Source organism: Ambystoma mexicanum, chromosome 7p (genome assembly GCF_040938575.1).
Source record: "Ambystoma mexicanum isolate Mex_15411 chromosome 7p, UKY_AmexF1_1, whole genome shotgun sequence".
Taxonomy (NCBI): Eukaryota; Metazoa; Chordata; class Amphibia; order Caudata; family Ambystomatidae; genus Ambystoma; species Ambystoma mexicanum.
In genome coordinates, this window is record NC_090939.1 from 816,391,440 (window position 1) to 817,544,872 (window position 1,153,433).

At 44.6% G+C, this 1,153,433-nt stretch overlaps 1 protein-coding gene, 1 long non-coding RNA gene and 1 pseudogene across 15 annotated transcripts; all 3 read right to left on the minus strand.

Annotated features, from left to right (window-relative positions):
* Positions 1–6,851: 6,851 nt before the first annotated feature.
* Positions 6,852–842,543, minus strand: ADGRG2 (adhesion G protein-coupled receptor G2). Of its 14 annotated transcripts, XM_069636970.1 has the most exons (31): positions 842,326–842,462; positions 728,670–728,797; positions 716,107–716,225; positions 652,210–652,821; positions 570,715–570,765; positions 557,562–557,657; positions 526,877–526,912; positions 495,029–495,106; positions 494,631–494,684; positions 486,694–486,735; positions 460,046–460,099; positions 423,467–423,528; positions 405,218–405,261; positions 384,568–384,613; positions 383,968–384,005; positions 368,662–368,780; positions 329,151–329,217; positions 297,890–298,272; positions 245,951–246,143; positions 245,576–245,732; positions 199,536–199,679; positions 157,925–158,050; positions 154,584–154,629; positions 154,373–154,476; positions 150,115–150,242; positions 135,730–136,001; positions 75,436–75,535; positions 52,289–52,572; positions 48,672–48,773; positions 45,294–45,455; positions 6,852–7,631 (listed from the first exon to the last, which is right to left on the minus strand). In XM_069636970.1, exons 3-31 carry the CDS (start codon positions 716,207–716,209, stop codon positions 7,462–7,464), a joined length of 3,873 nt encoding a protein of 1,290 aa, XP_069493071.1. In that variant the 5' UTR covers positions 716,210–716,225; positions 728,670–728,797; positions 842,326–842,462; the 3' UTR covers positions 6,852–7,461. The 14 variants fall into 14 exon arrangements, with proteins under 14 accessions (XP_069493071.1, XP_069493059.1, XP_069493058.1 ...); XM_069636958.1 differs by lacking the exon at positions 728,670–728,797 and having other exon boundaries at positions 495,029–495,103; positions 842,326–842,543; XM_069636957.1 differs by lacking the exon at positions 728,670–728,797 and having other exon boundaries at positions 842,326–842,543.
* On the minus strand, positions 721,084–721,841 carry LOC138526559 (dicarboxylate carrier UCP2-like; annotated as a pseudogene).
* Positions 842,544–929,846: 87,303 nt separating the features above from the next.
* LOC138525570 (uncharacterized) lies at positions 929,847–957,711 on the minus strand. The gene is made up of 3 exons (XR_011283367.1): positions 957,474–957,711; positions 930,793–930,919; positions 929,847–930,177 (listed from the first exon to the last, which is right to left on the minus strand). It is a non-coding gene; the product is annotated as an uncharacterized lncRNA (long non-coding RNA).
* Positions 957,712–1,153,433: the final 195,722 nt, after the last annotated feature.

A 1,153,433-nucleotide genomic window follows, 5' to 3' on the forward strand; every position in this document is an offset into this window, starting at 1 on the left:
TTCGAATTTTGAGATACACGCCATCTGTTCTTCTTGGCCAGAATTGTGGAGTGGGATTGTACATCAGGGAACATCAAATCGCTTATGTTGCCCTAGCGGAATTCATAAACCTATCAAAAGATAATTCAACAACATCAAGATCAATACAAGTATGTTTGGGTCACAGCATGGATGCAGAGGTATGAGGAACAGAATCAACTCTATCATGCATCTGGGACACAGTTAAGAACAACACTGACTTGCCAGGGGCACTTATCCTTCAGGATATATTGAAGGCCATTAGACATCAGCCACAAAATCCTCATAAAACGACTTATGGACATCAGACTGGAGGAAACCGGCTTGTTCTGGATGACTTAATTCCTCTTTAATAGGATGGAGGTCACTTAGATACACCCCTTCAAATAACACCCATCAATATCACCTATGGGATGCCCGAATGACCCAGCCTGTCTTGACTACTCTTCAATACGAACATGCTCTACTGTTAGAAATGATAGGAAGTGAGGTCTAATTAGCTACTATTATGTGGATGATCAAATTGTATACACAAGTGTAAGCATTGACTGAAAAGGATATTGACCTCTGCAATTGCCTCTCATACATAGAATCAATCCATTTAAAATTAAACTTATGACATGTGGCTCCAGTCAATCCCACAGATCCTTTGTAGTCAGAATGCTCGAGTCCACGCTGCAGCTCACAACAACTCAGATTACGCATGGACGATTCCTTCACCCTTGAAGCCCAAGTTAATGCCACTGTGAGTAGCCTCTTCTTTGAACTAAGATCCACCTGTCAGATAATGCCATACTGGACATTTCCACATATAACCATGTCAGTCATTGACCTTTTACTCTCAAGCCTGGATTATGCTAAAGGACTTTGCCATGACCTCCAGAAATATCTGCTTAACCATCTAAAATAGGGCGAAACTCGGAGCAAGACTGCTGCTAACACTTGAAAGATAGTAACTTAATTCCAGCAATGTAGACATTCCACTGGGTACCAAATTAAATACAGAATCTTCAAACCCCTTTCTATTGATGACGGTGGCCCAGAATCCACTGAAAAGAAGTTAATCAAATACATAACTGTCATAACACTTCCATTCCTTAATGCTGCTTCAGTAAAAACCTCACACTTTAACTAATAATGCCAGGGAGGCTGCTTCTTATTCATTGCACCCAACCCATGCAACCATATTAATAAGCATCTCTGCACAGTGAAAAATTGAACATTTCCTTTAAAAAGTCCTTTAAAAGCTGGCAGTTCACCAGAAAACAATATAAAAAATACTGCTGATCCACATGCTCCAGCGTCCGGCCCCTATTGGGTCTGTATAACTCACACCGGCACTGCAGACTCTGAACTCTACAACCTCCTCAAATGCACAATGGTGCAGACACAAGTGCTTCCAATGTCAGGCTCAGTCAGAGTGGTCTCGTCCAGACGTCCTCCATAATAGGCATGAGAAATGGCCCATAATGGGTGTAGGACAACCACAATACAGAGACCATTGCAGTTTGCTTGGTCTCATTCAATGTTTCTCCAAATTGCACATAGGCCTTTAAGCCCTCTCTATTATTGCTCCACAGTTGCGGCCACCCATTGGACAAACCCTATGTGGTTCGGCTCACCCATCACCTACAGACATGGTGCATAAAGACTTGTCTATAAGCATTTTCGAGGCGGGAACAAGGAAATAGAACACTACCAAACTACTACCTGCAACAATCATTGTATGTAAAAACCCAAGGACCAGCAGTACACACTGATTTAATGAATCTGGCAAGTCCAGGACTCCATCCCCACTCATTAACCAACTACCTATTCATCTTTGCATCCTTTCAGTAGATACACAGATCCCTATACACACCCTCACCACCTCACCAACCTCGCTAACTCCAGCAGACCTCTGGAGGGCTCTCCCTGCATGAATCTCCAACAGTTCTACTCCCTACCAAACATGCATCTCCTAGACTATTATCTCTATAGGTATACTTGGTAGTGAATCAAGAATGTCCCCAACACTTGCTCCCCTCTGGCTCTATTGCTACCCTTAGTGCCACCACCAGGAACCATGTAGAAACCTACTGACGCACAATAATCTGGTGCTTTCAGCATGAACCTTTATACACCTCAGGATTTGCTCTCTCCTCTCACTATGCATAAAGGCACCATGAAAATGGCAGAAGTGGCAATATACTAGACCACTTTACATTACACCAAGTTTAAATGACACCATTCCTACATGCAACAAGCTCTGCTATTCACTGAAAGCCACATACCCAGAATTAAGGAATTGCGTAGAAAATGTGGTCCATCATAGTCCCTTTGTTCTATTTCGAGCTGTTCCTGGAGCGACATCTAATTTGGATGCACCAGAGGAAACCACTTAAAAAAACCTGCAAGCCACGCAGAGTGCAGTGTGGAAGTGCAGCAAACGTGTGGACTGTCGTCAGCAGGGGGAAACTAACAGGAGGCGGCAGCTACAGCTCTACTTTATTGGTGTTCCAGGTGCTGTGCGTGATTGATCCTTTGCCGCGGGTAAGTTTATACGATTAAATTAATCTCCTCTCTTGCAGTTTGAGACCACTGTTCCATGGAATCCACCAAAGGGGCAAAGTATAATTTAAGGAGTAATGTTTTGGGCATTAATGTTAAGGTGCATGCTTTGACTCCAGCAAATTCGTCCATCATATCCATTAACTCAATCGGGGTAGACCCTGTCATGCCTGCATTTAAACTGGATACACCTATTCCAAAGGATATCATATCTATGCTTTAAAACATCACAACACTAAACTACATCCAAGTGACCTCTGAAATCAGGTCTGACCCCTAGTGGGAAACCACAGAGTCTTATCAAGTCTTTCCTTTGGATAATGTAATCCCAGGTTGAATCAAAGACACAGGATTCGGTGGTGCTGGATGAGTCAATCTTGAGGATGTGCAAGGATCTTTATGAGTCCTCACTGCAAGCAATGTTGGGCAGAGCTGCAATGCTGAATTCAAACCATGCTGGCCCAATCCCTCGTATTCAACTGTCCGAAACTATAATGGGCCAAGAACTAAATACTTTGGCTAACAATTTCCATGAATCAAACACCATGGGAAAATTCACTCTGGATAACTTGGGCTCTTTTATGATCTTGGCTCTCCTCCTAGTTCTTCAATCCTTGGTTAGGTTATACTATAATAATAATGGTCTGGTTCATTCAAATTCCACACAACTGACATTAATTATGAATAAGTTAAATAAAGACATGTCTGATCCAAGAAGGAATTATGACCGCAAACTGTCGGTTATGTCTTTTAATGTGGAAGAACCTGAACTATCTAACGTTGAAGAAATTCCACATATTCAAAACCCTAGTACCAGTCAACAAAATATGACTCATGGTAGACTTTGTGCTTCTCCCGTTTTGTATTTCTCCCACGAATCAGGCTATAGATTCCATTATTTTTCCTGAACAGTGGGAAAGGGATCATAATGGAGTGGCTCATTTGCCTATTTTCCCAAATACCTGGTATTTAATACATAAACCTAAGAAGAAAAAATAAAATAAAAATCAACCAAATAACACGCAAAATAAAAAGATTCCTCAGATCCCTTCCACTTGAACCCAAAGTAAGAGACCTGAATGCTGAGGTGCATAATATGCCTACACATGAGACCAATACCTCTTCGACACAATCCGGGGGATGCTGAAAATAATAACCCAAATGTGAAGAGTAAAAGCTCAAAGTAGAAAAAGCCAACAAGTCTGGTACAAGGGAAAATTAAAAAAACATTCTTTTCCAAGCGTAAAAACAGATCAAGTGGGATTGATTAAATTGCAGCTGATCAACAGTCAAATGGTGAGACAGTTCAGAAGTTAACAGCTGAAGACACCGATTACTATGAGCTTCAGGGAAACAGAGGATTAGTAGCAAGTGTGCAACTATGGCCATCAATTCTACAACTTCGAATATGCCCTCTGCCTCCATGTATGTTATAAATGCAGGATCGACCAAGGCTATTAATCCTACAATGTATAATAGGCCCACGTGCCTCTATTTGCACTACAAATGCAGTACTGATGTCTAATATTTCCGTTAATGATAGAATCATTGCTTTTGCAAATGTAAGATCTATCAATGATCCAATTCTTTTAAATCACTTGTCACTACAATTCTTTCAGTGATTCTCTGGTATTACGTTTATTAAACACGGGTGATATCGATTGGGCCAATATACCGGAAAGGGCCAGTGATAGATTAGTTGCTCATTTTTATTCAAATTAGGGGCACGATTGATATGGGACCATGTGGACGATTTCAGGTCTATGGACCTCACAGTTTTGAATTTTACTGATCCCTATCAATTAAAACAATTTATCTCAAATATTTCAGGAGTTGACACTTCTATGGCCATAGTTACATCTTCACGGGCTACTTGAGGTACATCTATAAATAACACAAAAAACAAATCGACATCCAAATTTTCATCATACATCAACCAATATACAAGAGTATTGGTCATGGTTGGCTCAGGCACTGGCAGAAAAAATGGGCCTTACTGATCCTAAATCCCATCTTTAGCACTGATTATTTGAGCATTATATCTTGGAACAGCTGTGATTTTATGAATTTAGACAATGTATGTAAAAATGTTTTTTTTTTTTTAAAATTGGGGTATAATTATGCTACAAGAAACCATGCTAATTAAACCTCTTCTTATGGAAGGATATATAACATACACCAGCCCTGCACCAAGTGCACTAAGGAGCGACCCCTCGGGAGAGTATCAATAACCATAGATCTAAAGATAGATCCTCAATCTACCTTGGTGGGGATTAGTTTAGTTCTGCGTAATGTATTTCTTTCCATGAAATGCTATATGTGTACTTTAATCCTGCAAAAAACAGCATTACAAATATGCACCAACAGATCAATGAAATATTAGCCCTATGGCTGGGGGAGGGTCACCAAAATAATATTCTTGTACGAGATTTTAATTCTGAGTGTGCTGATTATTTACTAGAGACCAATGGACATCTATTATACGATCTATCTGCTTTCAATGTGGCATCTAAAAAGCACGCTGCTTCATGGTCACATTTTAGGCATCCTGGGAATTCTGATTATTGGTACTGATGGTAGATCCACAGCCATCTAAAGTAGTGACTTGGAAAAGGGGAATGTTATCTTCCTGTCCAAAAGACTTCTGTCGAATTGTTTGCATTTGGCTTTGGACTTTATTGGTTTGGGGGACCATGTTACGATCTCTCTTCATCTTAAATGTCACTCTTCGGCTAACCTTTATAATGGCAATGAACCCTCATTGGCTCTCCCTTACCATTGATGAGGGGAGGAGGAAGGTCAAATTGAATTTTAGACTCATGGAAATATTCTCAGACATCTCAGGGAATGTCCTAAGTGGAAAAGACACATTAAAGCTATCACTGTAAACTTGATAGAGATGGCTATAGTGATACTGTTTCTACAATTATCTCCAGACGTACGGGTATAGGAAAAATGGATGCGTGCAAATATACACCTAATGTATTTAATCAAACAATCACTCTGGCTAAGAAACAGAAAAGGGCCACTGTTAGATATTTGGGCAAAATGTATGGTGTTGACTCCCCTGTTTTTATTACAGAGAAGAAAAGGGTATATCAGTTTTATAGCAACCTGACTAAAAGGGAGAAAACTGAATTACTTGCTGGGGATAGTCAAAGAATGCTTTTGGCATTAAAGGGGAACAGTTTGTCCAGATTTTGTGAACTCACTAATAAGATCATACAAAAAATCAACCAGACGCTCATTTTAACATCATATCTGAGCCACCCTAGGTAGCCTATTCTAGTAAAATCTGTACTGATAAATGTACAACTCAGATTGTCTGTGCTCAAGGTAGTAACTGCTGGGTTGACTGGGCAGAAGTGTTCTAAATACATAATATACATGAGATCATTAAAATGAATCCCTCAAAAGCCCCATGCTCTTAAAATCTGCCTCCAATAACTCAAATATATTCCAGAACTTCTATAGTCCAATTAAAATGTCCTACATGTGAACTGCGAAGCACTTTTGCATTGATTTCAATCTGTATTTCTTGCATAGCAGGTAGTGTGGTTTCAGCAAGTGGCCAAGCATAACAGGTAATATTGTTGACTCCAGGCTAATATAAAGGATGTGTCATACAGGTCATGCATAGTCAACTGATACATGTAATAAATATTATGCACTTTACATGGGCTATCTTGATAAGGTTGCTGTGTGCATGAAAGTTCTGTCTGAGAGCTACCCCTTTCGACCCTAGAAGCATCTGGAATAAATAAAAACGCAGATGTGATTGATAGTTTACAAGTCTTTGGCAGGTGTTGAAAGATCAATTTATACAAGTGAGATCAGCCAATTAATTTCTCCACTTGTACTACAAACAATTTATGCTTTACTTCTCGCATCATTTTTGAGAGGATTTCAATTGGCACACAGAATTGTTAAAAAAATAATACATATAAACTGCTACGATTTAAGCAAAATTCAGATAGGGCGTACTACTGATCTAATCGTAGATGGAATGATCTCCAAAACTCTAACTTGATAAAAACATATTCCGTGAATAGAGGGGGCAAAAGGCATTAGTATATATCTTCCCCTTTATCAGCATGTGTCCCGCAATCCCAAGCCAGATCAGGCAGAGGGGTCCCAGGGTCAACATGCCCTAGAAACATCCATACGGAGTCCCAGAAATTCTAGCACTCAGGTTCATATCAGCTGCAAATTACTTTCACCATTGTGTGCATGCACATCTATCTGCAAGTGTTCTGAAAAAGGACACATGTTTCATTCTGGAGCCCAGGTCTTTGATTTTATTAAAACTAAATTATTAAAAAAATAGTGGCAAATTCTTAAAACTTGCTTTACAAAAAAAAAAAAAGAGTTGAAAGAAAACATTTAAAAAGTATCCTACAAAAAAAGCATTTTTTAACATTTGCATTGTAATAAAATAAATAAGAAAAGACCACTTTATATGTAACCTTGAACTAGGCCAGTTGACATGTTATAATATTACATTATTAACGATTTACCGTTATCATTAAAGAACATGATTGTTGTTCAGTGGAGACTATGAGCCGTTGTCGCGTTATGTTGCAAAATACTGAGTTGTTTTCATAACAATCAGCTAAACCGAAAAACCAAGTGCTCCAGAAATCCTTCTGCTTTGGGAACAAACCAATGGACGAGTTCATGGCAGCCAACAAAAACAGAGGTTTCATGGTTATCTTTCCAGTCACTTTCCAGCAGGGTTTTTTCGTTTTCACCATGCTTGGCATTTCTACATGGTTATCAGATTGATCTAGATTGTTCGTTACGATTGGTTGCAGCTACACCGCAGCATGTAAACATCCCATTGTACTTCATGCTAAGAGAGATATCGGGTATGAGCTGAAGGTCACTGATCGATTAATTCCATGACACCCCATTGGAAGTCCTTCGGTGGGCTGCATGTGTCCTCCTGCTGCCCGTCTCACCGTTGATACCGTGCACCTCCGGTATTTCTGTGAAGGCTTGCAGACTTACATCACCGTTTGGCAAGCTGAAAGAAACACCATTCCTCTCCTTAGAGATAATTCCTAGGGTAAAGTAAGAAAAGAAGAGACATTATACCCTAGTTAGTGGCAGCAGAAAATGATGCTGTTGAAGTCCTCCTGAGAGAGAATATAAATCTCCACGGTATTTGAAATATGGTCAGATTAGCATATAAGGATGGAAAAGGCATGGGTATCCCTTTAACAGTATGACAAGACTCTCCAGCTTTGTTGTCCACAAAGGATAAGCCTTATAAAACAAGTTACTCTAAAGTCTACAGATTAGTTCTTCACTATGTGCACATTTTGATACATATTTGTTTATTGATTTATTTATTGTGTTTATAGCTCAAAAGAGCTTCATCATAACACTCACAAAATTCAATTTCAAACATAGTTAGTTACACATAACTGATCAACACTTAAATACCTTCAGTCATTCATTCAAATATCACAATATTAGCTTATTCGTATCATTTCATTATCATTTTCAAGCAATTGTAGTTATCCATTGTTCAAAACATTTGCATAGAAACATTATCTTTTAAAACTGATACATAGACACAGTGAATGCTGTCGAAATATACAATGTTAGAGCACACAATCAAGCTTTACCAGTAATCAAGCATAGCCGCAATCAAACTACTTTTAAACTCAGGACCCTTTCCAACTTTGCCTAACCTGAGTATGTCCTTCCAGATATTAAATAACACTGCGTGCATAGTTTTGTGCCTCGATTTCAGACAGTAAAGCCAGAAGGAGTCAGATTTTATGGTGCTCTAATCGGACACAAAAGGGCCAAGCATCTTTATGTAAAGGGGCCGGCCATGCTCTACATTCAGTCAGGATGTGGTGGGCAGTCTCAAGTTTATCCAAAACACCACATGATTGGAAGATTCTTAATTTGCGGATTCTCAACAAAAGGACAAACCTGCGCAGTTCAGGCTAGGGACACAATTTGACATAGCCTTGCGGGACCATGAAACTGTGGGACAATAGAATAAAGGGCTGGAAACTGCCAAGTGTAAAAAGGTGCGTACAATTAGCGCACTAATCCCACTTGGCCAACTTAACATCCTAATCAAAGCCTGTAAATTGTCTTCCCAGTGTGGTCTCCAACCCACAGTAGCAAAGCTTGTTATGCTCAAGGCTGTCAAGGAGACAAAGGTCTCATTGACTGGCAGCTGTCCCAGCAGGGCAAGGAGGGGGCAAGTTGGAGACTTTCGGTCCTTTAGTAGTAGCAGATTTGTCCAGTTCTAATCGAATGACTTAAACCGGGACCAAGGCCAAGCATTTTCCTCAAAATGTTCCCTCTAAAACATTTAGCCAGGAGAGGTCCTTCAAGGCAACTGCATCGAGCCCACACAGTAGGGATGTGCAAAAGCATTGCTTATATAATGTCAGTATACCATAAAAGCTAAAGCCCTGTAAGAGGATTCAATTCAGCACTACAGCTAAGTTAACGCCTAGTCTAGAATACTGAATGAAAACCCTTATTGATATATCTTTAGGTCCAGTTCATGCGTTCTGGATGACTACCCTTGTATAACACCCCTCTCTTGGAATCCCCCTGACCCCACTGAGCCAAGAAGTAGTTCTGTTTTGCAAGTTTAAAAGGTTTATTTGATAATTTAAACAATAGATATATATATGACACTTTATAATAAATTAATAATTGAATAGCACACTTAATCTGATATGATAAAGATCAACAACAGAGAATCTGGCACTAGCACACTTCTTATAATCACTAATGAGTTGACATGAAATGGATAAGGTAGCACACTGGTAAATAGGAACAAAAGTATAATGTGGTAGAGGATGCTTTATGTAAGCTCAGGTGGATGCAATATTCAATGAATGCAGTACAGAAAATACGCAATATGATTTCAACCAAACAATGTAATCACTTTTCTCTGGCTATTCACTCCCCCCCTCTTTATGCAATGCAAGGAAATGGGAGGAAGCACACAGTTCTCAGAAATGCAATCAATGTAATCAGTTCAATCCAGCAAGCTTAGACAACAGAAAACAGATAGGAGTTTTGAAATCACAGGCCCAAATTGCTTTGATATGTGCTGGCAATGAATGAGAAATATGCTGGAAACGCTTTTAATTCCCTTTTAGAGGTTCAGGGTGAGTGGTATCTAGTTAATATTAGTCCAGGCTCACACTAGCAATGATGCAGGGATAGTTAACAGGTTAAACGAATTTCTGGCAAATGGAAAGCAGGCATCAGCAGTTTTTTTACATGTGAAGAAATTGCAAATCGCGGCAAAATTCGCGGATGCGCCGAACGCTATTACAAAGGAACCGCAAGGACTATCTCTACCGTTTTGGGGTCCTGGGAAAGCCTAGGATCTCAGGTTCCAAATGAAAGTTATTGCAAGTCTCTAGCCCAAACGGTTGCGGAGATATGAGCAATTTAGTAAAGGTCGTTTTTGGTTTTGCCAATTTTAAACGCACACTTTGACAAGTGACAAATTTTACTAGAATTGACAGGTGACAGATAGGAGGCAGTTCTACTTAGGTTAAATAGATTGAATTAGATGAATTTAAACTAAGAGATGTGTTCTGAGTTTTGCTAAGTACTCACAAGAGATTTTGAACAGGAAAGCGACTTGGTCACGATCTTCAGTCTGGTCAGGTCTTTCCGGATTCTGCTCACAGCGCCTGGTCTGGTCTCGGCTAGGCACAGCACTGCTTTCTCTCTGGTCTGGTCTCTGCTAGGCACAGCACTGCTTTCTCTCTGGTCTGGTCTCTGCTCTGGATAGATTGAAGTCTCTAGTTTGGCTTTCTGGAGTTTGATGGAGGTAAGTATGGATTTTTCCGGCAGGGCTTCCAGCGGCAGATGAAATTGAATGTCTCTATGTGTCCTGACTCTCTGCTTTTATCTGTTTAGAATGTGGGTGTGTTCTAGCATCACTGACCCTACCTCTCTCTCAGCTTCTAATTGGTCAAACTTTCATTCGTCCCCTGATTGGCGAACTAAGTTGTGTCAGAGTGATGTCATCCATTTATGATCTCTTGAAACCACCTCCCTTATCATCTGTGCACCCAAATCTATATATGATCAAAATACATACTTCAGAGTTACACAGTTGTTTGAAATTACATATACATGGTGTGGCTGAATTTAGCCATGTCTATGTCCAAATCTGCTCATTCTCGGAGCTTGCATTCAAAGAGTGTACATAATTGACTTTTTAACTGCTTTTCCAATTTCCGACATGGACCCAACTTTACATACATGTGTGCAGGGGGTAGGGACATTAACTGATGAAGTTTCAGATTTTTAACATGCACACATTTAGAGTAATATCCACTTTTCCGCTAAAACCCCCCTGAACATACCACCGGTTCCTACCACGTCTTAAACTGTGGGCAGAAAAATCACAAGAATTATGGTATCATTTATAAAATTTTCACATGTCCGCTCTATGAGTTATTCATCTTTTTAAAGTTATGTTCTGGCTCCAAAGGGGTGTGGTTTACCCTCAGCACAAGGTTGAATTTCTGGTTCTTTCCAGTTCTGCCAAGCCAGCTTGCTCTCACAGGCAGTGCTCCTCCCAGCTCCTGCCAAGAGGAAGCTACAATTTACGACTGCGGTAATAAAAACCTTTGCCTGAGTGAAGAGGGCTTTGTTCACTCTCTTGCAGAGCACAGATAATTCAATTATCAGATGGATGGCATATCCTTAGCTTGGGCAGCAAAAGGAAGGTTGGCCTGGGAACACAGTGGTGACTCAAGTTTCACTCCTGATGGGTAGTTGCTAGGCAAAATCAAGTTCCTTAAGCCAGACCTTCAGCTAACTTTTTGTTGCTTTTAAAATAACTTGTAATTTTACACATGCAGCTAGAATGCTGATTCTAAGTGCAAAACTATGACATTTCAACAGTTACAAAGGCATGTGACACCAAACATAGGTCACTCATTTAATTTAACATTTTCGATTTTGGTGGTTTTAAATCCAGTTGCAGTTAGGCTTAAGCTGCTGACTCCATAGCATTTTTGTTATAAGCATTGTTTTTGGGCTCTTCATTTCCCAGATTTTGTAGGCACACAAAACTCCATTCTGCCAAATGTCTGCTGGTGTTCAGTGAATATTTTGCACATGTTGCAAGGTTTGAAATAGGCATTTTGCTTGCCTTCAGAAAAACACACAGAGTGGTTTTAAAACGCCGGCTTTTGGATAGTGGTGAGTACTGGTACTGCACTCATTTTTGGGATTTAAGAAATGAATTCCCCACACTTTTAGGTTGCATTTGGCAATCAGCATTGCCATTCCCAATGGTTTCAGACTACTGTGCGGGTAGTCCAATGGTGGTTTTAAAGCGCTTTGAAGCTAACCGGCGCTACTGTTTTTCCTTTGGCAACCCATTTCCCTCATGGCAACCCGGCCTTTCATTCTCGCACTGGTGGGTGGCAAGTGAGGCAACCATTTTGGTGGGCGCACAAACTGCGCAGCTTTCCTGGATTTCGGCGCACATGTGGGTTTTCCGCCATCTTGAATTTCCTAAGCCCACAGCACCAAATGTTGTAGCAGGATAGCTTAAACGTGGGTCAGGACACCCAACAAGTCCCCCCCACGCGACTGCACTTTGAATTTGAGTCGATGGGGAGTCGCGTGCACAAGGGTTTTGACCCATGCACCGGTCTGTCCGCATAATCTTCTTCCTCTTCTGTAGATGGCACAGTTCAGCATCTTCTTCTCCATCCGGTACTGATCGATCGGTTCTCCTCGCCGGTCCTGATGGGAGTATTGGGCGGTACCCCGGGCCCGTTGCGTCTCTGCTCCCGGTCTCCGGATCGTTCTTCTTGGTCATCCTTCATGGTTTCATCTCTCCTAGGATGATAAAGCAAAAGCGGCAATATCTACTCATAGACGTTTTTCCACCACTGTTGAGGTAGTGGGGCGGCATATGCATTTCATCATAACGAAATATTACATTCTTATTTTGAAAAAAAAAACAGTATAACTAAGAGACAGTTTCATGCAAATCACAATATTTTAGAGACTAGATGTGGTATGTTTTATGATTGGAACTGAATTAGTCTGATACAGTACCCGCTAGGATTCCAGAGGATTCCTCCAGTTGTTGCAGAGTGTGCCTGGGATGGCAACATTTCAACTGGTTTATGTGGACCCACTTGTCTTCCCCCTCTGCCGAACCACCTTTGGGGATGCGGATCTTGTAGGCCACAGGGGAGATCTTATCGACGATCTCAAAGGGTCCCTTCCATGTAGGCAAAAATTTGCGCTGCTTGGCCTGGTTCCTTTGGAAGTTGTATAAATAGACCCGGTCTCCCACCTGATATTCCTTCCTGGAAGTTTTCAGGTCATAATGGGTCTTCATGCTATCAGCCGATCTTTCTAGATTCCGCTGAGCATAAGCAAAAGCATGTTGGAGGTGTTTCCTTAAATTCTCTACATACTCATGAGTAGTGGAGGCATTTATCAGTGTCTGCTCTTGGGTCCTGTAGAGCAAATGCTGCGGAAGCACCATCTTGCGCCCAGTCATCAACTCAAATGGTGACATTTTGGTTGCAGATGAAGGGGTAGATCTGATGGCCATTAGGACCAGAGGTAATCGGATATCCCAACTTGGCCCAGAATCTGCCACAAACTTCTTTAATATGCTCACAATTGTCCGGTTATATCTCTCTACTGCCCCAGAAGAAGCTGGTCTATAAGCAATATGCAGCTTTCTCTTGACCCCCAGTATCTCCCACATCTTTGTCATTACTTCACTGGTGAAGTGGCTACCTCTGTCTGACTCAATCCTTTGAGGTAGACCAAAACGGGAAAAGATGTGGTTAATCATCAAGGCAGCTGCAGTTTCCGCCTTGCAATTTGGGGCTGGGAGACATTCCACCCACTTGGTAAACAAGCATGTCACAGTCAACATGTACTTATTCCCCCTAGCCGAGCGAATCACAGGGCCTACAAAGTCGATTTGTAAATCTGACCATGGCAGTGTCATTCCCCGCTTTTGTAAAGGTGCCCGGTGTGTGAGGGATGTCGGCTGAAATTGTGCACACACAAGACAACCCTTCAAATATTGGTCGAGGTCCTGCCCCATGTGTGGCCAGTATGCAACCTCTCTTAAGATTTCCAATGTTGTGTGAAACCCCCTATGACCGGCGGTGGCCGCATCATGGGCGTGACTTAACATCAGGCTTCGGAATGAGGTAGGAACCACCCACTGATCGTGGCCAGCTTTGGATTTCCTTACCAGCAAACCGTCTTGGATCCGGAACATTTTTGGACATTTCATCAACACTCTTAGGTCCTCTTTCCCAATGTAATCGGTATCCGTCAGGGGAAAGTTCTCAGGGTCCTCAAGGTGCTGGTAAAATTTACCAATAATTGGATCCCCCTTCTGAGCGGTAATCAAATCAGCATCAGGGGTCTCCTTACTCCATTGTGCAATTGAAAGGTCGTTGTGAGCATTGGTCTGGGACCTAGTGATAGCAGTGACCTGGATTTCCCCCAATAGGGACTCAATCTCAATTAGATCCCCTTGGATGGCCCCGGTTTTGGCCAGCTGATCAGCTAAGTCATTTCCAGTTTTGTCTGGTCCCTCTACTTTGGAATGACCCTTGATCTTCTTCCAATAGATGGTCATCCCATTCGAGGTGACCAGATCATCAATGTTTTGGATCAACTTCCCATGTTTCAAGGGTTTGTTGTTAGCACATACCATGCCTCTGGTCTTCCAATTAACCAGGTGCTCCACGAACCCGTTCCGTACATAATCCGAATCTGTGATTATGACCAGTTCGTGGAGTTGATGCTGGACAGCAGTGAGGATGGCCTGATGCACAGCCATCAATTCTGCCACCTGACTACTTCGGGGACCAATTTTGTATCCAGCGGAGGGTTCTGGGGACTCATTCACCCATGCATTCCCTACGCCGGCCACCAGTTCTTTCTCCCCGTTGTTGTCGACATGGTAAGAGCATCCATCCACATACACAGTGGGCATTCCCTCACACTGGTCTTCTTCAAAGACTTTGTGGGGGGAATTAAGGTATGCCTCCATGTTGTCCTTTATTTTTAGACTTTCGTCCTCGAGACAGTTTTCTCTGGCACAATCATGCAAGTCAGCCAGACCTTGCGCGAGGGGACTCTTCTTGTTTTGGCCATATCTGACCTCCACAGGAAAGCCTTGCATTGACAGAATCCAGGAAGTAATTCGGGAATTACTCACATTTCCGGCCCGGATTCTGTCACTTTGGAGATATTGCAGAGGCTGGTGTGGAGTCTCCACTATGATGTGTTCCCCCTGGATAAACGGGCGGTAATTCTTCAATGCCCACACCGTTGCCAGGAGTGCCTTCTCACAATCGTTGAATTTTTCCTCCACAGAGGATAAAGTTTTGCTCGCATAGGAGATTACTTTATTGACCTTGTCATGCTTTTGATATAATACTGCCGTCAAGCACGTATTAGAGAACCCCGTCTCCAGGAAGAACTCCTTGTTTCTAACAGGGTAAGCTAGGCAAGGCGCTTGTGAGAGGCTTCTTTTGAGTTGTTTTACTGCCTCGGCTTGTTCTGGACCCCATTCCCACTTGACCCCCCCCTTCAGGAGATGAATCAGGGGTCTGGTGATCTCTGCGTAGCCCTCAATGAACTTTCTGCTGTAATTAGTCAGTCCAAGGAGGCTCCTTAGTTCCCGCAGAGTTGTGGGGTCTTTCAGTTTCTGAAGTGCTTCCACTTTCTTTTCCTGGGGACAGAGACACTGAGGAGTAATCTCATGCCCCAAGAAATTAACACGGGTTCTACACCACTGTGCTTTCTGAAAGGAAAGTTTTGCTCCGGCGGCCCTCAACTGTGTCAGAACATAACGGATCTCTGCTATGTGTTCCTCCACAGATGAACTTTTGATGAGGACATCATCTACATAAGCCAGGTTACCCCTCGTACCCAGGTCGGGCATGGCCTTATGTAGGAAAATATTGAACTCATTACCGGAGTTAAGGTATCCGAAGGGAGTCCGGGTCCATGTGTACTGCTGGCCCCCAAAGGTAAAAGCCAGCTTGTATTGGTCCTCCCTACTGACAGGCACGGTCCAGTATCCATTGGTCAGGTCTATTGCAGTGAATACCTGTGACCCCTGAATCTGGGCCAGCCCTTGGTCAATGTAGGGAAGAGGCCATCGGGAAGTGTGGACCCGTTTGTTGAGCTCCCTGAGGTCAGCGCAGAGTCTCCACTGGCCGTTTGGCTTCAATATTCCCAGCACCGGATTATTGAAGGTGCTGTGGACTGGACGGATTATTCCCCGGGACTCAAGGTTCTTAATTATTTCAGTAAGGGACTCCATTGATGCGAGAGGCAAGCGATATTGCTTCACAAACACTGGAGTCATGCCAGGGTCCGTGGGGATTGTTGTGGTGTGGATGTCGGTGCGACCACAGTCATATGAGTCTACCGCAAAGAGATCTTGGAAATCCAAGAAAACTTGTTTCAACTTTTGCTTTTGTTCCAGAGTCACACAGGCATCAGCTAGGTTGACTCTCTCTTCCACCATCTGCCTGAAGCCTGGAAAGACTTCTGGTTTGGCTATCTCCGCGGCCTCCTCCAGCTGGGTGGAGAAGTCCCTGGTCAGAGTGCTGATTTGGACCGGAGGCTTCAGGTGGGAAAGGCAGCCCTCATGGACCTGGAAAATCACCTCATCCCTCCTGAAGTCACAGGTCACATCTTCCTTACCATAGGGGCAGGAAGTGTACACCAGGAAGTTCCCCCCATGCCGGGTAAAAATCCTGTCTGGTGTTGTATGGTCCTCACTGTCACTGTCAAAACAGTCCTTGGGGATGGGTCCTAACAGTTCATTTACAAGATCAATGGAGAAATGTCGGTCATCAACCGCCATTCCAATAATGGTGCCTGCGGCTAGAGTAATACTCTTTAAGTCGCTGTTATCCACCTCTATTAGAATGGGGTCATGTTCTATGTTGACTAATGGAGTCGGGTTTACCCCCAACCCTTGCTGTTGGAGAGAAGCGTTTAGATGTATGTAAGCATCAGGGTTTTTCAACTCTTGTCCCCTTTTAACTTTCACTTCCAGGGAGAATTGTCGGGTCCTTTCTGGGATGGTGACTTCCTCTTTAACCTGAATTTCAACTGCATAAGGTAGCAATTGAGCTGACCTAAATGCTTTTTCTGGATCATCAAAGCCCATGGGATTATCCGCTAATCGGGACCAAGCTTTGAAGTTTATTAGGTCCAAACTAATGGCAAAGCGATTGAGAATGTCACTGCCTAAGTAAAAGGCGGCAGGGACGTCTCGCACGACCCAACAATTGTGGACTATGCTCTTGTTGCCAATGGAGATTTTGAGCATACACCTGCTTGGCAGGAGATGTTTGGAATTAGGTGCTTCCAGGTCCATTTCCCATTTGTCTATCCGTTTGAAGGTGGGAATGGCTGGATCTTTTGGGAGTTGGCGAAACATGGCTTCGCTGATGAAGCTCTTACCGTTGTTCACACACACTCGAGCGAGAACAGAGTCCTTCCCATCATTTAACTGAACAGGGATGAACAACTGCTCTCCAATTTGCTGAATATCAGCCAGGCTTTGAGCTGATTTCACATCTTTCTGGACTATAGGAGTGGGAGTTTCAGATTGTGGATTGGTATAGAATCTCAGAGTGTTTCCTTCCAGCGTGGAGTACCACTTTAGACTGGAAGGAAGGTTGATTTTCAGAAATAGAGAGGACCCCCCATCACCAGTCTGTTGTCCTACTGCTATTACTGTCACGTCTGGAATTTGGCTATTCTGGAAGTGAAATTCTACTTGGTCAGATTTTTGTTCAACCATGTGGCAGGTGCCGTTTAAACTAACATGGCTGACACTCTGTTTTAATTTTATTGGTCGGCTAGTCTGAGTCCAGAGGACCTTGTTTACGCAATCTATTAGGGGTGACAACCTTCTCAGGAGGTCATTCCCTAGTAAACAAGGGGTGCCCTCTGGGGTCACAACTATGACCGGGTGTTTCAACTTATGTCGCCCGATCTTAATGTCCAAGTCTGCCGTCCCCTCGACGGGAATTTCCTTCCCGTCAAAGTTCTGCAGTTGTCCAGGAAGAGAGGTGAGAGGAATTTGGTAATTCTCTCCCCTTCCTGCATTCAGTTCGTCAAAGGCCCTTCTGGACAGAAGGGTAGCTTGAGATCCAGTGTCCACCAGTGCTGAGATTGTACCCTGCCCCTGTACTTGTACCGGGGCATAATATCTTCCCTCCTTCTCCTCAAGGGGGCACAGATAATGTACATTTTTGGACAACTGGTGGGCTAATTTTCTGGTTTTGGACATCGCGAGAGAAGAATTTTGGGCAGAATTCTGTGGAGAGCCTTGGGAATCTGAAAGAAAAAGTTGGCAACTGGAGATCAGAGCCATTGTGGGTTCCCCTGGCTCCGGTTCTGGGCCGCCCCCCCCTTTTTGGAGGCAGTCGCCAGGATGGGTTTGAACCAGGGGATTTTCTTGCTGTTGGTTCTGGGATGAGATGGTGGGCGGCGGTAGCTCAGTCTCCACATCTCCCCAGTCTGGATTTGCATCCCTAGGGACCCATTTTTCTTTGGGAGGAGTTCCCCCCTCTCTGAAGGAGAAGATCCTTTTCCCAGGATCCTCTGAGGATCCCTCTCCCTCAAATTGGAAGATCTGTACCTCCTCCTCAAACTGAGTCTGTTTGGGTCTTTTGTTTCTCCTACCCCCCCTCTGCTCCTTAGGAGGCAGACTTTCAGGGGCAAGAGATTTCGTTTCCGGTTCCTGGGTTTCCAGGGGCTGTTTACAAGTGAGGAAGGAAGCTTCCTCCAAGGCTTTACACCCCCCTTCCCTTTGTGCCTCCTCCCTGGGAACCGGTGATTTATCGGGGTGCTGCCCCCGTCATTGTTCTGGAGCACCAGGTCCAGAGTTGGGTGCGTTCTGCGCCGGCATGCTGATCTGAGGGTTCTGCTGTGCCCTCAGTATATGACCCATATCCCGCGCCATGTTTTGAACCTGGCGCTCTAACTGGGAAACCCGCTCAGGCTGATACGGGGCCCTGTTTTCTCCCCTGGGCTGATCCCGGGAAGGGTAGCTGTCCCTCCTCTGGTAGTACCCCTGGTTGGGAAGATTTTGGTACCCCTCCACCCTTGGCCTCCCCTCTCCCGGATTCAGTGGTCTGGGCTCAGGGAATTGAGGAAAGAAGGATGGATGATTTTGGGGTTGGAAGTCGGGTGGATATCTGGGGAAAAAGTTCTGCCCAGGGTTTGGTAAATTTCTGCCCTCCTGTGGGAAGTTTGGAGGGAAGTTCCCTGGGTTAGGTGCTTGGCTGGATCCCCCCCCTTGGGCTGGAGGAGTCCACACATAACCCAGGATGGGTCTGTTACCTTTGTAGCGAGGACTTACATAGTCAGGAGAGCGAGGGACCCCATTTGTGGGGCTGCCTCCCTGGCTCCCTGTCTGCGACTGGCCCGAGGACCTTCTGGGCCTAGCATTATTAGGTGCAGGTAGGTTTTTAGGCCCCCCCATCTCCAAATCCAAAACGGGGGTGACCTTTACCTCTGCCACCTTGGCAGCAGCAGGGGTGCTGTTGGCTTTGGGGTTTTTCTGGGCATTGCTTTTATTTTCTATGGGCTTCTGCACCTCATAGATGCGGGTAGCCTGTTCAATGACCCAGTCTAAAGATCTTTTCTCGTGAAAATCCCTCACGAGCTGGGTCATGATATATTTGGGCAAGGCATGGAAAAACGTGTTGATAAATTCACGGCTATCCGTGCGCACCCTTCTTGTGGTCTGTGCAAAAGCCCGCTTTAACTCCTGCACAAATTCTTGTGGGGCCTGATCCTCCCCACATTGCAAATTGTAGGCTGCCTTGCGAGCCTCTTGAGGATTTCTGTGAACAGAAAAATGTTTCAGGATGGCCGCCTTATAGGTGGACCATCTTAAATGATTTTGGTCCTCCAGCCCCGCAAAGAAACTGGAGTATTCCGGGGAGAAGGTCCACTTTACATATTGAATACAGCTTTGGCTGTCCTTCAAATGAAAAGTCTCCATCATTTGTTCAAACAACTCTAAGTGCTCCCAAACAGAATACTTAGCGTTCTTATGGTAAGGCGTGATGACGCTCCTGATCGCCTTAATCTGCTTTAAGGGGTCCTTAAGCAAGGCCCTTTTTGCCTTATTGGCCTTTTTGGTTCGGGTAACCCTTGTCCATTCTTCCTCGGACTCAGAGGCACTGCTCCCAGAGGTTCCCGTCTGTTCTTCCAGGTTTTCCCGGATTCTGCGAGCCTGGGAATGGCTGGCAGAATGTGGGGACCTGGTCTCCTGTGTCCTGCGCAGTTCAGAGGAGTCTTCAGATTCCTCCTTGCTGCCAGGATTTGATGGGTACCCCCTCCACTGACCTAACTGGGCAGAGGTTTTCAGGATGCCCTTAATGGGCCTACTCTCCCGGGGTTCCCCATTGAACTGTACTGTACTTGGGTGCCCATACCCGGATGCCCACCCCTCCATTCCTGAGTGGTACTGGCCTATGAGCCCCATACTCTTAGCTGGATAGTAATCTGCCATCCCTGTGGCCCTGTGCTCATGTGCGCCAGGGGACATGGGGGTGGCAGAGTCCAGGGACTGAGAGGTATGAGGGCCTCTGGTACTAGGGCTCCTGAGGTTATGCTCCGGAGTTTCCATTTCCCAGCGAACCTCATCTCTATCCGCCCCTGCTCCCTGTTGCAATGCAAGAGCCTGCATTTGTGCCTTCAGTTCCTCTGTTAAGGCCTTACTCGACTCTATCAGTTTCTCCTGCATCGCTACCTGTTGCTGGAGCCTATCATTGTGTTGACAGAGGGCCTCATTCTCCCTCTGTGCTTCCTGGTTGGTCCTGGAGAACTGGGCCAGTCTTTGCTGCAGGAGGTTTACCTCCTGGGCAATGTCCCTATTGGCCTGCTCCTTTCTTGCTAGAGCATCTTCCACCCTTCTGGTGTGCTCTACCAAGTTCTGGTTTTCTTTTTGGAGATCTCCCAGCCCCTGGAGGGCCAGGTGATTTTCTTCCATTTTCCTTTTTAAATGGCAGACTTCCTGGCCTAAGGCGTCTCTTTCCTGACTAAGAGCCTGCATTTGTGCCGCCAGGTCGTCCCTTTGCCGTTGAAGGGCACCAGCTTTTTGGCGCTCCTCATCAAACTCTGCCTGGGTATCCAGGTCTTTCAAAATCAGCTTGTTGCTCTCTGCCTTCACTCTATCTAGATGACTTTGCAGGGTGGCTACCTGCTCCGTGCATGCCCTGTTAAAGTCTAATTGTTGCTCCAGCTTTTTCTGGCTCTGCAGTAAGGAGTCCAAACTGTCTTGGTGCTCCTTCTGCAGGGCCAGAAATCTGGTATCCTGTTCTGACTTTTCCTTTTGCAGCACATCCATATCCTCCTTCATTTTAGTGATGTACAGTCTGCTGTCATCTTCTGACTCCTGGCTCCTCTGCAGCCTCTGCTCAGAAGAGACCAGGTCAGATTGGACCTTCTGTAATGCCAGCAGTTGCCTACTCGCCAGATCTTGGCCTTCAGCACATTTGTCCTGCACGGCTCCCATATGTAAATATAAATACGCCGCTACCCTGGCAATCTTATTGTGTTCATCTTTGGCTTTAGGAGCCATATATAGTTCACTCAGGGCCACATGTAAGGGACCCTGATCTCTATATATATCTGACCCTGTTTCAGTGACCTGTTGTGTGATGGCCTGCAACCACGCATCCTGGCCCTGTTCGGTCCATTCACCTCTCACAAATAGCTTATGCAAGAGGTGCTCTCTGGCCATTTTCATGTCTACTAAGGTCGTCATTCTAGAGATTGGTCTCTGTCCTGACTTACAGAAGTTTGTATTTTATTTTTGCAGAACAGAACTTTTCTTGGAGTGTCCCTTTTGAGGAATGCTTCACAGCGTAATGCAGCGTGGTGATCCGACTGGATGTATGTATCCCGTCAGTTAGCACACTGTATTAATCTGCACAAATGGTAAATCTAACCCAACGTCTCGGCTCGAGCCCCCAATTTGTAAGAGGATTCAATTCAGCACTACAGCTAAGTTAACGCCTAGTCTAGAATACTGAATGAAAACCCTTATTGATATATCTTTAGGTCCAGTTCATGCGTTCTGGATGACTACCCTTGTATAACACCCCTCTCTTGGAATCCCCCTGACCCCACTGAGCCAAGAAGTAGTTCTGTTTTGCAAGTTTAAAAGGTTTATTTGACAATTTAAACAATAGATATATATATGACACTTTATAATAAATTAATAATTGAATAGCACACTTAATCTGATATGATAAAGATCAACAACAGAGAATCTGGCACTAGCACACTTCTTATAATCACTAATGAGTTGACATGAAATGGATAAGGTAGCACACTGGTAAATAGGAACAAAAGTATAATGTGGTAGAGGATGCTTTATGTAAGCTCAGGTGGATGCAATATTCAATGAATGCAGTACAGAAAATACGCAATATGATTTCAACCAAACAATGTAATCACTTTTCTCTGGCTATTCACTCCCCCCCTCTTTATGCAATGCAAGGAAATGGGAGGAAGCACACAGTTCTCAGAAATGCAATCAATGTAATCAGTTCAATCCAGCAAGCTTAGACAACAGAAAACAGATAGGAGTTTTGAAATCACAGGCCCAAATTGCTTTGATATGTGCTGGCAATGAATGAGAAATATGCTGGAAACGCTTTTAATTCCCTTTTAGAGGTTCAGGGTGAGTGGTATCTAGTTAATATTAGTCCAGGCTCACACTAGCAATGATGCAGGGATAGTTAACAGGTTAAACGAATTTCTGGCAAATGGAAAGCAGGCATCAGCAGTTTTTTTACATGTGAAGAAATTGCAAATCGCGGCAAAATTCGCGGATGCGCCGAGCGCTATTACAAAGGAACCGCAAGGACTATCTCTACCGTTTTGGGGTCCTGGGAAAGCCTAGGATCTCAGGTTCCAAATGAAAGTTATTGCAAGTCTCTAGCCCAAACGGTTGCGGAGATATGAGCAATTTAGTAAAGGTCGTTTTTGGTTTTGCCAATTTTAAACGCACACTTTGACAAGTGACAAATTTTACTAGAATTGACAGGTGACAGATAGGAGGCAGTTCTACTTAGGTTAAATAGATTGAATTAGATGAATTTAAACTAAGAGATGTGTTCTGAGTTTTGCTAAGTACTCACAAGAGATTTTGAACAGGAAAGCGACTTGGTCACGATCTTCAGTCTGGTCAGGTCTTTCCGGATTCTGCTCACAGCGCCTGGTCTGGTCTCGGCTAGGCACAGCACTGCTTCCTCTCTGGTCTGGTCTCTGCTAGGCACAGCACTGCTTTCTCTCTGGTCTGGTCTCTGCTCTGGATAGATTGAAGTCTCTAGTTTGGCTTTCTGGAGTTTGATGGAGGTAAGTATGGATTTTTCCGGCAGGGCTTCCAGCGGCAGATGAAATTGAATGTCTCTATGTGTCCTGACTCTCTGCTTTTATCTGTTTAGAATGTGGGTGTGTTCTAGCATCACTGACCCTACCTCTCTCTCAGCTTCTAATTGGTCAAACTTTCATTCGTCCCCTGATTGGCGAACTAAGTTGTGTCAGAGTGATGTCATCCATTTATGATCTCTTGAAACCACCTCCCTTATCATCTGTGCACCCAAATCTATATATGATCAAAATACATACTTCAGAGTTACACAGTTGTTTGAAATTACATATACATGGTGTGGCTGAATTTAGCCATGTCTATGTCCAAATCTGCTCATTCTCGGAGCTTGCATTCAAAGAGTGTACATAATTGACTTTTTAACTGCTTTTCCAATTTCCGACATGGACCCAACTTTACATACATGTGTGCAGGGGGTAGGGACATTAACTGATGAAGTTTCAGATTTTTAACATGCACACATTTAGAGTAATATCCACTTTTCCGCTAAAACCCCCCTGAACATACCACCGGTTCCTACCACGTCTTAAACTGTGGGCAGAAAAATCACAAGAATTATGGTATCATTTATAAAATTTTCACATGTCCGCTCTATGAGTTATTCATCTTTTTAAAGTTATGTTCTGGCTCCAAAGGGGTGTGGTTTACCCTCAGCACAAGGTTGAATTTCTGGTTCTTTCCAGTTCTGCCAAGCCAGCTTGCTCTCACAGGCAGTGCTCCTCCCAGCTCCTGCCAAGAGGAAGCTACAATTTACGACTGCGGTAATAAAAACCTTTGCCTGAGTGAAGAGGGCTTTGTTCACTCTCTTGCAGAGCACAGATAATTCAATTATCAGATGGATGGCATATCCTTAGCTTGGGCAGCAAAAGGAAGGTTGGCCTGGGAACACAGTGGTGACTCAAGTTTCACTCCTGATGGGTAGTTGCTAGGCAAAATCAAGTTCCTTAAGCCAGACCTTCAGCTAACTTTTTGTTGCTTTTAAAATAACTTGTAATTTTACACATGCAGCTAGAATGCTGATTCTAAGTGCAAAACTATGACATTTCAACAGTTACAAAGGCATGTGACACCAAACATAGGTCACTCATTTAATTTAACATTTTCGATTTTGGTGGTTTTAAATCCAGTTGCAGTTAGGCTTAAGCTGCTGACTCCATAGCATTTTTGTTATAAGCATTGTTTTTGGGCTCTTCATTTCCCAGATTTTGTAGGCACACAAAACTCCATTCTGCCAAATGTCTGCTGGTGTTCAGTGAATATTTTGCACATGTTGCAAGGTTTGAAATAGGCATTTTGCTTGCCTTCAGAAAAACACACAGAGTGGTTTTAAAACGCCGGCTTTTGGATAGTGGTGAGTACTGGTACTGCACTCATTTTTGGGATTTAAGAAATGAATTCCCCACACTTCTAGGTTGCATTTGGCAATCAGCATTGCCATTCCCAATGGTTTCAGACTACTGTGCGGGTAGTCCAATGGTGGTTTTAAAGCGCTTTGAATCTAACCGGCGCTACTGTTTTTCCTTTGGCAACCCATTTCCCTCATGGCAACCCGGCCTTTCATTCTCGCACTGGTGGGTGGCAAGTGAGGCAACCATTTTGGTGGGCGCACAAACTGCGCAGCTTTCCTGGATTTCGGCGCACATGTGGGTTTTCCGCCATCTTGAATTTCCTAAGCCCACAGCACCAAATGTTGTAGCAGGATAGCTTAAACGTGGGTCAGGACACCCAACAGCCCGATGACACCTTCACACATCTAGGTAGCATGATTAGTTTTGTCATAGCCTTCCTTTTCCGTTCCTCCACCAGTCCAGCATAATCGGACTTGGTAGTGAATTCAACACCCAGGTATTTATAGGTTTCAACTTGCTCTATGATGTTCCCGTTGATGACTAGGGTGGGTGTCTTGACCCGTTTATTGGAGAAGAACATGACCTTGGTTTTTTCATAATTTAATTTTAGGTCATGCTCATTAGCAAAATTTATCAGTGTCTCCATGCATCTTTTAGGCCAGCAAAGGTATGATCGTACAAAACGAGATTGTCCGCATATGAGAGGCAGTTCATCTTTTTCCCCCCATTATCGTGGGTGGGCAGCTTTGGGTGTTCTCAAGCGTGCATGATAATTCAGCTAAATAGATGCTAAGAAGGAGGGGAGCCTGTTTAACTCCACGATTGGTTTTAATTGGTGCCATTACCATGCTCCTACTATCAAGCCTCACCTGGTATGGTAATGTTTATCTGTAAAGCACCTTTACACAAGGCAAGTGTTTCAAAGCGCTCAAGGAGGGAGGATGGGAACAAGGGGAAAAACAACAGTTGTAGAGAGCCCTTGAAATTCTGAAATGATAGTCTGCACAGGCAGAGTAGTGCATATAATACAATTAACTGTGGAGATAACGGCAAATCGGCCTGACGACGATTCTGCAGTTTTTCCAAGTGCATTAAGGTACCACCATGTAGAGAGTAAAGACAAGGGGGGCAGACAGATGATCTTCAAGTATGGTGCATTCAGATCACGCAAGTGCACAGACGGTTAAGAGAGGGGGAAGTGGAGGGTGGGGGGAACCAGTCCTGAGGGCGGGGGGATCCAAGTGCAGCCAGGCAGTGGAGGCTGGGGTAAGTGCAGAGAGATGCCACTCTTTTTGGTCATTGATCAAGTGCAGTGATAAGGGGAGTGCAGGATCCGGAGGCGAGTGCGAGAGGACTGGCGGGGGTGCCAGGGACCATTGAGACTCTGAGGTACACTAGGCGGCCAATCAGCAAGCTGTACAGAAAAGGGGGGAGAGAGGGAAACAGTAGAGAGATAGGATAGCAGGGTAGAGGAAGAGCAGAAGAGTAAAGTCTTGAGGTGTTCCCGGAGATCAGCTCAAGATGGAGGGAGGCTATTCCAGAGAGAGACCTCTGCTGAGGATAAAGATCTCCCTCCAAATCTCTGCTTGTAGTACCAACTCACTTGCAGAAGGTTGGAGGTAGATGAGCGGAGGGCTCGGGAGGGACAGTATTTAGGTAGGCATTGTTGCAGATAGGTAGGTCCCAGGCTGCATAAAGCCTTGTGGACAATGCAGAGGGTCTTGAACTTGATCCTTGCAGCCACGGGGAGCCAGTGGAGGGATTTCAGTGGCAGAGGGATCCAGTCCCTGGGCTTGAGGCCAAGGATAAGTCTTGTGGTTCTGTTCTGGATGAGTTGCAGAGGGCGCAGAGCAGAAGCAGGAAGGTTGAGAAAAAGGCTGTTGCAGTAGTCCAGCCAACAGAGAACCAGGGCTCTGGAGACAGTCGCCGCTGCGGGAAAGTGTGAAAAGGTAGAGTACCTCTGAGGAGGTGCTGCTGATAGTTAGACTTTTTAGAGATGTCCGAAATGTGAGAGAAGGAGAGAGTGGAGTCGAAGATGACCCCAAGGTTTTTAGCCTCACAGGTGGATGTGGGCCAAGGCCAAGGGAGGCCGGCCAGAGTGAAAGTGGAAAAGTGGAAGCAGGGGTCCAGATGCAAACGATCTCAGTCTTACTGGCGTTGAGGCAGAGGTCATTTGCAGCACACCATGACTGAATAGTGGATAGTCAGATATGAGCGAGGAAGAAGAGGTGGCTGAGTGTAGCCTGAAAGGTAGTTGCATGTCATCCACATAACACTGGAAGTTAGAGGTGAAAGTGGCAATCACACATGCCAAGGTAGCCATATAGACAAAGAACCAGAGGGATACGTTAGATCCCTGGGGACCACCACATCTTGAAAGAGCGATAGTAGAGAGAAAGGCTCTGAGTTCCACCTGGACCGAAATATTTTCATATAGACCTATAGTTGCCATCAATAGATCCTGCGGGCAGCCTAATTGATTCATTTTGTCCCATAGTTTTCTCCCATTTACTGTATCGAAGGCTGCCCGGAAGTCCATCATGACAATATATAACCCAGGCTTCCCCTTAAATCTTTGCCCTTCTGATCAGGAAGTCAAGTAACCATACACAATGGGATGTTCCCGAGCCTGCTCTAAATCCCATTTGAAGATCGCTCAGGAGGCTTATCGACTGCTCCAATGGGATAGGTTCTCAAGCAGTAATGATGCAAAGATGTTCCTGTCGAATCTAACATTGCCAAGAGTCTAAAGTTTGTGGGACATGATCGAGGCCCCCTTTTTACGGATAGGGACCATTATTGATCAGCGCCATGAATCTGGGATCGGTCCTTCCTCAGTGACCTTCTTAAAGAGGAGGTATATACGGTCTCTCTATGTTCTCTTTTATTATTACATTGGGGAGTCCATTTCGGCTGGGTGCTCTGGAGTCTTTTAATGCAGCTGGTTTTAGCATAATATCAGCATGAGTAAAGTTCAATTCAAACTTTTCCCCGGGCCAAAATGATCCATCCTCAGAGTTGCATGGATCAGAAAATGCCTCAGGCACATATCTAATCCACTCCGGTTCACTGATGGCGCAGATCTCACGACTAGGAGAATAGGTATAAAAAGAGGACAGCAGTTTCCACAATTTTCTGGTCTCTTTTATCTTAGATATGTTTACCAGATTTTGCCATTGGGCAGTTTTGCCTAAGGCAAACCGGTCATGCACCTACTTGCGGTATCGGTTTTTGGCCAATTGTTTAGCGGTTAGTACCTTCTCCGTGGTGCTATAGGTCTTCCCAATTGTACATAGCTCCCTTCTAAGGGCCCTCTTAGCTTCAGAAATGGTTTTGCCATACCAATATATTTTGATTGCATGCTTTACAAACTTTTGTTGTCCTTTCTGGACCGCTAATTGAGAAGTGGAGTCTTTGATCCACTTCTCAATCTCTGCTGCAGTGGTTAAAGTTCCCAAAGCTGTGAGGTTATCTGCTTATTTAGCAAAGAAGGTAACAGCCTTCTTTATACTCTTCTCCGTCCAACAGTTCCTATTGCCCCCTTGGTTAATATCTAGTTCCCCTTTCTCGCCAGCATGGTGAGTTTCTTTGGAAAGCTAGGCCTTCAAAGGAAGGATAGCATGATCACTGTAATTTGTTTCCCGGATTTCCAGCTTCCTAACCGTCTGGACTGCCACAGAGATGCACGAAAAATAGTCAAGCGTTGAGCACAGTGTCCCCATTCCTCAGGTAGTTTTACCTGGGACATCCCACTCTGTCCTTCCATTCAAAAAGAAGCAGACCCAGGGCCTCATCACGAGTTGGGCGGTAATGCCGGCGCTAATAGCGCTGGTGCTATCTGCCCTACCGCCAAACCCACTGGCTCCATTAGCGCCGGATCACGGGTTTGGCGGATTTGGAAATCCCTATTCCCCAGTGAGCCCATTCGGGAATGCCCCACTCCCCATTGGGCTCAATGGGGAAATTTCACGCTCATACCGCGGCAGATTTCCCGCCGGCGGTATGAGCGTGAATTTTCGGCGGATTTCCCCAGCTCAGAGCTGGGGAGTAATCCGCCGAAGCCCTGATTTGGCAGACCCTTAAATCTGGCGGTAACAGCGCTACCGCCAGATTTAAGGGTTACCGCCAAACTCGTGATGAGGCCCCCAGTCTAGTAACGTATCATACCAGGCAGTTCCCTTTGCGGTGTTGTTTGCCGGTTTATCAATTAGTACCCGGCGAGGGTCAATCAGATTGTAATAATCAATCTGATTGGCCCTCACCGAGCCTTTACCCGACCGGGAATCCCTCTCCTGACGTTCCTTTTGTTTGTCCCCATCAGGGGGTTGTGGCAGCCCACAGCCAATGAGGGCGCTCGAAACAGGGTAATTTCCTGCTCCGAGCCACCACACGGCTGGAGGCTGCCTTCTTCCCCTGCCGGGGATTCAAACAAAGAAGACAAGTAACGGAAAGAAAAAGAAAGTCTTGACTTGCACTGGATGTACAGGAAATGAACACTCAAACATAAGACCAAAAATTCAAAAAAACAAAGGAAAGGAATCGGAACAAAAATCAGGAAAGTCTAAATTCTTCCGAACCCTCAATAACATGCGACTATGATCAGGTGACTAGTCCTCCATCAAAAATCAAAACCAAGTCTTTTAGTCAACAAGTAGACCTGTGCACCGGCTCGGTAGTGCACTACGTACAGATACTAGAGTCTCCATCACAGAGAAAGGGGACACTTATAGAAGCCAGGAACCCAAAGAAAATCGAGTGTGGCCATGCAAACAGAAAAGTCTGTAAACCAGCCGAGTCGATGGGAACCAATTTTCAACAGAGGCAGAAAGTCTCTGAATAATAACTCAAATGGCAAAGCACAGAAGGAGAACCCATCTCTGAGAAATCCAACAAAGTCTACTCTATCTGTGGACTAAACCAAGAATGCCCCTGTGGGAAACACCCGGGAAACAAACAAAGTTCAATCAGAGCTTGAAAGGGAAGCAGACATCGGATTAAATCAAGTAGGCACTCTGATCACGGGACAAACTGACACGTCGCAGATGGAACAAGGAGACAAGACCACACAGATTTCTAAGCCTTTCACAATACCTAAAATTTGGCTAAGACAGTTGAATATGGAAAATGGCCAAAAGCCGTTAAATCGCGGCTTTATATTATCAATTGTGTGGGACATTTTGGACTTATTTTCTTCTCACTACATTGAGCATGTATGTTTTCCTTATAAGGAGTGCACTTACATAGCAGAAATGGCTTTAAAGACCAGCATGGGTGCCAATGCAATGCTTAATGCAGATGTTGAATTTAGAGAATTGGAAATGGAGATCACGGCTAATTGGCCAGATCACCATCCTAAATAATTGAGCAATGGATTGGAGATCCGCAGAAATAATTCAGACTCCAATGGTAGGCAGGTTAATGAGCGCAAGAGCACCACCGATGATAGAGCTGGGAGGCAGAGTGTGTAACGCTTACCTGGACTCTGCGGGGACACTCACGATGGAACTACGTAACACAGCTTTTCTCAATTAGTGTGCCTCCAAATCTCCCTTTAACATACCATGAAAGGTTCCTAGAACAAGCACAAGAGAATTCTAAGAATTTTGACTAGCGCTTCAATGAAGTTAAACTAATCCAAAACACTAATGTCATTCTTCAGCTTTTCTCATTACCTTGGGAATTTGTGTTGTTAACTCTCCATCCTGCATCGGTGCAGGGGCGCTAATTCTGAAGAAGGGATATGGCGCTAATTATAGTGGCAAGGAAGGACGTTATTACTAAAGTTCAAATGAACTGGGAAGGTACTTCGAACAGATGTTCACACGGCTTGATAAAGAGTGTGAACCCTAGACGACTGTGCCTAAACTGAAGTAGCTGAAACTATTGGTCAATCCAAGGGACCCCCACAGGTGAATAGGGCTGGGAAAGATTGCTGAGTGGAGTACTTGGCTGTGAGGAAAATTTCTACACTCACGCCTTCGTGGAACCACCACAGGAAACGAATTTACCTCAGGAAAACGCTCACCACCACTGAGCGTGCAAGCCTTTGAAAATAGTAAAATGCGTCATCAAAAGCTTGTTGCAAACAATGTGTGAAGAACACATACCAACTAAAACCAAAAGCTAAGAAAGCTCAATAACTAATGAAGCGTAAAACCGGCTCCATTACATTGCGCGCAACATGTGTTTAGATAAATATTACAACGTAACACAGAACTTCACAATGCCATGAAAAACCATGACACTTCAGGGAAAATAAAAGATACTTGCGAAATATCCTGACTGAAAACCTTGAACCATGGAAGCCGCTCTGTGTCTGGAAAGTGACGGGGCTAACTGAGTGACAGGGGAGAATTCCGTGACTAGAGTTCCAAGACCCTACTGTGGAAAATTCTGTGACTGGAATTGTAGGAATTACAGGGAACTCCGGGGAAACAAATAACGGGAGCAAAGGGAACCCAAAATGACAGAAAAGGAAAGGTGACTAGTGGCGCTGAACGTGACAGGACCTAAAGCTGGACAGCGGTAAGCGTTGACTGGATTCTTTCCGAACGCGAAGCAGGGAATGCTCGAGGGGAGGGGCTTAAATAGGAGGAGAGAGAAAACAACTAGACCTACACTGTGCACGCTACCAGCATAACCCAGGCAGCCCTGTTGAGTGTCAAGATGTACTACCCATGCCTAACACTTCCCTGAGTTGTCTTTTCCTAACATCCGCGAATGGTAGATTGAAGACCAATTCTTTTTGGAAGCAATTTTAGGAACCTTTGCCGTGATCATGACAGTATTCCCCCCCAAGGCCCCTCCTAAGGTGAAACCTTCTCCCTTTGGTTTGCTAGGATTATTAAAATGGAAGGATTTAATTAATCGGGGCGCGTGAAGGTTTTCAAGGGGTTCCCAGGTTCTATCCTGCGGCCCATAACCCTTCCAATCCACCAGGTAATACAATTTTCTGCGAACCATCTTAGAGTCCAAGATAGCCTTAACCTCGTACTCTGGTTGGTCACCTTCCACAATTACAGGAGCCGGTGGACCCTGAATTCGAGTATTTAGACTTACAGCTTTCAACAAGGACACGTGGAATACCGAATGAATTTTCATGTGTTTAGGGAGTGTCAATTTCATAGCCACCGGGTTGATGACCTTCTCAATGGCAAAAGGACCCAAAAATCTAGGAAGAAATTTCCTGGATCCCTTCAACCTCAGATTCCTTGTAGCCAACAACACTGAGTCTCCCACCTTGTATTCTGGGGAGTCTCTTCGCTTTTGATCAGCGAACTTCTTCTGAGCAGTCTTCACCAAGCACAACTGTTTTCTGGCTAGGTGAACAGCGGTTACCATATTGTCATGCAGAGTCTTTATAGCTGGCATTTCCAGAGATTCAGGTGGATCATGAACCGAGGTTCGTGGATGTCTACCATATACAGTGAAGAATGGGCTTAATCCAGTCGAGGAGTGTACGGAATTATTGTAGGCATATTCTGCAATCCACAATATTTTTTGCCAAGAGTCGTCAGTTTGGTGAAGCATGCACCTGAGGTACTGTTCCAACGTTTGATTTGTGCGTTCTGTTTGTCCATCAGTTTGTGGGTGGTAACTTGTGGACAAACGTATCTCCATCTGAACCATCTTGCAACATCTTTTCCAGAATTCAGAGACAAATTGGCTTCCTCGATCAGACACCACAATGGAAGGAAAGCCATGCAGCCTAACGATGTTTTCCAAAAATACCTTGGCTAGGACCGACGCAGTAGGCAATCCCTTCAATGCCACAAAGTGTGCCATTTTGGAAAAGAGATCCACCACCACCAGGATAGTGTCAAATCCTTCACTATTGGGTAAGTCTGTAATAAAATCTAGAGAGAGTGTGTGCCAAGGAAGAGGCGGAATCTCCAATGGTTTGAGAAGACCAGCAGGTTTCTTTTTCTGCGATTTATTTTGAGCACAAACTCCACAGGTCTTGATGAATTGAATTACATCCTTACGCCAAGTTGGCCACCAATACGATCTCTTGACTCTTTCTAAGGTTTTAGTGACTCCCGGATGTCCTTCCATTAGTGCACTGTGGTAGTCTGCAATCACCTGTTCTCGTAGCTTTTGAGTTGGCAAAAAAAGTCGCCCCTTAAAAAAGGGCAATTCTTCCTGCACATAACAATGTTGCTTCTCAGATGCCCATTTTTGCAACTCTGCTGCACTGATATTGGCTTTGATTTCAGCCCTCAATTCTTCAAATAAAGAATCTGTAACATCCATGACTCCAAGCACCTTTTCAACTGGAATTATCTCCACCGGAGTTGTGGCACTGTAAGCTTCTTCTCCTTTACCAATTCGGGACAGAGCGTCGGCCTTTCCATTACGGATACCAGGCCGAAATGTGATAACAAAATCGTACTCAGCAAAGAAAAGAGCCCATCTCAACTGTCGCGAAGATTGTGCCTTTGCCGAGCGCAAGTACTGCAGATTCCGATGATCTGTGAAAATGGTAACGGTGTGTCTAGCCCCCAGCAGATAATGTCTCCATTCCTTCAATGCACTATTTATCACCTACAATTCCTTATCGGTGACTGTATAATTCAATTCCGCTGCTGAGAACTTTTTTGACCAAAAGGCCACAGGATGTAATTCGTGCGAGATAGGATCACGCTGCGACAAGACTGCGCCCATGGCGACGTTGGATGCATCGGTCTCTACCACAAAGGGAAGATTCAACTTAGGATGTCGAAGGACCGGGGCTGCAGTGAATTTCTCTTTCAGTTTCTGGAAGGCCTCACCAGCCTCATTTGTCCAAGCAAAGGTCTTATTCTTTCGCAGCAACGACGTGATAGGTTGAACCAGCTGAGAAAAATCAGACACAAATCGTCGGTAAAAGTTAGCGAACCCCAAAAAACTTTGGACTCCTTTAACTGATGTTGGAGCTGGCCAGGATAGAATTGCGTCAACCTTTCTGTTGTCCATTTTCACCCCGTCCGATGACAATATGAATCCCAAAAATTCTACCTCTGGAACATGAAAGTGACATTTCTCCAATTTTACATACAAGAAGTTTTCCTTGAGGATTTGAAGAACTGAAGTTACATGTTTGACATGTTCCCGGGGGTCGGCAGAAAAAATCAGGATGTCATCAACATATATCACAACACAGATATCCAGAAGCTCCCGAAAAATGTCATTCATGAATGACTGAAACGCTGCTGGAGCATTACATAATCCAAAAGGCATAACCTGATATTCGAAGAGCCCATAACGTGTGCGAAAGGCAGTCTTCCATTCATCTCCAGGTTTAATGCGAACGAGATGATATGCACCACGAAGGTCAAGTTTGGTGAAGATACTAGCTCCTTTAACTTGGTCCAGCAACGTGGAAATTAGAGGCAAGGGGTATCGGTTCTTTATAGTGATTTGATTTAGGGCCCTGTAGTCGATGCAGGTTCTCAGGTCCCCTTCCTTTTTGGGCACGAAGAACAAAGGCGACGCTGCTGGGGACTTGGATGGTCGAATAAATCCATTGGCTAAATACTGGTCCAGATACGTTCTCAAATGGAGGTTTTCCTTTTCAGTTAATGCATAGATTCGATGACACGGGAGTTGGGCTCCTGGAACCAGATCTATTTGGCAATCATAAGGTCTATGAGGGGGTAGGACTTCAGCTTGCTTCTCCTCCTGAAAAACATCCTGGAACCGTTGATATTCATAGGGCAACAAACCGATGAGACCCAATGTGATTTCTGGAGTGTTCGGCGGTAGTTCCTTTTCCTTAACATGTTCTGTCCCATTACAAGTTTCTTGACACTCTGAACTAAACACCACAGTCCTTGCACGCCAATCAATGACAGGATTATGTCTTTCTAGCCAGGGAATTCCTAGGATGATCTGGAATTGTGGCGCCTGAATAAGGTCAAAGGAAATCTCCTCCTTGTGTTCCCCCTGGCAGAGCATTATGATATCGTTAGTGCGTTGTGTAACTGGACCTGACACAAGGGGTGTACCATCCACTCAGAAACATTTTCTGCTTCCAACTTATCAGTTAACGGAATGCCCAATCTACTTGCCAGGTTTAAATCCATATAATTGCCGATGGCCCCACAATCAATGTAAGCGTTTAGCGTGAATTTTTTTGTAGGACAATCCCGACTGAATAGGATGACTGGAATCACAAAGTGTGAGGTCGCCGAAACCTTCTTCACGCTCGACAAGCTGACCTCTATGCTTGTCGGGCACTTAAGTTTTCCGGAGTTTGCTCCTTCTTCTCCTGACTAACACCGCCCAGGGGTTTTCGTGAAGGTTTCACAGGACAGTCCTTCAGGAAATGACCAGCTTTTCTGCAGTACAAACAGAGCTGTTGCTGCCGCCTCTTTTCCCTTTCAGCTTGGGAGATAGGACCACGAATGACACCCAGTTGCATAGGTTCGGCATGGTTTTCTGACGACACCCTTCCAGAGGTTTCCTTGGGGCGAACAAAATATGCCCGACTCTCTGGGCGACCTCGATCCATTCTACGATCTTGAAGTCGGTGATCCAATTGGATGGTTAAGTCTATGAATTTGGCAATTCCTTCTGGTGGGTTCACCACTTGTGCTAGGACATCCTTCAGTTCACTCCGCAACCCACGGTAAAACAAGGTGGTTCTTTTCTCTGAAGGCCAATTGGTTTCTGCAACTAGTCTATTGAAGGTGGCTACGTATGCTAGCAAATCTTGGTTACCCTGTCGAAGTGACAACAATTCATTGTCTAATGCTTGACCTTGGGTGTGGCGAGCAAAAAGCTTTTCCAGTTCACGTTGGAAGTCTTGAAAATTTCTCAACACCGGATCATCTCTATTGACAAGAGGAACTGCCCAGTCAGCCGCGTACCCCCCAAGGTAAGACAACACAAAGGCCACTTTAGATTGGTCTGTGGGAAACGTTCCCGGCCTGCATAAGAAATGTAGCCTGCACTGATTTAGAAACACTGCGAACCTTTTTGGATCCCCAAAAAAGCGCTCTGGGGGGGCCAAGGGAATATTTCCTGGCACGATTACTTGGACAGGTACTGATGGTGCAATTGGGGCTGAAACTTGGGGGTTCCCAGACGGCAACGGAACCTGACCAGCTTGTGACTAATACTTGGCGGGCCAATTCCTCAGTTCTATCCCTGTTTACCACTAATTCTTTCCTCAGAGCATTAGTTTCGGAACGTGCTGCATGCACTTCCGCTCTCAATTCCCCCAACAATTGGACCAACTGATCAACCTCAGGAGTTCCCATGATGTCCAGGCAGAGTATGTTTCAGTGGGCTTCGCGTTTTGTAACGCTTACCTGGACTCTGCGGGGACACTCACGATGGAACTACGTAACACAGCTTTTCTCAATTAGTGTGCCTCCAAATCTCCCTTTAACATACCATGAAAGGTTCCTAGAACAAACACAAGAGAATTCTAAGAATTTTGACTAGCGCTTCAATGAAGTTAAACTAATCCAAAACACTAATGTCATTCTTCAGCTTTTGTCATTACCTTGGGAATTTGTGTTGTTAACTCTCCATCCTGCATCGGTGCAGGGGCGGTAGTTCTGAAGAAGGGATATGGCGCTAATTATAGTGGCAAGGAAGGACGTTATTACTAAAGTTCAAATGAACTGGGAAGGTACTTCAAACAGATGTTCACACGGCTTGATAAAGAGTGTGAACCCTAGACGACTGTGCCTAAACTGAAGTAGCTGAAACTATTGGTCAATCCAAGGGACCCCCACAGGTGAATAGGGCTGGGAAAGATTGCTGAGTGGAGTACTTGGCTGTGAGGAAAATTTCTACACACACGCCTTCGTGGAACCACCACAGGAAACGAATTTACCTCAGGAAAACGCTCACCACCACTGAGCGTGCAAGCCTTTGAAAATAGTAAAATGCGTCATCAAAAGCTTGTTGCAAACAATGTGTGAAGAACACATACCAACTAAAACCAAAAGCTAAGAAAGCTCAATAACTAATGAAGCGTAAAACCGGCTCCATTACATTGCGCGCAACATGTGTTTAGATAAATATTACAACGTAACACAGAACTTCACAATGCCATGAAAAACCATGACACTTCAGGGAAAATAAAAGATACTTGCGAAATATCCTGACTGAAAACCTTGAACCATGGAAGCCGCTCTGTGTCTGGAAAGTGACGGGGCTAACTGAGTGACAGGGGAGAATTCCGTGACTAGAGTTCCAAGACCCTACTGTGGAAAATTCTGTGACTGGAATTGTAGGAATTACAGGGAACTCCGGGGAAACAAATAACGGGAGCAAAGGGAACCCAAAATGACAGAAAAGGAAAGGTGACTAGTGGCGCTGAACGTGACAGGACCTAAAGCTGGACAGCGGTAAGCGTTGACTGGATTCTTTCCGAACGCGAAGCAGGGAATGCTCGAGGGGAGGGGCTTAAATAGGAGGAGAGAGAAAACAACTAGACCTAGACTGCGCACGCTACCAGCATAACCCAGGCAGCCCTGTTGAGTGTCAAGATGTACTACCCATGCCTAACACTTCCCTGAGTTGTCTTTTCCTAACATCCACGAATGGTAGATTGAAGACCAATTCTTTTTGGAAGCAATTTTAGGAACCTTTGCCGTGATGATGACAGAGTGCAAGTGAAAATGGCCCTCTAATAGAAAACAAGGAGAAGATCTGGTACCTATTGCGGTATATTCTTAAACAGATATTTCAGAAATTGAACGTGGGTGAGGAATTGGTCTAGTGAAAGATCATTTGAATGTTCTATGCTGGAACACACAGGGCTATACTTCCTTTAGGGGCAAAGCTATGAGTGAGTTTATTTTTCAAAATCATGACCTGATCCTCTTCCAAGAAACTTGGCTTCAAAATAGCTTCAAGTTGGACAGCTTTAAAATCATAGAACAACTGGCTATCCATCCTGATGGAGGTAGGTCCTGGGGCGGCCTATTAATAGCGGCTCGTAACTCACTCATGCTAAATTTAGAACCATCAGCATTGGGGTGCAAGGAATCATAGTTGCAAGAGTTTCTTTGGGAACAGGAAATGTAATGATATGATATGATATGGCATTTGTAATGCGCCTATACACAATGGTGGTTTTAACCTCTATTGGAACCCTGCAGGTTCCATCTTGTCATCATATATGCAAGATCTTTAGTTGTTTGCAGAGGTAAATTCTAGATATGGTCAGGATAGTATGTTGTTGGCTGGGGATCTAAATTCACATTGCCTGCCCAACATACAGACGAAGGGTAAGAACTCTATAGGCACACAAAATGGCATAAAATGGAACAAAGTTCTATCAGACTGGAACCTGATGCTGGATATGGTATGATAGGATATGGCATCTGTGACGCGCCTATACGCAAGTGTTTCTAGGTGCGATGAGGCAGGGGAGGGCAAACAGAGGAAAGACAGAGACAACGATCTTACTAGGCCAGGTGACATTGAGATTGCGCAAGTACAGGGGACGGGGGAAGGGAAGAAGTGCAGAGGAAAAGGGGAGGGGGCACTGCAGTACAAAGGATAACAGTAAATATAAAGAGACAATAAATAAGGACAATAAATAAAAGTGCGTCCAGCTGGTGGCAAGTGCAAGGGTAGGTGCAGACATCGGAAGTCACGTGCTAGTAGCTGGTGAATGGTAATGTGAAAGGGGATCTGATCCCAGCAATGACATGGAAGAACTGATGCACTGAAACAATAAATGATTACCTGGCACTGTCCTTGGACCTTTTTACCCAACTTGAATCTTTCAGAATAATAGTTGTCTACAAAGTCTTTGGTGGTTGCAGGATGTCAATGAAGCACACCACAAGGATGCAAGAGGTACTATGAAGGGTGTGTTTGTTCTTGGTAGCTCTGTGGAAATGCATTTGTGAAGAGAATGTTGCAGATTCTGCTGGTTGTCACTGCTCTCAGTCATTCCAAATCCTCTCCTTCTTGGGTCAGGGTTCAGACCGGAGCCACAGCCAGGCATCACAGGCCAGGGCCTCTGTGGTTCTATCCTGAAACCATTCTCTAATTATGCTGACATTTCCACTAACCCGTATGACGTGAAAACTCCTACATATTTAAAAGACACACGTGATGTTGTTTGTCTAGTTGAAGATTTACCGTTTGGTCCTGAGAAACAATGGTTTGTCACCATGGCTATACAATCTCTATAAACCAAGATTCCTCAGGACCAGGCCATCACTATGTTACAAGAGGCTGTCAATATTTGGACTTTACTCCATATTAGTACCCAGCGAGTGGGGGTGGGGGCGTCGGCCTCCAGCGAATGAAGAGGATCAATATAGGGGCATTACCACATGTTAATCCCGCCATCTGAGCCCCCTCATAGTGAGAAGTCCCCATCATCCCACGCCGGGTACTCGGGTAAGGGCTGCCCCACGTCCCTGCATTCCCTTCCCCCCACTCCCTTGCCCGCCACCCCTCTTTTCTACATACTTTCCCCCCCTCCCATCCCCGCCCCACTCACCTTGTGCTGCCTGGTCCCTCACCAACTCAGGGAACTGCAGTTCTCTCGGCATATCCCTGCAGCCTCGCAAATTACCATCATGGAAAGGGAGAAGGGACTATGCAGTCCCTTCTCCGGATCCATGGCAGGCATTTATTTTTTATTTTTTTTAAGTTGAGTACTGACTGCGTCCTTTTTTCAACTTATCAAAAATAAATATTAGTATCTGGTACATCATGCCACATACTATTAGTAATATCACACTCGCAGGGGTGGAGATAACCGGTCCTGGTAATGCCCCCACCTAATATTGCTTAATTGTGCTCTCTGATTTCCTAATTAATTGTGCCCCTCTTGTTTTACAAACTAGTTTTCTTTATGTTTAAACAAGTGTTTCATATCAATGTAAAGATACGGGTAAGGGCTGCAGATGTGCCCCCAATTTAGCTATCATTTTTATGCCAGCATTTGAACAGACACAGATTCTAGGTAGTATTAATACATTCCGCAAATCAAATTCTCTGTATAAAAAGGTATATTGATGATATTTTTATCATCTGGGATGACAGAAACCAACTTTCATCAATTTGTTATATGGATGAATAGTTTGGACACCAATGTAAACTGTACACATGAACACAACTCAGTGAAATCCTTTTCTTGTTTTGCTAATTAGGCACAATGAAGGGAGCAAAAGGTGAATTTATTTCACAAAGCCACAGCATGCAACATAACGGCATTTTTCCAGCTACCACCTGAAGGCATTGTTTTGCAATTTGCATTATTGCATGTTTTTGAGGCTACCAAGGTCACGGGAGGATAGCTCAAGGGCAACATGCTCGCCTTGGAAGCAAGAGGACACGTAGTGACACAGGTTCGATTCCCAGGTCCGCGCTTAAAAACCTCTGGGTATTAAGCGTGTTATAAATAACCATTCATCATATCATAGCTTGAAACTGCACTTAAATACCTTCATTTAATACACAAGCAGACAATGACTGTTAAATCGAGGGTACCCAAAGAAATTAATCAAACAATGTAGAAAAAGAGCTTGATACACAAATGAGGACTCTTTGAAAGTAGACCATACACTCGTCAACAGTCTAAGCGCCTGGTATGTGCCACCACTGTTAGTATAGTAACACCATAAGAGGAGCGATTTAAAATACATTGGCATGCCCTACAAATGTTGAACTCTTCTGCATTCAACAAGGGCAACAGTCTGCAGCAGACATTGGTTAATGCCTCCAGGGTGCAACCCCCAAAAGGTCTCACTATTCCCAGTTTGCAGAATGTGTCTCCTTTGGGACATATCCCATGTGGTAGCTGCATTGCTTGGCAATTTTCCAAATGCATGCAGCCTTGACTTTGAAGGCAAAACATGGGTACACCTTCGCATTAGCGAACATCGTTTTCGAAAATCCAAACTGGTACTATGAATGGCCTTTTGGTCTAGCATTGTATTTATTTTGACTATAAAGTGGAAGATATTGTGTGGGTCTGCATTGAGAAAGTCAATGCAGCCAAACACTTGTTAACAAACTTACCTAAAAAGAACAGCTGTGGATTTTTAATTTGAAGATCATAGACTGGGGTTTTAATCATTTAGAAGAGTGGAAATCATGCTTTTAATAGATACAGACACCAGTCCAAAATGGCTACCATTGTCTGACAGGACCATGATATGCTTTTCCTGCCCATTGCCCTTTTCATGTCAATTTGCCTCAAAGCGTTCTTATATCCACGCACACCTGGTCCGCATCCTAATAAAGCAATCATCAGCGGTTCGGACATAACAGTTTGTTCCCCATGAAGAGAAATGGTGCAGTTCAGTTTTTTGTCTATTGGCTTTGAATCTTTCTACATAAGTGATCGTTTCTGTGCCGCAGCTTCTTAGATCTTCATGTAGTGCCACGTTGGGTTGGTCCACATATGAAGCATTGGCTACTAATACTAAGCTGTGTGCGTTTTAAACCCTATCTGGAGGGTATCCACATAGGATATACAAACTTTCCATTGCCAGGTACTATTCGGCTGTGGGTTGAGTAATAGAATGTATCGTTCCAGCGTTAAAGGCTTGTGGGGTCTGGTGCCGCTTCAGCTTTAGCGCAGCAAATTGTACCGTGGCAATTTATTTCCGTTTCTGCAGTTTTAAAGTCATCTCCCATTGGATATTTCCTTTGGATTTCTGCCATGGGGTAAGTGACTCCCTTGGGGTGTGGTGTTGGTTGCCGTGGATGAGGGAACACTTTATTGATTACTGTTTCCTCTCTCGTTTTCAGGCTATTACTGAATTATCTTGGTCGTATGTCTGGGTATTTAAAAACTATTTTTGAACCTGCCCTTTCAATATTGGACAGTGGTTCCTTACTTTAAGCTTGGTTTTTGTGTTTTAGTAATTTTACACCTTGATGAAGACGTGCTATAATGAGATGTTTAGGGCGAAACCTTGTCGGTCCATTGGCTACATTTGAAGGCATGGTGTTTCATGCTTCATGTTGTTCTCAATTTGATGGAATTTGTTTCCTAACTTCATGAAATCGTCACACTACTGTGCATTCTACTTTGTTGTTGAAAATAATGATGATTCATACATCAGTCCCTGATGCACTTTAAAGCACATTTCTTATGTTTGTTTTTACTGTGTAATATGTATTGTACCGGATGACTTAAGTGTGCAATTTTTATGAAAAGTTTTTGGCTTGCACGTTTTTATGTGCAATGTTTTTGATTGTCTTTTTTCCTATAAATGTATTATCTGCTGCACTCTCTAATATAACATTTTTCTTTTTGCATTCATTTGTGCATAAACAAATGATGTGCGAATTCAGATTTCAGTATACTTTTTCCACAGACTTCAACCCTTCCACTGCTCTAGTATTTTCCCTGAGTGGTCTGTGGGTACGGGACCTGCTTTTCTGATGCTAGCCAGGCAGTCTTGACGGCCTGTTACCTGGCACGTCCCACTCGGCCAAGGGAATGTGGCACCAGAGTTGGTCAGTCTGGACCCTACTATAATCACATAAGGCTGCAATCAACCAGTGAAGCACACACAGCTATCCATGCAAGAAGCCATACATGGGATACAGGCTGCCTTTGGGGCATCATAACCCTGTGAGGATTAGGGGCACAACTGGGATCCACTTTCCCGCAGAGGCCTTATATTAGGGTTTATTATGCAATAAAAATCAGTTGAACCTGTCAAGGCAACATACAAAAAATTCCCCAAACTCTCACCATATGTACAATTTAGGACTTTTGACATCACAGCCGTGTACATGTCTTTCTGTAACTTATCTTTGGTTCTCTGCACAGTATGGTCAGCTTGGTTAGTTGTCAGAGTAGAGAGAATAGGTCTCCTTAAATAATATGGTAACGCGATTGATCAGGTATTCTACAAGGGGGTAAGTTAACTTCTGATGTGCCTGATGTTGGAATAACCTGAGCCTCCGGTGTGACGTAGTGATTTTGTTCAGGGTACATCAAAGTTGACACTGTATTTCAATATTCCATCCACTTAATGACATCTTGTGTGCTGGTGTTTGGGAATAATGGGTTTGAAGTACTCTATGCCATAAACTAACGTTGTCTGTGTTAAAGATAGTGAAGGATTGGACATGCCCGCTAGTTGAAAGAAATAAAGGACATCTTCGAGAAGCTGCCTGTTTTCAGAGACCATCTGGTGTCACTGGGAAATCAATTCTGACCTGCCCCACAATGATGCATTATGTTTCCGCTATACTATAAAAGATGGTGCCCAACACGTGTATTTGTAATTTCTGTTCCAGTCCAGCACTGCAATATAATGCAGGAAGATCACTGGGCCTCATATTCACTGGCCCAGTGTATCACATGTGCCGGGACATTAGTTCTGACAAGAATAAGCGAGAAGAAGCCTGCAGGAAGAGAACTTGCAATAGCAAGACCACAATAATCTAATGCATAGAAGGGAAACTCAAAGAAGAACATCTGTAAGAAAGGCTACCCTAAAGAGACAATTAATAATTCCAGCCAAACAGCTGTTGCCAAAGAGACTGGAGGGGCGGCAGAGACTGATGTTCCCACACCGCCTTATCCTCAGAAACTGGTACAAGGTCAGAACCGGATTCAGAAGGAGGAGATTCTGCTGCGTTGCATGTCCAGGATAAATCGTGACTTGGGTAAGTGTTGTCACCAAATGCACAGCCTTCGCAACAGGGGGAGTGGAAGTGCTGTACCATAAGGGGGTATATGCCCTCAGACCAGAGGGGCCGAGGTTCAGACACCATTGCAAACAAGTTGAAGCCTGGAATAAAGAGAAAGCAGTTTGAGACTAGAATCTGCAAGTACAAGCAAAAAACCTTACTAGAAAACAAGCATATGCATGGAAATGCGAAAGAATGATGCCACATAAGTACAAGAAGGGTGGGCCCTAGTGTGGATCACTCCCAGAGCTACACTCTGAAATATAATGAGTTGCATGTATTAGCAGCAAGGTCACAGGTTGTTGGAGGTGGTGCCCACACCTCCTTTTGTGAAGAGTAGAGGCAGAGTCCCAGATCCCATGCTCTTGTTTAGGAAGGATGGATCGCCACACAATTGGTTCGGTGAAAAACCATTTAGCTTTTATTTTTGCAAATCAGACATGTGGTCTTGTTTGGTCAGCTGACACGTGTTTCGACCTCTAGGGTCCTTTTCAAGGCTGTGTGGTATAGTGAGCGGGGGTTATGGGGGACACCCCTGAAGCTCCCGAAAAAAAAAAAGAAAAGGACCCTGTGCCGCCGGTTCCCAATCACGGAAGTGAAAGGGAACTGGCGCTGCAGGGACTCAGCGTGTAAAAAAGGTAAGTAGCGTTTGTTTATGATGGGGGTGTGGATGGGGGAGTGTTGTGGGTATGGTGTGGGTATGTAGGGATTTTGAATGCATGTTCACATGGGAAATGTGCAAACCTTTTGTGATTCACACATTTCTCATGCAAACTTTTCCGTCGCGGATTTCTCCGCGACAGAAAAATCATGCAGATCCACCAACACACAAGCTCTTAGGGTCAGTAGCTTGATTATCTCCAGATAAGGTTGTGCTGCCATCTCCTATCATAGATGATGCACCAATAAAGCAAAAGTATTGTTGGGGGAGGTACACTGCATGAAGGAAGGTTGTGGGTCCCTGCTGGTCCTTTGATTCAGGTGTCTTGCTTTTACTTTACCTTTGGTTACCCCCATAACATGGTTTACATGGACTACAGTGTCTGAGACTTAATTGATGGGGTATCACTTTTTGCAGTTGTTTATACATGTACATAGTCTATGTTTAGTATGTACATCCTATGCTATGGAGATTCCTTAGTCCTACCCCAGTTGGATTAGGTGGGATCCCACAACTACTCTTGTGGTTACCAAGTGATTGCCATTCCTGAGACCCCCTCCCTCGACCCACTGTCGGGTAGGGAACAAAAAATAACCAGAATTTTATAATATTCTGTTTCATGCATAGTGTATGAATGAACAACCTTCCAGAACCCTATATCTGAAACAACCTTCCATTTGTTCACATCAGGCATAACAATGATATGTTGGTGTACTTCGATGTTATGCAAAAATATTGAGTTGTCATTGAATGATTAACATTGACTGTATTAAATTCAACAATCTGGCCATATCATGTATATGGTAAATAATTGAAACATTTGAACTGCAACAAACGCGGTATAATGATTGCATATGGTTTTTGAGGGTGCTGGGATAAGTAGCAGGCAGACGGATAGCAGTCAAGTCGGGAGGTTGTGTGGAGTGAATGCGGCAAACCTTATATCCGGATGAAGGGCAGGGGAAATAAGTTGGGAGGAGGGATGAACCCCCCTTGTAGATGAAGAATCCCTGAGTGGTAATGGCACACAGATGCTGCTGCAACCAGGGAAATTGTGCGGTGTGAAAACTGCACCGCACAAGCACGTAAGCAATTAAACATCAAACTATTCATCAGTCACAAAGAAAGCATGTGGAATCTTGACCATTGGTGAGAAATCTTCTTTAAGGAAAACACAATCGAGAACCTACATTTCAATCCAAGGTACACTGATCACATTGTGGTCTGGAATATTTCGAGGGGCCTGCTTACCATTTTACTACTGTACACTTGCACACTTTGTGGCATACTGCGCTGCAGTGTACAGTGACTGATGGTCATCAAGCCCACGTTTTTGTGCTACGATAAGGAAACCATGAAGAGCTACATCTGGCCGGCCACAATACTGAGACAAAGCCCTGCCTGACACTGGACAACCACGACATCTCTCAATACATCCTCCGTCGTACACAGATAACAAGCACGTTATACCAGCATGAGAACCAACCAAGGATTCCAGCCAGGCAAGGAAGATGGAAGGCATTTTCAGATTTGCTACTAATAATTCTTTTGGTTTTTGAAGGGGTAATACAGATTTGACATTTCGCCACTGATTATAGGAAGGTCCAAGATGATCAACTTGAGAAATACGTACCATTACCATTCTGATGCACTGTATACTCATTATTTACCAGCCGTGTGGTGGAGTTAGTGGAGCTACCAATACTGTTTGACTGTGTGGAATTGTCTGAGCTGCTGGACACTCCTTGGTTGATTGCCTGCTTCTTTAAGAAATTAGTAGCAGTTCTGCTCCAGTCTACATGCAGGGAAAAAAAACAATGTGGAAAATGATATATCATGTTCAGGCTTGTTCAAGGTTAATCTGGCATGCACATATCTAAAACATTTGATTTCACCCATTGGGTGCTCACATGTCTGAATCAGGATGCTGAGATGTTCTGCTTCTATGTATGCCTAATTTAAACATGTGATACTTGCATTTCACACATTACTGCCTCAGCAATAATGCTTATATAATGCACTGAAACAGATTTTGGGGAAAATACGGCTCTAGGCAGATATGTACTTCATAAACACAAACGGGACTCGTTTTAGGAACAATCTGATTAAGAACGCAGGCGAATTATAGCAAAATAATGTTAATGCACTTTCTAAGGTTTGCTCATCCAAATAGCTTTGTTTACGCTCCTGTCTCATTTTGTGCTCAGGCACAAACCCACTGGTAAATAATATAGCCACGTTCAATTACTAGACAATCAAGTATTCCGCAGACTATTGCCTCAAACTTAGCTAGAATTAAAGTGAATAACATGCAGGAAACAGGCAAGTCATGCTGAGTCCTGGCTTTTTCTGTGGGTTGTCTGCAAAGTCCTTTATCTTGCTACCAAGATGAAACCTCATCACTGACATTTCAATTATTTGAAGATGTTCTTGATTTGCAAGAGGTTAAAAGCTAGAAAGAAAGATGCTGCTTCCCACACGGTTTTAGATTTCTGGTGTCAATTTCGGCGAGGACCATTTGATGCACGTATAGAGCCGTTATCAGAAGGTCCCTGCTTGGTATATAAAGACTGGATTCAGACTGATGAAGACAAGTGCACTGGTGTAAGATTAGAGCTTTTTGTGATGAAGGCCTAGGTGCATACTCTGTCGGTTATGGCAGGCATGAAGAGCATACAATATGCCTATGTGACCATTGAGTGGCAACAAGGTCCATCACCAAGAGAAAACGAGAATGTATAAAGCCATTTGGGCGCATTTTATATTGCCTATTGAAAGGTCAGGGTGAGAAGGTTTGGCCTGGATGATTCCCCACTTGGGGATTTCTATGGCAAAGCCAGTACTACAATAAGGCACTTGCAGGCAATGCCAAGGGTAACACCAGCAGATAAGCACCAGCGAGTGCAACTGCTTCCCTAAAAGCATACAATCTGGTGGCTTAGTAAGTGATTGCGGGCCACAAAATGGCGCTTCACTTTTTGCAGCATTAGTTGTTTGGGAATAAATGGAGGAATGTCTGAAACAGGGATAGATGCAGCCCTGGGCTGGGTATGAAGGTCCTGCATGAAAGAAACAACTATGTATGTTCTAGAATGAAGTATGTTGTGAAGTGAAGGGGCAAGCTCACCCATGAAAACTCCCAACTCTCTTGATGTCAGGCGATCGAAAGAGACAATAGGACACTACCCGAGATAGTGACTAGTAGCACCCAGTTAGTAGTGATCCCCTTTTAATTATTATGGAGCGAGACAGGGTGCAGTCAATTATTCTACTGCAACAACTAAAGATCACTTTCCTGTTGGGACAGCTTTTGTTGTTTTTGGATTATTTTCCCAGTCCTGTAGGGAGTTACCCTCCAGTATACAGACATTTTGTGTCAGCCCATGCTGAGATTAGGGTAATGACAGTGCACAGTATACTAAGACATATTAGGGGCATCTGTACACATTTCTTTTGTAGGTTTTCTGGTATATATTCTTAGTTTAGCATCTTTCTTCATTTTATTATAGATTTTTTTCTTCTTTGATTATCATTTTTTGCTGTTATTTTCAGCACTGTCTTAACTCCTATCTGTTGACCGAGTAGAGTTGCAAGATTAGTGAGACATTGGTCTCAAATAAATACATTACCATTTGATGTAATGTGATGCTTCTTTTGTGTATGTAACAGATTTGTAAAAGCAATTTGGCATTAATTCCCATGTGTGAGCACCTCGACACTTAGGGAGTACTTATGTCTATTCCTGTTTTTCTTCCTCCCTTTGTTTATGCGTAATGCTAACATTGGATTTTGTATAATTATGACAATTTGTTGTTAAATGTCAAGACTTGATATTTTGGAAGTATGACATTCTTTGTAATAAATTGTGACTTTTTTATGAATAGGTTCCATGTTTAATACAGTTGACAAAATGGCAAGAACGGTAAATTAAAATGTATGATTGTATGTATGTGATAATGTGTTGAGCAAACAGCCGACAATAGGACACTACCCGAGATAGTGACTAGTAGCACCCAGTTAGTAGTGATCCCCTTTTTATTATTGTGGAGCGAGACAGGGTGCAGTAAATTATTCTACTGCAACAACTAAAGATCACTTTCCTGTTGGGACACCTTTTGTTGTTTTTCGATCAAAAGAGACAACATTCCTTGAGATAACAGGGGTATTTCTACAACTGTAATAAACCCAACAACCTAGTATAAAATTGAATTAATCAACTACCTGGTATACAGTCACCATCTCATGGACATTAGATCCATTGAATAGGGTTGCTCCCATTAACACAACTAAAATAGGAGGCTGGTGGCACACATTAATGGAGTTACAGAGAACATTTATATCCATGGACTGGGTTCTGTCTTGGATGGGGCAGTATATCTCGTTAAGAAGAACTTGAACATGTATCTCTTGTTACTATGGGGAGAGGGACTCAACTGGTAGGCTGAAGAAAGCAAGGACCCCCTTCAGAAACAGAATGTGCCCAGTTTTCAATGTGATCAAGTTGTGAAACTTTATCTCTTGTGCCTTAGCACAAATTGAGGACACTGACGAAAAAGTTCATTAACTGATAAATTAATTAGAGCCGTAATCCTAAACATGAAAATGAGCACAACTGAAATTGTATGGTAAGAAAACCTGTACAGTTTTTTTGCAATATTTTTAGGGAAGGCTTTTCCGGTCATGAAAACCAGATAGGTGGGTAGAAAGTTATATTAGAGTGCAGATCTTTAATAGGGTTTCTGAATCATCTTAAGTGTAACTGTAACCTGCATTGTCAATACAAGTGAAGATTTATTACATAATAAAGTATTAAAACATAATTTTAATATTGGACGTGGGTCACAATGGCAACCGAGTACAGCTGGGCATGCCACCAACCGAGGGGCAACTTTAATTGCCAAGATTGGATGGAGGTTTTGCAATAGAGGCATTTGCCTGGGGCTTCTGGACTCAAATGTGGGACTTGTATTCTAGAACAGTAGAGATGTCCACAGATCAAAGAGCATTTTACCAGAATTTTCAGCCAGTCTGAATCTGCCACAACAGAGATAACGTCTCCACTGCTTGCGAACATTTTCCTTAGCGACGCAGTAGAAGATGAAAATGCAGAAACCTAAAGAGGACATAAATATGACAGTCAGAAATAATAATAAAGTGATTTTTTATGTACAGAACTCCGTTTTGAACAAAAGCAAAGTTTACGTACACTACAGAGATTTAAAAAAAACAAATGAAGAGCTTGCTGGGATAATGATAAGCTGCTCGTTTTCCAAAAGTCATACTGATCCACAAGGCCTTCTGAGATCTAGGAGCTGAATGGGGAACTAGGTCTTCAGTTGCCAGTGGTGTTGTCCAGGCGGGTCCTACGTTCCTTTCTACTTGGTGGCTGTCTACTGGTAAAATTAACTCTAGTGGTAATCCGACAGAATTACAGTGGGATACATCAACGTCCCATCACTAGTACTTTTAAATGGTCATGTGAGAAACAATTATGCCAAACTCCTCTACATCTCAAAACATGTTGTTATGACACTTGTGCATGCTTCTACGCTTCTTTAGTATCCAATTATGCAGTTGTCTGGAAGGAGGCAAAGCACCACTTTTTGACCCCATGGCATAGTTTGAACGTGTCCTTGTATGAGGGTTTTGTGGAGGTGGAGCATTGTACGCGCTAAAGTAATCAGCATCATAATCAGCAGAATTCCTTGAGTTGCACATATCTGGCTTCAGAAAAGGAGTTGCAGACTATAGACTATAGAACTATACATTTACAATTCCATTACTTTCCTCTCTCCTCTCACTCCTTCCCTCAGTTCAAGCTTTCATCCATTCTTCCTATCCTCCTTTCTATTCCTCGCCCATCTGTCATCTCCTATTTTCATTTTCCTCCAGCAGACTGAGGTCGGGAGATCCCTAGGTGGGGACGCAGTACACCCTAAAATCTCAGACTAGGATAGGCGCTTTAAGACTACTTCGGTGCTGATTCGGTGCAACATAAAATCTTGTTAATTATATTACTGATAGGTGAGAAGTCAGGTATGTGTTATGCAGAATAATGCCATGAAAAATACAGGTACTTCTGGGAGAGCTGGCCACCTGCAATGTTTGACAAGAATGTAGTCGGGCTGCTAGAAAATATACTCCCAATTTTCTCTTTCATAAATCTTTTGCTAGTTGGCTAATAGCCAATTCCAGACTGGTAAGGATGGGTTCACAAAGGTCCCTGTTGAGCTGCGCATCCTTCGTAACAATCCTACACAAGTGGTTACTTATTGAATTAGTTGCTGACCCACTAATCACGGTTGTTAAATGGCTATAGGTGCGGCTACTTCTAGACTGTTACAGAAGATCTCATGAAATCATGGGTGCGACTGGAAAGAGTGGAAACACAGCGTATTGATGTAGTCCATTCTGAAGGCATATGAAGGGCACTCTGCTTTATGAATCCTCTGAAGGCATTAATTCAGTACCCGCTGATCAGACCCAGACTAGACATTATATGCCTTCCATGAAAACCCAGTTTCCAGATTCTGCACTGGGAACTTAGAGGAGAATGTGTAGATGTCCAGGGAGCTTCTGGGAAATTGACACGTACAATCAACACAAACATAGGACTACTGTACTGAAGAACACTTTGTTGCATTAAAAGACAGTAACCCACAAGATTGCATTTAAAGCCTCACAAGGAGTTGAATATAGGAACGAGATTTCTTAAAGAGTGGACAATTTTAGAGGTAGTACCTTTCCAAAAGCAGACTGCCCAACCTTGTGTCACAGACCCTCTGAAAAACACAAATCCACCATGAGGCAACAGATCAGCCCTGCACATGTTTGTGGTTGAGGGCAGACACCCTCATTATATTTTGATGCATTCTACTGTTCCACATAAATGCAAATGCTTTAGCTTGAACATTTCAATTGAAATGCTGAATGTTTTTGGCTATCAATAGCTATGAAGGGTATTGTCAGTGACTGCTGCTGCCCATCCTGGGGTTATATGTAATTTCTCTACAGTGACTCCCACTGGTAGTCATTTTTACCAAATTACATAAAAATGACATTTTTTTTTCCTTTGTATACTTTGTATTAAAGATTACTAAAACGCACAATGCAAGTAAATACATTACATTAACGTGTGGGGCATTCTAAATATATATACAAACATCATCCAAAAAGCATTAGACGATACACACTGTATCCCTCTCACCACTCAGTTCCTAAATAACTATTCAACGGTTTCTGTAACACAGCATAACTAAACGTGTGCATGTCTTCCACACGTCAACGCACAATTCATCCATTTATTTAGTGGAATAGGTTTTGCATGTGGCTTTATTACTTTATGCTTGATCATCCAAATACTGTGCACATCCAAAGAGTCAATCATATCCTAAATCTCAGCCCCCCTCTCCCTCCAAGTGTTCCAGTAATGGATGTGAGATTTTTGTAGAATTTGCCTGGGCACCATTTGGAGGGCTCTACACATTTTTCCATCTGTAGTATCACCCAGATTTGATACAGCCCCATTGATTTGTAAGAAGCTAAATTCATTTTCTGGGAGCCTACAGTAAATGACTTGGCCATTGCTAATCCAACCACAACTATAATTTCAATACAATCAGATACAGACTTGGCTCCCACAGGTTGGAGCTACTCTTCCCAAAAATATAAACAAACCAACAGTCCGAATGGTAGCATTGGTCTGGACAAAGGTGTGGCGGTGCCCAACGTCACAAGAAGTAATTTGTTGAAACTAATGCCCTGACCAACATGTGCACCACATAGTTCAATTAAACCATTGATTTTACATAACGAGACTTATAGGCCAACTGGCTAATGATGGATTCAAAAGGTCAATTTTACAGCATTGTGTCCTTTTGCCAACAGTAATTACTTTGTGGTACTGTACGATGATGTAATTACTTCAAATTTTCATCAAATTGTTTAGGGAATTGTGGGGTAAGGGACACAAAGGGGATGGAGAGGTGTTTGGGGCTGTGGCAATAACAAAGGGGAAGTGACATCGAAAAAGGAAAATTTGATGAAAAAAATTCAAAGTAATTACTTTGGGGGAAAAGACCACAAAGCAAATACTGCTGGCAAAAGAACATGGAGCCCAATGTTATATTAGGTTGCTCTTTATTGTATGAAAGTTAAGGAAGCACTACAGCCAACAGGTGTTTCGACCTAAACCCAGGCCTTCAAACCTCATATTGTCCAAAAACTGTACCTAAATGGGTGGTCATTATCCAATAATTCTGTAGTGAAAGTCTTCTCTTTTTCTCAGCCTCTTAGCCTCTCAATGACCTTACTACTGATATTAGAGGATAAACATTGAATTTGGCTAATCCCTCTTCAATGCATCGGCCCAAACCCATCCATATTTTAAACTGTTTGTTCCTTTCTAAGCCCATGCAAAAGGTGTGCACCAAGTTAACTTCCCCTCCCAAGCAATGGGCTGCCATTGTGACCCTACAAACACAATCTGGACTGAGGGTAAAGGAGCAATTAACAAAAGCACACCGCCAGCTGATTATTTCTAAGGACTTTAGATGTTGAACAATACAGTTAAATTCAATTATGAACATTCTTATAAAGTGGTCTTATTCAAAATGAGAGAAAACCTACCTTGCAAGGTATTGAAAATAGAGAACAGGTACATAAACGCAAGATTGACAGGTCCCCAGGCAAAGAACGCAAACCCCCACGTTATTCCCAAAAGGAACGTGAGGCCAGCTACACTCCTGAGATCCTGAAAAGTTGCTTTCCTTTGGTGCCCAAGCTGCTTCTTCTTCTTGATCCGACACAGTTGGATAAGGACAACGATGAACATGCTGATGTTTAGCAAAAATATCAAGCTGAAGTATCCCGCCACGGTGATATAGAACACAATATTACTGTTGATCCAGCAACTGAAATGCAACAAGACAATGATACCCTTATTAGATATGCATTAGACGTGCCCAAGAAATAATGCCAGATACATGTAGAGTGTGTGAACTGTTAAAGACAATGAAAACTGTGATCTATTGCTACAGTTGACCCTGAATGATGGTACGGTATGCTTTCACAAAGGTGGTGACTGTGTACAGACAGTTTTGTACAATTCCTATGGATCTTTGATAATTCAATTTCCATGTTCCCGTTCCAAAGTAGCTATTTTTGTTTAAATTGATGTTTATTGGTATACTTGCAATAAAACAATCAATAAAACAATCACAGCGACCTAATAGAGTAACATCAGGGTGGCCAGAATAAAGAGTCTCATATTAGAGCATCGAACAAGCATTACCAACCACTAGTATCTGGGCGACAATTCCAATAAAACTAACGGTCTGTGGGAGACACATGACTGTAAGACACGAACAGCACACAGATGAAACATGAGACCGGTGAAAGAAGACAACACACAATGCATGAACACAAAAAACGACACAAGGGGGGGTGAACACAACATAACAAGGTACGTGTCTGATTAATGGTTGAGTCTGTCTCTTTAGGTACAAAACGTCCTTAACTCACACCATTTTTAAATGTTGGTCCTTGTTTCGAAGCCTTTCAAATATATTGCTTTCAAATCTGTCCAGTTTTAGCTTGTGCTCTCTTCCTTGGCTTTTTCTGTGTTTTCTAAAATCTGATAATGTGCTTATTTGCTATGAGCAAAGCCCTCAAAAGCCAATTTGGTAGTCCCACCCATTTCACAGTTGTAGCGCGATCACTCTTTGCACCTGCTCCCTAAAGTAATGGTTTTTAACACCAAATTATAACAAACAATTGACTAACAACATTGGGGATCATTATGAGTTTGGTGGTAATTTAGCATCAAATCCACAGATTTACTGCCAAAATTGATAACTCATCACCACTTGGTTCAGTGGAATTACCTTTTCTGGAGTTCACAGGACAAATGGGGATTTTGGCAATTTACTGTGAGTTTTATTTCTGCTGTGGTAAATCTGCCGAATTTGGAGGTAAAGTGGAAGGTTGATCTCAAGCAATTTTGTAGAGGTAGCTCCTTCACTTCACCTCCAAACATTGTAGTACAGCAGTGTGGTAATGTGGCAGTAAAGTGGTATGATGGTATTACTGTCAATTTGCTGCTGCTTTTATCGGCACAACCATCTTGTACTATTATATAAAAAAAAAAAAAGAAAACATCAGTAAACGGAAGAGTGAAGGCTCAGGACAGTCCAAGTCCACAATCCCAACACAGCAAAATAGAAGGAAAAACGCTATTTACCCGGTACCATTGTTTAACCATGCATAGATGCACATGCTTAGAATAGTGCCTATTTTCGGCCTGGAGAGCCCACATAACTGCCAGCTTTAGATTTGTGGACGTTAACAGTAGTCATTCTGTTTAACCATGTAATAGTCTATAGCAGTGCAAACTAAACTTAAAACACTCTCTCAAGAAACATTTTAGGCTCTTTTGGACGCACAGAAGATATTGTAATCTGGGCCCAAAAAAGTAATTCAGTTTGCTACCTGCCAACTGATAATAAAATAGTCGACAGAGGATGGAATATGTTAAGTGCTAGGAAATCCCAGCTCTTTAGCCAGCATACACAAAAAGCTGGAGGGAAAACACAAGATAAACAGGCATGCCCTCACTCATATTTTCTTCCAGTACTCCATTGCTGGACAATTATTTTTAAAGACCAAAGTTGTCATTGATGATGTCATGATGACAAGCCAGCTACAAAACCTCTCTCTAACACTCATTGTTTTGTACCCCTAGGGTACATATCTTTCTATAGGTGCAACAATCAGGATTGCAGGGTCCATATCTACTGGTCAACCCACTTTTAGATAACATATACACTTACATCACTTTACAGTTAATAGGCGAGCACTAGACTGAAGTAATGTGGCCTCTACTTGGTTGGCATAGGATGTGCTCAACCTTGTACAAGGTGTGATGAAACATGGAGTTTTTATAATGAGGGTAGCGAGATCAGTGTACCACTTATAATTGCTATTAAAAAACAGCTCTTCATTATCTCAGTGCTATGTCTCCAAACGTCCAAGGCTATTTTCTGAGGTGTGCTCATCTTAGTGTTGACACTTGGACTAACTGCCTGCTGAATTACTTGTTCCTCAATGATGTTTCAGCTTAGAATATATATACTTTATTCAGATTGTAGTTACAGCTGAACGCACAGCTCGTCTGGCTGCATCCATCCTTGTGTCAGTTGAGCAGTTTATTTTCCCTTGCTGGTCCATGCACCTGGACATGAAAGGCTGTCTGCCTTGCATTGAAGCAAATTCATTTAAAATGATCGCCAGCCTGCGATCAGTTCCCCATCTCCTGCCGTGCTCATTTTAAGCGTCTCTCCTTCTTCCTGTGGCCTTCGCATTCCATTCTGCTGGGTCGTGCGGCTGCTTAACATTTTTTTTTTCCTGGCCCATTTAAGTTCTGGGGCCTAACTCCTAACTAAATTTGTAAAGCCTGCTTTTCTTTGCAATGCTTTTAAAGATGGCAATGGCCATCTCACGTGTACTTCTCATGCTAGCATTCCACTGCTGCATTTTACTGGGATTAAATGCATTTTCCACCATGTGTGGATTCCCTGTAAGTGTATTCAGCCTCTGACCCTGCATGCATTTTAAAACGTTCCCTTTATCAATTTACTGAGACCCTGTTCTAATGTATGCCGCAGCCTAGCTCCTCCATAAATGTTGAGCACACTGTGCTCTGTTTTCTCATTTTAGTTTTCTACACTTATATAATTTAAAATTAACTACTTCTTTATGGCAGTTAACATATGCATTGCCTATTTAAATTTAAGTTTATGGATTCTGTTTTTTCAGCGCATGTGAGCATGTGTAAGTTTTATAGCTCAGCAATGGAGTAAGGCTTTCTCTCTCAGCTTATATCTTTTTTCACCTGTTTGGTACTGGTAAGTACTGGGGGCAAAGGCTGGTACTCACATATTCATCTGTACCCTTACAATATCACGCAGCAGCAAAGTTTGCCTGGAAAAGGCCGGTTTTCATAAGACCATCTCTTGCATTCTTGAATGCATATGACCAAATTATTGTCGCCCCCTGGCTGTCCACACAAAAGGTTGTTCCTTTGTCTCCCCCTTTCCTCCCATTAGCACACACCCCATCACCCCCTGTGTACTTTCCACAATGCACCTTCCATCTCCCCTCCCCCTTCACTGCAGCCACCCCTTTATTGCCTTTTACTTTCTGGTTGGTTGAAGGGAAAATACCTACAAACCCCTCTGTATGCTTCCTTCTCTGCTCCAGTGTCCCTGCCTCCATTCCCTCCAAGCAAGCATTTGATACATTCCTGCACCCCTAGCACCTGCTTCTCCCCCGCCCCTTCCCTTCCCCTTTGCCCATACATATCTGCACCCTAAACCATACATTTGCCGCTTTATCTACTTTCCCATCACATCCCAGCCCACTTTCAAATCTGCCCCTTATGAGCCTGCCTAACTAAAAACCTAGAAAAAGAACTGTATGGATGCCCGGACAGCTTCCCCTGATTTCTCTTTTCTTTTGGCCTGCCTACCATAGCCCAGGCATTTGTTTACTGCTAGTCTTCTTCCCTGCCCCCAATCTCTTCACTGTTCCAGAGTCAATATGCAGGCCCATCCCACAACAGACAACTATTACTACAGATACATATTGTTAAATTGTCCAATATTTGATGTTAAACACTGACATTTGCCAAGAATAAAACATGAAGTAAACATTCAATGGGTGCTGTTGCCGGTGAAGAGTCTCACCGCCCGATGGCACGTGCTACCTGGAAGCGTGTAAACGCAATCTAAGACAGACACAGTGACTATGTGTGTACGCTGGTAACTGCCACACCCGTGCCCAGTCCGGCCTTTGTTATCAGCGTGGTGATGTAAATCGCATCACCAGGCTGTGACATGAGAGGCACCTCACATCAGCCACAACATTCCCCCTCGTTCAGTAACATGTTCAAATTGGGCATACATGAACCAGATTTGACTGGGCCCACACTCCATTCTGTTCAGTTCAATCAAACGAACACTTTCAAATCATTCATTCTCTCTGGGGTTTCCTGATCAGTCCTTCAGGATATTTAGATGTTTGTTCACCCATTGTCTCACTTCCTTGACTTGACACCGACACCTGTGGAGGACTGGCAGTGTTTCTTGATTTGGGAGCAATCCTCATATCTGAATTGATTGGGGCTTCCTAGCTCTCATTCTGGTGATGGATCTGGATGTCAATCAGCCTCAGTTCCTTGCCAAGACGCTCCTTGAGGAATCCTTGGAAGAGGTTAGAGTTTCTTGTGCAATCTTTCATGCCTGTGTCCTGCCATTGCTGGGGTCTAAATGGGAGGATCAATGTGTTAGTTGGCTTGCTATTCTTGACTGGTATGCATTCTCCTATCTTAACTTCATGGGGTACCATGCATCTGTGAATGCTTTCTTTTTCATTGGCTCGCTTCTGTCTTTCTCTCACTATCATTAGCTATTGGGTGTCACTCTCACGTGGGATTGGTCAGTATTGTTCCTCAGATGCACTGCCCCATTGGCGTTTCTGGCTTCTGCCGGAGACCCGCTGTGGTCATGTGAGGGGTGGTGCAATATTCCAAGAGAAATCGATAGAGGATACAGCGTATGCAGATGCCCTGTCCTTTTGCAATTCAGAATACTTTGTTCAGGATGTGCATAAAGTGCTTGTCAGCACCATTGGCCCTTGGCCACAAGGAGGTGATGTGTCAATGATTTATGATTAGAGACATTAAATCATCTTTAAATTCCCTCCCTTGAACGAGGACCCATTGTTAATTTTAATTTCAACTAGGAGGCCATGTGCTACAAAGATTTACTCAAGGGCCAGAATAACATCCTTCCTTGGCTGCCAAGCATCTCACAAAGTCCACTTCAAGATACCTTAAGAAATGCTCTAAAACCACTTGATCCCACTAAAAAGTGTTGGTCAATGTTGATGTATCCGTAATGCATGCTCAGGTGGGCCCATGGGCTTCCCGTCTCTCGTGTGTGGATCATTCCTTGTCTTGAGACTTGGGGAAACAAACTTTCTCTCATAGCCTAGCCTTCATTTTCGCAGCACCTTTAATGATCCTTGTCCACTAGCTCGAGCACCCTTGCAACTAGGATAGAGGGAATAATGATGTGTAAACCTCATAGTAACAGACCTTCAGGAAATATGGGGAGTTCATGCTGGATATTCGACATGACCTGAATAACTACTTTGGCTGCTACTGTGAGATGCTCTTGAAGGGCCAAGAGCTCTTTTCATTATTCAGCCCAAATGGCCTCAAGAACCATTTAAGAACATGAATCTGCAGCTGACACCTTGGCCAGTTTTTACAGGGTCATGGATACCAGCACATATGCCTCAGTAACAATGCAGATATTCTCTTCTGCGAGTAATTCCATTTGATCAGACCATATGCTTTGGTGTTTTGGGGGATGGGACAAATAATCAGCCGGATTGTTGCACCCTGGAGTGTACATCAGGGCAACGTCATTCTCTTAATTGTATAAGCCATTTTTGTATTCATACTAGTGGATGGAGTGCTGCCCCAAACATAACATTCGAGCGTTTGTGGTCCGTCACCACTGATACCGGCTTCCAAAATACATCGATATGGTAATTACAGCAACCCTATGTAATGGCCAATGCTTTGTGATTTTTCTAGTAATACCTTTGTTCTCACTCCAACAGTGACATGCTGGTGTATGCGATGGGTAGCACGTCACCATTGGTGTTCCTGTGTTATGACTGCCCCTAATCTAAACTGTCTCTCATCAAAAATGATTGCCATTTGACAGGGGCCGAGTCCAAGAATGCCATGATAGTATTTTCAGTTAAGACCGTCTTAATGTCTTGGAAAGCCTTTTACTCCACAGTTGTCCATTTTCAGGGATTGTCACACTTGGTGAGGTTTTGTAATGGTTCAGGCGAAGTGGCAAGGTCTTTGATGAATCTACCACAGTGCGTGACCATTCCAAGAAAACACTAACTACGAAGCACTCTGGGGTGTGTGGCAGCATGAATTCCACATATTTGTTTTGATCAGCATATAGTCCTGTCCCCTTGAAGACCTATATGAAAAACTTCAAACTTTTTTTCTGGAATTTGGGCTTCTCTTTATGGAGGGTACAACCTTGTTCTTGCAGCCTGGCTAGCACATTGGCTAGGTGTTCTACGTGTTCCAATTCAGTAGCTGTGTACACCCGGATATCATCACTTATATTACGAATGCATAGGAGGCCCGCAAACACACCTCTGACAATGTGTTGAAATACCTCTGCAGCCATTGATATTTCAAAACCCAGCCTCTTATACCGATAGAAGCCTTTATGAGTAGTGAATGTAGTAATGCATCTTAACTCTTGTTGCATCACTACTTTGTGTTATGCAGCGTTAAGATCATGTTTTCAGAAGCACGATGGATCCTGAGGGCGGGCCAATAGGTCAGGTATTGTGGATGTTATCTCTCGCTCCACCCTAATGGATTTATTCAGGGCCACATGTCCATGCACATGGACAATGGCTCTGATTTGGTTTCATTGTGATCACAATGGGGACAACCATGATGGGGGTCCAGTCACCCACTCAATTACAACTTCTTGTACTAACTAGTCGAGTTCATTGCTCCGCCTTTTCCCTAAAATGGAAAAGCACTCTCTGGTGTTTTAATGCAGTTGCCTATATTGTCTCATCGACATACCAATTCCCTTTTAGTTTCCCTACTCCATTGAATAATTGTCTGTGTCGGCTGATGATGCTGGGCAACTCTTCTGTGTAAACTCCAAATGCAACCTACCACTTGTAGTTCCTCTGCAATTTCGCGCCCGAGAAAAATCTCTTCACGGATTTTAGGGATGAAAAACCGTGAGGAGATTCTTTTTCTGTCTGTGGCAAACCTCGCCCAAGAATGGGCGCAGTGGGGCACTGAAAACAACATGTAAGGAGGCAAGATAAAAAAAAGCTCTGCTGGGCTGCTTTCAATGAGGCTTGAAGGAATGGGGTAGCGACAGGCATAGTATAGCAAACCTATTGAAGGTGGATATGTTTTAGAAATAGCCCAATGCATGTTGATCTCGACTAAGCCTGTTGCCCACCATGTCCACCTACAGCCAGTCAATTGTTGGACAATTGTATTCAGAAAATTATTCAGGCTGTTGGTCACATTTTCAGTATTGTGCGCCTAGAAGACCAATTAGCCATGTCATGTTTTGGCCCTTTGACTTCTGAAGGCTGGTGTAAAAAGGATACTGACATATAGAGTGTGCGGACGGCCATTGCAAATTCCAGATCAAATCGTGTTGCATTCAAAGCTCCCTTCAGATCCTTGTTTTTGTGAAGGACAACCAACATATGGATGTAGATTTTAAAAAAGCCCCCTTGTCCAATGTGTTTCAGAATAAAATTGAAGCTGGACCTTCATCATCAGCTGTGAATAGCTCAAACTGACCAAAGAAAAACTTGCGCTACACAGATCCTAACACAAAAGGCTTTCCAAAAAGTCTCCCTCAGATTTTGCAAGACTAAAACAAAATAGTCATCAATACCAAAAGACATATTTTGAAGGCAAGAATTGAATTGAAATGAATTGATATTTTATTACTATAGCGCTCATAAACAAGTGTTTCAGAGCGCGACAAGGCAAGGGAGGGGAACAGGGGAGAATAAAAACGATCTTTCTAGGCCCAGTGACATTGAGAATGCGCAAGTGCATGGGAGAGTGGGAGGGAAAAAGCGCATGGAAGAAGGGAGAAGTGGAAAGTGCGGAACAAAGGAGAAACAGAAATAATGAATAAATAATAAAGGAAACCAACCGTGGTAGTGCAGCCAGCAAGTGGAAAGTGCTGGTTTTAAGGCAGCAGACAGGGTAGGTCTGATAAGTGCAGAAAGAAAAAGGGGGAGGGGACTGTATGGGCACCGATACAGACACCAGTGCAAGGAGTGGCCCAGAGACAGCGTGGGAGGGTGGCAGGGTGAGCAGGTACCTGGGCCCGGAGGACAGAGGGTGTCCAGGTGCAGGGTGCCAAGAGAGAACAGATCAGCAGGGTAGAGGGGGAGCAAAGGCAGAAGCAAAGAGGAAGGTCTTGAGGTGCTTCCACAACTGGAGATGGTTCTCCTCAAGTTTTAGAGTGGCAGGGAGGTTGTTCCGAAGACAGATCTAGCACCCAGCACGTTTCTTTGAAAAATGACTGATCCTGAGAGAGTTTCAGGTAGAGGAGTGAAGAGCTCAACAGTGGAGGTATTTGCGTAGGGATAGCTGAAGTTATTTTGGGCCCAGGCCCCAGAAGAGAGTTATGATGAACAGAATACCTTCTTCCAAGATTATCTCAAATCCACTAAACTGCTAGACCTGGGACAAGCACGCTCTACTCAACTACACAACCGTGCAACCTTTTTTAAGGACCGGGTTCAAAATATGAATATGGAATTATTATGGAAATGTGATATGTTTGTTCATTGAATATACAAAGCTGGTTCGGATAAATGTATATTAATAATAAAATGAAATGAAATAATATGGAATTGGAGGCTAAAACCCCCTTTCAGATGAGGAAACACTGACTCACTCCTGTAATTTTTTTCAAATATCAAGAACATTTCGTCGCACAAACACAGGGCACTGCCATGGGGGCGACTTTTGCCCCCAGTCTGGCGATCATATTTATGGCCGATTTTGAAGAAAAATTCATTTTTTCGGATCTCAATCCTTTTCGTCAATATATTGACAGCTGGCGTCGGTAGATTGACAATATCATTTTCATTTGGCACAGTACTCTTGATAATTTGAATACATTTCTGACATGGCTCAATCAATGCCATTCTACAATTAAATTCACAATGACGGTAAGCAATTCTCAGATATCGTTTTTGGATATTCTCATTCAACATCAACACAATAAACTCATTTGCTCATTATACACTAAACCCACTGACCGTAATACTCCTTTACATTTTGCCAGCTTCCATCCACAAAATCAAAAAGAAAGTATACCGTATTCACAATTTCAGACTCAGGCGTAACTGTACTCGATTGTCTGATTATGACTACCACGCTCAACATCTAAGTGATAAATTTCGACAACGTGGCTACCCCAAAAAACTCACTTCAGACTCATTTAAACGGGCAAGATTGACTCCCCCTGAAACCTAATTTGAACTTAAAACCAAGCCCCAACAAGACAAACTGATATGTGCTCTGACATATAGCCCCCATACCTTCAAGATAAAAAAACCATCAAAAAGTTCTGGCCAGTAGCTCAATTACCCTGGCCGAAAGAACCAATACCGATTTTTTGCCATGAAAAGGCAGACAAATTTGAGGGACCAATTGGTTCATGCTTCCCCTAAAAAACCTTCCAGATCAACAACCTGTGGTTGGGATCTACGGCCCCTCACGGGCCATTTCCCTTGTGGCTCGTGTTCGGTCTGCAAATTTGTCTATAGAACTAAAGTATTTACTATTGATGGCAAACATGGGACTTCGGTACCATACTAATTGCAAAACTCCTTGGGCCATTTATTGCATTGAGTGCCCCTGTGGGCTCAAGTATATTGGAAAAACATCACGCCCTGTGCAAATAACTGAACACCGATCCCGGATTAGATGTAAATCCAGCACTTCACCACTAGTTAGCCACTATATGGAAAAAGGCCACTCTACGGAAGATATATGATGGTGGGTTATTGATGTGGTCAAAGATGTTTCTAATCCACATCTAACACTGGCCAATAAAGAAGCCGGTTGGATCTTTCAGCTTGACACCATTGATCGAGGCCTAAATGAAGCATTGCCCATCTGGTAGGCACTCTTTAAACTCAGCTTGTTGGACTAGTAGATTGCTAGTCTGGTCTTGGCCAAGACCATTTAGGGACACTAGCACGTTAGTATGGCCACAGCTAGCCCTTCCACAGGCCACCCTTTAAGTTTTGAATTGGAAGTACCTTAATATGGGGGCCCCATCCAGTTTGTTTGTGTGTCATACATACCATTTCCTTGATATTAAGAAAATGTTCTGTTAGTTATATTGTCTTCAACATGTTCTATAAAGCAGCCATGTCCTGTCAGAACAGTAAGCCACTATGATACAAACAGTTCCTAGATTTTATCTTCTTGTTTGTAATTCAATACTCAAATTCATATTGTCTGTCACTATAAGCTTGCCTGTCCCTAGCCTTGGCTGTGTTGCCTCCGCTTTTTGTGCATTCTGCCAATACCGTTTTTCCCCCCAATCTATTCAAGAGTTTTAGCCGATTCTAGCAATTCTGGTTTTTAACTCACCATATATGTTTTTGCACCTTTATATATGTTCCCACTTGTCACTATATCCAGTTTTCCACTCTGAGGCTTTTATTATCCTATCACCACATCACGGCAGTAAATGCAGTCCTCTTTCTTTTTCCATGGTTGAAGACATTTCCGCATATGATCTAATTGGCTACCCGCTTGGCTGCTTTCTTTTAGTTCTAATGCAGTCTGGAGGCTCGAACTGCTGCGGACCGTACGTGACTGCTGCGCTGCACCAGATACAATTGTTTATACCAACAGGTGAGATTGTAACGCGGTACACCGTATATTTCACTGACAGGACTGTTGCACTATGTGGCAACAACTAAAAGTGCCCTGTATCATAACGGGCGCCTTAATACTAATCAAGGCATTTTGTCTCTCGGCTCTTCTCTTAACACAGAGTCACTGCCCAGGAATTCAAACCACTTAAGGCTAGATGTTCTACTTGTTGCATTAAAAGGCAGAATCTGCGGCATTATATTTTGGTAAGCGCGATTCAGTAATATGATATTTCAGTTCACACCATTAAATAACTTCCCCCTCCTTTTAGGCTACTGACTCAGTGTGTTTGTCTTGGTTCTCTTTCCCTGTTGGCGCCACCAGATGAACTCTAAATATTCACCAGAGGCGATAGATAACCTGTAACATAGGACCTCATCACGAGTTGGGCTGTATTCCCGGCTGTAATACTGCTGACTGTAATAGCCCTAGCACCGACCGGTCCGGTGATATTACCACCGGATCACGGGTTGGGCCTTAACGGTAAATCCCCATTCCTGATTGGGTCCATTGGATCCAATGGGGAATTTTCTGTGCTAATACTGCGGGCTAATACAGCCGGCTGTAATACAGCCAAAAACAGGGATTTTCACCACCAGAAAAAAGCTGGAGGTAAAACAGCTGATTTAGCACCCAACTCGCGATAGCGCCACCCCTTAAATGTGGCAGTAATACCGTTACCACCGCATTTAAGGGTTACAGCCCAACTCGTGATGAGGCCCATAGTCTTGTAATCTAGACAAGAACCTGACGATGGAGTTTCTACCTTGGCACCAATTGTTCATTTTACGCCATCGTCTGACAAAATGCTAATATTTCTGATTAGCATAAGGCTCTTAGGTAGGTAACCAAGCAATAACTTAACTGACTGCAACCCATTATTCTTTTTCTAAACTATTTCGTAAACTCTGAACGCACTGCTGGGATTAGCATGCTCTATTTGCCAACACTATGAAGTTTGGGCTGCACTGACTATTTCGGTTAGGCTAAAACACTGCCCTTACTCTCTATGACTGTTGTTGGATTCTTTCTAACTTTAGAATATAAGAGACAATCTTTAGGAAAACCCTTTCTGGGACTGACCACTCGGCACCACGCTCAAAATAACTATTTTTTCTCAGATATTTCCGATGGTCAGGGCATTTGCTCATTTTTTTTCCTCCAAGTTTTTTTTAACTGGTATTTCCGGTTCATTACTATATGTTCTTAACAGTTTTACCCTGTTCCTCTCCAGGGGCTGAATAGAGAAAACCTTTTTCCTGACGTAGGTGGTTCATCTTTTTTCTTTACCACCAAAACGCCAACTGTGCCATTGTGTTAGTTTGGGGATGATTCTTCACAACCTGAACAAGAGTCGGTGGCCCACCACGAATATATTAATTTACTCAAGTGGATGGCGTAGGCTTTTTTCTTTGCATCAGCCTCATCCTGGTATTTATCAGCAGGTCGATCTTTTCTGCCAATGACATTTTCATCTCTTTAAGTTATAAGACATTTTCTCTGTCTGCTGGCGTAACATGATGGTGTGAAGTAACTTGCTATTAATAAGCCAATGACAGTGAGTCATACTTTTTGATAGGATACTGTTTGGTGCCTCTTCAACAATTTCAGTTTCTTTTACAGTTTTTGAACTACAAAATGTATGTGCATATTTGTTAAATGCATATTCCGACAAGCGAAACTGTTCTGGATATAATTTGCTTTTTGTACTGGATGCTCTCTTTCAATAATCAGCTCCTCACTTGTATAGATTTGGTTCCACACAGGTGCATGTACATATGAATGTATTTTGCTAGTCTGTTTATGAATCAATTGTTCAACATTTGTCAGTCTGTCTGTTTATGAATGAATCCCTTAATATGTAAAAGTTTACTGTTCCTCCTTGTCTTTTGACATACTACTACGGAGGGCAAGTTACTGGTGAGATATTTCTCTCCCACCTCCTTTCTTTTGTTAATTTAAAAAAACTTGTTTTGTTTAATATTTTTTCTTGATTAATGATTTGTACTTTGTATGAACATAGTCCCATAGGTACCATCCTCTTTCAAACTATGTGATTTAATCACGATATTTATCTAATAAATGCCTTGAGCTTACTAATTATCTAAAAAGTTTTTTTTTTTCCCACAGGAACACCTTGTTGTCTTAGTCACTCCTGGAATTAAACATCTTTCCCCATCAAATGCCACACTTTTTCAGCCTTGCTGGATTGTCAACGTGACTCAACCCCCTAGCCAAGGAAAAGTTCTCAGGTTCGCACATATGCCACGTCTTGCTGAAATTGCCCTAGAGATACCACCTCCGATAGCAAATACTATTAGACTTTCTGTAAATAAATCTTTAGATACAGGAAATATGCCTCATATGCTTAAAAAAAAATAATCAATTAGACCTCACATTTGCGTAGACAGTCTGTAGCATGTGGGGCATAGAGTGCTATTGCTTACCAAGGGCGCAAATGCCTTTTCTCATTTGCACTTTACAGCAATGGGTGAGGCAGGGAGCTCTAGCCCATCCTGTTGACAATACCCCTTTAGCTCTCACCTTGTTTTATGTTACTTTCCTCCCCTTTGTGCGAGACACTCTTACCCCTCCTCCCTCCCTGCTTCCTCGTTCTGTCTCACTCTTACCCCTTCACTGCGATTCCTAGTCATTTCATCGAAACTGTAGCATCGAAATGCCACAGCAGCGAAACCAAAGCATAGTTTACCCATGCATCAACAGGCTATTACAGTAGTGCATTTCCATCTAAACCAGTCCATCGAAAATATAAATGGACTGGTTTAAATGGAAATGCACTTTTACATGTAAAAGATAGCATTTCAATGCATTTTTTTGTAATGTTAAAACGTCATATGGAGCTGTCCAGTCTTGAAATGTAGGCACTGGACAGCTCCTTGTAACGTCCAGTCCTGAAATGTAGGCACTCGACAGCTCCTTGTAACATCCAGTACTGAAATGTAGGCACTGGACAGCTCCTTGTAAAGTTTTAATGTTTTTTTTGTATATTGGGGGGATTAGAGAGCTCAGTTTTGCCATATTATTTTCGAAAAAATAGTGTGAAAAAAGTGAGCCTTGGTTTGTCTACATGATTTTGAAATATTCAGACTTGCTTGTTCGTTTGAGTGCGAGTTACTATTGTGCAGCAGAAGAGAAAACATTAACCTCGCGCTGGTAAATTGGTTCATCCCATGGGGCAAGGTACAAATACATGTAGATTTCAAGAGATCACTGCCAACCTGATGGCATATGTTTGAATTCGGTTTGGCACCTTTCTGGCTATCTTCATTACGCATTTGATTAAATGTATATCATTCAGTTGGGTCATAATATTGTCATTACAAATGCAATAATGAGATCAAGAAGAAGCTTAAACTTTGCTCTGGTCCCTGGGAAAGAGAATAGACAGAGAGAATAATATGTATCCTTTCGTTTATGCGGAACCCTGCTATGGGCTTATGCAAATACAGTTCAGACCCATCCTGTCAAGAAATCGTGGCTTCACACCGCAACCTCTTCTGTCCATCTGACGAAGCAAATATGCACTGATTTTCCAGACTCCCATTCAAACGTCTGAAGTCGTTGGCATCTCCCCACCTCGAAGAGCATATCTAATCTACTGGAATCCTGGACAATAAACAGGACGGATTTCACACAGGTTAACATACCACAGAGTTAGTAATGGTGTCTGTGTTGGATGGTATGAGAAGGTTGCTTGATGGTGGCGTCGTAGATGTGCTCATTTTAATACACTGGGCAGCTGCATTTGACACGATCAGCCACACCATCGTCCTGGGCAGACTTCAGTGGGTCAGCATTATGGAAACTACACTTCCATGGCTTCAAGATTTTTTATGGTAGAGTGCAGGGTGGCTGAGAGGAAGTGGAGCGCTTTGGGCTCATCTTCTGACAAACTGGCCTAACACCTGCCCCAAAGGAAATACAGACTCCGTCCTGTCGAAGAAGGGAGTCCACATCCAAGCCTGTGTCTCTGCTGCCTCTAACAACATGGCCAAACTCTTTAAAATCTGCAAGGAGCTGGCCAATCCTTCTGCAGTCTCCATCTCGCCTGTTCCCTTCCAGACCCTCTGCACAGCTCTGGCTTTTCACTTCACCAAAAAAGACTCAGGACATCCTGTCCTCTGTCCTACGCCTCTCCTACCCCTTTCCTACCTCTCTCGGCCCCCCTCTGGCCGTCTCTCCCTCTCTCCTCTTTCTCGCGATACTCCTCTATCCAACTCTACAAGCCTTCTCGTAATATGCACTCTGCCTCCTCGACTACTCTTCTGGATCCCTGCCCACCCTGTGCTTTCTCTCGCTTCCGCCCTTTCTTCTTGCTCCACTTGCATGGAATTCTCTTCTCCCGGACATCAGAGAAACAGTTCACATGGATTTGTTCAAAACCAAACTAAACGCCAGTTAGGCAGAATTACATGCAGTACCCTTTGGGAGCACTACACACAATTAAGGCTACAGGTGTAAGTACAAGCTCACCTTTGGTACAAACCTGTACTGCACAGTTATGTGGTAGCAGTGGCTGAGCAGCCAGACTTATCTCAAGAGGGATGTGAGCAGTACAAAATGTTACACAAAGGACTTGCAATGTCAATTGTTCAGAGTCTTGGATAGGATAGCACAGTTCTGGTAGTAAACGGTTAAGTCTTTGGCAATGTTCTTAGAAGTAGTTTGCCAGAAAAAGAGTTATATGTCGGATTAGGAGCGAACAAGACTTCAAAGTTGGGAAAGTTGTGCTCAGTACCTTAAGTATGAAGAAAAGCTGTAGCTGAGGCAGTTGTTCCTGCAGATCTCACTGTTCCTGAGCTTCAGTCGTGGGGAGAAGGAGGACGTCGGGAGGTTCCTGCACTGACCAGGGAAGAGGCCACAATCTTGGCAAAACGTCGGTTTTAAGGTGCCTGCGCCTTAAAGTCCACAAACTGGTATCCTTCTCACTGGCTATCCGGTTTTCAACAGCACTCTGATGAAAATTCGACCAGTATGGAGATGGTGTCCAGGTGGCTTACGCGTTGGTTGTTCCCACCAGCTCAAGGGAATAAGTCGTCCTTGAAAAGGCTTCTCTGTCGATGGAGTTTCAGGCAATTTGGACCTGCAGCAGGGCTTCACCGGGCAAACCAACGGTCCAGGAGTTGCAGCAGTAGTCTTTCTTCAGTCTTCCTTCAGTCTTCCTTCAGCTCGCCGTTCGTTCCAGCGGTCGACTCTGCTTTCCAAGTCCCAGAGACCTGCTTTTAAACAGTTTTCCACCATTCATTCCAGCCTGGCTGTCACTCACACAGCAGGGTGGCTGCCCTTGCCGGACAGTCAGCCGGCCAATCCCGCCAGAGTACATTCAGGTCTCCTATGAGACTAAGCACAGGGAGTTTCATGCACTTCCCTCACATCCTGTCCACCCCAGACACTCAAGTGCCAGAGGAGGGCTTCAGCACTGAAGCCCGCCAAAGGCCAACAAACGAAGGCACCAAACCTGGTTTGGCGCGCAGAGACAAACCCAAGAAGGACTTTTGCTAAAAGAAACAGCGAAAAAAGATGACCATAGTCTGTTTTTACAGAGGGGTCTTGGGCGTCATATTTAAAAACATGTCTGACCTGATTTTTAGCTACCGGTGTTCGCGGTCGGGAGAAATCATGGTAGTTCGATCTAAAACCACTGCCACCAGCCATTTCAAGAGGAAAGGGTAACATTTAACTGTTACATGAGTGTTTATGCCCAGGGGATGCTAGGAAACCCCTCCAGCACTCTATAGGAAGATAGTGTGTGCTGGGTCTATGAATTTAAAAAGACTAGCAAAGTCAGTTTAACTTTACATGCTCTAGGAGACAGTCGTCAGTCCCAGAGAAGGTATTTAAACTTTGGGAAGTATGAAAGATATCCCTGTGCCACTGCACTGAAGGTGCTTTGTGACACACAAGAAAAAGATGATGCCTATGGAGTTGTTTAAAACCCCAAATCCAAAGAACACAAAAGTTAAACGCACATCAAAATACATGAAAGAGTGGGAAAAAAGGCGCACACTCTTTCCAGGTAAAAATTACAATTCTAGAAATCCAGCAAAGTTGCTGGGGGTCTGAAAAGGTAAGGGAAATTGGCACATTCTTGATAAATCTCACTAACAAAGCCTACCCCCTCGCCTCAGAGTTACCCTCTTAACCTACCTCTCATCTGCCTGCTAGCTAACATTTTTCCCTCGCCTCTAACCTGCCTCTGTCCTCACTTCCTCTGCCTCCATTCTAGCACTTCACCCATCATGGTCATGTCCCGAGCACAGCTGGCCGTACTGCCTACCTGCACTTAAAGATGTCCAATTGGTTGTCCTTAATCTATGTTGTATGTCCATTTACGTATATTGTCCCCAGTGATTATTCCATTTACTCCCCTCCACAACCTGGTCAAAATGTCCCTCAAACTCCCCCCCATTGTAAGAAGCTCACTGCTTCCAGTCAAATCTGATTTTTTATCTATTGGATGTTGTTTTGTGATCAAAAGAGCATTGTTCCTCCTGCATATAAATTAAAATTCTTTAAAACAAATGAAAAAGTTGAACTTTGCACAGTTACTAAAGTATGGTTGAAGGATTGCAATGCTCTCGCTAGTTGGTATTGAGTGAATTTATATGTGATGCAGTCATGACCCCTGCCAAGGATGGTGTGGTTTGCGATGCATAGAGTTTTGAAGCAAATCCACCATTTGAACGGAAGCCAATGTAGTGTATGGAGGACTTGGGTGATGTGTTTGTATCTTTCAGTCTAAGGAACAGTCTGGATTCTATGTTTTGAACTCTTTGTAGTTTGTTGAGTAGGTAGGGACAGATGGCATAGTCTAGCCTTGAGAGTCTACATTTGACTACTGCCAGGTTCCTGTGCATGAAGGTCAGGTAGGGAAGATGAGTCACACTGTACGGAGCTGAAAGAAACTGAACCTTACAATACCTGTAATCTCTGGTTCCAGTTTAAGGTCACGGTCTATCATGATTCCAAGAATTCTGGTTTATCGTAGAGTTCACTGCAAGATACCAAGACTGTGAACTAAGAAAGAGACCACCCATCCAAGCCTCTTTACCGGGTTCTATTGGGTGGGTCAACTCCCCTCAGTCCACAACTGAAATAGCCTTGTAGCATCGATGGCGAGAAGAGGATGGCTACTCTAATCCCAGTCTAGAAAAATAAGAAGCGTGTCAATAAATAAACAAAGAAATAACCAACCCTTCTAGTTACCTGAAAGTTTTAGAATACCCACAAAGGCAGCAAGGACAGGGCCATGAGTATCTTTTCGTGCTAGATCTTACTTGGAAATATAGGTTAGACGTGGTATAATTTGAACACACAAAAGAATTATGACTTGGAAAGTTTAGTCGTAAAAGCACCCTCTGGAGAAAGGCTGTGATGTTAGCTCTATGATCATGAAACACAAACAGTGTATGAAGGCAAAGGGGAAGTGGAAGTTCTCGTTGGGAATCTCCTGATTGACCCTAACTAAACATAATCTTACTTAGTGTGCTGGCAGAGAAAGGTTTTCATGAAGCGTAATGTTGTTCTGACTATGTCTAAGGCATCTCTTGATCAGATGCCGTTGTCCAGTGCTGAGTGGGTCCTATCTGGATGCACCGGAAGTAAATAAACATGTTTCAGAGTGGGTGTGCCGTGTCTCTTTGTCCTGGAAGATGCCATCTTTGATGCAGGCGCCAGTCTTCGGGATACGTGCGGCTCCGAGAACAGCTTGTGGCTTAACAGGGAACTGGTGGGGAGCTTTTGCGGGTAAGGTCCTAACATAAGGTATGTGCTAGGGTTGTGTGTGTTTGTGTAAGTCATCTGTGAGAATGTAGATAGCCTGCATGCCATCTGTACAGGTGTAAGATGTGAAGCCTTGGTTGTTAAATTGTTCCAGTAGTGTAATGATGTAGAAGAGTAGAAGCAATAGATTGTATCCTTGGGGTAATCTGCGTGTCATCTTGCAAGAATGTGAACTGAAAGGTGCCAGATGAGTTGTTTTGGTCCTCCTGCGTGGGAATCAGATGATCCAGTATATGGTGCCTCGTTTTACTACAATAACAACTCGTTTTATTTTTGTTGGTAGGGCCTTATGGGTGACAGCTACAAATGTCCATCAGGGATGAGTGCACTTAGTGAGTTGAGGTCCATGTTTTTTTTCGGATGTCCCCCAACAAGCATACAGTGAATTATATACCTCTCTGTGTTGCTCATGAATGTGGGTCTTGTTTTCTACATGTATTAGTAGTTGGTAAATACATTTCTCAAGGAATTTGGTGATGAAAGGTGTGCTGGAGAGGGTTTTCTTGGACTTTTGGGCAAGATGTAAGTTTTTAGGTGAGATGTTTGATGAAGGCAATTGGTAAATAAGAGGGAGTACACGTGGGGCATTGCATCACATAACATTTAACCACACAAGGCTCAAATGATACTATAACTGGTTCATAGGTGGCAGAAGTGTTAGAGGCGTGGATGGTCACTGTAATAGTGCCAATACCAGCCTTTTCTGTTCATTCCATCCATCGTTCTCTTTCCTTAAGAGGGAAAGGGAAAAACCAAAAAAAGAATGCGAAGAAGGTAAGAGAAATCGAGATAAAAAGAAAGAAAAATCCAGCATCAGCTCTGGCACGGGGCAAGGACCATGATCCAAGCTAGGTGTGCACATTAAATGAAATTACCCTGTTGGGGCATAAAAAAAAAACATTCCCACTGCCTTACACTACAAATGCTGTAAAGAAGCTCAAAACAAGAACAGTTGTCGTGCACAATTAGAAATGCCTAAAGTTCTGAATGGGCAATTTGTTGAATGTGATCTAGAACAATGCTAATCCATAGGAACAGTATAAGCTATTGCATAAACATGTGCAGTTGATGTGATCCAGCCCGCTATCTGGTATCCTGAACACGGTTTGAAGTAAAATGCGGTGTTCCAAATACCAATTTGTTTAAAATCAAAAATGTGTGTCAGATGAAAACAATCATTCAAACATGAGTCAAAAAGAAATTCTAATCGTAGCCTGCACCAACATGTTTTGAAGATTATATTGGACGGTCTCTGAGCAAGGAATGTTTACAAGTGTGTTTTTATTTTGAAAAGCTTGGGGGAGCTTGAGAAACTTAACCACGGCAATTATAAATACAACCGTGTTGTATTTATAACTGCAGCAGCTTTCGCTTTGAGTATCCCGGACTCCCCCGGCTCGGGGGAGCCCGGGAGACTCAAAGCTGAAGACACTGCAATCATAAATAAAACACAGTTGTATTTATGATTTCCTTGTTTTTCTTTTTAAGTTTCCCGGGCTCCTCTGGCCCGGAGGACCCTGGGAAACTTAAAAAGAAAACCATGGCAATCATAAATACAACTCAGTTGTATTTATGATTTTGCTGGCTTTCGCTTTGAGTCTCATGGGTTCCCCTGGGCTGGGTGAGCCAGGGAGACAAAGCAAAAGCCACAGCAATCATCAATACAACCTTGTTGTATTTATGATTTCCATGGTTTTCTAACCATGGAAATCAATTATAAATACAACATTGTTGTATTTATGGTGTGCCTTTTATTGTAGGCAAGTCCAGGCAATTATGAATACTACTTCGCCGACATCCAGCAGAGTATTCATAATTGCTGCAACTTTTTCTAGTTTCCCTGAACACAGGAAACTAGAAAAGAAAGTTGCAGCAATTATGAAAACTCTACTGGCAGCCGGAAAAGTATTTATAATTACTCTGCCTTTCATTTTACGTTTTCTATGCTTCCCTGGGCTTGGGGAGCAGAGAACAAACGTAAAATGAAAGTGAAGGCAGCCTCCTCTCCATGTTAAGCTCTGCTCTGGTTGCAGTAAGCAAAAGGTCCCAGTAGGGGGCTTTTGCTGCTTGATTAGTGCAGCCAGAGCAGAGCTTATCAGGCACAGAGGAGGCTGCTTCATATCACAAAATGGATGCCCCCAAGTATACACTGAGCTTTATTTGCTCAAAATGTTACATAGGAACTTTCTTTAAAAATATGTTGTATATGTTTTTGATTATTGCCCATCATTTAACAACTGTCCAAGAGGTTATCTTGTGGATAACACCCACACATGTTATTTCCCAGCTATTGTAAGGTATGCCCACTCAACTTCATACTGAATGTAGGTAAGGCCTCTGAGAAGACACATCCTTCACTGTCTCTCAGGATATGCATGCTTAATTCAATGTCATGCCTGACAATTTGAAAGGCTGTGTAACGTAGCCAGTCAATCAGTCAAATATTTTTATTTCAGAAATGATTTCTTCCATAAAACTTACATGGCATAAAAAAGTTCAATTACATTACAGATAGCAAGTGTTAAAAAATAAATATCCAAAACAAATTAAAAAAAACCATATACATAACTAAGACCGACACAGAAGCCTATGCCCTTGTCAAACTCACTTCTGTCCTAGGCTGCGCCGAACCCATCCTCAACCGTACGCATGCCCAAGGACGTATTCTTGACTAGCTGCTGGATCATGGGTGTAACACATCTGTCCTTTCAAATGTCTGCTTCCCATGGTCAGACCACCATATAATCACTTACACCATCCCTATCCTAAGTAAACAGCTAAATGCTTGCACAACCACAGGCCCCATGTCATCCCCTCTCACCCAATTAGTAACTGCAACCTCACCAGCGCTCGCATCCTCCCCCTTGCTCAGCCATCCCATGTCCACCACCCAGGAAACCAAGGCTTGGTGACTCATTACAACTCAGTCCAAGGCAACGCAGTTGACACCCTGGCCCCCCTCAAAGCCAAAAACACCAGACACCACAACCCGTGCTTTACTACCGATCTCTGTGCCTTACGTACACAAAAAAGGGCAGCTGAAACCACTTGGAAGAATTACCCTACCACCACAAACAAAGCCTCTTTCTCATACAACGCCATAAAATACAAGCAAAGTATCCACACAGCCAAAGCCACTTCCTACAACAACAGAAATGCCAACACCCCGTCCAGTGCACGATAACTATTTGTTATCTACACGTAAGCTAGAAACCCCCATTGTTCTGGTAAAAGAAAACACCTAGTGTGGCAATGTCCAAGACAATTTAACCGGGATAATATGCAGCTCCAAAGCAAAATGACCACCAATCGTGCTCACTCGATAGTGGCCCGCCACTGCCTCCTCATCTTGGAATGCCTACAAATACCCCTCTTTTCCAATTTCAACCTATCTCATCCCTGACCAGGCCACCAGAATCAAGGGTCTCAAATTGTCCCAATGCAAAGGTGACATCTGCCCAGCATCACTCGTAAAAGACTGGCTGAACCCCTGCTTCGTCTAATCGCTGCCATCACCAACTCATCCTTTGCCATGTTCTCTGTCCCTACCACTCTTAAGGAATCTTGGATCTCCCCCCTGCTCAATAAACCTTCCCTAAACCCAACGATATCCACCAAATACCGGCCTATAACTACTGTCCTCTTCCTTCTGAAAATTGACAGAGTGGCCTACCTTCAAATTTGAGACTTCCTCAAATGTTACCACATTCTACACCCTCGGCAATCAGGCTTCTGCCACACACAAGACTGAGACGGCCCTCCTGGACCTAAAAATACAACTGGATGATGCAATCAATGTTGGAAAGCTTTCCGTCCTTCTCCTTATGTCGGACTTTAACCTCGTCGACCACCAGACACTTTGCCATCATCTCACGGCCTTTGCACACTTCTTGCCTGATACTGCCAAATGGATGTCATTCTTCCTATCCAACAGAACTTCCAGAGTTTTGGCGGGAAGGCGGTGGCAGCCCTCAAACCTATCTCCTGTGTTGCCCCCCCCAAGGGTCCTTCCTGTGTCTCGCTTCCCTCCTCAATATCTACACAAATCCCTCATTTGACCTTGACTCCCTTGGCACACCATATACAAACTATGACAGAATATGGAGAACAATATCATGCAAGAAATTGATTTGTGGTGTTCTACTGAAGGTCCACTTGCTGGCAAAATGTATAGAACAATCTCTTAGCGGTACACTTAATAACAGTGTGGTTTCAAAGGAAGCCCTATGAAATTTCAACTTTACTGCACATGGTCAGTACTGCTTAAATAACAGGGGTGCAAATAAATTCATCAATTTGAATAGGCGTGGTGTAGCACTCTATTAAGATGCACTGAAATGGAAAGCCTGCTGTGCATTGATTTCACAAAATATCAGAGTTAAATTAAAGTATTAATCTTACTTGTACTCACAATTCATCAGAGGATCCATTTGGAAATTTTCCATATGACCCCAATCCATAGTTCTGTCTACTTATGGCAATTACGATGGCCACCACTATTGCTGGTACACCTGTAAAGTAAAACAAATGTGACTACAGTGAATAAACAGTATTTGAGCTGTTATGAAAAACACATTATGCTCTGATTTACTGCTAGCCCTTTAAACTGATACAAGAATTGTGTGATTGTCCTTTACAAGGGTCTTACAGAATATAAATGTATGTTTTGGGGGTAATTTCAACACCCTAATGTAGTGTAAGGGCATTTACAATGCTTCCCTGTGCTAAGGCTGGTTTAACCCTGTCACTAGAAGCATTACATTCATGTCTGAAGAATGACCCCAGGTGGGGAAGGAATCCCTCCACCAAAAATGAAAAGAAACATGAAAAAAATGTGTCTTTTCCTGCAAGAAGACACTCCGCCCCTATGAGCTGCAATTTCACAGAATATGAATATAATATGCAAAGTATGTAATGTCCATTAATTGTATTAATAACTAAAAGCAATAGACCAGCAAAAGGAGATTACATTGTTTAAAGAGTCACCTATGACTTTCCTGTGTCCTTAAGCCACTGTTCCAAGGGCTTCAAAAGGGGGTAACGGGCCAACAGCCCAAGTTAACAGCCCGAGCTAAGTGAGGGTCATTATCAAGGGCTCTGAGTCGTTACCCTCCGTTCCAGCCCTTGGAACAGGGGCTCAAGGCCATTAGCACCACATGCTTCCAAAGCGGTAAACCGGGGTGCTAAACAAAGTATTTTCCTTCATTCAACGGGACGCGCGTAGCGTCCCAATGAAAGAAGGAAAATACTGTTCCAAGATGGCCACCATGGAAATAGAAGTAGGGCTCCGTGTGGAGCCCCTCTTCCCTTTCCATGGCAGCCTGCAGGAGTGGAGAGGAAGGAGCGGCGGTAGCGGGGGGTGCCGCTTCCGCAGAAATAAGGTAAGTGTGGGGTGGGAAGGGACAATAAATAAACAGGACGGAGGGTGGGAGGAAGATGGCAGAATGGGGACCCGGCCATCAGGTCGGATGGAACGCTGGCTTTCACCGGCGGGTCAAACATGCGTTCCTAATCACCTGATTGGCTGGCACCCCCTGCCTGTGTGCCAATACTAAATATATATTGACCCAGCCTGCACCACTGCAGAAATAGAAATTCTTGGAGGGAAAAGTTCTCTTGTATCCATCTGAAAAACCGGGAAGACTTGTCAGGGAACTTCTCCCTGTTTCTAGGTCCAGACACTGGACCCCATTCACTTTACCCTCCAGACTACTTTTCTTCACAGAAGATTAAAAACATCAAAGTAGCTGACATTTTGTGCAGGTAATGCAGAGCCACATAGAGCATTGTAGTCTGCACACTTCAATGGGAGTGCTGGCTTCCTGCCGGAAAGGGTTTGATGACACCTTTGAGAGCGAAGACATCATTGCAACTCGGCCCGGGTGCCTGTGCAGTAAATCAAGAGAATGAGAGATAAAAAAAAGGTAACAGCAAGAAACAGGAGTCCTCCGGAGCCACCATCTGCTCTCAGAGCCCACATCAGAGACCAATATCCTCACCAAGCCCAAAACTGGAGAGGAATCCCCTTCCCAGGTGCCCCATATGTTGACCAACAAACTTGATGCACATAGTTATCTGGATGCAACAAAGGCATGTCTACATTTGTGGAAGAACACTGCATAATATTCGTAAATTGTTTGATTTACTTGTGTCCTTGCTGCTAGTACTTTTCTTCTTATATGTTATACTTTTAATATTGGATTGTATTGCTTCTATTTTTTAATACTTACTCAGGTTGAACTCTTATTGTAGCCTACTTGTGTTTATTGGACCTAAAACAGTCTGGTTACCCGCGTAGCACTGTGCGATTTAAAACAGAAACCTCTCATGTTCCTGCCCGCACTTAGTTCACAAACTACATTACCCATTAGCCTTGTCATTTTTGTGTGTATATCTTTCTAAACCCGGCACGAAGGGGGCAAGCCAGTCTGTGCCGGCTATTTAAGGGCTCTGATTTGCTGCCGTATTCATCGATTTACTGTCCTTGCTGCTAGTACTTTTCTTGTTATATTATATACTTTTAATATTGGATTTTATCACTTCTATTTTTTAATACTTACTCAGGTTGAACTCTTATTGTAGCCTACTTTTGTTTATTGGACCTAAAACAGTCTGGTTAACCGCATAGCACTGTGATTTAAAAACAGAAACCCCTTGTGTTCCTGCACGCACTTAGTTCACACAAACTACATTACCCATAAAACTTGGTTTTGTGTGTACATCTTTCTAAACCCGGCGCGAACGCGGCAAGCCGGTCTGTGGCGCTCCGGTAGCTGCGAGGCTGCGTTTCTTTCATTTTTACGTCAGGTAAGACCAGATGAGTTGTGCATCAGTTTTGGCACTAATAGCCAAAGAAAAAGCTAATTCTGTGTTAAGAACTGCACGCCTTACCGAAGATATTTGGCGGGCAGGTTTACATTCTAGTATTATACATAATGTACAAACTACTAATACTGCAGCACTGATAAGCGATGCAGAAATACTGATATCACCTAAACAACTAAACTCTGAGACAATGATTTATGCAAACCTGCCTAACATTATTAATGAAGTTCCATATGATATATGGCATTAATAACATGCCTATACACAGGGGAAGAGGAAAAGGGTGGGAGGGGGGTGGGGACAGTGCAGTACATGGGGTAATAGAATAAATTAAAACAATAAGAGAAGTAGGGTCAGCTGGTGGCAAGGGTAAGTGCAGACATCAGGTGTCAAGTGCTGGTGGGGGACTGTAGGGATACAGAAAACCGTTCCCACGTGCAGGTGTTGCCAGGGAGGCAGTGGAAGTGTGTAGCTGGCAGGGGAGGGGACCTGGGCCTGCGATCCGAGGGTGTCCAGGTACCCAGTACAGTTTCAGCCAGAAATGCAGCAGGGGAAAGGAGGAGAGAAAGCAGAAGCAAAGAGGAAGGTTTTGAGGTGCTTCCGGAACCAGAGATGGTTCTCCTCAAGTTTCAAGGAGGCAGTGAGGCTGTTCCAGAGTGAGGCTGCAGCTGAAGAAAGATCTACCACAAACTCGTTGCTTGGAGAAGCGACTGACCCTGAGTGAGTTGGAGGCGGATGAGTGAATAGCTCGAGAAGGAAGATATTTAGGAAGAGAGAGTTGAAGGTATTAAGGCCCCGGGCCTCAAAAGGCCTTGTGGACAACGCAGAGGGATTTGTACTTAATCCTTGCAGCCACTGGGAGCCAGTGCAGAAATTTCAGTCCTGGAGAGCTCTGATCCCTGGGCTTGAGGCCAAGGACAAGTCTTGCAGTCCTGTTCTGGATGAGTTGCATAGAGTAGAAGCAGCCAGATTTCGAAAGAGGCTGTTGCAATAGTTCAGCCTAGAGAGAACCAGAGCACCGGGGACAGTGAGATTCTGGGAGAAAGGAGAGGAAAGGAAAAATACCTCTGAGGAGGTGCAGCTGGTAATGCGACTTCTTAGAGACGTCCGAGATGTGAGGAGAGAAGGAGAGTGTGGAGTCGAAGATGACCACAAGGTTTCTAGCCTCTCAGGTGGGGGCAGGAAGAGGGCCAAGAGAGGCTGGCCAGAGAGTGACAGGAAAGGAGGGAGCGGGTGTGCCGATGTAGAGAATCTGTCAAGGAGTTCCCCCCTTCTCACCTGGGTCCGTTCTTTGCCGGAGTCCTTGGTCGCTGCCTTCTTGCGGACGGACCTGGTTTTGAATAAGGCTGCCCGAGTCTCTTCCGACTCCAGAGTGCGTTCAAATTCCGGGGCACGGATCAGGAATCCGGGAAACTAGGAAGAGTGCAACTAGCACACGAGTCTAGGAGATAGGAAGAAAGGGAAGGGCAAGGAACGGGTTAGATGGACAGGAACAAGGAAACAATACCGCGAGCTACGGAGCACACGTCTGGTCGCTACTTTGCAATAGCATTGAGAAGCGTGGAGCAGTGGAGGGCGTGGTCTATTAACAGAGTACGCTACATCCAGCGCGTGGAGCGAGAAAGGGGTTTCACGCTTGATGGCCATGTTGGGAGTATTAGGGAGTGCAAGTCCCGTTGTGACAAGGACCAGGAAGCCCAAAAAGGGACGAGTTCTGCAGTTCATGACAGCATGCCTCCTCAAAGACCCTTTCCTCCAGGTTTGCCCGGGTGTATGAGGTGAAATCTTCTGAGCAACCGAGGGGCCTTGATATTAGACATAGGTTCCCAGGTTCTTTCACTAGGAGGATATCCTTTCCATTCAGCCAGGTATTGAAGCTTGCCCCGTTTATACCTGGAATCGCAAATCCGGGATACCTCATATTCCAGTTGATTGTCGACCAGCAGAGGAGGAGGTCTACAGGATTTCCGGGAGGATGGAATGTAGGGTTTTAATAAGGATGTGTGAAAAACTGGATGAATCTTCTTCCAGGACTCTGGTAGTTTGATCCGGTATGAGACGGGGTTAATAATTTCCTTGATGGGAAATGGACCATATACCGGGGGGCCAATTTGTTTGGCCGTAGATGTCGGGATAGTAATTTTGAGGACAACCATACTAGGTCGCCGACTGCATAAGAGGGGCCTGGTCTTCTTTTGAAATCCATATACCTCTTGGTCTGTTTCTGGCCTTCTCTAAGTATTCCTTGGCCTCCTGGTGTATGTTGATGAGGGTTTCGATCCAGGAGTCAACAGAAGGTACTGGTGTAGGATGAGGAAGAACAGAGGGTAAAACCGATGGATGGAACCCTTGACTACAAAAAAAGGGGCTGGTCTTGAGTGCTGAATATTCAGTATTGTTGTAGGTGAATTCAGCCACGGGTATCAGGAGTGACCAGTCATCCTGGACCTTGGTGGCGAAAAATCAAAGATACTGTTCCAGGGTCTGATTGGCACGTTCTGTGGCTCCATTGGTTTGGGGGGCGATACCCTGAAGAGAGGGCGCGTTGAATTCCCAGAATTCGACAGATGTTTCCAGAATTGTGAGACGTATTGAGGTCCTCGATCAGATATGATCTTGGAAGGAAGTCCATGCAGGCGAAAGATGTGTTCCAGAAAGATTCCTGCTAGTTCGGAGGAGGATGGGAGTTTACGCAAGGGCGTAAAATGAGCCATATGAGTGAACAAGTCTATGGTAACCATGATAGTAGTGTATCCTCGGGAAGGTGGTAGTTCCACAATGAAGTCTGTAGCGATGAATTCCCATGGCCTAGTTGGCAGTGTAGGTTGCAGTAGAAGACCCGCCGGTCTCTTGTTATGTTTATTTTGAGCACAGACAACACAAGCTTGGACGTACTGCTGTACGTCAATCTTCATCTTAGGCCACCAAAACTGTCTTTGTACAAGGCGAAGGGTATTGGTGATGCCACGATGTCCAGAGTGAAGGGTATCATGACAGAGGTTTATTATTCTCTGTTGTAATTTCTGTTTAGGAATGAGCAGTGCATTGTCCTTGAATAAATATCCTTCCTTGGCTCTTAGATTCCATTGATTTCTCCTTGACATACCCTTCCATAATTCAGAGGATTGGGTTTGCGCTCAGATTTCTTCCAGGAGGTTCACTGCTTGAGCTACGAAGATCCTGGGGGTAAACATCTTAGGATATGCCTTATCTTCAGTGGTTACGTAGTCAGGACGTCGAGACAAGGTGTCAGCAATCAGGTTTTGTGATCCGGGGACACGAGTGATGTGGAACTGCTACTGGGCAAAGAAGTAGGCCCAACGCGCCCGACGACTATTTCTACACTCCAATGACTGTAGAATCTGAAGATTCCGATGGTCCGTACGGACTTGGACTGGATGTCTAGCTCCCAGAAGTAGATGTCGCCATTCGGTGAAGGCTTGGCGGATGGCTAACAGTTCCTTTTCCAGAGGACGGAGTAGTCTGTTTCACTAGGAGTCAGGGTTTGTGAAAGATAAGCAATGGGGTGTTCCAGCCTATCCTCTAATTTCTGATTCAACACTGCTCCTATGGCATAATTAGAGGCATCCGTTTCCACTAGAAATGGTCGGCTTATGTCGGGTTGGGCTAAGATAGGAGCATGTGTAAACTTTGCCTTCAAACGCTGGAACGCCATTTCTTGCGGTAGACCAGATAAAAGGGGTGTCCTTCTTCAAGAGAGCAATGATCGGTTGAACAATCTCGGAAAAGGTGGATATGAACTTCCGGTAGAAATTGGCAAGCCCCAGGAAGGATTGAACTTGTTTCACGGACGTGGGAGCAGGCCATGCCAGAATGGTCTTTACCTTTGAAGGGTCCATACCAATTCCCTCTGGGCTAAGGATAAATCCTAGGTAGTGAATAGAGGTAACGTGAAACAAGCATTTTTCAGGTTTGGCTAAGAGTTTGTGTTCACAGAGTCTTTGTAGTACTGCCTTTACATGTTCTTCATGCTTTAGAGGGTCCTTGGAAAAGATCAATATGTCATCCAGATATACAATGACGAAGAGAAACATGTCATAGAACACCCTATCCATAAAACGTTGGAAGACTGCCGGGGCATTAGCTAGTCCAAAGGGCATGACCAGGTATTCGTAATGGCCAAAGGGTGTTCTAAAAGCGGTTTTCGGCTCTTCTCCTTCCCGGATAGGGATCAAATGATAGGTACCCCGGAGATCCAACTTGGTAAATATTACTGCGCCTCTCACGGCTTTCAGGATATCCGAAATCAAGGGTAGTGGGTACCGGTCTTTGAGGGTGCATTGATTTAGGCCACGATAATCGAGGCAGGGTCTGAGTTCCTTGGTATCCTTCTTGGGAACAAAGAATAACGAAGCACCAGCTGGAGATTTTGATGGTCTTATGGTGCCGTTCTCAAGGTTGGTATCCAGGTATTCTTTGAGAGCCTTTTTCTCGGGTTCAGAAAGGATGAACATTCTGCCGAAGGGAATCACTGCTGAGGGTTCTGTATCTATTGCGCAGTCCTCAGGCCCGTGTGGGGGTAAGGCCTGGACTATGGCAGTCGAAAACACATCAGCGTATCCTTGGTAGGCCTCAGGGACTTGTATGATATTAGAAACCATGAGTGGCGTTTCTTGGTCTATAAGCGGTTCCTTAGGGGGTGTTAAAGGTTGCAGGAATAGACAGTGAGACATATAAAACTCTGAGCCTAGGAATTGCGATCCCGCTGTCCAGTTGATATATGGATTGTGTTTTTGTAACCAGAGCATACCCAATACCATGGGGTAGTGGGCTGACTTAATGATGTCGAACCTAATCAGCTCTTGATGGTAATTTATTGAGAGATGAATCTCCTTGGTTTGCAGGCTTATGTGCCCTGAAGTGAGGGGTCTTCCGTCGATGGCTTCCACAGGCTGCATGGTACTTTGTGTCTGGTACGGAATCTGGTGACTAGCAACCCAATCTTGATCAATGAAGATCCCCATTGCTCCGCAGTCTACCAAGGCCAAAATGGAATAGGTCTTACTCTGGGAGGGTGATAGAAAGGCCTGTAGTATGACCAATTTGTTTTGTCCAGGAGAGTTCAAGGATGGAATTGATGTGGAGCAAACATCTCTCTCCTGAAGCTCTGCTCCATCTAGGATCGGGAGCTGGCGTTTCCCGAACACCGAGGGGGGCTAGAGGACATTCCCTAACCAAATGCTTGTCCGAAGCACAATATATACACAACCCTGTATGAATTCTTCTCATCCTTTCTTGCAGGGATATGGGTCCACGGAAGGCTCCTATCTGCATGGGTTCTGATTCCGTGACTGAGCCTGGATTTGTGTCCGTTCTGACGGTGCTCTCAAAGGACACCTTGGAAGGAATTCCCCTGGATTTCTTCTTTTCAGTCTTCCTTTTCTGGATACGGAAGTTTATTTGCATGGCAAGGTCTATTAGTGCCTGGAATGAGTTTGGTCGAGCCACTCTAGCCAACTCATCCTTAATCTCATCATTCAGTCCTCTTCTGAACAGGGTAAAACTCGCTTCAGAGGACCAATCAGCTTCCTTTGCCAATTGTTTGAATCAGGTCACATAAGTGAGCATATCCTGGGAACCCTGCTGAAAGTCTAACAGACGTTCCTGGCCACTAAAGACCTGCTCAGGGCGATCAAACATGTTTTTAAGGGCCTGTATGAACCCATCATAGTCATTTAGGAGGGCATCGCCGGAGTTAACGAAGGGTGTGGCCCAGGTTAAGGCATTCCCAGAAAGGTGGGAAATTATGAAACCCACCTTAGCCCTGCAGGGCTTTAAGTGGGGTAAGAAATCTAGGGGGGGCCCTCATTTGGGGGCGTGGCTTGTGGGGGGCGTGGCCTAAAACGTACGCAAATCGTAAGGTATGCACATACATATATATGCATGTTATATATCTGTGTGCGTACCTTACTAGGGTTTGTGTACTTTGCAAGCCATCTTTTCTAAACATAGAAATATTTATTTCTATGTTTAGAAAAGATGGCTTGCAAAGTACACAAACCCTAGTAAGGTACGCACACAGATATATAACATGCATATATATGTGTGTGTGTGCATACCTTACGGTTTGCCTACTTTTCAGGCCATTTTTTTTTTTAAACATTTCGGTTTTATAAAAGATGGCTTTGAAAGTACACAATTCAAGCCATATTTTATAAAGCTTTGACTACGGACAAAATTGTCCGTCGGCAAAGCTTTATAAAAGATGGCTTGAATTGTGTACTTTTCAAGCCATCTTTCATAAACCTCGAAAAATGTCAAGGAATCCCCAGGTTCGCCGAGGGTTAAAGACGCCTCGGCGTCCTGGGGAAACAAAGGGACAGTAACTGCCTCTGGTGACCCCTCGCGCGAGAGGTCACCAGAGGCAGTTACTATGACTTACAGAAGTGGCAGCCAGGCACAGCATCGCTGTGGTTGGCTGCCACTTCTGTCAGATCGCCTGACTTCAAAACAGGCACATCTCCCGTCGCGGCTGCCGCCGCGACGGGATAATGCATCCCGCCAATGTTGCGTGTGGTGGGACGGGGGCCCCGGCAGGGCCCCGGCTCAGTCCCACTTTTTGGAGACTGCCGGGGCCCGGCCCCGGCAGGCCCCGGCCCACTTAAAGCCATGTAGCCCTGGGAGTTGAAAAGTAATAGGGCTTAAATGTAAAGTGGACCAAACATGAATCCAGGAATCCACAAAGGGTTTTTGCCGACCCATCGTATTTGTCAACCATGCCGCCCAGCAAGACACTTTCCTTTCTGGCAGAATCCCGGGATAGGACCAATTGTTTAAGTGCGGCATTTTCCGCCTTGAGATTCTGTACCTCGGTTGATAGTTCCTGCATGCAACGCATCAGGTCCTGAACGGCAGCTTCCATGTCGCTTTCGAGTTCGGTCGGGTGGCGTCTCAAACTGTCAAGGAGTTCCCCCCTTCTCACCTGGGTCCGTTCTTTGACTGAGTCCTTGGTCGCTGCCTTCTTGCGGACGGACCTGGTTTTGAATAAGGCTGCCCGAGCCTCTTCCGACTCCAGAGTGCGTTCAAATTCAGGAATCCGGGAAACTAGGGAGAGTGCAACTAGCACACAAGTCCAGGAGATAGGAAGAAAGGGAAGGGCAAGGAACGGGTTAGATGGACAGGAACAAGGAAACAATACTGCGAGCTACGGAGCACACGTCTGGTCGCTACTTTGCAATAGCATTGAGACGCATGGAGCCGCAGAGGGCGTGGTCTATTAACAGAGTACGCTACGCCCAGCGCGTGGAGCGAGAAAGGGGTTTCGCGCTGGACGGCCATGTTGGGAGTATTAGGGAGTGCAAGCCCCGTTGGGACAAGGACCAGGAAGCCAAAAAGGGACGAGGTCTGCAGTTCATGACAGAATCTCAGTCTTATTGGCATTAAGGCAGAGATCATTGGCAGCACACCAATCCTGGATAGCAGAAAGACAGTCAGAGATGAGAGACAGAAGAAGTGGCCGAAGGTAGCCTGAAAATGAGCTGAGTATCATCCACATAGCACTGAAAGTTGGGGCAGAGAGCAACAATGCGGTGGGCAAGAAGTGCCAGGTATTGGTTGAACAGCCAGGGAGAGAGGTTAGACCCCTGGGGGCCACCAAAGGTAGAGATAGAGGAGAGGAAGGACCCAAGTTGGACCTGGGAGGGTCGATCAGAGAGGAAAGAGGCAAGCCACACCAGGGCCTGACTGGTGATACCCAGGTTATAACGGAGACGGTTGAGCAGGATGGCATGGTTGACCGTGTCAAAGGCAGAAGAGGGATCAACTAAGATGAGGACACAGGGGGTGTTGGAGTAAAGGTTGGAGAGCAGGTCTTCAGAGCAGGTCTTTTTCTTATGAAGAAAAAGAAACACTGACCAGTAACAAGAAAGTGAATGCTGATCTTAGTAACACTAACTAGAAAATAACTTCCCCTGCAACAAGAGTAACGAATTGAACGTTAACACTCACTCTGGACTGAAATGTCAACTACTAAACACATGATCTTTGATAAAACATGACCTGGAGGTATCTGTATACATCTATTAGTTGAATATTGATCTCTTTGCTCTCACAGAGACATGGAATCAAGCAGCAGCAGGCCCTGCGTTCACGCTAGCTATACCCCGGGGATATAAAATCAAATGTCAAGACATGAGGGGAAAGGTGGGGGGAGTAGTGGTGATATATAAAGATACTTTAGATCTTTTGAAAGTCGACTCCATAAACTTCGAGAATTGTGATATTCTGCACATCAAAATTAGAACAGATGCTGAGAATACGACAAACATGATTCTTGTTTACCAACCTCCCTCCCTATGTTAGACTTTTCAAATCAGCTATGTGATCTACTTTTGGCTTCGTTAAAACCTAACTCAAAAACAATCCTCATGGGGGACTTTAATTATTGGCTATTAGACGAAAGCGACTTACAAGCTAAGTCCCTGAATAAAGCCTTGATTGACCTGGGCTTCACACAATATGCGACTACCCCTACACACAAAGGGTAATGCGCTTGACTGGTTAGCAGGCCATAATATTACTCTAGCCACCCAAGACATATGCCCCTGTCCCTGGTCCGACCATTTCTTCGTCCTCTTTATAGTGGTGTCTGCAAAAAATGCTAGAAGGAAGAAATTGGTCACCTTCATAATTCAATGTAGAAATGTAAAAAATCTCACATTAAAAGCACCGGATCCATGGCTTACCCCATTGCAAAAAAATGTGAATGCATTTACTCCAGTAGAAGACATTAACATCTATCAACACACATTACAGGCAGCTGTTAATGTGCTCTCTCTATTGCGCAGTAAGAAAGTTACTCTAAGAGAAACTAACATATGGTTCTCTCCAGGTATAAAAAAGCAGAAAAATGACCAAATTATAGCACTATATAGGTGGAAAAGAACACTTGCTGAATCTGACAGAGAACTGTATAAAATGACAGTAAAAAAATTTAAGCCAGCTGTTTCAGCAAAAACAAATTATCTGAAAGACCTTATTTCCAAGGCTCAATCCCAACCGAGAGAACTTTCTAATGTTCTTAAAGAGCTAGAAACTCCTAAGCAAGATGAATCTGAAATACTTATTAGAGACACCAAATGGACTCTAAATTAAAGATTATTAAGGGGGGGATTGCTATATCAAAAGAAACAACTTCTATGATTCACTTTGATACTGGAGATGACAAATGTAGAACCTGGAAAGCTGAGGAACAATTAACTTTTAAATCAATAAGTGAATCTGAGATGACCCTAAACATTAAAAACCTTAAGCTTACAAATTGCAAGGGGGACGTTTGTCCAGCCCTTGCCATCAAGACATGTTCATCTACGCTTATTCCAACTTTATGTAGTTTTGTGAATGCCTCATTCAGGCACTGTTATTTGCCCAGAAGCATAAAAAACTCATGGGTCACACCACTACTGAAGAAACCTGGCCTATGTTGGAGAGACCCTCTGAATTATCGGCCTATCTCGAACTCTCCGTTTCTCCTAAAAATACTAGACTGCGTGGCATACCCGCAAGTCCTCAATAATTTTAAGACACATTGGGCCTCATTCCGAGTACGGCGCTAACCAATGGCGCTATTAACGCCTTGGTTGACGCCGTACCCGGACCGGCAGCGCCTTGGTGGATGGCGGAATTACCGCCCCATTCCAAGGTTGGCGGGGCGGTAATTCCCCAATCCCCATTTACCCTTCCCCATTCCCATTCTTGCCCCATAGGGCATAATGGGAGTGGGGAAGGCGTCAATTACGCCACCGTAAATTACGGTGGCGTAATTAACATCAAGGTCCCTTAGCGCCATGGTTTTTAACACCTGCTAAAAGCAGGTGTTAAAACCACCATGGCGCAAAGGGAACTCGGAGTATGGCGGTAAGGGATTACCGCCACCGCTCTCGTTAGCGGTGGCCGCTATCCCTTACCGCCATGCTCGGAATGAGGCCCATTACATCTTGAATCAATGGCAATCCGGCTTTAGAGAAAGTCATGCAACTGAGACGGCACTGCTCGATCTTAAGTCCAGGGTACTTCATCACATGGACCAGGGAAAAGCTTCAATGCTTATGCTTCTTGACCTGTCCGCCGCATTTGACCTGGTCGACCATACACTGTTGGTAGCCAGGTTGGAGAAGGTGGCAGGTTTTGCAACACCGGCAGCCCAATGGGTCAAATCATTTCTTAGTGAGCGCCAATGAAGAGCGAGTAGCACTCTGGCAGATGCTGAACCCAATGAGATGTCTCAAGGAGTGCCACAGGGGGCATGTCTGTCGCCTATGTTTTATAGCATATTCACAGCCCCTTTCCTGGACTCCCTAGAAGAGAATAACATCGATTTTACCTACTACGCAGACGACACACAATGGGTCATCCCTTTGACAGGTATTTTTGAAGAAGTTGGGCGGACCATTAATAGGATTCATGGCCTAATCCAAAGATGGATGTGCCGCAATGGCCTTGCTTTCAATACAGGAAAAAATGAGTTGATGCTCATTCGGATGGAGGCAAAAACTTGCAAGATGATCTCAGAAAATACTCTGTTTCAGATTGAAGGCTGTACAATAAAAATCAAGAATAAGGTCAAGACCCTTGGGGTTTACCTGGAATGCAATCTAAACATGAAGGCCCAAGTGAGTAGCTTTGTGTCGTCGGCCTCTTAGTACATTAAGTTGTTAACTCACGCATGTCCGTTTATTTCAAAAGATAGTTGGGAAACATTGGCAAGAGCCTTGATTGGTGCAAGAATCGACTACTCTAGTAGTCTCCTTATTGGGATGCCTAAGACTGAATTCAATGGACTTCAGGTAGTGCACAATAATGCAGTTAGAGTGATTATGGACCTGAATAAAAGGGACCACATATCAGACGAGGAGGAGCCTACATTGGCTCCGGGTTAAGGAGAGAATCCACTTTCGGCTAATGCTAATCTCGTTCAAGTGTTTCAGAAGCACAGCGCGAGTGTATCTGAAGGACAAACTGGTCATCAAGTAAAATAGCCATAACGTGAGGTCCAACAACTCTACACAACTGAAAGTTCCTGCATTGTAAACTCACTCAAGTTAGGAAAGGAGCTTTTTATGTAGCAGCGCCGGTGGCTTGGAATAGCCTGCCGCAGACTTAGGGAGGAATCCTCAATCACTTTGTTCAGGAAAAGACTCAAGACCTTCCTTTTTAATTAGTTGCTCTGTTAAGGTCTTGGTTCTCTTAAGCTGTGGTGCTCTCTCTCCCAGATGGTTGTCCCCTCTGCCTATCTGTTTGTATTGTTTGTCAGTTAGCACACTTAAGCCTCCGGGTCAGTGGCAGCGCTATATAAATGTGTAAAAGTGGACAGCTGCCCAGTATGATGACTGACATTTTATCTGTTTTGGACACCAAGTTGCATTTGTTTGAATGCTGCTGCACATTGAAATTTCCCCACTATTCTAAATTTTGAATAGGGATTGAGGGTGGCGCTATATTTTCTTTAATGTATGATATTTCGTTGTTTCCTTTTCACAAAATGTATACTGCTGATTAAAGTAATTTCAAATGGTTATCTATTTCTGCAAATATACTACTGGATATGTTAACCCCCATAGGCGGTTCAACTGGCCTGCAGTCTATACCTGGTTTTCCATTTACCAACACCCAGGAAAGATTGAGTGCTGAGTGGATATTGTGAATTGCCCTCATGCCTCCATTTCAGACATCGGTCTGTTGGTGGAATATTGGAATCTGAGAGGCTAAGCTGAGAGGGAGTTTGAAAAAGCGAGAGCAAGTGGCACAAAATGGATGATATGTTCAGAAAGAAAGGGAATTGGAGTAGGTTTGTAGTTGAATTAGTTTTCAGTTGGGTGCTTGAATTGTCTAGAGAGAGAGAGAGAAGAAAATTAGGAGTCTAGGAGTGCAGAGCCGAGATGGTGATGGTAGCAGATTTTGAGAAATTATCTTCATTGATGGCAAACATAAAACCGACAGTTTGCGGACAGTCCTTGTCCGGCATCGAAAATGAAAGAATATTTCACAATCGTTTTCCCTTTTTTTTACTCAACTAACACATTTATCCTTAGAACAGGGGTACTTTCCAGATTCACTGAAAATTGGTTATGTGCAAATCAAGATATAGATAAATTGGCACATTTTCGCCTAGTTCCCTTCCTCCCATCTTTGGGGAAATGTTTAGAGAAAGCTGTTGCTATATAATTGAACTGGATATAAAGACAAAACTTATTAGCTACATTCCAATCTGGGTTCAGGGAGGGTTGTAGCATCGAATCCACAACAATGAATATAATGAATATGTTAAAAAAGTCGAGAAGATGGAGGGGAATGCCTGTTGGTCCTCTTAGATGTATTCGCTGCATTTGACATGATTGACCATGATATACTGCTGGTAACACTTCTACATCAAATGAGGATTGGTTCTGTCCCTTTCTTTCAGGTTGGCAGCTAGTAATGTCCATGGTTTAAGAAAGCTTGGATTCTCTCCCAGTAACCTTTGGAGTACCATAGGGCTTGATTCTAGCACCGATTTTATTTAATCTATATGTGGAACCTCTAGGAGAAAATGCAAAAGAATTTAAGGTGGATTTGCAGCAATACACCACTTAACATTAACATTTTGTCTGCAGGTGATCTAAGAAGGATGAGGAACTGTCTATCAAATAGAAAATATGATGGCTTCACATATCTTAAAATTGAATCCTTCAAAAATTGAGTTTGGCCCATTTGTTGTATTACTGTCTCACTCAGTGCCTAACCTTCTCATTGATGTTTGGGTGCCTGAAGTTAGGATTTTAGGAGCAACCTCGATTGACTATAATAAAATAGCTAAATCATTGCAGTTTATTTTAGATTCTGATCTATCTTTTATTCCTCAAATCAACGCTTTGGTACAATCAGACAATTTCCATTTGCTCTCACTTACAGCTATTAAACCTTGTGTGTCAAAATAACATTTTCTTTTTTTTTGGACAAACGTTTCATTGGGTTATTAGATTTTCATATAAAAACAGTGATTTCTGTGCCATCATATACAACAATATTACATACAGCAGTACTCTTATGTTCCCAAAACACAACAACTTAGCAGTTATCCCGTCCCCCAAACCTCATTTCCTCTTATTTAATTCCATGTACCGCAAATTCTTTCATATTTGTGAGGGCACCATCTTCCCTTGTACATTAGTTCATCCCATTTTTTAATAACGTCCATGCCAGACTGCCATGCTGCTACCTTCAGAGGTTCTGGGCTCATCCAATGCTGTGCTATGCCCCTCTTTTCAGTTATACATGCAATGCCCCAAAGAATCTTTGTGTACCTGTCTAAGTGTTTGACCAAACTCCCAATATGGCGTTCCTGGGTTTTAGGATTATTGGCCTCTACAGGACCCCCTCCATTTCCTTGTGCACCTTATCCCAGTACCTCCTTATTTTTGGGCAAGACCACACCATGGGGAAGAATGTATCGCCCTGCTCCTATCACAATTTCGGCATGTGTCGTTTATCCCTACCCATCTTACATAAACTCTCCTTGGAGTAATAGGCTCTATGTAAATATGTGAATTGCATTAGCCTACATTTTGCCTCTCTGGGGTACTGTAGGGTTTTCCTGCAGTTCTCTGCGGAAATTCTCCCACCTCTTCACCCCCACATCTTATTTTCAGCTCATCCGGCCATCTCGTAGAATACCAACACCTTATAGAGAGACAAGATCTGCTTAGTTTCTATGTTCAATCCAGTACATTGATCTCCAGCGGGCAGTAAGGGGGATCCCCTACAAGGTCTCTAGTATGGTGCTAGGGTGTCTCTGATTTGCAAGTGTCGATAGTGGCCATTTCTATCCAGACCCCATTCTTCCTGTATCTCTTGGAAAGGCTTAATGTTCTGGGATCGCACCAAATCTTCCCACTGTTATGATACCCCTGGATTTGATTTTATACCCCTTCTTTTCTAATTCTCGGCCCATCTTAGATGATGCATTCCTTTCATATTCTTTTTTCCCAAAGAGGGGTAGCCAGCGCAAGTTTCTCAACGCAACCTAACTCTTCACTAGCATATTTACAAGTCTCGCACACTGCTTTTGTGGTTGAAGACATAGATAATTGTTTTGCGCCCTGTCTGGTATCTTCTCCCATTCATTTGTACTGAGATGGGACAGCTCTAAGTCGATTAATTCATCTTTGCCCTTCTTGTACCCCCAGCTATTTGCTATGGCTATCTGCGAGGCCCAGTAGTACCACCTGAGGTCCGGGAGCCACAATCCCCACTCCCATTGGTAATTGTAAAGTGTAAAGTCTAACTCAACTTTGGGAATCTTTCTTCCAAAGCAACTCCCTTTATTGTTGTGGGCACATGCTGGACTATGTTTAGCAGGCAGGGAAGAGTTACCATCTTTTACAGTGCCACCCTGCCCATCACAGACAAAGGGAGAGTATTCCACTGTGTGACATTTCACTCAAAGCTTCTGATCAGCGGGATGAGGATGAGTTCACCAAAGAGGTGTTCCTCTTTTTGGACAAACACTCCTAGATACTCAAGCCCCTTTACTTCTGTCCTCAGTGGTGGGTAATGCCCACCCCCTGCTGCTGCCCATTTGACTGGATAATGTATAGACTTGTCCCAATTGATTGTAAGGATGGCATACTGCCCAAATTCCTCCATTATGGCCATGGCCCCCGCTGGACTGCTTGGGTACAACAATATGCCTTCCACATACATTGAAATTCTTTCTTTCTTGCCAACTGGCCACCTAAATCCCTTTATGTGTGGGTCCGTTAGAAAAGATTATGCTAGGGATTCTAGTGCTATCGCAAAACAACATTGGTGACACCGGGCACCCCTGTCTGGTTCCCAAGAGAGAGTTGTTGACCTTCACTCGTGCCTTTGGATCATAATACAGGAATTTGACCTAGCCTATATAATTCTGCCCAAATCCCATTCTAGTCAGTAACCCGAACAAATGTGCTCATTTAATGGAGTCAAATGCTTTCTGTGTGTTCCAACGCCAATTTGTCAAACGATTGTTGTTTGCTTTTGGCCATACCCAGCACCAGATTAAGTCTTCTTATGTTCATCCTTGTGGACCTGCCGGGGATGAACCCACATTGGTCCTCCTTAATAATCTTGTGCGTTACCTTTTGCAACCTGTTTGCCAGTGCATTAGTGAGGTTCTTGGTTTCAATGTTGATGAGCGAAATGGGTCTGAAAGATCCACAATGCTCCCAGGATTTCCCTTCCTTCGGGATAACCACAATCGTTGCCTCCCTCAAATCTGGGGAGAGGTATCCCTTTCCCTTGCTTTCCTGCAACATGTCTCATTGGTCACACTACCCTTTTCAAATTAGCTACAAATTAGCCGATTTTCGGCACTATTACCGCCGACTGGAAATCCGCCGGCAGTAATAGCGTGAATTTTCCCCATTGGGCCCAATGGGGAATGAGGAATTCCCGAATGGGCCCAATGGGGAATGGGCACTAACCGTTCCGCCAAACCAGCGATCCGGCGCTAATAGCGCCCGGAGGTTTGGCGGTAGGGATAATAGCGCCGGCGGTAATAGCGCTAGCGTCACCGCCGATCTCGTGATGAGGCCGTAAGTATTAACACAGTCAAATGAGAGGTTATTCAATGGGGATATGCTAACACACAGGCAAACAAGAGATTATTCTATGGGGAGATGGCTGAGCACAGGCATTTTGGGGTTTTCAATGGGGAAATATTGGATGCACTGCTACAAAAAAAATCAAGGGCTTATGTAATTTTGGGGTTGGGGTGATTGCTACTTAAATAGCAAGCCTTTGTTTAAGTTCCAGGAAAGACAGTTGGATCTCAGGACACTCTGGAAAGATAGGTCAGGGGGTCTGGTCACTCCACTCTCAAAGATGGTACATTTCAGAAGCCTTCTCTCCATCGTCCCCTTTCTGTATTCCCCAGTAGTTGCGTGTGTGTGTGTGTCTTCACTCCTAGTACAGTCCCCTTTACATAGCAGAAATGACATTACTAATTTTACAATCTAGTGGAAGTACCCTGCAATAATCCCTGCCGCCAGGATTGGACATGTATCCCCTCTCTCTCAGTCCCCAGTCAGAATTGGTTTAGGGATTTGAGCACCAACTGTCTTTTCCCCTTTATCACCATCATTTGTACTCCTTTCAACTTTTTGGCAAAGACTAGTTATGTATCGTAACTTCATAATTGTACTAGAAACTGCCATATGACACATTCGGTTTTAGCTGATCATGGGGAATTAGATAAACCGACCGCCAAATCCGTACGATGTAGCATGGCCATGTGTCACATTTTTGTCATTTTCATAAAATGTACAACAGTTATGAATATTTAATTATCAAGCATATTCCTAATTTCATTTTCCGTCTTTTCACCAACTCTCACAATTGTCCCACATACAAATCAGCCATAAACCTAGCCTAAATGGCCATTACAGTTCCAAGGGTCACAGGTTGATGCATTTTACACCCTCAAAACCACCTGGAAATTACATGAGAAATGGCATAAAAATGTAAATCAATCCTCAGTCTGATTGCTGTGCAAAATGCCTAAAACGAAAATAGTCTTAAAATAAGTCTTAAATGGGAGGGCGGCTTCATCCCCCACAGCCATCTGTCTCCCTGGGCTCCCTTGTGATCAGAGTTTTTTTTACAAGTCTCTTTGAAGTCAGTGGCAGCCTGTCTGGGGAACAGTGGGCTTTCAACACTTTCAGCAACAGATTCTATTGCAGGGCGTCATTAGATGGGAGATGTGACATCCACTGCTGGAAGTAGAGCTTTTCATTGTGAAGTTTTGACCTCCGCCAGAACCGGTTTTTCCTGAAGTGTCTCTTCACATGTTACTGGAGTTTTGGGGGTGAAACATCGGGCCTCATTATGACATTGGCAGTAGCTGTGCCGGTAAATACTGGCACGGCTGCCGCCAGAGTCATTTTTATTTCGCCACCCGGAAATGGGGACTTACCAGGACATTACAGCCCTGGCATTTTCAGTAATTCCCCATAGCCGGGTGTCGGAAAATATTACTCCCCATTCCCAATTGAGTCCCATTGGACTAAATGGGAATGGGGAGGACAGATTCACTTCATGAATGGTGCCGTAGCATCCGTCGAGGTCTGCGAGCGGGTGCCGTTCCGCCTGCCAGGTCAGACCTGGTGGGCTGAAAGGCACCCGCTTTTGTACTTTTGAACTGACTAGGTTGAAACATGTCTGGGGATGTTTGTGGTCTCGTGCAGAAGGGATGTGACCTAGCAGTTCGGGCTAGACTACCTCTTTGCGGGTGGGACCAAGCCTGATTTGCATATGGTCTTTCCCCTTTTGTAATGGATTGGCAGGCAAAGAACGATGGTCTGGAGGATTGCCAGAGCAATGCCAGAGGTTAAGATTTATTCTAAACCTTTCAACCATCACCTCTTTTTTTGTTGCTTTTGTCACCCCGAGTGGGACGGGTATGCCCAGACAAAAGCAAAACAAAAGGTGATGGTCAAAACCTTCCAGCCATCACCTTTCTGTTTTGCCAAAGTCACCCCGAGTGGGACGGGTATGCCCAGATGTGGGTCCCGAGTCTGCCGGGCCTAGAGACCGAAGCTACTCCTCACTGATGACGCCCAACAAGGCTGAAACATGTCTGGGGATGCTTGTGGTTTCGTGCAGAAGGGATGTGACCTAGCAGTTCAGGCTGGACTGCCCCTTTTGGGGTAGGACCAAGCCTGATTTGCATATGGTTTTTACCCTTCTGTAATGGCTTGGCAGGCTGAAAAACAATGGTCTGGAGGGTTGCCCAGAGCTTTGCCCGTGGTTATGATTAATTCAAACCTTCCAGCCATCACCTTTCTGTTTTGCCAGTATCTTCTCCCCCGTCCTTCTCCACAATCCTTCTGCGAGGGCATCTGCCCTTAGCGTTCCGAGTCCTGTCCAGCCGCACTTTCCACCGGGTCCAGTGCCGTGACCAAGTTCAGGTCCGGGCGGCCCTGGGTACCCTCTCTCTCCTGCCCCACGGGTAGAATCACATTTTCGTTTGTTCAGTCTCCGGTGTCATCCCATATAGACGTTGGAAATTCTGTACTAATTGTCCTGGCTAAATCAGCATTGGACCCTTTAAAGGCAATTTACACTGCTGCAGCACGTTTAATCTTTGGTGTAAGTTCATCTGAACATAGTACACCTATTCCAAAAGCATTTCATTGGCTTCCGATTGAACAGAGAATTCAGTTTAAGTTACTATCAATACCGCACAAAGCACTTTACACCAAGATTCCCTACTATCGTGCAGAAAAGCTGAGAATTTCTAGTGACACAAGAGGCCTGTGAAGTCAGAAATTGTTATTTTTGGAAACTTCCAGAGTCAGACGTTTCATAACGATGAACAGATCTGTCACAGGAGCAGCTGTAAAATTTGGAATGCATTGCCTGTTAAAATACAGTTGATACCAGAATGCTTGAAATTCTGAAAAGCTGTTAAATCATGGTTCTGGGAAGAAGCTACATTTTATTGAACATTTTTATCTTGAATATTCTTATTGTAATTCTGAGGAAAGTCATTTTAGCCAGTTTTTAGATTATACTATTTTTAGAAGAGTTTTATAATGGTTGATTCAGGCATTTGTATGTATGATTGTATTTTAATTCTGTTTGTATAATTTTCTGAGATTATTTGTACAGCACTCTTATACATGCATTTTTCTAGTTCGCGCTATATACAAATAACAAATAAAGAAATAACTATCTTTAGATTTGCAGCCTAGCCACAGATCTTCGACTACCAGTTAGGTCTACTCAAAGGCATTGGGCCTCATTACACGGAAGGCGGTAATCCAGGGTGCTATTAGCACCCTGGACCATGCCGGTAAATTACCGGCACCGCCTTGGCGGAAAGGGGATTTACCGCCCCATTCCAAGGTTGGAGGGGCGGTAAATCCCCCTTCCGCCATTGCCCTTCCCCATTCCCATTTCTGCCCCATAGGGCTCTATGGGAATGGGGAAGGCGCTAATTACGGCACCGCAATTTTGCGGTGCCGTAATTAGCTCCGAGGTCCCTTAGCGGGTTGGTACTTAACGCCTGCAAGAAGCAGGCGTTGATTCCTCCAACCCGCAAAGGGACCTCGTAGTACGGCGGTAAGGGTTAACGGTCACCGTTGCCATTAACGGTGACCGTTAACCCTTACCGCCGTCCGTGTAATGAGGCCCATTGTCATTGGTTGTTTGATCAGCTTGAGAGGTGTTCAAACAGTCCAATGTAGTTAGGAGCCTGGTTGGCTTGTAGGTAGGAGCCTGGTTGGATTGGATCTGAGTAACATTCCCAAGCCAAGCACCAGGAACAGATCTTGGGATTTCCAAGGCATATACGTTCTATCAAAAATGTGTTATAGGTGCCCCTCTACGAGAACAAACACGGCCCATTGACCCGTTCTTTGGGAAGGTACCCACTCGAGAGTCCACAGCCACACTTTAGCTCACTGTACCTTTCACTGTTCGGGAATTATCCATTTGCATATCAGTCTTTGTTCCACGCACATGGGCAGTCCTATTTTTTGATCATATACGGTCTATGCATGTAGCATTGTAGTGACTGTGCAATAAAGAGGAATGTGGGGGCATGTTTAGTTGAAAGAGGGAAAGTAACTGGTCAAACCAGAGCACAGCATCTGGGTGGCCATCGTCCAATGTTAATCAATGTACATGTGTAAGCCTAATGTGAGAGTGGGATTTGATAAATTACCTTATTTGTAAAATTCCCTATCCTGTGACTCCCTCACTTTATGAACATTATGTCAGTGGGCCATACACCACACTTAAACTATTTAAAATGCAGTAACGTTGACATATTTGAGCAGGTATCAATGATCCGTCAATTTAAGGGTCACAATGGGCCTCATTACACGGACGGCGGTAAGGGTTAACGGTCACCGTTAATGGTACCGGTGACAGTTAACCCTTACCGCCTTACTACGAGGTCCCTTTGCGGGTTGGAGACTTTAACGCCTGCTTTTTGCAGGCGTTAAAAACCAACCCGCAAAGGGACCAGGGTACTAATTACGGTACCGCAATTTGCGGCACCGTAATTAGCGCCTTCCCCATTCCCATAGAGCCCTATGGGGCAGAAATGGGAATGGGGAAGGGCAACGAGGGAAGGGGGAATTACCGCCCCGCCAACCTTGGAATAGGGCGGTAATTCCCCTTTCCACCAAGGCGGTGCCAGAATTTTACCGGCATGGACCAAGGTGCTAATAGCACCTTGGTCTCCGCCTACCGCGTAATGAGGCCCAATGTTGCTAACAGAATGTCCTACAGATGAAAATCTATGGAAGCAATGCTGCATTCTGTATGGGTCCAAATTAGGACTACAATTGGTGAACAGTGACTCCTCAACACAATTCAATATAAAATCTTTCTATTTTCTTTCAAAAGAGCAGATCACTTTAATATGTATAACACATTTGAAAAAAATGCAAATATTTGTCATTCAAATGATTTACATAACATACATACTATAATCTCTATATGCACAACAAAAATACCTTTTATGTGACTAAATAGTAAAATGTTCTCTCAGATTGCAAGAATACTATGTGTGTCTTCACATTTTGGTTCTCCAACCTTTTTCAGTAGAGCAAGGGCCCCATATTTCCTATATAGAGTATAGTAAACTAAAGTATGTAGATTATTCAATTGGTTGATTAATAGAAAAAGGAACGTGAGCCAGTACAAGTGAGCCAGTGCAAGTGGTTCTAGGCCACCTATCCCAAGCTCCACCCACTTGTTAATCATTACTAATCATTTGGTGCCTTCTTGTCTTGCCATCCTTTTCCCCCCCAACTTCAGCAGACCTCTAGCCTCTTCTTTTGCAGTCAGTGAGCTGGTGCAAGTTAATCTAGGTTCAGTGGCCTAAGCCCCAACCACCTGCTTAGCCCAGTATCTTCGTTTACTTTCTTAACTGTTGGATCAAGGACGTCTCTCGCCCCGGTAGTCAAAGTCCCTACTCGACACGGCAGGACACGAAAGACCCAAATCACAGGAAACATAATATCCTGAACCTCATTACTGCCTTACCTACCTCCATTACAGCTCTCCAATCCTGCTTGACCTGCCAGACCATTTAGCAATCACCTGTGACATAGGTCACACTACCCCAAGTCAAGAACACATCAGAAACCCAGCACACAAGCCTACAGATCATTTAAGAACTTCCCAATTGAGGCTTGCACGGAAGACCTCAACAACCACTGTGATATGCTTTGCCAAGAACTCATCACCACCATCACAACAAACACCAAACACCATGCTCCAATTAAGCAACTGACCCTCAAGCCTAAACCTTGCGCACTATGGTACACTCAAGAAGAAACTTCAACAGAATAACTATCAGAAAACAAGAAAAGACTTGGCAAAAATCCTGCAGGTCATCAGACCACACCCTGCTAAAGTCACTCTCTGCTACACAGACAACTGATCTCCACTGCTAAGACCAACTTGTACCAAAACACTACAGCCAAGGCCAACAATGAAAGCAGAGTCCTCTTCAAACACACAAGCATTGCATCAACCCTCTGCCTGACCCACCTGTACCACACTCCAATAAAAAAATCCACCACCTTCAACTCTTCTTAAAAAAACAAGACCGGCATGACCCACCAACACAAAAACCAATGCCACAACTGACAGCACACTACACATCCCATCTTGCAAAACCACAACTACCTGAACAACTTTCAAGACACTCACTATGGAAGACCTTACCACCACCCTAGCATCCCTCAAGGGCATATCATATGCAGATGACATCTGTCCTGCCTCTGTACTCAAGCCCCTTCCAACTGAAGCACTCTTCCCTTACATGCCAATCATCAACAGCTCCCTCACTCAAGGCACCTTGCTCTTGACCTTTAAGAACAGACACATTCTCTCACTTATCAAGAAACCAACACTTTGCCTAGACGACAACAGCAACTAATGCCCCATTACCCATCTTCCCTTCCCAGGTTCCTAGGTAAGATCCTTGAGAAAGCAATAGCGATGCAACACCTCCAACACATTGATGCCAACAACCTCCTTCACTCCTACCAATCTGGCTTCAGGCCCAGATGCAGCACAGAAACCGCTACCATCAAAGTGACCAATGATGCCCTTAAAATCTACGATGATGGCCATCCTTGACTCCTGGTTCTCCTTGACCTCTCAGCAGCATTTGACACAACAGACACCCAGACACTCACTGACATTCTACTTCGCAGCATGGGGATCAGCAAGATGGTTCTTAGGTGGTTCAACTCCTATTTTGCTAACTGTCACAAATCTGTTCCAATGGTTTACTCCAGATCCTCAAATCTACCCTTAACCTGTGAAGTCCTGCAATGATCAATCCTCATCCCTGTCAATTTTTATATGGAACTCCTCTGAACCCTCTTCCACCAATACGCAGTTGACACGCAGCTCTACTCCAAGTTATCGTTCATGAAAGACATCCACAGGCTCAAGGCCTGCCTCATATCGATCCAGTCCTGCATCAACCCCCATTCCGACCTTTAAGCGTGTCTGACAGATGGATGGCAAACCACCTCCTTTTGAACCCTGATCAAACTGAAATCATGGTGTGCGGCAATGTTGCCCTTCTGCCACATACGCTCCCATGGTCCTTCCCTGGTCCTTCCTCCCACCGTTCCGATGTAGTCAGAAACCTAGGCTGCACTGTGAACTCAGGCCTAACCCTCTCCTGTCAGATCAACAATGTGCCAAAATGCTGTCACTACCACCTCAAACTTCTCAGACGCATTTTTTCCTACCTCTACTACCTGAACAGACTTGCCCAGTTATGTCTATTGTAATGTTGAGACTTGATGATGCCAAATCCCTATACGTAGGAGCTCTGGCATAGCAACTCAACAATCTCCAAAACGCGACCGTCAAAGAGACTGCATCTCATCAGCTCTCCGAACCCTCGACTGGCTCCCAGTCGGACAAAGGGCCACCTTGAAGACCGTATGCATCACTCACCGAGCAGTGCACAAGACCGGCCCAATGTACCTACAAGAAAAGATAAAACCCTACCTCCCATCTCACACCCTAAGATCAAGCACTGCCCTCCTAGTGATTCCAACTTCTAACTCTGTCAGAATCGGAGGATCCGCCTTCTTAATCTTGAGCCAAGCCCTGTGGAACTCACTCCCCCCACATATTCAACACACCCAAGAGTATATGACCTTCTTGCAAGGCTTTAAAAACGTGTCTCTTTCCGTAATGCCGACCACAACCATCTCAGGCGACTGAGTCCTTGCAACCCGATGACAAATGCTCAATGAGATCCCAAGTAACAACATCACTGAAAACACTTAAGTCACTATTAAGCAAAAGCACGCTTGAAATACGGAATAGCGAACTCCTTAGATCATAACTCCACCCACTCACTCAACTCCCACATCACTATGCTTAATCTCTACGCTACACCAACACACAATTAGAGTGCAGCTACACCCATCGATCAATTTTCGCCTACCAGAACCCAGTCATGTGTCCACCCTTCAGACTGCACACATTCAACTGATAGCAATACCACCACAACGAATGCTAGGATGTGGCTATCATCAGGCAATTGCATCAGCTGCACACATAACTGGTGCACCCAAGCGCCCTATGACACCTTAGTCTCTCAACTGACCTGGACAACGGTCCCCGAGGGCGTTCAACCTACCAGCGATTTGAGGTCATACCAATGATGTATAGAGCGCTATATAAATGCCAAATAACACAACATTTATAACAAACTAGGACCCATATCATTTGGAAGGAACAAGTTGCTTATGGAGTATTTTACATTCTTTATCTAGGAAAACAAAACTATTTTTAGTAAATTTTTCAAATACATATGGATGTTATGCATATTACTCAAAGTAATGGCCTATCTCTGGTCTGCACATCTGCTTTGAATGGCTGGCATTCAGTCTTCAATCTGTATATCTGCTAAAAGCCCACATTCTATTCCTCCCCCTTGCGCCACTCCCCCGTACCATCATCTTCCTTGTGCTGAACCTCCATTTGCCTCTTGCCCAGGTTCCCCATTGCGATCTCCCACCACTATCACAGTTCATCTCATACTGCCTTTCCCGCTCCAGCTACCCGGCTCTGCTGCTTGCCGCACCGCAATTGAAAAGGGACAATTGTCTCTTTTTAAATTCCCATGTGGTCATCTTGGTTTGTTTCCTTTTCTTTAAGGGGAAGCGGAAACGCACACTACCGTGGTCTGGTTTTCTTTAGAAAAAAAAATGCAATCATCACCTAGATGCGAGCCACGAGCTAATTGCATTAAGTCCCTTGTTGTGGGGCAGGCTGCTGTGTTAATGAGCCTGAGAAATCAAAACACTCTTTTTAGAGTTAATACCAACTGCAAAGATTTGGATAATCTTGGAGCTTATAGGTATGAAGCCAACATTGCTGGCCCAATGGCCTTACTGTGATGCTGGAAATGCATCGGAGGGACAGGGCCTCCGTATCCTTGTCCTTTACTGCTTTTTATCATGCGTTCTGTCGTGTTTTCTGTGCAGGAGTTCGTGAGAGACTCCTGGCGGTGCAGCTCTCTCTTTTGGTTTGGTGAACAGACCCATGGGATACCCTTACTGCACCCATGGGTAGGTGTACATGTTAGGGAGAATTCGCTTATAAGGTTAATTTCCCAAACCTAGTGAATCTCCCAGCAGCTTTGCTGGATTTTTGGGGTTTGTTTTTTCTCGTGCTAAGAGCGAGACTCTTTTACTCCCACTCTTAGGCATTTGAGGTATGTCTCTGACTGTTTGTGTGATTTTGGGCTATGGGGTCTTTTACTCTATATGGTATCATCTGTTTTTTGTGTATGTGTTACACAGCACCCTCAGTGCAGTAACACAGGGGTGTCATAGTGACCCCCAAACATAGACTCCATACCCTGGGACTGACTACTGTCTCCCAGGGCATGTAAAGTCACCATTGACTTTACTAGTCTTAAATTGTGAACAGAACCAGTACAAACCATCATATTGTGGAAGTACTGGAAGGGGTTAATTATATTGCCCCCTGGGTCTGTTTTCAAGGGGGCATTGTCCATTCTCCCCTTGTTGAGTTTCTGGCTGGTGGCAGTGGTTACCACGCAAAATATTCCACCGGAATATTCTCTATGGGATTTTCCTATTGATTTTAAATGCACCACTTTTTGGTGCAATGTTTGGTGCAATGTTAAAGATACCGCTGGTTTATTTATTTAATATTAAATCAACGGTTGGGTCTTTTTGCCAGAACTCTTTTCTAAAATGGCGTTTGTGTCTGTCTCTGTAACTCTGACCAAGGCCGAGCCCTTTGTTCCACTTTTTGGCGGGTTTCTCCACAGAAGCCCTCCAAATGGTGCCACTCTGTCTGGGTTCCACAGGAAGGGTGGAGGGGGGAATTGGCACCCTGGACTGCGTTGCCTCAGCAACCCAAGTTGCATTCTACTCTGGTTGGCCCAGTGGTGAGCCGCCCGGCTCACCACTTAGCATGTGTGATTGACAGCTAGGCTGATGAATGGGGTTTTTCTGCATCAAAGCAGGGCCTTTGGGACTGGAACTCCAGAAGTCGGCACAGGACCTAAGAATCCGAAGAGGGAAGAAGCTGAGACATCTGCAACGATGACACCACCGGTGAAGCCCTGCTGCAACTACCTCACCACTTTCCCGACGACAAGAGAAGATCTTCTGCTGGACAAGTCTTCTTCCTCTGAGCTAGTGGGACCAACCAGTTCGCCCTTTTCGCCTTCCAAAAACGTCTCTTGGTCGAATCGCCCGTGCCAAGCACCCTGGCGGCCGGATAGCCAAGCTTCACCACTTTGACCGCAAATAAAAGGAACCCACCTTTTATTGACGAACTCCGCGGTTGATTTCATCCCTGTGCAGCGCAACGACTCCACGTTTCCTCCTCCATGGGATCCTCTCTTCCCCTGGTCGAAACAACAAACTGCAACCACTGCCAGGAACAACTGCCACCGCTGGTGCCTCCTCTCCGTTTAAGGTACTGTGTCCTGCCTGGCCTCCCTTTCTTCGGTTTGCCCAAGGTGCCCCTTAAATCCTTGGCTTGCCAACTTGGTTGGCCCCAGACCTTCTAACTTTACCTTCTTGAATAACCCCAACCTCTTTTGAACATTCTGCAAAGACTTTTCGTGCATTTTAAACCGTGTGATTCTGGGCACATTTCGCTTTGCTCCCCTTAAAGTGGGCCTGGCCTATGAACTTTGGCTCTACAGTATTTACTGCCTTTATTCCCTTGCCGAGAACTTCTAAAAGTTTTGGGACCTGTTTTATTTCTATACTCTGCCTTTTTCTCTCCCTTTAACTGAACTATTGGAGTGCCATCAGGTTATGCGCTCACATTTGTTTAACAAATCGTGGTGTTTTAACTCTGACTTGTCTGATAGTTATCAAGGGATGTGTGTATACTTTCCCTGACTGTTTTAACTTGCTTTTGATTTAGAGTGCTAGTATATTGCCTAAAGTGTGTTTTTAATAAATAATGATATACTTTGTATACAAAGCTCTGGTCAGTGTTTGTTTGCTCTACTGTGTTTTAGCCCTATTGTGTATACTCTATATACTGCCCTACTCTTCTTGAGAGAAGTCTGACTGCTCAGCCACAGCTACCAGGTAAATCTGGGTAGTACAGACTGCTACCAATTGGGTTTACTGCTTACTCCTGTAGTCTTAATCTTTTTGCAGTGTTCCCCAAGGGAACTGCACAGGATTCCGCCTAACAGTATAACCCTGTGCCCCTAGTGTATGTTTTTGGGCACCTGTGTGTGACCCACAGAGCAGGGTATGGGCTGGTGGCAGCTCCGTGCTGAAATGACTGGTGCCCTGAGCGTCCTCCATTTTGGGATGCCCAGGCCCTGTCATTGGAATCGGTAGATTCCTGATGGAGACAAAATGGCCCCCGTGGCCTCTTGCCTTCCATCACCCGTTACGTTGATCTTTCCGAAGTCCCGGGAAGCCCTGCCTCTGTCCATTCCCCCTGACTGGCTGTTGGGTGGAAGTTCCATATATGGTAGTGTGGGGAAGTGCTGACCAGACTGGCTGGAGCCTTCTCAACGACCGTATGTTGTTGGTACGCCTTTGGGTGGGACCTGAGTGAATGGAGTGTGTGACGAATAAGCATTCTATGTTGTGGGTGTCTAGTATCTGGTGTTTGACACAATGACTGAGACAGCTCTTCCCGAAACCGGTATGAATGCAGTGTGGAGTGTTGAATGGCCTGGTACTTATCCCAATACACATAACTTGTTTTGAGTGTCTGGAAAGAAGTGAATGGCCTGAATGCACTGTGTGCCTGATTGGCTGCCTGCCTGCATGAATGCCCTTAGTCGTGATTGGATGCTCGAGTGTGACCCAGCGGAATGAATGGGAGATCAACAGTATATCTGGGGACCTCTCACTGCTAGGAATCGTGTTCAGAAGCTGAAGTCCACTACAACGAGTAACTGGAGTAACTGAAGCTTGACCTTAAAGCCCTGCTGGACGAGAAGAATTGCTGTTGCTCTCCTTCTCAATCTGAAAGCTGCTGTGCCTCCAAGGAATGACCCAGAGAGGACCTGGTAAGGCGCCCTCTTCCCGAGCTACGAGGGACCATCGTGCACCAGCCGATCGTTGCCAAAGCTCCCTGGTAGACAGACCTTCGACAGGTTGCCGACTCGATACGGGGACTGCTGCGGAACTCCAAGGAGAAGCGCCCAGACTGTTGTCCACCACTGTCGACGACCGCCGTCGCCGACCGGAGCCGCCGTGCTCCCGTTTGCCTAAGAACTTTTGAATCCAAGGACGCTCTCGTCCGCATCGTCACTGCTGTATCCTGCTGGAGAAGGCCTGACCGTTGACGCGCCGAGGAGCATCCAACGGTGGGTTTCCTGCCACCCAAAGACCACAGAGACGCCGACGACTCGACGCCCTTGCTGGGCCACAGTTCTTCAAAATCTTTGTGGTCCAGAACTATCAACACCGAGGTGCCCCGCACGCCTCTTCCTTGCAGGACGTTTACGCTTCCCCGTCAACGAGCACCGCTAGGAACGAAGCTGCCACTTCACGTAGCTCGACCTGTTCTCCGTCGGACGCTCGACGACCCGTAACTCCTGCCTGAAAGGGAGGGCACTCAAGAAGGGCTGTCGATTCCCCGACGAGGAACGCTACAACGCCAGGTACTTTGGGGTTGCAGAACTATTGGGAAGTCTAGTATGAACAATATATGGACTGGGCTTGTATCTTTATTCTACAGGTTGCCCAGGTGGGGGGGGATCTCCACACAGAACTGTGTTTAACGGTAGTGACCAGTATTCTGCCAGTTGTTCAACCATCTTACTTTCCTTCCTCGCTCGACTGCTGGTTTCCTCTTTATTTTGATCTGTGGGTCATTCGGACCGTATGAACTTTAATGAGATCTGATAACGTTTGTGGTACCACTTTAGAACTGGATATATTTACCATTGTTGATTTTCGGAGTACAAAGTGAGTTATTGTGATAGTGTACATGACCTTGAATATTAATTATATAAAGACTGCATTTTAACCAATACAGCGTGTGGACATTCCTTTGTAGGTGCTTGGGGACTAAACTGTACTTAAGAACCAGCCTGCATCACCTCCTGAGAAGCTAGGCCTTGATTGCTCGACTACGTTACCAATAATAGAGAATCTTGGCAGGGGTCCTCTGTGCCTCTCCTCTACCATATAGAGAGCAGGAGTACAGAAACCCCCCTCCGGCGTCTTTACACCTAACTTGTTAATTGGTTAAGAATATGACATTTAAAGTGCAGAAGTTGATCCATGCCCGAGTCCATAAAATGACATGATCATGCCTTGAAAATAAAGTCTCAACGTGTTAATCAATTAAGAATTGAAGACGTACATTTCAGCACTGGTACCATTAAATCCTGGTTTTACAGTCGAGGCTGCCACCCTTTTTCTGGATAGTAACCTACTGGTTGGAAGGCTTCGTCATGAGAATGAATGCCCTTTGAAGAATATTAAGAGTTCCATTTTAAACTTCAGGCACAAACACCTGGTACCACATTAGCAAAACGTTGCCCTTGTGCACAAAAAGGAAGCAAATACATTTAGCACTATTATATCCTGAGATTACATGCAATGATGACAGTAGCCACTTCTTCATGTAGGGCTGTTGATTCAAGTACAGCGAACGTCTTGTTACAGCATGCAGCAAGCAAGTTCAGTTATTAAAATCAATAGCAGCACACTGGTTACCCATCCTTACTCCAGCAGGCCTCTTTCAACTGTTCCTCATGTAACACTCCTGTGGCCACCCGAAGAGCTCCCTGTCAGAGGTTCCATACCATTCCATCCTACAATTACCTGTTCGCCTCAGAGAGATGTTAAGAACATAACGCATCATCTCCCTTTACACCGTTTTTATCAGCAGGCCATAACCGACATCATGTTATCTATTGGTCTGAGCACGTTACAATTGCTCTCAATACAGATGCGGATGATGTAGAGAGTGAGAAAAGTAAACCGCAGTATATTTCTAGGGTTGATACGTTCCAACACATGAGTTCTGTACATACTCATATAGCACCAACATCCACCATGACAAAACCAGTCTCTTTCCTCAACGTTGTACCTCCATAGTGATTTCATTCATATATACGCGTGCAATAATACATGCACTAGTGAACACATAAGGTGTCACCTCGTAAAAGGCATGCATACAACTCCACCAACCTCTGTTCAATTTACATGCACTTGTGAACACAGTCTCCTTGTAAAAGGCGTGCGCACAGCTCCACCTCCCTCTGTGCAATAATGCATGCACTAGTGAACACAGTGTCTCCTTGTAAAAGGCGTGCGCAGAGCTCCACCTGCCTCTGTGCAATAATGCATGCACTAGTGAACACAGTGTCTCCTTGTAAAAGGTGTGCACAGAGCTCCACCTGCCTCTGTGCAATAATACATCCACTAGTGAACACACAACGCGTCACTTTGTACAAGGCGTGCATACAGCTCCACCTATCTCTGTGCAATATAAATGCTTGGTGAACAGATACGGTGTCACCTTGTAAACACCAAACGTATTTTAAATTTCATGCTGTGGCCACGTCTGCAGGACATCTTTAACATCATCATAATTTTAACATTCATTCACTTCACATTAAAATCTTATTAATCATATCCTCAGCATATACCAGCTGTGCAATATACATGTACTGGTGAACCTTTCACTCTTATCATCACGTTAACATATTTTCAATTCACCTCAAAGCTAATTTCCATTTAATTAACATCATGCTTATTAAATGCATTTAACATTTCTGAAAATTCCTTCTTAACCTCATTTTATACTTACTCCTACTAATTTTGCTATTTCTTCGCATCCTACTAAGAATGTCAACATAACTAACATGCACTCAATCATATTTTCTAACGTCGTCTAGTAATGTTCATTTCAATTTAAAATCTCATACATGAATAGCCACAGTGATGAAATAACTGAAACGCTGTGCCGTAGACATCATCACTATTAATTATATAGAATTGTCTGATCATTAAGACCATAAGTGAGTATAACAACCAAACTGCAACTACCACGCATAATCTGCCATTCAAGTATCTCCCTGAATAATCTTACACTTTGAAATCCATTACAGTGTCCACTACTAATGAATTCTTAAAGTGCACTAGTGCTGCCATGTTCTCCGCAGTTAACATTATCACTGTACATAACGTTCATTACGCCGTAAGGTGCTTTTCTTCATAATGTTCCACATGGAGCATTTCTTGTATTTTCCTTGTGACGTCACCACGACGTGGAGTCCTTTTCTTTACTGGCCATTGTATTGTATTCATGTTGCTTCCTCAGCACGCCTTCCCATAGCTGCCTGTCATTCGCTTGTGCTCCGCCTGTGAAAGGTAACAATGCGGGCAATTGCATTCCCAGATATAATTTAAAAGACGCTTCTTCGCTAGTGTACAGTGAAGAATTGCATCCTACAGTAATCATCCTGTAACAGTTTTTGTGTAGTACTTACATTTTCTGAAAAAAACCATGGTGCCTCAAATTAATTTCAGGGTCAACACATATTTGTATTCAAACTGAAGTTCTGTACAGATCCCTCGTAATGCAATAAAAAACGGCCTTTATGCTCAGCATACGCCTTTCTCCATGTCCTTTTACACTTGTTACTTTTATAAACATCCGTCACTGAAGCAGCTCAGCATTATTTTGACTCTCGATTTACACTGATTCTTTGCATTGTTCCTCCTTTCCTTCGTGTATTGCAATCCATTTTTCACCTTCTACTCAATTCAAACTTCTTTATACGAGTTCCCCTTCTTAGTTAATCGAAGACAGCATTTCCTTCGTAGTCATATTTGAATTAATTTCTTTCATGTTTAACCTTATTTCTTCATTGGTGCACCCGCTGTTCCCCCTGTTAGGAATTGGAAACCTCCAGGTTGGTTGAGTGTCTTCTGCTCTTCAGGGGGCGGTGCCTGTGTTCCAGGGTGCCCACTGTTGTCCCGCCGCATCAGGCGCTCGTCTCTTTTCCTTTTTTCTCTTTTTTAAAAAAAAAATATTTTCAGTTCCAACGTCGGAGCTTTGTTTCACCGTCGCAGGGCCCAGAATCTTCGTGGGGCTCGAGCGGCGGCTCCTCGCGGCCTTTCCTCTCCGCACCGGAGCATTAGGTCAAAACTCCTTTCCTCTCATCAGAGGGCCAGAAAGAGTCTGTGGGCGACCCCGACCCCGGCTGCACGAACACCCTCCTCAGAGGGCCGCGGCCTGGGAGATCGCGGGCAGGGCTCCTCCTTCTTTCCCCCCGTTCTCTCCTTCCCCCTTTGACTGGGACCAGAGAAAACGAGAGAAACAAAACAGGGCCATCTCCTTCGCGGCTGCGGCGACGGCCACCGCCAGGTACTGCTGTCTTGCGGCCAGCACAGGGAGAAGTATTCACACCCCGGCCGCACGAGCACCCTCATCGGAGGGCCGCGGCCGGGCGATCGTAGGTCTTCTTCCTCCTTCTTTCGTGGCAGGATGCCGCCTCACTGCCGGGAGGCCCGGGCCTTCGCTGCAACAAGCGGCAAGGTGCAGGCCAAATCCTGGCAAGCGGTGGGGGTCGGGCACTGCATCTCTCGCTCTCCCCCTTTTGTGCGGCGATGTGTGCCTCAAGTCGCATTCATCATCGCTTTGTGGCGGAACGCCGCCAGATGTGAACCTCACCACGGGGCAGCCCGGGCCTCCACCACGGCGGTGAGGCGCAGGCCACGCTGGACCACGGTGAGGCCAAACGCTCCTCTTCCCCCCCCTCACCACTCACAGCAACATGGGGAAGGGGGGCCGCGTGGACTCGTCTTCATCGCCATTGTTGGGGGTCGCCTGCCATGGTCGTCCGGCAGGCGCCCCTGGGTGCCATCTCTGTGAGCACTACACAGACCCACTATCTGTGGGGGTTGGGGCTTTCCCTGGACATCCGGCAGGGCCCCTGGCGCTATGGGACATCAGCACCATGAGGTGGGGTCACAGCCTGCCAGGCCTCTGACCGTGCAGACATCGGCTGCCATCCTGGCATGCGGGTCCCACGGCATCAGGGCATGCAGGCCTGTGCCTCCACATGTAGGCCTGCGGCCTACATCAATGAGACACGGACTCAGTCGTTCCTCTTTGGGAGTCTGCAGCCGCTCTGTCTCACGTGCCTGCAGGAGCTCCTTTTATTAGCTTGGGCCCTGACACAGCCATGGCCCCTCTTAAAGGGGCAATACACGTGGGAGGGACGCATCCCCTTAAAGGGGCAATGCACATTGGGAGGGTCACCCATAACACCCACTACCCCTTTTTATTTTAGCTCGTCGCCACTATGTCCTGAGATCACATGCAATTATGACAATAGCCACTTCTTCATGTAGTCTTAGTCAGAGTCCTTCTGGTTCGCCACACTACCTATACTTAGCCAATGTTGAAGGTGATGAATCGTTGCACTACCCCATGCTCCAGCCCCACTTCTGAGGGGAGATTTCATTAGTCAGCGTCCTTGGTGTCCGGTCACTTAACCAGTTTCTAATCCATTGCCCTATTCCGGGGCTCAACAAAAAGATGGATTGAATTGCCTTTGATTCCTGTGCATGGTTGAATGTCAAAGGGTTCAACCCCCCTCCATAACACCCTGAAGAAATATCTGGTGAAACCAGGCTGCATAAAAGCTGCAATGATGTGACGTTAGATCTCTCTCCAGTCTTTATTTCCAAGAATGTAACCACCAATTAGACCACGGTTACAGGGTTGGTTTTGTAACGCTTCCACTTTTGTGAAATGAAACTGCACAGCCCCTCCTTCATTCCACAAGCACCACAGCTGGGTTGAGCAAGTGATTAAACAATGCAAGTGCTGTTCCCAACATCCTCTTAAACTTTCCTTATATTTTGCTAATGTGCTACCAGATGTTTGTGCCTAGAGGTTAGAATAGAACTCTTAATATTCTTCACATGGCATTAATTCTCATGACAAAGCCTGCCAAACAGGAGGTCACTATATAGAAAAAGGGTGGCAGCCTCGACTGTAAAACATGGATTTAGTAGTACCAGTTCTGAAATTTAGATCTTCGATTCTTAATAGATTAACATGTTGAGACTTTACTTTCAAGGAATGATAATGCCATTTCCTGTACTCGGACATGGATCAGTTTCCGCACTTTAAATATCATATTCTTAACCAATTAACAAGGTAAGGACATTGGGCCAGCATTTGTGACTTCACACCTTTGAGTACCAAGGTTATCCAAATCTTTGCAATTTGAATTAACTCTAAAAAGAGAGGGTTTTGATTTCTCAGGGCCATTAACTCAGCAGCCTGCCCCACAACAAGGGACTTAATTCAATTAGCTCCTGGCACACATATAGGTGGTGATTGTATGTTTTTGGTTTTGTCGTGGAATCAGTTATAGAGTTGGGCAAGTCCCAAACAGGGTGGCGGTGCACGCTTATAGCTTGACATGACTTTAGTGGACTAATGATTCTTTGTATAAGAAAACACCTACATCAACCGTTTGCGTTCCGTACTGTGGTGTAGTGCAACCTCAAGGGAAAATAAAGCAGCCAATTTGTAAGTCTGATGTCCTTGCTTTTTTTAATTTTAATTTGATTTTATTGTTTACAGCACAGACCTGGCTCGAAAGCAGCAGAGTGCTGTGTACAACGTGTGAGTAGCCAGCATTTGGACGGGCATCTTAACAGTAGCTCAGTTCTGCAAGTTCAGGTCTGCGCATCGGTATCTGTGGTCAGTGGAATTGGTCCTTTGTCAGGTGTTGAAAAATCCATGTTTTGAGAGACTTGCGAAATCGGAGAATTGTGGGGGCCTTCCGAGCCGACACCGGGATCGAGTACCAGAGGGCGGGTGCATGAAAAGATTTGTAGACTGGTTCTTTCTTTGCAGATGAGTTGTGGTTCAAACAGATTGGTCGATTTTCTTCACGAAGAGCATGTGCCACCAGATATATGGAGTTAGCCACCATGTACGCTGGTGTGCTACTCGTGACTGCTTTAGATGATACATGCAGTCTTGAACAGTATCCTGACCTAGATAGGAAGCCAATGTAGTTTTTCGTAGGTTGGGGGTGATTCAGTCATATCTCTGTGCACTCATAAAAAGACGTGCTGCAGTGTGGTGGACTGCTTTTAGAGGAGCCAAGTGAGCAGCTGGGAGGCCCGTCTGGATAGAATTTCCCCTATCAATATGCGAGACCAAAAGCGCCTGCACTACGGTCTGGAAGTCCTGCAGCGGGATGAAGGGTTTGCTATTGGGAATGGTGGAGATTCAGAGCCATGCTTTTTGGGTCTTCTAGGCTTTGTGTTTCTAGGAGGACAGGCTGCTGTCAATGGTGAAGCCTAAGGATTTAGCTGTGTCAGAGAGTTGTGGATTTAATCCTTCTAGATGCATGTCATTGATCCATTGTTGGACAAGTGTTTAACGGGCGGACAAATGAGGACAAATTCAGTGTTGGATCAGTTTAGTTTGAAGTAGGCAGTCGACATCCAGGATTGGATGATGGTTAGGTAATTGCAGAGATCATTGATGTCCTGAAAGTACACTGATGTACAACTGAGTATCAGCTGCAAATTGGTGCACGGCTATATCGGGATCTTTGAGGAGAGTGCCCAGAGGCTCCATGTAAAGGTTAAAAAGGATTGGTGAGAAGATGAAGCCTTGGGGGACTCTGGAGGAAAACGCAAAAGGTTTATCTGGGCAGCCTGGTTTCTGCCCGAATGGTAGGAAATAAATCAATTCAGGACAGTGCTAGAGAATCCCATCATGTCGGCAAGCATGGAAAGGAATATGGTCAATGATACTGAATGCAGCCAAGAGGTCAAGGAAGATGAGGAAGCACGAGTCACCCGTATTAACAATTTGGTGGGCATCATCCAAGATCTGGATGGAGGCTGACTCAATGCTACACTTGGGGAGGAACCTTGACTGATAGTCATTTAGGAGATGAAGTTTTTCAATTCTGGCAAGTAGCTGTGTAGCAACAACTTTTTCTAAGATTTTGCCAAGAAACGCAAAGTTCGTAATGGGCCGGTAATTGGCCAGGTTGTCTGGAGCAGCGTTCGGTTTTTCAAAAGAGATCGTATGAGACCAGTCTTCAGGGTGTTCGGGAATTACCCTTTTGTGAGGGAGGCATTAATGATGCTGAGGAGTGGTTTGAGCACCGGGCCCATTACTTGTTTAATGTTGGAGGCTGGGATGATATTGTCGATTCGTCTAATTCTTCCTGAATTGCTGGTACCTCAGGGTTGTGTGAGGGTTTGGAATAATAGATTACTACTTCAAAAAAGGCTTTGCTTCTGTTAGAGGCTGCCCCAATGGTGGCATAGTAGTACACAGCTTTGGCCTGGGTAATCACAATCTTATGGTTGGTGCAGAGAGATTTGAAGTTGGTGAGCTCTCCAGGGTGGTCTCTCGCAACTCAGTTTTTGCATCACTCTTTTTCAAGGGCTCTGATTGAGTGTTTGTTGGAGGTGAGCTTGGGGGTGTACCAAGGGGCAGATGGTTTGGTCTTAACATGGCTAGTTTTTAGGGGGGGTAAGTGTCCATCAGTTTCATAGCAGCGTTATTGAATAATTCCAATAGGCACAAGGCATTTCCTGTGGTGGGGAAGTCTGCAAAGTTCGCTTTTAGCTCATTGATTGGGAAGGTTTTGAATCAGCGGCATTGAGTGTGTGACCGATAGTGGAATGGTAGCACGGTCAGACCAGTCGAGTGGCATAGGGTCTGCTTAGGTGATGAGGAGGGATGATGCGAACACTCAAACAAGAGTGTTGCCTTTGTTGTGCATGGGGAGAGCACAATTTGCTTATGGTACATAAACCGGTCAGTGCAAAAAGAGTGCTTGCTTCAATTGTGATTGTCAGCGTGGGAACGATGGGCGTTAAAATCTCAGAGAAAGACGACATTAGAGTGTGCTTATTTGACAGAGCAGAGTAAGTTGAAGATGTCGGCAATGGAAGAGTCACTTGTGAGTTTGTCTGTAGGTGAGTAGGAAGGTGGCAGTTTCCTTGTGCCATAAAGGGAACTGGTTAATGCTAGGGTTTTAGCCCTGGTAGGCGCTTATACCACTAAGAGATGAAAAAACAATTACCACGTTATGATTTAGTTCAGCATATTTATTCGGAAATTGCAAACCAATAACAGTACATTGGCTATTTAGTCATATCAAACTTGATTCCGCCTAATAATTCCACCTGAATGTTACTTATGTCCTTTAATTTGTTCAAACATGACTAGTAGGTGAGATTTCCCTTATTCACTTGTGAGTTTTATTCGGGTGCTCGCAGTTACGTCACTGGGACTTTTTGTTCCAAGAGTTGCCTCGCTGGGGCTTTTGTTTCAGGCTGCGTTTGTTTGCTATATAGTCCCAGTTACGTGACTCGGACTTTGTTGTTCCAATTTGAGCCAATTTGAGCTTTTGTGGTTTGTGAATAGAGCTGGAAGCTCTAAATTTGCAGTTTTGTTGATCCCAGTTACCTCACTGGAGTCTTGTTGTGAATTGAATTTGTAACAGATCAAATTAGGTGTTGGTTTTCCAAAGTAAATGCGCTAATGAAAATGACATGATGCTCGGTTTCCCTTCTTTCCCGACACGTGTTTCCCTGTCCCTTTGGGGAGAGAATTTCGTTTCCCTATTTGTTTTGCTTTACATATATGTTGTTGTGGTATCCTTTAGATTGGTGTAAAGATCACTGAATGGGGTAATTATGATCAGAGGTAGAGCTTTAGAGAATATTCTGTTAGTCCCCGCGTGTCTCACAAATTTCAATAAATGGTTATCGCCTCCGTGGTCTTGTCTGTGAAAGCTTGCTCACTCGCAGACCACAGACCTATACGGAATACAATTAAATTGGGAACCGCGCCTAGCAGTTGTAGGCTGGAAAATATTTTCTTATTCGATAAAAGGAACTGTCAGGCGAGCGTTTCAAATGAGCTTGTTCTGCTAAAGGGGATGGCTGAGCATGGCCAATCACTCCTGCGGATGATTGCCACTCCACCTCCGGTCCTTCCTAACTGGTTGGCAAGTTGGATGCAATAGCCTTGGGGTAGGACGATGTCGAAAACATAGGGGGAGGATGGGCTAAACCATGTTTCAGTGACAAACAGGGCATCAAGGTTGTTGTATGATATGAGGTCAGCGATCTCTGCAGCATGGGCGACTGCTGAGCGAGCACTGATCAAAATGAGTGGGCATTTGCGTGTGGTCCACGGGTGTTGAATGGGGGAAAAGGGCGATATTGATGAGGTTCGCTGCGTTAGTTTTCTGGGACTGCACAGGGCACTTGGCCATTCGAACGCTAGTGAGTGTGGGGATGGGTGGTGGATCGAGGAGACACATGGTCATGCCTTTTTGAGAGCATTAATAGTAGCGACTGCTTTTTAATTGAAACACAGGATAGTGGGTATGGCTCTTTGTGCCTGTTCGGGCCTGATAGGACCAACAGGTGAGGTCCTTGTCCGTTCCATCCTGAGGACGCCAGCAATGCGGATGCCTAAGGAGGACTGGTGAAATAGGTGGTTTGCGAAGCTGTTGAGTGGTAGGGCATGGTCACATGACCAGCAACCTACTCAATGTCATCTGCCTGCAGCTGTCCTGAAGTAGAGGCAGGAAGGTGTGAAAACTGGTGGTGGACGGAGCAGCTGAGTGTTATGTGACCAGCAGCCTGCAGAATACTTTGACCAAGTAATTGGCTATGCAGAATGAAGGAAAAGGGGTTGAAGCAGAAATCCAAGGTAAACATTCAGATGGGGCGAGTTTAGAGCAATGCACGAACATGCTCTGTTGCCAAGTTGCAGAGTCAATGCCCAAGAACATTATTTGGCCCCGAAGGGCTCTTCCGGGAAGCTGAATCCACAAGAGAATTAAATCAGCTAGACCCAAGGGAAGGAACTTAGACAATACAGTCTTATATTCAAACGTGACATGGGACTGTTTGTTGCACAATGACACCTCATCCGACTAACGCCATAGCTTTAGGGTCCATAGAAACCAAGCACCATTCCCCTGTTTGGAACAGGGAACTCTAGTACACAGATCCTCAGGCCTAGGTAAGCAGTCTAGACCCAGCTCTTGCAAAGTGAAATTTCTCATAACACGAGTCTAGATTTTGCTTTCTCTCATGGACCAGACTGCCAGCGGTATTTGAATCAGTTGTATTCTAATGTTATTTAAGTATACTTTTTTATTATAAAGTGGCTAGGGGCAACTACCCTACTTTTTCTTCTATTTGGCTTGCCATATTTTTTAAAGAAAAAATTGTACTTTTGAAACGTTACCTTTACAACAATACAAAGCCATCAGAACAGTAATGGACAGATATAAAGCTGTGTCACTGTTCATATTGTGTCCTATTGACATACATTTATTTCCTTTAATTAGACCTGAATTACGCTTTCAATTATAATAGGATGCTACCCAGTGTGAGAAACCAGAAGATGTCTCACCCACTAGTACACGGGGATCTGTCATCGAGGTTGCCAGGACACGGCCATCGCTTTTTGATCCAGTTTCTGGGGGTGGACCAGTGCGGAAGGATCACCTGGGTGAGGGGTCTGGGAGTGGGACACTGGATGGTGAGACGCCGGTATCCCCTTCTATGTAACACGTTTTCCCCAGCCTATCAGGTAGGATATTTGGGAACTCTACCTCCTCCCCCCTCCCCCCTTTTATAACGCAAACACTTTCTCACAGACAACCTGCCATGAGAGAAAACAGACAAACACCCGAGCAGTATGCCTGACGTGTCCCAATACAATGGTCAGGCAAGGTCAGGCAATTACTGACCATCACACACACCTGACTACCATTAAGCTTCCCCACATGAATAAAAGGCGGAGCACGAGAGCTCACAGAGAGAGGCAAAGCATACAAGGAACCACAGTTTCCAGACGGCAGCTGAACAAGAGAGGAAAGACGGCAAAACAGAAGGGGAGGGAAGTTCCCTTGACCTTTTCGACAAGGAACCATTACTTTCCAGAAACCTCGAGAATAGAAAGCGTAACACCAGGAAAGCAGGCAGAAGAATCCTGCATTGTGTGTCGGAGATACCCGGGGTCCACCCGCATCAATAATCAAAGCGGGGAGAATAACCATCTGCCATGGTACTGTTCTTGGCTCCAAGAACAAAGCAGCATCAGTGAAATCAACACAGCTGGTGAGTTTGGGAGACCGATACAAGACCGGTCTGCGTTTAAGCCAAGGTTGCAAGCAGCAACATTGTATGGCGGGCGCTGGAATGGGCATTGTTAAAACCTGTGTGATAAGAGACGCAAGTAAAGTTGAACTGCTGATGAGTGACTGAACTTTAAAAACGAGATACAATTCCTTTGACAGAGTGGCCGGGCACCGCGTGGGTTATCAATCTGTAAGGTATCCAGCTGAAAAGTGGCAAAAGTGAAAGTGAGAAAAAGGTCAAGAAGAGAACGAGTAATTGTGAATCAAAGTGGTCCTGTGACAGGTAAAGCAAAACCGTGGGTAAAGTCTTCGATTTTGATCAATTAGAGAAATTTTGTCCGAGCTCAGCGGCTGATACCAATTGAGGGTTTTGTGTTAAAGTAGGTCTGAGCACCTCGGAGGGGGACCTGGGGTGAACAGTAAATCACCTGAGAAGTTATATATGTGAAATCCTAAGAAGAAAGGAACTTCAATGTTTGTCGTGTTGCATCAGGCCCTCTGGAATAAGAGACTTTGAATGGCAAAAAGACTTTGGCACAGAACGCCCTGATGCTGAAGTTTTGAACTGCATCCTCATGCTAGAGAAGCCAGAGTGTGTTAAGCTTGAGTGTGCCACCGTGTCCTGTGCGTAAAACGTGGGGAAGGGAATCCAACGGCTTGAATATCTTGACATATTTCTTGAACACTTTTCTATTGCATAACATTGTTTCCCACACTATTTGTATTTATAAGTAAGGATTGGCAATAGGTGTATTAGTATAGGACCTTTTATTTGGACAGACTTGACTAGGACTGCGCTATTTGATGGTCGTAGCTTGCTCCCATCTTTAGATTTAGGATTAGATAGGCATTTCTCAAACCCAACTGAAGTTCAATAAACACCCTTGAAGTGTGCTCACTTGTGCTTATGTTACTGTTTGATACCATGCCTTCCTTACACCAGTCACCATTCATTTTGTAATACATTCTCACTCACATACTTTCGCCTTTGTATGCTCATTTTGTATATATTATTAATTTGTTTAGTCGTTTTTTTAGTTCACAGAACTAAAACAACTTGTTGCATAAAAAAAGTTATCACTAAAAATGACATTTCATAAAGGTTAAGATCATCATTTAATAATTTATATATTTCATTTTAAAACAATCCAATCGATTTACACTCATTTCATCAATAAATCATTTCACCAATTCATCGAGTCATCAATCTTCATGCGATTTGGTCTAAGCTACCACGGTATATTTTCATAGCTTTCTCACTCATCCTCTTTTTTGTCGCTATTTAATGTGTTATTCATTCATTTGTCAGTTTCCATAAACGGAGGTACAGCAGACCAAACTCTAAATAAGGCTTTATGCATCGATTCGGACTGAGTGTTCAAACACCAATTCGAAAAATGATCAGATTGTATAAATGACTCCTCATGGACATAGCGCCCATAATTCAACAGATACAAGGATTGCTTCTTAGGGCAGCCAGTCAGCAAGTGCCTTACTGTTTCAAGATTGTTCTCCAACTTACACAGTCGACAGTATCGATCACTAATAGATAATTTCCATTGCGTACCATATGATGCTTTCACTGGAAGTTGATTTGCACACATGAGGAGCCTAAATCTATGAGCCAGCGGATCAGGACAATACATTAAATAAAATTGTGGGCTTAAGTAAGTATATACCGTGCCTCCAAAACCCATAGTTGTGAAGTACACCCATTAGTTGAAAATTACTTTCCCAGTCTTTGCGTCTCGTCCTAGACTTGTAGACATGTTTAATATATTCAAAGCTGCCACATCCGCTACGCTCAATGGCCCAATCAAGTTCCTTAAACACCAATTGACAGGATTTATCATAACTATTCGCCCAGATCTTTTTGTCAAGTAGGATTACTTTCGTACCAATCTTGTGAAGGAGTTCACTTTCAGGATGACAAATAGCTTTGAGGTACAGTAGGCCTTGCTGTTGCAGTACAATCGATCTCAAGGATTGGAGGCCCAACTCAATCCTAATATATTGAATTGGGCATGATAGAGGCAAGGCCAGAACATTACGCCAAAAGTAAGCCTCCATTTTGTCCAACAAACAAAGATTTACCATAGATATTGCTTCCAATCCATAGGTTACAGTTGGGGTGAACAATTGCCAATAGAGTATTAGATTATATAATTTAACAACTTTTCACCAGCGCAAACATTTACAGGCCGATTCATGGAATAAATGTGCGCCGAAAATCCCGGCGCAGAGGGGCCAATACGTGCGCTGCGCCGAAAATCAGCGCAAAGCGCAGGGAAACCAGCGCACGTCGATTCATGGAAGTCCGTGCGCAAGAAAAGCAGAGGACGTGCGCCGAAAAAGCGCGCGGCGCAGGCCGGCGCACAGGTCAACCAACGTCGTGCGCCACGGCCACTGCGCCATCACTCCGAGCGCAGCGCACAGCTCTAAAGTAGGCGGAACACAGGGCGGGACACTCGGAATGGGGAATAAAATGGGGCACAACACTCGGAATGGGGAAGAATGTGGGCGGCACGGGGAAAGTTCAGGAGGCAAGTGCGCGGAACGCCCACACGCTCGCATACAACACGTATTCATGGAATAGAATAGGGCAAAAAAGCGCACGCTCAAAGCAGCGCACAGGCACAAACAGGCACAAACACGACCGCCACAAGAAAGCAGGCGGTAGCGTGTCTGCGCCTGCAAGAAATGTGCGCTAAAAGGCGCGCCAACAAATAGCACCTATATACAGACATAACCAATGTACAATACTGTTGCCCTCCTGGACAAATGACGTACAAAGGGGTACCCACAAACACAGACACGCGCAGAGAGAAAAAATAAACGTGTGCGTGCATACCGGGGTGCGCGGTAAGTCCCACACGCGATATGGCAGGGAACGTGGAATCGAGGGGTGCGCGGGAAGTTGCACACGCGAAATGGCCGGGTACGTGGATTTCAGGGGCGCGCGGTAAGTCCCACACGCGATATGGCAGGGAACGTGGAATCGAGGGGTGCGCGGGAAGTTGCACACGCGAAATGGCCGGGTACGTGGATTTCAGGGGCGCGCGGGAAGTCCCACACGCGATATGGCAGGGAACGTGGAATCGAGGGGTGCGCGGGAAGTTGCACACGCGAAATGGCCGGGTACGTGGATTTCAGGGGCGCGCGGGAAGTCGCACACGCGATATGGCAGGGAACGTGGATTCGAGGGCTGCGCGGGAAGTTGCACACGCGAAATGGCCGGGTACGTGGATTTCAGGGGCGCGCGGGAAGTCCCACACGCGATATGGCAGGGAACGTGGAATCGAGGGGTGCGCGGGAAGTTGCACACGCGAAATGGCCGGGTACGTGGATTTCAGGGGCGCGCGGGAAGTCCCACACGCGATATGGCAGGGAACGTGGAATCGAGGGGTGCGCGGGAAGTTGCACACGCGAAATGGCCGGGTACGTGGAGTTCAGGGGCGCGCGGGAAGTCCCACACGCGATATGGCAGGGAACGTGGATTCGAGGGGTGCGCGGGAAGTTGCACACGCGAAATGGCCGGGTACGTGGATTTCAGGGGCGCGCGGGAAGTCCCACACGCGATATGGCAGGGAACGTGGAATCGAGGGGTGCGCGGGAAGTTGCACACGCGAAATGGCCGGGTACGTGGATTTCAGGGGCGCGCGGGAAGTCCCACACGCGATATGGCAGGGAACGTGGAATCGAGGGGTGCGCGGGAAGTTGCACACGCGAAATGGCCGGGTACGTGGATTTCAGGGGCGCGCGGGAAGTCCCACACGCGATATGGCAGGGAACGTGGATTCGAGGGGTGCGCGGGAAGTTGCACACGCGATTTGGCTGTGTGCTCCCAGGCATTACCTGTACACCCTCCACGGCCCCTGCAGGCAGCACACACCACAGGGAACTACCCTGCACACCTGCTCATGTCTCCCACCACCCCCACCCCCAGCACTGTGGGCAACCTGCCAGCAGGCCCCCACCCATGGGCAACCCATGTCTCCCACCACCCCCACCCCCAGCACTGTGGCCAACCTGCCAGCAGGACCCCACCCATGGGCAAGCCATGTCTCCCACCACCCCCAACCCCCCATCCACCTGGGGCACCCTCCACCAGGCCCCCACCCATGTCCCCCTGGCCCCTGGTCCTGACGATACACAATAATGGCAGTAATGACCAGCATACCCAGCACAAACACCCAGGCAAGGATTGCATGCACCCACATAGTGAATGCAATCACATGACACAACCCCAAAGGCAACTAAGCAAAAGAACACATGTCCGCCACACACACATACACAATGGGTGCAAGTCAATGTCAAAACCCATATCATGGCATGTAAGAAATCAAAGAAAAAATGACACAAGTGTAAGATAATATAAAAATGTATTAAAAAATAAAAATAAAGTAAACTCTGACAACTATCTGGGAAAGCAAATAAAAGGTCCATGTCCGGGAACAAAAATGAGAAACCAAAAAACAAAGGATAGAAAAAAGAATCGATTTTGTCCAAAGTAAACACAAGTAGAATGAAATGAAACATAAACCATTACGACATGGTGTGACCAATATGAAAGTAAAAATAAATTATCTCACAAAAAAAATAACTATATTTACAGGATTGTTCAAGGGTCCATGAGCCCAACACCACTAATTAAACCTAATACTAACTATCTAAAAAAATATGTACAAAGAAGTGGCCATTGTCCAAGCGGTCCAAAAAAAAATTTCAAATAAAGGAAACCTAGCACTAACTAACTAAAAAACTATATACAGAGGCAGCGGGCTAGTCCTGCGGCTCACTTGGTGATGTTGGCCAGGGCATCCTCGAACTCCATGTCTATGTCCTGGAGGCGGGACTCAGTCCTGGCCCCGAGGTCTCGCAGGGACAACCCCATGTGCTCTCCAAATTCCCTGCGAGCCTCCTCGAGGCACGCAGCCCGCCTCAATGCCTGATGCATGGAGATCTCCGCCCTGGCCATGGCGAGCCGCTCCTTTTCCGCCCGCTGCCGCTCCGCATCTATCCGCTGGCCAAACTCCTCCCACACGGAACACACCGCCATGCCAGGGTTGCCCTGCCCTCCGGCCGATGCCTGCCCCTCCGATCTTGATGGCCCTGAGCCATGATGCCTCCCACGTCGAGCCCGCTGCTGCCTGCGACGCCACTGCCTCTGCCAGCACGACGGCATCCAGGCTGATGGTAACCACCGACGCAGTCGTGCACGTGCCCTGCCCGATGATGCCGGCACATCTTCCATCTGCTGGGGTCCACTTGCTGTGTCGTCCACCCCTGCTGGACCTCCGACTCCCAACTGCGGCAGGGATGGGATCCCCACCGAGCTGGCTGCATTGGTTGGGGCAGGTCCACAGGGGGCCATGGTGGCATCTGGGCCGGAAGACGGCAAGGAGAACGACTGGTGGATAGCCTGCACAGAGGAGGAGAGGGCCGTCAGATTGGCCAACACATGCAGGAACCCCCCGAACATGGCCGATCCCAATTGGGCCACGTCGGCACGGTGCACTTCGTGATGACGTGCGTGCTCCTCCCGGGAAGCACGCACGGCATCACGAATCACAGCCGTGCGCATCGCGACCCCAATCAGGACCTGCTCCACGCGCCCAGGGGTTCCCACGGCCGCAGGTGGAGGGGAGTCAGTTGACATGGACATCCCCTCTACCTGCGGACGGGCCTGGGATGGGGCATCCCTGCTGGTGCATGGTGGTGCACTCACAGGGTCAGGGACAGCGACATGCACAGGCCCCTCCACGGTGACCTGTGCTGCCTCCTGCCCCTGGCCCTGGACTGCACCACTTGCACCAGCAGGGATGCTCCCACCAGGGCCCATGTGTGCACCAGTGTCGGCCTCCTCCTCCTCTGTGCAAACCACCAACCTGGATGGCTCCTCACCGTCTCCCGCCGTAGCAGGCCCCTGTGGGGGCTCACCCACCCCTTCCGCTGCAGCCGTGGGGGCATCCCCGCCGCCTTGCTCCACAGCGCCGTCTCCGCCCTCTTCTTCACTAGCCGCTGTGTAGAGGGAGACAAAGAACACAAGCATCAGGCTACTGTACAATGGTCCCCTAGACAGGAAGCAATAGCAGATGAGCACCCCTGTCAAAGTACACTTCCATCATGTCCCTCCACAACACATGGGTCAGTGCAGGCGAAACACACACAGTAACAGGCATGGTGCATGCCATGCACATTTCCATGCATGTCCAAATGACTATTGAAACATTCAATGAAATGTAACTCACATGCATCATGGCTCATGCATATCACATGCACACACTACACCTCAGTCACATCCATCTGGCCACAATCACACCAAACACAGGCAAAACAAGGGTAAGGTGGGTGCGTCACTGAATCTGTGCATTGTCACACACATGAGTCATGCATCCATGGCATGCACAAGTCACAGACATGCAGGTCAGGCACACAGACATGGCTACCATATATGTACCTGGCATCAGCACCCATCCTCACCCCCATCCATGTCCAGGTACAGAGACTGCCATGCTCTCATGTCCCAAATCTGCATAGTGCTCCCCATGCCGCATTTCTACACATGCAACAACCATGTGGGTCACACATCACTGGTCGCACAGGCAGTACCATGATGTCCCAGCACACATACATGCATATATGGCACATGGCACACATACAGGCAAGTATCATAGAACCAGCACACCGCAACATGCCCTGTCTCACACAGTGATGCTTGGACACTTACCGCTCAACTCCAGACGGGTCTCCCTCTCAAGGATCTGGGCGTGGAGCGCTGGGCGTACGCGTTCCAGGACCCTCTTCTGGATGGTACTCATGTGGCCCCGGCCCCCCTCCACGAGGCGCCGGGCCTTCACAAGGGTCCTGGACCTCAAGTCCTCCCAGCGCTTCTTGATCTTCAAGACGTTGCGGGTTGCCACCCCCTCCGCGTTGATGGCAACCACACAGTCGGCCCAGATCCTCTCCCGTCCTTCCTTGCTGGCGCGGGACGATCCAAAGAGGGCATCATACTGCCCCAGGACATGCTCCACCAGGACACCAACTTCGGTGGCAGTGAAGCTGGTGCCCCTCTGCCCCTCTGGCCTGGGGTTGCCACTGGTGCCAGATGTAGAAGTGCCCGACATGGCAACCCCAGAGGCAGGTGTGGGTGGGCAACTGGGTCCTGGGGCTGGGCTGTGGAGCGATGTAATCCCAGTTGGGAGTCTTCAGTTCCAGCAGGGGTGGACACAGCAACTGGACCCCTGCAGATGGCTGATGTGCAGGCACCAAATGGCAGGGCACGGTGGCAGCAGGCAGGCAGGCAGGCAGGCAGCAGCAGATAGCACGTGGGAGGCTGCTCAGGGCACTTGGGGGGCAGTAACTCGGCCTTCGGGGCAGGAGCGTGGTGTTCCGTGTGTTTTCGGGTGGCCAGCTTGATACGGAGTGATTTGGCACGTGAAATTCCTGCACGTCAGCGTGAAATCCGAGGAAAGGCCCTTAGCGCGTAAGTGCGTCAGCACGCATACGCGATTCTATTGGACCAGAGTCCCTCATCGCGTGAGCGCGTCTGACGTGATCCGCACGGGCGTTCCCCACTCAGCACGTGAAGACGGAGCACACGTGGAAATCCTGCACGTCTGAGTGTAATCGCGTGTAATTGGCCAAAAGTGCGCGTTCACGCCATTGGCCTATGTACGTGTATTTCATCGCGTGTAATTGGCCAAAAGTGCGCGTACACGCCATTGGCCTATGTACGTGTATTTCATCGCGTGTAATTGGCCAAAAGTGCGCGTACACGCCATTGGCCTATGTACGTGTATTTCAGGGCCGCGCGGCCCCTTACACAGGCAAGTACGTCAGCGCACCTGTATGCCTGCAGCGTGGGAATATATACACGCGATTGGAGTGGGAACTCGATTCCAGGGGTGCGAGGCTCACACGCTGCCTACTACACGCGCAAGGCATTAATTTGCGCACTTTTCAATAAACAAGCCAGATGCCAGGATGAACATACCGTTCCTAGCAGCAGTGGCAGTGGGCTACCAAAGGAGGATGAGGAGGAGAGTCAGGGCCAGAATATTCACACCCAGAACCAGCCTATTCGGGATGCCTGATGACCAGGTGTATGGGAGGTACAGGTTTCCAGCACACATCATACTGGACCTGGTCAGTGAGTGGGAGGATGACCTCACATCACCCACCCTGTGCTCCCAAGCACTCAGCCCCCTGCAGAAGGTCCTGAATGTACTGCACTTCTTGGCCACTGGATCCTTTCAGCGGACAAGTGCCATAGTGGGTGGTGTGTCACAGGCCACGCAGTCACGCTGCCTACACCAGGTCTTGAACATCATCACTGCACGGCCCTCAGTCCGCAGGCACATATATCTCCCCAGGACTCATGCAGAAAGGCGGACGTGCATCCAGGAATTCTATGGTGTGGCTCAAATCCCCAAAGTGCTTGGTGCTATTGACTGCACACATGTGGCTCTACGTCCTCCCAGGGCAACAGAGCACATCTATAGAAACCGCAAGCACTGGCATTCCATCAACGTCCAAGTTGTATGCAATGGCAAGGGAATCATCACATCAGTATATGCCAACTATCCAGGGTCCACCCACGACAGCTTCATCTACAGAATGTCTACCCTATGCCGGGACCTAGAGGCTGGCCAGCATGGAGATACATGGCTGCTTGGTGAGCATGAATGCCACTCCACATGCATGCATGTCAGATACTGGGTCATGACACAACACCACTAATGATACCCATCACCACCTCCGCAGGGGACAGTGCCTACCCTATCAGCCCCCACATGATGACCCCAATCCGGAACCCCACCACGCCACCCCAGGTAAGGTACAACACAGCCCACATTGCTACACGGGGCATAGTGGAGCGCACATTCGGAGTGCTGAAGTCACGCTTTCGCTCCCTTGACCGTTCTGGCGGGCAGCTGTTATATGCTCCCCGAATAGTGTGCAGGATCATAGTGGCAGCATGTGTCCTGCACAACGTTGCAACACGCCGGGGCCTGCCCGTGGACATGGTGGTGCCCCCACATCCACAACCACATGCACGCCCGCTGCGCATGGGAGGGGAAAGGGCACGGGGGGAGGCAGCCCGTACGCAACTGGTGGCCAACTTCTTCACCTAGGAATCACAGTGCTGGCTAGTGCACACTGCTCTGGCACATACCATCTGACAATCAATGATGACTCTACCTGACAATGTCTGAAAATTACTTGACAATGAACTGTCAGATACACATCAGCCTGAGATTGTTAACATGGAAGTGTCAATATGTGTGCACCCCTAGCTACACATACACCAGCTATGCATCACAATGCAAAGACACAACTCCATCAATCTAAAATGCATTGCCACAGGCGATTCACTACATGACAACATTGCCATGTCACCCACTCCCTTCACAGTCCCGCCACTGAGGACACCATGTCATGGTATGTGACAGCAAACAAACTGGCCATCACAACATGACACCAGTGTCACAAATAGCAGTGCCCAAAATGGAACATAGCCGCACTTGAGCAGCTAACCGCCCTGGGGCCACTACTACACACCTGTGTAAGAGTAATTTCTATCAAATTACACACCAACCCACCCTGAAGCCCACCCAAACAAGACACATTGCATGTAATCAATGGTAGTCTCATTACCTGAATCTGCTGGTATGTCCTCACCGTCCAGGTGTACAGTGATGGCGCCATGCAAAAGTGTCAGTGCACATCTACCGACATGTAGTGTGACTCCAGAGAGTATGCCCTTGTGAAGATCTGTGTGAAATACCTGCAAAACATGAGCAACATATGTAAGTAGAGGCACATATCATACCATCATGCATAGTTAGGTGCAACAACAATGAACACTATGAATGTCTACACAGTATTGACTATGGACTGGCCAACAGCTCATGGGAGTCCAATGTCACCGTGTAATTTGCTGTCACTTGGGCACACCCTTTGCAAGCCCATGGAAACGGAAGCAGGAGGGGTGTGGATGTCTGCTACCCAAGCATCGAAACCAAACTCAGGACAAGCCTGCATGTGCCCAGCCACAATACAGTGTATGCCCAGGTACCCACACAAGGCAACACTCTTGCAAAATAAAAATGAAAAAGAGAAAAAATGGCCATGAAAGGGCCGGCGGGGGGGGGGGGGGCCACCTATGAGGTCCGAGGACAGGATGCACGCCACAATCCACCTGTGTGGATCATGGGAAAGGAAAACACCCCATAGGCTCGTGGCCCACACGGCTACTCTGTTGTGGGAGATGAGTCGCTATGGCTCTGCCCAGACCCTGCAGCTGACTCTGGAGGTGGGGGAGCTGCCTCAGAAGATGGTGTGACAATGGGAGGCAGCCCACGCAAAGCACAAGTTTGCTCCTCCATGGCTGCAAGCAGGCGGGTCTGGTAGTTCTGGTTCTGGGTTATAATCATGCGGAGGTCCCCATGCAGTAACTCCCGGGATGACCTGACCTCCGCACGAGTTGCCTGCATCTCGGCCGAGAGCGTCCGTGTCAGACGCTCCAGCTGCTCCTCTGTCCTTCTATGGGATGAAGCCTCAAGCTCTAACAGGGTCGACCTGAGGTGACGGAGTTCTTCCCTCAGGGCTTCCCTGTGGCGCTGGGACTCCATGGAAAGTGATTCCCCCAGAGTCGCCAGTGCCGCCCGCCTGTCCATGTTGGACGCCAACATATCCTCCCTGTGTGCCTGGCAGATGGACTCTGTAGCCTGCTCCAGTCGCTCCATCAGCCTTTCTGGGGGGACAATGGAAGTGGCCACCCTATCCATGGCCTGTGCAATCATCTCGGATGATGCTGCCTGTTGGGTGGCCATACCGTAGATGGATTGCTCCCATACGGTATTGCCAGGTGGCATACGGCCACCACGTTGACGGGCACCACACCTGCCTGGGGCAAGGCGGACTGCGCCTTGCTGTGCCGGCAAGGCCTCAGGCTGCAGGACTGCATTCCCTCTCTGATCTGCAGCCCCAGGAACAGGATCAGAGATTGGGTGGTGTGGCCCTGCATCCGTAACCACCGGAGGCTGATCTGCCGACACTGACATCCCCATTGAGGCCAATGGCCTGGCTGCAGGTGGGTCGGACAGAGGAGATTCTCTCCCAAGAACACTCACCTGCGACTGCACATAGGTGTCATCCTCCGAGTCTACACCTGAATACTGCTCGGGGGAGGAACCCCCAGAGACACCCCTCGACAGCACGGCCTGCAGCACTTGTGGGTTTTCACCCACAAACACACCACATCCCTCACTTGTGGTAGGTCGGCCCGGGTTGCCCTCCTGGGACGGCTCCACCACCACATCCCCAGCATCAACAAGTGCTTCGTCCCCTGCAAAGACATGAAAGAGAAAAATGGAAACAGGCATTAGCACCATGGCATGCAACAAGGGCTGATGAACAACATAGGCAGTAGTCCTACGACACATGTCCTACATGACTGGGAGTCCTCCTATGCATTCACCATCACTGGGTCTGTAGGGGAGGCTCAGGGCATACTATGTACTGATTGGAGAGCAACGCCTGCTCACCTTGATGCCTAGCACTGCCATCACACATTGGGCGGTGATTGCCATGTCAAAGGCACATGCCATCACACACATGGCATGTGACATAGCCACCAAGTGAGGAGGGAGAGGAGGGCTACTTTTTTGGATTTCAACCACTCTGGTCCTGACATTGCATCGTCACATCAATTAGTATACATGTTGTACATGGATCTGCTAGTCCAAATTGGCAACGATGCACAGTGCCTTGTCTAGATCAACATAATGCAGTAAACATTGTGATTCCACCTCCCCAACACCTGTAACGGAATAATTTTGCATTCGTGAAGCACCGGTCAAGTAATGTTTGTAGGTGCAGCGGAGCACTGAGGGGTGGTGGGGCAGAAGGGGATGCCAGTCAACAATACTACTGGTGCTGGTGTCATTCATGTCACGCAAGTGCAGGGGTGGGTGGCACAATGAAGTGCAAGGGGGAGTGGCGGCTGGTAGTGCTGTACAAGGTAAGTAGGACTTGACGTCAAGGGCAGATGGTGTTAGGCGCAGACAAGTGCTGGGGGGGGTGGCCTATAGGGGTACAGAGACAATCATGCTGTGCTGTGGGCTCGGAGGGGACAGGGGAGGTACACACTGCCTCTGGCTCGGCAAGGTCCTTTCAGATTTCTATGTGTCCTGCAGAGTTGTCACATGCCGCAGATATGTGCCCTTGGATTGGGGATCTCATCTTGGTGAGAAGGGTGAGGCGCTATTGCCTTTGGAGCATGTGGCAGGCCAGTTTGCCAGAGGATGGCCATGATGCAGGACATTCCCTCTCTGCCACCCGGCACCTGTGGTTTGGGTTCCCAAGATCCGAGTCATGCCAGGACTCTGCATTGGCATGGGGCTTCAGACAGGTGGTCATGACCGTGGCTAAGACATCCAGTGTACCTGACATGGAGTGGAGCATGGAGTGGGCCCTGTCAGGATGGGAGTGAGCCTAAGGGGGAGCTGGATGGGGGGGACATTTTGGCAGCATGAGCCTCGACTGACACACACTTCATGGGTCGGAATACAAAGAAGGTGTGTGACAGTGGTGAGGGTGGCTTTGCCTGTGGGGTGTTGAGGGTGAGCTGGGAGGAGAGGAGAATGTGATCACTCCAGGAGAGAGGAGTGCAGAGATGGACGGAGAGGGGAAAGTCAGATGAGATCAGAGCATCAAGAGTGTGCCCTGCAGAATGAGTAGGGACAGACGGGAGTCTAGAGGGTGAGAGGGAGTTGCTGAGGTCACAGAAAGGTCAGGTGGGGGCGTCAACAGGCATGCAGGTGGATGCGTACCGCACCAAGGATGAGGAATTCTGTGTCTGGGGACATGAGTGAGGAGGAGAGGTGAGGACACTCAGAAAGGAAGTAGTACATTTGACCAGTTTTCCCAGACACAGTACGCACTGTTTGGAATGTCAAGGTGTGGTGGACAGTAACCTCACACAAGCCATTCCAGAGTGGAGTAGGTCTAAGTAGGTGTGACAGTGGCAGGAATACCCTCAGGGAAGCCAAGGGCACCCCCCCCCTGCACAGTGGTGGCGGGCCAAGGAGAGGGTCAAGGATGCAGACAGAGCTGGCCGTCTGACATGTTTCCATGAGACCAAGGATGTCAAGGTGCATAACCTCATGTAAGTGACAGTTATCGGAGGAATGCCTGATGCAGCCGCAGTGAAAGGAGTGTAATTGTGGAGGAGGTTGACAGCCTTGTAGGACTTACGGGGAGTGCTAGAGATCAGAGGTGCCGCATGTGTAGGAGTTGGAGTGGGAGGCGGAGAAGGTTCATGGGAGGGTGCAGGGAGGCAGTGCAGGATTGATGAGGAGAGAGGAGGGGGGACAGCAGGAGAGGTAAGGAAGTTGATGAGATGTGGGTAGCATTTCTCAAGGAGATTGAGGTTGGCCTAAGGGCCTTGGACTGAGACGCTCCCATTACCATGCACATCATTAGTGGTATCTGAGGATTGGAAGGAGGCCAGGAGTACACCCCAACGGGTCCCACCTATGATGGTGGAAGAGGAGCAAGGAGAGAGGACAGGGACCATGTGAAGGGTCTATGGGACAGGCAAAGGCATGTATGAGCAGATGTCAGTGAGAGTTAGCTTAGAGTAGGCTCAGATGCACTGGTCAGCAATAGGGTGGGTCGCATTGGAGGGCAGGCTGCCCTCATTTGACTTTTGGCAAGCAGGTGTCGTGCGTAGGGCACGATGGTCTGAACTGTAGAAGTCATGGAAGATAGACCATGAAGAGCAGCATGGAGTGTGAGGGAATGGGGCTCGAAACCAGACGGTACCAAAGGACCCAGGAAGGAGGTGGATCTCAAGGCTACATCCACATTATGACTGCATGTTGGTAGGCATTTATATACAGAGGACGCATTAGCATGTGGTATCATTGCATGTCAGGCATGTGAAGATGAAACTTGAATGGCTGGGGGAAAGGAGAGGAATGGTATGTAAGACATCAGATGAATAGACAGGGGAGTATGAGCAACAATGTAGTGACAAAATTACTAATCAAGGGCAACTTCCATGGTGTTGGCCCATATGTGCACTGTTGCCAGTAGGGATAGTGCTGTGGCCAGATGGTGTTGCACTGAACATACTGGATGAGGCACATGGGTGCCACTATCAACTCTGCCACACACCCCCTTGACAGGCACCCAACATGAATGCTTCACACACACAACATGCACAGGGATGATACACACATGCATGTGCACTCACCGGATGATGCCTCGTAATCAGGGAGGTCTCCCACACCTTGGAGTTGTCCCTCGGTGACGTAGGATCCAGCTACGGACTCGTGTGGTGTGAGTTCTATTTCCTGTGCTGGGGACCCACCTCCAGTCACCAAGGTTGCGGCATGACTTGAGGCCAGCTTATCCTTTGCCCTGCGCTTAAGGTCATTCCAGCGCTTCTGGCAATCACTAGCTGTGCGCCTCACTACTCCAAGGGCACTTATTCTGTCAGCAATGGTCTGCCAGTGTGCCTGGCGTCTGGCATGTGTGGTCTTGGACCCTGCAACGATGACCATTTCCCTATCATGATCTGACACATACTGAACAAGTGCATTAAGTTCGGCGTCTGTGAAGCTTGGCTTCCTTGATGGGCCGGACTGTGCAGCCGTGTCTGGGGCATCAGCCTGTGCCGGACGTGCACTCTTCCTCTTGCGCTTGGAAGGGGGTGGGGATCCAGAGTGTCCTACGCCGCTGTGGACACTAGGGGCAGGAGCCGTGGTGGACTCTGTACTGGGTGTGTGTGATTGCCCACTCAGCATGGGAGTAGGTGCAGGCATTGGGGGTAGTGGGATGGGGTCAGGCCTGATCTGAGGTGCATGAACTAGGACCGACACAGTCTTGGCAGGGTGTATGAGAGGTGGGGTGGATTGAGCCACACCCTGGCTACGGGGGCCAGCAGATGACCTATCTGGCATAGATGCGCGTGCCCTGATGACACCAATGTGCACCGGTGCACGTACAGTGGACCTGCTGACCTGGATGTCAGCGATGGAATCACCCTCGGACAGGTCTGGTGCCACAATGGCCTGGTCCGACATGGGCTGATCAGGGTTGGTATCAGCCACATGACTCTCAACGGGGGGGGGGGGGCATGGGTGTCCCTGACTGTTCCTCCAGACTGGGGGGAACAGGGGCGCCCTGCAAGTCACAACCACGTCCCCTGTTGGATCCTCCACGGCCACCACGTGTGGCTCGGCCACCTTTGCCACCCTTACGGCTTGCACGCCTCCCAACCATGGCACTGATGGTATTGTGCGTATGGGAGTGGGTGTGCACAATTGTCCTGGGCAATTGGGTGTCAAAGGGGTTGGGTACCAGATGGTATTCGTACCCTAGTGCAGTGGCAAGGCTATATGACACCCCTGGGGAAAGATGACGGGTCACGCAACGCACAGGCACCCCAGAAAAGTTAAGGAAAGTGCACAATACCCCTCCTAGACCACGTGTGCTGATGGAAAACCCTGCACTACGCTGTGGCATCCAGTAACACAATGAACGTATGCGTGTCACACGCGGCCTAGATTGACCTCTGAAGGGGTAGGCTACACACGGGGCAAGCACAGATGTTAGATACGTGCGTGACTCACCGTCTGCCAGGTAAAAGAGCGTGAAAAAATAGCACTTTTGGTTGGCAACACCCCCGCCAAAAGAAGAGGTGTACGCTGTCTGAGGAGACAGGACAACTGTAGAAGGGGACACTGTTTGAGGGAACAGGCCCAGGAAAACCAGTACAAGAGGAAAAAGAGAAAAGAGCTGTCAGAGGTAACAGGGAGTACGAACTGGAAACGCCGTGAAGTAAATCGCGTGTGAAACGACAAGAAGTACCGAATTCACCCACTCGCTCTCCACGAAAAGCACGTACAAGGAAATAGTGTTCAACACTACCTTTTATACAGGCCCACACGTACATCGTCACTTACGGCGTGTACGTGCTTGGCCCATTTTCACCAATCACACGCTTTGGCACTCCTGCGTGTAGGTATCTTTTCACCAATCACACGCTTTGTCACTCCTGCATGTGGATCCTTTTTCACCAATCACGCGCTTCGACACTCCAGCGTGTAGCTCACTTTTCACCAATCACACGCTTTGTCAATCCTGCATGTGGATCCTTTTTCACCAATCACGCGCTTCGACACTCCTGCGTGTCCCTCACTTTTCACCAATCACACGCTTTGACACTGCACGTGCAGGTAACTATTGACGCACATATGCTGGTGACGGGTTTTCGCGCGATGAGTGGGGGGTTTTCAGGTGCACATTCACTCCCTATCAGGCTGTCCACGCGTTCTAACACGAAAGACCACGCTCCTGGCCAGGAGGCCAAATTTAAGTCCCCAAGAACCCTGAGCACGCTCCCACCTGCCATCGGCTGCTGCCTGACTGCCTGCTGGCCACGTGCCCCACAGTGCTGGTGGGTGGGGGTGGTGGGGGCCTGGTGGAGGGTGCCCCTGGTGGATGGGGGTTGGGGGTGGTGGGAGACATGGATGGGGGCCTGATGGCAGGTGCCCCTGCACTGCTGGGGGGTGGGGGTGGTGGGAGACATGGGTGGGGGCCTGGTGGAGGGTGCCCCTGGTGGATGGGGGTGCAGGGGGACATGATCAGGTGTGCAGGGTAGTCCACTGTTTTGTGGGCTGCCTGCAGGGGCCGGGGAGGGTGTACAGGGTACACCTGTGGGGGCCCACCCAGCCTATTCGCATGTGATAATTCCCACGCACCCCTGTGATACACGTACCCTGGCCAATCGCGTGTTGGACTTCCCGCTACCCCTGTAATACACGCACCCTGCCTGTTCGCGTGTGATGATTCCCGCGGACCCCTGTAATACACGTTCCCTGGCCTATCGCGTGTTCTACTTCACGCGTCCTCCTGTAATACACGTTCCCTGGCCCATCGCGTGTTGAACTTCCCGCTACCCCTGTAATACACGCACCCTGGCTGTTCGCGTGTGATAATTCCCGCGTACCCCTGTGATGCACGTTCCCTGGCCTATCGCGTGTTCTACTTCACGCGTCCCCCTGTAATACACGTTCCCTGGCCCATCGCGTGTTGAACTTCCCGCTACCCCTGTAATACACGCACCCTGGCTGTTCGCGTGTGATGATTCCCGCGTACCCCTGTGATTCACGTTCCCTGCCTAGTCGCGTGTAGTACTTCCCGCGTACTCCTGATTTGGAGATTGCCCGCTTTGCTTTCCTTGTTTGCCTGCCCTGTGAAGTGGTCCGGGGTTAGCGCAGCCCTTAGCGATGATTTAGCGCTTTTGATGGCTTTTCCGTGCGCGAGGGCGTTCTTGGGGGCGTTACTGGCGCTGCTGCAGGCTCGCTGCGATTCTCTGCGCCACGGCTGTTTTGGGAGCTTGAAATCCATGAATACGCTGTGCGCGGAAATCTGTTTTAGCGCACGTGCCTGGCGCAGACTATCGCAGGCGCACGCTGTGCGCCAGCCGCGTGCGCTACTTGTGCGCTGGATTCTATGAATTAGCCTGTTACTATATTAAGTGGGATATGATTATATTCCTATATACATCATTGTTATTTTGTTATTGCAATCTCACATTTTATCACCATATTCATAATCAATTGTGTATATGTTGCATTCTTTTATGGTTTGAATTACTGAAATAAAGATGATGATTTTGATATTACAGCACCCGTATTTCCTATCCATTTCTCCAAGTACAAAGCTTTCCTGACTTTGTCAGTGTTAAAAACGCTACAATAATATTATAAATGAGTGTGCATGTTATTCACTCGCATCCTGAGCAGAGGTTTCTAAGACAATTTTGCAATGATGGCTTAGTGAAAAGTAATTAGAATAGGAAATATTAATTCTCAATGTGCCAGCCGACATGTGTTTCGACCGGCAGTGGTCTTCCTCAAGTATTTCAAAATAAAGATACTTGTTCCCAAAAGGAAACGTGTGCATGCCTGTGCGCCGCTTGCTGTGCAAAGAAAATTTACAATCTGTAGCGTGATTACTTTTATGGTATCTAGTTTCCAATATGGCAGCTGGTGCCTTTCATCAGCGTTCATACAATAATATTAGTTGCTGCTGCTTCATAATGACGCGTTCAGTTTTGCTATTAAACACAATGCAAAAAACTCAGAGTGAATAATGTATAACAGGCATACGTACCCCAGCCAACAATGCAGAACTTGAGGATGTACTTTCGAACGTAGGTATTAAAGACCTTGACAAGAGCAAGGTACATGTGGAAGGCTTCAAGACCCATCCAAGTGAATGTTACCAAGAGAAAGTAATGGAGGAATGCAGCCACAGAGAAACATAAACCAGGTACGTGGTTATACAGAGCGATCCAGGAATCCAGCAGGAAGGTAAGGTTCAAGCAAAGTAAGGCCGCACATAACTGGATCAGGATCTGGGAAGGGTAATCCCTTCGAATTTTTCTGAAAGTAACAAAGTGAGTTATGGATTACAGTCTATTTTACATATACTTGTACTTTAAAAACAATAACTTAATTTCCAATAATTTGCTTAAATTCATATTTCTGTATTAAGTTGAGTTGTTGAATTATTTACATATTTATTAGATGGCATTTTTTGCAGTTACTAATCTTCATTAATGATGATAGTTATTTATATAGCACTTTCACCCAAGTGCTGTACATTAAACATATAAGGTGAGAAATCAAAGGGCTTCATCCATTTAGATGCTGCACTGGGGATTGGATCTATGATTTTAATAAATTCCATTACAGAGAATGATATTTTACTGAACCCAAAACAACAAAAAATAGATTTTTGAAGTGCCCCCCCAATTCCCCTATGTTTCTATAAGCCTAAGCCCACCCATTTTACCCCCTTAGTCCACTCCCAAATACCTTTTTACCAAATTCCAGTTTTTTTTTTGTTGTTCATGTTTTCGGTAAAACAACATTCTCTGTAATGTATTTGGTAAAAATCACTGGATACCCTGGGGATTGTAACATTGAAACTTGAAAATCGCTTTATCCCACATTGGTGTAGTCATGTAGCTAAAGATCACCGATTCACAGAAGGGAAGTAAGGCTAAATTACATTTTGTTAACTGGGGACAACAATTTAATTGCTTTCTAAATAACATGTTGTGATCCGGTTTTAAAAGATAGAGAGGCAGTGCATTCCATCAGTTTGCTGTATTAGTTAAGAACAAACAGTGTTGACATTTCTTAAAGTAAGCTCTAGGGACTACTTCTAGATACTGTATAAGTAGTAGATCCAAGTTTCTTTAGTGCATCAGACACAGAGCTTTAAATCAGATGCGCTCATTCACAGGAAGCCTGTGTAGTTGCCTCAAAGCATTTGGTTTGTTGGTAACCCACTGGTGGCAAACCCGCCTTCCATTAGCGGCACCCGATATCCTGCAATCACCAGGATATTATGGGTGCTGGCAACAGCGGTAAGTTCCCATTCCATAGGACTCCATCGGATAGGAACTACTGAATCACTGGCACCGTTGTGAACGGGGCCGGTGGCTCCATAATTTCTGTGCCAGTTGGGGCCTGAACTCCCAGCAGTTCAGGCCTGTAGGTAGTTCATTGCCCCCACTGGCAAACTCAGAGTGAGCTGGTCTGGTAAAAATGCCAGAGCTGGTATTACCAGCATTTTCCCCTGAAATTTTAACCGGACCGGCTCACCCGTAATGCACCCCATTTCCAGGGAAGTTTCAAGACTAATCTTGCTGCAACACTCTGGAACCTTTGTAGATTTGAAATGCGTTTGTAGGTAAATCCAGGTAGAGTGAGGAAGTGCAGGAGTAAGAATAGTCTATGTGGGAGGGGCCCGATCAAAAATGCAAGTGGACTTTGTAGTCCTCAAGGCAGAGCAACCCAAAGCAAACTCCTTTTTGCCAAATGAGTGTAGCTTTGTTGCCACCTTATAGAAGGGAAAATAGGAATAAGTTACGGTTTTTACACGGCGCTGTATGCATAAAACACTGGGCTCTTATGGGCGTGATGGGTCAAAAATAAACAAGGTATGTACATGCATAGATCTATTTTTCTTGACCATCTTCCTGAAAATAGAGTGTGCAGATTAAGGCTGATCCCACTGTGGCAATGAAGGAGGTGGACCTTACACTCGCTCATTTATGCAGTCGGCCCCAAGGTGTCAGATGGCCTTGCCATCACATACTATTAAAAGAGGAAAACATATCCTAATGCTCAGGGTCGCTACTGCAAAACATAAGCTCAGTGGAGTTAGAATGTTCACTGGCATACTAGCAACCTGTGTTCCTCCATGCAACTCAATCCAAACCATTGATGCTCAATTTCAACACCACCTGCAAATTTATGACAGCCAGAAAACAGATGACCATAGGCCTCATGAAAATAATTTTATTTACAAAATAGTCCTGAACCTATTGCGCAGTCACATTCACACACTTAGTGCTCCCAGATCAACAAAGTGTAGAAAGCCGACATATATGGAGGACAGTCAGGAAGCACTAAGAATTCTCTTTTTCCTCTGCTATGCAGAGAGAAAACAAAGGCAATGCCACTTGCCCCCTCAAACTCTTTTAGAGAGGTTTTGTACTGTCTGTCCATGGGAATCTATTTGTTTTTTCCAAGGTGGCTGCACCAGGTATGTTAGGTGCTGAATCCTCCTGGGAATACTGCACATTCATGACTGTTCTACTTTGAGCAGAGTCATCCTGGTTGTCCAATCTGGAGCTCTGACAGTGGTGTGTCCCCATGCCTTAGATGAATCTGCAGTGCCATGGGGATACACTGCTGCCAGCCCCCAGGCCATGAGATCTGATAAATGCAGGAGAAAAACACAGACACAACTCTGTGCATACCTATTTAAAATGAAATGTTTTAACTTAGGTGACTAAATAGAACTGCCATTCCTCCCTTTCCCTTGAACCTACAGTTCTCACTCTCCACCTTCACACCCGATGCCTCTTCCACTAACACTGCCTTCTTCAGCTTCCATTTACTAATATACAACTCATCCTCCTCTCATTTCCCACTGCTAACTTTCACCCCCAAGTCTCAGCACCATGGGTCATCCCATTAATACGCTCTCTCAGCACAGACATGCATTGGCTGCTGCGCAAATGGTGGCAGCCCACTCACATGAGGATCTGAAACTCTACTTCTCTGCCCTGAATACTCTCAATCCTCTCTTGATAGTGCAAACACAGATTTCAACTGCACCCTGATTCACTTTCCAACCATCCTCGCTGGCACCCGGGCAACCAAATCTCACTCATTCTTTCCCCCTTAGTGGCCTCTCATCTCGCTTCAACCTGTCCTTAGGCTCTGCTTGCTTTTCCTCCATTTTCAAAAAAGCCATGGTCGTCCCTCTCCTGAATAAGCAAGGCACTGACCCAAATCTACAGGCCAACGTTCACCCTGTGTCTCTCCTTCCGCACTACTGTGAAGTGTTCAAAAGGGTTGCGTTCAACCATTTTACACATTACTTAGACATCCACAACCTCACTAAAGCAGGTTTCTGCTCCCGTCACTCCACTGAATCTGCTCTCATGAATTTTTCCAACTTCAGCACCTCTGCTAAGCACTCCAACCTATCCTTTATTCAAATTCTCCTTGATCTGTCCCCTGCCTTTCACACTGCCTATCACTCTGATCTCCTTAATACTCTCTACCTTCTTGGGATTCACAATCAAACCCTTGCTTGCATTGAATCCTACCTGACACCTCACCGATTCTCAGTCTTCTAGTGGAACAACACCTCTCAACTCACTCCACTAACTGGGATGGGTCCTTCCATCTTTATACTCGACACCCGTGCTCTTGGGGCACTAATCTGCTCCTTTGTGTTCTCGTACCAACTCTTTGTGGACGACACCCACATCATCTACTCTTCTCCTGAATTCTCCTCAGATATATCTAACAAAATTCCAAACTCTCTCTCTCTGCCATTAAATATTGGCTGGCTTTGCACTCTCTGATGTTGAATTCAACCAAAACAGAAGGTCTCTTCTGCCCTGCCAAACACTTTCTCTCATCTCTTCCCCTACCTATCCAGTTCCCACCTGACACTATTCTTCAGCTAGAAACCTCAGTGTCATCTACGACCCTTCTCACACATTTTCTACTTTCATATCCATAAACGTTCAACTGCGGCTCGCTTCAGCCACAAATATTAGGAAAATCAGGCACCGCCTTCCATTCTAAACCACCAAGCAACTCAACTACTCGTGTATTCTCTAAACTGGACAACTGTGGCAGCATCCTCTGTGGTCTCCCCAACTATGCTTTCAGTCCTCTCGGCAAGATCATTAACTTTTCTTCAGGAGTCTCTTTAAACTCCCTCTCACTTAACATCTATTTCCTCGTTTCGTCAACAGGCTGGACAGCTGATGATGCAAAACAGGGCGAGATTAAAATGTTTGCTCCTAGTTCACAAATGTATCCACGAAAAGGCACCACTGAGGCCAACTCTACAAGCCTCTTTGTAATCTCTGCTCTGCCTCTTTGACTACCCTTGTGGCACCTCACCCTCCCTGTGCTTCCTCACACTTATAGTCTTTCTCTCTTCTTGCTCTACTTGCATGGAATCCTTTTTCCCGAAAATCCAAGAAACAGTACACAGCGATTTGTTCAAAACCAAACTAAAAGCCTACCTACTCACCTCCGAGTTACCCTCTTAACTTACCTCTTATCTGCCTGCAGGCAGACATTTCTCCCTTGCCTCTACCCAGCCTCTGTCCGTCACTTTCTACTGCATTCACTCTATAACTTCATCCATCATGGTAAAATTCTTAACAGCTGGTCATACCGCCTACCTGCACTTAAAAATGTCTAATGTTGGTTATCCTTAATCTATGTATGTCCACGCATGTATTGTCCCTGGTGACTGCTCCATTTACTCGCCCCGCCCCCAAAAATCTGGTCAGGATGTCACTCACACTCGCCCCATTGTAAAATGCTCACTGCTTTCCGTCAAATCATATCTATCGTACGTTCTTTTGTGATCAAAAGAACATTGTTCCTCCTTGTATAAATACATACAGTGCATTCGGAAGTGTGGCTGTTGGGCTGCAACTTCTGCTGTTTCCTTGCCTGCTCGTGAGTTCTGTAGTGTTTCCGGACGGCCCCATATGCAAGAGGAAGCACTGAGGCTGCGGAAACGTGAGGATGACTTTACCATTGAGCAAAAGTAACTTTGGATTTGGGACTTTTATGTCATTTGGGACTTTGGTGCTCGCCTCAAACAAGACTGCGGGTTTCCCGCGGGTCTTGCTGTTATTGCTGTTATTGTGAACGTGCTATTTTTAGATAGCGCTAAGGTTCTCCTTTTCTTTTCCATTACAGATCCTCCCCTTTGCCCGCCCCTTGGCCCACCCCCCAGCCACAGCCACTTCCTGTTAAGCACTGGTGCAGGCGCATCTCGCGCACGTATCTGATGTGCATTCGGAAGTGTGGCTGTTGGGCTGGCGGCGGGTGGCGGACGTGGATCCGGTGTTTGTGCTGTACTTACTTTAATTAGAGAAGCTTTGTAAGTGTGGATACTGATCCAATATGAGGAAAAACAAATTGCTGCTTATACGCAAAGAAGCGGGTGCTGACTTCTTTACAGCGGTGAGTACCAGACAAGCAAGTCTTGCTTGCGCTGCAGCCTTACCGCTGCCTGAAGCAAATGAAGAGGAGGTGGAACTCCTGCAGTGTGCACAAGAGTGCTCATTGTTAGACAAACAGAGGGATGACCATATAGACCCCTCACAACCACTGTTTGGGGAGGATGATTTGCCCAATTACATGTCGGCTAAAATGAAGGCCTTTGGCTCGAGTAAAGATTCTGAGTCTCATCCATTTGAAAATGATAACTGTATTCCTAGTGACTTTAATTATGATAATTTGTTGGACCTTTCCAATAATCTTCCTACGAATGTTACGAAATCTTTAACAAGCCAGCCTGATACATTTGCTTCTGAATTCTCTGTAATGATGAGCCTTTTCAATTAGCTAATACTTACAGAATTACGGAAGCAAACTGAATCCATTGTGGATCTGGCTTCTGAAATCTCGTTATTACCATGTAAACTATCTGACTCATTGAGTAAAATATTGATGGAGAGTTTGGGGGAGAGCCCCAAGCCTGAAGATGTCAGTACTGGGTCCGCAAAGTCGCTCTCTGCTTTGTTAGCAGATGAGATTATTGTTATATCTGCTACTCAGGCATCTGAAGCCGAGACAGGCTTGGTCAGTACTAACAATGATCTGGTGGAAAAAGAACAAACTGATCAGGGGGTGAATGAATCCCCGAATATGAAGGGAATTGGTACGATCGAATTTAAACTTTCAAAAAGACAAGGGAAAAAGCTAGCCAAATTGAGGAAAAAAAACAATAAAAAAAACGGCGGTTTGGCGAAGTCCTCGAGAAAGTTCCTGAGGGACTGCCATTACAAAGAGGATGTAGATTAACTGTTAGCTTCTGCAAACAAACCACCAAAAAGCAAAATTCCCGTAATCTGTAAGGACCCCCCCCCCTTTGAACGCAAACAGAGGTATAGATCAATCAACACAGAGCATATATATGGAGGGGGAATATCCACTTTGTGAAATTATGAAAAGAAAGAACCACTGGGATGATTTGTATGAGATCTTAATGCTATTCTGCCACAGGGAACCACTGTTGAATCTTTTAAGCTACTAGATAACGATGACAACACTCACCCAAATAGAAAAGGTGTAGTTATGTTAGAAAGTAAGATCAGTGTCAGGATTAGTCAGGCGAGTACAAAGGCAGCGAATATGGCAAGGGAAATGTGTACACAGGAACAACGACTCATGTATGCTAGAACCCAGGAGTGCAAATAGAGTGTGACATCAAAACCAATATATGAAAAGGGATGTGGGGTAAGCACCTGACCGCGAGGAAAGTCGGCAAGCGCCTTACCCCCAATTGCTGTTACAGGTACTGACAGCGCTAAACCCACGTGGAGGGCAAGCAATGACAGGATCTGTGAACTAACACTCTTGATGGTATTAAATAAGGGAACTAAAGAACTGTACTCACGAGGACGAGATAAACCTCTTGAATGCCAGCTAGCCCACGAATCCTGTTGATGAAACTGGGACACCGAAAGGCTAGAACAGCAATGGGAGGAAAACTAAATACCTAAGTTGGAATAGTGATTACAAATTAGTGAGGAAAACATAAGCATTCACACAGGAGCTAGCTACAACCGCACACCACACCTAATAATCAAATGGGAAATAAATGCAGAAGTGCAATGGCAAACATGGAATGGATCTCAATAGAAAGTAAGGATCAGGAGCAGGGAAAAAACGAAATAACCAATGCAAACTTCTCCCTACCCCTTCAAGGAAAAGACAGGAAGCTAATCTAAGAGGAAGGCTAAGGCATACGGGTTTACAGCAGCAAAGGACAGAGTCAAAGAAATATAGAACACAGACAAACTGGGCTGCATCTAAAAGGGGAAAGCACTGAGAAATGCTGCCTGCAAACAGAGGAAGACAAAAAGGGAATCAAGGGAGCAGAAATCAATTAGCGCATGAATCCGAGATTCAGGGCGGAGGAACAAGAAAACAGGAACTAGGAACTAGGTACAAAGGCAAGGAACAAGGAACAAGGGACTAGTCACAACAGGAACACTGCAAACGATGACCAGCGCTGGACTGAAGTAAGACTGAGGCTTTTAAAGCTGCTTAACGAGCACACGCCTCAGGTGTGCTGATTACTGCACCTGCAGCCACAGCTGTTGCCTATCCTCCACCCAACCTTGTCCTGCAAGGGTGGAGGTGGAGCAGTGGGCCAGGCATTCTGGGAAGCATAGTCATTTGGTTAAAGAAGCATGCTGGCTGCCAAAAACCTGGAATGGATCCGGAAGGGAAGTAGCTTGGAAAATAGGGATTTAACGCTCCCAATTCATCACAGCACTGTAGCATAAGGTTCGGAGGAAAGGTCCAGTAGGGAATAAACCCCAAATCATGCCCCCAAGTGGTGGGAACGGGAGCGAAGGGAGCGAGTCGTGACAATCAGAAATGTGGGTGAAATTGGCCGTGGTGTCGTCCCAGTGAGGAACCATGTAGGCATTAGTCAACAATGGTCTCGGTAGCACCGATTGGAAAATCGCATCAGGTAAGGCATCCAATGACAACTATCTTGATACGAACACAAGGGCAAACATTTAAAATCCAGAAAAAACGGATATAGATCCCACCAATAGGATTAATGATTGGGACCCTAAATTGAATGTGAATGATGATGCGTTATATCAATCTATAATAAAAGTCCTTAAGGATAAGCACCCACAAGAGGCTTCTCAATTTTTGGCTGGGCAACCGATAGTCAAGAATTGTGTTGGGACATATGAGGAATATTGTGCAGATTCGGTTAGGGACAGGCATGGAATTAATAAACTGAGTGGTTACGTGGAGGTCAATGAACAGCTCCAGGATCACCGGCTGCTTGACCTGAAAGATCCAGTGCGACCGGAGTTACCGGGGCTTGTTCTGACTACCTTATTTAATGACCCTGTTAATACCTCTCTAACTAGACCATTTATACTGTCTTTATTGGGTCAAATTCCAGATCTAAGCTTGATCACTTCTGCACACATTGACCTAGTTGATTATATTCACAGGCAACGACTAGATTATGTCCGATTAGTGATTCCATCGCCATTGGTCAGAAACCTGCTTTTGAAAGAGGCCGAGCAGTTACAACGTAGAAGTTATGACATCTTTGAATTTGTGCATACTCAACCTCAGGTTAATCACTTGTTGCCGAATAATAGATATGTGAAGGAAGTCTCACCTAATAATGCGTTTAGGGCAACTGAGGCTGCAATTGACAACTTGGAAAAACAGGATTGGAGGTGGCTTGCCTTGACCCTTCATGAGTCCATTGACACCTTTAAAAAACTGGGGAAGCCTCTCTAAAAACTAACTTTGAAATTACGGAGTTGGAACTCAAGAGGATCGACAAATTTGCTGTATAAACCGATCCTCATGAGTGAACTTGCTCATTTTGATTTTGTGTGTATTCAAGAAACTTGGTCGAGGGTTCACCTATGTTGGGAGGGTTTCACGGTTTCTTCGCTATGTGCACAAGGGGGCAGGCGTGGCCGGCCGAAAGGCGGTCTCGTAACTGCCGTGAAAAACGATACTAACCCTAGAATTACCGGTGAATGGGTATTTTCTCAACACTTTTTAATGGTGGGTTACATATTGAAGTTTAATGCTGCTGATACTGCGTTCCTGTTTGTGAATACATATTGGAACCCTGCCGAACATTTGGATCATCAATTGTGGTTAGAACTGTGTAACTTGGGTTCATTAATGGAAAGTTGGTTGGCTGTAAATGTAGGGGAGCACATTGTGATTGTTGTGGATCTCAATGCTGATATTCTTGAGGATCCTCTAATCGGTGACCTGTACATTCGTAACCTTGAGAACCTACCGTCATTAGGGGATAACCCAAAGCGTCGGGGGAGAATCTGGTCTCATTTTACTGAGGTTTGGGGGCTGGAAATACTTATTAATCATCTCCCTACTTGGAAAACTAGAGGCCTGAAATCTACGATTGATTATATTATTTGCTCTGTGGATGTGTTTAACTGTACAGGAAAGTTTGATATCATTGAGACCAATCTCAGTGATCACTATATGCTTTCCCTAGAAATTGGCACTGTGGATCAACAAAATCCAAAAATGACATAACTATGACCTGGGTATTAACCGTGCAGGGAACAGAATCAAGTGGACTGAGAAAAAAAAACACATGCTTTACTGCCACTATGATTAAAGATCATGAGAGTTTCTCTGACTATCAGTGGGATGACACATACTCGGCCCACAAATTCACAGATTATATAAGTAGCTCCCTTACGAAAATGGAGGACTCCTTCGGTCATAGGAAGACTCGTAATAACCATAAGACCCATAATTTTGATCTGGAAGTGAGGGACCTTAAGCGTTTGATGAGGAAAGATATTAGACAGGTTAGGAAAGACAGGCACCAGACTACTGATACAGTGGCTATGTTAAAGAAAATAAAGCAAAACTATAAAAACTGGTCTATTCAACATCGCATTATTAGATGCCAGAGGGATGGGGAAATTATGTTAAACTCCTTACGAGGAACTAATTCAGCCAATTTCTGTAACTTAATTAATGATCTAGACAAACCACAGAAAGAGGTACTCCTTAATCCTATTAATGAATCCACTTGGTTGGGGCACTTTGCTAATTTGTATCACACCAAAAAGGATGAGGTACCTGTAACCTTGAAATGTAAATCTCAATGGCTTTTGAATTTCAACATGAGGGACATTGAAGATCTAATTAATAAATCTAAAAACTCAGGGGCACCTGGGCCGAATAACTTATCTAACAAAATTTGTAAGCGCGAACCTGTGATATGGGCAAAAATACTTACCATTCTGTTTAACAACATACTATTGACTAAAGTTATTCCTCTGTCCTGGAGGGTATCGATCATTATCCCAATCTTTAAGAAGGGATCACGACTTTGTCCATCGAGTTGTAGGCCAATTGCCATTGCAGATCCAGAATCAAAACTGTTTGCCTCATTGGTTCTTAAAGACATACAGAAGTGGATGCAAGAGGAACAAATCCTAGATATGAGACAAATAGGTTTCAGGAAAAATATGGGAACTGAATGTGATGGGTTGATACTTAACATTTTGTGAGCTGAAGCTATGAAGAAGGGTGCTAATTCAATCTTTGTTGCATCCATGGATCTAAGTTCCGCATTTGATCTTGTTGATAGAACTATTCTGTAGGAGAGGCAGAGTATTGAATAAGCCCCCCATTATTTTGGACATAGTAATGGCTATCTATTCAGATACAGGACTGAAGGTCAGACTGGACTCTGAGGGCACTCTCTCCAACAAACTCATTATACACAATAGTCTTCGTCAAGGCTGTAGGCTGGCACCTACGATATTTAACCTTTATGTGAGTGGTGTGGATATTGCCTTGTCAAACAAAGGCCTAGTAGCCCCCAGAATACGGAATATCCGTCTTGCTTGGCTAGTTTATGCAGACTATTTCCTCCTTATGGACAACACGAAGGTTGGTCTCCAAAGAATGCTTAAAGCTTTTGAAAAATGTATTGCCACCATATAATTGAAGATCAATCCATTAAAAACAGTGATAGTTCATTTGGGAAGAATAAATAAGAAGTTAAACATGTATACCTGGTCATGTGGTAACAACAGACTTAAAGCTCAGCCAGTGTTTAAATATCTGGGCTTTGTTATATATGGGACCAATTCTAGACCTTTATTTAGGACACAACTTAGACTTGAAGCGAATATTGCTATTCGACAAATGCGCGCTATAGAATCCAAATTTTGCAAATTTACAATGATCCCTCTGAGGGAATTTTACATGAAAAAAATTATTCCCTGATTAATCTATGGGGCGGAACTACAATCAAATACTTGTGAGGGGGATTGGTCCTCCATTGAGAGCTATATCTGGAAATCAGTTCTGTACTTTTTACCGAAATGCATTCCTTTTGAATTAATTAAGTATGAACTTGGTTTAAACTCTTTTGGCTTGGGCAACTTGGAAAAGACTAATGTTGTGGAGAAAACGCAAGCCAAGCGAAGTTAGATCACTGTACTTTTGTGCAGGTCAGGACACTGAAAATCCTTTTATACAAGCATTGAATTCTGAGTCATTAAAGACCTTGAAATTACTAGGTATGTCGGTAACCTCACTTATGAATAAACCCTCACGGGTTAAAGAAAGCGTTATGGGTTTTAATTGGTTACACGCCAAAAATATAATTGTGGAATCAAAATTGTACCATCAAGTGTGTGTACTGAATAAATGGCTGTCGGATATGGAAAATTATTTATCTAAATATCCTAGTAAGGTTTAACGTCATTGCTACAAACCAGATTAACTCTATTAGATTGACTTTGTGAGGTACTTAGACATGGTGTAGATTCTGTTGTGTAGAAGGGATGGTTGAGAATTTACAGCATATCCTGCTGGTGTGTTAGGCACTCCAGGCTAAAGGGCTCTTATATTTTGGTCAGTAAGTATCAAATACCGCTGATGTTGATAGGGAATTTATCTGGATGAAAATGCTACATAATAGTAAAGGTAACCTAAACATTGGGGTTGCCCCATTTTTAAGAAATGTTTGTGATCTTTTTTAATTGATCAGAATTGAATTTAATTTTAAAAACAGGTTTAATAGTGATCTTAAGTGAGGGTAACAATTCTTTTGGTTTGGGTGTGATGACACGTGTTTTTTGTTTTTCTTCCGTCATGATTTTATGTATTATTGTGGTTAACTTATGTCTTTATGCATTTCTTTCTGGTGTGTATTTAGTTAAAATGTATGTCTTATCTACCATGATTTGAATTGTTTACGTCTTCTGTTATGTTTTTGTACAATGAACTTCTGAAACTGTTTCTAATATTTTGTAAAAGTTTATACAAACCAAAACAAATAAAGGAAAAAAATAAATAAATACATAAATATAAGAAAAGTTATGTTTTGGTGTTTAATTGCCATGTTCTATCATCTGCCCTTAGAAAGAATATAGAGTCACTGGTTGTGTTCTGAATTGTAAAGCATCTATGCCATGGGTCTGCAACCTTTGTCTCACCAGATGTTTTGTACTACAACTGTCATCAGCCTTAGCCAGCATAGCCATTGGTGAGGGATCATGGGAGATGTAGTTAAAAACATCAAGAGAGCCACATGTTGAAGGCCCAATATCTAGGCAGAAAAGTACTACTTGTGTACTACTTGTGCCTTTCTTCTTCCTATGAGCTGAGGCGATATGTTGTGCTCCTCGACTTGACCTTCAACACAAAGCACTAGCTAGAATGCACTTGCTCAGAGAAAAAAGGCTTGCTTTGTTCAAATAATTTGGGAAATGGAGAAGACAAGATTCTTGAGCTCCAGTGTGTTGACTTTTTAAAGTGCATTGCACTGTAATTCCAATGCATTAAACACCAAGAATGTGTAAAGTTGTTTTTATACAAGCAATCATTTGTAATGACAAAACAAATAAAATAGGAGCAATGATTATGCCACAAACTGATAAGTGTTTTGCTGTTTAAAACTACTGGATGTACAACAATGTATGAGAGTGCACAATTTGTTAAATATGAAAGAGGGTAAGCTGCTCTACTAAACAGGTACTAATGTTGGGAACGAGGGAGGGTCTTCCCACCCCACTAGGTGATACCAAACAAGAACTAGGTGCTAATAGAGCACATTCAGGGAGCAGGGGGGTGCACATAAAGGGGGGTGCGTGATCACATTAGTGCATGCATTATGAGCTATATTTTAGATGCGGGTGTGAACGCCATCTTGACAAGCGGCAGCCATTTTAGAAGTTGGGCCCAAGCGAGGCGAACACTATTTTGTGTAGTAGTATTAGGCCCCTTGCCTGAGTGCAAACACCACCCCCTCCCTTGCCATGACAGAGATCAACAACCTCCTTCATTGTTCAGAAAGTTAAAGGCCCTCGTGCCCAGGAAAAAAGCGCCCTGCAAGGTCATGAGAAGGGAGCACAGCGCCGCATGGTAGTACCACACCACGGAACAGGTAGCAAGGCCCTCCTGTCCCCAACAAGAAATAGAGCTTTGCAATGCTTTCATCCCATGACCCCTGCATGCCACAGTACCATCCAAGCCCAGACCACCGACCATAAAACATGTACACCCCCTTGATCGATCACTAAGATCGGAAGGCAAGGCTATAGCGCCTTCAGGAATGGGTCATGTGATTTGTGCAGCGAGGTGCAGGCTGGCATCAGAATTATAGCTTAAAACTAAGGTGGAGGACTTTGGGGGTTGCTGATCTGTCTGGGAACGAGTGAAGTGTGTGTAGTTAGTGTGACCTGAGCTCTCCCCAGGCCCATCCCTGTATCTGCTAGGTGCATTGCTATAATCAGAAGAATAACATTGTGTGTTAGAGTAGCTAATTGTTAGGTCAGCTCACCGCGGATGACGAGCCCAGCAGCACCCACGTGAGCGAAGATGAACAGATGAAGATGGACCAATGGCCTGGCATTACATATGAAGCAGGCCCTACAGCTATAGGGCTCCGCCAATCCGTATTGTAGAATTGTACTATATATAATTACATCATTAGTGACACCGTTTGTGCTTATAATGTACCGCATTTGCCAAGAGACCTCTGAGCGTTCCGTGGCAGCAGAGTTCTTTGCTGATGCATTCCTATTTTTGTAGAAATAAATACTTGTTATCCTTGCAAGAGTGTGCTGAGCCTTTTTCCCTAGTGGGTTGTATTTTTTCTGTTGTGAGCGTGCAGAGGCATGCTCTCACTAGAAAGACTGATTACACTATCCAGCACAATAATAATTTCTTAAGGAAAATGGGCCAACCTGGAAGATATCAATCCTGTTTGGTACAAGGAATGTGGTTGTACTGACCATCGCTCAGTTTACTTATTGGCTTTGATATTAGCCTGGGTTCAGGAAACTGAGTGGGTAACACTTGAGTAAACACATATATGTGCAGTGACAAGATAAAGTGCAAGTGCAGTTATGCAGCTACTTACTCAAAGGCTATATATGTCACAAGTGTGATGGCAAGGAAAATAGCAGAAAGACCGCAGCCTATGTAGGTGATGAATGTCAAGATGAGTACTTGCTCAGCAGGAATTGTTGAGGAATTTCGAGAAAAATCCTAGGAGATAAGAAAAACTATAGTTAGCATGACAATATACAGATATAGGAAACCAAGTTCTATTTCACTTTTAGGCCAATGAGGCTTGGCTGACATGCTTGAATCAGGGTACATGCATTGATAGCTTCCTCGTGCATGGAATTTTAAATACTTTTTAAAGGCATGTTGGAGGTGACCAAGAATTCCAACTAGTTTGAAAATGGTAACCATGTGTGAAAAGGTCAATTCTTGTATAGGTTAATACTAAGTGTTAAGGAGCATGGAACTGACTTGCATGACCCATGCTGAGCCCTCTGTACCACAAAAAGGCTGTTGGTTATGAGTTTGATCTACTTGTCTGGAAAGTACGCCAGAGAGTAATTGCTTACCAAAAATATTGATATTGTATAACCAATTTGTATTTGCATAGTTACATAAACTGTGAGCGTATTGAGCCATGCTGCAATCTGCTTCCCCAAAATGCAAACATTTTCAATGCCCACAATGATCCCCTTTATTGAGAACCGTTATAGTAGCAGGAACCTGGTGTAATTTATTTGTTTATTAAGGTTAGTGGTCTTCATGTCAATTGACTACATGGTGGGTTTGAGGGCCGTAGTCTCAGTTTACAGTCAGATCTTTCAAAGAATATGGGGTAGCTACTAGTAGCCTTAGGTTTAATTCCTCCAGTTCGAGAAAAAAAGTAACTTTCATAAACGTTGAGGATGTCATGATGTTGATCACCCAGCCAAATCCAATTTGGAGGATGGTTACGGCCATATGTACCCTGGAAGTGCTTAGAAATGGTGCAGATTCCAAAGATGTACCAGGTCCAGACTCACCTGATGTATTCAACATTGACCTGAAGAAGTGCATGTGCATTCTAGTGTCAAATGTTGGCCCAGCCAGACCTCAGATGACAAATTAAGCACAGAGCTACTATGACAAATGAAGCACAGACCGACCTCAGATGACAAATTAAGCAATGATACAAATCATAAACTTAACTATAAAAACACAAATATAGTACCACACAGAACACCAGGGTGGCCAGAGGAGAAATGCAACTGGGGTACTATAATTACTGAAGTACTATGGACCCACTTGGATGATCGCTGATGCAGGTAGAGAGAATAGGGGGCTGTATCATCTTGTAGAGGTCATAGACATCCATACATTGCCATGACAAAGACAGCAAGTATAGCCATAAAGCGTTTTAGGCAAGCAGGCCAGAGGAGAGAACACATGCTTCCAAATGGACAATCGTTGCCAGGGAATTAGAGAGGTGTGATACTAGTGTATTTTTCCCAGACAGCCCAGAGACAACTAATAGCACCCAAATACACGACAGCAGCCTGGATGATTGGAGCAGCCAACTCTCTGGAAGGGGCAAAGGGCCACGTAAAATATTCCAACTGCACTAACTGCATTTGCCAAGAAAAGTATCAGCCAAAGCTAGCAGACAAGGGGATAGAGATACCATGAAAAGGTTCATGGAAGTGCCAAACCTCAGGTAAAACATGATGGAGAAGCCTGCAAGTTTAGTGCAACCCAGCTGCAAGTAGCAAGTTGAAATTATACAGCCTGCATACATGGGCCAGCCCCATGGAACTTTACTTACATGAGGAACGTGGGTGTTGTACCTGTTGCCTTCTGTACCTGCACAGATAAGCTAAAAAATGACAAGCAGTAGCTGAAACATTTGCACCACATCTTGTGTCAAAGTTTGGTTGTGTCTGTCCAGAAAGAAGGCACTTGCTCGCCTAGAGACTCATGCCACAGGACAATAACAAAGGCAACCACGGCCCAATGCACATGATGTTACTTCTTGCCTTGTGCATCACAGACCTACCCTTTCAGCTCAGGAAGGATATTCAGAAGGTTGATTTCCTTTGAAAATGGCTGACCTGATTGCTGCTGCCAATTATATCCAGTCATCAGTACCAAAAGTTCATCTGCGATGCATAGCTGCAGGATAGCTCAATTAGAATTACTTGATGAGGCAATGTTAACATCCATCATCAATGTTGGTTATCGACATAGTGCAATGCTGCAATTGCTATGGAGGTGGAATATTTGAGGGGAATCATCATCATCAAAATCATGACAACCATTTGGGAAGGTGGGAGGTGGAAGCAGTGGCAGCCGCCCTGGATACTGGGAGAAAGGAGGAGGTTGCGGAAGGGGCCCGTCAAGTGCTGGCCATCAATGAAAAGAGACAAACTACAGATCCCAGAATGCCCCACGAAATACTGCATCAGGGGGGAGGCACACCGATGGGTAAAGAAAGAAAAAAGAGGAAAGGGAGAACCGGGTCTCCTTATGTTAAAACCGCCCGAACACAAGCAAAGTACAGGGTTAACCCACAGTGGACGGAGCAGGGAGGAGGTGGGGGATCAGAGTCAGGTGTGTTAAAACCGTTGCTGAGAACACATGGGGCTGATTACGGGGGAGGGGCCGGACAGGGATAAATGCAACTCCAAGAGACTCAGGAGGCGTCTTATCTTGCAGGAGCAGCGTGTGGCGAGAGACGACGCACCCGAGTGGAGTGAGACCAGCCAAGAATACGAGTGGGCTTACTAGTAAGAAGCGGAAAGCCCACAGAGTGACGCCGTACCCGGTCCAAGGCACAAGACATTCCAGTGGAGAGAAACGGCCTCCGAAGAAGACGGATTCGAAGGGGTGAAGTGTGTACTATTGACATTTTGTTATTTCGTTTTCATGGCCGGCGGACAGGTTGAAGGGTGAAAGCCTGTAATCGCCTGGCCGTGATTTTTGAACTAATTAAGCCCAGCAGCGGAAGGTACAAGTAAAGCCAGGCACAATGCCTGTGCTTATGAGGTGAAAGGAACCGTCATCATTTGGCTGAAGTTATTGATCTGTGACCAGTATTTGTTGGGCAATAAACCGCTGTGAAAGGAAAACCTTGTTTGTCTCCAGCTGACTATTTAACAGAAGGTCATCTCAGAAATAATACAACATTAATGTAGTAGAGGGAAATGCTGAAGAACCAAAGCATGAGAAGTCTTCAACTATGGGACGATCAACACCACTCACTGACTTTCCATTAGTACTTAATCTAACATTAGAGCCCTTGGCGATGGGGACTAATGGGATCCATTTCCAGGAAACCAAGTTAAAGTTCCAGAGCGAAGTGGCAGCAATTAATGAGGATTCAAGCAAGTGAACCCCTATTAGTATCCTACCTCTAGAGCACAAACTATTAGCATGCACGGATGGGGCTGGATGGCAGGTTCTTGCATGGATGTTCATGTATTGGACATTTTTGGAGTCTAAATTTGAAAGATAGAGAAATAATAAAAAGAAATTAAAAAGAGAAGTGCAGTATGAATGAGTGTGGTGTGGGATAAAAGGTTGCTGGAGAGGAGATGCGACCCGAGAAGCCGTAGGGGGCAGGGAGGAAGAGGAGCCTGACCCATGATCTGGCTTCTGCTTCAGCCAAGGTAGAAGGAAGAGCAGAATGACAATAAAGGGATGACACCATGTGCCAGAATAAGAAAGCTACAGACAACAAAACCATTACAATCAAGTATGGATAAAACTGGTGACCATGTTGGACTTTGGCTGAAAGTCAGCCACCAAGACTGTTGGATCTGCAGCAACATATTAGTGGCTAGTGTCTGCACACTATAAATCCTGAGTGGCTAGCTAGCCAACGTTTGAAACCGGGTGCTAATATAATAATTACATCTACAATTAATGCTAACTAAACATTTTCAAGATTTTATTGATATACTTTTAGCCAATATTGGCTTTGTATAATATATTACACATTCGATCTAATTACATTACATGTTTAAGATTCGGTTCAAATAACAAATGCTAGGACAACTATACATTTTGAAATGCTAAATAGCCACATACAAAGCCCCCTGGCCCGACAAACACAATCATTGCATAACAGAATACCATGTAACACTGCGGCACACTTTAGCATTTAGCACGGTGAATACAAGTGGCCCCTTTGAGCCTCTAACATATACATTTCCCTGATTTGCACATTGAATTTCTTGAATAATTAGGTTGAAATGCAAGTAAAGATAGATTAAACAATGACTAACAGGCACCAGATCAGACACACCCACAAAATTAAATAATACAAAGACTTGGAAGGAATTATGCAGGATTACCAGCAGAACTGCAAAGCTTGTTAAATGATTGCATTTGCAGACGGTCTCGTTGCTTCTCGATTCTGCCAGCACACAGCCTTCAGACGCCCAGCCTCCGCTTCCATCTGTCACACGACAAAATGCACAGGAGTTAAGAGACAAATGTATCATCTACGTGATGGCAACCTTTGAGAGCGTCCATTGACATGAGGCAATCTGATGGAATACTCACTGTTTCTACTGAGGTCCCAAAACACACACTTTAGTGTAAAATTATCCTGTGCGAAATAAAACAAACACATTGTTAATATAAAATAGTTGCTGGCGAAGAATCTTAGAAAACTATAAGCTATCCTTTTCAGATCTGGTTAAAACTGAAATACCCACAATGGACTGAGTTTCAGAAGATAAGTAAAACTTAGTACCATGGTTATCTATCATCGCTTTATGTCAATAGGCTTAACAAGTGAACTCAATGGTTAGTTCTTTGTTGGTAATATATAACCACAATAGTTTAATATGGGTTCGCCTAATTTTTTTTACAGAGGGATACCATTATTTTGCTTGGTGCAACTTCATGGGATAGGAAGTCATAATTTCATTGCAACAAAAAGAAGAATTAGAGAAAATATTAATCTGGGTTTGCAAATTACAACACACAAAATACAATATCTTCTAATCATTAACTACATAAAAGTATCATTTCTCAAATGTGTAATGCACAGGACTATACCTGCCCAACATTACAAATGAGACAACATAAAAATACTAAGTATAAAAAAGAAATAACCTTGACAGGTAAAGATCCCAAACATTTTTAATTTCAATACAGACGAAGGGACACAACTTGATTTTCTGCTTTGGAGTTAATCTACTTAGAAAATATATTTGTATGTTCCATGTATATGGTTATTGTAGACAACAATCTCGCTTTCTGGCTCCGGTCGGGAACTTTTTCAACTAGGTCGCAGACTGTTTTACTTGGTTTGTTGGTGATTTGTAAACACGCATGTTGGCAGTACAGAAACTGCGCAAAAGTGCAAAATCAAGATCAATGTAGATTTATGCCTACATGGAATTTAGCTAGGCAGTCAGTTACATTGGAAGTTGTCGCAAGATCCAATTTATTACAATATTTTATACTTCCACAAAACAATCTAAGTCAATGGCAGGCTCACATTTTGTTAATTATTCAACCTGATGACACCTTAGTTTCCTTCATGCTATTTTCAATTCCCACTTTCCAAAAAACAGAAGGTGTACCAGTCATGTATAGGTATAGGTGATTCGATGAATCAGCTTAATAACAGAAGAATGACCTGAATGGCGTTTTAGAACCATGTTAATTGAGAAGTTCTAAGGTAGTATGTGCTTGGGGCATAAGCATATCTTTGGTTCATGTGGATAAGGAGATTCTATAGCAAGTCCTTCTATAAAGGGGATTAGAGACATTCCTTCTCAATAATATTGTACAGATATACTAAAATCTGAAGGCACAAGCAAAGCATCTTTTGCGTCTCCATGTGAGGTGCTCCAAGGCTGTGTCTTTGCTTTTCGGCTTAGTTCAAACTGTATATAAAAGTAGGTGAAGCATTCCTATCAGTTACTAATGTTGTCCCGAAGGTAGGAGAAACTTCTACTTCTTTGTACGCAGATGATGCAGAGATTTTAGCTCACCCTCCATTTGCCGTTCAAAGGCTAGTAACCAAATATGCGAATGTTTGGACCTCCTGAGAGTTAAAGCTCAATGTTCATAAATCACGTACCATGATGATAGGAGAGAGGAAGGGAATCTTAAGAGTATTAGAATTATTGTGAACGATTCTGAATGGATTCAGCTTGAAAAGCCATGTTACATATGGGAACTCCTAATTACCCAGGTGAATGAGGGATTCTAAAAATCCATAAGCATTTTAATAGCTCCTTCTCTCATTTGAGTATAAATATTTGAACGACTCCCACCCACTGTTTTATTGAGACGTTGCAGTGTGCTATGGTTTGTTACCAACGCTTTAAATAACCGAGAATGGGTTCTTAAGAAGCATTTGGATGGTCCAAGCTCAACTCCCAGGAAACTTGTATTCATGAGTTAGGCTGCCCTTTCATCAAAGAAAGACTTATAATATTGACTGAAATATATCCAGCTCCATCCAAGGTTTTGGTTTGGTACGAGAACATGTCTTTTTAATTGTTGCTAGCAAAAAGTACCTGTTCTCCGAACGGGTTCTATGGATAGATATGACAACACTCATCAATTGTTGAAAATCAATGATCCTGTAGGTCGCTGTTCTGATTTGCTTATCGCTTGGTGTGCCCTGCACCCTGTAGTAAACCACACAGAGAATGGGCCTATGTGACTGGCTGACATACCCCATAGCAGACATTGGGGGGAGGCTAGAGTTGTTGTGCTGCTACATACTGGGACCTACTGTGCTCTCTCCCCTCCTGTTGCCTCACCCTGGCGTGGTGCAGTTTGCTGCGGTGCAAATGTCCCAGAAACCATGCATAATAGGGTTGCGGACCGGTCCTACGACCACTTTGATGTTTTGCTGATTTCAGGCAACCGCTTCGTGTGTGAAGGTGCTAAAATATGGGGAAAGGAGTGGGGTGTCCAAAAGTTATGTAGCAATTAATGTCCGGAGGGTCCTAACAGGTAACTAAGCACATTTTGGTGCAGATTGGTGAAATAGTGTGGAATTGTAAAAGGGACAACACTTTTCCAAGCCATAAACCCACAAACAAATGTACAGTTGTGCTGAAATCGGGGGAAAGTGGCGGGGTGTCCAAATGTCATGTAGCCAGTAATGTCCAAAGGGTCCTAAGAGGTAACTAAGAAAAAATACTGTGCAGATTGCTGAAACAGTGTGGAATTGTAGAAGGAACAAAGCTTTGCCGAGCCACAAACCCAGCGAAAAATCCACACATTTTCACTTTTATAAATATAGATGGGCAGGGGTGTTGCTAGGTCTGGAAAAGATCAGGGGCTATGCTAATGTGGGGCCTGGCAAGATTCGGGGCTAGCTATATCCTTTTGGTTGTAGCCCCTGAGCTTCTATCCGGGGCTACAACATAAAGACCCGGGGCTATAGCCCCCTTAGCCACCCCCCCCAGCAACGCCTCTGTAGATAGGTTGACTGTTTCTGACATGTCTGCTTTTATGGACCTGCTCTTTAAAAAAAAGTATCTCTATTTCAATGTTCAAAATGCTGTAAGGCCATTCTTCTGAGCCAACCCTGATTAATTGGACCACCCCTAGAGTGTCTTTTGCATTTGAAGAAGTGCGAGAAGGCTAGATTCCAATGCAAATCATCGCAAAACCAATACAAGTAGGCTGTGTCACTGCATAGGTGTGGGTGCTTTTATTTAGGGGAAATTGCATTTAAAAAAGGGGTCTTATGGTTTTGGCACAGGCATTCAGAAGTATTTGAAAAAAACATTTTCTGGAATCCTGACTTCAAGCGAGCACACGTGAAGACCTGCAGATCTGAAGGTACAAATCAACCCCTGAATCTAGAACATTCCTCGATCAATTCATGGAAATTCACCTGCAGCGACTGCGAAGCCTGGTCTCACCTGAGAAGATGGCGTGCTCGTTCTGAGCGTGACGGTAATATCCGTTGTTAGCTGGCTGATTGTAAGATTGGATACTGCTGCTGATATGATATAGCTGGCCAGCGATTGATTCTGGAGTGAGAGATCCTGCAGAGCAAAGAGCAAAATGATGTAAGTGACACCTGAGCAGGTAATAGGCAAGTGCTAGTGGAGGATTACACGCACTACACACACATACTTCATTATGTAATGCAAATTGCTCAAAGCAAAGCCAGGAAATGCAAATACAGCTATTGTAGGTATTACTAATATAGCAGAAATGCTTGGTTATTCGTCCCAGTCTATAAACCCTTCAGATCTTTTTTTAAAACATTTTTTTTATGATTTTTCAAATTAACATCAATTACATCCTTAGTCCGCACCATTTTTTTTTTAAACACAAGTATTTTGAAACAGGAGGAACAACCTCCCATCTCCCCACCCCAAACCCATTTCCAGATCATGTATATAATGATTTATATTTCTCTACAGCAGTGCACTTCAACCCGGCATATTAGTCCTTCATCACAGTTAGTCCATTTTATTTTATTTCCCTGAAATGGACTGAGAGTGGCAAGTGGTATCCGATACATAACCAATACATAAATGATTGAACAGAATCACACGCATCTATTACACCATAAAACAAGCATATTTGTCCACTGCCGTGGCATAGGGGAATATTGTGAGCCCTGAGTTCATGCGAAAGGGCAAAGCAACAACACACTACCGCTTTTCTCCTGATGACAAGCAAGAAATCCGACCTAAATTTGCTTATTGTACAATTTAACAAAGACAAAACTGCCTACATGTATTGTTGAAAGCATCTCCATCTCATTTGGGGTAAGATGGCAACTCTGAGACACATGGTCGTAGTGCCCTGCAGGAGAAATGAGGGTCCCCCAGGATGCTTATGGTAGCATTTGTGGATGACAATTGATCTCTGGGCGAGATGCAATAGGACCACATCAGTCAAAACTTCAGAGAACTTCCAAGATTACATGTGCTTCGGAATAGCACCTGAAGGAGACAGTTCTATGGAATGGGAGTGGTCAGGACCATCTGGGTCCCTTTTGTAACCATGAAGCCAGGCAAATAAATTATTAAATGGAAGCTGTCCGGAAAAATTCCAGTAGTTATGACCAATTCAAACATTGATTGCTTTTTATTAACTGCTGTGCTGTGGTAGGGTCATAAGTAGGCAACTGCTGCTAACTGGTTCTTTTCTGAGCCCATTTGGGCATTTATGCACAGGTGGATTTTGGTCGTGTTGCCGGGTATATGTTTTGATGGAAGAGGATGTCTACTGTAAAGAACACTACCAGACTATTGCAAACTGGTGACTCTAGCAGGGCAGTGAAGACGTCTTTGAAAGTGGCTAGACAGGTTAAAGGAACGGCCCGTGCAGTTGTTAGCTTATCTTGGAACTTGCTGTGTGTACCCCTGAAGCCCCAGTTTCTGGTAACTCGTTCCATCATACTGACCTGTTGGAGATAATGAAGAGTGGGATACCAAGCACAAGGTAACAGAGGCTGGTCGCTCCTATTTATTTATTTAAACCTGTATACAGAGTTGTCCGTAAGCAAAGTTAAAGGGAGTAGGAGAAAAAGTAGTTACAGATTTTCAGACCAGTATATTAAGATCGGGATAAAGGAAGAAGGGTACATGTCTGGCAAGATTAGGTTGGGTAAAGATGTAGGATTTGAGGATTTTGCCAAAGGTGATAATGGAAGGGGGGAGGCAGAAATGCTGGGTGGGAGGGTGCTTTAGGCTCTGGGTGCCCATTGGGTGAAAACCTGTTTTTGTGTGCACGTTAGCTTGCAGTGTGTGGTGTGTAGGATATTTTCGTTGGCTTGTCTAGTGTTTGTGTGGGTGATGAGCTTAAATGTGTTGTGGGGTTTTGAGGTGGATGGTTTTGTAAATGATGTAAAGTCACTGGAAAGCAATCTTCTGTCGAACTGAGCAGGAGCTGGGGTGATGTGTCCGTGTTTAAGTGTGGAATGAGTCTTGCTGCTGCGCTCTGAATTGGTTTGCGGGGCGTGAGAGTGTTGTTGGGGAGTCCGGTATCCGTTACCGGTAATCCGGTCTAGCTTGGAGAGGACGAGTGCCTGGACTGCAGTACTAGAATCATGCGGGGAAGGATGTGTCATTTTCTTGCATAGGAGCAACAGTTGTAGGTTGCATGCTTTAGTGATAGCAGCTATCTGGCCTGTGTAAAGGATTGCTGGGGGTTAATGGTAAAGCCTATGGACTCTACTGGTGTGCAGAGGGATATCTGAGGGTTGCCTGTGGTGCGTTAATTGACCCAGTTGGTGAGGTCCTCTTTATGTTTGAAAGGTAGTTTTCAGTTTTGGATGGGTTCAGTTTTAGCAAGTGGGTGGCAATCCAGATATTAATGGTGGAGACCATTTTTGAGGGTTGTGGAATTCTGAGGGTAGCAGATCTTGGAGAATATGTACATGTCGTCTGCATATTGGTGAATTTGCAAGCTGAGACTGTTTAGAATCCCTCTGAGGGATACAATGCGTACGTTGAATAGGAGGGGCAATAGGGAAGAAACGTGTGGCACTGCATCTTTGATTGGGTTGGGATTTCATTTATAAAGGGACAGGGGACATAGAGCAAAGTGTGGGCCTCATAAGGAGTTGGCCGGTGTAGAACGTGTCAGTAATTCCGTTTGCTGACACGTTACTGTACCGGCCAACTCAGTTTGCTGGTGGTGTGGGCAGAATTACCACCAGCTCAGAGCTGGAGGTAATTCCGGCACCCCACCAGCAAAAATACCAGCACCAGAGAGGTTGAGGATGTCTTAGAGGGCTGTCCATCCTGTGTCAGTGATGTTGTGGAGGATGAGAAGGGGAGAAGTTTTGGTGCAGTGGCTCAGGAGAAAATGTAATTGCAATGGGTTAAGGAGGCGGTTTGTTGTTATGAGCTGTTGAAGATGGCTTGTTACAAAGAGTTTCTTTATTCTTCTGAAGTATCGCAGGAGTTGATAGTTTTAATTGCATTTGGGGTCAAGAGATAGTTTAAGGAGAGGGAGATGTGTTTTGTTTTGGGTGCGGGGGGGGGGTCTGTGTGAGAGACCAGAGTTGATAATGTTGACCCAGTCTGGAGCCAGAGTGGTGGCACAGTTTAATGCAGCTTGAGCTGGGCATGCATGGTTTACAAAGTGGGCAAGTTTCGCTTTGGCTGTGAGGGTGTGGTTGGAATGTGTCCCATGTATTTGAGGGTTTGGTGAAGTGGAACAGGGTCTGTGGAGTGGAGGGCCTTGCAGATATAGTATATATTAGAGTTAAAGTAGTCCCTGAGGGAGTTGCATACTGTAGAGGATGGGACGATGCTGGGTGTGGATCGTGATTTTGAGAGAGAGTGCATGATGATGAAATGTTTGTGTGTGATTGGGGGGAGGATTGAAGCTCTCGTAGGTAGCGGGAGGCTTTGGCGCTGTTTATGGTGGTCCTGTATTTAGGTCAGCAGTCTGGGGGATTTCCTGCTGGAGGTTCCTGGTTCTTTTGCCAGGCTATTTCTAGGAGCCTGCCTTTTGTTTGATGGCGAGGATGTGGTAATTGAACCATGACTTGTGACGGCGGTTGTGAGGTTTTGTCTTTTGTAGGGAGCTGTTTGGCCGAGGGCTGTGGTTATGGTGGTAATGAAATTGTTGGGGATTGAGGCTGGGTCACTGTGAGGGGGGGGGAGGAGGGGAGCTCATGAGTGGTGCGAGAATTGTAGTTGCAATACGTTATTTGCCTATATGGGGGGGGAGGGTGATGTGTGGTGGGTGGGAGCTGGCGGGGGTGTGCTGTGGGAGAATAAGGGTGAAGGGGAAGAAGAGGATGGCAAAGCAGTCTGGCCATTATGCCCTGATTCTACATTTTTGCAAGAAATCAGCTGAAGTGTTTTGCCAGTTGTGTGTGTGTGGGGCAGATGACGTATTGTGTGAGGTTGTATTTGGTAATATGTTTTGGCTGCTCTTGGAATTGTCACTAGGTCAAAATGAGCTATAGATCCAAGGTCTACCCATGAAGAACTACCCAAATTGCAGAAAGTCAGGGATTTTGAAACTGAATGTTGGGCTGGATCAGCAGAGATCCTGCCCTCCCCCTTAATCTGAACAATCCAGGGCCTACTTAAGGGATTGGTGGGCTGGAAAGCAGCCTGTAAGGACAAAAAGTGTGGTGACGCAGTCATCTACCCCTCTGCAACACAGATTGTAGCTACCATTCCAATTTGGGCACTTGCCCGTTGAATAACATTAAAAGTGCCCACTTTGGAACAGGCTTGGTTGGCAGAAAATCCCTGCCCCTCTTCCTAAGAGAGGGGTGGAGCAGTCAGCTCCCCCTCTTTAACACAACGTTCCCAATTGATATCACAGTTTAGGCACTTGCCTATCAAATAACATTGAAGGTTGCCATTTTGTAATTGGCTCAACTCTGCACTAGGGTGGGTAAGAGATCTCTCCCTCACTTCTCACTTGCAATTTCCCAATCGCCGATTAGTCACGCCTTACTAGAAGGCCAACACTAGACAAGCCCTAGATGTCACATTGGCTGGCGTTTCAGTGAAGGGTCTCAAAAGAAATGGCAAGTTCTGTTTGGATCTGTTAAGTCCTAAGCTGACCCTTTCTGCCCTATGTCCTCCTCCATTCAGTTTCACATCCATGAGAAGTACCACATGAGTCCCACTTCCTATACCTGTGTGTCCACTGTTGTGAACTGCAAAATAATGCATATATCACCTGCACCTTGTAAATCACACCGTTTGGCTGCCTCAGAACCTGATATAGTATAACTTCCATTCCTTGGCCACCTCTGGCCCTTTGTACTAAACTTGCATTTTTATCCACCTATGACCACGTCATTTTTTATATTGGATTTTGTCATCTATTGTCCGGTGTGCTTCACTTGCATTTATGGTTGTTTACGACTCTGTCATATCTATAATGCATTTTCTGGTCGCCTATGGCCCTGTGCACTTCAATTGCATTTTTTGGTTTTCTAGGGACCTGTGATTTTTTTATAATTCATTTTATGGTCGCCTATGGCCCTGTGTAGTTCACTTACATTTTTGTTTTGGTTGACCATCTGACTATTAAAACTGCATGCATTCATCACCTATATTTCTGAGTATTTGATCTGAGTATTTATCTTCAATGTTTGGTTCAATAGGAAACTGTGGTGCCCTGACACACCCTATCACCCCACCTACAATCCTCCTGCTAATCCTGTTATTCCTCCTTACTGCTTGTTAGCCCCTCTTCCCTGGCATCTGCTCACCACCTCTTCCCTTCAACCTTCTTCCCTGCATCCATTGAATCTCCACATGCATCCTTCACTCTCCTCTCTAACACTCCTCTCTCCCCATTCCACCAATTCCAACCTCATGTACCCTACCCACCTCTGTTCCTCTACTCCAGCATCTACCTCCTGTAAATCTGCCCCTACTGACCTCACCTTGGGTTCCTTTAATGCCCATCCCAAAGCAAACTCATTTGTCACTAATCATTTTGATTCACATCACCCCAAACTCTTGATGATCGCTTTCATTCAAATCTGGATTCCCTCATAATCCCATCACTTTGGCAGTCCCTCACACAAATATTACCTTTTTTCCCAATCCACTTGTTTCTCTGAAAATGCTGCCGTGTTAGTCTCATGATCAGCAAGGACACACCATCAGCACGATCCACCGCTTTGATTTCACTCCCATCTACTTTGAGCATATCTTGGTTCAGCACCTCACTCTTACCCCCTTAGTATCTCTCTCATGTACTGCTCACAGGGCACGATAAACCCCTTCTCTGGTCTTGGCCTCTTACTCGAAATGCACTTTGCTGATTTCCCTGCCATCATAATTGGTGACCTCAACCTCTGCAACTCGACCAAGGACCAAAAGCTTCAACTTGCCTCCTTGCTGTCTGACGTTTCACTAGTAAACCTAAATAACCGCCCAACCCACACGCAAGACAACTCCCTTAATCTCACATTACCATCTACCACCATGTCCCCTCTGCTCAGACATTGACATCAGCCTCGCTGACCACTGTCTCATTCACTTCACTATCACTATTCCTCCCCCAGTCTCCCATTCCTATCCCTCATCTGTCACGATATGTAAATTCAAATCAGGCTCCACGGTCTTCTACTTTGTCCAAGTCAAGCCAACATTTTGTTCCAAGCTTTCTCCCTTCCACTTGCTCTCCCCTCCAATAAAACGTATCTTTTCCAAAATGAACTCTGCACTGTCCACCCTTTCAATGATCACTACACTGCCTATTCCTTGACCATCTACTTCACAGGAGCTGTTAAAGACAATACAATCCTGCTTATGCCTCTGGCCCAAACACCAACCCCCCACTTTCCTCACTGCCTCCAAAAGCACTCAACATTGCCAAATCCTCCTCTTACCCTAATCTTGTTTTCCCTCTCCATTCACACCCTCTTGACCATGCTTTCTGCCCTAGGAATCAATTAATGAATCAATGAATATCTCTCTCTCTATCTCTCTCTCTCTCTCTCTCTCTCTCTCTCTCTCTCTCTCTCTCTCTCTCTCTCTCTATCTCTCTCTCTTTCTCTTTCGTAATTACTTTGCCTCCTACTTCTCTAAAATCACCAAAATACAAGACACCCTGCCCACACATCCACCTCTCTCATTCCCACCTCATTCTTCCACATTGCCATATTCCCCACTCTTTCCTCTCTATCCACTTCTCCCCATGCCCTTCACTAAACTTGTTTTAACATTTATTTTAATTGAATGAAAATGACAGGGGAAAACAATGCATTTTTTGCACAACAATGCTTACAAAACGTGTTAACATTTTTTTACTGAGCGAAGGACCAGTGTCATTAACATTAACAATGGGTGAGAGTGTGTGGCTATAAAACCAGATGATGCAGGGGAGGTACAAACATGAACCAGGGATGAGGACAGTAGACCATGATCTAGGAACGAGATAGTAGAAGATGTGCTGAGTTTTAGGATGAAGCGGTAAGGGGGAAGTGCTGTGGGGTTGTCAAGAGGTAGGTGGAGAGGAGAACAGGGAGATGTGGTGTCGCAGAATGCTATGCAAGTAGTACTTCAGAAAGGAAGAGAGCTAGGACATTGGATTTGAGATTGAGCAGGAGTAGTGTTGAAAGGGAAAGGAATAGCACTCCAGAGTAAAGTGAGCAAGCAGAGTAAAGGGAGTGGAGAGAGGCAGAGAGCGGAAATTAGATGGGCCCAAGGGGGACACGAGGTGGGAGAATAGGGAGTGTGATTGGCCAGTAGGTAGGGTGGGGCAAGTCCATGTATAGTTTTGAAGTTGATGAGAATGGGTTTATACTTTGCACTCCGTCTCATAGATAACCAGTCCAACTGATGATGGGCTGGGGAGGTGGAGGTGATTAAGCCTGGCCACAGGGGCAGATTTGGAGAAGAGGGGGAATTTGTGGGATGGTTGAAACTGACACCAAGGTTGCAAGCAGAAGCAGAGTAAGGATGGTAGTCAGGAGAGAAGAATAGAAGAGGGGGAGAGGAAGAGATAGCCTGTTCGGATGGGAAGTAAAGTACTTCAGTCATAGTGGAGTTGAGCATGAGAGTGAGATGCGTCTAGTATTTGATGGCGAGACAGTAAGAAATATTTGGCCATAGCTCATTAGATAAAGAGGGAATGGGCAAGAAATTCTGAGTGTCATCAGCAAAGAGTTGAAAGCCACAGGAGGAGATCAAGGTGCCAAGAGAAGAGGTATAGAGAATGAAGCGAAGTAGACCCACTAGTGACCCCTTGGGGAACACTAACAGAAAGGGGGGGGGGTGAGTGGGGAGGTAACTCTGTTCTAGGACACCTGGAAGCGTCTTGGGGTGAGATATGAAGCAAACCAAGCAAATGCCTTTCCGTGATGCCTAGGATAAATAGTGTTGAGAGGTCAGAATGGTTGACGGTATCAAAGGCAGTAGAGAGGTTGAGAAGAATAAGAATAGATGAACAGTTGGCATAACAAGCGGAAGAGCTGTAGTTGTTGACATTGAGTAGAGCTGAGTCAGTAGAGTGCAGAGGTCGGAAGCTGGATTTAAGAGGATCCCGGAGGATGTGTGTGCTAAGGAACTCGATAGTGAGGTAGATAGAGAGACAGGAAGAAAGTTGGCAGGGCAGTTGGGATCTAGGCCAGGCTTCATAAGGATAGGGATGACAGTGGACGACTTATAGGGTGATGGGAAAGTGGCACTGTAAAAAGAGTTGAAGAGAGAAGTAAGATATGGAGCAACATTGGGAGCTATGAGTTTCACTATTTGTGTGGATAGAGGGTCGATGGGGTCAGAGGAAGGATTAGACCTGAGCAGAAGGCCAAGAATCTCATCAGAATTAGTGTGGACAAAGGAATAACTTGTCGCAAGAGAGCAGGGTCCAATTGGTGAAGAAAAGTGAGCAGGTGGAAGGCAATTTGCAAGGGTATTTTGATCATTGGAGAGGTCTAAAGCAAAGTAGAGAGCAAGATCATTGGAGAAAGCTTAGAGGAGATGGTGGAGGGTTTAGGAGGTGAGAGAATTGAGTGGAGAGATTTTTGGAGGCACCTAGTTTGAGAGGAGTTAGATGAAATATGAGAGAGATGGAAGTCACGCTTGCAGAGGCGAGAGCAGAGGAAAAGTTTTGAAGAACATTCATGTAGAGTTGGAGATCCGAGGAGCGTCTAGATTTTTGCCAAATCAAAAGGTTTTTTCTCATTGTTGTTTTCAGGATAAAGATGTTAGGTGTAATGCAAGGCCGTGGGGGATAGGGTTTAGGAGTGAATGTACTAAGAGGGACGTAAGAAGATAAGGGAGCGTTAAGAGCATCATTAACGTTAATGAAGGCTTTTTCAGAGGATGGAACCATGAATCTGGCTTTGGACGAGAGTGGTGTAGGTCAGAGAGGTAGATAAGGAATTTGGTGGTGGGAAACTTGTGCTAGGTAATGGAAGCAGTAGATGGAGAGAGTGGGGTGGAAGAAGGAGTGGCGATTGAGGCAAAGACAGCGGAATGATCAAAGGGAGAAGGAGCTGTTGGAGGCAGGGAGTTGGTAGGAGATGGAATAAGGACAAGGGAGCTGCAATTTGAAAGGTTGGGCAGAGAGTGGACAGAAGCGATCAAGTGGTTTAGAGGAAGAGAGATTAGGTCAGTGGATAGAGGAGCAGAGAGAGAGGGGAGGTTAAAGTCGCTAGTAACAATGAGGTGATGATATGGAGGAAAGGAGTCAATTAGTTGTGAGACCAGCGGGACCAGGTGGCCAATAGAGAGATATAATATGAATGCCCTAGGCAACAGTGAGTGTAGAGATAGTGTATTTGAAAGAGGGAGCAATAGCCTGAGTTAGGAGAGTACGAGAGATAGAAAGTTTGAAAGATGTGAACAGTCCTATGAAACCACCCTTACGAGTTGGGCGGGGAGAGTGGGTGAAGGTGTAGGCAGGGTCGTGAAGGGCAGCAAGGGGTGCAGAGTTAGAGGGAGAAATCCAGGTTTCTGTAAAGATAATGAGGACAACAGAGGGAATGAAGGAACTCAGAGTTAAAGTATGTCTTGTTACAGACAGGTTGTGCATTACAAAGAGCAATATAAAGAGAGTGGGATGTCAAAGCATACTGATGTTGCATCTGTGAAGTAGATCAGCACTGTGGGTAGATGCGAGAAGAGGAAGTCAGAAAAGCTAGGCTTGTAGGTTTTGCGAACAGAAAGAGTAGGTGAGCGAGAAGAGGGGTAGCATTGAGGAAAAGAGATGATAGGGATAGGAAGACAGTTGAAATGGTTTTAAGAGGAGAATGAAGAAAAAAGTAGAAGAAAAAGGAAAAGACAGTAAAAGCAGTGCATGGTGAGTGTCGAGCTTAAAAAAGATGTAATTGGTACTCACAAGCAATTAGCAGGACACAGCAAAGCAATAGCTCAAAGGCAAAGAGGCTGTCCCGTAGCGGTTTGCTCTTTGCTGATTCTCCCCAAAGCAAGGAGTCAAGTGGTGAGGAACATCCAATGATGGGAGGAGGAGGGTAGACCACCAGCCTGCGGCAACGAGCAGTGCAGGCTGGGAGATGGAGTCCTGGCATGGCTGCCCTGCTCGTTGCTTGATGGTGGTGCAACTTCTTCCCATCCTTCTCTCTGCAAACCTATCCTTGCTCCAGTGGACCCCTTTGCACCACAGGATCTGTCCAGGATCTTGCACACGTCAACCGTACTCACCTCTCCACTTATCTCTTTCAACTAGCATTTCCCCATCTATCACAAACTCAAGTGCTGATCCCAGCAACCTCTCATTCTTGGGACTTGTTACACCTTCCTTAGCAATCTGAAATCCTACAAAGTTTTATCTTCAACCGCACTAACATCTATCTGTATTTACACACACTTGCTAACCCCCTCCAATCAAGATTCTAGTCCAAACACAGAGACTGCTCTCATCCATGTCACCAATTTTCTTTCCACTGCCCACCACTCTCACTTCTCCTCCATTCTCATTCTTCTAGTCCTTTCCTCTGCCTTGGAAACTGCAGAGCATACGAAACTCTCTTCTCCGTGGCTGCATGAACAAAGTACTGAACTGGTTGTCTGCTTATCGAGCTGACCACTCCTTCCCCATCCAGCAGATCCTCCTCGATAACCCTTCCCATGGATCAGTCCGAGGCCTACTCGTCTTCACACTATACACCTCCACTGCCAGCAAACTCATTTAATAATTTTTAACTAGCAACTATTTATAGCGATAATCAGATCATCCTATCATTCCCAATCTCACTCGTGCAGTCTTTGAATGAGTAACCAGTTGCCTAACTGCCATCCACCACTAGATGATTCTTCCTTATCTCAAGCTCAGCTCTTCAATGACAGAAGTCATCTTTCTCCCTGCCTCCAACACCAAAGCCACTCTCCCTTCTTCAATCTCAAACCCTCCTAACCCAGTCTGCTATGGCTCGCAGCTTTGGAGTTCTGTTTGCCAGTGACCTGAAACTCTTTCAGGTCATTATGGTCACTGCCACCACAGCCTGACTCACCTTCCTTAACAATGGAAAAATTCTGCCGACACCACTCAACTTAAACCCTTATTTCTACTCTTGTGCTCAGCAAACTATATTATTGCACAAGCATACTTCTTGGTCTACCCCTTGTTGTGATGACCTTCCATGCAAAAATTGTTCTCTTTTTAAAGTCATGCTACTTGTCTATAAATCCAAACTAGATTCCCAACCCACCTCTACTGCATACTGCCCTCAGGACTACTCCATGTATTTTGAACATTTATCAAGTTCTGGCCTGCATCTTGTTCTTCAATAAATCACAACAACAAAAAATATGTTGATGTTGTAGTGTTAGTGTGTCAGAGAGAACTTGGACACTTGGCAGGTAGTGATCATAGTTCATGCACAAAATGTTCCACAAAGTCGACACAGCTTTGAGCCTGAAATATGCTTTTTCTAAATATTTGCATTTCAGGAATAGTTCTTACGATGGACTTAAGAAAGGAGTTCAATTTACACTGCTGGTTTTTCGGTTATAATCTGTCCAAAAATATCACAGAGATCCTCAACAGGCATTAGGAGATTCAGCAGCGGAATTGGACATTTACGGACTAGGTTGTGAAGTCCACCTTTTAAATGCAGCTGGACTTAAGATCTCATTACAAAGGGGATTGGGAGCTGGGATAGGATATTGACTGAATGGGAGGAAACAAAGGTATATCTTGCTTAGTTGTCTTCACTTAAAGTAAAGGTCGAAACCATCCAACTGCAAATAGTTTCTGTAATTGGAAGTGGGAATTTGATTCAGCTATCTACACGGATTTTGGAAGTGTATTCCCTTTACTTGGTAATGGTTAGGCACACATTTTCTCTGGTTTTCCTTCCTTCTCTCTTGCAGAGATCCACTGCATGACTGATGGTGCACAAGAGAATACAGTGTGGCTTCCCAGAGCTGGAAGGATGGATGGAGGTGGGGGTTGCATAAGTATGAGAAGTATTGGTAAGAGTGAGGATTGAAAAGTATATGGAAAGGGAGGCTCAAGTTACCATTATAATGTTTATGGATAGTTTTCTTCATGTTAGTAAAGTGATTAAAGGCATCGATTTTGTGTGCACAAAATCTTGAGCCATGAAGATAACCCCAATTTTCAATGCTTAATCTATTATTCTGAGAGTGTGACTGGAGACTTTATGAAAGTGACCAAATTCAGACATTGTGCCATGAAGCTTAGAGAAGAGTCACGGATTGTGAACGTCTTGATGAAATAATGCAAGCACTTGGCAGTACTATGATAGTTAAAGGAGAAAGACTATGATGTGGGTATAATACAAGTGCCTGACTTGAACTTTGGCCAGTGTTCGCTGATGCAGGTTGGGTGAGCTGATGGGTATCTACTTCAAGGGGTGAAATAGGTCATGATGGTGATCTGAGAGGTTGCTGGCTAACAGCTCAGATCAAGAAAGGTGGTGGCATTTAGACAGTTGTTTCAGTATGCAGACTTAACCTGGACCATCTGACTGAGCAATTGTTGGTGGAGTCGATCGAAAGTGGACTGCCGTATATAATCGGTGACGACTGTAATGTACCTCCTTTCACAATAGCAGGTAGGTTATCTATGAATGATTTAAGGGAGCACATGAAGATCAAGGGAATTATTTGTTGGCCATTTGCATAACATGTGGCGTGCACAGCAATCTAGTGAGAGGGTGTATTCTTCATTTTTTCCAAACAGAATCATACTAAATGTGAATTGACTAATATTTATGATTAGAATAAGCAGGTGAGATTGTGTATTTGTAATGGTTTATTGGAAGACAGTGCCTTTCACAGAAGGATGTTTAGAATGTTTGCACTTTAATATGGGATCCACCCACATGGCTAATCTATGAGACGTTATGAACACTTCAGATGTTGGGTGGATACTTGAGTATATTGCTATGTGTACAATTTATGGTTATGTAAAACAAGGTAAATAGGAAAGTTTGAGTATCTGTCAAATAATAGCCAGAGGCCTCACAAGAAAATAGACTGTTAAAATGCCAGCACACCACGCACAAAGATTTGTCAAAATATGCATGATAGGCAGGATTGTGCTGAACCCACTGACTGATGACGAGATTATGCATGGAGTTAAAAGTCAGAACCTTTGAGGTAATCTTGTAATCAATGCTTCTAATTGGCTTAATTCTATAACTGATCAAATATAATAACTTTAGTAGCAGTAGGACAAAGGATATATTGCAGCAATAATATTAGAATGTTTATCAAGCTCCAAGTAAGTTGGACTCTGAAACAGCACTGGAAATCTTGGCTTTTTTGGCATGGACTTAATTTTCTTATGTCGACGGTGTTGCAAGGCTTTTGGATTTGTGGAAGGCTTTATAGAAAACGTGCACACTGCTAGCCCCAGTCTTCCTGGGAGGTCACTTTTGAGAGATGAGAATCCTTTAGGATACAAGACCACTGTGTGATCATGTAAACCCGTTTAACCTTTTTAATTTGGATTCAAAAGTCTATTTAAAATACTGCTTAAACATTTTGCAAGAGTGATAAGGAAGGCCATTCATACAAAACAGCAGTGGATTGTTCCTGGGTGGAAATTGTCAATTCAAACTCATGGAGGTCTCTCGCCTGAAAAAACTGCCATATCCAAAATGCGACCCTGGTATTGGTATTTGTTATAGAGGAGAAAGTATTTGTTTCCTCGGATTGCCTAGAGATTGCTCACAGGTTAAGTGCTGGCCATTGACATGGGACAGCCTTTACTTAGCAAATGTTAATCCCACTCTGACTGCAGCTTTCATTCTCTAAAGTCAGCAAAATGAAGACCATTAGGCTGGGTTGGAATACCAGATATTGTTACAGCACCTAGAAGCACCAGGAATCTGTAAAGAAGCATTATTTAGAACCATTAAATTATTATAATTATTATTATGGCAATGGTCAATTGTGATAATTTGGCAGAATATGTCCATTTTTAATGGACTATTACATCACACTGATACAGACCATGGTAAGAAAAGGATCAGTCAGAAAAAGTGCCAATACAAAAGGGGACATGACAACAATGGCCTTTGTTCCCCTTTCAAATGTTTCAAAAGCCTTTGGCCTGCCAGAGAAACCAGGCTTACCCTTCAGTGTAGGTTGATGGCAAAGAGGTGATTTGTTCATAGGCTTGCAAGTCAAGGAACGCAGTACGCAAGTAACTAACCTGACCCCCCCTCCAGACCCGTTACATTTTACAGACCTCCGGTCACCTGACCAAAGATGATTCAGGAAAAAAGTCTTCAAACACTATTATCCCACCTTCACCAAACAGAGACCCGTTCATTTAAGGTACAAGCTCAACTACAGTGGTCATGAACAGAAGTGACGCTTCCTGACATACTTCTGGTGAAGAGTAACCTCACGCCAGACAAGTAGCTCTCATCAAAGGAGTACTTCTGGTCTCACCCCATCAGCTAAGGGGCGTAGGTCCTCTACTCCCGCGACAACTTCTGCTCCTTTACAGTAGTCCATTGTACAGTCCGGTTCAGACTGGTTTATTCCACTGGGCTCGGGCCTGTGGCCCTACGCTAGTAACCCCCGCGAGGGTGGAGCCTGCAGTCCTAAGTCTCTGCACATGTGTCCCTTAATATGTGGCAAAACAAGCATTGTCTGAAGCCAATGGGACAAGGGAAAACCTAATAAAAGCCGGCTAAAAGGGAAAAACTAGGGCAGGAGGGTGCACAATATAGCGGAGGGGCAGTACATTGCTGCAGTTCATATGGGATAACCCCAATGCCCCTGCAACTGAACCCCCCACCCTCAACGTTTTTCCTCACATGTTCATTCACTTTATTTATTAAAAGAAAACCTATTCCGATAGGCCCAAGTAGTTTGGTAAGTGGAGCTTGATTCTATGTCAAGACGGAGGCAAGCATTATGCTTCATCTTCTTATTTATTACTCTCCATGCTCGCCTCCTTGTCTTTAATAGAATCAAGAGCTCCCTGCGCTATTAGCAGGGGGAACCTTAATTCTAAGGTGTCAGGTTAAAGTGGTTTTATATGCAGACAATCTGCCAATCTACAGCTTGACACGTGCATGAATGTGTGTATGGGATTTACAAGGTGCAAACCTGGCTGTCAAGCAATGTACTGTTCCCAAGGAGTTACAAATAGGGTGCATGGCTAGTAGAGGAGCTGGGATGTGGGGGGGGGGGTGGTCATGGAGGGAGGGAGCTCCAGAGGGGAAGAAAAAGGGTTGAGTGGAGCAATCAAATATTGGTGAGATGTTATTTGACGAGCAGGTATTCACGTCCTTCCTAAAGTATAGGGTCCAGGAAGCCAGTCAAAGCTGCATTAGTAACTTGTTCCAGAGACACGCTGCACAGGCGGCAGGCCTGTAGCCTGTTTTTGTTCCCTCTAGAAGTTTTTGAGTTCAGCCTGGCAATGTTGTGGCTTTTGGTGTTGCACTTGACATCCGGAGAATGATAGTTTCTCTGCCAAGTACAGTGTTTTCCTTTGGTTGAGGCTGCTTTGAAATTCATGCAGGTAGTCTTGGACGCGATGGATCCTCGAAGGGTGGCCAGTGCAGTTCCTTGAGGGTGAGGGTGATGTTGAATTTTCTTGGTCCTGTGATGCAGAAAGATGGAGGTAAACATAGGTGGAGTTTCGTTCCTAAAATATTGATGGTGGTATCCCCATGTAATATTGTTTGCATATGGCTTGGGCAAATCAGCAGTATTTGCCAAATATCACTGATTTTACCATTACCTCCCAACTGTGAATGGCCTACTTAGGATCTAATCTACAGGAGGTAAAGAATGCTGTTAAGTGAACTATGCACGCAGAAGGCAGGCTTTGTTAATTTGCTACAGGAGCGCGGCGGGAGCTAGGAGAGAATGTTCTCTTTCGGCAACATAAACCGCTAACTTGCAGTATTCCACCCTGAGTCTTTGCAAATCTCATTTTACACCATGTTCCGTGCGGATTCATGGAGCCCTCTGTGCACTATACTTCATTCAACCTCTCCTAGCTAACCACCACACCCTCCTCATATCCCTCTACAAAGGTAGATGAAGCATAGTCAGGAGGGTTTCTTTCGCCCACATTCTTTTGCTTTTGGGCGGCTAATGGTTTGAAGATACAACAGCTGACCACCAGGCATAGAGCAGCGGGATTGTTTGTAGCAATTCTTCAGACAATGGTATTTTCCAAGAATTCAATTGGATTATTACTGTAGGAGGAGCACCATGACATTTTTAAAAGGTGCCGATTAAAACTTTCCAATATTAAGGCTACATTTAGTGTTATATGACATATTTCAAATGTAAGAAACTATATTTGTTTGTTACTCTATACCAGAAGTCTGCAACCTTTTGCTTTAAAGAGGTTTTGGACTACAACTCCCATCAGCTGTAGCCAGCAAAGTCAATTGTGAGAGATCATGGGACATATAGTCCAGGACATTTGGTTAGTCAAGGTAGCAAAATGCTGTTCTACACTGTAACCCTTGGCTCTCAGAGGTTTCCTCTCAGACAGCTTTTGCATATTAGTTGTGCCAAATATGTGTTTCTTGTAGCTATGAAGGTCATGTATTAAGTTATTAAGTATTGTAAGTTTTAAGTGGTCTCTTTGCAAATTCAAGAAAAATTGTTTTTCAGTTTTCCTGGTTCTTCAAGCTATGTTTATAAACCTTGGAAAATGACATCTGATACAGGACGACATTGATTTTAAGAGAAAAACTGCATTAATACAATTTCTAATCTCTTCTTAGGTTAAATTTCCACCTAACATTTTAGATTGCCTCGACAATCTAACTTATTGCAGCAAAAGAAAATTTGGAAAAATACTTGGGATGTTCTAATAATAATAATAATAACAATAACAACCAGAACATCTTTATCTAGCACTTCATCCCAGATGTCTCTTGTTCCTAAATGCTATAACAACTAGTGTTAATATTACACATTTCAATGCTAGCTTTCAATTCGGTCTTTGCATGTTGAATACAAATGTCTGTATCAAGTACCTAATTTACTAATCTATCCTACAGTTACTGCAACGCTGTACCAGTATGTCGCAAATATTTCACTGATTTATTTTCTGAAATACACTGAAAACATTAAAACAATGCACAGAAAAAAAAATCAAATTTAATTTGCGTATTACAACTATAAGGGCTAATCTATAAGATTTAACATTCAGTTACATCATTGCTGTCCTTTGACTTGTTTACCATTTTATGCAAATTCAGAATTTAGACATGGGAATTATAAAGTGCTTACGAAGCTGGAAAGCAAAAGAGCACTGCACTATGGGTGCTCACCCAGCGGGCTGCAGGTAGAGTTTAGGGGTAGCAGGTGTAGCTGGAATAGGTAGGGAGAAAGGGAACTGGGAGCACCGAAGAGGGGGAAGACTAGGGTTGAGGGGAATGAACATTGAGTGGTGAGATATTGTTTGAAGTGTATGCTCTTTGGGTCATTGGGCTCTCTTCAAGTTTCTGTTTTGCTCCTGAGCTATTATGAGTGTTCTACTGAAGGCCAAAGGAGAGAGCACCACAGGAAGATTTCCTCTATTTAATGAACCAGAATGACTCTTACGAAGTGAAGTCAAACATTGGATGTTCACTAGTCGACAGAAAGAATTTCAAACCTGGGGTTAGCAAATGGGTAGAGGGTCCCATTGTTCCAGGTTTAAAACATGGGTGGCTGGTACATCTGCTTTTAGATTATTGATTCTTATTGATTTAAAACAGCATTATATTTGCACAATAGACCTGAGCTCACTTATAGAAGCACACCTGTCAGGCTTCAGCTCCACCACCCCTTTCTCCTCACCTGAGTCTTCAGAAGATATGTCCTTGGAAGCTGTTACTGACTTCTTGCGGTTCTTCTTCTTGTCTGGAGACAGCCTATCCTTAGGCTTCCTGACCTTCCGCTTGTGTAAATAAGGTCTGGCCCCCCCCGCAGGCCACCTTGGCAGAGATGGGAATCTACCCTCGGGGTACCCCGGGGAGCCAGACCCAAATTCAGGGAAAAAGCTGGATGGCAGAAAAAACCCTGATGATCAAGAATGCAGGAAGTAGTTCGTGGTTTGATTGTTGTAAAGAGAAAATGTGAAAATATAGGCTGGGAGAGCAGTCACCAGTAGAAGCAAGTCTGGTAATATCCGATATCAGGATACGAGAGCACTTCAGTGGTAAGTATATCTTAATGTAGAATGCACCAGGAGAGGGTATACGAAAGCCAGGTAAGATAAGCAGATTTGAGGAATGCAGGGAGGAGTAGACTTGGCAGGGGGAAGTCCCAGAGGAAATAGACAGGCTAGACCAAAAACAGAATGCGAAGGTAAAAGATAGAGTGAAAGTAGCAATAAAGATATTGACAGAAACAAGAAAGTATGCAACAGAATCTACTGGAATACGTTGCGAAAAACGGCGAAATGCCGGAGAGGAACACTCGATCCTCAGGGCAGATCAAGTAAGTAAGAAAGGCAACAGTATGCCAACAGAAGAGAAATGAAAGAGGGAATCGCGTATTGTCGAGAAAGGAACCCGAAACAAATACGGATCGGGGAAGCGAGAAATGGCGGTTGAACACGGAAGGGTTGAAAGCAAAGGAGGAGTCGCATAGAGCCACGGAGGAAAATCAAATCAGAGAGCGGATCGATAAAGCACTGAACGGTGGAAAAACGCCGACGCTCATAAAATGTAAACCAAACTCGCAAGAGTTGCGGGAAAACAGAGTACAAGGAAGGGAAAATGCAAGCGCAGAATAAATACAACTAAGTATACATACACAGAACTATAGAAGGAAACTCAGAACTATACTGACAAGGTAGACAAGAGGGAACTCAACGAGTATGCCACGGAGTGCTGTAGGGAGAAAAAACAGATACAACGCACCGGCAAAGGGGCGGAGTCTGAATATAAAGAGAGCGGGGTGACAAAGGATGGCTAGTGTCTCCAGTAATCCCACAGTTTCCACCCGCGATTCCTGACAACGCCGGGTGCTAGCTGTAGCAGATGACATCATCTAGATAGAAGGATTAACATCCTTTCACTCTACAATTTGAATACAAAATGCACCTTAAATCACCCTCCACCACCGCCATGGTGCCATTTGCATCAATCTGAAGATAGTTCAAGTGCGATTTATCTCCTTTTCAAATGTATGTCTCAAATAGAAACCGTGACCTTCATTGCTGAGAGGGAGATAGACCCAAGGCTTTCTTTGTATTTTATGCAGTCCTAAGTACAGTAGAACAGGGCAGGCATTATATATATATGTATATATATATATATATATATATATATATATATATATATATATACATATATATATATATATATTTATATTTTCAAATTAAAGTTCAAACCTCTCATTGCCAATGCTTTAAGTAATGGCAGGAGGGCATTTCTAACTCTGTATTTGTAGCAGACCAGACACAAAACTCTTTTAAAATGTTTTTAAAATGTTTTTTTCTAATTTATCCCTACGACTATCACCCACAAAGCTCAAAGAAAGGTGAAATTGCAAGTTCACAGTACTGCAAACAATGTGGCCTTTAAAATGCAATCGTTCTCTGGTTTGAATCGCTGGTTATGATCTACTTCGCACTGCTTTGGAAAAGACTCTTGTTTTTAGTTCTACATGCGTATCTTCGGATTGTATCTGGTTGAACATATTTTTTTATATGTGTGTTTGGTTTATAACATACCTTACACAATTCATTAAACATACAATTAAATAGAATATCAATCCATCAAAACGCATCACATAATATACATCTAGAAGAATGGACCAGTCAAAAAAAAAAAATAAAGCCATCTATATACACACATCAGTCCCCTCTTATTAAATAAATCAATTAATCAAAACTGAATTTAAGGTCTAATGTCAGTTGAGGTTGAGTACCAAAAAGATACATTGATATATATTTTTAATCTACCCAGTTCAATACCATCTTTAATTTTATCCCACCTTCTCATCTTCTCTTTAATCATTCTCCTAGATGCCACTAGGTTAAGTCTTACCTCCTGCATATACCCTTTGCATCATTTAATAAAATTTGACATAAAAACATGATTTCCATTTTTAATTGAGTTGAGTTGAATTGTAATAATCACATTTAGGTTTCCAATCATCTTGCATTGAGTGTGTCTAATTGTAAAAATCGTATTTAGGTGTGCATTCATTCCACATTGATTGCGCCTGTATGTGTAAAAATCGGATTTTGGTGGGCATTCATCCGGCATAGATTGTGTCTGTAAGTGTAAATATTGAATTTAGGTTTGCCTCTTTGTACTCTTAACACCCACTTGGCCAACTGTGTGTCTGGTTCAGAACTGTGCATTGCAGCACACTCAACCCGACCATCATCTCGCCTCTCCCTGCCTCCCACTTCCCCATCTCGCTCTGAGATGGCACTGTCCATCTCCACAATCTTCTCCAACTGCTACACTATCACCTATTCTCCCTCCTTCACAAAATCTGGATGGAAAAAACATAATAAAAGACATCCTTGCTGCAAACCCGGGCCTCTCAATTTCAGACACCTATGTCAGTGCATACTCAAGAGAAATCTTCACTGACATCCTTTTCTCTGTCCCTTCTCCTGAGTTATGGACCTCTTACCTCACTATCAGACTCCCACCTTCCTCTTCCTCATCATTAATGGCAGCACCAAGTGGGAAGTCCTCCTTGCGAGTTTCTTCTCTTTCTACTGCTGCATCAATGTCTACCGCACTGGCACAGTGCTGGTTCAAGGCCCCCAGGCCAACCTCCTTCTCTTTGATGGGATCCTGCCTTCTCTCATCAATTTCCTTCCTTCCTCTGCCTCTTCCCCTTATATCCCCTCTTGCTCACCATCTGAGAAGGAAGCCCCACGCCCTGACACTCCACCTCAAAAACATTCAAAGGCAGCGATAGTCTCCACCTGGCGACCCTAAACTTTCGCTCAGCCATCAAACACTCTGCTGACATCTGCCTTCTCCTTGAAGATACTAACCCTGGACATACTTGCAATCACTGAAACTTGGTTCAATGCCAGTTCAGTTACCTCCTTTGATTCACTCCTAACCGATGGCTTTAAGATCACCTCAAAACCCAGACCCCACCGTGCTGGCTGTGGGGTTGCCTTAATCTTCCCAGAGTGGATTCCCTCTTCTATCTTACCCACTCAGCCCTATTCGTCCTTTTGAGAGCCTAGTGTGCAAATTGTTTATCTCTCCTCCCTCCACCTTGACCACTGCTACCATCTACCGGCCCCCAGGTACTTCTCTGTTCCTCTGAGTGGGCAGACTTCTGTTCCTCCCTACTCTCTACCACCTCCAACCTCACTCTCTACTTCCCTGGTCACACCCTCTCTCCTGGTCTGACCACTTTGTACTCACATCTCACCGCGGTCCCTATGGGCCTGTGCCAACTCTTCTTAAAGCTTGGCCAACCTCGTTCACGAACATCCATCCAAAGAAATAAGTGTTAGCCGCTGCCTTCTCTTCCACCTTCATTCCCACTTGCCAAGCAAACACAGACTCTTCTACGGATTCTGCCCTCATTATCTGTCCATTACCAACACCCTTGACATCCTTGCCCCAGTCATGAGGCTCCGTCTGAAACCTGCCTTCAAGCGTAACACCTGGTACGACTCCGAACTTGCAGACCAAAAACCAAAGTGCAGGGCTGCTGAACGGAAGTGGCACACGTAAGGCTCACCCTCTGACAAACTGGCCTGCTGCATGATCCAGAGACACTACAGACTCTCCATCTGTGCCAAACAGAAAGCACACATTCAGGCACAAGTGTCCAATGCATCCAACAACACGGCCAAACTCTTCAAAATCTGCAGGGAACTTGCCAACCCGTCCACAGTATCTTCTGCCCCTATTCCCTCCCAGGTCCTCTGCAATGCACTCGCCTCTCACTTCACTTCCAAAACTCCGGACATACTAAACAGCCTTGTCATGCACTCTTCCAACCCACCCCTCCCCCCTCTCCCCTCCACCATTCACTCTCGCCCTTCCTCCTGAAGAAGTCACCAGAGTTATGAACTCCATGAAGTTCTCTTCCAAACAGGTTGCCCCATGCTCTTCCAGAACCATCAAGGACAACATCTCCTCACTCGCCCCTGCTCTTGCTGATCTCTGCAATCAATCCTTTGCCAATGGTTCTTTTCCATCCCCCCTCAAGCACTCCCTTGTGCCCCCCTCCTTAAACCCTCTGCAGACCCCTCATGCCAAGCCAACTACTGCCCCATTTCTACCACCCTCTTCCTGGGGAAACTGTAAGAGAAGTTGGCCCTCTCCCAACTCATCTCACATAACAAACTTGTTGGCCGTCTACACGACCACCAGTCTGGATTCAGAGTATCCGGAGGCTCGGAAATCGCTCTTCTGAGCACCCATTAAGAACTGCTCGCATCCCTGGATTCCAACTCCCCTGCTGTCGTCATCCTCCTTGACCTCTCTTCTGCATTTGACACAGAGAACCATTACATCCTCATAAAAAGGCTCCATGATACCCTTGGTATGTCAGAGCGAGCACTGGACTGGCTTACCTCCGTTCTAACTGACCAATCTTCCAAAATCATTCTGGGCCCTTTCGCCTCCCCTACTTCCGCCTCCACCTGTGGCATCCCCCAAGGATCCATTCCTTTGCCCTGGCTCTTCAACATATACCTTTCTCTACTGGCACTACCGACACCCTTGCAGCTTTCTTCATCCCCGACTGTCTCTCTGCCATCCAGGCCTGGTGCACTGCTAATGACCTATGCCTCAATGCCAGCAAAACAGAGATTATCCCCATTGGGTCCCCTTCACCCTACTTCTTCCCTTCTCTCTGGCCTTCCTCCATGGGGTCTCCCTCTGCCCCCTCCTCTGAAGCCATACATCTCAGTCATCTGACTCCTCCCTCAGGTTCAGGACATTGTCAAGAAGTCCCACTTATAGCTCTTCCTTCGCAAAGGTACTCTACCCTTCCTCACCTTCTCCCATAGACTCAATGTTACCCGTGCTCTGGTTCTCTCCAGGCTAGACTAGAGCAACAGCCTCCTCCTTAATCTTCATTTGTCCACCCTGCAACCCCTCCAGCTAACCTAGAATAAGGACCACTCCATCTTCAATGCTTTCTGACCAAATATTCTCCTTCTAGACTCCTGCGGTGCTCTGGCACCAACACTCTGTGTGAACAGGTTTGCTAAACAGAGAGCTGGTGGCCGATCTCTCTCCTCGGCGGGCTCCCTCCTGTGGAATAACCTCCCTCCCAGGGCCCTTATGTATCCTCGGGGCTGACACCCCACATCTTCATCCCAGCCACTGTCTATTCACTGCACTTGCTTAGGCTCACCCTCCCCAAAGGAGGTTTAACTTACCTTTTTCCTTCATAAGCATTTCGCCCGTAGCATTTCTCCATGAGCACCACAGCATCTAGCCCCTCACCCCTGGACCTGCACATTCTGAACACTCACATGGCACAGTAGGTTTGTCTCCCCCCTCTCCATTCTCATTTGTTTTGTAATTCCTTGTCTACCTTCCCCTGTCCCCCACCCCGTCACCCTGTGGGTGCTTTGAAACAGTTTTGCTAATTGTATATGCGCCTAATAAGTGACCAATAAATAAAATAAATAATTGTCCCACCCAAGAATGAACACATATTGGGGTCCATTGTATCCATCACTTTTATATACACCCCAATGCACGTGTTTATGTACACAGACCACCAGGACTGTAGCCCAGTTCAAGTCTGATGCTAATAGGTACTGACTTTGGCAGACCCAGTACTGCTTTCCAAATACTCACCTCCAAAATGTCTAAATATTTCCTATTGGTATGGATATCAATTCTATACTATACAAAACCATAGCAGACACTTTTTAGCATGGTAAAATTCAATCAAGGACAAGAGTGGAAAGGCACATAATTTACTATTTGTGACCTTCATTAACGAAATACATGCCATAACCTTTGCAGCCATTTTCTCCCTATGTCTCTCTAGTTTTTTCTTGACAGAATAACTTAAGCCTAAATAAAATATGGAATCAACCTCCTCTGAATTCTGGGGAGGACGGATAGCTCAGGGGCAAGGCGTTTGTCTTGGAAGCAAGACAACGCAGCGCAACACGGGTTCAAATTATGATCCCACGCTGGTATTAAGCACGTTTTAAAAGAACAATTATATAATAATTATTTAATTAGTTGTAGTCCAACGATACTGCTTTTGCTTCTCATTATTTATCATCATTTTTAGATTTCTCAACATTATTTACTAGTTTACTGTCCGAGAGAAAGGCAGCAACTCCATGTAGTTACCCTTGTAAGCCTGCCGGTGTAAAATCCAACAAAATGAGATCTGCATAAGCTATACAGGAGGTTTTTAGACCATTCAATTGGGGTGGATAGATAATTTCCTTCTCACAAATCTGCTAAATAAGAATGACTGTGTGCCAGGACACAGCCCTGGCACACTCTTCTCCCCACCTCCACTAAATTGGATAACTCTCTCTCTAAATTTCATTATTTGTATAGAATTGTTATAGCAAAGTGAGTAGTCCTGAATCTATCACCCATGTATTCAATTTAGCCTATAATCTTCTCCTGTCTACCTAGTTGAATGCATGATCTTCTTGTTCTGTTACCCACCTGCGCCTAACATGCCTGAAATACAAGACCACTTATGATTTTGCCAGTGCCCTTTCGGTAACCTGTTTGTAGGACATGTAATCTGCGTACACCGGCAGCCCATTTCGTTCAGTACCCACCAAATTCCTTTCGAATCATGTGTGATTAGTTTACACACATCTAACTGATTCTGGATGTTATATTTTAGAATTCTACAGGTCTCTAGCCGGTTTTTGAGACCTTGGCTATCTTTCGTACGAGTAAGACTTTTAGATTCATTTCTCCCCGTGGGATGAGGCCATAAAGGTCCTAATATTCTGCTGAGCCAAAATCGTTTGCTGAATGTCAATGTTTGCACTGGATGACTCAACGAAAGGTTTCTGAGTTCAAACTACAGAAGAAACATGGCCAAGTATGGCCAAAATTGCCTGCGACACATCCATTTGTCTCTTATAAACCAAAGTCCCCAATCCCGGCTTGTTTTAGATCTAAAATGTGACAAGAATTTGCCTTCCAGTCTAAGATGGGTACCTGCCTTGTTTACAATCAAATAGACATTAGTAGAAGGCAAGTGTAGTAATCTGCTGGAGCCTGCGGAACATTGAGCTTGTGGAATGTTGTGCTTTGAGTGTTGGGGATTCTAAGTGGACAGTTAGAGAAAGGGTGAGCTGACCTGTAGCGGGTGGTCTAGTGTTTCCTCCTGCATTACACTTGGACTAAGTGGATAACTGGGCAGACAAAGTTTACCAAAAGCTTACCTGGTTCCTGTTTGGTGAATGATGGAAGAACCCCACCTTGGTTAATACACTGGTGACCGCAATTTCTTTGCCAGGACTAGGAGCTGCTGCGGGGGAGCAGTGAGCAGAAGACACTGCCGCCGAAAAGTTACCCATCCATCTGATTATCAGCAACCCAGGCTTGGGTACCTTGCAGGCCAGGCGGTGCAAGAAAGTGCTGTCAGGCCGTATACCTACATTTCACTGAATACAATTTTACCTAAGGGAAAGTGACGGAAAATGGTAGGTAAAGTGGTATATCTATAGAGCATAATAGATGGGGTGTGGGGTAAGGGTATAGGTTAGGGTAGTGAGGAGATAGGGGGGCTGCAGGGGTCTCCCTCGGATTGTTTGAAAAAGAAAAAGGAGAAAAGGTAAAAAGTTAATTTTATTTTTGTGTCAAATAAATGTGGCCAAATCTCCATTAGGTAAAATATTTTCGAATAAATCACATACATCCCTGTCAGGCGTCCTGGTCTGACAGTTTGTCCCCACAAAGCAGACAGTGCATGTTGCATGGTGCCTGCAGTCCAGGTGAAGCAGGCAATGTTTCCGCTGTCAGAGGGGCGTTGTAGAGTCCTTGAAGCAGGCAACATTTATGCCGTCGGGAAAGGCTGGAGGAGTCCTGTGGCCAGGTGGCGCAGGAAGTGTTCCTCCCCTGCAGACACAGCATCTGCAGGACTTAAGGACTGCACATGAAGGGGCGGGTACAGTTGGTGGTGTGAGGAACATTCTTCCTGGGGTTCACGGGAAAGATGATATTTACAGGATGGGTGTTCAAAATGTTCCTTGCACTTATGCAATTTTGTTTGTATGGCCTCCATTTGTTTGTGTTGTCAGTGGTGTTGGAGCTTTGACTGATGGTTACAGCTGTGGTGGTGAGTTTTGAGTTTAGGCTGTTGATTACAGTCAGGAGTATTGGCTGTTGGTTACAGTCATGGTGTGTGGGGTATCGGGAGTGTAGAGTGGCGAGTATAGACTGTTGGTTAGAGTAGGGAGTTTTATAGTTACAGCCAGAGTTGGCTGTTGATTACAGTTGTGGAGGTTATGTGAAGTTGTTGGTTACAGCTAGATTTGGCTGTTGATTACAGTTAGGGATGTGCGTGTGGTGTTAAGCTGTTAGTTACAGCGAGAGTTCGCTGTTAGAGTCAGGGTGTAGTTAGGGAGACTTCTCAAATCTGAGCCAATTCCTTTCAACCATAGAGACCCTCAGCGCTTTTGCTGGCCTTTAGGACTTTTAATTTAAACCCTGGAGTGAGGGAGCCCTTTTTCTCACACACATGTATTTTGATCTGATTTGTATTTATATTTCCTTTGTTTTTGGAGTCTGACAATTTCCATAGGCATCTACCTTTGTAGGTAGACACACAGCACCTTCAGTGCAGTGTCACAGAGAAATCCTTTAGATTTATCTTTAGGTTTAAATACCTTTTCTTGGGTGAACTACAGTTCACAAGAATAGTAAAGTGAAATTTACTTTACTTACCTTTTCTCTTTGTAGGTCCAGCACACACCATCTTATGTGGGGTGTTGGGGCCAGGGGGGTTTAGTTAGTAGCCCCTTTTCATGCTTACTCATGTAACATTTTTTATCTGACCCTCACGACTTTAAATGGCTGGTGGAAATTGTTAATTTTCCTATCATTTTGCTTTTCTACCGCAGGCAGAATCCTCAGCTGCAGTGTAGCACCCATGGGTGACTATTTTGTCAAAATGGCAGTCGTCTTCTTTTTTCGCTATTTCTGGTTTGTGAGTTCTTTCCTGGGTTTTACTCTGCGCGCCAAATCAGGTTTAAGCTCTTTGTTCATTTTGCCTTTGGCGGGCTTCAGTGCTGAAAGCGCTTCTGGCTCCAGTGTGTCTGGAAGGGCAAGAAGTCAGGGAGGTACCCAAAACTCCTATGTCCTTTGTCTTTAGGAATGCCTGAATGCACCTAGTCCTGATTGGCTGACTGGCTAGCTGTCTTTTCAGGCTGCTGTGTGACAGCTAGGCTGTACATGAATGGGAGAAACCTGCATAAAAGGCGAGGCTTCTTGAACTGAAGACAGAGTCGGCCACTGGAAGAGACATCCAACGAATGAATCATGAAGAGAACGTGCTGCATCCTCCTGGACCTTTGAACTGCCCGGTTGAAGCCCTGCTGCTGTGCTGAAACTCCTTTTCCTAAATCTACAAGAGAAGCTCTGGAATGGACAACTTCTTCCCTTGGGTTAGTGGGCCCAACTAACCCAGAGACTAACCTTGTTGGTGGACCTTCTCCAACTGGCTGTATGTCTTTGCTGCTGCTGGAACCGAGTGCCAGCGGTCGAGAAAACCGTAGTCGAGTGCAACGTCTGTAAGCCGGCCAAAAGCTCCAGGAGTCTCCCGAGGATCCTCCCGAAGCGGTACGACCCAAGCTAGAGTCACCTCACCAGAGTGCTGGACTCAAGGAGTAAAGGAAGCCCAACCGGTGTCCAAGAACCGCGGTGGTGCGGTTGACCGAACGCTGAAACCGCAAAGTGCTGCTGATCTGAAAATAGCACATAGCTGCCGCAGACCTCCGAATTGATGTGCAGGAGTCCTCTAGATGTCCTTGCTCTTGTCCCCACAACTGAGGCCCAGGATCACAGCATCTGCAACACTGCAACCAAGATAGAAGTCAGCTGGATCCTCTTGTTCTAAACTAAGGTACTGTTCTGACTAAGGGGTAATTACCTCTTTGTCCGTAGCTTGCTTTTCCCAGTTGAGATTTGCAGTAGCTGCTTTTTAGAGTTGGTTATAACTAACGTACACAAATGTAACAGATTGTGGCCCAACAGTGATTTTCTACAACAAACTCTAACTTTGTGCAAGAGTTTTTGCTATCTAAGAAGTGCCTCAGCTCCATGGACTGTGCTCCAAATTGACTTTGGTGGTCCTGGATCCCTGCTAAACCCATTGACTGATTCATACTGTCCCTCATAGTGATACATTGTTTTTTAACTAATATTGCTGTTAAAGGTTTTTATCTAGACTTCACTGGCGAGATTTAAAAGTGCTCACGTGCTCCGAGGAACTTTTTTCCTTCCATTAACCTTGCCTTTTTATCAGCCTAAGAATTTTACCAGGTACAAAAGTGATATACAAATGCCAATACTGTCCTAGGTAGTGAAGTCACCTCAGGGTGTAGGAAGCTTATATGAAGCATCTCTAAAGAGCATCTACTTGCTTTGACTTGATTCTGAGAACGTATTTTGAAGTACATTTTTATTGTTGCACATTGCCCTTTTTAAAGAATTCTTATTTAAAACTGACCGTTAAATAATTATTTGAATAGAAAACCTTGAGTGTAAGTGTTATTGAATACTTGTATTTGTGGATTTCAATGCTACAGCTCTAATTTACCCCTCTTGAGAAGTCTGGCTGCTCAGTCACAGTACCAACTTGTGTAATACAGACCTGTACCAATAGGTGGGTTACCTAATATCAAGAGGACAAGACTGGTGTAGTCTCCCATAGGGTTACTGCATCAATTCTTGCCTAATAGGTGTGTGTGATGTTAAACTGTTGGCTACAACTAGAGTTGACTGTTGATTACGGTTGGGGAGGTGTGTGTGGTAAGCTGTTGAATACAGCTAGAGCTGGCTTACAGTCAATTGCCAGAGGTGTGTGTGTGGTGTTAAGCTGTTGGTTAGAACTTGAATTGGCTGTTGATTACGGTTGGGGAGGTTGTGTGTGGTCTTAAGCTTTCGGTTACAGCTAGAGTTGGCTGTGGATTACAGTCGGGCGGTCATGTGTGGCATTTGGGGACTGTTGGTTACAGCCAGTATCCGTGGCTGTTGGTTACAGTCGGAGTTTAGGAAGTGTGATTATAGGCTGTTGGTTACAGCCAGTTTGACTTTTGGTTATAGTCGGACAGATCGTGTGTGTGTGGTATTATCAGTGTTGTCTGTTGTAGTGGGGCGACGTGTTATGTTGGCGCTGTTATTTCCCGTATCCTGTGTACGGTATGGGTTGTCTATTTTGCAGTGTTTGCGAATGTGTTGCGTTCTGTGGCGGCGTGCAGCATTTTTGCATTTGGTGTTCCATGATGTACGTGTCTATGCATCGTAGGGGGTTATTTACCGTGGGTGTTGGTGTACATCACCCATTTATGCAGTGGCACCTTCTGGCTGTTCTTTGGCAGTTACGGTTTAGGGTTACAGTTGCAATTTGCTGTATTCATCCGTATTAACTTCGGGTGCTTTGCACAGGAGTGGTTACAGGTGCCATATTGTTCTGGTTGTTTGTGGTGCAACATTTCAGTCCATTTTGCCATGCCGTTGTCCTGGGTAGTTTTGTTCTGCAGTATGACCATCTAAGTGTAGTAATGAACTAGTTTTTTCCTTATGTGCTGGTGCCTGTGGAACTGTTCAACATGTCCGTTCCATTTTTGTGTGGGCACTTTATTCTACGTCTCAGGTCATTTGGCTTTTGTAATTTAACTAAATGGGGGAGAAGTGTAGTAAGGTTCTGGTGCCTCGAAACCTTGAGTTTGTGGAATGTTGTTGTGGAATGTTGTGCTTTGAGTGTTGGGGATTCTAAGGGGACAGTTAGAGAAAGAGTAAGCTGAGCTGGAGTAGATGGGCCAATGTTTCTTCCTACATTACACTTGGACTAAGTGTATAACTAGACAATAAAGCTTTCCAATAGCTTACATAGTTCCTGTTTGGTGTATGGTGGAATAACCCCACCTTGGTTACTTCAACAAACTTAAGTTATTGCTAGGCAAGTTCAAGTCACAGACATCTTCATCCAAACATAAACAGGCGTTAAGTAGCAAATTGTTGGGATTATTTAACCAAGTATTAATTGAAATATCTGCTAGCTGGAAATCCTGAGGCAAGCCAGCAGGCTGTGCATTAGGTGCAATTAAATCAATGCCCGCTTCAAATGTCAATGTCGACTTTGGCAGTGTACCGGGGTCTGGTTGTTGATGGACAGCATGGCTGTATGGTTTCACAGAAACTGAGGGGAAGAAAGCTGTTAACTTTGTTCAAGAGGGAGGAGGGGCAGGCTCTATAGCACTTGCCTCCTCTAAGGCTTGAGTAATTTCATTATCCAGAGGGGTCGGGTCTGCACTCCCAAGGTTTTAACGTTTACCTTTCCCATGCATAGATGAAATCGCTCACGTGTCTAATATGTTTAAGTATAACGCCTGTCTCTGAGATCTTAACCTATTTCCTAGGACATCATATTTTACGAAACAATGTCCAAAAGATATGGCCAACAGAAGTTCCCACCCTTAGTCTTAACAAGGCTTTTAGCCCCAGGCTCCTGATTTGCTCAATAAAAGACTTCCTAAATTCTAGTTGCAAAATGTCCAATCCTACTCAAAGAAAGCAAAACAAATACCTTCTCCTAGGATAGCTATTACGGAGTTTATTTAGAATCTGGACCACTCTGTTTTCATTGTGCCTTTCAAGACCTCTCCCAAGTGTCTGGTTTCTCAGGTCGCTTTTCTGATGCTCTTACTATGCCTCTGGTAGTTTCTCAACATTCTCTCTAAGACTCTTCGCAAACCTTGTGTATTATCAGCATTAGTTTGAGGTCTCTACCAGATTGTGGGTTTCTTCAACATTCTCTTGTGATCACTCCTAGACCTTGGTTTTCATCAGCATTCATTTGGGGTCTCCCTCGGATCTCGGATTCCTTTAATGTTATCCGACGGTCTCTCCTAGACCTGGGGTTTCATCAGCATTATCTTGAGCTATCTCCTAGAGTTTAATTTCTTCAACATTTTCTTTCTGTCTCTTCCAGACCTTGGGTCTTTAAAATTCCCTGGATATGTCTTCTAAAGCTGGGGTTTTATAAGCAGCCGTCTGGGGTATCTTCTAGACCTTGGGTTTCTTCAACATTCTTTTGAAGTCTCTCATAGATCTTGGGTTTCTTCAACATTCTCTGGAGAACCTAGGTATCATCAGCAATCATTTCCAAAGGGTATCCGCCCCCCCCTCACTCAGTATTCTTTTCGGCAGGCAATGTTCGGTCATCCTCCTTCCTCAAGTGTCTTCTGCTTCTTCCTTTTTCCTTCTTCCTCTTATGGCTTCCCTAGGTTTTGCCATTTGTCCTGGTTGTTGGGATTGACTGGGTCCATTCTAGGTTTCTGTCATGGCTTTGGTTTGGTTCCTAGTTTGTGTTTTCCCTAACGGATATTCAAATCCATTTACCTGGTTTTCTTTGTATTGGTTAATTAGGCGATTTATCTCACCTGTTTGTACTGTAGCTTGTAGAGTCACCAGCATCTCACAATCCTTCTGGTACATGTGAGGCCATCACTGGAATTCAGAATCTACAGATGGCTGCTCTGCGGTGTCTCGCTGCCTCTCTGCCCAACCGTGAGGACTGTGGTTGTCCAAACCCTATGTTTGGTGAGTTAGGAACTCACAGTGCATGTACTTCGTGCTCTAATTTCCAAACGCTGCGTTATTCAGGCTGGAGCATGCCCTGTGCTTGCCATTAAGGGTTATAACAATGTGGGATATTAGCAATGCATTATGTTCTGACTTTATTCTGGATATTAAGAGTTATCGTGCAAGGTTGAATGAGTGTCTTGTACCAGGATTTGGTTTGAAATCCCTGATGCTATTTCCTTGGGTGTTTTAGAAGCAGGAATTTGCAGTACCTCTGTGGATGTAACAGCACCTTGATAGGTGTGGCACGCACTTGGGATTGCACCCTTTTGGAGGCCCTTCAGGTAGCAGCTCACCCCCTCATAAGGGGAGTTTGCGCAACTGACCACAGACCACAACAAATACATGAGAAAGAAAATATTTTCTGCCTTGGCAAGCCTAGCCTGCAAAACACCCTACAAGTAGGAAAAATAAGAAACCCATCGGTTGGTTGTCACCATGCCAGGCCCATATCCTGCTCCTCATTACTAAGAAAGGAAAGAGCCTCTCTGCATAGCCTCAACAACATGCTCTGCACCAAACCACATCAATGCAGTGAGGTCTCTGCATAAATTCATCCAGCATTTGGTCACTTGATCAGCATCCTTGTTCACAAGGGGTCCACTATGTTAGCTCAACAGGGACGCCAGCTTCCTGGCCCCTCAGGCTTGAGTTAGCATGTAGGCCACTATTACATGACTTCAGGAAAGAAAAATGTAACATGATGAAGGGGGCGTGGCCAAGCAGCTAACATGACGGCCACAACTCTGAGGCTCTGAGAGGCATGCTCAGAGAGGCAGCATAGAATCCTTATCCAGGCATCTTGACCCCCACCAGACAGCGGCGTTGCCTTGGGGTGGGGGGACCTGAAATCTTGGCCTGCTGCGGCGAACCCATGGGCAGAGCATGACCCACGGGTCTCCTGAGGGGTGGACGTAGCAGATATAGCCAAGTGGGGAGCCGGGGGACGGCAAGGACAGAGGCTGCATGACTCTGCCTGCAACGAGGGCCATCTGCAGAATTGGGACAATGGCGGCTGGACTCTACGCTGCGAGGAGGCAGCAGGTAACAGGTAGCAGCCCCTGTGAACTGTGTTCCCTGTGATGGAATGGAGGGGCAAGGGGCCAGGCACCCAAATAGCAATAACCCTCAGATCTGAGGATAAGGGTGGAGACCCAGGGACCGGGAATCCAATCTCTGCCCCCCCATCCAACATCCACTACCATACTCTGGCTGGGGCACCATGCGAGGGGCAACCTGTGTGGGCCTGGGGAGGGCTCCAGGTCACCAAAGAAGAATCGACCTCTACAAAAGGTTGAGGTGAGCCCTGATCCCCGGGATTCCCCGGCCACCTTGACTTTTGCTTCTGGACAGATTGCCGGCACTTGACTGATGTTTGGGTCCCGGATTGGGCGTTGAAATACCCCTTATGCCTTAATACTGAAACAAGCTCACTCCAATTGCTCCATGCTGTCGTTTCTACCTGTATGATGAGCATGCCTCAACAAATCCCCCTTACCCCCCCACACCCTCACTCCCAAAATGGCTGTTGTAACCCTCTACTGTGAAATCTCCCCAACGGCTACTTGGACTCAGTGGCTAATGCCACTGTTGCCTGTTATCCCTGCTTGTTTTATGCATTCCATCCTCTTTGGCCCCCACCCCTCTCCCATTAGGTCAACGCTATGAGGTACCATCCCAGTCATCCTAAGAGGCATGCATCTCCATGTTCACATCACCTCATCCTAATGCCCGGGGTTTTCTCCCTCCGCACCATTGATTACCCTTAATGTCCAAGTACTCAATTCGACCAGTAAGAGAAAAGAGATCCTTCAACTACTACGCTGCTTAGCCTGTGGCATAGCCTTCATCCAAGAGACGCAACTCCTACTGAAAGATGAACCTCGCTTATGATACTGCTACTTTCCGCTTCAGGTTTTTGCATACTATAGCTCACAAAAAAGAAGTTGCTGTTCTTATATCCAAGGTGCTCCCCAAACAGGCAACACGAAGGGGTAGTGAGGGCCTTTACCTTTCATTAAGGACAGCTTTGGGGGGCACCAAGTCACCCTTGCACCCACATATGCCTCAAATAAAGAATTCCTTCAAGACACTCAGTCAAATTTAGAGTTTGGAGAGGGCCACCTAATTATCAGGGGTGATTTCAATGGTTCACTGAATGCCCCCGAGGGAAAAAAATGTGCCACACTCTTGGGCAGACTTCCGCAATACCTGTGCTTTCCTCCATTTATTCTGCAATCTGAACGTTGTGGACTCCTGAAAGATGAACCACCTCGAACAACAATATTTTTCCTTCTCCCATGTCTATAGGGCCCACTCCCACCTTGATCTACTTCTCATGTCCCCAGCTCTGATCCCTTGCCTTGCAGGGGCAGGGATCGAGATTAGAAGCCCGACGGACCACTCCCCTGTGACGGCAGGCCTTCTGGTATATAGACTCTCACCCACTCCAAAACCCCCTGACATCTTAACGATGCACTCCTCCGAGACCCATCTGTCTGCACAGAGGTGAGTGCTCTGATGGAAAAATACTTTGCCATCAACATCACCGCCGCCTACCCTGTAACACTATATGGGATGTATTTAATGCGATCCTTAGTGGTAAGCTCACTGCTCGCTCCTTGGCCTTTGTCAGAGCCAGGGTGACCATTAAAATCCACCTAGAATATGAGGTCAGGGGACCTGGAAAGAAACCACAAATCTACTAATTTCCTGAAGGTCTTGTGAAACTTACGGATTGCATGGGCAAAACTGGAAGCTCATTTAGTGGACTGTGCTGTTCATGCAATCTAAGCCACGACGAATAAGCAGTATAGCCAAGGCAATAAAGCCAATAGGCTCATATCCCTCAAGCTTAAAGGCCCCAGGACCAAAAATAGAATCACAAGGCTCATGGATGCCTCACACATTACGGAATGGCAAGGAAGGGAATGGTGAGGTCCCCCACCACTTTTTCTCCCAATTTACGGGTGATTCTTTGCAAGATGAACGAGCGCAGAATGCCTATATAGAAAGTGTCACTCCTCCCTCACTCTCTGACGTGGACAAAGACTCCCTTGAACTGCCAATCTCTAAAGAGGAAGTTGAGGAGGCCATTTCCTCCTCCACCCACAACAAATCCCCAGGCGCTGACTGCTTCACATCCAGTTTCTACAAAAACTTAAAATCTCTGCTTTCCACCATCTAACCCACCTTTTAAAACCTTTCTTGTCCTCCAAGACTGTCTCCCAAACAATGGCGGAATAACTGACACTCTTGCTCCATAAACCAGGAAAGCTGGATTCCAGCTGAGATTCCTACTGATCCATAGCCCTGCTGAACATCAGACCAATGTTTTGGGGAAAATCCTAGCCACCAGGATTGTGCGGGTCCTCTTCCCTCATACACCCCAACCAATCAGAATTAGTCATCGACAGGTCCACACAACAACATCCGCAGGGCACTAGATGTGATCGAGCTGGGGAAATCTACTAAACAAATATTCTCACTAGTTGCGCTGTATGCAAACAAGGCATTGGACCAGCTAGACTGGGGCTTCCTGGAAAATACCCTGCTGGCCTATGGGTTTGGACCCAACTTCAGAGCCTGTATTCCCGTAACGGTGACCACTCTGTTCACCAGAATCAAGATAAATGGCCACAAGACCTCACTAATTTACTTAAAGAGGGGAACCAGCAAGCGGTGCCCCCTTTCTTCCCTATTGTTTGCACTGGTGATGGAACCCTGCGCCCGCAATGTCAGGGCAAACACACACATACAAGCCGTCATAGGAGTCCCCTCCTCTCAGAAAATAGCAATATATGCGGACAATAACCTCCTGTTCCTCAGTGATACCGAGAAATCCCTACCAACCCGAATCCAGGAATTTATGACCTTTGGCCGGGCCTCGGGTTACACCATAAACTTCAGCAAGTCCTTTGGACTCAACGTTTCTGAAGAACCCAATGCGATCGACCGCTTGGAGGCTGCATTCCCCCTGAATGGGTCACACAAATCTCCAGAGGTACCTATGTGTGGTTATCATCCCAAGAGCCAGAGCCTTCGCAAGCTAAATATTCCCCCTCTCCTCAAGCCATTGCTGCAGATATTGACTGGTGTCTTCCCTTGGAAGCATCCTTGCTGGGCCATCTACACTCGATTAAGATATACATCATTCACAGATTGTTCTCTCTTTTCCAGCCTCCCTATCCAGATAAGTAAAACCTCTCTCTTGGACACATTTGGGGTGGAAAGTGTCCCAAAAGATCTTATTCTGCCCTATAGCCCTGGGTGGCCTGTGCGTCCCCAATTTATTGCGTTACCTCCTAGTTGCCCAACTGGCTTACCTGTAGAAATGGCGTAGGGCACATACTCATTTCTGATGGCCTCGCGTTGAACAGTCTTGAAAGCGCTTCTCTTTGAGCTCCCTTCCATTTATGTGCAAGCACAACCAAGTGATGGTTGGGCTCCTATTAAGTACAACTCTTGCAACCCTATCCTATTGGGATCTGGCACAGATTTTGGGGGATGAAACTGGGCTTGGGCCCATTCTCCCCTGCTTTGGGAAACCCAGACTTCTCTCTAGGACTACATCCCTCTGCCTTCAGCCTCTGGTTCAACAGCGGTACAGACCTCCTTCGGGATTCATTTAATCGGGATTGCCCACTTCTCTACAAAGAGTTTAAGGTGAAATTCCCCTTGCCTGACACAGAAAGGCTTTGGTACGGCAAACTGTGACACTGGATCGTACACCAGTATTTATCTACTATTAGACAGATCCGGAAGAAAAGCTACCGTACATTTCAGCCTGGGAGAGAGGCCTCCCACTGGCCATCGCTCCAGAGTCCTGGATTCATATTTGGGGGCAAGGGCCCAAAAAAGCTTGAGGTGTTCCCTTATTAAAGAAATCTTGTATAAGATTATCCTCTAAGGGTTTCTCTCCCATCACAGCTTCCATAACATTTATTTGGGGTTCTCTGCCCTGTGTTGGAGGGGCTGTGGGCAGACCGGCACCCTCGAACATATGTGGTGGTCTTGGCTGCATCCTCAATTCTATTGGAAGGAGATTTTGTCCAGGGTGAAGGGTATTATCGGACGAGTGCTCCAACTAAACCTGCTAGCACTGATAGGGGATACAGACCAGGAAGGGGATACGGCCTAAGCGGGGACATTGGGTTGCTTATCACTCAGCTCTTAACTGCAGCCCGCCTGACCATTGCCCAATATTGTAAATCTAACTGATGGTCTCGTTCTCAATGTGTGGTGGCTTAAGAGTTGGGAAACCTGGGCAATGAAAGAAATCCCTGCCACCATTAGCAATTACCTTCCCAAATTCTCCAGGACTTGGCTCCCACGGGTGACCTACTGTAGGGACAGAGTAGATGCTCTTCCCAAATCAGACTCCCTGAGCCACATGTCCTCGTCCGAGCCGCCCTCCCTGAGTTCTAGGGAGCCATTGTTCCCTCATGCAACCAGATCAACAGGTGAATGCCTGCTAGACAGACACGCGTTTGCATGACTTACTCTCTGAAACTGATGACTGGACCAGTCCATTCCACTTCTCTGTCTCCCACCCCTCTAAACCCTTGTATGTTTGTTTCCCCAGCATGTTCCGTACTTGAGATGTTTCCGTGGCTCTTTTGAGTCTTCATGACTTGTAACCGAACATCGTAAATTCATAAATAAAGTTGAGATTAAAAAATAACATGAAGCATAGCCTTGCTAGCTTCATCTCAGCCAAGGGTGTATATGTCCCCCAGAAGGAACAGTGGCTCTGGTCTGGACACCCTCTGCCAAACAACAGCAATTGAGAGTGAGAGAGGCAGTTTTTATTGTATGTGAAGCCAACACTTGCTGCCTCCATCAAGCAGAGTGAAGAGAAGGTAGCAGCTGTTTCTTCCGGCCCCTGCAAGACAATATTGCATTTATTGCAGAGCTATTAAGCAGTAAACAGTTCCCCCTGTGCCTGGTGCCTCGGCTTTAACCCTATAGTAAAGCAAAATCACAGAAATAATCCCAGTGTAAACTAGGGTGACACGTCATTATGGGTAAACCAGAGTTAGGAAGCTACTCCAACCCCAGTCACCATGTCTTCTGAGAAGATCTCTGTGAGTCCAGCAGGGACAGAAAGAAGATTCATCAGGGAACAAAAGCTGTTGCCCGTGTTTTTTTAAATCGATCTTAGTCGATTTAATAAAAGAAAGAAACTAGAATTGACGTCCTATTCAGCAAGAAAAACGTCCACTTTTATCTGGGCTGGCACTTGCAGCAAAAGAAGATTACCTAGAGCCAGGAAGCGATTTCAAGAGTAGGACGTGATGACCCTGGGCGGGTGGCTAAACTCCTGTGAGGTGCCTTAAGGGCGTGGCTGGGACATGCAAGAGACTTTGGTACTGCAAAGCAGAACTGACTGCATATGTTGTATGCAAATGTTATGCAGTGCTATGTTTATGCTCTGATTTTCAAGTATTTTAATATATCTATTTAAGGAGGCTATTTTTCCTGGCAGGTACTCCGTATTTATTGGTCTTTGGTGCACAACTAAAATTGTTACCACCATAGAGGTGTCCTGTCACGATTGTAAATGTTTGGTTTCTCCAATAGGAGGACCATAAAGCGAGTGCCTCTCTGTTGTAAAATGATGCAAGGTAGACTTCATGGTTGCTGGTTGAACTTCTTTATTGAGGCTCCGTCAGCAGCTTTATTAATGCAGTTCACACACTTGAACATGAACTCCGGGGCAACAGGCCCTCAACAATACTGGATACAGCATATAGGATGGGGTCTATAACATGAAGAAATGTCTCTTATAAAGAGGAGCACCGGGAGCTGCACCTGCTCGGTGCCCTCTGCTCCAGCTTCTCGCGCTCATGGGAGCTTCCTTCCGCTTACGCGTGTGAGATCTCATGAGTCTACGGGTCCAGCGATATCGCCACACTCTCCCCCATTCCAGTAGAGACCTCTTCATGCATACATACACTTGGCCCTTACTTAGCCCGCAGAGTTACATACACCCACGTTTTGGATTCCATTCACTGAAAATTACGATCTCAGTGATGTGCTAACCGGCATTACAGCCATCTCTTGTTATCCTAATACCAAAAAAGTTGCTGCATCCGGCATTCCACAAAGATCCACTATTCTGGGTTTCCCCCTTGTGTGATCTAAAAGAACTAAGGGTTGCACACAGATGAGCCTCAGATGGGGCATTAATTATGCCAAGACTGTGTCCAGCTGCTGTCTGATGTCAGTTGTGTACTTCATCCTCTTGAAAGGCCACCAAGAATGTTAGTTAAGTAAGTACATCACTCTCTGAGGTACTGGGAAGATACCATTATTTGGCTGGCAAGGTGAATACAGCTGCGCTGGTGAGATACGTGCTCTCATCCATGCACACAGATCTATGCATATCCTCAAAACACCTCTAAAGGAGGAACCTGAAGAGACGCCCCTCACCCATACCCCCTCCGCCCCCCCCCCCCGAGCAGTCCTTATACATACATTTGGACACACACACACACACACACACAATCTCTATTATGCCCTATGGGCAGTGCAACCATCTTGTGTTATCCTGCTAGCAAAAAGGTTGCTGCCGCTGGCATTCCACAAAGCCCCACCATGCTGCGTTTTCCCCTAACGTGACCTTAATAGAACTAGGGGTTGCACAGCGCTGATCCTTAGACAAAGCCTCATTTATACCAAGACTATGGCCAGCTGCTGTCTGATGTACACTATGAGCAACCGTCTTTTGAAAGCCCAACAGAAATGTTAGTTAAAGTGCATCTCTCTGTGGAGTACTGATGGGAGACCATTATTTGACTGGAAAGGTGAATACAGCCCAGCTAGCAAGGGATGTGGTTTCAACCTTACGTGTCTATCCACACAAATCCTCAAAGAAAGATGGCACTGAATACCTCCTAGCTTGATGTATTAACCCGTGTTTCAGTATCGAAGTGGCTGCTTTGTCAGCCTTATGGGAACTCTGAGAACCCAGCAGAATGAGATCTAGTTGAGATGTGCAAAGAAGCACTGATGCAGTAGATGGTAATGCAATTGCATGAAGAACAGAGCAAAGAAGAAAATGCAACAATCCCTGTGGCTCAATACACCACTACCAAAAGATGTTAAGAAGTTTGCCATCTTCATTAATTGGGAGTACATTGCTCATCACCTACACCACCTGGCCCATTTTCTGTGAACACTACTGACTGTAGTGAAGGGCCAGAGACAGGCACTCTGCTCACTCAATCGGGAATTGTCAATGTCGATGGGTTTAATAGAACATACAGCTGACTTTCCGCAGCTCAGATGATCAATGCATAGATATAGAAGATAGCTACTAGATGAATGTCTAGTAGGGATGATGAGCCACCTCAGTACTGGCTCAGCAAATGGCCTGTCTCGCCAAGACCTCTTGTGCGACTTTCCATAGGATCCCAAAGCTGCCCCTAGCTGTGTAAAATCTGAGTGAGTCTTCAGTATTGCTGGTACTTATTGTACCCGACTGAGAAGGAAGGCTTGCAGTGTCCCATATTGAGCAATTAACAATTACAATTAACCAGCAATGCACCAAGTAATACCATGGCAAGAAACCTACCCAAATCCAACACTCTAGCTCCAATGATGAAGACTAGTCCGTTTTCAAGTCACGCACTGAACACTCTAGGTGGGTTGTTTAATAGGGTTTATGGTTTTGAAATAAAGAAGCATAATGATTGACTGCTGATGTGCGTGCTGTGCGACTGTCATATCACGATGACATAGCATTAGTATTGGGTCTACTAGGTGAGAGCCAACCAACAGCCATCTAATATGAGAAATGTTTGCTTTCTCCCTATACATAGAGCAGTCTACACAAGCAATGATTGGGTTCTCCTCAAACTACATGGGGTGACAGAATCTAGACCAACAGGGGAACAAAGGGCATTTACAGGGCGGTGACAGCAAGCATATAGACTGTGGTATTTGGGGAGATGATCTGTAAAGGGGGCAATAATGTGCTGTGAAAGTCTGGGAACCCCGTCTTGCTCACTTGTTCCATCACAATTGTGGCATTACGGAGCAAGAAGGGAAAGGTTTCACAAGGGGCGTCTAATATTAAAAAGAGCTTCACAGCAGATTTCTCTTTCTACATTGTTGTGGTGGTGAACATTAAAGGGATAAAAAACAGCGATCGCTACAGGTTTCACAAGGGGTTTATTCTTTTCTTTTTCCCTTGTTTGGTGTGGAAGGTGGAATGTTAGTAACGGATTCAAAAAAATGATCACAAAAGGACTTCCATGGGTATTTCACAAAGGGTTTCTTTTTTCTTTTTGGGGTGGAAGGAAGAAAGGGGGGTGAAATGGAGTCAAAAAAGTAGCAATCGGGAAGGGATTTACTAAGGGTTTCTCTAAGAGATGTAATCCTCTGTAAGGATCGTCACAAAACGAGCACAACAAAATAAAATGTTGCATACAGTGAATATAATGCACAAAAATTGAAGATGCTACAACACAACCTCTTCTGTTCTCCCCAAGTGTAATTCAGCCCTGTTCCACCCTCTAACAGTCAAACAGAGCACTCAGAGAACCAGGAAGTGAGGTGTGCTTTTTATAAGCCACCAAACCTTCGCACAGAAACAGCTGGTCAGCCGAACCTCTGCAGGATGATCAGGGATAAAGATTGGCTGGTCATTGCATTTTGCACACATCAAATCTCTCGTGATGGCTTCCACACGATTTTCGACTGGTTTATCCTCCTATTCCTCGAGATCAATTTGGCGGGGTTCACTCACACCTTTTTTTATGACCCACCTGAACCAAACAACTAAACAAGCTGTGAGTCACAAGCTACCACTTTCATAAAGAACCATGCATTGCACATAAATTACATACCTGGAATAGAGAGGCCTTTTCAAAGAAATTGAATTGTATTCTTGAAGCCAGGTCCTTGTTTCCAACTGCCAAGTTATCCAGCAACGAGGATGGAAGAGTTATAGATCCAACACTGTTGACTGGTGCCTGTGGTACCAAATCGACCTGAAAATGGAGCACACAGACAGAAAATTATACATATATGCATAGCCTCCTAGATTCTAGAAGCATCTAAACATAATAATCATGTATTGAATGGATTTTTTAGGATCTCTTAAGAATCCATGCCCCCTTGTATAGGCAGTCTTTAGTTTGAAAATGCAAAATATAGCATGTGTATTTATTATTTGAGCTTATATTTGTAAGCTTCACAATTACCACTTTGCAAATATATTGTGAGGGACACGAGTACACTTCTCAAGGTAAAGTTTGTTGGACCCTAGTCAGTCCAAATGGAAAAATAGTTTACCAGTAATGTTCTTTCTATGGGTTCACCTCCCACAGATTTCTCATCTGGATAGATGTTCTCCATCGCCAGCATTCTCAACTCCTGTACTCCTAGACTCCAGACATGACTGACTCCCTTGCATTTAGGACACACTATGCCCCTCTGCCTCAGTGGCCTACCTTTTCCTATTAGCTCAGCTGCCAAGCTGATAGTTTTCTCATGGGAATGAAAAAAAGCTTCAATATCATTCTTTGTATCCCCTTATTTATTTTTTTGTTGGTGAGGAGCTATAAATCAGCAACACCAACAATATTTCTTGTTGGTTTTACTCCTCTTCTAAATCCCCACAAGAGCTTTTAGAAGCAGGGATGGATGGGTGGGCGATGGGGAATCTGCGGGAGGAGAATGCATAGAAAGAATGTTACTTTTAAGAAATTTTTCCTTCAATGAATTGCATCATCTCACAGATTCCTCATCTGGATATTCTAACAAAGCAGTATAACACAAGGAAGCAGACTGAAAGCTGTACAACTGCTCTGCCAAAATTGCCATCCTTGGCACTCTGCAAATCTAAACAAAATATCACAATGGACCAGTGTATACACCCATGAGGCAGTGAAGATGCAGAGAACAGCATTTGAGGCACAATGGGTGTGTAAAGCTATTACGTACCGTGAAATCGCCCGGAGTATACTGAACTAAAGGAAAGATCATCTAAATAAGAGGGCGGACGGCGTCATTTATCAGTGGACCCCCCCTTGTATGAAATAGCCTCAACTGAGCTAGTGAGAAGTGAGTACATACACTCTATTATGAGAGAGAAGTTCTGATTACGTGTAGAATAGAATGGGAGAGGAGATCTTTAAAAATATGAGTCATCGACCAATGTGAGAGCCAAATAAAGGATTGTTGCTGACTTGATAAGCCTGTTTGAGATTCGTCCAGAAAAAGTGTACCTCCTCCATGAGCTAAATGTGTAGATGATGCGGCTCACCCAGTTTATCTGAAGGAAGACATAATTGGTACTTTGCTTTTTTGTCCTGAGGAAGGTTGCACAAACTAAGGGGCACGATTTGGAAGGCCCTGCTCTGACAACCGAAACACGTGCAGACCTAGAAATCTGTGGGAATTATGACAGATATTTTCACCTGTTTTTGAAGAAAGGGAACAATATTGTGTTAAATAATCATTGTATATGGTGGTATATGTATGCTATCATTTTGTGAAACCAAGATAGATTGACAATAGGAAAGTATGAGTATGAGTGTGAGAGTGGGTAAATGAATGTGAGCATCAAACTGTTAAATTAAATATGCTAATTTTATAATTCTGTAATACATTAATGTCTTTTGAAACGAAAAAGTGAGTAAGAGCATATGGTCATCCTCTTTCCACTGGTCCATTGGTCCATTGTGATATTTTGTTTATACCTATACCTGAAGGACCAGGGATATAATTCAGGCACCTCTTATTATTTTAACTCTGCAAATCTAGACAGTAGTGTTTAGCAAATGTATGGAGAGACACCCATGTTGTGATGAGGCAAAGGTCTAGCAAAGGTAACACTCTCTGTAGAGCAGAGTAAGCAGCTCCCCCTCTTGTGAGGTTTTCAACGGAACCTCAAATCACAATCCAGTGCAACAAGATCTGCTTGGTAACCCCATGAGCCAGCCATGCTTGAAAAATAGCCATCAACTATTGCTGATCTCTACAAAAGCAAACAGTCCTAACCACTATTGTATCACCCATTTCAAAGGACGCAAGACAAATACAGGTAGGTACATTTTTTGATTAACATGAAAGTCTGATACAACTTTTGCCAAGAAAGCAGGGCTAACCCCGAGTGTAACATTCTCCTTAAAAAAAAGAAGGAAAGGTGCCTTACATTGGAAAGATTATGTATCTCACCCACACACCCATCGATAATCCCTAAGAAAACAATCCAAAGTGTAATGCAAATGCTTGAAGGGAGCCAACATCAATAACGAAAGGACCAGGTTCAAATCCGGAGCTGTAACCACAAATTGGAGGAGAGGAACCATATTTACAAGCCCCTTAAGAAAGTGGCACAAAAAGAAAGAACCTTGTTGTGAGTGCCTCTTGGACAGAGAAGTCAAGTATCCTTTAACTGTGCCACATGCAGTCTTTGCTTAGCCAGAGATATCGAAAACCCCATCACCAACGAGGTGGGGCATGACACCATATTCGGTACACTCATCTTCCTCCATCTGCACACATAAATGCACCTCCAAAACATCATCTGGAAGATCCCATCCATCATACTACAGGTTCTCAAGGGCCACACCTGGAGACCTTGAGACACCAGGTTCACCAGGTTCAGGTGAAGCACCAAACCTTCTTACTTGAACAAGTCTGCACTCTGAGGAAGACAGCTCATTCTCCTCGCCCAATCTGAGGCAATCAGATTTAGGTGAATCCAAAACTTCCTCAACCTCCTGATACAGGATGACCTAAATGGGCATAATGCGAAGTGAAGGTCCACTCCCCTAAGAAGGCATCAAGTAGCGCCCCGTCTGGGGAACATCTAACGAGCAGATGAGTCTCTACATTGAGCTAGCCCTCTTTGCAAACAGATCCACATGAGTGGTCCCCAAAAGTTTGAAGATCTCTGTAAGGATCTCTGGATAAATATCCCATTCATTGCAGACTGAACTCTGGGTGCTTAGGGCATCTGCCAACCCGTCCTCTGTGTCTGCCAAATGAACCACTGAAACACAGATGTTTTTCTCCAATGCCCGAACCAGAGCCACATTGCTTCGCTGTGCAGGGGCAGTGACTCCACACACCCTCTCTTGCTTAGGTAATGCATGGCCACTGCGTGGTCTGTCAAGATCAGGACATTGTTCCCTCCAAGAGTCAATGCAAAAGCCATCAGCGTCACACCTCCAACAGGTTGAGTTTCCATTGACAGTCTACTTGGGAAAAAAGCCTTCTTACCTCCAGTTCCCAGAGTGAGCACTTTAATGGGGGCATTTGTGACAACCTGGGCATTGGCAAAGGTATCCAGAATGGCTCCCTTGCCACTAGGGTACTCAGTAACTATGAGAGATTGTTGGCCACTGCTGTTGAAATATGGGGGTCTTCGGACATGTCACCAGAAAATTGCGACAACTGTCTGTTCACCATGTCAGGGAACAAATACTTAACCTGGCCTCCTGCGTGAGAAAAATGCAGGATGCCAGGAGAAGGAGAGGCTAATGCTAATAGCATACGTGCAGGGAGACCATCTGTTGAATGAAGGTAGCTCTCTCCTTGGGCAGGAAAGCCTTCCCTTCCCATGGATCCAGGACTGCTCTGATGAATTAGAGCCTTTTTGATGGGGTTGTGTTGGACTTCTGAAAGTTCAGGGAGAAGCTGAAACATTTAGAAGGAGGCAGGTGCCCTTGAGATGCCTCGATACCTGCCCACAGATTCCTTATCTGGATATTTTACCAAAGCAGTATAGCATAAGCAAGCAGACTCAAAGCTCGAATACAAGACATTTTGTAAAACTGCTCTGCCATAACAGCCATCATTGGCCCTCTGCAAATCTAGACTGGACTGTTTAGCAAATGTATGGAGACGAGCCTATGTTGTGACAGGGCCATGGTCTTGCAAAGGTACCCCTCTCTGCAGAGCAGAGTAAGTGGCTCCCCCTCTAGCAGAGTGTGCTCAAAGTCTTAACAGAACCTCACAAACCAGTGCATCATCATCTGCTTGGTAAACCCATGATCCAGCTGTGCTTGGAAAATAGCCATCAACGATTGCTCATCTCTACAAAAGAAAACCGTGCTAACCACAATTATTTTATCACCAATTTCAGGTTCAACCTATGGAATGCCATCTCCTTTTTTGAGGGGTGAGGACGCAAGAAAAATACAGGTAATTACATTTTTTGATTAACATAAAAATCTGATACAACCTTTGGCAAGAAAGTAGGGCTCACCCTGAGCATAACATCCTCTTTGAAAACATGAAGAAAGGTGCCTTTCATGAGTAAGTGTCTCTCCCACACACCTATCTGTTAGTCCCCAAGAACATGATGCTCAGTGTCAGGAGATGAATCAAAGTGGAATGCAAAGGCTTGAAGGGAGACAACATCAACAACGAAAGGACCAGGTTTGAATCTGAAACTGTAACCACAAATTGGACCAATGGAACCATATTTACAAGCCCCCTAAGAAAGTGGCACAAAAAGAAAACCTTCCTCCGGGTTCCTCTTGGGCAGAGAAGTCCAGTATCCTTTAACTGTGCCACATGCAGTCTTTGCTTGGCCAGAGATATCAAAAACCCCATCACCAGCGAGGTGGCGCATGACACCATATCTGTACACTTAACTTCCTCCATCTGCACACAAACAAACCCCACAGAGGGCCCACAGAGGGCACGCAGCCAGCAGCAAGGGCCTGCACGCAGCCAGCAGCACCTCCAAAACATCTGGAAGATCCCATCCATCATACCTCAGCTTCTCAAGGATCACACATGAAGACTGGGAGACCCCGGGTTCAGGTGAAGAACCAAAACTTCTGCACTGCACCAACAGGTCTGCACTTCGAGGAAGACAGCGTCTCCTTGCCCAATCTGGGACAGTCAGATTTAGGTCAATCCAACACTTCCTCAACCTCCTGAGTATAAGCAGGATGACCGAAATAGGCAGAATGCGAAGTGAAGTTCCACTCCACTAAGAAGGCATCCTCTAGCGCACAGTCAGGGGAACTTGCTTCGAGCAGAAGAGTCTCTTCTTTGAGCTATCCCTCTTTGCAAATAGTTCCACATTAGTGGACCCCAAAAGGTTAAAGATCTCGTTAAGGAACCCTGGGTAAATATCCCATTCATTGGACACTGAACTCTGCCTGCTTAGGGCCTCTTCCAACCCATTATCTGTGCCTGCCAAATGAACCACTGAAGCAGATGTTGTTCTCCAATGCCGGAACCAGAGCCACATTGCCTCATTGCATAGGGGCAGTGACTGCAAACACCCTCTCCTGATCAAGTAATGCATGACTACTGGGTTGTCTGTCAAGATCATAACATCCCCCCAAGAGACCGTGCAAACGTCATCAGCGTCACACCCCCAAAAAGCTGATGTGCCACTGACAGTCTACTTGGGAACAAAGCCTGCTTACATCCAATTCCAACAGTAAGCACTCCAGCCTTTATTAGGGGCGTCCGTGATAACCTGGGCATTGGCAAAGGTATCCAGAAAGGCTCCCCTGCCACTAAGGTGCCGCCGACTCAGCAACCATGAGAGTTTGTTGGCCACTGCACTTGAAATTTGGAGGACCTCGGACATGTCGCCAGAACATTGAGACCTGGACTGCTTGATCTCCAAACAGCCCTTTAAGATGAGTAGCAGTACCCTTGAGATAGATGGGGATGCAGATTCATACTCATGCATCAAATAACTAATTAACAACTCAATATTTTGGAAAAAGGAGTCAGTTTAATGACAAGTTCATAAAACGGGGAGTACAACAAACATCAGCAATCGCTCAATCTTTCAGCTCTTTACTTTTAGAAAAAACACAATATTTATAGCAAATCTTCACTGCTGATGTACAACCCACGCACGTACTAACGTCATTCTATGCGGCAATCTTAAAAACCTAACGTGCAATGTGATTGGTTATAGGAAGGTAACTTAATGTAGGTACTATATCTGTTCATGGTAATAGGGAGAGATGGGATTGGATAATCAGTGTCAGGTTGGGCAACAACGTCCCACTGGCTCTACTCACTATAGGACCTTAGATTACATTCCACTATGATTGGGTTGGCATCAACCCAACTCATACTTTTCAACCTACGTCTAGCAGCACATAGAAAGAACATCCAGGTGCAGAGAAGCTCGTCTGCACCCCAGCTTCCCACCATTTATGCTACAAGGAGTATGGGCATGGCGGGGATCCATTCATAGGTGTGATAGTTTCACCCTTCCAGCCTGCCTTTGAATGTGACTGGACACCGTGAAATCGCCTTTTCTCTGTGTCTTTTCGTAAACTTGATTTAATTCTACCAGTCTTCTGACGTCTGTGGCTTATCTTGACCTTTCTGAATAGTATCCTCTGTTCTCTTCTCTCCTTAATTGTATCCAATGTCGACTTATTCCAGCCAGATAAGACATTGGCTTCTTGGCATGGTCATCCTTTAGCTGAGTTTTGCTCTGTCTTGATTCTCGATTTTCTTGCTGAGATACACTCCATCTGAGGCCTTTTGTGACCTTTGTTCAGTTCTGCTTATGTGCGTAGTGGACTTACATTCATACATAAAGTGCTTCTTGAGGTATACATTTGTAAACGTTGGTGCTTGCTGCAATATATCAACTATAAAGCATAAGCAAGCTTCACAATTTTTTTGCCTCTTGCAGTTACTTGCATCTGTATATGTTTAAACTAACTAAATATCTTCATGTATGTGTTATGTTATGTTACCGACATTTATTTAAAGCGCACGTACACCCACAGGCATCTTGGCGCTGAGCAAACAGAGGTGAGGCAGGATATTGTAGGACCGTTAAAAAAGCAGAGTTTTCAATCTATATGCCGAAAGGCCAGATGGTCAGAGATATCTTGCAAAGCGATGGGAAGGCAATTCCATGCTTCAGCAGCAGCAACAGAAAAGGCACGGCCACCCCTACGGGCTAACCTGAACCGAGGAACCGTCAGCCAGCGGGTGGCGAGAGAACGAAGGGTGCAAATCGGTTGATATGGAGTAAATTTGACCTGCAAATATTCTGCCCCCTTTCCATAGAAGGCTCGGTGGACCATGCACATAGATTTGAACAGTATCCGTTGGGCAACCGGAAGCCAATGGAGTTGTCTCAGTAAGGGTGTCATATGGGCACCAAATGGAGGACGGATAATGGAGCGAATGAAGGGAAGGACCTTCCGAAGGATCCTAAGTTTGAAATGGCCCGATTTACAAACTGCTCCCACCTGTTCATCCATGGGAAGGGTCACTGAGAAACGTACTCCCAGCGTCCTGATGGATTGAACCGGTATCGGGAGGGGACCTAATGAGGATGGCCAGAAGTCGGCCGTCCAAAACAATTGTGGAGTGGCTGTACCCACAACCAGAACTTCGGTTTTGGAACCATTCAATTTAAGCCAATCCAACGACATCCAGATACCCAGCTCTTCCAGGCATACTTTAAGCCTCATTGCCGTTTCTGCTTTAATCAGGTCTAAACGGACCAATATCTGGGTATCATCCACGTAAGAATAAAAACGAAACCCATGAGATTCAATTAGAAACAGTAGGTATCATATAGATATTATATAGGATGGGTGAAAGTGCCGATCCCTGGGGGACACTGCAAGATAGAAGGACCGGGGCAGAGCAAAACAGAGGCAGCGACACTGATTGTGAACGGCCGGTCAAGAAGGTTGTGAACCATTCCAGAACCTGGCCAGACATACCGGCTTCAAAGAGGCAGGAGATCAGAAGTGCGTGATCGACATATGTGACATGTTTCTTCAACTTGACATCAACTTCTTCACCTTATGCTCAAGATGTCACGTATGCATGGTATTTCGTCTCTTGTCAGTATTCTCAAGTCATTATATCTTCTATATGTGCATCAGTCCGATTTCTTATGACGTCACCATTCATCTTCCTTCATTATCTTCTTTGCTTCTTCAGGTATTTCATTCAATAACAGTCATATTGTTTAGAATGTAGGTATGGCTTTTTTAATGAATACCTTACTGTCTAGGTTTTCTTAAGTGTCAATATATTAATAGGTGCTGTCATGCTAATAGGTACTGGGCAGAGCCCATATGCTGCTCTTTGCTGATTCAACTGTTCTTCATATGTCACATACTTTGATGTGAACTCAATAGGTAATGGGAGGGGGCAACTGGAGTGGGGACGATACCCGAGGCTTCCTCTTCAGACCACTGGCCGCTCACCATGTCAGGGAGCAAATCCTCAACCTGGCCTCATGCGCGTGAAGAAATTCAGGATGCCATGAGAAGGAGAGGCTGATGCTGATAGCATGCATGCATTGAGGAACAGGGAGACCATCTGTTGAATGATGGTAGCTCTCTCCTCGGGAAGGAAAGCCTTAATTTCCCATGTGTCCAGGACTGCACTGATGAACTGGAGCCTTTCATATGTTGTTGTGTTGTACTTCTGAAAATTCAGGGAGAACCCGAACCATATAGAAGGAGGCAGGTGTCCTTGAGATGCCTCAATACCTGCTCCAGTGAACGGCTGCGCAAGAGCCAGTCATTCAAATAGCAAAAGACAGACCCCTCCAGGAAATATTAGGAATACCATCCCATCCCTCTCTCTGAACACGTGACCTCCTCCACAGCTCCTTTTGTCAATAGAGTGGGCCATTCCTCCCTAAGGTTTGGCTCGGTGTCTGAACAAAAGTGTAGGAGGCCTGTCCAGAGGCTTGCATAGGAATGGCAGGCTGTAACCTTGCCTGACTATCTACAACACCCAAGCATCGGAGATTGTCCAAGTATTTGGAGACTAGCCCTCCAAAAGCAGTAACATGGGTGAGATCTTAAAGAGGTTTTGAGGTGTGCACTGGCACTATGGCCATATGGCCTGATGATTCACCCCTGCTTGGATGTGAGAAATGCTTCTGTGCTGACTTGTTCTGGGACAACTGTGCCTTCCTGACAAATGGAGTGTAGCAAAGTAAACCCGTTTCCCTACAACCGAAGGGAAAAGAGAACAATGGTGTGGGCTGCTGGACCCCAAAACACAAAGTTTTGCTGTAATCTTAGATTCTTTAAATCTCTGAAGGAATTGGTTGGCCAACTATAGGTTCACCATTGAATATCATATCTAGAAGATTTGACTGCAGCTTCAGAAAAACCCTGACAGCCAAATGTACGAGACTCTGCGAATAACCATAGACGTCCCCATCGAACGAACAATGCAGTCTGCTGTATCCATGCTGGCTTGGGGGTCTTAAGAGGCCGCCTCCTTTTCGTCATTGGCGATCTCTTATTTCTCCCATAGGACAATGCCTCTGACAAACATTAGCCAGTAGAACATGGGCAGTCATGGTCTCCGGCACCATGCTCCTGACACAAACTTGTCTGTATTCTTCGCTTCTCTATCCAGCGGAAGAGTCAACGCTGATGGTTCTGTATTTAACATAGCAGCTTCAGCTACAATCCCTGCAGTAGTTGTATGGCTGGAAAGAAAATCCTGGTATCCATGCCCCAGTTTATATTTCCGGGTGAGCTCTTTATGGACTGCCAGGATCAAACAAGGTTTGTTGCTACAGCGCCTTAAGCCTGGCATGAACCACAATGCTCTGTGTCATGGTCCGTCCCTAGTCATGACACACAGACATTGTTTGGGTTGGTGTTGAGTGTATTGTAGTTGCACAGTAGAGCCAACATTTGTTTTTCTTCAAAGACTTTCAGAGAAAACAGCGCACTATGTGTATGGGTGCCAATGTCGTGTCACAGGAGTCTAGGAATGTGTTTGCTGAACTGCATTACAAAACTCAGAGAACAGCTGGCACTGCAGAAGATCCATCTAGATGAGCAATCTGTAGAAGGATATATCCATTGAAGCATAGTTCCCAATATTAAGGAAAACCAACATGTATTGGGTTGCTGAAAATGTGCTGTTCTCATATTTATCTGAAAAGACATTTTTCAGCACAGGCCTGTGGACAAAATCACATTGATTTGGCATGTCAGTATATTTATTTTTAAAATGGGGGTACATTCTTGGTTTAAATGTTCTTCATTTTGTTATAATGGAAATTCGGAAACGCTGGATTAAACAACTGTCCACTTAGTCACCACTCCATGTGGGGTTACGGTTCAGAATGTACATAGGGGTTACAAGTATCGATGTAGAAGTAGCAGAAGAACTGAGATGGCCATGGGGGGGAACAAGGGAGAGGTGGAGCTGCAGAGGGAGAGAAGCAGGGTTGAGTGTAGAGAAGTCCTTTGAAGGGTAGAATCTTCAGGTCCTTCCTGAAGTGTAGGATGTTCATGTTGTACATACATGCAGAAAATATACATTACATATTTAACAGCTACACATTGGGGCTGACTGGAATTGCTGCCCTACATAAGTTATCAGAAACTTGAATGTTGCTTCTGCAAGAATACTGCGAGTTTGTTTGATACTGCAGGATATAGCAGGGCAGTCAATCAAATTTCATAAAAACCCAACCGTAGCATCCTCCATTTCCATGTAATACGTACTGCTGTTGTCGTTCCATCTTTATTCACATTCAACTGATCACTAATTTTATTTTAAAAACATCAATACATAATTTGCTTAAAACTCCATTTGGTGTGGTTTAGGACCATGCAAATGTCTACAACTGTCAAGTCAAAGTGTCACAAAGAAAGGTGTTGCACAAATGTGTAGCAAGCCTCATTCTCTGCTGTATCCCAGAATGCATACTTAATTTAGCATCACTATATGTTAGTTCAGCTGACCATGAGCCTGTAAATTCTGGTATCCATATACAATTTCAAATTTAAAAAACCGAATGGGAGATTTGTTGGAATTTCGGGTGAACGAAAATTTCGAACAGCTGAAAATTTCGAACAAATCTCCCAATCGGTGCCATTATAGTGAACAAGGGGAGAAGGCATTGCAGGGGAGTCCCCAGCATCCTTGTTCACTACAATGGCATCGGGGGTAGCACGGGTGTCCCCCACTCCTGAGAAGAATAAAAAATGGACCCTGCTGTGCCGGTTCCCATCCACGTAAGTGAAGGGAACCGGCGTTGCAGTGGGATGGAGGAGTCGGCGGCACACAATGAGGTGTGCCACCAACAGGTAATTAGGGGGGCGCGTGGGGGGATCATTATTTGACAGAGTCTCGCATTTCAAATTTGGCATCTCCTCTGTTTAAAAACCCAATACAAAATGCCTGCTTGCACATAATCGGAGGCTAAAATGGACCATTTAATTTAACACGCTAAATATGACGCAGTTCTACTTGGTAGTTGTCCCTCAAAATTCATCTACAGGTTAAAATAAGAAAAACACCATGGGTATGCAAAATAAATTAAATGCTTACATGTTTGTTCCATTTGAGATCATATGAGGCAGGTGAACTTGCACGGATGGCTACTAGGTGGCGCTGTGACATGTATGGCTTGCTAACCTAAATGCCCTACCATAATTTGAATATAGCAATCACAGGGTGTACAGGGTTGGTAATGCCCTGCCATCCCGAGCCTAGGTAGGCCTGAGTGAAGCGAGGGCCTCGTCTAGGGCTCAGGGCCATCACTGGCCTTGTACGCGCCCTAAGCAGGGCCAGTCGGGGTGCAAATATTTGTATTTATTTTTTTAATGGGACATGGGCTCTGCCCGGATTGCGTGAGCGCAAAATCGTGAAAAAAAAACAAGATAGACGCCGCCATGGTAGATAGAACCTTTTCTGTATCTATGATAGTCGCAGGCAGGACAGAGCGCCGGAACTGAAGTACAAAGCTCTGGTGCAGCAGGCAGGCAAGTGGGAAGGGAGGGAGGAAGAGGGGGGTGAAGGTGCGCAATGTCTTGCGGGTGGGTGAGGGGCAGAAGCATGGAACGGCAACAGAGAGAAACTCCCTGCTGACACACACAAGATGTCACCACTCCGGGAAGTGCCTCGGGTGGCTACATGGCCGGTAGACTGTGGCTCATTACAAGTTTGGTAGTGCGGATAAAATGCGGCAGTATTACTGTATACCGCTGCATTGTTGCACCACCCAACTATAACTTTGGGAGAAAGTTGGAGGATTCACCTCCAGCTATAAGCTTGTAAATGGGGATTTACACTGCCACCACCACTTGTAATTCGGCGGTAATACACGGTAACTGTAATACAGTTTGGTGGCATCTGGGTGGATTAAATGAACATATACCACCAAGCTAGTAATGATAACCACTGTTTCCTGTCTGCGTTTCCAGCCACCGGATTGGCTGAGTGCAGTTCCCCCAGTGTGAACAGCATACTTTGCCTGATGCTGGAGACCGTCACGCCACAATAGATGCAATTTTAGTTGTGGCAAAAATGTCCTTCCAACGCCGCCGCCACCCCAAGTAATATAAAAACTTAATTAAAATTGGAAATGGTTGTTCTAAAATGAATGTAACATTTCTATACTAAAGTTTTGATTGTATTAAAATCTCATCGGTAAATATTATCCTTCTTATAATCTCAATCATTTACTAATAACTACTAGCAAAATAACACTTCCATCATTGTTGTGACAAAAAACTGTAGGTAATAAAAGAGAACATGACATATAACCAAATCCAAGTCCATCATTCTAATGTTACTGAGGTAGTCCCTGTGATTTTCCATGTGAGACAGTAATTTACGGTATTGCCTCGAATAAACGAATAACAAAATAACAAGGCTGAAAATGCAGAATGTTTTTGATCCAATTTTTCGTTATTTGTGTACTTCGTTTCGCAATAAATCAATGGGGTGGGGTAAGGGAATGAAATAAGGCTGGGGGATTGGGGATAATGCACGGGGTGTCCCGATTAAATTTCTATTAAAACAAATTCGCCATTTTCAGCCTTGTTGTTTTAAATTTGCTCTTTTAATGTAGATCCTAATTTACAACATGATTTCCTGTGAAATAAAATAGATCCTTTACACCACCAATTCCTTGCAAACAAAACCAGAACACTCCTACTCAGTTCATACTGCCTCGTTTGTCATTCGTAGCTAAAATGTGCAAAAAGAGAATAACCAGGCAACATCTCCACTTTGAGAAAAATGAAAATGTATTTAAAGGGATGGTCTAGTAAAAATTTTTATTTAAAAAATAGATAGGCAACATAAAAAAAAATACTAGCATTCTCTGTTTTAAAACTTCCTATGTAAAATTTTGAGCTATTCAAGCTCAAAATTCGCAAAAGCAAGCACATGGGCGCATCCATTTTGTGAAATGGAGGCCCTCCTGTGCTGGCTTTTGCTTTTGCGGCACTAATGAAGGAAAAGCCAGCCAGCTGTAGTAAACAAAGGCTACCGCTGGGTGGCTTTCCCTTCATTAGTGCTGTAGGCGGAGGACGGGAACCGGAGACCAGAGCAGGAAAGCTGCAGCTGAATCTCGGTAAGTGCTATTTATTTTATTTTTTTAAATAAGCACAAGCTGCGGTTTTTTTTCTAAGTTTTCCGGGCTGGAGGAGCCCGGAAAACTTAGAAATAAAACCGCAGCTTTAAAAACGTTGTATTTTTGTTTGCGGTCGCTTTTGAAGCGACCGCAAACATAAATACAAAGTTGTGTTGGAAAACGCTGCGGTTTTTCTTTCCAAGTTTCTCAGGCTCCTCCGGCTCGGAGAAACTTGGAAAGAAAAACCGCAGCGTTTTCCAACACAACCGCGTGTGTTTCTGCCTGCTGTGGCTATCACTTTGGGTCTCCGGTGCTCCCAGGGGAGCACCGGAGACCCAAAGTGAAAGCCACAGCAGGCAGAAACACAACGCGGTTATGTTTACATGCCGCGTAGTGTTTCTACCTACAGCTGATTTCCCATTTGGGGCTCTCGGGCTCCCCGTGGGGAGCCCGAGAGACCCAAATGGGAAATGCTAAATGCTGCGTTGTGTCTGCCTAAATCTGCTTTCCCATTTGGGGCTCTCGGGCTCCCCGTGGGGAGCCCAAGAACCCCAAATGGGAAAGCAGATTCAGGCAGAAACAACGCGGTTGTTTTCCGCAATGCCGCGTTGTTTCTGCCTGAATCTGCTTTCCCATTTGGGGCCCTCGGGCTCCCAGTGGGGAGCACGAGAACCTCAAATGGGAAAGCAGATTCAGGCAGAAACACACGCGGTTGTGTTGGAAAACGTGGCGGTTTTTCTTTCCAAGTTTCTCAGGCTCCTCCGAGCCAGAGGAGCCTGAGAAACTTGGAAAGAAAAACCGCAGCGTTTTCCAACACAATAACGGTGTATTTATGTTTGCGGTCGCTTCAAAAGCGATCGCAAACATAAATACAACGTTTTTAAAGCTGCGGTTTTATTTCTAAGTTTTCCGGGCTCCTCCAGCCCGGAAAACTTAGAAAAAAAAACGCAGCTAGTGCTTATTTTTAAAAAAAAATAAATAGCACTTACCGAGATTCAACTGCAGCTTTCCTGCTCTGGTCTCCGGTCCCCGTCCTCCGCCTACAGCACTAATGAAGGGAAAGCCACCCAGCGGTAGCTTTTGTTTACTACAGCTGGCTGGCTTTTCCTTCATTAGTGCCGCAAAAGCAAAAGCCAGCACAGGAGGGCCTCCATTTCACAAAATGGATGCGCCCATGTGCTTGCTTTTGCGAATTTTGAGCTTGAATAGCTCAAAATTTTACGAAGGAAGTTTTAAAACGGAGAATGCTAGTATTTTTTTTTATGTTGCCTATCTATTTTTTAAATAAAAATTTTTACTAGACCATCCCTTTAATGTATCTAGTAAAGCTAACATCAATGAAGTCATCAACCATCTAAAGACCATGTACAGTACAAAGCCATTGAATTGTGCACATTCGGTCATATTTGTAGCAGGTTTCCTTACATGTGAGAGAAAATACTCAATCACCTTTAATATTTCTATATAAAAAAAACAGGGCTGGTATAGCCACTCAATGAGGCATGCCCTCACATAGGTAATAATGAAGGGTTATGACGATATGCTGTCAAAGGAAATGTAGGGACGGCAGTGTATTGAACAGTGAAGAAAGACAGAAGTGATCACAGTTCAAGGGTGTTCACTGAACTTCAAGGGGTTGGTTGAATGCCTATCTAATCCTAAATCTAAGGATGGGAGAAAGCTACGACCATCAAATAATAATAACGGAGTCCTAGCCGAGTCTTTGTCAAAATAAAAGTCTCTGGCTTCTTGGCCATGAGGAAACAGTTAAAAGCATAGGTATCAGTGCCTTCTGCTAAAGTCACTCTCCCAATGACAGTCTCATTGCAGAGAGCCTGATGTAATAAACAAACACCAAAGTTCCTTTTTTTAAATCAGGATTTTCACAGTCACAGGTTCACAATTGATCCCCCTCATTCGGGCTCAGATCCCTTTAGCACAATATTCCTGATTGGTCTCCCTCATTCGGGCTCAGACCACTGATCCCCCCTCATTCGGGCTCAGATCCCTTTAGCACAATGTTCACGATTGGTCTCCCTCATTCGTGCTCGGATCCCGGATCCTCGTTAAGGGCTCAGACCCCTTTTCTATCAAAAACCGAAGACTGTCAACTGTGATGAGATTTGCTTAAACCAACGCAGGACCACTTCGATTCACACAAATTCTTATTCTTTTACTTTTGTTTCTGCCACTTCTTGGCTGCACATGTTACAGAGATCTTCGATTGAGCACACTTGCGGTGCCGGACCACTCTGTCACGAATATTGTATCTTCTTTGCTACAGTTCAAACATTCATCAGTCGTTAGGCTGTCCACGCGTCTAACATCACCCATGTTCAGCAATCTTCTTGCTCTTTGTATACAATGTTGCTGCTTGCAACCTTGCCTTCAACACAGACAGGTCTTGCATCAATTTCCCCAACTCACCGGCTGTGTTGATCTTTCTTTGATCTTGGATCCAGGGATGGTACCACAGCGGCTGCTGCTTCTCTCCTACTCGATCAGCCATGCAGGAGGGCCCTGGGTATCTCTGATACACAATACAGGATTCTTCAGTCTGGTTTCTTGGCCTTATGCTCTGAAATCCGAAGTTGTCTAGAAAGTAACTGCTTTCTGCCTGAAATCTTAAGGGTATCTCTCTCCTTGTGCACCCTTTGTGATTTGCCGTAATTCTTCCTTTGTTTGGTTGCTGCCTCAAAACTGCTGTTCCTTCATGTGCTTCACCTCGCTGAGAATGTTCTCTCGTGCTCCGCCTTTTATCTTTGTGGGGAAGTTTAATGGAAGTCAGGTATGAATGATTTTAATGAATTGCCTGACTTTGCCTGACAATGGTAGTGGGACAGGTCAGGTACATGGCTCGGGTGTGAGTGTTTTCTCCCAGAGCGGGCTATCTGTGTGAAAGTGTTCATGCAGGAAAAGGGCACGGGGGGCGGGGGGGAAAGAGATTCCATATATCCTACTGGGTAGGATGGGGTACAGGTGTTGAAGGGAAGTGAGGAATCTTGCCATCAGGTGTCACACTCCTACTCCCTGAAGACCCCTCCCCCAGGTGATCCTCCCACACGGGTCCACCCCCAACGTCTGGATCCAAAGGCGATGGCCGTGCCCTGGGGAGGGGGGAGAGAGCGAGAGAGAGCGAGCGAGCGAGAGAGCGAGAGACCCCAGAGACTAGCGGGTTAGTCACTGTCTGGTGCATCACAGAAAGCCACTGAATTGATATCTAAACATGGCGACTTCCTTGCAGTGCAAATATGTGCCTCCTGCTCTTCTGAAAGTGAAACTGACATGGTGATATTACTTGACATGGCAAGTTGACATGTCTTCAACTGGTTGCTAGGGAGCAGTGGTTGCACACATCCACCTGGCTGGAGCAAATGGGACCTTCAGGAAAAAGGTAAGTGAAAATAAATGTGTTTAATTGTGTTATATGTGTGTGCCGTGTGCGTCTCTCTGACATTGGGAATGAATGTGCATGCATTTGTGCTTGTATTTGAGTGTTGGTGAGTGTTCAGAGAGTACAATGGAACAGGGCTGGGTCTAATGTTCCATGGAATGCATGTTATGTTCTCATGGCAGAGCTTAAGATGAAGCTTGGAACTGCAATAAAAGTGAAGGGAGGGACATAGTACATGCGTGTTGCCCCTCTAAAAACGTGAGCTGCCAATGTTACACGTGACCAACTCAAGAATACAATTTTAGAACATCAACTTTAGAAACGTAGCTAACTCATCACTGCACAGATGCTTGAAACCACATGACATTAACAAGAACCCCCAAACTATACACCCTTCATCATCACAGACCATCCGTTTCTTCCTGTTTGATGTGATGACCATTTGTGTTTTCTCTGAGGGGCATGTCATAGGATTCAACGCTATGGAGATTTTTATTTGGATGGGGTGCCGGTGGTATTGGGTTGCGTTTTTTTCTTGCGCTTTTCAGCGTTGGTGTCTTTTTTCTGTTTCAGGGGGTGAAGGGTGGGGTTTATTTTGTTGTTTTTTTCTGATTTGTGGACTGGGGTTTCTTTTAGACTTCCTCTGATCTTTTAGCATGTCTGACATTAGAGGGTCTTGTCTTTTGGTCTCTTCTTGGAATGTCAATGGAATGAATAATCCTGTCAAACGGCAGAAAATTCTGAACAGTTTGGAAGATATGCAATGTGATGTTTATTTTTTACAGGAGACCCACCTTTTGTTAGAGGACATTGGCGTATTACGTAGAAAATGGCTGGGTGATGTTGTTGCTTCCTGTTATTTCTCTAGGAGTAGGGGGGTTGTGATTCGTTTACGGAAGGACTCTCCTATTAGAGTTCTGAAAACTAGTTGTGACCAGGAGGGGCATGCCGTGGCTCTCGTGGTGGACATACAAGGTGTCCAACATGTATTGTGCAATGTTTATGCTCCCTCAGCGGACAATGGTTCTTTTTTTTGGAGATGTATCGCAATTGATACTTGATTTGAATTATCCCAATATCATTCTTGGTGGTGACTTTAATATGGTTGATGAACCTTCTGTGGACTGCACTGGGCGTAAAGTTATACAGAGAAAGGATGCACATTTTTGCTTGTTTCAGACGCTGATTAGGGATTTCGATTTAAAAGATTGTTGGAGGTTGCAGCATCCTGACTCCAAGGAGTACACGTTCTATTCTGGTTTTCACAATACATACTCGAAGATTGATAAGTTTTTTACAGCTGGTGGGGCGACTACAAATCTTTTGAGTAGTCAAATTAGTTGTATCGCCGTCACAGACCATGCACCTATATTTTTGAGCCTGTCTTTGAATTTTGAACGCTGTAGAACCTTTCAATGGAAGATGAATACCTCTATTCTTCAGGATGAGGTTATTTTGGAGAAAATCAGAACGGAGGCTGAATGCTTTGTGAGAGAGAATTGTTCAGATGAGCTCTGTAAGAATGTTACATGGGAGGTGTTCAAATGTACGATGAGGGGCATTAGTTTAGGCTTATCCTGCGGCAGGAGGAAAAGATTGGCAAAGGTGCAGCTGGAAACTGATACCCGTATTGCTGAGGTGATGAATGGTTTGATACTGATAAGAGAAGGGAATTAAAGAAATTGAAAAAGGACTTGAATGACATTTTGGGCGCTAGAGCTGAAAAAGTTTTATATAGGATCAAATGTGCCTACTTTGAGAAGGGAGAAAAGTGTGACAGATGACTCGCCTACAGACTAAGGCAACAGGCTTCGGAAGGGGCCATTACATCTATAAAAGGTTTGACTGGGGTGATCACTTTTGATCCACGTGAGATTAATGCTGTTTTCAAGGATTTCTACATGAACTCCAGAAGTAGCTTGAAGTAGCTGTTCGCTGGAGGACTCTGGGCGGCTTTCCTGCACTGCATCGGAAAAATAGGCCCCACCCCTTTTTGCCACGCTATTTCAACAGGACCCTGCGTGCTCCAGTGCGTGCGCTCCAGAAGTAGCTTGAAGTAGCTGTTCGCTGGAGGACTCTGGGCGGCTTTCCTGCACTGCATCGGTACGATTTCTAACTCGGCGTCCTACTCGCCTTAAATTGACTTTTTTGGACTCCTCTGGACATTTACATTGCCATATTCAATTATATGTGCTACTTATGAATTGTAGTAGCTAATATTACCTTTTTATATACTTTTAGAAAAATTGGCTCCACCCCTTTTTGCCACGCTATTTCAACGGGACCCCGCGCGCTCCAGCGTGCGCGTTCCAGAAGTAGCTTGAAGTAGCTGTTCGCCGTTCGCAGCGGAACAGCGGTGACAGCGTTCTCCTAAAACATATATGCTACTAGTCATTAATTGTTAACACCTAGTGCTTTCTTGTGGTGCTCTTCATTTGATACAGCACCTTTGCACCGACTGAACATGCTGTAACCTTTAATCTGTGGACAGATTGTCACAACAGACCATGGTATTCACATTTAGACACGTTAAAACAGTGAGTATCCTTTTCATGAAACAAGCCCAATAAATGTGCTAGTGAAGCTCTGATGCTCTGCTATATTGGTGTATCGTAGTATATTATGTCGTTGTCCTAGCGGTCAATGTTGACACCTTTGTCATTTCTGTTACTTCCGTTACTTCTGTGAATTGTGATCTGAGAACTTGAGAATTGGGTTTTGGCTTGCCTATTTGAACGTAGTAGCTAATTCTGTATTCATATAATATAATTGATTCTCTTTGAATGCTATATCTAATTCATTTCCCCACTCAATTATAACATCATGGCTGATCACGCATGTGAAATTGAAATGCATAAAACTCTAAGAAACAGACGTATATGCATTCCAAAGATAATATCACGTGTCTCAGCTCAAGGAAATCATATAACGGCCTATTTTGCTAAAAATGCCCCTTCCCTGAACCATGATTTTTCAACTAAAGATATTTTACAACCTGCCTTAAATGAGCAATGCCCTGAATCAACTGACTATCTTGTAACTGAACTCTCCAGTGAGTTGGGCTGTGTCAGCTCTAAGCTATTGAATGATCTATTAGGCGGATCAATAGTCCCTAACCATGTCTCTGAATTGATAGAAGGTGCTGCACATCAATTGTGTTATGTTCAGAATTCCCTATCTGATATGCCTATCGATCCTGTAAAGATCTCTCCCAATGCCGCTCAAGACTCACAGATTGTGGTACCTCCATCAGTACCTCCATCAGTGTCTCACGTCCTGCCCACTCCGTGTACTATTGACCTATCGAACTCCAAACTCGAAGAAATGGAGTTGGAATACCTAGGCCAAGACCTTGATCTGTCCATTGGTGAGCCCATGGTAACTCCCTTATACTTCACTCCACCATCAAAACGTATAAGTTTGCCGGTTCAAAAAGAGCACTCTCTAGCTGACCCCATTGTACCTACATCAAATAACCAATCTCCTGCTGATTCAATTTTGAACACTCTGCCATTATTTAAGTCTAATTCCACTGGCAAGTCTTCCAACCCGGTGTATGCACTAACTAAAAGTGTGATCCCCGACTGCGGCCCTAAACTGGATTTTGGTGAGAACGACACGAGCATGACTTCAGATGAGAAATTTGAGTCCTTAGAAAACCTTTCTAGCTTACTTGCAAAATGTACCCTATTGGAATCCAAAATTGACATCCAATCCTTGCTAATCCATTCGAGCGTTAGAAGGAAATGTGGTTCTCAATACACAGTACAACCCACTTCTACACCGCATACCCCTCCCCCCGTTATGACCCGGAATAAGACCAGAGTGGCCTTACCAAGTGACTCTCTGCCAAAGGGCAAACAACGGAAAACAAACCGTACCTTTCAGGCTTTTATGTATCGGAATCAAACCACAAAAAGAATGCGTAAACCAAATGGTACTCAAGGGTGTCCACCTACCAAATTGATGCCGGTGAATACCTCCAGTATGACCATTCATGTGGACCCTATTGTTACCTTAGTTAGTCCCTCTCAGCCTAAGATATTACCTAAGTCTACTAAGGGCCCTCTAGTAGTCCCTGCAATCTTGAAAGTCAAGAAAACACGTACAAATAAAATTGGCATTACCAATAGCAGTCAGCCTTCCTGAAGAAAGACAAATCGACATTACCTAAAGAATGGATCAAAAACCATACTGAAAATAAAGACACCCAATGTACTACTCCAAACTCAGGCCCATGTATTGCGGCACACCAGTCTTATATGGCAGCCCTACAATTGACCCCAATTGCTGCTGTTCAATCACGAGATCCTCTAAATAGAGCAGCAATACTAAAGTTATTTCATGAGTTAGTTCCGTTACGAGTAATAACATCTAACAACATCTATTTAGTGTATCAAATTGAGCAGAATAATCACTACACATCGAATGTGTGCTTTAAAAATTATGCCACGCTCACCTATGTCCTTGGCTTTGAAGAGAACCTGCTCAAACTTGGATACATTGCTCAACACGTAGAGATCCCGACAAACGACCTATTGATGTACCTCGTAATAGAGCACTTCAAATGGCCAAGCAATATGGCTCTGCTTCTGTTATTGCACCAACAGACTTATCTGGATGCGCAATCCTAACTCATAAGTCTGTATCTGCGCATCCACCTGCCAAAGGCCCTTTACCATCTGAAGAAAGATATCCCTGAAGGATATTGGCAATGTTTGCCTCTATCCTTCAAAGAAAAATTTTCTGGGACACGGCAATGACCTATACACCCTCAACTTCTCTATTCATGGAATACCTGGGGACATTCCCATATGTTCGATGATGGACTATTAAGCAACATCAATATTTTTCATGTAGTTGCACTCCAAGAAACTTGGATCACTGCCGAGATTCAAATAGACAATCACTCCACAGTACATGAAGTGGCAACCAAAGGTCTGTTAGGTCGTCCAAAGGGTGGGCTACTAATATCTGTACAGAGCCCATGGAAAATAGAAAAACTATCACTATCATCTCCTAATTTATTAATAGCTAAGATTACGAATGCGGTAACCAGCATTATTATAATCAATGTATATGATCCGCCTAAAATGTTGCTAATCTCAAAAAACATAAAGGTGGTTTATGTGGCTCTAAAAAAATACTCCCATCACTTCCCAATCTGGCTCCTTGGCGATTTCAATGCCAAAATAGACAAGACTACTTCAGTAGATCAAATAACTGATGATCTCCAGAAATCTGGCTCATTTAAACACACATCTAATACTCAAAGTAAAAAGTGGCAAACTCTTACAATCCCATAATATGATACATTTGAATGGCACTACTATGAGTAACCCCCACTATTGACTATATTTTCTCGAATCCCCTTGGTATGCAATTAATTAAGGATATGGGAGTTGTGTGCCGTGATGAGAGTGATCACTTACCTTTATGCCTTCTTATCGACACAAAGCAGAAAAACCTCAGTTTGCCATCATACGACAAAAATGGTCAGGTACTGTTAAATGAAGGACTGAACCGTATTGTTCAAAAACGACAACATCGAACAAGCAAACATAATGGCCCGGGAATTGCTACCCGCCTTTATCCGAGTAAATCTTGCCAGGCCGAACACTTGTGACCAACTAATTGAGAATTTTTCATCTGCCATGGCCAATATTCAAAGCTCAACTATTGAGCAACGTTCATACAAATCTGTTTTGGAGAGAGTCAATATCTTGCGTCCAATCTGTAAAAATAACAACAAAATGATCCAACTTGAAAAAAGGAAGCTACGCCATAATATAAAAAATTTAGTACACTCCAAAAATGGGGCGACCCCGGTGCTTTCAAGCACAGTACAAATTCGCGATTTAAAAAAATCCCATAAGCGATGGCTAAAATCTCATTAAAAAGATGTTGAGCTAAAAATCTGGCAAAAGATAGCCAAACTATCCCTTATAGGTGATGGTAATGCAATATGTTATTTGATAGCAAAAAACAGAAAAAGAGACCTAACAATAAATTGTATCAATGAAGAGTCATGGCCAGATCATATAGCTATCACACTTGGCAGTGACAAATCTGTTGCACCGGCTTTGCCGATCCCTGATACACCGTGGGAATGCAAAGCCTCAATCCTTGATATCATAGCCATCATCGAAAACTTAAAATCATCTCGTGCTGCTGGCCCTGATGGTATATCAAATTTGGTCATAAAAAGTGATCCACCACTGTGGGGCGCTGCCCTGCATATACTATTTTGTCATATTGGCTTATATGGAATCTTACCACCCTCCTGGAAAGCTAACAACATCTTGACTGTTCATAAGAAGGGGGCTTGGGATGTTCCATCAAACTTCCGAATGCTGGCTATGTTAGACTCTACGTCAAAAATCTTCACAAAAGTTTTACTTCATGAATTGAACTCATGGATTGACACAAACAATTCCTCCCAATCAGATTGGCTTCAGACTAAAATCTAGCACTTTACACAATCTTCTTATATCTTAAGCTCATCGATCGAACATTCGTGGGTGCGGCGGAACCTAGAGTCTACTGCGCTTTCATCGATTTTTCCGTCGCTTTTGACACCGTATGTAGGAACCAGCCATGGCGCAAACGAGCTGAATGGGGGATTCCATCTGGTTTGCTCCAAATGCTTATGCTTCTCCACGCAGACACATCAGTTAGTGTCTGTCTCAATGCATTGGGTAAACTATCTAAATCGAGGTCTACCAAACGTGGCGTTAAGCAGGGATGTATGATAGCTGCCACACTCTTCAATCTTTACTTGGCTGACAAGATTACTTCCTTTAACATCCATGCTGCTAACCAAATTAAGAATATGGCCTTGGGTTGGCTCGCTTACGACGACAACCTCCTACTTCTTGACTATACGCCAGCTGAATTACAACTTATGCTGAATGCACTAGCCGCATATGCATCTAAAAATGGGCTCACGATAAATAATTCCAAAAGTAAAATTATGGTTTTCACACAGAAATTGAGGCCGAGGCGCCTACAATGGTCCTTATCTAATGCACCACTGGAGCAAGTCTCATCCTACAAATACTTGGGTGTAATCGTCGATGACAAGCTCAAATGGGACCTCCATTGGTCAGAGGTAAAAATTGAAATGTGAGACCTTGGTGAACGCGTTAAGTGTATTTATTGGTTGCCACAATGGTTATAGTGCATCTGCAGTGTTATCCATATACAACTCGAAAATCATATCAATGCTGTCCTATGCAATAGCCATCTGGGGAAATAAACTTTAAAAATTCGTTAGATTTGAAGATAAATTATTAAGGCGACTATTTTGACTCCCAAAATGCATAAGTATAGAATATCTGTACCTCGAGTTCAATATAAAGGGCATCTGGAATGTATATAAAACCCAATGCGTAATGTTCTACCAACGTTTGAACACTGTGTCAACTGATACGATATTGTCCCATATACACATGCTTTCTTAAATCTGGAGGATCTCTCTCCGATAGGTATATTTGGCATTTTGAAGCATATTAACCATAAGTGGCTGTACGAAGGCAGCATCCCATATGTTTCTGGTGACATCAAATATTGGCTGAAGAGTAAAATAAATGAGTCCGCTTTCCTACAGAATATGCTCCACCTTGAAAGCCTAACGTCTGCCACTGAATACCGTCAGCAGAGATGGCATTGTAAATCCACGCCGAAATACATTTCTGCTTACCTTAGTCCAAATGTTTTTCACACGTACCTTCTGCTCAAATGTAACGTATCAGTTGCCGCTATCACCAAAAAGTTGGATGAACAATATAGCATACGATCATAAATATTGTTGACTATGTGGTAATTTCATTGAAGAAACATTGTTTCACTTAATCGTTGAATGTGAAAGTCTCAATTGCCTATGCATGAAATATATTAAGTCATAACAATGCTGCAAAGGTGACAGACATACCTCTATTATGGCTAGAATTTTTACAAGGCAATATTAATCTAATATACTTAATTGTCAGATTCTATATGCATCTCGTACAGATTTTTAAATGTTTTTTATGATATGTATTGCGTTACTTGTGCTAACTTAAAAGTTTGAATGTGTATTATATGTTTTAACCTGTTTATCCTCAATATTGAAGGAATTTTAAACTGCATTATATGAAATGTTATACAAAGCTTTTGCTACAAGTATATCAAATAAATCTTATCTTTGTATGAGAATGAGGCTGGTATTACTGGTCGTGGCAACTTCTTGGATAAATTTGAATATTCCAAAAATTTCTGATGTAGAAATGGCTGGTCTGAGCTGGCCACCAAAACACCAGGGCCTGATGGTTTTCCGGCTGAGTTTTATAAGATTCTTCCTGAAGCAGCTTTGGGGCTCTTGAGGGATATGTATATTGAGTCCAAGGAGGTGGGATTGCTTCCAGAATCAACCACTCAAGCTACCATTTCAGTATTTCTAAAAAAGGGAAGGATAGTGTCTTACCTTCCAGTTATCGGCTGATAAGTTTAATAAATACAGATAAGATCCTGGCTAAAATACTCGCTTTGCGCATTGAGGATGTGATTCAAAGACTTATTTACACGGATCAGTCTGGTTTTGTCAAACATCGTAGAACTTCTAGCAATGTTAGGAATCTCTTGTTGACCATGTCACAGGCCCAGAGCTTGGATGAGGATGTAGCCGTGTTCTCTCTTGACGCTGAAAAGGCGTTTGATCATGTTAATTGGCAATATATGTTTACAGTGCTGAGGGTAATGAATTTGGGTGATGAATACATTTCTTAGGTTTCCCTTTTGTATGCTCGTCCCACGGCGGATGTTAAGATGAATGGCTTGTTGTCTGGAACTTTCAGTCTTTGGAGGGGCACCAGACAAGGATGTCCGCTTTCACCTTTACTGTTTGTGCTGGCCATCGAACCACTCGCTATTGCTTTACAGGGTGATTTGTGCTTGAAAGGTGTGTCCTTCAATGGGGTTGAACAGAAAACATGGTTTTATGCAGATGAACTTTTATTAGTTTTACGGAATCTGGAGATTTCTTTGCCATCTTTGATGAACGTACTGGATCGATTCCATGTGGTGGCTGGATATAAAATAAATTGGTCGAAGTCTGAGATTTTGCCTATCACGGGGAGCTGTGCTAAATCATTGGTGACTGGTTATGAATTTCAATGGTATTTACACAAAATGAAATACTTGGGGATTTGGTTGAATCCAGTTGTGAGTGATATGGTGGAGGTGAATTTAGGGGAGGCCTGTCGTGAGCTGAAGTCATCTACGCAGAGGTGGTCGGTCTTGCGTTTATCGTTGTGGGGCAAGGTGAATGCCTTGAAGATGGTTGCGGCCCCGAAAATCAACTATGTTTTGAGTATGCTCCATTTGAAGGTCAGTGCATGTTACTGGAAATTGATTGATGCAACTCTACAATACTTCCTTTGGGACGGGAAACCTCCTATCCTAAAATTGTGGAAGCTGCAGTTGCCCGTTGAGAGGGGGGGGCTCAGGGTCCCCAATTTTAGGGCGTATCATCTTGCCTTCTCTTGCCAGTTTTTGCTTCCTTTTCTGGTTGATTCTCTGAGTGCTTGGGCAGTGGTGGAGGAGAGCTCATTGGGTCCTCTTGCCCCGTGAGCTGTGCTTACGACAGTTAGCAAACGTGGTAGGAGATTTCATTTGACTGAATTTCTGAGGATGTGTGGAAAGGCTTTCATGATATGTGTGGTTCAATTGCTTTGAAATCACCTTCGGGATCGATTTGGCTTAATAAAGCAATCACAGAGGGTGGCAGACCTATATTATGGCCGGAATGGTTTGTTGGTGGAGTTCATTGAATTAGTGATGTCTACAGGGATGGGAAGTGGGTTGATTTTGATGTGCTATGCGCAAATTTCCCTATTGAAAACCTTTCAGTTGCAGACTACAGGAAATTGAAGAGATGCTTTGTGAGATTGATGGGAAGGAGTCTGAGTTTGGAATTTTTTACGGTGGGCTATCAGTCTATTGCGAGCAAAGTGTATCGCCAAATTGTTGCTAACTACAAAGGGAACATTGGTCTGATGGATGAGTGAAGTAGAAGACTGGGTTGTGAGATCACTGCTGATATGTGACTTGAGTTGTGTGCAAATGTGAGGCTCTGCTCGATTAATTTGTGTGAGCCCTCTAGGCAAATTAAAATTCTCAACAGGGTGTATTGGTGCCCTGAGAGACTCAAGAGCAGGGGCATATCAGATTCTGATGTATGTTGGTGTTGTGATCTGGAAGTTGGCACTCTCGAACATTTACTTTGGGATTGTGTCAAGGTCAGGGGTTTCTGGCAGGAGGTCTGTACTATGTGTCTGCGGGTCCTGAACTGCAGTATCGATTTGGATTTTAAGACTGGTTTTTGGGCTGTGGTGTCTTACCTGAGGATTTATCCATGTCTGAGAACGTTTTTGTTCAGGGGAGCGTCAATATCCAAGAAAATGATCTTGAGGGGGTGGAAGTCTCGGATCCCGCCTAACTCAGATGATTGGGTTGATGAGATGGTTTCTTTGGCAGCTATTGAGAAAGTGATATACAGAAGGTTGGGAAAATTGCACTTACATACTAAGGTCTGGGATGTATTCTTGAGTATGTACTAATGTATTTTTTTCTCTTCATCTTTTCTCATGCTGTTAGTATTGGTAAACTTTATATGCATTGTTGTGTGATTGTTCTATTTTGTATGATTTATGTAATCTTGATTGGTAAAATGTAAATAAAGAAAAAAAACATGATTACAGGGTAAAAGCAAATAAGTCCATCTCCACCAACTTCCAAATCAGCCATTTCAAATGGACTAGCAAAAGGGAAGCGTGAGTTATCGCCATGGCACACAAGCATCTACTCAAAAGCATGACGTCACATAATATGGATTTCTAGGACTGTTAAGGACTCCTGATACAGTTCACCCTTAACCACCAAACCAACCTCTCTTTCCTAGTTATTTGCAGACCACTCTCATACAACCCATCCTTCACAGAAAACATCTCAGGTATATGTCCAAACCTAGCAATCCAACAGTCCTCGGATACTTCAACATTTGGATTGAGGAGCAAACAGAGTCAGCAACCAAAAGTTTGAGTTCCTATATGACCAAATTTCACCTCAAATAAATGGTGATAGGAGCGTCAGACACTGCAGGCCATTCCCTCAAAGCAGTCTTTTTTAAAGAAGGCCTAATAAACCCCTCCCACTCTGGTACTGTGGAGTAATCATCTAATGATTCCCTTGACTATCAAAACACACGTGTCAACACCTGACTTACAAAAGACAAACAAACCCCTCTAGGGGAAGCCTGGAAAATTCTAAACCTGCATGGATTTGGTAATCCTATGAAAGAGTCCACACCCAACCCGATCGATTAAGAATTCCTACTACCTGAACATTTTTAAACACTCAAAAACGGGATAACCAAAGCCCTATACAAACTCTCCCAAAAAAGCACAGGGCTCCCTAAAATAAAAATAAAAAGAATTCAGCAAGATGATTCAGACCCCACCTATGAACACCAAAAAAATAAATCAAACTCTCTGAAAAACAGACGAAACACTACACCACATCCCACAAGACAACATTGCCTACCAAAGACACATCTGCCACTCCTAACCAGAAATCCTTAAAGAAAATAAATATTTTTGCGAACTAATCAATAATGCTCCTTCATCCAGCAAAAGAACTTATGAATTTATTAAGATAAGAAACCCTGCTTCCAGCACATTCCTTCACTCACCCTAAAACTATGTAAAGATAACACCAACCATTTTAGCAGCAAACTACTAAACTTAGAGCAAGCCATCAATGCTGTAATAAGGAACAGAAATGTAAGCAATATTCGAACCCCAGTCAACGCCTTGCAGCCTACAACCCCATCAATTAACAGCTTTAACCCCAATAGCCAAACTCTACTTCAAAAACGTAGCATTAAAGCTGATTCTCCGATTAAACCTTAGTCCCCAACATCTACAAAGAGATCCTTAACAAGCAAACACCAACTGTCTGTTTCACAAATGAATGAACTGCTCTCTCAAAACAGGAAATGTACCAAAGGCTTTCAAAAGCACTTAAAAAAATAAAAATAAAAAAAAACAGCTGGAAATGCAGAAGACCCCTCCAACTTTTGTCCTATCTCAAACATACCTTATACCAGGGGTCTGCAACCTTTGGCTCGCCAGATGTTTTGGACTACAATTCTTATCAACCCTAGCCAGCACATTTGACAGTGAGGTATCACGGGAGTCGTCTCAAACATCTGGAGAGCCAAAGGTTGCACACCTATACCTTACACAGACAGAATTCTAGAGAGTTATCTATTCACTGATATCGTGGAGCATGTAGAGTGTAGTAACTTACTAGATCACTCAATTTGGTTTAAGACCTATGAGAGACACAATCAGTACTAGTTACCATTTGGGAAGATCTCAAAATCACAGCGGAGGACATCGCCTTGGCACTAGTACTCCTCGACATCTCAGCAGGCTTTGACACTGCTAACCAGTGTACACTAGTTAGAAGGATAGAATATATTTATTTATTTAATGCATTTATATAACGCATAAATCCTGTGGGCACCAAATCCCTGTCACCCAACAAAAGACACTATTAAAACATAAGAAACCACCGGACTTCTTTACACAAACTACCATGGAGATCTTTCCTAATGGACAGAAAATAAATCACATGGCTCCCCCTTTCAGTTCAAACCCACAACCATTACCTGTGGCGCTTCCTAGGGATAAAGACTCTAGCAGATCATTTTCAACCTCTATACGACCCCATTGATGAAGATCATAAACTCTTATGGGCTCAGCTGTAATCAGATTACACAAAAATCATATAAAAAAATGACTAAATTCCAGCACCACCCTTAGCATTTTCCATACACGGATAAGCGAATTGATGATGGCTAACTAAATAAAACTCATCCCAGGCATAATGCAAATAATGATAGTCTCACTGCATGCCACACCTGAAACGCCTCTACCATGGTCTTTGAAAACGGGTAACTACCCTAAACCATCTAAAACGATCAAGAACCTAGGCTTATTAATGTACAACAGAGTCATGCTGGAACCCCAAGTCAACACAATGGTCGAAAAGTGCTTCTTCCATTTGTGCTCTATCCAACAGATCATGCCCTTCCACTCCTTTGCACACATTGGCTGTCATCTCCCTGATTCCTTCAAAAATGAACTATGCAAACCGCATTTACCTATGTATGCCAGACTAATTCACACAAAAACATCTGTGGCTCCAAAACACAGCGGCAAGACTACTAAAAACAGGAGGGAACACTTAACACTGGCTCTTAGAACACTCCTCTGGCTACCAATCATAAAAAGGAACCAGTTCAAGGTCCTCTACATATCCCACAGAGCACTTGAAGGTCAAGGAGTGGCATTCCTCCGAATAAAATCCCTCTCTACCAACCAATCAGAGATACAAGATCAAAAAAACAGAGGATTGTGCAGATAAAGATACAGAGCATCCTCCCTTTTTCACTATTGTGGTCAAAAACTGGAAATCTTCACCCCACCGCATGGCCTTAAATTTAGGGACAGTCTACAAATATGGCACTTCAGTGATTGACAGACAAAAAGTTTAACCTACACCCATCTAGCAGCTGCAATGACACTCAATTGTTCAACTTTCATGCACAGACACAACGTAAGGGAACGCCATAATAGGTCTCAATTGTCTGCCTAGAACACAATATGCAACACTCAGCAACCTACAATGACTAGAAGACATCACATCAAAACACTGCCAAAACCATGAGAGAATGCCTATCCTGCCACCCAGAATAGCTAAACCCCAACACAGGAAATCTTTACACATCAATCACTAAAGCCAAAAGCCTCTCACCATAACGTAATGACAGCAAGACCCATAATTTGATAACACTGTAGGAACTCAAGTGTAATCCCTACCTTTTGATTAACCCTCAATGTTTCTCCTCAGTCACCACACAGAAATGAAAATCAGCCACCCGCATGCAGCTTTACAAATAACAACATGTCTCCAAATATTGAACATCACAATCTTACACATCTAACTACAACCAATATACTCAGCCGATAGTTACACATTCCTACGGTATAGGACATGAGGTCGCTCTCTGGAAACAAAGCCTTCAAAGCCTCAGACGTCTCACCTAGCAAGATTTACAAGCATGCAGAGCTAAAGGAACTTTGGATCTCTAACCTCAATACAAAGCAATGCAATCTTGCCTTTCATATCGCCTCCCAAATAAACAATTCCACTGACTCGCTTCCAGATCCGCCAGAGCACATGAATACCATGAAAATGTCTGATGCGCAGTACAGTTAATAACATACCATAACATGGGGAAATCCACCCATCAGGCCTTCGACATTTGTAAAAGGGTGAGGTTTATTAAACATACCTCGGTGGGGGCTGGACAGTAAGCTGGATACAGCCATTTTACTTTTATTGCATGGCTATTAACTGAAGGTCTCCCACCTGAAACTATACAGTATTGCTGGCAATCATATGGCTTGATTTGGTCTATATACCCTTGTACATATTCATGCGAAGCATCCAATGTTAACAGTGACCTAAAAGTCATAATGAAAATGTGTTCTATCGTGTTAATGCTGGTAAATATTAAGATCAGCACTGGTATGTCTTTTGCAACCAACTGCCCTGTGTTTCATGTTGGTTCTCAATGCCTTTTCACTGCATTATCACGCATGAAAAAGAAGTTTAATGAACTGTGCAGTGAACGCTGTTTCTTTCAACTATTTTGAAGAGCTTCTGAAATGTCTCCCTTGAAAACTAGGCAAGTGGGTCCTGTGAAACCATGCATTGTGGCACTGTGATCAGCGGCAGCACTAAAGTAACTTGCGGGCCACGTAAAAATAAACTGGCATGAACAGTATGTGTATGCTCAGGCAGTGTTCTTTCTAGCACATTAGAGACACAGGATGTGAAGGGAAGAAGCAACTGATGTAGATGGATCTACCTGACTATCAGTCCCTTTGCATGTATTGTCTTTCCAATTATTTCATTCGAAGAAGTAAGATCTGTCTGTGAAATCCACTTATTATGAGCCCGACGTTGTACGTTTCCTTTTCTTCTTTGGGAGAGCATATATTATATGTTTGTTACAGGCTTTAAGAAATGTTTTGTCTCAACAGAATGATAGTACTTTGGCCAGGGCTTGCAAACATTGTTGGGACAAGCTTTGTGATATCCCTTGGCACAACAGCTTGAAAGGGCGGCCAATGCTGATAAATATTGTTTTGCCAGTCTATGTTATTCTTTGCCCACAAGCAGCATTACAGGGAGGGCAGGGCTGGCATCTACTATTGTGACAGGCCTCATGATATTCTTTGGGTTCTAGCAGCATAATGTGTTTTACAGTGCCAATGCTTGTTGGTATTTTCTGTGCCAGGGCCTCATGGTTTTCTTTGGCCACAAATAGCATGAACATGTTTTCCTAAAATGTTTCTGTGTACTGTTGGCGACCTGGCATCTATTTATGTGTCCCCTCACACAGAACTGATTGTAAACTCTGACTTTCAAACCAAATTTGTACATTTCCCGAGAGACCTCACTGAATAGCCTTGAGTTGGTTCAGGCTCTTGAATGTGCTTGTGCTGGTTCAGGAAAGCATTTATACACCACCACATTAAAAATTCTCCAGCCATCTCTGAATCTGTTTAATGTACGAGGGGATGGAAATAGCCCATTTTCTCACAGACCAGTTTCTTCGAGGCCCATTTGGTTGTAAATATTTTACCACATCTTAGCGCACAATATAGATGGGGGGCTGGGTGTAGCTCTTTATAAAGGTGGAGGATATCAGGGGGAATGTGGAGGGGGACTGCGTGGTGTCCCCCCAGCATTATTTGCAGTAAAATGTGGTAAATGAAAATATGACCAAATGGGCCTCGAGCAAATTGCTGCGAGGAAACATCCTAGATCCAGGGAAACCTGTTGCTCTGCTGCCCATGATGTGACTGTTCCATTTGTGAGTTGGAATATTGGGGCACTGCTGTCCATGTGGTGTCGTTTCTGTGAGTATGAGATAATCTTACAGAACTACTTACAATGCTGTTCTTTTTCTCAATGGGAGAAGCTTGCCAAGCTGCTTGCAGCACATACTATATCATCCCCGTGAGAAGAAAACCTACACTGCTGTAGCCTGTGCTGTGGCAAAAATACTTTTAGCATTCGGCAGCCAAAATCCTTGCACCAGTCCCTGAATGTATGCAAGATCTCACATTTTATATGAGCTAAAACTTGATTGCTAAACAAAACCAGTAAATGTTGCAAGCTATCTTAAGTACAGTTCTACTGCAGATCATGTGTCTACATGCTGTTTACCTGAAACCCCTCCAATGTAACTATACAATCTTCTCCAAAGGGAGTCTTAAAATGGCTCACTTGTGTCAAAAATGTATGTGATCTAGTCACAAGTAAATCTCTAGTTAAGTATTCAGAGAAGTCATTTCAGAATATCTAAGTCCATTGCCAAGGTGAAGTGGACACAGAAAAATATCTTCAATTGAAAATAACATATGACCCAATTCTACTGCAAAGCTTTATAGCTAATTGGGCTCCTCCAATCATTCCCAATTCCAGTCAACTTTAGAAATCTGGAGTTTCAAGGATGTGCTAATTGAGTCCATGGAGAAATGCAGCACTTACAATAGCTGTGCCCATCAGAATTTCCACTTGTGTCAGTTTATCTGGCAACCTGATTCGTGAAATAAGATACTTGGCCATCTTGACGCGATCCAAAAATCAAGGCAGATTGGTCACTTGTTAAGCATTCTTACATGAGCATGCCTTTATTTTGTGGGTTTAAAACCCGGAAAAGCCCACCCTGCTCTCATCCTTCTGAGGTTGATAAATTGAGTAGCATTAAAATGGGTTATAATAGCAGATATCATTACATAGAATAAAAGTGGAGGACTCAAGCATGACTTGCTATAAGAAACCTGACATACCTCCTTCAAGATGCACAGATCATATCAACTAAATATGTGCTTATCCTTACTGTGAGGGAATTCATGGTTTACACCATAACTTGTGGGACGGAACAAGATAATGGGCCTCATTATGTGTGCGGCGTCTGGAAACAAGGGTGCCGGTAAGCTCACTGGCACCCTTCATTCCGGATCGCAACACTACGAGTTTGCCTGCCGGGACCATTGCGCCTGACTGGTCTGACCCTGCAGGACTGCAGCAGCCCCAGTAGGCAGACTCATCACAGAAGCATCTGCACTGTTAACAACGGTGCAGATGCATCTGTGAACCCATCCATGGGAATAGGGACTACAATTTTCTGACTCCCAGCTTCCCGGTCCGCTGGGTGCAGGTAAAATGTTACAAGTCCGGTGGCAAACACCGGAAGCACCGGCAGGGTTACTGCCAGACTCGTAATGAGGCCCAATGTTTTCAGAATAGGATAATAAAATCAGGATAAAGTATAGCAGGTATTGCAGTCTGGCTGGTTTAGGTGTGGTGAAGTAGGAATGAAATCTCTCTGAAGTGCTGATACTCCATCCTGAAGTTCAGTTGTCATAAATCAAGGGATTTATATTCCCTTGATTTGCGTTCTTTTTTGTAAGCTTGCCCACATATCGAGCAATGGAAGCATCCTTAGACTACATTTATCTTCATATGATTTTGATCTATTGGAGTAATCACCTTTCACCAGACCACTCCAGCCTCTTTTATAACATCACAATCAAATTTGTATTTTAGTATTGTAGTGTACATAGGTTTCAGTAGACCACCCCTTATTCCTTAAATTGATAGTTTCCACCATAACAGCTGTCTATCAAACTGGCTAAAGGCAGCTGACAAATCCATGCAAGCTGTAGGTGACCCATGCTTTGACCAGGCCTTCCTTTGGAGTAACTTTAATATAAATCCATGCAATGATATTCCATGCCCCTTGTTAAATCCAAGTTGGTGTTTGAAGAGCCTTCCCACCTTTAACATCCATTGCTCCAGGTCATCATGGTGTAATTCTAGGGGGGACAAGGGTGTTTGTCCCCACCCTCAACTTTCTTGGCACACCATTTTATCCCCCTCATTCGAGTCCTTCCCTTTAGATGTGATGCCCCCCCCCCAACATTTTCAGCAAAGTTACACCACTGCAATTCACCCACTAGCACTGAAGCCAATATCTTGCTACTACTGTCAAGCAGGCCGAACGTCCTATAGTTATTTTTATTGCACCTGTTGCCCTTCTTGAAGATATGAACTATTTAGCATTTATGCCATGCTGGCGGGGGAGTACACATTTGGCAACAATATCATTAAATAATTGGGTCAAAATGTCAGCCCAAAAATCAGGATTCCCTTTAAGTATCAAATTTGATAGACATCTGGGCCAGCTGCTCTTGAGGATTTCGATTTCCTACATTTTTTCCCAATTATGGAGTTGCTACCAATTAATTATTTTTTCATTCCCCACTTTAGTAATTTCACGGCCATACAAAATTCCAATAATGATTCACCAATTGTGGTTCTGAGGTAAGATTTATTAAAAAATGCATACATTTTCCTCCCAGACTATTCAAGCATTTTTAAAATCACCTAGCTTCTTTTAGCTAATAAGAGTCCACATAAATTGGCTACCATGTAACAAAGAAAATGTCTTATTCTCTAGCCAATTTATATACTTTTGATTGACTTCACCTTTTAGTAAGATATATTGGGTCTCATCACGAGTTGGCCAGTAACGCCGGCGCTAATAGCCCTACCGCCAAACCCCCCGGCGCCATTAGCGCCGGATCACGGGTTTGGCGGAAGGGTTATTGTCCATTCCCCATTGGGCCCATTCAGGAATTCCTCATTCCCCATTGGGCCCAATTGGGAAAATTCACGCTATTACCACCGGCAGATTTCCCGCCGGTGGTAATTGCGCCGAAAATCAGCAATTTTGCCGCGGATTTCCCCCCAGCTCACAGCTGGGGGGAAATCCGCCAAAGCCATGATCTGGCAGACCCTTAAATGCGGCGGTAATAGCACTACCGCTGCATTTAAGGGTTACTGCCAGACTCGTGATGAGGTCCATTGTGTGAGAATCAGATGAGGACGTATGGTTAAACTTCTAATAGCCGTGCAATGTTCTTGCTTCTTCAGAGTTATCGCCTTATCATATGAATGTGAGTGACTACCCACTCCAGCAATCAGCCCCGCACTGGGAGGCGAACATGGCCGGTAACAACTCTCCAGCCGGACTCTAGGCAGGCCAGAGTGAAGTGAGGACCCTGATGAGGTCTGTGGGCTGTTACAGGCCATGTCCACCCCCAAAAAGGGGGTGACAGCCATTAGCACCCAAGGGTTTATCCGGGGTGCAGATGGTTTCATTTCTTTGTACGCATGTATTGTGCACACCCAATCTCCTGGAAAAATAAAATAAAAAGATGGCCACCACCATAGGAAAAGAAAATTAGTCCCTTTTTCATTTCCATGGTGGTAGCCGCGGGAGCAAGGAGCACCGGGACTGGTGTAACAAAGCTCCGGTCCAGCCGGTATGTGGGGAGGAAACGAGGGGGGGGATGGGGAAAGGGTATGGTATGTTTTTGGGGTGGAGGGAGGGAGGGATGGGAATATGGGGAGGCAACAGGGAGAGGCTCCCTGTTGCCTCTCCACAACCAAGATGACATCACCCGAGAAAGGGCTTCCTGGGTGGCTGGAACTAGTGGGTGGTACACAGTGTGTGCTCGCTCGATGTTCCAGCCACCTGATTGGCAGAGCAACCTTTCCCCAGGTGTGAATGCAGTAAACATCTTTGATACACTTGTTTCAAAAGATCACTATTCTTAAAAGGACTAAACCGGTAAAACTGTTGGGCATGCCAAATATTTATTCTGCCCTGGAATCCGATTAAATGTACTTGTGTTAAAAGATGACATATGACAATCGATCTGTAAAGCCATTTTTCTTCAACTGTGCAAGATGCAGATCCTAATTTAATTAACATATATTGGAGTGGAACCACACAGTAAAGCAGGCCCAATCACTGAGCAATGTGTTGGAATACTCCTTAGCTCTTCACAATCACAATGACTGAGTATTGCAGAGCACTCAAATATAAAAACGATAGACTAGCAACTTTCTCCTTTCCAAGTTGGTTGATTTTCTCTACCATCCTTAATCTTACTGCTCAACTTGCTTATATGCCATGCAGTCAAATATTCGGCCCAACGATAGCCTGCAGGATTTGATTAGTTTCTCCAAGTGTCTGCTATACCAGACAAAACTATTTCCCTTCGAAAATCAAAAGAACCCACCTCAATGATGTCTGAATCGAAAGAATTAAAATCCTTCAAGAACACATTTCCCAACTCCTTCATAATCGTCTTTTCAGTGGTTCTCTCATGGTGCCAGTAAATATTCACAAGTAAAAGATCTCTCATTTTGACATCAAACTCCAAGTTTAAGTTTACTGCAGGTACACTCCCAGAACCTAGGACCCATATATACGTTTTGGCTCCTAAGACATTATCAACAGCAGTTAATAAACCTCCGGATGGACACCCCCAGAGGACTTTAGATACTTCATTTAAAAAGAAGGAATATTGATCTAGTTATGGATTTTCAAGATCAACACCTCTCTTTATTTGCAATTACATAAAATCTGAAATAATGTTCCTTTTTTTTAAACTGCAGTGGCCAGTTTTTTAAAACTGGTCACTCCAGTAAATAGGATGCAAGCCCCTGGGGATAAACTTGACCTTTGCAAGCGAACCTGGTAACCATGATCGTTCCTTTTCTTCATTGTTTCCAGTAATTTCCAATAAATGATATATGATATTTTATTTGTGTCGCGCTGCAACACAAGTGTTTCAGAGCGTGACGAAGCAAGGAAGGGGAACAAGAGGACAAAACAACTATCTTACTAGGCCCAGTGACATTGAGAACATGCAAGTGCAGGGTAGAGGGAAGGGGGAAGTGCTGAGCAATGGATAAAAACAACTGGTAGTGCAGCCAGCAAGGTGGCAAATGCAAGGTTTAAAGCGCAGATAATGGGTGTCTGATAGTGCAGGTAAGGGGACTGTAGTGTTACAGATACAGACCCAAGTGCAAGGGTTGCCAGGAGGCAGTGCAGGTGTGTGGCTGGGTGGGCAGGGACCTGGACCCGAAATCAGAGGGTTACCAAGTGCACGGTGCCAAAGCAGACAGATCAGCAGGGGAGAGAAAGAGCGAAGGCAGAAGCAAAGAGCAAGGTATTGAGGTGCTTCCGGAAACAAAGATGGTTCACCTCAAGTTTAAGAGTGGCAGGGAGGCTGTTCCTGACGGAGGCCCCAGCCGAGGAAAGAGATCTACCCCAACTCGTTGCTTGGAGAAGCAAAGAGCTCGACTGCGAAGGTATTGAGGGAGAGTTTGGACCCAAGCCCCAGAAAAATGCAAAGGGTCTTGAATTTACTCCTTGTGGCCACTGGTAGCCAATGCAGAGATTTCAGGGCTGGAGAGATACGATCCCAGGGCTTAAGGCCAAGTAAAAGTCACGCAGTCCTGTTAGGGATGAGAGGGCTGAGAGTAGAAGCAGGCATATTTAGAAAGAGGCTGTTGCAGTAGTCCAGCCTAGAGAGAACCAGAGCTCTAGAGACAGTATGCTTCTGGGGGGGGAAGGAGAGAAAAGGAAGGATACCTCTGAGGAGGTGCAGTTGGTAGTTTGACTTCTTAAAGACGTCAGAGATGTGAGGAGAAAAGGAGAGCGTGGAGTCGAAGATGTCCCTGAGGTTCTTAGCCTCACAGGTGGCAGCAGGAAGAGGGCCAAGGGTGGTCAGCTAAAGAGTGACAGGAAAGGAGGGTGCAGGTGTGCTGACGAGGAGAATCTTACGAGAATCACTGCGTACAGTGAACTTTAATCTTTTAACATAGACCCCATCAATATTACAGTTCATAGCAAATCTGTAACGGAAGTCCTTTGGCACACCTTAGTAGCAATGCTCTCAGCCACTCAATTTAACACATCATAACCAATTATAACAAGGCTTCCATCTCAGCTAAAATCATGTTAAATATAGGTTTCGACTGAACGGTTGTACGTTATTACAACAAAGTAAATTATTTTGTGGTAATTTACTTTGTTGCAATCACTTTGATTTATTTTGTTTCAGGGGTCCCCCATTCCCCCTTCACTACTACCCCTACCCTAAAGGCCCAAAACCTCCCATTTTACCCCTTAACCCTCCACTACATGTACCATATTCGAAGTAATTGGAAGTGTTTGCAACAAAGTCAATTACCACGAAGTAATTGACTTCATTGAAATAATGAGACCGACTTAACATGTAGAATCACTAGCTGGGTTGTATTTTTTTTTTCAACTTGTTCATTGTCATTATATTCCCACACATTTAGAGAAGGTATCCTTGCAACAAAGGAGAAAAATAAAGAACGATTTTAAGATTGCATTGTCCAAATCCTGAAAAGAGGTTTTCCACAGATAAGATGTCCCTTAAGGAGGTCATTGTCCAGATTAACTACTTTTTATTAAACATCATCATTATTTTATATTCCCACAGTGAAGATGAAATTTGATTTTGGAGATGTTGAACACGATGATCAACAATGGGGGAAACACGATTTGTCAAAATAATAGGCTGTCTGCAATTATCTTGACTTGATTATGGCCTGGTACTGTCCATACAATTCCTCAAGAGCAGGGCTATCGCCAGATTCCAAAACTGCTTTCTCTAAATAATCAAACATTGTCATAGGCAATTGATTATCTGAGGAGGATTCCTGGCAACTAATATGATTTCCCAAAACCACGTAAAGCAGCATTCCATTATACGTTCCCGAAGGCTTGCTCTTTATATTTTTCCATTTATAATGCATTTATTTTTACCTTTTCCTTTCTTCCCTTTCACTGGAGCATTTCTTTTTTGCTTTACTTGGCCTACCATAGTTGAATTAGATTCAATATTCAAGGAACATAAGCATTTCCTTGAAGTCCTACATTTATTCATATCTAGGCGTTTTAATTATTTTGGTGCAAGGTCTTTAACTCCCCCACTGTAGATGGTACAGGCGCTTTTGGATCATCTGCCCCTTTACCAGGCAGAGGCACGCTGTGTATTACGGCTTGAATCACCAGAGTGGTGCAACATGTTAATCACAGAAACAGAGGTTCCTTTATCTGGCTCAGGTTGCTGCCATACATCAGTATCTTTCAATTTGCTTGGAGATAGAACCAAATTCCTCCAATTTGGGTCCTTCATATTAAAACTCTTGTCAATCTTTGTTGTTAATTTACAGATTGTTTTCTGAAGCTCTAAATGAGTTTTAACTTCCAAAGTTATGTTAACATATAACATGACTAGAATTTGTAGAACCAGGTTTAATGCAGTAAGGGACTCGGAGAGCCCAAGGTGCTAAAATGGCCAGGCTCTGAAGGATCATTGATGAGGCTCACAATTTAACCAGATTTCAGTACTGCTTTGGAAGCATTGCTAGGTATCAGATCCTTTATACTGGGCATAGGTGAATGAGGACTTGTGCTAGACAAGGCTGAGATGCAAAATAGGCCCTGTAAATCTGGCGACTGCTCCAATGGTATGCTCGCCATCTGCACAGCTTCGCTCTCTAAGCTACTACATAAGTGCAGAAAAGAAAGCTGCATTTCGGATATATTGCTTATAGATTAACAAAATGGATGTTCCTCTGATGGCTTCCTTAACTTAGATATATTCTTCCAGTGGCAGTAGACCTCGGAAACCTTTGACAGCAGGGGGCGACATGCAGCTCTGGTTTCAAGGATCCTTGGAGCTGTCAGCATTGGTACAAATATCCTGCATCTTGTCCCATGACCTCAGTTACTCGTTTTGTCTCTGTGCTCAACCGCATTGGGGAATCACGAATTATATGAGGTGCCTTGCAGCATTTAAGGAGAGGGCAATGGATGAGAGCTCCCTGATTGAGGGGTAGACTTGGAGCGTGATGTGAAATCTGTGGGAGGAACATCCATCAGGAAAAACATTACTTGAGCCAAGTAATTTGTTCTTCTAATGGATTATTTGCTCCCAAGGATTCCACATTTTAGATAGACTCTGATAGCAGTATCATGAAGCATGATGAGGGAGGAGCAAAATCTGTTGGTGTCAGATAAGTATGTGCTGCAGGACACCTCTACCAAAGCGGGTGTCCTGGCCTGACAATGTATCCAGGCAGTAGTATTTAGCAAACGTGTGTACAGAAGCCCACGTTGCTGCCTTACAAAAGTCCTTAATAGGGACTCCCCTTTGGAGTGCTGACGTAGCATCCACTCCTCTGGTTGAATGTGCTCAATTGCCTTCAGGGAGGTCTTTTCCCCTCCTAGAATACCATTCAGAGACATAATACGATCAATCATGAAATGTCTGTTTTGTTACTCCTTTGCCAGTCTTTGGGGCGGTGTACCCCACAGAGAGCTGATCTTCTAGTTTGAAATTGATTGCTCTAGTGATGTAAAAGCTCAACGTCCCTTGCGGGTCTAGTCTATGTAGCCTCTCCTCCGCCTTAGAGAGATGAGGCAGTGGGTAAAAGCAGGGTCGGACTGGTCCATAAAAATGTCTCGGCCACCAATGAAAAAGTGGCCCACAGTTCTAAAGGGCAATTCATTCCTTTTGTGACCCTGTTTGAATAGTACCCAAGAGGTAGTGTTTTGGTAACATGTGATGCAAATTAAGAATATTTATTCAGCAACACTGGTCAAAACTATTAGCCACATAGTGAAGTAACTCGTCAAACTGGACCACATTGGCCAAAGTTTGTGGCCCACTTTGACCAAAGAAACTGCCCCACATCAGCATTTTTGGTTCGGCCATGGGCCTGTTGCCCTAGAGGCCAGTCCGAGCATGGGTAAAAGGCTGGTAAGCATTTTTATTTGTGTCAGGTGAAATTAGGCAGAAATGAAGGCCGTACCCTGAGCGTCACTATCCTTCATATTAATCATGAAGAGTGGCTTACAAGACAAGGCCTGAAGCTCGCTGACCTTACATGCTGATGAAACCATGCTGATGAAACCACCACGAGGAAGGCAGTCTTCCAGGAGAGGATAAGAGTGCATCAGCTCAAAGGATGGTACCATTAGAAACGTTAGCAGTATGTGTCAATCCTGCACCACAAAAAGAGTTGGGGAAAGATGTTTGTTAGTCCTTTCAGGAACTGCAGCTTATCTGCACTTAATTGAGTATTGCAGGCTCCTCTCCCCATATGCAGCCAACTAACAACCAAGTCTACTTGTGCAAATTGAGCAGTTGGCAGAGCTTGCCTAGCTTAATGAAAATCTCTGCCCTTACCACTTTGATCAAATGGCTGACATGACTAGTATAAGCAGTTTGGTGAAGTACCCAGGAACTGAAGAAAGAAAAGTCAAACTTTGGAGAGGTTCTCCTGAGGTAAACTGTGGGATCTGCTGAGGAGTTTAAATATTGGCACAGTAACGTATGGCCCATCAGGTCTTGTGTCCCATTTATAGGTTGATAGCTTTCATATTTAATTGTTCATATATTACCCATATGTTTAAACATTTCAGATTTAGTGTTGGTTTCTGATAGTTCACCAGAATAATATTGCTTATGAAATGACAAACGTATATGATGAAAGGGACAACAGTCCGTACTCTTGTCAGATTTGCCATCTATCACTCCTTCACTGGGGAGTCCTTCTGAGTGACATGTGGCGGGAGGAACCTGCTCTCTACACTTGTCACAGATCTCCAGTAGAAATTCGTGAAGCAGTTGCTTGCTGCAAGGTCCCCCCTTAGTCGTCAGGAGGAAATGCATGGTTCTCCTTTATGACAGATTGCAGGCATAGGAGGCCCTTAAATAGTGTTTCGGATACAATGAAAAAGCCCTTGTGGAAAGAAACCACAAAGCCCAACATCTAGTTAAGTCAAGTTGGAACAGTCTTACTTGTCGGATTGATCAGAATCATAATGGGATGGTAATATGACACTTATCTGGACCATTGGTCAACTGGACATGGGTACCTTAGAGCACTCATTTGTGACCATACATTTTGCAGAAGAGCAGGGTCTTTACATCTTTACGGAATTTAAAGAAGTCATTTTCTGCACATATTGTACAGTAGGAGAGTTGGGTGGTTGTTCCAAAGAGTGGAGCCCTAAGCATATAGAGTTGTTCCACAACATCTTTTGGACTTGGTTGGGTTGATGTGGATAAGGCTCATATTTGCTGATCCTAAGAACCTGTAGGTTTGTTATGGCTGTAGGACCCTTTAGAGCAAGCTGGGTGGGCCACCACTGCTGAGGTTTTTGTGCTCTAGGCACAGTGTCTTGTATTGAAATGTCTGTTTTCTCAATAGTACGTGCGAGGCCTTTAGAGCAATGGTAATATGGGCCCGATGTTAGGCCCAATACGAGATGGGGAGCCTGATTTTTAAATCTGAGGTTCATGCAGGGATCAGGAAGCCCGCCATGAATGGTATTGCAGTAGCTAGTGGAGACGTATATCACTAGAAGGACCATTTTTATCAGGGAGCTGGAAAAAAGGAAAAAGGCATACCCTTTGAGCTGGCAAAGATGGAACAAGTCATTCTTGAGGTCCACATTTGGTTATTGAAAGAGAGGTTGATGTAAAGGTTGCTGTCAGGTTATGAGATTTCAGGATTTGTGTTGGTGGCGGGGGTAGAGGGAGCCATTTTAATGGTAGAGTAGGGCGTAAATAGACGAAAGAGCAAGAGTTAAAGAGAATGAGACAGAGACCCAATGGAGAGAGTGCGAGATCCCGACAGAGTGCAAGGGCATCTTTGAGGAACTCCTTTCGGGAATATTGGTAGATGTGGACACAGTAGATCTCAGCTTAACGCAGCGGTATTCAAACTGTGGGGCGCGAGGTCAGCATGAAATTAAAAAAAAATATATAAATATATTTTTTTTAGATTGGAAGTAATGGTCAGGGGTGGCTCACGTGGTCGGGCTGAAGCATGAAACTGTCTCAGACAACAATGAAAAAGTGGCCCGCAGTTGTAAATGGATATTCATTCCTTTAGTCACAGACTGGGCCTCATTACAACTATGGCGGTACGGTATCGTACGAGTTGTGCTTGCGGGTGCCTGACAGCCCGCCAGGTCTGACCTGGCAGGCCATGTGGCACCCGTGAGCACAGCTCATCGGATGCACCGGCACCGTTATTACCTACGGGGCTCGAATGGGGATCTACCGGTACCGGCACTCGCAAAAAGGCAATTATCAGGTCCGCCTAACTCAGCATGACCGGGTAATTGCCCATTTGCGGGTGCCGGACCCGAATGCAACTCCGGGAGCAGCCGTGCTGGTTTTACTGGTACAGCTACCTCGAGGGTTGTAACAAGGCCCACTATTTCAATAGTACCTAAGGGGGTGCTTTGTGTTAAAATGTAAGTAAATTGTGATATACTCAGCAACAATGGTCAAAATTACTAACTGCAACGTTAAGTAACTCATCAAACTGGTCCACATTGGCCAAAATGGTGGCCCATTTTGACTTGCCCACACTAGCATTTTACATTTTTGGTACAGGCATTGCCCTATAGGCCAGTCCGAGCATGGTGGCTCATCCATAATGGCGAGGGGGCGCCCACCCAGCCTTAACGTGATGGCTGAGGTGTTAAAGAATTCAATGCATAGCATGTGAAGGCTGTTTGGCATCCACTGTGGAGTTGACTGCCCCTTTCCTTCGATATGATTGGGGGCACTCTGCTCTACTCACCCATCCCCAAATTCCTTATCCAAGTGTTTCATTAATATCTTTTGAAGATACTCGGTCACATGCAGTGAGAGAACTTACTTTTCGCATCTCAGATGAACAAAAAGGGAATATGCCAAGATTTAAAATCAATCAACTGGAGAAAACTCAAACAGCCAGTCATAAACCTTGTCATCTCAGGGCACTTTATACTTAGGTAATAGAGCCTCGCTTTTCAATACATCAGCGTGAAAAATGCATGATTGGCCTTTCAATCAAATCACCTAAGATTGTAGTTCTTCATAAGGGCTAGATTCCAGTCAACATCACAAGAAAGACTCAGAAGAGTAAAACACATTGAGAGTCCAACAGATGGATAAACTACATAGCTGAAGATATTCAGTTAGGGAGCGGTGCACTCTGCTATCTTAATTTAACAGCGAAGCAGTTTTTGCAATGTAGACATTATATTGTCTCTTCAATGAGAAAAATGTAAAACAATATTAGTAAACTGCGTTATTCCTTGAATGGTTGACATCAGAGAATAGTTTAAGTAATAGGTTAGAAATAAAAGATTTTACAATATCACTGATGTATCCATGCAAACCCTGCACTTTGAACTGTGATACGGCGCGTGCTGATGTTCACTGGAAAGCCATGGAAGCAGGCTTGCCTTACTCCAAAGACACTCCCCACAACCAAACAGCTCCTGCACTCCCACTTGAGAAGATCTTTCCTGTCCTCGTCCAAGTGAAAGAATGCTAGAAAGGGGGCAGGATATGAGGTGGATTGCAAGTGCGGCCATCTTATTTCCCCAATAAAGCTCTGCGGTACTTTTAGAGTGCAAAGTGTTTGAGCTGGTTGGAAGATGAAAGGCCTGGTCATCATGTTACCCAGGGGATGAGGGACTGCCACTGGTCTCTACTCTCTACTCTCACCAGTACATACAATTGAAAATGAACTAGAAGTGCAAGGACTGGGCAGCAAAGACCACAACCTGAAAAAAGCACATGGTCCATGACAGGATCGTATGAGTTGAGGGCCAGCCAGAATGGCGTATAAGACAAAGTATGGTTTCCACTTTCCATACCAGTTCTAGACAGCCATAGTAGTATCCGAGACACACTGTGGTTTCCAGTTCTCATACAAGTTATAGAAGTGGACCTAGTATTCCTTTCTACTGTCACTTCGCATGTACGGGCCATGTACCCAATCTACGCTAATACCATAGACCATACTTTTTCTGTTTCTCACTGATAAACATACAATTATTGCCTTTCAGGTTTCTTGGAATTACCTGACTGATTGGACCACAACACTCTGCACAGTACCACACTATTGGGAGTACGGCCTCATGTTCTGACCCGTATCACGTCACAACTACACGTCCACTTGAAATATGCTTGCTTCCACTGTAGTATTTTGACTCCTGAGGTATTTATATATGTGTATTATTTTAATGTGTTATTAAGTTCAAAAGGTTAAAGAACGAACAGCCACATTACCTGTAGGCCCATTGAGTTCTGGATTGCAAAGGATGTTTGGCTGAAGGCACTGGCATTGATTTTGGTCACTGCCAACGCCATAGATGGAGAGGTGAAATTTACAGACTCTGATGAAAAGTTCACCTTCAAGCCAATGGTGTCAACTACAGTAATGAGCCTGTGGAAAAATGTAAGAAAAATGCAAGAAAAAAATGAATGGTTTTTTTCACTGAAAACAATGTTTTGATTAAAACAAAAGAAAACAAGCGTTTCAGAAGAAATCCCCTCATTGGTTTTAGGAGACAATTTGCGCATGTTGGCTAGAAGGGTCTCTATTATTTTTAACATCAAGCAGTTTCACAAGCAATACTGAAACAATTTCACAGAATGACGTACCGCTTGGATACTGGGGCCAGGAGCACGGGCGACACGTTTAGAAAGTTGCTCACAACGCCAACGAGCATGCCAGCCATTTTCGCCTGTACATTTCCTGCCAAAATACTTTCCATGCGGGACACAATTCGATCAACAGTGGACGCATTCAGGTTGCTGGAATTCAGCAAGTCATTTAAATCGTCAAGGTTTTCGTCTATAGAAAAAGAAAAACATGCGCATTTTAGTAAAATGGGTACTGTCTCATACTTTGCCCTTCAAAACAGCTTTATGACCTTTACTGTCAGTGTGAGAAATGAAGGCCGGATTCAGCAAGAACATTAGAGTACAAACGGCAGTGTAAGTGGCAGAGAAGAGGCAGTGTTGGAGGCGAACTGCAGGATCACTGAATGTCCACTATCTGTGCTCTGTGAGGTCACCAGTCCCAACACCCATACCCTCACCATGTTTTAGTCTATCTATAGGAAGCCCGAGGCCAGCCGATTGCGTCCACACACATGCAGCTTTTGGGACAACTCACGACCTTCTTGTAAGCCCCCTACCATCCTTGGAGCGTCTCCCCACTCTCTTTGCGCTCTGAGGCTGCCCCGGGGTGGCATGTGGTATTGCATGAATCCCTTAATACACAAATAAAAACTACATTGCAGGAGCTCCTTTTTAGTTGTGGCTACTAGGTGGTGCAAAAGCGCCACCTTCAAGCTGAGACTACTGCATTGGACTATAGCTTGGAAGAAGATGGGCTATGAAGAGGGAAACACAGCAGTGGGCGTTTGGTTATTTATCCACACATCCATAGCCCTTAAATGCGGCAGTGACGCTATTACCAGTGCATTTAAGGGTTGCCCCAATCGGAATCTGGCGGAAAAATTGAGTTTTACCTCCAGTGGACTTTTCGGGCCGTTTTCGGTGCTATTAGTGTGTGCTATTTGCGCCGGCGCTAATAGCGCCACCCCAAACCCATTGGGTCCAGTAGTGAATGGAGATTTACAGCCTTACCACTATTTGCGATCCGGCACAAATTACACCAAACCGAGTAGCAGTAACGAAAATTGCATTGGGTGGTATCCTGGCAAAATTAGCTCCAGGGTACTGCCTGACACCAGATAAGGCATATTGCCTGCACATGGCCATGCTAATCCCTATGGCCATTCCCACCCACGTCCTTCCTCTCCCTGCCCAAAACGCATCCTCCTGGGATCTTTCTGATCTAGCTCTGTCAAGCAGTAACACACATTTGTGGTGTAAATTCCTGCCAGTGTTATTTTAAAGCAGTCTTCTGAGAGTTTATGGCTTAATTCGAGCTGTAAATGCGTTACCATTGCAATAAAATGTCTTAACCAAGTGTGCCTTCAGCCACTGCTTTATATGAAGTATGGGTGTCCACATCCTGTTGAAAACAGAAGCTACAGTTTTGGCTTGTGTACAATTATTAGATAGGAATTTCCCAGGTACTGCTATCATATGCCCAGACAGGTGCAGCTTGGCCAGTTAGCACCATTATGTCAGTGCCTGGTAAATGCCTATGCCATGTCTACTCAAAAGCTGAATTCTAGAGCCTGCTTTTTGCCGATGCTTGTTCTCACATGTGGCTGCCACACTTAAGACCATGTTAAATGACTAGTGCATTGCTCTGTTCTCAGGGATAAGATCATTTTAGCCTTTTAAGTAAGGGTACCTCCACCCATCAGAAACATGGATCCCAATGGCCTCCCCGATGCAATTCCTTCACTTGAGGAACAGAAATGTCCCCCTTCAAAAGAGCAAACCTTTCAGCAATCGAAAATGGGACAACATATATGGGTATATTCATTTCACCTATGTGTTCAATTCCAGACATTTGAGGCTTTACTGGAAACCTCTCATGGAAATTGGTAAAATAATTTCTTCTGGCCAGGATTACGTTACTTTCCTTATTTTAACAATGACATGTATATCAAGTAGTGCCAGTATCCAGGGTTTATACCTAAAATATACACACAAAAACGTTGACACGAGGGACAGAATGTTTTCTTTGATATTACCACATTCTTGATTACTCAATAGGAGAACTGAATTAATATGACCACATCTGATTTGCTTCTCATTCAATTATTCCGCAGCAATGGTAAAATATAGTTCAATGATACATTTTCTATACATGCAGCAAACATTTTGTTACATGTGTATGCCTCTCTATTTGTCTTGTAAAGCAAACGCTGAAGAGCTGAATTTCTTTCAGACTGTAAGGCAGCCTTTTGGTTGCATTGATGAGTGACACTAAGTGAGGTCCAAGAGAGATGGCATGAGAGAGAGTGATGCAGGTACAGGGCCATCTTAAGCACTTTTGGGACCTGGGGCATGGAGACCCTTGCAGGCCCCCTTCCACCAAACCAAAGGGATTGAGGGATCAGACTATCTGGTCACAACCCTGTAGAGGAGCAGCCGAATGCCCCTTTAGGAAGTCCCGCCCCCCTCCTACCTATATGTTGGAAGCCAGAAATCGTGCCATGCTTGAAACGATTCCACGGAGAGTCTGAGAAAAGGTTTCCACTAAGAAAACCCTATCTGGTGTATCCCAGTAGAGATGACAATCTCTTGGAAGAAATCCCCAAAGGAATATGAAGACGAAAGAAAGAGAAGTTGGTGATGTCACAAGAGATGAGCGTGACACACTGAGAAGAGTGGCTGAAGAAGAGGATGTAGAGACTTTATGGAATCTGATGAAGTAAAGAATCGAGTAAACTTTCATATGCAAAGTGAATATTGCATGTGTGAAGAGCACTGCAGAAAATGCAAGCCATTTAATAATTGTACAGATGCAGCAACGCAAGCAGGCTAAGTAATCTTAGAAGCTGGCTATATGTAGCGAATAGACTGCAGGCGGTGACACCATTATATAGAATCTGGACTTCGGTGTTACAATTTTAGTAAGCTTAAGCCCATGGAGAAGATTGCTGAAAGTTGTGTCGCAGCAAGAAAGCCGCTGGAATCAAGGGAGGACCCTTGAAAGGCAGAACGGCTGTCTGGCCTGATGTCAAAGACTGGAGCCACCAAGAACTGGTTATCTATCCTTGAAGAACACTGAACGCGAGAAGCTGAGTCATCCCTTGTTAATGTGCAAAGAAAGAACACTACGAGTGCCAATTTTTATTCATTTAATACAATTAAATACTAGAAAATAAGCTGAATTGTGGTCTCTTGTCATGTGGGCTATGGATGGAAATAGAAGTTGGGCATGTAGCTCTAGACTTAAGATAGCGTGTGCTCACACTTGCATATATTCCCAGGAGCAAGGATACTTTGTAAGGCCAAGTTCAAAAGGCAATCTCCATGACAGAAGGCATAGACGATGAGAGATGTTGGTCTTATTTGGTGGGGAGACAGAGTCAAAGTCCACCCACTGACACCTGGGGTACCAGCTTAAGGGGCTGCTAGTGAGCTGAATGTTCCGGAAGGGCACAAGTGTGCCACCCAATTGTAGAAGGCCATATAATGAAGAGCCTTATAGTTTGATAGTCAATGATGAGCTTTGTGTCAAATAACTGTTAAAGATTACTTGCACTAGGGGTGGGCATGAGTTGTCCACCTGACTGTAGAGACCCAATCACAACCCGTTCCTGTATAGAAAATATTCATTCGATGTTCCCCTTAAGCCAACCACAACTCCCCGTAGGTATTTCTTATTTGCCACGTAGTGAAACGTCACTTATGACAAGTATTGACTATATAAATGTAATTTTTTATGAAATGATCCATGTGAGATTAAGCTGTGCGATGTCCGTTGTAACTTCCCGTTTTAGGCAATTGATGTTAAACAGTAAACCGATTTTGCCTTCTTCCTGAGTTGGTTTGATTTGGTGGAAGAGTTACTCTGCATCCCATCTTCTTCACAATATGCTACTTATTTAAGGACCATATGTTCACCCCTCTTGCGATCACCACCCATAGCTTGATATGCAGGCTTGCAGCGATCAAAGTAAGCATGGCTAATCCCTTTATCCTACCCATCCTGTTCAACCGTCTCCGTGATAACCTGGGGATCACCGGTCAGGCCCTAGCTGACTTCTTTCCTCTCTGATCGACCCTCCCAGGTTCAACTTGGGTCCTTCCTCTCCTCTGTCTCTATCTCTACAAGTGGTGTTCCCCAAGGGTCTAACCTCTCTCCCTAGCTGTTCAACCATTACCTGGCACTTCTTGCCCACCGCATTGCTACGCTCTGCCCTAACTTCCAGTGCTATGTTGATGACACTCAGCTCATTTTCAGGCTATCCTCAGCCACCTCTTCTCCCTCTCTCATCTCTGACTGACTGTCCGCCATCCAGGAGTGGTGTGCCGCTAATGATCTCTGCCTCAATGCCAGTAAGACCGAGATTCTCCTAATGGGCACATCCGCACCCTCCTTTTCTGTCACTCTCTGGCCGGCCTCTCTTGGCCCTCTTCCTGCTCCCACCTGTAAGGCTAAAAACCTCAGGGTCATCTTCGACTCCACACTCTCCTTCTCTCCTCACATCTCTGACGTCTCTAAGAAGTCACACTACCAGCTGAACCTTCTCAGAGGTATTCTTCCTTTCCTCTCCTTCCCCCAGACGCTCACTGTCTCCAGAGCTCTGGTTCTCTCTAGGCTGGACTATTGCAACAGCCGCTTTCTAAATCTATCTACTTCTACTCTCCGCCCTCTGCAACTCATCCAGAACAGGACTGCGCGACTTGTCCTTGGCCTCAAGCCCAGGGATCGTATCTCTTCAGGACTGAAATTTCTGCACTGGCTCCCATTGGCTGATAGGATTAAGTTCAAAACCCTCTGCATTGTCCACAAGGCCTTCTGGGGCCTGGGGCCGCAATACCTTCAACTCTCTCTTCCTAAATATCTTCCTTTTTCTGAGCTCTTCGCTCATCCGCCTCCAATTCCCTCAGGGTCAGTCGCTTCTCCAAGCAACGAGTTGGTGGTAGATCTCTTTCTTCGGCTGGGGCCTTCCCCTGGAACTGCCTCCCTCCCTCCCTGAAACTTGAGGATAATCATCTCCGGTTCCGGAAGCACCTCAAGACCTTTCTCTTTGCTTCTGCTCTTTTTCCTCCTCTCTCCTGCTGACTTCCTGGCTGAAACTGAAACGGTTACCTGGCCACCCTCTAATCTCGGGCCCAGGTCCCCTACGCTGCCAGTCGCACACCTGCACTGCCTTCCTGGCAACTCCCGCACTTGGGAACTGTTCTGTATCCCTACAGTCCGACTACCAGCATTTGACCCTTGATGTCTGCACTTACCCTTGCACTTGCCACCTGCTGGCCGTACTTTTACTTATTGTTTATTTATTCTATTATCCCATGTACTGCACTGTCCCCAGTCCCCCTTCCCATGCACTTGCGCTATCTGAATGACACCTGGCCTAGTAGGATCGTTGTTTGTCTTCCCTCTGTTCCCCCTCTCTTGCCTCATCGCACCTTGAAACACTTGTGTATAGGTGTAATAAAACCAATTTCTGGATCCTCACCATATTGATGGTGTTTGTTTTTATAGCGACCGCTATCTGGTGCAGGTACATTGCTGATAATAGCACTTGATGTGCTACAAAACAAAGCTCATATTGATGCAGGTCATCAATCTCAGACATAGGAAAGGCTGAATTTGCTTGGTGGAACTTGGTTTGGTAATCTTGCATATGAACACAGATCTCTGCCATGAGTGGTTAACACACTGAGCTATCTTCTGAACCATCCCAGCAATCTAATGTATCAATACGCATTTCAACTTTTGCTACAGCACATGATCAATATTATTCCCACAGAAAGGTCAGAATGCTACAGGGGTGGTGCCATAGTGAATGCACAAACTATGCATACCACAGTGAACACAGACAGCATTACAGGATGAATCAATCAGAGCAGAATGCAACTGTCAATAACAGATAGGCAATCGGTTTGGCCTCAGCAGCATGCCATAACATATCCTGTGCACGCCATTTAGGTTCGGTGAACGGAACCCGACTTCTTTAGATCAGGCAGCCTTGAGGGCCCCCCCTCCAAAGTGGGGGCCCAAGGTAAGTGCCCCTTTTCCCCCTCCCTAAAAGACGTCTGTACAGGTACCATGGATGGTTCCAGTGAAGCAGAGAATGCTGGGGCAAAAAGGAATACCGATTACCATCCAAGTATACCACAGGGCAGAGGGAAACAGTTGGGCATGTGTAAGTAGCATATACTGTCACAGTGAATCATTTGCATGTTACTTGGGGTGGGGTAGATTGATTTGAGGAAGGCTGATAATTTGGGGTTCAGCAAAGTTGGGGACTCACTATGTTCATTTCCCGGGTGCAGCGGGCAAACAAGTCATGGACACTACGGGATGGGGAGGACACAGGAACATTTTAAGTTTTAACGTAGCACTACATTCCCTTAAGGATTCCCCTTTGACAACATTTGTGGTAGGATATTCCAAAGTGTGGTGCCATGAAGGGACGTCATGCCACCCCTGCTTTTACAAGCAATGTTTGGGTTTGAAAGCCCTTGTGCTTGTTCTTATATCATTTCATGGGCGGGGTGGTAGAGTGGTATTATCGTTTTGAGATACCCGGTGGATTTCGAAAGCTAACCTCTCTTTTGCTGTCGTCCAGTGATCCTCTGGTGACTGAATACCAGATAGCATTTTTTGAGGAAGAATTTTGGATCGCATCCAGTGTCTTGATTAGATATGATGGCAGAAAAGCATAGAGGGATTTCCCTTAGTAAAGGGGGGAGTTGAAATTGGGTGTTTATAAAGATGGTGATTTTGTTTTTGAAGTGCACCATATACCAGAGCAGTTTAATTTAGAGAAGTGCCAATTTGACCAAAACTCCCAAGTGACAGTTTATAGGCTTGTGCCAGCATCCCCAGGGCTGGCTTCCAACCGTCGATTTTATGGGGCCTGTCTCTCAGAAGAATGTCAGGGGCGGACAGAGGGAGTACACTTCAGTAAGATGGCGTCTGTGAACAAGTACAGAATCACCTTTAAAGATATGTCCAGTTTAAGGCTGTTCTGTACCATTAGTACTTCTTCCACATGGGTGAATGTATTGTGCTGCTGTGTAAAATGTAGGCATATCTATCTGCCATCTGCTTGCAACTGGAAATGTAGCTGGTGATAATAGACGATCGCCCTGCGGGATTTCATGTAACAGCTGAATAGGACGGGTGATAATCACAAGGTGTTGTGCTGGTCATTGAGGTTAGGTCGCCTAGTATGACACCTTTTGTATGTAGTCAATCTGGAACAAATGGAACCATCTGATAACGTGGGATCCTTGGGCTATGGTTTGAAGATGGTGAAGGACGCAGTGATCCACCAATAAAACATTGCAAAGACCGTCTATTGGGAAGAGTATGTTCAGGAAGCCATTGTCTGGTATTCCCTAGATGGCATGCTACATAGCCACTCTCTATGCGTCATTGTTAGCTACACACAATCTTTTATTCCTCAATGTAGGCCAAAATGTGTGACGTCACTAGATGCGCTAGAATCCTGGAACTGCATGGCTTGTCTCCAATGGGACATAATTGATGGCTTTCTTCTAGGGTGAAAAATGGGTCATTGGAGAAGTGATGACCCACCAGGGGATGTGTGTCCCGATTCTCTGCATTTACAGTTAATAGGAGGGCTAGACTGTTACATAAATCGTGGATGTGTGGTACATTTGGTGTAGTGCACAACAGTGCTATAAAATACCGAACCACACTGAGCAGCTGCCTGGGCTGTTGATTGCATCTCAGATCTTGACGGCAAAATAGTCCCATTTAGCTGCAAACATACTATGGAAAAGGTCTGCACTAACTGTAAATTTGATTTTCTTGACTGACTGATCCATTTGTCAGACGCCGGAATAGGAGCCAGGGAGTGACAAGCAGATCACTTCAGAGCAGAAGCAATTAAACCTCTCCTGATGATCCCATGTGATAAGAACAAGGGTGAAACACGTGTAGAGAGTAAGAATTCATATATGGAATAAAAATATTTTAAAACTTTGAAAAAACAATTAAAAAGTGTGAGGAAAATTTATTTGGCACTCGCATCAAAATATCAAAATACTATTATGGAATGTCGCAAGTGGATATGTATATAATTGAAAAATAGTTCAACCCTTTCTATGGCAATCTAGGTAATGATACAACACCACAGCTGACCACTCTAAAAACAAAAGCAAGCAAATAAATTGGAATTCGCCGGAAAAAAAGTCCTGTAAAGGTTGCCGCTAGAGTGTAAGATGGTTTCTAGATGTCTGCCAGCTTGCTTCAGTTGTTGGAGGAATTTGTTTGCCTAGGGTTTCATCTCTGTGCAGGGTTTGCCTTTCTGGTGGTGGGGATCCACCTTCTGAAGTGTGGGTTCAGTAAGAGCATGGAAGAGCGGTTTTGCCAGGCTGGAAGAATGAGATGTCTAATTTGGCCTGTTACCACCTTATTAAAGCTGTTAGACAGCAGTTTGTTGGAGCAAAACCAGTTTGACCCTGCCTTGGACCTGCTCGATGGATTGCTAAAAGGGCCACCTGTAACTCTGCCCAATACGTTGCAGAATAATTCAGCAGGTTTTTCTAACGACCCATTCAAAATCAGACTGTGCTCAAGGCCATGCAGATCTAACCATTAGAATTCATCTAGGAATAAGAACTCTAGCCTGACAGTAAATTGGAACACTGATTTAAAGTAAATGCTCGTTCAGATAGTTAAGCGTCTGGGAAGCCAAATCACTTGTTTTTTCAATGGAGCTTTCAGTGTACTCCAAGACAGTTTTGTTTTCTTTCAAGAAGCTCATAGGTATTATCTGGGACGTCTAGCTACCAAATTATGTCCTTACTACATACCCTACAAATGATTGAACTGAACACATATAGAAACATCAGAATCATTTATTTTAGTAATATGTACTCGATTCCATAAACAGAAGTTAAGTAAAACCACCAATCCATTTCCTCCACCACCTTATCCAATGTATTAAGTCAATCATTGCTTACAATCCCCCCCATGTCAGGCTGCACTTGCCGCCCAAATATTTAAGGCCTGGCCTGTCCACTAACATCTTCATTTTGTCACACACAAGAGACAGGCATTTCCTCAGACTTAACCATATTTAGTTTGACCCTACTGTAGAATGGTATGACGTTGAGAATTATCTGGGGTGACAGGAAAAGGACATCCTCAGAATATGCTAATAGTTTGTACACGTGTGCCTTGAATGAGAATCTCTTAATCCAGGACATTCTGCAATACAAATATAACTTTCAACTGCAAGTTCAATGGGGATCCGAGAGAGGGTCGAGCCCTGTCTAGTTCCTCCTTCTAGATGACAATCTCCTCATACTTGGCCATTCATTATTGCTCCAGTACAGCGTAAACTGTTTTGATTGCACTGACAAACGGGCCAGGCAGTCCCAAAAACTATTTTGCATCATCTCTGTATCTATGTTCAGAGCAGTCAAATCTACTAATGCATGATCTATTGTTGACATTTTATGAAGCCAGCTTGGGCATGATGAACCAATTCAGGCATGTTTTTCAGCCAATATGTAAGTATTTTGGTAAATCTGCTTGGATCATCATGCGGTTGTATTCCAATTCTCATCTTGTGGTCTGCAGTGCAGTATGTACAGACAAAATCACAACACTAGTGAAAATTATTTTATGATGAAGAGAAGAGTCCCTATTAAGCCTTCTGTGCATTACATGCTAACATTGGTGAGAAGGAGGGCATCACTGAAGTCCTCTTTTGCTCCCTTTCAATGACCACATGGTAAACGGGGTCACTAAAGAAGGGAAGCCCATGTACTTCCCTTCTGCAAAGAGACCTTTTTTTGTAACACATATGGGGACTATTTTTTGAAAATGTGTACCCACACCTCGTTGGTAGAGGTTAAAATTACACAATTGGTAAAATTGTCGCATTTACTGCAAGCAGTATTCCCTTTGAAATACGTTTAGGATTATGGACTATAAAGGCTTTATTGTGGCGGGTACTAAAATAGGTAGTATTTGTAAAATACTGGCTATTTTAGCATTACTATTGCAAATATAATGAGGCCTATACTAGAGCAACCTATCAAAGTAGCCCTCTTAATGCCTATTTACTCCACCAGATGGATGCCTTACATCCTCTAATGTATCTTTTTCCAATGAGACACCATATGCTCACTCATGGTAGTATCCTTACTCAAACATAGCCTTTCGAAGTAGAAGGCTGCATTTGCTTGCCTGTAGAAACACTAGATCTGGATGCCTGTGATTTTACCAAACCCAAAGTTTTGACACCCAAAAGTTCGAATTTCTTTTCATTTTTTTTATTTTCCACAAATATATGTGGGGGGAGACCCCCCACCTTACCCCTATACATTTTGTATGCACTTTACTATATATATATATATATATATGGAAAATTGGGGGTCAGACTTTTGGGAGTCAAACTTTTGGTACTCGGTACAATACCTAGAACACAACCTCACCTCGTTGGCTGCAACCCTCGAGCCTGCAGCAAATGTATGATCTGCTCAGTGCAGCAAATACTGCAGTAACAAACACACTTGCCTCAATTAAACCACACCTAATGAGACTGAGGTTCTCTGCCCCTTGATACTCACAGGAATAGCCAAACAGTAAACACTGAAGCTATAAGGAAGAAATGATCTGCCGAAAAGCACAAAACAACCAGCTCTCATCACCCTGAAAGATCACCACTCAGTACACAGAAAACACATTTCTACAAGCAAAGCTAGTTTCTACTCATTGTTTATCGCCAGAGCATGCAACAAATACACCACCCCACCATGTGCACCATCACACACTACATTGACCCTCTACCAGAACTGACAATTCCATGATCCATTAACGACAAATGCCACAAGAGTTCTTCACAGGTATAATAGACAAGGTCAGACAACAGATCAACAGCTCCAACCACCCCTAATACCTCCCAGTCATCCTTCCCTGATAAATTCCTAGGCAGACTAAGCTCAGCCCCATTTCCCTGAAATACCTAACCACTCTTTACCCTTAAAGAAATTTCCTACGAATGCCAACTCTGCCCAGCCTTTGAGTTGAAAATCTCTACTACTGTCTCACTATCTTACGATTATACTTCTGAAATCCTTGCTCTCCAGTTACATGATCGATCCTAGAATACACACTCATTCAGGAATACAAATCCAGCTTTGGACCCAGATACAGCACAGAGAATGCTATTATTCAGGTCCACGTCATCAGCAATGCTGATCAAATCTTTGATAAAGGAGACACCTTCTTTCTGGTTCTGCCTGACCTCTCCACCGCCTTTGAAAATCATCAACCACAGAAGATGCCTCAAAATACTGGACTGAGGCATGAATTGCAACAAAGCTGGCCTGTAATGGGTTGTGCTCTTCCTTCCTTCTCTCCAACTCCGAGATCCTAATGTCCCGCTGTGTTTCTAGTATATCCACTGATGATTGGTTAGCTTGTAGACCTTGGAGTCTGTCATTGATGGCTTCCACCTTTTTATCTATTCCATCAAGTCTGTGGCCAATGTCTGGTCGAATGCCTCTTAGCTACCCGAGCAAGACAGAATTACTACTGCTTGCCCCCACTGACTCACGTATCATCCTGGATGTGAAATAACAATCATTCACTATCAACAAAATCACCATCCCAGTCTCCCACTCAGTCAAAACATTCAGGGTATACCTGGATACCAACCTTACCATGTCCAGACAGGTAAACGCAATCTCTACCTCTGCAGCCTACTACTGCAAACTCATCAATGTCACTAGACCGTTCCTATCCACCACCAACTGTCTGACAATTGCGTGAGCCATCATAGGCTCAAGGCTAGATTACTGTAATGTATTATATATATGGGAACCTCAGCAAAAAACATGGACAAGCTACAAACCATTCAGAATAACGCCCTATGTGCAGCACTGGGCATCTCCAAAAGAGAACATATCTCTGCAGCCAGACAACAAGCACACTGGTTGCCTGTCCGCCAGGGCATCCTGTTCAAACACTTGCCATCACGCACAAGTGCATCCACCACACTGCACCTCCTTACCTATCCCACAGAGTCATCCTGCCTCCCGGTGCAAGACCCATCAGAACATCTTATGCTAACCTTCTGATTGTCACAACAATTAAGCACGCAAGAGGTGGAGGCGCGCGCTTCCCATTCATTGCTTCTAGACACTGGAGCTCACTGCATCATTCGATCATAAGTGAACCCTCTCACCTCTCCTTCTGCAGGGCTATCAAAACTAGGCTGTTTGTCTAAACTGAACACACTAGGAATCAATCTTACAGCTATCCAAGTAACGAAGGGCGACTGTAGCAAGCCACTCACCCAGAGAAACGCAAGCAATACCTGTTGCAGGCTAATGCAACCTAACCACCCACATATGTAATGTAACTAAGACGTGATCTTGAAACAGCGCCTCAATGCCCCTGGGCTGTGCGAGCGCTTTACACATAAAAATAAATCAATAATGCCGCAATATCCTTTTTTTGTCGACATCTGCTCTGCTGTTGCCTCAGACGAATGATGTACCCGAGCGCCATGATCCGTGGAGGCCGTCAATGGATTTTTATATTGTTGGAGGGCTTCCTTCCAACACATCGAGGGGAAGAGTCCTGCTCCACTGAGATGTATTCCAATGTCGTCTCCGGGAAACTGTCTCTTTAATAGTGGGAATTCATCCTCGAGAGAGACAGTGTGTGCAAGCCGCCTGGACTGAGTTGTCCGTCAATATGAAGTCTCTCAATATGTAATCGGTTCTCTTGACCGGAGTTCCTAGGGCCAAGGACAGTTCAGTCCGTCAGATCTCCCCACTACAGAAGTTTCAGTTGATGGTGCTTATTTTCGTTTAGGATCTGTGGGCCAAACAGATTTCTTACCCACTGGATATTCCCCTACAGCTAAAGCTCTAATATTGACATTTAGGGCACCATATGGCCTAGGGAGACTTTGAAAGTATAGCAGCTCTCAATATTGTGGGTCAGTTTTGTGTAGGAGAGCACAGTCGTCGGACAATATCTTCCCCTTGTCCACTCAGTAAGACCAACCATGGCCTGGTTGAACATTGTAGATTGGACTCTGCTGCCCCTTCTCTGTGCAGTAGAGCTTGCAACTCTGTTCCGGACCCTGTCAATGCCATGTTTCCCTCGGTGGATAGTTGACCAATTAATCCCCCCCCCCTACGAGGCGTCATGGCAGGTTTTATCCCTGGGCTATTAGTACGAGAGGCAATGTGTCTTTCGCGGACCGCACCTCTATGATTGCTCTGGTGTCCGGGCGCTCTATGGCAGTGTGGGTGGGGCAGGCAAGCAGGGACTCTGGGATCTACTGCATCTGTACCTTCCACGGTTTGTGGCTCTTTTGGGGGGGTGCATGCCGTGTGACACAGCCTTGTGTGTTGGGTGGGCAGTCTTTCCTCTGCACCAAGCTCACCTTCTTTTGATGGATGTTAGATCCATGTGGCTGCAAGCTTCAGATGAGCTGGTCAGTGCATGGTATTAGCTGTTGGGAGCTCCTTTGCTTGGTAGTGCACAGGAGATCTGGGGACTTCCCTTTCCACTGACGCAAACAGATCGCTGAGGTCAGGCAGAGTGCTTCAGTGGACCGCCCTTTCACCGTTTAGCGGGCCTCTAGAAACCTAGGGTAGTGTGATTGTGCCCTGGTACTGCTGTCGGAGTTGTATGATATTGAAAGCACAGTCATATTTTGGATCGAGCTGACAGTCTTTCTTTTGGAGCAAGTTCGTCAGGATTTCATCTTTGGGGTCACTGATTGTTATGGGAGGAACACTGCATTCAAATACCACCACAGGCGTGAAATTGGGAGCTCAGGCCCCTTTTTTCTCCTGGTGGCCTTGAAGTTCTGTGACTATGCTTTTGCATCTATGCGCCCCCTGGTGGCCCTCGATCATCTGTTTTTTCTTAATACAACTCTTACATCTGACTTTGGCACTTAAAGGAAACTGATGGCCAAACAATGAAGGAAAGAAAATGCTTTCAAATGCTTTCCTATTGTGCGACCCAAAGAGAATCTGCCTGGTTTAAGAATCATTAAGTTGATCGCTTCTCTAGGCCAGAATAGTCAGTCAATATGTTTATTCGAAATACACACATTCCATAAAATGATCAACATTATGCACAGAAATAATCAAAATCCGGATTAAAAAGTTATTACAACAAGCTTAAAAAACAGTTACAGCTAAAATAATCGAATACAATTCAGTAATTCATTAAATTTTGATTCAATTCTCCAGACCCGGCGCAAATAAAATATGGCCCGGCTATAAACTGTGTTTCGGCCTTTAATAAAAAAATATAGCGCAGGATAGCACTGTGAAAAACCAGAAAACCGTAAGACCAGTGTTAAGGTTCTTTCTCTAATATGGGAGTATGCCGGACAGAAAAAAAAGAAATGCAATAGATCTTCCAAATTAGCAGTGCACATTATATATTTCTTTTTACATTCTAATCCAGACGAAGTTACCAACACTGCACTCAGCCGAATACGATTAAAACAGGCCCTCGTAATCATGGATCTAGCCGACATGTGGTTACTACATAATAGACATTCCTCAATTCTCTTAGAAGCAATGATCATATGTCCACGATTAGAGATTTTGGACAATTGAGGAACTTCATACGTGAAGACATTCTTTATGTGTAAAAGGAGACGGTAGTTTTGGATAAAAATAAAATGAACAAGCATTGATGTGGTTAAGTGAGCTTTTAACATGTTTGAGCCACGGCGTGGTTGCAGAACTTTCTTCTGCATGATATTGGTCAATAAAAACAGTGTCAATTCCGCTTTGGAATTGGACCAAATAGGTAGCCAATGTGCCAATGGTTGAAGAGAACTCATCTTCTAAGAAATCCAATCCCAATTCCCTGTGTGCCCAAAACTTCGGCAAGGACTTGGCAAGACCGAATATCTTTCTGAAATAGGCATTTTCTAACGTTTGTAGTTCAGAAAAATCTGCAAACCCGCATATGGAGGTGCTTTACTTTATATAGGTTTTCGAAATCATAATAATGGGTTGGGCTCTGCATGTTGTCATGAATTGGCAGAAATAAAAAAAGTGATTGCCTCATTGTAACAGCCTGTTTTTCTAACTGTTGGTAAGAAATTGTGAAGAGGCTGGACATGACCCTAAACCTGCACCACTTCAATACAGGTCTGTATAGCAAATACATAAGATTGTGTTGACACAGGGAATTCGTTCAGGATGTTAAAGAGAGGGACCAGATAGATCTTGACTAATACAGGTGTATACTCTGGATTGTATCTCCCGCAGTCAAGAGGCACACAGAAGGGGACTAAGGGCCCATTTCCTTCAAGCACCTCTAGCTTTGCACAAACATAGCCCCTCACCGGTGAAAACCACAAGCTCAACTATGCGCCAAGGTTTTTAGCTAATAGTTCTCTAACGTACAACAGCCTTTGTTTCCAAGAAATATTTGTTTGTACTGTGCCCTGTTTTCCAAAATCAGGAGACCACAAAGGGTTAGTTTGGTAAATTATTCTCTTGCAGACTCCTGCCTAGTTTTGGTTCCTGCTGGCCGACAAGCTCTTATTAATTATATGAAAAGCTTTTATGAGAGAAGGTTTGTGTGATAGCCAGCATAAGCTCCCCACACAGGCAGAAGATATGCACTCTGATTTTCTTCTCTCTCATGGACTTTGGCATGACTATACAAATAACTTACTGCTGAGCTGAAAACCTAAATGATTCCATGTATATGCTCCACAACAATTCTAGAGCCGTTTGACCCATTCCCATATGAATAGAGGACTGAGTGGAGGACAGAGAACGATTACTAGCCGACTACCCAGTGCAAATACTTAAGGGGAAGACGCCTTTCGGTTGCCTGAAGATGTGCTTGTTGTTGACCATTCGTGTGGTCTGCATTGTCATATGTGTCTGTTGGTAACAACCTTTTAATATCAGGTCCATGCAGTGCAATTATTAGTTCTGTCACCTCCCTTTCAATTAAATAGTGTGGTCCACCACATGAATCTTTCTCTCAGTCCATTAAGTACACTGCTGGTAAGATAGCTCAGGGGATTACACGCTCACTACTGCGATCCGAGTGTCATCTTCAGGTCACAACTTTTGAATCTTGGCAAGGCCGACTCAGCCTTTCATGCTCCCGTGGTTGATAAATGAGTACCAAATATGTTCTCTGTGGAGCGCTTTAGTGAAAGTGCAATATAAATAACAAAATCACCATCAGTATGGTGGGTGGCCTTGTATGTCTCATGCCTTTGTCCTAAAAGCCCACTGCTCTGTCACTGCTACCACATATTTTACTTTATCCAATAGTAGCAGTGTTCTGTCATTTCTGACTGATAACCCCTTAGCACACATTTGTCCTCTTCACAAGGGTGCATGGACGCCCACCCGGCCCCCTCTGCCCTTTCCACCTTTTGGTCTTTCACAGCGTGTGTGTGTGTGCATGTCCCTCCTGTGTATGAAGAATGGCGCCAGGAAATGCGAAATTAACATGCCCACCTGAAAAATGTACACCTGCATTTTAGATGCAAATCAACTATGGTATGTAACTGTCTAGATAAATGGCAGTTTTACACGCGTGATAACTGAGTACTTTAAAATTCTCATTGGATCATTTCATGTAAATACATGCTCTAGAAATCAAGGTGTAAAATGTATTAGGAACAGTGACAATATTGTTTTAAATGTTAACAAGTAGTGCAGAGAAGTACAAAAACTCAAAGAAGAACTAAAATCCACAAATTAAAATTGTCATGCAATCCCTCAGACTCTTCTGTACCCTACACACATTTTGCCTATACAATACCCTGAGCTCATCATAGGGAACCTTCCACTCATTGCATCTGCCCTCCTCACTCTATTGCCCTACTGCTCCCCTCCTTCTCCTTCCTTCCCCTTCTAACATTCTCCCCCCTCCTTTATCCATGCCAACCCTTGCTTGTGTTTCACAATAAAACATGGTTTCCATCCCCAGGTGACCCACACATTTACAACCTTCGCTCATCACAATCTTCTCCTTCCCCCATTTGCCACACGAGTGACCTCTGACACCATCACTGGCTTGCGCTGTACAACATGCCAACGACTCTGCTACACCTTCACCATCTTTGTTAATGCCCTATTTTCCCACCGCCAAACTGTCAACTTAGATTATTGACCCAAATGCATCGAACAAGGGCCTACATTTCCCAACAGTAGAGAAGATCCTGAAAGCTCTCAAGATCAATTAAGAATAATAAGTAGCTGTTGTAGCCCTACCACTACTGAACTGAGACTACTGCTGCATGCAGTGATGCCACAGGACAAATGACTTAACTGCACTCAATTGGCCTGATACACATACAAATATGAAGGAGTTTAAAAAATAACTGATAAACTGTACACAACTATCCCAACTATAGGCCTGAAAAAAAGTTGATGGTAGCAATATACATACATGCAAACAGTACAAAGGAAGATATCCTGCAGACCATCTTCAACATTTAACATGTAGTTTTGATAAACATTCTGGTATTTCAAATGCTGATGGTACTGGCTTGGAAAAGGCTTTGTTCAAGTTCTACTTACACCAACTCAAGATAACATCATGAGATAATAGGGTGTTAATAGGGAGGACGGCCAAACTGATGGAATAGGTTTTGTAAGCAGCACAATATTTATTGGACAAACATAAGTTACGTTGATGCTCAAGACAAACCTATGCCCTTCCAAATACAACATTTTGCACTCTGTGGCAAAGACTGTATAAACAGGGGATGCCCTCTGTACACGCAATCTCCCTCCTCAGCTGAATGGGATTAAATATTCTCCCCCTATGCCACAACATCATTTTCCTCCTACTTTACAGCAATACCTTCTCCATTTATCCTAGAATTCAGCCAGAGGGAATGTGACAGCATCCATTCCTTGATTCCTCTAGACCCACCTGGCCCTTATAGTAATTCTTCCTTTGCTGGGGGAAAAATGGTTCTTGTCTTATGGATGCTGGTGTGAAGAATTGCCATCTGGCAAGGTTGTAGAAGCCCTGGCTTTTTTGATGTGTAATACACTTGTGCGGGTAATTCCATCTCTGAAAGGTTAACCGGTAATCAGATTCCCCTATCATAGGCTTCATGCCAAAAGCACAGTGTACACCTGCTACATCATTAGCCTGATCTTCAGCACCTGTTCTTCAGTGGCATAGAGCAGGTTCAGGGGTCGTAGGTGCCACTTTGACAGCTGTAGTGGCAGCCACACCTCTGCAGAGGAGGGGCTGCATTTAAAATATCCACCCACGTGCCAAAACCCATAATTATGAGTATACTGTTTGGTGGCAGAATAATCTCGAAATATAAGCCATATGTAAGTTAGGGTAGGGAGGATGGTATTTCTTATAATTGTTGCAGCCACGTCAAATTGGTATTGCACGTGTCAGTCCTGTGTGCCCAACTCAGCAGTGAAAGGATTTTGTTTATTTTCCCCAGATAGGCTAATCATGCTGCATTCAGCAAGCCTGTAACTGAGAGTGGCCTCTTTGTGTTCATTTTGAGGGTAGGTAACACCCTCCCCAGAATGACAGATACTTCACAGGTAGCCATGTAGTTTGCACACACATAATTGCTGCGCCACTGACATCTGTGCCAGAACACTTGTTACTGTGCCAGCAAGGACATCATTCGTGTTGTGTGCAATGGTTTCATAAATACTGTTCGAATAAATTCCCCTTACACATAAAATAGATCTGCTCAAACAGGAACACGTCATAAGTCCAACAGCAACAGGCTCTGAGATACTCAGTCCACATGTATCCTGCTAATATGACAGAAATCACATTTTTGTACTGTGTCCGACAAGTAGCAGAAAGGCATGTAGCTGTTCCAGACAGCCTCACAGGGTCATACATGGACCGCCATTGAGGGACTCAGACGGACAGAGGCAGCAGGACTAAATGTTAACCTACACAGTCGCTAGCAGGACTATTGCAAGACTCATAGTGCCAGCAGCAATTCACAAAACATCCCGCTTGGTGACTAGGCGGAATGGGTTAACCAGTCAGGTACTTGAGCAGTTGGAGCTATTCTTACTTTGGGTAATCTGCTCTTTAGGACCTGGAAGGAGCTTTTCTGGGCAAATGAAGCTGCCAAGGTAGCTTAGGTGATTAATGTACCTGCTTCAATGATCTCTGTCTAGCCTGATGGCTTAAATCCTGTTACTCACCAGAATGGGGAGTACGTAAAACAGGCCGGACCTCTAGTGCTGGGGAGTTGCTTGAAGGAGCAAGGGTTGGAGCCTCCACCCAAGCCTCCTCTCTGTGAGGGAAAGAACTCTTTAAACCGATATGACCACCTGCTGAACTGTACAGACAAGGGGACCGATCGATCAAAAGAGCGGGGAGAACACACCGCCTCGAACCCAGGCTGTAAAGGAAAGGATAACAAGTTAAACTATATGTCAATTCTAAATCTGGTTTCCCCAAGACTATAGCCCTTAAGTAGTACCTGGTTTAACTCCCCTTAAGCCAAAAGAACTGGAACAACCTATAAAGCAAAGAGGCTTTAGTATATAGCTAAATGTGTAACTCTCCAGTATTGAAAACCAAGAAAACTATACTTTACCACTGGTGGAAGTAAGATTGGTGTAAAGAATCCTGGGTAACAACGAAAGTATAAAATAAAAAAAAGGAAGGTTAGTAAGGCAGCTATCCCCGAGTGGAACGAGGGTCGCACTGGTTTCGGGATGGTGCACCACAGCAAAGCGTTCAAAAATGTACTTTAGAAATGAAGCCAAAATCCACAGACGTGATGACAGTCTGATGAAAGAGGGATTCCACTTATAGAGTTATTCTTACCAGAGTAATCACTATCCAAGAGTCCAGGAAGCAGGCAAGGGTTCTGGTACACGGGCGGTCAATTAACACAGCAAAATCACTATCCAAGAGTCCAGGAAGCAGGCAAGGGTTCTGGTACACGGGCGGTCAATTAACACAGCAAAATCACTATCCAAGAGTCCAGGAAGCAGGCAAGAGGTCTGGTACACGGGCGGTCAGCAAACAAATCAAAATAAGGTCTAAGAAGAAGGAGTCTGTGTGCAGGCAGGGTCGGTACACGGGAAAACAGGAACTTCCAAAATCAAGGTACAGAGAAAGCACTTCGGAAAGTATGCCAGTTGTAACTTTAAACAGAAGCAGCGTTCTGTACGCCGCTGTGGAATAAGTAACAACAAGGAGGCGTACCGTTTGAAAATGAGGCTCCCGTATCAACGCCGGGAACTACAACCCTTGACAGGTTTTCTGGGTAATGTAGTTCGTGTAGCAATTTTCCACGGCAGCTGCCAGCGCGATAAGAAGGGCGCATGCCGGCGCCGTAACCCTTTATGAAGGGCGATCACTTTCCTGTCCCTTATTCTGACGTTACCTGGAACTCCCCAATTGTCCTTGTGTACACGGGAGGAACGAGGAAGAACCCGGGGAACGTGGTGCGGCAGAGGGCGAAGTGTAACAAATCCTAGCCTTTCATAATAGCAGCAATGATAGTTTGAGCGCAGCTGATTTTGGCAACAATGGCATTGCTTATTATAGCAGAAGGATCAATACATTTTCTTTTCCATATTTACCACTGGGTTTCACATTTTCTTCGACCGCATAACACTGTAAATAGCAGATTTTATTATTAGCCAACTCATGATAGCGCTCATGAAATCAGCCTTTGGGGGGCAAATCCAATCCCGCATTGGACCGGCTGCTGCAAAACTAACTTGGAAGTCACAGGCTGCACACATTTCTGACTGCAGCAGATGTGTTACAGCCTCACATTTTCAACAATTATGTTTTAAAAGTGGGCTTTATATTTACACCACTACCTTCTACTATGTGGCAGCAAGCAAGCCGTTATTAATTTCTGTCACGTTTAGCTGAGCACTGAGCAGGGTATGGACTGGACCAGTTTGACACACTGATGCAGTCTTGACTAGTTTGGAAAAAGATTTAGGCAATATTCGCCACGATAACAATCAGCTGACTGCACGGCTGAACAGTGCTCTAACTGCAGAGCAGTCATCAACAGGAATTCAATACATTACACACCGAGGCTGTGGTCGACAGTGAGTGACACCATGTGCCAGACAGTGCCCCCGGCCCTTTCCTGGACTAACAATCTCAGTAGTAATTTTAACATTATAAACACAATTCACTCCACTTTTGTTTCTTCTCTGACTCCCGACCTGACTCCCACCCAGCTCTACCACTTCAAATTGATGTTTTTATTTTACAGTTACTTACTGTATGTTCTAAGCCGGCCGGCCCACTGTCACTTGCACACATTCTGTCTCCAGACAGACAGTCGTAGGGTCAGCCTCGGCAACTGGGCAGGCAGTCCTTGCGCTGTGTGTGCTCTTTTCCTATAGGCGGCAACCTGAGGCCTGCTCAGTCAGTGCTCCCTCCGTCGACGTTTTGGCCACCGCACCCAGCTCACCAATGTGCATGAGGGATCACGGGACACTTCACGCCTCATGCACTTTGGCTGCCTACTAGCAACAGGCCCTGGCCTGCCCCAATGCTCAGGAGAGGAGTCAGGCAGGCAGCAGCCCCAGGCCAGACATCCCCACCCGCCAACCCAGGCAGGCCGGCTGGCCGGCCACCAAAAGCAAACATGTTCAGCCCATCCCAGCCCTCAACTCACACGACCCACCCCCACAAGAGAGCGCACGCGCCGCACTGGCTGGCTGGGGAGGGCAGGGCACTGCCAGCACTGCCTCATGTTTGGTGCATTCATAAAAGCAAAGAACACTTAGAAACTAAGTTTTACTTTCTTTGATGAGCACATCAAGCATCGGTCTGTGTGCTGAAGTGAACTGATGGCAGCCGGCAGTGGGAAAGGCAACGCCACAAGAGACCCACACAGTACTATTCTAATGTTGTTGATAAAACCGGCTCCAAGCCGGCTTATAAAACAGGCCCAGGCGCCATTCCCAAAGTCAATTGCGTTTGGCAAGGGGCTGAATGACCGATAAGCCAGTCCGATGAGGTTCACTTTTAGGCAAACACTTGAGGAAAAATGTGTTGAACCTCTGTTGGGAGTGTTGATCTTTCCAAAGTCCTCTGTCAGGTGTGTGACGACTGGGTGTCCAAGGCAGAGTGAAGATCTGCCTTCTAACCATAAGACACCAGTGGTGTTGAAATGATTCTGGGATAAGACCTGCCTCTCTGACAGTTATAATGGTACGCAGGACCTCACTGTGTTGAAGGACTCCTGCACTTGTGTGCTACCCTCTCCTGTGTTTGGGAGCCCAAGAACAAGGACTATTCTTACCCTGAATTGAGATTCACAGCATCCTGAAGGCAAAGACATTCAGGAACCCTGTTTTCATCCTCTCAAACTGGTCCAACTACTTTCGAACGCGGTTCGGTGCATCTTGAACCACATGACCCGCTGGTGTTGACTTTGGCACTGGATCAAACTCTTTAAACCAGTGTTCTTGCATCTCAAACCAGGTTGACGCTGTCTCATGCGTTGCAGAGCCAATCACCTACTTGTCTAAAATCATGTTATTTGCTAGACCCCAACAGAAACTGAGTGTCACTCACTTACTCGAACCAGAAGTTACACAAACAACTTTACCCGGCTCGACCTCCAACTGTGGCTCAGTCGAACCGAACACCAGAACATCAAAGTCCCCGCTTCAAACTGTCACAGAACCTCGACTCGAACCACAGGAGCGTCACTCGCTGGCCCTACCCAGAGGTTACAACCCTGACTTGTACCGGCTTGACTCCTAACTTATTTTCCAACTTGCATCGTTCGAGTGATGGTGTTTCGGTCGAACGCTTCCTTCGAACTGCTCTGAGCCACCACATTCAACCCAGCTCGCTGCTTTGAGCACCATGGTTTCCTTCACCCGAAATCTAATTTTCAAATGCTTAAGGATCTAGACGCCATTACCTTCGGCCAGGGTTCCATGTTAATTCAATTTATGGATGATATTTTGCTTGCACCCCCTTCACTTGAAGCAAGTAAAACTGACACTGTTATTTTATTCCATGCAAATACTTTGCGTTGTTGGAAGGCTAAGAAAAATAGATTGCAACTCTGCAAAGTGTCTGTCCATTATATGGGACATTAAATATTTTAAGGAGAATGCCATTTCTCCTCTGCCCGCATCTCATCTATCCTGCAAATGCCTAAACCTCACACTAAAGAAGCATTGGCAATGCCAACAGTTTTTGTGTAGGCATGGCAAAGGCACTTGACAGGCACAGCCGTAGTGGCATTAACTGTTCATTGATGGTAATAGGTGCACAATGGTGCGAGTACCTGGGCATCTAATAGCAGTGCCTGGCAAATGCCTAAAACTTATACACAAGCCAAAACTGTTGGCTTTGCCACAGCTTGTTTTTAACAGGACTTCGGTAAAGGACACACAGAGTGCTTATAAATTGAGTGGCTGAATGCAACCTGGTTAAGAAATGTTTATTACACCATAATGGGGTTAAAACTCCTATTAAGTCATTAATTTCCAGAAGGCTGCTTTGAAAAAACACTGGCAGGCACTTTGAGTGCAATGTTTGATGGCAAGACTTGATTCAAGCATGCTCAAAAAGTTCTCACGAGGGGGTGTTTTGGGCAGGGATGCGTAAGACCTGGGTGGGAATTACCATAGGAATTAGCATGGCCATGGGCAGTCAACGGGTTGGCAAATAACCAAACACCACCTACAAACCTTATGTCCCTCCTTTTTTGCCATTTCTCCCCATCTGTATTCTAATGCAACAGTTTAGGCTTATAGGTGTCGCAAGCGACAGAATAGCCCAAACTAAACATGAATGCTAACTTTTCTCTCCATGGCTGGTCCCCATCATCATCAGCTATTGGGCTATTCTGCTGTCACTTGTCCCTTCCAGGACCTAACATTGGTTTGCCTTCTCACACACCCTCCTGTGGTCCCCTAAAACGGACACAGTATTTTCTGCCGTTAAACAGCTCTTGCTTTTGTTCAAGCCCTTGATCTCCTGGGTTATGAGAAGTCATTCATGTTCTATTCCGATGATTGTAACTCATTTTCTTTAGGTGTGCTCACACAGATTGAGAAATACATAGATCTGCAGTATTTTTTAGTGCTTCGCTTGACCCAGTGGCATCAGGCTTGTTTATGTGCAGTGACTGCCACTATATTGGTTGAAAAAGCCAAAACACTCATTTTAGGCCAAATAGCACACCCTGTCTCTGCTCTCCTGTTAAAGGGCAACAGTAAGCACATGTATAATGCTTATCATAGTAGGCATGAAAAGATGTTATTATCTGTTGCTTGGTGCCCTGTACCTAATGCTGTCACAGATGGTGAACACCATGACAACCCTACAGTGGCTTTAACGATGTGCCCCTCCAAACCGCTGATTCCATTCTCTTTGTGGATGTCTCTTTCCATTTTCATTCCAGGGGAGTATGTTTTTGGGTTAATACATTTGAACATGAGTAGCTGGTTGCCCTTACACGTGCATGCATTTGTCCAAAGGAATTTCTGTTACAGTATATAACAGCTTGTGGTATCCCTATGGGGTTGTGCATATTATTGGTACCTTTTGGAAACAAAGGGGCTACCTCACCTCAGAGTACACCTCCTTTTCTAATGATCCTTTTGAAGATGCTTTGCTAAAAGCATAGTTGCGCTTCTGCAATCTCTGTGGTCAAGAGTCAAGTGTACCCGAGTAACTCTGATTATGTCACTAGTGGTAACGGTCTGCCAGACTTTTGCCAAAGAAGCTGCCCTTTGTGGACCCTCTGCACCTGATCATGCATCTATTTTTGTTTTTGATGTCAATGATCCTATTTGGTTCTCTATCCCACCTGGTAAACGTTCAAGATGCTGCCCCCCAGACAGAGAAAAAGTGATAGACTATCAAAGGCTGTGTTGAATGTTCCATACTCTTGTGGCACACAGCTGATTTGTCACCCCCCCCTCCCGCCCACCTCCCATCAATATTACCCTACCTGGCGAGGGAGATGCTCTCTGTTGTTCACCCCTCAGAAATAGGCACGTTTGCAAATAAATCATTTCTGGTTTGCTCCCAACTTCTCTCCAATTGCACAGCAGTACTTTTTTCTCCCTATGTTAGATGTCTAAAATCCAAGATAGGTCAAAATATGAAATCTAAAAATGGCATCCATAAAAAGCTGTGTCTACTTTGCCATTGTTCAATTGAAGTTCATCCTAATGCCCAAGTGGGCACTCTTTGAGTACATCACATTCTGGCACTCATAGATGTGTTTATGGGATGGATGTAAGATTCTATGAAGGTAGCGAACAATAATGGTAGCTGGCAGAAGTGATCCCCGCGACAGAATGCACATTTCTTTTACTGTGTATTTGGCATACCAATCATAAAAAACGTACTACTGACCTGAAAACCTAAAATGGTTAAACATTTTTTTTTACAAAGGGGACCCCTGAGGCCGACTGTAGATGACTCTATTGGTGGAATAACAGACATTTCCCATCTGCTCTTTCTGGGTTCTGTCCTTTGAACTAGTTGATGGTATTTTTTGACTGATGGATTATCAACATTATCATATCAAATACTGTCAAGAGCCAGGCAGGCATCCCAGGATGCAAGTAAACGTACCCCTTTCCTATGTCCTGGATCGTAGCAGAGAGAGAGACCGAAAGTAGTTGAAGGCGGCCTGCAGTCCTTGCATCACGACCATCTCCATATTTTTTACTATCATTGAACAAATGTCTAACATTGTCTGGTAAAGAGGGATAAAAAAAAGGGCTAACGTTTTCAGCCCCCTCCATTCAATTACACCTACACAACTTCTAACCACACATTTAATTATAAACAATATTGTATTAAAAAAATATAGATATCAGTGATGGTATGGGTGGGGCTGTTACTTTATACCCTTTTATACAGTTTATACCCAGAACCTTAAAATGCTAAATATCTGTTCTATTCCCAGAGTGAATCTGAATGGATGGCAACCTATTTTCTCTCATTTTGCAGAGGACTTACTTGTATACACTACAAATCCCTTTCCAACACCACCAGTAACATAGAAGTACATATTGAAAATGGATAGAATTGTGGCTACTACGTGATTAAATAACACGATCCCCAAAGCAAAATCTCACATCACTCAAAACACGCCTGAAAGATGGTTAAAAGATACAAAACAAGTGAGCATAGCACACTTAACACCCCTTTCATAATAGGAGACTGGGAAGACTACATAATAGACCGCATAGACAACCATGCCAGAGAGACAGACCTCCCCCCTGCCCCCGTGATGCCCCCCTCTATATCTCCTCAAGGATAAAGAAAGTTCCTTTTAGGCGGACCCTCCGCTCGAACAGTAATATCATGTTACAGCACCCTTGTGTGGTCCTTAAGAGGATTGGTGGTGCTAGTTTCAATGCCTGGGCACTAGCCATCTGGAATTCACTCCCCCTAGATTTCTGGAGCTGTGTCTCCATAACTTTAAAAAAACCCAACTGAAAACAATACTGTTCGATGGAGGCATGATTTAGTAACTATTTAGACCTCTGTTAAGACCGAGATACCATTCAATGCAGTCCTCTATGTGTTTCTTGTTCTATGTCTTGTGAGCACTCCGAGGCCTGCGGGCGGGTGGCGCAATATAAAAAAATATATAGATAGATAAACCCAAACACAACCTTTTGGAACTTCTTAGCAATGAAAAGAATGAAGCTTTCCCAAACACTGAAACAAGTAGTAATGTCCAAATTCCGGGACCACAAACAGTAAACTCTGCCCCATACATATCGCACCAAGAGCCACGCCTCCCCAGCCTAACCAACATATGCTCAATGGCAAAGAACAAAACAGAATTCAATGACTTTCTAAAGGAAGGTGGAACAGATGCATTATTCATCATAGAAACTTGGCTACACCATAGGGGAAGAAATTGCAGCGCAGCAAAATGTATGACAGGGGAAGGGATATGGGCCACAGTTAGTCAGAACATCAGGGGTAGGAAAAGGCACTGCCACTTACCAAGCCTACTAAAAACTCACCCTTCTGCTTACACCTCTCAAACTCCAAACTAAACACAATGATACATCTACAGCACAACAACCGCACATACTTCACTACAACAACAAAACAATCTACACATAGCCTCGCCCAACAGCACATGGCAGCTACCAAACAAAAAACGCACCTACTCTCAGTGACCGGTGTCAACCGAACTGAAGCTGCCAACAGCACATTGCAGCTATCTTGCTCTTTTTCCTGCTCAGTCTTACTAAAGCACTCTCCTCCTTGCTGTACAGACCCAACAGTGTGTGGTGTAAGAACCTTTAACATAACTTAACTACAAAGTAGTATCCCAAGAAATCCCTGAACAATTTTAAACTCCTACAAGAAAACAGAGAAAGAAGAAGTAGAGGAAGCATTGCCGTGACCCCAATAAAATCACTGTCTCATATCTACCATCAACAGAAATTGAAGATTGCGGATCTCTTCTCAATGTCAAAATCAGCAATTTACTTTTCTGGCTCATATGCAGACCACCTGCATACAATCATAACTTAACCGAGAAACTCGCAGTCAGCCTAGCCATTCAAAACGAGAACATCGTCTTACTAGGAGAATTTAACAACTAGTTTGGGACACAAAACAAATAAATGGCAAACTCCCTTAATGCTCTTCTGGTGAGCTTCCATATCAACCAAATGTTGAACAGCGCCACTTATCTGGCACGGACATACACTAGATGCAGTCCTGTGCAGATAAGGACTTACCGCTACCCACACCCCCATGCCGGTCATCTGGAACAATCACATGTTCCCTTTTACCATAAACATCTCAACTCGTACACCGACCGCACACTACAAATGAAAAACACCAAACCAGATATCCACCAGCTGAAACAAATGATGCCAGATAATCCTGAAAATGACCTCCTGGCCTGAATGACAAAGTGCCCCGTTAAGCTGATGACCTAGAAACCGTTTGGCCAAGGCCAAAGAAAGTAGCAGCAAGATGGTTTACACCAGAACTGAGAGAATTCAAGAAAACCATGCAAAAGTCAGAGAAAACCTGTAGAAAACACTATGAGCAATCAGAGAAAGTCATCAGCAGATTTATCTGTACAAAGCACCCGTGTTAAAAGCCAAAAATGTACAGTACACAAAAAGAATCAGAACAGCAGCAAACCCACAGCAAAGAATGCACTTAATCATCAACAAAATGAAAAACCCTGCTTCATGCAAAAACATACCCATACCTTCCTAAAAAATCTGCAATCACATTGTGAACCACTTCAGAAGCAAAATCAACAAAATGGAGCAAACAATCAATGCAACTACTTCATATACAACCAACAACATACCAGACACTCTAAACCCGATGACACCAACATTCTTCAATTACTCCAGGCCAATTTCAGAAGAAACCTAACACAAACTAGTCAATGACAGTAATAAAGCTGAATCACCCAACATCCTTGCCCATCTGACGTGTATAGAAACCTACTCGGAAAAGAAACCCCAACCTTCTATCTTAGACAATGGACATGTCGATCAATGAAAACAGGAATCATACTGAAGGCTTTTAAAGGTGCCTTCATTAAACTGCTTCTAAAGAATACTGCCAGAAGGGCAGATAGCCCTAGGAACTACAGGCCCATATACATCCTGCTCTAACCTGCCAATATCCTTGAAAGCTACCTATATAAAGAAATCATGGACCATTTGGTATCAAATGGAGTCATTTACCAGTCCAAGGTAAGTTTCAAACCAGTGAGAAGAACAGAATCAGCACTTCTTTCCATGACGGATGACCTAAAAAAGAACGCGGACTACAAAATACCATCAGCTGTTATTCTCCTGCACATGTCAGCAGCTTTTAACATCAACCACACAACCCTAATGAAGAGACCGCAAGAGTCTTGCATCCACAACTGTGTCCTGCAATGGTTAAAACTCAAAGGCAGAACTGAAATAACTCATCTACCTCAAGAACAAGAGGAATCAATTACACCATCCCACAAGGATCATGTCTCTCAGCACTTCTCTTCAACATATACGTGTACCACTCATGAAGCTAATGAAAAAAACATGGGCTAACATCTGACATCTATGCAGATGACATGCATCTCATTTTCTAGCTGACTGTGAACACTGATTTAAACTATTGCCCCACTTACCACCTCAATAAGAAACTTTTTGGATGACCAATAGCAACTAAATCCCAACAAAACAGAAATCATGGTCACCCCACAAAACAACAATGAACTGCAGGCACCACTTCCCTGCTCCCCGGAAATTGGAATAAAATCATAAATATCAACAGCGATAGAAAATCTGGTAATAATCATGGACAGTGGGCTCACAAAAAAAACAACTATAGGGAATAGTATGAGAATGCTTCTACCACTTATGCTCAATCAGATGCATCCTTCCATATCTTAGTTTTTCTACATAGGACACACACTATCATCTCAATGAAATTTTCAAGAATATACTACACAAACAGTCTATACTTGGCAATGCCCGACTACCTCAACAAGACATAACGCACCGAAAACACAGCAGCAAGACTTCTACTAGGACTAAACAGGAGAAAACACCACCCCACCTTAAAAAGCCTCCATTGGGAACAATTAAAGAAAATAATTTACTTTAAACACAAACAAATATGGAGGTACAGCTTCTTACTTCTACATAGCAAAATTGTGGAACTTCATCCCAAAAGAAATCCGGACCACAGAAGACCATCTAACATTCAGAAAACTGTCAAAGACTTGGCTCTGCAATACACTGGGATACACAACTATTCATAACCCAATGAAGGAAACAGATTAAAAGACCACCAAAACGCTGCCGCAATCATAAGACCCAACATCCATTCAACAAAGGACACTTCTCAATGAGCACAATGACTAAATACTCAACAAGGAACAAGAAAAACACTTCCCCAAATCACAGCAACTCTACCGAACTGAGCAAGCATGCCAAACAGGTGCTCCCCCTCCAGAACAATCACCACCTCCACCACCATAGAAGCTGGGAATCAGGCATGAAATGGGAATACAACAAGCAACAAATCTATAAGACAACGTAAAACACCACCACTGAGAGATCTTCGTCTAACAGATTTGCACAAAGAAACCAAAACAACAACCTCACTTTTCACCCACCTCCTCGCTGACAAAAAAAACAGGTAAACAAAACCCTCAGCCTACATCAACTTAGTCACTTATCTTCACCTCTGCAATCCACTGTAATATTCCTACACTGGCCAAAACACACAAATCCACATAAGACTGACCACATTTCCCATCTGAAAAAAACACCTCCAGGATCAACGTTATTGACTTGTCTTTCCAGAGGAAACCTAAGAGACCCTTCCCACCCCTTTAAAATGTTTTCAGGTTACCCGAGGCAGTAAACACCAGTGGAGTAATTGCCACAGGGAGTAAAAAAACAGCCAGCAGAATTATTTTACATTATGGAAAAAATACAACCAGATTGTGGATATATTTTCTGCCCAAAATGAGATCCCACAATGTTAACATCCATAAATAGATACAGTTGTACAAATAATATGTCATGTGTGAACTAAACACATGCACACCCAGGTGCATGCACACACACACACACACACACACACACACAAACACCCATGATTATGGGAGAGCAGTTGGAGCATTAGGGTCACATGCCAGCACCTAAACCATACAAATTGGGTAGTCTGCATTTTCACTGGCAGCAGTAATTATCCCATGGTCTTTTCCCTTCTGACATGGCTTAGCAGGATGAAGAATGATGGTCTGAAGGGTTGCCTAGAGCAATGCCAGAGGTTGGGACTAATTCCAAATCTTCAAGCCATCACCTCTTTTGTTTTGCATAAATCACCCTGGGCGGGACGGGCATGCCCAGATGTGGGTCCCGAGCCTCCTGGGCATAGAGACACACGCTAATCCTCACTGATGGCGCCCTATGAGGCCGAAACATGTCTTGAGATACTTGTGGTGTCGTGCAGAAGGGATGTGACCTAGCAGTTCGGGCTAGTCTGCCCCTTTTAAGGTGAGGCCAAGTCTGATTTGCAAATGGTCTTTCACCTTCTGTAATGGCTTGGCCATCTGCAGAACAATGGTCCGGCGGGTCACCCAGAGTAATGCCAGAGGTTAGGATTAATTCCAAACTTTCCAGCCATCACCTCTTGTTTTTCATAGCAGTCATGAACACTGATGGCGTTTGTGTGGTTGCTGGAAAAGCATCCAAATATTTGTTCCACTACATGTATTATTTGATGCTGGTGATATTTACCCCCCTGGTGGTACTTTTAAAGTAACACCGACCCTTATGTTTTTGCTACAGCTAATATACATCCTACCATCTCAGGGTTTATATAATACAAGAAAATCAAAAATTCTGTTAAAAAGTAAATACACCATCTTACAATAGGTCAGAGTGACAATGCTTGGTGGGCAATCTCTCAAGGTACATGAAAATATCAAAATATAGAAATGTTCCTCTATTCTTGGATAATGCACACTTTCCTGAAATATTCAGTGATTTCTCATATTAGCACATACTTCTCAATAGTTTGCCAAATACTCAATTTTTTAACGACTGGTAGTGGAACAGTCTTTAAATAGCTGAGGAAATTCTATACTCTGGCTTAGTAACAAAACATATCTAAAATTATTATCCATCACTTATTCCCGGTAAAGAAGTCAATGACAGTAGTTCTCAGAGAAAATGCCAAAAAGATCACGGCCTGAAGCTACAAGTTGATTAATGGTCTAAAATGAACAACTGGACTTGAGGTTGACTAAAATCCAACACAACCAGTTGTATGCACAATACATAACTACATACATGTTATATGACTAAGTGGCTTCTTGCTGCAACCCTCATGGCCTATCTGGAGCTTTGAACTCTTTTCTGTTTCTGGCACTGTTTGTTGTTTTGTCTGGTCTAGTTTTTTGTGCGCACTGAGGCCTGAGGGCGAGTGGCGCATTATACGAAATTAAAATAAATGCATGTACTGATTTGGTAAAACCATTTCACCAATATGTCATAACTGTCATAATGAGATCTGAATGCTCACACATTTCTCAAAATGTGCAATTAAACACCCTGCTACCCAGCAAATAGATATATTTACTGTATGAAGTACTTATGAAACCTCAGACGGGCAAACTCCTGATTAACAGCCAATATTAAAGGATTCTGGAATGTGAGCCGCCATGGAAGCAGCTTAATCCAGAAGCTCCCAATCCCTCCCCTGTCTGTGGATTTTGAAAATTCTGGGCCTGTGACAATGAGTAACATGAGTAACATGAGTAAAAAGAAGATTGAGGTACCTCTGAATCCCATCCTGAAACAATCCAAGCAAGGCGGTGAACCAGAGTAGACCCTTGGCATCAGGGATATCAGGGATAGCTATGCCCTTTTTTAGAAGGTCTCTTAAGATGTTGGCAAAATTAAGTTCTGTCTAAGTGAGCTGACTTCTAAAGTTTATCCTCTGGAGTCTAGGATCACAAAAGTGGAGTCTGGTAACTGAGCTTTGGCTTCAGAGGTGGCAGGGAGGTTCAGAGCCTAAAAATGATCTGTGTGGTGAAATCTCTACTCTGAAGAAAAAGAACATGAGCCTAGAAGTGTCAAGTAGAAATCTTATTCGCACCCGGGGAAGGGTGCTTAGCCAATCAGGTTGCTGAAAAATCAGGCGAGAATACACAGTCCTTGCCTGCTGATCCAGCCACCCGAGGCCCTTCCCCAGGTGGCGCTTTTGTTTTCCTTTTTTTCTTTTTCTAACGTGGGGAGGCAACAGGGAGGGCCTCCCTGTTGGCTCCCCACGTTAGAAAACCCCAATTCCCCTTCCCTCACCCCAACTTTCTTGCAGGACCGGAGCCTTGTGCTTTGGTCCCTGATATTCCTCCCATCTGGCCACCATTGAAATGGAAAAGGGACTAAGACCCTTTTTTTTCGAATGACGGCTGCCATTTTGATATGATAGTTTATTTATATAACGCCTATACACAATGTGTTTGATAGCGCTTTGGAACATGTTCCCATAGCCAGTCATCCGAAAAGGGTTCTAGTCCCTTTTCCATTTCAATGGCGGTGGCAATTTTCTTTCCTCCCAAGGGAGATGGGCTCATGCATTGGAGGAAAAATTAAAATAAACTATCCGCACCCCGGTAAATCCCAGGGGTGGACATGGGGTTTAACGGCCCGCAGCCTGTATTGAGGCCCTTGCTTCACTCGGCCTACCAAAACTCAGGCTGGCGGGCTGTTGAACTTCATGTCTGGCCCCAAGCCGGGGTGTGAATCCTATAATCTTCGCTTGGTGGGTTTGCAAGAAAATGCAGAGCGGGATAAAGAATCAGATTCCCAGGACTTAAAGTGCTTGCTGGGGTGCTAGGAGGGAAGTTAGGCTTAAAGACCTGGTAAAATTCTGGTTGACAAACCCCGCCAGATCATTATGGTGCTGACAAAAGTAAGTGCCAAGGAGAGGATCCTGAAAGCCTCAAAGGACAAAAGGGGAAAATGTTTTTTGAAGGAAGACCCCTGGCAATTTTTCCAGTCCAACAAAGACATAGTGGAGAAAAGGAGATCAAAGATGCAATGACTTTGGCACGGGAGAAAAACAAAGGCTATTCTGGTGAAACCTGATGTTTTGAAACTGTTTTTGGATAAGGATTACAGAGAAGTAGAGAGGATCCGGCAAAAAGTCACTTAGAGCTACACCACCTCCAAGGACTTGCATGGCATAGTTATTTCTTCCCAATAAAGCAATTTCTAGATATTTAACTGCAGATTAAGCCAGTTAGCATGTTCTGGGTTTAGCAGTTAGGCCTGCTTTTCTTAATACTCTTATGACTGTGTCAATGTGGTACAGATCTTCCCAGTTTTGCTGTGTATCATAATATGGTTTATAAGGGTTCCGTATAAATTCCGTACAAATTCAAGTAAGTTTGTCGAATTGCATCCTTTACTCTCTGTAATGTTGCGTGAGCTCCATGTAGACAGAACGGTAATACTTTAAACTGAAACCGACATATGGGAGTAGCACAGGCAGTTTTCCCTTTGTCAGGTCCATACAGTGGCACCTGCCAATAGCCTTTCGTAAGGTCTATAGTAGAGGGGTTGACAGCATTATTCAGCCGGTCAATGAGATCATCAATACGTGGCATTCTGTAAGCGTCAAAGGCAGAGATGGCATTTACCTTTCTAAATTCAATATATATAAATATAAATACCCATGTAAATTCAATAAAATACAAAATACAAATAAAGTTGATACAAAATCTTCAACTTCCATCAGGTTTTTCCACTAACAGACAAGATAGTATGGTGGCATTATACTGTGAAGGATTTTCCCTGCCACTCTTTTAAAAGATGTATGTGGTAGACTTGTGTTTTTATGCAACGTTCAGATTGGGAAATGTGTTACATGGTCCCATTTGTTCCAACACCTCATATGGTGCGTGCAACAACACAAATACTTTTCGACCTATGGAAAAAGATCAGAGACCTTTTCATCATAAGAGGTTTTCTTTTGTTCTTGTGCTTTGAACATATGGGTTTGTACCTTTCTTCAATCCCATCGCGATCAGGAGGTCTCCTGTTCTCTGAAGACTTTGGACGCTTCATTTACGGCAGCTGCTGACTTGCTGGCCCCCACTTAGGCTTGCAAACAAAAAAATCATCCCTCTGACCCCAGGTTCTCCGAGGAACTCAGGGCGAGTAAATTGCTATGTAGGACGGCCGACAGGAAGTGGCATGTAAATTATCTGGCTGAGGATAAAGCTGCTTTCCGTTGCACCCTGATACGTTATCACAAGGTGATTATTTCTGCTAAAAAAGCCTTCTTTAATCAGAAGGTGGAAAACGCTGTTAATCAGCCTAAGGTTTTGTTTGAACTGGTAACATCTCTCTTCTCCCATAAAAGTTGGATCCTTTGTGGTGCCATCTCAGGTTTTTTGGGACTCTTTCTTCCTTTTTCCATACTAAGATTGAGACTATTAGGGACAATGTCAGCAACATGGCTGGTCAGTCTGTCACTGATCAGTCCAATTCTCTTTTGTCACCTGCACCAAATTCTATCTGGTCTGCGTTCCCTACTTTCTCTGAGCAGGATATTTTTGGGGCTATTCATCAACTAAAATCCGCTTCACCAACTGATGCTATTCCCTTGACCCTTCTTAAGGAAATCTCAAGAGACGATCTCTAAAATTACGGTAGCAGTAAATACATCGGCCCACGAAGGATCTATTCGTAACACCTTGAAACACGCATTGATTATCCCATTATTAAAGAAACCTTTCCTTGGATCCCGCAGTGCTCGCAAACTATCGTCTGATCTCTCTACTTCCCTTCCTTATGAAGGTAATGGAGGCCCTTGTATCCGCCCTACTCTCTTCTTTTCTGGAGTCTTCTGGGTTTGACTCGTTTCAGTCGGGTTTCCGGCCTGGGATGGGGACGGAGTTAGTTCTGAACTTTGGATAATCGGCCCGAATGGTGGATCAGGGTGGAGTGGGAGCTGTACTATTGTTGGACCTTTCCGCTGCATTTGACACGGTCTACCACCCCACCCTGATCTCCCGGTTACCTGCAGCCGGTTTGTCTGGTTAAGTTTTGGGCTGGTTTGTGGCCTTCATGACCGATCGCTCCCAGTCTATTTCTCTTCCTGCTTTCTGCTCCAAACCAGTATTATCATCATGTGGAGTCCCTCTTACGCTCACTTGGTCTCTGTGGGGACGTTGGGGCACGGTTGGAGACCTCCCTGGACTTAGCGCCCTTGGATCAGGCTTCTTCCCCTGCTCCTGTAGTGTGGGCTGCGCTGGTTGCTGGCACTGCCCCTGAGAGAATACGAGAGGCCGTGAGAATGCTGTGGTCGGACTGTGATTTCCCTCGAACCCTTCTTCCCAGAATGAGGTGAGCATGCGTTTACCCATTTAGTCTCACCTGTTTATTTATGAGGATGAGCTCTCCGTCCTGCTTCTCATCTGCAGGGGCGCCTTTAATGGACCTAGTTCCTTCACTGGTCCATGTGCGTGGTAGCCCAGACCGGCTGTGGCTGATCCACTTCTAAGGTAAGTGTTTCTCAACAATGATTATTGTCCGTATACTTTTGCAATGTCTTTTTTCCGTGATTATTGTCCATAACCCTGGTAATGTCTTTCCTTCTCCCCAATAGGTGGTGAAGGGGCCAGCGGAGACGCAGTATTGGAAGCTAGTCCAAATGGGGGCCAGAGGAGTTTATGATGTCTCAAGTAGAAGGTAAGTTTGGTTCTAAGGTCAAGCGCGAGAAATGTGCTGTGCGCGACCTTAGCGTAAAGTCTTTGTTGTTTCTAACCTTGTTTGATCTTTTCTCCTGCAGGGATTGCCTGGCGTAGCTCAGACGCCCGGAACAGGCGAGGATGCGCTTCGACTGCGATGACTGCTGGAATCAGGTAAGATGCGCTGCAGGCGATGGGATTGCGGGAGTCAGGTAAGATGCGCTCGGGCGATGGTATTGCTGGAATCAGGTAAGATGCGCTCGGGCGATGGTATTGCTGGAATCAGGTAAGATGCGCTCAGGCGATGGTATTGCTGGAATCAGGAAAGATGCACGCTGGAGATGATATTGCTGAAATCGGGTAAGAGCGCTTCAGGCAGCAGTGAGCGTTACACTGCTATAAGCAGACTAACGCAAAGCGCTTGCATGGTGGTGGGGCAGGCTTAAATAGCTGTTTTCCTATGGCCACCCCCGACCCGGATGCACGTGGGGGCCCTGCAGAGGAGGAAATAACACGTGCACCAGAAATAAAGTATGCAGAGCACACTTTCTCATGAGCCTGGCGCCAAAGGCGCCAGGACTGGGTCCACCTGGACCCTTTATATGATGGAACTAGTGGTCCTTGCCCAGTGGCCATGACAGCCCCGCAAGGCACTGCTTGGTCACCTATCTTGTTTAACATTTATATTAGGCCACTTCTCCACCTTATCCTATCCCAAGGGTTCATGTATTACTCCTATGCTTATGATACGCAGATCTTGGTCCGACTGGATCTTACTCGATCAGATACTGCGGCACGGCTTAGGAGGTGCTTTGAGGCCCTGGGCTCTTGGATGGTGGAGAACTGGCTAAAATGTAATGGAAACAAAATGGAGGTAGTGGTGGTTGGAACCTCCACTCGTCTTGCTTTTTGGATGGCTGAGTTCTGGCCAAGTTCTCTCGGTCCATTTCCTTTGCCGTCCTTGTCGGTAAAAAATCTGGGGGTAAAAATCACCTCCTCTCTTTCCATGGAGGAGCAAGTATCTATGGTTTGTAAGACTGTGCACTTCAGACTAAAAATGTTGCGAAAGGTTTGACCTTTTATCCCTGCTAAATTTCAAGCGCCAGTAGTCGCAGACCTGGTGCTTAGCGCAGTTGACTACAGTAACTCTTTACCTTGGTCAGCCACACTACCTTACACATCTTCAGATGCTTCAAAATGCTGCTGCTAGGTCTATTCTTCATCCTCGGTTTGGAGTGCATATGTCTCCCTTACTTAGACAACTTCAGTGGTTACCAATTGAGAAGGGGATTCTCTTTAAAATCGGTATGCATTGTTCATTGCGCTTTCAACGAAGGTGAGGCAGAGTTTCTTCAGGCTAAGTTCCCTCGTTATATTCTGTCTCATCCCCTCTGTTCCCAGGCAGCACTTCTGGTCCTTTTTCAGATTACCTTATTTTTCGCTGCTCCCTTAGAACCTTGTTATTCTAGGTTGTATACTAAACTGTGGGTCTCTTTTCTTCCAGTCTAGCGCCAAGATGCCTTTGGGCGAACATGCGCTCTATAAGTTTATATAACATAACATACCAAAGATTTAACAGCCGGCATGTGTTCTTTAAGCCTAGTTGCCGTTTGGGACAGTTGTACTGGCGCTTCTTCCCTCTTCTCCCAGGTTCCCTCAACATGCCGGACACCCCAGAGTTCCCACCCACAGAGTAATTCAAATGGGGAAAATTCAGTGGAAGTCTGGGGGGTCTTTTATAACTGCAAACAAAGCCCATGGAATCATCTGATCCCAATTTCTGCCATCTCGTTCTACCAACGTTCGTAGTATGGTCTTCAAGGTCTTATTAAATCTTTCTACCAGGCCATCTGCCTGTGGATGATATACTGAGGTTCTTGATGTGGTAATATGTAAGAGTTGTATAACTCCCCCCCACCCCCCCATGAGTTTGCTCATAAAAGTAGAGCCTTAAGTGGTCAATATTCCTTTTGGAAACCCCACTTGTGAAAAGTAAGGGAGCAGGTGTTTCAGAATTTGTTGCGTGGTATTTGCTCGCAGAGGAAAGGCTTCTGGGTACTGTGTTGCATAATCCACAATTACCAAAATGTATTTATTTCCCAGTTTTGAAGTTTTTAGGGGCCCCACAATGTCCATACCAATTCTTGTGAATAGAATTTCAATGATTGGTAATGGATTTAAGGGAATGGGCAGTGGTACATGAGTGCTAGTGTTTTGGCAAATTTGACAAGCCTGAATGAAGTTTTTAATATCTGCATGTATTCCGGGCCAGTAGAACTTATTAGTGATGTGTGCCTGAGTCTTGGTCTGTCCGAAATGGCCTCCCATCAGATGTGAATGAGCTATCTCTAAGACCACCTGTGTATGACTATTAGGGACAACCAACTGTTTTTACCAAGCCTTCTGAAGTGGCGTCTCCTCTGTACATAAGCCCATGTTTCAAAAAGTAAAAAGGTCTCCTTTCTCAGGACCCTCTTGCTCAGATACAACTTGTAAAAATGCTTCAGACAATAATGGGTCATTCCTTGGGCAAAGGCTAGGTACGGAAGAGTTTTGTTTCTTCTTCTCTAACCTTTCTGGGCTCAGGGTCAGGAGGGGTATCAGGTGTTTCAGCCAACTCTCCAAAACCCTGAGTACTTCAATCTGTTCTCTCTTTTCCAGGCTCTTCCTTGTCACTATGGAACATTGTCCTCTCAAGCACCCCTTGAACAATTTGGAAGGTATCCTTCCCATGATTCTGTAACAACACTTTAATATCAGCTCTAAAGTCTGGATCTATAACCACAACTAGCACATCAATTCCAAACTTCCACGCTAGCCCTCATTTTGGAGCCAGTCTAATGTAAGTATCAGGGGGTGGAATTATTATCAAATCAATGGGTATCAGCCTTCTTTCACCTGGGGGGATAATCTCGACCCTACTGCTACAGATATCCAACCCAGTAGAGCCCTTAGTGGCTACTGATGGGTCTGATGCTCTGGCACTTAACTTCTCAAATGTTAGGGTTCCCCAACTTGTATGAGTTGAGCCGCATCCCACCTCCGACACCATTTGCAAAAGTATCATGAAGCAGAACCAGACAACAGATTTAATGTTCTAAATAAACAACTTTTATTTACTTAAATGTCAGGATTGTGTAAGGCCTACTTTGCACTATTCTAATGTGGGATTCCCTACCTAAAGAAAATAAGGATAGTCAGAGCCAGTAAGTTCAACTTAAAAGTCTTTGTCCAAAAGCTGTACAAGCTGTACAAGCTGCCCTCACAACAAAAGCTAAACAATGTGTAGCGATGTCAGCAACAAAAGAAATAGTGTGCCAAAAAAGGTTATAAGCTTCTTCCAGCTCTTCGCTTATTTTCCAGCTACCCTTCCCGACATTCAAAACAGTTTCACAAAGGTCTTGGGATTCCCTTCCCAGAGAAGAAAACAGTCTCAAAAAGGCCACACGGTTCTCTTCCCCAAAACGACAACACAGTTCACCAAGTCTCTGGTTTCCCTTCCCCAAGACGTCAGCTCTTCTAGCTTGTAAATTTATAATCAGTTCAAGTCTTAGTTCTCAAAACCAGTTCCAGGTCAACTTTACAATCCTTCAAGTTCTTCAATAGTTGCTACAGAATGCTCTCTATCACTCACTTCATTTGGAATTTGGTTTTACACTGTGTGAGAGACGTCATGATCAGTGTGCTGATCGTAAAGTTCATGAGGCCTTATGGTCTAAAAGCAATCCTCCCCTTGAGGAAGTTGCGAAAGAAGTTGAACATACTCACACGTGTGTCAGAGAATTTGAAAAAAGGACAGAGTCTGAGGTAAAGAAAGTAGATAAAGTACAAGTGGTGGAAGTATTAGCCATGCAAGGAAAACATGGCATAAAAATAAACCTTGTCAAAAAGAAAGGAACCCATTTTAAGGGAAAAAAAGAGGATACGAAAAGGTGTTTTCATTGCGATAGCCTGTGTCACTTTGCCAACAGTGACAAATGTCTAGGAGTCAAAGCTTTATGTAACAAATGCAATAAGAGGCATCATTTTACAAATTTCTGCAGGACGAAGAGTGTACTTCTGTTGTAGAAGAATAATTAGTTAATAGTATTGCTGATGCACAGAAATCAATGTCCACCATTAAGATACAAGGAATAGATTTTGAAGTAGATATCAGAATTGTGGCATATGGTGGAAAACGCATTGAAATAATGGTTGTTTTTGGACCACAATGCAATTTAAAGATAGAATTGCCAAAGGGAAAGTCTATGTCTCAGATAAAGGAAGTCTCCGCCTGCTGAGTTAGTCTCAAAGGAGACAAACATAAAGCTAAACCCAAATGCTGAAGAGGCAGTGTATGCTGTGGATGGCATAAATGAAAGTTTATCATATGGTGCTGAAATTCATTAAGTTTTTAGAGAAGAGTTAGGTTGCTTTAAAGGCTATATGTACAAGATAAGAATGAAATCCCATTGTGTTGTGGTAGTGAAGAAACTGATCTTTTCCCATAAAACTCAGACTTGTTGTAAAAAAAAAGAACTTGAAGAAATGGAGAGCAATAGAGTGATTGAAAGGACAGACTCTTCTGAATGGGTTTCTCCTCTTGCAATTGTCCACAAACCAAACAGGAAACTAATGCTCTGCATTGACTTGCGGTCAGTAAATAGTTCTGTCATACCTGATAAACACCCATAGCCAAATATTATGGAAATGCTGGGCACCATAAATGGAGCCAAGATTATTAGCACATTAGAGCTGAGGTCAGCATACCATCAAATAGTGCTACATCCCGATTCCAGGAACATCACTGCATTTAATACACCTGAAGGCTTATTTCAGTGTAAACGTATGTCTTTTCATCTAGTATCTGCTGCTGCAGCTATCCAATGGGTTATGTACCAGTTATTCCATGTTGTTCTTGGGGTATTATGTTTACAAGATGATATACTAATATCTGCATAAACTGTGGAAGAACATAATAGGAGATTGAAGAAAGCTCTAGACATCTTTCTAGAATATGGTTTAACTCTTGGTAAAGAAAAGTGTAAGTTTCATAGAACTGTAATCCAGTACCTAGACATAAGATTTCTGAGAGGTGTATCAGACCAAAACTAGAGCATTCAGAATTTTCCCAGTCCATGTGATAAAGCACAAGTTGTTTAATTTTTAGGAATGACTGAATACTATTGCAAATATATCCCAGGTTTAGCTACACAGTCTGTGAACATGAGGAAACTTGTAAAGAAGGGAGTTACATTTCGGTGGGATAGAATGTGTGAAGCAGAATTTCATGACATCAAAGCTGCTTTAAACAAAGCTCCAACTCTAAAACGTTATGATTCAAGTAAGAGAACTATAGTAACCACTGATGCTAGCAATCATGGGTTAGGAGCTGTGTTATCCCAAATTACTGAAAGGAAAAAATACACTAACAGTTGCCTCCAGAGTGTTTAAAGAAACAGAAACTAATTACTCTATTGAGAAGGAATTATTAGTGGTAAAATGGGCGATAGGTAATTTCCGTTCATTATTGTGGGGTGTAAAGTTTATTATTCACTCAGATCACAAAACCTTAAAGGAGATTTTGACTACCAAAGGTTTAAATATCCTCCAGGATTAGGAAGGGGTTTGTTGGTCTTCATGATTATATATGGGATGCTGAATATGTACCAGGAGTGAAAAATAAGGCAGCAGATTGTTTATCTAGATTGACCAATGTGATTGAAGAACAGGAGTTAAGTGATGACAGATTATCAAGTATTAGAAATAGAGATGGATCAAGATGTAGTTTCAGAAGAAGATCGGCAGTGGGCCATGTTGAAAGATGTGTTGAGAGACACCAAAGAACGCATTGAATGTGGGATGAAAAGTCATCAAATCTGGAGAGGATCTATCCCTGAAGCAGTAAGGTTGGTTTTCGATAAATTGCATTGTAAAGGCTGTATGCTGGTGCCTCCGACTGGAACCCACAGGACACCAGGCTTATCAAGGCCTCTGTCTGCTTAAATTACCAAGCGTAACAGCTTTATGGAACCTACCTTGAAAAAACTTAGAAACTCTACCCAACAGGGATCTTTTAATGAATTATCACTGCGTATTACCATTGTCAATAAAAAATGTTACCTTTCTCTCCTGATGAACCATTCAAAATAAGAATGGGGAAACACGTGTTGCGAGAATAATCAATTGAGAGAATAATCAATTTGGAAAATCATTCAGATCTATATTATTGAACAAATGTGTTATCCATTAACTTGAGTGATTAAGGTGTGAAGCAACACCAGCATGAGAGACCCATACATTTGGAAAACCATTAAGATCTGTATTACTCAGCAAACTTGGAATCAACCAATTTGAATGATTAAGGTGTGAAGCAACACCAGAATATCAAGAATAAAATCTAAAATAGTGCACAAGCTCTATAACAATTCAATTCAGTGTGAGCTTGTATTTCAATATTTGACTCACCTGAAAACATTACTTTTTATTTTTATTTTAAGGTTGGTGCATTTGAGAATCATTCCCATTCTATCTTTTTTTATTTATTAATAGTGTGGCAGCCACACCCTTTTTTGGAACATTTCTCTGCTAGACAACCAATTTCATTTTGAATTAACTGAGTCGCCGCCAAGGGCTAGCTTTGTCTGGCTGCTTTTTTGAAGAAATTTGCTAGTGAGGAGAGACAAGTTATTCCCTCTTGAAGGTGTAAGAGAAACATTTTTGGCCAGGGCCCATGAGGGTCATCAAGGTATGTCAAAAACAAAACAATAATTAAGACAGGATTTCTGGTGGCCAGGCATAGGTTTGCAAGTGGAGAGATTGGTCAGGGAGTGTCAAGTTTGTGAAGAATCTGGCAAGAGTTATGTTACGAGAGTAGAACCCATGACACTTACGTCCATGGCAACTGGTAGAATTAGATTTTGTAGGACTGGTATGGTGGCAAGAAAAATGTAAAGTATTGTATTGTTTTGGTTGATATCTTACCTCATTGGGTTGAAACTTCATGGGTACAAAACATATGTACAAGAGACATAATCAAGTTCTTGAATGAGATTTTCAGGAGAGAAGGATATCTGTCAACTATTATCACGGAAAAGGGTGTACAATTGTGGTTTCTGAGGAAATGGAAATGTTTCTTAACGGAAATGGGATACAGCATAGAACAAGTTTGGTTTATCATCCCGAGACAAATGGAATAGTAGAAAGATTGAACAGTTATCAAAGACAGCATAAGAAGTGCTATTGCTGAAGGCAAGGACTGAAGAAAAGCTGCTGATGAGGTGGTAGCAAACAGATTTTTCAACCCCTCATTCCACAACTGGTATTTCACAGTTGAGAGGCTCAGGGGAAGAAAGCCCAACACCAGAGTATGCTCCCCACCCCCTGGTTTGGTAGGGCAGATGTGAGAAGAATTGATTTTCAGACTGTTAGTAATAACATTAGTAAGAAACAAATACAATATAAGGAGTATTTTGATATCAGAAAAGCAACAAAAGGGAGGATGCTTGAAGTACACATTAAACTTCCTCACTGGAGGAAGTAAGGGGTTTTGAATTGGTCAGGACCAGTTAAAGTAGTATAATTATTGCATGGGGCTGAAGGACCTCAGATGGTAAGGTTTGGAACAACAATAGAGTTTGCCACAGTCGAACTAAGTGCTATAATAAAGAGAAATTGAGGTCAAGTAATGGACCTAGTAACAAAGGTGACACTGGTCGCCCAAGGAGAGAGTGTTGCAGACCTTCAAACCTGAGGGCGTATGTGGACTGATTATTTAACACTGTCCACATGTAATGCATGCATAATGTTGAGGAAATATTTGTATGTCAATGTTAAGCTGCAAGTCAAAGAAAATTTGAAAATTGTATCTTGTTTAATTGGTCTGGTTGGGTTTTTATTTTGTTTGTTTTTAATTTATTCTTTTGTTCTATGTTGTAAAAAAAACAGTTAAGAAGGGAGATGTGCAGTATTCTGCATATTGAAGAACACAAATGAAGACTACTGTGCATCTTCCATTGGAATGTGCATCTTTGGAAAGGCAGAGGAACAGAAAGAAAGCCGACTGAAGAAGCCAGTGGGGCGTACCTTCACTCTTAATAAAGAAGAAGAAGGAAATTACTTACTGCATCATTTCATCATCATTGTTATGGGACCATAAACAACCACGCCTGAAACTGTGGAAGCTGTAGCTCCTGTGTGAGAAAGGGCATCTGGGAGTGCCAGACTTTGCAAATTACCATATGTCTTTTTTTATGATAAGACACCTGCTTCCTTTTATAGAGGATTCAACGGATGTCTGGACACAAGCAGAAACAAGTAGGATTACACCCCAGTCACCAAGAGCTCTCTTGAAGACTGAGGATGCGACAGGATGTAAATCTCATCAGCCAACTTAAATCCTGAAGGAATGGTGGAGTAGGCTTATGGTGTTGGCCAAAGAGGATGTCTTTTATTCTACAAATTTGTCATTATGGGTGAAACCCGGGATTGAGTTGGAGGGGAGTACGCTGTTCTGGCCAAATTGTTTTTTGTGCGAGGTCCAGTGGCTTGGAGACGTGTTTGAGAATAATCAATGGATCCCTTTCAGTAAATTAGCCTTGATGAAAGGGCCTGCAGGGTTGCACTTTTGAAGAGTAGGGGAAATTGAAGAGAGCAATTGGTGAGAGGTTATCTAATGAGAACAAGGTCTTTGCAGACTGGTTGCTGGAATTCCAACCCAATGGTCATATTGCTTTCCAAGTGTATAAACATCTGGCCAACTACAAGGTGGAACATTAAGTGACTTTAACCTCATTAAACCTTGCGGAACTGGTGAGACAGTTCAAAATCCTAAATAAAGTGTACAGGACTCCTGTCAAGCTCCGTAGAATAGGATTGATCGATTCTGAGGCCTGTTGAAGATGCAGGCACAGGGTGGGCTCCGTTGAACATAAGAGAGAGTGCAGCAGACTGGTTATTCTGGAGGAAAGTAACTGACAATGAAAGTGCTGATGCTTGACATGGATTTTGATTTTTAGACTATTATCCTGGGTGAGGATGAACTAAGAGGACTTATAATACCCACATCGATGTTGGTTTTTCAGGGCCTCATTATCTGCAAAGAAAATATTATTGCGGGATTGAAAGAGTGAGAGTCCCATCAAGTACTGTATGGTTGGCAAATCAAATGTCTTTATTGGAAAGGGTGAATCTACATAAAAAGAAAGGCAACCTTCATGAAGAAATTTGGGGTAGATTTCTGGAATTGTGAATAGTTCTCGATATCATTTCAGACCTGTGTGGGGGTGTGGGGATATGTTTATATGTGAAATTGTCTGTGATCATTGTGGCATTCTCTGACTTTAATAAAAATGTGAATACAAAAAAGACATGACAAAATGGTGTAAGCAAAGGTGCAGTAATAATTCTAATCATTTGTTGAGCTTGTGCACATTTGGTGATGTGTGGTACTGCTTTGAATTAAATGTCAATAAACCTTTGATTTCTAGGAACTGTCTCGTCCCATTTCTGTTGGTCTTCGTGTCCATGTTTGTGCCCCCCTGAAACTTGCGAGTTACCGGCGCATTACAAATAAATAAATAAAATAAAACTATTGAAAAATAAAAATAAATACATAAATAAAATACAGCCAATATTTATATTACCCTAGATATCACAATGTGGTCAAATGACATAGGATCTGGCAAAATGATGAACTTCAAAACAACAACAAAGTTGTTTTAGGTTATGGGACAGGTTTTTATGTTTTGCTTTTATTCTAATTACTCATTATAAGAATATGTTTCCCTTTTTTACTGTTGTGTCTGCACTCTGTAAGGAAGGCATGGTATCAACAGACACAGACAATAGATTCAAGTTTCGAAAACCTTTATTTTGTAGGTTTCTGGGGTTGGTGGAACTCTAAAATGGGAGACATCTGGACCTTTAAATAAACAAAGAAGTCCAAGTCAGTCTAGTTAAAATAAAAAGGCCAATACTAAGAAAACCTAATCTTGCCCTCCTTCTCAAATGACAAATGTGCAAAGGGAATACACAAAGGAAAAATCGTGTCTTAAAAGAAATTTCAGAATGGCTAAGGTAAAAACTCCCTTACCCACGTTCAGAAGCACAGGGCCTTGAGAGTTTCTTAAAAAGGATAGGTGGATGGCACAGTTCTATCAGTCTTGCACACTATGGCTTGCCCATGCAATTCAACAGTTGGGCTGCAAGCTTTGACCGTCTAATCAATTCTTTAGACGTTGTCCGCCTTACCACAAATACACAGTCCTGCTCCTGGCTTTCACTTTGCCACTATTCAACACAGGTTTCCCTCCGCCAGGCTCGAGTGTGTCTTTCCTTTCACATTTAACTCTTCAGATCATCACAGTTCAGCACAGGCTTCCCTCTGCCTGGCTCAGGACGGTCTTTCTCTTTGTGGGGCTTCCATTCCCCACGTTCTGTCCTCATCTCTTTTTACTGTGAAAAACTTTCGAAACTGAAAGGATTTTTTGTAAACCTTTGCATGATCACTTTGACCTCCTCTTAAACAATTTGACAATCAACAATCTTCACACCACCAATGTTCTTTGGTACTTGAAGCTTTTACTTTTGCCTTCTTGGTGACTTTCAAAGTTCATATATATATATATATATATATTGCTTTTCACTCAATCAACTCTCGTTCTGGATTGCGGTTACTTTCCTGCTTTCATCTCCCTCTTTCCATTACTCAGAACATTTCACAGAGACTTTCGAATGTGCGACTCCTTCGCAGGACCACTCTTGTATACTTTTCTCAGCCTTCAACCATTGTTCTCTTCGCTACGCATTCTATCGGCACACGTGCAACCTTCAACTCTTGTTACAGTCCTCTTTTGGTTTTAACACAAACTGGGCTTTTGTTTGCCTTCAATAACTCACCGGTTGTGTTAATTGGGCTTTTATCTTCAATACTTTTACCATAGCAGTCAAGGCCGTTACCAATGCCTCCTCTGCGTCGTTCACCCTTGATGGTAGTGTGCCGCCTTGAAGCACTTTGAAGGTTTCTTTTTTCCACTCACTCGTTTTCAGTCATGGAACGGTTACGGCTTCTCGAAAGGATGGAATTATAACCTGGCTCTCTCTCGTTCTCCGCAGCAGACGATCATCCCCTTGGCCTTCCAACTTCTATAGTCTGGTTCGCATCAGCCCCGAAAGAGCTCTTGCTTCTTGCACCAAGCCTTGCTCAGGGTGTGTGCCTGTGCGTGCCACCTTTTATCCTGACAGGGAGTGTTAACAAGTGGCAGGTGTATGTAATTCGTATAAATTGCCTGACTCTGCCTGATCTCGTTGGAGGGACAGAGCCATTGCAAGTCAATAGTTAAACCTCCTGGCCTCATTCCTCATCTTCCTCGGCTCAGCAGTATGGTCAATGTGAAGTGGGGAGGAATTATGGGATTTGCAGTTTCCCATAAACTAATCAGTGATATGGGTTAAATGAGTTAAGGAAAAGGGGGGATACCAGGTTTCACCATCAGGTGGTTCACCCTCACACCCAGAGGATCCCCTACCCAGGTGATCCTCCCTCGCTTGTCCCCCCGCCTCCAGGGACAGGATCCAAAAGCGAAAGCGATGGCCTTTCCCTGGCCACCTGAGTACAGGATCCCCGGGAACCAGGCTGTGAAACACCTTCTGGTTTTTCACAACATGTAAGGTGAGATCATTTTACATCAAGTTTTTGTAATCCACCACATTTGGGGGAATCAAGGGTGTCAGACAGTCTAGAGGATCCTGTCACAATACCAACTAGAGCCCTCTGTTATTTAGTCTTTTATTATCACCAATTATTCTATTATTGGCAATGACAGCTGCTGTCAATATTTCTCATCATCTAAAATTTTGATAAGGTAAGGTTTTCGACGCCATAGAGCACTGCCTCCCCTCTCACCATGCTGCAAATATGAGCAGTGTTTTAAATTTTAGTCAAGACAATCGAACTACATAAACTAGCAGTTTCAAATAAATGTTAAATAGGACAGATGATAAAGTACCCTAACCATTCTAATTTTCTTCAATATAAATTATCCTATTTTAATCGATTGTAGCACACTGGAGAAAAAATAAAGCTATCTCCACCTGCCTTGTGTTTCACATTAAGCACTGGTTCCAGATTTGATAAGAGTATGCCATGACCTTCGGTTTCAAATTTGCTCATGGATCAAGATAATTCAGCACATCCACCTCTTACTCATCCTAGCAAGAGTTGCAAATATTCTCTGACATGTTCTAGGGCTGGTTTGGTTTTTGTATTTGAAAGAAACCCAGACTAGTAGTGATGATAGAAGTATCAATTTTCTGTCTTTTATATTTATTTCTATTACCCATTTCTCACCACACAGCATAGCATCTGCAAACAATGGCTGCATTCTATGTATGCCAATCATTCCTTAAATCACAGGCGAATATATGGCCCCTATACCAATACTAGAGCCCTCTCCTGCAGTACTTGGACTCATTTACCTAGAAGAGATGTTTTCTATGAGATTTCCCTGTCTACTCTGGGTGCACTATTACAAGGATGCCATTTCCAGCGCTGAGGGCACCACATTCTCTAACTATTCCTACATTGTAAACTCCCCATTTTGTGATAAAACCACCCAACCGTATATATCTCCCACCACATCGTGCTATTGTTACCAGAGTCTCAGATATCCCATATGATGCTCTTTATCAACATCCACAATTGTCCTCCGATGTCTATGATGTTACATCTATTTGTTAATTGTTCTTTCAACCCCATTCCTAAGAGCAGTGGTGGTCAACCTCCGTCCATCCATATGTTTTGGCATATAATACTTACGATACCTCACCATTGGCTATGCAGGGTGGGGCTGAAGGGAGATGTACGGCAAAACATGTGTAGGTCCGTAGGCCGGCCACCACTGGTTTAGGACATACAGCTGCAAGGACGGGTTAGGAGTTCTCAGTGTTTACGGGTCTGTGGAATATTTCTTTGGAACAACTCTGATTTTAAAAAGGGCATCAATTATAGCATTTGAACCATGGGCACTAGTTTGAATTAATTAGCTGTGCACAGATCGGAAGAGGAGGCAGATGGGTCGTGTTTCTTGATTTGTACATCTATAGTTGGTGAACATTTCTCTGGAACATTTATTTTAAGGCCTCTTTATGGGCATGTAAACGTTCCCTATTTTGTCCACTGGATGATTTTTGATTTTCCTTTGATAAAGATGTGTAAGATGGTATTACCCAAATTGGTCGATTACAATTGTTCGAATGAAAAATTGACCGAATTTAAAGGGTCACAATTGACCTTTTCACAATTGACCGAATATATATAGGAGGTTTTTTAAATTAGGACATACGTATGCATGTCCTATCTTGAACATCTACTTTATTCTTCTGTTCTTTGAACAAGTGTATATGGGCTCATATATTTTTAGGTACATACCCTTTTTTTGTGATTTCCTTCTCTCTTTCCCCTGTGTTTCCAAGACTACTTAATAATTTTTTCTTTTAGATTCTATTCCATTTATAGGCCCTTTTTTTTGTATATGCCTGTGTTTGATTTTGTGGGACCATGTAGCACTGCTGTTCAGGTTGCCCTAGGTTAATATTGTTTTAAGCAGAATTGGGTACAATGGTAATAACAGGCATCATATATACTAAAAACATTTTTTTGCATTTTTGCACAGATCAGTTGCCAGATACCAACTAGATGTTTACATGCACTATGCACTTTATCATGCAAATGCACTATGCACTTTATTATATCTAATTCTAGTATTACATCCTAGACTAGGTTGTTTTGCATATTTGCACAGATTCAATATTTAGGTATCGTATGCACTAAGCACTTTAAATACCCCTATCTAGGATACATCACCAGCTGCTAAATTGCTAATTGCAGTTTGACCATTGGGGTTGGTGATTGCAAATTCGTACACCCAGGCATTTGCATTTTTTATCTTCGTACATAGGGTACATTTAAAAAGCTGCTGCAACATGCACAATGCACTTTACTGCTGGCAGATACTTCCATCCAGCTAAGCATTAGGCACCTTATTTATTGATGCCAGTAATAGAGGTTTTTCCATAGGTTACCCTTCTGTTTACTACTAATTGATAATGGCAAGCGACTCTATAGCCAGCATTTATTTTGGGGCTATTATGTCATGGTTCCCATATTTTACATGTTGTCATGATTTGCTTTACATTATAAGTTGTTCGGCGTAAGTGGCATCTTGGATCATATTGCTCTAGAGTAGCATTTCTGTACATTAGCTCCTAGAGTCCCACTGCCTGCATCAATTATCAATGCTCGACAAATGGTTTGTAATTTACGAATGCGGAGAAATGTTTTGTATTTAGCATTTCATTTTCTCATTACGCACTTGTGAGCATTTGGTTCTGCAATTATTTTATGCAAACAGAAATTATAACAAACACATGCAAAGCGCTGGGAATGAGTCTGATATGTATTTATTATGGGAATCGTGCAGTGTTTAACAAGTGTTAAGATGTCTGCTGTGTTAGAATTGAGACAGCAGTCAATTGTGTTGGAGACATTCTATATTGCGAACTGGGGATAGAGTTGTATGAGTCCATATATAGTCACCTTGTCTATGTTTACACTGTTCTACGTGATCAAGCGGTCTGTGTACCGTGAAACGCGTTGTGTTTTGTGCTTTTTCTTATCCATGCTGACTTTAAAATAAAGGCATGTTAGTCTGGACCAACTTGGGTTTTTTTGCCTCAGTATAGAGAGTCATTAGGGCTTTCTCTATTCGTTTTTTGGGAGTGCATTCCGCTTATTTCATCCCGTTTCCATCTCGGATCGGGTAATGGATTTTTTCTAAATATATATATATATATATATATATGGGTTTTGGGGGGTTTGGCGTTGGGTGGGGGGTTGTGGGGGGTTTCCCCCCACATATATGGTACAATTGACCTTCACAATTCGGTCAATTGTGAAAAGGTAAATTGTCATTCGAGCAGTTGTAAAACGATCAATTCGTATACAACCATGTAAGATACTGCATGTGCGCTACTGGCCTGCATTTTGCCACTGTTTTGCCACTAACACAACATTTGTTATAATGGCATGAATTAACTTAGTTTAATATTTGCTTTGCATGCTATTTTTAGATTTGGCATTCCTGCAGTCAGAAGCAAGCACATTGGAAGTAGGAAATTGGCCCACCAAGATAGTGGATTCTGTTCTGCTCAGGTTTCATCTGCTTGTCAGCATGAGAGATATTTCCCTTTTGAAGTTAAAGCAGTCATTTTATTTATGGCTGGGATCTTTTAAAGTGTCACACACAATCATATTGCGTCCTCAACTTGCTCCAAGAAGGTTATAGAGGAGAAAGGATACCAGAAAAGGTAACTGTTCAGGCGGCTTGTACATGTTAAGCCGTGTGCCTGGTAGGGGCTGGAAGATGACACGTGTACATATGTTCTCTTTGGGAAATGAACTCTGGGCTCATTTGGTGCTTCTAAACCTCGGCCAACTCATTTGAAATTAAAATGAAAAATATCTGTGTGACCCCTTAAGAAGGAACCTCCAGACCAAAAGGAAGACCCGAGTCTTTCTTGGCAGTCATTTCAATACAAGGAGTCAAGGTCATAAAACAAACGACTATGCAGCATCGTAGTTTTGCTTACACAATGGAAAACCGGTGTTTACAAGAACAATCATTTAAAAAGAATAGGATGGATCATTTCTTATCAGGGTTACTGGCAATGTGATTCATTTTGTATTCATATTTACCAGAATTCCCAGGTGTTAAGACGGGTTTTGTGGAATGTTTACCGGTACCATAAGACGAGAAAGCTCTAGTAGTAATAACAGAAATAGGTTTTGTTGCAATGGAGGCTGAGTTTGTGATGGTGCCAGAACCGCCAGAGCTGCTAGAGCCACCGGAGCTGCTAGAGCCACCAGAGCTGCTAGAGCCGCCGGAACTGCTAGAGCCACCGGAGCTGCTAGAGCCGCCGGAGCTGCTAGAGCCGCCGGAGCTGCTAGAGCCACCGGAACTGCTAGAGCCGCCGGAGCTGCTAGAGCCGCCAGAGCTGCTAGAGCCGCCAGAACTGCTAGAGCCACCAGAGCTGCCAGAGCCGCCAGAATCACAGGTGAAGCTGGTCTCATTTGCATAACTGCAAGAAATCAAGAAAAAAGACAAATGTGCACCATTATATTAGGACCAGATAAAATGATCAGATCACCAGCAAAGTACTTATTAATCAATTCTGCATTGCAGAAGGAAAATCGCTTGCATGCATTACATGTGGCAGTGACAATGCAAGGCTGTTCAGCTGTGGCAATTCCTGCAGTAAAGCATACTCAAGTATTTAAATTAAAACAGGTGTGTTTGTCTTCAACACCATTTAAAACATATAGCATAATTAACAGATTATCTCAAAAACAGTAGACCTTCACCAAGGGTAGGCCTTGTGCTTTGTAAGGATACATACCTGCTGTACAGTTGTCCGTTTACTGTTTACACTGAGGGGGTAAACGAGTTACACACTTCATGAGGGTTTAATGCATTGATTCTCCCTCATTATGTGACCCTCAAGATTGTTTGGACTACAACGGCCAAGATCCTTCAACACTGCCTATGTTAGCTAGGGCTGATGGGAGTTGAAGTCAAAAACATCTGGAGGTCCACATGAGTAACCATGGTAATATGTATATTTTGGCATGTGATAAGTGCACCTGTGTGTTCATTTTCTTTGAATATTTGACTCGAAAGACTTGTGTAAATTCAGAGCAGCCACCTGGTATCCCTCTTCTCCATGGTGAGAGCAGTGACTCTATTCTCATAAATATGCTCACAAACACCAAAGATGTGGACTCCAATCTAGGGAAGATGTTCCTAATAAAATGGGTGTGATGCACTCAAACAAATCATTTGACGGGGAACTGGGCAGCCTTGGTTCTGAGCATAAGTAGGCAGTGGCATAACTTTTATACTGAAAGTGGCATTGCACCACTGAAGTAACTCCGGAGGCCTCCACCAGCCTATCAGTAGAAGCTTAGTCACATGTAGAACAGCACTGATTTTACTTGCAACCATTGTTTGTCACTTAAGTGAGTAAAATTGTGTTAGTATTACCTTTTTTTATTCTGGAGAAGGTTTCTACGTCCTACTGGAGGGTATCTTTTCCAAAGCAGGTAATGTGTCAACTACATGATAAGCACAATGATTTATGGAAAACCACCCGCAAATAAACTGCTATCCAGACATCATTCTGGTTCGGCTTACAGGGCCTTCTGATATGGACATGCTAGAATCAATTGGTCACTGTATCCTATGTGATACCCGTTACACAGTTCAGGGAACATTTGGCTAGCCCTAGAATTAGTTTGCAAACCTCCATTTTAGTGGTCACAGACTTAAATAGCTTCTGTCCACCATTTTCATGTACATAAACATGTGGATACCTCGACATTACAAAAGCTAGAAGATCAATGTGTGAGTATTTCAGTCTGAGATGGATTGCATACTGGATATGCCATTGTGTAAAATTAGGTTTATGCCAATATACAGCTGTATCTGAAGCTGGATGTGCCTAAAATCTAGGTTTGCAGAATGTAGCCAAAACTCCATGAGAATTTGTTTAAGACAGCCAATTGGCATACTGTTGCAGCAACTAACATTTTCAAACCGTATGGGCCCTCTTGGAAACTTCCTAGGAAATAGAGTCAACCCTTCATAGGCCACTTACAACTATCTCTAATGGTCGAGAACAAAATTGATGAAGTTGTAATTGATTTAACATTGACACTTGTAAGATGCAAAAGAAGTCACAGAAATAAGTTGTGCATTTTTAGTCCCCTGTTCCATCTTATAATAAACAGCAATTTCTTTACTTTTACTAATCTATTTTACCAACAAAGCAAAGTTACAGGCATGTTTGCTACTTTCATTTCTAATAATGAGTAGTTTTTAGAATTCTAAAATACAAGTTTCCCAAAAATTCTCTTTCAAATACATTTAGCATAAAAAATCCCACAAAAAGGTACACACCACCTTGCCAACTCCAATAGGTGTTACGCCTGCACAGACCAGTACTGAACAATCTATGAGATTCCAGGATAAAAGCAGACTTATTTGTGTAAATTAATGTTTTGTGGAGCATTATATTAATTTCACATATTTATTTTCATTAGAATGGTTTTACTATAGTGGAACCTAACCTGTGGACGGAGGAGCGCAGAACATGGAGACAAGAATGGGGAAAAAAATAAATCTTCATTAAAATCAACTTCCAAATCCACTTTCTCTTTAACTTTCATCTCCTTTCTAAAATCTTATATCAACAGCTTAGTGAAGTTGGGACTTATGTTACACCGCAACTTTGCTGCTGGAGTCAATTTCACAAAACAATGAGAGTTAGTCATATGAAGGATTAATAATGTGTTTATTTTAAAATGGCCAAGTCTTAATTGCACAGATTCCTCACTCCCAAAATCAATCAAAGAAAAATGCAAAATGTAGGAGTACCCCTCTACTGGGAACAAACACAACCAAATAACCTGTTGTATGGGATGGCGCCCACTGTGCTTTCACAGAGGAGACATATCCATTTGCAAATCAGTCTGTCCCGCACACAAGGACAGCACCGGACCAAAATGCCACGTAATCTTTCTCTGAACGCGAGTACCAGCAGCAACCCCAGACTTGTGTTTCTGCCTTGCTGGGTGTCAGCAGTGACGTCTGGCTGTGGTGCGGATTCTCTCTAGGGTCTTGGAGCAAGGAGTCCACATTTGAAATACCCATACTGACTTAGTGTTTCAACTTGTGAAAAAATGTGAGAGCCCCTATAAATGAGAAACCTCGAAGGGACCTGGGCTAGTATTATAATTCTGTCCTCTATATGTCCTTTACCACCCTTCTCAAATGTCTAATTACCCTCTCCAGTTTGTAAGTGTGCCCTTTTTTCATAGACAATAACACTGAAGAAATTACTTCTGCCACGCAGGAGAGCAAGGATGAGTACTAGCTAAAACAAAAAAGGGATCCCAATCATAAAGGAAAACAGGCAAGAGATGTACTTCATTCACCTTTTGTGGTAATGTGGGAAGAGGGTAGTGAAGGGCAACTCCCAGTGATCAGACCAAGAAAATACAACCCGCTAGGGAAAAAGACTAGATGCACCCACTTTTGCGAAAGAAGAGAGTTTATTTTGTATACAAAAGAAAAAGGCGACAGGGTGTTAGGAGTCCACTGCCACAGAGTTCTCCAAAGTCTTCCGTACAAAATACAGATTATGAACACACAAATTGTCACTCATGATGTAATCAATATACAGTGTTACTCGCCCACTCTCATTGGCTACCACCTCTATACTTGCCAATGATTACATATAGCCCATTCTCCATTTGGTTCTGCTGTCTTCTCACTCCTCTTCACCACACATGTATAACGTCCTCGTCCATCATGAAATGCTATAAAACAATTGGTTAACAACTGGCACCACCCTACCTTTTATCTTAACCACGTGACGGGTACCTGGTTATCAAATGTGAACACAGTGGGACTCTTCGAAGTCAGCCTGGTCCTTGCGGACAAAGCAGCCCTTTTCTCATTTATTGGGATGGAAATAAGCCTTTCCCACGCCCTTAGGTGCTTTAGAGTGAGGCAAGTCCCATAGACAGACATGCAATGTACCAGGAGGGAGAGGGCTGTGCTAAGAAACCCTGCACAAACACCACATTGCAGGATTAACAGATGCATAGACTTAGTGCGCGCATATAAAGAGAGTCCATTTTATAGTTATGATAGATGCATTCAGTCCTGCATGGGCTGCGTGGTAAACGTAAACTGCTAATTCCCATAGAAGCTTCCCTTTGTTCTTTAACTGTTGCAATTACTTGTTATCCCAGAGAGGAATGCGCCCCGCAAGGCCACGAGATAGCACCAGGCTCCTTGCGGTGCACATTCATCAGAGTCAGGCCAACATCAGACCTCCAACCCCCTGCTAGCCCACCAGAGTAATGGCACCCACCACTGACCCAGTCCAGGAACCCCTGAATTCCACGACAAAACCAATAGTCAAAAGATCTAAACGAGCACGACCATTTCACCCCATTCCATAAATACACCCTTTGTAATACAAGGTACAGGGACGAATAAACTATAGTTCAAAACGAGGGTGGAAGCCTTCGGTGTGGCGAGTGCGATATGAACCGAGCAAAGAATGTGTGGGCCAGCATGATCGTGTTCCTCCCCCTGTGCTAGTGCACAAGTTTCCTAGGTGCATACCATAATGATGTAGTAGTATTAGCTTGCAATAGTAACTCTAAAATAGCAACATGTGAAGCACCTGACCTTCAGTCCCCGGAGAGATGAGCCCAGCTGTCCCCACATGAGAAGACAGAAGGGCGAGACTGGACCCAGTCGCAGCCCGATATCTCCTATGGAGCAGGCTCATGTATAGGGTCTCACCAACCAGCTATGCAGATTTTCACTATATAGCGGTGATGCTTTATACGTTTATGTTTGTATTACTTGAGCCCCGGAACTACTTGAGCCGCAGAGTTCTTTGCTTGCACCCTTACTTTTTGTACGATTAAGAGTTGTTGTCCTTGCAAGAAATCACCTGGCCTTTTTCCCTAGCGGGTTGTGAGCGTACGCGTGAGCGTACAGGGGTGTGCCATCAAATCCCAGACATGTTGGTGCCACCATCATGGCCTCCCCACTCTATGGGCATCATTCTTAGCTCTCCTTGGCACAAAACATAGATCATGTTCTCCGTTTTCCCCTTTATCAGTTCCCTCGCCAAGAGTTCCCCTCTGTAAGAAAGCACCCAGATGCCTTTGGGCTTGGTGCACTATATAAGCTACAAAATAAATAAGAGTGAACCTAACGTTCCACTAATCAATTCAGTTCACCAAGGAATTAAAGCCCATTTCCCTACCCATCTGGTAGTTCAAATAGAGTGATCGTAATTCTGAGGGGTGCTAATGCCTTAAAACCTAGTTCATGTTTTGGCATCCCAAGACCTCCCCTTTCGCTCTCAGGAATACAACCTTGCTAGTACGCCACAGCCCTTCACTTCTTCGGCTGCACACACTCCTAACCAATTAGTTAAGAGGCCTAACTGATGTGGGGGTATATGTGTGTTCTTTGCAGTGCCTGGGAATCAGGATGCAATGGTGAGGCGAGGTATAAGGCCTTGTTGTTCTGTGTTTCTTTGAAAACACAGCCTTCGAAAATGCAAGCCTACTCGTACATGCAGTGTTAGTTTGTGTTATGACTGATATATATCTATATATATATACACACACACACACACACACACACACACACACACACACACACACTATGTCCTACATAATGCAATTACAATGCTATTAGCTAACTCCACACTTCATGGTTTCCTACTCCCGCCAATTATCCCTACCCGTGACACATCCCCCTACCACCCTACACTGTCCCATGCTCATTTCCATATTCACTGGAAAGGTCAACTCAAGAGGTCCAAATGAATTATTCTTGCAGTCCAGGAATGAATCAAAGAAGGGTTGGGAGACCCCTCTTGTAGGAAAAAGTCAACAGGGGATTGTACAAAAGGAAGCCTGCTTTAAGGGGTCAAATCCCTGTATTTGTGACTAGTGGTCCTTGCCTCCTTGCATCATACCCAAAGTGCTTTGTGGTGAAGGAAGTGGAAGAGATGGGAAGGAAGAAAAGGTACAGAGAGAAACAAGATGGTGGAATCCTTCCCACACTGTTCTGAGCTCCCTCTGACTAAACTAACCCTACACCTTTCTCAGACCCATAGCATCAAATACCCTTTGGTATGCAACATCCTCGTGTGCGGCTGGTTTTTTTGTTTAGGGTAGACGTGCCCTTTGTTTCCTGTTTCCCAGGAAAGCTTCTGCTGAACGGCTACCCTGGTGGAGAGAGGTGTTACCCGCCTCACAAAGGATCAAAATAGAAGTCACACGCACCGGCTCTGGTCCTGCTGGGCACAGCAAAGACAGCCAGTGTAGGGAGAAAACACATTGACTGTCCATGGGTGGCGTGAGCTTACAGTTTTGACACATGTATGAAATAGCTCAGATGTGGCCGTAATAATTATGCGAATTACCAGCCACCATAACACAACTCAGGTATGGCTTATGTTTAAAGAATAAACTGCTACCAGGATGATAATTCACCATAATTATGTCGTTTTTTGTAAAAGAGGTGCAGATTTAAATGCAGCCTCCACGCTGCAGGGACTTGGCTCGTGCAGAAGCTGCCAAAAGGGCAGCTGTGACCTTTGAACCTGTTCTCTGCCACTGGAGAGCAGGCGCTACAGATCATTGAGACTGCTGCTTCATGGTACACGTGTCACTATGCTTTAGGCATGGAGCTTAATGAAAGGGGATGTCTGTTTAGCAGACTACCCTTTCTGAGATGGAACTATTCTCATTTTATTAATTAAAATAAAAAAAGCCAGGGCTTTCACATCCTTGACAGATGGCAATTCCACACAAACATGTCACTTTTTGCGATATTAAGTAGTTTGTAATTGAATTTAGGAAGGAAGCCTTCTGGCTAAAAATTGACATACAAGTAATGGGTATGAAAAATGGCGCTGAAAGTGTGATGTTAACTTTCCACAGTCACCACGCTTGTCCCAACCCTAATCACTTAAGACACTTTCTAAAATCTGTTAAAAGGCTAGAGAAGGGACTAAGGGCGGGTGCACAAGTAGTTCAGATGTTGTGTAGCAGTCAGCTGGGAGGGCATCAGAAGGGGAACTAGATGCATTCATCATCAGTGCTTGTTGACAATGGTGAATGCAGATGGGGGTTAGGGATATGGGTGACCATGAAAAGATGTACCTTACACATGATGACAGTCGTGTGGATGAGGGCGTCAGGTGGATGAAGGGTTAACCATCAATAGATCTTATTAGTGGGCTATGTGTGGCTGCACTGGACATGCTATGTCAGGGCCTGCACATGTGAGGCTGTACCAGGCATATGGGGACTCGCATGCCATTGAGCGGCGAGACAGAACTTGCTATAGGAGGTCAGTACCTGCATGTGTGAGGCTGTATATTGCCTCTAGTGACTGCACAAGACATTCAAGGCATTAACTTGAATTAAATGGAATTACTTAAGCATTTTAGAATTCCATCGATGGATAATAGCAACACCTGGACCAGAGGATTTTGACTACTACCAGACATTAAGGTGTTACCTGTAATGAAATGAATAGTAGGGCTGGGAGTTTGCGGCAACACTTGTTGTATCTATGTAATACATTGATATAGTGCTAAAAATGCAATGGGAATCTAAGCGCTGACTATGGTCAGGTTAATGGCACAGGGGAAGATGTTAAAACAACAAAGCTGTAACTCTGCAAGTGTAGATCTGTAATTAATTAATAGGGCAGACACCTTTGGCCACCCAGAAGCATAAACTCGACATGGCTCCTAAATGTAGGATGGACACAGTCCATTTGTTGTGAGGCTGAGGTCCCAAAAGGTGAATACCAACTAATCATGCCCTCAACATATAAGGTGCCACAATTCTAAAGAGCTTCATGAATCAAGGAAAAGGCCTCATGACTGTGACCTTGATCAGTTGCCAATGAAGTCTTCTTATAAGGGGTATAGTGTGCTTCTCTCTGCATGTATTGCTTTTGAAACCAGCTAAAGAAATGAAGAGGACCTGTAAACAATGCAAGACATATTGAATTGAACGTTCCTAAATGTAGCACGTTAAAGTAATTGATCTTAACCGATAGAACGTTGCGTGTGATTGTCTTTCAGTTCTTTAATGATAGGAGCCATCCAACCTGTTGGAGTAGCATCAAGTGATAATTTCTGGAGCCAACAATATCCCACCATGAAAGTTCACAAACAGTCAAATATAACTCCCAGCATTTCAGAGTTATTCTGAATGTGGACCGTGAGATCATTGATGGAAAACTGTGTGGGGTCTAAAGTTTCCTAGTCTGATATCAAGTGCTGGCAAGTTTGTTTTCTAGCCTTATCCATTGATCCCTAAATGTAATAAGAGACATCGCCTGTTGCTGGCAGCGAATCAAATTATTTGCCCTCTGTACAAGATCACAATAATGGGTCCATTCTTACGGGGAATATTTGACCGTAACCATCACCAATTCTACTCATTTGCATTTATCAAAGTGGTTTTGAAATATTTTAAAAAGGTCAGCTATAATCCCCTCAATCACTGCCTCAGAACTTCCAAGAGACTGCAATACCTTCCCAAATTAACTCTCCGGGATACTTCCCACATGGACGTAGGTAGTTATCTCATATACAGTACAATGACCATCTTTATTACACATTGCCATTTCACATTGTCTGCATCTTGGGCAAAAACCTTAAAGCCAACTTCTAGCAATCAACATTCTGGCAATATTCAAAATGCAAAACAACATTATTTTGTAGGTCCTTTGAAAAGATCCTGAGTTCCAGGAGAGTTCCTAAAAAGAATAAGTAGATTACTAGCCTTCAGTGTAATCTTCGTAATTCTCTCAATTACACAGAAAAACAGATAACGAATTTTAGGTCATTTTGCGCATTCTGAAAATATATGGATTAGATTTGCACCTCGACATCCACACATGCTAAAGACTTCGTATTTAGAAGTACATTATAGGTTTTAGAATGTGATAAAAAGCTTTCTTAAATCTCTGGCCAAGGTTAATTTCATAATGTCTGAACTTTTTCATAGTCTTTCACTGGTTCTTTGAGCAATGTGTTTTCTAACTTATTTTGCTCCTATTGTATTATAACTTCTGGCCATTAGGGGGAGTTGTAGTGCCGCCTGTAAGCAAAAACTATAGTCACGAGAAGTGAAGATTGGAGAAATATAGGATGTGAGGAGAGACTCACATGTGGGTGTTTTGAATTTCACCCACCCATAGATGGCCTGTGGTCATGCTAGTGCATATTGCCATTTCCCCTCACTACCTGCCCCCCACCCAAAAAAACATTACCCCTGGAAACTCTTTGAGCTAGCGCTGTGCTTTCCGAACATACTTCTGCAAGGTAATGGCTTAATTGCAGCTGTAAACCAGCTTGTTGTGTAATATAAATGGCCTAACCTACTTAGCCTTCATCCAATTTTTCTATCAGCTGTATGTGTGCCCTTGCATTGGTTTGATTGACTGAATTCTTTTTGAAAAGCATTGTCAAGGCAAACATGTTTGTCTACTTTACAGGTACTAGATAGATATTTGCAATTAACTGCCATAATATACCAAGGTACTAATATGTTTTTCCAGTTGTTGCAAACCTATGGCCAGGTGACACCATTATGGAAGTGCCTGAAAAATGCTGTTTCTATGCCTTCCCAAAGGCCATCACTGTTGGCTCTGGCATTGCATGTTAAGTATAATTAAATTAGAAAATCCTACTATGTGTAACCTCTTTCTCATGAATATCAATTTCAATTGGACACATGTTGATTTTTCTTGAGTGTCAGTTTCCGAAAAAGGAGCACATTTGAAAAATATAGAAATAGCGACACTTTATAAGATAATATTTGGATTGACTAATGTAATAGATCTGCCTGTTATACCAGTCAATTATCAAATACACAGTATCGGAAATGTGTCCACACTTTTGGGGGGAAAAATCTAATAAAAAATGGACCGACACCAAATAGGGGGCCCATTGACAAAGAAGTTATTACGAGCAATTCTGGAGTAAATCGCCTGGTTCCAAATTACAGCTTCCCGAGTAAGCCAGAGTCATTCATAGTAACAATTGTTTAAATAAGATCGTGCTCCTTAGGGGAAAGTCAAGGGTATGTCAGACTTACTCATAGTAACTTGTTTTGTGAAATGTTTGCAGAATACACAGAATACACATTTTGACAATGTGAGGTGCATGTCGTCTTTCAGTGTCTTACATATTAAGCAGAGTTTCAGAACTGTTTGGGAATAAGTCTAAAATGTTAGCTGAATAGTATATTCCAAATATTTCACTTTATTTTTAATTATATTCCCGTATTTCTGTTGGTTCCAAATGAAAGCTTCTGTAGTAAGTCAGTAACTTCGTATTTTGTGAATTAAATAGTCCTCTGAAGGAGTAAGTCAAGGGTATGTCAGAGTTACTAATAGTAAATAGGTTTGTGACTCGACCCTTAGGTATATATTTAGAAGTTAGTGGGATTTTTTAGGCCTTTTTCATGTCTTGCCAGAATTTAATGTAGTATCTGATTAGTTGAAAGGGATAATTTTGGAAGAATTCAGGGTAGTTCAAACAAAATGTACGTGCTTCTTCAGGGAATATGCATGAATTGACAAAGCTCTAGTTTTCTTTATCACATATGGAGTAGTATTAGAAATGCAATCGTGTTCATTCTGGATGGCAAGTAATTAGCTCTGTAATCATGTCAGACAATGCAACCTTCCCTCCATGTTCTTGCTAGTTCTTCACTTGCCACTCAAACGTTTCTTCTTTTTAAAACCTTTATTTATAAGGTGCTTGACATTGCAACAAAAGATAACAGTGGCATCCGTAAAAACTGAAAGACAATCGTACATTTGTTATTGCTCACCTTGGTTCGGTACATGTCAAGGCATGGTATAAGGTAAATAGTAGCATAGATACATACATGAGATCTTTAAGGCGGATATAAGAGGAAAGGAGAGCTAATGCTGTTCGGAGAGTCCCTATTATTGCGCACACAGCAAGTAATTACGAAATGGTGGCCAAATGTCTATTGGTTTACAGTTCATGGGTTGTAACCAGGAGCAAATCTGCTCCTGGTCAGAGGCCCATGAGATGGCCGGTAGCCAGTGTGATGTGGACTGAGAGGTGGCGCGCAGCCATAGTAGCAGTATACATCTTATTGCCAACAACATACTGAGGCCCGCGAGCATGAGAAAGCCACATTGCAGCTGCTCGAACCTGTGGATACGAGATCCTGCCCCCAGCGAGCATTCAGCACCGCTTCTATGACCGCGCAGACCAGCGCCTCAAACACAGACTTCTCTAAACGCTGACCTCATCCTTCTGTGTTACTTTCTACAGTGACCATCACACCTAGGGAGATCCCTAGTTTGCATAAAAAACGTATGCATACTTTACAACAGCATTTAAGCATGGTAAGACACTGCTACTTAACATTCTTTCAGTTCCGCCATGTTTCCAGGCGTCGGGCCCAGTACCCCATTATTTTTTATTAATTTGCATTTTTAAAGCGCTCACACAGCCCGCGGGCATCGAGGCGCTGTTACAGGAATTCTTTGTTTTTAGTTGTTTGTCTTAGTTGCTTATTTATAACGTGCTTAAATACCCAGAGGTTTCTAAGCGTGGGCCCGGGGATCGAACCTGTGTTGCTTCGTGACATCTTGCTTCCAAGGCGAGCAGGTTGCCGCTGAGCGATCCTCCCGGGACAAGCGTTATTTCCAGTTCCGCCATTTTATCAGGCGGCGATCTCAGCACCTCATTAATTGTCCTTTCTCACCCGTAAATTAATTATTTTTCTACACACGATTAAAATATGTGTGCCCTGTATGCCCACATGTACTGATGCTTCAATCTCTCCATTTTTTTATTTGATTTTTTACACTGTAGCCCCCCCATTCATGAACTCTACAGTAACTCAAGCCGAGCACTGACAGACTCATCCCTCGCAGCTCCAAGAGGAGGAATCTAGCCACCAGCAAACCAAAAGGCTCTTTAGTCTGCGCGCCCCTGTACAACCAACAGGGTGAGTATTATGCGGGCCTTTCCTTTTCTCCAAACAAGCAGCACCACCCCTTTTCCAAAAATGTTAAAATGTTCCATTAGGAATTACCCATGACAAAATGGTTTTAGATTATACTGACCTTACATATATGTATCTGCCCCCCCCCTCCTTTTTTTGTCTGCGGGACTCTTTAGGTCCGATTTGCCCCGAGAAAGGCTCCAAAAACCTATGCCAAGAAAGATGGCAATAGCCGAAACGTGTCTTCAGTATTTTGCATATCAACAAGTGTAAGAACTAACAATACTGTTATAATTATTTTCCTGTTTAAAAACTGACACGTAGGCAGTTCTACAAAACATGATCATGTACTGATCATGACATACACAAAAAAAGATAAGAATCTCTGAAAATAGACAGTCTTTCCCTTTTTTCAAAAATTGTATGAATTTAAAAAAAATATCTATTCCAAATCAAAAAAACTTAGTGATTGATTACTAATTTTCTTGCAATTTTTTCTGTACCCTTTTGTTTGTGTACATTCTAGTCCCCAATAGTCTCTGAAATCTGACTGTTGAAAGTGATTTTGTCTTTGATTTCATTTTTTCATGTTTTGAGAAAAAGTGTTTCTGTATTTTAACAATTTATCTTTGAGACTCTGTGTAACTCACTGTCTCTCTTTTTGAACAATCTATTTAAAAATCTTATTGAATTTATTGTAATTGTGTTCTTAATTTTTCGATATATTGTGTATATACTATTTTTTCTTTCATTAAAAATGGTCAATACTTTCCATATTGTATTTTGGGTATCTCTACTGTTGACTCTTTATGAGCATAATAGACACTGTTTTGGAAAAACAAGTAAAAACCAGGACATTATTTTCTATGTCAACTTTCTAGTGTGGGTGTTTTCGTTTACCTTGCATTGTTTGCCCGCAACCCACACTGAACACTTTGAGGGCTCCCCTATTTTCTTCGTATAAGCGAACCTGTGGAATAAGCAGTTTGGTGGGGTGGGCTCGATGGTGCAACTAAATATCGTAGACATAGTATTACATACCTCCCCACAGAAGGCTCCGAGTTCAGGGCAGTTCCAGAGCATATGGAGATATCCCTCCTCATCAGAGTGACATCTAGGACATTGGGAGGATTGGGTGTGAGAGAAGATGTGCAGTCTGGCTGGGGTGTAGTGGAACCTATGTAGTACCTTGAATTGTATTAATTGAAATGTGGAATTAAAGGAAACAGCCCCGGGCTGCAGGTACATGGCCTCCCGCATCTCGTCAGTAATATCTATGGCTGGGTCTTTGGCCCAGGTTTTGCGGAGCTTCGTGAGGCTTGTTACCGCGGTATGTTACAAGCTGTCTTAGTTGCTCGGCGGAGCCCTGCATATTGTAGCCAACGTGAGGAGTCTCTGCGTGGGCCCCTGGCAGATCTTGAAGCATGATAAAGGACCCCATGTTATAGACGTCCCTCATGGTTGTGTAGCCCTCCACTGCCCATTGTCGTACAGATGCTTCATTTATTTTAGGGAACGACGGGAAGTTCCATAGTGGCAAGTACCCATGGAAAGGGCAGGGGTTGTCCAGCATTCTCCATGTTTTGCCCCATGCCAGTGCTGTTGCAGCAAAGGGGTTGCGGCTGTAGGGTCTTTTCACACCGGTGGTAGTATCAGAGAGCGCACGTCACGAGCGCCTGCTGTATGACACTCAATTTTAACATGTGGGTGACGTGTGTCAAAGTCGAACCAATAGGCTGCATAGTACGCCTGCGCTGCTATCAAGTATTTTTCCAAATCTGCGGCGGTAAGTCCGCCCTCTATGTAGGGTCTCGTTAATATATCCCATTTTAGTCTGACCGCTCCTGCGTGCCATAAGAAATTGTTAATCGACACCTTCAGTGTCTTGAAGAACGCAGTGCCAGGCCACATTGGTATATTAAAAAAATAGTACAGCAGCTTTTGGGAGCGTAATCATTTTAAGGACAGACACAGCGCCAGCTATCCTGAGGGGGAGCTTCGCCCAGGCGCGGAGCTTAGCTGTAAATTGGGGTAAGTATTTTCCATAGTTGCGGGTGTAGAGTGGCGTGCCATGACAATCCCAAGGTATTTGATTTCCCAGGGTGTCCAGGCAAATCCCATAAGCTCAGGTGGGATGACAGTAGCGTCAGTGAGGGGGAATAGTTTGGATTTGGCACATTTGACCTGAAGCCCAGCTAGGATCTCGAAGGATTGGACTTCGTACATGATTGGGTCAAGATTCTGCATGGGGTCTTGCACAAATAAAAGTGCGTCGTGCGCTGTTAGGAAAGATTTCGTAATTGTAGGGAATTTTCCTTCCATGTGGCAACCCCTAAACTTTTTGCTATTGTTTTTAACCTTGTTCTTGACTTTGCCAGAGAAGTACAGCCTTCTGCCGCACTTCTCTGGGCTTTCGCTCCTTTCTTACGGGGAAACTGACATGCCCTTAAGACAGTCAGTACCGGGGAACGTGGTTTCCCGTAGTTTCTTTTATCGTGTCGCAGCTTTAGTGCAACACGACACAAGAGGGCACTGTAAGCTAAGTTACAGCTCTCTTGGGTCTCTAGCCTTCTACAGGCCCTAGATACTCTTTTAGGATGGTATTTGATCGGTGCAAGTCATTCAGGGACTGGAATGGTGGCAGCGATCGTTTTGTTTATTTTGAGCTCCTTTTGGCGTTCTGAGCACGTTTTTGCACTGAACCCAAAATGGTGGCCTGGCTCCCAAAATGGCCAGGCCGCGAGGCTCCTTTGTCCTGTCCACTGTCCGTCTTGCTCCCTTCACCTTCCCCAGGTCCGGCGACCCGGGGCCTTCCTTATTTGGGCATGTACTTTCCCGCGAAACGTGGTTGCTTTCGCGGGCTTCTACATGTCGTTTGTGTGCCTCCAGGGTGTGGGCTGGGATGTCTGGTCCCAATACACATCCTGGGTGCCAGAGAGTCTAGGGTGGTGTGAATGCCTGGGACCACCGTGGTCCGTGATTGGTCCACGTATGGTATGTGTTTTGATGAGCGGATCTCCCATTGGCTCCCCTCCGTTTTGGCGCGAAGGGAACCGTGGATAAGAGGGGGCTGGAAACACCACTACCATTTCGATCTCCTGAGTTCTCACGAACGAAGGAATACAGGAGCCAAGTATCCTGCAACCAAGAGGCTGGACCGAGGAATCGCTGGTGACCCGCTGAAGGAATCCTCCTTTGCACTGCTGTCGTCCTGTGAAACCCTTTTCTCCTCTGATCGAACCAGAAGGCCTGTACTGGTGCTTCGACCTTTGGAATAGCAGGAACAGCTATTCCCGGCGACTTCATCATCTCCTGCCAAGTAAGCCTTCGGAAGTGTCTCTGGGCCATCCAGTTGACTGACCAGCTTACAAGGGAGTCCTGCTCTGTAACTGCCGCCAGGTTGTGTTGTATTTCGAGTCCTGGTCACTCTCCCACGCTTCGTACGCTTGGCGTTCCCAAGTCTGAAGGGAGGAGTGTACATTTGACTTGAATACACACGGCCGCTCCGTTGTCCTGCTGCGGCAACAAACTGTGCTGGTTTCGCGATTGGGACGTCTTTTTGCTCTACACGACTACAAAGCGTTCCCTGCTCTTCTGAACCTGCCAGCTGCTGAAACTATCGTGGAGAAGCCTGGGTCTGCTTGCTTCGGGGACCGGTGAGTAGTATATCTAGGATCTGGTCGCCCTCCTGCAGTATCCCATTGCTTTTCCCTGCTGTGTAAAAACAGCACCCTTTTGCCGCGCTCGCGCTCTGCTTCTGCCCGCTGTGGAGGCTGCGCTTGAGTTGCGGAACCTGTTCTTCTTCTGCTGTGCACTAACGTGAACCGCCTGACTTCCTCCGAAGAGCTTCCCCTTGTGCCCGTCGGCACCGGCGTGGCAGGTACTTTGAGCACAAGGCTCCACTCTTCGCAGGGCTCGGACTTCCATCTAGTTAGGTGCCTATGAAGGCGAACTGAGTCGAAAGCATTATCGCACTGCCTGTTTTCCTTCCCTGGCAGGTGGACTACATATTTCGTGCTTTAAACGCTTGCGACTGTGTATTTGTATATATATTGTGTTGATATGGTATGTGTTGGTTTAATATTGTGATATTGTGATTTTCTCGCTACGGTCATTATTTTAAAGGCCTTAAAATAAATGTGTATCTATTTTTGATATAACAACTGTTTGGAGTAGTTTGTCAGCGCTCTTGCTTTGTGTGCTCACTGCGGGCTTTCAGTCACCCTCACCCCTCTTGAGACCTAGTCTTGACCGCCGCGATCGCTACCTTGATTGGTCTGGCTTGTCCAGAGGTTACCCTGTTCCAAGTAATTAGGTTGGCCTTCTGAACTTCTGCGCCACCAGGACAGAGTTCAGAAATCCGTCTTAACAAATTGGTGTACAGCGGTGGGATACGACTGAAGGTATCCAGTGTTGCGCTCGAACTAAGGCATTTCAGGTTATTCCAAACAGTACACGTAGTGAATTGTTGTAATATAACTTTAAAAAGGCCATAGTCCTATCAAACAGTATGGAAACAAATACGTTGTTAACTTTAAATGCTTCCAAATCAGAAACGCTGAAAAAGATGTGTGCGGAGAGAGGTGTTTCCTCTCAAGGCACTAAATTGGAAATGATCCAGAGAATCGTGGCGTGGCAGGAAGCGCAGCTTGACGCTATAACTTCCGAGGACAGTGCAGAAGGTGGTGGGGCTGCTCTCACTGGCAGAACCGACGGTTCTGCCGCTGCACTGATCCATCGCGACCACGAGGACAGGGAGGATGTAATGTCTAATGTTTCCTCTGCCAGTGCTGATGGGGAGGCTATGCTTGAATTCAAGAAGCAAGAGCTGCGGTTTAGGCAGCAGGAGCTTGAATTCAGCATAGCCAAACTAAAAATCGAACAGGCAGAAAAACAAAAAGACAGGGATCACCAGTTGGAACTGGCCAAGCTTCAGGTTGCAAATGGATCCAAGGGTCCTGGACATGGGTCTGGGGCCTCCTCTCATCCACGGTTTCCAAAAGATCTGCTCAGTGTGTATGAAGAGAGGAATGACATTATGGACTGGCTGAATGCGTTTGAGTATGCATGCGAGGTCCAGGAAGTTGACAATGCTGATAAGATTGCGTGGTTGCTCAGTAGACTGCCCCATTCTGGCTGTAGTGCCATTATGGAAATGTCGAAGGCTGAGCGGGCTGATTTCGCAATGTTAAAGCAGACTCTCATTTTAAAGTTTGGGAAGACTCCGGCCCAATATTTAAAGCGTTTTCGAGAGTATAAGAAAAAGGAAGGTGGTACTTGGGTATCTTATGTCGCTGAATCTTTGAAAAACTTAACTGGCTGGGTCGAAGGCTATAAGGTTTCTACCTTCGACGGCATGATAAATCTTGTCATGCTGGAACACATTTTTGCTTCTTCTTCCCCGGAGCTTAAGCAGCATTTGGCCGATTCGAAGGAGATAGATCCTAAGAAGCTGGCCATTGCAGCAGACTTATGGGTGTCACATCGAGTGTCCCATAAGGACAAAACTCATCCTGGTAAGCAGGAGGAGGGGAAAAAGTCCAAAGATATGGAGGGTGGGGAATCTGCTAAATCTTCTTCCCAAAAGGGCCACAAAAAGAAAAACAAGGGTAAGACACAAGAGAACTCACAGGGTAGTGGGGGTGCGCCTCCGAAACAGAACTCTGGTTACAATAAGCCTCCCTACGTAAACAGACCCACTGGGGCTTGTTTTTCTTGTGGAGCAACTGACCATGTGAAGGGGGATCCCCGTTGTAAGGTTAGACCTTTGGGGGTCCACTCCGCTAATCTGGCCTTCTCCTCCTACGAGGAAGAAGAGATTACAGGAGCATCCTTCTCCTCGGACTCATTTCCCAGCGGAATAGAGGCCGAGGTAGTTTTAGTGTCCCTGGGTTCCTGGGAGCCTAAAGTCGCAGAGGCGTATGCTAGGATTCCGGATAATACCAAGCACTACTTTAAAGACAGTGTGCTGATCAATGGAGTGGATACTCCAGCTCTTAGGGATAGTGGGTGCAGTCGAACTGTAGTGGATTCTACCTTGGTAGACTCAGAGGAAGTTGCCAGAGCTACTCTGATGCCCACTAAGTTGGCTGACGGCCCCCTCCGTATGTTTCCCGTGATCCCTGTTAATCTAACTTTAAATGGTACAGCTGTCAGGATTCCAGTGAGCATTCAGAGAAACGTCCCGGGAAAGGTCTTATTAGGTAATGATCTCAGAGCTTTAGGGCTCGTAGGAGACACTGCCGAACGACCCTACACACGGTCTCAAGCACGGGCAGCATTGGCCAAGTCCAATACGCCGCCCCAGCCGAAGGGGCAACCCAAGGCGAAAGGAGTCTACAAGTCAAGACGGGGGAAAGAGAATATTCCCCCGAGCTCGCCTACCACTGCGGTGGAGGAAGTTGGTCAATCGCCCGAGCCTGACGAGGAGGTGGCGATGCCTGAAGTATTCGACCCCAACGATCATCCTGAACTAAAAGACTTGTTAGTTGAAGGAGGTCCTGATAGGGACGAATTCAGTAAAGGCCAACGTGAGTGCCCATCTCTGGAAGGCCTAAGGAGACAGGCCTGCTCCCAGCTTGAGGGTGAACCTCCTGGGAAGCATAGGATTTATTGGGAAGGTGGACTCCTGTATAGTGAGCCCACAGAGTCTACAGAAGGAGACCATAGGAGGTTGGTGGTTCCCCTTGCTGTTAGACCCTTCCTCCTGCAGTTGGCGCATGAAGTTCCCCTTGCTGGTCACCTTGGTATGAAGAGGACCAAGCAAAGGTTATCCATGCACTTCTACTGGCCCAAGATGGGGGTGCAAGTAGAAAGTCACTGCATGAGTTGTGCCTCCTGCCAGTTGTCTGGTAAGGTTGGCGCGACAATCCAAGCTCCGTTGGTACCGCTCCCAGTTGTGGGGGTACCATTTGAAAGGGTAGGGATCGACATCGTTGGTCCCCTTGACCCGCAAACATCCTCGGGCAATAGGTTTATCCTGGTGCTGGTCGACCATGCAACCAGGTATCCTGAGGCCATCCCATTGAAAACTGTAACTGCCAAGTCAGTTGCAAAAGCTTTACTCGGCATATTTACTAGGGTTGGCTTCCCTAAAGAAGTTGTGTCAGATCGTGGCAGCAACTTTATGTCGAAGTATATGCAGGCTATGTGGAAAGAATGTGGGGTCACCTACAAGTTCTCTTCTGCATACCACCCCCAGACCAATGGTCTGGTGGAACGTTTCAACAGAACGTTAAAGAGCATGATTGGGGCTCTGGAGGAGCCTCAGAGAAGAAAATGGGATCTTCTTTTACCATGCTTGCTGTTTGCCTACCGAGAGGTACCACAGGAGGGTGTTGGCTTCAGCCCCTTCGAACTTCTGTTCGGTCATCCCGTACGGGGACCCTTAGCCATTGTCAAGGAGGGATGGGAGATGCCCACTCCCCCTGTTACTACCAATGTAGTTGACTATGTGCTAGGGCTCAGAAAACGGATGGTACTTCTGATGGGCTTGGCTAGTGATAAATTGAAGGCAGGGCAAGCGCTGGTGAAACATTGGTACGACCAGAAGGCTTCCCTCATCAACTTTACACCTGGTCAGCAAGTCCTGATCATGAATCCAATAAGGCCTCGCGCTTTACAGGACAAATGGTCAGGCCCTTACACAGTGGTGGAGCCCCTGGGTGAGGTGAACTATTTAGTGGACCTTGGAAGGCCTGGACAGGCTCCAAAAGTGTTCCACGTAAATAGGCTGAAGGCTTTCGTCCCAAGAGTCGAAATCGCAGCACTGCTACTGGCGTCAGACGTTGAGGAAGAGGAGTCTGAACCTCTCCCCGACCTGTTCCAAAGCGGTCCTTCAGATAGCTCCGTTGAGGGTGTCCGAGTGGCCCCTCACCTGACTTCTGATCAGCAGGTTGAGGTGAAAAGTTTGCTTAGGCAGTTTTCCCCCCTGTTTTCACAGTCCCCTGGTTTGACACCTTGGTGCAAACATAACATTGACACAGGAGACAGTGTACCTACCAAAAGTAGGGGATACAGGATGTCGGATAAAGTACGGTCTTATATTAAGACCGAGGTCAACAAAATGTTAGACCTTGGGGTGATTGAACCCTCTAGTAGTCCTTGGTCCAGTCCTGTGGTTCTGGTTCCAAAGGCAGGCACTTCTGAATTGAGGTTCTGCGTGGATTACAGGGCTCTGAATGCTGTCACCAAGACAGATGCCCACCCCTTGCCTCGAACAGATGAGCTGGTGGATACTTTGGGTGCCTCCAAGTACCTCAGCACGTTTGACCTTACTGCTGGCTATTGGCAAATAGCTTTAGCAGAACATGCCAGGGAGAAGACAGCATTTTCGACGCCAGACGGCCTTTACCAATTCCGGGTAATGCCGTTCGGGTTGAAGAATGCACCTGCCACTTTCCAGAGGCTTGTGAATCATGTGTTGAATGGGTTGGACGAATTCTGCCTTGCATATCTGGACGATATAGCAGTTTTCAGTGCCACCTGGGAAGACCATGTGAAACACCTCGGGATTGTGCTCCAGGCTCTTCAGAAAGCCCACTTGACCATAAAGGCGAGTAAATGCCAGATTGGACAAGGCTCAGTGGTTTACCTTGGACATGAAGTAGGTGGAGGGAGGATACAGCCTCTACCCAGTAAAGTACAAGCAGTACAAGACTGGCCTACCCCCACTACGCAAACCCAAGTGAGAGCCTTCTTAGGACTCACGGGGTATTATCGCAATTTTGTGGCAGACTATGGCACCATAGCTGCTCCTCTGACTGCCCTCACAACTCCGAAGAAACCCAAGAAGGTAACTTGGACCGACGAGTGTGAGAAGGCCTTCAATGGCTTAAAAGACTCCTTGTGCCAGGCCCCTGTGCTCAGGGCCCCTGATTATCAAAGACCTTTTATCGTGCAGACGGATGCCTCTGACACTGGGATAGGAGCTGTACTATCACAAGTAGATGAGAAGGGTAAGGAACACCCTATCGGTTTTATTAGTCGCCAGCTTAAGGACAGAGAGCTCAGGTGGTCCACGGTAGAGAAAGAATGTTTCTCTGTTGTATGGGCCCTAAGGAAGCTGAGGCCCTACCTCTATGGGACCCACTTCACTGTGCAGACTGACCATAAGCCGTTAAAGTAGCTAATGAACATGAAGGGGGAGAATCCAAAGTTGCTTAGGTGGTCCATAAGTCTACAAGGCTTCGACTTCACTATTGAGCATAGGCCAGGTGTCCAACATAGCAATGCTGATGGGTTGTCCAGAATGTTTAACCGACCTGAACAAGAGACTCATCCAGGGGTGGATTAGTTCCCCCTGTCCATAGTCTGGGAGGGGCGAGTGTTAGGAAAGATTTCGTAATTGTAGGGAATTTTCCTTCCATGTGGCAACCCCTAAACTTTTTGCTATTGTTTTTAACCTTGTTCTTGACTTTGCCAGAGAAGTACAGCCTTCTGCCGCACTTCTCTGGGCTTTCGCTCCTTTCTTACGGGGAAACTGACATGCCCTTAAGACAGTCAGTACCGGGGAACGTGGTTTCCCGTAGTTTCTTTTATCGTGTCGCAGCTTTAGTGCAACACGACACAAGAGGGCACTGTAAGCTAAGTTACAGCTCTCTTGGGTCTCTAGCCTTCTACAGGCCCTAGATACTCTTTTAGGATGGTATTTGATCGGTGCAAGTCATTCAGGGACTGGAATGGTGGCAGCGATCGTTTTGTTTATTTTGAGCTCCTTTTGGCGTTCTGAGCACGTTTTTGCACTGAACCCAAAATGGTGGCCTGGCTCCCAAAATGGCCAGGCCGCGAGGCTCCTTTGTCCTGTCCACTGTCCGTCTTGCTCCCTTCACCTTCCCCAGGTCCGGCGACCCGGGGCCTTCCTTATTTGGGCATGTACTTTCCCGCGAAACGTGGTTGCTTTCGCGGGCTTCTACATGTCGTTTGTGTGCCTCCAGGGTGTGGGCTGGGATGTCTGGTCCCAATACACATCCTGGGTGCCAGAGAGTCTAGGGTGGTGTGAATGCCTGGGACCACCGTGGTCCGTGATTGGTCCACGTATGGTATGTGTTTTGATGAGCGGATCTCCCATTGGCTCCCCTCCGTTTTGGCGCGAAGGGAACCGTGGATAAGAGGGTGCTGGAAACACCACTACCATGTCGATCTCCTGAGTTCTCACGAACGAAGGAATACAGGAGCCAAGTATCCTGCAACCAAGAGGCTGGACCGAGGAATCGCTGGTGACCCGCTGAAGGAATCCTCCTTTGCACTGCTGTCGTCCTGTGAAACCCTTTTCTCCTCTGATCGAACCAGAAGGCCTGTACTGGTGCTTCGACCTTTGGAATAGCAGGAACAGCTATTCCCGGCGACTTCATCATCTCCTGCCAAGTAAGCCTTCGGAAGTGTCTCTGGGCCATCCAGTTGACTGACCAGCTTACAAGGGAGTCCTGCTCTGTAACTGCCGCCAGGTTGTGTTGTATTTCGAGTCCTGGTCACTCTCCCACGCTTCGTACGCTTGGCGTTCCCAAGTCTGAAGGGAGGAGTGTACATTTGACTTGAATACACACGGCCGCTCCGTTGTCCTGCTGCGGCAACAAACTGTGCTGGTTTCGCGATTGGGACGTCTTTTTGCTCTACACGACTACAAAGCGTTCCCTGCTCTTCTGAACCTGCCAGCTGCTGAAACTATCGTGGAGAAGCCTGGGTCTGCTTGCTTCGGGGACCGGTGAGTAGTATATCTAGGATCTGGTCGCCCTCCTGCAGTATCCCATTGCTTTTCCCTGCTGTGTAAAAACAGCACCCTTTTGCCGCGCTCGCGCTCTGCTTCTGCCCGCTGTGGAGGCTGCGCTTGAGTTGCGGAACCTGTTCTTCTTCTGCTGTGCACTAACGTGAACCGCCTGACTTCCTCCGAAGAGCTTCCCCTTGTGCCCGTCGGCACCGGCGTGGCAGGTACTTTGAGCACAAGGCTCCACTCTTCGCAGGGCTCGGACTTCCATCTAGTTAGGTGCCTATGAAGGCGAACTGAGTCGAAAGCATTATCGCACTGCCTGTTTTCCTTCCCTGGCAGGTGGACTACATATTTCGTGCTTTAAACGCTTGCGACTGTGTATTTGTATATATATTGTGTTGATATGGTATGTGTTGGTTTAATATTGTGATATTGTGATTTTCTCGCTACGGTCATTATTTTAAAGGCCTTAAAATAAATGTGTATCTATTTTTGATATAACAACTGTTTGGAGTAGTTTGTCAGCGCTCTTGCTTTGTGTGCTCACTGCGGGCTTTCAGTCACCCTCACCCCTCTTGAGACCTAGTCTTGACCGCCGCGATCGCTACCTTGATTGGTCTGGCTTGTCCAGAGGTTACCCTGTTCCAAGTAATTAGGTTGGCCTTCTGAACTTCTGCGCCACCAGGACAGAGTTCAGAAATCCGTCTTAACATGCGCGAATACCAAAATAATATCGGGTTCGCCGAAGAGTCTGATCCCCCTTTGGGGGGGTCTATGTCAGACCACATCTGCAAGTGATTCCATCACAAAAGCGAATATTAAGGGTGGTAAGGGGCATCCCTAACGGGTCCTGCTGTAAATGCCGATGGAATCCGAGTGTGACCCATTTATGTTAAATCTAGCAGTAGATGACGTATTTAGAAGTTGTACCCATGATATAAATCGAGGCCCGAAGTTGCATTTATGCAATACTGCCCACATAAATTGCCAGGAGATGGAATCTAAGGCCTTTCGAACATCAAGGGCTGCATCGACAGCTTGTGCTTCTGGGCTCATCTCAGCCAGGACATTGAACAAGCGTCTTAGATTGAGCGCTGTGGAACGACTGGGAACAAAACCAGATTGGTCCAGGTGGATAATGTCTAATGTAAGGGGCCAGTCTGAGGGCCAGGACTTCGGCAAATATTTTATCGTCTGAGTTTATGAGGGGAAAGGTGTTGTTAGGACTCACATTGTTCGGCAGATTTATCAGGACTGTTATCACGGCTTTGCGTAGTGTGAGGGGGTGTTTTCGATGTACAGGATTCTTCCCATATGGCAGTCAATCGAGGGGCAAACTGGGATTTAAAGTGCTTGAAAAAGTCCATAGTGAGGCCGTCTGAAGCAGGGACCTTTCCGGCTGGCAGCGACTTGATGGCGGTGGAGATCTCATCCGAGGAGATTGATCGATCAAGAATCACCCGTGTCTCGTCAAGACAGCATTGATAATGGCAAGTTGTCAAAGTATGCGTCTATCTCGGGGAGGGTTGCTGTGTCAGAGTTGGCATATAGTGCAGCATAGAAGGAATGGAATACCTTGGTCACCTCAGGTGAGGTGTGAACCAGTGCTCCGGGCGTGTCTCGCACGAGTGGAATATGATGGCTTCCCCCAGCTGGTCGTGCCATCCTAGCTAGCAGCCTGCCAGGTCACTCCCCCTCCCCATACTGTCTTGCTAAGCCTGGATTGTCGAGAAATATCAATTCTCGGTCAGCGTGTGTCCGAAATATGTTGTGTTCAGCCTTAATGTCGACAAGGGTGCCAACACCAGGTGTGGATGCATACTGTAGTTCCAACCGTTTTAGGTTAGTTTCACTAGTATGAATGTCTCGCCGTATTTCTTTGAGCAGTTTGGTGGCCAGGACCATGCCTCGCACATAGACTTTAAAAGCCTCCCATAGAGTCCCTGTGTACCCACAGAGCCTGTGTTGATCTCAAAATACTCATACATCTCCCCATTTCGGTCTTGAAGATGGGGTCTAGTAATGCCTGCAGCTTAAATCTCCATACTTTCCTAGCACTTATTGTGTCACCCAGTGTTGGCGCCAATGTGATGGGGAGTGATCTGAGAAGGTTCTAGCCAGTATGTCAGCACCGCCAAGGTGGGCTATGAGAACGACAGACAACCACCACATGTCTATCGGGGAGTACGAGTCATGCACTGTGGAGTAATAAGAGTATTTGCGTAATGTCGGGTTGAGCTTCCTCCAGGCATCCACCATCTCAAGATCAATTAGGCCCTCTCATATCGTCTGGGCATCCCTGCTCAATCGCCGAGGCCTACTTCCAGACCTGTCAAAATCTACGTCCACTATTGTGTTGATGTCACCCTCCCCAACCCCCACAGTACTGGTATTAGGGAGTATAACATCAGCAGTTTTGAACACTTCAGAGTAAAATTCAGGGTCGTCTGTATCCATTCAGTAGGACTATTTCTTGTTCTCTCAGCAGACCCCGCAGTAATACATAGAGCCCTAGTGGATTTAAGTGTGCCTGCTTCTCGACGTATGGACTTATGAATACGGGTCATAACACCCCTACATTGAGTCGAGTATGGGGTAAAATATCTTTTGTTTGCCCAACTTCTGCTGAACTTCTCGCAGCCCACAGCTAATGCATGTGTTTCTTGTAGGAACAGGATACGCACCCTGTGTCGCTCAGTATATAGCTGTAAGCGTTGCATTTTTGTCAGGTTGCCCAAACCACCCACATTCAAGCACATGAATTGCAACGGCTCAACCCCTATCAAACCAAAACATAAAATAGGCTTTGTGTCCTAATGGGGCCAGTTTCAGGCAGTACAATGGAGCCATAACTATATAGCACTGCATTTTATCAACAACCACAAGCATGTGAAGCATTTTTTGTGTAGCCAACCCGCAACCCAACATCCCCGCCCCATCCGACCTCCAATCAGAGGAATGATAGCCCCTACCCCAACAACATTTGCAACTTTGCATGGGGGGCTGTCAACTGGCCTTGGCCCGGCATCTACACAGCCAAGCTTACATTTTAAGCAAACGGGTAACGGGCGCATACTTCCCAAGTGTACAGAAACTAAATGGTGAAATCGTCAACGGTAACTTTGGGGGAAATGCCTATGAGTATACAGGTGTTTGTCGTCCTCTGTCTGAATCCTTTCAGGGAGTGGCCAACAAGGGGATCCGGGGACCCGGAAAGTATGTTACCTGTGGTCAGCCAGGAAAGTGATAATCTAGGAACTTCATGGCCTCCTCAGGTATAGTGAAGAAATACACTTTGTTGCTGTGTTCAATTCTCAGCTTGGCTGGGTAAAGCATGGCATATTTCACATTGAGGTCACAGAGCCTCTTCTTCATGACCATTAAGGTCTTGCGTTCGTGCTGCACAGTGATCGAGAAAACGGGTTGTAGGTGTATCCTGTTGGAGTCTAGTAGTAGCTCACCCTTGGCTCTTGTCGCCCATAGTAGCGTGTGCCTGTCAGGGTAGTTCAGGCCTCGGGCTATGATTGGGTGAGGTGGAGTGCCAGGTTTGCGCTTGGGAGTGAGCGTGTGATGGGCCCGTTCCACTGCAAATTGTGGCGATAATTTCAGGGCGTCCAGTAAGGAGAGTAAGGTGTGATCAACAAATTCCTCCACTGACCCCGCAATGTTTTCCTCCAATATCCCCATTATCTGCAGGTTGTTGCCTCTTGATTGGGTCTCAAGATCCTCATTCTTTTTGCCAATGGATAGTACCTGTTTCGAGGGAGAGGTGACATCCGCTCTAAGGGCAATAACCTCATCTTCGGTTGTATCCATTCTTGTTTCCACTTCCGTTATGCAGGCATCAGATTTTTCTATCCAAGATTTTATTGAGCCGATTGTGCGACTCACTGAGTATGGCGGTGAATCCCTCTCGCATGTACTCCATCACCCGGTGGAGCTCACTGGGTTCGCCCATCTCAGACACCCCACCGGCCGTGCCCTCCCCAGCGTCAGTTCCATCTGCTGCCTTGGGTGTGGCTTTGGCGAACATATGTATCGAGCTCTGCTTCTTCCCGGCTCCTTTGGTCACTGTTACTCTGTAACGCAGATGTGAAAATGCAGTGTGGCAACCGGTAAGAGAGATGGGCCCGACAACGGTGGAAGCAGTATTAGGCTGGCGGTAGCAGGATCCGTCAGATAGTCACGAGTTGCAAGTGTGAATTTCAGCTGCCGGAGGCAATAGCAGAGATGGCTGAGCGGCCAATGCAAGGGGTATTGATATTGATGTTTTATTTCTATCGCGCTTATACACAAGTGTTTCAGAGCACGACAAGGCAAGGGAGGGGAACAGGGGAGAACAAACCAACAATCTTACTGGGCCCAGTGACATTGAGAAAGCGCAAGTGCATGGGAGAGGGGGAGGGGAAATTGGCATGTACGGGGGGAGAAGTGGAAAGTTCGGAGCAAAGGAGAAACAGATTAATAATAAATAAATAATAAAGGCAGGGGGTAATTAAGCGGTCACTTAAGGTGTTCGGTAGTATAATACAGTGGTATTGTAGAGGTTGCAGGGAGTAATCCGCTTTCACTCATAGGTGCTAGTAGGGGCGATGAGTGTAGTACAGCACCTCAGTGAAGCAGTGAACTGAGTGTGGTTGCCACTGCTTGTGGAATCACCTCACCCGTCGGGTCAGGGCAGGGCAGTGACCTATAGCCCTGTGGTAGGTCTCTGCAGTTGCAGCAATGCATTTCATAGGCAAAGTGGACTGGAGCCCATCTGGGAGATTGCCAAGAACCGGGGCTGTTGGTTAGGACTTGGTGGCGCCTCCTGCAGCAGGTGGACGCCGTCTCGCCCACCATCATCGTTGCAACGCGGGTGTGGAAATTACTGTGTGATCAATGGCCTGCACTGATAATGCTGCCGCAAGGATACTTGCACTGGGTGCAAGAAGCTGGAGGGTGGCCACGTGAAAAGTTTGAGGGGGGAGGCACCAGGGTTGGTGCGCAGAGATATTGTACTTGGTGGGATATATTAGCTGCCTGAGGTATTTCGCTATCGTTTCTATTTTGTTGCAGCCTTGAGCAGGTAATGGAGGCGGGGAGTTCAGTGCAGCGAACACAGAAAGGCAACAAACTATGTGTTGTTCCCGTGCTTGCAAAGGTGTAGCGTCCTGAAGTTCAGAGAGAAGTTGGGGCCGAAGGTTGCCAAGGAAGGAGGGGGGGGTGTGTGGCCCAGACCAGGTGTAGTAACACCACAAAGGCAGCAAAGGTCCATGGGCACCCATGAAAATTTAGGAGGTATCGAGGAAAGGGGCCCGAGTGCACCACTGCTCCCCGCAGTATGTGGGGTTGCCATGCCGATCGCGGGCACTGTAAATGAGGGAGGTGCTGCTCAGTTCACAGATTATATTGTTGGAATGGCCACATGCACATCCACCGTGGGAGGCTCCCAATGTAGCCGCTCAGGATCAGGCAGAGTAGCTCCCGGACTGTGGAGGTGGGTGGGAGCAACAGCGTGGCCTAGTACCGAAGCAAGGTGAGCAGGGCCGAGGAGCAGCGAAACTGACCTGGGTGGTCCCTTAGAGGGGATATATGGCAGGTTTGCATCACCCGGAGCAGGCGTCCTCCTTGATGTCACTGAAGTGGTCGGGACTTCATGGCAGCCTCTGTATCACGCTCGCCAGCTCCAGCAGGCTCAATCAGCATGTCTCCAGGCCACAGAGATATAGCAAGCTCCCCTGGGAGCCAGCCACAATGAGACCAGAACGATTCAGTAGTGTAGGTGTTCTGAAGTTAAGGCGAATCACATTTCCATCATACTGCACCCTTTAGTCAAGGATTTTAGGCGCGTATTGATGCCGGGCACCGGAGATTCTCTTTCAGGCGGCCATCTTTGCCATGCGCAACAGAGCCCCGTATCATGTATTCTGTTAAGTTACTACTAAAAGGTCATCTGCATACAGAGAGAGACTCTCTTAGTCCAATAATTTCAGTTAAATCGGACAACCCCCTTAACTTTCTTCAATATCAACAGCAGAAGGCTACATATATTGCAAAATGAAGTAGTGATAGTCGACAACACTGTCTTGTTCCTCTGCCCATTTCAAAACTATTACAAGCTTTTTTTTGTACAGATTTCAGATACCATATTTTTGCAGAGGGATTTGATGCTTTTAAAAGAACCTGCTCCTATGCGAATTGTGTCTATGCTCACCACAGATATTCCCTCTTGATCAAAGGCTTTTCAGTATCTATTACTTTTGCTGTGATTCTGAATTTTAGTACGTTTTTCACCAGGTTAACGCAATTAACGCAATGTTACACATGCAGAGTAAGCAATAAACAAATAGATTTTTCAAAAATCTGTTTCATTTATTACCCACCCTAAAGCTTGTATATGATTTGGATGAAGTAAAAGATCATGATCGGTGGGTAGACTATGGGGGTCATTCCGAGATTGGAGGTAGTCATGGCGCAAATAGCGCCATGACTGCCTCCAATAATGGGACTGAGTCCGGTGTGGTGCAATGGGGACTTACCGGTCTAGTCCGACCCTGGCGGGACCGGTAAATCCCCATTGCACCAACCATTCCCCATTCCCATTGAGTCCCCATAGGGCTCAATGGGAATGGGGAGGGTGCAAATAACGGGCTCGCGAATGGCAAACCCGTTATTTGCGCCCTGGTCCTGCTCCCTTAGCTGGACCTGTAAGGGACGTGTGGTCCGACCACACATCCCTTACGGTTCCCGCTAAGGGACCTCGGAATTGGGCGGTAGGGGATTACCGGTACCGCCCTCCTTACCGGTGCCTCGTATCCCCTACCGCCCACCTCGGAATGACCCCCTATGTAAATCATGTATGCAATCTTAATTCCATGTTTTAGGTTTACTGTTGTGTTGATGCATGCAGAAAAGTACCCTAAGCTCTGCGTGCGGAGGTCTGTTTCTGGGTGTTGTGTTGAAAGCACAGAAGCATGTCTGTGCGGAGGGGAAACTTGTGTGCCCATTTTGCCAGGATGCGTTGGTTGAAGATTGTAGTGTTATGTTTGGTGTTTTTTAGGAGGCCTGTTCAATTTCCTAGTGTGTATGGCTTAGTTTGTATATGTACTGTGTGTTGGAACATATAAATTGCACTGCTGACTGCATTTTTTGATGGCAGCATTCCAAGTGTTGCAAATTTAAACTGAATTGTGTCAGCACCATCTTGATGTTGTAATTTTGGAATGGGGAACATAAAATGTAGCATAAAGACAAAAGCTAGACTAAAGGAAGAACTACATTAACACATACGGCAAACAACTTCATTTAATTGTAATCTTTACTTCTACACGGGCTCAACCACAGTGCTGATATTGGCAATAAAGGGACCATACCAGTGTGCCCATATTGTGTTTCAGTGGGGATCCAAGAGATCCATCCCTGTCTGGATTGCACCCCATTGTAGGATCCGTTCCCGAGTGTTGAGGACCATGGATGCTCATATTCGTACGACAGAATCTTTTGAGACAGGAACGATTGCCATCTGGTCATCCCAGGGAAAACAGTTTTTCTACAACCGCTATGCCAAAGCATTGCAGTTCTTAACTGTTTACACAACGAAAACTGAAAACAGGACTGTATTACCTACCTTTTCGCTGGTGCAGTGAGCTTGGTCGCAGGTATTTGTGTTGGGGAAGAAACTAACCCCAGAGCAATTATGTGTTGACTGAATGGGTTTTCCCCTGTGCAAATGGCAGGAACCACTGCACTGCAACTTGACCATATATCTCTAATACACACCCAGGACTCCACTGCCATCACTGGGACCGGGTTTTCACTTACTCTGCTTACTAATTAGTGTGTTGGTGGGGCTACTGTCCAATCAATGTCCCCTTGTTTACTCCTTTTCTAAATCACTGTCCAGGTGCATTAGTAAATACTTTACAGTAAAGGACATCAATTTAAGTTCACAACAACATGGATTTGCCTTTAACTCAGACAGTGGGCAGTAATAAATGATGCACAATTTGGAATCAAGATTATGCAAGGAACATCACTGGAATATTGCATCACTATGAAGGAAACTTTTCCATCTCACGGCCATGTTGCAGTAATTACATCACAGCTCAATGCACACAAGATGTTATATAGCTAAAATAAGCAGACCTCCTCCCATGCACCCCCAATGAACACAATCTCAATGGATCCAGCAGGAAACTGTGGAACGGCACCCTTCATAGCGCATATACTGGAAGATCCTTTCCAAATGACCATGCATGCTAACGGTTCGAGATGGAAACAGCAGAAGGGCATCCACCAAAATGCCTATAATGTAAGATCCTTACCAAATTACTATGGACGCTAATGGATTTGGTTGGAAACAGTGCAATGTCACCTTCAAATCCACCCAAAATGGAAGACCCCCATCAAATTTCCATTCACACAAATGGATTGCATGATTTGGGAGCACAGTTAAATGTGAATAACTCTACACTGGGGAGACAATTTCAAGTAAGGGTGGTTCAAGGTGACATGATATAACACAACAGAACAGTTAAATAAACCAAAGATATATGTGAACAGGGCTCAAATGTCAAACCTCCTAAACAAATTTATCACTAACATGCAGGCACTGTTGATTACATTTTGCACAACTAAACATATTTTTCTTACCATTGCAATTTCCTCAAGTCGCTTTCGAGTTCAGGACAATATGTTTCATTCAAGCAGCAACAGTATGCTATAAAAAACAATATAAGGGCAAAGTAAGATTGCTTTTTAAAAATAACAGACAATCTTTCTCATCAGTACTGTGCAAAGCCAAATGACGTTTTTAGGTGTTGAATGAAAGGCTAGAGTTGTCAGTGGGTATAAAGAGTCCACTGTGTGCCAGCAAGATGATTCTCACGTCACATGTATCCAAAATCTATGTCTCAGCGCATGCATCTCTTTCCTTTCTTTTACAGAGCAAATACACCAGGTCTGAATTGACTTTTGAGGAGTGGGATAGATGCCAAGAGACCAACAGCAGATTAACAATAGAACAAGTAACATTTAATAGGCAAAGGGGTAGACAGTGAGATATAGATCACCAGCTAGAACAGAGATAATGGATTTGAATGAGAGAAAACAACGTGTTGTCTATGAATGCATTTGGTTTCTTTTGCGTAGTAGGCAATCTGGACATTTGCTAGAAGGGAGAAATGCTACAAATCTCCTTTTTGTTGCATGAATTGCACTGCCACTGGATCATGCACATGCAATGGGCTGTTACAGGTTTCCTCTGATCAAAAGAGTGGACGCAAATGGCTTAAACCGGTCAATGAAAGCATGCAAGGGTGTGTTGGGGAGAGCGGGGGCTATCAGAATCCAGAAATGTGTTTCCGGGGCGGTGAAGAATTGATATATGTATTAGATTGGTGGATGTTTTTCCATAAGAATGGGCCAATCTCATAGAATCATCTGTCTCGCCTTTGTTTGTATTGAGCTCTTGGGATATGGATGAGTTTTGCACCTCAGTAGGCGCCAAAAGAGGAAACTAGGGATTTATGCCTCATATGGTCAGATCACTTTGCATGTGTTTCTAGAGGGAACATACAATTACTACGACCACAGAAAATAACTTTTTACCCCCATATATATGTGGGGTTGTAGGAAAAAATATATAATGAATTTAGGGAGTAGTAGCGGGGGGGTTGCGGGTAGTCTCTCCCTGTATACATATGAGGTGAAAAGAGGGTCAAATAAAAACAAGTCAGCATTTTCCGTGATCGCAGTAAAAATGGCACAGTGATCACATAGATCCAATTCTCGAAAGCACCACGAGTTAGTTAACACATCTGGGTGCTTTCACACAACCTGCTGCTGTTTTAAGCCAAAGTATTCGAGTGACAGTGATTTTATACAAGGCCACAACACACATGGATTGCCACTGAGGTCAGTGCGGCTGCACTTCGGATTTTGGCTACTCTGGGCCAGTGTAAACAAACCCTGATATGTATATTGAAGATCAAGTAGTGGTTTATTGACACAGCAAGAACGCACAGGAAAAGCTATTTAGGTGTTGTGATCTGCTGCTGGTGTAAATGGTGCTTTTGGTAGACCCACTGAGGGCTTCGGTAAAGGCATGGAAAGTCGATGAAAAAGGGCCTGTGTGTGTGAATGTGGGTTTAAGAAGAGCAGACACCAGCAGGAAAATTTGCTACAGGAGAACAAAGCAGGAGCTTCCTCTGGAAGGGAACAAAAGAGAGGATACAAATGTGATGATGTGAAAGATTATAACTCACTGGACTAATGAGATACTTTGCAAAGGAAATTAAGGAATTAAATACATTTTTAAAGGGTATTTGGAGTCAAACTTTAAGTTCACAGGAAGACTGCCGATAACATATGTGGCCAGGTATAATGTTCCAGGGTGTACCACCTATTGTAAATTAAAAATAAAGCTGAGTCGCGCAATGAGGAACAGGTGTTGACTGTCACCAAGCCAGAGGTTGGATGATAGCTTGCCTAGTCACAGTAAATTGTTTAGAGAAGATTGAGGAAATTAAAAGGACAATACAATAGTGAAATGAGTGCCAGATTATTCGGTCTTCTGTGATTGAATGCTTCATGAACTGTTATAAATGAGGGAGAAGCGCCTGGTAAAGTCTTAGACGAATTTCGTCCATTTAATGTTTTCCCAGTTTAAGTTTTTATGATTATTATGTATTCTATTCCGGGGTTCCAAATGACTGCTCTCTCGGTATTTTTGACCATTGTTATAAAAGTCTCATCGCCTTATGATCACTTTCTGTTCTATCTATTGTGTGGAGTCTGAGCGCAAACTTTCATTTACTCAGATTCAGCATTACACAATCTAAGTGGCTGGCACGCGTTCCAACGTTACACGTTTGGCGGGCCAGAGTTTCTTGCCAACCTCCTACTACATGCTGCATACCACAGCTGAGCCACCTCTACTGTAAATTGGCTTTCTTTTTTTGGCTTACTGTGATTAAGGGTCGGTATTCCCCCTACCTATCCTTAACTAATATTTCCTGTAGGTTGTCCAGGGGCTTGAACTGGAGGTTGAAATCAGCTACAATGACTTTCATACATCTCTTACTGTGGCTGGTGTTCTCTTTCCAATGTCTTGTGGAAGTCTTGTACTCCATACATTGTTGCCATATTCATGCCTGCCCCTCGTCTATTATTTATATTGACCACCAGCACTATGAGGCCCATCGCTAAATCGAGTTGGATTGCCTGTATATCTGATGAGCCGGTTGGTAGGGAGAAGCACCCAATGCACAGGCCCGTTTCAATCCAAGCTGTTAACCCTCCACTTGGTCATCCTTTTTTCCTTTTGTTGCAGGAATGCTGAAGCCCATCTAATCCTTGATTGTGTCATATTCGAGGAACCAGGTTTCATGAAAAACATCATGTTCCTTAATGAAATCCATCCAGTCATCACCTAATTTTGACCTAAGCCTGGCTGTATTCTGGGACGTTATGAACAACCCATCTATCTGTTTGATGTTTCCTGCACATTATGCATCCCTTATTTCACGATCAAGTTGGGAGTTCAGTGGAGGCGGCCAGATATCAATCGATGGAACTGGTGTCAGACTGAATCATTGGTAATTGCCACCTGGTAGTCAAACACTTTGCATAGATGTGCTCTTGCCCTAAGGGCACCCACCTCTTTTATGCCCTTCTACGATTCATTATTTGGTGATATACGCAATGTTTTAGCAGGGAAGTCTTATCTTTTGCTTTTGATAAACTGGTCGGGTGGATTAGCCTTCAGTTGTATTTTTGAGCCTCTGGGTGGTAGATCTGTATGGTAAATTGATAGGAGTTAATTTACCAATTTCTCATTAGCTAGTTTCAGGCATATGTAATCATATTCAGGGTTGACGTAATTGTGATGGTGAGCTGTGCTAATTATACCACTATGTATTATTGAACAGCAACCTTTCACATCCCTTATCAGTGGGAACATTTGTTTATCCAAGAGCCCCCCGGACCCACTCTTTTGAGTCTCGCTGTATTTTAGAAATGGAGGACATGTATATAACATTTATAGGTGGGGCACTAAGATTTGGATTATGACGTCTAATCTGTTGGCTATGAGGAACCTTTGATAATTTGTTTAAGTGACCCCTGCATGGGATATTACTACAGGGAGATGCATTAGTTAATAAATGTCTCTTTATAACCTTGCCCACTTCCTCAAAATTAGCTCTCAATTGGTTTGGCATTTGGGTCAGCGATTATTGGGTCAATTGTGTCTTTTGTCACTTTGTCGCAATCCTTTTTATCGAACCCATTACTTTTAGTGGTTGATTGGTTAGACTCGTTCCTTAACTTTGAAGAGATATTGATTTAAGAAAATCAGAGTGCTAAAAGCTGCTGCGTAATTTAATGTGAGCTCAGCTCAGCTGCTTCAAAATGTTTTATTAAGTATTTTTGTTTCCTCTTATCTCATTGATTTTCTATTGTAAATGTTATAATACATGTAAAATATTTTAACTACATCTGTGCTTTCCCTACTATTTCCCTATTATTGCTTGTCTGCTCTTTTGGCCGTTTCAAAACAATTGTTTCCTAACCGTTGTGCTTTTTTGTTGGTTGGGCTTAGAATTTTCAGGCTGTGCCTTAGATGGTACATTCTGCTCTGGGCCAATTTTTTGATTAGTTGTTTCACAACAAATTTGAGATATCTAGGCAGTCGTGCTTGACTGGGGAGGATTTGCAATTATCACATTGCGTTCTGAGTTGAGCAGGGAATACCTGTTTCTTCAAATAATTGATTAATCAATGATGGTCACGAGTTCCCCGTGGTCATATGGAAGTAGTATACTTTGCATGGTATTGTGGCTGCGCTCTTCCCTGTTATTCTTAGTTGATTTATAGCTTCCATCTTTATATGGTAATGTTAACTCACAATCTTTACCTGTCTCAGGTGGTATCTTATAATGTTTTGCAGCCCCTTGTAAAGGTTTTCTGAGCAACTCATATGGGGCCAGATAGCCCTCCTCTTTGCCCATGTATTACCTTGCTAAGCAATTCCTCTCTACTTTCCCATCCACTTGCCCTTCTTTAGTACTAATGGGACTGGTGTAAACTTCTATTTCACTACTTGCATTGGATTCTTGTCCCAAGACTTTTATTGTTTACCCTTGCTCAATGTTTGCCCTTTTTTCTAAGGGAATAAGCGTTTGTAGCATTGCATGTTGGGATGTCAAATAACTTTAATAATTCCCCATTCTCACTTATTAATTTGTTTGTAGAATTGACAATTTTATTTAGATGCAGGTGCAAAGAAAGTTGAAGGGGACATGTGGCTTTCTGTTTTGTCATTTGATCCTATACAGGTCAAAAAAAGTTCTGGGAGCGCCTCTACCAAGAACGAACACGCCCAAATAACCTGTTCTCTGGGAAGGTGCCCACTCTAGAGGCTTTACAAACACCTTTTAGCTCACTGTACCTTTCAGAGGAGAAACAGCCATGTGTATATCTTTTTTTAAAATTATTGTATATGGTTACAAAAATATAACCTTTCACAAATCTCAAATTAAATACATAATTTAACGAAAAAGGAAATGCATACAGTTAAAGCATTTTTCATCCAAGCCAGTTAAAACAAAATTTGAACAATATTTAAAAGGATTTTACAATTCTAACGTGCAGTCCTCAAGCATCTTAACAACAGCGATTGTCTTTTGATGGGAATGACCATTGATCAGGCTTTCCCAGAAATGGCCATGTGCCCAGTATGTTAAATCGGACATGAACCTACTGAAAAATTGATGCCTGGACTTTCTTGTGCCGTCACACTCCATCATCAGATGTTTGATTGATTGGTTTTCTGGCTCGGCACACGGCTGACAGACTCACTGATAAAGCCCCCAAACCTCTTCTCGCCAGAATTTCCCCAGTATGTGATATGTTCAATCTCAGTCTAAAAAACGTATTCCTGAGTCTCCAGTCTGGGAATTTTATTAGATATTTGCTGAGGAAGCCCAGTTTTCTTTCCGATCTTTGTAGGGGATTTGGGTGTGGCCCTGATCTTATTTTCTCAAGGGTCTTAATCCAATCCATTTCCTCCCATGTTTTTTGGTCTTTAATGGATTTTCCTCCAACAATTTAGAGCCTATGTCCGCCCACTCCTGCCATTCCTTCGCCAGCGAGTCAAGTCTATCCAAATGGTCGGAATTAACAGCCTCCAGATGTTTTCTCATATCTGTATATAAGGATTGGTTTTGAGTTGTCGTAATACGGTGGTGCAAAGTCAGCAGTTTCCATCCTGCTTGGGATTTTAATGATCTTATGCCCAGTTCCAATCTGCTATTGTCCATCGATCGACACATTGGTAAACCCAAGGCATATTTCCAAACAAGACCTTCCCATTTTTGCCAGGACGTGTTCCATAGGTGGGGTTTTGCTTCAAGCATATATAATAAAACAGGGATGACTTTGGCCTGGTAAAACTTGAGAACAGGTATGAATGAAATGAAAATTTGCCGTATTTCCAAAGAATTCTTTTCATCTGGGTTGCTAGGGGTTTTATTTTTGTCTCAAGGTCAGACTCCGCCTTGCAAAATGCCGGTGTGGCATAGATTTTGTGTCCCAGGTAAACCAAATCCTCCACCCTTGTGATTGCCCCCCCCCCGCATTGACCACCTAAATACCAACACCCTGATTTGTTAGGATTCAGGGAGAGCCCATTTTCAACGGCATAGTTATGAATACCAGTAAGTAAACGTTGCATCCCAATGGCTGTTTTGTCTAAAACCACCACATCATCGGCGTAGGCCAGCCAGTGTATTTTCTTACCATTTAGGGAAGGACTGGCCAGCGCCAAGGATGCTAGAAAATCCCCCATATCAGTGGTATACAAGTTGAAAAATAACGGGGCCCCAAGACAACTCTGTCTGACCCCCCAGTTAACTCTCACGGATTCTGACAGATGACCCTCCGCATGTAATCTCACCCTGATGTCATTGCCCTTATGGAATTCTATGAGCATCGCCAGGAACCCCTCTGGGATGCCTTTTGCTCTTAATTTCATCCACAACCTTCCCCTGTCCACTTGGTCAAAGCCCTTGAGAAATCTACCCAGGCACCATAGAGTTGTTCACCTCCCTTACCCTGAGTATTTTTACCCAGAAGATTTAATACTACGCCATTCATTGCCGTTGAGAGTCCCATCCTGAATCCAGTTTGACATTTTGAGAGCATTCTGAATTTTTTTTCCCCATGCTTCCAGTTCCCCCAGCAAGATTTTCATAAAAATCTTGCTGTCAATATCCAGCAAGGCGATGGGGCGGTAATTTTTCGCCGCCTCCCTATCACCCCCCTTGAATAGTGGGATAACTGTGGCAGTGCGCCACGATGTTGGTAATTGTTTCTGAGTCAGGATTTCCCTAAAGTGCCAGTTAAGCAATTTTGCCCATAGAGCTGGATTTCCCTTCAGGACTTGATAAGTAGGCCCGTTGGGCCCTGCCGCTTTCGAGGACGAGGCCTTCCTAATGAAGTCTTCGATAACCGAGGTGTTGAGATCAAGCTGCCATTCTGCCTTAGTATTATAGTCACAAACTGTTCTTACTGGTTGACCAAAGACTGACTTTAGCTATTTGATCCACTCACCCTCAGGTACCAAATTGCACAATTGAGTAGTTTTTTCCCCCTCCATTTCATGCATGGTGTCCCAAAACCCCTTAGCATCTCTCTTGCCTAAAACCTCCAAGATATGCTCCCCATTCTGTTGGAACCTTTTTACATTCCTAGCCACTGACCATTGTTTGTACCTGGTTTTAAACAGTCTTATTTGCACCCCTTGTTCAATTTTACCAATAGATGAGTCTTTTTATAAGCCTCAACCTGCCATTGAGTTCTTTTTTCTTAGCCATCGTTTCTTCATCAAACACGTGCCAGTGGATATGTTTAGACTCACCCCCACCTGGCTTCGGGGGACAGATTTGCCAAATTAATTTAATAAAGCCTGAGGGAGAACAATTCTCTTTATGCACTACTTCTGGTAGTGCAGAAAGCCTTTCATTTAGGTCAGCTCCCCCAGCTTTATATTTCATTAGGCGAACTTTGCCTTTCTAAGCTGTTAGCCTCTGAGGCATCCGTGGCAAGATTTCTGCTGAAATTTCTGGGAAAAAGAGTTCCAACCTAAGATGGTCAATACCACCCCCCTCTTTTATGTTTAGGTTTACTTTCTGTTCGAAGAGACCACCAGATAGGAAAAGATAGTCGAATATTGAGGCAGACGTGCCCTGAATCCTAGTTGGATTAGCCAGGATGTCACCTGGAAGACCCCCATTTGACATTTTCAAGCCCCAATCATTTAACCACTCTCCCCACAGGTGGCCATTTTCGGTAGTTCTTTTCCCCACAGATATTCTCTGATTTCTTGGGAGGTCCATGCATTGTGTGTTTAGGTCACCCCCTAGGATTATGTTCGCCCCTGGAAAAGCAGATTTCATATCACCTAATGCCTTGGCTAACCCTTCAAGGAGCGCCATCCTAGAAGGATTCCAGTAAATATTGCAAAAAATCATTGCTCTGTCGCACACCCCAATTCTAAATGTGGCCTTCCACATTTGTAGCCCTTGAAAATTCCCTTCTGATGACAACATCCTTAAATTTTGAATTTTTGAAGGCAATAAGCAACCCCCCACTCGGCCTCCCTCTAGCTTTCTGTGCTGCCCCTTGTACAACAATTGAATACCCTTCAACTACTATAGGATTTACGAGCCATGTCTCCTGCAACATTATGACATCTCCTGCATCAAACAGATAGTTCTTTATGGCCCTTGAAGTACAATTATTGGGCCCCTGTGTGTTCCAGCAGATGACTCTCAACCCCTTATTTTCAAAGATGCTGGGTCCCTATACCCAGCTTCTGAAAGACCTCCGTTAGAATACTCGGTAGAAGGGTCCTTATTGGAGACACTCGTCTGTTCACATGTGGCTGTAGTCATCTTGGTAGGGGATTGCGATTTGGTAGCCCCTACGTGAAAGTGAACATTCTTTCCGGCTGCCATATTCCGTGGCTGCAGTGGTTTTGGTTGACTTCTTAAAACCAATATGTCCAAGTTCCTTAAATCCGATTTTGCATCTTCAATTGCATGGAACACTTCCCTGGAGGCACAGCCCACTTCTGCCAAAAGAGAATTAATTGGATCTGGGAATCTGACTGATTCTGTGTCTTTACTGTTGATTAAAAACAAACTCAGAACTTTTTTCAGAAGTGAGAGTATGGTCCCGCGGTTTAGAAATTTTACATGCTTTTTAGCAGTTAAGGATAGCCAAATAATCGGCATCGCGTAATGTGAGTCTGTGATGATTTTCTCCTCTCTCTGTGGGGACATTTGTTTCAAAGTCCCAGTAATGGCCTGGGAAGAGATCTCAATTTCTTCCGATAGTCTGGATTTTTCTGAGGCAGGGATAGGGTCTCCCAGACACGTGAATTTACTTTCACCGAGTTTTATTTCTACCGTCGGAAATGTGGTTTTCTTCTGATTTTGCATTGAGGGTTTTTTCAGAAAGATTGCATATCAGTCTGATCCCACCTACTTGGGCAGTCCAGCACCGAAATGCTAGGCAATTCTCCTCTGAACAAGAGTACCAACAGCAACCCCAGACATATGTTTCAGCCTCTTTAAGCACAGTGAGCAAGAGGCCCACATCTGAATTACCCTGGGTAATTTAGGTTGAAACCCCAAGCTCCTAAAAATATTAAAAAAAAGGTCTGGGAACCCCTTTACCAAGAATGAACATGGCCAAATAATCCCTGGGAAGGTGCCAACTGATCGGGGGATGGGAGGGGGGGAGATTGTTGGTGAACCAATCACTTTTTAGCTTACTGTACCTTTCACAGAGGAGAAATATCGATCTGGTCCCTGGTCCAGGGGCACCTTGCCAGAGAACATGTTATTTGGCCGTGTTCGTTCTTGGTAGAGGGGCTTCCAGACCTTTTTGTTTTTTAAACTATAAATGTATTCTATGCTAAAATGATATTGTTCTAAATGCTGTTTAGAATGTTAAAGGTACAGGATTGTGATGTAAATATCACTTATCCCAGGCCATTCAATGATCTAAAATCATGTCACTGTTTTAAACCTATAAAAACATTTCCAAAAATAAGAGCTATAGAGGAAGCACAGTGCAGAAACTGGAGCAGCTTCCCACACTGGCACTATGACGCCTCGCAGATTTAGACAGCCCTACCCCTTTTGACATGGAGTTATTTGCACACGTCAGAACATACAGACACAGACATTCCTCAGCTGACAGTGACGCACATGGAGCATCCATTTCAATAACACCTTTTTCCATGCAGAGCTTTGAGGTGAAATAGCTTGCGTGAGCACAACAGACTAGTAAATACCGTTTTTTAGCACTTGCCCTCTCCCTGAGAGAACTTGCTGACAGTGTGGTGAGAGGGTCTCGCGAGAGTCCTCGATCAATGCGGCCTCGCAAGACTAAGCGAGCGGAAGCGCGAGGAGAAAGGAAAGCGCACAGAGAGCGGAAGCGAGATGAGAGCGGAACTGAGCCGCAGCAGAAGGGCTTGCTGGCACTCCTCAGCTGACTATATTTGCAGGACTCATACTGCCAATCTAAAGACTTCACTTTAGAGACTGCCAAGAACTTTATAACCAGTGAAGCAACTGTTCTTTGTATATAGTTTTCTCGGCACAATTGAACCCTGTGCAGCATAAATCCCCTGTGTGCAGTCTTCATTTTACTATACTGAGTCTAAACTTTCCAACAATAATGAAGTGGACGTTGGCACTCCTGTACCACATGTCAAGTGCAGATTGACACTGCATGAATGCATGTTGGCACCACTTAAATGTATGTGCAGCAGAGGTGAGTGCACTAATTGAAAGCGTATGGCATAACTGGATTAATAAGTGTATGTTGAGGGGCACAGTGATGGAGACAAAAATAGTAAGTATGTTTATAAAGGCAAAGGTCTGACATTAGTCACTGCCTGTGCTCAGAAAGGCAGGGAAAGACTGGACACCATGCAAAATCAAGTGGATTCAGGGAAACCAGCAACGTTGAATGTTTGGTTCTCCATCAGGTCGCAGGTTTCCATTCATCCCATTTCCATTTTTTTGATGATTGCATGTCAAGGCCACCACTTTCTCCATACTGATATTCCCTTCTACAAACTATTGGGATCTGGGTCTTCTGTCCAATTTATTCAATTAGCGTTATCCAACACTACATCTTCCAGCATTCAAAAACATGTGCAGCAAGGGAAGGTCTTAGTGACATGTAGTCATCTGGCCCCAGGAAGAGGTGTAGAAGGGAGGGGGATTGGCACCTTGCTATGTAACATCTTTGAACATGTGTTGGGTGAAAACGTATACATTACAAATATGCAGCAGACTGATAAATGGTTGGAGACTGGCCAATGGTTAGAGAGAGGGAAGTGCACCCGTCACCCTGCCCCAATTTCTAGCCTTCCTTAGAGCAGAGTTTTCTGAATTCAGGTGTGAAAGGAGAAGTTGGGTGGGTGTTATGGCAATTCATGCCATACGCATTCATTTGTTACAGTGCAGTACAAAATAATCCCTTCCTTGTTCGACTTATTGGCCTGGCTGCCTGCATTGACCACCATGTTGGTCCCGCTTAGTTGCTCGCCTCTTTCTCCTCCTCGTGGACACCATTCATCTCTTCATTCATGCAGTGTCTTTTCCATTACTTGCCCCATGTTGTCATCTCTTAACATTTCCATGTGCGACACTTCTTCCGCCTCAAACATCCACCATTAAGCCTCCACACACACCTGCCGCTTGGGAACTTTGGGCTTCTCAAGGCTTGCTAAGCTCTATTTGAACTATGAAGGAGGGCGGGGGTTGTCTTTTGATGTGAAGGGGTTGTTGGGTCACTCTGGTCTGGAAGCGGGCGGGAAAGAAGCAGCTTCCTACAGGTCTTGCCTTCAAGTTGTGTGTCACTGTCCTGATGTGGGGAAAGAGAGGGCACTAAACACATTTGGGGTGGGTGGAAGGAGTTCAAATGGTTGCAGTGCTTAGAGGCTTGCACAAGTACCAACAAGTCTGCCAGCAAACACCTTGCTTCACAGGATGGCACTTAATCTGAGTAAGAGAGGTACTTAATCTGAGTAAGAGATCCTCATACAGGCATGCATGGACCAATCAAAGGCCTGCCATTGCTCAGAATGCAGAGCTGCCCCCTCATTACTCCTATGCTCACACAATCCCGTGTACAGCCGATTTGGTTTTTACTTTGCTAGTATTTTATAGTTTATATTATATCAGTGGTTCATATTTATGTTGGTAACATTCCACTACTGCATCAGTCCTTCCAAGTTGACAGTTTACATGCCACTGTTGCATGTCAACATGGTGGGCCTCATTACGACCCAGGCGGTAAGTTACCGCCTGGGCCGTGACTTTAAAGGCTTTAGATTCCTTTAAAGGTAAGATGGGGTACTTATGCCTAGGGAATATTTGGGTAATTCTTGATTGGAAAGTACTTTTTTGTCTATATGACTTACTAGGGTGAGGCTTTGTGTTTGCTACACTCTAGGAAAGACGTTTGACTCCCTTGGAATGCTATTAAGCAAAATAGAATTTTGACTTAGGAAGTTGTGGATATGACTCCAGACCTCAGAAATTAATAACTTCCTGAACTGAGTGCTATAAAGGTATGAACCTTCCTTTTTGTCTATTCCATTCTGTCTATTTCTGTGTGGTTTACCTTTTGTACATTTAGGAACACATAGAGCGTCTTATTGGTTTGTCTATGAAAAGCGAACTTGAAACTGTGTATCTGAATTGGGTTTGAGAAAAAGTTTTGAACTTTGCCCAATAGAGAGCAAAGTCAGTATTGAAATGGAGGTGAGGCCACACTCTATTAGACTGTGTAAGGACCATAGTGAAGGTTCTGAATAGGTGTGTGGTCTTGATGATTGTACTATGCATTGGTAAGCACGTTTTGATGAGAACAGGTGGGATAGGTGCTAGATATATCTCTCTCTAACACTATGAATAGTGAAGGACAAAATTGTGATTGTCTATTAAACTTGTTTAAATGGCTACAAGTTTTAAGCATTAGTATTTGATTAAATATATACTTTATGCATCCTAATGGTGATTGCGACGAGTTAGGTTAAGTAAAATAACCCATCATGTCAATGTAGTAATAAGTTTTTGTATTGTATGTATCCTCAATTTTAGAAACCGGAATTACAGAGAGAAGTCAAAAAGAAGCACAAGACAATTTTTCGCCCCTGAAGAATGTCCGGTTATTAACAACATTCAGGACAGAAACTTATATAAGTCGGGCTTAGCTGTTACGCACAGTAGCAAATAAGAACAGTTGAATTAGCTACTGTGGAGAATGTTCAAGTAGTTGTTTAACTTGAAGATGTGTGGTGTTACCACCACTTTTATAACATTTTGTATTTTTTATGTGATTTAATGCTTTTTTTATGAAAATGTTTTTTGATACTTGTGCTGTTTAGCAAATGAATTAAATATGATATTTTAAATATTGAATACATGTCATTTATGAAATTTAATATAGCCTTTAATTGGTGAGTGGGCTATGTAAACAGGTTTCAGATTGTTGTGGATAACGTATTGGGTTTATGTACATGTCTCTTCTTTCTTGATTAAATAGATATTATATCCCCACTGTGTAGGAGGGATTATCACCTTAGTGTGGGGCAACCCGCGTATGAATTTATGTAAACTACGTTTACGCCATGGTGGTTGGCGGACTTACCGCCCCATTCCGACCTTGGCAGGGCGGTAAGTCCCCAATCCCCATTTACCCTTCCCCATTCCCATTTTTGCCCCATAGGGCATAATGGGAGTGGGGAAGGCGTTAATTACGCCACCGTAAATTACGGTGGCGTAATTAACGCCATGGTCCCTTAGCGCCATGGATTTTAACACCTGCTAAAAGCAGGTGTTAAAAGCGCCATGGCGCTAAGGGACCTCGTACTCAGGCGGTAAGGGTCGGCGCTGTTAACGCTGCCGTAAACCCCTTACCGCCTGGGTCGTAATGAGGCCCGATATGTACCGCTTAACACTAAGGTCGGCCTGTTCGTAAGGAAACAGAAGCCTAGGAAGATACAATGATTTGCCCAGAATAACAGACTGTGTTCAAGTGGGGTGGCTGCGACGTGACCTTGTACTTTATTGCTTCACGGCTCATAAATGAACAAGAAGCGGACTTCGCTTCTTTGACACCAAATGTAGGATGTGTTTTGCCCCCCGACTTCAAACTGCTTGGAACCATAGACAAGGGCATCCTATGCAATCATGCAAACCAAATGATGCAAATTGCCCCTCGCCCCCACACGTGTTGATAAGATTACTTGCCAGTATTCATTACTCCTAGTTCTACTTTTCCTCGTCCCAGTACTTACCTTTAAGGCTCTGCTTCCTTTTCAGGAACCCTTTTCGAAGCTTTCTTTTTGTTCTGTTCCACCTTGGGCGATATAACCTCCCCGTTAACCATGATCCTTCAGTTTTTACACAACAGCCAAGTCATGGAGGCCTTCGCCGCCAGGGGAGGGAGAGGAGGGACATCCGTATTGGGGTGAGAAAGAGTAGGACTCAGAGTAATGAACATTACCGGTAAGTAATCCGATCATTACTTCCATCTCCCTCTTTCTCGTGCTAGTATTTACCTTTGAGAAATACCAAAGCAATCCAGATGGAGGAATAGGCCAAAATGATATGGTATGATAGGTCATTTATAACGCGCTTAATACCCAGAGGTTTCTAAGCGCAGACATGGGGATCAAACCTGTGTTGCTCTGTGTCGTCTTGCTTCCAAGACAAGCACGTTGCCTCTGAGCTATCCTCTCGGGACAAAAAACAACAATAACAAAAAACTCATACACCGAATAGAATGCATAGCCACCCCACCACCAAACTATGTTGTGCATCAGAAAACAGTGAAGGCCAGATTTAATGAGTCCCAGATTGCAACACCGCTATCCAAAACGAAGTTGACATGGGCCCATCCACATACAACTGTCAGTGTTTAATAAATGTGCTAGGACTAACCCACGTGACTGTCTTAAAAATGTCCTGCACAGACACACCCTGCACATTGGGCCAAGAAGTAACCCCCCCCCACCTTGTGGAAGCCCCTAAACAAGTCCCTTACGACGTTGGTCAGAGTGCTCATGTCCGAGTCCACCTACAAATGGTTGTTGGCGATTCTTTTGGACCAACACTCCCTACTACAAAGGTCATAATAAATGGTCTGTTTTTCTGATGGGCTTTGTGTGGTCAACCTATTCTAACACAGCCCTTTTTAGATCAGGAGAATGGGGATCCGGAATGGAGGCTGGTAGTACTATTTCCTGGGACCTGGGTAACATGGAGGACACATTGAGAACAAAGGCTGGGCCACAGCACAAAATGAGAGCCTCATTGCAAACCTTCAAAAAAGGGAGTCTGCATAAAAGAACACAACCTCACCCTACCTCCTGACCAGTGACAGCAACCAAAAAGGTGCTCTTTTAGGTATATGTCAAATCAACAGACTATTGGTTCAAAAGGGGTCTTCTGTAACATGTTAAGAACTAATGGCAGATCACATGGAGCGTTGCTAGACAATTCCACCAGGCTTGATCAAGCAATACTATTAAGCAGTTTTGTTACCAGAACCTCACCTTCTGGGGGAGAGCACCATTGTTCTCAAAAAGGCCCTAATCGTTGCCCCCTATGTTCTTAAGGAGGACAGAGCCAACCATTTCAAATACATTTCACAAAGGGACTGCAATATCTCAGGAATCCCACATGCAGGGACTGGGAGATTCTTTCTGCCGCAGCATGCTACAAGTTAGCCCAGTGACGTTCATATGATTTAAGCATAAAAGACCTTTGCGCTTTCTGTACTGATCCCATAATTTGGATCAAAAGACCTAAATTTTTCAATACTCTCCTTTCAATTTCCAAACCTTCAATTGAATCAGATCAGGAGAAGGACAAGGCCCTCCCTTCCTAAAGATGGGATGGCCATCTGTGCAACACCCAACGAGGTTCCAATTGGAATTCTAGAAGCGCAGGGAATCATCCCGTCGTGGGCCAGAAAGGTACCACTAAAATAGCTGTGTCTAATCTCTCCCTTATCTTCCTGATCACTCGCAGTACCTGAGGAATAGGAAGGAAGGTGCAGACTAAGGTCCATGGTCAATCTAGGATTATGGCATCCATTTGCCCGGCACCCTGGGTCGGGAACCTGGAGCAGAATATTGGGACTTGAGCATTCGGAGGAGACACAAATAGAACTATTCGTGGAGTCCCAAACTTTCTGCAAATTTCCCCAAACACTCGCCCTCGTAGAGACATCTTCCCTGATACTGGAAAACTTCTGCTGGGTCTGTCTCCTGCAATATGGTCTATGCCTTGGGTGTGGACCGCATTCAGAGAAGACAGGTGTTTCTCCCCCAAAAGGACAATAGACATTGCCAGGGTCCCCAGAGATCGTTGCCTTGTTCCCCCATGATGCTTAATGTAAGATATGGCTGTCATACTGTTTGTTCTCACCACTTCTGCCCAATCCTGTATGAGGACACCGAAGAACATCAAGGCCTTGCCAATGGCTGCTAGCTCCTTTCAATTGGATTAGTGTCTGAGTTCTTCCGGAACCAAGTCTCCTGATGACTCTGTGCCAGTAAGTTCGCCCCCATCAATAGATGCTGGCGTAGGTAGTAAAAAGATCTGACTAAATGGAAACAAGCTCATGTCCCTCTCGAGGTGAGATAGAGAGGTCCACCACTAAAGACTTTCCTCATGGAGTCTGTCTTTTGTCTTCAAGATCCTGCCATTGTAAATTCGGGACACTAGCCACCAATAGGAATGGTGGTGGATCAACAGTGGCCGCAAATGAAGTCTCGGCCAATGGACTATCAATCAATTTGTTTATTTTGGATTGCATTAAATCCATTAAATATCACAAGTAAAATCAACACAGTACAAAACAACAAGTTAAAACATAGATTAATTATAAAAAGGCATACAATTAGATCAACATCACAGCCCCACAATGATGTTAAAGAGTAACAGATCAGCAACACCTATAAAACACACAAAGTAAACTACTACAGAGACATTGGATTTACAGTACTAGGCAGCTTTCAAGTAGCTGCCAAAGGCAAAGGCAACCCCAACATCAGGGAGGGATAGCAATAACATAAAGCCATTCTCCACTGCCTTAAGCGGGACTATCTAAGAAAGTTCAAAAGTTACAGTTTATGGACATCATTATAGGCAGGACAGAATACGAAGTGCAGCAGGGTTTCCCACTCACCGCACAAACAGCTTCCATCACCATTTGACTCGCCATTACATGTTATTGCTTTAAGATGGAAGACATTTAGCCAAGCTTTGGTCAAAAGAGACTGATATGAATTTGGAACCATAGTGAGATACCCAGCTGTTCCCGCTACAGGTCGTAACAGGAGATACAGCCTGACGGAAGTCTTACACATGTGTCCGTCCTCCCTAATGTTTCCCAGGACCGACTAACATTTCTCTTTGAGAAAATGAATGGGGATATGTACAATATTTCCTGGGTTTTCAAAGCAGTCACCCAAGGCCACAATCCACAAGGATCTTTGTTAAATGTAAGCCACTCGATTTTTTGGCAGTTCCCTAGCCATTGTACATTGCTTAGTAACAGTCCAGTCAGTTTTCCATCTTTGCTTGACAACACCGTACACCACAATCAAATCGGCCACAATGATAGTAAATCAGTTAATAAGACCAGACCTTTCACCAAATGCAGAAGATACAATGATGTAGAAGAGGGCACACCCAAAAGATGTGCAACAAAAATATTTTTCACCCTCTGTAAGGTCTCCAGATTCCCACTTGCACATAACCTAATTCACTTCCACAGGTCCTGGAGGCTAATGCCTCTCTGCTGAAGATTTCCTACATTTGCTAGACTGAGTGCTGCTTCATAGATAGTTTTGACAAATCTGAACAGGTCACCAGTAACTTGGCTCATTGTAGACCTCTGATATTAACATTAGTCTGCCAAGTAAGCTGTTGGTTACAACTAAACCGAAGTTAGGAAAACACATACAATCTGGTAGTCTGAGGCCATTTAACATTAGCAGGGGCCTTTGCTTACTACTAGAAAAACACATGATTTAACATTACTCAGCATTAGCCATCTAACAGCGGGGCATCATATAGTTACCATAAGTATGAACAAGTGCCTGCAAAGATTTGGCAGTTCTAGGAAGCAGCACTGCGTCGTCTGCATAACTTAAAACTGGCAGCCTTCTGCCTCAGCAATGTGTTACATCATTTGTGGCTTCTAGAGTTGATGAAAGGTAACTTACATAAAGGTCAAACAGCAGGCGTGCAAGAACACACATCTGTCTCACTCCCTTCCTCGCCATGATGGGGTCACTCAATTCACCCTCCTTGCCATAGTAAACAAGAAAGCAAGAATCTATATTGGGAGCCTCTATCATCTTGATGAGGGGCCTTCGGATGCTCAACTTGTCAAGGGTCAGTAAAAGACCCTACTGTCCACGTGGTCAAAGGCCACACTCATCCGTACAGACCCCGTAAACAGGAGATCCCAAGAGAAGAGCGTATTTTTTGCCAAAATCAAATATAGATGTAGGCACTGATTGACATTGCCCATACCAGCCCTAAAGGCCAGTTGGGTATCTCACAAAATGGCCATGATCCCTCACCCAGTCTTCCGGTTTGTTCAGTTATATCCCCAAAAAAAGCTTAGATGTCCTGACCAGCAGGGTGACTCGGCGGTAAGAAGATGGCAGGGACATATTTTATAAATTGGCACATTAATTCCGGTTTTTAAACTTCCTGGAACATGCCCAGGCTAATAATGGCATTGAACACAAGTCAGAAAAGGGGTCCACAGATCTGTGTTGACACAGAAAAGGTCATTTGGGAACCTGTTTTTACCGGGGCTTTAAGTAATTTTAGTCTTCCAATTACTGATACCAATTTCCTAACTGCTGAGGGAGTCAAAACCTCTTCATCTGGCATCATTATTAGGGCTATACAAAGTGAGGAAACCCTTAGTCCAATCCTTCGGAAACAAGAATATCTGGGGCTTACGAAAAAAACATGTCTTACCACTTAATGATTCTGGCTACAATCCTCCAAAAGGATTTAGAATTATTGGACGTGGCAGCAAAGGGCTTCACAGTGGTTCCTAGCAAACCCTGCCTTCCTGTTTCTAAGTTCTAGATTATAGAACCTCCTCCTTAACCTGATATCCTTGTCATTAGGGAGAGCGGGTTTAAGAGCTGCAAGAAGTAGCCCTTTCTTAGTCTTGCAGCTAGCCAAAAGCCACAATTTTGTCCTGGCATGGCTGCAGCTCCAAATAGGCTTTCCACTTAAAGAAAGTGTCCTTCAGTTAGCCACATAAAGGCCCAAGGCATTGATGATATCTGTTGGGGAAGACTGAAAAATTAGGACCGATCATGGAACAATGGAAACACGTTTTTAGGTTGGACCTACTGTCAATCAACGACCTCTAGATCCCTTATGCAGTTAAATCTGTTTGAAATTGTAAGATCTGCTGCAAAGCACCCAGTACCCCCAGGACGAATTAAAGTGCCTGAATCCTGATGATATCCATGTTTAACATATTAGTCTGGAGCGATCAGTCAGCAGCCAAGCCTATGCCTGGTCGCCTAGCATTCCCCTCAACCACTGGTTTACAGAAAAAGCCTATGGGGAGAAAATAATTTGACAGAGTCAATCGACTTTGCAAGCGCCACCATAGCAACAGCGATGATTTCAAGTTATGGTTATACAGTCATCCTGAAACCATTTCTTTGCAGGTCGAACCCAAGTGGAATGACTTGCCATTAGGAGGTCTCTACTTCTCAGTAAAGTTATGGCACAGACATTCCTAACATAATGAGTCAGTTTGTTCATTAATGAAACCGCCTTCTATACTAGAGACAGTGTCGATGCATTCCTCAGCACAACAACTGAAGAAGCTGCTTGAGGTGGTAGATCTAATCTAAATTAGTTGTTGGATTTCCTAGGAGTCCTACCAAGACTGCCTCCGACCAGGGTCTCTCATCCCCACTTCTTTCGGACACTCAAGATTGCCATGGATGGGTGCAGTATCATTCCGATTTACAATCTGAGAGGAGAGATCCATATTCCCTGCGGTCAGGTGGACTTTACAATAACAATAGGCTCATTTGAACCGATTTTGGCTTTACCCCCGATTAGTCAGTACCCTTGACCCATAGCATGTGATCCCTTAGCAGTCTTAGGTATATGATCCAGAACTCTACAATTTGCTTTTGTGGCATCAGGGAGTATGCTTTCTTCCGCAATGAAAGGTTTAAGCCCACGTCCGTCCTTCGCAGATGCTACATTGGGCTTAGTGCACTGAACTCCGGTCAGACATGTAATGCTTATTGCAGTTCACACATATTTCACACCTCCTTAATGCCCCCAAGAATGAATCTACTTCACCTTCTAATCTCATCAGTACCTCATGAATATGAAGTACCCGACTTTCCATAATGGTAACCAGTTTCCCAAAAGTGCATTCAGGGTATGTGTCCTTTAAATTGAGTGTTCTGGTAAGACAGAGCTTAGAACGACCAGCCTTTTGAGCATTTCTGAGAACACCATCACCACAGGCTATGCCCCTTGGTGTATCCTTGTTTCCAATTTCCCTTTCCTGCCTAAGGTCTGGGATTGCAGGAGCATTGTTCATTGTGTGTTCTACCTGATGAAGAACAGCTTCCAGATCATCAGGGATAATTTCCAATATATGCTTACTTACAATTGATTTTTCTGCAAGCAAAATTCGTTCATCAAGGGCCCCAACCACCTTTATTTAAAAAATGTTCAAGAGTACCCCTCCCATTTGCAGCCGCCCTCCGACCTAGTATTCTATTTTCTCCCGCGGCCCCAATGTCCCAGGTAACCATCCTTCACTGTTTTTAGCCACTTTGGGCTTCTTCTTAACCGTTAACCCGATCTGATCGCAAGCTTTGCATTTAGCCAGCCCCTGATTAGATATTATTTACTTAAAAGGGAAAAAAACAGGGATTTGTACCAGAATCCCATACAGTACAAGAGGGGGAAGTGCTTAGGAAATTCACCTAAAAAGCAAACACCAAGATTAGAAAGCACCAAAGTGCAAGTGCCAATAGAGTGTCGCAATACAGTATGTACAAATGTGCAGATGTGTATATGTGTAATAATGCAAAATACAAATGGTGAGAAACAGTAAAACACAGGTTAAAACCACAATTAGTATTAAAATTAAAATTAGAATTAAAATTAATTAACCATTACAAAGTCTGACTTAACATACTGAACAGAAAGGGGCATGCCTGATTCGCTTAAGGGGCTTGTCTCAAGTGTCTCCCCACCCCGTATGATTCAGTGGTGAGTCCATAGTGTCCCAGACCTGCTGACCAAAGTAGTAAGCAAAGACGATAGGGGCCAAACCCAAATTTGAATACAGTGAGGTGAAAAGACCACACCAGAGGCCAGCCTAAATACAGAAAAGACGGTTTCTGCCTCAGGATTCACTCCTGAATGCTGGAGACACCAGCCTTCCGCCATTGGGGAGCAAAAAAGTTCTGCAAGACCACAAGTCGCCACTCCAAGGGGTTGCTGTCGCCCCTTGGCCAGTAAGTAGGCTGGAATACAGTAACCGTCACACTTTGGCTACCTTCACACCACCCTCGCCCCACCTCCCAATAAGTGAAAGGAGGGCAAATGCAAATACAGGACAAGGTTCACCTTCTAGTATGCTTTAGGACTGAAAAGGAAGGAGGAAACTGGAATAACTGGATGGTTCCACAGACACGTTGTGCACAAACATCCTCATTGTGACAAATCTTGCCACCTGCAATCAGTCCCCTCACATATTCATTCTAGATGAGGCAGCTCACCAGACTGCCATCATGGTCAACTGCCAGTGCCCTAGTGCGCAAGCGCTCAGGTCCTTCCACAGCCCCAACTGCCTGCGCCCTTGACTGCGTGGACTTTGCCACAAGGAGAGTGGGGCCTGGTCAGGCATAATTGCAGAGCACAGGACTACAAATACACATTAGGCCATGTGCCACTGGAGCCATCCAAAGCCGAGTGCCCTGTCTAGAGATAGACAAACTTTCCCTTCCCTTTGTTACAAATTGAACTCCGAGATTTGCAGGGTCTGGGAAGGCATCAACCGTTATTTAGGGATATTTAACAGAACCCCCAAACTGAGCAAGGACTGGCAGACTTTGTGAAGAAGTTTTAGGATCAAACTTCCTGTCTGCACGCCCTGACTAATCAATCATCCAAACTGGTGTACACCTGGATGCCCTCCTGATGGAGGGATACAACTCTTGGGGCCGACAGCTTTCCGAGCACCCTCTGGGCTGATATCAAGCCGAATGGAGGGTCTCTGAACTTAAAATGGCCTGACGCTTGCATCCCTCCCTTTTATCCAGGGGAAGAAGCAACCAACAATAAACTGGGACTTCGTGTTCAAGTACTGACTGCACACACAGGTTGATTTATTCATAATGTGTGATGAAGTATCATGAGTCTTCAAGCTGCAACTTAACAGGTTTGTATGCATTATCATTTACAACATTTAATTGAATCCACTACATCTGAAAGCTTAACAACTAATCCGGAGCAAACAAATAAGTACATGGTAAGAATCTACAGCAACGTTTGGTACAAAAATATAGGTTTCCAGAAGCCTAATCAATTGATTAGCCAACAATGGGGATTACCACCAAAATGAGGATAGTTCCCACATGGCAATTTGTCTGTTATTAAAGCACAGGGCTCAAAACTAATGAAATGGGGTAAGATCAAATGGGTGCACCTTTAAAAAAAGAAAAAACACAACACATCAAATTGCAACTCTGGTCATGTCATTTATTGCTTAAAATGTGGTCTTCCTTAAATAGACCATGTTTAAGAACAGGAAATTGTGACAACAAAAATATTTTAAAAAAAACAATCAAAGCAACACTCCCGCGAGCCAGGACGTCCTGACCCTGTCACTTTCCTATGAAGACCAGTAACCGGCCACGAAGGAGAAATACACCTGCAAGAGGCCCACGTGGCGATGTGCATTGCGGGATGCACGGACGCCAAAGTCATGCTGTTAATCCACCTCGGCTCCTGGCTTCTCAACATGCCTTTGGTGGTTGCTGAATCATATCCTTCTTCAGATTGATCCTCCATTTTCCAAATCTCGGCCTGTGTTCCCGAATAATTAAAATCTTTTGGCTGTGCTGGACTCTCTTTCAACAACTCTGGCACTCATTGCTAGGCTGAGAATTTCTTGAAGTGTAATTCCCTGATGCTACTTCTCTGTGCCAGGCCCAGACCATCACAGCTGTTTTGCCTCAGTGGTATGTCCTTTAAACCAGTTTACAAAGCCGATCCTTTCTTTCAGGTTGATTGTTCACACCCTTTTTAACGGTCAGCATGGCTTTTGTGCAGTATTTTGTTGCCAATGATACTGGAATGCTGGAATGACAAGTCACCTTCTACTGTTGACTGAACATGGTCTCCTGCAGATCACTGTGGATAGAACGGGAAAAAGAGACCACCTATCCATTGTAACTCAGACTGGCAGACATTTGAAAAGAAAAACATGCCACAATTATTTTCAGCTTGCATGGCAAGCAAATATTCTGTTTCTCAACACCCCTTGTCGTCTTTGATACCTGCAGCCCTGTTTTGGCCACAAGATTGCACAAAGTCTCACCAAATGCACCAAAGAAAAGAAGAATTCAAAACTGTAGGTGTCTGGTGTTCACCTCCATAAGAGGACAAATGAAGATACCAGAGAAAATTAAAACCACTCCTGTTTTTCATGATCCATTCTTCCCTCACTACTTACTTTACAATACATACCTGAAAGACCCAAAAGCTAAATGTACAATCATTTTGGAACTGCTATATATCAATAATGCACATGTAGCATTTGGGGAACTATCGAAGTATGGCTTAACATTTATGCATATCTCCAAATCAGGGAGAGTAACAGCAAACTAGCCAATGCAGAACAAACAAATCAGGCATTGAAGATTATGTATACCAGGTGGATATATGTTAAATCATGTTATTGTACAATTCTATTAAATCAAAGGACAGAATAGAAGAGATAAGGAATAGGGAAAAAGGGCAAGGAGAAATAGTTGAAGAGATCTCAAAGTGCACACAGTAGCTCGATTCACTGATCTGTACTTTAAATAATTCTTCACCGAACAGTTTTATACACCTTAGAAGATGGGAGACATAAAAAGGGATAGATCAAAACTGTTCAAGATGGAAGATAAATATGGGTGCATATGATTGTTCGGTTTCCTATGCTCGGTACCTCTAGGGGAGAGACCCAGAAGAAAAAAAGGCACCTTTTTTTAGTTAGACCATTTGATTTAACAATACAAATGATTTGTCTTGGTATTGTATCTGAAACAAGGAGTCTTCCATTAGTAGATGAAGAAATTATCTTTTCTCTTATAAGCATCCCAAGAAAGATAACTCAACATTGGAAGTTTTGTCAAGCACCAAATAACGGGTGGATAGAAAAGGAATTCTAATATGCAAAATATGAAGAGGTAATTTAGAAAAACAGTGAAAATCATGCTAGATATCGTAACCGTGGCTAAGAGTTTAATAATGGCAGAAACATGTCAATAAAAGGGAATATGATTCTGGAGTTTTTTCCTCATCTCCCCCACTGAAGCGTAGGGTCAGCATTTTTTTCCTCAACAAATAATTAAAAGAAGAATACAAGTAATTATGAACTATTAGCCGTGGACGACCAGTTTCAAAACAAACAAATATTAGAGTGCTGATTCTAACTAAAGGTAAAACTGTACATTTAAACAATTTAAATTATGTACATTCTTATAAAATAATTAGCAATTATAACCTATAATTTTAAAAACAATAAAGTACCGTATAATCCAAAATAATCTGTAGATACTCTAAATATGGTGAGAGTAGATCTTGAATTGATGCGCCCCATGTTCTTGGCTATCTGCCTTCACTTTCATCTGAGCGGGCACAAAATAATGTGATGGGGATTATAAATTAACTAATACTTCATAGTTACCACCCCAGTTTTACAGTTCTGTTAGTCTATTGGAGAAAAACGTTTCTTACCATAAAAAGGAAGGTTCTAGACATTTTAGTGCAAGGTATATGGGCTCTATGTGCCCATGAAGGCATTTATTCTCACTTCTACATCTGATTTCATGGCAAAAAAATGAATGGTCTGCTACATATGTATTGATTTGGAGTTGCGACAAAGCAGTCTCCGTCCTTCTTGAAGGCAATAACGGAAGCCGTTGCAGGTATGCGGCTACTGCTTTCTCAATGATCTCACCTAGGCAGGGAATATGGGTGATAAGCCGATAGTTACATAGATTTGTCGGAATCCAGAGTGGGTTTATTTAGCAGAGGGAGGATTTGTGTTTTTAGAGTCAATTGGAAGGTGCCTTGAGTTAGAGACTATAATCCTTAAATAGAGGATTGGAAGGCGTGAAAGCTGGAAATGGGTGGATCAAGGGAATGGCCGTGCCTGGTCACGTGAATTCATCCTCTGACAAACTGGCCTGTCACCTGCTCCAAAGGCAATACTGACTCTGTCCACACCAAGAAGAGAGCCCAAATTCAAGCCCATGTCTCGGCGGCATCTAACAACTCGGCAGAACTCTTTAAAATCTGCAAGGAACTGGGCCAACCCTGCTGCAGTCTCTACCCCCATCCCTCTGCTACCTCCCAGGCTCTTTGCAATGCCCTTGCCTCTCATTTTACCTAGAAAACCCAGGACATCCTGTCCACCTTCTCCTCCTCTTTCCCTCCACTCCACTCTCCATCCGGGCTTGCTGACCCTCCTTCAGCCAGCCCCACAACCCTCTTCTTGTAATTTCCTCTTTTCTCCCCCGATGAGGTTGCTAGACAAGTCCAATCTATGAAAGCCTCGTCAAAACCGGTTCATCCTGTTCCTCTAAAACCATCAAGGACCACATTGACACCCTCGCTCCAACCCTTGCCGATTTTTGCAACCACTCCTTTGCCTCTGGATCCTCCCTCTCCCCTCTGAAGCACTCCCTTGTGCATCCTCTACTCAATAAACCCACAGCTGATCCTTCCTGTCTAGCAAACTATCACCCAATTTCCATTACTCCCTTTCTGGGCAAACTCCTGGAAAAGCTGGCCATCTCCCAGCTTAACCTTCATTCGGATTCTGTTGGCTGTCTCCATGACCACCAGTCTGGCTTCAGAGCTGCCAGAAGCACGGAAACTGCTCTCCTGAACATCCATGAAGATCTGCTCTGCAACCTTGAATCTAACATTCCCTCTGTCCTCATCCTACTCAACATCTCCTCTGCCTTTGACACAGTCAACCATACCATCCTGCTCAACCGTCTGATAACCTGGGTATCACAGATCAGGCTCTGACTTGGCTGACCTCTTTCCTCTGATAGACCCTCCCAGGTCATACTAGGGTCCTTCTTATCATCCATCTCCCCCTATACCTGTGGTGTTCCCCAAGGGTCTAACCTCTCGCCCTGGCTCCTCAACAAATACCTAGCAACTCTCGCCCAATGCATTGCCATTTTCTGCTCAAATTTCCAGTGCTACGCTGACGACATAGCTCATTTTCAGGCTGCCCTCGGCCACCTCCTCTCCCTCTCTCATCTCTGATTGCCTTACTGCCATTCAATATTGGTGTTCCGCCAATGATCTTTGCATGAATGCTAGCAAGACTGAGATCCTCCTCATCGGTACACCTTCTCCTTCCTTTCCCCTCATTCTCTGGCTGGCCTCCTACCGCCACATGCGAGGCTAAGACTCTTTCTAAATCTACCTGCTTCTACTCTCCGCCCTCTACAACTAATCCAGAGCAGGACTGCGAGACTTGTCGTTGGCCTCAAGCCCTGGGATCGTATCTCTCCAGCTCTGAAATCTCTCCATTGGCTCCCAGTGTATGCAAGGATTACATTCAAAACCCTCTACATTGTCCACAAGGCTTTCTGGAACCTGGGTCCAAAATACCTTCAGCTATCCCTCTGCAAATACCTCCCCACCTGAGCTCTTCGCTCCTCTACCTCCAACTCCCTCAGGGTTAGTTGTTTTTCAAAGAAACAAGCTGGGGTTCGATCTCTGTCTTTGGCTGGGGCCTCCCTCTGGAAAAGCCTCCATACAGCCCCCCTCCCTTGTTCTTCCTGCATTTATCTGACCTACCCTGTCTGCTGCCTTAAACTCAGCACTTGCCACTTGCTGGCTGCACTACCATTTTTGTTGCTTTTATTATTCATTATTTATTCTGTTTTCCTTTTGCTGCAAACTTTCCTCTTCTCCCTCTCCCATGCACTTGCGCATTCTCAATATCACTGGGCCTAGTACGATCGTTGTTTTGTTTCTCCCCTGTTCCCCCCCCTTGCCTTGTTGCGCTCTGAAACACCTGTGTATGAGCGCGATAGAAATAAAATATCAATTCAATAACCAGTGTCTTCCTGGAGTTGGCTAAATGCCTTAAGTAGAGGCTTAGAAGGCATGAAAACTGGAGGTGGGCGGAGCAACTGAGTGGCAGTGCCTGGTTAGGTGACCAGCAGCATACTCAATGCTCAAGCGTCAATGCAGATAAGACCACATCACCCTGGCTCTCATCGACCTTCACTGGCTCCCACTGCACGCACAAATCACCTTCAAGTCTTGCTGCATCATCTATAAGGCAGTCGCCCTCAAGTCACCAAGTTACTTTGCGGAGAAACTCAGCATCTCCAGCAGACAGTGCACCACCAGAAGCCAGGACACGTGAGCAGGCTGCTAGTCACAATTACTTGCCACAACTGTAAAACTCCACCTCCTAAATGACAGTCAGAGTGCTGCCCAAAGTGTAGCATCGAGACAGTCACCATCTATGTAGTGGATGATGCTCTCCAAATCATGGGTAAAGGTGACACATGCCTCCTCGTCCTGCTTGACCTCTTAGCTGCATTTGACACAAACAACTGCATCCTTCTCTTCCTCCTTGCTGACAGGATGGGATTCTCTGGCACTCTCCTGAATTGGTTTATCTCCTAACTCACAGGCAGACACGAGGCAGTCCAGATGACCATAGTGACCAAATAATATCAATTTACAACCAAGGCATGTTAAAATTGTTAGATCTCCATGCACCTCAAAAAGAAAAGGAAGTCGGACCCAATTCCAAGCATCAAAAATGGTTCACCACTGAAGCAACAAAGCTTAAGAAGGACAAAAGGAACCTTGAGAGGAAATGGTTAAAAGATCCCATCGAAATTAATAAAACAAATTGGAAGATGGCAGACCACATTTACAAATCCAAGCTCATAGATTTTGAAGAAAAACTACTACAACGACATCATTAGCACTGCGTCAAACTCCACCGGAAAGCTTTTCCAGGTCCTCAAATCCATAGACAAACCCATAACACTCACCCCACCCTTTCAACCAACTGAAACAGATTGCGAGAATGTTCAGACTGCATTCCAAAACAAAATTGCCAAAGCCAGAGAAACCATCATTAACTGCTTGACCACAAACACTTCAATTAAAACCCACCCTATAGAAAACAAAAACGAGACAAATTCCAAAATTTCAATTCAGGTCCATCACACTCGATGTAATGAAGAAAACACTCTCTTGCATGAGGTGCACTTCATGCTCGGAAAATGTTTTACCACCTAAATTAATTCTAGAAAACCCTGATATCTTTGCCCCTTTCCTCACAAGAATGGTAAATGCATCATTCAGGGATCAAACTGTACCCAACATCATTAAAATGGTCACGGTCACTCCTTTACCAAAAAAACCTGACCTAAACCAACAGGACCCAGCCAATCTCAGACCTATCACGAACTGCAACTTTCTATTGAAGATTATGGATAAAATAGCTACGGAACAACTCCAAAGCTATGTAGATGAAAACAACTTACTACACGAACAGCAATCCGGATTTAGATCCAGCCATAGTACCGAGTCCGCGCTATTAGATCTTCAAACTGAAATGCTGTCTATCTTGGACAAAGGCAAATCAGGACTTTTGATATTATTGGATCTCTCGGTAGCATTTGATCTGCTAGATCACACAAAGCTCCAAGAGGCCCTTGAAAACTCAGGCAATTGTTCATCAGGGGCAATTGAATGGATTGCCTCATTTCTGCAAAACAGGTAATCTAGGATCGTCTGGGGAGACAAAGCATCAAACACCAAAACGGTTGACTGCGGCGTCCCTCAAGGGGCCAGTTTTTCCCCTTTGCTCTTCAACCTCTACATGCGCTGTCTTTGCACCATGCTATCCCAGATGGGTATTTTCTTTACCAATTTTGCCGATGATACCCAACTGGTGTTTGAACTTAGTGGGGACTACAAATTGGACAACGACAGACTCTCATCCCTATACAACACCATTGAGTGTTTGATGAAAGAAAACTGGATGTGTTTGAACGGCTCCAAGACCGAGCTTATGATATTTGGCTACACACAGGCCAGAAAGAAATGGAGTCCTTCTTACTCTTCATTCTCTATCAAGAACACCCAAATTCCTATATCAGTAAAAGTGAAGACTCTAGGAGTGTATCTTCAAGCTTCACCAGGTGCTGAAGCACATACAGCCTACCTTAAGAAAAACTGTCAGTACCACCAAATTCTCCTCAAAAAAATCAGACCATTGCTAGATCAGAAAAACAGCACGATCATCACTAGAGCCACTATACTGTCTAGACTGGATTATGGTAACTCCCTTCCTTTAGGAGCTAACAGTAAATGTTTGAAAAGATGCCAAACAATCCAAAATATTGCCGTCAGAACGATCACAGGAAGAACTTGGAGAGAACACATCACCGGAGAAAGGAAAGCTCTCCATTGGTTGGCTATGAAAGAGAGAATCTCCTTCAAGTCTCTCACCATGGTTCACCGTTGCTTATATGGCAAAGCCCAGATCTACCTCAAAAAACAATTTAAGTGGTACGAGCCACCTAGGCGGCTTAGATCCTCTAACACAGGTAAACTGCAAACCACCAAAACGCAAAGGCAGCACGGCCTTGGCAAGGCCTTCCCGACCTTGAGTATAGAAAAATGGAATGAACTTCCGACTTCATTGAAGCTCGAATCCTTTTCAGGAAAAAATTTAAAACATTACTTTTCAAATGAATTCTGGAAGCATACCACACAGAATAATAATGTAACACCGACCCCACATATCTTGTCCCGTCTTGGATTTCTGTTGTCTTGTCTACTTGTAAGCGCTCTGATGCCCGCGGGCTTTTAGCGCTATATAAACAAATAAATAAGATGAACATGTTGCGTTCTAACTGACTGCAGGTCTCCTGCGGAGTCCACCAAGGCTCCATGCTCTCACCAATCCCTTTAACCTTTACTTGGTGCCTCTGGGCACTCACCTCAAAGATCCCAATATAGCCATCCACCAATACGCAGATGATGCTCAGTTGTACATAAGAGTAAATTGCGTGCAGGACATCATTTGTCTCAGCGATTACCTAGCCATAATCCAGTCGTGGATGTCGACTGCCTACCTCAAACTAAACCCATCAAAGACTGACTTCATCCTCATCGGTCTGCCCACTAAGAAAAAACTTGTCCAACAATGGCTCAATGATATGCACCTAGAACAATTTGATCTACAACTTTCAGACTCAGCAAAATCCTTAGGCTTCACCCTTGACAGCAATCTGTCCTTCCAGAAACACATAGGCAAGAAGGCCCAGATAGCCTGGCTCAGAATCTCTATCCTTCCAAAAACCAAACGCTTCCTCCCGCCGCAGGACTCCCGGACCGTAGTGCAAGGCCCTGTGGTCTTGCACATCGATAGGGGAAATGCTGTCCTAACCGGGCTCCAAGCTGCTCATTTGTCTCTCCTAAAAGTAGTCCACCACGCTACAGCACATTTTATTACCGGAGCATAGAAATTTGACCAAATTACCCCTATCCTATGTGAACTACATTGGCTTCCAAGCCAGGTAACTGTTCAGGACTGCATAGATCATCTACAAAGCAGTCATGGAGTAGCACACCTGCTAACCTGGCCGGTAAACTCCACATAGCTGGTGGCACACGCTCCTCGCGCAGCAAATCGACAAACCGACTTGAACCACCAGTCCACAATCTTTCTTTTGTCATGCACCCACCCTCTGGAACTTGATCACGGTGTTGGCTCGGAATGCCCCCACAATTCTCCAATTTCACAAATCTCTGAAAATGTGGCTCCTTCAACAACACCGGACCAAGGACTAATTCCAATGGACGCACATACCGATGCTCAGACCTCACAGTGCTGCGCTACCGTTAAAAGATGCGAGCCCAAATGCCGGCTTCCCACATTATGTAGAGCGCTCTGCTGCTCTCGAGCTAGGTCCCCGCTTTGAACAATAAAATAAAAACATTTGAAGTTCCTATACATCGTTTTTATTTTGATCCAGGGTGGCTGGCATTAAAGACATTGTCAACTGCAAATAAACACATTGCCCAGTTGCACTTTGACAGAAAGAGAAACACCTCTTGGATGCACAGAGCTGGTATAAGCAGGTGCTAGACACCTTGCTAATCTGAAGGCTCATTGATGGTGCTGGGTGAAACTCTGCTCCCAGATTTCTGACTTTTTTGAAAGGGACAAGGGCAGGGCCAAAGACAATAGGCAAGCACATTTTAGGTCAGTCGTAGACCTGCAAGACTAAGGCTCTGGTCTTACTTGACAACAGACGAGATTTCCTTCCTTGGCAAGATTACCGTAAAGCAGGATTTCTGTCTTTTGGTGCATTCAGTTTGAGACTGTTGGCATTCATACAGATATTTACTTGCTCCATACAGAATCTAAATCATCCTGCAACTTTATCCTGAGAGTTTCATAGGCGAAGTAGGACTTGGGTATCATTGGTGTACATATAAAGTTGTAGATCGAACATGAGACTTTGGTCAGCCGATTGATTCATATAGATATTAAATAGGAGCAGGTTCAATGAAGAGCCTTGGGGAACCCCACAATTAATTGCCGTCGGTGAGAATTGAAACCATTTAACAGTTTGATAAGAATGATGACAACCACGTCAGGGCTGTATCTTGGGGATGCCTACTCTGCAGAGTTGCTCAATAGAATGGGGTGAGCCGCGGTGTCAGATGCTGCTGACATATCTTTTGATATCAGTGGCCCTACAACACCTCTACATAGTGCCACATCGGCCATTCTGGTGGCCTCTGTATCCATGGTTCAGGAAGAGAAGGGTGAAGAAAGAGGCAAGTGTGAATCCTGAGGTCTTCGTCTGCGTGCGACAGAAGTACCAAATTCCTCTTTGCAGCAATCTTTCTAGGTGGTTTATAAAGGTGACTCTTAGGTTTCAGGCTACCCAGAGAAGCAAACCCAACATTGATTTGCTATGAACTCTAGTACCAATGTCTGGTCTGGAAGATGGGAGTGCACGTGTGGTACAGGTTAGAGGTGTTGAAGAGTCATGCAGATGTCTATGGTCCTGCAGTGGTTAGTGTGGTGGCAGTAGTGCTAACAAGCTTTAGGATGCAGTATACAAGGGCATATGTATATTCAGTGTAAGGTGGGATTAGATTGAAAAGGTGAGTAGGGCTGGATCTCTGCAGTCCTTGGTTTCATTTTTAGGTTTGTTGGGTGTTACCTTGAGAATCTTCCAGTTACCTTGCTCCTGTCTGGTGAGTGTTTATTGGAAGGCCTTGAAGGTCATGTTCCTATGGTTCATGGTTGGGAAAAACCCTGTATGTTTTCGACCAATGAGCAGGCATAGTAGTGATGCAATAAAAGAGTGCATCAAATCCTGTCTCCAATGTGGAGGGTGCTTGCCTGAGACTGAGTGGATTGCAATGGTCGCTCCAGTAATCAGCTTCACTTAGCTACTCTAAATACCTGCTCTTTTGTCAAACACGCCTCTGACATCTGTCTCCTTCTTTAAGACCTTGATGCCCTCACCCTTACTGAGAGGTTGTTCAATGCCAGCTCTGTCACTGCTCTTGACAGTCTCCTTCCTGATGGCTCCAAAATCCTCTCCAAACCCAGGCCCCACCAGCCAAGGAGTGGCCCTGATTTTCCTTGTGTGGGTCCCTGCTTCCATCATACCTACTGAAGCCTACTGCTCTTTTGAATGCCTCGTCTGTAGGCTTGGGGTCTCTCCTGCTCTCTCTCTCACCCTCGCTACCATCTGCAGGCCTTCCAGCCCCATTTCTCTCTTCATATCTGCATGGACTGTCTTTGCCTCCACCCTCTTGACCTCTTCTTCCAAACTCCTCCTCCTCGGTGACTTCAATATCCACTTCAACTCTCTGAATCAGCTACTTAACGGTTCCTTGACCTCTGACTCCCGCTCTCTCACTAGTCTTCCTTCCGGTCTGACCCTCTGAGCCAAACACACTCTGGAGGCCTTCATCTATGGAGCCAGCTCTAACCCAGTCACCACCACCTCTCCTGGTCTGACCACTCTCTCCACTCCTCCCGCTTGGGGCCTCTCTGCCCTCTATCTGAGCCGCCCCCCCTCTGCTAGCCTCCTTTGCAGTCATTCGAACGATGAAGTGAATGTCAGTTGCTGCTCTTGCTTCCACTTTCACCCCCCACCCCCTGCTTCGGACTCTCCCTCAGATTCTCTTTTTGCAAACCTGCAGCTCTCCATCACCAACAACCTCGACATACTTGCACCTGTCATGCAGATCTGCCTGAAACCTGCCTCTAAGTGCAACGCTTGGTATGATTCAGATCTAACATCTCTGAAACGCAAGTGCAGAGATGCTGAATGGAAGTGGCAGACCTCGGGTTCACCCTCTGACAAACTGGACTGTTGCCTGCTCCAAAGACGATATCGTTTTCTGTGCACTCCAGGAAGAGGACCCACATCCAAGCCCACATCTCTAGTTCCACTAACACGGCTGGACTTGTCAGAATCTGCAAGGAACTGCAGTCTCCACCTCTCTCCTTTCTTCACAGGCTCTCTGCACCACTTTGGCCTCCCATTTCACATCAAAAACTCTCCACCATTCCCACTCCTGCCTCTCTTGGCTCCCCTCCATTAACCCCACACTCTCCTCCCTCTCGACTGTAGCACCTGATGAGTTCCCTAAAGTTGTCCACTCTATGAAGGTCTCAAACAGGTGCTCCCCTGTGTTAGGGTTATTCCGGGGGCTGGCAGAGCCGTGCCGTCCCCCTGACCTCCGGTTACCGGAAGGCCCCAACTCCTTCCCTGCCCAAAGAAGTCGAGGTCCACACAAGGAGCAAGTGGTACTGCCGTTTATTACAGTAAACGGGGATCATCTATTTGGAGTACTCCAGGCAAAATCACAAACATTCTGGCTCGCAGGCCAGTTTTGTAGGAAGGTGACAGTGATACCTGTGTCACACAGTGGGTCCCGTCCCCAAACCTATCACCATCCAGTATTGGATCCCTGAGTGGTAAATTCAGTATGGGAACATATAGGATGCAATATTATTGGATACTGCTATGTCATGCGGTGTGCCTGGATCATCCCTAAAAATTGTTACTTGGAAAGTGTTACATTGGAAAACCCGGTGATTGATTGGTAGGTCCCACCACCTGCTCTTAGCCCCCAGTATCCTGATTGGCTGCGCACCAAAGCCTGGGACAAACTTTTTTCCCAGCCTGCAAGGCGCCTGGCCATGAATTCAGTGCATCAGCAAAGTGTGACTATGACAGTGAGTACAATGGTGTCTATACTATTGCCATGAGAGAGCTCCAGTCCCAGCGTATAATGTTGCTGTGATGCTGCGATTGTTGCAAACGCTGTCTCAGTCATGGCTGCCTTGTCTTCTCAGTCTTCTAGGTCTTGGCATCACGTCAGCTTCGGCCGAGTCACGTGTGCGGCCACCATGTGTGAGGCTGAATTACTTTGATTTGTTTTATATTTTATACAAACTGTCCTCTGCTGTGGCCAGGATCACCTTGGCTCGGTGTGTGTGGAATGTCTGTTTGCAACATCGTTGACGTGGCTGCTGGAGTCCCTGCCATGGCTTATTCTTACTACTCGGAGTTTCTGTGAGACGATCTTGGCTTGTTGGATTTTTCCTAAGGCCTACTTTGGCTCTGCATGTGTATATCTGCATAATGTCCATAGGGTTAAGATGAGGCATGGTCGGTCAGGTCCCTGGAGTGCTCCTGTCCTTCCATAGGGTTAATAGCGAGTAGCATCTGCAAGCATGTACACAAGCTTTTCTGGCATTTTGCGTTTCTGCTGTGCTGAAGTGGCCTAAGTGGCAAAATAATAAATGTGCAGACAGTATGTATATGTTACTGTTCTCTATCTGATAGAACTGTATACATATATTTTTCATGTTGGTTGGTGTGTGGATGTCCCGAACTATGTCGTTATGATGTCTCCAATGACGTGTAGCATGGCTTTGCGGTGTTTAGTCGATTCGGTCCATGTAGTCTCCTGCTTGGTCTTGTCTCTCCTCGCTCACCTTGGGTAGTGTTCGCACCACCGCAGGGTTGTAGAGTCGGCTGGCCGGGTATCTTTCATAGTGCGTGCCCATGGTGGGGGCAGTGGCGATCGGTGTGAATTCATATGGTCGGCTGTCATGTCGTGGATGCTTCTTCCGGTTGTGGGGTCCATCAGTAGGGAAGGTATGCTCCGATTTTCCCTCTTCACCTGTTCTTCTAGAACCTTTATGGACAACATCTCCTCTCTTGCTCCGGCTCTTGCCGATTTCTGTAACTACTCCTTCGCCACAAGCCCTTCCCTTCTCCCTCAAGCACCCCTTCCTGCACAGCTAACTATCATCCTATCTCCATCACCCCCTTCCTGGGTAAAGAGAAGTGGGCCCTCCCCCAACTGATCCTTCATACTGAACTCGCTGGTTGCCTCCATGACCATCAATCTGGATTTCGGGAATCTAGAACCACGGAAACTGCTCTCCTGAAAACCCATGAAGACATGCTTGCAAATTTTGATTCCAACTCTCCTGCTGTTCTAATTCTCCTCAATTTCTTCTCTGCCTTTGACATGGTCAAACATTCTATACTCATAAAACGGCTCCTTGATACCCTCAGCATTATGGGTCAGGCACTGGATTGGCTGACTTCTTTCCTCACTAACCACCCCTCCCAGTTGCAGCTGGGTCCTTTCCTCTCTACCACTTCACTCTCTACCTGCGGCGTCCCCCAGGACTCTATCCTATTGCCATGGCTGTTCAATATCTATCTCGCCCCTTTTGCTCACCAGATTTCCTTCTCTCCTCATTTCCAGTGTTAAGCTGATGACACAGCTATCCTTTAAACTTCTCTCTACTACCTCTTCGTCCACCTCCCTTATTTCAGATTGCCTGTATGCTATCCAGGCATGGTGTGCGGCTAATGACCTGTCTTAATGCCAGGAAGACAGAGATCCTTCTTATCGGGACACCTGCGCCCTGTTTTCCTCTGACCCTCTGGCTGCCTTCATTGGGCCCTCTACCCTCACCATCCTGTGAGGCCAAAAACCTTGGGGTCATCTTCGACTCCTCTCTCTCCTTCACTCCTCATCTCTTGAACCTTGCCAAGAAGGCCCACTTCCAGCTTCACCTTCTGAGAGGCATTCTCCCTTTCCTCACCTTTCCACAGAATAGGGCTTCAAGACTTATCCTTGGCCTCAAGCCCAGAGACCACATCTCCCCAGCTCCAAGATCTCTCAAGTGGCTCCCGGTGGCCGTAAGTATCAAATTCAAGACCCTCTGCATCATCCTGTGGCCCCCTCAGCACTTCCCTCCTGGCTGGGCTCTCACCAACACTTGCCCATACCCTGTCCCCCCACCCTCCCTCACTGCCCTATCTCCTTGCATTTGTAGGCCCAGTAAGACCACAAATGTATATTTACTGTTTTTCTTTTGCCTGTACCTTCCCCACTTGTCTTGAGGTGCCTGGAAACACCATTTTATTGTATAGGCACCTAACAAATGCTCAATAAGTAAAAACAAATGAAATCAGTATATTTATTTGCCCTACAACGGCTGAGTCCTGTGCTTGAGGGTGTGAGTGATGTCTTATGTTTCTTATAAAGGATGCATGCCCTGTTATGGTTATCCTTGCTTTTGTCGGAGCATGTGAGGGTGTTTTATTGTCTTATGTATGGTGTATAGAACAGAGATACCAACGTGATTGAGTCTGGCCTCAAGAGTGCTTATTTATCTATTTATTTTTATAACGCGCCGGTAACCCGCTGGCATTGGGGCGCACAAAAACACAAATATACAACCATACAAGATGGGACTCAGCAGAAAACAACCTAAACACAAAGAGCATGAACATATACCTAAACAGGAACTACCTGAACAGTAGGGTTTTTAAAGATCTCCGAAAATGTTCATGTTAGTTTCCAGGCAAAGGGTACTTGGCAGAGAGTTCCCGTTTTGCGCTGGTAGGCAAGGAAAGGCCCTACTAAGTCCATTGGCCCTTTTGACCTTGCGCGAGTTAACCAATGCTGTTTTAGTGGAATGCAAAATACGTTTTGTCTCATGTAACGAGATGCCAGTTTTAAGGTAGACTGGAGCCTTAGCATACAGACATTTATGGGCCAGCACAGTGATTTTGAAATGAATCCGATCTTGGATCCGTAACCAAAGCAATGACTGCCTGGCCGCAGTAGTGAGCTCACATCGTGGGACACTTTTAAAAATGCGTACAGCAGCATTTGGAGGGTCTGGAGACGATGTAGGGAGTTTTTGCTTGCCCCAATCAGTAATAATCAAGGCGTGATACAACTATGGCACAAGCCACTGCCAAGCAATTCGCTTCAGAAATGAAATTCAAGTGATACTGGCAGTTACAGTATACATAGTTAGCCTGGACTCCCGCACTAAGTGAGGAATCCAGAAAGACACCCAAGGTCTTGACTTTCTCCATCACCGAGATATTGCAATTCTTAATGCCAAAGGATACATACTCCGGCCCTAGTTTTGCTCTAGACTAGGCACTTCCAAAGAGCGATCGTTCTGTTTTAGCTCTGTTAAAACACAGCCAATTCTCTGACATCCACCTTTAAATGATCCCATAGATAGCGTTAAGATTCATGGAGTAAACCTTGTGGTTACCGCTGATTTCAAGGACCAACTGGAAATCAGCCTAATTTTTAAAGAAAACATCCCGAGATTCCAAAAGGCTACAAAGAGGCTTAATATACATTTCGAAAAGGGTAGGTGAAATACAGGCACCCTGTGGAAGACCACAAAGGATAAGGGACGATGCGGAAAAGGCATTCTACCAACGCACAGATGATTTTCTACCAGACAGAAAAGATTGCATCCAGCTGGTGGCTTGTGGTGCACAATTCGCTAGGTTTGTCAAGGATTATAGCAGGCGATTATGATCTAGCAGATAAAAAGCCACAGATAAATCGAGGAGAACTAACAGTCCAGACTTCCCTTCATCCAAGTACTCAAGCATGTTAGTCTGCAGGTCTAACAGTGCTGTTTCCATGCTAAGGTGGGCTCTGAAACCTGACTGTTTATCATGCAGCACAGATGAGGTTTCCAGAAAGACCTGAAATTGTTCAGTAGCCACCTTATCTAGGACTTTGAGAAGGACATTGGCATTAGTAATAGGCCCAAGATTTATAGCATCTTTGGGATCGAGACCCACTTTCTTAAACGATGGGGTGATGGACACAACTTTGACAGCATCTGGAATAATGTTGCGGTCAAAAGAAGTGTTAACCAGTCGCTTTAGGAATGGGCTAATGTTTGTGGTAGTCTAACACAAGCAGTGCATCTCATCTGGCCAGGCCACATTGGATACCTACCAACTGCAGTGGAGCAGGCAAGGAATCTGGTATTGTTTTTAACACCATACTCTCCTTCCAACATGGGTCAGTGGAGTATCTAAAAACACCCACTGTCACCTTAGTATGCTCAGAAAGATCATTCAATATCAGGTCCATAGTGCTGAGCCAGGTGGATTATCGCAAAAATATAGATTCACGCCTTACAAAGAGTACAATAAAGTAGCGTCAAAAAGTCTGGACCCAAACACCACATCTGGGTCTCTGTCTCAGGAACCAGGAGCAGACCATCCCAGTGAAAAAATCCCTACACTGGCTCATTACTGAACAAAACTTTTCCTTTAAAATCCTGTGTGTAGTGCACACGGTAATGAAGGAATCTTGCCCATGTACATATTACATTTATGGCACAAATACCACCCACCATATCATTAGGCCTGTTCTGTTTGTCCAAACTGAAATGTTCACTGATCTGTAAGTCAGCACATAACGCCTAGTCCCAACCAACACTCTCACGGGTTCCCCTCCTCGCTTAAAGTGCACCAAAGTCTATGATGCCTCAACGCCCACCCTTTAAGGTCAGTATATACTCAAATTGGGCTGGTGACCAGGAGGATTTGGGAATTTGTATCTATGATTAAATGCCATATGTGAACAATGATGACTCAAATGTTACCTGGTTCTAGCAATGTGCCTGCTGGTCTAGCTGGGAACATAGCCTTGATTTTCTCCCCAGCCCCATTACCTATCTTCTCACCCTCCCTGCCAATTCTCTTCAAACCATCCCCCCACCCCCACTCCTTCCTTTTGCTGTGGACACTTTATAGCTACACGTGTACCTACGTTGCATCATAAAACACTAGAAACATCAAAGAAATGCATATATTGAAATCTCAGCTGACAGGGCCAGAATACCTTTCTGGGTTGTGAGCAAAAATAGACTACTAGAATTACTAGGCTGAGGAAATCATCAGAAAAAGATCCTAAAATGACTTTACCACAATGCAGTGTTTATAAATGTTATGCCAGACCTCTTGGAAAGCCTTTGGACATTTGAAGGTGACCTGCTTCAGAGGCAGCTTAAGGCCGCAATTCAATTTGATTGGGCAAGTGGCTTCAGCCCAGCTCTCTGTGCCTGTTATGAAACACATTGGAGATATAGCATTAATGCGGTCAATGCAGAACATGACCTTCATCTTGCTCCATCTATTACTACTCCCATTGACAGGTTCCCTAGCCTAAATGAACATGGAAATGAAAGCTAGTATACCTGGAGCATGGGTGCAGGTCATATTTGTGATTTTATAGCATTTATGTTTAGGCTCTTGGAAGTGATTGTACAACCCGATTCTTCGCCCTATACATTTGACAATCATCCTCCCAAGGAGCAATGACTTATTATTGAATTAAGGCTGATGTGTACTTACTGAGTCTGCGTATTCTGATTGGACCCCGCAGTTTGGCACCGCCGCCTATTGGCTTAATGACACTGCATACAGAGATGTTCATTGGAAGCTTCAAAAGTACTTCACACACTACCTGGATACTGTGGGAAATTAAAACAAGAGCATCTCAAAAAACAAACATATTGGAAAATGAACTACATTTCACAATTTATTCTCTCACACTCAACCACGGCATCTCTGGTAGGGATTATCGTAATTTATTAGCTTTAGAAATCGACAATAGAAACACTTCTCACTTTTTCATTGCCATCTTTTCTTTTATACAACATGCCAGCACCTGATGCAAGAATCAAAATTACTGTCTTAAACTCACCATGGAGTAAAGACACAAAATTGTCCAACGTGAATCAAGGCTAGGGTGAGGAACATTTTCTTATTGATAATGTTGAAGGATTTATTTTTACATTATTTATTTTAGAACCAATATATTTATTAGCAATGGAATGGGGTGTATGTTTAGTGCATTTTGGAAGAATAATTTGAAAACACATTTTAGAAACATTCTGAATTCCTTCAAAGAGTGAGAACACTAAAAGAAAATAAACCTTTAAATTGATGCATGTTCCCAGGTGGGGCCTTTGCATCGGTAGCACTGTCTTTTTAAGGGGGACTCCCTTCATCCAGTTTAGATGTCAATGTCTTCCTGACTTTAGAGGGTGGGTCCTACCTTAGCCCTGCATCTTGTTGTCCATGTCTTGCCTTGAAAGGGGGAGGTCCTCATTTCACCCCAGGCATATCAGCCTGACTTCACCTACCTCACCCACCAACTCCTGCTGTACCCCTCGCCATCTTCCTTTTAGTCACCTGCCCCCTCTGTGATTTGACGTGACACCTTCTGGTCCATTAGAGGTGCCCTGCTGGCCACCCCCATTTCTGGCTGCTGAGATTCTATGTCCTGGTTTGCAGCTGTTAGGGGAGTTTTCCTAACGTCCACATGAGGTACGACTTCATAAAACGATCCCAATGGTATATGGGTCTCCAACTATTAGTATTAGTCTGTACTACTCATGGAACCTTGGTAGAGTGTCGGAGCAGTCAGGCTCATTTTAAGAGGAAGATGTGAGCTGTAAGTAAGTACACTGAACCCAGTTAGTAATGCAATTCAAAGAAACACTTACACAATACATGTATATAAAATAATGTATTATATTTTACACAAGAGATGTTTTAAAATACTTAGCACATTAAACCAAAGCACACATGATTACTTGAAGATACTTTTCAAAGGCCACTGCTTAGTTTGTAGTTGCTTGTAGTTACAATTGTTACAGCTTTTGACACTAATGACAGTTCTACCAAATTATCGGTAATAACGCGCACGCGCGCACACACAAAGATATTTGGTAATTTTATTTAGTTAGCAATTTAGTTAGCAAAACCACATCAGACAAAGGGCCTCAAAACGAGTTTGGCGGTAAGTGGTAAAGTTGGTGGTAACTTTACCACTATGCCAAATTACGAATTTGGACATGGAGTGGAGGATTAGCAGAAAAAAATCAGCAGAATCTCTGCGATAATTCCACCAGAAAAAACCCCATTAAGTACAATGGACTCAAATTAAATGGGGAATTATACCGCTACCACCACTTGTAATCCAGCAGAAATTCTGCCCGATCAAGTGGCGTTAACGGTAATTCATTTGGGCGGTATTCCGGTGGATTTACTGCTGGGATACTGCCCAACTCCTTATGAGGCCCAAAGTCTTTTTGCAAGAAAAACAGTTGGTTAGTCAAACAGTCGCAGAGCTTAAGATTCAAGAGGCAGTTTCTTCACACACTAAGGCTTTTAAAGTACAATTCGCAACACTAGCTAAAGGGTAGTTCAGAGAGGGCTCAAAGTCTTATGAAGCAGCAGAACAGCAAACGTTCCCGTGGATACTTTCAGTCTGTAGGTAAGGATACTAGAAGAATAACGACGGAGACCCTGTTAAAGGACTTGCAAAAGGGACACAAGCAGCGGCTTGGGTCAGAGGTAAGAGTGGACACCTCTACATGCACTCCAATGCTCTGGATCAACTTCTTGGATCAAGGTAAGCAATACCTTTTCTCCCCACAGTAACTTAAGACATGTTTGTGGCTGGATTCTCCTTGAGGTGGAAGCGCTGGACCTGGCCTATGGATTCCTTGGTATGGTGACGAAAGGCAGGACAATGGATGAGATCTCTCAGCAGCATTCTTGAGGGAGGACCTCTGTCACGGATTTCATCAGCTTCTCTGGTCAGTCTGTGGTTTTGACGCCTTTTCTGCAGCACCAACAAAGGACAGGATTCTCTGGTCAATCGAGTCCTGAACTCTGGTGATGGGACTTGGATGAGTCGGATTGTGTCTCTGGAGGTTCACCTAAAGCTCAGCAAAGACGTCGACAGATTCCGCCTTGGCAAGATTATGCACTACTATTGGGTCAGAGGTCTTCTAGTATTTGCGGTATGCAGCTCTGAAACGCCACAGCACCTCAGGAGATCGCTCAGATTGCAGTTCGTCCCAAGGCTGGTTGGTCCCACTAGCCAAAAGGGAAGGAGTCGTCCTCTTTGGAGTTCCTCTGTCGCATAATAAACAGGGTCAGGAGAGCAGTGGTCACTGGACAGTTTTGCAATTGGCCAGAAGTGTAGAAGAAGGGCTAACAAAGAACAACCACACTAGAAATGTCAAAAAACGAAAGAAGCCCCCAAGTTAGTACTTAGATGCCCCTGTTGTGCACGACCGGGACTGTGAATACAGTTTGCATTACAAAATAGCACAATAGTCGGTAGAACACATTCACTGCCGCCAGCCGTAACTAGAGCGTTGTCTATGTCACTAAAAAGTCAACGGAAGCAGAGAGAAGGGGGGTACTAGCTAACCCTTCAGCATTCCACGTAAAGTGGTGTGTGCCAATCTCTCAGAATAGAAAGTTTTAGGAGGGATGCAAAGTATCCCTTTATCCTTAAAAACTGTAGTTACTCGAGGATAAATATAGAATCTCAAAAGGAGATGCCGTAAAAGAGATATGGAGGAAAGTAGACGCCATAGTAAAGGTAAAACACAGAACAGAGTTCCAAAAGACAGAGCCCATAAAGGAAAAGACCCCACACATTCAGGATTTAAAGAAAAAGGTCCAGATGTCCAGCAGAATAGTGCAAGGGGTCTCACTAGAAGAGGGGATGAAGCATAAAAATGATAAATCACCCTAACAGCGGCCTCACGGAAGAACTACACTGTTGCATCTGTTCTGATACAAGTCACACCGTTGTTGTTCCCCTGCCAGGTTGATAGCATCAAAGCAAATGTACACCAGTGCAATTACAATATTGCAAAGACATGACACTGCAGAGATGAAACTCATTTGTAATGTACGGTTATGTACCTCCACCACACATTTGGTTACCTTAAATGATACCCTGAGACAGTTTCTGCATCTATACTTCTTTATTGCTCCATATAAACTGCCTGCTCATCTCTCCTTTCCCTTCCATCCCCATTCCAGTTCTATTCACTTGCATTCCACATTCTGCAAGCCACAACATGTACTGCCATTATATGCGTGGTATTCGCCTCATATACTAGGTATTCCTACAAAAAGCCAAATCCCTCCCAGCATTCAAGGATTTTGTAATCCGCATCCCAAATCTTAAAATAATTGCCAACCAATGCCATGTACTCACACCAATGTCGAGGATTGGCAAGTAGCAGAGGCAGATACTTCTATGCCCATTTACGTAGCAGTACTAGATTCCATAAAGCCAAATTAGGAGAGTACTGCCAGAGTCCACTATACACATGGTGGCTTAGCAGAGTGCCTCTTTCATTTTGAAATGGGCATTTTCATTGAGAAACCTGAAGTTTTACACAAGTTACCTAGGTGGTCTTCTGTGATAGGAGTGCACGTTTTAACACAAACAAAAGTAAATTGTGACATGCTCAATAATAATTTATCTGAGGGACACATGATTAATTCTGAATCAATAATCAAAGCAATAAGAACCGCAGAGCAAATTAATATAATCATCCTAATATTAAAACACAGTTCTACAATAATAGTTTGTTGAAACTTGCTTCTTGGTGACATACATTTTAATAATAATGAACATCTAGCATAATTCATAAAGCTTGTACATAAAAAGAGATCTCCACACAGAGTTATCACCCAACATACAGAACAGACCAAATTCCTAACATTACAATACAAAAGGAAACCGCAAGTGTAAAAATACAAACACCACAGTTCTACAGATTCAGGATTTTGGGTTCCGGAATCAAATCAATATTCACATTTAATCTATATGTAAATCAATTATAACTATACTGTTATCATATGTCAGTTTGTACCAGCTTTATAAATTATGCTAGATTTTGATTATAATATATGTCACCAATAAGGAAGTTGCAACAAACTACTTTTGTAGAAGTGGGTTTTATTTTTAGGATGCATATATTAGTTACTTTGCTCTGAGGTTCTAGTTGCTTTGATTATGAGTGAAAGTTGTATACTTTTCAAGGTGGCCACCACAGCTTATTTATGAAGGGGGAACACATGAACAGAGGTACTATGCTGTGAAACCCCCACACCACCCTGACCCCATTTAATGATACGTTTTCAAGGCTGCTACTGATGAAGTCCAACCAGACCGAAACACGTGTCTGAGGTTGCTGTTGGTACTCTTGTTCAGAGGAGAAGTGCCTAGCATTTCGGTGCTGGACTGCCCGAGGGCAGGACAAAGACTTATATGTTTTGGATATATCTCCTCTGTGAAAGATAGTGAGCTAAAGAATCTGGGTAAGGCTCTCGTGACCGGGACTAATTACTGGCAGATGGATTCCCAGGACCCCCCTTGTTTTTTTGCATAATTTAAGTAACTTTGGGTCTCATCCTAAATTACATGGGTAATCCAGACATGGACCCTGTAGTGATACACGAAATTGCAACCTTGCCAATCAGGGCTTTAGATGACAGCATTAGCCGCTGAAAGCCAATAGTGTATTCAAAGTATGTGCTAAAAATGCTGACAGTAGTCTGTTGTAGCACTTCCATTATGCAGTAGTGAGCTACAAGGAATATGCAGGCCTAGTATGAAATAGGTCACATTATGCATTGTTGATAGACAGGCAGGGAGAGGGCCCCAGCTATGTAGCTAATAGGTATTTTTGGAGTGTTTGGAACATCATGGCACCTATATAGCGCTTAGATAGCCAGTCTTAAGCGCTATAAACACTAAGCTATGAGTGCATGCCTTTTAGAGCTTGCAGATGGGGTTAATACATCCCTGCTTCCCTTAGAATATTCAGCCTCACTAACGGTAGCCCTGGCTCCAAGCTAATCTTCCTTTTCTCTGGGAAGGTACTGATAAGACATTCCTCAGCCAGCGCAGATGGGAACCAGGGAGGGGTAGGAGCGAGCAGGGAGCCTCTCAGAGAGAGTTGGGTTTTTTCCATGAGCCAGTTGCACAGGGAAAGTTCTGGAACTATGCGTCATGGTGACTGACAGCAAGAGATTATAAAATATCCATGCACACATGACTCGGGGGGAGATCGTCCTGTGGACTTGATTCGTGTACAGTCAAGTGCCCGGAATTGGCTCTCACGGTGTCCTCCAGCATTGTTTTTCTATGAAAAGCCCAGGTCTCCCAGTGCTGATTAAAGGGACGTAAGACTGTGTTTCTCTATGTTTCTCTATATTTCTCTATGTTTCTCTATGTTTATCTAAGTTCCATGTTTCACTATATTTTGCATTGTTCTAAGTTTATGCTTTGTAATATTCTTTAACTTGAATCCCAAATGTATATGAAATTCACTGCTTAGAATAAATATGCTAAAACTTTGAGGGTGTCATTTGTCACTAGCATGAGATCACTGCTCAGCACAATAGAACCTGTATTTTGGGCTGAATTGGGTATTTTTGCTCTCAAAGGGCTGGCCCCGAGGAAGATTTTGCCCATATCAAGACATTTGGTGGCAGCTTTGTGGGATTTGTGAAGAGCAGTGCCATGCTATGACATGACAAAGTGTGTGAGAGAACACAGTGTAGAGTGGGGAGCAGGCTGTCGCATTTCCTTGATGGTCTCACTGCAGCTCTGAGACTTCAAAAGGCAGCAATGTTGTGTCGGCTTGCCGTGGCCGATAGCTTGTGTGGTTAAGACTCCCTTCAGTAAATCAGTCGTGACTGACTTATTGCATGGGATTGGTGCCAGGGAGTACAAGGCGATAAACGAGCGGGAAATGGCTTTGTTTAAAGCACTCCGATGAATGGTCAAGACAGATGTATGCTCAATTAGAAAAGAATTTTATCATGCGGTTTCCCCAGTTTAAAGTTGTAATTTGGAATGCATAGTGAGACGGAGTTCTCATCTCTATTCTGTCATGAGGGCAGGAAAAAAATAATTGCAAGAATTTGACATGCAAATTATGAATAGTGATTTAACCATTGACTCAGCCCCAGTGTGCTAGCGAGTGGGGGCTGTAATGTTCGGAGGCGAAGGTTCGCTTTTTGATGTATGCTTTTGAATGTTGGCATTCCTGAATAATGAGGAGCCATGCTTAGGGGAATGAGTAACATCTGTGCTGAGAGCCTAAAGGGTTTGTTTTTCTTTTGGCAACTGTAAAATTCCATGTGCTGGTGGTGGCGAATTCTGTTTTAAAGGAAACACACTAAAATGACTATATTGCATTTTAGGCTGTGCCATGCTTATATTGGGTGAGAGACTCACTTAAAAAGAAAGTGAGTGAATGTTATTTGGATTTTCGATTTTTGTGTATTGATTTGAATTTGCTGAATCAGTTTGCAGTGGTTTGGGGGAAAACACAATTTATATTTTTCTAAATTGCCCCTGGAGTATTTTTGATCCCATGCTATGCCATGGATTTGTGCTGTTGCCTTATAAGTGATGTATGATTTGGAAATAGTAACCTGTTGACTGTGATACATGATGAAAAAATGTTGTTGACACATTAAACAGCCCACAAGCAATAGAGTGTGGGTTGCTCTTGCAGGAAAACGTGCAGGGAGCTGCACTAAATATGGCATTTTTTTTTTATTTTTTTAAATGCACTGAAATGAGTGGTTATAGTTTGGCAATGGTACAACAGAATTGACATCTGTGTGTGATAAAATAGCACAAAGATTTAATGGGTTGTGAGTTCTCTTGAAAGATCGCACATTACAAAAAAAAAAGACGCTTTGACATTTTGCAAAATTACATGGAGTAGAATCTGATGACAAGAAAAGTGCCGCTTTTGAAAACAAGAGTCTTGCTGTGTGTGCAGAGCTTGTGCCTTGAAGCTGTTTTGGGCGAGGTGCGTGAAGGCAAACAAAAGCAGAAACAGTACAAGAAAGAGTTAATCTGGATGAACTGTCTTGAACGAGTGCTTCCCATTGAAGCCGCCACAGTATAAGAGTTATAGGCAAAAGAGATAAGCTGCGTGCTCATGGCGCTGCCAGGTGCACACGAAAGATAAACAATGCCTGCATTCCTGAGGAAGGAGGTGCAAAAAACAGAGAGCTGTTCAGAAGTAAAGAATTTGCCCAGTGAAACTGTGGTAGGGAAACAAAGGCTTCATGCAGGATGGCAGACGGGCACATCACATCTGAACATTTACCTATGCATCTGTGAATGGGCCAAGAAAAGACAGCTGCCCATTCCAACAGACATTACTGTGCAAACCGCATTCCCATGTGATGTGATGTGAAGTGAAACGCTATTGCTGTGCAAGCTGCATTCCAATGCTCCATGTGATGTGAACTGAAGTAAAGCGCTGTGCACTGGAGAAGAAACCTCTAGGCGCTTTGAGAAGAGAAAATACACATCTGGCAAACTGCAAGCTACATTGCCAGGGGATGGAGTAACTGACAGAGACATTATGGCATTCCAGATGGAAGCAAAACTGACAAAAGTGCTTAGCCGTTTTGCAAGAGACAACATGCAGAGCGGGGCTTTGAAGTACAACATGAACACTGCACATTAGCCATGATCCAGAAGCCACACGGCTTAGTGCAAGAATGAATGATTTGTTGAAGCAACAAAAGAAACTGACTTAGACTATCGCACTCAAAGGGGTGGTTCAAGAAACAGCAAACACCCTTTGAAAAAATGACAAGTGAAAAAACCAGAGGCTTGAAAAGACACTGCCTGTAAGAAAAAAAAATAAACAGCTGCTTGTGCAACTGTAAGCGGTATTGGACTGAAAGACTTTACCTTTGAAAAATGGAGTGATGCCAGCAGGGCAAACTAAATCAAGATCATGAGACACTGGAAGAAAGTTGGCGCCTGGCATTTGTGATCGCTTTGGTGAAAAAGAAAAGCATTGTGCGACCTGGGTACTTACTATATGGCTTTGTAAAAGCACAGATCAGTCTGAGGTACCATTGACCAGCTATGATTGCATTGCACAAATGAGTTTGTGATTAGGCAGTTACACCCCGTATGGTTGAGTGTAAATAAGCCCCCAGAAACATGCAGCAGGGTGATAAATAATTGCAGTAGCAATGATAAAGTGTGTAGTTACCTGATGAGACTTTTTGAAGATGGGGGTGGTATTATGGGAAGGGGTGGATAACGCTGATATTGAAGTTTTGATGACATCCTAACATGAAGAATAATGATATTGAACTTTTGATGAAATCCTAACATTTTTGTTTGTATTTTTGCCTAGGCAAAAAAGACCAGGCATTTCACAATATCAGAAAGTTCATATGCAGTTTGTGGGTGACACTGATCAAAGAAGGGTCAGACGCATTCTCAGAGAAAGCGAGCCACTGCGACATGCTATTTCAACTTTAAACGTGCCCTGCACCGCACTCAATGCTGCAACCTGTGAGAAGTGTCCAACAGAGTAATAACTCTTGCTGAACTGGCACGATGCAGACTTGGCTAATTACCAAGTATTTGATGCTACACATTCAAATGACTCAGTTGCTGGAAATAACTTAATTGACATGTTTTGCCCTTTCTTGTTTAAAGGACTATGGACAATGAATTGTGGACTGTAACATCAGGCACCACAAACAGCTGTGTGACACAGCAATTGAATGCTAACACATTGAAACATGGTTTTTAAATGCACTGTTGAGATGAATCTGAAAAAACGAAATGGTTTTACTCTTCCAACTGAATTGCTTTAACCAGAGATGTTTTGTTTTTGAAAAAAAAAATATATACTCTACATTGCACGTAGGCAGGAAAATGATTTATGAATTGTTGGGGCAGCAGAATTATGCAAGCAGGAGTGTAATTTATTTTGAGATAAGATGAGTGCGCACATCAAAGTCACCTGTGCGTAGGTTAAGATTCTTAATTGAAGTAATGCTGCCAAGTGTATGAGCTATAATTTGAAATGGTAATCTTTGAAACACTGGATACTTTTACAGCCAGCTTAAGGCAGGTAAATGAAACCATGACTGACTTGATGTTTGATTTTATGACACAGAGTGTGACACGGTTTTTGTTAAACCAACCAGTTTCATGTTTTTGTGGGGACAGCTGTCTCCAGCACACTAATGCAAAGAGTCACCTTTTGATTGTAGACATTTGGAATAATTCTTTGGAAAAGCGCTACAAATGAGTATCCACATGGAATTGCTAGTGTACTGGCCTGGCACATTGTCGGGCATCTTTTGTCACTGAATGGATACCATTTGTTTAATTTGTCTAATGTGATGTTTTTCTGACCAAGAACTGCAGCGAGTGTTCTCGCCAAGATTTTATGGACTATAACTTGACTAAATGAATTTTTTCCATGGTGTGATGAAACAGCCACTGCCGGATAGTAGTATGGTGTTTGTGGCTAAAGTTAATATTGTATATGGTAGATATCCCACTTGAAGAAGAGTATTCTCCAAGTCACAATTGCAGGCTGGTAATGCACACCTCCATAATTACAGTGATACACTTAGACATAGGTTTATCATGAGGCAATGTTTCCTTAGTACTACCAAGCTGCTACAAATGGAGTCCATTTCTATGGCCCATCACCAGAGTGTGCGTAGCTAGGGAGCTAGATTAATTAATTGCAGGAGCTTTATATGCTTGTGACATAGAAACTGTGCACAATAAGCTAGCCACTATGGGTTCTGATGCCAGCTCTGCTATAGAACTTCTGGCCTGGTGGGGCCCATTGATACGCCCAACACTGCTACAAGTATTGACAACCACTGAAGATGGCAGAATTTTAGGTATGAAGACATTTTTTCTGCCATAGGGCAGGTCAACAAGACTGCTATATACACACGATGCATTGTATGGCAAACATTGTTTGATCAGCAGGTGTTGGCTTTTTACTGGGTGGGGGCGACCATCCTCCACACACTGGCACGCAGAGCTACAGTTACCAGCATACATATGGATTGAATTGCTTGCTTTTTGATTGCATGAATAACACATGCCATGCTTTGATGTAAATTAGTAGAATTGTTTTTATTTAGACAACCTGGTGCCCATGGGTTCACCTTGTTCACGAAATTAGATGGTTTCTGGTTGGGTTCCACCTACCTGGGGGAAGTGTCTAGTCACACAGCCCATAGTCACGCTTGAATGCCCTGGGATCAGGGGGAGGTAGGCCCTTAGAGTGAAAGGCTGCCAGGTTTTAGAATTGGTAACCATACATAAATGCAATAGTGCATTGTAGATTAGACTACACTGGATTGCCTTGACATTTTAACTGCATGCTGCTTTTTAACTGACAATCAGTTATACAAAATTGATTTAGGTATTTTTGTGTAGGCCATGTTTTGGCTAGAGTAAATGTCCATGTTCACTTGGTGTAGGTATTTTTGTGTAGGCCAGGTTTTGGCTAGAGTAAATGTCCATGTTCACTTTGTGTAGGCCAGGTTTTGGCAAGGGTATATGTCACTGTTCACTTTGTGTACATTTTTGTTTAGGTAGTGTTTTACCTTGCATGCCACGCTAACTAACCGCTAGAAGATAGTTTGCTTAAACCTCTTGCAAAGCCCCAAGGTCTTTATCACTGCACTAAATACTATATTGATAGGTATTAGTCAGCATTTGTCGCACAAACGTTGAATAGGGGTGGAATGTAGTGATACACGAAATTGCAACCTTGCCAATCAGGGCTTTAGATGACAGCATTAGCCGCTGAAAGCCAATAGTGTATTCAAAGTATGTGCTAAAAATGCTGACAGTAGTCTGTTGTAGCACTTCCATTATGCAGTAGTGAGCTACAAGGAATATGCAGGCCTAGTATGAAATAGGTCACATTATGCATTGTTGATAGACAGGCAGGGAGAGGGCCCCAGCTATGTAGCTAATAGGTATTTTTGGAGTGTTTGGAACATCATGGCACCTATATAGCGCTTAGATAGCCAGTCTTAAGCGCTATAAACACTAAGCTATGAGTGCATGCCTTTTAGAGCTTGCAGATGGGGTTAATACATCCCTGCTTCCCTTAGAATATTCAGCCTCACTAACGGTAGCCCTGGCTCCAAGCTAATCTTCCTTTTCTCTGGGAAGGTACTGATAAGACATTCCTCAGCCAGCGCAGATGGGAACCAGGGAGGGGTAGGAGCGAGCAGGGAGCCTCTCAGAGAGAGTTGGGTTTTTTCCATGAGCCAGTTGCACAGGGAAAGTTCTGGAACTATGCGTCATGGTGACTGACAGCAAGAGATTATAAAATATCCATGCACACATGACTCGGGGGGAGATCGTCCTGTGGACTTGATTCGTGTACAGTCAAGTGCCCGGAATTGGCTCTCACGGTGTCCTCCAGCATTGTTTTTCTATGAAAAGCCCAGGTCTCCCAGTGCTGATTAAAGGGACGTAAGACTGTGTTTCTCTATGTTTCTCTATATTTCTCTATGTTTCTCTATGTTTATCTAAGTTCCATGTTTCACTATATTTTGCATTGTTCTAAGTTTATGCTTTGTAATATTCTTTAACTTGAATCCCAAATGTATATGAAATTCACTGCTTAGAATAAATATGCTAAAACTTTGAGGGTGTCATTTGTCACTAGCATGAGATCACTGCTCAGCACAATAGAACCTGTATTTTGGGCTGAATTGGGTATTTTTGCTCTCAAAGGGCTGGCCCCGAGGAAGATTTTGCCCATATCAAGACAGACCCCTTGCTCACTATTCTTAGAGAGGCACAGTTCCACCCTACTGATGAGGTCCAACCAGGCCGAAACATGTGCCTGGGGTTGCTGTTGGTAGTTTTGTTCAGAGGTGAATTGCCTAGCATTTCGGTGCTGGATTGACCCAAAGCAGGACAAAGACTGATATGTTTTGGATATTTCTCCTCTGTGAAAGATAGTGAGCTAAAGACTCTGGGACAGGCTCTCATAACCGGGACTGATGTCTGGCAGAGGGACTCCGAGAAACCCCCTTTTTTTGCCATATTAGCACAGACATATAGAATGGGGAATAGTGCACAATGTTATATGGAGAACTGTGAAATTCTGCTTCAGAGATCTTTTCTTTTGATTGTCTTTAAAAATATGTGGCAGCGCTGATTCTCCGAAAATGATCTAGGTTTAGGAAAAGTACAACATTAAATATTACAAATCTCGACATAAAAACACAAAATAGCATAGCAAATGTCAGTTTATCAGCAATGTTGATCAATTGATGTTTGTCATGCTATTTAGTGTTTTGTAAACACTTTTGACGTAGAAGTGTGTAATATTTAATGTTGTCCTTGTCCTTCCATGAGAAATGAGCATTGCTAAATAATATTTTCTATTGCTTTACTAAGCGATAGACATTCAATGTCTTCATTCAAAAGAGGGTACTATTTGATATATAATCCATTAATTCCACTTGACACATTTTCCGTTCAATTTCTGAGCAAATAAATACATATATACACAAACATAGCAGAATACAAAAGCCATTCAAATTCATCCAGTCTACCCCCAGTATATCAAACCAGAATCATTATATCATACTTAAAGATCGATACTATACAACACTTATATTCATTTACCCAATTACATGATACATAACCATACATTTAATACATCTAAAATGATTAATAATCAAATTCCATTCAAAAACATAATTCATTGTTTTTAAAATTCTATTTCTTGTAGACCAGTGCCTACCAATACAATTTGCAAATGCAAAACCACACAAAGAGTTTGATTTTGTACACAGTTCTTCTGCCTCTCTTAAAGTACAAATTCCATGATTATTTAAACATGTCTTCAAGTTTCTACGAAGCATATAATCATAGACAAATGAAAAGGACATGTTGTAATGTTTCAAGAGCATTAGCAGAACAGGCACAGTAATCAGAAGTCACTTTATCACAACAGGCTTTAAGGCAAGAGGTAAAATTCCTATACTCATTTTAAGATATAAGGATCTTACAGAAGTCCTATGGATGCATATCAAATACTTCTCTGTCATGTAGCGAGGCTTAAGCAGTGTTTAACCATATTTATTGGAACCCATTCCGTATGTGCTCCCCTAATAATTTGTTTGCTTCCTGTATTTCTATTGGTAGGATTTATCTTTAATCCTTTAATTCTTTAAGGTTCTGTAACCTTAAACTGTTCCTAATGTATATGAATCATTGAAGGGTGGCCACAATATAACAGCACAGTTAGGACTTATCTATATCTAATCATACTGACACGACCACAGATGCATCCAATAAAGTGTTTGAGCGATACAGTCTTTAATTTAGGTGAAACCAAGGTCAAGATGTAGTAACACATTTTTCTGTACTTAATGGGAGATAAAGCTGCCTTTTTAGAAATATATTGTCAGTGGTAGCCAATTCTGTGACATTACAATGGCCCTACAAATCTGTCCCATAAAGATAATCGGCAATGGCCTGTGCTCAATAAACCTCCAGAAAAGCTTAAAATCACATTGCTATTTTTTCCATTAAATTACATCTCTTTTTCAATATATATCTCCCTCTTGCCATTCCAACTAAGTTTAATATCTAAATAGTCAAAGGAAAGACTTCCTCCATCTAGGGCTCTTCAGTTTGTAAACGCAGCCTGGAAGAACAGTGCGATAAGTTGCATTGGAATTTATTTTAAGAACGATCAATGTATGCTTGAAAATACATGCCTGATCGATTGGCCCAATAACATTTCTGACCAAACTACCCCTTTAACACTTTTGGGGTGCAAGTGAGGAGATGTGGAGATGCGCTAGTGCATCTCCTCACTTGTGTCAGAAAATGCTTGGAGAATCTGTCCCATATGTCTTTACATAGTCATTAGTCTTGTGTAATCTTTGCCTTTCATCTAATTCATTGTACCTGGCTCTTAGTCTCCGAATCAATACTGGGTCTTTGGAAAGATAGTTAGCTAAAAGAGGAAAGATAGTTAGCTAAAAGAACTCACTTGTATCGGTGACATTCCTTTGAGTACCAGCGATTTCCAGGTTTACTGTTTGTCCCCTTTTTCAAGCATGGTTTAGTTGGAATTTTAATAGTCTTCCTTGTAATGGCCTCAAATCCCTATACAACTTTGGTTTCCTCATAATTAGTGGCCAGACACTGGCCTTCAACCTCTTTGGTAAAGAATTCAATTTTTGAAGATCTGGTACTCATCCTGGGGATCCCAAACTACACTCATATTAGTAACTACATTCCGGTCCCATGTATTCCGGTTAGTAACTTGGGTTCTTTAAACCAAGGACAACTCATAATTAACACAGTGGATCGTTGTCGCTCCCAATCTTAGATTTCACCACCTCTATGACATAATCCAATGTTTAATTGTGATCAAATTGTAATCAGTGATTAAAAGTTGCTATTTCCAGGAAATCTAATTTTGTGCCACCATGAGAGAAAAGGTGTTCTTGCCGCAGTAGATGGCGAACCTCTAGATCTTGCTTCCGTCCCAACATTCTGAGGAAGCATAACCATAAGAGATAATACATGAAATAGAAAGGGGATACATGTAAAGTGTAAAACTAAGCAGAACAGGAAATGTGATCCCCTAATTTGGATAGGTCTATCAGCTCTTCACATGATGTACATATTTTACAAAGAACAGTTTTGGAAATTTTGTCGAATTGGTCAAAGTTTGTCACAATTCTACATACTATTGGTAATTTTCTAAGTAACAAGTAGGATTAAAAAAACACTGTATAATGCATGTAAAAGTAGACCGTTATTAATTAATAAGATGTTTGTGGTAAACGCAAACACAATTTTTCTTACAAATATTAAATTAAAAAATCCACAGTATATTAAAACCTGAAATCCCACTGATGTTAATTAAAGACACCCTTGACAAAGTATTCTCCGGCTTAACACATGATTCAGAAAATAGAAACGATGCAGAGGAATCACTTGTGACATGTCTTGCACTAATGTACCTGCTAGAGTTCTTTTCAGCACACATGACATTGTAGAACTGAAAAGAAAAACACAAAACTACATTAGAATATTAAGGATAGATAGGCATATATACATCCCTGTCCGACCCTTTTTTCACACTTTTCTCGCCCTTTTATGATTGAGGCATCATTACGATTTCTGCGGCATTACCTTAGGTTAAACCGCCAAAGTAAATTACTGTTACCACATTCAGTGACAGTAATTAGTCCTACAGCTTCATTAGGTATACCCCCTTTTGGAGCACCACTGGTCTCCATTGGGTTTATGCGGTAATACCCTATAGGTCAAAACAACCATTATAAATGAATTTAATACCTCAATTTACAACATAGTTTTCTTACACATATGAGTTGTAGAGTGGTAAACAGGTGTACTCCAGAATACTGCCTGCTTTACCACTCAACTCATGAAGCACGAAGTGTCCAGCATATACACCTGAAGTGCATTGCTCGTGCTCCTTATAAAGAATCTGCTATCATTTAGTACGCACGTCAGTAAGACAATATAGAGACCACATTAAAATTCATTACAGATACCCATGACCAACCAGGACCAGTGAAACATTGAAACCCATTTACCATTTCATTTGAGAGTCCATTCCATAAACTGCTGTTGCTTGCATTCCTGTAAAAAAGATAAAAATATCAGTTGTGATAATCCCTAAGTGAAAAAAAAGCTGGACAATAAAACAGCAAACACAAGATTATGAAAGGCTGTGCTGCCTTTTGTAAGACCTCACACTCCACAATTCCCCCACTCGTGAATGAGGGCAGGCCTACGAGGCACACTCAGTTGTGGCCCACATGTGTTGGACTTTAAAGTGGTGGAAGTATTTGTGAACATTGTGCATCTTTGGGTTGGTTAAACTAGTTAACAAGAAAATATCTTTTGAAAAGCATTCTTTCTGAATGAACCAGTCATTTGATATTGGTTTGAGGAAAAGCAGTGAAGGATCTACGCTGTTGTACTGCCGCGTAGATGATTTAATTGTGAACAGAGTTAACATCACTGTGCCACGTTGGCCTGAACGGCTTCAGAGAATGCGATGAATGTAAGGTCCAGAGGGGGAAATGGGTGGGACTCCCAGGTTTCTCAGTCCATCAGAAGACAGTGACACAAGAGGGGTGCATTAAAGCCTTGTAGGTCCTGTTGCCCAAAAGTGGGGAGCCAGGATAGCGAAGGAGACTTGGGCAGAAAGAGCCATGAATAAGACCAAGAAATACAGGGCACATGGAAGGGGAACCCATTCTTGGCCCAAAGACTAGGGAAGATGCAGAATCATCCCCAACTCATCCCTTACTCTAACCAGTGGGATTACAACCCGATAACCTAAAATATGAAACAGGCTTTCTGATCAAAAAGTCTCCTTTGGGCTATCAACATCTCCCAAACATAATGAAGACTACACCACACCACCACACATCTCCCAGTGAAGGGCACAAGTTACAAATCTTGCCAGGCCTAGAATTAAAGGAATTTGAAAAAATACAGTTGCTTTTCCGTATCACATTTCATGCCAGATTCCAGCCTCTAAGCACAGGACTGTATCGAACCCATGCTGCTCTGGATTGTCTTGTTTCCAAAATTAGCATGTTGTCCGCAAGCTAGCCAACCGGCTAGAATTAAACAACCCAGGGAATCCTTTGCAGCAGCCTTTATTTTGCAATGTAAATCACCTTGAACCTACACTATAGAAAATCTTAGTGAGAGCAGGACCCACAGAGAGGACCGCGACCACGGGGCCCAGCTGTGCACAGCAGCCCAGCATTGAGCAATCACTTAATGCAGAGGCAATATCAGGCGACTTCCCAGTGGTGGCAGAGCAGGGATTTGAAAGATGGTCAGCAGAGTTTAGCAGTGATCACTGCAAATACTATTCCATGTACTGTATCAGTTTACAAAGTGTTATGGAAGGCAAGGTGGTGGATGTACTACTTAATGGTATGCCCTGAAGAGCGGCGTTACCAATGGTGGCCCAATAAGCTCCGTTGGAACCAGAGTTTGAATTTGGCAATACTCTTGTGCGAGGTAGTGTGCAGTAGTTGAGAACAGTTTACTGCTTGCGCGCCAAGAGTGTGGGGCTCTGATCAACTAAAAGCTGGTCATGTGCCAGGGCTGGGTTGCAGCGACGAGAGTTGAAAGGCCGTCAATGGTGGTATTTGAAGACAATGTGAGTATGCAGGAGAACACAGTGGAGGAGTGCGCGAAAGAAGAGTGGACTTGATCGAACAGAGGAGGCAGGGAGAGTAAAAGCAATGCAGTCAGGAGCAGACAGTGGAGGTGAGGAGAGTGATATAGCTGAGCGACAGGAGATAATGGATTAGATGGGTAGAGAAAGTGGAGCAGGAAGGACAGGACAAAGGAGGTTGGAAAAAAAGGAATGACAGAAAAAACAGCAGTGTTGCAGAGTGTAAGCATACCAAGATACACAGCAGGGCGAAGCACAGACAGTCCTGGAAAGGACTAAAGACAGGAATGTGTGTGAGCCTCTTGGAGGGTAGAGGAGGAATCCTTGAAGAGAGAGAATGAGAATATTCAGAAGGTGATATAGATGGCAGAGAAGCAAAGAGAGGCACATTAGCAGAAAAAGAGTATGCACCCTAAACACTAATACGAAGGCCTGGATGCACAGGAGGAATGGATCCACAGGGGTAAGCTGTCAGAATCTTACAGAGAAAAAGTTAGGAGAGATTAAGAAGGCCAGATTGTTATTATTGTGGTTATATCATCCTTAATGTCACACTCCTCTAGCTTCGAAGCACTGGACTAGGGATTGAACCCATGTTGCACAGTATTGTTTTGTTTCCAAGACAAGGGTGTTGCCACTGAATTTTCCTCGTTGCAGGTGTTGAGGAGAAAGAAGAGACAGAAGATAGTGGAAAAGAAGCAGCAGTGCACGATGTTGCAGGTAGACCGGTCCTGATCAGGTGGCACAGGTTTACACTTTGCTGGAAAGGCTCTGGCAGAGATGGTTGTCTGTGTTCGGAAGCTCAACACCCAAAGGTCCCAAGGCCCAGTGAGATCTGGAGAAATGTGCCCCAGGTGTAGCAACACTTGAAACAAGCCTGGACCTAACAAGTGTAGCAGGTAAAGTGGTCACAAAGAAAGAAAGCTCAGCATCCCAATTACAGTGACAGTGGCTGATGCATGACAACCCCAAAGACAACAGAAATCTTAAACCTACAATGAAAGAAGTGCATATAACACTAAAAACCCCACTGACTGAGTCTTTTGTGTTATGAGTTAGCTGAATCCACAGTTTGAATTAGACAAACCTATTCTGTTGCATGACACTGTGCACCACAGCTGACCAGAGCATACTATTTGCAGGTGCATTAAAAGCTTCACAAAGGACCCAAGCCAGACGCTGGCTTTGGTGATGAGAGTTAGAATGCAGTCAGCGGTGGTAGGTAAATTCAAGGAAAGAAAGCAGGAGACAGAAAACAGAAGCGCAGAGTTGATGCTGTGACTTGTTTGACTATCTGGAGGCAGTACCTCAGGGCAGTAAGTGATGGAATCATGAACTATGGTCCTCAAGTAAGTTGCAATTGATCCTTTTTAGATTTTTTTGTAGATTTGCTAACCTTTTCTCCAGGGTATCAGGTAATATCATCCCCACCAATAATATCGCCATATACATGGTCGTCGGGAATGGCCATAGGCGATATTATGTGGGGATAATTTATGGGGTAAATGGGAGCGGGGGTTGCAGGGGTGTCTCCTGGTCCCTTTAAAAAAGTATGGGGCTTGCAGGGTTGTCCCCCGCAGGTGCCATGGTTAATATTGCCACAAAGAAACAGCGTCATTCTTGCATGCCGATATTTTTGCAACGATATTAACACATGGAACCTTCTCCAGGCAACCTTAAACCCTGCGTTACTTTGAATTGCAAAATGAACTTAGCTGAACCCTTTTTTCAGAGTCATGAGCTGTTTCTTAATTCCTGGTCTTTGACAACGATCAACTGTGAGGAACATGATTACTTCCCAATTTCAACCATGATTCAAGTTAGTGTAAGAGCACTTGGACACGCCTATGTCCAGTAGGATCTAATAATATGGAAATGTATAAAGGTTGAACCCGTAATGAAGGTGTTCACTCTAAAACAAATGTTTATTTTTATGGGATAGCATATTTAGGTTCTAGAATTATTTCCCAGACAAAAATAGACATGAACCACATGTTTCATTGACATCAACAGCTTCTACTGCTACCCACATTTTAAAATCAAACATTTGATAACCTATTAACTTGGCAGGCCATGTAAAACATCCACACATACAGCAGTTTTTTTTAATTCACAAAGGTTTACAGATGCACTGAAATACACCTCAATGCTACGAGTTTACGGGTAGACCGTTGTTTCAGTTGGAGTTGGAGTCAGGCAGGCCTGACTCCAACTGAAACAACGGTCTACCCGTAAACTCGTCCAGTACTTCAAAAGCACCACCTGGATCACATCAACATTCTGAATGAGTCCCCATCTGCAGTGTATTGCCCAAATTCCCATGGCATATCCACCATACCTAAATACATATACGAAATACAAAAAGGAAACGAAACTATTAGGAGCTACCTATTGATATCTCAAATATGGAGCATTAAAACTTAATTGAATGCAAACAGGGATGGCTCGTCTAGAATAGGCGGATTGCTTCTGATCTGCCACCTATCGCCCATTATTGAGAGGCTTGCAAAAGCAGAGGGAACCCAGCACACAAGTGTACTCTCTCCCCCTGCAGGAATCAAATGGAGAATTCTCAATGGGCCATGGCTGGCTGGAGTCTACAGCTCTCTCAGTCAGGCATAGCCTATTGGGCAGGCTGGCTAGGGGCACTACAAGACAAGAGGATGCTCCTTGTGGACAAATGGGAAGCATCATGGTGTTCATTTTTCAGAGCCCTAGACATACGCAATGTATGCATAGCCAGGGATCTGAACCTGGACTCCCCAATGCTCGCCATTTATGGGTGTGGCGGTCGGAGTGATCCTTCCTGGAGGTGCAGCAGGTGGTGGAAGTTCTATGTGATTTGGTCAAAAAGGAGATCAAATTCGATTTCATCCATTTTTTTGTGGTACCTTTTGATGCAAATATATATAGGGGGAAGAAACCCTGCAGGCGCCCCATTTAATCTCCCCACATTGGTTATTTGCCTAACCACCCCCACCATATAATAGGTGGAAAACGTGATGACAAGAATGAGATGAATTTGAATTTGATGAAATCTCCCATGGCAAAGCATCCCTATCCTGTCAGTGGAGGGTGCAGGCCCAATGTCAGGTAAGTTAATTAACTTGTTTTGCTGAATGTGTTAGAGACGGTGAGGTGCTGGGGCCTGCAATTGCATGCGTATGTACATCCATGTGTTTGTGGGAGGTGCAGAATCATGTGCTTGTCCATGTGTGTGCACATGTGTGTGCCCCCCGTGTGTATTTGAATATGTGTGCAGCAGGGGAAGAGGAAGGCCAATTCTTTTTAAGATCACCAGAATAATTGAAGTAATTGGAAGTGACTTATACTGGGGGCACACGCATATGACCTTTATCAGAGGAACCAGTGCCGTGTTTGTTATATAAAGTGGTGATGCAGGCAATTGTCGCGGGAGATACAATGTTGAACATTCTATTAAAAACATTCTTGGGAGGAATAGCAAATGAATTCAACTCATCCCCAAGCTTACCAAAGGAAGCATTACCATGAAATGTCCATGCTGGGCATACAGAGAGGTTTCAAGCAAACAATTCCACCACTGAACAGCACCAGATAGGAGAGGAGCAGAACATCCATCTTTCACAGGAGGATAGTGGCCTCAATATCACCTCACATCAGGGAGCAGTCTGCAGACCAGGTGCAACCAATGTCTCATACCACTACCCAAAGTGAGGAGGGACTGCGCCACCAGCTCAGGCAGTGGGCATCACTCCTTAGAATAGCTGGCAGGAGGAGGGCAGAAGTTCTGGGGAGAAATGGACCTTGGGGAGTCAAGCAAGGAGTTTGCAACTGTGGCGAGGAAGGATGCGGCAACCCTGATATTATGGGGAGATAAAAGAAGCATGGGATAGTGATTTATCTATTTTTGACATTTATGTAACGCCCAGGCCCAAGGGTATCACAGTGTTTTGTACATAAGCAGATATAATACAGTACATGAAGACAGCAAAGGCAGAGACAGCTTCAGCCATTACTCATATTTGTCAAACAGCCAGGTCTTGACAGGTTTCTTGAAAGTGGTGAGGGAATGCTTGTTTCTGATGAGCGAGGGTAGAGAGCACGGGGGGCTGTGACACCACCTGCTCTATTGCTCTTAAAGCGCTGGGTGGTCAATAGTGTGCAAGCGCTGGACTTGAGCGCTTGCACAGGAACACTTTTGGTGATGCAGCTGTTAAAGTAGGAGGGGGCCTCTTGGTGGCTGCAACAGTGTCTGATAGCCAGTGTTTTGAAGTCCACACATGCTTTGATGGGGAGCCACTGGGATTCATGTTTTATAGCTGTGATGTGATCAGAGCATTTTAGGCCGTGGGTGGCATGGCGGGCTTTATTTTGGAGTAGTTGGAGTCTGGACATGTTGGCAGAAGTGGTGCCCATGAGCAGGACATTACAATAATCAAGTTTAGAGAGAATCAGAGCACATGCCAATGTGAGGCAATTGTTTGGTGAGAGGAATTGCCTGCTTAGAGAGATGAGTTTTGTAGTGTAGGCATTAGATGAAGCGACAGCATTAATCTTCCTCATCATGGCTAAGTCAGCTTTGAGGTAGACTCCCACAGTTTTTATTTGTTTGAGGACTGCAATGGTTGACCCATCAATACAGATGGAGAAGGAGCCATCCAGGTGCTTGAGCCGGTGTGGTGGGCCAATGATAAAGAGCTCTGTTTTTTCGTCATTTAGGCATAAATGAGTCGCCATACAGTTTTGGATTGTGCTGAATACTGCATTAATTGTGGATGTGTCACTGGCATCATCACCTGTGATGGGAATTAGTATTTGGGTGTCATCCATTAAGTTGGTGAAAATAATCTTCCTTGAGTCGAGCAGACCAAAAAGATTTTGTTTGTGTGTCATACAGTGTTGGAGAGAGGTACAAGCGTTGTGGGATGCCCAGAGGTGCAGGATGGGGTCAGCTGAAGATTCCCTGACGAATACTCGCGTGGTGCAATTACTCAAAGGATTTGATCCAAGCAGAGGCTTCAGTAGAGGAGTGAAAGTGCTGACTGAGGTGGTGACATACTATGTTGTGATCGACTAGGTCGACCGCAGCTCATAGGTCTAACAGGAGGAGGATGGCTAGATTGCCAGTGTCTTGGATGGAATCCAATTGGAATTTTAGGTCCAGCAGGGCCATTTCTGTGCTGTGCTTAGGGCAAATGCCAGATTTACTTTTGCTGTGAAGGTGGTTTTGTTTCAGGAATTGTTGGATTTGGCTATACACCAGGCAGTCCAGAAGTTTAAGAAGGAAGGGGAATGTTGTGATGGGTCGGTAGTTAGTGGGGGGAGCAGGATCTAGGGAGGTTATTCTTAGCAGAGGAGGGACCCAGGCAGATTTGATGTTAGTGGGCACCAACCTAGTCATGAAAGATGCATTAGCAAATTCTGTGATGATGGGGGCTAGCGTGGAGGCAGAGAGCTTTATTATGTGAGCTGGGCAGGCTTTGCAGCTGGACGGTTTTAGTACTTTAAAAGTGTTGATTACTTGCTCTTGTGTGACTTGAGTGAATGTGAATGGGGGATATTAGGGGTAGAGGTCCTGCTGGAGTGGGCAGCAGACTCAGGTAAAGGCAACTTACTGGCGAGGAGGGCTTGTTTGGCATTGATCATGGTAAGAAGTGTCTCAATTTTGTTATAAAGGGCATCTTGAATCATGGTACACCAGGCTCCGTCGTGCGTGTGGCAGTTGTGGGGGTTGGAGTCTCAAGCTCTCTGAGGATAGTAAATAGTTCTTGGCTGCTAGAACTTGGATTGGCCATTCTGTCATTGAGGCTGTTAGCTTTGCAGATGATAACCACTTTCATATAGGTGTAGGCCATTGTGGCGAGTGCCGAGCAGTTATTTGGAGAATTGTTTTTTGCATACGTGTTCTAGAGATCTTTTCTTCCTACGAAGACTGACTAGTTCATCTGTGAACCAGGTGTTATTAGGGGTGTGTGTGTGGTTTGCGAGTTCTGCATTTGATCGGCGCATGCAGATCAGGGGTCTGGAGCAGTGCATGTGTGGAATTGGTTGGCACGATCATTTGCCGTGTAGATCTGATCACTGGAGAGGTGCTGAGTGAAGCTAAGAGTGAAGGCATGAGGTCCTCATGTTTCAAATTAAGTATTGCGGACTTGTATGGGGCTAAGTGACGGAGCTGGGGTTTTGAGAGGTTTAGGCAGGGAGAGATTGAAGTGGATAAGGAAGTGGTTGGACCAGGAAACTGGGTTAATGGACGGTGTTAGGCAAGATTGTATGCAGTACCATTTGGGTGCACTACAACAACCATGACCTCCTGGCAATAGGAACCAAACCTTTGGTATAAGTCTGTACTAGTATTGGTAGTGGGCTGAGCAGCCAGGCTCACCTCAAGAGGGGTCAAAGTGAGCTGTAGGGGAGTTAAACTGAGGTTCACAGTGACAAGTATTCAAATAAACACGTACACACAATGTTTCCTGAATAAACCTCTTCAGAAGGGAGCAACATAAAAGCAACACACAAATACACTCCAAAACTACACACTTAGTTTCTAAATTCAGTAAAGACCCTTTTGGGATGGCCCAAAGTGACAACCTAACCCCTCAGGTGACTTCAATAGCTAGGGTGCTGGGAACATTAATATATCTTACTATTGCATTTAGAACATATTTAGGAATTGGCTAAAGGAAAATGTTATTAGAACAAACAAGAGATCACAAATATTCTCAAGCAGGGAAATACTTTTGGATCCCCTAAGCAGAGTCCTTCAGTATAACAGGTTAAGCCAAAGTCAATGGCCAAAATTCTATATGAGTTGAAGCACTTCTGGTAGTTAAGTAGAAAAGTCTTTGCACAATATTTTAGAGTCTTGGAAGAAAAGAAGAATCAATGTAGGGCCACAAGCTGTTTAGGCTTGCGAGTAGTAGAAGATGCAAGAAACTCTACAATAAGAGGCAAGTTCTGTCAGACCTGACAATACCTTTGGATTGAAAAAAAAGCAGATGACTCCTGTTCCTGTGCAGCTCTGCAGATCTCATTGTTCCTGGGCCTCAGTCATGGTGACAGGGGGGAGGACTTGTGGGGACTATTGCACTGCAACGGGATGGACATGGCTCGCAACCAATCTTCAAACAAGTGGCACTTCGGTGTTTCAGCTCCTCGTGACTACCGCAAATAGCAGCACTGCAGTTTCTGGCTGTCGAGATAAACTTTCCTTGCTTCTGTTGAGGGGGCTCAGGCTCGGTGAGTCCTGCTTCCTGGGAGTCCGGAGGATCTTCCTGGAGCTCTTGTCCAACTTAAAAGCAACGCACACTATCTGGTGTTCCTCTCCCTGGCTATTTGGTTTCCAGCAGCAACTCTGTGGAAATTCAACCAGCTCCGAGTAGATGTCCAGGTGTCTTACTTTGAAGTTGATTGGTGCCACCAGCTCAAGAGGAGAAGTCCTTGCAGGGTCTTCTCTGTCGATACAAATTTGGAGTTTCAGCACAGCAGCAGGGCTTCACCGGGCAAACCAACGGTCCAGGAGTTGCAGCAGACGTCCTCTTCAAATTCTTCTTCGGTTCCTTCGTCCAGTGGTTGAGTATGCCTTCCAAGCCAAAAGCCTTGCTTTTTATTCAGAATTCTGCCTAACAGTCCCCCCCCCAGACTAAGGGACAGGACGATTTAATTCACCCCGGATTAATCTCCTTACTCCAGTCGGTCATACTTTCTGGGGAGACCATCAGCATTTTGGTGATTACACACTGACCTGTGTTCAATGGTAAATCAAACCGCTGTAGGCTGATTGACCTTAACAATTTAGGATTTTCTCCCTTCATCTGCATTAACCATCTCAAGAATTGGTGGTCTGTTTGAACCACAAAAGTAAACCCATACAAGTATAGTCTAAACTTCTTCAAAGACCACACAATGACAACATATTTATGTTCTATGGTTGCCCACCTTGTCTCAGGTTCCTTCAGTTTCCTACTGATGAAGCAGATTGGGTGTTCCCTGCCTTTCTCATCCAGCGGACTCAGAACTGCACCTATACCTGTATTGGAAGCATTTGTCTGTACAATAAAGGATTGGTTGTAGTCAGGAGCTCTTAAGACTGGAGCTTGACAAAGGGCTTTCTTAAATCCTTCAAATGCCTTAGTGCGCTCCTCATTCCACCGGACCTTCTTGTGGAATTTGGGTGAGGAGATCACATTCAAGGGAGAGCTATGGTTTAACTGTTTGTAGGTTTTTACATGGGGGGTAATACAACAGTATATATGTTGCTTTCTCAATCTCAGCAGCATTCGATGCAGTCAACCATATTCAACTGTGGCCCAATTTACATTCATGGGGTATACCCTCTGGGTTGTTCAAATGAATCATTTGATTATACTCAAACACAGACATTCAAGTCTGTTTAAACCATTCTGGAGATCTCTCCCGGAACATCTTGCCCTCCCGTGGAGTAGGGCAAGTGTACGTCCTCGCTCCTTGCCTGTTTAACTTCTACCTCGTGGATATTGATGACTTTTTGAATCCAGTTGCTGCTGTCTCCCCGAGGTTGCACAGTGTTAGAATTTGCTGGTTGGACTATGTGGGCGATTATCTGTTATTTGATTGTACTGCGGTGGGCCTCCAGCATTTAATCAATGCTTGTGTGAGTTTTGTGGAAGATCATGCCTTGAAGGTCAACCCTTGGAAAAACTAATTTATTCAATTTCCAAACGTAGGAATAAGAATAAATTCTGTTGGTGTATTGGGGAGGCTCCACTTTATAATGTGAACTCCTTCACCTACCTCAGATTCTTGATTAACTCGGCATCCAGTTTGGTAGCCTTGTATCAGTGGTTTAAAAACAGAGCCTTCAGTTTGTCAAGTCAATTGGCCAGAATTGATTTCAAATTTGTCAAATTCTCATTGAATTCTGTGATTCACTATTACGAATGTAAAATTGTGCCAAAGTTATTGTACGGTATAGAGACTTATCCTGTTGGTATGCAGGACTACTTACCTGTACTTGAGGATAAGATATGGAAAAGGACCTTAAGATTATCACACCAGGTGATGCCATCAGATACGAATTGGGGATAAGTGTCCTTAAGAGCGAGTGCTTACTGGCGGTTCCTATTGCTACTATGTAAGATCTTATGTGCAACAGAGGAGTCCCTATACTATTTTACAAGATCAAGGCAGTGGGGGTCATTACGAGAAGGGCGGTAGCCATGGTGCTATTAGCACCATGGCTGCCTCTCATACCGTTACCAAGTCCGGTGTTGTTCAATGGGGCTTACCAGTGTAGTCCGACCCTGGCGGGACCTGTAAATCCCCATTGAACAAACCATTCCCCATTCCCATTTGAGCCCCCATAGGGCTCAATGGGAATGGGGAGGGCGCTAATAACAGGCTCGCGACTTGCAAGCCTGTTAGCGCCCTGGTCCCTTAGCGGGACCCGTAAGGGACATGTGGTCAGACCACACGTTCCTTACGGTCCCCGCCAAGGGACCTTGGAATAGGGCGGTAAGGGATTACTGGCACCGGTCTCCTTACCGGTGCCTGGTATCCCTTACTGCCCACCTTGGAATGACTCCCAGTGTCTGGATTCAGGCTATTTACCACCTGTGCATCGTTATTCTAGATCAACTCTGTAGTTCCACAGATGAATTAGTACACAGTCTAGCTAATTCAAGCTATTATCATATCAGCAGGATTGGATCAGCACTTTGGAGTCTATGCATTCCTATCCCTCGCTAAGTCACCTGAGGGGAGATTATAAAAACCTGGGAACTTTAGCGCAGTTTTTAAGTATTTATTTAGACAAACTGACGAGGTCAATTTTCCTTCATTTTCGTTAGAATCGGATTCTCTCCAAGCAGATTTTGGTGAGATACTGCATGCTTGCACCAGATCAAGCAGCATGCCGTTTTTGTAATTTTGCTGGACAGTGTGAATCACTCAAACATTGGCTGACAGTATGTAGATCACTTTCAACTCTGCAATTTCCATACTCAAAGAAACTGGCTGGGCGTACCACCTCAACTGTAATCACAGTTACATGATTTATAATAGCGCTGAAATTGGAGGTATTGCCTTATGATTAAGGCTTAAGATGGTATTTTAAGATTTTAGTATTTTTTGAGCGTCTATGTTGATATTTGATGAAATGTGATGAAATGATGAAGTATATTGATTAAATGTATGGCGAAAGTAAATGTTTTAAATCAATTTTGAGTATAGAAAACCTAATTTTAAGAAATGTCATTTTATATTTTATGTTCCAATTTTTTGCATAATGCTTGTAATGTATGTTGGCATTTCTCTATTTGTGTTGTATTAAAGGTTTAATTTGTCACCACACAATAAAACATTCTTAAATTCTTAAACCAGCATTGAATAGCAAGGGGTTCCAAATGTGTAGATGGGGCTGTTGGAGCCCACACCAAAGCCATTGGGTGAACTGCGGCTATCTTCAATGGCAGATATCTACAACTGTGACACTGTTATAATATTAAGAAGTGTAGCATACGTTGTAATAGAGAAGCCTGCTTATAGTGATTCTCTACATCTACAACCAATAAAATAAAAAACACAAGGCAATTCAGAAAAGCATTGAAGGGGACGGTAGTGAAACTCCACTCCCTCAACTGCTCCTCATTCAAAGGCACATGTCATAACCCCTTGCCAATCCATGCCTGTAAGTGTGAAGCCCATGAAAGTATAGATAAGCATTCACACATCCCCATATTTCCTGATGCACTTGATTCAGGCAAAACCATGGGCAGTACGTTTAGTCCAGAGCCACATTGTGGATAGAGAACCAGAAGCGATTATACCCAGGCACACAAGCCAATAGCAATAATTCATATAGTATATGACGCTACAACAAGTTACAACACTCTTACCTAAGTGCTCCCACACACCACTGTATGGCTCTGCCCATTAGTACAATGTAGGAGGGATCATATTGGTGCGTTGTTTGCTTGTGGAGCCATTATCTAGTATCTCGTCAGTATGCTATAGTCTTCCCAAACATTCCTTATTCATTCTACTTTTGCCCTGCTACATTTCTCGGAATGTGGTGATGCTAGTGAAGGTTACAGTTGAGGTTGGGACTGCTTATATGTAAGAAGGCACTTGTTGAAAGTCTCAGCAGAAAGCATGGTAACATTTTAGAGCTTTGGCAGGAGATTGATGCCTGAAGTAGTGTCATTTATGGTTGTGCTATACCAGTGGGCCTGGGGAGGTGGAGAGGGGGGTTCTTGGGCTGTTCATTAGCAACATATCGGTGTCCAAATTAATTACTAATATTATTTCTATTACTACTCTATTTAATACTTGTCTATTGTTATATTCTGATCTTCAGTTGTTGCTCTTATCATTGATCACATCAGTCCCCTTAATAATTTGTCTATACTTCTCTTTGTCTTTATACAAAAGAATGCTATTGCTCATTAACTGGGGGTGTTGCTAGGTCTGGAAAAGATCTGGGGCTACGCTAATTTCAGGACTGTTGGGCTCGGGGCTAGCTAGCCTTTTGGTTGTAGCCCCTAAGCTTCCATCCGGGGCTACAACCAAAAGACCCAGGGCTATAGCCACCTCAGGCTCCCTCAGCAACGCCTCTGCTCGTGCATAATTGACTCTCGTATGCCAGCAATTTGGACATGCATCATGCATGATGATGAAAGCTGAAGCCACTAGCCCCGCTTGTTATACAATCCTGGCTACGCCTCTGCGCAAGTCTACTGCAGAAGAGCTTACTCAAAGGAAGGGTCCACAGAGTCCACATTTGTTAATTCAAACTATTATTTTTGATAACATTCTTTGCTGCAGGTTTTTTTTTGTATTTGTACCATATGTGGCAATGCAATACAGAACATGGTCTTGGTAGCACTTACACAAAGTACATGCTTTTTGCATGCTTAAGTTATTTTAAGTTAAACCCATTTGTAAAGCGCAGCCTACACCGACTCGGGCATCATGGCACTCTGGGGGCAGGAAAGAAGAGGAGGAGGAGGAGGAGGAGGAGGAGGAGGCTGGGAAAGGGAGAAAGCAAAAACCTAGAACAGAAACGTTTTCAGAGCACGACAGAAGGTAAGATGATCCCTGATGCTACGGCGAAAAAGAGGGAGGGACTTCCAAAGCTGTGCAGCGTACACAGAGAAGGAACGACCCCCCGACGCGTGGACGCTAGAAATGGGGAACCAAAATCCGCAAGGCAGCAGCAGAGCGAAGGGAGAGGAAGCGAAGTACTGACAAAATGTAGACTGCAAATACTCTGACCCAGTTTTGTAGAAGGCCCGCTGACCAATACAAAGAGCCTTGAAATTAACCCATTTGGGCACAGCCAGCCAATGAAGATAAGCGAGAATTGACGAAGCAGAGGAATAAAGAGATGCCCCAGTGGCTAGCCTGGCAGCTGTATTCTGCAAAATCCGTAAAGTTTGTAGAAGATAGGCCGGTTGAGCCAGATAGAGCGAATTACAGTAGTCTATGGATCCCGAGATCAGAGGAGATACAAGCAGTGGACAGAGTTGAGGAGGGAGATCAGGGAGGACTTTACAAAATATCCCTGTGAGGTTTTACTCGGGACCCTCGAACCGAGTAGGCGGAATGTAATATACGCGGGAGCCAGGATCACACACAACTTGTCTTTATTAATCCAAGGCCGGAACTGCCAACTCCCCGTAGCCCCCTCCCTAACCCAACGTCACTTCCTCTTCCTGGAGAGAATGAGACCTTAACGGCGGTCTGCCCACACAACGATGTGGGCGGGCTGCATGCCCAGTGAAACGACGACCTGACATCTCCCTCCTTTTTAACAGTCAAGACACTTGACTCTCTTCACTCCATCTCCTCTATGAGTCTGTGAGGTTTTAGACGGCTTCTCTGGGGTCGACCGTTGTTGCAGGGTGTCCTTTCAGCTTGTCCGCCTGACATCATATTGTCCTCGCTTTCCGAGGCCTCACACTCTCCTAGGTAGGGGGTGTCTCGATCGTGATCATCGTCACTGTATCCGGTTCCATCCTGTTCATACTCCATGTGGCTCCTCCTAGGCTTGAAGCATGATACATTCCGAGTGACCGAGGATTGGTCGTTTCTCTGGGCCGTGATCATTGTCCCTTTTCTATGCGTGACAGTCAGTGGCTCTTGTGCGAACGTGGCGTCCTCCTTTCTTTGTTTGGGTTATCTCAACCACACTTGGTCCCCAGGCTCAATGTTGGACTCCTGTGCTTTCCTTTTGTGGTCCATGACTTCCTTCATTCTGGCCTTCGTTGTGACATCTTTATCTCTAGCCTCCTGTTCGAGTGGCGTGGCCTCGGTCGAGCTCGTGTCTTCCGGTAGCCGCGTCTGAATCGGTCTTCGAAACATCAGGTCAGCTGGGCAGATGCCCGTCGTGCTATGGGGGGTGTGTCGATAGTCCCTTAGGAACTGATAGAGTGCTTGCTCAAAAGGCTTATGAAGTATGGGCGCTATTTGAAGGGTTCTTTTGATGTTGGCCATGAATCTCTCGACCATGCCGTTTGCCTGTGGCCATCGCTGTGTAATTTTCCGATGGTGAAACCCCATGTATTTCGCAAAGTTTTCAAAGTCCTTGCTCATGAATGGCGCTCCATTGTCGGACTTTATGACCCTGGGTATTCCGTATGTGGACAGCATGCGGCCATTGCCGGGATGACACTGTAGGCTGCGGTGCTGTCGACGATTTGTGCCTCTAGAAATCTTGAGTGCTCGTCTATCAGCACTAGCACGTATGTGCCATCTCTTAGGGGTCCAAAGAAATCTGCTGCGAGTTCCTCCCACACATGTCCCGGTAATGTTGACATGTGAACTGGGTTTGGGTGTGGCGGCGGTGCTACTTGCGCGCACGTCGTGCATTGGCCTATCATTTCTTCTACCATCGCGTCCAGTCTGGGGAACCACACCTTTTGCCGTGGTAGTCTCTTGGTGGCGACCACTCCCCGGTGGCTTTCATGGGCTACTTGGATCGTTCTGGTGCGTAATGACTTCGGGAGGAGTACCTTGCACCCTTTTAGTATTACATGATCGTAGACTATTGAAAGTTCATCTCGAACCTGGTCTATGAGTTTGATGTCTTCTTGAATCTCCTCCGGTTCCTGTCTCTCTTGTTGACGCATGTGCACTCTTCTGTCTTCCTGTATGCAGTGACGTACGATTTGCAATGCCGGGTCCCTCTCTGACTGTGTGATGATGTCTGCCCACCCCACGGGCAGGGGCTGCAAGTGGTGGATGACATAGTTGAGGTATTCATCGGCGATGGATGGTTGAGGGTTGGCAGGGCCAGTCGGGTGGCGAGACAGATAGTCAGCCGGGTTGTCTTCTTTTCCCGGGTGGTGTTTAATGGTGAACTTGTAGTCCTGCAGACGTAGACCCCATGGGGCTATCCTTGGCGGCATCCTTGATTTGGGGTCTCCGTAGATTGTAAGCAAAGCCTGGTGATCCGTCATGATCGTGAACTCTTTGCCGTATAGAAACAGGTGGAAGTACTTGCATGCCCACACCACCGCCAGGCTCTCCTTTTCGGCCTGGGAGTAGTGCGCTTGTTCTGTGGGTGTTAGGCTCCTGCTAGCATATGCCACGATGTAGACTTTAGTGGGTTCATGCGGATCAACTTGCGTGAGTATGGCGCCTAGGCCGACGGGGCTGGCGTCAACGATTACTTCGGTGTCTCTTTTGGCATTGAAGTAGGCCATGTCCTCTGCCTTTGCGATGGCGTCTCGTATCGCCTCAAATGCCTTCTGACATTGTGGACCACGTGCAGGGTTGGTCTTTTCTCGTCAGTAGGCGTAGAGGGTTGCTGATTGTTGCGTAGTCTTTTAGGTACCTGGAACAGCCCTAGGAAAGATCAAAGCTCCGTCGTAGTTGTCGGGGGTGTGGCAGAGTTGAGCGCTGCTACTTTATTCGGGTCTGGCCGCATCCCATTGCTGGAGAAGATGTGGCCGAAGAACCACAACAATCCTTTCCCAAATTCACATTTGGACTTATTCAGGGTTAATCCGGTCACTTGTTCTTCCTTAGTCTTACCAAATACCATGACATCGTCGGAATAATTCAGGCAGTTCAGCACATGTCTGATGACGCGTTGTATCTCCCCCTGAAAAATTTCGGCTGCGGAGGATATCCCGAAGCTGAGCCTTTTATATTGGAATAGGCCTAAGTGGGTGACGAATGTCGTGATGTATCTCGATTCTGGTGCGATCTCAATTTGGTGGTAACCTTTTGTGAGGTCCAATTTGGAGAAGACTTGCGCCCCATGGAGAAGGTGGATCATGCCAGTGATCCTGGGCGCCTGATGTCTCTCCCTCTCAATTGTGCGTTGGCTATCCTCATGTCTACGCACAGACGTATTGACCCGTTGGGTGACTTTTTGGGGACGGGGACAATAGGGGATACCCATGGTGTGGGCCCTGACACTGGTTCTATGACGTTGAGTTTGATGAGTTTGTCTAGTTCTTCTTCGACTTGGTGTTGAATGTTGACAGGTATCCCTCGATAGTGCTGAGCGACGGGCGGTATGTCCGGGTTTATGTGCAGCTGTACTTTTCTGTGTTTGAGTTTTCCCAGCCCTTTGAATAGACTTGGGAAGGTGTGTTCTATTGAGTCTGGTCTGGTGAAGTATTTGTGGGCCATGAACTGGTACAGTATGTGCACTAGACCCATCTCAACAGCGGTCTTAAAGCTCAGGATACACCCGCTGTTGGCTTCTGTCTTCAGAATATGCAGGGGAATTTTTGCTGTGTGTGATTTGTGTACGCACCAAGCAGTGATGGTCCCTTTGCAGGGTAATTGGGTTGTGGCTCCGTACGGTTATATGTCCACTGTTGCCTTTCTGATTTTCGGGGGGTTGGAGAGTGAGTTGCACGCCTGCTCGCTTATTATGTTAACTGTTGCCCCTGTATTGATAAGGAATTCCAGGGGTGTGTTGTTGACGTGCAGTGTGAGGATTGGACTGTGTTGGGTGGCCATGGCATTATTGAGAGCCCACGCGTACCCTTTTTTCCGTTGGTCATCCTCTGATGACTGGGATTCACTGCCTGATGGGGAACGCATTTCAATGTATCGGACAAATCGTCTACTTTGAGATCGCCTGGAGCCGTCATTGGGCTTCCGGTCCTCCCTGGCATATGAGCTCCTGCGTGTTCTGTCGTCTCTCCGGGGTCCCAACTGCTCTTCGTCTCCTCTCCCAGCGGGTGGGCTGTGTCGCGAGCTTCTCCTCCTCTCCAGTTGTCTCGGTCTGCTCGGCCCAGGTCCGGGGGCATTTTTGCAAACCGCTCTGTAATGGTCCATTCCGCCGCAGGTGGCGCATTTTTGTCCGACTGCCGGGCAGTCGCCCACGTGTGGATATTCGTACCCGCATCGGTAGCACGTGGCGTCTGAGTGTTTCCTGCTTTGTGAGGGAGCAGCGTATAGCTTGTTGATAGTGTCCAGGTTGGGTGTAGGGGGCTGAATGGTGACCTTGCCCAGGCTGTCTAGCTGCGACTCGACGGCTGCTTCCATTCTGGCGAGGGCGAGGATTTCCTCGAGGGACTTTTGCTTCTGGAGTAGTTGCTTTCTAAACGGTTGTGAGATGCAGCCAGCTATGACTTGGGATCGTAGTGCCTCTTCGTTGGAGTATTTGTGGAACTCGCAGTATTTCAACTTGATGCGTAGGCGCATCACGAAATTATCTAGAGACTCACCTTTTTCTTGTCTCGTGGCATGGAACACATGGAGCTCATAGTCGATGTTTGTATAATGTGTGAAATATTCTGATAGCTTCCCATGAAGTTCTCCATAGGTGACGGTGTCTACGTTCATCAATTCGCCTGCTATGTCTCTGACAGCAGAACCCACTGTCATGAATAGGGTGTTTTTCAGCATTGCGTCATCAGTTAATCCGATTGTGCCGGTGTAGAACTTAAAGTCCCTGAGCCATATGACCCATCTGGGTCCTAGATTGGAGGGGTCCGTGACATCGAATGGGCCTGGTATGGGCAGATTTTGGGAGGCGGTACCTGATCCATGCGCCTGTTGAGGATCATCTGCCATGGCTCCCGATCCGCCGGATGAGGACGCTGCTGGGCTCGTTGTGGTTGACATGTCCACCGTGTCTGGTGTGTTCCGGTTGAGGCCTGGTGTGTCTCCGGCGTTGTCAACCCAGAGCATGTGCTTGTAGAGGCCGCGCGGGCCCCTGTGTTGTCTTCACTGAACAGAGGATTGCCCCCGGGTTCCCGACTCCCATGGGGCCTCCCGCCGGGGGGCGACGACTTGCGGGCCTGCCGGGCACGCTCCGTGTTGTGGACGTAGCTCTCTGGCCCCGTGTTATGCGAGCACGCCCCGCGAGGGCAGCCTTCCTCCGCCGCGCTCGCGGTGCTGAGTGTGTCCCCCTGCGTACAGCGAGTCCACGCACGAGAGGAGCGCCGATGCGCCAAGCTGCTCGGCCGCGGTCCTCTGCGTGCCTCCCCAGCCTCGGGAGCAGAGGTGCGCAGACGCGCTTCGACCACTCGACTGCGGGCCTCCTGCTGGCACGGGCGGGTATCACGTACCCTTTTGTCGCCAATTGTGAGGTTTTACTTGGGACCCTCGAACCGAGTAGGCAGAACGTAATACGCGGGAGCCAGGATCACACACAACTTGTCTTTATTAATCCAAGGCCGGAACTGCCAACTCCCTGTAGCCCCCTCCCTAACCCAACGTCACTTCCTCTTCCTGGAGAGAATGAGACCGCAATGGCGGTCTGCCCACACAACGATGTGGGCGGGGTGCATGCCCTGTGGAACGACGACCTGACAATCCCAAACTCTTTCCTACAGGCCTCTTGGATTACCTTGGAATACAATGCCCATTCTTTGCAAAAAATAAGAATCATTATTTTAGTTAATTATTTGAGTGTTTGATTATTTCTTTGCTTTTTTTCACTGGACTACAAGAGCCCAATCACGATCTGGATCTCACAGCATGAGCTTTTACCACACCTCCCATTCGCAAATAAAAGTGTTCTTGGCAAGCCACTGAAAAAATAAATGAGTATGCTTCCTATTAAAGAAGCACATACAAGATCACGAAAAGCTGTTCCTCGGAGACTGATTCATCATCCTGCACTACACATCTCAGTAGACACAGGCTCTCATGTCTTCCTCTGGATACTGTTGGCCGTAGGAACTCTTCATCATGCATGTTGTGGTGCATGGCGTGCTGCCAAAGTTGGCAAGACCACCGTAGGTTGTGTCCGATTGTGACAGGTATCGCAGAGAGGTAGGGGGCGGAAAGAGATTCTGGGGAGAGGCTGATGGGCCAGGGAGAGGAGGAGGTTGTGGGTTCTAGTATGGAGGTACCAGCTTCAATTTGCAAAGTGACTTTGACAAAGGGTCATGGGGGGGGCTGCATGGTCGAGGGGTAAAGCAAATGCAGGCAAGGGTGCATTGAGCGCCTTGCTGAAAATGCAGTGGAAAAAGCATGCCCCAGGCCATTCAGAAAACAGTGGTGGCCTTATTTTATCATAGAACGGTGCTGAATCAAACTAGTTATTGGGGAGAATTAAGCTAAATCAATGAATTTGTATCAGGCGCATGCAGAAGAGGCCGAGAGAAGAGTGCACTATGTGCGCCTCACAGCATTTCTACACATTAGGTGACACATCTGGCTTATGACTACGCAACAAACATTCAAGGAACAGTGGTCTCAATCTTTGCAAAAACTGCCAAAAACAGTTAAATCAAATTAAAAAAAATTAAAAAAAAACTCTGGCTTCCAGTAAGCGCCTGGACAATAATGTGCAGCCTGCCAAGGGAAGACTTGCTGAAATGATGCACCCTCGGCAGACGTGCTGTGGAGATATCATAGCAGATCAAGTGTGGGAGCGCCCTTGGGCACATCTACTACTTCATTTGAAAAGTATTTGCTGGGCTCTTTTCTTCATTCTGAAAGTAACCCTACACAAGTCCATAAAGCATTACATGAAGTTAAGCGCTTCAAATCTTCCATGTGCAACTTTTTCTGCAAAAACGAAAAGCAAAATTAACATGAACTCCCAACAGATTGTGAGAAGCCCCATAAACAGATAAAGAATATTTTGTTAGGTTACTCACATGGATGGAGACAGACTATCCAGAGTTTTGTTAATATTAAAGATCTGTAAAAGAAATAAACACATGAGATGAAGGTGAGCTAGATCTCTTAAAAATGCATTTCCATTTATGTTTGTTGATGTTGAGTTGAGATGGGGGCCAACTCCAAAACTAAAAGAGGGCTTGCATTTCGAATGCATTGTGGGTTGAGGGGGGCAGCATCTGGGCGTGCACAACAGTAACAATGTTCCTGGTTTGCAATGTGCCCTGTTAAAGAAGTTGGCTAGTGAAGTGACGCAAAGTATGCCAAGTTCACCTTTCTTTGAATTTCACCATCTGGGTAATCCAGTAGGGATGATCCTAGGGGGGCAACATGTTTACATCTAGGCAATATGGTTCTAGGAAAGAGCAGAACTTGCGTTTGACCAAATAAGACATCAAACAAATCCTTTAACTTTTTTTTATTACAACCAAAATACTTGACACAACTCCAACCCTTGCTACAGTTAACCCAGCGTCCCCAACACCATCTTATTGTCATGCATGTCAAAGCATGCTAGCTTAAATGGAAGCAGCGCTTTTTTTGCTAAAGTCAGTTTTGAAATCTAAGCAGTGCTGTTCTCAAGTAAAACTCCATGCTCACTACAACTGATTATTTATATTTTTGGGAGGTGTTGCACAATGGAGATTGTTTTACAGTGCAATTTGATTTAACCAGTACCACGTTCCATAGAACTCCAGCTATGCAATTTCATAACGACAACAGGGAAAGTAATTTCTAATTTGCTTGAACGGTTTTTATGTGTAGGAAAGCAGTGTTCTTCAAAGACACATCCATGCGCTGCTGTTGCTTTTTTTTAGGGTACAGCTGAACTGCTGCCTAATTTATGTCTCATTACAGCTGCAAAGGATTTTTGTCCAGAAGCCACCGTGGGTGCTAACCAGTGGAGCTTTACCTGCTTACTGCAAGGCAGTAATGTATGCGGATGGACTGAAATGCGTCTGGCCCACTTTTTCAACCACTTTGTGGAACCCCATGCAGATATATTTCTCCTGCAATAAAGGTAAGTGTTGGAGATGTTTTATGGAGGTAATCCACTTTGCAATTCAGTGTTATTCATCGGTAGTGGAAAGTAATGTGCCAACCAATTAAACAAACAGCATTTACAAATATACCTGATTTTACCATTACTGCCATAGCTACTATATCTTTTTTTAGTTTAAGCACCTATAAGCCGAAACTATTGCATTAGAGTACAGATAGGGAGGAATGGCATATGAGGAGGGACTCACAGTTTGTAGCGGTTTGGTTATTTGCCCTCCCATTGACTGCCCATGGCCATAGTAATCCCAATGGCCATTCCCACCCAACACACCTTCCCATGGGAACTCTTTGAGCTAGCTTCAATCAAGCCTTACTACCAAACGTTGCACTCAAACTGCCTGCCAGTGTTTTTTCAAAACAGTCTTCCGAGAGTTAATAAATGAATTGCAGTTGTAAAACCGCTACTGATGTAACAAGCATGTCTGCCTTCAGCCACTTAAATTATAAGCACTTTGTGTGTCCTGTTAAAAACAAGCATTGGCAAAGCCAGCAGTTTTGGTTTGTTTACAAGTATAAGGCATTTTTCAGGCAGTGCTATTAGATGCTCTGGTATTCGCACCATTTTTTTAGCTGCTGCCACCAATGGCCAGTTAATACCACTACGGCAGTCTGGTGAGTGCCTTTGCCATGTCTACAAAAAAACGTTGCCAATGCCAAGGGGCGGTTATGTAGTGATTTTGTTCCACTGTCAAGTTTGAGAATACATAGGAAATATCACTTGCACTAACAAATTGCATCACTTTGTTAAAACCATCTTCATATGTGATATAATGATGAAATTAATTCACTATAAATAATTCTTACATTACATTTCTCACAGATCAAAGTTAACACACAGCAATCAGGTTCACCTCCAATAAAATGCAGTGAACCATTCACTATAATGTATCACTACATGATAATGTTAATTCAGCTCTATCAGGCAACAAGTTGCGCTGGGCTCGTTCTCGAAACAAAAGAATAGTATTTTGAGAAAAAAATGAACTCGTAAAAAATAATGTGCTCTTTTGGCAACTTGTAACTGATAAGGATCTGAAAGGCGATCAGACACTCAATTGCTGCATAGGAGCAGAAGAGTGGAGTCTCCATTTTAAGAGTGTGTATGGGGGCATGGAGAGCGAAGTCCCCCTTCCACCAATTTACAAGAAGGTTGTTTTACCAAGTGACGACCGACCGGCTGTGCATCACTATAGGAAATGCAGGGCAAGCAATCATCTCCCAAAAAGGCGGCAATGCAGCTCGGCACGACCTCACCTCGGTGGACTTATTCAAGGATGAGGTGGACATTTGGGCCCAGGTTTTGTGCAGGGTATTTAATGTAACTAAAAAGGAAAGTCGTAATACCTGAATCATGGCGCAAGGCCACCATAATCCCCTTGTATTAAAAAGGTGGGACGGATAAGCCGGCGAAATACCATCCGATATCCCTCCTTGACAGTGCAGGCAAACTCTTTGGGAAGATTATTTTAAGATATTTACAAGATTGGACAGAAAGTAACAATTTTATAAGCGAATTGCAGGCTGGCTTTAGAAGGAACAGAGGAACCATAGACCATTGCTTTTTGCTTCATATCAGAAATATACTGTTTTGAAGCTAATGAAACTATGCCATTTGCCTCGATTTGAGGACAGTGCTTGATTCAGTATCCAGGGAAATTCTGGAAATTATTAACCTTACGCAAAGCTCCTGCACATTTGATCTGGATAATTAGGTTCCTCTATTCCAGAAATAGCACTGCTGTTCGCTATGGTCTAGGAGGCAAGAACACCACAGCTTTTGACTTAACAAAGGGGGTGAGGCAGGGATGTGCCCTGGCACCTCTTTTATTCATCTTGTATATACATAAGAGATCATTGACAAGTTGCTAAAGGTGTGCCAGGACTGCCCTAAAAAGGAACGGATAAGTACCCCACGTTATTTTATGCAGATGATGCAGTATTAGTGGAAACAACCCTGCAAGGCTTGGACAAATCACTAGCGATATTCGTGTCCAAGTGCAATGAGCTGGAATTGCACTTGAACATCGAAAAATTAAAAGGTAATGGTGTTTAAGCCCTGATTTGCAAAATCTAAGCCTTTAGTGTTAAAGTTGAACAAAATCCAACTAGATCAAGTTAAACATTTTGACTACTTTGGGGTACGATTCCAAGAAGCGGAGGGATGGGAAGCCCAGGTGAAACGGCCTGTCTCTACCTTAGAAAAACATGGGGGGTCCATGCAGCCCTTCCATGCAAGTCATGGACGAGGAGCAATCTTGCCAGCATTAGACTTACATGGGAAGCAGGCTGTCCCGGCTGCTTTACACAGGGCTGAACTCTGGGGGCATGCCAACCTGGGTGAAATTGTCATCTAGTGAACCAAAATTATTTTTAAAAAATTGGTCTTGTTACCCAAGAGCAATCATTCCACGTTGGTACTCCAGGAGCGTAAAGTAACCCGGTGGCCACCCTGATGTGCATTAGCCCAGCCCTTTTCTGGCTAAGGCTGTGGAATCGGGAAGGACTAGAGAAATATAGAGACGCCTTATGTCATGTGATGTCTATGGATGGAGGAAAGACAATAGACTGGCTTTGCCACGTAAAAAAGACCCTCTGTGAGATGGGGGAGGCAATGTATGTGAAAATCCTCAAATCCAGCCAATTGGAATAATTAAAGTTCAAAGGGTCTTGTGGCTCAAAGAGCAAGGGACCGGTTGTTGGCTGGTGCCATAAAACTAGGCCCTGCCTACCTTGAGCTCATGACCCCTGGTAGAAAACTATACCAAGACCTCATTACACCCCGTATGAACAGTCCCTGTGTATGCAATTGGGACTAGGGAATCTCCCGGTGGCCACTTTCACACACACCTGGAAAGATTCAGACTCAGACCAATGTACGATGTGTGGGGAGGCGACTGAATCAATCATGCATCTTATGTTGAAGTTAGAAAAAACAAAAAATACTTGCAGGATATGTATTTGAAGCCAATATTGGTGCAAGCTGGGATGAGACATTAGAACAGAAATGTTTTCTTGCGGCAGAGTACTCTACTACATGTACTCTATGCGGTCGCCCGATATACCCACAGGCCTTGGTTAAAAAAGAAGCTGTCAAATTCTACCACTAAATGTAAATAGATTACTAAAATTAATGATAGAGGCTGCAAGCAGGGCTCTCCTCTGTACTTTGTTCCCAAAGGTTGCTCAATGATATTGACATCCATTTTATATAGTTAATATTGTTAATTTTTATATGTATATTATGTATTTTATGTATTGACTTAAAGATTTTACATTGAATAAAAGTGTGTTGACTGGCATCACTTTCTTAAAACAATCACAATCGTTACAGATAATATAATACAGAAATTAATTCACTATAAATAATTCTTACATTAGATGTCGCACAGATCAAAGTTTAAACCCACACAGCAATCAGGTTCACCGCCAATAGTATGCAGTAAATCCTTCACTATAATGTATCATTACATGATGCAGCTGAATTATTTCAAATAAAAGGAAAACTCACACTGCACACAAACATTATTTTAGAGCTGACACACAAGTATCAATAACATTATCAGGCATATCCTCCCATTCCCAAATGTCACCAGTGAAAATACTGCTTCGGCTAAGATGAAAAGGCTCAAAGAAATACATCACAGCGCACACTCATAGGTCCCTGACTATTATGTCCTCTAATCACACTAACAGTGTCAACCAGAGACACATAAAAGACAAGCTCTAATACCAACAAATGCATGGCAAAATCATCAGTGTGCCAAGCAGCATAAATACAATAATAGCAAAACAATAAAGCATCCCAAAAGCATAAAAACATTCTATCAAGTGGCATGGAAATAAATCAAAAAGGATGCAATGCCATGTCAGGAATGGTAAGTAGACCACGCAGAATGGCGTTGTGCGGGACAATCGGATCCGATGAAGAGCATTCAGGGAACCAAATAGCAATCAGAAAATCACAGTAAGCGGATAGAAAAACTGAGAAACAGTTTCTAATTTGGGAGAGCGACTCCAAACAATGAAGAGAATTCTCTCCTATGAACCATGGGAAAAAAAACTATGGTGAAACACGTGTAGAGAGAAAATAAAGTGTGGGAGGAAGATTTTTTTTTTTTAAAAAAGCAATATTGGAAAAAATACGATGGATGGATCATTGCGATTATTTTGAAAAAGCAATCACCCTAAAAATCAACATCCAGCTGGCGCGCAGAAAAGGACGCCAATAGAGAAAATGTAATGTCTAAATGTCTGAATATATTGCAACGGTCACAATATAGGTGTCCATCGTGCTGACGACTATAAATCCTCAACAATGTTTAGAATTCGCCAAGGAAACAAAAGCCTACTTTCACCGAAAGCTTTGCTAAAAGTAACGGATAAATCATGTTTTTACTCGATGTGGATAGTATTTTAGTAATCAAAGCTTACAGACTTTGCTAGAATACATGGATGCAATCAAGCAAAGTAGTGTGCCATTGGTGTGATTGATGCATCACACTTGGGATGCGCTACACCTAAAATGGGAACCAGAGTTCTACTCCTGATTTTGCATAACTTGTGTCAGCCTATGTTTCAGAACATTTGGTTCTCATGTTAGTGCTCCACTGCTGACTGGACCAGATATTATCGTCTGATGAGCTCTAATGAGGGAAGAACAGGAATTGCTTTTGCCTTAATCAAAGTTGACTTTGATGTTCTTTTACCAACCAAAAGCTGTGATACTATGCATGGAATGGCAAACGGCTTCATCTTTTTCTGGCATTTACATGCTTCATGGGGATACTATTTTACATATCCAAAGCTACAATACTTTTTCAAAACTAGAGGCATGTGAGCAAACAACATATTTTGATGTTGGTGTGATTGCTGCATTTTATTAGGGATGCGCTTCACCAAAACCTGGAATTTACCCAGAGTCCCTCTCCTGCTTTTGCATATTATATGTGTCACCCGATGCTTAGCTTAGTATGGAAAACATGGGGGGGGGGAAATGATGTTTAAAGCAACATTAAACAAATCTGTCCTCAGCTTAAAACAGTTCCACTTGTTCTACAAAATGGCCGGCTCTAAAAATGAGTGTTCGCTGTGATGTAATCTTTGTGCATTGTGCAGCAGATCATTGGATGCTTGACCCTTTTAGCATCTAACGTTGACAGGCAGCTGATCTCTAGCAGGCCTAAAAGCAGGAAGTGTATTGCCACTTTACTGAATAATGGCTGAAGTGTGGCATGATGGAAGATTGAAGTTCCATTTTTTTGCGCCATTTTATTACAGGAACACAAAACATCTGCTACGTGCTTATCCCATAAAAAGGAGAGGTTTACCCCCTCGTTCATTATCACAGATGGCACCGTCCTAATAATACTGCCACCCACACTGAAAATAAAAAATCCTTAAAATAGCTCTTTCCTCCATCTGGCTCTTGCAAACAGCATGAAGATTCCCAAGTACTGAACACCTTTACCCACTAATGGTCAGTCCAACCTTCCAAGACCAAAACTGCTCAGCTGTGCAATAACCCTAACCCCAGGCTACCATCACCATCATCCAACAACCCAAGTAAATACTCACTTATGAAGGCAATATGAACCATCTACCATATCCCAGGACACAGTATTATAGATAAGCATGAACAGTCCCAAGTACGCTACACCGCTCACCCAACTCCATTATCCACTCCTGGACCTTCCCTCTACACTCTCCCTACCAGCGAAAACCTTTCCCATCAGTACACTCAATTAAGCTTCTTAGAGACCTCTGGTCACCAGCCGGCATGCAGCAACACACACTGCACCACAGGCTTTGTAATATGTTGAACACTCACAGGCAGCACAGAGTGTCTCAGAAATGCACTACACAGTACAAGACACATAATCCAACTTCATATGTAACTAACCTTATGGATTTTCAACCAGCCCTCGGTTATCGAAAATGGACTTTCTTACCCAGTCATGGCATGCTATTCTCTATAATGCCATGCAAAGTTTGCAACGCTTTCAAATGTTCGCAAAGATATGCATGCTTACAAGGTCATTCCATATGTGCAATTTTCATGATGATTGCAACGTTATTGTGTGACTAGCAAATAGGTATCATTCTTGTACCACACTGAGGAGGTACCAGCAACGGACACCAGAAGAACCAACAATGTACAAAGAACGGGCGGTCATAGGGAACCACATGAACAGGGTGATCTGACACAAGACGAGCACAACAAACACACCAGGACTAAAAGTGCCGCATCGGAACGCTGCGACATGCTCAGCTACTTACCATGCGGGAGTCCCAGCCCACATTGGAGAACATCATGGAGTCAGCGACCCGGGCTAGGGAGGGGACGGAAGCATTGCCAGGAGACGGTCCGCGGCAGCCACGGCCCGCGGCTGAGATCGGGAGGAAACCCAGGCGTCAGGGTCCACCCATACACTCTCAAGGCCCGACGCTGCATGGGACGCGCTGGTGCAAACGCCATAGCGCTTTCCCCTATGCTGCGGGGGCAGACAGAAATGACGGTGGGGAAAGTCAGCTTTGTGGGAGGCGGGACTAAGCCATTCCATCCAATGACGGAAGAGCTAGCCAGAAAGGATCCTCATTGGTGGGGGTTTGAAGCCAGGGAAAATCATAAAAGCCCGCCTCTTCTAACAAACTATGTCTCATATATCCACAGGATGCTGAGAAGGAGGACACAGTCAACCCCGAGTGGTGGGCCTATCCGGATATCACAAACTAAAGGACAAGACCCTTCTGCAGGAAGGCGTTGGGGAAGGAAGCCCCACGGTGAAGGAAACCGATAGAACTTTTAGTTTATTTACCACCAGAACTTTCAGTTAATTCACTCTTGACTAAATTTAAGTCAGAAATAAATATTATTTCAGCAAAACGCCTTGTCTCCAGCTTCTTATTTCCACACACACCCACATGCCCCTATGCTATCACTCACCATCTGCCTTATTGCATACCACCCATTGCAATAGAAGTCGTCCCCATGCACACTGAACTTCCGCCTTCTTGGTGACTATCAGACTTTACTTCGACCCACACCCAAAGCCTTTGTTCGATCAACTGGGTGAAATACTGAAACACAACAGGCTGAAGCTTGCTGACCTGAACAGCTACCCTGAAATGGTCTCTGAAGGATCACTCAATACAGTCAGCTGGAGAAGAATTATTAATATTATTATAAGAATTTGTAAAGCGCAACTATGGCCCATGTGCGTCTAGGCGCTAGCAGGAGGGGGCCAACTCAGAGTGCTCAGGTACCAAATGCTGTAGCACAGAGGACAAAACAGATTAAACAGATGTGTCTTCAGGGTTCTCCTGAAGGGAAGATAGTCAGCCAAAGTTCTTAAGCCTAAAGGAAGGGCATTTCAAAGGCTGGGCACCAGGTCAGAGAAGGAACGCCCACCCAGGCATTTCCAGTGAAATTTTGGAATCTTGAGAAGCTTGTGAGAATCTGACCATAAATTTCTCGCGGGAAAATATCTTTCTAATTGGTTTTTCAGAAACAGAGGACCCACGTTGTGTAAGGCTCGACGGACAACACAAGATTTTGAACGCAATACGAGCCGCCACCAGAAGCCAATGCAAACGATGTAGCAGAGCTAAAAAGGGAGTCAGCCAAGGAACCCTAAGCGCCAATCAGGCTGTGGCATTATGCAGGTCTTGCATCCGCTAGATCTGCTACTTAGGTTGTCCCAGGTAAATGCTGTTACAATAATCCAGCGAGCCAATTATGGTGGATATTACCAATGTTGTCTGGTTTTCAGGGGGAAGCAAAGGAAGGATTTTCCTTAAAGCCGTCAATCTTCCAAACCCAGCGCTGCAAATGGCGGAAATGTAAGCCTCTTGTGACCCATTAGGTAGGAGTTAATCTCCAAGAGTTTTCACTGAGGCGCAAGGGGCTGAGTGACTCCAGCCAGTACTGTAAATTCCAGAGGTGGTCCCTTTCCTGGGGTCCTACCACCAGGACCTCTGTTTTACTGCCATTGAATTGCAGCCAGTTGGCTGCCATACGGTCTCCCACTTTCTCTAAGCAATTTTGCATCTTCTCGGGAAGAGCATCCTATGAGGAGTCAAACCGAAATATAAGCTGCGTATCATCCGCATAGGAGTAGAAAAGGACTCCACATGCAGTGATAATGTCTGCCAGTAACCGCACGTACAAATTTAAGAGAAGGGGAGAAAGGGCTGATGCCAGAGGAACTCCACAGAGTAACTCCACCCGAGAAGAATGGCAAGTCTGAATGGAAACCGTTTGAGCACGACCTGTCAAAAAAAGAGCAGAACTATGCCAAATATGGGCCAGTTATGCCTGCTTGCTGAAGCCTAAATCAATAAAATCTCATGGTCCACAGTATTAAGAGCCGCAGAGAGATCTAGGAGAATGAGGATTCCTGCCTCGCCGCGGTCCTGAAGCAGTGCAAGATCATCCAATAAGGAGATCATCACAGACAGTCCCCATCTTGGGTGTAATCCTGATTGGAATGGATGCAGGCAGTCATTCTCTTCCAGAAGAACAAGTTACTTACCAACTGGTAACATTCTTTTGACTGGATGTTCCTCCAACGTATCCCACATCTTTGACATGTAATGTCCACAGCTGTGCACTTCGGAAACTTTTTCAGCAGAGGGCCATCGATGTCGGGTCGATGTCCCTCGAAGGCCTCAGTCGAGGGCGACGTCACCGGATGTTATAAATAGGATGCACGTCATCTGTAGCCTCTGTTCCATTTTTTCTGCAAACGTGTTGCTTCGTGAAACTCGGCGCACCTCGTGTGTTTCATCGTTGAGATGCCTTTTTCTTTGACCCCTCCGACTCCGCGGTCTGGCTTCAAGACCTGCCGGGACTGCAAGTCAAAAATGTCGATCACCGACCCGCATCGCATTTGTTTGTGGTGTTTGGGTGAGAGTCACGACACTGACTACTGTTCAAAATGCCAGTCGCTAACTGCCAAGACCTTGCGCGTGTGGAAGGGGAAGCTCCAGGTAGGTAGGGGTTCTAAGCCTAGTAAGTCCCGAAAATCCAAGTTGAAATCCAGTGTGTCCACCGATGACTTGAGGGGCGACTCTCCGTGTCGAGAGGAGGCCCGGGGTTCTCGGTCCCGGAGTGGTTCCCGCTATTCTTCCTCGTTGAGGCATTCGAGGAAGCGCAGTCACCGGTCACCTTCCCTGTCCTCCTCGGAGGATGGAGCCACGAGGAAAGTGGTATGCCCGACGAAGTCCTCGACTCAGGAGGAATTGGCTGCCTTTAAGTAGCAAATGTTAGAGATTTTTCAATCGCAGGGCATGGGTCCGGTCGTGCCTTCTAACAAAGCCGGCCAGGATCGGTCTTGTACCGTGGCTCGCACGCCTTCAGGCTCTGGTCCACGACGCGACTCACATCGGGAACCCTCGAGATCCTGTCCGGACAAGGTTTCCGAAGGTCGCAAGAGACGTGCCTCTAGGTCCCTGTCTTCGTCACGAGCGAGACCGCAGCAACGTACTGTGGGCTCGAAGCCGGCGTCGACTCGGATGTCGACGCTTTGCTGTTGTATCAGCCCAGGGCGCCGTCGCCACCTGTCTAGGGCCCACATTTGTTTTCTTCAGAAGGGGCAGGACCACTGCATGTTTTAATGCAGGCAGAACCACATCCATCGAGAAAGAATATTGGAATGCTTCAGTCAGCATGCCAATAGCTCAGGGGGGGGAAGGGGAGGCTTTCAAATATGCTGAAGGACTGCATTTAACTGCGAAGCCGGTTTAAGGCTCAGAAGGGCCTTTCCTATATCTTTGTCCATTATAGGGTGGAGTTTGAAGTTATTTGCCAGAGATGTGGCGACAGTTCGTTTTCTCCAGAGTGACTACCGCCGTTTCCCCAGTTTGACTATCTATAATGGCCTTGCAGATATCAGCAATCTTTTCCTGGAAAAAAGTACTAATCTCATCACATCTCAACTAAGCATCAGGCTGAGTAACACAATTCCCTGTTGGGCACACCGATAGCTCCTTGGCTACCCGGAACAATTCTCTAGAGGCACAAGATGCCTCCGTAATTCTAGTTCCGTAGTATGTAGCTTTTGCAGAGCGAATCATCTGATGATGGGGGAGGGCAGCTTTCTTATAAAAATTGTGTGTGTCTGTCATATCTCAGGTGCCATTTTCTTTCCAGGCATCTACAAACTTGTCTCTGAGCTCTTAGCTCCGGTGTATACCACATCTCGGAGGGTTTGATTCTACTAAAATGAAGAAGCTTCAGAGCTACTTTATCGGCAACCCTCTCCAAGGCATTTAATAGGGAAGAAAAAGTATCCACACCCATCTCCCTGGAGAGCCGATTCTCCTCACATAGAGACTATCATGCCTGTCTGATCCACTTTGTGCCACGGTCTATGGAGTTGTAGCCTGTAAGAGGGTTTGGAGTGACAAGGGGGGGGGACCTGAACAGGGAAGGGGACCAAAAGACGGTCAAACCAAGTTACCGGCACTGGAGTGCAGCTAAAGACCCTGCCCGCCTCAGCAAAGATAAGGTCAAGTAGGTTGCAGCACCCACGAATGGGAAGATGGTTACATAGGCCCAGGGAAAGATCACACAGGCACGTCACCAGATTTCTGGCATAGTGATCCACAGGATCCTTAGGATGGAGATTAAAATCCCCCAGTACCACCAGGTTTGAGTGTATCAACTTCAAATTGGCCACTAGCTTGACAGAGTTAATAGCAAAGTCAGCACGTTTTACAGAGGGTGGCCGATATATACCAATAAAAAGTGAACGGCTATGTTTGCATTAACCTGCACTCTCATGAGTAATCATTTGCAAGGTAGCGAGTGTGTCATTAGGATAAGTGACCATTGAAAAGTGTCCCGATAGTTTGCAGAAAACATGAACATTCCAGTGGCTGCATTCTGCACACGCTAGAACCTTCTGGCCAGAATCGAGGGTGGGTGCCTTAAAATATTATTTGCAAAGTCTTAGCATCTATATGTCAACAATGTATGAACCCATCACTACACAGAAACCCTTCGTAGGTGCTGATCCAAGTGTGCACTGGTGCAAAACTATTCCTCTTTCCTATATCCATCCCAGTTCTCCTGGCACTGGCACCAATGTCACACTGCAGGGCTGCAGGAATATTTAGATCGCTGGTGGTGACCCTTATGGCCAGGTGGTGTCATCGCCTTTCCTAAACACATCTCTTTGCCGCCACTGCTAGGACAATAGAGGTCTATCAGGGATCTAGTTCACCCTGATACACTCTGTGAACATTATGCTCCTTTCACTAACTTGACCTTCCTCAACAGCTTCTAACATGAGCACCGTAGTTTGGGCCAGAAGCAGCAAGGCAGAAAAAATGTGTCTTCCCTCTCACCCTTCAGTGAAATGGGGCATTCATTTATACAGATGCATGGGGATCGCTCAGGCTTCTCCTTCTCATGCCATCAGGGGCACCTCTGACTGTGTTGCCATTATTACCATCACTCCTTGCCTCCAAACAGGCTTGAACAGCAGATCAGAGACAGGGATCCCATACTGGAGCGCCACTGAAATGTGTCCCTCTTGACCTAGCTGCGTGCTCACCCAAGACATGCTTTATTAGGGCCTTTTGCAACATCTTAGTTTATATTTATTATGTAATAGGTAAGCAAATCTCAGTCAAAATCTATGAGCCAAGTCTAATTTAATATCAAATGATTTCAAACGGCTGTTTTCGCAGGTGCTGACAGGAAGCAGGGGCGGATGCAGAGCACAAGACCTGAAAGCTCCCTCGGACCGGAGCAGGCAGCGAGGCGGGCTGTTTTCGCTCTTTCCAGCTCACGCAGCTAGTACAGTTAAAGCTATATTTGGAAGTTGAAGTTTGTATTCTTGTAGGATTTGGTTGCACGAGAGTGTACAGAGTGATGGTTCACTGGATCCTGGAAATGCCGAGTTAGGCGTGAAGGTAACATTGCTGTGGGAAGCGGCTGTTTTAATGCTGTTTCATGCACGCAGTCTCTCAAAGGCGTGGCGCTGAGAGCCCCTTCAGACATTTATCACTTTGCATTTTTGAGCTACCTGGAGTGGAGTGATTTCAAAGAAGGTACTGTGCAAATATTGTCCGGTCCAGTACTCTGTACTCCTTTTTATAAGTGCACAGGGAGAATGTATATTACTTCAACCTAATACGCTGCTGCGCTGGAAGGGTGTGCTGTCACCACACTTGATCTGTAGCCGCCCTCATCCTCTCTGGGATTTGACCAGAGTATTGATCTTAGAGTTATAATTGATTCGTATATGCCCTTATACTTCTCTGGGGAATGACCTTGCCTGCACCAACTTTGGGGACTAATGCAGTCGCTTAAGCCACTCGGGCGTGCCTGCAGCCCTTCCCTGGCCCTCTAAAATAATTTCTACTTCTCCACACTATTTTGCACCAACTTGGTCTCTTAAACATAATTCTAAAATCCAAAACAAAGTTTTATTCTAGCAAAGTATACATTTGTGACTGCTAGCAGTGCTTCTGCTTCAAAGTGTATGAATAGATTTTTTTTGTTTTGTTTTATTCATATTCTCAGGTATTCGATTGCTTAAAGTATATTGATTTGTTTTATTGTGTCTTTATTGTTTTATACGGTTGCTGTTACAGCTCTTTCTCTTTTGTTTCCATTATTGCCAAGTGTAAGGCCAAAGATGGCCAGTCAGGTCATCAAATAGCCATAAAGTAGAAAAATACTGTTAAAGGGGAAAAGGGTGGTAGTTCTCAAGCGATTTTGAATTCCTACTTACAACAGATAGCTGGCAAAATTCAGGAGCATAACTTGTTACAGAGGAGTTAATTGTAGCTGCCTCACTTAGTAGGGCCAATGAGGCTAGCCTTGCCACGCCACAGGATTTCCGCCTGCTCTCTGAACTCTAGATATAGTACATGTAATTTCAGGGACGAGTGAGAACTTGGGTACTGCAGATGCCCAGGTGGCAAAGCCTGTAGACCCCTCAGAGTTGCTAGAGCCATTGAAGGAAGATCACATGCCTGCTTCCCTTAGTTAATGTCTCAGGAATGCCTTATTTCGGCAAGTAGTGAGGCTAGATGTTTAATTGGACAAAATGATTGACCCAATCTTAGAATCCATATGTTATTTCAAGCAAACACTGCTTAATTCAATAACTATTATGGACAATACTGTCAGGGAAATTGAAAAAGCTTTCAGAGATAAAACTGCACTTACTAGGACCTCTTAATGCCACTGTGACAACTATGGGTTGATCTCCTGGGGGCAGACAGAGAAATCCCTTACAGACTGTTAAGCAACCCATCAACGTTAAAGCTGACACACATTCTCATGATAAGGTGGATTTGATGGGAGGGTATGACCCCACCTTCAAACAGCTCAACATCTAAGGTGATGGGAGAGCAATTAGTCATTGATCTTCCTCCAGTTGCCGCTCCATTTGTGGGGGTTATAATTGATCAACTGACTTTAAGGTTGGAGCAAAGGGAAACCACTGTTTCGTTGAGAAGTAAAGTAGGTCATTGGATGAACTTGCATTTGCATGGTTCGAAAAGTAACCCTTGCACAGTTTTAATGGCTAGAAGAATAGGATGGGTGGGCCCCAACTAATAAAAATATAAAGGGAGATTGAGTGGTGGTTTCGTTTGCTTCACCAGCAGTGCTAATTTAGGGCTTTAAGTGGGCCCAGAGTCAAATGGATCCCCAGCAGTGTCCACAAAGGTCACCCAACCCGGTGCCCTGCCGGAGCCCACCCCCGACTAGCCCCAGCCACGCCGACACCTGGAGGCAGCCTGTCTATATGAAGGACTGCAGTTACTCCGGCTGCCTGCAGGTGTCAGCACTTTGGCTTAAAAAAAAGAAAAGGCATTAGTCTCTTCTTTTTTCTAAATCGAAGTATTAACACCTGCAAGCAGTCTGTGTAACCAGGCTGCGCTTTGGCTACATGGGATGCTTGATGTCCCTGTACTCATAAACAGGAGGAGGGCTGGACCTTGGCTTCATGCTGCGTGATGACTTTACATGGAAACAAAAGGAGAGCTGGGCAGTCCAGCCCTCCTCCAGTTTGAGTACAGAGCCATCGGCAGCAGACAGCCCTTTCATTCAAGGAGCCCATGGTTAAATTGTTGCACCACGCGGCTCCTTGAATGAAATGTCTGCGTGCGAGCAGGGGCACACTGGTGTCACACCTTCTCTACTCTTTTACCAGCCACCCCCAACCCCCTCAAGGAAGGGGGGCTCTCCTTAGGGGGCTTGGCCTAAGTACAGGTGTACTTAGATCACACCCCCAAAGGAGAGCCCCCCCTCGATTTCTAATACCACTTAAAGCACTGATCTAACTCCAGTTTAGCAAGAGGCTCTTTCCGTAATGGTCAGATGCATAACACCAGGTTTGTTCCTTTGGATATCTTCTTTTACCCTCAACATCAGAGGGCCAGCAGAGCCACACCTTCTGTACCCAACCATAAAAGGGATGAATCGTATAACGATTCAAGTGTAAACAATAGGATCAACCATATCTGAGCCGTCCACTGTCCCCAGAAACTGCTGCCGGACCGATAGGCAGCAGGTATTTTCAAACAGACAACGGGGACCGTTATGGTTTCTAATCAATTTGAGGTCCTGTCAACAATTGAGGAGATAGATTGACTGGAGACTTCTCTCCTTCAGGAATCGTCCATCCCCCCGAACCCAAGCAGCACAGTGAATAGATCAGAGGGACAGGGGGAATTATCGAGAAATGTATTCACCATTATTTTCCTCTCTTGGAACATTGCTGGGGCCGAATCCAAGTGTATGGACAGGGACACATTGTATTTTTTAAAACATGAGGTTATTTAATGGCAAGAAACCTGGGTGGCAGTTGATCTTTGTTTAGATGGGTATGTGTCCTACTCAATCCATGCCTGCAAAAATAAATGAGGATGCGGTTTTGGGGATTTAGGGATCTTGTTTAAGGCATCCTTAGATTATAGGATTTGTGTCACTGATAAGACACAAATTCAATTAATCAAATTGCTCCCAGAAAGAGGTGACAATCTGATGGTCCTCTAGTTTTATAATAGCCCTCACAATTCAAACCAACAAAACTGCAACTATTTAAAGACTTCGTAGAGGAGAAAGTGCTCCAGCAGCTAGAACCAAACACGGCCCTTCTTATAGAGGTTGACCTCACCGTTAAAAGGGTGAGCAGGCAAACCCAACTGCTTATAGAGCAATATCCCTACTGGATACATCTTTCAAGATCTTTGGCAGAGTATTGTTCTCTCGTCCAGAGGAATGGATTTCAACTAATTCCATTCCATCTGATATTCAGTATGGTTTTTGACCAGGGGTGGGCACTAGGGATACGCCCTTGAATCTTTATTTAAGATTGGCAGTCATTGTTTAGTGGGGGCGAACCCATCTACCTGGCATTCATGGACCCAAGCACCGCCTTTGATAAGGTAAACCTAGCTAAACTCTGGATGGTGCTCAGGCCCATGAGTTGGCCAATAGAAATTTTGATGGTACTTAGGTTAGTGCACATGGGCACTCAGGCATGGGTGCGCTTTGGGGAGCAGAGCCAGTGAGCAAACATCTTCAATGTCAATTTAGGAGTTTGCCAGGGATGTGTATTGGCTCCTGTTCTTTTCACCCTTTATATCGATGGCCCGCATAAAGCTGTTGTCAACTCAAATACTGATTACCCAAGAGTGGGCAAGAAGGCTTTTCCTCTATTGGCATACCCGGAGGGGACAGTGCTCATCGCTTGTACCCCTGACGCATTACAGAGGTTGATTGAGGTGTATTCTGTATGTATGAGTGATTTGGATTTAAAAATCAACATTACTGCTGTTATGGCATGTGCAACGCCGCAAAGGAAACTTAAAATTAAAAAGATGTATAATGGGATGGTTATTCCGAGGTTTAATGAATTTGATTCATTAGTTTGCTTCTCCACAGTCCTGTCAGGCTACGCCAATATAAATAAACAAACATTGAAAATGAGCCAATCATTTGGGGGGGGTGGAGGTATCCCGTTTTATGCTGTTTTGCCATGGGCAACCATTCCAAATGATAATGAAAGTGTTTGATGCACAGACTAGGGCTGCTACCAATTATGTAGCCACATTACAGGGCCATGAGAATGTTTTAGTACCTCAAATTCAAGAAAACACATTTGTGCAAAAATGATTGGGCCTGCCGAGATCCGGGCCTGCATTTGCTGTTCATGTAGAGCTGGGGGCCAGATTTATCGAACATGAATGGCTCCATTTTATTCTTGCTTCTGTATTTGGTCGATGCCCATGGCAGTGGTGACCCAACAATTCATCAAGACCCTTATCGGCAGAGATTCTTGGGAGGGGATCGCTTGGTTGTACTATATCAAATGTTGTTTTTCCTCAGATGAACGCTTGAGCGTTATTTCCACCTGAAAATCTAATGAGTCATGCTCATAAAAATATTTACGAGGGGATTTTTGACCAATTTGGACAACAAAGGAACTCTCAATTTACTCCAACAAGCTCATGCGATTGTAAGTAATGTTGTGTCTATGCAAATGCATTTCACATTTATTAACAAAAAATCTGATTGCTGGTTAATAACTAGGTTGAATGAACAGCTTGATGTTAAGAGCGCCGATACAGTCACTTGGCAAGGCTTTTCTGATGAACCCAATTGCCCTTGTTGTGGTTTAGGATAGCTTACGGGCAACAGGCTCACCTTGGAAGCAAGGCAACACAGGTTTGATCCCCGGTCTGTGCTTAGAAACCTCTAGGCATTAATTGCGTTATAAATAACCAATTACAATTAGCTGTGGAGGACCTACTTCATTTTGCATTTTTTTGCCCGTGCTATTTACGCCTAAGGAAACAAAAGATCCTTGCTGTACTTTGGCTTGGGAATGTCGTACCATGCCATACAGCCTTATATTATCTACTCTGGTGGCTACACCTTGTGTGTCTTGGGCCCTATTAACCTATTTAAAGAGGGCTTTGAATGTAAGGAAGCACCATATGGATCGTACAAGTATAATTTGTATTTACTGATGAGATTTTATGTATTAGCTGGTCATTTAATTATTTTGATTTTATGTAGGAATTATTAGGTCCAGTTTTAATTGTAACCTCTGTTTGGACTGTTTTTAACATTATATATGATGTTTAATGGATTTGTATCTGAATAAACTTATCATGATGGTGATTTCAACACTTACCGAATTTGAAACATCTGCAGCATTTTGCGGGTTTGAAATGTTCACAGAGATAGAATAAAAGTCTGAAAGAAACAAGAAAGCAGGTTATTCAATATGAAAAAGATTACATTTAAAAAACATTCCCCACTGGTTCATGCTACCCATGCAATTGTGTTTAACACATGCCACTTTGGAAGGAATCTATGACTGTTCAGTGCCCAATAGGTTCTGCACCAATCTAAGTAGAATGCTGTTCCTCCACCCCTAACCCCCTTGTCCTCCACTCATCCAGGGCTCAGGCAGCCATGATAAAACTCTTAGGAGGGGATGTGGGACTTCAGAAAACAGTATCAGACTTTGTTACTTTGAATAAGCGAAATGTCCACATTGAATTATCAAAAGTAATACTTTGTCTTCTTTGTAGGCAGGTTTGTAAGAAGTACAGTAGCAGGTAAGTGAATTGCCTTTTACAACTTAATATGTTTGGGAGCAGTCTTTAGTTCATTACATGGCAAATAGGACTAACTACAAATACAGTTTTCTATGTTATTTGTAGAAAACCACAAGTCGCTTCTGTGTCCTTTAGATCACATTACAGGCAGTCATATCGTTTCCATTAGTTCTGCCGCAAAAATATCGCGATGCAAACATATCGCCATATTTTTGCCGCAAAATTCACACATGGACCCTGCGGGGGACACCTTAGCATCATTTTCTAATGTGCGGGGGACACCCCCCGCAAGTCCCGCTCCCACATAATATCCCCCCCAAAAATATTGAACCAAACGGCAATATCTACGGTGATATTTTTGTTGGGTATATTATGCAGTGATCCCGCATATCATCATGGACAATGACAGGTTAGTTTTGTGGTTCTGAAAGTTCATACATTCAACACTTCTGTGTTCTACCAACAAGCACTTTGATGTGGCTTCCTAATTGCTACAATTTGGTATCTTGTGATCAGGTAATTTTAGCTGTAGGGACTGCGTTCAACCCTAAATGTTCAAAGGTTGCAGCATTAATTGGTTTTTTTCCTCTATGCTACAATATGACAGTCTGTCCCAGTCACCAGAAAAGACCCAGGCGCTACACTTAAGTATCACATTGTCTTGTTTTCTCTGTTTATTCTGAAAACAATTTTGATGCAAGCGCAAATCTAGGAGGGGCTCAATTCTGGTGAATGTCTGGTGCTGCAATTCAATGGGTTGTGTACACAGAAAAATGGCGCGGTGTAATCCTTGAGGACTTTGTCAGACTTTATTTGTAGGTCCAATCTCATTCAGGCATCTTGATGGTTTATATATTTTTATTTTAAATCCAGAAAATGTACATGGGTACTTTGAACATTCCTCCACTTCAATTTAACACAGTACTCAATTTAAGGGCACAAAGAGCAAAATGCTCAATTTAAAAACGTTGTTCGCTTTTCTGTACTGTAGGAATACTGTTGTTATCCAATTACAATGAAATACATATCGTTTGCAGTGTTGGCAAATTAACTATTTGTAAATGGCTTTGCAAAGTGGATGCATTCAAAAAGAGTTCCAAATGACAGTGTTGCCAGATTGTATTTAATATTTCTTCTCCCTCTATATTCACGCCTCATTCGTTACAGTGGGGCAAGATCAAACCTCTCAGATAGGCAAGTGTCTATGTGTAGGATGAGCTTAATTTTCCAATGTCTGAATTCTTTTCTTTCTCACCATTAGACCTTTTCTACTCCAACGCCCTATGACTATCTGTACATCCTACTATGGACAGGTTTCTTAACAGTATCATTTCTTTTGTCAGATTTATTTGGGTGCTCACTATGATGGATAATGAGGTTAGCCCACCAACGTGTGATCTTCACACCACACAATCAACACGCACATGCCTGGGATCAGCTTCTGCTTGTCCACATCTTCAACATTTACTATTACTGCTACGGGACAGTGAGCACATCTTTTTCAGGGTCCAAAGTTTTTCAAGAAGCAAACTTGGTTGTGTATACAAAGTTGTTATGTTTGGGCTAGTGTGAGAGGCATATGCCATTGTTCTTTACCAAGATTCCTTACAAATATTGATGCACAGTTATTTTATTCTAATGTTTATTAAAGCATGGTGTGCTGTCTGAAATCCATCCGTTATAAATTGCATTTGAGGATTTATATTACTCAACTTTCAGATCCAAGGTAACTACCATTGTGTGCTTTTCTTTCACTGAATTTGCGGGTTATCCCAAATGTGCAAGTGTCTTTGAGAGATTTCAGTTTTGAACCTTTCCAAATATGTATACTCCTTTTACTTTGTCACCCATGCTCATTTCTTCAATAATAGATCATTTTGGTCAAGTTAGTTTGTTTCACTGTGGAAGCCTTTACAGCGTTTCCTGTAGGCTGGGTGGCTGGTGCGGTGGTCTACAGAATTTCTGGTTGCAGAATGGTAAGGCGCAGGCTACAGCATGCTTCGGACTCTAGATGGTGCACCTTCTGGGGTGTAAATGTAACCCTCTTTCCTCTCTCTTGCTCTCCTGAGAGTAAATGGTCCCTAGAAAACAAGAGGGATGCACAGGAGAGGGCCCATTGTTACCAAAAATGGTATACCACCTTAATCCTTTGATTTTTCATAAACCTATGGTGTGATATATGGCGTGCCTCCACTTGGATACAGGGTCTTGAAGTGACGTCTTGAGCAAGACACTGCGACTCTGTGACTCACACTCTGACACACATTGGCGGTTTTAAGTTGGCAGCAAAACGTACAATTGAATCATGCGTTAGGATGATAGGCGAAGCTGTGAGGCAAAGAATGAAAGAAGAGCACACTATATCACCCACTGATCAAGCCTCTCACAGGTACTGATTAAGTGCACTGAGCACCAGGTTATAAGAATGTGTAAACCGGTTTAGGAGAATGGAAGCTGATAAGGTCAATGTATTATTCTTCTGGAATCAGGAGGAGAGCAGATTACCATATTTAAACATACCATGTTTACGTACCATGTAACAGGTCGGACTGTTCAGAAATGGTACATTCCAACGTGTTGCTAATGGAAAACTGACAGGAACATTTTCTCTTTGGGGGTGGGAGGATGTTGACTTTTGGTGGCTGAGGAAGAGCTGACTGAAAGGAAGTGTGTGACCTTTGGAAACCCTCACAGACCTAGATTCCTCACCTTGAGCTTCTTACTAGGGCCTCAACTGTCTACAAGAGTCCTCCACCATGGCTTGTGAAGCACCTGTGTGGTGATGGAAGACAGCAAAGAACACAAATTGAGATAATACCGGAGTGAAACGCTTGCACCACTGTGTAATCCAGAGCGTTGAAAGGTCTGGAGATGCCTGACCGGGTGCAGGAGGCACAGTAACCTCAGGGTGCAGAGCTGAAAAGGTCTGCAGACTGGAGAGCCTGGGTTATGGAGAAACTGCCACAAAGTCAAGTAAGGTGATGTGTGTCCTGTTCACACAGATTCTTAATTGATCATAAGTGTGCCCCAACATTTATCTGGCCACCTGTACCTTCTGCAGGCTGCAACTGTGAGCCCATTTTATTTCGGGCATAAAACTCAGTTCATCCTTCCCTCTTCTAATTCCATAGCGTTTTCCCACTACCGGCAAGGTTGTTTTCACCTTGGCCTGAAAGTACCTGATGACAAACCCCTTACACGATCTAAGACATCAAAAGAAACAGCAACAGAGCTGAAGAAAGGGAGTTTTTGTGTTACTAAAAGTAGGATGGCGGGTAAATCAAATATATGGGCATCGGAATGGGACCTTGCATAAAGGTGATAAATGTATTACTCAGAGCTGGGGGTAAACATGCCAGGAAAATGCCCATTTTCTGCGCAATTACTGCCAGCGATATTACCATGCAGTGGACCCAATGGGGAATGGGGAGTAACTTTTAGCGCCCAACTCGTGATCCGGCAGTAATACCGCCAGACAAGTGGGCGCTAACACAAATAAAGTTGGGCGGTATCCCAGTCGGGATACTGCCAAACTCGTGATGAGGCCCTAACTAGCTCTCTATCCTTACGAACTGTAGTTACTCTAGGATAAAGAACACTATTCTAAAAGGAGGACCCTATGGGTCCCCAGCAACACTGCCCATAAGGAGATGTGTGCTGCAATAGTAAAATACAGATGACTAAGAGTTATGGAGGAAAATGGACTCCATAGGACAGGTACAATACAAATAATAGAGTTTCAAAAGACAGAGCCCATAAGAATGAATGAGGGGGAAAAGGCTCCACTCATTCTGGATTTCAGAAAAAGGTCTATAAATCCAGCAACAAAATGTTAGGGGTCTCACTGGGAGAGGGGATGGAGCATAGACATGATGAATCTCCCTAACAGGGCTCATTCTGACCATAGCTGGAGAAGTGGCAATATTGTATTAGCAACATCATGCTTTACTGACAGAACTCTTCATTGACCATCTCCAGGTGCCTTTTTCAATTTCAACCCCATTCTATTTGCCACCAAGCCAGCTACTCCCCTCTTCTTCGTGACTGCAGTGCAGAAGAACTGGTGGTTGAACAATACTATGTTGGTCTGTTGGTCTACTTTACTCTGCCGATGTATAAAGCAAAGGCCTGTTCCAATGCATTGTTTGGAGTTTGTTTGGAGTTTTCATAATGCACATATGATCCAACTTGTGAAAAGATATCAAGCCTGTAAGCTCCTTCTAGGACTATTTATTTATTTACAGAAGCTTTTTTAGTGTTTTTATCCAAAGTGCTTGACAAGGAATAAACACAATGGTACCAACAAAAACAAGCATTGGCAAAGCCAACCGTTTGGGCTTTGCACCTATCAGTGTCCAGTTAATACCACTATTGCAGTGCCTAGTTTTTCTTTTTTTTTCATAACATTTTATTGATCTTTCAAGATAGTATATTCCATACAACAATGCAATACACATCAGCTTAAACATTAACTAGTGCCTTTATAGTCTTTTGTGAGTTGGGGGTAAGAGAGATGGTGGGTTGATTCCTGGCTGTTGCAGTTGGGTGGAAATGTCCTGGGTGGAAATGTCCTGGATGATTGTTCGAATAGGTTCCGGTGTGTTTGGGGGCTGATCGGGAGTCAGTAGAGGGGGCTGCATTGGAACCACCTTGTGAGTGGGGGCCTCCTGGTGAGAGTTGGGTATTTGGCCGCATAGTCAAAAAATGGGTCCCATATATTCAGAGTTCTATTTAGGGAGTCTGAGCGAATTGCTGTGATTTTTTTCTGATACTGCAATTTCCCAGCATTTGGCCCACCATAGGCCGATCGAGGGGCCATTTTTGTCTTTCCATAGTCGGGCCATTGCAATTTTCACAGCTAGTAGTAGGTGGTTGCATAGGCGGGACATATGACCTGAAATCGGGAATGTTCCATCGCTGGTTTCGCCAAGAAGGACAATTCCTGGGTCCCAAGGGATTGAGAGGCCAGAGATCTCTTTGATGTGTTTCAGCACTTCCTTCCAGTATATCTCTGCCTTTGGGCAGGACCACACTAAGTGAAAAAGAGAACCGGGGGTTTGGCAGCCACGCCAACATGTGTTGGGAAAATCCGGGTTGGCCTTATGGATTTGGGTGGGGGTGATATAGTATCTGTAACACAGTTTATAGCCTCCTTCCTTATTTGTGACGCATTGTGAGCTTTTGTGTAATCTGGTCCATATTTGCTCCCAGTCTTCTACTGCTATTTCCCGGCCAATATCCTTTTCCCATTCTGTCATGTATCTTTCTTTCTTTGCTGGGTCAGATCTGTCTAGGAGCCGGTATACAGTGGATATTCTGCCTTTGCTGGTCGGAGTTGACAAAGTGAGCTCCAGAGCTGTTGGTTCTCTCGAGCATTTGTCCCGAGTTCTCCTGTGTGACATCCAGTGCCTAATTTGAGAGTACCGGAATCTTTCCCGTTCCCCCACTCCGAATTTTATTTTGCATCTCTCGAAGGTAATGGGAGAGCCTTCTTCCAGAAAGTCGCCAGTTTTTGCCAGGCCCCCTGCTATCTAGGCATGGAAGTGCCGTGGTGAGTTTCCTGGTGTGAATTCCGGGTTGTTCCAGATGGGAGACATGGGACCCAGGGTGCCCCGAATTCCCCATTTCCGTGCAGCGGTTTTCCAGCATTGGGTTGTGACAGTCGTGGCAGATAAGGGCCCAGAGTTGGCTTGTGGATTTAGCAATGGCAGGTGTGGAAGATCGTGTAGTGGGACTGGACACCAGGACTCTTCGATTTGTCGCCATTTCGGGGGCTCTACTTCCTGCACCCAGGTGAATGCGTGGGATAGTTGAGCCGCTAGTGAGTATCTGGCTAGGTCATTGACACCCAGGCCCCCTTGTGGTTTTCCTTTCATCATGATTTGTTTGTTGATCCTGGGCCTCTTCCCCACCCCCAGACAAATTCCATTATTTTCTTATTTAGTGCCCATATGGCAAGGGAAGGGATCTGTAGTGGTAGAGATGCACATTGGTATAGCCATCTGGGTATCCGGTTCATTTTCAGGGCCGAAATTCGTCCGAACCAAGAGATTTCTTGTTGTTTCCACCTTTTGAGATCATTCTGCAGAGAGCTGAGTAATTGTGGGATGTTATTTGAATATAAACGCATTGGATTTTTGGTGATCTGGACTCCGAGGTATTCTATGGCCTCCTTGGCCCAGGGAATTGGTGAGAGTGGTGCGAGCGCGGCCTCCTCCTGGTGGGAGAGGTTGATGGATAATGCTGCGCATTTGGATAGGTTGACCTTGAATCCCGATAAGGCGCCAAACGCCTCAATCTCCCTCCACAGTGCCCCCAGGGAAGTTGAAAGGTTTGTCGCAGTTAATAGCACATCATCGGCATAAAGTACGATTTTATATTCGTGGCTCCCCACCACGAATATAAAACGTCTGATTCTGGCAGCGAAGGGTTCCATGGACAGAGCAAAGACCAGGGACGAAAGTGGGCAGCCCTGTCTAGTGCCTCTTGTGATGTGGATGTAATCAGACCTGATGCCATTAATTCGGAGTTGTGTCGTGGGGATTTGGTAGTTGGCCATGACCCATGACGTGAAGTTAGGACCGGAGCCAAAGCGTTGGAGGACCACACGGATGTATCCCCAATCCACCCGATCAAAGGCTTTGTGGGCATCTAATGAGGGCAGTGCCTAGTTTTTCAATAGTTTTGTGGTATGCAGTAGACAGGAAGCAAGTAGGAGTCTACAAGTAAGTCTTCAATGTAAGTTCATTGTCACTAGTAAATATTAAGTACATAGCAGTGACCATATATGTATTTTACACCAAAGATATTTGATTTTTTCCCCTTACTCATTGCAACTTATTGCAATGTCCTTCTTGTGTTGCCACTAAATAGAGCTGGCAGAGGCAGGGAACACTGGTGTAGGGCAGAGCCAGGACCAAATCTTTGAGTCAAGCTCTAGAAGCCCAACGCGGGCGAGCCAGAGTTGCATGGTGGCTAGAGCAGGGGTGGAGGCCAAGGGTGATGGCAGCACACAGGGTCGTGGGGTGGAGAGGGGCATCGTCAGTCATTTTATGGAGAGAGAGGCTGGGAAAGAGAACAAGGGAATGTTGGTGCTGGGGGAGAGGGACAGCGCTGCTGTCTTGGGGATGGCAGGGGGAGCAGGGAAAAATGGAGATGGTGACACTTGGGGTGGGGTGTGGACAGCATGAGTATTTGTTTTGAATAGTGAGGAGAAGGCTGGGGGAGTATGGGTAAGGGGAACAAATGCTGTAGAGATAAGGGAGGCACTTGACTTACCTTTAAATTCCCCTGCCAGCCACTACCCCATTGTTTCAGAAGTGCTCCAGCCCATATCAGCCATTAAAGTGGCTGGGGAGGGACAGAAGTCTGGTAACCCAGACAGGGAGTCAGGTCAGGGCACCTGAACGTGCTACGAGCACCCCTGGAGCATTTAATTTCTTTTTTCCATGTTAAGGGCCAGCAGGTGAAGCTCTTGATCAGCACCTGCCTTGGGCAGGCCAGAGCCCCAGTTTAGGCCCAGGCCTAGGCTGGCCAAGCCCCACCAGGCTTGCCCAGCTCTATCTAAGATTGATGCAGTGCCCTTTCCTCTGAAGTCACTTCTGTTGGTGTGAATACATAGGAAAATTAGGAGGTTTGCATGTGGCCTGGATAGATCTCTAACATTTCAGGTCCTGCATGGATAATTGCCCTACAGTTTTGTTTGCTTGCGCTGCGTATGGTCTTAAATGCCATATGCCACTAATGTTAATAAATAAAGTTGATGTTCATTTATTCAATGTAAACTCTGGACGCAGGCATGGGCTGCAAATCTCGGCTACTTTACAGGAGGAACGAAGCACATCTCTGTACAGAAAGTTTCAGATGAGCTGCAGCAGCTGAGCCAAAGGAGTGTCATGAAGAAGGCACACAGCACGCTGCTTAAATGCCCCTCTTGGATGCAATCACATAGATGCGTAGATGCAGTGAGAACAAAAAGTACCCACTGCGCAAGCTCTTCCTCTGTTGCTTATTTACGCTCCATTCTCACAGAGTGCCCAATGCGTTTAGAGGCCTCGCTTCTCAGTGTACTGGACCTCACAGCTCAAGGTCTACTAAATATGCATTAATTGTAGTCTGTACGAAGTGTGAAAAAACAACCCTAGTGCTGATGAAATGTTGATCTAAAACAGATTAAAAACCAGTACACAACGTGCCCAACATACATATCCAGTGACATTCCTTGTTCAAACACAGTTACTTAAAGGGGTAGTTCACTCAAAAATCGTCTGCTTTAAAAATGATGGCCATAATAAAAAAAGATACATTGGCATTGTATTTTTTAAATGTTCCTATGGCAAATCATTTTTAAAATGACAAAGTTACTCCCCGTAGTGACCACCTTACTGCTAGTCCATAGTCCCCTTTCCTCAATACTTGTGGGACTTTGCGACCTTCGGGATGGTACCAGAGCACTTTAAAAAAAAAAAGCATCAAAACATTTAATTGTTTTGTCCTTTAATTTTTACACAGGGCGACCACACGTGACTAACGCTGCCTTCCTGTGCTCCACCCCGCGCGTCGCCCTTCAGTCCATTTCTGTCACCAGGTCCGAGACCATTTAAGCAATAATAGAGGATACTTATTAGAGGGGACGGCAGGCAGAGTAAGGTAGTCACTACAGTGAGTAACTTTGTCATCCTCCTATGTCCCGTCCCCTTTCCTCCACACTTGTGGGAGATTCCCAAGCACCGACCATGGGTATTACGGGTGGATGGACATTTCCCTTATTGGAATACATTGTTGAGATCTGCCTGGCCAAATTGGGCATCAGCCTGGGAGCTCAGGTCGAGACAGTAATGTTGGCAAAAGCCAATGGGGAGGCCCACGTAGCCTCCTTGGCAATGGATTCCCAATGAACATACTTTTGGAAGGCAACAGCAGCATCTTTGCCCCAGACCAGATGTGCATGAATGCCTTTAGGTGGTTGAAGGCCTTGTATCTTATAGGCCTCTGAAACACATGTAGCAACCCAGCCTGAGATGGATTCTTTTGAGTCTGGTTTCCCCCTTGGGTCACCAAATGTAACAAATAGTTGGAAAGAGCTTCTGAGTTCGCTCGGAATCAGAGAACGGGTTCGGGAAGAAGACCGGTAAAGATATAGACTGGTTCAAATGAAATTCCGAAACCACTTTAGGAAGGAAGGGTGGGTGCGAAGCGCCACCTTATCCTTATGAAATGTTAGGAACGGATGTTCCGCAGAAAGAGCCTGAAGCTGACTTATACATCTTGCAGATGTTGCCGCAATCAAAAAAGCCACCTTCCAAGACAGGTACTTGAGTTCGGTAGTGACCATGTGTTTAAAAGGCTTATGACATAACGCGGTGGGGACCACATTCAGATCCCATTTGGGATGAGGGGCCCAAACCGGTGGAAAAGATGGTGAAGACCTGCAAAGTGTCTTTTGATGACTGGATTAGCCAGCAAAAAGAAGCAGCTGTCTGTAGACAGGCAAGCCGCAATGGCGGACAAATATGTCTTGCATGGTAAGACATGTATACCAGAGGCTGCAAGGTCAGATACAAAGGACAAAACAGTGTCAATAGAAGCATGCCTGGGATCAAGCTCTTTTGCTAGACACCAATGGCAAAAATTGAGCCACTTGCTCCTGTATTGAGCTCTCGCAGAGAGCTTTCTTGCCACTTGAATTATACGCATGTTGTCACAGAAAGGTTGAACTGCGCTAGTGATCGGAATTCGGGCACCAGGCCGCCAAGCTGAATGATTGTAGGGAAGGGTGCCACAACTGGTGGTTGCACTGGTGAAGGAGGTCGGGAATCTGCAGCAAGCTAATCGGAGAGGACACGGACATGTGCTGCAATTCTAAAAACCAGAACCTGGTTGGCCACCAAGGAGCTATGAAGAGGAGAGTGCAGAACGATGCACTCCAGAGTTTCCAAAGTGACCAATGAATCAGTGGCAAAGGAGGAAAGGCGTAAGCTTTCATATTGTCCCATGGGGTCTCGAGGGCATTCCCCAAAGAAGACACACTGAGCCCGTCCCTGGAAGCATAAAGAGGAAGTTTCCTGTTCAAGGTCATCGCAAAGAGGTCTACCTCTGGAGTACCCCCTTGGTGAAAAATCTTGGTGAGAACATCAGTGTTCATCTCCCACTCGTAACTCGCAGCAGTTTGGCGGCTGAGGGAGTCTGCAGCCACATTGATGTGACCCGGAATGTGCACAGCTTGGAGACAAATATTGTGTTGGATAGCCCAATTTCAAATTTGGATGGCAAGGTCCACCAGGAGGAGAGACATCGTGTTCCCCTGATTATTGATGTAAAACATTGCTACGGAATTGTCCATGCAAATTCGAACCATAGTGTTGGTGATAGAGGGTTGAAAAGCCTTGAGAGCCAGAAAAACTGCCAGGAGCTCCAGGTAATTGAAATGGAAGCACAGGTCTTGAGGCATCCACAAATCTTACACCTCAAGGTGATGCAGTGTCGCTCCCCAACCTAGAAGGGAGGAGTCTGTAGTAACCATTACTTGTGGGCAGAGCTCCTGGAATGAGGTCCCCACTGAAAGGTTGCTGGTGGACGACCACCATTGAAGATCTGCCGTCATGCAGGAAGGGACTGGAATCATCTTGGAATCCTGTTCCGAAGCCTGGTACCAGCTGCTCTGAAGAGCAAGCTGAGTATCTCATTTTCAGGTGTGCAAAAGATAGAGCTAACACGCAAGTCATGAGGCCCAAGAGTCTCTGGAACCATCATGCCGTTATGTGAGAGGACTGGAGGAAGAGCCGGTAATGTGGTCGAAAGGTCTGCAATCCTGTCCTCCATCAGGAACACTCTGGTACTGACGGTATTCCAATAGAAACCCGGAAAGAGTAGTTCACTGACAGCCCAAGATGGAACAGGAGCTGAAGGAGTGACTGTAGATTGGCCGTAGCGGCCTGTGGGCAAGGGCTACCAATCATCCAAGTATGGATATACACGAACCCCCTGCAGTCTGAGGAATGCTGCGATGACCAACATCTTCGTAAAGACACTCAATGCTAAGCTGAGACTAAACGGAAGCACACAATACTGGAAGTGTTCTGTCCCCACAGAGAACCACAGGTATTTTCGATGCAGGCTCCAGATCAGAATGTGTGCATGCATGCATCCTGAAGGTCTACCACGCTGAGCCAATCGCCCTTGTGGAGAGAGAGGACTTCATCTGGCAGGGAGTAATCATGTTGAATTTCTCTTGGGGTGAAAGATTAAACTTGGAAAGGTCGAGGATAGTGCTCAGGCCAGCCTGTTTGGGTTTGGGCACTGTAAACAGACGTGAGTAGTAGCCATCCCCTTGCTCCCTGTTGGGAACAGTTTCCAATGCTCTGAGGTCTAAAAGTTTCTGTACCTCAGCTCTGAGGGAGGGTGACCCAGTCTGCTGGAGGGAAAGGGTTGAAGGGAGGGGTAGCGGCAAGCGGAAGCCCACACGAGTGACTGACAAAACCCATCGGTTTTAGGTGATGGTCTGCCATGCCTCCAGATGAGAAGAAATGTGTCCTCCCACCTGAGTCTTGTGCGACCGATGGAAAATATAATTTAGATGTTTTATCAATGGGGAGACCACCCGTTCCTGAGGAGGAGGCTGTTGGCCGAGCGAAAAACCAGCCACCTTGCTGCTGCGGTTTACAGTGGGGCCCACCAGCTGGAGCATCTGTTTGGCATGCAGCAGCGGTCTTGAAAGCAGAGAAGGACCTCATTTGAGACCCCGACCTCTGTGCATAAGGTACCTTTGCTGGAGTTCACAAGGACTGGCAATGACTTGGCAGATTGAGTGCTTGCCTTGATATTCCCGAGTTCCTCATCTGTGGAGGAGCTGAACTGTTCTTTACCCTCTAAGGGGAGATCAAGCACCTTGTCCTGAACTTCCTTCGAAAACTTTGTACCATGCAGCCACGCTTGGCAGGAGAGGTCTACCCTGACCATAATGCCTCGAGCAGAAGTGTCTACGCAATGGGCCGCAGCCTCAAGTAGATTTTGAGCCAGAACCCTGGCATCCAACAAGCCGCCTTTGAAGTCCTCTAGCCTATCAGCAGGAATACATTCCTGGAACTCGGCTAGCTCCTTCCACAGTGACATTGGCAGCCGCCAGGATAAGCAGTCGAATTGGAAAAACCTTTTTCCCCAATGGTGTCAAGAAGCTTGTCCTCCTTGGAAAGGATCTGGGATGCTGCAGTGGAGGATGTAGAGGCTGGCTTTGACTGGAGCATAGCTGCTGCCACCACCATTGATGAGGGGAGCAGGCAAGAGAACAAGGATGTGTCCTCAGACGCATGAAGCTTATAGAGAGCGTCAATTTTCTTTTTCAGGTGCTGCCTGGAATTAGGGTTTTCTCAGAAATTACGGGCCTGGCAAGGATGTCATTCTGAAGGAACAGGCTGGTGCGCTCCTGTGTCTACTGGAGTGAAGGCTCCAGAAAGTACACCCTCTTATGGAGCTGGGACCTCGGGTATTGGGATGTCTAGCAGTGCCGTCATATCCAACAACCGGTCATGAAAGGCTCTAATAGAGCGGGGAGGTTCATCGCCCGCCCAGTCCTCATCCAGTGCAGCGGGAGCAGAAGACTAATCCGCCGCATGTGCCGCCTCAGGCCCCCAAAGGGGTGGTTGGCAGAGCAGCAAGACTCTTTTCCACAGGGGAAAATAGAGACAGTGAGGGAGTGGGCCCCACAGGGAGATTTGGCACTACCGGAACCTGCAGGGGAATTTCCAGAGCAGAGGACGATTCAGGCTGCTTAGGATACATTTCCTTAAATAAATCCTTTAAGTACGCCTTCATGGGATCAGAATGCATAAGCGTCTGCAATTTGCCAAAAAACACATCCTCAAATGAAGGTAGTGCTCTTGGCAAATTCTGCATTACATCTAGTTGCCAAAATGGCTTTGCGGTAAAACTTTGAGTGGGGGAAACAGGCAAAGGGTGGTGCAGGGCGCAGCTTTATGTTTCAGCTGGATCCCTGTGCAGGCGCATGCCTCAGTACAGTGTGATTGAATCTTATTGTGTAGGTGTATCTGCTTACTCCATGTAGTGGTTGGTTCCTCTGGAATGTCCTCGCTATTGAGGCATCAGTGAATAAAAACAGCAGGTGAATAGACCTGTGCAGTAAGAGTCAGATGGCCCTGATGAGATCAGCTCTTCCCTCTCTCCACTTAAATAGGTTATCTGCTTCCAATCAATACTTGAATCGTCATTTTAAACATTTGCCATAGACATTTTTTTTTAAAAAACAATGCCAATATAGATGTTTTATTATGGCCAACATTTTTAAAGCATAACGTTTCTGAGTGAACTACCCCTTTAACCCCTTAAGGGCCAAGGACGAGGTATCTCGTCATTGACATTACCTCTGTGTTGCCAAGTCCTTTTAGGCACCTTGCTTTGAGCGATCCCTGCAAAGCAGGGATCGCTCAAAACCATAATTCAACCTCCCGGCTATGTGAGGGGAGGTCACTCCTCACTGCCCAGGGGCTGGATTACCATCAATGTCACATGGGCGTGCATAAAGCACGCCGACATGAAAGTAATTTTCACTGCGGCAGCCATTTCAGGCTGCCGCAGTGAAAATGAAAGGCGAGTCTCCACCTTTCTCCCCCTCGATCTCCGGCTGTATTTCAAGCCGGAGATCGAGGGAGGTGTCGTTGGAAAGGGGAGAATCTCCCCTTTCCAACGACACCTTCTGTGAAAGCATTGCTGGGCACGGATCGGGCGCAGAGTGCGCCCAGCAATGCCCACTAGACCACCAGGGATTTGTTTTGAAAGCAGGGGGGAGGTGGGGGGAGTAAACAGGCCTCTCCAACCCAGCCCCCAAAGCATGGGAGCACTTATGGATAACCCTGGGGCAGATGGCTGATCATCTGCCCCCAGGGAAGGGGGCAAAATAAAAATAAAAAATAATGAAATGCAACGGGGATGGGGTGTGGGGGTGGGAGGGCCACTAGGCACAAGAGATTTTTTTTGCCCCCCGAAAGGCTGGTGCCCCCCCCCACACAAGTGGAAAGGGGGGCCACCCCTTGTAGCCCTCCCTGGGGGCAGATTTCTTCCCCTCAGGCAGGAGTACATCAGGTGGCCCCCCATCCAATTGGAGGGGGCAGGGGAAGGCCACCAGGAATAAGTGTGCAGGCTCCAAAAAGGATGGGGCCTGCAGGTAGGGCCCCCCTGGGGGCAAATGGCTGATCATCTGCCCCCAGGGAAGGGGCAACATGAAAAAAAAACACAAAAAAAGGGAGATTTCGGTGGGGGTTGGAGGCCACTAGCCACCAGGGATTTATTTTACGGAAAAGGGGGGTGGCCATCTCCATCTCACCCGAAGGGAAAATGGGGGCATCCGTTGTAGCCCTCCCTGGGGGCAGATATCTGCTCCTAGGAAGGGGCATCTGACCACAGGGAGGGCTGCATGAGATGCCCCCCTCTTATCCGCCCCCAGGGAGGGCTGATTTAGATGGCCCCCATTTCATTTGGTGTGGGGGGCAGGGGGAGAGGGCCACCCCCTTTACATTGGAAAATTCCCCCGAGGTTTAGGGTGCCCCTCAGCCCGCCGTAAAGTGTAGTGTACCATTTTCAATTTTTTTCTTTGTTTACCAAACTTCCCTTGGCGCAGATGGGCACATTAGTGTGCCAATCTGCCCCCAGGGTGCCCAAACCTTACTGCCCCACCCACCACTGGGGGGGGGCCTGTCCAACATGTTTTGGTGGCCCTCTCCTCCCACACCCCAAATGGAGGGGGGGGTGTACCTCATGCAGCCGTTTGCAGGAGGCCCAGGGAGTCCTGCATGAGGTGCCCCCCCACCCATTTGGGGTAAGGGAGGAGAAGGACACCACAAAATGTCGGACTGGCCCCCCAATGGGTGGGGCAGTAGGTTTTGGGCACCCTGGGGGAAGAGTGGCACACTATTGTGCCCCTCTGCACCAAGGGGAGATGGGTAAACAAAGCAAAAAGTGAAATGGTAGATGGTATTTTAGGGGGTGGCTATGGGGCACCCCAAAGTGCCGGGGCATTTTCTAATGGGAAGGGGTGGTGGCCTCCTCCCCCACACCCACAATGGAGTGGGGGCCATGACATGCAGCCCTCTCTGGGGGCAGATATCTGCTCCTAGGAAGGGACACCTCACCCCAGGGAGGAGTGCATGACAGCCCCCACTTATCTGCCCCTAGGGAGGGCTACTTGAGATGAGTCACTCCCCCATTTGGGGGGGAGGTGGAGAGGTGCACCCCCCTTACATTACAAAATTCCCCAGTGGTTTAGGGTGCCCCTCAGCCCCCAACCCGTAAAGTGCAGTCTGCCATTTTCAATTTTTTTCTTTGTTTACCAAACTTGCTGTGGCGCAGATGGGCACATTGGTGTGCCAATCTGCCCCTAGGGTGCCCAAACCTTACTGCCCCACCCACGGGGGGTCTGTCCCATGATTTTTGGTGGCCCTCTGCCGCCCACCCCAAATGTAGTGGGGGGCACCTCATGCAGCCGTTCGTAGGAGCCCCATGGAGGCCTACACGAGGTGCCTCCCCCATCAATTTGGGGTGGGGAGCCACCAAAAAACATGTGACAGGCCCCCCAGTGGGTGGGGCAGTAAGGTTTGGGCGCACCCTGAGGGCAGCATGGCACAATTTTGTGCCCATCTGCGCAAAGGGGAGATGGGTAAACAACGCAAAAAAGTGAAAATGGTAGATATCATTTTTTGGGGGGGCTGTGGGGCACCTCAAAGCGCCGGGGCATTTTGTAATGGGAAGGGGTGGTGGCCTCCTCCCCGTCACCCACAATAGACTGGGGGCCATGTCATGCAGCCCTCCCTGGGGGCAGATATCTGCTCCTAGGAAGGGACACCTCACCCCAGGGAGGAGTGCATGACAGCCCCCGCCCCTATCTGCCCCTTAGGGAGCGCTACATGAGATGCACCACTCCTCCATTTGGCGGGGTGGAGAGGTGCACCCACCTTCACATTACAAAATTCCCTGGCGTTTTAGGGTACCCCCTCAGCCCACCTAAAGTGCAGTTTACCAAACTTGCCTTGGTGCAGATGGGCATATTGGTGTGCCAATCTGCCCCACAGTGCTCAAACCCTACTGCCCCATCCATTGGGGGGCCTGTCTGAAGGTTTGGGGCACGCCTCACCCCTCACCCCAAATGGAGTGTGAGGGGCACCTCATGCAGCCCTCCCTGGGGGAAGATTTATGCCCATAGGAAGGAGCAAATGTGTTTTCATTGAGGGGGGGGGGGGTGAGATTCAGTAGACCACCTGGGAAGGCTTGCAAGGGGGAGGGGCATGATTGGAAAGTATGAGTGTAGATTTGTTTTTGCTGGGGTGACCGTAGGTAACAAATGTTTTTTGTTTTGTTTACAGCTTTTTCTATGCGAGCATCTGTAACGTTATGTGAGTATAGTTTATTATTCTATGGGTAGGGCCCACTGTCAGTGGGGTGGGTGAGACTGGGGCTGGATTGTTGGTGGTGTGGGTGGGAATGGGCCATCTGGGCAGATATTCTGGTGGGCTGAGACACAATTGCATGGGCAGGCCACAAATTACCCCCCATTCCAGCAGAACATTGGTTTTTCCCTGGAGCGGATGTCTCCCATGTGGGTTGTCCATTTGCAAGCCCAGGCTGTACCTCTGGCTGTGCTACGTTACAGATGTCACCTCCGGGGAGGAATGGGGATCCTGCCAGGGCTCCCTGGAGCTGCCGCTGTGCTTAGGGGACGGTACACCCACATGGTACATGGATGTCCAAAGCTGGGGACATCACCTCCAGCCGTCCTGGAGTTGTGGATGGGTTGCATTACAGCAGGTATTGGCACACTGCCGGGACTCCCTGGTGGGGCAAGCTGTAATGCAGGCCAGCCAGAGCTCCAGCAAAGTCGGCGGTAATGTGCCTGGCCTTGGGCACCCTTCTCCTATGTGGGTCTTTGGCGGGGCTTGTGAGTAATACATTCTGGGGAGATTTGCGCAAGTCAGATCTCTGTAAATTCACACGGGTGTCCTCTTTTGGGAAATGCATGGGGTTCCCTGTTTTCCTTGCTGGCTACGACACCCTAGGGCCAAATCTGTAGGTTGCCCACATGAACAAAATGTGCTGTGCGGAAAGAAAGGCTTGGGGTTACCAGTGGGTTAGCCTTTTTCTTTTGCGCCACGGTAGGTGCAGCCACACATGTGAGGTACCGTTTTCGTTGGGACACATGTGGGAACGCGGGAATGTATGACATCTGTTGTTGGCAATGTGTTTCGTTGAGTGGACAGATGGAAATTTCTCTGAAATTGGCTGGAAATTAAGACACTTCTCAGACTTGGGGTTAGCCGTGTTTTAGGCTTTCCCCTTGGAGCCCAGGTAGGTGCACCCACGCGTGAGGTACCGTTTTCATCGGGACACATGTGGGAACGCAGGAAGGTAGGCCATGCATTGTTGGCGGTGTGTTTCGTTGGGTGAGCCGAGTGAAATGTGCAGAAATTGGGGTTTTTTCACCACATTTCGGACTTTGCTGGGGTTTCTGGGTAATACATTCCTGGACGCTTTGCGCGAGTCAGACCGCTGCGATTCTCACGGGTGTCCTCTTTACAGAAATGCATGGGGTGCCCTGTTTTCCTTGGTGGCTTGGACACCCTAGGCCCATATCTGTATGGTGTGCCCTTCTGAAAAAATCATGAAATTCATCTGTCGGAAAAGACTTGGGGTTAGCCGTGTTTTAGGCTTTCCCCTTGGTGCCCAGGTGGGTGCACCCACACATGTGAGGTACCGTTTTCATCGGGACATGTTTGGGAACGAGGGAAGGTATGACATTTGTTGTGTTTGTGTGGTTTTCATAACGTTTCGAACCATTTGCTGGTGCCCTTTGTCACACAACCCTTTCATTTCCCAAATGTGCCCTACATTTAGTCACTGATTTAGGCACCACACACTTTTGTAACCTGTACAAGTCACCTACCCTTGAAAAGGTCTGCCTGTGCTCTTTCAAAAAATGTATGCTTGCCGTTCCTCACCACATTGGTTTTCCTGATTTACACATGCTAATTACGTCTGTTCAGGCCGTAAGCATAAAACTCCTGTGTATCATGGCTCAGTGTTTGGTTTGTGGTATTGCTTGTTTTGTGAAACGCTACAAAAAATGTGTTATTTCCTAACTGCAATAGTCAGGGGAATATAGCGGAGCATTGTTTTTCTCAAAATTCATAGAATCCATTGCCCTACCAAGCCAACCATGTCTACCACATACCTTTTTTTCTGTCATTTTCCTGCTTTTCCCCCAAACTATGGAATTATCCCCTACCTATTTGTTGCCTGACCTGTGCAAATCACCCCATCCTAAACTTGTAATTTTGTCTACTTTTCAGATATGTATGGCTTTCTGTCCTCCAATTCGGCTTTCCTACCCTTTACTTCCATTCCGTCGACGAATGTCCAATTGGCTAAAATGGCCAAAATCGCCTACCTCTCACAAAACGGCAGATAACCACATCAAAATAATTATTTTTCGTTTCCACTCAACCTGTTCTTGAAAGCCAGGGAACTAGGGAATTCAGTACCTCAAACCATTTGTTCCTAGCTCTTACAAGGAAAGAACCAGAGTCTTCTTTGTACATCATTTTATTGCCATTTTCTTTTAAAACCCACATTTTCCCCCTTTTTGGTTATTTTCGCTCACCCCCCTACAGAAACCTAGGATTGCTGGGTTGCATTATGACCGCCTACATGTGGGAAAAAGAGAGGCCAAATCTGGCCAAGATATCTCATGGAACAAAAAAGTTACAAGGCATTGAATGGTGACATACCGAAATCACCAAAAAAGGCATTGGCACAGGGGGAGGGGGAACCCATGGCACTTAAAGGGTTAAAAAGCAAAAGGGATCAATGTGAAGGCATGGACTTACATTGTATTCAGCAAAAGAAAGGTGAAACTGTTTGAATGCAGATTTTACACACTAGGATGCATGGTATCTTTAGCATTCAAAGATGGACGCTAGTTTGTTTGTTTCCAGAGAGCTTCTTTAGAGACAGTCATCGAAGATGGCTGCCTCCAGTGAAGAGCTCAAAGAGTTCTGAGATGGGCAGGAATGGGTGGGATTAACCATAGGGATTAGTATGGCTAGAGTTAGGGAATGGGAGGGATTCAATAACTTAAAAACTGTCTATCCCTCCTCAAATGTCATCTCCATTGAAATGCACTACAGACCCTCATTTAAAGACCATGGTTAAAGCTCTTATTTTAATGACAATAGTTTCGGCTTAAAGGTAGTGCTTTCACTAATAGCCCAAACTAAAAAGGATAGAGCCTGAATCACAAGCCAATACAACAAAGATGCTTCATAGAAAGGTTTAGGAGACAGAATGTAAGAGGTGGGGTTTCAGTTTTTTTTTTTTTATTGAGAAAGAGAAGCACAGGAGTGAATAGGTAGAGGCAGATGCTTTCCAAAGAAAAGGGGCAATGAGTTTGAAATGACGGAATTGGAAAGAAGCACATGGTGGTCCGAGATCAGAAAGGCCAAACTGGAAACAGAGTGTAGGTCTCTAGATAGAGCGCACATGGAGATTAGGGAACATAAATATGGGGGAGCCAAGGCATGGATGGATTTGAAAACGAAGCACAAAAACAAATTCAAGACGCTGTTTAATTGAGAGCCATCAAAGCCGAGCCAGATAATATGAGATACTGGCTGACCAAGAGAGACAAAACAGAATGCTACCGGACAATTAAGAGTGGAACGCAATGGAAAGAGCATAATTAAGTAAGCCAACGTAAAGGGAACAGCATTATTTAAGATGTGATAAGACTAAGGTTTGAAGAAGGGTTTTGTGGAGGAAAAGGTTCGAAGAGGCCCAATTTTATGTTAAATAAATGAAGCCAACATAGTTGTTAAGGAGGGAAAAGATAGTTAAGGGAGTGTGAATAGATGGGGTGACCATGGAGATTTGTGGTTTTGGGATCGAGGTAGAGGCACCTAGAACCCATCCATGATTGTAATGCAGATAGCCGGTGATGGATACCGTCACTAACTACCAACTTCTGCCCCAATTTTATAGTGTATTTGGAACTTTGTCCTGATTATATTGAGGCTTGCCTCCCAATTGCCCCAAAAACTATGTTATTGAAGATTTTAAACAGCAATAACGCATGTCTGTTTCAATTGTTAGTAAAATCACTTTGGGTGGAAGATGGTGCTTTTAAGATACCGTGGCTGACATGTGCTGAACGTGCTGATTTTGGTAAATGTGAATTTTACATTAAATAATGCATTATCTGAAGCAGACTGTTTAGGAAAAGCCAATCAGGACTTGCACATTCTTAAAAATAACACTAGACCTGCAGGGTTTACGTACTCTAAGAGGAATGCACTTGCCTCTTCGTGACTGGTGACAAAATATTTATCAGTCCTTTTTGTAAAATAGTGGATGTCTTCATAAACACACTTCATATTTGCTGCAATGCTGTCAAGATGCACAGGGAAACCTGTATTTACGATTTACTGCAAAGAAAGTGCTTTTGTAGTACATGAAAAATATGTTTAACTTCCCCATACTCGCCAGCAAGGTAGAATATCATGAAAAGAGTACTCACCCTGCATTAAAGCTCCTTGCCAATGCTAGTGGGCTACTAGATTGTGCATACCCTGACAATGAGTGCGAATCACAACCATCTTTTTTTTTATATAAAGTTCATGATTTCATACTCCTCAAACCTTACAATCGTCCAAAATAAATGTGTGCAGATTCCTTAGTTCTGACTTGATCATAGTGCAAGTCATCTACAGATCAATTATTAGTTCAAACTGAGAATGTATTTCTTTTATGAATCTCGTCCGCGAGAATCCGAGAAATGTTCTCCAATCAAAAATATTGTCCTCCAGTCTTCCACCGATAAGGTTCCTACATTTTTACAGTTCTCAGCCAAAAATGTAGTTCTGGTCAGTGCTTTACACTCCAGAAGTAAGTGCTTCACAGATTCTATCTGATCACGTCTTTGGCAGAATCTGCAAAATGCCTCAGACTTGGGAATTTGTCTCTGCAGACTCAATACTTCTCCTGTAGCTAACAGGTTTAAGTGAAGACACATGAATAGATCTCTCAATCCTAAGCAAGGACATTTAGACAGGTATATAGGGAGTTGAGCAACCGATCTTTCATGTACCAGATTTAGAGATAGTTTGTAGGTGCATTGTTTTGCTTGGGTGTTTATTCAATCTTGTCTGCGAATGGTACGTTTCACCTTCTCTGGATTTGTTGTTAGGACCTCTTTGGACAAATCCAGAGATTAGAGCTTGTCTCAGCATGTCTCTTTCCACTTGTTGAGCTGCCATGCGTTTTTCTTATGAGGACTTGTTGGTAAGATTTCAAAGGGAGGGAGATGATCACACGATGCATTTACAGTATAGTGTATGAGGGATACTAAGGATTGTAAGCCCAATTCGTATCTCACTGATGTTATGGTGGCACTTCTGGGGAGATGAAGTACTGGTTTTCAGAAATCACTCTAGAAGGTCACACAATGTCCAGGTTACTTTTAAGGCTGTTTCAGCTCCATACGTTAGGATAGGGATTACCTTCTGTTTGTAGAAGGTTATGATTGGACAGATTGTACATTTACCATACTTCCGCTTTAATAGCAGGGCTTTGATGACAAACATTTGCATTTGGAGCTCAGCACTCTCATCCACTCGCTCGCGTTAATGTTACAGTTGATCTGTATGCCCAAATATGTCAAATAGTGAACTCCTTCTAGAGACTGGTTGTCCATATACCATTCACCATTATTTTGGTCTTCTTTACATTAACTCGCAGACCATTCTCTCATGTAGGTCTCTAGGATGTTAAATCTTCACTGCAAGCCTATCGCTGTCTAATCCATGATAACTAGGTCAGCATATAGGACCCATGGAATCGCAGTATCACAGATTTTGAGGCGGGCATGCTCTAGCTGTGTTTTGACTCACGCCCATATCGGACAAATAGATGTTAAATAAAGCAGCAGCCAGTGGGCATACATGTTTCAGGCCTTTGAAGGTGTTCATTTTCTCCAAAAACACTGCATCTTGAGATAGCCTCACCCGGAGAGAGGTTGAGGTGTAAAGGGCCTTTATTGCTTCCAACAGGGATTCAGGGCATTTCCATGATCACATCTTAACCCACAGCCTCTCCCGACTGACACGGTCAAAGGCTTGTTCAAGATCGATCATAGCCATATATATTTTACTTCTTGACTTGATGGTTTTAAGTTTCAACAGGTTTAGCAGGAAGAGGTTGAGCTTTGTGCCGATGCCCTTAACAAAGCCAGGTTGTCTGGGGTCTAATCAGCCTCATTGATTAGCCCATGAACCAAAGTGATGCAGCAGGAGCGTGCCAAAATTGTTGCCCAAGATATCAAACATGGCAATGGTACGGCAATTGCGTGGGTCTTCTCTGCTTTTTTTCTTAAAATTGGGATAACTAGTGCAGTTTTCCTCGGAGCAGGAATCTCCCTGGCAACTAGAATCTCATCAAATAATACACAGAAATCAGCTTCAGTATTGCATTTGTGAGTCCATAGGGCCCAGAGCACAAGAGGAGCTTAACAATGTCATCTCTTTCAAATTCCATCAACCATGGATGATTTGAGGTAGTTTCTTCCAGATAATGCTTAGATTTAAGTAACGCAAAAAGGGCGATGAAATGAGATTTCGACCTCTCCTCTGGGACGACATTAGGGAGCGATGCTAATGAAAAGTTGTGTTATTGTTCAGTATGGACCATAGATTGCCAGTGTTTTTCGAGCAGATGATTCTCAGCATTTGTTATTGATAGGAGATGGTCACTATTTTCAGTTGGAGTAATAATCAATGTATCAATCAGATGTATCATATGTCTCAATACAAAGTAATAATCAAAATGAGTTTTTTGGTCACCCTAGACCATGTAGTTTTGCATGGTATATCTCCTTTGATTTGTCCATTCTACATGAAAGTCTTGAGTTTTAAATTCTTGAATCCATAATGTTGGTCTGTCGTTTACTTAAGCTTGTTCAATGGTCTTACCCAAATTAAATGTAGGAAGCGTCCATCAATGATGTTAAGCTGTTAAGAAAGTTTGCATCTACAATCTTGTTTGGATTGCAGTATAAGTTAATCACAATCAGTGTTTTCTTAACAGAGGACAGTGTTTCCTGCTAGTTGAAGGTCAGCATTTGTAGAAACAAATTAGGATATGTCTCTTCTAGTACTTTCATTCCTTGGCCCAGTTTCACCAATGTCATAAGTCCAGAATGAGGGCAGCCTGTCATGGCTTTTGTGGCTGGGTTTAAGAAGACACTAAAGCCTTTGCAAATAGGTTTTTCCCGGATCCAGGTTTCTTGGAAACACAGAATGTCATCTGTTGTAAAGCCCAATTCGTCATTATTGAAGAGATGGGCAAATCCTAGTGTTCAAGGACCCCATTCGTAATGGGCTGGTTTTTGGATTTTTTTTTATATTATCTTGCATGAGAAGTGGCTAAAGAAGCTGCAATCTAAGACAAGGCTTGTTGCTGGTTTTCAGGAGCAACATTCCTTTGAGGATCTGTCACCTTCCTTAAATGGCTGTGGGTTGCACTGAAGGCTACTTTTATGTTTGTTAGCATTTTTTCCTGGAGATTCATCTCGATTTTTCTTTGACAACATTGCACTGTTAAGGAGGGTTGTCTCATATTTTGTCTGTTTTTGTTTGTTCTCAATCAAGGTCCTTGGTGGTAAAACCATTGCTATAAACAGTATTGTTGGTGCTCAGATGTTGTTGTGAATTTGATTCATCACTCATTTGAAACCCTAGATGTAATAAATCAGTTGAAACAATCAAAAGGTCATTGTAATCAGTCTCGAGTTTACATGCAATATGACCCAGTCTAAACGGGACTCATTTAGGAACTGGGCTATTTGGATGTCATCTGATACAATGTCTTGTAATCTAGAACTGCAATATAGAAGTATGAATATATTTGTTCGGTTTACAATTAGATAGTCCTTGGAGGTAAGAATTCTCCTGACTACCACTCTCCTACGCGACTTGATAGAAGTCTTACGTACGTCATTTGCTGAGTCGCTTAATCTTTTTTGCTAAGCAATTGTTTTTTTAATCTCTGCAACATCTCATGATAGCCTTGCTGCTATCACTTTGCATTTACTTTGTCAGTTAAAGGGGTACTCATTTGATCCCCTCAGTTGATTGTATAGAGCAAATCGCTGGTATCCAGGTGAGTAAAAAGATCTTCCAAAAAATGCAAATCCATCTCCTGCTTCAGCTTTAGATGACAAGTATTGTTAGTCAAATGACCTTGCCTCAATCTGTTTGCCAGAATTAGAGTCATTATGTAATACACGGTGCGTCACCCTTTCTCAACTCTCATGCTGAACTTCCTTTGCATTTTGTACTTATGGTGGCCCTGAATCATGCTGTTCCCATCTTCATCTTGTATCCAGACTTGCAACATTATGTGTTACTACTGACTTCTGCAATTGTATTCGCTCGCCCCTCTTGCTTCTCCACTCTTTTTGAGTGCTTACTCTCTGTTCGCTCCTCCCCTCTCCCTTTTCATATCTCCTCCCCTCCTCCCCTTACTTTCTTCTATGCACTTACTCTATCAGAATTGTCCCTGGTCCTAGTATGATAGCAACCTTGTCTGTCGCTCCCCCATCCCCTTACTGTTCCCCCCTCCCTCCAGCACTATCTGAAATGTTGTCAGGCCTAGTACGATAGTCGCTTGTCGTCTTCCTCCCCTACCCTATCTGCAGCCCTCTCCCTCACCTTTTGTTTTTCTCCGGCTCTACCAGAAATGTCGTCAGGCCTAGTACGGTAGTCACCTGTCTGTTTCCATTTCCTTCCCACTCTCCCCCTCCATTCCTTATCTATGGGCCTCATTCGACTTTGGAGGTAACGGCCCTTACCGGCATGGGGCAAATACCGTGTCCGTGTTGCTCCAAGGCCGCTATGTAATTGATTTCAATCCAGCACTCCAACTAAGTCAATGCCTAGGATGGGATGCCCAATGGAAACCCTTATTTATATATTTTTATGTCAAAAGTTCGTTTAATTCTGGATGAACGTACCCTTATATAACGCCCCTCTCTTTGAATCCCCCCCCAGCCTCACTGAGCCAAGAAGAAGGTTTGTTTTGCAAATTAAAAGATTTATTTGAAGAATGGAACAATATATAGATTACACTTTTAGGAATATGAATAATATCTGAATATCACACTTATGAATATGAACATTGATCAGCAATGGATAATATTACAATATCAACAATCTCTTTAATCAATTAGGAGTAGAAATAGGAAGAATAACGCAGCAGAGAATACTTTGTATGGTTTAAGGAAATGCAAGGATAGGAAAGAATGCAGCACAGAAGTAAGACTTGATATGACTTCAATCAACAGATGCACTCCCCCCAGTATGCAATATGAAGAGGTGAAAGGGCACACAGGTTTTAGGAATAACAACCAATAATGCAGTTCAATCCCAGTGCCCCCAGCAAGCTTAGAGAGAACAGGAATGCTTTAAAAACAGGTCAAAATGCTTTTGAATGTGATTTAGTAATGTATGGAAAAATGCTAAAAATGACTTTAATTTGCTAAAGAAGATTGAGAATTAGTGAAAGTTGCTTTGGGTTAGGTCAGGTAAGCACTAGCAATGATAGTAGAATGATTAGCAGATTGAAAACGAAATTCAGCATTTGAAAACAAGAAACAGCTATTTTGACATGTGGTGAAATTTAACCAAATTGCAAATTTACAGCAACTTTTCTGCGATTTTTTGGGATTACAGCAAAACTATCAAGAATTGGAATGTCTTTTTGAGTTTGTTTGAAAGCTGAGGATGCTAGCTTCAAAATGACATTTACATTTCTAGGACGTATTTCGTTTCTAGGACGTATGGTTCAAAAGTTAGAGGTTTTAATAAAGGTAGATTTTTCTCTAAAAGAGTCAAGATTTCAAAATGAAAGATGCGCTATTGAAGATTTGGAACTAAGATTTCTTAACACTAGAGTCTATGGAGCCGCAAACTACATGACAGCCCAGCCACCTATCCAGAGGCGCCTCCGGATGGTTTCTGTCTGAACGAGACAATTGCCTTTCTCCAGAAAATATATATTAGTGCCAAGATGATTATCACTACAATTATCAAGGATTATGTGGAGGAGAGAAGAACTTAGGATAGACAACATAGATTCAATAATGCAGTTATGAATTGGTCGGAATGGTTGGATTGGCTTACTTAATACTACAAGGTTGGTTATGGACAGTTCTACTCTAAATACTTACAACTATGGCTTTGAAATGGAATGGGCCCGTCAAAGATCTGGTCAAATGTTTGGACTTCACTCGCCACCGGACAGGATCAGGGCAGCTGGACTCTGCTCTCAGCAAGGCACTCTGGTCTGCGCGGCCTCTTGGACTGGATCTGATGGGTTCTGGATACAGCTCGGCTCTGTGGATCTGGATCTTGGTTCTAGCACAGGGTTCTTAGCTAGAACAGCAAAACAGCTCAGCCAGGCTGTTGAATGGTTTAGTTAGGCCCAGTGGAAGTTTAGGGGTTAGAATCAGGTTGCAAAAGATTCTGAGGCCTGCTGAAAAAGGATTCAGCTTCTTGGGTTAGGCCTCTCTGCTTTAAAGTTCTAGAATTTGGTTCTAGAGTCTGGTCTCTGGATCTATGTCTGGAGCCTGGATCTTCCTGCAGGGTGCTTCGCCAAGAAATCAGTTGAGGAGTGGAAAAAGTGTGTCTGTTGCCTGTCCTCAGCAGTCCCCATTTATCCATTTCCAAAGTCGGTGGGGAGGCTGATTATCTATGCCCAACCCTCTAAGGATCTGATAGGTCAGAGAATTTCCTGTCCCCTGATTTGAGAAAGGCGCAGTGTGTCATCCTGTGTCATCATGTGTCATGTTTATGGCTTAAGGAAAAACCCTCCCCTTTGTGTCTGTACAGTATTTTATTTTTCATAAAAAACATTTACAATATGCACAACTTGTTATTACATATACACATCACAGATTAATTAAGGAATGTCTCTGTTCAAGTCCCATGTTCCTATGAGCTTTGGCTCATAAATGACAACTTTTTCGCGCTTTTGGTGGGTTTCTCAATGTTAGTTCTGCACCAATTTTTATACATGCATGCACATCCCCTCTGGGCACATTTCTGTAATTTTTCATGTTCCTAACATAAACACAATGGCTACAATATGAATAAATTCCATGGTTCAGCCTCAGAACATCGCACAGATTCCAAATTAGTCTTAAACTGTGAGCAAATTTTTCATTTTAACAATCTCTAAGTTTCATATTTTTGTCAGTTTGGTACAATATTTTAGAAGTATTTTCCGTAAACATATTTAGTCCAATGTCAAATCCACATTTTCAGTTTGGCCCGCCTCCAGAGCTGGGCTGAGTCAGGGGGTTATATGGCCTTCTTCCTGCCAAAGCAGTTTGTTGTCAGTGACACCCGAATTAGCATTCCTATTCTGCTCAAAGTCTCCATTGTCTGCACTCAGAGCAACAGGCCAGGGTGCCCCTCCCAGTTCCTTTTCACAACAGCCTGACATTTTTTTAGCCAAGGGCAGAGGGAAGTTTCCTTTGTTCAGGGAGAAGGTGTGGAATGTGTTTGAAGCACTGTGTGGGAAACTTTAACTCTTAAACCCAATGTCTGAAATTGTCTTGTATTTGTCAAAAATGTGAGTTATATTTTAAGACATCAACCAATTTCTTACTTCAAGCCTTTTTAGAATATAGTTTTGAATTGTATCCATCTCTTAGGCTTCTGATAACAAGTCTTTCTTTGGCATAGTTTGAGTTCGATGTTCAACTTTACACAAGATAGGTTTTAAATCGCCGGCTTCTGACAGAAGTGAGTAACGGTATTACACCCATTTCTGTCAGGTTTCTTCCAGCAAGCAATCCTCAAAAGTGGATTTTGTTCAGATAACATACTTCTGTGGACATTATATTTATGTGGATTCTTGAAGTAGAATGATGTTCACCACCCAAAAAGGAGGTTGAATCTTTTTGGGTGGTTTGTGAGCCATGATTTTTGCACATTTATGACAATCAAGAAAACGGATTTCCAAACAGCTCTGTTTCTTTTTGGCAATCAGCGTTGCTTTTTCAAGTGATTTCAGGCTACTTTGTGGGTAGCCCAATGGTGGGTTTTGGCAGTGGTCTCCTGTGTTACCACTGACATAGGCAAAAGTGGATGGCGGCCTATTATTCAGATTTTTACTGCGCACTTTCTGGTGATTTCTAGCGAGCAGTATGCTTTCCGGCGGTCATTATGATGTTTCTGCTGCAAGCAATGCACAGTAATGTTGCAGGGCCTGGACTAGTGGGTTGAGACATCCGACAGCTGTTAGAGGGCGAATACGAGTACACGGGCATGAGCTTTGCACCATGCCAGTAACGACCTTACTGCCCTGCCGCTAAAAGGCAAAAAATTCGCCCTTACCGGCATTGCGTGAAGCACAGATTGCTCCTCTGCCATCCATGCCACCGGCATTAGCAGTGACCGCTATTAGCTGTGACTGCTATTAGAGGTCACCACTAATAAGCGGAACAGGAAGTAGCGTCATCGCTCAGGAACGGGAAAGAGCACGGCGGCCATCTTTAGAAACACAATCCATTGCCATCCTCTGTAACCAGGACCCATATCACCACCATCCCTGTCCCAACATATACCTGCAGCATTTCACAATGCCCAAGGCACTAAAATAAAGTGCTGAGCGCTTGCGCAAGGAGCGCTTCTCACAAGAGGAGCTCAACATGCTGGCAGAGACGCTGGCAGAAAATGCAGATGTCTCTTCTCCAGTAACATGCAGCGACCTGCATTGCAGCGGAAAAAAGAGATATGGGCGGAGGTGGCGCAGAAAGTGAGTGCCATTGGCACCACCCTGCGCACAGCTAAAGATGTCCGGAAGCGCTGGGACGACCTGTGCTTACGCGTCCTCAACATCATCTCTGCTAACCGTAACCTGGGGATGGCAACAGGTGGTGGTGCAGCCTCCCCCATAAAGATGCAACCCTGGGAGGAGATCTGTGCAAGCACCATTGGCATGGAGGCAATCGAGGGCGTGGGGGATATGGAGCGTGGAGCCCAGTCATCGGCTGATGCAGGTAGGTGTCCCAAATGAAACACTGTAAAGAACAACACGATGATGTCCCCCTGAACTGACAGTGCAATGATGGAAAGCAGGGTCCACCAGACCCATTTTTGCAAGACTGCCTACAGGCAGTACACAGCACCATCTTGTCCATATGCATGATGCACCCCATATATGTTTCATCCCAGACGCATCCATGCATAACCCACCCAAAAGGCAAGCAACCCGTATATCACTACCCCAATGCATGCCTGATGCATGTAGACCCATCACTAATGGACTCCCTCTCTTGGTCCCCCACAGGCACACAATCTGAGAGAAAAGATCAGGACCTCCGGGGAGGATGCTGTGACACCAGCCAAGAGGTCCAGGGGCATGCGCCAGCAAACCGTCCCTCAACATCCAGGGGAAGCGTGCAACCTGGACAACTGCGCAAGCCCAACACAACGCAGGATCCGACAGCACAAATTTGCATTACTGACACCATCACAGCGCCCCCACCAGCCACATCCACACCGGAGCCAGTGGCTGAAGGCACGGTATCCACTGCAAGCAGTACCGTTGGGGAGACAGCTGCCACGGCAGCTGTGTCCGATTATGAACTATACACTCCGACACCCGGATCACCTACTGGTACAGGCCCCCAGCAGTCACCCCAACACTCCCCACCCAGCAACCAGTATGCCAGCAGCCATGGGCTGTCCGCAGTGGAGTCCTGGCCAGGGAGCTTCAGCCCCATGGGGAGCATGCATGAGGCCCCAACCATTCCGCATGCACCAACAACATCCGCCAGTGTCCGGGACAGGCAGGAGGGCATCAGGGCAATACAATAGCGCCAGGAGGAGCTGACAGGGCTGCTGACCCAGCACATCACCGAATGTGGCCAGGCAAGGGAGGAAATCAGGGAATGCACAGCATCCCTCAAATCTGCCATTGAGTCCACTGGCAGACACATATGTAGTGAAATGGCGGCTGTGAGGGAGGTCCTCACCCAAATGGTGTCAGCATTGGAGGCCCTGCGTCCCACACAGGTGGTTCAACAACCAGAGAACTCCTCAAATAGCAGCTCCAGACAGACTAGCCCCCTGTGTAGGTCTGTCTGGAATGTGCGCAAGTCAGACAGGGGTCCACCCGATGCTGCCAGTGGAAAAGGGCTGTAGGTGCAGCCTGGCAATCCGAACTCCTGAAGACTAATGGTGCATGCAAGCGCACACCATGCGTGGGGAAGTTGAGGGGGGATGGGGAGGAGAGGGTGTGTGGGGAAGTTGAGGGGGGAGGTGGAGGGAGGAGAGGGTGTGTGGGGAAGTTGAGGGGGTGGGGGGAAAGGGTGTGTGGGGAAGTTGAGGGGGAGGCGGGAGAGGGCGTGTAGGGTGGAGGGCTTCTGCACTTAATATGTCTATATTGCCTCCACCTGCGTTGATTGTGTACACCTGTGACAGCTGGGAACACTGCACAAGGCCGTTTACGGGTGGTCCGCGATGCCGGTATTTGCTCCATGCCGGTAAGGTACTTTTCTGTTCTGTCTTGTGTAGGCCGTTATTAACATGTCCCCATTACTTGTGTTCGGCTCCTGTTTACGCCATGCCGCTATTGCCGGCATGTGCGGTCGCGTGCCCGCGCCCATGGCACTATTGCGACACCGTTATTTACGGTGCTGCAAATAGTGGGTTGGTGGGTCATAATGGACCGGAGCGGTAGACGATGCCGGTAATCCTTTACCGGCATCGTTTTTCCCTTACCTCCAAACTCGTAATGAGGCCCTATGTCTTAGCACTTGCACTATCTGAAATGTTGTCAGGCCGAGTACGATAGTTAATTTCACATCCTTACTGTTCACGGCCTGTAAGAATGTCTTTGTATTTTCCCTTGTTCCCTCCTTTGCCTTGAAGCGCTTTGAAACACATTGTGTATAGGCGCTATATAAATAAACTATCATATCATATCATACCTCAGAGTCCGAGCAAAGTTGCGAGCATCTGATCCAGGGCCATATTGTGGCCTGCGCTTTGTTCATTTGTGGATTTCCGGCTTAGTCAGTTAGACAGTGAGCTCCTCACACTGGAGACTCTGATGAATTAAAGTCGAAAATAACATTACTATTCTCTAATAGTTTGTCAAGTGAATCATGCAAATCGACGTCTTCGCCAGTTGGAATTTCCCTTTGAATAAGAATCGCTGGCACTCATGTAGAAGTCGACTGCGATGTTATTAGCACTATTGTTACAAATACTGATGCATCCTTTATGCCCCCTCTTCTCTCACCCACTTGCTCATGTAATCTGATCGAGCTTGGTTGCTCAAAATTGTTTGCAGTGGAATTAGGCGGGGTGGTTACCGGTTAGCATATCTGTTATAGCAGTTAAGACGCTTCTTGAAGGAGCTGGGGATGGCGGGAGGGATGCTCACCTTACTCGCCAGCATAGACGCTGATGACAAGCACTCTTGCAGATTGCCTTGCAGTCGGAGTTAGGGTCCACTTAGTATCACCAATCCCCGCTCTCCCAGCTTCTCTAGCATTTTCACAGCGGGGAAGCAGATTCATTCAGGATTTGAGAGCAAAGGGCAGGTCTTACTGGGGTGTCCGTTAACTTCGCTATCCTTGCTTGCCGAAACTGCCTTGACTGCTTAACTCTGTGTGACTCCACGAGCGCTGTGTTCTGAAGGGGTTTTAAAGTAGAAGAACTCCCCTTCACAACAGGTACTGAAAGCAGACTAATGGGCACAAGGACGTGCCGTGACTGCTTAACTCTGTGCAACTCCAACCATCAATAAAGGATTAATTCATGAAGTCTCATGAGGCAATCGAATTGTCTAAAGGTGCAAACAGATATCCTATACCAATCACTAATTTGGAGGACACACACAAATATCTAAACTGGTCACTCCACGCTGCGTACAGGATGCAAATAACCAGACTCCATCTTAACTGTCTACCACTTAACACACTACGTGCAAAATTCTATGGCAATTCCATTTTGTTGTGCCTTTGTCCTTTTTGTGTAACTGAAATGCAATCACTTCTCCATTTCACCCTTTTTTGTCCCTTGTATAAAGCCCCAAGAAATACATTTTTATTTCCAATTTGCACGAAAAAATGTTACATCAATGTCGTCCCTGATTAATGTGTTTTATGTCCATGACTCCCAGTTAGGGCTGTGCTGTTCTGCAATTGTTATATTCTGCACTTCATCTCCGAAGAAACTAGAAAATCTGTTTAGATGGAGATTAGGATATTTATTTATCTACGGTATTTACAGACAGGCTTATTTATACTGCTGAGACTTGCAAAATGTTGTTGTATATGAAATTACAGAAATAAAGACATTTGAATGAATGGGTTCACTGGGTGTGAAACCACCCTTAATGAGGTAATTAATTATTTTCACAGACACTGTGGTTCCAATAAATTTAGGATCTTTGTAAGATGAACGGGGTGGGAAAAATGCAGTTTCTTGATTGTTTAAGTGCCTTGTTGCATATGAGTGCCTGTGTTCATCTTGCAGCTGCTGCTATTAAAGGTTCATCAAACTAACGTCACTGGGATTTGAGTCCAGTGTGATATTACCGACACTCCTGTGGTCTTGGTTGTCTGAGCATGGCCCTGCTCTTATGAGGGTGGAGGGCAATTAAACACTTGTATGTTCAATTAAATTATTTTAATTGATGTCATCCTGGATTGTGCTTAATCCAACCACATTCCAGAGGATGATGCTCCAAAGCTATAGGGGCAACTCTCCCTCCCTGCCCTCAAGGTTGTCGATGACAGGTTGGAGTGAAACCCAATTAATGTTGCTTCTGTGACCAATACACACCCCAAAACCTCCATAGTCCCTATGACATACTTCCATCTTGAAAGACCCTAAAACACTGCTATATTTCCCCCATAACCCTCACCCTCTCTCGCGCCCCACATCCAAACTACATTCAGAAATTTGAGAAAAGCAAATATATTATCCAAGTGTGCCCACAATGGGAAAACACTTTGAAGGGGTTCATATCTTAAACCTACTGCTTACATGGACAATTTCCTTCTGACATCCTTCATTAAACAAATGACAGGCCCAGCTCTCAACACACTCCTCTGTATTGTGAACACCTCCCTTCAGTGATGGTGCATTCCCAGACACATTTAAGACAGGTGTCATAGGACCCCTTCTCAGAAAGGCCTTGCTTGACCTAGAGGACCTAGCCAGCTGCAGACCACTCACAAGCCTCCCGTTCATCAGGTAGCCTATGGAGAAAGAAGTTGGTACCCAAGTACTTAACTTAATCAATTAGCTTGGCCTCCTTTGTGATTACCAGTCTGGCTTCCGGCCCTAACGGAGTGCTGAGACTGCAACCGTCCTAGTGGTGGACAATGCACTGTGAACCACCAATACAGGGGTTCATGCCTCCTAGTCCTATTAGACCATTTGGCTGCCTTTGCCCAGTCATCCACATAACACTCCCATCTGCTCGCTGACAGGACGGGCTTCCCATGATGGGCATACAGATGGGCTCATTAAGATCCAGCTGACTTCCAGTCATGTGTGGCATCCCCCATGGTTCCATCCTCTCTCCATCTTCAATCTATGTATAGAGCCATTGGAAACTCTCCTCGATGACCCCAACATAGCCATCCATCAGTATGGGGATGATACTCAGCTTTATCCTTAGGTAGGGAACTGTAAGGACATAGTTCACCTCTGCGAATGCCTGAGTAAACCCTATCAAGACATGTGCAAAAATGGCCGGACGAGATGTGTCTGCAGGAATTCACCCCTGAGCTGTCAAACTCAGCCAAGTACCTGAGCTTCATTGAAACACTTGTGTATGAGCGCGATATAAATAAAATCTCATTTAATTGTCAATGATAGCCTTTCATATAAACTGCAAACTGCATGACTACAGCTCTTCACACTCAGAAAAATCACACCCTTTATTCCGCCCTGCATGATTTCTGAACGATGGTCCAAGTCCTCATGATCTCACACATCGACAGGGGAAACACCCTGCTTGCTGGGCTTTTAGACACACACCCTATGAAGGAAGCCGACCATGCTGCAGCCTGCTTCATTACGGGTGCCCCCAAATTTGACTGTATCTCTCCAACACTGCACAAGCTTCACTGGCACTCCCTCCACGCCAGGATTATATTCAAAATGGCATGCCTGACATACAAAGCAGTGTCAAAATCGACACCGGCATACTTGGTGGTTTATCTCCAAACCTCTAGAGGCTATCAAACCTCACATAGCAAATCTATCCAAATGTTGGAGTGTAAGCTAGCCAGTAAAGAAAAGACTCAAACGCAGTTATTCTCCTGCTATGCTGTCAGTGTCTGGAACTTAATCGTGGTAGAGGCCTGAAATTCCCCATCATCATCCAGTTTACAAAGCACTAAAAAAATCTCTTTCAACAATACCTGCTGCAAAAATAGAAATAAACATTCTCCCCCTCGTACAACTCTACTCGGTGTAAAATGCCAAGCTCAATGCTGGCACCCTCCTGTTGTGAAGCACCCCCTTCCCTTCAGGTAGGTTTGCGGTATAAGCAATACAAATAAAATAAACCTATTCACTACTGGCCTATTACCCAACTGCCTGCTCGCCAGTTATTTCAGGTTACTGCCAGCTTACTGTATTACGCTGTTGGTTGCAACCAGCCAAACTACTATTTTTTTATGCATGATCGCTACCAGGGTACAGAATGACACAGTTGGTTTCTACTGGCCTATTTAATGCCTTTTCTCTTTTTGAGTCACTACCCACCTGCTTATTGTTGATGCATAGGTTATCTGTCACCTGTAACTGCTCATCTAGTCCTCCACGTCCCTTCTTATTATACCCGCATATCTTCACTCTTCATAGCCTTCATATGGGGTTTTGATGCTCACAGTGGCACAATACCCCCTCCTCCTAAATCTCCTATTCCCATTCATTAGATGTTCTTTATAGTTCCCACAAAAGACACCCTGGATGCCTCGCCCACTCTTATCTACCCTCCTCCCAATAACCTCCATCTTGGTTCATCCTGCTTACCTGCCTTTTCCTCCTGGCCTGCCAACACACTCAATCTTGGGCCATAGAATGCCAAATAACTGCATTCAAATATCCTATCTAACTGACCTCAGTCTCTCCAATTCAGACCCTCTGCAATGGCCATAACTCAAACGTGGATCACCCTATGGCACGGCCACACTCGCTGTCCTCCACACCGACGCTGCCACTTTCACTCACAGTCATCTGATATAAATAAGGTGGAGAGCATGGGCTCTGGATCTCAAGATTAGTTCACCTGCCCCTTTACCAAACACACTGCCGGCCAACTCTATGCTCCCAACCCTCTAGCCATTCTCATCTATCGGCTTCTGCACCCTCAGCTTTTTCTCCCTTGACGTAGGCCTCCCTGTTGACTCCCTACCCACTGAGGACTCCATTACCCCTATGGGAGGCTTCTGCTTTCCTAAAGGTTCAACTGTCCATCGCCATAAACTTGATTCCATCTTCTCTGACCACTATCTGGCTACCACCCGCAACCAACCAACCAACATGCAACTGTGGCAACGTATCTGTTGATTGTCCTCCTGCCACTTCATCTGTCCCATCTATGGACCCTTCCCTATTTGACAAATCCCAGCTGCATATTAGTGTCATTTGCCCCCCTCCTCTTTCTTCTTTCAGCCTCCATGCTGACTAAAAGCAAATTCAAACATGACTCTCCAGCTTCCTATCCAGCCGAGAAGTCCTCTCTCACAGCTCCCTCTGCCTCAGGCATCCTCAGTCCTCCTTCACTGACCAGATGTTTGGCTTCCCCTGTGCTCTGAATTCCCCAAACAAGCTTGCTCCTTCAGAGCCTCGTGACAAGGCAAAAGACCCACTCGCCTTTTCTTCTTGCCTCCCCTTTCTAATCTCTACTGCACTATACGCGTCCATGTCCTACTTTTAAATGAACCCTGTCGTTCTGGTACCAGCCAAATGAAAATGTAAGCAGGGATTTTTATTGTTTTAGCGAAAACGGTTTGAGTAGATAGTCTTCAAATATCATTGTTAAAACAAAATGGTACTCACTTGATTGGTTGCAAATTGCAGACATGTCACATACGTTGTCTGGAAGCTGTGTATCTGAAAGCAATACATGATATACCATAAACACAGCATGTGCACTGTAAGATTTACACATTTCATACATTTTAGGTTGCAATTGTTTTTTTAAGGAATTTGATGCATCACAACCCTAGAAACGACAGTAAAATACTTTACGGAAAACCTTTCATTGTAGCAAAGGCATCTAGAACATGATAGCGGAACAGGATGGTATGTGGATTCCGAGAGTTATGAATTAGCACATTGCTTTCATTATTGACCACCATCTCAACCAGTCAGAATGAGGACACTACCTATTGTTATTGATGGCATTCTGAAATGGCACTCTTAAATTCATTCTCTCTCTCTCTCTCTCTCTCTCTCTCTCTCTCTCTCTCTCCCTCCCTCCCTCCCTCCCTCCACCTCCCCATCACTACTAACAGCTCTCAGAGGTTAAAGAAAGGAAGAGTGCTTGAGGAGTGAAAAGGAGCAAAGGTTGTCCCTGCCACGAAACAGTGAAACACTTTACAGGACAGGACGATCAAAGACACATTTTTCTGCACGTCTGTACTTGCTGCTATGTAGAGGGTCTTTGTTTTTTCTCTTTGTGACAAAACCCACTGCTCCTACTCCACTACAGGATGGATAACAGCCAACAGACAACAGAGGACGAGGAGCAACGAGGGTTAGATAGCTGCAGCAGCAGAGTACTTCCGCGGACATGGCACGCATTTGATAGGGAGAGTACACATACATTGGCACACGCATCACGCTGTTCTCACTGCCTATTCAATGTTCCATGGGGCCGGCATTACATACACTGCACAAACTCCTTCCTACGTTAATTGTGTTCAATGCTTTTAGCAGCTTGTCACTGTCTAGCGAGGATATGTTACAAAGACTTTTAATGACAACATGTTAGAAAGAGTTTTCACTGCACAAATTCGCCACCATAGTAGTTTCACAGAGCCTAGCCTGGTCTTAAGAGAGATGCATTGTGCCCCACTAGGAAATTCCAAACCATGTTCTGCAAAAGAAAGGGAAAATGGGGTAGGCAGAAGGAAAGAAAAGGGGTACCAAATAAAGAACAAATAGAGGAAGACAGAAAATAAGGTAAAGAGATGAGGGATAATAATTGTGGTGGCTTGGGTGCAAGAAACTCCAAAAAGCATGGCGTGTGAAAGAATAGTGTGGGAGATGACAAATAAGTTCCAAGGTGTGGTTGGACAAATGTTTACTTGTTGGCACTTTGTATATAAGCCATTATGAATTTCAGTGTCTGGCTGAGGGATGGGGTTGGAGAAGCACTGAAACCACCCATTGAGTATGAAGGCTTATGTTGTCAGAGAAAGCGTTTTAAGTCTCTGACAGAACAGACACCAATATAGTGATCCTGAGGCTGCCAAGCCAGAGTGCCGGGAGTGACTCATTCCAGGGTGCATCCTTACAGGGAAGTTTAAAAGACAGGCACCCTAGCAGAATGACATGATTTATATTATCCATCGTCAACTGTATGGGCCTTGCAAAGGGAGACCCTACAATGGAAGAAGCCGAGTTGTGTGGTGGTTCTCCATGGGCAAGTGAAAATATCTAGGAATATAGTTACACTCACAATCCAAGTTTTGAAACCTTTTATTGGACTAACTGGAAGTATTATGCTGAGATGGCAAAATGCATAAGCTTTTGATTTCATAGACTTCATCAGATGGTGGCCACATGATAAAATGGTCAAAATTAAAATTAGGTATTAGACATTTTACACAGATGAAAGGGAAGGCTGCAGGAAAAGGTATTCAAGAAATGGAGCCCTCGGATGCCCCCCTTATGTAGAGGAATATACATTTGGATAAGAACAGACATACTTGAACCCACTGGAAAAAACAGTTCTCAAAACAAGTAGTGTTGGAAAATACACTTTCAGCAGGACCACGTTACTCATCCAATCTTTTGCATGTGATGTGTAATATGTGAAAACACTTAAGAACAATTAATCTAATATTTGGAACCCAGTAAGTATGCAAAACAATTGATGGTATTGTAGAGAAATCCCAAAATGCAAGGTTCAAGAACACACCAACTCAAAATAGGATGTGTTTCACACTATCTCCTCACAGGTTAAAATGGTTTACAGGTACAGTAGGTTTAACATTATGTTGCTTTAACCAGCCTCCACCTTTTCCAAATAAAATGATTGCCTGCATCTCTCTGCATCCACAACCAGCCAATTTCACCTGCAGTGATTGCAAACCACAGCAGTGTCTTCAAACTGAAACATAGGTAGAGGCAAGTGGCTGTTTCTGTTGCCTCCATGATCTACTATGGTTGCAGAGTAGGCCAACTAGAGACACTTTTGCCTGCTGGTTGGCACATGACGGAGCCAACACAGAAATTGAATTTCTTGTGGGAGCATTTCAGTTACTTCAATTGAGCAAAAGATCATGCACTCAGTGGAAAGAAGAGATTGAAAACGAGTTACTAGTTCAGTAAACTCCTATTGACTGGGGTGATTATAAGTCTCCAAAGCAAAAGACTGTCCTCAACATGAGATCATGCCAGATGGCCAACAACAACAGGGGGTCGTGTAGGCCCGCTAGTTGGCCAGATTGGAAGAGGATTCTAACATTTTAGTTGCTGATAAACCCCCACTGAAGGAATTACTAGAATCCCATAGCTAAACTCCTAATACAACCTAATCCATCTCCTTGGTGAAAACTTGAAAACCACCTCCAAGTCCATTTTTTGGGGGATTTCAATCTGGGCTTCAATGATCAGAAAGACAAACCTAAGGCCCTAGCTAAAGCTCGACAGGAACTTGGTTTCCACCAAAACATCTTCAATCCCACCCACTGCAAAGGGCACACCCTAGATTGGTTAGTAGACCATAACTGCAGTGTCAAAGTCAGCTCTTCTTGTTTAGGGAAGCAACAGAGTCCGAAGTACTAGACATAGTACGGAAAGTCAGACCATCCAATTGCAAAGGCGATGCATGCGCAGCCAAGCTGGTCAAAGACACCTTAGCCCCATTCCTTAAAACTTTCATTAATGCATCATTCAACTCTAACACAGTCCCTGCAAGCCTAAAAGAGGCATGGGTTCACCGACTTCTGAAAAGACCTTCACTAGAACCGGAGATAGCAACAACTACAGACCTATCACCACCGTCCCGTTTCTGCTGAAAATTCTGGACAAAGTTGCCTATACCCAAATCCAGCAGTTTCTGGAAGCAAACAATATCCTAGGCAAGAGGCAATCTGGCTTTCGCCCAGGCCATGGGACAGAATCTGCCCTACGTGATCTCAAGATACAACTCCGTGACATCATGGACAAAGGCAAGCCGCCACTTCTCTTGCTAGATCTATTGGCTGTATTTGATCTTGTTAACCATGATACCCTCTGCAAATAACTCAAAAATACTGCCCGCTTCTCCTCTGACGCCACAGCTTGGATCTTGTCTTTCCTCAAAGGGAGACTTATGAGGTCTTTTCAGACACTGCTTGCGCGGCACCCACTACCATACATTGTGGAGTCCCGCAGGGCTCCTGCACTGCACCAACCCTACATAATATTTTCACCTTACCACTTTGATTTGGACAATCGCAGCATAGCATACACAAACTATGCCGAAGACACCCAGGTCTTACTCCCTCTTACCGGATCCTACGAACAAGACTCAGCTGCCCTAGCTAGCATTTACGCAGCAATCCAGAAATGGATGGCTGCAAATGGTCTGTCTCAATGTGGAAAAAACAGAGATCCTTGTGGTAATCATAATAGATGGTTATAAATTGTACCAGACCCATGCCAAAAAAGGTCCGGTGGGGAGACCTTATGGGGGTCTGATGATAGGGGTAAGAAAATCTATTACATCCAGAGAAATAGCTACCGATTCGGAGGACAACATCAATGCGGTGGAGGTGGTTATTCCCTTTAAGAATAACTGGACTAAACTTTTGCTGGTTAACATTTATAACCCCTACGATGCATCAAAGAGCGATCTAATACAAGACAAACTGCATGATCTCTTTATCGAGTGGACTAATGAATGTCAAAATAGTTTCATTGTTCTTGCTGGGGACTTTAATTGCTCTATAAAAGGGGAAGGAGGAACGACTAATAATAAGCGTTTACGCCCGCACCCCCTCATGTTTCAAGATCTCAGTGATGTCGAAGGGGAGAAGTGGATGTGTTTTATGAAAAGCTGGGAATTGGAATGCCTGAACGGTCGAACGATGAGTGACCGCCCGGGACATTTCACCTGGAGAGCAGGTGTTGCTTGTCGCACCCTAGATTACTGTTTCATCAGAAATTAATTAATGAAAATACAGGACTCTGCGCCAACAACTCAAGTTAACTCAATATTACATGCTAAAAGTTGTCATTTTCGACCAACTATCACCAATATACCATTGGGTGAATATATCAGAGCGAGACGAAATTGTAATAGTAACTTAAAATTTGAAGAGGAATGTAATCTATTACAACAACGTTTTAGAAGGAGGGGATATGCCCAAAAAGGGGATATGCCCAGAGATTACGAAAAATTTTGAACAAACATTGGTACCTACTTAAATTGGACAGTCATATTGGTGAGTTTGTGAGTGATCATCCACGCATTACCTTCAGAAGAGCAAATACACTTAAATCTATCCTTAGTCCATCGTTATTACCGGACATTGAGAGCACTACTCAAGGTACATGGTTACACAAGAAAGATTCTGGTTTCAGGAAATGTGGAGTCTGTCCACAATGTAAATATGCATACCAAAGAACAACGGAATTCGAAGATAAAAATGGAAAATGTTGGATCATTAAACAAGGAATTAATTGCAAAACAACTTTTGTAGTATATGGCATCATCTGTGTCTGCCACAAACTATATATTGGTAGCACCAAGAGACAGTTGAGAATCCGTATCCGTGAACATTTAGCCAAAATTGGCAGTCAAGACCCATCACTTCCGTTAGCTGAACATTGGCAAAAAACACATCAGCTACATCTCAAATCGGAAATTAGATTCATTGGTCTTAAACAAGTATCCTTGAACAAAAGAGGTGGTGACAGAGTGAAGGCGTTACGACAAGCGGAAGCAAGAGCAATTTGTTACTTCAATTCGACAAATACAGGACTTAATACAGATAATGAAATGGTTTCATTCTTGTGAGATGTAGTACATTGCAATCTGGCTTCTCAAGCTCGAATAATTTTCATTGTTATACTTGATTTAGAACACGGCTCATTGTTTATTAGGAGGTTACATGTATTTCAGGGTGTTGTTAAAGGGATACCCCATCATAATTGGTAGCTCAGTATTTTATTTGAATGTTGCGTGTAATGCTCACCAACCTTTTGTAGTTAGGTGCATTAGTGCCCGTGATTATACATTACTGTGATAGTAACCATTTAAGTATTCAACAAATATAAATTGGGTCAGGAGAAGCGTATACATGCTTTGTTAGTTTCTCAGGCTTTATTCAAATATTTTGAATTATATAGCATATGTAATTTGTAGAATGCTGGGGGATAGAATGCGGTTTTCAATGACGACGCTTGTCCTTGCGTCGCCGTGGTAACCGCGCACAGTGATGACGCCTAGTATAAGAAGGCATACCTGGTAAGCGTTCGGCTTACCTGCCGACGCGTGTGACTGTTTGTGTTCCAGGAACTGGTAAGAGAGGACCGCTTATCTCATGGTTTACTTTTCAATGAGATTTAGCTTTAATGGTACTTGACGAGTAGCAACAAAATAAGCTATATGTTGTGCTTTCCGTACTTGATATACGTGTTCTATAATTGGAAATGCGTCATCATTTCACGTAATGATGGTTAATTACAATTGTCTTCACTACGGAACTTATAATGAATTGTTTTGAATAAGGCAGAAATGGCCTGTGACCATTAAGAAGAGTTGTTTTGCCCGTTTGGTGAAGGGCGGGATTTATTCTCATGAAAATGCCTAGTTGCCACAGGCAACCTTGATATACACAATTAATGTATATTCTAAATTGGACAATCAGTTTTATTTACCTTCGCTACTTACATTTTTTGTTTAGATTGATATTGGGGATTGTACCCCGTTACTACTACATGGACAAATAGTCATAAGAACTGGTTACATCAAATTTCGGGTAAGGACATCCACCAAGTTGTCAGTTTGTCTCAAGGGACCATTGCAGAATTTGGTTATATTATTCAATGAATTGAAGAATAATGATTACTAATGGGTTCTTTTTTCTTTTTGTTTGTGTTTTTGTTTCTGTTTTTTGTGCTCTTTTTCTGTTTACTCAAACATAACAATGTATTATGATATGTTTGCATATTTTTCTACACCCATGAACCCTTCCCTTTTGCCCATCCTTGTTTTTCTGTCTAATTTCTTTCATGTTATCATGCATATTTTGTGGTCACGATATTTGAAAACTGGTATTATGTTATACTTTATGATGTCGTTCATACAAATTGTTTTTTGACTATGATATATTGTATGTCCTATATTACAATTATGGGTAGCCCGGATTTGAAAAAGGCTCAGTGGAGCCGAAACATGTTATCAATTATGGGCTCAATGGTCATGGATGATCAATAAAGCATAATCTAAGATTTAACTCAACTTGAGTTGTTGGCGCAGAGTCCTGTATTTTCATTAATTAATTTCTTCAACGTATGGGACGGTTAGGCTTTTTACCGTCCTTATACAGTTGACCTGCGACTTCATTGACCGGATTTTGAAACTTTTAATCTTGCACGTATAACTATCGGGATTGTAAGGAGTCGCCCTGGTGGAGCAAGGTTTTTCAAAGCCACAGTTTTTCAAAACTTTACTTAACTTGCAAATTGGGCTGACCCGTTACCTTTATTAACATTCTTCTATGATGGCAGCATATATGAAGAACCGTGAAGAAGAAACTAAAAACCTGTTTACCCCCCGAGGGGATATGTCACATGCATTTTCAAGTATGGCTACGAAACGAGAAGATTTACGTTCGAAATTTATAAAACTGGAAAGAATATCGAAAAAGGAAATTGACAAGTACTGGGAAAAAGTATCACTTGAGAATTATGTCGCTAATGAAAGAGTACCTAGGGGTTTGAGGATTCTTATATTTCCAAATTTCAACAATGAATTGGATAATGATTTAGCAGAAGGCTGGGAAGCTAATTTGAGCAACAGCTCCATGAAGATAATTGACCTATTGATTGAACATGCCACTAGGGAGCATAAAAGGGCATTAGATGGTATAGAAGGCATACGCAAAGAAATTGCTGAGATGAAATCTAATGAGGATACTAAAGCCAAAAACTATGAGAAGATGTATGAACTGTTGCAAATATATCAAGATGAAGTAAAAATAAGGAAATTACGGAAAAGCTATAGAGATGAACGTGATTACAGGGAAGATCGTGTATATACATTCCAAACCAAATATGACTCAAGTTCAAAACCAATGTCCAGAAACTCAACCCCGAATACATCATCGGCCAGTTCTGATGCAGACTCAGACCAAGACAACCAAGCTAATGCTAGTTCCAAATCAATTGAACAAAGAGGATACTTGAATCAGATCAAAAGATACAAGAAAGGGAATCGTAATTCTACTCAGAAAACAGTCCGTTTTCAGCTATCACCAACTATGGGTATTTTGACACCTGTGCTAGGAGAAGAGGAAGGAGGGGGTGTAGAAAACGACGGCAACATAGGAAGCTTACAAGCAAACAAGAGACAAACCAGGGCCAGCTCCAAGGAGATGAGCACCAACAAATAACAGATGATCTTGTTCTCAATTTGTCTAAAAAAACTATATCTCAAGAGGAAAGACTTCTTCTTAACAAGGGTTTATCCTTTGCACCCACATGTAACTTCAGTCCATTGGACGTACAAATCGATTTATTTAAATTTACCAGAAAATTGAAGTTAAAAAAATTTTTTGCAACCAAAGCACCGGGTGATTTTCAACCTGAAGAGGCTAGCATACTTATCAGTGATAAGTCGATCCAGGATATTGAAGATACATATACATTGCGTTCATTGACCGAAGGTGATCAATATCATGTATTTCACTTATTAGATGAACTCAAGATAAAATCTGATACCCTTACCACAAAGGAACTTAAAGTACGTTCAAAATTCATGCCACAGTTGGCATCTGACAACGTCATTGACACTTTTCAACAAGCAGTTTCACGAGATCTATATAATCTTAATTGTAAAAAACATAAGAATTGGATTACTCAGAACAATTTAACTAAATCGGAAAGGAAAGCACTTGTTTCGCTTAAATTGGATTCACGGACAGTAATTAAAGAGGCTGACAAGGGAGGCAATATTGTGCTAATGGATCGGGAGGATTATTTGGAAATGGCATCCAGACATTTAAATACCCCTGGGTGCTATGAATTAAGAACGGATGATTTTCGAAAATCAGCATTGGAGCAAGTTGAAGCGCACATACTCAATTGGCATAGAAAAGGATTGATAACGGATGATGAACGCACTTATTTATGGATAAAAGAACCGGTAACTCCAACAATGTACTTCTTACCGAAAATACATAAACCCTATGAAAGGATACCAGAGGGCCGCCCGATCATGAGTGGGATTGGGTGGGTCACAGAGAATATCTCGGAATATCTGGATCTATTACTCAAACCAAGGGCTATGTCACTTCATTCATATTTGCAAGATTCCACCAGCCTTATACGGAAACTAAAAAACTTTACTTGGCAGAGTACCTTCCTTCTAGCGACTCTAGATGTGAAGGCACTGTACACGTCTATTCAGCATAAATGGGCCATGATTGCAGTTGACTACACTTTCAGGCATGAGTCAGCCTCGTATTACAACCATTTGAACATGATTAAAGAAATGTTACATCTCACGTTTGATCTCAATGTCTTTACCTTTGACAACAAGGTATACCAACAGACCAAGGGGGTAGCTATGGGTACTAAATATGCCCCAGCATTGGCGAATATCTTCATGGGGATGTTGGAAGACAAAGCAATATACACTGAATCATTTTTCATTGAGAAAATCCAATTTTGGACAAGGTACATCGACGATGTTTTTTGCATCGTCGATAGTAGCATAGAGGAATTTCACGCATTTGTGGACAAGTTAAATCTTAATTGTTTTGATATTCAATTTACTGGAGAATGCAACAAACAGCGGATACATTTTCTGGACTTGACAATATATTTGGAAGATCAAGTACTACAAACAACTACATTCAGAAAACCAACTGAAGTTAACTCAATATTACATGCTAAAAGTTGTCATTTTCGACCAACTATCACCAATATACCATTGGGTGAATATATCAGAGCGAGACGAAATTGTAATAGTAACTTAAAATTTGAAGAGGAATGTAATCTATTACAACGACGTTTTAGAAGGAGGGGATATGCCCAAAAAGACATAAGTAAAGCATACAAGAGAACCAAATTGATGCAGCAGCAGGATACTTTGAGACAGAGACAAGGGAATAATTTGGAAGCTAACATGCCGATTAGCTTTATCACTCAATATTGTTCAGACCACCAGAGATTACGAAAAATTTTGAACAAACATTGGTACCTACTTAAATTGGACAGTCATATTGGTGAGTTTGTGAGTGATCATCCACGCATTACCTTCAGAAGAGCAAATACACTTAAATCTATCCTTAGTCCATCGTTATTACCGGACATTGAGAGCACTACTCAAGGTACATGGTTACACAAGAAAGATTCTGGTTTCAGGAAATGTGGAGTCTGTCCACAATGTAAATATGCATACCAAAGAACAACGGAATTCGAAGATAAAAATGGAAAATGTTGGATCATTAAACAAGGAATTCATTGCAAAACAACTTTTGTAGTATATGGCATCATCTGTGTCTGCCACAAACTATATATTGGTAGCACCAAGAGACAGTTGAGAATCCGTATCCGTGAACATTTAGCCAAAATTGGCAGTCAAGACCCATCACTTCCGTTAGCTGAACATTGGCAAAAAACACATCAGCTACATCTCAAATCGGAAATTAGATTCATTGGTCTTAAACAAGTATCCTTGAACAAAAGAGGTGGTGACAGAGTGAAGGCGTTACGACAAGCGGAAGCAAGAGCAATTTGTTACTTCAATTCGACAAATACAGGACTTAATACAGATAATGAAATGGTTTCATTCTTGTGAGATGTAGTACATTGCAATCTGGCTTCTCAAGCTCGAATAATTTTCATTGTTATACTTGATTTAGAACACGGCTCATTGTTTATTAGGAGGTTACATGTATTTCAGGGTGTTGTTAAAGGGATACCCCATCATAATTGGTAGCTCAGTATTTTATTTGAATGTTGCGTGTAATGCTCACCAACCTTTTGTAGTTAGGTGCATTAGTGCCCGTGATTATACATTACTGTGATAGTAACCATTTAAGTATTCAACAAATATAAATTGGGTCAGGAGAAGCGTATACATGCTTTGTTAGTTTCTCAGGCTTTATTCAAATATTTTGAATTATATAGCATATGTAATTTGTAGAATGCTGGGGGATAGAATGCGGTTTTCAATGACGACGCTTGTCCTTGCGTCGCCGTGGTAACCGCGCACAGTGATGACGCCTAGTATAAGAAGGCATACCTGGTAAGCGTTCGGCTTACCTGCCGACGCGTGTGACTGTTTGTGTTCCAGGAACTGGTAAGAGAGGACCGCTTATCTCATGGTTTACTTTTCAATGAGATTTAGCTTTAATGGTACTTGACGAGTAGCAACAAAATAAGCTATATGTTGTGCTTTCCGTACTTGATATACGTGTTCTATAATTGGAAATGCGTCATCATTTCACGTAATGATGGTTAATTACAATTGTCTTCACTACGGAACTTATAATGAATTGTTTTGAATAAGGCAGAAATGGCCTGTGACCATTAAGAAGAGTTGTTTTGCCCGTTTGGTGAAGGGCGGGATTTATTCTCATGAAAATGCCTAGTTGCCACAGGCAACCTTGATATACACAATTAATGTATATTCTAAATTGGACAATCAGTTTTATTTACCTTCGCTACTTACATTTTTTGTTTAGATTGATATTGGGGATTGTACCCCGTTACTACTACATGGACAAATAGTCATAAGAACTGGTTACATCAAATTTCGGGTAAGGACATCCACCAAGTTGTCAGTTTGTCTCAAGGGACCATTGCAGAATTTGGTTATATTATTCAATGAATTGAAGAATAATGATTACTAATGGGTTCTTTTTTCTTTTTGTTTGTGTTTTTGTTTCTGTTTTTTGTGCTCTTTTTCTGTTTACTCAAACATAACAATGTATTATGATATGTTTGCATATTTTTCTACACCCATGAACCCTTCCCTTTTGCCCATCCTTGTTTTTCTGTCTAATTTCTTTCATGTTATCATGCATATTTTGTGGTCACGATATTTGAAAACTGGTATTATGTTATACTTTATGATGTCGTTCATACAAATTGTTTTTTGACTATGATATATTGTATGTCCTATATTACAATTATGGGTAGCCCGGATTTGAAAAAGGCTCAGTGGAGCCGAAACATGTTATCAATTATGGGCTCAATGGTCATGGATGATCAATAAAGCATAATCTAAGATTTAACTCAACTTGAGTTGTTGGCGCAGAGTCCTGTATTTTCATTAATTAATTTCTTCAACGTATGGGACGGTTAGGCTTTTTACCGTCCTTATACAGTTGACCTGCGACTTCATTGACCGGATTTTGAAACTTTTAATCTTGCACGTATAACTATCGGGATTGTAAGGAGTCGCCCTGGTGGAGCAAGGTTTTTCAAAGCCACAGTTTTTCAATACTGTTTCATCAGCCCTGAGGTGGCATCCTTAGTTAATGACATGGTAGTTATAGATAATGACTGGAGTGATCACAGAGGCTTAAGTCTGAGTTTGGATTGTGCTTTTGATTCTCCCCCAAGAACAGCGGTAGGAAACCTGCTGGTTAACCATGCCTGTTCGCGATTAATTTGGTCTGAGAAAAATATATTGAAAGCCTGTCGCGATTGTGGTGAGTGGAATAATGATTATCATACTAAGTTTGTCAAGTCTACAGCTGAAGACTTAGAAGGATGGATTTACAATTTCACAGCTAAATATGTAACAAGAAAATCATCATTTGTCATTAATGAACGGGGCGCAATTGAGGTTTATGATAAGACAATTCGGGATGCTAAACGGACCCTGAGAAGGGATATACGTAGAATTAGAACTAATACATACCCTATCATGGATATATATACCAAGGCCAGAGAGGTAAAAAACAGATATAGGACATGGTTAAAATACTGGAAAAGATCGCAGAAATTGGCTAATTGGCAAAAAACTGTGAGAACTATCTGTTCAAGAAATGCCCGGAACATCTGGGCACTTCTGGGAGAAGCTAGGGGGAATAGGGTAACCCCCCAGATTAACCCAATTGATGCCGAGGAATGGGTTAATTTCCTGGAGACACGCAATGGCACGACGGTAGCGTATCCTGCAATATGTGCTACTGCTTACCATGACCCTGAGTTGTTTCCTGTCCATTTGGAAGATCTGATAGACAAGATTACCAAACTTAAAGCCTCTCGAACCCCGGGCCCAAACGGTCTCTCCAATCTTCTTATGAAGAGAAATCCAGTCTTCTGGGCTAATTTTCTGAAAATTCTTTTTGAAAAAGTCCTAGAGGACGGGATAATTCCAGAGACATGGCAAAGAGCAATCTTAGTGCCGGTATTTAAAAAAGGTAACAGGTCGGATCCTGGTAATTATCGTTTGCTCTCCATGTTAGATTGTTCTGGCAAATTATTTGCCTCCCTATTATTGCAGAAATTACAGTGCTGGGCAGAGAAGGAAGGGATTCTGGACCGCTACCAAAGTGGATTCAGAATCGGTTATTCCACTGTCCAGAATCTTTATATTATGAATAGCCTCAGAGATAAAGCCTTATCCCCGAACAACCCGCCTCTGTATGCCTTATATATTGATTTTAAGGCTGCGTTTGATACGGTGAATAGAGAGAAGTTATGGAGGAAGCTTAGGAGCCTGGCGTGCCCTGAAGGATTGCTCTATTATCTACAACTATTACATCATAACACTTCTGTACAGTTGAGGCTGGACGGAAGTGGATCCACTACTAGGGCGGTAGAGCAAACTAGAGGAGTGAAACAGGGATGTGTCACTGCACCCATATTATATAATTTGTTCGTCTCAGACATCCCCGAGTGTCTGGGAACTGTGAGTAATTGCCCTCCAAAAGTTGGTGCTCAGCACTGCTTAGTCCTGTCCTATGCGGATGATGTGGTCATTTTCGACCACACATTCAGTGGCATCTTACGCTCGGCTAAGCGGCTCTGGGAATATGCGGAGGAGAACGAACTCACAATCAACCAAACGAAAACTGAATTGATCCTGTATAGTCATGGCAAAGTGAACCACCCTAGAATGATAGTAAGAGGACAGGAAATTCAATACACCAACTGCTATAAATACCTGGGAGTTGAATTTGATTGTAACAGAAATTTCCATTCCTGTGTTCAAGCCCGTAAAATAAAAGCAGCACAATTAACTTCCATGATATGTCAGTTCACGCGCAATAAAAGTGGATACTCTGTGTGGGCAGCCCGCCAACTCTATATCCAGTGCCTAACTCCTATGGTAACCTACGGGCTGGAAGCTCAAGTCCACATAGATCTGGATTGGCTTCAGGTATTGGAGGGTCGTTTTTGGCGTAAGCTACTGGGTCTGCCACAGGGAATACCAATGGCAATTCTAAGATTAGAGTTGGTCTTAACTTCCCTAAAAGCTCTGGTATTAAAGAAAAGAGCAGAAATTTACATTAAGGTGCAGGTCTCCCCGATTAACCCTCTCCTGAGGACGGTAAAAGAAGACATTGTTGGGAATAAGCAGGTCTATTTTGTGAGAGAAATGACTAACCTATTTGAGATGATTGAATGGACCCCTAATTGGGGAGATAATTATGAACATCTGAAAGCCCAAATGGCGGAACATCTTAAAATCTGGGATTGGCAGAATAATTTTAGACATCTAGCGAGTCTTCACAGCTATGGGTTCACATCTCATGTATTATATACTTTTGGAAGGGCTCAAAGATATTTAAACCTTTGCCCTTCGAATAATCTGAGACGCTTTCTATTACTTCTACGTATCAACCACCTTCCTACTCTAACGGGGCTGGGCCCGCAATGGGCCATCCCCAAAATCGAGCATTTTTGTAGGATTTGTAAGAACAAAGCCTCACTTGAAACTGCGAGACATGTCCTCACATTATGCCCTAGACTAAGCTTAATTTATATAAAACACTACAGTAGATATGTACATAATCTTGACCATATCAAATCTAAAGACTTCTGGAATATATGTATTAATACTTTGAATCCCAGTCTACATCTGGCTCTATATAGAGTATGGTATATGGTTAAGGGAAAACTTGAAATCTGAAACAGGTGGAAAGGCCAACCTCCTGGTAAATAGCAGTAGGAAATGAGTTGTCATACGAAGTTATGTGAAAACTTAAAGGTGTTTGTGACCCATGAAATTCGAAATTTGTAACAATGAAATGCAAATGAATACTTTAAATATATTTCCTCTTTTAGGTTCACATTATATAATTGGTTGTTTTATTCTAAGTTGTTGTTTTACATTATTGTAATAAGAATTTATTTCTTGATTTATGTGTAAAGTTTTTGTTCAAAAGACTGTATCACATTAAAATAAAAATAAATAAAAAGTAATGCCCTTTTCCTGGGAACCTTTGCTAAAAACCTTAAGAAATAACAAGTCACGCAAAACAATGCACTCAGGGCAGCACTGAGCATCCCTAAAAGGGAACACATCTCTCGGGCTTGAAGAGATGTGCGCCTGTTGTCAGTCAAAGAGCAAATCCTGTTCAAAACCATGGCCATCACACATAAGTGCCTCCCCGACACTGACCCCCATCTATCTGAAATGATCACCCCTATCACATCATCCAGGCCCATTAGAACGCACCACTCCAACCAGATCTACGTCCCCTCCTTCAAAAGAACTAAAGCAGGAGGCTCCAGCTTCCAACATCTAGCTCCCAAACATTGGAATGCCCTGCTCACAGCACTCGGAAATGAAACTTCACACAAGGTCTTCCGTAAAGTGTTGAAAACCAAACTCTTCATTTAACTATACTATGTAGACCTGCCACCACCCGTCTGTAATGATGAACAGCTCCAGCATGCCTATGTAATGTTTAACAAGTTATCACTGATAACGGTGTGTTATTTGATCCCGGTTCCACTGTAACCCTGGACCCATCTTGTTACATTGTAACCAAGGAACCTGTATGGTCTCCTCTCCTGTTGTCATTGTCTGCATTCTAACTGTATTCATCTCACAATTAAGTAAGCATACTGTAACAGCACCACAATGCCCAAGGGCCGTTGTGTGGTTTATAGATTTAAAAATAAAAAATCACCCCAATGCCTCATGGCCAGCGGGAGATTAATTGCTTCAAAAAGTGACTTTACTAAAAGTACAGTAAAAAGCTGGGTGTTAAAATACTAAAACCAGCACATAGGGATGACTTAGTATGGTATTAAATGTCAAGCAAATAAGAATGACATTTTACACCATACAGTTTAGGAGTGAAAGTTCATTAAACGATTGCGATTATTGCAGAACAGATGAATTTCTTCGCACAGAACAAAAGCGTATGAAGGATGAGATGACGTTTGGATCTTTAGTTACTAAGAAGTGATCAAATGAACGAGAGGACACCAGATGGAACCATAGAAATAATTGGTGAACTAAAAATAGCAACCACCAATTCAGTACAATAAGGCCGGGGGACTTGAAAGAAAAATAAAGAACAGGATTGATTGAATGAGGCCTGAATTCAGAAGACGTGGTAATGCAGTCACACTAGGAAGCAGAGCATTCTTTGAACTATAAAGGCCATTGGGAAGAAGGCCATTGATGCCGCGACTCATCGCTGTGAACCGAGCTTGAGCTATCATAGTCCAGAGATGGACAGCCCAAGAAAAATGCAGATCTGTCGTCGAATGCAAGTATGGCCCAGCACTGAAAAAGAATTACATTTTAAAGTACGAACACTTCAAGGTATTTGCAACAGAGTGCAGACTGCAAGCTATCAGGACAGTAATACGCTTAATGCTGCGAAGAACTGTATAGAAAGACTGATTTGGGACTATTGATAAGCAGGATAGCACAGTTTATTTTAGAATTAGAGATCAGCCCATTCATGCATAGATACATACATAGCGCATGATCCACTGACCAGTTGCACTTTGAATATGTGATGCTGTGTTTTCAATGATGGCTGAAATTCTACAAAAAATGAACTAATATGCTGTTAATGAAGGAATCAAGGGGAAGGAGTGGATGTAGGTAGGGTTCGCAGGCGGTGACAAAATACAAAATAAAGTGATGGAAGGTGGGGGGTGGGGAAGATGGCGGCAGGGGAGCCGGCCGTAAGGTGGCATGGAACGCGGGCTTGTACCAGTGGCTCAAGCCCGCGTTCCGAGCTATCGGATTGGCTGGCTCCCAACATCAGGGTGCTACTCGGCAAAATATTATAGTTCAATGCCAACCTATAGAATTACTTGAGCTTTGGCAAAAAAGGTAAGAAAATACTCTGCAGAGTGCAGCGAGGGCGAGGTTGGACACCGTAAAGAAGTGCACATGATCAATAGAAAAGAGGAGAGGTTTATGGCGTATTCTACCCACATTCCGGGAGACCTAATTGGTCAGAGTCTCTCCCCAGGTGATTATGTGAAGCCAAGTGTACAGAAGTGTAACATTTGGAGCCAGAAATGAAAGGCTATAGAGATCTATTTACGAAACAAGTTCGACCAACCTTTCATTTTTAACATTTGCAGCCCCAATAAATGGTTGCATAATTACCAGTTTGATTTAACCCAGGATATTGCATGTAACGCACAAATATGTTCTGAATTCTAAAGCATCTGTGAAAATACTATTTCCTTAAGAATAAATTCCCCATACTGCCGTCGTACATATTGAAGGGCAGAAGGAAGGGTCGCTGTTCTCTTCCAGGCCTGCAAAATGGTTCTATAGACCCCCACTCCGATCATGGTTAACCCTGCAATCTTGATCCTGTCCAACCCCCAAATTCAGCAGGGCACATAGCAACCAGTCAATCAATTCATGCATTTTAAAACCTGTGCCTGCTGTGGGCTTATAGGGTAACGACAGGGAAAATAGGTATTAGGTCAGCAGGCCCTCCGCCCTGAGCATGCAGTGAGCCAGGGAAGAAATAAACCTCACAAAGAAACCTCGGTTACGGTGGCCGAGCCATTCCGACCCTTCTCTTGACCCCCTCCACTTCACCAGTGGCTGTGTCAGCAAAACACTACAAATAGAATGTGCCTAATTTCGCGAGGGAACCCTGAAATTAGGAGGAGGATAAGGGCTATTAATAACTGACAGAAATAAGAGATTTAAAAAAAGGCTCATGTACCCACCACCAACCTGCTTACCTGGCGGCCATCTTAAATATGAAATAAGATGAAATCAATGTGCTAATTGTCTTACAGATAGTGGTAGGGGTCATTATTGCTTGGGATAATGACCACCGAACCACTGGCCTTCAAAGAAGATAACCTGGGGTTAGCAATTATCCAAAATAATATCCCTTCCCCCATTCTAAATGCTAAATTATAGAACCAAGGATAGAGCGATGTAACGTGACTAGAAAAAGTACCACGCAGAATACCACACACTTCTCGTGTATTCCTATTACACATATTTGCAATTTGAGGCACATGGAAAAAAGTAATTTGCCCAAAGTTACACATGTTTTTATTCAAGTGCCGAGACCAGAATGAGACGGTGGTTCAATATGTAGCCTCTATGTTAAATGGAATCCTTACAATTGTAATGCTCGCTTTCATTAGAACAGCATATCTTCTTTTTAAAATAAAAGACCGAAGTTTCTACTATTTATAGAGGGCGACTATTTAAGGAACACTCTTGGAAAACAGTGGGTTACACAGGGACGTCATTTCACCAAAATGCCTGGGGTAGAGGAATTGACAACACACGACCCTGGATATCTGATGACATCAAAGGAAGTAATGTCATTTGACCTCACCCCAAAGTGACATCACGAGAAGTGACTGAAGAGGACCTTTCACCCCTCGACAAAACGGGAAGTGGCTTCACAAAGCATTGTTTCTAAGTACACTACGAAAAATATGGTTACGATATCACTGTAAAGTTATATACATTTCATACAAGATCGTTAATATCAGTGCACATAGGCTCATTTTACCAAATCACTGTGAATGCAAGCAGACGTCCAAGGCCAAACGATAATGATGTGTTTTTAAATAGCACTTACGCTTTAGCGCTTCATAAAGAACAAATATACATACAATAGAACTCAACCTGAGTTGACCTTGCCTGCAGATCACACACATTGCAGCAGCCAGCGTTCAACCCACTGTGCTATATTACCGGCTATAGCCATCAGAAAACCAGCCACTCCAGAAACAAAGCCACATGCTGGCCACAGCCCATGAGCCTCAATTTAATAAATAAGGGGTAGCAAGGGAGACCTTAGGGGTCGCAGTTGTGACCCCTGGCGACCCTTAAATGACGTCCATGCGGTTACATTAGAAAACAATGTATTAAAAACCCTGTAGCGATCAGGGAATGGCTGTTGGCCCCTCAAAGGGCCATACCTTAAGCCTTAGGGAATATCCAGCCTTGGTTCACTTTTGGAGGTCCTGGAGAGTAGTAGTAAGAGTGGAGTGATAACTACTTGCAATCCCCTTTTAGTTGCACTTGGGCTCCTCCATTTATTGCAGAACTTCGTAATCTGGCTAGGTTTCAAGATTGGTTCCAAGCTGCTTTTAGAAAGCCTCGGCCCGGCTTTTGCACCAGGGGATATTCATCGATATACAGCTGCTGGAAAGGAACTTAGGGATCGAACAGCTGTCTGTTTTTTAATCCTACGTTTAAAGCGTGTACACTCACAAAAGAAATGGAAGTATCTGGTGGCACAAAACCCGGCAGCATCCAAAAGTATGTTAGAACATCAACTAGGCAAGAGGGTTAATCTCCAAAATATGTAAGATTCTGTTCTGCAAATTTTAATCTCTTACACCATTGTCAGTTAGCTCTTGTTAGATTTGCCAGAATGTTTTACGCCACCACTCCGCAATGTTGAAGAAACTGCAGACACCAGGGAACATATTGACACCTGTGGTTTGAGTGGCTAAGAGTGAAAAGGTACAGGTAGGATTAAGGAATATGAAGGAATAGCTAGGCTGATGTATCTGCGGATGGTGGTATTTTATACCTCCCCGAAAGAAGAAAGTTAAGACTGGTTACTCATATGGTGCACTCTATGCAAGAGCAAGTCTGACTGTAGCATGGAAAAGAGGAAGTCTCCCCACAAGGGATGAATGGGTAAGGAAGGTGAAAGAACTATCATATGGAAGGAATTCCCCATTGGCTGCATGGCTCAACTGGGAATGATTCCTCTGTTGGTCTAAAGAACAAAGAGAATTTAGCAATGGAAGAGCTGCATGGAAAGGGTAGCAGAGGGCAGGACTCCAGAGCTTACCCTCCTTAGTGGAGAGATAGGCACTAAAGCAGGGGGGTGGGTTTAGTGATGTGCAAGCTCATTCAATGAATGGACTTACTTTTTTGTACTAATGATCTGTGAGGAGGGTACGGGTGAGGGAGGGAAGGAAGGGGGGTGTTGGGAAGGGAGATGTTGGGACGTTTTGTTGTAATTCTACTTGTGTTGCAGGATCTAAAGTGTCTGATAAGGGAGAAAGACAATAGGTGAGTGGTCGGGAGTGAGGGAAGGTTAGATATGGTTGTAGAGGGGAGATGCAACAAATGTGATTGTGGTTTATGTATGTTTTCAATCTTATTTACAGAATTCAATAAAATAGGTTTAAAAAAGATTTTTTTATATACATCACAGGAAGAGGGTGAACTGAGAAAACATCTGGAACTGTTTAATAACCACTGGAGCACTGGTGGATGGCCAATTAGAGGCGATGAGGTGGGGCCCCACCATCTTTCAGCCACCAATGAGCCAATGTTGATTGAGTGACAGGTGGCCTAGCACGACCTTCTTTACTCTCAGATACTGTGTGCACTATGGATGTTTCAGGGGGGATAGCTATCTGAGTCACACACTTTGCTCGTGTACAGTGACGTTTTTTCTGGCTTGTGGACCATTAATTTAAACCGGACACAGAAAGGGCTGCAAATGTTAAAAGTGAAGTGACCACCAAGGCACAGAGGGACCTTGGCCCCGCCTCTTATCCTGTGTTAAACAGAATGCTGACCCAAAGCCCCCCCCTGTGCAAAAGCAGGAATAGGGAAGGTGGATGAAGGAACCGCGTGATGGGGGCCTTGCTTCACTGGGTAGCGCTCGACTTCAAACCCTGCTCAGGAGGAAAGCCACCTACCATAGTATGACCCTACATGCCCGGTCAGAATAGCTTTGTTCAATAGGAGCCGGCACAAGGAGATCACTGGTGCATGCAGGCAAGTGTGTGTGGGTTTTCATGTGAGAGCAGGTGTGTGAGGACTGTGTGAGTGTATGTATGTATGTGAGCATGTGTGCACAGGGTCTGGGTGGAGAAGGCCGTGGCACAGAGAGACATTGTGGTCACACCTGACCCCTGAGGGACGTGGGGCTGAAGTGGGACAGGGAAAGTGACATGGAAAGAACTGGGGCAAGTAGCGCAACATGGGGCAGAGCAGTTCTAGGGAGAGTTGAATGCGACAAAAAAATGGGGGTCAGAAGTGGGGCAATAAACAGCTTGAAAATATGTTTCAAATTGGCAACTGGCATTTTTTTTTTAGCAAAGCCTCAGGATTTTCTTTTTGCACAAGCAGCATACAAATATGTTTTGAAGTGGCAGTTCTAGCGTGTATAGTGTTCAGATAATCATCAAACTTTACCTTTGGGTGCAAGAAAAGGAGTACTTGGATATATTGTTGAGATTGGCCCCATTCTCTTTAGGCACATGCAGCAAGAAGTTGAAAGCTTTGCACATTGTGTTGAGACAGGTCACATTGTTTTCTTTGCGCACAAACCACATGAACCTATATTTTCCAATGGGAATGTTTGGAAAGACATGCCTTATGATTTCCTTTGGCTACAGAAAAGGTGGACGTGGTGACATTGTTGAAACAGGCCTCATAACTTTCTTTGGGCACAAGCGCCTGAACATCTGTTGCAAAATTCTCCTGTGCACTGTTGGTGACATGGCATCTATTTGAGTACTTAATGTGCTATCCTACATAATCAATTGTACATTATATGGAAGTCTACCCAATAATAGAAAAAATGCACTAATTCTGCCCATTATTAAAAAAAAAAGAAAATTAGCATCCGAAATTGGTGCAGCCCCTCTTGCTGCACTACTGCCAATTTGGGAATAACAAGTTACTTACCAACTGGTAACGTTCTTTCGACTGGATGTTCCTCCAACGCATTCCACATCTTTGACATGTAATGTCCACAACTGTGTACTTCAGAAACTTTTTCGGCACAGGGAGTCCTGCGTCAATGGCGTCGGGTCCAGGTCCCTCGAGGGCCTCCGTTAGAATGACGTCACAGAATGTTATAAATAGGACGCACAGTGCCCGTAGCCTCAGTTTAAGTTTTTTACCCCAGAACGTGTGACACCAGTCTGTTGCCTGCTGGACTGCACTTAGCCTTGCGGAAACGGAAGCTGCAATTGCATAGGAAATTCTCCTGAGGGGCAATCTGGGAGGGCGGTGTGGAATGTGTTGCATCCAGTCAAAAGAACGTTACCAGTTGGTAAGTAACTTGTTCTTCAAATGGATTGCGTCCTCCAACGCATTCCACATCTTTGACAGACTCCCAAAGCAGTACCAGTAAATGGAGGAGGGAAAAGAATTCAGAGTACCCAATTAAATTGCAGAATAAAGAACCGCCTTCCCAAAGGCCATATCCTGACCATGGATTCTATCCTGGGAAAAATGTTTTACAAATGTATGGATTGAAGCCCAAGTAGCAGCATCACAAATATTCCTAATAGGAACACCCCGCTGGAGGGTGGTGGAAGTGGCCATGCCCTTAGTGGAATGAGCTTTCAACCCATCAGGAGGGTCTTTACCCGCCAACCGGTAACGCTCTGTAATGGTAAGGATAATCAACCTGGACATGGTCTGTTTGGTAACAGCCTGGCCCAATTGGTGTCCAGCATATCCTATAAAGAGTTGATCGTCCACTCTGAGCCTGGACATCCTAGAAATATAAAAGCTAAGAGCTCTCCTAGGATCCAACCGAAGGAGGCGCTCCACTTCCTTACCAGGATGAGGAGGGTAGAAAGATGGAAGAACCACCTTTTGACTCAAATGATATTCAGAGACTACCTTAGGTAGAAAAGAGGGATGTACTCGCAGTACAAACCTGTCCTTGGAAACACAGTAAAGGGTGGCTTAGCTGAAAGTGCCTGCAATTCACTCACTCTGCGAACGGAAGTAACTACAACCAGGAACACAGTCTTGAAGGACAGTAATCTCACAGGACAAGAGTTCAAAGGTACAAACGGAGCACCCATGAGAACTTTCAAAACCAAATTCAAATCCCAAACCGGCACCTGGAAGGGTGACGGCGGAAATACATTAGTCAGTCCTTTAAGAAACTGGGAAATCAAAGGAATCTTAAAATAAGAACATTCTTTAGACAAGTGCTTAAAGATACAGTGCCGCCAGGTAACCTTTAATGGTACCCACTTGAAGGCCCCGTGGGCCAAAGAAAGCAAAAAAGACAAAACCATAGGAATGGAGCACTGAAAAGGATCAACATTGTGATCCCTGCACCAGTAGCAGAACTTACTGTTGCAGGCCGCCGTGCCGAAAGCAACACCTCCATCATATCATCCGGGAGGTCCCAATACTTATACCTCAACCTTTCAGATACCAAGTGTGAAGGTTGAGAGTCCTGACCTCTGGATGGAGAACCTGACACCCCCCCTCGCACATGTGCGAAAGAGAGCGCGCAGATCCTCTCAGTGGGGAAGACGGCGTGGAGGGCAGATTACATGTCCAGAAGGTCCAGGTACTATGCTCTCCTGGCCCAGTCCGGAGCAATGAGGATCATGTGGGAACCAAACCTCCGTAACCTTCGCAACACTTGAGGAATGACGGGGACTGGAGGAAACGCGTACAGCAGCGGGAATGACCAATCCACACAAACGTGTCTCCTAAGGCTCCTCTTGGAGGATATTCCCTTGAGCAAAATCTCTCACACTTCTGGTTGACACTGGTGTCGAAGAGATCCACTTGCGGGGTTCCCCAAAGGGGCGAAGATCTCCTTAAGGACTTCCTGAGCCAACTCCCACTTGTGGGAGACAGTGCTCTGCCTGCTCAGAGCGTCAGCCGCCGCCTTTTCGTCTCCGGCCAGATGAACCGCCGAGATCGAAATTTCCTATTGGATGGCCCAGAACCAGAGCTGCATTGCCTCTCTGCACAACAGAAGTGACCCTACCCTCCACCCCCCTTTTTGTTGAGGTAATGCATGGCCACTGTATTGTCTGTCATGATCTGGACACTCTTCCCCCCCCGTACAGAGGGCAGAAACGCCTTCAAGGCTAGCCTGATGGCCCTCAGCTCTAACAAATTGATGTGGAGTCTGGACTCCGACGGATACCAACAACCGCTGGCAGTCAAGTCGTTGGCATGAGCGCCCCATCCTGTGAGGGAAGCATCCGTCACTAGTGTCACCTCCAGCCACAGTTGCAAAAACTGTTCCCCCCTCATCAGGTTCCCTTCACTGGCCCACCAGAGAAGATCCTGGGAGACCGAGAGTGGAATCTGAACGGGATCCAAAATCTTGCTGGAGAACTGTGACCACTGCATCTTGAGTGCCCACTGCAGGGATCTCATATGCAGCCTGGCCTCTGGCACCAGAAAAATGCAGGATGCCATGAGGCCGAGCAACCTTAAGAATTCGAAAGCCGGGAGACTCTGGGCATGTTGAAACTTGTCCACCATCTGCACAATGTGATGAGCCCTTACCTGGGGAGGCAACCACTTCCCCAAGGACGGGTCCAACACAGCCCCAATGTACTGGAGCTGTTGGGATGGTGTCAGGTGCGACTTCTTGAAATTCAGGGAGAAGCCCAGCCTGTTGATGGTGCGGCAGGTGACACTGATGATACAACACTAGCTAGGGAGAGCGCACCTGGATCTGCCAGTAGTCCAGGCAGGGATAGACGTGAATCCCCCCTCGCCTGAGGTACGCTGCCACCACCACCATGAGCTTGGTGAAGACCCTCGGGGCGGAGGTCAATCGGAGTCGCAGGACCCGAAACTGAAAGTGCGAGTCGCCAGCCCCAAACCTCAGGTACTGCCTGTGCGCGGGATGGATCGGCACATGGAAGTAAGCATCCTTGAGGTCTAGAGAGAGACACCAACCAATTCTGAAGTTGAAGGGCCTGGAGGACTTGAAAAAGAGTGACCATCTTGAACTTGTCCTTCCTGAGAAGTTTGTTCAACAAACCCAAGTCCATAATGGGTCTCAATCCCCCGTCTTTGTTTGGGATAAAAAAAATAAGGGGAATAACATCCCTTGTTCCTCTCCGCTACCGGCACCAGTTCTATGGCACCTTTCTCCAGCAGAGACAAGATTTCCTGCTCAAGAAGCGGATCCGGAGGGAGTTTCCCCGGTGGATTGTCATGAGGCCGCTGAAGGAAGGGTAGGCAGTACCGTGGGCTATGGTATCCAGAACCCACGCATCTGAAGTAATGGCACGCCATTCTTTGAGATGCTGAGACAGCCTGCCTCCAACCGGCGAACCATGGGACATGGTTTCAGGACTGTTTAGAAACAGCTGTGGCAGTGCCTGAAGGCAAAGAGGCAACTGCCTGAGCGGCTTTGGCACCACGATTTCCCTGACCACCACAGGTACTTTTTCACAGGCCCCTTTGACTGGCGGCCCCTCTCATTCTCCCAAAAGAGGAGTAGAAACAAAAAGGAACCTCCAATCCACTGCTGTTCCCTAGGACGAAAAGGCAGAGATTGACGCACCGCTTAAAGATTTCACTGCAGCTTTTGAGGTCTGCAACCTCTCAAGGCTCTCGTCAGCCTTGCTGCCAAATGAATGTGCGCCATCAAAGGGCATGTTCAGAAGACTGCTTTGCATATCCGAAGCAAACCCCGACTTCTGAAACCATGCAAATCTGCATATAACGGTGCTTGCAGCCATGGACCGGCTCACACTGTCCACGATAGAAAGGAAACCATCCCTTTCTTCCCCCTCGGGAATATGCTTAGCCACAAAAGATACACAATTCCACAGAGTGTATGTAAACTTTGCCAAGGCACACGTGGAGTTGGCCCATTTCACGGCCATGTACCCAGCAGAAAACACGTTCCGTGCCCAACCGTCGAAGTGCTTATCATCCCTATCCGGAGGGATTGAAGGGTACGCCGCCTGCCTCGAAGTGGCCGTAGCCACCTGAACCACCAAACTCAGGAGTTGGGGGGAGTAGATAAATAGCTGGGGTCGCTAACGGAAGGGCGGTATTTTTTGGTCAAGGACTTATTCACAGCCGGAAGAGAATCCAGGGACTGCCAAGCTGCTGCCAACCTTTTCTGTAAGGAAGGATGAAAAGGCAAAACCGGGTCAGAAGACGGACCCTGATCTAAAATGTCTGTCAGATCATCCTGCATAAAGTCTTCCGGAGGAATGAACCAGCCCAGATTCTCCAAGACCTGTGACATGAGCCTTCTGTACGAAGACTCAGCATGAGCCCCAGGCTCAGGCCTACCAAAGTCCACTTCCGGCAAAGTGTCCACCCCACTGGCACCATGGAGTGACTGTCAACTCTTCCAACGGACTGTCACCAGAAAATTGGGGAGCCTCATCCAGTTCACCAGGGTCCTCAAACTCAGACCTCTCCTCCCCTTTGTAAATGTCAACCAGAGGGAGCTGAAACCCAGGTCTGGTGACAGAAAAGGGACTGGAGGCCACAACTGGCTGCAGAGACTTCGATGTAGCCTTCCTCAGAGGATCAAATTAACTATGCATTTCTCAGTACAGTAGAAATATGTATAGCACAAATGTGCAGATTTATACACACATAATAACTCTCCTGCATACTCTCCAGACAACCTCTTGACACCCATCCACGTGCCAGCTCGACATGGGTGTCTGGCAGGGCTTTGGTCACCGCTACCTTCCTTCATTCGTGTTGACTAAAATGCACACACACAGTCTATGCCTCTCTGACTAATTTCCCATATCAGACTTCGGTCCCCCATGGGTGTTCAACTTAGAGTGCATTGAGGCCATACGAATGGTGAAAGGCTCTATGCTGATGACAGATTGTGATGACAATTTAGTAAATCTACAGACATTGAGCTTAAAAATTGGAAACACTGCTAACAAAAAGATATACATTAAAATGAGATTGTCTCCATCGAATTAGAAAATGCAAAGTAAAACGATAACATGAACTCAATTTGTTTCCAGTCATTTTTCACAGCTTTACTTTAAACATGATCTGCTACAGTAGACATCCATCTCCATTCATTCACATTTCAGGGGCATTGGCTCTTTGCACAAAGTTGAAGGTAAAACATTCTTACCATTCAGGCTGTCCGTAAAGTTGAATGAACAAGTCGCATTGTCTACAAGAAAATGAACATTATGTTAGGATTACAAACACTCAAAGGCAGGTCTTAAAATATGGATTCAGAGAATGTCAGGCATTCTTTTTAATTAAAGTTGATATTGTTTGTAATTTGATCAAAATGATCCTTTGACTTTACGGTTCAAATTGACAACCCAGGATATCCCCAAGGAGGCATGAATTTCAAACAAATTCAATGCAACTTTATCGGTTTCAATTATTTCTTTTCACAAGTGGACAAAACCAAAGTGCAGCAATTACAGCCAAGCATGATTGGAACTAATCAACATTGCTATTGAAAAATAGTCCCATTACTGGAGGAAAATATATGCAGTAGTTCATATTATGGTTTTTGCATTTGGAAGATAGGAAAAGAGGTTGCAGCATATTTGTTTGGCCAGGTTAACGCCAATTCTAGTAAACCTATCTGAGGCTACATTTGTGGGCTTGAACAGAAAATTAAGCTAAAACATGAAGTGGGGCATGTTTCACAAAATGCACTTAAACCAGGACAAACTTTATAATGAAGTTTTTCTGAGAAAATAGCAACCTTAAAACACATCACCATAGCCAATTGGTACAGCAAAGGCAGTAAAGCATACCTTGTATGGTGTACTCGGCAAATATAGAAATATACGTCTTGACCTATCAGAACTGAGTAAGGATAAACCTGTACTGAAATGCTACATATACCTTAAGAGCTAGGCAAGTGGCTGGATATAGAGAATATACTTGGAGCATTGCTGCATCCAAAACTGAAGCATAGCCTGGTAACATCTAATACATGTGGAAATTAATACTATAACCAGAGAATGAGCCATTGTGGTCATGCACTGCGCGACAGGAGGTGCAAAGTAAAGGTGCACTTGCTTCAAATGCCAGTGCTGACTTTCAAGGGTTTTGTTGCATTAAATCTGATCATCTTAACTCTCTTAACAAAGGTTTTTTTTCACTGAATTTCAAAGGTTTTGTTGCTATTTGTTTCAAGTTAAATCTGATCACCTAACAATCAAAACTAAAGTTTTTTCACAGAATATATATTTATATCAATTAAAAACACTAAATAGAATACACTATAATAAAACAATCCTGGGGAAAGAACACTGAATATGTAAGAGATAGAAGATGCAGCATGCTGGGTAATGAAAAAGGGGTAAAAGGCAATCAATAATATTTGTAAAAGGATATGTTCTTGTGCAAGAAAATGGATTAAGGATGATCTAGCCAGTCTCTACGGCCCATAGGCGGACCAGGGGGGTAGTTGGCTGTAAATAATACCTACTCATTGGGTTCTAGGTCATTTGGTCGAAAATAAATGGTCGACAGGACAAATGGTCGACACCAAAAGGTCGACAGGTCAAATGGTCGAATTTTGATTTTTAAGTTTTTTCACATTTTTTTTAATTTTTTTTGGGGGGGGGGCCCAATCCCCTTTTTTTTGCTAAAAACCCCTTTTTTCCCTAAACGAAAACCTAAAAAATATATATATAAATAAAATAAAAATTTGACCATTTGACCTCTCGACCAAATTGTGTCGACCATTTGTCTGTCGACCATTTGACTGGACACCTACTCATTGCTCTTGGCGGTTCAACAAGATGATTGCTGAGAAGTTCTGAGCACTATTAGCCTGTATTTGCTCAGAATTCATTGGGACCAGCTGGTCCAATCAGGAGGTCTATTATGCCCCTCTACTGCATCAGAGTCTCTATCCCGCTCAACGCGCCTGCCCACCTCATGGTTAACACGACCAAGGTGTGCAGGATGGTCCTCCTCAGTCTGTCTTCTTTCTGCATGTGATGGCCTAACAGACGCCATCACACACACCAACCTCCTGACATGGCGGATATAGTCATCCAAATTCCCAAATGTGAAGCTCAGTTGCATCAGCAGTGCCAACACCGCCAGTATCCCTCACATGGAAGCTCCTAATCTGAAACATGCAAGCACACTTACTTACAGGAAAAGCTGCTTATGCATGCCTTGACATAAGGTAAAAGCTTAACCAAGTGGAACTACACCTTTTCACAAAGAAGTTGTTAATGAAAAGGAGCAAAAGCTCACTTGCCACCAAAGTGTAATTTATGATCCAAATCATAAATCCAGGCAAAAAATAGTAAGGGGAAGTTGGAAGGAGACAGAACCAAACAATTACAAAGGCACGGGCCTGTAGGCTGGAGAGTTCTTACCTCTGTATCTTACACTTTCTCTTCCTATTCTGCCATCCCAGTGGCAGGGCTCCCATCTTTAGCTCTGTCACAACACCATGCCATTTGCTATCCCGGAGTCCCAGCATTGCCATCAACGGATCTTGGCTTCTCCTCTCTGGATAAAACGCCCACCCAAGAGCGACAGCTACAAAACCCATACAACCATAAAGTCACTCAGGCTCTTAAAGTTTCCCATCTGACTCCCCAACTCTATCCCAACATAACCCCTCCTCTTCTTGCAGAGCCATGCTCAAGCGAATAGACAAATTCGCGTAGGTGGCTAGATAGGAGCGCTTTAACTCACACTACATTCGACTGAATATACTGTCCTTATAACCACCACTCCTCAGGCAGGACAGATGATACGCCCCTGCAGTGATACTTTTGACAGACAAGACTTTGAGTTCGAGGTTTTGTCAGTCATCACCAAAGTTACGTTCAAAGGAATCGATAGGATAAATACGTTCACCTCTGCCAAGCTGCAAGTGGTACTGTGCCACAACAGCAAACAGCCTTCCCTGAGATACACTCATGAGTGGAACTGAGTAAGGTACATGCACGCACTGGGTGCAGCAAATTAACGTGACACATGCTACCATCCTAGCTCCCAATGATCGACAAAGGGAAGTAATATTATTCGGGCAGTTCAACATTTGCCGAATACTTCTCATAAGGCCAGACACGCCAGCATGAATACTCTCATGTATACAGTATTATATGACCAAAAGCAATATCTGTAACAACATTATGTTTTCCTGCTTCATTCACAATGTGTCAAAAACCGCTACCATGCCTGTACCATGTAACTAAGTTTATTGCAAGTAACAGCACCTCAATGCCCCTGGGCTGCTTGCGCGCTATATAAATGTAAATAAATAAATAAAAAATAAATGCCCAAAGACTTTCTGATGTAACCTAAAAACTTGCCCGTTTCTGGGGTCAATTGGTCTATATTCATTTTTCAGCCAAGTCTGCAAATCATCTTTTGAATTTGAGCACTCTTACGTTTGTGGTGAGCAACATACGTTGTCATAGTTTTTTTCTAGCTGTGAAGCGCTATGTTGCCTTTGCTCTACGGGTCTGTTTTCCATATACCACAGTTACGTTGTGCACTTTGTTTTGATGCTGCCATTAAAGTTGTTGGAGCCCGGCAGCCGCTTTGGGGAATAACCATCAGCTTTTCGTGGATTCCCTTGTATGCGAGTATTCAAATACAGAAATGTACATTTAATGCTGTGGAACTCCTCCAAATTAAGTGGTTTCACAAAAAGATGTGTGATGGGTCAAAGATCTTTTTTATCGCCAAATGCATTTTGAATTAAGAAAAAATGGCTTCGTTTTATCCCTGTGGTCCCCCTATAACGATGATGATGAAAATACAGCTTTTAAAGCCTTGTTGATATCAGCATTTAGCAAAGAGGAATAAAAATCAATTTCTTGGACAGTTTGATGGGAACGAAGGATGCAGACATCTTCATTCTCAAAACAGGAGGGGTCCGAAACTCAATGGTAAAAATCAAAAGAGTTGCAGGAATAAGGTAGCTTGATTTATAGTAGAATCCCCCAGAAATAATAAAAAAGGTGCTCTGATAAAATACAGTGTTTGTACATTTATGCATCTTTACGATCAAAATTGGGTCTGGAGTTGGGTGCACGTATAGCATAGTAGGGAATTTGGCTGGACATCAACAATACAGTTGATTTGGAAATTTGGCGCACTACTTGTATGGCAGCAACCCTGGTTCTGTGCAGTATACACAGGAGACTGGTTGCAGGGTTTAATCCCTCCTGAGATCCCAACTCACACACTGGATTGTCTACCATCTAGTACGATGCAAGTGCTAATTACCCATTTCAAGCACTTGGTGTGGGTTAGAGTTAAACACTATAGTGCTTCAACCTGTCATAATAAGGTGCACAGTGACACATTGTGTTGTGATGCATTTCAAACCTGAATAAGGTACACTTACTGACATATTCACACACACACACATCTTTTACTCTGGACTAAATCACAGAAAATATTTCATTATTTTATATGCAGGTTTTAACAAAGGCATCAGTTTGATATGTAGACTTATTTTCTTCCCATCAAACTTTTCCTCCTCGCAAATTACACTGGGTTAGATCCTGGGCTGAGACCAATTCAGAACACACATGGGAATATTTGGTAGCCAGCTTGAAGGTATGCTTAGAATATCGGTGCAGGATTTATCCAAAAGTCAAGGTAGGCACCTGGTTGGATTCGAACCTTTGGGGGAGGATAAAGCAAAACAGGTCTTATTCTCATCACCATGGGTGTCCTAAAACAGACTTGCATTGGCAACACACATAAGGGGACCACCCCTCTTCACTCTACTCTGCTAGTCATTTCTTCCCCCTCTTCCACCATTCCTTCCTTTTCTACTCGTCCTCTCCCAAGGTTAGCTTGCAGTCAATGGTATTGCATGGTCCCTTAGCTATGAAACCCCAGGAGAGGTCTCCTATATTGCTGCACCTTGCTGCAACCTACCACCAGCCCTGCTACTCTCAGATAAGCAACTCAGCCCATCACCATGATGGGGCTTCCCTGGCATGAGCCACCACATATCACTTCTGGAAATGTTAGGTCTACACTGCCACCTTCCTACCCGACGGGGCTACCACCCTCTCCAGTCTGTTACCAAGGGAATGAAAAGCAAAATAAAACAGTTTACATTGGCCTTCAAGCAGTTCTGTCCGCCCTAACGGGAATACATGAATTAATCATACAGTAAATATAAACAATTATAAGGGGAACACCAGCAAAAATCCAGCAGGAATGTTTCCCCTTTTGAAAATGAGTCAAGTTAATGAAAGGTTTTTCTGGTTGGTGCGGTGTTAGTGCAACATTTCTGATGAGCTATCGTCCCCAGTTCAAAATGTCTTGGTGTTCTCCTCTGGGCTATCCTTTCCCTAAATATGATGAACATGTCCACAGTCTCCAAGATCATCTGTCCAGCAAGTGGCCAGTTCTCACCTACTACTGGTATCAGACTAACAAGCAGGTGACCATAGAGTGATTGCTTTTTTAGAATCAGCACAATGCAGGCACTGCAAGGTATGCGCTAATTGGTTTGGCATTGATCGTGTGTCTTATTTGCAAAAGCTCTTATGTAGTAATGAAAGCAAGTCTTTTTACAATGTGGAAGATCTATTTGCATCGGCATTTCTTTATTATTTTAAGATGCACACCAAATACCAAATCTTTAAAATGTGAACCGGAATTCTAGTGAATACTGCCTCACACACCATTACATTCCTGGCTTAATGGTGGCTAGAGGTACACGTCGGTCAGGTATTATCTCAATATCCTTGTAGAACAGGAAGGACATATCCGCCAAAAAAAAAAAAATGCAAATGTTTCACCGTAAAGTTAGAGATGCCATTGAAAACAACAGCTTTACAATAACAGTGAGGGAAATGATCAGACTACGTGGACCTGGCAGCCTTTGTTTCTGCCTTTAGTAGATGTTGAAATGTGCCATTGAATTAGGCATACATTCTTGGATGCGATCTTAATCAAGCTGCTTCGTTTCCATGGCGACCAATTAACAGATCAACAAAAGAAGCAAAATAACACCAATCACAGATAAGTTTAATCATTTAAGTTTAAATGGGCCTCATTAAGTGTTTGGCAGTGTGGGTAATTTTCAGAGGTACTTCCTTTACCCATCTTTGTTTGCTGGTAACACAATTACTGGTGATTTTACTGCTCTGCTGAACTTTAGGTTTGGAGGAGAAGTGGAGGATTTACTTTTAGGATTTAATGCAGAGGAATCCCCGCTCGTCGTAAATCCAAACAAATCCCGATGGAGTCCTAGTACTCCAAAACTAGGGACTACCACCACCTTACCACCACTCATAACCTGCTGAGAATTCCACTGGGCCAAGTGGCAGTCACATTAGGAGTTTGGTGGTAATTCCACACCACAAAATTGCAGAAAGGCCACCATACCCCTACTAATGAGGACTGATGTGTTGATCAGTGTCAATCCACCTCAGGTATCAAGTATTGCCAACCCATGTTTCTTCACACAGCTTTAATGCAATGTAACTGCAAAGCTGAAAGAATAGGCTTTAAAGTGATTATTGGCATTACCTCTATCTGGTCCAACTCTATTTACAGTCTTTATTACAATATGGCCACTAGATCACGTAAACACCCCTCAAAAAGCTGCAAATCCATCTGCAGGATATGAAACAAGATCTCACCGTTTGAGAACAGTAGACTCATCTGTACAGAATTTAGCAAGTATATTATGGCTTTCACACCCCAGCAGAGGAGGGGGGGGGCTGGTCGTACATGGCCGGTAACAGCCTGCCAGCCCAAGCCATGGTTGCTCAGCGAGGGCTGTGGGCTATTACTGACCAGGTCTGCCCCCCACCAGGGCGTGAAAGCCATTAGCACCCCAGAGTTTATCCAGGGTGCAAATTGTTTCTTTTTCCCCTCTGGAGATTTGTGCTGTTTGCGCATCCAATCTCCTGAGGTAAAAAAAAATTAAAGAAAGATGGCCACCGCCATAGGGAAAAGGGAATAAGTCCCTTTTGCGTTTCTATGCAGCAGCCGGGATCGGAAGGAGCGTGGGGACCGGAGCTTAAAGCTCCAGTTGCACAGGTAAATTGGGAGAGGGAAGGGAGTGAGGAAGGGGTTTGGTTGGTTTTCGGGGCAGGGGTGGGGAAGCCTCCCCTTATAAAACATTTTTAGAACTGTGCAACCCAGGGAAGGGCCTCGGGTGGCTGGAACAGCGGGCGAGAATGTATATTCTCGCCCGCTGTTCCAGCCACCGGATGCAAATTTGCAGACTCTTTTTAGAATAAGTTTTAACCATAAACTGACCTGTGCTTGAGTTAAACTTAGAGTAGAAATGTTGCAGAAAACTTGATAAACAGTGGAAGAATTAAAAAGGACGGAAACAAATCAACACGGTTCCCATATAGATTTCCTCCCTACAACACACTGACAGGTCTGAGTTCAAATTCTTTTAAAGGACATCCCAGTTGCTCTGTGAGAATCGGAGCAGCCTTCTGCTGCCTAGCATAGAGACATTTCAAAGAAATGCGTCATTGTCCTGCACCGATTAGAGTGGCTACAACCTAATGGACAAAGTCTTCACTTAGAGAGAGCACAGTTGGAGATCCACACTGGTGGACTTCCCTTATACTCCATGGACTAAGTCGATAATGTAAAATGCAGCCAACACATCCTACAAGATGGGCTGCCATTTTAAGTTTACTTCATAAACATCACTGATATCCGTTTTATATTTTGAAGAAATCTGTTTCAGGTGAGATAAATGCCATAGGATGAAATGGAGAAGGCACCAAACCAGAGATGAACAAATAACACATGTACTGTACAGCCGAGTGGTTGGTCAAGTTTCAACCAAGTTTCTGCCTGAGCCAAACCAAAGCGAAGCAGTTTTTTCATAAATGAAATTCCAAACTAGATTAAAACGAGTTAATAAAAGCAACAAAACTACTATTTTACATGTTGGCAAACCTTCAACAAGAAGATGCTTAAGTTAACATGACAATTTCTGAACTGGAGTTTTCTTTTGATAACAGCATTTGCCAAATAACACATTTAACTACCTATTTGGCATAGCAAGATAATCCTACCAGAATGCAGGCAACAGTGAATTTTTGATGAATTTCATCATACCTCCAATTCCAACCCAAACTTTGGTAAACTCCAACTGACAGTAGGGGGTCGCTGCTGGAAGGTACAAGAAAACAAGCCTTTAATGACAAGCCAAGCCATAAACTACCTGCTACCAGAGACTCGTTTCTTTCCTACCCCGCTAACCCTGCAGGACTGAGGGATCAATGAGTTGAGATGCACTTCACGTAGGGCAGGGGTTTGGAGCCTGCGACTCTCTAAAGGTTTAAGACTGTGGATACCATGATCCTTCACAATTGACCGAGCCAGCTAGGGCTGATGGGAGATGTAGTACAAAACATTTAAAGAACTGCAGGTTGCAGAGACCTATTTAAGGGGATTCGAAAGGCGCAAGGTGTGCAACGCTTTATGAATACACACCGCTTTATGAATACACTAACCTATGACACTTGTGCTGCCAGAAGATGGATACGGAGAACTGCCGATTGTACTGTTCCCAGTGGAGGTGTAGGATTCTGCTGAAAAACAAGGAAATATTTATGGTGATTCCATTTGCGGAAAAGTCTATGTATTAAACGCAGTGCTGGCCAGGCAGGAAAATATTCATCATTCTTTTTAAACATGCTTATTTATATGTTTTGTAACTATATATACATATACAATAATTACACACAACAAAAACATTCTGTAAAAATAATTGATATCAAAATAAATTAATACGCTAATAAAATATATTAGCAATGCATTGATCAACAACACTGTGCTTCTAACCAAAGGGGCAAGGAGATAACGTAAGGCCAGAAAAGAATAAATCAATAAAAACTGCATTATTCAAGTGGCAATTGCAAGTAGTGGAAGGTAATTTATTTGATGTACTTTAAGAAGGAAACATAACTTAATACAAAATATAAAAAAAAGTATATTATAGCCTAGACCACACTGATATGTGTTTGTGTTATCAGGCTTGAGGAGGTTTTGGTTGTTCAACACCTTTATTAAATCTAAAATGGGGATGTGCTGCGTTGGGATTAGAAAGGAATTAAGAGAAGGGAAGCCATTTAATTTCATATTTTTCAGATCAACAATGGATTTAGTATTATACGTAGGTATATTAAATATTTAATTCCAGCAATTTTGTAAAAAAATGGGAATGCTTTTTATGACAATGTCAATGTTTACTCTTAGTCCCAACACGTTGCAAAAGGCAGATAACCAGATTAATGTTCGGATACACTAAAAACATGCAAAATGGGCAACCCCTAAGGGAACGGACTTGTATCCGCTCTGCAGACCACATCATTAATGTAGAAAAAAGCACTTTAAGCAAAAATGTAGACCCAGGAAGGTCATTTTGACCAAATTCTTATGTTTCTCATCAGCCACTGGCGATGCTTGTAGGTGGATCAGTGTATCACACACCTTCTTGTACCTCTGGAATTCCGCAAACAGTGCAGGCTCAAAGTGTTATGGCCAATGGTTGAAAAGACGAGTGGATAAACAGTCAGGAAGGTCATTCCTAAGCTAGAAGCCACACAGACACTGGTAACATGTGAAAACATCTTTTCAATGTGTTATCATTAATGTTGACTGGAATTTGGCTTACCTAAGAAACATATGAAGCAACTGGATAAAAAAAATAGAAAAGCCAGCCCCTGGGGTAAGGGTGTGGCGGGGGAGGGACGGGATAGAGGGCAGGGGGGACTGCTGTGAGGCTAAGTAGGTGACATAAGGTGCATCACCCTATAAAGGACAACTCCAAAAAGATATTGGTAAAAGACCACATTACAACAACCGTATTCATAAAGAAGTTATTGAAAATGGAACCCTGCCCCCTGGCATGTTTTTGAGAAATAATTATGAGTTAAACTGCATTTATTCAAATCAAATATGAGAATAGGTTTAATAACGTGATAAAGTAGCCCCATTCACCACTAAAAACATAGGAGAAAACTACTAGTTCTAAAATACTTCTTCAGTGTTTATGATCATGTGACCCTCCAAGCAGATCTGAAGGTCCAAAAAACAGAAGACGGTCAAGTAGAAGAGTTGGAGATGTGCTGCGAAGCCATATCGAGTAGGAAGATGTGAAGCAGAGAGCCACACAGCCGAACCTCGGAACAATACCAGTGTTGCTTAGATAATGAGATCAACACGTTGGCAGCCCATTGATTGAAAGCAGACTGAAGAGACTGAGCAACTTGGGAGACCGAGACAGAGTTGAGAGAGACAGAGGTAAGCGTGAGCTCGCAAACGGGACCAGAGTGAGAAAACTAGACAAGCAACTTTGTAGAGGGATACCAAAGTGGGAGAAACTGAGAAGCAAGCCTAAGATCACCAGCCAAGTCACAGTGAATAATACCAGCAAGAGTTGTGGATGAAGTAGTGAAGACACTGCCAGATACCCTGGGACACAGAGGAAGTACCTGTCAAAGAAAGACTGCAATGGGGCACGAGGTAGAAGAATGGAAAGGGGAACAGGGGTCGCAGAGGTGGAGGGGGTTTAGGAAAGGCTTTGAGGAGGGAGAAGTTGAAACAACAAATCAGCAGAGACGCCCATAAGGAAGCAAGCCTCTTGCTATTACAGGACTAGCAAGCACTCATTCAGCTCTCAAAGATTATTGAGAGTGATGAATAGTAATACTGTGCTCCATGAGGATTAGGGTATTTGAGTTGATGGGTAGGGTTATAGGAAAACCAGACAGAGGATCAGGGTCTTTTTTGTACAGAAAGACAGCTGGAAGAGATTACAGTAAGTATGCTCCTTGGCTTCTGCTTTTGGCTCAGCAATTCCAATATTTTGCCTATGAACAAGGGATACCCAAGTTATTCCTTATGTTTTAACTCATAAATGTTATTGTGTGTCTCTTGTACATTCCGTGGTGCACTTGCACTGATACTAAAGTTGTGCATCGAAAACCATACACTGACTAACACTGGAGTTGTGCATTGACATCCATTCACTCATTGCCCCAAAGTAATTAATGTTTTTCCAGCTTTCATGAGCTATTATACAATACCATTACGCTCTGCTATTTGCTCACCCAATGCACCATCTTCCATTCTATCATTAAAGGCCTCAATACTCTGGTTCAAGCAAATATCACATGGCACTAACCAGATCTGCCATGCAACGTCTGCATAATTTTGCATTGGTGCAACATGTGTGATGAGGGCTTTTCTAGTAGTTATGGTTTTTCTTCGTTCTGTCCATCACTTGCACCTTAAGTTTCATGAGAGGACATGAGTTCAGTTAGGAAGTCCGTCAATTATACAGAGCGCACGGACGTCCTGCTTGGTTCCATGATAGTGAGTCCGACAGGAGTGTTCAGAGGACCTGAACACAATTAGACTCGATGCTCACAGGGCAATTTATCTCTGCTATCAGGGTGTTCAATAGTCATCCTGCCACTGCTGTTAATGTTGCTTGTCATCAACGGTGAAGTCGGTGAGTGAGAGGTTCAACGAGAAAATCTCTGCTGTTCCTGCAGTTCACATGGAAAAACCTGAACACGTAACATGGTGTGGTGGTCCTAACTAGGGTAATTATGTGGCATAAGACTGGAACCACTAAGTGCTTGTCAATGCTATATCTTAAATATGTGACTAATAAACCTCTAGGTAAAGATTGACACTTGGTAGTGGCTCTAGTGGAGATGCTGCAGGCGGTTGTGATGGTTTGGACCCGATGACCAGGATGACCAACAAGGAATTAAGTACAAAGATTTTTCATAACCACACTGCGCATACACATAGAATTCTAGAGTGTTCAGGCAAGGCGAGCAGCTAGGAACGTCAGATGAAGTTGAGAACGGCGCAATTGCGGGTAACACAATTCACTCCAGACAGTTTACTTCAGTTTCCATAAAAAACTGGGAATACAGTCAAGCCTGGAAGAAGACCTTGGGGTCGAAACACGTGTCGGCTAGCTTCATTTGCATTCAATATTTTATCCATTTGAATTCTATGTGTATGCACAGTGTGGTTGTGAATAAATCCTTATACTCGTGGTCCAAAATAGCCATGCCGGGCCGAAGATGGTCACTGCCTCCCTCCTACTTCAGGGGCATGCAGTTTATTGTGTTTCCAGTGGACCCTGATGCTCCTATTCTGAATGCATGAATGTTTTGCACCACCCAGTCTTTGTAGGGGCTACCCAGTGATAAGGATTTGTATCTCATTGATATTCCTGGAGTGGTTTTCTCACCAGTGTTGATATGGGATGATGTAGCCCAATACACTGGCTACATTTTGAAAGTGGCAGAGTGGATGGCCCTGGAGGGGGATAAAGATAGGCTATTTGTACTTGCCATGGAAATCTTAACGATGCCATAGAAGAATTGCATTGTGTGAGTTGTTGTTTTAACACCCCAAAAGCCTAGCGTAGTTGCATAGACAAAAAACAGTACCAAAGACAAATTTGCAAAAGGGAGTTGTGTTTCCAACGCTGGAAAAGCCTGGCACAATGGCACTAAAAGCTAAGACATGCAAAGAAGACTTGCACTGTGGGAATTATGGTTCCAACACTCAAGAAGCCTGGAGCAGTGATGCCGACAATTCAAAGATAACCAAAGACAAATTCCCTACACAGTGTTGTATTTCTAAGAATCCAAAAGCATAGCGCAGGGACACTCACAAAGAATATAGAAACTACGATTAATTGCACACTGGGAGTTGTGGTTCCAGCCCACACTCCAAAAGACAAGCATTGTGATGCTGATTGAGTTTATAAAACTAAAGTAACTTTGCACTTTGGGAGTAGTTATTCTGTGCACTTTAGATGTCAACTGCAGTGGCCCGAACAAAAAAGACAAGGAAGTGTCCAAGTTGGGAGTTGTGTCCTGATATTGACAGAGTCACAGACGGGAGAGGAAAATCCCAAAGGAAACTACAGACTGACAACAGTGGCTCTTCGACTTACCGTCAACCAACTAAACTACGAAGACTATGGCATGGGGACCCCAACCTTGCGAAAAACACAAAGAGCTTATAACTGAAAAGACTCAAACTCAGAAAAAGATAGAGGGAGATGACAACCTTGAATGTCAAGAGAGTGGCGGACCACAGGTTCATCTGATACAGAGACATTTGTGTTTCAAGAAAATAACTTTCGTTCTGTTATTCTAAAAATCAGTCTGACTGGATAATTCGGAAAACATTATACTAACTTTGCAAACTAAGAAGCCATTTTTTAACTCATCAATAACTTTTGTTAGCACACAATATCAACTGTTACCAGAGCCTTACAAAATTGTGGAATGACAGGCTTACAACAGGAAATGTAAGTTGTACAATTTGTGGAGTATTTACCTTCGGGTGAAAACAAGCACTACCTTTCACAAGAAAGAATCCCACCAGCGGAATGTAGGCCCTTCATGGAAATGTAATGATCTGGACCAGTTCCAAGAGGGCATACATCACAGACATTGCTCTCAGGTGGGTTCTTTTTGCCCGCCTCTAAACACTACCTGCTCCACTTCCAGTTTTCTCCCCTAAAACCACCATTTTGAAATCCATTTTACGAAATAGGTTTTGGAAATAAATGGATATGACAAGTTTCAGAAAACTTTCTTTCAAGATGAGTGTTTCGTAACCTTCAAAATAAGCTTTACCATTTCAACATTTACAAACACTTTCCAATAATATATTAGGAGGACATTTACCATGCCTAAACAACTTGAATATTTATTTATGGTTTTTGTTTGAAAACGAACCTGGCCAGATCAAGGGCCAGATGACTGAAAATAGTAATATCTATAAACAATAAGATATAATGAAGAGTATTTAAGCATAGACACACAATGCCAGATTAAAGATATGTCTAGCTGCAAAGGTGGGTGAACATGAATTTGAGTACTCGGGCCTCATCAAGGAGGCTCAGCTTTCACAATTGTACACTGAAAGAACTTCAATGGCAGCTCATGCACCATCAAGCAGCATTAGAAAAGATGCACAGCATACCAAGTCAGAAGTTAGGTACACTAAGACACACCAGGATTAAAGTTTTCTTTAAGTCATATCAACATCTTTAGTTTTGTGAACGTCTGGTGGCAATATACTACTTTACAACAGTTTAGTTTAGTTTATTCATTTGTAATGCGCACCAGACCCTGGGGTAGCAGGGCGCATCAGTTACAGAAAATGCGAAGCTTTTTTGACAAGTTACATATTTAGCATAACAGTATTAATGGCGATTACACAATGAAAGATATACAATATATACAAGTTGGTTACAGTATTTTACATGGTTCCAGTAACAGCGAATAGGTGTGATACAAGTCAGCATATATACAGGTGGAAGTGGAGGTAGGTGTACTGGAGTAGGATCCAGACTAGGGATAGGTGGAGGGGGGCGGTTAGATGTCATTTGACTTGAGCCAGTTGATGTAGCTTTGTCGGAACTTAGGGTAAGATTGGTCTTCTCTAATGTGGTGTGGTAGGGAGTTCCATAAATGGGCAGCTTTGACTTGGAAGCTATTTCCACCCACCTTGACGAGCCTAAATCTGGGGATGGTGATGCAGTTGGTATTGATAAGTCTTGAGGGTCTAGTGGAGAGTAACTACAGTTCTTATTTGGTATCTCTACTAAAACGTTATAATCTAAGAGATTGGCACACCCCGACAAGGGGATACTTTATGTCCCCCTTCTCTCTGCTACTGAGAGTTTTAAATCACAGACAACCTTCTAGTTATGGCTGGTGGCAGTGGAGGTGTTCTATCAACTATTGTGTGAATGTTCTACCGCAGTCCATAGCCCTTGTAGTGCACAATAGGGTCACCAAGTACTAACTTGGTAGCTCCTTTCTTTTTTTGCATTACTAGCATGGCTGTTCTTTGGCAGCCCTTCTACTGTCCTGTGAGGGGGAGGCCTGTGTGTTTTGCCTTTGGCAGGAACCTTTCAGTGTCCCCGCTTAGGCTCCAGTGTGTCTGGGTAGTCAGGCATGGGGGAGGAGATTTCACTACCCTGCCATTTGTCTGCTTGAGTTCCTGAATGGGACCAGCTCCCATTGGACAGCCACCCTCCCATTTCTGCTGAGAGAGATTGCAGAGGAGTGTGTGCTGGAACTGAATAAAAGGAGAGGCTCCATAGGTCAAAGGAGAGTTGAGCACTGAAAACTGAAGAAACCGAAAAAGAGGATGACTAGAGATGCCTACAGACCCTTTTCAACACTGAAGAGACCATTGCTGTCCTGACCCTGTCTTCTGTGCGACAGAGGAACTCTGAAGAGGACGAGTCCTACCCTTTGACTAGTGGGAACAACAAGTCCCAAGACAAACTTTAATCTGAGCCATCTCCCGAGATACTGTGCCTCTCCAGAGCTGCGGAACCCCAATAACAGGAGACCTCTGACCCAATTGAAGTGCATCATCAAGGAAAGGTTGAATCCGTCCATGTCTTTGCTGAGCTCCCGGTGAACCTCCAGAGACACAATCCAACCAATCCAAGTCCCCGTTCAGAGTGCAGGACTTCACCAACCGATGAAGATTGTCCAGGTGAATGACGTCCTTTGTTGGGGCTGCAGAAAAAGGTGCCAAAACCACACAGTTACCAGAGAAGTTGCCGAAATCCATGCAAGAGGTCCTCCCTCGAGGTATTGTACAAAAATGTCATCCTCATTTGTGCGCCCCCGCAGTCACTGCGACTTTGGAGGCGCACAAAATGAGGGTGGCATTTACTGCACCCAAGCAGAGTGGGGGTTGCAGGGGTGCCCCCCGCTCTACCTGGGCACTGTAACGGGGTCAGGGGTTGCGGGGGGTGTCCCCCGCTTAACATTTCGGAAAGCTGGGGACACGTAAGGAAAAAAAAAGCAACAAAAAAAACCACCCTGCAGCGTCAGCTCTAACCCACATTAGTGGGAAGAGCTGACGCTGCAGGTATCGCAGGGGGCGGGCGGCACACTTCTATGATCCATATGATCACTGCGCCGCGCCGTAACTGGTGTCGGCGTTTTCAGCCATCGCAGTTATGGGGCGCAGTAATCGCATAGATCCCGTCCTCGAGACTGCTGCTGTGAGATCCTGTCCATTGTCCTGTCTTTCATCATCAGACCAAGGAATCTGGAGGTTTAGTCCAGCGCTGCCACATGAAGGAGAATCCAGACACTATCTTTTCTTCAAAACAAAGGTACTGTGGAAAAAGGTATTGCTTACCTTGATCAGTGAAGTTGGCCCGAGCATTGGAATGCACATAGAGGTGTCCAGGGTACACCCCTCGTGCCTCTGACAAATGGCTGCTGCTTGTATCCCTTTAGCAAGTCCTTAACAGGGTCTCCAACGTTGGTTTAATCATGCTACATCAGAACTTTAAGTATTCTGCTGCTTTTCAAGACTAAGTCCTCTCCAAACTGTCTTTAGCTCGCATTGCGTTTTGGAACCTAAAAGACTTGCTGTGCAAAGAGACTGCCTCTCGAACCTGAAGCCTTGCTAGTATAACACTAACCAACTATTTTCCTTCCCAAAAGTCACTATCTTATACGTGTATGCAGAGTAAATGTCTTTACCGTATTTCTGCTAAGATTCACAAGTGCACATTATTAACAATACCATAGAACTGTCAAATGCTGTGAGAAATGTAACGGTGAGCAACTACAAACTTTGAAAAGTATTCTTAAGTATTCCTAAGTTTTTTGGTTTATTGTGCCAAGAATTTTTAAGGGATGTGTCTGTAAATCATTATTAATTTGTGTACTTACCTACAGCTTCCTCTTATGATAAGCCCGACTGCTCTGCAACTCTACCAAGGTCCATTAGTATAACATACTGATACTAAGAGTTGTGGATCTACAAACCATTGGGATAGTTTTGTAAAGTCTACCCGACAGTGGACTTTGGGAAAACTCCACTAAACGGCGAGTAATTATTAAGCAGCTATGCACAACTATTTATTGGGTGCACAAGATTGTACTGAAATGTGTTGCTCAATTCCCTGCTTATGAAGCAGCCCCCGGAATCTGAACATCGAATCTGCCATACAGGATAACCCCAACTACTCCAGTCCCAAAAAGCATCCTTCCTTCTTCTACACATTTTAAAATGATCCTGTTAGTAAAATAGGGCATGGTAGGGATCTCCTAGGGTAGCACACACCAGAGTTCACTAGTAACCTGTTAATGAGTCAGATTAAATCACTTCAACAGACTAAAACCACCACCTACTCTTTCCTTATTGCAGGCTATCGGCAGTAAGTAAACGCTGACTCAATGGATTCTGGGTGTCAAGTTGCAATCGTCATGTCTTCTAGTTAAATGTAAAGACAAAATTCTATTTTTCGGAGTTCCGTTGTCACTATCTAGGGGCTAATGTTTTGCTTTTTCCCCCTTTTTAATTTTGTTAAAATCTGACAGTTTTGTAGCCAAAAGGACTTCTATTGAAGCCCCCTTCCAATGTAACCCTTTTAAAAAATCTTTTAGGGTATGTGATCCCATGGTAGCCCATACGTCTCCTGGCATAGGGATGCTTTCTAAGCCCTATTCCTTACGTTGGTTTGAGGGAATAAGCTAGTTGCAGCTAGAATTTCGTTTTGGCTTCATCAGGGGGTGCAAGCCGCTTTACAGCTTTGGTGGTACAATGTGCATTTTTAGTAGCCATTGGGTATTAATGTATTTTTAAGTCCTGTTCTAGGCCATTTTGTTCCAAGGGCCTTTCTTTGTTCAGTGAAACCACGAGGTCAGCCAAAAATGGGCGAGGTGCCTCATGGTCTCTTTGCGACCTAAGCCAAAAACTAGAATTGTAGCTTGAGCCTGTGATTTTGAATGTATTTTAAAAGTCTTGCAATTCACTTCTACTAATGTGAATGCCTCATTACAATGTAACTATTTCTGGTGACACTTTATTTTTCTCTAGCAATGTGTTGTCCTAGTGCTCTCAGCCTGGATGCATGTTGCCTTTTGTGTCCTCTGGCTGTGTTTTTTTTAATTGATTTCTCCATTGTGTGTTCTGGCTGATATCTCATGAATCAATAACATTTTCTACGTTCAAATAATTCTTGGCTTGAAAGCGGCAGACCTGTTCATAAAAGGTTAACAATGATTACTTCTTCATATTGTGGGATTTTTATGGAGTGGACATGATCCACCAAGTGAAAAGGGCGTTTTTGAATACCACAATTCACCTTTCCTGAGGATATGTAAAGGCTTTACCGTCAAGAAATGTCTGTTAGCATTTCAGAATTGCAATGTTCAATCTGCAATGGAGTTCAACTAAACTCAAATTATTGTCACATTGTGGCAAAAGTTAAATTGCAAGCCTGATCCAAAATCAAAAGCCTCCTCAATTTACCTGCATATGAATGCCTATTCCAGTGCCTCAATTATTGTAACCCTCCCCCAAAGGCCCTGGTAAACTCTGACCTGTTTAGCTGTGACACCAGATACTACATAGTTATTCTAGTCTTTGGCTTAGATCTAAAAGGGCGCACGTGTGCACAATGGCTATTTTAGGTCTGCCTCATGGTTTCACTGGAAAATGAAAGTCCCCCGAAACAAAATGGCTGAGAGCACTGCTTAAAAATACTGTGTCGTGCTTGGTGCTCATTCTTAAAGGCACCTGTGATGAAATCACCTACCAGAGGAAAGAAGAGGGCCAAGATGCTATGGAGGGGCCAAGGGAGGCCATCTACTCTCGAATGTAATACTTGGAGGCTGTATGTTGAGGATCCTTGGCCTCTCACCCTACTGAACTCTTCGACCTGTCCTTTGACTCCACTATCTTTCCCGTGGGTTTCAAAGTAGCTATGGTCATCCCTCTGTTAGAAAAAGCAAGGGTCTGACCCGAACCTATCCGCTAACTTTCGCTGTGTCTCTCCTTCCGCATTACTCTAAGGTGCTCGAAAGGGTTGTGTTCAAGTGTCTTAGAAATGTCTTACACATCACAACCTTCAAGACCCCTACAGACAGGTTTCCACTCCTGTCACTCCACAGAAACTGCTCTCATTAATGTGTCCAACTTCATCGCCTTTGTTAAGCACTACAACCTATCATCTATCCTAATTCTCTTTTACCTGTCTGCAGCCTTTGACACTGTTCATCACTTTGATCTCCTTAACACGCTTTTTGTTCCAGGGATTTGTGATTGAGCCCTTGGCCTGGATTGAATCCTACCTTGCACTTCACCAATTCTCTGTCTCCTGGAGCAGCAACTACTCTCAACTCCCTCCTCTAGCTGTTAGTGTTCCACAAGGCTGTGCCTTAGGTCCGCTCCTCTTTAGACTCTACACCTCTGCTCTTGGGGCACCAATCTCGTTTTCTGGGTTTTTGTACCAACTCTACGTGGATAAAACCCAAATCATCTTCTCTTTTCTTGAACTCTCCTCTGATCTCTCTATCAAAATTTCCAACCGTCTCTCTGCAATTAAATATTGGATGGTTACACACACTCTGATGTTAAATTCTACCAAAACATGGGTGCTCTTTCGCTGCCTAGCCAGTTCCCACATGACACTCCGCCCTACTCTTCTTCAGTTAGAAACTTCAGTGTCATCAATGACCGTTCTCACACCTTCTCTACTTTCATATCCAAAACTGGAACATCAGCTCACCTAAACCTCCGAAATATTAGTAAAATCAGGCACCTCCTTGCTTTCAACACCAACAAGCCTCTCTTCACAACTCTTGTCTTCTCTAAACTGGACTACTGTGCAAGCATCCTCTTTGGTCTCCATAACTATGCTTTCTGTCCTCTCGACAAGATCTTTAACTTCGCTACGAGGACTCGTTTGTACTCCCTCAATTCACACCTGCTTCCTAGTCCTGTCACCAGACTAGATGGCTGATGATGCAAAACAGGGCCAGATTCAAATTTCTTTTCCTGCTTCACAAGTCTATCCATGTTAACGCACCACTATCTATCCTCTATCCAGCTCTACAAGCCTTCCCATAATCTCTGCTCTGCCTTGTAGCTCCTCGTCCTCCCTGTGCTTCCTCTCGCTTCCGCTCTTTCTACCTTCTTGCTCCACTTGAATGGAATTCTCTTCCTATGGACATACGAGAAACAGTCGACATGGATTTGTTCAAAACCAAACTAAAATCCCTACCACCTTGCCTCCAAGTTAATCTTTTAACCTACCTCTCATGTGCTGCTAAGCTAACATTATTCTGTTGCATCCAAGCTGTCTGTCCCTCACTTCCTCTGCCTCCACTCTAGCACTTCACCCATCATGGTCACAAACCGAGCACAGCTTGCCATACTGTCTACCTGCAATTAAAATTTTCCAACGCTGGGGGAGACCACCACGGTCACGGACCAAGATGGCCGCATAAATATGAGCTCTGTATCATCCTGTCCTGTGCGCTTGAACAGTTTTCTCCCCCCATGGCAGTTTGAGCAGATCCCTGTAACGGATGAGTGCGAGAGAGGGGTCTGCAGTGGAATATTAGCTCCAGCGATGCTGACCATTGCAGGCCCGGGAAGAGACGTCAGGGGGGTTGGAAGCATGGGCAGACCAACTGTCTACTGCGACAGAAACCAGCACAGTGGAGCCTGGTGTGTAAGGCGACAGGGGAGCCTGCGATAGCAGGACGGTGGACACATTGGAGGTGAAGTGAGCAGATACTCCCCTACCCAGGAGAGGGGCCTGGAGTAGCCATCAGGCACCACACAGTTTGGGGGACGTGGTCTGAACTCCTGTAGAGTGGTGGGAGAACACGACAGTGTGGAATCCAGGAGTGCAGGAAGGAGATCTGGTGGGCGGAACCTGGAGGTGCACAGGCAGACCCTGCAGGGTACTTGTGTTGCCACGGAGGAACCGGTTTCAGTGGCAGGCCTAAGAACAGCACTAGTCTCTGCAGGTGAATTTCCAAGCAAGGGCGGGGAGAGGGCAGCCTGGTGTGGGAGCTATGCGCCCGTCACCCTCATTTGCAGAGGACCCTAGCCCAACAGTGAACAAGTGGTGAGAGGGTGCAGCGGCGTGGCCCCAGGAAACTGATACAGTAGAGGGAAAAGGGGGGGAAGAAGCACCCCATAGTGTTGAGGAGAAAGCAGGCTGTGCCTGGAGGGGTTGAAAGGAGGGTTGCTTTGGCCCGCTGCCAGTGCAAGAGCTACCATGTCAGGCAGCAGTGGGAGCAGATCTGGTAGAAGCAAGATAGGAGTGCTTGGAGTGGTCTGGCCCAGGGATTGTATTGGAGAGCCACGGTAAGGCAGTCGGTGTACTGGGCCTTACAGACTAAAACCCTGCGGTGCGCTGTGTGGTGTGGTAGCAGGAGATCAGGTGGTGGATATAGCCCCAAGGAAATGGGACCTTGGGGAAGGGTCAAACCCAATGAGTGAAAGAGAGAGTGCTGGCAGGGGAGCTAGAAACAGACCCCAGGCGGAAGGCCCAGACTGGAGCCACTAGGATATCGAGGCAGAGTACAAGAGTGCAGCAGAGAGGTCGGGAGAGCAGCCCCGGGGATTGGGTGACAGTAACCACAGGTGGTCATGAGGTGGGAGAAAGTAGTGGCATAGGAATCCATGCACTACAAAGTTTCAGGAGGAGCTAGACAATGGAATCTGGAGAGAAAGCCGCTCAAAGGGGAGACACTGTGGGGGACAGGGCGGGGGGAGGGTTGCTATATCTGGCAAGGGACGACCTAAAGGACACTTTCCAGGAGATCAAAGCCATCAGGAACAATATCCAGGCCTACATTCTGGACTTGAAAGGGAGGGTGGACACACCGGAAAACAAAATGGAGGGGATTGAGAATAATCAGCTGCACAATGACCTTAGCGATATGTAATATGAGGCCCATCTGAGCGATTTGTAAATGAAGGACGAGGAGAAGATTTTGAAGCTTGATGACCTCGAAAACAGGGAATGATGGAATAACCTACGTATCTTGGGTTTGAAGGAACAGAAGGGGGAGACAGTAGGAGATGTGGTCCGGAAAGTAAAGTGAAGTGACTCTAATGAGGGGCCTGAGCTAGCTATTTTGAAAAGGTTCTACGGGGGGTCTGGAGGGGTTGTTCTTTATTTATTATTGTTGCATGGGAGGAGACAGGGGGTGGTGGGGGTTAAGGGATGACAGGATGCAGAGCATATGACCCTAGGTGACCCATTGCCAAATGGGTGTCAAACAGGGAGGGGGCAAGTGGGTAGGGGTTGAATAGGGGGTGCAGGTAGTGGGAAAGGGGTTATTTCAAATTGGATATGTTGTTTCCACCAAACGTGGAGGAATGCAAAGTTTGTGTCATTTATGGCTCTGGTAGGTAGTGACAGGAGCAGACCGGATGCTCTGAGTGGGGATGCGTAACATGTAGGGTCTGAACTCTCCTATCAAGCTGGTGTACAGGGCATTCCAGAACTTGGTTCTGCACATCCTTTTGTTTCAGGAAATGAGAATGGTTGCCAGGGAGGAAAGGAATATGTTGGGGCAGATTGGGCAGGCGTTTTGGACCTCAAGAGATGTTAAGAAGGGTGGAGTTGGGACCCTCCTGAATAGATGGCTACGTTTGGCGGACCCAAGGAAGGAAGTGGAAAGGGCTGATGCTCCTGGTCACGGGCACTATTGGGTGGGTGCAGGTCTTGGTGGCCCACTGTCTATTGTCCCAATCAGGGCCAGCAGAGGTTTCTCGGGGAGGTATTAATTGAGATATTTCGGGAGTGTAAGAGCTTGCTCCTGTTGGGAGGTGATTTTAATATATGGGCGGATCTGGGTTTGGATAGGTATGGGGAGACACCAGATGTGCAGAGGAGGATGCAGGGAGGTGGGGGCTACCGTGATTACTTTGAACAGGGGCTGGTGGATGTTTGGAGGGAATGACACCTTGGGGTTAGAGGGTATACTTTATTTTACGCACTGCATGGAACATGCACCCAATTCGACTATTTCTGCCTGCCAAGGGAATACTTGGGGCAGGTGGTTTCATGTGACTTGGTACCCCCATTAGCTGGATGGACGACGATATGATCTTCAGGGGGGAGACAGGGGGCTGACACACTGCAGAACACGCTACAGGTTATGGATGTGGCGAGAGGGAAGGGAAATAACCCCACACTGTTGTCCCTGGATGCCGAAAAGGCTTTCGACAGGGTGGACTCGGCCTTTCTATACGCAGTCATGTAGAAGTATGGTTTTGGGTCTTTGACCATGGCATTGTATACTAACCCCACGGGGAGGGTTCGGTTAATGGGAAACTCTCCAGGGTATTTGAATTCAGGCGGGGGATGAGGCAGGGAAGCCCACTCTCGCCATTGCTATTTGCCCTCTCTTTGGAGCAGTTGGTGGAGAAGTTGGTAAGTGCTCCTCAGCTGGAGGGAATCCGGGTGAGTAATGGAGACTTCAAATTGGGGATATGCGCAGATGATGTCTTGTTGCATCTGAGCAACCCATACTGTTCAGTCCTGGCAGTTATGAGGTTGATTGAGAATATGGATCCTTCTCAGGGTTCAGGGTTAACCGGCAGAAGTCATTCTTGTTCCCCTTTGATGTAGATGAGGATAGAGACATTGCCATCCTCCAGACATTAGGAATGGAGATCCAGCTAGACAGTATCCACTGTTTGAGGGTTAAAATTACTAGGGCTCTGGGGGATTTGAGCGGGGCTAACTACCCTCCCCTCTTGGAGAAGCTGTATAGGGTCACGACGGTGTGCAGCAACTACACCATATCATGGATGGGCCACTTGAACGCCCCCAACTTTCTGCTGGCTGTTATACATGTTCCAAATGTTGCCTGTTAGGGTGCCTTCCGCGCTTCTGAGAGAGGCCAGGTTTCTGTGGCAGGGGAACAAGCCATGGGTGGCGTATGCTACCCTGGTGCTGCCAAAGGATAAAGGAGGGTGGGCCTACCAGATCTTGACTTGCATTACAATGCCGCCCAATTGAGGGTCTTGGTGCCACATTTGCGACAAGATCCAGACAAATAGAGGGTGTATTTGGAAAATTGTTACCTGCACTCTGCTACAGTTGAGGAATGGCTCAGGGTCCAGATAGAAAACGCGCTGCATAGGATAGAACACCCCATATTGGGAGTACTGTGGGAAAATCTGAGATGTGGCCTGGGGATGGGGGGGGTAACTACGTGGCCCTCCCATTGGAGTCACCTTTCGGCTCCTTTGTGTAACGCTCACCTGGTTCCCACGGAGGCGCGGGCGTGGTCTGGACGGCAGTGGCCTCTTCGAAGGAGATGTTCAGCACCCTGAAGATGGAGTGGGCTGGGTTCCCAAATCTGGCTTGTCTGGCTCGGATGAATACCCTTCTGTGAGCGAAAAGGAAGAGTTAATACTCTGCGGGTTTTGTGTAGATCTCCCGTTCCCCTTCTTACCCTCCTTGCAACCCTTCTGTAATTCCCTGTGCAGACTCACCTTAGGGATTGAAAAGGCGAGCTCTCCATCCTGCTTCTGATGCAGGGGCGCGTTGGGATCCAGTTACGTCACTGGATAGTAAGTTCGAGTTCGCTTGTCTGTTCCGGTAAGTACCGTAAATGTTTATGGCAAGCTTTAGTCTAAACTGTTCCTCTTATCTTTTGCAGGTAATGGAAGACTCCGGGCTGAGGGTGGTTTCCGTCGAAAACCTGATTTCAGGTGAGTTTTGGTGTAGGCCCACTACTGTCTTTTCCTGTCTCTTTTTCCTTAGGGGCCGGAGTTCGAGAATGCCGAAGAAATGGAGCTGGCACGAAGCAGAAGTTGAGTCCGACCTGTAAGCAGGTAAGTTTTGAATAGTTTGTTTGCTACGGTTCTTGCATTCACTAATGTGATGTTTGCTTTTTCCCCATAGGGGCCGGGGTGCTGAAATGCCCAAGGAATGGCATCGACGTCCACTTTCCGTGAGTCCATTCGAACTCCCTTTGGCGTTAGGACGAAACCAAGAAACTCAAACCAAGATGGGTTGAACCACTCGAGAAAACTTCGGGATAAACCTTCGATAGAAATTGGCAAAACCAAGCATGCTCTGAACCCCTTTCACAGAACTAGGGGATGGCCATTTGAGGATCGCGTCCACTTTCCGTGAGTCCATTCGAACTCCCTTTGGCGTTAGGATGAAACCAAGAAACTCAACCTCTGTGATGTGAAAAATGCACTTTTCGAGCTTTGCAAATAGTTTGTGCTGGCGTAGTTTCTCCAGGACAGCCATAACATGTTTTCGGTGATCAGATTCCGAGGATGAGTACACTAGGATGACGTCAATATATATGATGACACAAACATCTATGAGTTCTCGAAAGATGTCATTCATAAAATACTGGAAGGCAGCAGGTGCGTTGCACAACCCGAAGGGCATCACTTGGTATTCAAAGAGTCCGTATTTGGTGCGGAAGGCCGTTTTCCATTCATCGCCTTCTCTGACGCGCACCAGATGGTAAGCCCCTCTTAAATCCAGCTTGGTAAAGATGCAGGCATCTTTCACCTGGTCGAGGAGTTTAGGGATCAGAGGCAGGGGGTAACGATTCTTAACCGTTATCTGATTTAAGGCGCGATAGTCAATACATGTTCTAAGGTTGCCTTCGTTTTTCGGCACGAAGAACAAAGCTGAAGAAGCCGGTGACTTTGACGGGCGAATAAACCCATTGGCAAGATACTGATCCAAATACTGGCGTAAATGAAGATTCTCTGGTTCGGTAAGGGCATAAATCCTACTACAAGGCGGTTGAGCATTGGGTACCAGATCAATTTGACAATCGTATGGCCGGTGAGGTGGTAAGGTGTTGGCCTGTTCTATTTGAAAAACGTCCTGAAAGTCCTGATACTCAAGTGGTAGTTGTGCTGACACAGAGGTTACTGAGGCTAGACCCACTTGTGGATTTCCGGAATAACAAGTTTGTCTGCAGTTAGGAAAGGTGATACTCTTTGCTCGCCAGTCAATTCGAGGATTATGTGCTTCTAACCAAGGGATCCCCAAGATTACCTGAAATTGTGGAGCCTTGATTACGTCGAACACTATGGTTTCCCTATGACCATCTTGGCCAACCAGTGTCATTCCTGTGGTAGAATGTGTTACCGGCCCAGAGGCAATTTCGGTCCCATCAACCGTGGTAATGACATCTTTGGTGATTTTTGGTCGGAGAGGGAGACCAATCCTGGAAGCCAATTCAAGATCAACATAGTTCCCAATAGCCCCACTGTCGAGATAGGCCTTTATGCCATGTAATCGTTGAGGCTGCTTTGGATCCACGAGGGTCATTGGCATGATGAAATACGAGGTCAAAGAGTTTGTCTTCACGCTCGGCAAGCAGACCTCTACGCTTGTCGGGCTTGATCGTTTCCCGAATCAGATTTTGGAAGGTTTTGGTCTGTGGCTCCAACCACCTTCTTGGGTGGTTTTACCGGGCAATTTCGTAGAAAGTGTCCAGACTCTCCGCAATAGAGACATAACTGGTTTTGCCGTCTTCTTTCTCGTTCTTTCTGCGTTAGGGGTCCTTTTACTCCCCCAATGTGCATTGGCTCCGAAGTGTCGGTACTCTTGGGGTTTGCATGGGTTTTTACCAAAGCCCGAGTTTCAAATCTAGTCCGATCAGTCTTTCTATTCTGGAGTCTATGATCAAGTTGGATCACTAAATCAATGTATTCCTCACAGAGTTGGGGTGGATTCACAATTTGAGCCAGAACGTCTTTCAGCTCTCCACGAAGTCCTCGATGAAACAAGGTGATTCTTTTATTCTCAGGCCATCCAGTTTCCACGATCAGTCTGTTAAATGTGGCGATATAAGATAGGAGGTCTTGGTTCCCTTGACGCAAAGACAGAAGTTCGTTATCCAAGGCCTCACCCTGGGCGTGCCGGGCAAATAATCTCTCCATACTAGCCTGGAAGCGTTGAAAGTCACGAAGGATAGGATCGTCTTGATTTACCAACGGAATAGACCAATCGGCTGCACAGCCGCTGAGATACGATAAAACAAAAGCCACCCTAGTTTGGTCATTAGGGAAGGCCCCAGGTCTACATAAAAAGTGTAAACGACATTGGTTCATGAAAACAGCGTATTTCTTGGGGTCCCCCGCAAAACGTTCAGGTGGGGCCAAAGGCATGTTTCCCGGCAGGTTAATTTGCACTGGGTTAGTGGAAGCCATAGGAGTGGACTCTCTCCCGGAAGCAGGTAATGGCGTTTGTCCAGCCTGATTCTGCAAAAGCTGTTTAGCCAGGTCATCGGTTCATTCTTTGGACAAGATCAGTTCTCTTCGAAGAACATTGGTTTCTTGGCGGGCGGCGTGAACTTCCGCCCGTAATTCCCCCAATAATTGGGCCAGTTGGTCTGTTTCGGAAGTCTCCATGGCGCCTGGGTGGGTAATTGTGGGTAGGCTTCGCGTTCTGTAACGCTCACCTGGTTCCCACGGAGGCGCAGGCGTGGTCTGGATGGCAGTGGCCTCTTCGAAGGAGATGTTCAGCACCCTGAAGATGGAGTGGGCTGGGTTCCCAAATCTGGCTTGTCTGGCTCGGATAAATACCCTTCTGTGAGCGAAAAGGAAGGGTTAATACTCTACGGGTTTTGTGTAGATCTCCCGTTCCCCTTCTCACCCTCCTTGCAACCCTTCTGTAATTCCCTGTGGAGACTCACTTTAGGGATTGAAAAGGCGAGCTCTCCATCCTGCTTCTGATGCAGGGGCGCGTTGCGATCCAGTTACGTCACTGGATAGTAATTTCGAGTTCGCTTGTCTGTTCCGGTAAGTACCGTAAATGTTTATGGCAAGCTTGAGTCTAAACTGTTCCTCTTCTCTTTTGCAGGTAATGGAAGACTCCGGGCTGAGAGCGGTTTCCGTCGAAAACCTGATTTCAGGTGAGTTTTGGTGTAGGCCCACTACTGTCTTTTCCTGTCTCTTTTTCCTTAGGGGCCGGAGTTCGAGAATGCCGAAGAAATGGAGCCGGCACGAAGCAGAAGCTGAGTCCGACCTGTAAGCAGGTAAGTTTTGAATAGTTCGTTTGCTACGGTTCTTGCATTCACTAATGTGATGTTTGCTTTTTCCCCATAGGGGCCGGGGTGCTGAAATGCCCAAGGAATGGCATCGACCCGAAGGTAAGAAGAATTAGCTTGGCAGGTAAGTGCTTCTTGGTTATTTTCCCCTTCTCACCTTGCTTTCTTCTCTTCGTCTCCCCGTAGGTGCTGGAATTCTGCAAGAGATCCGGATGGGCGTCGCAGAGCCGAAGGCGCCACGTGCAGGTAAGAGAAGTGCGCAGAGATGTATGCGATGCGGTGAGTATTTAAAATGATGTCGTTTTGCAGGAACGTTGGCGCGCTGAATCCGGAATGCAGCTTTAACAGGTAAGGTTTGTTTTCACCTGTTTCTTCTTCCCTTTTCTATCCTTAGGTGTTTCCAGGATGCTGGCAGGCGTGGTCGAGGGCTGGAGCAGGAGCAGGCACGGTGAGCGTCCAGCTGCTATGAGCAGAACAACGCGAAGCGTGGTTTGCTGTCTGGGCGTGGCTTAAATAGCCTTTCAAGTAGTCCCAAGTATGTATCCTTCCACTGAAGGTATGTAACCTGCCACCAGCCACACCCGTGTGGTTAAGTAGTTCCTTTTTCATCTGGAAGTTGTAGAATGATCTGCCAGATAAGGAAATTGCAGCATGGTCTGCCAGGTAAGTTTGCACCAAACACTATTCCTTCTATATCTTGTATGAGCCTGGCACCGATGGTGCCAGGACTGTTATCCCTTATGAGCCTGACGCCAACAGCGCCAGGACTGAGTCCAAAGAGCCCCTATCTGGGGTGGCTGGGACTTCCCTAGTATACATGTTGCCTGCCTCTGAGGGTGCCGGGCCCTGTCTGGCTCCTTGGAGGTAGGCATCATGACACTTTGGTGCCACTCGGGCAGACCTGCTGCATCCAGATCCCAGCAACCAGATTATTTCACTTGGGGTAAGACCCACCGCGCACCTTTGTGTCACGAACCCGTGAACTCTTATTGAATTATCCTGCATCAGCCACACGTTGCCGCCGAGCCATTGCCTGCCCTCAAAATGGCCAGCGCAACGCGGCGTGAAACCGAGGCTTGTTGCCTTGGTTGCTAGGAAACATCTGCTATTTTTACCAATATCAGTCACCTGAAGGCGGAGCTGGCCTGGCAGAGAAGGCTGTGGAAAAGGCCCCGTTTGCCAAACTGTGCCGGTGTACTGGCCCATCGTGTTCCCTTGGGCCAGGTGAGCAATAACCTTCTGCTCTCACACCCTCTGTGTTCATAATAAGCCAAGCGCTAATCTCCTAGTCCTTCCAGATTTATAATACGGCCCATTCAAGTCTACTCATCGTTCGCCTTCCAGACTGTCACCCGCACGCGAATAAACAACACTATCCTCTGCACGCAGATTATGGGCCTCATTACACGGATGGCGGTAAGGATTTACCGGTAAAAAACCGGTACCGGTAAATCCTTACCGCCTTACTACGAGGTCCCTTTGCGGGTTGGGGGATTTAATGCCTGCTTTTTGCAGTCGTTAAAAACCAACCCTCAAAGGGACCCAGGGAGCTAATTACGGTACCGCAATTTGCGGTACCGTAATTAGCACCTTCCTCATTCCCATTGAGCCCTATGGGGCAAAAATGGGAATGGGGAAGGGCAATGGTGGAAGGGGGAATTACCGCCCCGCCAACCTTAGAATGGGGCGGTACTTCCCCTTTCCGCCAAGGCGGTGCCGGTATTTTACCGGCATGAACCATGGCGCTAATAGCCATGGTTTATATTGTATGTCGCGATCAATCACGCACTGTTACCTTGCCGCAAGATCCAGTATATAGCATTTACCTGGCCCACACTGTTATCAATGCTCCTGCACTATGCATATAACTTGTATTGTGTACCAGCCTCTCTAGACTATTGCATGTATTCAGCCCACCTCTCCAGCCTACGACTAAATTAATAGCTTGTACCTTCTCTACCTTTCCAACTTCGAACCCAGCACACTGAATATACCTGAATTTACCCCATTGTCAGCATTAGATCCAGCTGCCTGCACATACTTACTAACTCGGGTACCAGCCTTTTGCACATACTTGCTAGCTTGGATTTAGCATATTGTATTTATCTGCCTTCTGTGTCAGCTTGGAACTAGCCTACTGCTCATACTAGCTAATCTGGATCTAGCCAACTGCATATATCTGTCAGCCTAGATTGAGCCTACTGCATACATTTGATAACCTTGGAACTAGCCTCTCTGCATATATTTGCTAAACTTGTTACCAGCACACTGTATATATTTGCCCCACCAGGCAGATTTTTTTCATCCAACTGTATATACCCTGCTACTGTGACTAGTTCATCAACAAAGCCATCACTTATGCCTTGACACCGCTCCTCTGCACGTCCCAGCAATAGTCTGACTCCTGTAACACACCATGTCCTCCTTCCACAGAGCCACACTGGCCCTGGCCTCACTCCTGCCTCTAGTTCACCCAGTCATGCCAACACACTTTCCACCACCACCACTACCCACATCTAACCTTAACCCAACATGTACAGCAACTCCAATTACAGCCAATAATGATTCCTTTAGCCCTATTGAATGGCTACATTGCTTCGCTACACGGCCAATGCCACTCATCCCTCAAGCAGTCCACACACGTAACCAAAGATTAGGCTCACGCTTCCTTCACCACAAAGTCACCGTCAAGTGCAAAAACCCTCATCTCATCACCAGTAGCGTCTCAGCTCACCTACCCCCCAGAACCACACCCCCACTACCCACAACCTGGAAATCACCACACATGTGCACCAAAAAACTCCACATCCTTACCTCCACCTTCTAATATCAAAAGGCACCCTCATCAACGCACGCTCCATTGCAACCCATGCCACAGAGATTGCGGACCTCAAACAACCTAGACTTCCTGGTTGTCACAGAAACTTGGCTTCACCAGGCAGCAGGTCCTGCACTCTCTCTAGCCCTACCAGAAGGCTATACCATTATCAGAGCGGACAGAGCTTCGGGCAACGGTGGTGGAGCGGCCTTCATAGCCAAATCACACCTAGCTCTTAGATCCATGCCCCCTACCAGCTTCCTCTCGGCAGTGCTCCTCTCAGTGAAATTAACTCTGACACCTTCCCATACAATACTTTTGTATCTTATCTATCGCCCATCCCCGGCCCCACTCCATCCTTCGAGGACGACATCATGGACCTCCTTTCCACTAATACCAAACTTGGATCCAAAACCATCCTCCTACGAGACCTAAACCTTGGCCCCCAGGACCCCAACGACCATCTTGCCCGAGCCGTTGATAACACCATCTCAAACTTAGGTTTTATACATAGAATCGTAACACCTACCCACTCCAAAAGCAGAACACTGGCCTGGGTATGTGACCTTAATTGCTCCATAGCCATCACCAAAAATGACTCAGTTGCCTGGTCAGATCATCACCTTATCTTGTTCTCCATCCCTGGACCATCTCCAACCAAAGCTATACCAATACGCCCCTCGTTATCCAGAAACTGTCGTGACATCACCATAGAGAGCGTGCAGCACCTTATCAGCGATATTCTCACCAAGACTAAATTCAATCACCTCAACCCCCTTAACCTGGTAGACCTCTACAACAATACTCTTAAATCGGCTCTAGACATCACAGCCCCTCTCAAACTCAGGAAAGCAAAACCCATGGCTCACCTCAATAAGTGGTTCACCCCTGAACTAAAAAGTCTTAGAAACATAAAAAGGGCAGCAGAAACCACCTGGCGTAAAGCACCCTTCATCTCCTATAAAACTGCCTTCACATCAGCATCCCCCACTTACAAAGCGGCCATTTTATCGGCCAAGAAAGCCACTTATGATTCCAGAATTCAGAACGCCAAATCCAGTACAATGGAACTATTTGACATACTAAAGGAGCTCGAATCCCCTGCACCACCCACCCAAGACTGCAACAAAAATGCAGAATGGTGTACTAGGATTCAGCAAGCCCTTGAAGATAAAATGACCCTTCTCCAAAATAAGATCAAGTTAAAAAGGCAAGCCTCACCATCGGCCCCAGCCCACCCAGTCAGACGCAGGCATAACTTCTCACCCCTGCACCCCTTTCTCCTTCTCGCAAGTTTCTTCCAAGGAAGTTGAAGATATCATAAAAAGCCTAAAACCATCCCACTGCCAAGGCGATACATGCCCCGCCACCATCATCAAGAACGGTGCAAAAAAACTAGCCCCCTTCATCACCACTCAATTTCTCGTTCTCCTCCAATCAGGTACCCAACAACCTCAAGGAAGCTTGGGTCATGCCGCTATTCAAAAAGACCAACCTCAACCCTAATATCCCCACTAATTACCGGCCCATCACCACCGTTCCTTTGCTTCTAAAAATTCTGGATCTTGTGGCCCATCCGCAAAACCAGAAACATTTAGAAGAAAACAACCTTCTAGGACTCAGACAATCAGGTTTCAGACCTAGACATGGAACTGAGACAGCCCTCCTAGACCTAAAGATCCAAATGGACGAGGCGAAGGACAAAGGCAAGCTAGCTATCCTCCTGCTGCTCGACCTTTCTGCAGCCTTCAACCTCGTCGACCACCAAATCCTCACCAAACACCTTACCACAGCGGCAGCATTCTCCACTAATGCATCCAACTGGGTTAAATCCTTCCTCTCCAACTGGACCACAAGAGTATTCTCCCCCTCGGCCTCCGCAGACCCCACCCCAATATTGTGTGGTGCTCCCCAGGGTCCCTGTGTAACATCTTTACGAAGCTTCTCTTCGACCGTCTGGACAACTCGGGTGTTGTCTACAACTATGCAGACGAAACTGAAGTCCTCATACCCCTCACCGGCTGTTATGACCACGATTCCAAACTACTAAACAATATCTATCTTGAAATCTAAGCCTGGATGGCTACCGACGGCCTTTGTCTCAATGAAGATAAGACTGAGTTAATGATCGTAGGCACTCAGGCTCGTCTAAACAAACTCGACACCAGATTCTCTTCTTTCGTCACTGATGGCAACACAATCAACGTATCCAAGGAGATAAAAACCTTGAGGGTCTACCTTGATTCAACTCTATCCCTCAAAAAACAGGTCAGCAGTGTCATGTCCTCCATGGCCTACACCAATAAACTGATCTACAGTTGCAAACCTTATCTATCCACAAATAGTTGCTTAACGCTGGTTAGAGCACTAGCTCTATCGAAAATTGATTACTGCAACACACTATTCCTCGGTACCTCTGAATATAACCTAAACAAACTCCAGGTACTGCAGAACGACTCCCTGAGAGCAACACTCAGCCTTCCCAGATCCTGCCACATCTCTATGCACAGACACAATGCCAAATGGCTACCCATCCGTGACGGAATTACCCTACGTACACTGGCCGTCACACACAAATGCCTCTCTAATTCAGCCCCGAAATACTTGGCAGACAAAATTAGCAAACTTCAACCCACACGCACCACCAGATCAACTCACTCCCACAACCTAGTGGTTCCAAGATATAACCTAAAAACAGCTGGAGGAGCCAGCTTCCCAGTACAAGCAGCCAAATGCTGGAACTCTATCCCCATCCCTCTCAGACAGGAATCGTCCTTCCTCACCTTTAAAGCCAGCCAGCATAAAAAAAACTGGCTGAGCAACAAACCACCTCAGTAAGATGTACTCACCAGAGATATGTACTCTCTATTGTATTGTCACTTCTGTACATACACTCTTGCTTCTCCTTTTCTGACCCACATGTAACCAGGGTCCAACTGTCGATGATAATCCGAATGCCTGACTATGTTTGTAACCTCCAAGTCTCTCAAGTGCCCAGTTACCTCAGGGTTTGATGCGCGATACACATAATAAACAAATACATAAAATACAAATACAAATAAATACTAACAAATACAAATGACATCCATGAGCCAAGGAGATATCAGGCATGGTTTGACGTAGGCCTGGCCAGAGTTGGAAAGTTGTGGGTGGATGGACGTTTTTATTATGATCCAAGAGCTTGGAGTATTGGGAAGTTGTCATTTTTTTCAGTGCTTACGCTTGAAGGGGGTTGTAACTGCGAAAAAGTGGAAAGAGTCAGTCCAGAGAGCTCACCAGGACGGAAAAGATCCTGGATACCCATAGGACATGAAAGGGCTAATCTCTCAGTTATACGCATCACTATTGGCAGCAGGGGCAGGTAGTCTGGAGGGATTTCACTCAAGGTGGGAAAGGGATCTGGGGAGAGAGTTGGAGGATTACTTGTGGGCAAAGATGCGTAGGAGAGATTTTAAGACCTCCATTGCTTGTCAATAAAAAATGCATGGAAAAAAACTTCTACATCAGAATTGGAAGAGGGAGAAACTTCCAGAAATGGGTCAATGGGTCGTGAAGGCTAAGGCCATTTACCTGACGAAAAGAATTACAGCAGCATTGCATGGAGGGATCTCAGTGTTGGAGGGGGAATGGTCAGGTTTTTGTAGTAAATTCTTGGATATTGAAGACACTGGAGCTACACGATGAAGCACAATATGTGTAGGCAAATAGGGAGTCAGTCACATGGCCCTTCTGAATGTGAACGGTAGAGAACTACATGGAGCCGCAAAAACAGCACCCGTCCTCTACGACTTGGAGATAGGTGTGGAAGTAGGGGTTCTGTGGAAGTTAACTACCCATGGTTGCGTTTTTGGTAGTTGGGGGGTTGGTGCTTTGGTATGGGTGTGTGGGGGGGCCAATGGGTTCTGTTATGATTCACATAGTTGTACAATTTGTTGTTTCAAAATTTGTATGGAGGTCTGTGAATTTCACTTGTGAAAAACAATAAAAAGTTCAATTTAAAAAAAAAATGTCCAAAGTTGGTTGTCCTTAGTCTATGCATGTCCACATATATTGTCCCAAATGACTGTCCATTTACCCTCCACAACCTGATCAGAATGTCTCTCCAACTTACCCCATTGTAAGACGCTCACTGCTTCCCATCAAATCAGATTTTGTATCTATTGTGTGTTCTTTTGTGATCAAAGAGCATTGTTCCTCCTGTATATAAACAAATAAATACATATCCTCCAGAGCTGCTCTCCTATCCCCAATCTCTTGTACAGACTTTCACTGCAAGGGATAATAGACAAACATGAGGGAGCACAGGAGGATGACCAAAGAAACCACCGACAGATTGGGTGCTGTAGCAGTACACCCATTGGTTCATGATTATATAAAGTGGAGTGGGCTGGAGACCCAACCATGGAAATTAACAAGGGGGGTCCTGGGAGTCCCTCTGCCAGACATTAGTCCTGGTTGCGAGAGACTTACCTAGAGTCTTTAGCTCACTATCTTTCACAGAGAAGAAATATCCTAAACATATCAGTCTTTGTCCTGCCCTGGGGCAGTCCAGCACCAAAATGCTAGACAATGAGACTCCCAGGAACCCCCTTGTCAATTTGCATATTCAAGTAACTTTGGGTCTCACCCTAAATTACTAGGGGAATCCAGACGTGGACCCCTTGCTCACTAATCTTAGAGAGCACAGCTCCTCCCTACTGATGAGGTCCAACCAGACCGAAACACGTGTCTGGGGATGCTGTTGGTACTCTTGTTCAGAGGAGAATTGCCTAGCATTTCGGTGCTGGACTGCCCCAGGGCAGGATAAAGACTGATATGTTTGGGATATTTCTTCTCTGTGAAAGATAGTGAGCTAAAGACTCTGGGTAAGTCTCTCGTAACCAGGACTAATGTCTGGCAGAGAGACTCCCAGGACCCCCCTTGTCAATTTGCAGACCCAACCATGGAGCCACAAGGCCGATCTGACAGTGCCCCTGGAATGTAAGATGACAGCAGCTGCCTTTGAGCCCTCGGCCCACATGGTTTTTTGCAATTATTTTAATAGCGAACATGACAATGAGAGAAAGCCACACCACATGATGTAAAGGGAACAGGAAACACAAGGGGAAGAGGTTGAACTCGGCAGCACCGACTAGCTAGCTGACACAGGCGATGAGAGACTAACCTAACCAAGGACATGCTTTGGCATTATGAAGGCACTTAAGAAGCCAACCCCCACCCTACCTATTGGCACATCTCACTCTCTACTCTCCCGCTCACACACTGTTAGGATGGATTTCCAAAAACCAACCCTAGTGTGGCTTTTGGGAGGCCAACCTAGCATGGTTAACAGGAAAACAATCACATAATAGGCAGGAGGAGACACGTGTGAGGAAGGATAGTTGGAGAGCTGGTGCAGATCAAGAGAAAGGAGAAGGAGTGGGGCCCACAGGTTGCTCGGCAGCTAAACCCTGGCTTTGAGACAATTTGCTAAAAGTGTACTGGGCTATTGACCAGATCTGGGTAATAGCTTGAAGATATTGAAAGAAAAGGGGGGGGGTGATTGCAACCCTGCTGGAGACTATATCCCATTTAGCGCATAGCCTGGCTTGGCCATAGACCTTAACGAGAAGAAGCAAAACTAGAGACTGTAGTGGCCTCAAACATATGTGCAAGGCAGGGAACCAGTGAAAGTAGAGCAAACAAGAACCTGCAGGGGGCTCAAGTCCAGGGTGCAACCCTCAGCTGATAACTTCAGTTTGAAAAGTACTCCAACTACCAACTAATAATTCACACATCGTTAGCACTCCTCCCACTGATCATTCAATTGACTTTTCTTCAATCTTCACTGCTACTACTTCCACCCCTCCTTCTCCATTTACCATTTCCATTACCAAGCACAAGTGTCCCCCCCTCCAAATTCCCTATCTACCTCTCCGACTTCCACCACTCTCTCCTCCAATGCAAAATTCACTGTTCCATCCACTGATAAAGCCTTTACTAACTTAAACAGGGCTCTTAACGCTCCCTTCTCCTCTCACTTCCCCTCTTACTACATTGACGCTTAAACCCACTGCTCCATGGCCTTGGATTACACCTACCATACGCATCCTGAAAGCAACAATAAGGAAAAACCTTTGAACTTGGCAAAGATATAAACACTCCTCTCAACTTAGGCACCTCACAAATCTTTCAACTCAATTCTCTCACAACCTAAAGCCTCCTCCATCTCCTCTACTCTTTCTGCTAAAGATCTAGCTCTCTACTTTGCTTCAAACATTTCCAACATTCAAAATACCCTCGCAAAGTACCTTCTACTCCCCCCAACTGCTCACTTTTCTCCTCCACCTCTACTCTCCTGCCACAATGTCTTCCTTTGCCCCGACTACCCTGAAGACATTCTTGATAGTCTCCTGAGGGCTAACCCTTCATGTGCCTTCATCAACCCTCTATCCCCACACACAGTGAAACTCATGGCTCCCAGTGTTTCCCCATATCTTACTTCTCTCTTCAACCCCTCTCGACAGTGACACGTGTCCATCATCCTGCAAGTCGGCTACAGTCATCCCTATTCTTAAGAAACCTGGCCTAGATCATAACTGTCCAACGTTCATCCTGCCCCTCTTCTTTCTCACTATTCCAAAATCCTAAAGCATGTAGTTTTCAACAGACTCACTGAGTTCCTTGTACACAACCTCTGGGATCGACTTCAGCCTGGCTTCCGACCTCTGCACACTACTGAGTCAGCTCTCCTCAATATCAGCAACTACATTTCTTCCACTCGTCATGCTAACCATTCATCTATTCTTATCAATCTCTCTGCTGCCTTTGATATCATCGACCCTTCTGACCTTCTCTCAACACCATCTATCCTAGGCATCAGGGACAAGGCCTTCCAGGTGTCCCGGAACAGCCTAACCTCAACACTCGAACCCCTTACTATTGGTGTCCCCAAGGGCCAGTCCTGTGTCCACTTCTCTACACTCTCTTTTCCTCTTTTCTCCAGACTACCTTCCCTGCTCTGTTTCTACATACAAACTTCATGTTGTCTTCGGCACATCTCACAACTTCTTGCTCTTCATCTCCAAATCTGGCACTGCGGCCACACTCAATTTACTCAACATCACAATAATAGGACATCTTTTTCCCTTCAACACTGCTAAGCACCTAATCATCTCTGTAGTACTCTTTCAGTCCGGCTACCATGCCAGTATACTCTATGGCCTTCCCAAAAATGCTTGTTCACCTATTGACAGAATCATTAACTTTGCTGTCTGTCGACTCTTCAACCTTCTACGCTTCGCCGCCACCTCCCGAGCCATTCATCAGTTAAGCTGGTTCTCTAAGAGTCAAAGGGAAAAGTGTAAACTCATTCTCCTCATCTTCAAAATTATACACATACTTGCCCCCACCCTACCTATTGGCCCATCTCACTCGCTTCTCTCCCACTCACACACTCTTAGGATGAATTTCCAAAATCAACCATAGGTTGGATTTTGGGAGGCCAACCTAGTATGGTGAACAGGAAAACCATCATCCACGGCTCACCACCTTGCCACCTCTCACACCCTTTGTGCTCCCTCACGTTTCCGCTCTCTTCCTCTCCTCGCTCCCATAACATGGAATGCTCTTCCTCTCCCTCTCTGCGCAACTCCCCCGTTATCTTTAAATCCAACCTCTTTCATTCCTCCTTTATGAAGAACCACTTGCAAAGCATTCTTTGCAACATTTCTCTGTTCTCCTCACTACGACAACCCCACAACACTTATCCCTCTCCCCTTCATCCTAAAACTTAGCACTTCCTCCACTATCCCTTTCCGATATCATGCTCTACTGTCCTTGTCCCTGGTTCATGTTTCTACCTCCCCTGCATCATCTGTTTTTTTATCTACATCCTCTCACCCATTATTGAGGACACTGATCCACCGCTCGGTAAATCAATGGTAAAAGGGTTTTGTAAGCACGTGTGCCAAAAATGCATTGTTTTCCCTGTAATTTCCATTAAATAAACAAAGATAAACATGCATGGAAGATAAAGGGCCTGAAGCACGCTAACAAAGAAAAAGTAATTTCATACTTAAAACATCAGCACGACGACCTGATATTCTTATCGAGACATCTGACTGACTGTTCCATGTCATTTAATCATGGGATGAAACAACAATGGGTTTTTCTCCGTGGATATTTCAACGAGAAAACTCATCATTTTTTAATTTTTTTTTGGGGGGGGTTCCTCCCAAACCCCTATCCCCTTTAATTATTTAACTATTCCCTAACACCCACACCCTATCTAGATATTTAACCCCCCCCCTACAAAATTCGATGAGTAACAGAGAAAAACCCAGCGTCCTTTCATCCCACGATGAAAAGACGTACCTCCTGACTGACAAGGCCATATAAACTCTGTCAAGAATAGACAGATGTTAAACTTCAAAGCTTGCATAACAAAAAGTCAAGGAGAGAATCTTTCTAGATAATGTGCAAAAGCAGAGACCTATCTCATATGTAAGGATTGACAATGAGGGTAGATGTCAGATTCTCAAACAGACATTGAAGGCCTGACATTCCCCTATTGCAATGAACAATTTCAACCTAACACTTAAAATACCATTCTGGCATGAATTAAAACAAACAGATTGAGATCAAATTTACAAATCTAATCGGTGGGGGCTTCAGCTTGGTCCTGGAGTAGTACACTGACAGGAGCGCAACAGCAGCAGACAATGTGGGTCATTATGGTTTTGTGCTGGTCTGGTAAAAACATCAGATAAAATGGCAGTAGTACCGGCTCCGGCATCTTTACCTGACCGGCACACACTAAGTTTGCCTGTAGGGGCAGTGAACTACCAGCAGGCCTGGTGGCACTGTGCAACAAATGTGTACAGTGCAGTTGGAAATGGGAGGAACACTCAAAGATTCCCGTATTAGAGATCCCAAATATAAACTGAATACATTTCAAAGAAAACCATTATACTTTCTGTGAAAAACAGCAAAACCTAAATAAATGGCGCAAACTAAATCTAAGCTTCAGGGGAGAGAGTAATGGCATCCCAATGTCTGTAGTCGCGTGCATCCTGTATGCGCCAACTTCTACGAAATAGACAACATAGCCTGCTACAATGGACCAGAAGATAAACTGAAAAAAGTTCTTGGGCATCTCCAGGACAAATCATCAATTTCAAACAAACAAACCTAATGTGCAAGACAAAATGGCAGGTGGGGTGCCTCACCAGGCAATACCACCAGGCCTTCGATTGGAGAACATCAGTATGAAGGTGCTGAAACCAACAATCAAGGTGTTCTAACAGGTAATACAGAAAATGCAACTAGAACACAACTTGCTACTCAATTCACCTAGTTAGAATCGGGCACTTCCTTTCAAAAGCCATTAGTCAGATTCACATTCCTGCAAAGGTCTGCAACCTTCGGCTCGACAGATGTTTCACGCCGGAACTATTCCGTGGTGAGGCACCCTGGGAGACATGGCACCAAACATCTGCAGAGCTGTGTCTTGCATACCTCTCCCTTAGGTGGTGCATGGCTATCTCCTCAAGTACAATTAATATTCTTTATAGAAGTTAAGGCTTTTTGTGCACACTTTTTTTTTAAAAAAAGAGCAATGCAAGCACTAATACATTAAGGCATCATTAGTCATTTCCAGCAAAACAAAATCTCACCTGTGCTCATCTTCTCCCCTGCTGCCGTATTGACCACTGAAAATGAAAAATGAGGAAGATATTGACGTTGACGTTACATGGGAGAAAAAGAAACAAAAGTAGTTCTTGACAGGAACACTGCCGAGAGTCGTGATAAAAGTAACAATGGATCAGCTAAAAAAATAAAATACACCTTTTTAAAAGGATTTTTAAAAATGTTTTGTGCTTTTTTCTGGGGGGCAGTTATATTAGTTTCAATCCATATGCTGTGTGTGTTTCTCCAATAAAGTACCAAAAATCCCTTCCCATCATGGACAATTACAGCAATACATACAACAGCAGATGCCGACATTATTATGGAACTCTGCCCCACATGCCACCGTGTGTTACTAGAAGCAGTGGCAAGGCATGCAGCTGTGTCCCACCCGCACAATGACAGCTGCAAAAGGAAGCACACAGGATTCTGGACTTTGCCACCGAAACTAAGTGATCTGGAAGAGATTTCGGCATGACGTCATTCTAGTTGTATCAATGGGTACTTTTTCAGTTTTGCTTCATGCAGAATAACCTTGGAATTTTCAAGTCAATAAAATCATAATCATTGAGAAGTAATAATTAAATATTCTTGAGACAAGCTGGCTTCTTACCACTGGAGACACCTCCAATGGGTCTAAGCAAACAAAAAAATATAGTATTTGTGTTCTAATTTCATGTGGGAATTCTCCATAGGTGGGTAAACGTTGCTTACATGGCCAAAGCGAGGTGATCATCAGTGCGCACAGAAAAGAAAGGGTTACAAGAGAAATAGCTTTATTGTTAGAACTAAAATGTATTTCTACTTGTCTAAAAATACTTCGGTAGACAGTAAGAATAACGTTTTTCCTTCTATAAATATTCTTTTAGTCCGACTTGAAACTCTTGTGTTGATAGAAGAGAAATGTCTACTCGCTGTACGGTGAGACAAATTCACTTGTTATTGGTGTGTGACCACCATAATGTTTCAAGAACTCAAACATATTTTTATGTGATTTCCAGCTTATTTATCTTCGTCTTCCCAGGAAAGGGAGTATTGCTAAAACGTTTCAAGTCACAACTGCACTAAATCACTTATGTAAGCCACCCGAGGACGATGCGGTGGGTCGAAACATGTGGTGGCCGATATCATTGTAATTGCTGCATGCAAAACAACAAAGACAAATACTTTGGAAATCACATAAGAATACGAGTTCTTGAAAAATGAAGGTGGTCACAGCAACGGCAAGGGAATGTGTCGACCGTATAGCAAGTAGAAATTGCTTTTCTATAAATACTATGTGATCCTTGGCCAGGGCGAACCTGTTGAGACAAAACACAGATTGCGAGTGGTTTATCTAAATCAATGTATTCCACTTAAACATTTTAGCGGGAGACACACTTTTGGATTGAATAATGAGGTCAAACGTTTTACCTTGTACATAATAAAAGTGTAATCCTCTTTGCAAATGTATCTGTTCTGCTGGAGGGCATGGAGAGTCCAGCACAACCTTCAACAGAGCAACCCTATTGTACAAAGACCCTCATACCTTTATCTCAAACACGGAAGCAACAAGCTGCAACGATAGTCTTCATTCATGCTGCAACTATAGTCTTCTTAAATGCTGCAACTATAGTCTTCACATATTAATCGTGGAAGATACTCTCTGGTGAGGGACTGGCCACATACGGAGGAATAACTTGCACTGTAAAATGTGCTAATTGTGCACCTGTCTCTTTAAGATGCACTTAAAAAAAAGCCTTCATGTTAAAAGTTTAAACTTTTAATGATTTACATTTCTAGAAAGGCCCAGATACACAATGTGAATTATCCGAGTAAGAAGTTATTAAAAGAATTCTGCCTACTCTACTTACTGACAACTAACCGGCTTCTAAGCACCTCCAATTTTGGAACCTGTGTTCACAGACTGAGCATGATTTAGTCATTTGCCCTGGATTGAACCATAAGGTAAAGTGGGGACGCCAGGATAAGAAAGCAGTGTCACGATTTAGTGAGCAGTTTACCCCCGAGAACACACCCGCTCCCTTATCGTTATACGGTCAATAAATTGCCAGGGAGACATCCTTTTCCATATACTCTCTTTTAGCCTGACCTTTCACAAGCAATCATGTGAACTAGAAGATCTCAATGGATCATGTTCACCAGCTAGAGAAGATACACCCCCGGTGCTGTGCCTCCTCATTTCTCTTAGGTGGGTGAGTGTTAATCCCCATTATCACTAACACACATGGCCGATCTCCTACAGAGTCTCGCTGGTCTCCACTCTCCTTCTCAACACACACCTCAGTCATTTGCTCAGTGCACCACATCTTTCCCAACTACATTGAGTATACAGAAATCATCCTAAAGATGAACATAACACCAAGGGAATCATTCTTCGGCCTTGGCAGATGATTCTAAGCAATAGATCTGCGTATGTTAACCCACCGACTGAAACTTAATGTACACAAAATAGTAACAATACTCTGCAGGAACTTCCCCACCAAGACCCCATTTTATTATTGGCTACATTGTGAATGTCTATATACCCTTCTTATTAAGGGATAAATAAACCGGAACTACACAAGAGTTCTGGTTTCACACTCATATCTTAAACTCAGAAATCAAAACCTACTTTTTTCATGTACTCTCCATGAGATGAATCCTTCTCGATTTGGCTCCCAACAGTTGGCCTCGTCGATCATGTTTTCACTACCTGGAAGGGTAACACCAAGCTCTACCGGCCTACTTTGTTCTCCTGTCACAACAAATAAAAAGATACAGCAACCAGTCTGCTGCTCCATCCCCACAACAGTGCTCAATTGGGCCTCATTACGAGTGTGCCGGTACGGTAATAACTTGGTGGTAGTATCCGCATATTGATACGTTACCGCACTGGCCCATTCCAAGTTTGGTGGTGGTGTGGCCGCAATTACCTGCCGCTCCGAGGTGTTGGTAAATCCAGCACCCAACCAAGTACCAGCAATTTCCCCCATGGAATCCTATTGGACTCCATGGACTGGGGAATTCCAACACTTACCACCACTTGTAATCTGCCGGTAATTCCGGCAGACCAAGTGGCAGTAACGGTATTACAGTTTGCTGGTATCCCGCGTATTTACCAGCTGGATACCAGCAAAGATATGAGACCTGCCCGTCATTTGCTGCATTGGTACCCATTAACTCAAACGCTCTGTGCATCACACACACAGCATTCCATGGAATAGGCCCTTAATTCCTCATTGACCGCTTGCTAATACATCATAATAAGGCGTTGGTCAACACTCTTGCTGAAAGACTCCATTTTCAACAATCTCTAGTATCTGCCACCTCCCTCTGGAACTCCTCTGATATCTGCTCCATCACAGATCATCTGGCCTCCAAGGAAGCCCCTTCCTGAACTTTAGACAGCCTCTGTTTATATAGTGTGGTGGACATCCCCCAACCCACTCTCCTAACCTTACGCTTCCAAGCGGTGCTTACTCCTTGTCCTCGCCCAAGTAGAAGGTACAGGACACTTTTCTGACAACTCCTAGTGCCTATAGGCCATGCAAAAAGAATTACTTGTGTGCTACAAAAAACAACATTCATGACAGCACCATAATTAGTTATACCTTTGGATGTCAAAGCATTGTTTGTCAATGAGGCATTATACAGTAGTTTTATTTAAGCAATGTTGCCATTAAAATAAATTAGAAATCTGAAATGTATCAAGTGGCACTCGTGATTAACAATAGCTGTTATATATCAATATGTCTTTCTCATGAACTAACCTGTTTTTTTACATCAGGGAATGTATGTGAGGTAAGCTGACACCGGTAAGTATAATAACAGCCTTTATTCTCTGGATCCCCGGAGCAGGCAGCCGCACCGGAGAACAGTCACAAACCAACTGGCCCGTGTGGAATGTTGATCCCTGAACACGGAACAACATTCCACACGTGCCACCATAAGAACCAATTATAACATATCCTCTTCCCTTATACAACAATACAGTGTAAAAGAACATCTTGATGAACAAAACAAATAGCAAGTGTAAAAGCAATAAAGACTAACATGCAACGAAAATAAAATCAAACAGATTTTACAATAACACAGGTGAACTTGAACATATTAATGAGGTTGACCCATTGTTGCGGATCATACTTGATGATGGAAGAATGATAGTGCACTAACATACATAGGCCCTCATTACGACCCTGGCGGAAATCGAAAAACGATGGCGGAAATGCAATACCGCCATCGAATAGCGCTCGGTGCGATTATGACCCGTCACCGTAAAGTGCGATGCCATTAGCGACACCGTAGTGAACGCCAACGCTAACTGCACCAAGTACGCGCACGCGCGCCATGCCAAACCGTAATTACCACCATGGCGTAACGGTACGCGAATTCTGACCCTAGCGGACATATACCTAACGCCATCAAGCATGGCGGAAAGTACCATTCCGCCATGGTGAGAAGTACGGCATCGCGAACCAACCGTAAAAGGCCCTACTGAGTGCCTGTACACCACTCCCTGGCCACATTGCACAACTCCTCGTAGGTGCAATGAAGTCACACAATGCAACCAGTGAAATGTACAAGTCACCCATGCATGCCAACGAACAAATGAATCTAGGGGCTCCAAGTGCCTTGTGAGTGGCCATCCATATTTGCCATGGCACCATTGCCGTACTGATGCAGCACAGGCATGTGAAGGTTCAAGTACAGCAACATGAACTGAAATATGAGACAAAACAACAGGCCCCCCATCGCTTGACACCAGTGTAAGGCAACATTCAAAGCAGTATCCTGAGTGAGACTGCACCAGCCCTGTACTCCTGCCAGTAAACAAACCAACCATCAGCATAAGCATGTACCACACAAGTTGGCAGAGTGACTGAGCAGCCAGGCTCATCTCAAGAGGGGCCAATGGGAGCTGCAGGGCACAGATGGCACGAATACAGAAGCTATTCCAATGGACATGACCTCCGTCTCCCTCCAAGAAACGCACGCAAACACAGGCACCTGTGACCAGCCATATTCTGATAATCACATCATTCCACCAATCCACCTGGCTGACCGGCATCTGTTACACAAAAGCTAATCCCCCGCCCCTGAGCATGACATCATTAAAACAGTCATAATGGCAGCCCCTATCCCTGACCTTACTGGGCTTCGTAGGCAAACGCGCCCAGTACAGTACCACGCAACTATACTCAGAAGCCGGAACCCAATGCAGATCTTCTCACAATACATCTCTCCACAAATAGGAATATGCTACATTACTTGCAAAGAAGAACGCTACACAGTCAATATCAGAATCAAAATTTAATGCACAACAAAATCACCAAGCCCATACAGCTATTAGGTCATGAACTCCAAAATATATTTCATTATTGTGGGCTGCATCCGCAATAAATGACCAGCTTCTTCTTGTGTGACGCCCTGTTCCTTCATGGTACACAGGGGCTACATTCACGTTCAAAAAGGCAACATGGAAGCGCCTAGAACCGCAGGGCCGTCCCATTAGGTAGGCACTAGTCCAGCTGAAAGGTCGATATGTTGCTCCTAGCCACTAGTACTGCGTAAGGGCATGTGGCCCATTGGCGATCGTCCCATAAGATCGTAATGGTGCTCCACTGATTAACACGAAGCAGCAGGTGTCGGGAGTAAAAGCCATCTGCAGGAGTGGCATACAGATGGCAGCGGCAAAAGGGGAGGAGATACCTGTCACCCAAATGAAATGAAAAAGAATAGTATGGGCATCAGAACTCCATTTGAATTACTCACTTCAATGATCACACTAAATCCACAGCCATATGAATGCTAGCCCACTCAAAAGGATTATTCCCACCCAAAAATCACTTGCGAATCATAACTATAAAAATCGAGGTGAAAACACTATTACAAACGAGTGTTTGTGTGCATGCGTCTGTCAAAACAGAATCCATTAGATGGGATTAGTAACGTGCATAGACACAAGTGTTTGAAGGCGCGTCGAGACAGGGAGGGTTCAACAAGGGCAGATAGACGATGGTCCCACTATGGCAGCTCTGTATCACATAGCGCAGGGGAGGTGGATAGATTCCAAAAAGCCCTGTACATGGCAAACTCTCCATTAAATCATCTGTCCATGCATCCATACATCATTCCCTCATCCCGGAATGAAAACGCCCGATTATTTACTCACATAACATTTGAAATTTCCATTGAGTCTGTGCGTAATGCAGTCTGCAAAATCCACTGTGCTCCAGGCCGGAATTCCAGTGTTGTGAAGTAACATGTATTTGGGAACGTCCTGCCTTATCGTCCACTACGCTATTGCGCATCCCATACTATTCATATCAATCATTGCATTCTCGCCATGGCCCCTGTCCCAAGGACATTAAACAATAGAACTTTATATCTGCAGTCAGACCTGTGGGCGTCTCCTCGCCGCTAGCTGAAAACCGAAAGCGCTGTCCTTCGAATTCCTCATTTGCAACATCACGTCGAAAAGGCATCTGTGACCGCTCGAAATCACAAATTCATCCATGTAGTGTGGCAATGTGTGAAAATGGCAACTGCCTTCACTCACAAATGGGACGCCCCGCCCGTCGGTGAACCTCGGTACATTGCTGCATGAGGGTCCACCGTTAATCGAGTACTACATTCCGCTGACCCTTCACAAGTTTGTTCGCGACTGCAAAGATAGTATGTGAAACAATGGGACCATAGCAGAATGAACATATGAACCAATATTTCACTGCCATCGGGATTAAATACATGATTGTAATAGCAAGATGCCATGCGTCGAATTGCAGCGTTGTGTGCGGGACGTGCTCGCCCAAAGGGGATTGCAGCTTGCACAGGTGGAATGAATCACCACAGGTGGAGGCTATACAGCCTGAAAACACATAAATTGCACACCCAACCCCCTCCCACAACCACACCCACTCCAAAATGCTACCAGCAGGACTAGCGATGTTGGCCCTGGGGGACCTGATAGCACTGCAAGTACTCAAACTTCAAGAAGAAGACGAACACCAACTACTACAACAACCGGCCGCACAGAGGAGACGCAGGAGGAGGAGGAGGGCAAGGCAGGGCCAGCAAGGCCCACCAGCACAGCCACTATCACCACGCAGGCAGCCCGCAATCCCACGCCTCCGAGCTCATCCGTTCAACCTCACTGCTGAGCAGATCCACACCCTCTACCGTTTGGACCGGGACACCATAACCGCCATTGTGGACATGACACAGGCTGACCTTGTCAGCATGATAGATAGCCCAATCGCCATCCCACCCCTACTGAAGGTGGTGTCTGTACTCCACCTCCTGGCCACAGGCACCTACCAGCACACAGTCGGACAGTTGCATGGCATTTCACAGCCACTGTTCTCACGGACACTATTGCAAGTGCTCGATGCCCTCCTGAAGCACGCAGACGACTACATCTCTCTACCACGCTCGGAGCAGGAAATTACGAACACAAAAGTGGGATTCCATGCACTTGGCGGCATACCGGGTTGCATTGGTGCCATCGACTGCACCCATGTGGAATTGGTCGTCCCACATGCCATGGAGGCCCAGTACCGCAACCGAAAACAATTTCATTCTCTTAATGTACAAATGGTGTGTGACTCCAACAGGATCATTACACATTGTTGTGCCCGATTTCCTGGATCAACCCATGATTCTATGGTCTTGAGGAACTCTACAATACCACGCTACATGGAGCGACACGCAGGGAACAGATCCTGGCTACTCGGTGAGTCTCATTTCATGCATGATAATGTGGGGTATGTGATGCGGCAATGACCTGGCAGGAAGGGGGGGGGGGTGCGTACGTAGCAATGTCATTCCACAAACATCCTTTATTGTCCACATACAGGTGATGCCGGGTATCCACTGAAGAGATGGCTCCTTACACCACTCCGGAACCCACAGAACCAGCATGAGGAGGACTACAACCATGCCCACTCACGTACCCGTGTAGTCATAGAACAGGCATTCGGCCTACTGAAGACTCGTTTCCGCTGCCTCAGCAGGTCTGGCGGGGCACTCCTGTACCGCCATGAGAAGGTTGCAAAGATGGTCATGGCATGTGTCATGCTACACAACATGTGCGTACGTAGAAATGTGCCCATGCCCCCTGACGCAGAACTGCAAGCACCTGAAGATGGTCATGATGAGGGTGGGGATGTGGCAGCACCTCAAGGAGTCCGCGAGGCACAGGAGGGCCGTGACATTCGTCAGATTCTCATTGATTCATGCTTCTAGCACTCACGCCTGGTGGCTGATACATGGACACGGGACTTGTGGCACTGTGTGTGTCTGGAACATGCACAATATGGACTGTACGCCTATAAAGGCCTCGTGCACAAAGATCAATGTCCACACATCTCATTGGATGATTGTGCAATGATTATAGCATATGTGAAATTATGTTACACACCCCATCGACCCGCCACCCAAGTGAGCCCAACACACCCCCTCCACCCTCCTACCTCCCCCCCGAACACCAGTGTCCAAAGATGCTCATTGTCAGTGGGCAGACGCTATTGCAAGCCCCCTCTCCGGGTATCAGGGGCACCCCTGCCTGTGGAGCGCAGGTTCCTCCCAGATCTACGTTGGGGGCTGCCCTGGACGGAACTTGCAACGGATGATGTCTCTGCCTGCTCACGTCCATGCATGTCCCTAAGGGTTTGTGAGAGCTCAGTGAGCACACGGCGCACAGCGGCAAGTTCAGCACATACGTCTTTGGACGTCGCATGCAGTTCCCCCCTCAGGCTCTCGGTGCTTCTCTCCATTTGTACTCTCAGGCTCTCGGTGCTTCTCTCCATTTGTGCCCTTAGTGTCTCTGTACTTCTCTCCATTTCTGCCCTAAGTGTCTCAGTTGATGTTTCTATGGCTGCCTTAGTACCCCCACATTCATCAGCATGGTCCTTGAGGAGCGTGGCCAGTTGCTGCTGTTGCACGATCACCTGGTCGAGGGACTGTTGCCTCTGCTGTGCCATGGCCATTTGCGGTGGTGTCACAGAGGGGCTGATCACCTCATGTTGCCTTGCCACAGGGCTTGTGGGGGATGGCCAGTCGTCGTCTTGTGGGTGCCCCTGCGTGGTATCCTCATGGTGTACGGGATGAAACAAACAGGGGGATTGAGACAGGTCATGGATGGATCCTACATCGACATCCCCGTTTTCTGTGTCGGAGCATGCTGCCATTAATGCAGTGTCACCTATGGTGCTGCTGCCACCAGAAGCAGTGCCTTCTGTGGCATCCATTGGGGGGACCTGTGGTGGTGCTGTTGTGGGCATGCTGGCTGCTGGGGTGCCTGTTGAAGTTCCCTCCTGTGTGCTGCCACTTGATTTGTGCTGCTGCCGTGTCTTGATCCATGCAGCTGAGGTGGAGGGTCTTTGGCTGTTGGTCTTGGCCCTCTTTGCAGGTGTGCTGGTAGGGGTGTCCTGGAGCTCGTCGTTTGAATCGGACCCTGTGGTGGAGTAAAGGAGGGCGAGCGTTATTAATGGGTCTGTGGAAATTGGAATGGCAATGTATCACATGCATTGGGGTGGTACCTGAGGGTGATTTGGGTCAGGGCCTTGGAGGTGGTTTCATTTTTGTGTGGAATGAGGATGCAGTTGTTTTGCAGCCTGCAGTTAGGGTGTGCCTGCTGCACGTGTAGAGGGTGTTTTTAGGATTTTTAATTATTTATGTATTTAATGTGACTTTTAAAGTGCGCTATCAGGCAAATGTATGTGGACGTTCTCCTGGCCATGTGTTTCTGTTGCACTATGTGGACACATGGTACTTCACATGATTGGACATTGTGGATTTAGCATTGTTTTATTTGGGCCACCTACCTGATTCTTCTGATGTCTGCACTCCTTTCTCCATCCCTCCGACTCCCTCTATACTCTCCATTCCAATGGTGGAGGCACAGATTTCTTCCCAGGGGGTCAACTTGATGGGTGATTCCGATCCTCCCCCGGTAGCTGTGGCAATGTTACGGTTGGCGGATAGTATGCTCCGTACGAGTATCCGCAAGTCGTCCCATCGCTTTCTGCATTGCTGTGGGTTGCGGGGTGCGGTCCCCACCGCACTTACCCGCTGTGCCACCAGGGCCCATATGGCCTTCTTGTTCGCAAGTGCCGTCCTGGTCATTTGCGTCGAGAAGACGACGGCAGCATTCTCCTGGAGGGTCTCTGTGAGCACGGTGAGTTCCTCACGGGAGAAGTGGACCTGCCGCTTGCGGTCGCACGCTTTTTTCGCTACTTTTCCCATTTTTATTGCTTTCACTAGGGTGGATGACGGGTTGGGATGTGTCTCAGGGTAGTATTTTTTATGGTTGTGTGGGAATTCTGATTTTATAGGTGTACGGCGTGCTGTTTCCCGTTCCGGGACCATGTTTTTACTTCCGTTTCCGTATATTTACGGTCACCGTACTTTCCGATTGCCGCTCATTACGGTGACCGCTATGATGGGTGGCGGAATTGCACCTAGGGTGCCGTACGACGGCGGTGAGGGGCGTTTTGGGGACATTTCCGCCATCGCGGACTTTGCACTTCCGCCATGGCGTAGTGCTCGTGCCCGATGGGTCGGAATTAGCCGCACTTTACTCCGTCGTGCAATGGCGGAAACGCTATTTACGCTATGGCGGTCAGGTCAGTCACTTTCCGCCAGGGTCGTAATGAGGGCCATAGTCTCTGAGTTTGACCGGAGGTCTACAACCTCTAACCGGAACCCCCCCTCCCCCCCATCAACACACCCTTCTTCTGGCATCCTCCTGCCCGCCCGCGAAAACTGCCAATCCATGGCAGGTTCCACAGCCACTTCACTCAAACCTTCACCACCCTCTGTACCCACATAACCATCCACTGCTTCAGGAGTAAAATCCAACACATCACCCGCTCCATAATAACATCTTCGCGGACATCAGACTTTCTCCCACCAAGGACCACCACCCGTCTCTTGCTCCAGATTGAGCCATCCTCCAAGCGTACATAACCGTTGCCACTTTTGACAACTCTCTTGGCAGGTAAAAATGCACTACCCCCTTTCTGAACAAATCTGGGATTTCTTATGCAAACTATATCACCCACCTCAACTTGTAACTCCTTTCTATTCCTTTGAGAGAGCTTTACAGCGTCCTGACGTGCCAGGATTTTTTGATGGACTTTCTCCAGATCCAACTCACATGGACCACCATCTCCCAAGGCCAAAGATCTAAGGGTGGTAACCTGGTTTCCTTCCCCTCATTAACTCAAAGGGTAACCTCCCCATGCTCACAGACGGAGCCCTGCGGTATGCAGCTAAATACTCCGAGACTACCTCTTGGCAATCAAGTCCATTAGCCAAAGCCAACTGTATGGCACCCTTAATAGTACCGTTGGCCCTTTCCACCAGGCCATTGGCATAGGAATTATACAAAGCCGTGCAATGATGTTCTATACCGCACGGTCCCAAAAATTCCTTCATGGCCCTGGAGGTAAATTGTACCCCATTATCCGTGACTAGACTGGCTGGTATCCCTTCCCTATCAAAAACCTTCTTTAAGAACGCAATGACACAATTAGTGGTGACTCTACCAAATGCCGCCACCTCAATCCACCTGGATGTGTAATCCACAAGGACCAACAAAAACTTACACTCCGGCTGCAAACATTCGTAGGGACCCATTATATCCAGAGCTACTTTGGACCAAACCTCCTTAGGAATTTGAACAGGATGAACAGGTTGGGGATACATCACCTTGCTCTTATTGCTCATGCCACAGGCTTGACAATCTCTCACCACTACCTCCACATCACGGTCCATGGAAGGCCACCAGTACTCCTCCCGCAGCCTCCTCTTGGTCAACAAACGTCCTAAATGTCCCTCATGAGCCAATTCCACAATCCTACCTCTCAAACTGATAGGCGGCACCAGCTTGACTCCTCTGGACACACCCCACGGACCCACCGCCAACTCACCCAGCACATGGGTATATACCCTGCCTTCTGATTTATGCATGACTGCCTCCCAACCCTTCCGGAGGCCCTCTCTAATCCAGTTCAATTCCACATCAATGTCACTCTCTGCGTCCCAAACTGACTTATCCACAGCAGGAACCACACAGGCAATCTGACATTCCTGCAGTTCCTCCTCCTCCTTCACATCTCCACTCTGACACCTCACTTGCTCTGATGTAGGCACACGCGATAAACAGTCGGCTACTACATTTTGTTTCCCGGGCACATACTGCATGGTGAAGTTATACTCCTGTAGCTCCTTCGACTATCTGGCTATCCTGGGGGATACCGCCACAACACCCCTAGTGGAGAACACCTGCACCAAAGACTTATGGTCTGTCCTCACTACATATGGAATGCCCCAAAGAAACATCCTAAAATGTTTTGACGCTCAGGGGGGGGCGCTGTTGAGCAGCCAGCAAGATGGCCGCTTAGCTTACGAGCTCCGTGGCCCGTGTGCTACATATCCGCTTCGATCAGCGGTGCTTCGTACTTGCGGGAGACGAGACCACAGGCATTCTACTGCCCACCGCCTCTGCTGCATCCTGCCCGGTTTTTGGGCGAAAACGGACCTCGGAGGTCACCCTGCGGCCGTTGGAGGCCTGCGGGCCGCTCTGCTTCATCTGGGGCCCATCCCCCCCATCGGCCGCGGGGGCTGCTCGCCTGTGGCTTGGGCGCGCCGGCCTGGGGCTTTGGCATCGCCCCCCTTCTCCGCCCTCCCTCCCCGGACTATACCGCCGGCGACTCCTGTGCGGCACTTTCAGCTCTCAGCCGCGGCCCGCTCCCCCCTCGAGGAGCGTCGGATCTTGGATCCTCAGATCTCCCGGAGCGGCTCCTCTCGCCATCTGCTACTGTCTGGGGTGAGGACGCGCTGGACGTGGTGGGGGCTGCCAGAGCGGCCCCCGCGCTATCTCCTCCTGTGGACTCCATCCTACTGCCTCACCGACCGTTCTTCCTGGTCCCCCGTTGCGGCTCGGGCCGGGGCTGCACGGGGCCCTCCCCGGGTCGGCGGCGCTTCCATCTGCGTCCCGCTCCCCCAGTGAGACCACAGGCATTCTACTGCCCACCGCCTCTGCTGCAGCCTGCCCGGTTTTCGGGCGAAAACGGACCTCGGAGGTCACCCTGCTGCCGTTGGAGGCCTGCGGGCCGCGCTGCTTCATCTGGGGCCCACCCCCCCCCATCGGCCGCCGGGGCTGCTCGCCTGTGGCTTGGGCGTGCCGGCCTGCGCTTTGGCATCGCCCCCCTTCTCCGCCCTCCCTCCCCGGACTACACCTCCGGCGACTCCTGTGCGGCGCTTTCAACTCTCAGCCGCGGCCCGCTCCCCCCTCGAGGAGTGTCGGATCTTGGATCCTTAGATCTCCCGGAGCGGCTCCTCTCGCCATCTGCTCTTGCCTGGGGGTGAGGACGCGCTGGGACGTGGTGGGGGCGTCATCTGCGTCCCGCTCCCCCAGTGGAGTGGGCCGTGCCCCGCGCCGGCCTGTCGCGGATCTATCGCTGCACACCCCCTGCCCTTGGGTGGGTGCGACGCTGCAGCCCTGTGCGGGCACAGACAACTACGGGACACTGCGGGGGCCACTGGGGCGCCCCCCGCACGGATACCATCAGAGCGCGGCTCTCCTGCGGCGGCTTGGAGGGGTGGCTGTGCCGAGGCCTCCCCGTCACTGGCTCCGGCTGGGGTCCTGGATATTACCGTTGCAGATCGACAGCCTGCTTTGGACTGGATGTGCACCCACTCAGCGGTTTGTTGTACCCCGAGGTGAGGAGTGGGTATTAACTGGCTACAGTGCACTGTGCCCATCTGCTCTGCTTTGTCCCTGGCCTTCGCCTGTTCCTTTCATGGAATTGTAATCGCCCCCCAGGCTAGCCACGCTCTCCTGCGACTGCTCTCCTTTTGCTGGTGCCACCCTGCACTACCTTCATCTCCTTAATCTACATGCCTACTACCCACGCACCACGCTGCTCCTCAATACTTGCCCCCCTCTGCCTGACCCCCCTGCTCAGGGTCGGGAGCCACTGAGTGCTGTCCCCCCGGCCAATACTCCCACCCTGACTCTTGGCTCGACCACTGGAAGGGGGCTCATACCCCCTGAGCATATCGGTCTGGGGTGGACCTTTGCTTCTTCCTCCCAGGCAGATACCGACCCAGCTCTGACTACGGGCCCTGATCCTCTCTAAACCCCATGGCCCCCATTGCTGCCTTTCAACGAAGCGCTCGCTGTTCTTATCAAGGCGCCCCCTAAGATGTCCGGCAAAGCACGTGGGGCAAACAAGGCGGGAGCAATGGACAAGTTTGCCAAGGCCCTAGCCAAGCAGGACCAGGCCGGGGCCGCCCTTCTGCAGGACGAATCGGAGGCATCTGCATGTCCTCCTCAGCCCGACCTCACATCAATCATGGAGTCTATGGCCAAGAACTTTGCGTCATTTCACGAAAAATTAGATGATATAAATGCCAATGTAGCCTCCCTGCGCACCAAACTGGACCAGCATGGCACTAGGCTGGTTGAGGCCGAGACCAGGATTGGGGCCACCGAGGATGAGGTGCATGTGCTCCAGGATACGGTCTCTGACTTGGTGCGAGATATGAAGCAGATCAAGGCAAAGTGCGATGATTTGGAGTCCAGATCCCGCAGGAATAATATTCGCATCGTAGGGGTTCCCAAGACAGCCCTTAAGGGCAGAATGGAGCCTGCAGTCGAGACCCTTCTGAGAGATCTTCTGGGGGATCCACAACTCTCCCCGTTCTTTACCATTGAGCGCGCCCATCGCTCATTGGCCCCTCGCCCCAAGCCGGGCGACTTCCCTAGACCGATTATAGCCAAGGTTCTCAGCTTTAGAGATCGAGACCACATCCTACGGCTGGCCCGTGAAAGAGGAGAACTGAGACTTGAGTCCCAGGTTATCCGCATCTTCTCTGACTTCTCTGTTAATGTTCAATTGGAGCGCAGACAATTCAATGGTGTGAAAAAAATGCTCAGAGAGAGGGGGGTGGAATATGCCATGTTATTCCCTGCTAGGCTGAAGCTCACCCACCGTAACAAACTGTACTTTTTCACTGTCCCTGAAGAGGCAGTGACATTTATTGAGGCACATATTCCTGTTCCGGGCCCCGGGGGGGGGATCCAGTTGAGGAGGGCTGAGTCGGCCTGTCATGCACCTGTTATTTGTGGCATTGCGGTACTACTACCGCACCTTTTATTTGCAGTTTCCTTGGAATCTCATTTAGCCTTTTCCTTGTGTAATCTCCTACAGTCGTAACTCATGGTGAAACTTCTTGAAATGCATCAGGGGACATTGCTGTATGGTTTACTGAATATGGTACCTGTAATTGGATCCTCTTCCCGCACCCCCTGCTCACTGTATCCTACTGTGTAGTCTCCTCTAAGAACTCAACTTAGGCACTGCTGTACGCTATTTGGTGCACTCCACCGTTCAATTGTCTTAACCGGGCTCACGGCAGCAGCTACCCCCGCTGCAGTTGCAATGCCTTGTTTGGCTTCTTTAGTTCAGTGGCTGTTCCCCTGTTTGGTTTGGGGACTGGTCCAGCCCCGTTGGGCTGGGCGCAAAGGCCATGTGACTCTGGGTGGGTCCTTGGGCACTGCCTTGTTGGGGTTGGCAGTGAGGGAGGGGGGGAAGGTGGTGTTGTGGGATGTTATAAAAACAAAAATGGCAAGCTAGCGGCAGCCTTTGGTACCACACATTTGATTGCTGCACAAGTGACCTACGCTCACTTGACAAGGTATGACACGCATTACTCGGATCCCCCCTAAATAGTTACTGAATGGCTATTAGGCTAATGTCCTGGAATATCAGAGGGCTCAGCAACTACACGAAGGCACGTAAGGTCATGGCTTATGTCCAGAGGCACGGGGTCAAAATACTTCTATTACAAGAAACCCACGCCCTCGCTCCATTATCGTCCTCTCTCGCCCCGTCATGGGGCCCCAAAAGATTTTACACATTGTTTTCATCACAATCCAGAGGTGTCCTCACCTTGATTCACAGGTCCTTGGAGTTCTCCCTCCGCACCAGCCACATAGATGTCCAGGGTAGATATGTGTCCTACACTGTTTCCTTGCCAATGTGGAGTGCCTTCTGGTCAACACATACGCCCCATGCATTGATACACCCGATTTTTCCGACCACATCCTCGACATTCTCCTTGCCTATGTTGGGGTTCCCATCATTTGGGGTGGGGACATGAATCTCATCCTTGACGCCGACCTTGACAGATCCGGTGCGGCACCCAGAACATTGTCCAGGGCCGCTCGCCGCCTCCATGCACACATGCTCTCTGCTGGTCTCATGGATGCCTGGAGGGTACTTCATCCAATGTCGAAGGAGTTCACATTCTACTCCTCTGTCCACGATAGCCACTCCAGGATTGATCTCTTCCTTCTCTCTGCTGGGCTCATGGGCAAAACTCTCACCACTCAGATTCTCCCTCGCACATTCTCTGATCATTCCCCAATCACCTTGGACATCGCCTTGCACCCGGCCCTCCCTCAGCACTCTAACTGGAGGTTTAAGGCTGACGCACTACATGATATAGTCTTTAAGGCTGACATTGTTGCAGATATTACCTTGTTTTTTGATTGCAACAAACGCCATGATACAACTGACGGGGTGAGATGGGAGGCCTTTAAGGTTTTTATTAGGGGCATGTGTATCTCCAGGGAGGCCGGGGTCCTGAAAGATATCAGAAACTCTCTGCGCCGTTCGGAGTCCAGACTTGGGGAGCTGGAGCGCGAGTATGCGGCCACCCCCTCCCTACCCACACTGGCGCAGATTAGAGCTGAACTAGACAACTTCGAGTCCCTCGCCCAAAGCGAGATAAGATACCTTGCTCGCCCTATTGCTGCCCGTAAGTATGGTGAGGGGGAGAGACCAGGACGCACCCTTGCCCGACTTGTTCGGACTGAGGGAGGTAGAGCCCGAATTGACAGTATTTTTGGCAACGACGTAGTGCGACATTGGGCCGACCGGCCCATTCTTGAGACTTTCGCAGATTTTTATGCAACCCTTTATGCCCAGAAACCAGAGTACAGCCCGCAGGAACTGGATGACCTCCTTGACTGCATTCCAATGTCCCTTGTGTCCCCGCCACCAAAGAACAACTAGATGCTCCTTTTACCCTCAATGAGATCACCACTGTCATTTCAGCCCTCCCTAAGGGGAAAGCCCCTGGTCCGGACGGCCTGACCGCCGAGTTCTATCAGGAACATGTTGCTCTACTGGCTCCGCGCCTCCAGGAGGTTTGGGAGGAGTCGATGCGCCTTACCACCCTCCCTCGATCCCTGCGTGAGGCTGTCATTACCGTGCTTCCTAAACCGGGTAAGCCTCTGGATGAATGCGGCTCATATAGACCTCTATCCCTTATCAATACCGATACTAAGATCTACGCCAAAATCATTGCAAACAGATTCCTCCCTATCATGAAATTCCTGATTCACCCGGACCAGAGTGGATTTGTTCCTGCTCGGTCCACCGCCTTAAATATTCGGCAGCTATTTAATGTCATGTCTAGAATTGACCCTCAAGCCAACGCAGTGGCTGTGACATTAGACGCCCAAAAAGCGTTCGACATGGTATCGTGGCAATACCTGTGGGCGGTGCTGGAGAAGATGGGGATTGGCCCTTACATGATGTCCTGTATTAAACTTCTATACACTGACCCGGTGGCCAGAGTACTGGTTAACTCTCACCTCTCGGCTCCTTTCTCCCTCTACAGAGGGACACGACAGGGGTGCCCTTTCTCTCCCCTTCTATTTGCGATGGCCATCGAGCCCATGGCTGATAGTGTACGATACAACCACGTGCGCAAAGGGATTCGCTTGCGGGATACTCCTGAAATATATCACTTTATGCTGACAATGTGCTTTTGTATATCAGGGACCCCTCAGTTCACCTCGACCCAATCATGCGTGAAATAATTAAAATTGGTACATTCTCGGGTTTCACCATAAATTACTCTAAATCAGAAATCTTTCCCCTTACTCCCGATACCTCCAAACCGGCGTGCGAATTCCCTCTCAACTGGGCTCCCCAGGGCATCAAATACTTAGGGGTCCAGGTGTCCCTCTCAAAATCCTCCCTATTGACTGATAATTATGGGGCTGCCGCAAAATACGCTCATGCCAGGTTTGAAAAATGGCGTAACCTTCCCCTCTCGCTCTCAGGGAGAAGGTCGCTAATAAAGATGATTATCGTTCCTAAACCACTATACGTGTTTGCTAATGTTCCACTCTGGCCCAGGAAACAATACTTTGCTGATCTGCACTCTGAGTGCGCTCGCTTTCTTTGGCATTCTGGTGCTGTGCGCAGAAAGTGGCAACATATGACCCTACCTTACGAGAGGGGTGGCTTCAATGCACCTGACATTGCTCAGTATTGGATAGCCGCCCAGGCCCAACATGCTACATACTGGTACCATCACCAAGAACCCCCCCCCCGCATGTTAAACTTGAAACCCTTGCGACTGAGGGGGTGAATGTCATGTCCTTGATCCTGTTTCACACATATCGCATGCAGGCCCCTGCTGACCTAGTGGCCTCCACCATTAGAGCGTGGCGGCAGATACTGACGCCTAGTTCCCGCCCCCTCCCATACTACAAGTGGCTTCCCCTCTGGTCTTTCCCCGGTCTCTCCCCCACTCAGGATCAGCTGCTCATACGCCACTGGTCAGACTTGGGATACCGTTCATTCTCCGACCTCTTCCCTGACGGAAAATTCATCACCCCAGATACGTGGAGGCCAGGGCACTCCGGGTCCCCTCTAGAGCTGCTGCAATATTTCCGTATAAGGGCAGCAATCCAGGACATGTGGCCTTCGTACCCGGACGAACCCCCCCGAGTCCCCTGAGGTCCGCTATATAGCCAACTCCGCTGGAGGTAGGGGTATTGTATCCTCCTTGTATAAAATGCTGATGGCCCGGGCCGCTGAACCCCCCCGCACTGTTCGTGATGCCTGGAGCCGGGGATTTAGGATTAGACATCACAGATGACATCTGGTCCACTATGTGTACGCACACTCGCAAAGTCTCATCTAATTCTAGAATTAGATGTATCCAATACAAGCTGCTCAATCGCCTGTACTACACCCCTTATGTGATTGGGAAATTTGCCCAGGATCTTCTCCACCCCTGTCAGAGATGTAGATCTGAAGAAGCGGACCACGCACACATGTTCTGGTCCTGTGAAGCATTGGCCCCGTTCTGGAAAGCGGTGCTTGAGACCCTCTCTGAAATCATAGGGTTCCGCGTAGACCCTGAACCCCTGTCTCTCTTTTTTGGGCTCTGGGAGGGGGCTGAGGCGAAACGGGTGGCTACATTTTTGAATGTGGCGGCGAGCATGGCCAAGAAATGCATTCTGCAATGCTGGAAGCGCAGATCCCCCCCCTTCCCTGGAAATGTGGCTGAAGGCCCTCACCTGGACGCAATCCTGCGAAGAAGACTATATTAACTTGCTCCCTGCCAATGCTCGCCCTAAATACATATGGACAGAGTTCTGTAGCAACTTGAACAGGAAGGTGGACAGAGCTCTTATCATCCCCTCCTTCCCCCACCCTGGGAGCGGATAAATCTACATGATGCATGCTTTCACTGTAATCTATCTCCGGTGGGTCTCTACCGCACCTTCTGTAGAACATATGGTTCAACATTCACTATTGTACATGTAATGTGTGTCTTTGTTGTAATATATGTGGTACTGGCTGCTACTTCTTGCCAATAAAGAAAAGTTAAAAAAAAAAAAAAATGTTTTGACGCTCAGGCAACAGCCAAAGCCTCCCGCTAAATCACTGAGTATCTCCTTTCAGCTTCTCTCAATGTCCTAGACGCAAATGCCACTGGTTTGCACACCCCCTCACACCAGTGTTCCAATACCGCACCCAACCCCACCTCGCTGGCATCAACAGTAAGCATAGTTTTGCATTTGGGGTCAAATGACCTTGAACATGGAGCATTCTCCACATCACTCTTCACAGCGTCAAACTCCTTGTCACAGTTGTCAGACCACTCAAACCTGGCAGACTTCTTCATCAAAGCCCTCATGGCTACAGTCTATTCAGAATAATTTGGTATACACTTTACATAGTATTCTGCTAAACCTAGAAATGCCTTCAACTGATCTTTGTGGGCGGGCACCGGGGTCTCTTTCAACACCTGAACCAAACCTACCTTTGGACTAACTTCTTCAGCACTAAGGGTATGGCCCAAATATGTCACCTTGTCCACTCCTACCTGGCATTTAGACAACTTCACGGTAAGACCTTTTTTCTCAACACTTCCATTACTCCTTGAACCCTAATATCATGCTCCTCCCTGCAACCGCCCCAGATCAAAATGTCATCCTGAAAGTAACATACCCCAGGCAAACCATCAAACAGTTCTTGCATCAAGCGTTGGAACACAGCTGATGCCGACGCCAGGCCAAAAGGCATTCGACAAAAGCGATAAGCCCCGAACAGAGTCACAAACGAAGTAAGAGGTCTAGAATCAATGTGTAAATCAATCTGATTGTATGCGGTAGACAAGTCAAACGTAGAAAAACATGTTGCCCTACCCAGGGTCAACAGTATTTCATTAATGCTTGGCAGAGGATGGCGATCAACCCAAATGCTTGAGTTCAATTCTCTAAGGTTCACACACATCCTGATGTTTCATCCCCTTTCTTGACCAAAACCACCGGAAATAACCATTCCGAAGACTCAATGGGCTCAATGATCCCTGCCTCTTTCAATTTGTTCAATTCCACCTTGAGGCCATCCCTTGCCAAAACTGGGACACTTCTCACTTTATGCACCTTGGGCACCGCACCCTTCTTCAAAATGATGTGATGGGAAAATCCCTTAAGCTTACCCAAAGTATCTGAAAACACTTCAGGAAACTCTACCTTGAGTAATTCTGATGTTAACTGTGCGTGCCCATCCCCTGCCTCCTGAATGCTAAGTACAGGAACTTTTTTACCTGGGTGTATTTCCATGCCCAAAGCAGCTTGTTCATCCCAACACAAGATACCAGTACCCTTGATAGCCACATACAATTTGCCAGTAGTTCGCCGACCCTTGAATTCAAAATTGGACCAATCATAACTCAATATCTCAATGGGACTCTGCCCATAAGCACTGTGGTTGATATCGGACGCATGCAAAGCTGAGATCTCCTTTCCCAATTTCTCCACATACACCTCTGGGGCCACCAATGTATACGGTGACCCTGAATCAACCAAAATCTCCAAAGGGTGATCATACACCAACACTGAGACCCATGGGCCTTTGCGAGACATCCCATCTACGTGCAGAATCACACCTTGCTCAGGCTTGATGACAGACCCAGCCTCCTGAATTAAACACACTCTTCCGATACCACACTAGCCACCCCATTGAACCTGCACATGCGAGCATAATGGCCACTGCGCTTGCACTTTATACATACTACATTACCCGCAGGGCATACTTTAGAGTCAGTAGAATGACTTGACCAACCATATTTGCTGCAAAATCTCCTTCACCTTAGGCCCACCTTGATTACCACTCTTTTCAACCCTCTTTATTTTACATTCCCCCACCCCTATTCCGAGGCAAAACAGCTTGAACTCCATCTCTGGAATTCTCTCTTTCCGTGACGATTTGCACACTTGCCCTGGAGGCTTCTATGGCCCTAGCAATCTCTACCACCTTTTCTAGTGGCGGATCATTTTCAATCCAGAGTCTTTCCCTATTTTTTTGGTTGCTTGTCTTCATCATAATTTGGTCTCTAATGTACTCATCCAGGTTCCCCGAAAATCTGCAAGTAGCCATTAGAGAGTGCAATGCAGTCACATAAGCGTCAATAGACTCCCCTGATCCTTGTGCCCTGGAAAATAACTCGTATCGCTCCAATACCACAGTCCTTTTGCCGAAGCGAACCTCCAGTTTCTTTAATGCAGTTTCAGATGCACTCACTACTCTCTCCCCTTCACCGCTTCCGGGAACAGTGACATCCTCACCCGGCAAATGACGAAAAACACGTAATCCCCCAGTGCCAATGCAATTCAACAATGCTGCCTCCTTCTCGTCATCATTAAATTTAGCTCCATCAGCAGCCCTCAAATACACTTTAAATGAGGCAACCCACTGGTCCCAAGGAGCAGCTGGTTCACCTGGCGTTGGTAAACATGCTGGTGGGGGTCTGGCCACCGTGTGCAACATGTTTATAAACCAGGACACAAGTGGCCAATTGCGCAATATACTTTGAATCCCAGTTCACCCACTGCTTCATTTGCTGCAAAAGGTATTTCCCCTCACCTGATGTAGTGAATGCACCAGTCCAGTCTTGTCTGCAGCTCACGCTGCACTGAGCTCCAGTTTCAAGACAACGGTGTGCAGGGTGATCAGGATCCCCCTTGCTGCCCCCCCTTTCTGCACTACAGAAAGAGATCTGGCCAGTGCCGAGTCACTGGTGCTGGCCCCGCCCTCCTTACGATGGAGAAGCAAATCCCTACCAACCAACTCTCCTCTTCCGGGTTTTTTGTCAGCCACGCCCCGGATTTACTCCACACACGTCACTTGATGAGCCAGCCCAGCAGTAACACCATCTCCACACACATGGGAGCACTGGAACCAACAGCGCTTCCGGACACAGAAGGCTGCCTGACGCGCTGCCGCCGATAAGGACACTCGACAATGGCTGCGTTAACTCCGGACAGATGCACGCAGCAACAGCAGACAGCCGCATCCAGTACGCGTTGATTCAATGAGCCGCAGGCCAATCTGCAGCCGCCCCCTCCTGGGAGCCGCACACCTCACCCGGACCTGGTGGGTTGCGTGGTCCACCTGGACGGCGTAAACAGTCAGCTTTCTGCTCTGGCCTGCCGCCCCCCTCCTGGGAGCATCGCACTGCATCAGACCTGGGGGATTACCGCGGTCCGTCTGAGCAGCCCTGATCACAGCTGATCGCTGCTGCGAACTGCTCCGCGGTCTTGCTGTCAGGGGCTCAGGCCCAGCCCCGTACCGGTTTTCCTTCTCCCCCTGCTCTCCAAGCTGTGGTGCAGGGACACCGACACCCGCACGCGTGGGGGTCCAGACTCGTCACCATTAAGGTAGGCTGACACCGGTAAGAATAATAACAGCCTTTATTCTCTGGACCCCTGGAGCAGACAGCCGCACCGGAGAACAGTCAGAAACCAACTGGCCCATGTGGAAAGTTGATCCCTGAACACGGAACATTCCACACGCGCCACCATAAGAACCAATTACAACAGTATGCATATTTCAGAATGTCTAGTCACACTCGAATGATTATGAATTCATTAGATGAGATATGATGGGTTGGGCTGGTGAGGTGGTGTGTATGCAGAAGGCCAGCAGACCATCAATTACACACCTCGGATGAAACACGGCTAGCAGCATTGAGTGAAAGTCATAATTGGTAACAGGGAATGTAAAGAATTGCCCTGGTTTGTATTACTCGTAAACGGGTGGCCCTTGTTTCTATTAGGGGCCTCTGTAAGAATACAATATAACCGGGTCATGGAAGAGTGGCATCTAATATTGAGATGTTGTTCAGGGATGATCTAAAGATGAAAATGGCTATACAGGCCTTAACAGATTTTTAGAAGTTCTACGGAGGACTGCTGTCACGACTCGCTCACTTCGCTCCCGTTCCCACCACTTGGGGGCATGATTTGGGGTTTATTCCCTACTGGACTTTTCCTCCGAACATTATGCTACAGTGCTGTGATGAATTGGGAGCGCTAAATCCCTATTTTCCAAACTACTTCCCTTCCGGATCCATTCCAGGTTTTTGGCAGCCAGCATGCTTCTTTAACCAAATGACTATGCTTCCCAGAATGCCTGGCCCACTGCTCCACCTCCACCCTTGCAGGACAAGGTTGGGTGGAGGATAGGTAACAGCTGTGGCTGCAGGTGCAGCAATCAGCACACCCGAGGCGTGTGCTCGTTAAGCAGCTTTAAAAGCCTCAGTCTTACTTCAGTCCAGCGCTGGTCATCGTTTGCAGTGTTCCTGTTGTGACTAGTCCCGTGTTCCTTGTTCCTTGCCTTTGCACCTAGTTCCTGTTTTCTTGTTCCTCCGCCCTGAATCTCGGATTCATGCGCTAATTGATTTCTGCTCCCTTGATTCCCTTTTTGTCTTCCTCTGTTTGCAGGCAGCATTTCTCAGTGCTTTCCCCTTTTAGATGCAGCCCAGTTTGTCTGTGTTCTATATTTCTTTGACGCTGTCCTTTGCTGCTGTAAACCCGTATGCCTTAGCCTTCCTCTTAGATTAGCTTCCTGTCTTTTCCTTGGAGGGGTAGGGAGAAGTTTGCATTGGTTATTTCGTTTTTCCCTGCTCCTGATCCTTACTTTCTATTGGGATCCATTCCATGTTTTCCATTGCACTTCTACATTTATTTCCCATTTGATTATTAGGTGTGGTGTGCGGTTGTAGCTAGCTCCTGTGTGAATGCTTATGTTTTCCTCACTAATTTGTAATCACTATTCCAACTTAGGTATTTAGTTTTCCTCCCTTTGCTGTTCTAGCCTTTCGGGGTCCCAGTTTCATCAACAGGATTCGTGGGCTAGCTGACATTCAAGAGGTTTATCTCGTCCTCGTGAGTACAGTTCTTTAGTTCCCTTATTTAATACCATCAAGAGTGTTAGTACACAGATCCTGTCATTGCTTGCCCTCCACGTGGGTTTAGCGCTGTCAGTACCTGTAACAGCAATTGGGGGTAAGGCGCTTGCCGACTTTCCTCGCGGTCAGGTGCTTACCCCACATCCCTTTTCATATATTGGTTTTGATGTCACACTCTATTTGCACTCCTGGGTTCGAGCATACATGAGTCGTTGTTCCTGGGTGCACATTTCCCTTGCCATATTCGCTGCCTTTGTACTCGCCTGACTAATCCTGACAGAATGACCAGCCCAAAATTCCCATTGAATATGGCAAGTTTAAGAAAGAGAAAGAAAGGCAGCAAGGCCTCTAACAAGTTTGTACAAAAAGCTTCCCCTACGTTTACCTGTGACAATCAAATCACTAGTCCTGACTTAAATGAACTCCTTGTCACGAATGGGCGTTTACGTGCAAAGTATTTTTCCCATAGGATGGCACATCCTACATTGCCTGATCCTAGTTCTATCTTTTGTTTTGATCCCGATTCTATGTCAGCGCACGCCTTAGCCGCAGAAAACAACACACTGTTAGACTTATTATACAAGAGTCCCTCTGTTGTTGAACCCCATGATTCCAGTTGTGCTTCACCTCAGATAGAACAGTTTCATGATACACACATAAAGAATGGAGGGGTTTCTTGCATAACTTCTGTTTTCTACCCTCAGTCTAAAGCATACTCCGTTGCACAGGTACATACTGTAGTCCCTAATGCCAAGAGGTCTAATGTCAATAGTTTGTTTAAGGGAAACACAGACCAAGTTGGTAAGAGAAACTATAAATCACAGAACCTGCAAGCAGTAGAGGACAATGTACAATCGGTGCACATCCAGATTGCTAGTGCAGGATCCAGCCCTGATGCCACTATGCCTCCCCCTGTGCCTACTGATAGTGATGTACAGTTAATGCAGGGCATGCTAAGAGCTAAGCTTGAGGAGTTAAGACAAGAATTAATTTCTTTACAAGAGGAGAATAAAACCTTACACTCTTTACTGAATACACCTCAGACTTTATCTGTTGATGTGGAGGAAGTGAACACTGTTCAGCCCCTGAGTGCAGAGACTTTGGTAAACCATGATATTTGTCGATATGTTAGATCTATTGGGAGTGAAGGTCTTTCGTCTAGCACAGCGCTTAATCTGGGCACAGTTTCTAACAATTGTTCTGCTGTTTGTCAGGGATTGCAGTTAGCTGAAGATTTACAAGCCACTCCTTTACCAAAAATTACCTGTGTAGCAGTTTGTCATAATTCTGAGCTAGCACACATACAAGCTTCTGATCTCCAAACACAATCCACAATGGTGGCATACACAGATTCCGTCACTACAGTAGGCTTAGGCCCTGCTCTTGATACAGCTGCTGAGACTGAAGTAGATGTTAAAGCTGATGTGGAAAACGATGTTACCTCTGGGTTCACTCTTCCTTCTGCCAATTCTGATCAATACGAACAGTCAGAGACAGTACAGATTTCATGTTCTGATGGACTCATTCCACAGTATACAGAACCAAAAAACCGTCAGGCGGTTCCTGAACTGTTGATTGATAATCTGCCTCTTTCAGAAGCTAAAACAGAGGAATGGACAATTGACGAAATCCTGATTAACAGAGACTTTACTATGGTGATTCCACTGGTTGATTTTGACTTCTACAAAGAAAGAGACTCTGTATCACCCACTAAAGAAAGGGACTGCAAGGGTACAGCTCAGTCTTTGGTTACTGGTGCCAAGGAGTCTACTGCCCTAAAGGTGCCCTTCATTCCTGAGCCACCAATGTGTTTGTCAACTTCTGAGACTTCTGTCTGTCCTCCTACAACCATTGACTCTTCTATGATCCAATCCACAGCCCTGCAGTCATCTTTGGCACACGTGTCTTCAACCAATGAACCGCTGTCATGTCTGCCATTTACTCAAGAGCCAGTTCCAAAGACCTGGACATGTTTGTATCCAGCAACCGAGATTGCTTCAGCTTGCATGCCTTCAGCCTCAAGGTTTCCCCTGGCCTGCCTGTCTTCAGCTACAGTGACTCATCCTGCAGATCATCCTTCAGCTTTAGAGCCTCCGGTAGTCCATCAAAAGTGCATGTCTTCAGTCCCGGAGTATACTGAGTATTTGCCTTCAGTTCATGAGACGCCTGTATCCTGCTTAGCCTCGCTGCCAATATCAGAGGTATACCTGTCTACACCATCAGATCCTGCTGTATTTTCTTCTGCTCCAGCGATTCCTCCTGAATCCCAACCATTTACTGTCGATGAACGTCTAGCTTGCCTTTCTTTTGCTTCAGGAGGAGCACCAGAATGCCTGAGTTTTCCACAAGACGATTCTCCCAACTGTTTCACTTTAGCATCAGAGCCTCCTAAAGATGCAGCATCAGAGTTTGAGACTTTTGCCAGCTCCCGCTTCAGAGTCATCAAACTGGACCAAGTGGTGAGTCAGAACCACTCACCTGGGTGTGCACAGGGGGTGGTGCAGACCGGCATATTACCTACAGGACTTGTGCAACAGAATTCCGCCAAGAAGCACCAGTCGGGTGCTAGTAGCCAAAGGAAGGGAATGACTGCTGCAGTCCAAAATGTGTCTGTTATTGCTCCTTCTGCGAGTCTGCCTGAAATACCAAGTACTGCGTCTATCACTCCTATCAGTATGCCAAACGTCCCTGCTGCTGTATCCCACGTGCAACAAAGTGGCTACACGACTGTCACCAGGAGTACCAGCCTTGTACAACCCATTGGACTTCCAGGTCTCCAAGGCGTAGAACATGTGCACTCAAACCTTAGTCACTTTCAACCACAAGCCTTTTCCCAGATGGATGACAGAAGAAAATCTGAACCTCTACCTCAGCCGCCACCTTCTCTAATGGCTGAACATAAACCTTTCCTGAAGCCAGCAATTTCCTCACCTCCCGCATGTCAACTCTCGGCAGAAAGGCTAACAGAGCTTCTACCATTGTCTAAGGCATGTTGCACCAGCCTGCCTCCCTCCTCAAAGACTTATAAGGGTCCACTCCCAGTGACTGAGTTTCCTGGACCTTCCAACTCTGCTTCTGGTCCTGCAGGTCCTTCATGCCTTTCTTCGAACCATGAGTCTCTTCCTCACCAGAAGCCGCCGTTTCCATCAGTACCACCTCCAAAGACAAAGCACTCCTATCATGGAAGTCCATCTGCCTTTGCCCACAGGCCACCATTTCCATCAGTGCCACCTCCAAAGAAAAAGCACTCCCATCATGGAAAGAAGATGTCTCGTGCGGGTGGCGGGCACCCGAAGACGGCCGTAGGAGGGGGTATACTGTCACGACTCGCTCACTTCGCTCCCGTTCCCACCACTTGGGGGCATGATTTGGGGTTTATTCCCTACTGGACTTTTCCTCCGAACATTATGCTACAGTGCTGTGATGAATTGGGAGCGCTAAATCCCTATTTTCCAAACTACTTCCCTTCCGGATCCATTCCAGGTTTTTGGCAGCCAGCATGCTTCTTTAACCAAATGACTATGCTTCCCAGAATGCCTGGCCCACTGCTCCACCTCCACCCTTGCAGGACAAGGTTGGGTGGAGGATAGGTAACAGCTGTGGCTGCAGGTGCAGCAATCAGCACACCCGAGGCGTGTGCTCGTTAAGCAGCTTTAAAAGCCTCAGTCTTACTTCAGTCCAGCGCTGGTCATCGTTTGCAGTGTTCCTGTTGTGACTAGTCCCGTGTTCCTTGTTCCTTGCCTTTGCACCTAGTTCCTAGTTCCTGTTTTCTTGTTCCTCCGCCCTGAATCTCGGATTCATGCGCTAATTGATTTCTGCTCCCTTGATTCCCTTTTTGTCTTCCTCTGTTTGCAGGCAGCATTTCTCAGTGCTTTCCCCTTTTAGATGCAGCCCAGTTTGTCTGTGTTCTATATTTCTTTGACGCTGTCCTTTGCTGCTGTAAACCCGTATGCCTTAGCCTTCCTCTTAGATTAGCTTCCTGTCTTTTCCTTGGAGGGGTAGGGAGAAGTTTGCATTGGTTATTTCGTTTTTCCCTGCTCCTGATCCTTACTTTCTATTGGGATCCATTCCATGTTTTCCATTGCACTTCTACATTTATTTCCCATTTGATTATTAGGTGTGGTGTGCGGTTGTAGCTAGCTCCTGTGTGAATGCTTATGTTTTCCTCACTAATTTGTAATCACTATTCCAACTTAGGTATTTAGTTTTCCTCCCTTTGCTGTTCTAGCCTTTCGGGGTCCCAGTTTCATCAACAGGATTCGTGGGCTAGCTGACATTCAAGAGGTTTATCTCGTCCTCGTGAGTACAGTTCTTTAGTTCCCTTATTTAATACCATCAAGAGTGTTAGTACACAGATCCTGTCATTGCTTGCCCTCCACGTGGGTTTAGCGCTGTCAGTACCTGTAACAGCAATTGGGGGTAAGGCGCTTGCCGACTTTCCTCGCGGTCAGGTGCTTACCCCACATCCCTTTTCATATATTGGTTTTGATGTCACACTCTATTTGCACTCCTGGGTTCTAGCATACATGAGTCGTTGTTCCTGGGTGCACATTTCCCTTGCCATATTCGCTGCCTTTGTACTCGCCTGACTAATCCTGACAACTGCTGGCTGATGAAATCCTGGGAAAACCAACCTCAGTCTACGTATATCCTCTGAATGGGGGAGTAGACATTTACTGATATCTAGGCAAGCATATGTTTTAATAGAACTGATTCTTGACATTTTGAAAGTTACCAATTGTGGTTGCATCTCTGAAAATTAAATAATGAAGTATGGCTTTTTTCACCCAGATTGAGGCAGGCTAGCTCCAAATGGGCTGGGGTTGGGGCAGTTTTCAGACAGAGCGCATGTTAAACACAATAGTTCCGGAGTATGCATGGATTGAATACTCCAGAGTGGCTGTTGCCATTGTTTCTGTGGCAGTTCTGCAGCCCATACCAGAAGACAAGGTAGGGAAGTGAGGTGCAGAAGCAGGTCTTGCAGTTAGTAAGAGCAGGTCCTGTGGAAGCTACAGTTATATACCTTAAATGGGAGCACAGCTGTGGACACATGCAAATTACTTAAGGCTAGGGTTGCCTTGCCATCCCTTACCTGTATAGCCTGCCCGTACCTTTCTGTAATCCCTCTCTCCATATCCTTCAAACTGAACGCTTAAAATTATCCTCCTCCTCTCCATATTACTGTACTCAACACTGTATAGCCTTGTGCAGCACTGTGGAAAATTCACACTAAGCTTCCATGTGCCTGTCATGAATGAGACACACACACGCACGCTCTACCACCCACATTTCACAGATCTCTTCTCCCTCACCATGGTTCTCCCTTTCATCTCCACTTCACCTCAAATCTGATAGTCAACTAAAAAGCATTCTGCTGTGCTGCTATTTTTACATATCCTCACCATACACCGCCAATCTAACCTAATTACAACTGATTTCTCCCATATAAATAAGTGACTTTCCCCGATAATGGCACCCCCTTAAGCAATTCCTGATGTAGATCTAATTGAGCAAAAAACCTCAGCCTCTTAAACAGTATCCCACACAGACCTACCACTAGTGTGATCGAGACCAGCTCCTATTGCCCCATATTGCCAAAAATAGCCCTTTCATGTCACCTGCCCATTCATGCCTAGCTGGTATTCACTGATAATGTCGCTGTGAAAATGGCCGCCAGGTGACATTTCCTTAAAAATGCACCCTCCAGACAATCAAAAATGTTTTCTCAAATATTCTAGGATTGGAGGTAATACTATATAATTATACCCCTCCTGGAATATTTGGGGAAAGAATTTTAGAGGTCAGGGAAAAAAGTCACATACCTGGTGACTTTTCACATCGGGATTGTCATGTGGAACCGCCTAGCTTTGGTTCCCTTGCTATCAACATATCCTTGCAAGCTTGTTAGTACTTAATAGAAGCAGTTTGCACTTTCTATGAAATGTGGCCTGACCCATAGTTTTCATCTATTGATACTTGTTCTGCTATAAATGATTCCAACCTTGAGACTGCATTTTCAGATTGCCAGGCATGCATCGCTCACAAAGTATGCAATAGGTGACACAATAACCTCAGCAGAAGAAAAAGGAATGAAGTAGGTTTTTTGTTTACCTGGAGGTGGTGCTGCGCTTGCATTTTCAATGGCTCTGCCAACACGATCTAGTATACCAGTCACCATGTGGCCATATTGAGCAGGATTTTTCATTGCTGCAGGAAGTAAAGGACACATGGTTTGTAAATCACATTTTTCAGCTGGTTCCACGGTTTCATCATCTGTGTGACATTCTGAGGTAAATTCCCTCTCGAAGTGTGGTAAATACGTTATAGTAACAGAGCAGACATGATGGGAACCATCTCAGGCACGAAGTGAGTAGTCAATGTTAGAATTGTCTGTACAGTACTGATGAATATTAAAGAGCAGCCCTAGAGCGGGGTGAATTCAAGCAAGCAAAGCGCATGTGGCAATAAGAACCTGGCCACAGGGCTAAACATGCCAGTTTGGCTATTGCCCAAATTAAGGGCCATAGCTATATACCGCTAGTAGTTTAAGCCTCATGGCCAGAATCGTATTGCCATTTAGCACTTGCAATTGTTAAACATTCTATTTGAACACATATTCAGTTAATAAACAAAACATGTTCAAATACAATACGGACATTTGAAATATAGGCCAACCCTTTGCCCTAACACGAGGCACATGTCTTGGCGAGTGACTGATTGGCTAAAAGAGAAACTGACATCACCTCCCCACATGTTCCACTGTATGGCGTTAGACAAACTGGATTGCCCAAGCACAAGGTTTTGTGAAAGCAGAGTGCATGTTGACATATGAGCGCATATATATCTTTGTATCATAGCTTAGCTATGTTTCTATATGCTTCATGCATACAACATTGGTAGTGAAGTGGTTGGGGTTTTGACCCCTAAATAAGTGTGAATTGTGACAGCTGGGTTGGTTCCCCAATGCCTTATTGAATTGTCTTTTTTTAATAGCTGCTTTTCTTTACCCATTGACAAATGGAGCAAACTGAAACACTGCAAATACAGGAATAAAAGGCTAATGGGTTATTCAAACAGGAAATGTCCTCACATGTCGGTAGCCAGTCACCCAGCGGGGTGACGGGGATCCCACGACAACAACGAATGATGGGTAATTGGAAATAATCCCTCCATGAATAAAAGAAGACGGACTCAGAACATTTTTAGTTCCCTATCCACAATCACACTTTTTACACTTTTTAATTACAGAATTAAAAATGTGCATTTCAATTGAGATGTGCACTACTCCTCTCCTGGCTGCCTTTTTTATTTTCTTCCTTTTGCACTATGAGTCACCACTCGCTTGGCACATTCCACTTCTGAATAAAGTAATGGGTAATGCACAATAACGGCTTGCAACGTATGTACACTTGGAGCAGCAATTTGGCCTTATTGATTTATAATATATAGCAGCCCAAGCTTTCTCATTTTATTGCTCACACATTGTATCGACCATCCAACAAACGCACAGTATAAGGATTTCTTGTTAAATGCATTATGGTAGAGGATAAGGCACACAACTAATGCAGGTCTGACTCTTGTTCGGCAGATAAATGTTGCCAGTCTGTCTATGTGGCAAAATGAAAATGCCTGCGGGTGGTGTGTACTGAATTCTTTAAATTGGCCGTCTTCCGAAGTGAGCTACTTTAGTCCGGTTCACTTTAGAGGAACAAGCTCCAGTTTGCCCACAGGTTTAACTCATTCTGCCAACGGATGCCCTGATTAGGCAACTCTGTTGCCAAACTGTGTACTGTGGACAGAACAGTATTGAAGATTTATGACCTTTCTATGAACTATGTAGCTGTTGTATTGGTGTTTGTGGTGAACTCTAGCTGCAAGCATGCACCCATGTCTTCTGTATGCCAACAAACACTACACTCATAGTGACATTTTTGTTTTCCTTAGTAGTGTTTAATAACGGCAATGAGAGTGACGCTTTTATTTCCCGTCTGCCCCTATGGCACACGCAGCAATGGGGAGGGCCGATGGGAGTTGAATTTCAAAACATCTCGTGACCTGGAGAGAACATCTTCAAACCTAGCTTCCCCAGTTTCAGTATGCACTCTTACAGCAGTAATGCAATGTGTTTAGTAGCCAATGTCAATGGGCATGACCTTTTTCTTGCCTTCAAACCTTGCGCTTTCCGATAAGCGATTCCGTAGGAAATTCAATGGTGATGGCCCATGCAAACTGTAGTTCATTATAACTAGTGACCCTCAGGTAATGTCTTCAAACCCTTCTTTCTGACTTCAGAAGGTGTACAGTGGGCCTTGTAATATTATGTATGCATAAAGATTTATAGGGCGCAGAAAAGGCCACAAGGCATCAAGGTGCTAACACACAGCTTTTGGGGGAGAGGTTTGTGGGGGGTGGGAGGAAGAAAAGAACTACTCAGAACTCCAAGAGAAAGGTCTTCAGATTCTCACGAAACTGAAGATGATCAGTGATATTAGGATTAAGTGATTAAGAGTTTAATAATAATAAATCAGTATTGCGATTTCCACTTCTTGTGGCAATAAGTCCACATCAGCAGCTGGGTTACTGATCGGCATCTTATGTCGACAGCGTGGAATCGTACCAACACTGTTCCGATGATAAACTATGTTTTGTTATTTGTCCATCTACAGATTGCATTTTGGAATCGTGTCACTGGTTTCTATTTGTATTTAGGTGCTTCCTGACCACAGCGGCAATAACACTGTATACTAGCGCGGTGGTTTTGACTGGAACAAATAATCCCTGATCCCAGTGAAAGTGCATGCAAACTCCATTTTATTTCCTTACTCATAGGAAGCATCCTTTTTCCTCTGCCTCCTTTTCCTTCATGTTTACCTTCCAGCCCCCAAGTGTCCTCCTAACCACACCACACGAAGCACTGGCACAAAATCTCTGTGAAACTTATCAAACTTATTATCTTCTCAATGTATTGCTTGATGCACTGGAACCTCCTGTGAACAGTCTCATCCATCTCACTCAGCCCTAGACGAGCCATGCCTTCATCAGTGTGATATGGGTTTTCATTTTGTTGGTCCTCCAGCAAGAGTAAATGTTCTGAGTAGTTATTGTTGTTGCCATCAAACCTTCTGCTGTGTGAAGAATTTCATGTCCCATCTTTATCCATCTTTCTGGTCATGGCCAAGGATCATTTGAGGTGGCCGACAGTCAAAAGTTGAGGATCAAATGCTGTCAAAGACTTGTTAATTGCCATTTGATTCACTAACACTGTCACCTACACCCACCGCTGCTGGTTTCACTCAATGTCGATGAGCGGAATAAGGCTTCATCTTTTTCTTACGATTGACATCTTTATACCCTAATTGAAGAGAATCCCAATGCATGTAATCATCTGTTCACATATCTGGAATTCTCAAGCACACAGCACACCCACACATGAGTTCTGAGGCATGTCAATTCGTGGTGTACTGTGGGTTGTTGCAAACATCTCACAGCAGATCAGGCAAACTCTCTGCTGATGAACCACAAGCAATGTTACAGATCGGCACTGGGATTTTACCATGAACTGTTCCATCAGTACATTTAGTAGAGGCCACAGTGGAATCATTTTCTGATGAGCTAACCACAATTACTCGGCAAACTATTTGAATTATGCCCCAATGAGCAGGGATGCATTGATCAATTTTACGACTTTGGAACTCTACGCTGAGAAGATCTTTTCAAGGTCAAAAAACCTTTTTATAAAGAACGAAAAAAAAGGTTGATTTAGAAAGACCGCTCTGTGACCACACTGAGCTGTCTTTCTAAATTGAACTGTCATGACCCTGCTGCACACACGTGCGCGCAGATGCTGACAGGTGCGGGAGTAAGTGTGTGTTGAGCTGGGAAGGGAGCGGTGGGTTGGAAAAAGGGAGGTTAAATCCCTGCGGTTAACAAAACAACTAGCGGGAGATGGTGAGGGTGGATAAGTGGTCACCTTGGGAATATGTCATATTTCGGCATTTTGAAGCAGACACAAAAACGCCCAAAAATAGGTATTTTTTGTGTTTGGTCTTTAAAATGCAGAAATAGGGCATAGAACCCTCTTCAAGAGCTGCGACAGATGCATAAGCAAATATTAGCACTACTAGGAGCTCCCGATACCTTGAATGTATGTATCCATGTATCAGATTTAGGAATCACTGACCTAGCTGGAAATCCATGCAGCACTAAACAAAGGGGAATAGTCATCAATAGCAACAAGAATGTAACGTGCTTCCTTAGGGGCCGTATGAATCAATGGATACTTCCTCCTGGATTCTTTCTGGAAGAGGGGACATCTGTAGAGGTTCTGGAGATGGACTTCTATTGATGCTTAAACCAACCTAGGATCATTTGGGGATGGCCTGCACCATCTACTCGAACAACAGAATCCACATGTTTTGTTGCTTCATGTGTTTGGTGGCAAGAACTTCTCAATGAACTTTGTGAGCTGCAGCCATTACGCGTTACTGCTGGTCTGTGGGAATGACTATCTGAAGTTTTCCCAACAAAAGATCCTCCACTGTGAGTGTCAGTTCGGACTGAAGGAATTGGAGATTCTTCACATCTTTAAGGTTGACCGTGCCAGTTTGCTACCCATTTCATGAGCATTAGGAACCAAAATTTGCAGTAAACGTTTAATCAAAAGTATTACTGAAGTGCAAATTCTATCTACACCATCATTCTCTACAAAGGCTGCAGAAATGCTCTTCTGAGGGTATTGCCATAAATTACCCCGAATGTCTACATAATTCTCCTCTGGTGACGCAACCGGACCTCGGCTTCCACTGGGTTATTCTGTGCTGTAACATAAGAACTCTCTGGGGCACCAATTATGTGCTTGCCCGTTTAGTTTTTCCCCCCAATAGTGGCAAATCTGGATGTGACCAAGGGCTTTTAAGGGACCCCACAACAAAGATGTAGTGTCTTTGCAAATTAATATGTTGTGGTAGCAAACTCTTCATGATCGAAGATCTTACCACCGACTGACATAATTTTTAATGGTGTTAGGATTTAGTTTTGGATAAAAGCAGCAAGTAGGTAGATACATACTGCTCATGACTGAGCATTCGTGCAGGAGAAGCAGGGGAAGTGACCAAGTCTCAGCAAACAATCATTATACAGAAGGAGACAAGGATTGGACCTGAAGTTCCATAAGTACTAGAGACCCCATGGATACTATCCACCTCTCAAGAGGAAAAGCTTTAATACAAAGAAATGTGGAAATGAGGAACCCCAGAACAGGGGTGGTATTATTCCTTATGGGTAGTGCGCGTGATACTTCTGCTGTGTTGCACATTTGCCAACTCTGTGATGCTGTGTGGCCTCGTTTCCTTCCCTGAAACCAGGGATTTTGGATTAAGCACCTTTTTCGCATATCTCCACATCCCTTTCTGTGCTTGCAATTGTTTAGGTTTGCACAAGAAATAAAGGGGAACGGTTCTTATGTGTAGACCATTTCATCAGTTAACTACCCCATGGGACATCTTGCTGATCTACCAGGTAATATATTGGAATCTGACAGATTTAAAATTCCTTTTTTGACCTACTTGGTAAGCTAGAGGACTTACTCAAATAATTATCAAGAGTCTTTCTAAATCTGCAGGGAAACGGGGCTGGTTCCAGACAAGAAAGTAGAGTTGTCTTTTTGGAAAGATTATTTAAGAACCAACCAAGAAGTCTCACAGGAGGTAGTTCCTGGGGTAGAGCAGGTACAATATCAGCATGCAGACAACAAAATCTGATTCTGTTTTTGCTACCTTATCAACCGCAGCCACGTAGAAATGCCTTGGATCGGACGTCAAATTCCTGCTCCCACTTTACCTAGCAAATATTAAGGGCACCCTAAATTATCTCAAAATGTCTTGATCCAATGTGAAATACATTACATGACTTGGAGCTCATTGCTTAGGCTTTGGCCACGTCCTTTGTGGAAAGTAATTATGGTAATCTTGAAGATGATAACACATTTCTTAGTAATTTTAAACTAACGTTTGACAGGCAAAATACACAGCAAGCAGTGGGAATTGAACGGATTGAAGTCAAATAAGGGACTGCCTAAATATTAGCCCGTATAGCACATTTCTGAGGTTTAGTGTCCATGAAATGCTGACCTAACAATTTACAAGTCACTGGCTTTTACAGGGTAATTTGCAAAGGATGCAAGGATGCCTTGAAACAAGTTGGTTCACCTCCAGATAATATTACTGATTGAATTAACCTAGTAGTAGTCTTGTGGCTTAGTGGAGGGAAAACACCATTGCTATGTATATAGATTCATCTTTTCCCTAGCGGGGAAAATCCATGCTACTAAGGAATACTCATGGGTTATTATTGCTCCACGAAAGAGTAAGACGACATGTGCATCTTTGCTTCTAGTGTGGGGAACCAGGGCAACCAGTTAGATTGTGTAGGAAGGGAATCAGAAACGAGGGTCAGGAAATGAGCAAGCGCATTCTCTTCGTGAGGTGTGAAAATGCACCTCTATATCCCTAATATTAGCTCCACCACTTAAGTCATGGATGAAGCTACTCATTTGTATCCCTCCATAGTTCCTCAGAATTCCAGTGGCAACCCATCTTTGCCGTGATTGAAAGTAGGGCCATAGGACACTTTAAAGAAATTGGGCTTGCCCAAATTCAGGCGATTGCATTGGTCTCCAAACCCCGAGATGAGCATATGGATTATGTGGATGGATTCTTGCTAACATCAGCGCCAGTAACCTTACACAACATTCAATTGAGGATGTGTAGTTCCCCCAAACAAGCAAAACAAATCCTTTTTCACAACATCAATGTGCAATATTCTCAAATTATTCTAGGCGTTCTATGGCTTAGACATAAAAACCCTCACGTTTATTAGCTTACACACAGGACTGATTTAAACGTCTTGATCCTTGAAGAATGCCCCAAGACCTAGTCAACACTATCCGGGCATCCATTACACTTCCAGAGTCACATCATGGTAACAGTCTTAGAGCAGCCTCCGAATATCAGGAATTCCAAGAGGTATTTAACAAAAAATAATCCAACACTTAACCTCCACATAGCCCCTTTGACTGTCTCATAGACCTCCACATAGCCCTTTTGACTGCTGCATAGATCTCTGTTCAGATGCAATCATTCCATTTGGTTGCAGTTGCATACTCACAAAAGGAGAAACATGTCATCTTATAAGAAAATACATTGAGACCAACTTACAAAACAGGCTCATCTGGCATTCTACTTCCGTTGCATGGGCTTGATCCTTTTTATACCCAAGAAAGATGTTGTTGAACTCAGGCCTTGTGTCGACTATTGAAAGGATCCAAAATATGAATTATATTGGCAACTCGAAATTTGCATCTAATGTGTTACCCCGCAGTCTACAGTCTGGGCTCTTCACTGATTTTTAGTAAATCTTTTCAAAGTTCTTAAAGTAAATAAAGAAAACAGATCTTCAAACAAAAATACTTTAATTCCTGCTTCTCCTTTAAAGTGCATATTAGTTAAGGTGCATTTTGCTGTTGCATAAGATACTGAACTAAGACAGAAACTGACTGATTAAAATGTGGATTTTATTTATTTCCCTGGTTTCATGATCTTTCTAGATCTATAAAACTTCTCCTGACACCACCTTTGCATCCTCCACTTGCAGGTGTATCCGTGCTTCACACGGTAATTCCTATCTCAGTCCTAGTTTGAAGTTTATTTATTGAACAAAACCAATGCTTCTTTGCAGACAATATTGCTGGTCTTTCCTGTAGGAGATAGTGTGAACAAATTGTCTTTGTTTTCAACTCTGGAGCAAGACACATACAGCTGACCATGAGAAAACACGAATCCCGTAAATCGGTTCCAGCTACTTTGAGTTGGAGCGTTGAGATTTTGCAGCAACAGTATACGTGTCCCAATCTACAGCAGAGGCAGCAGCGACCTCAACATAAGTGCCGTACGATTAGGGCTGACGCGTGTAAGCTTGAAGTGCAGTACCTGTGCATGTACGGCTGAAGCATGTTAGATTTGCACTGTTAAAATGGCATACATTCATCAACTTCCAATGGAAATATGAAGTTCCTGTAATTCTCATGAGAGATTTGCCATGATGTGACGGACATCATCATTGCGGACCCTATTGCAGAGACATGGACTGTTTCCCATCACCCGCGTTACTACAAACTCACCGTTTTGTGTCACCCGCATGACTTCAAAAGTGAGTGCCGCTAAGGTCAGCTAGAATGCTGTTAGTGTTGAAAGTTTGGAACAATGAGCTGCTGAAGTTTTTCGTGAACTGCTGAACTTGAGGAACAATGAACGTAGAACTATGGCGCAAAGAGGCATATAGCAGGGGTAAGCATTGCAGACTGCTTAAAATTATTATTTTTTAAATATAGATGTTATACTTTTTAAATTGTCTACACCATGGACCCTACCCACATGCCAAATTTCAGGTTTGTAGCATGTTGGGAAGAATGCTGCATATTTCAAACAGACACACACATAGCCAAACATTAAACATAAATAAATAGAAAAATGTATATATATTAAACTTTATACATTTTCTACACCATGGAACTGGACCCAAGACCACCCGTCCGCCCTCCGAAGTACATGACGAGACGAAAGGCCAGAAACATTCGCAGTCATCCATCTTATTTTGGACAGATCCTAAGTGCACCGATGATTGACAAGAACACTGAAAGGCATCCTCTCAGTCAGCCATACAGACCAAATCCTGCACATATCGTCACTGGTATAGGAGAAGAGACCGATCGTGGATGAAAAAACCCTCATGGACTGTCTTGACTAAGCATCAAGAAGCCATGGTACTGATGTCATTAGTGACATCACGACATAGCAGCGTTAGACATGAAGCACACTTGCAGTCTGCAATGCACCACATAAACACACTCGAATACATGAAGAACATGAGCGCACAGTTCTATAGCTAGAGGACAGATACATAGACATGATGTCAATGCTTTTATTATTTCACCATTAGCCAATTCAGTAACGCAGAACCGCAAGGCACAAGAGATCCTGAGCAAGCTTGCTGATGCTTAAAGCCAATAGTCGTGTGGACATACAGGAGTGTACATGGAACCTGATCAAACCACATATAGCTAACACATAGGGGACGTAGCACACCATGGGCAATATAGAAACTGTATTATAAGGTTTAGGAAAACTACAGCAGGCCTGAGGCCACTGAATGAGAGACAAGCTGAGCTGATTCAGGCAGCACAGAGAGCAAGACGCGTGAGACAGGCCCACAGCCAAGGTCGGAAATATGAAGACACATTCCAATCCCCAGACAACAAAGTGACTAGCTGCAGAAAAACTGAATAAATCCTCTAGTCATTCACATAATCTTGAAGAGGTGCACAGCGAGCTGAGAACTCGATTGAGTCCCAGGCATGGGGGGGGGGATCCGTTCTAACTAATCACAGTTTAGTATCCCGGGGGTGGATGGCAAAGGGCAAGAGCCAATGGTGAACCCACTACTCCAACAATGTGATAGATATTTTCTGGGATGGGACAGGCCAGCCACCTGACATGCAATGACCAGTAGAATAACACCTATAGGGTCCACTATAGGTAGTAGAGGCTCTTAGTAGCCAATCCCTCATGGCGACAGCTTTTTATGGCAAGGGCCCGAGTGATGACTTAACAATGCTCGAAAACCAGTCAGCGCACCATGGAACCAAGAGCTGTGTCTGAGTCTACATGCGTTCTCGTACTGATCCCTGTTGGCTTTGTGTTCAATAAACCACAGTCTGTATTTGCCGTTGACTGAGTCCTCCGTTTTGTTCAGGGGAGGGTGTTGGGCCCTCCAAGTTCACGAACTCCCAGCATCGCTCTGGCATACCTGGCTGCCCCCCCAACAGAACCTACCCACATAACATATTTTAGGTTTGCAGCAAATTGGGAAGTATGCTGAACATTTCAAACAGACACACACACACATATCCACAGATTTCCCTTTTATGTATAGAGAGAATAAATGAAGACTTCCCAGATAGGTTTGTAAGTGGACTTGCTGTTACTTTTAAATCGAATTCCTTGTATATCACAAGTTGCATTTTTCACAAGCAAAATCATTTGACGTCTAATAGTCAAAGGATCCATTTCTCCTACGTTGATTATAACCATATTGCCATTTACTGTCCTCCTCACTTCAATAGAAAAGCATTTAAAACGATTTCTTCACCTTACTATTGGACTTCACATCCTAATTGGATTAACATCTCCTTTTACAAGACGTTGGGCTGATAATCCTTCTGACCCTTTGGTTCATGACCGAGGATTATAGCAGAAACTAGGTCATTCTATGTGACCTACTGCAGCCACCAGCTCACAAGGTCATGCAATCAACTGGATTTCATACACAAACCTCAAACAATCAAACAAATTCACACAACATTTAGACCAGAGGGATCAGGCCAGGGTGTCCGATATACCCATGACATGATTTTTCTGAAACCGAGTCTTGTGTCACATCAAATGACCTTGCAGCCTTCAGAGCATGTGTGGACGTTTGTGTGCCACAAGGCACATCACTCAGACCCCTTAGTTTTTATATTTTTGTTAAAGTCTTAGGCATCCATGCTTGGCTGTCTGATGAGCACTTAATTATAGTAATGATTTGATTGAACACCGTGGGCAGTGTAAAGAGTAGCTAGGCGCCATCAGCATACAGATGGAAGACAGTGGTTTATTTTATGACGATGTTGACAAGTGGGGAGCAGGTATTCTTTGGATAACCAGACCAAAAGTCTGATCCATGAGAGTCGCCACATGTCAATGAGATGGAATGGTAGTGGAATTGCCCTAGTTTAACTTGGGTTGTGCGATTGTGGAGGAACAATTATGATCATTGTAAGACTGTCCCTTCCAGGCCTATGATATGCTGATCGGTCTAAGAGGATAAGAAGTGATTGGTGGTTAGAGGGCAAAGTTTTGAAAGCTTTCCCCCTGATATTCATGAGCGTGGCTTCTGTGCTCCTTGTATGTATGGGGTTTGTACGTTTTTACCGAATCTTAAGATTCGCATGTACAAAAAACCCGAAAAATGCTACCACCAAAGGTTCGAACACCAAAAGTTCGAACCTTTGGTGGTAGCATTTTAGGTAAGTATGTATAAAAATAAAACGACTGCGGGGGTGACCCCCATAACACCTCGCTCACTATACTATAAAGCATAGTGAGCGGGGGTTGCGGGGAAAACGCCTGCAGCTCCCCCAAAAAAAAAAAAAGAAAAAAAAGAAGAAAAGAAAAGGACCCTGCAGCGCCGGTTCCCGATCATGGAAGGGTTTGTTTATTTTGGGGGTGTGTGGTGGTGTGGGTGGGGGTGTGAGTATGTAGCGATTTTTAACATGTGTTCGCATGGGAAATGTGCAAACCTTTTGTGGTTCGCACATTTCTCATGCAAACTTTCCGGCTGCGGGAAAATCAGCCGCGGTCAGATCACGTAGATCCGTATGTATGTGTGCAAGCATGTATGTATGTGTGCATGTATGTAGAGGATTTATAATGCGCAAACCTAGCTTAGAAGCAATGCTGCACTGTACAAAGGGGGTGCACCCATAGGTTTAGAAGTAAGCGTGCCGGGATAGCAGAGGAGCTGGGATGGGTAGAGGCAGCATGGGAAAGGGAGAGCTTTTGCGGGAGAGAATTACAGTTGCGTGAAGCCTTCATTGATTGGTGAGACGTGATTGTCATGAAAGAGGTATTATTAAGATTTTTTTTTATTATTTTTATTTTATTGTGAGTTTAGTTTTACATTTGTAAATGTTTATCACATTCATTTCCATTAAACTTCCATCATGCCAATTAAAATCCTTTATATCATTTTCCCCCTTTCAATTGTTCTGTTCATCATCTCCTATTGCCTCTTTGTTGTCATCCTTATTTTTAGGGCTATTCCCCAAAATGTTTAATCCCAGGTATGTTAATCTGTGATTGTGTCCTTGTAAGAAATGATCCCACCACTCCTCGTTACTTTGTGCTGTTGATGGTAACGTGTGGGCACCTAGCATTTGTGGCCTCATTTTATCTACTGCACCGCATTCCAGTAGGAGATGAAATGCTGTTTCCATTAATGTTAATATTAGTATTATTATAGTATTTATTGAGCACCAGACCTAGCTTAGAGAACCACAAGTCATGGGGGGGAAGATACAGAGATGGATTCAGAGCGACAAGGGAGCAGGGAACTAATAACGGAAAGGGGGAGGGAGGGTTATAGGCAGCAACGGATCTACAAGCAACCAGGAGGAATCAAAGGGTGGGTGCAGATCACCCAGTCTCGGGTTAGGTGGGGAGTGGAGGGTGTGTGGACCTAGGAATTAGGGAGGAGCCCTTCCTTGAAGAGGAGGGCAGGGGTTGGACTGGCCTACAGGGAATGCTGGAGCTTTCCCACTAGGCCTCTGCACCCTGGGCATGTTGAGTGCTAACCTATTGTATTTCCAAATGTGCTCATGGGAAGAAAGTTGGGCTTGCTGAAAATGTGTAATACGTGCCCACTTTGGAAAATATTTCCAGTGCCGCTTTGGGTTCCCAGTCGACCCCCAGAGGAGGCGTCAAGAGCTCCTTCCTGCAATGAAGAAGCGAGAGGGCGAGTGTGGTGTTGACAGGGAGGAGGTGCTGGTGTAGTTCAGCAACTATTGTCCAACTAATTATTCTATATTCTTAGTCAAGAAGGGAAGTGCTCATACAGGTTGAGAGGGTCTGCTTTTTTTCATTTGTGATAGAAGGCATGGTCACCACAAAACCTTAGAGTATGCCAGAGGACCGTTCTAAAGGTGTTGCCAGTAAGTAATGCTTGCCAGATATGGCACCCAAGTTCTGGCTCACTTGCCTCACAGCACTATTCACCAGGGAACAAATGCTACACCAAGAGCAAGCTCAGTTTGGATACACCATCTTAGCCAGAGACTCGGGGAGGGGCGCGTTAACTATATCAGCAATATGCAACGTAAAGATTGTTCCTCTCACCGTGGAAAGCCGAAATGGGAAACAAAGTTAAGGAAAAAGGCAGGACCCTAAAGTCACCTTACAATGGCACATTATAAATCACCAGGTGAATGAGAATAAATGAACGCAGTCCCTGTTAAGCGAGCAAGCGTAAGCAGAAGTCATGTTACAGAAGAGAGCGGATGCAATAGCGAGCATGAAGGTACAAAACTTGATAGTATCCAGCGGGTAATCCTGATATATACTGTTATGAGTAGACATGCAAGATATGAATGTTTAATATGGCAACTTCTTACCAGTTTCTTTTGACAGGGCCGGTGTTGTCACAATGACCTTTTTCATTTTGGCTGTAAATAAAATAAGAGACGGTTATAAAATGACTATCATAAAAATGTTAACTAAAGTCACAAGCTTATGAAAGGGTTCATGAAATATGAATGTTGAGTACACTGACAGTGTTTCTTGGGTGGACTGATTCAAGTAACACTCGACCAAATCGAATTGTGAGAGAGAGGTTACCGGAACTCTCAACTGTGGCCAATGATTCTCACTCATCCAGGCAGTCCCTGCAAAAGACTTCCATCACCTTAGAGGATCCTAAAACATTCCCAGCTGATGGCACTTGAAGGGTAGTGGGCATGTTAGCAATGTTGTTCTTCCAGCACGGAAAAAGAAAGCAGTGGTTTTCTATTTCTATGGTGAGTAGCAATGGAACTAGAAGAAATACTTTTTCTATTTCCAGCATGAGGGCCTATAAACGGAATCATCCACGTACCTAAATCAGCCCTTGAACGTGGATTCTTGCATGCCACATCCCGTTTGCCACCATTAACATATTAGTTTGATATTTCGTGGATGACCATGTTATTTATGTTTAATTTAGTATTGGTTTGATTTTTAATATAAAATTAAAACGTAGTAAGGGATGTACCCCAACATTGAGAGAACACAGCTTCACTGATTACCACATCTCGAACAGTGCATTGTGTACATGAGTCGAACATCCTTCATTAGTAGGGATTCGTGAACAACAAAAAAAGCATTTTAGAATCAGACTTTTCATCCGTTATCCTTACATATCCAGCAATTTGCCAATAAGACATCACATACAATGACATGGTAAACCAGCAACTCTTGCAACATATTCTTATCCATCATTGTTAGGTGAACATGTCAGCGGTGGCTAACACGTGTGTACCTTGACCCTCTCTGAGCTGTCCTGGGTTCCCATGTCTTATTACAGCTACTACACAAACGCATGTATGTGGCTGGGTATTGCATTGAATCCCTAAAGATTCCCTTGTTTTCACGGGTGTTAAAATGTGGTTGATCCACGGGCAATTCATGCGTCTGCCTGAATGAAAATTCCATGCAGCCGCATTTACAGTACAGAGCTGGAGTAGGTGGAAGAGGTAAAGTGGTTTCGTGCTCCATCAACCAGCACTGAAACCTGCACTGTGCCGCCAATGCATTCAAAATGGTCTGGCTCCTACTTTGCAGGTCATTTATGAACCAGAGTTACAATGAGTCCGTCTTTGCTCTACTAGTATTAACTTTCGTCATCTTCCTACTAGCTTCAAGGAACAAATCCTTTCTCCTTTCTGGATAGCTGGATCATGGACTCTCATTGACTGATTTACAAAAGCATTTTACAATGGCGCAATCCCATTTAAAATTGCTTTGTAAATCCGGGCCTCGGTCCGAAAGAGGCGCAGCGGTGCACAAGGGCAGGGTACGTCCCACCGTGATTTTCCATACAACCGATCTGAGGAACACGGATAGGATGCTGTCCCGGGAGGATAGCTCAGCGGCAACGTGTTCGATTCCCCGGATCCGCACTTAGAAACGTCTGGGTATTTAAGCGTGTTATAAATACGTAACTAAGACAAAAAACAAAAAAAAAACAATTATGAAACTAAAAAAAAAAAAAAATATTCCTGTAACAGCGCCTCGATGCCCGCGGGATGTGTGAGCGCTTTAAAAATGCAAATACATTTTTTACAAAATGTTGGAAGCTGCCAAAAAAGGAGGCAAAAAGGTACTTCTTTCCTCAACTGGGAAACAGACAATCAGTGACAAAGAAACAGAACTTGATATTATTAGAGAAACAGAGGTTTCTGGGTTGGGCATGTAGGTAGGACTTCTTTCCAAGTAACACTGAAAGACAAAGATTGGGACCTAGCGACAGTGCAAGAGCTCTAACAGCCTGTGGGAGGCCCGGTTTATAAAGTCACTTTTTTCGGTGTGCCAACAGCTAAGTGAGAGTACCTGCTTGCAAGTGAACCCGGCCAACCAGGAGGGCATTGGAATATTTGTGTTTCATAAAAACTTAAGGTTACTTAAAGTCTACAAACATTGTGACCGCCAACATCAAGGTTCAACCTTTTATTTAACACTGAACACATAATAAAACCAACATTGATGGACCCTTCACTCAGTCCCACAAAGTAACAAGTACACATCAGGGTGTAGGCATATATTTACAAAACACACCAACAACAAACCCAGCAGTAAAGCAGACATGCAGTACATTTGAAAACGCACACATAATTTAAATATTGCTCCTAATACAAACATTATATAACAAAACATGTAAACATACCCCCGCGCTTACATTCTCACAAAAAACACGTACACTTAAAACCATCTTTGTACTGCATTTCTCACCAAACAATAACTAACATTCACACGCTTAAAGCAGTTAAGCACATATCCAAAAGCAATGTACAAACAAACCACAAACCACTATCAACACATTTACCACAATCCAAAACAAAAATTGTTAGTTAAGGTCCCAAAAATGTTTTATGGTTAGCATTTAATAATGGATTAAACCTTAACACTGACTTTCCCAACCTTTTTAAAGCTGTAACAAGCGGAGCTCACCAAGCTAGCTGAACAATAAAATGTACTACATGTTCGCTATCTTGACCAGCAGATGGCAACAGAGGCATGTAAAATAAGCCTCTGCTCTATTACGAAGGAAACAAATGGAACAGCCAGACACGTTATTTTAAACAGACGAGAATAACAACGATGGAGTCTCAATGCACTAGTACTACAAATAAACATCCGTTGAAGGTACAACACATTTTCTTTTCCCAAACATGTACCCTAAACATGTCCACCTTAATGCATGAACATATACCAAGCTTTCCAAACGATTTGTGTTGAACCAGGCGTAAAGAACGTCAAACTATCCCTCGTGGCCTGTTTTTGCCTTTGAGTGGGTGCATCATCCAGGGTCAGTCTTTCCAGACCAGATTTCACCCCAGGCAGGAAAGCATGGTTGGGGCCCCCACCCCCAAATTTTAGGAGAGGTGCTAACTTCAGAGACGATGGGGAGGGGCAAACTTACTTGTGTGGGGGCATCTAACTTCTTTAAACATTCTAATGAGACTATTCTAGTACAGCTTCAATGTTAAAATCAGTTAACTCTCTCCTTCACATCTGAAACCAGAGAAACCACACAATTGAGAATGAACAGTCTCCTGCCCCTACCCTTCCAATCACTCCCCTGACATGCAAGTACAAACACCCCTCCTCTTTCATTTGCCGAAAAATGTATGCTTACGAATGCATGTGCTAACAATGAAACGTTTTACATTAGTAATTGCCAGGCATTTGTTCACTGTGCAGGCGCCAGCAACATTTATGGCCTGTGTCCTGCTCTGTCCACCTTACCATACATGATGAACGGAAGAGGGGGGATCGCTGAAGTCTGAAATGTCTTACTAAGATAAGGGGAAGGGTCACGGGGTTCGATGTGTTTTGCTTAAGATTCCAGGTGTCAGATCTACCACTGAAGCTGATCAGGGGTATTTGCCTGGGCTCTGCTCGATTGACTCGAGGTGGTCGGTTGGGGAGGGGGACATGGGTGGGCCGTCTAACCAGTGCCTGTGCTCCCCCCCCTCCACTATACCCTCCCTCTCATTTGGCAATTAGTGAGTAAATTAAAGCTTAAGATGAAGGTCTCAGAAGAGATCAGTAACTGGTCTTGGTTATTAAGTTCGATGCAACGATTGTTTACAGGACACTTGGCAGCAATTTCCACAGTTTGAGCGCTATAGAGTGATTTTCGAGGCAGCCAAACAAGGTGACATGGGTCGCCCGTATGGTAGTCTTCTAACGCTTGTTCAATCTGGGAAAGATATCACAGTAATAACCTTCACTGACAATTCTTCCTCTGTTGTCAGCTCGAAGAAGCTTTGTAAACACAAAAGAAATGCCCCACCAGGAAATATTTTTATCATAAGAAATACATTCTTTGATGATGTTTAATATGGTGGTGGCAGAATACTCAATGTTAATCCGCTCAGCGCTGCCAGTCTAAATCAAGGGCAGACAGACTCCATTTTTGATATTCAAAATTGCGACTTGATCTTTTTGTACCTTGCGAATTGCAGGTCCTTCATTTTATAAAAATAGTTAATCTACATTTTAATTCAATAGACAAGCTCATATATATTACGTAAATGCACAGTGCAATGAATATATACAAGAAGCTATAAAACATAACAAAAAACATGATTGGTTCCTATTATAAAAAATAACATGAGCAAGTGAGAGATCAATGGAAGCACAATTAGTTCTGAGTTTGCAGTCCAAATTCTATCATCATGGCCCTTGATATCTAACTAGCCTATAGCATGGCCACTGCAAGGGCAAAACATATCTTATCATGGAATAGGGGTCTACTCAGAGCACAGCTGTATAGGTTGTAACTGTTTAGTCACACTACTGTGTTCCGAAAGGTGCTCCAAAGAGGGTTGTACGTTTCGGCAGCTGAGTGTTCGTGCTCCACCTTCCTCAGGGCCAAACAATATAAGGCGACCCATTGCTGGGGTGAGTCAATTGCCTATTTAGTTGGGAATTTTGTCAATATCCCCATGTGTCTCATGGATCGCTGTGGAGGGTTATGGAGGTCCTCCCTCATTCACAGATCACATGGAAACAACGTATTGTGATGTTCAATCTTCCCTTGTGTATTGAGATAATTTATATTTTAAACCACATTTGTTTCTGAGTTGTATCCTCACTGCTCCTGTAAAGAATGTTAGGTAGGCTGCAATGTTAGTGCGCCCCTCTCTGCACACTGAAGGCTGCTCTTTATGTAAGAAGCTTTGTAACGGAAGATTGTGGTTGGGGAGTTTTTGAAGGAATGGGCTTGTACCCATTAAAAAAGTATGTCTTTGGGGACATTCCGCATCATTCGACTTGGTCAAATGGGAAGGTGCACTTGACCATCGATTACATCTTTGCAGGGGGTGGTTGTATGAACACTGTACGCACTTGAATAATGTTTCTTCTCCCTTTAGTGATCACTCAACGTTGGAGGCCCAGTTTACCCTTGGTTTAGAGATTGAGGACGGTTTAGAACAGGGTCCTAAAGACTTGTTGGCTAATCTGGCCGGCAATACAATATCTTGGAATACCACCCTGGCAGCTTGGGTTAATGCTGGCAGCTAGGGTTAATGCTTCACTTGCCAACACCTTGACCCTCAGTTCTTATGAATGGAAATATCTTACTCGATGAACAACTTTGGGGAATTTGTGGATAATTTACTAAAGCAACATAGATATTCTAAGAATTTGAGGGGTGTGGCCAAATATAAGCATTCCCATGTGTACAGTGAGGAGGTGGCTATGAAAAAACAAGTGAGAAGGTTAGTCAGAATGTTAAGGAACAGTCCCACATATCATGAGTGAGGAAGGACTGCATAATAAAGAGTATACGCCAGACACATAAGAACTGGTTCTGTCAGATTCATGCCTAAAGGAGTAGGGCAGACACATGTTCTCAACTATACTTTAGAATGATCAGGTTTTCTGGAGATCAATAGCATTGAATCATCTCAACTGTGCAAACAAATTATTTCAGTCACTGAGAGCGACTGGGTGTCCCACATCGGAAATTTGTATTTGCGACCTCCAGGTGAGTTTACTTTTTCCCCTGATTGGGGAAGTAATGATAACCCGAAACTGTAATTTTTCGATTACGATAGTGTTTTAGGACTAATTGAGAAAATTAACTCTTCCCCTGCTCCAAAGCAACTGCTAAACTTTCTGTTTAAGCACGACCCGGTGGCATGGGCCACAACTCGGACTGTCTTGTTTACAGATGTGGCGAGTTCTGATCTCTTCCAGGCTTTGTGGGCTACAGCATTTATTGTGCCTTTATATAAAAAGGGGGCAAGAACTAATCCCCTAAACTATAGACCAATTGCTCTTTTGGATGCAGACAGCAAGGTTTTTGCTTCAGGAGGAATATGAGAACATCTCTTAACAGTCTCATTGTGAAAAGCATTGAACATCTAGCTTGGGGAGGAAAGTTTATAGCCTTTATTGACCTTACTGATGCTTTTGATTCTGTGGACCAAAATCTATTATGGTCCAAACTTAATACATGGGTCATTGCAGTTGGTCTCCTAAGGTCGATAGTAAGTCTATACACTTATTCCAATACTCAAGTTTGTCTGGACCACACTGCATCTTTATCTTGCCATATTTTGACCTCCTTAGGAGTCACGCAGGGATGTGTGTTGGCACCCTGCTTTTTCAATTTTTATATGGCAGATCTATGTGACTATTTAAATGGGCAGTTTTTGTGTCCCCAAGACTTCACCATTTGAGACCGTTTTGGCCGGCGTATGCAGACGATATTCTCATTTTTGATTGTAAACCTGTGGGCCTTCAACATCTAATTAATGCATTCTCTTTATGATTGAACATTATTTGCAAATTAATCCTGCCACAACTAAAATCATGCAATATTCGAAGGGTAGGAAAGAGTTTGTTCCGCTGGCATATTGGGTTAGAGTCGGTAGGTAAAGTGGACTCGTTACTCAATCTGGGGTTTCTACTCTTCTCTAAAGCTTGTTTAATTAAGCTTCTAGAAGGTTAAAGAGGTGTGCCCTGGCCCTTGTTAATCAACTGATTAGGTTTGATTCTCGTTATGGTAGATTTACCTTGTGGCCATGTATAGAGTATTATGAAGGTGAAGATTGTTTCTAGGATACAATACGGAATGGATGTTTATCCCTCATCAGTACTGAAGTACCTGCCACCCCTTGAAGCTCTGATTTGGAGAAGGATATTACATATTACTAACTCTGTTCCTATCCATGCGATAAGATTTGTATTGGATACTGTCTCCTTGAGCGCTAGGGCCCATTGGAATATTGTGTTACTTGTTAGAAAGATCATATGTCCGTCGGAAGGTTCACCGTTTGTTGATCTGAAGGCGATTTTGGAAGAACAGGGTACTTCTTGGCTGGGTGATGTTTATAAACTTTGTTTTGATTTTCTGATAGAGAGCAGCAGAACATGGAGTGATTTAGTAGATAATCCAACAAAAGTCAAGAGGTCTTTATTTAGCTATGATTGCATTAGAACCATTGAGACAATGCATGTGCACCCAGCTCTTAGCCACCTCCAGTTAGATCACAAGAAATTAGGAATACTAGTTCCCCATTTGGCTATTTACCAAGCCAAGTGTATAAGACATGAATTCCTTCATTTCTGATGGAACTTGATAAGGAGGTAAGGTTTGGTATTTTGAAAACTGACCAGGCGGGATGCAGATGTTGTAATGTTGAAACTCAATGATAACCCCATAAACATCTGGTGCCATTTTGTCCTGCTCTGCAAGGCTTAAGGTGGAGCGATTGAAAAAATAATTTGGTGTGCATTTCGGAAGTGCTGAGTAAGTGCTGTTTAGCTGTCCTGCTGGTCATACTGCTGCAAGAAAACCCAAGAAAATCCTTCTGGCAATGGCGTTTTGACCAACTACCATAGACTTTATGGACATAAATTATATACTTTCAGTATGTGGTTGCATTTTCATAGCCCGCTGTTATTGCTTTTATTTTTTTTTACCTCACAGAGTGCAAGCCCCACTTGGCTCCTCCCCTTTACCCACAAGGCCTATATCGGCACAGTCACGTGCGCATTTCGGAAGTGCTGAGTAAGTGCTGTTTGGATGTTTTCATGTTTTGATGGTGATATTTTGTTTTCCATTTTTGGTTGTTTCGCTTTTATCTGTTTAATATTTTTATGCTTATTCAGTGATATATTGAACTGTGTGCTTTGCCGGCTCACACGTGAAACTATATTTAATGGTAACGTCAAGTGTTTTTACACTAACAACTGCAATGCCACCAGCGAAGGAGATTGCTAAACTCCTAGATAAAATGAAACGAACACCTAAACGCGTTTCACACAGGGTGAAATTGACTAGGAGCTGTGACACGCACTCGCTCTCTATCACCGACTACTGCGATATCTGTAATTACTGTAATACAGACTCCTTCTACCATAGCCACTGTTTCTACTATTCGATCTAGTGACCCAGAATCTATAGTGAGTGGGAACTCCACTTTGTATATCTTGCATGTTAACTTCTTACCGACCATGCATGACAATACCAGTCATTGACCTATCCACTCGGCAAGATTTTATCTTCTCAGTCCTCCAGGATTAATATACCAATCCTAGATCTCTTGGAAACCCCCAGTGCGTTAATTGTCATTGCTCAAGTTCCTAAACACTTACCTGCTTCTTTAAATATTCCTCACTTACCTCTCATAGTTAACATTCATGTTACCTATGATCTTAAAGCTACACCTCAAAAAGGAGACAATCCCTAACCCTGTAATTTCTATACCTTCTCCTACATCTTTTTCAGCTGACGATTCTGCGATTCAAATTCCGATGACATCACCCCCTCTGCCAGCTCTTATTAATCTGTCACAATCACCAGTCATGTGTTCTAATTCAATTCAGGATTTATCAGCATTATCGCTCTAATTTGTAAATCGCACACCCAGGAAAACCTCTGCCTTCTTGATCTGTCAGATTCTTTATCTTTACACTCAATTCCTCCGTTCATTGATACCACCTTGCAGGCAATGAATACAGCTCTGCTTTCTTTAACACAGCTTTACCAAATTCTTGATACTAAAACGAGCATTCAAACAGATATGTTAATGAAACTATTACAGCCAATTGTAGCATCTACTTCCAAACCGATTGCCACTGCTTGCAACAACAAAATTATTCACACTGAGTATTTTCCTCTGCCATTGAACCCGAATAACATGCTTCTCTTTCTACGGCTAAAGGTCGAACATTGATACATGGGAACCCTCCTGAAACTGTAGTTTTAACATCTAATAACACCGTTTCCTACGACTCACTGTAATGGAGACAAAGTTGTAGCTTTCAATGTTATTTCACAGACTAATTCTGTGGAAACAGCCTCTGCCATGAAACCAGCGTTCACGATTTTTTCCAATTCAAAGAAATCTCTAAAAATATCACAAGTGTCAAAAAAACAAAAAACATCAGACAAGTTGGCTCAACCCAGCGCGCAAGTGTACGCCATTTCATACATTACCCAACACTTCTGAAAAAACAAGCACAGTCTATCTCTGCGACTGTGATGTAAAAATATGTTCATTTGGCTCGGTAAATAAAAGCTAGTAGGAAAAAGCAAACAGTGTTATAGAACCTGAAGCTGTTCAATTCGGTTTGCAACATGAACCCCTTGATGACTTACTGCAAGAAGTTGAACATTTGCAGACTAGTCTTTGCTGACCTCAGCCCCAGTTAATCACCCAAATTCTAATGTTGTTCTGAGTGAATCTTCCAAAATCTTGCCACTGGCTTCCAAGAACAACTTTCTCACTCTGGAAGAGAGAAAAGTGGAAATTGCAAAGTCTGTCGCTCTGTTTGCTGCATGCCCCCAGACCAACTCGTGCCTGGTCTTCGGAAACTCTCGTCACGGCCTAAATGCAGTACATGATCTGTCCAACTCTACTCAGCTCAAAATGAGCCATCCCAGGTCTGAATCTTTAAAACATGTCTCTACCCCTCAATTCACGAATGAAAATGCTGTATTTAAACGCAAAACAAGCTTATGCTCTTCAAAAACTCATCAGCTGATTCTGCAATGTAGAGGTGGCCTCTTTCCGCTATATGATCTCAACAGGACTAGTGTCCTAAATATTCTCGGAGACATTCCCATACTGGAGGACCTTTCCTCTGCTGACATAGCCCAAATTGAGTTTGTAAATGATGACGACTTGTCTATTGTTAGGCTCTGGATGCAGTCTGGAACTCTATATGATTTGGCAAGCGTGTGAGGACCTGTATAATTTGGGTTTTTTTCTTACTCAACCGTTCCATTCTGATAAACAACCCTCTATTATGCCCATTAAAATAAACTCATATGTACCGAACATCACCCCTCGGTTATTTCCTTTGAAGATAACTTGCTCAGAGGTGCTTTTCATAGATTGCGCGAAGTACAGCTAACACAAACGCAGTCAGAAGCGCAACACCAAAATTAACAATCCGAGAATAAGAAAACACTTGTGTACCCTTGCTTGCTGAAATACAAAAAGGACAAACATCTTTCCTCCACTGACCTAAATCTGTTAAACGCGTATGACTTTGTTCTGCAGGAGGTCTGGCTTTTAAAAATACCTTACCTTGTTATCAGCAGGAGCATCTATCAAAGGTCGACCTAGGGCGGGCCTACTGGTGGCAGTAAGCATTTTATCAGGCCTAGAGCTATTCCCCTGGGCGACCCCGAATATGTTTATTCAATTGGTCAAAATAAAGGCAGCACATTACACCTTAGTGCTCATAAATATATATTGGAACCATGTTGGTATATGCAATGCCATCTTTCTACGCAATCTGGAATTTGTCTTGGACTTAATTGCCCATGATCATGCAATTGATTATACAATTCTAGCTGGAGATTTAAATATGAATTGTATAATTGAATCAAAAACAAGCATTTCCAGCACAGTAAAATCATGGTCTATGCTTATGACCGACAGATAGTTTATAATGGTCAATGCATCAACTTCAAATGATAATCCACCCTAGAACAGCTGGACTAGAAATAGACTACATTTATACTGGTCCTAATTTGTTTGCTATGATTCATGATTTTCAAGTTAAACCCCAGGCAAGCTAGTCTCTTTATTTTGAACTTGGCCCTCCCTTGCCCATTGCGCGGCATCAATATCAATTTTATGATCACGTCATAGCAGTATCAAGAGGCAAAAATCGTTTGTAATGGACTCTGGACCTACTAGAAGTGCTACATTCTCATATTGTCTGTCCACGAGACATCTTGAATCCGAAACCGATTTACTCAGATGGCCTTTACGTGGCTGCCCTGCAAACAGTTAAACTTCCTAATTGCTCCATATCTACACTCGAGACTAAACACAAACATGTTTATGATCATGAACTGAACACAGAGAACTGCTTATCGCTCCTCCAAGAGAGCTATTGCTAATCTACCTCTATTAATCAGAATTATCAAATTAAAGCAACTCAAAACCAAATATAAAAATTGGCTTGAATCCAGAAAGTCCTAGACTATTCAACATGATGGTGAGCTGATGTTTCAGGCCCTAGCCTCTATGAACTCAGCTCTTATATGGGGGCTGTTGAACAAGGGCAATAATATTAGCCAAATACTGATGCAAAAAAACATTGTCCCAGAAGAGACGTGGAATGCTTATTATCATACCACTTAGGCCATTGCTCCCCTCCATTTTCCGGAATCCATCTCCCCCCCATCAGTAAGTTGCGACATTAACTTTGATACTCATGACAAACTTTTACATAGCAAAGGTAAGGTCATCCAGATCCCCCTGGCCCGGACGGCCTTAGTAACACTGTACTTAAATCTCATCCAGAAGCAGGGTCTCAAATTTTGTTTAGCATTTTTGCTAGAGTTTTGGAAATGCACCAAATTCCACCCTCATGGCGTAAATCCATCATTATCCCTATTCACAAAAAAAGGAGATTTCCAACTTGCAAAAAATTACTGACCGATTGCGCTGCTGGATGTGCCGGCAAAATATTTGCCCGCCTAATACTTAAGAGATTTTAATGCCTGGATGCCAAACAGACTTTGTTCCAGGGCTAGGCACAGCAATCAATCTTCAAACTTTACATGCTATTAAGTCAGAGTTTTCAGATGAATCAACCACTGTATATGGCGTTTAAAGACTTTCAAGTAGCTTTTGATTCAATCTCTACAGAGATTCTCATGAGTAAATTGAAAAATGCTTTGTGTTCAACCAATATTCAGTACTGGATTCTACAATTTCAATCAAATACCACAATCCAGATAAGTCCGACCCTAGGCGGCAAGTCATCGGCCCCTATACCAACAGCTAGGGGCCTTAAGCAAGGTTGCATTTTAGCCTCGGCATAGACATTAGACATCACCTTGCTGGCATTATTTCAAACCTGTCTAAACTAGGTCCTCGTGCAATCACCTGGCTGTTTTATGCCAACGATCTGATCTTATTAACCAAAACTCCCAGGGGGTTGCAACTTCTTTTAACTTATCTGAGCTGGTAAGCTTAATAAAACAAAGATAATGATATGTGCATCGAGATAACATGTTAAGAAATGCTCTGTCACCTGGCATCTGCAAAGTAAATGTCTACGAATAGTAGATGAATATCGATATCTTGGACTGAATACTAATAATCATGTGTCGGACCGGCCTTATTTGTTGGACCTGAAGAAAAGAAATCTACACAGCTGCGGCCCAAGTAATGATCTTACAAGCAAAATATGGCAAATTCTCTAGTCTTCCTCTCTTAACTTTCTATAAACGAAAGGTTGTTCCGACCACCATATATGGCGCTGAATCAAGAACCTGACGTCCATACACCTTTTGGATACCAATTGACAGTTATTTTTGGAAATTAGTTTTATCTCTACCTCGCTCTCAACCCATGTCTATTGTAAGATATGAATTAGGCATTTTATCCTTGAACACTCTCTACATATGGAAAATGATCCCTTTATATAGGAAACACCTTTCCTCATCAAATACAGGCTCTCTGCTGCATATCCTTTCCTCATACGTTCAAACTTCGAATCATAAAATAATAACTGCTTGGAGACAGAAGGTTCTTGATTCGATGACATCTGCCGACATATCTGAAAACTCTAAAAAACAAATCCAACCAGAGCGAAAGAGAAGTTGTGGCAATATGACTGGTTCTGCATGAGAGAGCAATGCCTGACATCACAACATTTTCAAAAGGATCAATTTTAGTTAAATCGACTCCTTGCGGTAGAGACATATTTGAGCAAAATTCCATCACTAAAATACAGAAATGTATTCTTGCGATTTCGGTTCAATTTGTGGAACACTAAGGATATTTTGGCGAGACGCAAGAACATTTCTAATGAAATCAACAAGTGCAGATTTTGCTTAAATGCAGAGCAACTCAAAACTCTCAAACATTTGATAACTGCTTGTCCAGGCTTGCTATCTAAACGAAAAATGTATTTCCAACATTCTGTTCATGATCTGATCTTAACATATGGTTCCTTGTGGTTTCAACTGTCAAAGAACTGTAGAGGGGTGCAAACCCCTCTGCCCAAAATGAGTATAGAAAACATGATAGGCTGATCGATGGTTCCAGTATTGCAGAAATCCGAATTATAGTGATTTTATTTTTAGATAAAAAAGTGCATGTGGGGCCGTGCATATTTTGGGTCAGAATGACCCAAGAAGTGAAGAGTGCCTGGAGTATTACACACATATCATGAAAATGTAAAAAATAGGATAGAAAATGAGACATGCTTAAAAGTAAATATTGACTGACCGTTTGGTAGCACAGGCAGACCGGGATACATTTTTAAATGGATGCCAAAACACAAAATGGTGTCTTAAAGACAGGTGTGAGAAAACCCTGACTCATGCTTATACAGTAGAAGGTCTTTGGCAGCATCATGCTGTAAGATAAGCACATCTGGGAGGTTATATTTGGAGCTTGGCAGAAAAACCAGGCATGTTGTGCTTTTGAAGACCAATTTGGACAGAACAGCTGCATACTTGGCAGCATAATTGAGTTTATATGTGTTTTTCCATGGTATGATTCACTGACTAAATCTTGGCAGGACCTTGAAGAGTAGGTCAGAGTTGACAAGTGAGATAAATACAATTGCTTTTGGCAGGAGTTGAAGGATGTATAATTGTGTCTGGCTGGGTCTAAAATAAGCGTATCAGTCTAGGTGTCAGTCAGCAAGTGTTTACCAAGAGTGAGCTAATGTGGGCTTGGTGAGTTACAGATATGCCACCCAGTCAAATAATGGGGAGGGCTTTTCTCTGGCTAAAAGGACCCATCAGATATGTGCTCTGAATTTACATGAAGGTATTGCATCATTCAAAAAGGCCTACATAAGCAGGGAAGGCAGAATGACTGTGCCTTTCCAGTGTGAACCTGTAAATAAAGATGGCTGTAAAATCTCACCCGGGCGTCTGTTACTTTGCCAGAGAGCTTGATGGGGAAGGACCCTCCTGTACAGAAACGTCCATAAGAATTGCTGTAGTCAATTTTTTGTAATTTTTGAGTCTTGACTAGCTGCCTTATTTGATTAACATAGCATATTTTATCATTAATCTTTCTTTAGTTCTGATATGTTTTGCAACACTGAAGAACACAGATAATTTTGTTTTTGTTTTATGAACTGTCTATATGTATTTTGTAATATTTTATGTAATATTGTAACATTGGTTTTTATGTTTTTTCTTTTTTTACTTTATTACTACTGAAACGTTGATATTTTCAATATTTCTAATAATAATTAAAAGTCTGCGCTTTGCATTGGGTGATTAAGAACATTTGCTCTACTTGTTTGGCCAGCGATACCACCTCCACAGTAATTGCAGTTACTAACTTTCTGAAATCATTGAATTTGGAAGTTTCCTGTGACATCTCTTGTAACATCTATAGGACAGCTTTGACTTCAGTTGGAATGGGAAGGTTTTCAAAGTCGAGTTATCTGTTTTAGGTATATGCATTTAAGGAAAATAGGTTTTAATGAATTAAGAAAATGGTATTGTTTTTATTTTATGAATTTGCATTTTAATGGATCAAGTTTTTTCTTGTTCTTTCTTTTGTTTTTGTCTTGTTTTTTTTCCTTTCTTCTTTTCTTATTTCCATATTGATGTTTTGCATTGGTGCTGTGTGATTTATTTTGTTAAAGGTTAAGTTTTCTTAGCCAAATCAAAAAACAAATAAAAATATGAAGGACACAGCTTGTAGGTGTTATTTACTTACCCATTGTCTGTCCATTGCAGTGCTAATCCATATGGCCATTCCCACCCAGTTCCTGTCCCTGACCGCCCAAAACACCTCCTCATGAGAGCTCTTTGAGCTCACTTTAATCAAGCCTTACCATCAAACATTGCACTCAAAGTGCCTGCAAGTGTTCAAAGCAGTCTTCTGAGAGATGGCCTCATTACAAGGTTGCTGGTATCTTGCCGGTAATTCTGGCGGGATACAGTGAAACGCCAAAACCGTTACACTCCCTTGTCTGCCATTATTACCAGCAGGTTACAAGTGCCGGTTTAAACAGCAAATTCCCAATAGGACTCCAAAGGGGGATTTTGCCGGTGTTACCGGAAACAATATTACTGTGCCAGTAATACTGGCAGTAGGTGTCAGTTTTACCTCCAGCTTCTACTGGCAAAGTTGCAATTGGACGGTCTGGAAAAAAAGCAGGTAAACATTATTACCAGCACTTTTACTGTGTACCAGCCAACTTATAATGAGGCCATTTGACTTAATTGAGCTGTAAACCAGCTTTTGGTGTAATAAATAGGTCTTAACCAGGTCTGCCATCAGCCACTATTTATAAACACTGTGCATGTCCTTCACTGAAGTCCAGTTAAAACAAGCATTGGCAACAGCAACAGTTTTTGTCTTGTGTATAGGCGTTAGACATTTGCCAGGCACTGCTATTAGATGCCCAGTTACTTGCACCATTTTGCACATGCTTCCATCAATTGCTACTTCACAAAAGCCTAAACTGTAGGCTTTGCCAGTGCTTGTTTTGAGGTGAGGGTGTAAACGTTTAATTAATGTAGCAGGTTAACTGGGGCACAAAAAATCCTCTTTGTTATATGAGAAATCTCTTCTAGTCGAAGTGCTTCATGGTAGGAGTGACAATAGCAAATTCCAGGTAACTAGAGCATAAAACAGCATGCCGCAGTGCATTCTAGTGCAAGCGAGGCACGTTTTTGAGAACACCATTTTTAAATGAAAATATTTAATGGGTGAAGTTTTTCCTTTGAATGGCTAAAATGAAGCAGTCAGTATTCCCATTATGATATATGATATGGCATTTATAACGTGCCTATACACAAGTGTTTTAAGGCGCGATGGGGCAAGGGAGAGGGGGAACAGAGGGAAGACAGACAATGATCCTACTAGGCCAGGTGTCATTCAGATCACGCAAGTGCATGGGAGAGGGGACACTGCACTACATGGGATAATAATATAAATAACAATAGTAAAGTACGGCCAGCAGGTGGCAAGTGCAGGACTAAAGGGTAAGTGCAGGCATCAGGTGACAAGTGCTGGTAGTGGGACTGTAGGGATACAGAAAACAGTCCCAAAGTGCGGGGTTGCCAGGAGGCCAGTGCAGGTGTGCAACTGGTGGAGGAGGGGACCTGGGCCGGAGATCAGAGAGTGGCCAGGCAAACCAGTACAGTTGCAGTATCAGCCAGTAAATCAGCAGGGGAGAGGAGGAGAAAAAGCAGAAGCAAAGACAAAGGTTGTGAGGTGCTTCCGGAACCGGAGATGGTTCTCCTCAAGTTTCAGTGGGGCAGGGAGGCTGTTCCAGAGGGAGGCCCCAGACGAAGAAAATGATCTACCACCAACTCATTTCTTGGAGAAGCGACTGACCCAAAGGGAGTTGGAGGCGGATGAGTGAAGAGCTCGGGAAGGAAGATATTTAGGAAGAGAGAGTTGAAGGTATTAAGGCCCCAGACCCCAGAAGGCCTTGTGGACAATGCAAAGGGTTGGAACTTAATCCGCGCAGCCACTGGGAGCCAGTGCAGCGATTTCAGTCCTGGAGAGATACGATCCATGGGCTTGAGGCCAAGGACAAGTCTTGCAGTCCTGTTCTGGATGAGTTGCAAAGCGCGGAGAGTAGAAGCAAGCAGATTTAGAAAGAGGCTTTTGCAATAGTCCAGCCTAGCGAGAACCAGAGCTCTGGAGACAGTGAGCTTCTAGGGGAAGGAGAGGAAAGGAAGAATACCTCTGAGGAGGTGCAGCTGGTAGTGTGACTTCTTAGAGACATCAGAGATGTGAGGAGAGAAGGAGAGTGTGAACTCGAAGATGACCTCAAGGTTTTTTGCCTCACAGGTGGGAGCAGGGAGAGGGCCAAGAGAGGTCAGCCAGAGAGTGACGGTAAAGGAGGGTGTGGGTGTGCCAATGAGGAGAATCTCAGTCTTACTGGCATTAAGGCAGAGATCATTGCCGGCACACCACTCCTGGATGGTGGAGAGTCAGAGAGGAGAGAGGGAGAAGCGGTGGCTGAGGGAAGCCTGAAAATGAGCTGAGTGTTATCCGCATAGCACTGGAAGTTGGGGCAGAGCCCGGCAATCCGGTGGGCAAGAAGTGCCAGGCATTGGTTGAACAGCCAGGGAGAGAGGTTAGACCCCTGGGGAACACCACAGGTAGAGACAGAGATGTAGGAGAGGAAGGACCCGAGTTGAAACTGGGCGAGTCGATCAGAGAGAAAAGAAGTCAGCCACGCCCGAGCCTGACCGGTGATCCCCAGGTTGTCACGGAGACGGATAACAAATGTTTTGGCTTAACTGATTTTTCCAATTGATATTGGTTAGGCAGGTAAACACTGGGATAGTTTACAGAGACAGTGTTACTCCCAGCACACTTATCACCTGTGGTGTCACTCAGAACCCAGGGTAAAGAAAGTATCACATTTATTAAAAAATAACTGCAGGGACAAAAATGTGTTAAAGGTAAAAAGAGGAGTCATTCGACCCATGAAGTGTGTGTCAGTTGAGGCTTTCGTCGCATCTTTCTCTCCCCCTCCTGCACCTCTGGCAGACTCACACTCTGACACAGCCCTTTCCATGCTCCACTCTGCTATCTCTGACACACCCGATGCACATGCCCCGGTCATGAGGATCCGCATGAAGCCTAAAACCAAGTGCAACTCCTGGTACGACTCAAACCTCGTCACCCTTAAACTCAAGTGTAGGGTTGCCGAGAGAAAATGGTTGGCATCTTGTACATCCTCCTACAAACTGGCCTGTCGCCTGCTCCAGAGGCAATACCGACTCTCTGTCCTCACCAAGAAGAGAGCTCACATCCAAGCCTGCGTCTCTACGGCATCTAACAACTCGGCCGAACTCTATAAAATCTGGAAGGAGCTGGCCAATCCTGCCACAGTCTATACCTCTGCTGTCCCCTCCTAGGGCTTCTGTACGGCACTGGCTTCTCTCTTCATCTCTAAAACCCAGGACATTCTGTCCAGCCTTCCATCCTCTCCTGCTTCTCCCTCCACTCTCTCCTCTTCCTGCGGCCCCCCTGTGGCCACCCCCCTCCCTTCTCTGCCTTTCCTCTATTCACCCCTGGCAAGGTTTCTAGACAAGTCTATGAAAGCCTCGCCAAAACAGGTTCTTCCCTGTTCATCCAAAACCATCAAGGACCACATTGACACCTTCTCTCCAGCCTTGGCAGACTTCTGTAACCACTCTTTCACCACTGGAACCTTTCCTTCCCCCCTCAAGCACTCTCTTGTGCACCCTCCTCTATTTTTGCCCCCCACCCCTCTGATTCAATTTTAAAATTTCGTTTACCCCCCTTTTATTTCTACTCTCTCTTTTTCTTTTAATTTAATTTACCCCACCCCTCTCTTTCTCCATCTCCATCGGAACACTAAATCACCACGCATGCACCTACCTTGCAACTGGACAATATATTGGTATGTGCGCTCTTTTTATTATTTTATTATTTTCTCATGATGGACATTTATGATGACAAATTTGTTTATCTCTGCATTATGATATGTTTTAAAACAATGCTTTTTGAATTTTTTTTTTTTTCTTTTTCTAAAATAACTGTGAAAATTGAATTTTTGTTGGTTCTTTACTGATTCTTTACTGATCAGTTTGGATAGTAATTTGCATAAGAATAATTGCCCAGATTTGAGAAAGGCAAAGTTAGAGTGCCGAAACACGTGTCATCAATATGGGCTGCAACTAAAAATAAACAAGGCTGAAAATGAACAAACATAACTGCTTTTGAACAATATTTTTTTGGTGGCGCAGTAATGGATGTGTGTAGAACTTTATAGTTTCATCTTCCTACTCAAGTTCTTCGCTCCTCCAACTCCTTGAGGGCCAGCCCCTTTTCCAAGCAATGAGTGGGGGGTGCAAATATCTCTCTTCGGCTGGTGCCTACGTCTTGCCTCTCTGAAACCTGAGCAGAACCATCTCCGGTTCCGGAAGCAACTCAAGACTTTCCTATTTGCTTCTCTCTTCCCTGCAGATCTCATGTCCGATACTGCACTGGTCACCTGGCTACCCTCTGAATCTTGGGCCCAGGTCCCTGCCCTCCCAGTTGCACACCTGCACTGCCACATGGCAATCCTGCACTTGGGTCTGTATCTGCAACCCTACAGTCTCCTTACCTGCACTTAGGCACTTGATGTCTGCACTTACTCTAGCACTGCCACTTGCTGGCAGCACAACTTGTTTTTTGATGGTTTGATCCTGTGTCGCACTACTTGTTTTTTATGTTTTTATCCCGTCTCTTGCACTTGCTCGTCCTCCCCTTTCTCTGCCACTTTTCCCCTTCCCTCTCCCCTGCACCTGCACGATCTCGGTGTCACTAGGCCTAGTAAGATCATTGTCTTGTCCTCCCTTTGTTTCTCCTGCCTTGCCTTGTCGCGCCTTGAAACACTGGTGTATAGGCGCGTTATAAATGTCATATCATATCATACTGGATTCAGTAAGAGTTAATATTCATTACATAAGCCCCACTGCGTGTCTTCTTACCATTTTAGTAACCGGCACAGTTTGACACATTGTGCAAAACAACCTAGTATTGTACCCAGAGTACAGCTGCAGTTGCAATATCACTGCGCCAGCATCTTTTTCATACCTATCACTCAGACATTCTGCTATGCCACAGTGAAGATTATCCCATGATGCCATCTAACTGGATGGCAGGTGTTAAATGGCTAAACATTTGTGCAAACATTTTCAAATAGAGATTTGATCATGAGTTTCCATCCTTCTGCTGATGAAACAAACTTGACATAAGTCCTGTGTCGTTCCCTTGCTTTTGCTCAGGAAATAACTTTACCCCAATGAACTGGCCTTATTACTACAGAAATTCTTCAGTCGTATCCTAAGGCTACTGGCCAGCACCGGTATCAACAGACAGGGCAGTAATCAATGGAATGTTCCTTTGCACTTCTGTTCTTACAGTAGAACTACACAAGCGGAAAGTAAATATTAGCAGGCATGATTTTTATTTGATTGAATAGTAGCCATCCATATACTTTCACATGGAAATGCATGTTTAACTTGGTCCAGTGGCCTCCCATGTGCAACAGAATACCTACCTCTTCCTTGGTCTGCCCCTTTACAAACATAGGGAAATCAGCTACTAGCCTAATACCAGCAAATTCCATCCTACTACAACTCACGGAGCAAGAGGGACGGGTGATGAACTTTGTTATCACCTGCGCTCGGCATGTGTCAGGTCTGATGATGTTGTGTTGAACATGCGTGCTGCATGTGCCTTGCTCTGAGGCCACAGCGGAAGTGCCCCAGCGGATAAGATTAGGTAAAGGTGGACCAAAGACAACTTTGCGCTCGCAATTTTGGTCAAGAAGTTCTCTAATGTGCTTTATTTTTCAATAATGTGATGGCACATTTCATATTTACAATCTTATCGTGTCTAGGTCAGACCTGTAATTTGTGACAGGTTGCTGTACCAATCATCAGAAGAAAAAACGAAGCAATGTTTTAGTGACATAACAACCAACACGTGTTTCGACCAAAAGAGTTTTTTTCCAAGGCTAGATGGTGTGAATTGTGAAGCCAACTGCTTAAGGGTGGTCAGGGGTTAGGGGACCACGAATTACATGGAGTATCAGTGCAAGATGATTAAATAAACTGGGTGGTTTAGGCCCAAAAGCCAGTTTGATTGCGCATGTTGTTCTACGTGTGTCTGCCTACTGCAACTCACACCTCAACCACCACCAAAACAGATCATTCACTGTAACTGTAGCTTTGGTGCAAGCCATTCTTACGAAGCAGAGTTGGGCCAATTAACGAGCCAGAAAGTTTTTTTAAAAAAAGCAATACAGGGCTTATTCGGCATATTTACAAGGCTGTGGCAAAGAGTGAAATGTAGCAAGTGCAATCAATTTGTAAGATGGCTTCTCCTCTGAAGATTTCTGGTCCTAAGCCTTCCCTATTCTCCTGGGGGTCTGCTGCTTTCTTTTGTTCAGGATGAACACACATCTCACAGTCTGACACAGTCTTGAGTTTTAAGTGTTCCAGCACTTCTTTCTTTGCACTTGGTAATGTCAGGAGGGTCTGTCTGATTCTCACCCTTTTATAGCTGAACCCTCTTCAATTATTATCATGGCTGCCCAGACGGGTACCCAGGCAATTCAGCTCACCTATTCTGGGCATCTGCTTGGCCTCGTTCGCCAGGTATAGTAGTAAAATGGAAATGGTTTTGAACCGCTTGAGCCTTTTACTAGCTTATTAAGGGCCTCTATAGACTACACCTTCCTTGTATAGCTGTCGTGTCTTTTTACTCCTTCCCAACTACTACTTCCCGTCTGCCTCTTCGATGGACCACAAAATGCTACTTCTTTAAGTGGATGCTCGGTCTTTCTCCGGTCTTAATTTTCTCTACTAGTACTTCTTGTTCCCCCTACATGTCTACTGCCTGTTGCTTTCCTCGACCATCTCCTTAGTGCATGCCACAGTCTTGTTCTTAAGATCCTCTCCAAGTTTCTCCAGGCTCCTTCTGCCTTACTCTCCCCTCTCTTGATTTCTTGGTCTCAATTTTGAAATTGTTGCTGAAAGCTCAATATCGCTATGAAAAGTGTATATGTGTGTGCCACAAATCACGTATATCGAGACAATTCAGTGATATTTGTCCTGAAAACCTTTTTTGGTGGGATTAGGGAGGGGTCTATGAAAAGCCCACTGTATGAAAACCGAAGAAAATGACTCTCCACAGTTAAGGTTAGCTACTATGCCATATCTTGTGCTTTCTTTGAATCGCAAAGCTCATGAACACACAAGTGATTTTACAGATGACATCACAAATTAGATCATTGACATGGCAATACACCAGTGTAACAGTAGCATGTCTGTAGAGCTCTTTCAACCATGCCCTGCGGGTTCAATGCACAAGGAAGGAATCAAGGCCTTAGCCATGCACAGGTGGCCTTGGCTGCAGTGTCTGCAATCTATTGTGGATGGAATGCTTTTGTTGCCACTGTGCCTGGGTATTGTGTTCTGCTGTGCCCAGGTCCACAGGCAATGGCTTTTGACAATGCCTTTTCAGCACTGTACCCAGGCCATTTGTTTGAGGAACTCCAGCCAAGTATACTGAGCCAGGACCGGAGCAATGACCTCTGGCTGGAGGCTACACTTGCATGGCGTGGTCTGTGCCTTGGGCACAGTAGTACATGGAATTTGGAGATACCATGTGACCCTAGTTGCAGAGTCTACAAAGTATGGCATGCGGGCGTTATGCCTTTAAGGCCTAGTATGTAGCCATGCACTGCAAGCCCTCTACCAGGGCATGATCTTCATCCATGCCCTTGGCAGATTTGTCATGGCTGCCATGCTCACATGGTATGTCCTTCAGCTATGCATGCAGAACATGCATGTGACCATGATCTGCAGGCACAGAGTCAATGGTATTGTTTTTGGTCACCCCCCATGCACAGAATCCACGCATGCATTCCTAGTGTGTGTGTGTCCCAATGCAAATGCATTCCCTTGCACCCTATAGCATTCACATGCATGTGCCTGTGGGTGGCATGTCCATACCAGAGTGCCCTAAGGGCATGGGCTATGGCTCTTCACTGCTAGAACGGTACTGTGGTATGGCCTTCACCAATGCCCAGGAGTAGTTACCCTGTTTTATATGTGGTAGTTAAAAAAAAGCTCAATATTGTGCTGCAGATGGATGCCTTGGGTTTGGTCACAGATTCCTCTGCCTGTTATATTTTTCTCAGTAGAAGGGGCACCAACAAAGGGTTGAGTCCATAGCCTTCTTCAAGTCGGATGACCATGTGTAGTTTTTCGATAATTTGGTCTTGCTCATCAAGTTTAGGAGCTCTGGATTTTTTAGACTGCCAAACAAAAGCTCCAACAATCTTCAAGTTAATGTCAAGGTAAGACGCTACGTTAAGAGTGATTTGGGTGGATAAAATGTCATAAATTCCTTTTGTCTCTCGGTCCCCTTCTACAGATCAACCCTCGAGGGGACCTTACAGCACCATCTCTTGGGGGAGGCTTCATAAGCTTCTAAAAGAAATATTTTAGATGTTGGAGTGCAACTTCAGAAAGAAAGTATTTCTTGCAGAAAGGAAGAAAAGTTCTGGTTGCACTGCGGGATCGAGGATCCAGTTCTGCTGTGCAACCAGAACATTTCTTGTGATGGAGGCGGTCTGGCATGTCAGGAACAAGAAAGCAGGGAGAGCCTTGGCTTCCTAATTGCTGTTGTTGTGGTGGAGCTCAGGGAGCCGGATGCCTGCTTGAGTCCCTCGCCGCTGGCAGTATGCAAGAAAAAAGTGCATGTGCGAGCAAGGGTTTTTCATGTGTATGGTGGATGTTTGTATGTATGTATATGTACATTTAAGGGTAAATTGTGCAATTTATGTTATTGAGTGAGTGAGTGTATGGTGGATGCGTGCGCACATGTGAATGAACAAGTGTTTGGTGTATGGGTGCCTGTATGAATGGAGTAAATGAGAGAATGTGTGAAGTGGTGTCCATATGTGGTGTGTGTAGTGCAGGAAATGGTGGGAGAAGGCGGACGGTCAGTGGTGTGGGTGGGACTGAGGGGCAGAGTTTGTTTTCATGCAAAGCAGTCAACATCCTATAGGCGGGGCACCCACATTATAAAACACCTAAGAGCATTTTGGGAACATAAGAATGACCACCAATTTATCAAACATGTCTGTGATAGTAATTAAAAGATGGACGTAATACACACTTGGTACAATGCTAATTTCATCTCTCAGAATAGTCACCATGACAGTAAAATGTGTACAAAGCATGAGACATATATACAGCTTTGCACTGTTTCAATGTTTGAGTTTGGGCTGTCCTGGTGGGCAATGGACGGCTTTCAGATGCAGTTTGTGAAGGCGATATTGCTGCATAGATCTAGGATCCAAATGCACAGCATTCAGAAGACATGTGGCAGTTAGGAGAATTGAGCTTCCTCAACTTGGGGGGGGGGGGTGAGGGGTTTAAGCCTGAGGTCCACATAGAGCAGTGCTCCGGCAAGACAATGTTTGCCGAAGTGGAGTGAGTTTTTGCTGGGGCAGGCTTTGTGGAGCTTATTTTGGTGGGTGTGGGGTGGGATTTGGTGGCAGGGGGGTGGGTTTGGCAGGGTCCAGGGGGTTTGTGCATTTTTGGGCATCCATTCATGATAAAGCAAGCTGCAAGCATGTTAAGTTATTAGCTGGCTAGACTGGCATTCAGTTGCAGCTAGTCTAGCCATTTCTTACTGTGGCATGACTTCACTGGACATGTATGATTAAGAAAGCATGATAAGTGTTATTACTTGGCTAGAGTGCCATTTGGGTGCAGTGAGTATAGCCATTTCTTACATTGTGCCATGACGTTCTTAATGGGGAGTTATCCATAATAAGGCAAGCGTGATATGTATTTACATGATAAGTCTTATTACATGGGTACACTGGCATGCATATGCAGCCAGTTTGGACAGGTTTCATTATTGTGGCATGGCATTTGAGTGGCAAAGCAGCAGGAGTGTGTCCTTCCACAAGGATACTGCCATGTATCGGAATAGCCAATCTGGACATATTTTCTTATAGTATCATTACTGGCATTATGCGCTAAACAAACATTAGTATGTTCTTATATGAGAATACTGTCATCATACATAGCTGCTACTAAAGTGGACATGCATGGGCACAGCCAGCATGAAACATTTTTAACACTGGCATATATTGGGGGCAAAGGCATTAGGGAAATTATCCTGTGCACTGTGTGAATTGCATCTGCTGGATTTTTGGATTAAAACCAAATTGCACGTTTTCAGGCTTTTTAACAATTTTTTCAGAGGAAATTGGATAGATAATGCACCATTTTGATCGATTATTCAAAATTATTGCTCAGGGTCCTCCCCACCCGAAACACTTTTGGTTGGCTCGGGCTCCCTCGCTATTCACGCATGATCTGCCATATTTGTGGGAATTATTTATAACCCTCCAATTAACTTAATCACCAGCCGTAAATGGCTGAGTGGCTGGTCGGTGAATGGGTATGAATGTGTGCATGGAAGGATGAGGCCCAGGCAAGGTGCATTGGATCATGGATGTTTTCTAACATGTTTTACTTGTATTTATGGGCAAAGCCAACTTGTTGAATGTTATTACATGGAGGAAGGGTGGGGTTTATAGCACAATCGGGCAGGCAGACATGACATTTTCTTTGGCATGGCATTTTTTTGTCACACAAGGGTCAAGGTGAACATGTGTTTTCTTACACAGGGAGAGCGCAGGTACTTGTGCAGTCAGCAAGTAAATGTTTTCTTACTGTGGCATTGCATGTTTTACTGACATTGAGGGCAAAGCCAATCGGATTCTTCTTATATGGTGGTGCAGATGTTCGGCAAGCAATTTGTGCACCAGCAATAATATGTTTTCTTCTTGTGGCATGAGAGTTTTACTGGCATGAAGGAAAAAGCCAACAAGAGAATGTTTTATTTATATATTTGTGTTGCGCCAAAAGCCTGCAGGCATCAGGCGCAGGGACATTAACGCACTCATACAAACAGAGGACAGGTCAATCAGGTCTAAAGAAGGGAAGTACCAAGGTTATTATTAAGATTACTTGAAAAGTAGGGTTTTCAGTGATTTCCGAAAACAATTTAGATCCGCTTTTAGCCTGAGCACAGGAGGTAGTGTGTTCCACAGATTTGACAATTTAACGTGGAAAGATCTTCCTATGCCTTTGGAGCATTTGAAGTTCTGGCAACCATCTGCAACTGGTTGGCAGAGTTTAGTGCTCTAGATGGGATGTAATGGGGCAGGGGGTGGTCAATGATTTTAGGTGTGGGCTGTTCCAAAAATGCATTGGTGGACAATGTTGCCTATTTTGAAATGTATGCGTTCCTGTAGGTCTCTTCTGTGGTCTGAAATATGGGTCATTCTTGTGATGTTTTTGACAATGCGCACTCCATCGTTCTAAAGTACTTGACATTTTGTCAAGTGGGGCTCCGCATAACAAATTGCAATAATCGAGCATGGTTAAGATGGTTGCTCGGGCGATAATTACACAATTCTTTTCTGTGATATAAGGGTGAATGTTCCAAAGCAGGTGTAGATGGTAATTGCAGTTCTAGCTCACCTGGTTAACACGCGTGCCTGCATTCAAAGAGGCCTCCAGTTGAAAGCCCAGAGTTTTGACCTTATTTTGCACTTGGATGGAGTTGGTAGCTTTTGTAGTCTGTGTTCAGTTTGGTCAAGGCTTGCCGTGAACCAAAAATGAGGAGCTCTGTTTTGCTGCCGTTCAGGCATAGCCAGTTTTAAGACAACCGGGCATAAGTGCAGGTTGGGGCAACCAAGTAGTTTGCGTAATTTATGCTAATTCGCAGGACTAGCTGGGTGTCATCTGTGTACTTTGTGAAATACACCCAAGCCGTCTAGGCGAGAACACAACGGTTTGATGCATAGGTTGAAGAGGACTGGTGACAAGCACTGGGGCACCCTGCAAATTATGGGAGCTGATGGAGTCAAAGCTGAGCGCCACTGGATTATTTTCTTTTTTGCAAGAGCTTTTTATTGAATTCTTGAGTCCGATTTGAAAGAAAGGAATAAAACCAACTGACAACCTCTTCAGAGCAATGACCCAGATGGCGTAAGGAGTACAAAAGACAGTCATGATCTACCAAATCAAAAGCTGCAGATACATCTAATAGAATCAATATCCCACCTTTCCCCTCGTCCACAATTTATTGACATATGGGCTGAAGGTCTATCAGAGCTGTCTCAGTACTAAAGAAGGGCCGGAAGCCTGATTGCCTGTCATAAAGGATGTCATTAAGTTCCAGATGAGCTTGGAGTTGGGAGGCACCAGTTTCTAGGATCTTAAGAAGGAAGTTACAATTGGTAATCGGTGTAAGATTACTTGGTTCTTTTGGATTTGCACTGGGTTTCTTGGGGAGAGGTGCAACTGTAACGATCTTAACAGAATCAGGCACCAAACCATCTTTAAAAGAGGCATTTACAAATCTGGTCAAGAAAGGGGCAAATAAGTCTGTGTTCTAAGAATAATTTTAGTGAGAAAACGTTTTCTGACCATGATATGGGGTGCACAGAAGATAACATTTTGCATGTCTTGGTTGTTCATGAGCCCTGGGTTCTATAATTAGCAGGTTCTTGGGTGTGGAGATGGTCAGGGTATTTTTTATTTTGTTTCTTGCGTTGGTGATTTTAGCCTCAAAAGCGGTCTGGACTGTAAGACAGTAAAAAGGTAGCAGACACCCCTCTCTCGAATGAACATGGCACGATAACCTGTTCTGTGGTTTTTACCCACTGAATCCACAGCCATCGCTTTTAGCTCACTGTACTTTTCACAAAGGAGAATAACCGTTTGCATATCAGTCTTTGTCCCGCCCACAAGGGCAGTCCAGCACCGAAATGCCAGGCAAACCTCCTTTGAACAAGAGTAACATCAACCCCATACACGTGTTTGAGCCTTGTTGGGCCTCATCAGTGAGGTGGCGCTGTGCCTCTCTGAGCACAGTGAGCAAGGGGTCCACGTCTAGGTACCCCCAGGTAACTTAAGGTGACCAACCCCAAGTTCCTTACAAAATTGCAAAAAAGGTAGCAGGCGCCCCTCTCTCGAAACATGGCATGATAACCTGTTCGGTGGTTTTAACCACTGTAAGTGTCTGCAGCCATCACTTTTAGCTCACTGTACTTTTCACAAAGGAGAATAACCATTTGCATATCAATCTTTGTCCCGCCCACAAGGGCAGTCCAGCACCGAAATGCTATGGCAATTCCCTTCTGAACAAGAGTACCAACAGCAACCCCATACACGTGTTTCAGCCCTGTTGGTCCTCATCAGTGAGGTGGAGCTGTGTATGGGACTGATATGCAAATAGATATTTCCCATCTGTGAGGTACAGTGAGCGATGGCTGTGAACTCTCAAAGTGGGTAAAAACCACAGAACATGTTATCATGCCATGTTCTTTATGGAGAGGGGGGTCTGCTACCTTTTTTGAAAAAAGTTTGCAAGGAACTGGGGTTGGTCACCCTGAGCTACCTGGGGGAACTCAGACGTGGACACCCTGCTCACTGTGTTCAGAGAGGCACAGCTCCACCTCACTGATGAGTCCCAACAAGGCTGAAACACGTGTATGGGATTGCTGTTGTTACTCTTGTTCAGAAGGGAATTGCCATAACATTACGGTGCTGGACTGCCCATGTGGGCAGGACAAAGACTGACATGCAAATGGATATTTCCCATCTGTGAAAGGTACAGTGAGCAAAAAGCGATGGCTGTGAACTCACAAAGTGGGTAAAAACCACAGAACAGGTTATCATGCCATGTTCTATCTGGAGAGGGGTGTCTGCAACCTTTTTGAAAAAGTTGACTGCAAGAGAGTCCTAGCTTGTGGGCAGAAAGTTTGTTTGAAGTGCCTTTGGTGTTTAATAGTTTTATAATCTCAATATTCATATATGTGGATACTGGCAGAACCAGCATGAACATGTTTTCCTATATTACTGGCCACACACTGAGTTGTCTGGTACATTTGGGTGTCAGGACTCAGGAGCCAGGTCCAGCCCCCTTGTTTGTACGCTAGGTGAAGGATTTAAGGTTTGATTAAAAACACATACTTCCATCTTTCACAACGCGCAAAGTATCCCTGCAGCAGCTTGATCATCATGCACATTGCACATGCATGGTGGTACAGGCATGCCTGGAGTGTGGCACAGCCTGTGCTTTATTGCCGTGCTTGGGGAGGGGAGCTGAGGATTTCTTGCAGGGGGCTACCACTCCCTCAAGTGGTTATACGTTTGCCTTATAGAACAGAATTCCATAGAAAACAGTTCTGTTCTACTAATTCAAGGCAATGGCCAACCCATGGTGTTCCTCAGCACCGCTGCCGCTGTGAATGTGATGAGTGAAATCGACTATTCCACATTTGAAAATAGATCTGGTCTTCTGAACATATACCTGCATGGCTCGGATAAGGCACTCCTGAGAGTTCTATGCCTCTTTGAAACAAAAAAGGATCACGTGAGTGATGTCGAAATTTTTGCAACGCTGCACTATAGTTAAGTGGAGTAATGAGTTCCAGAGGAAACCCGAAAAATTAATTGCTAATAACCTTCGACTCATATGACGGATTTGGCTGAACTTTTGCCAACAAATCTGTACTCCCGCCCCCTCCTTCCCCAGACTGGACATTTTGGGAAAGATCCATTAAAAAATAAAAACGCTATTAAGAAAGTCAAAAATGCTGTTTCGGCCTAATTCCCATTCATGTTCCCATAGAGAAAAAGTCACATTTTTTGCAAGTGCACAGCCAAAACCGCTGGACAGAATTGGACCAGGTACGAAACAACTTGGGTACGAAGCAAAGCGTTGACTCGATTTATGGGAGGGGCCAGGGGTTATTGCGTCCAGTAGTTTTTTTATATATTTGACAGAGAAGGGGGTGCCCCTTCTCCCAAAAATATAGCTATATCTCCCTTGGTGCTTTGCAGCAGAGTAGTGGAGAGGCATTTCAGTAGTGAAAAAGCAGGCATTTTGTCTGAAAATTCTTTTGCTAATAACTTTTGACTTGCTGGATGGATTTGGATGAAATTTTGAAAACAATAAGTTTGTAAAGGGGCCCCAAAATGCAAATTGTTATAAAATGTAAAGGTTAAGAAAACAAAAGATGAGTTTACCAGTTTAAAGCCCATTCATTTTCCCATAGAGAAAAAGTGCAGTTTTTGAACAGTGAAAACCGCTGAGCTGATGTGGACCAAGTATTTATTTTATTTTTTGGTTGCTTTTTAGGCGCCTATACAATAAGAAAAAACTATTTCAAAGCGCCCACAGGGCAGGGAGGGAACATTGGAGGGAAATCTATTACAACACAATATTTAAGAACAGAAGGGGGAGTATTCAGAATGTGCAAGTGCAGAAAGGAAGAGGGAAGACGTGGTAAGTGCAGGGTGGTCCAAGCTTGAGGGAAAGCCATATACAAAGTGCTAGGAATGCATGAAACAAGTATGAAACAATTATGAAACAACTTGGACACAGCACACAGACTTACATTTCTTGACTGGTTTGGGGTACATCCATCCAGTAGTTTTTAAAATATTCAACATAGAATATCCTCCTTGAAACCTTTATATCAGCCTTGGTGCTTTTTACAGCAGAGAGGCTGAGCTAGGCTAATAACTTGACTTGCTGGATGGATATGGATGACTTTCTAAATAAAAGGTTTGTCAGGAGCCCCACTAAATAGCACATTTTGGGAACAATTCGTTCAAGAAAATGAAATGGTTATCCAGAAAACATAAAAACGCTGTTTTCAGCCTACTTGCATTAATGTTTCCATAGAGAAAATGTGCAATTCTTAAACAGCCGTAGCGCGAAAACTGCTTGGCAGAGTGGCAGATTTGGACCGAATAAGAAATAATTTAGGTACAAAGCATTTGCTTGACTAGTTTGGGGTTAATACATCCAGTAGTTATTAAAATACACCGACAGAGAAATGGGGGTGCCCCCCTGTTCCTTAAAACCTTTATATATATTGACCTTGGTGCTTTGCAGCAGGGAGGCTGAGAGGAAAAAGGATGCCATCAAATTTTGGAATTAACTCCCCCCACGACGTTACCGAGTCTATTAACTCTGCTGTTTGTGTAGTGTGAGAAACCAAGTGTCTCACATATTACACCCCAGTGATCTCTCTCAGGTGGCCAGGGCATGGCAACCGCCTTTGGATCCAGACACTGGGGGTGGACCAGTGTGGGAGTATCACCTGGGTGGGAGATCTTCGAGGAATGGGAGTGAGGCATCCGATGGTGAGCCGCTGTATCCCCCCTTTCCTGTGCCCATACCCCATCCTATTTTATAGGATTCTCCAACGCCCAAACCCCCCCTTCAACACAATGGGCTGGGGAAGGGGGCGATTGAAAGTAAAGGGGCTAGCGCTTGCATATCCCATTTGACATGTCACGTTAAACAGGTCAGGCAACAATAGGCACTTGACCTTAATCGTATACATCCGATACACAATAACTTCCCCCACAATGATAAAAGGTGGAACATAGAGACACACTCTGAGCAAGGTGAGACACGAGAAGCAGATCTTCCAGGGCGAAGACGACCCCACTGGAGCAGGATGACCTATCGAGGTACCAGAGCAAAGAGAAGGGAAACCCTGAAGAGCACTGCAGAAGGTCATTGCCTCCAGGAAACCGTGAAGGATACGCAAGAAAACCAAATCCCAGACAAGAAGGAACCTGCATTGTGTTTCAAGAATGCCAGCAACCCTCCCGGGCAAACGACAAGAGTTGGGGAGGCGAGGGCAAGCCTGTGGTATTAACCTTGAGTTGTGTATTAAAGCCGCAAAGACAAGAAAGGAATGCACACAGTCGGTGAGTTAGTAAAATACATGAAAGGCTGGTTTGTGTCAAGGAAAGATTGAAGCCGCAACAGTATCTCACAATTTGAATGCACGCGTGCTGATGAGACACGAAAAAAAAGCAAACCAGTAGTGAATTTCTAAAGTTACTGATAGCTGTCAAGCCAATGATACAGAGTAGCAGAGTGGTCAAGTGAAAGGAATAGCCCGCTTTAGTCTCAGCAAAATGTCCGATGTTGTGTTACAAAGCGACAAAATGAACAAACTCTGATCTGCGTAATGGTCCAGAGTAACCCTTATTAAAGGGGAAGTTAAAATGGTGAATGCTTTAAGTGAAAGATTTCTTGGAACTTTTTGGTGCTTGTGGTATAGAACTACCAAGACCAAGAGACACAGGGGCAAATAACGCAAGGGAGAGCTAAAGTGAAAGTCAAAGTGGTCCTGCAGAGGTATATGGAAAAAGCCTTGCACATTCGAAAGTCTTCAATATCAGTGAAAGGTCCAAGCTCAACTGAGGGAGACTGGGAATATGAAATATATATGGGAAAGGGAACTCCTAAAGAATGTGAATGAAGCTTGGAGACGGGAACCCCTGCAAGCGCTGTGATTGCGAGATCTGAGCCGGGCTGGGGGAGATCTATGTTGAATCGGGTACTTTTTGTTGAGAGGTCCATGCCAACTGAGGGAGACCTACGTGAACTGTTGATGCCTTGAGAGGTCCGAGCCCGACAGAAGGACACCTATGTGAACTTATGTTGAACTGTGAAAGAACTTTTGGAAAACTGGAATAAGCGACTAACGTGGAAGGCCAAGCGGGCATTGACCCACGTTTTGAACTACCTTTTTGGTAACTTGAGCCAGAGTGTGTCATCCTGTTTACGAGGGCCGCCTTACTCTGTGCTGTCCAACATGGGGAGGAGAGCAGACTTGGCCATCTTCATCCTTTATGTTGCAACACTGACTTTCCTTTGCATACACATTCCCCTTTACACACTTTTTGATTAAGAGATAGGGCAGGCATTAGGGTTTTGTTAATATAGGCAATTTTGATTTGACTAGTACTGTTGTTTTTATTATTTGATGGTAGAGAGTACTCCCATTATAGCTATAGGGCAAAGTAGGAGTTTTTCCAAACCCCAAGAATTTAATAAAGGTTTTGAAACTTTTAAATCTTGTGTCAGTGTCATACTTGCAATACCATGCCTCCCTTACAGTAGTCACTCCTATGGGAACACAGATTGTTTTGAACCACAGCGCTTCTATGGCATGGCCGTAGGCGCTATATAAATAGCAATAGCAATCACATCAGGCTAGAGATTGGAAGTGGGAAACAAGACAGCATGTGATATTGGGGATATTTTGGGGTGGATGGGGAGCCAGTTACAGTTAGGACAATTTTGGTTTCAGCAGAAGACCGCAAGAATCTAACAAGATTACAGCGGCAATGCCGCAATAAGCGCTCACAAAGAAATGTGTGTCATACAAAGCTATGAGTGATAGGGGTTAATGGGCGAGGGCTATGGAGGGAAAAGCAGTTGAGTGGAGTGAGGGGACTTGGAAAAAGGGGGACCCATGTTGAGTGCCTTTGAGGACGTGGAATACGTTTTAATCCTGAGCAATTTCTCCCATTATCGCAGGAATCGGCGAACCGCTACTGTACCACAGGAATTTCTGTTATCGTTAGTGATTACTGTGAAATTATAATGGGAATAAGGAGTTACAAAAAAAACAAGGTTTAACATGTGCAGTGCCTACATCTACTGGGCAGGAGGCAATGGGCGTTTGGTAACAAAGTAATGGTTTGACATGGCCAGTGGCCATAGCTAGTTGGCCCAAAAGAAATATGTTGGTGCAACACGAACAGAGGCCGTGGCCGAAGGCTGTAGCTAGTAGGACCTCAAGAAACTATGCAACATGTTCGGCCATGGCCACTGCCCATGGTTAAAGGCCATGGCTAGTGGGCCCTAAGGAAACTAAGATATAGCAAAACCCTCGAAATTCAGTACTCGCATTTCAATTAAGTCCACCTCGGAGAACAAAAATGCATTACACTAAACAAAGAGTGATAGGGGGTAATGGCCAGGAGAGTGCCAGGGTGGAAAAAAGCAATTGAGGGGAGTGGTGGGACCATGAAAAGAGCAAGGGGGCACTTGGTGGACAGGGAAGAATTTTGGATTTTCAATCATTATTGGGGGGGGGGAGAGATACAGAGAAATTCCACAGGCATGAATAATTCAATGCTGCTGTTTGTGTCTTTCATTGTCATTATCTGGGGAAGATAAAGACAATCCTGTGGGAATGGTGAGAGTGGAAAAGGTAATTTTACACCTGAAGTGATCACATCTCCCAGGCAGGGGGAAATTGATCTCTGTGCCTAAGGCCATAGCTAGTGGGCCCCAATGAAACCTTTTGATGCAACATGTACAGTGGCCATGGCTAGAGGCCCCCAAAGAAACCTCTAGACAGGCATGAAGGAATGGGGGCATTTCAGTCATAGCATGCGCTATGTGAAGGTACTACTAGTGAAGGTATGTTTTAGACAGTCAACTGCGTGTCCATCTCCACTAAGCACCTGCTGGACAGTTGCATCGAGAACATTATTCAGGTTGTTGGTCACATCCTCAGCATTGTGCTCCTAGAAGGCCAATTAGTGATGTCATGTTTTGGCCCTTTGGCTTGTGAAAGTTGGTGTGGAAAGGGATGCTGCTATATAAAGTGCTTCTCTACATCTGGGTGGGGTACAATCAAAAACACAGGTTGTGAAAGAAAACCCAAATCGGTAATTGTGCGTCGCACGAAACCATGAGTGTTGGTGGGAATGCAAGAGGGATAGGGAAGGGGAAAAGTGAGTTATGGGAGCTGGGGGGAGCATGCCAAAAGGCAGGGGGGCACTTGGTGAGTGCCTGGGAGGGCAGGTAAGAATTTTGGTTACACAGTTTATGCATATAATCAAGGTTATTCACAGCCAGGGGGCGCCTATAGATCACGGCAGGTATTTGTAGTACACTACCAAGATAACCACGGGTATGGGAAAAAAGTAAGAAAACGAAAAATGAGTTTAAAAAAATTGGATTAACTAAAAGAAATAGATGTTTACAGCTACAGTGAGGTGGGATGTGGAAAGTGGACGCGGCTGAAGGCCCGGTAGTGTTTTGAAATATACAGTTGGCTGTGCTTACGGACGTTGGCCGAAAGGCCCTGGCTAGTGGGCCCAAAAGACATGTATAGTGGCCAGAGCTGAAGGCTGTGGCCAGCTAGTGGGTCCAAAAGAATCATATTGGGGGAACATATACAGTAGACACGTCCAAAGGCTGTGGTCGCTGGCCATGACCCTGGTCTTTTAGCTTTTTAAAATATACACTGGACAAGGCCGAAGGGCGTGCTCACTAGCCAGGGCCAAAGGATTGTTGTCCCAAAAGACATGTATAGTGGCCACGACAAAAGACCACCCTGATGAAGGCCGACACACTTATGGAATGAGCACACTAACAGCAGCTCAGAGAGGCTGAAACACACTGGGGCTGATTCATGGAATTTGTGTGCTGAAAAAACGTTGATTTGTGCGCCACTCTGCCCGCAAATCCCCATTTGTTAAACAGGGATTTGCGGGCAGACGGGCGCACAGATCCCTGTTTTTCGGTGCACAAATTCCATGAATCAGCCCCACTGTCTCAACATCTTTCATGACAATGCCTTTGCAACTTGTCTGTAATTCACAGTTGAGAACATATACATCGACCATAAAGGATGATAGAAGGAAAAGAACTCTATAACCTCTTATAATCGATTTTAAGTTCAATTCAGAGAGAAAAACCTTTTTTTGTCTTGTTTCCTACATCAACTATACATTTGTGAACTTCATTTGTGTGTCACCATTGTTTGAAGACATGTATACCATATATGTGTCATTGTTTTGATGGTTTCCATCATCCATTGTATAGAGAATGAGATGAAACCATACATTTTGAAAAGGTGTTGTGGGGTTAATGTTTTTGGTTACATTAGTGTGATGTGTACATTATTGTTTGACTCCAGTAAATATGATGATTTTCTTAAAATAAAATAAAACATTTCTGTGAACAAAACTACAGTGCAGAAAGAGTGGTTGCCATAGAGACTATTGGATGTCTATCCGAGGCGATCCTGAACAGTTAGTATTGTATGATTTATAGGAACCTGAGGGATCAGGATAATTACCAGGTACCTCTGCATGTGTATATACATTTGCTTAAAGGAGCAACAATTTTTATAGACATGTCTTAAACAAGGTTTACCGTCAACTTGAGTTGGACTCGGTCTCTACTAAATGCATTACTACTTTTGCCATGCATCCAGGTTTGTATAGATGCAAGCAACTCTGCTGATGAGGTTTTTTGGAGAGGAGCCGTACGGTTGTACACCACATTCTCAAATGTTTGAATTATAGTCGTTATGTGATTATACCTTGTTTTTGCGGATGACCCAAGAATTTCACGCAAGACACTCAGAAAGGGGAGCATGACTTTGGAAAACATCCAACACACTAAATCATGAAACATGAGAATTCAATAAACCGACAGAAGTTTTATGGATATATTTTTTCTAAAGATGGTATGGATGACATGCTCATGCCTGCTCCATTATGGATGTCTCTGTGGTGTTGCTATTGTGCATGCTATAATCAGACTTTGCTTCTAGCAGTGTCCCTCTTTGCTGCTCGATGAGACAAGGCCAGGATTTAGTACAGCCGCTAGGCCATCGCAATGCATTCATGGACATGAACAAACCGATTCCAAGTGAAGAACGCTGGTCCTGTTCTGATCCCATTCCTGCACTAAAATGTTGTTGGATGCTTGTGTCCAAGGATAGCTTTGTATCCTGGATCAGCAGAAACCTAGGTATGACAAACTGTGTAGATTTATTTCATGTTCTAGCAGGACTCTGACAGACGTTGAGACTGCCTACTCTCTGGTGGGTAAGAAAAGCCTGGTTGTAGTGTGGGCCTGTGAACCTCATCATTTTGTTCTTGTATGTGAAGGCACTCACTATATTCACTGACTATCAGGATGTCTGCTCTCAATTGATCGAAACCTATAGACCACGATGCCCATGCGATATTACATTTATAGGACAACCATTTCCAAATTATTTACAGTCCAGGGAAATATAATCCGACTGATTTTTACTCCAGGCGTTTGCTTTCCAGGTGACTGAAGAACAAATTAGCAATACTGTGCAAAATGCTAAGCTTGCCCCATCAAGCCAGAAGACATTTTTCCTGAGTGTATGCCACTTTGTCATTCACCAGGGATTTAATCAAATTACAGCAACCGCAACATGTCACTTATTACTGCAATTCTATCAGTGGCACTGGTACTGATGAGATAAAATCTCTCAGACTCATACAAGATAAAATGTCAGTGTAGAAGGACAGTCTTCTACTAAGGACATTCCTTGTATGTTTATATATTTATAAAGCTGAATTTATATATGCGTGTGTGTTTGTCCAGATATACAAATCCACACTGTTGAACCCACGTCTACCAAATTGTGCATGGCTTCCTTATTTGTCTGGCACAGGAGTGTAGTCTATGTTTGGATACAAAACATTCACTCCGTAGACACCCTCATTTACTGATGCTCACCCAGATTCACTACAGTAGGTACTAGAAAGAGGCAAAATTTGGAAAAGTGTCTGAAGCAAAATGTTCAATGTGTTGGTTATTCTGTTGAAATGTATTACTACTGTATACAGCTCGAAAGTGTTTATTAAAGCATTTTTAAAGGGAATAAAAAAAATGTTTATCACGCCACTCCAAGTATTGGAAATGGCAAGATTACAGTTAACTTAGTTAATTCACAAGAAGAGAGCACAATCAATCTTTCTTGGACTTTTTCTCAAATGTGCTGAAGGCATTGAGTGACAAACATGCCGCCCAAAAAATGAACATCACTTGGAAAAGCTCCATCTGATGCAAAGCAAAAATCAATATCAAGAGCTTCTGGAACACAACAACGAACAGCAGCACGACTTGCTGACCAGAGGACTAGAGCAACTTCCTCCAGGGCAAATGAGATGCCAGAGCAAACTTAAGCAAGAATTGCCGACAAGAGCAACATCCTCCAGGGCACGTGAGACGCCACTCAACCAGGACACGGGCAACGCTTGGTACCCCAGCCAGTATGTAAAGTTTTCGGAAAATGAAGGTCATTGTGGAACCAAAAAACTCACAAAGCACAAGCTGTGGTTCCTGTCTATGGGCAGAATGGTTGAAAAATGTTGAAAATGACAGACCATTGGTAAGAGGGTGAGACAATAACCCTTAAGAATTATTTCCGAGCACAAAAATATCTGGTAAGGGGCGGTGGTTGATTTTTATGCCCCACTACCAACTGGTAATTACATTTTTCTGGCTCTAGATGATTTCTCCAGATATCCAACTACACAGATATTTCATACTGTGGCTGTTGTGGCAGTTATCCCTCCACTGGGAAAGACTGTCACAGAAATGTTATGCCACGATAGCCTCGGGTGTATAGCCTGGCTGAACGTTTTATAGAACCCCCCCACAAACGTTAATGTAGTATTGTCATGAGATATCCTGGATCTACTGTGTGCCTTTTCCAATGCATCTGTCCCTTTTTCATATGTTAATTTCATGTCTCAATTTCTCAAGGGATGGTTGATCTTGGTCTGGGATGCCAACCCTTTTTAATGAGAGAGGGCGGTACCACTGTGATTTGAGTTTGTAATTCTGGAATTATAAAGCCTGTTCTTCACAACCTATATCCAATGCAATTATTTTTGGGCCCATTTGCACACTCTAGCTAGGCCAATGTCACTGTATTGGCCATGGAACCAATTGCCTTCCAGTGGCTTATTTACTAATTCTCTACATGCAAGAGCGTCACACATTCTCTCTTCTCCAACCAGGGCTAATCTACTAATTCCTAGGCTTGTGGAGATCCTCTGTGTACCCTTAGCACTCATTCGGCACACAGGTATTCCTGGCTATGACCAGCAAAGTGGCTCGGCTTTACCAGAAACCCCTTTGGCTATCAGAAGGTTGGAATCCAATATGATCATAGAGTTAGTAGCCCCCACAACTCCTATGCACTCTTGAGCACATTTGTAGGCCATCACGCATGCACAACTTGACTTTACATAAAATCACTACCACACTGTTAAGTGCTTCTATGAAAGTTCTGCTGACCAATGAGTGAAACTCTCGTCCCTTCTACGAAAACACCAAGTTACCTCAAAACACATGACTTAGGTCACAGGATTATTAAACAATATCAAAATCTTAAAACAGGATCAAAGAAAGCATTTAGTAACACACAACAATATTTCCAACAACCCAGACCTAGTCCAGAAATTTAATAGGAGTATGTAAAAAGCCCAGAGACACGCAAACGACAAGGACACAACAAGACAAGACACACGACAAAGACAACCTTCTTCCCTCCCAAACCGCATGTACCTAATAAATACAATTCTACTCCACACTTCATCCTAAGAACACTGATAGAGTTAATTGAAAGGTCCCCACAATTCACCATATGCTGCTTCCTTGTGTTGCTTATAAAACATTGTTTTCTCATATCTGTAAAGAGTCTTCAAAGCAGAAATCCATCCCTCAACTGTTGGCTTCTTCCTTGTTTTCCAGACCTTTAGTATCTGTTTAGTCGCCACCAGCATGGCTCTAATAATCCAACACGATGTTGCCCAGTCAATATCGCGTCCACACCTTGGTGACTGCTGAATCACTGTTAAGGGATTACGTGGAAAAGTAATGTTACAGATTTGATCAACACTATCTAGCACTTCCCTCCAATAATCCTTCACCCTCCTACAGTCCCACAACATATGTAGTAAGCCACCTCTCTCTTTTCCACAGCCGCAACAGTGACCATCAGCCATCCCCAAAACACACATACGCACAGGAGTCCAATGGACTCTACCCAATATTCTCTGATGAATGTAGCGTAGTTGCAGATCTACCTTAGCTTTCAATGGAACTTTCCAGAATTTTTCCCAGTCCTCCTCCAGCCACTCCCTGCCCAACTCCTCCGATAAAAACAATAAAAATACACATACATCCGAATGATCGCTCGCCCTTTAGTCACTGCCCTGCCTGGTGTGAGTTAAGTCTGTGACTTTCGTATCCCTGTCTCTTCCCACCTTTCCCAGTTTTCTTTTCACCCCACAGACTACAATCTGGCTGCCACCATGGGCGAGTCACAGTTTGCATCTACTCAGACAATGCTCTGCGTTTTAGATTGCTAGCGCAGTGATGTGCGCAGTATACAAGACTAATAACATTGACCCAATGGGATGGGGCTTAATGACAAGTTATCTTCTGATACAAAGTACCACACTCTTCCCAAATGTGGTACTGCGTAGTGCACATAGCAGGTATTGCCAGACCTGATTTTTTATTTCTTTTGTTATTTGTGTTATTCATGCATCCCACGATCAGCTCTGTGGGGGATAGGTTACCGTTCATTGTCAAGGGCTCCAAAATGTTGTTGGGGGCCTAGAGAAGTAAGTAGAGGAGCTTTGCCATCTGTGATTTCTTGTAGATGGCTTCAACATGCACAGACATACCCCATGGCGCAGTGAAAACCCCTCCTCCAGCTACCTCTCCTTTTGGCACTGTGACCCATAGAATACAGTTAAATCCCACGATAAATTCTGTCTAATTGTACACATAGCTCCTCCAACATTTCCTTCTCATGCCTTACTAGCTGACCTATTCCTCGCCCTCATCCCAGCTATCTACCCGACTTTGCACCACCTCCCACTACTGAAAGTTCGATCATACTCCTGCTTTGCCTCAATGACGGGCAAAAACGTTTCGACAGCATAATTATGGCAGGAAGCGCTATAGAAATGCAAGATAACATATTACACTACCCACATCATTATGTGTGATGTGTTTTTTTGGACTACAGACGGTAGAGCAGACAAAGAAACGGGATTGAAGCACAAAGGCTGTACCTGGAAGGACAAAATAAAGTGTGTTATCATATATAGTGTTCCGTGTGTTGTCTCAACATCAGGCTTTTTAAAAAAAAATAGCCCTTTGTGTCCTATTTGCCCTGGAACTAAGCGTTGTAGTAGTAGCTGTTATTATTAACCAATTTAATGGTACTCACTTTATCAGACCTGCATTGCCTCCTGGCAAACCTGCACTTGGGTGTGTATCTGCAACCCTAGAGTCCCATTACCTGCACTTATCAGACACTTGTCTGTACTTCACCCTTGCACTGCCACCTGCTGGCCGCACTACTTGTTTTTGATCCGGTGTCCTGCACTTGCGCTTCCTCCCTCCCCTTCCCCTGCACTTGTGCAATCTCATTGTCACTAGCCTAGTATGGTGGTTGCCTTTGTCCTCCCTTTGTTTCCCCTCCCTTGCCTCGTCGCACCTTGAAACACTTGTGTATGGGCCGCGTTATAAATGTCATATCAACCTCAGAAGGCTGCACAGGAGCTAAATGTGCCCTTTAAGCTTGTGAGTGCTTAACTCGTGAGCTGTCCTGTCAGACTCAAGACACACACCCTTCAGAGGGACTAGCTCGAAATGTTCAGCGCTAGAGAGTGTATCGAGTAAGCACATGCAGCCAAAGCCGTTTCACCACAGAGAGATGGCTCTCCGTGTCCCGCTCGACGCAGGAGCAGGGACATTTTTTAAGACGGTTCAGAAAACACCTTTTGTACAATTTCAATCCAGCCCGCAGGCGGGGGTGAATCATGTTACCTTTCATGTGCTTTTCTGTGAATTCTTTCGCCGTCTTGATCTATTATTAAGACGGTTAACCTTTCCCAGAAGCACGGGGTGGAGGAGGAAGCGAAAAATATATAGTTTACACGTTCCCTTCTTTAAACAAAAGGCAGAAAAATGCATTCAAGTTGTGCGCTCCGAGAACCATGGACGTGTAGCGCTCAATACAAATTTAAATAAATAATCGTATTAAACCGTAGGTGTCAGAAAATACTGACAGTGGTTATTGGTGGGCCTATTTTAATAACATCAACACAAGCCAAGCTACAGTGTGTTCCCTTTCTCGATGCCTGCTTGTTCATACCTCCTCTTCTCCCTCGATTGTTGCTATTTGATGCTGCAAGAAGAAAGGTGAGTTGCGTTTCTGATTATGGCCCAGGCCGGTTACCTTCCTGTGCCTCCAGGGCTGTAGGTATGCTCCTTTTAATCGTGCTGGTTTAGTGTTAATGCTTCAGGAGCTGCTTCAAAGTTATTGGAGAAGAGGCAAAAAGGCAGGTCTCTGACGCAAGCAAGAACAGTGACCTTTCATCAGGGGTCGGGCTGGGCCATAAAATTGTCTCGGGCACTTATGAAAAAGGGCCCACAGTTTCAAATGGCAATTCATCCCTTTGTGACACTGACTAGTACCCAAGGGCGGACTTTTTGATCAAATGTGATGCAAATTGTGCTTTTAAGAATATGTATTCAGCAACACTGGTCAAAACTACTCGCCCAAAGTCAAATTACTCATCAAACTTGCCCACATTGACCAAAAAGAAGTGGCCCACTTTGACCAAATAAACGGGCCCACACCAGCATTTTGCGTTTTCAGTTTAGACATGGGCCTATTGCCCTATAGGCCAGTCCGGTCCTGCCTTTCATGACTTGTTTCCGGAACATATCAGTCCAGATCAGCTGGGATCTTGGACCTCACTCCAGGATTTCATATAGTCATGCTGGAAGCAGAAGAGAGTTTCAGCACGTGCAGCCTTGGGTATGCTAATGCTGCCCCCAACCACCAGCATTTCACAGTGTAGACCACTCTTGGTGGTCTCCTGCATCCCACAGTGCTTTCCTTCTGGGCTCTATCCTTGTGTGCTATTGAGCACACTCACCTGGCAGGAGAGCATGGGCACGTTTGCCTCTCCCTTGCCATATTCAAGAGGCACCAGAGTCCAAAAGAACGATGAGGGCTGTGGCAGAGTAGAGGTAGGATGGTAGAGTAGGAGGGGCCACCAAGCGTACTGTCCCCCATAAACACTGAAAGCCTGTTCATCCGCACTTTGTTTGGCCTTTCCTATATGAACCTCAACTCACCCGAATTTCAGGTGACCCAACCAGGTCGGACCTCAAACTTTTTGAAAAAAGTTCTTCTGAAGTTGTCTTGGGCAGCTTTGAGTGGGAGGAGCTTGTTGATGGAAGCATGCTCAGGAAATGTAGCGACGGATTAAAAAACTGGAATGCAGTTAGAGTAATTGTGTAGGAAGAACCGGAGGAAGGGGTAGAGATTGACTGGGGCCTAGTCACAGAGTTGGTTTTATGTTTGGTTTTGTTCATGCAGTGCTGTGTGGCACTTTCAGTAATTGGAAGTCGGAGAACAATGCAAGTGCCATCTGGAGAGAGTTTAGAGACGGACTCCCTGGTTCACAGCTGGGCTGACTGCAAGAGAAACATCCATGTGACTCTTGATTTCCCTAATGGCAGCTTTTGGGACAGTCACACTTGCCTGATTAAGCTGGGAGGAGGAGTACAGGAGGTGGATGACAGCAGTCAGTGCCAGTCCCGTGAAGTGAATGGACAAGACGCAGTTCATCTGGGAAGAACTTGGAATCTCTACAGTCGGAGAATCAGAGATTCAGGGAGGTGGGTGACCCACCAGTCAGAGTCCTTCCCTTGAAGTGATAAGACCTGAGAGGAAGAGAGGGAGGAGGAGGAGCCGGGAATCTCTGAGAGCAGTCACAGGCTCCGGTGCCCGCAGTCATTTACTTTTTATGTTATTGTTCGTTTAGAATGCGCTAGTGATTAACTGGTCCACCGACGGCAGTACGCGCCTTCTATTAACTGGATGACAGGTGTGACTTTTGCACTAGCCGTGTTCTTTCTCCATTAGGCGGGAGTGACTTCACCCGCTCTCTCCCCCAGCTGGTAGATGTTTGCCCATTCCATGTTGGAGGACGCACTGTGGTTGCGCTCTCCGTGATGCCAGGAGCAGTACTGGGCCTTGGTCCCCTAACTCCGATGATCCCTCCTCCAGTTTGGAGACTTTACCTGTCCATCATGCGGCGCAGGTGTGCTGCGATAGCGCTTTCTGTCCACACAGGAGCAGCGCGGGCAGCGGTCCTTCTGCCGTGTTCGGCTCCCCCATGCAGGAGGCCAATCAATTCTAAAAATGGGCGGCAGCGGAGGTATCCGCATGCCCTGCTGCCGGGAGCACCATGCAGCCAGCAAGCTCCCCCAGCAGGGAGCACCAAGATGCCTTTCTCAAACTCCACCATCTGGGAGCGTGCTTTGATGCGCCAAGTGGCACAGTTGGAGCAGGCAGTGCCTTGGGTATCAGGATCGGCAGGGGACCGCAGCCTAGCCTCATCGCCAAGTATGTTCCCATAGGCTCCGGCAGGGCTGGTGCCTGCAGTCAATGAAGAAGTCCACATACACAACACATGGAGCCATAGTAGTGATTAACTGGTGCACGGGTGGCCGTACGTGCCTTTTATTAAATGGCCTTTTATTACCTGCCGTGTCACGGCACATGTGATTTTTGCACGAACCTAGGAGGGGCTTAAGTCACAACAGGCAATAGAGGTTCTAGGAGGTGGGTGTTGTAGCAGTCAGTGCCAGTCTCTTGAAGTGCGTGGATGAGAAACATGCCATTGGGTGACACCTGCCATGAGGAGAGGAAGAGCTGGGACTTCCCAAGGGCAGAGAGCAGCAGAGAGTCGGTAGGTGAACAACACACTAGCCTGTGTCCATTTCGTGAAGAGAGTGAAAGAGACATAAAAGTAGGACTGATAAGAGCAAGGAATCCCTGAAGGCAGCTTGTGGGAGAATCTCAACTGTCTAACCTTTCTGGGCGGGAACAGCATAGCTTTGGGCATGTAAGTGACATCCGGGAGGAGGAGTCAGGAATTGCGAAAGGGCAGCTTGTTAAAGTCATGCTCGCCAGATTTTCCTGAGAGGACGGAGCAGGGATTCGGGGAGGTGGGTGACACAGCAGTCAGCGAGTGAACAACACATTTGAATCATGTCGACACCCAAATGACCCAGCAGCAGGGGGCTTCATACTACAAGTGAAGATGTATCTTCTGCAGAAGTGTAGCACTTGATGTGCGTCACTATGGCTGCCATAAGTGTACATGGTCAATTGAAGGTATCACCCAACTCACGTTTCACAGGCCCGGTCCCAAGCTGCTGAAAAGCGAGATGAGACTGAACATCCCATCCCTCTATCTGGTCTGTCCCCATCCACTGATAGGTCAGACCATAAAGAAGACGAATATAAGTCACCTGAGTCCATATGGAAATAGCTTTGCTGCTGGTAAGCAGCAATACTGACGACGAAGAGGAATTGACACCACGGGTGCAGAGGCTGTAATATTAATAGACCCTCACCCCAACCTGCGTGCAGTTTCTTTGAAAAACAGCCTCCATTTTGCGTATTAGGAAGCACATTGCATCATTATGTGGCATTCAGAACAACACCCGCACGACCAACGCCAGCAACATCATGCTCAGATGAGCCCAACCTGTATTACTAGCCCACAATTAAAGTCACAGGTGTGGCAGTGCTTTACACAGAACAAACAGCAACCACATCTGGCCACCTGCACATTCTGCTGCGAAACAGTGTGCCAATGGAGGGCAGACACCAATTTTGATATCACTTGTATACAGTCCAATATGTTGCAGCACCACACAGACATGGGAAAAAGTCAAATGTTGTGAGGTGCATCCCTCCCCATTCAATCTGACAAGCAGCATACCTTCACCTGTCCACACAATTACCCCTACCAATACTGTAGCTGCGTTAGTGCCTGGGAGTGGGGCACCAAGTAGTAGCCACTGTACTCCGAAGACGCATAGCAGCGAAGCCCCATTGCATCAGGCCAGTGCTGTGGAAACATTGCAGTGTGACAGGCAGCACCTGTGTGATGCTAACCTGGCTATAATGTCTGCAATAGATCTCTTGTCGCACCCCTTTGTCAAATATTGTTAATTCTGGTGGTTTATGGGAAAATACGATCAGCACTGGGAAGTTCCCAGACAATACTTGTTCCCTTGCAAAGCAGTACCAGAATCGTACAATGATGTTATAGCTACACATTGGGGTGGGTACCCCAGGAGTCAATGGGGGAAAAGGTTCCCTTCACCATGGACATGTGGACCAGTGGCCAGTGCATGGACCTAATCGCAGCCACAGCACAGTGGGTTCTTCAAGCAGCAAGGAGGGCTCTCAGATTAATGTAAGAGGGTAGCAGGTATATTCAATTCAGCAGCAGACAACCGTTTGCATGCCCGGGCTTCAGAGCAGAAGCCACGGGCATGTTAACATCTGGAGAACACGGAGGCACATTGGTCAAGGCCCTGTAGTTTGTATTTGGGCTTTGTTGCAGCAGACAATGGATCAAAATATCCTTGCAGCCTTACAAATTGGCAAGGAAATGCATGTTCCCCGCTTTTTGCAAGCGCTTCGCCTTGTGACCTTGTTGTCATGCCACTTTTCAGCATTTGTGAGCCTGTGAATTAAATGTTCACTGTGGCCCGGGACCAGCTCTCATTTCAGCTCAGCTGGGGTTACCACACTAAACCTACACTTTGCAAACTGCAGATGCACCACAAGTTGCCATAGCACAGCCTAAGGACCCCAGTGGTCATCCTTTGGAGCTCTACTTTGCACATGTTGGACATGCTATATGAGCAGGGCAATGCCCTCAGATTACTGCAACAAGCATAGCAGAGTTATAGATGGGGGCAGTTTTGACAGCCTGTCAGTGGCAACTGTCTAATGTCTGCTCCATGCTGCAGCTTTTCAAAGAGGCCACCACATTGATTAGCCATCACAATGCATTCCTCAGCGACTGTTTCCCTCAGATGTACCTGCTTCTAAGCAATATGGTGAGAAACATGCCTTAGTTGTTTGTGCCTATGGCGAAGGACATGCGTCCCACAAGTTGTTGACTATGCAAATAACATTGTGTACCTGCTGGCTTTCTGTATGGACCCGCATTTCAAAGTAAAGTTGGACACATTTCATGTGTCTGGGAGGAGGACTCACAGTAATCATCACAAGGCAGAGACACCCTGCGAATGTACGCAGATGCTTTGCTGCAGCACTTTGATATTTTATTTCTATCGCGCACATACAAAAGTGTTTCAGAGCGCGGCAAGGGAGGGGAGGGGAGCTGGGGAGAACAAAACAACAATCTTCCTAGGCCCAGTGACCTTGAGAATGTGCAAGTGCATGGGAGAGGGGGAGGGGAAAAGTGCATAGAAGGGGGAGAGGTGGAAAGTGCAAAGCAAAGGAGAAACAGAAATAATAAATAAGGCAACAAACAGTGGTAGTGCAGCCAGCAATTTTCAAGTGCTAGGTTTAAGGCAGCAGACAGGGTAGGTCTGATAAGTGCAGGTAGAAAAAGGGGGTGCTGTATGGGTACAGATACAGACTCCGGTGCAAGGGGTGGCCCGGAGGCAGTGTGGGAGGGTGGCAGGGTGAGCAGGTACCTGGAGCAGGTACGTGGCCCAGAGGACAGAGGGTGGCCAGGTGCATGGTGCCAATAGAGAGACACATTTACTTATTTGGGATTGAATTGCCTTGGGAGTGCACCGGGGGTTGGCAGGTAGCAATACCTGCCTTTTTCCCTAATGCCAAGAGAGAACAGCTCAGCAAGGTAGAGGGGGAGCGAAGGCAGAAGAAAAGAGGAAGGCCTTGAGGTGCTTCCGGAGATGGTTCTCCTCAAGGTTTAGAGTGGCAGGGAGGCTGTTCCAGCTCGTTTCTTTGAAAAACGACTGACCCTGAGGGAGTTGGAGGTAGAGGAGCAAAGAGCTTGAGAGGGGAGAACTTTCATTGGAGAAACAGGATAAACACCAATCAGCCAAACCTTTGCCAAGGACACAGAATGGTAAGTTCAAGATTGATGGCATCAGTCACCAGAACATCACTGCCACCCATTGGAAGTTGTGTGAGAAGTTCTAGCGCAGCCTAGGGAGAGTAGAATTTGAGGGACACCCTCCTTAGTTGCTTGATTATCTTTAATACAAATTGGCCATCAACAGGTGCAGACAGTGATCCATCAGCCGCACAGATGCTTGATACCCATCTACTCAATACTTCACCCATGGGAAGGGATGATGACCTGTTGCATTATCGGTACAGCAAGGGGTCTCACTGACCAGTGGCACTTGTGGAAGTTTCTGCTTAATCACTAAGCAGCCCCCCATCCCCCGGCAGTGTGCAGTCCAAAAGAATTTGTAATGCAGCCCGGACTATTGTCTTTAACTACGTGCAAATCCTCACTGTGCTACAAGTTGAACAAATAAAAAGGAACAGTTCCTTTATTGTGGAAGACTACCAACAGCCAACACACCAACACACCTGCTCAGATCATAAGGGTGTATTAACCGGTACATGTCAGATACCAACAAGTGTAACAGGGTTGTTTGATATTGCATGTAGTTAAGAAAAAGATAGCTGCAGTAATGAATGAGAGACTGGCCATGTTCTTACTTACACATGTCGTAGCCTATTGTGCGAGTAAGATTTGCATTCCTTGTATTATCTCATAACACCACTTGTCAAACGTTATTGGATACTCTCACCTGGCGCCACTAAAATTGGTGGGTTCTCAGTCAGGACACAGCTACCCAATAAAGTTCTCAAGCTCTACACAGGGGTAGCCACCGCTTATGATTCTTGGGTTCTCTCACAGGGCACACTACCACTAAATGTCTCTGCTTCTCCCACAGGTGCAGCCTCCTGTCAGGAACTGCCGGTAGAAACTATGGGACGGCTGGAGGCATTGACTTACACATGGTACGCTCTAGTCCTCAACAAACATGGCGTCCTGCCCTATAAGTTCCGACTCCGGCCCCCCAGCCGGTGCATTGTATCTGTTTTCTTCCGGTTACTATGCTCTGTTACTCTAGTTGCGATAATCTTGTATTAGCACTCTTCCTTCTCTGGTTTTTTCATCCCTCCTAGGCTTTTTCTGTTCTTTCTGCCTTCCATGTCTACTCTCTCTGAATTCTGCTTTCTGCCTTTCTTGTTCCTCCTTCGGTATCTATTCTTTCACGGCGTCTGTCCGTTCGTGCTCCGCTGCCCTCGCCCGCCTTGGACATAAGCAGAGTTTTCTTTCCTTTTTGTTTACTTAGTGTTTCCTTTCACGGCGCCTGGCCGCTCGGGCTCCGCTGCCCTCGCCGGCCTTGGGTGTAAGGAGCGTTTGCTTTCCTATTCTTTTCTTTGCCTTCCCTTTCACGGCGCCTGTCCGTTCTTGTTCCGCTGCCCCTGCACACCTTAGACGTGGACGGTAATTCGTACCATCTGCATACTCTGGCTACCTTTGCATAGAGCCTGCTCACGTCTAGGGTGCACCCGCTATCATTTCTATTACTATTTCTTCCTACGTGACTGTGCCTGTGTATTCTTTAACAAACTGTCTGTTCCTTGAGGCTTTCTCTTACCTGTTCTCGGTTTCACTTCCTCTTGATATTTTTTCTTCTGTCCTTCCTTTGTGTTTCTTCTTACCCAGGATCCTCTATACCTGATTTGAAGTCTAGTCATCCAGTTGGCCAGTATTTCTTTTTCTGGTCTTTGGATACATGCACCATCACTGAGAACCACCATCATCTCCAGGGTTTTTTCTGCCTTCCGGCTTTTTCCCTGGGAGCGAGGCTGGCCCCCCGGGATCCCCCCGAGGGCAGATTCTCATTTCTGCCAAGGTGGCCTCCGGAGGGGCCAGACCTTATTTACACGAGGGAAATGGACAGAAACTCAAGGTTCAGACTCCCAAAAAGAAAAAGGATCGGAAAAAGACTGAAGCGGTTCTTAAGGATCTCATTTCCGAGGAATCAGGTGAGGAGAAGGGGGAGGTAGACCCTGAGCCTGACACCTCCTCGTAGGTTTCCTGGGTTGTCTCACAGGGTGCAACAACCCAATACAGTTCTCAGGTTCTCTCTTAGGGTTCTGGCACCCTTAAAGTTCTTCGGTTCTCTCAAAAGGCACAACGGCCCAACTAAGGTTCTCCCAAAGGGTGCAGTCAACCACCAAAAATCTCTGGTTCTCCAAAATCTAAGCTGTGACCCCTTATGGTTGTAATGTTCTCTAAAGGCAAACAGTGTCCCACTAGAGTTATTGGATTATCCCACAGGGTACTGCCCCCCCCCCATGATGGTTCTCATAGGGCACATCAACCCACTCATTCCTTTGGCTTCTTTCAGATGATGCAGCCACCTATTCAAATTCTGGGGGTTCTCTCACAGGGTGCAGGCACATACTAAATATCTGGGGATGTTCCATAGTGAACAGCAACACCTTAAGGTTCCTGGATTCTCGCACCGGGTGCTGCGCCTCACTAACGTTGAGAGATTTCCTAATTTCTCCAGTTCTCCCACGGACTTCTGTCTCTCTTGCAGGGGTCTCCCCGCGAGGCCAGACCATCTCTGCATCACCACCTTATACCCCCCTGCACAAAAGCCTACAGGAGGGAAGTGTGGTAAAGCACCATGTCCCCCCCTCAGGGTTGCTGCCATAACTATATGGCCAGCTCCCCTCAGCTAACAGACTACTACACACAATAAAGGTAACCTCAAGATGATTAGAACTAATGATTACATACTACTAGTCTAACAATTTATATACTACACTACTACAAACAATACAAAACAAAACAAAGCAAATGAAAACTGCAAACAAGCAGATGAGATGACTAGAACAACAAACATGCAGGGGGAAACTTGGTCCCAAAAGGCACAAGAACATGCTAGAAAAAAAGCAATAGTTACAATTCCATAAGACTCCTGAAAGCCCTGCTCCATTCCCTCCAAATACCCCTGCGTGTGAGCCTGCCCTGCCTCATCTTTTCATCACAGCCTAGCAAAATCCAAAAAGTCATTGGTTTTGACTGTCAAATGTCAGTTCAGCCTGAAATGTCACAATATGCTATGTAAACCTTCCACATAGATATGCAAATGTATGTGTAGTCATTCAGGGAATCTTTGAATAAGTTGTGAGTCCTACAAGTGCCCTGTCTTCAAGGAAATTCTACTGTTGTACTTTTGCCTGACAATATTGACTACAACCTATGATGAGGCTATTCAAATCAACTTTTAAATAGTCTTTCTTCAAAAATCTATACATTTTCACAAGTAAAGCAGAGGAAGACAACCCCATTATTGCACCCAGACTTGAAAACTCAATTATCTGTGTTTGCATGCGAGTGTTTCACAATTTTACTTTTTAGCAGCCGCAAGGCGGCGGCAGATTGCTGCAGCATAAAATGAGGTTCAGGGGAAGGAGAGGCAGTGGTTAGCAAGGAAAAGAGCTGAGGTGGACGGGAAAAGGGAGGCAGTGAGTAGCAAGGAAAGAAGGATTGAGGAGAGAGGGAAAGAGTGACCCCTGCAAGGCACCGTCTCTAGATGTAGGGAGAGGGAGGCAGCTCAGTGCGTGGCGAGGGACAAACCACCAATGAAACTTTCATTTGCGGTTTAGGAGATGTACAAAAATGATATTCCATCAACTGGATACAGAGGAAGACATCTGACATTGTGTTTACAGGTCTGTTCCGTAGGTTTCTATTTGATAATCAGGAGACCTATACAAATGTCAGAGTGCCTACGAATTGTGTATTCATTCAACTTAATTTTGGTTTAGTTTAGCTACTTTAGAATCAATTTAGATTCTATGGTATTACACACATTTCTTTGATTTGCTAATTTTAGATATTGCATTTCACTTCATCATCTGAGGATGAACCAGTAATTAATGGATGACATGCATGCACTGCAGTGAAAGGGAAACCATGCAATGCTTATTTTCTAAAATACCCCAGCTACCAGAAATAGAAGCAAAACATACTTTATAGATGAAGCGCGTGTGTGTGTGTGTGTGTTTGTGTGTTTGTGTGTTTGTGTGTTTGTGTGTTTGTGTGTGTGTGTGTGTGTGTGTGTGTGTGTGTGTGTGTGTGTGTGTGTGTGTGTGGCAGCCATTATTACATCATGACTGTGCTCTTACATTGCCAATAATGGTTTTATTGGGCACATTTAGTGATTTTCTTAGAGAGGCAATAGTGGCATATATTATCACTGCATGCATAACAATGTCTTTTTACAGTGGCTATATTCGAATTTTTAGGCAAGCCCAACATAACTGTTCTTACAGTGGTAATGCTCTATTTTGGAACAGTCAACTAGATTGTCTTCTTAAATTTGCAATAGTGACATATTGGCATGCATTGAATAACAATGTACTAATATCACTGCATAACTGGTTTTATAGGGCACAGCCAACATGAGTGTTCTAACAGTGGCAATGCTGGAATATAAAGGCACAGTCAGCATACACATCTCCTTGTAGTGTCGATACTGGCTTTATTGAGCACAGCCATCAATGCTGTGTTCTTACAATGGCAATATTGGCATATATTATATGCATGCATATATTATAGGCATTGGCATCATAGAAATGTGTTGGATAATGCTCTTGTGAACTGTTGGTGACATGGCATCTACTGGACCAATTATAAATTAGGATCAAGTTTACTGCATTTTTTCACAAAAAGGGTGCTGACAGACACAACTTGAATCCATTGTTTGGTTTGTTAGGCTCCTTTGACACGGTCAGTTGCTAGCTTATTAATGGTAAATATTTACGCCCTCTGTTAAAAAATTCAACTGACCGATTATGACAGTGTCGTCTCTTCCTCCAGTCCAGACCCCTCTCCATAGCTCCAGGAAGAACACTTTCGGAATGCCAGCAGTACAGGTAAGCCTGGTAGGTAAAAAAAAAAAGCTGCATAACAAGGGCCTAGCCCTCTGTGCTGGTGTAGCTTCAAACTGCTAAAAATGGTTAGAAAATGCTAATCAAGGAAGGCCACACCTACACGGTCACTGCTGGCTTGCTCCTCTTACTGCTTTGGCACTGCCTCTACTTGTTCGACCCACTTCTCGTGGCACTTATACCCTGTTTCCGGCTGCTTTTTCCCCAAACAGGTAGAGCCAGCAGAGAGGATTATGAGGGTCATTATAACTGCGAAAAGGACTCCGCACAAAGAGGTGCTCTGCTTTTCATCCTTTCTCCCAGTAACACCTGATGTACAGAAAGGGAGGTTAGGCTGATCCCAAATATCCCCTAAAGTACCCTAATTATGACAAAAGAATAGAAGACACCATGATAATCTCAGGGTAGAGCTCGGTTTGTACACATTCTCTGCTTAGACTCCCAAGTCTGATGTCCCAAGGTTGAATGTGCACTTCTCTGAATAAGCAGAAGCCTACCCATGGTGCAGATGAAGCACGTTCTGCACCTGTTCTAGACTAGAAATAGGCAATGAGCTTTTTGTAGTCACCAGGGATTGAAAGCCGAGCTGAGCTGGAGCATTGCACCTCGGAATGAAGAAAAGAAAAATAATACATGAGTGCCCTGTGAAAGTACAAATGTTGCCAAAGCCATGTCCCTATCCTATCACTAGGTCAATCCATTATCCCTAAAATGTACATATGTGCATATATAGCTCACTACATATGATACTTATAACATTCTGCACTAACAAACTCATTTGCTGATCTCAGGCGTGCAGCATCGGAAGTCCAGGTTGTAACCAAAAAACAAAACCAGAGCTCTTGCACCAAGGATAGTTTTCAGGCACACCCTGGTCTCGTGCCTGCAATGGACCTGCAATGCAAGGCAGGGCATGGGGCTGCAATAAGTGAAAAATAGAAAGCAATGAAAGTATTGCTATTTGTCAAACATTTAATGGTACTTTGATCTTTGTTCCTAAGGTATATGCTCTGCACATCTTTGCAAAATTCACTGGCGGCTGCTTGGCCATATGGGGACCCGACCGGTTATGCTGGAAGGTAGAAAGGATCCATAGGGAGTGGTCTCTCCCCCCTCTTAGCTCCACCACTTGGTTTTCACCCTTGGCAACACAGAGTAGACCATGGTACACTTAAAAAGCCTCTAGTTCGTGGAACACACCCACAACAGGATTTCTCCGCAGACCCTATCCAAACCTGGCTAACTGCACTAGCAAACAATGCTATCACTTCTTTGCTTTTAACTAATCTGAAATTGCTAGGCTTCCTGCTCCACTTTTCAATATCCAAGAATGCCGAGGGTAGCGTTCATCGCCTACATTGACTGTTCCAGACATTTGGGCCACACTGCCATGAATCAGACCTTAGAAATATTTCAAGGACCATGCATACCAATAGCAGAGTGCCTCTTAAGTCCAGCAAAAGCATATTTTACCCATTTTAAATTAAATGACGCACTGGCTACTATGGGTGTACAGAAATGTGTCTTTGAGTAGGTGTTCGGCCGAATTCCGACTGAAAATGAGATATTCGGCTTTGACTTACAAAATAAGTACTGCTTTGACGGTGTGCTTGGAATCATTCAGACATGTTGTGTTTACCCTTTAAAGGGTCATTGAAACAAATACTGCTGTCACTTTTTTGGTTGAGTACAGGCAGAGCAGAGGTGTGAAAGTGCACACACAGTCACTGCCCTTCAATTGCTGGACAGCTGAAGCAAAACTCTCCGGTCTCCCCTATTATTTTTTGCTGTTTAAAAGTATTGAGCTGGCTACACACTTTCCTGGCAAATATATGTGCTCCTACTCTCCAAGAAGACCATACCCCCACTAGAGAACTGTACAGTGGGACACTTGTAAGCTTCACATTCTTTTATTTTGGCTGGGGCCTTAAACGATCAGTGAACCAATATAAAATACATTAAAAAGTCAGAGTAGAGCATTGTAAAGATGAACCCATGTCACAGGTCAAGAAAGTGCAAAGGCAAACTGAGCGCTAAATAAAATGCAAGGTAATAGTAACACAAACCGTCTGATGCGGATTCGTCCCACTTGCTTCTAAGTGCTGCATTACTTGTAATTAATCAATATTTCATGGTACTCAATTTATCAACCATCAACCTTACAAAGATACAGGACTCAACTCACCATCCTGGGATTCGATTGGGTAGGCTGTAGGATAAACACAGATGTCAGATGCTAGCCCTTAACTTGCTGAGCTATGTTAATGACCTTTCAATCCTCGGAATTCAGTCCTTTCCTACGAGTGATATATATATATATATAGCCCTGCATTGGCCGTTCAAAGATCAAAGCATTTTGGAAGACATTGTCGGTATCTTGGTAATTTAGAACCTGGGCAATGTTGGTCTGTGAGTCTGTGATACTGAATTCTTCATACTTACCAATCCAGGTGGCAACTGCAAGCTTCTTGGAAAGCTTGCATTTGGACAAAGAGATGGTTGCTAATACATAGCTGTTTTTTTTCTTTTGACTTTGATTTCTTTAGGGCTACATATGTCAAAAGGTAAATTATAGTCGAGTATAGCTGCTTGCGAATGACAAATTGACATTTCTTTATTTCTGTCTAGCATGTTTTAATTTGCTTTATAAACATTTTTTTGAAATCTATCACTGTTTTAAATGACCTTGTACAGTTGAGAATCAACATATTCAGTATCCTACTGTATAGACTGTTGGAAAAATATTTTATTGAATTTTTGTGTAATGTTACATTTTACTTGTGTAATGATAAATATTTTGTTTTGAAAGGTTGATTTGTTTCAACCAAATCAATAAAAAAAATATATTTCCTAAGAACAGTGAAATGATTAAAGTTACACAAATAACTTAAGATCATATAACTACTAAGCAGGTCCTCTATGCCCCTTTCAAGCTGGATAAGGACCCAGAAGAAAACTCACGCCATGTTTAATCCATATTCCTGGCTGCCTACTAGACAATGTTTGCTTCAATGACTCCAAATCTGAGAATCCTGCTGATCATTGGATCTTGCCCAAAGCCATGGGTAGCCCTCCAAACAATGCAGGGAAATCAAAGATCCCGCACATCATGTTCGATCCCAAACTAGTATTCGTCCCGCAATCACAGAAGCTAACAAGCAATGCCCACTACTGACTCCACCTCCTTCAAAGGATCGTGCCACTCCTGGACCTCTGTTGCAGCGAGGAAGTGGCGGGGCTTTTCTCCTAGGCTGCCATGGCTTGTACGGAAAGTAATCAGCCCAATTCAGATGATTCAATACGGGGTGAACAGAATGATTTTCAGACTGAAACTAAAAGATCACACTATCCCTGCTCTCAAGCAAAGACTAACATTCTAAACTATGCCACTGAATATAGCCCCTAGAGGTCTGTGGACACAGTATTTGATCAACTGACTCCATCAATAAAACTCCACAAGAACTCGAAGACTGGCCGGTAAGTACATCCGTACACAACCGATAAAGCTCAATTCATGGGGAGAATGCCGTCAGTCATGGGACCACATTTTAGGAATAACATCCAACTCTCTGGCTTGAGGCTTCATGAAGGCCACAAAGTTCGGGACAGGCTTCAAAACACAATACCCCACACTTTCATCGCCTCCCCTAAAAGAAACGGCACGTGTGTTCTGAATGCTTTGCACTTCTTTTCACCTAGTATCTACAACCGTTCACAGTATTTACAGCATTAATTACCCCAATGACTGGAACGCAACTGCCAATACAGCTGGGAATGCGCCAATATGCACTTCCATGCAAAGTCTGTCCAGGACCTGGATTGCCATTGTCCATCTCTCCACCCTATCCCAGGACTGGGACGGGGAACCAAAAGAGGCCCGGGAAATAATGTTCAAAGTGGCCCAATATTACACATTTTCAGCAAGCCCAACCCTTTTCCTATGAGAACATTTGGAAATAAAATAGGTTAACAGAAAAAAAGTGGACCAGGGTGCAGAGGCCTACCAGGACATCTCCAGAGCTCCCTATAGGCAACTCCACCACCGCCCTCTCCCCTGCACCCTGAAGCAACCGCTTGCTTGTGGCTCATTGAAGATCACGAACAAATGCACACATAAATAAAAGCCAGTCTTCTGAAGCCACAGAAAAGAGATCAGATCTCAAAAGACGCCATATAGAGAAGAGTGGCGATGGTTCAGGGGAAGCGGATAGTATGTGTTCCACAGGAGCCAGGCGAGCATGAGAAAACAGACCGGCACAACAGCAATTCTTTTTCCTCCAGAGTGTATTATAATCATGACACTGTTTTCAAATTCGATTTCTGGTGCAATTGCTCGGCCAGAAAGAGTGGAGCAAGGCCATGCCTGCCTGATAGCCAATCATTGCGTGTCTTTGCTTCCCCATCCTTTTCCTGCTGTTTTCACCCATCTGCTCGCTTAGATATCCCCTCAACCTGTATTTCCTGCACCCCAGGAAGGATCTGACGACCCTGCTCTTCGAGGAACACCTGGTTGTCCATTGACCACCTAATAACACGTCTTCTTCCTCTTTCCCTCTCACCTACCGGACTCGTTCATTTTGCTCCGCATACCCACCTTTTTTATACAGCACTCCGTCCTAGCTAGGTTTGTTCTTCTAGAGAGCATAGTTATTTCTTGCCTGCCATCTTAAGGGTCATTTACGTCTAGCAACCTCGCCACACCAGTAAATAACAAACAAAGATTATCATTCTTATGGCTTTCACCCCCCCTAGGCGGGGGGGGGGGGGGTTGGGCATGTCTGGTAACGGCCCGCCAGCCCAAGCCAAGGTAGAGGCGAGGGCTGTGGGCCATTATCGGCCATGTCCTGACCTCAATCAAGGGGTGAAATTCATTCGCAACCTGTGATTTATCTGGGGTGCAAATGTTTTTTGCCCCTCTGGCCGTGCAAAAAGCACGAATCTCCAATCTCCAAAGGGAAGAAAAAAATGAAAAAAAAAGATGGCCCCTGCCATAGGGAAAAGGGATTTCTATGGCAGCAGTCGGGTTCGGGAGGAGCGCAGGGCATTGGCGCTCAATGCTCCAGTCCTGCACTTAAATTGGCAGTGGGGGAGGGAGTGGGGAACAGGTTTTGGGCGGTGAGGGGGTGGGAATGCAACAGGGAGAGGCTCCCGTTGCCTCCTCGCATAACACAAAAATGGCACCACAACCCGTGGAAAGGACTCTGGTGGCTGGAACAGCGGGCAGAGAATGTATATTCTCGCCCGCTCTTCCAGCCATCGAATTGGCTAATGGCCCTTCCCCAAGTGCGAATATGTAGGAGATGTGCCAACCGTTGGTATTGGGCTGATTTTCACCACAGAAAAAAAAAGACTGCCTTTTTAAAAATCTCAGAAGGCAGAAACTTTCCTGTATAAATGAGTAGTGGCGCACCGATCTGGTTGGAGAGGGCCGGGGCGGCAGCCAGACCCCCACTAGCTGTATAGTGAATGGGGCTGGGATGATTTGGAGTAGTTTTTTCGTTCTGAAACAAGTTTTGTAACATGACATATTTCAAGTTAGAGAAGGTTGGGTTTCCTGGATTCACTTGGTCGCATGCCATATTTGACATATACTGACTGAAATGCAAATTTGTATGTCCTGCTAGCACTACCAAGCAAGCTTCCTTAACAGCGCCATGATGCCTGAGGGCAGCTGTGTGCTTTACAAATGCAAATAAATAACTATTTCGAGCTGGGTGGGAAAATGTATGCTTCCGTAGTGAGAAACAAAAAAAGTTAGCACTAATTACTGCAAGCGTTTGGTTTCAGAAAAGACTGCTTCTAAGAGCATGAACTTTTCAGGGGAGGACAGGAGGGGCACAGGTCCAGCTTATCCTCCAGTTTAGTTCCGTTGCCGGACAGCACAGGGCGACCGGTGCGTTTCCCGTGATAAGGTTATAGCCTGGACAATAGTACCCTCCCAGAACGCAGCACAAAACCAACAGAACACAAGCTGAGTACACCCATTGCCGCTGCACAATGGGAGCACATACCATTCAAACCTTCCCCCCAAGGTAAACAGGGCGCCTGTGCGACGTGATCCGGGTGGATTGCTTGGGATACGGCTGGGCTTTTTACATGTCTGTACAGAGGGTTAAGCACAAACGATATTCTAACCCAAACCACCAAACAAAACTCCTTTTCAGCTGGGCTTGCTTTGTCCAACTGCCAATTTTCACCTGTTTTCGAAAGACATTTGTCACTACCGTGTATGTTTGACATACTAGTTGCTCTGTGTAATTGACACATTAGTGTGCCTCAAATAGGGTGACCAGATTTTCAAAACAAAAAACCAGGACGGCCAACAACAAAGGAGGGACTACCCCATCGCAGCCCACCAATTGCCGCCCCCACAACCACCCCCAACCATATTTCCAGGACTTCTCCTTTCTATAAACTGTATATAATCTCATTTGTGCAGTTTTGTCTGTGAATCGTGGCATGTTAATTCAAAACGAGCGTTAGCTCTAATTGATATTACATGGCTTGCTGCACAATAATTTCCAAGCCAGTCTCTGTGGCACAATCAAGTGTTTTGACATGTACCTGAGCGGTTGGGGGTTCGAGCCAAACCTCCAACTTCAATATTCTGAAAGTGTTGTGAAAAATAATTACGGTTTTAATTACCGTAGCCCCCCCCAAACATTCAAATAACGGACGTCTGGTCACCCTAGCCTTGAAGCACGCAGACATCGAGACCAGAGCAGCGCAACGGACCATCGGGAACTGCAGCTGACACTAGCGCGCATGCGTGAGAGCACATTTGATTACCGCACGCTTCCTTCCCTCTGAAGCAGGGACTGGAGTATGAATACGTTTTACTAGCGGGGTGTGTATGTGCCAGGCGGCTGGCTTTCCCATGAACTAATATTTCACAGTTCTGGCTCCAGCATGAATGACAATTATACAGCGACCGAATCCATGACCTCATGGTCTCCGTCTAGCGAGCCCGACCCTCTCTTCTCGTCGGCTCAATTAAGAGCAGCATTCTAGAAGATTCTCACACTTCTCATGTTGACAGTCTGGCAGCCGGGAACCGACACAGTTCCCAATGTAAAGTCTGTATGATAATGAGCGAGAGATCATCCCACATTTACTTTAGACGTTATGTTTGTTGCTCGACGCATATTCGAATAGTAACTGCCCCGACAACAGAAATTGAGGCCGCCGGTGGCAACTTTTAAATTTACAGGGGGAGGGCGGCAAGCTTTTGTGCGCCACTTTTCACACAGATGATGTCAGAGCGGTATCACAGAGAGGAACATCAAATTGAGTGGCATCATAGCCTAAGGGTGAGGCTAGGTATCAATGTTGTTAAAAAAGTAAGGGACTGAAAGTTTAAATGTTCGTAGCATTTCTCTGGTCCTCTCGGGGGTGCACTGGTCTATAGGCAGCTCTGGAGATTTCCCACTAGGCCTCTGCATCCTGGGCCACTTTTTTGCAGCAACCTATTTTATTTCCAAATGTTCTCATAGGAAAGAGGTTGGACTTGCTGAAAATGTGTAATATGGGGGCACTGAATCGTATGCAGGTTAGTCTTGGCACTGCCACCATTGCAAGTAGAACAGCTTGAAATGCCAGGCCACAAAAAAAAGGATGGCTAGAATTGCTGGGGTTCACATGCAGTGGGACATGCCTGGTAAGTTTGGACTGGACTTTTTGTGACAGGACCGAGACTCATTTGCAGGTCGATGGCCCCAATCTAGAATGGTGCAGATGAGATAAACAAGTATTGGCAAAGCCAACCGTTTTGGCTTGTGTACAAGTATTAGGCATTTGTCAGGCACTGATAATAGATGCTCAGGTACTCACATGTTAAACGACTTACCATCAATGGGCAGTTAATGCAATAGTTGCACTTATAGGTAATAGTATTATGCACAAAACCCGAAACTATTGGCATTGCCAATGATTGTTTTGTTTCCAACCTAGAACCGTTTTGTGTTCCACAGTTGCAATAGACTCGTCTCCCTGGAAGCCAGGTGGCCATGCCAGACATGGTTTGAGGCAAGTGGCTAGCGACTAGAGTATCCTTTACTGTGGTTAATGTTTTTGAAAGAAAGGGAGGTGTGCTCTTGTACACATTTTCCTGAATTCGGTGCTTCCCAGTGTGATACTGAGGCAGTATCCGAGGGAAGCAGTGCGCTGTCACAGTCAGGCCTGCCACCCTTCTGTTCTTTGTGTTATTGCAGTTGGCATCCGTGTGGTATGTACAATGAATTAAGTTCTTTATAAAAGGGAAAGACATAATTCCATGATCCCAATCGTAGCTACAATGGGGGGAAAAGTATTTCTCTGTTCTGCAGCCTACATGCAGGAATGAAATGGCAGCCATCTTGACATATACGCCGCCATCACAATATCTTCAGACATTTAATTAGAGATGCACATATTCGGCTCATGTTTAAAGTTGACCCCTTTCCCAATTTTTTCCCCCAAAACGCTCTTCCCCAACTTTCAAATGGAAGTGCCTCAACCCGACCCGCTCTCCAGCAGGACATGTTAAGGCCAGCGGCAACAGCTTGTGCCCCACCATAATGTACACAGGATTGATGTATGCACTGGCTCACCACAACACTGACAGCGACTTTCAGCACACTGAACCGTGCTCCAAGCTCAAGGTGCACATCAATAAACTGTCCATTCAGCTTCCCTCGAAACAGGCCTTTCAGTCGCCGCCCCTCACGCTTTATTGCTCTCAAAGTACATGAGCAGCACCGCACCGACACAGCCCACACAGGGCAAACTGAGTCTGTGGTTGCTCAATATCTTGAGGAGAAGTGACTGTCAGGCAAGGAGGCACATTTATATATACATGACGACATTCTGCAGACCATTTGCTTGTTATCGCACAATTTGTGTGTAAAGTGCAGTGAATTTTGTGCATTTTTCTCTCGCCTCAAGGCGCTTTGGTATTCCTCAATGGGAAAGATCAAAGTACCCCTTTAACAGCCAACTCTATCCTGAAAGCAGCCAACATTTCTCATTGAATTGCTGTGCAAGCCTTACCTTCTCAACAAAGGTCTGAAAGGCGGGTGCCACTGGCAGAATAAAAGGGGCCTCTTCTCAACTTAGGCATTGCCCACATAGAGCAATATGCAAAAAATTACCTAAGGGCTGATCTAGCAAGAGCAAGGCGCGGGGGGTTGGGGGGGGTGGGCAGATATTAAGTACAGGAAACCCAGGAGTGGCCCGGTATTCCACACCCGCATTTAAAAGATACTTGTATGCACAAGAGGAGGGAGGCTGCCTGCTGGTATGCCATATGGTTATTCCCATGCATTTCTCAAGTGGAGAACACGTTCATTTTTTTAAACTAACATTTCAAATAGTTGCAGGCGGTGAGTTAACAGCATTAATCCGCCACGGGAAACATTTACAACCTTAGTACAACAAAGTGAAAGTCAACGGCATCAGGAAAGCCAAGCCACTGACATTATTTGTTTAACTTACTTTGCAAATAGGTGCTGGTGGCGGGTTAACACTACTGGCATATATTTCCAACATTCGTAAAAAGAAATCCCATGTCTGTGGTGGCTTAAGCCATCAACAAATTTATCAAATTCAAACAAAACACATTAGGTTTGCGCTATAGCTTACAAGAAACAAAATGGCTTACTTCGACAAACAGTGCATATCCAATCACACCACTAAATGCACAGCCAATCAGGTGCTCCATACATCAAAAACATTTCCCGAATCCACCACAAGTCACTAGATGTACATTTTCACAGCCATTTTAAACCCAAACGAAACTATTACAGTACCTTTTTTATTTTTAATAGACAATAAGGTAAAATGTGTAACATAACTTGAAAGCTGCACTAAATATATTTTAAAGCATCAATCAAGTCAAATAACTTTTAAATAACATTATTAGAAGATGGCTGCCATTTTGGGAGTAAAAATGGTTGACAAATTCACCACACAGGAGAAATTGAGTCAGAGTGCAAAAGGAGCTGTGTTTGGAGGGAAAATGGGTAGGAATCGGAGGCAAATGCTATAGATTCCACTTAGCAATGGGCGGGACACATGGCCAAACTACATATATCCATCCTCATGTCAATCTGCATTGAAAAACATTACAAACCTGCATCCTAAGCCCCCATTTCAAGCTCTCATGTTAAATCTCTTATTTTAATGATAATCGTTTTGGATTTATCGGTAGCACTTTCATCACCACCTAATAGCCAAAACTAGAAATGATTATATGGCAGGTGATTTTTTTAATTAGAGGGACAGAATATTTCCCACAAATATGTAAGAGGGACCAAGTGCAGCAAAGGAGCCCAACCCAACCAAGGGGGCTCCGGGTGGTTCTCCCAAGATTTCTTTTTTTACTAAAGAGTTAAAATGGTGCATTTTACAGCTCACTTTATGTGGGAAAATGGGGTAAAAAGCCTAACAGTTTGCAACTGGTTTTGAAAGGGAACTCATGAAAAAAACATATAGATCCAAGTCACCAACAGTGCATTTTCATGATGCTTTTCCCACACTATATGCCAATATAAAAGAATGTAACGCTGGCTGTGCCCATACATTTCCATGCTAGCTGTACCAACATATGCCAGTATTCCCATATAAGAACATACTCATGTTTGCTTTCTGTATCATTTATTGTTTATTTACTATGCACTTATACACAAGTGTTTCAAAGAGCAACAATAATGACAATAATGATACTATAAGAAAATATTTAAATGTTGGTTCTTCCAGTAAGTGACTTTATCATGACTTTATCGCTGTCCTAGCGCCCAGCTGATATCCCTGGATCGTGCCTGCAGCATCTGCTAGGCAAGAACCCCACCAGCGTCATTCCACACCACGAGGCTCCTCCGACCTCGGAAATGGCCACTGTGATGGTCGCCATGGATACAATAAACAATATGCAGCCCCAGAGCCTGGATTCGCCGCAACATCTTCAATGGCCCTCCCCTCCTGCTTTAAATGGAGGGGAGGCATGCCGGGAGGTGAAGACGCAGAAGGAAGGCCAGGAGAAAATGCCCAAACCCCTCTCTACAGCTCTCTGATTCCTTATGCTGCAGACCCCTTCAACAAAGGTAAGGGTCACTCCACCCCCGCTGATGCTCAGTCTACTAACAACCCTCACAGGACCCTAACAGCAAGGCTATCCCAGCTGCGCGCTCGCACATTAGACCCTCCCGCCCCCTCTGCACCCCCATCGCAGCACTTGGGGAATGAGTGCCTATGCTCAAGGCTTGTCCCCGCTTCAAGCACATATCACGTACAGGTCCTCACCATACGCATGGCAGCCTCTCACCTGACGGGACACCACCACGCTACCTCCCACATGTAGAGGGCCCTGAATTCACGATATCCAGCCCCCCAGGAGGAGGCACCCCTGCATGCAGACCCCAGTCCGCCCAACTCTCTCTAATGCCTTGGCAGGCCTACCCATACCCAATCCAAGACTCCCCCCCCCACAATTCTTACGGCACCCTTACCCTGACGTATGGGCCACCAAACAATCTTGCCAGTGGGCACATAAAGAGGTACGTGCTTCACAGCATGCATGCTCCACTACACCTATGGATACCAATCGTATTTCATCTGTTCCCACCGTGATAAAGGCCACTGCCACCACTGACTATATGGCTGGTGCCACTGATACTGTGATTACCCCTGATACTGTGATTACCAATGCTATGATTATGGCTGCTGCCACTGATCCTATGATTACCCCTGATACTGTGCTTGCCACTGATACTGCGATTACCCCTGATACTATGATTGCCACAGATACTGTGATTGCCAATGTTATGTATATGGCTGTTGCCACTGATACTGCCATTACCCCTGATACTATGATTGCCAACGATACTGTGATTGCCAATGTTATGGATGCAGCTGCTGCCTCCGATACTGAGACTGCCACCCCTAGTATTACATCCTCTCTCAAGTGTGCCATCATTAATGCTCAATCACTCCTAGCCCACGCTCTTGAGATCCACGACCTTCTCTGTAACTCCGACCTTTACCTACTATTCGTCAGCGAGACATGGCTCCATGAAGCCTCTGGCCCAGCCCTCACCCTCGCCCTACAAGATGGTTACACCATTTTTTAGACAAGACCGGCAAGCTCAGAAAGGAGGAGGGGTTGCCCTGATCGCCAAGCAGGCCATCAACATCAGAAAAATCCCAAAAATCTCATCCCACAACTGCGACTACATGCTCATCAAAATCAACCCCTCCCCCAACTGCACTAGCATAACCCACGTGACCTACCGCCCACCGGGGCCTGTCTCAGAATTCCAAGAAGATCTCCTCCACACCCTGGGGGACAACCTCAAGAAATCTACCATGTCCACCCTTCTGGGAGATTTGAATATCGGCCTCAACGACCCTGCAGACGGAAATGCGGCATCCCTCGACAATGCCCTCTCCATACTGGGCTTTAAGCAAGCAGTGTCAGAACCCACCCATAACAAGGGTTGCACACTAGACTGGATCTCCCATCACAATTGTGATCTCACTATCTCAGCCATCACCCCTATTCCATGGTCAGACCACGCTGCCATCCACTTCAACCTCAACTACGTCAGAACCTCTACCACCACCTCCACCACACTACCTCCCGCCCTCACCAGAAGTTCCAAGCAACTCACTATGGAAAGACTACTACCGCACCTCTAGGTTCCTGAACTCATGCATCCTGTCACCGACAACCCGGGTGCCCTCGCTACTACCTACAACTCCATTATCTCTCAAGCCGTGGACACCATCGCCCCACTGTCTCTAAGAAAAGCAAAAACCGTAAAACAAACCAACTCCTGGTTCACCCCAGAACTCCTCCAGCTTCACACAAAAAAAGGTCAGCCCTCTCAGCCTGGCAAAGCAACCCAAGCGATACCACCAAACTGACCTTCAGAAATATATCCAAACAATACAAATCCGCCATCATCTCAGCCAAAGCCAACTCCTTCAACTCCAGGATAACCAACGCAAAGTCTGTCTCCAGGGAAATCTTTGCCATCTTCAGAGAATTGGAAACACCCGCCCCCACACCCAACACCATCACCACAGACAAAGACTGGTGCAATAAAATCCAAGATGCCATGCTTAACAAATTAAACACCTTACAAGAAAAAATCATTAGCCACCAAAAAGCACTAAAACAACAACTATTGGACTTACAACAAAAGGCAAAACCATAAATCCCACCATTCTCATTCCAAGAAATGAAAGCACAGGACGTCCTAGCTATACTCAATTCGATCAAGCCCTCCAACTGTAAAGGCAACGCCTGCTCTGCTCAGGTCATTAAAGGCAGCGCACCGGCACTGGTACCCTGCTTCACCGCCTTCATCAATGCATCCTTCAAATCCAACCTTGTAACCGCCTGCCTCAAAGAAGCCTGGGTGTGCCCGCTGCTGAGGAAACCCACACTGGATCCAAAAACACGAGGGAACTACAGACCCATCACCAAAGTACCCTTACTACTGAAAATCCTGGATAAAGCAGTGTACCTTCAAGTCCAGAAATACCTGTATACCTATCATCTACTTTGTCTTTGACAGTCAGACTTTCGCCCCCACCCACGAAACACAGACCGGCCTCCTGGACCTCAAACCCAAACAGATGACCTCCGGGACGCTGGCAAACCTGCCCTCCTACTACTTCTTGACCTATCTGCGGCCTTTGACCTGGTTGACCACGACACCCTTTGCCGCCATCTCTCAACTGCCGGCAACTTCTCACCCAACGGCACGGCATGGATCGCCTCCTTCCTTTCCTTCCTTAGCGGTAAAACAATGAAGGTCTTCTCAGACCAGGCCTGTGCCCAACCCCACCTAATCAAATGTGGCATTCCACAAGGCTCCTGCATTTCACCCACCATTTACAACCTCTTCACAAGTTCACTATTCAACCATCTAGACTCAATGGGCATCACATACACCAATTATGCTGATGACACGCAGGTCCTCATTCCTCTCACGGGAGACTATGATGTGAACCAGACAACCCTCGACACCATCTACGCCACCATTCAGTCCTGGATGGCTGAAAACTGGCTCTGTTTGAATAGCAATAAGACCAAACTCCTAATCATTGGCACTCCGAACACAATCAGAAAGATGGGTCCACAATATGACTCCTTCCTCATCGACAACACTTGCATTCCTATATCTCAGTCAGTCAAAACACTTGGAGTTTATCTGGATTCGAATCTTACCATGACCAGACAGGTGAACACAATATCCTCAGCAGCTGCCTACCACTCAAAACTTATCACAGCCGCCAGACTTTTCCTAACGCAACAAAACTCCCTCACCATCGCCAGAGCAATCATTGGATCTCACCTCGACAACTGCAATGCGCTCCTACTAGGCACATCAGCAAAGAACATCAGGAAACGCCAAACAGTGCAAAACAATGCCCTGAGAGCAGCCACAGGCATCTCCAGAAGAGAGCATATCTCTGCCACGAGGAAATCTGTCCATTGGCTTCCCATTAAGGAATGCATACTCTTTAAAACTCTGGCACTTACTCACAAATGTCTCAATGATACCGCATCATGATACCTCTCTCAGATTCTCAGCGCCCCCCTCGAGCAGACTCACTAGAGCCAGCTACACCAACCGTCTCACCATCCCCAAAAGCCGCAAAGCTCGGGCAGGCGGCTCAAGCGCCCGGTGAGAGCAGCCACCAACTGGAACATGCTCCCTCCCACAATCAGAAGTATTGAATCCCACACTGCCTCCAGAAAAGCAATCAAAATAAGACTATTTGTATAACTCCTACCCATGATCTCATGCTAATCACCTGCTACCTGTTACTCATGCATTTCCATGTACTTGTTGTAACTAAGACACTTTCTTGAAACAGCGCCTCAAGGCCTCTGGGCTGCTAGGCGCTTTACAAATACAAAATAAATAAAATAAATAGATGTCCAGTAAAATAAATTCCATGCCAAAGAGAATCTGCACCAAAACGCCAGTCCAGCCAGGTAATAACACTTATCATGCCGGCTTTATCAAAGATGCCCAGAAAAAGAATATCATGCCAAAGAAATATCTATACAGGCTGCACCAAAAAGTCAGTCTTGCAACATAATAATACTTATCATGCTTGCTCTATCAAAGATGCCCAATACAAAATGGCATGCCAGAGTAAGAAATGGCTATACTGGCTGCACCCAAATGCCAGCATAGCCACATAACAATGATCATGCTTCCTTTATCAAAGATGCCAGTACAACATGATGCCATCATAGCATTTCTTTGCAAGGCATTTATGATTTTGCCGTTATATCCCTAACCCCCCATCACCCACCAAATCAGTGCCCTGGTCTGGCACAAACACACAAGTGCACATCACCTACATCTAAGCAACATTCACATAGCATTCACTTGCACACTAATACACAATACACTTGCTCATTTATATGTGCACCTAGCACTCACATATTCATCATACCCTCTGCCCTTAATTCACATGCATGCACGTGTACATAATACCGATATTTCATACCTTAGTGCCCTTGTGCGGACTCTGCTCCTCGCCACGTGTCGACTTCCAAGGAAACAAGGAAGCCCCCCAGGTCCCGCATCACATAAAAAGGAACTAGGAAGCAAAGAGTGCTTCGTGCTACCTGCATATGCGCTCAGGAAACAGAGTGCTACCGTGTCACTGCCACAAACTGTCTTAATGTGCATGGAGAAGCTGGAGACCTCTCCACACTCCGATGTGCAAATTCACCGGCCTGCATCCCCAATTGGCCATGTAAGACTATGGTAGAAAAATGCTCCCAGCATTGCATAGTCTATTGGAGATGCGCTCTGGGGAACAAAAACTGTCAAAGGGAAACGTTTCGCTTTGACAGTTTAAGCCAGCCCAGGAACGCTCACTCAGTGTTTACACTGGGCTGGCTCTTCAGTTCCTCCATAATGGGTGCGTCCTGGTGGTTCTGCATCCCATCGTCCATTATGGACAAGCTGTCACTGACGTATGGAAGGATACAAAGAGCAAAGTTTTTGATAATGATCACTTCAAAGCATAGTAACCATCATTTTTCCCTTCAGAATTACCTTTCTCATGTACCAACCTTATTTTCTTCAGTTCACCTTAGAAAACCCACAGAATGGTTGACTTGAATGTAAGTTGTTAGGTCCCCAAGTTGGCCGATGCACCTTATGCAGAGATCTATGTGCAAACTGCAGGCGACATGTTTCTTAGCTGAGCTGGCAAAGCATTTCACCTTTCTAACGGTGATCAGACCAGTAGCTTTGGAATGGCTCATGCCTTTCTGTTTGGGGAGTGTGCAGAGGCGTAGGCAGGGCAGGGCCTGAGGGGCAAGGCCCACCCAACATCTGTGAATGCCCACTCAGCAGCGCTGTGTGGGCATTGACAGATATTTTTGTCAGTGCATCAGGCCCCATTTGCTAGACAATCCTAGCTACGCCTCTGGGAGTGTTGAGAGGCAAACAGAGCACTTAGCAGACTGTAGTGTGAGGGCAGCATATCCCAGTCCCCGAAAAGGCAAACCTGGAAGCAGAAGGACACACCATGCTATCCTCTATAGTGAGAGAGGGGGTAGAAAAAGATGTACATTTTTGGCAAGTTGCAAGCCTGAGGTCCAGGCATGCACCCCACATAAAGAGCAATGCGCCCCCTACTACTGCCCCACTCCTCGCACACGGTGTACGTGCCATGGCCACATGTCCTAGGTCAAGGGGGGGTGGATTAAAGAAATCATGTTTGCCTTCTCTCAACACAGTGAAGACTCATGCCCAGGCAAGCACCTTGCGCGCCAAACAATGTAGTCCATCACTTACTTCACTTTTCTGTAAGGTGACAGCCAGGGGTCACAAGTTACAGTGCCATGAGCAACGAGCAGACTGAGGGTCAATGCAGCATTTAGTGTATACTATGTAAAACATCCATTTTATTATATTTGGAGCTAACACCGTAGTCTATTAAACCAGGTTTGGAGTGGGGTGTTTTGTGCAGGTCCCACTTAGCAGAATCATTCCTAGGTGATCCTAACTTTGGCGAACAAAGAATGCGAGACGTGCATAGGTAGAGTGAGTTGTCAAGTGGAGGAGCCTGGCTGTTAGCATAGGTTTTCTGGTTGCACAATTTGTAATGTTGTAGTCTTCGAACTACACATTCTCCCATTGCCAGTGGTCGAAGTGGGTGGGAGCGGTGCTCCTCTACTTTTTTAAATAAAGTTTTATTGAACCGTTCCGGAATGGTTTCGTTTTAAAATAAACGTGTAGGAAGAAGTTGAAACTTGCCCTTTCAGTGCAGTGCACTGAACATTCGCTTAAACAGCAGGCGCATGTGTTTGGGGGTTTGTATTTTGCAGGGGAGCAGTCATGGCGATGGGTTTGTTGGGGGGCAGGCCAGTAGGGAACTTTGGGGCCGATTCATGGAATTTTTTGCGCCGAGAAACAGGGATTTGTGCGCCATTCTGTCCGCAAATCCCCATTTGTTAAATAGGGATTTGCGGGCAGAATGGCGCACAAATCCCCATTTTTCGGCACAAATAATTCCATGAATCAGCCCCATAGTTCCCTACTTTTCGTACATTTCGACCACTGCCAATTTCATATTTAGTTATGCTTCAACTTGCAATGTGGCGGCATAGTAGTCTGGCGAGAGTTAAACTAGCACTCTAAGCTTGGGTGTAAATACATAGATTTTCCGTGGTGGGGGAGGGGCTGAGTCCTAAAATCCTGCCTTTGGCAGACCTGGATGTGACACCATAGGAAAGGCACTCTGCCCCCAAACAAGTAAAGGTAGGTTTAAAGGGCGAGTGTGGCTCATGTGCGCCTGGTTTGCAAAGTCAGGCCTTTTTAGTTTTGTACTATTAGGTGGGGGTTGCGCTTCACAGTAATTTGGTAATAAGAGTCTATGCACACTGATATTAACGCTATGCATGGTGATCCGTTCTTGTAGGAAATGCATATCATATTTCAGGGATATCTTAACTATATGTTTCTTTTTTGTACTGAGGAACAATGCTCTGTGATGCCCCTTCCTGTTTTATCAAGGAGTGAAATGTGTGCCATCACTTCCTATGATGTCACCATGGGGGTCAAAAGAGGTCAAGGGTCGTGTGATGTCACTTCCGCTATCCCTGGCATTTTTGCGAAATACGGTCCCTGGAAATGATACATTTATTTTCCATTCAATTCAATGGTGCCAATTTGCCCTAATACCTCAGAGATGTTAGACAATACAGTATGAAATAAGTCCTCAGAGAAAGGATACATTTGCAAATAACTTTGGTGCCAAAAGTATTACACAGGCGTGCAGCGTGGTCCTTTCACGGGGAAATTTCGGGACGCACTTTGTAAGCAGGACTGCAAGAGTGTCGTGGCATCAAAGCTCCACATTTCCCTGCCTAAACCTTTCACAGGCTCTACTTGGGCTCCAGCTTTACACCTGCTTTGTAAGTGCAGTTGGTGCACGGCTTAGGCACCCGTGCGCGCGTATTTGTTATGTGACATCACTTCTTGGAGGACGGAAGTGGTGCTTGGAATAACACCATTTTTGGGATAGTACCAGTGCCTCAGTGCAGAACATAATTTAAGCATAACACGCGCACCAAGAAACGAACATGATCAAACGAACACGAGAGCGCTTTGACACAGAGGAACATGTGTAGCCCATTTGACTTCAAGATAGCTCTGTGCGTTGATTGCCTGCTGCACACGTATTCGGTTGGGGATGACTCAGCCCTTCACCCTTCCTAGGTCAGATCACAAAGTGCCATAACATTTGGCAGTAACACCCATTATTACAGAGGTAAGACATGGGGGATGGGCTCATCTCATGCAGATAAGGAAAATGAAGGCTGTAAAATATTTTCTAGTTTTTGTACTAATTGTGTAAATAACTTACAGTAAACTTTTTTATAGCATGATGTACATTGTACAACACGTCCAACTACCTCAATGAAACTAGAATACCCAAACACAAACATAATGCACACTTTAATGTCCACAAAAAAACAATACTTCATTCGTACACAAAACTGGGCACCACATCGTCATTTGACACATTTATCCAACCTCTGCTAACCCCAACATTGCCAGCTTAGCCAATGCGCGCCCTTAATTCGACATGCGCTTGCAATTTCGCCAGGCATTTTGTTTGAGGAAGGAGCATTTCACCTTTGGAAAATATTTATGTAGATTTCAGAAAAAGAATGCTGGGAAGAATTCAAGCAGCCAGAGAAGAGTTCACCAGTCCAACCTTACCCGTGAGTGAAACACTACGTTTGAAAAGGAGATGCTTCTTAATGTGATGGGTACTAAAGAAATTGCACACCGCATTGATTTGCCTAGTTTGGTAAGAAAGGTCACACACAACGAGCGTCTAAAGGAATTGTACTCGTTTGGAGTCTTCCATGGCAATTTATGGTATTCTAGAAGAAAAGCCAGGCCTACACACTAATTCTCAGAGGAGTTAGACGATCTGATAAAGTTGATTTTATAAAAAGAACATGAATTCATTCCATGGCCCATGAGCTTGCAACAATTGCTTTGAATGTGATGAGGTAGTGAGGTTAGGGAAAAGTAACCCCATGTCTCACAGCTGCCTAGAGAGGCTTGCACCTGCAACATCTGCATTATAGCACCAAATGGCCAATGGCATATGCTGTCAATGTCCCATTGTTGTGTGGGCCACCAATCTCTTCATGGAATGAGTGCAGCAAAGACAGGGCATGTCTAAAGCACTGAAGCAAGTGACCTCCCCCCCACACCTCTTCAAATGCCATCCTCATTCTCAATGCTCCATCACAATGGGCGTGGCTTTGCAGCTGGTACTGGAGCACCACTATGAGCCAAAACTAAGCATGACCATTTTCATGTGTCTTCCCTCTAAACAACTCTTCCCGTCAACTGCCTTTCGATGGAACGTTCAAAGTGAGCCAGCATTTCCATGTCAAAGGGCCCAGTCTGAAACTTTATGAAGTCTCGAGCAAGCTGGCGTCTGCACTCGACCAGAAGGATGGTGCAGGGAAGGATGCATGACTGGATGACATGTCCTTCCACTACATAGCTCCCTGGCTGTTGCCATGACTGTTGCCTCCGGAGGAATACGAAAGGCAAGGCAGAAGCTGTTGCACATTATCTGCCCCACCTGCAGCCCCTCTCTCCAGGACCTCATGAAACATAGTAAAACTATACATTTCACATTTTGCAGAACCATGCAAAATGTGGTGGGTGGAGGGCCTTCTTCCTCTTGATTTACAAGCCAGGAGAGCTCTCTGAAAATGGGCATGTCTATCCTTTTCATGGAAATTGCCCAACAATTCAATTTCTCTCCTGCATGATCCCTTGTGCAGGAATAGGTCGGTGGGGAAACAGGCTTCACATGTATTCCACCGAGTCTCCCGTGTGTGGGAGCACCGAGAAGAGCTAGTTTCTTACTATGTTGCAGGTCCCCACAGGCAAACACCACATAGAGCGCAGGCAATGGATCACAAAGCGAAGTCTCGCGACATTCGGATTTACATTTCATGTCCATGAGTGATGAATTGCCTCAGAACTGCATGAAAAGACAGCAAACCAACATATTGTCAGATTGTAGACACCCCAAGGGATCTCCTGGGGCAACAGACCTCCCAATTGATGGTCCTCTAGGACACCCGACAGCATATAAGTCTATATTCAGATGTATTCAGGCATTTCACAGAATAGGCTATGTTCCCAGAAAATCTGTCCTTTGGGAAGCTAGATATAGATCGGTATTCCCCTGGGATACCTGCCTGCAGACATTCATCAAACGTGCATACATCACTGTTGGTCAACATAGCAATTCATGCATCCACAGATCAATGCCTCCTCAAAATGTCCCTTTGTACACTACAAAGGCTCCAGATATCAAAGCAATGGAACCAACCTCAACTGTAAGCAACCACCAGAAAGTCCTGGTTCAGATGGCCCTTGTCGCTCCCGATTGGTTGGGGAGCAGACCAATCAAAAATGCAACTGAGCTACATAGGACAGTGTATTGGGTTAGGCCTACCACAAGCAGGACAACGTTTGCTGAACATGTAGTTCCATATATCGATACTCCAGGATGCTCTGTGTGTTATGATTCTAGACCTACATAGGAGTATGCAAGGTTTCTGGCCTCGAACATAAAACACAGGGCCCCTAGGAATGCTTCCTTGTATACTAAGTATGGCCTAGACCTTAGTTTCCATTGCAAACAGAACTATTAACAATGGTAGCAACATCACAAACCGAACTGCTTTCATTCGTCCTTCCTCTGTCCAAACTATTACCTTTCTAGCTCCCATTCTGGGCGCCCAACTTTACTGCCGTGGTGAAAGGAAACTGCCCGGGAGAGAAGGCCAATCTCTACACATTTATTTGCAGAAGCAAATTGGTTTCATGAATTTTATTAACAAATAAAATTACCATTTATGGAGATGCACTTAATTCCAAAGTTCTCATGCCTGAACATTTGTCCATGTGCGTTTATAGTCAGTGAAAAAACGTAGTTAAGCAAGAGTTAAGCTGACACGTTTAGTGCAACAAAACCCTTGAAATGCAGTGAAGAAAACATTGCATGAAGAGACATTAAGAATATAGTTTAATGCAACAAAACTCTTAAAATTCAGCAAGATTTGCAAGCTGTGCTACCAAACCCCGAACCCCTTTTATACACCCATGATACCACTGATGACATCACAGATGGTATCACATATTACATCACTTATTACATCAATGACATCACTGGAAACTAGTGCACACTGATGACGGCCATGGCCAGTTGCCACATTGCCTGGGGATTGGCTTTGGCCAGTCCCCATGCCCTGCCCAGTCAATCCAGTGGCCACATTCCCTTTATAAACGTTGCATGGGCCACTGGCCACAGCCTGTGGCAATGACCAATGGCCACAGTGTCCAAGGCATAACCTCTGGCCATGCCACAGTCCCTGCCAAGTCACCCTAGAAGCAACTGGGCTACGTACTCTCTGTTTTGTTGGTAAGAGAGCCCAGAGGCCACTTTACGCTATATTGGATTCATGGCAATATTACATTTCTTTTAACATGCACGACACATAAGTCTATTCAATATGTTGTCATGTGTCTTGAAATACACCAACAGTGTGCTTTACTTTGACACTTTGTTTTTCAGAGCGATTTCTAGTTTACAATGATATCATCAATGTAATTAGTGATTTCATACGTTCAGTCATATGTGATGTCATGAGTGTGCTCATGGGCTGTGCAAAGGGGGAGGCTCAGAGTTAAGGTGCTGCAGCTTCCAACACTTGCTGAATTTCAAAGGTTTTGTTCCATTAAAGCATCAATTTAACGGCATTTCAACTAAAGTATTTCTAGTGAATTTCAAGGACTTTGATATGTTACTTCTCACAAGATGTGTAATAATAAACGGTTTTTCTTTTCATATCAACACATAGATCATATTCTAGATCATCAGTATCTTTCTAAACTATGCACCATGGGATTTTTCACCATTAATATGTGGCCCACTTGCCATGGCATTCTGCTACTTGGTGATACTGAGGAACTAGGTAGAGAATGGTGTAATGTTTGGTATTTTAGCATACTTTTTTGTAACCCTCCGCCCCCCTTGTTCTTGTGAGAATGTACAGCAAAATGACTGAAAAGCGCACGAGAACGGCTCACGCCGATGTAAAAAATGCCAGCTTTTCATTTCCTAATCACCTCAGTTTCTTATATCCACCATGGAAGATGCATTGAAGGTTTGTTTTAGTGCCTGGGGCACCCTCTGCTGCACACATTTCTTAAAAAATACCAGATAGATTGAAACCAAACCACCAAAAGGCACATCTACACGGCTTTGTGCCCAACTTGTTTTGAATATATGTAGCACATCTGTCCAGCGGTTTAGCCTATATGCCTGTTTAATGAATGCACATTTTCACATATTGGAAAAAACAATGCAAAACATGAAAAACCTGCCTTTTTCAATGCTTTATAATTTTTAAACCATTGCTCAAATTCTCACCAAACTTTCGAAATTGGGGGGACCTTAGCCAGAAGGCATCTTTGGCTATTGTCATACAGATATATCACATGTGTCAAAAGATACTAGCAATAGAATATTTGCAAAGTTAATGAATCTTAGGTTTCACCTTACATAAAGGGCTACTGCAATAATAATAATGTGCAACATGGTTGCCGCAATGTCAGATCTCATGTGAAAGTGCTCTTTTGAAAGGTTTTGCCAAGTGTGTATTTTTGTCACGCAAACTGAAGGCATTTTCAAACAGCAGCTGTCGGATATTTACACACGTCAAGACAGTTCAAAGAAAACTTTGGAATGCAAACAAACATGACAATTAAAGGCTGAATATCGAAGCGGGTTAAGACCCTACTTCCAAGGTTTCGGTCATGAATAGTCTTGCCATTTGTATGTTTGTGTCATCCCAATGGAATTCTTTATCGACATCTGACATCCCTGCTCTCTCCAGCCAATCCCTAAACTTTACAAACTATTTACATAACTATCCAAAAAAAAACTACACAACATGAGGAATGTTAGTGAACAATGAAACTGGCTGTTTGCTACATTTTGTCCATTTACCGTTTTCACTTATTTACGTTTTATTGTTTTGCTTTTGCAACTAGACATTTGGTTGAATTTTATGTTTACAGGCAAAATTGCCCACAAAGTCAACAATCTCCCCACCCCCTTTTCAAAACAAGTTGCAAAAAAAGTCCAAATTAAATTCCTTTGTAACATGCTGAAGAGATTGTGATAAACATTCTGCTGGATACTACCTACCACAAGTGGTCGAAGTGTACGAAAAGAAGTAGTGGAACTATGTTCCCTGCTGGCCTGCTCCCACTCACCACAAACCCCATCACCATACCTCCCCTTCACAATCAAAGTGCACGTTTCAACTGCTTCCTACACTTCGGGGACGGTTTCTTTTTAAAATAAAAGTATAGGAAGAGTCAAACTTAATTTTAAAAAGTAGGAGCACCGCTCCCAACCGCTCCCCCTCACTTCGACCACTGCCTACCACACACACTCTATCTCACCAACACAAATGGGGACGAGATCAGGAAGTACATGTGTAGTTTACAACATCACAATCAATCCTTGCCCACAATGGCGCACCGCAAGCAGGCTAAGCCACATTCCCAGATACTCTGCCACCTCCAAGTGAGAATGGGGCAACAACTGCCTCCCCGCTGCTTATGGTGCCAATCTATTAGGTGGTACACGGTTGGGGGTGATGGGTACCTCCATGTGTCAATGCAAACGTGGTTTTCCAATATCCATTGTGCCCAGTGGATCGCCACTTCCTCCTTAGTCCTATTTCAAAAGTGTGCATTTTCAGTCGATTCGAAATAAACACACACCAGCAAACTGGACATGAGTAAGGTGTGTGGCCATTACAACATGTCCTCACCTTTTCAATTCATGGCTTTCCCTGAAGCATTGTAACAAGCTCTTACCTGCTGCCTCAGTACGGCGTTACCCTAAACCTCATTCCCCAATACAAACACCCTCACATATTCCATTGTTAGTTACAGGAGGGCCCACGCCATGTACTTCTGACCACAGAAAGATGAGGATGTCAACAACTCTGGAACAAACCGCTGGTGATGACCTCTGGTAAGTGCATTGGATTTAGAGGAAAAAAGGAAACCACAAAGGGTAGACTAACAAAAGAGTAATATCTGACTGACAGACAGCAAACCCTTCAAAACACTCATCTAAAATGTAAAGTCCGAAAAAGCAAAATCTCCAACTTAGAAAACCTAAAAAACAAACCAAACAAATAGAGCTGCAACTCAATACTTTTCCGAGAATCTCTGTAGAATGCCATGCGAGATACTCATCTGAAATTGTTAACTAATTTGATCCTCTATTGTATTTCCGCATAACAGTCTAAATAAACCCACAAAGAAGTTTGGCTTCACAGGAATTTCCCGACAAAACCTCAGGTGATGTTTGAGCATTCCGATTGGCTTGCAAATTCCCTTTGGAGACTCTGGCCTTCGCATTGTTTACTGTGCATGCCAGAATCACCAAAAGGGAGAGGGTCGTATCCTGTTGAATACCACTAAGAAATCTGGGCGACTAAGTCTGACTAGCTATTGCCAAACGCCTGCTTATCTAGGAGGATGTGCAGTAAAGAATATGGGTTCATAAAATGACTTGCCGGGCACTCCGGAATCTTTTTTCCAGACTGTGTGGGACCTGTCTGTCCCACCATGAACACCACCTACTACGTGAAGTAGTTTACTCAAAATGTATCCAGTTGGCTAGAGTATAAATATTAGTGTTGAGCACTGTTCAGATGCTGATGACGGAATTAAGTTATTAAGGGCCAGATTCATGGAATTGTTTGCATGGAGCAAAGTCACTTTTTCACAGCTGCAAAGTCACTTTGCAGTGTAAAGTCCATGCAAAGTCACTTTGTCCTGCAAAAATGACTTTGCACAGTTCCATGAATCAGGGTGACCAGTGCTCCAGATAGGATTTGCAAGTGGGAGTAATTTACCCCCTATTTTTTAAAGTTGGGAGTAAAATGATTTTTTAGGGAGTAAAAATGTTAGTCGATTCCCAATGCAAGTATTTTATGTGTGTAAAAATATGTTTTAACTGGAAAACGGAAATGCTTTTATAATAATTATTTCTTTGCACCTAGTTATTCATGCACATTAAAATGATAAATGTTTACTTCTTCTGATGGGGCAGTAATAATGGTATTTGTTTCCTGTGCGAATGCATGCACTACCGCCCAAACATATCCATGGAGCTGTGCGCATGAAAGCAGGAGCACAAGGTTCTACTTGTCTATTTCCTATGTTTTGATGGGAGTACTTGTACTCCCTATTTTAATTTTCTGGGAATATTTGCCTATTTGTAGGGAATTAAAGTGGCTGGTACACACCTTACCCGTATGGCTGAGGGTGACCCAGTGCAAAGTCATTTTTGCAGTACAAAGTGACTTTGCAGCGTGCCAGAAATTCCATGAATCAGGCCCCAAGTTTGTAAACTACGTTACATGTGTAGTATTTACCATCTGCTACCGAACAGTTACTGTGTTTATGAATTTTACTCCAAACTTTAAGTAAGGGCTTTGCTGGCTTAAGAGTAGCACAAACACTTAGCTCTCTGGCTACAGCACCATAACAGGCAACTATTTACGTTGTGACATAAAATGGGGATATTGACTAATGCAGCTCTACAAAGTAAAATGTATTCACTGCTATCATTTTTAAAAGTGGGGTGTTACTTGCGGAACTTAAAAACACACAATTTGTGAATGATCCATTTTCAAAAATGATAAATTATGTAGCCCATATAAATACAGCTTTCAATAATAAACGAAGGATTTTTTGGCATATTTTCCACTTTAGGGTACAACTAAGACAGTCAATGTCGATTTATGAGCACCAGTTGCTTAGATTACCAAACCACTTGGCTAAAGGAAACAATTAGCAATTAAATATTCAAAGGACATCTCTGTAGGCAAAGATTAGACAAGGACAACCCATTAGAACTCTACCAGTGTACAATGCTCTCTGCGTTTGCCCTTATGAAAGAAGCTGCTCGGAAATTGCCTTAGTTAGGCAATATAACCCGAGGAGGGGGGGTATTTGCTTGTGCTTTAACGTATCCCTGGGGCATTACCCTACTGGTAATGCCCCCTCTCCGCAGGTTATATTGCAATAAGTAACCCGGCACATCTTATCAGGGTACTAATAACAGTTTTTCTCTAGTCGAGAAGCGGCACTGCAAAAGTTTGTCGACATGCAGGGAAAAAAATGGCTATCGGGGAGAAGGGTCTGTACGTAGTCCCTTCTCCCTTTCCATGGTGACCATGAAATCGAATGTAAAAAAAAGTAAATCAACAAAATGGCCACCATGGAAGAGGCGAAGGGACCATATAGTCCCTTCTCCCTTTCCATGGTGGCCACTCGCGGAAAAAGAACTCCAGGACGTGACAGTGCTGGGAGCCTTGTCGGGCAGGTAAGGCCCAGGCAAGGGCCAATGAGCTTGTTTTTGCAAAAACGTACTGACCCTCGCTGGGTACTAATAGATAATAATGAGGATATGACATTGCCTCTGCCTCCCAATGACTAGGAGCAAAATCATTTGGGTTTCTACTATACCACCATGACCAGCCAGAGGCAGCTTCCTCCCCGATTGGTCCAGCAATGCTACCATTGTTCAAGGGTGTGACCAGGGGGCAAAGAATTGTCAGTAGCCGATCCAGTTTAATAGTCCGCAATACAAATAGTTAACAGAATTTACCAAATTCGCATTCATAAGCATTGCACTCCTGTACCATTTGAAAGTGACCGTGAAACACAAAATAAACACAGGGTTAACCAGTCAAAAGCCACTTCAGGAGTGTTCGGCAGCTCTAAAGTCATTGAGGTTGTCCATTAATACCCCCACTTTTCCTGCAACCACATTGGTACACCTGTGCCTCCAAATTGTGTTCTTATGAAATTTCGAAGGAAATTACGCCTGCCCAAGCCCAACAGCTATGACACCCCATCTTTCAAAGCCAGTGGGACACGATCAGGAGAGAAATCCGTTCTGCGTCTCGATAATTCATACATTCGGTTCAGTGTGATGAATCCAAACCAAAGGATGTGCTAGCTAGTCACCTCATCAATGTAACTGCATACCACTAGCAAACAGCCCTTGCAGAGCATGGTGGCCACTCCATCCTGCTCTGAAGATTAAATTAAGAGATGCGGTCGGCAGACGCGACCACGTCAATTGGATAATCTGTATGAACCATCCCATCCGCTTTGGCTGCTCGGACACACCTAGTAAATAGACCCACCGAGCAAGTGCATTGCCAAGGAAGAGGCCAACGAGAAAAGCAATGCACTTAAGTGACCAAAGTTCTCTAGATCAATCCAAAGTTGATCAAGTAAAAGCAACCACAACTTAAACAAACTCTTTCTACACTACGCAGAACTATAAAAACATCAGGTCCTACATCTGCCACACTAGGGTGTACTTGGATATGTGCTGAATGTAGACATGCAGTTCTATATAAACTACATTTATATAACATGTTTTTGACATGTACTGTATATTTGTTCCAGAGAATCTGCTCAATGGGCCATCCCACACCTCCCAAGGGCCCTGCCAGAACCCTAACCGAGGACCCCTGAGAGCTGCAACTTAGACAAATTCGAGCTTGGGAGAATTTGTACCCCAGTTACCAAATGGTGGGCGAGGCATCTGCGGTTCCTCACGTGCTGGTGAAACTAACACCACAGCTGTGAGAATTGGAAAAGAAGATTGTAAAACACTGCCTAGCCAATGTGAGGAGCATCTCCCAGAGGAATGGGAAATGGCACTGGATGCTTGGTTTGTTACAGATAGGAGTTCACAAGCTATAACCGCCATCTTGGTTTTCACCGACTGCTTCACTTGTGTACCAGGGAAAGAAACAGGATTTAACTAGCGGATTTAAGGTTCTCCACTAAGCAGTCCCATCAACCACTACCTGGGCCAATGGACTGCCCACTCTCCCAGTGTCTTTGCCACAGAGGGTAGGAGTCAAAAGAACCAGTCTTGCCTCCCCAAAGGCCAGAGATGGGGGTTTGGAGGGCAACAGACTATTGTCATCACTACTGGTACAGAGGGGGCTGTGCATTAGAGGAGTTGAACTGTATAATTCCACATCACAAGTCCTTTTGGAGGTAAGAGATTGTGCAGTGTATGGTTCCTCAACTTGCTGCAGAATCGGGGCGTGCAGTGCAATGACACGTGCATTACTATGCATAGCACCTGGTTTCACTAAGCGTACATAAGACTTCAGTGTTGAAACCATGTGCACTGGAACAATTCTCTGGTGGTGGTGCTTCTACTGTAGAGGAGATCTCCTTGCATACATGTGACGTGACCTTGACCACAAACTATTCAAAAAATGGTAATGCTTGCCTAGTTATTGGTGTGAGTTCTCAGCCTCAAGCTGTGAGCGAGCATTGATTATGTGTGGGCTACAAATGTGAGCATAGTTTACTACCAGCGAGGTGGAGAGCCCATACATTAAAGGGCTTGTGCCAAATAATCGTGAGCACAGAGGGATAGAGTTATTCATGCAGCCTGAGCCACGGAGCCTCAGTGAACAGAAATACAATAAACCACTATAAGGATCTGGGTAAAATAAGGTACATAAGAGTACACCAACGTATTTAAGTAAGCAGAGATTTAAAATCAGGCAAGATTATGAGTGCGGTTATGAGTGGTCTAATTGCCAACTACGATGAAATTAGAGTAAAGGCTTCTAAACAAAAAACATTAATGTGCATTGGTAGAAAAATCTGAAGACCAGTGCAAACATAATGGATGGTACATACCACAGTGCAGCGATGTGTCAAGAATGAACGCGGACTCGCGGAAGTCCCAGTCCTCTCTTGCCCATTTGATAATCGCGCCTTTTGAACAGTCTTGAGAAAGTTTTAGTTGGGCCTTTTCCCACATTCTAAACATATAGAGCTCGCCAATCAGTCCCGGGGTACCAGGTGAGTTCATGCCGGACGTCTGGGAGCAACCCAACGATAGGTTTCCTCCTCCCCGCAACGTGGAGCGGCTGTTCAATTGTTTCAATTTCGCTGGTGCCCCATTGATAAAGACAGTCATGTTTTTGTTTTCGTGCTCCCATTGTATGCACGTGTAGTACCAGGTGGCAACATTGAGCTTCTCTTGAACCATAATTTGCTCGCCAAACATCCAAACTATCAAACTGCTGCTGTCTCCTGCTAGTCCCAACTCATAGCCCTCAGAGGAATTAGAGTCGTGAGGTGGCACTTTGTAGGTGAACGCAGTCCACGGCTTGAACGAGGAGGACAAATTTAGGTAAACGCATACTAAGAAATCGTCAAGGTGAGGCAAAGTTCTTTTCAGTGTCACTGTCTCCTGGCAAGGGGCATTGAACACAGCTTTGTATTCTCCAAGGAACTGGGCCCACACTAAAGAAATAAAAGACATACATTTGTTATCATTTGTGAAGCTTTTTTCCATAGAACCACCAAGTGCGCTCTTATAAACTTTCTTTATGAAATGTTTAACTTCGAAATAAATGCTTACTCAATGAAATCTCAATCTCACTTTCTTCTCGCGTGCTATTCCAAAATCTGTTTATTATATCACTTTGACCACAGTCCGGACTTCACCTGTTGAGGTTCAGAGTAGCAGGACCAAAATAATGTTTCTAATGACCCACACCTAGCAATAGGTCTGCCTACAACACACAAAAGTAGCCAATTTGAGTTTGCAATGCCTTGTTCAATTTTTAAGTCACGCTTGGAGAGATCCGGTCGACAATATATCCATTGGTCTTTCACTCTTGAAATTCACCACACTCTTACGACCTGCCTTTCAGCCATTATATCTTGGATGGCTTCTCATTTACTCAATCTGAATGCCAGGAAGACGGAGCCCTTATTCTTCCCTGCCAACAATCTCTCCCATCACCCCCACCACTATATTTCCTTTCCTACCTCTACTCTTTATATTTCTTCTATAGCACGCAATCTTGGTCTTTACTTGGACTCCAATCTTTCTTTTGCTCACCGCATTTCTCTCACGTCTCGCTCCTGCCGCTTCCATCTCTATAATTTCGCAAAGTTCGTTCCTCCCTTACTTGCCACGCTACTAAACTTATTTCTTCTCCCATTTTTTCTCGACTTTCCTACTGCTCCGTCACGCTCTTTGTCCTCCCATGCTCTTGCCTTGCCCCTCTAAAAATCAATCCATCATTCCTCTGTTGGTCTCTTCTGTCTTCTTTGCTATCGTGACTATTTCACTATCACTTGCCTCGCTTGGCTGGCTACCTTTCCACTCCTAATTTAAATTAGTCTTTAAATCTCTATGGGCTGGCTCCTGACTATCTTGCTGCACTCTTGTCTTTCTACACTCCCTCTCATCCTCTGTGCTCTTCCTGTCTTTTTAGGCTAAATGTTCCCCGTGCCCCCTGTGCCCAGTCCTGTTTCCAATCCTTTCAGCTTCTTGCCCCTCTTCATTGGAACGTTCTCCCTCTTTCTCTCCGGTCTATCACAGTTTACTCTTTCTTTCGTGTCTCTCTGAAAACTCATCTCCTCCACTGCCCCCGATTGCTCGCTACCAGAATTGATGTTTGACATGTACCATTGATCACTATTTTCTGTACCATTTGATTTTAACTTTGTGCAGCGCTTTGGATCAAGGTGCTATATAAAATACAATAAAAATACAAATACAAATACATTCATGTCATTATTCAATATTTCAAATTTAGGGCCTCATTATAAATGTGCTGGTCCACAAATAAGATGCCGGTAACAACGTGTAGCGGCACCTTTCCAAAATGGCAAACTACAAGTCTGCTGGTAGGGGCTGTGAACTACCGGCAGGTCTGATGTGCCAGTAGTTCAGGCCCCTACTGGCAGTTAATTGCTGCAATCACAGGCACCGGTATTACAGGTGCCTGTGATTGCGGCAACCTATTCCCAGGAATGGGGAGTTACCGGCATCTCCGCCAGCCCTTATATCCCGGCAACACCGTGATATTGGGCGGCGGAGATGGTACGGTAATCCCCCGGAATTACCGACGGGATACCAGGGGATTATAATGAGCCCCATAATCTCAGGTTTATTCCAGAACGTTTTGGTTTTCAAACTGATTTCTTCAGATGGACTGTTAGGGAAGAAACAGTGTAAGAAGGGGCTCACTGCCCGAAAGCAATAGACCACATTAAAGCCTTTCTTTGCGTGATTTATGATTACTTCATCACAACAAAGCGACTCCGCCTTCAATTCGTTTCTGCTCGTTGCTGTGTGAGGGATGCAGTTTTCCGCTGGGGAATGGAAATTGCGTCTAAAATACTAAATGAGACAAAAACACAGACTAAGGGCTCCAATTTACGGAATGTTTGCTCTGCAAAAATACGCTATGTATCACTCTGTGAATTAGACCCGGTTCAACGTTTGTTGGCAGTGCAAAGTCACTTTGCACAACGCTAAACGTTCCATGAATTAGGCTATAAATGCTTCAGAAATATTCAATACGATCGCCAAACAGTGCATGATATTCACATGTAGGTAATTTATCATCAGTGATAATAATTGTCATTTTTGATTTAGCTCTCCGGTACATTATTCCTGAAAGGACTGATTTGCAGCACAATTACCGAGTAGGGAACAGAAGTCAAAACGAGGTCATGGGAACATATTCTAAAGGAATCCAAATATTTTCCCGGAATATTGTGACAGTTGCAGAAACCTAAATGGAAAAATACAGTGTCTAACGGCCGACTAGGACGATCCCTGGAGGTCATGGATTGGAATTTTCCACTGTGGAAGATCAGAAGGCCAACATGAAACCACTAATCGGAAAGAGCGTCATGAATTTATAACCGCCATATACCTCTGTGGAATGAAATTGGAAACCAGGCAATATTACCTTGCGTTTGCAAAATACGCAGGATTGGCCACATTTATAGTTCAATTAAGTGGTCTTGTATAGCACCTGTCAGTCATTTTGGTTTGCCTTGCTGTGCATGGCTCTGTAAGAAATGAGTGGGGGTATTTAGTGGGATGGTGGGAGAGACATATGTGTGCAGCTCGGAAGTACTGGAGTCATGCGTGCAGATCTGCTTTCTATGGGTTTAGTGGGCACAATGGAGAGTGGGGAGAATTTAAGTTTATCCTACAGCAGGTTGGGTCTTGTTAGCTGCTGATGTGGGGGAGTGTGCTAGAACTAAATAGGAGGATTTAGTTATAGCTCAATTAGGTGCAGGGTCGAACGGCTACGCCTGTGGGGGATTTGTGAGTGTAGTGTAAGGTGGTAAGAGATCTTAGAGGGGAGCTTGTTAGTCAAGAGTAAGGGAGAGTAGGCCTTTAAAAGGCAAAACAACTGGTGTGTCTGGGCAATCACGCATGGCCGCCCAAGTCGAGGCAGAGTAAATGATGTTACCATTCGGCAGGCCAGGAGAGGAGCAGCTCCCGCCCCCACGCCTGCTCCTCTCCCCCACAAGCGCAGAGACATGCAGTCTGTCACACAATGCCGAGGAAGGGTGAGGTGCGAACATGCGCCTCGCTCTTCCTCCAAACAACAAAGGTGCTAGGCACCTACGGAAAACCAACATGCACACAGGGCCCAGGTTCAAAGACCTGCCCCCTCCTCAGGGGGCCAGACATGTCAGCTATCCGGCCGGGGGCTGGCGCACAGCCCCCACTACTATACACATCAAAGACCCAGGGCTTCCCTGGGTCTGATAAATAAGAGCAGAATGCTCTAAGAAAACACAATCTGTTTGTGGACCCTGAACGGGGACCCAAACTGACAGGAGGTTTGCTGTTCACTCAGCGTCTTCCACACTTTGCTTATTTAGCAATCTTTAAAAGTTCACTGCTTACACAGCGTCTTTTCTGCCCCCTTTGAACATCGTCCTGTTCAGAAACTGTCAACTACAGGCGAGCGGCGAGAAACCGCGCTGAAACAGAGGGAACCCCGGGGAGAACGCGGTAGAAGCAGGATCCAAGGCCGGCACAAACGAGTGCGGAGGAAAAACAGACAAAGGGCACAGATGCAGACATCCGTGTCTTTTTCAGCTTTGCAGACATAAAAGACATGGGTCCCAAGCAAAAGTCACGGGAACCTCCAGCACCGGCACAGAAACCGAAATCACCCCACTTGCTTGCAGCCATGGAAGCAGCGGAGCACTACGGCTGGCCCTGGGTCTGAGAAAATATGTACGGCTTACCAAAAGAAGGGGTCCCCATACCAACCGGGCATGAGGATGAGACGACACCGGCAAAGAAAAGGAAGTCTGCAGAAGGCAATGGAAAAGGTGACAAAAAACTGTCTAAATTGTACGAGAACATGAGTGAGATGCAGCAATTATTGTTAGAAATTAGGCGCAAACAAACACATCCCACAGCCGAGTCCAGGCAGGCAGAACCCATCTTACCACTAGTACCAGACATCACAGTTACCACCCTCCCACCAACAACAGCTATAGCACCACCATTGCCAGCAACATCAATAGCATAGGTGCCAACAACACCAACATCAGCCGTCACAGTTGTAACTATGCCAACAACAACAGCGCCTGACACAACGGGTGCTTTAAAAGCATGGTCAGTCCCCAATACAAATACCCCAGGACTGTCAGGTGCAAGCAACAACCCCCACCGGACTTGGTAATGATTAGCAGTTCCCAATTAGATCAAAAACTTAAATCTTTTCAAGCAGAAATATTGAACAGATACAAAAGGTGTTAAGCATGGAACATTGACCAAACAATCAAAGAAGCCATATCGGCGAAGGAGTTCATCGAGATTTTTTCACTGATAGAAGCCCAACGCAAAGGGACAGAATTGGGACAACTGGCTACAGACTTTCGCCATTTTGGCAACTATCTATGAAGAAAAATTCCCCCACGATGGCAGAAAAATATGGACATCCGTGGACAAAATCAGAGAAGTTAAAGTTGCTCAAAAAGGGAAAACCTGGCTAGAATACTACATTAGATTCAGGAAAAGCATGTTAGAGAGGCCATCAATAGAATGGGACGAGGTACAGAATGACTTATACATGTTAAACGTAGAGCCTCCTTCAGAAGAAGAGACTGTGCAGTTAACCCACAAAAATAACAAAAACTCACAGGGCCCCAGACCCTCTGACAATGAACCACAAAAAGGGGAGCAGCCCTTTCGGAAGAACCAGCCATGGGGGGATAAATCTAATACCCACAGGCAGAACAAAAACCATTCTCAGAAAGCCAACACACCTTGTAAAAAATGTGGGAGAACCCAGTGCACATGGGGAAAAGAATGCTGGTACAAGCACACGTGCACAAACTGCAACGGTGACCGACTGCTCACCCACCAATCCAGACAATTTTAGAGAGGCTCTCATGAATTACCCAGACAGAGAAACCAGTGAAACAATCCGGCAAGGTTTCACCCAGCGTTTTGTCATCCCCTTCAAGGGCAGCGGGTCCCTGAATGTCCCAAACAACCTAAAGTCAGCCAGGGACAACCCACAAATGGTCGAAAGCAAAATTGAGAAGGAATTACTACTGGGCAAAATCTAGGGACCTTGGGACCGCATGCCCCTCAATGATTACATAATATCACCACTAGGTCTGGTCCCCAAAAAAGAACCTGGGAAAAAAGAAGGTTAATTCATCATCTATCCTATCCCAAAGGCTGATCACTAAACTATGGCATTCTGCACACGGAATCAGCGGTATCGTACACGCACTTTCAAGAAGCATTAAGACTCATACAGGAATGCGGCACAAACACCCTGATGGCCAAACTGGACATCGAATCCGCTTTCAGATTGCTGCCCGTTTACCCAGACTCACAGCAATGGCTAGGTTTCACTTTCAATAATAAATTCTACGTAGACAGGCGCCTCCCCATGGGATGCGCAGTATCTTGTGCCCTATTTGAACAATTCAGTTCCTTTTTTCAATGGGCCTTTCAAAGACAGAGACCAGGGTCCAGGGTAGTACACTACCTCGACGATTTCATGGTAATGGGTCCGGCAAACTCTGAAGAATGCAGCAGAGCCCTGGCAATGTTGGAAGAAATGGCAGCGCAATGGGGCATCCCCCTGTCAGCCGAAAAAACGACAAAACCAGCCACCAACATAATTTTTCTAGGCATTGAAATAGACTCAGCGAAAGGGCTATGCAAAATTCCAGAAACAAAAATAGCAGAACTCTTGGAATAAATACAAAGCTTGACAACAAAAGACAAAAAGGCACAGTGAAAGAAATCCAATCACTAGCGGGAAGCCTTAACTTCGCAGCCCAAATTATCCCTCAAGGGAGGGTATTCTCCAGAAGTCTGGTCTAAAAATCAAATCTTACACCAAACCCCACCTACACATCCGACTAGGCGCAGAGGTGAAACAAGATCTAGAAATTTGGGAACATTTCCTTAAAGATTCTAACGGGACAACACTTTGTCGCACGCCATTGAACACTTCGACAAAAAGGGTCCTTTTCACCGATGCAGCCGGGAGCAGGGGTTCTGGAGCCATACTTGAAGCAGAATGGGTGGCAGGACACTGGCCCATAGCATGGCAAGCTGCAGGATGGACAAGAAACATCACCCTCCTAGAAATATTTCCCATCTGGCTTACTTTAGACATCTGGGGCAGGCAGCTAGCGAACTCGGAACTCTTGGACTTGTGCGACAACATGGCCGTGGTAGGCTCCATAAACAAAAGATCCACTAAATGCCCTTTAGTGCTGAAAGTCCTGCGAACCATTACAGCGGTCACACTACAAGAAAACATTGTGGTGAAAGCTAAGCACGTTGCCGGAGCAGAAAATAATATTGCAGATGCTTTATCTCGCTTTCAGTGGCCAAGATTCCAGGAGCTAGCGCCGCACGCCCAGGAACAGATGACGCCAATATCAGCAGATTGCTGGGCAATAATGGGAAATCAAAAATAATGGCACCAACGCCAGCGCCAAAGTGCAAGGACCGGGGTGCTCAAAAAGAACCAAGCACCTCAAAAACGGGTGCCAACAAAATAACGGCATCAATGCTTGCGGCAAAGAGCAATGGCCGGGTTGCCCATCAAGAATCAGGCACCTCCAAAACGGGTGCCAACAAAATAAGGGCATCACCGCCGGCACCAAAGAGCAATGACCGGGGTGCTCAACAAACAGCAGGTACCTCAAAAATGGGGGCCTCAAATATGTTGGCATCAACGCCAGCGCCAAAGAGCAATGGCCGGGGTGCTCAAGAAACAGGCACCTCAGAAACGGGTGCCAACAAAATACCGACATCAACGCCAGCGCCAGAGAGCCTAGGTCGGGATGTCCAACGTGATACAGGCGCCTTTAAGACGGATGCCAACAACTCGCTGCCAATAGAAAATAAGAACCCTGGCCCAGGTTTTTTAATAGAGATGGCAGAGAAAGCCCTGGCAAGCACTACAGCAGCTAAGTACAGTAAGTGTTTGCAAACAGTATTTAGAGCCACAGGTTTAAACCATGTCGAGTTAATAACGATTAAAGACATAGAAATATTCTTAAAATGGGCGCACGAGCAGGGCTTTAAAAGAGACTGGGCTGAAAGACACCTAGTGACAATCTCATATTTCTCAAAATTACGGGGTGACTCAGACCCCACTCAGAACACCCTCATTTCCTACGCCATGAAAATATGGGCCAGAGTGGAAGGGCCCTAGGTAGACACCCGCCGCCCCCTTGATTTCAACAAACTGGTAAAAATAGCAGACCAGTTAGAAAGCATATGCTGGCACCCTTATGAGATCATATTATTCAAAACAGCATTTTTTCTGGCCTATTTTGGGGCTTTTCGGGTGGGAGAGCTTATCGCCTCCAGCACCAAGGCCACAAACGGTTTAGGTGTTATGGAGGTCAGGGTCAGACAAGACAGCGTCAACATAGAAATCCAACAGTCAAAAACTGGGGACAAAAGAATCATTAATATTCGTTGTATCGACGATGCAACAAACTGCCCAGTATGCATCACCAACCACTATTACGCACAAAGGCCCAAGGTTGGGGGGAGGTTCCTGATCCACAGGGATGCCTTGGCACTAAGCCGCTACCAATTTAAAGGGGTACTGATGAAAGCAATCAGCACCGCAGGGTGGGATCCCAAGGACTTTTGGCACCCATTCCTTCAGAATAGGTGCAGCCACCTCAGCATGGCAAGGAGGCCTGGTTCCATTACAACTAAAAAACATATGGGGATGGAAGTCAGATTGCTACAAAAGATACTTCAGACCACAGCTAATACAGCCATCCCCACCTTTTCTCTTCCTTCCCCCCCAACCCCCTGCAGAACCTACAGGCGCCGGGAAGACCTTGCTCAAATCAGCATGGATTGTCGGCCACTCATTCCTTTTAAGAACAGGCCAATGGGCGGAAGAAACCAAAGAAGGTCCGCCTTTTTAGAAACACCATCGCTTCATGGTGGGGCTACAGGGGCTTATGGTGGACCGACATCCACGAAACATTAGCAGAGCTGGTCGCATACAGAGACCCGCCCAAATTCCCTCATAATACATTTAGAGGGCAATGACCTGGTGAAATCAGGAAGGAGAAACCTATTCAAGGAAATCTGCTCCTCATTGGCAGGCATTTCCCACAACTGGAGGGAAACGGAAATATATTTTTCGGCCATTCTTCCCAGAAAGAAATGGCTGGGGGCCCACTGTTACAAAGTCGTAGACATTGCTAGAAGAAAACTCAACAGGGGATTAGAGAAATTCTGTACAGCGAGAGGGCTGGGTTTCATAAAACACCCGGCCATTACCCTGGGTGACCTGGATCTTTTTCACAAGGACGGCACCCCCCTATCAATCCAAGGCATGAAACATTTCTTTCGAGAAATCACGACAACTCCCGCATCTAGAGGCTGTTATGAGGAGATACTTTGGGGGGAACACGGCCAGCCGGTAACCTGCCCGTGTGTGGCGGCACGGGCCAGAGGGGGTAACCTCTGGACCCGGTGTCCAAAAGTATGATATTATTATATGTGATTATTTGTGTATCTGCATAACCATATCTGTACAATAAAATCCTATGGCCTTTTATTGCCAACACTTGACAAAATGTTGTGAGACAAATCATTTCGGTGAGGGTCGGGGTTCGGCCCACAGTATGCATGCCTGTGGGTTCATCAGTTATGGGCAATGACGCAGTGCCGCCCAAGTCGAGGCAGAGTAAATGTTACCCTTCGCAGGCCAGGAGAGGGGCAGCTCCCGCCCCCACGCCTGCTCCTTTCCCCCACAAGCGCAGAGACACGCAGTATCTGTCGCACAATGCCGAGGAAGGGTGAGGTGTGAACATGCGCCTCGCCCTTCCTCCAAACAACAAGGTGCTAAGCACCTACGGAAAACCAACAGGCACACAGGGCCCAGGTTCAAAGACCTGCCCCCTCCTCAGGGGGCCAGAAATGTCGGCTATCCGGCCGTGGGGTGGCGCACAGCCCCCACTACTATACACATCAAAGACCCAGGGCTTCCCTGGGTCTGATAAGAGCAGAATGCTCTAAGAAAACACTGTTTGTGGACCCTGAACATGGACCCAAACTGACAGGAGGTTCGCTGTTCACTCAGCGTCTTCCACACTTTGCTTCTTTACCACAAAACCCTCCCACCCTACAAATAAGGGAGAAAAACAAAGGAAAAGAAGTACAGGGCACTGTACGGTGTCCACAACGAGTTGTGGGACATGAGAAGGCGGCACGGGCCAGAGGGGGTAACCTCGGGACCCGGTGCCCAAAAATATGATATGATATGTGATTATTTGTGTATCTGCATAACCATATCTCTACAATAAAATCCTACGGCCTTTTATTGCCAACACTTGACAAAATGTTGTGAGACAAATCATTTCGGGTGAGGGTCGGCCCAGAGTATGCATGCATATGGGTTTATCAGTCACTACCTGCACTCCCACCACTGGCCTCTTGAAGGTAGGTCTCATTTCATTTTCTAGCATTGCCACTCTGTCAATCTATCTCGCTCTCCCTCTAAAAGAAACCATGCAAAAGGGACTTGTGGGTTGGCAGATGTGCTATTTTATCTAAGTTACAACAGACCTGTGTGCACCTGTTATTTGCATTGAAAGGTTTTTGAATGGATGACACCTTGCCAAGTTCAGAAACAATCCAAAGATGCAAACATTATTATGATGACACTGGATGCCATCGCTTTAAATTAGATGGTCACGGATGTACAAAATCGTTTTATGTATTTCATTACATGTAGTAGTTTTTGCATGCGTTTTGTTACCATTTAAAATTTACAGCATTTAGGGTATCAAACAGTATAGTATGTTCATGGTTTCAATATGTACTTACACAGTAATGGCCTCCGTGGACCCTAGAGCCCTTTTTTTGTAAACTTGTATTTCTGGAGGTAAGATTAGAATCATGTGTCACCGCTTGGGTTGATATGGTGAAGCAGCCCTATTAATACACTTCTTTAACATGGGATCCAACAGAACCAATGGTATGCAGTGATTATATCGAATACAAAAACTACAAATGTAAAAAAATAACGAATGAAAAAACAACTAATACCAAAATAACTCCTTCTGGAAAATAACGAAAAATGGGGTTGTGAGAGGGAATAGTGGTTTTGGGGGTTGGGGGGGGAAGCATTATTAAAAAAGGGGGGGGGTTGGGGGAACACCCATAAAACAAAAAAGAAATTAGTTATTTTGGAATTCGTTTTTGATTCATTATTTTTTCATTAGTTATCATTTAATTCTTTTTTTTGCCTTGAAAAAAGACAATGTGATGGAAGACAGTTAATGCAATTGGTGATCAGTCACGAGGCATATTGACCAAGACGACAACGTTTATGATACAATTTGCTTTGAAGCACTAGGGTTGGTGTGGCAAGAGTGCAGCAATTAGCCCCTGTCCAATGAGAGCATTGTGAAATTTAGTGGAAGACCTGTCGAATTCCCTTGGTACTAAAGTACTGGCGACTGGTTGGGAGATGCTATTGTTACTCTTTTTTTGGCACCCAAATATGTGGAGCAAAAGAGGACTGGGAGGCGCTCTGATCAGGCCGATCGGAACCTAAATATCAGCATTAAAAATAGGGTGCCATGTGGGAAACTTGCTGACCTTCCATTGGTATGGAAGTAAAAGGGCCAAAGGAAGGACTTGGTACAAGCTCCGAATGGGGACACTCGTCTCAGTACTTAAAGCTTCTAGCTAAAATAAATAAAAAAAACACAGGTGGAAACTCTTAGAAACACCCCATGTACCACGGTGCTGAATATAAAAAGAGGAACATGTGGGCATCATGTTGCGATGGTCTGTCCAATATACCACAAACAAAAACTGGAGAGAAGTGGAGACTTAATATATCTTCCCTGTGCAGCCAAGGACTCTTGCCATAGGAGTATTGCCCCTCCTTGATAGCTTGGCACTGACAAAGGTGGCACCAATACCATTCCTAAATGGGAAACTAGACAGAGGTCCTAAAAGTCACCCTCAATACCAGCTAGCTGTTGCCTAAAGAGACTCTGTGAAAGCCCCTTAGATGGTTAGCCTTTAGGCACAGTAGCAAATTCAACAAAAAGAAAGTCCTTCTTTTGGGTAAATACACTAGCCTATTCCTAGAAGGAACAGGCAGACTTCTTCATTACCTACCAAGTACGAGAGGTCTCTAATTGTCAATCAGCCTGCGTCACATCTAGATAGAATTGGGAATGTCAGCATATGCCGCACTTAGTAGGAATCCTAAACGTAGCCTGCGTCGCATCTAGATAGAACTGTGAATGTTAGCATGTGCACACAGAGGGAACTCCTAAGCTTAGCATGCGCCACATCTAGATAGAATTGTAAATATCAGCATATGCCGCCCTTAGTTGGAATCCTCATCGTAGCCTGCGTCGCATCTAGATAGAACTGTGAATGTTAGCATGTGCACACATAGAGGGAACTCCTAAAGCTTAACATGCGCCACAATAGATATAATTGTAAATGTCAGCATATGCCGCCCTTAGTTGGAATCCTCATCGTAGCCTGCGTCGCATCTAGATAGAGATGTTATTCAATGATTGATGTACGACTCTCCTGCCAAGCCTAGACCAAGCCTGCAATCATGATCAATAACCAATCCACTAACAATTTCACTCCTCTGCAAACACCACTCAAACCAAACACAACCACAAGCCTTAAACGCAGCACACCACACACACTTCACTACACTGCAACAACAAAACAAACCACACAGAATTGCACAACAGCACACGGCGACTACCAACCAAAAAACACCCCAAGCTCAGCCAATGGACCCACTGGGCTGAGGCTGCCAACAGCACATCACTGCTATCTTGCACTTTTCCAGCTCATTCCCACTAACTTACCCCCCTCTCCCTTTTTCAGAGCCGCCAGAGCGCCAGGGGACCACTCCGGAGGTGATAGTGCGCGGTACAAATATCCTTTAACATTAACTCAGTGCAATAAATCAGGGCCCTTTCCCAGTGCTGGGGACTAAATATGAGGTTACTGGAATGAGGGTACAGTGAAAACATATGACAGAAGTTCTGCGATTGGACTCTGCCCCGGGTTCCGCTAACAAATATGGAAACGCAGTAAGAGAATAACCCAGTGACCCGGAACAGACAGGCTCCTGTATACACGATGGGGCACTTAAAATACCTGTGCACAGGCTGTAAAAAGAGTTTAAAAAAATCCAAGTAAAATCCTACATAGTCTATCAAGTCTTGAATTAAACCAGATCCGTTACATCTGTGGTCCTGTCTGTTAAGGAATAGTAGGAGCGGCGAGGGGCGTAGCTCATAGCCTGACCTAACACATTATCCCCAGGACACATTCTGTGGCTAAGGCATAGGACTGAAGAAGCGCGCCTTTAAAATGAGTAAAGGGTGAGGGCACCGGCTTCCAGCTAGTGCACTTTTTGGCAGAGGCGTTGCTAAGGTAGGGGTCTTAGGGAGATATAGCCCCGGGTCTTTTGGTTGTAGCCCCGGATAGAATCTCAGTCTACAACCAAAAGGCTAGCTAGCCCTGTGTCCCGATAATCCAGATATTAGTGTAGCCCCGGATCTTTTCCAGACCTGTCAACACCCCTCCTTTTAGGATATAGGTTTTTCATGTGCTCATTCTGCCCCTCTGGACTTTAATCGAACTCCAGCACTCTGCAATTGCCAGACCCACAAACAACGGCTGCAGTGCTCTGCAAAGCAAGCATCTGTTTGACTCGAAAGAGACCTGTGGACCTATAAAACCTTTTTACAGTTTACCATGCAAATCAAAACAGACAATAAATCTAACGCACTCATTCAGCCATGTTGGACGTTGCCATTTTGCATATTGAATGGTTATTACTTTCAAGTGGGCAGCTCTGCGCCAATTAAGAGCAGATTTTGCCAGACACGAACATGCTCCATTAGATTGCCTTTTCTGTTTGCTTTTCTATCGGGTTGCTTGGTTCATGCAATGTGACTCTTCCGGGAGCTCCCCGGGCATTTTAAGATCAGGGATTACGGTGACGACGCTGCAACTCTAGCGGAAAGTGACCTCTGCAGGCTGCAAACGCAGGGCAACACAATCCAGGCTGGGCACACTGCACAGACGGGGTAGTGTGCATTTTTGGAGAGGAGAAGAGAGTGAAACGGAGAGGGGAAACTAATCTTATTCCTTTGGCATTTCCCCTAAATCAATTGGCACCGTCATTTGAAATAAGAAACTTAACATTTGCAAATGGTAGGAAGTGATCTTTTTGAGCAAGGTCATTCATATTATTGTGTGCCCTGGAATAGAAGAAGGGCAGCAAAAGGGACTACCATGTCCACGGCTGGGGGCAGGCCAAGATAACACGTTGCAGGAGGGCGAGCAAACTCCGGGGAACAGATTACAGAAACTTTGCCCCGGTGCAAGTGCAAAATTTCACGGTATTAGCACTAGGGCAAAGTTTGCCCCATTTTTTAAAACTCTGGGACAGTAGAAAACGATTGCACCATGACAAGTGCAGTTTGGCAGGGTATAAGCTCCAGGGCAAAAACTGCCATAGGGCAAAAAAGATACATTTTCACGGCATTACTGCAACAGGGCAAAGTTTGACGTAGTGCCAATATGGAATGGTATTAGAACTTAGGCAAACTTTGCCCTAGTGAAAAAACACATCGGAAATGTATCTTTTTTGCAATATGGCAATTGTTGCCCTGGTGCGTGTACCATGCCAAACTGCACTTGTCCTGGTGCAATAGTTTTCTAATATGTTGCAGTGTTTTTAAAAAGAGGGCAAACTTTGCTCTACTGCTAATACCGTGCGAACTTTGCCCTTGCACCAGTGCAGAGTCTCTGTAATCCGGCCCTCAGTCCTTATGCAGCCCTTTACCATGTACGTGTACTGCACAGCAGTAAACAGTGTCTGTTATAGAGTTAACTGAACAGTGCCCTTTTAATGTATCAAGCCAGACACAGGAAGGAACCACCTGGCGGGAGGGACATGTGGAAGGAAAGGGGAGGTGATGGAGAGAAGCGGGCAGTAGGAGAAAGAGTAAGCAGGTGGAAGGAGGTGAGAAATAAAGGAGAGTTTAAATCTAGGCCTTCTGTGTGGTTTCCAATTATTCCTTGATCCCAAGGAGTCCGGAAACAACGGTGCCCGTAAGCTTACCGGCATCGCTGTTTCCGGACCAGGAAACTACTAGTCTGCCACGGTAGCCTAATAACGTTAATAACAGTGCTGGTACTTCCATGGTCCAATTTACCGGTACCTGACTTTCCAGAACAACGGGGTTGTAATAACCTGGTGTTTCTGGCAAGTCAAGCACCATTAAATCATTACGGCTCCGACGGCAACCTGCCGGTATTACCGGCACGGTTACTGCCGGACTCGCAATGAGCCCCAGTGTCAAGTTATCTACGTCTCGGGAGTATAGCTCAGGGGCAACGCGCTCACCTTGGAAGCAAGACGCTGAACAACGCAGATTCGACCCCTGGGTCTGCGCTTCGAAACCTCTGGTTATTAAGCACGTTATAAATAACCATTTACAAAAATGTAGTATATAACTACTACCAAAGGAGTCCACCCTATGGTGAAATCCACGCATTCTGGAAGAAATATCAGCATCAGAACAGGGTAATGGCGCAGTCCAAGATAAGGCCATCAACTGCAGTCTGTTGGCGTTATCCCCTCCCCTTCCTTTAAGAGCGTGACTCTCTGCATGGCTCAGGTAACAAGGAATTTAAAACGTGCATTGGGGACAGAAGAATATCGTATGTGAAAATGGACATAGATCTGTCTCCAGTGGATGACATCCATGATGGTGCTAGATAATGGCTGTCATGTTCCATCCCTTTCTGAGATTTCACACGAGGAACACATGATCGCAAGTACTTTAAGCTTAAACACATGTGCTCCAAGCAGGGCAGGGGGCCCCGGGTGTTGCAGTGTTCTAGAACGGTAGCTTTGGGTGGCAAGCACACTGCAGGGAGGGAAGTCAGAAAGGGGGTTTCATGACAGAGGGAAAACACAAAGAAGTTGACATGAGTGTGAAGATGGCAACGAAAAGGAAAGAAATTCAAGAACTCATTAGTTCCCAATTTCAAGTACAAGCACATTAAGGAGGCTTATCACTGATCGCCTTGGAACGTGGGCCATGTGTATTTGTTTTACCTTAGTCACTTAAAAAGATACAGCAAAACTGTTTGAGTGCTGTAACCACAACCGAACACACCTCTAGCCTAAGATGAAAAGCTAATCGCATTCACAGGCAGGGGATCCAGCGGCAGCGCACACACAAAGAGGCGCATTCCTTAAAGTTGACGTTTGGCACATTTTTCTGCCGGCCTAATGTACACCGTCCTGCTTGTTGAACGGCATGCCACGATCAACGTTGCTCTACTGGAAGTTTTCTGCGCAATCTGTGTTTGTGACTTTTGTCGGTGTGCGCTATGATGGCCAGAGATCAACAAGGACGCATTTCCTAATGTACAACACCAGGTAGCTAATATCAAGTCAAGTAGCTCATATTTTGGTCTCAACTAGCTTCCTCCGACCTCCCTATTGGTGGCAGCTCCTTTCGCTTTCACAGAGATCTTGGAGTAAGGCACAGCCTGACGATGTAGCCTTGAATACAATCCAGCGGTGAGGCTCCACAATCAGACATTATTCCTGTGAATGATGCATTTGCATGAAGTAGCTACATGTGCTCGTGGCTTACTTACCTCTTTGTTCCACAGGCCATGCAAGGCCGAATGCATCCAATTGTCCTGGTAGGTCTGGGAGTCTGAATCAATTCACATCACATCCTGAGCCTTTTGTCTCAGACGAAGCCTGAAAGGTTTGAATTTGCCAACCAAGCCCTGATTGGGTGGCCACCAAAACGTGTGCCTGAATTGCACCCTGTCATTGAGGCTTGGGACACTTACCCTATCCCCAATTTGCCGTGCACACGGAGAGTCAACTTTAGTCACTCGCCGTGTGTAAGAAGATGCAGACCCGAAGACAGGGTGCAGAATCCTGGTAAAGAACCTGGCAAACCTTGAGACATTATGATGGTGCAGTTCTGCCAGGGCACCCTTGGTTACCGGGCTTCCTACCGTCCACCAGGATCAGTGCTCACTTTCCTTAGCTTGGTGAGCTTAGCCAGGTGATGCCCGCCCCTGCTTGCCCATCACACAAGTGACGTTTCTGATCGAGAGACAACAGGACAACACAAATGAAGTGTGGGCTGCCTTCTGTATGACAGATCCAGAGACCTGCAGCTGTAAAAACAAACCTCTATGGAGCCTGGGATGATGCAGAAAGTGGTGCCTTCTTACCCCCTACAGCTCAATGCCATCTTCATTTCCGGATGTCACTTTTCCCCGCCGCCTAGACTTCTCTGGCGTGCTCTTCCTTGCACATGATCATTGGTAGGCATCATCTATTCCTTTTCTGGTAACCCATCCCCAGAGACCTGATTCGGCTCAACTAAGAGGTCTACAACACATCTCACCATGAATGAAACATGCTGCAGGTGCCATAAACAGCACTCAGGAGGACGCTTCTGCAGACTCCATTCCAGCACGCACACCCAAGCACTCCGACTGAAAGAAATCACAATCTCCCTTGAAACCATTTAAGCTGAAGCACAGAACTACAAACACCTGGAACCCATCTACAGCGTGACACCAGCCAAAGAATCCCAATCACTAGATATCAGTCTCGCTGGTTGTTGCTTTCATCAAAAAAACAAAGGTTTCCCAAGCACCCATCACAGGTGGACTGTAAAAAAAACTGGATCACGAGTGAAATGGTCAACGCTTGATGGTAGCAAAAAATAAAGAATCTATGTCGCTTTTTTTAGGCAGCCCAGCTGTAAGACCATCTCCCGCTTAACCAATAAATCTGCAGCTGCTTCAAACCCTGAAACCCAGGAAAGCTCATCATAGAAGGTTCATGCCAAACCATAATGTTGAGCTTTCCTGGGTTTCAGGGTTTGAAGCAGCTGCAGATTTATTGATTAAGCGGGAGATGGTCTTAAAGTTGGGCTGCCTAAAAGATGGGACATAGGTTCATTATTTTATGCATGCTACCAGCAAGCGTTGACCATTTCACTCGTGATCCAGTGTTTCTCCCTGCGTTTGACTCTAACCACAATAGAATTTTAGAACCCATCCACCTCGAAATCTGGGTTGGCACTAGTGAGCATTACCTGTACAAGCACATTAATGTGTGCGAATTAAAGTGATACAAGGCGTTACACCGTACTCCTGATTGCACATCGTTTTTTCCAATGTGGTAAAGTATTATCCTGACTTGTGTCATTACACAGCTAACCCTCGCCTAAATTACTGAACACCCCACCCACCAATAGGTGAGCAAAGGACTCCTCACAGGGCCCCATTGCCTGCGTTGAGAGCAGGGCCGCTCGTCTACGCAGCCTGGATTAAATGCATGACCCATTTAAACCTATAGAAACTCCTATGGCAAAAGCACACTGCTGTGGGTCCATTTACATGGTTTCAGCACTTGGTGGAAGTAAAATTAGTGTTATTCGAGTTACAAGTTCATTGCCGCAGCTGTAATAGCCCACACCATTTATGACAAGACATTGGGCCTGATTAATGGAACGTTTTCCTATGGGATTGCGCCATTATAAATCACTTCCATGAATCAGGCCCGTTGTAAGTGATTATTATATACAAATGACTATTTCAGGAAATTAAAGCAGCATACTTTAGGTCTTTGCAGTTTGTCCACACATATTTGTCAGTAGCGGATTCAGACATATTTCAATGTATACATGGGTTAATTAACTCGCTCACTAAATATAGGTTTTTTGCTCACTCATGGGGGACCTACATGAGATGAACATAAGAACACAAACATACTGTGATCCCATGCCATCGACAATCAATTGATTGTTTAATATTTATTATGCGTGCCAGACCCGAGGGCATCAGGGTGCAGACCGTAAGTATTCATACAGCTCGGTACACAGGTTACATTAGTTACAGAGTAATGGCAAAACATCTAATCTAGCAATTATTAGTGCATAGTTACATACAGTAGACAGTGGTAAGGAAAAAATATAAACAGTCTACATACAGAAGGATGTACAGTTATTCACAAGTGTGGTCAAGTTCTGCAGGTTCATTTATCATCATTCTCTAGGAGCCATATAATCAGATTTTGCCTGCATTTGGTAAAGGTTTGGTCCATTCTGAGTGTGGTAGGTAGTGAGTTCCACAGTTGAGCTGCTTTGACTGGGAAGCTGGCGCCCCCAATAGTGGTCAGTTTAAAGCGAGGCACCTGAAGGCAGTTAGAGTTAACTAGTCTCATAGGTCTAGGAGATGTTTTTCTAGAAAATCTTTCTATTAGATGTCATGGTGCTTTGTTTTTTAGGCTTTTATTGATTAGGGAAGCCGTTTTAAGTTTGATTTTCTCATGTGTGGATAGCCACTCGTATTTCCTTCTGCTTTCAGAATTATGTTCTTTCCTAGAGATACTGAGTGCAGCTCCAAGGGCATTTTTTTGGAGTATCTGGATTTTGTTGGTAATATATTTATTTGCTCTGATGTGTAGTGCATTGCAGTAGTCTAGTCTAGATAAGATGAGGGCTCTAGCTAGGGTCATGCAGCTGTTGAGTGAGAGGAATTGTTTACCAGCTCTGATTAGTTTGCATGTGTATGCTGTCGAGGAGGCTAGGGAGTTTACCTGTTTAGTGAATGTTAAGGTGGAGTCTAAGTAAAAACCTAATGTTTTTACTTCTTTGGCAAACTTAATAAGGTTCCCATCAATGATGAAAGATGAGTAATTCGTGCCAAGTCTGGTGAGAAGAGATGCAGATCCCAGGATGAGAAGCTCTGTTTTATCATCGTTCAGATAGAGGCCGTGCGTGGCCATCCATGTCTGAACGATACAGTAAATTCAATTCACCAATACTAAGTCCTTGCTATAGTCCCCAGTAAGTGGTAGGAGGACTTGGGTATCATCTGCATAATTGGTGTAGGTGATACCCAGATGGTCCAACTCATCAAACAGGGGCTTGGTGAATATATTATACAGGGTTGGAGAAACACATGTGCCCTGGGGCACCCTGCAAGTGATGGGGATGGGGTCTGCAGCTGCAGATGGCGAGAAGACCCTCATGGTTCGGTCACTGAGGAATGATTGTATCCAGGCCATAGCCTTGCTGGAGAAATGGGCAGCTGAATCCAGGTGGCTACTTAAGACATTGTGATCCACCAAGTCGAAAGTCGCCGACAGGTCCAAGAGGAGGAGTAATGCAAGTTCTCCATTGCCTCTTAATTTGTCTATTTGGGCTTTAGGGTCAATGAGTACCGTTTCTGTGCCATGTAATGGCCGGAAACCAGATTGACGGGAGCCTAAGAGTTGATCGAGTTCTAGGAAGTTTTGGATTTGTATATATGCTACCTTGTCTGGGATTTTCAGCAGGAATGGCACAGTGGTGATGGGCCTGTAGTTAGTCGGTATGGAGGGGTCTAGCGTTTGTTTTTTAAGGCGTGGGAGTATCCAAGATTCCTTAAGATTGCTAGGTATCGTGCTGGATGTGAAGGAAGCATTGATAAGTTTGGTAATGAAAGGTTCTAGATCCCTAGCAGCGTCCTTGATACGTTGTGCTGGGCATTGGTCCCCTTTACAGTTAGATGGTTAGAGACCCAATAGAACTTTCTTAACCTCTATAATGGAAATTTTGGGGAAGAGAAATTGGGTGACCTGTTTAATTTTAGGTCGAATTGTTTTGTTGCGAAGTGGTGTGGAAGCAGTTAGTGAGGCTTTCTTTAGTGCCATTTTGTTTTGAAGGTTAGACACTTTGTTAGCTAGCGCATGCTGGATATCAGAACAACATGTTTTGTCTTTGACACAGTTGTCTTGGGATATGATAGGATTTTCTAATTCTTTTAGAATTGTGAAGAGCTCCTTCATACTAGAGTTTGCTTGCGTAATTCTGGTATTGTATGTTTGTTTGGCCAAGAGTATATCCTTCTTGTATTGGGATGACATTGTTAACTTTAGTTTGTTTTCTACAGTGGGGGGAAGTTTCGAGGCAGTTTTGCATTTTCTTTTGCCTAGTCTTAGGTTTTTTAGATGGGGAGTAAACCAGTTGTTGAGGTTGCTTTTGGGTTTACTATTTCTGAGTTTTAGCGGGGCGATATTATCGAGAGTTGTGTTCATAGCTTTGTTATATTCTTCAGCTAGGAGGCTAGGCTCCATGTTGTCGGGTAGGGAGATAATCTGGAAGAAACAATGGGTGAAAGAAAAACTATCCGAGAACTCCCACCATTGTAGTTTAGCAGGTATTCCTGGATCACTTTGTAACAAGTAACACAGTTGGAAAGCATCTGTAGGAAGAAGAGGCAATGATCTTTCTGGTCAGGACTGCTTTTGAAGTTGCCTGCGCTTCACAGAAGGCTAACCATAGTGCATAATAGTGATTTCATTGTATTTGAATACTGTTTTTCGTCACTTTTGGAACGTTTTCAACATTGCTGAAATTTTTTCAAATGTCTGTAGTTTGCCTTATGTTAGTTCCCACGGGTCAAAATAGCTCCTGTGCATTTTAATACTAGCCCACTGCCTATTTTAAACATATTACTGACGGTGGGGGAATGTCTAAACACCAGCAGTACTGTTGGACTGCACTTCCCACAATTACCAATGCTCGCGCACCCGTTCTGACGGACTCTAGAGTGACACAGGCCATAACTGGCCTAGGTCAGCATGATGCACCAACGCGAAGCCTGCATCGCCTGACCGACGATTGGCGAGAACGTCTGTCTGGAAAGGCAGAGTGTTATGGCTAAGCACTAAGACGGTGAGTGGGGGAGCTGTCTCCAGTCCATAAATCTAGGGATTGGAAAACACAACAAACTATAGGATGTGTATATTATTTTGGGTCATTATGTACACTTGTGAACTTCTGTTGGGGTTGAGGGGCTCCTCAGGATTTATTAGCTTATTTACACTGAATAAACTTAGACAATTGGGGATTGACAAACCTAGGGACTTATTATACCCAACTAAGAGGGCTATTGGACAATCATCATTTTCGTTTGCAAGGGGCGTTAATTAATGCCAGGTCTGCAGTAAAAAACGCAGTTGCTCTGAATGACCCGATTACTGCACTGAATTTATATTGCCCTTTTATCACAGAAAAGTGGTTTCAGACCAACTGTCTCACATTTTCACTTACTTGTTCCATCTGGCTTTTTGTTGAAATTTTAAAAATCGATGCTTAAGAAAGGGGGTGGGGTTGCCATTATTTTTAAATCAACACTTGTACTATCCAGGTCTTTGCTTGTATCCACCTATCTCAGCAAATGCATCTATGCAGGTACCTTTATGCTAATGCCCACCTGGCTCCATTGGTGCCTTTTTCGAGAAGCTAGAATTGTATCTTGGTTTGGAAACCCTGCAATGTTCAAAACTGATGATCCTTGGGGACTTCAATGTCTGGTGTGACATTTCTAATAATATAGACTGGCGAAGACTGAAGGAAATATTAGTAGTTAATGATTTACCACTGTTAACTACGTCAGCCTAGCATATTTTAGGGCATTGCCTGGACATAGGGCCTCATTACGAGTAGGGCAGTAAGGAATACCGGGCACCGGTAAGGAGACCGGTTCCGGTAATCCCCTACCGCCCTATTCCGAGGTCCCTTGGCAGGGACCGTAAGGAACGTGTGGTCAGACCACACGTCCCTTACGGGTCCCGCTAAGGGACCAGAGTGCTAACAACGGGCTTGCACGTCACAAGGCCGTCATTAGGGCCCTCCCCATTCCCATTCCCATTTGAGCCCTATAGGGGCTCAAATGGGAATGGGGAATGGCATGTTCAATGGGGACTTACCGGTCCTGCCAGGGTTGGACTAGACCGGTAAGTCCCCATTGAACTACACCGGACCAGTTATTGGTGGCAGTCATGGCGCAAATAGCGCCCTGACTACCACCAATCTCGTAATGAGTCTCAGTCTTATTTTGGGGGCTGAACATAATTCATCAGGAAAATGGCAGTCACATGGTCAGAGCATCTGGTTGTAGTTTTTTCCGTTTTGTTTAATCATGCCGATTAATTGAAAGCTACAACCACAAACCTTGTTCTGTCCCATAGCAAGAAGGCTCTCGATGCTATTACAGGACCACAAATGACTGCAGATTCCATACGCATACAAAGGCTCCACGATACCCCTGGTATCTCGGATTGGCACTGGAATGGCTGACCTCTTTCCCAACTGACTGCTCCTCCCAATTCATCTTGGGCACCTTCTCCTTTCCTACTTCCTTCTCCACCTGTGGTGTCCCCCAGGGGTCTATACTCTACCACCTGGCTCTTTAACATCTACCTTGCTCAGCTCGCCATCCTCATCTCCTCCTCCTTCCCCAACTTCCAGTGTTATGCAGATGACAACTGTTTCAGACTGCCTTCTGACTCACTCGCACCTTCCTTCATCCTGACTGCCCAACTGCCATCCAGGGCTGGTGCCATCCAACGATCTCTGCCTCAATGCCAGCAAAATGGAGATCCTTCCAATAGGGACCCCTACCCCCTCCTTCCCTAGTCTCTGGCCTACCACCTTGGGCTCTGCCCCTGGTATTTGTGAAGCCCGAAACAGAGTCATCTTTGAATACTCTATCTCCTTCTTCCCTCACACTCAGGATATTGCCAAGTCGTCCCACTTTCAACTCTTCCTTCTCAAAGGAATTCTCCTTTTCTCATTTTACCCCAGAAGGTCAATGTTTCCGAGCCATGGTTCTCTCTAGGCTTGACTATTGCAACAGCCTCCTACCTTTTTCCACCGTGCAACCCCTTCAGCTAATCCAGAATAGAGCAGCAAGACTTATCCCTGGCCTTAAACCCAGGGACTGCATTTCTCCTGCCCTAAAAAGTCCACTGGCTCCCAGTTGCTGCACGGATAAAATTCAAATCCCTCTGCATCATCCACAAGGCTGTCTGTGTCCGGGGACCACACTATCTGCAAATCTTTTTTTTTACAAAACACTCCTTCTAGACCTCTACGTTCCTCTGGCACCAACTCTCTGTATGTAAAGTGTTTCGCTAAACAGAGAGCAGGAGGTTGCTCGCTTTCCTCAGCTGGATCCCTCCTATGGAACAGCCTCCCCCTCCCTCTGTCTTTAGCAGGACCTCCTTAGTTCTGAAAGCAACTCAAGACTTTCCTCTTTTCCTCCTCCTTCCCTTCTTCCCTCCTCTGCTAATCTCACAGTTGCTGCGGTTGGTGTCTTGGACACTTATGTATCTTCGGGGCCCCGGACTCTCACACCCAATCTCCCCAGCTTCTGTCCTTCAGCAATTGCCTCAGCGCACCCGCCACACTGGAGCCTTGCATTTTTATACCCATCGCGGCTCCTGGCTGCATAACACTTCCCATCCCTTGCACTTCATCTGTGCCTCACCCTTGAGCACAAACACTCCATCACCTACCCCACTGCCCTCTTCCTTGCTGCACTTCCACGCTCTGAATACTCACAAGGCATAGTAGATTTGGCCGACCCTTTCCCCACTGTAATTTTTTCTATCCTTTTAATTGTACTGCAATCCCATGCTCCCTCCCCATTGCCCTGTGGGTGTTTTGCTGTATAAGCGCCTAACGAGAAAACAAAAAATAAAATAAATACCGCGGTACAACATTGTGAGAATCAGATCAACATGTTGTACCTGGAGTATTGTGATGAAAGGGCACCTTTGAAAGTAAAACAAAAAGAAAATATGAATAATCTTTGGTTTTCAGATTCTCTAACAGAATTAAAGTAAAACTATCGAAAGAAAGAAAAGACTTGGTTGCAACTAAAGATACACCTGATTTGTGTCATGCCAAAATGGCATTGTCATTATATAAACATGGAATTCTGTTGGCGAAATCCCAGTTCCTTCAAAAGCACATTGATTCCTCAAAGAATCGGTCTAAGGAACTTTTCGCCATAATCAAGCACCTTACATCACTGGCATGTTCTTCACTTAAACTACCCCCTTCAGGCATTCTGGCAAATGAGTTCAATGTTTTAACGATAAGGTTAATTGTATCTGTATGAAAATTGACTCACAAACCATTACTGCATCGTCTCTTAGCGAGTCCCAGGATGTTTCAATAATAGTCAGTCCACCGGTGTCTATTTTCTCCTTCTCACCTGTCGAGTCGGAAGATATCGAAGTCTCGATTCAAAAATTGAAACCGACGAATCATAACTACAATGCAATCCCAGCTTATCTTGCAGTAAAACATGCCTATTCTTAAACACTTTGATAGATTTTGTGAACGCGGCTTTAGTACAGGGAAATGTACCGCAAGAAATGAATTAATCCTTTAAGTCCCTGCTAAAAAGAAACTACATTGTACCATCAGGTTTTGGCAAATTATTGTCCAATCGCTGGGCTGCCATGGTCCGCAAAGATTTTTGAAAAGATAGCCCTGCAACTGCGTGGTGACTATCTGAAGAAAATTCAATTCTTAACACCTCTGGTTTCAGACCCAGCCACGGGACTGAGACAGCTCTGGTGGCTGTGTGGGATGATATTTTAAGGGCCGCAGATGAAGGTGATTTGAGCATGTTGAAAAGCTCAACTTAACAGTGGCTTTTGACAGAGTAAACTTCGGTCAATTAATAACTAGACTGTCCAGGGTTGCTCAGGTCTCAGAGGATGCATTAAAGTGGTTCTCTTTTTTAAATAAATCGGACCCAAGTAGTAGAACTTGGAGGTTTCTACTACTGTCACAGATATTGTTCAATATCGGAGGCCATTGATGGACATTTTTTCTAGGTTCAAATTGAAGTATTATTCTTATGCGGATGATACGGAAATCTATGTCAGATTAAAATCTGCACCGGAGGCGATGGAATGCATTTTAGCCTGTGTCAATGCCATTAAAATTTGCATGATTGAGAGTAAGCTCCAGCTTAACCCCACCAAAATTGAGATTATAGTGCTTGGCCCAAAACATCTTCTTGGGAACCATCACGCTACCACCGCTTGTCCTGCCATTTTTGATGCAGCCACATCCTTCTCATGTAAGGTAAAAAATCTCAGCTGCATATGGCAAGCGTCATTGGGCTGCAATGCCCATCTTTCAGAGGTGGTCCAATCTGTCTTTTACGAACTAAGGCTTTTAAAGCCCATTTTGCCTTTCATTTCTGAACCAAACCGTGCAGTGGTTGTGGGGACTATGGTAAACGTCAGACTTGACTATTGTCACACTCTTCTTATGGGAGCAACAGAGAGCCAATTACAACAGCTCCAAGCAGCCCCGAATGCTGGCATCAGACTGGTATATAATCTGCCAAAAAAGCTCCCCATCTTCCCTTATCAGAGGATACTGCACTGGCTGCCCGTTCAGAAAATAATCAAATTTAAAGTATTGTGCCTTTTACCTAAGTGCATTCAAGGAACAGCACTGGGCTACTTGGTTTAAAAAATAAAACTATTAGCCATCACGAGCTTTGCGCTCAGCTGGTAAAAATATTCTGCCTGTCCCCCCTTTTCACTCTCCTGAGGTGATCAATGTTACTCAATCAGGGGTCCTTGTCTATGGAATGCATTTCCAGTTGAATTGTGAAAAATTGCCTCAATTGTTCTTTTCTGAAGAAAATGTGAAAGGTTTTTGTTCCAATGATTTCTGGTTACGTCTGAAGTGGGCAAAGGAATTTAATATCAGCGCCTAGATACCGGTTTCTGCTTGGTTCTGAAAGGATATGCGCGTTACAACTCCTTAATCAAATCAAATGCTTACAAAACAGCAAGCAGTTAAATTTGGGATATGTCTGTTGTACATCAGGTTTTAGAAAAGATCACTCCTGAATTCCTCTGCATCCGCGTCAACACTCCCTCATGCCTCTTGCACTTACACAAGAGTGCAGCACTCTACTGGTAATCGCCTCAATCAGCACCCATCGGCTACGCTCCGCTTTCATGCAACAAGCTCCACTTACTGTTCTTGTGAAGAGTTCTTTCGTGCCTCTATGCTACTGTGCTCTTGCCTCAGCAACTACAACTGCGGTCATCGCAATTGTACATGGACAATGGCGTTTGCCTGTGAGCTTATCCAACAACCGAAGGAAAATTCCACAGCAGGGTGGAGGTCTGGTTTCATGGTAGAGCAACTCCATTCCCCAATCTACATGATGTTGGGACAGAGGGCCTTGCTTTTCTGATGCAGAGGCTTTCTCCAACCACACCTCGTCCGAGCCATACTGAGCCCTAAATACAGTCAACAAGACTATTATTCTGTTGTGCCGAGCCTCTTTGAGGACAACAACTTCTGAATACTGGGTATGTTCAAAGTATCTGCCACAATAAGCTCTATGGGCCTCATTACAGGTTTTGAAGTGTGGTAATTCAGTTACGGACACTTTTTCTGCACTGGCAAATTATAATTTTGGTGGATTTACAGCCAGTGGAATTACCGTGCAGTAAATCTGTTGATTTTCAGACGCAACCTGGTAGATTCACCTCCAGTGTGTTGCTGGAGGTAAATCCTCTACTCCCTGTCCAAAAACAGTGCATTTACCATGCAGCAATTCCGCTGGTGGTAAATCTGCCAGAAATCCCCATGAGTCCTAAGGACTCCAGAAATGGGGAATTACCACCACTTGTAACCCACTGGTAACTCCATGGAACCATGTGGCAGTAAAGGTAATTTATATTGGCTGTATTTCAGAGGATTTACTGCTGGAATACCACCAAACGTGGCCGTGTGGCTACACATCTTGGCTGTCCTCAGCTCCGACAGCCATCAGAATCCGAAACTCCACATTGTCTTTATGTATCCAAGGCGGAGTGCAAGAAAAAGAGATGAGAAAAGTGATGGATGGAATTGCTGTAACCAATGCTTATACATCACTGAGGATTCTTCTGGGTAGTATTCGATCCCATTCAGTTTTAGTTAATCTCTTGCATTAAAGAGGAGACCAGCCGTATGCAAGTGACTTTTTGCTTTTCTCTTCAAATCAAGTCACTCCTTTTGAAACTAGTGTCTGCCACCTCTGTGCCAGGCGATCGATGGCTGAATCACTGGTGGCATTAGTAGGCCTAGTGACATAGAAACATAAGAGGAATAGACAAACTTTGGTAGTTGTATTATAGAAACATCACACACTCTTCGTCCTTTAGCAAGGATTAAACTCCCACCACACAATAAACAAGGTTTTTCCAGCCCAACAATATCAATTAGGATGTAAAGAACATCAAAACCCATACCCAGCAAAGCAAGCCACTCAGATTTGCCAGGATGTGTCACAGTAAATACAGTTAATGGTACATTGTCGCTTCATCATAAATCCTGGCTCTGTTTCAATGTATGAGCCCGATTCTGCTATTCCCATTTACTTTTTCCTCCAAAGGACTAGTACAACAGTTACCCATTCAAAAATCTCAAACACACACTGTTACTACCCTGATATTTACCCACACTTCCATCCCTTCAACACAGACTCCACTGCTTTCGAATGCAACAAACCCGAGGAGAAACAAACTATTGGGCACGGGCTCAATATACATCTCATACTTTTTCAATCATTACAATTAACCAGAATACTCAGGTCTATGTTAACTATTCACTGCAACTGAAAAAGTAAAGAGAATCAAGAAGTTTTGGAAGCTGCTGCCAGCCAGTACAATGACCTAAGCTTTGGAAGAACCTCACGCTGGACTTTCAAGTACAAAAGGATCCAGCAAAGAAGGTTAAAGAGAGGACTCCACCATTCCTACCCGCAATCATTACCTTACAATATGCAACTCCTTGATCTGTGCCCCGTGCCGCAAGTCTTCAGTCACTGGTGGCGTATTTATTGTTCACTTCACTATGTTGAGAAGTCAATCACCAGCAAGAATGACTAGATTCTGCTCTGCCTGAGACTGCTCTGTTTACTTACCTCGTCTGCCCAATCACCCCAAATGCCATCAAAACACATCAGGTGAAACCATGCATTAACCTCTGAAAATATTTAAAAGGCTATGAGAGCCCAAGCTCCCCCTTCAACCCAGCAATGTCCCATGGTAAATCTACAGCTTTTGGTCTTCTGGATGCAATATTGGGCCCCGAAAATGCCCTCGTCATAAGGGACCAGCTCCCAAATACTTCACTAACAGTTTCTAAAACATGCCTTGGCCATTGTAGAAAGCCACCGATTTACATACATCACCCTCGCAGAAGGCTTCAGTATTCTCTGTCAAGACAATCCGGAACACAAAGCATGTTAAGTTGTCAGTGTCTACCACACGTCATCAAATAAGGAAAACAGTGTCCTCCTGATTCCTGCTTTGGTCACTTAGCAAGAAAATTACAATGACCTTTTATGGGCGACAAGGCGACCATTTTGTGGTTGGTGAGAAATCCACACCGCTCATTGACATCCTGTCAGCCTTGTTTAATGTGTTGCTCTACTTCTTTAGGGCTGGAACAGCTCCCTTTCACCCAAATCCTGAGACGTGACCGAGCAGTTTGGGCTGGACTGCACTTTGAGGTGGGACCAAGCCTGATTTGCATAAGGTCTTTCCCCTTCTGTAATGGCTGGGCAGGCTGAAATACGATGGTCCGGAGGGTTGCCCAGAGCTGTGCTTGTGGTTATGATTAATTCAAAACCTTCCAGCCATCAGCTTTTGGTTTTGCTGTAGATTTCTGAATACATATAAAGTTACTTTTCTGAACATGTGTTTCTTCCTTGTTCCGACACCTCCTTGATATCCCACCAACCTTTCGACCTGTACCCAGTAAATACCCACTTTTTCCCCAATTGGGAGTCAGTTACACATGAGCGAGTTAAACATCAGTGTGCTATTATGTCGGCCAATAGAGAAGTCATACATCATGTGTAAATGACTTGCAAGTCTGCTTGCAAATTCATAATGTGATATTCATAACAAAGTTCTACCTTTTCCTGGACTAAGTAAAATGTATACCTGCAAAAACTATGGGCCGTGGAGAAATTTAAAATGTACTCACATTTATATAGGGAATGCGGGTATGCTTTTCCATAAGTACCTGTGCCTTCTCTTCTCTGGTTAAACTAACTGACCCATGGATCCACATGTTAAAGAAACCAAACCACTTACCATTCCGTTACATATACAATGCTTTACAATCTCACCTCCAATGATTGGCTACAACATTCCCCAGACCAACTAGTATTTGCCCTGCCTACGGAAACCCAGTGTGCTCCAGTCTTCCAGCAATCAGTTGATAAATGTTACACTAATAACGAGGCGCCCGAGATAAAGAAGAGTATTCATCTTAGAAGGATCCCGAGGGAATCTGGAAGCAAGGTTGACAAGCAATGGGTCACATCAAATCAAGCGGATACCAACTAACAATCATAAGACAAGTCTTACAACTTCTTGAAAGCAATTGTGGCCGACAAGCAAACACCTGAATTGTTCTTCAAATCCGCACAGCAAACAACAAAGGATTGGTCCTCCACAAACACCAACATTCAATTTAACTTTCCTTTTCTTAATTTATATTTTATCATCTAGATATGAAGAGCAAGGCAACAAACTTGAAAATGTGTTTATGTTGCACAGGTGAACACCCCACCCTTCCCTCTTCAGTACGCCGCCACACCAATCCATCCGAAAGAGTTAGCGATTACATACTGATTGGAAGGGAAACAGGACCATAGGACCTTGAATAATCACTTTTTTCTTTTGAGTCCTCATTATGACTCTCCCAACTAATGATGTCCTTCTTGAGCACTGCATCGATTCATCTTTCGTTAGGGGTTTTCTGACGTCCACCCCCTCAGTATCAGCTTCTCGGCTGACATGGGTGCTCTAAACAGCCGGCATGTCAGATCTAGTGCAGTGGAGCCCTTCCCAGGAATGGAGCCTCAAAGTCAAACTCCAATTCCATTGATAATCTCCATGAACTCCCCCAGAATTCACTTCCTACACAATTGAAAAAGTGTAGAAACAGAAGTCTCACTTCATCACATTTATCGCTAAGACGTTTCCAATAACCCATCACATGCTTCCATACAACAGCACTAATCGAGCCATTTCCGATAATCTATAAATTGCATGTAGAGAACTGCCATGATGTGAACTTCGGTGCACTGTGTCCCCTATGTGGCATGTTTCCTTGTGTCCCCTATGTGGCATGTTTCCTTGTGTCCCCTATGTGGCATGTTTCCTTGTGTCCCCTATGTGGCATGTTTCCTTGTGTCCCCTATGTGGCATGTTTCCTTGTGTCCCCTATGTGGCATGTTTCCTTGTGTCCCCTATGTGGCATGTTTCCTTGTATCCCCTATGTGGCATGTTTCCTTGTATCCCCTATGTCGCATGTTTCCTTGTTTACACTGCCAAAGGGACTATAGCCCTCTACAGTGCAATTAGTGGTGCAAAGCGAAGTATAAGACTTTTAGGCATGGTTTCAACACCACCTTTTTCACTGTGGGTGCCTTAAAGAATGACCCTCCGAGAAGGTTTATAAAACAGTCTAGGTCCCATTATCCAGCATTGCTACTGCCAGTGGCAGCCTGACCATAACGGTTGAGGGGGCGCCAACCCGCCAGTACCCTTGTCTATCATGGAGGGGCGGTGCTTGCTCAGTGGAAATACAGAGCGCTCCCTCAACTGCTTACTGCAACGGAGGGATCTCGCTTGGACTGGAATAAACTGTTAAAGGGAAACCTGATTTCCCTTTGTCAGTTTAGCTACCCAACTGCATGTTCAATGGATCATGCAAGGTTGAGAGCTTTTGCTTCCCGTACCTTGCATAGCCCATTGGGGATGCAGGGTTGGGAACTGCATGCCATAATGTGCGTAGGGGGTGCTCTGTGCCTTCTCTCACACTCAGAATGATCAGGGCACTTCCAATGGAGTGCTCTGGCTCCTGCAGGCATGTGTAGGTACCAGGAAGCGCTCTTTGCGTCCTGCTTCCTGTCTGTTCTGCATGTGAGCCGGGGCAGGTTTTGTGCAGGTGCTGGCAGAGCAGCATTCAGTTCAGATCTGGGCTGCAGGTAAGAGGAATTGTATTATGTATTATGCATGAGTGAGTGTATGGGCTATAGGTGTGTGTGTTAATGAGCGAGTGAATATTGTGCGAATGTGTGTATGTGTTTGTGCTGGGCTTCGCTGATTTTGGTGGGCGAGCTAGTGGGTGTAGGGAGCATGGGCGGTTAAGCAAGCATGACATGTGTTATTACGTGTCTAGGCTGGCATTTGGGTCCAACCAGTTAAGCAATTTATTGCTGTAGCATTGCATTTTTTTGGGGCATCTATGGTAAAGTAAGCATGATATCTGGTATATTACATGGCAAGACTGGCATTTTGGTGCAGCCAGACTAGCCATTTCCTATTGTGGCATGATTATTTTCAGTGGGCATCTATGATAAAGCAAGCATAATACGTAATACTGTGGTGGATAGACTGGCATTTTGGTGCAGCCACTCTAGCTATTTCTTAATGTGGCATGGCATTTTTTTACTGGGCATCAAGGGTAAAACAAACATGGTGAGTGTTATTTTGTGTCTAGACTCGCCTACACTGTGCAGCCAATTTGGAGATGTTTTCTTATTGTGGTATGATTTTAATGTCAGAACCAACAGGAGTAAGTTCTTAAGTGGGGATCCTGCCATACATTGTAAGATCCAGCTTGGACATGGTTTCTTACAGTATCATTACTATTTTTGCAGTGCAACGTCAGGGCATAGTCATTTTTGCAGTACAAAATGACTTTGCACTGCAGAAATACTTCACAGTTCCATGAATCGGGGTTTGTGTCGGCAGTGAAAAGTCACTTTTCAACAGTGAAAAGTAACTTTGAACAGTCCAAAACATTACATGAATCGGGCCGTTAATCTCCAACCTAAACAGTTGCACTACCTTCTTCTAAATGCTGGATGAATCACAAAGCAGTTGATTGACAACGTGGCCCATTTATCTATTGCTGTTGAAAGTCTGGCAGAGAACTAAAGATCCGAGCTAGAAGTAACAATGACACCATCGCTGCCTGCAGACATTTTCTATCCTAGACACCAGACCTGGAAAATAATTATTCCACAAGTACCTCACTTGCAAAGTCAAACTAAATGGGCCCATGTAACAGAACAGCTGGCGCAGTTGCCCGTTAATCACCTCACACACCGACAACTATCACAAAATTAAATTATGAATAGTTTGGTTCTAGTACCTGAGAAAAGGTCATGTTAGTATGTGGGCAGATTATGAATTGAAATGTATGGAAGCAGCAGCAGAGATGCCAGGGAAGAGCTACAGACCCATTCAATTTCCACAGGTATTCCTAATGTAATACAGAATGCCTGTGTGTATTCTCACGTATGGCCATCACCAGGCCTCACCCATACCTGTGCAAGGTGTGTACAACTCTAGGGTAGTGAGAACTGACCCCTGTATACTGAATTACTGACTGAATACGTAGCAAACTGTATGGACCCAGGTGACTGGGCATGCATACACCTCACTGCGCATATCCGCAAGTTAGAACATCCGGGCGATGGGATCTACTGGTTATGGCAATACCTGCACCGGGGAACCAGTAATGTTACCCAGTCCAGAAGTCTTCCATCTGTAAAAGCAAACGGTTAGTCGCCACGATAAAACAATAAATGAGTCTCACGGGAGACTGAAGCCGTCTGTTAAATCAGATAGTAAATATTAAATAAATAAATACGCAAGCATTATATTAACCACCAAGCTTAATGGCCGGATAATAAGACATTACAAAGTTAAATACAGGGTACAGAAGACGTTTCAGTTATCACATAAATGCCCCTTTGGTCAGCATAGCTCTACCATACAGTTTGACCATACATATCTGCATCAAGAGTTACAGGCAGAGTTGCTTTAAACCCTAACACACACACACACACACACACACCCACACACACACACACACTCACACTCACACTCACACACACACACACACACACAGACACACACACACATCTATATGGTTGGCTCTTATTTAAATCAAACCAATAGCCCCATTTGGTAGCTGCACTCTACCACAAACAATACGGGACTTACGCTGAAACAAACACAAGAAGGACTCAGACAGAATATGTGACTGGGACCGAGAACCATATCAGAAAAAGAAAAAAAAACTTGAGTACCAGAGAGTGGTAAACAAAGAGGACTGAAAACCGAATGCGTCGCACGTATAATTAATTATACAGCATTTTCACACTGCCAAAAACCCAAATTCCACTAAATATAAAAATGCGTCCACCATTTCTTTCTTGCTGAAAGGAGCAAACTTGTTTTCTTGGCCTTCCCAATAATGACCCGCATGACATGTGCCAATAATCCCTTCACTTGAACCGAAGGAAAAAAGAAATAGAAAATCCCCTACACTGCCATGCCATTATGCAAGTCTATGCAAAAAGGATGAGCATACTCGTCAGAAAACCATGCCGAGACTTCCTGTTGCGAAATGACTGACTTTTCTCTCTCCAATAAGGGAAGTCGAGTGAATTCTCTTTACCCAGCTCGCCCTGGTTTCCTAAATTGTACAATGGAGCGACTGAGCCTGGCACTATCGCAAATGGGCTGATCAGAATGCGCGTTTCTCACGCATTACTCTCTAAATGGAAATAACTGCGTCACACGCCCATTTCTCTTTCAGAAGAGCCCGCCGCTGGGCGACAACTGGGAGGCCTCCCCAAACATAAAACAAATACCTGGGTCAATAAGACATTTACCCAAATAGGTCTAGCTTTGCTCCCCAAATCCGTCACCACTGAAACTGCAATTACCATAATGGGCTAATTGGTCCTACACATGGTTGTCGAGCTCTTAATTTACTTCCCCTCATACCTTTCTGTTGCGCCTGGATACAAAGGGTGAGAGGACCGCCTTAAAGTGCAGTGAACGCTAGACGGGAGACAGCGCTGCGCTCACATGAACAGCAGTCCGCTGGCCTATCTACAGAGCATCAAGGTCTTGGGAGGATAGCTCAGGGGCAACGTGCTTGCCTTGGAAGCAAGACGTCATGGAGCACCGCAGGTTCAATTCCTTGGTACAGGCGCTTAGAAACGTATGGGTATTAAGCGCGTTATAAATAACCCATCATATCGTAAAAAGAGGGCCAACATTCTACCAGGAACCATGTCAGCCCTTGACGTCACACTAGTGAACTGGTGAAAAAAACCATCACTTTTTGCTCTCGTAAAGTATGCAATGTTCGCACTTTAGTTCTTTATTCGAACTCTGTGCTACAGAGTAATGATTACCTGCCCTCCTAGCAGTTTTGTCGCTGGTTGGAGACCTCCTAGAACCCCCCTCTCTTCTCCTGCACTTAATTTCTCTTCCCGCTGTATTGAGTCAACATGCATCCAGCATGTTACAGACTCTACCCACCTCTACACCACACACAGAAGCTCAACATTACATCGGATGTTCCTTTAAGTTGCTCCACCCGCCCCCACCCTACCACTTTTCTTTTCCTAACCTGGCCAGACCCTGGATACCCCAGGAGGGGGCACACTAAGCCTGTTCCCGGACAACCCTCGAAGCTGTGACACCATTACGGCTCTAAAGAGGCACAGTATACATACCTGTTACACAACACTACATTGTGATGTGTGCATGGCTTGATATGAAACCTGGCAATAAATAAAAACGATTGTTGACTGACCTCTTTCATTGGTAGTTTATTCAACACAGCCATGATTTGCTGTAATAGCGCATTTGATTCACAGATTTTAAAGGGTTCAAATGCGATTGATGAAATTGTGGGAGACGTTGCCCAACGAAACCCATTTGATGCAGCAGATTTGTCGCTAGTGGTTATGGGGGAGCAATAGCTAGTTTGTTTTGGTTGTAGCCCCGTATAGAAGCTCAGGGGCTACAACCAAAAGGTTAGCTAGTCCCGAATCCAACAGTCCCGACATTATCGTAGCCCCAGATCTTTTCCAGGCCTAGCAACACCCCTGTGACGCAGTATGCACAAGTTCTCAATCGAAAATGAAGGATATGACTGCTTAAAATATAGGTTAGCTTACACGTTATGCATCCCCAAGGCAGCCTACGTCCCTAAAAATAGACCTCTCACTGGGAACCGTTCCTTCCGCCTCCACGACCGATCATTTCCACATTGATCCACAGAGCAAAAATGTGCTTACCCAGCAACAGCGCGCGTCTCAATACTGGACACTTTCAGGCGTTCTATATTTAGAGTGCAAATCATGCCCTTTTTAATAGATCAAATGCAATGCATAACGATGCATATACTTTTTAATGGGTAAGCAATTTCTATTTGTACAGACTGGCGCCATTGTGAAGTTGGCAGGGTTGGTTACCACTCCTCCCAAACGTGGAATCGATTCCCTTTCATGCTCCCTTCCTTGATGGGCTTTGCTTTCTGGGGCCAGATTACAGAAACCTTGCACCGATGCAAGTGCAAAGTTTGCACAGTATTAGCAGTAGGGCAAAGTTTGCCCTATTTTTTAAAACAATGGGACACATTAGAAAACTATTGCACCATGACAAGTGCAGTTTGGCATGGTATAAGCATCAGGTCAAAAATTGCCCTTGGGCAAAAAAATACATTTTAACTGCATTATTGCATCAGGGCAACGTTTGCCCTAGTGCTAATACGGAATGGTATTAGCACTAGGGCAAACTTTGGCCAGGTTAAAAAAAAAAACAAATAGAAAATGTATCTTTTTTGCACTGGGGCAATGTTTGCCCTGGTGCTTCTACCATGCCAAACTGCACTTGTCCTGGTGCAATAGCTTCCCAACATGTTCCAGTGTTTTTAAAAATAGGGCAAACTTTGCCCTATTGCTAATACCGTGCAAACTTTGCCCTTGCACCAGTGCAAAGTTTCTGTAATGGTGCCCCAGGTCTGCAAGGAAGAGACATGGGACCCTGGGGAAGAGGCTTGGTTGGACGGAGCTGCCACTATGTGCTGCCTAGACATGGCGGAACAGAACGCTTCTTGAGCGGTGCCAAGTTTTATAGGTTCAGACAGCGCCGACTGTTCTCAGACAGCATGGTGCACAGCGTTTCTTCTTTTGACTATGGAAATGGGCTGCTGTAATTTTTTCATCAGGTTTGCTGAAGTCCTTGCTAACTCTGCTATAACCATCAAAGACACATTATTTTTATTCCCTTTAATACCTTGTTTCATGCACAAAATATAATTTACAGGACCTTCTATTTGCTGGTACGTATAATCAATATAGAATCTGTTTGGAAGTAAAAAAAAAAGAAGAAAAAAAATGCAGCTCCTATTGTGTTGCTGAAAAATAGTTCAAGTAGTTCAATAAAATGTATAGATTCATTTTTAATGTGGGCTATTAGGTGGCGCTGAAAGCACTACCTTTAAGGCCGAAACTAATATCATTAATATAAGAGCTTAATATATGGGCTTTGAATGAAGGTCTGTAATACTTTCAGAATGGAGATGACATTTGAGGGGGGGGGGGATAGACAGTTGTAATCCCTGCCTCTAGCCAATGTAATCCCTATGGCTAATCACACTAATTCCTGCCCACCTCAGAACTCTGATTTTGTGTGAGCTCTTCCATGGAGGGAGCATTCTTGGATGACTGTCTAAGGAAGCTCTCTGGAAACAAGGCAAAACTAGCAGCCGTCTTAGAATGGAAAGGATACCATGCATCTAATGGGTATAAACGTCTTTTTTCAATAACTTGAGTAATTTGCAATACTATTATATGTTATTTTGTATGCTTTTTTTAACCTTGAATTAATTGTGTGATTTTCTTTTTATTATATAAATAATCACGTTCACCATTTCTTTTATAGCAATTATGTTTTAACTTAAATATAAGTCAAGCATACATAAAGCAAACACACACACACAAAAGTAAGGGACGAGGAAGGACACCAACTACACAAAGGATTTGCTGTGACAGACATATCCCTCAGTATGATCCAAAGCTGCGAGGTAAGCTACACTGAGGAAAATAGGCCGCCCTTTGACTAGGATCCAACATCTTGTGCGTGCGTGGAATCGAAATGCAGGGATTATTTTGTCTTTCGGAAGAGGAAAACACGAAACCGTGTCATTCCTTAAAAATGCGCTTTGCCCTAGGTCTCCTCATTAGTACAGGAAGTGGGCGTAAATTCACTCATTGAAAAATATATTTCTTTGCTGGTTTTTAGATCTGCGTTAAAGGCCCAGCATGCTCAGCACAGAACAACCGCTCACTGGACAAGTCAGGCTAGTTGAGCAATGTAAGCAGCTAGCAATGTGTGGTCCGGTGGCTGGACCAGTCGGCGCTACACAATGTTCAATTAAGCACTTGCCGAAGTGTCTGAGGCCTTTGCAAGATTAACATCAGTCTGCAAAACTGTTGGGTGTCCTGACCCACGTTTGGACTATTAACCTGCAACATTTGGTGCTGTGGGCTTAGAAAATCCAAGATGGCGGAAAAGCCCACAGTTGCGCCAGAATCCGGGAAAACCGCGCAGTTTGTGCGCACCCCAAAATGGTTGCCTAACCTGCCACCCACCAGTGCAAGCATGATCGGCCAGGAGTGCCATGAGTGAAATGTGTGCCAAAAGGAAAAACAGCAGTGCCGGTTGGCTAAAAAAAAAAAAGCGCTTTAAAATCACCTTTGTTTCCCTAAATGAAAGCTCAAAATCCCTATTTTAAACATCACAAGATATTCAAAAATCTCAATGAACACCAGCAGACATTTGGCAGAATGTATTCTTGTGTGCATACAAAATCTGGAAAGATGAAGAGCCCAAAACAATGTTTATAACAAAACTGGCTGAGCTGTGGATGTCAGCAGCTTAAGTTAAATGGACAGAAAGCCATTAAAATCGAAATGTTTAAAATAAAGGAGTGACCGACTTTTGAGTGTAACATAGGTTGCATCTGTTAAATGTCATAGTTTTGAACTTAGAATCAGCATTCTAGCTGCATGTGCAAAAATTGTCAGTTTGATTTGAATGTAGAAAACTGGGAACTAAAGTGACATTTAGCTGAAGCCTGGCTTGAAGAGAGTTAATTCTGCCCGGCAACTACCCCCGACAGGAGTGAAACCTGCTCAACAACTCTTCCCAAGCCTGGCTGCATCCTGCTGCCCACACCAAAAGGAGGTGACACCTCTCTGATTGAATTAGGGGAGTGGCACCTGGGGACTACAGGAAACTAAACAAAGCACTGTCCCTGGCTCAGGCAAATGTTATATTGGGGGGGTCGTAAAATGGCTTCCTCTTGGGAGAAACTGGGAGGGGCAGTGCCTGTGAGAGCAAGCTGAGTTTGGGGGAAGTGGATAAACCAGAAATTCCACCATGTGCTTTGGAAACCACACCCCTTTGGGGCCAGAGCATGATTTTAAAAAGATGGATAATTCACAGTGCAGACTTGTCAAAATAATATAAATAACATCATCATTTTTGTGATTTTCCCGTGCACATTTTAAGAGGTGTTAGGACCCTGTGGTATGTTCTTGGGGATAGTAGCGGAAAAAAAGGTTGTTACTCCAAATGTATGCATGTTAAAAATCTGACACTTTATCATCTGAAACCCATATCCCTGGTGCACATTTGTGTAAAATCTGGAAAGGTTTAGAGGTCGTTATCTGGATGACAAGGGGAGAATTCCGTCATAAGTGGACACAACATCGTACAAAGACAGGGATCGGATGGTTTGATGCTACAGAAAATATGTTAACTGGACCTATAATATTAGAAAAATGGTACATAGATAAATATGTATTTGGGTCAGAAATAGATGTGTGCAATTTGACAAGGGGAGGTTCCTCTAACCATAAAACCTACCTCATCACTCTGACTCACAACCCAGTTCCCCCAATCAAGGGAGAGAGGAATGCTTGGCCAATGATAAGTGAGAGGGGCAGGCTTAGCTAGGCCCAGGCACACACCCATTTTCAAAACACATAAAAGGAACATTGAAACCCAGGTAGAGAGATTCACTTTCCACTTTCTTGCGGGACACTTTGCCGGGGGACTCCAGACTTCAAATCCATCAATCTCCAGAGACCAGAGATCCAGAGAGACCAGAGATCCAGAGAGACCAGAACTGTGCAGTGCTGAGAGTAGAACCAGCGACCAGATGCTGTGAGCAGAACCGCCAGAAGTCCAGTCCAACCGGTTGACCCGATCCGTGATGAAGTCGCATTCCTGTCCAAAATCTAATGTGAGGACCCAGCTAGCACTGTGCCAAAACCAATCTCTTAGTTTAAAATAATCTAATCCGAACTATTTTAGCCTATTAGAACTGCCTCCTAGAATCATGTCATTCTGTCATCTTTAAAACTGAAAACTGTCATCTGTCATTCTGAGCTTTAAAATTTCAAATCTGAAAAACTACCTTTACTAAATCGGCCGTATCTCCGGAACCGTTTGTGCTAGGAACGAGATTTAACTTTCATCTTAAAGCTAATATTCTAGGCTTTCCAACGAACCTAGAACCGACTTCCTACTCCTTATAGTGCTTTCGTAATTGTGCTCGACGCACGTGACTAAATTTGCCGCGATTTGACATATTGCTTAATTTCAGCCACGTGTAAAAGTATTTGTTTTTGCTTCCATCCCTGAAATCTGTTTTCAACCTAATAACCATCCCTGAATCATTGATATGGCTGGCCTGAACTGATTCAAAGTATCTATCAACTACCCTGAACCCCCTTATAGGGAATTGAATGCCTTTTTAGCATATTTTTCACTTAATTGCAACCACATCAAAGTATCTTGCCTGTGTTTAAAACTCCTACCTATTTTCCTCTAAGCTTGCTAGGGGGGAACTGAATTATATTTGATTGCATTCCTGAGAACTGTGTGCTTTCCTTCCATCTCTTTACCTTGCAAAAAGGGGGGGTGAATTGTCAAGGAAAAGTGATCATATTATCTTTTGGTTGAAATCATATTAAGGTTATTTCTGTGCTGCATTCTGTCTCACCTTGCCTTTCCTTGAACCATATAAAGCATTCTCTGCCACCTTATTCTTCTGTTCCTATTTATAAGTAACCAAGAACTGTGCTACTGTAGGATTACCTATTGCTGATTACTGCTCATATTCACAAGTGTGCTATCAATTATCAATTTATTTATAAAAGTGTGATATATAGATATATTGTTTAATTTTCAAATAACAAACCTACTTCTTGGCTCAGTGGGGTCATGGGGATTCTAAGAGAGGGGTGTTATATAAGGGTTGTCATCCAGAGTAAACAAACTGGACATACAAATATATCAATAAGGGTTTCCCTCAGCATCCCAGACTAGGCATTGACTTAGCTATAGTGTTGAATTGAATCTGTTTACAGAACGCCCTCATCTCATTACCTGCGCTCCACCTGCTTACCACATTACTGAGAGCATGCGCTATAGGCAGCACCTATTGTGACAGAAGAGGAGTGCTCCTTTCCAAAATTTAAAGACATCGAATAAATGGTGCTGAGGAATGTGTAGGGCCATTCACACAGTGTGTCTAATATGAATATTAAGTGTTCAGCTGCGTCCTAGCACCCAACTCTGTTGCTCTTCATCGACAAGATGAGTTTGCACTTGATTTAGTGTGGGGCATCTTTTGACCTTCTGGTATGTCACAGTAGGGATGCAGGTTTGCATGGAACAAGCCTGTCACATAAGTTGTAACGCATATTACATTAAGTATTAATGTAGCAAGTGTGCAACTATCAAATCAGAAATAGGAGGCGAGCCTCCGGTGGCAAATCCGGCTCCTCTGATGCCATCCCGCTCTCTGGCTTCTCCACTCACCCTTCAAGTTCTGTTCCTAAAGCTCAAGGATGTTGTACAGGGCCAGGGTATTCAGGGTGCTGTGTAATTAAAGGGGATGCCACATTATCCCTCTGCCTTAAGAAAACTGAAGTCAACCCATGACATATAGGGCCCGATTCATGGAAAAGGGTGCATCGATCCTTCAGATCTTGCATGCTGAGAACGACGTTGTGCAAGCCTGCGCGCAGATGTTTTTCTGCACGCTCTGTGTATTCATGGAATTGTTCACGCAAAGTAACTGTATACGCAATTCATGGCCGGAATGCCCACAAAACGCCCCCACGCAAACCACACAACCTTTGCGCCTACCTTTGCCCGTCCATCCAGCACCCCTGAGAACTGTGTGTGATCACCCATTAATTCCATTAATTTGTATCCACCCAAGTTATGATCAGCTCCACTCAACTTACAATCAGGATCACTCAACTTGCATGCCCTCTAAGTTACGATCAGCACCACTCAACTTGTGTGAACCCATGTTACAAGATGCTGATCCTAAGTGCTGGTCGCAAATTGAGTGATGCTGATCAGAAGTCTAGTGGTGTTGATAGTAACTTACAGAGGGCATGCAAGCTACGAGTGCTCATAACTTGCGTGCACCCCTGTGTTTTGCACGCTTGTTGTTTCCTATGGGCCTTTGGACTTTACGCCTGCTATCATGTGGCGTATGGGTTCTGAGGTTTGCGTGTAATTTTTCGTGATGTGACATTCCGAGTTCAAATCCATGAATATGGTTGTATTTGCTTTGGTATGGGCGTACGATTGCCTGGCTGTGGACCGTCACTCAACACGCTCACATTTTCGTGTGCTCTTCCTCATTCTGCATGTTCCGCGCCATATTTGGGTCGCTGCATAGGCCCAGCCCACACACTGCTTGGAGTCTCACGCGAGGCGCTCGTCCTCTCGCAGAATCCATGCAAGTGCCATAAAAGTCCCATGCATTCGGTTCCATGAATCGCCGAACGGGTTTTTGCGCTCATGTTGTCACACAAATCCCCGATTTTCCATGTTTAGGTTGAATCGAGTCATTGCCTGCCCTACAAGTTTTGGATGTGCAATTACCCACTTCAGATGCCATCGAAAAAGCAAGATTCCAATCAATGCATTTTTCCTTCTGGCAGCAAGAGCTCTGCTGTTGACCAAAAGGCTGGGTGCTCTGTGGCTGGCTACCACCCCGCCCACCATCCCACAGGACAGCAGCAGGCCGCCCACACCAGTTGATCCCCTAAGTGTGCTTTCAATTTAAGGCCTGCATATATTGAACGTTTTACAAAAGTAAAAAAAAAAAAAAAGAAACGGTACAACTCTTCATTTAATTAATATAACACAACTGGGTGACTGGGTAAATAGCGCAGAGTGTTAAGTGCCCAACTCACACATGGGGTCCGTATGCAAGTTCTAATCTTGGCGCAGTTGGCTCATCCGTACATCCTTTTGAAGTGAGTTTTGATACTAGGACTATGCAGTGTAATAACTGCACCTTTTCTTTAAAGCGCTTAGAAACCTGAGGCGCTATTATGTTATGGCATGTCTTTATTGGAAGATTTCTTGTTCAAACAGCACCTTGATTTGATTATTTCTGGAGGAAAAAAAAAAACAAAAAAAATCGGAAACGTCATTGGACAAGACACTATTTTCGGTCAGGGTGACGCGACTCTCAGTCCAGTGGGCAATAAACTACGGCTACAGTGTATAAATAATACATGCCAAAATGACCAGATTCCTTGCAGGAGATGCAAGTCCAGTCCTGTTTTAATTTTTGGCAAGCACCACACCTGTAAGCCAAAATTATTGCATTAGAGTACATCTAAGGGGGAAAATGGCATATGAGGAGGGACACAAAGCTTGTAGGTGTTTGATTATTTACCTACCCATTAACTGCACTTGGCCATGTTAATCAGTAGTGCCATGCCCACCCAGTTCCTGCCCAAAACACACCCTTCTGGGATCTCTTAGAGTCAACTTTTTTCAGCCTTAGCATCAAACTTTGATCTCAAAGCACCTTCCAGTGTTTATTCAAAGCCTTCTTCTGAGAGATAATGACGCAATTGGAGCTGTAAACTCGCAAATGGTGTAATAAAAAAGTCTTGACCAGGTATGCCTTTAGCCATTACATGTATAAGCACTATGCGTGCCCTGTTAAAAATAAACATGGGCAAACCCAACATTTTTGGCATTTGCCAGGCACTGCTATCATATGACCAGCTGCTGCACTATTTTGCAGCTGCCACCATCGATGGCCAGTTAATACCACTACAGCAGTACCTGTTTTTTTTGGGTCAGGGATTTTGAAGTGAAAATGGTATTAAAATACAGTACGATGCTGCTGTTCGTGCTTGCAATCATCAAATGTGTGCCAACTAAAATAATATACAAATGATAACGTAGTCACGCTTTGTTTGCGGGAACTTTGGCCTTTAAAATGAGCCATTCTAGGAAGCCAGCATGCATTCCGCACACAAAGCCATTGCCTCCGTTTTTGGTCTCCGTTGTGGTGCCTGCCTCGGAGATCCCCCTGTCTGCATTGCTGCCTGAACAGACTGACGGACCCTGACCCAACCTCCAGACTAGATCACCTGCTGGCTTGGAAGCGCTCTCATTCTGGGCCTCCTGCTGCCTCTCAAGGAAGATCACCTGCACCATTGGCTTCGCTCACTTCAATTTGATCACCCATAGAAGGCTCTATGTGGGTGCAGGGGAGACTGCAGATTATGGGCGTTAAACCCAGACCTGGTGAGGAAGTGCAAGCCTGCTGCATTTCCCGTGCCCTTGCACCCCTGGCAGGGGATGTTGCAGATGCTGCCACTCCTTAATTACGCTACACTCTGCCGGGTGATTCGGATCCTAAATGGCAGTTTGTGGCATTGCTATGTCGAGCAGGCATGTAGCTGCTACACCCGACCCCTGTCCCATCTATGTTTGTCTATGTTTTTCTTTCAACCCCAATTACACACACAATTTTTTTGCATTCTCTAAATTATTTTCTTCTTTTATTCCTCCACCCTGTGTTTGTCCCTCCCCTCTCTGCTCCTTCCCTTCTGTTCCTGCTCCCTCACCCTCTTACCCTTTTTATCTTGCCTTTCCTCCCATCTTCCTTTTGTCCTACATCCCAGTCTTTCCTCATTCCCTCTTCACCTACGATGCTTTCTTGTTTCTCCCTTCTTCTCTGCCTTTCCTCATTCCTTTTTTCTCCCTTTGATGTTTCACTTATGTGTTCTTCACTCTTTTCGGTCCGTCCCAACTCCTACCCTCTTGTTCACCCAGTGCTCTGGGTCGCCTTCCACAGAGGAGGACGAAATGTAAGAAAAAAATATACTGACCCCACCAAAAGACCTAAAACACACCACGAAAAGTTCTAACTACCAAAGGTTCGAACTTTTCGTGGTATGTGTTTAGATGTTTTGGTAGGGTCAGTATGAAAATTTCTTTTCCTTTTTGTTTTTTTAAAGGCTGCAGGGGGGTCAGGGGGTGCCCCCCGCAACACCCTGCTCACTACAGTGAGTGGCGGTTGAAGGGGTCACCCCCGAGCTCTCCCAAAAGAACAGGGAAAAAAAAACAGGCTGCAGGGGTGTCCCCCGCAACATCAAGCGCATTATACTACACAGTATAGTGAGCAGGGGTTGCGGGGGAAACCCCTGCATGTTCGCATGGGAAATGTACAAACATTTTGTGTTCATGCATTTCCCATGCAAAAATTTCCATTGCGGGAAATGCAGCCGCGGTCACTTCACGCAGATCCCCTTCCACAGCACAACTTTGTAGCCTGTCTGTGCCATTGCAGTAGGGGAGCAGCCGTATACACATTTTCCTCCTCGTGTGAAGTCTTTGAGTTCATTTTATTCTAGCCTTACCATCAAACTGTGTGCTCAAAGTGCCTGATTGTGTTTTTTCAAAGTGGCCATGTGAGGGTTAATGGTTTAATTTGGAGTTGTAAACCCACTATTGGTGTAATGAAACCAGGTGTGCTTCAGCCACTGAATTTATGAGCAGTGCGTGTCCTTCTCTGGAGTCTTGTTACAAACATTGCCAACCGCCAATAGTTGTGGCTAGTGTAGCAGTATTAGGCATTTGGCAGGTTACAAAAGCCCAACCTGTTGGCATTGTCAATGCTTGCTCGTTTTGTGTTTTAAAATATGTAATCCCATGCAGATTCTTGCTCGCGTGTGCTAAACCTCAGCAGTGCACACATTAAACATGCTGCCAGAAACAGTTCCATGTCAATAAATGGCTGTAAAGTGACATGGAAAACTACTCTGCAAAAAAGGAATTTGAAAAGCTTTTCAAGGCATTAGTTAAGTGCTGCAAGAACAGCTGGAATTCGCTCTGCTGGCTCAAGCAGCAAGCATTGTGACATCACAACAGAAGCATAATACCGGATTAAAGAGCAGTTGTGATGTCATTTTCTTATTACAGGCGCCAGTTGTGATGTCACAAATAGCCTGCAATAAGAACATTATTTCCAGGCTTTTATACAGATATTGCAAGTTGTCATTTATTATATAAATATAAGACAGATAGATAAAGACTGGGACTTAATGCGATTGTACAAACAGTTACTGTATACCACTACAACCATGGCATTCGAACCTTCACACTCACTTAACTACAGTATTGATGTAATCTGCAAACTTCAAGGGTAAGGATTGATTTGCCTATCCTGCTTTTCCAATGCACAGACATCCTAGGAGAATGATATATGGGTTGGATAAGCATGTTGAGCATTTTAGGAATGGGCTCTATTAAAAATAAAATGTCTGATTATGCATAGCATTTCTTGCTTTCACTGTTTCTTTTCTAATACTAATTGCTTATTTCCAGGACTTTGAAAAATTAAATGAAAAAAAGTGTGGCGTCTTTGTTAGTCCCAATATTAGCCCAAAGCACTGCAAACTGTGTCTGTGTCATGCCTAAATGACATGTTAAGGCAGCAAAGTCACTGGGTATATAAAGTTATGGCAAGCAAAATTAATGTCCACAGAAGACACATTTTGCTTTTATTGTATAACTTCTCATTTGACTCTAGAGAGTCCTGACTCTAATTTTCTTGTAATTTGGGCTGACCTTCCCTGCACGAATTTAAGAAATCCAGTGGCTTTCATATTGCAATTTCAGTGGATCCACGGACAAAAAAGACACTTGCATGCCAGCCTTTCATGATGAAGGCAGACATGGCCTGTGTACATTTGAAAAATGCTACGCAAAGTTTAAAGTGTGCAGTCGAGGAATGAGGGAAAAGAAGCCGCAGTTTCAGGCCTTTCCCAGTAACAACTAGAAAATGGCAAAAACTACTGTTTAAAAAATAAATACTCAGGGTGCCAGATTCTCAAAACTTTTTAATGCAAGAAATGAAATGCGCTAACACATCTCATAATTTTTTTTAAGGTATGAACCACTGCTATGTCGCTTGCATTTCTGTTCCTCAAACAGGATACAAATGGTTGTTTTCGGGGTCGCATTTTACAATGGCAGGCCCCTGAAGGGTCTGTCACAGTAAAAGGCGCTGAGAGCTTGCAGAACACTGTCAGGAGAGCGCTTCTATTCAAGGTACAACCCATTTTGAGTGCCAAAAATAGAACGAATGGTACAATTTTACCTATTTCGCCATTCGATCGATTTTTATAAATACCGAACATGTGGAGTGGGGATGTCCCCCGCTCACCATGTTCAGTATTTCAGGGCCTGGGGGGTTGCAAGGGTGTCCCAGAATTGGAGGTGGGGGTCCGAAAACAAAAAAAACTAAAAAGGGACCCTTTGACGTCGGATCCGACCTGCGTTAGAGGGATGGATCCGACACTGCAGGGTTGCAGGGGAAGCGGCAGCGACCAAGCAGTTAAGTAGGGGAGGGGGCGGGGTGGTGGTGAAAGGTACATTTTGGGTTGTTTGGTTGAAGTGCAAATCTATTCAAGGCAATATTGACTATGGTCAATTCCCCTGCAAATAATTACACTTCGGTCAAACAACCCAGAACTCTATTCACGGCAGCTGGCCAGCGCACAATTTGCACTACAGCTCAGCCCCGTGGAAATGCGCAGGTCACCTTTGAGAATAAGGTGACCTGCTAATTTCCAAAAAATGGGTTATCTAAAAATAGCATATCCTCAGCTCCATTTTTAAATGCCCCATTTTTTGAGGCTCATGGTCAAAATCTACATTTTTTTTTAAATTGTCACTCTATGAGAGTGAAAGGAGAAAGAGCGAGAGTGATGGGTGAGATGTGATGTGATAGGCAATAAAGCAGAGGGAGAGAAGTGGGTCAGAGGAGGAAGCAGTGCAAAAGAGAGCAGAGGAAGCAGCGATGCGGTGGGCCAGACATCTGAGAGCGAGCAGAGGTACAGAAAGTAGACGGAGCATGTGGTCAGGGGGAGAAGTGAGCCAGAAAGCAGAGAGGAAGCGGTTGGCCGGAAAGAGGCAATGAGCTGCAGATTGGGGAAAAGGATGAGTGAAGAGTGCGATAGAATGGGAGAAAGAATGCAAGATGCAGATCAGCACAAAAGAACGAAGGACTGTATATTGCAGGAGGAATTGTAGAGTGTAAGTTCTGAGTTGAGAGCATGATTTGGAGTTTGGCAGGGGAGCGCAAATTGTGACTTGACAGTGTGACATATTATATAAGTATTTGTATGACAGAGTGAGAGGTTCAGGAATGCAATTTGTAATGGGGAGTTGGTGAGATGTGTGATGTGTGTTGATGAGGTGTGTGGGTGTTTGGGGGATGGGATTGGAGAACACAGAAGGGGAATAGTTGCAGCATTACAACTGATAATGATCAATTTAGTTAATGCTATTAAATAGGCATGCACATTAAACCAGAAATGTAGCCAAACAAAAACTATTCTGCCAAGCCAGAGACATCTGGGATTCTTCCTATTAAATTAATACATAAAAGGTACATAATAATGACACCCTGGCTCTCTTGTAGTCTTGCACACTGCCTCTTCCCTACAATGTGGCAATCCTACATCCTCCAGTTAATACAAAATGTCCCGCAAAAATGCTGCAATATTTGCATCATACCGCAAAATTTGCCATTTCATGCCGCAGAATCCTGGTCAAATTGAAACAAAGTGGCATTTTTACAACTTTGCCCATATACACAGTACACGCAGATATGCAAGTTTCAATCCACAGGCCATAACATTAAGCTACTATACAATATCATCATTGCTAGTTTTTCACTTTGTCAGTCGAAGAGCCTAGACATAACAAAGGCCCAGTCAACGTCTTCATATTTCATGAACCATTTCATCCTGCTCTCTTATCCTAAACATATCTCTCAATGGTTGAGATATGCATATCTTGTCGATCCATTCTTCTCTTTGGTTTTGGATTTCTGACCCTCACGCAGGGGTGGACTGGTCTATAAGCCACTCTGGAGATTTCCCGGTAGGCCTCTGCACCCTTTTTGTGTGGTAACCTATTTTATTTCCATAGGAAAAGGGTTGGGCTTGCTGAAAATGTGTAATATGGGACCACTTTAGAAATTCTTTCCAGGGCCTCTTTTGGTTCCCAGTCCACCCCTGCCCTTATGGTCACCAGCTTCCCTCCAGGAAATACATTTTTCACACATGAAGCTCTGGACAGACTACTCCTATGCTGGAATACCACATCATTGAGCAAGACGGCCTACTTGCACCATTTATAGTGGAAGAAAATGGTGAGATTTACTCTGTCTCATGCCTTTGCAGAATTCCACTACTTTTGGACAGAACAGGACCCATTAGCTATATGGACCCTTTTGATTCACGCATCCTCAGAATTACTTGTAAATTAACAGTTTCAGCTTGCATAGTTCTTTCTGGTACCCAATGTAAATTAAAGCAGTGTTGAGTACTGATGGTGTTTTTCATAATATCGCCAAATATTGATAACTACAGTGGATTGAAACGTATGCCTATGTACTGGCACCAATGTATTACATATTAATTCGTTAAAGTATTGCAAATTGCCAATCAGTATGTGTTTGTGAATCATTGAAGATATGATATATGATGTGATTGGTTACTTCTAACGCCCTTAATGCCCAGAGTTTTCTAAGTGCGGATCCTGGGATCGAACCTGTGTTGCTCCATGTCGTCTTGCTTCCAAGGCGAGCACGTTGCCCTTGAGCTATCCTTCCTCCCGATGTTATACTCTTTGTTTCTCCTGGTAGTCTCTGAGCATTCACTTTGTCCAATTGCCTCCTTTTCTTTACATATTCAATACATTATAACACAAAGATAGTTCCAGTTGATTTTGGAGACTGTACCTGTCAAACTTGGAATGACAAGCAGTGAAGTTCGCTTGCTGCAATTATGGTACACAAAAGGAGTTTATGATGAGTTCATTGAACTGTCTTGACAATAAGTGCAGATGTTAAATGTTTTCACATTGACATAAGAGACTTCATCCTGATGAAGGCCATAACATTTGTGGAGCAACAGAAAATCTAACTCTGGAAAAGTCAAAACACATTGTGTCAACATTTATATTGTTTCTTAAATGTGTGGCTTACTAGTTAAACCATTTATTGATAGATGATATCAAGAGTGTACATTCACCCCACTAGATAATGTGAAGCATTAAACAGCAAGCACTATATAAGTAGTTAGCAAATATAATGTATACATGAGTTGGCTGTTGTCCATTTTCACATGTTTCATACAATTTGTTTCTAGGGATTGATGAAATAAAATGTATGACTTGTATATGTGTGATTGTATATGTATAAATATTTTTTAACAAAGGAATGTGATCGTTTTAGAGAGTAGGTTTCAAGGTCAATTGACTGGTTTATGTTTTGACTAAACAAAGTTTTTTTTCCTGGTTCCTGACATATATATTAGGCTTTCCTTAGTTAATTAAAAGTTTAAAAAAATGCTATAGCCAAAAATACTAATCCAATCTTCAGATGAAGTGCAAAATCCACATTCTCACCTTTCTTTATAATAAACAGAACATTCTGCATAGGAGCAGAGCTAGATGAATGAATGACATAGTTACCCATTTATTTGGAATATTGTAACAAAATCCAATAAAAAGAAATGTTTTTTTTTAAAAAGCAATGCTAATTGGATGTAATTGACAGCCAACCTTAGCACACACATGCTGTTGTGCCCCCTCCATGCAATTTTCAACATCTGCAAAGTGTAAAACAAAACCGAAGCGTAAAATAAGGCAACCGTCTTCAATCTTCAGCTCTTTGCTCCATTTTGCAAAAAAGTAAATGCTGCCTCCAAATTATGCATGCAGAGGCATTTCCTAATAGATTCCTATAGAATCTGCCTGCTCTTTAGCAGTTGCGAATTTGAGGTGGATTCCATAGGAATTAATTTATTTTGTACCTGCATGATCACATGCAGGCATAAAACGAAGTGCTCACACAAGACAGAGGCAGAAAGCATAATAGAAAGGTTATCCCTGCTCCATGCCCATTTCCCGCATTGTGAGAGCAGAAAATGGAGGCGTAAAAGCAAAAGGTCTTGCTTTTACACCTCTATTCATTCAAGAGCTGTGTATGTATCTCGAAATTGATTTTCTCCATTTCTGTCCAAGGCCCTGAAATGTTTGCTTTTCAAGAAATAAGTGTATAACACCATCGTCCTGTTTTACCATTTTGATATCAGCTCCAATAGATAACGAGAAAAGAGGCTGAGCTTTACAAAAATGCACAATAAGTCAACTTTCGAGAAATCATCAATGCATTTCAAATCAAACCCCACCTTTGACTGTTGGTAACCTGTAATTTTCATCAAAGACAATTTTGCATTTTACTACCTCTCGGATAAATATAGTGCATACTTGAACAATTTTGGCAAATCTGTTTTGGTTCCAAGCCTGTGAATATTATTGAACTTCCATAATGTATTTGGTTAAACAACTAGCCCCACAATGTTAATATTGGCCTACAATCCCAATTTCATGATCTCCACTAATCTTTCATTAGTGAGGAAATGTGGGAGTCTTATATAAAGCGACACTATTTTCCTCATGACAGACAGTTTAGGAATTCTCTTCATAAGACAAATCAGAAAGGACAGGAACGACGCCAATAGGCAGCATAACATTATCCCACACATCAGTATTGCATTGCACTGAAAAGGCAGTTTGGATATGACATACAATGTGAGAGACAGGCACGTTTCAATGTGCTAGACAGAAGTGCAATGAATGGCATGCAGCCAAACTCTGTGGGGTATGTGGAAAGCCATTGTAAAGGACTAGGTTTGCTATCTTGAACAAGTGACACTATGTAATAAAGAAGGTGGGAGATTGTGAGGAAGAGGTGAGGAAAGGACACAGCAGAAGGCAGTGATGGACAGAACTGAAGAGCATCAGTCTGTAGGTAAATCTATGCAAAAGAAAAGATGCAAAGTACAAATTTACATTTAAAAATCAACATATTAGCTGCACGTTGCACACAGCATATAAAAAAACACTCCTTCGAGGAAATGTGCGATGCCAGAAGCCCATCTAAAGTCAGAATATATGCTGTAGGTAATTGGCAATGTCTGAGATAAATACTTTCAGGTAACAGAAAGTAATCAGCAACTTTTATTACAATTGAAAATCAGTCCAATCTAGATTGAAAAACACAGCATATCACAGGACAGCCAACATCAAGTGGACTGTTGATATATGAATGTATTTCTTTACAGGATTAAGAATCAGCAATCTAAGACCTACAGTTCCCAAAAATAAATTGTTGATGGGTTTGATCGCAAAGAAAATGGATAATGCTGTCCTGTTTTGTGGAAGTGTAAAAACAAGGGAAAAGAAAATAACTGTAAAAGCTGCATCTGTGAATGAAACTGGTTTTGGTTCTGAACAGCCAAATGGGATTTGTTCCCCCAGCCACAGCAACAAAGCAAGAAAAAGGAAGATGGCCTGAATCCCAATGAGAAAAGTGTGAACAGAGGCTTTGAAGCGCACCCTAAAACTTTATGACTTTGCCTGAAATTGGTTCTCAGGATACAGGCCCTGTAAGCAAAACGTATGCTCCCCATTTACAACTTCCATCTGTCTCTGAACCTGGGCTAAGAACTCTGAAATTTCAACTAATTTGCTGGGGGAAGTGGTCTGTAGTGTCCTCCTCTCAGATAATCTGATTGGCAGGCCTTTCAATAGGATCCAGGTGACACCTTTGGGTACATGATGTCTGACAGACGGGCATATGCTGGAATCACTCATGGGGGGGTTCAACCAGGTCATACATGGCCCTTGCAAGCAGCCTAACTTCAAAGAACCTGCATCTTAATGGCCAGAATTTTCAGGAGTCATAAACGGGCCAGCTCTCAAATGCAAAGAACTAACATATGCAAAGAACTAGCATTATATGATACCAGATGTTCTGTTAAAGGCAGAGGAACTGAAGATGCCAAGAGAAAATCCTATGTGAATTTACATTTGCAATCACAATTTTGGAAATGTCCTATAGCTTAATTAAAAAAAATGTTCATTATGAAAAGCTCATTCAGCTGATATTTTTTCAGATGATAATTCTGTCAATTCCGTGAATGTGGAAATTTTCATGCAGAAATGGCATGCGACAGTTAATCGTATATCCTACTATTCATGCTGGTGAGCCTGTTATTCTAAGATGCAAAAAAAAAGTTTGGTATAAAAGCCAGTTTTTTTTTTTAACACATACATCACATGTCGTGTCGAGATCACCCTAGCATCATTTGATTTGCCTGAATGAGAGCATTAACAGACTAATAAAAATAACATGCGAGGAGCACAGTGTTTCAAAAAATTACAATTGTTAAATGTAGAAATCTCCAAGATGACATTGCATCAAATGGAAGGGAAGATGGGTTTAGTAGTCACTCCCGTTAGACTGACCTCTCCATTCATCTGCCCAATGAGCACAGAGGGGATGTTTTAATGTTGCCTCACTTTTAGAACACTGTCTATTCACATACACTGACCAATTAGATTGAAGAAATGATACACACAACTCTAGAGAGTGGTTTCTGATCTATAGAAGTTCAAACCCAAAGATTTTGGGGACATTCACTTACTCACTCACTGACTCAGATGGAACGATTGACAGACTGAAATAAGGAGATAAAGGAGAATTGGCAACAACAGAAAGGCACAAGGAATAAATTATCTTTCTTTTTGACCTATTTTTAGATGACTAGCAGTACACTGCATGAGAGTCCTAACTGGAGTTAAAGACCCAGGCTGCCTTCAGTGGAAAAGACCATAGACCCAATACAGAAAGAGCGACACCAGGCAAAGGAGGGAAGAACCCCATCTTGCTGACTGATGCTTACCCATTCGAAGAAGGGGAGAACTGAACCAATGCCCACATGATCTGTGAGACAGCCAAAAGAAATGTATGCAAGTATAATATTAAGGGGAAATAATTCTGAGAGGAGCAATACTCTAAAGGGGAATTATTAAACCCCACCCCTTTTTATTAGTGAAAGTACCGAGGGAGCGAGTTATGTAAATTGACTAGATGTACTGAGAAATGTATGAATTTATAAAAATTGTAGAAGTGTATGTGCTTCTAGAATTATAGATTTGATAGAATAGGGTCTGCGGTGTGTATACTCTCGTGCTTTGAAACACTTGTGTACGAGCGCGATACAAATAAAATATATATTGGGAGCTACCTTGCCTCCTTCACTGCGTGATGAACAAACACAGAAGAAGTATTCTGGGAGTCAAAAAGATCTCTCACTGTTTGCATGCCTATAAAAAGAATGTGCACTGAAGTCATTTCCCTTGTTATATCACAAAGCAGAGTTCTGATATTGGTGCTAAACCATTCAAGACAAAGGAGAAAAGGTAATTAACGGCTACCCAATGAGAAAGGTACACTTTTACACAGTATTGCAATCAAAGCAATGAGTATCTACGTAACACAATACACAAAGAACAGACGAAGAGGGTGAGTGAGAGTCAGAGAGGGAGGAAGAGTTTTCTCAGCACGTATGAGGTCCTGACTGTTTTGTCCACAGTTCAATTACTTCTCTAAACAACAATATATGGCCTCTCCTTAGTCCAGACCATAACAAAAGACATTTGGTGCTCAGGATTATACGTCACATTGAAAGCAATGCACCTCACTATGCACAGAAGACTATCAACCAAGAACTCAATGCCAGAAGGTCGATGAAACATTGCATATCAAGGCCCCTCCCCAGTCCTTTTGTTATGTAAAAGAGATAGAAAGACGGAAAGAGAGAGAGGACTATGAGAAACAAGAGAGAGACAAGAGAGTTGGAGAAAGTGAGAGGACTATGAGAAAGGCAAAATGCTATTCAGGTCCTATCTATATTCCTTAAGCCTAGATTTTAGTCTTATCTTGGGGGAGTGGAGCTTGGATACATATCCGTCTGAAGCCTAGCTCCTGCTGCCCCAACTGAACATTGTGAACAGAACGGGGAAGTAACGTAAGAACCAGGACAACCTCTGACTGAAATTTCTACAGGCCAATGACAGGTAAATCCTGCACTTCAACAGAATACAGAATTCAAAAGTACAGCTTTAAGACGAGCTACTGAACCCAAGCTTGATGTAGTACACCTAGCCTTTAGCAACACAAACCATGCAATACTACCAATCCGATGCTCAATATCCAAAGAAAGACCTGGAGCAAAGTTGTTGTTAACACACTCTGATTGCACTCTACATTTTCACAAACTAACGAAAATGTCAAGACAGGGCAATTTCAACCGTCATACACCCTCAATAATGCATTAGCCTCCTTATATGCCATTTGCAGTTCCTTATTTGCTTATCTCCTCGCCCTGCCAGATAACTATTTTTGCCCTCTACAAATGGAGACAGATTGACTTCTATGCCTTGATAAATGTTCTGCGACAGTGCGAAACACATGTTGGCAGCACTCTGTAAGCACTGCCCTAAAATGCAATAAACTAATAGCGTACCCACAAACCGCTGCATACTATTTACCAACACACAATTGTGTGTTCTATATCTAAACTTGCACGACCAAGCAACTACATGGGATTATATTGCTACAGCTACAAATGCCATCCTGCACATTAACCTCCGCACGTCACCACTAACTCTTTTTACCATTTCATTGCATCTTTGGTGGTGCTCTCTGCCAACTCTTCTCTCCCCTTGCCAATGGTGGAATGTGAACCACATGTGGCCTTGGAACTGTTTCTCAAAAGGGAAACCATGTTACAACTATGTTACAACGTGCGAGCAAGCCTAATCTCTCCAAGTAGGATTTCCTTTGTTGTCTCAGAAGAAAATATGGAAAAAATGGGACCAAAATGAATTTGAAAGCACATCTGCCCTGGGGAAAAGGGCAAATGACATTTCATAGGAGTGTGGGACAATATACTGCTTTATAACAAATTCTTTACATCAAAAGGATGTGGGTGGATTGGAAAGATGGAAGGAAGGAGGCGGGGTAAATGAGAAAGATGGTAAGAAGATCAGGAAAGCAGGGTACCCACAAAAAAGGCCTTGGATGCAGAGGCGCACCAGGAAACCTTAAGAGTGCCCCGTAGGTCATTTAACCACTGCCTGGTGCAGGCTTTCCTACACGCTCTCCTGATCTCGCTTTACTCTTGGCTACACCAGCTTTCGCCATTCCAATCCCCTCTCGCCATACAGCGCTCTCTCTCTTTCCCTATGCAGTTTTCCAGTATAATTCTCCTTCTGAAACTCACCTTTCTCCCTCCGCTCTCCTGTGGTAGCTATCACTTCTCTCTTTCGTCCTTCCCCTCTGCATCTCCTCAAGCAGCTCTCAATTTTAGGTCATACACTCACGTCCTGTATCTTATCCATCTCTCTTCTCACCCGCGGAACTCTCTGCCAAGCGGGTACCTCCTGCACACCCGTTTTGTTGCTGCTTCCATAATTTAATGCATCTCTTCCTTTTACATCTCCATCTTACTGTCTGCCGTCTCTTTTCCACATAGGTACGTTGGTAGAAATCTTGTTAAGAGCAAAAAATCGCCTCAGACAAGGTGTCAAGGCGCAGGAAACAGATCTCGGTTGTGGCCGCCAGTAAAAAGTCAAACTCTAGGGAACAGCAGGTCGCTTCACCTGCAGCTACTTTATTATACGTGCCCACCTCGCACAGCTCTCCCCTTCAGAAGCTCCTCACGCACATGTTCCTTCTTGCTTCCCCACAATGCCTGCAGCCCCTCCCTTCTCTGGCCAATGATTTGCTGTAGTCCCCCTCAGCCCTGCTGCACCTCTCCCTCAGCACTCTTTCTCACCTGCGACTTTCCTCATTACCCCAACTTCTGCATGTGCTGGGCTGACAGTAAGCTCCTGAGTTGGCCAAGAGGAAATCAATGGCCCGGGAAGTGCACCCAGGCAATGGCAGAGGCAGCCCCGGGAAATGCAAAAGGTCTGCATCAGAGGCCACAGGGACGCAGCCTGTACACAAAGCAGAGGCAGGAAAGCTGCACATCTCCAGGCTGATGCCGGTTAAGCAGATGCACCTGAAGGCCAGTTCAGAGGCATCCTGAACATGCCTGGGGTTTCAAGATGCCCCATGGAGGTAGCAGCTGGTCCACTGCAGAGCACTAATTGAAAGCACATTTCTCTAATATCAGCTGCACACTGTCTTGATTGCACACTCATGGGGAAACAATGTATTGAAGAAGACCGGCTCTGATTTAAGTGTGTGAAACAATGACGTTTTTTGATAGTTGGGGTTTACAAATGCTGAAATGTCTACCTGGGATCCCTTATTTACAATATTTTATTTTCATCGTAAATATTAATCCAAATCTCTTCTTAGATTTATAGTATAACCAACTATCCACCTTGTATGATCATCGCCATGCACGAGTCCTGTTGGGGGTAATGGTAGGACATTCTCCCTTCCTTATTGAAGACAGCAATCTCCCTATGCCTAAGCCAGCACAATTAGGTGTTTGAGTGGAACGAGCCATAGGATGAGGCAATTAGCCATCAAGTCAAAGAAGGTGAATGTTTGAACATAAATTAAAGATGGGGGTTCACAGCTTTGCAAACGGTAGATCACGCCATTCTCTGAGCAGTTGCCTTTGGAACATTAGCATAATGGACCTGGCTTTTAGAGAGATCGGCTGCTTGCTAAGCTCCTTTCCACCGTTTAATGTCTCGCTTGACCATGGAGTTGTGCTGTCCAGCAGGGATTAGGTTTTTTGCTTTTACTTTCTAATATCATTAACTCTTCCAAAGCTTTTCCAGACCATTTGGCTTTCCCTATCAAACCATGCTGATGCACACATCATCATGAGGTTCTGTTTCGCCTCTGAACCTGGTGTAGACCGCTTTCTTGCCTGGATGCAAAACATTAAATGCTGGATGTGCTGCAAACAAATAATAAAGAATCTATACAAAATGAAGACTCTTGTTAATGCACAATTGGATACATTGAATGGCAATGGTTGGCCAGCAGGTATCAGCTAGTACACTGTGCTGGAACCAGTCAATCTTGAATAGATCCCCGTTCCTACAAATTCCTGCTTTGAAATAAGCAGGGTTTATGTGTCTGAGGAGACTGGGCTATAATTTGGAATACTTGAACCATCTCCGGTAAGTCAAGGTCTACAGCCCTGCTTTGTGTTGAATAACGACACACAATTAACGTTTCTTTTGCCCTTCCAGTAGTCCTGATAAAACGACTTCAGCAAATGAAAAATGCTTCAGTTTACCGTGTGGCGAAAGCACAGCCATAGAAAGCGCTTAGGCCCCGCTTCAGCTATTGATGGTCAAAGTGGTCAGGAAACCCTTTGGACACAAGACTTTTAAAAATAGCGGCCTAACGATTCCAAAGGGTCTTCGAGTGCTTCACGTAGAGGTGCCCAGGTTGCACCTGGCTTGAGTTCACCTTCAAAAGGCATCCCTCTCCACCCCAATTTGTTGATCATCCTACTTCAAGGCCTGCGTTTCATTGGGAATAGAGCTCTTCTTTGAAAATATTGTAACTAGAGCTCGGTGCTTTACACGCACTGACTGATGGAATGATAAATACAGAAGGGATCCCGAAGTGAGCCCGAAAGTTACAGGCCCATCGCCTTACTGGATATAATAGGAAAGATCTACGCGACTCATCTGCTTGAACACTTTCGAATCTGGGAAAAAAACAGACCTTCGAAAGACTTCCTCCAAACGGGCTTCCAAAAAAATTGTAGCACAGTGATTAACATCTTGCTTTTAAACATGTTGAAAGCTAAAGTAAAGGAAGGGGCACCCAAGGTCTTTTTGGCCTATGTGGATCTATCAAAAGCGTTTGACAGGATAGAACGGAACAAGCTATGGTCTAAACTACAAAGTTGGAACAGTCCGCAAGAGGTGTTGGACCCAATAAAAGCTCTCCACGCCCAGACAAAAATCAGGGTGAAACTAAACCAACAGGGCATTCTATCCGAGGAGATCGAGGTAAACAGAGGCGTTAAGCAGGGCTGCCCATTGGCCCCGGCCTTATTTATAGCATTTCTGGGAGACTATCAGCAGTCGGAAAGTAAAAAAAGAGCATTTCCTCCAAAAATTGGAAAAACAGATTCCACGCCTGCTTTATGCTGATGACGTGATCCTGATCGATCAGACTAAAGTGGGGCTACAGCGGAAACTATCCAACTTGGTAAACTACATCAGTGAAAATAACCTCGAGATACATAAATTGAAAACAAAAATCTTGGTTATTGAGAAAGTACCAAGCAAAACGAAAAAGCACCAGACATGGTTTCTCGATAACATCAAAATTGAAACCGTAAAAAGCATCAAATACCTGGGCGTATTGATGGACAGTTCAGGATTAGACAACACCTGGCAAAGCCAACTGTGGGAGAAAGTCAAGCGGTTGACCGCTCAAACAAGAGCAGTCGACAGGAAGTTTGGAAAATTCTGTCTAACTCCGGCAAGAACCTTTTATAAAACAAAGGTAGTGCCATCGCTCGCCTACGGAACAGAGGCTTCACTGTATATCCCGCGCCAGCTGTGGACAAAACTGGAGGGCTATGTATGGAAATCAGTGTTAGGTCTACCAAAATCGACATCTATGCCTGCCATCAGGAGAGAACTGGGCTTGGTGTCCCTAGCGTCTATGGTGGATCAAAGCGCGATGAGACTATATAGGAAAATAATCATGTCCGATAGCCTACGCACATATGATATTCTGAGGGAAGAAATCGAATCAGGAAAGTGGGCAGCCCTAAATAAATGGACCAAGGCTAGAAAAGACTAACACAAATAGCCTGTTCAGAAAAAGACTTAAAGGAAAATCTAGATCGAATTAAATGAAAAATGCAAGAGTGGGATTGGATTATCACAGTTGAAAAAGTGGTACGAAATAAACTCTTAACCCACTTACCACCAACATTCAACAAGCTGAAAAAAATGCAAAACTATTGTCTAAAATTCCCGGATAAAAAAACGGAGAAATCTGTTTTTGAAAGCCAGATTAAACCTGTTACCAACGCGGGAGATTATAGCCATCCGAGGACCCCAGAGCGATAAACACCTAGTGATAGACTGTCCAAAAACTATTGAAAATAGAAAGGCTTATCTTCAACCGTTGCTTTCGAATTCTTGGTTTTTAGAGTCCGACGATCTGTGGAACAGATTGATCTCGGGTGAAAAAACGAGTTGGATTGTGGCTATGGCGAAGCTAACAGAATTAGCAATGAAAAAAAAAACAAATCCCCAAGTGGCCACGGAGAAGCTACAGTCAAGAGTCGAACTACTCTGGTGAACTGGGCAAAGACGCAAACCCTCTGAACTTTTGTACAACGCAAAACACGAACATGTTAGGACGGGGGATTTGCGTGAAGATTTTCCTCGCGCATGAAAAGAGAGTTTGAAGTTTTGATAACACTCAGTTCTTTTAATGAGTAAAAATCAAATAAAAAAAATATACATTTATTCAAAAATGGGGCAGGGTGCCTGAAAAGCACATTGGAAAAAAAATGGAAAAGTACAAAAATAAGAAAAACGTACACTGGAAAACCTGCGCACAGATAGCAGGTAATCTGATATATCAGACACTTTACTTAGTCAAAAGAGGCCTCATTATGCGTTTAGAGGCATTTCTTTTTTAAATGCTGACAAAGTCAATCACCATTGCAGTCACTTAGTTTGATGTTAATCCTCATTCATGAAATCCCTAGGACTCCATTAGAGATTTGGAGTATTTACTGCAGGTGCTGCATATCCTCCATTTGTCCAAGGGGGTTATCCTCCACTTGACCTCCACAAAGTTGGCATCTGGCGGTGTGGAAAAGTGTGTTTTTTCACTGCACTGCCAAACCTGTAAGGAGCCCAATATCTTTCTTTGTAGCCTCAAGACAAAAAGATAAACAGAACACTTTGCATGAACATTGGTGTGTAACTCAAGCCTAGTAAAATGAATTTAATTAAATCCCTTGGAATGTCCATGTGGCACACCGGCAGCCAATTCTCCTCAAACGCCCAGGGGGGAGGGTTTGTACCGTCAACGGACCCTGCCTAGGCACTCGCAGTCAATTTGCCATGACTGACGAGGCAGAATAAAAATTCTGCAACGGGCCACTGCTTGCCCGGGTTAATGTTTCTACCAAAAGCAGAGTAGGATTTAATGCCATCAAGTAGAGAACGCTAATCCCCCTATTATCTAGACCTATAAAGACATTGCTGGCAACCACCCGTTATGCCCATTAGACTGTCTGACATGAATGTTACACATTACAATAGATTAAGGGGCCCCGCCCTCGGGGCCCTACTAGGTGTTATGGGTCCATAAACCTTATTAAACACCCTTTCTGTGGCTCAAGACTAACTCGGTTCCCAGGGTCCAAGGTGCCCATTAGGGCACATGGGCAAGGTTTCTAAATCTTAATTATAACCTTTAGGATGTTCATTTAGTGATCCCCTTGAATAATCTGTGGGTTATATGACCTGCTGTATCCCAAAGAGTGTTCACAATGCCACATTCCAAGCGCACCCACCACCAATTCCTCACGACCACCAAGGTGGACTTTTATAAGATGGAAAGGACAATGCATACGTACTCCAAGCCAACTCCCCACGACTGTGCAGGCCACGTAAGTACTATCAACTGGCCCCTGCATTCCAATGTTAATGGAGATCTCAAAGGCGGAGTGGGCCTTCCCTCCAGGAAGTAGAAAACAAGGAACCTGCTTGTTATATAGGGATATAAAGGCATAACTTGCTTCCAACCTTACAACCCTTTTTACTCTTTTTCCTCCTCATAAGGGGTGTTACAATAGTTTAAAAGACCCGCATTAGGGCCATAGCGGGCGTTATTTGGCCTGTGAACCTTGTTAGAGGCATTTTCTGTGCTCAGGCCTTTAACTCGGACCTCTGGAACCATACAACCGGGTATGCCCTCAGGCGAAGCCTTCAAAGCCCAACTAGAAAATTGAAATGTTGGCAGTGCCACTGCAGACAAAGTGGCAAAGGGCATTTTTTTAATTATCAATTTCTAGAAAAGTACATGAAAGAAATGAGAACAGTAGTATAACACTTAATAAAATACAGGAAACCTTATTAGAGATAATGGAGAGAGAAGAGTACAAAAATAAAAAATAACCCCCACCCCCTATGTTCATCCCCTTTCCCTCCCACCTCACACTGCACCTCATAACACACAGTGTCCAAACTTCCACATCCCTCAGCCCATATTCAAGTCTCATCAACACCCTTGCTTTTCCTTTGGGGTTTCAGAAGAAGTTTTTCCTTTGGGGTTTCAGAAGAAGCCTTTCAATATTAGATCAAGAGCACAACTCCTGCAGCCATGATGACGTATCCAGCTCGGTGGGAGATGTCCATTCCCGCAGGATGATCTTCTTTGCGGACAGTGATGCTCTATAAACCAGGCTCTTTTGTGGATAGGAAAGGTCTCCCAGCAGGGCATCACCATCTCCCATAATTAATGTGGCAAAATCATGTCCCAAATCCAAATTCAAACACATCCGGGATGTCATACAAGTTCCGCACCTTCCTACAACCCCAAAACATATGCTCCAAGGTACCAGACACATACTTACATCCCCAGCATCAGACATTCCACACTTCATCCTATCTGGTGTCCAATAAACCCGGTTCAGCAGTTTAACCCGTCTCACCCGTCCTCCCAGGCTAAAGGACATTTTGGAGATGTTTCCACAAATAGAGAGTCATTCGAATTCTAATAAATAAGAACTTTACTTCGCCTCTGTCATATTGGAATCCAGGACATCGGGCCAAGAATTCAGGGGCTTCATATTCCCCTTTACTTTGCTGCTCAGGAGTTTGTAAACCAAAGAGGCCACATGCTCTTGCTTCAGCGCCACTTCAATGCACTCCCTACCGACACACCATGACCCGGCTGAGCCAAAGCAGACCATAGGGACCTGCATTTCACATACGAGCAGTTCTGGAGACCGCGCAATAATGGTTGGAATCAGTCTCCTGTCCCAACAGTCTGTTTTTCTTTTGTAGTTACTTGTTTTAAAAAAGGACATTCTACTCTCATGGGATGGAATGCTCTAATGGCATTAATCTCCCCTCCCCGGGCAATTACCAGGGGATAATTCCCCTTGGCTCTCGTTAAAGTCCCATGCTTAGCTCACTTTATTAACTTGGGCCGACAGCCACTGCCACCTTGTAATGTCCTGTTAACGTGGCATTATTGCATAAGTAATTCACATTATGACTTCAGGGCCTGTTTGTCTTCATCCATGAATTGCCATTACCATCATCACACCGTCCTAGAAACAACATGAAATCCTGTGTGGCTAACTCGATCTAGCATCAAAACACAGTATAGCTTCCTATTATACAGTTTTCTCCTTTCCCTGGCAAGCTGCCAGACGGTTTTGAAATCTAGAATCATAAAAAGGGGTACATGCAGCTTGCTGGAAATGTAGAGATCAAACACACACTGGACACACAAGTCACTGCAAAAATCCATATTTACTTCTGTATGATACATGGGAGAAAACTCTTTGAAACAAATGCTAAGTGGACATGAAAAGGTTTCTCCAAATACCATCAAATATTGCTTGGTGACTTGCTGATCTACTGGACCGCTGGGAATGTAATTCGACGTTATGACTTATGAACCGTCTGACCAGAAAAGGATGTGTCGGTTCGAAGAGACACAGAGGGCCTCATTACGACCCTGCTGGTCCGGAAAGAATGGTGGCAGTAAAACCGCCGCCACAGTTCTTTCCAGACTGGCTGATTAAGAGTCCTGCAGGCAGGAGGTGTCACTCCCACCAGGTCTGGCCTGGTGGGATTTACATCACCCGCCTGCAGGCGGACATGGAAATACTGGCTCCGTCATAGACGGAACCGGTGTTTCCATTGTCCCCATCCCCATGGAGTCCTAGAGGACTCCATGGGAATGGGGACTTACAGAATTCCGCCTCTGGAATTCCCGGGTCACTGGGTTCATAATGTCCCGGTGATTCCAGGAATCACCGAGGCAGAATGGTAATACGGGTCCGGTGGTAACCTGCCGGTTTTTCCGGAACGGATACTGCCGGACTCGTAATGAGGCCCAGTATATACTGAAAAATTGTCCAGAGGACTCTATTCAGATATTGCGTATCAAAAGTATTATTTATTGAACTAGGTTCGAGGAGAGACACCAGAGCCTTACCTTTCTGTGGTAGCAGCAGGACAATGAAGAGAAGAGCAATCGTAGCCGAAATCCTAAACCCCCTGAAACCTCGCCTCGTGCTGGCATCGTGGCCATGTGCCATACTGCCGGTATTTATCCTGCAATAGAAAATAGACATGTTGAGGAAGTGGGGGATTCAGTGCCTGCAAACCACACTGCACAAAAGATAAGTTAAATAGAGACAGTATAAGTGAGCGACTCCACTTGCATAGCATCCCTAATGCACTGAATTGTCTCAAGGCGCTAGAGTTAATCCTGATCCAGCATCACAAGCGGCACATTTCTTTCTTGCATTATTTAAATCCTCGGTCTCAGTCTTCATGTGTTGGAGCTAATGAAAAGGGGTGTATGCCCCCCGAAACATCAAAGTTGGATACTCCACAAACCCAATGGAAACATCTGTGATGATCAATTATGTCATAACTGTAAATGTAATAGATTCTAACTATAATTTCACAACTGCATTAAGTGATATATTGTTTAAAAACATATACATTTTCAACCAAAGACTTTAGTAACCTGGACCAGTCTGTGCTACTTGTGGAGAGGGAAAGCTAAAAATAGTTTAAGCCCAGGGTTCACGAGTCACCTATACTGGGAATCTGGTAACAAGTTGTAAATCATATTAAAACAGCTTCCTTTTTCTCGATTTTTCCATGCAAGTTAGTCTAACAAATTAGCGACTCCCATGCGTTATCCTCAAGGGCCTCACGATTTACAAACAGTCAAACATTTAATGCAGTCATTTTGTGGGCTCCTTACTCATTTGAACATATTTGATTTTTGTAGAGTTTCTGTGGTTTTGTGTCAGTGTCCTTTGCATTAATCTGGTTATTTCTCCTTTTCTATAGAGCTCTTAGATCTTATAATCCTTTATTATTGCAGAACCCAATTAATCCATGCCGTTGTATCCACCTTGGCTAGACGCGATGACACCCACTGGAGTGCATGGACGGCTCTCACCGATCTGAAGGAAGTCCTGTGCATCTTTTTACATAGATTTCACCAGCCATCCTAAGTCAATACTACTAGAAAAGTACCTGGAGTTGGAGGGACTATTTGGAAAGCTTTTGGGGGCAACATCAGGGGAATTCCACTGTAGCAGTCATGCAGCCCTCAAGCCAAGCAGCACGCAGGTATATGCCTCGTCGGACATGCTGTTCAATACATCTCTCAAACACACTAGCTCATGGCGTCTCTAAAAATCGGTCCAATGGCCAGAAATGATCGTGTGGGGTGCAGACAAATGTTAAAACCAGGGTCTGCAGCCTTTGGCTCTGCAGATGTTTTGTACTACAGTTCTTATCAGTCCTCGACAGCGGAGCCAATAATGAGGATTCATGGGAGTCGCAGTCCAAAACATCTGGTGTGCCACAGGTTTCAGCACCTTGACTTGGTTAAAAAATATTTAAATAATCCAGTTTTAAGGATGCAGGTTTACTGTGTTGAAGTGTTAGAGTAACGGCAAATTAAGTTACAATTTTTTTCCCCAATGATAAAGGACACCCCTGAAGAATATGTGAATGACTACTGGAATTTTTATAGGTCTCAAAGCGTCATCCAAAATTCTGTCCAAGTCTACTGTTTGGCAGATTTCTTTTTGACAAACTGTTGCCTAAAAGGGAGTAAATATTTGACTAGTGTGATATACTGGAAAAGCCTACTATTTTATAAAACCAAAATACATTTTATTTTCATATGTATGTACCAAATCCAGATTCAGAGGTCATACCATTTATAACATTAAAACTATCTAGACCGATGCAAAAAGCCTGAGCAACCAGCGGTACGCAATGTCATGCGTAAGGGGCCCTAGACCTCCCTAATGACACTTGCATCCCTAAGGGCCATTAGTCAGGCTGATGGACCTAATGTCCCACAATGCACCCTTCCTGGGGACCGCTAATGCTAATTTAAAGTAGGACAAATAAAGTTATTCCCAGCTTTGTTTGACTAGGAAGCTGATTGAACTACATTTTGCTGCTTTATTTAAACTATTTTTACTTCATAGAAAGATAGATGGTGGTAGGAGGTCGGTGTATAGAAGATAGATGGTGGTAGGAGTTCGGTGTATAGAAGATAGATGGTGGTAGGAGTTTGGTGTATAGAAGATAGATGGTGGTAGGAGTTTGGTGTATAGAAGATAGATGGTGGTAGGAGTTTGGTGTATAGAAGATAGATGGTGGTAGGAGTTCGGTGTATAGAAGATGGATTGTGGTAGGAGTTCGGTGTATAGAAGATAGATGGTGGTAGGAGTTCGGTGTATAGAAGATAGATGGTGGTAGGAGTTTGGTGTATACAAGGGGGTAAGGAGGTAGGCGAGAGGTGGTGTGTGATAAGGACTCCGTCTGCATTTTGCGATGGAAAGAAACAGTTAAAAATAAGTAAGAAGTAGTGCTCAGATCATGCCCTGAAAAAAATCGTTGTACCTTTTCTACAGGAAAAGAAGGGAGCTGCTGAAATCAAAGAAGACCCAGGGGGAATGCTTATTTTCCTCACAGAATGTCACTTGTTGGAGAAATGTAAAAAAAATAAAAATAAAAAAAATAAAAATAAATACTGTAGATGGAAGCAAAAAAAGACCAGTGCAGAGGGGAAAGAAGAGTCCCACTATGGGGTTTAAGAACAACAGAAGCAAGCAGGGGAACATGGCTTTAAAGAAGGGAAAGAAGACCTCATTTTTTCTGTAAATAGCAGCATTACTTCACCCATTTAGAACAACCTTTACATGCCCCTCATTTTAACGTTGTTTGCACTTATGTGCCCTTTATAGAAGATTCAATCTGAGGTTTTCTTTAGTGCCAAAAAGATAGTATGTCCTCTTAACTGGTAGCATCAATTCCCTCCAAAAAAGCCTGGCTAAGTGTTCCTGCGCAAGTTCTGGTAAGATGGGACAGAAATACAAAGTATGATCTCAAAGTCTTCTTGTCAACTCCCCCATTCTTTTACTACGGCGCCCATGACAACCAACTAAAACACTTAGAAATAAGAGCTTTTAATAAATGTAAACACCGAGGTATAGTCCTTTCTTACAGATGTATTCATTGTGTTAATTGACCCACATTGGGGTGACATGTATTGCCTATAGCATCCAGAGAGTTAAGTAGAAGGCTTATTATGATGGCACAGGAGCGGGCAAAGTTATAAAGGATGTCTTGCCCCAATCCGACTTGTTGCAAGTGTATATGGCCCATGAGAGACAGGGTGCAGCTGGATTTGGGGGCACGAATAAAAAAGGGAGATAAGGGAGGAAAATAATTATTAAAATATTAATATTATTGTATTTATTGAGCATGGACCTAGCTTCAGGAAACAATGGCGCATTCTACTGTCATAGGGGAAGAACACAGTGAGGCAAGCACAGAACAAGGGAGCGAGAAGCTAACAGAGGAGGATGGGCAATTGGCAGGGATCTAAATGCAACCGGGGGGAAACAGTGAGGAGCAGATCACTGAGTCTCAGGCAGGGTGGGGAGTAGAGGGTGTGTGGACTTAAATGTTAGAGCCGAGCCATTCCTTGAAGCGGAAGGTCTTGAGTTCTTTCCTTAACTGTAGAAGCAAAGCAGCAAATAATTAGCAACTTTGAAGGATGCCTCTGTAACAGCATTTGCATTGCAGCATTTACTTTGCCTACTACCTACTTTTTGAGGATTTCAGCCAGCTTCCTTTGGGAACATTATTTTCATGATTTATGTGTATGTGTGTTTTATTGCAAAATGCCTCTCAATGTTCCTCTTTTTCCACCACTGTAGCCTGGGCACCGTAAATGAAAGATGCACATCATCTCTTTACGCTGGTAGAAATAAAATCGGGTTCCCACTCTTGATGGAAATGGCACATCTTATGCCTTTTGTTGGATGGTGTGTCTGCCTCTGCAGCCATGATTTCAGCATGGGTAGTTTCTTTGTTTCTTTTGTGGGCTGCATGTGGAAAAACAATCTGAGGAGTACTTCAAGCAAGGAGTTTTACGGTTTAAAAAGCATTCAGCAGTTCTCTCGTGTTGGATCGTAGGCAGTACCTTTCTTTGCCTTCTTTCTCGTCTGCCCCGTCTGCTATTTCTTGTGATGTCCTGCAAGGCTCTGCACTTTCTCCTTTATTATTCAAGGTGTATATTCAGCCTTTGGTTTTGCTTATTCGATCTTTTGGGTTTCGGGGCTATTCATACGATGACGACACACAGATCATTACGCGGCTTGATCTTTTGCACCAGGAAACAGCAGGTTGATGTTGTTCATGTATGCAGGCAATCCATCTATCGATGAGCAACAACTGGTTGTGTCTAAACGGTGTCAATCGAAGTTCTTTTGGCCGGGTCACCTAGGGCGTCATCACTATGAATGCTGGACTTCTGGCCCTACTCTATCGGGGGCCTAAGAAACGTTGGTGGCCACTGTGAAAAATATTGCCATTAAAGTGCCGGCCTCCTTATCTACCAAAAGAGCTATTTCAAAGTTAAACTTTTGTGGAAAATTCTCCGCTCTATACTTGAGCGCCTTCATGTACCAATGGTCTCTTCTTCCATGTCCGGTGTTTTGGACTATTGTAATTGTCTATAACTGCATCAGCTGGCTTATCTGCTGCGTCGACTCGAGATACTTCAAAACTCAGCTGCGAGAGTTACCACTTTACGTGCCCATATCTCAGCTATAGCTCACCATTTACATTGGCTTTCATTTGCCAAACAAGTGGAATTTAAGCTGCTCTGTATTGTGCAATGTGCCTACTATCAGGTTGTCTCTGCAGGAACAAAATATGTCACTATATTTCATCTTGTTTACTTTGTGTGCCAGAGGCACTCTTGCTCCAAGTTCCTAGGTTTAATCAGTTTAAATCAGAGTAGACTTGGTGGCTGTACCTTTTCTGTTGCTGTGGCCAGGCTATGGAATAAATTACCTTTGTCCCGGTGTGCTGTCGAGCATAATCCTTCTTTTCGGCGGCTGCTGAAAACTTTGCTGTTTTAGTCGGGCTTATTTTTGGGTTGCTTGACCTTTCCTTTTTCAGCGCCAAGATGTGTGTGTGTATGTGTGTGTGTATATATGCAGAACCCTGCACCGAATGCAGAGGTTAAGCGGCAGGGGAGGGTATCAGTCATACGATTGGACTTCAGCAGCATGTACTTGATCAGATCATAGGTGACCAATTCAGTGCAGTTCACAATGGCATTTCAGGTAATGTTGGGTGCAGTGCCTTTCCATAGGCCCTTCATGCCCTCCTCTCTGGCAATGGTTTTATAGGCATCCATGATCCCCTTGCATCTCTTGGTACCACTGGTGATTTTGGCCTGGAACCTCACCTTCACCACATCCGTTGGTTGGGCAATGGCCACTGCCATGGTTCCGGTGGTGCACCCGGCAAGAAGTCGGCTGCCGATGCCAACATGCTCAAAGCCCTTGGTGTAGAAATGCTTGACGGAAGCGTAGAGCCCGATCCGCACAGAGGTGAAGCTCATCTGGCGCTGCAGGCCGGCCACCAGGCCATTGTAGAGACTCTTGGGCCCCTCGGTCTTCACCATGGTGCTGATTGTGCCGAAGACACCACTGTACTGCACCGTCCTCGATGGGCCGGACGGAGACTTGCTCTCCCTTGTATCTAAAGACAGACTTTAGCGGTGTCCAGAGGGAAGCTGAACAGGTCAGCAATGCATGCGGCAGTCCCGGCAGCAACAAACCTCACAGCTACAGTGGGAGGCAGATCGGTGGGCTTGAATCCAACCATTTTTACTGACTGCGAGCTGTCTGGTCCAAAATCAGACACGCAGTCTGATAGGAAGGAAAGAGATTGCTCGAAGGTGATGTAGTGATAAGATGAGGCAAACGGACCAGTCTCTGCCCCAAGTCTTACTCAAGTGTTTCAGGATGGGCTGGGCTGGACGCGGTCAGGATTCCCTGAAGGTGTCCCGGACGTCGAACTTTCTTTCCCGCTAGCCCTGATCTTCCTTATGTAAACGTTTAGAAGTGGGGTCCGAATGACCATGCTCCGTATCCTGGTTACAAATAATTAAAAGGGGGGAGGATTGCAGAAAAGGGGGGACAGCAAGGTGGAAATGAGCTGGAAAGTGCTGAATGCGAGTTTTTTTACATATATATGTATTACAGTTTCTGAGGACAACATGGCAGAAAATTGAGGAATTGACAGGGGAGGAAGGCACAGTCAAAGCAAGGTGGCCTATTTGGATGAACACAAATGCGCGAGTGGATGGGAAACCTCTATTCTGGACAGACTGATTGCTAGAAGGAATAGAATGGATCAGAGACCAGATCAAAGACAATGAATCGATTCCACTTAACACTTTGGTTGCCACAAAGAAAATACGAGGTTGCCCTTGTAGTGAATACCGCAGATTAAGAATGGCAGTTGGCAAGCTCAAAGTATCGGATGATGTAGCCCTAAGAGGACATCTAATGACCCTGAAATCGAAAGGACATTGTGCATCTAGAATGTACAAACTCTTGATGAGTTTTAGGCACACAAACAAGCAGCTTCTCAGGACTTGGACTGAATGCTTGGGTGCAGAGATGACAACAGGGTAGTGGGAGAACATATGTAGGAATGTTGCACTGACTTCATTGAGTACTGGAGAGAGTCTGTCATGTCAAAATATTGAATAATGCATATTGGACTACTACTCCAAAGTTTGCAAGAGGAATGAGTGATACAGAGTTATGCTGGGGCTGTGGGCACAGGAGGGATCATTTGATCTGGAAATGTTCTAAAGTGAGGTTGTATTGGCAAGAGGTAACTAGAACAATTAATAGAGTATTAATAACAGGCATTGATTTTGACTTCCAAACTGTAATCCCGGGGGATGACAACCTCTTGACGGAATTGAGCCACCCACAGAGATGCTGGCTGTTTAGGGCTGCACTAACGGCAAATAAAATCATTTCGAGAGACTGGAAAAGTGTCACTGCTCCTTGCATATCTGCCTGGATGGAAGAACTATGTAAAATGTCTCTGACAAGAAGGTTATTCTGGGTAAAAGAAAGAAAATGAACCTTTATGATGGAATATGGGGGAGGTTTGTGGAAATTATCTGATATACATAGGCTTGTGTTTAGCCACCTGACCCGGTTTGTATTTGTTGTACTATATTGTAATTGTATGTATTGCAGTGTGTTGATTATATTGCATTTTGAAAAGAAATAAAAATGTAAATACAAAAAAAAAAATGATGTCATTGCTGGTGGTAGTTGCGCTGTTTATATAGGCCTAATATAACATAACTTACAATGTTCTGCTTTGTCGAAAGCCACTGCCAGTTTAGCTTCTCCACAATTCATGCAAATTGCTGACATGCCAGACCACCGAATTTCGGCCAAGAAACGTAGACAAGGAGGCCTACTTTGTTGACTACCCTTAAAGGTTTTACGCCAAAATAATTGGCAAGATGCAAAAAATGAATATGTGGGGAAATAAGTGTAATTGACAGGGCCAAAAAAACATTCAGTTTTTTAGCAATGACTTGAAACGTGCACAAATCATAACAGCACAACCTGACCAAATATGAATCGTTATATTAACATTTTGAGCAAAGAGAGAACGGTTGTAGTGAGAGGGGTGACTTAAATGAGTGGCGAACTGCCAACCGTCAGGTCTTCATGAATGCAGCAGTATCACAGAGAACAGCTCACTCTCCCTGAAGGAATCATGGAGGTAATTCTAGTGCATGATCCTTGGGCCAGGCCTGGCTTGCATGTACTGCTCTCTCAAATCTATTGTGGGCTCCGACATCACACAAAGTTTAAAATGCCAATTATGACATTATTTATTCATTGTTTTACATTTTTTTTAAACGCCCAAACCAGCTTTAGTACCATACAAAGGGGCTCATCACGAGTTGGGCTGTAGCCCTTAAATGCAGTGGTAACGGTATTACCGCCACATTTAAGGGTTGGCCCCATCAAGAGTTGGGCGCTAAATCGGCGGTTTTACCAACAGCTTTTTTCTGGAGGTGAAAATCGCTGTTTTCGGCGGTATTACAGCCGGCTGTATTAGCCCGCAGAATTAGCACTGAAAAATTCCCCATTGGATCCAATGGACCCAATAAGGAATGGGGATTTACCATTAAGGCCCAACCCGTGATCCAGTGGTAATACCACCGGACCGGTCGGTGCTAGAGCTATTACAGTCAGTGGTATTACAGCCAGGAATATGGCCCAACTCGTGATGAGGCCCATAGTTAGGAAAATAGAGTACATAGTAATGGTGTAGGCATGAAGCAGAAATCAGCTGTTACTCATATTTATCAAACAACCAGGTCTCGACTTGTTTTTTGAAGTAGGGGAATGATTGTTCGTTTCTGATGTGTGCGGGTAATGAATTCCAGCGTGCAGGTGCTGTGACGCAGAAACTGACTCCACCTGCTCTTTTGCTCTTGAAACTCGGGGTACGCAGTGAGAAGCCAGAACTGGATTTGAGCACCCACACATGGACAATTTGGGTAATGCAGTTAAGGTACAGGGGGCCTCCTTGTGCATGCAATGGTGACCAATAAAAAGGGTTTTGAATTCCACTCGAGGTTTGATAGGGAGCCAGTGGGATTCGCGTCTGGTAGCTGTGATGCGGTCAGTGCTTTTAGGGCTGAGGGCGGAGTGAAGTGCTATATTTTGGAGGAGTTCGAGTTGGGACATATTTGCAGTTGCGATGCCTATAACAAGAGCATTGCAGTAGTCTAATTGCGATAAGATCAGTGCTTGTGCCCGTGTAAGACAGTTACTAGGAGAAAGGGACGGTCTACTCAGAGAGATGAGTCTGGCTGTGTAGGCAGTTGACAAGGCTATGGTATTAATCGGTCTGGTCATGGTAAGGTCAGCTTCAAGGTATACTCTGTTTTTATTTGTTTCAGTACTGGGATGGATGTAAGTCAATACAAAAAAGAGAAGATAGTGTCCATGTGTTTGAGCCGGTGTGTGGAGCCAATGAGGAGGAGCTGTTTTTGAGTGGCCATCCCGTTTTGGATTGGGCTGTAAATGGACTTGATTTTGATAGGGTCAGCATTGTGATCACCCGTGAGAGAGATGAGAATTTGTGTATCATCAGCAAAGTTATTGTAAATGATCCCTCTGGAATCAAGGAGATCGAAGAGGGGTTTTGTATAGGTGTTGTAAAGACTGGGCAAAAGACACAACCCATGCGGAATGCCGACCATTGTTTGCAATGATATCAACACGTATTTTCCAGCGGCAGTGCCAGCATATCCCACACTGTTGGTCACACATGAGGCCCCAATACGAGTTTGGTGGTAATTCAGCAATACATTTGCTGATTTACCAACAAAACACATTCACCGTTACCTCCACTTAGTCCCCATTTTTGGAGTCCATAGGACTCCAGGAGGATTTTGGCAGAACTACTGTGAGTAATGCATGATGCTGTAGGAAAGACCTCTACTTTCAGGTGAAACTTGTAATTCGTGGTGCAGTAAAAACAGGACATTCTGTTACCGGAAAAAATTGTCAGTAACAAAGTTACCATTTTTTTCCTGCACCTCTGAACTTGTAATGAATGCCATTGACGTTGTTTGCTACTTTTTCAGTGTTCTTTGTTAGTTATGGCCAATTTGTCGTGAACCAACCAATTACCAGCGATGAGGAGACAGAGTGGACAATGGAATGCAAATACTAAACATCCAATGATTTACGTATCCATCATGCAAAATAGTGTGCGTTCCTGACCCACAACACTGAGCACTGTGGAGGGCATACTTCCCATGACACGGAAATGGAAATTGTAAGTCTTTATTACAAAGAATGGAAATGTTCGGCAGCAGTTACGGCTTTCTTTCCTTTTCAGCACAACTTCACAATAGCAGCCAATGAGGGGAGGGGTTCCTTGCCAATTCTGATATTCCTTGTGCCCTCGACAACCTGCTCCAATGTGTTGCTCTTTAAATTCAGAATTTTCTCCTCAAGGAACTCCAGAATGTATGTTAGTTGCCTAATATTTAAAGTGAGCTACTGTAGGTTGAATTTGTCGTACGATAGACTGTGTTTGGAATTTATTTTGTACTGAGAGTAGTACCCTTGCAGTCAGAATTCCCAATGTTTATAGACTTCACATTTTTATAGGTAGTAACCATAACTTTAAAAAAAAAAAAATTCCCCCACTGATTCCCTCTTTTGTGTTTCTCTGCGAGAGTGTTATGTGCCTATTTCTGAATGTGAGCATGCAATCATTTCTTATGCTGTGTGCGACAGTAGTGTTCATGTATTATTACATATTTTCTCTGTGCATGAATGTTACATGTTTATTTCAAATACCGAGAGTCCGTTTTTTGCAAACATTAATTCTGAGCATGTTCTCCTGGAAGGGATGCCTGTTAGATGCGTTTCTTTGTTGCATGTGTTGTATTGTTGGCGGTGGTGGTCTGTGTGTGTTCAGTCCAATGTGTCACCCGCAAACATGCATGTTAGTTGACTGTGTCTATTATGCACTTGGTATTGTTGCTGATGTGTGTGATGTGTCTGCATGCTCAAACATGAATGTGCTTGTGAATTCACACTGCACTCTTACAACACATGTGTGAATTGAAGATACTTTTTCCACCATCAAAAGTGAATGTCTAGTGTGTGGCTGATCGGATTTTCGATGCTTTTCCTATTGCAAGCTCCAGTTCCAGGTAAGGGCTAGGTATGTGCTGAAAATAAAGGCAGACCATTTCGAGATGTGTGTCCCAAAAGCATGCTTTTTTGGGGACACATGGAAACCCCAATGCAAAATTATTTCTTTACATTATTTTTCTAAATGACATCATTAGTTAAAATTCATCATATTTGGCGTGAGTGTTTGCCAGATGTGCTAAACTGTCATCGAAGAGGTCAAAAGTTACAGAGGAACACAGGGTCTCATTTACCTATGCAAATTGTCAAGTAACCTTGGCACTACCACGTCATAATATGCATATCTACCAACACACACATAGATGTCCACAGAGGCATATTATGGTTTCTGGGTAGCGATACCACAGGTAAGGAGTGTACATTACATATGAAAATGTCCATAACTTTTGTAACTTGTATATGAAATTTCACCAACTCTGGCAAAATATAAGCTGGGCTACATCATAACACACATGCCAAATTTGATGAATGTGTTCATGGTGAAAAGGGTGGCGTTCAAAAACATTTTTTGCGCAAGGTTTTCTGCCATCTTCCCCAAAAACCATGGTGTTGGGACAAATATCTCAAAATTGTGTACTTCGATTGTAGAGATTTTTCACAACTAGACCTTATGGGAAACCGATACATGCAGTAACAATGAGCAGCATCTGATCGGGGAATGTGTGTTCACTTTTCAAACTGTAAAAGTATCTACAATACGGTCGTAAGCAGTTGATCCGAAAAATATCCCACAAACACCTACGAATATGTACGCGCAAACATGCTAAGAGAAATGATCAGCAACCTGTTTTATTGGGGCATGTACGAAATATTCAGAAAACACATAGAAGCGTACTTGAATGTTAGAGGAAAGCTCACAGAATATGCCATTACTGACATCAAACAAACCGGGCACAAGCACAGCATGCAGACAACACATGATCATATACGGAAAAAGAAGCAGCACATTTGAAATGTGAATGGAAAACACACACCATGCCATTAAAGCCAGTTTAAGAATGCACAAATAACACATACATGTGGAAAAACATACAAAAGAAACATGCATTCCCATACACATCCACCAACCAGTCTTACCGGGCGGATGAAACGCGCCTCCCCGCACGCATCACGTGGAAAATCCTGCTCGGTAAACATATCATACACAGTCACGGCCTCTTGATACAGGCACATGCTGGTTTTATGAAGAAAAGACCAAGGACCTTAATTATAAAAAGGGGGATTTTGCTGTTAATGGTGTTAATAGTATGTATAATAATTATAGGGCCGAACTTACAAACATGTTTTAACATTGGAAAGTCCTACTGCATTTTTATGTAAATCAGGCCCAAGGTCTGCCATATTGGGAATCCCCATGTTAAGGTTTATACAAACAGTCCTTATCCGCTATTTCCCAAATAAAGGTTAATCCAACTACACATCAAAGCTTAACTCATACTACACCACGAGGGCAGAACAGTGACCTATAGTTTAAAGTAGCTTACACGAACACCATAGTTGAAGGGAGCCTTGTGAAGTAGTGTGGCGTAGTGTGGTTCAAGCCCTCGGAATTGCTGCTAGACTATGCTATAGCATGATATATTATGGAGCTGTTCAAGTATTTGTAGGTGCTGCACCTAATATCAGGTTGCTGCTCATTGTGATGGACCATCAGGAGTGCTGATCACATTAGAAAGGTTCCAGATCGGGGTGCTACTGAAATCTGCCTGGCACGGTCACTCCTCTGGGGTTGCTGCACAGGACTCTGGGGTTGCTGCACAGTAACGCTGGGGTTGCTGCACAGTAGCGCTGGGGTTGCTGCACAGTAGCGTTGGGGTTTCTCAACACGTTACTGTTACCACAATACGTCAAATGTATGCTCGCTGTACAAGTTGTGCTCAATGTGCAAAGCGGAGCTGAAATACACCCCCAACAATGAAAGTACCTCAAATCCTGGCCTGGATCTGATCTGTGGTCCAACCTCGTGTTCTACAAAGCCAAACTCCTCAAGCCTAAATTATGTCATGTTCTTTTGGCAAAAGCTGAAACATGTTCCACTGCTGTTCGACTTGCCTAAATAAATGCAAAGAAAAGCCATTTCATGAGTCATACACCTGCAGCGTGACAGATACACAGCACAATGTATGTTCCAACACCATAACTCCGAGAATGCAATCTGCAAGTATTCAAAAACTGGCAAGTATTGAAGTCTCAGAAATTTGGTGAAAGGCCGGCAAAAGTGGCTGTCTAGATTATTAAAACACACGTTTTCACACAAGCCAAGCGACTTCCAGTTTCACAATCTAAATCATTCAAAATAAATATGTGAAACAGTTACATTTAATGGTTCTCAATTGCCTGTTTTATTTCATGGGGACAGGACACAGAGGACTATGAGGGGTGCCACGAGAACTGAAGAGAAGACGGTTTGCCTCAATTTCAACATCTGTATGTATGTTACCAATGACATTAAAGTGACGTTCCATCTATGGAAGAATTTACTGCTAAAGGGTACAGGCTCCCAACAACTCAGAACACACTGCCACGGTCCAGCAGCATCAGCCACTACCGTCATCTAGTCTACAAGCGCAACATTTCTTTTTCGGCACAGAACAATACGAACTCTCCCCCTCCTCCGCCTCCCCCCATTGGGGTGCTGGTCTTATAAATGCACAGGCATAGAAGGCACCTGTTTTAGAGAGCACGACTATCACCGGGCCAGACCTGTGCTCTCCGATCGCATCATGGGCCTGATTCAGGGAATTTGCATGGTTCAAAGTGACTCTGCTTTTTCTGAAAAGTGACTTCACACTGCCGACACAAACCTTGATTCATTGAACTGTGCAAAGTCCGTTTTTTTGCAGCGCAAAGTCAGTGCAAAGTCATTTTTTCAATACAAAATTAACTTTGCACTGAAAAAATACAGTTTTGCACAGTGCCATGAATCAGGATTTGTGTCGGTAGTGTAAAGTCACTTGTCAGCAGTGCAAAGTCACTTTGAACCGTGCACTAAAGTCCATGAATGGGTCCTTGTATATCTATCCGGTAGGGATTTGCTCTACTGGCTAGATCCAAGGAGCAGGGCGACTAAAGGAGATTCGCCACTGTGCAAAAACCCAGCTGCAGCGTCCCGTTTGCATCAAGAGAGTAGCAGCAATTGCAGAAATATGGAAAGGTAAGCCAGTCCAAACTGTGCACCTAGGCAAGTGCATTCAGCAAATTTCTGCAGTGGATTTAAGGGGCCATTTTAAGGAATTGTGGGGTTCAGAGCACAGTCCAATTTGGGACCCCACCCAAACCAAAGAAATTACGGCATCCATGAACCTGTGGTTGCACCTTGACCCCCTTTGTTGCAATCACAACCCACAGTTTGATATACTGCCCGGGCAGGGATCCAAATAAGTTTGCAAACTCTCTTCAAGTCCCTTTAGCTCCTTCATCAGTGCTAGAGTCAGAATAACAAACAAGGGGCATTTCAAGGACAACATTAGCAGTCCACGATTTGTTCTAGCACTGGCACGGGATAGATTTTAACAATAGCAGCCAGCATGAAGTTATACGGCTTGCAGTATAGACACAGGACATAGATCAGTAGCTGTATGAACAGGGTAGACAGACCCTAGCATGGACACAGAACTCTGGTTAGACATCACAAAGGAGGTAGATAGGTTTTGAGTTTACAAGCCACAAGGAAGGTGCATGTCCTTATCATGGATGCAGGACACAGGTTGAGAGCTGTTGGAAAGGTATGCATGATCTAGTGCAAATACAGGACATGGATTAGAAGCTATGAGAAAGTTACACATAGAACTATTCTACATGCCGGACATAGATTAGCAGCCTCACAAAATGTACAAGTGCTTACGCAAGGATCCAGAAAAAAAAAAAAAAAACAGAAGCAAGAAGAAAAGGGACACATAGCATAGCAATGGGGATATGGACTAGGAGTTACCAGAAAGGTGAACATATCCAACTGAGATTTGAACACAGATAAGATTTTCAAGTGATGTTGCAATGAGTGAGCCAGGAAACAAATGGCTTTATGGTGTGCAATATAGCAATGGTCAATATAATTCTATATGAAACAACACCACTATATCCAGTCAAACCATGAGTGTGATTCTTTTGAAGGGTCTACCCAGCATCACTATTAAGGGCTCGCAATTTTGAAGGATTTAGGGATCAGCAATGTTTAATAGGTTAGGCATTATGGGCAATAAGTGGCCGATGATCACACACTTTGGTTAAGTGGCACAGAGACCAGTCTGCAGTTTCACGACTTCACCACATGGTTTCCCTCCCAGATCATGTCTGTGGGGTGCATTTAAAGGGCCCAAACAGAAGTTCCTTTGACTTGAACAGCAGCATTTAAACACTGCAACCAAAAACGGCCATGCTTTGCTTTCCCTTTCACTTGAACAGCAGCCCTTTAAACACTACAACCAACAGCCTAGGTTTTTCTTTTGTGCTTATGTAAAGTTAAAGAACCATGTGGAAAGGGGCCTACTCATCAACCTCTCTGGACAAGCAGCAATGTGAGTTCATCCAATGAGAAATCAAAGAATCCTGTGACCTGCAAGACAGGTCTCCCCACTGCTCTGAGAGCTAATCTACTTTACTCCAGATTCAGATGCAATGTGAAAAGTTGGCTTTGGAGCAATGACATCTAACTACTTTGACTCTCCCAACACCTGACTACAAACTATCTCATTGCCCTCAAGATGTGAGGGACACACATCTTGTACCTCTTGTATATTTATATTGTATATATGTTAATAACACATAATGCATCTTCTGTATGTATCCCCGGTATGTATGTAACCTAAGCTTAAGTATTCTTGTGATTGCTGCGCCCAGCTACCCCTGGGTTTGGAGCGCATTATCAAATAATAAACTAAACAGGATTTTAAACATTAAAAGCAAAAACGACATTCACATGTGTGAAAATAAAAAAACAGCTTTAAAAAGCCACAGTGGAAAAGGATAGCACTGCCCACACAGGAAATGTCAGGGAAATATGATGTGGAGGTGACCAAAGCAAATGTATATTATGTTTCAACCCACAAAACTCCAGTCACCTTTGAAGAGACACTTACTGCAGGAAAAAAACTGTTCTGGCTGAAGACAGGAACTTCATAATAACAAAGCCCCACTTACCGCTGGATATCACACACATCATCTAACAATCCTGCAATAAAATGTGATGCTGCTGAGTGTGTCATAATTCACTGTTCTGCAGACATGAAAGCAGGAGCCCAGAGATTTCAAAGAAGGCAAAATGTGGCTGAAGCACGACCAGGAGGTCTGAGCCCATCCTGCACCCACTTTAAAGAGCAAACTGCCAATTTCAAAGGGACTCCTAAAAATCTCTGTTCGCCGGCTGAGCCCAGAGGAAGACAGATGGCCATGGAGGATGAAGCGGCGCTCCCACAGGTTGAAAAGGCACTCCCAATTGACATTAAAAGACGGATTTCATTTTTGGCAGCAAATGGATTGAGGATTTTGTTTTAAGCCATTCTTTCATGTAATTTCCAGGAGGTTTTGGGGATATAAATTGCATTTACCTGGGACATTGGGGACTCAAATGGCCAGTTAGACTAGGTTTCTGGCTGATCTGAACATGTGACAACTATGAGATTTGATGAAACGGTGGAAATGGAAATTAGAGACATTCTTTATCATTTGCAGATTTAGAACTGTTGTACATTTTATGAAAAGGACAAAAATGTGCCACATGGCCAGGCTATGGATTTGCCAATCAGCTTACCTAATTCCCCATGAGAAGCTAAAACTGCATATCTGTTTCATATGGCAGTGGCGAGTATAATTATGATGTTAAGTTACATACTTACCAAAAAATGGTAATAAATGCAAACAGGCAGATGGTGCTCTCCTCCCCTGAACCAATCCAGATGGGGCAGAGAGAGGATGGTAACTGTCCTATCTGAGCGGCAGGGATAATTACAGGGTACTCCTCATAGATTGTAAAATTAGTGATGTCATTTATGCTATATAAGGGGGACTGTACTAGGACTCAAGACACAAAAAACCAGGAGACAGGAGAAGGAGGACAGAGAGAAGGCTGCTGAACCTTACCATCTTTGAGAGTGCAGTGACCAGACCCTTTCCCTCTCTGTCCAGAGTGTCCTGAGATCCCGCTGGCTTTCCTGAATCCTAAACCAAGGCTTGCTTTGTAAGAAGCATACAACGGCAGCCCTCAATTGTATAAACTCTTCATTTTTGTAGTAGTATATTTAATCCAACAACTTCAAAAAAGGGAGCAGGCGCTCCTCTCCAAAAAGAACATGGCATGATAACCTGTTCTGAGATGAGAGTTTGCAGCACACGCTTTTTGCTCACTGTACCTTTCACAGATGGGAAATATCCATTTGCACATCAGTCTTTGTCCCGCCCACATGGGCAGTCCAGCACCGAAATGTGTCATGATCTCTGCTTCCAAAAGATCATGACTTGCCCGACTCCCTTGGAAGCAGACCCATAACCCCGGTTCCGAGTGCCAGCCAGTCCCAATTGGGACCTTTTGGACCCTGTCCTGGCGCCAGTGGCACCAGGCTCATAAAGATGCCCATTCCCAGCGCTGGAAGCACCGGGCTCATAATGCTTGGGTGGACTTACCTGCAGCAGACCATGCTGCTTACTTACCTGCCAGTTGAACCCCTGATCCTCTTCTGTTTGGGACTACTTTTCCTGTTGGGTGGGGCAGGAGCCACTCCCTAGGTTCAGAACACTGGAACTCTTCTGGAAAGCAGGAACTCTTTTCTTACCTAGGCGTGGCTGTGGAAGGAGACACCTGAGCACTACAGGAGGCTATTTAAACCACACCGGATGGATGAATCTTGCTTTGCGTTATTCTGCATTCTCTGCAGCAGAACGCTCATCGTGTCTTCTGCTTCTGATCCTGGGCCTAAGGAAACAAAGGCTTACCATCCTGGAATCCAGTCTTCAGCAGCACCTGTAAAGACAAAGAAAGAACAGGTTAGCACTAGGGTCTTCAGTGGCAGCGCATCTCTTACCTGGTCCATCGGCTGTCACCAACGCCTCGCGCTGCATTCCGGCATCTGAAAGACAAAGGCTTACCTACTCTTCGCATGTTCCGGAGGTCTTCGCACTGCATTCCGGCATCTGAAAGACAAAAGCTTACCAGCTCTTCGCACGCTCCGGAGGCCTTCGGCGCTGCATCCCGCATCTGAAAGACCAAAGAAGGTGCGTTTAAAGACATTGGGCAACTTTATTACTCACATGCCATTACTCCTTCCCATGCCGAATCCAGTGGGTATTCCAGCACCCTTCAGCTTCTCTAAAGCTCCGAACTTGTACCTGCAAGATAAAAGGGACAGTTAGTGCGCATCGTGAAGCAGGCTACAAGCGCTTACCTACGTGCTTCCAGGCGCTTCTATTCCTCACGCGGGTTCGATCCTCAACTCTCATCAGCCCGCCATCCGCCATCGCCGGAACTCTGCAAAACAAGAGATATCATTACAAAAGACTTTTAAGACATTTGAAGCGCCCAGAACTTACCGTTCGTGCAGTTAACGACGGACAGCAGTCCTCTGAGGTCAAGAGGCCTGCACCCTTATCCAGTGAAGGAACTGGTTATGGCACCCTGCCCCGAGGCAGATGGAGAGCTCGGCGTTCACTTACCTAAGGTGAGGGCGTTAACCTTTGGGGTTCTACAGGAGAAGAGAAAGGGAAGAGGAGAGAGGCACCCAATAACCCCAGTTCATTAATCCCATATTTTCTATCTGCAGACATCTTACTCTTCGAGTCAGACATACAGTGCACAGAGGTCCAGCCCAAAGAGCCAACCGTGTGTTACACATCACCTTTGAAGATACGGCATTCACCCAGTCAAGACCGGCGCCTCTGCGGGAATCAGGTGAGCGTTACAGAATGCTATGGTAATTCCTCTCTGAACAAGAGTACCAACAGCAACCCCATACACATGTTTCAGCCTTGTTGGGCATCATCAGTGAGGTGAAGCTGAGCCTCTCTAAGCACAGTGAGCAGGGAGTCCATGTCTGGTTGCGCCATGTGAACTGTACAGTGAGCAAAAAGCAGATGGCTGCAAACTCTCAATGTGGTTAACAACCACTGAACAGGTTATCAGTTATCATGCCTTGTTCTTCCGAGAGAGGGCCGCCTGCTACCTTTGTTTAATTCTTTGAAGGAACTTGGGGTTGGTCACCCTAGGTTACCTGGGGGCAACCAGGCATGGACTCCCTGCTCACTGTGCTTAGAGAGGCTCAGCTTCACCTCACTGATGATGCCCAGCAAGGCTGAAACATGTGTATGGGGTTGCTTTTGGTACTCTTGTTGAGAGAGGAATTGCCATAGCATTTCGGTGCTGGACTGCCCATGTGGGCGGGATAAAGACTGATATGCAAATGGATATTTCCCATCTGTGAAAGGTACAGTGAGCAAAAAGCAGATGGCTGCAAACTCTCAATGTGGTTAACAACCACTGAACAGGTTATCATGCCTTGTTCTTCCGAGAGAGGGGCGCTTGCTACCTTTGTTGTATATTTAATCCAATACCCCATTGAAATGCCCAAATTGCCAGTGAAATCCAGTCATCTCCCCATAGAAGAATCTCTTGTTTGCTGTTAGCATAGCTTGTGTATGTTAGCATAATCTCCTTTGAAAAACCTCAGTTGTCTGTAAATCCTTAGTATTTTTCTTAGGTAAAACCAATTAATTCCCCATTGAAATTCACAGTTCAAGATTGTTGCAATTTGAAATAAACCATCTTGTTCCTGGTGTTTTTATTTAATTGTTATAGTAAGTAATGGGTTGCCTCAAAAGAATTATTCTCCTTGTAAGTAAGAAAACGAATTTGTCAGTGTATTATGTGCATTACCAAAGCAATTCCTGTTTACATCTGTCCTATTAAACCCAAACAGTTGTTCCCATTGTGAGCAATCCCTTTTGCCCAGAAGTCTACCCATTATGTGCCTCTGTTCTTGTCCTTGAAAACCGATTTTCCTATTGTAAGCTAAACCTCTTCCCTGAGCTGCCTGCCATTGTATGCCCCAGTATAAAAGAATTTCCATTTGCCACCGTATTTTCCCTTTGGCATTTGTTTTTTCTCAAAACCAATTTTCCAACTTCATTTCTATTTTGCCCTGGTGTGCTGATTAGTATTATCTAACTTTCCCTATCTTCTAAGTGTAAGCAATACGAATTTCCTTCTATTCTGCCCCGTAGCAGTTGTGAGAAATAACCAAAAACCCATTCTTCTATTTTGCTCCAAAAAGGTGTTTTCCCTTTCTTTGCTGGCTTCTCATCTGGTGGTGGTGGGCTTTACCCCAAATCCGATTTTCTCTCTATTCCTACTCCTTGCCACTTGCTTCATTCAAAGGAATCAAGTTTAGCTGATGTTTGGGGGTGAGTGTTGCAGTGGTGAGTGCTAAACGGCTGGTGCCATCACTTTGTAAAATTAGTTTTTTCTGTTTTGCCATTAAAGACCTGAGTGAACTGTAATAGGATATCTTAACCTGGTTGTTCTGTAGAGATCATTGCATTTTGTGCTGTCACAACATTGGTAGCTGCTGTATTTTGAATATTTTCCTTTTTCATTAAATAATAAATATCGTATTGATACACACCAGCCTGGTTGCTAGTCCATTGTGACACAGGGTGATTGTGGAGGTTGGGTGTGAGACGGGTTGGAGGCCTACTCAAAAGAAACGGTAGTAGAATAAAAATAAAAAGAGCTTTATTGTGCGCCACATCCATTGAAGGGGAAGGAGTTCCCTAGTTGGCCTGTGCCGTGTAATAAACCGTGACATGTCATACAGCAAGAATATTTTTGAATGTCTGAGAGACTGTATGGCCCTGCAGAGTTTGATTTTTGTATAGTAATGTAATGTGTGCTTTGTTTCTAATGTTTCAGCGTAGCTGTTAAACTTAGTCACCAGACTCGTAGAGTACACAATTGACAGGATAAAAATATTTAAAGAATAAATCCTTAAAGAATCATGTTTTGCAAAAGGAGAATGAGCGTAGTTTTAATCTCTCACAAATGGAAGTCTACAAGCACCAGCATACTAATTTATGCAAGCCTAAACACATCTGCTCTGGATTGTATTACTGCATTTCAATTGTTTAAAAACACCTGCTGCTTTTTAATCGTTTAAAAACACCCAACAAAAGAAACTGCATGATAAAGTAATGTAAAGTTTTGTTTTATTATTGTGATTTTGATTTAAATTAAACCTTACACAAGTGTAGAAAATGTAAAGAATACAATGTTCAATATAAAACATACATTAAAAACACATTCAATTCACAAATGAAACATGCAAAATACAAATAGTATCACTGAAGGAGAATAAAATAAAAAATATTGTTAATGAATACAGAAAGAAAAATATGAACCCCCTAAGCGATCTTGGTCAGGTAAGAATTGACATAGTGAGAGCATCAGAGAAACATTCCCCCCCCACATAAGCCTAGACCAGAATAATGCTTTTGAGACTAGTGATTTCATGTTTACCCTATGTTTAAAGTAGTGTCTCTCTCTTGGATGCTATAGCCGGGACATCAATTACCCAATGTTTCAGGGTTTGCATAGAATCTGAGCCAAGGCAAACCCGACAACCTGCCTTTGTTACATATGAGGCAGAATGCCCTCCCCAGTGGATGATCAAGCTCCTTAGTGTGAAGCCGATTAAGCTTGAAGCACATATGGAGGGAGCACATTTTCAGACAGGGGAAACATGACAAATACATGGGAAAATACTCCTTTTCTCAGAAATTTAACATATTCCATATATGTGCGATATTAATTAATAGAATTGAAGGTACAAATCCAATCATACCTAAAAAAATTTAGTTGTGTTCCTCCTGGGCAATTGAGTAATTCTTCCTTTTTCGACCCCATTGAATCAAGCAAGTCTGTCATCGTTCCCACGTAATGGTTAATGGAAGAGATGTGCTTTTCCTTCATAAGAGTATTTAGGTCAACACAAAGTGATTTTTGTAAAGGTTTGAGAAATTTTAAACAGCTGAGCAGTTGTCCCCATTGGTATCTAGCTTTAAGTGGGGTAGGAGCCAACTCATGTCAGATTACCGAATTCGAAATGGCCATTGTAAGAGATGGCATCTCTTTCTAATGTTGGCCCTCAACTTATTCAAAAAGTCCCCCAAATCCGGAAGCTAGAAATCCAAAACATACAAAAGCACAGGTTCAATTTTTATTAAATAGTATTGCAGGGCAGGCAAATCGAGAAGCGCACACTTTTTGAAATAAATGTTTCATATGTGGAATTAAGGGAGTGATCTTGTCCTTCAGTGAGTGTTGCCACATATTAAAAGAAGATGAATTAGTAAGGTTGTAACCTAAATATCTGACCGACTGAACTGGTTCAGTTGGTTCTCCTCCCAAAGTCCACATCATTGTTTTGGTCTGTTTTTGTTTAGAAAAAACAATGATCTTTGACCCGCTGGCCTTAAGATTGCGTTTAACAGCAAATTGCATAAAGATGTGCAATTTGCGTTGAAGGCTGATTAGGGTACGGTGAAAAAGAATAATCTGCCAATGCGAGCCAATGAAGTCCAAGAGCACCCAGCCTGGCAGGATCAATGTCACTCCTACACCATGACCTCTCGATGTCACTCAGATATAGATTAAAGAGAGTGGGGCCAGAGTGCACCCTTGTTTGACTCCCACTAGTTGGAATAGGTCTAGAGAGGGCTCCATCGGTGGTTAGAAAATTGTCATCGCCAAGTTTTTATGCAGTATGGAAATTAGTTGAACCATATTCAGAGGAACTCCAAACTTGATCAATTTGGCCCAAAGAAGTTCAATGAATACACAGTCGAAGGCTGCAGACATGTCCAAAGATGCCATATAGACAGGCCACGTGCCATGGTTTTTCACATTATGTAAAAGATGAGCCATAACAGTAGCATTAAGGGTGGTACCCATACTTTGCCTAAAGCCTACTTGATACCTAGACAAGATAGGTGACCAAACTAGAACCAAGTTAAGGTCTCCAAGAAGTAGAATGGAAAAGACTTCACTGCTAGAATCAGTGGAAGATCAATGGATTGAGACCATGACTGGGGAATTGTGAGAGTTGAATATATGTGTTCAAATAGTACCTTAAGCTAAGGGATCCAGAGTTGGGAGGCCTCTTTGATAACGCAAGGTGGAATCCCATCAGGGCCAGCAGCTCTAGATTGTTTCAAGCTTTTATTTGCCCACACAATGTCCTCAGTATCCCAAGGGCACTGACCAAATATGGACCAACCCAAGATGGGATTATAAAGATCAATCTTGGGTCCCTGTTGGGAAAACGTGGCCGTACAAAAGTCAACCCACATATCCTCAGCAATTGGACATTCATTCTCAAAGGCCCTTCCTCCTATAGTATTATTAATGATGCCCCAGAACTGTCTGGCGTTTGTATGAGTGATATGATATAACAGTCTGATTATCCTTAGTGTGAAGTTCAATTTTGAGTGATTTGACCAAGTTCTATGCTGTTAACAGAGTATTTTTTTGGCCTTTAGACAATCAGTCTCCCTTAAACCATTTCAGGCCATCTGAGGCCAGATGTTTCAAAGAACATCTAAGTGCCCGTTTTGACTTACCGATCAAAGAATCGAAGTGATGTGTACAATTTTTCTTAGAGTAGACTTTTTGATTATCAATTATACGTTGCATGCAAGTGCCAACAAGCCTGGAGAAATCCTAAAACAAGTCTGCATTTGTAGTGGAAGAGGCCTTACCCCAGCCCATCACATCAGTCCCTTCAAACATAGAACATATGAACTCATGACAGAGCTCATTATCCCATCCGAGTCTCCTACCTCCTCCCTCCAAAGGGAGAAAGACTGCAGGTAGGAAGGAATCATGTGCACTATGAGGTAGATCAACCGAAAAGACCAAAGCCAGATGGTATCCTACACTAAAGTCAACTAATTTACATGAACCAGAGGATAGTTTAACCCTGTTGGACATATATATGAAATCAATCTGACAGTGCTGTGAACCCCTATGCCATGTATAGCCCAGGAAGCCCATCTAAAAGGTAGATAGTGCAGCAGAAATAGTTACTAACTAGTTATAAATGAGTCCCAGTCACTACCTCTCGAACAGCTGTTCTGTGAGGAGCCAAAGACTGCATTGGTCGAATTGAGTGCACTACCCTCATAGCAGATGGAGTTGAAATCACCACCCACTATAATCGAGTGAGTGAGCCCCTCAACAAACCAACCTTCACACAATTGGGATAATGTTGAATGTAAAGATTTCATGGACTGTCTAGCAGGGTTCCAATAGATGTTAACCAGAAGTAGCTTAATGTTGGAACATCTAGTTGAAATAGCAACTGCCAAGAGGGAATAATCTGAATAGATCAATTCTGATCCGAGTTGAAGAGAATTATCGATTTCAATGATTAAACCCCCACTAGGCCTGCCCCGTTCTGCCCCAACTACCAAGCTAGAGTAGGTTATGGAATCCCAGCAGATCACAGTGACTGGTCAACATGGTCTCCTGTAACATAAGAATATTACAATCCCTCAAACTAGCAGAGGTACACAAGCAACAATAAAGGTTCGCCGAGCCACACACATTCCATGATAAGGCCTTAATCAGGCGAGGGTTAGGGTTGAGTTCATGCTTTTCGGAGCCCCATCAGTGATTTGAGTGCCACCTCAACCAAGACCAGTCTTGTTGATTGACATTAGTAAAGTAATGGATATTATAGAGCACACTTTCATCCCATGAGGGAGCCTCATGGCACTGACATGTGAAGAACAACATTTGAAATTGTAGAAAAAAGAAAAACATATTTTGTCCCCAATAAGCAGACCGGACAATAAGCTTGCCAGAGGCTTGTGATATTTGGTTGTCTCTCGCCACTTTACGAGCACTTCCACTCAATCAACGTGAAAAGAAAGAGCAGGCAATGTGCTCAACAATGCTTTGGTTCCATGGTATTCAATTTGGCTGCCTAATCATCTCTACGGACTCTGCTCTTCAATGGGGTTACCCACTTTTTTTTATAAACCTTGTTTGGAAGCCCCTAAGCTCAGGAACTGCACCATATAGAACAATGTTACTTTTCATAACTAATGTTGTTGATGTAGTTACATTGATTTGTAGCAGAGTAGGTGTTACTATGACCAATGTTCAGCAACCAAAGAAAAGTACAACGACGAAGTCCGCCTTCCCAGGATTTGAAACTGAAATCTGACAATCGTTGATACACGGTCTTAAAAAATTAAGCAATCTTTTGAGCCAGAATTATCAATATGCAGTAATTGCATGTGATGAGTAAATTTCAAAAGAAATGCGAAAACATTGCGCAAATTGTATGCTGCAGCGAACACAGAACGCATTACAGGATGAATTGATCACATCAGACTTTAGCTGTCAATAACAGACAGATTTTAAGCCTCAGCTGCACACTACACAATATCATGACGTTTGGTTTGTTTTATAAAAAATGTAAACCGACATTTTTATCAGGCCGCCACCTTGCCCTCTTGTCCCACCCCCCGTCCCCATAAAAATGCTGTTTGTGGCTTTGTATGTAACAGACAGTTTCAATAACTCTTAAGATTGGGTTGCCTACAAACTCACAATGTTCAGCACAATGTTTAGCACACAACTAACTGAATTCTTAAGCAAAATGTGCCTAGATGCCGTTGGGTTGTGTGCGCTATATAAATGTCAAAATAAATAAATAAAAAACTGTGAAAGCTATGGGCTGCATTTGATATATGAACCCTGCCTGAGTCATTTGGGAAGTGCCAATCCATGATAAACATAATGTGAAAACACACCCGGCATGAATTTGTCATGTTTCCTGTAAGCAGAAACACTAACACCTTGAAGAATAAAGAGAGATCGTTGGTCTCGAGAGGATAGCTCTGCGGCAACGTGCTTGCCTTGAAAGCAAGACGACAGGAGCAACACAGGTTCGATCCTCGGGTCCGTGCTTAGAAACCTCTTTTTAAACCTATCATATCATAGCTCCTAGTTCAAATAATTGCAAAATTATTCACAAACTGATGATGCACCAGAGGACCAATTGGTGTTGTAAATAGGTGCAAGCCTTATCCACATATAGCATGCATCTCACTTAACTGCAGACAGAAGTTATGACGAAAAGTAAAATCTCCATCAATGTACCAAACCTAATATCCCCTTATGCCACTGGCCCATCACGTCGTGAGAGTATGGAGTTAACCAGCTCAACTCATTAACATCACGATCATCTTTTTTTCTAGGACAATCAAATAGTTTGTAAATATTAATCCAAGTGGGACATTGTTATGTCTTCAAAGTTTTGCATAAAACGCAGGGATGTATTTGTTCTTTAACCCAATATAATATAGGAGTAAACAATCCACCTTTTGATTAGGAAAATGGCCCAACAACTTACCCTTGTGTCACATTGAAAATCTTCACCATTACCTTCCTGCAATCATTTTGCCGAGATCTTTCTGGCAGACTTGGCTATATTGCGTCCCAAGACGAAAGGATAAACTAGAAGCATTCCAGGTCTGGTGGCAACCAGACTTTCCTAATAAGAGATAATGAAGAATGATGGTTCACTAAATCCTTCACTGGAGACTGCGGCTAAGGGTCTCCTGAGGAGAAAAGGGACTCCGGCCTGATCTCGAAGCCTGGCACGAACAAAAATGGCCCCACGAATGATGCAGTGGGATCTGAAGCAGGACAGACAGTATGGGTCCATATGAAAGGGAAACAGATGAAATCTCCCTAGTCATCCACTCCTACCTCAATGAATTGTGCATCCTTCATGTGCCCTATTAGAAATGGGTGTGGTCTGGAGAAACCGCAGGTCTAGCGTGGGACTTTATTATTCCCGCGAGGTGAACTGCTAATAGTCCACCACACTGTCCACCATCCCAAGAGCTTAATCAGGCCTCCCTAGATAAAGGAAGGGAGTGCATCACTTCCATATTATTTACATGGAAGAAACCTATGGGATTGTTTATTTAGATCATGACTTTAGCCACACAATAAAGTAATGGATATGTTTATTGTTGGGAAGCTCTCCACAGCCTCACAAACGCTGATGTGAAGGTCCCTTCGGAATGCTTTACGGCTGCCACTGACCAAATGGGAACAATATTTGCCGTCTTTGCAGCACTTGGGGAAGCGTGACAAAAGGAACTGTCAGGTAGACCTTCAAAAGAGGTTTAGGAAGGACTTCTAGGACACTAGCAGGGTCCATCCGGCTACATAAGCCACTGAGTTGCGGGACACCCCCAAGATTAAATATTATGAAAATGTACCTAGACATTGTCAATGGCCTCTTCTCAAATTGAGGAATTATTGTCCTGAGAGCTCGCTACATCACAGGCCTTGATATGGCAAGAGCACTTTCAATTGAATAACACCATTAGTGATGAAGGGAAAACAGCAATCACTTTTGGGCCAATCCCTGATTAAATCGATTACTTAAACTCTGAGAAGTACTACAACGTCCACCTTGGTCAATGATTTTTGGGCAGAATTTTGAGATCAACAGTCAACAGGTTCAGGAGTCATGGACATTTCCATAGAGATGTTTGGATGGTGTACAGAATCACATACACACCACGTCATTTCATAGAGTCCAATCTGTTGGCGAAATAGGCCATCTTGAAATATTTTCCCTAATCAACAAATACAATACTCCAGTATGCGACAGACTACAAAAGACCAGCAGGAGTATAGGGAGCCTGTGAAACAATGGCGGCTGTGGCGATTGAAAAGGAGTTACAGCACCCACACATTTCACGGGTGCGCAGCTTGTACCACCCCATGACCGGAGTTGTATGGCAAGTCCCGACTTCCTGTTTTCAGCTGAGCGGTAGAAGTGGCTCAGCAGAGAGCTGAAACGGTGTTGTGGTAGTGCATATGTGGTGTTGATACTTAAACCAAAGTTGGTGATTAAAATGCAAAGTTTCAGTGACCTAGACTGCCTGCAGTTTGTCGGGAACTGTTCAGCTCTGGAATTCATGCTCAGAATCTATGGAATTAAATAAGCATTCTCGGAGCGTAAATACTGATCATGACCAAGTACTTTCTGGTTTTCACCTTCATAAGGGAGTGATCCGAGTCATGCACTTGCCTTACAATGTAGAGTGCAAATGCTGCCCATCAGTTCCCTGCTTTGCTTGTACAGTACCTCATTCTATTGCCGATTGAGATTGTGGTCAGATCAATACTGCTATTGGCTTATATCCAGTTCAGGGAATGAGCCGGAACAAGACGGAGCAGCGCTCTGGCAAAAAAAAAAGTCTTGCCGGAGCTCAGCTCCATCCCCCAAACCCATGGGCAAGCACATTACTCACTCAGAGGCCAGCACATGCCTCACCAAAGTCCTGTTGCCTCAAAGAGCAGACCGTTTCAGAAGACTCGGCACAGAGCGCTTCCTTGTCTTCTGAAAGCAGTCTGCTCGTTATATTGCACACGCAAGTAACCTTGACTCAGCATTGCAGGCAGACACTGCCAAATCCTCACATGCAGTGTTGCAGCTGTGCAAACTAGTATATATGTCCTGCAATTTACAGAAACTCTTTATTAGGATGGTATTATGACCAATCAAAACAGAAGAGTCCATTATTCACTTAAAAGAGCTTCTTATTGAATCACTATAAGACATGCTTAACATTTAAAATTGTGGGCATTATGATGTTCCAATAATGCCCTTTGCTTTTATGCAAATCGGTATGATTGGGTTCTATGAAGGGATACAGTGTTGTGCAACCTGACCCCCTCTGCCCCGCCCCTCCTTAACACAACACAACCCTCCAAAGAGGTGAGAGTTGCCCAAATACATTCTTTCCATTTCCAGCACTGCTTATTTCATCGCTTGACATTTCAGAAAATACTTCAATTGATGGAGGGTAAAGGGGGTCCAAATGTGGGCTGGTAAAATGGAGATAATACCATCCTCACAAGCAAGCATCCGGTCCTGGCTTTCATCAATTGATCATTGCGTGGCCCTGGCAAGTTTGTCTGCAAATTAGGTTACATGAAGGTCTCTTAATACTTAGTCAGATGGACTACAGTGATTTAGTAGCAGCATTATGTCTCAGAGCTTAATGAGTCTTTCTCACCAGACAGGGGTGCGAGAGGGTTGCTTTCATGATCCCTTGCTGTTTATCTCGTTTTTAGTTGACACAAATGAGCTGTTAGCACCATTTCTGTGACACACCGTAAAAGTCAAAGTCCTACATTATACAATTAGATCTATACATTATGTATCACTGATGAAGACCAAGAGGCAGATCCATGAAATTGTAATTAGTTGTGAGAGGTTGCACATTTAAACAGAATTTCTTTAATCAAATCCAAGAGTTTGTTGGAAGCAGGCAACAGTGTCCGTAAATGAGTCGCACAAATGTTTGTGACTAATACTAGAATACCAATGACCACCTTGTAGGACAGGACTCAAAATGTACGCTCGCCACTGGCCAATTGACTTTTGGCGAGCACAAAAATGGTGTGCTGTGTGCATGTGGATCGAGTGGGCAAGCAAATGTGTCTGCTTGGCCAATAGCTTGAAACTTCAATTTTTTCCCCGGTTGTGGGACATACATTTATCTGGCATTTGAGATCAGGAAACATGACAATTGTTCAAGCTGTCTGTGCTAAGTTAGAGCAGCAAAAAACATTTACAAGGTTCTCCGTGCAACACAAGAGCCGCAAATATGACATTCTTTCAGGACCGCCCTGCTAATATACAATAGGTATTTCTCTGGGCCTCCCAGACATATATTATCTTCAGCTGCACACATTTCCCTGGGTCTGCCTGCTGCCCAATGGATACCACTCAACTTATCTCTCTGGATCCCACTACAATGCAATATCAAAAAAACGGTTTCCCCCGTTTGATCACTTTAATGGGGGATGTTGGGTTGATGGACATGCAAAACATCCGCCACAGTATCTTGAACCGCACTGCCCCACAGCTTCACAAAGATGCTCTCCATCCCATGAGGTAGGCGATGTGTGCATGCTGGAACAACAATCACAACCGCTGGCCCTGTTACGGAAGGCACAGCGAACCCTACCACCACATGGTGCGGGCAACCAAGCACATGCTTGATAATTGAGGTTGTTTTTGTTGTGGCAGTGCTCCCTTCTTCCTTATGTCGCCTTTCAACCTCCACAGCTAGAGAGAGCAGTATTAGAATGGTCAGCCTTCTAATGCTACCATGGCTGGCATGCATCCTCCCCTCTTCATCCTGCTCCACATTGGTGCCCTCATCTTCTTCGTCCTGCACCGCTTCGCCTCATGTTCCACCTACTGCTGCACTTCCTCCTCATCTGTCTCATGCTTCACCTGCTGTCCATCCTCCCCCTGCCTCGCACCCACCTCCTTGTGTTCCATCTCCTGCAGCGCTTTGTTATCTTGAACCACTGCTTCCCTTTGTTCTCCTGCCCTGCATCCACCAAATCATGTTCCTCCTATTGTTTCCCGTCCATGTATTTCATTTCATGTCTTGGTTCTGCCGCCTCAAGTTCAACCTCTGGCCTTTCTATCACCTCAATCTCTTGCCTCACATCTGCCTACATTGTCTTTCTTCTGGTGCCCATCAGCATCCTACCACAGCAGCTCAATTGCAACTGCCACTTCCTCCTGTCCCACAGCCACAGCTCCTCGCCAGAACACCCAGCCACTGTCAACATCTATTCCTACATCAATTGAGGGATCGCCCCAATCATCCCATGCCACTGTGGGCCAACATGCTCCCCCCTCCTCCTTCCACTGTTGCTGTCAATTTCTTGGAGGAATGCATCATGTCCCAAAGTAACTTCATCCACAGCACCTTCTTCCTCCCTCAAACCTATCGCATCTACACACATGGTGTCGGCCTCAATCTCGACGGAATGCATGCACCCTCCAACCACTTGTGCCACGAACATCTACCTCCTCCACCTTGTCTGAAGATGAGATGCTCCCAAGCAGATCAAGCCTCATGTTTTAATCGATCCATCCCTACTGAAATGTTTACCACAGGGAAGTGGGGAACAGGAAAAGTAACTTCCTGGGGTGTGCAGGCATTCCTCACTAAGGAAAAGGGCATCACAGGATTTCACAAAGGGTTTCGTTGTTGGGTGGGGGTGGTTGATGTTTCAGAGAGAGGATTTTTAAAAATTCCAAAGGGTATCCCAAATGTTTGCACAAAGGGTTTCACAAAGGGTTCCTTTAGTCTGCTTTTTATTTTGTGGATGGAAAGAAGGTTAACTGAAAGGATTTCAAAATGCATTCACAAAGCATGTAACAAAGTATTTTTTATCAGTATAATATGGGTGCATTTGTAGACATTAAAAATAACAATGATCTCAGTTTATCACTAATAAATATTCAAACTACAGGTAGGTTTACAGTTTCATGTAGCCTGTCGATTTGATCGATCACAAGCGTTTGCTGGATTGTCCAACTACCTATGGGGAATGCTCTAGCTGGGCTGCAAATTGGATCCGCTCCTTCCTGAGCAACAGGAGTTCACGGGTGTGTTGGGGAGAGGCTACCTCATGACCCGGGCAAATATACTTCAGGGTCACACAAGGCACATGCCTGTCCCCCGTTCTGTTTAACTTGTACCTGAAGCCCCTCTATGATCTCCTTACCACCTTGGAAGTTCATTTTTCTAACTATGCCAACGACGCCCAGCTCCTTATGGAGTTGAGTGGCGACTACGCATCCGACTCAATTCGGCTCACTAACATCTATTATCTTGTCAAAGGATGGATGACTCGCAATTGGTTGTGTCTAAATCCTGACAAAACTGAGCTGATGATTTCTGGGTCCACGCAGGCCAGAGCTAAACTACATCGCAGTTACTCACGTCTAAACATTGAGACTAACCAGATAAAGGTCTGACCAAAGTCAAAACACGCTGAGATCTGACGCAAAAAGTAGATGGCATAGTAGAGAGTTCACAGTACCATCTCAGAGTGCTAAGGCAAGTTAACCCCTTTTTGACTCACAAATTGGGCGGCTGTAGTCAGGGCAATAATTATGCCTCGCATAGACTACTGCAGTACTCTGCTGACTGGAGCCAGTAACAATAGTCTTAAGAAACTCCACATTTAAAAAAAAAACTATGCAGTTGGCATTGTCCATGATATTCCAAGGAGAGAGCACATTACGCAAGCCAGAAGGGGCCTCCAGTGGTTGTGCGTGGCAGCAAGGATTTGCTTTAAGGCACTTTCGGTGACCCATAAATGCGTTTTATGGCAATGCTCCCGCCTTTCTTAAGGACAAAATAAAAGCATATGGGCCACAGCGCCAACTTAGTTCTAGTGCGTGCGGCCTGCTGGCCTAGGGCACTCCATCGTACTGACAGCCCAATTCTGGAACTCGATACCGCTGGCACGATGCTTGTTACCTAAAATCTAGGAAACTCTTGAAAACGTTACTGTTCGATTGACCACACCTGACTGACGGCAGCTAGCTTGTCCCTCCCTTCACACATCTGTCCTGTGTCCACTCTTCCTATGGCCTGGTGTACGTGTATCGCCCTAAAGCCGGCGGGCTACTGGTGCCAAATAAATAAAAACAAACACCCTAAACAGCATACCAGGGAGCTAGGAAATATAGACACATTACAACAAAGCATTCATTGTGCCGCAAGGAACTCAAGGGCCACTTTATGTGCTATGGACAAACATTTCTATACTGTACACAAGCTTCTAGGCACAAGGATTTTGTCAACCGACTGAAGACACCGAGATGGAATTTCTTGTGATGATCGAAACAGGGACAACAGAAGAAAAAAAAACATGCTATAACTGCAACTTGCGAAAATCAAAATACATAGTGCGAAATGGTTGCTTATTCTACTCTAAATGCTTTTTCTAAATGTTTGACTGCATTGTGAATTTGAGGTAAGAACAGACTAAATCACTGACTAACCCCCTGAAGTGTGCCTGAAATAAACCTTTAATGATTCTAGCAATAATTTTATTGAATTCCAGAAAGACAAATTATTTGTTATTCCTATTCTTTCTTATTTAGGGTCAGTGCTGAAAGTGTTATACTTGTGGAACACCCCCCCGCACCCGCTCCCCCGTTTTCTTATTTTTTTTCTTATTTTTTTTTTTTTCTTTAAGAGGCCTGAACAAGAATGCCTGCCGCACCAGAAACAGAACTACATGGCGCTGGCCACTGCACAGGAGCCTTAATTTTAAAAAAATTAATTAACAAAGTTCATTATTGGTTTCTCTTTTTTTTTGTGGCAACAAAAAGACGACAGGGGTAGCAAGGATGACCTCAGGGGTTGCAGCTGTGATCCCTGGCAACCCCCAAATGACATCCCTGGTTCCAAGGGCTGAAACGGGGGTCACGGCTTGTAGCCTCGTTAACAGACCTCACTTCACTCAAAACATTAACTTGGGCGGGCGGGACACTGGCCTTCAGGTGGCACTTAACATGTATTTCTCCACTGTATAGTCCAAAACACACACGGTATGCTTTGGCAGTTGGACATAAGATATCTCGGCTCTGGATGTGCAATTTTCCACGCACGCACAGCTCATGTAATGTATTGTGCGCACTGCCTACAATTCCAAGGCGAGTATGAAACACAACAAACGTCTTAAGAACACACACGACTTTATCCAGTACACACCTCACCAAAAGGTTAATCAGACTTACAGAGCGAGCTACACGGTTGCCTCATCAGACTCGGCCACCGCTGTATGGTGCAGTAGAAGATATTGCATGCATTAACAACCTGTTCATTCATGTAACGTTGTAACCATGGCAACCAGCTCTGCTTGTTGTCTGTCAAGAAAAAGCGCCCAGATGGCCTCGGGCTTTGAGCGCTACACAAATGGTTAAATGGAAATAAAATAAATAAATTAGTGCAAGCTTGGTGTTGGCCCCAAGTGTTGAGGTGGCAACCGTGGTCTATTGCACTGTGTAGTTTACATGAACTCGTTGCATATACAAAGTGGTGGGCTGGCATACAATGTGACCCGATTGTACTGCGGCACACTCGTTATTTTAGAGAAGATGGCGACGGTGGTGGTGTAGCCAGGGTGTGGCATGCGGGGCACGAGTGCACTCATTGCCCCACGGCCGAACCTGCTTTTCAGGCCACAGCTCAGCAGTGTTCAGAGTAGTTCCTGATGGCTGATGAGGCTTTCACAGTTATGCGAATTATGCAAATATTATTTTGTCAACTGCACATGTTATGCATGCCTGTGTTAAAAAAAAAATGACTACCTTCCTGTGACCTTTCACACAGGATCTGCGGTTTGTCTAAGTCATAAAAGTAGTCCCACTCATTGGGTGGGATCTCAAGTTATCCCATGCCTGTTTTGAAATAATCAACCAGGCTTGCTTTTAAATCTCACATTAAAGCGCCTAGATGACTTTGGGTTATATGCGGTATATATGTGTGACAAATAAAATAAATAACATATTGGTAGCTGCAGTCCTGTATTTATATGTCAAACAAGTTTATTCGGATTTCAAAAATCCATCAAACACATAAAATACAAAATCACAACACAAAAAGAATTACCATCTGTGCTCCATATCCAAATGTAATAAATCAGAGGTACTAGGAGGGAGAAAAGGGTCAACCATAGGCCCCCATTACATCCCATATTGTCCCTTTACTAGTCCAGAGAGTCACAAGACTAATTGCCCACGCTTGGCACTCGCTCACATCCCCCAGCGGGCCTTTTTCCCAGAGGTGTACAGTTTGCTCCAGACAGGACATTACAATGGGTGACAGTTCCAGGTGGAGCAACAGCTCCCAGATAGGGGCGTGAGCTGATTGCAATCCCACTATATGGGGCCGGCACATAACCCTCAGAGCTTCTCAAAACTTCCCTGGCCATTTGATCATTCCTAAAAAACAGTTTAACAGAGTTGGAAGAGTTTATACCCTCGCCAGCCAATCTAACACACCCCACCATAGCTTCCCTGGCCACAAAGGGACAGTTCCCAGCTGTACGAAGCCAGTGGAGACATTTGTTAGAAAGGGCATCCCTTGGTTCTCTCCTGCCCAAAAGCAGCTTAGGTACCCCATGCAGAAAAACAGTAGCAGTTCTTTGCCCCCCATATACATGACTCTTGGGTCTGCGCACCCTTGAACAATTTCCATGTGCTCCAGTCCCTCCCTCCCTCCCTCCCTAAGGGGATTTGTTCTCATGGGGCTTGGAGGACCCTCCACCAGCAGAGTTGGCCTGGTACACCCAGGGGGCTGTCATCTATCAGCGTTAGGGTGTGTCAACTGCTCATCCAGAATAAGGCTCATTAGTGCATGAACAGTCCCTTCGCAGGATACAGTGTTCAAAGGTTGCTGAGGGGGGTTGGGTCCCTTACCAGCAAGAGGCATGCTGGAAGACTCCCCCAGCGAGTCCACGCCACCGTTCCCCTCCCCATTGCTCCCCTGGCCATCGATCAGTACCAAAAGTAGTTTTTTAATGACTGCTAGTTCGGAGAGCACCTGTACGCAGGGGCAACTTCCGACAGTATGCACCTCCTTGGGTGTTGGAGCAGAGGAGGGATGACTGCCGTGGGTGATGGACTTGAGCGCCCTAAATGGTGGTAAGTTAAGAAAGGAACTGGACCCTAAGGTCGATGCAGGTTGGTTCTCACTCCAGGAGCTGCAGATGGGACTGAGAGGGTGCTTATCTTCGGTTGGTCTGACAGTTTCTGTGTCCATTGGGTCCAGAGTAGCAGCAACAGTGATTGGGGGGGACAGTCAAGAGTAGGTCCCAAGATGAATGGGAGATCAAGGGGCAAGCATGGACTTGCAAGGGGCGGGCTAAGTGGGGTGGTAACTGGTACAACAAGTGCCAGGGATGCTGGTGGAAGAACTAACACATCACGAGCCCCCTCTATGCAAGTCCCAGGAGCATTAGCCAGCGGCAAGGCATCTAGATTCCCAGTGTCGGCGGGCAAAGTATCCTGGCAGGCAATGGTTTTGTGGTTCAGACTTGGGGGGCTGACATTGCAGCTCAGTGCTGGGAGGCTAGCAAGATTGCTGCAGGGTCCCCCCCCACATTGTGATCCTGGGGTGGATGCTTTCATACCCTCCACGGTGTGGATGGGCCCTCGGTAGGCCAAGTCAATGTTAGGGCATGGAGAGGAGTGGGTCTTTGCTTTGGCTGTTACTCCCGGTTGGCTTCTTCTTTTGACAGCCAGGATCTTTCGCGCTGGAGTATGTTTGGAAAGATTGGTGGCGGACTCGGACTCGGAACAGTTCAGGGGCGGGGTGGATGGCAAAAAGCTGTCTGGTTTCCTGGCCGGTTTCCTTGGTACAGCATGGCCTTTAAAGGACCTCAAGGATATTAATAGGGACATAACGGAGCCCCCCCGCAGCTAGCCTGAGGAAACTGGGCTGATTTGCTGAGTATGGGCCCCAACAAACTTCTCGGGCTCTACACCTTGTAGGAAACAGTCACGAACAGTCAAAAGGTGTATAACACTCGCTGGCACTTGCTTCTCTTGGCGCCCGTCCGACAGCCTACACAGCCTACACAGAAAATGCCTCTCTCCGCAGACGCTGAACACCTGCGGTGCCAAACACCGCGCCCTTGCCCCGCTGCGGGCTTCACCGCTGCGGGGCTAGTGGCCGCGAGATAAGCCCAAGGGGGGCGGGGCCACAGTAGCAGGAAGTCCCTCCGGGGACCAGGAAGTCCCTCCGGAGACCAGGAAGACGCCAAACACCGCGCCCTTGCCCCGCCGCGGGCTTCACCGCTGCAGGGCTAGTGGCCGCGAGATAAGCCCAGGGGGGGCGGGGCCACAGTAGCAGGAAGTCCCTCCGGGGACCAGGAAGTCCCTCCGGAGACCAGGAAGACGCCAAACACCGCGCCCTTGCCCCGCCGCGAGCTTCACCGCTGCGGGGCTAGTGACCGCGAGATAAGCCCAGGGGGGCGTGGCCACAGTAGCAGGAAGTCCCTCTGGGGACCAGGAAGACGCCAAACACTGTGCCCTTGCCCCGCCGCGGGCTTCACCGCTGTGGGGCTAGAGGCCACGAGATAAGCCCAGGGGGGCATGGCCACAGTAGCAGGTAGTCCCTCCGGGGACCAGGAAGACACCAAACACTGCGCCCTTGCCCCGCCGATGTGTGCATGTGCTAACAATACCACAACACAGAGCTTTATTTCAGAGCACTGTTTCCAGCATATGTTGATGAAAGTGCGAATGAATAACGTGGGTATAAAATAGCAAAGTTGTTATTTTCTATGACTAGCTGTAGATTTTTCACACCCACGGGTGGACTGGGAACCAACAGAGGTCCTGGAAATAATTTTCAAAATGGCCCCATATTACACATTTTCAGCAAGCACAACAGTTTTCCTATGAGAACATTTGGAAATAAAATAGGTCACCATACAAAAGAGGCCCAGGGTGCAGAGGAGTTCCCCATAGGTCCGCCCACCCCTGTTCACACCCAGCAGATATTTTATATTCAGCAGAAGATAAAACATTTACCTATGAAGGTAGTTTTGTATGCATTGGATCCATCATTGTAACCCGTGCTATCGAGCAATACAAAACTGTAAAAAGGGGGCGGGGAATATAGCGGTCACCAGTGAGAGACAGCACAGAGAATACCAATTGAGAAGTATTTTCCCATGTGGCTACATCCACATACATGTAGCTCTCCAGAGATTTTGGGGAAACCTGCATGCATATGTTCTAGATGGGAAGGTTTTTCACAGAAGATCTGCTGTTTCCAGAAAAGGAAATGGGTGCAAAAGACCCACTAGAAACATGTATTAGGTGGCACGGAAGCGTCACCTATAAGTCACAACTGTCGCATTGTCATACAGCTCGGAGTGAGATGGTACATGAGGAGAGGCTCACAGCTGTTGATTGGTTATTTACCCACCCATAGACTACCATGGCCATGCTAATTCCACTCCCTCCATGCCCCTCACCATATCTGTTTTAGCTAGCTTTATCAAACAATAATATGTGCTTGAAGTGCCTGCTAGTGTTATTTCAAAGCAGTCTTCTGAGAGTTAATGTCTTACTTCCAGTTGTAAATGATCTACTTGCGTAATAAAGATGTGTTAGACAAGTATGCCTTCAGCCACTTGACTGGAGTGCTATTGAGAAGAAAAAAAACATTGGCTCGTTTATAGGCATTCGCCATGCACTGCTAGTATATGCCCAGGCACTGCTAGTATATGCCCAGGCACTCTCACCATTTTGCTGCCACCATTGATGTCCAGTTAGCATTATTACGGCATTGCCTGGAAAATGCCTACCCAACCCTACTAAAAAAGCTAGAACTGTTGGCGTTGGCAATGTTTGTTAACAAAGCGCCATAGAGTAGAAGTTCTCTATCGTGTACCTTTTGAAACCTTTGACTTCCCTCAGCTACATTCATGACACTCGGATTGCACTTTGGTTCGTCACTTCCTGCCCTGCCAGCAGGGTTTTTGTCGGTAGCCAATGATGATAGAGTAAAGAGAGGTGTCACTGCTCGCACACCTTCATGGTTGAGGTTATCAAGGACCTGCGGCATCACACGGCCCTGCAACTACTGTTCATTGGCAGCCGGATAAATCATTTCCCTTGGGGGGTTCATGGGCGCTGCTAAGGGGGGGGGGGGGTGTAGGTGGTCTATAGCCCCTTGTCTTTTGGTTGTAGCCCTGCATAGAATCTCAGGAGCTACAGCCAAAAGTCTAGCTAGCCCCCAGTCCCAACAGTTCTGACATTAGCATAGCCCCGGGTCTTTTCCAGACCTAGCAACACGATAGTGCCGTTGCATGCAGGAGGTACCCGGGCTGGATCCTGACTTCAGAGGGGGCACACACGTCAGCTTCTCCGGACCATTCATGAGGTCATTCCAACCAGTAGAATTGTGCCGGGGACTGCGATCCTTGCAGGGGTAATACGCAATCTCTTCTTTAACTTGAAACAGGTGAGCAATTAGTGTAGTTTTCACAGTTGTTAGGGGTCACACTGACTCGCGTACTGTATTCTGTCTTTTATCCCTCGAGCATATTGCAGAGAGGAGTACTGTTCCCGCAAAGAGGAGTACTCTTTCTGCAGAAGGGAGTACTGCTTCTGCAGAGACAGATCCTACTCTTTATGGTAAGCTTCAAATCATCAAGATAGCTCAGTGAGCAAAGAGTTCACCCAGTGGAGTATTCAATGTGGCAGGAGTGGGGGCGGCAAACTATGGACAGGTTCCGTTTTGTTATCGCAGAAATTGTTGTCTCCCAATGTGTGGCCAAAGGAGATGGCAAGGCGTGATTGGCCATCTGCAATCCAATCATTCCACTAGTGTAGAGCAGCTGGTGAATTTGTAAAATTGTGGGGTGTAAATGTTTTTCCTGAATTGAACTAAGCGAGCAACACAGTAAAGTTTTGACATTGTTTTACAAAGGTAGCGGGCGCCCCTCTCTCGCAAGAACAGACATGATAACCTGTTCAGTGGTTATTAACCACTTGAGAGTTCGCAGCCACTGCTTTTACTTACTGTGCCTTTCACAGATGGGAAATATCCATTTGCATATCAGTCTTTGTCCTGCCCGGGGGCAGTCCAGCACCGAAATACAATGGCAATTCCAATCTGAACGAGAGTACCACCAGCAACCCCATACACGTGTTTCACCCTTGTTGGGGATCATCAGTGAGGTGAAGCTGATGCCTCTCTAAGCACAGTGAGAGGGAGACCACGTCTGGTTGCCCCCAGGAGACCTAGGGTTACCAATCCCAGGTTCCTTAACAAATAGTTTTACAAAGGTAGCGGGCGCCCCTCTCTCGCAAGAACAGACATGATAACCTGTTCAGTGGTTATTAACCACTTGAGAGTTCGCAGCCACTATAAGTTTTGACATTGGATAACACTGTAGAATGTACACTTGTTTTGTGGCGCGACACAAGAAACACTCCAAAACACAGGAACATTTAGTGACAGGTTTTGATTCTAGCTGTCCCCAAATGAATAAAAAAAAAGCCTGGAGGCCTCGATCAACAATATATGCCAGCATTGCTCCACATTCATGCAGCACCTGCTCAAACCAAATCATGAGGTCTGTCCGCCTTCAGACATTTTGTGTCCAAAGAAAGTAATTAGGCTGGTATTGAATACATACATTCCAGCATTGCCCCTGTGAAATATATTCTTATGCTGCCAGTGCTCACAAAAAAGCCTGTCTCAAGAATACATGCCAGCTCTGACTACCTTACCTGCTTCTAGTGCCTAAATCAAAGCCTGCAGTCGCTTAATATGTGGCAGCACTGCCCCCAGTTGAGCTTCATGTGGCTCTCAGTGGCCACATACTGCATCTTTGCCTCAGACACATGCACACACAAAAGCAACCATATATATGCAGACACACGGAAACAAACATTTTTTAAGAGCACATTTTGTCTCTTTTCTCATGACTCTACAAGCCACCAATGGTTAATTACTCCACATTTGACAGTAGAACACTTGAGCTCTCCTTAAACCAGAGTTCGACAACCTGCTGCTCTTCTGGTGCTTGGGACGATGACTCCCAGGATTTCTTTCGATCGATTATGCTGACAAGGGCTGATGTTACAGTCCAAGACATCTGGCGACCCAAAGGTTACATGCATACTTCTGCCTTACATTATCCTACATGTCTTAATAAGTTAAGTTCAAGATGTATACATCCCGAGAAGAGCCTTTGTGATACCCATCTGCTTGTAGTCATCATTTGAAAAATGTATGCATCATGTACACAACCTTTGCACATCGGACAATCATCTGCAACATTTCTAGAGAGCTACGATTTGTGAGCGGAAAGGCAATCCCTGTATTTTTTGCAATTCCTGATTTCAGGAGCACAGCTACTCAGGTGACGGGTAGACTAACACTTTCAATAATGGCTTCGTCAATTGCTAGTTCATGGTGCATCTGCATTTTGCTATAATCCCATGTAAGACTGAGGAACACTACAGTTGGTGTCTTGTAGGTGTTGGTGGGCAGTCAGAAGGGAGGTCCTAGGAACCTGAAGAGAAACTGTGGACCCAGAATGTGTGCCATGGCATAGTGACACATGACGTAGCATCACTTAGCCTAACATCATCTGATATGGTAGCATAAAAGCTGGGGAAAGAATGTTTTGCAAGGCAATAAACAAATATATTTGACCAACTGTGACGTTTCCAAAGTGTAAAACGTTGCTCCTGTAAGTGGGTGGGTTGATAGGAAGGCCTGATACAAGTAAACACCTCAAAATCATTCTACCTCCAACTCAACAGACAGTACATCTCGACACAACTTCATGACCAAAAACCAAAACAATACAGGTGTACAGGTTACACAAAGAAACAAATGCCACCTGAAGACATGGGTCAACACTAAATGTCTGTATACACCACACTAAATCACATCCGATAGACCAATGCAACTTCTACACTGCTTAAGCACCAATCTGACAGCACTACAGATAACCACACACTGCACATTAGCAAACTGGAGCATGCTTTCACCAATGCTCCAGGCAAGTGCCAAAATATCTAAAACGTACACACCACAGAAAGCCTTATATTTTCAGGTCTGCACATACCAACATTGCAACCAATCAATGTTAGCCTGCTCCCCGTACCTCTACGTCAGTCCCCTACCCCACCTCTTGCAGATCATGAAGTACCACGAACATGTGAAAACAGCAGGTGGGTTGCAATGGAAGACTAAACAGCATAACATTACAAGGCATAGTCAAAGGTTTCACTCATTTGCCTATGAGGAAGTACTCTGAACAGTCCAAGCAACTTTGGTAATCGGCAGCAGGGATGTCATTTAAGGCCGCACCTTTCACACCTGAGGTCTCCCTTGCTACCCCTAAAAAAAAATAAAAAAAACATTTGTTTTTGTGTTTTAATTGAAACTCCTGCCATGTGAATATTGTTTCTGGAGGAGCAGGCGTTCTTGTTGAGGCCTCTTAAAAAATAAATTAAAAATATATATAAAACAGGGGGTTCCATATGTTTAACACTGAGCAGTGACCCAAAATAACAATAGGACAAACAAATAATTTGTCTTTCTGGAATTCTATACAATAATTTCTAGACTCGTTAAAGGTTTATTACAGGAACACTTCATGGGGCGAGTCACTGATTTAGTCTGTTCTTAAACACATCAAGTTCACAATGCAGAGAAAAAAACTTCCATAAAGCATTTAGAATAAGCATACATTTTGGACTATATTTTGCTTTTCTAAAGTTGCAGTTATAGCATGTTTTTTTTTCTGCTGCTGTTACGATCACCACAAGAGGTTCAGTCTCTGTGTCCTCGGTCACTTAACAAAATCCTTGTGCCTAAAAGCTTGTGTACAGTGCCGAAATGTTTGACCATAGCACATGTGGCCCTTTATTTCATTGTGCCACAATTAATGCTTAGTTTTAATGTGTCTGTCTTTCCTATCTCCATGGCATGCTGTTCAGGATGTTTGTTTGCATTTATGAGGTAACGAGTGCCCAGAGTAACAAATGCCACGTGAGTGCGCTGCTTTCCCCGTGCTACTCTAAATTCTTTAATGCAGTTATGAACCATCCAAATGATGTGTATTTTGCCAATCTCTGAAACCTGAAAAGGAAGATTCATGCAGGCTTCACATATGGCCAACTTTCCACCAGACCTGCATATAAACCTGCTTGCTGTTAAATCTTAGTTACCAGCTAAATGTTATCCACTACAGAGTGTAATTTACTTACTGACTTTACAAATATTTAGACATGTAATTGCTAATTTTACTATAGTGGGTAAGATAGCTATATCCGGTAAGATAGCTCAGTGGGTTGAGCGCTTGCTGCTGCAATGTGTGTGTGATCGGCAGGTTGCAGGTTTGAAACCTGGCACGGGCAACTCAGCCTTTCATCCTTCTGAGGTTGATTAATGAGTACCAACACAGGTTGGGTGATATTGTATGCATATTTGTTCTATAAAGCACTTAGGCGTAAGTGGTTTATAATAACACATCATTATCATCGGGAATGGAAATCTGCTTGCATTTTCACAGTAATTCGGTAATATGGGCCTATACACATTGATATTAATGATACATACGGTGATCTATTCTTGTATGAAATTTATATCAAATTACAGTGATGGGATATAACCATATTTTTGTAATGTCCTTAGGAACAATGCTATGTGATGCAACTTCCTGTTTTGTGAAGCGGTGAAAGGTTGTGTTCAGTTGCTTCCTATGATGTCACTTTGGGTTGGGGACACACAGCATCACTTCCAGTGATGTCAGAGGTCAAGGGTCGCATGATGTCACTTCCGCTACCCCAGGCAGTTTGGTGAAATTACGTCCCCGATTGGCAGCAGCAGTGGAGGAAATGAATATGGGTTCTACTGCAGTCAGGGCACTATACTTGAATCTCCTGTACAATTACTGCGTAGTGGCACAATGGGCCTGATTCACAGAAGCGTTTTATAATGGCGCAATCCCATAGGAAAATTCTCTATGAATCAGGCCCTTTGTATCTGTCTGTCAAGTCATTTGATATGGGATGGAGGGTGAGCCTGTACAACAATAATCCATTTCTAGTTGATTTTCTCAGGGACCACTAACAGAGGATTAAGGATTAATCCTAAACCACTAACTTTGTCCCCAAAATCAATAAATCTGCCCCATTATAAGGATTTTTTTTTATAATGTGAATTTCATCACTTGTAACGACTACGGTTTTTGAGTCACAGCCCACAGATTAAATGATTTGCCCAGGATCACCCACTTTCTTTAAGTATTAAAGCCAGGATTTTAGCCTACTCTGCAATTAAAACATTTGATCACTCACTTTCTGAACCTATTTAAGTTTTGGTTTTCAAGGACTATGATAGGGTCTTATAGCGATTACTTGCAAAATACACAAATCACATTGTAAAGCAACCAGGCAATAGGTAAATCAGCATAGAAACATGTTCAGCGAAAATAATATTGTGGCTGGATTTCCACACCTTGAGGGGAAAACAACGAGTACCAGGATGCAAAATAATGCAAGTTCAAACATTTCCGGTTTTACACCACTCTAATTTTAGTACTAAAGAAATTGTGTAGAAAGGGCACCTGGGTACAAAGATTCGCACAGACTTCCAACTTGCTTTTATGAAAAACCAAAGCCTTTTTGTATGTCAAAAAAGTAGACATAATGGATATAAAGGAATCTATAAAAAGGAGCTTTAGTGTGTTACTCAATTGAATAGTTGAATTCTCTTGGTAGCAGGCACAGATTTGGTAGGTAACTTGAGTAGTGCGGTGGGGGGGGAGGGGGTGGTCATTTTACTTGGAAATTCCCCATCACATTTCCAATTGACTAAACACTCACGCCTAAGAAAGGAGCTGCGAAAAAAAGAAATGTTTTACATCAGTAATTGCAAGGTCACTGTTGCCTTTTCCCATCTGCATTTTATCCTGCTCAAGACATCTGTGAAGGCGAGCAGGTTCCTTCAACAACCTCCCAAAATGGGAAGGGGACTACAGCCATTAAATTAAACTGTTTCCCATTGGCCGGGGTTTGGTCATAACAAAGAAGTGTGAAAACTGTCCTGCAGGACACCAGAGAATGAGCAGGGGGACACTTTCTCCCAGAAACCGGGTTCTCCCGACAAGGCAGCAGCAGGGAAAAATGTCCCAGACCGCTGTGAAATGTCCTGGTTTTCTGTACTGTGGAGAGCTGTGGGTCAGGGGAAGCTTTCTCCTCTGCCCCAACAGTCGCTACACTACTGAGTTTACCCCAGACATCTTTGTTCAGAATGAAGGACAAGTTAAAATTCTGAGAGGTCTGATACAGCCATGCATCCTTATCCTTCCAAGTATGAATGATGGAAATGAAAAAAGGTAGTCCTGGCGGCCAAGGGACAGGCTTGTAAGAAGTGCAACACAGGGCTATGCTAGCACAAAGCTTTAGAGCTGTGGTATTCAAACTGTGCGCTGCGACGCTTTGGGGGGCCGTGGCCTCATGTCCAGGGGGGTCACACAATTTCTTCTTTTTTTTTTTAAATGCGATTATTTTTCAGTCTAGAATAGACTTAAAAAATCAGGTCTTCAGCATGCAATGAATACCGTGTGTAATGGTAGCATTTACTTGCATATGGCTATCATTACACACAATGTTCATTGCATGCTGGACCAGATTTAGCATGTAGTATAATGGCCACAACTAAGTACTGTAGCTCTCTACACTATTGGGCATTGGATCTTGCATGTTCTGTTAAACCATGACATTAGTTAAGTGTGTTATTTAAAATGCAGACAATTTGAGGAGCACCATAAAAAGAGGGCAATTTCTGAGCAGGCTAAGAGATTTGCATCTGTAAAAGGTCTTTCTACAGGATACCCACCTACATATGCTTAATCAAACACATTTAGGGCTTCCAGTTTTCAGTTTTTTTATTCTCAAAGCTTTAAAAAAAATGTGTAATCTGCTTTGTCCGCAAAAAATGGCAAACAAAACAAGCTTTGGCAAGGCCACTGGTGGCTCTTTTATAGCTATTAGTTTGACAACCACTGCCATGCCCAGGTACTGACACGATTCGCCAGATGTCACCATTTTATGGACAGATACCACTGTTAAGGTAGTGTCTGCAAAGGCCTGCCTCCTTTCCACACAACAACCAAAACTTTGGGCTTTATCACTACATGCTTAATCATGTCAGCTTAGGTTCGTAAAGACTGCATGTTAGTCCATTGTAAAGGAAAGGGAGAGACTTTTCGTAAATTATTCATTCAGTTCAAATATTCATGAGTTTAAATTGTACCTTGATGTTGCCAGCAGCCATTTCAGAATGTTGTTTTATATATAGGTGATTTACAAGGAGCCATATGGTGCCAAGCGTTCATTTTATAGCACAGGGCACTTGCTCTCTGTCATATGTGCTCAGTAGGTTTAGTGGGGATGTTTCCATTGGAAATCAGGGAGCACTGTTGATCACAACTAGGTGCAACTTTAATTTCCCCCAACAGAGATTTCAAAGGGGAAGCCTGCTCAGGCACACCACTATTCATCAGGTGGCTTTTGCTGAAGACAAACGATTTCAACTCACATCAGAGAAGACACCTCCAGTGGGGGATTGAGACAAGTGTACCATCATTCCAGGGTTCTACGTTATTTAATCGCGGGGTTTTTTACGGCGAATTTTTTTTCGAAAAAAAACCCATCGAACCCATGGTTCACTTTATTATGTTCTGTATTCCCTTACACAATTTATTTTCATTTTTTAACCCCTCCCCAAAAGAAAAGTTTTTTTTTTAAAATAAATTTGCGGTAAAAAACCCTGCGATGGAAAGTCCCGCGATCAAAGGACGGTATACTCATTCCAGGTCCAAAGCAGTGAGCCTAAATAAGCAAAGACCCACCCTGACACCTACAAAGAGATTTGTACACCTGTTGCCTCTTCTTTGCTTCTACTGCCTCACATGATGACCCTTGTTCTAGAAAGACTTATTAATAAAGCTGTGCAGTTTCGGGATGGGAGGCAAGAGTGGAAAACAGGGTTAATTAAAAAAAGTCTGCTCTAAAATGCAGCATTTTAACACATTATTTGAAAAAGTTTCCTGGGGGAGAACCGCCGAACCCCACTTGATGGGTCTGAGCTTCCTCACTATACTTTGTCGCTTTGGCATATCTGAGGGAAATATTTATGCCCCTCCGCTTACGAAAATTCACCAGCCACGCTGTCCCTAGGACTGTGCTGGGAACAGGGTGTGGGGAGCCCAGGGTCTGTGGTGGGAGCAGGATGGGCGGGGAGCCATGGGATAGTGGTCGGAGTTCGATGGGGAGAGCTCAGGGTTTGGGCTAAGAGTGGGATGAGGGAGTCCAGGGACTGCAATGGGAGCAGGTGGGGGAGCCCAGGGATTATACTGGGAGCATGGTGCGGCGACTGCATGCGATAGATCATAGCCATTTGGACTTACTTTCTATTTGGCATTTTTTGGGGGTTCGCAGCCTGGCCAACATTTGCGCAGGAGTCCAGGCCAAAATTGTTTGAAGACCACTGCTTTAGAAAGAGGACTTGATACGCACAAATAACAAACCATGGCAATACAGTTGAGCAAAAAGGGTAGGATTTTAGATACATTTTCGCATACTGAGTGGAAGCTTAAAATTGTCTGAAAAGAAACAGTGAAATAAAATGCAACTGATTTTAGAAATTGTGTCACAGAAGGTGTAACTTATGCATCCCTCCCATTGTTTTTTTAATCACCCATTTTTGGGACCTCTTAAGGAACATTAGCCTCTCCTAAGATTTCACTCCCTGCTGTGTCAGCAGCCATCTAACCTTGACTTCACTTGAATGGGCTTAGATCAGGCTGGAGCAGAACTCTTTTCAGCTCGCAATGCCTGCGACTGCTGAGACCACCTCACCATTGCGGGTGCAGTGAAAGGTAATGGGATTTTTGTATCCCCAGATACAGAATCCGTAGAGGCAATTTATCACGGATTCCAAAACCGGTAAGGGGGGGGCATAAGCCCAATTTCAGCACTGTTTGGGTCCTATTCAATTGGGAAAGAAACACAATGAAGGTACCCAGTCATTTTACCAAAATCAAAACAGAATGGTACATTTCACCAAAGGACATAATACCGGAAAACACTGAAAATAGTAATTGAATGTATATGGGGAAGTGCAGTAAGGTGTTAAAATGGTCGGGATGGGTTTGGGGTGGCGTTATAAGGGTACAAAAACAGGGGACTTATGAAATGTACCACTCTGAAATTTGGGTCAGTAAAATCACATATAACCCACTTCGAAGTAGTAGGAATCTCTTGCAGAGAGCTGAAAAAATGTGTTCTTGCGATGCCTTTCCATATTCAGGAGTACTTCGTCCTCCTCTGCCTTTGGTTTTGGGATTATACAAAGTCTGGAAAAGGACCTGAATATTTATGTTGGCAAATCTAGTGCAAGTGTTCCTCACTCCCCTGATGTGAGGCCGGTGAGCCAGCGATATGGACACACCTCTCTATCACACTGTGCAGGAGCTCAGCATCCCACACCCAGAGGGTTCTACTCATACTTAGCCGGGTTCCAGTCACCCCATTCCACCAAGGTATCCTCCTTCCACTCGGAAAACCTGCCCACCCCCTCCACCCCCCCCCCCCAGCTCATATCAGAATGGATTATGGCCCTGGCTGCTCTTGCAAGTTATGGCTTGTGTGAGAGTACCAAATCTGTGAGTAGGACGTTGCTACATCGGCAGTTAATTTTTCAATGAGGTTTTTAGCTGAAAAAAACCCATTGAAAAATATGGGTGAGGGGATAAGGGGATTTAACGGGGGTGGGGAATAAGGAGTTTATAACAGGGGAGGTGGGCCTTCTGTGGGAACCTCCCCAAAAATAAAAAAAAATAGAAATACTCGATTTGTTTTTTCGGCAGAAAACTGTAGGGAAAAACGCATTGAAAAATAGCTGTCGATGTAGGGACATAGAACCGAATCTGCGGTTATGACAAGTTTAATTTTAGACGGCAGCACTGCAGTGCTGGAAGTATTCATACCATGGTGACCTACCTTTCATACATGACCAACTGTGATTTGGGAGGTTATGTTGTAGCAACGGTCCCGATAACGGAATCTGTGTGCCTTCACACAATCCTACTGTCTTTATTTTTTATTTTGCGACCCTTGCCACCCTCTCCACAGGCCGAGTGGCAGAGCCAGCTACCAGCCCGGGGGAGCTGAAGGCCTTCCATTTTGAGGAAGTTGAAGGCAGATGCAGCACCCCGCGGTGATGCTCTGGAAGGGGCGAGGGTGGGAAGGAGTGCTCTGCAGCCTCCTGCCACATCTCACACTTGTGAGGGGCGACAGCGTCTAATCCATCCTTAGCAGACAGCAGCAGCAACCATGGCCGAGGACAGAAACAGTCCCTGCCCGTATCCATTTGCTGCAAAGGAGGAAGCCCAAGGCTGAACAGTCCTGGTCATCTTTGGATGACTCCCAATTATTAACATCTCTTTGTGAAACTAAACATTAGGCTGGAAATGAATGCACTGGGCCAAATAAAGGCATGATCAGTGCTTTAAGTGGGCCAGGACCTGCCGGGGTTGGGCCCTGGCAGTGTCCCAAAAGTGGGGTTGAGCCGGGGCCCTGCCGGGGCCCCCTGGTCGCACCACAACATTGGCAGGATGCATTATCCCGATGCGCCCGCCTTTAAGTGAGGTTGTCCGTCGGAAAAGCTTTATAAAAGATGGATTGAATTGTGCACTTTTCAAGCCAGCGTTTATAAACATAGAAATGTTTAACAAAGATGGCTTGGAAAGTACACAAAACCATAAAAGGTACACACACAAATATATACATGCTGTATATGTTTGTGCGTACCTCACTATGGTTTATGTACTTTTCAAGCCATCTTGATGTACACAAACCATAGTAAGGCACGCAAACATTATATATATAATATATATGTGTTGAGAAAAGACGAGAGGGGCGCACTCCAGTTCCCTGCACAGTAAACCTTCTCAGCTACAGGTGTTCTCCTCCGACCGGTTTCTGTGCCAATACACGTCATCAGGGAGGCTGTCTTAACTTGCAGCTCACAGCAAGTGCAGGTGTTAACACTTAGTGATGATTCTGCTGCAAGGACTTCTGGTAGCTGTAGTCATCAGGTTTGCAAGGAACAAACTCACACCCAATCCCATAAATGGGGAAAGGGGGGGGGAGTAGCCTACAGTGAGGCACTCCAAAGTTGGGCATATATTACCCCGGTGCAGCACCCTATAAGATTTCCGAAGATTCCACCCTTCAGAAAACTTGCAAATGTGTTGAAAAAAGAGGAGACTGATGACCTGATGACTACAGCTACCAGAAGTCCTTGCAGCAGAATTATCACTAAGTGTTAACACCTGCACTTGCTGTGAGCTGCAAGTTAAGACAGCCTCCCTGATGACGTGTATTGGCACAGAAACCGGTCGGAGGAGAACACCTGTGGCTGAGAAGGTTTACTGTGCAGGGAACTGGAGTGCGCCCCTCTCCTCTTTTTTCAACATATATATAAATATATATATATATTTGTATGCATACCTTACTATGGTTTGTGTAGCATGCAAGCCATCTTTTATAAATATAGAAATATGTTGCATATTTCTATGTCTATAAAAAATGGCTTGCATATTACACAAACCATTGTAAGGTACGCATACAAATATATAAATCATATAAAACGTTTGCATACCTTACAATGGTTTGTGTACGTTTTTAAGGCCATGCCCATCCCACAAGCCACGCCCCCAAATGAGGGCCCCCCGTCCATCAATTTCTTACCCCATTTAAATCCCTGGGCATGATAGATGTAAGAGACAAGAAAACAAGATTCAGCCTCCTGCTCTCAGGCGAAGGCCATGTTTTCTCGCGCATATGAGTGTTGTCCGTGTGTGTTTGTTGTGTGTCCGCTTGTAACTTGCAAGTCCCCGATTTGAAAGCCGATAAGATCACCCAATTGGTTAATGCACATACTGCAGCCATCTGTAACCTACATAAGTCGCTTCCTGCTATTCTGGTACCAGTAGTCATGTGACTTCAGCTCGAGACGGTGCCCTGTATGCATTTCAGCGCAAGTCACGTGTCAACACAGCCTTGCAATTCATTTTTTTTCCACTCACGTTTTAACTGGGAGCACAATGAGAGCTTATGCATGAGGGCCAGAGTGCACAAGGCAATTGAGTCCACCCTCAAAAAGTTGGACGGGACCCGAAAACCCGGGGACTGCGTGGTCTTCCCTGGAGACCCGTCGAAATGGCTAAAAACCCGGAGTCTCTGGGGAAAACCCGGAGTTTAGGTAGGTATGTGGGTGGGTTCGCATCGAGAATGTCAGCAAAGGCAATCCGGGTCACACAAATATGTTTCATATTTAAAATACTTTTTTTCTTAACACGGGAAAGGGGCAAAAGTCCAGCAATTACAGTCATTAAGATGAAACCAAATGTTATCAATTCCGTTTGTTTCAATGAACAATTCCATGGGCAGCTCGAGTCTGCCATGCCTCTTTAAAAAGGTGGGTGGCAGGGGCCAGACTGCTCCAGGGGCAGCATTTAGTTGCATCTGGCTTGGCCAGATGCCACAGCTCTAGTTTGCCACCCGCATCCCTAAACTGTGTCAACCGCGGAAACCAACCAGCTTAAGGCGCAGGGAATAATCACAGTGGTCGAAATCGTAAGAAATAGCGATAACGTTTAATGCGCTCCAGCTATTAGTCTTGCACACGGTGATTGGTGCCTGTTTTTTTAACATTTGCCCTATCAACAATCTCCAGGGCCATTGTGTGCAACTGGCTCCAGCTGCATATCACAGCAACCAGGTTTCCCCCAAGCATTTAAAGCGATCAACTTAAAACAGAAAGTACCAGCCAACCTCAGGATTTCTCGCCCAATGACACGCCAGTGAGCATTTTAATAATGTTACTGTCGCCAACGTGACCAAACGTGATCACCAGGCGACATCATAATGCCAAAAGTTCATATTTCTGTAATATAAATAACACATCATTATTTTAATAGTAATAATAACGTCCGTGCTTACATAGCTATTCGTATTATTATAAGGGCATGCACTGGGCACAGTGCTAGCTTCAGGAAGCAACGCAGCGCGTTTCACATCATAGGGGGACAGACAAGGTGAGGGAAGCAGAGACACAAGGGGGATGGGTGCTAACAACCAGAGAAGGGAGGGAGGGCATTTTGGCAGCAAGGCATCTACAAGCAACCAGGTGAAGAAACGGGGGAGCAGATCCCCCAGTCACAGGAGGGTGTGTGGACCTAGGCGTTAGAGAGGAGTCCTTCCTTGAAGAGGAGTGTCTTGAGATCTTGCCTGAAATTTAGAAGCGAAGGGGGGAGTCTGGTGTTGAAGGAGGAGGTTACAGAGTCTTGGGGCACAGGTAAAGAAGGCCCGTGCATCCTGAATCCAAGTGCTCTAAAAACAGGCCAGCCATAACCGGTGACCATAATACATATTGCTTCTATAAAGACTAATCGGTCCTTCCTTTCAACAGATGAAGACCAAGATGCTTTTCACAAAGGCATACAACATTCCTTTTTGAGAACAGGAACAAATATCCTGAATTTACCCCTCACCCGACCCCGTGAGCTACATTATCGCTGGAGTAGCTACTGGAAACGGCCCTTTGGTGGCAAGAGCTTAAGATCCTTTGAAGGCAAGTGTTGCTGTAGCTGAAAATATAGCTTGTTCGGTTATGGTCCTCCGGTTGCTCGCAGGTTACACTTTGAGCACTAGCCTGGACAACTTGGCCTTTCACCCTTGCCATCAACTGATACACACTTAATGCTATATAAAAACATACATTATTAGTCATTCAGTAGTCAAGCATGCCCACAACTCACCCACCACACCACCGGTAACATGCACAGACATTTTAGATCATGCAAGTTTCGTTTCTTTTTCAGCACTGAATAAGGCACTCAGTACACCGGCTGCTGATAATTTGGACTTTCAGGGCTAAAAAAAAGTAAACACTAGGTTGTCACCTTGGCCATCCCCAGCAGGGGGAATGCAATAATGATTCCTGCAAATAGAAGAGGTTGCCCTTGTGACTAAGTGGAAGAAAAAAAGACAGTTACAGAAAAAAAATGCTTGCACTCCTTGTTTGGGACCTTTATTTCTGGTGCAGTCCATTTCCGGAAGGACAGTTTGACTTATTTATTTACATTTATAAAGGTGCACAAAGCAGCCGTCTGGCATTGTGGCGCTGTTGCAAGCATGGCTTATTTAGTTACAATAGTATGACAGCCTGTCTGTGGTACGTAGTTACAGGGAACCGAATAGCAGACAGGTAGAGGTTAACTTGAGGAAATGTTTAGTACAGTACTGAGAGCTAATTGAAACATAAAACAAAATAGTTCTAAATCTAAAATGGAGTTTCTCCCACTTATTGAATCTGTGCCGCATTCGCCTCCAGACAAGTGGCAAGGGCCACTGACAAGCCAAAGACCTCTCTATGGCTGACCTCTACCTAACATCTGTGGCCTTCTTCCCATGAAACAAGTGACAGCTTCTTAGTGAGGGTTTTCTAGCAGAACCACAAAACAGACCAAGGAACCATTGTTTCTTGGTCAACATTTTTCAAATGAAAATGTTTGGATTACAGCAGGATGTTGGGTGATGTGGACATATGTCAAGTAGCCCACTTCCTGTGTTCCCGGACCACTGACGCACCCGTTTATTAAGTAGAACACAGCTTGCCGAAACTGTCAAAGATACATTTGGTGATGGGGAAACTATTAGAATTCAAACCAGGATGGTAGCGTCAGCACGCTCTGGAGCTGCCAGCCAGTAAGGACTGTCACAAGCACCAAATGGATTTTGTTCTAGGTCAGTGTAACTGAAGAAGGAAACTGCTGTACGGAGGCCAGCCAGGTTTATCCTGGAGAACAAAGACATGCAGATTAAATGTCAAATGTTGGTCAATGGTTTTCCAACACTGCCTATCTCAGTGCGCTCTGAGCTCTAGTGCTGAGTTGTAGCCACTCCTATCTTGTGCCTATGGATAAATTAGTTAGTTTATTGGTGGTTGTGGAGGAGTCATTGCACGGATTCACAGATATAAAGGGAATTGTAGGGGCAAGAGAAACCTTTTAAGTTACAGGGAACTGTAGTATCTTGGGTACCTAGTTGTGCTAACTAATTGTCACAGGAGTCAGTAATATCCTCTTCTTGGAAAGAAGATTCCGTCTCACCACCCTCCTCTTCCTCCTTACCTTCGTCCTCCTTCGTGGGCTTCCTTTCTCTCTGCTTCCGAGTCTCTCCTTTTTTTGTGTGTAGATAAGGACGTCCACGGAAGGACGCCACCGTGCCACCTAATAGGTGGCCGATGAGCAATCCTCTGGGAACGCCAGAAGAGGGGAAAAAGCCGGCGGCACAAAAAACACCTATGAGACTTTCACAAGGTGGTTGTGGAGCAGTCTTGGATAAGCAGGTAAGCAAGAAGATGTGAGTTGAAGCTGGCGACAGTCTCAAGGCAGGCTGAGGTCTGGTACACTGGCTGGTTGGAGAGTACAAGGCGAATGGCAAAAGGCAGTCTAAAAGGCAAGCTGAGGTTTGGTACACGGGCTGGTGGGAGTGTAATAGCAAAGAACAAGAAGCAGACAGAGCAAGAGGAAAAGATGGACTCGGAAACAGGGAAGAGAGGGAGAGAGCGGAGCGAGAAGGAGAAAGAGCGTAGCAAGGAAAAGGGGGTGCGGGCGGAAGAAAAAAGAAAGAATCCCCAAAGAAAACGGGAAGAGAGAGAGGAGGAACAGGACGGACGCGGGCTCCGAACAAAGAAGGAGAAAGCGAGCGGAAACACAGGTGAGTAACCAGGAAACATTGCAACGCGCCCGTAACCCGGAAGTGACTGTAGAAGTACTTTTGGTCACGCGAAACAAGAGAACTAGACCTGTACGAACCGCAAGAAAAGACATGATGGAACATACTATGGCGAACCATAGCGCCAAGGGTTGCACACCCGCCACCTTCTCTGAGACATGACACCAATTCAAATTAATGTGTAGGAAGACATGATACGATTGGTTATTTATAATGTGCTTAATACCCAGAGGTTTCTAAGCAAGGACCCGGGGATCGAACCTGTGTTACTCCGTGTCTTGCTTCCAAGGTGAGCACGTTGCCCTTGAGATATCCTCCTGAGACCAAATAAGCATCAACATTAGCACAGGGAAATCATTGCCTAGGATATGACATAATAAAAATAGAATGAATCATATAATTGATTACTTGCTCACCAACGTACCCAAGATACTACAGTTCCCTGCATATAATTTGTGTTGAGGTGACTCGAGAAGAAGTTGGTTACAACACTTTAATCATTTGCCCAGCGTAGGTGGTGAATATCTACTTCTCTTAACTTTTATATTAAACACTTTAAGTTGTTTTCTTATGGTATTATCATTTGTACCACACACCGCTGCCATTTGCATGGTCTTCAGGCACTCTGCTGGATCTGAAAAAGAGCGAGTGTGGTTTTGATTAGTCAGGACGAGAGTGAAAACGTACAACTGTGGTGCTTTGTGTTGATAGTGCCCGATTGGAAGTGCCTTAGGCTGTGCATTTGTGATAGCTTAGGAACATCTGGGGTTTTGTGTCCAGAGAGGTACCTTCATACATGAAGTGTAACAATCAATCTGATTGGCCCTCGGAGGGTACCGATTGAAAATTATGTACATCTGTCTCTTTGGTAGGATCAAGACTCCCTGTGCACTATTCCTGGGATATAATTATTGGTTGGAAAGAATGGCATAATTAGTCTTCAAGCTCGGACCCTGTACAGGAGTCTCTTGACCAACCAAAAAGCAGGTGTCAGCACCACAATAAAGGACTATTGTGTTTTAAGAAGTCATATGTGTTGTGTTGTATTACAAAGCTTTTATACTGCACCAATTCATCTGTGTAGTGTACTCGGAGCACCTAGGCTTGCCACTGGGTTGGTGTATTGTCCTCTCTCTCTCTCAAGGCAATCCGATATTAAACTGGGCTGATAAAGGACCATGGGGAAGACAAGAGTAGGGGGAAAGAGGGCACCTTTGTCAAAAATAGATGGGAGAACCATGTTTTGTGGTAAATCGAGTGCATGTAAAGCAAGTTATGGAGGACCATAGTTTAGGACTGAGGCAGCAAGAACAATTCTATTATGTTGGGAGTCAACAAAACTGTAAAGGTGTGGGGGTTTCCAAAAATCAATAGGTAATTAACAAGTAGGTGTGATGGTCTTGATACGTGCTCGAGTTGGCCTTTGAAGTGTTGCAGCTTTTTGACCGGAATTACCTTTAAATATTTCTCATGGGGCAACTCTTATTAAATCTAGGAATGCAAAGCTTTAAGGATGAATGAGACCCAGTCAAGAATAGGGGGGGGGGGTTGATATTTTGGCCCACGGTTGGCATACCAGTCTGGGGTGTACTGGAGATAGTGAAATTTGACCAACCCCACTTATTTGGACTGCACAGGGTGGGGCCCAGCCCTGTGCTGTCATTATAGGCGATTTTCGGAGATTGCTGATTTTGCGACATTTCAAAAATAGTAAGGTATGAGACAACTATACAGAAGGCTATAGTAGACCCCCAAGTGCATGCCAGCTACAGACCCGTGCAACGCTGGGTGGTACCACTAGTAATAGCATATTTTGAAAGCCTGGCACCATTACATGGTCAAGATCAGATTGAGCACTATGGGAACTGTCCTACTCCAAAAGTAGCAGAAGAATTTGAATATTTTAGTTGCTCTAAGAGTGTATGCCACAAATAAATAATGCTTTACTAAAAGACATCCAAAGGCAATATCATGCAATGGAGCCCAGAGTACAAATCAGTCATAAAACACAGGAAATTAATAAATTGTTGTAATATACATAGACACCACCTGTGGTCACTAAATAAAAAGAACTGCTAGTGTAAAACTCCTCAATCCCCTTAAACTTGACACAGACCAATTAAGTAAAAAATTGGTCTCTGCTGAAATAATTAAGCAATATGACCCGAGCGGCGGGGGCATTACCGACTCAGGTAATGCCCCCGCCGCGAGGGTCATATTGCTATTAGTACCCCGGCCCGCATTATATGAGTGACCGGGGCACTAAAAGCATTTTTTGCTGTTCCCGAAAAGCCGCTGCGTTTAATAAATAAATAAAACGACCAAGAAAATGCCCGCCGGGAAAGGGAAAATGGGAGTCCGTTTTCTCTTTCCATGGCGGCCTTCGGGACCGCTCCCGAAAAAAAAGAAGCAGAAGGTAAGTGGAGGTGGGAGGAAAAAAAAAAAAAAAAAAAAAAAAAGGAACGTACCTTCGTCCCTGCCATGGGACGATGGAAGCCTGCCTCCAGCTGTGTGGAGGCACGGAGTCTCCACACTGCTGGAGGCTGCCATCGTCCCCCACCAGGGACGCAGGAGCAAAAACGTAAGTGGGGTGAGGTAGGGAGGAGGGAGGGAAAAAAAAAAAAGCTTACCCGAGTCCCCAGCGGGGGGCGGAGCAGCCTCTCAGCCGTGGGGAGGCTCGGAGCGGGGATGGCTTCGAGCCTCCTCATTGGCTGAGGGGCTGCCACACCCCTCCCACTCCCCGCCGAGGACAAGGCAGCTGGAGTCCCAGCCGAGAATCGAAGGATTCTCGGCCAGGTAAGGACCCGGCGAGAGCCAATCAGAGTGCGTGCTGCATTCTGCTTAACTCTCGCCGGGTACTAATAGGCATTAGGACCTGTTCAGTTCTGCAATAGTAAATACAAAAGGTCCATACCCGAGTATGCATTTGAAAACTTGGCACATGATAAGTAAAGCTATGGGATTTTTGCCATTCATCTGATTTGCCCATTTCCTTGGCATGCAAGGTGAATGTGTTTTGCGTTTTCGGACTCAGCATCAAGTTCTTTTTAAGAATATAGTTTATCGACCTGTTTGGAGGAAGTGGATATTTAAAAAACTATTTTTTTAATAGCACTGCCTCCTTTCGTTCTTTTTGCAAATTTCACACTTTACAGAATCACGTTTTTAAATATATTATTCCTCGTGATTATGCTTCACTGATTCACCTTATAAAGTGTTGTGTTATTAATGTAATGTCACATTAAGTTACTCCGCTTTTATGGAAACATAGGACCTTTCCCGAACCGCAATTTTAATGTCCCCACATCAGTATACTTTGCTTAGAATGGGAGTCCTACATTATGGCATCCTATAGAATTTCAATGCGGCATGCAAGTTACATTGTCTTAGAGTACACGAGCTTTCAATGTGAATTTCCCTTTTCGTCAAATTTCACATTTAAATAGTAATTTCTCATCAGTAAACTTTGCGGATAGTGAGGGACTAAAATGCCACCTTATATGGTTTTAATACAGCATTCATGTCATGTTGAGTTACATCAGCAATTCTTACTGCAAATTTCGATTGTCGGCTAAAATGTCATTGTGTTAAATGGCTTTTGTGCACATTTTGAACTTAACAGATGTGCATTTCAGCACGTGATGCAGTCATAGATTCTGTGTCACAAACCGCTTCTAGAAAAGAAAAAAAAAAGTTGAATTGCGACGATTTCATCATTCACAAAAGAAATGTGGAGCAAGCTGGTTGATGTGCCCAGGACACAGGGTACGAAATGCTGTGACAGTACTGTGGTATCCCCCATTCTCCAGGGAGGTTTCAAACAAATATCTTGGGATGAAAGTCTTAAAATGAGCACATTTGTGAATAGCCTTCCGCTCTCTATCCTTTCCTTGGAGGCTAGAGATGCCCTAGACACCCCGATCACGCCTGAAGAAATCTCTAAGGCTATAGATTTGCTACCCTCTGGAAAGGCTCCTGGGCCCAGCAGACTTCCAGTTGAAATTTATAAATGGTACAATACCCGTCTTGTCCCACAGTTGTTGGCCCTGTGGGTGGAGGCCTGCGATACGGGTGTCCTTTCACCATCTCTTTGTGAAGCAATAATAACACACAATTTGGCTCCTACCACCCCCTCTTGATTATGAACTGTGATGTGAAAATTTATGGTAAGGTACTAGCCCTGTGATTGGTCCCTTATATGTCATATTATTCACCTGGGGCAGTCGGGTTTTATCCCAGGTTGTTCCACGTCTCTTAATCTATGCCGTCTATTCAACATACTGGCCCGGATTGACCCGAGCACGCAAGCAGTCGTGGCTACCCTTGACATGCAGAAAGCTTTCGACTGTCTCATTGAGGTACCTATGGCAGGTATTTGAGAAATGCAACTTTGGCCCTAGCTTCAGATCCTGGGTTAAACTCCCATACTCCTCCCCCGTCGACAGAGTTCGCACCGAAGGCCTGTGTTCGACCCAATTCCAATAGCTAGAGGCATGAGGCAGGGTTGTCCCTTCTCACCGCTAATTTTTGCACTAGTCATTGAACCACTGGCCGACAGGATACGTCAACAACATGCGCATAGAGGCATATGGTTGTCAGGTTCCCCCTGAGGTAATCGCCCTTTATGCGGACGATGCTGTCCTCTTCATCCGTTCCCCTGAACATAACCTGAGCTCAGTATTGGAAGATGTCGTACGCTTTGGTGAACTATCGGGCCTCCAGTAAATTGTTCTAAATCTGTGTTATTCCCATTGACTGAAGCCACCACCCCCCTTTAAACTCCCAGGGATTTCCATGGGCGCAATCCGAGATAACCTATCTGGGAGTGGTGGTCTCACGGCAGTAAAACACCTTATATGAAGCCAACTTCTGGAAATATCTAACCACTTGTCCGAAAGTGCATGGGCTGGACTAGACTGCCGATCTCTCTGGCTGGCAAGATCGCCATCCTCAAGATGGTGGTACTGCCTCAACTCCTCTATAGATTTTTGAATGTTCCCCTATGCCTTTTTATGACATTCTGGCGCAATCCGACTGAAGCTGGGAACACTAACCACCCCAATATCAAAGCGCGGACCCAGCACCCCTAACTTTGAGGGGTACTGGATGGCAGCTCAAGTTCACTTTGCATCATGCTGGTTCGTACCTACCAATCCCACTCTTCACGTTAAACTTGAAAACCTCGCTACGGAGGGTTGTGACATTCGCTCTCTAGTACTCCCCTCCTGTAGCATCAAATTTTAACCCCTTGACCCGGCTAGCCCTGGATAAATTGTAGAAACGGGTTGGTACCCCGCGCCTCTTTCATGGTGACCTTCCACTCTGGAATTATTTTCCAGAATCTCCTCGACACGTCGTTGGACCAGGGCATCTTCATTGAATGGTCTGACCTGCCAGAGTCTCTCCGAGGCAGGCCCTCCCACTGGCTACACTATGCGGGCCTGCGCCGCTCACTTAAGAATAGATGCCCAGACTTCCCTTCAATCCCTCCGGATGACCCAATACTGTCAGAAATCCTGAAAACTATGACCTCCAAAGGGAGAGTCTCCATGCTATACACCACCCTTCAGAGTAAGACAGCCCCTCCATTCGCCAAACTCAGGGACTCCTCGGGTATGGATCTGGGTGTTGAAATGTCAGAACAACGCTGGGATCGTATGTGTGCCTGTACCCATGAAATTTCATTGAATTCACGGGTGAAACTGATGCAGTTCAAGATACTCCATAGATTCCATTACACCCCAACCAGACTTCACTGCATGTTGCGAGACTATCCACCCAAGTGCCCGAGATGCAAATCCGACGACGCAAACTACATACACATGGTTTGGTCATGCCCGCGCCTGTCCCCGTTTTGGGAGGAGGTATGCACTACCCTATCTGAAATATTGGACTGCACTATTACCCCTTCCCTGCTGACATGTCTTTTCCACGAACTTCCCAGGCTTGGGGAGGACTCCAAGAAACTGGCAGGTCTATGTCTGCTTCTTGTGACCCGCTGTATTTTACTGCTTTGACGTCATCCTAGCACTCCAACCCATGCTCAGTGGCTCCGGGCGGTCACCTGGGCCTCTGACACTGAAGAGTGCTGGACACAACTAAAACCAACAGTGTCTAGACCTAGGAATATCTGAGCCCTTTTCCGTTCCCATATCTCCTCCCTGTCCACTGACACTGAAGACGAGGCTGGCGATCTGACCTCTCTGGTACCGAACTCAGCTTAGCTTATGTGCCCTGATTGTCCTTGTGTTACCTATATCTCTGGCCACTGTCACCCCAATTGGCGCTCTACTATTCTGTACAATCTTCAGTCAAAATATGCACACAGAATGTATACTCATTGACTATCTGTATATTGCTTGTTTTCTCTGTTGCAATATCAAGCTAAATAAAGTTTTAAAAAAAAGAAAAATTGGCACATTTGGATGAAAGAAGGAGTTCTGCACTCGGAACTGGCACATGTACTTTTCAGAAGCTCTGAAGCAGTCAATGGGCCTCATTCCGAGTATGGCGGTAAGGGATAGCGGCCACCGCTAACGAGAGCGGTGGCGGTAATCCCTTACCGCCATACTCCGAGTTCCCTTAGCGCCATGGTGCTTTTAACACCTGCTTTTAGCAGGCGTTAAATACCATGGCGCTAAGGGACCTTGATGTTAATTACGCCACCGTAATTTACGGTGGCGTAATTGACGCCTTCCCCACTCCCATTATGCCCTATGGGGCAAGAATGGGAATGGGGAAGGGTAAATGGGGATTGGGGAATTACCGCCCCGCCAACCTTGGAATGGGGCGGTAATTCCGCCAACCACCAAGGCGCTGCCGGTCCGGGTACGGCGTCAACCAAGGCGTTAATAGCGCCATTGGTTAGCGCCGTACTCGGAATGAGGCCCAATGAAGTAAACATTCACATCAGCCCCATAGATCATGTAAAAAAATAGCTACACACATAAATGCGGAATGCAACTACAGACCTGACTGCACCCTGGCAGTGAAAACTAAAAAGCAATCATGAAAATATATTGAGGTCCGTGAATATAAAATGTATCTTTAATGTAGCTGTATTTTCTCTCAATATAGGTGAGCAGACAAAATTGGCTGATGTATTTCAGATAGTGGAAGGTTCTTCATCAGGGCAATCTCTGGCCAATAAGATGAATCTGGTCAACCACAATGGGTGGCGTGGTGTCCAGAAATGAAAATAAAAATTCTGATGCAATTTTATCAAAGCACAGTAAATACAAGTAAAAAACATAACTCACTGTTTGCATTTTAGTCAAGGATAGTATGACTTCAGGCGAACAAATTGTAAGAAAATTGTAAACAGATTATGAAGGGTAATTTTTCTCTTACAAACATAGATCAAACTCTGGGGAGACATATCATAGATAGTAATTCTCAGATCTAAGCCATCAGTGCCACAAGAATCTGTAGCAATTCTGTGGGCGACCAGCTAGATTGAAGTAAGGAAGTTGGTTGACCATATTAAGGATCACCAAATGTACAGGGCCTTAAGGATTCGGGCCCCTCAAGCTGTTATCAAAGATGTGCTTTTTAAAAGAAAGTTTTGCCTGCATAGTCAAGTAAAAATGTATGCAATAACATTCGGGAACTGAATCAGAACTTTGTAATTTGTTTGGAATGTGCCAAAGGCCACTACAAAATGAGAAATAGAACATATACAAATTTGTGCCACGACAAACGGCTCCTTCGCCAGATGTGAAGACACGTTGTTACAAAATAGGTCTAGCAACCAAAAGGTCTACCATCGTGGATCCGGCAGGGGGCGCCAACATTCATGGTGCCATCACTAAACACTACCTTGATTTCAATAGGTACGTATGTAAACAAATCAGACATATTACAGGCGGCCCCATTAAGCCTTAAGTAATCAAGTTCAGCAGAGAACATGCAGGTGCTCCAATTGAATTGTGTGAACAATCCCAAGCTATCCGTCAGCACAATTTTTTAAAATTCTTGATAGAGAGCCAAATCGTCCGCAAGACCTCACGGCGCACATAAAACGCGACAGACAGTGAGAGTAACAGATCATTAAACAGAGAGGTGGCACTTTAATATCCTGCGACTGGTCAACAGTGCTAAAGAGAAAGGGAAAGCAGGCCATAGGGTGCTAGGTCACCGGGTCTATTGTTCAGTCGACCAATGCGTCCTCTGCAGGGATCTGTGCTGTACCTCACGGTCATAAATTCAAATCCTAGTCCACTCGGCTCTTGATTTTGCCAACGCTGATGAGATGGGTAACATTAAGCACCTTTTATTCAGTGCCAAAAACACCAGTTATGTGACATGCACTCCATTTTCCTTGGACAATCCCTCGGTTTACACCTGTCCCTCTGGAAGGTTATTCACTGTTTTAGCAATTCCCCGATCATCAAGTAGACCAAGCAAGTTCGGGTCTTTTTAGTTATACTTTCCTCGTTGTTTATCTTTTAATGATACCCGTAAGCAGCACACACACCCTTTAAAACATACGCTTTTGATGTGCCCTTTTGCGCCAAAGAATCTCTTAAATGTTAATGTAAAATATTCAAGTAAAACATTTTTTTTTTTGACTTAAGTACAGCAGACAAGCACACACCTTAAGTCTCATTAGGTACTCAGGTACTTGTCACGAAAAAATTGAAATGTTTTGCTGAATGTTGCTTTAAAATGTGCTTGAAGCTTCGCCCACTACTAGAGAAACAATGCTTAATACTGTATACTCAAATGTAAGCAGGAATTAGAACTCGTCGCTATTGTTTACTTTTTTATCCTTGAAACCGCAGAGGAACAAACAATCAAACACTCTCTCAAAGGAGATCCGAAAGTCTCCCCGACCACAAAGGTGCTTTGAGAACAGTGCCCTCTCTTCCCTATCAGAAGAAAATATCAACAAGGTTCTAATTTTCAAAGCCGCATGATCAGAGGACTTTCCAGCTTTCTAAGATCCGATCTACCCAAGGAATGCTGGGTTTCAAAGGACTTTGAACTCCGCGCTGAAGCACCAGCAGTGGAAATCGATCTCTGGCATTTCCACCAGAAACAAGCTATGTGGATCCCCTGCATAGTAATTAATACCTGGGGTTTGGTTGAGATGGCAAGTCACCGATCAACACTGTCTCCGCGGCTGACGTAAGGACAGCCAATGTCCAACGTGTAAAACCTGGTGAAGGACAGAGAAAGGGTACTTCGGAGGAATGTGCTCCACAAGGCGCAGTGGACAGAACTAAGTCTTTCACTTGGAACCCATGAAGTTGCTCAGCCGGCAGACTTCTCCATCTTGACTGTTCTCCAAAGGCCTACAACACAGGGAGCCAACCTGTCAACCTCCATGCACTGTATTAAAGCAAATGTACTCTAACACAAGTGCAATCAGCAAGAAGGCACAAACCTTTGTAGTGCAAAATGTCATAGTCCTTTGCGCTGATGAAAAATGCATCGAAAGAATGTTTTGCAGCAGGGCATTTTGGGCTGGTGTTAATTGCATTTGCACCAGTGCAAAGTTTCTGTAATACTCCCCATATGACTCATGAGGCGCAGTCAGCGCATTTAAAAAAATATTATTGTGATAGGGTTTCTCTTTTCAAACCATACAAATTATTTTTTTTTAAAAATCAATAAGAAAAAAATAGATACAAACAAAAAATGTAAAGAAAGAGCAAAATGTAATGAAAAAAAGGTACACGAGTCAGCATCTGTCAATCAAATATCCAACACATACCAAATTACTGCTAAAATGGAAGGGACTGGATTTCCCAAAATAATTCTTAACCAAAAATCAAAAGAAGCAATTGCAGTGCTGTCATGTATAAAGTTCCTAAAATCTTTAAATCTAAACATTTTGAGAATGGGGCAAGAAATCCCCATATACTCCAAAGTTTCGATTAAATCTGTTATTCCACAAAAGCGATAATAATGCTTGCGTTGCGGCAGGTTTACCCTGGCTCCAATAATTTCATGAGTTGGAATCAGATTTATCCTAATACATTTTATACATGGGATCCTCTTAAAATAAACACTCAGCACAATCAGTGGTGAGGGATCATAGGAGTTGTGGGCCAAAACATCTGGTGGGTGACAGCTTGGCTGTCCAAACCTTACAGGGAATCGTTAATGTTAAAATGCACTGAGCATACTGGAGAAAGGCGGTCGGGTCAACATTTTCAATTGAACTTAACACGTACTAGCATGGTCAGGACTGGTCAGCCACCAACCATCGCAGGACAAAAATTCAACTGTGCAAATAGAAACAATTTAATTCTTTGTTGAACTCACTTTCAAGAGTATAAAGACAGACACACACACACATTGGTTGCTATACTTCAGAGCACCACTTCATCAAATTCGAAGGAAGGGTTCACATCCATGAGTTGAATTTCGCACATCTGCTATGAATGTTATTTCACGTGCTGGGTTGGCAGTACTAAAGATTATGACATAGGGAAATAAAGAGGTTATGATTGGGCCAAAAAACATTACTATGCATCCTAAATCTTTGTCACAAATAACACACCCAACTCAAGATCTTTCTGGAAATTATGAAGCATGGACCTTTAACTTCCAATCCCAATCCATCAAAACCAAAAGCCTATCCAAAGCAAGACTGACCCTGTACACATCAATATTATTTCATTCATGTAAGCCCCCCAGCACGTTTCACACCTTAGTCCTTAATCAGTAGACTCACATCTCAAAAGATTAAGAAACCTAGATCATGAATATAATTCCCCCATCCATCAACAAAACAGAAATGGGCACACCGAGTTTGCTAGTCCACACAACTACATCCCTCCCTTCAACATTATTACTAAGCTGGTTAACATGTCTGTCAGACTACGAATTCCCATAAAATCAGAAACTTGCCATCATGCACTTTTCTGAAGGATCGCAGATCCGACCCAGAGATCATTGCTAACTGAAGGGTAATATGAGGTCAGCCCGATATCGGGGAGCTCTTCTGTGTGGCTATCAGTCACAAATTCACCCCAGGGGAGGCACAGAAATTAAAACAAAGAACTGCTCAGCTTGGTATGCTCCTTTTCCTCTTCAACCCCAACCTCAGTGCCTAAGACCATGAAATTCTGCTCCAATGACTTCATGCAGCTTTGGCTATGGCAGGCACAAAAGCTCACCATTTCAAATGTTTCCTGATCTGCTGTACACCCCCAGTTAGAATTAACCCCTGCCTACACAAAACCTTCAACCATCTGCAGCAGCTACATGTCCATTGCCAAAATCACCAGGAGTTACCAACTAGGTCTCCACATATATGAGAACGACACAGGTCTATCTCAAACATCGGCTGTGATTGGGTGGTTGCTTGGAATTGCAGTGTTCTTTCCACAGAATCAAAATTGGGAAGGAGTTTATTCTGCTATGCTTAAATTCAGCTAAAACAGAAATGATGCTTGCTTCGCCTACGAATGTAACACCTTCAAATTGACTGGATACCAAACTTGGGCCCATCCTCTAGCCACCAATATAGAAGGTATGGAAACAAAGTCACCTTTACACCAACCTTTAGAACATTTAGTTCAAAAGAACCCTACCGTGAAGGGCGTTTGCACCTGTTTGTTTTGGTTATTTATTTATTAATCACTAATATTCTGTTGCCATGCTGCTACTGAGCAGGGAAACAGAGGCAAGCTGCGCTGCATGAAACCACAGAGCCCAAAGAGAAGCAGTAAACCCCCCCCCCCCCCACCAAATTAAGAAAGATATGAAGCAACAAAAAACATAACTATGCTGCCTTTATCATATCCAGCTCAAAATGCCTGGATCACATCACCTAAACTTTGTTCACCCTTCCATGGGTCCATATGGTAGACCTTTCTGACTTCAAAGTCCTATGGCTGGGTGATAAATAGCTTAGCCCCAGGATAACTCATCACAAGTGTGCTACTCTTGTGCTAGATGACTGCAGTGCGGTCAGATTTGCAGCCTACGCAACATGAATATTTATGTATTAATTTGCATCCACTGGATCAAAATGATAAATCATTTTCATAAAGTGTGATTAGTCTGAAAACTTGTTGCCTTGTATGCTCGATGTTTGATGGAAGACCTCTTCACCTTCAAGGCTCAATGTTGTAAGAGTTCCTTCTTCCGAATCTACTCCTTCTGGAAGAATTTACATAGAAAAGGGTGAACAGCCACCTAGTATTATTGTCAAATAGATGGTAACATCATGAGCACGGTCACTCCAGGAACTACGAAAAAACCCTCTCCAACGTCCTTTTGTCAACCTGGATTACATTTTACTTTTTCGCCATAGTACTTGACTAGTGTTAGTGCAATACAATTATAAATAATGTTTTCCGGGTGTGTCAGCCATACCTTAAATTAATCTCTGCGCTTAAACATAGTGATGTTTCCTACAGTACACTTTGGGGTGCTTGCAGGTTTATGGAATAATACAATCCAAAGATCAATGATCTGTCTGACACAAAGAGATCCTGCACTTCAAGTGCATGTAGAACATGAGCGTGAGCTGGTTGCCCCTCCCTTAAGTCCACGCTATTGGTATGGGCCCACATCTTAATACTGTGTATAATTATTTTTAACACTATTGCACCAAGCACCTGTATTTCACAAAGTATTTTATTCACTTCTTAAAAAAAGGTCTGCATATAAAAACACGATTTCTTTAGACAATAAATGCAAGCAACATGTTAGTTGGTAGGTTCAGCTAGGGAAACTAATTGAACGTAACAGTTTCAAACTAATATAACTAATGGGAACGTGATAACCGTTTTGTTCTCTGAAGAATATTTTCAAAAATGAGTAAGTCTTCCTTCTGTCTTAGCCTCTAAAACCAGCATTCCAACTATCAATGCACGGGGCAACAATCTTGAAACTGACAAAAAAAAGGAAAGAAAACAGTAAGAACAGAATCTCATAGACAACAAATGTTGGAATACCTGAAGGCCTCCAAGTGCGAAAAATACACAGGGTTTTTACAGATAACCCAAAATTCTAAAGGAAATTTTAGTCGGGTTGGGAAAAAAATACTCAAGAGATTGGGTTATTTTGATCATTGAAACCGCTGAGTAAGAGTCCAAACGACAGAAGGAAGAAATAGACACCCTAAATAAAATAACAGGAAGATGTGATACAAGACATAAAAGAAAAATTGGAGCACATTTCAGATGAAATAGCAAAAGTCTAACAATTCACACTAAACAGAAAATCTGAAAATTGAAAAAAGATATTGAAAACTATAAGGAAGAATAAAACATATCCCCATTTGTTAGAAACATCATGAAGATCAAAATAAACTCACTCAAAATATGAATAGGGGATGCAACACAGGATTACCAGAAAAAGAGGTTTGGCACTTTTTCCAACAACTCCAACAGTATGACCAGTAGTGACTCAGACTCTAATAATGCTGGAACATCAAGCACAGCTGGTGTGCCGCGTGATCAGCAACCTTATTTTTTTTCAAGGTAGAGGGAAAGGCAGCCACAACAAACAGGGGCTTCCCCCGAATGTGCATCCAGCAATGGAACAGACAACATCAAGGGCGGTGATATCAATTTTCAATTTATCAGATTATGTGGCATGAGACCACGAAACAAAAAAGGTCCAGAGTGAAGGACTTAGTTTTGTATCTACCACTAGGGCTAATCATTTCCAAAACTGAGGTGGAACTGCCAATGTTTTTCAGACTAGTAAGTCTAAAATATTTCTTTGGAGACTCAACTTCAGAAGTCTCGAAACACTATTGTTCTAAATCCATCCTCTACTTTTTTACCGATTGGCAGTATGGTCAGTCCTGCTATTATCACTTTTGAAAATACGGTAAGAAGTGAGATTAGAACTTTACTAAAATCTAAAACAACCACAGAGACAACTTAGATAGAGATGAGAGAGAAGCTCTAAATAACCTAAAGAGCAACACAACCATCATCAAATCAGCTAACAAGGGGGAATGGTATTGTATTATGGTCAAATGAGCCCTATCGGAAGGAGGTATTAAAACATCTGCAAGACCCCCTTTCTACAGAAACCTTGATGTAGTTCCAACACAACGACTAAGGGAGGAGATTTCTAGCCTCACTGAACATGCATTCCGCAAGGACTGGATAGATATCGACGAACAGTCATTCCTTACAAAAACCAACCCGACAATCTCGGCCTTTTACATCTTGCCAAAAATCCACAAGAACCAAACTGCACAACCAGGAAGACCAATTGTCTCAGCTATAGGCTCCATTTTGGAACCACTATCCATCTATGTGGATTTCATTTTACGGCCATTTGTGTGCTAAATGCGTTCATTTGTAAAAGACAGACAAATGAATAACATCTTCGCCAATATCAAAGTTGATCAGAATGACATACTAGTATCCCTAGATGTGGAAGCGCTGCATACCAGCATCTCACAAATGGACAGTGTGATGGTTATGGAGAAATATCTAAACAAATGGATAGAAACCTTAGAGAAAGATGGAATGCACCAGTATTGCACTCAATGAAAATTACTGAGTTATACAACCAAAAACATGGCACTAGTATGGGGGCTACATTTGCCCCAGGTATGACAATTTGTATACGGACCACCTTGAAGAAGAAAAAAAATGGATACACCATGAAGGCAATCCCTAAAGACAGATGTTATTGTTACATTGACAATGTGTTCTTGGTCTGGAAGGGTTCTGTGTCAGAATTGGACCAGTTCTTGATCTGGCTTCACAACCAAAACCAATTTATCAATTTTACCATGAACCATGACCAAGAGACAACTGTTACGTTCACCTGGCTCCCACAGGGGCGTCGATCTGAACCTGACAGCTGCAGTCTCCACCAATGTGACACGAAGTGCCGAGATGACGGACTGGACTGGCCCACCTAGCTTTGTTTGCTTGGCCCGTAGGAATATTCTTCTGATGGTTTGGAAAGATGAGCTCTCCATCCTGCATTGAGCGCAGGGGCGTGTTGATAACCAGTTGCTTCACTTGCTCGAAGGAATTGGTGAGTTCCAGAACAATATTGACTCTGAGATTTCCGGCAAGACGCCATAAGCATATAGTTCGTAAGAGTTCAAATGTCTGACTTTCACTCTTGTCCGATTCCTTGCAGGTTGCAGCTTGACCCTAGCGAAGAGTTCCTCGTGGCAACCGGTAATATTCAGTTAAGGATTTGTATTATCCAACACAGTTCGATAAAATAATGTCAATATGTAACCTGTTGCCTTCTCCCTTATTCAGGCGCTGAGAGAAAATATGTGAAGTCTCTGGGAATAATGCCTCAGGCGGTAAAATCAGGTAAGTCTATTGTGGTGAGGAGGTTTCCCCTGGTTTGTCCCTTTGTTTCACCTTGCTGTCCTTTTGTTTCTCCTTAGGGGCCGGGGTTCGGCGAGGATGCAGTGGAAGCTGCGCCGACCCGTGAAGAGGAATAGTACCCCTGGTGGTAAAATCAGGTAAGTCTATGGGGGGTAACTAATATTGCCTCTGTGTATTCCCTTGGCTCACCTTGCTGTTCTTGTCTTCCCCTTAGGTGCCGGAGTGCGGCAGGAGCATGCAGAAGGATGCGGTGGAATGTGAAGATGCTGCGAAGGCCGGTGAGTTCAGCGCAGCGCTGCTGCAGGCGAGGCGACACGCATAAAATAACTTCTTTCTTCCAGCTCGAAGGCGCGATGGATCGGGAATTCAGGTAAGGATCAAAGGTATTGCTCTTGTTCTAACCTTTTCTCCTTCTCTCCCCTTTTTCTAGGAGCTCCGGACTCGTGGCAGAAGACTGGATGCAGACTTGCAGGCACGGTGAGCGTTACGCTGCTCGATGCAGAATAACGCAAAGCATGTGCTGCTCTTCGGGCGTGGTTTAAATAGCTCCAAAGTAGTCCCAGGTAAGTATTCCTCCCCAGCCCCACCCGAGTAAAAAATAGTCCCTTAGGTAAAGTAGTCCCTTCCAAGCCTCCTTTGGCTTGGAGCTCTTGCAGCATGGTCTGCATCAGTTAAGTTTTAATCTATGAGCCTGGCGCCTATGGCGCCAGGACTGATTCTCCATATGAGCCTGGCGCCATAGGGGTTGTTGGGTTTGCTTAACTTGATGCCTGCTTCCGGGGTTGCTGGACTTGGTCCGTGTCCCCGGGGGTAGGCATCATGACAACAACGCCTTTCTTAGATCTATTGATCTACAAAACGGAGAATGCAATGCATGAGACAACACTATTTAGAAGGCCGATAGATAAGAACATGCTTTTACAATATAGTATCTTCCATCCTTTAAGCTTAACAAATAGCCTGCATATAGGTCAGTTCCCGAGAGTACGTAGAAATTGTACGCAACCCACGGAATTCGAATAACACAGCAAGGCTAAAAAATAAAAAAAAGGTTAACCCACTAAAGTAGCGTGTACTGCATATAAAAGGGCACAACATGATGACAGAAACATATGCTTAAATCCACTCGAAAAAACAAATCTGGAAAAAATAACCTGTGAAACATTTAGTCCAATCAGCAATGATTTGAGAAGGTTGATATAAAAAAAACCTGGCATGTCATCCAAACACCAGATTTAATTCCAGTAAAACAGAGATTTGCTTTGACGAGACCAAAAAAATCTAAGAGACACACTAGTGCATACTTATCCAGCCCCACAGAACATACAATCAAGGAAGACCACATAATGTGGTTTACCACCAGTTGTTGGCCATTTCAGGTGTGGAAAATGCTCAGTCTGCCCCCTCACAAAAGATATTAAATCCATAGAATTGAAAAGAAAAGATTGAGTATTTAATACTTTCACAAACTGCGTAATAAAATGGGCAATCTATGGAATAAAATGCCCATATAATATCATCTATATTGGTAAAACTAAGCAACAAGTAAGCCAGTGCATTTGTGAACACAGATCCTTGTTAAAAACAAGGTAGAGAATAAACCTCTGGTAGCGCATTGATATGATATGGCATTTGTAACGTGCCTGTACACACGTGTTTCAAGCAACATTTCACACAACATCACAAACCCTCGGATATATTTTGGTTTTTCATACAGGTAATCACAGCGCCAATTACAGGTGGCGACCGCGATTTAGCATTAAGAAAAGCAGAGCATATAGGATTTATAATTTAGACTCAGTCCAAAATGGTCTCAACTCATGTGGAATGGGGTTTGTTTATGTAAAACATCCCTTACATCTTCGGTTTCTCGAAAAAACAGGTTCTTTTCCAATCATGTGTCTCTTCTGATCCAGTGCTATGTCCAGCCATTCACAGGCAGTCACATGATGGTATATGCCTGGATTTAATCAATACTGCATTAAGTCTATGATCAACACTACACTTCAACAAAAAGCAACTTTAATTTGAGATGACTGGACCTGAATAATCTTTGTCCAGGATCTATGTTAATGGCATTGATCAAAAAACCACATCATCAATGAGGACCATTGGCGGTCGGCTCATTCTGCCCGATATAGCACTCTTACAGGTCACAAAATAAACATGGATGTATTCCATCACTGGAAGTATGGTCGAATCCAGGCCAGCAGAGATTACCCCAATAAAATAAAAGAAAAGATGGGCCTAAAGCAGACGTACTGAATCTGTGATATTATTAAAAGGCACAGAGTTCCCCCACAAGATGGCGCAGGAAAATGACCACGCTTTTGAACAAAATAAGCGCCACGTCTCATGGGAGGCGCCTACAAAAAGGCTGACATCAGGCCGCCTCCAAGAAAATCAGGTGACCTAAAAGAAAACGCGAATGTGAAAAAAGAACTCCCTCTCGTACGCTATAAAATATTACCATGCACGACATTGAGCTTTTAGCAGAGAAATATAACCGCTTGCTTTTTTTGGCACTTTGACTCTTTGGGTGTTGCGATATGCTTTCGCAACCGATAATAGCACTTGCACGCGGTTGGGAGTACTGCGGTCAGCCGGACACAAAGAAGGAAACCCTTTAGCTGGACAATGATTCAAATACAACACCCACTTTTTGCAGAAAGCTAGAAAGATTGGACAGCCTTATATCCAACAGCCATAATAATAAAACCGTACATCAATGAAAGGTGTATAGGTAACAAAAAATAGGGAAATTAAGAAATGTATTTACAAAAAACGTAATAAGGCAGGGCTTGAGGTCTTATATAGAAAAATAGTTTTACATGTAAATGAAATATGAATATGTATACACTGCAGAAAATTGCTCATTTTTCACAGAGCCTCTTCGCACAAAGAGCATTCATCAAAAACCAAACAGTTCCGGTTAAAAAAAGAATCAAGGTAAACTTAGTACACAGCCTAAAATGCAGAATATAATATGTTTGTGAGGCTCAGTAAATGAAGAATAAATTGTTTTCCCTCACACATGCGGTAGTAAAAAGTGATATTCCTCATCCAGTCGACAATATTGATGAGAAAATCTGAGGATTCCAGACAGAAGCAATCAGTTCGGAAGTTATAGCCCAGGTCCACATGCACTAAAATTCAGGTTAGTGACCAACATGGCAGGATAACTATTCCGTAGCCAAGCACAACACAACTTTGTTTTTATGTGGTATCACTTTTTATTACAATGTGCATTTGTTTGCATTGTAGTGTCGAGATACTGAGAACATCTATTGGGTTCTGAGATTTAGTCATGATGCCAGGAAATATTCTGTCCTGAAGAAGGCCCCATAAATAACAGTCAGTAAGAATTGGGGATAAGGCCAAAAAAGACACAGGGGCCGAAATGTATGTCGACCATCCTTGAGGCCACACTCAAGAGCCTGAACTACCTCTGAAGCCATATTCAAAGGGCCTCTGACAAAACCTTATATAATGAATTTTCATAGGATTGTCTTCTTGTGTCACTATCGGTAAATAGGAAGTGTCTTGGAAAAAATAAGGCTTCTGCCGTTTTTCATTCTGTGTGATCAACTAGAAAACATTGTATATGTTGTACAAAACCCATAGTCACGTACTAACCTCTCTATAGAACATTTCTGATGTATATTTAAAAATTAGAAGTGAACACTATTTTTTGCTTGCATTTTATGTCTAAAATAAACTTTTTTTATATGCAAACCTTTTTTTAAGAATTGAATAAAGCATTTTGTGAAATACAGACGCTTGGTGCAATACAGTGTTAAAAATAATTATACACAGTATAAAGATGTTGGCCCATACTAATAGCGTAGACTTAAGGGAGAGGAAACCAGCTCACTCTAGTTCTACACACCTTTGCAATCTTCCCCCAATTTAACTGGTCCCCAGAGAACAAAAAAAATAGGGAAGTACGCAATCACAGATCGCACTATACAAGTGCAGCCATAAAAGGGTGCCACATTGTTTCCCCACTTACTCAAAATAATCTACTTTAAAATGCTACACAAATATCCCATCCTAATGCAGCAGTGCCTGTCACTGCTAACAAATGGTACACTGACCTTTTACCTTCGAATGTAGAGGGCTCTGACCCACATGAGCGACAAGCCCAGCAAGCATGAGTCAGTTTCAAGCAGCAATGCCAGAGTCTCATTTGACATTTTTTACAGGAAATACATTCTGTTTGAAAGCACCCACAGGGCAGCAGGGAGTGAACACGGGATAGCCCTACAATTAAATACAACAACAAAAATACAGAGGGGTAAGGGACGGCCGAACCTACTATGCCTTGTGAGTATTCAAAACATGCAAGTTCAGGATGGAAGAGGGCAGTGGGGTAGATGCTGTGGTGTCCGTGCTAGAGGGCGAGCCGCAGATGAAGTACAAGGCAGGGTAAGTGCTCTGCAGCCATGCTCCACATTGGGTGGAAAGTGCGATCTCAAGTGCAGAGAGTGTGCCAAGGCAAGGGCTGAAGGAGGACAGATTTATTAGATATTAAATTCTGCTATTGATGCTTCATTTTCCTGGTCAGGGCTCAAAATGTGCACCTCACCACTAGCCAAGAGCAAGTGATAATTGACTCTTGGCAGGTAGGAAATGGTATTGAGTGTCAAAGCCCTCACTGGACAAGGCTGCAGTGTTGTGCGACACAGGTGCGCAGGAGACACTGCCCATCGATATGTTGCACCTACGTCCAAGCATCCAAACCTTTAAGAACCAAGGATCAGACCCTCTGCAGCGAAGCCCTCACAGGACAAGGCCACAGTGTTGCACGACACAGGTGTTTGGCGACAAAGGGTTAGCGGCGCAGTGTGAGAGCGTGCAGCGCAGCCATCAACCATTCAGCGACCGAAAAGTAAGAAATGTGCGGGAAGGGGGGAGCAGCCACTACTGCTCAACTAAACTTCCCAGCCTTGCACATAGGTTTCTAGGTGGCCTCAATAGTGGTTACTATTGTAGTGTGATCTGTGTCCCCTAGAGGCTCTCTCCCACTTGCTAGGTCGCCCCACAACTATGGTTACTGTTGTACTGTGATCTGTGTCCCACCAGGCTCTCTCCTTGTCTCTAGGACCCCCTTATTCTTGGGTGTTGTTAACTGTGTCCCTTTAGGCTCTCTCCCACTCCCTAGGGTCTCATCCACTGTGGTTTCTGTTGTACTGTGAACTGTCTCCACTAGGCACTCTCCCACTCTCTAGGACCCCACCCCACTGGGGGTACCATTTGTACAGTTGAGAGTACCAGTCTGCCCCATCTGTTTGTTCCCAACTGTGATCCCCTCCCCCTCGGTGCATCCTGTGTTGCACAGCACTGGGCTGTGCATCTCTCCTCTTCCCTTTGTTCCCTTCTCCTCCTCGCACCCTATGGGGCTTTGTCTCACCCATCTTCTCTAACTGTTACTCTATCTCTTAGCCTATCCGTTTCAATAAGTCCGGTTGGAAGAGGTTCAAAGGGACATCCTATTCTCCAACCCAGTACTCCCCATCACTGATACCTACAACAGTGCATCCTCCAGACAGACTCTTACCGACATCCTCTTTGCCATTTCCTCTCCAGACATATGGACCCCTCATATGGTCTCTGTTCTCGCTCCTTTTTCCTCCTCTCCTATAAATGGTGGTACTCGGTGGGGGGGTGGGGAAGAGTGGAGGGAGTCCTCTTGGCCCTCTTCCACTCCTCTAAGACCATCATTAATGTCTATCTGAATGGCACCATCTAAGTCCAGGGCATTCAGCCCAATCTCCTCTTTTTCGATAGGTGTCTGCCGCATCTTATAAACTTCCTTTTTCTTCTGTTACTCCTACCAGCACCAGTCGGGCTCCTTCGCCACCTTCTTCTGCCGCCTCTCTGGCAACCTCTTCCTCCTCTCTGGCTACTTTTCCTCCTCCTTCTACCAACTCTGCCCACTCTTGGAACCTTCTACCACTTCCGCAGGGCATACCACAAGCATGTACCCCTCCACTGAAGTCTTTCAAATGTGGCAACCTGCTCCACGTCGCTACTCACAACTCACGCTCTGCGGTCACTCACTCTGACATCTGCCACCTCCTCGAAGAACTTGAACTTGATGTCGTCGCTCTCACAGAGACATGGTTCACGGCTAGCTCTGTCACGAGTTTTGACACTCTCCTACCTGATGGCTACAAGATCCTCTCTGAACCCAGAACCAAACATCCCGGAGGTGGAGTAGCTCTGATCTTTCCAGAGTGGGTCTCTTCTTCAGTCATTCCTGCACAGGCCCACCACTCCTTTGAGTGCCTGGTCTGCAGACTCTCCATCTCTCATGGCCTCTCTCTAACTGTCACCACAATCTACACGCCACCTGGCTAGGTAGCCCTCTTCCTCTGAAAGTGGGCCAACCTCTCTTCTCTCCTTGCCTCTACCTCAACTTCTCCTCCTTTGGGACCTCAACATCCACCAGGATGATTCCAGTATCTCCGCTGGGCTCTTCTGCAACCTCTGCGACACTCTTTCCATTCTACCCTCTGTCCGACACACTCTGCCAGGCATACCTTGGATGTTCTCATATCCTCAGATATGCCCCCTGACTCCTCCTCTCTCTTGGACTGACCACTTTCTGCTCTCCTCTCACCTGACATTCTCTACTCCCCAGACTAAGCCCACCCCAGCACTGCCACCTACCTTCTCGGTTATTCAGCCCATAAAGCATGCGTCAGTGGATGCCTTTGCCACTGACTTACACTCTGATGCATCCCTCTCTAACCTGCATCTTCCCATCTCCAACACTCTGGACGTCCTTGCCCCCCCCCATCATAAGAATCTGTGTGACGCCTACCTCAAAGTGCAACCCTTGGTAGGACTCCAACCTCGCCACCCTGAAACGCAATTGTAGGGTGGCTGCAAGGAAGTGGAGGACATTGGGCAGATCCTCTGTCAAACTGGCTTGCCGCCTGCCCGAAAGGCAATGCGGTCTGTCCTGTGCAAGAAGAGAGCCCACATCCAGTACTTACATTAAGTCCAATTGTTTGAGTATATTTTCTTTTTCTTTTGTGGGCTCTTTGTAAGAGTTACTAACAGATATTTTGTTGCAAAACCCTCTTTTAGCCTTTTCTTTCCTTTAGAGTCTTTGCCAAAATACACTTCCTTTAAGAAGAAAAGGTAGCAGTTATACATTTTCTTTGGTATTTTTTCAGCACATAGTAAGAGGTGCAGAGTGCATCATATCCATGACTTTCGCTTCATGTTATTCTTTTGGGTTAGACTCAATTAGCGTGACTCATTGCTTCGTTGGCAGAAAGGTATGCTTGTATCCGATGATATTGTCTGGAATATGTGTTTAATCATACATGTACTGATGATCACTTTTGCGCCTAGAAACACTTGGTGTACAGGCGCGTTACAAATGACTTGTCATATCATTGCATATCATACCATTTATAGAGTTTGCCCTGATGATGAACAAGTAGTCCTAAATGCATTGGCCACTTATTCTGTACAAGGGAGAACTAGCAATGAAGTATTGTGAATAAATTAAGAATACTGTTTTACCAAAGAAATCCAGCAACATTACATATAATTGCATGAATGAAGCCAAATACTGCAGGCAATCCCCTGGTTTTGGTTGACATGACTTTCCTGAAAAGTGCAATTCAGACTTTTTGGCACACCCCTAATACTGTAAAGATATTTCAGATAGTTGAGAGCAATCAAAGTGGTGCCCGCTCCAATATTTCCTAGAATCTGAGCAACCCTCACCCAATTTAAAGGACATGAAGAGCACTTGGTAGCATACTCATCCAAGTTGCTGTCCATGTCGGAGTTCAACTCCTCCATAATTAAAAAGGAGATGATGTGGGCATGGGTGGCACCGCACTTCAGATATTACCTGTGGGGAGTAAATTATGCTTACTGACAGACCACAAGCCATTAGTGAGCATCTTGCAACCAGTGGCACACAAGTCATCAACCCCGAGATTAGCAAGACTCACAGGAAAGTTGCAAAAACTCATTCAATATGGCGCTCATCTCGTAGTGGAAAAATAAACAATCAGATTGCAGGTCTCGTCTTCCCACTACTGGGAAAGGCAAACTAGTAGAATATTTGAATGATTAATGCATAATGGCCTCTCTTCAAGACCTCACAGAAGGATGCTGTCAAGTGGCAAAGCGAGTAGAGCCCTCGCTTTGACATCTGTGCAGAGACTGCTGACGCAGGTTCGAATCCCGGCGGGGCCAAACTCAGCCTTTCATCCTACCGAGGTCGATAAATGAGCATCACACACCGTGGGTAATAATAAGCAGCACTCAGATACCTGAGGGTTCGTAGCGCTTTACAAATGCCAAATTATTATCATCATCATCATTATGCATATGAGACGACCGTAAGAGAAGACTCATGGATGCACCTATATGCAGAGGACCTGGACATGGACAGAATCAGGAAATTCTTGACTACACTGTTGTGAGGCAGATGAATAAATATGTCAACCATACCTTCTGCCCCGCCCCCATGTCGTAAAGGTGAGAAATGCTGCTCACTAAGCTAACCGTACCACCCTTGTCCCAGGCAGGTACAGCTAGAAATAGGCAAGATCTAAGCTGAAGACAGCAAAGGTAATTAAACTAATGTGACAATATATGTGCATGCATTAGACACGAAGCAGAAGTGCACTCAACATGAAAAACATGCACTCCAGGTATGCACTTCTACATGAAGAATATTAACATAGCATCCATAGGGCATGAGGAATATTAACATAAACAATGTATAAACTGAATGCAACATGAACGGCACGCAAATATAACTCACTAACATAGAAATGCGAGTAATAAGCAGCCATTTTTTTCCAAAATTGAAGCTACAGCATGCTTTCAGATAGACAAGAGAACACAAAATGATGAAACCACAGAAATGCAGATCCGTGCAGAGCCCAGGCAGAAGCTGGTAACCACAGCCAAGATTACCAGGAATTAGGGGAGGGTCATAACGTTGCAGAGAAGGCACGAGATAGCAATTCCCAGGATGCAGATGTATACTCCCAGATGTTTAGAAGAGCACAACAGAACGCTGTTAGCCAGGTGCACGCAATTATAAGCCAAGAGCAATCCATGCAGAATAACTCAATAGTGTCCCCAGTGGTAAAAAAACCATAACACACATTAATAGTAGCTAAAATCCCAATACATTCAGGGTGCAATAATTCCAAACGTGGTCCCATCACACGGGACCCATAATTGAAGAACACAGTCTAGTCTATTCATTAGCAACAAACACAGAAAGGACACCTGCCTTACTCCTTACACGTACATTCAGACACCACACAAGTTCAAATACCCAGAGATCACCCTGGCTCATGGCCTAGTACTGAGGGATGGTATCTTCTTAAATTGAAAGGAAAGCAGTCTATGTACCCCTCTCCCCTTACTCCTGTCTGGCTCATGTCTTGATGACCTGTTAGTTGTCCAAGATCGGTTTGTACGCAGCCAAACAATAAAAATAAAAACAATGTTACAACACCCAGGAAGGTGCCAGTTAATTATCTATTGCAGAGATAATGTCTTTTTACTTTTATCAATTTAGAGGAGCCATCAGAGAAGCGTTACCCAATTAGAAATGTAACCCCCACAGAATGTATATGGAATCATCATCAATAACCAATCCCTGTTCCCAGTGAGTGTTTGGTAACTAAGATTACAGTATGATGTCAGTTACAAATGTTGAGTATATAAACCATTGTTTTTTAATGTAACGGGGGTGAGCTCCAGGAATTCAATGTGTGTATGCTGTCCCTGCTTTATTTTGATAATAAAGCTGGGCTTTGCCTTGCACTTTGCCTATTTCCGTTATTTAGTCTAGTTTAACCAATTCCAGAACCTCTGTGTAATTTGGGACTTTCCAGGCCATCGTAACAACACAGTTGCCAGACAAGACGATCTAACCTCACTTAGTACAGCCACATTGGAAGGCGGCAGTTCAAATCTCAGCACAAAGTATATTCACCATGTGCGATGATAAAGTGTATCCCTCCCAAAGCTATCAGAAAGTGCACAATAAAAAAAGCTCACAATGGGCATTGGTGGGAGGGGGCACAAACAAAACAAAAGAATCATAGGAAGCTAATGGTGGTCAGCAATAATAGATTAGGCGGTGTACAGTTGGCACAAATGGTGACAAACGACTACACAAGGGGCAGCCACGATGTTTGTTTTGCAGGCATCGCAGTGAAGTCTGCTATTGAGTTCTTAGACTAACTGTTCAAGAGAAAGGGATGTCCCTCCGAGTTAGTGACTGACAACGGAGTAAAAGTTACCACACACGATATGGAGTTGTTCCTGAGACTCCACATCATCGGAAGGTGCAGGGTAGCATTCTATCACCCTGAGGACAATGGGCAAGTCGAGAGGGTGAATCGATTCATTCAGGAGAGCCTACAGCTGGTAACTGCCTCAGGGTTGGAAGGAAAGAAAAACGGTCATGGAAGCTGTAGCAGCACGCAGCACCACTCCTAATAGCATGACAGGCATATTTCCATTTGAAGTAATTCGAGGGAGTAAGTTGAATAACAGCCTGATGCCACAGTGACTCTCCGACATCTAAGCTAGATCACATGGTCAGTACCAGGAGATGCATTACAGAGTTGCTAAGAAGCAGTCAAGCAGAAAAGGAGAGATATGATGCCCCAAGGTTATCGTTACTCCAAATATATAGCCAGGATACATTGTGAAGATCAAGCTAAACAACAAAAACAAGCAGACACTCTGTAAATACAGAAGGCCAGTGTGAGTGGAAAGAGCATGCACTTCAAGTAGCCACAGAAGATTGTAAGAGATGGAAGGTAAAAGAGTGCCTACGTTCAAGCGTAATGAAACGCAAGAATCTTGCAACAGAAGGGGAGGCAATCCAATGAGGAATGAAGCCAGGAACCTTCCACTCTGGCCGAAGAACACACAATGACACTAACCCCAAGCTCCAACAACAAATGCAGCATGAAAAGAACCACAAGATAAGCGAAGAAGGAAGTCGAGGTATAAAGACTGAGGATAACTCCAGCAAAGCTGCAGAGGGGACCAAATACCCCAGATGACCTGAAAGAAATAGAAAGACTCCAGCGAAATTAAAGGACAATGGACTTTTTGAAATTCATTATTGTACTCAAGGATGTGTGTGGAGTTCAGAACTCTCTCTACCTTCGCTCCCAGCCATTGCATATTGCACACTCAACGTTGGGAGCTACAGGAAAAGGGTAGGGTTTGCAGAGTGAGCGTGGAGGCACAAAAGAGAAGAGACATGGAGCGAGAGTGCACAAGACATACACCAGAGTTCCTGGCCTGCTTGCAGCATACATTTAAAATCTACTATCTCCTTACTTCCTTAAGAGTAAAGTTGATGTTATAAAATGAACACCATTTGTTTATTAGACAAGCAGACTCCAACAACATTATTTAAGGTAGGTGAACAATCTTTAACATTAGGCCTCAGAAGGGAGAGCAGGTCCCAGGAGTCCCCCCCTCATCTCTGTGAACAGGACGACACGAAGAGTCAAGAATGCACAAAGTCACTCATTATTCGGACAACCCCTAGGATCACAGTGACTGACACGTATGCAAAGAGATATTCTCTCAAGACAGCCGCTCCAACCTTATCCAGTGAATGTCTTTATGGATACAGGTGCTTCAACAGTGGTCATGAATCCAAATGCCATGATGGACGTTGACTAAATGCTGGCAAACCACTGTGCGGACGTCATTAGTGACACGACATAGCCTCGTCATGAAGTACACTCGCAACCATGCACAGCTTACACAAACCCACACTTTTATACACAAAGAACATGCTTACACAGTCGGTAGATAGATGACAGATACATACCGTGAAAGCTTTTATTATTTTTCTCATTAGCCAAGTGCAGAAACGCTGAAAGCAATGCAGCAAAAAGATGTAGTGCAAGCTTGCAGATGCTTATGGCAATTGACCCTATGGAACTACAGGATTATATAAGGAGCCTGGTAGGACCAAGTACCACTAACCTATAGGAAATATAGCATGACATAAGTGTGTAGAAATCATAGTGTAAGTGATGAAAATAACAGAAGACCTCAAGCCGCAGGAAAATAGATGAGGGAAGCAGAACCAGGCTGCACAGAGCAGGAAGGCCAGAGCTCACAGCCAAGGTCAGAGATAAACAGCACATGTCAAACCTCAAACAACAAGGCAGAATAAATCCTAATTGCAGACCCGGAGAGCTCGATTTTGTGGTCCACATTCACGTGATGCGGCTGAGCTAGACAATAGATATTCACGAATGGTGGGAAGACAAACAGTTCTCAGCACCCCAGACGAGAAGTGAAACATGAACAAGTTAACAATGTTGCAAGGTGGAGAGCACTCCTATAGGCAAAAGTGGTGTTACTACCAGATACATTGGGAACGCAGTCATTTCACATCACCTTGAAGAGGTGCAGAGAGGGCTAAGAACCAAACTGGGTCCCAGGCCTGGGGAGACCAGTTCCAGCCAATAAGGGGACAAAAACCCAAGGGTGGTTGTCAGGGGCAATTGTAATCCTGTGACCCTGCGACAATGTAATAGATAGTTACTTGGGGAAGGGTCAGGGAGGCCACCTGACATGGGTGGACCAATAGAGAAAGATGTATATGGGAAATCTATAGGGTCTACCACTCCAAGCACCCAATGGATATGAGCGATAGGTTTTTGGGGGAGGGCCCAGACGCTCATGCAATTCTGCATCAAAAAGGGTAGACACGTTTGTTCGAATTGGTGACATTTGTGAATGCCCTGTATGATCCCTGTCGGTTTTTGTAATAAACAACAGTTCTAACTTGCCCTTAGCAGAGTTCTCAGTTTATTCTGGGCAAAGGGTTGCTAGGCCATTGGGAGCTGAACGGGTGAGCTTGTAGCAATCCCCAGACCTCTGGCATACCGAAAACCTTGCAAACAAGTTGGTAGCGGAGGATCGGTTGGCTACACCTGTCCGGCACAATGCCGTCTCTCCCGCCTCAACACCTGGAGGGCTGCGGGACCCGAGATGATGGGCCAGTGCACCCCCGTACAGAGGACTTTAGGAGCCAGCTTTAAAATATCTTGTCCGTGAGGAGTCCAGCAGACCAGAAAGGTGGCATGGCAGCTTTGGGAGACAGTAGCCGAACAGCATCCGCGGGTCACAGAGTGTAAGTATTGGCGCAACTAAGGGGAGGAGGAAAGTAACAGGGGGTGCAAGGGTGGTACTGAGCATTTGTAGAGGAGCAGCTGCATGCTTCTGCAGGAACAGTGCCCCCCCTACCTGCCATATGTTGGAGACCTGAGATCGTGCCGTGTTTGATTCAGCAGTTGTGCCAATACCACAGCGTGTGTTCTAAAGAAGATACCCATTGAGACAACCATACCGTATCTGTATCCCAGAAGCGATGACAACCTAAGGGAGGAACTCCCTGAAGGAATATGAAAAAGAGCAAAGAAAAAAGCTAGTGACTTCACAACAGACACATACAACGTCCCGGGAAACTGACTGAAGAGGATGTATGGATCCTACAAAAACGAATGACGAAGTAAAAAATCAAGTGAACTTTTAAATACAAAAAAGAAGAATACATAGGCACAAAGTGCTGCAGAGAACAAACCGTTCAATAATTGTACATATGCTGAAACGCAAGTAGACTAGGTCATCATAGAAGCTGGCTATATGTAGTGAATAGAATGCAGATGAAGCCGCCATTGCATAGAAGCTGGACATCGGTATCATGGATTTAGTAAGATAGTTTTCCCTTTCCTCTTCATGATTCCTTTCACAGCAAGAATAAGTGGAGTCGTGGAGCTGCATGGCGAGGTTGACTCTTCATGATTCCTTTCACAGCAAGAATAAGTGGAGTCGTGGAGCTGCATGGTGAGGTTGTCTGGCCTGGAGTCAAGGCAGAAGCAGCCAAAGTCAACTAACTATTCTGGAAAGAAGCGAACGTGCAAAGGATTAATCATCCCTTGTTAAGGTGCAGAGAAAGAACATCAGGAGTGCCAACTTTAATTAATTTAAGGTATTTAAAACCTGCAAAATGGACCAAATCATGGTCTCCTGTCACATGAGCCAAGGATGAAAATAGAGCGCGGACTTGGAGTCCCAGAACACGATAGTGAGTGCTTGCACTCCCATGTATTCTGAAGACAAGGATACTTTTGCAAGGCCAAGTACAAAGACAAACTTCATGGCAGAAGGCATGGGTGATGAGAGATGCTCGGCTAATTGGGTGGGGAGGTAGTGTCATGTCCTATCTCCTTGCATCTGGGTCTGGGCTTACGTGCTGCTAATTGAACCGAATGTTCCAGACATGGCACAAGCTTACCAGCCAATTGTAGTGGTCCATATAACAAAGAACGTTATAGTTTGAAAATCAATGAGAAACCGTGTATCTAATGTTTCAGAAGATGACATGTTTTAGAGGTTGGCATATATTTTCCACCTGACAGTGGGCAGCCAATCACAATCCTGGTTCCTATAGAAAATATACTTAGTAGTTCCCCTTAAGCCAAGCCCGACCCTTAGTAGGTTTTTTATTATTTGACAAGTAGTACACATCACCTCTGATGCATTTTTGATATATAAACTATATTTTGTGAAAAGATTGCTAGACAACCTGAGCATACGTCCATTGATGTTCGTTGTAAACTCCCGGTTTTAGATCATGGTTAATATAACATCTTCCTGAGTTGGTTCGGTTATTTGGACTCAGTTATTCTGTGTGATCTCCTCCATTACATGCATGATCCTAAAGGGCCCTAAGCTCACGTTGTTGAGTATCTTTGGAGTATTGTCGAGTATTGTCAAGAATAGTAGGGAAAGGAGCGGAGGTAGATGTCATTTTTGGGGTGAGGGCATTTTCGGTCTTGAGGTAAAAGGTACTGGTGAATAACCAAGACTATTGAATTCAGGGCACGGATGACAGAATATTTGTGAATATTGTATTCCCTATGGGTTGGGCATTTTAGCTTCGATCATAGATGATGGTATCATTGTGTAAGGTTTAGCAAAGGGAGCTGGCCTAGATTGAAGAAGGTGTTCCTCTGGTTAAGTCCCGAGGATACAGAGTGAACAGGAAGAACATGGGTATCCCCTGTTAGGAGGCAGGAAGACAGCTGTGGGTTCATGTAGGCTTTTTATAAAAAGTTTGCATAGCGGGGCCTTAACATTGTTTGTGCTGCAAGTGATCTTTAGTACTACCTTGTTTAGTGAATTGGTGAAGTCACCCATTAGGTCCGTGCATAGTACTTGGAGAGCACAAGGTGTTGTGAAAGCGGTGTTGAGGATACTCATAATTGACAAAGGAGGTTGTCCAGTGGCCATGTGAGGAAGGTGCATGCGCGAGATTGGATGTGCCTGAATAGGCAGAGTGTTGCAGAAGGGCAGTGCCCGGAGCATGCCCGACAGGTTGTTATGGGTCTTGAGAGGTTTGAGAATAATAGTTAAGAACTGTCATTTTATTGTGCTAATATAGCAGCTAATTGTCGAAAGCCCCGACTTGAGGTCAAATAAGAATAAAAGCAATGCATCATGTGAAGTGCAGGGGACACACCCCTACTGCACTTGTGTGAGACCCTTCCATGCTAGAAGGACAAGATTTGTAAATGAACGCGGAATGAATGAAAACTACAGGGCGTAAATTGACTAAGCCATGGACACAATGCAGAAGTTTCGCCAGAAATGTGTAGCAACCACTACAGACACACTTACAGGACACTTGAGGGGAATAACTAGCCAATCGTGTGGCGATATTTGAACTCTGGGGGATGTTCCAGGAGGACAAGGGGGAAGTAGCAAGGCATCAATGGATTCTGAGCCACCAGGAGACACCGAGGCCAGCGTACACACCCTCTGCTCCCGCACCTTCTCCTGAGAGCGAAGAAAGGGATACAGAAGACAAGCAGGGACTATGCCCAATACGGGAGCTATAGGCACCAGAGGGGTACACAAATCCAATATTCCAACCACCACCATATGCCAAGGAGGAGGGGTAGAAAGGGGTTGGGCAGACGGACAGTGGAAAGGGGGCGCGAGGTGCATACTAGCAGCAAGGAGGGGCTAGAGGGCATAGCCTCGAACAAATGGGTAGGAGGGCAGATCCTCCTGATATTGCATGGTAAGCCAACAAGAGACGCAGTGGGGGCGATCAAAAAAATGGAGGGCCTTAAGGGGAGCACTGAAGCAAGGAACTGGGCAGAGATAATGGAAGAAATAGAGAGAAAGGAGAAGGAAGAAGAGGAGAGATGGAAAAGAACTCGTAGGGACAAGCAAAGAGGAAGAGGGCGCGAGCAGCTTGAAAGGAGGGAGCTTGCAGAGATAAAGAGACTAAAGGAAGAAGATGAGAAGGAAAAGCACGTTTTAGTAAAGAGAGAACGGAGGAAGTGGGAAATAGAGCGACTCGCAAGAGAGCCCAAATGCAAGGAGGGGGGGAGTGAGCGATCAGAGACATAAGGACAAAGTGGAGAATGGGCACAGTAGATGACAAAATGGGAGGAAGTAGGCGAACAGAGCCAGATAGCACTACCACAAAGGACAGGACTGCCATTTTATTCAGACAGGATAGACATGAGGTCTTTCCAGGAAAGGGATAGCGAGGAACTGATTTAGGGAAGCCCACTGCAGACACAGCCACCATGGGGATATGAGGAAGAGGTAGACCCAAGCATTAGTCAACAGAGAAAAGCACAGATTAGAGCCTGACATGGGAAGTAGGAAATGACACAGGGGGGGATCTGGACCTGATCCAGTGTGTGTAGAGTGCAGAGGGTGAAGGATCTTCGAGGGTGACAGAAGAGGGAGCCAGCAAAGGCATGCACTAACATCAAAGACACCGACAGACAATCAGGCTGACACGAGGGACGAATGGGGAGATCAGGTTCACACAGTTGCCCCTACTGGAAAAGGGAGGGGGAGGGCGACCTCAATATATACCATGGAAACACAGACAAGGAAAACTTAAGGTGTAGGCTACCTGCATTAACCGCAGGGAAATGGATATATAAAATGGAAAGGATGACAGCGGGACAGAAATTAGCCTTGGGGGACGTAAAGGGGCTACTAATGGCAATCCTCCTCAGGGAAGATGCTGATGATGTATGGAGAAGGACGGGGCACCCAGGAGTAACCACCCGGGACACGCCGCATGATGGCTCGCCATTTGCAAACTGCAGAGCGACCATATGGCATGCTCTAAGGACACATCAGACATTAGTGAGATTATGGTACACAAAATGGGTGAAGACGAAGACCCCTTGCACTACATTTGGACGATCCAAGAGTTTGGCGTCTTAAAAATGTGAGACGTGGGACAAAACAGTAGCATTATTCTATCACATATTATGCCAAGGGTTGCCAGAGAAGGTGCAAAAGCAACTGAAGATATTGGTGGGGATGGAAGCAAAGCCTTGGTCAGAAATACAAGTCACGCTAGTAAACTATTGTAGGCTATTACAAGAGAACGCTAGGAAAAAACGTGAGGAAAGGAAGCAAAGTTAGTACAGAGTAAACTACCTAAATATGCCATGGAAGGAGCAGTATTGACAAGCACGGGAGGACAAGGGGCCCCACAAATGCAGTACGCACCACCACCTGTGGGCCGAGGATTCATAGGGCTCGGGAATGTGCAGCACGGGTTTCGAGGAAGAGGGGAGCCACCTAAAGGATGCAGGTATGGGCCACAGATGCAGCAGAATCAATGGGGATTTCTAGGGGAGTTCCAAGGATATGGGCAACAGATGCAGCAGGGCCCAGCGGATTTCAAGGGCAGGGGAGAGAGCCACTCCAATGCTGAGTGTGCGTACAGATAGGATTCATCTCAAGAGCATGCAGAAGCAGGTGAATGCAACAGAATGAGGGGGGAGGGCGGAGTACAGTACCAGCCAGCATACCAAGAGAAACAGGATGAATATTACATGCAGGTCCAGACACCACAACAAGGACACCAACAGACACACCAGCCCATAGCACAGGCACCACAAATGCAAGCGCCTATGCAGCAGTATTCGTAGGCCCCACAGATGCAGGGTAACAGCACGCATACACAGCACAGCAGATACAGAATAGTACACAATCGAATGGCGGGACAATGGCAGGCACGGACTCTGTAAAGACTCCTATTAGGAAACTGGGAGGGGGGCACCGTAGTGGAGGGCAACTCATTCCTAGGGAACGGGAAGTCCTTATACCCTCAATAGGACAGCCCACAGAGAGACTTGATGTGGTCCATCCCATTTCACTGTACTGGAGGAGCTGAAATAAAGATAAATAATCAACAACTGAATGCAGTGGGGGGCAGCCCCCCCCCCACTTAAAACTAAGCTGAGAAATTTGTATGGACTAATTTGGTGTTGTAATTATGTGAAAATGGTGTTCATAACGTTAGTATATACTAGTAGTCTAAAGGGTGTCGTGTTTATAAGGTCGAAAATGTCATTATCATGATGTGTTAAGGTGGCAAGGCACAGAATGGATGATAAGGTTTTCTGTACACAGACAGAGAAGAGCTCTGACAAATGCCTTTTACTGGAAATGCATGTAACTGAAAATGTGGCTAAAATGAGAGAAATGAAGTAATGGTTCACAGTGTATAGAATGAGGTAATTCTAAAGTTGAAACAGTCAAGGATGCTATGCTTTCAGAAATTTGACGAATGTGCAGAAACCAGACATTTAATTAGGCCATGTCTGGAAAACCTATCTAAAGGGTCCAGCTGCATCAACCATAATTGGGCAGAGCACCGGGGAAAAAGTAATGTGCGCCAGATTGTATTTCGTTTTTGAAGGTTTAGTTCAATTAAAAAATAATTGCCCGGTGAGCGAATGCTTAACAAGGAGTTTGCTTGGACTTGTGTAGGGAGAGTAGGGGCAGGATGCTCCCTCTGAGAGCTATAAGAGGGAGCTCCATTTTGAGCCTGGGGTGGTGGGTCCGTGTACTTGACCACAATGCTGCGTGTGCTCTGTGCCAGCATTGCATGAAATAAAACTTGATGAACTTTACAGTCCCTTTGCCAAATCATTGAGTTGTCCCTATTTATTGGTGTTGTGTGAATCCAGCACCCCATCTACCTCAAGGTGCAGCTATCTCATCTTAAGGTACTCGAGGGTGAGCTTTGATCCCATGGGCCCATCAGAGGTCGCTCCACCCTCCAGTACAACACCCAATCATGCGGAGGGACCACGCATAGGGGTGATGATAGGAAAAGGTTGTCACCTTTCTTGTAGACACAGTGTCGTCTAAATTCTGCCTCCAGTAGGGGAAATCTAGTTTGTCAGGCTATGCCATGAATGCGCAAGGATTCTCTGGGGTGACGGAAGTGGTTCCTTTTACAGACGATATTGTACTTTCCATAGGGGAGCATGATCTATCCTTGCCCCTACTTTACTCCCGACAGACACCTGTAAATATACTAGGGAGAGACATTATGAGCAGACACAAAGTGACCATTTCATTCACTGACAAGGGGATAGTCTGCTCCACACCAGGAATACACCTTAATGTGAGGGAAATCATTCAAGCCTATTGTGGACAAAGGGTACAGAGGCGGATGCCAGTGGATGAGAAGCTGTTCCAATATGGGACTGAGATTGTATTAGCATGGCTTCCAGGGACCCGGGAGAAGATGCAGTGCCTTCCAAATGAGTACTTATTCAGGCCAGAGATACCATTAGATGAGGAGGAAGGGATGATAGTGCCACTAGAATTAGAGGCAGTAATTGTGGGACACAATTGGATAGCAGTGCATGGGACAGATGACACAGGGCATCCATAGCGAGCAGTGATCCATAGCCGAAGGATACAGGTTGACCACAGTCACAGACACTTTTCAAAGACAACAGATCAGATCATAAGATTGTGTTCGAAAATGAGCATCACATTGGGTGAAGATACATTACAGAGAGGAACCACAGAGAATGGCGATGGCGCTGAAAGTGCCACTGACTTTTCTCGAGGAGTATTTGGCCAAGGTACCTAGTATTTTATGGACAACAAGTTCCCATGATGTGCTGTTTCTGAAAGGGATACAAGCAGTGAAGATTAAGCTGAAGCCAGAAGCAATTTCACCACAAGTCAAACAATACCCACTCTCAAGGGAGGCAGATGAAGGCATCTATGAAACCATTGCAGCACTAGTGAAGCAAGATATCCTAGTGCTATCAGAATCACCATGTAACACGGCTGTGTACCCGGTCAAAAAGGCGAAAGGGCGGTTGTGGCATTTTACACACGACCTGCGCCCTCTTAACCATATTATAGAAGCAGAATATCCTTTAGTTTCGACCGAGCAACAATTTTGTGCAGCATTCTCATGGAAGCTGCCTACTTCAAAGTCATAGATTTGAAGAAGTAGTTATTCTCTATAACATTACACCCAAACTTCCTCAAGGGTACTGTGAATCACCTTCAATAATCAATAGGGTCCTTCAGATGGACCTAGGCAACGTGCAGATGGAGAGCACAATCATGCAGTATGAAGATGACAGTGATCTGTAGCAAGACAGATGAACATTGCAGAAATTACCCATTATACATGCTGACAGTGCTAGCAGACAAAGGAAACAAGGTGGACAAGGCCAAATTAAAATATTTCCAGAGAGAAGTGCCATATAATGGACAGATCTCACAAAATGGCCGACGGGTGGTGCCAGAGAGGGCTGTGACAATATGCAACACAGCAAAACCCATAATAGTCAGAGAGAGGCAAGAGTTCTTGGGGTGTTCGACTACAGCACATACACTAGGCCCTTATTAAGTGCACTGAAGGAAGCACAGAAAGGGAATAAAATAAAACGATGGACAACAGAAATGACTGAAGCATTCAACAAGCTCAAGGAAGCAATATGCACAGCTCCAGTGTTAAGGATCCAAAAGGAATTCTTCCTGTTCTCACACTCCGATGGAGTAGTAATGACAGCCGTACTGACATGGAAGACTAGCATGGGGCACAAGCCACTAGCATATTTACAGCTGGAAACTAGACCCAGTAATGTGAGGACACTACCCATGCGAACAAGCATTGGCTGCAGCCGCATTCGCAGTGGATAAATCAGCGAGCATTACCATGGGATGCAGCACCACTCCTTATGTGGAGCCTGCTCTCTTTGCAATACTGGAAAGGCCAAAGAGCACACTGACAATACAAAGAGCATTGGGGTATGAGGTGTTACTATCTAACCCAGCTCTCAAAACAGTGAGATGTAGACTTGTCAACCCAGCAACATTTATCGCCAAGGTTCTAGAGGAGGGCAACTATGCACATGACTGCGCAGCAAACCTAGAAGAATTCAGTGACAGTCGCAAAGTACAGTACGACACACTTGAGGGGGTAGATGTGCTTTGTATTGACAAGTCCTCAACAATTGACCAGACAGATGGGGAACGACATACTTGGACAGCAGTAGTGACACAGAGGACTGGACCAAGGAGGTAGTGACAAGTGCACGACTGCCATCACATTACTCAGCACAAGCAGCAGAATTAGTGGCCTTAATATTGTCATTGGAGAGCAGCAGAGGGAAAGAAGCGATGATTTATTCGGATTCAGCTTCCGTGACATCCACAGTGCATTCTGGGCTTCCAAGCTAGACAAGTAGGGGCTTCAGACATGCTGATGGGACACTGGTGCAGCAGACACTCCTATTGGGGGCAGATTGGTAGACGTCAGACATCTCCCGGAGAGATTAGCACTTGTGAAATGCCAAGCACACACCAAAGGGAAAGGTCCTATCTCAAGAGGAAACGACCAGCGTACACAGAGGCAACATGCATCACATATTTTGGGGACCTTTTAGAAATGGAGGCTTTGTCACACTGCGATTAGGCAAGAACAAGGATACTCGAAGTCGGGTACAACATATTACCAGCGACACAAGTTATAAGAGTTGCAGGGAGCTGCACCCAGGAAAGAAAAGGAATTGTAGCTTAGGAGGGGGATGTACAGTATCTCTAACAGATGCCCTATGGCAGCAAAACCCAGTGAAAGTGGTTATGCCACTCACATTATTGCACACAGCACTGACACAATTACATTATCCATCACATGCAGGGAAGGAGGTGCTTGCCTCCCATGTTGGAGAAACATGGTTTTGTCCTAACTTGGCGGAACACGTTGCCAAGTTCAGGAGTAATTGTTTGACATTCACAAGGTTTACTGCAGTGCATACATTGAGGGTAGTTAGAGGAGCCACACCTCGCCCAGTTGGTCTATTGCAACATCTCCAAGTCGACACGATCCAAGTCTGCCAAGGGTACCACTACATGATAGTGATCGTTTGTCCATTTTCCTGTTGGATCGAGGCTGGTCCTTGGTCTCATCCCAACACCCTCAGAGCGGCAAAATTCCTGGTCCGGGAAGGATTCCCATGATGGGGCATATGTGAGGTCCTGCGGTCTGACAATGGCCCTCACTTTGCCAATCAGATGTTTCAGCATATTACAAGGTTGCTGGGCATTCAACACACATTTTCCTGTGCTCATTACCCACAAGCTAACAGGGTTTGTCAACGCCTCAATGGCCTGCTTAAGGAAACCATAGCCAAGACCAAACAGTATCAACAAAAATGTGTTGCATTGCCTACCCTTAGCCCTATTCACACTGTGCAACAAGTCTGAGGTCCGACCACGATTTAACCCCACACAAGGTGGTAACAGGACGGCGTATGCAATTTCCCCAAAGTCCTTGCACTAGAGCAGTAAAAGACATAGAAAGTGCAGCAAATGTATTGGGACAGGAAATATATGAATATGTGACTTCCTTGATTGCTAGTGCCCCTTATCTCTCGCCAGATAAAAGGACACCAGGAGGGGCCTAAAGTCGGCAAGGACAGCAACAATGTCAACAGCCCAGAGGACTTACTTAAGCAGCTTCCTCTTTACCCAGCAGACCAAGTTATCCTCCGATATGTCTCTAGATGGTGGGATGCATCCAGGTTCATGGGTCCCTACACCATCGAGGCAGTGACTGAAAGGGCGATCAAACTAATTGGGAAAACCATTTGGGAGATATTAAGCCCTACAAAGCTGTGGCTTCACCTTGCAACATCTACAGGGCCAACAAATCACAACAAGGAGAGCAAAGAGATAATTCAGAATCAGCACTGCCGAACAGACACCTAATGGTTACGAGTTTACAGGCCGCACAGTTTGAGGAAGGACAACACATCCAGAGTGAGGGTACACTGTTATTTTTCTTTCAGCACACATTCACTGTGAAAGTGCAACTGTGTTATTGCATTTCTTCCATTCTGCTACCTGATTCACAACCCAATACCTTCTAAAGCTAATTTGTCCAATTTATTAGGAGGTCCAATAGATTCCAACCACCTCCACCTAATGTCTATTATCGCGTTTTCGTAGCATATTTGACCCAAGCTTACCCACAACTTGAACAAGGAAATCCATCCACCCTTCCAGTCCTCAGAGACCCTAGGATTAGAACTGTGTGGGAAAAACGATTCATTTTTGCCATGACAGATGATATGATCAACGGGGCTTAGAGTACTAGAACACTAACACATTAACGAGCAGTTATGCGCATTTCAGGCAAGCAACTGATATCTTAAAGCTGCACAAGGATCCAAGCAGCACCAGTAATGGAAGGGATTATTAAAAACATGCTCATCTTGTCTTGTCTCTTATTTCCAAGTGGTGTTTTTGCATTTCTCTTTTGCCAACTATCTCTTGTATTTAGTGAAACCACTGTATCCCCTACTAACAATACCCCAAATCCAGCAGGTGGAGCGAACTTGTCAGGTGGACAGGTGAGCACTGTAAGCACAGTAAGGAGTGGTAAGCGCAGTGTGGACACAGACATGGGAGGGGTCGACCTATGTCACTGACACTGCTTGAGTGTCTAAAAATATGTGGTACAAGTACATGACCAAAGTAGGTAAAGAAACCACCGGGGAGAGCTGCTATGTCTGCTCACTAATCCCCTATGCCATGAGTGCCTCCAGAACATTTATAGCAACTGCAATTCCTGCAGCAAGATCACAATGCCTCATGTACTTATCCATGCTTACAACCAGAGGAAGATTCCAAGGGAAAACAGCAACATTGAGATGGATATCTCAAACAACATTCCGCTATGAAGACAGTTATATAAAGATCTTAACATGATGAACAACTACTGGCAGTTAGACCAACCTATACAATACATAACTGATGGCACGCAGAAAGCAGAGACAAAAACAATAACACTGAAGAAATTACCATGTCCGAAGAGGGGTGGTCATGGAAATAGGAGGAGAACCAGTATGTTGGGAAAGACCACAGATGCTCGTGTATGGCCAAGTATACAAAGTGGAAGGATGGGTGGAGGGAGTAGTAGGAAGCAAAGCACACACACTAGTACAAGCTCCAGTGAACACAGTGCAAGGAGAAAATTACAAATGCCTGAAGGAATGGGATGCAAGCACAAAGTTGCTCACCTGGGTAGGCAATGAAGCTAGACCGATGCCCATAATACCACTGAAGAAACCAGCATTGTGTTACCAGAATGAAGGTGCTGTAAAGGTTGGAGATAGCACAGAGTGTAGGAACACAGAGCAGCATCTAGCAATGAAGGTCGGCACATCAGTATTAATGGACCACTATTAGGCATGTTGATCCACGGCTTATGAGAAGATGCTGCCCAACTGGGCAGGAGTTTGCTCGTTGGTACACATCAATATGCCAGCACTGGTAGTGCCACAAAAAGACATGAAGATAGTATCCATCTTAGGGAAGTCATCTAACATGAGAAAGAAGAGATTGCAAGAAGGGAAGAAAGAAGTGGTCAGTGGAAGTGAGCAGAGTTAAGAGTGACAACTATTTCTCTTCAGAAGCATCCCTAGATGATGTACCACCTGAGCATTGGTTGTTCAGCAGGAAGAGATGTTTTTCGTGTCAGTGGTTCCAGCCGTCCAGACATATACAAACCTAAAATGGTTGCAGATAACCAGATGGGAGTTGATGCAGACAGACTCTACAGTGAATGGCTTCAATGAGATGAAGGAAGAGCTCCGAGCAGTAAGATTAATGGCACTCCAAAACAGATATATTCTATACCTTTTCACAGCAATGGAAAGAGGAGTTTGCACCAAGATAGGGTGTTCCTGTTGCACATTCGCGCCTGCCAATGATGGAGATAATGGCACACTGACAGAAGCAGTGACAAGATTATCAAGGATGCATGCCAAGGTGGAGGAGGAAGCCAAAGGGACAGGAAAAGACCAGAGATGGTTGTCATAACTATGGTCCTAGATGCCATCATTGCTAGAAGACAGACAGAGTATTACTAGGAGCGCTAATATTAGTACTAGTGGGACTGTGTGTGGTGAAGATCTGCATTACACAATTCCACAAAACTATTGAGAAGACAAAAGGGATGAAGGTGATGGTGGATATGACTACGGAGAAGGAAAAAGACAAGATAGTAGAAGAAAGATAACCTGAGGACAAGGATAAAGGAATATTCACTGTTCCCAACTGAGATGATAACATTCAACAATCCATTAGACAACAACGGGTATTGGGGGAAATGGGTGCAGTGCAACCCAGAAAGACTGTAGCTATATGACCAGGAATTTTGATGATCATGCAAATGACTATTTACATCTTGGAGGAGTAATGAAGATATGGGTACCAAGAGCAAGAGTGACGAAGTATGGAGGATTGGTCAAAATGTCGTCCAGAGGGGGGGCTGAAGAGTGTCCCAGAACTACCCCCCTCGCCTCCATGGGCATGACGGCCCAAAGAGTCAAGAAGGCACAAAGTCACTCGTTATTCGGACACCCCCAGGAGCACCAGCGACTGACACGTATGTAGAGAGATATTCTCTCAGGCAGCTGTTCCAATCTTATCCACTGAATGCCTTTATGGATACAGGCGCTTCAACAGTAGTCATGGACCCAAATGTCATGAAATACAACGTTGACTAAATGCTGGGAAACCACTGTCATGACATCATTAGTGACACTACAACATAGCCACGTTAGTCATGAAGTACAGCTTACACAAACACACACTCGTGTACACGAAGAACATACTTACACAGTTCTGTAGATAGAGGATGGATACATATACATGCCCGGGCCTCAATCTAGCATTAACACCCCCCTTCACTCCTGGGCCAATACCTCCACGCACGGCATCTCGCCGCACTTTGCCTTAGACGTCCCTGTACCGCCACACACCAGGCGCAATCAGCCACTCATGCTCCGCCTGGACACGGGCTGCCTCCACCTTTCATCCCAGCAGCCCCATCCAAACCCAGCCACGGCACCCACCCACCCACAGGCAATCCAGCCAATACCACTTGCTCCACAGCCAATCCCCCACACCTACTTCAGCATGCCGCATAGGCACCAGGCACACCACTGCCATCACTCTCTCACCTCACATGCCACCGCCACAATTGCGATCAGCCCCCCTTTGGTCCAGCCACTAGGCACTCAACATCTCTCCCCACGGGCCTGCCCAGCCTCGCCCACATGACCATGTGGGTTCGCATACACACACCAATATGCCTCACCCAGGATCTACTCCCTACAGGGAGTACCTGGGCAAGCCAGCTCTCCCAACAGCCCTCAGGGATAGCCACCAGGCACTGCCCATTCCCCCTTCTCCCACACAGGATGCCCATCCCTGGTCAACCAGACCACACGGGACCTACCCCATGCTCCCTCCCATGCCCCGTACAAGGGTCCAACCCCAACCACGGAGTTCACTTGGGTTCAACAGATTGTAACCACACTCTTGAACTCCTTCTGTTTCAGGGCCCAACTGGAGCCACTGTAACTGCAGCGCAAGCACCAGACCTTTCACAAGGGCCCCACAGGGGGCTAGAAGCCAGTACCATTAGGTAAGATGATTTTTCAACCCTCAACCAATACCACCCAGGACCCCCAAAGCCTTTTGACGTACTTTTATCTTTCCTTCCTCCCCCGTTTTCTTTTTCCATCCGACGCCACACTGGCTCTTCGTATATTAATGTATTGATGTTCCTATATTGTAATATGATTTTGTCAAACTTTACTATCACTAAACACCACTCGCCCTTAAATGTACACCAATGATGTATGTCACATCAATTGTCACGTATTTTCACACACATGTTTTGAATAATGACTCAGCCTTGATAAAGACCCTCAGGTCGAAACACATGTCGGCTGACAACTAGGGGATTCAAGAAACCCCTCCCAATGTACTATATGTACATGATATCACAAACCAACCACTTGCACAAATAAAAGCGAAACTATATCGCAGTTACAACGTGTAAGGACATTTCTTTGAAACCCACGAGCAAGATAGCCAGGAATGAACCCTCCTTCTCCTACTCAATAAAAGAGGTGTTGGCTAAACCTCAAACTAGTTACCTGTGATCTGGCAACCTGCATTCCACCCAGATGCACCTAAAATACAGACCCTAGCAAGGTCATTTCCACATCTAGAGCCAACTACTCTTCTACATATACATACTATCAAAGCTTTTATTATTTTTCTCATTAGCCAAGTGCAGAACCGCTGAAGGCAAGAAATGAAAAGATGCAGAGCAAGCTTGCAGATGCTTATGGCAACTAACCCTATGGAACTACAGGATTACATAAGGAGCCTGGTAGGACCAAGTACGACTAACCTATAGGAAATATAGCATGAAATAAGTGTGTAGAAATCATATCATTCTAATGAAAATCACAGAAAGCCTGAAGCCGTAGGACAAGAGATGAGGGAAGTAGAGCCAGGCTTCACAGAGCGGGAAGGCCAGAGCTCACAACCAAGGCCAGAGATAAACAGCACATTCCAAACCTCAAACGACAAGGGGCCAACTGCAGAAAAGCAGAATAAATCCTCATAAATGCAGACCATGAAGGCTCGATTTTAAGGTCCACAACCACGTGATGCGGCCGAGCTAGACAATGGGTATTCACCCGTAGTGGGAAGACGAACATTTCTCAGCAACCCAGAGGAGAAGTGAAACATGAACAAGTTAGCAATGTTGCAACGTGGAAAGCACTCCCATGGGCAAAAGTGGCGTTACTACCAGATACATTGGGAACACAGACATTTCACATCACCTTGAAGAGGTGCACAGAGGGATGAGAACTGAACTAGGTCCCAGGCCTGGGGAGACCAGTTCCAGCCAGTCAGGGGACAAAGGCCTAAGGGTGGATGGCAGGGGCAAATGGTAATCCTACGACAATGTAATAGTTTCTTTGGGAAGGGGCTGGCCAGCCACCTGACAGGGGAGGAACAATAGAGGAAGATGTATAGGGGCAATCTATAGGGTCCACCACTCCAAGCACCCAATGGATATGTGCGATAGGTTTTTGGGGGTGGGCCCAGGTGCTGACGCAATTCTGCATCAAAAGGGGTGACACGTTAGTTGGAATTGGTGACTCTGTAGATTTGCAAATGTTCTGTATGATCCATATCGGTTTTTGTAATAAACAACTTGCCCTTGGCTGAATCCTCAGTTTGTTCTGGGGAAAGGGTTGTTGGGCCCTTGGGAGCTGAACCGGGGAGCTTGTAGCAATCCCCAGACCTCTGGAATACTGAAACCTCACCAACAAAAATACCACAAATGGTCTGTAGGTATGCCTTGCAAAAGTACCTTTCATTATGGGGGAATTGATGAGCTGAGTGGTAGTTGTTCCCACTTCGGAAACAGCCAATTAGGGTTTTGTTGACATTACATCAGACTCTGTATTGAAGTCAGAAAGAGACTGATCATCTGCGACACAAAACGTTTTTCTGTACATCGTGGAACCAATATAATGACATCTTTCTGGCAAATTTACGTCATAACTTTTAACATAATACCACACTCATGCCAAAAGCATTATGCATTCAGGGTCTGCTAGAGTACTCGGGTGCTGTCCTTTCAAACACTGGTGTACAGGTTGCATGCATTACACCCGTTAGGAAAGATTTCCATCGCATGTGTACCCCCAACTTTTTGCTGATGTTAAACACCATAGTCTGACTTTACCAGAGGAGCCAAGCCTTCTGCTGCACTCCTCTGGGCTTTTCGTTCACTTTTTATGGGGAAACTGACATGCCCTTAAGACATTCAGTACTGGCAGACTTTATTTCCCTTAGTCCTTTCCAATTGGAGGGGCCGAGCAGGCCACAACTGTTTGGTGAGGTGCAGGAACTGAAAGGGGAAGTAGAGGATCCCATAACAGAATGTTGCCACTGAGCAGGATAGGTAACTGTTGCTGAGATGTTCTGTTTATACCTTCCTGTAAACCATAATGCTTCCTTCCCATTGCTACTGCAAAATGTGCTGTAAAACGTGGTGTTTCGACTATGGGATGGATACGGATCCCTTGCATCAATAAGTGTGGAAACTTCTTGCCCATAACAAAAAACTAAATCTGGCAGCTATGAATATATATGCACAGTAAGTGTACATATCTTAAAGTGAAATACAGAAGTTTGATTCAATTGACCTTTCCCCTTAGAAGAAAGTGTACCAGAAAAATATAGCATTGGCATTTAAAAAACAACACCAGAAAATGACCTGAGAGGGGAGATTTTCCAATAACTACGCTGGCAAAGTGTAAAAGGTGCCCGCTTTCTAAAACCAACAATCTTTAGTGAAATATTCCAAGGAAAACTAAATCCTAGTAAGCAACATGTGTTTTCATTACACTTTTATGTGGTCTTGAGGGTAAGCATCTGCACTGGACAACATGGGTGAAATCCATGTAGTCGAACACTTGAGCAAGTTTGCTGGACTCAAAAATACTCCAGTGGGGTAGCAGCCACCCTCTGAAAAAGAGTGCCCGCCCACATGTATCCTCTGCTTATGCCCTAAAAAATGACACATGGCACAATGAGGGAAAATAACATTTTCAGGATTGCAACCTCTGGACATATAAATGACTTTCTTGCGTGATCTTTGTTTGCCCCTACCCTCATGTTTGGCTTTGAACAGTACTCTGTTTTTCTAAATATGACTTTAAAAGTACACAATCCTTAGTAAGGTATTCACACAAATATACAAATCCTTATAAAAACATGTTAGGCACAATTGTTAAATTGTGGCATTATTCCCCGCTTCTTGAATGGGAGACTACCAATACCAGAATGCAATTCAGCAGAAGGCAAACCATGGCCTTTGAGTTTTGAAAATGTACTATTGTGAGAAAAGGTTACTTACCGGTTTGTGTTTCAATGTTTGACAAATATATAGGCTTTATATAGAGTTTCATGAAAACATGACATAATACCAAACTATTTATGATGCGTTAAATATGAACATCTGAAAATAATGTAGCTATTTCAAAACTATTCTGTGAGATATAGTGGCCTGGAAGAGGGTGTAAATGTAGGCAGCCAACTGGTGCTTTGTGTGTGCTTTTAGAATAAAAAGGACCCTTTGCATTTCTTAATACAGAAACGCCTTCCCCAACACAATCGTCTCTTACATGATGTGTAAATCACTGACGCTTTAAAAGCTAGGCCAAGCAAAGAAAGGGATTAGCAGGAATTATGGGGCCCGCAGCGTCTGATGGGCGGCTGGGAGGGACTATTTATCTTGAGAGCATACCCAGTGGCTTGGGAGGTGACACTGTGGCCTTGCTCAGAAAAAGCGAGAATCGTCCAAGGAAGCAGCATATTAATAATGTGACCTGCTATAGTCAAGGCAGGCACTAGTGCCTGCGGGCCCCACTAAGAGCGGGGCCCTGTGCAACCACACACTGTACATGCCTCAGGCTGGCTCTGCCTTATGTACATAAGGCTCAAAATACAGTGCGAGTGAGAAAAGAAACGGTGGCAATAAGAGTAGCAGCTCTGCGCAATAAAGGTGCAGGAAGCTTAGCCAATGCCACACTGCAGCTGTTGCACCTGGACGCAGAGCACTGCTGGCACTTTCCCAGATTGAACTGTTGAGTGGGGCAGGCCAGCAGCAGGGCTGTACCGGGTTATGTTAAGCTCTGTATTGCATCAGAAAAGTGTGAATATGCCATCCATCCTTACCAAATCTCAAATGGTCATTTGAAAGGAGTATTACTTATTGGGTGAGAGCAATTAGACGCAAGGTTTCTCAAAAGATGATGTTAGCACTGAAGCATCCCGAGTTTTTCGATAAATGTATGGCAAAAGTGCCCGCTCTATTATGGACAACAGGCCCCTATGATGTAGGTCTATTGAAAGGGGCTGGAGAAGTTAAGATTAAACTGAAACCAAGGAGCAATTTTGCCTCGAGCACAACAGTATCCATGTCTCGAGAGGCAGACAAAGGCATTTTCAAGACGATATCCGCCACGATGGAACAAGGTATCTTTGTGATGTCAGAGTCACCATGTAATATGTCAGTGTACCATATCAAGATATCTAAGGGTGGGGGAGGGTTGTGGCGTTTAATTCAGGATTTACGCCCAATTAATCAGATTGTAGAGGCTGAATTCCCTCTTGTTCCTTATAGAGCGACAATCTTATGTAGTATCCCCGTTGAGGCACAATATTTCACGGTGATTTACTTGCATAAGGATTCTCAAGATCTGACATCAGTTACGTTTTGTCAGACTAAGTTAAAAAGCACAAGATTACCTCAGGGGTATTGGGAGTCTCCATCGATTTTCAATAGAGTCTTGCAGATGGACTTAAGCAATATTGATTTCAAAAGTGTTGTCTTGCAATATGCAGATGACATCTTAATCTGTAGCACCTCAGAGGCAGAGTGCAGACAGGATTCAGTTTAGCTAATGATCATTTTCGCAGAGAAAGGATATAAAGTAGACAAGGAGAAATTACAGTATTGCCAAGAGGAAGTGCTATACATAGGTCAGCTAATTTTGCATGAAGGAAAGAAAGTTACTCCTGAGAGAGCTGAGGCCATTTTAAAAACAGCAAAGCCACATACAATAAAGCACATGCAAAGATTTTTGAGACTATGCAATTACGTGAGATCATGGGTCTCACATTGCAGTTCATATATAATGCCCTTATTGCAGGCTCTGAAAAAAAGCACAGGCAACTCAGGAAAAAAATATCTGGACTGAGGACATGGAAAAGGGTTTTAGGGATTCACAATTATGCTGAGGAATTCTTATTTTCACACACAAATGGCACAGTCATGACAGCAGTAGTCCTACAGAGAACCACATTGGGGTACAAGCCTCTAGCATATTACGGTGGAATCCTGGACCCAGTGAGGAGGGGTCATTTTCCCTGTGAACAATCTTTGGCAGTCACTGCGTTCACCATTGAGAAGGCTGCTAGCATAATAATGGGATGTTCTATGACATTATTTGTTGAACATGCTTTGTTTGCCATTTTGGAAAAACCTAAGGGTATGTTGACTTCTCAAAGGGTTTCTGCCTACGAGGTAGTCATATCGAATCCAGCAATTAAAATACTCAGATGCAGAATCGTGAACCCTGTCATGTTTATAGTGGAAACACTGGCAGAAGATGAGCATGCACATTATTGCTCAAACTATGAGGAATTCTATGATGAGATCCCAAGGGTGAAAGAAAATGGTTTGGCAGCTGGAGAGATTCCATTTGTTGACAGTTCTTCTAGAATCGATCAGAATGATGGACAGAGATATAGGGGTGCTGCTGTGGTAAGGCTAAGAGCAAATGGAGATTGATAAGTGCACGTCTACCATCTCACTTTTCAACACAGGCTGCAGAGCTAGTGGCACCGATTGTCGTGCTCGAGAAAAACGCAGACCTGGAAGTAACCATGTGCAGTGACTCCGCCTACATGACATCGATGGTACATGCAGGGCTAGCACGTTGGAAAAGGAGGGGCTAACTCCGAGCAGACGGCACTCCAGTGCAACATGCCACCTTATTGGAGCACTACAACTCCCACTAGCCATCCGAGTGATTAAATGCACAGCTCACACAAAGGAGCAGATTTTATCTCATGTGGAAATCATGCTCTACACGAGGAAGCGAAGTGTATTGCATGTTCAAAAATTGTTATGAAAGACCTGTGGATGTGGAGATGGTGTTCTTTAACTCCTTCTGAATTGTTGTGGCGACAGGAAAGCACTGGTAAACCCGTGATGCCTGTAGCCTTATTAAGGGTGGCGTTGGAACAGCTGCACTACCCTGCAAATGTCACTAGAGAAAGTCTTGCAGTGACAATTGCAGAGGAATGGTTTGTTCCGAATTTGGTAGAGCACATTGCATTTTATGCAGTAAACTGCATCTTATGTCAAATGTTTACTGCTGAGCACAGTGTGTACAGTTAGAGGAGGTATCCTGAGACCTAATGGGCCTTTTCAGCAATTATACATCTACTATGTCGATATGCTGCAAGTCTGTAATGGATACAGGTACGATAGTGGTAGTATGTCCCTTTTCAAGGTGGATTGAAGCTGGTCTGTGTACACATCCAGATTCCACCTGAGCAACAACATTTTTTGCATGAGAAGTGATTCCTAGATGGGGAATATGTGAAGTATTAAGATCAGATAATGGCCCTCATTTTGTTAATAAAGTCTGAACAGAAGCTTGTTGTTCAGTATAAAGCACAAGTTTTCATTGGCTTATTACCCACAAACAAGCGAAATCTGAGAGAGACTCAACGGCTTGCTTAAAGAAAGGATAGTCAAATTGAAGATTACCTTGGAGAAAGGATGGTTGGATTGCATGCATTTAGAAATCAACCAGGTTCCGAACACCATCTTACACCCCATGAAATAGTGACAGGGAGATAGATGAGGATGCCCCTCAGACCTCCATCTAGAACTAAAAGTGATGCCCAGACGACAGCAGAATTGTTAGGAAAGTAGTTACATGCTTACTTAACATGCATGACGAGAAGTATCTCTGTCATTTCAGATCAGCTCAAGCGGAAGGGGCGAGGGGCTCAGAACACAGATGGAGACCATGCTACAAATAGATTTGAAAAACTACGTCTTCCCAAACTTTTCACTGGTGATGAGATCCTAATAAGGAACTTTAAACGCAAATTGCATGAGTCGCGCTTTAACGGCTCCTTTGTCGTGCAGGACGTAATGTTGTCAGCAGTGAAAGTGCTAGGAAGATGTGCTTGGATATTTCTTGGAGACAAAGATCTACGCTGGAGAACCTCCTTCACCCTCACCCCAATCAGAAGCAAGCATCGGGGAAGAACCGCAGCACATGCAGACAAGACCCATGACATTTGAAGTACACAGAGACTGTCAAATAGCCAGAAAAAGAATACTTTGGACTGTGGCCTGTTTCGGGAGACTCTTAATTGCTAAAAAAGGGGTAAAAGAAGGCTATTTGTTCTTGAGCCACATTAGCTTGCTAAACATTGGACTGAAACACATTTAAGTCTTGGATTCCTTTCTCACTGAGTTTATGTACCTGTATATATTTTATTTATTGCAGAATGTACTATGATTATGTAGATGTACCTATAACAAAGTTGAGCATATTCTTGTCTTGTGCGCCCTGATGCTCCAGGGCTTGGCGCACCCTACAAATAATAAACTAAACTAAACTATAATAGAGCAAGTTCTCCAACATCCTGAGTACAGTGGAGAAAATACAAATGCCCCTATCTGATGATAATGCTCATAGACGTGTAGGGTTGGTTTTCTTCTATCTGATTGAGGAATGACCACATCTTGTTGGAAGTCAAACTGACGTTCGCACTTTGAGAGACCCGAGGAATACAGTGACACTTAACGAATTGCTGCGTGACATAATTGAACAAGTCTATCTATATTCTGAGCGAACACTGAGAAATGTCCTGAATGAGACTTTTGAAGGAAGAGATCCAAAGTCTATTATCTGTAATCTTCTACTTCTTGCTGGAAACGCATCCACATTTTGTTTGGCGACAGGACAACCTTTCTCGTACATCAGGAACCCTGTTAATTGTCCTGCAATCAGCCAGCTGTTTGAAGAGCTTGTTGAGGAGATTAAGATATTGCCAGAGTATTGCATTATATTACCCAAATACATTTTGATTCTTCCTTCCTTAAAAAAGAATGGGTAATATCAACAGCAACAATGTTGCTAACAATGAGAGGCCACCACAACGAGCAAGAAGCTACTGCTGTATGAAGTGGGCCTATCTATATGTTATCTATACAAGCATCTGGTTTATTGTGATTCTTATTTCACTTACAGGACGTACTGCTTACTATTTGGATCAAAATAAAGAAAGTATCCCTGTGTATCTTCCTAAGCAGATGGAGGGTATGGATGTGGCAACTACCAGACAGCCAAGACCTTATGTAATTGTCCTACTCTGAGAGGTACATTCAAAGGCACCTAGTCCTGTGATTGATAAATCTAGGTTTCCTTTTGGGGGGAGGTCACATATGAAGATTATACGGGCCTCTTTGATGCCTTCATATTATGTTAATAGGATGAGACTTCTGGAACTTTCTCCCACATGGGTAGTACATTTAAAAGCACAAAGTCCACTAACAAATGTTTCTATAAATTGGTCCAGTAAGAAGGAATTATGCCGACATACTTCATTAGATGATTATAGGAACTCATAAGAAAAGAACAAGACCTAAGAGAAGTACTAGGGAGGATGATCATGAGTTGAATGATTAACTGGATAGTACAGCACACTTAGGGAATAACATATGGTATCAGCATATGAAAGAAGTAGGAAGGAGGACCTCGAAGGAGGAATGCTTTGTATGTGCACTCCTGCCTTATAGCATGGGGAAGTAGAAGATCTTCATAGCTATGGAAATAGACGTCCAGACAGCACATTGTCTATCACACATAGCACTCTGTCGTACAAGAGGTCAGTTCATGGGCCAAACAGCTTACCTCAAATGGGCAACTGAATGAACAGATCCAGAAGAAGATGATTATGTCCAAGACACAAAAACAAGGCTAAGAGCTCATACTACAAATCACATGATCAGCCCGGAGTAAAAGGAGCTGGAATCAGATGGGATGTAAACAGGAGACTTGGAATTCCAGGAAAGTCTGCAGAAGAAATTCGTCGATGGAAGAACAGAGGCCAGATGCAGATTTGGGGATCAGTGCTTTCACCAGATGGATGGAAAGGAGTGGTTATCTGCAGAGCCTGGGTAGTAATTGCTTTCTATCAGCCAACCATTGACATAGCGCAGAACGGACGCAAGCCTCTATGGCTGAAACTTGCTAAACTACTGACATAGATAGAAGATAAAGGAGGACCTTTGCAGATAGTGTCTTTGGAAAGTGCAATGGCACAAGAAAAGTCAGAGAAACCCAGAACTGTGGTTGAATCTTTGATGTAACAGGAATGAACATTGGGACAGCCGTGATCATGGATCACTACTGGGCGTGTGGATCCAGAGCTTACATGAAGCTGCTCAAGGACTGGGGAGGATGATGCTCCATAGTAAATGTTCACATTCCAGCATTGGTGATTGCTAAAGGTGACTTGAACATTGGAAGCTATCCTAAAGCAGACTCACCTGAGGAAGAAGAAATCTGTGGAGCTGATAAGTAAAATGAAAAGAGAATTATTTCTCAGCCAAGTCAATAGAAGCTTTTGATGCCATTCCATATGAGCACAGACTGTTCAGCGAAGACTTCATTGCTATTCACGTTGATCTTCATGCCAAGGATTCAGGTTGCAGCAAATACGAAATGGCTGCCGATCACCAGATGAGAGCTGCTGCAGAAAATCAGCACTACCATAAAGGGATTCAATGATATCAGAGAAGAACCGAGAGACTGATGACTCTTCAGAACAGATACGTCCTAGACACGATCACAGATATGGATGGAGGTGTTTGTGCAAAAATTGGAGAATCATGTTGCACGTTTATACCTTCTCATGATGACGAGAATGGCACCTTGACAGAGGTTATAGAGATGCCGACAAAGCTACACGTCCAAATGGTGGACGAAGTGGAAGACATTGCTGATAATAGCTGGTTTAGATCGCTTTTTTCTTGGGTTCCACAATGGATGGCAGATATGTTCAAATGATAGTAATGGTATTGCTTGGATTCTGTGTGATTATTATCCTAATTTCACAATGCAAAAAGACTGCAAAGAAATCCATAGCGATGAAGATCATGATTTATGTTGAGTCAGGGTGGAAAACAAAGGAAAACCAAAGTGCTGACAGAGGAAGAAATCAGAGATTTCGTGAAATCAAGCATCCATGCACCGGAGAGAACAAAATTCCAGTATCCAAAGAACCATAAGAAGTACGTGGGAAAATGGATCTATTGCAGTCCAAGTGGACAGTGCATGCTCATGACTTGGAACAAGGATGAGCATGTGAAATCAGCTGGATGCCTGAAAGGAGTAATAAAGATATGGGTTCCAAAAAAGCATTTCTTCAGAAAAGGATGTCTAGATGTAAAGGATGATGGGAGAGTGGTTGATGAATCGCCCAGAGAGGGGAGTGTAGAGGAGGAGCCAAGTATGCCCACCTCAGGCATCTCGCCCATATTACCTATATGTTGGGAACCAGAGTATGAAACACGTGCAGTACCAGTGAAAATACTGATACCAAGGAGAATCTTGGGCAAGGTTCCCATTGAGAAAGCCATACCTGCATACAAGACAGTATGATGGCCATTTGAATGAAATCCCAGAAGAAGCATGAAAAGAGCAGAAGAGCAGACTGGTGATGTCATGCAAAGTAATACTGACACACCTAGAAGAGATGCAGAGACATGAAAGTGAAAATAATCTATAGGACATCAAGAAAGTATCAAAGATAAGTGACATCTTGGGCTCGAGATGAAAAGGCTTATGCTACAGAAACGATGAAGATATCACTCATTAAGTGTACAGATGCTAAGAAACGCAGGCAGACAAAGTATTCTTAAGGCTAGCTGTGTAGTGAATAGATTGTGGTAAACGCCAACATATGCATATATAGGAGTAAGAAAAGAATGGATGTTTCCACTAGTTATAGCAGAGCTGGACCAGAAAAGAAGGCCTATTTTCCAGTGTGTCACAGTTGAAAAGCAATTGAATTATATTAGTGAATCAGCCCCAAGAAGCCAAGGTCATATTGTACTGGGATGGGCTGTCATGCCTGCGCCATGGGCGCCTACATTGGCGATCAAAATGGACAAATTGGTATTCATTTATCTGTGGAAAACTCTTGGATCAACTGATATTCACTGCTTGGACTTTATTTTCCATTTGAGAAACTACACTTACCACAATGCACTGGACTACAACCATCTATTCCTGGCCCTTCCTATTCGTCATCTTCGGAACTACAATCCCCAGAAGCCTTAAGGATTTGCTCTGCTTCCACCAGCTCAGGAACAGAGAGGGAGGTGGCCGATTGTCTGCAGGTGTGCTTAGACAGGTGTGACCAATTAGCTTGCCTCTGTGCTGGGCTGGGCAGTATAAAAGCTGCTGCCTGCAGGGGCTCAGTCTCTTGCATTAAGAGTCCTTCCTTCACCTTTTTGCTTCGAGCTTCGTATCTTTGTATGCGATTCCTCTGCATTGCAGCCGATCACGCTCCGCTGCTACCTTCCGCCATTGTCTTCCAGGATTCAGCCTTGCAGCCGATCACGCTCCGCTGCTACTTTCCGCCATTGTCTTCCAGGATTCAGCCTTGCAGCCGATCACACTCCACTGCTACCTTCCGCCATTGCCTTCCAGGATTCAGCCTTGCAGCCGATCAGGCTCCGCAGCTACCTTCCGCCATTGTCTTCCAGGATTCAGCCTTGCAGCCGATCACGGTCCGCTGCTACCTTCCGCCATTGCCTTCCAGGATCCAGCCTTACAGCCGATCACGCTCCGCTGCTACCTTCCGTCCTTGCCTTCCAGGCTCCAGCCAAGCAGCCGATCACGCTCTGCTGCTACCTTCCGCCATTGCCTTCCAGGCTCCAGCCAAGCAGCCGATCACGCTCCGCTGCTACCTTCCGCCATTGTCTTCCAGGCTCCAGCCAAGCAGCCGATCATGCTCCGCTGCTACCTTCCGCCATTCCCTCTGGGCTTCCTTCCTTACAGCCCTGCTCCTTTTGGGCTCACTCCTTGCTGCCCGGCACTTCTGGGCTCCTTGCTGTGCAGCCTGTTTCACTCTGCTGCCCTCGGCCCTATCCCTCGGGGCTTCCTTCCTTACAGCCCTGCTCCTTTTGGGCTTGCCCATTATTTCCCCTGCTTTTCTGAGTTTCTACCTTGTACCCTACCGTTCCCTGCTATCCACATCAGTTTACATTCATTATTTACGTTCAGTTATTACAGTTCCTCTGTTTCCCTGACTGCTACTCCCTTGCTTTCTTCCTTGTTTTCAACCCTCAGTACTTTCTTCATATCCAATCCTGTTATACGGCTTTCCCTTCATTTTCCTTCTGTTAGTTTGCTATTCGACTTCCTTTTCCCTGGATTTATCTGTTAGTGTCTTCTCTTGTACTGTTTGTAAACCCCTTGTACAGAGCTTGTCTGTTGGTTTCCGTCAGGCAACCTCTGCCCTTTCCCTTGTCTAGTTTCTACGTTACAGACACCCATAGCTGTTGTTCCAAGCCATGAGCAAACAGTGTGGGCCTCTGTTATAGCAAACTGTGCAGAAGGTTAGAGTTTTCCTAAGGTTCGTGGAATACTCTTTTCCTATATCTGCATACACCCCTAGAGGGAATCTATCCTGTACCTTTTCCCTTACTACACTTGCCTACTCTTCACTCTCCTTTCTTTCAGCTGTGTGTGAACTTTTCTGTCCACTTTACTTTGGCACAACCACCCAATTCCTTCCTGGCTGTCCAGTGCCACTCTTAATAGAGTGCCATCCTTGACATGAGCAGACAGTTACAATCGTGTAAAAGAATGAAACTCCTGTTCAGAAGACATGAACGAAAACAAGGACAATGTCAGAGGTTCGTTAAATAATAGTATTTTAAATGCAGCAGAACTCAAATGTGTGGTCTTCAGTCACGTGGATGGATGAAACTGGGCAAACATGATGAACCACAACTACGCAGAGAGGCAGAGCTTGCCTCTACTCCCCTGAATTCTCCAGAGCAAGGAACATTTCAAAGGCCAAATTCAAAGCCTTCATTGACGTGCAGACCACTGAAGTGAAGATAGATTATATGTGAATTGGTGGGAAGCTATGGTTATGACCAGCTCACCAGCACCTGGAAGTCCAGCCTGTGTGCTGCCAACGTGGGTGTAAAAGTACTGACGGATGTAAGAGTGCCAACCAATTATAGGAGGTCACGTAATTAAGAGCCCTATAGTTTGTGTAACCAATGGGATGTCATGTATTTAGTGACATTCATAGTGACTTGTTTGAGGGGCGGGCTTAGTAGTCTCACCTGATGTTGAAAAGCCTATCACTTTTTAGACTAGTATGTAACATTTGCTACTAGGGTTTTGTAATTTGCCACGTAGGATGACGTTAGCAAATATATAGGTTAACGTCATCAATGACAAGTTTGTTATAAAAAGAATGTTTTTTTATGAAATGCATGGAGAGATAGTGCTATGAGAAGTCAGTTGATGTCCGTTGTACTCCCTGTTTTAGATAATTGATATTAAAACAGTCAACTTTGCCAACTTCCTGAGTCACTTTGATTATTGATGTTTGAGTATATTCTGCATCCCCATTCATCTCAAAGTATTGGTAGCTCGTCTTAAAGGGCTGGGTCAGCTGTTCCCGTTCAATAGTCTACTACAGGGTTGGTAATGGCACTACGCCTTGTGTCAATGAAATTAACATGTACAAGTAGAATAATGGACTTTGGGATCTGTGCTGGTCATTAAATCAATAATGTTGTTCATTAAAATGGTCTCAGAATGTTGCTATTAATACTTTTTCTTTGCTTCATGCTACTTTTTCCTTGCTTTTTAATTAATTACTTTGGTGCACACTTTAGCCCTCGGCTAATATTCAGCCTAGATATCAGTTTTTGGTCAATTCTTATGTGCCTTACATTTGCCGACTATATCATCAGTATGAACCATTTGTTGCATTAAGTATCATTACAGAAACATTTGAGCCTGCACTTGGCATAAAATGGCATCACCTGGACATGCAAGGCTGTTCCTTACATTTGCTGAATATACCAAGCATATGAGGCATTGACTGACAGACAGCACTACTGAGGAATCTGTGCGTGGCATATGATGGAAGCACAAAGACATGTGAGGCTTTGCCTTGCATCTTGTTACTATACTATACACAGTTGGCATTCGATTGCGTCACAAATGCATTTCAGGCTGTACATGGCAAAAGATGATGGCACCTACTAATATGTTGTTGTGACTTTCATATGCTGTATATACCCGATATATTAGATGGAATAACAGTCATTTATGCCTGGATATGCCATGTTGTGCCTTATATTTGGAAAATATACCAGACTTGTAAAGCATTAGATGGCATTATGGAAGCATGTACTTGGCATCAGATTGTAGCATCTGGCCATCTGAGGCTGTCTTATATTTGGTGACTATGCAAGGCATATGGAGGCATTGACTAGCATCATTAGGGCATTTGAGGCTGCACTTGGCATATGACAGCAGCACCGGGATGTATTTGGTGGTGCGTTGCATAATTGGACTATACCTAGCATATGAGATAATTGAAGACCATTAGACTGCATTACTCAGGCATTGGAGGTTGCATTTGGTATACAGCTGCAACACCTCCACGTGAGGCTGTACCTTGCATAGTCTGACTATACTATATATTTGGGACGTGAACTGGCCTCGGGTGGCATTACTTAGACAATTAAGGCTTCACTTAGCATAAATATACCAACACCTGGACTTGTGAGGAATTGCCTCAAATATGGTGGTTATACCAAGAGTCTTAACAATCATTACTGAAACATTTGAAGCTGCACTTGGCTTACGTTATGTTCTGTTACTTGGCATTTATATAGCGCTCTATACATCATTAGTATGACCTCAAAGTGCTGGTAGTTTGAACGCCCTCAGCAACCGTAGTTCTGGTCAGTTGAGAGAGGTAGGGTGCGTGGGTGCACCAGTTATGTGTGCAGCTGATGTAATTGCCTGATGGTAACTGCATCCTAGCCTTAGGTGTGGTGCTGAAGATATTAGTTTAATGTGTGCAGCCTGGTGGGTGGGCACCCACACTGGGCTCTGGCTGCGTTAGGCCTGAAGGACGCATAAGTGAGCAACAGGCCGGAATGTGCTCAGCTAGCTGCGTTTTATTAGGGTGATGGGGTGTTCATGGGGTCATATTCATATGTGAACAGCTAGGCCGAATTAGTCAGGGGTATAGCTGTGTTCTAGTTGTATGATGGTGTATAGTAGAGAGTAAGCATAGTGATGTGATAAGATTGTTATCTTTAAATTGCCAGAGACCAGGCACGTAAACAGGATGGCGGGAATACAGTGACACACGGATACATGGGGAAACGGGGAACAGGAAAGCAGGATACACAGGGTGACATGTGTGAAGACGGATTTCTGAACTCTGTCCTGGTGGCGCAGAAGTTCAGAAGGCCAACCTAATTACTTGGAACAGGGTAACCTCTGGACAAGCCAGGCCAATCAAGGTAGCGATCGTGGCGGTCAAGACTAGGTCTCAAGAGGGGTGAGGGTGACTGAAAGCCCGCAATGAGCACACAAAGCAAGAGCGCTTACAAACTACTCCAAACAGTTGTTATATCAAAAATAGATACATATTTATTTTAAGGCCTTTAAAACAATGACCGTAGCGAGAAAATCACAATATCACAATATTAAACCAACACATACCATATCAACACAATATATATACAAATACACAGTCGCAAGCGTTTAAAGCACGAAATATGTAGTCCACCTGAAAGGAAAGGAAAACGGGCAGTGCGATAACGCTTTAGACTCAGTTCGCCTTCAGAGGCACCTAACTAGATGGAAGTCCGAGCCCTGCGAAGAGTGGAGCCTTGTGCTCAAAGTACCTGCCACGCCGGTGCCAACGGGCAAAAGGGGAAGCTCTTCGGAGGAAGTCAGGCAGTTCGGGTTAGTGCACAGCAGAAGGAGAACAGGTTCCGCAACTCAAGCGCAGCCTCCACAGCGGGCAGAAGCAGAGCGCGAGTACGGCCAAAAGGGTGCTGTTTTTACACAGCAGGGAAAAGCAATGGGATACTGCAGGAGGGCGACCAGATCCTAGCTAAACTACTCACCGGTCCCCGAAGCAAGCAGACCCAGGCTTCTCCACGTTAGTTTCAGCAGCTGGCAGGTTCAGAAGAGCAGGGAACGCCTCGTAGTCGTGTAGAGCAAAAAGACGTCCCAATCGACGAAACCAGCACAGTTTGTTGCCGCAGCAGGACAACGGAGCGGCCGTGTGTATTCAAGCCAAATGTACACTCCTCCCTTCAGACTTGGGAACGCCAAGTGTACGAAGCGTGGGAGAGTGACAAGGACTCGAAATACAACACAACCTGGCGGCAGTTACAGAGCAGGACTCCCTTGTAAGCTGGTCAGTCAACTGGATGGCCCAGAGACACTTCCGAAGGCTTACTTGGCAGGAGATGATGAAGTCGCCGGGAATAGCTGTTCCTGCTATTCCAAAGGTCGAAGCACCAGTACAGGCCTTCTGGTTCGATCCAAGGAGGAAAGGGCTTCACAGGACGACAGCAGTGCAAAGGAGGATTCCTTCAGCGGGTCACCAGCGATTCCTCGGTCCAGCCTCTTGGTTGCAGGATACTTGGCTCCTGTATTCCTTCGTTCGTGAGAACTCAGGAGATCGACATGGTAGTGGTGTTTCCAGCCCCCTCTTATCCACGGTTCCCTTCGCGCCAAAACGGAGGGGAGCCAATGGGAGATCCGCTCATCAACACACATACCATACGTGGACCAATCACGGACCACGGTGGTCCCAGGCATTCACACCACCCTAGACTCTCTGGCACCCAGGATGTGTATTGGGACCAGACATCCCAGCCCACACCCTGGAGGCACACAAACGACATGTAGAAGCCCGCGAAAGCAACCACGTTTCGCGGGAAAGTACATGCCCAAATAAGGAAGGCCCCGGGTCGCTCGACCTGGGGAAGGTGAAGGGGGCAAGACGGTCAGTGGACAAGACAAAGGAGCCTCGTGGTCTGGCCATTTTGGGAGCCAGGCCACCATTTTGGGTTCAGTGCGAAAAACGTGCTCAGAACGCCAAAAGGAGCTCAAAATAAACAAAACGATCGCTGCCACCATTCGAGTCCCTGAATGACTTGCACCGATCAAATACCATCCTAAAAGAGTATCTAGGGCCTGTAGAAGGCTAGAGACCCAAGAGAGCTGTAACTTAGCTTACAGTGCCCTCTTGTGTCATGTTGCACTAAAGCCGCAACATGATAGAAGAAACTACGGGAAACAGCGTTCCCCGGTACTGACTGTCTTAAGGGCATGTCAGTTTCCCCGTAAGAAAGGAGCGAAAGCCCAGAGGAGTGCGGCAGAAGGCTGCACTTCTCTGGCAAAGTCAAGAACAAGGTGAAAACAACAGCAAAAAGTTTAGGGGTTGCCACATGGAAGGAAAATTACCTACAGTTACGAAATCTTTCCTAACACTCGCCCCTCCCAGACTATGGACAGGGGGAACTAATCCACCCCTGGATGAGTCTCTTGTTCAGGTCGGTAAAACATTCTGGACAACCCATCAGCATTGCTATGTTGGACACCTGGCCTATGCTCAATAGTGAAGTCGAAGCCTTGTAGACTTATGGACCACCTAAGCAACTTTGGATTCTCCCCCTTCATGTTCATTAGCCACTTTAACGGCTTATGGTCAGTCTGCACAGTGAAGTGGGTCCCATAGAGGTAGGGCCTCAGCTTCCTTAGGGCCCACACAACAGAGAAACATTCTTTCTCTACCGTGGACCATCTGAGCTCTCTGTCCTTAAGCTGGCGACTAATAAAACCGATAGGGTGTTCCTTACCCTTCTCATCTACTTGTGATAGTACAGCTCCTATCCCAGTGTCAGAGGCATCCGTCTGCACGATAAAAGGTCTTTGATAATCAGGGGCCCTAAGGACAGGGGCCTGGCACAAGGAGTCTTTTAAGCCATTGAAGGCCTTCTCACACTCGTCGGTCCAAGTTACCTTCTTGGGTTTCTTCGGAGTTGTGAGGGCAGTCAGAGGAGCAGCTATGGTACCATAGTCTGCCACAAAATTGCGGTAATACCCCGTGAGTCCTAAGAAGGCTCTCACTTGGGTTTGCGTAGTGGGGGTAGGCCAGTCTTGTACTGCTTGTACTTTACTGGGTAGAGGCTGTATCCTCCCTCCACCTACTTCATGTCCAAGGTAAACCACTGAGCCTTGTCCAATCTGGCATTTACTAGCCTTTATGGTCAAGTGGGCTTTCTGAAGAGCCTGGAGCACAATCCCGAGGTGTTTCACATGGTCTTCCCAGGTGGCACTGAAAACTGCTATATCGTCCAGATATGCAAGGCAGAATTCGTCCAACCCATTCAACACATGATTCACAAGCCTCTGGAAAGTGGCAGGTGCATTCTTCAACCCGAACGGCATTACCCGGAATTGGTAAAGGCCGTCTGGAGTAGAAAATGCTGTCTTCTCCTTGGCATGCTCTGCTAAAGCTATTTGCCAATAGCCAGCAGTGAGGTCAAACGTGCTGAGGTACTTGGAGGCACCCAAAGTATCCACCAGCTCATCTGTTCGAGGCAAGGGGTGGGCATCTGTCTTGGTGACAGCATTCAGAGCCCTGTAATCCACGCAGAACCTCAATTCAGAAGTGCCTGCTTTTGGAACCAACACCACAGGGCTGGACCAAGGACTACTAGAGGGTTCAATCACCCCAAGATCTAACATCTTGTTGACCTCGGTCTTAATATAAGACCGTACTTTGTCTGACATCCTGTATCCCCTACTTTTGGTAGGTACACTGTCTCCTGTGTCAATGTGATGTTTGCACCAAGGTGTCAAACCAGGCGACTGTGAAAACAGGGGAGAAAACTGCCTAAGCAAACTTTTCACCTCAGCCTGCTGATCAGAAGTCAGGTGAGGGGCCACTCGGACACCCTCAAAGGAGCTATTTGAAGGACCGCTTTGGAACAGGTCGGGAAGAGGTTCAGACTCCTCTTCCTCAACGTCTGAAGCCAGTAGCAGTGCTGCGATTTCGACTCTTGGGACGAAAGCCTTCAGCCTATTCACGTGGAACACTTTTGGAGCATGTCCAGGCCTTCCAAGGTCTACTAAATAGTTAACCTCACCCAGGGGCTCCACCACTGTGTAAGGGCCTGACCATTTGTCCTGTAAAGCTCGAGGCCTTATGGGATTCATGATCAGGACTTGCTGACCAGGTGTAAAGTTGATGAGGGAAGCTTTCTGGTCGTACCAATGTTTCACCAGCGCTTGCCCTGCCTTCAATTTATCACTAGCCAAGCCCATCAGAAGTACCATCCGTTTTCTGAGCCCTAGCACATAATCAACTACATTGGTAGTAACAGGGGGATTGGGCATCTCCCATCCCTCTTTGACGATGGCTAAGGGTCCCCGTACGGGATGACCGAACAGAAGTTCGAAGGGGCTGAAGCCAACACCCTCCTGTGGTACCTCTCGGTAGGCAAACAGTAAGCATGGTAAAAGAAGATCCCATTTTCTTCTCTGAGGCTCCTCCAGAGCCCCAATCATGCTCTTTAACGTTCTGTTGAAACGTTCCACCAGACCATTGGTCTGGGGGTGGTATGCAGAAGAGAACTTGTAGGTGACCCCACATTCTTTCCACATAACCTGCATATGCTTCGACATAAAGTTGCTGCCACGATCTGACACAACTTCTTTAGGGAAGCCAACCCTAGTAAATATGCCGAGTAAAGCTTTTGCAACTGACTTGGCAGTTACAGTTTTCAATGGGATGGCCTCAGGATACCTGGTTGCATGGTCGACCAGCACCAGGATAAACCTATTGCCCGAGGATGTTTGCGGGTCAAGGGGACCAACGATGTCGATCCCTACCCTTTCAAATGGTACCCCCACAACTGGGAGCGGTACCAACGGAGCTTGGATTGTCGCGCCAACCTTACCAGACAACTGGCAGGAGGCACAACTCCTGCAGTGACTTTCTACTTGCACCCCCATCTTGGGCCAGTAGAAGTGCATGGATAACCTTTGCTTGGTCCTCTTCATACCAAGGTGACCAGCAAGGGGAACTTCATGCGCCAACTGCAGGAGGAAGGGCCTAACAGCAAGGGGAACCACCAACCTCCTATGGTCTCCTTCTGTAGACTCTGTGGGCTCACTATACAGGAGTCCACCTTCCCAATAAATCCTATGCTTCCCAGGAGGTTCACCCTCAAGCTGGGAGCAGGCCTGTCTCCTTAGGCCTTCCAGAGATGGGCACTCACGTTGGCCTTTACTGAATTTGTCCATATCAGGACCTCCTTCAACTAACAAGTCTTTTAGTTCAGGATGATCGTTGGGGTCGAATACTTCAGGCATCGCCACCTCCTCGTTGGCCCGGGCGATTGACCAACTTCCTCCACCGCAGTGGTAGGCGAGCTCGGGGGAATATTCCCTTTCCCTCGTTTTGACTTGTAGACTCCTTTCGCCTTGGGTTTCCCCTTTGGCTGGGGCGGCGTATTGGACTTGGCCAATGCTGCCCGTGCTTAAGACCGTGTGTAGGGTCTTTCGGCAGTGTCTCCTACGAGCCCTAAAGCTCTGAGATCATTACCCAACAAGACCTTTCCCGGGACGTTTCTCTGAATGCTCACTGGAATCCTGACTGCTGTAACATTTAAAGTAAGATTTACAGGTATTACTGGAAACATACGGAGGGGGCCGTCAGCCAACTTAGTGGGCATCAGAGTAGCTCTGGCAACTTCCTCTGAGTCTACCAAGGTAGAATCCACTACAGTGCGACTGCACCCACTATCCCTAAGAGCTGGAGTATCCACTCCATTGATCAGCACACTGTCTTTAAAGTAGTGCTTGGTATTATCCGGAATCCTAGCATAAGCCTCTGCGACTTTAGGCTCCCAGGAACCCAGGGACACTAAAACTACCTCAGCCTCTATTCCGCTGGGAAATGAGTCTGAGGAGAAGGATGCTCCTGTAATCTCTTCTTCCTCGTAGGAGGAGAAGGCCAGATTAGCGGAGTGGACCCCCAAAGGTCTAACCTTACACCGGGGATCCCCCTTCACATGGTCAGTTGCTCCACAAGAAAAACAAGCCCCAGTGGGTCTGTTTACGTAGGGAGGCTTATTGTAACCAGAGTTCTGTTTCGGAGGCGAACCTCCACTACCCTGTGAGTTCTCTTGTGTCTTACCCTTGTTTTTCTTGTTGTGGCCCTTATGGGAAGAAGATTTAGCAGATTCCCCACCCTCCATATCTTTGGACTTTTTCCCTTCCTCCTGCTTACCAGGATGAGTTTTGTCCTTATGGGACACTCGATGTGACACCCATAAGTCTGCTGCAATGGCCAGTTTCTTAGGATCTATCTCCTTTGAATCGGCCAAATGCTGCTTAAGCTCCGGGGAAGAAGAAGCAAAAATGTGTTCCAGCATGACCAGATTGATCATGCCTTCGAAGGTAGAAACCTTATAACCTTCGACCCAGCCAGTTAAGTTTTTCAAAGATTCAGCGACATAAGATACCCAAGTACCACCTTCATTTTTCTTATACTCTCGAAAACGCTTTAAATATTGGGCCGGAGTCTTCCCAAACTTTAAAATGAGAGTTTGCTTTAACATTGCAAAATCAGCTCTCTCAGCCTTCGACATTTCCATGATGGCACTACAGCCAGAATGGGGCAGTCTACTGAGCAACCACGCAATCTTATCAGCATTGTCAACTTCTTGAACCTCGCATGCATACTCAAACGCATTCAGCCAGTCCATATTGTCATTCCGTTCTTCATACACACTGAGCAGATCTTTCGGAAACCGTGGATGAGAGGAGGCCCCAGACCCATGTCCAGGACCCTTGGACCCATTTGCAACCTGAAGCTTGGCCAGTTCCAACTGGTGATCCCTGTCTTTCTGTTTTTCTGCCTGTTCGATTTTTAGTTTGGCTATGCTGAATTCAAGCTCCTGCTGCCTAAACCGCAGCTCTTGCTTCTTGAATTCAAGCATAGCCTCCCCATCAACACTGGCAGAGGAAACATTAAATCCTCCCTGTCCTCGTGGTCGCGATGGATCAGTGCAGCGGCAGAACCGTCGGTTCTACCAGTGAGAGCAGCCCCACCACCTTCTGCACTGTCCTCAGAAGTTATAGCGTCAAGCTGCGCTTCTTGCCACGCCACGATTCTCTGGATCATTTCCAATTTTGTGCCTTGAGAGGAAACACCTCTCTCCGCACACATCTTTTTCAGCGTTTCTGATTTGGAAGCATTTAAAGTTAACAAGGTATTTGCTTCCATACTGTTTGATAGGACTATGGCCTTTTTAAAGTTATACTACAACAATTCACTGTGTGTACTGTTTGGAATAACCTGAAATGCCTTAGTTCGAGCGCAACACTGGATACCTTCAGTCGTATCCCACCGCTGTACACCAATTTGTTAAGACGGATTTCTGAACTCTGTCCTGGTGGCGCAGAAGTTCAGAAGGCCAACCTAATTACTTGGAACAGGGTAACCTCTGGACAAGCCAGACCAATCAAGGTAGCGATCGCGGCGGTCAAGACTAGGTCTCAAGAGGGGTGAGGGTGACTGAAAGCCCGCAATGAGCACACAAAGCAAGAGCGCTTACAAACTACTCCAAACAGTTGTTATATCAAAAATAGATACACATTTATTTTAAGGCCTTTAAAACAATGACCGTAGCGAGAAAATCACAATATCACAATATTAAACCAACACATACCATATCAACACAATATATATACAAATACACAGTCGCAAGCGTTTAAAGCATGAAATATGTAGTCCACCTGAAAGGAAAGGAAAACAGGCAGTGCGATAACGCTTTAGACTCAGTTCGCCTTCAGATCAGAGGCACCTAACTAGATGGAAGTCCGAGCCCTGCGAAGAGTGGAGCCTTGTGCTCAAAGTACCTGCCACGCCGGTGCCAACGGGCAAAAGGGGAAGCTCTTCGGAGGAAGTCAGGCAGTTCGGGTTAGTGCACAGCAGAAGGAGAACAGGTTCCGCAACTCAAGCGCAGCCTCCACAGCGGGCAGAAGCAGAGCGCGAGTACGGCCAAAAGGGTGCTGTTTTTACACAGCAGGGAAAAGCAATGGGATACTGCAGGAGGGCGACCAGATCCTAGCTAAACTACTCACCGGTCCCCGAAGCAAGCAGACCCAGGCTTCTCCACGTTAGTTTCAGCAGCTGGCAGGTTCAGAAGAGCAGGGAACGCCTCGTAGTCGTGTAGAGCAAAAAGACGTCCCAATCGACGAAACCAGCACAGTTTGTTGCCGCAGCAGGACAACGGAGCGGCCGTGTGTATTCAAGCCAAATGTACACTCCTCCCTTCAGACTTGGGAACGCCAAGTGTACGAAGCGTGGGAGAGTGACAAGGACTCGAAATACAACACAACCTGGCGGCAGTTACAGAGCAGGACTCCCTTGTAAGCTGGTCAGTCAACTGGATGGCCCAGAGACACTTCCGAAGGCTTACTTGGCAGGAGATGATGAAGTCGCCGGGAATAGCTGTTCCTGCTATTCCAAAGGTCGAAGCACCAGTACAGGCCTTCTGGTTCGATCCAAGGAGGAAAGGGCTTCACAGGACGACAGCAGTGCAAAGGAGGATTCCTTCAGCGGGTCACCAGCGATTCCTCGGTCCAGCCTCTTGGTTGCAGGATACTTGGCTCCTGTATTCCTTCGTTCGTGAGAACTCAGGAGATCGACATGGTAGTGGTGTTTCCAGCCCCCTCTTATCCACGGTTCCCTTCGCGCCAAAACGGAGGGGAGCCAATGGGAGATCCGCTCATCAACACACATACCATACGTGGACCAATCACGGACCACGGTGGTCCCAGGCATTCACACCACCCTAGACTCTCTGGCACCCAGGATGTGTATTGGGACCAGACATCCCAGCCCACACCCTGGAGGCACACAAACGACATGTAGAAGCCCGCGAAAGCAACCACGTTTCGCGGGAAAGTACATGCCCAAATAAGGAAGGCCCCGGGTCGCTCGACCTGGGGAAGGTGAAGGGGGCAAGACGGTCAGTGGACAAGACAAAGGAGCCTCGTGGTCTGGCCATTTTGGGAGCCAGGCCACCATTTTGGGTTCAGTGCGAAAAACGTGCTCAGAACGCCAAAAGGAGCTCAAAATAAACAAAACGATCGCTGCCACCATTCGAGTCCCTGAATGACTTGCACCGATCAAATACCATCCTAAAAGAGTATCTAGGGCCTGTAGAAGGCTAGAGACCCAAGAGAGCTGTAACTTAGCTTACAGTGCCCTCTTGTGTCATGTTGCACTAAAGCCGCAACATGATAGAAGAAACTACGGGAAACAGCGTTCCCCGGTACTGACTGTCTTAAGGGCATGTCAGTTTCCCCGTAAGAAAGGAGCGAAAGCCCAGAGGAGTGCGGCAGAAGGCTGCACTTCTCTGGCAAAGTCAAGAACAAGGTGAAAACAACAGCAAAAAGTTTAGGGGTTGCCACATGGAAGGAAAATGACCTACAATTACGAAATCTTTCCTAACATGTTACCGTTTACATTCGCATTTCTATCAAGATGCGATTCAGGATAATGTTCGCAACTCTACCCAAGTGTGGGGCATGCTAACATTTGTAATTCTAGCTAGAATCGACTCAGGCGAATGTTTGCGACTTCCTCCAAGCGTGGCACATGCCACTATTTACAACTCCATCTAAGTGTGGCACATGCTATCATTCACAATTCCATCTAAGTGCTTGCACATGCTGTCATTTACAGTGTGGGACACGCTACCATTCACAGTTCCATTTAAGTGTGGGCCATGCTATCTTTTACAATTCTAAGTGCGGGATATGCTAACAATCATAATTCTATTTAGATGAGGCACATGCTGTTATTCACAATTTCATCTATGTGTGGCACATGCTACCATTCACAATTCCACCCAAGTGTGGCACATGCTACCATTCACAATTCCATCTAAGTGTGGCACATGCTACCATTCACAATTCTATCTAAGTGTGGCACAAGCTACCATTCACAATTCCACCCAAGTGTGGCACATGCTACCATTCACAATTCCATCTAAGTGTGGCACATGCTACCATTCACAATTCCTTCTAAGTGTGGCACAAGCTACCATTCACAATTCCACCTAAGTGTTGCACATGCTATCATTCACAATTCCATCTAAGTGTGGCACATGCTACCAATCACAATTTCATCTAAGTGTGGCAAATGCTATCATTCACAATTCCATCCAAGTGTGGCACATGCTATTATTCATAATTCCATTTAAGTGTGGAAGTACCTGCATCTGTGGGGGTATGGCTTACATATGGAGACTATAGGAATTAACTGGCATAAACAATGTTAGTATTGGAGCATTTGAGGGTGCACTTGGAATTTGAGGCACCTGAACTTGTGAGAACGTGACTTAATTACGGCCACTAGGTGTGCAGCCTTAACTCAGGTAAGATGCCAGTATTTTGTATCCGATTCTGTATTTGGTCTGTGATAGCAGCATCTGGGTGTGGGGCTGTACCTTGCATATAATGGCTATACAAAATGTGAGAGGTTGTAATGGGCATAACATAGCAAAAACTAGTCATATGAGGCTCTACTGGCATATGAAGGCAGCGCCTCGGAAAATAATGGTCCTTCTGTGTGTACCCTTGGCATATCATATCAGGACCCCACATATGGCATACCAAGGCAGCAGCCTAGTTAAAATGACTGGCACCTAAATTAGTATTAACTCCTTTTGAAGCCCTTTGATATTTCATTAATCTTTAACACATATTTTGCATCTGTGACATAACTTGCTCCGACAGTCAGTTAAAACAGCTTTATTTAAAGTTCTCTTCATTAGCACCCTGGAAGGGGGTGTTGGCCAATCAGGATGCTCGGAATGCAGGCTGATTTGTCTGGTACAAGCCTGTGTTCCAAGCAGCCTGGGGGATGCTTACCGGCGCTCTCTTTCCTTCCTTGCTCCTCCTTTCCTTCCCAGCTCCCCTCACCCATTAGCACCTGTGTACTCACCAGCAGGGTTGGGCCGCCGCCGAGGTGCATATCGCCATTACCACCAGTATAGTTCCCTACACGTATGGTAAGAGTGGCTTTTTTTTTTTTTTAAAGTAACGTACCTTCCTGAGCGGACCGGCACCACTCTGGTTTCCCAAGTATGTTTTTAATGTTGATGATGTCACGGTCATCAACATTGAAAATGGACTTGGGAACCACGGCGCAGCGCAGGGCCGAACAGCAAAGTACTTTTTTGTTTAAATACCCACCACTAGCACCCGCATAAGGATCTTCACGGCTGCTAATGGCGATAAACACCTCATCAGCAGGCTGACCATGTCAGTAACTGCTCTGCCACTCGCGTTAAAGGATCTTTCCTTCGCTCAGGCCCATAGTGCCGGGCTGTTACCGACAGGGTCGGCCTGCCTCCTCTGTATATATCGCCCCATCAAAGCAAGTTAATTAAAAGCATTTTCTCAGTGATTCAATCTGGGTCAAAATGCATGTGATGTGACATCCTGTGATGTTGTCGGTGCATGTTGTCACTTCCTGCTACAGCAAGTATTTCGGTGACTATCCCTGCCCTGTAGCAACCACCATTTTTGGCCCGCTGCATTATTTTTTTAACAAAATTCAGTTCTAGTGCACTGAATAAATAATTGTTCTCTTGGTCAAATTCTGGAACCCCATTTAGTGAGGCCCCTTCTAGCATTCTTAGTTTGACTGTGTACCCTGTATACAGACCCCTACTCTGTGCAGTCTAATAGGCCATGCAAAGTACAGCCTTGCCATACCAACAAGCATCCCTCATCATTCAAACAAAACGATGAATTCAAATGTACATATTCATATGTCTGCCAATGCTCAAAATGTGCACTCCCCGCTGGGCTATTTGACTCTTGGCGAGTAGTAAATGGTGCACTGTGTGTATGTGTAGAATGGAGGTGGCAATTGGCTGTATGCCTAGCTAACAGTTTGCAAATTTACACTTTGACCACTCTTTCTGCAATAAACACCAACATATGTTTCTGTCTTCGTTGGACCCATATCATTAACCTTGCAAGTGCACATGCCGTATTGCAGATATAAATCACATTGTCCTTCCCTATTGACAACTAAAACCGATGTTGGTGCAAGCATCTACTTCACCGACTAGTGTACAGTATAAAAGCAGGTGTTGGGAGTGACTTGAATCCAGTTTGAGAACAGGGTCAAGTCGCTTGACGCCAGGGGACAGAATTCAATGTTTGAGACCCGATTGCGCAATATCAGATCAGGACACTGAGCGGATAATTTGGCAAACGCAATAAGGCCCTCCCAGCACAGGTGCATCGCCTTAAGTTTCTGTGTTAGGAAATGCAAATGGACAAACTGCTGGTCTTTAAAGGTTTCCACGACGCCTGCATATACTAATGACCACTGCTTCATGTCAAAAGCTCATCAGACTTACACAAAACTCTATGATCCCATAATAGACGACCATGAGGAAAGTCAATCAAAGTGAAGCATGGGCGTAAATCAACAAAGCACGAAATGATGCACCAGTCAAAACCCCAAAAGTGTGCATTTTAAAACACGGTTGACTGGCTAATACAAGCCCGTGTTGTTCACTGCAGAGCACGCAGCCCTTCTTGAATAACTGGAAAAACATTTCCCCGGCCTGACTCAACGTGAAGTCATGAGAAGCTAGAGCCGCCTGCAGAACTCGGCGGCGCTGCGCCTCCCGGCTCTGTTACTTGGCAGGGAGTGGGGCAGTCTATCCACACCCGGTTTCACTGGTGCGGTGCTCGTGCCTGGAGGAACACAGCCACGATTCGCGAGCCGCGAGCCTGGTGGCAGGGTGCAAACCCTGGAGTCACGAAATGCGACAAAGTACAGAGCCGCTGCCCACCTCATACACTTCCAAAAAGAAGGCGGGACACGCTAGACCATAAAGGGAAGAGCGGAGCCAGTGCCCAAGCGATGAAACACAAAGTGGGAGTGCAGGGGCGAGGAGGAGTAGAGTGATGTAGGATTAAAAAAAGGGAAAGTTGGTATGACGGCAAGATAAGAGAAAAAGAAGGGGGAGAAACGACCTGCAGATGTAAGAAAAGGAAGATATGAGAGGAATGGCAAGATAAGGGGAAGGAATGAGAACAGAAGTTAGAGAGAAGAGAGAAAAGCAAGTGTAAGCGATGGGATGCCAGTTAAGGATGGCACGTGACTCGAACGATGGGGAAAGGAAGGGCTGAATAGATGGGGAAAGGAAGAGGCATAAAAAGAAGTATTGCGAAACACGGATGCGAAGAGACGAAAGCGGAGGAAACGAAGGGAGGAGAGCGAAAAGAAAGATAACATAACGTATGCGAGAAAATAGAAGGGCTGGGGTTGAACTGAAACCTAAGCAAACATGACTAAAGGAGATAAATGTACATGAGAAAAGGGACAGTAGGTGGTTTTGGGGGTGCGGGGGTATATGAGGAAGAAAAAATATAACAAATGAAGAGGAAAGGAAAAGAAGAGCCTGCAAACAATGTAAACGAGAGGCGGGGAAAGGAGGCGGAGAGAGAGACAGTAAAGAAGTGTGGCCCAGAAGCGACATGGGTGAATTGAAAATAATAGATAATGTTTATAACACCTGGATTTGGAAGGACATTCATGCGATGAAGGGCAGAGGAGGGGAGAAATGGGAATAACAGAAGATAGAAAGGGGAGAACTTGTTACGCCTGTCACGAGGACGGGGAGGGGGAGAGGAGCGCGACCAGGCAGCAGAAGAGAACGCGAGACAATGGATAGCAGCTCAGGGGTGTGCACACAGCTAAGAGGCGGGAAGACAGAAGCAAGAGGTGCAGGAAACGGACAATAGAGGAGACAGGTGAAAGTAAAAGCAAAGATAGGCAGTGATGAGAAAAACACACGGACACGCAGAAGATGAAACGTGAGGGATGGATGCAAGGGGAGGCGAAGAAATGGCAGGGAGGGCAGAGGGGTTAAGAAGGGGGAGGGCGCACACAAGGAGCAGGCGGTAAGGGAGAGAAGAAAAGGAGGGACGAGGCAGAAAGGGAACACAAGGAAAGAATGGATGTGGCAAAGGAAGAGAGAAACGATGGGAATGGTCCGCCCGAGAAAGGGGGATAGCATAGTTTGTGAAACAGAAGCACAGAGAAGAAACACGAGTACGCACCTACGGACTTGCTACATTATACGGCGCACTCTTAGGCACCCCGCTCGTGCCACCGGGTATACATCTGCATGCGCCCCTCTAATCACTGGCAGCTGAAGGGCCCACCTTTCAAAGAATCTGCGCCCACTTCTGCCTGCTCGTAAATGCCCACTGAAAAATCCTCTCGGCTTTGCCACCTCTGGCAATGCAAGGGCAGCCGCCTCGCGTGCCCGGGTGCCTGCCTCGCAGCTGCCCTTTTCAGTGTTCAAACATTGCCCTGAGTCACCTTCTGAAACACAGCCTCTCCTCATAGTGAATCTGGAAAATACACGGGGTTCGTTCCCCGAGAAGGTCTCCCTGAACTCAAGCGAGTCTCGTGGAATAGTTGGCAACCTCCCCGCTCTTCATCTCGAAGGATGTAGCACATCTTGCGTCGTGTGGAGAAAACGAGCGTCTTAAATCGACAGCAATGAACGACAGAAGTGAATACAAACAGTAACAATGGGAAATGCACGCCAAAATACACCGTGTTAGAGAACCACATGTCTGTTTGACAGCCATTTCACAATGTGTGTCAGAAAGGTGAGGACGCGTGACCCCAATTAAATACACCAGTCATACCCCCTTCTGTCCCCCAACTCCTTTCCACCGCCTCATCAACAGTCGCCGTTGTCCCCCCTGGAAAAACTACAATATAAATATCCGGGTGGTGACAGACAAAACCACTCAGGCGAGTCTTAGAAGTGCCCCTTTACCTACCCGAATGTGTGGTGATACACCGGAGATATCATGTCCCCCGACCTGCCGCAACCGGGTCCTGCCCGCGTGACAATACAGAAAGCACCGTCCACCAAACTGAAAGTGCCGCGTTAAACACGACTCCCCTTCAAAGGCACAAAAAGAAACAGAGCGTGCCCATCCTAACAAACCCTATCCCGGCCGAAGTTACCCAAACTTACCACCCACGCAGGATAGAGCCTCGCACACGCGTCCCTCTGGCGCGTGAGGATGAGCAGCCGCGGAGGAGAGGCACGACTCGGCTTCCGTGGCGGTGGCGGCAGCGCTGCCTCAGCCCCGGGAGCCGAGCACGGCCCCCAGCTGCAGAGGCCGGCAGCGGCCTGCAGGGGGCGAAGAAGCGCGGCCCTCCTCCTCCTCCTCCTCCCATTGCGCGCACAGCTGGCCCGGCGCTGGGAGGGGCGCGCTGACACCTCCGCGGCGCTGGGAGCAGGCTCGGGTGCCGCCCTGGCGAGCCGGGGCACGCCCTGTGCCCGGGGTCCCGAGGAGCATCGGGGAGGGGGACACAGCACGTTCACAAGTACGGGCAGCCAGAAAGCGTGCCAAAGTCCAAGCTCAGTGGCGTCGCGCGGTGGGGTGTGGGGTGGTGTGGGGTGGGGTGGGGTGTGGGGGGGGCCTCCCCCTGTGAAACCCTGTGCCCCGTCCCCCTGTGAAACCCTGTGCCCCCCTACCTAAGACGAGCAGTGACCATGTTCTCCTCATACCTTTGTCTGTGCCCCCCTACTTTTGTCTTTGGCCCCCTCTGTGCCCCTCCTAAATGTGATTGCTTGCGACGCCACTGCTTATGTTTGACTTCATAATGTTAAAAAAAAATGCGCTCGTTCAACTGTTACCCGAATTTTCCACAGAGCGTGGGGATTTCTCTGGGAAGTGCCAACACAGGCGGCCCCTGGGGATCAAGTGCACCTCACGATCGATGGCCTCGCCCCCTTGCGCCCAGTAATGTCCATTTTATGCCACCCTCTACCTACCACTATTTCACTAGCATAAAAAGAGGCATGTAGTATAATAAATTTCAGGAGGCAGGAGGCTGTGTGTTGTCCAGAAGGGCTTTATTGTACAAACATAAATTGTCCTTATAGATGATGCCAGCGGTGCTGCATTGTTGGATGCCAACGTGGCCAACAACATAAGGGGCTGTAAATGCAGAGTAGAGTCGCTGGCAAGTCCTGCCAATTTCCCGTGCTCGGAGGAGCCGGGGAGACGCTCCGATCGCGTCCTCCGCTAATCTCCGTAATGCGCGCGTAGCGCGCGGGGGCGGGGCTTCGTCGGGCGCGAGATCTCGCGAGAGCGGGCGCTCTCGCGATATCTCTACACACCTCCCTTTATCAAAAAGGGAAGTAGGGTCACTGTAACACAAAGTCATTGAATCTTACCGGTCTTTTGTGCTCCCTTCTGGGCCTCTCACTGGTTCCCGGGCAAGGTCCCTGCGGAACCGGTTCAGGGCTTACATAGGGTTCTTCCGGTTCACTCTCTGGTTCTTCTCTCTCTCCATCGCTTCTCCCTGGTTCTGGTTCTTCATTCCCCACATCGTCCTTTTCTGCTTCTGTGCGTGGGGTTTCTGGAGTCCTAAGTCTTTCTTGTCTGCGTTGATACAAAGCTACTCTTTCGAAGTTCCACGCGCGCCCGTCTTCTGTGCGGACATGATTTGTCCCTTTATGGGTAACTTGTATGGGTTGACTATACCGGGAACCTGTGTCTTGATCTTTCCTTGGTAGTTTGATTTTGACCCAGTCCCCCCTTTCAATGCTGGGCGCTTGCTTCGTTCTCCTTCTTCTGTCGCTCCACAGTTTCATGCGTGACTTGTTTCTTGTGATACGCCATACAACTTCTGACATGTCTACCTCTTCATCTATTCTTATTTTTGACAGCCAAGGCGGGATGAGCGTTGATGCCGCACTCCTCCCTCTCAACATTTTGAACGGGGATACATGGGTAATGCCATTCGGAGTGAGTCTATGTGCTGCTATGGCTTCCTTTGTAGTCTTGAGGGGGTCCATGCCCGAGGCCATTGCAAGTTGGATAGCCCCTTTTATGAACCTGTTCGCCCTTTCCACGAGTCCATTTGCTTGAGGGTGATACAGGGCCGCCTTCTTTTGCTTGATGTGGTTCTTTTTGAGAAACTCCTCCATGTCTTTAGAAACTAGTTGCACTCCATTGTCTGTGACTACTTCATTGGGGAGCCCTTCCCTTTGAAAAATTTCGGTGAGCACCTCTATAACCGTCTCTGTAGTTATGTTTGGAACAAACTCTGCTTCCACCCACTTGGATAGGTAGTCGACTAGTACAATTCCGTATTTGTGTTCTGCTGACATCGCTTCCAGGGGTCCGATAAAGTCTATGCCCACTTTGGACCATACTGTTTCTGGTATCTCGGTGGGTATGAGAGGTGCTTGCCGAATCTTCAATCTTTTGTCGCTGTTTAAACACTCGTGGCATCGCTCTATCATGGAGCGGATTTCTTGGTCCATGGATGGCCACCAATATGCTTCTCTGACTCTGCGGCGAGTCATCGTGTTTCCCAAGTGCCCCGCATGGGCCCTGCAGAGAATTGTGCGTCTCATTCCTGTGGGGGGTACGATTTGATCCGACTTCATGATTATCCCTTGTGTTTCGGACAACTCCTCTTGTACCTTCCAATATGGCCTCATGCCCTCAGGTAGCACCCTTTCATCTGGCCAGCCTTCTTTGATCCATTTTCGAATGGCGGACATGGTTGGGTCTTTTCCTTCTTCTTCTTGCCAGTGCTTTTCGCTGAGTTCAAGATATTCTGGCGTCCTTATGTCCGAGATGGAAGCAACGATGCACTCCCCTTGTAGAAATGGGGTAGCCCTTTCTTTGTTTTCCGGTAATCTCGACATGCAGTCAGCCTGCGAGTTTTTCCAGCCAGATATGTGGTGGATTTCAAATGTATACTCTTGTAATTTCGCGGCAATGCGAGCTAGTCTGGGAGTGGAGGCTTTGGTGCCTCCGGGACTGAGCATATGGATGAGTGGTTTGTGATCTGTCACCAGCTTGAACTTGGTGCCCCACACATAAGTCCTGAAGTGCTCCACTGCCCATGCGCATGCTAGCATCTCTTTTTCGATGGTGGAGTAGTTCTGTTCTGCTTCAGATAGCGCCTTCGATGCAAAGGCCACCACATGTTCGGTGTCACCCCTCCTCTGCGTAAGTACTGCTCCCAGTCCATATGCACTGGCATCAGTGGTGATGACTGTTTCCCACTTGGGATTGAACGGTTGAAGGCACGGGGCTTCCATAATATGTTGTTTTATGGTGTCTATCGCCGCCTTTTGGGGTTCTTGCCACAGGAATTCGGACCCCTTCTTGAGAAGATCACGTAGAGGTGACGTGGTTTCAGAAAATTTGGGTATGAATTTTGCGTAATATTCTGCTAAGCCTAAAAATGATCTCACCTCTTCCTTGTTGGTGGGATTGGGTGCTTTGATGATGGCTTGCATCAGGTTCTGTTTGGGGCTGATGCCCTTTTCTGAAATTTTGTATCCCAGGTACTCGACTTCTTTTACTCCAAACGAACATTTTTCGTATCGTAGGCGGACTCCCGCGTCTTGTAACTTGTTGAGCACTAGTTTGAGAGTGGCATCATGTGTCGGTTTATCACCTGCATAAACTAATATGTCATCCTGGAAGTAAACTACATTTTTGACCTTTCGAAGGAGGGCATCCATCATGCGCTGAAACGCTGAGGCAGCTGATGATAATCCGAAGGGCATTTTGGTAAATTGGAATGTGCCAAACGGGGTGATGAATGCCGTGAGAGGTTTTGATTCTTCATGGAGCTGGATTTGGTGATATGCATTTCGCATATCTAGTTTTGAGAAGATTTTGGCCTCTTTCATTAAAAGTATGAGTTCATTTATGCTTGGAAGCGGATAATTGTCTGTGACGACTTCCAGGTTTAAGCTACGCAGGTCTATACATACTCTTAATTCTTGCGAATGGGGTTTCTTTATGAGAACGACTGGGCTCAGCCATTCGGACGCTTCAATCTCTTCTATCACCCCTTCATTCTTCATTTTGTCCAATTGTTGTTTGAGGGTGTCCCTCGCTGTGGCTGGTACTGGTCTCACTCGGTGCTTGACAGGAATGGCATTCCTTTTGAGGACAATTTTGTGTAGAAAACCTTTGATGTGACCCGGCTCCTCCGAGAAAAGTGCTGGGTAATCGCTCTTGACTACGGTTTCACTCCTCGAACCTATGGATAGGACTTGTTCTTCCGTGCTGGGGTCAAGTCTGATCTTTAATTTGTCTTGGTCATCCCAACCTAGCACTGGAGGCCCTTCGTGGCTGAAGTATATTCTGGTGTAAGTTTCCCTCCCTTTAAATTCGACTTTTCCGTTGATGTACCCTAGTAGTTCAACCGATGCTCCACCGAAAACCGTCGGCTTGTGTTTCGTGGTGAGTACTTTTACTTTTTCTTTCCCGAGCATATCTTTGTATGTTTGTAGGGGTAAGATGGTAAGGTCAGAGCCGGAGTCTGCCATGACCCTTGTCTCTCTGCCGTCGATCTTGATCATGCAGTGTGGCTTTTCTCTCCTGGCTCGTGTACTGTTCACCATGATTACGGTGGGCCTTCCTTCTTCCTCCGACGAGGAATCCCTTTCTGCCACGCGTTCTGAGGTCAGACTTGTGACTTTCTTGTTTCGCCATCTGCACACTATAGAGAAATGCCCTATGCGTTTGCATACTGTGCATTCTTTGTCTCTGGCTGGGCACTCTCTGTCGAACGCTAGGTGCTTTGTGCTGGTGCACCTATGGCACTTGAGGGGTTCTTTCTTGTTGGCTCTCCCTTCTCTTGAATCTGGAATGAACTTTTCTTTTCTGGGACGGAACCCTACTGCTTGTACCTCAGGGGAACTTTGGGTACCTGCAAACTCTTTTCTTCTTCCTGCCGTTTCTTCCACAGCTCTAGCTATTTCCACTGCCTTCTCCAACTGTACTTCTTTTTCCATGATATATTTGTCTTGGACCTTCCGGCTGTTGGTGTGGACTATTAACATGTCGCATATCCGGTTCTCTGCATTGGTGCCGAAGTTGCACAAAGCTGCCAGTTCTCTCAATTTCGTGATATAGTCGTCGACAGGTTCTGACGGTTCTTGTTTCCGCGTGTAAAACCGAATCCTGTGGAGCACTGTGTTTTCCTTACTGGCAAACCTCTTTTCTATTCTTCTGACTGCCTCCTTGAACACGTCATCATCGGCGTCTTCTACCGCAATCAAAGCCAGGCCCTCGAATATTCTTTGTCCTTCCACCCCTAGGGCGTTTAATAGCATGGCTCTGCGTCTTGCCGCCGTGAATCCTGCTCCCCCCATTGCCTCCACATACGTTGTAAACAGGGGCTGCCATTGTGGCCACGGTATAGCAGGCCTACCTGGCGTCTGTAAAAAGGGTGGGGGCGGTGTTGCTCCCTGCATGCTTCTGCGCGGTTCCTGGAGGTGGTCCTCGTCGCCAATTTATGTAGTATAATAAATTTCAGGAGGCAGGAGGCTGTGTGTTGTCCAGAAGGGCTTTATTGTACAAACATAAATTGTCCTTATAGATGATGCCAGCGGTGCTGCATTGTTGGATGCCAACGTGGCCAACAACATAAGGGGCTGTAAATGCAGAGTAGAGTCGCTGGCAAGTCCTGCCAATTTCCCGTGCTCGGAGGAGCCGGGGAGACGCTCCGATCGCGTCCTCCGCTAATCTCCGTAATGCGCGCGTAGCGCGCGGGGGCGGGGCTTCGTCGGGCGCGAGATCTCGCGAGAGCGGGCGCTCTCGCGATATCTCTACAAGGCACTCCGTGCGGTGACAGTCCCATTTTTCACGGACACCCTGCTTGAGGCTGTGTTTGCTTGTAGGACAATCCTTGATACCACAAGGAATGCGATCGGCCACTGGCACGGGAGCTGGTGCCATCTAGTATTAACAAGCATTGGCAAAGCCAACAGTTTTGGCCTTTGTGTAGAGATGGGAAAGGCATTTGCCAGGCACTGCCGTAATGGCACCAGCTGCAACATAATGGTGTAGGTACCTGAGCATGCAGTAGCAGTGCCTGGCAAATGCCCCTCTTATGCCTACACACAAGCCGGAATGGCTCATTTCACTTTTCTGAGACATCACAAATTATACAGGGCGCAGCCATGTGCAAACCCTGTATGTGTACCATGCGAACCCCCCTCTCAGAATTTACCCTGATTTTATGTTTTTAAAGACACAATTGTGCCTGTTTGAAACCATCCGCTGGCGGCACCCTCGGCCACTGACCATAACCAGTGGAGCCAAGAGGTTGGTGACCGTTACCCATATTGTGTTTCCCTAATGATCACTGAAACATTGTGTAAGCGTTGGCAATAAAAAGGCCGTGGTTTTTATTGCACATGCTGTAATATTACACATCATAATAGTAATAACATTAATAACCATATCATACATAATGTACACTTTTGGGCACGAGGTCCAGGGTTGTGCCCCCAGGCACGTGCCGCCGCCTTCTTCCCACAACGACGTGGGCCCCGTTTGTTGCCCTGTATTTCCTTTCTTCTCCCTTTTTCTCCTTCGTTTCTTGGGTGGGTGGGTTCTTGGGTATAAGAAAAGTCTTCAGGGTTGTGTTTCTTGCTGCCCAGGCAGCCCCTTATATCTTGGTAGATTTAGACCTAGGCTATGTGTGTGGGACGGCTTTCCGTGCACCCGGCCGGCTGGCGCCGACAGCAGTTCGCACCTCATGGTGACCATTGTAGGTCACCTGTTTTACTTCCTGCCTCCCTGATCCTGTGGGTGAGTGTGGCACATGCTAATGTGCTTTGCCACCCTGCTATGGCCCTTAGCCTGCCTGTCTCTTTGCAGCTGGGTGAGAGGGGAGGGGTATGGGGCTGATCATGTGCCTGCAGCATATGTTCTGCCCATGCGCAGCGCTGCCTACAATGGTATTACTGTGGAATCAGACCTGAAACGAATGGAACAGAAATCCCGCTGGGCCATCAGCTCCTTTTCCTCACGCTGAAAGCGTACTTCTGTCTCTGAAATAGTTATTGTGAAATTAAAATATGTTGTGGTCACTAAAAAATATAAACACACTTCAGAAAATGTAGCTAATGCATGCCCAGAATAAAGACATTTGTAGATCAATAAAAAAAAAATGACACTATGTCAAAGGGGCTATATGGAAGTGCACATTCAATGGCCTAACTCCACACAATGCTTGCCGAGACACACCGAGCAAAACACAATTCATCTCATTGGTTATCCCTCTGTGTGTTTACACAGCATTTTTCAAGCACCTTGTACTAGGCCTCAACCCACAATCGTTTGAACAGCAAACTTGAATCTATGGCATTGGCCTAAGCTGGGGAGCAGAGATGGCAACCATTTGTTCTTCCCTGCAAACCCAACCCCTTTGCGTTTGCCGCACAGATGACTGAGACATTGGATTTAGCGTTCTCAATAAAAAGGCAGCAGATTTTATTACATATACATAAATCATAAAAACATTTCTAATTTATTTATAAATGACACTCATAATAAAAAGTCTCATCTATAGTTGTACTTTGGGCACTCTTCTCGTTCTTCTTCTTGTTTCTTGGTGGGTGGGTTCTGGGAAAAGAAATTCAGTCTCCTGCGTTCGCAGGATGACTTTTGGTGCTCTGTTCTAGAGCACCCAAGAGCACTGGAGTTTCCCTCCAGTTGTCTCTCCTTTTATTTGCTAATACATTACATGACGCTATGCCATTTGTCATTTGTCTGGGTGCATGGATGCACCCCTGGCTGGCTGGCTCTGACAGCCCTTCACACTTTGGTGTGACAGGCCTGTCTTCTTTTGTTGCCATTGTCCCTGCCTCATCCTGCTCTTAGATCTGTGTCACCTAGCTGTCATTATCACCCTGGTGTGTCTCCATGCCGGTCCAGTGCTGGTGACATTGGGCCATGTGTAATGGCGGGTGAATACAGCAGGGAGTGCTGAGAATTGTTGCTGCTTATGGCACTGTTATATTCCCTATGTCCTTTGGCATTGCCCCTTAGCCCCAAGCTTATTCTCCCGTGCGTTGTAGCTCTATGTGTCTCTCATTACGCAGCACTGGCCATAAGCTGGCGAGCAGAGATTGCAACCATTTGTTCTTCCCCGCTAACCCAACCCCTTTGGGTTTACTGAGACATTGGATTTAGTGTTGGCAATAAAAAGGCAGTGGATTTTATTGCACATACATAAATCATAAAAACATATTTGTAATTTATTTATAAATTACGCTCATAATAAAAAGTCTCATCTATAGTTGTACTTTTGGGCACCTGGGCCAGAGGGTGCCCTCCTGGCCCGTGCCACCACACCTGGATGGGTCATCGGCCATCCAGGTTCCCCACAAAAGTTCGTACTTATCTATCCCTCTTAGCCGCTAGCTCATCCCTGGCCTTGTGCCGCGGTTCCGGGCCTGCCCACAGTCGGGCTACGTCTGATAAGTTTAGGGCCCCTTGCTGCTGAGAGAATTCTCAACCTTTCTTTCCTTTTCCCACTCTACTACGTCCATACTTTTATGGGAGGCTTCCCCCTATATCAGTGGCATAAATGCTGAATACATTGTTGGTTTCCAGTTGGCCAAGGTCCTCTACTATTACTGTCTAGGCAAGCAAAACGATTTCAGCTTCTTTACCACCTTAGCCAGATCTCCCGGGATGCATGCTGCCCGCATTAGCTGCTTCTTTACCCAGGTAAACTAGGTCAAACCTTACGAGGTTTGATCAGTGGCAGCTGGCACCACGTAATACACTCTTCCTGTAATTTTATTCATGAAAAAACCCACCCGAATTCTAATTGTAGTATCAATATTAATGTTGTAGGGACCCCACTACCCAGCCTAATGCTTTTGTTGCTTAGGTTTGCATGTTTTTATTGTTGAGGTTGCTCCAAGTTCCTGGCTTTGCTGTTGAATATTCTGTTTAACCCTGGCCTTTCGGCGTTGAGCAAATCCCAGTTTTTATTTAAATAACCCCCCCACCCTGCCGTTCGGCGTTGAGTTGCTGACTCCTTTTACTTTTACCGCTGGCCGTTCGGCTTTGGGTGCATGGTGACGTTTAAATCCTCGCCAATTGAAGCCCTTGTTGGAGCCCTTTCTTTCCACCCCTCTATTTGGTCTCTAAATGGCTAAACCCTCAGGTCTTATGGCAGGCCATCCCTTGTCCTGATGATACAAATATTCTGCCCTTCCTTCACGGATTACTACCCACTCATGCTCCTGGTGCCCCGCCAGTACGCAATGGTGTTTCTGACTGTTCCCTTACTTTGGTCGAACTGAGAGGGGGGTTTCTTGGTTTGTCACCAGCATTTTGCTTGTCTTAAATCAGACCATATGCTTTTTTCTAGCAGTATGACCCAACACCCGATCTGTTTTGACCTTTGAAGACATGGACCTCTGTGCGCACAATCCAGAGTAAATACAACCCACTAGGGAATAAAGCCAAGAGATAGTCTTGCAAGGACAACAAGGTCTTACTTGTGCAAAATACAAGTGTCAGCAAAGAACTCTGCTGCCCGAGAGCACTCTTCCAAAAGCACAATAAGAAGGCCCAAAGCGTCATTAATGACATCATTACATACAGTAGAAATCCACATGGCTGGTTGGTGCAAACATCTACATGGGCCTACCCCCTAGGGGATGCCAGGCACTAATTGGCTTGTTCTTCTCTGTCGATCTTGGTGAACGTGGGTCAGCTGGGCTCATCCTTGCGGTGAAGGTCAGGGCATGCATAAAATACAGTATATCTAATCTAAACTAATCAACTGAAACCGGCTATTCATTCATTATGACGGGCACCTGGGCAACACAGGAAAGGGGTGCCAGTGAGAGGGGAGGATAACATACAGTCATGCTTACCCCCACATTCAGGGCTTCATTAATACCGTAGTTCCTGCACCCATGGTCTCCCCCATGGGGATTGATCTTTGATTTACCCTTCCCGGTACCTCATGTTACAGGAGACGCGTATTGCTTTTGGAGAGATATACAGTCGTGCGAGCTTTAGATCTGTGGTGGTCAATTTAGGGAGGTCAGGGTCTGGGGGTCAGATGTTTATCACTATGTTAAAAAGTCAGGAGGTCGGGTTGGTGGAGTGTGACTGGCTTGGCCAGGCTGGGTGGGGGTCAGAAGCCCACTGGAAGTTTATTGGCGATGGATGGGCACGACGCTGGAGCCTGGTATTGTCTCACGCTCTTCGCAGGGCACACTCTTGGAAGTAATATTAGATATTCGCAACACCGAAGGAACAGGAGGGAAATGGACTTCCGTGGGAACAGGGCTCGTGCAGAGAAGGCTTGGTGTGCTGAGGTTGAGCTTGGCACCTCTGAGTGAACTCAGGACGCGCGCACCGCAGGCCATCAGCGTGCCTTTTCTTGCTCTAATACAAAATGGAGTCGCGGGGCAGGTTCAGTGATAGGGCTAGCACTATTTGCCTACTTCTATGTGCTACAGGGCCTTTATATGTGTTCTCTAGGTGGGGGCCCCTCCCCCTTTGTGGTTTATATCTCTCTGTATGGGGTTTGCCTAACTTGGAAGCGCCTATGGGGGTGGAATAGGCTCATTTCCATCCCAACATTCCCACCTTTCGTTACTTCTACAGTAACTAATTCATCCCTATCATGTTTTCATTAATTTGCTCTTCTTTCTGCTTCCTCCCAGGCAGGAGTACCTTTTATGGGCATCCAGGCTCTACATAGGCTTCTCAAACTTTCCCTGTGCTTTGCGTACCGTTCAGGTGCACAGGCCATGTATATGCATTCCCCATCCCCTGATAAATCTCCCCAAACGTCTTTGTAATTCTTGGGGTCTGGCGGGAGTGCAATGGTCGTGTGATATAGAGTGTCCACCTCATTCCCATGACTATAATATACTGCAACCATACGATATTTAGGGTAATCATTTTGCTCTGTTTGTATTTCTACTTCCTGGGTATCACGAGGCACCTTCTTATCATTACTATTCCCAATCGTCACCATCATCATTGCACTATTAGGTACTGCTTTGGCACAACAATGGAGACCCAACCAGCACACGCAAAAAATCACCAAAATAAACACGATGATAGGAATCAGCATCTTTACTGTTGTTCCAAGCCATGATGGTACCCAGCTGAATGCCATGTTTACCCAATCATCTTATTGTATTCCTGCTTCCCTTTTCATGTTTACAACAAGTTCATGCACAGCTGCTATTACGTGTGATAGGGTTTCATTTTCAGCATCTGCAGAAGGTACGAATGTGCAACATGACCTCCCAATCTTTTTTGCAGACCCCACTCTCCATAGCAGTGAGGAGGTCGAGGACATACCTGTTTTGCATTGTCATTAATCAAAGTGCTCTCAGTTCCACTTTTCTTACGGGATCAGCTCCCAGTGAATGATCTGGAGCCACATGGCTTTAGCCCTGGTCTGGATGCTGGGCACAAGAGATGGAAAGAATGTCTTTGCTAAGCTGAACAGCTTACATTCATCGGGTATTTGTGCAAGCAGATCAGAGGAGTCTTGGGACAGGTAATTGGAGGATCGCTTTTTCCTGATCAGTCGATCATGGTGCTCTTCTTCTGTCAGGACACAGAAGCCTGAGGGTGACACAGTAGGCATTACTTCTGTCATCTCAGGTGTTGCTTGTTCTTCGTCAGACAATGGTTCTCTCATTAGGTGCTCCTCGGGTATTACCCAAATTGACATTTTACAATTGACCTTTTGTCCTAATTGACCTAATAATAGTGGTCCTAATTGACCTTCTGCACAATTGACCTTTACCTTTATTTTACTTTTATATATATATATGTGTGTGTCGGATGGGTTTGGGATAATAAATAATATAATGTGATTGGGTAGGGGGTTGCAGGGTGTTTTGGATTGAGAGGGAGGTTGCGGGGGGGTCTCCCCCGCATATATGTCCTAATTGACCTTCATTTCATGATCAATTGTGAAAAGTTAAATTCTCCTATGATCAATTGTAAAAAGGTCAATTAGTATGCATCCGCTCCTCAGGCTCTATCAAAGGGTTGAGTGCAGCGTTGCAAGCGAACAGCAGCCCTTCTATGATGACGAGAGGTGCAAGTATATCTTTTTGCCATAAACCCAGTAAATTGAGTGCATCTTCTGGGTCATCACGAGTTTGGCAGTAACGTTTAAATGTGGCGGTAACTCTGTTACTGCCGCATTTAAGGGTCCGTCAAATCATGGGTTTGGCAGGATTTACCCCCAGCTCTGAGCTGTGGGTGAATCCACTACGAATTTGACAATGTTTGGCACAATTACTGCATGGTAATACCACTGATGGTAGTCACACCAAAAATTCCCTATTGGACCCAATGGGGAATGGGGAATTCCTGTTCCGACAAACCTGTGATCCAGCGCTAATAGCATCGGGGGGTTTGGCGGTAATGCTATAAGCCCTAGTGGTAATACCACTGGGATACCGCCCAACTCGTGATGAGGCCCCTTGTTTTTTATCCCTAAGAGGGATGTTACCTCTTTAAACAACTCATTAAAAAAGTGTGTTCCGTTATCTGACCATACAACCTCACACACTCTCCATCTGGGGAATACTTCCCTGATGAGGAGTTTTGCTGCACACTTCGCATCCGGGTGTGGACAGAGCCCTGCTTCCTCCCATTGTGAGAATGGGCATGACAATTAAGTATCGGCCCCATTGCATCTATCTCCCATGTCTGCGTAGTCAATATGCAGTTCATGGAAGGGGCCTAATTGGTGGGACAATGTGCCCTGTAATGTTCTCAAAGTCGTCCCTGTGCTGAATATTTGACAGGTGGTACATTGGACTACCATTTGGGTCAGGTACTCCTGTATATTTTGAATGAACCAATCTTCCTGGAGATCAGCACCTATATGCTGCTTTGAACTGTGTGACGAAAAACACTTCCCCTTCCTCTAGGGCATACTCCATAGCCTTTGGTATGTCATCTCCATCTACCTCATATGTGGCACAGTCATGCTATTGCATGTCCTCAACAGTGCATGCTTCTGTAAGAAATGTGGCTAGGTTTACTGTTTTGCATCTTACCTCATGGATATTTGAACTGGACAGAATGATATCGTAAGCTGATGCTCTTTGGTCAGAGAGGATTTTGATAGTTCCAATATTGCAAACAGTGAGTGCTCGACGTATAGAGTTACGGAGCACCCCGTGTCAATTGTGGAGCTTTTTTCAATTGCGAAGGCTGCAGCTGCGAGCACCTGTTCATAAGCAAACTGACCTTGCATGACCACATCGAGTGTGCCACTGTAATAGGCCAGTGGTTTGTGTCCCAGAGAGCTTTTCTGTGCCATTTGAATGTGAGAACAAGTAGAATTCTCGGGCATAGTCTGGGGCCACTAATACTGGAGCTGTTAAGATCAGGTTGTTTAGATCATTGAACCCCCTTTGTCATATCTGCTGTCACACCTAATGGGTGTTCTTTCTTTTTGTGCTCCCTAAAGCCCCTGCAGGTGTTGTCTGGTGTATGCTGCATAATCTAAAACCCAGGCCCTGCAGTAATTGCTGAGCCCCAAGAATTTCAGCATCTCCTAAACGGTGCATGGTTTGGCAGTGGCACGTGCTGTTCCTGCTCTGTCTGGAATTATTTGCTTACCGTCTTTGGAAATGAGCTGGCCCAAGTACAGGACCTGTGCCAAGCAGTATTGGAATTTTTCTTGTCTACCTTGTACTCCTTTTGCGCTAGCAGTTCTAGTAGAGTAATGGAGTCCCTTTGACAGCTTTACTCGCTGTTGTTGCAGACCAGTAGGTCATCAATGTACTGAATAATTGTGCTGGGGACCTGAATGTTGCCATTGTCTTCGTGCAATATTCTATTGAAGATGCTCAGACTTTCACGATGTTCGTATCGCTTCCCCCCTAGGGTGAATGCTGTAAGGTACTGTGATTCATGGTCACGGGGCACTGAGGAAAAGGCATTTTTCAGGTCCACCACAGTGAAGTGGGTGGCCTGTTTCGGGATACTGCACAGGATGGATGCAGGGCTAGGAACAAGAGGACATTCTTTCTTTACAATATCATTAAGGGGTCGAAAGTCCTGGATCATCCTCCAACTCCCCCCTGTGGCTTTTTTGATTGGATAGATAGCAATATTGCATGGTGATGTGGAGGGGCCAATTATTCCCTGCTGTAAGAGGCCCCATAGGGTTTCCTGTATTCCTTACTCTGATTCCCTGGACAGGGGGTATTGTTTTACCCATGGTAGTACATCTCCTGGCTTGAGTGTTATTTTTACTGGGGTCACTTCTTTTAGCATTCCCACATCATGCGGGTTGGTGGTCCACAGATGGGGTGGGACCTGTTGCAGACTGTTTCACAAAAAGATGGGGGTCCACTGACAATACCCATGAGGGGGCTCTGAACTTTCCTATACTGCACCATAATGTCACAAGGAATGCAAATCTCTAGCACTATCTCCCCATCATTGTTATCATCCTCAAACAACTCTTCATTGGGCAATTCTCGCAATGGTATATTGGGGTCAATGCATAACATTGCGCGCCTCTCGCATCCATGGATGTCAGTGCTGCGTGCAACAATTCTCTTTGCAGATGCTTGCAGCCCCTCCAAATCTAGAGACAGAATTGTGCTAGCTACCACTTTAGGTGTTGCTACTGGGCGGAAGATAAAATATGCAGGAACTCTCCATTCTTTCCTGGTAAGCTGGGGTACTGCTCTGGCTAATACTCAAATCCCAAAAATGAACATGGCGGGTTTCACTGGTATCCCCCTCACTATCATTTCATTTGTCACTGCGTGGATCACCAACATTGCTCTGAGGGAGCACATACCGGGGATGGCACAAGCAACCCGTCTGTCTGTGAGGGATATGGGCTTGTTAAATATACTGAGCAGGTCCCTCCCCAGTAAGTTGGCGCGTGAGCTTTCATAGAAGAGGAGAGGGGCTTATACTACCTTTACAACTATCTTGACATCTAAATCTTCTGCATATGGAACCATTACCACAGCCCCATAGAATCCCTGTGTGTCAAGAGTTTGTCCTTATAACAGCCCCAAGTCCACCATGAAGATAAATTGCTTGTTTCCTATCCCTGCCCCCACCAGTGGTTCTTCTTCTGGATGTAAGACCATTGATAGTACTGGAAATGCAAGTGCTCTCTGTGGGCTGTCCTAGTCAGGATATGTGTCTGTCCCCAGACAAACAAAGGAGTTCCCTCCCATCACACAGGCACTTTGGTAAGGCGCTGCTGCGCCATTCGGGGCAGTGGCAAAAGGATGTCTGTTCCCCCCAACATGAGGATTGGGGCAGTTTTGTTGCATTTGCATTGTGTGAAGGGGTGGCGATAGGTGTCAGGGGTGGGGCATCTTGGGAGGCAGCCGGGGATAAGCCTGCAATATTTCATATGGGTTTATTATGGATCCTTGCGCTGGCCCCTGTGGACTACTGGTGTGGGGCTTCCCATACTTGTATTGGTTGTAATGGAGTTGGTTATGTTGGTAGTTCCATCCCTACCTCTGTGGCATTCCCTGGCATAGTGCCCCCACCTCCCACATGACCAACACTGTCCTTGCCCACCTCCTTGTGGCCCCTGCCCTCCAAACCCCCCTCCTCTTTGCCCTCAGGACCCACCTCATCCTCGTGGTGGCCCTCCTTTCCATTGTGGTCCTGCATATTGCTGGTTTCCTCCCACTGTCCTGTCCACACAGCTGCCATCCCCGCCTGTGTGGCGATGGAGGCACACCCTTCTTCTCCCATCTGTTCTGTGGGCAGTACTACTGATACCGTGGCTACTTTCACTAGTTTATTTTGTACTAGTTTCGCTTCCTCAGCCTGCCTTCTTTGAATAGTTTCCTTTTCTCTTTCTTTGATCCTCAAACAATGGTGCACTATGATGCTTTTAATTTCATACCAACCTTTTGCTTCCAACCCCGCTATCTTATCTAGGGCCTTCTATACTTCGTTTGGGAGTCCTTGCTTTATAATCAAATAAAACAAGGATATTGTTTTGTCTCAAGCGGTGCCCGTTTCTGCTCTCCACATCTGTTGGACCTGAAGAATGAACTGCGCAGTGTCTTCCTCATCTCCCATGGTGCATTGGATTATTGAGTGTAAATCGGGAGTATCTGGGAAGGCTCTCCACAGTGCATCCCACACACGTGCTCTGATATTGTTAAATGAAGCTCCATCATGGGTGTCATTACTTATGGTTACTCCTGGATACCCTGCTTTTACCCACACTGATTCTGTCTGATCTCCAACCGCAGACACTAGCAAGCTCTTAACATCTCCTATAGCTAGTGGCCCCCCTGCAGTGTGTTTCTCAAAGGCATAAATCCACTTTCCCACACCTGCTGTGAGTGGGGGGAGGGTTTTTTGGAGGTTGTTTTTATCCATCTGTGCCCATGGAACATAATGCTTCCGCCCTGCTCCTTTGTGGATCAGGGGCATTTGTAATTTTGATTTGACTTTCCCACCTTTTGCTCCACTCTCTTTCTTTTTTGCTACGGCCATTCTCCTGAACCTTTCTCGTAACCTCCCTTCCCACATCCCTTCCACCCTCTGTGTTGTAAGCTGCACTTGCTGAACCCCTCCCACTGCTCCTGCTTGCCCATCGCCAAAGTCACTCCAGTACTCCTCATCCCTCACTGACCCCAAATTTTCATATCCTAAACTATATGTCTCCACTTCCCTTTCTACATGCACAGCCTGTATGGGGGCGCTATTGATCCTGAACAAAGAAATCTCCTGACTTCCACTTGTGCTCCTGTGGGGGAGGAGGGATGGCCATGACTAGTGCTCCACCCTCTGATCCTCTCGCTGCTTCACATGCTGCTCATAATCTAGCTAACTCTGCACAGGTGAAGGACAATGCTACTTCGATGTCCCTAGCACTCACTTCTGTGTGGGTGGGTGTTGTTGTTGGTGGGTCATATGTATTTGTATTTTTTTGTATTTATTTATTTGTATTGAGCGTCGGGGCCCTGGGGCAGCTGAGCGCATATCTTACATGTTATAAATTCACATTGTACATCAGTCGATATCAACAATTTACAGTATCATAGACAGTGGGGCGAATATTACAAGGCAATCAAATACATTTATGCAGGTATAAATATAAAATGATAATTAATAGCCGTAGGATAGTTAGATAGTGTTTTGGTTCCAAAGACCTGATTTGACCTTATTCCAAAAGATCGTGAATGATGGCTCAGTTCTTATGGTAAGGGGGAGTGCATTCCATTTTTTAGCCGCAAGAACAGGGAATCTAACTCCACCCGCCCTTTGTTGGTTGAAGCGGGGTATGTTTACGCAGTGGGTTTGGGGTGTTCTCGTCGGTTTAACTGATGTATGCCTTGTAAAGGTGTCACATAGGTAGGATGGTGCTTGATTGTGAAGTGACTTATGTGTTAGTGATAGAGTTTTGAGGTCTGTTCTTTGATTAATGTTTAACTATTTAAGGTTCTGTCTAGTTGTGGTGATGTGCTCTTTCCTTGGGATGTTGCATGCTGATCTGACTGCATTGTTCTGCATTACTTGCATTTTGTTTATATTTTGTTGTGAGGTGCCTAAATAGAGCGCATTGCAATAGTCTAGTTTAGATAACACTAGTGCTCTAGCTACTAATATGCAGTTATTGGTTGATAGGTAAGGGCGACAGGCTGTGATAAGCTTGCAGGTATAAGCTGTGGCTGATGCAAGTGTGTTAGTTTGTTTATTGAAGGATAATGAGGCATCAATGTGGATCCCCAATGTTTTCACGCTTTGTGCTAGATTAATGGAATTGTGATCGATGGTGAAGGTTTTGAAGGCAGTATTTAATTTGCTTCGTTTAGTAGGGGAACCAAGTAGAAGAAGTTCGGTTTTGTCGTCGTTTAGACATAAACCGTGGTTGGCCATCCAAACTTGTATAACACTGTAAATATCGTTCAAGGTTTTGCTCTGTGCAATGTAGTCTCCTGTGATAGGGATGAGGATCTGGGTGTCATGGTGGGGGCAGTGCCGTACTCGGCACTGCCTGGGCACTTCTTCCAGAGACATAGGTCGGATTTGAATACCCCTCTGCTGGTCTTGTTAATAATGGGTACATTTTCTTTGGTGGTCCCTTCCCCTTCTCATCCTCTCCCATGTTACCCATTGTCAAATTTTGCGAGGTTATTTCTCTTTTCTCTAGGATGGGTGTTTCTTCAAACATCTGCCACAAATCCAATATTTCTCTTCGATTTTGTAGGGGCTTCCCCTTGTATTTGGCAGTCAAGTATGTGGACATGTGGTCTAAGGCACCCTTATCAAAGGACCCTTCCTCTGGCCAGGGTTAGGGCATTCCTTCCCCCTTCATTTCCGCCACTCACTGGCTGTGGTATTTCTTAAGTTTGTCACTATACAGGTGCAGGCTTCTACATATATGAGTTAGGGGTATGTCTTTTCCCATGGTTGTCATCTGTTCAGAGTGCGAGTCAGAAAGATGTTCGTGCAATATCATTTCATGTCCGTCTATATCGTCAGGGCACACAGGGTCAGCCACTTTATATTTGTCACATGTATGTTAGAACCGTCTACTACTGTCAAACAACGTGGACACAATCACTTTTAGAACATAAAAAACAAACATATACTTGACAACTGATTTTCTTCTCCTTGGAGCGTCCCCACACCTCTCCTACTCACTTCTCATTCACACCATACCTGACCCACCTAGGCCTCCTCCCTACATATGAAAAAAGATGCTGAGAATAATAAGCGAAAATAATAAGCTAAAACAATAATTACTACTTTTTCCTGAGACCTCTAATTATATGGGGCTCCTACTATTTCTCTGTATTCATATTTTCCTGCACTGGTCGGTACAGTGCACTGTGGCTGCCACCTTCTAACCCTGCTCGGATAGGCTCCCATTCCATCTTCCTTTATATTCTCTGTATAACTAAAAAACCAAAAAAGGAAAGCTAACAAAAAATGGGCAAAAAAAGTCCACAATCAATTACTTAATCTACCCATTCAAATCCAGCCATTGTGTGTTCCCCTCTATCATTCTGCTCCATTCTCAAACCCAGACATTGTTATCCCTTGCAGTCTATACTCACATGTCCGTGTTCTACTGAAAGTCTCCATTTGTAGTTAATCCGCAACACGTCTGGGCATCTCCCTTGGGTCATACCCGGCTCCAACGAGCAGGCAGGATTTCTGCAAAGCCGGCACCCACAAGGACCACTTCTTCTGTGTACACGTTTTCGGGGGAATGGTCAGCTGTGGGTAGGAACAGACTTTCTGGAGAGGCCCCTGGATATCGCTGCAAGTACGGGGGCTAATGGATCACATCACAGAGGTCACCGAATGAAGGCATGGACATCTGTGAGCACACTCCAGAGGCAATACAACCCACTAGGGAATAAAGGCAAGAGATAGTCTTGCAAGGATAACAAGGTTTTACTTTTACAAAATGCAAGTGTCAGCAAAGAACTCTGCTGCCCAAGAGCACTCTGCCAAAAATTACACAAGCAGCACATTAAGAACGCCCAAAGCGTCATCAGTGACATCATTATATACTGTAGAAATCCACATGGCTGGGTGGTGTGAACATATACATGGGCCTACTCCATATGTAAAAGTATATTTTGCATGAACACCGCCTGATAGTAAACATTGGCCTAAGCACATTCTCATTGCACTGTAAATCGCATTGTAATGAACCTGAAACAGGCTGACTATGCTGCCATTTTAAGTTATCCGCCATTTTGATTAACACCTGCTTTCTGAAATTGTGTTTTCGGCTCCAGCAGAGCAAAAGGAACTTTGCAGTGTGTCAACGTAGATAAGCATGCTGAAGCTGTTAAGGGGGATTGTTTGTCCTGCACTATGGCAACCTTGGAGCTAAACAAGAGCCGTGCTAATCAGTAATTTAGATGCCATCTGTACCAACAGTGTCTTCCCCATTAAATTGCGAAACAGAATGATGAATAGCTGAACATTTGCTTTTGCAGAAATATTTGTTTTCACTCCTTGAAACTAAGCTGACTTTAAACTTAAGAACCAATGGTAGACAAATATAAGTAAATCAAACAAGGACTGTTTGTCACAGGTTTCCCCTCTTCTCACCTGTCTATGTTGTTTGTTGTAGTTCTTCGATGGAGTCTTCTTTCGCACAGTTCGGGTCTTTTATAACCCTGTGCATGGGTCCTCGGGTTCCAGCGTGTGTTCAGCATCCCGTCTCCTGGGAACGTTCAGATGTCCGGGAAAAGTCCAGTAAACAGTGAAGAGTGCACTCGGGGAATGAGTGCATGGGGATCCGGGATGCAATAGAGGACAAAAAAGACGAGGAATGAAAGAGGAGGAATTTAGGGGGACTGGGAACCAGGAATCAAAGGATATAGCAAAAGCGAACTACGGCAGCACACGTCTAGCCACGGCAAGTGGTAGCGTTAAGACACGGAGGGCCGCGGGGGCGTGTCCGCTTTATAGAACGTAGTGCGAGCGGTGCAGAAACTGGTAAACAGCGTTCCGCATTCGGCGGCCATGTTGGGAGTACTGCTGAGTGCAAGCCCCTATGGGTCAGGGACCAGGAAGTCCAGAAAGGACGCGGCCGATGGTTCATGACACTGTTACCTTTGTGTCCAATGTTTTAAAAACATATGAAGTGTTTAACAGAAAACAATGAGCTATTCAAGGATGTTTTAATACTCATGTTTTTGAAATGTCCAGCACTCTCTCATCTCACGGTATCTGCTTGCACACATTTCAGGGTTTTGAGAGCCAGACAGCTGTTCTGCTAAAACAAAGTGTACTTGTACCTTAGTACTCGTGACTGGCATATTTCTATTTTGTGGTATTAAACCTCGATATTCTTTTAATCTTTCAGATGGCGCCGAATAGGGACCAAAAGCTGATACCAAGTCTCTACCTAGAGCACACCTGTTCTTTAGGAAAATCTCTCAAATTTAAGGTAATTAATGGGGTGCAGGGGAGAAAAACAAACCCTGACACTGGGTTGTATCAAACAATGTAAAGACAACATGTGTCCACATATTTGTGGAACACTCCCGTACCCTGCACACCCTGTCTTTGTTGTAAACACAATCAAACTGTTATTGGTATAATTAATGAAAATATTGCATATAGCAAATTTCGAAAAATCAACATGTCACTATTTTTTCATCAAAGTATTATTTTATATAAAAAAGAATGTGTTTAACTGTATATATGTTTTCAATCAATAATCAACAAATACAGACTATTGTAAACACATCATAGCCTGATTATTACATCATAAATCAATCAGTCTTAATTCTTCAGGTAGACATCAGCATAATGTAAGACACCTTTAGTTCACAACTTTATATGTAGCCTGATATAACATCCTAACAAGCCATACATATTGCTCAGGGTGTTCTTTAATGCTTTTCACTTGATATATCCCTCTCAGGATTTTCATACATCAGATGAGTTACTTAATAAATTATTGAATGAACGTAGAACTGTTTCAACTGCACCACCTCATTATATGCCTCCTCCCGTTGTTGTTCCTCCTCTTCCCATTGTTGTTCCTCTTCCTCCCATTGTTGTTCCCCCTCCTGCACCTGCACCCTTGCCGACAGTTGCCGCCCACATAGCTCCGTCTGCACCGCCAGAGGTATTACCTCCGCTATCTATTGACTTTTTGCCAGGTGGTTCTGCTCCACCTGTAGTGATTGAAGGGGCGGGAGCTGATCCAAGAATATTGACTCATGGCACAGTATCTAAAGGCAGAAAGAGAGAATTGTATATGTGGGCTAAAAAGTACATAGAAGAGGGTGATGAATCAGCTGTTCGAGTTGCGATTTCTGACCAATGGGTATTCCTGAACAGAATATTTTGATAGAACGGATGGGAATGTATTTAGTTGATATATGGAGTGATTTAACGGACATGAATGGCCCACAGGGGTTGAGGGATTTGAATGTCCTTGCCCGCTCAAGGGACACTGTGGAGAAAGTATATGAGCATGTAGAGAAGGTATTTTAGTTTAAAGGGAGCTAGATCGATTACAGGAAGATGAAATGGATGGTAGTGAACGGCAAGCTTCATATGTGCAGAAGCGATTTCTGCCTCCATTGAAACCAATGAGTGAAGAAATGCGCATTTGCACAAGAGACGCTCTTAGATGGATTTCGGATGCTTCAATTTCTCCCATTGAAGTGCATGACACATTTAGTCAGTATGCTCCGGCAATGCAAAGGAAGTGTTGCAGGTGATGGTAGAGTGTCTACAAGATGAATTTATGAAGAGAAAGGAATGTTGTCCCACAGACTTGATGGTTATTTAAAAAAGAACATTTTCGCCTGATACTGCTTTGACTACTTTGTCACTTGATTTAGCCTTGTTGCTTAATAGATGTTCAGATTTGCCTACTTTACAATTGCCGATGAGGGAGGTTCCTCCGACATTTGTTCCAAAAGTAGAGATTCCACTTAATGCTGCAGCAGGAACACCTGCCACTACTATTGAAGCACATTATGTCTCGCAGTTTGCCCATGTTCCATTTTCTAGACAGGAAATGAATACCATTAGGTAATCAATTCCAGATATTAGGAAGAATCCAACAGGATTTTATAAAGAAATCGAATCTGTTTTGCATTTGTAAGTTTTCATGCTGGGTGATATAGATTTGTTGTTTCCCATGATCTTTCCTGATGATTTGTGGAAGCAGATTAGAACTGTAGATGATCCGGCAGGGATGGGTGCTACATGGGATGCCTTAGTACAAGTTGATGGGGAAAGGAATGCCGGTGAGAAACCGCCACAGGTGATACTGATGCTGCCAGATAGAATAGTGACTAAATTGAAAATTCTGGTTCCTGAAAAAAGAATCATATGGGATAAGCTTACGGCTTTCATGCAATTGAAGTCAGAGGGTGCAACTGAGTATTTTAACAGATTTTCGTATTTTAGTGGTCAAGACTTAAGTACAGAGCCAGGAAAGAGACTGTTCATTGATAAGTTTTTGCGTGGAGTATTGCCTCAAATCCAATCACAGAGCATGACTTCTGAGAGTGCATGGCAAGAAAAATCACAATCTGAAATGTTACACATGGCTCAGTACTATGGAAATGGAGTTAATACAGGGACGGAGGAGGTGGAAAAGAAGAAGGGAGACCTGAAAACTAGAGTGTTATTGCAACAAATAGCTAGAGGAGCCAGAGGTGGGAATACACAGTTCAGAGGTCCATTTACACCACAGGGTGGTGCACAACTGGGTCCTGTAGATATGAACCAGTGTGCATGTTGTAGACAGTAGGGTCATTGGCCAGCACAATGTCTGATCCTTCAGCAGAGATCAAATTTCACGTATGGTGCCAAGGGTAGACAATCCAGAGGCCGTCCTGGGATAGGGGGTCCTGGTAGAAGTCAGCTTTCACAGAATCAACAGACATCATCACAAGATAATCAGCAACAGAGTGTTACTAGTGGGAATTGTTTTGATAATCCTTCCAATGTCTATTTTTCTGAGGATTTTGGATCTGACGACATACTGTTCCGTTAGGACAGCCCGAAGCAGGGTCTGGAACCAATACCTATTCCCGTCGATCAGAAAGGGCCCTACGTTGAAATGAAGGTGGGGAATAGGAAGCATCTATTTTTGATAGATACAGGAGCACAGAAGTGTTCTATTGATCATTCATGGGTTCCAGATATTCCACTGTCAGGGCAGAACAACATTTCTGTAGGGTTCTCTGGTACGCCAGTGGTGAGTCCGGTCTCTCGGTCGGTACCAATTTCATTGGGACCATTCACTGATTCTTGTCCATTTCTATTGACAACAAATTGTGGAGAACATTTGTTGAGATTTAATTTATTAAAGGAATTGAATGCTGTGATTTACTGTTCTCCAGATGGAATGTGCTTAACGATTTCACCCCGACAAACTTCCGTTCAACAATTGTTGTCTATGCCTTTACCAATTGAATTGAATAATGTTCCGACATGTTTATGGGCAGGTGATGATAATGACGTTGGAATTTTACAAAATGAACCAGTTAAAATTGTGTTGAAACCAGGAGTTGAATTACCGCATATTATAAGATTTTGGTTGGAGGTGAACAGGCTTTGAAGAGTATTATTTTGGATTTCGTACGCCGAGGTGTAATTGAGGAAGTTGCAGGAAGTGTGTGTAATAGTCCGATTTTGTCAGTTTACAAGAAAGGGGATAATGCGATTAGTTTTAATTTTATTATTGATTTGCACTCAATTAATACGGTTGTTACTCCACAGTTTCTGATTGTACCTGATGTTGCCACAATTGTGACTATGATTCCAGCCACGGCTACACATTTTAGTGTTGTGGATTTGTAAAATGCTTTCTTTAGTATCCCTGTGCATGTTGATAGCAGGTATTTGCTCGCGTTCACCCTAGAGGGACGCTCATTCACATTGACTTGTGCGCCGCAAGGATATACTGAGAGTCCAAGCATTTATAGTAGAACATTGAAAGAACAGCTTGATACGCTTGAGTTACCTTCCACTTGCACGTTGTTGCAATATGTTTATGGTTTACTTCTAGCTGCTGATTCTGAAGTTGCTTGCAAAGAAGGCACTGTGTTGCTGCTTATTAATTTAGCAGAGCATGGGCATAAGGCTTTGTTGAAGAAGTTTCAGTATTGTCGACAGGAGGTCGCCTATTTGGGCTATCTCCTGTTGAAGGAGGGAAGAAGACTGACACCTGAACGGATACAAAGCATCGCTGATATGTCTCTTCCAAATACACAGAAAGAGGTCAGAGCTTTAATAGGCATGGCCTCATATTGTAGACAGTGGATCCCAAATTTTTCTTTGTTGGCACTGACAAAGAAGGACATTTCTTTGCCTTTACTGTGGAACATGGATTGCCAGAACGCTTTTGATCTGCTTAAGGCTGCGCTGTGTTCAGCACCAGTTTTGGGCACAAAAAATTATGAAAAAGGCTTTATTTTGTATGTGAATGAACGTGATGGATGTGCTTTGGTTGTTTTGACACAGGAACATGGGGGCACGAATAGGCCGTGCAGCTATTTTTCCTCCACGCTAGGCCCAGTTGCATGCAATTTGCTGAGATGTTTGAGAGCTGTAGCTGCTGCTGCTGCATCCGTAAAACAAAGTAAGGGTATGGTGTTAGGTCATTCTTTAACCGTGATGGTACCCCACTCCGTAGCCATTCTATTAAACAGAACGCAGATGCAACATCTCACATCAGCCCGATTAACAGGATACAAGCTGATTCTATTTGCACCGCATATCTACATTAAGAGATGTTGGTCATTGAATCCGGCTGAATTATTGCCTTCTCCACAAGAGAAGGATTGCAGTGACTGAATGTCACATGATTGCCCCTTTATTACAGAACAAGAAATTAAGGGCAGAATTGATTTAATTGATACACCCTTAAAGAATCCACAAGGGGAGCTATTCTGTGATGGTACATCTGACGCTGCTTATGCAATCACCATGTTAAGCACTATTCGGGAGACTAAACGAATTCCGCATAATTCTGCACAGGCCACAGAGATTATTGCACTAACCAGAGCTTGTGTAATTTCTGAAGGGCTTGTTGTAAATAAATATATACAGATAGTCAGTACGCATTTGGGGTGGTTCATAATTTTGGTCGACTATGGGCTGAGAGAGGATTTTTGACCTCACATGGAACAAAAATTCAACATGGCACTCTGATAGTCCGGTTGCTGTCAGCACTTGCACTTCCTACGCAACTAGCAATAATGAAGTGTGCTACACACCAGAAAGTGATGGACAATGTAGGAAAAGGGAACGCTTTTGCTGACAGAATAGTCAAACAGACTGCGATTGATTTGCACTCTAAGATGTACGTGCTCAATCCAACAAGATGGGTTTCTGACGCTTGAATGATGTTTGAAGCGATTAGCTGTATAAAAAAAAATTCAGGCTGAAGCTACCCCAGAAGAAATCAAATAGTGGGCTGAGGGTCCAGCGGGTCTTGATGATGAGGGTTGTTGGGTGGATAATGAGAAGCAAAGATGGATGGTACCCAATGCCTATGTCACTGCTATGGTCACCATTGCTCATGGCCCAACACACATATGTGCCAAAAAGATTTGCCAACAGTTATATTCCGTCTGGTATAACACTAATATCCAGAAAACTGCTGAACGTTTGGTCCAGAGTTGTATGATATGTTTGCAACATAACATTGGGAAGGGAACACTGACACCAAAGGGCAGTTTTGGTCCCCCATCCATGCCTTTTGAGGTGATCCATTTTGATTTCTTTGAGATGGAACATTGTCAAAACTATAAATATGTCCTAGTTGTGATCTGTGCCTTTAGCAAATGGGTTGAGGCTTTCCCACTGAAAGATGCCACAGCAATGTCAATGGCATAGACCATGCTTACGGAATATTTCCCTAGGTTTGGCTTGCCGAAGGTAATTTGGTCCAATAATGGTCCACATTTTATCGCTGCTGTCATCCTGCAAGGATGTGCGGGATTACAGATTGATAAACGGTTTTACTCAACCAGACATGCTCAGAGTGCCGGCCTTGTGGGATGCCATGAAGGGATTCTTAGTAACAAAATTGCCAAGGTGTGTGCGCACAACAATGTGAAATGGCCTTACGCTTTGCCAATAGCCTTACTATCAATGCGGACGACCGCACAATCAAAGGCAGTGTTCTCTCCCTATTAGATTGTCATGGGGAGACCAGCCAATGTAGGGAATGCACCAAGGCCCAAGCAGTTGAAAGTGATTGACTACCCGCTTTTGTCTGACTATTGTGATCAGTTGACTCAAAATTGACCATATGTGCATTCACCCACTCTTCACCCTCGAGATCTCCAACATAGAGGGGGTTATCATAACAACACTCTCTTGCTGATCATGAACGCAACCCATGCCATTCTGAATAAGACCAATTCTTGGATATGTTCACATCTGCCACAACATGCGGAAAAGGGATTGGGCTGGTATATACATCCACTCCCTCTAACTACTGCATGTTATGATTCGCTTAGGGCATTATTCTTTGGCCGATGGAAGAATAGTGTCACTGGGAATTTTGATGGGACTCATCTCAATGAGTTTGAAAAATTAGTTTTAGCACCTTTGGGGTGTTCTCTGTTTGCGAATAGGAGCAAGCTAAATATTGCTTGTATTAGGCCTTCTGATAGACCTTCCAGACCTTTCCAATCAATTATTACCTTTGAAATGGCTCCCATGGGTAATAGGGATCCCATGCCTCCTTCCTATACTGTTAACCATAGTCCAAACTCTGTTCCATTTTGCATATGAAGAGAGCGTTCCTAACCAATGGGTACATTTGAGGGATGTATGAACCTTGCTGTGCTAACCAGTGAAGATAGACCTCTATATGTAGGAGATCCTGTTTACTTTGTTTGCGGTAATGAGGCATATCCTTGGTTGCCAAGAGTTTGGGAGGGTACTTGTTATTTAGGTATACTATTACCAGGCGTATATGTTGCCACCACTGATGAAGTTTCTAGAACTCATTCCAGGCGGGATGAGGATGGTGACACTCCCTCACAGATTCTGGGTGACGTTGCTAAATCCTTTGTGCCATTTTGGTGACAGATAATAAACTCCCAAGATATTCGAGATATTGGTGAGGGTTTTAGACAAAACCATCAATGAAACCACTGACATCTTATACAACATGACACTAGAGCAAAAGGCTATTAGATTAGTGGCTCTTCAAAATAGGATGGTGCTAGACATCCTTCTAGCTGACCGTGGGGGTGTGCATGATGGTGGGATCTGTGTGTTGTGTTTTTGTACCCGATTCCTCCCCACCATATTTAAGGCAATTAAGAAATTGCACACCTTAAGTACTGAAGTACATGTTCCAGAGGGAAACTGGGATATTGGCACATGGTTCTGGGACTTGTTACGATCTTGGGGCTGGAAAATCTTTGCAGTTCTAATGGTGATCCTTGGCATTGTACTGCTTTGCTGCTGTTGCATACACTGTCTTCCTGTCATTTGTTCTATGAGAGGGGGAAGCTATGTACAAGCGGTTGGTAAACTAGAACCTAAGACACATATGCCCAGAAAGATAACTAATGCCTTGGTAATGCAGGACATCGCTATAAAGGGTTTTCGCATGATGCTAATGTTTGAGTAATGCTCTTGGCTTAGGCCAAAAGGAGGGTTTGTTAAAGTATATTTTGCATGAATACCTCCTGATACCTCCTGTTAGTAAATATAGGCCTAAGCACATTCACATTGCATTGTAAATTGCATTGGAATGAACCTGAAACAGGCTGACTACCCCGGCATTTTAAGTTATCTGCCGTTTTGATTAACTACTGCTTTCTGTCCCATGTTAGAAATGGTATTTTCGGCTCCAGCAGAGCAAAATGAACTTTGTACTGTGGAACGTAGTTAAGCATGCTGAAGATGCTAAGGTGGATTGTTTGTCCAGCACTAAGGAAACCTTGGAGCTAAACAAGAGCCCTGCTAATCAGTAATTTAGACACCATCTGTACCAACAGTGTCTTCCCCGTTCAAATAGCGAAACAGAATGATGAATAGCTGAACATGTGCGTTTGCAGAAATCTTTGTTTTCGCTCCTTGAAACTAAACTGACTTTAAACTTAAGAACACATGGTAGACAAATATAAGTAAATAAAATAAGGACTGTTACCTTTGTGTCCAATGTTTGAAAAACATATTAAGTGTTTAACAGAAAACAATCAGCTATTCAAGGATGTTTTAACATGTATTCGTTTTGTGGAAAGGCTATGTGCCCTAGGTTAATGTGTTACATGAAGAGGGGCTGCACGATGTATCCAGGATTGTGAGAGAAATGTATAAATAATCATGTTTTTGAAATGTCCAGCACTTTCTCATCTTACAGTGTCTGCTTGCACACATTGCAGGGTGTTGAGAGCCAGACAGCTGTTCTGCTAAAATAAAGTGTACTTGTACCTTAGTACTCGTGACTGGTGTATTTCTATTATGTGATATTAAGCCTTGATATCCTTTTAATCTTTTACATAGGGGATGACAGATGCTAATTGGCTGGTTCTTCCCCGTCAATCTTGGTGCACATGGGTCAGCTGGGCTCAACCTTGTGGTGAAGGTCAGGGCATACATAAAATACATTATATCTAATCCAAGCTAAACAACTGAAACCGGCTATTCATTCAATATGATGGGCACATGGGCAACACAGGAAAGGGGTGCAAGGGAGAGGGTAGGATAAAATACAGTTGTGCTGACCCCCACATTCAGGGGTTCATTAATACCACAGTTCCCGCACCCATGGTCTCCCACTGGGGATTGATCAGTGATTTACCCTTCTCGGTACCTCATGTTAGGGGAGACGTGTGTTGCTATTGGAGATATAGACAGTCGTCTAGCTTTAGATCTGAGGTGGACACCTTAGGGTGATCACAGTCTGGGGGTCGGATGCTTATCAGTATGTTAAAAAGGTAGGGGGTCGGGTCGGTGGAGTGTGACCGGCTTCAGCCTGGCTGGGTGGGGGTCAGAGGCCCACAGGCAGTTTAGTGGAGATGGATGGGCACAGTGCTGGAGCCTGGTACTGTCTCACGCTCTTCGCAAGGAGCATTCTTGGAAGCGATACTAGATATTTGCAAAACTGAAGGGACAGGGGGGAAATGGACTTCCGTGGGAACAGGGCTCGTATGGAGCAGGCTTGGTGTGCCGAGGTTGAGCTTGGCACCTCTGAGTGAACTCGGGACATGCGCATCGTAGGCCATCAGCGTGCCTTTTCTTGCCCTAATACAAAATGGAGTCGCGGGGCAGGAACAGGGCTAGCGCTATTTTTCTGATTTTCTCTGCTACACAGCCTTTATGTGTGTCCTTTAGGTGGGGGCTGCTGCCCCCTTGTGGGTTATATCACTTTGTATGGGGTGCGCCTAACTTGGAAGTGCCTAGGGGGGTGGGATAGGCTGATTTCCATCCCAACACCTTCTAGGCTCCCACGCCCCCTTTCCATGCTGCTGTTGCTGCTCCTGTCCTGAACATGTGCTGCGTTTTGGGTCTACTTCCCCCTTGTCATTTAACCAAAATGGCTGTTGCTGCTCATGCACGCTAGCTTGGACCTACCACCTTTGGCGTATAGGTCCATTCTGCCATGCCTTTGGCACTTCTGTAATTTTTCACTGTTAGCTCTACGGCAAGCTTGTGGGGTAGATTTCCAGTAGCTTATAGCTTCTGGTCCGCCTGTATCACTGCCATGCCTTTGGCTATTGACGCAGCAGCAAATTTCACAAGTGTGCAACCCATAGATTTAAGGCATTGTTGCAGCCCTTCTTCCCCGTATGTGGGGACCTTCTCTTGTTTTATGTGTTTAATTGGCATGTGCCATCACTGTTGCTTTCTTTTTAAGTCTCTGCACCTGGTTTATCAACTAAGTTGTCCTTGTCGGAAACGGTTTGTACTTATAAGTGGAGGTATTACTCTTCCTGCTGCTTTAGGAAGCTGCAGTTTAGCCCAAATCAAATATCTTGCCTTAAAGCGCCTGTCACACTGTGGCCTCATTGCAAGCCGCTTAGTTTAAAACCTTTTGCCGTGCCTTGTGCCGCATCCTAATTCAAAACCTGGCCTATGTTGTCAACCATTTGGCACTTTGAGACAACCTTTGCTTTGAGGGGTTATGGTACTGGTGTCTTATGGCATTTACCTCATGTACAAAATGGCATATCTAAACTTCTTGTAATACGCTATGTTGACCCCTATTGCTGCGGCTTTAATTTTCATACTGTCTGTGACTTCTAAGTCCCAACACCTTATTAAACCTACTGTATTGTCAGTTAAGTACCTAAATGTTACAGCTGTATAATCTGTGCAATGGATACCCCTATTTCTCACCACCCATTTCCAGGTCGCTTTTATTCCTGATGCTGAAAACATTTGATTAGTGACTTAAAGCCACTTATTCTGTATTTAAAATGGCCGCATTCATGTATCTCTTACATTTTGGGGGCCTTTGGGGAGCTCACCTTAAATATCACTGCTTCACACTGTACGTCCCCAAACCGCCCAGGGCACACCTTGCTGTCCTTTGCCTCCTTCATTCCCCAAGGCGCTGGTCCCCTTTCTAACCTTTCCATGCTGGGGATCCCAGACTGCATCCTTCAGTTTGTGGATCTGATGGCGTGTTACCCTTGATACGTTAACCATCCTGTGTTAACAGCTGCCTTGGTCTACCAACCTGCCTGTTCAGGTGGTTCTGAAAACTTCTTACCTTGTTATTTTCAAGATTCCCCTTGAGCTGCTTCATTAAGTCGCTGGACTACGCAAATGTATTAATTGTTTGCCCCTTCCAATGAAAGGTAACCTTTTCTTAAATTTTGTCATCAGAGGTATAGTTTGACCCCTCACTCTTCCATTAATATCCCTTGTAATTGCTGCCTGAGTCACTTCGGCTGGCAAAACGCTCTCAGACAGGCGTTATGCTGTACTTATATCTACTAAACTCTCTTTCTGGCCCTGACCCAGTCAGTCCCACTTGCGATGGGTGTGCGTGCACCCACCATTTGACCCCTAATATACTTCGCTACTCACCCTCTTTGTTTTCTACCGCCATGTGACTGCCAGATATCAAGTTTTCGTGAGCTCTTGCAGGATCATAACAGCACTGTTACTGTTTGTAAAAACCTTTTGTTGTATTTGCTGTATACTGCATACGCATAATAGTTCTGTTGGGTTCCGTTCGGAGTATTGTGCGAGCTGGAGACCCCTTCTTTCAAATTCTCCTTTTATTTGCAATGCCATGTCTGGTTATTTGTCAGTCTCTGCTGCTGCCTTCTTCTTTTAGTGTTCACTTACTCTCTGATGCAATTGTTTATTGTTTTTCAAACCTCTTATTTCTGTCTCATTCTTGCAGGATTCCCACGTTGTTTGGCAGCCTCCACTGTGGGTACCACTCCTCTTTGCCGGCTCCCGGCTCTTTAAGCTTTGTTTGTCCCTGGTTCCGTTTCTTTCCTTGTGCTCAATTGTTATGTAATGTGATGCATTTCAGCAAACAGAGTTTGCTACCATTCGTTCCGGAAGCCTGATTCCTGCTTCCCACTTATTGAACCAGCCGGTGCTTGAAACCCTGTTGCTCTCACTGGCGAAACTGGGGCGCCCGCACCCGTCCATGCCCTAGGAGGGGCCCCTCAGATAAAAAAAATGTATTTTTTTATAGTTTTTTTTAAACTGAAAAAAATAAAGTTTCTTTTTGAAGTCACTCTGCTTTCAAAAATATATTTCTTACAGAAATTATTTCTTTATGAAGGCAGAGTGACTAAAAAAATATTCTATTTCTTTATGAAGGCCCAGGACTTCCCCACCTCATGACGTGGAAGCTTTAAGGCTAGTGGCCTCCAATGGCATGAGGCAGGGATATAGGGCTTGATTACGAGGTCGGCGGAAACCCGCTGGTAGGACTGGTGTGTTGCCGCCAACCTCGTAACACCATTTCTGACACCTAGCTTCCTGGTGCTACCGGAACATTACAAGTCCCAGCGGACTGGGAAGGTAGATGCCAGAAAATGTTCGTCCTCATGGGTTCACAGAAGCACCAGCACCGCCAATAATGGTGTTAAAGCTTCTGTGATTCGTCTGCCTACTGGGGCCGCTGCGCCCGCCAGGGTCAGAACTGTCAGGCGCAGCGGCCCCAGCAGGAAGACTCTGAGTGTGGTGGTCCAGAAACAAGGGTGCCGGGAAGCCTAGTGGCACCCTTGTTTCCGGACGAACACACTTATAATGAGGCCCATATTTTCTGTTTGAAGTCACTCAGCCTTCATAAAAACATTATTTCTGTTCCTGTTTGGTCCTTAAATGGAAATCATTTCTTTATGAAGTCAGAGTTACTTCAAAAATAAACCATTTCTTTTTGAAGTAATGGGACTCCCCTAAACCCCATGACACGGAGGCCTCCCGATCCTTTGCAGATGACAGGAACAAGCATCCCTGGCTACTGCAGAGAGATGAAGGTCTTGTTCCCTGGACCAACGGATTAAAGTTAAGAAAATGTATTTTCTTTAAATGTGTGTGCGTGCATGTAAGTGTGTGTATATGTATGTATATAATGTAATGTGCATTAATGAGTGAGTGCATGATGCGGCCTGGGCATGCCTGTGTGAGTATATGGTGACAGTGTGCACACTCAAATGTTGTTGGGGTGGCTGGGTGTGCATGTGTGAGTGTGGTGAAAAGGTGCACACTTAAATGTATGGGTGGCTGCCTGGGTGTGCCTTTATGGTGAGAATGTACACACTTAAATGTATGGGTGGCTGTGTGTATATTCAAACAAAAAATCAGGATGGGAGACCCACACTTTTGAGATTCAGGATAACTTTAGTTTAATCTCCGAATTTTGGTGATGACACATATAATATATCAATTGTTAGCATAATAACAGACAGACGGACAGTTGTACATTTAATATGTAGGTGTACCAATAGGTACCACCCTCAAGAGTGTGGAGGGTGCAAGCCTTCTGATGGTGCAAGATCTCTTGGATACACAGTTAACAAGGGTTTACAACACAAGAGTGAATGCAGCCAAGGACCTCAGTTGGTCCATGGGTATTGTCATAGGGAAAAAACACAACAACAGGTGTGTACAAGTATGCAAGGGGTGGAGTTGTGTCATGGATCGACACTGTAGTGTTTCGGCCACAGGATGCGATGACTGGACGTAGGTGACTGGGATGGCCTTCTTCAGGATGGAGGTGAAGGGATGAAACACTGTCCGTGGGGTATCGTGAACCGACAAGCGGTGCGGCGGAAAGGGCTTCTGAGAGTCTTCAACCATGCGGGAAGTCAGGTGAAGGTGGTGGCCCAGTGGCCACTGTTGCTGATGGAATTAGTCCAATGAACCGTATCTGGAACCAGGGTCTAAAAATGGCGGTAGCGTCAATCAATGGCACCAGAAATTGGTTACTGGAGCAGAAGCGTCTAGCTGTAGCGTCGTGAGTATATGGTGACAGTGTGCACACTCAAATGTTGTTGGGGTGGCTGGGTGTGCGTGTGTGAGTGTGGTGAAAAGGTGCACACTTAAATGTATGGGTGGCTGCCTGGGTGTGCCTTTATGGTGAGAGTGTACACCCTTAAATGTATGGGTGGCTGTGTGTGCATGCGTGTGTGTGCATGGTGAATGGTGTGTGTGCCTGTGTTCAGGGGCTCAACAAAATCTAAATTTTGTGAGACCGCTAACCCTTCAAATGTTGGGAGAGGCACTAACTTTCTTGAGCAGTGGAGGAGGGGCAAACTTATTTGTGTGGGGGCATCTAACTTTACGCATTCTAATGAGACTATTCTAGTGCAGCTTCAATGTTACAAGCAGTTAACTTTCTCTTTTAAGTCTAAAAGCACCCACTTATGGACTGCTATGAGAACGAGTGGTCTCCTGTCCCCTCTCTACCCTTCCAATCACTCCCCTGGCATGCAAGTACTAAACGCACATCAGAATTCCACCTGCCTAAAAACGAACAGTGAAATGCTTTACGTTAGTATTTGCTGGGCCATAACGATGAAACACAGGCGCCGTTTAACATCTGTGTCCTGTTCTGTCCAGCAACGGCTTTGTAGGTCAACCAGGTTGAGTCAACATAGCCCAACATTTCAGGGGGTGGGGGAGAGGACTGAAGCCCAGTCAGATCAATGGTGGTGTGCCACTGCTCGTGTTTAGTGCCATGATTACTTAATTGTAATCTTCATTACTCATATACCCATTTTCCCTCATCCCTGTACTTGTGTATGAGGCACATTAACCGCATCAAACCGCTACATTCTGCCTAAACGTTCTGATGCTTTTCCTACCCCTGTCGGAGGCAGGTCACGAGCCACTTAAGCCTTGTGTCTGTTCTTCAGAAGCTTTGCGGCTTTCCCGTGGTCCTCTTTCTCCTTCCCACCCATTACGTAGCTGGCGGGACTCCTTCTGGTATGCCGCTTGTGATGTTTCCTCTGCTGCTCACTGCCGGATGCAGTCTCTGCACTCTCCGGTAAGTAAAAAACTGTTCGCCGTGCGTTTCGTATCTTCCTCACTGTTTGTACACCACAATGGCACTTCTGTGCTCATGGATTAAATATGAACCACCGAGTGTTTCTAGATAGAGCACAGCAAAGCTCGGGCAGCATTATATGAGCAGGACAATGCTCACATGGCACAGTTTAGAAAGGCAAGGCTCACAGCGAAGCAATTCGAGGAAAACTGCTATCCCGAGCAAGAAAAGCTCTTGGGAAGCAATATTCAAGCAGGACGATTCTCCAGAAATTCAATCTCCTACATTCGCAGGATGACTTTTGGTGCTCCGTTCGATGTGATCAATACAAATAAAAATGAAACTACCTCGAAAAGGCTATATGGAAGTGAAGTGCACATTCAATGGCCAAACTCTAGACAATGCTTGTTGAGAAAATTTGAGCGAAACACAATTAAAGGAATGGTTCGGTCAAAATTTGTTATTGTCCCTACGGGTCGGCCATGTGTTTTTAAGTCTAAGTCGCTCGATTTTAGAAAAATTTCCTATGGACCTTACCAGAGTTTTTGTCCATTAAACGCACACGAAAACAGGCATCAGGGCGCTTCCATTTTGTGATAATCCTATCACTTGCCCCATCGCCCTGGCTGACCTGCTTTTGCGGCACTAAATCATATCCCCCGCCCCTGAGCCTTTCATCAGCAGACGCGTACCGCCCATTTCACAACGCCAAAGCACGTCCCGTGTCAACATTCGCTGCGCTTCAGCTAATGACGTGTCGCAATGGAAATGGCAGGACACCTCTTTCCTCAATAAGTATAAACAGACCGTTTCACAACACACAGCAGCAGATTTTCAATTCCATTCCTCTCTCTGTGTTACTTTGGGTATTCTGTGACTCGTTTGTGTGCTCTGGTCAGCTACCTTCGTTGCTTGTAGCCCATGTGAACAGATACCAGTACCACCGCTATCAATTATTTTAGTTTGTTTAACACACAATGGCTTCAATAATGCCCTACATGTACGAGCCCGAGTATACCGAGGAGAAACTACTGGAAAGGGAAACACACGAAAATGATGGGTCTTCGGACAGCAGTTGGGAGGACGATTCAACAGCTGAAGAGCCTGGACCTAGTTGCATGGACTGGGTTTCCACCTGGTGCACATGCAATCGGTGCAAGCTAATGCCAACCGAGGACGAGAACTGCTGCTGCTGTGAAAACTCGGGATGCGTGGCCTACATTTCGGAAGGCGAGCCACGACCGCAATGCATCACCGAGCTGCCAGACTTCAGGGCAGCCTGCCTCACACGGTCCGTGTTGAGGATAATGATGGTGCTTATGCATGAACTTCGCACAACTGTTCGTCCTCGTAATCCGAGTAACGAGTAAGTATACTCAGCTTGTCATGCCACTCCTATTTCATGGTCTTCTACTATATCCAAAATTACATATACATATCATTGTTACGCATGAAAGTCGTTCAATGGTGTGCAGTGTCTAGATAGCATTTGTCAGAGCAGAATGCCCTTAGTTACAAGAATTGTCATTGACAACAAACGTTTATTAAACCTATCTTGGTCATTTAAAAACAGTTTGTTTAATTACTTTTCACAGGTGGTACAGGCTGGTGGCCTATCGTTCATTTACATGGTGGCTTCACGGGAGGCTTGGACACTGCGTTCGAAGAGTAATACCCGCCTGTGCTGTTCGTGCCATAAGAGAAACTTTCCCAAGTGACAGCGGTCAGTACAGGGGATTTTCTCTCGCTGTGCTGCAACCTGACCCGTACAATGTGTAAAGTCTTGTATTTTTGTGTCATCAAAATAAGATACAAAATAAAACACCACATATATTTTAACAACTGTTGTTTCGATTTTTTAAATGAATCAAGTGTGTCTCCATTCAAGGATGGACGTCAGACATCTGTGCTCCGAATGGGTGAAGGTCAGGTTGTTGTGAAGCAGGGTGGTCACTATCTAAGCTAACATAATATATTCTCAATAATGCATGCACTAAATAACACTTGTTCAAAGTCTTTCAGTCGGTTATGTCTCTATAAAAGTCACATATATATCTATACTATCAATTAACATTGGATTATACAGGCCTTAGGTTAAGGGTCTTGACCACTATAATACACTGTTTGAAGTGTGGGTCTGTGCTCACAAGAATCTCCGGTATGTGGCATTTGTTATTGATAGGCAACAATATACTGCAGTAGGGGTCTAATGTTAGTTGGGATCTGCTAGGTGGGCATCATAGCGTGGTCAGTGGTCTGGCACATGAAGAGAATACCTTGCAGGTACACAGGGTCAGAATGGCAGTAAGTTTCCACTGGCGAGGGTGCGTGGGCAAGGACACGTTTGTGGAGATGAACGAGCTATGTGCTTAGTTCAGGCTGGTTCACATGCAGGACAGTGATCTCAGAGGAAGAGTGATGTGTTACATTTATTAGCTGTTGCAAATACCTCTGGAGTTTTCCAGTCAGAGTGGGAACGAGGGTGGGGGCCATGTGCTCTGCGCAGTGAGGCCTGGTCACCAAGATGGAGTGGAAAGGGGGTACAAAAATGGATGCCCCGTGTCCTGCTTAGTGGTCCCATCTACGCGAATGTCAACCAAAGTTAATGTCACATAAGAGCAAGGGACGAACCCACTACTGGAGGCACTTGGTCCGAGTTTCTACTGAGAAGTAAAGGATGAGAGGGGTCTGATGGCCACTCATTCACGCACACTTGCCTGCACGCCCACTGGCCCATCCATCCCACCCCCCTCTATAAAAGGCGATTCGCACCCGGGGATGAGTGCTGGCATGGGGGGATGTCACGGGTGCAAACGGCCGCGGTGCCAAACAGCAAGTACACTTCAAAAGGTACCCCACGCCCAGGGGCCATCGCTCACATGGCCTCCTCAGACCCTGTGTCTCCAGGCAGGCCTCCCCTGAGGCAGGCCGCCCCGCTGCAATCCACATAAGTGTGTCTCCATTCAGCAGTCTTCCTGTGCCTTAGCTGCACACCCCAGGCCCATCTATCCCAACCTCCTCTATCAAAGGCGGTTCGCACCCGGGGATGAACGCTAGCATGGGGGGCAGTCACGGGTGCAAACGGCTAAGGTGCCAAACAGCATGTACACTTCAAAAGGTATCCCACACCCAGGGGACATCGCTCACATGGCCTCCTCAGACCCCGTGTCTACAGGCAGGCCTCCCCTGAGGCAGGCCGCCCCCCTGCAAACCACATAATACCACGACATACACATGTCATTCATTCACAAAAACACCCCTTTTTCTAATACTTTATAAACCACTTGATATGTCTCATGAGAACATCTTTGTGCTTTGCAAGTTAACTCCTGAACCTTCTACCTGAGAAGCACTGAGATCTATGCTAATCTGCTCGTTGTCGTGCTATCTGTGACCGCTTCCAGCAAACTCGTCAGTGTGCTACCTGTGGCCATCTACCTGTTCTCCTGCAACATACTGCTCGGCCTGCTGAATCCAACTGTTTGTTGGTCAAGGTAAGGCCATGTATCCTAGTGATATTTCGGTCATTTTTACATTTCTATCTATTTGTTATTACAGTACCCAATAGTGCTATGGTCATTGGTCTCATTGCTATTGACTTGAGTTTCAATTGTTATGCTATCAATAGATCTATTTATTTTCATCTGTGTCAATTGTCATCGAATTGCATCCTTCGGGGGTCCAGTCTATAATGTAAGCATGTTTCCTTCTCGTGCAAGACAGAACATCCAAGGGACGAGTCACATGTTCAGAGTTTAGTCACATCATTTAAAAAAATGTCTGTAACTTATGCAAATACTAAGCCGCACATGATGAACTGGTATAGTTCCGGCGACCAAAACAAACCTTGCATTGAACATGGTATGGTTCATTTACTTTTTTATGACATTTTTATTCATCAAGGTTTTATAATAATCTTGATATTTACTTTTCAGAATTTTCAACAATGCCTGCCTGTTCGATTAGCGGTTGCCCTTCGAAGACCCATGCTAAATCTGAAGGCACTACAATGCATGTATTCCCTAAAACTGTTGATCGAATAAGAGAATGGGTCAGACATTGTGGATATCCACCGGAAGAGCTTAAAAGTAGAGTCCAGCAAGTCTTTGAGGACAAGAGGGGTGATCGATACCACATCTGCAGCCGGCACTTTTCCTCGAACATGTACGCCACATCTTGGGTAACAAAGAAGAATAAACGGCGAACAACACGAAAATTACTTGCAAACGCTATTCCAACTCTATTCATCCACATTCTGCCACTGGTGAGTCAAGTGTCCGGATTTAGCTTTAGGCCTTGCGGTAGTGTGTAGGTAGCCAAATGGATTAATTGATATTTTAGGTGTTGTGTCCCTTGTAATACTTTCGATATTGATATGAGTGTACAGCTTTTTGAATAATGACATTTATCAATAAATTATTTTTCGATTTAATAACCCCCAAAGGAAATCTATTTATGGGCATGTGCAATATTGCACATTTTCAATAGCATTATTCTCAAGTGTTCTGTCGGTTTACATGGCAATTTTTTAATATTTGCATTTCATTATCAAACAATAATTTACCTTTACAACTGCTTGACTATCCACTGAATCTGAAGCAAGAACATTCTACATCCGTGACGTGCCCGCAGTTATCAACCACTTCTAGTGCGTATCAGGTAATCATACTTGGCTATTCCGCTACAGACTTGTTTTATGCATGTCACGTAATAGTTTTTATGTATCGTGTGATTACTTTACCAATTGTTTGGTTAGTGCGTTCCAATTGATATACACCTTAGTTGTCGTCCCCTGGTGTTTGTTTTCAGTTATAATTAGTGTTATCCATACTAATGCAAGTACTGTCTTTCAGGGAGATGCTGAAGCGTCCACCACATTGACAACAGCCCTAGATGTTCTTCAGCAGCACGAGGTATGGATACTGACAGCTCCATCGACCGTGATCATCAGGACTGGAACACTTGCCGTTTGATTGTTCTACACCATGTTTCATTCGTGGTTAGCTATTGATGTGTACCTGTGCGGTCGACCCCAAGTGTGTGTTGTGTTTTCAATATTGTAATCCTTACTAATGCAAATACTATGTTTCAGGCAGTTGTTGAAGCGCCAACCCACGCACTTGATGCAGAGCCTGACATTCAAGTAATTCCAGGGGAAGTGGAAGCGGGACCATGTGGATACGAATCGGCGCAACAGCTTTCGGAAGTGCGCACCACATTTACAACATCCATAGATATTCTTCAGCAGCACGAGGTATGGATACTGACAGCTCCATCGAGCGTGATCATATAACGTGATTCCATTTGCTATACTTTCTTCCCTATTAACGCAAGTACTGTGTTTCAGGGAGACGATGGTGCTTCAACTACAATCACAAGATCCCATTTAGATGATGCAGGTGTAAAGAAATCGGAGAAATAAGTCGATTAAATCTGATCATATTTAAATATTCCTTGATTCTTTTAGACAATGCATCATTTGTGGTTATCTCTTTATATGTACATGTGCCGTCGACCCCAAGTGTGTGTTATGTTTACAATATTGAAAACCATACTAACGCAAGTTCTGTGTTTCAGGGAGTTGCTGATGCCTCCTCTCCAATATAATCATTCATGGCAGTCCATGCAGAGCCAGAGGTATGGATACTGACAGTTCCATGGAACTAGGTCATCAGAGCTCGAATACTTGTCGTTTGATTGTTCTACACAATGTTTAATTCTTGTTGAGCTATTGAGATGTACCTGTGTGTTCGTCCTCACGTGTGTTTTATGTTATCAATATTGTGATACATAGTAATGAAAGTACTATGTTTCAGGGAGTCGATGGAGCCTCATTCCGTGCTGTCTATGCGGATACAGAAAATATAGTCGTTGCAGCGCAAGAGGAAGGGAAGAGATGCGGAAACAAATCGGAGCTACAGCGTGCAGATGTTGAAGGTCGAGTCAAGAAAGTTGCAAAGAAAAGAAACAAAAATAAGGTTAGTTACAAACAGTTCATAACTTTAGAATTTCTTTGTGCTGGGGACTATTTTATGTTTTTTCCAGTCAATTGTACTATACTTTATCTTGTGTTTAAACTGAACATCCCTTTTCCAATCTGTCCTCTAGTTACCCGTGGGTGTACAACTATACATACACAGACAGCGAAGCGAATGAGAGATGTTGCTTGCCAGACCATTTTCACTGGAGGAACTATTAATTCAGACGCCGCGTGTTGAGACTAGAGATGCTCATGTCCAATGGCCAGATCATGAAATGAATGTGTCCGGAGAATCCAGTAAAGTTGTAATGGACCATTGCTACAGTGCGACTGCAACACCACAAGAAGATGATACTGAATGTATTGAGGATAGCTCGGAAGTATTCGAATATCAATTCACACAATCTACACCTGCCAAAAAATTGCCACCAAAAAAGCTGTCGCCAATGTTGTGTTCTCCCATCAACGTTGAAGTAACAGATGTGAAATGATAGAGAATGAACCAGCAGCAGCATTCACTGACGCATCAGAACCTGATATCGGCGATATTTCTTTCAATGCTGATGATATGTCCTCAACGATGCAGTCTGAAACAAGTGTATTGCCGGATGACAGTCTAATGAAAGAGGGCAAATACATAGTATTCAACAGTTGTTTGATGGATATTATAAGTATGCTGAAATGTGGGCATTCCGTCAGAGGGAAAGTATGTCGGAGGCCATTGATTCATGTGACTCGTGAAAAACAAGGCAGTAACGTAAAAATACATGCCGCCTGTAGATTAAATCATACGTTCTCATGGTCTGCACAACCGATGCTGGGGAAGCTGCCAGCAGGCAATGCACTTTGTGCAGCTGCATCACTTTTTAGTGGCTCCAGTTTTAGAAAGTTAGAGTCTTTCTTTCAATTTGTGGGACTTCATTTCATTTCTAAAACGCAGTACTACAAATACCAACATGATTATCTGTTTCTGGCCATTAGTGATGCTTGGAAAATTGAACAATTGCCTCTAGCAAGTACATTCAAAGGGAAACGATTCAGGCTAGCCGGCGATGGACAGTGCGACAGCCCTGGATTTTCTGCCAAGTACTGCACCTACCACTTTCAGGACATGGATATTAAGAAAATTGTGAGTTCGGTGGTCGTGCAGGAAACACAATGTACATCCTCAGTGGCCATGGAGAAACTAGGATTTATAAAATCAGTGGAATATCTATAATCGAGGGGAATGCACATCAACCTCGATTTGAAAGTACAGTTTCATAATCCGAATTGTGGCACGCTGTGTTGTGAGTTGATCTGTGTTGGTTTCCGGGTTCTGTGTGAAGTCACATAGAAGATGACTGGGCGCGTTTGCCTACGCAGCACAGTAACGTCACGGAGAGAGGTGGGAAATAAGAATGTTTTTGATAATGTCAGGCTCAGGACCGGGGGATATGATTTAGTGCCGCAAAAGCAGGTCTGTCAGGGCGATGCGGCAAGTGATAGAATTATCACAAAATGGCAGCGCCCTGATGCCTGTTTTCGCGTGCGTTTAATGGACGAAAACTTAGGTAAGAGGTAAGGTCCATAGGAAATTTTTCTAAAATCAAGCGACTTATGCTTAAAAACATATGGCCGACCAGTAGGGACAATAAAACATTTTGACCGAACAATTCCTTTAATCTCATTGATTATTGGTTTCACACAGCATTTTTCAAGCACCTTGCACTAGGCCTCAACCTTGAACAGCAAACTTGAATCTATAACATCGGCATAACACAGAACAAGGTGGGGGTGCCCGCAAAATGTCCCAAGGAGCCACTGAAATTCCTACCATCCTGAAAAACATTCAGACCGTCAGCCATTCTTGGGATCACTGAATAATGATGGCCCCACAGCAATGTTGGGTAAGCAGGTTTGTCAAAGCTCATGATCCACTCTCTCACTTGCGATTAGGGTTACCAGATCACTTCATGTCTTCAAGCACTCCCATTTCCCATCATGGGCTTTGTTTTTACTTTAGTTTTATTAGTCTATTTTCTATTTGAAATGATCCAAGACTACAACTCCCATGATGCAATTGATTGGAAAATAAAAGCCCAAGACTGTGGCATGGTGTTTGGTGACATCTGGCCATCTGGTCACCTTAGTAGATGCATCTTGAATTTTGTGATACGTGGGGACATATAATTAAGGACCCTCCTTAAAATTATTTCTAAAAGATAAGTGACAATCATAGGGACTTGAGACAGGAAACCCAAAGCCAGACCAAAGTACAGGAGAGGATCTCAGGGATGTGTCAGCGGATCAGATTATTCTGGGTCTTCATGCCCCATGCTGATAGGGCTTTATTCCACACATGGATTTTACTGAATATTTATCAGAATAATGTATCCATTTGGGTGCTTTAGTTCTGGCTTCAGTTCCCAAGAGGTATTAGATCCTACATGTTCCAGTGCTGCGTACCGACCATGCCAACCTGCCTCTCATGCCCAGTCTCCTAGGAGACCATGATGTTAAAGAAAATGGGGATAATCTCACTGCGAAAACTCACTATGTGGGATGCTTGCATCTGAGGGTCTAGGCCACCCCAGCACTCCTTTGAGGTCCAAAAAATTAATACGCTTGAGTTGGGTAATGTGAACATCTATTATTTAAGTGCTAGTCAATCGGGCACACTTTGTGAAGATAGATGTTCAGATCGCTGATTCCTCGATTGGCAGTTGTGGGGACCTGATTGACCCATAAGGTATTTCACCAAGGAGAAAAACCAGCACAATGTTCTTCAATTGCTGAGGCTGGTCAGGTTGTGGCATGTGTTGTATTGAGCACCACTGTGAATCACAGTGAATGCCACATCACTCTGGTTCACAGTCTTTTCGCTCTTACGAGGTAAGGCTGCCCAGTTGCCGCCACGGAGATGGCCTGAATTGCAACGTTGATTTAGCGCAGTTCAAGTGGCCCGCTTTTTCTATAGTTAATTCCAGGACCCGGCAAAAGCCTGACAGAAGAGACGGTCAGAATGCAGGACTGAGGAAAGGACCTAATGCATTAATCTGCCACCGGGACATATTTGCAACATTAATAAAACTAAGTGAAAATCAGCAGCGGCATCTGGAAAACCAAGCAGCTGATGACATTAAATAGCATATTTAATCAAAAAAATGTAACGTTTCCCGGTGCTTCTCTCCTCCCCACCTCAATGGCTCACCACCACCATTCCTCTGTGTTGTCCATCCCGTGGGCTGCTGTCCTCTGCCAATCGAATGCTGAAATAAAATGGCTGCCTTACAGACAGAAACATAGACTGCAGACCAATGGCATCCTCCTGACATCATTATCTGCACATCTAATAAGACACTCGAAACACCACCCACAAATCAATATATGGAGAATTTGAAAGCCATTATACAAAACACATATCTTTAAGAAAACTTCTTTATTTTGAAAACCAAATACATCAAAATATATAACATAACTTAAAAGATGCTGTAAATATTTTTAAAAGCATCAGTCAAGTCAAATAACTTTTTAATAACATTAAAACATGGCGGCCGCCATTTTGGAAGTAAAAATGGCTCCCAAATTTAACACACAGTAGAAATTGAGCCAAAGAGTGCAAAAAGAGGTGTGACGTGGGTGAAGATGGGTGGGAAGGTGTGGAAAAGCCTATTGATTTCCCTTAGCGATGGGCGTTAAATGGGTGGGACACATGGTCAAACTACCATGTATCCATCCTCATATGCCAACCTGCATTGAAAAGCATTACAACAAACATGCATCCAAAGCCCCTGTTTCAAGCTCTCATGTTAAAGCTCTTATTTTAATGACAATAGTTTCGGCCTCATAGGTACCGCTTTCAGCTCCCCCTAATAGCCAAAACTAACAACTAAATTCACAGGTTCTGAACACGTTGTTTGCTACAGGTACCTTCTTATAATCTTCTAATTTAGATCAAAGAAACAAAGGGAATTCCAAACCATAACACTTTTTTTTAAAAAAAAGCCAGTTGATTTCCACAATGTGTGCTTATTCCTTATATGTGTTTGAATGTCCCCACACAGTGTGGGGTACGCTAACCTCAGCCTTTTCGCACCTCCTGCCCTTGAGTATTGTATCCCTTAGTTTATATTCACAAAGATGTTCCTGGCTTGTTAAACTGCTACATTTTTGGTTGTGCTGACCTTAAGAAACAAAGTAACCAGTGATGTCTCATCAGTCAAACGAACTGTGCCCCACTGTAGCTGCAAGTGATGCCTCTTTGAATAGAAGTCCTGATGTCTCTTGCACTGCACTGTGCATACTATTAGACGGAGGAACTGTAAAGGCTGTCTCTTCTAATTACAGTTATGTTGCCTCTTGCTTGTGTTCAAGTCACACATGCCAAGAATCTGCAAGTGACTTTCTCACACATGTAAAACGCCAGAGTGAAGATTACAGACAACCTAAGTTGGTTCATGTCAGATGTGAGATACTTAGCAGCCTAAAACATTTAAGCAGTGTTTAGGGACAGCAGGGCATGCCTAAGAAAGGATAATATTCACTGCAGCACGGGAATATTGCCAGTGATGGAAATGGAAAACCTTTATTGGGGGAACCGTCACTTCTTAGGAGGGGTAGGGCCTTGGGGAGGAGGGGGCGGGAGCAAGGGGTGTGGCCCCCTCCCAGGTTGGCAACACAGTGGGCCTCATTACAAGTGTCGCGGTCCGGAAACAAGGGTGCTGGTAAGCTTACCAGCACCCTTGTTTCTAGACCGCCACACTACGAGTCTGCCTGCCGGGGCGTCGTGTCTGGCAGGTCTGTCCTGCCGGGCGTAGTGGCCGTGATAGGCAGAATTGTCACTGAAGCACCGGCACCGTTAGCAATGGTGCCGGTGCCTCCGTCTCCCCACTCCCATAGAGTCCTCTTGGACTCTATGGGAATGGGGGTATACAAATTCTGGCCCTGAGTTCCCGTGCCGCCAGGACTTGTAAGTCCCAGTTACACCGGGAAGTCAGGCGCCAGATTCGGTGTTAGAGGGTTGGCGGCAACCCACCGGTCGCACCGGCGGGTTACTGCCAACCTTGTAATTGGGCCCAGATTCTCTATATAGAACCCAATCCTGGCAATTTGCATAAAAGCAAAGAGCATTATGGGAACAACATAATGTCCACAATTTTAAATATGTTTTATGGTGATTTTTTAGTAATTCAGTAAGAAAACCGTTTAAGTGAATAATGGACTCTTCTGTTTTTATTGGTCACAAGATTTGCCCTAATGAAGAGATTTCCGTAAATTGCAGGGCATAATATACCAGTTTCAATAGCTATACATCTGTACATGAGGCTCCGGCAGTTTCTGTATGCCGTCTCCAGCACTGGGTGTTCTCAATGCCTCTTGTACTTGAGCTACAACGAGTGCAGCCCTTCTTGCCAGGGACGTCATTTCACCAAAATGCCAGGGGTAGCGGAAGTGACATCACACAACCCTTAACCACTGATGACATCACAGGAAGTGATGTCATTTGACCCCAACCCAAAGTTATATCGCGGGAAGCGATGGAACACAACTGTTCACCCACTGACAAAACAGGAAGTGGCATCACATAGCATTTTAGACTACGAAAAATATGATTACGATATCACTATAATGTGATGTACATTTCATACAAGAATGGATCGCCATATGTATCGTTAAGATCAGTGTCCAAACAGCCATGTCCAAAGTGTCCAAACAGCCAGTGTCCAAACAGCCATGCTAAAGAAAATAGATCTACTTCAATCCAAAATAACAGAACACTTCAAGGCCCTTCCCCCCCAGCAAGCCACTCACACCAGTGCCTCCGAAGACAAGCATTCTCCCAAATTTCACTTCTCGCAGGTCACTGAATCTGAGGTTCTGCTCATCCTCAAACAGCTCAAACTGTCTCAATGCAAAGGCGATATATGCCCCCCTAGCGTCATCAAAGAATGCGCAGCACCACTCACGCCAATAATCACAGCATTTATTAACGCCTCATTCAAGACTGGCGAAGTCCCAAACAGCCTTAAGGAGGCATGGGTGCGGCCGCTACTCAAGAAACCTTCCCTTGACCCACCCCAACCGAACAACTACCGGCCCATCACAACGGTTCCGTTTCTCCTTAAAATTTTAGACAAAGCGGCATACATACAGATACAGTCCTACCTGGAAAAAAATTCTGTACTAGGAAAAAGGCAGTCGGGATTTCGAAAAGGTCATGGCACCGAAACGGCCCTACTTGCCTTAAAAAACCAAATTACCCAAATCTTGGACAAAGGCAAGCCAGCGCTCCTGCTCCTCCTCGACCTCTCTGCGGCGTTCGATTTGGTCGATCATGCCATCCTCACTAACCACCTCACCCAGGCAGCACATTTCGCCAAACAGGCCACTAAATGGATCACATCATTCCTCGAAGGAAGAATGATGAAAGTTTTCTCCAACACTGCAAGCGCAGAGCCCACCACCATTAAGAATGGGGTCCCGCAGGGCTCATGCACAGCTCCCACCCTCTATAATCTCTTCACCAAACCCCTCTTTGATAAACTGGACGCACTTGGGATCATGTACACCAACTACGCAGACGATACCCAAGTGCTCCTCCCACTCACAGGAAGCTACCATCAGGACTCTGCCACCCTCCAAAGTATATATGCAACCATCCAAGCATGGATGGCCATGAATGGTCTATGTCTCAATGGAGACAAGACTGAAATTCTCATCCTTGGTCAAAAATCCACACTCACTAACCTCGATTCACTATATACCAATTTCTGCATTGACAGCTGCACTATTCCAGTTTTACCTTCTGTCAAAACACTGGGAGTCCACATAGACGCCTCCCTCTCCATGGACAAGCATGTCAAGGCTATCGTATCGACCTCAGCCCTGAGTACAAAGCATATCAATGCCATCAAACCATTCCTAACCAAAGATAACTGCCTCTCGATCGCCAGAGCCACCATTGGAGCTAAACTAGATTATTGTAATGTGCTGCTGGCCGGCACCTCCAACGCCAACCTGACCAAACTACAAACCACCCAGAACAATGCACTAAGAGCAGAACTCAACATACCCAAGAGAGACCACATTTCTCAAGCCAGGAGGGAAGCACACTGGTTACCCGTCAAAGAGTGTATTACATTCCAAATTCTTACCACCGCCCATAAATGCATCAATCAGGCAGCCCTCTCATATCTATCTGACTCTATAACAAGAACTCCTTCCACTAGACCCATTAGGCAGTGTCACACCAACCAGCTGAGAGTCCCGTGCATCAAAAAAGCCAGAGCTGGAGGAATAAGCTTCCCCTTCATTGCCTCTAAGTTATGGAATGCTCTACCCAGCACACTCAGAACAGAAACCTCACTCTCAGTTTTCCGAGAAAAACTCAAAACTACACTGTTCTACTAACTCCTCCTCCTCCGTTCTCCTTCCTCTCTATATCTGCTATTTCTACTATCGTAACTAAGTAATGACTTCCTTGTATGTTGTAATAAGTCATTGTCAAATTTTGTAACGAGCGACACGATGCCCAGTGGGCTGCCTGTGCGCTTAATCAAATGTGAATAAATAAATAAATAAATAAATAAATAAATAAATAAATAGTGTGTATAGGCCCATATTACCAAATTACTGTGAATGCAAGCAGACGTCCATGACCAAATGATAATGATGTGTTATTATATAGCACTTATGCTTAAGCGCTTTATATAGAAAAAATATACACCCAATATCACCCAACCTGTGTTGGTACTCATAAATTGACCTCAGAAGGATGAAAGGCTGAGTTGAGGTGTTTAAGAACAGACTAAATCAGTGACTCACCCCCTGAAGTGTGCCTGAAATAAACCTTTAATGAGTCTAGCAATTATTGTATAGAATTCCAGAAAGACACATTATTTGGTATTCCTATTCTTTCTTATTTAGGGTCAGTGCTGAAAGTGTTAGATTTGTGGCACTCCTGTTCTTATTTTTCTTCTTTTTTTTAAGGGGCCTGGACAAGAAAGCCAGCCACTCCAGAAGTAAACAGCCACACAATACTGGCCACAGCGCAAGAGATTGCATTACCAAATTAGAGGTTGGAAGGGAGACCACATAGGTCGCAAGGGAGACCTCAGAGGTCGCAGTTGCGACCTCTGGTGACCCCTAAATGACGTCCCTGCTTCTTGCCCTGTCTTCTGAAAGCGTCTTCTCATGTCATTCCCTTTGCTGATGTGTTACAAGTATCCTCCACTCCTCGGACAAAAAGGACGGAAATAATGGGTTGAGTGCAGCCCAAGTATTAAGTTCCTGCCACAGGCACAGCAGAAGTGCAAGCCTCGCGCATAAAAATAAGAACAGAGCAGCGGAATTGCAAGCTATGCACACTCGCTCACAGACTAACTCTCTTCTGTTGCAATACCGTTGTTGGGGAACATGTGTACCTTTTTCCATGCAGCATGGCCAACTACATACAACGCTTTGCCTCCCAAATGCTTGTGCTTAAATGTTGCAGGAGTGATTTTTCCTTCTAAAGTGGAGCTCATATTCTAAGGTGGGTAAAGCCCTAATTTCATTTGGGGCTCGGGGTTCAAAAGGAGTGAATTACTCCCGTGTTCCTAATCATCAGCACTTACCCTTTGTGCTAAACAGCCCACTCTATTCACACCCCCGCCCACTCTTTTGAGATTTGGTAGGTTGTGGTTTCTTCCAAATTGGCTGCATTAGGCTTAGTTTTAACTATTTAACCATGTTTATAAGACCGTGGTAAAAGGGACTTCCACATGGACTTAGAGATAGATTTGTTCTGTCCGCTAAGGTCTGGTTCACATTGTTAGAGAGATAAACTGATAGAAGGTTGACAGCTGTATGTATTTTAAACAATGTTTTAACTGTACGTTTGTTTGCTTTTAGAATGTTGTTAATGTTCATCCAATCCTGATGAAAACACACATAATCTGTCAAGTCGAAACTATTTACCAACTGGGAAGCCCTTTTCGTAAAGAAGATCGATACTTTTGGGCACCAATAGTCGATATTTTGTCTGGAATTAACTGTTATCAACAATGATAGGTTGTTTGGAACCATTAATAGTATAATGGAAATGAATTGTATTTCTTGTAACATCTTAGCTCATCTATATTTTTTAGATATTCAATTAGTGAGTGAATGTACGAATGCATGATTAGTAAAATGATTTTTAAGAATTGATTAAAAGGTTCTATGTTTTTTATACAAATCTAAATAAAATTAAAATAATTATTTGATCCTTACATCCTTCTGCCTTCCTTCTTCAGTTTCTCTCGCACTCCTGGCATCACCAATGCTGCTTGTAGAGCATTGTTTTGGATAGTGTGAAATTTCAACAGGTTATGGGCCGATGTTCCAGCGAATAGTACATTACAATAGTCCAGCCTAGTGCCCACCACTGCTTAGGCAATCGTCAGACAACTCTCTGAAGAAAGGAAGGGTCTTGCAGCATTTAGGAGTTTAGTTGTGTATGCTGACGAGGAGGGTATAGCGTTTACTTGGCGGGTTAGGGAGAGTGTAGCGTCCAAGTATACTCCAAGCAGTTTAACCATTGGAGAGACTGGGATCACAGTGCTGTCGATGTTGAAAGCTGAGTACTCAGGGTCTAGTTTTTTAAGCATGGCGGAGGGCCAAAAAAATGAGAAGTTCTGTTTTCTCATCGTTGAGGCAGAGACCATGGGTGGCCATCCAGGCTTGGATAGTTGCATAGGTAAAGCTCAGCGTATCATTATCGCCAGAGTAGGTGCCAGAAAGGGGGAGAAGAATTTGTGTGCCATCAGTGTAGTTGGTGTATGCTATCCCATGGGAGCCCAAGAGGTCGAAGAGGGGTTTAGTAAATAGATTATACAGTGTTGGTGCAACGTAGGACCATTGGGGTACCCGCAGTTGATAGGGGTGGACGCAACACAGACATTCTCCGAGTATACTTTAATTACTCTGCCTTCCAGGAATGAGGCAATTAGGAAGCTGCTTCTGGGGAAAAAGAGGCTGTAGAAGTAAAATGGTGGCAGAGTATGTTATGGTCAACTAAGCTGAAGGCTGTGGACAGATCTATGAGAAGCAGAATAGAAGGTTTTCCTTCATCCCTAATCTCGTCCATCTGGTTTTCAGGTCAATATAATGGAGGAATGTTACCAAGAAGGATGCCTCTTGCTGAGCGGTTTTAATGCAGCCATGAACAGAATGGACGTACGTTAAAACCAAGTTTGATGGCAGCAAAATAATGCCATAAAGAAGATATAAGAACCTATGCTAAAAAGATATGAAAATACTTAAGGATGATGATGTAACTAGAGCACTGAGTGAAAAATGTACCCAGTGATACAGTAATCATGAACACAAAGAAGAATGAAGTGACTCACTGGTCAATAACTGTAAATACGCCTTAAAGCAAAATAGAGAGAACATATAGAAGCTTGCTTATAGAGGTATATATTCAACGTTTAGTACAACCATTAGAAGAATATGGACAATGGCTTATGTCAATCAACCCAGCTACCTCAAAATACAAGCACAGGATCATATAGTGAAAACACGATGTTGAGGCTGTATTTCCCTAGCAAGATAGAGGTGTACATTGGCCTTGGAACAAGGATGCTATTTTGAGAGATGAAGGCAAAGTACGAAGGGAGTCCAATGAGGAGATCATGTGCGAAGGACATGTTTCTCAAGATTAGGAGGAACAAGGACATTTACAGATGCCAAGTATTGGACAATTAAAAGTGTATAAAGTTTATATGGGATAGAGTGAGCAAGTCTCTAAAGCTAAAACTAAACCTAGTCTAACTGAATCAAACAGAGTTAAATACACTGTCAAAATGGACAAATTTGTGGTCTCTTAACAAATGATGAAGTGCTTGCAAACAAGGGCTATTCATTAGGCTTGAAACTAAGATAATTGTGTGCCTACACTCCTTCGAATATTCCAAGTCAGTGCAGACTGGCAAGGTCAATCTTCCAACAGAGGACACTGGCATGAGGCCTACCGATGGGAGAGGGTAGACTAATTGGGAAAACAAGGGGAGAGCTGACATATCTTCAAGCACCTGGGTTTCATTTCTATGTACGTGCTGTTAGCGAGATGAATGTCCAAGGTTGGATTTGGGTTGCCAACCAATCAGAAAAGCCTGTCATGCATTTTTACATACAATGTTACAAAGTACTATTTCGCTGATATATTCTCTGCTGTAATCAGTATACTACTACAAATGTAGAATTAGCTCAGGACCTGTCCCACAGACAAGGGGCTGACAATGAGAGACTAGCACTCATGCATTCTTTATGTAGACATGTTCCCCTAATCCGATCCTACCCCTCAATAGGTTTTTGTAGTATGCCACGTAGGATGACATCATACATGATGCATCTAGCCTTATATAAACTAAGCATAATCAAGAAGTGTTGTGATTCTACATACATCGATTTGATGAATGACGATTAACCCTGCTTTCCTTCATTGAGATAAAAGCAGTATTTACCATCTTCTTTGAGTCGGTCCGGTTGTTTGGTCTCCGACATTTTATTGGTAAATCCATCTAGCACAAAGATGCTTCAAGGTTCTGGAGCACATTTGTAGGAATGCGGATGGTTCAGGTCTAATCGACCTAGAGCTCAGACCCAGACTGCCCAGACTTTCTACCGCGAGCCAGACGATTGCAGTGTCCTGTGGGGAGCAGCGTGTAAAGAATCAAGTGATCAACATACAGTCAGCGGGTCTCCCTCTGATGAAATTCCTATCCAGTGCCCCAGGTGCCCGGCGGACAAAAAGAGAACTGGTTGATTGTGGGAAAGACGATGCTGAGGGACTTGAGCTGAATAACGGATGTAAGTAGACCATTGCAGCTGGTAAAAATATAGAGGGGGAGGGACTGTGATTGTATTATGTTGTGTATATAAGAGACATAAAGAGTAACTGGATTTTGGGGATTATAAAAGGGATAGAGCTAAGAATACCTAGAATTCACAGAGTGGAGAGGGAGGGAAAGGTCACATGCAATAACTCCATATAGGAGTATTAAGGATTCCTAAAGGCAGAGCCAATTAGAAGAGTGTGTATCAAACTCCTAGATGGAGTAACAAAAAGAGAGGACTTACATTTACTAAGACAGTAAAGACAGACGTATGTAAGGGGAATATATATATATATATATATATATATATATATATATATATATATATATATATATATATATATATATATATATAGAAAGTGCACATATGTAAGAGATAGTATAGTATGTTTGTATAAAGGATAACGTGTTTAAAACGAACAACAGAAAATAAGAAAGGATAGCCTAAAGAAATAAAAAAATTAAAAAACAATGCTTTCCTTACATTTTTTAGACAAAGGATTGACGTCAATCAAATAGCCAGAATTAAAAGAAACCAACATATAAATAAACAAGACAGCTTAAAGATACTAAAAAACAAAGAACAATATAAAAATAATTAATGGAAAGTGTAAAAGAAGGAGCAAGAAGAACGGTGTCAACAGATATTTTCAAAAAAGCATAAACAAAGGTAGGGAACATATACTGATTTTCTGGAATACGAGTGGCGATTGATGGCGCCTGCTTATATATATAAAAACGATATATTTAATACATTTGGGAAGAAGAGGAGAAAATTGGGTAAGTATTGGCAGTCTGAATTGACTTGTTATCATGGAAGAAACACCTCTCACACATTTATACAGAACATTAGCAACATATACAGCTAAAATTAGGCAGTATCATTCCGAATGGATTAAGGGCATGACCAATAAGACATTTATGCCCTGGCCTCCTGGAGGTTCGTTGTCAAATATGGTATTACGTAATCTGGTGACATATTTACATGCCACACATAAAGGAAAGAAGCTACAGAAAAGATTGGCAGTATTAGAGCTTTAGAAAATATACCAGAATGAGAAAGACGACACAGTCTATAGGGAGTGGATGCTTAATCAGCATAAAGGAAAAGATGTCGCGCCCTCAGCTCCTCTTTTTCCTCCCGAGAAACAAAATGTAAAGGATAAAGAGAAGGGATTTTACCCTCTAAAGGAAGCAGCAGCGGACTATGTTAATCCACCATACGGACCCCTTGCCTATGTTAATCCACCATACGGACCCCTTGCCTATACTAGCAAAGAGACAGAGGAAGTGAGTAAAAGCAGAGAATGCAAATATATACAGACACACGATGAAAGTAAACAGCACAATGAGAGAAAGGATAGACAGAATGAACAGATAGAGATAGAGGAAGAGGCATAGAAACAAAAAGAATAAAAGATACAGCTTCGGGTACGACAATAGTACAGAACGAATGGATGAGAATACAAATATTGCTTAAACTAGATGAGAAAGGTATTGATGGAGTTGGGACAAGGAATGTAAGCGAACAGAATAATGATAGAAAACGTGAGGTAAAAAGAGAAAAAGAGAGACTAGAAGAAGAGAAACAAGAAGAAGCAGAAGCCCAAAGATTTAAAGTACATAGGTTGCAAAGAAGGCGAGAGGAAGAGGAATTGAGGGAAATAAGGAGAAGAGAGGAAGACATGAGCAGAAGTAGGGGATTTAAAGATGATGAGATGGAATATCTATGCTGGAAAAGCATGTTACCCATAGAAACGCAAGAGTGAACCACCAAAGAGGAGAGTGGGTCACAACCTTCCCTTGAAGGCTTGCAAGGATCATTTGACATATCAGCATGGAGAGAAGAAGACACAGAGACAATAGGTACATGGCCTGGTAAAATGTATAGACACATGAGGGATAAGGAATGATAAAGAACTCAAGAGGGTGAACATGGAGCCTCCTTTAAAGAAACAGGTGGAAGCTTAGATGACAATCATAGAAGATTATATTTAAGTAGATTTAGATCTTGATGAAAGGGAAGAGGACAATAGTCATATGAGTTGGGTGTAATAATGTCAGACGAAGAAAGGAAACAAAATGAGAGGATGCGAAAATAGGGTGCATATGGATTTTCAAGAGAATCAAGTATATATTAAGGGGTACATTTGACAGATTTAGAGGACCCTATAGGAATAACACCAGAACCAATACCATATACTGAACGACTGCAAGTATGATCACACCGTTCTTGAGATGTATCCTGGCCCTATGTGAGCAGATTAAGGGCATTGCCAGGAAGAAAACAAGTAGGCGATGATAATGCTGCCTGGAGGACAAGGAGTGTGGGTTGGTATGACCAAGGACCAGGGTTTTCTCAGTTTCCATTACTAGAGAAAGGAGCGGATCGGCCACAATATATACCATTGCACCAGAAGGATAAGGAAAATTTAAAGTGCACACTGCCGAGTTTAACTTCTGGTATGGGAAAATGTATCAAAGAATTAGAGAAAAGTATGTCAGGAATTATTTTAGCTATAAGCGATATATAAAATCCCTATTATCAGCTATCCTGGCGGAGAGATCTGATGACATTTGGAAAAGAGCAGGTTATCCAAAAGTAACGCACGATGGAGCGCCAATCAATAATTGTAGAGCAGAAATAAGGCGAGCGCTTAGAGAACAATATCCAGGTACACTGGATATTGAGGCGATAATGACTAGGAAGATGAGGAAGGATGAAGACCCCATTGCTTTTATTCAGGATATTCAGGACAGATGGAGTTTGGAGACGCACAAACCGTTGCATTATTTTATCACATATTATGTCAAGGGCTGCCAAAGCCAGTACAAAGGCATTTAAAGAAACAGATGGGAAAGCAAAGAAAGCCATGGCCAGAGATACAACTGGCAATCGTGCATTATTGCAGAATGCTAAAAGAAAAAGACACAAAGAAAGCTGAGGGTAGAAAGCAAGAAGAGGCGAAGTGGTGCAAAAGAAATGATCAAAGTTTGCCATAGAGGGAGTGGTGTTCACAAGTAATGAAGGAAGCACGTCACAAATGGTGCAGTTTCCACAGCAAAATAATATAGTCAATGCCCAAGACCAGAATGGGTATAATTATATGCCAGCAGGCAGATGGAATGGGCCTCAAGGAGGATGACAAGGAGGATTTCAAAACCGTTAAGGAAGGGGAGGATCTAATGGCAGACAACCACTAAGATGTTGGAATTGTGCAAAAATAGGACATCTGGCTAGTGCATATAGAAGCAGAGGAGGCATGCAACAACAGAATTGGCAATCTCCAAGATAGGGGATGGGATATGCTCCACAATACAATACAGACTCACAAGGTTATTATGCCCAAGATCACATGCAAAATCAGGCGTATGCGCCACAACCACCGCAATTTCAGCAAGAGCCAGAACAGACACAATTACCACAACCCCAGCAATTCCAACAAGCACCAATGCAGACACATTTATTACAGGGGGAGCAAACACCAATTCAAATGCTGCAGGCACCCACTCAACAATTACAATACATCCCAATGCAACAGACAAGCACTTCACAATGGCAAATGGACACGAGAGCTACACATATAGTTAAACCCAAATTAGGGAGTGTGACTGTGGTGGGATGGAATCCTTTCACAGGCACAGGGATGAATTTATACCCACAATAGGACAGCCCACAGGATAACCTGATGTCAGTACTATCTGCAACACCAGACCCCCAAGAGGGCCAAGGGTCAAGGTGACGATAGGAGGCAAGGCATTTTCATTTCTTCTAGACACTGGAGCGACATGTACCTGTGTCTGTGAGGGAAAATATCCAATGTCAGGCATTGCCACAAATGCTCAGGGATTTTCTAGGGTGACAAATTTAGTTCCATTTATAGAGTAATTTCTCATTTCTGTAGAGGAACATGACTTGTCTATGCCATTGCTATACTCTAAACCAACACCGGTAAACATACTAGGATGTGATTTAATGACAAACTTAACATGACGATATCTTTTACTGATGAAAGGCATAGTGTGTTCAACCCCCGAGATACATTATAGACGAAGAGGTATTTTTATATGGAACAACTGTTTTATTATCATGGTTACCTAAATTGGCAGGAAAATTATTAAGGACACTTGATACATTTTTCTTCAGGCCAGAAATTCCTATGGGTGAAGAGGAAGGACAAGTTATTCCTATGGAATTAGAAGCAGCAGTGATAAGGGAAGAAAGGGTGATGCTTCAAGGGACAGACGATGAGGGAAGGGGATGGATCACGTTGATAACCCTCAATGAAGCATATAGACTGACAGACTTGACAGATGAAGAACTGTTTAGGGATGACTATTCAGATGATGAGTTAGTATTTTATAAGTCTCACTTATTGGATTAAAGTTGACAACATAAAAGTACCACAGAGAATGGCGTTGGTTGAGCTAAAGACTCTGGGTAAGTCTCTCGTAACCAGGACTAATGTCTGGCAGAGGGACTCGCAGGACCCCCTTGTTAATTTGCGGTGGTAAAAAAAGAAACAACAATTTTTTCAGGAAGACTTGGAAAAAGTGCCAAGTATTTTATGGACCACAAGTCCATATGATGTGGGCCTACTGAAAGGAGTGGGAGCAGTGAAAATTAAGCTTAAACCAGTAGGAATTTTGCCACATGCAAGACAGTACCCGATGTCCAAAGAAGCAAATGAGTAGATATTCAAAACTATATACGCCTTAATGAAACCTGGCATTCTAGTACCATCAGATTCTCCATCAACAAAGCTGTGTACCCTGTCAAAAAGTCAATGGGGGGTTGTCGAGATTTATACAGGCCCTTCGGCTGATAAACAATATAGTTGAAGCAGAGTTTCCTTTAGTTCCAAACCCTGCAAAAATATTGTGCAATATTCCGCCAAAAGGCAGGTATTTTACTGTGATTGATTTGAAAAATTAGTTTTTTGCAATTCCCCTGCATGAAGACTCACAATATTTGACTTAGTTCTCATATAGAATGATTCGCCTGAAACATACTTGTTTTTCCCAGGGGTACTGAGAGTCCCCTTCAATTTTTAATAGAGTCCTTCCGATGGACTTGGGAAATGTGCAGCTTGAAAGCACCATAATTCAATAAGCAGAGGACATTTTAGTGTGCAGTGAGACAGGAGAAAAATGTAGAGATGACTCGTAGAGAAAGTGTATAAAGTAGACAAAGAAAAATAACAATATTGTCAAGAAGAAGTATTATACATAGGACAGTTAATCTCTCATGAAGGAAGAAAAGTGACACCTGAAAGAGCAGAAGCCATTATGAGAACTGTACAGCCAAAAACAATGAGGAATGCAGCAATATTTAGGTGTATGTAATTATTGCAGGACTTGGGTTTTTGACTACAGTACATATATTCAACAACTTTCAAAACTGCTTAAAGAAGCTCACGTGGCAAAAACTAAATTAGTGTGGACAGAAGACATGACTGAAGGATTTAATGAATTAAAAAATGCGATTAGTAGAGCTCCTGAATTAAGGATTCCAAATTATAGTGAAGAAGTTTACATATTTTCCCATCCATTCAAATGGAGAAGTCATTATAGCAGTCCTTACAAGAACACAACATTAGGGCATGGTTCTAACCCATTAGCTTATTACAGTGGGATTTTAGATCCAGTTATGAAAGGACACTATCCCTGCAAACAGTCTTTGACAGCTGCTGCATTTGCCACAGAAAAAGCTTCAAGTATAACTATGGCGTGTTCTGTAACTCTATTTGTAGAGCATGCTTTCTTTGCAATTCTAGAAAACCCCAAAGTACATTGACTACTCAAAGAGAATCGGGGTATGAGGTAATTATCTCAAACCCTGCAATCAAAATTGTTAGGTGTAGCACGGCGAATCCAGCAACAGTTATAGCTGAAGATGACGATGTGCATGACTGTGTTACACATTTGGAATGCTATAATGATGTTCCCCATGTTTGATAGAATGCTCTTGGAAGGGGGGAAGTGGTTTTCATTGATGGTTCATCTAGAATCGATCGATAAATGGAGGTGAGATATACAGGATCGGCAGTAGTAAAGATGACCCAATGGGGTACATTTGAAGTATTGATAAGGAGAAGATTGCTGTCAACCTATTCAGTGCAGGCTGCAGAATTAGCTGCGCTTATTTATGCACTACGAAGTTTTGAGGATGAGGAAGTGATGGTGTACTCTGACTCTGCCTATTTGGCATCGACTGTAAATGCAGGCCTGTCATGTTGGAAAAGGAGGGGCTTCCTCTACGCAGACGGCACTCCAGTGCAACATGCGGGGCTGTTAAGCAAACTCATTAAATTCTTAAGCTTTCCAGAAACCATAGCCATTGTGAAATGCACAGCACATTCAAAAAGAACAGATTTAATCTTTCGCAGGAACAAAGCTGCAGATTTAGGGGCCAAACGTGTAGCATATTATTCAAGCATATTTGAAAATGAGACAAAAATTGCAAAGAAAGCGGCAGGCTGATGCATGTTGGTTAAAGAAGGGTTTAATATGACGTCCGTTGTACAGTTAATTGAGGTACGAGTATGAACATCTCAAGAAGGAAAGGAGCTATGGAAAAAGCGGGGTGTTTCTTATCCCCCACTGAGGCAATTTGGAGGCAGGTCAGTACAGGAAAGCCAGTTATGCCTTTAGCGTTGTTGAGAGTAGCATTGGAGCAATTCCATTATCCAGTGCATGTGACTTGAGCTAGCAGAAGACTGGTTCATACTGAACCTCAGTGAACATGTGGCACAGTTCATTGTAAATTGTATTGTGTGCCAGAAATGTACTGCAGGACACACCTTGTGAATGGTTAGAGGAGTAATCCTTGGACCTATTGGCCCCTTCCAACATCTGCATATAAATTATGTGGCTATGTTGCAAACATGTAATGGTTATCGATAAATGTTAGTTGTAGTATGCCCCTTTTCTAGATGGATGAAAGCAGGTCCATGCATGCATCCTGATGCTGCATGCGCTGAAGAGTTTCTAGTCCATGAAGTAATTCCAAGAAGGGCGTGTGCTCAGTTTTGCTATCTGACAATGGGCTGCACTTTGTGAATGAACTCTTTGAAAATATAGTCTCACTCTTAGGCATCAAGCATAAGTTTGCTTTGGCCTATTACCCACACCCCAATTGGATATGCGAGAAATTAAACAGAATTTTGAAGGAGAGAAAAGCAGAACCTAAAATACATTAAAGAAGGGATGGCTGCATTGCCTACCTCTTGCATTGTATGCATTATGCAATCAACCTAATTCAGATCACCATTTAATGCCCCATGCGTTGGTGACTGGATACCGTATGAGAACTCCTCTCACTCCTCCAAACAAGAGCAAATACAGATGCCCACAGTGTAGCAAAGGCATTGGGTGAAAAAAAGTATTTCTTTTATTTCTCAATAGATCACGAATCAACAGGAGGGGTCAAAAGTTAACAGAACAGACAATGTGCCTATTAGTTTCAAAGACTCATTAAAACCTCCAGTACTTTACCCAGGGTACCAGGTGCTAGTGAGAAAATGTGTGCGTATGTGGAATACCCCTTGATTCAATGGAGCGTATGACGTGGAGGAAGTAAGCCCTACCACCATGAAACTCAAAGACCGACGGGCTTGGATTCATCTGCATGATATCATGCCCTAGAAGGATGAAGCAATGATCTCTCCTGCATCTGCCACAGTGAAGCAAATATCCCCAGTGAAGCAAGTATCCCCAGTGAAGCAAGAGTAGAATGGCAACAAATGACAACGTGATCTATGATCAAGAACATAGATAAAGAAAGCGAAACATGTTTACATTAGGGTCGCCTTATGAAATGATTAATTTACAATGATCTTGGAACACTTTCCCTAGATAAGCCTAAAGAGACAATGAGAGAAGAGTTTGAGCTTTGAAAGAAAAAGAAAAAGAAGAAAAAGTGTCTGATCTTTGTTCATGATACCCATCATTGCATTAGTATGTACATTCTAGTTATTCTTTTTTCCTACATTTCTCAAACATATCCAGTTTTGATTTGAAGAGAAATAAACATTGTTGTATTCCTGGAGAACCCTGAGAAGAATTGGAGAGGCTTCAACATTTTAGAGATTCATTACCATCTTACAAATCGACAGGGTTTCATGTGATATTGATGGTGATATCAGCTGGTATTATGATTTGTGTTTTTCATTACAAAGTGCTGTAGAAAATGACACTAACATGGAGGCTATTAATGGCACTGATCTGAAGGGTATTAGTGAAACACTTATCATTGTACCCACTAAAGGCACATATAGCCTGTTTTACAATATAACTAGGAGTTTATTTTGATTTAAAAGAGATGTTGAGGAGAACCATAAAGGTATAAATACATATCTTGAAACTTCAGTTAATTTAAAGAATAAACTATGGTACCAGCATATGAAAGAAGTGGGTGAAAGAACGTCAGACGAAAGCTGTTATGTTTGTTCCTTAATACTGTATGCCATAAATGCAGCCAGAACATTTATTGCAAAATACATGCCTTTCCATGATCCAAAATGTATCATTCATCTAGTAACATGTATAACCACAGGACAATTTGAAGGAAAATGGGATATGTTATGATGGCAATCAAAAGTGACATTGCCATATGAAGATACCTATGTGAAAACAAGAAGGATGAAAAATGGATTAGGATGGACAAGCAAGAAACCTCATGCATCCATCCCTGAAAGGAGAACAAATTAAGTTTGTTCAGATGAAGAAGTTGAATTGCTCAGACAACACTGAAAAACCAGGAGAGTCAAGATGTGTAGAAAGACCTCAGTTGGTAATATATGGACGTGTTATCACTAGTACTGGATGGGAAGAAGGGCTATTGTCCTGCCCTGCACATCTATTATAGAAAGAATCTGCAAGTATAGTGCAGATAGTGAGTGACAAATGTCTGGAATCATGGACCAAGTATTCAAAGTTACTCACATGGGTCAACAATGAAGCAGAACCAGTTTAAATGATACCACTGAAAAATGCAACAACATGCTTCACGAATGATGGCCTGATTCTGGTTGGAAAAAATAAAGGATGGGGACAGATAATTGAAGTCCAGGAATGAATGGAGGAACTGCAGTGTTAATGGATCGATATTGGGCCTGTGGACCCAGAGCTTATATGCAGCTACCGAGGAATTGAGGAGGACTATGCTCTATGGTAATGCTACTTGTACCAGCATTGGTGTTTCCCCAAAGTGACATCCATATTGATGAATTTCCCAAAATGGATGAACATTTAAGGATCAAGAGATCACCCGAACTCTGTCGACTGAGAGAAGCAATTATTTCTCAGCAAAATCAATGGAGTCTTATGACAATATCGCAGATGAGCAGAAATTGTTCAGCAAGACTGCAATGATAATGACAGCTATAATCTTGCCAGGACTTCAAGCTGCATTAAACGCCAAGTAGCTGCAGATTACAAGATGGGAGCTGCTGCAGACAATGAATGCAACAATAAAAAGATTCAATGCAATCAGTGAAGAATTAAGAGCCATCAAATTGATGACTCTCCAGAATCGGTATGTCTTGGACTTAATCACAGTAATGGAATGAGGCGTGTGCACCAAGGTCGGCGCTTCTTGCTGTATGTTATAGCATCTCCTGATGGAGAAAATGGAACTCTGACAGAAGCAATAACCATGCTGTCAACTTTGCACACAAAGATGGTGGAGGAAGTAGACGAAAATGAAGATGATGAGTGGTTTACATCTGTGTTTTCTTGGATTCCGACCTGGCTGGCAAATGCTTTCAAAATGCTTGGCGCAATACTAGTGTTCGTATTGCAGGGATTCTGTCTTATAAGGATCATCATTGGACAATGTAAAAAGACAGCCAAGAAAGCTATTGGAATAAAGATAATTACTTACATTGATACTATAACTGGTAAACAAGTGCAAAGTGAAGACAGTATTTGTGAGAACATAAGCAAAAGTACCCATGCACCTCCAGGAATTAAGTGTCGATTATCCTAAAGACCAGAAGACATATGTGGGACAATGGATAGTCTGTGCACCAGCAGGAGATTGTCATCTGATGATCTAGAGTGTGGATGAACATATAAAAAATGCTGGTCACCTGAGGGGGTGACAAAGAAATGGCTCCCGAAGAACAGAAAATATGATGAAATGATAGACGAAGACAAAACAGGAATTGCAGACGAGAAGGCAAAGAGTTTGGGACTGTAGAGAAGCAGGTGGGCAACTTCTCCCTGCTCTCCACCCCTTTAACACCATCCTATGCGAATGACAGACAAAGATCCACAAGTGAGAACCCATGAATGAATCCCTGCAATATTACTGTACCACATTGAATATATGAAAGACAATATGCACTCAGGCAACCATTTATAGTGTACCCACAAACTGATATAATGGAGGAATGTTACCAAGAAGGATGGCCTTTGCCGAGTTGTCGAAATGCAGCCATGTACAAAAAGGACATATTTTAAAACCAAGTTTGATGGCAGCAAAAGAATGTTATAAAGAAGATATAAGAACCTATGCAGAAACAATATGAAAATACTTAAGGATGATGAAGTAACTGGAGCACTAAGAGAAACATGTACCCAATGATACAATAATCATGAACACAAAGAAGAATGAAGTGACTCACTGGTCAATAACTGTGAATACGCCTTAACGCAAGGTTGGAAGAACATGTAGCAGCTTGTTTATAGAGGTATGTGTTTAACGTTTAGGAGATCCGTTAGAAGAAGATGGCCAACGGCTTATGTCAATCAACCCAGATACCTCGAAATACGAGCCAGGATCATGAAGTGAAAAGACGAGGAAGAGGCTGTTTTCCCTTGCAAAATAGAGGAGTACATTGGCCTGGGAGCAAGGATGATATTTCGAGACCTGAAGGAAATTTACTAAGGGATTCCAATGAGCAGATCATGTGCGAAGGACATATTTCTCAAGATTGGAAGGAACAAGAACATGTACAGAAACCAAGTATTGGACAATTAAAAGTGTACAACGTTTATATGGGATAGAGTGAGTTAAATACACTGTAGAAATTGACAAATTAGTGGTCTCTCAACACGTGATGAAGGGCTTGCAAACAAGGGCTATTCATTAGGCTTGAAACTAAGATAATGGTGTGCCTACACTCCTTTGAATGTTTCAAGACAGTGCAGACTAGCAAGGGCAATCTTTCAACAGAGGATAGTGGCATGAGGACAGCGGTGAGAGAGGGTAGACTATTTGGTAAACCAAGAGGAGAGCTGTTGCATCTCAAAGCACCTGGGTTTCGTTTCTATGTACTTGTTGCTAGCGATCCGAATGTCCATGTTTGGATTTGGGCTGCCAACCAATCAGAAAAGCCTGCCATGCACTTTTACATACAATGTTGCAAAGAACTATTCTGCTGCCACCTTCTCTGCTATAATCAGTATACTACTATGCATGTAGAAGTAGCTCAGGGTGTGTCCTACAGACAAGAGGCCAACAACAAGAGGCTAACACTCATGCATTCTATATGGAGACATGTTCTCCTAATCCAATCCTACCCCGCAATAGGTTTTTGTAGTATGCCACGTAGGATGACATCATAGATGATGTATCTAGCATTATATAAACTAATTATAGTCAAGAAGTGTTGTGATCCTGCATACATTGATTCGATGAATGATGATTAACCCTGCTTTCCTTCATTGAGATAAAAACAGTATTTTACCATCTTCTTTGAGTCTGTCCAGTGATTTGGTCTGAGATATTTTATTGGTAATTTCATCTAGCACAAATACGCTTCAAGGTGCTAGAGAACACTCTTATAATACACACTGTCATGACACACACTCTTATGACACACGCTCCTATGATACATGCTCTTATGACACTTGCACTTATGACACTCACACTTATGGCACTTGCACTAACAACACACACTTTTACAACACAAGTTCTTAGGACACACATTTTTACGACACACTCTTATGACACTCGCATTTGGTACACTCACAACACTGCAATTTATGAAACGCGCACTTATGACACATTCTTATGACAACATTTCTTACAAAACACTCTCTTATGATGCACACTGTAATGACACATACAGTTTTAACACACACACACCACACTTACAACGCATACTTTTACAACACAAACTCTTTCAATGCAATGTCCTACACGCTCCGTTTACACGCAGTCTTGCCACACTTGCTCTTATGATCACACGCTATGACACAAAGTAACAGCACAACCTGTTATGCAACATCCTCTTACGCCAAACACCCATATGCTACATGTACAACACACGCTATTATGACACACACAGAATCAATATAGAGCTTCTATACAAAATGTGCAGGTACATGTAAAAGATGTACATTTTATCATATGTACACTACTATACATTTAAAAACGATTGTGCACAAATACTAAATATAAAGTGTAAGGCTCAGATTCCATACACTTATGCGCTAATCCAGTCATACAGCAAACACTCATACTACATTCAATACTACTACACACACTCACACGCTATACACAAAAGTCCCCACAAAAAACACCAGCATTATAGATGAAAGAAGTCTTTTTTTTAATCAAGAGTTAAAGTTAATCTAACAAAAACGAAACCCTACACAAAATGGGAAAAACATCATTAAGGTACTAACACTCACTGTATACCACTACAGATTCCACCATGAAATCGAAATGTAAACACTAACTCCATACCACTACAAATCGAACCTCAACACCCACCTCAGGCGTAAGGCAAGAGATATCAATCCTATAGATGATGTATGAGTTAAGGTTCGATTTGTAGTGGTATGGAGTTAGTGTTTTTAGTCCTAATTTCATGATGTAATTTGTAGTGGAATACTGAGAGTGTGTGTACCTTAATATTGTTTCTTTTATTAACTCTTGATTGATATGACATGACGAGTCATTTATAACACACCTGTACATAAGTGGTTCTAGGCGTGACAAGACAAGGGAGGGCAGAAAGAGGGAGGACAGTACAAGCAATCTTACTGGGCCTTGTGACATTCAGATTGTGCAAGTGCTACAGCGACAAAGTGCAGGGGGGAGCCAGAGGAGGTAGTGCCTTGGAGAGGGAGGGAAAGTGCGATCAGGGCATCAATGCTCTGATTGAGTGCATCCAGGGCAACACGGTTCTGGGTAAGTGCAAGGAGGCAGGGGACTGTAGAGGTTACAGTTACAGCCCCTAAGAGCGTGTTGGCCGGGAGGCAGTGCAGGGGAAACAGGTTATGGAGGAGCCTGTTAGCCATTATGCTCAGAGAGTAGCCAGGCAACCAGTTGTTGTGGCAGACAGGCAGGATATCAAGCGAGAGAGAGAGAGAGAAAGCAGAGGAGAATAGGAAGGTCTTGAGCTACTTTCGGAACTTCAGTTGGTCAGGATCAAGTTTGAGAGGGGCAAGGAGGCCATTCCAGAAGGATGCACCTGCAGAAGAGAGAGATCTACCCGTCATTTTCTGCCTAGAGAAGCGTCTGACCCTCAGAGAGTAGGAGGTAGTTGAGAGAAATGCTCAAAATGGAAGAAGATATTTTGGAAGAGAGTGTTGGTTGTAGTGCGGGCCCCGGACCCAGAAAGCCTTGTGGATGATGCAGAGGGTCCTGAACTTGATCCTTGCAGCCACAGGGACAGGTATCCTTGCAGCCACAGGGATTAAACAGTTTTTTAAAATCTCTATTAATATTATTGTCAATCTTGCAATGAGGTGATAAGGCTGGACAGGCTTGAGCAAAGTGAGGACCTTCAGCTTGGAGTATGGGCCGTCAATAGCCGACACGGCATGCCAATCCAACTATTATTTCCATTAGTTTTCCGGCATAATGCCTTGTATACTATATTGTACTTTTTTGTGGAAAAAAGGCCTGGCACGTGCCACTCAAGTTTCTTTCTCCACAAAAAATGCAAACAAAATAGATGACAGGAATATGTTCAAGGGAGCTGAAATATAAGTATCCCTTCTATGTTTCTGGTGGCCCGTGTATGATGGTGGTGGTGTAGATTAATGCAAGATGTCGGTGACAGGTAAGTGGAAGGTGTTGTTTTCTAATTTCAATTATTTTTGGGGCTGGTCTAGGAAAGGTGCCAAAGACAGCAGAGGGAACCATGTTGAGAGGCTAACAGCTTGCTCACCACAAGCCCTATTTTGGATTTATTTTGCCTGCTTAATGGATTATGAAGTGAAGTGTTCGATGGGGCACATTGTTATGGGTTATTTGTGTACTCAAAGAACTGAATGGGCACTTTAAGGAGGATTGTTGAACAGTCCTCCATCCCCTCACCTACCACTTGTCTATCCTAATCTTTCTATCTTATCCTGCAAACATTTTGTAACTTCTATTTCACATCCCACCTTTTTAACCTGTAAGTAAACCTCCTAGACCCTCTGTGTACGGCCAATGCTGAACAGAAATTCTAATTAAATGAAAATGAAACATGTTACAATTGTAACATATAAGCATAGATTTGGTGCAAATGAGGATGCATAGGCTGGGGGCAATGGGCTTGGAGGTACTATATTAAGAGGAAGAATAGGGGTTCTTGTAGACAGTCACCTTCTTTTGTTTATGTATTTTTTCCTTAATAGAGCTAAAGTCACAGCACAACAAAATATGGAACAACATGTGTTCTATGAAAACGAACATAAAAATATTTGACCGATTTTCTTTGAAAGTGTGTTGTATGGCCTTTTTGCAATAGCTGATAGTAACTTACCATGATTATTGACTTACATATATATTGACTTGACATAGACATTTTCTTGTCATAAACCTATTCTGCACTGGCATAATGTAAAATTTCTGAATTACAGGCAGGTCAATTATTATCAATCTCCCCGATTACGGGAACTGGGCTAAGGAAATCCTCTGCACCAAAAATTGGAACGTCCAGCCATAGAACAAAGTTTTACTGCATTTATTGAAAATTCAAAAACAGGGATTGAGATATGAAAAATGCAGCATTCTCCACACTCACTCATCGATCTTGGGCCTGCAGTCTAGTTTTGATAATGTATGATGTCACAAAATGGGTACCCAGTCATGTTACCGAATACAAAACAGAGTGGTACATTTCACCGAAGTACATAACACTGAAAACACTGAAAATATAAATTAAATATATATGGGGAAGTGGGGTAAGGGGTTAAAATGAGTTGGGGTGAGATTGGGGTAGAAAAGGGTAAATAAATGGGGGGCTTCTGGTGGAGACCCCAAAAATGTAAAAATGTTTTAAAAAATCAGTGTTTTTCAGTATTATGGCCACAATGAAATGTACCACTCGGAAATTGTGGTCGGTAAAATCACATATAACCCACAGAATGAAGTTACATCCTAGAAAATCTAACGAGGATCAGGTTTGGTTAGTAAGATGTACTATATGCACATTATATAGGGGGTTAGTGTGACAATTGGATAAAACATCTGTGTTGGCTCCTCTTGCGGCCACCTCTAAATGTTGCAAATACAAGCATTACAGATTAGTGTGCAGTGATTGGACAGTGCAAGAAAGTGTGAGCTTAACATGGAGGGTGAATGGGGATTGGGCAACAAGGGTCTTCTCAGCCTTGAGGTTTTGGAAAGTTTCCAGGCCACGTGCAACTATTCAAGGTGGTGAGAATGACCCCAAAGGTTCTGCATGTTTGCAACAAGTTACCATCTCCGTTCTCCTAGGCATTGAGACAGAACATTCGGCTTTGAACCTGGCATTTCTTTACATCCTTCTGCCTTCAGTTGGATGGGAACAGGCATCTCAGTATGCCTCAAATTAATAGGCTCTGTCTTGCAGGCTCAGATCACGTGTGTGGGGACCACAACATGGATTTCTCCTGCCTTCAATTATGAGGATTTTCAGCTTGTATTCCTTGCAGGTGTTCTATCTCTTCTACTAACTTGAAACTTTCCTTCTCTCAGTGTCCTTGGCAAGGCTGTGCACAGTGGCTGCACTGGACGCCAGGTCTCTGTGTTTCAGCGTGGTCAGCCTGTCAGTTCGTCTCTGTATCCTCAAGCCCTTTCTGCTCTTTCCATTCACTCCAATGTACTTCTGGCTTCCATCTTGATTTACATGGCCGCCCATGTTAGTTGTGTTTAAGTGTCAGCATGCAGTTCATGTATTCTTGTGCAGCTTGCAGGTTCCACATGGATAATGGGGGAAAGTGAATCAGGTCTCTGACTATGTGAGTTATAAGCATGTTCTTCATGTCTACCAGCAATAAATCGAAGTGTCTGCGTAACTTCAAGCAGGGATGCATATGTGCTTCATGTCTAATGCATCTATGTAATGGTGTCAGTTGTGACATCATCAGCTATCTTCGAGGTTACAGTCAGTCGACTTGCTGCATTGATTTCAGCTGTATCTCTTCAACATCATCATCAGGATAGGGTCTGAATGGTTGTGTGAGTGAGTAGTGCTTCTCACACCTGCAATACATTGACGATTGGGAGGAGGGGCCCAGGAACGATGTACACCTCTTGTTTCTCTGCCATATGGAGTCATTCCGACACTGTTCCTCTGATCTGCTACATATCAAAATGCTGTCCACATACTGAACGACCATGCAGTCCAAATGTATGTTCCCTAGGTCCATCTGACGGATCCTATCAAATGTAGAAGGTGACTCGCAGTGCCCTTCTTTTATGTTTCCACTTTTTATTTCTATAGAGAAATGATGTCAGATCTTGTGACTCCTCTTCAAGTTGAATAGAGAAGAACGCGTTCTTCAAATCTATCAACGTGAAATGGGTAGCTTCCAGTGGAATGCTACATAATATTGTCACTGGATTGGGAACTAACGGAAATTCGGCTTCAACAATGTTGTTCAAAGGATCCAAGTCTTGAATAAGATGCCACAATCCCCCTGTTGCCTTCTTCACTGGGTGCACAGCTGTATTACACTGTGATTCTGATGGCACCAAAACCCCTTGCTGCACCAATAGATTGTCATGACCTTGACCCCGGGCCTTGGGACTCGGGGTCTCTGGGCCTCACCACAATGTCCCTACAGTGCTCCAATGGCCCAATTATGCCCCTTGCGGCCCTCCTGGAGTCAATCCTGGTGCCTTTGGCGCCAGGCTCATATAGCAGATGGAGCTCCCATTGGGGAATGGATCAACATGGCTGCCCCCATTGGGTTCAGTTCGGAAGTGAACCATGCGGTCTAGCATCTTCGGCGTGGTCCACCCTGAAGGCACCTGGGATACCTGTAGGCTATTTAAGCCATGCCCGAAATGCACCACGCGCTTCGCGTTGCTCTGCACTCGCAGCGTGACATTCACAGTGACCTGTCTGCAGCATTCCAGGCCTGCTCCTGCAAAGAAGAAGAACTCCATTATTCATCCTTACCTGTTCGGCAATCCAGCTTCTCGAGTGTTCCAGTCTCTTCTCTGGAGTCCGTCTTTGCCCGAAAGCAACATCCTAGGAAAAAGAGAGAAGAAGACAACATTAGCAAGAGTTTGCTTCATTTTCCAGCATCTTGCGGAATCGCACTTACCTTGCGAAGCGCTGTTGGTACTCGACGGCGGTCCGGACGCCTTCCACTCTGCGTTCCACGTTCTTCCAACCGCACTTCATCCAGGACATTGTAGTGACCTGTAAGAAGAGAACAATACAGGTGAGCCTGATTACAAAAGCGCACATAGCGCCGCACTTTGCGCATCCTCTTACCAGCTCAAGCACTGCCCTCTCCATCAGCTTGGCATCATCACCATCCTTTCTGCATCTACGAGAGAAAGAGAAGATTAAACAGGGCAATTACAATTACAGACACGCAATACTTAAGAACTTTAGACTTACTTCAAGAGAGGAGTCGCAGCAGGTCTGGACTCCAGGGCCCGCGCCAGTGAAGCAACTAGGCAGCACGGTGCCCAACCACAACGCACCCCTGCACAGAACAGCAGGACGGAGAGCGCATCTTACCTAAGCACAAGGTGAGGAAGACTCTGAGGGGTCTCTGGGGACATTTGGGAGGTGGGCCCCGAGAAAAGGAGATTGTAGGCTAAAACTGAACTCCTGTCTTCCAGAATAGACCTTTGGCAGAACGGGTACCCGAGGAAGACGAATCCAAGTCAGAAGCTATCCAGCCAGGTCAGGTGGCGTCCCTGTGGATACAAGGTGAGCGTTACAGAACGCAAAGCCATAAAATATTATAATCCACCCGGGCGCCCACCAAGGAAATCTCGGAAACCGACCAGTTAGCTCAGTTGTTGGGGCAGTTATGTGTGGAGGTGCATTCAGCCCGACAAGAAACTAATGCCTTGCGGAGAGAACTAATTGTGGCCAAAGAACGTACTGATGACCCGAGCAGGCAAATCATTCAGTCACAGGCCGGACAAGCCCCGTTGCCTGGAATTAGTCCATCGGTCCCAACCCCCACGAGCAATCCGGTGCAGATTACCCTTCCTGGAGTGGTTGCATTAGCTCCACCGGAGTGCTTCTTGGGGGATCCGGGAAGGTACGCTACCTTTATGAATCAGTGCCGCCTCTATTTCCTTTGTAGACCTGGGGTATTTCCCAATGACCAGTCGCGAGTGTTCGTGCTGTCGTATCTGAGAGGCAGTGCTGCTGACTGGTCCGTGCCATTCATTAGCCGGGATGATCCACTGTTACACGATTTTGGGGGCTTTCAACAGGAACTGGAAAAGCTTTTTGCCCGTCGTTCCCATGGGCAGGCCTTGGACAATGAACTCCTGTCCCTCCATCAGGGAAACCAAGATCTGTTGACATATATAGCTACCTTCAATCGGCTTGTGGTCAAAGCAGAATGGCCGGAGGATAAAAGGACCACTTTGTTCCACCAGGGGTTGCAAGGGGAGTTAAAGGATGTGCTTGCCCAAGTGGTAGATCCACCCAAGGACTGTGCCTAGTTCATTAACCTAGTGGTTCAACTTGACCATAGGTTGCAAGATCGAGAATGGATCAAAGTAAACCAGAAGCACGCCCCATGTTCGTGCGTTCCAAAGAGCACGCGCAGCAAGGAACAGAAAGCCCTGTGTAACCAATGCAACTTGGAGGAGTTAGACCCCATCTAACCAAAGCAGAAAGGGACAAGAGGAGGGAACATCATGCCTGTACTGCGGAAAGGCGGGCCATTTCCTCAAAGATTGCCCGGTAAAACCACCAAGAAGAACCATAGGAGCCACAGATAAAGAGAAAACAAGTGAGGAGTCGGAAAACTACCAAGCCCGGCAATTGTAGGGGTCCATTTATCGAGCGAAGAAACCCATTACAGACCTCCCATTTTGCTTTACCTGTGATCCTGATCCACCACCAACAGCCATCAAAGATGCATTTGTTGGAAGCTTACATTGATAGCGGTGCCGTGGGGAATTACATGGACCAGGATCTTGCAGCAAAGATGGGGCTCCCACTCTGCCCTAAGCCCACCACGGAAACTATAACCACTGTAGATGGCACCGAAATTGCCTCCGGCCCGTGTCCGAATGTACAACCGTTCTTACTCTCCTATGTCAGGATGGCCATAGAGAATCAATCGCTTTCGACCTCATCAAGGCACCTCAATTTTGATTAATCCTAGGAATGCCGTGGCTGGTTGCACATAATCCTCGGATCGATTGGCGTGCCCGAGAATGTTTTTTTTCCCAGGATTGTACACGCACCTGCTATCTTAAAGGGAGAAAGGCTAAGGACACCGGCTCATCTGTCCAGGAAGGGGCGACAAGCGCCTTAGGAGTAGTTGGTACCCTGCCATCCAATATCAGGACTTTCAAGACGTGTTTCAAAAGGAGCAAGCCAATACCTTACCACCCCACAGACCCTACGACTGCCAGATTGATCTGATATCTGGTGCACAAATTCCTTGTGGCCACATTTACGCACTCACCGAACCCGAGAACCAACATTTGAAGTTATACCTGGAACAATATCTGGCCAACGGTTTCATCCGCCCCTCAAAGTCACCGGCATCGTCTCCCTTATTCTTCGTGCCAAAGAAGGAAGGTGAAATGATCACCTGCATTGATTCCCCCTTAGTACCAAGTCACCGTCAAGAATCGTTACCCTTTGCCCCTGATCCCGGAATTGCTAGACCAAGTCAAAGGTGACCAAATTTATACAAAATTGGACCTTAGAGGGGCCTACCATCTTGTGCGCATTAAAAAAGGGGACGAATGGAAGACAGTGTTTCGTGCCAAATATGGCTTATATGGATACCAAGTAATGTCATTCGGCCTTTGTAATGCCCCCACCGCATTTCAATATTTCATGAACGATGTCTTGAGAGAACTGATTGATGTCTGTGCGTTAGTCTATATAGACGATATCCTGGCATACTTGGCCTCAGAGCAGGACCATGTCAAGCATGTACGCTCCGTCCTTACCAAGCTACGTCAACATCATCTCTATACCAAACTTGAGAAATGCTCATTCCACCTTACAGAGGTGGAGTTCCTGGGGTTTATCCTCACTCCAAAAGGAATCGGAATGGACATGCACAAGGTCGATGCCATCCTCAATTGGCCAGCCCCAAGTTCATTCAAAGGAGTCCATGTTAGGTTAGCAAGAGTCCGCTTCATTTTCCAGCATCTTGCGGAATCGCGCTTACCTTGCGAAGCACTGTTGGTACTCGACGGCGGTCTGGACGCCTTCCACTCTGCATTCCACGTTCTTCTGACCACACTTCATCCAGGATATCGCAGCGACCTGCAAGAAAAGAACAATACAGGTTAGTCTGATTACAAAAGAGCACATAGCGCCGTGCTTTGCGCATCCACTTACCAGCTCGAGCACTGCCCTCTCCATCAGCTCTACATCATCACCATACTTTCTGCATCTACGAGAGAAAGAGAAGATTAAACAGGGCAATTACAATTACGGACATGCAATACTTAAGAACTATAGACTTACTTCAAGAGAGGAGTCGCAGCAGGTCTGGACTCCAGGGCTGTGTCAGTGAAGCAACTAGGCAGCAAGGTGCCCAACCACAATGCACCCCTGCACAGAACAGCAGGACAGAGAGTGCATTTTACCTAAGCACAAGGTGAGGAACACTCTGATGGGTCTCTGGGGACATCTGGGAGGTGGGCCCCGAGAAAAGGACATTGTAGGCTAAAACTGAACTCCTGTCTTCCTTGGCAGAACGGGTACCCGAGGAAGACGAATCCAAGTCAGAAGCTATCCAGCCAGGTCAGGTGGTGTCCCTGTGGATACAAGGTGAGCGTTACATAAATGCCTTTGTATGCTTCCCTGGATAAAGGATATTGTTTTGTCCATGGTAAGATCGCCCCTGACTTGAGGTTGATTTTGACAGCTCCCACTCCCTTCAACAAGACAACGTGATAAAATGCTTGGTACTTGTGCTAGATCTTCCTCAAGAAATGTTGCTTGTGGCTTTTTCATTAGGCCCATTCTCTGTGGTACTCCCCTCTAATGAATTCTCACCCAATAAGTAATGTTCATAAAGAACACTGTCTCCAAATTCCGAATAGTCATCTCTAAACAACTCTTGGTTTGTCAAGTCAGTCAGTCTGTGCTCTTGACCTACCGTGAGCACTGCTCTCCATGACCGTCCTGTATCATCAGTCCCATGTAGGACTATCCTTTTGCCTCTCACTATAACCGTCTCAAGTTCTAGTGAGAACACCTGCCCTTCTTCTTCGTCTAAGGGAATCTCTGATCAGAACAAAAACTTATTGAGCAGATGAATCAGTTTGCCCTGTATCCCTGGAAGCCATGCTTACAGTACTTCCACCTCCATAATGGAATAACTTGGGGTCTATCGGCACCCCCCTCTGTGCAGTCTGACCGGAAAATGCATGAATACATTCTTGTGTGCTCATGTAGTAAATTCCTGGGGTAGAACACACACCATTTCCAAACAACATCAGCTATCTCCCCAAGAATGGCTGAGAGTAAGCTCTTCATGTCGCCCACTGCCAATGTCGTCCCTGCCGTCAGTTTTTCTTACTCATAAATCCACTTCCCCACTCCTGCAGTCAACGAGGGTAACTTACACCTCAAATTATCTTTGTCCATCTGTTGCCACAGTATATATTGTCATCGTCAGCCACCATTTTCTAACAACGGAAACTGTGCCAGCCCCACACCACTGTCATATTTTCCTACGTCTTTTGTGGTAGTGAACGCCCTCATCATACTGGCTCTATTCTGTCCCGGTAAGGCACTCAGCCTCTGTGCATATGGAGTAAATTTGTCTGACCTAAGTGATCTACCTTTGGAACGCTCGAGGAGTCCCTCGGGTTCTAGCTTGCCCTTCTCAATGTCTTCAACTCCACCCCACAGTGTCTCCCGCTCTGGGCTTACTTCTCTGGAGGGACGGTGTGCCCTCCTCCCTTCGTCATCATCACTTTCACCTAGGTCCTCACCTGACCTCATGGTTCCCATGGTGTCATCGCTGTCTTCGTCTTGTTCATCTTCAAAATGAAGCCTCTTCAGCATGTATTTCTCCTGTCATTTCCCTGTTTTTCCGTCCAGTGATTCGCTCTCCCCCCTCAATGGGGACCCTGCTATACTCCTGCTTGCCTTAGGGGCTGAAGTGCTATCCCTCCTGTTCCTATACAGTATCCGTATACTTCTCCGTATACCCTCTTCCTCATCGTCATTTAAACATTTTGGTCCCGTCATGATATCCTCTACCTCCTTGAGGCATCTCTCTCTACTTCGCTCTCTTTCTGGCTCCTGTCTTCTGTCTACTTCTTCCTCCTCTCTACGTCAATGCTCTTTAACAAGACTTTCAATTTCCAGTTTCCTTTTCTCCCTCTTCACTTGCAACTGCCTCCCTTTTTCTTTCTCTGCCTTTCTCATTGCCTTTCCCTCTAGTTCTTTCTGCCTTTTCTTCTCTCTATGATCTCTACCCTTTTCTTCTGATTTCTCTGCCTCCGTCCTCAATCGCTCCTGTTCTTCTCTCTTTTCCCTCTCTCTTCTCTTCACTTCCTCCATTATCTGTCCTCTTCCTCCTTTTCCTTGTGTTTCTGAGCTTCCCCCTCAACGCTCCTATGTTCTACTGCAGCCTTTCCATCCAATTTGAGCAGTATGTGTCCTCCTACCCACTTGTTTGGTGGGACTGTCCCTTCCTTATCCGACTGTGTCCCGGTGCCACCTTTTCTCTCCTAGCCAACTTTGCCTGCAGGTCGCTTAGCTCCTTCTTTTATTCGCCTGCTTCACGCCATTGAGTGTGTCTTTGATGCTATACACAGGTGGTGTATAAACAGGGTTGGTATACCACGCTGCTGCTTTGAATTTTTTCAAGCTGTAAAATACCTGACCATCTGTCAGAGGGTCAGTGGTTTGAGAATGGGGAGGAGGAGCCATGGGCGCTTCACCCCCTACATCATGCTGGCTCAGCATCCACTCTTTCTTTGGTGGGTCTTCTTCCCTGTCCTCAAACACTTTCCATAGCTCCAATATAGCTAATCGATTGCTCAATTATTTCCCCTTATACGCAGCATGTAAAAATGTGGTCATGTGTTGCAACGCAGATTTGAAAAGACTGCTCTCCCAGGGCCATGGCTTCCCCATTTTGCCTTCTTTTTGTTGTTGTTTTTCTTGTTGTTGTTTTAGGCGTTATTTAATAGTATTAATTGTTCCAATATTTCCATTTGCCTGACTTATCAGTGTCCAATAGAATTTAGACAATGCATTTCGGGCATAAGTCCATCGTCAGGGCTCTCAGGCACTGCAATAATTCATTGCTAGACGTTTTGTTCATTCTTCTAGCATCACTGTCCAGGTTATTCACTCTTCATCTTTCTCATTCTGCTGCCACTGTGCACGCGAATGGGCTGCTCAAAGGCCCTGCAATCCATTCCACCCTAAACTTGAAAATGTTGTCCTGATACCACAAAGGGACTTGCACACGTGCTTAAGGGGTGTATCCCCCATTATTGCACGTCACATTCTGACTGCTAACACTTACTTGACTTCAAGTCGGGATTTTTTACATGTTTCAACAATTGTCAAATGATATATCCCAATTATCAATTCACCATCCAGTTCTCCGAAACCACAACAGCTCTAAAAATATTCCACCAACTGCTCTTGCTCACCAACACCAAACAAGAGAGTGCTCCATGCACCGCCTGCACATTTTCCGTCTTTAAAGGCTAAGCCACAATCCTTCCACGTGTTCCTGGAGCCCAACCCAAATGGTGCAACATTCCTCTGCAATTTAACCATCACCTCGTCAAGTTAAAAAACAATGTTTTCTCCCAGGTTTTCTCCCGTTTTCTCTCACCAACAAGTCTGTGCCCCCGAAGGGCCTTCATCCCAACATCAACACGTCATGTCCTATTAACAAACCTTTATGTGACATCACAAGTGCAAGGCAAAAACCCTAATACTTGAGTGCACTCTCAGATCCCACAATACCGCAAGACACAACAAGACAAGTCTATGGCCGGTTCCTGCTTTTCAAATCACTGGGGAATCCAACAAAACATGTGGTCCTTCTTCTATAGTGGAGTATAGGAATTAATCTGTAAAGATAAAGTAAGAAACCACCTTCTGCGACTTAAGCGACCTAAACAAGCACGTAGACAGAGAGAAACTTCTTCATCCATAAACTAAGCTGACGCCTTGAAACAGGGAAACCTCATCATCCATCAACTAAGCTAGCGCCTATAAAACAGGGACTCAATAATAATGGATCTGTAACCTAGCTAAATGCCTGCATACAGGTATACTTCACAAATAACACACAATTAATCACAAACAACAGCTAGCTCGTAAAACATAGAGCACCTGATGGCCATGAGGATGGCAGCGGTGCATGGTATAAATCAACCTAACATAACATAACATAACATAACATATGCTTACACAAGTAATTGTGGCCCTTATAGTTTCACCCCGCACTCCCATGTCCTGGTGTGGACCCTGGAGTCCACCCCTAATGTTGATTCCTAGAGACCTTACAATAACACAGTTTTCCCCCTTTAATTCCTATAACACAAGAAGATTTATTTGCTTAGAAGCAATTTAGTTTGATGTGCCACCATCAGATGTCAGAATGGAAAGTGTGATTCAGTGTTTTCCTCTGATGAAAGAATGAGTCGTGCCTATAATTCCGTTTCACATGGGTCGTGTTAGTGCTCTGGGCAGGTGAGTACCAATCGTGATGTACATAGTTAGTATTTAGCGAGTATCATAATTGTTACTATCTTTGTTGTGTATGTATTTATTTTGTTTGTGTGTCACTATTCAAAAGAGTTTTTAAAAAGTACCAATTGATGTACTTTTATATTTATTCATACATTATTTAAAAACATCCACATTTTCAGCAGCATTGTAGCATTATAGACTAGCGTCAGTCACCATTTTAAAATAAAGGGGAGTTATTTCACGGATTAAGAATGGCACTGTCATTTTTGTTTTCATAAGAATGAACCCTTGTGGAACGGCTTGGTGTAGAGGAAAGATTGTACCCAGCCACACTCTTGAGCTGCCAGTGTAGCTTGCTGTCCTGCTGCTCCTGTCTTCATATTTACTCCTGGACTAGCAGCCAATAGGGAAGCAGTGTGTGTTCATGTTCTCCCAGCTAAAGATATGAGGTTAGACCTCCTTCCTCCAATTCTTCAAGCACACTTATTCTGATAAATCGACAATTTTAACCCGAGAATTGGTCCCGCTAATGTGGAAGCACTCTTGGGATAAGGTCCGAAGTTAAAAAGCCAGGAAGAGGTGGATTTCTCAGCAGAAACTATAGGTACCCCATGCACACAAAACATTGCAGGATCTGTGCACCGTAAAAGTGGCTCAAACGATGGGCATAACTGGCCCTAAACCTCAGTTGAGACAGGGAGTGAATCCTTGAAAGGGCGAGCGAGGGACTACCTTCAGAGACATGTGTGGGTGGGGCAAACATATATTTACTTGTCTGGGGGCCCCTTCCCATTCTCCCATGAAATGGGGGCAAAAAGTGTCAAATTAGCAGCAAAAGGTGCAATTTATAGCGCATTAGACACTGATATTACCCAAAATATTGATGTGGTGCGTGCTTCGCTTTTTCAGTTTCTAGTTCATGGGGCACACCCAGCTGCATTCTATCATAATCCCATTAAAGACGAGTGGCATTGAGGTGTCACTGGGCAGTCAGAGGGGATGTACTTTGAACCCTGAATTTGGGCTTTGGTATAGTGTCACCTGACATAGCTTCACTTAACTTAACACCACATATGTCGCAAAAAGGCAAACACGCTGGAGAAATAATTTCTTTGCAAAGATATAAACAAATAAATGTGACTAACTGTAAGGTTTCCAAATTGAAAAAGGTTGAAAAGTTTGTCCCCATTTGTTATAGGATGGTCTGTTGGGCAACGTAGGGTAACAAAAAGCACCTCAAAATCCTCCAATCTGCAACCCTAATGACAACACATCTCAACAAACAACTCCAACAACTGTTCAAAGCAGGGTTGATAAAGGAATGTACCCCACCTGAAGACACGTCTCTACACTAAATATCCCTCAACACCACACCTATCCCCACAGATAGGCCAACACAACTCACCACACTTTTCAAATTCAACTTTGGCAGACATCTACACAAGCAATTAGCCTTGGCAAGCTGGTGTGCACATTAGCAACTGCTCAAGACAAGTCACAAAATATCTAAACATTACACTCCACAGATAGCTCTGTCTGTTCAGATCTGTACGTAGAATATAAACAGTTGTGCAATGCCAAACTCATACATGCACACATACAAAAAAATAAGTTAGAATCGGTATTTCATCCAGATGAGGTTCTCTGTGGGCCAGCATAAGGGCTCTGCCCATTTCTACGGTCCAGCCATTGGTATATGTTCACGCACTACATACACCCATTAAAAAGATACAGGGAGTTTATGAAGGACAGTGTGCAGAAAATGTCTTACTTCACTGTTGGACTGAGGTGAACTAGAAAACCGAAATCTAAGCTGCATGTGGAAGGTTACCGATGCCTCCTGCCATGAGTGTGGGGTTGAGGGTCGAGACCAGATGCAAGCATAGGCCCCTGTCTCCTGTTGCTGGTGTGAGCATGAAAGGCGACCAGAAATGCAGCCATCCTAAAAGATGGTGGGAGTGAAAGAGCGAAATAGGGAAGTATGTGTTCTGCAAAAATGCAGCCAGGTCAACATCCCTTCAGTTTGCCTGTCAAGCTCAACAATAAAACTGCCTTCTAGAGTTTACTAACAAAATACACAATTTACATACCAAAGCAACTGGACAATATGTAAATCCTTATGGAAACACGTCAAGCCAAAAGGATATCATTGTTGCCTTTTTCCACATCATGAATGGAAAATATTAGAATGCAAAATAATGCAGGCCTGAAACACTTCATGGTTTTCAGCATTTTGAGGAATGGGGCCTCATTACGACCCTGGCGTTAAGGGTTTAATGGCGCCGTAAAAGTTGTCGGCGCCGTTAAACCCTTAACACCTGATTACGAGGTCCATTTGCGGGACCCGACCTTAAAGGCTGGTTTTTCCAGCAATTTGCGATACCGTTATTAGTGCCTTCCCCATTCCCATTGAGCCCTATGGGGGAAAAATGGGAATGGGGAAGGGCCATGGCGGCATGGGGAATTACCGCCCCACCAACCTCGGAATAGGGTGGTAATTCCCCATTCGGCCATGGCGGACACCGGCATGGACCATGGTGCTAATAGCACCATGGTCCTCCGCCTGGGTCGTAATGAGGCCCTTGGACTAAATTAAGTTGTGAAATAAGGTCTCCTGGGTTTGAAGGCTATTTGTCACAAACGTCCAGGTTGCTGTTATGAATAATGTTAGGAATGTTTGACTATCCCCATAAAAGTATACCCTGTTTTGCATGTTAAACCTGTTGAATCATGATTACGTAAGCTCATTTTAAATTGAAGCTTTATTGTGTTACTCACTTAAATTGTCTTGGGAGCAGACATGGATTTATTAGGTAACTGGAGCTCTGTGGAGTCTTTCATTTGGAAATTCCGCCTCACAGTGTCACATTTCAAAACATATATGCGTAAGAAAGGCCATTGTTAAGGTGCTGACCATGCAGCCCTCGGTGATGTTAATCATCTGCATTTTGTCCTGCTCTAGGCAGCTCCGAAGGTTAGCAGGCTCCTTCAGAATGGCTCAGAATTTGAAGGGCAGGGGGAAGTTGGCTAAAGCCCAAATAGCCCAGTGATGTTTCGTGCCTAGCTCAAACAATTATATGGGCCTCATTACGGGTCTGGTGGTAACCGCGCCGGTGCTAATGGCAGATTGCCGCTGGAACCGTAATATTTTACTGGCGCCTAACTTCCCGGTGCCACCAGGAGATTACAACTCTGGCGGCCCGGGAGGTCAGACGCTGGTAAAATGTAAGTCCCCATTCCCATAGAGTCCTGTAGGACTCTATGGGAGTGGGGACACAGAAGCACTGGCCCCGTTGCTAACGGTGCCAGTGCTTCCGTGACTGGTCTGCCTATTGTGGCCGCTGTGCCCAGCAGGGTCAGATCTGCCGGGCACAGCGGCTCCGGCAGGCAGCATTTTGTGCTGACTATGAAATTATGTAATGTTTGAGGTGTGGTATTTTTAATCGTCACAAGGAAGGAAACTTCCAATTATAATGTTTAATGTATATTGTTCTTTAGGGACTTGATGATGAGCAGCCAATTGAAATGTTAGAATCAGAATTAACGTTGCATTTGGAGAGTATGTTAATTTTCCGATTTGCCACCTTAAATATTGTAGCCTAGAATGGGTGTGTCGAGTTGGTCCTTAGCAGGGGTCAAGTCCTAAAATAAAAGTGGGGGACTCGAACAAACGCAATGGGATGTGACATCGCCAGAAATTAGCATATGAAGGAGAAATATGCACATTTCATTACACTGGCTTTGCATTACCACCCAAAAGGCACAGGATGAATGTAATTTGTCTTTCATAAAATCAACACACACACAAAACCAAGACAGGATATTTTCTTCTAATGGTGTTTTTGAAAAAGCTAAAAGGTTTGCATGTTTTAAATTCCAAGAACCAATGTAAATGCTTTCCGTGGAACATGCAGTACCAAAACCGGACATTGTCCCTTTAGTTGTTTGTTATTTTCCATCAGGTCATATGGTGCAGTGGTGAAGTGTCCAGCTGGCAAACCTGACGTTGGCTTTAATTCATAAATTCAAGGGAGAGTTCAATATTTCCCATTTTAGCTGGGGGGACTGAGCCCTGGTCCTTAGTTTATTTGCACAGAGCTGTCCGACGTTCTCCCGGCCAAATTTGCAAAGAAAAGCAGTTTTTTTCTTGCAAGATGTGCATTCCATTTTAGATTACTTTTGTGTTCTTTTTTGGATTACCTTTTACCTTAGGGGACTACACCTTTACACACTATGCATCTCTTTTTTCTTCTGGAAAGCCTTAGCAGAACCTTGGTGGCCAAAATAAATAGTTTATATCTTGTATCTATGTATCCACTTGGTTTTAAAGTATCCCCTTTCATTTATTTGCTGATAGTTGTAGTCATTTACTGCTCACACAAACCCAACTATTGCTGGACCAATGCTTCTCTTCTGGCTGTGCATTGTAACAAGGATCCCCCTCACTGTATGTGAATGACCCCCAGGAGGTGTCATACCATGTCCTGGAGGGTTGCAGAACTAAGGACTCACCTTGTACTCTGAGGTCCTGGATTAGGCCTCCAAGAAACCCAGAAGTCAAAGAACAGCTCTGAGCCCTGAATGCTGCTTTGCACTATTTGTGAGCTACACTAATGCGGACATGGACTACCTGTCCAAGAATGTTAATGCCATTTGTGGTTGCTGTTTGGACCGCACCGTGTGTTGGATCCAGTCAACCAGCTCCCCATCCCAAAGCCGAATCACTGCCCCAGAAAGCTCCTAGAAACCTGTCTCAACACTGTTGAGAACCCAAAGAAAAGAAACCAAAGGTACTCTATAGAGACCCTGTCCCCCTGGTCCACATCTTTGGGACAATACTGATTTTTAAGCTCCCCTCTATATCTTTTTTATGTGAATATATTCTTGAGCTATTGACAATGTTGCCAATTCTCTTGCATGAACATCCCTGCTTATCAGCCCAGAGTGCCCTTTCACACAAAGGTCTGCATTCTCTTAGTTTCTTTGTTTCTTTTACAGTGGCACATGTTTGGTGTTTTAGCTAGTTTGTTGCAGTCATTGTTATTAATAAAGTTTCTTATAGATCCTTGATTGATCTTTTATTTTGGAACCATTTTACTAAAGCTGTTTGGGATACTTCTGTTACCACCTCACAACCCTCCTGAAGACATTGGGCCTCATTCCGAGTCTGACGGTAACCCTGCCAGAATGATTTACCAGTGCCTGACTTCCCCGGGCCATTGGAGGATCACCACCCTGGTGGCCCCCGAAAGTCAGATGCCGGTAAATTGTAATTCCCCAATCCCATAGAGTCCCACAGGAGTCTATGGGAATGGGGAACACGGAAGCACCGGCAGCGCTGTTGACGGTGCCGGTGCTTACCGGCACTGTTGTTTCCAGGCCCGGAAAACTTATAATGAAGACCATAGACTTTCCTCAGCCTGCAGTACTGAAAGAGGCGAAGGAGGCATCTCTGTCAAGCTGTGCCTCTTTCACTTTTATGATTGGGATAACTGCTGGTTTAGTAGTAGTAGTTTGGGGTGGAGAAGTCAGTTGAGCCGCTACTCATCCCTGTACTCATGCAGAGCAGTAGTCATTTCGTCATAGCTCCAGCTCACAAACCCAACCCACATAGAGTTCCACTAATTTCTTTGTTTCATTTCATCATCTACCCAAGAAACAATGGTTTGAGGAGGTTGGTACATCACTGGTCCAATTTCCCACATCCGGCTGCAATGCATTCAGACCTGGTAATCATTAATCTACTGTGGCAATAAGCCCTGAGACGGCAAGCCAATACTGCCCCAGGTAATGCCCCCAGGGCCGTGGTTACAGGCCATCGGGAGCAGACGCGCTGGGAACAGAAGTGTTCCCAGTGCGTTTGCTCCCAAGAAAAGAAGAAAAAAGAAGATAAGTGGGGTTGTGAGGGTGGGAAGGGGATAGTTTGCAGGGGAGGGGGATGGAGGAGAAAAAAAAACATACCTGAGTCCCTGGCGGGGGACGAAGGCAGCCTCCACCCTTGGGGAGGCTTGCAGCGGGGATTGCCCCGTTTCGAGCCTCCTCATTGGCTAAGGGGCTTCCATGCCCCCACAGGGAATGGACAAAGGCACGTACGTGCGTCCATGGGATTACACTGAAATAGGGCTTGGAAATGAGCCAATCACCTTTCAGTTTAATCCCGTGGACATGAGTGCCGGGTACTAATGAATGATATATAACATTCCTTAATCAGAACCATTTTACTCTCAAAAGTCGACTAATGACTGTCTAAAATCTGTTTTTCAGGGGCAATCAGCTACACTAAGATAGAGTTAGGTTATTATAAGGTCTCAACTTAGTCACACATGATCTACAAAATATCTTGCATTGACTAGAATATTTGGATCTCCATATAGAATGTTAAGACAAAGGTAAGATGTAAAAATCATCCAATGGGTCTTCAATGAGGGTTCTGCTATTGATCTCAGCAGATTTGCCAATTTGCTACCCTCTACAGTTACCGCCAGTGGTAATTCCATCGAGATCCCCATGTAGTCCTATGCACTGCCATAAATGAGGTCTAACACCTTACAACACTATAATAAATCCGCTTGACCAAGTGGCAGTAACAGTAATTCCGTTTGGCGGTATTCTGGCAGATTTACTACCAGAATGCTGCCAAACTCGAAATGAGGCCCTTGTATACTGCAAGGAAGGAGGACTCACATGCCTGAAAAAAGGATAACTGAAACAAAGCACTGATGCCTGGTGACTTTAAAAAGCTTGGGGCACAAGCTCTGTTACTGGGATCTTCATGGCAAGACAATGGGCCTCATTACGAGGTTGGAGGTAGCCATGCCCTTAATAAGGGCAGGGCTACCCCCAAACTCGGGTCCGGCTCCTGCAAAAGGGGAAACACTGGGCCATTCCGACCTTTGCAGGCCCGGTAATTTCCCTTGTGCGGAACCCGGAGCCGGTACGTCCCCATTCCCATTTGAGCCCACATAGGGCTCAATAGGAATGGTGAGGATGGTAGCAGCGGTACTGTTCATAACAGTACCGTTGCTACCATCCTGTTCTGCTCGCAGGTGCCGCTCTGCACATCTGGTCTGACCAGGCGTGCAGAGTGGCCCCCCCGAGCAGATCTCGTAATGTGGTGGCATGGCAACAACGGCGCTGGTAGCACTACTGGCGCCATTGTTGCCTTACCGCCACTGTTGTAATGAGGCCCAATTTATACTGAGCAATACCACTCACTTTGCTACGACTAAAAATTAAACCTTGACTCTATTTGGTTGTCGGAAAAACTCTTACAATCAAAGATTATTTGTAGACCATTCTGCAATTAACCAAATCTCCCTCATTGACAGGTGTAAGGAAGGCATGGTATCGAAGTAAGACAGACACACGTGATCACATCACGGGTGTTTATTGAACTTTATCAAGGGTGTGATAAACGCCTATCTAAACCTAAATCTAAGATGGGAGCAAGCCACGACAATCAAATAAAAATAATGCAGTCCTAGTGAAGTCTTTTCAAAATAAAAGGGCCTATTCTAAAAAACCTATTGCCTATCCTTACAGCTAAGTGACAAATAGTGTGGGATAATGTTCATGAAAAAGAGTGTTCACAAAATCATAAATCAGGATGTTCAGGCAGCTGGCCTCCCTTCCCCATGTTTTCAGCATCGGACAAGGCGGTTCACTCGAGCATAGCACACTCTTCGGCTTCTTCGGCACGAGGGAGCAGTTCCATTACCAACATCAGGGCCTTCTCTGACCAAGTCTCTTAGGTTATCAAAGTCTCTTGATTCAGAGGGCCTGATGTACCAAAAACAAACAAAGGGTTCTTTCACAAATGCGCAAGTCAGGTTAGTCACTCTTCACCCTGGATCCCCCTCTTCCAGGCTCAGATCCCTTTTATACAACTAGTATCCCTCAGCCGGGTTCGGACCTGTTTCAGTTCAATTTGTTGGCCTCACTCAGTTGGGTTCAAATTTGCCATTTGCAACATCTTTTCACAGGTGACTCATGGTTCACCCCAAATCCCCCTCAGTTGGGCTCATATCCCCTTTTCACAATTTCAGTTTGTATTAGCTATCGAAGACTTTTGAATGTGCACAGTGTTTGGCTTGACCCATTGCAGGACCACTTTGAGTTCCCAGTTCACATTTTTACACTCTCAGTTGGATGCCTAACCAAGACCTTTGAATGAGCACCCATGTGGCGCCGGACCACTCTGTATGTGGTATCCACTTTAGTTTCAAAAGTTCAGTCACTCCTTGGATATTCAATTATATTCACGTCGCTCATCACATACACCTTAAAATCTGTTCTTTGCAGATTTCTTCATACAATGTTGCAGCTTGCAACCTTGGGTCTAACACAAACCAGCCTGCTATCAGTCTCCCTGACTCACCGGCTGTGCTGACTATACTGGAGCGGCTTTGCTGTCAGAGCCAAGCACAGTACCACAGTGGCAATGGCGCCTCCCCGCCTCAGCCTTCGATGAGGTAAAACCCCAGGTACCTTCGACACACATTGCACCTTTCTTCAGCTTTTAATTCACAGCCTTATGTTTCTTATCCTTGAGGGCTTGTGAAAGTAATGCTTTTCTTCCTCTGAAAAGGCCAAGGGCAATCCTCTCCTTGCAACCCTTTCTGGTCTCACTGTCTTTCTCTTCGTATTAAACTGCCTCGCTACCTTTCTCCTCGTATTAAACTGCCATCTTGGAACTGCTGCTTCCTCAGGTTTTTTTGCCTCGCTCAGAGTGTGCTTTCGTGCTCTGCCTTTTATCCATGTGGGAAAGTGTGATGGAAGTGTGTGTAATTATTAGTAATTGCCTGACTCTGCCTGACCCTTTTGTTGGGACATGTCAGGTATACAGCTCTGGTGTTAGTCCGTTGTCGCTCACGGTGAACTGTCTGTGAGAAAGTGTTTGTGTTAGAAATGGTGGGGGAGTTTAGATCCTAGGTATCCTACCTGGTAGGATGGGGAAAAGGTGTTATTGGGAAGGGGATATTGTGTCTCACTCTTTGGTGTCCCACTTCCACTCCCTGAGAACCCCTCATCTAGGTGATATTCCCACACTGGTCCACCCGCAGGAACTGGATACAAAAGCGATGGCCATTTCCTGGCCACCTGGATGACTAGGATCCCTGGGGACTAGTGAGAGAGACACCTTCAGGTGTCTCACATAGACCTTTTCTGCTTCTGATCTAGTCAGGAAACAAATACTGTGAAGTAAATTCAAGAACACTGAACTGGAAGAGATCATCATTAGTTAGGTCTCTTTATTGAGAGACAGGGCTTTCCGGTATGATTAAACGAGAAAGGCAAATTGAGTATCACCCTCAGATCCAGAGGATGAACCAAAGAGGGCTTTCTTTTAGCCACAAACCTCTCCTCCTTGTACCTACAAAACATGTACAGCTGCATGTGAGAGGCCGCCACTGATGTGCTTAAATTAGAGAATATGGAAGTACCACTTTTTTTCTGTATGGGTACAACTGTATCGTAATTGCCAACAAGAACCTTCAGAAATAGCTTGTTGCAATAGGAAAGTATTGTCATATAAATAATTTAGAACTAATCCGCAAAAAGTGAAAGTAAGGATTTTTGGTCAAGGAAAAAAATGGCCCCAGTTACTGTTAATCCTTATAATGAGAAACTTGATGCTGCCAATAGATCATGGAAACCTCATCACATTAAAGCAGAAAGATAAAATAATCACCAGTAGGAGTAATCATCATCAATGTTGACCAGTGTGGAATTAAAACTGTTATCGTTCCCCAATCTGATTGTTGAGCTTTGACCCAGGACCCCTGAAATGCTACATCACAGTGTCACCTTTTGGGTGCAAATGATGCTCTGGGGTCCCTAGATCAATCACTCCACACAACTCTGGTGACATCTGGATCTTTATTATTAGGCCCTCAAAGTTATCCCAGAGCAGGGATTGTGCTCCGGGTCAGTGAGGGAGCTTGTGCAAACGATTGGGGTAACAAGCAATAGAGGAACTACAACTGCCATGATTCAGAGTAATCCTGTGAGTTTCCACCAGATTACAGTGATGGTGGCCATCTTGGTAGTAGAAACTATTAATAGATCCACCCATCCTAGACACTCTGCTTTTACTTCTGATTTTCCCAGAACCCCTTTTCTCCAGGGTGCTCTCTCTGGACTGCATGCCTCAGCCTCTGCTTCAAAGTCTCCAATACCGGTATGTTTTGGCACATCTACAAAGAAAAAGGACAACAGGAAGAACATTCTTTCAAAACATGCTCTGCCCCGTGCAACCTAAGTTCACAAACTGCATGCGGCCTAACCCTCAAAAGCATAAAACCTTCATTTTCCTAATTTGGAGTCAGAGTGTGACCAGAAGCAAAATATTTGGCCAGGCTCCTATTGAAAGCCAATTACATTTTTGGGGAACCTTTTCTGCAGTGGAATTGGGTCCCAGATCATGAACTATTATTTGCGACAACACATTTGTTAATTGATCCACCATAGGACCTATCACAGAACATTAAAAACTCGTTGTCACACTTAATTTTGGACATGACATGTTTTCGCCTTTCTCCGAAGCCTTTATAGCTGGACTACATGGCCCAGCAGTGACACCAATTCCTGGCAATTCTGTTCTACTCTTCTACAGCATTGCCCAACACTGCTGTCAACCATTGGTTATCTGGTTCCACAAAAATGCTCCTCAACTCCATCATATATGCTATACTGAAGTCTATAGTCCGAAACTGGGCAATAGTCCACAGATTAAGTAACAGCGCTAAATTGCCTTTTGTCTGTATAGATTCTACAAGGCGTAGGAGAAAAAGTGTCATGACTCAACTTACTTGAAGCTACAGACAGGTGACTTATTTTCTTAATCCCCCATTCTCACTTGGTATTACATTTTTGCCTGTTTCAATACTTCCAGGGAGGCAGGGATTCAGGTAATGATTCATCGATTCCATGGAGTTCCTGGAGAAGATTGAAGGTAAGCATTACAAAAACCAAGCAGATAACATCTTTAAAATAAAGGTGGGGAGCCTGCTCACCTAAAGTGTCATAATCTGGGGATGTGATCGAGGAGTTTCCAGTCTTGCCTTTTTTAAATTAAGATTTTGGAAGAATTTACTTTCCCCCCTGCTTGCTTTCCAACAGTATCACTGAGCTTTGATATAACATGATAGGTTATTTTAACAGCTTAATACCCATAACCAGAGGTTTCTAAGCGCAGACCCAGAGATCGAACCTGTGGTGCATCGTGCCGTCTTGTTTCCAAGGGAGCATGTTGCCCCTGAGCTATCCTTCCAAGCTTTAACTTTGGGTACAAGTCCCTTGTGAAAAGAATAAGGAGAGTGCCCCTAAAATATGCAGTACGCAAATTGACACCAATTCGTACCACTGTATAGCCTTGGAGAGAGAGTATATTCTATAACGCAACAAACCCAAAGCCTTGAAAGAACTAGAAACCACTGCCCACAATATGACATGTATTGTTTTTGCTCTAGGTGTACCCACTGCCTCTACACACCCAGGACACCAAGCCCTGGAAATGCAGCTTCATCAAGCAGTCAAACTCGAAATAGGAACCAATTGGAGATATGAGCTGTGCCACAGCTGAAAACTAATAATACATTTTTTACCCACAACCCGAACTCTAGATAGCCTTGGAGATAGGAGTACTTTAATGGCTACTTTTGAAAGTTGGGAGTATAAGAATATTTTTTTTTGCAGTTAAAAGTAATTCCATTTCTCGACTGGAGTATTTTTAATCAAGTACAAATATGTTTGTCATTTTTAATAGCTATTTATATTTTAATCTTTATTTTCAAACTAATTAATGCTAAACAATGCCCTTTTGTGTTTAAGACACTCTTAAAACCATGAAACATGTTTCAGAGCTCCTTGTGGCCTATTCTATGAATGCTGCTGGTCGGAGTAGAACTGGCAGTATCAAGGGGTAGACACTGGTGTACTATTACTCACTACAATATCTAATTAATTAGGAGAATTTGCCTGTTTTAATGGAGTACATTGGGCAGGTATGGCTCATACCTGGAACCCTACTTTCAACAATTTCGCTTGACTCTAGCAGACATTCAGCAAAGAAAGCTGAGACTGATGGCAAGATCAGACTCATTCCCTCAACAAAGTATTCCAGCAAACCAGAAAATCAATTGAGAGGCCTGTAAATGCAGACTGAGGTGAAAGCCCCCACACCGTATGTCCATGATCTGAAGTATTAATATATCAGAAAATAAAAGGCCTTCACGTTTTTTTTTACTAAGGACGCCATTTGTGAGCTGTATTGTGTGTGATGATATACCTTCCTATTTGAACCAAGCCGCAACAACGAAGACTTCAGCTAGACATCATGCCATGGCATGCATGAAAAAAGAAGAGAGAAGAGTAGTCAAAACGGACACAAGAGAGAGAGGGGGAGAGACGAGAGGGAGAGAGGAGGGTGGGAGAGAGAGAGAGGGGTGTGTGTGTGCGTGCGTGCGTGCGTGCGTGTGTGCGTGTGTGCGTGTGTGTGTGTATATTAGAGACAGACATGTAGGTTCCAAACTGGAATTGAGACTGTTGCAGAGGAGGTCATGTGCTTAGTGCCTGTGAGCAGCATTCTCTAAACCTCTCTCCCTGTAGAAGCATCCTCCGCTGCTGTTTGAACGTATGTCTTTGCGCCAATTCACTCCCCGGCTCATTTTACCATTGTGTTCACTATTACTGCATAATCCTGTTACCATCTCTTATGTACCACATATCTTTTCCCCAGATTTATGTCTCACATTATGTATTTTATCCCGAGACTTTTTAAGTTATTTTCTTTTATACCTCTTCTTACGATGCTGTTATTTTTAAAACTATTGATCACTCCTCCCTCCTCCTTATGCTCCAGGACCTTGGAATTGCTAATATGCTGTAGTCTGGACTGCCTCCTGCCTGGAAGGTCACTCCTTTAAAATCTCTTGGAACTTGCAAACCTCTGACCCCAACCCGCTCCCTGTTGACGACCCAAAAGGTCAGCCCTTGGACCTCTGATCTTCATCCTCTATACCTCTGTTGTAAGTAAAATGATCTCGTTGTTTTTGCTTTCACTTCCAATTCTTTGCTGGCAGTTAGCAAGCCTATGAAAAATTCTATATTTTTTGTGCCAAAGCGGAACTCCATCCTGTCAGCAAGTGCATATGTATTTCAAAATGGGGTCTCTCAAACTATACTAGCCACTGCCAGGATTATAAGGCCTAACCTTCTTAAATGAGTACACCTTTTTTTCCGTTCATCAAAATGCACTTGTACACAAATTACAACGTAACATTCTTTTGGCTCCTCATTTCACCCAACTGCATGTTTCTTCTACAACAGTGCATGCATTTTCCTTTCACAGGGTTCATTGGTACCTCTTTGCCTCCTTTATCTTCCTATGTTCTATGTGACATATAACTTCATTAGCTGAAGCAGTCTCAAGCTGGAGAACTTTATTATAGTCAATCAAGGAACCCAAGCCATGCATACGCTGCATTTGCTGTGAGTTTTGGAATGTATTGTTAGGCCAACAGCAACCTGATGTGGAAGTTCACACGTTTCTCTTAACTTCACTAAAGCAAAGGCGCAATATGAAGCCTACTTTTCTGTTGAGCACTCACCCATAAGACTTTCTGTCATCTTGATCAATGTGTATTTTCATCCTGCAAGCCATTAAACATTCCTATCGATACATACACAATTTGATAAAAGATAACTGTTCCTTATGATTTCTTTTGTAATTTTGTCCTGGAATCTGTGAATTTCCTCTTCTCTGTCAGGAAGTTTTTCGACAGTAAGTTAGTTGCCTAACTTGGAAACTTCCTGTTATGGGTGCTCCCGTCTGCTTGTGAAAGAACAGCATTGTTAGCAGAATTAAAGAAATATGCTTCAATTGTCTCTTGGAGGTAGGATTTGCTGACTACTACGTCACTGTCTAAAATATATTTTTCAGTATGTTTTTTAGGGATTTTCTCCATATCCAATCATCCTCTTTAACACATTTCCAGTAACAGACTTCCTTGTAGTGTCGCTCATCATCTATAGTGGCAACCCTTCCTTCTAATGGGTCTCTAAAAAGACAGTCAGTGAATTCTACATGGCATATACATTCTGGCACATTCGGTTGTGTTTGTTTCTGGAGGTTTTTCTGCACTTCACAAGACATTGGGGCTCATTTTGAGTTCATCAAGTATTCGAAACAATTATACGATGCAGGGCATCTGCAAAGAGACACGTACTGCTGGCACCTGTACAGTGCGGGGAACACTGTTAGTGGAAACTGAAACCGGCAGGCAGTGGCTCCGCGCGGTCGTAACCTAGGTAACGAGCTGTGCTGGGGACACGCCGTCAGACGTAGAAAGGAAATTTTTTGAAAACCTTTACTTTCCTCTTATAAATCATTCACACATTTGAATGTATGTGTATTTCAAAATACTTGAAACCATCCGACAATCGCTATTTGCGTAGTAATTCATCTGCTCTTTTTTTAGGGCTCCCGTAACAACCCGACTAAAGATGGCTGCCACTTGCAATTTAAATAACGGTAGTGGCCCATGCGCAAACGATGTCACTTTTATGGTTGGCAGAGTCAAGGTACGGGCTGAACCTTGAGGGTCGTGTTGCTCTACGTTACGTTTTGAGATGAGTACGAAAACTCGCAAGGTTAGGCCTAGCAGAAAATATGGGACCGAGAGCGGTGACTGGAAAATGATGACCCTGAGTGGTAGAGCAACACGACCCTCAAGGTTCAGCCCGTACCTTGACTCTGCCAACCATAAAAGTGACATCGTTTGCGCATGGGCCACTACCGTTATTTAAATTGCAAGTGGCAGCCATCTTTAGTCGGGTTGTTACGGGAGCCCTAAAAAAAGAGCAGATGAATTACTACGCAAATAGCGATTGTCGGATGGTTTCAAGTATTTTGAAATACACATACATTCAAATGTGTGAATGATTTATAAGAGGAAAGTAAAGGTTTTCAAAAAATTTCCTTTCTACGTCTGACGGCGTGTCCCCAGCACAGCTCGTTACCTAGGTTACGACCGCGCGGAGCCACTGCCTGCCGGTTTCAGTTTCCACTAACAGTGTTCCCCGCACTGTACAGGTGCCAGCAGTACGTGTCTCTTTGCAGATGCCCTGCATCGTATAATTGTTTCGAATACTTGTTGACCACACGGATGCCCCTGTTGCCTTGGCTACTCGTCCCGCAACTCGATTCAATTGGGCCCTTATGAAGAAGAGGTTACCCTCGAAACGCGTCGGCCACTCCACAATTGGACAGCATCACCTCTCCATCATTTATTGCTTCTTCGCAATTTGTTTTAATATGTTAAACGTCACGAATTACTTTGTACAACAGAATGTGCCTTTTGGCAAATTTTGTTTTCCTCTTTGCCAAATAAATTGTTATATGCTCAACTAACAAACTGCTGTTATATATCTATATCCATATATTTGAAGGCCCTATGTGGCATCAGTAAACAGTGTGCAGGGGACGGGAGGGCCCCACTTTTTGGGTCCTCTTCTATTTTCTCTTTTCTGATTTAGGCTTTGTGCCAAGGCCTTTTTTCCTCCCCCGCACCTTTAAATTCTTAAACCAGCTCTTCTGTACATATAATGATGATTTGAATTTCTATATCAATTGTTACCAGGTGTGCACCACTGTCAGCATTTTTGTTTGCTCATTTTGAGTTCCCCAGTCTGGAAAAAATGCTGGTAATTCCAGCACTAGCATTTTTTCTGGACCGTGAAACACAAGTTGCCGGTGGGGGCTGTGATCTACCAGCAGGCCTGACCCTGGCCCCTACTGATAAATAAATGCCAGAATCACTGGCACTGGTGGTACCGGTGCCGGTAATTACAGCAATCCCATCCATAGAATGGGAACTACCATGGGTATGGATAATACCAGGATATTGTGATTTAGTCTCGGAAGGATAGCTCAGGGGCAACATGCTCGCCTTGGAAGCAAGACGATGTGGAGCAACGCAGGTTTGATCCCTGGGGCCATGCTTAGAAAGCTCTGGGTATTAAGCGTGTTATGAGTAACCCATTACAATTTACAATTGAGTGGTGGAAACAGTAAGGCAGTTGGCCTGGTATCCCGCCAGAATTACCGGCGGGATACTTGCAAAACTGAAATGAGGGCCATTGTGTACATTTCACGCATAGCATTCTTTGTGATATAACATTGCATGTGCATGAGCTTCTTTTGGATTGATGCACCCACTCATTCTCAATTTGCATTGGTATTTTCACTTCACTAAGCAGCATCATACATATTCTGACCTGCATCTTCATTTCAGAGAGTGTACAATAGATGCAACGAAGCTTCAGGTCAGCTGCAAAAGAAGCGGGCATTTTTTCGTAATTGCTCACTAGTATTTTGGGATCGTGTACAGAGATCCGATTTCTTGCTCCCTGTGCTCTCACGAGCATCTTCATGTCATGCCATTTGTTTTTGGTCTCTGGTCTGTAATCTTTGACGATTACATTTTTATGAGCAGTTCTTGTGGCAGGACAGATGCCACCTTGCATTACATTGGTTTATTTCTTATGCAGTTGTACTTTCAAGGTGTTTATAATCACTTTCTTCGCATTCATTTAAAATTCTTACTCAATCCAGTTGTTTTTCAGTAGATTTTGAGTGTGGAATTAGAGCCTCTTAGTTGGCATTGACACAATACACACAAATGAAATGCTCTATCACCCGAATGCTTGCTGTAGCGTGACGAGTGTTGATGTATACTTTGCACATTCCATAACTTCGCTCAAACGGTTGTACCTGAAACAGGTAATACAAATTAATCATGCAAAAAAAATTAAGAACTGACTATGTAACACTAGTTCTGTAATTGCTGTTCGTACTGTAAATATGGATATTTTGGAGACACCACTGACTTCAAATTAAATGTTGCAAGGACCACACTTTTAGGCCTGACAATATATTTAAAATGGACCTGGAAATGAAAATCTGACCATAACTTACAGAGAAATTGACAATGCATTTATTTTGTTGGCAGCCATCTTGATGACATCATCGGTACTACACACCACACACCATAGACTGACACCAGGGAATGTATTCATCTACAGCTAGTTTCTGATGACACAAAAGCAGTCCTAACTTTTCCACCCTAAAACTGCCATGGGGCATGTTTTTCTTCAAACTGTCTTGTACTATGAGGGTTCGTGCCCCCAAATACAGCTTCTTTGCTCCTGATACCTTAGCCCAGTGACTGTGCATCACTTTCCACAATCAACTACCGCCCACCCAATCGTTCCCAGTGTGTTGGACATGCTTAGCCAGTCATTTTTTATTCAATTGCCCAGCATGCCTCATGTCTGACAACTAAAAAGCTTAAAATACCTAAATTGCAATTGCTGGAAACACCCTTGTTCTCACGATACCAACTCACGACCTCCACCAGCCAATTTCGTATTTATTAGGTTCTGAGATAGAAGATGGGAGGGGACCCCCCTGAAGCGAAATCCTATTATGCACAGGTTTTGATTATGATGTGTTTATGTTCCTTATTACGGTTGGTTTATACCAAAAGGAATAAAACAGTTGTAGTATGAGGAGGAGGTGCTTAGAGGTGCTTAGAGTTTTTTTTAAAAAACACCTTTCACATGTGTAACCTTGCCTCTGGGGAAAAGGCATGCATAGATTGGCCCCCAGAGACATGGCAGTGCTGTGGAGATGTGCTATCCCCTGAAACAAATTAAAATAATACTAATATGTAATAAATAGCAATTATATGGATGGGTAACAATCACGAATGAAGGGGAGACGGGACCAAGGTTTTTTTTCCTTTTGCAGGCTGTATTTAAAATGTGGATACCCACATCAGGATGTCATTCTCATACCTTTAACCCTAGTGTTTATAATGTTTTCTTTAAATCACAGCGGACTGAGATTAGGGTAGCTCTCTTTCCCTATTGGCTCCGGGTATTGCTGGATGCCATAATTTAGACTACACATGTGCACCTATTTTGCTGGGCACACATTCGGCCTGGCCCGGGTAACTGGGGCAAGGTTGCTGAACCTGACCCAGTGGAGCATGCCGGAATAAATCAGCTCTTACAATGGGCTTCACATCAGCCAGAGATGTCCCCATGTGGGTGATGGCCCTATGCCTCTCGCCTGAGGAGGAATAGGTCACCGGAAGTACGTGTGAGCAACAACATTTCACCTGGAAGAGCTTCATCACTTGATGCCTTATGACCATGGACAGTGAGGACAGGGTAGTCCTTCATGACAAGGGAATTTTGTGCTCTAAGGTGAGGCGAGAATAGTTTGCCGGAAGGCCAACTTAGTTGTTCTCGAATTATCAGAGTCAAGCCTCTCAAAGTGTATAAAAACACTTCGTCTGGAGGAAAGGGTTGGTTGGTTGGGAATGGTTTAAGGATAGGATTCTGCCACTTTGTCTTTCAAGTACATCCTTTTGCTTATACATTACTGAAAATTAAGACTAATTGTTTTTTCATTCACAGATTCTCGATGTGACCAGTCGCGCATTGAGGTACAGCACCAGACCGACGGGTGGCTTCCTCTTTAAGAGCCCACGTCAAAAATGACCCTGTCATGATTTGCACCTCAACCTGTGGCTGTTTCAAACGGTGCAGGAGGATAACCCTAATTTCAGGACATTTAAAAGCGCGCCCCATTTGTGAATTTGGGATGCGCTTTTAAATGCCCTGAAATGCCCCCTTATTTGCACTATGTGGGCAAAAATGGCATCTGAATTAGTGCATTGGGTTTCTCCTTTTGTTTTGAGAATCTGGCCCAATATGTTCACCATCTTTAACGCTATGACTTTTTAGACTCGTGGCATTATCTGACAGGACCTAATGAACACATAACAAACACACCCAATTCCACAAAGAGGGAACATTTAATTTAGACAAACTAGGAGTGCTTAGGCCTGTATTAGAACGACAAAAGGGCAAGATTTCTCCCAAACAGTGGGGGGGCATTTGCGATTCTGCTAGAAGAAGCAATAACTAGGTGCAATAAATGCAAGATTAGGGGAGTAAGGGAAGTCAATGACATATTACGGGCACAGATAACATCTTTAAGGGTCAGAGGTTCTTCAGCGAAATCAAATCACCTGTGCCCCCAGATTGTGAAACGGAAGATAAACATAGAGCAGGATGATATGACAAAGAGACGACAGAGGATTTCATAGACATTTTCACTACTATTCGCTCCGCGACCAGGGCAAGCCAACCACAGCGGGGGAAATGGGTACAGGTACAGGAGTTATCCAGGCTCCTGCTGCTATCCCACTGCAGCCAGTCGAACCTTCTGCACCAACGCTCCCCGGATCAAGCAACATAGACACCCAAGGGAGGCCCCTGCCACCTGATGCAACTCCCTCTTATACTCTGTCTCAGGCAAGGCAGGGTCATGGTACGCAGAGAGGGTGAGACGACAGAATCCTTCAAACACTGTTCAGACATATGCCGGCTTGGAATGAGGATAAAGGGCAACAACAGCCCAAACTCTTTACCATACGTGTTCCATGGACACCAGGCAATTTATGGATCCTGGCTAAAGAGTTCCCAAATATCAGAGAAGAATCAGAACAATTCATAGAAGAACTGCACCCAGAAATCTAGTGTTATAACCCCACATGGGTGGACATGAATCAGCTCAGGGGGTGGTTATGCCAGCCAAGATGAGACAGCAACTTACTGAACAAACCACCAGGATGGAAGAAGACTCCGGGAAAAAGACACCCTTGTTCATTCTAGGGAGAGAATAATTACCACTATGCCCAAAATCTGCCACCCACTCCAAAATGATTGTGCTAAATAGGATTTTATAAGCACAACAAAAGGAAATCCCCTGCAGATTATTTAGACTGATTTAAGGTCGTTTTTGCCCAACAATTAGGTATCACTAAGCCAGAAAGACCACACAGTAGGCCGTAACCATCTCATACATAGCCAGTCTACTCCCCATTATGTGGCAGACAAAGCTCTTGGTAGAGCTATTGCTGGTTTTGAACCAGTGCATTGCGTGCCAAGAACAAAAGAAAGAGACCTTTGAGGACAAATTAATAACCCTCCCAATGCAGAATTTATAGTGACGGGTGCATGGACAGATACCGAATATACAGACGTCTGCCCGCACCGATGGGGAGTAGACCATGAAACACTTGGTGCGCTATATAATTGCTGTAATAAGGGGGAAAAATGGGACCAGGGAGGCATGCTGGGGGATACTTTGGACACCAAGACCCACCAAAGCAATGGGGCCAACCAGACCAACAGAGACAGTGGGAGAGCAGGATCTTAGAGACAGGGGGGACAACAGGGGCAGCAGGGACCACCGACAAACCTGCAAGATTGTAATTGCTTTAAGCAGGTAGGTCATTGCAAGAACAAGTGCCCATACAGACCAAAGAGACCCTAAATTCATGGCACCCGGGGAACAACAACCCCCAAGGTCCCCTAGTAGACAATCCTATCTCCTGTCCTGATACCAACCTGGGAGCTTCAGCTCCTTTCTTTAAGCTAAATGCCCCAGCTTTTGCCTCAGGAACAACTCTCTTCGCCCAGAATAACAAGGACCCATTCTGACTGCAGTCAGAGGATGATGTCCCAGTGAACCATCTAATCCTAATACAACATAATGGACCATATGAACAATGTAGTTTAGAAGGAGCATCAATACCTTGTACGGTAGACACAGGGGCTAGTATGTGATCACTGCATGTCTACACCTTTCATGTGCTTGTGTCCACCAACACAGTGAAGGACTGTGGAATATCGAACACTCCAGTAATACATTTAGTCCCTGTGTCCTTTACGATCACTTTAGGACCCATCACTGATGCGTAAGCATTTCTCCTCAGTCCCTTAGCACCTGTTAATCTATTAGGAAGAAATATTTTGTGTAAACCTAGGTGCACTATATGTTGCACCCAGGACGCGGTGTTCCTAAATGTCCGTAGCATGATACTATTATAGATGGGGGACCGAATCTGACTCTCATGCACCCCACACGACTCTCAAAATGAAGGCAGAGAAACGACAGATGTGCCTCACTTTTGGGCACATCACTGCAATTATCGATGTATCGTAGGTGTGAGAAGCGTTACTCCCTCAGACAGACGTTCAGACCATACCCAGTCGATGATTTGGATTATATGGAAATGACATCGATCAAGCAAGTCGACTGACTGCAAGGCCAGAAATCAATGACATCACTGCTGATATCATGACATAGCCACACTAATACATGAAGTGCATATCCATCCATTCATGAAGTTACACAAACATGCACTAGTTTATTGCATATAGTCATGAAGCACATGCTTATGTCCCACATAGGTAGAGGACGGGAATACACATATATCTTTATATTCACATCCTTTGCCAAAGCTCAAACCACAAGATGCAAAGTATTCATATATATATACTGTGGGTTGAGGCTTCTAGGAATGGAACCTGCCTGTGCTGTGCAACAGTTATATTTAGATTGTGAGTTAAGCCAGATCACAGGAGCTGATTTGGGGTTAAGCCTGAGCCCCAATTTGGTACGTGGAAAGGGTTTTTTTGCTCCCGGTTATCTTGGTTGTAAAGATTAGAAATGATATCCATAACACTTTGGTTAGTACAAAGTGATTCGTTTATTTGCGGTCAGCCGACACGTGTTTCGACCCGTACGGTCTTTCTCAAGGCTGAACAGTGTTCAATGGTGACAAGTGTCCCTTTTCTTTTCCTCCCCTTCTCCTTGTTTGCATGCAACAATGCTTTTTATAAATTAACACGTCAATGTTTTTTGACGTGATGCTACTTTTTGCTATTTTTTGTCACTTACTGCACATCACCCCTACACCACAATGGAACATAATATAATCTGTCACACAATTGTCACAAATCACATTAACACTTGTCACCATTGAACACTGTTCAGCCTTGAGAAAGACCGTACGGGTCGAAACACGTGTCGGCTGACCGCAAATAAACGAATCACTTTGTACTAACCAAAGTGTTATGGATATCATTTCTAATCTTTACAACCAAGATAACCGGGAGCAAAAAAACCCTTTCTTCATATATATATAGCTTGCACATGCTTGACTGCTACTAACATAGAGAAGCCATAAGGAACAATATAGAAGCTATAGGCCCATCTAGCGAATAAAGAACGAAAGCCTGTCGGCTTTGGGTACATGGAAAGGCTGACATGAGCACCGCAGCCAGAGGCGTGCAGAAACAAGGCACCCAGCTAAGGACAAGTGGAGACCGGAAAGTTCCAGTTACCAAGACAATGAGCCACCTGCACAAAATCAGGCTAAAATCCTCATAATTACAAAGAGGACAGTTTCATTTTGTGGTCTCAACACATGTTACCCAGCCAAACAGGACAATGCCCATTCAACCGAAGTAGACGAAGAGGGCTGTTCCCATCAAACCAGAGGGGAAAGGTTACAAGTGTTGTCCACAAACTGCTAACTGAATGCACTCTCACAGGCTTATGTAATCAGAGATGGCAACATTAGAGAACACTCTGTGCACAATCCAGATTCACCTTTCACGTGGGGATATCATTTGTTGCAAGGGGCATAGTCTCTCTGCAACCCTGCAACATTGTAGATTGACACTAGTAGAGTTGGTCCTATGAGGAGCCACACGATACAGCTATCCAATAGTAGAAATAACCCGTATAGCTCCTATATGTAGCTCACCAATGTGAATGTCTGATAGGTTTCTTGCATGGAACCTGAACTTGTGATGTCACACTGGGATAAAACCGGTTGACACATGCTGAGACGAGAGCTCTGGAGGATACTTGTTTTTCTGGTGAGATCCCTGTCATTTGTGTTTTCTAATAAAAAACAGTAACTTTGCCCATGGCTGAGTTTTCCTTTCTTGTGGCGGTGAGGCTTTCATGGGCCTAAATGTTCTCTGTTGATAACTGGGGTGACTGCTAGAGAGGCCCAGCCATATCTTTACAGCATTGACCCTCCAAGCAGAACAAGAGGTAGTATCACTTAGTGAGGTAGACTGGTCAGATAATTTGAAGATCTTAATTGATTCTGTACATGATTCCTTATGCTCAACACATGATAATGAGGTAGGATATATTTACACTGCTGCACCCATCAGAATAATGGCCAGCCCTTTCAAGAAAACATTCCCAGTACCCCTCGAGGTCTGAAGCTGCACATGGAATCCGCAGTCATTGAGTCACTCCTGAATCAGGACATAATTATCGCAAATACCAGTCCATGCAACACTCCCATATGGGCTGTCACGAGACCCAGGAAGTCTACACACCATTTTGTACAAGACAGAAGAACTGTTAATGCTGTAGTAGTTTCCTCATTCCCAGTTGTGCCAAACCCAGCCAAAAAATGTTGTCATGTATACCACCCAAAGCTACTCATTTCAATATAGCGGACATATGCTCAGCATTTTCACAGTTCCTGTACATAAAGATAGGCAGTACCTATTTGCTTTTTCACATAGAGGAATTCAGTACACCTGGACAAGATTACCCCTGGGGTAGCCAGAGGCCCCCATCCTCGTCTCACAACAACTACAGAAAGACCAAGATGATAAAAAGTTCCCTCAAAATCAGTGTCAGTCCAGTATGCGGATGACTTATTGATACCCTCACCTTGTTACGAAGCATGCAAACAAGACACACTGGTCCTGCTCACAACCCTCACAGAAAAATGGCATGTGGCATTTAAGAAGAAGCTGCAAACATGGACACAAAGAGTTCATTATCTGGGGCACAGCATTAAACTAAGGGTCTTAGATTGGTAGCCCATAGTGAAAGGAAATAGTGTACAAAATTCCAAATCCCCAAACTATCACAAAGATGAGAAAACTTTTAGGTATTGTTGGGTATTGCCGATAGTGGGGTTTGGGATATGCTGAAATAGTTATGCTCCTACAAAATATACCTGAGTGAGCAACACGGATCCACTGCAATGGACCTCAAAAGCATAAGACGCCTTCATTAAAATAAAAAACAGCCTTGCCAATGTACCTGTGTTAGCACTTCCGGACTACTAGAAAGGATTTATTCTATATTGTTACGTGAGAGATGATTTCTCTGTAGCAGGCCTTACCCAAAGACATGCCATTAATCATAAGCCTTTAGCTTGTTACAGTAAAGAACTAGACCATGTAGCCCTGTATTGCTCCCTGCTTGGGATCAGGTATGACAGACGCAATGGCAGTGGAATAATGTGAGAATATTTTGTTGAGATTTCTCCTAGACTTTGCCGTACCACTTTCTTTTGTTCCCCTCGTACTAAAGACTAAAACACAACACATCTATGTATCGCAGGTCAGCAAATATGAACTCCTACTCTTGAACTCCTCCAATGTTACCCAACAAAAAATGCCCAGTGCTGAATCCAGCATCTCTGCTGTCCAATCACTGGAATGAAAAATGGCATAACACAAAACTCCATGCAGCCATTATTCACAGATTATTGACACCCAGAAATGTGTTTACCTATGTGCCCATCCTGAAGTAGATTTGGTTTTCTTTGTTGATGGTTCTTGCTATTGGGACCAACATTGAAAATGTATTGTGGGGTACGCAGTATGTGAGCCTGGGTAGGTTGTGGAAAGTGAAAATAAACTACAGGTAACCTCTGTACAGGTCACATAGCTGGTGGTCCTCATGAGGGCATGTAGTCCTGCCGCCCAGCAGTCTGTTAACATCTCTACTGATTCCCCATATGTGTTTGGGTTAGCCCATGACTTTAGTTAACTCTGGAAGCTGTGATAATTCCTTACATTGACAAGATCCCCTATCAAAAACAGCAAACATGTGAAAGCCCTGTTAAATGCTATGATGTTACCTCCAAAGATTGCCATCATCAAATGTGCTAGTCACCACTCCCTAGACCAGTGCTATTCCTCATTCCCAGGGGGGCACAGAGTGTGCTCTCTATCCCTTTTCAGAGAGCGTGCTGCCAGGGTGTTGGAATCCAGTCATATGAACGAAATGGGACTGGGATTATATGAGGCAAGGAGGGGGGCCTGGGGCTGTTTGTAGAAAGGGTGAGTGGGTCTTTTGGGTTGTTTTTGGAGCAGATGGGGGAGCCTTGGGGTTATTTTTTGAGTTGGTGTGGGAGCCCTGGGGTTACTTTTGGAGCAGGTGGGGGCCCTGGAATTGTTTTTGGAGCAGGTGGGGGAGCCCTGGTGTTGTTTTGGAGAGGGCTGGGGCCCTCAGACTATGCAGGGTGTTTGTTTAGGGGAAACCCAGGGACTAGGCAGGGAGCGGGGTAGGGAGGAGCAGGGTAGGGAGGAGTCCAAGCAGGGGTGGCTCATCCATAATGGGTGAGGGGGCACCAACCTAGCGGCTCCATCAGCCAATATGGAGGAGCCGAAGAGCCAGCCCAGTGAAACACTGAGCACTCCCTCAGCAATTTTCTCCAGCTGAGGGTGCGCTCCTGGGCTGGTTGATCTATCAAAGGAAAATGCTGTTACCCTTTGATAATTTAGTTCCGCAGCCGCACATTCTTAATGAGCCATGCAAGGCTGGGGGCATTTTGTTTCGCCAGCCTTTCATAGCTCATTGTAAATGCTGGATGGGCAATTGCATGTTTGTATGTGCGAGGGGGAGCTCCTGCGCCTCCTTCCACATGCAGACAGAGCAGGCTGTAGCTCTTGCTTCCCAACTCTTAGAAATTATGCGGGAGTTGGAGCGCAGGGGAGGAAACTTGAGGGTCAGGACAGAAGGCACGTTTATGCTAATTTATTTTTTATTTAATTATGTGTTTATGTGTATGGGCGCATGTATGCTTGTGTTATGAGTGAGTGTATGATGATGGGTGTGTGTGTGAATGATGGAATGCTTGCTGTGTGAATGCTGTGTGAATGTGTGTGTGTGTGTTTGTGTTGGTCTGTGGAGCTGATTTTGGCAAGAAGGGGGAGGACAGTGGGAGGGGGTTATACAACAAAGATATTTAAGAAATGCCTTTGTTGCTCAAGCCCCCTACCCACCTGCCAAAGTCATCTCTCCATCGGAGTTGCTGCGCAGCCAAGTGGACAGGCATGGTATTTTTTTACTGTACATCTATAATAGATGTCCAGTAAAACTTGTGGGAGTACTCCCAGACCTCCTCTTGGTTGATTCAGGCTCCCTCGCTATGCTTGGTCGCTACGGCATATCAGGGGGGAAATATTTATGCCCCTCCACTTAAAAGAATTCACCAGCCACCACTGTCCCTGGGACTGTGCTGGGAGAGGGGTGGGGGGAGCCCAGGGATTGTGATGGGAGCAGGATGGGGTAGCCATGGGATCATGGTGGGAGCAGGATGGGGAGAGCTCGGGGCCTTTGGTGGGAGCAGGGTGGGGGAGCCCAGGGACTATACTGGGAGTAGGGTGCGGTGATGGCGTGCAATAGTTCATAGCCATTTGGACTTACTCTCCATTTGGCATTTTTGTGGGGGCCCGGCCTGCCCACATTTTGCTCAGGGAGGCCCAGGCCAAAAACGTTTGGAAGATTTGGCTCAAATAGAAGAGTATGCCCCTTTCATTGAGAAAGATAACTGGATAAGAAAGGGTTGTCGATTGCACTATTACTCTTTGTGGAGAGATGATCAAGGTTGATTATTGGCGCTAAAGATACTATTTTCTCACCTTGTCAGAATATTCCATGTCCAGGCTCTTGTAGGTAGAGAAGGGGTGATTATGGTACTAAGCAAATCCTGGTTTGCCTCTGGATTTTCTAAGATGGCTCAAGAATACTGTAGGTGCTGCATCATCTGCCTACAGAATAACATGTGGAAAACTCTACCGGATACCTATGGAGTAGACCCTCCTCCTTATGGACCATTTGTGGGTCTTCAGATTGATTTCCTCCAGCTTCCATGCTGCAACAACCGGCAGTATGTCAAAGTTATAGTGGATGTGTTCCCTGGGTGGATGGAGGCGTAGCACGGTCGGAGGACAAGTTATCAAAGTTGTTACACAAAACTGGTATGAAGCAGCCTGATCCCCTCCTCCTTGTGTTATTCAGAATGAAAAGAATACCTACAAGCAAAACTGGGCTCAGTACTCATGAGACACTGTATGGCCGACCTATGCGATTACCTTTGCCCCGCCTGTGCAACCTGATAATGATAACTTGCCTCTAACTGATGATAAATCACAGGGGTATGAGAAATCCTTAATCTCTTCTGTCAGTCTGCATGAGCACATCAAGGTATCTTTGTCTAGAGACCGACTTGTGCCCAGTACTACCCAGAACCTGAGGACTTTGTGCTTTTAAAGATACATCAGAGGAAGTTGGCTTTGGCTTCAAGCTGGAAGGGGCCGCTGCAGGTTCTTTTGGTATCTAACATGGGTCCATGTGGCCTATTGCAATCGGATGGCCGCACCTGTGAACTAAACAATGAATATGTCTGTGCATTTTGGATGCTTTGTTCTCTTTCCTGATCCTTAATGTTTCCTCATCTGAAATAAAGCAGAGTTCTAATCTCACAAACATGATAACCACAGCAGACATGCAGCACTGGCCCTGGTATAAAAGATTTCTGGTACGTTGGCATAGAGGAACATATAATATGAATGGGAGCTGCGACTGCGGGGTGTGGATGTGGTTGGAGCTTCTCCGAACACCTGTAATCTGTCCCCATGATGTAGTTCCTTATCCCTGTGAAGAACGTCCAAACCGGTTGTCCAATGAGGACTACCTCTGCGCTTTGAATACTGAAATACAGTCCCCAAAGCTAAACTGTGCCCCAAATGTGTCCGAGAATAGAGCCTTTGTTTCTAGGCCAATTTCAGTTCCTGAGCTATACCATGATCCGTCCCATATCTCACTCACTACTGATATTCTGTTTTGACTTCTAGATTGGAAAGAAAACAAATATTCAAAATTCATTATTGGTACAGGTACCTAACCAGTACAACAGTGTTGATGAAAGAAAGGACACACGCGGCAAAGATTGCAAGGGCCTGGGTAAGATAGCTCAGCGGGGCCATTGCTTGCTGCTGCCATCTGAGCTTGATCTGCAGGTCGCAGGTTCGAATCCCGGCAAGGCCAACTCAGCCTTTCATCCTTCCGAGGTCGATAAATGAGTACTAATTTAGGTTGGGTGATATTGTATGTAAATATGTGCTCTGTAAAGCACTTTGGATTAAGGCGCTATATAAAGAACACATCATTATCATTATATAGTGCCCCTGCCTCAACAGTTCCATAGCGTGGTCGTACCGGGAGAGTGCAGGCAGTATAGAAGATCAAAGTGCATTGCTTGGGAAGGATTATAATGGCACAATCGAGTTGTACCGTTTTTAACTAACTAACTACTCTAACCTCCAGGAAAAGTACTGTAGTGAGAAGGATGTGTTCAAACACCTCTGATGCTTTATGCCGTAATAGTACAGATTCAGACAATAAAATGTACACTCTGATTCAATAATTCATTTCATCTACATTTAAAGTTACTGATTTCATGAAGAATACACAGATGCATAGTCAGTCTCTTTGGTATGATATCAAAAGTAACATAGATAGGTCAGGGTTTTTCTTTTTCTAAGCAGCACTTTAGCTATATTAGCTACTCTAATATTTGTCATTCCTGTGTCTGCATTTCAGGTCACGACATTGTTTCCTAACTGCTCAGAGAGGGCTGTCACCCCCTTCACCAGCAGGCTGAGAATCTATATAGGGGAAGAAAGAAAAGGGAAGTAGCCAACCAAATTCGGGATGGGGCCAATATAACCTTTGTAGCTTGAAGCGTATATAAGGAGCAAAGGTAGTATGGCCGAATGGTCTGATTGGAATGGACAACTGGACCAATCTCTGTGGCACAGCACATCAATACCAACACTAATATTGGGGTGCTTCATATAAATGGACTCCAAGCAAGCTGATGAGCGATGCCCTGATACAGCTGATAAAGGGAGTAATGACGTGCGGAACAAAGATCCACGGCACCATTGCTTGTGAAGAAGTGCAAGACCTCTGACTCCAGACTCCAGAGCATCCCAGATGATGTGCAACATAACAGCTGGCCCAGAATCCTGGTGAACGATTCAGTAATACCTGAAGACTTGTGGCCCTGGAAAGACTTCTGGCAGTACAGCGAATGAACCCATGGACGCTGTGAGTGTACCTTCACCACTAAGGGGCAAATCAAAGGCATCTGGACACCCACAAGCAACATCATGCCTGGCCCATGGTCTGGATGTAATTGGTTCTGGATCACACACCAAGAAGTGTGGGAAGTGTGACCACCTGGTAGTTTGGCCAGCTATCTGTCATCTGCCTCAAGGATAATCCCTGACCCGTGGTTAGAGATTGCCTCAACTTGGAAATGATGTCCCCTTCAACCATCCCATCTGCAATGTCTTAATAAGCTAGGAAAAGGTATTGGGCCTCATTCCGAGTATGGCGGTAAGGGATAGTGGCCACCGGTAACGAGACCGGTGGCGGTAATCCCTTACCGCCATACTCCGAGTTCCCTCTGCGCCCTCGCCCTTAAGGCCTGCTTTGAGCAGGTGTTAAGGTCGAGGGCGCAAAGGGGCCTCCAAGCCAAAAACGGTGACCGTAATGAACGGTCACCGTTATTTGCATCTTCGCCATTCTAATTGATTCCTATGGGGGCTCATTTGGGAATGGGGAAGAGCCTTGGTGAATGGGGAATTACCGCCCCGCCAACCTTGGAATGGGGCGGTGATTCCGCCATCCACCAAGGCGCTGCCGGTCCGGGTACGGCGTCAACCAAGGCGTTAATAGCGCCATTGGTTAGCGCCGTACTCGGAATGAGGCCCATAGTTTTGCTAGTAGGTAACAGGATTTGTTGGGATTGGAAGGCTACGGGTATATCACTATCTGGTAGACTGTTGTTTCATGGTGAGGACAAGTGTATAGAGTTAGTTTCATTCCCTGCAACAGACATACATTTTATTTTTAGCTCAGAATCTAGACAACTTAAAGGATATTGAGTGTCAGTAAAAAGAATATGTTGGCGTCTCCGAAAAGAATTTTTAAACAGATTGCCTAAAGTGGTACACAGATGCTTGGAAGATGTACAGAGAGATACTTGGAAGATGTACAGAGATTGGTAGCAGAAGATAAAAGATAGAAAAAAAAGATTACATGTACGAGAGCTAGTGTTTAATGAGTAGAAGGAGGCATTTATAAAGCCACGCTACATACTAATGATATACAATGCTCCATTAGCAATGAAATCTCTGAACAAATGTACATCCCCAAAACCCTGTGTATGACCGTGTTCTTCGTTTTACTGCGAGGTATTGTTTCCTGCTGTCGCTTGTGTTGATGTTTGAAGGAGACCATGATCATCAATGCAGAGCCCTCAAGATCCGATCGACACGCCTTGACCCCTGATATGTTTCCACCCTTTATCCCCCATTAAATACGCAGTGAACCACTTGTCTTGCAGTGCAAACTGAATGAACTTACAAAAGTTTGAATAGAGTTTTGATAACATGTACTTCTGCTTAGAAGGTTGTGTATCTTCCCCCTTATTTCTTCTCAGTGATTTCAAGCTTCACCTCATATCTACCCACTCTTCTTCTCCACTGCTTTCCTTTATGGATTCCTTTCACCTTGGTCAAATCCCTTCCCTTCCCATTTGTATGTCAGCCTCCTCTCTTGAACTTATTGTTATCTCCTTCACCTCTGATTCCCCTATCACTGCTTATCCTGTTTGTCTATCTGTTCCCTTTCTTCTATCATTTGCCCCCATTCTACCCTCAATGGAAGCCCCCACCCCTTCCACCCCATTGTTTCATTGGCACAATCTATGCTCCTATGATTCAACTACTTTCTTATCTTTCTTGACTTCCTCCACATCTCCTATGCACACCTTTGCCTCTTTCTCGCATGATCTACCTGCATCAACTGTTAACAATAATCTTCAATGCACTCTTGATACTCTCTATCCTACTCAATCCTTTTCTTCTTCCTATCTTGCTCCTCTCCAGTCCATAGTGCTTCTGTTCGACTTATGTTTTCTCTACACAAAGGGGGGTCTGGGAATCTCTCTACCAGCACGAACACAGCCTAATGACCTGTTCTTGGGTGAATAACCCCTGGGAGAGACTCTACCAAGTCTTTAGCTCACTGTCCTTTTCACAGAGAAGAAATTTCCCTGCATATCAGCCTTTGTCCTGCCCAGGGGCAGTCCAGCGTCGAAATGCTAGGCAATTCTCCTCTGAACACGTGTTTCAGCCTTGTTGGGCATCATCAGTGAGGTGAAACTGTTGCCTCTCTAAGAACAGTGAGCAAGGGGTCCACGTCTGGATCGCCCTGTTAACTTAGGGTAAAAACCCAAAGTTAATTTATTCAAAACAAAGGGGGGTCTGGGAATCTCTCTACCAGCACGAACACAGCCTAATGACCTGTTCTTGGGTGAATAACCCCTGGGAGAGACTCTACCAAGTTTTTAGCTCACTGTCCTTTTCACAGAGAAGAAATTTTCCTGCATATCAGCCTTTGTCCTGGCCAGGGGCAGTCCAGCGCCGAAATGCTAGGCAATTCTCCTCTGAACAAGAGTACCATCAGTAAACCCATACGGCGTGTTTCAGCCTTGTTGGGCATCATCAGTGAGGTGAAACAGTTGCCTCTCTAAGAACAGTGAGCAAGGGGTCCACGTCTGGATCGCCCTGTTGACATAGGGTGAAACCCAAAGTTAATTTATTCAAAACAAAGGGGGGTCTGGGAATCTCTCTACCAGCACGAACACAGCCTAATGACCTGTTCTTGGGTGAATAACCCCTGGGAGAGACTCTACCAAGTCTTTAGCTCACTGTCCTTTTCACAGAGAAGAAATTTCCCTGCATATCAGCCTTTGTCCTGCCCAGGGGCAGTCCAGCACCGAAATGCTAGGCAATTCTCCTCTGAACAAGAGTACCATCAGTAACCCCATACACGTGTTTCAGCCTTGTTGGGCATCATCAGTGAGGTGAAACTGTTGCCTCTCTAAGAACAGTGAGCAAGGGGTCCACGTCTGGATCGCCCTGTTGACTTAGGGTGAAACCCAAAGTTAATTTATTCAAAACAATCGGGGGTCTGGGAATCTCTCTACCAGCACGAACACAGCCTAATGACCTGTTCTTGGGTGAATAACCCCTGGGAGAGACTCTACCAAGTCTTTAGCTCACTGTCCTTTTCACAGAGAAGAAATTTCCCTGCATATCAGCCTTTGTCCTGCCCAGGGGCAGTCCAGCGCCGAAATGCTAGGCAATTCTCCTCTGAACAAGAGTACCATCAGTAACCCCATACACGTGTTTCAGCCTTGTTGGGCATCATCAGTGAGGTGTAACTGTTGCCTCTCTAAGAACAGTGAGCAAGGGATCCACGTCTGGATCGCCCTGTTAACTTAGGGTGAAACCCAAAGTTAATTTATTCAAAACAAAGGGGGGTCTGGGAATCTCTCTACCAGCACGAACACAGCCTAATGACCTGTTCTTGGGTGAATAACCCCTGGGAGAGACTCTACCAATTCTTTAGCTCACTGTCCTTTTCACAGAGAAGAAATTTCCCTGCATATCAGCCTTTGTCCTGCCCAGGGGCAGTCCAGCAACAAAATGCTAGGCAATTCTCCTCTGAACAAGAGTACCATCAGTAACCCCATACACATGTTTCAGCCTTGTTGGGCATCATCAGTGAGGTGAAACTGTTGCCTCTCTAAGAACAGTGAGCAAGGGGTCCACGTCTGGATCGCCCTGTTAACTTAGGGTGAAACCAAAAGTTAATTTATTCAAAACAAAGGGGGGTCTGGGAATCTCTCTACCAGCACGAACACAGCCTAATGACCTGTTCTTGGGTGAATAACCCCTGGGAGAGACTCTACCAAGTCTTTAGCTCACTGTCCTTTTCACAGAGAAGAAATTTCCCTGCATATCAGCCTAGTCCAGCGCCGAAATGCTAGGCAATTCTCCTCTGAACAAGAGTACCATCAGTAAACCCGTGTTTCAGCCTTGTTGGGCATCATCAGTGAGGTGAAACTGTTGCCTCTCTAAGAACAGTGAGCAAGGGGTCCACGTCTGGATCGCCCTGTTAACTTAGGGTGAAACCCAAAGTTAATTTATTCAAAACAAAGGGGGGTCTGGGAATCTCTCTACCAGCACGAACACAGCCTAATGACCTGTTCTTGGGTGAATAACCCCTGGAAGAGACTCTACCAAGTCTTTAGCTCACTGTCCTTTTCACAGAGAAGAAATTTCCCTGCATATCAGCCTTTGTCCTGCCCAGGGGCAGTCCAGCGCCGAAATGCTAGGCAATTCTCCTCTGAATTGTGCTGTGTCCGTGCTGGTAGAGAGATTCCCAGACCCCCCTTTGTTTGCATACATTAACTTTGGGTTTCACCCTAAGTTAACAGGGCAATCCAGACGTGGACCCCTTGCTCACTGTTCTTAGAGAGGCAACAGTTTCACCTCACTGATGATGCCCAACAAGGCTGAAACACGTGTATGGGGTTACTGATGGTACTCTTGTTCAGAGGAGAATTGCCTAGCATTTCGGCGCTGGACTGCACCTGGGCAGGACAAAGGCTGATATGCGGGGAAATTTCTTCTCTGTGAAAAGGACAGTGAGCTAAAGACTTGGTAGAGTCTCTCCCAGGGGTTATTCGCCCAAGAACAGGTCATTGGGCTGTGTTCAAGCTGGTAGAGAGATTCCCAGACCCCCCTTTGTTTGCATACATTAACTTTGGGTTTCACCCTAAGTTAACAGGGCAATCCAGACTGGACCCCTTGCTCACTGTTCTTAGAGAGGCAACAGTTTCACCTCACTGATGATGCCCAACAAGGCTGAAACACGTGTATGGGGTTACTGATGGTACTCTTGTTCAGAGGAGAATTGCCTAGCATTTCGGCGCTGGACTGCCCCTGGGCAGGACAAAGGCTGATATGCGGGGAAATTTCTTCTCTGTGAAAAGGACAGTGAGCTAAAGACCTGCCCCTGGGCAGGACAAAGGCTGATATGCGGGGAAATTTCTTCTCTGTGAAAAGGACAGTGAGCTAAAGACTTGGTAGAGTCTCTCCCAGGGGTTATTCACCCAAGAACAGGTCATTGGGCTGTGTTCGTGCTGGTAGAGAGATTCCCAGACCCCCCTTTGTTTGCATACATTAACTTTGGGTTTCACCCTAAGTTAACAGGGCAATCCAGACGTGGACCCCTTGCTCACTGTTCTTAGAGAGGCAACAGTTTCACCTCACTGATGATGCCCAACAAGGCTGAAACACGTGTATGGGGTTACTGATGGTCCTCTTGTTCAGAGGAGAATTGCCTAGCATTTTGGCGCTGGACGGCCCCTGGGCAGGGCAAAGGCTGATATGCGGGGACATTTCTTCTCTGTGAAAAGGACAGTGAGCTAAAGACTTGGTAGAGTCTCTCCCAGGGGTTATTCACCCAAGAACAGGTCATTGGGCTGTTTTTGTGCTGGTAGAGAGATTCCCAGACCCCCCTTTGTTTGCATACATTAACTTTGAGTTTCACCCTAAGTTAACAGGGCAATCCAGACGTGGACCCCTTGCTCACTGTTCTTAGAGAGGCAACAGTTTCACCTCACTGATGATGCCCAACAAGGCTGAAACGCGCTGGACTGCCCCTGGGCAGGACAAAGGCTGATATGCGGGAAATTTCTTCTCTGTGAAAAGGACAGTGAGCTAAAGACTTGGTAGAGCCTCTCCCAGGGGTTATTCACCCAAGAACAGGTCATTGGGCTGTGTTCATGCTGGTAGAGAGATTCCCAGACCCCCCTTTGTTTGCATACATTAACTTTGGGTTTCACCCTAAGTTAACAGGGCAATCCAGACGTGGACCCCTTGCTCACTGTTCTTAGAGAGGCAACAGTTTCACCTCACTGATGATGCCCAACAAGGCTGAAACACGTGTATGGGGTTACTGATGGTACTCTTGTTCAGAGGAGAATTGCCTAGCATTTCGGCGCTGGACTGTCCCTGGGCAGGACAAAGGCTGATATGCAGGGGATATTTCTTCTCTGTGAAAAGGACAGTGAGCTAAAGACTTGGTAGAGTCTCTCCCAGGGGTTATTCACCCACGAACAGATCATTGGGCTGTGTTCGTGCTGGTAGAGATATTCCCAGACCCCCCTTTGTTTGCATACATTAACTTTGGGTTTCACCCTAAGTTAACAGGGCAATCCAGACGTGGACCCCTTGCTCACTGTTCTTAGAGAGGCAACAGTTCCACCTCACTGATGATGCCCAACAAGGCTGAAACACGTGTATGGGGTTACTGATGGTACTCTTGTTCAGAGGAGAATTGCCTAGCATTTCGGCGCTGGACTGCCCAGGCTGATATGCGGGGAAATTTCTCCTCTGTGAAAAGGACAGTGAGCTAAAGACTTGGTAGAGTCTCTCCCAGGGGTTATTCACCCAAGAACAGGTCATTGGGCTGTGTTCGTGCTGGTGGAGAGATTCCCAGACCCCCCTTTGTTTGCATACATTAACTTTGGGTTTCACCCTAAGTTAACAGGGCAATCCAGACGACCCCTTGCTCACTGTTCTTAGAGAGGCAACAGTTTCACCTCACTGATGATGCCCAACAAGGCTGAAACACGTGTATGGGGTTACTGATGGTACTCTTGTTCAGAGGAGAATTGCCTAGCATTTCGGCGCTGGACTGCCCCTGGGCAGGACAAAGGCTAATATGCGGGAAAATTTCTTCTCTGTGAAAAGGACAGTGAGCTAAAGACTTGGTAGAGTCTCTCCCAGGGGTTATTCACCCAAGAACAGGTCATTGGGCTGTGTTCGTGCTGGTAGAGAGATTCCCAGACCCCCCTTTGTTTGCATACATTAACTTTAGGTTTCACCCTAAGTTAACAGGGCAATACAGACGTGGACCCCTTGCTCACTGTTCTTAGAGAGGCAACAGTTTCACCTCACTGATGATGCCCAACAAGGCTGAAACACGTGTATGGGGTTACTGATGGTACTCTTGTTCAGAGGAGAATTGCCTAGCATTTCGGCGCTGGACTGCCCCTGGGCAGGACAAAGGCTAATATGCGGGAACATTTCTTCTCTGTGAAAAGGACAGTGAGCTAAAGACTTGGTAGAGTCTCTCCCAGGGGTTATTCACCCAAGAACAGGTCATTAGGCTGTGTTTGTGCTGGAAGAGAGATTCCCAGACCCCCCTTTGTTTGCTTATGTTTTCTCTACCCCTTGTGCTTCTATTTCTGCTTCTCTTGCCTCACACACCCACCTCTCGCTTCATTCTTATATTCACCATTTCCTCTGTATTGTGCTCAAATGACCTCATGTACTTGCCCCACCTACATTTTCTTTTTACTCTCATCCCCACTCTCTTCACTCTGAATCATTACACCTTCTCTTAGTTCCCAAACCTTCTTATGCTCCCTCTTGTTTCCGTTCATTCTTTACTTGACCCTAAACTTTAGAACTCTCTTCAACTCTCTGGCCACTCTTCCTCTTCTATTCATATCTTTCGTACATTCTTGAAGACCCTTTTGTATTTACAAAATGAATTACTCCTTTTCAGATGATTTATCCCATTGCATTCTCTATTTAATTGAACCATATTTTCCTATTGTTTGTGGAGTGCTTTGGCCCAAGAGCTTTTGATATGTTCCACTAAATACAAATGCAAATACATTAAAGGTAGAAAATGTAGGGCACAATTTCTACAAAACCTAAACATTTGTAAACAGAGGAGAACAAAATTGACATCTCTGTTCCTACGATAGTAAGTGCAAAAGGGGAACTGCAGACGTGTGCAGCCCCCCAAATAAATGAAAATAATACTTATAGATTATAAATAGCAGTTATAAGGATGGAGAAAAACGATAAAGGAAGTGGGTGCTACCAAGTTTTTTTCCCCTTTCCAGCCTGCTTTGAAAGTTTGAAAACCCCCATCATGATGTCCTTCTCATACTTTTTACCCTAGTGTTTAATTTTCTTTCTTTCAATCACGGTGGACTGTGATAAGGGTATCTCCTGCCCCTACAGACTCCCTGTTTTGCTAGATGCTACATTTTGTACTGTACTAGTACATCTGTTTTGCTGAGCACAGGCATTCGGACTGCCCCAGGTTACTGGTGCAAGGTTGCTGAACCTAAGCCAGTGGATAATTTCCGGAATTAACCAGCTCCGACAGTGGGCTTCCCAACAGCGCCGGAAGTCGCCACAGGAATGGAGGCCTTACGCCTCTCGCTTGAGAAGGACGTTATTGGAAGGGCACGTAAGCTGCCATTTTTCACCTAGAAGAACTTCATCACGTGATGCCAGGTGACCATTTTATGTAGGCCAGTCTAGCCATGTAATGACACTTACAGATCATGTCTGATTAACACTTGATGCACAGCACTGGTCATCAGGAGTAAAGCAAAAAAGAATGCCATGCCCCCAGCGGCCCACACCTCTAAATTTAGGGGCCCCGCTGAGCAGCTTTAGTGGTGGAGGATGGCACACATATACACAATCAACACTTTAACCCACGCGTGCGAACAACTCTTTTTATGCACACATACATATTGCATAAAAAAACACTTACGTTACCAGCTCGCACCCTTTACATTTGCCGCGCTACCATGGCTGACCGGATGGCCCTCCTCTCCTCAATGTGAACACGTTGACTGACATGAGAGGACTTCTTACCGGTCATTCAGCGTGTCTATGCTTTTGCGACGGGGACTTTTTTCAGCCCCTTCTTATTATTGCATGCTACCTTTGTTGCTGTACCCAAAGGCCACTGCATACGAAGAAACAACGAAATGTGTAGTGTGAGGCATTCCGTACACCACAGAGATGCCTCCCGAATTGTGTATGCCATCTGACTGAGTGTGTGTTTCACTCCTCCCTCCACCCCTTCAATTATGAAACCGGAATGTTATGTTGGCCTTTTGTGTGGGACAAAGAAAAAAAACACACCTTTCAACTTCAGAATGACAAAGGGAGTTCAGTGACATACTCATCATGCCCAAGGCAGCTGTTTAATGGGCTATTGTAAGGCATGTGGGTGCCCGCCTCTTTCAGAGGTTTGTGTTTGTGTTTTTGAGATTTGACAAAAAGACAGGAACTGACATTTGATGCAAATTATCTGTGTTCCTGCTTAGTCTAGACGTTCTGGCTCTGTCTTTAATATAGATTTCGACGTGATTTTATACAGCTTTACTGTTCCAAGTATTAGCTGTATGTTGTGATAAATACCCGTCTCCTTAAAAAGAAGATAGATCAAGTTTATGTCATGTTTGGGAACTGCTCTAGTCCTGCGAGACATTATTTGCAGAGCTTTCGTGTTCAAATAAAGCCCTCCGCCCTCCCTTTTTCTGCTTGTGGATTCTTACATTCAAGTGGAGGAGGGTGTAGAAGCAGAGATTAGTGTTGCATGTCACCCCTCCTGGGAGCATGGTAGCTCCTAGGATTTGTGTAATGGTCACATGATAGTAACCATGTGACCAACCCAATGAAATGGACGAGCCGTTTCCGGCTCATCAGTCGACCAAGAACTGACTCCTGCGTATGATTTTATGCACCATGCTGGTGCAGTGCAGCAAGCCGAGGGACTGTCCACGTGGCCCGTCATCCGTCCTCCAGTCGTTGTCCGGCCTTGTGACCACGGCCATTGGTGCACCCTAGCTTGGGTGCCCCCAGAGCCGGGGCTGTGGTCTGCTGGGTGCCCCCAGCCCCAATATCCCACTCCAGTGATGCATAGTTTGCAGGGTGCCCCCTGCGGTTTGTATACGGCGTGGACGCAGTTCATGTGTCTCTGCCAGGAGGTCCCGGTACTTGGTGGGACCTGCTCCGGTGAACCGGAAGCGGGCAACCACAATGGTGACGAGGGCGGTCTAGGCCTCGCATGCGTGTGTGTGTGGGCTGCTGGAAGCCTGTTGTACAATCCTGGATGCGGCGGGGGCAGCTTGTGAGGAGGCGGCAGTGGCCGCGAAGAAGGAGGAGATGAGGTGGAGGTGGCGGTGGCTGCCGAACAAAGAACAGCTTGGAAGAGGAGGCGTTGCCCGTTAACACCCAGGCCCGCGGTGGTGCATAACAAGACTGCTGAGGTCTGGCGGTGGCCCCCGGCAAGAAGGAACGTGGCCTGAAGAACTCCGGGCCTGCAGCGGTGACTGCGCAGCGGGCTTTCACGCTCCCGCTCTGGTGCCCAGAGGGCATTGGGAGCAAGGCGGGTGAGGCCGTGTGTGTGGGGGCCCACCAATTAGCCGCAAACCAAAAAAAAAAACACAAGCACAAAGGAAAGGAGGAGCCTTTCACGAGAGGAGGGTTAATGGCCATCCAACACCCGCGGCTGCAGCAGTGAAACGAATCAGCACAGAACTGGCCGCAATGTCGGGGTGTGGTCCCTGGAACGAGTTACAGTACCCAAGCCATCCAGTGTATCAGCTGGGGAAAAGAAAAGTCAGGGCCAATCAACGCTGCACAGGGTTATCCACATCATTCAAACCCCACCTGCATGTCATCCACCTTCACTGAAGGAAAACAACAGGGTGTGAATCCACTCATCAAGTGCGGCTAGAGGATGTGACAGCCCCTCCCAGCCTGCCAGCTACTCTGCCCCAAAATGGGTGGAAGAGGGTAGCAGCTCCACAAACAGTGCTCATGCTCCCTCAGTGTTTAACCAAAAGAGGGGCCCTAGTGTGATCCCAGGCCCAGCAGTGCCGATATCCAGTTTGAAAGCAAAATATGGGGTAGGGGAAGGAAAGGACATGGCTGCTTCTGCAGTGCCGGCGCATTGGAAGGGGGTGTTGTTTGCAGGCTCCAGGTAGGAGCAACATCATGCACATGCACAGTGAAGGAAGTGCAGGGCTGCCCATGCTCACCACACATGAGCAGGCCCATGCCAGTGTGCCAAACGTGTGGTTGCCACCTCAGAGCCAGGTGATGGTGACTCCCAAGAGGAAGAAGAAGGAGTGGAGGAGGGTTGCAACTCTTGCAAGTGCTTGATACCCCTGAAAGCAACCAGTTGTATTACAGGGTTAAGCGCATACTAGGTGTGCTTGGGCCAATCTTTCATCTTTCAGAAGGAGGAAGGAAAGAGTATCACTGGTGCGTGTTATATTACATTATGTTGTGTTATGTTAGGAGGACTTTGTATGCACGCTAATACTACCTGGGTGGCCTCTTGGCATTCTGCTGAATCAGATAAGCCAGGAAGAAAAATGGTTTGTTTTCGAAGCTCAACTAAATTGGAGCTAGTGCTAAACAATTTGGAGTCCTTCTGGCAGTGAGCTCCAAAGTATTGGAACTCCTTCATTTCTCCCTCTGCACACCAGATGGACCTGAGTGCGGCTCCACGAGGCCCGAGGAAATCCTAATTTGCTAATTCCATCTTTGCCCGCACTGAAGTTTTCCTGCAGCGTTCCTTTGCTGCTGCTTGTGAGGTCAAGGCAGTGCTTAATTGCATTCCGCTCGTATTGAGCAATACTCTGCCATCCTTCCATCATGGCTGCCTTCATCGCAGACACCAGAACCCACTAGCTAAGGCCCTATCTGTGCCCTCCCCCTGCCTCCTTCTTCATTTCTCCCTCTGCTCACCAGACAGACCCAAGTGCAGCTCCACGAGTCCCTGATGAGCCCCCCCCAGCAGCTCTGGCAAGTAAAATCATGCCTGTTGGGCTCATCACGTTATTACTGAGCAATGCGCTGTGTGCTGCAGCATGTTTTAAAAGAAATCCTAATTTGCAAATTCCATCTTTGCCTGCACTGATGTTTTCCTTCATTGTTCCCTTGCTGCTGCTTGTAGGATCACGTGAGTGCTTTATTGCATTCCACTGGTGTGGATCATTACTCTGCCATCCTTCTTCGCAGACACTGGAGTGCCTGCACAGCATCAACAACATGGCTCTGATTATGCCCAGCTACCTTCTTGTAGCCCAATCAGGTCAAGCCGGCAGGCGATGGCCGGCCCAGCTCCCAAGGTCCACTACTAAGGCCTTGTCTGTGTCTGTCCTGGCCTGGTAGCTGCCTCTTAACTCTGCACATCACCATCACACCACGACTAACTCTTTCTGGGCTCTGAAGGCAGAACCTGGCCCCATGATTTCTTGGCACCCCTACATTGCTTACTGTGAGTTGGCTTTTCACCTAAGCCAATTTCTTGACTATACTCCTGTAGCCACTTTTGCTTTGTGCAGCTGTGTGCCTCTGCTTAAAAAAACGAAAATTTAAATGTAGGCGTTTTTTAAACTTCTGTACCCACTTTTGTTTGGGCTGCTGTGGGCCTCTGCTTAAATAAAAAAAAAATCGAATTGAGGTGTTTTTAACTTCTTTTGCCACTTTTGTTTGTGCTGCTGTGTGCCTCTGCTAAAAAAACAAAAAATCGAATTGAGGTGTTTTTAACTTCTTTTGCCACTTCCGTGTGTGGTGCAGCGTGCCACTGCTTAAAAAAAGAAACATCGAATTTAGGTGTTTTTAACTTCTGTAGTCACTTTTGATTTTTGTGCTATTGTGTGCATATGCAGAAAAAGAAACATCGATTTTAGGTGCTTAACATCCTTTGCCTCTTCGGTTGCCTGCTGTGATACATGAAGATAGTCTCATTGTTCTGTTCATCTTTACTCTACCCCTCAATCCCTCTCTCTCTTTATGTAAAAATCTCTTGTATTATTGAAACGACCATCAGGCCCATACAATAATTATGTTCATTGTTGTAATCCGTTCTGTATTTGGTTCTATGTTATACATCTAACACATTGCACTTGCACATTCTGAATGTCCCAATGCCTATTATGAATGTAACTCACTCTCCCCCACATTGGAGCGCTTTGAAACGCTTTGTCTAAGTGTATAGGTGCTATATAAATGGCCAATAAATACATGAATAAAGAAATTGCTTTCTACACTAAGAAACTTTGCCTGCCTTAACATTTTAGATTGTCTTGGGGAGAAAGAGAAGGAGTACTGATTGGGATGTTAGTTAAGTGATAGTGGTGTGCAGGGATATATTACACGGCCACAGTAGTGGCTGTGTAGTTATGGTTACGTAGTTGCTAATCCCATAGGAAGAGCACTTTTTGGGGGGCTTATAACTTCGCTCCCCCTGGACGAATCCACACCAAACTTTGCAAAAAAAGTATATGGCCCACTCTGCAAAGTTTGGTGAGGGTTGGTCCGGGAGAGCAAAGTTATAGTGGGGTCCCAAAATTTCTTTTTTTCCCATAGACTGAATGGGGAAAAAACTGCCACGCCTACAGCCCAAACCGCTGGATGGATTTTCACCAAATTTGCGGCAGGAACAGCGGCTTTGTGCCGAAAGCGTGCTTTTGTAAATTTGGTGAAAATCCATCTGGTAGTTTTTTTAAAACAACCAAAAAGTAGGTCACAAAACATTTGTGATATCTATGTCCGCTCCGCGGACACACTTCCCTGTTCGCTCTGCGGGCAGGTCACCAATTGGCTAATCGGCTCGCATCGTGTCCGCGGACATGCAACGTGTCCCCTGATTGGATGGTGAAGAGCGTGAAGTGCGTCAGATTTTTGGAAATGCCCGCCATCTTCGATCCGTGCTTGGTGTCCGCGGACATCGCGGTATAAACATATTAAAAAACACAACATTGCACTTGTCAAACTTATCAAATAATCTCTGGGGAGGTGAGGGGTGATGAGGATGGGATGGGATATGGCTGCAAGAAGCAAAAAACAGGTGTTTTTTTGTCACGAAAGTGCGAACAGTTAGGATGTTCGTGAACAGTCATGTGCAGGACCGGAAGAAGTGGTTGATTGACTTACAATCTATGTTTACAAGTCCACCATTTACGTTTCTGCCTCACAATCTGTGTTGTCACTGAAATAATGCAATCAACTTGATAATTAGTGAAGGTTGCAGGCTAAAAGCACTGTGCAGAGAAGTGATACAGTACCCACTGCTAAGGGGTAAGGAAACTTTGCAATGACAGAAGTAGAGGGTACACAAAAAAGTGTTTCTAGCAATAGCCTCATGTGGGATTGTTGCTTCTGCAGTCTGCAACGCCAACCGTACCTTGTGGTATTACAGAGTAATACTACATTCTGAATGCCCACTCTTCTACATTGTTTATATTGGATGCCCAATATTTATTAATATTAAATAGAAGTAATTTAATATTTAATAAAGAAACAGTTTTCCCTTTGACAGTTCAGCCAGCCCAGGAGCACTCCATCAGCTGGAAAAAGCAGCTGAGGGAATGCTCACTTTTTCACTGGGCTGGCTCCGTAGCTCCTCCATAATAGATGAGCCGCCAGGCTCGGACTGGGCGATAGGGCAATGCCTGTACCAAAAATGTAAAATGCTAGTGTGGGCCAGTCAAAATGGGCCACCATTTTGGCCAATGTGGACCAGTAAGATGAGTTACTTAACTATGCATTTAGTAATTTTGACCATTGTTGCTGAATATATCACAATTTACTTACATTTTAAGACAAAGCACCCCCTTGGGTACTATTGAAACTGTGGGCCTCATTACAACCCTGGCGGTAGCTCTGCCGGTAAAACCGGACCGGCTGCTGCCGCAGTTGCATCCAGGTCCGGCACACATGAATGGGCAATTACCGGGTCATGCCAACTTAGGTGGACCTGATAATTGCCCTTTTGCGGGTGCCGGTACAGGTAGATCCCCATTCCCATTTCAGCCCCAATGGGAATGGAGAGCTCGGATGCAAAGGCACCATTAATACCAGTGCCGGTGCATCTGATGAGCTGTGCTCGCGGGTAATGCACGGCCTGCCAGGTCAGACCTGGCAGGCTGTCAGGCACCCGCAAGCACAACTTTTACTATGGCAGTAGGGTAGCAACGGTGCATGTAGCTTACCGGCACCGTTGTTAAGGTACCGCCATAGTTGTAATGAGGCCCAGTCTGTGACTAAAGGAATGAATATCCATTTACAACTGCGGGCCACTTTTTCATTGTTGCCTGAGACAGTTTCATGCTTCAGCCCGACCATGTGAGCCACTCTGCCCATTTCTTCCAATCTAAAAAAAATAAATAATATTTTTTTTATTTTTTTAGATTTCATGCTGAGCTCTCATGGCCCCCCAGTGTTGAACCCGCGGACCCCTGGGGGATCGCGCCCCACAGTTTGAATAACGCTACCTTATGCCGATGCAGCAACGGGTAGGATTAGCGCAAGATGGCTGCGCCCTGTTGCCAGATTTCGCATGTGTACAAAAGAGGAAAACTAAGGTAAGGTGCATTGGAAATGTTTGTGCGATCGATCAACGTATGTATAAAAATACATGCCTGAACCCTCAGAACAATAATATTTTCTGAGCATTGCTCTTATCAAACTTATCAAATAATCTCAAAGGAGGTGGGGCGTGATGAGGATGGGATGATATATTTGTGACTTGATTGCGAATGAGTTTACAAAGTTTGGTGGGATTCTGTCATGAGGGGGGAAAATGAGAGGGGGGTCACAAAATAATGTAATGGCTTATAAATGAGGTGACATTTGATGAATCTACACTTATTTTGGCAAACTGATAATCAATGTAGATATGAATGTTTTTGAGAAGTTTGGTGGGATTTTGTCAAGAGGGGCAAAATTACAGGGGGGGTGCTAAAATAATGTAAAGGCTTATATTTTGGTGCCAATTGACAAATCTAAACAAAGGTTTGCAAAAAGATTATAGATCTAGATATAAATGTTTTCGTACAGTCTGAATGGATTTTGTCAAGTGGGGGGCTAGGTTATATGATGATTGTGTGTGCATTCATTTGACACTTTTGAAAAAATAAAACATGGGTGGATTTGTAGCAAACTTGCGTAAGGAGCATTGGCAAGGACCTATAAGCATGGTTTTGCGAATGTGCCAGTATTTTATTATTTGCCAAGTGTCATAATGTAGCTATAAAAAAATAGCGGTATACCTTTAGTGAATGAGGGGTAGCCTGTGGCAATGGGCAGTGGCCAGATTGTCTGGTTCATGGAATAAGATCATGATCCAGACACTCTGGCTACTGGCTATTACCACAAGGGAGAAAACAAAGGATTAAAGTGGCCATGTCCACCTGGGACTGGCTTTGTGGTAAAGTTATTCGAAATTAGGATAGATCTGAAAGAAAAGAAAAATGTGCTCGTGGTAATATGGTCATAGGGTTCTCTTTTTGCCTTCTGCAGGCTGCCATGGAAAGTGAAGAGGGCCCTGTATGGAACCCTCGCCTTCCTTTTCCATGGTGGCCATCTTGGAAAAGGATTTTCCTTCCTATACTGGGAAGCCACAGGCGTCCCGGTTTAGGAAGCAAAATCCTCTTTATTAGCACCCCGGGTTCCGCTTTGGGAACCTAGGTTGCTAATGGCTTTCATCCCCCATTTCAGAGTCAGTCCGCGGACATACGCACAGTCCGCGGGTATCAAAATCACTAGCTGGGGGTTCAGCATGTTTTATGTTACATGTATATAAAGTAAGGGAATCCTAGTAAACATACATCAAATTCACCGTATGTATATGTATATTCAGTAAAAAAACTTTGTTAAAGGGACGTTATGGTTAAGTTGCGCTACCAAAAACCTATGTATATTAAGTAAAAAAACTTTGTTAAAGGGACGTTATGGTTAAGTTGCGCTACTAAAAACCTATGAAATTCAGTAAAAAAACGTTGTTAAATGGACTTTATGGTTAAGTTGCGCTACTAAAAAGCTATGAAATTCAGTTAAAAAACTTTGTTAAAGGGACGTTATGGTTAAGTTGTGCTTCTAGAAACCTATGAAATTCAGTAAAAAAACGTTGTTAAAGGGACGTTATGGTTCAAAGTAAAACCGAAAAACCCCTGAAATCAATGACATTTGTGATGTCATCTTTGATGTCCTCGGTGTTAGTCTTAGCAGTGCACAGTGGTGGCACGAGTTATGGTTGCTTACCTTACCATAACTAGCGAATTTCAGGTTTTACTTTGAACCATAACGTCCCTTTAACAAAGTTTTTTTACTGAATTTCATAGGTTTTTTGTTGCACAACTTAACCATAACGTCCCTTTAACAAAGTTTGTTTACTGAATTTACTATATATATATAAAAGACTTAGGTATGTTTCCGTATGGCAAGTGCACCCACTTCACTGACAGCTACCATTTCAACAAACCTAATGAGCACGGTTCTATGCTGTCACCTTCACTGTCCACTATCGCAAACATACGGAAATTACTTCTTTCCACCCCCACTTCTCTTCACACAGGGCACAGCGGTTCCAGTGTCAATGAATAGTTAATTACTGGGTCAATGTTTCAGTCTCTAAAGAGCAAAACGCTGTAGAACGAATGCATCCTCACAAGCTAAAACTGAAAGTAGGTGCTGTAATTATGCTACTACGCAATCTTTGACATCACGGGACTCTCCAATGGAACAAGGTTGACAATTATGCATCTACAAAGACACTTCATGGAGGCCCATCTGATCGATGGAACTTAGATACTGTTCTTAAACCGCCCATACCCCTCATTCCATATGATATGTTTAGCCTTTTCAATGACCATTAATAAGTCACTGGTACCTACACCCCCTTACAGTGATTGGTGGTAATTCTGATATCAAAGAAGGGGGACAGATGTCACCCTATGAATTACAGACCAATATTGACCTTTAAGATATGCTATAACAGTGTATGTTACACCTGTAACAGCTAGTTTTCAAAATGTCATTTGCCGAAACAGCGGTCTAACGCTGTACCGGACCCGGGGAACTATGCAGAGGGTCTTACATTTAATCCTACTCTCAACAGACAGCTAATTCAAAGATATAGGAGCTGGCGATGGGTGCCCAAAATTCTGTTATGTGTGCAGTAGACATGCAGCTGCATTTGTCATTTCTGCAAGCAGTTGAGGAGATGTTTGGATAGACCAAGATAGGAACTTTTACTGTAGGTTAAAAAACCAAGTACTTCAGCAATAATTGCTTGCACTCTGTCTGGGGATGTAGCAAATTGAACAAACTATGTTTTTAATGTTCAAACAGTAAGCAAACATGTGTTTTGAATCAAATGCTCAGATCTGTGTTCTCATTGACAAGTTCTTGTCAAGTAGGACCTCAAGGTTGTTTACGAAATGGGTGGAGGAGGAGAGGTTACCAACTTGACAGGCCTGAGATTACATGGCCAAATGTGTCTGGTTTGTTGATGACATGAGCCCTGTTTTAGAAATCTTAACTTAATACTGTTGTTTCCAGCTGCAAGTAGCCAGTAAACAGTCTTAGAAGTATGCATCTTCATGATCAGCTTGGTGCTATCAACATAATTATAGACAGTGACACCAAACCACTTGATTAGACAAAGAATGGCATTAATACATATTTTAAATAGGAGTGAGGGAAGGGCTTGCTGGACCTCAGAATCCAGAGGACATGATTCTGAATTGAACGGCAGGAATGATACCACCTGTCGCTGCCCCGTTAAGAAGGATTTGTCTCTGAAGACAATTTTGTTCAGTCTAACTAGCAGGATGTCATGAGAGACAATATCAAAGAATACAGACTCCAGGAGGACCAGTGTGCTTACTCTGTCTCTGACCTGTGGAGGTCGCAATCTCATCTTGCCTCTACCATAGGAATACTTTCGAGGGAGCTGTTTTCACAGCATGTGCAACCTTGAGCTTCAAGGCATCATCCATGTGTGCTGCTTTTGTGCTCGCCAATTCCTGAGCTCGCCCTAGCTCTAGTTTCTTCAGCAGCGGTAGCTCTGGTTCCTTCAATATTTGTTTTCTCAGCTGGGAGGAGAAACATTTCCAAATTATTTATCCTCTGACAGCTCCCTCTTCATCTGCGAATGCACAAGTGGATGCAAGTTGTCTTAATCTAGTGTAAAACGCATTGAATGGTTCGGTCGGACTCTGCTGTGCTTGACGTAATTGGAACCTCTCAAAGTCTATGTTGACCATTTGGTGGAAATAATTTGTCAGAAGTATGTGATTCCTTCGAAAATATTTTACCTAAATGAGATTTCACCGAATCCATTTCTCATCGAAAAACGAAATTAACTTTTTACTTTATCTACTTTTTTAAAATAATGCATGGGAGACCCCCGCACCTTCCGCTCACCCCTCCCTACCCGAACGTATACCCTTACCCCACACTCCACTATTATGCATTACACATATACCACTTTACCTACCATTTTCAGCGAATTATATTCCAGAAAATAACCTTATGTAAAATGGTATTCGATGAAATCTACGGTAACGTAATTTGTTAGTGTTGTACTGGTGTCTGTAAGTGAACTACCACTTTGTGGGGGAGTTTTGAAGATTAGGTGTACTTTACTACCTGCATAGAATACCATCATAGACCGTTTTGTAGCATCATCTCTTAAACCCACTGCAGCAAAAAACATGTCCAATCACTCACACCGCAGAGCCCACCGGGCACTAGCCAAGCTGGTGACCCAGAAATGTCAAATTCTCGTAATGGGCTATTATGAAATGTGTATCGCTGCCTGCAGACCCAAATGGGCACACCCTGCTTGGCGCCATACGTCAGTGGATCAGGATACTACATCCTCCTCTGTGGTATTACCAGCATCAGCACCCCATTGTCTGTACATGCCGCTCCCAATATGTGTTGGGTTTGTGGTACTAGCAGTCCTTGTAGACGGAGCTGCCGACACATCTGTGCCTGAGGCCACTTGCCCCAAGATCGAACTGCCACAGGCCCGGACCTCCAAACACATGCAGTGATCAAATTTACAATGTGTTTTTAACAGGGGTCTAACCTCTCGCCCTGGCTTTTCAACCAATACCTGGCAACTCTCGCCCACTGCATTGCCACTTTCTGCTCAAATTTCCAGTGCTACGCTGATGACACTCAACTCATTTTCAGGCTGCCCTCTGCCACCTCCTCGCCCTCTCTCATCTCTGATTGCCTAACTGCCATTCAAGATTGGTGTTCCGCCAATGATCTTTGTCTGAATGCCAGCAAGACGGAGATCCTCCTCATCGGCCGACCTTTACCATCCTTTCCCCTCACTGTCTGGCCGGCCTACCTTGGCCCTCCTCCTACCCCCACCTGCAAGGCTAAGAACCTCGGGGTCATCTTTGACTCCACCCTTTCCTTCTCCGCCCACATCTCTGAGGTCTCTAAAAAGTCAAATTTACGACTGCACCTCCTCAGAGGTACTCTGCCTTTCCTCTCCTTCCCCCAGAAGCTCAGGGTATCCCAAGCTCTGGTTCTCTCCAGCTTGGACTATTGTAACAGCCTCATTCTAAATCTACCTGCCTCTACTCTCTGCCCTCTGCAACTAATCAAGAACAGGACTGCGAGATTTGTCCTTGGCCTCAAGCCTTGGATCATATCTCTCCAGCTCTGAAATCTCTCCACTGGCTCCCAGTGGCTGCAAGGATTAAATTCAAAACCCTCTGCATTGTCCACAAGGCTTTCTGGGGCCTGGGTCCAAAATACCTTCAGCTTTCCCTCCGCAAATACCTCCCCTCTCGATGTCACGGCTCGCTCTCTTCGCTCCCGTTCTCGCTCCCTTCGTCCCCGTCCCCGCCACTTGGGGGCATGTTCTGGGGTTTATTCCTTACTGGACATTTCCTTCGAACCCTATGCTACAGTGTTCTGATGAATGGGGAGCGTTAAAACCTTATTTTCCCAGTTACTTCCCTTCCGGATCCATTCCTGGTTTTTGGCAGCCAGCATGCTATTTAAATCAAATGACTATGTTTCCCAGAATGCCTTGGCTCACTGTTTCACTTCCTGCTTCCCAGAATGCCTGGCTCACTGCTTCATCTCCTCCCTGGCATCCGGCATGCTACTTAAATCAAATGACTATGTTTCCCAGAATGCCTTGGCTCACTGTTTCACCTCCTGCTTCCCAGAATGCCTGGCTCACTGCATCATCTCCTCCCTTGCAGCACAACGCTGGGAGGAGGATAGGCAACACCTGTGGCTGCAGGTGCAGCAGGCGGCACGCCTGAGGGGTGTGCTCGTTAAGCAGCTTTAAAAGCCTCAGTTTGCTTCAGTCCGGCGCTGGTCATTGTAGCAGTGTACCTGTTGTGACTAGTCCCTGTTTCCTGTACTTAGTTTCTGTGCCTTGTACCTAGTTCCAGTTCCCTGTTCATAGATATTGAGCCAAGTATCTATTTCCAGTTCCTTGTTCCTAGTTTCTGTGCCTTGTACCTAGTTCCAGTTCTTTGTTCATAGATATTGTGCCTAGTATCTAGTTCCAGTTCCTTGTTCCTAGTTCCATGCCTTGTACCTAGTTCCTGTTTCTAGCTTTGTGCCCAGTTACTAGTTCCTGTATCTTGTTCCTCTGTCCTGGATTTCGGATTTATGCGCTTATTTGATTTATGCTTTCTGAATTTACCTTTCTGTCTTCCTCTGTCTGCAGACAGCCTTTCTCTGTACTTTACTATTTGATGCAGCCCAGTTTGCCGGTGTTTTCTGTCCCTTTATGCTGTCCTGGTTACTGAAAAGCATGAGGTATTAATATTTACTTTCGTAGAATTAGTACAGCCTTTTCTCCTTGGATTGGGTGGGAAAGATTTCCTTTTGTGATATCATTTTCCCTGCTCCTGATCCTACTTTATTGAGATTCCACTCCATGTTTTCCATTACACTTCTGCATTCATTTTCCATTGATTATTAGGTGTGGGTTTGTTGTTACAAGTTCCAGAGTGTTCCCCTTTTAGTTTTCCTCACGATTTATTATCACAATTCAGACTTGCCTTTTACTAGGGTTTATGTATATCATTTTCCCTGCTCCTGATCCTACTTTATTGAGATTCCACTCCATGTTTTCCATTACACTTCTGCATTCATTTTCCATTGATTATTAGGTGTGGGTTTGTTGTTACAAGTTCCATGGTGTTCCCCTTTTAGTTTTCCTCACGATTTATTATCACAATTCAGACTTGCCTTTTACTAGGGTTTATGTATTTTGTTATCTTTAACCCTTTTGCTTTTACAGCCTTCTGGGTCCCTGTTTGATCTACAGGGTTCGTGAATTACTGACATTCAAGTGGTCTTTCCGGTCCTCGTGAGTACTGTTTATAATTTCCTTATTCAGTATTCTACAGATTGTCAGTTCACAGAATCTGTCCTTGCTTGCCCGCTATGTGGGTTTAGCGCTGTCAGTATCTGTAAGAGCATAGTGGGTAAAGAGTTTGCCGACTTTCCTTTCAGTCATAAGGAGGTCCTAAGTGTTTACCCCACATCCCTTTTCCTATATTGGTAATACTGTTTTACCTTATTGACGTTCCTGGGTTTTACATATATACATAAGACTTGGGTATTATATACACGTTGTTAGATTCAGAGTTGTTCACAGTGCAACTGTGTGCATTTTCCCTTTTGCCATAGTATGCCTTCTTCCTTTCTTAACAGAATGACCAGCCCTTCTTCCGGTTTGTATACGGCCAGATCAAGAAAGAAGGGTAGCAAGGCTACTAAAAAATGTGTACAGAAAGTTTTGACTACGTTTGCCTGTGATAATCAAAACACTGATCCAGACTTAAATGAACTCCTTGACACGAATGGGTATTTACGTGCAAAATATTATACCCATCGCCTGGCTCATCATACATTGCCTGATCCTAATTCTGTTTTTAATTTTGATCCAGATATGTCTGCACAAGCCTTAGCAGCGGAAAATAAAACACTGTTAGATTTACTAAATATGAGTACATCTGTTGTTGAACCCCATGATTCCGGTTGTGCTTTACCTCAGATTGAACAGTTTCATGATTCAAACATAAAGAATGAAGGGGTTCATTACATAACTTCTGTTTTCAGCCCTCAGCCAACTGCTTACTCCTCTGCACAAGTACTTACTGTAGTCCCTAATGTCAAGAGGTCTGATGTCAGTAGTTTACTTAAGGGTAACACAGACCAAGTCGGTGAGCGAAAGTATAGATCACAAGACCTGCAAGCAGTAAATAACGATGTACAATCAGTACACGTCCAGATGACTAGGGCAGGTTCCAGCCCCGATGCCACCATACCTTCCCTTGTGACTACTGATAGGGATGTACAGTTAAGCCTGGGCATGTTAAGAGTTGAATTTGAGGAATCAAGACGAGAATACATCAGTTTACTAGAGGAGAATAAAACTTTACGAATTTTTCTGACTACACCTCAAACTTTATCCGTTGATGAAGTGAATACTGTTCAATCTCTGAGTGAGGAGGTTTTAGTAGGTCATGATACTTGTCAATATGAAAAACCTATTGGGAGTGAAAGTCCTCTTTCTTGCACAACACTTATTCAGAGCACAGATTCTGACAATTGTTCTACCGTTGGTCAGGAATTGCTGTTAGTAGAAGATTTACAAGTCACTCCTTTGCCTAAGAATTCCTCTATAGCAGTCATTCATAATTCAGAGTTTGAACACATACATGCTTCTGTATCCCAAACACAATCCACAATGGTTGCGTACACAGAATCAGTCATTACTGTAGGCTTAGGTTCAGCCCTTGATCCAGCTGCTGAGACTGAAGTAAACACTCAAGCTGATGTGGAAAACGATGCTACCTCTGTGTTCCCTCCTCCTTCTGCCAATTCTTGTCACAATGAACAATCAAAGACAGTACATAATTCTTGTTTTGATGGACTCATTCCACAGTATACTAAAACAAGGACCAGGCAAGCGATTCCTGAACTGTTGATTGATAATCTGCCACCTTCAGAAGTTAAGACAAAGGAATGGACACTTGACGAAATCCCGATTAACAGAGACTTTGGAAATGACTCTGTGTCATCCACTAAGGAAAGGTACGGCATGGGTCCAGCTCAGTCTTTGGTTAATGGTGTCATGGAGTCAACCGCCTTAAAGGTGCTTTCCATTCCTGAGCCACAAATATGTCTGTCGACTTCTGGGACTTCAGTCTGTCCTTCTACAACTATTGACTCTTCGACTACTCAGTCCACGGCTCTGCAGTCATCATTGTCAAACGTGTCTTCAATCAATGAACAATTGCTATGTCTGCCAGTCACTCAAGAGCCTTCACCATGTACGTGGTCAGAGCCAAAGACCTTGACAAGTTTGTCTTCAGCTAACGAGACGGCTCCAGCTTGCATGCCCTGAGCCTCTGAATTTCCTCTGGCATGCCTGTTTTCAGATACAGTGACTCATCCAACAGTTTATCCTTCAGCCATGAAGCCTCCGGTAGCACATCTTGAGTGCCTGTCTCCGGTCCCAGAGCCTACTGCTAGTTTGGCTTCAGTTCATGAAGGACCTGTATCCTGCTCAGCCTCGCTGCCAATATCGGAGGTGAACCTGTCTGCTCTGTTTGATCATGTTGCAGATTCATCTACTTCAGAGCTACCTCCTAAATCCCAGCCATTTATTACGGATGAACATCCAATCTGCCCATCCTATGCTTCAGGAGGATCACCAGAAGGCCTGCCTTTTACACAAGCTAATTCCTCCAACTGCTTGTCTGTAGAATTAGCACCTCCCGCATATGCTACATCTGAGTCTGAGACTTCTGCCAAAAACATCAAGCTGGTTCACGACTTGGGAGAGCCTTACATGCAAGGCCGTTGGACTTGCCTGGAGTGTTACAAGAGGGTGACGGATACCATCAGCCATGGCCTAGACATCGAACAAGCAGCCAACCAGGATAACGGGCCGGACGGTTCACATTTGGGGGCCGGTTTGGACAAGCCGCTTGACAGCCCTTTTGTTGCCGGATCTCACATGAGCCTGAAGGAAGGGACGGGCACGGTTCCCCAACTGCTGCACCATTCGTGTGCAAGTAGCCAAAGGGAGGATATGACTGCTGCAGTTCAAGATGTGCCTGTTATTGCTCCAGCTGCGAGTGTGCCTGATGTACCAAGTACTGTGTCTATCACTCCTATCGGTATGCCAAACGTCCCTACGGTTGTATCCCACGTGCAACAAGGTGGCCATATGACTGACATCAGGAATGCCAGCCTTGTACAACCCATTGGACTTCCAGACCCCCAAGGTGTGGAACAAATGCAATCAAACCTTGGTCACCCTCAACCACAGGCCTTGAACCAGTCACCACCTTCTTTGTCTGAACATGAACATTGTCTGAAATCCGCTGTTTTCTCACCTCCTGCGTGTTCGCTCTCAGCAGGGGGGCTACCAGAGAATCTATCATTGTCCAAAGCATGCACCAGCCAGCCTCCCTCCTCAATGATGTATGAGTGTTCGCTCCCAGAGACTGACCTTCCTGGACTTTCCAACTCTGCTTCGGGTCCTGCAAATCCTTCATGCTTTTCTTCAACCCATGAGTCCTTTCCTCACCGAAAACGTGCCTATGACTCTTATAGACTGCAGCCTGATTCTATTCATTCCAGTCCTTCTGCTTCTGCCTGTGGATCATTGTTTTCGTCAGTGCCACCTCCAAAGACAAAGCGCTCCAGTCATGGAAGGAAGATGTTTTGTGCGAGTAACGGCCGCCTGGAGTCGGCCGTGGGAGAGGGTATAGTGTCACGGCTCGCTCTCTTCGCTCCCGTTCTCGCTCCCTTCGTTCCCGTCCCCGCCACTTGGGGGCATGTTCTGGGGTTTATTCCTTACTGGACATTTCCTTCGAACCCTATGCTACAGTGTTCTGATGAATGGGGAGCGTTAAAACCTTATTTTCCCAGTTACTTCCCTTCCGGATCCATTCCTGGTTTTTGGCAGCCAGCATGCTATTTAAATCAAATGACTATGTTTCCCAGAATGCCTTGGCTCACTGTTTCACTTCCTGCTTCCCAGAATGCCTGGCTCACTGCTTCATCTCCTCCCTGGCATCCGGCATGCTACTTAAATCAAATGACTATATTTCCCAGAATGCCTTGGCTCACTGTTTGACCTCCTGCTTCCCAGAATGCCTGGCTCACTGCATCATCTCCTCCCTTGCAGCACAACGCTGGGAGGAGGATAGGCAACACCTGTGGCTGCAGGTGCAGCAGGCGGCACGCCTGAGGGGTGTGCTCGTTAAGCAGCTTTAAAAGCCTCAGTTTGCTTCAGTCCGGCGCTGGTCATTGTAGCAGTGTACCTGTTGTGACTAGTCCCTGTTTCCTGTACTTAGTTTCTGTGCCTTGTACCTAGTTCCAGTTCCCTGTTCATAGATATTGAGCCAAGTATCTATTTCCAGTTCCTTGTTCCTAGTTTCTGTGCCTTGTACCTAGTTCCAGTTCTTTGTTCATAGATATTGTGCCTAGTATCTAGTTCCAGTTCCTTGTTCCTAGTTCCATGCCTTGTACCTAGTTCCTGTTTCTAGCTTTGTGCCCAGTTACTAGTTCCTGTATCTTGTTCCTCTGTCCTGGATTTCGGATTTATGCGCTTATTTGATTTATGCTTTCTGAATTTACCTTTCTGTCTTCCTCTGTCTGCAGACAGCCTTTCTCTGTACTTTACTATTTGATGCAGCCCAGTTTGCCGGTGTTTTCTGTCCCTTTATGCTGTCCTGGTTACTGAAAAGCATGAGGTATTAATATTTACTTTCGTAGAATTAGTACAGCCTTTTCTCCTTGGATTGGGTGGGAAAGATTTCCTTTTGTGATATCATTTTCCCTGCTCCTGATCCTACTTTATTGAGATTCCACTCCATGTTTTCCATTACACTTCTGCATTCATTTTCCATTGATTATTAGGTGTGGGTTTGTTGTTACAAGTTCCAGAGTGTTCCCCTTTTAGTTTTCCTCACGATTTATTATCACAATTCAGACTTGTCTTTTACTAGGGTTTATGTATTTTGTTATCTTTAACCCTTTTGCTTTTACAGCCTTCTGGGTCCCTGTTTGATCTACAGGGTTCGTGAATTACTGACATTCAAGTGGTCTTTCCGGTCCTCGTGAGTACTGTTTATAATTTCCTTATTCAGTATTCTACAGATTGTCAGTTCACAGAATCTGTCCTTGCTTGCCCGCTACGTGGGTTTAGCGCTGTCAGTATCTGTAAGAGCATAGTGGGTAAAGAGTTTGCCGACTTTCCTTTCAGTCATAAGGAGGTCCTAAGTGTTTACCCCACATCCCTTTTCCTATATTGGTAATACTGTTTTACCTTATTGACGTTCCTGGGTTTTACATATATACATAAGACTTGGGTATTATATACACGTTGTTAGATTCAGAGTTGTTCACAGTGCAACTGTGTGCATTTTCCCTTTTGCCATAGTATGCCTTCTTCCTTTCTTAACACTCGAGCTCTTCACTCCTCTACCTCCAACGCCCTCAGGGTCAGTCGTTTTTCAAAGAAACGAGCTGGGGGTAGATCTTTGTCTTCGGCTGGGGCCTCCCTCTGAACAGCCTCCCTGCCACTCTAAAACTTGAGGAGAACCATCTCCGGTTCTGGAAGCACCTCAAGACCTTCCTCTTTTCTTCTGCCTTCGCTCCCCCTCTCCCCTACTGATCTATTCTCTCTTGGCACTGTGCACCAGGCCACCCTCTTTCTTTCTGGCCCAGGTACCTGCTCACCCTGCCACCCTCCCGCACTGACTCGGGGCCACCCCTTGCACTGGGGTCTGTATCTGTAAACATACAGCTCCCCCTTTTTCTTCCTGCACTTATCAGACCTACCATGTCTGCTGCCTTAAACCTAGCACTTGCAAATTGCTGGCTGCATTACCACTGTTTGTTGCCTTTATTATTTATTTATTGTTATTTATCTGCTTCCCTTCTGCTTCACACTCTCCACTTCTCCCCCTCCCCCATGGACTTGCGCAGTCTCAATGTCACTGGGCCTAATAAGATTGCTGTTTTGTTCTCCCCTGTTCCCCTCCCTTGCCTTGTCGCGCTCTGAAACACTTGGGTACGAGCGCGATAGAAATAAAATATCAATCAATCAATCAATCAATCTCAGGATTGGAATGGGAAGGAGTTGGATATCACATCTCATGCTATAGGAAGGGTCTCAGGTTTGGAATGGGAAGGAGTTGGGTGTCACATCTTATGCTATAGGAAGGGTCTCAGGTTTGGTATTAGAAGCATTGAGATATCTCGTATCATGTTATAGGGAGGGTCTCAGGTTTGGAATGTTCATTGCTGTGGGGCTGCCGTTAAGTAATCAGACGAAGAACAACACAAGGTCTTCCCCCTTCTTGCTATTGTCCTGACTGCCCTACCGGACCTTTTTGACCTTTATACGGGTCTCAGAGGCATCAGGCTGGCCTCTTCTGGGCACACTTGTGGGCATCGTTCAGCTCGGCACAGCATGAGCAGGTCCTTCCATGACACCATGCAGTCTTCCTTGAATTCAGCAGATGTGGGCTTCGCTGCCGTGATGCGCGGCTAGTCTGTTCCTTTTCGGGTGCCCCCATTGATCTCGGTACTGTTGCTGGATTCTGTATCATGGCCCACACAGCATCAGCACCTCCCTTCTGCCCACTCCTACAGCGAAAAGAAATGTTGTAACCGGCGTGGCACGGTGTACAGGCACCCAGGATTGGACGCAGTGCACAGAACTCACAGCGTCATCACTATCACTCGCCTGATGTGTCAGTGAGGCGCCGCTTTGGTAATCTGCTGTGGGAATGAGCGTCCACCTCATCACCAATCGTTATACGCGTGGAGAGGCCGAGCTTATATATAAAGATACATGCACACTGCTGGTACTCAGTCAAATGGCCATGCCTAGGAAATGACATGCCTATCTATTGTCAACACCACGTCACATCCGCCCTACTTTGTATCACGTACCGACCTGACTTCACAACGTTGTCTGCGCAAGAGGTCATCCAGGATTGCCATAATGATAGATTCCATGGAGTGATTTGAAGCCTGCCTGGTGGGGTCCAATGTGTTGTTGTACTCTACATATGACTGGCCTACACAGCTGTTCCACTTTAGCCCTCTTTATTAATATAGCAACATAAGAGAGGCTGGATATCGGGCAGATCTTAGAGTGGACACAGGGTTCTGCCAATGGCTTCTTCTATTGGGGAAGCCACAGCAAATTTCATAGAAGATGGTACAGTGCCAGTGCGTGAAGATAAGTTAAGTACATTTCTAACTGTCTTGCAAAATGTTTCAGTCAGTATTTGTGACGAGTTGGATTCTGCACTGCAGGTGTACAAGGATGAGTAGGGGACATTCCTGCCAACGAAGTGTCGTGACCCAAGTATAAAAGGAAACAGCTGTGGCACTGGAGAAACTCAAAATGCTGGCTGGGCCCCCCTCAGAATTCTTGGGCTCATTCTACAGGTCACAATTCTCCCAGTGCACCGTGAACTTTTTCAGGGGCTTCCCCCAGGACCTACTTCTCTGCTTGCACACGCGAATCTGCCAAAGTTGAACAGTCGCACTGCGTTTCTCAAAAGTCAGCCTGGCTCCGACCCCCAACTAAGGACAAGTCACAGCTTGGGGAGACCTGTGAAGACTGAAGCTACCAGGGCCTCCATCTCAAGTTCCGGTTCTATGCTTATAGGAAGCTGTGTGGTCACAGAGTCAGGTGCAGCTGAAGCAGGCCCTTCAGTGGCCACTAAACCCTCTCCTGCAGGAGCAGGTGTCTCTGTGGACTTTGGATCTGACTGGGCAGTACCGGTGGCACAGGTCTTTTGCATCATCAGCTGGGAGAGCCCCTAGACCCATGGCCACCAGGGCTGCATTCTGAGCTGCTTCCTTGGCTGTCGATCGTGTGACAGCAGCAATAATTTTTGTGTCAGATCTATCATTCCCTAGCAGGATATCAACCTGAATGGCATCTTTTACAGCGATGCAGAGCTGAGAGTTTTCCCCCCCTCCAACTCAACTCTGCTATAACCAGTGGGCATTGGGTGAGACCATCAAATCCCAGGCAAGAGGGTGCAGACCTTTGTCCTTACCCTCTTTAGATTTACTTTTCTAAATCCCCTTTTCATCTGGTTTGGATACACTAACCATGGCCTTTTTCTGGATGCGAATAGCCACAAACCAATCGGCTGCGTTTTCAAGCTCCAGAGGGCCTGTGGTACTCTTTCCCACTAGATGCTGGTGTAAGCCCATCTCACATTGTTTTAGAATGCTCTCACATGCGATCAGATTAAACATGTCCGTAAATTTGTCAACTTTGTTACCTGTGACCCAACCACTCAGATTCCTCAGGGATTGATGCATAAACACCTCAAAGGTTTGACTGCCCTTTCTGGTGAGCTCTCTAAAGCTCTTGAGGTATTGTTCCGGGGTCTTGCAGAACTTCCTGAGGACTGCAGCCTGTAGAACAGCCTCTCTTCAGTCAACTGAGTAAGCCTCTCAGAGTGAACAGAATAATTACATCAGTCAAATGAATAATTCCATTCAGTCAACTGAGTCAGCCTCCCAGAGTGAACTGAATTATTACATCAGTTCCAACCTTCGGTAGAGGGCCCTGTGACTATTCATGGGATCTCGTCACTTCTCCCCAGAGGGGAGCCTTTCCCTTGGAGGCTAGGGGATTGTGCCTGCTACACAACCTTCACCCTAGGGCTTGTGATAAGCGGGTCCTGAAAGGGAAAGACTCCCCTCTTGGGTACAAGGACAAGGACTCCCATTCTGTGAAGGAACTCCCCAAACCTCACTAAGGGCTGGGACCATTGTCCCAAGAAGTCCAACCTGAAGAAACTACTGTCTGCTATTTTAAAAACCCTTCATTTACTCAACCAAGAGCTAAAATTACTGAGATGAGGAAGAGTAAAAGAGACATGAAGAATGGCAGTAAGTTGGAACCCAATAGTACTGAGAAGAAGAGTGAAGGAGCAATAACCAGGGGCGTTGCTAGGGGGGGGGCTAAAGGGGCTATAGCCCCTATCTTTTGGTTGTAGCCCCGGATAGAATCTCTGGAGCTACAGCCAAAAGACTAGCTAGCCCCCAGTCCTGACAGTTCCGACATCAGCGTAGTCCCGGGTCTTTTCCAGACCTAGCAACTCCCCTGGCAATAACAACTACTCCTTCAGTGAAGATAATCATTACTGGGAAGAGGTGGCCCCTTGGAGGCATAGAAAATACCTCTTGGAAACCAATGAAGGACTCTGATCCTCCACAGGGGAGGACCCAGAAACAGAGGACAAAAACAGAGGAAGGTCTTGCACAACTCTGGAAGCTAAACCTGGAACTAGAAGTTTTTGGAAAGAAGCTGGTCCTCGGTCAAGGTAATGATGTGGAAATGTCAGAGTAGTAATCTGTGAGCTGACAGAGAACCATCTTACTCAGTTGTTGGAAGAAGTCAGAAGGTGGCATCACCTCAAGGAGGTGGACCGTGTGCTCCATAAACTGCACCGACACTGACAAGATAAAATCTTAGCCGGGCAGTAGACACACACAAGAAAACAGAGAGAGGAACGCTTGGAGCGTTTACAGGCAATAAGCCATCCTGCAACCTCAGGATGAACCGGTATTGCGCCTCCATCAAATTCAAGGTAACGGGAGCGATGGGACACCTGCTAGAGGTTCAGAACAAAGATTACTACAGGAGTAATCTCTCACATCACAGTGATTGTGAGAATCATAGCAGAGTAAAGATTGCTACGGTAGTGATCTCCCTCATCACAGTAATTGTGAAAATCATAAGGAAAGCCAAGAGTGTTACGGGAGTGATCTTCCTCATCACAGTAATTGTGAAAACCATAAGAAAAGTCAAGAGTGTTACAGGAGTGATCTCCCTCATCACAGTAATTGTGAAAATCATAGAAGAGTCAAGGGAGCAATCTCCCTCGCAAAAGTGATTGTGAAAATTATAAGAAAAGCCAAGAATGTTATGAGAGCGTTCTCCCTCGTCGCGGTAATTGTGAAGACCATAAGAAAAGGCAAGAGAGGTAGAAGAGCAATCTTGCTCCTCATAGTTATTGTGAAAACGCTAAGAGAAACCAAGAAAGGTACAGGAGTAATCTTCCTAGTGACTGTGGAAACCCTACGAAAGGCCAAGGTACCACAGGATTAACCTCCCTTGTCCCAATAGCTGGAAGAACAATTTTTTGAATAAAAACCAAGAACCTAGGAGAGCAAGAATATATGAACAACAGTTGTGAAAAGAACCATTTGGACACTGAAAGCCAATTGTTATTGGACATTTGAGAAAGACCAGAGAAGTCCCTTGGAGGAGCTGCAGGGGCTAATCAGAACTGTTAGAAGATACTTTAAGAAGATCAGTCACCAGGACTGAACAAGCATGCTCAGGAGAGGGAGCCATTCTCCTTGAGACCCTTTTTGTTTTCTGAATCCTTTGTGTTTAGTGGTAGGGTCAGAAGTAGGTTCGTTTTTTTGGGCAGAGGACAGACTTTTTGCTTTGGACAAACCACACTGATGACAAGCACCCTAGTTAGTGTCTTTTAGGTAGGGCAAACCCTTTAGTATAATGAAATGTATGTCTCCGACTCCTCCTTTTGACATACCACAGGTCATGTGGGCTGCACCCCGCAACTTTGTTTCCACCTCCTGGAGACGGAAAGCTAACTACAGCTTTTCAAACTAGTGGAAAATGTCCTTCCCCTCCCCGTACGGGCGGACTAAGTCCTTGGGGAGGTGGCAGCGAGGTTATCCTTGGAAGCCACTACTGGAGACATTTCCTTACCCACTGGAAGTTTTGGTGGTCTTCTTCTGGGCCTCGAGTTCCAATTTATGCAACATCACATAGTCTTGTTGCTTCTGTTCCTTTAAAGCCATCCTCCTCTCCTATAGCAGGTAGAGTCTGTCAGCAATGAGTGCTGTGGCTGCATCTGGTGGCATGGCTGAAGCAAGGGATCTACCTGATGAGTGTGATTAGCAAGAAAACCGCAACCCATTGCATTCCACTTTGCCCACCCGGTCCGGTGGGAGGAATGCTGAGAAGCGCTATCACTACCGCTCTCCACAGCTGTTTCCATGCACCCCAGGTGCATGGGCAATAGGGCTAAGGGATTCAGCTCACTGCTGGGCTCTGGGGCAGCCTTCCATTCCACTAGTTTTCTTGAAAGCTTGGAGGCTCTTTAGCAGTTCAGTTTTCCTAACCTTACTGCCATGAGGGAGGCCCGCTCTCGACAGAGGTCACGCAAGACACTTGCTGTCAAGGTCTGCGCAATGCTCATGTCGAGTTCCATGGTTGTAAAAATACCTTGGCAGTGCAAACTATCATTAATTGCACTTTTTATTTTGGCTGGCTGGGCTGTAGGCACAGTCTGTTTCAAATCCCACCACTGCCACCAGTGTGACAAATTGGATTCTGCTCCACTGAAGTACAAGGATGAGTAGGGGTAACATGGCCCACTCAACTGTCACACTTCTACAAACCAAATCACAGCACAATCATAAAGGTAAAACAGGGACAATTTAGAAATATACATCCTTATCCTTTTGTGGTAACGTGGTCCGAGGGAATGCAATATTCTCAAGATGGGGTGTTACGGTTTACCAGTAGGGACCCAAACAACACAGAATCACAAAATAAAGAGAATGTCCAATCAATGTTCTATAAAAATATAAACACTTTCATTAAACACCTCATCTGCACATAGAACGAAAAGAGATTACTATACAAACACCCACCCCGAAGAGAAGATGCAATAGACTGGAGAAAGTAGAACTCTTTATTTATTTATTCGATTTTTTTTAAAGCGCACATCAGCCCAGCGACATCGTGGCACTTTTACAGATAAAACATTAAGCTGGTTACAGTGGGAAGAAGATGGTTACAAGGCAATTTTCATTACAGGTGCTTAGTATTTACAGACACATTTCGCAGCAGAACGTATAAGCAAGTGAAGGTGACAGAGGGATAGTTAATTGAATAGTGCAGTTTTGAGGGATTTGCGAAAGGTGTATAGCGAGGATTCTGCTCTGAGTGAGTTGGGGAGAGCATTCCAAAGCTTAGGTCCTATGTGCGGGAAGCCAATGCCGCCGGCTTTGGCTCTTCTTAAATGGGTACTCGAAGTTGATTAGCGTGATGGCTTAGGGCGGATGGAGGAATTCTTGGTTATGGTTTCTGATAAGGAGGGGGGTGCTGTGTGATTGATGCATTTGTGTGTGAGAGTGAGTATTTTAAAATTGATTCTTTCCTTGACTGGGAGCCAGTGTACGAGTCTTCTGGCCTGGGATATTTGGTCAGTTTTCGGGATGACTAGTGCAGTGCAGAGGGCATTATTTTGCACTATTTGGAGCCTGTTTAAGTTTTTAGTTGATGTGCCTGTTAGAAGGGCGTTGCAGTAGTCCAGTCTGGCTCCTATAGTATCTCTGGCTATGGAGAGGCAGTTGGGTGTGGTGAGGTAAGGTTTTATGGCATAAATGAGTTTGGTGGTCAGAGCAGATGCGGAGGCGATGGCGCTGACTTGTCTAGTCATGGAGAGTGTGGCGTCTAAGTAGACTCCTAAGGTCTTCACGGCAGAAGAGACAGGTATGCTGATGTTGTCAATGGTCATGTGTGAGTAAGCGGGGCTGAGTTTGGTTAGTGTTTCGCTGGGGGCTAGGATGATGATCTCGGTTTTATCACCGTTTAAGCAGAGACCATTGATAGCCATTCAGGTTTGGATAGTGGTATATAGATTTTAAGGAGGGCTTCTGAGTCTTGGTCGTAATCTCCGGAGAGGGGGAGGAGAACTTGTGTGTCGTCAGCATAGTTTGTGTAAGCTATGCCGAGGGAGTCCAGTAAGTCAAAGAGGGGTTTGGTGAATAGGTTGTAGAGGGTCGGTGCAGTGCATGATCCTTGTGGGACTCCACAACTGATGGTGGTGGGGGGGGGGGCACTGGCCTGGTCTGAGTACACTTTCATGGCCCTACCTTCAAGGAAGGATGTGATCCAAGTGGTTGCCTTGCGAGAGAAGTGTGCAGCATTGAAAAGGTGAGAGGTGAGAATGCTGTGGTCGACCAGGTCAAATGCTGCAGAGAGATCGAGCAGTAGGAGGAGAGCAGGTTTGCCTTTGTCCATTATTTTGGTGATTTGATTCTTTAAATCTAGAAGGGCAGTTTCCGTCCCATGGCCCTTGTGGAAACCTGATTGTCTTCTGCCTAAGATGGTGTGGGTTTCCAGGTAGTGTTGGATTTGGTTATGGGCAGCTTTGTCTAAGATTTTGAGGAGGAAGTGGACGGTGGTGATGGGATGATAGTTATTGGGGGAGGAAGGATCAAGGGAGGTTTTTTTTAGGAGCGGGTGAACCCAAGCTTCTTTTAGGCATTGTGGTACGGTTCCAGAAGCAAATGAAGCATTGCTGAAAGCTGTGATGATGGGGGTGAGAGATTCTGTATACTCTTTGATGATGGAAGGTGGACAGATATCCCCTTTGCAGGTGGAAGGTTTGATTTATTTGAGGAGGTCCGAGACTTCCGTCTCTGTGACTTCTCTGAAAGCAAAGAGGGGTGTTTGTGAGTGAGTATTGTTAGTGGGAGGTGAGGGAGAACTGGTGGGGGTGTTGAGAGCTTTGGGTTGGGATGCTATTTTGTCTTGGAGTGTTTTTACTTTAATGAGGAAAGCAGTCTGAATGCCTGTGCACCATGCTTTATCCTTGATGATTTCATCCAGGCTGGTGGCAGGTGTGGTGAGTTCTTCGAATATGGAGAATATTTCTCTTGATTTGGAGCTGGCATTAGTGATTCTCTGGTTATAGGATTCGGATTTGGCATGGAATATAGCTTTTTTGTAGATCAAAGAGATCTCTTTGAAATCGTTGAGAGAAGATTGGTTAGGCGCTGATTGCAACCTGGATAGAGCTTTGCGTTTCTTGGTGCGAAGGGCAGATAATTCTTCAGTGAATCAAGAGTTGGAATGCATGGATTTTTTTTCTTTTTTTTCTTCTAGAAGGGCAATGGTTTTGATGGCTTGAGTGAGCGCAATGGAATAGATGTTGGCGAGAGAGGTAGGGTCATGGGTAAATGGAGGTTTGAGTTCAGGGATATCAAGGAGAGGAGCGAGGTTGGAAGCAGTGAGTTTTTTGGAGCTTCTTACTTTGGCGGAGGGCCTGAGTTAGGGGGTTTTATGGGTGGGAGTGATGGGAGTGGTGGGAATGGAGAATTGAATGAAGTAGTGGTCAGTCCATGGGAGGGCCGAGATGGAGGTGATGGCAGATGAGCAGTTGTGATCAGCAATCCAGTCAATGGATCGGCCTTTGTTGTGAGTAGGTGTTGTAATTTTGTGTCCGAACCCCATGTGTGAGAGTTCTTTGGCTAAATTGTTGGCTGCTTTGTCCTTTGGGTCAGATAGGCCAAGGTTAATGTCACCTAGAAGGATGGTTTTGGTGGTGCTTTTAAGGTTGTTGCGTATGTTTTGGAGGAGTTACTTTTGGTGGCCTGGGGGTGATCCTGGAGGTCTGTGGGTGATAAAGAAATGTATGGTGCAGTTAGGGGAGAGGGCTAGTTTGGCGGTGAGGAGATCAGCACTGCTGTCCCACTGTTGGTTACACATTCTTATGGTGAGGGTGTTTTTAAAGATGAGGGCAACGCCGCCACCTTTAGAGTTTTTACGGTCCTGTCTGAGGATGAAAAAGTCTTGGGGGAGAGCAAGGTGGATAGAAGGGCTAGATGATTCATGGAGCCAGGTTTCGGATATGGCTAGTAGGTCTAGGTTGTGGGTGGTGATAAGGCCATTGATTTCAATAGCATGGGCATGGATAGAACGAGCATTGATGAGTGCACATCTTCAGTCTGGGTTGGCTGGTGATGGAGTTGGTATGTTGGCATTGGGAGTGCGGGAGGTGGAAGGTGCGTGTTTGAGTGAGGGAGGCTGGAGTGTGATAGATGCGGTGTGATGGATGCTTGGGTGGTGTGCATGGCAACGAGGTGCATGGGCATTGTTAGATTCTCCCCAACGAAATACAAATAAACAACTAGAAAATCGAGTGGCTCGCCTTTCTCTTGACATCACGGAAATTGACGCAATTCTGGACTCACAAGAACGAAGAAAAGAAATCTTCGGAGACCCAAAGCCCAAGAAAATTATGGCAACAAACATCACATCCACCCCAATTGATAACAAAATCAAATCCAAGCCCTTTAAAACTTCTCCCCCCCACACCTCCCCATCAAAATTCTCACCATTGGATAACAACCAACCTTCAATAGACGAAATTACAACGAACATTCCTATGGAGATTCCAGAAAGAATTCCATCCACAATGCTGGATCGCCAAAACACGTTAGTGGCCGTTCTTTCATTAGCCATGGTACCCTTCCTGAAGATTCAAGAAGCAATGGTAGATTCTACAAAATACCAAGTGACTCTACTGGCCATGATCTTAACAAAACAAATCAACATGGAAGCCTTCATAGGCATGATACAAGAACGCCTCAGTTTTGAGGCAGAAGCTTCCCGGACCTGGCAAAGCCGATTAGCAGAAATCGCAAGAATTGACCGGGTTGATAAATAAAATCTTACAGATACCCTAACAACGATCACAAAGAAAATGCTGGATGACAAAACAAAAAAATACCATGGAGCAGACAACCAACCAGATCATTCCTCAAAACAAGGAAATGTTACATCTGATGTCAAAATAAATCAAGCTACTCAATACGAAATTCAGGTAACTCTATACATCCCTCTGCGAATACGGTAAACGCTGAACCGTCATCATGTACTCCTTTTGACATTTTTGACCTAACTAAAGGAGGCCATCTAGGAAATCAACCAATGTCAAAGAAGAAAACTGCAAAAAAATCAGACAGGCTCTAGAGCCTTCCTAAGGAGACTCCATCGGCCTCATCACAACCCAGGCGTTAAGGGGTTAACAGCGCCGTAAAAGGTGTCGGCACCGTTAAATCCTTAACGCCTGATTACAAGGTCCCTTTGCGGGTTATACTTTAATGCCTGCTTTTAGCAGGCGTTAAAAAACCAACCCGCAAAGGGACCTAGGAGCTAATTACGCACCGTAATTTACGGTGCCGTAATTAGCGCCTTCCCCATTCCCATTGAGCCCTATGGGCCAAAAATGGGAATGGGGAAGGGCCATGGCAGCATGGGGAATTACCGCCCGCCAACCTCGGAATGGTGTGGTAATTCCCCATTCCGCCATGGCGGAGTCGGTAAGTTACCGGCATGGACCATGGTTCTATTAGCACCATGGTCCAACGCCTGGGTCGTAATGAGGCCCCATGTGCCTGAAAAATAACAAGTGATACCTATAAAACCAAATCCAAAAAAATCCTGCAAATACGAAAGAACAAGCACAAACTGACATGATAAAAGCTTCAATAACATCAAAAATAAATCTCAAAGAAGCAACGTCTGGTTCAGGACAAACATCGATACAAAGAGGACGAACCACTTGACGCACTACTAGCTGCTATTGATCAAGTCCCAGGAACCAATTTGACGAGGAATTGCCCTGACAATCCTGCAGAGTCCAGTACTCCCATTGAATTTGATGACACTCTGCTCGATCCTCAAGACCAGCCACTAATTGTCTTAGATGAATGTTCGGAGAACTCAACTGTCAATTCGATTTCAATTAATACATCCACCAATATATCTTTTACATATTCAACAGTATCGAACGAGGAAAGTTGGAGCTCAGTTGACACTGAAAACTCCTATAAAAGCGAGGAAAAAAGTACGAGACAGGGTGAATGCACACTTGTTTGACCAATTTTTGTGGATCCGAGCAAAGTAAACAATGTCTTCCGGCTATCATTAGCAGCAACCAATTTAAATCCCACTGAATCACTGATTATGAATAGATCAAACATTTTATGACTATTCACAGTTATTCCACAATTGACCCAAATCACCTCGAGAGACATTGATCTCCTATACTTTCCAAACAAGAAGCAGATGGACCAAGTCCATATTGATTTCTACAATCAAAAGACGATGATGCTTGTCCTATCAACAAAAAAACACCTACTGAAACTGGGATTTATAACTGAAGAAGTTCTTGTAACTAAATCTATGGTCTCTAAAAAATTAAAAAGAAATATGAGTCAAGAGTTTTCGAACAAAAATAAACAGAAGAATATCGAAAAAAAAACATTACTTGCTACTAGCTACCTTCTTACAATGATCTGCGAGACAAAGATACCCAACTAAGTTATCACCCGATTCGCAGGACTGAACAATTGCATCTTGATACGTTCTATAGTGCTCAAATCAGACAAAAACTAACACTACGAGCCGACTCTCAAAACGCAAGAAGTAAGACCTACCTATAACAACCAAAATCTAATGAAACTAAGAAGGAAGAGATCACACTATGCTCCTGGAATACCAGAGGTTCAAATCATCTCTTTGAAGAAGGCTCTTTAAATCTAAAAAATGCAACGATAATCTGCCTCCAAGAAACTTGGCTGACTGATGAGGTAATATGCGAAGGCTTCTCGACCTTCATGAATCCAGCGATCACCGCACATCAAGGTAGACCGTCAGCAGGCATGCTGATTATGACAAAAATTAATCCATCCTGGTCAATTGTATCAAAACAAAATCTACATTCCTGGGCTCAATATATTATCATCTGTATTCAAACTCCAAAAGAAGAACCCAGCTATTTAGCAGTCTTCAATACCTATTGGAACCCATCATCAATGAATGGGAACATACTCCTCGACTCAATCTTTGATGAATTTGACTCAATTGGTAGAATTTTTACAACCAAATTTATAATTGCTGGTGACTTGAACATTCATCTCTATAGTCCTGAAGGCTTGAGGCTAACTTCTTCAAACTTATCCTCAAGAGCTAAAAAATCGTCTGAAGAAATTTGCATTAGAAACTTAACATTGACCGAACAACCAAGAAATGATCAAGACAAACCTCCCCCAACATGGACCCGAGAAAAATCCAATTCAATTATAGATTATATCTTTATTTCAGAAAAGATCTTAAAAAAACCTAATAACAACTGCTAACTATCCACAAACAAATAGCGACCATCACCAAATCTCAATAACATGAACCGCTGCTCAAACCCAAATCTCACTATTAACCTTTCCAGAGCTGGAAATAAACAATGGCCTAAACAAAATTTGAATAAACAAACATCAAATGCCCAAACTGCTGACAAATTTCGAGCATGCAAATTTACCGGATTGTTCAAAACTCAACTACGAGTGGATTTTGCACAAATACCAGCAACCAAACAAAACTCGTGGAATCTATCAAAATGAACATAAACATCAGTTTCACCATGACATCAAATCAATGAAAAAGATCTTATATAAAAAATCCGCCAACTCAAAAAACAGAAGACAATATCCTCTGGGCTTGAAATAAAAAAAGAAAAACAAAAATATTAAAATTTCATAAAATCGCATAAAGCTATAATGAAACAATCAGATGCAGAAGCGATTCTGGTGGCTTTAAAACAGAAAAACACCAGACAGCTGTGGTCACTTTTAAATGGTAAATCTAACAGACCAACCATGATAAAAGAGGTAGAAGCTGAAGAATGGTCTCAACACTTTAAAAATCTTTACAAAGCAAATACAGATCGGACACCAGCAAGAAGCTCAAATAGCCAACATTCCTGGGACCTACAATGGGATAAAGATGAAATCAGAAAAACTATCATCTCCTTAAATCCATCGCGAGCACCTTGCCCGGATGGGCTTTCCAACGCCAATATAAAATCTGCCCCAGAAGAATGGGCTATCTTCTTTTAAAAACTTCTTAAACTAATAGAGACCACTAAACAAATTCCTCGCAGCTGGACCTTGGCAATATTAATCCCAATCTTTAAAGCTGGTGACAGGAAAAAGCCAACAAATTCTAGACCTATAGCTCTTCTTGATCCATTGGGAAAACTCTTTGCGGGATTTCTAATGAAAAAAATCATTCTATGGGCATCAGAAAATGGTTTTCAAGAAAAGAGGCAGACTGGCTTTGCCAATAAAATTGGTACAAATGTCAACCTGCTACTATTGAATATGATCAAGTATGAAGCAATAACAAAGAAACAACAATTCTATGCTGTTTTTATAGACTTAAAAACAGCATTTGACTCAGTGAATAGAGAAAAACTGTGGGTGAAACTAACTCCTTGGGGTTGTCCTCCAAACATCCTTAATCCGATCAAACAACTCTACTCTAATACATCGATTAGAGTAAGATTGACAATAGACGGGGCAGTAGCAGACGAAATTACTACCTGGAACGGCCTCAAACAAGGGTGCCCCCTCGCTGCATGTTTATACAACCTATACACCTTTGGCTTTGTACAAGCAATCCATGATCCACTCGCGAACCCATTGAAGATCAATAATGAACCGCTAAAGACCTTAATGTATGCAGATGATATTATAGTCATGGACAAAACACAATCTGGTCTACAAAAAACATTAAATAAAGTGGGCTCTTTCATGAAAGAACATGACCTTCAAATCAATATTCCTAAAACCAGGCTAATGAGGTTAACATCCTTGCATAGCACAGGACAAAAAAGTGCGAAATTACAACTAGAAGAAAAAGAGATTGAAGAAACCAAACACTTAAATATCTTGGTGCATTGATCAATCCATCGCCAACTGAGCAAGAATGGAAAGACCACAGCGAGAGAAAAGCAAGATCTCTAGCTCGATTGGGATGCTATTTTCTTTGCAAATTCGGAACCTACTCAATAAAATCAACAATTTTATTATACAGACAAAAAGTGGTACCGATTCTAACATACGCCAGTGAAACAATAATCAATCAAGACATAATGAAATGGCAACAATACGAGGCCATTTTCTGGAGAAAAACTCTCAGCTTATCTAATTCATTTCATATCTCAAGAATTTGGTTTGAACTGGCTTTACAATCCCTTGAATCAATCATTACCTGGAAAAAACTGGACCTCTACAGAAAAATAATTGGCCAGGATAAAATCCCATCTTTAGAGATAATCAAGGAAAAAAAGAACCCTGTATGTGTAACAGCTCTGCATTACTGGTCTAATAAGATAAAAAAGAAAATGAACACTGAAGATACCAGTGAAGACATCCTTATAAATAGACCACAACATGCTAAAAGAAGAATGCAACAAAATGACTGTATCAAAACAATAGAGGAACAATCAAAATATAAACGAGCGATGATCTCTCCAATAGAAGTAAGAGACCTCAACAAGCTACCTCCATATTTAGCATATTTTCCAGAACAATCAATAAGAGACCTTTTCCTACGATTCCGCTTAAACATCCTACCAACCCGTGATTATCTATTTAGCATAAAACATCCAACAACAACGACTACAGATTGCCGGTTCTGTAAAATCGACAACAGCAGAGAGACTCTATTTCATGTAATCATGGTTTGTGATGCCTTGACGGACAAAAGAAACTTGTTCAAAGACTTCTTTAAAATCTCCCAGAGGCAGATGAATACAGAGGAACGATGGGCACATCTCTTGAAAGGTCATGATAAGAACTTAATCCTAACAGTAATTAAATTTTGGACTGCAATTTTGAACGATAGACTGTTGTAAGAAACACAAACATATGCCAATCCAATTTTTCATTTTCTGGTTTCCTTATATTTTCTGGTTTGGTTTTTGTTTTCTTGTATTTAGTAAATGATAAAATGAAAAGTTTGTATTATCAAACAAAAAATGTAAAAATAAAAAATAAAAATAAAAAATAAGAATCTGTGCGACTGATGTGTAGGTGCGAGAGCTAAGTCTGTTGTTCCAAAGGTAGGTGGTGGGTGATGTCCTGCGGTGAGCTAAAAGGGGTTTAGTGCGTGTTCTTAGTCTACAGTGCCTGAGGTGATGGATTGCTACAGTGGTTTAGTGTAGTTTGGAGTGCTGAGGATGATGTGGTGTGCAAGAGGTCAAGTAGTGGTGTAGGGCATGAGTGAGCAGACGTCATGCTGCAGATGGCCAGAAGGGAGAGAGAAATGAGGAAGATGGAAGATGATGAGAGAAGGTGCGCAGGCGCTATGGGGCGGATGCCAAAGGGATGCATTTGTAGCGAACAGATGTAGTAGGGTGCTAGTGCAGAGTTAGTTAGACAGATTCAGTAGCATACAATTTAAAGTATTCCTTAGACTGTGCTGTATAGTCTGAGGGGCTGGAAGCAATACAGATAATCAGGCCTCTAGGGCAGGCAACAGCACAGGTAATCAGGCCTCTAAGGCAGGCATCACCACAGATAATCAGCCCTCTAGAGCAGGCAACAACATAGATAATCAGGCCTCTAGGGGCAGGCAGTAACACAGGTAATCAGGCCTCTAGTGCAGGCAACGCCACAGGTAATCAGGCCTCTATGGCAGGCAGCAACACAGATAATCAGGCCTCAAGAGGAGGCAACAACACAGATAATCAGGCCTCTAGGGGCAGGCACCAACACAGGTAATCAGGCCACCTCTATGGCATGCAACAACACAGGTAATCAGGCTTCTAGGGGCAGGCAGTAACACAGGTAATCAGGCCCCTAGGGCAGGCAACAACACAGGTAATCAGGCCTCTAGGGCTGGCAGCAACACAGGTAATCATTAATAATATACTCTTATGCACAAACAAAATATGATTTGAGGCCAAGGCACAGTAGTCAGACGAAGTGCACTATAGTCTAGGTACACACAAAATGCAGTTTGGGGCAGAAGGAGCAGAGCTCGAGAGGGAGCTACAATTACTGAGGCGTGGACCACGGAGGCTAGGAGCAAGATTCCCCAGCAGAGGTGGCATGTTTAGTGTGGCAGGCAGACATTTTAGTGGCAGCATACAGCAGGTGAAGGGGTGGTATACAACGACCAGTTAACCTGTTAACTGTTAACGGATGCAGTATACAATATAGACATTAATAAAGGCGGGCGCTCGTAGGAGGCAGCATGGAGAAGTAAAATGTCAAACAATTGTATAAGTGACGTGGTGGTACCAGTGTGCAGTCAGTGTCTCACCGTGTAGGCAGGGGCCGATTTTGTAGGCAGGCGAGGGCGGCTGAGGAGATGCACGGTGGCAGAGCTTAGTGACCTGGTGCAGCCCGCAGCTTGGTCAGCTCAGTCAGGATTTGAGTCTTTTCTGAGAGTCTTCTCTCGAAGGCCGGCTCTCATCTGTCTGAGCGTGGTTCGAGTGGTGGTAGATAAGATACTACCATAGAAAGGATATCTGGCGCCATCCATTTGGGAACCCGACACAAACCTACCTAATCTAACCTTGGGGCTGCTGAGCATAGGCCCTTTTGGTTCCTACAACCGGCTGCATGTACAAGGTAACCCGGTATTATATAAGGAGTCAGGCGCAGCCACCACCAGTTCCCAGTGCTCTCACGACATGAAACAGTCACATAAAGAGTTTTTACAGAGTGGCCATGTCAAACGTGCACTGATAAGCATGGACCAAATGATGTCTCTTGATCTGTTATCCAATACTCTGTCTCTCATGTTATGAATCCTGTAAAATTTAGAAATGTAACCACAGTATCTAGCTATAAATTGTGGTGTAGAAGTTAGAGAGGTCAGAGTGTAGGTATACTTTTGTGTATACTTTGCTGAGAACTATCACCTTCTCATTACATTTGTCTGCCTTCCAGGTCATGTCTCAATTTCTCAAATGCTTCCAAATGACAGGCTTGTGACTTCTGCAGCAAGAACGGTTATTGTTGCCTCCAAGAAGTACGCTGGACACGGGAGATCGGGTATGGAAGTAAAAGCAACTGTACTATCACCTCAGCACAGATGAGAAATATGGCTGCAAAAATTAGCAAACAGAGAATAATATGTTCTCTTAGCACAGTCACTAAAGAAAACAGTTGATGAACCTTATTTGGAATATCACCTCAGCTGGAGAAGCTGCAGGCGTTTAAGACTTCTTGAATGAGGAAGTACTCAAGGTTTGTAAAGACATACACAATCAGTCCAGGCCACGAGAACTCTAAAAATGACCTGGCATTCCTGCAGAATTGTGGCCTTAGAGAGGGCTTATCAATATGGAAGCTGGAGCTGCCAGAGCATGTTGTGCTCTTTCTATGCTCAGGGAGCCATCAAAGGGATTTGGGCCTCATCAAGTCTGATACTTCCTGGCACTTGGGCAGGATACGTCAGGAACTGGTGGTGCATTGTGATGTCCGGCAAGTGAAAATTCCTGGAGAGCCAGTCTGCTACATGCTGAGCACCACAGAGATAACTATCGATGCATAGATCGGGTTAGGAATAAATTGGTTATTATGGCTCCTTGCACCCCAGCTGCAATTCATGAGGATATCTAGCCAGGTCAGATAATGTTAGTAGGAAATCAAATTTGTTGGGAGGGCTGGACATCTCATACCTCCACATAAGGGACTACAGCATCTGTGGCAAATGATAGTTGTGTTTTGGTTAGCAAAGTCCCTTTCATGGGCATACATTTCCTGATCCCAGCTAGCACTAAAACCCATAACATATTTTGGTCAATGCAAAAGGTGAAACCAGTAAGTCTAAATTAAGAGATGCCAGTGAATTGCTCAGTGGTATTGCGCCATCTGTTTTCAAACATGTAGGGGTACCCACATGCTTAAAATATTACTGATGTAGGAGTAATTGCATACCGAAGAAACAGTATTTGATTATGAGAAAGAAGCTTTGCAGGTCTCTTACTAGTGTGCCACCCTGTGTGCTCCTTCTGATGTGCTATGTTTAGTGACTGAAAGTGTCAGAGATATCTCAGTAGTCCTACTTTTAACAATTATTTTTGTTCTTTCAGCGGGATTAATTATTTGCTCTTGTATTTCTTCTTGTAGTGAAGGAAGTGTGAGTATTGATAACAGCAGACCTCTAGTGACAGTAGAAGTTAAGATATTTCACTTTAAAGGAATGATGCAGTCAGAAATATTATTGTCCCGAGGGTTCGGGCATGTGTTTTTAACCATACTTTGATCGATAGTACAAACATTTCCTATGTACCTTACCGTAGTTTTCCTCTTTTGTACACAAGCGAAATCAAGCCAGAGGGCACGGCCATCTTGTGATAATCTTATCCGTTATCGCATAGCCCAAGCAGGACTGCCTTTGACATCACTAGACGCATACCGCCCATTCCACAACGCCAAAGCACGTCTTGTGTCAACATTCTCTGCGCTTCAGCTAATGATGTGTCGCCATGGAAATGGCAGGACGCCTCTTTCCTCAATAAGTATAAACAGACTATTTCACAACACACAACATCAGATTTCTATTCCATTCCTCTCACTGTATTTCTTTGAGTATTCTGTGATTCGTTTCTGTGCTCTGGTCAGCTACCTTCGTTGCTTGTAGCCCGTGCAAACAGATACCAGTACCATTGCTATAAATTATTTTTGTTTGATTACCCCACAATGGCAACAATAATGCCCTACCAGTACGTGCCCGAGTATTCCGAGGCGGAATTACTGGAAAGAGAATGATGCAGAAGCGATGAGGCTTCGGACGACAGTTGGGAGGACGATTCAACAGATGCGTTACCGAGCTGCCAGACTTCAGGGCTTCAGGGCAGACCCGCCTCACACTGTCTTTGTTGAGGATTTTGATGGTGCTTATGCATGAAGTTTGCGCAACAGTTCACCCTCGTAATCCAAGTAATGAGTAAGTATACTCTGGTTGTGATGTCACTTAGGCCACTACTATTTCATGGTTGTCTCCTATATTGTCGTAACTTCAATATATCATTGTCATACCAATTTAGTCTTGCAATTCTCTAGTAATAGTCGTATAATCGTCATTCAATATTGTACAGTGTCTCGGTAGCATTTGTACTGGCAACAATGCCATTGGATATAAGAATTATCATTGACAACTCAGATTTAATACACTTATCTTGGTCATTTAAAAACAGTTTGTATCATTCTCTTTCACAGTGGTACAGGCTGGTGGCCTATCGTTCGTTTACATGGTGGCTTCATGGGAGGCTTGGACACTGCGTTCGATCAGTAATACCCGCCTGTGTCGTTGGTGCCATTAGAGAAACTTTCCCCACTGACAGCGGTCAGTACAGGGGATTTTCCCTCACTGTGCTGCAACCGGAACTTTAGAATGTGTAGTAGTTTTGTGCCATCAAAATAAGAAACAAAATAAAACACAACAGAACTTTTATCAATGGTTGTTTCAGTTTTTCAGTGAATCAAGTGTGTCTCCATTCAGCAGTGTTCCGGGTCTTGCCTGCATGCCTCAGGCACATCCACCCACTCCATTTTCAGAGCCAGTTCGCACCAGTGGATGTGCGCTGCCAAGGGGTGCTGTCAGCGGCGCGAACGGCCAAGGTGCCAAACCTATGTACACTTCAAAGATATCTTATGCGCAGCGGTCATTATTCACATGCCCTCCTCAGACCCTGTGTCTACAGGCAGGCTTCCCTTGAAGCAGGCTGCGCCCCTGCAATCCACAAAAGTGTGTCTCCATTCAGCAGTGTTCTGGTGCCTTGTCTAGACGCCCCAGGCCCATCCATCCTCCCTCCATTATCAAAGGCAGTTGGCACCAGTGGATGTGCACTGCCAAGGGGGGCTGTCAGGGGCGCGAACGGCCAAGGTGCCAAACACCATGTACCCTTCAAAGGTATCTTACGTGCAGGGGTCATTGTTCACATGCCCTCCTCAGACTCCGTGTCCCCAGGCAGGCTCCCCTTGAAGCAGGCCGCCCACCTGCAATCCACATAATACCACGACATATACACGGCATTCATTCACATACACACCCCTTTTTGTAATTCTTTATAAACCACTTGATATTTATCATGAGAACATCTTTGAGCACTGCAAGTCAACTCGTGAACGTGCTACCTAAGAACCCCGGTGACCAATGCTAATCGGCTCGTCATCGTGCTACCTGTGAACATCTCCCTGTTCTTCTGCCACTAACTACTCTGCTTGCTGAATCTAACTGTTTGTTGGCCAAGGTAAGGGCATGTATCCTAATCATATCTCCTTCATCTCTAAATTTCTATCTATTTCGAACTAACGTACTCAGTAGTGTTATGTTCATTCGTCTCATTGCCAATGACTTCAGTTTAATTTGTCATGTTATCGATATATCAATTGTCATCAGTGTCAATTGGCATTGAATTGCATCCTTAGTCGCCCGTGTCTATAATTTAAGCTTACTTCCTTTTGATGCACGATAGCACATTTAAGGAACGAGTAACATGATCTGATTTTCGTCACATCAAAGAACTGTTTATGAAAGTTTCAGTATAATACAGCCGCCCACGCTGCTGTGGTGAGCAAACCATAGCTTGCATTGAAGAATGTATGATATAATTCCTTCTTTCTCACGTTTTTATGCAAAGTAATTTTTGAATAATGTTGACCTTTTTTTTGCAGAATTTACAACAATGCCTGCATGTTTGATTTTCGGTTGCCCTTCTAAGACCCATGAGAAATCTGAAGGCACTGCAATGCATATATTCCCAAAGACTGTAGATCGAATTAGAGAATGGGTCAGATATTGCGGATATGCACCGGAAGAGCTTGAAAGTAGAGTCAAAAAAGTCTTGGAGGACAAGAGGGGTGACCGATACCGCATCTGCAGCCTGCACTTTACCCCGAATATGTACGACACATCCTTGTACACAAAGAAGAATCAACTCAGAACAACTCGAAAATTGCTCCCAACTGCTATTTCGACTATATTCGTTCACATGCCGCCTCAGGTGAGTCACTGTTCCAGATTTAGCTGTGGGCCTTGGGGTAGTGAGCAGGTAACTAAACGGATTGATTGGTATTTTAGGTGTAAATGTCACTTATAATACTTTCCATATTTATAAGATTGTGTTGCTTTTTAAATAGAGACCATTTTGCTAAACATCAGTCCTTGGTTTTAGAACCCTCATAGAATATTGATATATGGGCACAGATGACCATGCTATATTATGCTTTGAAATAAGCATAATGTTCTCATAATCAGCCTGCTTACATGCCAATTTTTAATATTAGCATTTCTAAATCTAATACTATTTTCCCTTTACAACTCCATGACTATGCACTGAATATGAAGGAACAAGATTCAGCATCCATGTCTTGCCTGGAGTCATCAACCACTTCGAGCGCGTATCAGGTAGTCTTACTTAGATATTCTGTTCCAGACTTGTTTTATGCATGGAATTTGAGATAATCTGATCATATTTACGTATTGTGTCATTCGTTTACACAATGTTTCATTCATGGTTTGCTATTGATATGTACCTTTGTCCGTGTCCCAATGTGTGTGTTCAATTTCCATATTTTCATCCATACTAATGCAATTTCAGTGTTTCAGGGAGATGCTGAAGCGTCCACTCCAATTACATCATCCCTTGTAGTTGATCCAGAGCCACAGGTATGCGTACTGACAGTTCCATCAAATGAGATAATCTGATCATATTTACGTATCGTGTCATTCATTTACACAATGTTTCATTTGTGGTTTGCTATTGATATGTAGCTTTGTCAGCGTCCCAATGTGTGTGTTCAATTTCCAATATTTTCATCCATACTAATGCAAGTACTGTGTTTCAGGGAGATGCTGGAGCGTCCTCTACAATTACAACATGCCTTGTAGTAGATTGTCATGCCGTTTGCAAAGAGATTCCCTTGGAGTCTGAGAAACCGATGGCAACTCCGCCGCCATTAATCGTTCCATATTTTTCCCCACTTCCTGTTGCTACGCTCTAGTCTTTTTCCGACCTCTTCCTGGTTTTGCTCTTAACCACGCCTCTTTGTTTTGCCCGGCGCTTTGCAACTGAAGCTTTCACGCTCCGTTTCGCTAGCGCTCTCTCTCCAGTTCTTGCCTGCTTCCTGACCGGTGTTTTTTGCCGGTTATCGTCCCTTCCTGCCTTCCTTTGTTGCCTTGCTCCTCCCCGGTACTTCTGTCCTCCTTTTCTATTTTTGCTATCCTCCCTCCGTACTTACCTGTTTTCCTTACCTTTTTTTCTTCCAACTAGACAACCCGCGGTCTCTACTATCCCTCTAACCCGGTTCTTCCTCTCCTTCGGATATCTGGAGAAACAGCTTGTCTGGGTTACCTGGCTCCTCATCAAGATCGAAATTCAAGAGAGGTTTTTTTTAGCTAACGCTTTTTTCCTCTCCTACGGCTCCTGCGGAAAGGGGGTCCCTTGCTTCCCTGGTTTACTAGGGGGAACAGGGTGGCTTCTAACCGCGGAAGACCATATCTCTTCTCAAAAAAGAAATCCACAAGAAAAAAGGGGTGAAGACGCGAGGAGTCTACTGAACAATCAGGTGAGGAGGAGTGGGTTCTGCATAACGACGATTTTGGTTCCGACGAATCAAGAGATCAGCCTGACATTCATGATATAGATACAGATCCAGATGTATGCCTACTGACAGTTCCATCGAATGAGATAATCTGATCATATTTACATATTGTGTCGTTCTTTTACACAATGTTTCATTAGTGGTTTGCTATTGATATGTACCAATGTCTGCGTCCCAATGTGTGTGTTCAATTTCCAATTGTTTCATCCATACTAATGCAAGTACTGTGTTTCAGGGAGATGCTGGAGCGTCCACTACAATTACATCATTGCTTGTAGTCAATCTGGAGCCAGAGGTATGCGTACTGACAGTACCCTCGAATGAAAAAAATGTCGGTCTTAGATGTGATACTATTAGACTGTGGCAATATTAGAAACAAGCGGTTTTTGCTTATTTGACAAAACGACATGCACGATGTTCGGGTTTATCTGTGTAAGCCATGAGTGAGAAGGACTAATTTGATTTGTAATACAAATTACTTATTTTAAATGGGTACTCCTTTCTAGGGATGTGTACAAGATCCGGATATAGAACGGGAGGCACGTGGATCCGAGTCGGTGCACCAGCTTGCTGTTGGTGACGTTAGAGTAAAGAAAGTTTCAACAAAAAGAAAGATAAGGTAATTTATGAACAGTTTCTATTTTTAGCAAGTGTTTTGTGCTGAGGCCTTCATAATATGCTTTTTTAATGTAAATTGTCCGATACTGTATGTTGGATTTACATTGAACATCCTTTTTCCAACCTGTCTTCTAGTTGCCCGATGGTTTATGGACTATGCAGACACAGACAGCGACACAAATGAGAGATGCTGCTTGCCAAACTGTTTTCACCATGGAGGAACTATTAATTGAGGCGCGGCGTGTTCAGACTCGAGTTGCCTTTGCCCAATGGCCAGAAAATGAATTTAATGTGACCGGCGAAGCCAGCAAAGTGTTTTTGGACCATTGCTACAATGCGACTGCTCATCCAGATGAAGATGAAACTGAATGTATTGAAGATACTTTTGAATTAGTCGCAGACCACTTTACACAATCGACACCCGCCAAAAAAAGTGCCACCCAAAAACCAGTCGACATTGATGTTTTCTCCGATTCATGTTCAAGTAACAGATGTTGAAATGACAGAGACTGAAGCATCAACACAATTGACCAACGAACTAGACAAAGATCTCAACTATAGTATATCCAGTTTGGCTATTATGTCCAAAACAGTTCAGTCAGAAACAACATTAATGCAGGATGACAGTCTAATAAAGGAGGCCAAATACATAGTATTCTACCATAGCTTGATGGAGATTATAAACGTGCTGAATTGTGTGCATTCAGTGAGAGGGGAAGTATGTGGGAAGCCATTGGTGAATGTGACTCATCAAACACAAGGCAGTAACCTCAAAATACATGCCACCTGTGAAATGTTACATAAAACATGTTCATGGTCTACTCAACCGATGCTTTGGAAACTGCCAGCTGGCAATCTACTGTGTGCAGCAGCTTTACTTTTCAGTGGCTCTAGTTTCAGGAAGTTGTCCAGCTTCTGTCAATTTGTGGGACTCCATTTCATTTCTAAAATGCAGTAATACAAATATCAACGTGATTAAATCAAAATGATTCCCTGCCATTAGTGAAGCTTGGAAAATTGAACAATTGTCTATTCAAAGTACATTCTCCGACAAACAGTGCAGACTAGCTAGCGATGGACAGTGTGACAGCCCTGGATTTTCTGCTAAGTACTGCACATACCACTTTCAGGACATGGAAAGTAAAAAAATTGTGAGTTTGGTGATCGTGCAGGTGTCTGAATGTAAATCCTCAGTGGCCATGGAGAAACTTGGCTTTATAAAATCACTGGAAGATCTACAATTGAGGGCAATGCAAATCGGCCTCATAGCCACGGACAGACACGTTTCAATAGCCAAGACAATGAGAGAGCAGTTCCCAAATATTCAACATCAATTTGATGTCTGGCATGTTGCCAAATCAATCAATAAACAAATCTCAGCTGCAGGGAAAAGAAAAGGTTCTGAAAGTATTTCACAGTGGTCCCAGTCTTTCAGCAACCATCTTTGGTGGAGCTCCAAAACATGTGATGGTTCTGTGGAAATTCTTCTGGAAAAATGGCGGTCACTACTGCACCACTGTTCCAACGTTCACTCTTGGACAGAAAACCAACATTTCCACCAATGTGAACATGGCCCTTTGTCCCCAGAGCAGGCACGGAAGAAGTGGTGGTTGATTCCATCTTCACCTCCACACAAAGCCCTTGAGAAGCTTGTGTTTGATAAAACTCTATCAAGAGATCTGAAGGGACTCACAGAATTCTGTCACACAGGAGATATGGAGGTGTTCCAGAATATGTGGCTAAAGTACAGGCCAAAGAGATTGCATTTCGGCATCGAAGGGGTGAAATATAGGACATTACTAGTGGTATTAGCGCATAACGAGAATGTAGGCCGTGAACAATCTAGGACTGTGGGAAACTTAGGGATGCTCCGCTACACTATGGCCTTTACGAAAAATGGGTGGTCAAGTCAGTATATGAAGAAATGGAATTCGATTTTGTGAAATATCTTATTATTAATGTCTTGGAGATGCATGCTCATGGAATTGCATGCGATTTTGTTCAGAGCACACATACATTGCCACAAAACATTGCCAACGTGCCCTGTCCACCTAAAGCGGAACTCATTGAACAGTTCAAATCCCGGTACAAATGATTACCATCTATTTTTATTTTTACCAACAATGTTTTTATGAAGTGTCCAAATAAAGTATGCAATTTCTCTTCTGAAATCTATCCTCTTTGTCCTTTTTTTTTCAACTAGTACCATTTGTACGATTGCCATACAATGTAATACTGTGCTTTCACATTTCACAGTTTCGTCGAGCTACTGTGGGACCTCCGCTGATCGTGGTAAGGCCAGATGGATAACAGTGTGTAAGCATCTTTGGGGTTCGGCAGTTGCCTTACCATATAGTTACCCAAGCCACGGAATAACTGCTCATCACATAAAAGGATGAGACCTAGGCTACATAAGATACTAGGCACGCAAGAAGTACTGACTGTGAACAAAACATGCCATGGGGTAGGAGGCTGTGACATAAGCAGAGGTAGGGCTATTGCTATACACACTTTGATGCTGTTTTTTGAGTTTCCTCAACTACAATTTTGGAGTAGGGCGCATTCTGTCATTGCCAAGTTTCCCCTACCCCTCACCAGCACCACAAACTGTGAGCAGTGACAGCCTCCAAATTTTTACTCCTGTGCCCGTGGTTCACAATTCCAATTCTCATGGATGCGTTGAAACGAGATGTTGCAAACTAAGAATGTATGCTCATTCTGAGTGAAGGTAACCAGCTTTGAATTTTTGCTTGCGAGCTGAGGAAGCCCACACGTTGCACACACAGTATAAGGTTCTATAATTTTTTTACCTTGATAGACAGGGACCATTGCGAAAGGAATTGAATTGAAGGAGGGGTGTAATAACGTAACATGTGATAAGGTTCTCCATTCCAAAACTGGATTAAGGTACATGTAAGTTCAGTTTATGAAAAATCGTTGACCCGAACGGAGTCTGCGTTACAGTCTGCATTACGCCAAGAGAATGGAAATGCTGAATATAATGTAAGTTTCACTTTAGACGATTTTATACCAGAACTAGTCCAATTATCATTAGCTGATCGTTATTGCTGGGTTACATTGTACTTGTTCCTTCTGTGTGGCATATTGCAGTGAAACACGAGTACAACCTTTGTGTGCTGGTCTTTCTACTGGGCGCATTGGCAGTCCAGCATCAAGAGGCATGTAGACCACCACTCGGTTCCCTCAGGTTCAACGCTAATAAATCATTAAATTGTGCACCTCGAATTGTAGCCTCAGCTTCTGCATCAAGTTTAGAGCTGAACATACTCCATTGCACTATCCTCGGCAGCAAATAGTGGAGTACTTTCCATGTTGTATTCTCTCTATTCACATTGTTTCACATCTGTGCTAATCGTTAGTTGTAACTTGATGCCAAATTAATAAGTAAAATGATAAATTGTAATAAAGATCGGCTACTGAGACACATTTCTATTATTATGTTTTGCAAACAGGTACATCCTGCCATTCTGCGACTGTCATCGATTCCAGATCCCAACCGATGGTTTCTTCAACCACCAGCTGCAGCTACATGTCAATCACTGGATTTATTAGACTCTTTTTTGGGACAATCGCCAAGGGATGATATGCACTTACGCTGTGCCAGCGTTTAGGAGCAATGGTCGTCTAGTGCCAAGTTGATGCACAAGCCTTGAAATTCACTGTGCGACCAAAGCACTTCTTTTACCCAAAACAAACATCCTGTCTACCCAAAAGGAACAGCGCGTGACTCCCGATAAACATTTGCGGATCGAGAGCAAAGACAAAAAGTTACATTTTGATTGAATATGGCAATCGCCGAATATACTCGAAGCGTTTATTGTGAAATAAATGTACTTTACAAATTGTACAGTCTTGCTGTTTCCTTTTAAAGTACAGTTTCATATTCCGAATTGTGACACGTTGTGTTGTGAGACGATGTGTATTGTTTTCCGGGTTCTGGGTCAAGTCGCGTCGGTGATGACTGAGCATGTTTGGCTACGCTGCCCAGTAACGTCGGGGAGAAAGGCACAGAATATCACTGATTTGGTGATGTCAGGCTCAGGAGCGGGGATATGATTTAGTGCCGCGAAGGCAGTCCTGCTTGGGCGATGCGGCAATGGATAAGATTATCACAAGATGGCCGCACCCTCTAGCTTGATTTCGCTTGTGTACAAAAGAGGAAAACTACGGTAATGTGCATAGGAAATGTTTGTACGAGCGACCAACATACGGTTAAAAACACATGCCCGAACCCTTGGGAAAATAATATTTCTGACCGCACCATTCCTTTAAACACTGTGAATGGGATGTATGTGAACATGATAATGACACAGAGGAAGCGATGAGATTGATGCCCTGATAAGTATCAAAGCATATATCGTAATGAGGGGATTCATAAAGTTCCAGCCATGTTTTGCCAGTCCCAAAGGAAAAGTTCATCTTGTAACAGTGCGAGGAATAATACGTGGGTATCTGTTGCACATAAAGTGCAAAAGGGGAGGATGAAGATGCAAATTTATACTTTTGTTCACAATCATGTGATTGCATCATGTTTATTAATTCCTCATTAGGCAAATATTTAGATTGGACTCTTGAGAATTTCAATTTCAGTTGTTACAGTAGAATTTAATACAATGGTGATTTATTTTTGAGGTTTTATATGGTTTTATTAAACTTGCTTTAAAACAAAGTACATCACTGTGAGGAAAATAAGGACGCTGCTGATGTAGCATTGAGCTTATGGTCCTTTAGGAATGTGCATATGTAATGGATGGGATCACACAGAAACATTCTGAGTCAAAATAACCAATCCAACTCAGGAAGATGGCAAAGTAATGTTTTATTAACAATTTTCTAAAACAGGGAGTTACAACGAGCATCAACGGACGTATGCTCAGTTTCTCTCAGCGATCTTCACACAAATCATAGCTTTTATATCAAATATACATCAGACGTGATGTCGTACTACGTGGTGATAATGAAAAACCTACTAAGGGTTGGGATTGGCTTAAGGGGAACATCTAAGTATACTTTCTATAGGAACTATGATTGTGATTGGCTGCCCACTATCAGATGGACAACATATGCCTACCTCTAAAACATTTCATCTTCAGAAACATTAGATATACAGTTTCTCATTGGTTTTCAAACTATAAGGTCCTTTGTTATATGGACTACCATAAATGGTTGGCATGCTTGTGCCAGGTCTGGCAAAACCGGTTCACTTAGCAGCACCTAAGTGCAGACCCAGGTGCAAGGAGATGGGGCATGACACTACCTCCTCACCCAACTAGCCCAGTATATCTCATCGCCCATGCCTTCTGCCATGTAGATTGTCTTTGAACTTGGCCTTTCAATGTATTCATGTCTTTTAGAATACATGGGAGTGAGAGCACTCACTATATTGTTCTGGGACTCCAAGTTCTAACTCTATTTTTATCCTTGACTCATGTGACAGGTGACCACAATTTGGTCATTTTGTAGCTCTTAAAGGTTTTAAATGAATTAAACTTGGCACTCTTAGTGTTCTTTCTTAAAAGGACGAGGTGTACATGTATTCCTTTTTTTATTTATATATGCACATCTGTCAGATATTTGCACATTATCTAACTATCAAAGGTTTGTAGAAAACAAAAGATACTAAATAGAAAATACAATAATATAAATAACCTCTATGTCAATGGTTAGACCCTAGGATTTGATGGCAGAATATTGTATCCATTTGAGGCTGTCCGAATGAGTACCTTGGGTTGGATGATAGTGCCACTTAATAATACCCAAGGTCAGATGAACAACCAATTTGGTTGCAAAGAACGTGGACTGAATCTAATGGTGAAGGCATCGCAAGAACACTCTCTGCTGGTGTGTCTCCTTGCTCCTACTCCCCATCATCTGGTGTCCGCTCTCCCACTCAATCTCTGGCAAAAATGAAAATGTAGAGTTAACTGTCATGTCTCCTTCGATTTTCTTCTGCTTCTATGCCGCCACTTCATCACCAGTCACCATGAACATTTAAACGGGAGCATTGCTATAGAGCCCTTTACGACTTTAACACAAGAGATATTTTCCTAGGTTTATAATGGACAACATTTCTGGTGTGGTGAGCCATACTGCTGGCAGCACTCGAATGGGCCTGTGAACATGAGCTGTGGACCAGTATCACCCGGTAAAGCTGGCAATTTCAGGCATTGCTTAGTAAATAAAAGCATCACTAGATAGTTCTGTTTAACTATTATGATCTGAAACCTGTACTGGCAGGCTACACGTTGATCTGTGCAGGCATCACCGTTCCCCTACAATATCTGATGGATTTGTTTTTCCTTTTGCCACCTTAACATAAAGAGATCTTTTCTATAAAGGTTCTTAGGTTCTCAGAGATGCCATCACTTATTTTTACAAAACAAGTGTCTATAGATTGGACTCAAAATAGGCCATGGTTCTGATGTTTATGGCAGAGCGTATCATATGGAAATTGTGCAAAAACGGCGTGGCACATGTTAGCCCATGATTCTGATTATAGTAGCGGTATGATTATGAGACGGTCCTGACTAAAGCAGGGTCTGATTATAGTATAGCTTAGATTGTACTTCAACTTTGGTTATACTTGTTATCTGATTATGTCTGACTTTTAACTGTGCATATTTTCTTAATTTAACAGCTGTAATGAAACCAGTATTCTAATTCTGCCACAATTTTGATTATAACAAGGTTCTGTTTATGTTAGATGCTTGTTTATGTCAGTGTGCTAGGTGTCCATGGGCTAGGTTCATGCAGGGTTTCTCAATATATTGAACCTTGGTATATGACCTCTTATTGCACTACATCAAAAATAGCCCTATTTAATTAATAAGTGATGTATGATGCACATAGTTCTGTATGCCATTTCGCTCCTTCCAAGAACTTCTTAATTTTTTTGTTTTATGCTATGTTTGAATTTATATTGTTGGTTTTGCGTTTGTGTTTTTTACTTTTAGAAAAAGAAAAAGAGAAAAAAGTTGTTTTAGGGTCCTGATGAAGATTATTGTTTATTCTCATGATTCATTAATTTGTTTAGTCGAAACTAGTACTGAGGAAGCTCTTATGAATTGGAATCTTTCTACAATATGAACAATTTGATTTGATAACAACAGAACTTTATTTTTCATATAGCGCCTCATGCCTGGAGGCCTCAGAGGCTCACAAAAGATACTTATTGTGCATTTACGACCTCAGCAAATTGACCATATGTCGGATTGTTTTATTAATTAAATGATTATTATTAGGGAACAAAAATTGTTTCACAATATATTCTTGGTACTTGTGGGTCTATTTCTTTCTGCAGTTTTATCTGTTTGAAGTCACACTTTTCTTGTTTACCAGGATCTGGTTTGCAGTTTATTCTATATTATGCATTTTTATATGCATTTAAATGTTTTTTGCGTGTCTTACTATCAGTAGTGATTTGATCGTGCACTATGTTGTAGTGTAAAACCTTATTATCATTACATTTCAATTTATTTTTGTTAACATTGTGTTTTATTATTTGGTTCCGGGATTCTGTTGGTGTCATTCCCATAGATGGCTTGAGTAGTGAGTTTTGATGATTTATGGTTTGTATTCATCCCAGGCGACACCAGATTCTTTGTTGGCCGGATATTGTGCTGGGGCAGGTTTATGTTTGCGCCAGAATTCAGTCCATGCTAGAGCTATATTTGTGGCAAAGGTCTGGTAATGACAGAGTGCTGAATATGCCAGTACCCTTTATTCAAAATGGCTTATGAGTATGACAAGGTTGTGATTCTTTGAGTGCCTTGTTTCTAAGCAAGGGTTTCAGGGATGACACTTGAATTGTTCTGACATAAATAATATATTCTCTGCAGAACTGTATGTCACCTTTGATACACTTGTGGGCGAGTGGTTATATTGCCAGCTGTGGAAATATGAAATAGGAGTTCTGGAATCAATGACCAGTTTCTCCACTCAACCTTCTGCTGGGATCCTGGACAAATCCATACATCACGTGTGCCTCTGTTCCTTCTGCCAACATATGGAGCACTGGCTTCAGATGCAATATTTTAGGATCTTATAATGTTCTTTACAATCTCTTTATGTCAATAGATGCTGGTGAAAAGTTATTGACATGTTCATGGATCTCCCATTTCTTCATTTTCGAAGCTTCCAGTTTTCACAAACAAATATGTTAATTAGTGATGATTGTTTGAAACATCTCATAATTATGGCCCTGAAACAACCACAGAAAATATACAGGCTGCTGGACGTGCATTTTTTAAAAAAATCCAGTTTGATTTTTGAAAATTTCAAATGGCCAGTGCATCACCCAGCTGAGGAAAAAGAGTGTGATTCTTGCTAGTCTGTCTGAGAATCTCAGATGGTGGAGTATAACAAATGAGCTCATCCGCACGATCAGGGCTTTTTACTTCTTGAACTCTGGCTGTTCATCAACAGCAAAACATCAAATCAAAATGACAACTTTTCAAATACAAACATGCACGAAGCCTGCAATGTGCACATTTTTGGCTGCGTAGCTGCTTCTTAATGGTATCTTATGTTAAAAGCCTATTGATACTAGGAAGATAGTTTGATCTTAGACAGATGCCTATTGGCATGTCTGACGTTATCCCATACAGAGGACAAGGGCCAGGGAACGTGTAATATTAACCAGCAAAGCTTCTAAAGACCAACCCCATCTGGCGGAAGTGACGTTTTCTTAAAATGTATATAAAGACTATTGATGTTAAGTAATTGGCATTTACAATGTTCAACCACAGAAGGTGGCAGTGCCCTAGCACCTTATAAATTCGATGCACACACCTATGAAACTGCTTATTATCAAAGGAATATATTGTGATGTTTTTAGAAACAATGTTTTAGCCATTTTAGTTTTAATTTAAATAAATGTATCAAATGTAATGTTCACTGATAGGCCATGAGATAAAAAAGAGGAAGGATGAGATCGTAGCCCCTCTTTCTGGACCAACGCCATCTGGCTTCAAGACACCCCAGGAAGGCAGTTTGTGCTCCCAAGTGTAATTTTCACTTTTTGTCTGGATGTGAACAGGGGACTTACAAAGTAGGATAGCCCCAAATTAGACCATTGGATCCTGTTTGGCAGAGAGTATTTGGGTGAGGGAAGGTTATTGCAATTAAGGGCTTTTGTTTTTTTGGGAGTCAGGAAATAGGTATAGCTAAGGAAACATAGGACTCCAACTAAAGGAAGAAACCATCCACCATTTTCGAACTTCTAGCACGGTCACCCTCTGCCATCTGTCCCCTCCACCAGGAGCCAAGTACTCTGGGAACTTCTGTAAAAAAGGGAGGAAGCTCTACAAGGGAGATGCCCCCTTTGGATCCTAGTGTGGGGCTTGGAAGACAACAATCACCTAGGAAGAATGCCTGCATTCAATGGAAGAGGACAGCCATCTTGACAACGGTTGGTATTTGCTAAGGTTCAACACCTTGTTCTAGAGAGAGAGAAAGAGAGAGAGAGAGATAGAGAGAGAGCGAGAGAGAGAGAGAGAGAGTTAGAGAGAGAGACCCTTCCTATAACATACATGTGGACATAACATACAACGTATAACATACAACGGTTGGTATTTGCTAAGGTTCAACACCTTGTTCTAGAGAGAGAAAAAGAGAGAGAGAGAGAGAGAGAAAGAGGGAGAGAGAGAAAGAGAGAGAGAGAGAGTTAGAGAGAGAGAGAGACCCTTCTTATAACATACATGTGGAACACAAAATACAGTTTCTGGAAGAACGAGCAGCTTTCATGATGCCAAGAACTAGAGACGGGGACACTCAGATATCCAGAAAGGGATGTTGTGCTTGAGGTGCTTCAGTTTAATTCAACCATTGAGGAAAGAAGCATAAGAACATTTTAGTTCAAGTGTCTCACTTGGGCTATCACCCTGCATCCTAGAGGTTCATAAGGAGTATGTTTGGCACCTTATGTTGCTCACCAAGACATCCTGGATTCGAGCCAACATTGACTTACACTGAGCCACCATTGAGCAGCTGTCCAACTAGAACATCCCTATGCAGTAGCTCACGACCTACCCTAAGGTGTCAGGCTCACTTGACACTGTTTTGGTGTTGGATCGAGAAGACTGAAGTTAATTTGTTTCGAAATACTTCTGCTGTTGAGGCACCTGGCAATCCTCAAAACATACAGACAAGCGTCTCACAATGTTCCATCGAGCTGCCAATCGAGGGCAGCCAGCCTCCCGACTTGAAGACACTGTTGCAGTGCCTGAGCAAAGTTGATCCATTGAGCCATTCATTCAGACGACACACATTGCAATAATCGAATATCAATGGGCCATCTCTAAGCTGCTGAAACTACGTTTTAACCGCTGCAAAGCAAACAGACCACCTCCTCGATCCTTTTGAGCCAACAAACATTATCGAAGCCAAAGAACCTGTGGACTCTCATTTCCAGGCATCATAGCTACCATGGCCACCCAGACTGATCTTGTGCTGAGGGACCGTTTAGGTCCCCTTTTCATACCAGGGTCAAACAATATATTTGTGTTTTTTTCTTTTCTTTAATCACCTACCTATTTTTGATATCCTGATGCAGGATGTATACAGAGTGACTGCAGCAGTCACCCCCATTGGGACATACTATTTGTATTGTATATGTAGGTGAATGTCAATGAATATATGTATGTATAGTTATATGTATATATTTAAGTATTGTTAAGTAGGGAAAAGCAGAATGGGGTTATATAGAAAGGGTTTGTTATGTAGCCTTAAATGTTAATCAGGGGTAAGACGTTAATTATATACACATAGACATTAAGAAGAAAAAGCGGGCAGACCTACCCTGGCGCGAGGTAGTAGAATAGTGTGGCAGCCTGACTGAGGCCGCCTAGCAAGATGGGACAACCCACAGAGGCCATCATCTGGCCTCACACACCATGTGGGTTGTACCTGAGAGTAGGTAAAGGGTATTTTGCATCAGACTCACCCTAATGGTCCCGAGACCCCTCCAAATAAGGGTAGCTGACGTAGCAGGTCCCCATTTAGTTGGTGTTCGCGCCAGCAGAGTCCTAGGGAATTGGAAAGGGAAGAGTATTTAAAAGTATTAATAATTGTATTAAATAAAGAGGGATCCCCATTGGGATCCCTAGAAAATGCATTCTGTTTTCTGTGTCTATTAGTGATCAAGGAACTGAAGGATGTGGCTCACCTCTTGTCATATCAATTTTATCTAGCAGGTGAAGCTCCCATCCCTACCCAGCGGGCTGGGGGTTGAGGTTGGTGGTTTCCATGGGAACTGCCCCTGCTTCGGGAAGGGGAGTGTACACCCATGCACTGACCAGGACCAGGACATAGGGGCTAAATTAGGTTCAACATATCGCAAAGGTGCCATCTTGTAGGATGCTCATGCTGTAATTAATCCCTTTGTCAGATTTGTTTTGGGCAGCAAGCGTGATCATTATTGAGGGCAAGATAAAGAGGAGAGATTATACTCTAATGGACACTGGCCTCTTGGTTGGTCTGGGGCTTTTTCTTTTTGGAATAAGATGGTAGGAATCACTCAGTTTCGTATCCCTCAATTCTGCATTTGTTATTGGAAAAGCCTCAGGGGAAGCCTATTAGTTAAGACTGACCTGTCGTTGAAAGAGAGAAAACCTGAATCTGTGCCCTATTGTGTAGATTTAAATAGGGTGCAAACATCCCATAGACACACAGACCTTCGCTCATAGAATTCACACTTACCTCAACCTGACACACGCTCACACGTGCACGCGTGCGCACACACACACACACATTTCCCTCTGTTCAGACTGCTTCTTCCAACTCCCATCTTCCCCTCTCACTCAACAGCAGCACTCAAGTGGTAATGGTCACAGCGGCTTCAGGCAAAGAGAGTGGGTAGCGGCCCTGTTGATACCAGCGTGGGTGTCTCGGTTCTCCATATTTCACAGCTTGCATGAATTTGGCAATTCACAAGCACAACTCAAACACAGCCAAAACATAACCCCCAACAGAACTCTGTCGCTAAGGCACAAAGTGAAGACCAGCTTGATATGGGTTGAGAAAGAGCATGATTGGAGCCAAGACCAACTCAAACAGTAATTGGGTAATGGCCCGCTACTATCTCTTCCCTTTCTCCTTTTCTTTACTATAATAAAATGCGTGTTTGCTGAAGGCAATCAGGCAGCGTGTGTCTAACACCCTGACAGATTTGTCACAGTGTTTTCGTAGTTAGGCTTCAGCATGTCAAATAGATAACGAAGGGCTGGGTTTGCGATTCCTGGATGGGATACAACTGGTGGCCAAGTACTTGAGGTTGGCAAGCCCTTTTCCTCCAAGGCTCTGACCATGCACAAGGTCCTGAATTTGGTCCATTTGGGTGCCATGGGCATGATTTCAGAGCATGTTTTAGCTGTCATGTTCTTGTTGCTCTGCACCTTTTTCTTGCAACTGTTTCATAATCCAAATATAAGTTCGCACAACATCACAAGTGTTCAGGGGGGTCTGTACTCGGTGCTATGAGTGCCCATTTACTACCCGCCGCAGCATTTAAATTGAAAGGCTGATCCCTTGGTAACAGCATTTAAGATGAACAAGAGTGCCTATCACCTGAAGAGTGGTGCCAAGAGCAATGCTACAGTACTACTGCTAACCTCTCCAAATGCCATCCCCTAAATCCTAGGCATGATTAAGAAGTATTCCTTCATCCAATGGTATATGTGGCGATGGCAGTTTGTGATACTTCGTTTGTTGTACTGGTGTGCAAACCTCTCCTCTAGTGGCACATGAATCGGAATGTGCCTTGAATACATATTCATTTGGTGTTGTTCAAAACTATGGGTCCATTTTAAGTGCTAGTGATTTGCCTTTTTCCAGAGTTCTCGGCACAGAGGGATCATGTTATGTTATGTTAACATGCTTTTATAGACGGCTAAATCTTAACTTTAGAAGTATCAGAGAATCTAGGTTTGCAATTGAGTTGTATACTGTGCCTCTTGCAGGGGTATCCACACCAAAGTCTTCTGGCGGAAAGCCAGTGAGTGAGGGGAATGTAAGAGGATGGGAAAGCAGGAAATAGATGCTACAAACAAAGGGATGGCGGGATGCAGAGAGACAAACATCTTTTGTGATCACATGGGTGCATGTCAGTCAAGTTAGGTGGACCTTAGTCCTGCAAAAAGTGTTGGTGGATATGTCCAACAGTGTTGTGATATTTGTGTTGTATTTCCAAGTTAGGTTTGGAGGATTTTAAGTTAGTTCACAATGTAATGTTGGATGCGTGAAGGGCTTGAGAGTGTGTTGGGTGATTCTGGAAGTTTGGTTGCTTATTCGCCCAGGCATCTCTATATGCAGTGTACTCCAGGTCAAACTCCAGAATGTTAATACTGGGACTGTCAAGCCTGGGACTAAAGTAGCAGAGTCAAGAATATACTCTGTATAAATGTAAATCTTGTAGACTAGAGAAGGCAAGGGAATTCAAAGTCAAATGAGTACAGTAACATTGAAAAAAAGCCTGGCGACTTCATGTCATATCACTGAAACCTTGTTCCACGTCTTGTAATGCTCAACATTTTTTAGCTCAAGGTGAGACTTTAAATGAGGTTCTTAAAGTAGAGTAATACGTAGCTATCAGACTATATAGACTGGGCTCCTTATGCAGGCCGTGTTTAATGAATTGTGTGAAAGGCAGAGCAGTGACAGACTTGCACCCTCATGTTCTTTTATGTCATGTTACTATGTTTAGACTATTCCCATACGTCTCTGAACACGCTTTGTTGCTTGTGCAGCACTTTATGCCACAGTAAAGACACCTCACTGAGGAGAAGCATGGGAAGGTTTCAGGTTACAAGCCAACAATGGGAACACCAGTGCGTCCAAAGATCAGCACTGAGGCACACCTCAACCAGGAAGCCAATGTGGAGAGAATGTGTGCTTCAAAACAGGCCCACAGGCACGAGAAATGCCGGTCTGTCTGGGCCTCATGAACGCCTAGATACCCTTTTAATACACATGGGATGGGTTGTATGTCAGAAATGCGGATTTGTCATATTTAGCCCCTCCCTGAAACATGAGTCACATTTTTCTATTTTAAACTTCCTCTTACTGTGATAGTACAACGTTTTTATACTGTGCCAACAACAATAAACTCAGAGCTCTTCTCCAAGCAACGAGTCAGTGGTAGATCTCTTTCTTCAGCTGGGGCCTCCCTCTGGAACAGCCTCCCTGCCTCCCTGAAGCTTGAGGATAACCATCTCCGGTGCTGGAAGCACCTCAAAACCTTCCTCTTTGCTTCTGCTTTCTCTCCTCCTCTCCCTTGCTGAATTCCTGGCTGAAACTGTACTGGTTACCTGGCCACCCTGTGATCTCGGGACCAGGTCCCCCCCCGCCAGTTACACACCTGCACTGCCTCCCTGGCAACCCCCACACTTGGGGACTGTTTTCTGTATCCCTACAGTCCCCCAACAGCACTTGACACCTGATGCCTGCACTTACCCTTGCACTTGCCACCAGCTGACCCTACTTCTCTTATTGTTTTTATTTATTCTATAACCCCATGTACTGCACTGTCCCCACCCTCCTGCCACTTCGCTCTTTTCCTCTTCCCCTTTCCCCTGCACGTGCACGTTCTGAATGACACTTGGCCTAGTAGGATTGCTGTCTCTTTCTTCCCTCTGTTCCCCCTCCCTTGCCGCGTTGCTCCTGGAAACACTTGTGTATAGGTGCGTTATAAATGCCATATCATATAATTGTCCTTTTGTTGGAAATGTTTAAGAAATGGGCACTTTCCTTGGCGCAGTAGTGATCAGGCTTTGAGCGATTATACAGCGAGATTGTGGTATGCTGTTTGCTAAATTCATGACTTGATATTTCAGGTGAGACCGTTGATTGTACTTGTCAACCTTTAGATTGGTATCATGAATTTAGGAAGATTCTTTTGATTGACTTATCCCAATACATCTGTGGTATAGCCATGGGGATATATGTGTGGGTTTTGCAAATATGGTGGCCAATGGTACATTTGGATGAGAAGTGATCAGCTCTGTTTGGGAAAGGGGAAGTCATGATCTCCAGCTCAGACTCTCAATGTTCATGTCGGGTGAGAGTCTTTTTGAAAAGGTTTTGAATTTCCTTTTACAAATATTATTGCCAAAACAGCATGCTGTGTGTTATATGGAACATCATACATTCTCATTGCATTTTGACCCTGATGATGATTGGTGGTTCTATGGTTGAAGCGAAAAGTATTTTCATCCTTATGAACGTAATCATCTACTAGGCGTTTCACATTTTCCAACTGAGTTCTTGTGCTCGTCAACATAGAGCAATCCAGAAATTAACCAAGTTGTAAGGAAAGAGTTAAACAGAGAAGACAAATGGTATTGTGATCTAAAATACATCTCGCCTCTATCAAGCAACATGGTTTAAATCAGGGCAACAACCTGATTTAAACCAATTAAAAATGTAAACTTTCATATAGTATAATGTGGGGCGGTTATAAAGGACTTTTCTCAGCCTTGTCTCTTGACCAAAACCATGAGGGCATCAGAAGTGAAATCCCTCAATTACTGACCGAACAGTTACATCACAGGAAGTTATGCCACTTGACCCCGAATACTGAGCATAGTATTTATTTATTGTTTTATGATTGCGCAAACAGCTTACTAAGAAACTAGCAACCCATGCATGTTTACTTACTAACAATAGATTACTAGCTAAAGATGTTAAACTGTAAAGGTGGAAAGGCAGCCTAAAGGAGTTGCAAAGATCAACACAGGGCTAGTAATTGCTACATATTAAGCAGACTCATGGGGGACTCCATTTTGTAATTTGTAGGCAACAAATTAGTCCTGTTTTGAAATGCATTATTACAAAGATGTAGATGAGATCAGTAATCTTAAAAAGGATTGATTTACCCAAATAGATAGACGTCGGATAAATTGCTTTGGTAGATGAGTAACATTTGGATTTGGTTTGATGCAATTAAATTATAAGTAAAAGAATTGGCACTGACTGATGAAATCTGAAAAATCTTTGCTAAGTGATTAATAGTAAAATGTGTTAGTCAGCCACAATTGCAGTTGGGGTAGCAAGAAAGAATGGAAAGATTTCATTTTCAATTACAGCTTTGACAGTGAAGCCCCGAAAGACCTCGATCCATGGAAATGATATCCCCTGGAGCCAACCCCTTCATTAATCGCCATTTAAGCTAAATGGCCCCTTGCGATTACAAATCATCTTCCTGTCATAAAGGTGACATCTCTGCCAGGAAATCCATATAGGCCATCCAAATTCTTAAACAAATTCTTTAAGAAATTATTTCCCAGAAAGTCAATAGGCCTCATTATGATACTGGCGGTAGCCGTGCCGGTAGAGCCGGCGCGGCTGCCACCGATATCATTTTTTTCCAGCGCCTGCGAATGGGCAATTACCGGGTCATTACGGCCTTGCCGGAACCGGTATTTTCACATTCGCGGGCGCCGGAAAATATTCTTTCCCATTCCCATTTGAGCCCCACAGTGCTAAATGGAAATGGGGAGATCGGATGCTCGCGGGTGCCGCACTGCCTGCCTGGTCCGACCTGGCGGACAGAAAGGCACCCGCAAGCACAACTCGTAGTTTGCCGGTCCGGTAGTAACGGCGCAGGTAGCTTACCAGCGTCGTTACTACCGAACCGGCAAACTTGTAATGAGGATAAATGTTTTCCAAGCCCACTACTCTTGATCTCTCTTCTTCACTGTGTCATAGTGACAGGGAATTTAGATGTCCAAACCTTAGCTAAGGAGTGACCTATCACTGAGCGTATAAATGTTCATATAATATAAAACCACTGTCCTGAGACATAAACTGGAGCCAAACACCCCTGCTTGTGATGCCTGCAGGTGCTGAGCAAGAACACAATCTAAATGTATTTACGCAATCGGGTGTTGCCACGCAAATGTGTAATGCTCTGTCCCCTGTAATGTACATAAACATTAACTTTCTTTGTTTATTATTTAAGCTTTGTGATTTCAGTAATATCATTTCTCAAAAAAAGAAAGCAGTTGGCACAGTAGTGTATTTGTATAGACATGTAATTGTAAAAATACACCACTGTCATTAAAAAGCCATAATTCTATTTTAGTGGGTAGGACTGTAGAATTATAATTTTGCACTGGTAAAAAAAAAACATGTGATCATTTTTGTGCCGGCTTTTCTAGCCTTCAACCACCTTTTCTGTGAATATCGAAGTCTAATGGAAAAAAGTCTGTGGTGTATTGGTGGCAATGTCTCTGATTGAGGCCAAGTCACTTCGCATTCCAGATGTCTGTCTTTGTGGTACGCTTCATGGCATTTCCAAGCAAAGTCTAAATTAGGTTGTATGCAAAAAAGAGAGGGATGAAAGCCAATTTTCTTTAGTCCGACAGCTCTGATGGCCAGGTGTGATGTATTTTACATTGTTTTCTTCTTTTACCATGTAGCAGTGAATAACTGGAATTACAAGTGGACGAATCAGAGTTCATGGTTGCAGCGTAAGCACCATGCACAGTTGCCCATTGGTAAGGAATGTCACAGAAGGGTTCCTGAAGAATCCGTCTGTTGAAAGTGTAAGACCATGCAGTACATGTGCCTGTGGACAATGGGCCTCATTACGAGATTTGCGGTAACCTGCCGGCGCCAACTCTGTAACACTGTTTCCACCGCCTGGAGATCCATGGCAATGGGGACACTGTACCACTGGCACTATTACTAACAGTGCCTGTGCTTCAGTGGGAGACATGCGGGTAGGGGCCTGATGATCCAGCAGGTCAGGCCTGCCGGGGGATCCATGCCCCTACTGGCATTCTCATAGTATGGTGTCCGGAAAGGGTGCCGGTACCCTGCTACCGGCACCCTTATTTCTGGACCGCCATACTTGGAATGAGGCCCAATGCCTCTGAAAAATAATAAGAATATTTTAATCAAAAGAGTTAGCACATGTAACCTCACCTTGGCACACACCCTAAATAAATCATGCACTTTCCTTGTTCATAATAAACTCCTTTCTATCACATATTGTTTACCCAGTCATTATTTTGCAAAAGCCCCGTGGCCTTGCCATGAATAACCATGCAACATGAAGTATTCCATATTTACAGCAGCTATAATTAACATTTTCTGTTGGTCCTCTGCCCCGCTGGCTCTGAAGTGTTTAACGAATGAAACCAAGAATATATTTATCATGCCTGCATACTGTTATTGCCAATAATGGTGAATTGTGAATTACTCAGGTTGTTGCATATTTCATGTATTGTCTCCACATTCTACACTCTCACCGAGCTTTAGTTTTTAGTTTGCTTGGCCCTTGTAATCCCATGGCCACCAAAGAACTTCTTGTTTCCTCCAATGTAACTAAATCCGCAAATGTCAACACTTTCTACAGTCCAGCAAGAGATGCAAAGCACACATTGCACATTGCAACCATTTTATTGATCTCCCATGTGAGACAGGCATGGTATCAAGAGAGACGACACAGACAAGAGAACTGAAGTTTCAACACATTTTATTAAAATGTCTGGATGGTAAAAGGCCCTATAACATACCTTCTGTCTTAAAGAAACTAAGGATAGTCAGCATCTGAATATCCAAATCAAAGTTTTGTCTGTGTCCAAAACCTATGCTTGCCCTCACATCTAGAAAAAAACAAACTGTGGGATTCTTCTTCACCAAAATAATGTTCAGATGTAAAGTCTCAGCTAGTCTCAGCTGAAGTCTTGGGCCTTCTTCTTTAGGTGCAGTACAGTTCCAATAGCTGTCTGTTTCACTAATGTTCAATCAGGTCTTGAGACTCACTTCCCCAAGTTCAATAGAACACAGTTCACACAAAAAGAAGATCATGAGGTTCCCTTCCCAAACACAACACTTCTCAGTTCCTTCAACTCCCTTCCCCAAGACTTTAAGGCATCACTGTTCTAATGTCACTTGTTCAATGTTCAATCCAAGAAAACAGCAGGTTTACTGGATCTGCCTTCTCACTGCTTTTATCAATTAGGTCACAGCTCTCAGTGGCTTACTTACAATGTTCTTTGCTGGTCATCTTTTAGGGCTCCCTGGTCTAAGTGCAGCTATCAGACCATGCGGTCCACCCATCAGAGGTCACGGAAACCCGGAACCCTAGGCTTCTGCTTGGCTTGTTTCAGGATGACTGTGATCTTTCTAGTAGAGAGCTCCTTGATCTAGGCACAGTTATCAGACTGCACGGTCCACCCATTACAGGCTTCACAACCACAGGTCTCCCCGTTTTAGGTTTTCCACACTTGGCTTTCCTTTTAGGGAGTGCAACACTTTTCTGCACCAGTCTTTGCTTTGCCACAAGTTAATTCATCTTCCTCACATTTGTAATTCAAATACCTAAGTATGTGTTCCACTTGCCACTTGCTGTAGTTTGTTCTCAATGTTGCTGATAAACAATTTAACATTCACTATGTCAATTTAACGTCCAAATGTTCGTTCAATATTCAACATCACGTGTTCTTAATCAAAATAGCCGATTCCATTCAGTTCTCTATTCAAAATGTTGCAGTTTCACTCAAATAGAAGTTTTCTTTCAGTTTGGTATTCAATATGATGTGCATTCAGTTATGTGCATGGACCGTTACTTATCTATGGTCCCAGGGAGGGCTCCGGTCTTCCCGTATCCCTTTGACACTGACCAGCTCCTTGCGTTTCACTAACGTGGTCCCAGATGTTCATGCTCACCTCTTTTGTGGTGATGAAGCAGAGTATGTTGGCTTTGCTCATTTGCCGGGCACTCCTTGCACTCTCTGGCTGCAATGAATGCAGACTGTGTTCCCCCTGCTGCCTGCTCCTCAGCTGCAGCACATCAGTTGTTTGGCAGCTCTGTCTGCCCGCCTTCCACTTTGAAGGATCCTGACCCTGCAAACGATCATGCGACCCATTCTCCTTGGGTCCTGCAGGCCTTCCGGGATCATTGCCCGTCTTCAGACTGCCTAGTCTCACTCCAACCCGGCGGTTCTCCTTCTCCTTCTTGTCTTCTCACACAGGTGCCTCTTATTCCGTTATACACCTGAGCCCTATTAAGGGGCCTCAGGTGTGTGTTGCTGGTTTGAGTTGCCTGACTATAATGAGCCAAATTAATGGGATATGCCTGACCTTCAGTGCTACAGGCTCTTACACCTCTCTTCTTTGTCTCAGTACTAAAGCGGTGTTGGTCATAGGAAGTGTGTATTGTTCTTAGTTGCCTCTTCCCCGTCTCTGTACTTTGTGGGCCTTTACAGGGAGAGATAGGGCATGAATGGACATAGCCCATAAAGGTTTGGGGGGGTGAATCTATATTAGGAAATGGGGAATACCATGTCTCGCCATCCGGTACTCTCTCCCCATCCCCAAGGACCCTCCACCCAGGTGATCCTTCCTCGTTTGTCCACCCCCAGTGTTGAGATCCAAAAGTGGTGGCTCTTCCCTGGCCACCCGAACAGAAGATCCCAGGGGAGTAGATGTGAGAGTACCAAAAAGTGCAGAATTATTCAAATTTAAATAAACCTTAATTCCGTACTGTTTAGATTCAGCTCAATGAATGACACGTAGCTCGTGTTTCCTCTGTTTATAGTACATTCAACAATACCCTGATATCTAACATAGCACAAGCCTCACTGAGGTAAGGGAAAAAGCTGATATATTAAAGCAATCAGCAAAAAATCTTTTTCAACAAGAATGTAATGCACACAGAGCTTAATAGCGCACTTATCTTCCCGGTATCTCAGCTCAGCACAATTACTCCATTAGTCAGAACATTCCAGTCTATTGACAGAATTTTGCACTGTTTAAACACCATTAGGTAAGAAAAAACCTTTTATGCACGTGCGTTGATGTAGTGTGAGGACATGCTACTTCTACAGCATTTTTCATGACTTTGAGTGCTACTAAGTGGACGTTCTGTGGACATGTCCTTTAGTTATGCTCTATTGTGTTACAGGGAGTTTAAAGTATCACCACTAAAATTGATTTCCAGAGCAGCCTCAACACAAATGATCCACCTTTTTCGGCAGAAAAGAAGGCCAGCCCTCCTCTCCTCTTTTAATAAGGAGGTATGATAAGGCTTCTGAACATTAAGTACTCACAGTAGTCTTTATTTGTATTAATATTCCTTAACTAGAGGTGTACACAAGATTCCAAACCCTAAGAATATGTCCTATGTTATGTATTTGTAGAACCTGACCTGAAGATGAACGTCTCAGTCCGAAATGCATCGGCATGAGTCTCTGCGCATGAACAATGAAAATTAAAGAGAAGAGCACTATGGAAAGAATTATGAGCACTTTGTGTTGATTGTGTTTGTCTCAAAATGACTAATTATACATTTTAGTATGCAATAGTGTTAACTACACCCCAGGCGTCTCCAGGTCTAGTGATTGTCTCACTAGACATTATTTGTTCTAGGACCTTCAGATCTCTCACCCTGATTAAAAAAAGAAACTGTTAGTGTTTTTAATTTAAATTAATCCATCCCTCAAAATTAGCAACAGTGGGTGTCGATGATTGGACAAATACATTTGCAAGAACCCAATTCATGATACCTCCAGCAACATTGAACTGGTGACCCAATGTGTGTTATGTTTGGCAGGTATAGCCTCTGTCAAACTTGCCACTGTTGCTGTATGTAATATTTCGAGTTTCAATGCCTTTGTTCTTCAATGAGCCCATTCGTCATTTACGTATCCACAATGCCTTTTTTGTAAAAGCCTACATGTGCAAGGATCCTCCATGGAAGTAGAGAGGGAGGCCAAAGATCAGTAGCCATATAGAAACAGTTTGCATACTCCAGCATAGATATACCAGACTAACGTTAGTGAGCAAAGAAACAAATTACTTTGTGATGTTCAGTATGTCAGCAGTCAATATTGTTATACATGAGGAGGCTGCAACCTTTGGCTCTCCAGATGGTTTGCACTCCAATTCCCATGATCCCTTGCTATTGACTGGCTAGGAACGATGGGAGTAATATGACAACATATCTGGAGCCCCCTATTACATATGAAGCAACATGATAGGATGATGTTTTTCAAATGAGTTTATCCTGACAAACACAATCCTTTTTAGGGGCTTACTACTATTAAAGATTGAGGCACTGGCAATTTTGACACGCTGGGGACCATGATATTAAATGAGCTGTGCAGGATCTAACACTTGGATTATGAAGTGAAGAGAGGATTTTAGCTAACCCTGCTATTTCTCCATGATAGCATAGTGCCCCACTCCTCCGGTTGCACCAAGATAAAATGCGTGTGTCTTTTAAGTCATGGCCTAACTTAAATTAACTATTTTGAAGATATGACTTGGAAACTAGCACATCACATAATGCCAACTTGTTTTCAGTATCATGGTTATAAGAGAATGATTGTAACTGTATCTTGTCCACCATCAAGAAAAGTACAATAGTACCTGAATAATACTGTATTTGAGCTTCAAATATCAAACGATACTTTTAATAATATATTGTAAAATTTGTATTTTTGATGTGCAGAGAAAAATTGGAAATTGCACCAAAAGCCAACTTTTCTTTGTATTTAATATGGCGAGGTGAAATTAAGCCACCCAAAAGTGTCTGACCTTTGCTTTGTTCTCTGCAATCCAAAAGCCCTTCCGCTCCGATGGCCTACAGGAAATGAAAGAGATGCACTGTTTTAAAACATTTAAATATGAACATCTTTTTACAGAAGACAGCAAAGTATTAGAATGTGAGATAAGGTGATTTTACATGGTTCACTGTATCATCCTGTGACAAAGCCGGGACATGGGTCTCAACACTTTTGTTCCACATTTTCAAATGTAGCTACCTAATTACCTGGACAGACTAGCACTTCATCCTGTTATTGACACTGGATACATTTTTACAACGCTCCTTTGAAGGAATTTGCTGTTGACCTGCACCATACTGATGTATGTTATTTTTTTAAAACTGGCACTATCTGTTGGTGGTGCTGTTCTTTGTAGCACTATATGTGCAACTGCCACTAAAGTACAGCCGCCGTGGTGAAGAGCACCGCCATCTGGTGCTGTGTGCTGCCACGCCCTGCAAATTGCTGTGTGTGTTCCCTCCCCGCTCCCTCCTGAAGGATGGAATAGGAAGGGGAGGACTTAAAAACCGGTGTGGGTCACCCTTGCGGCGTAAACCTGCCGTGGTGAAGGCCGCCGCTGTCTGGTGCTGTGTGCTGTCCTGGCATTGCAAATTGAAGTGTGTGCTTGCCCCGTCCCACCCTGAAGGAAGGAAGAGGAAGAGGAGGACTTAAAAACCAGTGTTGGTCACCCTTGTGGCGTAAAACCGCTCTGGTGAAGGGCGGCTCTGTCCGTTGTCCGGAGGTGGTGAGGTGCCTTTTGGAGTCATGTCTGACATTTGATTGATTTTGTTGTCACACCTATCTGACGACGTGACTATGAATGCCGTGGAGCTTTTTATTCATTGAAACAGTGCTCACTAAACTGGTCTAGTGCTTCTGTATGCTCTGTTCATCACAGCTTGCAGACTGTGCAGTGACCCTTATGTATGTACTAGGCCTGTGTTCCACTTCCCCCACTGTGTGTTGCTAAGAGATATCCAGCCTATGGCACCGCTTCCGTGCTGGGGTCGGGGGCACTGCTACTGCTATTCTTCGTTGTCTAGAACATTGTAGTATTACCTAACGTGACGGGGTGTTCTTCTTTTAATCATCTTAATTACTTTTCTTGTTTTTCTTTATTACTTGGCAGACTTTTATCAGAGTTTAACTTTAATTTCTTCTTAACCTGCTGTGACTTGCTATTTCCTCAACTGTTATTCCTGGCTCATTTTCAAAATGGTGGAGAGGAAAGCTGGAATTCCTAATTCACCGGTGGAAGGGCACAACAAGCTTTTTAGATTGTTTAAACCTATTGAAGACGTAAATGTCCCCATAACAGAGATTAAAGACCTTTTGGGAGACATTGAAGCCATTTATGCTGCAGATACTACGAGATGTCTACCCCCGATGGTGATTGGAGGCGGTGCCCCTTTAAACACAAACTGCATTGTAAATCCCAATGTTTTAAACTTGTTTGCAATTTTTATTGAACCACTGGAGAGTTGCTCATCCACTTTAGCAACTGGGACACTATTGGCAATGCCACGCAAGGACTTGATCCATTGGAAGCCTGTAGGGTAGATAACCCGGCTGTTCCCCCTGAAGGGAAAAACTATGTAATCCCAGTGTCTGGTTTTGAAAGATGTCGAGGAATGGGAACTAATGACTGTCACCCTCCCCCTAGTATTGTCTCTGACCCTTCTGAGCTGGTCGCTGGGTTGCGTGATGTAGCGTTTGGTGATAGGACCTCTTTAGTTACGAAAGTGATGTTGTTATCTTATCACATGGATAGACATTGAGTAGCTGTAGGTCAGCCAGTGCACGAGGAAGTGGCTGAAGGGGAGCTAAAGGCAAAGGAGTTGGGAGTGCCCACGAGTACTACTATGATGCGTCTAAGCCCTGCCCCGACGTGAATTTCCATCATCCGAGATTTTCTCATGACACCTGCGGGGAGTTGGGCTCTGTGTTACCCTCATTACACTTATGCTGGTGTTGGCAAGTCATATCGATTAGCCCGTTCAGGCTATTTTAACCCAGTGGGGCAGCTTGTTCTGAGTGCGTCTATGGAGATTATTGTGTCTGATATTCGTCTGTCTAATCGCTTTGAGGCTCTGAGTGAAGTGGATGTGACACAGGATGAGGATGTTGAGTGGGAGGGGGTGGGCTCAAAGAAGGGGGAAGGAGATTAAAGGATTTGGGCAACATGACCAAAGGGTCAGCAACTTGCTCAATAGGAGTGCAGGTTGCTTGCTCATACTGAGACTGTGGCACTGCATATACCTCCTTGTAGTATGAATTATGGTAATTATTGTGATTGCAGAAAATTAAACTACTAATAATTAATAGCTGCATTATGCAGAAATTCAGAAGAGGTATCTAGTTTGAAGAAGGAAGTTGTTAAGTTGGTTAACGCCTCTGAGATTGGGTTACCCTGGGCTGACACACCCAGTACTGACCAGGGCAGGTCAGTCTTAGCTATTAAACAGGTCATAGTACCCCCCTACTGGGGGAAAGGTGACCTGTGGAATAGATCATGTACATACTGTTAAGCCTATGGCTGTGATGGATAGGGTGTGACCTCGCTATGATCGATTTCCCAAAGGGCCTGGGTTGCCCATAGATGTGGCCATAGTCATGCTAACATGGGTTCTGATGATGGGGTTATATTGCCAATGTGTGTCATTCCTAAAGATTGTGTTTTTCTACACATGGTTCTCTATGAAAGGAAATAGTATCACAAAAGAGGTGATGGCTGGAAGGTTTGAAATTAATCTTAACCTCCGGCATTGCTTCGGGAAACTCTCTAGACCATATGCAGAAAGGGGAAAGACCATATGCAAATCAGGCTTGGCCCCATCCCAAAAGTAGCAGTCCAACCCAAACTGTTTGGTCACATCCCTTCTGCACAATACTATAAGCAACCCCAGACATGTTTTATACTCATTGGATGTCATGAGTGAGGTGTAGCCTGGGCCTCTAAATAAATCCCAAAGGGTAGGCAAGCCCCTAATACCTCATTCAGATGACTACATTGAAAAATGCTACACAAGAAATGTTTTTGAACGAGGATTCAATTTACAACATAACAATTGATAATTCAACCATTATATAAGTTTATAAAGCTGCCATAATTGGCTAATAGATAGATAACACATGTTACAAATTGACAAACGCAAATACAATTTCATTTCATCAAAACATCACAATATGCATACACATAAAATATCCTGAAGTGCAATGTGCAAAAAGTGCAAGTGTCCACCACCACACTCTGGGGGAGGATCGATGAGGAGGAATCTCTATGCACCACTAATAGACTCGAGGACAATAATATATGTTTACCCCGAAGAACAAAACCCTTAGCTTAGGTGTCCTGATTGATTCAAAACAACCATAATCAAATGGAAACAACCAGAGTCTACTAGGTGAGACAGATTTACAACTTGCTTCCAAGTTTTAATAGCGCTCTTCTGGAAGGTCTTCTTGTTTTCCCTCCTCCTAGTTTCAACATCCCTTCTGTATGGGGAACAAGATTTTCACCAGGATAGGTGCCCCCATATCTAAATAGAACAGGGAAGAAAATAGACGTAACTCATCACAATTTATTCTCCCATGTAGAGTGTCAACCAACATAATGCTAGAATAAATAAATGCACTTACAAATTTCATCACAAAAATTGCACGGATCCGGTCAGTTCTCCTAAATAGATCAATCAAACTCTGGATCACAAAAACAGAAAGGCAACAACCCATTCATTGCGCTGTCTCACTGCCATTTGCCTACATCTACTGTGACATTTCAAAGACAAAAGAGATACTAGTATCTGCTTCATGGAGTCGTGTTCAGATTTAAGTACTTCCAGCAAGTGGTATTCATTTGTGACTCTCTACGCCATGGATCTGTGGGAGAATGTTGAGTAAGGTAAGATGCAGTGTAGCATGCACAGCTGGGAGAAACAGCTTCTAACCAGGTCTCTGATCTGTAGCTCAAGAGTGAGGCTTTTGTCCATTCTGGTGCCAAGATTCCTTACTGTGGTTGATGGGACTGCGCAAAGGGCCTGTCTATTACGGCAAGGGCCTGTGGTGGAGTCAGAGCATGTAGGATTGCAGAGCATAAATTCTGTTTTGCTAGGGTTCAGTTTTACTTTGTTTGCTGGAATCCACACATCTGCCTGTGCAATTCAGTTTAGACTGTCTGGAGCATTTGGAGACGAGTGGTTCACATATTTGTAGATTATCTGTGTGTCATCCGCATAGTTGTAGCAGGAGATACCATACACCATTTCCGTTGAGGTCTGGTAAGGGTGTCAAGTAGATGTTGAAAAGCAGAGGTGAGAGTGTACATCCTTGGGGACTCCACAGGTAAGTGGGAAAGGCCTGCAATTGCATGGGCCCATCATAGTAGTTTATGTTCTACCAGTGAGAAAGGAGGTGATCCAGTGTAGAGCTTCTTCTTCAATACAAATATCTTCCAGTCTTTTCTGAGATCTTTTGAGTGATGGTGTCAGACTGACTGAGATGTTCAGCAGGATGAGTGCATTTTCTGAGTTTTCAACTAGATTGTTTTTAAGTGAATCCCAGATGGAGCACATAGCCAATTCTGCACTCCTTGAAGGTCTAAATCCTTGCTGCGCCTCATTGTTGGTTTCTATGAAATCCCAGATTTGACCATATATGAATTTTACCAGATGTTTCATGGTGAAAGGCGTGGTTAAAATAGGGTGATATCAGGCTGGGTCAAAAGGGTCAGCTCTGGGCTTTTTAAGCATAGGTCCGCTGTATGCCGATTTCAGCTGAGCTTGGACTTTTCCAGTGCTCACTGAGGTGAAAGAGGAACGTGGGCGTGAAGTCTGGAGATTTCATGATGGATTTGTAAAGATTGGGGGGACACCAATTCTCAGGGGGTCCTGATGGGTTGCATGAGACAGTGGTAGCTTGTAGGTCCTCCACAGACAGAAGCTGGAAAGAGAATAGAGAAAGAGAGGAAAGAGAATAGAGAGGAGGCAGTGGTAGGTTTTGGTGGAGTCCCATTTATGGTGAGTGGATCTGAGTGTCCTTTATTATCGAGGTGATCATGCATGCTGAGGATTTTTGGTTGAAGTGTACAGCAATCTGATTACAGAGCTCTTGTGTAGGGGCATCATTCTAGGCTATTGTATTTTTTAATTCTTGGATGATCTTATATATTTCCCTTTTGTTGTGGAGTGCCAAATCAATGCATTTGAATGTATGTGCTTCTTTAGCCCTGTAAATGTGTAACTGTTGATGGTAGATGAATTTGATAGTGTCTAGATTATCTTTACACCAGATTTTCTCCCGTTTCCGATTTTGTTTTTTTTAGGTACTTTAGTCTGGGGGTGAACCATTTAGCTTGTTTCTTATTTTTTTTAGATTTGTTTTAAAGGTTTATTAGGGGTAATACAGTCCAATGCGGAAATAATCCAGTTATGACTGTTGTGGATTATTGCATCCAGTTTGGTTGTTTTGGTCATCTGTGGGGATGGTAGATATGGTTGATTTTAGTCTTTTTTGTAGGGTGTTGATGTGCATTTCATTCCACGGTCTGGTTATGGTCGTTGGTTCTTTTGAAGGCTCTGTGAGGCATGATCTCTCAGTGAATATGTGTAAGGGATAGATAAGTGACTTCCTAAAGGGAGGTGAGCTGGGGGCAGGCAGTGATTATGTTTTTATTACAGAAAATGCCATCCAGAGTGTGTCCAGCTATGCAGGCGGACCCTTAACCATCTATTTGAGGTGTAATGTGGGAAGGTTTGCTCCGAGTGACTTTGTAATAGGGTTGTCTTCTATTTTTAGTCAGATATTGAAATCTCCAAGTATAAATAAGAAATATAGAGCCAAGATGGCAGAGGTGTTAGCAAGTTTGTCTGAAAAGTGTGGGCTGTAGGAGGTAGTTTGGAGATCAAGAGGTAGCTTAGTTGTACTGTGTGAGAGAGCAGGTCAATACAAGCGATTCACAGTGAGGGATAAGACCGACAGAGAGCATTGAGACTGTGATGGAGTGTTTGTGCACCAGAGCTGTGCCATCTCCTTTCCTATTGTAGCTATACCCAGATGATCTTGATGTCTGATCGGATCTCTTGTCGATAACCGGGGACTGATTATTGGGGTACCAAGTTTCTGTGATAAAGAGTAAGCCTATCTAACCTTCGGAGAGAAGGTCAACACTTTGTCTGAGGGGCGCTTGTCTGTCATTTCAATGTGTTTTCTGCTGGTTGGACAAGTGTTGTTGGCCTTTTCAAGGTTGCTTTCATTAGTTTTTCAGGGCTCCATGTTATGGCCTTCACATTCAAGGCAGTTGAGCAGGCTCTTCCTTGGATCTGGCATGTCTATCGGGTGCTGCTGAGTGGTTGTGGTGCATGGTGCTACTGATGAATGGAGTAGCAGTCATTGTTTATTGAGGATATGGTCTTATGGTTGGTCGGACAGTTGTCGGGGTAGATGTAGGCAAAGGTGTTGGGTTGTTAGGGAGTTCTGTTTCTCAGACCAATGTTTGGTCATAGTAATGGGGTTCAGCTGGGTGCTTCAGGAGGTATCTGGAGATAAAAGCTGTCAATGGTCTCTTGAGGTGAGGAAGTGGGAAGCCTGTACAGTCTCAGAATGACTGATTGTAAGGGGTTGTGAGGGCTGCTTTCAATCTTCTCCTTCGTACTTCCTTTCTAATTCAGCTATCTTTGCAATCTTATTACTACGTGTTTACCATGTTGTTGGTGAACATTGGGGGTAGATGGGGTGCTACGGTATGGAGAGATGGGAGGGGTGATATTGATCTTTTGATTATTCTTTTCCGTGCATTTGTTGTTGGTTCATTTAAGGATGTCCTAGTCTCTCTATGATGCTGGTTTGTTGGAAGATTATGGAACTGTTCTGATGTTAGGTAAGAATTTCATAGAAATGGTAAATCTTCCTGACCTGTGTCAACCCCAGAACTTTTTGTGTTACTAGTGGGATATTTTTCCTTAATACCTCTGTGAGTGGGAACCTTTTTCCACACTCACAGATTACTTTACTCTTTTTATGGGTGCCATTTTTTTTTACTCTCCATATTGTCTTTTTAAAGTTATCCTCTTTAACAACTTATTGGCAATAAGTGCCTGTTGTTGATGAGTGGCCCTAGGGGCTCCCCTTTTAATTTGCTCTGGCTACCCTTGAGGGAACTACAGTTCCCAAGGGTAGAAAGGATCCTTTGGATCCCTTTTACATTTTTTTTGGTGAAACCAGCACACCCCACCTTACGTGGAGTGCTGGGGAGATACAATGTATCCCCTTCCACACTAAAACTGTAACAATTATGTTACAGGGACAAGCTTACCTTCAATGGCTGAGGGCAGTGATAACTTGTATTAATTTGGTGCACCTTTACCGCGGGATGTGTTCACAGCTGCAGTAAAGGCACCTAAGGGTGGTCATTTTACCAAAATGGCTCCTGTCTTCTTTTTATGCCATTTTACTATGTCTTGTTCTTTCTTGTTCCTTCTCCTGACATCCCAGGGCAGGAAATTCCTTTGTGCGATTTGTATTTTCGGCGGGAGTCCCCTGGACTCCCCGCCCAGGCTCCAGTCTGTCTGTGAGGGCAATGAGAGAGGGAGGAGTCCAAAACTCCACAGACCTTTGTCTTCCTCCTTTCCTGAATGGAGAAAAATCTCAGTGAGGGGCTGGCTGTCCTGATTGGACAACCAGACCGCCCCTTGTTGTAAAATGCAGGGAGAGAATGCAGAAGTTGTGCTGTAGTTCCTGTTAAATACTGCAAGCCTGGAAACTGAAGACAAGTCGACCACTGGAACCAAAACCAAAGCGGATGATGAAGGAAAAAGGGCTGAAAAGATTTTTTTTTTTTTTTAACATCTAGTTTATTTCAAACTTTTATTACAATTTTTTTTGTTTGTTTCATTACTTTCATTCACGTTTCTTACTGCTGTCTTTGAACCATCTTTCCTAATTCCTTATTCTTCATTTTGTGACTTTGTCTAGGAAATTAATTACCGAACCGAGGTTCCACCCAAAATGTGAGACCAAAACTCAGCCATTGTGTCTGTTTCAGGCTGAAATTTACTCAAGTGTACCCTTCTTGCCTCCATTAATGCCACACATTCAGTTACTAAATGTTTTGTTGTCTCTGGGTACATTGTACAATGTCTGCAGCTATTTTCTGTTACGTTGTCCAAGTGACGCATTGCCATCATATGTTTTGATTTGTATATGTTTGTTCGAAGACGAAGAAAACTGTCTCTGTGATGCCGTGAAGGAAATTGTTGAAGGTATTTTGGCATGTTGTCGACTTTATTCGTTGTTAATCCCAGATCCAGAGCTGTGGGCATGTTTCCATAGTTATCAAGATTTTCAATCCAAAGCCACTCTTTTAGCTTTTTTCGTGCAATTTGAGGGCGGTCTACCAACGTTTCTAATGTAATCTCGGCAATTCGCATGATGGCTTTCACTTTTTCCGACCATTCCAGGAGTAAGCCTTTATGCGGTTGATCACTGCTTGGTGCCAGTATTTGGAACGCCGGTTCAGGATTTGAGATCACCATCTTTCTAAATAATGACATGGATTTCCATATCACTGTTCCGTGTAAGCTTTCCAGAGCTAATTCATGACGTAGTATTGTCATTGATAGATATTTGGGTAGTCTCAGGGCTCGCCTCCAGAAGAGGCCTCCCAATTGTGGCCATATCTTTTGGTCGATGTTCCATCCTGATTCTGTCCCGAATGTAATTGCTGGAATTACTTTCTGCACATAAAATGTTCGTATTGGTATTAAAGAGAATTTTCCATAAAGCGTCTGAATTCTTGCACCTTGTAAAGAGAGACCTCGAGTTCGGCGATAAATGTCTTCTACCCAACTCCGTTCACATATTGAGGTATTCACTGTTATTCCCAGATAGCGAATTTCTGTGACTTCTTCAATGTGTTCTTCATATACTTCCCACTTGAAGTTTTTGTTTTTTGAACCTGTTGCGTGTCCAAATTTCATAATTTTTGTTGTTTTCACATTTATTAATAGATCATTTTCTGCCATATAACTTTCTACTTTCGCCAGTAGCCGCTGTAGACCTATCTGGGTCCGATCAAACAATAGCAAGTCATCAGAATACATTGCATAGCTTATTTGTTGCCCATTGACTTTCGGTGGAAAGCATTTCACAGTTGCTAAATCAAGTTGAATGTCGGCTATGTATAGCTTAAACAGAATGGCAGCCAATGGACATCCTTGCTTAACCCCTTTACTGGTAAGGATTTCTTTTGACAAGACACCTCTTTCGTTTAGTCTAATTCTAATTGATGTTTTTTCATGCAGTGCTTTTATTGGTTGCAGCAAGGTCTCATGACATTTCAGTTTTTCCAATTTCAGCCATAGTTTTCCTCGGTTTATAGTATCAAAAGCCTGTTGCATGTCAATAAAGGCTACAAATAAATTGTCCTTCTTCTGTAAGGCTTCTAACTTCAATAGGTTCACCAGGGCTATATTGATGTCTGTACCAACTCCCTTGGTGAATCCTGTTTGTCTTTTATTCAATTTTGCCTTTGTCAGCGCCCAGGCTGATCATTTGTTTGTGCAAAAATGTTGCGAATACCTTGCCGATTGTATCCAGAAGGGCAATCGGTCGATAGTTGGCAGGATCGTCCCGATTGCCCTTCTTATAGATTGGTACTATTATTGCCGTTGTCCAAGATGTTGGCACTTTTCGACTTTCTGCTATTATCCAAAACAACTGTTCGATAAATATAGACCACGCATGTTTATGTTTTTTCAGCATCACATTAGTGATGCCATCTGGGCCGGCCGCTCTTGAATTCTTCAGCTTCGCAATGGCGGTGCAAATGTCTTCACTGTCCTCCTTAGTATCCCAGTTAGTATGACATTGTTGTTTTCCTGTCTTCAATGTCATCTCAACCCCAGAGAACACTTTGTTAAAGTGTCGCAGCCAGTCACTTTCAGCTACTCCATTTGCCAGAGTAGCAGCTTGGTTAATGGAGCCTCTATTTAAAATATTCCATATTTCTCTTGTGTTATTTAGTTTCATTAGACCCAGCATCTCTTCTCCACGCTCTTGGTCTCTCTGATAAGAGAAACTCTTGAGCCAATTACGATATTTTTGTTTCCTCCGTTTTATCAGGCTATGCTTTTGTACGCATAGACATGATTTTAGTTTAGCTAGATCTTTTTTGAGCTGCTTCTTTTGTTTACTTAGAGTCATACTCCAATTGTGTTTGTGTAATGTGTCAATGTTCTGTTTATGGGCAAACCCCACTGTTAAAGATGGAAGCAGTGCCACGTAGTCTGTCGGATCGTAGATTTCTCTGTTTGGCTCCTTTATTGCCGAAAAGATTTCCAGTGCCCGGAGAGCCTGCTGTGTATCCCTTCCTTCCAATCGACCTGGGGGCTCTGAAAATGACGACCCTGATGCAGAGCCTGGTGAAACCCACTAGACTTAAGCAAGAAGACCTGCATTTTGAGCCATCCTATGCATTTCTGTGAACTTGCGGGCTTCAATACCCAAATACCCTGGGATCTCAAGCCATTGTGTGAAGCACAGTCTTCCGAATTCCGAATCTCGCTGAAACTTTGTGGGCATCCTGGTGTATCGGCAAGGAGACAAATCAATCCAGAATGTCTCCTCAACAGAGTGCTGGAACTTTGCAACAACGAGAATTCAATCACGATTTCTGTCTTCTTCTGTGCTCCTTGAAAAGGAGCCAAATCCGCAGAACCGCATTCAGCCCTGAGAAAATCCTTGCCTGCAGCCTTCTCCATTGAACTCTGCTGCAAACTTCCTCCTGAGGTCTTGTTTTCAGTCACCACAACAAGGAATCCACTGACCGGGTATTTGGCTATAGATCCTGAAGTCCTCCTGCTGAAAAATCTTCTTCAATGCTGAGGTACTGTGTTGGCTTGGGTATGTACTTACCTTAAGTCTCTTAGGATATCTGTGCAGCTGTGGGATGTCTTCTGTGATGGGGAGGCCTCTCATCCAGTTCACCCAGTCCCAATGCTAAATTCCTGCTAGGGTGTCTTCTATGAAGCCCCTGGACCCTCTTCTAATTTGTAAAGTAAAATACTCACCTGTTTGCCCAGTCCTCCTGAGGAACTCTGACTTTTGCTACTTGAGAACCTATCCTGAAACTACCTTTTAGACACTAGATCCCAGTGACTCCCGTTCTACCACTGAGAACACTCATGCACCAAGAATAAGGGAAATACTTTTTAGGGATTGGATCTTTTTCCTAGAATAGAAAATAAGTGTTTAAATGTTACTTCAAAAAGAGTTGGTTGGTAATTGTAACTCTAAGAGTGAACAGTTATAAAAGTTCTTACTTACCTTGGATGTGTGTTGTACTATTCTTAAAAGTATGGTTAACATCTTTCTTTCCTTAGAAACCGTTTTGCCATTCTAATAGAAAGTAGACGTGAAGGTATACCACTCACCTGTGACTAGGTTGTGCCTCTTCCCAAAAGTAATGTGTTGGTTTCACCAGATTATGCCTGTTAGGTTAATTGTTTGTGTGTCCCCCAACTGTTGGTTTCACCAGAATATTCCTGTTAGGATAATTGTATGAGTGTCGCCCAACTGGGTCCTGCTTCCCCTGACTTGCTGTTAGCCTGTCCAGAATATGTCTGCATTAAGTGTTACCTACCTAGAATAACTCTTAGTCATTTGGTAAAGTGTAACATTGGGTTTTGCTTTCCCTGTGCTGTTGTAGACATACTCACAGAGAGTCTTTGGTTCTAATTGTCCCTCATAAGTCATACATAAGATACTTGTATAGCTGGGTAAGATCTAACCTGGATTTAATTTTGAGGTTAAAAAAGTATATGGGGTTTACTTACCTTGTGTTAGCTGTGTGCCATCCGAAAAATAAGTTACAAGAGTTACTGCTTATCTCAATCTGTGTTTCACTGATCTCAAAAGCACCTGTAAATGAATATTACATCCTTACGTTTTACTCACCTAGTATAACTGTGTGTTATTAGAAAAGTAGTAATAGGTTTTTACTGTACCTGGAATAAGTGTTCCACTATTCAAAAAACATGTACTGTCCAGTTGACTGATTATGTGATGTGTTACTGAGAGTCATTGTGCAACAGCACACATTGCTACTGTGCGCGTAGTGCAGGTGAGCCCCGGACCGACACCTGCAACTCACGTGCACTGACAGCTGAGGAGCGTTAGTGCTGGAACACAGGCTAGCGGAGGACACTATCAGCTGCAGGTGAGCAAATTCAGCCGCCTGCGCTCCAGCTCCCCCTTCCCATCCACTGAAGGCGCAGGGGGCTGTGCTACGGGCTCATATAGCTTGGTCCAACTGCAGATACGTTGGCCCCCACCTGACAGACCTCACCTAAATTTAGTTGCTAGCCCCGTGGTCCACACTTCTCTGGCTGCCTGGCTCCGCCCACATGGAGCACCCTGCTACAGCCGGGGACACTGTGCGGGGGCCTGCAGTCTACCATCCCCCAGCAGTTTTCACTGACCTGGACGGACTACAGAGCGGATGCCCCCTCCCATAATAACACCACCGGGGCCACCTAATCCCCCCGCTGCTAACGACCTCTGCTCTGGGCTTCTTGGCGCACACACTTCATAGTTCAGGTACTTGGATGAGGACCCGTGTCTGCCCTCCAACCCACGCATAAATCGATCCCGGCTTTCACCGAGGCCCAACAGAAGGCGCAGCAAACCGTACCCCATTGCACCTCACCATTTGCCCTGGGAAGAGCAACCATCCTGTCTGGAGCAAGGGCTGGAAGAGCCACCACTTTGGCATCAAGACTACCCAGCTCACTCAAACCTCCTCCCCCTCCTGGCTCTCCCACTGTCCCCTCTTCTAAGGACGCTCTGCTGCTCACTGCCCTGGACGCTCTGCTGCCCTGCTGATCTCTCCAGCTGCCCACGTTGCACCCTGCCACAACCCTTACTCTAGGCCCCTGGGGTTGCCATTCTGGCCTCTACCCCTTGGGACTCCTCCTAGCCTCCGCTACCCACCCCTTTGTCCTGGACGCTCTGCTGCCCTCCGCCCTGGACGCTCTGCCACTCTGCTGACCTCTCCAATTCCCCCTTGATCACTCTCTTCTGCATCCCCTATTCCTGGCCCCTGCTGTCCTCACTTTTCCCACATCCACCAGCACTTACTTCTTCCCCTTCCTGCCATGCACTCCATCTGTCCCTCCCTTCGTCGTCTTCCATCCTTCTCCCTCCCCCTCCCCCTCTCGCTCCTCCTCCTCTTCTACCTTCCCCTCATCCTAATGTCCACCCCCTCCTCACACCTCTCCCCCCGCCCACCACTCTCTCCCCGCACTATCCCTTCTCACCCCAATTTTATCCATCTCCCCACTGCTAGCCCCTCAAGCATCATCAACATTGCCCTCTGGAATGCCTGTTCCATCTGCAATAAAGCCACTGCGACCCTTGACCTGTTCTTCCGACTCGATCTTCACTTCCTCTGCATCACCGAGACTTGGATCCCCCTCTTCAATTCCACAGTCCCTGCGTCTCTCTCAACGTCCCCCTCCTACTTCTCCCATGTCTCATGCCCCTCTGGTTGTGGAGGCGGCATCAGCCTCATTTTTCACCCTAAATGTCTTTCCTTATCCTCTTCCCTCACCTTCTCTTCCTTTGAATTTCTTTACAAATCCTTCACCTTTCCTCACGCGATCTCCTTCTTAATTATTTACAGACCTCTGGGCCCCCTCTCTTCCTTTTATGAAGACCATGACCATCTTCTCTCTCTCATCTCTCCTTCTCCTACTCCTCTCTCTGTCCTTGGCGACTTCAACCTCCCTCTCTCACCCACATCTCCTTCTTCTCCTCTTCTCTCATTGTTTGACTCCTACATCCTCTCTCCCCTTCCTACCCCCCCACCCACTCCACTGGCTCCACACTTGATCTCTTCTTTCTCTCTTCTTACTCTTCCTCTCCCATATTGTCTCTTCCCAACTATCTCTCCGACCACGCCTTGCTCTCCTTCTCCCTCACTCCTCCAACCCCTCTTCCCCCACTCTCCCTTCTCTCCCTCCTTCTCTCGTCGTGACCTCCGCAACTTTAACCCTACTCTCTTCCACGACTCATGTTCTTCCTCCCTTCCCCCTCTCTGATTTCGCTTCCCTCTCAGCAGATGACGCCCTCTCCTCACTGTCCTCCTCTTTAACCTCCAGTCTTGACCAACTCTATCCTCTCACTCCCTTCTCCCCTTCTCTCAAACCTTCCCAACCCTGGCTCTCTTCACACCTTCTGTCCATGCGCCGCCTCCTCCGACGCCTCGAATGACGCTGGATCAAATCCCCTTCTCTGACTAATCAATCCTCTTATTTCTCATATCATTCTCTCTATGACTCTTGCTTCTCAGCTGCCAAACACTCCTACTACTCTAGCCTCCTTCACACTCAAGCCTCTCATCCTCGCCGTATCTTCCAGACCCTCTCTCGGCTTCTCTCCCCTCCCACTTCTGACCCTTCCACGAACTCTCCCCTCTCTCCCTCTGACTTGGCCAACTTCTTCTCATCCAAAATCCTCTCTCTTTGCCAGAACATCCTCTCCTCTTCTTCCTTCTCCTCCCTCCCCTCTCCCCCTCTTCCAGCTCTGTCAACTTGTCCACCTTTTCTCCTATCACCTCTGCATGTGTCTCCTACCTCCTGTCCAAAACTCACCGTACTGCTGCCCCTCTGACCCCATCCCCACCTCCCTCATCCCCAAAATGTACCCCCTCCTTATTCCCTACCTAACCACCTTTATCAACATCTGTCTCTCCTCCACCACCTTTCCTTCAGCTTTCAAACATGCTACCATAATACCTATCCTGAAGAAACCTTCTGCTAACCCTCTTGTTGCCTCCAACTTCCGGCCAATCTCCCTTCTCCCCTTTATTTCTAAGCTCCTTGAGCGCCTTGCTTACTCTCAACTTTCTGCTTTCGTCTCATCCCACTCCCTCCTCCCTGCCTCTCGATCTGGTTTCTGCCCTAAACACTCCACTGAGACAGCCCTCACCTATGTCCTCAACTCTCTCCTCACTGCTCGCTACGCTAAGCAATCTTCAATTCTCATCCTCCTTGATCTTTCTGCAGCTTTTGATACCGTAGATCACCCCTTACTTCTTAGCACTCTGTCCTCCTTCGGCTTCAAAGACTCTGTTCTCTCCTGGCTCACTTCTTACCTCTCCAATCGATCCTTCACTGTCTCCTGGGGTGGCCGCACCTCCTCCAGCCTCCCCCTGAACTATGGCGTCCCTCAGGGTTCCGTGCTGGGACCCTTTCTTTTCTCTCTCTATACCTCCCTTCTCTATCCAGTCATTTCTTCTTTCAGCATTTCCCACAACTTCTATGCTGATGACACCCAACTCTTTCTTTCCTTCTCTTCCTTCACATCTGACCTCCACCTCACTCTTTCTTCCTGCCTCACAGCCATAAAAGATTGGATGTCATCCCACTTTCTTTCCCTCAACACCGACAAGACTGAGGTGTTTTTCTTCTCACCTAACACTCTCTCCCCTTCTTCCCCTCCCTTCATCCACTTTGCACCTTCCAACCTCCCCATATCTTCCCATGCCCGCAATCTCAGCCTCCACCTCGACTCCTCTCTCTCCTTATCCAACCACATTTCTCTAACCTCTCAAGCTTGTCGGTACCACCTCTATAACATCCGCAAGATCCGCACCTCTCTCACATTCCATGCTTCCAAACTCCTAATCTCCTCCCTCATTTTCCCCTGCCTCTTCTACTGCTCCTCTCTCCTCTTTGGACTCCCTGTCTCCCACCTAACTGCCCTAAAATCCATCTACCACTCCTCTATCCGTAACTCTATGCCTCCTCGGCCCTCGAGACTCTATTTCTTCCTCTCTCTCACAACTGAAATTTCTATTCCTCTGTCTTGTCTATAAATCTCTCCATGACCTGGTGCCCCCTACCTTTCCTCCCTCCTCTCATTTTACTCCTCCTCCCACTCTCTCCTCTCAGCTAACCTCTACCTCCTCACTGGACCCCCAGCCCCATGTGCCTCCTCACACTTCCGTTCCTTCCAACTCTTGGCCCCCCTACACTGGAATTCCCTCCTGCTCTCCATCCGGCCCACCCCTACCTACTCATCCTTCCGCCACTCACTGAAAGCTCATCTTCTACACTCCCCCTGACTTCCCTTCCCTACCCCTCCTCTCCTACCCTTGCCCCCTCAATCCCCCATCCTCTCTCCTTCCCCTTTGAACTTAAATTAGTAACAAATACTACTTAAAGGCAATGCGGACACCAGATCACTCACCCTTCCCCTCCCCCCTACCTCAAATTCTACACCGTAACTCCCTTCACCTACCCCCTCCTCTACGCTATCCCCCCACCCTTGTAAATAGTTCTACTTATTGTTCTTATGACCTGTTCATGTTTGTAAATATGCTTCTCTCACTTTTGTACTTGTTATATTGTAAAGCGCTTTGGCTTAAAGCGCTATATGAATTCAATAAACATAAACATAACTGGTAGGGTCTACTGCCCTGGCATTGCTGAATGTAATTGTATAAGTAACCATTGGTTTTTGCTCCCCAAGAATAGGTGTGGCCTATACTGAATGTGTATGAAACGGGTTGACTTCCCTAGAACTACTGTTAGGTGTTCCAAATAAGGTAATATGCTTTGGTCTGTGCACCTTCAAGCATAGTGTTGTGTTTTGATAATTGTGATTACATATAATGTGTGCTACTAATTATGTACCTCTAGATTTATCTGTCCCTAAATAAATAATTAATTTTTACATACATAGTGTTTCAGTGTTTCTTTGGACCATTTGTATTATAATTTCATTTTTACTGATTCTACAGCTCTCTCTCCCTCCTAAAATAAACCTGGCTGCTCTGTGTACACTACCATGAGCTCAGGGGGTACAACCTTATACTATGAGTGGAGTCTTGTACTGCCTCAGTTGAATGGTGCACTTCAGAATAACGGTCCTAACATCTGGGAGTGCTATGGACTGATTAGCTTGTGGACTATACAGATGAGATGATTTATCAGGAGCCACATAATGTAAAGAGTTCCTTTGGTGCAGCTGTGTATGCAGCTGTCGTTATAAAGATCCCACGATTTATGAGGTATTGCTTGTGTCTTATACTCCATGTATGTGTGAATGGAATAGTTTTGGTGGGATAGGACTAGTTAGAACAGCGGAAGTAAGAGGGTGAATTTGTTTGTTGGTCTAGCTTAGTGCTCATTGCTCAGGCAAATACTGAGAAGCAAACCCCTTATACACTGGGGGGCGGGGAGGTCTGGACGAATACCCTGAGTTATGCAGTTATTATGGAGACAGCACAATTAATTAAAGTCTCTCAGAGATGGGTATGCAAAGCCTGCATGTGTTTGGTATATAAGTACAACTTAGAAGTAAACTAGTTATGTACTAGATATCTAGACACTAGTAATAAGTCTGCAATTATTATGGAGGCACACACACACACACACACACACACACTTATTCAATCTCCCTAACTGCTACGGATGTAAGCACACAATGGAGTTATGTGGTAGTTAAGCAGGTGTCTAAACGAGACACTGTATCATGCAGATGTTATGATCAAAGCACTGCAACATAGATTCGTAATATGTTCCATATGCAGGGAAGTAAACAAGAATCCAATCTAATTGTTTACTGGTATTGATTTGCAGAATTAAACAGTTGTTGTTAATACATGCACAGCTGTAAATGCGTTAATCTAACTGTGTGCTAGGTAGCAGGCCCAACAGTGAGTCAAATATGCAGTTTTTATGGTTGAGTACACACAGGTATTCAAGTCAATCTATCAATGTGGTAGGTGTGCAGGTAACACAGTAAGCTGATTCAGTTATATGCTAGATGTGCGGGTTGTAGTATAAAGAGCCTTATAAGTGTGGGGCAAAGGCAATGATTCAGTGGGCGAACCATGTGTGGAAAGGCTTTTGTTCTGTGTGCATTTTAATAATCTGACTTTGGCATGCTAGACGCACACTGTCTAAAGATGTCCAGAGATATGGGTGTGCAGATTGTGAAATGTCTCTAAGGCCTATATACCATTGATAAGGAAATTGAAGGAAGTGAGAAAGTCCAGAAAAAAGTACACAGCCACATCACTCTAAGATGGGGGCATTAAGGGGTGCAGTGCATCCGTGTGGGACATCCAGGGCAGTTCTTGATTTCGAATAATCTAAAAGGACTACCCGAAAACTGTAGGTGGTAGCCAACAGCAAGCAGTTGTGTTGTTGTTGCGTGGAACAAGTAAAAGGAACATTCTGCGCTGATAATGATTTCAAGAAATGCCACATCCTCCTCAGGAAACAGATCTCAATCGATAGCTAAGCTGCTGCAGAAACATTGGCCCCAGATACATCACAGTTTATGTGAGAGAACTCACCAGAGCAACGGCTCTTTGATTAATGAGATATTTCCTTTCTGCGTGAATGTCACAGGCATCTGGGTTTCCAACGGTCAACAGAAAAGTCAGCCTGTGTAACATTTTACACCTTTTAACTGTTCAAGTGCTTTCCTTATCTTGAAGAGCTTCTTGATTTTTTAATAAATTCAAAATGTTGAGATGGCATTCAAGGGTCATGCAGAGCACCCTCCCAATTCAACATTCATTGTTTCAACCACACACCATTATATGCAGCCTCCAAAATGTCACATATTTAAATTCTTGGTTTAGCATTAGATTTCCATACAATTTTCAAAATAAATCGCTATTTAGAATATTTGATTTCAGGTTTTTCAGTGTGTACAATATTCTTTTAGAAATTCCCCACCCAAGTGCCATAAAGGCTTGTACTTTCTATTAAAAGGAAGTCTCGATTTGGTCTTTTCAAGTTGCCTGGCACCCCTCATCCCTCCATCATCAAGCCTCATAGTTTGAATACCACTTTGCTAGAGGCACAGCCTTAGCAGTGTTTCAGATATGTGATAGTTTCAAGAACAACTCAGACATGCTGCTGTGTTTTGCCATAGATCTGTGAAGAACCCCAGAATTGAAAGGTATTGTTAATTGTGTAAGTACCCAATAGAAATTGTTATTGAATTTCTCAGAATTGTCAGTAATAGAAAAACAATCTCACCATCACTAAAATAGATACAGGGTTTAACTGGTCGATACACTAGTAGAACAGTGCACAAATTGGTGCAACATCTTTCTAGAGTATGACAAAAGTTTGGGGATATTAGGGGACAATGCTATATTCTGAGCACCTTGGTGCTGGTAGATATCTATAATATCAGACATTATGCCTCATGCTTATCAAATTCTTTAAATATAATATATATATATATATATATATATATATATCTTTAGGGGTGATTTTAAAAGAGAAGACACGAGTTGATGAATAACAAGACAATCAATTCTTTTATTGAAAAAATATATTGTATAATTTATATGCTTTGGAAAAATATTGTCATATAGTCCATGTTCTTTGGATATCCTCTATACTTCAAAATCCCATGTAAAGTCCAATAGAACTTTGGAGTCCTTCATTGATGGCACATACATTCCATGCGTGGATCATTCAACACCATTCGGGTCCAAATCTGCCATGAATCCACCAAATATATGCCCGGTATCCCACAACACACTACCATCTGTTTAGAGGATATGCAATGTTAATTGGAATAAATTGATATACTTTAAAGGAAGTTTGCCATAATTCATTTTAAATTAGTACCCAGCGAGGGTCAACCAGAATGTAACAAACATTCTGATTGGCCCTCGCCGGGGCTTTACCCGACCAGGAATCCCTGGGCCGGGATTCCTATCCTTTGTTCCCGGTGGGGGGCGTGGCAGCCCCTCAGCCAATAAGGAGACTCAAAACAGGACAATCCCTGCTCCGAGCCTCCACACAGCTGGAGGCTGCCATTATCCCCTGCTGGGGATTCAGGTACATCCTTTCTTTCTTCCACCCCCCTCACCTGCAAACTGTACCCTCTCCTTCTTCCCAACCCTACTTACCTTCTTTTTTCTCATTTTTCGGGAGCAAACGCGCTGGGAACACTTCTGTCCCAACGTGTCCGCTCCCGATGGCCACCATGGAAAGGGAAAATGGACTCTGTTTTCCCTTTCACGGCGGCCATTTTTTATTATTAGTGTTTTCTTTCTGTTCCGAAACACCGCCACATTTCGGAACATAAAGAATGCTATTAGTACCGAGGTCTTGCGGGCCAGGGTACTAATAGCAATAAGCCCCTCGCTTCGCTATGGCCTATAATTATGGGCCCCGGGGCATTACCCAACTCGGTAATGCCCCCGCGGCTCAGGGATTATTGCTTAAGTGTTAGCTATGAGACATCTGTATTATTCATGCCAGATATCCCTTCCTAGAACACCCCTCATCCATATAGCCCAACTAGAAAATGAAATGTGAGATCACACTTGAATAGGCCTCCTGGGCAACAGGGCAATGAACAAAGTGCAGGGCCAACATGCTAATGTGGGTCTGGTTATTTTAATCAAAGTCTGCCATGTAGATGAGTTACTTCCCTGTGCAGCCACAACATTTGACCATTTTACATGAAGAAATATTAATATAAAAGCACATTGCAAGAAAACTTTATATGCTAAAAATGCGGATGGATTTCAAGTGACACACACGTATGAGGAAATGGGTTATTAATATACATCTACTAGCATGGAACAAACATGAGACATTTTTAATTGTATCTTGAATAGCATAAAATACCAGCTGATGAAAGGTTTTGTAACTAAAACCAAAACATCAACAACAACAAAAAAGAACAAAAAATATACATCACAGTACCATGGACAAGAACGCAGCCAGTCAGACTGTTGAATGTACAGTCATGTTTGTAAGATAGTTTTATTAAAGTAATGCTAGACTCACTCATTAGTGGGACCCGCAGACGAACGGTGCCCCGTAGTTCATGCATCAATGTCATCAGCATATGAAGAACTGAACAGATGAGTCATGTTGCCTGAAACTACTTCAGCAAAGTTATGTACTGTTGTGGGTGATCTTCTTTGGATTGATTTGCCCTACCAAATGGAATTCTCCTGGAAACAGGTGTTTTCAGTTGATGTGGGCATCAGTTCCAACCACTGGAAATGGCACCAAGTGGATCGTCCATCTCGCTTGGTTATGGTTCAGGAAATGTCTGTTCAGTGTCAATGCCCAGCCCAAATATTTGTTGACTTTGACTTACTTCCATTTCCTCATCATAAATTCAGATTCATGCAGAAATATGTGCAAACCATCTGTTGTAAATTGAATCGGAGCAGGAAAAAAAAAATAGGTCTGACTTGCCGGGCAAACCGGCATCCGCCCACAGACTTTCACAGAAGCACCAGCACAGTTTTTTTCTGGTGCCGGTGTTTCCGTATTACCGGCACCTAGCTCCCGTTCCACCAGGACTTGTAATGTCCCAGTGTTAAGGGGAAGCTAGGTACCAGTAACTGGTTACATGTGCGGCGGCAACCTGCTGGTTTTACCGGCACGGTTACCGCTGGACTTGTATTGAGGCCCAATAATGAATTGTTCTCAAACGATGGTTTTGAATACAATATATGGAGATAACCATTACATAAAAGCAGGGAACCTCATTTGTAATCTGAGAGGAGGTTCGGGGGACTCCCTTTGGAGAGCATGAAGGGAACAAGCTACAGATACCTGTCAGTGCATAAAGGGGTGCAGAGGGAAAGAAGGTCAGCCAGGAGTGAGGGAAAGAAGAGCAAAGGATGAGGGAAATTGGACTGAAAAAGGAATGAGGGGCACCAGGCAATAGGAAAAGAAGGGCATTAAAGAGCAAGGTGGGAGTATATACAAATAGCTAAACATATAGAAAGCCACCCTATTCCAAACTGTTGTCAATCTGGTTTCAGAGCAGGGGATAGCACCGAAACAGCCCTACTGGAACTCAAATCCAGGCTTCTATCCAATATGGACAAGGGAGAGGCCACCATGCTCATGCTGTTGGACCTCTCAGTCACATTCGACCTGGTTGACCACAAGTTGCTGGTCACCAGGCTCGAACAAGTGTCAGCATTCTCTCCAGAAGCTTTGCAGTGGGTAGCTCCCTTTCTTAAGAATCGGGTCAGTTGCGTCTGTTCTTACATAGCTGAAGCAGACGCAATTACGATCGAATATGGAGTCCCCCAGGGGACAAGCGTATTACCTTGCTTTTATAACATCTTTACTGTTCCCTTCACGTGTAGTGCATAAATAATGCCTACACGTGTATCGAAAATTGGATGGAGCATAATGGTCTTGCACTTAATAGAGCCAAAACTGAGCTCATGATTGTGGGTACTCCTAGTCGGACCTCCAAGTTAGATGTCAGGTACAGCAACTTCCAACTTGCTGAAGTCAAAATGTACACCCTCAAGAAAGTCTAGTCCTTAGGGGTGATCCTAGACCAACACCTTTCTATGAAAGCTCATGTGGGAAGTGTGGTATCGGGTGCGGCTTACTGTTTAAAACTTTTCGCACACCTTCGACCCATGAACTCCCAGGCAAATGCAGAAACTCTGGCTAGAGCCATAGTGGGAGCCAAAATGAATTACTGTTGCAGTCTGTTGACTGGTATTAGTAAAACAGAATTTAATAGACTGCAAGCTATCCAGAATGGAGCAGTGAGAGTGGATACAGGTCTGACCAAACGTGAACATGTCATTCCTGCCAGAAGAGCCTTACACTGGCTCCCTGTAGAGGCCAGAATCCATTATCGCCTACTACTCATTACCTTTAATAGTCGCTTGGGTTTTATGCCCCGCTATTTGAATTAATTTATATTGCCCAAGAGCACCTCACAATCTCTTAGATTGCAGGAGACCAAAATGCTAATGATCCCGAGAAGAAAATCCAGGAAAGCCGAAAAAGGAGCTTTTGCCATAGCAGCTCCAACAGCCTGGAACCGCTTGATGTAAGATCTCAGGCTGGAAACCAAACTTGATCTCTTCAAAAAAAGCTTAAAACCTGGCTGTTTGATTAAGCACCTCTCCCGCTTTATGACTTCTCCTTGCTGCCATCTTCTACTTGTTTTTTGTCGTCCTGTCTTGTCCGCGCCATCATGCCTACGGGTTCATTGATGCATATTATAAATCTATTAAAGTAAAAAGTAAAGGGAGTGGAGCTTGTAAAGCGCTATCTGCAGATAAATGGACAAGGAGTGGGAGGATGGTTCAATGCACTGGAAGGAACACATATTCCTACTGAAACTTTGTTCAAAGAAGTTAAGAAGATGCACAAAAGCTGATATGTGAGCAGCTGGATACAAAAGAAACACTTTTGAAACACATTGCTAACTGGAGAACCTACCTTCAAATAAAAAAACAAAACAGCAGAAGTTGGTTATGGCAGGAGTGGTTCCATGAGCAGCTCATACTAGTGGAACTTTCAGGCAATATCTAACAAATGGTTTCTCCTGGATACAGTTGTCATACGGGTGTTGTGACATTGTACAGCAATAGCAACAAGCAAAGAAAATCATCTGATAAAATACAATGACTCCAGAAACCTTCCAGATATCAATTCAGGAGATGTACAAACCCTCAAATGTGAGCAACTGGATCCAGAGGAAACGATTTGTAAATAGATAGAATTTATTGCATGGCACTTTGCCGTCAGCTTATGAAAAGAAGACAAGAAAGACCAATTGCAGCACGAATAAGATACTGCGGCCACTCATTCTCTTCCTACTCCCGCATGCCCTTTCTTTTGTTTCTGGCCTTTTGTGCAATCTGTTCCTCATCACTGTCCCTCATGATTTTCCTCCTCATAGCCATCCCTCATGTTTTCCCTTATCACTGTGCCTCACGCTTTTCCTCTGCATGGTCCCTTATTCTCCTCCTCATCACGGTCACTCAAGCACTTCATAAACACAGTCTCCCGTGCTCTTTCTCATCATAGTTCCTCATGCTCTATCCTCTCGCCTACGCTTTTCAACATGCCCTTTTGATCTCCACCTTCTCTCCTAACATCCAGTGTTATGCGGATGACATGTAGCTCTCCTTCAAGCTTCGCTCCGCTGCCTCCTCCTCTTCCTCTCTCATTCCTGACTGCCTGTCTGCTATTCAGGCATGGTGCACTGATAACAATCTCTGCCTTAATGCCAGTAAGACATAAATCCTTCACATTGGGACCTCTGCTCCCTCTTTCGCTTCCACACTCTGGCTGCCTTCCATGGGCCCCCACCCCTCACCCTCCTGTGAGGCAGAAGACCTTGCTGTCATCTTCAACTCCTCTCTCTCCTCACCTCATGGACCTTGCCAAGATGATCCACTTTCAACTGCACCTCCTCAGAGTCATTCTCCCTTTCCTCACCTTCCACCAGAAACTCAATGTTTCCAGGGCTCTGAACCTCTCCAGGATGGACTACTGCAACAGCCTCTTCCGCAATCTGCCTAACTCCTCCCTTCGCCCCATCAACGGACTGCAAGACTTATCTTTTGCCTTAAGCCCAGGGACGCATCCCTCCAGCCCTAAAATCTCCCCACTGGCTCCCAGTTGCTGCAAGGATCAGGTTCAAGACTCTCTGCATCACCCACAAGGCTTTCTGGGACCTGGGATCCCGCTACATCCAATTCTCTCCCTAAATACCTCCCTGCTAGAGACCTTCGGTCATCTAGCTCTAACTCCCTGCACATCAGACACTTTTCTAAACAGTGAGTGGGGGGTAAATTTCTCTCCTTAGCAGGTGCCTCTCTCTGTAATTGCCTCCCTGCCCCTCTCAGACTTGAACCAGGTCTCTTTAAGTTCCGGAAGCTTCTCAAGACCTTCCTTTACTCTCCTTCCTGATAATGTCCCCGTCTGCCTCTTGATTCGCTGCATGGTACATTCAGAGTCCTACGGGGCACCATATCCCCTCAGTCCCGTCTACCACTGCACTTTGTCTCCCCTGACTTCCCCAAACTGCACTTGCTCTCACAGGCCCCTCCCCCCTCACTAGCCTGGCTGGGCCTGCATCCTTGTAGCCCTTCCAGCCCTTTACCTCACACTTAGCTTGTGGACCATCCTTCCCCTTCACTCTGCTTCCCCTGGCTCTGACCATCTCACCTATCCTGGAACTCCCTTTGCTCACAGGCCCTTCCATCCTGATCGGCATGTCCCCCCTTCCCTCTCCCATGCACTTCTCTTACTGCACTTGCACAATCCGAATGTCACAAGGCCTAGTAGGATCATTTTTGTTTTTTCCTCCTTGTTCCCCCACCCTCTTGTTTTGTTGTGTCTTGAAACACATTACATATAGGCACGTTATAAATACCCAATGCATAAAATAAATGTTCTTCCTTGTCACAGTCCTCCATGCTCATCTTTGTCATGATTCCCCATGCTCCTCCTAATCATGGAAATAACAAGGAGGGGGGACGGGGGGGGGGGTCCTGGGAGACTCTATGCCACACATGAGTCCTGGTTACAAGAGCCTTACCCAGAGTCTTTAGCTCACTATCTTTCACAGAGGAGAAACATCCTAAACATATCAGTCTTTGTCGTGCCCTGGGGCAGTCCAGCATCGAAATGCTAGGCAATTCTCCTCTGAACAAGAGTACCAACAGCAACCCCAGACACGTGTTTCGGTCTGGTTGAACCTCATCAGTAGGGTATAGCTGTGCCTCTCTAAGAATAGTGAGCAAGGGGTCCACGTCTGTATTTCCCTAGTAACTTAGGGTGAGACCCAAAGTTACTTGAAATATGCAAATAACAATCGGGGGTCCTGGGAGACTCTCTGCCAGACATGAGTCCTGGTTACAAGAGCCTTACCCAGAGTCTTTAGCTCACTATCTTTCACAGAGGAAAAATATCCTAAACATATCAGTCTTTGTCGTGCCCTGGGGCAGTCCAGCACCGAAATGCTAGGCATTTCTCCTCTGAACAAGAGTACCAACAGCAACCCCAGACACATGTTTCGGTCTGGTTGAACCTCATCAGTAGGATGTAGCTGTGCCTCTCTAAGAATAGTGAGCAAGGGGTCCATGTCTGGATTCCCCTAGTAACTTAGGGTGAGACCCTAAGTTACTTGAAATATGCAAATAACAAGGGGGGTCCTGGGAGACACTCTGCCAGACATGAGTCCTGGTTACAAGAGCCTTACCCAGAGTCTTTAGCTCACTATCTTTCTAATCATGGTCCCTCATGCTCTTTATCATCTTGTTCTCTCATGTTCTTCTTCACTGCAGCCACTCATGCTCTTTTTAATCACAGTCACCCATGCTCTTTCTCGTAAAGTCAACTATCCTCTTCCTTATCACGGTTCTTCATGCTCTTTCTAATCTCAGCTCCACATGATTTTTCTCTTCTCTGCTCCTTATGATCTAACTCCTAAGAGTCTCTCTTACTTTTCCTCGTCAACATCTCTCATTCTCTTCCTAGTCCGTATGACACGCGCTCCAACGAGACACACTCTTTCTATGAATGCTCCTACAACACGCGCTCCTATGGCATACGCTGTTATGACACACTCACCTAAAACACGTTCTGCTGTGACATATGCTCCTACTTTAAACACTGTTAGGACACATGCTCCTATGATACTCGCTACTTTGACACACTCCTACGACAAACACTACTGCAGTACACGCTCTTATGACACATGTTCCAACAACATACGACACAGCTCCTATGACACATTCCTATGACACATGCTCCTACAACAAACAATCTTCTGACACACAGTCATATGACACACACTCCTATGGCACTTGCTCTTATGGCACAAACACCACACACACACTCTTACTTCGCAAGCACTTACAACACAAACTTACAACACACTTACCCCGCATGCTATTATGCTGTTGCGACACATGCTCAGAATCAATGTGCAGCTTCTATAGAACATGTACATGTCATTTAAAATACATACATTACACACGCTGTAAATCAATGTACAGCTTCCATACAAAATGAACAAGTAGAATATGTACATACACATTCTCAGAATCAAAGCACTTCTTCTATACCAAATGTACATTTACATGTTAAATATGTAGATAACGCACGTTTATACTATTACATGTATGAATTCTCACATGAAAGCCAGGGCTAACTTTGATGTTAGTTTTCAGGAGATGTAAATTGTGAACAAGTACGAACTGTAAAACTCCTATGAGCCTCTTGTATGTCTTGAAAAGTCACATCAAAATTAGAGCTCACTTTAATATGCCTTTAATATGAGCTTTCATACATATGGAAACCATACAATGCATGTGTACAAATAATGTACTTTTTACATACAAACTTTACACGTACGTGTGGAAGATGAAAATGTCATACATGTTCACTAATATACCTCTGAAAACTCACTTAAAAGTGAGCACCGACTTTCATGTCAGTTTTCAGGTGATGTAAATTTTGTACCAGTAGAAACCTCACATCAAAGTCAAACCTAACTTCAATGTAAGTGTTCATACATATAGGAGGCTACTTATATGCCATACACTCAAATGCCGGACACTTTCACACAAATCACTTCTTCACCTTACACCACACAGTGTAATGACACACACTCTTACCACATGCTCTTCTCATCACATGCTCCTACGACAAACCCTCCAACGACACATACTCTTATGCCGCATGCTCCTCCTGATTTTAGTGGGGACTTCCTTCCATTTGAAAAACCTTGGCCTTGACTACACCACATTTGATATTGCTGGTACTCTCATTGGGCTCTCTGATAAAGTTAGAACCTTGGGGGCATACCTCGTTGCACATTTTACTGTGAAGCCTTATGTCAGCATTGTTTCCAATTGTTCCTATTACCCAAGACTGCTTGGACAGATTTGTCCTTTTCTATCTAAGCAGAGTTGTGCCATGACTGGCCTCGCAATTGTTGACTCATAATTTGATTACGGTTGTATCTTGCTGCATATAGTCAGTAAGGAAAACTTAACTAAACTGCACACTATACAGAACGTAGCTTTTTGAGTTGTACAGGGCCTTGCTCGCAAGGACCATGTCTCGGAGAAACGTAACAGCTCCACTGGCTATCGTTTAGACCTTTCTCTTTTAGGACTCTGGTTATGACGCATAAATGCCTCTAGGGTGCCAGTCCAAAGTATCTGAAGAATAGGGTTTGCTGGATACCAGACTCTGAGGGCAAATTTTTCTTGTCCGTTGCTTGCGCCTCACTTGAGTTTACAGCACGTGGGCCACATGTCCTTTGATTACTTTGATTGACCTCTTTGGGACAAATAACCCCCTGACTTCAGATGTACTAAATGGTTGGATCAGTTCAAACGTTTGTTGAAAACACATCTTTTCTCCCAGTTCTGCCTCTTTGGTCTTGGTTGCATGTGTTTGGTTTAACTGATCCTGGTTTTATGTTTGTCCTGTCATTACTGAATTATGTTTTTTTGTTTATGTGCGTCCCTATGCCTATGGGCCATTTGGGCGCGTTATAAATAAAAAAAAATAAAAAAATAAATAAATAAACACACTCTTCTATGACACGTGTTCCTACAATAGACGATCCTGCAATACACAGCATTACGACACACACCCATATGACACACATTCCTATGGCACACACTCCTATGACACACACTCTCACGACACACACTGTTAAGAAACATACGGTTATGACACGCACACCTAAGATACACAGTCCTACAACACACGCTCCTGCAACACACGCTTCTACAACACACACAACACACAATCTTACCACACATGTTCGTACAGCACACATACTTACAACACACAGACATACAACAGATAAACTTACGCCACATGCTGTTGCACAACATGCTCTGAAGTCACACACCCTTGCGCTAAAATGAACGAACCTGTGCTGCTCTGCGTCATTTTGCTTCCAAGATGGGTGCGTTGCCCCTGAGCTATCTTCCATAACACTCACCTCCAGTATAAAACAGATTACATAAATACGATAGTTGAAATAAGTGTAATGCAGTAAGGTCTAAACACGTATTCGGTTGACCGGTATGTTTGGAAACAGCATTTTCTATACGGATGTTTAAATAAATTGCAGTGAATAGAGAGGGAGAAATTCTGAGATGATAGCTCGTTAACTACGTATGCTCAAAGTGGCCTACCTCGTTAGTCAGTTGTGCACATGGAAAATAATGTGCACAGGAAAGCACACAATTTCTGCATTTAGAGAAAGATAATTAGAGGGAATAATGACTATGGTGGCTTATTATACTCATTTGCCTTTCGGCCGAGATGCTGATGGAGTGGGGGCAACAAAACAATCTGAAAAATGTGTTTTAGTGCCATTAACAACTAATGTCACAAAGAAAATCCATTGGAGTGAAAACAGTTGAGTGAATGCCACTGTGTGCAACCGTGTGCATCCCAGTTCACTTCTAAGCAACCTCTATATTTTGGGCAGATGGTCACACTAGGGTAGCTATTGGTGATATCAAATGACTATGCATGCATGCACAATTTATATTCTCTAAATGGGTCATGCTCACACTCGACTCTCCAAGCACTCAAACACCATAACCAGATCTTCAATACAAAGCATACCCCAGTCAGGCACATATTACATTATTCTTAATACTACTGTTTAATCTGTAAAGTCAACTCTGCTATTACAATTACAATAATTATGCAATATTCCTATTTAACATGCAATGCAATGTCAGCTTTCAGGCCATGCCAATGGCAGTAAAGTGCTTTATAAAGAATGTATAAGACAGCATGACATTTAAAAAGTGTGTGAAGCAAGGAAGTGTGACTACCCAAGGGTTAATTAGATCTCTACAGTCTGGTCACAGCAAGATGAATTGTTAATGTTAACCCAAAGCAACTGAGCATTTGAAAAAGTGATTTGTTCAAGACAGATGGCTGCTAAGTATTGGAGCAGTCCATATTCTGATTGTTAAAAGTCAATGGTGTGTGGATGTGACAGATGCCATCTGCAAGGGTGCACTAGCCTGATCATTTTGGATTTTTCATACAAAATGATGCTGGTAATTGTATCTCGGAGAGTGAAATCTTCTAACCAGACCTTACTTCCAATATGCTTCATGCTGTAAGTTAGAGGTCAGACAAATATCTATGCTGGAAATGTCTGCTGACTCCACCAGACGCTGGCTTGTAGTTTGGCAACATGGCAGTTTTTATTCATTTATTAATAGGGCGCCGACAGCCCGCAGGAATTGGGGTGCCATGAACACAAACACAAAAGTACAACAAAGTGATGGGACAGGAATACAGCTGAAACTCAGTCCAAGCAGATGAGTATTATTGAAAGAGCAAGATTTTCAACTGTCGACGGAATCTTTTGCAGTCCTCCATTTGTCTTAGGTCAGGGGAAGGGAATTCCAAAGCCTAGCTGAGGTGACTGGGAATGACCTCCCAAGGCAATTAGTGTGCTTAAAGCTTGGATTGTTGACCAACGCTAGTGTCAATGAGTGGAGCGTTCTTGTTGGTTCATATCAAGACACCATGTTTTTAAGGTAAGCTGATACTGTAAAGGCATCTATGAACAAGCACTGATGCCTTGAATTGGACACGTGCTTGGACCGGAAGCCACTGTAGATTGTCGTCTAATGGTAATATGTTCTCGTCTAGTCTTACCTTTAAGGGGGCGCACAGAATCATTTTGGGTTAATTTTAGCCTTTGCAGGCTGCTTTTATTCGCTGCTATCAATAGTGTTACCATAGTCGAGTCTAGACAGTATTATTGGCTGTGCGATAGAAACACAGCTGGCCTCAGAGAAGAAGGGATGGATGTTCTTCAGCAGAAGGAGGTCGTATGAAAAATGTTTACTGTCTGATTGAAATGGACTTCAGGGTTAAGTGAGGGCATGAGATGGATGCTTAGAGTTTTAACCTTCTTGGAAACCAGAATACTGCAGTCATCGAGAAAGACTCTTAACTATATTCAAGTTTAGACCTGGTCTGAGATGAGCCAAAAATCCGTAACTCAGTTTTATTCCCGTTCAAACACATCCAATTGTGATTCATCCAGGATTCGATCTGAGTGTAGATATGCTCCAGATTCATTGTATCAAGCTTGTAGTCTCCCGCGAGTTCAAGGACCAGCTGAGTATCATCAGCATAGTTGGTGAAAAAAGCCTCCAATTCTTCTAGGAGATCACACAAGGGCCTGATGTAAAGATTGAGGAGTAGAGGGGACATACAGGCCCCCTGGGGACACCACAGACAATAGGTGATGGCAGAGATACGGCATGTCCCCCTGAGATGCTTGACATCCAGATTGACAGAAAAGACTGCACCCAGTCGACAGCATCCAAGCCCAACATCTTTTAAAGTAAGAAGGAGGCGTATGTAATCTAAAAGATCAAACATTGCTGATAGATCTAGTAAGACAAGTAGCCCTGTGTTACCCATGTCAATGTTGCCGTACTTGTGGGTTTGTAGATCTACTAGGGCTGTTTCTGTACTGTATGATGGCCTACAGCCAGATTGTCTGGGATGCAGGATAACATGTGCTTCTCAAATGTTTGAAGCTGGGCAGTTACTGTTTTGTTCAGCAAAATGTTGCAGCTCGTTATAGGTCTCAAGTTTTTTGTGGCCCTCAGGTCTGCTCCTGGCTTCGTGACCAGAGGTGTAATTGTGGATGATTTGATGGACTCTGGGAACTGGTTGTTTTTGAATGACGAATTAATAACCTGACTAGGAAGGGGGTGAAGATTTGTTTATGGTTCAAGATTACTTTAGATGGAATAATATTTTCTGGGCATGAAGAGGGATGCAGTGAGGTCAGGGTGTTGATCAGATCTGGAATGGTGATAGGTGCAAAAACAAATGTAAGTAGCCCTTCACTGGTCACATCTTTGGAAGTGAGAGGCAAATTGGATTTGATTTTAGTCGGAAAGCTTAGGATCGTTGCTCGTGCTTTTGACACTTTTGCTTCAAAAGTTAATTGTATCTTAGTGCAGTACTGATTAGTTGGGATACAGGGCGTGGACAGGGCTTTTGGTTTTTCTAGCAACCTAAACATATCAAACAGTTTTTTAGGGTTGTTATTAGCCTCCTCAATCTGTTTGTTGAAGACATTATTTTTTGGATTCAGAAATAGCCAATTTATTGGCTTTTTCAGAGATCTTCTAGTTTGTTTTGCTTGCTTCTGTGGGATGTTTAAGCCACCTAGTTTCTGCTTTCCTTTTACCTTTTTTCAGAAGGCTACGTTCCTGGGTAAACCGTTTTTGGTGAGATGCATTGTCCCTGACCAGTTTGTCCCTGAAAGGTGCCACTCTATCCAACATGGCCCCTAAGGTGGAGTTAAAGGTGTCGACGAGGATGGTTGGGGGGGGGTCTAACTTAGAAATCAAAGTCATAACCTGATTTAGGCAGTCTTGCAAGTGGGTAGCAGATACTTTCTTGGGTGGGTTTTTTACTTTCAAGGGAGGATAATGTAAATGGGATTGAAAAAGTATCGCATAGTGGTCTGGCCAGATGCAGGGAGTAGTATTGTGAATGTACACTTTTACATTTCTGGCTACTCCCCAGTCAAGTATTTTCCCTTTATCTGTAGTGAGGTCTCTATTGAGGACAGAATATTCCATATTGTTCAGGGCCATCTCTAAGGCAATGGCTTGTTTGTCTGCACTTTTGTCGTACAACATATTAGTCCCCAACTAATGGGGTAGAGCAGTTTGGGCAATGTATGCCGCCAAGAATTTGTAGGAGTTCATCAATGTGAACAGGGGGGAGGTAGAGCAATATGATGTTAATGAAACTACAGGCAGATGGAGTCATTTTTAAATGCAACCGGTGCATTCAGTAGGTGCCTGAAAAAAATGTAAATTGTTTTTTAGCAATGATTGAATGATTGCTACCCCCCGCCCCCATGTCCGTTAGTCTGATTGCGGCAAGTGATGGAAAATCCTTCTTGCGTGGCTAAGGAGATCACAGAGCCACTGGCATCAGTGATCCAAGTTTCCGTGAGGCATAGTAGATCCAAGACTGATTCCAGAATGTATTCATGAATATTTAAGGCTTGCTTGTTACAACAGCGCGTGTTCAGCAGAGCTCACCTTAGTGTCCTCGAAGGACAGGATCCAGTATTAACTGGGGGAGTTCCCGGATGAGGGTTCGTCATTTTGTTCAGGTAGTATTGTGGTAGGGCTATTAGAGTCTGTTGCATGACTCGGAAGGGAGGTGCAGTGAATTCATTTTACATCATGGGCTGCAACACAATCATCCTCAACCAGATTTTGTGGGTTATGGGTCTCAGGAGATGGGATTTTACTCTTGCAACACATTGTACTTTCAATTATGGTAGAGGTGTTGGCCGTGTCCGTACATGGTGGGGTTGTGCGGGAGCTAATTTGGTGAAGCAGATCAGTGCTAGGAGGAATAGAACATGAGTTTGTAGTCGCCTCAGAGGTATATTCTTTGGATGTGGGGACCTCAGCAGAGGACATAGAGAGTGTAGATACCAGAGGACCTTGTGGGGGGAATAGGTGCAGGCCCAAGTTTTAAGCTCAGATATTTGTTGACGATAGCCAACTGTTTGGCTTTGTGGGCAGGTAGTAGGAGATGAAGGCTATCAGGGTAGCCCATGATGTAGAGAATGAATCACATCACACACAGGCTAGAATCTGTTTTCAGGGATACACCCAATTGTACAGAAAGATGGTCTGCAGTGAAGTTCTGTAGTGTCACGCTTAGAGCAGGACTTACCAATTATCATGAACAAGCAGCATCAAACGCAGAGACCCCGCAATCCGGCACGGACCGGCGAAGACCGGCCTGCGTCAGACGCGCTGGCACAGAAGCTCCAGATCAAGAAATGCGGCCCAGGAAATACTGGGCAATGGAGTTCACAGGAATTAGCGTAGCAGGAAGTTTACAATGAGAGTGCTTTTTCTCTCTGCACAAATGGAGCTAAATGCCAACAGGGAACCAATTCACAAAGTACTAGTTTGGAGAATGTTAATGACACAAATATATTACCTTGTCTTCAATCTTCAGGGATGAAGCAAGGCTAAGCCTGATGGGAATTGTAGTTCGAGTGAACTACCCAAGTCCTCAAATTCAACAGCATACAAGCCAATCAGGTGAAATGGAGAGAGGGGTGAAAAAGCAACTTGTCAAGCAAGTTAAAGTTCCCCCAGCACAATATCAAGATGTGAAAAAAGTACACTCCAAAATTCGATTTGTATAATGCACGGCAAAATTCACAGCTTAATACTTCTTCAATCACACACAACACAATCTAACGAGCACACCAGCACACCAGCAATGAGTGGCTCAGGGCTACGAGTGATTAAATACACCAGCGAAGACCGGCTATCCTCAGAAGCGCCGGCGCAGAAGCTCCAGAACAATCAAGAAATCTGGCCCAGGGAATACTAGGTAATGTACTTCACAGGAACTACTATAGAAGCAAGAAAGCCAGGACTCCAGTAGCTTCCTTTAGCACTCCACGCTTTTCAAGCCATCTTGAGACTGACGTGTCCCATTGTAACCAATTGACTAGAACTGTCTCACAGCCAGCCAGACCTGCTGTTAGCACCGACTCTACCCTTCTCAATGCAGAATAGACCTGCTGGGAGCACCCACTCATCCGGTCGTGACATGTACTCAATCCATTGAGGGCACCAGATTGAACCATCTCAATGCCAACATGGCCCATTAGAAAACGGACACAACCCTTGTTGATGGCATCTCGATTGATTGAAAGCACTAAGAAGCCTGGCTTGATGCTGGGGAGCCACCCAAGAAGAAGGTACATGTTCTGGTAGTGGTCTTGTGCCCCTGGTCTGGTTTTAAAGCCGCTACAGACATCACTCTTTGCCATTTAAAGACATACCCTTTGAACTTGAACATTGCTGCAGAGGCAATGGCGCTGATTCATGGAACGTTTTCCTATGAGATTGCACCATTATAAAACACTTCCATGAAACAGGCCCTATATTGCCTGTCTACGCCGTCTTCAGACTCAGAGTGTTCCCTTTCATGCAATCTTATTTGACAGGGGTGGGTTATTGTGTTGTTTTCTCAGTGTGTATTTTAAGTTTGTTTAAAGTCAGATACATTTTATAGAACCTTGAGTGGCCAGTTCCTTTATTTTGGTACCCCCTGAAGTGTAGAGACTGCCCTCTGCGCAGGCTACTACATGAGAAGCAATAGCTGTTAGCAGTGGTGGCTGGCGAATTTTTTAACTGGAGGGGCGTAAATATATGTCCCAGATATGTCACAGTGTCCGAGTATAGTGAGGCAGCCCGCACCAATAAAGGGGAGTTCGTAGGGGCAGTCCCCCTGAGAATAGTTTTTTAAGTAATGGGTTAAATGGGGCATTTTAGAGCACATATTTTAGAAAAATTGGGTAAAAATCCAAACAGTGTGCAATTGGTTTGTTAGAGTAACTCATGAAAAAATCCAATGGATGCAAGTCACCAACAGTGCACAGGAGCATTTCTCCAACACATTTTCATGGTGCCTTTTTGCACAATACGTGCCAGTATAATCACACTGGCTGTGCCCATACATTTCCATGCTGAATACACCATTATACCCTAGTATCCCCATGTAAGAACATACTCCACTAGGCTTTACCTTTAAAAATGCATGCCAAAGTATGAAAACATGTCCAAACTGGCTGCACTAAAATGCCAGTCAAGCTACATAATAACACTTATCAGGCTTGCTTTACCAACGATGCTGAATACAAAATGTCATACCACAATAAGAAACGGCTACACTGGCTGCATTGAAATGCCAGTCTAGCTACATATTAACACTTATCAGGCTTGCTTTATCAAAGCTGCCCAATAGAAAAGGTCATACCACAATAAGAAATGGCTAGACTGGCTGCATTAAAATGCCAGTCTAGCTACATAATAAGGAAAAGTGGGGGTGGGTCCTAGTTCGGAATGCTTCCAGCGCTTTGCCCCGAAATAAGATTGGTTGTTCGAAAATAGCTGCAAGGTGACGGGTAGTAGGAGGTGGTGCCCTCACCTCCTTTTGTAAAGAGTAAATTCAGGGTCCCGGTTACCTCACACATTTTTTTCTAAAAAGGATGAATCTACACACAGTTTTTTCAGTGATTTTCAGTGGTATTTATTTGGAAGAAGACGTATAGGGCCTCATTAAAAGTTTATCGGTCCAGAAACAATGGTGCTGGTAAGCTTACCGGCACCGTTGTTTCCGGACTGGCAAACTATGAGTCTGCTGGCGGGTACCGTTTCGCCCACCAGGTCTGACACTGGTGAGTGGAACGGCGCCCGCAAGCAGACTTTGACTGAAACACCGGCACTGTTGTACACAGTGCCGGTGCTTCCGTCCTCCTCATTCCCATTAAGTCCTATGGGACTCGAATGGGAATGGGAAGTAACAATTGCTGCCGCCTGACTTAACGGACTGCTGGGGCTGTAATGCCCCAGTTATTCTGGCAAGTCAGGTGGCGGTAATTCATCAGAAGGTCCGGCGGCAGCCTGCTGGTTTTACCGGCACAGCTACTGCCGCACACTGAAATCACTGAAAAAACTGTGCGGATATTGTTCCTTTTTAGAAGAAAAAGTGCAAGGTAACCAGGACCCTGCATAAATTAGCTACATAATAACACTTATTATACTTGCTTTATCAACTATGCCCAGTAAAAAATGCCATGCCTGCTCCATGGTGCACCAGCCCCTTGCACTCAGACATAATCACATTAATGATTAAAGTGATTATGTGTGATTGCGAGGCACTGGGGGTTCAAGGGGGGAAATGTGTGTCAGGAGCTAGGGTCCCAGGGTACAGCCATGGCATTTTATACTGGGCATAAATGCCCAGTAGAAACTATCATGCCTGTCCCCTGAAGCCCCAAGCGCCTCACAGGCAAGCATTAATTGTGTGCATGCGAGGTGCTGGTGGTCACAGTCATGGTATTTTTTACTGGGCATCTATCAGATGCCCATTAATACATGGCATTCCTTCCCTCATTGCACTCCAGCACCTCATATGCACAGATAATCAATGATGTGTACATGCGAGGTGCTGGGGAACTTAGGGGCCAGCCTTGACATTGCATGTGAGGAACTAGGAATCCCAGCAGACTTGGCTGGCCTTTTTTACTGGGCACACCCAGTAAAAAATGCCTGTCCTGTCCCCTGTACCCCTGTGCCTCACACCCACACAATGAATGTGATTGTGTGTATGCCATGCACTGGGGGGCACAGGGGTCAGGGATGTGCCCTGGGCCCCAAAGCGCCGAACACATGCACACAATCAACTGATTATGTGTGTACATTACGTGCTGGGGTGTCCAGGGGACAGGCATGGTATTTTTGACTCGACATCTATGATAGATGTCCAGTAAATAAAATGCCATCTCTGTCTCCTGGTGTCATGGCCACTGGACAGGAACCCCAGTTGACATCCCCTAAAGGGTCCAGTTGGAGCCAGTCCTGGCGCCTTTGGTGCCAGGCTCATAAGAAAGTGTGCTTTTTCCCTTGGGCACGTGCCATTCCATCTCATATCAGTCAACCACGTGTATCTAGGCCGGGCGTGGCCATAGGAATCAATGAAGCTGCACGTGCAGCATCATTTGGGAGTGGCAGGGTGGAACCATCTAGCAGAGCAAGAGGGTGTGGCCAGGACCAAGCTATTTAAGCCTGCCCCGCCCGCAGGCCTAGGCTTCGCGTTATTCTGCCTAAGCAGCATAATGCTCTCCACCGCCTGAGAAACATCTTACCTGTTTTCCAGTGCAACCATCTCGGAGAAGCCTCTTACCTGCCTCCCAGAAATCCATCTTGGAGAAGCATCTTACCTGTCGTCCAGCAAAACCATCTCGTAGAAGCTTCTTACCTGTCATCCAGTGAAACCATCGCAGAGAAGCATGTTACCTGCATAGCCAGCCAAACCATCGCGGATGCGCAACTTACCCGGTTTTCTTCATCAGAACCATCTGAATCATCGCTGAAGCGTCTCTTACCTGCTCGCAGTGACTCCATCCGCGATCGACCAGAGTGCACTTAACTGGCTCATGGAATACAACCACCGACTGCACGCCTTACCTGACCTTCTGCTCGGACACCAACTCAGAAGTTCTACATGGCCAGCTTCGATGCGGTCGCAGGCATCCTTCACCCGCCACCAGGTCCGCGCACCGCAACTCTTCTCCAAGCGCCGCATGACTATACCTGCAGGAGGAAAGAACAAATAAGTTTAGAAACCTAATTGAGGCGTTTGCTAAGGTTGCGCACCATCACATCTAGCGCTTACCTTTGGATTCCAACTAGTCATCTTCTTGGGAACAATTCGAAATCCTCCACTAGCGCAACGGCTCCGCTGGGCTGCCATCACCTATAAGGGAGAAAGAGACATTAGTACGAACTTAAATCATGTGACAAGACATTAATACTTATATGAACAATAATCATCACAAAGACTCCTACATTCAAAGTGGTTCGGTCACCGCTGACCTGGGCCGCCACATGTATGGACCAGTGAAGCAACTGGGTCATCTTGAAGCGCCCCTGCTGAAGAGAAACAGGACAGAGAGCTCGCCCTAACTATATATCAGGGGCAGTACCAGCATCCAGAACAGTATACTTGGCAGCAGCTGGGGGTGAGAACTGATCCTGGAGAGCCGAATCCAGGGAGGGCTCCAACCGTGCCCCAACATCCCCACAGAGACCAGTTGAGCGTAACAGAACGCAAAGCCTCTCTGAATCTCGGCCCAATTAATAGGGAAATTGCAGGCTGAAGTCCATACTTCCAGACAAGAGACCAGTGCCTTGAGAAGGGACGTAATTGTAACTCGGGAACGAACCAATGATTTGGCAAGGCAAATGCCTCAGACACATACAGGACAGGTTCCGCTACCTGGGATGTCACAACCTCCTACATCACAGCCATCACCACCAGTCCAGATGGTGCTTCCGGGGGCAGTGCCACTAGTCCCACCTGAATGTTTCACCGGCGATCCAAACAAATATGCAATAGTTATGAATCAATGTCGTCTTCACTTTCTGTGCCGACCTGGGGCCTTCCCAAATGATAGTGCACGAGTGACTTTCGTCCTTTCCTATTTAGGAGGAAACGCAGCAGACTGGTCGATACCATTAGTGAACCAGGATGATCCTCTGCTTCCGAAACTTTGGGGATTTCCAACTAGAAATGGAAAAGTTGTTTGCTAGACATACCCAAGGCCAAGCCCTGGATATTGAACTGTTGTCCCTCAAACAGGGGAGCCAAGACCTGCTTACCTATATCGCCACCTTCAATCGCCTCGTGGCGCAGACAAATTGGCCAGAAGAAAAGAGAACAACGCTCTTTTATCAGGGTTTTGTGTGGGGAATTAAAAGATGCGCTAGCCCAAGTGGTTAATCCTCCTGAAGGGTGTGCAGAGTATATAAATCTGACGGTACAACTAGATCACTGGCTGCAGAATCGAAGAATGGACCGCTCAAGGAAGGAAGGGAGGTCCGTCTATATGTGACCCCGGGACAATTCAACCAAAACCTATGAACCAGTCGAACCAATGCAGATTGGAGGAATACGCGCTCCTATCTCAAAGGCGGAGCGAGAGAAGAGGAGGCAGCAACAACTATGTTTATACTGCGGAAAAGCAGGACATTTCCTTTGAAAGTGCCCCATCAAACCCCCCCAAAAGAAGTGTAGGAGCAACTGACAATGGGAAGGAAGATAAGGAACAAGATCAGGAAAACTCCAGCGCCCGGCAAGTGTTGGGGTCCACTTGTCGAGCGAAAAGAAGGAATCTGTACAGACCTCACACCTGGTCATCCTGGTACTTTTGGTCAACCATCAGCAATCCACAAAGGTGCATGCGTTGGAGGCATATATTGACAGTGGCGCTGTAGGAAATTATATTGATCAAAATCTGGCCGAACGAATAGGCCTTCCTCTTCAGCAAAAGCTCAAGTCAGAAAACGGCACAGCGGTGGACGGATCTCAACTGTCATCTGTCCCTGTGATGCGACATACTGACAAAGTCATGCAGATATGTCAGGGGGGCCATCGAGAAGGCATTACCTTCGACCTTATTGGAGCTCCACAGCTCCAGATGATCTTAGGAATGCCGTGGCTGGAAACACATAACCCAAGGATCGACTGGCGAACAAGAGTGCTGACTTTTCCTCCAGAATGCATTAACATTTGCTTCCACCAAGAAGAGAAGATCAAAGAACTCAAAACCAAATCCATTTTAGGACTTTCTGGCTCTTTACCCCTGGAATATCGGGATTATCAGGACGTGTTCCAAAAGGAACAAGCAAATACTCTCCTGCCTCACAGGCCTTACGACTGCCAAATCGATCTGGTGCCGGGGGCACAAATTCCATTCAGTCGAATTTATGCTCTAACCGAGCAAGAAAATCACCATCTGAAATCTTACTTGGACCAATACCTAGCTAATGGTTTTATCCGCACGTCTAAGTCCCCTGCCTCTTCAGCTCTATTGTTCGTACCTAAGAAGGAAGGTGATTTGAGAACTTGTATAGACTATAGAGCACTGAACCAAATCACTATAAAGAACAGGTATCCCTTACCACTCATCCCGGAATTGCTCGATCAAGTCAAGCACGCCCAAATCTACACTAAATTGGACTTACGAGAAGCCTACCATCTCGTGCGGGTAAAAAAGGGGGACAAATGGAAAACGGCATTCTGAACCAAGTATAAGCTTTTCGAGTATCAGGTCATGCTCTTCGGATTATGCAATGCACATGCTGCATTTTAGTTCTTCTTGAATGATGTACTTCACAAATTGTTAGATTTTTGTGCACTCGTGTACATTGATGACATTTTCATTTACTCATCATCCAAGGAAGAACACGTCACCCATGTAAGAGCAGTTTTAGAAAAGCTACGTCAACACCGGCTATTTGCCAAATTGGAAAAGTGCTCTTTCCACGTCACTGAAGTCGAATTTTTGGGCTTCATGCTTACCCCATGAGGTGTTCATATGGATACCAGCAAGGTGGACGCAATTCCACAATGGCCATCACCAACATCCATCAAAGGGGTGCAAAGCATACTCGTATTTGCTAACTTTTACAGACGATTCATTCTTGGATTTTCGCAAATAGTCCATCCAAACACTTCCTTACTGAAGAAGAATAAAAGATTCCTTTGGTCTCCTGAGACAGAAAATGCCTTCCAGGAACTGAAAAAGGCCTTCACTTCAGCACCAGTTCTGCGGCATCCCCGTCCTGACCAGCATATGTAGTTGAAACAGACGGTTCTAACATTGCCATGGGAGCCGTATTATCACAGAGAGATCCGGATACTGGACAACTGCATACCATAGCCTTCTGGTCCCGTAAGTTCTCTGCACCTGAGTTGAACTATGCAATTACCGACAAGGAACTATTGGCAATCAAAGGGGCCTTCAAGACATGGAGACACTATCTTTTGGGAGCCAGGCACACGGTCTTGGTTATTACAGATCACCGAAATTTACAATATCTAAAGACAGCCAAGGCCCAATCCTCGCGCCAGCTCCGCTGGGCTCTTTTCTTTGCAGAATATGATTTTGTAATTACATACAGGCCAGGGGTGCGCAATGGGAAAGCTGACTTCCTATCCCGTATGGGAGAAGACAAGGAAGCCTTTGCAACCTCAGAGCCTGTGGCCATTATACCCGAAGTACGGATTCAGAATCAAATCGATGCAATCTCCTGTTTGGAAGAAGTGAAAACGGATCTTGGATCTCTAATGACTCCAACTGCACAACAGGAATGGCTAGCTCGAGGAAACCAATACTCCATTAAGGACGATTTGCCTTATTTCCGAGAAAGGTTATATATTTAAGACAAAACCTTTCAAAGGCAGATAATAGCAAATTACCATGAATCGCTAGTGGAAGGGCATCCTGGAATCACCAAGACTTTGGCCAAGATCCAAAAGGGCTACTGGTGGCCAACCTGGAGAAAAGACATTGCTCAATACATCGCCACCTGTGGGGTGTGCGTACAAAATAAATCTCAGAAACAAAGCACTGCAGGGCTATTACGTCCTTTAGCGGTACCACCAGCACCATGGCATACACTGTCGATGGATTTTATCACCGACCTACCTTCTTGCAACGGGTTCAATACAATTCTGGTTATTGTAGACTTCTTCTCCAAGATGGCCCATTTTATTCCTTTGACGGGGCTTCCAACTGCTTACGCACTCGCCAGTGTTTTTAGAGCAAGTTGTAAAACTACATGGTTTCCCGTTGGTGCTAATTTCACATCGCAGAACACAATTTGTTTCTGCTCTCTGGAGGAGATGCTGCAAAATAGCCAAGATTGACCTCCGACTATCCATGAGTCACCATCCCCAAACCGATGGCCAGACCGAAAGGACCAACCAGACCTTAGAGCAATACCTACGGTGCATGCTGCAACAAACTGAGGAACCTTGGAAAAACCTTCTCTGGTTAACGGAATTTGCCTACAACAACTCAGTCCACACTAGCACCGGACAGACCCCGTTTTATACAGTCCAAGGTCGCCACCCTCGAACATCCGTCTTTGACTCTCCTGACTATTTGAAAATGCCAGCTGTCAAAACCTTACACAAAACTATCTCACAAACTCTTCAAAGGGCTACAGAGACACTAACTAGGGCTAAAGACCAACAGATAAAGTTTGCAGACAGACACCGAAAAGAAGCTCCACATTACCAAGTTGGGGATAAAGTTTGGTTGGCATCCAAGAACATCCCATTGAAAGGACCCCGGGCCTCCCGACCAGGTACTTAGGACCCTATCCCATCAAGGCTATTATTAATCCTGCAGCCATGAAGTTAGATTTACCAGCTAACAAGCGGATCCATCCGGTATTCGATGTCTCCCTCTTGAAACCAATTAAGCCAGATACTCGGATTAAAACACCACCCGAACCAGCTGTCGTAGAAGGGGAACCGGAATACGAAGTCAAAGACATTTTGGATTCTAAGGTAGTACGATCCAAACTGTACTGCTTAATTGATTGGAACGGCTACTGACTGCAAGATCGAACTTGGGAGCCCAGTGAATTTGTCCATGCCCCACAGCTAGTTAGACGATTTCATCATAATAATCCCACCAAACCAAGGCCAGGAGGGGGCACAATCGTGAGAGGGGCCTTGAGGGGGGAGTGCTGTCATGGCCACTGGACAGGAACCCCAGTTCACATCCCCTAAATGGTCCAGTTGGATGCAGTCCTGGCACTTTTTTGGCCTTTGGTGCCAGGCTCATAAGAAAGTGTGCTCTGCACACTTTTTCCCTTGGGCACGTACCATCCCATCTCATATCAGTCAACCACGTGTATCTGGGCTGGGCGTGGCCATAGGAATCAATGAAGCTGCACGTGCAGCATCATTTGGGAGTGGCAGAGTGAAACCATCTAGCAGAGCAAGAGGGCGTGGCCGGGACCAGGATATTTAAGACTGCCCCGCCCGCAGGCATAGGCTTTGCGTTATTCTGCCTAAGCAGTGTAACGCTCAACTTCACCTGAGAAGCATCTTACCTATTTTCCAGTGCAACCATCTCCGAGAAGCCTCTTACCTGCCTCACAGCAAACCATCTTGGGGAATCATCTTACCTGTCGTCCAGCAAAACCATCTCGGAGAAGCTTCTTACCTGTCGTCCAGTTGAACCATCGCAGAAAAGCATCTTACCTGCATAGCCAGCCAAACCATCGCAGAGGCGCAACTTACCCGTTTTCTCCATCAGAACCAGCTGAATCGTCACTGAAGCGTACACACTCACCTACACACACACACTTACACAACATACGCACAGCAAGTGTTAGGGAGAATTCTCAGAAATATGCCAATTCCTCTCTACCTTAGAGACCCCCAGCTCTTTTTGCTGGACTGTAGGACTTTTATCTCTCATGTAATTTCTTTTGTGGTTTATACTCTGTTTCTTTTGACTTTGGAGTCTGACAAATGCCATAGGCATCATCTTTGCATTGTGACACACAGCACCTTCAGTGCAGTGACACAGGGAAGTCTCTTAGATTTCCCAATGGTTTAAATACCTTCTCTTGGTGAAACTACTGTTTCCAAGAGCAGTGAAGTGAAATTGACTTTACTTACATTTTGTAACTTTCTAGACCTAGCACATACTCTTTTACCATAGGGTGCTAGAGGGGTTACTTAGTATCCCCTTTGTCTAGTTTCTCATCTAACATTCGTATGTTACTCTTTCTACAATTAATGGCTGGTGGCAGTGGTTTACTTTTTACTACCATTGTGTGTTTTTACCGCGGGCTGCGTTCGCAGCTGCAGTAAGGCACACATGGGTGCCAATTTTGTCAAAATGGCCCAGGTCTTCTTTTCTCGCCATTTCTTGTCAGAAAGGTCCTTCTTGAGATTTACTCTGTGCGCCAAACCAGGTTTGGTCCCTTTGTTTATTTTGGCTTTGGCGGGATTCACGAGTGAAGCCTGTCTCTGGTTCCAGTATGTCTGGCAGGAGCAGGAAGCAAGGGAGGTGCCCAAAACTCCCTGTAATTAATGCCCTTGGTTACGGGAATGCACCCAAAGGTGATTGGCCAAAGGTGATTGGCCAGCTGGCTGTCCGGCAAGGACAGCCACCATGCTGTGTGATTGACAGCTAGGCTGGAATGAATGGGAGAAACCTACATAAAGGGCAACGCTTTGGATTGGAAGGCAGAGTCGGCCACTGGAGGAAGTAATCCGAAGAAGAACTTGGAAGATACGCCTGCTGCAACTCCTGGACCATTGGATTGCCCGGTTAGAGGTCCATTGGCCCTAATCAAGGAAGGGTTGGAGAGTGCTCCTTTCCACAAGCCAGTGAGAGTCACTGACTATGTGTTAGGTCTCTGAAAGAGAATGACACACATGATGACAGAAGCATCTGATAACTTGAAAGCAGGTCAGGCTCTGGTGAAGCATTGGCATAACTAGATTCTCATTTAACATTTTTATGTTACCCTTTCTACAATTAATGGCTGGTGGCAGTGGTTTAGTTTTTTACTACCATTGTGTGTTTTTACTGCGAGCTGCGTTCATAGCTGCAGTAAGGCACCCATGGGTGCCCATTTTGTCAAAATGGCCCTGATCTTCTTTTTTCACCATTTCTTGTCAGAAAGGTCCTTCTTAAGATTTACTCTGTGTGCCAAACCAGGTGTGGTCCCTTTGTTTGTTTTTCTTTGGCGAGATTCACGAGTGAAGCCAGCCTCTGCCTCCAGTATGTCTGGCAGGGACAGGAAGTGAGGGAGGTGCCCGAAACTCCCTGTGCTTAAGCCCCTTGGTTACAGGAATGCACCCAAAGTTGATTGGCCACCTGGCTGTCCGGCAAGGACAGCCACTCTGCTGTGTGACTGACAGCTAGGCTGGAATTAATGGGAGAAACCTGAACAAAAGGCAAGGCTTTTGGCTTGGAAGGCAGAGTCGGCCACTGGACGAAGGAATCCAAAGAAGTACTTGGAAGAGACGACTGCTGCAACTTCTGGACCGTTGGTTTGCCCGGTGAAGCCCTGTTGCTGTGCTGAAACTTTGAATTTGTTTCGACTAGAGAAGCACTGCAAGGACAACCTCTCCCCTTGAGTTAGTGGGACCAATCAACTCCAAAGTGAACTAATTTGGACATCCTCTCGAAGCTGTTTGTACTTCCACTGCTGGTGCTGCTGGAAACGAAGTGCCAGGGAGAGGAACACCAAACTGAGTGGATCGCTTTTAAGTTGGACCCGAGCACCAGGAAGATTCTCTGGACTTCCCTGAAGCAGGACTTACCAAGCCTGAGCCATCTCAAAAGAGTGCTGGACCCCATATGCGACGAAGGTCTGAAGTGCTATCAGAGAACTGCTGCGTTGCTATGTGCTGTCAGACGTGAGGAGCTGAAACCGCTGATTTGAAGTTTGTCCATTGCTGCCGCCGACCTTCCCATTGGATTGCAGGAGTCCCCAGACGTCCTCCATCTTGTCCCCACGACTGAGGCCCAGGAACAAAAAGGTTCCGCAGAGGTGTACAGGAACAGAGACCTGCTGGAACCATTACTTCTAACCAAAGGTACTATAATGTCTAAGAGAACTTACCTCTTGTTGTGTACCCTTACTTGCTCTCAGTTGAGACTGGTCCTGGTTGCCCTTACAGAGTTGCCTACAGCTTTGCCCCTCACAAGACTCCCAGCTTGTGGCCTTTCAAGTGAATCTTATTTCTGCAAAATGTTTTTAGAAAATTAACAACGCCATTAACAACATTTTACCTGCAGAAGTTCATCCCCACCATAACCTTTGGTGGGGCGACAGGGTGGAATCTTGATCATTCCCTGTGGCAGCAGCTCGAAGGGAGGTTCTGGAGACCAGCATTGGGTCTTCCCAAATATATCTCAACGGTAGCTTTGAGATACGAACTGACACAGAATTCTCTCTATATGACAATATTATGGCAATCTTTATCGCTTCTTAGGAAAACGTTACTCGGATCACGAATTCCAGCATACAAAATCCTTGCAAATGACAACGAATATCCACATTCGAGCTTACTTCAAACATAGAAGTCTAAAATAAAAACCATCATGGAAGCCGCCAATATATCTACTGACGAGCTGATCGATCAACCTCAGCATGCAAAAAAAAAACCTTGAAATCTGGGACTGGATATCAACCTACGAGCTTAGAGCAACTCGTAAAGCTACTCTCCCAGAACTGACGAGTATGCTGAAACTACACTCCCTACCGAAGTATCTCACAACTTGTCCTTCACGTTACCATAGGAATCAATTTCTGAAATTCAGACTGAATGTTCTGGACACCAGAGAATCACTATGGCGACGCCGATCAGACAAATGCAAGTTTTGCAACTCAGGCGAAGTGGAATCATTAAAACATCTAATAACAGCTTGTACTCAGCTTACCATTCCCGAGAATTACATCTGCGCTCCTATAAACCCATCTTGTATGACGCAGATGAGTGGTGGGAAACTGTTGCGACTGGGAGAAACATCAAGCTCACATGCAGCATAATCAACTTCTTAGATGCGATATTGAGCACAGATCAGACCTGAGGAAGTGAACCAAGACTTTATTATGTGCGAGGAAAGAGGGACCAGAAATAAAGAGAAAAAGAAAAGAAAACTGTCTCTTCAAACAGCGGGGAGCTGAGCACGCTAATTTAGCTTTGACTGGAGCATAATAGCTAAATTTTGAGTTATCGTAATGTAACAAAAGTTTAATACAAGTATTGAACTGTAGTTTTACAATAAAATATTTTTTTTTTTTAAAAACATATTTAATTAAAAATGATGAAGAAGCCTCAAAGAGTACTTCTGTTTGGAAATTAATTTTGCTAATGCAGAGGATATCGTTCAATTGTGAATCTTTCTTTCTTCTTGTAAATGAGACTGATTTTCTGCTGATGTTCCTTTACTGCACTACACAAACCATTATGCTACACACATGTTAAATGCCTGTGCATGTGTCCACTTCCTGTCACTTCTGCAACTGAACTTAAACAGTCTCGCCCACTTTCACTGAATGCATATTCAGGGGGGGGGGGTTGCACTCTTTTTTGGTGGCAAAATGCAGATGGTAGGTGGAGTTATGGTATGCATGGAGGTAGGGGTTAGCGGCAGTAAGGGGGTGAGGTTCCGGGGAGTCTCTCCCTGCATTGTGCTGCACTAAAAATGTGCACAATTCTGCAAAAATCCATATGGGGGAAAAATGCAGGAAAGGTTCATAAAACAACTTAATCAACAGAAATGATTGTCTTCACAACAGTAGCACTCATGCTTCGGATTCAGGGTAACCCGGGTTTATGTATAAATTGGCACTACCTTCTTCTAAGCACAGGGTGAATGGTTAAGCTCTCATTCCATGTGAGAGTCGCTTAGTATCTCTTACAACATTGCAGGTTACCATGCAAGCCCAGACTTTGTTTTTAATGCAGTCACTGCCTCCACTTATGAATGTGGGAGGACAAGTCCACTCAATAATCCCTCAGTTTCTGGTCTCTGAGAAACTCCCTCTCATTGCGTACATGAATATGGCCCCTCTGTCCTTCAGGTCTGGAAGTACCTGAAGACCCTACTCTTCAAAGGACATCTCGCCAATCAACAGTCGCTGCACTCAATTCTATTTCTCCCACTCTGGAGTCCCGCCCCCTCCCCTGCACCCCCCACCCATCCCAGTGCCTCTGCTGCACCCTACATGAAACCCATTTGAACGTCACTCTGTTGCTTTCCAGCAAGATTTGTGCTTTATCCCAAACATCCATGCATACACACACATAGCAATGCTTAAACACCCATGCATACACACACATAGCAATGCATAAACACCCATGCATACACACCCAAAGCAATGCATCAACATCCATGCATACACACATAGCAATGCTTAAACACCCATGCATGCACACACATAGCAATGCATTTTTGTGAATATAAAGGCAACCAAATGATAAGCTTAAACTCTGTGTTGCACAGAATTGAAGTCTATTAAACACACGTTTATGAAACATTTGTCTTAGTCCTCGTTTCCCTTTTTACTATATTTACCTTTTTACTCGACTCTTTCCAAATCCTCAAAAGATACAGAAAGAGTCGAATTTCCTTTAAGAGGGAGAACTGATGTAGCATTGATAACAATTGTATCACAAATAGTATCTAACCTTATAATCTGTGAAATCGGTTCCCTGCATCATTTAGGGTTTGCTTTTTCCCAAGAGGATCCCCAGAAGGGATATAACATCACTGAGAGAATGAAGGAACAGCATGGGTCACATTTTAGGAACTTTAAAACTCCTGTTAGGGGAGAGAATAATGTACATAACTTTACTTAGACACATGGATGAGGGGTCCCTTTGAAGTTTATTGAGAGGAATGAACGAAGGCATTGGTAAAGGGACTCGCAGACTAATGATGTTATCAGTTGTGGCCACACCCATCTTTACACCAATCTCATACACAAATATATGCTCATTTTTATTCAGGAAACCTGGTTGACAGAGGCACCTGTCGTGGATAGGTGTGTAACATTCTTTTCCGCTGCTGAAAAAGGTCCAAAGGGTAGACCATCGGGCGGCCTCATAATCCTGATTAAAGAGAGCAATGGGGTTGTGGTTGATCACCAAGTAACCACAAATAAGAGTTTGCTTGTAGTCCAAATAACCACTGTGATTGGGGGGAAAACAGAGGATTCTATTAATGAAAATGTATTGGCATAGCATATTATGCCAAATAGAACTTACTTTAGATGAGGTTGTGAAATTCATCTCAAATTGGATCTCTATTTGGACGATGGGTTTTGTAATTTTGGGGGGAGACCTCAATTCATTTTGTTTCTCCAATCTGAGCTTTTGTACAAGGGAGGCTCAGATTCCCTCGGCACAAAAGGTCAAGAATGGCAAGAGATGGCTCAAAAGCTTGTAATCCATTGGTCTCAAGTCTGGAAGTACCTGAAGACCCTACTCTTCAAAGGACATCTCGCTAATCAAGAGTCGTTGCACTCAATTCTATCAATGGATCTCTGCGGGGAGATTTGTTGTGCCATAATACCTGGGCAAGAGACCTGTGTCAATCAATTTTGCACTACATCTATGTAGATGAGGGCCTCTTTCGTATGTGTTCATGTTTCAAAGTACTCCTGTGCGAGTGCAGCCATCATGATCATTGCAGAGTTTGACCTGCCTTTAGAGAGGGGCTTGCAGGCATTTCTTCCCTCAGTTTCTGTAAACCAAGGGTTAAATAGAATCTCATGGAACCAACAGAAGGCCTCTTTGGTCAATATTAAGGCAGAGGTGTTGTTGGCTTCTACTTCCCTAGATTGGAAAATAGACACTTTCAATGTAAACCACTTTGATTCCTTCTTGGGGCATCTTCTCGATAAGGCTGAATCCAAAAAGAAGACCAGCTCTGTAAAACATCTCCATCAATTTGACTGTACATTGTGGGGTAAAAAAAGGGAGCTGAGGTAGAGGATTAAGGTCATTAAGAGCAATTGCTATGATGACCTATTGACCCAGGTGAAGGAGGTCAAAAAGAAAAACAATCCTAACACAGTTGGTGTAGATCGTATAAACATCAACACTTGCAAATCGACGCCGAATGTATGATGGATTTGTTATGTAAAACTACTACCACTACATCCTGGCATCTCATTAATCACCTTGGCAGAAATCAGGCTGACCTACAGTTAAATCCCATAGGGGAACAGAACTGGGTATCCCAATATAAGGTCAAATTCGGGCGGAATCCTCGCTTTAAGTCCCCCTTCTTACATTTTCGTATTCAGATGCGGATAACTGGAATCTATCAATAGACTTTGAGGAAGTGTTGAACATCAAAAAAGCCACTAGTACCTCCAGGGCACCATGGCCTAATAGGCTTTCTATTGTGCTATTTAAGAATGACCTGGCCTCTTGGTCAACAATATTGACTCTATACTTCTGTTAAATTCTAAAAGAATAAACTCTTCCTCTGAGTTGGCAAACCGCTTTCTTGATTTCAATTTGTAAGAGGGGGGCCGGGACAATCCTTGTAACTATAGGCGGATCACGGTCCTTGACACGATCAGCAAAGCTTTTGTGTCACTGCTGTTAAAACATTTTGAGGCATGGTCGATCCATGCAGGGCGTATTAAAAAATTGCAGATTGGCTTTTGGAAAAACCATAGTACAAACCTTAATGGTTTGCTATTAAAATACATCCAAAATCTAGCCCTAAAGGGTAAAGCACATGCCACTTATGCGCCAAGTATCAATATCACATCAGCATTCAAAACAGTGAATAGAACACTTTTATGGAAAAAGCTTGCAAGTTGGAATATACCAACCAGACTTTTAAGACTCCTTATAGGTCTCGATGATAACTGAAAATCAGGATCAGACTGAATGGGAGGGGCGAAACATCTGCCCCTATTCAGACTTCTTCTGGAGTTAGACAGGGCTGCATCTTGGCTCCCTGTCGCTTCAATTTATATATGTCTGACGTGGGAGAGACTTTAGAGAAGAGTACATTTGCATCACCAAGTTTGAATAACCACCGACTGATGTGGATTTCATAAGCGGATGATTTTTTTTACTATTCTATTGGACTCCACAGGGTTTGCAGCAGTTGATTGGTGCATGTGACACTTAAGCTAAGTCGAATGATTTGGTTATTAACTGTTCCAAAACAAAGGTCATTGTATTTACAAGGAAAATGAAGAAATCTTCAGGCCACTGGTGGGCAGATGCTCAAAAATTGGAGGTGGTGGATACGCTTGTTTATTTGGAGTTTCATATTGTGGTCAAACCCACAAAGGTAAACTTGAGGGCACACTTTGTACATGGAACCATCGGCCTACTAAACCAACTTTAAAAAGTTGATGGGAAATATGAGAAATGTTCTATACTGCCAGCATTGCCGTTCTATCAAGGCAAAATCATCCCAAAACTACTCTATGGCGTTGAAATACAGGACTTTTCTGTTCTGAATCTGCTCTCTAAGAGGCAGGCCTTACTATGGAGGAATGGTGATTAATGAGATGCCCTTTGAAGATTAGGGTCGTCAGGTATTTCCAGACTTTGAGGTTGGAGGGGGCCATATTCATGTACGCAGTGAGAGGGAGTTGCTCAGAGACCAGAAACTGAGGGATTATTCAGTGCATTCGTCCAATCGACCTCCACAAGTGGAGGCACTGACTGCATTAATAACAAAGTCTGTGCTTGCATGGTAACCTGCAATCTGGTGAGAGATACTCAAAGACACTCATATTGGCTGAGAGCTTAACCTTTCACCCTGTGCCTAGAAGAAGGTAGTGCCAATTTATGTATGAACCCGGTTACCCCTGAATCTGAAGCATGCGTGTTACTCTTGTGAAGATGATCATTTCTGTTGTTTAAGTGGTTCTTCCAACCTCGCCGAGTGCTGCACCTTTTTTGCAGCACAATGTGGGGGGAGACTCCCTTGAACCTCACCCCCTTACTAGCCATAGGCTCCACCCACATACATACCCTAACTCCACTTACCATCTGCATTTTGCCACTGAAGAAAGTGCAAATAAATCATGAAAGTGCATTCAGTGAAAGTGGGCTAGACCAATTCAGTTCAGTTGCAGAAGTGACAGGAAGTGGACATATGCACAGGCATTTAACATGCATGTAGCATAATGGTTTGTGCCACGCAGCAAAGGAACATCAGCAGAAAAAACATTCTCAATTACAAGAAGAATGAAAGATTGACAGATTAACAGTATCCTCTGCATTAGCAAAATTTATTTCCAAAATAGAATTTCTCTTTGAGGCTTCTTTACCTTTTTTTATTAACTATGTTTGCAAGAATAAATAAAAACTTGTGCAAGCTCCCAAAATTGCTAACACACTTGTCACACCTTCAAGTAAACACATGTTTCCTGGCCCAGAGTTGCTGCTCATCAGCACTTGCAGTCATACATTGAAGATGTATCTCTGGTGGCTTCCGCATGTACTCATGCCTGTGCCTCAGGCAACAGTGTTATTCAGTTTTGGAAATTAATTTTGCGGCCACAAGGGGATACCGCCAAACCACATATCTTTCCTTTATTTTAATTACTTTTTTTGTTGTACTTGCCTTGAATTTGGTATACAACCCTCAAATTAGTGGAAATATATATTGGTGATTTGGGGTGGTCTGCCATCTTGTAAGAACTGGTCAGCGATAGCGTATTTCATTTAGAACTCAGGGAGTGCATGGAGAGTTAACTCTGTGTTATTCAAGAGGCATCACTTGCATAATGCAGTGAACTTCTAGTAGGGACTGAAGCAGGTGGTATATATTTCGAAACACAAGAATCATCCATTGATGTGTTTTCATTGCTCTCCTACCTCTCATGGTGTAGATGGGGAAATCTGGCCCACCACAAGGTCTCTGTTTCAAAGAATCCTGCCATGAATTAGTACGATGCTTGACATATGTTACCTGTTGATCGTGTACTGTCCATGAGCCTTCACTTTTGCAACTTTGGTCTATGAGCCAGAAAGGTAGGTTTATTTATTTATTTATTTATTTACTTACTTATTATGCGCCATAGCCTGCAGTCATCAGGGCGCACATCAACAGATGACATTACAGGAGACAGGACTTGGCATCAAATAGATCTCACGGCTACTACTCAAATGGGAGCGTTTTCAGCTGCTTATGAACAGACCATCCAGGATTTTGCAGCATAAAATGGCCAATTTTGCGGCATAAAATGACAAATTTTGTGGCATGATATGTCACATTTTGCGGCACAAACCTTTATTTATTGCAGCATTTTTGCGGGACATTTTGTATTAACTGGAGGGTGTAAGATTGTCACATTGCAGGAAATAGGCAGAGTGCAAGGCTACAAGAGAGCCAGGGTATCATTATTATGTATCTTTTGTATTAATTTAATAAGAAGAGTCCCAGATGTCTCTGGCTTGTCAGAACAGTGTTTGATTTGGCTACATTTTTCGTTTAATGTGCATGCCTATTTAATTGTATTAACTAAAATTATCATTATCAGTGGCAATGCTGAAAATATTCCCCTTCTATGTTCTCCAATCCCCCAAACACCCACACACCTCTCTCACCAACACACATCTCACCAACTCCCCATCACAACTTGCATTCCTAAACCTCTCACTCTGTCATACAAATACTCACATGCTATGTCACACTGTCAAGTCACAATTTGCACTGCCCAGCCCCTGCTGCACTCCAAATCATACTCCCAACTCACACCTTACACTCAATTCCTCCCGCAATATACAGTCCTTCATTCTTTTGTGCTGCTTCTGCATCTTGCATCCTTTCTCCCATTCTATCGCACTCTTTCCTCATCCTTTTTCCCAATCTGCAGCTCACTGCCTCTTTCCGGCCAACCGCTTCCTCTCCGCTTTCTGGCTCACTGACCACACGCTCCCTCTACTTTCTGAACCTCCGCTTGCTCTCAGATTTTGGGCCCACCGCATAACTGCTTCCTCTGCTCTTTTGTGCACTAAGGGGAAGCCAATGTTTTTCCTGACGTAGATTTATGGGCAGGGTGTTCCAGGCCTGGTCTGCCTGCAATGGAAAGGACTGGCCGGTACACATCACTCTTTTAGATCTTGGGTAAAATAAGTGTTGGGTGTTGCTTGAGTGTAGCGGTCTTGATGGTTCCTATAGCTTCAGACTTTGTCTGAGGTTGGAAGGTGCATTGCCATAAATGCAATTGTCCGTCAAAGAGATTACTTTGAAGAGTACTCTAGCAGCTACTGGTAACCAGTGTAATTCTTTCCTGGCGCTCGAGATGTGCTCTCTTCCGAGGTACGACAGACAATTCTAACTGCCTCATTTTGAATCACTTGGAGCCTGTTCATGCAGTCTTTATTAGCACCAATCCGGAGGGCATTACAATAATTGAGTCTAGGCATAAAAATGGCACTAACCAGGGTTCCGCAGTTCTTGGGTGATATAAATGGCTTGATGTGTCCAGCACCCTTAAGTGGTACTGGGAGCTTTCAACAACCCCGCCCACATGCATCTCTGCTCCGAGGGAGGCCTCCAAGTAGAAGCCCAGGGTCTTCACCTTGTCTACCACAGCGATACAACTTCCTTCACTATTTAACTTCCCATATTTAGGGTCTAATTTAGCCCTGGCATGCGTGGATCCGACAATCATGAGCTCGATTTTGGCACTGTTTAAACACATCCAGTTTTTGGACACCCAGTTCTTAACCGACTCGTATGTGTAGGCTAGCCTATCGGAATCTTTGATGTAGTTGCCACATGGCTCCATCAGGACTTGAATATCATCTGCGTAGTTTGTAAACTGTATCCCCATGTCAGTCAATTGGTCACAGAGAGGCCTGATGTATATGTATATGTTAAACAGGGCTGGGTACAAACACACACCCTGAGGTGACCCACACTGTATTTGCTCTGGTCCCGAGGTGGCATCGACCCAACACACCCTGGACTTTCTGTGGTACAAGAACGAACAGATCCAGTCTGTAGCATTCATTTAGCAATGTTCTGTGTTTGCTAGTGTCTCCAACTGGTGTTTGTGGTCTAGCAAGTCGAACACTGCTGACAGGTCTAACAATATCCGCAGCCTCGACTTGCTTCTGTCCAGGGTCTCAAGCATGTGAGTTTGGAGGTCTAATAGGGTGCTTTCCATACCGTGGATAGCCCGGAAGGGCTGGAAAGGTCTAGATATTGGTGTGTGTATGTCATTGCTTGCTGATGTCAGAAATATAGCACATACATTATTTCAATTTCAACAAGAGAGCCTCTGCACTAGGGGTGGGAGAAACGTCTAAAATGTGCTGTACCAAAAAATGGTGAATCCGGGCAAATTTTTCCACTTTACCAATTTAGCCCACAAAGCAAAATTGGCTCTTGTGTAATTGTCCCCATCAGAATTATGTTTTCCCAGAAAAATATGTAATTACTGAACAAAAAACAAATTTGCTTAACAATTGCAAAACAGCTAAAAATCCATCATGCCGGCAAACCAGAATTGGAGGTGAATTTCACCAATTTCATTTGGCCAGCAGTAATTTTGGCCACACCTGTACTGCACTAAAGTACTTGTTGCTGTCCAAAAAGTCAAGAAAATATGGGCGCAAGGCGACATATAACTGTCTGATCTGAGTGGCAAAATGTGCATCGCTGGCAATCGGATAAGGCCGTGTTGAGTTGGGACAAAATATAGTCGTGGGCAGCAAAAACAATGTGTCCGTATTCACTACTTGCAATTTGTGACTTTTAATAATAAAAGGGTACCTGGAACACATGGTTTGCTACACTGGTGGTAAATAATTGTATTATTGAGCCACAATCTTCATTGCTCTAAGTCGTCTTGCTCCTTTTAGTCACACCGATCCTCCCACTTCTCCGTAGTTTGGTGCAGCTAGGACACTACAGACAGTGGGCTTAGTGAATTTTTCATTATTCAGAAAGTAAAATAATTATAAACGCAATTAAAGAGAGACTAAGGGCCTCATTACACGGTAGGCGGTAAGGGTTTACCGGTACCGGTATTTTACCGGTACCAGTAAACACTTACCGCCTTGCTACGAGGTCCCTTTGCGGGTTGGGGAATTTAACGCCTGCTTTTTGCAGGCGTTAAAAACCAACCTGCAAAGGGACCAGGGAGCTAATTACGGTACCGCAATTTGCGGTGCCGTAATTAGCACCTTCCCCATTCCCATAGAGCCCTATGGGGCAAAAATGGGACTGGGGAAGGGCAATGGGGGAAGGGGGAATTACTGCCCCACCAACCTTGGAATAGGGCGGTAATTCCCCTTTCCACCAAGGCGGTGCCGGTATTTCACCGGCTTGGACCAAGGTGCTAATAGCACCTTGGTCAACCGCCATCCGTGTAATGAGGCCCTTTAAACCATAATAAAGATTGTCTTAATATGTTAATGCGTGTCAGTTAGTGCCCGTGTCAGAAGCGTTTCCTCTTACGTCTGAATAACTGTGACAAAAAAGGGATAAGTAGATAATGGTATATTTTAAAGCGCATTGGAACTTAATAGTGCCAAAAGTCATTAATGTGGGCAACATTGGCTAGGAAAACTTGCCTCCACATGCCTTTTATGTCAGGCTGACACTTCGGACATTGCACTTCTGCCCTAAGAGTCAGTCCGAGCCTGGGACGAGGTTGTTCGACAAGTGTTTAGGAAATGAATAAGGCAACTTGTGTTTCACACACCAAGAGTGCGTTATACCAGCCGTCTTGACAACAAAAAAATGCAGTTTTGCTCTAGAGTATGATGAAAAATTACGTTTGCTACAAATGTCACACCTGCTATATTTCAAGCTATGAGTCTGTGAATGTTTTGTTTTCTTTTCAAATTTTTGTCTTACTAATCCCATGCGATTGTATTCACAGTTGGACGAATTGCCCGTCATCCCAGTAGATCAGGGCTTTAGAATTAAGTGCATTCTTTCATTTTGTGTGATTTGTAAAGGCATTTCCTGCAACGCGTCACTTCCGTACCATGAGGTGGAGCTGAGAAGGAAGAGAAAAGGAGTAATAATTAAAGAGAATGTGAAACACGATTCTGCCATTTGCAAACAGAATATCTCCTGACTAGTAGTATTAACCCAAAGTGCTGTTTGGTACGGAAAAACACAATCTACAATGAAAAATGATGAGGTACGGTTTTTCTAAAGCAACCTGTATATTGAAAATACACACATTGAAATAATCACCTGACTTGACCGAAAAAACCTTGGTATTAAAAACTGGTGTTGAATGCACACTCCATTAAAATATGTATATATAGGGTATTGGGCAGGCAGGCAGGAAGGAAGAATTCCCGGGAGGATAGCTCAGCGGCAGCGTGCCTGCCTTGGAAACAAGACGACACAAAGCAACACAGGTTCGATCCCTGCGCCCGCGCTTAGAAACCTCTGGGTGTTTAAGCGCCTTATAAATACGCAAGTAAGACACACAATAAAAACAATATCGCAAGTAAAAAAATGAACGAATTTTGTAACAGCGCCTCAATGCCCGCGGGCTGTGTGAGCACTTTAAAAAATGTAAAATAAATAAGTCTGAAATGTCGAAAGTACGTCTTCCGGTTGCAAGAGATAAACAGCATTTCTGGCAGTTTGTCTATCTGCAGGACCTCCCCCATCTCTTAAGTTTGATGGCTAGTGTATAGATGGAGCATAAGCAATGCATCCAGGAAGTCCTCCTGCCAGTGTTCTTTTCTTAAAGAACAGATTTCAAAAAGGAAAATGCTCTATTGACTTTGTTGAATATTTGATTATTTCCCTGTTTGAAATGTTAAGCATCCTCTTAAAATACATTTGTGTACCGTTCGCACTCAGCTAAAAATGAAATGTGTTTAGCGCCCTCCTTGCTCAACAGGGTCGTAGGACAGGGGGGGGTCTTGATGTTAGTCACTTGATGTAATAATTAGCTTTTTGTGAATGTAAGTAGTGCTAAAGTGTCTATTTATAGAGCGCTGACCACCATAGGTGCCCTAGGCATTCTTTCCTCGCGGTTGCCCTATCAATTAACAATCCCTTTTCCGGTAACTGCCTTCAACCCCAGAGTATAGGATGCCGGAAGAGAACTACGGTTAAATATTAAAAGAAAAGAAAAACCGCTTCACGGTTCACTGTCCGAAAATGACTACTGCTGTTCAGGAGTACAGGGATGAGGGGTCGATACCGGGGCACACTCTACTTACTAATCTTGCCCGATCCCAGTCATAAAGGAGAAACCGGCACTGCCTGACAGCCAGGGGCGGCTCATTCATATTGGGCCCGGGGCGTCGACCCACCGGGGCTTGGTCCCCTCTCCCCCATTATGGTTGAGCCACCTAGTGAAATACTGAGCGCTCCCTTGGCTGTTTTTTTCAGCCAAGGGACTGCTCTGAGCTGTCAAAGGGAAACACCGTTTCCCTTTGACAGTTTCCCCAGCCGTGCAAGTTAAATGAGCCAGCCTTGCATGGCTCATTGGAATTGCTGGCTGGGGAACGGCATGTCTGTATGTGCAAGGGGCGCTCATGCGCCTCCTCGCCCGTACAAACAGAGCAGACTTCAGTGGGGCATCTCGTCACCCATGCTCACTCAGGCCCCCACATGAATGTGCTCGAACAAGGAAGCATCCTGTTCATGCTAGCAGGGGCTGGAGATCTGGAGAGGAAAGACGCACTGCAGAAGATACGTTTGTTTGAGTTCATGTTTTTTTTTAAATTTAAATGATGTGTATGGACGGGTGCAAGATTGTGTTGTTAGGTGAATGTGTGATGATGGACGCTGGCGTGAATGGGAGCGTGTGCATGTTGTGTAAATGTGTGTGTTTGTATGTTCATTTATTTATTACTTAAATATGTGTATGGATGCGCCTATGCGTGTGTTATGAGTGAGTGCATGATGGATGCTCGTGTGAATGAAACAGACAGTGCTTGCTGTGTGTATGTTGTGTGAATGTAGATGTGTATGTTCATTTATTTATTATTTAAATATGACTGTGGACATTGCAATTCTGGCCTAAGAGTCAATCTTAGCCTCGGACGAGGTTGTTCGACAAGTGTTTAATAAATAAATAAGGCAACTTGTGTTTCACACACCAAGAGCCTGCGTTATACCAGTTGACTTGACAACAAAAAATGCAGTTTTTCTCTAGAGCATGATGAAAAATTACTTGTGCTACAAGTTTCACAGCTGCCCAACTGCTATGTTTCAAGCTATGAGTCTGTCAATGTTTTGCTTTTTTTTTCAAATTTTTGTCATTCTAGTCCCATGCGATTTTATTCGCAGGTGGATGAATTGCCCGTCATCCCAGTAGATCAGGGCGTTAGAATTAAGTGCATTCTTTTATTTTTGTGTGATTTGTAAAAGCACTTCGCGCAACTCATCACTTCCTTAATGTGAGGTGGAGCTGTGAAGGAAGAGATAAGGAGTGATAATTAAGCAGAATGGGAAACACAATTATGCCATTTACAAACAGAATATCTTATGGGATAGGTGTATTAACCCAATGTGTTGCTTGGTAAGGAAAAATACAATGTACAACAAAAAAGGATGAGGCACAGTTCTTTTAAAGCAACCTGTATATTGAAAATACACAACTTGAAATAATCACCTTAAACCTTAGTATTAAAAACTGGTGTTGCATGCACACTCCATCACTCTATATATATATATATATATATATATGTATATATATATATATAGGGTATTGGGCAGGCAGAACGGAAGAAAGATATGAAATGTCGAAATGATTTCTTGTCAGTTGCGGAAGATAAACGACATTTCTGCCAGTTCGTCTTTCCGCAGGAACCCCTCCCCCCCCCAACTCTTAAGAGTTGATGACTGGTGTGTAGAAAGGGACAAAAGCCACACATCCAGGAAGTCCTCTTGCCAGTGTCCCTTTCTTAAAGAACAGGTTTCATAAAGGAAAAGGCTCTATTGACTTTGTTGAATATTTGATTAAATCCCTGTTTGAAGCTCTGAGCATCCTCTAAAAATCCATTTGTGTACTGCGCGGACTCAGCTAAAAACGTAATGTGTCCAGCGCCCTCCTTGCTCAACAGGGTTGTAGGAAAGGGGTGCCTTGATGTTAGTCACATGATTAAATATTGAACACTTTGTTAATGTAAGTAATGCTAAAGTATCTCTTTATAGCGCGCTGACCAACACAGGACCCCCAGGCATTCGGTCCTCGCTGTTGCCCTATGAATAAACACTCTCTTTTACAGGCCCAAGTGAGACCTCTGGTGGAGGCCATTTAAGCCTCACCTTTGAGGTAGAGTAGGTACAAGGTTTGTTAGCATTAGGTACAACATCTATGGGAGGACTGTTTAGTAGAGCAGCCATAGACCGTCATTGGCAGGCACGCATGCCCAGTGGCCTGCTGGGAAGTCGAAGCTCACAAATCTAAATCCAGGGAGGTATAGCAATCCCCCACAGGGTTGTGTTATTGGCATAGTTGGAAGCTCTTGATGAGCCCCTCTTTAAGACTAAGTCCACAGCGGCAGATGCTTGTCCTCCACTAGAGAGCACATTTCCCATCAACATCCTGAATTCATCATATATACCATGGGGTGCAAAATCCTTTAAATTCCCCAGTCCCGAGAGACACCATTCAACAAAGGAGTTTTGTAAATTATTTTAGAGGAAAGGTGGACATCCTGCTGTGTTTGGCTCCAACCCTGCAGTACTTGAAATGTGTAAGAATTATGTGCTACAGTAACATGCGCCGCTAGGCTGAATAGACCCGTCATTCAAACTCGTTTAACCTTCAACCAATCGTGAACCCCTCAAACCGGACCCTTTTTAAAAAGGGCCCTGCCGCAAGATTGAATGTGCTGGCAGCCCTTATCTTGAGGAGACTATGACTGAAAGTAAACATCATGTTTGTGTAATTAGCCCTCTTAAATGTAATGTTGGACTGACAAACATGTATTCAAGCTTCTAAAAATGGTATACTTGAGGGTCTCCTTTAGTTGCCTCATGTGCATGCTCACACATTAACATTATCAGCGTGTTACTCTGTCGACATGTTTCAGCAACAGTTGCAGGTCTGGTGCATTCCTCAAGATTCATTTGTGCAACAAAACTATTCATGAAAAAACTACTCTCCACAACGGAGCGATCAGCATTGTCATTCTGCCAGAGATTATTACAATCTGTAAATGCTAACACTCAAACAGTAGTGATCTCATATTAGACTTTATGACCACTGCTTCTTAAAACATTATTAATTTCTCACACATAGGTTACTCACTTGCACGGGGGTAGGCCAAATCCTACTACAAACTCCCCCTGTATTGGTTAGAGCAGCCTTTCTGAATCATCCAAAGCTGATATTCAACAAGAGTTTATCGCTGAGATCCTCCAAGTAAAGGAGACACAGAGGGAGAATGCATTACCCACTTGCCTCATTCTTATGCATATTCATCTATTTGAACGTCTCTTTTTACTCTTGTGATGCTCATTTTTACATCAATCCAAGTCTAATTTAAAGCACATTTTGTCTAGAGTTCCACATAGAAAAGACTTTTCGAGAATCTAAATGTAACACCCCACACAAATAAATTGATTCTAAGAATGGTACCTGGTCTCCAGGGCAGTGGCCTGTGGGCCAAAGGACCCTGCTGAGGTGGATATTTGGGAAGGTGTCCATTTGCACCATGTGACCTATAGAAAGATGAGTCCTGACCTAGGTGCAGGTGGACCATAGAACAGAAATAACGGAGAGGATACACACTGTGATACTGATTTGGGCTGAAAGGAAACATCTGATATAAAATATGCTTTTTAATTAAATTGATTCTGATGGACAGCCATTATCTTCTATGAACCTTCATTATGTTATATAGACTGCATTGATTTCAATGGGCTCACATTGTCCAGTGCTCCAGCTTTGGAACTGTGCCCATTCCCCACAGCTTGTTTAGCTGTCTTTTCAGTTGTAACAGTTGGAAAATGTTAGATTGAGGTTTTCCACTCTCCCCATCCTTAAAATTAAGGTAGGTTCCAGACCTCCTTTCTGCTCCAAGAAAGGACAGCCACATGTCCCTAACTACAGGATGTCAGACACCTTCTGGAACCTGTATTCTATTTAAATGCAGTTCATTACAAACTTTTAAAATATATCTACATTCATCATTCAATTCTTCTAACATATCACATATCATACTTATCATTTGACACCACCAGTCAATCTTTAACCATCTAACTCTTCATTTCATGGAGTAACAAGTGACCCCTTTTACTGTTTTTCACATGGTTCAAGATTTTAACTCTGTATCATCTTGTGTTAACAGATCATTCACTCGTGCTAGAAAGAAAGTTAGTGCATATGTTCGTTTTTTGTTTGTTCCCTCTGAGAGCAGCAACCAACAGTCTTGACCACACATGGATGGCCTTTCTGATGTGTACACTCCCACGTACCCAGTTCTCAAAATGTTGAGTGCCGGCAGAATAGAGTTAGGTGCTTCAGAGTTTCATCAGTACTATTACGCAGACTGCATTTTGGGTTGTCTGATAGATTATTTTCTCTCAGGCGTCGTGTTTCTTTGGTTCCAAATAAGTTTAGCCGAAATTTCATAAATAAGGCTCTTGGACGATTGCTTGGAAACTTCTCCAAATAGCTAGGTGACTTATTCAGAGCTTTTGTCTCCAGGGCGACATTTTGCATTAGTCTGTGGCGTGATCTCTGATCGACAGTATTTACCCAATCCTGAAGCCACCATTTTTTTGGACTAAGTTTGGGTTTATTAAAAGTGTGTTGTTATCAGTATTGAGGTAATCAAGGAGATTTTCACACTGATCAGCCCATTGACATAGAGTTGTTTCATCTCTCTTGCCTCTTGGATTATGCAGTATGTCAAACTGTGGAGGCCGGCCTTCAGCAAGCATTTTTCTGTACAGCGACAGCATGTTCCAAGCCACTCTCGCATTAATGGAGGTGAGCCCCAGCTCATATCGAATACATGCTGTCGGAAGGCCTTTGGGAAGCCACAGCACCTTTTGCCAGAATGTATTTTCAAACAGATCCTATAGGGAATACGAGCTGCCCAGTGCGCTTTCAGCTCCATGAATGAGAGCAGTCATGACTTTTGTTTGTAAAAGTCCACTGTTGGTTTTAATGAGAACTTGCCGTATTTTCTGTTTATTGCCTGGCCAAGGTAAATAGATGTTTGCATTTCGCTTTGGCCTTTTCCACCCAGGGAGCGTCACAGATGGTACTATTAATCCACATACCCATATATTGGGTTCGGTTCACACATCTGAGAGTTTCATTCTCCAAGTACCACTGCAGCTTCTTTTTGGAGCCTCCTTTTTTCTTCTTAGGTTTTGGAGGATTAAGATTTTCGATTTTGCTGGGTTAATTTATAATCTGTTAGCGGCTACATACTTTTCTAAAGCAGACAATTTTCACTGGAGGCCAATAGGGGGAACTTCTAGAAGAACCAGGTCATCTGCATATAGCATCCAACCAAGGTGCTGGCCATTGATTTTTGGTGGAAACGCTTCCACAAGTTGAACTGGATGGAGGTAAGTGGACACCCTTCTTTTACAGCTCTCAAGGTCTTAATGGGGATAGATAACGTACCTGCACTGTCCAGTCGAATTCTTATCTCTGTTCCTAAGTGGAGTTATTTCAGCGCGCCAATCAAACTTGCTGGACATTTCCAATCTTTCCGTTTTGTCCATAGGAGCTCCCTATTGACACTGTCGAAGGCATGAGCCAGATCGACAAATGCAAGGTATATTTTGGTTCCTTGCTGAATTGCCTCCATCTTTTGCAAGTTGATTGTTATTAGATTCAGCCCACACCCCGCGCCTTTAACAAATCCAGTTTGTCTTAGACCGGATGTGCCAGAGATCTTTATCCATGATGTCAAATAGTGTTGAAGTTTGGTAGCAAAGATCTTGCCTATGACGTCAAGGGAGGCAATCGGGCGATAGTTCTTTGGCTCCTATGTTTGGCCTTTTTTAAAGATGGGGACCACGATTGCACACCTCCACGACTCCAGAATCGTACAATTGTTCAGAATCAATTTGACCAACGAAGTACAAAAGATGGTCCGTTTCTCTGGGTTTTCTTTGAGCATTTTATTTGTGAGGCCGTCAGGACCTGGAGCTCGAGAGGAACTCATTTGGACAATATTCTTCAAGATATCTTCTCTCTCCATTTGAATCTTCCATCGCTTCAGGACTGGAAGTTCTGGTTCTTTTATGGAGCCTTGCTTTGAGAATAGACCACTGTAATGTTCGATCCATTGGATCTCTGTGACAATGTTACTAGCATTTGCTCGTTGAGGTGCGTTGGTGTCATTTAGTAGCTTCGAAAAAGCCCCTTGAGTTTTTATATGTCAGAGTGTTCATCGTGGCCTCTGCATCACGCTGGTGTAATATATGTCTAGGTGAGATTATCCAGTTTTTATACTGTTGTTTAACCATTTTTATATCTTCTTGTTTGTTCTTTATACAGCTCTTCATAAGACATCACATTTTTTTCAAAGTTCTCCTTTCTTTTTCAATATCTCAATGTCATAGACATGTTGTTTTTTTAACATCGTTTTGCGCGAGCCTTGCATGCTCTCCGTATATTGGTCCAACAGGGCACAGTACTCAATTTTTTCTCAGCTGTCCTTTGACGTATCATTCTGCAAGGCTCTTGTAATGTCATCCACTTTGGTAGCGTCCATCTGCAGCCTATTTCGACCAGATTCTACGGTTATGGGTTGGGTCCATAGGGTTCCGCTTGTTGTGAACCTTTCCTTGGAGAGTTATTTCTACAAGATTGTGGTCGCTCTGTTCCATGCGGGTGACGTGCATTGCCACAACTCTTTGTACAATTCGGTCTGTGATGAATAAATGGTCAAGGATTGATTTTTGACTATTTCTTTCCCAAGTAGCTTGTGCAGGATTATCGCATGGGATGTTTCCATTTAGCAAGGACATATCCCTTGCCTCCATTTCTTCCAGCCTGGCTAGTTGTGTGCAATTTTTTGCATTTCCTGTTTTTTGTTTTCCTGATGTTGTTATGGTTGCGCAGATCGATGTTTAAATCACAGCATAGTATGGTATTTGAGCGCAAGTCTGTAGATCAGATTTTTTCAATTATTTCATTCTGGTCAATGAACGTCAAGGTGCCGACAGCTTGGTGCTGCCAATACACATTTAAAATGTGTATTCTCTTCCCAATGCATTCTCGTTGAACCCAGGCTTTGATCGTAGTCAGTTGTATATATGGAGAAAACGTATTAGTGCCAGAAACATGGCATCCACTCTCTTTCTTTACCATTGTTAGTAGCCCCGCCATGGGACGCCCTTTAGTTTTTTTTATTGCTGTGTTTAGGGTTATTTCATAGCAATCCACTACGGGGGCGACTGCAAGCCAACTTTATTAAAAAGATGCGAGAAGCCCCTTGTATTCCATATCCCAATGTGATAAGTATTTTCTTTGGTGGTTGGGTGACGTTAGCTGTAATTACATCAACCCTTCGCGCCAGCAAACCAGCTCCAGTTATCAATTTTTCTTCCACAGTCGCTCTGTTTTTAATGTTTTTTACATTGCTTTCTTTGTTGCCACATGCTGTGGTGATTCTTGTCCTGTCGCCTTTAGGTAAACATCCAGCAGATGATTGGATTTTCTTGTTTTCAGTCTCCTCATTATTTAATATGCTGGTATTTTCTAGTCTCAGTGTATTTGCACTTTCCTTTGGACATTTGCTTACTTTTTTAGATTTTTCATGGCGATCAGATTCATCCTCAGAATCACCCTGGCCTCTGGGTTCCCGGATGTCAAATCCAAGTGGAATAATAGTGGGTGTGGCACTCAGTAGCATATCACGAGTCGTGGCAGACTGAATGTGTAACATCACCCAGTCATGCATAGCTTCTTCTGGAAATTCCACCATTCTAATGTCATTCAAAACTATTGTTCTTATGTTTGGGACATGGTGTAAACATAAAATGTTTTTTCTATTCAAGAGAAGGACATATTTTTGCTGGTAGGATGCGTTCTAATAGAAGAGAATAATTGAAGGAAGGTTTATGTTTTCCTTTTTTGTTAGCGTAAAAGGGGATTTGCCCCTTTTGTTGGACCTCTCGCTGTGTGTCTTTAGAGTTAATGAACTCCTCTCGTGGTCGCTCAACATTTCTCTGCGGCTGCTTTCACCAGATGGCCAGGTTTTGGCTTCACCTTTGTCTTCAATTACCTTGTGTTCCCCTCGGGATGAATGGTCTTGTTTCAATAGAAGTTCTTTTAAGAGGTTTTACGCCTCTAATTTCACACTCTTGCCTCACAAGGAGCAAAAACTAGAAGGTTCTGCACTCGGACTGCTTTCCTCGTTTTCGTTTCCTGATCTGATTTGAGGTTTAGGGATAATTTCACACACTCTCTGCGAGACATGTTCAATAATCTCAATTTGATCTTCACAGCAGGACTAGTCTAGATCCACATCAGATTCTATACAGATAGCTTTTCTGTCATTATTTACAGCATCAGAAAACTCCTCTTTGTGATCTGAACCGTATTTTGACAAGTTTAACAGTTCATTCATAATTTCGTTGTTTTTAACTTCTTGATCATTTGTTGATATCACAGGTGTTGTGTCTGCGGCTCTGATTGGATTCTACTCTTTTATTTGATTAGGTGATATCTTTGACAAATTCGGAGGGATGATTGTGAAATTCAAGGATTTTATGTTTCGGAGAGATTTCCGAGAGCTATTGGCATTATGACTCCTGCCTTTAGTTTGTTTTTTAGGTTTTTTTCCTTGTGCAGTAGCACTTGCTCAGGACTTGCCCACACAAGACTTATTTGATTGAATAATTGAGTAGTTCCCTTCTGCTTTAGTACCTGCCACTGCTCCATCATTCACAGGGTTTAGAGGGTTACCTACTTGGCCCTCTGCATTTGCTGATGTCGAGGGTTGCATTGAGGGACCATCTGCAGCTATTTTAGCGCTGGTAGATACTTCCACCGGCCCAGATGGCATGGGGCTATTTGTACTTGTACTCATGGTATCTTCAACAGGGGTCTTCCGCAGTGTATGGATTACAGTCCCAGAAGGACAAACAGTCTTTTGTGTAGGCACCAGCCGTACAGTTTCACCATTATGAATATAACATTGAGTAGAAATGTGGGAGGAAATGGGCTGAGGATGATTGCAGGCGAGTTTTGGGGTGCTTGTGGGGCACTAGAATTGACACCATATTGTTTCCGTTTCAGTAAGGCTAAGGATTCTCTTGCGACTTTGGCAAGGAGCCTTTTGTCTTCTGCATTATTTTTTAGGTGTTCCTTTAAGATGTTAGCCAATATGCTTCAGCTTTCCCATTGTCATTTACTATTTGAGTTTTGATTGCATTTGTTCCCACTTCGATGTTAACTACTTTCGAGTTCAACAATTGCTCAATCAAGGTGTCTTGATCACGTATATTGTCATTAAGTTGTTCGTACATTTTGAGAAAAGGGGCTACTTCAATTGTCAAAGCAGACATTCTGTTAGGATATAATTCACTGACTTTTTCCATGATATCCTTTATTATCCCATCAGCTATCAAAGATCCATTATTTTTTCCTGGGACACTTCTCCTGATTTTTGGATATTCTCAATCTATGAAAGATGAGTCGGACGATGAGCCATCGTCCGGCTCCAGTTGAGTTTCTCTTCTACATGTTGGGCCCCTCGGCTTGTTTGCAGGGCCTGGATTATGTGTGTCTTGTAACCAGACTACTGGTCCTTTGCGTTGAGAGCAGGCCATTGGGGGCAAACAACTGGAGTCCACTCATTTTCATTTTTGAGGTTGGTGGTCCGTGAGAGCCCTCACCTCAATACCATGATGCATGTTAAAGTCCTTTGAAGAGGCATTCATTAGGTTGTGCCGTGCTAAAGATGTACATGATTCTCTAACAATTCAATCACGCATCTTACTGGTGACGCTGTTGGTCAATTGCATCAAGTCTCAGAGTAATTTATCTGCTACAGCGAAGGAGTTTGGCCGTTGAGAGGTCCTACATCCATCTTCCATCATTTGATGTTTGAGTTTCTCAAATTGCCCAACTTCAAAGACTTAATCCAAATGATTGGTTTGTTGGTGTTGAAAGGACTGTTCCTCAGACTGACTCAGTAAATTCTCTATGTTTGACATGTTCATCATGTTTGCAATAAAGGCCAGATTTGAATGAGCCATGGGTATCCCAAGAGGTCTTTGATCTTTAAGTAGTGGCTCACACACCTGATTCATTTGTCTTCTAGGGACAGTACTTTGGCAGTGTATTTCGACACACTCTGCTACTAGCTTCTTGTGTCCTACACCGGCATGTAACAGAACATTCGAGGCTACATCAGCACTCTGCCAGGTATCCTGTGTGTTGCCAAAGTGTTCTGATCATGTGTATGTGGTCACAGCACTTTGTTGTACACTCTGAGTTGATAGGACCGCATTAGGACCTATTTTGGGTCCAGTTAAACATCCAGGTACTCCAAGGGTTTCAGAGGCACACCACGTAAGAACTTACAGCCGTGGGACCGCTGACATTTCATCTGTGCCTGAGAGACAGTCAACAGTCGGGGTACCAGCCCCGACACACCTCTCACAGCACGGAGCATCCAACACAATCCCCCTGAAAAAAGTTAAGTCCTGAGGTGGAAGAGTGCAGGAGGGGGAACACTCCGCGTCTGCATCTGCGTTGCGCCCTCCTGGACTCCCTTCACTGTGATATAGATTTAAAATTCTATGGTTATTGATGGAGGGTACGGACGCAGTAAATAAGTCATTCGTTTCACTTACTTGATATGCTGGTTGGTTGAGTTTGAACACTGCATCGTTCGCCTATCGGCCCTTCTGGTAGTGTAGATTTGCAGTGCCGATATTGCAACCTAGTCAGTGAATAGGCTGGAAGTTGAGATGAGTGACCATGCTCCAGGATAAGTCGAGAGGATCCAGGGTTTTTTGCCAGGTGAATCACAGCCATACTTCAACCCGTGGAAGACCAAGAAACACTCCCTGCACTCCGCGTTGCTCCATGAGGAGGGGGGGTCTATGTGCTCTAGACTCCTCCTCTCATGGTAAACAGCAAAGAAACACTTGCTGTTGGCAAAATTGCTCTGCTTTGACAAGCACTCCAAACTATTGCAGTCAGAGTTCCAAACAAGAAACACTCCCTGCACTCGGCGTCACCCCGCGAGGAGGGGGGATTCTTGTGCTCTAGACTCCTCCTCTCAGTGTAAACAGCAAAGAAACACTTGTTGCAAAATTGCTCCGCTTTTCCAAGCACTCATTTCATTGTTTGGACATAGAAAACGTTGTGTAATTTCATTAATTGTTCATTTTATTGTGCCATTTTCATATTGGGAGTCTTGTTTAAATGTGTTTGTTTGTTTGTTTGTTTATTCATTTATAATGCGCACCAAACCCGGGGGCATTAGGGCGCAACAGTACAGGATATGCGAGGCTTAGGTTACAGGTTACATTATATGAAAAGCAGAAGTGTATATACATGGTAGTGACAGGTTAAATAGATACATAACAGAAGACATACATGATAGACAAATGGTTACATGTGTATACACAGGGAATCATGTGTACACAAGTGTGTATCTATCTGTCCAAGTATTTCATCCAGTTCATATAGTTATATCTGAAGTTAAGGTAGGGCTGATATTCTCTTATGGGATGTGGCAGGGAGTTCCAAAGTTGTGCCGCTCTGACTGGGAAACTGCTACCCCTGGCCATAGACAACTTAAATCTTGGTATGATGAGGCTGTTAGTATTGCCTATTCTCGATGGTCTGGTGGATATTCTTCTCTGGAATATGTCTGTGAGATAACTAGGGGCTGCATTGTTCAGGGCTTTGTGAGTAAGGGATGCAACTTTTAAGTGAATTTTGTCTTGTGTGGAAAGCCAATTGTTTTGACGTCTTATCATGCATATGTGAGATGTTTTAGACACGCCTAGGGCCGCTCTCAGGGCATTGTTTTGAAGGATTTTAATCCTATGGATAGGAGATTTGTTGGCACCGATGTATAAGGCATTACAATAATCTAGCCTGGATAGAATAAGGGCTCTGGCCAAGATGATACAGTTGTCGTCCGAGAGAAAGGGTTTGCTTGTTCTGATGAGTTTACAGATGTAAACTATGGCTGAGGCCATAGACTTCACCTGTTTAGAGAAGGAGGGTGTGGAGTCAAGGTAAAATCCAAGTGTCTTTACCTCCTTGGCCACCTTAATAAGGTTGCCATCAATTATAAATGAAGAGTAGTCTTGGCTTAGTTTCCTGAGGTTGGGTTGGGTACCTAGGATGATAAGCTCTGTTTGGTCATGATTCAGGCATAGACTGTGGGTTTCCATCCATGCCTGGATGATGAGATACACCCGGTTTACCAAGGCCATATACTGTCCAACTGTATAATTCAGTTGGAACTACGTTTGCAATTAATTATATAGAGGTTTGCTGTTGCTACCCCTTGATATGCACTGGTACTGTCCCAGTGGACCCCCACCAACACATCTGCTTGTCCTGTCCCTTTGGCTTTTAACCCAGGCCCCTGGGCTTGAATGTGACATTTCCATTGCGACATTGTGGAGAGACTCTGAACTAGCCTGTGTTCTGCTGTCTGGCCCGCCTGAGCCCTGTCCCCATCCTGCTGGAGTACTGATCGTCTGGCAGGCCCTGAGCACTCCTGTGTGCTGCTTTGCTGTTGTCCATCCTGCCATTTCTGTGAGGTTCAGTGGTCCCTGACTTCATGTGAGCACCTTGGTGCATGTGTGAGCTGCTCGCAGCGCTCTATACTTGTATCTTCTGGGCTATCTGCAGCCTAGCCTGGTCTTCTCCCTGCTAGTCCCCATTGCTCCAGTGTGCGGAGGTTCAGATTGATCATTGCAAATGTGATTTCCCATTGTTGCACAATTGTGTCTTTTAAAGCATTTCCCCTTTTCATGTACATATGCCCATGCTTTGATGGATGTGCTTTGCTTAGCCCTGGTGCAGTATCCTCCACAGTTAATAGCTGGTGCTGTCCTAACCTTTCCATTGGCTCCCATTCTCTGATTTCTTCCTTAATCTAGTTTAAGTGCTGTACCTCTAACCACATCTAGAAGTCCCTTCCTTTTGCCATTGCATTTATCTATGCCCATGTTTCTGATGTTCTGAGAACTGTTTGGGTTTCCTTTGGGCTTGGAACTGTTCTGGCTCTATTTATTCCTGTGACCATTTAAAGTGTGACATTGTGCTGTAAATAAATGTACTCTGACGTAAAACTGTCTATAAAAGGAAACGCTGTGTTCATTTCAAGTCATACATGTAAAAAGTGTTCATACTTAAAGAAGGGGAAAAAAGGCAGAAAATCGTGTGCGCTAAACTGGTTTAATGAAAAACCTTGAGTGGTCATTTTATGTTGTAACATAGACATTAAAATGCAAAGTACAAGTGAAAAACTACTTACTGTTGCGTATCCCTGTGCTGTATTAAGATGCAAATCTGTGCACTCTGTTCCAGTGTTATCCCTTGTTCTGTTTAGTACACAATTTGTAACTAAACGTTGTGCTGATTTCCAATCCAGTGTTATATTTGTACCTTATGGAGTCCGGCATTCATTTCTGTGCTCATTTTCATTTGTTTGGACTTTCTATTCTGGCCAGAGCTCTAGCCATTCAGTATTTGCGTCCCCATTACCTGTCTGTCTATGCCAGGCTGGCCTTACCCTATTTTGTCAAGAACTCAGGTAGGGGATCACAGGTAACTCATGCGTTGCTTCCGCGCCCCCACTAATTTTGTCGAAGCATGCCAGCAACCCCCAGATGTTGCATTGATTTTCACTGATGAGATTTGTTTTCTGACAGCTGTTGGGTTTTGTGCGTGCAGCACGGCGCTTTATCAGTTTGCGTTTTTGTGTATACCAGGACATTTTCCTGTGCACATTTTTCCTTTTCTTGCATACCTGCACATGGCACTGTATATATACTATTGCATTTACCACAATAGAATTGTTCTTTGATTTGTTTTACCACCCAGCTTGCCATTACCTGAAGAAGAGGAGATCACTAGTAGTACAGTTCCCTGAGCCAGGGGCTTGCAATAAAGACTTGTTGTCTAATTACAACAATGGAGAGGCAACCTTTTGAGTGTGTGTCTTACTTTTGTTCCATGTTACCACTACTCTGTCTTGTATGTTCTTATACAGCCTTACAAACTCTGTCTTGTGCAACTCTAACTCACTTGTGCACCATCACTGACTTTTTTGTTTTTACCTACTGAACTGTCACCCATGTACCGGACTTGTCAGTTGCCGCCATGGGCCGGTGCCAGGTGCTAAGGTGGGTGCGGGGGAAGGGCTGGGGACACAAGCCTGGTTTCTGGTGGGTGAGATGCCTTGGGACTTTCCTACTGGAACCTTGGTAGGGTGCTTTGAACCCTGGGAGGATACCATACGGAACATAGGGGGCATGGGAAAGGTTCTGTTTACTGGTAATAGGTGCGCATTGTTGTTTTACACCCCCAGTGATGTTGTTTCCCAAGACGTACGATTCCTGCTGCCAGGCCAGACACCATCCGTTACCCAGCATGGACCCTTTCAGACTGGTCAGTGGCACAAACACCATCGACCACTCCAACAATGCACAGGCCTTTGCACCGGCCATTGAGCACTGGCATCTGTGTCCTTTACCTACCATCTATTGGCTCATCAGACCCCTTTTTAGCACTACGGGCATCTTCCACTGCCTGCATGCTTGTGCCATCCGCCACCTTGGAATCGTCACTAACACCAGCACCAGGGCCTGAGCCCAACCTGTCTGCTCCTTAGGCCACACCAGCACTGATATCTGCCCGAATAGAAGCCCAGGTGCTGGCTGCCACCACTGGGGACACCTTCAAGGTAGTCATGGGGGATGCCCTGAACCCTGAGCCTACAGATCTTCTCTCGGGAGGTGTCCACCCCAAAGGAGCGGATGACTTCCAAGCTTGGATTGATCATGGTCAATTGATGTTGCGAAGCCTCAGACAAGGAGAATAGGCCCTCTGTGGTCCTGCACGCAAGGTAGTTCCGTCCCTATGGGTCGCCCAGCCAGATCTATCACCAACCGAGGTACTTATACCATCGAAGGGGCCCTTGGCAGAAATAATGCACCACTTTTACATCACCTTCTTGGGTTACATTAGGATCAATTATTCATCTCATATTGAATCCTGACCCTGGGAAAATAAACCAATTATAAATTCAATTTCCAGAATTAAAATATCACCTGGTATATGAGATGAGCTCTTGCATGTAGTGAAAGCCGCCATCGGTTCCACGTCATTTTAAATTTTGTCTTTATTCACATAAATACATGCTTCTTTTCAAATGATCCTTTTATTCATTCAGGTGACCGACTCTCAGTAAATGGATCAGGGAGACTATTGTACAGTTTTATGAGAGACAACAGATTCCCTTATCATTGAAGGTCCAGGAGTGCACAGACCTGATCACTTCTTGGGCTGAGGCAAAAAGTTTAACTGTTTAAGATATGTAGGGAGGTGACGTGGGTGACCCCTTGAACATGATATCTCCATTGTGAACTGCACAGTGATTCTAGAGAGAAATTTGATTATGTGGATTGCTAATTTCACATTTCAATACATTAAAAGCGTTTTGGCATCTTCTTCAAATTATGTTTCTTTTTTAATCAAAGTCTGCATGCCTATTGTACCCCCAATGCTATAGGTCTGGGGAAAGGAAGAGTGACAATGGCTTAATGCCTTGATACTTTAGAGGTAATCCCGTTACTCTGAGACAAATTGCTTCTAGTCACAGGCCTTTTTTGGAAACAGTTTTTTATTTCTCAGTGTGGTATCATGCATGATGAACTGAGGAAGAGGGTGCGCAGCATATCCCTAGCAGGCCTGTTTCTGAAGTAACTCAACCTCAATACCATAGGAGTAGTCAGGATTACCAGAAAGTAATCTAGACATTTCAAATCCTCTTTCCAAGGACATCTGGCAATGTAAAAACGGGCTTTAGGGAAATGTAGATGGAGGAAACAGTTTCCAGAAAACCTAATTTTTCAGGTTAGTGTGTGCTTAATGTTCTTGAAAGTTCAACAAGTTCTACGTTGTGCATTTATGATTTCACTTCAAAGGTATGTCCAACCACATCAAGTTGACGAGGGCAGAGCAGGAACAAACATGTCTGTTGCTATTAAAAAACCTTTGAGAGATGTCTGTTCATGTTGACAAATGGATATTTAAAGCACTGTGCTGAGATTTTGATAGCAATCACAATATCTGGAAACTTAGCTTACTGCTTTCAGGGAAACGCTGTAGCAGGAAATGTGTCTTTCCTCAGTTACAAACCACTTTCAATATAAAATATACTGGTTTTAAGTATTAACATTGATTAGATATTTTTTCGAAGAAAAAGGTTGATTTAGAAAGATCACTCAGAGACTGCTCATAGCGGTCTTTCTAAAACCAGCCAAGCACTGCGCCGCACACGAGAGTTTGCAGGGACTGAGAGGCACGGCCGGGCTAGTAGATGCAAGCCGTGGGCATGTATGTTAAGAGTGAATGTGTGTGTGTCTGTCTGTATATATGTGTGGGGGATGAAGGGTAATGTTTGTAGCGGGAGCAGGTTAGTGTACGTGTTTTTCTGTGTTTTTGTGTTGGCGTGTCTGTTGGGGGTTTTGGGGGAATTATTTTGGCGGGGAAGGGAGAGTGCAGGGAGCAAAAAGGCCTTCAGAGGTGAAACCCCCTGATGTATAAGGAAATCTCCCCAGCGTGGAAGAGGGTGGGGGCAACATAAGCAGGGGAATCTGCTGACAGGTACGTTTGGTACGAGGGTGAACCCACTCCGAAATCGTGATAATCACGGAGTTGAAGGCCACACCAAATTGGTTGACAAAATGGCTCTTTTTTGTGTGCATCCTTCAATGTTCTGGATTATTATATAGCACCAAAATGCCTTTCTCCCTCAGATTACCGCTTTAGCTAAATGATGGACTTTTCTCATTTAGACTATTTTATTTTTACTTTTATAGGCCTTAACGCAGTGCATTTTTGGGACTTCCATACCAAGGATTTACAGAGAATTGAATGAATGTGTGTTAGTCTATTACTAATGATATCTGTAAATCATTTGCAGTTATCTTTGGAATGATTCATCTAAATACTGGGAGGGTGCGGCCCAAGTATCTACTGCATTCTTGCCTATACTTGTAAAATGCAAAAAACAAATACAATGGTCAAAACGAATGGCTTTGGCAGTGCTTGTTTTGTTCAAGGCTGCCATCTCCATCAGTGTACCCTCAACGTAGTCATCGCTATTACTCCACATGCAATGCACTGAGAAGTGGCCTTAAAATGGTTTTTATGCAGTCAAAATGTCAAATAAATTAGCCAGTTGTTTATTGTTGTTCTTACAAGCCTTACACGTGATGCAGCCAACAGAAGACAATTGACAATTGTGTCCACTCGTCCCAAGCCACTTTTTCGACAATCTACATCCAAATTTACCCAGAACACTCATTGTACCAATGTGTAGAACTCATGGGCCAAGATAGTACCCCATCCACATTTTGTTTGTAAAGGAAACAATTTCTCAAAGACTCTGTTAATAGTGGACACCAGTTGGTGGAGGGCTTGCGGATATTGAAGGAGTGCAAAACGTCTGATGGCATCAGTGCAGGCTCGGACTGGCTAATTGGGTAATGTCCGAACCAAAAACACAAAATGCTGGTGTGGGACATTTTTTGGGTCAATTTGTGCCACTTTTATGTCCCATTTGGGCCAGTTTGCTAAGTTACTTCACCATGCGGCTAGTAGTTTTGACCAGTGTTACTGAATAAATATTCTTTAAATGTAGAATTTGCATCACATTATATCAAAACCCTCCCCCTTGGGTACCACTGAAACAGTTTGTCACAAAAGGAATACATCGCCATTTGCAACTGTGGCCCACTTTTTATTGGTGCCCGAGACAATGTTATGCCCCAGTCCGACCATGTACCAGTGTGCAGCTATTTATGATTTTCTCTTGGTCTACTCCTAAGCAGTAATACAAACATTCTTAGTCCACAAAACATTTGGCAGTTGCAACCTATTAAAACGTTTTAAATACCCATATAGCCACTTGGCAACAATCCGAAGAGGATTTGGGTAGGAACAAGTCAGAGATGTACTCTGGCAAAAGGTCCAACGCCCAACCCCATATGTTGCATGCAGCAAGTGGTGATTTAATGGAGGGAAGACGGGAAAGGGCTGATTGGCCCCCCTTGCCCAGCCCAGCTCAATTCCCCTTGTCTTTCATGGATCAACATACCACGCGCTACAGCTTGTTGTGATGTTTTGGGCCAAGGGAGGCAGGCTCGGACTGTGGCATACAGTTGTCCCAGGCACTAATGAAAAAAGTGGCCCACAGTTGCAAATGACAATTCGTTCCTTTTGTGACAGACTGTTTGAGTAGTTCCCAAGGGGGAGTTGTGTGATAAAATGTGATGCAATTTGTGCATTTTAAGGATTATTTATTCAGCAACACTGGTCAGAACTACTAGCCGCATAGTGAAGTAACTCATCAAACTGGCACACATTGGCCATAAAGTGGCCCACTTCGACCCCAAAAACTGCCCCACACCAGAATTTTGCGTTTTTGGTTCGGCATTGGGCCTATTGCCCTATAGGACAGTTCAAGCCTGAGGGGCGAGAGGTGACGCAGACATATTATTTAGGCCACAGTACCCTGAAGCAAAAAGAAAGGAGTCGTCGTCATGGCCACATGGCCTATATTTTCCAAGGTGCTGGCGGCCATGATATGATATGATTGGTTATTTATAACGTGCTTAATACCTAGAGGTTTCGAAGCGCTCACACACACACAAAGTATGGGTTCCAAGAGAATATCTTATCCATTTCTAGTACTGGTAACAATTCACACATGTTGCCATTTACACATCAGACTGCAGGTGCCACTCTCTTGCATGAAGGGCAGTTTCTAGTCTCTTTGGGGCCAAGAGCAAACCACTCAAATGCGCCCCCCCTCCCCTGGCTTCTACAAGTGTGCAGCCAAATTCCATACCGGAAACTCTGTGCTGACGCACAACGACTTCCTAGCCTATTTTATGTTTTCAAAACTCTCCCCAATCTCTTGCTCTTTAGTTTCCTTCCTGTTTTTCTATCTTTTCTTTTCAGCTCAGCTGTCAACCATCACTCACTCCAAATCTCCTCTATCTACTCTATGTGGCTATGCCCCTCAAATCTTCAGAAATCATTGGACTCTGATGGTTGTTTATAGCAGAACACTTGGTTCCTAAGGGTGTGTCTAGGCTGATTTTTCTGGTCATGTGCTGTAATATTTTCTTCATGTGCTATAATCTGCCGGCCTTGGGCTGGGTATTTTCACCTTGTGCTGTAGTCCGCCCCCCAGCATGTGCTGTAATATCTCCTCCTGATCTGGTGCCACCCTGAAGGCACTGGACGGTTGATGGTGTTTTTATAGTAAACCATTTATTTCATATTTACCTCTATTTGCCTCAGGAATGATTCTTTCAGTAGAACGAATTGTGAATTGACTCTGCCAATTAGTTCTGCTTCTTGTTATGTTTCATCTCATGGTATCTGTATACCTGTACTGGCACCATGACAGCATTTAGCCTGTTAGTAGCATTTTATGGTCTACAGACCACTTTTGATTGATTTATGTTGTGCCTTCTGGTCGCCTACAGGCCTCATTTGATTGTATCATGCCTTATGGTCTGCAGACCACACTTTATTGACTTGTTTGTGCCTTATGGTCGCCTTCAGACCACATCTGATTGTCTTGTGTTGTGCATTTGTTTATGTACTACCTTGCCAGACTAGCTGAACTTCTCCCATGAGTCATTGACTGTATTTGCTCATGTACCTACTTGCCAGTCTAGCTGAACTTCTCCCTTGAGTCACGAACTGCATTTGCTCATGTACCTACCTTGCCAAACTAGCTGAACCTCTGCCTTGAGTCATTGATTGCATCTGCACATGTACCTACCTTGCCAGACTAGCTGAACCTCTGCCTTGAGTCATTGACTGCATTTGCCTATGTATCTATCTTTGCCAGACTAGCTGAACATCTACCTTTGAGCCTCTGGTTGCTACCTGCACATGTATTCACCTAGCAAACTGTACGCGGATTGTCATCGCTTGGAGGATCCCACCTCTGACCAGTGCAGAACCCCTCCACACACCTTCCAGTGTTCCCCCACTCCATTGCACAGACGGTTAGGACACTTGGCTCACGAAATGCGGCCACTGCCATCTGCCAAGCACCCAATTCTTGCTACCATCGTAGGGTTCACCATTGCCACATTGCTCTGCCCCCCCACTCCTAGCACTGCTAAGACCAACCACTGTCACGCCACCCCACTCTCTCGCACCATGCCCCTTAGCAACCCATAATGACCCTGCCCTATGGCTCCAACACTTTGCCACCAAACCTACACCTAATCAACCGTGCACGCTCCAAGTCAGGAATTTCAGACTGGGATCCAGATTGCCTCGTGCCCTTCGTGCCGTGAGCATCCAGCACACTCACAACACTCCCACTACACAGAACATACCACCATCCCCTTGTACCTTCTCTGCAAAAGAACTCAAGGGCGCCCTCATCAATGCTAGATCTATCATGGCCCACGCGTTGGACATCTCCGACCTTATCACCACTCAAAACCTCGACTTCATAGCCATTACGGAAACCTGGCTACACGCTGCCTCTGGCCCACTCCTTGCCCTCGCCATCCCCATCGGTTACTCTATCACTAGAGCGGACCGTCAAACTTCATCTAAAGGAGGTGGAGTCGCATTTATACACAGAAATAACATTACACTTAGAACCATCCCCAACATTGAGCTCAGCTCTGCAGAATCCCTCTCTGTGAAACTCACCTTATCGCCAACTAACACTGCCACCATCCACCTTATCTATAGACCCCAAGGTCCACTTGGCTCTTTTATAGATGAGATCACAGCCATCCTGACCGTCAATACCAAACCTACTCGAAGGTATTTCTTCTAGGCGACCTTAACTTGGGCCTTCTCGACACGAAGGATCACTTGGCCTCTGAAGTAGCTACCACATTAGCTAATTTAGGCTTCCAACAACGCATTGACGAACCCACCCATATTAAGGGAAGGACGCTCAATTGGATTACTGACCTTAACTGCAACACATCCATAAGCTCCAACCACGCCTGCGCCTGGTCCGACCATCACATTATCATCTTCCACTTACCAGCGACCACCCCCCACACTGCACCTACCATAGCTCCAGCCATTCCCACCAGGAACAAAAAAGACATCACTAAGGATAAACTCCTCCCTCTCATCCTTCCCATCCTGAACAAATGCGTGTCCATGGAACATAATGACCCCACAGTTCTAGTAGACATCTTCAATCAAACACTGCTTAAAGCCATTGACAATATAGCACCAGTCAAACTATGGAAAGCCAAACAACAGGCCCACCTGAACTCTTGGTTCACACCGCAGCTAAGAATTCTACGCAAAGAAAAACGTAAGGCTGAATCACTTTGGAAGAGTCACCCATGTGACCTTAACAAAGATCGCCTCATCATTAGTACCCATAACTACAAAGAAGCGATCCTGCAAGCCAAAAAGGAGACCTATAACCAACGCATCGCTCAAGCGGAATCCAACACTAAGGAATTATTTAAAATCCTTAAAGAATTGGAATCACCATCACCTGTGCCTGACACCTGCACTAAAGACAGTAAATGGTGCAATAACATCCAAAACGCCCTCCTCACTAAAATTACCACTTTGCAATCTAAAATTAACGCTAAACAAAATACCCTACTCACCAACCTCCCCACCAAACCTTCCTATACTCCGACGGCCTCATTTACTCACACCCCTTTTAGTTTCACCCCACTCACCATCCCTGAGGCCGAAAACATCATTCGCAATCTAAAACCCTCTAATTGCCAAGGTGACTCCTGCCCAGCACCTATCATCAAGGAAGCAGCACACGACCTTGCTCCCTTTATAACTGCCTTCATTAACTCCTCATTCCGTACAGGCACAGTACCTAACAACTTAAAGGACGCGTGGGTTATCCCCCTCCTAAAAAAACTGACACTAGACCCTGAAATACCAACTAACTATAGACCTATTACCACCGTACCGTTCCTACTTAAAATACGTGACAGAGCAGCTTACTTGCAGATTCAGAACTACTTAGAAACCAATAACCTCCTTGGCTCAAGACAATCTGGCTTCAGACCTAAGCACGGGACTGAAACAGCTTTACTTGATCTCAAAACTCAAATTGATGACCTTAAAGACAACGGTAAATTGGCCCTTCTACTATTACTGGATCTATCAGCTGCTTTTGATTTGGTCAATCACCAAATACTATGCAGGCATCTGAAGTCAGCGGCCCACTTCTCTGACAAGGCTTCCAACTGGATCAGGTCATTCCTTGACAATAGGCACATGAGAGTCTTCTCTCCTACCGCATCGGCTGATCCCACACCAGTCCCTTGTGGAGTCCCGCAGGGTTCTTGTGTTTCCCCAACTCTCTACAATGTCTTCACCAAACCTTTATTTGACGTGCTTGACTATCTGGGTGTCACCCACACTAACTACGCTGATGACACCCAGATACTCATACCCATCACTGGTGACTACATTGCTGATTCCAAAGCCCTTAATGACATTTACCTTGTCATACAGGCTTGGATGGCCCAGCATGAACTGTGCCTTAACGATGACAAGACTGAGCTTCTCATTTTAGGCCCACAACAGAGACTTAACAAACTAAGTCACCTGTTCGGTTTCTTCAACATTGATGGCAATCTGATTAAAGTATCCAAAGACACCAAAACTCTGGGTATATACTTGGACGCCTCCTTGACACTCACTAGACAAACCAATGCGGTGGCCTCCGCATCTGCTTACACCTGCAAATTGATCTCAGCCTGCCGCCCTTTCCTCACGGCCCAGAACTGCATCACCTTGGCCAGGACCCTGGTCATGTCCAAACTGGACTACTGCAATGCATTGTACCAGGGCACCAACCAGGGTAATCTTAATAAACTCCAGACGACCCAAAATAATGCCATTAGAGCAGCCCTGCACATCCCCCGATCCGCCCACATCTCAGAAACCAGGAAGAACCTCAACTGGCTCTCAGTCACCCAAGGGATCTCCCTGAAAGCACTGGCCCTCACCTACAAATGCGTCAACCACCAGGCTCCCTCATACAAAGCCTCGCGCTTCAATCAATATACACCAGCACGAGCACTCAGATCTGCACAAAACCAAGGTCTTGCGATGCCTAGATTTAAGCTTCAATCTGCTGGAGGCGCCAGCTTCTCTTTCTCGGCAGCCAAGGTTTGGAACACTGTACCACTCCTGATCAGAACCTTACCTTCATTCAACCAATTCAAACATAAAGCCAAGCTTTGGTTAGTTACTTCCTACTAACAACTGCTCCTCTTTACTGAATGGGCCATCTGGGACCCTACATACACTGATGATCAATGCCTGATTTGTAATGTCTACTGTTTACTTGTTGCAATTTGTCGGGACTATTGTGTTGTTATGTAATGTACTGCTCCCTTACCTGTAAATATAATGTAACTGCTTTACTAAGATATGCGCCTGGTTGCCCTTGGGCCTGGCCTGCGCTATATAAATAAATTAAATACAAATGAAGAGTGATTGATGGGCTCCATTTATTGGCGTTGCCCAGTGCATAGTTTGTGGGGTATTTGCCAGGGCTGAGTCCTGGGACTTACTTCTGAGGGAATAGTTCAAAATGACCGAGTTCAAAAGCCTGAATGAAAATTCTGAATGCCCAAAAAGTTTGACCAAATCACGCATTTGGTACTGGGGTTTTGTGGGTGTCTCCCACAGCCGTTCCCAGAAAAATAAATAAAGGAAAGGACCCTGCGGCACCGGTTCCTGAATGGGACCAGGCATCACAGGGACACAGCGAGTCGGCAGCAAGGTAAGTAGGGGGTTGAGGGTGTGGGTGGTGGTGAGGTGGGGGTGTGGTGGAGGTGTTCTTAGGGGTGTGGGTGGGGGCAGGGGCCAAGTAGGAAATGTTCCACGGAGCAAACACCGAAGGTTATTTTGGAAAAATAATCTTTGGTCTTTTCTCCCTCGAATATTTCTAGCTCTGGCTTTCAACCCCGATCCCTTCTGAGCACTAGAGCGTATTGTCTGAGACTCAATTAGATTGTCATGTGGTGTTTTGGCAACTTTATTGTTTTAACCAACAGTCATAGTAACACAACACGCAACAGCAATGTGGATGAGCTATGTGTCTCTGCATCCCTGTTTGACTCGTTGTTATTCATGAACCGGATAAGCCACAAGGGCAGTCTCTGTAAATTCATTGTTGACGAATGTTCACAGTGTGTGACATGGGAATGTGGTGCTATATCCCAGTTGGAACCCAGAGCTCTGCTGATTTCAAAGAAAAATAACTCGAAGGGAGTGAATCCTTTGACCGGTTTTCTACAAGATTGCTGGTGTGACATCTCAAGGCGCATGAAGGCAGACCCCTACCTGCATATGGATGCCTCCATTTGGCTGAATCCAACCCTGAAATGTCAAGGGAAGGTTTCTTTCTGGCCAGAGTGGTTCCTGGTTGGAATAAAGTACCTCCGTGATCTAATAGATGGAGGCAATTGGATCCCATGCGTAGTTGTTCATTTTCGGAGTACAGAAAATTGAAAGGCATTGTCAATGCTTGCATTGGTGGTGATGATTTATTGGAACCGAATGTTGCCTGGTCTATGTTGCAGTTGTGTGGAAGTGCTGCTCACCTTCCTGCTACGATGTACAGATTTCTGAAATCATTCAGGAAGGAAGATTTGAGGCTGCCAGTGATCTGGGCAGAGGAGTAAGGAGAAGAAATTGATGATGTCTGTTGGCAGCGCTGCCGTGAGAATACCCGAAGCGGAGCTTGAGACGAGGTTGAGACAGTCTCCGGCAGTAGCAGCAGTCTCTCTACCTTGTCTATCGTGGGAGGACCCACTTAACTACAGCATACACCGCGGAGCGGTGAGTGGAGCTTGAGACGAGGTTGAGACAGTCTCCGGCAGTAGCAGCAGTCTCTCTACCTTGTCTATCGTGGTAGGACCCACTTAACTACAGCATACACTGCGGAGCGGTGAGCGGAGCTTGAGATGAGGTTGAGACAGTCTCTGGCAGTCCGCGGCATCCCGCGGCATTCCGCGGTCCAAAGCCCTCCGAATGGCGCCTTGCGAGCCTTGTGAAACTTTGCATGAAACTCTAACCAGTACTCCTAACCCGATGGCCGAGCATGTAGCAGAGCAGCACTTGTTAAGGAGTAACTTTAAATCTACGGACCCAGTGACACTGAAACCCCCGACAAAAAAAAACGAAGGCTCAGCGAAATACTTCTTCGGCTTCTTCGGCTTCTTTTCCACAAGAAAAAAATCCAGCAGTCCGATTCGACTTTGAAAACCCTTTTGACGGAAGCCAGTGTTCACCCTTTGTCTCCTGCTCGACACCCATGGAGCCCTTGCTTAACGCTGTTGAAGCGAGTCAAGCGAGTCAAGTTATGAAAGCCACAAAAATAACAAACGCAACAAACACAAGCACTCAACTCTCCCAACATGACCACAGGGAATTGACATTTTTCACCCGTGCGGTCCCACCAAATTTCTCGTACGTTCTGCCTAACAGCTGCGACCCCCCCTGAGAATTCCCCGTCTTACCTGTTCAACAAACCACGAACACCGAAGACTCTCGGGACTCATGGGACTCTCGGGAACTTCGCAACGACGCAGTTCCTGCATCGCTGCAATCACCAATTGCACTGGAATCTCCTCCCTCCTCTCCTTCTAACATCAGCGCTCAGCCTGCTCAGCCTTCCCGCCAGGCCCTCACGGTGGTGAGAGGTGTGGACGATTTGACTGTTGGAGGACGGTCAGCGTCCGCCCCTGTGCTTGCAGCCTGGGCTGCGCCGGAGGTCAAGGGAGACTATCCAGTCGCTGAAGAAAACGAAAGCAAAAATGAGGGGGAACAGGATCAAGTTTTGCCGGCCCAGACTCGGCCTCTCAACAGTGGCCAACTTCTCCCTAGCATGGCCCCTAGAGCACTGCCGGAAAACCAACTCCCGCCTTCAATTCAAACAACCCAAACAGCCGGCGCTGTGGCGCCCCCGCAGGGGTTCCCTTGTCAGCTAGTGAAACCATCAACAGCTACAGTTCTAACTCTGGTCCAAATTCATGCAGCAACGGATCAAACTACTCCAGCAAACCCGCCAAGGGAGCAAAGCGAGGGGAACCGTCTAAGCTCAAAAGACCCCTCCTTGTTAAAAATCACCAAAGCCAGCACTGTTAAAGCATCTCACGAAGTCATTGAAGCACTGCCAGAGGTATCCGTTCCCGAAGTCACTGACCCTCAAACCCTGGCGTCGAATAACAAACAAGATGCGCAATCCAAAAAAATACAAAACTCTAAAAGAAAATACAGGAAAAAGGACATAGGGAAGAAAATCCTCCCTCGCCCACTGCTATCTTCGGCTCTGAAGGACTTCTTTAAAAAACAGTGTAAAAGAAAGTTAGATGAGGCTAACAAACTTTCGGATGTGGAAATTTTGGAGGCAATCCAAGACCTCCCACCAGCCACCAAAGCTAGAAAAACAACACACAAGCAAAAAAACTAATAGACCCTTCAAGTACCGACAAAAGCGATTCATACCCAAGCAACGCGGAGAAAAGGGTAAGGCAAGCAACAAAGGCAATAAATGGGGTTACAGAAGCTAACCCAAAAGAAGTCATACCAAATACACCGGCCGCAACCTCACAGCCTACACCTCAACTTACACTAGGCTTAAACAGCTTAGGAAAACCTGAACCAGCAGACACCATCAAAACTTTGTTGCCTCCCCAAGAGGAAGACCCAACTGGCACCCTGTTGCCACCAACCACAAAAAACATTTGCAAAGAAAAACCTTTTGATGGAATTACATCGTCGCCTCCCCCAGTCCCAAATTCCGAATCACTACTTGAGACTCAACCGAAGACCCAACCGCTTCAAGTCCAGCAAATTCTGAAACCTAAAAACCTAGATCAACGCACTCAGACAGAGGAAAGTATTTCTCTACCTCCACCAACATCGCCATTCACACCTCCAACACGATCTCCCCCAAGAAATAGGAGACTTAGCGAAATAGCTTCCACAACCCCAAAAGACTCACCATCTAAAAAAATCGACTTGGCCACCATCATGTCGGCTATAACAATAGCTCTAGCCCCATTTGGGAAGCTTCACGAAAGTATCAACGATTCGTTAAAAGATAGCATCACAGTTACAACAATGATGCACACCAAATTGACATTTGTGGAAGGTTGTATCACCGCTCTGGACCAAACCAACAAGAAGCATAGAGAAACCTGGGACCTGAAGCTGTCAGTCCTGGAGGAGAAACTACGACTCCTCCAAAACACAAGTCAGAAAAAACCCACTTCAGACGACAAAGAAACCCAGACCTCATGCCAACCACAAACCATTAAAACGGTTCCCCTTTTTGATATTCAAAAAAACAAAAATTCACCACAACCAACGGTGACCACGAAACCGGCACTAAAACGTGTCACTTCAACAAAAGCAACCACTTCAACGGCTAAACAACCTTTATTGAAGCTATTCAGAAGCCCTTAACACGACTCGAGTGCAAGGAGCAAAGAACCGACGCCAGATTCAACAACGAGGTCAAATGGAAACCACAAAAAAACTAGAAGAGAGACCTCGCATGAACTGAACGAACTCGAAAACATTATCAATACTACGACTCACCCTATACCTTCACCAAGATCGGCTGACGAATTCATCTGTCAAAGTTCCTTGATCGAGCTATCACAGCATGAGGACTCAGCAGAAATTTGTGAGCTCGACACAGAAACGGAAGATAGTCCTGGAAACCAAATTTTAATTGAATCGCCACTAACAAAAAAACCCACTAGCAAATCTCCACTCTCTAACCTGGGCACAAGGCCATCTAATGCAAACCAGGCGAAAGACATGAGCATTGAACAACTATACCAAAAATTAAAATCTTCCAAATCTAACTCCTCGACCAGACATTCGCCTACTACAGACAGAAAGTCTTCAATCGAACACCAACGCGGACTGTCTTCAAAATCTAAAAGCAAGTCTGCAGACTCTGTCCGCCTGTTCAAAATCGAACAAAAACCATTTGAAGATCACTACATGATCCTGAATAGAAGAACTGTCCTCAAGATCCTCAAACAGGTCGACATACTTAACACCTAAAAGTCTGATGACTTCACGCCCATAGAGCCCTACCACAGAAACAAGCAAGCAAAGGCATTCTTACACATCAAGAGCCTGGCGCTCCGGGAGATTCCCCAAGAAGTCTATGCAATATTGGATCATGTGGGCTTCATTTTGACGGAGATCCACATCGCAAATACCAACAAGAGCCAAGCAGAAAATTCCAAAAAAACACCGGCTAAAAACTATAGATACAAATCTCAAACTGAGGACCTGTACAGATCTAAAAGACGGGGAAGAACACTGTCTCGTCAGGAAAAATTTGGCAACAACGAACGCAGATATTTGGGGAAATATCTGAATAGATCGGACTACTCGAAAAATCAACACCACGCCAAAGAGAGAATTGAAGAAAAAAGTGAACCAAGAAAGTACAAAGAGTACCACAAAGAACGAAGACCTGTATCACCAGATCACCTTGTACGTGCAAAACAAATTAGAGACCAGTCTACTCCCCGTCCAGACACCAAGCCAACAAAAGGCACATGGTCTTGGATGCGAGATGCCTTTACACCTGGCCTTAAAAGATAGCAGCAAACGAGGGGAGCCAACTCTCTACCGTGGCGGCCCCAAGCAAACTACGAAGCGCTTCAAAATTCTACCATATCCATAGCTTCATGGAACACCAGAGGCCACACGCACCTTACCAAAAATGGTAGTTACAACCTGGGGGTCCACGATATTCTTTGCCTTCAAGAAACTTGGTTACTGAACAAACCCGCTTTAGATGGCTACACCATTGAGATCTTGCCTGCCCTAAAAGGTCAGTTTGGCAGACCATCCTCTGGCCTACTGACCGCTATCCGGACGGGATCGAACATAACTATCAACAAGACAATAGCAGCTACCTATGCTTTTCTGGCAGCACTCATAACAACGAGCGATGAAAATTGTTCTGAAGTCTGGGCGATAATCACACCTACTGGAACCCACAAAAAACATCACCTGGTAAATTCTGCAACGAAGCAGCCAACATCATCGATGAAATAATGATTAAACATGAAACCTCGAACATCCTTATCTGTGGAGATCTCAATGCCAATTGCTTGAACCTGTCAGAGTTAACACCGACGGCAGAAAGAGGAAAAATGTGGATCACGCTAATGAACTCCAAAAACCTTCGAAATGCTGCAAAATCTACAATTACAATTCCGACATGGGAGCGCGATCAATCCACAGCAAATCTCGACTATATCTTTGTTTCTGAAAAAATCTACTCGAATATAGCTTCTTTCGAAGTACTCAGAACGGAAGCGAGCGATCACAACCTCCTAAACCTCACCTGCAGCACCAGCCGTCGGGACCAGCAATTCTATAACGTTCCAATTGAGACCAACACGCAGCTCTCTCGTCTACACATGACCGAAAAAGATATCAAAACTTTGTCAGACGAATACAAAATCTTAACCTCTGACATCAAAGCAGACAATGCAACCTTCAGGTCCAGCTATATCCCGCTGCTTCTGACCTACAAAAAACCTCGAAAAGGGCTAGACAAGCAGGCCGAAAATTACAACCAAATTTATAATCTGAGCCTAGTGATCAGGCGTCGTCTCTTAAGAAAATTTAAAAAAAGAGGCTATGACTTCGAGCTCTCCTACGCTTTGGGAATCCTATCTTTGCGAGCTGAGACTCTACAAACAGTGGATAAGAAACATCAAATCAGCCCTCTACCAAGCCGACGCCGAAAATATGATGCAGATCATAGCCAACAAAAAAACTCGAGAATTTTGGAAAATAGTCAACAACACCAAACCCCATCCTAATTCTCAGATGATAAACGCGGTCTCCGAAGAGTGTTGGATTAACCATTTTTCAAAACTGTTTGATCATCCTCCCTCTGCCATCGAGAGGACAAAACCTTCTATTAAATCTAACTGGGTTGATCTCTCCAATATAGAAGATATAAGGTCTATCATTTCAAAATTGAAACTGTCGTGCTCTCCTGGGCCCGACGGTCTAGCAAATACTGATTTAAGGCAACATCCGGAGGCTTGGTCAGCGGTCCTGAGCATGATTTTCAAAGACTGCAAAGAACGAAAGACAATCCCTAGCTCATGGAATCAAGCAATCATTGTTCCAATCTTCAAAAAAGGCATATGGGAAGACCCCTCCAACTACCGTCCTATAGCTTTATTGGACGTCATCGGTAAAGTCTTTGTTACTAGCCTTTTGACCCACTTCCAGAACTGGGCAAGAATCTCTCCGGCCAGGGACCCGCTCCAAACGGGATTTCAGAAAAACATCAGTACAGGTGCTAATATAATGATTCTAAACATCCTGAAAGAAAATGTTTTGCTAGGTGTCACGAGAATTTTCCTAGCCTTTGTGGATTTATCCCAGGCCTTCGATAGAGTTGACAGATCGTAACTCTGGACCAAACTGAAGAAGTTGAACTGCCCTAACCGGATCCTTGACCCGATCATCGCCTTAAAACAGGGATGCCCTCTTGCCCCTGCACTCTTCATGTCCTTCCTTGGTGATTTCAAAGCCTCACAAGATCTGATTAGATCCTTTCTGCCGAAAATTGGAAATACAACGGTTGACAGAATGCTATACGCCGATGATCTCATCATTCTGGATCACACTCAGGTGGGCCTTCAACGCCAACTGGATAACTTGGCCCACTACACCAAGGAAAACAACTTGGAGATCAATAAATCTAAAACGAAAGTCCTGATTCTTCAGAAGCAGGGCCGAAAAAAAAGAGTCCTTGAAGTGGTACCTTGTCCACTCTAAAATCGAAATTGTCTCCACATTCAAATACCTTGGAGTCGACATTGACAGCACGAAAAGAGGTTTAAGTATGCAGGCAACCCTGTTGACAAAAGCCAAAAACTTAACGGCCCAACTACGAGCAGTCGACAGAAAATACGGTAAATACAGTCTTCTACCGGCAATCCAATTCTATAAGTCAAAAGTAATTCCAGCATTAACTTATGGCATGGATGCCAGCCCCGCTATTCCTTCGACCTATGGACCAAATTAGAAGGTTTCATCTGGAGAGCAACATTAGGCCTACCGAAATCGACAGCTGTAGCACCTATAAGACGTGAACTTGGGCTGCTTTCCATGGAGGCAGTGGTCGCTCAGAGTACCATTCAACTCTATCTATCTAAAGGGAGCAACACATTCCTTAACAACTGGGCTGAGAAACAAAGACGTATATTGCAAGATATAGCGTGCTCAGAAGAAGAACTTATCCAGAACCCTCTGAGAATAAAAACAAAAATGGAATGGCTCGATTGGATAAAAACAAATGACAATGCTGTAGCGAACAAACTGCTAGCCCACTTGCCACCAGTCTTCAATAAACTGAAAAAACCGATGGAATATTGTACGAAATACCCGAGCAAACTTCTTATGAGAACTCTGTTGAAAGCCTGTCTAAATCTTTTTCCGACACAAGATGTTTTAGCCATCCGCTCAGTAACTGAAGAAAGATCCTGTAGACTCTGCAGAGATGCTCAATCCACAGAATCTATCAAACACCTCTTGATGGTTTGTCCTGCAATTGCCCAAGAAAAAAAGGCCTTATTCGGTCCTGTGTACGAACTGTCTTACGTCAGTGACGACAACATTTGGTGGAACCGCCTCATCACGGGAGCCCAAACAAGGTGGTTTATAGCAGCTACCAAACTGTTAACCATTGCATTAGAGAAGACGTCGCAGATGACACAGAAGTAAACCATCGGAAAAGTCTCTCTCTTCGCTCTTTCTTCGCTTTCTTGGTCCTCCTTGAGAAATTACCAATTACGCAGAAACATCCTTCTTTCACTTCAAGAACTGAAAAACTTCTTTTTTTTTTGTAAAAATCTAACAGATTATATACATATAATAATTTAAAAAAAATACCCGATTGATAAGTCTGCATTGGGGTCTTAGAGCATCGCAAACAAAACTGCTCTTATTTAGGTCCTACTGGACACCAGTCAGGTTGTTTAAGAGACAACTCATGGACAAGGAACTCTGTTGGAAGTGCAAGGGTGGTAGAGGTTCCCTCAGTCATCTGATATGGTTTTGTCCTAAAACGAAGAAATTCTGGGAGTACATATGTGAGAGGTTGGGACTGGTTTTGAGTTGTACGATTCCCCTCTCAGATACCTTGCTGATTCTAGGGGATATATCAATGATTGATTATATCTCTTTTGGGCAGGCAACTTGGATACTCCGTGCCAGTATGATCGCTAAGAGGATGATATTGAGATCATGGAAGTCGAACAGCTCCTTTAACATCGATGAATCGGTGGATGAACTTTTGACTGTTTCACTTTATGAGAAGGCAGTTTACAAGAATGCGGATGATATTGAGAAATTCTGGGACATTTGGAACAGGTTCCTGGAAGTCTACGGTTGAATTTCATTTTCTGTACACAATGTGATGTCTCTGTAGCTAGAAAATGCTCTTGCTGTGTTAATTATTACTTGTAATTTATGTTCAATGTTCCATTGATTTTGCATTGATGGTTTCATTGGCTAACCAATTCCTTTCTGTTTCGCTGTCCTTTCTTGGTTTATGACTTTCTTTCTTTTACCCTTTTCCTTTCCTTTCTTGTCTATTTCTTTCATTTGCAGAATTGGTTTTTATATACGCTGTTGATTGTTTGCCTAGCTAGTGTATTTATGTGCTCACTTATGATGTTTGTATATTGTAATGTTGGAAAAAATGTAAACCTAAATCTCAAAAAAAAAAAAAAAAAAGGCATCCATGTTTGTACCAGCAAGTGACAGCACTGGGTGCTAGTGCCGACCATGCCAGCACAATGCTCCAGTCATCCTGCATGACTTTGGTACAGTGGTGCTACTGTAATACCCAGCAGACCTGCTGCAGCAGGGTGTGTGGCTATAACATGTAGCGAGGTTAGCAGCCAGGCAACTGCTATACTGAGAGCAATTAACTATTTCAGCGTGCAGGTGTGCATTGCCATACATATGCGCCAGTATTAGTGGAACGGCTGGTGCAGGGCAGGCACAGCGCTATCTCTGCTATGCCTCCTTATGTGAAAGTACTACGTGGGTAAGTGCAGGGCCTTGTTAAGTTGTGCACTTCCACCTTCTCTTCTGGTTTGTAGCCAGAATGGGTGCTCTGATACGCAGGCTCATGCCAGGCCACCAATTCCCCAAGACTTAAACACACCTAACATGTGACTTTGATCATTTCTGCACAATTGCCATTGCCATTAGTGGGGCTGAAAGGCACCTAGCACGGAGGACAACAATACTGTCACCAGTCAGCAGCACCACCACAAGGGCAGAAAAAGGGCAATGCCCAGAGGCGCAGTCAGAATTGCATAACACGTGGGGCCTGGAGCAAATGTAGTAGAGCCCACCATCAGGGAAGCCCAAAGAGGGAAGGGAGCTTGTTCTGCCCGTGGTTGAATGCACAAGAGCAACCAAGCGTAATGAGGGAGTGCAAACCAATCAAGAGGGGTTCAGTGGTTTTCTCACATGATTATGTGATAATATGGGACATTTTGCATGACATTTTCTGTGATAAATTAAGTAAAAATGTGATGCAAACTCACCAATACTGCGTAGGAAAATTTCCAATGCATTTTCATAATGCCTTTGCCCTCTATATGCCAATACTCTGCAAGTGTAAAAAAAAACATGTTCATTATGATTATGCCCACACATGTCCATTCTGGTGCATATATATGCCAGTATTCCCACAGAAGAACATACCCATGTTTGCAGCTTTTAATACCTTTGAATGCTAACAGCCTTGACTGAAGGTAATATCGTACCACAAACCTATAATCTGACCCTTCACTGCACTGTATAACTGTCAATGCAGCGCTTATATTAGCAGCCTTATCCTATAGAAACCCTAACCATGTAGAACCTCAACAGTGCTCACTTCATGGGTTGGTTTCAGTTTCAATCCAGTTAGTAAACTGGTTTGAGGTTGTCGTCTAGTGCTGGTAGTGGTTGCGTAACAACCGGATTCCAACTACTGCCACCCAAATTTCAGTGAGTGCCTAACATATAACTTCCAACAAGCACGGGAAGGGGATCCCTCACCTACCTTAAGTACTACCAATAATACATATATTTTGCATTTCCTGGACACAGGATTAACCGAAGATTCCATTACAGTCCTGCAGAAGAACATAGCTCGCACGAAACACTTGTTGGCTGAACACATGTGTACTTTGGAATCATTATAGTTTCACTTTATATTTACTTTGTCCTACCAGTGAAGGATCCATTGTCATCTTTGAAAACATTTGCAACACATTGTTAACAATTGGTTCATGATTCTTGATTTTTGAGCGAGGGGCCTGGAGAAACGTTGTGATTGTGCTTTATTGTTTCATTCTTGAGGTGTGTCAGGGAAACACACCCTATTAGTCTGCAGTGCGACTTGCAATCACTTTCTTTGATAACCCTGAGCAGCGCAGCATACAGGGTATTTCCCACCTTCTGGACGAATGCAGTTAGATAATGCCTTTGCCCTCTATATGCCAATACTCTGCACATGTAAAATAAAACATTTTCATACTGATTATGCCCGCACATGTCTATTCTGGTGCATATATATGCCAGTATTCCCACAGAAGGACATACCCATGTTTGCTTTGTCCATGATGCCTGAAATTATACTGTAACAAAACATGTTCATACTGGTTTGTCAATATATGCAGTATCCCCTCGTAGGAACATACTCCTTTTGGCTTTGCTTTAAAGCCAGTAAAAAAAAGCCATGCCCTTGGTTGCACAAATCACCCCCGATTTACAAGAACACTCATACTTTTGTATTTGTCCCCTAACACCAATAAAATATGTTATTCCACAGTGCCACCGTAAGTAAACATTATCTAACGGGCTGCACAAACGCCCTCCCCCACGCAACAACACTTATCGTGTTGCCCTTCACCATAACACCTATAAAACAACGGCATGCCACAGTAAGGAAATATGCCATTCCCTCCCCCATGTAAGAGCATTCATCATGTTGGCATTGCCTTTAATGCAAGTACACGTTTTAATGCTGCAGTGTTAGACAGCTAGTCCGATTGTAGTACCCTCACACACCCCAAAACCTCCTTGACATAATAACACTTACGTTGGCTTTCCTTTGCTCCAAAACACCAGTAAAACGTGTAATGCGCCGCTAAAAAATTATCATGCTCCAATGTCCATCCCCAGCCTTGCGTGCACGCGCGCGCGCACACACACACACACACACACACACACACACACACACACACAAATACACGCACACATGCACAGAGTATACAAATACACACATATACTGGGATACACACAAATACACACATGCACAGAGGCGCACACGCACAGAGATACAAACACACCACACACATACACAAACACACACAGAGATGCACATACACAGAGACATATATATCATATACACAGAAATATACACACACAAATATACACACACACAGCTATACAGAGATATACACAAGCACAGATATACATACACAGACATACACACACACACACATAGAGAGAGAGAGAGAGACACAAACACACACACACACACAGATTCATGCACATAGATACAAACAGAGAGATATACAGAGATATATAGAGATACACACTGATATACACTCACATACAGATATAAACACACACATAGATGCACACACAGATATCTGGGGCATTGCCGCCACAAATAGACATGTAAGGTGGGAATCTTTCCACACTTGAAGGACCTGGGCTTGGCATTGTATCACTCTAAGATTTATTCAGTGGGTGATGAGTACTTAGATTCATTTAACTATCACACTTAGATCGCTTGTGAGACTAAGCACCGCCCATTGCACATCGATCCAATCCAGGAGATAGACATTGTTGTTTGTACAGCGAACCCATTTTTCCTCTCCCACTCCGCACCTTTGTAACTTAGCCAAAGGCACAGCCCCATTCCGACACATCTCTGCACTCACCTAAAACACAAACACTGTTGCACAACATCTCTGCCATAAGAATGAAACTACTTTCACAACAAAAAAATGAACTGTAGCTACTCACATAATTCTCTATCCACTTAAATACAACCCCTTCTACTTAGTTCATAATATACTTTCTTTCTGCCCATTCACATGCCATTTAGGAATGGGTGACTAGCATGGTCTTAGTCACCCCCTGGCCGGAATGCACACACGCATAATAGCACCTCCAACGATTTACCCATATATTTGGACTTTGGTCCCTCTCAGTACGTTCAACCAACAGCATATTGGAACAATAATTATGGTGAAACGCACTATACAGATAACAAAATGAATGAATGAATGAATATACACACACACATTCATACATCAGTCGCGCACCTATTCAACTTTTCTGTCATACATAGATAATGATTTTACTAGGCCAGGTGTCAATCAGATTGCGCAAGTGCAGGGGAGGGGGGAAGGAAAGTGCGGGGGGAGGGGAAAGTGCATTACATGGGATAATAAATAACAAGATAAATAAAAGAACGGCCAGCTGGTGGCAAGTGCAGGGTGAGTGTAGATATAAGTGCTGGTGGGGCGACTGCAGGGACACAGAAAACAGTCCCCAGGTGCGGGGGTTGCCAGAGAGGCAGTGCAGACGTGCAACGGCAGGGCTTGGGCCCGAGATCAGAGGGGTGGCCTGGTAACCCTGCAGTACCTGTATTAGCAGTACTTCAGCAGGGAAGAGGGGGAGAGAAAGCAGAGGCAAAGGGGAAGGTTTTAAAGTGCTTCCGGAACCGAAGATGGTTCTCCTCAAGTTTCAGGGAGGCAGGGAGGCTGTTCCAGAGGGAGGCCCCAGCCAAAGAGAGAGATCTACCACCAACTTGTTGCTTGGAGAAGCGACTGACCCTGAGGGAGTTGGAGGCGGATGAGCGGAGAGCTCGAGAGGGAAGATATTTAGGAAGAGAGAGTTGAAGGTATAGAGGCCTCAGGCCCCAGAAGGCCTTGTGGATGATGCAGAGGGTTTTGAACTTAATCCTCGCAGCCACTGGGAGCCAGTGCAGAGATTTCAGTCCTGGAGAGATATGATCCCTGGGCTTGAGGCCAAGGACAAGTCTCGCAGTCCTATTCTGGATGAGTTGCAGAGGGCGTAGAGTAGAAGCAGGAAGATTTAGAAAGAGGCTGTTGCAATAGTCCAGCCTAGAGAGAACAGCGCTCTGGAGACATTGAGCTTCTGGAGGAAGGAGAAGAAGGGAAGAATACCTCTGAGGAGGTACAGCTGGTAGTGTGACTTCTTAGAGACGTCAGAGATGTGAGGAGAGAAAGAGAGTGTGTAGTCGAAGATAACCCCGAGGCTACTGGCATTAAGGCAGAGGTCATTGGCGGAACACCAATCCTGGATAGCAGACAGAAAGTCAGAGATGAGCGACGGAGAAGAGGTGGCCAAAGGAAGCCTGAAGATGAGCTGAGTGTCATCCACATAGCACTGAAAGTTGGGGCAGAGAGCAGCAATGTGGTGGACAAGGAGTGCCAGGTATTGGTTGAACAGCCAGGGAGAGAGATTAGACCCCTGGGGGACACCACAGGTAGAGAAAAAGATAGCAGAGAGGAAGAACCCCAGTTTGACCTGGGAGGGTCGGTCAAAGAGGAAGGAAGTCAGCCATGCCAGGGCCTGACCGGTGAATCCAAGATTATCCCGTAGAAAATTAAGCAGGATGACATGGTTGACAGTGTCAAAGGCAGAAGAGAGATCAAGCAAGATGAGGACACAGGTGGTGTTAGAGTCAAAGTTGGAGAGCTGGTCTTCATGAATGTTCAGGAGAGCAGTTTTCATGCTTCTGGAAGCTCTGAAGCCAGACTGATGGTCGTGAAGACAACCAACAGATTCAGTGTGGAGATTAAGCTGGGAGATGGGCAGTTTCTTCAGGAGATTGCCCAGGGAGGGAGTGATTTAGATTGGGCAATAGTTAGCCGGGCAGGAGGGATCGGCATAGGGTTTCATAAGAAGAGGGTGCACAAGTGAGTGCTTTAGGGGGATGGAAAGACTCCAGTGGCAAAGGAGTGCTTGCAGAAGTCAGCTAGGGCAGGAGCCAGGGTGTCAATGTGGACATTGATGGTTTTGGAGGAACAGGGGTGAACCTGTTTTGATGAGACTTTCATAGATCAGACTTGTCTAGCAATCACATAAGTGGAGAACAGGGGAAAGGCAGAGAAGGAGGGAGGAGAGGTGGCTACATAATGGCCAGTGGAAGAGCAGGGAGTATAGGGAGGGAGGGGAGAGGAGGAGAGTGAGGACAGGATGTCCTGAGTTTTAGAGATGAAGTGAGATGCCAGTGCCGTGCAGAGGGCCTGGGAAGGGACAGGAGAGGTAGAGACTGCGTCAGGATTGGCCAGTTCCTTGCAGATTTTAAAGAGATCTGCCGAGTTGTTAGATGCCGCCGAGATGCGGGCTTGGATATGATATCTGTTCTTGGTGAGGACAGAGAGCCGGTATTGCCTTTGGAGCAGGCGGCAGGCCAGTTTGTCAGAGGATGTACGAGAAGCACACAATTTCCTCTCGGCCACCCTGCACTTGCGTTTTAGGGTGACGAGGTCTGAGTCGTACCAGGAGTTGCACTTGGCTTTCGGCTTCAGGCGGATCCTCATGACAGGGGCAAGGATATCAAGAGTATTAGATATAGCAGAATGGAGCATGGAGAGGGCTGTGTCAGGGTGAGAGTCAGCCAAAGGGGGAGAGGGGGTGACAAAGTGGCGGCGAAAGCCTCAACTGATACGCGCTTCATGGGTCGGATGACAGAGAAGGTGGGTGGCAGTGATGGAAGTGGCTTGACCTGAGGTGTAGAAGGGTGAGCAGGGAGGAAAGGAGATAGTGATCACTCCAGGAGAGAGGAGTGGTGAGAAGGACCAAAAGGGGAAGTTCTGGGGAGATTAGAACGTCCAGAGTGTACCCTCCAGAGTGAGTTGGGCCAGAGGGGAGAATAGTGAGTGAGAGAGAGTCACAGAGGTTGCGAAAGAGTCCAGAGGGAGGACAGGAGGCATCCAGGTGGATGTTAAAGTCTCCAAGAAGGAGGAGTTGAGTGGACGAGGCCAGGAGTGAGGAGGAGAGGTCTGCCCACTCGGAGAGGAAGGGGGAAATATGACCAGGTGGCCCATAGATAGTAGCCACAGTAAGGGAATGGCAAGGGGAGAAAGAGAGCCTGCAGAGACGAGGCATTCAAAAGAGGAGTAGGCCTGCATAGTGCATTGGCTCCATGTTAAAGAAAGAATTGTCTTTAAAACTCTTGCCATCACCCACAAATGCATTCACGAGCTTGCCCCCCCTTACCTGACGAACAGAATCACCAGGCACTCCGCCACAAGACCGCTTAGATCTTTCTACGCCAACACCATTGTCAGGCCTACCTCTCGGAAAGTGCGTGCTGGTGGCTCCAGTTTCCCCACCCTTGCAGCCACGCACTGGAACGCCCTGCCACCTCACCTCAGACTCATCGAGTCCCACCTTGCCTTTCGTAAGGCTATCAAAACCAGACTCTTTGTGTGACTTTAACCTGTTTCTGCCTTTATGCCTGCTAACTTGTAACTAAGAGCCTCCTGCACCTGAATGTAATCTTAAATCTGTGTTTCCTCTGTAACAGCGCCTCGATGCCTCATGGGCTGCAAGTGCGCTTAACAAATGCAAATAAATAAAAAAAAATAAAAAAAAAAAATAAATAAATAAATAAATAAATAAATAAAATAATGATAGAGGCAAGAATCCACTCTGGGAAGATCAGGGCTACACCCCCTCTGGAACGGTTGGGCCTGGGCACAGAAAGGATCTTGTAGCCATCGGGGAGGAGGGTGTCAAAGCTTGTGGCAGAGCTGGCCGTGAACCATGTCTCGGTGAGGCCGAGGACATCAAGGTCAAGTTCTTCCAGAAGGCGGCAGATGTCGGAGGAGTGTTTTACAGCTAAACGAGAGTTAAGAGTGGCAATGTGGAGAAGGTTACCATCCTTGAAGGACTTCCGGGGAGGGGTACAGATCAGTGGTACACCTTGCGAGGGTGTGGAAGGAGCCGGAGAGGGGGCAGAGAGGGAATGAGAGGGCAAGGTAGCCCAGGAGGAGGCAGCTGGGGGAGGCAAGGAGGCCATAGAGGGGGGAGTGGGGACAGCAGGAAGGAAATTGATGAGGCACAGTAAGCGTCTATCAAAGAGGTGAAGGTTGGCCTGAGGGCCTTGGACCTGGACGGTCCCGTTAGAATAAACATTAATGATGACCTTGGAGCAATGGAAGGAGGGCATCCCACCGGATGCCACTATTAATGTGAGAAGAAGAGAAAGGGGAGAGCACAGAGACCATATGTAGGGTCCATAGATCTGGCGAGGGAACGCCAAAGAGGATGTCAGTGAGAGTTTCCTTCGTGGAGGCACTTGTATAGGTGTCAGCAATAGGGAGGCCTCGGATGGAGACCAGGATATCCTTTTTAAACTTCTTCCTACCAGATTTCGTGAGGAGGGGAGTTTAGTCAATAGAGAAGCAGTTAAAAAAGATAGGCGAGACATAGAGCACCATACAGTAGGAGGGGAGAGGAGAGAGTTGGAAGGGAGAGGGGAACACTAGGGAAGGACAGTGGCCAGAGTGAAGGCAGACGAGACAGTGAGAGGCAGGGAGGTTGAGCAATAGGACAAGACGACAACACTTAGGATTAAGAATTATCAAAAATGCACATTTTAAGACAGGGGGAAAACCACCTAAGTGTGAGAATCCTGAATAGAGGGAGAAGGCCTAAGTTTCACTATGCAATTCTTAGGTACTGATACAGTCAAATAAAAAATAAACAAACAGGGGGGAGCCACCTGTAGGTGGAAGGGGGTAAGCAGGGCAGTCAGAGGGAAGGTGACTGGCAGCTGGTGTCCCCTGCGGACACCTGCAGACACTTACAGGGAGCCGCCAAGTAGGAGCTGCCCTTTGCCTAGGGTCCCTTCGCTGTGGGGTTTGCCGGGCAGAGGCTGCCCAGGGAAGGTCAGTCATAAGGGTGGGGAGGCCAATCAGGGGGGGTGGGCGGGTTGAGAGGCGGGCGGGAAGGAGGGACAGAAGCGGGAGAAGGGAGGCAGGGAAAAGGACACATGGGAGGGCACAGTAGACAAACAAATTACAGTTTCACAAGTCCGCTAACCAAATACAAGCCCAGGAGGGGAGCAAAAGTTTCTAATTTGATGCGCTGCACTCACCCCGCTCAGCCAAGTTGGTAAATGGCGAGTGTGGGTGAGCAGCGACAACACTACCCCCAGAACACCGTGGCCAGAAGCCAATCAGGGGGGTAGGTGGTTTGGGAGGCGGGCAGGAAGGAGGCACAAAGGCGGGAGGAAGGAGGCAGTGAAAAGGACACACGGGAGGGCATAGTTAACAAACAAATTAGTTTCACAAGTCCGCTAACCAAATACAAGCCCAGGAGGGCAGCAAAAGTTTCTAATTTGATGCGCTGCACTCACCCCGCTTGACCAAGTTGGAAATGCTTCCAGGGCTGCTTTTATACAATGTCCATCATCCTTCACCTCCCTATTCCATCCTTTCCCCCTTACAAGTGGACATCACTAATGTATAGCCAAAGCCCCCACAACCCCCCAACATTGAACATTGGAATGACAATACGAGAAAAATTAGGGATATTACCCAGGGTTGTGCCCGACTCTTACTAGTTTGCCTATACTGCCAGGATTAATCATAGACTTCCATGGGACCATAGAGTAAATCGGTAGTATATGGGAATTCTTCCACTCTTACTGCTGGGTATCTTCCTCTATTAGTTACTTCGCCTCCTTACCCCTGTGAGTGAATTTGTACCCACCAATAAACATCAGGTGATGGGCCATTTCCCATATCCGTTCCATATTTCAAAATTAATAGCTCACATTCCCCCATGAATGTAGACATATCGTCATGAGACATATACATCAATTTCTCCATCAGGCATACCTTTCATCCCTTCGACAACCAGCCACCCTTATCAGGTATGGAGGGTTTCTTTCATTTCTGTGCTACTGCTATCTTCCCCGTGCGGAGGAGGGACTCCCACTTCTTTGGAAAACAATATGTATCATACCCTTTAGGCGGAATACCCAGGAGTAACATGAGAGGTTCCAGCTGCAAAGCAGTTCCCGTGATATCTTTTATCAAACTCAACAATTCTGCCCAGAAGAACTGAATCCGGGAGCAGTCCCACCACATATGCACCATCCCACATCCCAACAGAGCACAATGGTGATAGTCCCAGGAACATCTTTAAAACTCTCACTGGATCCACATGCCACCTATCAAGTACCTTAAAATTATGTTTAATAGCGTGGGTAGAGAGGTCCCCCTAAAACATTACCTTATACATTTTTCACCCGCGGCCTTCTGGTATCGTGTCTCCCAACACCCGATCCCAGTAAGATTTACATTTCCTCCTCTCTTTAAATGTTGACATTAGCACGGTTCTGTACATCTTAGAAATAATACCCATCCTACACTGTGCCATCTCTTAAATCATCTCAAACGGAGTCAGGTCACGAGCCAAATCATTGCTCCACTTCGAATCTAAGAACACCGCCTTGAGCCTGAGATACTCAAAAACTCAGATATTCGCCTGTATGAGCATCTCACGTACCCCTTCAAAGTCTTTAAGCTTGCCATCCAGGAAGAAATGCACCACTCTTTCCTCCAGGCCCAAATCTGACCATCTTCGTCCCCCTTTAAACCACAGACTCCCCAACATGACTGGAGGGCACCACAGAAAACACAAGTGAGGCGGCCACAAAGACAACTCCCCATTCACCTTGTCATTTCTCCACAGCGTCCACAATACTCCTAATGTGGGGTGTTCCGTAGTACCCCTTTGGGAATTAGTTTACTTGGTGCCCATAAATAATCCGTAACCTTTTTCGGGTACGTGATACTGTGCTCCATGTACCTTCAATAGGTTCTCAAATCATCTAAATTATGCTCTAACATGATCCTGAGTTGGGCCACTTTGTAATATAACGCACCATTTGGGAATTCATACCCTCCCTCCTCTTTCGGGAGAGTTAAGTTCTCACATGCTAGACACATGCTCTTTTTCTGCCACACAAAAACTACAACATATATGGTCAATCTCTTTAAAAAATCAGTCCGGAAGAATGTGGGGAGCATCTGAAACAAAAACAACAGGCGTGGAAGAACATTCATCTTTATAACCGTCATCCTGCCTATCAAAGAGTGAGGCCCAACCACCTACTCAAGTCATGCTTCGACACATCAACAAGAGACACGTAATTCAGCCTGTATAGGTACTTGAGGTTCCTGGGTATGTTAATCATAGGTATGTTATCACATCCTCAGCCATTGTGAGCCCACCGCAGTCCTGACCGGTCATGGAAGAGGAAACCCTCTTCATAATTGGGAGAATAAATGACATAGAATAGTTTACTTTCAGCCCTACCAGTGTCCCATATGTCTGCCAGACCTTCATCAATTCTCCAAGAGAAGCCCCCAGGTCCGTAATACAGCACAATACATCATCTTCAATCAGACTTCTAATTGGCACAAATATTGTAAAACCAACTCACAGTGGCTTAAATGGTGCCAAGGGATGGAAAATAACAAACAGTCCTTATTCCAATTCTTGCGACAAGCATTGTCTTTTACCATGCCAACCAAATATCATGCCACTTAACAACCTCATCTTCTCTTCTAATGTTTCTGTTTGCAATGTTTTAAACATATAGGCCGTGCAAGCACCACCACATGCGCTGAAACCAAAAATAGATTTATTAGCTAAAAATGGCTTTCTGTTCTTTTCTGTTATCTTGCATTTGTATAGCTCCTTCTACTATAGGTTATGGTGTTGAAGTGATTTGCTTGCCAGAGAGGCAAAGGAGGAGTATGATGGAACATTCAGTAGTGGTAGTTGGAGCAAAGTTGGATAGATAGTTGGCTTGAGGGCGGAAGATAGATAAGATGCTCAGGCATCAGAAGGAAAAGGTGGAGGAGCTATGTGTACAATATGACCACATCTATTGTGCGACTAAACTGTATTCTGTGTGACGTAGCTCCAAATGGACAGATAGCTTGAGAGAGGTGTTTGCTGTGCCAGTGGTAGGTCTAGAATTTACTCGGCCTATTCATCTTGTGTGTTATGTTACGTTAACCAATATTTATACTGCGCCAATCACCACCAAAGTGGTCTTATGACGTATGTACTTGTGAAAAAGGTTGCATATTTTGACGTTTCCAGGTTGTTGACAGACGTTAATCTGTGGAAAGGAAGGGGCGGTTTGGGGTGAAAGTGATAGGAAACAAAATTAGACAATAGAATTACCAACATTAGAGAGGAAAAACTATTGGGATGAGTGGGAGGGGATATAGTTGTCGAAGTTCGGATGCATGTTTCTCAACTGTGATAAGTTATTGGTAAGCAAGAGTTAGGACTCACAAGAGTATAGCTCAACTTAGAGCAGAGTTGTATAGTCATGGTAATATCTAGAACTGACAAAGCATTGTACTAGATGTAGTGCGATAGTGAGTGGCTGTGCGATGGACTTGAGAGATACTCAAGCGGACCTTAGTAGCATGGAGGCGTTCACTAGATTAGACTTTAGTAAACAATCCCTACATCAAGAGAGAGCACTGAGTTTGCAAAGCAAGCTGACAGGCGTGTCGGCACCAAGAGTTGGACATGTATAGAAGTATGCCTCGGGAGAACATGGTGTAAGCGGTAGGCACAAGGAAGAGGAGACACGATGAACTTGTGTCCAATAATATTCAGCTCTATAAGCTCTGAGCTAGGTATAATTACACTGTAACTTAATAAAATAACATTCATAACAAATAGCTCAAGCAACCAGCTATTCAAATTGGGAAGACAATTTCAAACCTAAGCGGAACCTTTATTGCTTCTTGCATCATTAACTACACACACACTAGATACCAGCCAGCACCATCCTCCTGATCAGAGAGAGAGCGATCATAGGGCAAGTTACCTTCTCATTAATCCTCATTCCGAGTCCAATAGACAAATAGGTCTATTGACTACTCTTTAGGGCAGCATGCGTTTGATCTTTTTTCTACACAATTAATTTAGTCAACCTTACCAGAAATTGGGGCGGAAGAATCACCCCCATTAACAAGATTACCCCAACAATGATATTGCCGTTCAGCAGAATCCAGACTATGTGCCCCGCCTGTGTTTTATGTCCCAGTTACAAAAAGGATTTTTTATACTTGACCAGGCCCTAGGTGTGTGCTTCTCTGCAAAGTGCTTAAGGACGCCAAGCCTTTCTTTAAGCCAGCAGTGGTCGGGCTTGTGATGGCGGGCCTAGGCACGTTGAAGCCATGCCCAAGAAAGTGCAGAAGGCAAAACCCTTCTAGGTTCTATAGATGGGAAATCTGGAAGTAAGCATGGGCATATTTAACTGAGGGTGGGATTTAGAATATGGCTTCTCTGGGAGCAGAAGCTCTGGTCTGGGCATTCTGGAGGTTCCTGAGTCCTGCTAGGACCTTTATTTGGAATGTTTATAGTGGTGTGTGAGGCAGGAAACATTTCAGGCTGAAGCTTGGGATGTATGGCCATTCATTTCCAGCCTTTCCCTAGCCGCCTCAATCGGGGCTGCAGTTACTGTGTCCTGTTAATAGATGACATCATGTGAATATTCTTTCAAAGCAGGGTCTAGTTAACTGTTGGATTTTCAGGCCTACCGTCTGTCCTTGTTTTTTTGGTGGGGGCGGGGGGTGATCCCTGCTGCTTTATGGACACTTTCAAGGTGTTTGAAAATTAGACATTTAAGGCAATACATTATAAAGGTGAAACCTCAACATAAAATGACATGGCCTTACGAGCTAGTATCGAAGGATCAAAGGCAAACAAAATCATATTATCCCCCAACTCCCAAAAAAGGAGTAAATAAGTACATACAAATTCAAGTAAAAAAACAACAACACTCAGGTAGATTATAGTTAACTTGCATTTAGCTTTGGGAAAAGAACAAATTGATCCCAATAGAACCAAACATTGCACATGTTTGTACAGCTTAGAAACATGACAGCGTAGCATAAGATAACACAGTTTAGCATATCAAACCTAACTGAGTGTAGTACTTCAAAACAGGGAGGAGCATTGATATGGGTAAAACACTTTGTGAAACAGAGCCCTCTGGTGTTAGGAATGGAGGATTAAATCGTATGGCCTGCAGGCCAACTCAATGTGGTCCATGCAGATGTGCTGTAGCTGCCCATATCTATTGGGAGTGACCCAAACACATGAAAGAACGCAAGCTTGTTGTTGTGCGATACCATTGAGTAGTCCAACTATGGATGGCATACACTAATATCGCTCGCCTGCATCTGAATGCTATATCAGTTGTTTATCCTTTTCACTAATTGCACAATGCACTTCAGGCCTCTTTCTGAGTGTTGCATTGAATTCTTTGCATGGACTGCCTTGAAGGTAGTTGTATTACATGAAGTGCTTTTAGCAAGGTGACTGGTTACCAGCGAGTCTTACATATAATGAGATAATAGTTCTCAGTTCTTGCACTTGATGGTACCCTGCAGTAGGGCAGGGTATAGTAATGAAGATATTGGTTTAATAATTATATGCCATGCAATTATTGTAATGATATTGCTATTTTTTTATTATGAAAATATTTCTCTACTTTATGTATTCTCTGTGCTTTTATGGACAATACCTTTAAAATAAAGCTGAACTGCTTGTGCAAAGAACTGAAGCAGTCTTTGCAGCCGCACCACGCCGCATTGTTCTGCATATCTACAAAAGGACAGGTGCGCATTTAGGCCAAAGAAACGTCAATACGCATTTACATACAAGGAGGATACGGTGAACGCAGTAGGGGCGGGAACGAGTCCCGCCCTGGGCAAGGCTTGACAGAATTAATCCATAAAGGAGGGGTGAGCAGGGAGCAGTGAGGCAGCGCGGGAACTACATGAGGAGGTCACGGGAGAGGAAGGTACAGATAGGGAAGAAGGCAAGGGCAGAGAGCGTGCAGGGGCGCTTCCAGTCATATCCTTCCTCTTCTCTGTACCACTTGCCTACCAGCCCTGCTGAGCTAGGTACAGTGGGGAGAACACACACACAATACAGCAACCTTGCCTGTCTGGTGAAAAGATGTGAACACAAGAGAAGGCTGGTTGCATTTGATGGGCCACCAATGCTACAGCTCTGATGTTCTTTTCAGTAGTGTCCTGATTCCTTTCCCCTTTTTTGGCAGAGCAGATCATTCTCTTTTGCTGCACTGGCATGTTTAAAGGGGCTACCTTAATTGGTAAAAATGGTGGCCGACTTTGGTGCGGGGCTGTTGAAATCATAGGGCTGATAGGGGATGAGGGGGCTAATCAACTAATGTTCATATGTCCGAAGCAATCATGACAAAGCGTGTAAAGAAGCAATGACACGTGGTGCAGTTTTCTTCTTCTGACACCCCCAGTTTCTCCTGGGGAAGAGGGACAGGCGAAAGCTTTCCTCAAAGGACTCTCAGCTAAAGACTGTGATTTGGGAGACGCTGTATGAGGAAAAGAAGGCTCAGAAAATCAGGGGATGGCCATACTTGGGCACAAGGCTCTGTAAGATATATTTGATAAATATGTTAATATTTGGGTTGCTCATTAGGTTGACAAACAAATCTCATATCCCCTCAAATACAGACGCGCCCTACAATTCTAGCAGTTTGCTCAAAACTCAAGTTTACTTAAATGCCGGGATTAAAGTTTGTTCCCAAACTTTATTCAGGGGATGTCCCCACAATGTTACACAATAACAGACAGCTTGTCTACAGAAAAGGAAATTAACCTGCCTGCATGAATCTCACTATTTCTCACACACCATCTATTTACGTGATCAATTATCTATATATATAAGAAGAAGTCCTGACTGACTGACTGACAGACTCATCAACGCCCAGCTCAAACCGTTTAACCTAGGAGCGTGAAATTTGGAAGGTACATTGTTTTCATGACGTAGCCACCCACTAAGGAAGTCTTTTTAGGAATTTCGTCCTTATGGGGACGAAAGGGGGGGCATTTTTTGTGAAGATACAAAAACTGAAGATGTACAGACTTGAAAATTGGTATTTAGATTCTTCTTCAAAAATAGGGAAACACGTGTTTTACCATTTTCCGAAAATCCAGTTAAGCAAGGTGGAAAAAGGGGGTGAATTTATTTTGAAGTATACCCATATCTCACAAACTGAAGATGTTAGAAAAGTAAACATTTACATTTTAAATCATTATAAAGTAAGTTTATGTGCCAAATTTCTTTCTCCTAACGTCAGTAGTTCTCAGGATATGGGCCCTCATTACGGGTACGGCGGTAATTGTCCCAGTAAACTGGCAGTTAGCCACCACACCTATAATGATTTACCGGCACCTGACTTTGCGGAAACCGCATGGCATTACAACCCGGCGGTCCGGTAAGTCAGGCGCCGGTAAAATGTTGATCCCCAATCCCACAGAGTCCCATAGGTGTCTATGGGAGTGGGGACCACGGAAGCACTGGCACTGCTAATAACGGTGCCGGCCCGCAGACTTGTAGTTTGCCGGTCCGGAAACAACAGTGCCGGTAAGCTTATTGGCACCATTGTTTCTGGACCATCAAACTTGTAATGAGGGAGGTGGATATCACTAAAAAAATCACTACTCTTTTTTCACATCTGACAGTTGAATCTTAATATATAATTACAATTTAAAATTATACTATTACAATTTAATATTGCAATAATTGTAAACAGAATGTAAATAACATATGTTTAAAGTGCTGGACGGACGCCTTGCCTACAACCTAGCTGACTAGTGCCTATGTACGAGAAACACTGATAATTTACGAAAAACTCACAAAGTTAATGTCAGCGAGTGTGCAACCCAAACGGACACACATGTGCGTGTGGTCACGTTTTTTGCTGTTTTTTTAAATTCGATGATTAATATTTTGGAGCTGCGTTGGCCTGTTCCTAGATACAGTTGATTTCTTACTTCATTCCCATTATTGTTTCTGTTTCTCTGGTTTAAGTTATCATACTATCTTTAAGAAGTTTATCTTTATAAGTATACATAGTAGAATAATATAGTCACCAAAAATAATATATTGACCTGCTTCATTTCTTTTACTTCTTCTCCATAGAAACATTTCAGAATGCAAATTGAAAATTTTAATGTAAATGGTGTGATGACACCACACACAGTTGTACCAATTGTAGGCAATGGAGCGTGCCTATTCCGGGTGCTATCTTACGTTATGTATGGCAGTCAAAATCTAGGTAGGGAGGTACATGAACAAATAGTTGATCATGTTGTTGAAAACTGGGATGAATTCTCTATAATGCCCCACGACAGTGATAGTAACAACTATGCAAGTGCTGATGCATACTTTGATGACATGTCCCAACCCCATACTTATGGTGGTCTATGCAAGATGACGGTAGCTGGACTGCTTTTCAAATTAGTTTCTGAAGTTTATCATAACAGGAACTCTATGCAAAATTCGGTAATGAAGGTAACCTTATAGAATGGTAATGTTTTACGCAAAATCTGTCGAGCGGCCATTTTGATGCTTATTTGCCAAATGATGCTGATGGTGTTTCTAATAGCAATACATGTCCCACTCAATTTGTGTTATCACACTCTGCTCTCAGGAATCATCTCTTCTATTTCCACACCTAAGACATCTTGCAAAGGTTATGCTAGATAAACCAATGCCATGAGGCAAAAGCAATTTAGGACTATACTCAGCGTAATCCTGAGGTTCACCACTCTGCAGTGCCTGTTTATCAACAAAAGAATTCAAATGTCCACAAATCATCGTCGGCTACATACCAAAAAAACAAGCCTGAGGTGCATAGGGCGGCGGCACAGAAATATCAACAAATAAAGCCGAAGGTGCATAGGGCGGCGGCAAAGAAACATCAACAAGAAAAGCTGGAGGTGCATAGGGCGGCAGTAGCAAGGTAAGAGCAAAAGGATCCTGGTAAACCAGTTGAAAGGCGGACGGTTCTGTGGAAAGGTAAAGCTTACTCAGGCTTAGCATAAGACTCTATTATGAGTTATGAAAATGACAACACTGTAGCTCTCAGTGCTATGTGCCACAAATGTAATTACTGCAGTGCTCTCAAGTGGAGGGAAGAAGCTCCTGGCATATGTTGTATTGCTGGTTAAGTGAAGAAGCTTCCCCCTTTACAGCCTTTACATGGGCCTTTTTACAGTTTGCTAATGAATAATCACACAGAACATACTCATTTTATGGACCTTATTCGGAAATATAACGGTTGATTTCAAATGACGTACTTCAGTGCAAAACAGATTATAGAAGACGGGTTTATGCCAACGTTCAAGGTGCAAGGTCAGGTACACAACTTAGTCAGAGGTCTTCTACCTGTTCCACATCAAGAACCTCAATTCTTGCCAATTTATTTCATTGGAGAAGATGAAAGGGAGGCACACTAAAGGTGCAGCAATTTTCCTGATGTCAAACAAGGTGTGGTGAAACAATTGCAGTGATGTTGCACGATAACAATAAATATATAAAGAACTTGAAAACCACCTTAGACAAGTTTGCCCCAAACTGCGAATTTCAAGTCGTCATTCATGCTGACAGAAAACCCGTTGATAGTCATAGAGGTCGCCTTAACATACCGAAAGCAAAAGAAGTGGCTTTAGTGATGGTAGTGCAGCAGTTTGAATAGTTAAATATTGTTTTGCAGTGCCACAATAACACGCTTTGGTGTATAAGTGAAATTCATCATTGTTACGATGCCCTTCGGTACCCGCTTCTGTTTTGTCATGGCAAAGAGAGCTACTCAGTTCATATTTCTCAGCGTAACCCCAGAACCAAAATGCCACTCAAAAAGACGGTCTCTGCAGCTTCCTTTTATTCTTATCGCCTCATGGCCAGGCAAGGTGAGATTAATCAATTGCTGTACTTTCGTTCTCTCTTAAGTCTGTTTTTGGTTGACATGTATGCAAAAATAGAGAGTGAAAGGTTGACCTTCATAACAAAATAACCAGGTAAAACTTAGGGCAGAGTGTTATATTCATCTTAGGTATGCTGTAGGAAGGCAAGACGCTGATGCTAATCAACTGGTTCAGATGCTGATACTGCCATCTTCATTCACCGGGGGACCCCGCTAAATGCACGTAAAAATCCAGGACGCCATGACATATGTCCGCCACTATGGCCGTCCTGATCTTTTATATCATTCATCTCTAAACCCTGGTGGAAAGAAATCATAGATACACTGCTGCCTGTCCAAAAGCCCCATGATCGCAACAACATTATAGCCAGGGTGTTCCATTTAAAAGTTGAGAAAAGTATGGCTCTTTTCAATAAGGGAAAACTGTTTGGCGATGTTCTATGCTTCAAGTTCTCTGTGGAGTGTCAGAAGCGGGGTCCGCCTTACGTACATATTTTGCTATGGCTAGAGCAGTGTATTTCCAACAAGATTGATGATGTTTTCTGTGCTGAAATTCCTGACCCTAATAAAGACCCTCTCCTTTTCGACATTGTAAAGTCCATCATGATACATGCCCCCTGCGGAAGCGTAACCCATAGTTCCCTCTGTATGAAAGAAGGCAGCTGTAGCAAGAGGTACCAGCAAGCTCTCCACAAGGAAACTCAGATAGGAGATGAAGGATACCCACAGTACCGACGAAGGTCTCCATCTGACGGTGGCTTCATCATTGATATCACGGTATGCAGTTAATCAACCGCTGGGTTGTACCTTATAATCCCATGATTTCACATACTTTTAATGCACCTATTAATGTTGAGTACTGCAACTTTGTTAAATCCATGAAACACATTTGCAGGTACGTGAACAAGGAAAGCGACCAAGCATGTTTTGCCCTTGAGAATGACAAAGATGAAGTAAAGCTTTATGAAAGTGGTCGATACATAAGCTATTACGAGGCGGTGTGGCGAATCTTGGGGTGCTCTATTCATGAGAGATACATACTGTTTTACGTCTCGCATTCTACATGTAAAATGGTCAACAGGTATATTTTAACTCGAATAACTTGGTTGAGAGAGTCAACAACCCACCTAAAACAACACTCCTTGCTTTCTTCAAACTATGCAAAACTGATAGCTTTGTCCCTCATTTTGTTTGGAAGAATAACAAGTTTGAGAGAAGGAACCAGGGAAAGGATGTCAAAAGTTGACCCGGCATAAAGAAGAATCATGCGTTGGGAAGGGTATACACTATACACCCTAATAACACAGAATGTTATCACCTCCACCTGCTTCTACATGAAGTGCGCAGTCCAACGTCCTTCTCTGATCTGAAAACTCTCAACTGTATCCTCCATCCCACTTAACAGTCAGCATATGAGGCGCGCGGCTTGCTGGAGGATGACAAACATTGGGATACTACCTTAGAGGATGCTGCTCTATGTGATTCTCCTGAAAATTGCAGGAGCCCTTTTCAGTAATGTTGGTGTTTGCCAACTCTCCAATCCCTTGAGTCTTTGAGAGAAGTATAAAAACAGTCTAGCTGAGGACATCACACAGCAGATAGCGAGAGATTTACAAGACAACGGGCCTCATTACAAGGTTGCCAGTCCGGAAAAAACGGTGCAAGTAAGCTTGCCGGTACCGTTGTTTCCGGACTGGCAAACTGCGAGTTCTGCAAGCGGGTGCCTTTCCGCCCGCCAGGTCTGACCTGGCGGGCGGAAAGGCACCCGCTCGCAGACCTTGACGGATGCACCAGCACCATTCATGAATGGTGCCGCTGCATCCATCCTCCCCATTGCCATTGAGTCCAATGGGACTCGAATGGGAATGGAGAGTAATATTTTCCAGCGCCCGCCAATGGCCAATTACCGGGACCACCGGGACCATGAGGCCCTGGTAAGTCCCCATTGCTGGGCGACGAAAATAAAATGACTCCTGCGGCAGCCGTGCTGTTTTTACCGGCACCGCCGGACTCATAATGAGTCTGAATGTGCTGCATAACAGGTGCCTGTTAATGATCAAGGAGGTCGTTTTAGCTTTTATTTTTGCATTTTTTTTATAGCGCCACGGACCCATCAGGCATCTGAGCGCTGCTTATTGTTACCCACAGTGTGTGGTGCTCATTTATCGACCTCGGAAAGATGAAAGGCTGAGTTTGGCCCTACCCGGATTCAAACCTCTGTTGCCAGGCTCTGCACATATGTCAAAGCGAGCGCTCTGCTCGCTGTGCTATCTGACCTGCTTTGAGAGGGTACTGGTTATCACAGTATAGTCTGCCCCATCCGTCAAAATCTGGAGGAGATTTGGGTAACACGGACTATTTAAGGGAGACCAGCTATGATATGAACTCTTTAGCACAAGAAGTCTTGACTAATGACGGTTCCCTGACAGATGAGCAGCTTACTTTGTATAAGCAGGTCCGTAAAAGCATTGACAAAGGATCTGTTCAAGTGTATTTCTTAGATGCTCCCGTGGCACTGGGAAAACCTTTCTCATTAACATGCTATTAACGAAAGTAAGCAGTAACGGTGGGATAGCCTCAGCTGTCGCATCATCTGGCATTGCCGCAATGTTGTTGAATGGTGGTAAAATGGGTCAAGCTGCCTTTAATCTGCCTCTTACCCTAATACACACCAGACACCTCTGTGCAATATTTCCAAACAAAGTAACATGGCCCAAGTGCTCCGGGATTGTGGGATTGCAAACTCATAGTTTGGGACGAGAGCACTATGGCGCATAAGGGAAGTTTAGAGGCCTTAAGCAGAACCCTTAAAGACATCAAGGGAAACTATGGGGTGATAGGAGGTGTCACTGTGCTACTAGCTGGAGACTTTCGGCAGGTTTTGCCTGTAGTGCTTAGAGGAACTTGAGCAGATGAAGTAAAAGCATGCCTCAAATCGTCATATTTATATCAGTTACACAAAAAATGTCCCTCAAGAAAAACATGAGGGTTCATTTGCAAAATGATGTGGCTCCAGGTCAGTTCTTCAAACTGCTTCTTAAAATTGGTAATGGAGAGTATCCCGTATTTGAGAGCCCTAGCAGACCTCACATCCACGCTGACATAAAAAATCGGAAGGAAAAATCTACAGAATGGTTATGTGAGTGTGCCATTTTAATGCCAAAAAAGAGCATGGCTGCCGTAATCAATAAGATACTTATGAATTCTTTTTCGGAGGAGTCCAAATGGAGTGCAAATCTGTAAACTCAGTGGTTCAAAGTGATGAAGCAATCCACTACCGCATTGAGTTCTTGAACACTTTAAATCCTCCTGGTCTTCCTGAACACAAACTTCTCCTCAAATTGGGAACACCTGTGATATTTTTGTGGAACCTCAACCCACCTAAACTCTGTAATTGCACCAGATTGCGAGTGCAATCTCTCCACAGAAATGTAAATGAGGCTATGGTGCTAATCGGTTCTGGCTAAGGGGGGGGTCTGTGTTCATACCATAAATACCTCTTATACCATCAGAATATCCGTTTGAATTCAAAACACTTCAATTCCCCTTAAAGGTTTGTTTTGCCATGACCATCAACAAATCCCAGGGGCAGACTTTAAAGGTAGTGGGGATTGACCTAAGGGAAGACTGCTTCTTGCATGGGCAGTTTTACGTGGCCTGTTCCAGAGTGAGCTCACTTAACTCTCGTGTAATCCTAGCACCTGAAGGGAAAACCACTAATGCAGTTTACAAAGACGTACTCAAATAGTTTTTTTTGTAGGTTGCAGGTGCCAAATACGTAATTTTCACTTTTTTTGTCTGTCTGATTGTCTGTTTGTAATTACAACACAAACAAATTTCTGCACACACATCAATGGAACAACTATATTTGTTTTGTAGCCATGGCTTTTCTTGCGCAGTTCTCCCTGCAGAATGCTCTGATGTTTCTCGTGGTTTCCTGTCTGGTAATAAGTCACAACAGTGTGCGACGCAGTGTGCTGAGAGCCACAGTACCTGCAGTGTTCTCTGGAGTTGGTGGAGTCTTGCTGCTGTGTCTATTGAGAGGGGGAACTGAAAGTAGAAAATCCCCAGCACCAGCGCGGAGCACATGTCGTGTGTGACGCAGTGTGCTGTGAGCCACAGTACCTGCAGTGTTCTCTGTAGTTGGTGGAGTCTTGCTGCTGTGTCTATTGAGAGGAGGAGCTGAAAGTAGAAAATCCCCAGCACCAGCGCAGAGCGCGCAGGGTGTGCAGCACAGTGTGTTGTGAGTGTTAGAGTGCGTGGAGGTCTGGGAGAGGGACTGAAATTTGGATCGACTCTACGGCAGTACCAGTTGCGATCCACACCCTAAACGCAGAGAAAGACTAATAACTCTCCATGATTATCATGCAGTGCTTCCAACAGGTTCTACTGCTGCCGTTTATTACACAGTGTACTATCTCTTAAAATCTGTGCCAGTTGCTAGATTAATTAGAAAGGTCGGATAAAAGGCAAACGGGTTCCTACGGCCCATATGTACGATCTTAGGAGTGGGGGCCAAATGTACCCATGATTGTCTAATACCGTTACCGATGCAGAGGTGCACGCAGCAGTAAGTCTACGGTTCCCTCCTTCCCCGAGCGACATTACTCCCGAGCTCCCACAAAAACAAAGAGTAAATGGATCTGTGTGGACAGAGTCTGACAAGAAAACACAGCGATTTAATTTGAATACTTAATTTGTTTCCCAGGACGGAACTTGGGTGCGGAAGCTTCCACCAAGCAGACAATAACCCTAGAGCGGGGGTGAAGTTTGATTAATTCGGTGGGGAAAGGCCATAAGGGAATACGTGAGACACTAGATATCCAGCCGGAGTTTCTGTCAAAGACCGGGTGTCTTCCAGCAGTAAACAGCCACTCAATAGACTTGAGCATGGCAGATACTCCACCAGATCTGAACCTTACCTCTAACTTACCATATCAAAATGGCCATATGAATTCTGGGTCAGTCTTTTTCTCTTCGTCACCGGCACCTTTGCCGACCCCCCTACCACCAAGGCGCCTCTCAGCCATGATGCAGAGAATGCACGATCAACCAGGAGAAGCCCGAGATGATTTTTTAGCTGAAACCAACCAAGTTCTATGCATATTGGTTTCACTATACGAAGCACTACCTCATGAAACCAAGGCCAATACAGTGATGTTGGAGTGACTATTGTTTAAATTCGATCATGTGCATTTACATCTTGCAGCTAATCTTTGCTCATAAATTGGGCATAATGGAATCAAAACAAGCAGATCCTGTTACGGGGTCAAACTCCTGACTTAAGAGGAGGTGAAGACGGTGTTTAGCAAGAAGCCAAATCCAATGCTGCTGGGGGTAAGGACTCAAAGGATTCACTAGGTAAACTGGAATCATGCAGCTCAGTACCCCAACAAGAGCAGGATCAAACTACTATTTCCATGGAGAATGGGATCCCCCAAGATGAGCCTAAGAGTATTCATTCTGTACTCTGAAGTACAATGGATGCTTCATCCGGGGAGGAAGAATCAATTGTGGAAGTGCCTACTACAGGAAAAATTCTGTCGAGGCCCGCCCTGAAAGAATAAGCAGCAAATAAAAGTAGCAGGAGAACAAATGACAAAATCTAAAAATCGTGTTCAGCAGAAGTTGAAGAAAAAAGCTGCTCAACGTTTTCTGCATACCCTTTTCTCTAAGGCAGAAGTGAAGTCGGGATTAAACAAACCGGTCCCTAGTGAGATCGGGTGAGCAGATACAACCTCCACTGGTGCTAAAGTCTCCCTTTTAGAATGGGGAAGCAAAATTGCTGTATTGAGAGACAAGTGATCTCTACAAAATATCTCACAAAAGGTTTTGAGGCCTCAATCCACTTACGTGCCTCTTATAAGGAGGACGGGGTCCCACAAGGAGGATGGGACAGTCCTGCTGGTAGCATCTGTGTCGAAGGAAAATCATGATAATGGAATCTTGTCAAGAAGATATGCTGAGAAATGTTTGCCATGGCCACTAACACAGGTACCTCAACAAGTGGCCCAACACATCATGGACTCTAATTTTAACTCAATTTCTCTGGGCGATGGGAAGGGAACATTGCCTCCAAGTACAGATTAGCAGCAATTTGGTGGGTTTTCTCGCCATCCAGCTGGCCCAAAGGACCTACATTTTCCAAAGTGCTGCCGTAATTGCAGATGGAGCAACCACTAACTAATTCTCTAACTGTCATGATTGAAGGTGTCATTCCGGACACCTGTATGATTATCCTAAATCGTATGAAAATTGTGTTGCTCTCACGATAGATCCCGACCCTCTTGAGCGTTAGTTCAAAGGGCCTGGAAAGATTTTCTTTCATGGAGCAGGGCCGCACAGATCGAGCAGTAATATACCTAAAATCGTGAATTTTGTATGACATTCTCCTGAACAAAAGAGATAACATATGTAAATTGGTTTTGACCTTCTACCCTTTAATGACAGAACCCTTGCGTGTGCACGCTTTGGGGGATGGCAGCCTATACATAAAACTGTTAATTCTGTAAGTATGAATAGGTATGGAGGCACAGTGGAGGATCAGGTCCTGATGTTTAAAAAGAAAATACTTGCATCAGAGGAAAATCAGGATTGGCCCTAGTTATTGGGCAAAGTATATCACGTTAGACTTATCAAACCATCCCCTTGCATAATGATACAGATAATGCAAGTGATCTATCTATACTATCTTGGAACACTAGCGGGAACAACCATCTATTTAAAAATACCCAACTGTCATATTACCTGAAGGTCCATTCAATTATTGCTATTCAGGAATCATGGCTTAAGTTTTCCCCTTCTTTTGATGGCTTTACTGTGCTGGCACAGGCAGCCAGACAGGATCTACATGGGCAACCTTTTGGGTGTCTTATGACCATGGTTCAGGTATCTTCGTGGGTGAGAGTTTTAGCAAATGTTGATGTCTCTTTTGGCATCATGGTTGCCGACGTAGTAATATATAGGATGGTAGCATTTAATCTCTTGGTAATGAATGTATCTCTTGGTAATGTGGCATCATAGTATTCCCCCCTTTGTTGAAGAGCTAGAACAAATAACAACTTGTATTACGGATTGGATGGAGAATTATCTGGGAGGACATGTACTGGTATTGGGTGATTTCAACTCAGACTGTTTGCAGGGTTTAGCATCACTCCAGGGTGGGATGGGAAGTGTTCACAAGGTGGTTAATCGGAAACAGTGGAGGCTATGTCGAAGAGGGTTGGGTCTTCAGCCATTGAATGGTTCAGTGGGTGGAGAAGTGCCACCCGGCTCAACTTGGTCGGATGGGCACCAGAGATCTACTATTGAATATATTTTTGTGGATGACTGGTTTCATGAGAAATTGTCAGACTTCGGCTCCACCTCCCCCTTCTCCTCACCTGAATCTTCTGATATTGAGTCCTTTACCGTAGTCCGGATCCGGGGTCGTTCCTTCTTCTTGTTAGAGATAAGATCCTTAGGTGATCTAACCTTCTTATCGTGCAAGTAAGGTCTGGCCCCTCCGGAGGCCACCGTGGCAGAAGTGGATACCTGCCGTGGGGGGCTCCCAGTGGGCCAGCCTCGGTGCCCAAGGGAAAAATCCGGAACGGCAGAAAAAACCCTTCAACGAAGATCTGCAGGCAAGGTGAGGAGTGGTTCCAGGCCAGGTATAAGGCAGGTTCTCCCAGGCGGAGATGAAGAAGGTTCAGTGATGATGGATTGAAAGGTGAGAGCTTTCTCCGAAGTCAGGACACTTCAGAATGCCGGGAGTGTCAGATGCTTCGGACACCGAAGCAGATAGAGGCCGCAAGCAGTTTAATGTACAGGAAGGCAGAGCGAAGAGCTGAGTGCGAAGGGATTCGCAAGTGGGGAAAAGTAAATAGAAGGTAAGTCAGAAGCGGAAGCGAAAGGGATCGCGAGCGGAGAAAAAGGATTCAGAAAGGCAGAGCGAGGAGCTGAGTGCGAATGGGATTCGCAAGTGGGGAAAAGTAAATAGAAGGTAAGTCAGAAGCGGAACGCGAAAGGGATCGCGAGCGGAGAAAAAGGATTCAGAAAGGCAGAGCGAGGAGCTGAGTGCGAAGGGATTCGCAAGTGGAGAAAAGTAAACAGAAAGTAAGTCAGAAGCGGAACGCGAAAGGGATTGCGAGCGGAGAAAAAGGATTCAGAAAGGCAGAGCGAGGAGCTGAGTGCGAAGGGATTCGCAAGTGGGGAAAAGTAAATAGAAGGTAAGTCAGAAGCGGAACGCGAAAGGGATCGCGAGCGGAGAAAAAGGATTCAGAAAGGCTGAACACAGATAGTCGGTTACGAGAAACCACATATAACTAGATCACAGAGCGGACAGAAAGGGTAGAAGGACACAGGAGAAAATAACAAGCTCACGCCGAAAACGAGAGCTAGGAGGAATACTCGGAAAGAAGTAACGAGCTACTCGAGCGCTGGTAGAAGTGTAAGCAATACACAGATACAACGCGCCGAGCCGGAGGCGGGGCCTAAATTTATAGTGAAGGCAGCCATGTTGGGTGAGGACTAGAGCGTCCATCGATCCCACAGCTTCCACCCTCGATTCCTGACAGTATACCCCCTCTTCCTTGGGGGTCCCCCCGGTTTGCCTGGCTGAAAACGATGGAACCTCTTTACAAGATGAGGAGCATGTATGTGGTAGTCAGGCTCCCAGGTTCTCTCCTCCTTAGGATAGCCCTTCCAATGTACCAGGTACTGTAACCTGCCCTTACGATATCTGGAATCGATCAAACGAGCCACCTCGTACTCGTCCGGGGCAGGATCAACCTTCGGGCGTCCCTTATGAACAGGCCTCTGAAATGGGTCTTCCTTGTAGACCTTGAGAAGTGAAGTGTGAAAGACAGGATGAATCCTCTTGAGGGACTCCGGGAGTTTAAGTTTGAAAGCCACCGGATTGATCTGTTGAACAATGGGAAAGGGTCCTAGAAATCGAGAAGAAAACTTCCCCTTGTGAACCCATCTGGGAAGGAATCTGGTTGACAGCCATACCAATTGTCCCACCTTCCAGTCGGGGTTTGAGCGTCTGCTCCTGTCTGCCCACTTCTTCTGGGCATCCTGGCTGGCTAGATGAGCTTTCTTGGCTGTCTCCTGTACCTCGTGCAGATCTCTGAGAGCCTCATCTAAGGCCGGAACCTTGGTCGATCGTGTGTTAACCCAGGGTAGATATTGTGGGTTGAAACCGTATGTACAAAAGAACGGACTCATCTGTATGGTGGTGTGAATTGCATTATTATAAGCAAACTCTGCCTGGGGGAGAAATTCAAACCACCTTTCTTGCTGTGGACTACAGAAGCACCTAAGGTACTGTTCCAAGCTGGCATTAAGTCTTTCCGTTTGGCCGTTGCTTTGGGGGTGATAACCCGAGGAGAGAGCCCTATGGATTCCCAGAACCTGACAGAGAGTGGCCCAGAATCTTGAGGTGAATTGGGAACCACGATCAGAGACTATAGTCCTAGGCAAACCATGCAGGCGGACTACGTCACGGAGAAAGACGGCTGCTGTCTCAGAAGCTGAAGGCAGTCGCTGAAAGGCTGAAAAGTGTGCCAACTTGCTGTAGGAGTCACAAGTGACCATAATTACAGTCATACCAGAAGACACCGGAAGATCCACAATGTAATCCATGGAAATATGTTCCCAGGGACGATTTGCTAGAGGAGGCTGTTGCAACAACCCTATTGGCCTACCCATCTGATACTTGTTTGCAGCACAAACAGAGCAGGTAGATACGTATTGACTCACGTCCTTTCTTAGTCTTGGCCACCAGAAGCCCCTACTTATTAAGTCGTATGTCTTTCTGATGCCAGGATGACCTGTCAAGGGCGAGTCATGGCACCAGGAAAGAACCATTCTTTGAAGCTTCTGGGTGGGTACATAGAGCGCCTCCTCATGGTAATACAATCCATCCTTCTCTTTGGTGGTAATGTGCGCGAGTTCTGGGCAACTCTGATACAAGGGTATAAGCTCCTTGAGAAAGGTGGTCGTGGAAGCCAAAATCCTGAGCTTGGGGAGAACAAAGTCATGTCCTTGATATAATCCTGATACTTCCCCCTTACTTCGGGATAAGGCATCAGCCTTCCTGTTCTCCGTCCCAGGAATGTAAGTTATCATAAAGTCATACTGTAGAAAGAAATAGGCCCATCGGGCATGACGGGCATTGGTGCATTCCATCTGCTGGAGTACCCTGAGATTTCTGTGATCAGTGCGAATCAAGAAGCTATGAGCAGCTCCCTGTAGGAGATGACGCCATTCCTGACAAGCTAGCTTGATGGCTAGTAGCTCTCTTTCCAATACGGAATAGTTCCGTTCGCTACATGTTAAGGTCTTGGAAAAATACGCTACAGGATGCTCAAGACCGTCCTCCGACTCTTGGAGGAGAATGGCTCCCACTGCTCCAATGGAGGCGTCAGTCTCCATGATGAATCGTCTTGTCTGGTCAGGTTGGATCAGGATGGGAGCCGTGGAGAATCTTTCTTTAAGGAGTCGGAAAGCCTTCTGAGGTTCTCCTTCAAAAGAATATCGTACTCCCTTCTTAAGTAGAGAGGTCAAGGGGAGTACAGTTTGTGAGAAGTTGGGGATGAAACGCCGATAAAAATTGGCTAAACCCAGAAAACTCTGTAGCTCCTTTATGTTTCCGGGTTCCTTCCAATCGTGAATGGCCTTAACCTTTCTTGGGTCCATTTCGATCCCTTCATGAGAAAGGATGAACCCAAGGTAGGACACAGCAGTGGCTTCAAACTGACATTTTTCTGGCTTGACCAACAACTTATGGATAAGGAGTCTTCTCAACACCTTCTTGACCTGTGCTCTGTGTTCATCAAGAGATTTGGAGTAGACCAGGATATCGTCTAGGTATACCACCACGGATAGATATAACATGTCAGCAAACACCTTGTCCATATACCTCTGGAAAACTGCCGGAGCATTGACAAGACCGAACGGCATGACTCTATACTCGTACAAGCCGAACGGAGTGCGAAAGGCGGTCTTCCATTCGCCCTCCTCCTTGACCCTAAGAAGGTGATAGGCCCCTCTGAGATCTAGCTTGGTGAAATACCTAGCCCCTTGAACCGCCTCCAGGATGTCTCGTATAAGGGGCATGGGGTACCTATCCCTTATAGTGATCTTATTAAGTCCTCTGAAGTCTATGCATGGTCGCAACTCCTCCGAATCCCTCTTGGGGATAAAAAACAATGATGCACCGCAGGATGACTTGGATTCCTGAATAAGCCCGTTCTGTAGATTAGCGTCCAGATATTCTCTGAGGGCCCTTCGTTCCGGAAGGGACAGGGGATACATCCTTCCGAAAGGAATGATAGAATCAGGCACTAGGTCGATTGAGCAGTCCTCTGCCCGATGTGGGGGTAGCTGCTTAGGTAGAGTATCCAGAAAGACTTCGGTGTATTCATGGTATTGGGGTGGAACTGTTGCTACAATTAAGGAGCCTGGAGCCTTGGAACCTTCTCCAGTCACCACCATGGCCGCAGTAGTATTCAGACAGTTTGATCTGCAGAATTGGGAGTCGAAGCACACCTTGTTGGCAGCCCAATCTATAAGAGGATTATGTCTCCTCAACCAAGGTATTCCCAGAACTAAAGGAAAATGAGCTGCACGTATCTGGTCAAATACTAGGAGTTCTTGGTGATTGCCTACTCTAATCTGCAATGGAATCGACTCCCACAGGATAGGACCCGAAGAAAGAGGAACACCATCCACACCCTCAACAGGTATGGGTCTGGGCTTGGGTCTGGTAGCGACTAGGTTCTCCTTAGCCCAATTAATGTCCATGAAGTTACCCGCGGCACCACAATCCAACATTGCCAATACCTCCACTGATGTAGCTTCAGATAACTTCACATGGACCTTGAAAACCATTAAACTACTGTCTTCGCCCTCTGCCAGGGTTCTTGAGTGGTTGCAAGGGTAACTGGCAGGTCCCCCGAGACTTCCCTTGCAACAGCCCGGGGGTGGAAGTTTTCCTTCTTCCTAGAAGGAACTTCTGGACAGTTTCTCAGCAGGTGTTTTGAGGATCCACAATACATGCACAATCCCTCCTCTCGGCGCCGTCTCCTCTCTTCAGGTGTCAGAGGTCCACGAGCGGCTCCTATCTGCATTGACTCTTCGGAGGATGATATCGGTCTCTGGATGGGAGTCTGGGAGGGCAGGCCTATCGTCTGTGAGGTTCCCCGTGGACGTCTCCTTTCTTGTCTGCGTTCATGCAGCCTAAACTCGATCTGGAGGGACAAGGTCATCAAGTCACGAAATGACTGTGGTCTGGCTATCCTCGCTAGCTCATCCTTGATCTCATCCTGAAGTCCTCTTCTGAAGATCGTCTGTTGAGCCGAGTCCGGCCAGTCCGCCTTTGCAGCCAGTCTGAGGAAGCGTGAGATATATGTTTGCACGTCTGTATTTCCTTGACGGACATCAAGAATGGCTTCTAATGAGGAGTATAGAACTTCAGGTCTATCAAATCTATCCTTAAAGGCTGTCACAAACTGATCGTAGACATTTAGGGAAGGATCATCATTGGAGACCAGTGGAGTTGCCCATGATAAGGCAGTCCCAGAGAGATTGGCAATTATGAATCCGACCTTGGCACGGCTAGACTCATATGCATGAGGCTTGAATGTGAAGTATACTTTACAGGCGTCCAGGAAATCCTTGAGACCTCCTGGATGACCATCATACTTGCCGAATGAGAGAGGCATCGTGGGTAGGTCTCCGTGGTCATCTCGACGCAACACTACTTGTTGGCGAAGGACTATGTTTTCAGCCCTTAGGGATTGTACTTCAGCTGTCAGGTTCTGTATAGCTGCTACGAGTTCCTGGTATTGTTCCAAAGATGCCATGTTTGTAGTTAGGCATTGTATGCTGTCAGACTTCGGCTCCACCTCCCCCTTCTCCTCACCTGAATCTTCTGATATTGAGTCCTTTACCGTAGTCCGGATCCGGGGTCGTTCCTTCTTCTTGTTAGAGATAAGGTCCTTAGGTGATCTAACCTTCTTATCGTGCAAGTAAGGTCTGGCCCCTCCGGAGGCCACCGTGGCAGAAGTGGATACCTGCCGTGGGGGGCTCCCAGTGGGCCAGCCTCGGTGCCCAAGGGAAAAAGCCGGAACGGCAGAAAAAACCCTTCAACGAAGATCTGCAGGCAAGGTGAGGAGTGGTTCCAGGCCAGGTATAAGGCAGGTTCTCCCAGGCGGAGATGAAGAAGGTTCAGTGATGATGGATTGAAAGGTGAGAGCTTTCTCCGAAGTCAGGACACTTCAGAATGCCGGGAGTGTCAGATGCTTCGGACAACGAAGCAGATAGAGGCCGCAAGCAGTTTAATGTACAGGAAGGCAGAGCGAAGAGCTGAGTGCGAAGGGATTCGCAAGTGGGGAAAAGTAAATAGAAGGTAAGTCAGAAGCGGAACGCGAAAGGGATCGCGAGCGGAGAAAAAGGATTCAGAAAGGCAGAGCGAGGAGCTGAGTGCGAAGGGATTCGCAAGTGGGGAAAAGTAAATAGAAGGTAAGTCAGAAGCGGAACGCGAAAGGGATCGCGAGCGGAGAAAAAGGATTCAGAAAGGCAGAGCGAGGAGCTGAGTGCGAAGGGATTCGCAAGTGGAGAAAAGTAAACAGAAAGTAAGTCAGAAGCGGAACGCGAAAGGGATCGCGAGCGGAGAAAAAGGATTCAGAAAGGCAGAGCGAGGAGCTGAGTGCGAAGGGATTCGCAAGTGGGGAAAAGTAAATAGAAGGTAAGTCAGAAGCGGAACGCGAAAGGGATCGCGAGCGGAGAAAAAGGATTCAGAAAGGCTGAACACAGATAGTCGGTTACGAGAAACCACATATAACTAGATCACAGAGCGGACAGAAAGGGTAGAAGGACACAGGAGAAAATAACAAGCTCACGCCGAAAACGAGAGCTAGGAGGAATACTCGGAAAGAAGTAACGAGCTACTCGAGCGCTGGTAGAAGTGTAAGCAATACACAGATACAACGCGCCGAGCCGGAGGCGGGGCCTAAATTTATAGTGAAGGCAGCCATGTTGGGTGAGGACTAGAGCGTCCATCGATCCCACAGCTTCCACCCTCGATTCCTGACAGAAATGCCTAAATTTGGAAGTCATAAAGACAGACATTATTGATCATTCCTTTTTAGTTGCACACTTTGAGGTAGGCGAACCACATACATAAAATGTGGAATACGCTGAGAGCTGGAGAGCTGTCACCCTAAATACCCGGGTAACCGAATAGCCTGGTTCCCAGGTGTGGGTCTTCGGGTGAATGAGTCTTTGTATAGGTGCCTGGCCTCCATCAGGAGGGAGGAGCAGACTAACATCTTCTCTGTGGACAACTTTGAATGTTTTTTATGGATGTTATTGACGAGTACAGGAGTCTAGTTCAGGGACCCACTGCCATTCATACAATCAAGAACTAGTGCAAATAAAAAGAACTTTAAGGACCCTGATCAGGAAAGTAGGAAAGAATAACCATTTGATGTAGATCGAGAAAAGCGAGCAGATTACTACAGCACAACAGAAACATTACAACTGGTTGAGGGTATCTCGATTGCAGAGGCTCCATTAAAAAATGCAGAGCATATGCTGTCAGTGCTATGCAATAAAAACTCCCAAGTGTTTTGGAAGCTCATGGACAATGTGGGAAACCCGAAAGCAGGCTGGTTGGTGAGCCCATTCTCGGATGAAGACTGGGTAAATCATTTTAAAAATCTATCCACCGCCCCTTGACTCCACTTAATGATAGTCTTCCAGTTTTTTGCTGGCGATATGACCTGCTTATCTGCATCCTTGTGCAGATGTGGAGAAGCAGTCTATATTGGAGGTGATAAATTCTGTGAGCACCTCGAGGGCTCCCGGACCAAACAGACTCTCCACTTATTTGTTCAAGGCTGATCCTGAGCTCTGTTCGACTGTGCTCTTGATCTTATTCACTGAGATCAAAATGTCCAGCGTCATGGGCCCAGTCCCATATAATTCCCATTTAAAAGAAAGGTGTCCGCTCAGACCCCTGCAATTACCGGCCCATCGCAATCTTGGATGCTGACAGTAAAGTTTTCTCCACCATACTCCTGCAGCGCCTGGTTGTGTGGGCCGACAACACTGGTCGTATCACAAAGTGACAGATAAAGTTCAGGAAGAATATGGGAACAGAGCTTCTTGGCTTCATGATGAAATACATCCAGAATTCAGCCTGGGAAAAGGGAAGTACTTCCGCATATTTAGCTGCAGTGGCCCTCTCTGCAGCATTTGATGCTGTGGACAGGAAACTTCTTTGGCGAAAATTTCAGGGCTCAGATATTCCAGCAGGATTGCTAAGGTTGTAGGCGGGGCTTTATGATCATTCTACCATCCAAGTATCGCTGAACTAGCAAGGCCTGTTATCCTGACCCATATTGGCCTACAGGGGGTACGGCAGTGGTGCGTTTTGACGCCCTGTCCTTTTAACCTCTATATGGCAGATGTAGGAGAATATCTGCTACCGAGGGCCTTACTCATGCCAAAGCTTCAGAACATAAGACCGTTTTGGCTAGCCTATGCGGATGACTTCCTAATTTGTTATAAGACCCCAATAGGACCCCAACATCTCCTGGAAGGATTCTCAGATTTCGTGACACACCACTCCTTGGCCATTAGTACAAGTAAAACTAAGGTAATGCACCTCTCTTATAAAAAGGAAAAAAGCATCCTTTAAATTGCACATTGGAAAGGAGCAGGTTTGGACGATCGACTCCCTCCTATACCTGGGCTTCCTTATTTCCTCTAGAAATTGGAAGAGCTCTATTCAGAATTGGTTTAGAACTAAAGCCCTGAATCTGGCATCTCAACTTTCAATAGCAGATGCAAGATACAGCAAATGTTCACTAATTCCGGCCTTGTGTTCCTATGACGGAAAATGTGTACGACAGCTATTTTATGGCATCAAAGTATACGATAGCTCCATAGTTGTTTTCTTGTGAACTATAGAAGCCTTTATTTGGAGAACAGTCTTACACATGCCAGGGTCCATTCCACACTTAGTATTGCGGTACGAACACTAATCCATTATATGAGGATTTGGAGGCTGTTTGTACGGGACCTGAAACATTGTTTCTCAGGGAGTTGGTGGCCACATGCACAGATGTACTGCTCACATGTGGGAGTGAGTTTGTGGAATTGATGAACAATCCATGTAGAGTAAAACGAGCCCTCTATGATTGGGCCTCTACAGTGGATGAAGTTCACCATTACTCCTCGATGAGACATCGGAGGGGTGACCAAAAAAGACAAGGAACATTGGCTCCCATTTTGTCCATTTATCCTGACAAACGTACTCGCCTTCTGTTCCTCCGATACCTTTGGATCTTCATCCATTCCAAAGAAGTATTACTGTGCTAAGGTTTGGTTGATGAACAGTTGTTAGCCTGTCAATGTTGTAAAGATATGAAGCAAAGGGAAACAACTGAACACTTGCTCCTTCACTGTCTGGGGCTTCAGGACCTACGATGGAATGTATTTAAGAAACATGCAGCTACATTTAGCAACTATAGTGCTGAAAGCATGTGGCATAAATGTCTATCTGGCTCCATTGTCATTTCAGTTGGGACATTCTTCAGAGAATTGGACTTGGACATCCAGGTCTACGACGGAGTGAGATGATTGGTTTAATATCATTTTTTGTTTACTGGAAAAAAGAAAGGAAAGGAAGGAATCTTTTTTTATTTTTGTTCTTTTTCCTCTGCTTACTATTTTAGCTTCTTTTAGTCTTTTAGTCTTTTTTTCTTTTTTTAAGAGGACTAATTTGGATGATAGATACTAGGTTGTTCTGTTTGTAAGTGTCTATTTTTGTTGTTAAAGGTTAATATTGTTGTCTTTTCCTTTTTTTGACCAATAAAACAACAACAAAAATAATAAGTCACATGGTGTGCAGTTGGACTTGTGTCTTTCTTGGGAGCATCGGGCGTACCAAACCTTTGGCATTTCACATTAGTAAAGACTGACAGAAGGAAGAGTGAATACGGGTTAATGCTCAGAGTACTTCATTATGCCTACGCCTACCCTTACTCGTCACAGTCCAGATACTTGAGTCTCCCTCCTTGACTGTAATCAACGTGATTCTTTGGGTTGGCAGTTAGGAGAAGCTGCAGAAGGCTCCTCCATTTATCCCCCAAGGTACATGGAGGGTGAGTGGGAGGGACACCCACACAGGTATAGAAACTGTAGAAGGATTTTTGTGAATGATCTGACGTGAAGACCGGTGGCCTTCATTAACATGGACTGTATTGTATTGCATTGTATACTGATTTATAAAGTGTGGCACAGACCCGAAGGTGTCAAGGCGCTGGAGGCAGTGAACCATCAGAGAGGGAGGAGTAAAAAACAGGCTCAGAACAGACATGTTTTTAGCTGCCTACGGAAGGCGGATGGTGCCTGAATACTCCTAACATGCGGTGGAAGCGCATTCCACAACGCATGTGCCAGCACCTAAAAGGATCTGCCACCCAGCTGGGAGCGCCGAAAGCGGGGAACAATGAGCAGAAGCTGGTCAGCCGAGCAAAGGTCTCTCTTAGGTTGATAGAGAGCCAGCCTTGACTGAAGGAACATAGCGCCTGTAGCATGGATGGCCCGGTGAACTATACAGAGAATTTTAAACTCTACCCGAGACTTAACCGGTAGCCAATGACAGCGCTGCAGGAGGTCCCGAGAGTGGGCTAGTCTTGGGGCACTAAGGGCCCATATAGCTGCTGCATTTTGGAGGATTTGGAGTCGCTGGAGAAAAGCCGCCGGTTGACCCGGATAGATGCCATTGCAATAGTCAATGGCACCTATAATGGAGGCAGCGACCATTTTACTCCTTGCATTGATGGTGGAGAGTAGGACTGGGTGTAATGAGTATTGCTGGTAAGGAATTCAACCATTTTGCTCCACTGGCTATGTTTAAGAGGTTGTCTTAATTAATACAAATGTTGAGAGAATGATGCCAGGCTGTTGGAAGCATAGGGCCGACAGTGGGTGGGGCACCTTGTGTGACACAATATGGCTGCCACAAAATGCTAGACCTGAAGCCTCCAGTGCTTTATGCATCAAAGAGCCCCTCTAATACTTTACCTTTAAGAGCTCTGGCAGGGAGCTTGGTAGATATAATAAAAAGTCAGCTCAGTCAAATTACCACTTCAGCTGAAAAAAATAACTTTTTATTTATTTATTTAGCATTTATAGAGTGCGCCAAACCCATAGGTATCTATCTGGGCGCTGGAAACAGGTAATGCAGTAACTTTGATGGGTCAGAGGAGTATGCCACAGTTTCTGCTTGTGTCCTTTTTGTGTTCTAAAAGATAACCTCGACAAAGGTTTGCAGCACGTGTGAACGGGGTCAGACAAACAGACCAAGATCATGTTCTGCAAGACGATGTAGGCCGTCGGTATTGTCTGCAGGCAGGGGCGTGAGCGTGCCAAACGCTTCCCATTGCCACGTGAAGCATACCCAATCACTTCTCGCTGAGCCCAAATGCTAGGAACTGGCGCTCGTGATTTGTGACTCTATTGTTTCCGGCCTCTATCGTCAGTGACGTGCTTTTGTTGTGAGAGGCTCGCGCTCGAGCCCTTGGTATCTGAAAGGAAGCATGTGCTTGCTGTGTGAGTCAGTGGCTCCGCGCTACCTGCTTATTCCAGCGGATGCATATTCGCGCCCTGCCTGGGATGCTTTTCAGTGCAGCTGCTAATGGTTTGCAGAGAAGTCCGGGTGGTGTCTGTTGGGGGGCGGGGTGGCAAACGCGAAGTCTCGCCGTTTGCTCCACCGCGTCCCCGACCTGTTCAACTAGATTTTTGTTGGAACATCTTCCTAAGAAGCACGAGCCAAAACGGTTATAAAAGATTTTAGATGTTTGCAAATAATTTACTGTGTTAAGAGGATCCAGGTGCTAGTTGTAACTTCGAGCAGCAGGGAAGCATTTCTAAAAGGTCCAAATGTTAGTTATGTGTGTACCAAAGGTATATAAATGGTATGCATCATTTTAGGTAAAACGTTACAAAGGTTTTTCCAATAAAAAAACACTTTGTGGATATAACCCACCTGCTGCACAGCTCTTGCCATAACCCGCAGGTCACGTGTGGTCAAGTGATCTCTCCATGCTTGTGAAATTGATAAAATGAGGAGCACTAATGGACTATATTTGGGGTTAGGCACAGCGCCAGGGCCTTTCAATTATTTCAATTGAAAGAGGCTGCAAGACTCAGGGGGCCCCCAGCAACTGCCCCCATGTTTCCAGTCAGCAGTTGTATAACACAGCAATGCACTCCTTTATGTATTACTTTCTTTCTGGGCAGTGGTGGAAATGGAAACAATTTGAATGGGGGATTCCAAATGTGGCGTGGTGGCGGGCAGTTTGGAGGAGGCGGCAGAGTTCCAAGGAGGCAGAGTCTAGAGGGGGCGGAGCTGGCAGTTGAACTTTGATCAAAGGAAATGTTTGAAATAATAGTTTAAAAATGGCGCAATTCCTTTCATGGCTTGAAAAGTAAACACATGGTGACGGTGACACCGAAGCCATCTCCAAACATTGCTCATCCGATAAGTGCACAGGGCAGTGGGAACGGACTGGGGGTTTGCCTTATTTTTCCCAAACCATAGGCTTAGACACATTTGGAGTTCCTTGGACTATTATCTCCGAGATCCTTTTGCGAATCGTATTTGCAGTCCGGAATGCCAAAGCAGAGCTTTCAAGTTCCCCCTGGCCATGCGTGAGAAAGCCATCCAGGCCTGTTGTTTCCCCTTTAAATTCTGGCACTTGTAGTTCTGTATCTCCTATTTGAGATTAAGGAAAACTACAAGTCCCAGAGTTCAAAGTAAAAAAAGGTCTGGGGTCTTCCTCAGGCATGGCCACGGGAAACTTGAGAGCTCTGCATGGTCAAAGATGCGCAAAGCATATCCATACTTGTTCCACTTTTAGACTTTGTGAGTAACTGACAAAAAGAGACCGAAATGGGAGCAGCAAGCTTCTCACACCTAAAACGACCACCAAACATCCACAGGTGTGTTTTACCCCTTATTTTGGCCTCATACACACCGCAGGACGTACCACACAGGAGCCACCCCGAACGATCTATAGTGGATGTTGATGAGGGTGTTATGTGGTGCTGTCCGATGGCTGAGGCGGCTGTTCCCACTGGCGGGGCTCGGTATCATGTGGATGGTGGCGGGCGCTCTGCGTTCGCATTCTACCTGGGTTAGGTCGCATCTTGACTGACTTTTTGGCTGTGCCGGCTGTGCTGCCCCCCACTGGACTATGTGGGCTTGGGATTGGCCCACAGGTTGTGCTGCTGCTCTTGTCTGGTACCACTGCCCTGTACCACCATTTATTGTGGCCTCCATACCCCCCCCGGTGTGACATCTCGCAGAAGGGTCCTGGGCGGTTGCATGGCTCGTGATTGTCTCGCATGACCGGTGGTGTTAGTGTGGCATGTGCCGGTCCGTGTCTCTTTTGGTCTCTTACTTCTGCGTGGAGGGGTTGTTCATCTCCGTATGGTCTGGGTGGGCTGGTGTCCATGTCTTCGATGTCCTTCCTGACATCTAGCTGTAATATCGGCGGATTTGGGTGCCACACTTGGGGCGTTGGTGCCCGGATCCTCAAGTGCATGGGCCGGTCGTCGGAGCCTCCTGATTGTCCAGGTTGTCTGGTCATGTTTGGTGGTGGTATGGGCTGGTATGCACCGATTATAGGCGGCCCCGTCCTGCATATCGTCTGAAGGTGGCCTTTTTGGCCACAGCGCCGGCACCTCCGTCCGATGACCAGGCATAGTCGTCTATGTGGGACCGCAAGTCCACATTTGCAGCATTTTGAGTTGCTCAGTATTGGGTGCTGGTGGTGTCTGAGTCGTCTTCTCTTCCAGGGTCTTGTGGGCCTGGAGTATTCCATCCGTCCTACTGTGAGGGCCGCAATGGAGTTACATTTGTTTTTGCTTTCGATGGCAGCTGTCTGTGCTTCTTTTCGCTCGTACGTTCTTGCCAGATTGAGTACTTTCTTAAGGGGCATCGGCTGTCACAGGTTTCTCCTTTTCTCACCTGTTTTCTCTGTTTTGCGGAGTCCTTTGTCAGGGTTTTCTTTCGAGCAGTTCGGGTCTTGTACAAGCACGCTCGGCCGTCTTCGGATTCCAGGATTCGATCAGCTTCTTCGTCCGGGATCTAGGAAACTCCAGGAAGCTTGGAATGGAGACAGCACATGGAGGCGGTCTGCGCGGAACGCGGAAGAGACAGGATCAAGGAAGGTAGTAGGAAAGGAGAAGGAGGAAGGTCCGGGGACCAGAAAGCAACACAGTTCAGTAGGAACTACGGACCACGTCAGGCCACAGCTATCGGTAGCGTTGAGACGCGCGGAACCGCATGGGAGTGGCTAATTTATAGAACGTGCTGCATAGGACGTAAAGGTCGATAGACCGCGTTCCGTGTATACGGCCATGTTGGGTGTACTACAGCGAGTAACCCCCAACGTGCCAGGGACCAGGAAGACCAGAAAGGGCGTGATCGATGGATCATGACAGCATGCCCCCTTCTAAAACCCGTTCCACCGGGTTTACCTGGATGTATTTGGTGGAACCTTCTGAGCAATCTGGGGGAGTTTAAATTCGAGACTGGTTCCCAGGTGCGTTCACTGGGTGGATAGCCCTTCCATTCCACCAGGTATTGAAGCCGGCCTCGTCTATATAGGGAGTCACAAATACGAGAAACGTCATGTTCCAGCTGGTCATCGACAATCACAGGACTAGGTCTAAGAGTAGTCCGGGTGGTTTGGATGAATGGCTTCAACAGAGATTTGTGAAAAACTGGATGTATCTTCTTACAGGAGTCCGGAAGTTGGAGTCGAAAGGCCACAGGATTAATGATTTCTTTTATAGTGAAGGGCCCATAATACCGGGGAGCCAACTTATTCGGTCTGAGATGTCGGGGCAGAAGTTTCGAGGATAGCCATACTTTATCCCCAATAGAGTAAGAAGGTCCTGGTCTTCTCTTTGAATCTGCATAGTGCTTGGTTTGGTTTTGCGCACTCTCAAGATGTTCCTTGGCGTCTTTCTGTACCTTGATGAGTGTTTCGATCCAGGAGTCGACAGTTGGAACAGGTGTTGGGTGTGGAAGAACAGAAGGTAAGACCGAAGGGTGGAATCCTTGGCTGCAGAAAAAAGGGCTGGTCTTAACAGCCGAATGATCCGAATTATTGTAGGCGAATTCGGCCACTGGTATTAAAAGTGACCAATCATCCTGGACTTTGGTAGAGAAGCAACGAAGATATTGTTCAAGGGTTTGATTCACTCGTTCTGTGATACCATTGGTTTGGGGATGATATCCCGAGGAAAGAGCTCGTTGGATCCCTAATATCCTGCAGAGGTGTCTCCAAAACTGAGAGATATACTGTGGTCCTCTGTCCGATATGATCTTCTTGGAAGCAAGTGCATGCAGTCGGAAGATGTGTGTAAGGAGAGACCTGGCAGCAAGGATGGTTGAACACAAATACCTTTATTCAGGATACAAAAAAGGTTTCTGCTTCATCAAATAAAAAGTTCAAACAAGGATTCTTTCTTCCTTCTGTAGTAAGGGTGAGGCTTTCTGTACGAATAGCT

Bases quoted from the DNA above. Each gene is read 5' to 3' on its own strand.
- ADGRG2 (XM_069636957.1), bottom strand. From the start codon at position 842,531: ATGGGAGGAGGAGGAGGAGGAGGGCCGCGCTTCTTCGCCCCCTGCAGG. The intron at 716,226-842,325 runs GTAAGTTTGGGT...TTTCTATTGCAG, and splicing joins GGCTCTATCCTGCGTGGGTG to GATAAATACCGGCAGTATGG. The intron at 384,614-405,217 runs GTGAGTAACCTA...TCTTTTTTACAG, and splicing joins GATAGTCTGTCTCCATCCAT to GAATGCAAGCAACAGCAGTT.